This window comes from Calonectris borealis, chromosome 2 (assembly GCF_964195595.1).
Source record: "Calonectris borealis chromosome 2, bCalBor7.hap1.2, whole genome shotgun sequence".
NCBI lineage: Eukaryota > Metazoa > Chordata > Aves > Procellariiformes > Procellariidae > Calonectris > Calonectris borealis.
Window position 1 is genome coordinate 3,075,742 of NC_134313.1, and position 1,153,433 is coordinate 4,229,174.

At 43.0% G+C, this 1,153,433-nt stretch overlaps 1 protein-coding gene across 28 annotated transcripts; it reads left to right on the plus strand.

Annotated features, from left to right (window-relative positions):
- Positions 1-219,804: 219,804 nt before the first annotated feature.
- On the plus strand, positions 219,805-774,157 carry TSNARE1 (t-SNARE domain containing 1). Of its 28 annotated transcripts, XM_075141067.1 has the most exons (17): positions 219,896-219,974; positions 277,546-277,639; positions 304,259-304,616; positions 304,958-305,670; positions 305,779-305,906; positions 308,240-308,289; positions 375,749-375,871; positions 446,921-446,998; positions 455,328-455,397; positions 504,833-504,923; positions 508,597-508,671; positions 510,167-510,223; positions 541,524-541,691; positions 581,914-581,986; positions 594,861-594,943; positions 709,943-710,058; positions 773,086-774,151. In XM_075141067.1, the coding sequence occupies exons 7-16, from the start codon at positions 375,787-375,789 to the stop codon at positions 710,036-710,038; spliced, it is 876 nt and encodes a 291-aa protein (XP_074997168.1). In that variant the 5' UTR covers positions 219,896-219,974; positions 277,546-277,639; positions 304,259-304,616; positions 304,958-305,670; positions 305,779-305,906; positions 308,240-308,289; positions 375,749-375,786; the 3' UTR covers positions 710,039-710,058; positions 773,086-774,151. The 28 variants fall into 28 exon arrangements, 6 of the variants coding, with proteins under 6 accessions (XP_074997169.1, XP_074997170.1, XP_074997171.1 ...); XM_075141070.1 differs by lacking the exons at positions 277,546-277,639; positions 304,259-304,616; positions 304,958-305,670; positions 305,779-305,906 and adding an exon at positions 329,324-329,405 and having other exon boundaries at positions 219,895-219,974; XM_075141068.1 differs by lacking the exons at positions 277,546-277,639; positions 304,259-304,616; positions 304,958-305,670; positions 305,779-305,906 and having other exon boundaries at positions 219,805-219,974.
- Positions 774,158-1,153,433: the final 379,276 nt, after the last annotated feature.

Here is a 1,153,433-nt window from a genome sequence, read left to right on the forward strand (position 1 = left end):
TCACGTAGACAAAGGATTTGATTGCTTTGTATGTCCTGGAGTCATCTAGATGGTGAACCCAGAGAAGTGCTGTCAGGATCATTACAGAAAGACGTCTATCATTTGTCTGACAGTTAATACTAATTTGACAGCCTCCTAAGCGAAGTACTTTCATTGTAACCCAAACCCTAAAAACTGTCACCCATCCATCAACAAGAAGACCACATCCATGTACATGTCAGTGCTACCCATCAGAAACTAACCCACAGTCAGAGGAGCAGAGAAAACAACAATTTAAAAGGCCAGGAGAGAAACTCTCCAGCAGGGAGATGAGGCAGCAGTCCAAAAACAGCAGTGGCTTTCTACAGAGGTTTCTCTGCTGCTGCAGGGGATATGCATCTCTCCTAGAGCAATCTGTGATTCAGGAGCAGGAAAATAGGCTCTGGTACACTGTCACAAAGATCGGGAAGAAGATCTCAAGACATTTTTGGACAAACCTTTAGTGAATAGTCTCCTGTTGATGCTCTACAGAGAAGACGAAGATGTGCATATGAACCAGAGGAGACCGAGAGGACAAGATTTGTAGGAACAGCTCATTTTATTTACTCATTTCAGGCCAGGAAAGACTGTCCAAGTGTTCATTTTCCAGTGTTTTGCCTGTCCACAGTGAAATGTGAGTCCCAAGGTAAAAGTTAGTGAGTAGTCAACTTCAGGTAATGATCCGATACAATTTGTATTTTTCCCTACTGAGAGATTAGGATTTCAGCACGTTTATTAGTTATTTTCACTTATTCAATTCTTTGTTCCTTGGTGAATGCAATTTTTTTTTTTCAATGCCACTTTCACTACAAATAGGAAGAAGAGCTATTGGGCTGCCATGCTGGTTAGTGATATCGGTCAGAGCAGTCACAGATTGCTGCTTCTTCTCCTTGTTGGGCAGTGTACAATAATCCTGCTGTCAGAAACACTCTCGTGTGAGGGTAAAAATCAGTACACGTTAATTCTCTTCCCTTCCAGAATCTGTTCTTCCTTCCAGTGAAATAATCACTGTGTTTATTACTATTTATCGGTACTGCAGTAGTTTCCTGAAGCCTGGGTGACTCAACAGAAACTGTGATTATCCCGTGCACTGTGCATGTCTAACATGCAAGAGTTAATAACAGAGCCTAAAACACCAGGATAATCAAGTATCTGCTGTTTTTTACAAAATATGAGTAAATATTCATACAAGACCTTAGATTTTTAGGGTTTTGACAAGATTCTCTCTTCTCCTTCGGGGTACAAAGTCACAGCCTTGCAGAGCTTTTTACTAGAAAGTACACTAAATATCAGATACATACTTTTCCCTCTAATTACCAAAGTCAATAATAAACCCACTAAATTTCTGTGGAAGGTACACCCAAAGTCTCCATGCACACAGCGTATAGCAGGGAACTGGCTAAGCCTAGGAAGAGTTTAGCCTTATAGTCAGTCTATATTTGCTTGGGTAAGCCATGCTAACATGTCCAAGATGCTCCCAAAGTGTGAATTGATCTGTACAGGACTTAATGGGGTATCCTTACGGCTCTGTGCTGTGCTAATGCAGAAACGCTCTTAGGTACTTCTGAAATTGTCAGTTTTAACTCCTAAAAATTCCTTCTTGCTCCTCAGCACAACCTCGGAACCCTTCTCCTGCTCAACCTTTTCTTCCTCGTATGGCATTTGCTCTGCTCCTCAGACTCATCTTTACAGCTCGGAGTTGATGCCTCCTCTCTCGCAACAACAAAACATGTTACTACAACCTGCTGAGTCACGGTTTGGCGCAGCCGAAGACAATGTAATCTCCTAGCAACGGTGAGACGATGATAATGGGATTATTGCACGTGTAGAGCTGCAATGGCAAGCATGTGCAAAGGCTGCAGGGGCAGGTTTCACTTCTGGATCTCATGTTATACCTTGCACACCAGGGGCAGAGGTCATGGCAAGATGAGGTTTTTAAGTAGAGCTTCTCCTGGTCCATCTGTGACCAGAATTGCCATGAATGACAACAGAAAGACAGCAGATAAATCTTGGCTAAATGCACCACAACAAAAAAACAGCAACAGGGCTCAAGCTGAGCTCCATCTCAAAGGGAAGTTGCTTTATGCCCATCTTACAACAGGCAATTAGTCATGGACTGTTAATGACTTGGCTGGCCTTTGTGGGAACTACTCCCAGGTGGAATCAGAATTGCTGGAGCCTGACTCATAGACGCTGTCCTGACAGAAATATTTTGTATCTCAAGGCCTGAAAAGGCCCATTACCTCGAAGCTGAGTTTGCACTCACTGCAGCTTGTGAAGCACATGCTTACTGCTATAGTGGGATCTTGCAGGTGCTTGAGTAGCTGTGAAAGAAGTATTGCCTCCTGGTTAGGCTACCAAGCTGGAATGAGAAAGCTCTGAGCATTTTCTGCCCTACAAAAACTGTGGTCACATTGCTCATTGCTTGTCTTTGGCAAAGCAGAGGCAAAATAGGGTTCATGTCTCATTAGCACTATGATTTCAGTGAGAACTCGGTTCTCACAATAAGTCATGGAGGTGAACCTATGTATTTGTAACGTACCCGATGAAATGGGGTACAGTTTTAACCACAGGTTTTAAGCTACTTTTTAAAGTCCTGCCTTTTACAGCCCTTTCCTCCATCCTCTATAAAGAGAAGAAGGGCAGGTTTACAACAGCCATTGCAGTTAACAGGGTGGAAGTAAGGCAGAGGAGTAGAGACATCCAATGATGCAAGAAATGGTTAAGGAGTGAGGTTTTTCAGCAGCTCATTCAAGTCATAACTAAAGACACAAATCACCGTTTTTGAAGCCATCCTGGAGCAGTTACCTTAGCATTTTCCCAGCTTCACCTCTATTCCTGCTTGGCTCCACCTCCATTTCCCTTTAGGCTGTTCCTTCCTTTCTATGAGCTTGATGTTCATTTCCAATATTATGTTCAAGATTTGGAGAATGATAAAGAACGGCTTTAGTCTAACAGGATGGAAAAAATAAAACCACTGCCTTTTATTCTTTTTCTTTCCATCTCTAGCTTTATTTCATGATTCTCTTAAAGAGTCATATGTGAGGCACAGAGGAAACATGCAAAGTGTGCAGGCTTTGTCAAGATAAATGAAATGCATTATGCCTCTACAAGGTACCAGCTGACTGTATCATTATCAGCAATGGTAATAAAAAATGCAGCTCTCTCACCTTAAGGGGATTTGAGTCACTGACATTTTAATTAACAAGGTTCCTGTCTTTCAGCATCAAGTCTGCATTCTGCACAAACTTCTCCTTGTTGTAATGGATGGAGATCAGATGTCCTTTGCCCTTCATGACAACAATGTTATGTGAAGATGATATGTCCTATTGTGTATTGCACTGGGGAGTGGTCTGAAAGCAAAATGAACAGGAGGAGGCACACCTAGCAGATGATGGTCTTTCCCTTTTTAGGGGCAAAAAACCCAGAGGAAACTGTCGGCAGAAAGCAGGCTTCTGGCAGCCAGTCCAAGCCAGACACAAAGAATGGTCACAAAAACCTTGAGAAGTTTATCAAAATATACAAACCTAAAAATAAGTGAGTGGACAGGCTGTTTTAAAGAGGAAAAAATGGGGGCAGAGCCTGGCACAAAGGTCTGGGAAAGATCATCTAAACCATTGAATCCATTCTTCAAGGACTGCAGATGACTATGCAATACATGCAGAAAGCTCTCTGAAGTCTTTTCTTCACAGTCTCACAGGCCATGAAACAAGCTGGCCAACACATATATCCTGGCTATCACACAGGTGAGGCAGGTGGTACCTCCCCTTTTTCTTCCCTGACATTAATTTGTGGAGGTAAAAAATGGCACTAAAAATGAATAAAACTCACTTTTTTTGCTGCCCAAGACAAGGAATAGTGGGTCTATGGTGCAAGGAGGAACTGGAGATGGCTGGAAGGAGCCCAGGGAGAGAAGGGATGAAGGTGGCTTTGTCTCTAATAGAAAAGCCTATAGACAAAGAAAAGAGAGAACATGGGTATTTCCAGCATCCCCGCATGTAGAGCAGAAAGGTATATGTGAGATTTGTCCAGATGATATGAGGAACCAGGTTATATCCAACCCCTTTACCAATCTGGTTGACACAACCTCTACCAGCTAAGATCTTCACCTACCCCTTCCATCAGTGCTACGTGGATAAAACCTGGCATGTGCTCACGATATGGAGCACAAATAGGAATTGAGAATGGAAATTCAATGTCTTTTTGTGTGTGTGTGTGTGTGTGTCTTGTAAACTGTGGTAACTAATCATAGAAGGAGCAGCAGCTTCTCTGTCACTGGGAAATATTAAACTGAGACTGGATCTAATTCTCCTGCTCAGCCTGAGTTAGGGGACTGTTTCAAAAACTGCTGAGTGAAGCGCTCTGGTCTGCTCCACACAGATGGCAGATCATCATGTTCCCTTCTGGCTTTAAAATGGGTTTGTGTAGTGAAGCCTAGGGGGTCCTCTGTTCTCTGTGCTGCCCAGCAGCAAGGATCTCCCTTCACTTAGATGTGTTTGGGAAATCAACCAGTACATGAAAGGGAGAAATATGGTTTCCGTTTTTCAAAACATGGGGGTTACATGCATAAAAGTAACTATCTCTTATTCAGGTGCCCAAGAGGCACCTGAACACATAGAGCCATGTATATAGATCTGGCAGCACATGACAAAAATATGGGGTTTTAAAATTCTTTTGTTGTTGGAAGTCCTAGGAGAAGGCAAGAGAGCACAAAACATCTTTAAATTACCTTTATTTGGTATATGTTAGGAAATCTCTTCAGCCAAAAATTATCCCAGTCTAAAATTAGCCCAATTGCTTGAATGTTAAGCACCCCCAAGACTTGCCTGAACATAATGGAAATAAGGACATAAGAGTCCATCCTCCAAGCTCCTATATTTTTAAAAGTTAGTCCATGTAGCCGTAAGACAGAAGATGACTTCTGCAAACTCTAAGTCTGTTGGCGAGATCTAAGATTGCCCTTTGTCTGCCTCCTGACTGTCACAAAGCCCTTTTGTGACTTTAATATAAACCTGTACAGCTCTTTCCTAACAGCACATTTGCCTCTGGGTATTACCTTGTCTCGACACAATCCATTTTTAAACAACAAAGCTGCCAGTTAGCCAATGTTGAATTGTGTGTCTGGAAACAAAATGTTGTTTTAAAAATAGGGAAAATGGAGCAGTTACTGTATCATCACTATCACATGAATTTTTCAGGTATGTTTTTTTTTGATAAAATGTTTTTCTTTCCCCACCTTCTAGCACTAAGGTCACCTCTCAACTCTGTTTCATCATACTTCATGTTATAATCCCCTTCAAAATAGTAGCAAGAATAACCTAGTTGTTGCTTACACAATGCCTTCTTTTCTCACCTAAAACTTAACTTCATCCACTACATCAGAAGACACTAACCTCCAGTTTGTTATTTGAATGCTGCTCTTGGGTACAGAGTTTTGTAGAAGCAACTTGACTTTCCAAATTTGACATAAGCAGCAAATCATGTTTGATCTTTGAAGAACATTTGGGGTGTTTTAGGAAAAAATTGTTTGTTTGCTTTTGGGGCACAACAAGGCAGTCTAACCTCTTTAACAGAGAAGAAGAGAAAGTCATATGTGGATTTGGTTTTGGCAACCTCTCATGAAGGCAGTAGATGTGGCCAGTGTGACTTATGGGACCAAGGCACTCTTGTCACCAGGTCCATCGCCTTCCTCCACATGAATATTACCACTAGACAGGACCAAAGCACCTAGCCGTGTTCAGGCACAGTTGACAATTGGATACTACCCATTGCCAAATACACACTTCCCAAACCTAGATCTAGCCCACTGGCCACAAAGTGACAACCCTGAGATAGAAGTCTGTCTAAAATCCCAAGATATCATGGGGAGGCTGAGTGTATGTGGAAGGCGAAAGCAAAACAGTTTTCATAGAATCATAGAATCATAAAATCAGAGAATCATAGAATAGTTTGGGTTGGAAGGGACCTCTAAAGGCCATCTAGTCCAACCCCCCTGCTGTGGGCAGGGACATCTTCAACTAGATCAGGTTGCTCAGAGCCCCATCCAACCTGACCTTGAATGTTTCCAGGGATGGGGCATCTACCACCTCTCTGGGCAACCTGTGCCAGGGTTTCACCACCCTCATGGTAAAAAATTTCTTCCCTATATCTAGTCTAAATCTCCCCTCTTTTAGTTTAAAACCATTCCCCCTTGTCTTGTCGCAACAGGCCCTGCTAAAAGGTTTGCTTCTGTCTTCCTTATAAACCCCTTTTAAGTACTGGAAGGGTACTTAAGTACTGCAATAAGGTCTCCCTGGAGCCTTCTCTTCTCCAGGCTGAACAACCCCAACTCTCTCAGCCTTTCTTCGTAGCAGAGGTGTTCCACCCTCCTGATCATTTTCGTGGCCTCCTCTGGACCCGCTCCAACAGGTCCATGTCTTTCTTGTGCTGAGGGCTCCAGAGCTGGACGCAGCACTGCAGGTGGGGTCTCACCAAAGCAGAGCAGAGGAGCAGAATCACCTCCCTCGACCTGCTGGCCACACTTCTTTTGATGCAGCCCAGGATACGGTTGGCCTTCTGGGCTGCGAGTGCACATTGCCGGCTCATGTCCAGCTTTTCATCCACGAGCACCCCCAAGGCCTTGGCAGGGCTTGGTTTTGACACAGTTTTGACTGTGTCCTTTCCAACTTCATAAACATGTGAGGGAAAATGCACCCAGGTAGAGATCAGAGAGAAGTGGAGAGCCTCATTTCCCAAAATACTCTTTTATGAGGGGAGTATAAATAGAAAACAGAATTTTGCGCTTTTGGCATAGCAGCATGTGGAAGAAGGGAAAAAAGAATGAAGGTAAGTACAGTGATAAAACACCTTCACAGGTACTTTGGATACTCGGGCTCTGCTTGTATTTCTAGCACTGACAATGCTAGAGCATGAGGTCACTTGGCTGGTCTTTGTCATGAGACAGAACTTTTTCAACACAGTCTCTACTAAACCAGACATAGAAGAAAAAACTAACAGTGAAAGCTATCTGTCATTAAAAAAGTGACAGAAATCGTGGCACAGTGGCTCCCAGAATAGCCATTATGCCCCCAAATAAGATGACAGTACTTAGGAGCTGGAAACTTAGTTGAAGAAACAAGGGCCATGCACTGGTGAGGGGACCTAGTGAATATGTCACTAACAGAAAAATCTGCTGGGGATTCCCTCCTTCTCTGATAAAAACATTCAGAGATAAGGGGGACATCTGTAACTCCACAGGATCATCATATCTATCGCCTGCATCATCCAGTGATTTCTGCATCGAACCAAATAACTTGTAGTTAGGCTAGAGCCTGCCTTTCAAAAAGACAGGCCCCTTTGACTTATGGATTTCCAGCAATGGAAAATCTACCACTTCCCTTGGGAAACTGCCGTAGCAGTTAATTAATTTTGCTGTTAAAAAATATTTGCCATAGTTCCAACCTGAATTTGTCTACGTTGCTCGAAGGAAGGATCTTCGTCAAGACTGTTAGCAATTTCTGGGACTTACACTCTACCTTCATAAGATCTTCTTCAAACACTTGATAAATGTTAGAGAAACCTCACAACATCCCTGTGAGACATAAAAATGTAATTATCTTAGCACGTTACATGGATGAGAACAAAGGGAGAGAGGAATTAAAATTCTACTCAGGCAAAGCTAAGACGTGAATCAAGTGGGATTCCCAGGAAGAAAACCTGGTACCTCGATTCCCTGCTCCATAACATTGTCTCCTGCACCCATGCTTCAGAAATAGTCAAGGTTATGTGTCCTTCACAGCTTAGAGACAACCCCAAAGAGGATGATCTCTGCAGTGCTGAGCACCCTCAGCTCCAGGAATAGCTGAGAGCACTGAAGAGCAGGCAGGATCGGTCCTTCTCTGCTCTGTACCTAGCAGCTTGCACTGATCCATGTAGGAACACATTTCCCCCCATGTTGTCACGTTTGATGACAGAAGATGTTTAGTGCAGAGTCAGGCCTCTCCTCCCCAAACACAGCAAGGAATGCAGGAGTTACTTTAGAAATACTGGAAATTTCCAAGACATCTCAATCAGGTACGTAATTCCCTCAAGTCCCTTAACAAAACCTTCGCCCCTACCCTCTGTTAACCACTCGGTCAGTGACCGGTACTTTATGTCTCCACAAGCATTTTCTCCACTGCTTAGCCTCCAATGTCGCCAGCTCTTCTCAAATGGGTTTATATGAGATGTTTGGCTTGATGACCTAGAAGGTCCCTTCCAGCCTTATGTTGTAGTAGAATATTAATGACTCCGCTAATTCAGAGCTGTCTGACCTCCACTCTGTACAGCCACAAGCAAGATGATCTCTCTCTCATTATAACTATCGTGTTCTCAAATAACCTCTTCATGTAAAATGCATGCACAGTTTTCTTCTTCTCCTTGCAATACAGTGATTTCTCTCTACCCAAAAAAGCCAGTCACTGTTCAGATTATCATCTTCTCTGTAACCGTCTGGAACCACTTTGGAGGTTATTTCCTTTTTATTCCCAGGAACCAAACTAGGTATATATCTATGAAATAAACAGAGTTCTTAGAATGAAATAATTTGACTTCAAATCTGGAAGGAATCTAATGTGCTGCCTTTACCTCATATATCCCTCTGTCCCAACTAATGCAAATAAGGGCTTGATGAGTTAAGTCAGGGAAGCCAAGGAGGCCATTTCTGTTCCCTCAAATAAGGATGGCCCCTACGTGCCCTCAAGACTGCACCTGCCTACCTGCCATCTTGAAAGCTCATAAGCTCAGCCAAATATACCTTTTAGGTATTGCCCAGCACCTTCGTGCCCACATGCAGCAGAAACCTCAGCAAATCGCCTGGGGATCTCCTGTCACCCCTCAAACGAGTGCCCAGGACGATGGAAGCAGGTGAGATGTGGAGCACACCATATTAATGCTGGTCCAGAGCCACCCCTTCAGAGCAATGCAGATAAGCCAAGGCTTTTTCATCCACGCAGATGAGTTTGGAGCAGACCCAGAAACTCTCTGCCTCTTAGACCTCTTAGGGTTATCTAAGAGTCTAAGTGACAGAGCAAGCCCGTACCATGCACTATACAATCATGTAAAAAATCTTCATTTTATCTAAAGATCTTGTAGGAAATGCATATACAGAATGATGTTAATATGGGAGGTAGTAATGCTAATAATAATGATAATGATAATAATAAAGGTGATGATGATGATGATGATGATGATGATGATGATAATAATAATAATAATAATATTTTTTTTTCAGACTTCTCAGTAGATTTTAGGAATATAAATTTTATGCCTTATAGACTCAGGCCTTTAGCCAAAATTAGGCCAAAAAGAGATGTCAGGGGAAAAGGAATCAAAGACATAAGTGATTGTAGAAGGAAAAAAACTATCACATCTACCACACAGTAATATCAGATTGATTCATTTTTCAAAATAGGCTGAAAGTTAAATTTAGTGTGACCAAGGACAACAACTATTTGCAATGATACAACATACTGTAAATCTTATGTCAGAGCCTGGACAATAGGTGATTTCTTCCCTGGAGCAGTGTTTTGCTGGCACTGGGCTCATGTTCACGCTGAGGTTCCCACTTGCAGGTAAAATAACACCCTCACTTCCTTGCAACTTAATATCTGAAACTTGGGAAAGATTTACACCTACCAGGCTGGCCATCTGTTAGCCTTCCTCAGCCTCTTCAAACTTCTAAAGATATCAGTAATTTTCCTCCCTGTCTGTCAATTTTATAGAAATAATACTGCCTTTGCATTTTTCTCATGAAATATTTCTATTACATTATTTTACTTTCTTTGCTGCATTTCATGATTAATATTCTCATTAAAACTTCTTTTACAGGCAGTTCTTTGGCATATTCTGATTTTCTGGGTCTCATTCCTTAAACGTCTCCAGTTCCACGCTCATGTCTAGTCAACATCTGCCGCTTGCCAATAGTCTACAACACATAAAGTCTTATACACACCCAGAAATCTTGCAGCTTACGGGGAAATCTGAAAGGCAACCCGACAGAGAAGCCACATGTCATGATAGATAGTACTCTACAATGTGCATAAATCCTCCTCCCATCCCAGGGTGCAAGTCTTTTCTAAAGAGGAGACAGACTGATTTAAAAAAAAAAAAATCAGAATATTAAAAAAAAAGGAAAAATGTTAGAAGGATACTCCCTGTTTTCTTGGTACGGTGGAAGCCTGAGCCCTTTCTGTGCCAAGGCAGTTAGACCAAGGTTGGACAGGGGAGAATAGTCTGCAGGGACCAATTGGACTAATAAAGATGAACAAGTCAGTTAAGTGAAAGGCCTTTTCCAGTTCTTACCAACCATGATCGAAAGAACAAAAGCCACTAAAGAACAGGGATCCCTCTTAGGGAAAGACCTGCATATCAACAGGGAAGTATCGAGCACAATATTTTATTTTAGTGAAATATTTGGCATGTCCTGCGGTGATCAATGCCAGAGCTTTGGAGAGAACGATAGCAATAGACTATAATTAGCTGTGATAACTCCTTACAATAACAAGTATATTCTGGTTTGAATTATTCATGAACTACTGTGTTATTTATGGCAATTCCAGCCTTTCTTTTCCTCTGCTAATGTGGGGTGTTTAGGTTTTGGATATTTCTTATTTTATTTGGCCAGGCACAATGTTTTAATTACTAAGCACAGGAATAAATAAATAAATAATCTTCAGGAAAAGGGGAAAAAAAAGGAAGTTTTCAGCAAGAACCAAGTTTTGACTCACAGTGGGGGATGGAGAGGGAGCACCAGGATATGAATTTCTATGTTCTCCATCAATTACATGTCTTTCTGACAATGCAGTGTGTATATATATATATATATAAGGAATGCCTAATTGGAAGCAAGAAGGGACTACTTCTTTAGGAAGGACCGGGCTCCTCAGCTTTCTGAGTACGATTTCTCACCAAGCAGATGGAGGGTTTCAGCTTTCCCCCAAGATTCCCCAAATGAAGCACCCGAGGAAGCGCTTAGCCAATGTTCTGCGTCTGACTGATGTCTCTGCTCCTAGCAAATTGACCCAACGGCTGGGATTTTTGCCTTTTTATCTCAAGAGATGCATTGTTTAGTTAAGTTCCAGCTAGCAAAGTGATGGGGAAGGTATTACGCATTAAAAATTAATTTACATTGTCAGCCCAAGATAATGAAATCCTCTATTCACAGAACAAGTACAGCCAGGCACTTACAGGGGTGCTGCTTCAGTTTACTGTTGCTCCACCTTCCATCCTTGCCTTTAAGAGACTATTTACCGGGCGAAGATGTGGTCTCTGCCTTACTGCAAGGAGTACTACTTGCCTTTTGGCTGTAAAAGTATCAGTCCTCCAGGAGCAAAGGCTCTGATTCAGCAAATCAGAGAAATAACTTCACTCTCCTTCAAAATCAGTGGGTTACACTTATAATCAAACCAGAGCAGGTTGCAAACCTGGTCTGAAGCAGATTGATGTTCATAGCAAAACCTCCTTTCTCCTATCCAATCACCATAATCATTTTGGAGACTCTAAGACCAAGAATCACTCAAATTTATTTCTCCTGATAGTCCTCGAGCAAGAAAAAACTTTCACTTCCTACCAACAAAAGGTCATTTTCATGCAAGATCTTGAACCTCTATTTCAAAGGTTTTCTGTACCCAGATTTCACAAACCACTTGCCCTTCACAGTAGTTTCCACCCACAGTTGGGCTGAACCGAAATACTTGCTTTCCAAGAGGTGAAGCAATCCCCACTTTGCATAATAGGATGGAAATATTACTTCTCACCCTATTCTCCCTGAAGGAAGCCTGCCACATATCTCCCAAAAGGGAATGCAAGTAATCTAACGTTCATATACTGTTTTAATAGATAAGTTGTTAAGAGACTGCTGAAGTACCTGATATCTCAGCCACATACATGGCATAAAACTGTATGTTGTCCAAAAGCCAACATGCACACGCATGTACACGCACACACGCGCACACACTCTTTACGCTTTGTCATTTCCCCAGAACAGAGGAAAGGCTCTTGATACCCCAATAGTGTTATTGAGTGTTGGTTTTCTGGACACTTTGGTGTCAAATGACACCAAAAGATATTTTGTACCGAAAGACCTCTTACAAATTTGGCTTTGAGGTCTGCCAGCTTGATCTCTGTGTGCCCTAGAGACTGGGAGAGAATGGACATCATGTTCTACTAACAAAGACTGTACCTTGGTTTTAAGATTCATTCAAAAACCAGCTTTCTGGTTGCATAACACCGGCTTGAGACTTGCCACCTTTGATGGAAAAAACCCATCTCTCAAGGGATCCTTCCAGTTTTTCCTGACATTTAAGAGCAGTTGCTTGACTCCTAAAATGAGACAGAAAGGTGAAATTCTGGGGGAGCGAGAGGAGGATCAAGTCACAAGACCGTGTATTTAGGAGAGATCCCTGTTCTCACCCATGCAGAGGACATGTGAATCACTGCTGAACGGTCTGCTGAGCTGACTGTGCATCTTTCACCCCAGCTGCTGCATTTCTCCATCAGCAGCAACTGGGGCAGAGGACATATTCAATAGCTACTGAATATAATTAAGTCTAATTGCAAAGTTAATTGTTGGGGGGGGGGGGAGAAAAACAAACAGCGTGAAACTAAGTGAGGATATCAGAGCTCAGCGATCTGACATCCCCAAGATAAAGCTGAAATTCAGCTTCCCTGCCCCATAATAATTGCATCCGCCTGTGTACGTATGTGTCTATCACTCCTCGCTTCTCTGACTGGACACCAATGACTGCCAAACCCCTCTCTCCCAAGGAAAGAACTCGGCCCCACTAGCAGCTAAAGCAGGAAATTGAAAATATCTCAGCAGCATTCACCTGAAAACTTGTTCAGGTTGGGACCCAAGGAGAACGAAGGCATCTTGGCACTGGGAGGAAATTATGTGACTGCAGGACAAGTCTGAGTGTTTGTGGGTTATATTCCCAGCTGATGTTCATTGCTGTAGGTTCATTGACTAGGACAGAGCTATTCTGCTGCTACAGCTGCTAAGATACTTCTTAGATGCTTCTTCATTCAGAAATCAAACTTGAAGTCTTCCAAAACCTGACCTACTATGACATTTCAAGGCCTCCAGTCTGAAGGAAAGTCCCAGGGGATATATATCAAAAGTTGCATGGAATGGGCTTGGAGACATATGAAGGAATTAAAAAATTCAAGTTTACTATCACTGCTGATAGGCACAGGGAAGGGATATCCAGTCTTGTCCTTCAGTGCTTAAGTCTAGCCTATAACTTTTAGAGATTTGGATGGAATCCGTTGTCCCTTATCTGTCTGTCAGTGAAGGGTCACTGGCAGAGGTGGGATGCCAGCCCGCCTGGACCTTCTCAGGGACCCAGCCTAGGCTTTGAGAGCTGGAGGACTATGGTGCACGCAGCTCACTGTCTTTGGTAGCAAACAGACCCCGGGATCACTGCGCAACACTGAAGGGAGCTGTGCTAGGCAGGGGATGCTAGGAATAAAGGGATCTGTGATATGGCAGATACTGCACAAACATCCCCAGACAGTCACTCTTCTCTGATGCAACATTAAATATCAATTTGCAATTGGAGCGAATTTCCTGTTTATTCAGGGGAATTCCTTCTTCACTTGACGTTCCACGAAATTTTGGTGTTTCCCAGTGCAAAAAGCCACAAAGGGATATAAGGAGGGAGAGAGGAAAAAGCACATCAACCGTATCTTATTCAAAATAAGTCAGACCCTGCTTGGGAAGATGCACATCAGGCAGATTCTTCCTGTGTTTGAAGCAAACAGTCAACATCTCACCTGTGTTGCCTGATGCCAAGTAGACTTGCATGTGTCTGGGTGCACATGTAGGATACTAACAACTGATGTAACGACCTTGTGACAAAGAGCTGGGCATGGAACAACTGCAACAGGCCCCAAAAAGGCATAGTCATCTCCAAATACATTCTTCGACCACAGCTCTCTCACAAGATCAAAGATGACAGAACAAGAATTGCAGACCAAGGTCTTCCCCACCAAAGGGAAGCAAATCAACCCCTTTTTTGCTTACCATGTACAAGCAACAATCACAAGAATGTTGTACCATAGAATCATAAAATCATTAAGGTTGGAAAAGACCTCTAAGATCATCGAGTCCAATCATCAACCCAACACCACCATGCCCACTACACCATGTCCCTAAGGGCCTCATCTACACGTCTTTTAAATACCTCCAGGGATGGGGACTTAACCACTTCCCTGGGCAGCCTGTTCCAAGGCTTGACCACTCTTTTAGTAAAGAAATTTTTCCTAATGTCCAATCTAAACCTCCCTTGGCGCAACTTGAGGCCATTTCCTCTCGTCTTATTGCTGGTTATTTGGGAGAAGAGACCAACACCCACCTCTCTACAACCTCCTTTCAGGTAGTTGTAGAGCACGATGAGGTCTCCCCTCAGCCTCCTCTTCTCCAGGCTAAACAACCCCAGTTCCCTCAGCCGCTCCTCATCAGACTTGTGCTCCAGGCCCTTCACCAGCTTCGTTGCCCTTCTCTGGACACGCTCCAGCACCTCCATGTCCTTCTTGTAGTGAGGGGCCTAAAACTGAACACAGGATTCGAGGTGCGGCCTCACCAGTGCCGAGTACAGGGGCACGATCACCTCCCTGCTCCTGCTGGCCGCCCTAGTTCTGATACAGGCCAGGATGCCATTGGCCTTCTTGGCCACCTGGGCACACCAGCAACAGGGATGCCAGGGATTTGCATTGGGAGACATGTAAAAATGGCCAGGTAATTTTGCTGGGGAAAAGGGTTCTTTGGTTCCCCCCTAGTTGTTACTTTTTCTGTCGTTTTAGTATAATCTCCGGGGCAGCAGGGTAGGGGGATGAAGGAAATCCAGCTGTTGCCATGGCAGTCTTTAGCTGGCCATCTCCTGCATCACTCAAGTTGCACAGTGCTGTTTCTCTCCAGTGCCAGCTCCTGGTTTCAGAGCGGAGTTTTCCTACTGGGGATGGCAGGGAGGGAGTGTGTGTGCAAAACAGTGAAGAGGAGAGACCAGCAGTCAGCATAGTATGGGAAAAAGTGGCCTAGGAGAAGGAAGGATCACATGAGAGCGGATGAGGACAGACCATCAGGAGTGAAGGTGAATGCAGTGATGGATGGAAAGGAAGCATTTAAAGGCAGAGACAGAATTAGCTTGGTGGAGACCCCAGGCAGAGACAGAGGTGTGCTCATCACCTAGAAACTAGTCTAATTTGTGCTGACACTTGCCCAAAAGTGGTGGAGCTCCCTCCAACACAAGAGCCCCTTAAAAAATACTCCGCTACTTTTCCCCTAAACCCATCTCTGGCTTCTGCAACAAATAGCAGCGCTGTTCTCTGAGTTCAGGCTCTAAGTTTAGTCTCCGTCACGTTTAGATCTTAATGCAGCCCAGATGTTAAAAATTCATGTTCTGGCAGTTCCCATTTTCACAAGGGCCTGTTCGAACTAATGACATTGCCTCAGCGAGCATTTCATAAGTTAATCATATGCTATCGCTTCTCACTTCCCCGAAGATGGAAGCGGGGAAGTCTTGCTCACAAAGTTTCAGCATTCACTGCTCTCCTTGAAGACAATCTTCCATGCCTCCACAGGATTTAACCAGCTACTTGCTGAACTCTTCAGGCGGTAAATGTGAGGAACTCATAGGAGCGTTCCTGGGGACCAACTGACAAAGGCTAGCAAGGAAGCTTCTACTGCCCTTAGTACTAAAAGGAAAGACACAATCAAAGGGCTGGAAGGTTAAAATTCATGGCCTCCCCTATAGCTGGCATTATGCAGCTATGGAAGGTCCACTAAGGAGTTGCTCTGTCCACTACAGGAAGCCCTCAAAACCCCATGTTTTCTCTGAAGAAAACTCCTGCAAGCTACAAAACTACAATGTACCACATTAAGAGAGCAAGAGGAGTGATAGGATGTTATAAAATCTTAGGGTTAAGCCACAGCAATTAATTTTTTCACTGAAAATACCTTGATGGCCCTAAAGAGACCACATTTAACACTACTAAGGGAAACCTGACTTGATGGATAATGTTCGTCTATACAAGGGCAAGACTGACCAAGCAGGCACCTGAGAAAGCTCCTGATATCACTTTGAGAATTGGCAGCCCAGCCCATAAGCAACCTCCAAAGCTTCAATTCATCCATTTTTAACTACAGTGGGGACTTCTGAACATAGTGATGGAGGCAGTCGCTTAGAGACTGAATGGATGTGAACCCAGTGGAAAGACAAGAGATCAGTAAAGAGCTTCCTTTTGTGCAGGGTCATCTTTGCATATAACAGGAGGGGAAAGCATTAGCCCAAGAGTCAAGAACACTGAAGTGGGAAAGGATTTGCAGGTCCCATTTGATATGTGCTTCCAGTCCAGGGAAAGATTTATTTCATCCTGTCTAAACAATTCAGGTAATGGGCCATCCTTAAAAAGCCCATTGCATCCTCCTTATTTTTCACTGTCAGCAACATAACTCCTTCAACCTCCTAACGAAGTTTTCAGATCCACCCTGTCCTTGGACATTAGAAACCCTTTCCCTCAACTATTTCATCCTTACTCTTGCTTCCCAGTTCCAGCATGTTTTCTCTTAACAGTCCTGGCTTTGTTCGAGCTCTGATGTCTGGTGGCCCCAGTATAGGGATGGGCAGGTACTTGTGTATCCTGTTCTCAGGCTATGGCTGAGATGAAGGTGCACACGGGATATCAGATAGTCTAAGCAGGTTACATAGTTTCCTCACAGATAGGACAGGGCAGAGGTTTATTTCTCTTTCCCCAGGTATCAAGAAAATGCAATGGTACCTCCTCTTTCCCTCCCCAGTTCAAGTTTCAAAAGAAGCCTTCAGTCCCTTGCTCCTGTCTCCCCTCCTCCTCCACCCTGGGTTGTCACTTTCCACTAAACTTTATGCATGTTATTTTCTAGGGCATTTTTTTCACCTAATACCAAAGCTACAGATCTTGCTGCACTGGGATCCTCTCATATGGCCACTCTAACTCCTGCATCTCTTTATTCCTCCTGAGCATCATCCAGCTACCTTTCCTTTTTTCTAAAGTGCATCTCTCTCTGCAGAGACCAGCATCTTGCAGTATCTTCACTCAGCTGGAAGTCTCCGGCATGGGAAAATTAACACCACCAATTATTCTAATACCCCTAAACCCTTCTAATCCCGCTGATGCTCTGTTTCAGCCTCCTCAAGCTGAAGGCAATCCACTGATTGTTTCTTCAGCTCAGCAATGAGCATGGGGCTTAGGAAGAATAGAAGAGCTTGCTTCTGTCTTCCTGGGTTTGTTATTGCATATCTTTTGTCTTCACAGTCGCAAAAGGCCATGATGAGTGTAATCACAGGGAAAAGCCCAGATCAGAGAAGGGTCCACAGTCAGAGTGCGAAGGAGTGAGTCAGAGGTTCATTTAAATTGATGGCCCTAAACAGTAATTGCATAAATCTAAAACTATACCAACATGGGGTTGTGTAGTGTGATTTTAGAGGCAAAAATAAACACCATCAGTGATAAAAGTGGATAGCAATGCTATGCGATGAGAGGTGTTTTTGACTGGCTATTCAGGAATGAAACACTCTTCTAAAAGCAGTAAGGAAGTCTTTCTCTTCACACCAATTGTTTAAAGCATTGGAACAACCCTACCACCTGCATTAGGGCAGGAGAGACAGTTTTAATTCTCCGCTTCTCTGAACATGAAGTAGAGCCAGGTGAAACACCCAACTCATTCTAAAGTGACTGGGGAGGATTAAAAAAATAAATAAAAAGGAGATAAGTAGCATTTAGCATGCACGTGTTGGGCAGGAAGGTCCACAACGGACAGCACCACAGAAGGGGATTTATCTCAGAAGGGACAAACTATTCAGACTTCAGTGCAGAGCATCCCAGTGACCCCCAGGCGAGGACAAAAGGATGCTGTCTGGCCTGGCAGCATTAGGAATTCCAGCCCTCCATGACGTTTGTCCTCTCCTTGCCCTTTGGAGACAGGTGCAGTCACAGCTCCTCTCCCCAGGGATGGTTACGTGCTGGTACGTCCTCTGTTGTGCCAGAGGAGGTCAAGATCTGTAATTTTCCATTACTGCTGCTTATCAAATGTCAGCATTCTGGCAACCTTCAAGACCGTCTGTTCTCCTTGTCACCACTGGGACCTAAAAAACTCTCTTCCTCATTCCCTGTTCAGAATTTACATGGGGGACTCAAACCTGGAGAGAGTCGTAAGCAAAAAGAAAAGTATCAAATCTCTTGTCTGTGTCACCCCTTGTTCTCCATCCAGTCTGGCACCTTTTTCCATTCTTCACCCAGGACACCTATTTCTTGCAAGTTATCGATACTAAAGAAATTGCTTTTAATGTTTTGAAGAATCCTCAGCATCCTTGGAGGCCTTAAAGCATGGAAATGACTGTGGCAGCAGACACAAGAGATTTGGAGCTGTTTTCAGAGATCAAGGCATACATCAGCTTAAAAGGGATCACCTCTATGCAGAGAGAATAAGGATACCTGGTACGTCCTAAAGAAAAGAGGTAGATCAAGGAGTCCCTATTGGTAGACAAACTCAGTGACACAAACTTGATGGTTTCTATATTGGGGAAGTCCTTGGTGGCTTTGGTATTTAGGCTGCAGGGTTTCCAAGGCATCCACATGCTTATGAGACTTTTGGGAAGGACCTGTGACTAAGTGCTTAGCAGTGCTTTACTTAGATGTCCGTTGAGTGTACGGGGAGCTACATTCAGGCAAGCCTGGATAAGAGGCAATCAGTCTGTAACTCCATAGGGAAGCTGTATTAGTCCACCTTCACATAAGAGGTGGACAAAGTGTGGCCTATACTTCTCCTCTAGAACTACCTGGGCACTTAAAACAACTGAGGCCACCAACATTAACAGAAGCTCAGGGATATTGGAGCTCCAGCTGTGGCTTTTAGCTCCTTTTGGCCACCTGTAGGGAAACAATTAGGTGAAAGCAGAAGTGCAGAGGGATGTGCCAATGGATGAAGTTGCTATAAATTCCCAAGTCACCTCTTCTCATCAGGCTTTCAGCCAGAGGTCAACACTCTTCATAAAGAGAGACAAATAGATAAAATCAGAGTTGGCCAGTGGCAACTTTGAGTTATCCTTCCAGACAGCTTGGGTTCATGGAGAGTTTTGCCTTGGAAAGAGCTTACTGATCAAAATGTGGTTCTTGAATTCTTTGGCTCAGCTTTGATGCTAGCTATAAAACACCTTTCACAAATGTGGGAGTTGGAAGCCTTGGAGCAAGAGCACATTATCATCTGATGAAAGATGAGGTAATTAATCTTCTCCATTTGGATTTTTTTCCCAACCACAGATGCTTTATATGGAACTCTTGTGATTTTGCTTCTGTGGGGTGTGGAAACCTCTATTTAGATGAGCAATGAAGAGACGGTGCCTTAGCATCCAAGTGAACAAGATCAAAATCTAAGAAGTTTTTTTATGTTTATCTGGTTTTCCTAACCCAGCAGACAAATGTCGAGTATCACAAATGCACACCGAGAAGAAAAGGAACGCACAGAACCTCAACCTCTCTGGCTGATACTCAAGGAAATTAGAAGAGCAGTTATTTAAGATGGATAGAAGGAAAATGCTTCATAAGAGTAAGAAACCAGTGGGACTCACTAGTACATGTCATGGGAGGAAAAGATACAAAGTCATTCTTCACGGTCTGATTGGCCATTAATGACAAATAGTAATTAGTAACGTAAGTAACCTTTAAGCAGTGCTTTTAATCTTCACACATTCAACTTTAGCAGTGAGGCTGTTTAGGACAGCAGTAAGGCTATTTAAGATAAAAGCATCTTTGAGCATTAGGTAATGGAAAAGTCACTGTAGTGAAAGAGAATCTCCTTTTCCAGGTACAGGAAAAATCAAAAGTGCAGTGATTTGCATGGCAAATGCTGTTGCCATTCCAGCAGCTCTGCAGCTTGTGCCTTGCTACACCTTCACTTTATTTTTTTTTTAAATCCAAGAAGTTTTTTTCATATCCCATTTTCAGAAATTGGTTCTTATGCAGCTTTCAACAACATGTTCTATAAATCTTCCAAATTCCAAATTCCTTATTATCCCAGCTATTCACCTCTGACCACCATCTGATATTTTTTCTTATCAGTCTCTTTCTATAGGTGGAGAATCTCCAGATTTCATAAATCTGGTGAGCCTGGGTTGGGGGTAGGAGGAAGAGCAGGCAACAAATTTACAGCTGTAAGAGTAATATACTGTCTCGTTTTCTTTCTTTGCTGCTCATAGCTTATATTGTTGATTACTCATTAATACTTTGATGATTAGTGAAACAATTGGAAAAACGTTCATCATCAAAAGAGCTGTAGGTCAACTATTTCATTTCACAAGGCATCCGTTTGCCTCCCTCTGGTGACAAGGACTTGGATAGAAGCTGAGGGATCTCAGCAGCTCAGGAGGTCATGATGGAGGAGTAAGACCCTCAAAGACAGCAGTTAAAGATTTAGTTCTCCATAGAGAGCTTCTCCAGGACCCTTGGGCCTGGGACATTGTGAAAAAATATCTTATTTGTTAACAACTGTTCAGCACTTGTCATCTTTCTGTTCTGATCAGCTCACAAAGGAGCTCACAAAAGGAACAGAATTAAATGTATGTATATGTGTATAGCACATAGGTGGAGAAAGACACACACACATGCACCCAGGGCTTAAATAAGACTTCAGAAATCCCAACATCTGTATCTGGAAGTGCTAGTACATAACCAACTTACCTCATTTTTTAAAAAAAGCTTGGAAAACTGCCTGTACATGTTATATATGGACTTACTTAAACCACTCTGTGGGTGAAATGACCATGATTCATGATCTATATTTTATATAGAATTCGATATAAATATAATTTAATATGGAATTCAACTGAAGGGATCATGAATATATAGCAGTCAAAGAGAATTTGGCAAAAATCACTGGCTAAAAATTGGTTCTGAGATAAGCTGTCATGAACAAACAAATTTGTTCACAGAAATTCAAAATCTTTTCCCAATGGACTTAGGAGAAAGAAAGAAAGAAAAGAGACTAACCTAACTGGTTTTAGTAGTAGTAGTAGTAGTAGTAGTAGTAGTAGTAGTATTACTGTTGTTATTAGTATTATTGTTACTATTATTTATTAGTAATTCAGACTACCCTTATCTGTTATTTTTTCCCCAATCAGTTTGGAGAGCATCCACACTGGAAAGATTTGAACTTTGTCTCTGGAACAAGTTAGATTCACCTTCATTTCAAAACACCTCTAGCTTCCCAGTTTCGGCAGAAGAGCTCAGGGGTTAAGAGAGCTGTCATAGACTGAGTAACAATTTGCAGCCTTGGATTTGAAGTGGTTGCCTAGCAGTAAAAGACTCCTTACGTACCGTTCCCAGTTAGAGTTGTTCCCTATTTCATACATATATAGTTAGCTATAAAGATCATATGTAGGAATATATAAGATATAATAATAGGAGTTCCCTCTCAAAATCAGAGTATTGAGTATAACTGGAAAAAGCCAAACCCTTTCAAAAGCAGTGGAGCATCACACAGTCAGAGGCATCAGCTCAGCCCAGCAAATCAGTGTTGGATACAAAGATGCAAAAATCAACTTGTACAAAGCACCATTCTCAAGGAGTTTTTCAGGATCATTTCTTTGGCTTGAGGGAAACACTGGGGTGGTACTAAGTCTAGGTCATTCTTCATAAAACATCTTGCATTTTGGTTTTTTTAATATGTATTTTTATATATATATACATACATACATATATATATAATGCCACAAGAGACATTTATGTTCATGTAGTTTGTCCTCAGGCAGAACGAGGCTGTTGAATCTCACCCAAGGATTCCTGTGCTTAGCTCAGAAACCAGGGTTTAGCACAAACCCCACAATTATACCTTACTTGTGTATTTTCTGACAGCCCCATGAGCCATTCGGCAACAACAACAACATCTTGGGTGCTGTTTTTCCCATAAAAAAGCAGTAGTGATGAGCCTTGCAGAAGGAAGACTCGTATTTATCCATAAGACAGAGTCAGCTTCCTTTCTCCTGACCCATCCCATGAGTTTGCAAAGGCACCAGCTATCAATTAAGCTCTTCCACATAGACAATCTATGGCTATTAACGATTTTCTCTTTGTCAATAGATCACAGGCAGAAGCCAGCTGGCTTTTACTTGGACCAGTGGAACAGGCTTTCCATAAACTTCGGGTCTCTTTTGCCCTATTTAGGTCAGGAGTTAACATCCTTTATCACAAGCAAGGGGTCATGTCCTGCCGTTCAATGTCAGCACAAGCCACGCGGGCTGCCAGGATGAGCTGCCCCTCTCATCCAGTGAAAGCTGGGCTGAATTGAGACCTGTGCCTGAGCACAGCAGAGCGAACAACACCGCAATATGCTGCCAAATACTCACAGTGCATCTTGAGTGAGTTTTGCACAGAGGGCTTTTCTGGTCTAAAGCACAAGATAAAGAAATGGTGTTAAATCCCCCTTTTTTTTTTTTTTGGCAGAAAGCAGACTACATTGTCCCAGTCTATCAGGCTTGGCTTGCTGAAAATTAATAGGTCAGAAGGAGTTGCCCCAGTCTGCAATAGCTTTGACCCCACCATGCTGTCCTGAGAGACCCTTCTCCCTGCAGGTCGAAAGAATTCAAGTCCTGTCTTGGATCACAAGTGGAGTGAGCTTAGGGGTCTCAAGACCTCTAAAAAAACCTTCTGCTCAGATCACATGAATTGGCCTGGCCTTCTCTCTATGACTGCCATGCCCCAGACAGCTTCGGAGAGCAGCGATGAAGAGGTTATCAGAGGAGCTGTGCTTTTCTCCTCCCCTCTCCTGTCCTCCCCGCTCCCCGCTTGGCACCAGTGCCAGGAGAACAGCATCCATCACAGATGTCTCAAGATGAGCACTCTAGCCAAACCGCGGCTCCCGGATAGGTTTGTCCCACTGTTCCCTTTCACCACTACCTGTATTTAAGACAAAAGCTGAGCCAGTTGCATTGACTGATTTCTGCAGCTGCCACACTCCTGTCAGGTGGCGAATGCCCCTGGAACATGAGGGAACCTCTGTCCTCGGGCATCAGACAGCACCTTTTCCTCTCCCTCCATCTCTGAGCAACCAGCACCTTCCCATTGCCCTCTACAAGGAGGAGACCAGACACAACCAGCATGAGGGAGGCAGGGGACAAGGATGGGCGGTGGCAGTCGCTCTTCTGAAGATACCAACCTTCACTTTGCTCTTGACCAAAAACCCTGCCAAGGGGGGGTTACACCATCTTCCTCCTTCCTCTAGCCCTGCTCCCTACTGCCCCAGCAAAGCAAACAAGGCAAAGGGCTCTGTTGTTTCAGACCCCTGAGGCAAAAGAAGAACGAAAAAGCAGCCCATCCTCCCCGCCTCGCATGTGACGAGCCACAGAAGAGCAGCGGTGCTGCCAAGCCTGGTGACTAAGGCCAAAGAGAGAGGAGATAGAGGAACACAAGGGCCTGCTTGTTTGGGTTTTGTTTGGGGAGTTATTTGAAATTCAGCAGCGACTGGCGTTGGAGAACAGAGTCCACTCAGAGCCTCTCTCTTCCCATTCATCCCCGGCCCAGCAAAGAAGGGAGGGGGGGATGTAAGCTGAGGAGCAGGAAAAACAACCAGTCTTCTTATAATAATGCCCGCCTGGTAGAGGCAACCTCTGCCCACGGGGAGGCATTTGAACCTAGACTTCATCGGCTTCGGAGGGAAGTCATGGCAGGACAAAGCCTTGATGCCCACAGCAGCCCGGTGTTGAAGGAGCCTCTTTCCTTAACAGTGTTTTTGTCAAGACTTACAAACTCCTTCGTGAAGGCCAAGTCACATTTTTGCCTCTGCCTCAGTTTCCCCAGGTGTAACATAAGAGTAATATTGTCACATTTAGGTAATGGGGACATTTCTAAGCCAAAAGCTATAGACGAGTAAAGTGATTCCTATGGAGCAAAACAAAGCAGAAGATGAAGATACAGGTTGGGTACAAACAAACAACATGGCTGTGAAGAAGGCAACATATCAATCTAGGATGCGTTAGGGGAGAAAATTCCAGGTTTCCAAATACAGGGAAGACATTATCTTCTGCTGTATCTAAAATATTGTCCATTATTTGTGCTTAGGTTCAAGAAAGATGAGTTCACAGTGAGACATGGTTGCAGAGAAAAAACACTAAGATGATCAGGAGAACATAAGATTTACCAGAAGATACTGGCATATTTGGCCTTGCAAAAGAAAGGTGAACAGAAAATTAAAATGCTATACTTAAATGCTGAGAAGGAAGCATCAGGGGAAGAAAGACTCTTTAAACTAAAGGGCAGTGATACCATGAGAATAAACAGGCTTGATTTGGCAAAAAAATATACCCGGGTTGAGGTTTCTAGCCACCAGAAAAATTATTGTCCTGGACAATCACGTATGAGTAACAAGGCAACCTCCTTGCTACCGTTGAGTTGGAGTTCCCTAGGAAGGCAGCTGGCTTTGGGAAGTGTCCTTCTAGTTCTGTCCTATATTTAAAGCAAAGTGATGGAAACATCTTCACACCTCTGTAGCTTCCATCTATAGAGCTGAGCGCAACAGAGGGCCTTTGCATCGATGTATTTCTGTATCCCGTGAGATGCCTCCTTGCTGTTTTCTCTCAGGCGTTTGGTGAGTCATCAGCAACAAGGTGAAAGTTTTCTGGTCTAACCTTACACTAAAGTCCCCAATAGTTCAAGGACTCATGTGACAGTCTACAGACCTGACAGCTACCTTTCTGCAGGCAAGAGAGACTCCTTCCACTTGAGTACTCATTTTTACTTCAAGGTCTTACATCTTTAATGCTTTATCTCAAGGGTACAGATATTTTAGGGGTCCAGGGCAAATTCCAGACACCAACCTCATCCTTATAAGATATAGCATGATGTTAACAAGCCAGGTCACATTCAAACCAGTGGGTCCAAGCCCAGCAGCCCTACTCTGTCCTTACTGAGCTGTCTTGGAGTTCTCCTCCTCCTTTTCTGAGCCTCAGACTCCTGGTAAACCTCTGGGGGTTGTTGAGCACCACAGTTCAGGGGGCAGAAACCTCTTCTTCATGCACATACTTCCCTCCTGCCTTACTTTCCTCTTGATGTCGAGGTGAAGGTAGCCAGGAGAGACGAAAGAAACTTGCTGAACCATCTCCTGCTCCCTTTAACACGGCAGGAATTTCTGCACATGAGCAAATCTGAATCCAGAGAAATAGTCACTCTAAATACAGTGACCCTTAATCCTCTCCTGTCTATATTATCCCATGATGGCTCTTCCCCTCAATCGCACCTTCACACGCCTCCTATTGTCATTACCTTCTCCAGCACGGGTACCACATGCATATTTGCAGCAGAGGGGCAAGGTTCTCCGATCTTTCTCCACATAGGTGTGACTTTCAACCTCTGTCCCATGTTTAAATCTCACCTTCAAGTTCAAAGTTCCTGTTAGTGCATTTCATTTGTCTAATTTTAGGTTAAGTTTAGGCTTAAGTTTAGGCTTCTAAAAATAAGAGTCTCCATCTCCACATGCACAATGAACCTAAGGGACATGCCCTTTCCGGCCAGGATGCTGATAAATGTGGCTACAGTGCCAGAGAGACCTTCATTCCCCGTGAACTGCTCCTTTCAGTTTCTAAGATGCTGCTGTTAGAGAGACAGAGCTCCTTGGAGACCGAAAAAAAAGATGCAGAGGCAAATACTTCACTCCCCATGGAGACTGTATTTTGTCCTAATTACTGTTTGGTAGTCTCCTGGTCCTGTCGGACCTACCGCTGGACTCAGATTCCAAAACCTTTGTGGCAGCTCTCGGAATACCTGATATTCTTCTGTGAAATCAGAATTCCTCAAGTTATGCAATTATAAAAGCCAGATAACGTGAAAAAATAAGTACAAGTAGCAATTAAAAAAAAATCCCAGCTGTGGTTGCTGAAACAAGCTGGAGAGGCTGACCACAGCTCAAATTCCAGATTTAAAAAAAAAAAAAAAAAAAAAGATTTCTAAGTAACTCAAGGTTTGAAGGGGTCCACTTTCACAATTTTCAAATTTTTTATTTTGGCCGTGTTTCATAACGGGGTGAGCAAAGATGAACAGCACAGGCCATAGATCTTTCCATTCAGGCCCATGCAACACTCAAACAAGACTGTGCAATTCACAGTTAAACCCAGCCTGGCCGCAGCTTTCGGAGAAGAGTGCCTCCAGCTCACAGGAGGAACAGCCACTGCTGCCACAGTGTGACCCTCTTCAAGGAATGTGCAGTCCCTCCTCACCCTGTCTGGCACCGTGCTTGTTCCTCACCATTGCTATTTTGGTCCAAGTGTCCTTTAACACCTTGTTCACGTTGCTATTTTAGACTGGGTGCCCTGTACTACCTTGTTCTCATTGCACTAAAGCAAAAAAAACCAAAACAAACAAAAAACATCAAAAAACCTCAACAATAAAAAAACCCTAATTAATATAAATGGAGGCTGAAAATATGGATATTTCAGTGAAGTCCTGAAGCAAATGACATCTTGTCAGGAGATTACCGTAGTGGACACAGGCACATGTGTTTTATTTATAGCTCTAGTTTTACTGCAGTCACTCAGTCAAGCATGGCCAGAACTGTATATAGGCAAATGCGGCTCACTTCTCTCCTCCTCAACTTTAAAGGGCAGCTAACAGCTTGTCCAGAGTGTTTGCTATGAATTTTATGAGCACAACTTAATCACCGAGATAGAAAACAGTTGCTTGAGAAACACAGCTGCCAGAGAAGGAGGCAGATCCCCCCTTCGCTGCCCTCCTGGCAAGTGGACTATGATATAGAGATGCTCCAAGGAGGAGCCAGGCTCCCTATTCCTTTCAGAGCCCTGTCTCAGGTCTCCTTCACTTGTGTAACATGATCCATTCATCACCGCTTGGAAGCCTCTAAATCAAAGCACGGCATCTCTCTAACAAACAGGTTGACTTGATTCCTACCACAAGTCACAGCATCCATGCAGTCATCGTGGGATGAATCCACAGAGACACAAGATTATAATGATTCCTTCTGACTTCGCAAGTGCTGACTCTCCTTGTCTCTCCCTCTCTGATGTTCATTGTTCTGCAAAGAAACCGCTTAAATAAGGCCAAGGTGTGGCTACAACACCAGCTATTGAGATGCTGGGAGTGATGACCAGGTGATAAATTTGGTCCACTTCCTCTCGCTATGACTCCATTCCCTCTCTTCCCTGCAATGGTCTCTCTCCAACCCTCATTCTCACCGCTGTTAAGACCCTTGGAAATGTTTAAAAGCTTTCCTGAAAGAAAAAAAAAAAAAAAGATTCTTCTTCCTGACCTCCTCTGGACTTTATTTCTCTTGCCTGAAATTTGCTGTTGAATTTAGAGACTGTGACTACGTCACATTACCATTAAAGGACCCACACAAAGACAGTAACATCAGCTAACCTATAGACTCCTTGCACCTTGCAATCACTGCAGACTGCAGCCCTGTCCTCCTACCCTGTATTGTGGGAGGTTGGTAGAAAACATGTTCATTCCCACCCACCCAGGAATAGATCTGGGCCAGTTTCATTCCCTATAAACTTGCACTTTGCAGTCACGGATGTCATCCCCGACGTTTAGATCTACCTCAGTCTATCTGTTGGCTTGAAGCAAACAGGAGGGTAATCAGAATCTGCCTGACACAGCAAATCTAGGGAGGAGAAAGGGGGAATCAATTTTTATAATACGTGTTTGGCACTACATAATAGATATAACTCCAAATGCAAGCCATAAAATTGGAGAGGCTTATAAATTAAATCCATTCTGTCCTTTTTAACTAAAAAGTGACCTTACCATAGAATTAAATGTGTTTTTTATCCAGTGATCTATGGAGCTGTAAAAGTGGCTGATTGTTGCAGCGCGATGTTATAGTACAGAGAGCAGCCCCCAGATAGGCATCTCCACACGGCTCAGCCCATGTGCTGCTGTTTGGTTTACAATTAAGACAGGGCAACTGTACAGCTGGGGGTTTCACCCCTCTCCCTGCCAGAAAAGGGTGACCCATGTCCCTGCTGGGAACAGTCCCTGGCCAGGTTGTCCTCCGAACTGTGGCCAGGCACGGGATGGGGGAGTGCTGCCTGAGCGAGCATGAAAATACATCAGGGTGTGTTCTAAAAATTAAACTGTCTGCACAAATGCAGGGCATTTTTTGGATCTGTGTCCTATCCCTGTTTAGCTTACTGGGCCCTAACTACAGCTCAAGAGGAGGAGAGGATTAGAAAGTACCCTGGGGTTCAGCAAAATGCCATAGTGGCGGAGAAAAGGGGGGGTGGAAGGTCCTTGATTGCTCACGTAGCGACTCCATTCCCCTGCTCCAATAATCATACAGGAGAGTCTGAAATACAAAAGCTTTGACATTGGAATCCAGCCCGGAGGACACAATTTAGGATGTTCCTGAATGCTTTTGAATGGCCAGAAATTATCAGGCTTTGTCTCACAAGAAAATATGGTTTTGAAGACTCTGCTGGGTTACAGGTTGGCATTCATGCATATAGGCTCTCAGAGCCTGCAGGAGACTCAGTGCTCCAAGGAACATAATCAACACAGGATTGAAGGCTGTTCGACTTCCAATCAGTATAGCAGTGAAGAAAATCACTTCCCCCATGCCATGGATGAAACAGATGCTCAGGGAAGTCAGTGGTGTGTTTCCTCATTACTACTGAGAAGTGGTGCAAAGGAGGAGCCAAGATCCTTCCCCAGCTGTTGAAAGTCACTGAAGCTTGGACAAAAAAAGTGCTGCCAGGTTTGTCCATCTCTTCTATGCGTGCACTTGACTGGTGTTGCCCTGTGAGCCACGAGCCTCCATCAAATGGCAAGAGTGGATTCAGGATTGCAGCCCAGATGGGCCAATGTCATGTTCTCACAGAATCGTAGAATCATAGAATCATTAAGGTTGGAAAAGACCTCTAAGATCATCGAGTCCAACCACCAACCCAACACCACCATGCCCACTACACCATGTCCCTAAGCGCCTCATCTACATATCTTTTAAATATTTCCAGGGATGGTGACTCCACCACTTCCCTGGGCAGCCTGTTCCAAGGCCTGACCACTCTTTCAGTAAAGAAATTTTTCCTAATGTCCAATCTAAAGCTCCCTTGGCGCAACTTGAGGCCATCATCTGAGATGCCACACTCCACCATGCAACACATTGACCTTGACTAGTTGTGGGCCAAGCCACCGAATGCAAATCCATGCTACTAGCTAGATTAGTCTTTGGCACAACCCAAGTTATATACAAAGTGTTGTCCTGAGATGTGGTTTGTGAGTACCAGCTTCCTGTAAGCCCGGACACGGATGCCAATGGCTCCCTTCTCATTTTGGACTTTCTTTTTCTCCTGGTCACCTATTATTTATTATTATTTGGCTTGATAGTGGCATTTTTGTCTGCAACTATACTGCTGAACTGCACAGGGACAGAGCCCGAGCTCAAGAACTGTCTGATGGCCACCCACACTATGTAATTGTTACCAAGGTAATGCCAAGCACTATCCAGGGGACAGCATGGGCCAAGGACAATTACTAATAAACCGTATGATCAAGACTAAGCCGCAGGTGGGGAGACAGAGAGAACTTAGTCCTGTGGCAACAAGTTGCACCATACCACTTAGTCAAAGAACAAGCCCTGGCATGTATTGTTGATTAACATTTGATGTGATGTTTCATTGATCGCAGATCTGCAGGGATTCAGACCCTCGCACACACTAGAGGTGTTGGGACAGCAAAGTGCTTGCAAAGATTAACTAGAAGGAAAAGAAACTCTGATGGTGCCCAGGTGAAATCCATCTCCATTCCTGGAATAAGAAGGAAATAAATCATAAAAGAGTTGATTTTAGAGAGCACAGCGATGCTCAGCCTCAGTCAAAACCTCTACTAGCTGCCATGGTGCTAACAACAGCATTTTAGCCTGGAGAATCATAGAATCATAGAAGGAGTGGCTGAGGGAACTGGGACTGTTTAATCTGGAGAAGAGGAGGCTGAGGGGAGACCTCATCGCTCTCCACAACTACCTGAAAGGAGGTTGTAGTGAGGTGGGTGTTGGTCTCTTCTCCCAAGTAACAAGCGATAGGACAAGAGGAAATGGCCTCAAGCTGCACCAGGGGAGGTTTAGATTGGACATTAGGAAAAATTTCTTCACTGAAAGAGTGGTCAGGCCCTGGAACAGGCTGCCCAGGGAAGTGGTGGAGTCACCATCCCTGGAGGTATTTAAAAGACGTGTAGATGTGGTGCTTAGGGACATGGTTTAGTGATGGTGTTGGGTTGACAGTTGGACTCGATGATCTTAGAGGTCTTTTCCAACCTTAATAATTCTATGATTCTATGATCATATTTACCCAGACTTCCTCACTATTCCCTCACCTTGAATATTTACCAATGTTAGTGTTTTTCTTCTTCAAGGGAAAGAATAGTTTTACTGAGCCTCAACCACTTTTGGAGTGTCTGCTGTGGATTCTATGAAATAAAGGGAAACAACCATTAATCAGCAGCTGGTGCACCTGGTTGGTGTGGACTGATGTCCTCCACCTCCCTGTTCTGCCTGCCTATCACACCAGTGCAAAAATGCCAGGCTTTGTGCTGTTACCATTTCAAACTTATTTACGGTTATTGTTTGGCAAAACCCAAATACTGCAGCCATCCAGGACCTGCAATGCATCAAGTCAAGAACATCTGGAAGACAAGACTCACCAGCAAGAGTCCTTGTCTCCAAAGAAAGAAAAAAAAAACAAAACCAAACAAATAATTTCAAGCTTTGAAACTGCCGTTGGATTTTCACAGAGAAAATTCAGCTACTTGCATACCAGCTTTTTGTCAGCCTAGAGCTCTCCCACCCTCACTGTGTCTGCCACAGTAATACCAGGAGGCACCAATTAAGAGTTGGACCCCATTGTAGAAAAGAGGAACAACTTCCCTAACCTCATGAACCCCCAATCCAAATTTTCCTGAGACTGAGAGTATGTAGGAAAGGGTGGAAAGAAATTCATAGTCAAAATATGGCAACAGCTCTCCAGGAGCTTCACAGAGGGATAAGGCTGAGCTGGAGATGAAGCAAGATCCCAAGACCACCTGATGTTGACCTCATCCTTGCCTATGGTTCACCTTCCACCTAATTCAAGCCATAGACCAACCAGCTGCCTCTGTGCTCAGGAGCTCTATATTGGCCATGCTCATATTCAGTGCTGTACAACTCACGGTGATCAAGTGATGTGAGCCTAAAACAGCTCCTCAGGAAAAACTCAGAGACAGAAGACCGTATTGGCCAATAATTTGGGAAGGAATAAAGCACAATGACTTTAAATGATTTGCCCTGTTGACGACCCAGGAAACAGCCAGGCTAGTTGCCACAAGAACAGAGAAAATAAGGGTATAGGCAGAGCCCCAGCTGCCAGTATTAGATGAGGGCTTGGTGGCTGGACAGAACTATTACACCATCGAAGTCACCTTCCAGACCAGAAGCCAATTTGCACAGCTGCACCCCCCTTCCAATTACTCCTTCTCTGATTGTCTAAGGAGTTGTAACAATCAGACCGACACTTTCAGAAAAGGACATCTGAGTGGCAGGATGGGCCACTGAGTGGAAAGTATGGCTGAGCAGCATCATTAATTCTCCACCCCATTTCTGGCATTTGCACTTGGGTGATTGATTTCTTTTCACCCCCTTCTCCTCCCCAGCTACGAATAACTTCCACAGGGAGATCATGCTGTCTGCTCTGTAATCAACAGCAACTTCAAAAGGGCTTAGCGCTAAAAGAAAACCTCAGAGGGCCAGCATTAAGTGGGAAACAAACACAGCATTTGGGTTGTAATTTGAGGTGGAAGGCTGGGGTTTTAATAACCACATCGCTACGGCATACTGTGCACCTTGTGCTTCATAACTGCATTTATGAGTACAGAAAGTTACAGGAAGACTTTTCAGTCCGCGTGAAAGGCAGCCATGTCTGGTGTGGGGCATCCGATGTATTTAGTTGTGCATGGTAGTTGTATTTAGCATCAGCTTTCCTATCATTCCCCAGCACCCCAGAAGTCACCTGCGCACAAGCCGAGTCTGGTGACCCAGCTCCAGGACTGGGAAGAGTCATGTCCTATTTAGATCCAACCACCTTTTTGGGCAAGGGAAGGGAAAAATCACTGCTTTGTCTCACATTCCCCTCACCCCACAAAATGGAAACCACTGTGGTAAGCTGCTCTATAAACACAATCGAGATCTATTCAAGATAGGAAAGAGAAAGGTGTTTCGGTTCCCTGAACCTTTTAAGTCAAGCTCCAACCCAAGAAATAGTCCTTGCACATGCTGGGAGCTGGTAGGAATCACAGCCAGCTTTACAAGCCATCTTCCTCATCCCCAGCACTACATCCCACATCGTACCTGATGCTGTTAGTACTCAGGTGTTATCATCACGAGAACTCTAGGATGGTCTTAGAGGTGCTTTTGTGAAGATCTTTGCTATTAATCAGAAGTCAAAAGCCAGACCAAGCAAGGGAGACACCCACCAGCCATCAACCCCACAGGGCCAGGAACAAGGAGTTATCGCAGCTTGGGGTGGAGGATCCCCCCTTTCCACATCCCAGAGATGTCCCCTTAGCTCCAGAGCAAGCCTGAATGCTCTGCTTTTCCCAGGACAACAGAGGAGGCTATGCACAACAAGGCAATTACTTGCTTCAGTGAGGGAAGTAAAACAAGCTAAGTATCACATCTTAGGGCAATGTTTACAAACAATGTTTACAAATCCAGCCCCCATCTTCCTCGCTCTTGGTAGAGGGCCAGGCTCTGGACTGAGATTACCCCATCTGGGGGCTTGCTAGCAAAACCTGCCCTTCCAGTGGCATTTCCATGGGTACATCTACAAGCATGATAACTCCCACAGCAAAGGATGCCTTCCTGATATTTCCATGCATCCTACTTAACCGGATCCCCCAGCTAACTGGCATTTTGCTGGGATCTCTCCCGGCTTCCCCCTTGCTGTCCCAGCCTTGCTGCACTTCTGACTGTCATCATCTCTCCTGCTGGTAGCAGAATCGTCTCCATCTGGAGAATCTGGAAATCATTGCTATCCCTATTAACATATCTAAAAACCCCAAGCTGGCAGGAGCCAGCAGGTCACACAGGATAGACAATATTTAACATTGTTCATGTTATTTTTTTAAGCATTCAGAATATGCAGCAAATGTACATTCATTATTTACTTATTACTTCACTTGCCCTCATGGCTGAACCTGCAAGTGCTAGTGGCTGCAAGTGGCTGCACTCACCAGAGCAGACCCAGGCACTAAATGCCCTTTGTCATGCACTCTTCCTAAACCTAAACCCATCCCTAGAGCCATCAGGGTTTCCCAAGAAAGCTACTCTGCCCTGGGGAACACTTGCAAGGTGGGCAACATGTAGACCATTGACTAACCATACCACTGCCAAGCTCTCTCCCAAGTGTAAGTGCCAAGACAGTTCAGCCCTGCTCACAGGGGAGAGGTTCATTCACTGCCATTTACACATTGAACATCACCGACGACCTAACAGACAGCAGCTGCACAGGCTGCTAGGTTACAGAGATTTTTCTCTCCTTCCATCCCTGATTTCTGCCATAAAAATCATAGGCTCTGCTGTAATTTTACTTCTATAAAGAGATATTCTTGGGAGACATGCAAGAACCAAAGTCCCTTACCGTTGCCTGCATATGGCGAGCTTGCACTAAGCTCCAAAAAGCAAGAAGCTCACCCTTGCCCCTTTCTTTGTATGCACAAAGGTGAGGAGCTTTTTGTTAGCAATTAACCCTTGTTTCAGCTCAATAGGGCTGATCAGATTGTAGAACAACATCTGAGAAGTGGAGATTAGCAGGCCAAGCTCTTTAGTACTTAAGGCATCAGTGTAGCTACTCAAAATCAGATTTCCCTTTCTTCACTGGCATTTGATTAAAGCCTTTTCAAGCAGTCCTTTCCAACTTCCAGATGCTTAAGTCAGGTGATAGAAAAAAACTCCTTTTTTTTTTTTTTTTTTTTGTCTGGGAAATGGCAACAGCGTGTATCTCAAGCGTGGTCAGAACAAAAATCATGCCCAGAAAACCTGAATAAGTGTGTGCGAATGTCCGTGCATAGCTTTGGTAGAGCTGACCAGAGCACGAACACGCAAAGGCTTTAGTAGCATGGTTCAGGGGAAAATAATCTTAAAGCGGGAGCTGAGTCCAGAAATAGATTGTGAGAGGATCAATTTTTGCTGCATGCTGATTTATTCAAACCTTCCACAGTGGCAAAGCCCTCTATAACAAAATATCTGATTACAGGACTACGACCATAAATTCCACACACCCTCAAGCAATGGCCAATGAATAACTGACTTGTTAAGGGAACGAACCTGCACAATGAATAAATCTACCAACAGGGCTTTCAATACAAAAGACCCCATCGGGACAAATTTCCTTCTGAAGGTGTATCGACTTTCATTTGCAGGAACCAGCAGATACTTGTTTCGAGAAGATAGCCGTTGTTAGATTGCTGCTAAACAACATAGAGTATAAACCAGACTCCTACCCCAGGCTTAATCTACTTGCGTATCAAAGTGGGCTGGACTATACAAAGGATCATTTTGCAGGACGAAGCGTTATACAAGGTGTCCTGAAAAAGTGTTTAATCCAGAAGGAACCCAAGGTGGGTACAGGAGACACGCATACTTCCAGACCCTCGGTTGTAGAAAGGCATCAAGAAAATAAGGATTGAGAAAGGGCAAGAAAACATGACTCAGGGGGAATGCTTAAGGGTGGGCATGCATTCACAGTCAAAACGCAAGAAGAATAATTCATGCCTGGTGCTTGGCTGGTGCCCTTCATCACAGAATCCCAAAGGAAGTGTTGTTTGACCAAGTCCATTTGAACGGCTGGCACAGAGCCCCATTGGGAAGGAGGAAGCCAGGCATCCCCATTTTTACAGATGAAAACACCAAAATGCAGAAAGACCAACGTCTAAATTAACTGTGACCTGAACCCCTGGCCTGAGACACATGGTTTGGCAGTGGATGAGATCAGCCCTACGATGCCCTTGGGCCTTAGTGAGGATTGCACTACAGCATCTTTTAAAATCAAGTTTTGGTGTTGGGTAGACCAAACTTTCAGTGGCTTGGGGAGCTATAGGCTTAAATGATCAGCTGAGAGGTCCACAAGAAGACAGAAGCACAGATGGGACAGAGAAAAAGCTTTTCAGCTCCAGATCTATTCTAGCATGGAAATCGTGATGACCCCTATCCTGAAAGCATTTAGAGAGAGAACTATGCTAACTCTTAATGAATATGGAATAGGTAGAGCTGCCAGGAATGGAATAGTCCTAATATTTGGCAGTTGGAAGAAAGAAAAAAGCCATTTTGCAAACAGCAAGGACTTTGTTATAGGCCAGCTGAGCTCAAAAACTGAGGAAACATCTCCATCTAGCAAAGCCAGCCTGCTAACAGGCAGTAGACAAGGTGAACATGCAGGTGGGAGTGCTGAAATCGTAGGATGAGGTATCACAAGGCCTGCCTCTGACCAAAACTAGATGTTCAGAAAAAGAGTTGGCAATAATATATACTGGTGCATGCATATGGTATGCACAAAATGGAGCCCCAAATATATGCAGGATTCCTCCGTCCTTCTCTTAGGCCAAATCAAGTCAGCAAGCAGCAGCTGGACCTGGAGTAAACTACCAACCTAAAAACTATGATGCTCACTGGAAGGAGGATTTTGCATGCTTTATGTATCTTGCTTCATACATGTATTTCAGCCTAACATACAGTGCACCACATAAGATTACAGCCATCTGTTTCAATTTTTACCCCCCAAATATTCCAAAATCTAGAAAGTCTAGATTTTCTTACAAGGTCTCTGTTCATTCTTGCTCCAGATACCATTTGTTTTCGCTGACCCTCCTTGTTCCAGGGATAAGGCATGACACCAAACACGGCAGAGCTTGCAGTTTCAACAGCTCATTTATCATCAGCTGGTCACTCCTTGATCAATGTTTTATGAAAGGATATTTCAGAAAAAATGCAGAGGGAGTAGGAGAAGGAAAGTAGGAAACCATCCCTAGTTTAATTTTGATAACATTGGCAGGGGGTGATTCACTCCAACAAATTAAAATCAGCAAATCTTCTCTCATTTTCTCTGACAGAAGTAACCAATTTAAATTTTCATAAAGGGGGCAGTGATGTGTGTCTTTGCGAGACAGAGTCACCAATCTAGCAGCCCTCTGATTTAAAATATTATCTTTCTTTTCCTTTTTTTTTTCCCCTTCCCTAAGAGCTTCCTGGGGCAACATGACAGATTATCTCAGCATAATCAGACTAATACAAAACCCTCGCTCCAAGAGGCACCGCGAGGAATTTCTAAACCCAAGATGTGACGACGAATGGACGTTCTGAAGGGACTTCATTTACTGCTCATTTTCCTTTTTTTTTTTAACGTGCGTTGTGTTTTATAGCCTCGGCATACTGCAAACCATATTAAAGGGCCAACTATCACACAGAGTGCGTGTAAGAGAAAGGGATGTACACTTTCCACATGGGCTGGCCAGCCAGATTGCTCTCCAAGAGAGAAATTTGGCTTCCAGTTGGTGGTTTCTTACATTCTAATAAAATGCCATCAGTATTGGGTTGGGGATGATGTGGTTCTGTGGAAGAATTGCCTTTTGGGCAACAGGAGTGTTAAGAAGGAGCATCCCCCTCCTATGCCGGGATGCTGGAGGATGCGAAAGACTAGGATGGCATCTGTGGTGGCCCTGACTTGGAGAAACGAGGGTTGCCACAGCTCCCTGCCATGGTGATTTGGGACTTAAAGGGCTGGTCCTCTGTGGATTTGGGACCTGAAGGGGCTACACAGGAATCTAAAGAAAAAGAGTGCATCTCAACAGGGACTCCTGCCTCTCCAGTGCAGATGGGACACCGAAATACTCTTTTCCCTGGCAGAAACGTGGTTCAAAGCAACTGAGATGCAAAGAAGGAGATCCCTATCCCCACTTTGGCTGCCAGAACTGCGCTCCAGCCCCTTTCTTCCCGTGCTTCACAGCCCCAAATCCCCACCCCACCCATATATATGGATGAGCATCAACCCCCATCAGCAAGTTACCTATGCCTTGGTCCAGTTTTGCACAAGCATCCCCCTCCTGTCCTCCTTCATCCCAGCACCTTCTGCAAACCCCAGGCAAGCGGAGAGCTCAGGGAATTTGGGGAAGGAGCCAGGAGAAGAACACGGGAGCCGTGCACGGTCAGCGCTGGGATGCGCCGGGGACCCCTGCGCTTTGTCTGCAGCCACATCGAGCTGTTCCGATATGTGCTGCGACACCGAGAAAGACAGTCTTCTGCAAACCTCCAGGCCAGGTGCCAGGTCCCTTCCCTTTGAAGCCTCGCTCAGGGATGTGAATTTTCTCCAAGGGGAGGAGGCGAGCTAGTTACAGAGACAGCCTGTCATCCATCTTGAAGAAAATACTCCTCTCTCTTTGCACCTATCCTAGAAAGGTGGCAATCAGCATGCCGCAAGCCCAGGATCAGGCCCAGGGAAAAGCTTTGACTCATTTGTTTACCAGCTCAGGTTTCCTGGGGCTAATTAATAAGCCAAGCTGATATCCTGCAACAGGTATCGATGACAGGGGATTTCCTACACTTGGGCTACTGGAGAAGGTGAATTTGGATCTATCATCACACTTTCCCTCCCTCTCTCTCCCAACAAAGAGGGAAAGAAAAGCCGTCTGCGGCCAGACAGGCACCACGGGAAGCCCCTCCATCATCTTCCTCCCCAGGAGCAATGATGGGGCACGATCCCTACTGGACGATAATCTGGGCTGACTCCCAGGAGCAGAACGCTTGGGCATCCCGTTCCTCCACGTGTAGGGACCAAGGGCTCGTACACAGCCCCCGAGCAAGCCCTTGGGGTTGGGGGCTGCTCCCCCGCTCCTGGGCATGGGGGCGAGCAGAGGTCCACATGCCGCTTGCACTCCCAGGGAGAGCCGGTGGCAGCCCAAATAGCTTCTGCTTTCACAAGGATGCTGAAATCGGGGAGAAGTGGGGTGATAAAACATGCAGGGGAGTACATAAAAAAAAAAAACAACATGGGAGGGGGGCAAAAAGCCGGTGGGAAGATGATGCTCGCAGAGTGGGGAATAAACCCCGTGGGGCGGCGGTGCGGGGTGCGAGGAAGCTTTTATTGCGATCCTCAACTGTGCGGGGTTTGTTGGTTTTTTTTTGGGGGGGGCGGGGGGATGAAGGGGGGGACACCGCTCTACCGGGCTGTACCGAGCAGCCGTGCGCTCCGGGGGCGGCGGGCGGCGATAGCCGGGCTGCGAGCGCCATCTCCCCGCCGCTCGCCGCAAGCCCCGGCCGCCCCCTCCTCGCTCCCCAGAGCAGCCGGGGCTGGGGAGGCTAGTGGGGTGGGGGGGGGGACCCTGACACTAGGAGATGCCCCCCACACCCTCCTTTCTCAGCCTCTTCTCGGGGACGGCCCTGATGCCATGGGAAGGAAGGAGTGGAGGGGGGGGGATGTGGGGGGGTTGTTGGAAGTTTGGGGTGCTTGCAAAAGGGAGCTGTGTAGGGGATGGGCAAGGGGTGCTGCAAGGGAGGGAAGGGCTGAGTGTGTGTCCCTGACCACCTCTGAGTGCCTGCGGGGCGGAGGGCAATGCAGCTCTCCCTGGGATGGCAGAGCAGTGGGATGTGGGGGTGCTCCCCCCCACCCCAGAGGCTGTTTTTGGCTGCTCCTTGGGGATGTGACTGGGGTTCAGGAGTCTCCCCACTCACACACACACACTTCCCAGCTCGGGTATGGGGTCTGGCACACCTCCCCTGCCTCAGTTTCCCCCGTGTAAGGGGAATAGGGGTCCAGACCCTTCACTAACAGAAAACCACCCCACTTTGCAGCCAGTCCTTCCCTGAGCCTGCCCACCTTTGCTAGTCAATTATGGAGGGGCTCCAAGCCCCTTCACCCATGGCTCTGCGACGCCATCCCAAGTACTATGGAAAGGGACGGGAGCCCTGCTCCTTCCTTGCCTCTGCCCTGCCCCTGCCCTGTTTCTGCCTGGCCTTTCCCTTCACCCTCCACAGCAGAAGGGATGCTGCACCCTGACTCCACTATAACACACGGAGCGGAGCATGGGGGTCCCCTGGTTTCCCCCTTCCCAGCACCTCCGTGCTCCCCACGTCCCTCTGCTGCAGCTGAGACCCACCAGGCAGGATGTCCTGCCTGCTCAGCGCCCTGCCTGTCCCCCGGCCCCTGCCTGGCTCAGCCCCGTGGCCACCCTGTCCCCTGGCAGTGCGGCTTGGCTGAGAGCTGGTGCAATTCCTCAGCACCCTCCAAGGGTAAAAACCTCCCCCTTCTCTGCCCTGCGACCTCCCTCTTTCCTTAGTGAGGTCTTGGGCACAGTAAGGACTGTGGGACCCAGGTTAATGAGTCATTAATTAATTAGGGACCCACTTAATATGCACGGGGAGTTGTTTGTTTCCTTTAGCAGCCTGGGCTTTGGATGAGATCCCAGCTCTGCGAAGCCTCCAGCCTCGTCTCCCAGCTGATAATAGATAATACAGATATTTCAGCACCAGCCAAAGCAGAGTCATCATCATTAATACACAGTCCTCCCTGCTACGCGGCGGAGGTCGCCAGTCAACTCTGCGGAGAGTGCCCGGGGCTCGTCCCTCCTGGCTTTCCTTAGGTTTTGCATGGCCAGGAGAGAGCAAACCTATAGGTAATCAACAGGTAAAGGGTCCGGGGAGGTGCACCCTGCACCCTGACCACCCCCTGGCACCCACCCAGGGAGCACTGGTTTTTCAGGCTCTGCGATTTTCGCTCTGCCGCGCAGGCAGGTTTTGGCATCTGTCAAAGTAGCTTCGCTCTTCCTCACCCTACCCCCCCCTCCTTCTTCCCCTCCTCCTCCTCCCTCAGCCATCAGCTGTCAGCTGGCCCTGGCGCTCTCGCCAGACCCAGTGCTGGAGCTGGATTGAGCCTGAGCCCTGGAAAGCCCCAACTCCAAAAGGATGGGGTAGTCAGCGATGGAGAGGGGGGGTCTTTTTGTCCTCTATCCTTTTGACCTTGCCTTGATACTCCCCTCCCCACCACCTTTTCTCTGTGCAACTGATTCACATGGGTTGTTTCCTTGGCCAGGGCAGGATCAGGGACATGAGCGTGAGTCACAACCGCAGGTACCTTGTAGAGTTGATCTGCAACCCGTGCCTTCGATTGCCGGGGTCTGAAGCCTTCTCTCAGCCAGGACCGGGGCAAAACCAGGCTGAAAAGTCCCTTTGAAACCCCTACCTTCTCCCCTACACCCCGCTTTTCTTTCCAGCCTTGGCAGAGCCATGGCTGAAATACCTCTCTGCGAAAGTCTGAAGATGCATCAACAGCCACCCTCCATCAGCGAATGTCAGGCCGTGAAAGGGAAGGGGGCGGTGGGGGAAGAGGGAGAGACAAATTTTGCGATTCATTCCCACACAGGGTGATTCAGAACAAGATGCTTTGTAATTACGCATCCCTGATGGAGACTCCTTCTCTCTCCACCCCCCTCAAAGAAAGGCTAAGCCATGCCTGGGTGCCACCATCCCCCAGGAGCCCAGCTCCAGCAGCAGCGTGTGTGTCTGTGTCCGTGTGTCTGTGCCATACTCTCATCTCTACATAGGCTAATGGCTAATTTTCTCCTACATTGTGAAACAAAGTGCTGATAAATGGCATTTCGGGGTGGACATTAGGAGCTCATCACCTCCCCAGCCATTGCCTCCAGCCCTGGGAAGGTGCCACACAAGCAGCAAAGCAAGCAAGAACCAACCCCCCCCCAAAAAAAAAAAAAAAATCTCCAAGAAAAAGGAGGAAGGCAAGGAGCTGGGTTGGGGGCAGATTCATGCCCGGGGCATGAATCCCTCTGTCTATCCCTCTGAGACTTTGTTTGCCAACATTGCAGGCTGAGGAGTCCCGGACCCCAGGGCTGCCCGCGAAGGCACCGCGGCTTCGCAGCACTTTGCAGTTCAGCCCCAGCTGGCTCTGCAGTTCTCCCGTCGCGATCCCCCTCTCCCCTTCCCTCGCCTGGCTGCCTTCTCCCCCAGGAACAACCCAGTCCCCAGCTCCTTTCCCCAGGACACGAATGCGTTTCCCTCTCCTCATCCTGCAGACATCAATATTTTCCACCGCCGCTTGATGTTTGCCCACAGGACCCGCATGCACGAAAGTTAAAACTTCCAATGGCAGGGAGCGATTATGTTCTATCACTCCGAAATGCAGAGCGGAGGGGATGAAAACATCCTCTGGGTGCTGTTTCCAGGGGCAAAAGCAGAGGAGCGGGTGCCCACCGCTGCCCCCATCCCTGCTTCCCCTGGGGATGGAGAGAGAACCCCCCCCCCCGCCCTCGAGGCAAAGCGCAGCCCGGAGAAGTCGTGTCCCTCCTCTCCCTCCCCTCCGAGGAAGAAGAAGGAAGGGTGGCCGGGAGCCCCTTACCTTGCAGAGCTCCCCAGGTTTTATATCCTCCTTCTTCCCTTTGTCAAATTCCAAATGGAAACCAGCAACATATCCAGGGGTAACCAGCCCAACATTGGGCAGCTCGTGAAGTCCAAAAGGATGGCAGAGCTCTCTCCCCCTCCGCTCCCTCCACTCTTGCCTCTACATATATATATACATACACACTTTTATATATATATATATGTATATATTAAACGGAAAAGGGAAAAAAAAAATCCTAAAAGAAATGGGGGTGGGGAGGGAGAGGAAAGGAGAACCTTTGGTGTCTCTGCAGACAGGCAGGTGGAAGAGAAAAGCTGAAAATAATTAAGCCGTTTTTTGAGGGATCCTTAGGAGAGGGGAAAAACGCAGTTAAAAGCCAGTAATTCATTAGATCCAAGCAGACAATCAAGTCTTCTCCTTTAAAAAAAATATACAACAGGGTTCAGAGTAGCTTTCCCAGCAGCGAAGCGCGAGAATGGTCTTCTTCAGAAAGATATGTTTGTTTAAAATCCACTCGTCTGCTTTTCCTTCTTTCTCTCTCTTCTCCCCCCACTTTTTTTTTTTTTTTTTTTTTTTTTAAATTCTGCTTCTGAATCTCTCTCTGTGAAACTAGATCCAGTCTTTGTAGCCAGGGGCTGCATTAAGGATTACATCAGGCTTTTATAAGCTTTCCAGATCACACATTAGAGTGAGAGAGAGAGAGAGGGAGGGAGGGAGGGAGGGAGGGATAGGAGGGAGGGATAAAATGCACACACACATACACACGCACACACACAGATCGGAGCTTTGTAAAACAGGCAGCTATAGGCAAGGACCCTAACTGCCACGGTATCGCATCGGGCATGCTCCGCTAGCCTATAGGAGGAGAGGATGGATGGATGGATGGATAGATGGATGGATGGATGGATGGATGGATGGATGGATGGATGGATGGAGCAGAGGAGCCAGCGAGAGCCGGAGTGCGTTGGCGGCCGGGCAGCGCAGCCTCCCCGGGACAGCTTAGCCCTAAGCGGGGAGCCAGGAGGTGAAGAGGGAGCTGGGATGGCGGTGGTGGGGATGGCAGGGGCTCTGCTTCCCTCCCCCCACCCCAAAAAACCCAAAACCTGCGGGGGTTCAGCGCGGGAGAGGTGCCGGTCGCCCGCAGAGGGATGCGCAGGGACACGGCTCGCCTCTCACTGGGTGCCGGGAGGGAGGGGGAGAAAGGGCTGCTGGGGGTCCCTCACCACCCCCCCACCCCGAGCTGACAGCCTGGGGAGGGGGACGGGACGGCGGAGACCCCCGGGGCAGCGGCTCCCCCCCGCCCCAGCCCCGCAGGCGGAGGGGGGCCGGAGCTCCCCGAGCCCCCCGGCTCGGCGGTGGCTTTGCACCAGGGCAGAGGGTTTGCCCAGGCAGGAGACAGTACCAGCGATTAACCCTTTCCTATTTTATTTATTTGGACCTCTTTCCTAGCATCCCCCCCAACTCTTTGCTCCATCAACCCACACATATTTGGGGGGGGGGAATATCACACCAACGCAACACCCCAGGGTGGCAGGGGGATGGGGGGGAAGGGACAGTTTGAGCAGGTGGAGGAGGAGGACATGGGCTGGGGTAAAAGGTACGTGCTGCATCCCAGCAATTTTGGGGTAAAGGTGCTGCCTCTGGGTTTACAGCCCGGGGAAGGTCCCCTGGTAACAAGGAGCCTGCTGAGCGGGGAGGGGGTGGTGGTGTGGGAAGGGTGGAGGGGACAGGGATAAGGTTGGAGAAAGGAGGGAGAGCAGGGGGACTTCAGCATCCTGCCAGACTTCAGGACCTGCCCCTTGTCTTTAACTCTTTCTACTCCAAGAGGAGGAAACCAGCCCCTTTCCCTGCCAAAACCACCTCCCTCCCTGCTCCGGGGTGCTGTCTCCCCATCAGTGGAGGGGCACAGACCTGTCCCAAGGGACAGAGGTAAAAATCCCACTGCCCTAACCCTCTGTCCCTCTGCCTCAGGGAGGGTGAGGAGCACCCCATTCCTCCCCCCAGGGACTCTCCAGGGCACCTCCATCCCCTTCCCTTGGCCTTCTTCCCCTTTACTCCCTTCTCTTCACCTCATCCAGCCCTTTTACCCTCATTTCCACACCTCCAAACCTTTTGTTTTCTCCAAAAAAAACTTCTGAAGGAAGGGGAAAAGGGAAAAAAATATTCATTTGGGAGAGCTGAACAGCAAACCCCGGCTTGTGGTGGAGCACAGCGAACCAGCCTCTCCTCGTCCCCAGCCAGCACTGCAGCATTGCTGGTCAAAGGCATCTGTGACATCTCCAGTTAAGCAGGGACTGGAGCAAAGGGGCAGCTGGGGCCTGAAATGCTTGTTTTTAGCCGACAGGCGGCTATGCTGGATTAGCACGGTGCATGCTCCGAATGGAAATCTCTCCCTTTCTCTTTCCAGCCTTTCAGGAGTTTGTTTGGCTGGTTTGTTTTCCTTCAAGAAGGTTTTCCTGCTCCTCCGAGTCCCCCCGGGAATCGTTTCTCCGTTTCTCTTTCTCCAGCTTCTCTTTCTCCAGCCCTCGCAGGTGCAAGCAGGAGAGCGGAGAGCTTCGGTGGGAACCAGAGGGTGCTTGGCAAAAGGAGCCCATGCAAAACTGCAGGTCCTGCCCCTGTGAGTCCCATGGGGCAGCTCTGCCATGCCTTTGGGGTGGTGGGGGACGTGGGGAGCGCTCGCCTTCCCTGCCCTGGGGTTGGGGAGGTCAAGCAGAGCAAGGTGCAACCAGGATCTCTCGTGTGTTGTAGGGTAAAGAAGCTCAGCACAAGAAAAAAGTATCAGAAAGTGTCACAAACAAAATTACACCCATTTCCAACCCCCACTGCTGCAACAGGGCATGATGGAAATCTCATCTTTGTGGGAGTGGGGAACTGGGCTCGATGTAATGAAAAGTTTCACTGCCGCCCATTTCTATGCAGTCCTAGGTAAAGAGGTCCATGAATCCCCAGACCCTCATTTAACAAGAGTATAAACATGACCCATGCCTTAAAAATATAGAGAAGAGAGGGCTGATCTCCCCAGTTCTCACTGTGTCCCCTCCAGGAAGAACTGGGGTGAGCTGCAACAGTGAACAGGGCACTGAGGAGTTGGTCTGTGCGATTGGGTGAGGTAAGCAAATGCAATAACTCACCTGGTCTCTTTGGTTTTGCACATCTGTGAAGTAATTAAGAAGAAAAAACTTCATCATAATGCACAGGGATCTGTGAAACTCACTGCTGCAGGATACCTCCGAGGGCAAAGAAGTCCGTTTGTGGAGCAAGAGATGCTCTCAGCACATCAGGTCTCTTAAAGTCTGAGTTTGGGGAGGCATATACTCTTCCTTCCATCCTGCCAACATAACCAAAACATGTAATCCCTGGGGAGAATGGCCTATTTTATACCAGTCTACCTCTAAGTCAACTGGTTTGACTAGTCTTTAGGTCATTTTCCATCCTGGCCCACTCATGTGGTGAAGAAGGGCAGCCCTTAGGTCCTCCAGCAAAAAGGGGAATATCACGCTGGAGAGCAGACCTGGATGAGCAGCCAGGCCATGGAAAGGAATGGAGAAGTTGCATTAATGGGGTTTTTCCCCTCGCCAGTCTCCATAGTTCCCAAAGGTGCCTCTGAAGGGAGTCACTGAGGCCACAGCACTGGAACACACTGAAATGTAAAGATACCTTTGCGTTGATGGTTGTCCCCCTCGCTCCCCATGTATGGACCTTGCTGGGACCATGCTGCCCAGCCCTGGAGCAGTACCATTTATTTATGGTACAGAAAGCCCCGCAACAGAGATCTCAGCCCCGTTTTGCTTGAAACTATGCAGATATAACCAAAAGGCCTGAAGTCAACCTAAATTGGGAACCCCTGTCCCACCAGGATGTGGTGCGAGGACTCCTGAGGTAACTCAGGGCAGATACGGGTGCCATCAGGACCTTCCAGTGTCATTGCCAGAGGAAAGAGAAGCAGACAAGACTAGCAAAAACAGATTACAAGGCACAACAGCTTCCCATATCATCCCCAAACCACCATGGTGGTGTTAATAAGGCCAACCCACCCATAACACTTCTTGGGAAAGTGCTGAGTGGGTTTTAGGAAAAACACTGGCTTCGCTGTGCAAAAACACAACCAAGAGACAACAATCGTTCTCCTCTCTGCTAGACTCTTGTTGCCTTTGCCCATGGTCTGTTTTCTGTCTGGGCTTTGTAGGTGGCAAGGCGTGAGTTGGATCCAGCTGTAACTCTCTGCTTTTCTCCGACAAAGGAAAACAGCAAACTCAACACAGCTAAGCAATCCCTCTACCCTTACACACACTTTGAATTTAGACCGTTCGCTTATTGCAGAGAAAATGTCTCTCGTCAGAGACAAAACTGGTCAAGATCAAAAAGGGATGGGGTATGTCTATGGTTAAATGCAGCATCCCTGGGAATCTGCAAAGAGATTTTGGGAGAAGGAATAAGCTGCACACTTCAAGGGCCTAAGCCAGTCTCAGACTACAAAGTACATGAGGGAGACATGAAATAGAGAGCAAAACATCTTCTATCTGCCCAATTTTTGCACTTTCTTTTGAATCACCTAATACTGATGGAAATAGGCTGTTTGGGCTGGTAGTTGTTCAGAGCTGGTTTAGATTCGTTAACACTGTCTTCCCACCTCCCACACTGTGAAAATAGGCTTCTGGTCCCATTGGGTTAATATACCTGCCCCTAAAATCTGCTGGAAGCATAATTACAATGTAGAGAAACTGAGCCCAGTTTGTCGGAAGAGTCCCCTCCTGCCAGTGGCAGTACCAGCCATCAGAGGTGTAAATGAGGATGGCAAGGAAAAAAAAGGGATTGTCTGGGCTTCCTAGGGGATCTGTTTGAAGAGGATAACTGCAAAGCAGGACAGCTTGTAGGTAATCAGTTTACTTCCCCTCCAGCAACAGATACTAGTGTGTTTACATCTATAACACCTTCCATTGTGTCTTGCTAAAGATCTGCTTGAAAATTTCCAATTTCCAGCCAGCCACATCCTTCTGCCGAAGGGTGACATGGAATAACTCAACTGGATACAGGGCTTGAAAGGGATTTTCCCATGCCTTTCTCTTACATGACTGCTGGCTTGCAGTTTCTCCCTCACTTTTGTTGTTGCTGTCGACTTTTTAATTTTGTTTAATGAATTTTCATTCCTGTGGTTTCTGCTGGCAGGGGCTGCTCAGGAGTGTTAACGTTCACATCATCACACGTCAAACCCAGCAATCACAGCCTCTCGTAAGTGCAAGAGAGAAAACTCCTATTCCTCCTCACATGGGCTCTGTTTATTAAGTGAAAGAATTGTCTGTGTTCAGGAAGTGCCTTTGCTCAAAGACCTCCATTCTTGGACAACATGAGAGACTTCTCCTAAACCAGGAGTTTAGCGTTAAACCCATTTTATAGAATTGTAAAGTGAGGCAAGCGGCAGTCCCAGCTTCCCAAGTGACAACGTGGAAAATCCTAACTCCACCCCTCTCCCCTGACCAGCCTGCTTTTCACACCAGGGCCAGGGGACAATTTCATGGAGCCCAAAGAGGGGTCCTAGTGAGGGGAACAAGCACATACATGGTCATGGCCAGTGATGGTGGCTGGAGCTTAGACGAGTGACTGCACTGTTGAGGAAGCCAAGCCATCACCAGGATCCCAAGCTCTTGGATCATCAAGGGAGAGGATAGAAACCCCCTCTGAAAGCATTTGTGGTGCTGGGTCTGGCAGCAAGAAGGATGTTCACAGCCTAGATGTTCACAGTTCCTCTCCTCTTCTCCAGAGCTTTGCACTCATCCTGATCTTTCCCCTTCCCCCCTCCCTGCCTAGGAAAGGAAGAGGTGGGGAGGAGATGATGGTGAAGTCCTCCTGCTGCCTTCCCACTCCACACTGATTCACTGTGGCTCCAGCCCCCTTTCCCCCCTTCCCCATACCTCCTTCATGTGTCCATTCCCTCGACATGCACACTCTTGTGGGGAGGTTTACCCACTCTTGGCCAGAGTATGGAGAGAGAGAGACCCCTCAGCCCTTCTTTTCCAGCCTGAAGGCAACAACTCCTGCCCTGGTCCCCAGCCGTGGTCCCCTACCACCCAACAGAGATGCTGGGCTCTGAGTGCATCCGCCTTTGGCTCCGGGGATTTGAGTGGGGAGGGTAAGAGATGGAGGGACACAACAACCCAAGGGTTGTTGGCCAAGGGGTGAGCTTCAGAGAGACCTTCCCTTTGCAAGGACCGGGGAAGAGGAAAGTCATTATATGTGAAAACTTTTTCCCCTTAACTTGACCCTAATTTTGCAAAATCCCCCCTCTAGCCAGACCCACAGGGATGAATGAGACACCCTAAATACCCCAGGACACTTCAGTGAGAAATGTAAATCTTCCTTTTCCTGATCTATCCCAGGGTTCTGTGAAGTGGCACCCCCTTCCCACCCCTGTCCTAGTCTTGGGGCTTGCTTTCCAGACTTTTCGTGTTTCCCGGGTGTCCATGGAGAGCTTGGTAAGACATCGCAGAGTCATCTTCTGCAGACTCCTGTGGCAAGGCCAAAAGCTGGTGGAGATCCAGGAACCAGAGGCTGAGAACCAGTAGTCTGAGGATAAAAGCAAAGTGTACTTTTAGGGAGGGGAAAAAAAAAAAGATTATTTTAACAAGTAGGAAGCTGTTAAAACATTGAAGATGTTTGTCCTAGAGGGAGCTGCGTTGTATCTGCCTGCATTACGGTGGGGCACAGAGTGACGTTATTGCCAGTGAAGTCAAAACCGGAGCATCCTAAATGGTCACATAAAGGGAATTTCTCTAACAAGTTCTCAGCTCTTCCTTACCCTTGTTTGGAAACTGTATTCACAAGAAGGAAAGCGCTGAACACCTTCTAAAAATAACAATGTTAATAATAATTACAGCATCTTCTCCCACAATAGCCGTTGGAAACTGCTAGTCACTTTTTTAAAACCTCGGTTAGCAGAAAAGGTTTCTTTGATAGTGTAAAAGCAGATTCATTTGCAGGGCTCGCCTTGCGTATGTGTTTCCCAAGCAGAGCTATAGATGGCAGTACGTAGTATTTACGGAGCTGTTTCCCCAAGTAAATCTCCTTATTTTAGCAGAAAGCGAGAGAATTTCATTTCCTTGTAGTTACAACACACTCAGAATGAGAACTCCTAAATCAATGCAGAAAGTGGAAGTACACAGCAAGAAAAGCCTTCTTGCCTGAGTACTGGCAAACGGAGCTTGAAATGTAAAATACCTCTGTGTTGTATAGGATTGTCTATCCCCTTTCACAGGGATGATACCTAGAGAGTTGAACAAGAAGACAATTTTCCGTACTGGAAAAAAGTTTAAGATATCTCAATTGGCTGTCACAAAAATCTGAAATAAACTCAAAATCCCAGGATCACTTTCACAAACATGGCATGTGAATTTAATTCAAGCCAGTCAAAATACTTTATTTTATTTCAACTTGTATTTCTGCTTTGTTACTGCTTTAATATCACTAGGTTAGCTTTCAGAATTCAAAATAATTTTACAGTAATAATGTTTGGGTTTTTTTCACAAAAATACCAACACTCCTTTTCTCCTTCTTATAGTAAAACACTCCTTTTCCACAAACTGAAGTCTGATTTCAGTGAACTGACACTTCTAGCCCAAAAAGAGAGTGAAGAACCATAATGAAGAAATATGCAACTTGTTGCATAATTTCTTTCCCTTCCTGCTGGGTATTTGGTGTATCAAAGCTTCACAGTGAAGGGAATTTATTAATTGAAGCTTAGGGTAAAGAAACACCTAAGCTTCCTGACTACACGAGTACTGGTTTTGCATCAGATCTGCTAATGCCTCTGACAGAGTTGGGGTAAACTCACATATTCTCCACCCTTGCAGCAGAAGCAACGACCCTTACACCTGAAGTTAAATAAAAAAACTTTGAAATGGAGAAAAAAAAGTCTCGTGCAGGAACACTCCCTCCTTCCACATTTAAAATTCCCCAGAGCAATGAGCCCACTCAAAGGTGGCATCTCCAACCGTCATTTCTACATAATCCCAGCTAGCAAATGACCAAACCTGTAGGTCATCTTCTTGCCCCCATGTTCCCAGCACCCAGGGACTACGTCTCTGTTAGTTTACATGCAAGGGTCCAAGTCAGTTTTTCACTATATCAGAAAAGATAAGCAAAAAAGATCTCCAAAAGTTCACACAATGGTGTGTTTCCAGCCTCATTTCACAGATTCAAGCAATTCAAATCTCCCAAGTCTAATTCTTGCAAGGCCTAGTGCTTCCAGGCTACCACAGAAACCAACGGAGTTGGAGAGTGCTCAGCACTTTTTAGGATCTGTTCCTTTTATGCTCACATGTATTAAAATACGTGGTTTTCCCACAGTTGTATTTGACCCAAGCATATTTTCTATGTGCTGAAATCAAAGGCAGATCCCATAACTGTATAGCTTATTTGACCTAAGCATATCTTCTATATGCTGTAATACAAGATTGATCCCATAATGCTTATTGAACTTACCTTGGAAGACCTTCAACAGAAGGTTGGAGTAATCCTGAACAAGGAAAGAAAAAAAAAATGACCTTAAGACTAAATAAAGTCTAAATTCACCCAAACTCAGCCCCGTAACCTTTATGTTTGGGTTTTTTTCCTCAGACGTAATTATAATGGGTGCTGGGACATGTCTGTTTATGATAATGGAGAAGCCATTTATCAGTCAGCCTCTCACTGCCTCCTGCCATAAATCACTGGGATCAGTTGGAACAAGCCTGGCTGTTGAACCATTTGGTACCAGCGTACAATTCACTCCTCGATGCTACAGGTGTTCATAAATACTCTGCAGAGGCTTCCAGCGAAGTTCAAAACTTCTGCAGATGAAATGCTATTTCTAAATGCAATTACCTGTGATCTATTTTACTTTTTGATGGCAACATGCTCTTTTAGAATGTGCCCACTCCCCCCTGATTTTTCTAAGGCTTTCATTTCAGAGACCAGCTGTTCGCATTTGGTTGTGCCCTGTTTTATTAGCAGTGCCACAGCAGCCAGATTCTTCAGCCCCACAACACCTCTCTAGAGCAAGGCAATTCCTACATCCCACGTTAGCAAGGGAAAACGGCAGCACATGGTGAATAAATGCTTTGCCCCAGGTCATATGGGAAGTCTGTGGCAGAGAAGGTAACTGAACCCAGACTTTCCCAGGCTCACTTTGACCATAAACAGTTATGAGAATTATTACAATGATTGAATTTTTTATCCCCCTCTTCCCCAGAAACATGCCATGATGTTGCATGACTCCTCTGCTTTCTCTGTATAACATCCTAAAATTTTAAGATTATTCCCTTTGAACGGAGTTCAGCAACCGTTTTGTTGTTGGAGCTCTTCTAGGGAAGACTTTTCTCCCTTCTCACAGCTGTTTTCTTTAATCTGAAAATAAGTCACTCCAGACAGAAAGAACATGTTTTTCTCCCTCTGAGTGTTGAACATAACATCGTGACTTGTGCATAAAGCCTGTTTCAATTACGAGGATCTTTCTTCTGTCCTGTTAAACGTAAACCTCTGTGAAATCCATATGTACTCGAGGACAGAACAAGAGAAGAAAATTAAATGTTTAAATAAGCTTAAGGGACACAGTCAAGTAATATTAAACTCAAAATATACAAGCAATGCAACTGTTGTGGGGGGGTGTTTCTATTTTTTTTGCTTTTCCTTCTTATTTTGAATGACCCTCAAGTTTTGAAGGCCACTGTACTTCTAGAAATGAATGCAGCTGCTGCAGTTTGAGTGAAACCTAACTCATTATTTTTATGTACTTTAATGAAAAGCAAGAACATTTGCACTCAAGGATCTTCACCCTTTTCCCAGCATTTCTTATGCCACACAAGGGAGACCACAGACTGTAGAAATCATCTCCCCTTCTGGTTAGAGAGGTGGTTTGGGTTTAGATGCAGCCTTTGGCGGCTGCTGGAAAATTTGGAAGGCAATCCGAGAGGCACATAAGAACCACTGATGTGCCATTTATGCAGGGAAAAGCTGCTTATCTGCTTTGGAAAACATGGGCCTAAGGAGATTAAGACAGAGAGAACAATCATGGTCCAGAAGCGTGAGGATGGAGTAGATGACCCCGGGACCATTTCCAGCACCAGCTGTATCCCCAATCCTGCCTCACCTTGATCAGACTTGGCAACACAACCTAAAAGCCCATGTGCTGATTGCATTTATCCTTTCCTTCTTCATAAGTAACATTTGCTTTCTACAATTCCTTCAAAGAAGGCTGTGCTATTCTGAGACTCATTTAATATATAATGAACCATGTTTGTTTGCTTGTTTTACCTCAAGACCCTCATTTACAGTCAGATATTGCTGATTTCCTTCCCTGACTTCCCATTCTTCACCACACAAAAGTCTCACAGGACTACAGAGAGTGCCTGAAGATGGGGACCAGATCAACTGGAGTGCAGGATAAACCCCCCATAATTCAAGAGGAAGCAGTTAACGATCTGCTACGCTCACAAGTTTATGGGGCCGGATGGGATCCACCTAAGGGTACTGAGGGAACTGGTGGAGGAGCTTGCCAAGCCACTCTCCATCATTTACCAGCAGTCCTGGTTAACTGGGGAGGTCCCAGACAACTGGAGGCTTGCCAGTGTGACACCCATCTACAAGAAGGGCCGGAAGGAGGATCCGGGGAACTACAGACCGGTCAGCCTGACCTCGGTGCTGGGGAAGATTATGGAGCGATTTGTCTTGAGGGCACTCACAAGCCATGTGCGGGACAACCAGGCGATCAGGCCCAGCCAGCACGGGTTCATGGAAGGCAGGTCCTGTTTGACCAACCTGATCTCCTTCTATGACCAGGTGACCCGCCTCGTGGATGAGGGAAAGGCTGTGGATGTGGTCTACCTGGACTTCAGTAAAGCCTTTGACACTGTCTCCCACAGCATTCTCCTAGAGAAGCTGGTGGCTCACGGCCCAGACAGGTCCACTCTTCGCTGGGTAAAAAACTGGCTGGATGGCCGAGCCCAGAGAGTTGTGGTCAACGGAGTTAAATCCAGTTGGCGGCCGGTCACGAGCGGTGTTCCCCAGGGCTCAGTTTTGGGGCCGGTCCTGTTCAATATCTTTATCAATGATCTGGACGAGGGGATCGAGTGCTCCCTCAGTAAGTTTGCAGACGACACCAAGCTGTTGATCTGCTGGAGGGTAGGAAGGCTCTGCAGAGGGACCTGGACAGACTGGATCGATGGGCCGAGGCCAACTGTATGAGGTTCAAGAAGGCCAGGTGCCGGGTCCTACACTTGGGTCGCAACAACCCCAGGCAACGCTAAAGACTTGGGGAAGAGTGGCTGGAAAGCTGCCCAGAGGAAAAGGACCTGGGGATGCTGGTTGACAGCCGGCAGAACATGAGCCAGCAGTGTGCCCAGGTGGCCCAGAAGGCCAACGGCATCCTGGCCTGTATCAGAACTAGGGCGGCCAGCAGGAGCAGAGAGGTGATTGTGCCCCTTTACTGGGCACTGGTGAGGCCGCACCTCGAATCCTGTGTTCAGTTTTGGGCCCCTCACTCCAAGAAGGACATGGAGGTGCTGGAGCGTGCCCAGAGAAGGGCAACGAAGCTGGTGAAGGGTCTGGAGCACAAGTCTGATGAGGAGCGGCTGAGGGAACTGGGACTGTTTAATCTGGAGAAGAGGAGGCTGAGGGGAGACCTCATCGCTCTCCACAACTACCTGAAAGGAGGTTGTAGCGAGGTGGGTGTTGGTCTCTTCTGCCAAGTAACAAGCTATAGGACGAGAGGAAATGCCTCAAGTTGCATCAGGATTGGACATTACGAAAAATTTCTTTACTGAAAGAGTGGTCAAGCCTTGGAACAGACTGCCCAGGGAAGTGGTAGAGTCACTATCCCTGGAAATATTTGAAAGACACGTAGATGAGGCTCTTAGGAACGTGGTTTAGTGGGCATGGTGGTGTTGGGTTGGTGGTTGGACTCGATGATCTTAGAGGTCTTTTCCAACCTTAATGATTCTATGATTCTAACTGATGTAAATCTGAGATCAACAGAACAGACTGAAGCCCATGCTGAGGTATCCATTGGTACTGGAGCCATGAGAAAGCAGAGTAGACTTCACCTTAATTTGTTTATTTGGAGCAGGGGGTGAGAAATATGGCCCATATCAAGGGACACACAAATCTTTCACATACCTTTGGCAGGCACAGGCTTAGTTTTCTGTGCTACCAGTGTGTAGGCACATGAGCACACTCGTGTCTGCATGTTTTGTCCCAAGCACCACCCCAGTGTTCCTTCAACTCCTCCAGACTTTGTCACTGACTCCAAAGCAACCCTGCCAGAGAAAGCCCAGGAGCTTGTAAAAGGATTGGTAAAATGGGAATTAGGATCTCCAGGGATGTTAAAACTCACAAAATCAGCAACTTCATAGGAGCGTAGGAATGACTTGAAATAATTGGAGGAGACTGAGAACATCCTACTCAATACAGCTGCATGTTCCTTCCCTGAATCTGTTTTCTTTTTGCTTAGTGAGCTGATTTACTTCAAGCTGCATGGAAAACTTTTCGAAGTCACCATGCCTTTCCTGGTGTTACTGAAGTATTTGGTCCAATGGCACAATTGTAACATTTTTACATGCATGATGAAGTGTAGAAGCCAGTCAATGGTGTCAAACACTGCACACTGTAAATGGTTTGGGGCAGAGACCCTCTTTCTGCTCTGCCTTCCTTGAAGCTCTGTTGAAGGAAGGCATAGGCATGACAGAAATTCATATAATATCTCGTGACTTTAATAATGCGTAACTTGTCTCCTGGATTTACTGTCTTTCCCCAGGAGGGCTCAGAGCCTGTGCAATATTGGCCATGACCCGTTGGTTGCTGATGGAGATGTTGATGCTGACAGAAGAGCAGTGGCCTGTGTTTTCAGGGTAGATATATTGTAGCGTAAACCTCATTGTCTGTGCCGCACAGCTAGAAAAAAATCCCACGATCTGCAAACAACTTCAATGGCCTTGCAGTAGCAATGATCCCACATGTGCACGTGAGCATGACCTTACCTTTTGGGCAAATATGCTCATATTGGCATATAAGCCCTACACAGATGCGAGGTGATGATGGGTTTAGTCTTAGACTCGTGTACCTTCCCCATTTTCCAGCGTGGATGTCTCTCGCTTGACACAGATTTAGACAAATCCATAAAGAGCAAATTCACCGGTGTTTATTAAAAAGGGTATCTGCATGTGACTTCCAGCACAGAAAGTGTGAAGCCTTCTGGCTACAGATAGTTGAGGTCTCACCCAGCCCTTCTTATGCAGAAGGAGAAACCGCTGGCTCTAGCATTTACTTGCAAAGGACTGTCTTTGAAAAGGAAGGGCTGATCACTAAACCAGGTGACAACCCAAATCAGCCTGAGATCATAAGAAATTTTAAGCAAGCACAACACTATGCCACAAAACTGTTTTCATGTGGTTTTTTTAGCAATTTCACCAAGAATTTGGAACAATAGATTTTATACCAATTTTCAGTGTCTCTCTTCATCAGAATAGTGCATACCTGCAAAGAGGAATCTCTTACCCGTTGAGTCAGTTACTTTCAAGCTAAATATAACTGTGAAACACATGGAGAGTATTGGGCACCCAATGGAAATGTCTCCAGTGCACAAAATCACAGGGAAAATGCCAAACTAGTTAGTGATAGCTGGTTCAAACCCCCACTGGTAGGGCCACAGCTAGTTCCTTCTCCCAGACTGAGAGCACCAGCACCCAGCACCAGCACCCAGGAGAGGGATGGTTGGAAGAGTCTCTGAAGAGCGTGACCTTGTACCAAAAAGTTTACAAACAGTTGCATAATTAGCTAATGTAAAAGGGACTAAGACTCTGGTAACAGTCTGTCTTCTGGTCCTAACCATTTCTAGCTGCTTGTTCAAAGAAAAGAAACACACAAAAAAAAAATTTAAAGAAAAAAAGCCAAATCAGGCTAAGCCAGTTACATCTCCTGCCCACAGGGAAGAAGGAAAAAGAGATTCTTACTTCTCTTAAACTCCCTTGTTATTCTCACTGGGGGGAAGCATGCATAGATGCTCTGATGGAGCCTGTTTTTTAGTTAAGTAAAGATGCTGTTGTTTGTCAGGCACGGTAGCACAGACAAATGAAGTTGCAGAAGGTGCTGCTGTACCTCTGCAGGCACCGTTCCAGAAGAAGCGCGTTCAAGCTTCCAAACTACCCTGCTTCAAATCAAAACCCAGACTCCAGCGCTAACCATATTTGATGTATTTGCAGCATAGATTTCAACAAAGTGAGTTCTGAATATTCCTCTTCCTAAAAATCAGAATAGAAAGGTATTGTCCAAAAGACATGTCTGCGTGCATCTGAAGGATGCATTACATCGTGCTCTGTCCCCAGTTCTAGTAGAAAAGTCCAGATCTCCTGCTCAGCTGTCTTCACTGGTGCTGAGCTGGCTTTGCATAGGTGAGCAGAGAGGAAAATGTTCTTCTGGCTTCAGCTCAATTGAGGAGGTTCAACTCAATTAAGGAGGCTATCAGTTGATGGTCGTGATGCAGTAGAAGCCCAAGAAATGGTTCACTATCTCTGCAAGACTTACAGACTCATAGGATAATGCCTGCTTGCCTGACAGTGTATGAAACTCTTCCAACATTAGGATCACCTCTGTCTAATGCATATTAGCTATGGCCTGGTTGTTGCAACCCAGTAGTAGCTGAGATTGGAAATCATCTGCAGTGCATCAAGTCAGGGGACTGTGATCCCTCAGCTGAGACAAGCTCAGCAACATCAGCTCCTCGTTTGGCTGGCAGACCAGCTTCCCTCTGGCTTCGCTGGAAGAGCAGCATATCATGGTCTCTGCTCCAGGTTTGGGGACAACAATGACATCGGAGACCAGCCTTCAGCAAAGGGTAGTGCTGAATACTCCATGTCAACCACTGCTAGGACTGAGAGGGACAGAGATTTATTAAGGTGGGAGCAGTAAGCAAAACCTGATATTCGCCCAAGGTGGAGGTTTTAGAAGAGGCTGACGGAGAAAGGGAACGAGTTGGGGTTTCGTTCATTCACACCCAGTGTGGAAAGCACAGTGAGCACCACTAATCCCCAACTGCTTAAATCTATCCTATTATTATTATTGCTCTATTGTTATTTCTATTATGTATGTTACTTATTCTCAATTATATTAAAATGTTATCTGGAGATCTAGAGCAATTTCTGGACCCCCCTAGGCATAGATAGTAACATGCTATTTGCTAAACTGAGATGTGGGAATAACTGCTTTTTCATTTTGCTGCCAATTCCGCAAGGTAAGCAAATAAATAAATAAGTTGGAGGCAGATCTGAAATGAAACTAAGACAAAAAAAAAGAAAATCGGCTAACTGAAAATGGAAAACAAACAAACAGACTAACAAGTCCATCATATCTGAGTTTAAATGAATGTTGTCTTCCACCCACAATGAATTTCTTCATGTTGTTTTCAGGCTTTATAATGTGTTTCCTCAGCACAGTAGAAAAAACTGTAAATGGAACATTTAGAACAAAATAAAATAAAATAAAAATAAAAAGGAAGTGTCTTTTTTTTAGGAGAAAATCAAAGTGAAATGTTTCGATTTTATTTGTTTGTTTGTTTTTCTGTAGATGACAAAAAATTCAACCCCCTTGTCAAAAATTCACATGGAGTTTCTGTCAGTTTGGAATCTACTTTTTCCAATAAAATTCTTTCAGCTGGAAATTTTTGACTGGCTTATAGCTAGTCTCAAAATATGTAACTCTGTGTCTGGAGAGCTGGAAATGCAGACCTGTACTTCAGAATAGCAGTCCCCTTATCCTAGTCATGATTCTAAGTTTTAAGTCACTAGCAGAGTAAGATGGTATGTAATAAAGAAACCTCTTGCTCTGAAATTGCCTAAAATCGAAGAAAAGTAACTTCTAGTGGGTTGCAAAATGCACCCAGTTGTAAATTCAGTGCTAACTTCTACACTTTAATGAATATTGTATGTTTCTGTAATTCTCAGATACATTGTAACTTTAGGGGTATGCATTATTCCAATGTGAATCCATGAATCCCACAGTGTTCATTAATAATGTAGATTAATAATTAAGTATTCAAGAATCTCTAATAGAGGAGTCATTGTCTGAAGTAGGAAATTAATCTTGTCAGAACTCTACTTTTAAACTTTCTGTGAAAGGATATTGATATGCCTTTCTCACAAACATCTGTTCGGTGAGGGGCACTGGAGGATAGGAAACTTTCATGTCAACAACCAAGCAGTAACACATGACAGTGAGCGAAAACTTTGATTTTTCTTCTGCATAGAGAAGTCCAGAGCCAAAGTTTTGAACAAGCCACCAACCATGGAATTCTTTACTGAACTTTAAGTATTTGAAAATCTAGATATGTAATGAAAACTACTCACTAGAAGACTCTCTGGTCAATGGGAAGAAGCTGACCTCTCCCGGAGGGTGATGTCCCACCTACCTTGTTGGTATGGGTTGAGTCATGATCAGGAAGAGCTGATCCCTCTTTTGCTCTCAAAACAGCTGGGACCAAGCCCCTGCCTGTAGCCAGTGTCGTGTCAGGCAGGTGAGATGGATCCTGCCTCCCCTTTATATACTGTTTCTTGTTTCTGCACAGTTTTGCTTTGGGTTTATTTCTTCCTTAAAGTGCCAAGAAGAGACACCTGAAAAAGCAGCATCTCTGCAGTCGATCTGTTCCTACCCGGGTTTATTCACTTTGCTGATGAAAACAAAGGTTTACTCCTGTTATAAGTGCAAAATCCTCCCATTTTCTACTGAGCAAAGGCCAGATGAGCAGTGTTTCCATATCTTTCTGAGGGCTGCCCTGGCTGCCCATGAATTTTGCAAAGTGAGCCAGCAGAAATGGTCGCAGGCACAGCTGGGGACATCCTCCGTGGCACAGCAGGCTCAGGGACTCCTGCTCACACCTGAAGGCTTGACCTGTGAGAAGCAGTCTTGACTTGGACGCAAAGCTCATCTTCCTGCGCAGCATGGGCAGAACCCTCACTTGCAATGCCCTTTCTAGGTCTTTCAAGAGGGAAAGAAAAAAGAAACCTGAGTATAAACCTGTGGAGAGAGAATAGCTGTAATGTGGACCAGTTGAGGGTTGCATCAATGGAGCTGGAATGAGGGGTACCCAGGGGGACAATCTGTGAGAGGAGACCAAGGACAGGAGATAATCTGGTACCCTGAAGGGTAGTCAGCCTTAGAAAACTGGCAGAGCTTATCAAGAAGGGAAGGGAAGGGAAGGGAAGGGAAGGGAAAAAGGAAAGGAAAGGAAAGGGAAAAGAAAAAAGAAAAAGAGAAAAGAAAAGAGAGAAGAGGGAAGGGAAGGGAAGGGAAGGGAAGGGAAGGGAAGGGAAGGGAAGGGAAGGGAAGGGGGAAGGGAAGGGAAGGGGGAAAGGAAAGGAAAGGAAAGGAAAGGAAAGGAAAGGAAAGGAAAGGAAAGGAAAGGAAAGGAAAGGAAAGGAAAGGAAAGGAAAGGAAAGGAAAGGAAAGGAAAGGAAAGGAAAGGAAAGGAAAGGAAAGGAAAGGAAAGGAAAGGGAAAAGAAAAGAAAAAGAGAAAAGAAAAAGAGAAAAGAAAAAGAGAAAAGAAAAGAGAGAAAAGAAAAGAGAGAAGGGAAGGGAAGGGAAGGGAAGGGAAGGGAAGGGAAGGGAAGGGAAGGGAAGGGAAGGGAAGGGAAGGGAAGGGAAGGGAAGGGAAGGGAAGGGAAGGGAAGAGAGGAGGAGAGGAGAGGAGAGGAGAGGAGAGGAGAGGAGAGGAGAGGAGAGGAAGAGAAAGAAAAGAGACACAACTCACATTAATGTCCCACAAAATGGTGCCCGTGACACATCTGGCTGACCTTGTGTCCCCATGAGGGGTGTTATATAGCTTCCTTCTTTGCTGCTTGCTGTGTGGTCTTACCAAATAGTCCACAAGTGGATTCCCACTCTGGTCTTCCTGATAGCCCTTTCCAGCTTCAGCTGAGCCCAGGAAGGCAGATTAGGTGGAGCTGGCCAACTAAAAGGAGACCAAGACTGAAGACAATATCTCAGGATCCTCTGTGTTTTGACTGTAGAAACCAGCTTTCCATCTCATATCAAGTCCTCAGTGGTTTAGGTGCTGTATAAATATTTAATTTTAAAGTCTGAGCACAAACCCAAAAGATCACTCAGTCTTCTGTCAAGATGCAACAAGAGTGCTGGTCAAATTTTGAGAGCAGCAGACTACAAGCCTCATCTCTTACTGATGTATTTCCCATAAAACCCTTTAAAGTCTTTCATGGTCTCAGGGATTTTCAGTAGCCCAAGAAAACAAGGACAAAAAAAGGATGGGGTTGCCTGCAGATCATGTTATCACTATTGCTGCCCAAGAGCTAATAAAAGACCAGGACAAACCACCTCAAAGGTTTTACCATCTCTGCCTGCAGCCATCAGCCACGTGTTTGTCGCCCACTGCAACACCAGCTGGTGTCAGTAAAAAAAAAAAAAAAAAAAAAAAAAAGAAAAAGTTATCAGTCCCCAAATTTTCACTGCCAAAAGTTCAAATTTCTCCAGACAATAAATACGCATAAAATTCTATTGGTGTTAGCAACTGACAGGCTCAGGAAAGAGGATCAACCTCTCCCAAGCACTAATTGAAACTAGACAGGTTACTGCTGCTATCACAGCAGCTCTGTTATTGATTTTCTAATGGGAACGCTTGTCTCCTGAGCAAGGCTCTTGTGGAGATAATAAGGCTGCTTAAAAAAAATACAAAAATAAAAAATAATAATTGCCTCTCTGAGCCCTCATTTTATTTCACATTCAAAATCCAATTGCAGATCTTTCCGATAGCTAATAATTTAACGGTCATTTATGTGCAGTTTAGGGTCCATTGTTAGCAACTTCTGAGCAAATAAGCCAATTAGATTAGCTGGATCTTGCATTCATGTAAAACAAATATATATCAAAGCAATTAAATATGCACTTTAATAGCTCCCAAACTATGAAGAAGACAGTTGCCTGAAGGTCCCAGCTCTTTTCGTGCCTCCCGCTTCCAGCTCCTGACATCGATGTAGCAAGAGGCATTTGCTGTGTGGTTTTGGAAGCGCTTATTTAGCATGGCAAGTGAATTATTGACCTCAGTATTTCCCAAGTGGGGAGGCTGCAGCCCCGAGGGGAGAGAGGTCCCTGCAAGATGGTGAAGGTGGTAGCAAGAAAAGGAGCAGTTTTAATTTCCAGCTAAGGCAAAGCAAAACCCTCGTTGTCCACATGCACTTCTGCCCCACAAGATTCGGTGTTCCCTCCCAGCCTTCTCCCACACAGATGATTTACTCCTGCTTAGCACTGCTAAGGGCTGGCATGTTTATACACTGACAGGCAGAGCATGGGAGACTGCAAAATATTTGAATTTTGAATCAGCAGTTGCTACTCTGAGAAATGAAGGGGTGATCTCATCTGCCCTCTGGCAGAGACCGCGAAGGGAGATGATTCCTGTGGAGGGTGACTGTTGCTTCTTGCTGACACATGGGTGATCCAGATAGATTTGGGGTCCTTCCGTCCACGGCTGTTCACAGTCCAAGGAAGCCACCGTCCTCCTCCTGAGCAAACCCAGGACCATCTCTCTGTCCTCCTGCAGGGCCAGTAGACGACAGCTCTGCATTACTTTGCACTGATTATTTATGAAATTTCCTCTAGCATGTAGCCACCCTCGGTTTAATGCTTCCTCTGCTGTGCCCTGGGCATCTACTTCCGTTCTCATTACATGGCCAGAGGAATTGATCTGGGTCAACATTATAACATCCCCTTATGCAAGGGTAGGTAGTCACCCTGACTGCCTGCTGATGTCTTTGCTCCTAGTTGAATGTGCACCCGCTCTGAGGGTTTCCTACTCAAATGCTTTTATCGTTTTTTTGTTGCTCTGGTATCACCAATCCTCAGCTCACTTTGATCTCTCTCTCAGCCATGCCTGGACAGATCCCAAAGCTTCCCAGGATTTAGCAGTATTGCAGGAGTTGCTTTGGAAAACAGCAATCAAAAGGGTTTCCCAAACCACTGCAGAAGTCTTTTCTGTTTCCTGCTTCCATCTCAGTCTCCACCCAACCCCAGGTATCTCCTCATCTTCATTGCTAGAAGCTCTCTCCCTTGGCTGTCTACAACCTGTTTAGACATTTCTGCAGGCTGAGTAGCAGGAAATAAAAAACACAGGGAAGGTTGCAAGCTGCTTTGAGGGAAGCATCCCATGGGAGAAGCCATGGTTTATAGCAGAGGAAGAACAACATATTCAACCAATAGTGTCCACTTTTATAGCAAGGACAACTCATGCCATCGCTTGTGTCATGCAGTAGTCGTGCCTGGCTGGTCTTCTGCACAGGGCAGGGAGATGAAAACACCTCCTGTATCAGATAAGGGATGATCTTTGGAGAGCTTCAGAGGTCAATAATTACACCAACTGCATTGCAGGGAACTGGGCTCTCAGATTCAGATTATGGTGTTGTGATGGGTCATTTAGCGTAGGGTTCACCTCGCCTGTGGTTTCTCCCTAAGTGTCTCATCACAGCTGGACTCTATAGTGGACAGAGGAAGGCTGACACTTCCAGAGGGTGTTTTGTTCAATGTTGTAGACACTTACCTTGTTGTGAAATGAGTCTTCATGCCCACGTGGTTAAATGGTGGGAGAAGCAGCCTGTACTCAGCCACAGAGCCCTTAGAAGGAAGATCTCAGATCCCCGGATATTTAAATGGGGCCATGTAAAGAACAAGGACAGACAAACAAGAGCCTTTAGAGAAATAATAAAATTATACTTCTTTTTTTTTGTAAGGGACTGTCTCAACCAAGGATACTGTGAAATCTACTGGGGCATGGTTCACTGGTGTCTTCTCCCATTCAGCCACGGAAAGTATTTTTTTCTCCCTGTGTGTCTGTGTATGTGCATTTGCAATTGCAAATACTGCAGCCAGACCCTCCTTAGACACATTTCTGTTCTTCAGCTTTAATTCCTCTCCAGATGAAGCTAAGCCCTGCAACATTTTTGTTTTTTACTGATGGCATCTGCCCAGCTTTGCTCAGGATGTTAAAACCAGAGGTACCAAATCAAAACACCTTTCGCAGCAAAATCCAGGCAACAAGCAGCTTCTTGCAAGTCTTGCAAATCAAGTCCAAGTGACTGATTTTTGGAACAGCATTATGTCAAGCTCTGTACTATTTGTACAAGGCTTTTAAGGAGCTGTCAACTTCCTTCTTTCTCTTTTGCACAGTCTTTCCAACATTGTAATTTCAGCTGAGCCTGGAAGCATGGAAATGCCAGGTAGCAGCATTAGTAATTGTATCACTGCAAGTGCAAAACTAGCATTCTCACTGCTGCACCAAGAGTAAGGAGTAGAGCATAGATATGACACAGACAGCAAGTTTCAGCTTGGGCAAAATATTAAAAGAAATTTTAAAAATGTGCTTTGAGTCAGTATTTAAGGACTGGTCTTATTCTTGCACTTATGAAGTTGATTCTAATTGAAACACTTAAAATGCCTCTTTTTACTCTCCAGACAGCATCTTCAAAGTCGACTGCCCTGTATGTACCTGTCTATCAACTGCAACACTTTTCAACACAGGCTATTTGGATGCTTCCCTTCCAGCATGAGGAAAAACAGCCCGAACCAGAGACCATTCCTTATGGACAGATACAGTTGGTCATCCACAGTGTAACAGCAATGGTAACACGCATTTCCACAGCAGCTTTCACCCAAGGGTCTTCAGAGAGCAAGCTTGTATTTCAGCGCTAACCTCTCTGCTTGTATTCACTGAAATTATCAATTCTCTCCCGTGTGAAAAGAGCTCATAGGAATGACTGTAGGCTTGGGTAGCAAAGCTTCAAGCATATGCTACAGCCTGATTAGGATTCACAAGCCCTGTCACCCAGGGTCCTTCCAGCTCAGGGGAGATAAGGTGGAGATAAGAAATCCCGTGTTCAAGAGCCTGTTCTGCAACTGATTTGGGGAACACCACTTCCTTGCTAGTTTTCCCTTCGGCAAACTGGGAGGTGGATGCTGGCTTCCTCTGCAAAGTTACTTTGAAAGGCAAGAGCAAAATGTGCTGTACGAAAGCTTGATGCCAGTATTTGTTTTACATCATTTCTAGGAAGGGCTTGAAATCTAGGCCATTATTTGGTGGGAGTTTGGAGGTGTGCCACTCCGCAGTGATGAGACACGCTTGGAGTACTGTGTCCAGTTCTGGGCTCCCCAGTACAAGAGAGACTGGAGAGAGTCCATCAAGGGCCATGAAGATGATGAAGGGACTGAAGTATCTTTCCCATGAGGAAAGGCTGAGAGAGCTGGGACTATTCAGCCCGGAGAACAGAAGGCTCAGGGAGATCTTATTAATGCATATAAATACCTGAAGGGAGGCTGCAAAGAGGACAGAGCCAGGCTTTTTTCAGTGGTGCCCAATGACAGGCCAAGAGGCAATGGGCATAAACTGGACTGTGGGAGGTTCTTTCTGAACATCACACTTTTTTATTGTGAGAGTGACTGAGCACTGGCACGTGTTGCCTAGGGAGTTTGTGAAGTCTCCATCCTTGGAGATATTCAAAGGCTGTCTGGACATGGTCCTGGGCAAGTGGCCTTAGGTCGCCCAGCTTGAGCAGGGGCGTTGGACCAGATGACCTCCAGAGATCCCTTCCAACCTCAATCATTCTGTGATTCTGTGATTCCACTTGTTCCCTAAGGTGAATGAGTTCAATGTCCCCTGTGTTACACATACCAAGACAAATGCATAACTCAGCTCCCCCCCCAACTGATCTTGCTCTGAGGAACTCAGAAATGCAGTGAACCTATTGCTGAAAAGGCTGAATCCTCCCTCGCTCCCTCCCTTAATACCCTTTTCTCCTTAATTCCCTTTTCTTCCTCCTTTCCTTCTTTCCTTCCTTCTTTCCTTCCTTCCTTCCTTCTTTTCTTCCTTCCTTCCTTCTTTCCTTCCTTCCTTCTTTCCTTCCTTCCTTCTTTCCTTCCTTCCCTCCATCCTTCCTTCTTTCCTTCCTTCTTTCCTTCCATCCTTCCTTCTTTTCTTCCTTCCTTCCTTCCTTCGTTTCTCCCTCCCTCCCTCCCTCCTTCCCTCCCTCCCTCCCTCCCTTCTTTCTTCCTCTCTCTCTCTGTCTTTTTCTCTGTCTTTCCCTCTTTCTTTCTTCCCCCGCCCTCCCCTTTCCTTGAACTTATACAAGTGTAAATCAGGGGCAGGACTACAGTTCAGTCTTATTCTCAAGTGCCATCTCACAGCGCTCAGCATTAGGAGTGTTACCCATGGGTTTTTCTTACACTGAGAATCATGTAACAAGTCAAAATACAGGTCAGTTAAAAATGATGTGAAACTTGGCAAGCACTTTACTAACTGTTACTCTCTGGCTTCAAGATGACTTGGGGATTTAGTAAGTGGGTTAAGGAGTTTTCCCATCAAGGTCAGTGGCAGGAATCTGGTGCAAAGTGGTAATAACCACAAGGTGTTTGCATTTTCTGGCCTACAGATCAATGAGTTTGGGTCTAGCTTGTGCTGCAGGAATAGCAGCATTGCAAAAAGCCTCTAATAATAAGCCTGAAGGGTTTTTTTTACTTTTTTTTTTTTTTTCCAGACAGGAAAACATATGAATGCATACAAACAGGATGGTTTTCTCCAATGCAGGCTATGGAAAGTAAAGGACAGACTCCATCCTGATGGCATAGTATTTGTACAGCACCCAGCGCCATGGGGCAGTGATCCCTGGATGATGTCCTTCATTTTTGCAAAGTCCCTGTGATTATGAATGTCCATGAATTCCGGAGCATGTGCCCTACCATCACCTGCTTGAGTTTTAATACTGGAAAGACCAAGCTGGATCCTTTTCCTATTGGAGAATCTGTGGAAAAACATTCCAAGAACTGGACATTGAGGCTTTAGTGCCATCAGTGCTAAGAGATACTTTTCCAAACAGAGGTGTGTGATGATACATGTTTCAGGGTCCAATTCAACTCAGCTAACGCTAGTTGTCTAAGACTAAGACAAGTGGACACTTTCATTAGATGGTTGATTACCTTATTTAGACATTTATCATGGGATGGGATTAATCACACTCTGGGATGCCTGTATAGAGGAACTGTTTGCAAGTATTTCCATTAGCTGACTTGTAGACAACTAGTCTGGGATTCACCCTTCTAATTTTACCTGTCCATATTTAGTATTTCCTTCAGATGCCCATTGCAGTAATGGAGAATTAGTCAATGCATTCAGTGAGGATAGGGATATGATTCATCGAACCTGAGAGAGGCACCTTCTTTAGGATGAAATAAATCTTGCCCTGTACTTCGTCAATGCCACTGACTCACTCTCCTCGGAGAAGAAAGAGATCCTGGAATGAATTGTTTAGGAGTCACTTCCCTTGTGGAAACCCACAAATAGTGGGACAAATCCCAGTCCTAAAGATAAATCAGATGAATACCATCCTGAGTGTATGAGATGAGGTCAATCTTCACTGCCTGGCCACAGAGATGTTACCAATCTAGTATCCAGATGTGCTAAAGCACTTGTCCTCCAGCCGTAGTTGCAAAGCATTCCTGCTATAAAGGCAATAATGCCCCTGACTGAGAACTGTAACCACTATTGCTGAATGCAATTGTGGAAAAGATTTGGGGGAAAGCTCTACAATGGGCTATCTGCCTCAGACGTCTCGGACTTTTAGAAGTCAAGTTACAAATGTAGAAATTAAATTGAAGCATACCCCAGACCTGTCTTGATTCCACATTGGCTTCTGGAGAGAATTGTGAAGTCTGACTTGACCTACAAGGTCCTACATGTTACAGGTCCTTAAAATGTTAGATGTCATTCTTATGTGTCCACCATCACAACAGGGAGATGAACATGAGTTGAATACCCATCCAACTGGAAGAAGGAAGAAGGTTGGTATCAGAGATTCCCTTCTGTGCACAGCATTTTTATGGCCCAGATTATCTTGCATCTGTGGACCTGTCAGACCTGCTGCAAAGCTCACCAGCTTGACACGGGTTGGCACACCAGCAAGGTGTGGGGCTCTCCTGTGAGTTTCTTGTTTTCTTGTTTCTCTGATTTACTCCAGGGTCACATATGGTTTGGCTAGATGTTGTTTTATATTTCTGCCTGCACATCCAGATATATCAATATTAATTCTTCTTTTCAGACTTTGGCTAATTCTTCTTTAGTAGAAAAATACAACTCAACCAATGATGAACTCTTGGTTCATGCCCACAAATCGAGACTGTGAACTCAACCCTGGATTATTACTGTTCATTTACAGATGATCAGTTGGAAAGATGGAGAGGCACTCAACTACTGCTGCCAGCAATATGTTGATGAGCTCCACTGCCTTGCAATGATGTTTCCAACCCCACTTGTAATCTGTCAGGGTGCCTACAAGGAAAAGCATATGGCTCAACCTCAGCCTAGCAAGACTGAACACATTCTGGCTTTAAAAATAAAATAAAAACCAAAACAAAACAAAACTTGAGAAACTCCCTTTGTCACTAATTTTTTAGAAACTTCCTTTGTCACTGTGTGCCAAGGACTTGCTTGCATCTGCTATTTATTGCAAACACTAATCCATAGCCTTGCCCCTGGATTTAATACTACCTATAAAGCCACTTCATCAAGCTGGTCACTGACAGACTTCCTTCAGTGAGCAAGAGTACCTAAGAGGAAAAGAAGGAACCAATACAAAAAAGTTGCTATGGAGAAAATTAATAGAATGATCATCATGCATAGCATGATTTAAAAAGCATAAAAAGATTTAAATGAGGGAAAAAAAATGTGGGGAAAGTTTGAAACAGATTCAATATTTGAATTAACATCAGATGTGCATTCTTTTTGTCAGAGCAGATGAAATTCAACTATTTTTTTCTTTTTCCTTTTATCTTTCTCCTCCTCTCTCTCCCTTTTCTTTTTTTTTTTTTTTTCCCAATAAAATGGTGGTCCAAAAATAGTAAGAGTGGGAAAAGTAAACTGGCAGGTATTAATTAGCTGGACAGGTAGGAAAAGTAAAAACTGCACAGCTCCATACTCTGGAAATTTTGGAGGGCAAAGGGAATGGGCAATTCACATTTGAATATTTAACCCATTCAGTGATTTTTTTCATCAACTTTCTTATTCAGTTACAGGAAAGAAAGATGGATATTACTTGCATCCTTCCCTGATGAATTTCTTGTCTTGAATAACTTCTGACTTCTGCACCAAAACCAACAGCATTTCCGCTGTGAACATAGTGCCAACTTTGGGAATTAGTGAAGTGTCAAAGACATCTTGGGCTTCTCTCTGTATGTCCTACCTTCTCATATCTTCTGCTGAGGTCAGAGGAAGCTTGGGCATGCTCTGCATATACTAAATCCTGCCAAAGCAGAGGGATCTTAATCTTCCCCTTTGGTCCCCCCAGGCCGTAAGAGTTTGTGCTCTAACTTTTATGTCCCACTCCCTTATTTCCCCCTGCATGATGCTATTCCTGTGCCTGAATGCCTTTGAAAAACAGGGTTTCATGATACAGGTAGGAACACAGAAAATTAGGTTACTGTTTAACTCCCATTTCCTTTCACTGTATTTAAAGACCATAAGCTGGTTTTGCTCATTCATAAACCCACTGAGATATCTTTTTAAATACTCATGAAAACCTGACCCTTACTTTCTGTGTCTTTCACCTTACAAATTCAAAGAATTTCAAAGCCACTCTCATCTACCTGATATGAGAAATAGAGTCTATTGAAGGGGTCAAGCATCGGTTCCTTGCCATTGCTGGTGGCAAGTGTTTCCTCATAGACCCACGGCATGTCGGACACATCCTGCTCAACGTACATTCACCAGGTCTACACAACTGGAACATTACTGGGGAAGTATCTTCCCAGGACAGTTTCAAAAGCCACAAATTGTCTGATTTTCCACGTTTCTGGTAGGGAAGGCAAGAGAAAGGTCAGTTTTTTCCTTATACAGTCGAATCATTGCACCTGACCTTTTGGGGGAGCAGGAGAAGTCAAGTCTCTATGACCTTTTCAATTCTTGTTTTTTCTCCTGAGACTGCCAAACAGGAATTCAGATGTCAGGCTCTTCCAGAGAAGAACCAAGAGCAGGAGCTGAATCTTGTACTATAAACACACAGATACTACCCTGGCTGAGGGCTATGCACTCTGTGATCAAACACCATGTCATCTACTGTCAGCCCTCAATTAAAAATGATCTGGGGTCACTGTTGATCAAAGGCTGGGCTTGAACAAGGAACCAAAAAAATATAGGTCAACAACACAGAGGGCTGATTGCCTCAAAATGATAACCAGATTATTTTGTTAATTTCTCAGGAGACATAATTGTGGAGATCACCTTCTTTCAGCAATGTGTCTTCTGAACGTGTCAAAAGAATTTCTGGTATTCTCTTTGGAATTGCCACCAACGTTAATTGTGCCATAAGCCCAAATTTCCCAAGTATCTCCTCTCGGAAACAATAAAATACAATAGAAGCAAAGAATCAGACAAAATTAAAACATCCTAAGACTCATTGCACCTGTCTGTCTCATAGTTACTATCTGTAAAATAATCTGTATTAAAAAAAGGAGGAATATAATTTGACATTATTAACATCGTCAATCAATCTTCACCTATGCTGAGACACACACATGCTCATGTTCCTAAAGACAAGAATGTGCTTAAGTGCTTTGCTGCATTAGGCGCATGAAGGCAAGTGACTGCACACATTAGAAAAACCCTGTTACATGAATTTCCCATTCTGTTATTCACTCAGTAACGCATTTCAGAGGAGAGGATAAAGCATGGAGTATTGATCAGACAGCTCTGGAAACACTTGATTAAGAAATGCAAGCTTTAAAGGTAGGATATATTTTTCCAGATTTTAGCAAAGAAGTTAGAGAAACCATCAGAGAAAATCACCAGCATGCCCCAAGAGTTGATGGAGAAAAAGCCAAAGCACTAGTTACCCTGTAACAGCAATGTGAGAGAGAATGAATTAATTTGGTTCTTTTTCCGATAACATTTCAGACTGACATTTTTAACTTCTGCTTGTGCCTTTCATTACACCTAGCTTTCATCTCTTCCCTAGCCTCAAGATGAAGGTCTTATCCCTAGGCCACATTGCCAAGTCCTTTTCACTAGATGAAAGATGAGACAAGAAACAACAGATGGATATAAACCAACAATGTAGCACAAAGAAGTCATAAGGCAATCTGGTGCAACCATGCTCAAGATATCCCTCCTTGCAGTTTTCTGCAGGCACTGATTTCTGTAGACAACTGCTTGGGAAAGGTTTTCAGAGGTAGGTGTACCATAACACCCACAGCTTGGGAATCTCTGGACTAGAGGAAAGAGGATAATTTTTTCCCCTTATGTTCTAGAGCTCAGTAAAATCCTACATCCTACACAGATGTTTTTCTACACCTACCTCCAGTCTCCCTCCATTCCCCTCCAGCCCCAGTACTGGCAAGATAAGTTGGAAGTCACACCAGTAAGATTACCACAACAAATGGCTAATAGCTACAGGAACCTCCCAGGAGGTCTAAAAGAGAAAACAAACCCAAGTTGCCACAAAGAAAACCTGGTTAGACATTATGAAAAACTTTTTCAGCAGGACAATAGTCATAGAATCATAGAATAGAATCATAGAATCATAGAATCATTAAGGTTGGAAAAGACCTCCAAGATCATCAAGTCCAACTGCCAAGCCAACACCACCATGCCCACTGCACCATGTCCCTAAGCGCCTCATCTACACGTCTTTTCAATACTTCCAGGGATGGTGACTCAACCACTTCCCTGGGCAACCTGTTCCAAGGCTTGACCACTCTTTCAGTGAAGAAATTTTTCCTAATGTCCAATCTAAACCTCCCCTGGTGCAACTTGAGGCCATTTCCTCTCGTCCTATGCTAGTTACTTGGGAGAGGAGACCAAAGCTATCTAGTCAATTCAGAAGGCCCCTGAGCAATCTGCTGAAAGAGGGGAGGTTGGATCAAAAACCACTGATCCATCCCTCCTTGTGTCATAGTGTGATTGTAACTGTAAAATGCACAGTAACACCACTCAGTGCAATGAAAAAAGACAGCTGCAAATGCTCCATGAGCCTCATGGCAATCATCCCTGCATTAAATATTGTTTGCTTCTGCTGTTTGGGCTGAAAATACAGCTTGAAAGTCCTCCATGGGTTGGCATCCCTCCTGTCCACCAGCACCAGGGGAACAGTGGCATACAGTTAGGAATGGTGTCAGTCTTTCAGTGAATGCCAGGAACCAGGCGATAGAAAGCTTGGAAAATATACAGTTCCTCCACCTCCAAAAAATTCAGGTGTTTTGCTTGAGGTTGTAATCAACTGCCACTAGCCTTATCTTTTGATCTGTGGGCACCTTCTGAGCTCATGGGAGATGGTGGGCATGCTAGCTGCTTTTCATTCAGAATGAAGGATGAAGCTGTTTGCTATTTTCCTATTTGGTGATATGTGAAAACATAGAAGGTGCTTTCTAATGGTTGGTCCATCCTAGCAAAGTTGAAGGTCAAGTTTAACTGTGGATACCCAGAGGTTTCCCTGGAAACTGAGGAACAACACAATGGTGGAGAATGGCTTGAATCACTGTTCAGTGCCTGGCTGGAGCAGAAAACCAACAAAAGTAATCAGAAAAGGCAGAGGAAACCAGAACCTGTTAGCATGATCTTGTGAAGGAGCTAAGAGTGAAGAAGGAAAAAGCTTCTGTTTATTCAAGATCTACATGGAAGCTGGCTCAAAAATTCATTATTCTTAGCTCTTGGTTCCATTCCTTGAAAATAGGAACACACCCCAAAATACACCCATCCCACTAGAAAAAGCCTGGCAAAAGTCCCAAAGGCCGGGTCAAGAGAGATTACATCTAGCTCTCAGGAGGAAAAGAAATGTGGCAAGCATTTCCTTCAGCTTAAACATGGCTAGAATTTGCTTCATAGGCAAGGGTGTATCTCTCCACAGCTCGTTATAGTTTCAGAACATCGTGCAGGCAGGCAGAAACACGCACAGCACTACAAATTCACAGGAGGAGGTACTCCTTCCTTACACAAGGGAACCCCGCTTGATTGCAGTCCAACTGCAAATCTAGCAAAAAAAAAAAGAAGGTAGTTCTCTGTTTTGACAGAGCACTGGCTTCCACTGAAAGTGTTGGAGATCTTTTTGCAGGAGGGTTGGGGTGGGGAAGGTAAATGAACTATTTCAGATGGCTAATGTTCGTGAGACAGAAAGATCAACCCATCAGGAGCTATCTATTCACAAGCATTCATGAGAGATCTCTGAGTTAATAATAAGGGGTCCACATTAAAATATAGGAGCTGTAATGCAGAATGAATTAATGCTTCATCAAAGTACATTTTCAGAAGTGGCCAACAGTTACTGCATTGGGAAAATGCAGTGCCTTTATTTTCTCTGTTCTCTCCAAACACACACTTCTGAAATTTTCTTACTCATTTCCATATCTACAGGTTGATGACCCGTTTCATTCCTGTACAAAATATAAGGTTTTTCTGCTTGGCCCACTCCCTCTTAGAGATGCTGCTGGGAAGGGCAAGCACGAAAGAGCTTTCTGTGCTGGTTCTTTTCCTGGTTTCATAACCTAACACCTTTACAAGAGCTACAAAACCCCAGAGGATGTCAAGATTAATTTGAAACACTTCCTAAAGGCTTGCAGAGCTGCTTATGTGAGAGGAACCACTGCTAAATTTGCCACACACTGTACTCAATTTTCACCACCAGTAACCATTCCGTTTCCTTTCAAAACAGCAACAGAAGTTTAATTTCTTTAGTTCAAAGGGTGAAAAGGCATTCAGTGAAAACTAAGTGAACGGTAAAACTGAAATGCAAAAGTAATCTAAAAACTTGAAGAGACACAAAAGGGAGTTAAGCTCTTTGGTGTAGAGCAGAAACCTCCAGCAAAAACCATGGAAAGTGATGCTGGGAGAAGCTAGAACAGATTATTTTCCTACCTAAAAACCTTTATCCCATTTATGAAATAGGTGTCAAGTCTTCAGGAATTCTTGAGTTTCTCACTGAAGAGAGGCAGCTAACGTAACATTAAAGTTTAGAAAGGTCTTTTTGGACTAGCAAAGCTGAACCTTGATATTTGCATGGTATTAGCATTTTTTCACCTTAGGATGAAGAACACTTTTTCACTGTATGTGAAGCTGAAGAAGAGACTCGTGCAGACACTCCCAAGTACTCACAAAGTGGCTGTCCTCCTTCCCCCTTGCACTAGCCACCAGACACACACCAGGCTCAGACATGTCCCCTGTGTTAAAAAACAGTGGAAAACTTCTACCTTTGCTATCCTGGCCGTTGGTGAGCCAAACCCATCCATTTGGATATTCAGCATTTTATCTCAAAAGTAGTTGAAATGGAAGAGTTGCAGTGAGGGGTTCATAATTAGGAGGGAAAACAGACAATCTTCCATACCAGAGCAGATCAATCCAATGTCTGACAGCCTGGAGGAGCACTAAACCACCTCTTTTCTTAAAAAAAATCAGCCCATTTTTCCATTAGAGCAGCAGTTCCTAGACAGATAATCCAGACAGCCATTAGCACTTGAGTCCATGACAACCCTTCCCAGATGGGAAGCACTATAAAACTTCACTATAAAACAGCACTATAAAATTCAAGCTTGATGGAAAGGATGCATCATGGTTTACAAGATATTGTGGTACAGGTCAATTAAACCAAGAAATTTTGGACTCTTTGTAGTGAGGATAACATTGATATTCAAAGCTTTTCTCCCCCAGCACACTACAGAAGCTTGCAAAAAACAAATAAAGCAAATGCTCAGAATGAAAAAGTAAACATGAAGGAAAGCGCAAGTCCTGAAAAAAAGGTTTCCAGAGACTCCATAAATCTCTCTCCTGGGGAAGAATCTAAGAAAGACGTAGTTTCCCTAGGCTCCAGAGTTAGTAGAGCAAGATATCCATCCCAGCTAAATTAGGCACTGAAACTAGGAATCTAGTCTTCTGCTTTAGTAACATAGAGGTCCCAACACACCCAAGGAAAAATAGCTCTTGGGGAGGCAGGACTGTCCTTTTGCTCCACTGCCTGCAGGAGATCTGGAATCATCTGAGAAGTGTTTCAGGTAAGCACCTACAGTCATGTAGGATATGTCTGGGCCACAACGACTAGACTTTTGCTATTGATTTATGTGACAGTTACTCAGGTCCCATCATGATGGGACTATAAAACTTACAGAGACACAGACAGCTCAACCTATTCCCCGTTGATCATCTGCACAGAACACCAGAACAACTAAAGGTCACTCATATTTGAAAAGCTTACCTTGGTCATAGGGACACATGTATCCCTCTTGCTTGTGCAATGGGCAGGCTGCTTGCCTTTGGCCTTTTTTCCATCAAAATATTCAGGAGAGGCCTTTAGAGTAGCTTAAGATTTGGGGAAAGCTTTTCAACCATAGTTTGTCTTGAGTGAAACCGCAGGAAGATGCATTGTCAGTAATATCTGATGAAAGCTACTGGGTGCTTTGTTTTGCTTCCTGTAGCATGTGAGCTCACAAGTGAGCAACGATCTAAACCTTGCCTGGGTAAGTAAGTGCCCAAGAAATGCTACCGAGGGCATTTCCTCTTGAATTCGGAACATAGACCAGAATCTGGAGAACTTCAAGATAGTCCTAAGGCCGTGAAGATGATAACCAGAGCAAGAAAAGTATTTTAAAGTATAATTCCAAAGAATCAGTGTCAGAGGAAAGAAGGCAAAGGGTAAAATTAAAGATTCATTTCTTTTTTCCTCTTGCCTCGTAGCTTCAGAGAGTTACCAGTCAGATTGAAATGATATTCCCCTAGAATACACCTTCTGGAGATTGGCTGCAGCTGGGTAAGAAATGAATGAGAGAAGCCCACTTGGGGGGGAACAACTGAAAAGAGCAGAAGGTGGTTTTCTTTAAGCACCGGGAGAAGAGTAGGTGTTGTCTCCAAGAAGAAATAGTTTTCAGGTTCTAAGTGAAATGTGAAAGTGGGACGTAACGTCAGCAGGACTTTGGCTGATGAGAACGCTTCATAATTGATGTCTTCTGTTTCATTGTGCACCCTCATTCAATCCAGCTGTTACTTCATTAGACCAAATGGTGGTACAAATCTCTGAGGATAGGCTACATCTGGTGTATGAATACGTAATTATATTTCTCTGTAGGCACCATATGAATGCGCAGGTAACTATGACATTCGGTATCTAAGAAGAAGATGTGTTATCTAGGCCAAATGAAAAAGCCAAAAAAAAAAGCTTTCTAGGATCAAAACAAGAACAAGTTCAGGTCATCAACTGTTTGGAGGGTGTATTTTCGTTGACCTACCTTACTCAGTTTGCTGTTGGGAAAGAAGAAGAGTGAAAGCACAATAAATGCATGAAGGTGTTCTCAGAAGTGTTCCATACAGAGACATTTCTTACAGGATCATGAGAACATATATTTGCCTTACATCCTTTCAAAATCCATTAGTTTCAAATTAACCTATCTCAAAGCAGATTTGGAATTATTACTTTTACTAATATGCACAAAAATAGTAAAAAAGCAAACTGAATCTTTAAAAAGTTTAGACATTAAGTTGTAAATTGCATCAAAATTATCATTAAACCTTTTGGTAAGACACAATTTTTTTGCAAAACCATAAAAAGTAAAAAATTTCTAAATATACATCAATTTAGAAGGAAGCAGAAACATCAGTCTCAGCTGTCTTCTCTAAAAGAGGTCAAAACAAGAATCCCAAATTCGGGCACTCTGAGATTTTAGAGGAATTCAACTCCAGATATGAGTGTCTGTTTTTTCCAGAAAAGCATGATCTGCGTTTTATGCTCAGAACAATGCCCCAAGCAGGCTGAGCTCCATTCTAAAGAGCTCTGCTCTGCACTATGGAAGAAAAAATATTTCAAGCAAAGTAAGATAGAGTCTGAACCTCTGCCTGAAATTCAATCTTAGCCTTGCTGGAGGTCCTGAAGTTCCTTCTCATTTCCCTCGCATACACATATGAATTTTTAATTTGGCAAGGAAGGGTGCCTGTACTGCTGAGATCTGGAACTGAATTAGATGAGTTGAACTCATCTAATCAGACTTGCTTTTCTGCACAACATCAAATTGCCTGTTCTGGTTGCCACAATCTTGCCGTCTGCCCCTCTGGTAAGTACATTATGTTCACTACCATCCCTTTAATGATGCGTAAGGACTCATGGTCTGGGTGTCTGGAGATATGACCTTTGTTTCTCCTCAGCACCAGTAACTCTGGGTGTATACTACCGAGTTCTTCTGTACAGCAATATGGTGAGGATGAATGGATGAATGCTTGTGTGACATTTGTACTGGGGTCAAAGCAATTTACTGGGCAGGCTTATGAGAGCTAACTCAAATCTGATTTTACCGTTATGATATCAAATGTCATTTAGGTAATGATGGTTCTCTAATATTCATACAGCACCTTCTGGCCACAGGCATACATGAAATTTCAGAGCTACTCAACAGAAGTAGATATGCGAGTTATCTGACTGCACGAGACCGTGCATCTGCCACCAAGTGAAATGAATGAAAGGGCAAAGGCTCCTGAAATGCAGCTGACAGTATTTTAGCAGCAAGCTGGTGAGCAAAGGGGCAGCCACAGTCCTCGTTAGGCTGAGGGGGTGGCAGGGACACATGGATATAAACCATGTTGGCTCCTGGTTTTGCTAAATACGTCAAGGCTCCCAAGGACATCCTTTCCTCCCCTCACTAAACCAATGCGTAGAGAAAGTGGATTCATGTACATCAGGAAATGAAGCCTTAAATACCCCCCCACACACTCGTTATTATACAACTCTGGATCCACCCATCAGCTGCTTTGCCAGGTACTTTCCCAACCCTTTCATTCTCTTCCCTATACAAAGATGCATCAATTTATGCCCTTGCTCATTACCAGCCTGACTTACCCCTGTGTTTATGCAGCTTGTAGCTTTGACCTTTCCAAGGATTTTGACATTTGTGGCATTTTCTTGCATTAGAAGTTCCACAATCCCCTTTTCTGTCCCATACTCACTTGTCTTTGTCCTCACCTAGGCTTTTATTCTCCTAACAATCCCCCCAAAGGGGTCAGCAACCCCAGCCCTGGGTAAACCTTTTGTAAAGGACTTGAGAAACTCACAGTTGTTCCACCTTTTAAGTTTTATTGATCTTTATAAAAAGCTCAGCAGCTCTGTTAAGGGTGTTATGTGGACAAACGCACACAAATGATGATTCCAGCCAAAGAAGGGGGGGGGAGGGGAAAGAATGTTGGATATTTTTAACTATTTAATGGGTAAAAATCATGCATGAAATCAGAACTGCACGTTTGCTTTCAACATGCAGTCTCTTGTCACCGTCTTTTGAGGTCTCTCCCTGCTCCTCTTGGGAATGGGTGGATTGGTGGTTAAAGAGAGAGCTTTGAAAGTGTTTAAGTGCCCAAAGATGCACAGAGAAGCCTGGAGGAAATTTCAGGTCTATTTTCACATTACATAACTGAACTTCACACAAATATTAAGGATCCAGTCTTTAAAGACACATCTGGAGATGTTTATGGGAGGAACCACATTGTCTTTGGCTTCTTCTGTGTTGCATAGAGAGAGATGGGCATGAGAAGTGACTCAGATCTAAGCTGGGCTGAGTCACCCCTGAAAGATGCTGGCCTTTTCTACCGAAAACCTCAAATCCTCATCACTAAAAAGATAATAAGCTTCCCATCCTTGCTTCTGTGTGTATTCATCTTGTCTCTTCAGCTTGCAGGTTCCTTGGGAGGAATTATCTCTGACTAAGTATTTTAAAGTGGCACAAAGCATAATGTAGTCACATTTCATTCAGTAATACAAATCAGAAAAACAACAACAGACACCCTGGAAGTTTAATAGGGTTTTTTGTGTCTTGAAAGTGTTGCCCTGAAAACCTGCCTGTCAGGCTTAGGGAAGCTTGGGTGCAGGTGTGCATTCACCCAACCCTACACCCAACAAAAATATCGACTTCCGTAGCACGTTTATCACTACATTTTAGTACAATACAGAAACTTACAGCAAAATAATAGAGAAAGTAATTCAGGTAGGTGCAGCTGAGATGAAAGAGTAGAAGAAAAAATACATAATAGGTCAATAAAGGGACAACTAATTGAAGGAACAGACTGAAAAGAAATCAATGTAGGTCCACTCCTGAGCTGTTTTCAGAAGCCACTCAACAACAGATTCTGCTATTTCATGGTGTCACCGGAGGACGACATTATTTGGCATAAGTATGCACTAGACTGCTGTCATCAACAAGTGAGATTAGGTGAGCTATATGAAACAATAACTTTATAGGTGATGAAAAAAATCCCGCCTATCCTTCAGATATATACACAGAGAATGTTCCATTAGGATCTTCCTCTTGCTTTGGACAATTTAGCAGTTACAGAAGTTAGTAATTTAAGCAAACTGTCAATTGTCTCTTAATCTCTACTCTGGAATAAAAAGCAAATCAATACACAATTAACTAAAAATATACTGTAATAAAAATACTCTTTTCAGCACTAGAAGAACTTGACATGTAAATTTTCCCCTAGAATAGAGCCCAAGACCAAAAAATATGCCAACGCCTCTTACCATCCAGCAACCAGCTGCCCCATGGAGGGTCAAGGGTTTGCTGCTCCTCATCCTTTTTCACTATACCTCCTGCAGTCTTCAAACCCTTATTTTATTCCATACCAGCCAGGGCAACCCATACCATTTTATTGTCCCCTTCTTCCTCCTGAACAAGCCCTGTGGTCACTGCCCCAAGGAGTCCTTGCTGTCCTTTGCAGCAGGTCCACTACTGTCTTGTCTATTCATATTCCTTCCTCTCCATCAACATTTTTAGACTCATCTTCCCAGGAAAACCAGGCTCAGACTGGTGAGACTGTGATTGTTTCTGCCGATTCATCTCCCCAATAGCTTTTGAACTCTTTGACTAATTTCAAACAACTCTCAACAAACACATACAGTTAAAGGAGAGTCAGTGCTCCCATCCAAAGAAAACGTTGTTGCGTGTCAGCTTTTGTTAGATACTAAGGAGTCCACATCTGAGAGGTATTATCAGAAAGGTATTATGAATGCTCGCAACTGAAAGGAAAGATTTGGTCATACGCTGGGCCAATCAAGAGAGACAAATCCAGGGGATTTCACTGTTCAAGAGGTATGGTCTTGCAATATCTTCCTCCAGTATTTCAGCATCACTCCCCAATGAAAGGTGTAGTTTGCTGTCAGCTTAAGAAAATCAAAGACTGGTTTTGCGTTGCCACCAAAAAGGACAGTCCCACTTGCTCTGGGGTCCTTGGTGGTGTGTTCACACAGCCTCCTGCGGGTCAGCTCTGGCAAGTGTGCTCACACACAGTGACTGCTCCACTCACTGATCCAGCAGAAAACCAACACAGAAAAGACAATAATTTTCAAACAGGAGAGGCAGAGGGAAGCGTGAGCCCATCTCTGCTCACATCCACGGGAAGAACAATGTGCCTTTGGTAACTGCATGGCAGGCAGCAACTTAAGCCAAACGTGAAGTCACAAACTGACAGTTTCCTGCAAGCTCTGGACAACCATTGCTCTCCTTTTTCCTAAAACCATGGGTTTGTACACAAAGCCATGTGCACACACACAGGGAAAGTGTGCTTGAAGGCAGAGCCGGTACAGAAGACGGAGCATTAATGTGATCTCAGGACCAGTGACATTTCATACCATACCTTCTGACTGCATCCTATCCACACAACTCCCTCTCTGCAGTTTCCCCATGCTGATTACTGTAGGGAGATCGCCCTTGTGCTTGAACTGGCACCCAAGGAATGTCTCTGCCAGCTTGCCCACCCTGTGGGCACCACACAAACCCCAAGGCCATAGTGAACACCGCTGATTCTTCAGTTGTCATGAGGTGTCCTGCAGTGTGAGGGACACCACCATGCTGTGCCAAAGGGCTCGTTGGTTTGGAAAAATTATGATTGAGGGGGAACATGAGCAGGCTACAAAATCATGGGAGGCCAAGAGATGGTTAATAAGGAGATGATCATTTACACTCCCTTCTCATACAAGAAGACAAGGAGACCAACACAAACACAAAGAGATACTTTTTCACAAATGTTGTGTTAAGCTGAGGAGGCTCTTTGCTGGATGATGCCACTGGTGCTTGCACAGGTTTAAGAAGTATTTGCATAAATTCACGGGAGAAAAATCCACAGGGTACTGCCTGGTACCATCATACCAGCTCTCATCCAGAAGATCTCTGAGCCCTGACAGAGTTGGGGTACCCCGAGGACATATTCCAGTGCATTTACTCTGCTCTTGCCCTCCCATTGAGATCTGCTTTGGCTGCTCAGGGCTGCACCATCCTTTGCTCTGACCCACCACCACAGTTGTGCCATCCCAGGGAAAGGCTCGTTCAAAGACATCTGAAGGATCACACAGCAGGAACTGGTTGATTTTCTGTTCCACGTCAGCCCCCAACACCCTCTGGGCTGTCTCCTTCCCCTTGGCAGTACCCCTGGCTCTCTCCCCTCTGCCCAGGGCTTTCTTTCCCTTTCCCTTACCTGTGATAAACTCCAACCACCCTACACCCCTCCTTGTCCTCCCCTTCACTCCCCTCCTTCCCTCGCTCCTTTTCTTGCCGCTGTCAGGTTTTCCACAGTATGCAGCCCACCTCGGCAAAGAGACGTCAAACAAAGGGGCTGACGTTATGCTTGTTGCCCGCCAGCTTCTCCAAGTGCTCCCAGGACTTCGGTACTACAGATGCTGTGGGTTTTTTTTTTAATTCCCCGCTTAACCCCTTCCCCCAGCTTTTGTTGAACAATTGTCATGAACAGTGAAGGTTCTTGGTCTCTATTTAAGAGCGTTGTGAATCAGAAAGGAGAGTGTTAAAATTCAGAGTGGGGCCGTCTCCCCCCTCTCTTTTCTTTCCCCCTCTTGTCCCCACTCCTGCCCTTTACTGCAGCTGATGGGGGTTTCTCAGCCAAGGCAGGAAAGAAACGTAGGACTCATACAAGGATGCGGCTAATCTGCCCCACGTAGCCTGTGCCCACTGGCACCACCACAGGCTCCCCCTCCACCCCACAAAATGACAAAGGAACCTTAATTATTGACTCACCGTACCAGCCGAAGGAGAAGGGGAAAAAAAAAATAATGCATTGCATTCGTTTATAATAGTGGGCTCTGAGTCTGCTGGGAGATTGGCTGGCATTTCGGCAGCTGAGGGGGCTGCCCCGTGTCTGAGCTGTCACACTGACTCACCTGCCACAGCAGCAGCTCTGAAAGGCACCTCGGGAGGAGTGGGAGAGGGAGAGGCAGGGGATGGAGGAAGATGCACACCTCACAGACATGCGGAGGGAGGGTGTCTGCCCCCCCTACATCTCCTCCCCTCCCAGTTCTACCCCACAGATGCACATGTTGTGCCTTTCAGGTGTCATTCAGTCTCCTCCATCATTCAGAAGCAGGACAAAACCTCAGCTTACTTCTCAGCCCCTTTCAGCTCCCCATCCACCCTTGTCACAGGACAATACAGTATAAGGAAGCCCAAAGTGAGAAAGACAATTGCCCTATCTGACCTGCTGCCTCACTTCACCAAAGCATCACTTTTCAAGGGGAGAGGACCTGGGTAGGAGCTCATAGCTGCTTTTCTGGGTGCTGGACGCAGGCTTGGGACCGAAGCACTTTGCCTTCACCAGGGAAAGCCCATGAACATCCCTGGTCAGTGGCTGGTGAGCCATGGCAGTTCCTCGCCCTGAACATGGAGGCCGGAGACAAACTCTGAGGATATTTTTACAGGAGCTTCAAAGTCCCTTTCCAGTATTCATGAACGATTCCAGCATATGATGGGGAAAAATCAGCATTCATTGTATTACCAGCTACCTTTCCTCTTTGGAAATTTCCCTAGTGTTTTAGAACCATAGGGAACCAGGTGGCAGGACATTGAGTGCCTCTTCCTACCTTGGATGCTGCTCCCTCTTCCTGCCATCCTCTTCCTCCTTCCTTTTCCCCCTATTATTTTTCATCCCATGCCTGGCCACTCTCTTCCAGCCCGTTTCCATATATTCTTCCCTCCATCCTTGTTTCTTCCTCCTGCTTTTGCAAGTCCCCTGTATGAAAACAGACACCTGAGTATCTGCCCTTTGCATTGATAAACCATCTGAAAATAAATGAGGAAAAGTGTGGTTACTCCTATATTTTTTCCCCCATATTATTTCATGAGCAGGTAACTTCTGCATTAAAACTTTTTCCGCTGCTCAGAGACCAGTCAGTTCCCCTCACCGTTAATGGCATCCTCAAAGGATTCAGTTTCTGCTCTGAAGGTGTGTGAATGCAGCACTGAGTGGAAAGAGAATGCTTTGATAAAGGATTATCAAGAAATCAGTAATGAAGGATGAGGTAAAAGGCTTTAGGGCTGGGAACAGAGAAAGGAACATCAGTGGTGCAGAGGGGCAATAGATAAGAGCTAATTAGCAGGAAAATGCGATGATAACCAGTATCATCTTTTGGTATTCCAGTACCAGTCTGGCTAAAACACTGATAGCCCCTGCAATGAGCCCTTGGACTGCAGCCTGGGGTCACACAATGAGGTTTTCATGTGTGTTTGCAGCTCCTAAATGCTTCCAGATTAACAAGTTAGGAACAATAATTGATAATTGCTATACTCTGTAATAAACTTCCTTTCATTTCCAGTCTTCATACAATCCAGAAAGCATCAGAATCCCAAGGACATTATTATTTGGGACATTAAATCCCAAAAGAAGAAATTTAATAGTATACAAGCTGCAAACCACGGCACACCCATCCAATGCAAACAAAAATTCAATGAGAGGGAAGTGAAAGAAACCACTAATTCAGAGGAATTTTATTTCCCCTTCCAATACTGTGACCACATGGTGAAGGTGTTTTCTTTCTCCCTACATGGAGGACTTCAGTGTTTGATTTATATCCTGAGGCCTTCTTTGCTGCCTTGCTTCTGAATCTGACTTGGATGGCACAAGAATGTTCAGTGGAAGCTTGCAGTTGTTTCACTCCTGGCAAAAGGAAAAGGAAAGGAAAAGAAAAAAAAAAGAAAAAAAAAGGAAGGAAGGAAGGGAGCACCACAAATGAGTTCAAAAGTTTGGAGAAGTGTTGGGAGCTTTATGTTCATTTCCAAGGGTTGCCCCTTTCATTTCTAATCAATATTAGAGCTGGGAATAAATCCACAGGATTGATGTGCACACTACGCTGAGTTATTTCATTTTAGCTGGTACTGGAAAATAATTTCAATGGTGTTTTCTGGTGGCTGGTACTGTTCCCTCCACCTCTGACACACTGGATTTGGCTAGGAAGCTCTGCACAGAGGAGAGAAACAGACTTAAAAGCATCAGAGAAAATTCAAAATGAAGAGCAACCCTTCAAAAAGAGTGAATGGGGGAAGATGAGGCAACCACAAGGCAAAGGGAGAAGGGAGATGGCTTGATGCTGGGGAGTGTGGTTTAATGGCCAGAGGTCAGCTGGTTTTCACTCTGATCTACTTTTTTCTGGCTGATGTTTTCCACAAGTGTTGGTGTCTCTGGCTTGCTGGGTGATGGCTTGAACACTTTCCTTTCCAGGCCCCGTTTTCTTCTTCCCCAGTCGAGGGAGATGGGATCCGCCCATACTCTACTGTGTTAACTCCATGGTTTATCTTGTACAGGAGTTGTTACCAGAGCCCAATAACCCCATTTCAATATTTTAAACTCTTTCTCTGCACTGAAAAGCTATTTTTAGTGGAGGGAAGACCCTGCCTGGCACCGGAATAGTTCACTTTCATCAGCTCCTCATTCATACAGCCATGTTTGCTAAGCAGAGTTGTACTTTCTTCAAGGAGTCACAGGTCAGGAATTTTTCTGATGTGTTACCAAGCTGGTCAGAAAGGAATTGTGATGCAGGTGAAAAACAGTATGTTTCTGAGACTCATGGATTTACCTCCACTGCCTGGTCGGGTGCTTCTCTGCACACTCTCTTCTCACAGCTCACACCTTTACTCCAGCAGAATAACCTCCTGGCTCTGCAACCATGTGCTATTCAGCATGGGATTGTGGTCATCTGTGCTGCACCCCTCTCTCTGCATTCGCTCACCAATGCCCGGCATTGACCTGGGGACCTTTTCCAATAACCTGTTGAGTCGTCTGGCAATAGGAACCCACTGACTGCTGAGCTGCAAACAGCAGGTCCATGGGGAGGTGGCAGTGAACCAAGAGGGCCTTTCCCTTCCCCTTCTCCCTGACGCAAGTCCTGAGTTGTGGGGTCAAATTGCCATCTACTTTGCTGTCCATCCTTAATTACAGATCTCTTTCAGCATGACTTGCTTCTTAAATTCTCTTTTATATAACATAGACACATTTGAATTTATTCCTCTTTATCTCCCTGCATACAACCTCTTTTTAGGCTTTTCTGCCACCAGTTCTAAATTCTGAGCCTTGTCATCTACCTTTCTTCCTTTGCTGGTTGGTTCAACCCTTAGTGCTTCAGGCACCTTTAAAAAAGAACTAATGAATGTGTTACAAGCTCACTTTATAACTAAGATAATTAAAACCTCCATGGGTCCTGTTTCTATTCCACCCTCTGTGCTATGCCTGACCTTCTGCTTGCGGTCTTTTACCTGGTTTCCAGTCCACCCATCAGCAGAAATAAAGCCAAACTTCCCTAAATTAATGCTTTGAGGAAGTTTCATGAGACACACAGACTTTTTGACATTCCCTGGGCCTGGATTAACCCTTCATGCAGCAGAAAAATGTTTCTTAGATTAGTTTGCTGGATTGCTGGTCCTCTGCCTCTTGATCTTTGTTGATAGATGAATCTTGTGGTGGATTTTTTTTTTTTCTGCCAGATTGAGAGCTTGCTCCAGAGGAAGCCCAAGGTATGAATGAAGTGTCAATCAGCTTCCCCACCAGCTGGCTTCTGAATAATCAAAGCTTTAGCCATGCATAACTAACTCACATTTGACAAAGATGTCCCGGGCAAGCATGCCGGCAGAAAGTCTACCAAGTCACTCCCTTCCTAGCCCTCTCACCAGGACCCCAAGAAGTCAATAAATCCTATGTTAACCACCATGGCAGCAACTACCAAGCGCTATATAGGGACGCAAAAATCTGACCTTCTTGCCTCCGCTGGTGTCAGAAGCAACGTAAGAAGTTTCTCTCCCACACAGAGTATTCGACTCTCCGCTTCTTATCCCACTGGGAATGCAGGCACAGCACACGCCCCCACATGCATTGCAGTCAGTAAAACACACCAGGCAAGATGCTGTTACCTAGGCAATGGTTATCACAAGTCTCTGGAAAGGGAGTGGGGGGAGAGGTACAGGACAATGCAGGCTTGGGGAAGGAGAAAATGAAGCCACCAGAAGAGATCTAGCTGAGATATCGGGCCGGAAATGCTGTGACACTGGCAGCTGCTGGTACTGGGAGATTGTGTGTTAGACTTCTTTTTTTTTTTTAATGTTAAACACAGTTCTGTGATGGACAGAAAGACTTTGGCTTTCTGATTTCTTACCAGCCTGAGAAATGTTGCCAGCTTGTAGGTTTGTGATCTAACCTTTGCAGGGCAGGCTGCTGGCCAGACCCCCTATGGTGCCATAGCTGGCCATGATTTTGGACTAAGGTTCATCCTTCACTCAGCTGGACTTGAGCAAGGTCGATAAGGAGATGTTCCCTGAAGGTTTTTTTGTGTGGTCTCCCATAGCAGAGGTGTCTCCTCTCTCGCTGCTCTTCACCCCAAACGGAGTCTCTCTAAATTATCCCCCAAAGGGAGCAACAATGAGTTTATAGCATAATCCTCCTGAAAAAGAACCTTACCTGGAAGTAAACCCAGGGGTTGCAGGCTCTCATCTCCACACTGCCCACTGATATGTGTTTCCAGTGCGAGCTCCTCTCTCCAATTGCTGGTGCCAGGCCTAAAGTTAGAAAAGTTGAGCCCAGGCATCAGTACATGGCTGACACAGGGATAACTCAAGAGTACAACTGCAGTGCTAATGAGCACTTCTGTGAAGCCTCAAAGCCTTTCGGAGGCAAGATCTGAACTATTTCATGGCATATTCCCATGCATGTAAATAGCATTCTGTTCTGAAATTGGGATGAAACTACCCCACTCCAGTAAAACCACATGGCCAAGAATAAGACCACCTGCAAACTCAAGTCCCGTGAGATGTTCCATTACCTGATGCCATTTAATTCACTTTTGCTGGGTATGTGCTTGACAATATGGTGTAAGCCAAAGAATTCCATAGTCCTCACATTGAATATGGGATGTAGCAAAACATCCCACATGTAATGTTAGCCCCTCCAAAACCCCTGTTAGCTCCCCTTGTGCTCACACAGTCTCTGTGGCCATGCTGGAAGTTAGTAGGACACGAAACCTCAGCAGAAGTTTGCAGATGCAGGTCCTGTGTGGTAAGGATGGAGGATTTTAGTCACAGCAGGACTGCTTAAGTGCCCTGACGCACGGAACTAGGTGGGCATGTGGAAGAAACAACGCAATGAAATCTTTGCCCTTCCTCTTCAAGCATTGCAAGGAGTGCAGCTTATGAAAATAAAGAAAAGGAAAGCTTGGGAAGTGGGGGGAGGCAATGCTCTGCTTGCAGGTTTCGTTTTCAGTTGCTTTCAAATCAACAGGAAGGGAAAATTGGAAAAGAGGACTTCAAAAAAAAAAGGAAAAAATACAAAACATACCACACACACCCCCCCATAAAAAATGCCAATACCTCCTCTCCCCAGCAGCTCAAGTGTCACAGGGAGGGGATGGATTTTTCTTGCTTGCAGCATTTCCCGTGTCCGCCTCCCCACCGGGTCTTTGTGGTTTTGTGAAAGGGAAAGGATGTTGTGTATAAAAGGGACCAAGCTGCCGGGACGGAAGAGCGATGGGGGAGGACCAGGGAGAAGGAAAATGCAGGAAAGCATAATAAAGGACACACAAACATCTTGCACTAAGTAGAGGGGGTTAGAGCATTTAAGCATTTAACTCCCTTGTTGAATTGTTTATTATTCCCCAAAACAAGGTTGCTGATTGGTGGCCAAAATGACATTTTGATGGTTACCAAGGTGGTGGAGAGAGGGAGGTGGGGAGGGAACGATGCATTTTCTATGCATGGCTTGGAGGGAGATCCAGCATGGCAGAAAAAGGGACGCCTTATTAACATGACAGTGGGGTGGTCCTTATGAAGGACAAACCGGACAAGAATCCTTGGCATGGCTTAGCACCACCCGTGCTTTGCTGTGCAGTCAGGCAGTAGTCCTCCAAGTAGCATGGAGAGAGCACTGGGATCCATCCTGGAGTTAAAGTGAGCACAGACAAGCTCACAGCCCAAGAGATTTTGGGGACAAGAGGTTGCTTAAATTCAAGAGATCTGCTATAATCAGGGTCTACTCAATGGGGGTTCACCTCACCTTCTTCTTTTAAACAGCAATGGTGGATGTAAAAGCAGTGGGACTGAAGTACAAGGGTTGGATTTGTGGGCTATGACCTGAACCAGACTTTTGATATGTCCAGCAACCCCACCTTCCAAAATGTCCAGAAACCCTGAGATCCAAGTCCCAAATGGCAAGCTGGGACATTCCTACAAAATGGTGCTAGAAAAGGTTACCCTGTTAGTGTGATACGGCTTACAGAGATATTTTGTTCCCAATGAAACCAGCAGTGTGGAGAAAGGTCTCTGTGCTGAATTTTGTTTCTAATCCATACCACTTCCACAGCTGGGTAGAGAACTTCAATCCTGTATCACAGCCCAGCACACCACAATTTGCCATGCCAACAAGGAACAGCATGATTGCTGAAGCAAAATTATATTTAGCTGGACATTCCTATCCACCTTGGATTTTCTTCTGGTTGAACATTTCTTCCAGGGAATTTTTTTTGCTGCAGATAATCTAGAGAAAAAACAGACCTTTCCAGGTAAAGCTCTTGAGCAGATCACTAGCAAAGGCCATAAATTCCTGCCTAGAATATCACCCACTTCTGAAAGATATAAAGGTTTGCTAGAACTTTCGCAGTCCCAAAATGCATTTCCATACCATACCTTTTAGACAGTGGTGATTTAAGGGTTTCTATTCTCTGTCATGAGTCACTTTGCAAAGAAAACTCTGGTGAAAAATGTACCTTAATTTCAATTCTAGGTTTGGAGCCCAGATGTCCTTATGTCCCTCTGCAGTCAATGGAAGATATATTTCACTCAAGAGAGGGATGCAGGTGACTGATCTAGGCAGCAGTGTTAAGTATATAGGTGGGACACATGCAGTCCTGACTTGTCCATATGTCCTGGTTTCGACTGGGATAGATCTAATTTTCTTTCCAGTAGTTGGTATAGTGCTGTGTTTTGGATTTAGTATGAGAAGAATGTTGATAATGCACTGATGGTTTTGGTTGTTGCTAAGTACCCTGCTAGTCAAGGACTCTTCAGAGGCTGGGAAGGAGCATAGTCGGGACAGCTGACCCAGCTGGCCAACAGGGTATTCCATACCATATGACATCATGCTCAGTATATAAAGCTGGGGAAGAAGAAGGAGGGGGGATGTTCGGAGTGATGATGTTTGTCTTCCCAAGTCACTGTTACGCGTGATGGAGCCCTGTTTTCCTGGAGATGGCTGAACACCTGCCTGCCGATGGGAAGTGGTGAATGAATTCCTTGTTTTGCTTTGCTTGTGTGCGCGGCTTTTGCTTTACCTATTAAACTGTCTTTATCTCAACCCACAAGTTTTCTCACTTTTACCCTTCCGATTCCCTGCCCCATCCCTCTGGGGGGAGTGAGTGAGCAGCTGCATGGGGCTTAGTTGCCGGCTGGGGTTAAACCATGGCACCATACAAGGACGTCCAGCTACCTCTGTTTGGTTTTAGCACATGTACCATCAACCTCAAATGAACTGAGTCAAGGCCAGCTCATTGGATTGTGTTTTACTATTGACTTCTTCGTGTAATACAGCACAAAGCACCCAGGACAGGGCAGGAGAAACAGAAATGTGCTCAAATAACTTATTCTAAAAGATGCTTCAGAGTCCTTAACCTTGATGTCTGCCAGCTGTCTTGACAAATCCTTGTATGTAACTATTACTCATTCCAAGGCAACCCAGAAGTTGTCACCCCACCATTAACCCTGGACTGCGTGTTCTTTGCTTCACTTTCAGAGCCTTTAAAGAATAAGAAGATGCAGCATCTATTCAAACATCTCCAACAAGCGATGTCAATAAGCAGCCTTCGGTCCTTGCAGAGGATTTCCAGAGAATGAGTCTTTAAAAGCATAATATATGGAGAGGGGTTTTGTGTCGTAACTGTTACAATCATCTTTGCTGAGCACAGTCAAATGGGAAAGGAGAAGTTAGTGCAAATAGAAAAACATCTCCAAAAATAAAGAAATAAATGACAAATAATAGCAGACAACGTAAATGACCAAGTGAGTGGGCAAAGTATTACATGTAAAGGTTTGTGTCAGAAGCAAAACCTCAAAAGAGTAGAGGAAGGACACCTTACTGCCAACATCTACCAGGCTCTTCAGACAATCCTAGAATAGTTATAAAAGTAAGACATAAGAGTATCAAACCTTTACAACAAGAAGGCCAAACTGTTAGATTTCAAGCTGATAGAGGCTGACAATTTGCAGACATAACAGTTAGATTAGTTACAGCAGGAACATTTATCATAATCAACTGTGGAGGGCTACCAGTCCTCCAGGAGGAACAGAAAATATCAAAACAAGGATGCTGTCTATTTTTTTAAGGATTTCCAGAAGACCAGCTACTAAGAAAAAAATAACACACCTGGTCAGACAAAGACAGAAGAAAACACAGAAGCATTAAGATGGGATCCAAATACCAGCTCCACCTCTCTCATCACAAAAGAGTCTCTTAAAAACAGGGAGGCTACCAGTTATCAGAAAGTCTCAACTATGTCCATGACTAACATCCAACAACATCCCTTTTAGTCAAAGTCTATCTGGACGTGGGATTAACCTGTTCTTACAGGGTAATATTTTGTGAAAAATTCTTATTAATTTCTATTTGATTAAAAAAACCCAAACCAAACCAAAACAAAAATCTGAGAAAACCTATTTCTTTTTTTTTTTTCCCTCTCTCTTTTTAAAAACTGTTTTCCTTTTAATCAAAGACAAATAAAAAGATGCTGCCTTAAATACCAAAGATTTGGCTGGAGCTATTGGACCCTTAACACATGAGAGGAGCTTCAACTTTTGTATCTCAAAGCCATGCTGCATGGTGACACCAAAATATAAATTTACTTTCCACCACATCCCCCTGCCAAGGAGAACACACCTCACACACCAAGAGTCTCCAACCCTCCTGCTCCTATTCCTCTGGCTGAAATCTCAGCTCATTAAGAGGATTCATTCAATGTACACATCTTTTTTTTGCTGATGTTGTTTTATCCCTTGTCTCTAGTGGGAATGTATTATCTTCATCTCTTCTCAGAGCACTCAAGATGAGGGGAAAGCTGTTGAAAATAAATTAGACTAAAATAAACTCCGATTGGAAATGCTAAGTACTGCATGTTCCTGCTTTAGGAAAATGAAATACTTCATTCAAATTCCTGAAACAGGACTTGGGACAATTTCAAGCGTTGTGACTTTTTTTAAATCCTCCAAAAATAGTAAGTGAGTGTTATAAATTCTTACTTTTCTCATATGCTGAGGAATGCGTTCATTATTAACATATAGCAAATCTTTCTTCTCTAACTACGCATTTAATCAGAACTGGGCCTCATTAGCTAACACGTCTGCATATTGCATGTGATTTTTGTCAAGTACCTTTTTGACTGATCACTGATGACCACCTGAATACATCTCAGCTTTACTAAATAACATTAAGATTGAAATGTTGGTGCACATTCCATATATTTAAAGATGAATTTTGCTTTCTGCTAGAAGCTGGATCTATTCTAATTTGGAAGGGAGTCTAAGTATCAGACCCCAAGCCTTCCATTTGACCAGTCCTGTTAGATGCTTTAGCAAAAGGAATGGGGAGATGCTTACCAATATTAATAGTGTCTGCACCACCCTAGCAAACACAGCCCTGAGTCACCACCAGTGAGTCTTGTCCTGGGTTAGCACCAAACATCTAATATGTTCACTGGTGCAACCTCTGACTTTGCTGGTCCCAGAACTATACGCAGGACTCTGAAGCAGAAATCCTCCAGAGATTTCTATGAGGTTGGACAGACAGATAGATGGACCTGTGGATTCCACCTTCCTATGTGTCTCATTTGTGGTCCCAAATTTATTTTGGTTAGAGAGCTCCTGTTCACCACGCCTTTTTTCAAGGGACGGTATCCATGTAGATGAATCTTAGGCAAAACAGTAAAGCACAACAATATTTCACGCTGCCAGGACCCTTACCTCAAGGAATAATCTTCCAGAACCAGCCATTGGATTGGCAAAGGAAAAATGCAGGAATATGAGGATAGAGGTTAAAGTCTTCTGGGGGTACATTGGTTCAAGAGAAGTCCCTCTCCCTTAACTCTATTTGTTCCATGGAGTTTCTCCTCTTTCCCATCCATTTTCTGTACCCTATCTGGTCCCCTTAGACCTCTCTCCCATCTAAGTAATTCCTCTGTCCCCTCTCTGTCTGCTTCAACTTAAAATCCATGTCTGGTCTGCCCTTGCAGGTCACATCCCGCCTCTAATTTGTTCCTTTCCAAAGCTCCCCAGCTGGTACCGGTAATCTCCATCCCTCTTCATATGTCATTATCTGTGTCCTCGTTCTGACTAAAAGGCCTGGGGATGACCAAGAACTGCTGCTGCATCTTCTTAGAGCAGCCTGAGACCTTGAAGCAGAAAGCTTTGAAAACGGAGCAGGGACATCTTGTCTGCTTTGAGGTTGCCTCTCAGGGGAGGCAGGCAGGGAGTGGGGAAATGAGAGAGCAGAAAGGACCCTGTGGCACAAAGACTCTTTGTCCCTTCCACCTTTTCCCTCTTCTTCCTAAGGCCCCTCTACTCCTTTCTTATAAGACATAATGGGGAAGGCTAATGGGGTCACTGTAGGTGGACCACGTCCAGCTCCATAGCTTGATAACATCTGTAGAAAGGTAAAGAATAATGGACACAGAGGGAATTACTGTTGAGATTTTCCCGTGTCACTCAGCATACTTGGAAGAAACTTAATGACAAGTCTGAAAACCTTGGGATGATTAAATCATAATAAATAATACTAAGAAAAGGAAGTCTGTAGCTGGTTTGAATCAGTTATGTTCTCAAGGTGATTTGTTAAAAAGAGCTGAAAATGTTAATAAATGGTTATAATAAAGTCACTACTGATACCAACCCCTTAGGTTCTTTTGTTTAGATGTCCCCCACCCAAACTTTAAAAGTGTGATCAGGGTGATTGTCCCAAGCATAGACAAGGAAAAACACTGTAGGGAATACAGCAAAGTATTTCTTTTGTATCTCACCACACAGCTTTTGTTGTAGTACTCACAAATTACTCCCATCTGATACTCTTTGGTAAGTGACAAGCTCTGACCTTTGAGTTTCTGATAAGCCCCATTTGTTTCATTGATATCCAGGCAAACCTACCTAATTTTTCACTTTTTCACCAGCTGACAGGTCCCGTTTAGTCTGTGGCTGGGGAGCACTCCAGGTTCTCAGACCTGTCAAGTCATATATTGAATAAGAGTCATACTGCTGACTCTCACCTTGTGTTACCCAGCAGCCCAGCTGGCGTATAACTCACTTCCAGCACTGTCCTGCCTCTGCACTGCGGCCACCCTGAGCTCTTGACTGACGGTGCAGAGCAGGAGATAACGCTCAGTGCTGCAGCTGATGCGATGCCACCTGGCAGGACATGGTGCTTAGAGGACCCCTGCTAAATGGTCTCCCCTTCCCTGCTGCTGTTGAGATCAAGCCTTCCTCTCGCATGCATGTATTGGGTTTGCATGGCAAGATTTTGGTTGTGGGGGAGCTACAGGGGTGGATTCTGTGAGAAGTTGCTAGAAGCTTTCTCCCATGTCCGACAGAGCCAATGCCAGCCAGCTCCAAGATGGACCCACTGCTGGCCAAAGCGGAGCCCAACAGCGATGGTGGTAGCGCCTCTGCTGTAATAACTTATTTAAGAAGGGAAAAAAAACAGACTGCACAACACCAGCAGCAGTTGGAAGAGAGAGAGCAGTGAGAATATGTGAGAGGAACAACTCTGCAGACACCAAGGTCAGTGAAGAAGGAGGAGGAGGAGGTGCTCCAGGCACCGGAGTAGAGATTCCCCTGCAGCCCGTGGTGAAGACCATGGTGAGGCAGGCTGTTCCCCTGCAGCCCATGGAGGACCCCACACCGGAGCAGGTGAATGTGCCTGAAGGAGGCTGTGACCCTGTGGAGACCCTGCGCTGGAGCAGGCTTCTGGCAGGACCTGTGGCCCCATGGAAAGAGGAGCCCATGCTGGAGCAGGTTTGCTGGCAGGACTTGTGACCCCGTGGGGGACCCACGCTGGAGCAGTCTGTTCCTGAAGGACTGCACCCCGTGGAAGGGACCCACACTGGAGCAGTTCGTGAAGAACTGCAGCCCGTGGGAAGGACTCGCATTGGAGAAGTTCATGGAGAACTGTCTCCCTTGGGAGGGACACCATGCTGGAGCAGGGGAAGAGTGTGAGGAGTCCTCTTCTGAGGAGGAAGGAGCAGCAGAGACAAAGTGTAATGAACTGACCGCAACTCCCATTCCCGTCCCCCTCCACCGCTCGGGAGGAGGACCTAGAGAAATCGGGAGTGAAGTTGGGCCCGGGAAGAAGGGAAGAGTGGGAGGAAGGTGTTTTAAGATTTGGGTTTTATTTCTCATTATCCTACTCTGATTTGATTGGTAATAAATTAAATTAATTTTCCCCAAGTCAAGTCTGATTTGCCCATGACGGTAATTGCTGAGTGATCTCTTCCTGTCCTTATCTCAACTCATGAGCCTCTTGTTATATTTTCTCTCCCCTGTCCAGCTGAGGAGGGGAAGTGATAGAGCGGCTTGGTGGGCACCTGGCATCCAGCCAGGGTCAAACCCACCACAATGCACAACTGTGGCCTTCTGTGTTGCCCACAGGAGGAGAGTGGGATGGACAACAGGAACGATCAAACGCTGTGGGGTCATCAATGCACACACTTTTTTTCCCCTGTGCAAGAACTATGAAAAGCCACAGTGACCACTGCTGAGTGAGCATCCAATAGGTTGGCCAAAGGTCCTCCCTTTTAGCTCCTCCATGCAGCAGTGTTTGCTGTACTCACATCTCCTACCCCTCCAAATAGTAGAGACAAGCCTAACCATTCAGGGTTCTCCCTTCAGCCCTCTGTCCCTGGTTGTCTGTCTTTCAACCCTGTTTCTTCCCCTGGTAGCCCCTATTCAGCCCTTCTTAGCCTTCATTGAATTGATGGTTGGACTCGATGATCTTAGAGGTCTTTTTCAACCTTAATGATTCTATGATTCTATGATTCTATGATTCATTCATCATCATTCAGAATAGCAACCTTTTATTTTGCTTATGGTGCTGAGATAGAGCAGTCTCTATCATCTTCACTATTTGCAATGGTGTTCTAGCCATGATGATCTAGAAAGTCGGACTACCAGGAAAGGTAGCTCAACTCCTGATTGAGGGACAGGAACCCTTCCTACAAGTTTTTTTCCTGGGCAATAAATTGCCTTCGGGCACTGGAATAGCCTCACTTCATATCAAAGCAAATCCTGAAGCCCTCAATTAATTTTTGATCAGTCTTTATTCAAGTAGACTGGATTGTCTGCTTAAAGGAGTCATGAAAAAGAATCTTCTAAACTCGAGATTCTGCACCTCATTAGGAGGAGTGCAAACCAGGAGGAAAAAGAGACAAAAAAGGACAGCGAACCTCTATTTCCAAAGTAGCACTCAGTACATTTAAACAGATTCATAAAGACAGCTCCAAAAACAAATGGTTGATTAAATTAAATCAGATTAAATAAGCAAAAGAAACAAAGGGAAAGCACAGCTAAGAATTTGGCTCTGTGACTGGTATTATTAGGGGGGGAAAAACAGTTAATTTAAATTTTAAGGAGGATGCTATTCATCAGGGTGGTTTCATGTGAACAGATCTCTTTTGTCCGTGACACATTGCCAGATCTCCTCTTTGTGAAGCCAACAGGGAAAACCAGTTTTATTTTACCAGCCCTGTGCTATGGTGAGATTGGGACGTATTGACATGAAGTTTTCCTATCAGAGAGCACACTCTGGGCAGTATTTATTTCTACATGTAAAGAGTTTTGTACGTGGGCAGCTCACTGAAGCCTGCTGAAGCCACTTGCATCTTGATGTCCAAGGGTGTCTGTGTCAGGTTGTCACAGGGGCGGGGATATATCACTTACAGCACCAAATCCCCAGCAGAGCTTTTACTGGTGCCAGTGCGTGTCGGGAGCCGGTCAGGGATAAAGTGAAGCACCATCTGAGCCGCACAGATTCACCCAGCCTTACAATTCCTGTTTTTCTCAGCATCCCTGGTTTCTTAATGTATCTTTTCCATCTTCTCATGACGACTCTGGAGTGTTTCTTCTCTTTTCTGAATGGAAACAGGGATCCAGCTGAAGGTCTTCATTGAGGTATGTCCCTCCATGATGATTTCTGGTTTACAAACCTGCTTTTTTCCCCCTCAAACACTCAGCCATGAGGAAATGTGACTAGTGGTCCATGCTATTCTTTCTCCAACTCATCAATATTAATTAAAGAGGAATCTACCAGCATTGGTTAGGAAAATACTCACATTAGCTGCACAAATGACACAAAAGGAAAATCAAAATGGACAGTCTTGTGGACCAGGACGTAACAGTCACCATAGTGTTCAATTCTGAAAAAGGAACAATGAATATTCTTGATTATAAGCCACCCAAATATTATTCATAAGCAGCAGAATTAAATGAAGACAGATATTCTACAGAATTGTGTGCACAATATTTTGTAAACAGTCCTATCACAATAGTCTCAGCTTTCCTCTCATGTACAGAACGATCTCCACCTACTGAGATACACTAAGGACCTTCCCAAGTCCCAAGTCTGGCAATGCATCCACTTTGCAGATCCCAGCACCTCCAGTCCTCCACAACCCTGAAACTCCCCAAATCCCTCCAGTTCTTCCTGATAACCCTGAACTCCCACCCATACTCTCTCCAGCTCCTCTCATGTCCCTCTCATTACCAGTTTAGTAAGAAGCAGAAGAGGCAGCAATGACATCAGGGTGCACACACATTGACTGATGTACCACCAGGCCAAGAGGAACAGGTAATTCTGGTTTTCGTGTTGAAACCCTGCCCTCCATCGGCCCACAAATGTAGTCGTTTGTACATTTCTAAGAACAAATTTTTGGGACTCTGAACTCTCTCCAGTCTGCTCCCAACTGAAGGATGCATCTCTGCAGATCTCAAGGGTAAGCAGGGATGTAAGCAAAAGCAACGTTTCACAGCCTGAAATCTTCCAGGTGACTATCAGTTCTAGTTACCCAATGTTAGCATTTTGCATGGTATCATATGAAAGAGGCCACCCCAAGAGGTCATGTGCTATCTGCTCTGGAGCTACTCTTGGCTGAGCTCTCTGAGCTTGCAGATCCGGATAAGCATCTCATCAGCACTCCAGCAAACATCAGGGTGAAAACTGTCACCCTGAATATAGGTGTCAGTAACATAGGTAGCTCCATGATCAACCTCATGAAGTACAACAAGGCCAAATGCAAGGTCCTGTACCTGGGTCGGGACAATCCCCAGTATCAGTACAGAACTAGGTTATTAACTGACTGAGAGCAGACCTGCAAAGAAGGACTTGGGGACACTGGTGGATGAAAGACTAGACGTGAGCTGGCAATGTGCACTTGCAGCCTGGAAAGCCAATCGTTTCCTGGGCTGCATCCAAAGCAGCGTGGGCAGCAGGTCGAGGGAGGGGATTCTCCCCCTCTGCTCTGCTCTGGTGAGACCCCACCTGCAGTGCTGCGTCCAGCTCTGGGGTCCCCAGCACAGGAAAGACATGGACCTGTTGGAGCAGGTCCAGAGGAGGGCCAGGAAAATCATCAGAGGGCTGGAACACCTCTGATATGAAGAAAGGCTGAGAGAGTTGTGGTTGTTCAGCCTGGAGAAGAGAAGGGTCTGGGGACACCTTATTGAGACCTTTCAATACTTAAAGGGGGCTTATAAGAAAGGCAGAAAGAGACTTTTTACCAAGGCCTGTAGTGACAGGAAAAGGGGCAATGATTTTAAACTGAAGCAGGGCAGGTTTAGATTGGACATAAGGAAGACATTTTTTACGATGAGGGTGGTGAGACACTGGCACAGGTTGCCCAGAGAAGTTGTGGATGCCCCATCCCTGGAAGTGTTCAAGGCCGGATTGGATGGGGCTTTGAGCAACCTCATCTAGTGAAAGATGTCCTTGCCCATGACAGGGGGGTTGGACTAGATGATCTTTGAAGATGCCTTCCAACCCAAACCATTCGATGATTCAATGTGAGCAAGTCACCCCATGTTCCCCATACAGGAAGTGGAGTTTGAGAACAAATTGTCTATTCCCAACACAGATGCCTGTAACAGCTCAGGTCACAGACTAACTTCCATGGACTCCCCATTGACTGTATCTAGAGCCTTGATACCTCGCTCATTTAGAGACCTACATTCTGAATACATAATACGGGATTTAGTTGCCTTAACATAGACATGTTGCTTCAAACACTGATGGCACTTGGGGACAGTCTAGAAGACTGCGAGTCTTCTGTAGGTCCTATGCCATCTCTGCCAGCCCTGTGCAGATGCCTTGGACACCCTGGGAACTCCCAAAGAGTGCAAAACTTACACGTATTTGCAAGTAAACCCCACCTCTAAACCTAGGTGAGATGCACCACATACATGGCACCTAAAGTTCTAACGGGTTAAAGATTTTTCAGGCAGTGATAAAATCTTCCTGTTTTTCGCACAGTGCAAAGAACAGTAGGCTATAAGTTAGGATTGCAGATCTGGTCACATTAATTTTAGTTGTGATAGTAATAATAATTACAAGAACTCAGATGTTCAAGTTCAGCCCTTGAGAGTCTGTGACCACAGAAGTCTAACAGCAAGAAACAGCCCCATCTGCTTTCCCATCTGAAATTATCTGGAAATTGTCTTGTTATCCGCTTGGCCCAAGTATGTCATCTGAAACCGCTTCTTAACATATGCTTTTCAAAATATATTAGCTTTGTTTTACAGGGTTTTGGCAAAACATTTTTCCATCTCGATTTGCAAAGTCATCAAAATCTCAACCTTCTTGAAGAATGCACTGATTTCAATTCAATGTTGCTTAAAAAAAGCTTTTACATAATACCTTTTAGCATTTACTTGTTAGAGTTATTCCATTTGAAATATATTTTAGGATACATTGTTTATTCTGATTTATTTTATGTTATAAGCTTATTTATTATGTTCTCTTTTATTCCGCATTTATGTTCATGTTTAATTTTATATTCACTTCCTTATTTTAATTCCATATTCTACAGTTTTATCTAGTAAAAATGAAATACTAGAAGTTAAACAAAAATAAATGTTGAAATAGTTTTGGTGATATATTCTCATTGACCAAAAACATGATGCTTTTTTAAATGCACGAGAGGCAAAAATCAAAACGTAGCATTATATTTCAGATTGCAATGAAAAAAAAAATATCAGAACTACTGAATTTCCCACAAAGCTGAGACTCGATAGCTCTACCACCTCACCATACATGCTGATATATTTATTTAATCACCAAAATATAAAAGTCTTTTTTTCTAATACTGACATTGGTTATGTCATTAAAAATTGATTTACAAATATTTTTGCTTTTGTGAATAAACACTGCATTTTGCTGCGATTTTTTGAATTATATCATTATTATGCCTGCATATTTGATGTTGAATGTTTACACTCACTGGTTTTAAATCCTCTTCAATCTGATTCTAGATACATTCTACTTCTTGTTAGAAGAACTAAAGAGCGCACAGATACTGCATAAGCATATGTGGCATTTGCTATTCCTTTTCCTCAGGCTGAAAACATTGATTTCCTCATAAGGGAGAAGAAGCAGAACAATGCAAATTTTGCTAATTAGCTATACACTGCAAATTCAGAAGAAGAAATAAAAGTCTGAGAACAACCACACACCAACAATTGTGTGAGATCTTTCCTTTGCCTGTAACTATTCAGCAAGCATTTAGTTGACAAATGCATTTGGTGAGAGTCAGGATTCATGCATCACCAGTGTTTTAACCAAAATATGTGTAGTAAACCTATCTCCAGTTTATCATTCCTTACGCTGCTGGCTCAGACAAAACCCTTGAAGTACAGTAATCTGCTTTCCTATATCCCAATGAACAGAGCATTAGGTAGAGATCTGCTTTTGTTGATGATTGCTTTTTAATGCCTTTTCACTACAGCAGATAGACCTGACGTCATTAAGCCTGTTGTTGTTATATTTTGAGAGGATTACTAAACACATAATTGATATCAGTTTTCCTTCCGTTAGAGATTTGGGAAGTTTGGTGGCATTTATGTAAGTGTTTTTTCAAAATATTCTGTGAGACAGGAGAACAAAACTGTCTTATTTCATTAGTCAATGCTGATGCGTGCTTTGGTTTGCTTTTGCTTTCCTCTTCTGGATACGGAGCATTGTTTCACGAAACACTAAACTTTATGCAGATGTTGAAAAGCCAATAAAGTTGAATGCTGGGAAGAATCGATGCAGAAAGGTGTCAAGGGAAGCCACTTCCAGCTGACAGGCTATTGCAGAGGCTCTTCTGGTCTCACTCCTTTTTCATGTGCACTAATGAATCCTCTTTTTCTTTTCTTCCTTCAGATCTCCCTTAAAATGTCCAGTTTCCCAAAAGTTGCTGAGTAGACATAGTCATTCCAGATGATGGGGATCTCAGACAGACATGGATGGACAGACTACCGCCACAGACATTTTGTATGACCTCATGCTGGAGTTGTACGGCTCTTTCCATCCAACATGGGCAACTCTCCTTAGAGTTAGAATCATAGAATCATAGAATCATTAAGGTTGGAAAAGACCTCTAAGATCATCGAGTCCAATCATCAACCCAACACCACCATGCCCACTACACCATGTCTCCCTAAGCGCCTCATCTACACGTCTTTTAAATACTTCCAGGGATGGAGACTCAACCACTTCCCTGGGCAGCCTGTTCCAAGGCCTGACCACTCTTTCAGTAAAGAAATTTTTCCTAATGTCCAATCTAAACCTCCCCTGGTGCAGCTTGAGGCCATTTCCTCTCGTCCCATCACTTGTTACTTGGGAGAAGAGACCAACACCCACCTCACTACAACCTCCTTTCAGATAGTTGTAGAGCGCGATGAGGTCATCCCTCAGCCTCCTCTTCTCCAGACTAAACAACCCCAGTTCCCTCAGCCGCTCCTCATCAGACTTGTGCTCCAGACCCTTCACCAGCTTCATTGCCCTTCTGCAATGAAGGGAAAGATGTACCATTTTATATTAGACAAAGAGGAAATGGGGAAAGACAGCAAAAATCATAAAAACAAGCGTCAAACCCTCAAGGCAGGAGGGATATTGCACAGAAGCAGCAGTGCCCACTGCAAAAACACCTTTCCAGAGCTCAGAGGCTCAGCAAAGGCTGTCTAATAGAAGCAGCAGGGGCTTCCAGCAGCAGTGAGGACAGCTTAATGCAAAGATTATTTGTGTCTTCTCTTTCAATCTCATTTTCCAGCCCGGGGAGTGAACTCCCAAACATATTTGACAGGTTTCCGTTTCCATTTCTCAAAGTCAAGCTTTTCATGCCAGCTGCTCTTCACTTCATCTGATCCACTGGCGATTTTTCCCCAGGACAAGCCAGAGTCACCTGTCCGCAGTAGCCCAGGAGGAGTCCTCACAAAAGGCACTCAACTGTGCATTAATTTGTGGGGACTGTTCACTTCGGTCCCAAGCTGGTGCAGGCTGGTGCCCTGAACTGTGAAAGACCAGAACTATTAACAGTGATTTATATCTTACCTCACCTAGCAGAGCTGCGTATTTGTATTCACCTCAGCACGGTGGAAATGTCTCATGTGCTCTGAATCATACTCAACTATTTTTTACAGGAATACTGAGCATGCTTTTAAATTTACCACAGTGATAATTTCCCATTGACTTGGATTTGGTAGGTGGAAACTGCTCGTAAGTATTTCTATTGCATTGAGTACATACGTACTACTTTGCTGTCTCTTACCGCCTCCTTTGCCTTGGTTTTGCTCATCTTTCAGAATATTTGGATCATGGAGAAACCCAAGCAATCTCTCAGGATGCAGCCACACTGTCAAGTAACTGAGCTCTCAGTTTACTTTGTAATCCTGGTCCCTGAGGTGCAATTTGGATGCAGTCTTGTCCAAAGGGGATGGAGTAGTTAGCAAGGCAAAATCATAGAATCATAGAATCATTTAGGTTGGAAAAGACCTTTAAGATCATCAAGTCCAACCGTTAACCTAACACTGCCAAGTCCACCACTAATCCGTGTCCCTAAGTGCCACATCTACACGTCTTTTAAATACCTCCAGGTATGGTGACTCAACTGCTTCCCTGGGTCACAATGACCACACTGAAGTCCAAACCCAGCACCGAGAAAATGGCTAGTGATGGGGACAGTCCGTAACACCTGTGAGAAGTGAGAATTCACTTAAATGTTGTCATATTGAGTTTTAAATCCTATGAGTCAGGGACTTTTCCACTGCCCACCACCTTTTAACAAAGACCCTCATGTCATCCATTCAATGCACAAGACTTTCATTCCCTGAGGGGTGAAGCTACTGGTAAATCATCTGTTTAACCAGGGGGAGGCTGACCATTAGAAAATGGTAATAAATTGTCCTGTAATTTAAAATCTGAATGTAAATTCAGACATATGGAGCAGAAAAGGGGAGGAGGGGAGATGGACCATTAAGAAACTGCTATTTGATTTCCAAAGCAATTGAGCAGCATGTAATGAGGACCAGCAGGGACAGATATTCAAGGAAGCAGTGCAGTTTCCTGCAAAATGAACTGATGGAAACCAACTCCTGTATGTTACTGATGGCTCCACCCAGATGCCTTTGTGCTGCTTCACTGGTTACTCTTCCACTTCCAAATTCACCTGCCCCAGGGAAAGACCCATACTGCAGCCTCATCCATACTGTCACCTGGGAGCAGTCCTTGGAGAGAGGTATTGCCTGAACTACTGCAAGTCTTGTTTTGGAAGGCAACGGGTGGGTTGTTTCCCAAGAAGAAAGTCCAGGAGTGCAGCAAGATTTGGAGATATCAGGACTCAGAAGTAAACTGGGGAGGCCAGTTTTTTGACAGGATGGAAAGCCTCCTATGATCCCAAGCGATTTACCCATTCAGGCAGCGTTAGCACAGACTGAGTCAGGGGTAGGACTCACAGTATTTGTTCAGAAAGAGGATCTGCAGGTAGCTGGACATAGGGTGTGTGTATGAACTCAAACATCTTTATCTTTTTGTAATGTAAAATGAAACTGCTCACATTATTTTTTCTCACAAAATACTTTCTTGTTCCCTGCGAAGAAGAACTGGAGAAGGCCAAAGCTTGAGTAAATTGAAATCTCCAGGTATATAACAGTCATTTCAGCTTCTCCACATGGTCCTTTGGATTACTGGCATTCCTGCAGCCGGGTTGTTGTTTCAGTTGGCATCTCCAGTCATTTTTATTTCTTGAACAAAAATGCAGCGGAGACGCTCAGCCCTGTATCCAATGAGTGCCGATCAGCAGTGAGATGAGAGAAGGATCTGTCTGGGCAGCCTTTGGTGGGAAAGGCAAGACAACCATTAGCAAAATATTCCTTGAGTGTCATTTCTTTTAACATATGCCAATTTTCTAGCCCCACTACTCCTGCATGAACTACTTCCATACGAGCAAACAAGAAAATGAACAGGAGCTTCTGGTTCGTGCATTACCACCAACTAGGGGATAGCTTCTGTGTTCAGCAACTACCCACTCACATGATGTCTGTATATTATTCCTTTAAGCACCAGAAATGTTCCTATATATCTAAATTCAGCTCAGAATTTGCTGTGTTTTGTGCAGCGATTAATGGAAGGTCTGAGCTTATTTCGTGCTGCCAGCGTCGTAATCAGTTTACTTGGGGATTCTCTTCTGGGATTAACAACTTTGCAAAAATTGTTACATCAGATACAGTTCCCAGGGGTACAAATGCCATTTTTGACATGATTAACTGAGGAAAGTTGTAATTATAAATAGACATACATGGGGCTGACTAAGGAACTGTGTTGCAAAGGGATGCTCAAAGCTTGTTTTTACTCTAACTGACTGACACTGTCACTCTTAGGAGCACTGTGTTTCTTGGGCATTGCCCATAATTTAGTTGAACTTGTGGGACCAGGTCTTTTGCCAGTGTAAATTAAAATCTGTGCCCAGTTTGCGTTGGGAAAGGCCAGTTGATGTCTTCACACCAAAATATTGCATGTTGCATTGCAAATTGCCCACCACTTTAAGCAGAGATGAACTCCAACTTATTCCATTGCTGTTACACCCACTTTCATGTGGTGTGAAGTGCAGCAGATTTCAGGATATTTCATTTTAGAGGACTGAATTTTAATGAGAGTATCTGTCAACCTCTACAGTCCCAGCTGTATCAGACATACTCTAATTCAATACAAACTCACTCTGACAACTATCTGGTCTCCCCAAAGAAATTCCTGCCTATTGAAAGGTCCAAGAAGACTGTAATATCTCCTGTATTATTCCTCAAGCACCATAAAAAGGTGTCCTTGTATGCTGCTTGCTGGATGACACTGGGCCTCTGGGGATGAGCAATCGATGCTCTGAGCTTTGTAGAGTAGGTGGCCTTTCTCTCACCTCAGTTAATTTGAAAGATCTGCATCTAGTTCAAACTAGAAACTACAGATCCCTTGCTGGGAATGCCAGTCAACCCGTGTATCTCAGTTGCCCATGAGCTGAACGAGCCTTTGGAGATGCCCATCTTTATCCATTTGCTATAGAGGATAACCAGTTCAAATATATATATATATAGCTAATTTTCAATGACTTAAGTTGAATTAGATGTGACCCACAACACAGGGCAGGAATTGCATTCTAAGACTCAGACGGTCCCTTTCCACCTCTCAGAGCTGGGCTCAGCATGACCTTCAACTTCAGTTACTGATTCAGGGTTTGGATAGGCTGAGAGCATGGACCAAAGTCCCACTGGTATGGCCAGATCTCTCACATCCTTCCAAAAGGCTCCATGGAATGGTTTTGGAGGGAGGATTTTATATCAAGCCATTTCTGGGAGCCCTCTCTGCAATAGAAGATTTCCACTGTCATTCATTTATGAAAAACACATAATGGACCTGAGTGTCAGATGAGCCTCGTGCTTTGCAAACAAAAATAATAGCACCTTACACACGAATAAAAGGAAATGTAGGAGTAAAGAAAGCTGCCCAGCCCATGACTAAGATACAACAATTTCACAGAGCTTTTTTTCTTCCTTTTTCACTTCCAGGTCACTTTCTGGACCTTTATGCACATTTTCTTCCATCAGCTTTTGCTTCAGTCACAGAAAAAAAACGTACAAACAAAACTCGATGGCCAGGGTGATGCTGTTGAGCAGGGCCCATGCTGCCAGCTTGCTATTTCTGGCTGAATCCTTTTAAACTTGTGGATGGCTCTGTAAGCCTTATTTACACTTATTTACTAAACTCCGTCTGACAGAAAACACAGCAGCTTTTCTCCGCTCCTCTCCATCGCTCTGCAGAAAGACTCATGCAGGCAGAACCACAGTGCCCACTGAATGGCAGAAAATGTGACGGGAATGAGTGTGAATCCTTGCTGTTAGAGGAACAGAAGAGAAAAAGGAGCAATATATGTTCAGAAATTTTCAGAGACACCTCTGTAAGAGACCCCTGCAAACTCAAATGAGGACAGCAATGCTTCACACTGGGTGAATACAGTAGCCTCTTCTGATTCAGGCTTTTTTCCTAGACTGGAGGGTGGCCCACTTAGAGGTGGAACAGACCAGCTATTTAGCAACACAAAGCAACACCAAAAAACAGTGCCAGGCAGCAAAGAGAAATTCTGCATAGAAATGAAATGGTTGGGAAAACTGAAGCAGGTAGGATGTAATTTCTCAGCAGTGTGCAATCATAACACCTGCAGGAACACCATTAAGCATCACCTGCTTTGCTGAACTCAAGAGCACCCTGACTATCATGGTGTCTACCAGGCACTCTGCGGTAAAAATAACACAAAGCCAGTGAACCCCCAGACAGGTCCTAGAGCAACCCTCCCCAAATCCTTGGGTTTCTTGCTGCAGAATTCATCACGCATGGCTTGGATGAGCTCCTACAATATGCTAGTCAATATGCTCTTACATGAGATAAATTCTTCCAACCCATAGCAGAGACCTTATGGCTCTTTCAGCTTTGAAGATAAAATTAAATGAAGATGATCCAAGCAAATCCATAGAGAAAGGGCAACATCACTAAGCCTAGAACAGCCATGAAGATCCTTATGGGTTCATCAGCTGTTTCCTTACCAAAATTTCTTAGGTTTTTTCCTCTACAGGACACCAACATCTACACACATCTCCCACAAGGGCTTTTGGCCTCCTTGTTATTTCAGGTCGGTATAAATCCAGAGTAAATATGATTAGGGCAAAGAAAAGTCACAGGGAGATCATTAAAAGTCTTTTGAAGGTTACCATATCACTAAGATTGCTTAAAAGTCAGGCCAAGGGTGGAAGAGACCTGCAGAGCACAGAGATATGGTTTTGATGGGTACTGTTCCAAGGTAGACTGCACCACCTTACCCCAAGAGTGACATTTAAACCTAGTGAAAATGTTTGGCGTATATTTTTGGCATATTCAGACCCCCCCAACAAGTCACCTCCAATTAAACATTAATTAGCTGCAACATAGCAGCCCTTATGCTGCTTAGTTAAAAGGACGCACTGCAGACACTAATGAAATACCTCAGTGTGATTTACTAACACAAATGCACTTAAAACTGGGTTTCTCACTGGTATCTAATTTTGTGCAGAACAAAAGACGACTGACATGCTGCTGATGGTGGTTCCAGTTCCTTAAAGAATACCTCCATCAATGATGTAATTACACAGTAATTTGAGGCTAACATACACTTGTTTTTCCCCAGACATGTTTTTTTTCTTCCTCCTCAAAGTTTGGTCAAGGCAAAATTTAAAGCCTTAGCTGGATGCGTTACTGCCCAGTTACAGGAATCTCTCCAGCCAAGTATGGAGCAAATGCAGTTTTGGATGCAATCAAAATTACCATTGTGGTTTCCCTCTTCTCTCCTCCCTCTTGCCCCACAGCGTGACAGATCATTGGAATTTCAGCCACAGTTGGTACTTATCTGCATTTAAAAAACATGATTACTTTTGGCTTAAGGGGCTTTGAGAGTTTCAGTGCAGCTTTTGAAATCAGAAAGATGCTCTTACCTTCATAGTACAGTGACTTTCAAAGCAAAACTGTGGCTGGTGCATTTTGAAACAACCCCATGGCACACATTGCAACTCCACAGTACTCACACAAGGACAGGAGAGTTTATACACTGGTATGTTAACCAATGCAGGGAATGCTGAAGGACACTGAAAATTATTCATCTACACCACTAGGTCACTACAATGGTCCCTGGCGTGGCTTTTGCTCTCTAGCAACTACCACCACCCCTTCCTTGAAGGTCATTCTTTGCACATGATGCTTCTTCTAGGAGACCATGTGGCAGCAGGACTTGAAAAGTCAGGAGCTTCCTCTGCTCTCCTGGTCTGCATCCAGTTGGCCAAGCCATTGGAGTTCAAGCACACATCACAAGTCATCTTCTTGGTCAGATCCCTGAGGAAAACAGACCACAGATTTAGTTTGAAAACCACATTGTACAACTTTTTAATAACAAATAACTAATGAAAGGTGCACTGGCCAGGGCAATTGTGAAGATATAGAAATCACTGGAATAAATAAATAAAAAGCCCTGTTTTACCAGAAGCATTTCTGTAGTGAAACCAACTGCAAAGAGACACAAAACAATCTTGCCAGTAATGGATAGCATTTATCACATTCACAGATTCATGGAGCCATTCTGCACACCTGAGGCTGCTGACAATGTGGGGGATGGGGGGAGTTACACTAAAGGCCAACATATGGCAGTAAATCTGGAATAGCTCTACACTGTGATAAATTCACAGTAATAATTCAAGATGCTTCTAGAAGAGTTTTGGGCCTGTGCCTCCCTGGTTGTCCTGTAAAGAGGCATAAAGGTAGGAGATTAAAAGCATCTTTTCCACAATGATTTACATGCAAAAAAAATGACGTTCAATTTTAAGAGCAGATTTCTTGCAGCTAATTCTAAAAATTAGGCATCTATTGTAAGGCAGGCTTCTACAACAGTCAGCAGAGACAGACAGTCACCTCTGGACACCACTTCTCAGAAGCGGGGTGACCCATCTCTGGAGGAGCCTTGTTCCTTCCACTGATCACACAGGGAAACTAAGCTGTGTGAACATCATGAAGCTTGAAAAGGACAGAGTATTTCAATTACAAGATCACGGAAGAGAAAATTGATGGTTTAATTTTTATTTTACTGATGATTTTTACTGGAACTCTGTTTGCCTTATTCCTGCAGCCCTCAAAGGCACGCGAGGAAATAATTAAGGCATAATCTCTTTTGCTTGGTAAAATATGGAGCAATAAATGGCTGTTAAGATTGATTAGGGGCTGAAGCAAAGCACAAGCCTGGGGTAGATTTCACCTTGCTATTTCTCAGGATGATGCAAAAAAAATTGAAGTTGGGCCTTTTGCAGGCAAATCACATACCAAATTGGGAAAAATAAGCCCTGTGCACAGCTTCTTTCCTTGAGGTGAGCCTGAATTGTTCTGTAGTGTTTCTGCTTCATGTTGTCCAGAAAAACTGGACCAAAATCAGTTTCTTTGAATGGATGATCACACTTAAAAGGAAAATATAACTGAAAGCCCAAGGTGAAATATTCACATACATTGAAATATATGCTTCTCTGAGCCAGCTAACAGTCTGAAAAACCACCTCTGTCTGCCCCAAAGCAGCATCAGAGTTGTGGGGCTGGGATTGATGCCAGAAATCAATCAAAAGGTTTGAATGCCAGGTTGAAGTGCAAGCAGGGTCATGAATTACCCATGTAGGATGGAGAGGACATGAGGAATGTTGCACAGGGCAGAAGTGGTTGTCACACAATGAAGGTGAAACCACTGAAAATAGGAAATCCCTTCCCCAGAAAGATGCTGCATCTTGCAAATGAACAAGTAAACATGCCCTATGTTTTCCCTCTCTACCTCTTTTTCTCCTTTTCTCCTTTTCTCCTTTTATCCTTTTCCTTTCCTTTCCTTTCCTTTCCTTTCCTTTCCTTTCCTTTCCTTTCCTTTCCTTTCCTTTCCTTTCCTTTCCTTTCCTTTCCTTTCCTTTCCTTTCCTTTCCTTTTTCCTTTCCTTTCCTTTCCTTTTTCCTTTCCTTTCCTTTCCTTTTTCCTTTCCTTTCCTTTCCTTTCCTTTCCTTTCCTTTCCTTTCCTTTCCTTTCCTTTCCTTTCCTTTCCTTTCCTTTCCTTTCCTTTCCTTTCCTTTCCTTTCCTTTCCTTTCCTTTCCTTTCCTTTCCTTTCCTTTCCTTTCCTTTCCTTTTTTTAAGAGTTTACAAAGTTATTCCATTTTGGGAGAGGGTATGTTAGTTCACCATGCCCACGTGGCTGAATACCTGCTTACCTGCCTTCTCCTCCCACTCTTGGGTTGGCTCCTGCTGTCCAGCTACCTGCCTGAAGGCAAAAGTATAGATGATAAAGGTCATGGAGGCTGGAAAGCAAGGACCATCACTTCAGCTTTTCCTGACAGACAAACCATGCATTTGCTGCAAAAATAGGTGTGAGAAATGGTCACATGAAAATTTCAATGTTGAAAAAAACCTTTTTTTCCCTTAGAAAATCATTCCAGCTAAGGTTTTCCCCCATTGCAGTGACTACAGGGATTGATTGCTCCTGTGGACAGAGGTGACTGCAAGACTGGCTGAGATTAGATTTAGAGATAGCGGAGGCAGGAGTCAAATCTGAACATGGACATCAGTGTGGCTGTACATTCACAGTCCGGTCGCTGATGGTGTCCACGGTGTGTCTCTATCTCCGGGCACACCCGTGTAAAATATCCTGATATAACGATTCCCATTCTGTGATCTTCCTCCTGTGTGATACACAAGCTGACAGTAAGAAGTCTGCAGGACATCTATGGAAATATATTGAGCAGTGAAGTGTATAGTGTTGTGAATGTAAACTCTGATGGTAAGCCAAGTTGTCCTGCTAGAGCAATATTAGTACGTGGCAGAGACCTGCTGGTCTGAAAAGTGATCATGCAGCAGTGACAGTCTCTCTTTCCCTCTTCTTGATCCCACACAACCATAAAATGTCCTCCCTTGAAAGATTTTATGTTTTACTTGTGGAAGGGATAACATCTAAACCCAGAGAAAGCAGCTGCTGTGGAAGGTGAATATTCCTCAAATGCCACCTATGGCTTCATATTTCCCTACCTCATATTCCTGTCATGTTTCCCTTCTTATCTGTAGGTCAAGTGCTAATATAAAACAATAAAGAGATAGATAACTTTCTATTGATCTGCAAAATAAACTGGGAGCCACAAAGTGGAGAGAACAGAAAGTTGCAGCACTCCATTAAAAAAAAAAAACGACAATGTTGCTGTGGTGCCTTTGAAAGCTAACTCAGCGACTAACTGTATCTGAACCTTCTGCTACAGGTTGTGGCAAAGGAGGAAGCTGAAAGGAAGAGGAAGATGCATAAAATAAACTAACTTTGAAAAATAATTATGTCCCAGATCTGAAAGGATGAAGACACCTACTAGAGGGAGGCTCAGCTTGAAGCCTTCCTGGAGATGGATGGAAGCAATCTTTTTTAACATGAGGAAAGCACTTGGATTTCATCAGTGGTAACTTAGAGATCTCCAAACTGAATCAAACTCCTGCTGTTTTCTTGATTTTTACTTCCTCCTCCCCTTTCTGATTCCCACGAGAAGCCCACCAGTAGCAAACAATGGAGAGTCCAGCCTGTTGCTGGTGTAACTCAGCTTCACCCCATGGGTCTGGGGGAAGCTGACCTGGGTTGTTATCACGAGCTTAAGTTGCAGAAACTAAATGCAGAGGGGAAGGCTCAGGCAATCTAAGCTGATCCAATTTATTCCCTGAGAGGAGGGAGAAGCCTTGACGAAGGAGATGGAGAGGTTATTACAACTTGCAGCGTTCTATACACTCCTGCCAGACACATCTATTGCTTCACCTCACTGAACCATATCATTTAAAAACCCTTTGACTCAGTGGTCTCTTAGTCCATATGGGGTGTAATTTAGCATTGACTTCCATTAACACAAATTGTGCCAGCTGAGATCTGGCTTTCAATAGGCCATTAGACCCACTAACCCAGGTAGGAAACTACTCTGTATGTCAGACCTGCCTTCACGATACTCCTTCTCCTCTACACTTCTTTTATACAACACCATCTCCACCATACTGTAGTTGCGCTGGATTTACGCTATTGTGGCAGAGAAAAATATTCCAGCTCTCCATTTGAAATATAGGATTTGTTTTCACTCCTGCTTTTCTTTCCCTTGAAGGCCCAACACTCTCCTGCCATTCTGGGAGGCCGCCACTGAATTGGGGATAAAACAAAACCAATTAGGGAATGGGATACATGAGGAGGATCAGAGAGATCATTTCTCACACAAGTGTCTACAAAAATGAGAAGTAATGAGCTGAGCCCTCCTAAACAGCTTTTCATAATACAAAGCATTGGGCAGCTGGTCAGGTGGAGAAAAAAACCCAACCAACCAACCCTCTTTTTTTCTTCTTTCCTTTTATTTTTAGCCAGAAAATGTGTTTAGTCCAGGATGAGGAAATCTGTCATGTTGGTTAGAGTCTCCTTACCACAGCAACACTCTGAAAAGGACAGCTACTCCAAATGGGTCACTTCTCCCATCAGCCACAGGGTGAGCACAGCAGTGGCTGATTAACAGCATGGGGTAAAAGCCATATAGGACAAGGAAGAGGCGAAACCTTGCTCAGAAATGAAACTGTGGGAGAAATGAAATGGTTTGGTTGTAATTTTCCGGGAGCCTGCAGCCATGACTGCAGCAATGAGCCCATGAGTTCACAATTCTGCGCTATGTTTCTGTTCTACTTGCAACACTGGTCACATCTATGCTCTCAGATAGTCCAGATATAGGCTCACAGTTATGTTCAGAGAGTCTGTAAGGGTGGCAGGGAGTTAGGACAGAAACACATCACCTAAACTGAGAGTCTACAGAGAGAAGGATGTCCATGCAATGGTCACTACACTGGAGATTGTTTTAGCCGTGTCATGGTAGCTGAGGGAAGGGTATTCATATCCCCCAACTTTAGGTATTTACGTAGATAATAGATCATAGAATGGTTTGGGTTGGAAGGGACCTTAAAGATCATCTAGTTCCAACCCCCCTGCCATGGGCAGGGACATCTTCAACTCGATCAGGTTGCTCAAAACCCCATCCAACCTGGCCTTGAATACTTCCAGGGAGGGGACATCCACAGCTTCTCTGGGCAACCTCTTCCAGTGTCTCACCACCCTCTGTTGACCTGAGTCAACAGATCTCTGCAGTCTCCCGCTACAGTTGATGGTGAGAAACTATAGGTGGGATTCATCTTATCTGTCTTCAGGTGTCTACCTTCAGGTGTCTACCTCTGCACTGGTTTTCTGGCCTCCTATAATAGTGGAGATCTAGTCAACAGAGTCAATAGAGGTAATGCCCCAGGTCTGTCCATGCTAGGGTAGATGCCTACCTTTTGTCAGATAAATTGTGCCCTGAACTTGGTTCAATAAAGAGAACCTGAGGTGACTTGCTCAGATGGAGACACCTGAATGCAGATATCCATTCTAGGTCAGATGGTTTTCACCTATGGAAGGTTATTTGGAGAAGGCATCTGGCCTGGGTGTGCTCTATCTTTCTGAAGAAGCCTTAATTCACTCCAATGACTCCAAAGGAAAGACCTTGGGTGACCAATTGGTTGATACACGCTTCGTATTTTGAACACAGAACTGTGCATGCAAACATGAGTTTAAAATCCGAGCTCATCTGATTCTAACATAGGCCACCAAATACCACTCAGTAATGACTTCACTGGGAAAAATTATTATGGTTCCCTCCTTGCACTTGGAAATTACTGTACCACCCGAACTGTTAGGTGTCTGCCACAGCACCTTAAAAGCTTCCAGACTCACAGATCTGACAGGGAAGGGGTTTCTTCCTGAAACAAAGCATATATTTTTTTTTTACGAGACATACAATTCATTCCAGCGTGACCCAACTACTCCCCACCCAATTGAGTAAGAGAGGAGTAAGTATAATCATTAAAAGACAACATATGTAAGACCAGTAAAAGAAAACCAGAGGAGAAATCCAATACAAAATTAAACTCTGTGAAATTTGAAGTCAAATGTGAATCTCAGGCTATCCTGGGACTAGATCTGCCTGGCTTGAAAGGGTGATTACAACTTGTAGCCTTTATTTACCAGAACTGCACACTAATGTCCAGCGAGCGTCATGTGAATTCATGCTTATGAGCCGCCTGGCAAATACTTATGCACCTCCCACAAAAACCCTCTAATTAAATGTTAATTAAATGCAACACATTAGGCTTAGCAGACACTCTGCTGCTGAGTTATATACATACACTGCAGACACTCTAATGAAATACTTGACTTTGATTTACGAACATGAATGCAGCTAGAACTGGGTTTCGCGCTGGTATCTAATTTTGTGCAAAACAAAGGAGGCCACCGTGCCTCTGCTAATGGTTCCAGCTTTTTAATGAATACTTCCCGCGATGATGTAATTACATAGTAACTTACAAGCAGGAAAGTGACACAAGCAGAGAAATGCCTTGCATGAAGGGAACCTCCTCTCCTGGCAGTGGAAAAAGATTTTGTCAGGTCTCCAGCAGCAAACGCCCTTCAGCCACCGCAGTGATCTCATTTCAGTCCTCATCGCTCTTGCTGCCATCACAAAACCTATACTTGATCTAAAGGGAAAGAAACAGCAGGTATAGCTTGTATTGTGTCATGCCAGTTACAGTCAAGATGATGAAGGGCCACAGGTGAAAATCATCAAGAGAAAATTAGAGGTGTCATACTTCAGGGGTGAACCTATTTATGCAGATGACTCCTGATAGAGCTTCTCAATGCCGCGTTCATTCATTACACATACAAAATCATTAACATATTATTAACCTTTATTCATCTTGAAAGCAAGGAAATATACCTAATTCTGGCCCAAGTGTAGAGTAATCTCAAGATTGCCTCCTTTTTATTTCTTTTTTCTACTTGACCCCTTACACTTCCAGTGCAGACACTGGCTGGCAATTTCAGAAAAGAAACTCTGAAATACTTCTCTTTATTCCCATCAAGGGAATAAATGTGTAAATTCCCAATGTGTAGCCTGGTATATGGGACAATTGAAACTCTACAGTATTTATAATATTACTCATTTTCTCCTGGACTTCTCGGTGGAATTCTCCTTTAGTATCCAGAAAGGGGGGCAGATCCATTAATGCCATGTATTAAAACTCCTGAATGATAATCAGCATCTAGTCCACACTACGCATCCATGCAGTATCCGTTCTCACCACAAAATACACTGGCAGAGGAACAGTCTTTTTGCAGGTTTCATATAAAAAGCCCTCCAAAGCTCTGAGATTACTTCAAGGTATCCACCTGCTAGGGAAGCCTCCGGTTCCCCTTCCCAAGGACTGTTCTTAGTTCTCGTGCAATGACCCACCCAGCAAAATCGCAATGCAAATTGCCCCACGCCGATTTTGTGAGGCTTTAGACACAGGTATAATGAGCTCAGGCAGAGTCTGTGCTGCTGCACTGCTGTCAATAACTGGATTGGCACTTTTAATCTTAGCTGAGGTATCTCCTTCCTCCACTGTGGCTATTTTCTTTTCCTCCTTAAAAATATATGGCTTATTCCTTAATGTGGAGAAGAGTATTGCTCTCCAAGCAAGCCCAGCAATATGGACAAGAGAAACTTGAAAATAACAACCCTTGCTGAAGTGGTGGGAGGCTGAAGTCACTTGTGCTGGCCTGGTACTTTAAGATTCCCAGAATGGAAGACATGGCTGAAATGCACATTACTGTCTCAGGTACGAAGAGGAGAAATCAGATGAAATAATGATAAGAAAAGGCAAAATAAATGAGTTCTTTGCCTCCCTGAGGGTAAGCTGTGTGGATTTTATGAATGTGAGAACCTATTCTTGGCCTTACACAACCATCTGTGAAAAATATGTCGCTGTTGCATCCCTGTATGTGTATCCTGTCAAAAAGAGTAAGCGTGGGGAAATTCAGAGCACATATTCTGCAGGAAGGCTTGTGGAACCGACCACATCTTTCTGGAGGGCTCTGTGTACACCGCAGCTAACTAAAGGACCAGCAAGGTCAGAGACTACCTTGGATGTAGTCCTAGAAAACCATCCAGGCGCACTAAATAAAAGAGAAGCCAGTAAGCATCTGGGGAGAAGTGATCTTAATGCATTCAGATCAGAGATGTCACCAGCTGAAGGCTCAAGCAGCAAAGCTTGTAACATAAGACCATAGGAAGCTTTACCTTAAACAGAGGTCCTTACCTGTGAGGAAACATAAGCAGATATTGAAAACATCTAATTATTCCAGCCTTTCCATAATGCTAAGTGGAAGGGAGGGATTTTTCCTTGGGGAGTCCCCCCGACAACTACAAATGATGCTGTTGTATGAAGAAGACAGAAAAATATAAACTGGGAAATGTTGTGTTGGCAATATTATAACAAAGCCTTTCTGGACATTCAGACCCCTTACTAGTTAGCATGGAGCTGTGAGCCCATAGCTCCCAAGTTGTGTTTAGCCTGCAAGAGATCAGACCACTCTACACCAATGGAGAGAAACTATTTTTAAGGTATTAGATGACCTATTGTAGATATCTCCTCCAGGATGAGAAGGTTCACACCAAGCAGTGCCTCTGCACTGTATACAGAATGCAAATGTTACCCTCAGTCCCTGTAAACCACCCACTTTCTTTTTGGCAAGACTGGAGGCAATTTAAAAGATTTGAATTCTTCAAGGGACACTGTACACAAGTTTTGGCTCCAAGAAATACAGTGCTTCATTTTTATTTGGCTCTGAAGGAAGTTTAATTAGCTATAGTCAGCCAGGAGTAGAACATACCATCGAGCTCATCTCACGAGCTCCACAGACCAGTTACCAAATTATGCTCGTTATTTAGGAAATTGAGAAAGTTCTTGTCTAATGCTAGCCTTCATGGGTTAAATTTTTTCCCAGCTGCAGGAACTGAAAACGTTGATGGACATACTGTCCATCTTAAACGTATAACTAATCCAGAAGTTATGCCTCTTTCAAAATATTCCTTTTGAGACTTATGGCCTGAATATTAAGCATTCCCATGAAGTTAAGTGTCGTGGTTTAACCTGGCAGGCAGCCAAATACCACGCAGCCGCTCACTCACTCCCCCCGCCCCCCAATGGGACGGGGAGAGAATCGGAAGGGTAAGAGTGAGAAAAACTCGTGGGTTGAGATAAAGACAGTTTAATAGAACAGAAAAGGGAGAATAATGATAATAAATAATGATAGAATATACAAAATGAGTGATGCACAATGCAATTGCTCACCACCCGCACTGACCGATAACCAAGTAGCGATCGGTACTTCCTGGATCACGCCTACCCTTCATATACTGAGCATGACGTCACATGGTATGGAATACCCCATTGGCCAGCTGGGCTGGCTGTCCTGATTATGTTCCCTCCCATCTTGTGTACCTAGCTCAGTCAGTAGGCACGGGAGCTGTCCTTGGACTAGGAGGGCACTTAGCAACAACTGAAAACATCAGTGTGTTATCAACATTCTCCTCATACTAAAACCAAAACACAGCACTAGGAAGAAATTTAACCCTATCCCAGCCGAAACCAGGACAGTATCCACCCCTTATTCCATACCATTTACGTTATGCTTAGGTCTCACATTTTTCGATACCTTTCAATTAATCACCACTATCTTTTTATATATATACATATATAATACATATACATACATATATACATATAATACATATACATACATATATACACATAAATATATATATAAATGTCCATTGAGTTCTTTTAGTCCACAACTTTGGGCTCCATCTGTCATAACAGTCTTTCAGGGCCAGAAGGATGGTGTGTGGTGTTGGGCTGTTGCATCCTGAAGCCAGTTCTCATTTCGGTACTGCTGCACTCGTTCAGTTCTATCATCGTTGCACTTTGCTCAGTTTCATCGGAGTTAGTTCATTCTTCATTAATCTGGGTGATTTTCACTGCTATACCATTGATAGCAACCATAGAAATAATGATATACAATATCATATAACAATTGACATCATAAAATTCAGTTCATTGGCTATTTTCACCCAAAATCAAATCCCCTTGAGGTACACACCGGACCTCCCCATCCTTTCGCATCACCCACCAAGTGCACCCAGGTCCTTGAGCAAAAGCAATCCCACGGATGGGTTTTCCCTTGCCAGAGGCAGGAGTAACCCAGACTGTCTTCCCCAGCATATTTCTTATGTGCACGACAGGGACTTTATCTCCATCTACAGTACGTAAAAGTCTTGACTGGGCAGGGCCAGCTCGATTAACAGACCCCCTAGTGTTGACTAACCAGGTGGCTTTTGCTAAATGTGTATCCCAATGCTTGAATGTCCCACCACCCATTGCCCTCAGTGTTGTCTTTAGCAGCCCGTTGTATCGTTCGATTTTCCCGGAGGCTGGTGCATGGTAGGGGATGTGATAGACCCACTCAATGCCATGCTCTTTGGCCCAGGTGCCTATGAGGGTGTTTCGGAAATGAGTCCCGTTGTCTGACTCAATTCTTTCTGGGGTGCCATGTCGCCATAGGACTTGCTTTTCAAGGCCCAGGATGGTGTTCCGGGCAGTGGCATGAGGCACAGGGTATGTTTCTAGCCAGCCGGTGGTTGCTTCCACCATGGTAAGCACATAGCGTTTGCCGTGCCGGGTTCGTGGGAGTGTGATATAATCAATCTGCCAGGCCTCCCCATATTTGTATTTCAACCATCGTCCCCCATACCAAAGAGGCTTTACTCGCTTGGCTTGTTTGATTGCAGCGCACGTTTCACATTCATGGATAACCTGTGCAATAGCGTCCATGGTTAAGTCCACCCCTCAATCACGAGCCCATCTATATGTTGCATCTCTTCCTTGATGGCCTGAGGCATCATGGGCCCACCGAGCTATAAATAATTCACCCTTATGTTGCCAGTCCAGATCCACCTGAGCTACTTCAATCTTAGCAGCCTGGTCCACCTGCTGGTTGTTTTGATGTTCTTCAGTGGCCTGACTCTTGGGTACGTGAGCATCTACGTGACATACTTTTACAACCAGGTTCTCTACCCGGGCAGCAATATCTTGCCACAATGCGGCAGCCCAGATGGGTTTACCTCTGCGCTGCCAGTTGTTCTGCTTCCACTGCTGCAACCAACCCCACAGGGCATTTGCCACCATCCATGAGTCAGTATAGAGATAGAGCACTGGCCATTTTTCTCGTTCAGCAATGTCCAAGGCCAGCTGGATGGCTTTCACCTCTGCAAACTGGCTCGATTCACCTTCTCCTTCAGCAGTTTCTGCAACTTGGCGTATAGGACTCCATACAGCAGCTTTCCATCTCCGATGCTTTCCCACAAGACGACAGGACCCATCAGTGAACAGGGCATATTGCTTCTCGTTTTCTGGTAGTTTATTATACAGTGGGGCTTCTTCAGCACGTGTCACCTCCTCCTCTGTGGATATGCCAAAATCTTTGCCTTCTGGCCAGTTCGTGATCACCTCCAGGATTTCTGGGCGACTGGGGTTTCCTATTCGGGCCCGTTGTGTGATCAGTGCGACCCACTTACTCCACGTAGCATCGGTTGCATGATGTGTGGAGGGGACCCTCCCTTTGAACATCCAGCCCAGCACCGGCAGTCGGGGTGCCAGGAGGAGCTGGGCTTCAGTGCCAACCACTTCCGAAGCAGCTCGAATCCCTTCATATGCTGCCAATATCTCCTTCTCAGTTGGAGTGTAGCGGGCCTCGGATCCTCTGTATCCCCGACTCCAGAACCCTAAGGGTCGACCTCGAGTCTCCCCTGGTGCTTTCTGCCAGAGGCTCCAGGTAGGGCCATTCTCCCCGGCTGCGGTGTAGAGCACATTCTTCACATCTTGTCCTGCCCGGACTGGCCCAAGCGCTACTGCATGAACTATCTCCTGTTTAATTTGTTCAAAGGCTTGTCGTTGCTCAGGGCCCCATCTGAAGTCGTTCTTCTTCCTGGTCACTTGATAGAGGGGGCTTACGATCTGACTGTAATTTGGAATATGCATTCTCCAAAAACCCACAACGCCTAAGAAAGCTTGTGTTTCCCTTTTGCTAGTTGGTGGGGACATGGCTGTTATTTTGTTGATCACATCCATTGGGATCTGACGACGTCCATCTTGCCATTTTATTCCTAAAAACTGGATCTCCTGTGCAGGTCCCTTGACCTTACTTCGTTTTATGGCAAAACCGGCTTTCAGAAGGATTTGAGTTATTCTCTCCCCTTTCTCAAAAACTTCTTCTGCTGTGTTGCCCCACACGATGATGTAATCAATGTATTGCAGGTGCTCTGGAGCCTCACCCTGTTCCAGTGCGGTGTGGATCAGTCCATGGCAAATGGTAGGGCTGTGTTTCCACCCCTGGGGCAGTCGGTTCCAGGTGTACTGGACGCCCCTCCAAGTGAAAGCAAACTGTGGCCTGCACTCTGCTGCCAAAGGGATGGAGAAGAAGGCATTAGCAATGTCAATTGTGGCGTACCACTTGGCTGCCTTCGACTCCAGTTCGTATTGAAGTTCTAGCATGTCCGGCACGGCAGCACTCAGTGGCGGCGTGACTTCGTTCAGGCCACGGTAGTCTACTGTTAGCCTCCACTCTCCATTAGACTTTCGCACTGGCCATATGGGACTGTTGAAGGGTGAGCGAGTCTTGCTGATCACTCCTTGGCTCTCCAGTCGACGAATCAGCTCATGGATGGGGATCAGGGAATCTCGGTTGGTGCGGTATTGTCGCCGATGCACTGTTGTGGTAGCGATTGGTACCTGTTGTTCTTCAACCCTCAACAACCCCACAACAGAAGGGTCCTCTGAGAGACCTGGCAAGGTGGACAGCTGTTTAATTTCCTCCGTCTCCAGGGCAGCTATACCAAAAGCCCACTGATACCCTTTTGGGTCCTTAAAATACCCTCTCCTGAGGTAGTCTATGCCAAGGATGCACGGAGCCTCTGGGCCAGTCACAATGGGGTGCTTCTGCCACTCGTTCCCGGTTAGGCTCACTTCGGCCTCCAACACAGTTAACTCTTGGGATCCCCCTGTCACTCCAGAAATACAGATGGGTTCTGCCCCTTTATAGCTTGATGGCATTAGGGTGCACTGCGCACCAGTGTCTACGAGAGCCTTATACTCCTGTGGCTCTGATGTGCCAGGCCATTGAATCCACACAGTCCAGTAAACCCGGTTGTCCCTTTCCTCCACCTGGCCGGAGGCAGGGCCCCTCTAGTTCTGGTCATAGTATCCGCTTCTCACTTCTTGCAAACGTGAGTCAAGAATTCCTTCATTACAGTCCAAAGTAAGATCAGCCCTTCTACTCTGTCTGGGGAACTGTTCACTGGAAACTGGACCGTCATGAGACAGGGTTTTCCTGAAAACTGGAGCAGCATTTTTCCTGGGAGAACCCCCTTGTGTGATTGTTTTTCCTTGCAACTCACGTACACGTGCCTCTAGGATGAAGGTAGGTTTTCCATCCCACTGCCTCATGTCCTCTCCGTGGTCACGCAGGTAAAACCACAGGGTGCCCCGTGGTGTGTACTTTCGATATCCTCTCTCTTGAGGGGAAAAACGCTGACTCCTAATGGCTGAGATACTGGTCCGTACAGGTGGAGAATAGGACCTATTGTCTTTGAGTTGCTGGACCTCTCGGGACAGTTTCTCTACAGCCGAGACAAGGGAGGAGGAGATAGTTTCTTCAAAATCCCGAAGTCTGCTAACCACCTCATCCACCGTTGGTGCTTCTTCCTCTTTCCAGCACAGTACTGCCAACGAACTGGCGTACAATGCTGGTGCGCTCCGTACCAACTTCCGCCACATGGGTCGCGTGCACTGGACGTCATCTGGATCTTTGGGCGTTTGGTTGTCGTTCAGGTCACTATAAACCACCTCCAGCACGCCTAGTTCTCTCAGGTATTGGATACCTCTCTCCATAGTGGTCCATTTGCCTAGGCGATATATAACATCTTCCTTGAAGGGATACCTTTCCTTCACGCCTGTCAGCAGTCGCCTCCAGAGGCTGAGGACCTGTGTCCCTTTTCCAATTGCTTTGTCAATGCCTCCTTCCCTAGCAAGGGATCCCAGCTGTTTGGCTTCCTTCCCCTCCAATTCCAGGCTATTGGCCCCATTATCCCAGCATCGGAGCAGCCAGGTAACAATATGCTCGCCTGGACGACGGCTAAAATCTTTCCGCATATCTCGCAGCTCACTCAGGGATAGGGATCGGGTGGTTTCCGTCTCGTTTATGAGTTCTTCCTCTTCCTCCTCCCCTCCTTGTGATGGCCCTGCTCTTTCATCATCCCTTTCTAAACGACCTGATCTCCGCTTCCAAGATTTCCTCTTCTGTACAGGGGCAACGGATACCAGCAAGGGTTGGTCCTCTGGTTCAGCTGTAGTGCCTGTTGCTGGGGTTTGGGTAGCTGCAGTGCTTGTCATGGGGGTTGGAGTAACTGTAGTGCCTGTTGCTGGAGCTTGAGTGGCTGCAGTGCTTGTCGCAGGGGTTGGAGAAGCTACGGTGACTATTGCCGGGGTTTGAGTAGCCACAGGGGTTGTCGTGGGGGTTGGAGTAGCCGCAGTGCCTGTCGTGGGGTTTTGAGTAGCCACCGTGTCTGTAGCCGCCCCCGAGACTCGCCGCTCCGCCTGCCCCAATGAGGCACCGCTGCTTGCCCTCCCTCTTTTCTTGTTCCTGAGGGTTGATCTCTGGACAGTATTCCTGAATAGTTGTTTAACCCTAAACAAGGCCTGAACCACATTCAGGAGACATAGTACCAATATGAACATGCTTGTTTGAACATCCCAAGGATATTCAAAATTCTCAGGGAATATTGTGGACATCTTTGTGAAGAGGATAGAAGAAAAAGGAGTTTCTGACGATATGGAAGGGAAGATGAACAAGTGGGAGAGAGTGTCCCACCCCGTCTCCCCCTTAAATTCATTCTCCGAGGAGAAACAAGTGCAATTACCAATAATCTCTAAGAGGTGGTTCCCGAGGTACAGAAATGATGGCAGTGCCGAGTACAGATACCAGATTAGACTTACGACCAATGATTTTATCACCTCATAAAACAGCAACATAATGATAAACTTGGCCCAGTTCCGAATAATGATAAACAGCACAAAAGGGAACACATACTGCAAGCAAGGTATTACATGACCCAACATTGAGAGCCAGCCCCACAACTTTGACAGCCAATACATCAACATTGTGACCAATCAATATAATGGATGCTTATAACAATTTTGCCTTAACACACTTTGGTCAGATCTATCGTTATCTCAACCCTTCGTGCCCCACGTTGGGCGCCAAAAAGGACTGTCGTGGTTTAACCTGGCAGGCAGCCAAATACCACGCAGCCGCTCACTCACTCCCCCCGCCCCCCAATGGGACGGGGAGAGAATCGGAAGGGTAAGAGTGAGAAAAACTCGTGGGTTGAGATAAAGACAGTTTAATAGAACAGAAAAGGGAGAATAATGATAATAAATAATGATAGAATATACAAAATGAGTGATGCACAATGCAATTGCTCACCACCCACGCTGACCGATAACCAAGTAGCGATCGGTACTTCCTGGATCACGCCTACCCTTCATATACTGAGCATGACGTCACATGGTATGGAATACCCCATTGGCCAGCTGGGCTGGCTGTCCTGATTATGTTCCCTCCCATCTTGTGTACCTAGCTCAGTCAGTAGGCACGGGAGCTGTCCTTGGACTAGGAGGGCACTTAGCAACAACTGAAAACATCAGTGTGTTATCAACATTCTCCTCATACTAAATCCAAAACACAGCACTAGGAAGAAATTTAACCCTATCCCAGCCGAAACCTTTTTTTCCCTCGAAATGGTTAGTTCTTCTTTCCTTCTCTGCATAGAATGACTTCTTTGATTTTATTTTTTTCCCCTCCAAAAGCATTATAATATATTGCTAGATCACAAAGTGCTTAAAAATCGCATATATCAGATTTCCCTTAAGCAGATTTCCAGAGAGGAAAATAGAGTCAATGGCTTTAAAAACTGTCTGGTCCACCTACTGCTCAGATCTACTACCAGGATGGGAAGAACTGAAAGAAACAATAAAAGGTGATAGCATTTCTGTTCATTCCAGTGAAATCTAAATGTTAAACACAATAATGCAAGTAAATGCTGCTCATCTATCTGGTAAGGGGGACAGTGAGAAATTAAATAGAAAACTATAAAACACGTAAGAAAATGGACAAGTGAATTGCCCACTATGAACGAGGTATGACAACAAATGAATGGCCACCCAGGACTTCAGATTGGTCACCATGAAGTTATTCTCAACTTCGCAGCAGCAGCAAGGAATCAAACCTCTAGGTGCTAGGTCCAAAGCCGATGAGCATTGGATTAGGCTGTCAATGGCATGAGAGTACAGGGCAATGCTTTGCCTTTAGTACTACATGGTCTGTGGTCCACAGGGCAAGAGTTATGATTCTGCCCAAAAGACAGAAATGGAGTTCATAAATTAGCAGCTCAAAACATTGTATGAAGGGAAAGTCACTGGTTCCATGGACATGGGAAATGTTGAAACCTAGGTTCCAATGAAACTGTACCTCACAGTGTCTTAGATGATTATGCTAAAAATGTAGTTTGAATTCAACCCTATTGGATGTCAGGCAGAAAGAGAAAGAGATTTTCTGAATGCCTGGTTTGTGGAAAAAGCTTGAACTGGAATTTGTGCTCTCTTAGACACCAGAGGGGAACAGGAGGGAAACCATACTTTGGTGTCTACAATAGCCAGGACCATTCTCCCAGTGGAACCACTAGTTATGCCACTCTTCTCTACCTGGAATTCCATCCATTTGCACCCAAGCTTGTGAGAATTTAATATTTTCCTTCTGTCAGATTTCACTTAGATGGGCAAATGGACTCAAAAGGAACAACTGACAGGCATAAGTATGCAGTCTCAGCCGACTAAGTCTAGCTGAGCAGAACCCGTCAGTGGTGAGTTATGACACCCAGAGCTGCAGAGGCTGCCAGGACAAGAAAGCAGCACTGAGGCAGAGCTCATATTTGGGAGAGAAAAATCAAAACAGAAGTATCTGTGTAAGTAGGCTGAGGTCCAGGGGAAGGACTTAAAAGGAGATAAGTTTGCAGAAGACACAAAACTGGGAGGAATGGCTGATATGCCAGAGGGTTGTGCTGCCATCCAGAGGGACCTTGACAGGCTGGAGAACTGGACTGACAGGAACCTCATGACATTCAAGAAGGGAAAGTGCAAAGTCCTGCGCCAGAAAACCCCCCTGCACCAGTACATGCTGGGGGCCACCCAGCTTGGCAGAAAACAACCTGGGGGTCCTGGTGGACACCAAGTTGAACATGAGCCAGCAATGGGACCTTGCTGCAGAGGTGGCAAGTGGTAACTTCGACTCCATCAGAAAAAAAGCATGACCAGCACTTCGAGGAAGGTGATCCTTCCCCTCTACTCAGCACTGGTGAGGCCACACCTGGAGTACTGTGTCCAGGTCTGGGCTCCCCAGTACAAGAGAGACAGGGACATACAGAAGAGAGTCCAGCAAAGGGCCACAAAGATGATTAAGGGCCTGGAGCATCTCTCCTATGAGGAAAGGCTGAGACAGTTGGGTCTTTTTAGCCCGGAGGAGAGAAGCCTGAGGGGGGATCTTATTAATGTCTATTAATACCTGAAGGGAGGGTGCAAAGAGGATGGAGTCAGGCTCTTTTCAGTGGTGCCCAGTGACAGGACCAGAGGCAATGGGCACAAACTGGAGCACAGCAGGTTCCCTCTGAACGTCAGGAAACACTTTTTTACTGCGAGGGTGGTTAAGCACTGGCACAGGTTGCCCTGAGAGGTTGTGGAGTTTCCATTCTTAGAAATATTCAAAAGCCATCTGGACATGGTCCCGGCAACCAGCTTCAGGTGGCCCTGCTTGAGCAGGGGGGTTGGACCAGATGACCTCCAGAGGTCCCTTCCCACCTCAAACATTCTGCTAGTCTGTGATTCTGTAAGGAGGAAGCCAGAGATTAGATTTTTCAAGAGACTGATTGGCTGGAGAATTAAAAACCCTGGCAGCCACAAAAAGTGGAGAAAGTTGAGAAAAATAGAGTAGTTGGTAATGCAAGCTATTGCAGTAAACCAAACAGGAGGTTCCTGGAGCATGGACTGAAGTCTGGACTGTGGAATACAGCAACTTCCTATCAAAAAGGTTGGAAAATAAAGGAAGAGAGAAAAAAAAGACTTTCCAACAGGGATGGAAGGAGATGAGAAGGGAAATGGCTACATTGATTTTTAGAAAGAGAAAGGTGTAGAGAAGATGGTTCATAACAGTAAAGCCTGTGTTGGGCACCTCGTGATGTGTTCGGATAATGCTGGGCAATAGACCCTGTCTTCCTCTCCCTGTCATGCAAGCATCTGGAATGAGATTCACTCTGGGGGGAAAAAAAGAGTTCCCAGGAATCACGAGGGAGCAAAAGTTAATTTTGGGGATGGAAATAATACAGTACTTTGTCAGGACACATGGCACAACTATTAAAAAAAAAAAAACAAACTACAATCCAACAAAACATGAAAGAAGGAGATGTATCATCGGGACAAGAGAGACATGGGAATTTTTGTGGGTGTTAAAATTGCTTTTTTTCCATTTAAGGGAGTAACCGGTGGTCAGCTCTAACAATAACAAACTGAATCTTTCATGTTGTCCACAACCAATTATGCCCAGGAACTGCATGTGCTGTGACCAATTTAATAACAGAGGTGTCAGCTACCTGCAGACAACCTGCGATTAGGCTTGGCTTCGTCACACCTACCTATGAAGTGGGCACCCACTAAGGTAGCTGGTCTTGGCTCCTTCCTCGCTCAACAGAACAAGATCAGCACCTATAGAGGTGATTCATCTTCCTCTCTCCTCACATCTGACCCCCCTCCCAGCTTATGGTGGGGTGAATCAACCTACGGAGATGTCATTCAACCTCTAAGAGGTATTGAGGAAATCTATTTGACTGTCTTAACAAATGGTATAATTCTTAGTTGGCTAAAAGTGTAAATCCAGCCTAGGTGATTACTCGGTTGCCGTGGTGGCTTCTCTCCACCTGGAGCATGAGTTTTCCAGGTTTATGAGGTGGGGATTACCCCATTACAGCACTATCCCAGGTGGCAGGAGCTGCCTTCAATCAGAACCCCATCCCCACAAGAAGAGCACTACTTTATCCAACTCCAGCTTATAGCTCAGATCTCTTGATATTACCAAGATATCATTCAGAGCTACAGGAAAGAAAAGGCCATCAACTTTTTGACAGTGAGAGCCAATGGGTTGCTTGTTTTTTCCAGTGGTCATTGGCATGTGCTATGTGACTATCAAGTTCTGGGGAATGAGGGGAGACACAGAAGGCTTCAGAGACTCATCTTCACTGTAATTTGCAGATACTGCTGCATGAGTACCTTCCATGCAAATGACCTTGAGGAAAATATTAATAATATGATAATGAATCATTTGCATACACTGCTGAGTATGTTGTCAGTTCAAACAAGGGAGTTTGTCCAGAGCTCTTTGTCAGCAAAGAGAGAAGTGGAACAAGCTCTGTGAGGAACTTTTACATTGAAAATCCCAGCTGAATTCTGAAAACATTGGCGACAAGCTTGACTTCTTTGCAAGATTTTTTGAACACCAGATCTCAATGAGAGGCACTGGGACTTGGGCACTGTAAAAATGTTACTCAGTGTTCAGAGCTTAATTTCACTCTATTTTTACCTTTTCTTTCCTGATGATTTCTTGCATGCATTTCCTAAACATCCGAAAAACAGGTTTCTTGATTTTGAGAATCTGAAAATGACAAATACATTCTATTTGTGCTTTCCTTAAAACCCACTAAAATCTGAACTTAATTTTTAGCAATCAGTTACACATAACAGAGCAAAACACCAAACCAGCATTGCCCATCCAATTTTAGGTATTTTAACTGTCCTGTACCTCTTCCTGCAAAAGATCTATGATAATTTCTTCCAAGTGATTTAGAAACTTTTGAAAACTCCATCCAAAGTTGAAAAAAATCCATGCTCTAGACTTACAATTTTCTTCTTCCTTCTTGATATAACTTTCCCTGTGGTGATTACATTTATTATGGGCATAGAAAGGACAGTCTCAAACATGAAATATGTGCTTTGTACGCTAAAAGGGCTAATTTCTCAAAACTGAGAAAAATTTTGAGAGAAATTGACATAAGTGTAGACAGGAAATTGTGAATGAAAATTGAGAGTCGTTTAGGAATAATTTATTAGATGGCCAAAAGCCAAGCATCGGAAATCAAGGCAGAGGATAACTTTGACTAAAAAGCCATTATAATATTCTGACAAAGTGAAAATATCAAGTAGAAATATCTATATATAGGTGTGTTATCTTTGTGTCTGTGTGCATTTATTATGTCTAATTACTTCCTTACTTCTTCTGTGTATACATGTATTTTTTTCATGCTGATGAAAAAACATGCATTTATGTATTTTTCATAGAATCACAGAATAGTTTGGGTTGGAAAGGACCTTCAGAGATCATCTAGTCCAACACCCCTGCCATGGGCAGAGGCATCTTCAACTAGATCAGGTTGATCAAAGCCCTGTCCAACCTGACCTTAAACACTTCCAATGATGGGGCAGCCACAACTTCTCTGGGCAACCCGGTCCGATGTCTCACCACCCTCATCATAAAAAATGTCTTCCTTATGTCCAATCTAAACCTGCCCTGCTTCAGTTTAAAACCATTGCCCCTTTTCCTGTCACTACAGGCCTTGGTAGAAAGTCTCTTTCTGTCTTTCTTAGAAGCCCCCTTTAAGTATTGAAAGGCCGCAATAAGGTCTCCCCGAAGACTTCTCTTCTTCAGGCTGAACAACCACAACTCTCTCAGCCTTTCTTCATATCAGACGTGTTTCAGCCCTCTGACCATTTTTGTGGCCCTCCTCTGGACCCCCGCTAACAGGTCCATGTCCTTCTTGTACTGGGAACCCCAGAGCTGGACGCCGTGCTCCAGGTGGAGTCTCACGAGAGTAGAGTGGAGGGGGAGAATCCCCTCCCTCAGCCTGTTGGCCACATTTCTTTTTATGCAACCCGAGTTACAACTGGTCTTCTGGGCTGCAAGCGCACACTGCTGGCTCAGGTCCAGATTTTCATCCCCAAGTCCTTCTCCACAGGGCCGCTCTCAGTTCATTCATAACCAAGTCTGTACTGATATCAGGGATTGCTCTGACTCAGGTGCAGGACCTTTCACTTGGCCTTTTTAGCTACTTTTTTTTTTATTTACTTTACTTGACCTTTATTTATTTACTTATAAATCCCAGATTACAGAGGGCAAACAGAAAAGGACAATTAAAGTTTTCAGAAAGAATAAATAAGGTGGGGAAATCCCAAATTGGCAGGAATTAAGGGTTGTGGAAGGAAGTTTTTTAAATATACCAGAACAGGAACAAAGCCAAGAATGCCAAAGGCCAACAATCTAACTGTGTCCAACTAATGGCATTATAGAAGAAGGATAAGCATTGAATAAATATTTCTGTTCTATATTAGGAGATCTCATCACTTGTTGAGATTTTCAGCCTTGGTGATGTTAAGTTTTCATACACCTTGGAATCCCAGAGACATTTCAGAAGGCTCAGTAAGAGTTATGGCTATTCTCACACCCTAAAAGGGCAAACCTGAAATTATAGACTGCTTAACCTGACATCAGTCCCAAACACAACATTGAAATATAGCTGTTAGTTGGTAAAGAACAGAAGGACAGGCATATAACTAGTGTCAGTCAACACGGTTTTGTGAGAAAGCAGCACTGCAAAAAACTCAATCTGATTTCATTCTTTCAGGGCGTTTGCTAGAAGTGATTTGGGAGGAATTACGGATATCTTTAAGGAATTTGGCTTAGTGATCACAGAATCAGAGTCACTGAAGTTGGAAAGGATCTTGAGATCACCTAGTCGAACCACCCACTCAAGCAGGGGCAGCTAGAGCAGGTTGCCCTGGACCATGTCCAATCAGGTTTTGAATATCTGTATGGATGAAGACTCAAGTGATGGATGACATTGACATTATAAACCAGACCCAAACAGTATCGAATACTGTGTTCAGTTTTGGGCCCCTCACTACAAGAAGGACATGGAGGTGCTGGAGCGTGTCCAGAGGAGGGCAACGAAGCTGGTGAAGGGCCTGGAGCACAAGTCTTATGAGGAGCGGCTGAGGGAACTGGGGTTGTTCAGCCTGGAGAAGAGGAGGCTGAGGGGAGACCTCATCGCGCTCTACAACTACCTGAAAGGAGGTTGTAGTGAGGTGGGCGTTGGTCTCTTCTGCCAAGTAACTAGCGATAGGACAAGAGGAAATGGCCTCAAGTTGCGCCAAGGGAGGTTTAGATTGAACATTAGGAAAAATTTCTTGACTGAAAGAGTGGTCAGGCCTTGGAACAGGCTGCCCAGGGAAGTGGTTGAGTCACCATCCCTGGAAGTATTTAAAAGACGTGTAGATGAGGCGCTTAGGGACATGGTGTAGTGGGCATGGTGGTGTTGGGTTGACGGTTGGACACGATGATCTTAGAGGTCTTTTCCAACCTGTATGATTCTATGATTCTATGATTACCATGTGAAATGGATTGTAAGATAACTGACTGACAGACAGTGAGAAATCATTGTTTGATAGACCTGCTTACAACAAGATTCTGCAGGGATCAGTCTTAGACCTCTGTTGATCCTGTATTTTCATCAGCAGTCTGAAAATAAATATAAAATTAATTATGAGCAAATTTGCAGACAGCAGTAAGTTGGGAAACAGTGACGGGTGATAGGGTTGGAGCAGTCCTATAGGGCAGCCTGGACCAGGCAGTCAGCTGCGCCCATTCCAGTAAAATGCAGCTGCATCCAACCAAATGCCAAGAACAAAGAGCACGGGACATGCTTACAGAACAGAATGTGGTTTTCTAGCTCACGGGGCTGTGAACAGGGTTTTGGGAGCTGAATGACATTCAGCTATGACCTCCCAACACAATATTGTGGCAAGAGCAGCCTTTGGCTGCAAGACCAAGGGAGAAGTGAGTGGGAGAGGAAAGCAATGCTATATTTACAGATAGAGTTGGCCAAGCTGGTACTGCTGAATTTGCGTCACTTTGTTTTCCACCCTTTTCAAAAGGTCATTGGAGGTACTGGAAAATACTGCACTGTAAGTTAAGATCATAGAATCATAGAATGCTTTGGGTTGGAAGGGATCATCTAGTTCCACCCCCCCTGCCATGGGCAGGGACACCTTCCATTATACCAGGTTGCTCAAAGCCCCATCCAACCTGGCCTTGAACACTTCCAGGGATGGGCAACCTGTTCCAGTACCTCACCACCCTCATAGTGAAGAATTTCTTCCTCATATCTAACCTAAATCTATCCTCTTTCAGTTTATAGCCATTACCCCTTGTCCTACCGCTACATGCCCTTGTAAAAAGTCCCTCTCCAGCTTTCTTGTAGGCCCCCTTCAGGCGCTGGAAGGCCACTATAAGGTATCCCTAGAGCCTTCTCTTCTCCAGGCTAAACAACCCCAACTCTCTCAACGTGTCTTCATAGGAGATGTAGAGAAAGATTCCTTATTAAATGAGACATAAAAAGGTCATGCTGTTTATCAAAACAAATATAGTGCCTAGGTTGTGGCATAGACGTACCTGCATCAGAGGAAATTGTGGGTGCTCAAGTTTCTTTAATCTAGCAGAGAAAGGCAAAACAAATATCAAAAGCAGAAAGCCGAAGGCAGAGAGATCCAAATTAGAGAAAAGGCACACATTATTAATGGTGATTAATCACTGAAACAAACTATCCAGGGAAGAAGCAGAATCTCATCTCCTGATGTTTTCAGAGCAAATGTGTTTGCTTTCTCAGGCAGGATGCTTTCAGTAAACATATGCTGTTGGTCTTATTTTTCCTCACAGGAGGAACCAGTGAAATTTAAGAAAGAGTTCAAAAAAAGTGACCTAATGACCCCTATTCTCTTATCTTTTCTTCTAAGGCTTGTATGAGTCTATGAATCTTTACCTAATTAGCTATATTCAGTCATCACAGAGATAATGAGAACACCCTGGTTACATCAGAATCAAGATACATTTCCATAAGACACCTCCAAACAAGCACAAAAGTCTTCCAGACAAAAATTGGGTATTAATTTTCAAGTGGAAGGGGAAAAAAAAATCTTTTTTCTATCTCCCATTGATTTTTATTCCCATTTTGTCTTGGGGAGTTTATCCTCACATGGATGTCTTTGATCTGAGATGGCGTATGTTTCCACATATGCCATTTTGCTTGCAAACCTTTTAAAAAATTGATATTCACTCAAATGTAAGAAAGATCTCCTCAGCTTGCTGTTTATTGCAAAAGTTGAATGCAATGCCTGATTTATTTTTCAGTCTGAGTGCTCAACATTGCTTAGAAATACCATTTTGAAGATGTCCCAAATGGTCATCCAAAGGTAGTGTGTACGTTCAGATGACTAGGTGAAGTGAGTCATATATTGGTATTTTTGACAGCAGCACAAATATTAAGGGCTGTCATATAATATCTGTGCAAGAGCTGGTTTATATAACAAATTATATAAAGCCAGAAGTTATAGCATCATCATCATTATTATTATTATGACATTATTAAATAAGGCCAAAATTAGCATTTTAAGCCTCTTTCTTCCCTTAACTAGCTAATCTCCACCCAGAACATTGCCCTGTAACAATATATAATGCTAAGGCTGGCAGGCTGGGAACAGAATGATTCTGAAAGTTGGAGCGTCAATTAAGAGCAACTGGATTCTGATTTATTCTTTTCCCATTCATCCACACAGCTTAGGTGTTAGCTTTCCGATTTGGTTTCTGCTGTTTACCTCAATTTCTTTGGCTTGTTAGTAGAGCATCCAGGATTCCTAAGCAGTCTCCCACCTAAATACTAGCCAGGCCTTGAACGGGTTCATTTCCAAGAACAGATGAAAGCAGCACAATCGTTCCAAAATGGGCATAGGCCAAAACATTCACTGCTCACAGCCAACTGCTCATGAACTGTCTACAAACCAAGAGTTATTGGCAGGCAGCGTATGGCAAATATGTTGCTTTTCAGAAAACCATGATCTCCTTGTGGGCCACTTTTAAGTAGATAAACAGATCAAATGGTTTGTTATGAATTATATATGCCATTTCTATATGTCACCAGATGTGTTTCAGTGTAAAATCACCAGTCTGTAATGATTAGTTAGCAAACTGGATATGAGGAGAGCTTGGACAGGCATTTTCAGCTAGCTGGTTTTTAAACCCTTGCCAAGCTAAATCAAATTATGCCCAGATATCAAACTGTGCCTAATAAACACCAGTGCTGATAATGAGCACCTGTATTTTTCACTGATATATCTCAGTGTTGCAACAAAAATTCATTGGGAAGAGTAATTATTGTGAGCGAGCATAACGGTGACTATTGCAATTGCTCTAGTAATTGCCAGTCACCGTTTTGCCATTGATGGCAAGTCAGATGAGGAAGAGAGTGGCAAAAGGTTGCCACTGTGCTAAATACAGATCTGGATTCATATCACCCCTTGCCATGCTCGGAGGGTATCCTTACTCTTGTTTGTAGACTTCAGCTTTACATCATCACAGTAAGTTTTGGCAATTTTTTTCTAGCTTCATGCCCTACAGTTCACTTTAGACCAAATTTTAGTCCTTCACTCTTGAATTCAGTGAAGTATCTTCCAATTTAGGAATATGGATGGACAGTCACCACATAAGCCGTAAGCTCCTGTCTTCGTCTTCATATAGTTGTATCTCTATAACAAAACAAGAGTTCAGAAAAGACTTAGCGTAGAGGGGTATAAGTTCAAGAGCTTGCGTACTCGATCTGTACGGAGGATGTCTTCAATGAGAATAATTTTGCTGAAAAGCACAGAGGCCATAAGAAACCTTGAAATAATTAGAAAACTGGAAAAGAGGGATCTGTCCCTCCAACACCCCAGAAAATTATGTTGATCTGTTAGGGCTCCACAAAGCAGCAGCAACAGGTTGCTAAGAAGATCCCCCACCATTTCAGTCAGTATCTCAACAACAAACTCTTCTGGTCCTTACCTGGATGGAGATGCACGGTGTTCTTTGAAAGGACTGTGCTACCACCAAGGGTGGGGGACCACTAGTCCCAGGCGTATCACATACTGCCTTGGCAGTTCAATGAGGGGAGCACTGGGGAACTCAATCCCTGCAAAGCCAGCTGTACAGAAGACAAGAATATAAACAAAACCCCAGCATTCACTCTCTCTCATGCCATACTTTCTGCTGGAATAGCAGGTTGATTGATGCTGGGGTGTTCACCCAGGCTGGAAGGTGAACTTTGTCTTCATGCTTACATAGCCTGATTTTAATTTAAGGTTGCTCTTTCTCCCTTGTGGGTTCTTCTCCCTGCCCTGCTCTGTGGGTTCACTGGATTTTATGAGTTATGCTAATCAGTCTGCTGCGTCTATGCTAATTTATCATCTGTGTTCCAGCAGATGGATGAAGCTGGATGGCTGTGCTCCTCACTCTGTACCCCACAGCCTCCAGCAGTCTGAAGGAAGAGTGTGGTGGGTAGGGCTAGACCTGCTAGGCAAAGGTGAGGAGGGACTACTTGGCAGAATAGAAAGGGCAAAGGGATGCCCATTTCTCTCCATCATCTTGGAAGTGGATTTCCTCTCTCCATGCAACTTTTCCTCAAGGCACAACAATCCTCCTGAGGTTCAATTTGAGGATGGGGTGCTGAGGAGCTTCTGAGAGCAGCATCAGTGTCAATAAGATGTCAGGAACTAGCCTTATTCATCATGGTTATTGGGTAACTGCCAAGGACCCTACAGTAATTCGGTTGAGTTTCTTCTCTGCTAAATGAGTTTACAGTGATGAATAGTGTTTTCTGGGTAATTTAATAATATTAATGGGATCTCATTAGGTTGGCATTCATTTACATTCTTGAAGGTGTATCCCCTGCTGGCAGTCTTTGGAAAGACTGGGGTGGACAGCGAAACCAATATCCTAATTCATTCACATCCCTAAATACTTCCAATAAGGTAAAGGTTTAAAAGCACTTTATTGGTTCAGTTTATTTAATTTACATTGCTCTTTGTGTACTGTGGCTTTATTTCCTACACAGGCAGTAAAACTGATATTGTTTAGTCAAAAGTGCCCTCAAGAAAGATGATATTAGAGTTAGAAATAGATATCAAAATGGCCAGAGTTATTATTATTATTATTGTCCAAGGATCAGATGATGGAAATGCAATAATTCACTCAAAATAAATCCGTCTTCTACCAGAGCACAAGTATGTGCTGATTGAGAGAAGCAGCACTGATAGCACTGGTAGCTGTCATCTCAGTCAATGCTCCAGCTATTGAGAAGGGGACTGGCAGAAAGAAGGTATTCATACTGTTTGTTTTGATCCCTCTGAACGAGATCCTCTTTTTTTTTTTTTTCATTAAATTACATATCTCCCTTTGTGAAATCCTCTCTCTCTTTTTTGCCTCACAGCACACGTGAAGGTACGAATCATCATATGACATTATCAATAGGAATAACAGTATTGGGGCAAAGAATCATTCAAGAAGTGAAGGTGCTACCATGAGCCACGATGCTGCAGAAGATCCACATGGCAAACTGAAGGGGAAATTTAAGTTAAAACTTATTTTCAGAAAGAAATACCTTTGTCGCGGATGGAGTGAGAGAGATGCACTTCACTTGTAAGAGAGAGGCAGCAATATGTTTATTGATGTAAGACAGTGAGTTGACAAAGTTCAACGGTAAACGCGACAGTGGTTCAACAAGATTCGATGGCAAGGTACACTTGATTATTTACTGCATGGAGGACAGGGTCAGACAAAACTGTCAGGGAGACCTCCTGTTGAGTCATGAGGTTCAGAAAGGACCCCCTTGCTTTTAAACTCCTTCTCAGGGAGGAGTCTAGGTGCAGCCAGTCCTAGTCCCAGGCTTGGTCAACGGTTTATGTCTAAAGGATTATACATGCGCAATCAATCCTTTATGTCACTTAGCTAAGATTTCCAAGTTTAGCATGCTGTTGGTCACTTACCGAGGATCTGTTGAGGCAAGGAATCTCTCAATCTCGAGGAGTAACCCTGAGAGGTGTCCCTACTCAAGGGGAGATCCTGGTGTGCAGCCCGCTGCCGTGCAGGAGAGCTCAACGGGCTCCTGGGCTGCCCACTATTTATGGGGGTAAGATGATTGACTATATTTACAAACCGACTGCAGACATTAGTTTCTTCCAAATTTGAAGGTCACACATCGATCAGCACTAGGGTTAGGTGAATGCATCGCCTATCATGTTGTTATCTGCATCCATCAGATGCATTCATCAGGGTGACACAGGTGATTATTGCTTGAGCAGGGTTAGGGAAAAAGTCAGGTCAGGGACAGGGCGAGCACAACATCACAACCTCAGAATATATTTCTGTGCCTCAAGTTCTCACTGGCCTCTTAGGTGAAGGTAGCCAGATCATAACATTGAGTGCATCTTAATTTTCTGGGCAAATGAGAATCTTCTGCAGAATTTTCCTTTGGAGACTAGTGCTGAAGATGTTAGCTTTCACCCATGTGCTCCCTGATACTTGCCTTATTGACTTTCTTCCAAATTTTCCTATTCACATCATTTCTCAATACCTTTAAAAAAATCCTTACTCCTAGAAGCTCATATTACAGGTAATTGGAAAATTCCTGATTTTACAAGAAAATTCTTCTTTTCAGTAAATATTTATTTCCCTTTTTGAAAAAAAAATCTTAATAAAAATTGAAATTTCAACTTTTTCATTTTTTTTAATTCTTTTTATGTTGCATGGTGCTGAACATAATTTTGGATGGGGGAGACAAACAAGCTATTTCTATGTTGGAAGAAAAAAAAAGTGTAGACAAAAGAAGGGAAATTTTTAATAAAATATGTTATTCAATAAAAATACTGCCACGTTTTTCATCACAAATTTCAAATAGAATGCTTTTTACGCCAGCTGTAGTTTACCTCTAATACCAGAATAAAATCCTTATCATGCTAAAAACCTCCACATCTTCAGAGCTCATATTTCATGCCATTTTTGCACCAGAAGAGTGAATAATTCAGCAGATTGGAGTAATGAATCATTTTCTCATCCCAAGGTGGCTGCTGCTCACGATGATTAATACTGATTTATTTATTACTCGTGACAGTCTCAACCAGGTCAGGGCCTCACTATGTGATATACTGTATGGGATACACTGAATAAACGGTTCCTGTCCCAAAGAACTTGCAGTGTAAGTTTTTGGTTTTTGGGTCCTTGACAGTGGATAACTGCCCTTGGTGAGCAACCAACCTTTATCCACACCAACCATGAAAAATAGAATAGAATAGAATAGAATAGAATAGAACAGAACAGAACAGAACAGAACAGAACAGAATAGATAAATGGTGATGGGTGGAGGGGAGAAGCCAATCTCGTTGCATAGAAACCTTGCCAGTTTATCCTACCTTTGATAAACACCAGATACTTTTTCAGCAGCCTCACCTCATGTCACCTGGTAAAAACTGGATGATGAGATGTTTTTTTGCAAAGAAGGATCCCAGGAATAGGCATTTGGAGGCTTCCTGACAGTGTTGTTAGGCGTTGCACTTACATTATTCAGCTACCCATGCCTGGATGTGTTTAGGCTTTTTGACAGGCTGAAGTCCCTGGCCAACAAGGAACACAGAGCTGAAACACAGGCTATGTGCAATCTCATTTCTCTGCATTTATTAATCCTTTTAAAGAAAGACCAATATCTTTTCAATATACAAGCCCACCGATCCACACAAATGCCACCAATTACATTATGGTCTCTTTGCAAAGGAAACAGTTTGCATAAAGCTAATTCCACCCAGAAGGAGAGGCGAGCACCGGACAACTGCGAGACAATCAGAACCACTTCACCTTCTCAAAATAGCATGATGGACTGCACTTTTCAACAGCCAGCTGTCTAGGAATAGCAAAAAAAAAGGAAAAAACAAATTGTTTATTTGTTTCTAAGTGGAAAGTATGGCTTAGGAGCTCACATTTTCCCACAAGCACTGAAGAAGCCTGTTGCTGTTGTTGCTGTTGTTGTTGTTGTTATTTATTATTGCTATTACTATGAATTAATATTATTAATATTATTAAATTAAGCATTATTATTCTTGTTTCCCAAGCAGAGATTACATAGGCCATAGTCAAACAAAAAGGATAAAGATATAAAAAAGAGGAAGCCTGTCTTTGTCCCCTGCTCTGTTTGGTCCATGACACAAGACCACACTGATCTCCCTGGCATCCCTCCAGCCCAGCCAGACGCTCTTTCCATACCAAAACAGGGGAAGGATGGGGTGGCTGGCATCTTTTAGATAAGTGCTGCTCTACTTCTCATCCCGACATTGCACTCAGCTATATGTCTTAACTCATCCACCCTCATACGTGATACCTGTTAGTGCCGTACTGAGTGGTGTGTGATATTGTTTTACCCAGAGTCCCATCCTCCTGCCTTCTTTGACAGGTGCTTTTATCTAGTCATCTTTGGGGGGGGGGAAGAAAAAGCTCACCTAAATTCAAGTTAGCAGAATTTACCCACAATTCTCTTTCTCATCCCTATCACTCCGTAATGAGGAATGGGTTTTTTTTTTCAGGAATCCTTTGCAATTTTGTCCCTGAAGGAGAAAATTATCTCAAGGGAGCATGACTCACACATGCTCAGCTCATATGTAAGCGAAGCGGTATCTGCAGACCAGGATCAAGTCTCATCTTTAAAATAGGATGGTTTATCTGTGGAAGTCCTCTTGTCTGTGGGTAATGCCCCTGTAAAGGCTACATCCCAGAGGAGAAAGATAACTTTATAATTCAAGAGTATCTGTCCAAAAATATTCAGGAACCATAATTACAGGGCTACACCAGTGATGCATTGATACCAGCAGAGTGTGTCTCCTCCACTGTTTCCTGCTCAAACAAGCATTGTTCATCATGTTGTCCTACACTAGGGAGGGACAATTCAGCACCACACATGCCTCTAGTCAGTGATTATGATAACAGGGATATTATTTCTCAAAGAAAGTGATTTCATCCTGCATTTTCTGCCAAATAGCAGAATTTTGTCAATTTATCCTGGTCAATAATTTCTCCCTAAAAAAGAAACACTGTTCCAAGCTCATGTTCATACTCTAAACTTGGTGTGTCCTGTATCTTTAGAGAATGAATAGATCTGGGATTGCCTATTTGTTGTTCTTTATCTCATCTGTCTCCTTTCTGCACTCTCACAGGGTCAAGATCTTTTCTGGTTTTAAGATTTTGTTTCTTTTCAGTTTCTAGACTCTGATCTTAATTTTTTTTCTTTTTTTTGTGGAAGGTCCCAAAGACCCTTTCTCACCACTTTTCTCCAGAAAACTTCATCTGCAGGCACACGTTCAACCACCATCTTTAAGCAAGGGCACCATAAAAATACTCCTCTTTGTCAGCTACTTTCCAAACGGATATCTCATCCTTTCTCTTTGACAGTGACCCACAAATGTCCCATTGTCTGCTCAAATCAAGCTAATTTTTAATTTTTATCCCAGGACTTCCTCCCTTTCCTGTACACTTCAGCTGAAAACTCCAAACACTAGCAAACCAGCACAATATTTTCTATTGTCTCCTTCCTTAATGTCTGTGGAAAACATGATTTTCTTGACTGCCATATAGACCCTGGATGTCTGTCAGCTTCAGACTAGATCTGTCTCTGATCCGCCCGTCCAAGGTGTGCCTTAGACTTGCAGATTTGCCTTAAATAATAACTGTACAATCTCACCTTTTTGGCCTCTGCTGCTAAACCAGTGGGCCAAGGTGTCTCATATCATCTTCCCCAGGGCATTTATTTGTGCTTCCATCACATGTAACGTTGTGAAAGTCACATTCTGAGGCTATTTTAACACATCTCTGTTGACTCCACCGGTTCCCCTTCCCTGTACATAAAACGTACTGTGCAGTGTGTTAAACAGCATCTGCTCCTCACCTCCCTGACCTTCTGCTATCATCTCTTTGACAAAGTGCAAACCTGCTTCCTCACGGACAAGATTCCTCCTTACCCAGCAGCCCTGTGCCCCTCTCTGATGTGAGCATCAGCTTGCAAGGCCAGGAGTTACTGAGTCCTGATATATAGGGCAGGATTCATCTCACCCACCTTGTGAAGCCTATCACATAACCATCTATACCACAGCTCATTGCTTAGAGGTTCCCTGTATAGTCAGTGGGAAAAAAAAAAAAAACAGATACTCCAGGGTCCAACTGACCCACTTTATTTTGAGACATCTATTCTTAACGACAAGAGGAATTGTATCCAACTCTACAACGCTCCACTGACTATATTGACTGTATGTCCCTCAGTTGTAGAGGAGCTGAGGGCAACTGCTATCTGTGAAGACATCACACGTAGATGAAACCTGCTTATATTACCAAGTGTAAAAAGAATTTTTTGCTGTCAAGTGCACAACTTTTTTTTCCACAGTGAGGTGAAAGCATTTAGCTTCCTTGCAGGAAGAAGCCACTGGCAAGGTGTAAGCTCTGAATACCAATCCAGAAATAACACTTGAAGAACTGACTGCTTCCTTGGGAATGAAAGTGCAGACAGAAAATTTATGTGCATTCAGCCTGGGCCTTTTATTCAGCGTCCACAACAATTTCCACACAGGACATTTTGGGTTAATTAGGTCAGCTCAGATTAGTCACAGCTCTCTTAACGAATGTTTTTAAATAGGTTTCTCTTTTTAGGGCCGTATGGAATTAGTAAGAGTCTAGTCAAAATGCATGCACATAACAGCCTTTTCTGGGCTAGGGCTTTAGAAAGTTTATTTAGAGAAAGCCATTAAAAGAGCCAAGTTCTAGTTCAGCTCCCCCTGAGCACAAGGAAATAAATAGTGCCCCTGTAGCGCTAAGATGTGTCTCTGCAAGTAAACAAAATAAGGGATACTTGCCCTCTCTGCCCTTTGATTTCAGATCTCCAGACCAAACTGATGGCTGGTTGCCCATACAGTCAATAAAATGTGTCCATTATTACAGTCTGTAAAATAGAGCAGTAAGGTCATACTGCCCTACAGAAAATACTCACGGAGGAAAAAAAGGTGTTTTTTGGGGGTTGTTCTTTTTTTTATCTGACTGCTGTTTCATGTCACCCATGCCAGCCTAGACCCTCCATCCTTTGTTCCCAACCATCACATTGACCACTGCAACTCAGAAACAGCCTGAACTTATGAAAAAGTTTTGTGGGGTATTATAGACCCCTGTCTAGATGTGATCCTTGTGTGTGTCCCTCACAAATCTGGGGATCCAGCTAACACAAAACCCTTTAGGAACATCTAGATACTTGCAGGAGACCCAGTGGCCACTGTGTTCATAGCGGGGTACTGACACAGCTGGTAGCCATAGAATAGCCTTCAAACCTGGCCACTGCCAAGCCAATGCCATCAAATACTCTCAATGACAATGGTCCTCTTGCTCCTTTAGTTGATCTTGCAGGGGTTTCACCATGGCCAGAAGTTTGTCATGTGTGCATTAGGGGTGGGTGAGGTTGTTGTCCCCGTGGGCCCACTCTCTCTGCATGGATATGATGGTGGTCATGCCAGCTCTGGCCCTTGGGCTGTGGTGAATCTGCAGAGAAAGCTGGCCAGAGCGCTGTCTTGCCTTGTTGCATGCCTCATCCCCACAAACAGGCAATAAGTGATGGTCAAGGCCATTTCAAGTGAAATTGCTGTGTCTCTAAACCAAGAACATCTTGTGTATGTACTGGGGGAGAAAGAGAGAAGGAATGGGGCTAGTGTGAAGTCTCAGCCACGATCTGACCTGTTGCCCATTTCTATTCCCTCTGACCTTTTGGGTAGACCATGCCTCTGATTTATTCCTCACAAGTGTCCAGGAAAGGTCTTTTGAAGTGGACCCTTCTTGAGTGCTGCCAAGCCCACCCGAAGTTGCTAAAGGGGTCAGGTGCTGGATGGAGGCGAGTTGCACCAGCATCCTTCCAGCTCCTGCTGCGAACCTGACGCCTCCCACGCCATTTCAGACCTTGTGTTCTCAGACACAGTGGGGTGCACTGCCACCGCAAAGTGACAGCTTCAGGGACACCTCAAGAAACCAGCTGGAAACATCTCAGGTGTGTATTTTTAGCATTCTGTGTCTGGAAACTCAGCTCTGGGATTTACTTTTAGAAAGACAAAGGAAGCATGGGAGCAGGGAGAGGCAAAGTGGAGTCCATCCTTGCAAGGAATGAACAGCCATCAAATGATCACCGTTTGGGTACCTGAGACCTGTGCCCCAGCTTTAGCATCTTCTCCCTTTTTCACATTGACAGAAATGAAGGAAGGACTATCTTCAAGCGTGTTTAACAGAGAAATTGAAGTTTTGGGAAGGGAGATGCAGCCCCCTTAGATTTCCTGATAATTTCATTCTGACTTTTCCACCCAGACCTCTGCAAAGGACATTAAGTGCTTGACCCACCAAGGGAGTCTTTTTGGCTCTCACTCCCCATGTTTGTCATTACTGTCATTTATAAAGGGAGTTTTCAGGACAGGGTAGGAATGCACCTCGCTACCAAAGACCCTCGCTACCAATTGGATGGTTTGTGGCCTGGGACTAATGTGATTTGAAGGTTTGGAGGGCCTTCACGCAATTGGGTGAGGTGTCAGTTACCAAGAGAACAGCCAGAAGAGTTTAAGCATGGGAGAAGCGGGAGGAGCAAGAGTGTAGAGAAGGGATGAATATCTTGCCTTGTCTGCAATTAGTGCACAGAAGAAAATGCATTAATTCATTTGAATACAGAAACTACCATGGAGCACCAGGCTGGTGAGAAGTCCTCAGGCACAACAGGGCTATAACTGGTGGGTCAGTGGGAGTCACAGACCAGCGCAGAGGGATCTCTAAGAGGTGACTCAGAAAAACTCGTCTTCATCAGCAATGCCTACCTATAAACTTTCTAAAGTTCTGCAGTTTCCTGGAAATGCTTTCAGAGGGCCATAAATTATTGCTCCCCTGAAGGCTCATACTTCCCCCTGAGGTGAAATAGGCCCCCCTGGGATATGCATCAGATACTCCGAAGTTTCAGCTGTGAGATGAAAGACAGGGAGACACTTCTAAGAAAAATCTTGATACCAAGCTGGTAAAACCTTTGCGCCTGTTGTAAACTGAAAGAGTCTCTCGAAACTAGTCACAGCCAGAAGGTTTTTGGTGGTGATTCACAGGTAGTGGTATGGTGAGAAAAACAGTTGTTTGGGGGCTTATTTCAAGTGGGTGGGATAAAGCCAGTGATGGAGATAAGGCACGAGGACTGGTGGGGACAGCGGTATCAGAGGTAAATGGGCCATGGGAGACACTTGGGAAATGAGTCTTCTACTAAGTGACACTACTACAACTCACCCCTAAAAGTTTCTTGACCTTGAGAAAAACACCTGTCAGAGCCCCCCATCTTCCACTCTGCCTCAAATTCTCCTTGGTTATTAACCACCCCCAGAGCGTTTGGAAAGTCCTTTGAATACCTGAACCTCAGGCAGAGAATTTCAGAACTTTGCATGTAAAAAAAAAAAGTGACAGGAGGGGTGTGAAACTGAGCAACACATGCTATTTTGCTGGCTGAGACTTGATGTGCCTTGGATTCAGAAGCGGTCCTGATTAATACTCTTCCTGCATTTACAAAATTAAATTAGGCTGCTTAAAATTAAAAATACATATTTATTTTAACCAGCCTGGGTATTCTGAACGAACTGAAAAGGAAAGAGGATGGAATATTACAAATGAGACAATTAAGCAAAGCGAGCAGGAGAAATTGTATAAATTACAGTCCTGAGATGAAACGGTGCTTTGATGCAAGGGAGGGGAGCTGGCAAGGACTCCAGTCACCAGAGATGGAAAGTGTTGGGGAGCGGTGGTGGGAAAGGAGTTAAAGAAGAAAGCAGAAAAATTAACTCTGAGAAAATCCATTAGTATTGATTTAAGGAGGTAATCAAGGGGAAACAGTCTCAAACGGACAGGATGGAGTGGTAATGGTAACATATGAACGCTGCGAAGCTCGGGGCCTCGCACAGCTCTTTCGGCTGCAGAATTACACTTCTGGGAGAACCTTGGTCCAACCCTGGTACCTCCTGGCCTGGCCGGATTCCCAGCACCTGCCAGGTGTAATGAAACTCCTGGGTGTGAAACAGGATTAGATCAGACCTGAAAGCTCTTCCTTTGAACAATTCTTAGAATGGGACCGTAAGCAAATGAGAAGAGCAGGAGTGAAGGTGGTTGCTGCGGTTGGAAGCAAGCCAATGGGAGAAGAAAACCAGCAGCTTTCAGCCCAGTGCCAGCGTGCTTTGCCAAAGATCGCCATTTTCGGAACAAAGAAAATTCCCAACAAACCCAAAAGTAAAATGAAGAGCACATCGCTCTCCCTCCCCTGCATGGAGCACAGACCCCTGTCACAGCAAAACACCTGTGCAAGAAAATACTCCCAGGAAGGATGCAGCTTTTCCAGGGAACAATAATGACCCATTAGCTTTTCTATATGACATTTGGGATTGTTTGCCTTTCCCCAGCAGGAGAAGACAAAGCTGACCATCGACAGTATTCGCAGCTTGCTGTAGACTAGAGATCCTCAGCACATTGCAGAATCTTGCCCAGACATGTGAACTATTCCTGAATAAAAAGCAAACCAACCTTTCTCTTGAGTGTACTGAAAATGTTTCCCTCGCTTTTCTACAAGGAAGAAAACGCCAGGGTGCTCTTGCAAGAATGCAGGCATACACACGTAGCTTGACATATTCCCTTAAAAACATATCCTTGCTGCACAAAGAGCTCTCAAGTGCACAAGTTTTACTGCGGTGAAGTAGGTCCTAGTCACTGTGAGGTGCAGGTCCCTATGATGGGGTGAGAGAGGGCATGGGGGGACCCTAGATCAGTCAGCCTAGCTGGACCCCACAGAGAAGGGAAGAATCTCGCCACTTTGTTGCCCGTTAAGGTGACTTTAAACTCAAATCTGCCCATTTATCACTGCTGTTTGACTGTATGTGTGTTGCTGTGCAATTTCTATGCATGCTTAAAATATATGGTTTACATTCACTTCTTGAACAACTCAGCATAGTTATATTTTGGTCACAATCAAATCAAATCTCTTTGGGATTAGTTTTTCAAAGGGAAAAATAATTACCATGCACAGGCCTGGTCTGTCACTGGAGGAGACTTATAGACCTCTGAGTAAGGCATGAGCTGGATTAAAGGAGTATATGGGCCTTCCATACAGATTTGTATTTCACCCACCTGACAAGCAGACATTTTCACCTTCCACAAATCCCATTGTAGCTGCTAGATCCTAAAGTCACATTTTCCAGTGTACCAAACTTTCTCTTTTTTAATAGTGGATGAGAAAAATAGAAGCCTCAGGACGCCTGGCTTCTAGTTCTGTATCGCTCACAAACTGCACAACCTGCCACTTCCCAGTTTTTTCGAAGTTGAAACTGGAATGGAGGAACTCAACTAACCAGTATATGAGCCTTGCAGACCTGTTTCTGTGAGGGTGATAAATCAACAAACGGATTGAAACAGTGTCAGTGTCTTCTTTGGTAAAGTCCTGACTATTTCAGAGAGCATCTATTTCCCAAACATGGGAGAAGCAATGAAGGGGTAGTTTCTTCACTCCCGATAGCCAAAGTTGGGTCCTCAGGGAGTTGTGTGCCCAGCACTGTCTGTCTGTTTCTGTCCCGGGATATATTCATTCTGCCACTCTTGCTTCCTCCCTAGGTCTTCCCTTTCTATTTTTCTCACCCCTCCAAATATGCAATATCAATTTTGCAAATAGTCCTACAGAAATCCTTTTTAGTCCTTCTATACTTGTTGGTATATGGGTGTTTTGTTTTGTGAGGTTTTTTGTGGTTTGTTTTTTTTTTATCCTGCAGATCAGTGACTTGGGAAGCAGATTCTATCAGCTCTAGCTGTGTTAGAGATGAAGGGGCACTTAAGTGCTCCTTCCATTTCTCTTGACAGATGGGTTCTTTGCAGACCTGTTCACTGTAGGTCTGAGATCAGAGATCTACTTGGTCACTGAACATCAGTACTGTTGAATACAACATTTCCTTTCTTTCAGAGCTTCCTGCAAAACCCCGTTTAGCTATCCACTGCAGAAATATATATATAAATATATATATAACTACTATATAAATGCAAAGTGGTATTATTAAGGGGAAAAGAGAATAGCCATATTGGTCTAAATAATATGCTGTTAACTGTCAAAGAGCAAGCACACTTTCTGCTAACAGGTTTTTCTAATTCTAGAGGAAGAATAACAAGGCTGGAGGCTGGAAGACATTTAGCAGCAAATATGAAAATGGGTTTGTTTGTTCTCACTCTTTGTTCCTTTAAACTCTCTGTGCTTTGCTGCATGCCTGTTTTACAAAGCTGGAAAGCGCTTTCACCCTACAGCAAGCTCTAAAAGCAATTTCACATGGCCAGCAGAACTGAAGGAGGGAGTGAAGAGGAAACAGATTGACTTTTCCGTACAGGGAAATGGAACAAGGCATGGCGAGACCTGTGAGACAGGAAGGCATCATGAACCAAGAGTGTAGCTGCAGGTCTGTATCTCCTAGGGCCTGGCTTTCCCCCCCTTTAATTGGTTTGTGCTGATATATATTCATTTGGATATTTCGATATCTTTCTGGGTCAAATACTTCCTGGTGAGGGAATTGTGCAACAAACACCTGGGAGCTTAGATGGTTTTCTGCCCGCCCCTCATGCCAACAGAAGGTAGAGATCCTCCACGCTGCTCTGTCTTTATCAACTGAAAGCCACACAAGAAACCAGGTGAGGCTTAAAATCCCGCCCAGAGGGAGACAGCATGTATGTTTGGACAGAAGCTTTAACATTCATCTCATTTAACTTAAGATATCTGTACTACAAGCTGCCCCCCTCTCAGTTAAGCATTGAGAATCCCTACAGTCGATGGAGAGACACAAATATTTCTCAGTGCTTTTCATCACCTCCTCAGAGAGACCTCTGAAGTACGTCTGAAGAACTGTGTCCCAAAAGCACCCGTTTATTCCCATTGACTACAGAAAGCATTTTCATTAATAGCTTAGATGCAGAAGTGTCTCGTGTATCTGTATAAAATCAGGTAAGATTAATCCTACCTTAGGAGACAATCTGATGAAAGACAAATTTTTGAAGCGGCTACACAGGGATGGCAATCGAAATGGCAGATGACAGTAGCAGGGCCACGAGCTGGTGGAAATCCCCAACCAGCTGGAGGATAAGGAGAATCCTTCACAAGAGCCACGAGAGGGGTAGAAGGCAACAGTCATAGAAATGAAAAGAGGACAAGTCCATGATGAGTGAAGAGTACGGGGCAGTGCTGAGTCTTAGCTTAGCTTTGGGAAAGGTCATTGGAGACTTCTGAAAAAGCCATTTCAGCACTTGGGGCAGGCAGAGGACTACAGAGCCTTGGGTGGAATTGGCAGAGAGGAGCTCCACACCTTGAAAACAAATGTTCAGGGAGGTTGGAGATAAGTGGGAACAAATGAAGCACCTTTTCCTTTTGGAAAAAAGAAATAAAATAAAACCTTCCAATCCGTTATCGTAAATACATATCTGAAATAAGTAAATAAATAGATAAAAGTGCGGTGAGGTACAGGTATCATCTTTCTATTCAGTAGTTCACCTTTTGAAAATCACTGATACCACAGAAGTGTGCCAGACTCTGGAACAACGGCTGGACTTGGGCAAAGGACAAGGTAGAAATTACCCCACAAACATAAGCTGGATTTTTCAAATTTTATCAGCATCCTTTTGTTCAAATGGTCCCTAATGTGGGTGTCATGGTTATATTTTAGGTACTTTTGGGAACAGTCTTTAATAATGTTCTTGTCATTGAAGGCCCTGATTGGCAGTAAAAAGATGTGAATCCACTCATTGGCTGTGGCACTAATTCCCTCCGTAGTATCAGCTTAACATATTAAAAACTCTCTGCCTCAGTTTCCAATTGCTAAACAGGTGTAAACCTACATCCTTTGTCCTGCTTGTTCAAACTAGAGATGCTCTGGGTTACTTCAGAATGTAGAGCGGCACAATCCTGATCTCATCTGGGGTCCTGGAAGCACCGTGTTATAAATAACAACCATAACCAATTTCCTGCAGTCTTACTAAAAAGTTTTTTCTCCTTCTGCCTGTCTCCGTATACATATGTATGAATATTAATCCTGCCAAAAGAAAAGGGGGGGGAAAAAAAGGCAGAGAGAGTGGTAATAAAAATTCAGTACATCAAACTGACTTTTCTTGATTTACAACAGGTAATTATCATTCTTCACGCATGGCTGGTCTCCTGTTGTGAGAAAGCGGAGCAGGTGGAGCACTGCTTGTCCGATATCCTTCCCCTCGACATTCGCCTCCACCTGCAAACTCCCCATGCACCTGCATGAGAGAAGCATTGTCAAGACCAGACAGAAGGGACGGGTGAGAAAGATAGATGGAGGTAGCTGAAGAGAGGCAGCTGGAAAAGTTGGGTTTGCCCACACTTGGGTAGGCTTGAAAACTTCCTTAGCATCCACTTGCTTACTTAACTTGCCATGGCAATGGCTCTATCTTTTAACTGTGGGGGTAAAAAAAAAAACAACAATAAAATTAAAGGTCATAAAAGAAGTGTGGAATGATAATTGGAATTATTCAGGTAATGGATAAAAACTATTAAAAGTACCGTGATTTAAATCTGAATGGGGGGGGAGGGGGAAGAGGGGAGTAAACTAATAGAACTTGGAATTGATTTTCAAAGAATACTAAAAATTATTACCAGTAAAATTTACAAGTGCTGTAGATCACGCTCACTGCTGCCTTATTTGTTACAGAAATATCCAATTCCAAAATGAATTGGGCTGTGCTAAAACTAACTCTTGCTGATGGTGGCAAGTTGTTAATTAAATGACACTTTTGTGCTGTTCATTTTGAAAGTCTCTGGAAAGATAACCTGAAGTTCTCAGCTTCTGAAATGAGTGGGGAGAGGTGAGCAAGCACAGAGTTTTATAGACTCCAGGGGAAGGAAAAAAAAATTCCCTTCAGGGATATGCTCGCCAGGATAGGATTTTATCACACAGCCAACACCAAGCAGGGGTTAGATGCTTAGAAGGGAAATAAATGGAGGTACTAGGGATGGTGTTCACAATTCAGAATCGCATGGTCTTCTCTCAGAGAAAGTTATGTCGGCAGAAGAGCTATTTGGTGAGTAATTCACAGAGGCTCCTGAATGCCCATGGACCGTAAAGGTTTGGTTTTCCAGTGAACTGTGGGATGCAGTATTCTCCCCAAATTCCACAGGGGCGATATATGTATGTAATGCTACACATGTACATAAAGCCTTGGTTGGAGGAAGGTCTAGGTGTCCTGGTGCCCAACCCACCTCCTGTATCAGTTAAGTGCATTATGCCTTGGATTATTCCTTCTGTGCTTTCCACTGTTTGACTTGATAAATCTGTGGCTTCATGAGTGCTCCTGGTGGTCTTCATCCACGCACTCTCATATTGGGGCTGAGTGGTAAGTTTCAAAGAGGAGACTACGAAGACAGAGAGACAAGTCAGGCATAAAACCTGGCTCAAAAGGGACTTGAGCCTGTCTCCAAAGTGTTAGCTTAGCATCCTGAATCTCTCCGCAGCATTTTAGTACACTTAGAGCCCTGTTGTTCACAATCTTCTTCTGTCCTCAGACAGAATATTTTATGGCCAAAATAACCTGAAGTCTTAAAAGAATCACTTATAGGGATGGCTATAGCCTTTTTTTCCACATCTGTAGCTCTGCTTACCCACCTGTGATCCAAAGGATTCCCTCATATTTGGATAAAAATCAGAACAGGAGGTACCAAAATCACCTGTGCCATAAAACACCTACACTGTGAGGTCAGTGAAGCCACATCTGTTTCTTCCAGAAGAGATACTAGCCCAAAGAACATTTTGGCTCCCTGTCAGCAGTTGAAATCCAGCCCCATGCATGTGGCAAGGGGAAGCTATTGCCCTTCAGATATCCCTCCTCCCATTCAAGTTGCCTCACTGGGGCACAGTAACTGGTCCTACCAGGTGATCCTACAACTGCCACCCACTAAAACAGATCCAGCCTAGGGTTTTCTTATTGTTTTTGTTTTCTTTATGCTCCTTGGGTATCACCTTGCTGCCAAACTTTTCATTTACATGCTGATCTTGACATCCTGCCCCAGCTCTGTTCTCTACAGCGTTCACAGGGAAGAGTGAAATACAGCCAGAGTGGTTCAGCTTACTCGTGGAGCAGCTCGTTCCTCACTTACAGGCAATATATTTTTCATGGTGGGAATCTTCTTTCTTTCATTTTACTACCTTTATTTATTTATTTCATAAAATGGAGCAGGTTTTTTTTTACTTTTTTTTTTTTTTTTTTGTGCAGGGGGTTGGTTTTAGTGATGGCAGCAAGGACGGGAGGAACTTTGCTAGGAATAAGAGAGAAGAAGCTACCAGCTCAGGCAACTGCCTCTCCATCTTCTATTCCATATTCTAGGTGACAATCAGTGCTCTCTTTGGCTTTGAATTTATTCAAAGGTTTACCACCAGTCCTCCCAGGTTCCTGTACACATGGTAGAGGAAAACAGAATTAGAGGCCACTTAAGCAACAGGATATACACCAGTCCGTGGGACCATGAAACTGAAGGTGCTGAGCAAGTTCACCAGTGTCATAGTGAGCCCACTTTCTAGCATATATAAAAGTTCAAGGCAATCAAAGGATTTTCTGATATCTGGAAAAAGGAAAATTTCACAACCAGCATAAAAAAAGGCAAAAAGGAGGATCCAGGCAGCTACAGGCCAGTTGGTTTACCCTCAGCCTCTGGGAAGGCTACAGAGCAAATCCTCCTGGAAACTGTGGAAACATGAAAGAACAAAAGTGTCTAAGAACAGCCAGAATGAATTCATCAAGGGCAAGTAATGCATGACCAACACGATTGCCTTCTAAGGACATATGACTAGTTCCAAGGAAACAGAGAGAAGTAGGTGTCATTTACCTTGACTTTAACAAGGGTTTCAACAGTGTCCCATAATACTCTTGTAGATGTATTGGATAGACATGGACTAGATAAGTGGACTAAGAGGCAGGTAGAAAATTGACAGGACCATTGGGCTCAAAGGGTAGCAGTCAGCTGTATGAAATCCACGTGCTGGCCAGTTGGATTCTTCTCCTCTAATTCAGTAAATCGCACCTGGATTACCATGTCAACTGTGGGACTTCCCAATGCAAGACATGTACATACTTGTCCAGTGCAGATCACCAAGATGGTCAAGGGGATGGAGCACATGACAGACAGGGTGGGATAGCTGGTTTTGTTCAACCTGAAACAGAGAAGGTGAAGGGAATGTCGTTATCTTCAACTACCTAACAGAAGATTATAGCATAGATAGGGTCAGACTCTTCTCCAAGTTTCACAACAAAAGAATGTGTTGAAACAAGGAAATTTTTATTACTTATTATGAAAAAAAAAGTCACCATAAGGGTTGACAAACATTGGAATGGATTCACAGCGATGTTGGGGAATCTACAGTTTTGGAGATTTCAAAGCTCAGCTGGACAACCTCAGAATTGAAAGCTTAAAGATGGACTTGAAGTCAAGTATACAAAATGTTCTTCTAAGATTTCACTCCAGAACAGTGGTAATCTTATCACATCATCAATATTTTCAGTTTCCCAGACCTCTGCATCCCAAAAATGGCATGGTTGCAAAATGTCATGGTTTAACCCCAGCTGGCAACTAAGCCCCACACAGCCACTCGCTCACTCCCCCCTGGTGGGATAGGGGAGAGAATTAGAAGGGTAAAAGTGAGAAAACTCGTGGGTTGAGATAAAGACAGTTTAATAGGTAAAGCAAAAGCTGTGCACACAAGCAAAAAAACCCAAGGAATTCATTCCCTACTTCCCGTTGGCAGGCAGGTGTTCAGCCATCTCCAGGAAAGCAGGGCTCCATCACGTATAGTGGTTACCTGGGAAGAGAAACGCCATCACTCCGAATGTCCTCCCCTTCCTTCTTCTTCCCCCAGCTTTATATGCTGAGCATGATGTCACATGGTATGGAATATCCCTTTGGTCAGTTGGGGTCAGCTGTCCCAGCCGTGTCCCCTCCCAGCTTCTTGTGCACCCCCAGCCTCCTCGCTGGTGGGGTGGGGTGAGAAGCAGAAAAGGCCTTGACTGTATGTAAGCACTGCTCAGCAGTAATGAAAACATCCCTGTGTTATCAACACTGTTTTCAGCACAAATCCAAAACATAATCTCATACTAGCTGCTATGAAGAAAATTAATTCTGTCCCAGCCAAAACCAGCACACAAAATTTCATCCATCTAGAAAAAAAACAAAAACCAAACCCCAGATACCCAAACAAAATGAAACAACAAAAAAAAAACACAAGAGAGAGAATATCCAACTTCCTATGTCTGGGACAGAGTGGCAGTCACACATGGGAGTTTGTGCACAGGGATCTGAACTGCAAAATTCAAAAGAACCAGATTCAAAGATTATCAAAGGTCCAGAACACATTGAAGAGCGATAAAATATTCTGGCTAGTGGCCAGAAGACATCAGAGATGTTTGTCCCACATGTTTTCAGCTCCCTCAGAAAGGAAACAGGTAAGAAAGTGTCTATGGGATGCTCAGCTGTGCTATCCCAGGCGTCATCTACCAGTTGCATATCTAAGAGCGGAACAATCTCTCTGTACTTCTCCAGCTTCAAGGAGTAACCAACCAGCTTGAGTTTGGCTCAGGCCATGTAGCTGTAAATACCTACAGAATCGAGGCTGAACATGTCAAAGCAAGTTGTCTTTATAATGAATGGAGAGATATAGGCATTTTTAAGGAGTGAGTCACCTGACCTTTTTTATAAATCTGCTTCAGGATCAGAAGAATCATGTCCTGAATTCCACTGTCTGTGTTGACTAGCTCTCCATTTACTGACTCAATTTATTCCCCATGTGTTTTGACAAAGATGTTTATTTAATCAGATGTTTTCCAACCCAGGAAATGTAAGAAATTGCCTCTTTATACCTCCCATTTTATGCTCTTACTCTAAGTGTTCATGAGCATCATCTGTCACAGACAGGGTAGTTGGGCTGATGGACACGCTGATCCACTGGAACTGGTCTTACAGGCCTCTTTAAATGACGATCCTTCGCCAAGTCCTCCACAGGTAGAAGCTAGGAATCTGACATTATGCCAATGGAGTGTGAGGAGGACAATGCCAGCTTTGTACAGAAGCAGAGACAAGTATTCCAGTTTCAATTTCCACAATTGCCCTTTATCAATGCAAATCAAAACGAGAACCAGACTGACAACAGCTTGTCAAAGACATTTCCAACAATAGCTGTAGATTTCCCACGTGGTGATCACACATTCACTAAACTATCTCTACTTGCTTTTCCCAATGACATGAGCATAGCAAGGCCACCTACCCTGGAAGGCTTTACTGTAATTAGGATAAATCCTCTGGGAATTTGCTACCCACTGTCTTTAGAAAATCTGAACATAAAGGTCCCACCTGTTGGCAGCGGGGACATGGGTTCGTCCACCATGTGGAAGAATCCCATATGGGAATCCCCACTTCAGATCACCCTGCAGGTTTACTTCGATCTCCAAAGTAGAATCGGAAAGCTCTTAGTGCATTTTCCAACAGTCACAACTCCTCATCCTTCAAATGTCTTCCTCCTTCCCATGCCATGACACGTAATTCCTGGCCGAACAGCCAAAGAGCAAGGGGAGTCCAGGAGCTGGACCCAGCTCAGAGCTGAAGATTCCTTGGAATGTGGGATTGGGAAGGAAGAAGGGGGCAGATTCACTCATCAACAGGCCACACTATGATTATTCTGTGGCCAGGACCAGTCCAGCCCTTCTGATGAAATCCTCATGCACCCAAGTGTGGGGTGGGGGAAATAAAGACACCATAAAACGCACCACATTATGAGTGGCAAGCAGCAGGGGATGGATGCAAAGGAGTAAAAGGAATTATAGCATGAAAAATTGCTTTCTTTGACAGAATTATAAAATTATTGGGTGAAAGGAAATTTGGAGATTTAATATGCCAGTTAATGATGTGGTATTTGAAAGAGTCTCTCACAAAGTACGGCTCATGATATTAGTTGATATTGTCTCTCAGAGGATGGCTGAGTTTAAAATTGGTGGATGCATAGAAAACAAAGAATAACCTTTATCTAGCCTAGTGTATACCTGCAGAATGCTCTCAATAAATTTTAGTCTTAATAAAAAGCATAAATAATGTCTTTGATTAAGTACTAAAGAACAGGGGTTTGTTTTGCTTTCTTTTTTTTTTTAAAAAAAAAAAAACAGAAGACAGAAAAACCAAGCTCCCAGGAATCTAAAGTAATTCACTGTACACAGCGTTTGCAACATTTACCTTTTCCTGGTGACTGGGGCAACAGTTAGAGCAGAAGACTGATGGAGTGCCCCAACTCCGGTCCCGTTAGCTCTAGTGACTGAATGAGGTGCTGCACACAAGTACCTGAGATGACAAAATTCCTCATTTGGTGGTTCCTGAGAAACCACAGGATAATGAAACTTCGATTTTTCCACACAGAGTCAACTCCAGCCCAGCCAGCAGGTCAGCCAAACATACACTCCACTTCTCAGTATAGATATATTCATGTGGCCACAGGTAACACAGGACCCACATGAACTTTAATAAATGTGTCCTGAAAACTCTTCCCTGCAGAAGGGCAGTGTTGTTAACCTCCATGTACCGAAGGAGAAATAGTTCAAAGGAAATAAATCCCCCGTGCAAACACATCCAGAAGATAAATGAGAGAGAGATGGACAAAACCCAGATCTCCAGAATTCAAATCCAGTGCCTTAGTAGCAGCATGTCCTACTTTGGGATATAAGGTACATGTGAGGAGGCCTCAATTGGATCACAGTGCGGATCAATGTCAGATCAATCTGCTTAACAGCCTTATTAGCAATAGGGAAGAAAGAGATCGGAGAATCCTAATGGCCACTGTCGGTTGGAGACTGGTATAGAAATTGGTAAGGACATCGTGCACAAGGGAGGAAACAAAAATGGGTTTAACTTCTCAGGGACAAAAGTCCCATCAGGAAGTCTGCTAGTGGGGAAGACGTGGGAGAAAAACCAGTCCCTGGTGCTCTGCACAAGCACTACAGGTGAGGTGTTGAGCTCATGTGAAAAAAGACCTGTGGTCAAGGGCCCAGCTTGAGTGTCTCTGCTGAACATCACCAGAACTTCCCTTTGGAGGAGGCAGAGACAGCAGTCCAGGAAAGGCTGCAGAGTTGGGAGTCAGAATCAATCCTAAATGCAGGACAAGTTAGGTAACAGTTTTTTTTTTTTCCCCAGTGACACAGAATTGTAAAACTCAGTGCTATTGCGCTAGATGTTTGGTAGAACATGATACACCTCGCGTTGTGAGCAACCTGAAAATGCTGATTGGAAACTCAAAAGCAGTGTAATAACATGTGATGAAAAAAGGAAAGTGATAACAACTGAGCTGAATAATGATATCTGAAGTGTTGTGAAGCCATACAGGAAAAACTGAAGACATCAATTAAAAGGCCATGCACTTTGGGATAGAAAGAAAAAAATAACAATGATATGGGGCCCAGTGCTAGATGGACATGGCCTGCTTATAATGTCTAAGAAAAAGTGTGCAGTGACTATTTCTTTTTATCCCTTTGGAATAACAATAACGGGGGAAAATTAATATCACCTTTGGGTGTCAAAGCCTTTTGCAGTCATTCAGAAACCAAGAGCATTGTAATGCATATCTACTGATAGAAACACACTGAATGTTTAGGCAGAGTGACTTACACCCTGAAATTCTGAAAGATAGGGCAAATGACTGCATTACATTTTGGGGTCAGCTTTTAAGAAATCTTCAAATGTGAGAGAAAATGCAGAATGTGTGGGAGTGTGGATGTCACATGTCTGCTGAACTGGAATTAAACTGATCTGGTGCTGCAAAGCTGTCTTGTGCATTCTTCTGCCTTTACTACAGAGCAGCAAACCTTCCCAAAGCATTTGATTTAGTAGTGACGACAAAATTAGAAGTTGGAGATATTGGTAAAGCACATGGTAAATAGATTAAATAGCTAAGTTATTAATGATTAGTCATGAGTGGGGAAAAGACGTGTTTCTGGTGGGATACAGAGGGGTGATTTCTACATCTGATCTACACAGCATGTGCACCAATAACAATAGCATTAATAAAAATGTGTGACCTGTTTCAGTGAACTGGTAAATCAAGAAGGGCATGCCCAGCCCTGGAGAGAGCTACCTTCCTCACCGGATGAGCCAATGACCATGAGCTCCCAATGCAATACTGTGGCAAAAAGACTTAATTCAGTCCTTGCTTTTACAGGGTGGTGAATATGAATAAAACTTTTATTGACGTCCCCTGTTCCTCTCTTGCTTCTCTCTCTTTTTTTTTTTTTAATTGTTTGTCAGCAGGCAAAGAGGAATGCAGAAAAGCAGAAAGAGGGAAAGGACAGAAAAATTGCAAATTGAATGCTGATGGATTTTTCTAAAGTCTTCTCCAGATATCACTAAAAAACCAGGAAAATTTGAAAATCACAAACAATGGGGGTTTTTTGTTTGTTTGAGGAAAAAAGTAATTTTTATCTAAAAGAAAACTGTAAAAGAAAATATTGCAAATAGCTCTACTTAGGACTCTCGAAGCAAGACTGAACTTAATGCCAAGAAAAGCTCTGTAGAAAGTAAATGAGGCACCAAAGGACTTTATAATTGCCCCATTAGCCTTCTTTCATCTTTTACATCTATGACACAATCAACACAGGCACCCTGAGAGTCTGAGAGAAAGGGTTTTTACTCACTTCCGGGATGATGCTATCAACTAGCTATACTACTGTATCCGATTTGCACTGAGCTCTCCCAGCCCAGTTAATTTCTGCTGCAATGGGACAGACAGCAGCCTCAAAGGAATTTATCATTTCTTTCCTTCCATCCAGAAAAATACAAGAACAAAGGGCATAGAGTCACTGTCAAGGAGTTGCATGGTTGTCATTTAAACTGTAATTCACCCAGTGCCAATGGAGGAGCATCAGTGAGCATTGGGCCTGCAGCTGCAGGATTAATGGAGCTGAAGTGGAGCAGAAGCTTTTTACATGCAATTCAGGAAAACGTCTAGACTTTCTGAGAAACCTGTTAAATTAGAGTGGCAGGACATTGGGAACAGGGAAGGTCTTCTTGCTCTTGGCAAGAGGATCGGTTGGTGGAGGGGGGGGAAGCAGTAGGATTGATTGCTGGGGGGTGTCTGGTTGTTGCTGTTTGGAGAGTGATGGAGCAGTTGGCAAGGTGAAGCATTATCTGACTCAGGACTCTCATGTCTCTAAATAAAGGTGGGGCATGGCTGGAAGGGAAATCATTTTGGGGCATCTCATACGAAATTGTAGCCCTGTGGCAAAACCGTTGTTGACCCCAGCAACAGCTGAGGAGGGAGGAAGGACTGGTGAGGTTGATCAGTCAGAGAAATCATTTTAGGGTCTCCTTTCAACAGGCATCCATCCTGCTTTATCCTGACTGAGTGGGTCCAGAGGTGGCCACAAAAATGATCAGGGGGATGGAACACCTCTCCTATGAAGAAAGCTGAGAGAGTTGGGGTTGTTCAGCCTGCAGAAGAGAAGGCTCCGGGGAGACCTTATTGCAGCCTTTGTGTACTTAAAGGGGGCTTATAGGAAAGATGGGGACAGACTTTTTAGCAGGGCCTGTTGCGACAGGACAAGGGGGAATGGTTTTAAACTAAAAGAGGGGAGATTTAGACTAGATCTAAGGAAGAAATTTTTTATGCTGAGAGCGGTGAAACCCTGGCACAGGTTGCCCAGAGAGGTGGAAGATGCCCCATCCCTGGGAACATTCAAGGTCAGGTTGGACAGAGCTCTGAGCAACTCTTCTAGTTGAAGATGTCCCTGCTCATGGCAGGGGGTTGGACTAGATGACCTTTAGAGGTCCCTTCCAACCCAAATCATTCTATGATTGTATGATTTCTGTTCAAGCTTTCCCCAGCTGAGGCTTTCTAACAAGCACAAGAAAAGCATGTCATGCCAGCTAGACCAAGGTACCTGCAACCATGGTTGCCCCATGCAATCTGGTGGTGGTCTCTGTAACTCTGTTTAAGACAGCATGTGTAGTTACCTTCCAACTGGCCAAGAGTTTCCTCTATTGCAACCTGTGCTTGCTACTTGAAATCCCTTGCTGTTTCTTCTCGTCCCTGCTTGTTCCCAGACTTGTGCTGTTATCTTGGTTTCTGTGCTAGCTCCAAATCTTCAGTTTATCAGAACCGATTATGTCAGACAGTTACAGTTGTTTTCCCAAGGCAAGGTAATGGGTCTTGTGAGCAGGAGAGAAGCAGCAGAGGCTACATCCCGGCATTAGAAAGGCTCTGGTAGTGTTTCATATGATGTTTTCCTAAGCGAGATAAGGAAGCCCGGTGCAGATGGTGGGTACTCGCAGAGTGATGATGACTGGCATACTGTCAAAATGAATGCATGCATCTCATAGGAACCTGCAGGAGCCTGCTCAGATATACATGCAGGAGCATAGCTTACAAGACACACACTCATCTTTGCCCAAGGCTACCTATCCACTTTTTTGAGCCTTAGCAAGATCTCTCACCCAGCCACAGTTCTGAGCACCACACTCCAAAATATGTGGAGCGTTGGCAAAAGCTAGTTAGGGGAGAGCGGGGAGAAGAGTGAAATGCCAGAAAGCTGGCTTCAAGGTGTCTTGGCCATGTGATGCTTGGCCTTCTAACAGTGTTACCTTGGTGTGAAAGCACCAGTGTTCCCATACTCTCCATGAAGAGCTTAGCCCTGCTTTAAGAAGAAAGGTCTTATGTCAAAAAGAGTTTAATCCGGACACATTTTTGAGCCCTTCGAAAGTGGTTCTCCGTCTGTGGTTCACAGGACATCACCAAGGGAAGCCTCTAAAGAAATGTTTTTAGAACCAAGGAGATGAGGGAGATCCTGGGATCTCAGATCTCTGATCTCAGAAGCTCTGCTCTTCAGGCTTGGCTCTGCACAGAAAAAAGGAGAGGCAAGATTAAGCCTAAGACAGACTATCTAAAAAAGAAAATATATCTTGCAGTCCTATTTTCTCAAACATGTTTAACGAATATTTAACCAGCACGCATTCTCCCCCAGGGCAATAGACCCAAAATTGCAAGTAAAAAGGCCAACTAATTAGATAGAAGCTTTCCAGGAAAAAAAATGACATTCCTCTGACACGGGGCAAATATTTTGCGGATGAACCAGGGATGACCCTGTAGTTGCTATACCTCCTTCCTCTGGGGGATGGAAAATGAAGTGAGAGAGAAGAAGATGGGGGTGGGGGGTTTCCGTGGAGCTTAAAAAAAAGTGAAAGATGCTGTTACACTCATATTGGCTGCTTTGCACAATTAGCGCTCTGGCTGGGGATGGGAGCCCAAGCAATGCAGAGATCCAGGTTGGCAATCACAGCGAGGGAAAAGTTTGAGGGCCTGACAGACCCACATGGTCTGGTCTACAAAAGCAAATCGGTCATTTCCTAAATCTTTTATAGAAGACACCAGGGACTGGGCCTCTTTCTTCACCACCTGCTCTCATTCTGTCACTGCTCTTTTAATTTTCTTTATCTATAACATTAATAATCCTAAAGGTATTTTTAGTGGGTTCCCTAGGAGATGTATCTTTTCCAGTCTATGTGTTTCCTTGAATACCAATAGTTGAATATACTGATATCATGATTACCTGCTAAAAATGATTTAATTTTTTTTATATAAAGAGTTTCCCACTAAAAATATCCAATAAAATTTGTTTTCCAGATTACCTCCATCCTGTGAAAGTGTCTGTGAGAGAAAATAGTTTTTAAAATGTCATTTGTTGCTGTTAAATTTTCAAATTAACTGCAAGTTTAATGAGAATTATTGCTCCAGACAATCCCATATGAGATCTTCCAAACTTTTATCTGTTGGTATTTGCCAGCTACGATCGTCCTTCATAAATCAGAGTGCAGAACTATTCAGTAGTTTTAAGTGTGAAAGCTCATTTGCCTGTTTGTTTACAAAAAAAGAAAAAATGTAAAGAAAAGCCTCTTTTTACTGAATAGGCATTTATTCAGCAAAGCGTTCAAACCTCTGCTGTTCCTCGCAGTTTTCTCATCATGACTAACTTGAACAACTGTGCGTTAGGTGCATATTTTGTCATATTGCTGCTATCTATTTTTTTCCAGACCACATACATCCACGATCTTGAAACCTACCCCTCGTTAACACAGCTGGACGCCCTCGTCTGACTTCGGTCCCTTAAGCATCTTTGAGCCCGTGACAGCACTGCAGCACTTCGCCTATGGCTACGTATTTTCTTAATAGCCTCGTGTACAACACTACCTCAAGGCTTTTTTGCAGATCCAAATAAATCCCCCAGGACTTCATCTCACAGCCCTTTGCAATGGATTCTCGTTGATTATTGAGATATGATTTTCCTCTCCAGAGGACACTCCGCATTGCTTATTTTCTCAATTGCACCGCTGCAACCAATTTTCCTTTTACGGAAATCACACCTTCCTGGGCAGCCTGTCCTGGGCTCATCTGGTACCTTTATAAAGCTACACTTTGGTACCGCAGGTGCGTGTTTCTATGCCAGAACAGCTATAATTAGTAATTCCAGGACCAAATCAGAATCTAGAAATATTCTTCCAGTACATTCTACATGAAAAAAAAAGTGTATTGCACCACATTGCTATTATATTAATTCATTGCATTCAGACTGCGGTAGCATCCAGACACTATATCAACATGCTGCTAAAGGACAAACCTTTCCCCAAAGAGCTTAATACCATACCAGTTTTATCATATTGCTGAACATCAATTATGCTCCAGCTGCTCTCTCCACAAAGGTAATAACTATGTTCTTTCCAGACAGGGTCTCAGGCAACTTTCTCGTATCTGAAACAAAAAGTCTTTAGAAGATTGATCTGATTCCAGATTATCACAGGACTGGGGAAGCACCGAGCTTGCATTTTTAGGATTTGGCCCAAAACTTGTTCTCCAGGGCAAACCTGTCTTTGCTCTTCCCTCAACCCCCTTCAAGAAAGCTTTATTCACCTGATATTTCCTAGGTAGGCAAAGACTTTCAGGAGAAGAAAGAGAGGACAGGTAGAACAGAGAAGATAAGAGAGCAGTGATATAAAATGAAGCTACAAGGTGCCCGCAGCCCTACATAATCAATGTCCTAAATCAGGCAAAATATTCTGTCTGGGTTCAGAAAAAGCAGCACTTTCAGGAGGTGCTTTGTTTGCCTGCTGCTCGGCCAGAGGGAAACTTGACAATCGAGAGCAGTAGCTCAAACTAACAAGTGTCTGTGTCCTCACTCTGCAGGACAGGCAACAAGCAGGCAGGGAATTTATGTGCTATTGAAAATCACCTTATTATTTTCAGCAGTAAATTAAACTCTGGAGACTAAGAAGCACTCACACACCTTGGCTCACAAGCATCAACGCACACTTAACATGTAAGAGCGCATGCATACCGGTATTGAAATGTTTGCATAAGAATACATATAAGCCTGGAGAAATGTATTCCCAAGGTCATGTACAAGTAAGGATGAATCCCTGGATAAAGATGCAAATCCGTAATGCAAAATCTGCTATGCAGCTGCACAGCCATGGGGAAATCTTTTTCTAATAGTAATAACTTAGTCTATGACTTCCTCAAAATACGGGATTCGTTCACAGGGGAGCTTCTTTCAAGAAAGTTGTTATTTATTTATTGTAGTAACTGGTCAGACTCGTTCCTTCAGATGTCTATTAATTGCAGACTTGCTAGGCTAGAAACAAGCCGATGCTCATCTATGGTCAGCACTGGCTGAGATAACTCCTTCAACCCACATAATTAAAATAACTGCTTTTTTTAAGAAACATAAGGCTCAGATCTGTGGTCCGTTCAGTATGTTCCCACCTGTCAGCTGGGCTGTGGTAACTATCAGTCTGTATGCTTCCTGCATTCACTGCAGCTAAATCAAAATAAATCCCAGTGGTATCGGGCTAAGTGCACGCTCAAAACCAGTTACTGCAGCTGAGCTCGTAGGCTGAGTGCTCCCTGGGTCCCAGGACCAGCCCTACTCAGGAACCTCTGCTATCTCAGTGGATACATAGAATCATAGAATCATAGAATCGTTAAGGTTGGAAAAGACCTCTAAGATCATCGAGTCCAACCATCAACCCAACACCACCATGCCCACTAAACCATGTCCCTATGCGCCTCATCTACACGTCTTTCAAATACCTCCAGGGATGGTGACTCAACCACTTCCCTGGGCAGCCTCTTCCAAGGCCTGACCACTCTTTCAGTGAGGAAATTTTTCCTAATGTCCAATCTAAACCTCCCCTGGAGCAACTTGAGGTCATTTCCTCTCGTCCCATCACTTGTTACTTGGGAGAAGAGACCAACCCCCACCTCGCTACAACCTCCTTTCAGTTGGAGAGCGCAATGAGGTCTCCCCTCAGCCTCCTCTTCTCCAGACTAAACAGTCCCAGTTCCCTCAGCCGCTCCCCATCAGACTTGTGCTCCAGACCCTTCACCAGCTTCGTTGCCCTCCTCTGGACACGCTCCAGCACCTCAATGTCCTTCTTGGAGTGAGGGGCCCAAAACTGAACACAGAATTCGAGGTGCGGCCTCACCAGTGCAGAGTACAGGGGCACAATCACCTCCCTGCTCCTGCTGGCCACACTAGTTCTGATACAGGCCAGGATGCCATTGGCCTTCTTGGCCACCTGAGCACACTGCCGGCTCATGTTCAGCCGGCTGTCAACCAGCACCCCCAGGTCCTTTTCCTCCGGGCAGCTTTCCAGCCGTTCTTCCCCAAGCCTGTAGCGTTGCATGGGGTTACGTACTCATATAGAGTTGCAGCAGATGCTGAAATGTGACTCGGTAAAGGAATCGATAATTCCTAACTGTACAGGGTCTGTTACCTTCACCAGCACTCAATTCATTCAACAACGCCAAAACAGCTAAAATGAGTTGGTAGCTGCAGAAGGGCATATTAGCATCGATATGCTGGCTTTAACTGCTTTTTTTTTCGTTTTGCACCAAAATAGCTTGCCTACGTATGGTAGAAATCATCCCAATGATTTATCTATCTCATTGACTTCCCAGTTCCACAGCTGATGAAGATATGGGGAGGAAGTTCATGTAAGCATCAGAAAGAGGCAAATTGGGTTTTCATGGCCCCATGCTACTTTATCCAATTACGCTTTCCCATGTGAGGGCATCCCACTGGGGTCTCACCCTTGGATTCACTCTTCTTAATGACATTCAATCATTTTGTGCTGAAGACAGTCATTTTCATAGCTGCTTGCATAATAAATTCACAGAGTTACATGCTCACTGGTTCTCTAATTATACCCCATTCCTGCAAAACAAAATGATTAAACTGAGTTTCTACTGGAAAAAAAAAAAGTGAGTCAGCAGCTTTATTTTACTGACAAAGTTTGAACATATTTGGGTTCTTTGATATTTTCTTTTGCAAATTGGAAACCCACTGTATTTAAAGGTTAAAAAATAGAAAATTATTGAGCGAGTGGATCTTTGTCCATGGAGTTTGGGGGATATTCTGTATTCTATTCCTGGCCTAAAATGATCACAGTGACATTGGGAAAGTTAATATGCATCAAGTTTGAAGTTTGTGATACAGTGTTATGCAGAGGTACCACGACCCATTTGGACTAAATGAGTTTCAGACCTGGAGGCCACATAGCTCCTGCAGCAAAAAAAAAAAATCTTTCAGTAGACATCTGGTAAATAATGGAATGTAAACTATTCATCTATTTTTAGGTTAGTCCAATCACACACCTCAACGTAATCTAAACCTGGTAAATTTTCACGTTTGTGAGATTACTAGAGAAGTAAATCTGGGAAGCTCCGGAGGAGGTGGTGGAAACCATCAGACCTATGATCACAGTGACTAGGGTTCCTAATATTTTAGGTATCCTGTGCTGAGCATTGCAAATGACTGTTGGCTCAGAGGTTTTCTGAGCATCTTTGGTTGTCACACGTAATTGAAATTGCCCTTACTTCAGTGCTTCTGTAGCAGATGATATAGGCTGAGGATTTACTTCTGGGTGTAAAGGCACTGGAATCAGTTGTTCCAAGTGCTGGTTGTGCCAACTAATTGCAAGACATGAGATAAACATGGTTCAGAGCCTAAATCCAGTTGAACAGTGGAAAAAAAATAGCCAAGGGACAGGCACAAACAATAAAGCTTCATTAGGAGGGATCTGCCAGCCTTCCTGATACATTCCCCAAGGTCATACCACCCGTCCGTAAATGGCACCAAAGCCCTCCAACACTGCTGGCTACAGGAGCTTCAAGGTGTAGGATAGCATTGTCACATCCAAAACAAGTGCAACAGGAAGAGAGAAACATACCTCTATGGCCATGCTATGGTCACCTAACCAGCCCTTACCGTTGCCCATATGCCATTCAAGGGAACCTTTTCAGTTAATTATTTGTATACACAAGCAAGAAACCAAGAACAAAGAAGATTCGTGCTTAACTTACAGGTCTTTCCTGCATAAACAAGTGAAAGTCCTTCCTTTCCAAAGTGAAAATTCTGGTTAAAAATATCTGTGCAATCAAAATTAGAAGATTTTCTAGACACAAGCTACAGGTGTTGACACGGTTTCTATTGCAGTTCAGGAAGACACTTCCAAAATATCTTTAAATTAAATCACTTGGGTACAGCCGGGCGTGTGTCTGTGGTAGCAGGGAGCTCAGTGTGGGTTTAATCACCTAAGATCAATTAAGTTTTCCCAGCAAGTGCCATTGCATCTATTGCAGTTTCTGTATCTGAGCAGGCCACTTTGGTACACTCCTCTGCAGAGGTAGCAGTGCAGACTTGTCCTGAGCTGGGATTCATCTCACCCAACTTATGGGATAGGTTTTGTCTGATCAAATAAAGACGGAGACGAGATGACTAATGTCCTAAGAACCCCTGGCTCTACTGACTCACTCCTCCTTGACCATAAAGGGAGCCAGCAGTGACGGCCTCTGATATTGGCACTGCCAGTATAGACATCCATGCTTAGTCATGCAAATCCTGCCCTAAGCAAGCCCAACTCACTTAACCCATCTTCTTTTCACACTCACAAAGAATATATCTGCCCTTACACACCATTTGGCTTCTCTCAACCTTGGCAAAGAAATGCTTTCCCATGGTTATTATGGAAACATCCATAACAGGGGAAACATCCATTAGGGGAAAAAATCCATGTCCTACTCCTGCTGTCAGGGTATTTCATAACTTAGTAGGGTCCCCATGAGTTGAGTTGTGCTCTTTAACCTTGTTGTGATGCATGGCAGCTTAGACCACGTACTGTCTGGGAGAGCTTGGTTTGTACAACCTGCATTCACATCCATCTTGTATGGACTCAGTGAGTATGGACCGAGATTGATAATTCTGATATAACCCGGGTAAACAGAGCTGTGTCTCGCAGGTAAAGCAGTAGGAGTTGGTCTTCTGGGAGGGCAGTGGGTCTGTCTGCACAGCCTATAGTGCCAAATCACTATAGGCAACTTCTTGGGCTGAAGTTGCTAGTGGTTGCAACGGCAAGATGGTTTTAATGTCCTCTCTGTGTCTCGTGGCAGATCTCCCCCATAAATGTTAGACTTATAGCCCCTTCGTTTTTAAGGCCCTACTGGAAAGCTCCTTAGTCCTTGTGGGCATGTCAATAAATGAACAAAGTTAATTGTGATCATTAACGTGTGGATAGAACATCTATGCCATCACTGTTTGTTTCCTACCACTGGCTTCTGTCACCACCCATCCCTCATCTTTGTTGCCTTTTGACATTGTAAATTCTTCACAGCACAGAACTTGCTCTCTAATTTGTCTGTTAAATGTCTAGTATACAAATTAGTCCCAGTCATCCTCATTAACAATAGCTTGTACTTATTCCTTCATAAACTGATGGATGAAAAGCTCTATAAAAGTGCAAAAAAATATTATTTCCCCCAAGAGGAGGGTTTGCAATGTCATTGCTCAAAGCAAGCCGGCAGACTTTCCTATCTAACTGAAATCCACCACAGCACAACTCTGTCGCCAGAAGCATATCTTGTTTTCCTCTCTCTTTTTTTAATTTTACTTTATCTTCTGATTGATTCGCTTATGAAATTAAAGGAGATTATGATTTTAACTCTTTGGTTTTAGAGCCATGAGCAACAAAAGCTACTAGCACTGCCAACTGCAAATTGCAAGAGACATAAAACAGTATAAAAGAAAGGAAAAATAAGCTTTTTCCACTTAGCAGTATATTTCAGCAGAAGATTAATTTGCTGTCTGACACTTGATGCTTATTGTTTGCAAACTCCAGGTCTGCAACTGCATATCAAGCTGAAAAGCATCATCTAATCAAAGAAGGGGTAATCTAACAAGAAAGCACTCACATATGTCTTCATTTCAGGTTATCCATGCACGCTAAAAGTGTTGCAAGAACAGAGGTCCGCTAACCTGGTACACATCTGTGTCCGTAAGAGCCTCCTCGGACAAACTGATTCACTGACCTTTGTTTCAGTTAAGACAAAGAAGTGCTGATGCCATTGCACAAAGACTCGAGACAACACCCAGACCTTGAGTACAGCTCTGCCAACTCATATTCCAGAAAGAGGCATTCAAGTGGGAATAGAAGAGAAAGTCTAAAAGGGGGAGCAAGTGAAGAGGTCCTTTGGGTCACAACATGCCTGATTTTTAAGATGTGATGACTAAGGCGAGAAGTTGACATAGTGGTCCAGGAAATTCCTCTTCCCCACCTTCCCGTATATGTAGGACATTATTAAAAGGGTGAACCAGCAGTACAGCCTTGAGTACACTGCAGAAAAATAATACTTTTTTTTAAAATCTAGGCTTGTTTGAACTCTATTAAATCTTTGCTTCACTGGTTCTAAGCCTGTCCAAGCCAACCCGAATGATTATTGTTATTATTAACAGAGCGCAAAGTGAGAAAAGAGAAGGGTTTTTATTTAAATAGGTTATTCTTCCTGCAGCTGGCTGTGCTGCAAAGGTCTGGCAATGGTTCATATTACAAGCATTACTGATTCCTTAGAGTTTTTCAAGGGAGAAGCTTACTTTGACATTCTCATCAACTCTTCTCTCCCCTATTTATTGTCCAAAGATTGGATGATGTCCTCTCATAGCAATAATTGCATTTTTAGAAGCTATCTATGCAGTTCTGTCTTCGTGTTAGGACTTTTCTATGGTATTTCTGTTTCCTGCTGCTTACCAAATAAATATTTTTTTGTGGTTTCAATGAGACTTTCCTCTCCTTTCCTACCTAGTAGAGGAAAGTCAGCTGTGACTGTATAAATTTGTAAGAATTCAGCATGAAAAACTTAAATAAAAGTACATTAAAATAAAAATACTGGGTCTGATCAAAAAACAATTTCAGCCCATGTCCTGACTGAGAGTGGTTACAGAGGAGTACAAAAACAAGGTAGGGAGACCTTGATACTGGCCAGGATCTTAATGACCATCAATGGATTTTTTTTCCATTAATTTTTCCATAGAAACAGCACCGTCCTGTGGCAAGGAGTGTCACAGCTCAACCACACGCTGCCTGTGAAGAACCTACTCCATTCCCTGTCACTGCCTCCACATCCATCATGATTTTACCCTGACAAATCCCCTCCCCAAAACATCTCTTTTCAAGACTGAAGTGTTCACATTTATTTAATCTTTTTCTTTTCTACCGCAGCTGTTCCTTACCATCCTTCTGTCATCTTCTCTGAACATTTTCCAGGGCCACTAGAGCCTTTTGAGAGGGGAAGACAAGAACTGCACACAATATTCAAGATGCAGGTCCAAAATGCATTTGTTCAGTGGCATTACGATGATTTCTGTTCAGTTTTCTATTCCCTCCTTAATAATCCTTAACATTCAATTTCCTTTTTTGATTGCTATAGAGCAATGAGCTCATAATTTCATTCAACTGTCCATTATAAGCCCCAAATGTCATTCCTCAGTAGCAATAATCAGCTCAGAGCCCATCACTGTGCACGCAGAGTTAGAACTGTTGTTTTCCTTGTGTGCCATGCTCGTATTTCATGCCACGGAATTTCACCTGATGTTTTATTGCCCAGCCGTCCAGTACAGTAAGATAATGCCAAAACTCTTCACAGACGGTGTCAGGATGCCGCAAGTGTGGGGCTGATCCACAAGGGAAGGTGAGCCGAAAGCCAAGGGCAACAGCAAGGCAGGGAGAGACCTCATCAGCAAGGTGTAGTTATTTCCCTAAATATGAGATTTTCTGGGTAAAATTCACTGCCACGTCACTGATCCCTTAGGGAGAGAGCTGAACTGTGATCCTTTCTGGTCCAAACACACCACTCCATCTTTGTTTTTTTGGTAGCACAGCCTTATTTAAAGTAGGGTGTTTGAATTTTGCAGTCTAATTGAGCAGTTTACAGCCTGGCCAGCTGACAGCAATAACGCAGTATTGTGATTTTCCCATTTCAAGGGGAAGTGTCTGATGTACCAGATCACCTCCTGCGCTTTTATTAAAGTATCTTCGTAGCTGTGTTTACTCTCCGTGTCACAGAGTGTTACAGTGAAAATCTAAATGCTCCCAATTTGGAGAACAAGTCTGATGAGGAGCAGCTGAGGGAACTGGGACTGTTTAGTCTGGAGGAGGCTGAGGGGAGACCTCATCGCGCTCTACAACTACCTGAAAGGAGGTTGTAGTGAGGTGGGGGTCGGTCTCTTCTGCCAAGTAACAAGCGATAGGACGAGAGGAAATGGCCTCAAGTTGCACCAGGGGAGGTTTAGATTGGACATTAGGAAAAATTTCTTCACTGAAAGGGTTGTCAAGCGCTGGAACAAGCTGCCCAGGGAAGTGGTTGAGTCTCCATCCCTGGAAGTATTTAAAATAGTGTAGATGAGGCGCTTAGGGACATGGTTTAGTGGGCATGGTGGTGTTGGGTTGACGGTTGGACTTGATGATCTTAGAGGTCTTTTCCAACCTTAATGATTCTATGATTCTATGATTCTATGATTCTAACTCATTGCCCTAGACAACTATAAAGTCCTTCCATGTAGCCAGATTAAGAGTTACCTATAAATCTAGTCCCTGCTAACCTAGTCACGTAAGATAGGGATTTTTCAGGCTGGACCCCACGCTCCTTTAAGGAAGAACTGTGCATCATGTCTTCTGGTTGATAATGTCACCAGAAGTTTAGATAAAGGTTTCACATGATGGTAGACCCGTCTGCAAAGCTGGTAGGTGAGATAAATGTGGATGCCACAAGCAAGGTACAACCAAGCTTTCCCTCGTGATTAGCAGCTAGGACAGCAACCCCCAGATCCCCATGAGCTTATCCCCAGAGATCTCTGTGGTTGGGAGAGTAAATGCCACAATTTGGGGGCCAGTTTGCACATCGGTGTGGGCATAGCTATTCAAGTGATGCACTGAGAAGCCACGCAGGTTGCATGACATGGGGGAGACAGTTCAGTCCCGTCCGAAGTGCTGCCACTCATTTTAATGAATGGGAGCCTCTCCGCAGCCGACAGCCAGCGAGTGCTGACAAGGCAGCATGAGCTGAACTGAGGAACCTTTGGTTCTCCTGACCTGACAAGTGCTTCTTCTCAGATGTTCATTAGTTGATGTCAAAAATCAAGAGCAGGGCCATGACTGCATAAATGGGAAGCGGTAGCCAAAGGGTGTTGTATTTACTATGCTTGCTCAATGTGAAGGCAAATTACTAGAGATACGCATCAGTCCACTCTTCCAGTCTTTGTGTTGATTGCTTTACTAGGTGGAGGTGTCAACAGGGCCCAGCTCCTCTTTTGTGGAGGGATTACAGAATAGCTCTCCACACAGCAGGTCAGTGAAAAGCTTTGGTTAACAGAGCATGAGGCCCACACACTGAAAGAGCAATGGTCAGAGCATCCTCCATGGGGAAAACATGTCTGTGAGATCGGCTTCTATAAAAGACCATACCATCTTCATATTGTTCCCCCTTTAGTAATAACGCAAGAATCATCCCAGGGGAAGTAGAAGAACATTGCCCCAGCACCGTTTAAAGGGATTTAGTAGAAGAGGTAGGAAAATTATTCTTGTTATAAGAAAGTGCATACAGAGACGGGCATTTGGAAATGTGCTGAAAGCTGGGTTATTACAATGCTGCTACTAATGACTACAATACATCATTTCAACTTGTTGATTTTTCTTTCCTTAATTTCCAGATTATCCGGCTGTTGCTTATCCTCCACCCATTCTGGGAGTAAACAGAGACATCATGTGCCTGAGCTGCAAAAAAAAGTTACTTTCAACAGCAATTAACTTGTGGGGGGTTTTTTCTCTCTTTTTCAGAAAAGCCAATCTTTCAACTTTACCTTTTCAATTTTATCTTTCAATTTGCTTTTGCAATTTTACTTTTGTAACATCTCAATGATTTATGAAAGTATTGTTTCTATTCTAGAAATAGGAGAAAGTGTAGCAAAGGGTAGTTGAAATCTCTGGGATAAAGTCCCAGGGGAAGTCTCTGAGAGGGCTCAGAGGAGAAGCTGCTTCTCTGGAGTCCCAGCTCAGAGCACTCAACACGACCCAAACAATGGGCTTAGACTAGATTCCAGCAAGGGGGGATTTTTCCCACACCTTACCAAGATCCCAGGCATAGGAAGCTTCTGGCATTGCTATGGGGAATCTGCCTTGCTCTTCTCCCAGCCTCTCGGAGAATTCCTGCAATCCACTGCCAAGCCCAACTACAGAACGGCATGCAACTCTTTGTCAGATGAATAGCTCAAGAGAATATAGGAAAATCTCCCAGAAGACCCCAGTAAAAGTCCACAGTTCTTGGCAAGACTGCCCAAAGACCCTCTGTGAAAAAATACAGAAGATCTGGATCTATCACCTGCCACTCTTTCCTTCTTTGCTTTGGAAGTCATCCCCTTTTTGTCACGCTCACAAAGGCTTTCACATTTTTGTCAGGGAGCAGCTCTGTTTTGAAAGGGCCATGAATCACATCCATCAATCTTCAAGAGAAAAATAATCAACAGATGGTCATTAAAGATCACGTGGGTCCCCTCAGATCAGGAGATGCAGCAGAAAATGAGCTCTCTTTTCCTCTTGGTTATGCTTCTTTAACACATCACGCGTTCAACCGCATCCAGCCTAGCAGGAAACACATGACAACACCAATGCTTTGTGTATGGTACCAAAATCAGCACATAAAGCTCCAGCCTCAATCAGAGAAGAGTATTTACCCCTACTGACCAGAAGGAGAAAGAGAGGAGTGTTTTCAGGTCACATAAAAGAAATACTAGATTGCTGAGGACCAAATAGAGTTTGGCCTCCGTAGTTGGTGTGCAACCTGCGGCTGTCTCTCAACCTGCCACCTTCCATTCCCAACAACAACAAGCCACAACCATTTTTAATGCCCACAGGTGTGAGGGATAAGCCTCCACATGCAAATTAGACATCTCTTACACAGACATTTTCATCTCAGCTTGCAGTGAGCCTTAGAGGTGTCAACTAACCAGTCATCACAATAAGGGATTAACTCAGACAATGAACGTGAATTCTGACTATATTTGCTTTGGGCAGCTTACTTTTTAAGCCCAGAACATTACGAAGGATGGACTTTGTCTTTGAACATTTACTACTCCCCTTTGGCTTATGTCTATACTATGCTGGACCTCACCAAGATGGGAATCCAGAGCACACCAGAACTTGCTCCTTCATTGCTCTTGGAGCCTACCTGAACTCAAGTTGCTAATGATCCCTTACTGTCCAGGAGAAAGATGTTTTAGGGGCCTTTTTAAGTCAGAGTATCCTAGTCTAGTGAAATGGGGCCATGCTCCATGACAACTAGCAGCTGTTTGATGCTCTTATGACAGCTAAAACTTGAACTGATCAGAAAATGATGGCCTTTTGCTGAAAAAACTCTTAGGCAGGTGGGGAGGGATTTCAGGCAAGCATTTTTGTTTGGTTGGTGTTTGTTGGTCTTTTTCTGGGAAAAAAAATTTCTCTCAAAAAAGTTTCTTCGAAGATGTCTTTTTGGTTGATGTCTAAAGAAGGGAGAAGTTTGTGGTCTGGGACCCACAGACAAGGTCCTGTAAAATCCTTTCACTGCCAATGTTCTTACTGTTGAGGGGAAAAAAACCCAACAACAACACCCACCCCCAAAAAAAAGCAAACCTAAAAAACCAGAAAACATCAAGCAGGACAGAAGGAGACCTGTAAAATCATTTATTTAGGGACAGTAATGCATATTCAGGGGATATTTTTGAGCATCTTATTTGGAAAAATCATCTTTTAATTTCCAGCAGATCTTAGAAAATAATTTCTGTCCTCCATTTCCATCTATGCAGTCCTCCATTTGCTCATTTTCTGTCGTCAGAGGAGACGCATGCTATATTTCCGAGGCAAGGAGGTATGTTGAGGCTTTCTGTCTTTTGATTAATTTTTTTTAATACATGCCTAAAGACTGGCATGCTTTGTATTCTCTGCCTTACACCGACACAGCATGCTCTTGTCCAAAAGATAGATACCACAACATGAAGCAAAATGCAAAGGATGAGGAGCGCTTCCTGGATACATCGTTGTGGCTTGGACATTTGTTTCAGCCAGAGTTTTCCACCTGAGTATGGAAAGCCTTCAGGTTGCAAGTATTTCACCCCAACCTGCAACCTGCTCTTCCCACAACAGAGGGGTGAGCACTCACATTGCACAGTCCTTTGGGGGGTCATTGTAAAAGCAAGCCCCCCAAGTAGTTTTCCCATCATTTTTGTCCTGCCCTTGAGAATGACGCTTTTGTTTTCTTCATGCTTTATCTGCTCCTAGTGGCTCTCCACTTCAAAATGTATATTTGATCAGGGAAAAAATTTCATTTCAGATAATCACTCCCAGTTCCCAAAGCCCACCTGAATCACCCCAACATCAGAGTCTGTCATGAGTAATGCATGGGATGGAACCACACACAGTCTGTTCAAGACACTGAAACCATGGAAACACTCCTGACGAGAGCTGCTACTTGGGATGATCATAGGAAAGAGTGGCTGAAGGAAGCTTCTCTTGTCCACCTCTGTTGCCCAAGGCCAGATCATTATATAACACGAGGGATTTCAGGTGTCAGACTTCACCCCCCTAAGGTTGCTGACAGTTTTGGTTAACAGAAAAACTTAAACAAAACCAGAAATGAGCAATTGTGGAGTTTTCTCAATGAGATCTAAACACTCTGAAGTGGGAGCATGGGACCAAACCACATTCACAACCTTTGGGTGCCTTTGGACGCCAACCCAGATGTGGAAGGAGGACAGTCCACTTCAATTTTCTCCTCCAGTGTGGACAGTGAGATGACCAGGACCGAGGGCCTTACAGTGCAGGGCTGCTGCTTCAGAGCTTAGACACAGTCTGGGTTTAAAAGGCCCTTTAAAGGGCTGAGGAAGAGGTCAGAGATTATAATGAAAGCTGCATCCCATTTCTTTAATGAGCCCTTTTAAGAAGGCATCCACAGCCCTCCAGAAGCAAGTTGGGCACCAGTTTCTTGTTTCTAGGAAGTTCATCTACCCTGCAATAAATCCTACGGTTAAAACAGGCTCCAGGTTTTCAAGAGAATCATTGAATTGCTGTACCATTCTCCTCACCACCCCATCTTTGGAAAGACTGTCCAAATCTGGGCACTCACAATTGCCAGCTGTTTTACAAATGAGGGGCACAGGACAGAGAAAGACTGCAATAATCTGTAGGCAATGTATACCACAAGGAGAAGGGTACCTGACAGAGGGGAATGGTTTACCACCTCTGAGATGTGGGAAGAGCTTGAAGAGCATCAAAAACTAGGTAGCCTCCAACCTGTCTCCTGTGCTCCGTAGCCTCCTTGTTCACACATTTGAGTGATGGGAGAAACTAGAACGGATAGAGGAAAGACTTTTGCTTTTCACTTCGCTTTCCCGTCATGCTCATGATAGTTAGACCAGTAACAAGAATGGTTTAGATGTAATATCCCACTCCTCGATGTCTCACTCCACGCAGTCTCAAAACCAATCTTTCCATTGTGCCTTTTCCTCCCCTTAGCATCAGCTTTTCCATGCCTAGAGCAGAATACCCACTCCCACGACACTTGATACCTCTCCCATCTATTTGGAAGTGCTTCCCCAGATCCCCTCTACTTGTGGGGCACATTTAAATGATACAGAGCAGCCGATGCATCTAAAATACGCATCCTTTGGTGTGGAAGCAGCAGCTAAAATTAGGCTGTAGTCTGAAAGTGTAGAAGGGAGAGAATCTCAGGCTAGTTATCTAGTTATTTTACAGCTCCTTGAGTCACCCACGTGGAAGCAAGCAGCTGCTGGGCGACACAGAGTGATACATACACTGCAGTGGAAAGACACCGGTGCTAACAATAGCTGATATGCATGGAGGGTCTTTCACGATCCAGCTTCAAAAAGGATCAAGAAGATGTAGAGCACATACTTGGAGTGCTTCATCCACCCCTGCAGTGATGTGGAGGAAAAGTTGGATGAACAGACTCCTAAAACATCTATGGGCTTTGAAGAAGGCCATTCCTGTTCAACAGTGCTCAAAAAAACCCTGCAGGAACACCAAAGCCTGAGTCAGAGAACTCTTGAGTAACTTTTCTCACCTGAATAGGTCCAGAAGAAGTCAATAAAGAGCTTTAAATAAACATGCTTTTAAATTAGTGGCTTCCAAAAACTTCCTTATCTGTGCAGTCTGGTGACGTGTCTGAGCATAGTTAGGGATAGACCCCAAGTCTGGATGTGAACCAGAGCTTAGTCAATATTCCTGAGTTATGTTGCATGTCTCGCCTCTTTCTTTGCCTTCTGTCACTGGTATTCATAAACAACACAGCCTGATTTCTGATTTCAGTTTCACTCCAGCAAAGAAATTACGTCAATTGTCAGTGGGTAAAATTTGTTTCACAGGAGACAATGCAAAGCAAGACACAACCCTACTGAATAACGGACATGGCTAGAAATCATCTGAAGCTTCTGTTCCCAGGTAGATATTTCCCCCCCCCCAATACATTATTCTTCATTCAGGAGACGCAGCCAAACTATGATGCAAACTATTCTAACACAAAGATGTTTGCTGGGTAATTACTGCTATTTAAATTATTCTCCATATACCATACAGCATGAATGGCAGATATTAAAACGCAGAGATGACTTAATAAGTTATAGTTATCCAGATGTGTCATTCTTCTAATAAGATGAAAAAAAGTGTTGTTATATTTTAGACTTACCAGGTGTACAGTAAATAAAATTACTATATTCTATTTCAAAATCCCTGTAAGCGATATTGTCCCTGTTAGAATTAAGATAAACGACACCAATAAAATAAGCAGGTTAGGATATATTATTTTTTTAGGTGCTGAATCAAAAGTACATTAAACTTGTTGATATGCATATTAAAATCAATGTGAATGAAAAAAAAAAATTCCCATTAAAATGAATGATTAAAGAGGTAAAAACACAGTGAAGGAGAATTGGACAGCTCTGCGAGGAAGGGGGAAAGGATTTCTAGTACCTGAGTTTCTGCTGAGGCTGCATGGCAACAGGGAATTCAGCTGCTACTCAGATACACCTTAACTGATCCTCTGATAGACCCCAAGCAAAACAAACAAGACACGCGGGATGTAATGGCATTTTAAGACTCTGTCTTACAGCTAGGCTAAGCAGTTATCTTTCCTGGATCAGCAAGGAAAATACAGGATTGCTTTGGCTCCTTGCAGCTGAGACTGAAGCTGGTGAATAACCAGGCAAGCTGGGTTTATCCCAGTACAATGTGTTTCAATTCGTCTCAATGCAAGGTTGGGTTTTAACAAAGAATGGAAATTACGGACAGGGAAGGGGATTGTGCCTTGCAAAACACATTCAGCCAGGCATGCAGAGTCCTGTTGAACAGTAGCAAGCTAAAATAGGAAATACAGCTTTGGATGTCTAACCAAGGAAATCCTGAGTGGAGATAGAGAGAGTCATTAATGCAAGCAGCTCTGAAATACCGTGTCTGCTCCTGCTGTCCCCCTGTCCAGGATTGATAAACTGGAGCGGGTTCACAGCAGACTGAGTGAAGCAGAACCTGAAAAGCTGGAGGGATCAAGGAGCTTGAAAGAAAAGGGGAATTGGATCATCCATGTTCATGTGTTGCAAGCAAAGCTGCCGCACTCCTCTTCTGGGTGAGATAAAGAAACTGCTCTCTTTAGGCAGCTCACTGTCAAACATTTTTTCTTACCTTGCCACACTTGCAAGTTCGACCTATTGCCAGGAGTGTAGATGTGCATCTGTTTTGAGGATGGTTTGGCAGAGGTGTGGCAGGAGTCAGGTGAGTGTATGCCATTCAACACGTGCACAGACATAAAAAGTGATTTTTCTTCACTCTTCTCTGTGTGTTTGGTACAGTCATGGATGTCAGGGCTATGAATTTTTTATAGTTTCTTTTGGAAAGCTGGACTCTATCATATTATGAGAAAGAATGGGATTTCGCAGCTTTTCATATATAGGATAGCAACATCATTTCCCTTTAATGTGCACTGGTTTAGAAATAAAGATATCTAACTGGGAGATTTTCACTGGAATTATTTTCTCAGAGAAAATTGAGTTTCTGGAATATCAATTATTTTCCTATGAGAAAAAAATTAACTTTTGTCCAAAATGTTCTATATTCTGCTGCAACACCGTATTTGGCTTTCATTAGGATTTTCAGGACCGCTTAGGCTCCCATTTTTTCCAAAGCTGACAGACTGGGTTTCAGGCTCCTCAGTGAGCTTCAGACATGCTTCAAAAAGATTTAAAGGGAATCCCTTCACAACTTCATCTAAACTGGCTGTGAGAGTTCCCATTCCACAGGAGATTTGAGTTTCATTCCATCTCAGAATAATTATCTCTAAAAAGAAAACGGAGGGGATTTTTCCGTGGAATTCCCAGGGAGTTCCAGTTTTGAGCCAAATCTATAGATAGACGTAGTTTATTCCGTGCTCAGAAATAAACTGTGAATCTTTCTAGCCAGTACAGAGAATCCCTCAAGATGACGACTTCATACAGGAGTCCAAAACGCACAGAAATAGATGAGCTGCTCCTCTCAGTTAAATCCTTGGCAGAGATCCCACCCCTAATTCAAGGGTATTTGCAGCGAATCCACCCCTTTCTAGATTGCATCCTCCTCGGGACAGCAGAGCAGTCTCGTCTGAAAAAAAGGTGTATATATGCACATACATTTCTCCCGTTTTCAATTTATTTCTTGGCTTATTAAAGGATATTGCCTCCACCTACAACTCGTGTCCTGCCTACAACATGGATACTGGGGTATCCCAGAAGTGCTGACATTTGGATATGGAAGATATTTAATTTTAAATGGGGACTACAGGACATGGAGAAGAAAGAAGCCAAACTGAACAGTGCCATCTACTTCCTAAACTTAGGCAAGAAACATCACACCCTACGCTGGTTATTTAGTTTTGAAATTTGCTGCTTCAACTTCAGATCTGAAGGAGAGCAGGTGGGCACGAAAGCCTGTAGTCCCAGGCGTGGCGATCAGCATTGCAAATGTGAGTCTTCTCTGTCCTGAAGCCAATGGTCTTAGGCTTCAGTCCAAGTCCAGTCAAGAAACTGCAGTGAAGAGAAGCCCTTAAGGCAGAAGTCGAGTTAAAGGAACCATATCTATGTTTCTATGCCCCTAAGCCTTTACAATTACACATCACCACTAATACCCTAATGAACTATTACATTTACTTTAAATCCCTAACACCTCTACATAGCCAAATTTCTAGATTGTTGGAGCTGGCTATGCCAGACAGCCAGGCTATATGGTCGAGGGAACACAGCATCTCTCTATGCCTGTATTTGAAGGTGCTGAGGGATACATTCATCTCTGAAAACTGCCTGGCCCAGCACTGTATGTGAGTTTCGAGGCCCGGCTCAGGGGAAATAGATCCCAGGTGATGGAGAGCACCATGCTGATGTAGCTCCATGCCTTCTCCATGTTGGCTTGCATGATGAGAACTTGGAGAACAAATCATATGAGGAGCGGCTGAGGGAACTGGGACTGTTTAGCCTGGAGAAGAGGAGGCTGAGGGGAGACCTCACCGCGCTCTACAACTACCTGAAAGGAGGTTGTAGCGAGGTGGGTGTTGGTCTCTTCTCCCAAGTAACAAGCGATAGGACAAGAGGAAATGGCCTGAAGTTGCACCAAGGGAGGTTTAGATTGGACATTAGGAAAAATTTCTTGACTGAAAGAGTGGTCAGGCCTTGGAAGAGGCTGCCCAGGGAAGTGGTTGAGTCACCATCCCTGGAAGTATTTAAAAGACGTGTAGATGAGGCGCTTAGGGACATGGTTTAGTGGGCATGGTGGTGTTGGGTTGATGGTTGGACTCGATGATCTTAGAGGTCTTTTCCAATCTTAATGATTCTATGATTCTATGATTCTATGTATGAGGCTGTGCACACCTGCTTCTGTGTGTAGGCATGTCCTGGGACAGTTCAACTCCTACGTGTATCCTGGTGCCCTCAACACTAAAATGCAGCTCCTCCATGCCCTCTGTTGCTAAGTCCTTCTCTAAGGGCCTCCCATTTGTTGCCTCTTAGCAAGCTCGTTTGTGTCTCTGCCTCAGGCAACAGCGATTCCGCTTTCAGTTAAGCCTTGGTTCAGCTCTTAGGTTTCTTCGAAGAGGCATTGTTACAGGAAAACCACGCAAATCAGCTGGGGCTCAGTTCACCTCCACAAGAAGCCCACCTGGCTGTTTCTCCCTGCCTTGTGATCCACATTAAACATGGGAATAAAAAAATCATTCTTTATTCCAGGCAGGCAGCAGGCTTGAGTCACGTGGACATGCCTGTTACCAGCGGCAGTGCCTGGATGGGCTGCAGAAACACAAACAATCCCTCTGTACTGTATGATAATCAACAAAAATTAGCTGCCTAAGGGAACCAGGAAACTCTGCCATGAATGCAGCAGTTAGAGACTGAGCCTATTTATTTAACAGGTGTCCCCTGAGCTGGGATGCCAGACTCTGTTTGCCAAATTTGCAGAGAGAGGAAGACAGGTTGAATAAATTCGGGCGAGAGAGGAACAGTCCTGAAGCCATTTTCTTTGTGGGTTTGGTTTTTTTTTTTTCCTTTTCAACAACTTTTTTATTGTAAGAAAGTATACGCTGGTTCTTGGCCACACATATTCAGAAAGAAGAAGCTGTGTGAATACCCAGTTTCCCTCCTCGTAGTGGTGCATGGTCCAGCTCAGCCACAGTGCAAAGTTAGCACTGCTGGATGGCTTCATGATTGGTTTGTTTGTTCAGTTTAATTAAAATACAGTATGGGGTACGTTTTGGATGTGAACCCACCCCAGGCTGTTAGGGACCCAGAGCCAACAACGGCAGGCTGCTGTGTCTAAACGACATTCCCGTGCAGTGGAAATGTGCTTCCAAACACAAGCTGCTGGGTCTGGTGCTGCAGCATCGAGAAGCCTTGGGATGGATCAGATGTCACCGCACCGAGCATTGCATGCACAGCATCTGGGTGGTCCTTGCTCTGTTTTTGGAGTGTTTTCACTCAGTCTGGAGGCAAGGGATGGGTAGAGACGTAGAGGAACCGCTGCAGGCGTTTATGCCACCTCTCAAATGGAGGACAAACCCAAGCAGCTCATAAAGGGATTTTGGTGATGTCCAGAGAGAGGAAGCCCAAGTGAATCCTGAACTTCATTCTGGGCAGGTCTCCCCAGGCAACTCTTTTGCCATATATTCCCTGTTGCCTTGCAGTCATGCCAGAAAGCCAATGCAAGGCAGAAGAGTCAGCAGAGACACATCATGGAACGGGGACTGCAGCAGCCCTGGCTAACAGCACAAGCTGAAGGCAGTGAGTAGAGTAAATGATCTGCTCACCTGGCAAACGATTCTCAGATAACATCTCAACCAACCCCATGTAAATATGTAAGCAGCAGGGAAAGAAAGCTTTCTCCAACCAGAGGTTTCTGCCTGAGAAAGAATGAATTTCCAGAGACTGTAGAAACTTTTACTGACTGCTCCTTACAAGCTGTAGTAAATGTTTGCCGACTGCACTGGTGGGCTGAGAGATAATCTGATAAATAAACAAGACAACATCTAATTTCCAATTTTTTTCACTTAGTTTTAGTGTATAAGGCGCTGGCCCTGCAGTATTAGTTACATAAAGTACACAGATTTCCCGGCTGATGCCAGCAGTTTCCACGTCATTTCTTGCTGATTTCAGTCACGAACAGGGCTGACATTTATGTCCCGTATAGCCAGAGCAGACATCTGGGAGATTTTCATCTCCATGGTAAGACAGAATCATAGAAATCATTAAGGTTGGAAAAGACCTCTAAGATCGAGTCCAACCGTCAACCCAACACCACCATGCCCACTAAACCATGTCCCTAAGCGCCTCATCTACACGTCTTTTAAATACTTCCAGGGATGGGGACTCAACCACTTCCCTGGGCAGCCTGTTCCAAGGCCTGACCACTCTTTCAAGAGAGATGTGAAGGTCTTGCTCATGCTTCCTTCTTCCAGCAGCTGCGAGCTCAACGGACAACAGCATGAGCCAAAAGCTGCCCCAGGTACCGCTCGGTGGTGGCATCTGCTTGGGGCTTGCAGTGGTTATAAGTGCCTGGTAGAGAGCAGCCCACGTGAACCCAATATATTTTTGCCCCCAGGTCATCCACAGCAAAGGGGAACCCAAAGACATTTGCAATGGTGCAGAGTGAAGTAAGAACAGCTTTTGCCTTTTGGCTTTGCTGGTGCAACAAGCGTGCAGCACAGGGCTGAATTCCACCTCTGCTCAGCTGGAGAGCTTGGAAGAGCCCAGTCCTGCTCTTCGGTGGCTGAATTTATCCAAACATCCAGTTTTGCTGCTTCCCACGCTGTGTTGCCCTGAGCAACCTCTGCCACCACATTTGTGGCAGAGCCTTCTCCTCTCTAATCACCCACAACAGCTCCTCGTGGGTGACGACGAAATCTTTGCCCGCCCAAGTCAGCTCAGCTAACTCACGCTGAAAAACCAGAAGCCAGGACAGGGAAACCATACACTGTGCTCCTGCCAGCTGTGATTAAAGAAATAAGGATGAAATGATTCACGTTGCTCCCCCAATTTCTACCCTGAAAATCCCAGCAAAGCCTGAATACTTCTTGAACCCTGCTGCAGGGAAGAGAAATGAAGATCTCTCTATAGCAATAGAAAGCTAAAATAGCTGTGTGTTTCATGGACCTCGCTGAAATGACATTGCCAGTCCCAATCCACAGTCTAGTAAAAGGCTGCCTAATTAATTCAAGACACCCAAAGTGTTTTCACCCAAATTATCAAGCCTACGGGAGAGGTTTAAGACTGCATTACAAATTCATAGGTCTGGGAGAGATCTCAAGAGGTCGCATAGTTTATTTTCCTGTCCCAAAGCAAGATACAGTATTTCTAGGTCGTTGTTGACGGATCTTTGTTTAAATCGTTTTTTTAAGTCCTCCCACGATGGAGACGTTGCAGGCAATTCATTCCAGTGTTCAGACCATGGGAAAATCTCTCCCAATATCTAACAACCACCTTCCCCGTAGCAGTTTAAACCCATTGTGTCTTTTCTTACATCCACTGTGAACACGAGGGACAGATTCCTTCTCCTCCGACAAAACAGTCCTTCATGGATTTGAACAGTGCTACCACATTCTGCTCGGTCCTCTTCCCTCCGAAGGAGATAATGATTTCAGTATTTCCCACTGGTAGTTTTCCCCTGTTGGCTGCTCTTATGGTTCCTGCTCGATATTCCTGAAGTAGGACAAATCTTTCTGGAAATGGAGTGCCCCACTTTATATACTCTCCTCTGACCGAGGCTTTCCCAGGAGCGAGCATCGCATTGCTGGCAGGTTACACAGCGTAGCACGGCATTCATCTTTTTTCACAACAGGATGATGTGTTGATTTGGGGGCAGGTTGTGATTCATTACAGCCTCCAGATGTATTTTTTTTTTTCCTTTTTTTTCCTGAGAACTGATGTCTGATCTGTTGTTCCCAGCTCTGGATCCGCATTAGTGGAATTAATTAGGAAATCACCGAGGTTAAACTTCCTTAAGGTACCTTAAGGTACGCTGCAAGGAAACCAGGCTATAGGGTGAGCGTAGAAGCATTTAATTCCTTGTTATAAATTTGCCATCATGGTTAGGACCTGAATCTACCTTACCCAGTCTCAGATCAACTGATAATAGGGCTTTAGGGAAATGTTTAAAAAAGAGAGTATAAAGTGAATCTCATCTGTTTTGCTCTCCTACGCTGCAGCGCTCAGTGGTTTTGCTAGATTATTCTGGATTAGGTATTTAGTTGTTAGCCCTGAGCCTCTTCTCTACTGATTTTTCTAAACTCTTTCTGAAAAAAAGTTAAATCTTTAACTCCCATGATAAGTTCCATGATTTGTGTAAAGGAACTTCTTTATGTTTGTTTTAAACCTGCTCTCTGATCATTTCATTAGTGCCCCTGGGTTCTCATGGTGTGAGAAATAATGAATAACATTGCTTACTCACCCTTGCCATACTCGTCATCACTTTGTAGATATCTACTGGTACACAGAATGGCTCTCTGCTGCAATGAGAAGTCCTACTTACCCATTCCTCATATAAAAACTATTCCACGTCTCTGATCATCCTTCTTTTTACCTTTTCTACATCTACTAAATCCTTTTTTATATTGCATGAATATAACACAGTGTCCCAGATTTAGGTGCACTAAGGTTTTATATACACAGTTTTAAAGTGAAGCTCTGTTTTCTATCTATTTCCTAGTAAATTCTAGGATTTTACTCACATTTTTTTGCTTGTATCGAGCACTTGCATGGCATATGAAAGCACTATCTGCAATGACTCCAAGATCTCTTTCCTGAGGGGTCAGTGTTAATTTAGAGTGGATCACTGTGTATGCAGTTATCAGCTTTTCATTTCCCTCCTGGCTGTTACCTGGCGTTAGCTCAGGCTCAGGAGGCTTATACGTGATGTTCTGAGTCACCAAACGTCCTGGGTCCTCACCCAAAAAGAACTCAGGCCCCAACTAAAGCTTCCTAGTTTATTATTTGGGCTCAGACTTTCACTCAGTTGAAAGGGTAGACACATGCTTGGGTACTTATGTGCACCCTTTTTTCTGCCATTAATTGAAGCTAAATTCCAGAGATGAGACAAGATGCATCTTTCCACAGTCCATGCCACTTCAAGCCTGGTCAAAATCTGATCAATTGGGCTAATTTCACTGAGAGGTGGAACTTCTATTACCACCTTCTGTCTTATGAAAGAGATGGGAGAAATCCCATCATCTACTACGTCTTCTAGACCAGAGGCCATTTCGTGTGACTGGGGAACATGGAAGAAATAAGCACAGCAAAGATTTCCGTGACTCTGATTCATGCAAATGCTGGAGATCTGCTGTTCCTTCAAACCAAAAGAGGAAAAAAAACCAAGATGCATTCCCTGAGTTCATTACAGTATCAGTCATAGCCTGCAGAGGTGAGAAACAGGCTGTTAGATAATATGATGTCACCTCTGAAAAGTTAGGAGGACAGGGGAGCAAAGGAAAGGTCACATTTACCCAGCAGCCGCTCAGCCAGTCTAATGACTAGAATCGCTAAGTCCTAGGCAATTCCATAACTGCTCATTTTCTCCCAAATTTTCCCGCTCCCACAAGGAATTTGAGACCAGATGGTTGTGTCTTTGTTTAGCATTCAAGGGGCATCAGCCTTGGAAACTTCACTGTGAGTGTGTTCCAAGCTCCCAAGCCTAAGTCCTGGAGCACAAGGGCTGCTCATCCCTCGAAGTTCATTGATGAGCCTCATAAGAAGGAGCCCAATTAGTCCCACTCATGGGGATGTTTGTTTTTATAGGCACCTTGTCACTAATGTTGAGACGTGGTCCCCCTCTCACCAACATGGCCCAGCCATGCTGTTAAGAGTTACCAAGGAGCAGGCAAGGGGCAAGAGCCACTCTGAGATGGACATACAGGACCTCAACCTACCCATGGAACCATAAAACCCAAGTCTGTTCTGGATGCATTGAGGTGAGATGACTGCTAAACGGTACTTCTCAACCGAGTTCTAGTTTTACAGCCTCATGCTACTGCATCTTACTGTCTTAAAGCCAGTTCAGACTGCATTGTTACTTTCCCAGCAGAGCTGATGCCAGCAGTGACAGGAGTTCCTCTCTCCATCCATCTCTGATTGCTATTCTGGGCTTCCCTGGAGTGGAGGAGAGGAGCTGAACTCCATCCAGGGATGTTATCTGTAATTCTGGGCACTTTTGCATACCCAACATTGGGAAAACACACAGGAGAGTGTCTGACATTTCCAGTACCGTTTGTTGAGCTGTTGAGAATCCCACTGTAAGGACAAATCTCAGACCTAGCACGTGGGGCTGTAAAGGCATTGCTTTTTCATAGCCCTTTCTATATTTTTGCAATCAGCCTTTGGCTTCTAACTTGAAACAGATGGGGGAAAAAAGGTCTCTCATATATGTGTTCATATAGAAAAGCAATGAGTACAGCCAAGGTCTCTCTTGTTCAACTGCATCTACATTTTTCGAGCATGCTATGCCCACTTATGAGCCTGCTACCCAGGCATGAGTTTCAAAATGCCAACACACAATGCACTGCAGTTAAGAGGATGCTGAACATCTTTCAATGCCCTGGCTTTTTGCATATTGAGAATCTCAGCTGGGATGTTAATGACCTCATTTGCTTTTAGAAAGTGGGCCTTACTAGCCAGGATCCCTGCTACTTTGCAGAGACACAGAGAGGAGGTCTAGGAAAATAGATGTATTGTTTAGGAACAGAAAGGCATGGTTCCAGCAAGAAGCCTAACAGATGACCTGGGGCCAAAACAAACCCACAACCTATAGACCTCCCTGGCTGGGAAAGAGTGCAGAGGCATTGCAGGAATATATTCTGGGAGCAGATCAGAGCTCAGCAGAGAGAGGGTGGCAGGAGTGTCCCAGAGAGACAGGAGGGGATAAAATATGCAGAAGTACTGTTGGGTACTTGAGACAGGAAACTGCTAATCGGGAGATTTAGCATCTCTTCCTAAATCTGTCGCGGCAAGAGCTAGTGAGCATTAATCAGGCAGGGCATTCATCCCTCCTGTGCCTCTGCTCCCCTGCCTGGCAAAGAGGGATGGTGCCAGTATTGCAGGAACCTTCACTTGCTCACATTCCCCCCGATGAAAGGGTCTATCAACGGGCTCAGTATTATTCTGAGTGCCAGCACTTCTCACACCATGCTGGATCTGCTACCTTGAAATCTGTGGCGTGCGTATTTGCAGCTACCCTGTTCCAGCTGAGTGAGGACCACATGATTTTTTTTTTTTCCTTTTTCTGTTTTTTAAAAGGATAAGCATAACATCTACCCAGACTGAAATATCATCGTGATGTAAAGGCAGCAGCAGCAGCGCAGAAAATTAGCTTAATTTCCAGGCTGAATCCAAAGAAAGAAACAGTTACAGGTGTGCAAGTTTGACGACGAGCTCCAGCCTGTTAAGAGATATAGCTTTCTAGGGGTGAAAACTCCCCTTTAACTATAGCTGCAGTGCAGAGATTGCACACAGACTTCTTTTTCTCATCTCTGCTCTGTCAACAAACATGTAGAAACCTACGTCCAGATCTCTCAAAAAGTCCATTTTCCAGGGCTCCACGTTACAGAAACCCCAGTGCACATGCATGTGGGTGTACGGATGTAGGTGGTAATTTAAGGGTCTCGCCATAATCAACTCTTCTGGGAAAATTCAAAATACCATCCTCCTGTGGGTGGGAATTTGAGGACCTTCTCCTAGCAAATTAGAAGCTTTTTTTTTCCAGTGCACGCGTGGGTGGTGAAACTGGGCTCACCTTCGGCAACTTCGATGTAAAATTAAAACTTGTAAGACATTTAAATCTTCAGAGAGGATTTCAGACCTTCCGGCAGACAAATTAGCAATGAATATCTTACGCATATGTAGAATACACAGAGCTGTAGAGGTACGGAGCTGGTTATTATTAGCACAATATTAATATCTCTGGAGGTTCAAACTTAGACAGAGGTGTTGGTGTGCAGGACACTGCAGACACCGTAAATGGGGCTAGCCAATTTTTCTTCTAATTTATTTTATTTTTAGTTTTTTACTCTCTGATTGACTTTTTGCTTATTCTTTATCTCCCCTACACATTGCCTATTGCACTTTTGGTCACACTGAAAAGCTTTTATGAGTCTTGGTCAAAGTTCCAGGTTAATTTCAAGTAAAATAAATAAGTAAATTAGAAGATAATGGAACTGTCAGTCTTCTGCTCAGCAGCTCCCTGGTAGGGGGAGGTCCTCAGTGTCTGGTGATGGGGACATTCTTTAGCTCTTGTGCTGGTTGTAGACATTGACCAGCAAGAAACATAAAGCCCATATGATGACTGCATGGCGGTCAGTTAGAAAGAAAATAGAGCAAATATTGAATCTATAAGCTGCAACTGGTTTTAAATATTACCTGAATCTGGTCATTGCTTCATCACTGACACACCGTGACAACTAAGGCTAGTCAAGAATCATGCTCCCACATAACAGTGTTATTGGAAATTATTTATCCATGAAAAAATTCCAAATTATTTGTGTTTGAGTCAATGTGGAACAGGTGAATCACTTTTGCCTGGCTCTGGTACAGCTTCTTACTGACTAATTTTGGTATATATTGGTTTAGAATAATAACTTTGACATGTATTAGAGTTAATAAAGACAGTGATAAAAGTCATGGCTGAAAGTCATGGTAATGCTAAGAACATGGTAAAAGCAGTGTTAATTAATGTTGATTTCCATAATAGGAAGTTGGTGGGAAATAATTCAGAACCCAGAATTGAATTATAGAAAATTATCCTTAAAAAGATTCAAATCACAACTTCAAATCCAACCCCCTTTCTCCTTTTGGGGGATTTTGAACATTGGATTTAAACCTCACATTGAAGACCCATTTGCAAAACCAGAAACGAACATTCCTCAGTTACTGTTCAAAATCAAATATGGCTCTAGATCTGTTCCTAAGAGGACAATGTCTCATCCAGGACCCTGGCTGACACTTCTAGGCAGTTTTCTCATGCAGCAAACCCTGTGAGAACTGAAAGCAATGTGATGCTGAAAACATCTAAATCATATCTAAATCATATCTCCCTCCTAAGCATACTCCCTTTGCCCATAAAAGTGCAGAAATTGTTTTTTAGAAGAAAAGGCCTGTCTCATAGATTGCTGCTACGAGGTGGATGTGTGTGCGAAGAGGGGACTGGAGGCAGAAGAGTGGGAAACCAAAGACCCTGGATTGTGGTTTTGGAAAGACTTAGCAACACCCTTGTATTTGGTGGCAGATTGCCTTTCCAAATCAGCAATATCACGAGGTTAATACACACAGAAATGGAAATCTGCCAGTGACACGAGACCCAACAGCACAATCACCAGCATTCTTCATTGACCAGGGGTGAGTTGGGATGTTTGAACTGCACTCTTATTCCAGAGATAATCCTGTTGAACCCAGATGAGATTCAGCTTTGGATGGAAAGCTTTCAGTGCTTATGTCTTATTCTGGGTGAGCCCGTGCTGGGATTTTTCTAAGCTGCTTTGCATCTTTAACCAGCCACTCTATTTTTTTTTTTTTTTTTCAGTTAAAGCAAAGAGAGTTGTTTTCCAGTGGAACTTGCAGTTTCTGATGGGTAGAAATGGACAGCTGATGAGACCATCATTCATATTTTTAGTCTGCTCAGCTCTTCTCCTGGAACACAAATGTCCTGTAGCTATATGATAAAGTTGAATGCCTGAGTTTGAGTACCCAAGGTGACTCCCACCTTAAAATCATTTCAAAGCAAAAGACTTGCCTAACATTTCTGTGAACTCAAAAGTTTGAAGCCAGAAAAGGAAGGGAAGGCATTTCCTTGAATTTCAATGGACACACTGCTAGCTCAAGAGTTTCTCCTGGAGGATTGTCAAGATTCACCGTCTCTTTGAGGTTCAGAAGAATGCCACTGCATCAGCTTTGTCCCCATAATGTAGCTTCCAGTAAAATCAGTTTGAAAGTCAGGCATGCGTGGCATGATAAGATCTATTTCTTACGGTTTATTTTTCTTCCAGATACATTTCTGGCAAATATAATAAAATAAATCAGCTACTCCTAACAAAGAGAAGTATCATTAATGAAGGCATTTATGACAACTGTAGAAAAAATGGGATTTCAGAGGCTTTTATTTCATTGTTACAAAAACAAACAGAACAGAAAACACTGACAGAAACAACGTGTCAGCATTTGGGAAGGGGAAGTTGGGGGAAGGTAGGGAAGGAGGAAGCAGAAGATGACATTGACCTTAGGGGGCAATAACATGTCTTGGAGAAGGAAAAGAGGGACACCATGATATTTATCTCAGATGGCTTGGAAATTAGAATTTTTATTAAGTTTGCTTAACTTTAGCCCTGTTATATGTGAGCACCACTTAACTACTCTAATCATTGTCATTGTCAAGTCACTGTTACCTTGCTCTCCTGGACTGTTTGACCTAGCTCCCTGCAATCTGTCCTCCTGCATCTAGATGAGAAACTCCTAAGACCAGGACCACCCTTCTGTTTTCTGAGCATGTCACTGCTTGTTTACGGGATCCCTTATATATCTGGTTTCTAGGAAAATGTCTGGAAAACATTAATCAGTAAAAAAAAAAAAGATGCTATGGGGCTTTTACTTTGCGTGAGCTGTTACAGACACCTTAGCATCCAGCAAAACAGTTGAGTTTGTACGCTACCAAAGGCATATATTTGTATCTATTAAGATTAGCCAAGACTGGAAAAGATTGAGCTAATGAACAGAATTGGAAGTATATTACAAAGTGGCTAAATCACTTCTGAGGTCCCACCTTCTTACAACTGCATTAATTTAGGACACCTCACATCAGTTGCCTAAAAAAGGAAGTTTCCAAAAAACTAAGCATTTCTTAAATGGCTGAAAATCAGTCAGACAGCCCAGTATCAGTCAAAGATACAGGCAGGAGAGATATCAGGGAGCTTGCTCAAGACAAGACATAAACTATAGACAAAAGAAATGGGAAGCATGGCTGTGCGTTTCATTAATGCTTCCTAGCACTCAGCGGAGTTGATCCATAACAAAAATATTTTAATTTCTTATTCGGGCAGCTTTCTTGGTTAGAAGTTGTCATGTGTCTGTCCTGCCAGCACAACAATCCCTTGCCATGGGGTTGGCAAACCTGATGTCCACAAGACTCCAGCGAATAATGACCGCATGCTCAGTTCAGCGGCAGGGGCTCATCCAAGTTTACTGTCTGTAAGGAACAGCCCTCATGCTCGTGATATAGCAAACAAGGTGCTAAAATGTATGGCGAGATACAGGCAGAACAGCACCCACCTGTACGATTTTACAGGACTGCTCGTCATGTACCATCCCTCCCTCCTCGTTAGCAATTTCGTCTGTAGACAGCCCATCTATTGGTCACAGCTTCTGCAGAGCCTGTTTTGATTAATGATTTCAGCAAAGCTTTTCTGTAATTACATGTACTAATCAATGCTTCAGGCAGAGCATGCGGAATAAAGGACGCTACTTTATTACAGGAGGTATTTTAGGGAAATACTGTTTCTGTTAATATATCATGTCTTTTTCTCTAAAGTGAAATTTATATTGCCCTCAAATATACCACTGAATTATTATAAGCTTCACAAGTAACAAAAGGTCGCTGTCTAAGATATTTCATAAAACATTCATTTCAAAATCTATTAAAACTTTTTTTTTTTTTACAGGTATGAAGGATTTAACCTTAACAGAGTCAGTATTTATCAGCTTCTGGAACTTGTTTGTTTATACAAAGAAAAGATTTTGTTCATAGCTGTCTTGGAAATAAAAATGGATACAACAGATTTCACAAGATTTTTAAAAAATGGAAAAATTTGAAGAAAAAACATCTGATGGTTTCTGAATGCATGATTCTTGAGGCATGTACACACACTCTACTTAATCTTTTGCTTCATACTGTCCTCTTGCTGATCCTATTTATTTCATAAAGTTTATGACATCCTGAAAAAGTTAACTTTTTTTAAGAACATAGATAAATTAGATTAAGAGCACTGCAGTCCATGAAAACAAATGTCAGGTATTTCAAAAGTAGTTTACGTTGCTGAATAAATTTTTTTTTCTGCTTTGCTATCACATTCTTTCTAGGTAAGAGATAAATTTATAACCAATTTTTCATAGTAATTTATTATAATTTGTCTTTTAGATATTATGTTATGCCTAAACTTCAGTGCAAGATCAGGTTGATCTAAGCTTTAACATTGAATCATAAAAAACAGATAGACTTTTAACACATTTCAAAAGACACATTAACACTTAGCGATTGTAAGCGACTCTGTCCTCCTCAGTTTTTTCCTCTTTAAAGAACTTAAAAAATTAAATTGATAACTCTCCCCTATACAAAAGAAGGGGTTTATGGCAGAGAAACATATTAAAGTGTATTGTAATGCAGGGTGTAAAGAAAACCACCTTTTGTGGATGTGCCTAAACATTTTCCTGGTTTCAAGAACCACACGATGAAAAATCTCCTGTAAATTCTAAACTCCTTTTGGAGGATTAAGAAAGGTCATTAAGAACTCGTGTACTGCATTCAAGGCCTGGCTGATGTGATTGTGAGGCTTCTGTTTATCATCTTTGAAAAATAACAGTGATCAGGGAAGATCCCTGATGACTGGAAAAAGGCTGATCTTAAAAAAAAAAGCCAGATCTTAAAAAAAAAAGCCAGATCTTAAAAAAAAAAAAAAAAACCAAAACCTAAACCAACCAAAACTGAACAAAAAAAAAAAAACAGAAAGAAACCAACCCCCTCCTCCCACAAAAAAAACCCAAAAACAGTAATAAGGAGAACGTTAGGAAGTATAAGTCACTCCACATCATCCCCATCTCTGGAAAAATCATGGAGTCCAACAGCGATGGCAAACAGTGATGGAGGGCCCTAATTGCCTTCTATGGCAAAACAGATGGCTGGGTGGGTGAAAGAAGATTGGTAGATGTCATACGTCTTGTACTTAATATGACTTTAGATGTCACTTCCCACTGCATTCTCATTTGGAGGCTGAAGCAGTGGATGAACAGGCTGTCAAGTAGGTTGAAAACTGCCTGGAGCACCTTGCTCAAAGGACAGCGATCGATGGGTGGGTGTCTGGCTGGCAGCTCGTAACAAGAACAGCCATGGATGATATTGTCCTCCATCTTCCTCAGTGAGCTCTTCACAGGGGGCCCAGGCCCACAGGACCCAAGGAAGGCAAACAAAGCTACTAGTGACAGTCACCAGGTTCAGCTGAGAGCCCAGATCACCAGGCAGGACCGTAGTGAGGCAGGTCCAAGGTCAACCATTCAGGAGCAGCCAGGTGCCCAGCTGAAGACAGACCTACTCACAACTTATCTCAGACAAGGATTAAGGACGAGAGTCAGAGCTTAAATGCAGCTTTGAGGCCAACAACAAGAAGATGTGTGGGTGGAGACCCCAGAAAGTCAGGAAAGTTAAGATCTATTGGTGTATGCAGGACCTTATCAACAGTTGGTCCAAGGCTGGCAGTGTGATCCATGTCAACAGCTATGTTTAATTATTACCTATGTGTGGATTTCGATGAGTTGCACGGACCATGACTCCACAGTGCTTTAGATGGTAACACTCCTCCAACAAAATGAGATTTAGTGTCTATAAAGAAAAGACTTTACACTCACTGGAGATACAAATTTGCATGGATCATCAGTGGCAACGATTATTGCTATGACTACTGTAGCTGATGCAGAAGACTTTCCTTAATTGTTCATACTTGACCATCAGATGTAAGGCAGCATGCAAACAAAGTAACTTATAAAACAATTTTTGTACAGGGTCTAAGCATTGAAATGTTTTCCCTGATGAAGATGTGAAGAAAATTACACATTCTGGCTTTGACAGAATAACTTATGTGCCACAATAGTATCTACAATCATTCATATGGGTCATTAGATTGAAAGAACAAATTAAATAGAGTTGTTCTGCAAAATTCGCCCATTGTTAAATAATATATCTTTGTAGAATAAAAGCATTACATATTTCTGGTAATATGCTAGCTCCATTTTCAATCAAAAGAATCATTAAAAGCTTGGTTGAAAAGGGTGTATTTTTCTCTGTGGCCACTGGTGCTTTAAACCATAGAAATGTTAAAATGTTTCTGGCAGATGTTCATTCCTATACAGTAGAAAGAGAAGTGATCCATTGTCTGCTGAATTATTTTCAATACAAGAGTAAAAATTCATTAGAAATGCTTGAAAATGCAAGAAGTGTATTAAAGTCAATTGACTTCACATCGGCATTTGCAGATGACAAAGCTAATACTGACTTTCATGGAACGAGTAATGTCGGTCTGTGATCGTATGAAAATATGAAGTAAGCAAAGTTTACAGAGAGAATTAATATCTTTTCTTACACAATCTGAGATCACTGAGTGTGCTGGTTTTGGTGGGGATAGAGTTAATTTTCTTCACAGTAGCTCGTATGGGGCTGTGTTTTGGATTTGTGCTGAAAACAGTGTTGATAACACAGGGACCTTTTCGTTACTGCTGAGCAGGGCTTACACACAGTCAAGGCCTTTTCTGCTCCTCACCCCACCCCACCAGTGAGGAGGCTGGGGGTGCACAAGGAGTTGGGAGGGGACACGGCTGGGACAGCTGACCCCAACTGACCAATGGGGTATTCCATACCATATGACGTCATGCTCAGCATATAGAGCTGGGGGAAGAAGAAGGAAGGGGGGACGTTTGGAGTGGTGGCGTTTGTCTTCCCAAGTCACCATTACACGTGATGGAGCCCTGCTTTGCTGGAGATGGCTGAACACCTGCCTGCCGGTGGGAAGGAGTGAATGAATTCCTTGGTTTGCTTTGCTTGTGCACAGCTTTTGCTTTCCCTGTTAAACTGTCTTTATCTCAACCCTAATCCAGCACCTCAATGTCCTTCTTGTCATGAGGGACCCAAAACTGAACACGGTATTCGAGGTGCGGCATCACCAGTGCCGAGTACAGGGGCACGATCACCTCCCTGCTCCTGCTGGCCACACTAGTTCTGATACAGGCCAGGATGCCATTGGCCTTCTTGGCCACCTGGGCACACTGCCGGCTCATGTTCAGCTCTCGACAAACACCCCCAGGTCCTTTTCCGCCAGGCAGCTTTCAGCAGCCTTCCTAGCTAAAGAGAAGTAGGGAATCATTATTCAAAGTTAAACTCACTTATGTTAACCTCTTGAAGAATATGAAAGAAAGCCTAGTAAGTGTCTGTGGAGCCAGAGTGATATGGGAAGCAGGAGAGGTGATAAAGTGGTTAGCATCTCCTGGACATAGAGAGACAATGTTAATTATTCATGTGAAATACTGAAGGCTGAGATCTGGAAAATTCTTAACAAGTGAAACGTTTAAAGATATGGATAACAAATAGTATGATACATCCACTAAATATTCAACTTCATTATCTACTACATTTATGAAATTTATCTCAGATTACTCTTTTGAGAGAGTTTTGGTTTTGAGGCTCTTACCTCCATTGTAGACTTGGATTGCCAGCGAATTTCACAGAAATGTGGCTTGGAAGACACTCACAGAAGGCATCTAGTGCAGCGTCCTGCCTGAAGCAGGACTGTTGCCAAGACTAGATCAAGTCAGCAATGTCTTCTAGTCAAGTCTTGAGACTTCTGTGACCTCTCTAGTGAACTGTGCTGGGGTTGCACTACTTTTCCAGTGAGGAGGTTGGGTTTGGGTTTGGGTTTGGTTTTTTTGAGAAGTCCAACGTGAACCCTCCAAGCTGCAGTTTGTGGACATTGTCTTCCATTATATCATCTAGCACTACCAAAAAGAATTTCGCCGCACTGTCCATGTAACTATAGCTCATACAGTTATGGACAGCTACTAGGTCGCCCTTTAGCCACCTTTTCATCAGACTGAAAAAACCCAGCTCTCAATCTCTTTTCACAGGATCTGTGCTGTAAGCCCCTGACTAGGAACTGTCTGCTGGACTCTCTTGAGTTGCTCCACATGCTTTTGAATGCAGAACCCAAAACTGGATGCAGTATTCTACAGTCTTACCAATGCCAGGTAGAGGGGAATAAGAACTCCCCTTCATCCTGCTGGTCAGATTCCTTTCAATTTAGTGCAGGACGTGGTTTCACTGTTCATTGACTCAGCGATCAGAGTGCGCTGTTAGCTGATGTTCAACCTGGTGTCCATCATAACTCCCAGGTCCTATTCAGCAGGTCTGTATCCAGCCGGTCAGACTGTACTGAGGCGTGGGATAGTGTTGTCCTAGACGCAGAACTTTACACTCTTCCTTGCTGAACCTCATGATGTTGGTCCAGTCTGCAAGTTTATTGCATTCCCTTCGGGTCAAGGCTCTGCCATGGCTCAGCATGTCAATCCTTCCTCTTAGTTTAGTGCCATCCTTAAATTTGTTAAGGGTGCACTGTGTCATCACCCAGGTCACTGCCTGTGTTGCTGTCACCCCCAGCCTCCAACTTGCCATTCCTTGTGGAGCAGCCCTAGTTTTGTTGCTACCCTGACAACTCTGACCTCCTTGAGTCCTGAGCCAAACATGGTGGAGCTTGGCCCTCAAGCTGTGCAGGATCTTACCCCCCAAGACACCCCTCTAGTCTCATTCAGACCTTCAAACCCTGCAGAAGATTATGGTCAGCATGCAAGGTAGGTCACACCCCTGTGGGCTTCTCTTACTCCAATGGACGTTCGACTCCATTGTGCAGTCTGAGTAAGGAGACTTTTCTCAGTCCTGCCTTTCTCAAATTGTCCATCTCAGAGCTTCTATCCAGAGCTGCTTCTACATTTGAATCAAGATCACTTCTTTTTGTAGTTCAGACATGTTCCTGCTGATCCATCCTGGATTCAGACATGCTCTGTGTTGCATTCACACTAGGGTGAAGACCCGGCAGCCGCTGGGCTTGGAAGAATGTTTCCAGAGACTTGTGATAAAGCTCCTACCCACAACTGTTTAGGACCCATCAGAAAGATCTCACTTGCCACCACCTCTTGAGGCTTTAATCGACAAATAACCTCATTGCATCTTTGCAATGAGACATTCTGGTCTGCATCTTTGGTGAGCATCTGCTGCCTACCAAGCTGTTAATGGGCCTTTCACAGAGCTGCTCCCTTGCATGCAATTTCTTTACTTAAGTAAAAAGCACAGGAGTAGATTTACGGAGTAATATCACATTTTGATGGGCAAAGTCCATTATTTTTATTTCAAGAGTGTAATTCAGTACTGCTGAGGACAACATGAATGGACTTTTCTTAAAATAACTTGTAGAGGCTTGGGCTTACTTTTGTTAAAAGGTTTCTCAAGGCACATTTTACACTGAACAGTGTCATAAACAGCCACTCTGCTTAGTTTTGTTCTGCAAAAGTTTGGTTGATGATTAAACTGATTTTTTACTTACCTAGAGGAAATGAATTAAATAAATAGAGCTATTATTTAAAACAAGGAAGAGCTTGCCATCTTTAGGGAGATCTTCCAGAAATAAGGGATAACCCTTTAAAAACAGGATGGTTGGTCAAGTTAATGTCTTCCTTCATCTTTCCCTAACTAAAGACTCCCTAAGCCTATAATAATGTCATTTATTCTCAAATATAATCTGTCTTGGAGGACTTGCAGAAAGTTACCAGCCTGTGTGATGCTTTGTACCCAACCGTTCCTCATCAGAGTCCCACCTCTGTGGGCGCTCACTCTAGCTGTTCACTGCTCCTACGGAAGGGTATTGAGGGTGTTGTCCTCTGTGGACCTCCTTAAACACTCTTCTTCAGCAGTAGCTTTCCCACACATTCCTTGCAGTAGCAGGAAAGTGGGGTCAAGGAACATCTCAGTAAGAAACTAAACCACAGATGCAGTCGTGGTTGTGTCTATCTCAGCAGTCCCTGTTACGTTTGGGAGTCCCTGGCACCACGGCAGTGGAATGGATTCATCTGCATGTACATTGCCATATGGCATAGTGCCTTGCAGACCACCTACAGACATTGTCAAGTTCCTCCTGTGATTGACCTTTTGAGGAAGGTGGGGAGGAAGACTAGAATGTCCTGAAGCATTTGTGACTTTCACCCAACAGGTTTAAAACCCCATGATCAAAAAATCAACAAAAAGATAAACGTTCTTCTTCAACTTCTGTTTTTTAGCTTTTAGATGAACTCAGGTCCCGTTTTCAAGCCTCTTTCCCCCAAAATGAAAATTATAATTTTTGTTCTTATTTTATTCAATAGAAGCTGAGACTTGTATGTAATAATTTGTTTTCAAATCTCACAAGAGGCAGGATTTTATCATGACATTTGGCAACGTTTTGATAAAAAGCCCCTATATTCAATGGGAATCTTTAGAATATTTTGGATCAGATCCACAAATAGGATGGGAAATGTGAACAGTTAAATTACAGGACATCTAAACTTTTAATACATGAGTGGTATAACTGTCTCAAATGAGCTAAGAAATAGTGGTTTGGTCTTTGTTTTTCTAATCAGTATTTAAATATATTTTTGCAAAAAGGAGAAAAACTGAATGGCTTCTTCATATTGGAGCTAATTAATATTGTAGGTGGAATGGTTTGGCTTGGCTTCATGTTTTTTTTCCTCCCTCTGTCAACAAACCAGCTCATATACCAACTATGATTCCCTTTAACAAACTAAAATAGAAGCAAATACACTGTTATCATACATTATTCTTGTTCTGAACATGTATAATACAGCCTTTCAAATGTGGGTTTTTAATGTCTCTCATGTACAAAAGATCACTTAACTAACCTAAAAATTTTCATTTGAATGCCTCTTTATTGTAATTCTGTTAAAAAAAGGTATATAAAATAAAATTTACTAAATATATGCATGCACATAAACATGTCTCAGTAAGCAAACCTATTTTTTTCCTGTATGCACTTTAATCTGTGCGTTAAAAAAAATGTGGATGCATATATTTATATTTTAACTTATGTGTTGGAGATACAGAACATACATAGTTCTCCTTAACAATATAGCTGCAGGTGTTCAGAACCATAGATAATGTATTCAGGTAGCAATGAGTGTTAAAAAAAAAGTGTTTAAACAGAATATGTTGGTCACAGTTCTTTTACTTGTAGTGTGAAAGAGGAAGGTCTGACTGCTTGTGGTTCGGGATTGAATATCCCATTCTGTGTCTTTCTGGATCTCAAATTAGGATGGAAATTCCTCACTTTTTGAAAAAAAGAGACCTCTCTAGCAGATTGATGTTTTAGTGATAGCCACCTTGCTTTGGACAGATCTTTTCTGGGTCAAGATTTCCACAGCTAAGTGAAGTGATTGTGAGAGAGTGTAAGCAAGGCAATGTAAGGTTTAATGTGTAAGACACCGAGTCTGGTATAAATGTGTAATCGCACCCCAGATAAAGCTGATAGCCATGTAACAAATAATTATGATGAGAAATAAAAAGATTGCCAGGTGCTGAAGAAGCTACTTGTACTTGTACTGGACAGAATCGATCCGATTATAAAATTTAAGATCACCAAATACTGTACAAGCATAGTGACAATGTGAGTTATAAAGACAAAAATAGGTGTTCCACAGGATTTTTCTAACTGACATCATCTTGCCACTGAATATGTCATCATGATATATATATAACCATCTATCTGTGTGCTCTAGAATGAAAATTTTCTAAAGAAACCCATAACAGATTAACCTTTTCTAAAAAAGTATGGGAAAAGGGAATTTAGAGCATAAGTTTGGTTTCCTCTGAATTTCCAGCCAACTAGTTAACTCACATGGGAAATGACAACCTGGACTGGAGGGTCAAAAGTGACTGAATGGTGTGATAACACTTATTAACATGAGCCAAGGCCGGTAGCACAGTGGGACAACCTTATATTAAAGAGACCTTTGCTTTTTATTAAGCTTGACCAATGCAAATTCCATATTCTATTTTTCTTGATGCGAGTTTGCCTGAGCAGTTTAAATATGAAATAAGGTCACCTTTTCTTTGATGACCTCAGATGACAGGGGGACTGTTAAAAAACAGCCCACCAAAATGAGGATGATGGTCATTTAATTGTCAGGAAATGGCATGTGCTGGAATGAAATCGTTTTCTCTTTCCTGGAGTTCTAAAGATGAACATGAGTTTGGGACAGCATTTTTGGATGCCTGTGTACCAATACATTGAACTGTCTGGGAATGTCCTCAGGCACCAGAACATGATCCATCTGTATTAGCAAAAGGTTGGAGAGGTCCTTGGCGTGCCTTTGGTACGTGCCAACGAGGCTCTCCAAACACCTCCCCGGCACGGCTCAGGCATGAGTGTGTTCCAGGGTTCATGCCCATTTGGCAGTTTGCATTGCAGCCATCCTGCATCCTGCAGGTTCCTAGCACAGAGGTAGCTTGTGATGCACCAGTTGCCCTTATTGCCCAGGCAATTTTCCAAATACATTTAATTTTGGAGTGCAGACAGTGTCTCCCAGGAAAAAAGCATACTGCATCTGCAGCTTCTATCTCTGCAAGCTGATGGGAATTTCTGCTCTTAACTTTGCTGGTTGCAAAAGTCTGCAAGGGGCCCTAATTCAGAAAAGCATGTGTTTATGTGCATTGCTAAATCATAGCCCACACAGATAAAAGCCCTTAGGCTTTATCTAACTTTCCTTCAATATTAATGGCAGCTTGAATTATTTTCCCCCTACAAAAGCTGACAGAGAAAATTTGAGGTGTCAGAAGGCAGGCTGAGGATGACGGGCACAAGGGGCACTTGCAGCCATACCTTTTATTTTACTTTCCCCGGTGTATGACAATTATAAAGGGTCAAATCCTGACACTATACCGAGGTTGAATGGGACTTCAATTATTTCAATAAAAAGTGCCATTCAATGGATCGCTGTATGCAGTAAAAATAAAGAGCAGGTATTTCTATCCCAGGGCAGAGATACTGAAGACTTCTTCAGAAGTAGACATCTAGCACTGTCAGAGTCCTAGCCTGTAGTTTTCATCCTGGCAGAGCCTGGTAGTGACCGCTGGCTCACACACACAATAGGTTACAAGACCTTCTCCGAAAACAGAAGCTGAATTATAACAGACTACAGTAGTAACCCGCTCAAGTTAATGAGGGAGATTTGTTCGGCGTGTGTAACATTTCTCGTTCTATGATTAAGGGAATGATTTGGCAGTAAATGTGCTATGAATGAGCTGACAAGACTCTATGCACCAGCAAATGACTGCAATATGCCATTTTTATTAGAGCATGCGTCAGCAATGAATATTTATTTAGAAGTGGATTTCCAAGAGCTGCAATGGACCTAAAGGTCATCAGCTCCCAAAGCTTTTGGACTTTTTAATATTGAGCTATCTTTCTTTTCTAGAATAGATGAGTAACTTCTCTGCTTTACCCTTCCTCCCAAATTTGCTTGAAACGTATTTTGTTCTCACCTTGTTGTCTGCATTGGTTCAAAGAAAAGAGTGGTGGTGGGGTTTGTTTGTTCTTTTTTCACACAGCTTTGAAGTGATAGCTTTGGGGGATGGAAGCAGCAAAGAACAAGGGCAGGGGGAGACACCAAGGCTGAAAGTAATTTTCTGGGACTCCTCCTCTTCTCAGGTACATTCTTCGTCCCCAATTTTTGAACCTCTGCCCTAGTTCCTCCCTCTGCACAAAGGCAGAATCAATGATACCTACACCACTCCGGAGCATGTTTGCCTCAGGTCTTCTAAAAAACATCCAAGGAGCTTTCACAGCCTCTCTAGACAACATTCACTCTTCATTTTTTTTTTATGGCATTTAATTTCTCTTCTTTGCTGGAAGTTGAACACATTTCTTGTTGTTCTCATCACCAAGGTCACAGAACTATTGATCCTGTCGTGGTTTAACCCCAGCCAGCAACTCAGCCCCACATAGCCGCTCGCTCACTCCCCGCCGGTGGGATGGGGGAGAGAATCGGAAGAGTAAAAGTGAGAAAACTCGTGGGTTGAGATAAAGACAGTTTAATAGGGAAAGCAAAAGCTGCACGCACAAGCAAAGCAAAACAAGGAATTCACTCCCATGCGCCAAGGGAGGTTTAGACTCAACATTAGGAAAAATTTCTTTACTGAAAGAGTGGTCAGGCCTTGGAACAGGCTGCCCAGGGAAGTGGTGGAGTCACCATCCCTGGAGGTATTTAAAAGACATGTAGATGAGGCGCTTAGGGACATGGCGTAGTGGGCATGGTGGTGTTGGGTTGACGGTTGGACTCGATCTTAGATGTCTTTTCCAACCTTAATGATTCTATGATTCTATGATTCTACTTCCCATCGGCAGGCAGGTGTTCAGCCATCTCCAGGAAAGCAGGGCTCCATCACACGTAACGGTGACTTGGGAAGACAAACACCATCACTCTGAACGTCCTGCCCTTCCTTCTTCTTTCCCCAGCTCTATATGCTGAGCATGACGTCATATGGTATGGAATATCCCTTTGGTCAGTTGGGGTCAGCTGTCCCAGCTGTGTCCCCTCCCAACTTCTTGTGCACCCCCAGCCTCCTCGCTGGTGGGGTGGGGTGAGGAGCAGAAAAGGCCTTGACTGTGTGTAAGCCCTGCTCAGCAGTAACGAAAACATCCCTGTGTTATCAACCCTGTTTCCAGCACAAATCCAAAACATAGCCCCATACTAGTTACTGTGAAGAAAATTAACTCTATCCCAGCCAAAACCAGCACAATCGCCACACTCTCCCTCTCCTTTGTTGGAAGAACATGTACCTGGCTTCCTTTAGGTTTCCCTTTTCTAGACTAAACAAATCCAACTGCTTCACTTTTTCTTCACATGTTGTTTTCACATCCTCTTCTTGTTTTCACTTTTATTCTCCAGGGGGTTTTCAGCATGTGTGGACTCTCTATATTTCTACTGCACCTTTTCTCAGGGAGCTGCCACTGCTGAAATTCTTCAGATTTCTGAAGTCTGTGGCTTTCCATTATTCGGTGAAAGAAGGAAAAAAGGGATACTGACCTCCAGACAATTCTGGAACTCAACTCCTAGAAATCACTTCTAAGGAAAGAGCAGATGATTTCACCTCACTGGCCTAACTGCTCCTTTATCTGTTTGCTCAGACTGCTGAAAAGCCTGAAAATGATCAAAGGAGGGCTTCATAGTAGGGGCATTGGACTAAGACTATGGAGAAATGAACCCCCAAACTCACTAGAAATCAACTTGTCCCGTCCCCTTAGCTCAGTAGTCTCGGGTAAATTCTTTGCCCCTCTCCAGCGAGGAACTTGAGCAAAGCTGGGAAGTGGACAGACCTCCTCACCCCAGGGACGGGCAGTACCCTGTGCCCACCACGATGGTCTTGCTTTCCAAGTGTCCTCTGTGCTCAGTGAGTGGGACAGCAATTCTGATCTTCCTCATGCTTATGTCCTTCAAGGCCTCTGTGTAGAGACATTTTGGTCCTCAGAAAGATCATCTTTTCCAAGGAAGTCACTGGATTTACAAAGTCAATGACCAACGAGTCTTAGGCTGCCCGGAGGTGGGTCTCATGAAATGGAGCAGTCATCTGGGCCATCAGATCAATTAATGCAAGGAATCAGTCTGCATTTTGATGATCAGGTTCCACAGCTGCACTGAGACGTGGGTATCGGTCTTCATAGAACCTGCCCAAAGCTTCAAGTTCCCCGCTTGGCAGCAGCAAACTTTGGGTGGAAGGTAGAGTTACTTGGCACTTCAGCCCAGACACATTTCTGCTTCTGGACTGAGGAGGCAGCCTACAACCCATGGGATAAAAAGTTGTTGCCATGCCCATTTGAAGCACTTTAAAGGGGAAAAGCCAAATGCAATATCCTGCCACGGCCAAAACCAGAAACCTGTATTCATTGCCACTGTGCTAACAGAAGCGTTGTCTCACGGGGAGTTCAGGCAAGCTGTATTGCAGGGAAATAAAGGTTTTTCTTAGCAATCCAGGTTTAGAAGAAATCCTTAGGGGAAGAGAAGAAAATTTTGAAGACAAAAATAGAAGACAATTTTTTTTTCAAGACAGGTATCTTTTCTAGAGCATCCTCTTTAATGCTGCCTTTGAGATATGACAGAGGAGGATATGACAGTACAGTGGATGGTCAAAGCCCTGAACGCCTTTTGTAGGTTGCTGGCTCAAGTCTACCTCTTGTTCTCAGTGTCTTTTGTGAATTATAATGCCCCGTGTAAGAGGAGGCTAGTTTGAGAAGAGAGATTTTCAAATGCAGTCCCTGCCCTCAAGAAAAAAAAAAACCACAACAACAAAAAACTCAACTACAAACAACTTGACAGAAAAATCTGACCACAGATGGCATGAAGCTTTTCTTCAGCCATCTAGGAAAAAAAAATCTCAGGTGTCCCAGGTGTTTTAAGGTATCAATTTAGTATGATGCTATTTAAAGCAATGAAGATGGTTTCCTAAAAGTTTTCTCAGATGCTCAGATGCTGACACTGAGGGACATTAAGGGAATTCCTTCCCCAGATAATTTTTCTCTGAATTCCTCCAACCTGACGGAATATTTCTTATTACTGAGTCCCTCAGAAGCACATACCATAAGCCAGTCAGCCTATAGGTATGCAGAGTAGGAATGGCTGTTCTGTGAAGCTGTCTGTACAGGCAGCAAACCCACAATGGTGCCAAAGTCTGAGATATTATTATTCTTTTAATTAAATTCAAGTATGCTTTGCAGATACTATTTACTTTCTCTGATTACTGTGCACAGACTTATGTCAAAGGCATTATAAGTACTAAGTGGGGATGGTTACCAGCACAGCTATCTAAGCCAATAGGGAACATCTGGATCACGAAAGTTTTAGGGAGATAAAGATTATGAAAAGTGAGAGAGTTGCAAGAGAAGTCTACATCCCGAATTCAGAGACAACTCATAGTTCACTGCAGAGGACAGCAAGGCTCTCATTCATGAAGATGTAGGGAGCTGATTTAACCCTTTAGAGGATGTGAGTAAGGCAGAACTGTGAATTAACCAGTCTTTCTTCCTATTTTTCAAAAGATTGGACAGTAGGACATCCTTTGGGGCTCTATAACTACAAAATCTAATCATCATAATCGTGCTTAAGGACTAGTACACAAAGCAGGGACTGTGAGAAATGATGCACACTTGCTGGTGGAGGGAGCTCATAGAGGGGCAGTAGGTTACAATGGTAACAAAGCGAAACCAAAAGCAAGGCATGCAGAGATCCCAGGACAAGGTGGAGATAAAAGGTTACATATGAATATAAAAAACAATTTATCAGGGATCATGAGACTTGATCCTGACCTTGTCCTGGGGATTGACTTCCCAGCTCCTGGGACCTGTCTCATCCCCATTAACTTGGCTGGTGATCTGGGCTCTTGGTTGAACCTGGCCATGATCTGTCCCGCTCACTTTGCTCGGGGATGGGGCTGGTGAAGCTCCTGCCTGGCTGTGTTACGGAGCTCAGCTGCCAGCTCCCCATGCCTTAGGGAGCGGCCGACCCTCGCTGCTCTCTGACACCCCCATGGAGTGAGTTGCTGAGGGATGGCAAGAAGGAAGCCATGGATGCAACGGGAAATTTCATTTAATCAGCCACTAATAAACAGTTAAGAAATTAAGCCAAGGCACATGGCTAAATCAGCAGAGCTTGCACTCTCCCCAGAAGAAATACAGCTGTATCATTTAACAGGTCTTCTGCATCTTGGTGATGGATGCCCAGAGAAAGATAGCATGAGCTGCCGCCTTCTTTACAGGAAGACCCATCACTCATGGCCTTGTGCACAGACGAGCTTTCACAGCCCTCTCCTTCTCCTGCCCCCAGGGTAGGACCTCCTTCACTGGTTATTCTTTACAGCCTTGCCAGAAGCCAGCGAACGATCAGTGGGAAGTTGAAGTCAGGCCATTTTATCTTGGGCTCCTGCCATGCTGGGACAGCTGAAGGGAGCAGATGCTTGCAAGGCAGATGATCATCTTCAGCGAGGTCTGGTGAGACCCTGCAGAGGACTTGAAGCAGCCCCCAGGGGCTCGTGAGAGGCAGGGGCTTCTTTCGGTACCCAGTTTGGCATGGGGTAAGGACATCCATAAGCAGCAAGAAGGACAGGAGAGGTGGGTTCAGAGCCCCCCCCAGAGAGCACTGTGTGTCTCCTCCAGCAGCACAGCTATGGTGAGGACCCAAAGCCAGTGATTCTGAGCCACCAGAGCTACATGAAATAGGGAAGGTGTGAAAGTGCTCCTCCAATTCACAGGGTGCAATGGAAGAGCCGGTCATCTTGCCATCTCCTACCGCCTCTGCCACCCAAGGAGTGAAGGACATGACCAGGAGCTCATGCGGTGTCGTTGCTGAGGCCACCGTGACACAGGAGCTCCAGCACTGCCTGAGGAAGCAAAGGCTTCTGGGAAACTCTGGAATCAGCTGTTTGGCTCTTATAGGCTGATTGAACATATGGCTCTTTCTGTAACATGTCCTGACTTGCACTTTTGGGGAGGAGATGCACCTTGAGAGGCGACAGAGGAGCCCGGTGCTCTTCTAGCTAAGCTATCTGTGAAATGACTTTGCACTCTGGTAGCAGAGCCTGGATGAGCTCCTGTTACTCTGAGAAACATGTAACCGGAGCGGGTGGAACTTCACTCAAGCGGTTGGAGGGGAAGGTACAGGACAGCTACTATATCAAAGGACCCAGAGGATGAGCAGCCACGGAAGAGGAAGGGGATACACCTCCCATAAACAGTACTCCCATACGCACGCAGAGCAATCCCTCCTCTATTGCCTTTCTTTGACAGCCAGCTAGTCAAGGGGAATCTTTTTTTCATGCGCTACATGACTGAACTGTGGAAATCATCACCTCAAGCTGTTGCATAGATGAAAGTAGATTCAAATGCAGTCAGATGCATTTATGTAAGGAAGGTCTACTGAGGGCTACTAATCATAAAGACATGATTATATCCTGGCTTAGGATGTCTGTAAGTCACAGATTGCCAGAGGACAGAGGATCTTCATTTTACACTTGTCCTAGTCTTAAACTTTTTTTCTGTGCATCCACCTGCCACATCTTTCTTTTGTCCTTGACTGTATGGAGTGAAGATGGAGCCAAACTTTGCCGACTTCTGCCCTTCTTCACTTCTTGGGACTCTGCACATCTCAAAGAGAATCTTAGTAGCCACATGGTCTCCAAATGAAGGACTACAGATGAAGCCACCCTTCCACAGCGCATGCAGCCACTATGTTGATAAGTTATCATGTGTCACACAAGAGTCACTTATGTGTTACAGCATGGAGCTCATCAGCACATACCAGTAGGGAAGCTTGACCCACAATGACACCCGCTACCTGCCTCTCTATTCCTATTTCTTACTCCTCTTATTTCCCTATTTCTTATTCTCACTGGTATCTTCCAGCCTTGCTCAATCCAGCATGTTAGGACTTTGAGTAGCACTAAAAGGAAAAGCCTTCCTGCCCATGCATCCCCTTCTCTCCACACAGCACGCCCAAGAGACAGTGGAGCTACCCAAGTCTAGAGGTTATGGAGGTACTACAAGTGGGGAAAAAAAAAAAGAGAACCCCCACACACATACTTTTAGGAGTAATCAAAAAGACATCTTTCTAATAAACCAGAGCATATCTGCATCTGGTGTAAAATTACCGTTGCTTCATTAACTCTTAATAAGAAGCAAAGCTTATGTGACATACATCAGTCACAATCTGACCGCAGAGCTCTCAAGTGCTTCTCCTGGTTTTTATGGCATTTCCTACAAAATCCCTTCCCTGAAACAAGAGCTATATTTCAAGTTCAGGAGGTCAGTTTCTTTTTGGGGAACTTAGACTGAGTGGTGAAATTTTAATGGGAATCTAGAAAAAATCTAGAAGTGGAGCCAAAAAGATTGCTGTTCTGGGAACACTTCCTACTGACCTTATAATTACTGAAAACAAGAAAAGCACAATTGAAGTCAAGCACTTCTGCCCCCTTACAGAGCATGGAGGACACCATTATTATAACTAAAGACTAAATCTTAAGCTTTCAAAACAAACATATAATAAATCAATGTCCTTTCCCTTGTTTTAATTTCACACACAAGATTTATGAACCTGTATATTTAGACTGTTTATTTAGAGCTCTGGCACGCAGGCTACTCTTGGCACAAAAAGAGAGCTTTCTCTGAATGTATGCTCAGATGCTGTTTTGATTTGGCTTTATTTTAATGATTTAAATTAAAGAATCCATCACTGCCTTCCAAAGATCAGCTCAAAGTTTGCAAGGTCAAAGGCATGTTTTGTGTTAGTCCCAATTCCACCGCAGCATCATGTTTGAACTACACCTGATTCCACGAATGCCAAAATCTCTCCTTTCTTCACAACATCCCTTTGGTTCCTTTGTTAAATCTCAGCCCTCTGTTGGTCTTCTGCATCCCTCCCCCCACCCCATGCTCTTATTTCTTCTCCTCGGCACGGAATTCTTGGCTTGTAACCAGGTGCCACCTTGGAGCTGAACCAGGGGAGAACACAGTTGTGCTCTTCAAGTCCTCCCACCAAAGAGCATCCTTCTGCTTGACTCACCGAAACGAGAATAAATATAGATGTGTGGACAGTTTTTTAATTTCTTTTTAATTGCTATCTTTCCCTTTAAACTACTAAACCTCTCTGATAGCAGCTCTCAGCCTTTTGCATATCAAGAATATTCCTTGCTTACACACACCATGGATACCGCAAGGACTGTCCTCTCTCGTCACTATGGGAATACAAGGGAGTTATGACGATTTTCTCCTCCACATCCCTTTTTCTCCAAACAAGGACTGATGTTCTGCAATTTTTGCAGTCTGACTGTTCAGTGGATCACTTCTTTTCATACATGGCCCGAGTACTGGTAGAATTTAATATCACTGCCTGTCACTTGAATGTGGGTTTCTGAAAAACATTCATCATACGTCAATATTAAGTTACATTTATTATTTTTGCTTTTAGTATTTTCCTTTTCGCAATCAATGTTAAAAATGTATCCAGCTGCTTTGACTGCTCTGTGAACCCTTCTGAAATCTCCCCAGGATGACTGTGTTGTCACTCCCCCACTTGACTCCCCCATTGACTGTGACCGTTGGCTCACAGTGACCTGGTGGCACCCAGCTCGCAGCAACCATGAGAGATAATTTTCCTCAAGATGCCCCTGGAAACAACGCAGAGTATTTGTCAAAATGGTTCCACAAATGACATTTTGATCTCTCCCACAGGGAAAACCTTTCTCCTCGCTTTTTCACAGTTGACCCACATGAGAAGTACTCCTTGAGTGGGATGAACTGTCAAATGCAAGGACAAACACGTTCCTCTCAACTAACCTGTGGAATACATCTTTGATGTGGATAAAACACTGCAGTGTAAGGAGATCTAAGTTTAGAATGTCTAGGAGAAAGAAACATGTTTCTTTTATAAAATTGTCTACTATTGTTCGTTATTTGATTGTTGAATAAACTATCAGTGCCTTAAAGAAATGCATTTTCCCCTTACCAGTGTAGGGGTTTTTTTTGTAATTCCAGGAGAGCGATGAGGAGGTTATATACGGTTCTAGGTGAGACGTTTAACCTTATATTGTGTTTCAATCACTCAGTAAACTGAGAAAGGGGTTGAGTAAATTATCCCTTACAACAACGAGAGTGCAGTGTCACTGCTGAGTAAGGTCTCCTGACTGGTTTCGAACATTTCCTTTGGATACGTCGTGTGTATGAGCATGTAAATCATTTTGTGCAAGTTCAGTAGGTTAGCCTTGTACTGAAAAACTTCTTGTTCTGCTGAAACGTTTAGTCAGAGAAACTGGAAAAGGAAAGGACAGCTCAACAAGGACATGAGGTCCTCCCCTCTTGTTTGACAAATGTCCTCTGATTGCAACTGCGGTTGCCTGGAATGCTTAGTCTCAGTCCAGCAGATAGAAATACAAAATACAAACAAAAGATTTTTCTCCTCACTTATGTAGACCTAGCCTGGGCATTAATGGCTTCGCTTAGGTTAATCCTTGCTCATTTTGGATCTGATGGCAGTGTTTCAACTAAAATTGGAATCACCCTGGGCTCCCAAGAGTCTCCATGTAGAAAAAGAGTTGCCTTTGGAGCATGGCTCAGCTCATCTAACCTCACAGACATCTCCTACACCTAAAGATGGGTAGACCAGTAGACCTCAAAGTCTCACTCATGACGCATCTAAGATTGGTTTGTACCATGCGACAGAGAACAATGCAAAGGTGCCAAGCTATCAGAGACACAGATCAGTAAATACAGACATCCCAGTTCAGGCCTGAAGGTGACACAGCTGAGCTCAGTGTATCCAGAATCTTTCTGGGCAATCAAAACCCATTCTGTACTATGGCCGATATCATAGCCAGTGATATCTTTCAGTTTCTTAATAAATCTACCTGAAAGTAAGTTCTTTTGTTCCCATTATTGGGATTAGGACGCTGTCCCAGACCCTTCCACCTTAACTCTTAAGACTTTCCAGACTAAATTCATCCATGTCCAATGTATACCAATTTATTCTTGCATCAGTGTTCTCCCTCTGCTTAAAGAGTCCTTCTCTGTTCCTTGAGTTCACTTATCTTCAAAGAATCATCATATTCCCTCTCAGCTTTCATTTTCCTAGGCCGAATAAAACACAAACATTTCTAGGTTTTTCCCACCTGGTAACCCCTCCATGCCACTGATGGTCCCAGATGAACTTCACAGCACCAGCCTGAAGACATATTTCTTGTTTGTGGGAGCCAAGGGTTTTGTACACAAAGAGGCCTCACTCCAGTCTCACCAAAGACTTCTGAGAACACCTCGGCTGAGGCATCCCTAGGATGTTTGCTCTTTCAGGGCTGTATCATTCTGTGATCAGCAAATGCCCTTTTTACTCCCTCATTTTCCACTGACAAGCTCCAGCTTTATAACCGATTCTCTTGTTAATCCCCACATGCACGACCTTACTCTGTGTATCATTATATTTCTCAGTTCTCCATCCAATTCCATCCAATAATACACCAATCCTCTTCTGAATTGCCTATACCTCCTAGCTGTGTGCTGTCTACAAAATTCATAGTAAATCTCTATTTTTTAAGCCAGGGTCACCGATGGAAGCATTAAATAAGATTAGTCCGAAGACAGAGCATTGTGAACCTCCAACAAACTGCCCTGCAAACTACAAGTTCTCTTCTCTACAGAACCCCAGGTCACTTCTCTTTAGTAGTTACTTACCACATTAGTATTTTGGAAATGATCCACATTTTCTCCAGCTAATAATATCCCATGTGGCACAATATCGATATTGCTTCATTGAAGTCTAAGTGGATTATGTCTAAAGCATTTTTCCCATCCATAAGGATTGGTTATCCTTTTTAAGGAAAGATATCAGACACAAACAGCCTTTGATAAATCTGTGTTTCCTCACATCTTGATTTATTTTCACCTCCTTGTGGTCGTTTCTTTTCTTTAATTATTCATTCATTTTTGTTTTCTTGAAGATTTATTCTAAAGCTTGCACATTTGTGGGGTTGGGTGGTTGCTTTTCTGCACTCAAATATGGACGCTATATTTATTATTTGACATACAGATGGAACCACCCCCAACTTCATACATTTATTAAAGAGCTTTGAGATGGAGCACTGATTTCCTGAGCCAGCTCTTTCAAATATCAAGAATGCTGATTACCCAGCTCCATATCTCCTCCCTTCTCCCCAGCTAAATGAAACTAGTTTAAAGAGTTTTGTTTCCACTTCGGTAATAGAAATTTCCATGTCCACAGTCCTCTTCCCATTAATCATCTTGTCTTTCCTCAGCAGGTTCTACATCAGAGTCCTTACAGAAAACCGAGCTGAAGTAGACCTTTAACTGCAGGGTCATATTTCCATTCTCTTTAATGTCTGTCCTATATTTCTTATTCCACATTTTCTTTCTTTCTTTTTGATGTTTAAATACTGAAGAAATCCTTGCTCCCTATTTTAATTTTCTTTGCCAGGATTAATTTGAATTTACTTTTAGCAATGCCCGTGCTATCCCTGCATTTTTTTGAGCTCTAAAATGCAGTTTCTTCTACTGCATTTGTACTTTTTGCTCTTTGTAAGGTCTCTGCTTACTCCCACTTTTCTATTAAGGTGATTTCAGTTGAAGTATTCCCCCTTCTGAGGCGCCTAATGAACTTCATCTTTGCAAAACAGAGGTTGGTCACCTATGGTTGATTTTTTTCACCTGCCAGGAGACAGAGATTTACTGGCCCTTGTAATTGTTGGCCTAATACGGGACACAACTCCTCCATCCTCTCCTGTTATACCACCTCCTATATTTCACTGAAGTCTAATACAAATGCTTAAAATAAATGATTTATTTCAGTAGCAGGTATCAGCTTGAAGACAAATAGAAAGCAACCACTGTTCATACTTATGAACATATTCCCTTTTATTGCTTCTGAAATAAATTACCACTGCACCATGTAAGATCTTCTAATTAGTGAAGTTTCCATAATCATATGTCAGAGCAAATCGCCAATGTTAGGGTACAGTTTCATGCCGTGCCTAACCTGGTCCAGCTTCAGGCTGCTGCTGAAGAGGTGGTCCCAGTTCTTTCTGCTACCCCCACCTACGTAACTGCCCAGACAAACGCAGGGGCAGGCAAAGGGACATGCAGCCAGGGTCAGCGGAGAAGCAGAAGGAGCAGGACCAGCTCTTCTTCTGGTGGCAGCCCACACCGAGATCAGATTGTGATGCAGATCAGCACACTAAATCAGTTTAAAATACTTTAAATAAATGGATTAGTTGGCCCATGTTTGCTTCTGTTGTTTTTGAGCTCATATCACTTTAAGGTCAAGAGATCTGGCTCATTCAAACAGCGGTTCATTAATATCTTAAGCTAGTGGACTATGAAAAACATTTTGCAAAGTTAATTATTCTCCCTTTTTGTATATATCAACCTGATGAATGCACATATCCTTACTGTCATTTCTCTTCCCATACCTAGCCCAAGTACTGTATTATCTCAATGGCTTGCAGGTGTGTAGATTTGTATCTCATTTTATCAAATCCGTCTGAGAAAAATAAAACGGATACACTAACTCGTTAAAATGAGGGAGCCAGCCTCACTCTGATTTCACATTCTTTAATCAGGCTCATCAATAGACTTCAGCTCCAATCTCTAAACAGATAAGTAAGTAAAACAATTTCAAAAAAAAGATTTTATTCTTACCATATGCAAGTAAATGAAAACACTAATTTTGATTTCATATAAAGCCTTCAACATAAATTATTCAAAAGCACTTTGTGAACTGCCTTAGGAAATTGATCCAAAGCTTATTGACTCGGCAGAAGTCCTTCCATTGACTTCACATTAACTTTGGACCAGGACTGAAATGCAGCTGACCCACCGCTGAAGTACAGCCACTTCTGATCAGTGGTGGAGGGGTTATTCAACAACGTATCAACACCAATCGTCATGTAAAACTTTGGGACACGTTATCTTAATGAGCTACATCGTTGATTTGAATTCTTGGTGAAATTTTAGCAGGCAGAATATAACCCTTCAGCTTGTTACTTGGCCTAAGCTTAAGACTGACATGTCCTTTCTTGACCATCCTCCTCTGTCCTTCTTGACTGCAAGCGATAAGGAGTTCTAACTAATTGAGGATGGAGGGATTCTCCATAACGTAGTATCCTCCTGGCCACAAACTGGAGCATCCATTCAGTTCTGAAGCAGAGGAAAGTTTACCTTGTGGATGCCTTTTTTGCAGCATTCAGCCGCTTCCTTGGAAGTCTGCCATCAATGATAGCTTTGAAATGGCTGAATAACTAGTATATTTTAAGGAAGTAAATTTAGTAAAGGTACAAAAGATGCCCAGAGGCATTGTACCTTTTGTACGAGGTACGAAAGATGCCCAGACACCGCGGCACAAATCCAGGTCTAATGTCCTAGGGTTGCAAGGCCAAGTCTCAGTGCTATTGTGTGTCCTCTCCAGTTAGATGCACTGCATAGACCTGTACTCATCTCTCCCACTCACATAATAAAAAGTACAAAGCTGTAATAATGAGAGGCTGGGTCTATTTGCATTTAGCATTTATTTCATTTATTAAAAAGGATGTTCAGTCTGAAAAGAATCAGTGATAAAATCTCTCCTATAAAACATACAGCTGTAGCTCACTCCAACAGTTAGTTAAAACACATTTTTAAGAGGAAAGGCAAAGTAATTTTACAATCCCTAAGCAACCTGTTCAAGAGCAAGGATGAGGGGCAGCAATATTACAAAGGGCATCCACTGAGGGAGGTAACCTCTATTATTTGGTGGGACATACCCTCTAGGAAAAAAACTCTTCCAAATGAGGATTAGGGAAATTCAAGCAAATTCCACCCATTGACTCCCTATTCTTTATCCCGTCAAACATGAGTGTTTTGGTTTAACTTTAAAGGTCCTCTGCAGTACATCCTTACACCCTTTCTACCCTCTCTTCCAAGAGGTTGCCTAGGATCCCCTCTTTGATGAGCTACAATGTCATGTTTCTTTCTGGCTGTTCCTTCACTGGCTTTATGAAGCTTGAGGGCCTTTTTTCTGCACAAAGGCACAGCTTTGCCTAGCAGGATAGAAAGCAGCTTTAACCCAGCTGCATGATTAGCACATTTTTCTAGGACATGGGAATGGTAGATTGGAAACCTCCCAACCTGAGAGACTTGAGCCCAAGCCACCCACTTCCTAAGCAAGCAAGCTAATCCCTATTATATCACAAAAAGGACAGATTTTGCATTACTAGACAGTCAGGACAGTGTCATTGGTGATCATTACATGCACCCAGAACATGCTTTTGAGATGAGCTTCGCTGGGGTGTTTGAGAAAAGAGTGCCAATGTCATGAATCTCACGAAATGCTGGGAAGGAACCGCTCAGCTCCGCTGAGACAGCAGCACCTCTGGATATGCACAGGAGAAAATTCTAGATATCTAATGTTTAATAGCAAAAGCATTGGCATTTAGGGACACAGAAAACTTTTTGCAGGTAGTTTTGTAGAGTAACCATCTCAAACCTCCTTGTGAAACAGGACCTAATTAGTAAAATTTCTTAATGTGGATCTCATCTCCAGTGCTAGAAGCAACAAGAGATCCTATCAGTTTTGGCAACCTGTACTACGAGCACCTTGTTAGCTAAAGTGCTTCGTGTGGGTCTGTGTGATATCTTGTCTTATTTCTTGCTCCCACTATTGCTATATGCAGTCACGACACTGAGAAATTTTAGGAGAGATTTAGTAACATAAATAAGGGCAAAGGAAAGCATATTTCCATGATCACAGACTATCTGCCAGCCATTCAGATGGGAGGGGAGGAGTTGATTCAAGCTGCTAAATTTAATTAAAGCATATGCTTTTGGGCTTTGCAGTTGAATATCCTTAAATCTCCCTCACTTTGTCCCCTTTCCAGGTCATCACAAAGTTTAAATCACATTGAAAGGTTCTTGTTTCATTATCATGCAATATTTTTTTCTAAAATTTGGTTTTTGCCCCCTCTCCACTTTCTCCAGAGAAATCATATAGAAACCCTCATCAATAAGGTATTAAGACCATTTTCAAGAGGATAGCAAAACTAAGATGCTTAGAGGATCAATCAGGAAAGAAGTTATCACCTATTAAAGGTATTAAAACATACAAGACAATACCATTCGTTGTTATAGGTATGCAAAGGCAGTTGGAAGATTAGAAGAAGCAAGTGATGGGGAGTCTGTGGCTGTGGCCCAAATGGGTATCAATGACACAGGCGAGGACGGTCCTCTGTGGAGGCAAAATTTAACCTCCTGGAAAAGAAGCTGAAGAGAAGGACCTCTATGGTAATGTTCTCTGAAATGCTCTCTTATCTCTTGCAGGTCCAGGGAGAGCAGTGGAGAGGCAGAGTTTGAACGTAAGGCGGTTTCAGGCTCATCTGACACATGTAAAGCATCGAAAGCCAGTATAGGAGACAGAGTTCATCTGAGGCATTGTAACTTAAGATTAAGGATGCTGTGAGTGAGCTTTTAAAGCGAGGAGTGAGGGAAGCCAACCGGTGCACAAGAGCGTATGGTTTGGGATGACATTTCTAAAGATGAAGACACAAACGTAGGTACCCCTCAATGAAGAATAGGTCACAGAAAGTAAATAATCAAACAGAAAATGGAAAACAAATAGATTGACATTTGAAAAGGTTGTCAAGACAGGAACTAAAGTGGCAGCACATGTGTTACTACGCAAATGCTGGAAACTTCAGAAACAAAGACGGTGGAACTGGCCTTTTTGAGCCTGAATGAAGAGATGGATATACACGTATCAAAAACTTGGTGGAAGGAAAACAATCAAAGGGACACTATATCAGATGAGCCGTATGCTGGAAAGAGAGACCAACAAATGTCATCAAGAATCTCTATGAATTGAAACTCCAGGCCAAGAAGGAACAATACAGCCTTGGGTCAATAGACCTTACCGCTCACCAGTACGGCAGCACTAAACCGGTGCTAACAGAAAAAAGAAAAAGAGGTAGGAAAGGCAGGAAATACAAGCATATTGGGTGACTTCAGTTACCTCCACGGAGACTGAGCAAAGGTCACATCTGAGTCTGAAGCAGCAGCTGGTTACGGATCCCAGAAGAAGATATGTAACCCCTGGGTTGATATAAAAACCTAGTTCAAAATCTCATCATGAAGTCAACATCCTGCAGCAGATTCCACGACGTACTTTGCATCAACATCCCTATGGGAGCAATAGGAGCCGAGCCGTCCATCAAAGCTTTGCCCAAATTCAGCAGCGGGACCGTGTAAAAATAAGCTCTTAAAAAAAGTTAAAAGGGGAAGCTAGAGGAATTAAATCCTTACAGGTGTTGACAGGACTGAAGGGTGTTGAGTAGGAAACGTGCCACCGGTATACCGCTGGTTTTCTCTTAGAAAAGCCTGGAGAAAAAAGTAGGCCAGCATGGTTGAACAGAAGGGTAAAGGCTTCTATTAGAAATAAGAAGGCATCCTTCAAAAAGCTAAAGCTGTATCCAAAAAAAGCAAACAGGATTGGGAACTCCAGCAGATTAAAAGTAAAAATATAATGAGGCAGGCCAAAGGAGACTGAAGAGCAACCAATGAAAGAAAACAACACTAATATTAAATTTTTCTTTCAACACATCAGGAGTGAAAAGCCTGCCTGTAAAACCAATTGATAGCAACTATATACAAGAATCACTTGCAGAGAAAAAGGTCACTGCAGAGTACCCAAGTGAATTCTTTGCACTGGTGTTTACTGCAGAAGAAACAGGGGTGATAAACATCCCAGACCCTCTTTGAGGGGAGGATTCCGCAAGGAGCCCGCCTGAAATTGAATTAAAGGTACAGATTAAAAAGACAGAATAAACACAGACAAAATAGCGTGGCTAGATATATTTACCCAAGAGTTTTACAGAAAATTAAAAAATAAATATCTGAATTATTAACACCAATGTGCAAGGTTTCCCTTAAAACTTCCCCGGTATGTGAAGACTGGAGAGGATCCAGGAGAGATCTAGAGAACTACAAGCTTATAAACCTGACATCTGAACCAGATAAATTAGCTGAAACTTTCATGAAGGAAGGTAAAAAGATTCAACTTCTGGTAAATTGCACCTTACAGATCTCTTGATTTTTTTAATGGGTTAACAGGCTTGTGGGTATCAATAACCCAGCAAATAAAATGTTCTTGGTTTTCCAAAAAAGTTTTAACAAAATGTGTTTAAAGGAAATAAATAAAATTAAATAATTTTTTTTTAAGGAAATCTTAGCCACGGGATAAGATTATCCTCTTACCTGGTCTTGACCAATATAAATAATTTTTCAAAGATAGGAAGCAGAGGGTAGGAGTAACAATTCAGTTTCTTCTAGCGCAAGGGCTAATGTCTTCAAATGAAGCTAATGGGATTCGAAATAAAACAAAGAAGTTTGTCTTTCATGCAGGAAGTAGCAGACATGAAAAATATAAATGAACATTTTTATGGACTTAAATCTGGGTGGATAGCTGGAGGAAGGAATCAGCAAGGCCCACAACATGGTCAGGAAACCCCTGAGCTGAGAATAGTTGGAGATTGGTAGGGTAGTCATAAACATCTCCCCTGCGCTTACTTTTTCTCTGGCATCCAGTTATGGGTGCTGGTAGAAGGAGATGGGCTAAATGCACCTGGGTCTGAAACAACACTGATTTTTTAAAAAATTTTTATGTTAAAACAGAATGGTTTTGAATTTCTTACAGGCTTAATCAGCCCTTCCCCCTGACATTGTCCAAATCACAGAATATATAGGGCTGGGAGAGGTTTTCAGGAGATCATTTGGTTCATCCCCCAAATCACCTGAATCATCACGTAAAACGCTTCCACAGATGATTTGTGATTCAATCTGGTTTTGAAAACTTCCAGCAGCAGAAAGTCCAGGCCTTCCCAGGTGGTTTGCACAAGTGCTTTACTATCCTTAATACTGGATAGTACTTTTTCATATCTAAATTAAATCTTCTCCCAGCAATCCAAGCCAATCTAAGCCAACGGCTTCTTGACCTATCTCGGTGGGCATGGAGAAGAGTTTTTTCTGTTTCTTTTTGCAGCAAGCCTTCATATATCTGAGCAGTTACTCCCATTTCCCCAGACCTTCTATTTTCTAGATTCAACAAGCTCATCTCTTTCAATATTTGTTCGTAACTACATCGTCTAGATTTTGGATCTTTCTTGCTGTTGTTTTGTGGACTTTCTCTCACTGTCTTATAGTGTGGACAGAAATCTTGACAGAAGTTCAGCTGAGTGTTTATAAACTGGAAAAAGCACATTTGCTTTTGTCAGTGAATCCCCCAAACCTTGTGCTCATCTTTGGTCATTTTTTAAGTCTTTCTTTCTGAAATGGTAGATTTTATTGTATTTCTCAGCACGGTATTATTATTTAAAAATGATTGTGCAGTCACACTTGCAGACAGAACAGAGCGGGAATCTGTTGTGAGAGATGTCGCACAAATATGTAGAAAACAATAATGTTTTTCCTTCCAAAAAGTGTAATTCGGGATAAAACCTATTAACTGGATGAGACCAGAAGCAGAAAGGACAATTCTTGACTAATCAGTGGTAATAACTGCAGCTCTAATAACAGCAACCAAATAGAGACTTGAATCTGGTAGTGGGAATTCAGCCTTAAAACCAGGCAATGAAACAAACCTTTATGTTTGTAGAATTACACCAGAAATACACATTTTAAACACAGAGCGTTTTCTTATTTTCCAGGTACCTATTTCAGAGTTCCTTGTTTTGCATGACGTGCTTACTTGTTTCACAAGTGCATCATAAAAAGGAGGTTTTCAGTCAGGCTTTGGATACTTCGATGCCTTTAGATGTCATAGAGAAGAACCAAGACTTTGAGAGCTGAAATCTCCCTCAATTCACTCTCTGCGATGCTCTCCTTGCATCCTTCGTACTTGTAACTCCTGTACCATAGCTCCTCTGCGTCCGCCAATTTTTCCTCCTGATTACACAGGTGCAGCAGCAACTGCGTTACTGAACCAAGCAAATTATCAGTGGTGTTTTGTGATTAAGTGGGACGAGGGATTTCTTCCAACACCCATTAGCTACCTCCAAGATTTCCTCCCCGCCAGCTTGGTTTAGCCTTGTTCCCTCTCCGTTGTGTTACGTCTGTTGCACTCAGCATGTGCTCCCTTAGCTCTGTCAACATTAGTTTCAATTGCCACTTGTCAACCCTGCTCAGAGCGGTGAGGAGCTCAATTTAATATCTCTAGCTTTCATAAACAAAGCTGATCACTAGGATTACTGAGAGTATCAGACACGCTTTGTTGATGAGGTGATTGACTTATCACTGCCTCGGATATGAAGTTTTTTATATTGGCTTGGGGCTTTTATTTTCCTAATTCAGACACAATAATACATTTCTGGAAAAGGAAGGGTCAAATCTAGTGATGCTAAGATAAATTCAGGCATAATGCCACTAAAATCCGCAGCTATTGCAGATATACCCGGGTGTAACTGATGCAGGGATGCAGTGCAGTGCAAAATATTGAAAATCGGCTCTTTACGGCTCGTGATTCCTTCTTGTGACGTACCGGACCTCCTAGATAGTCACCAGCTTGGGACATGACGAAAACATCTGTTTTATGTCAGAATCTGCTAAGTCCCGGAATTCAAGTCTCCTCTTGGACTTTAAATAGACTGAAATAAGGTTGTTCAGGGATTCGCTGGCATTCTCCAGCCTCCTTTTATTGTTGCTATAATATCTTTTTTATTAAATTGTTCACAGGTAACAACATACAGATATGCTGCGATAAGCTCTCCGAGCTGTACTGTTTTCAGGGAATCTTAGGTCACCGTCATGGATCTCTGGAAATGGGAAATAAGAATCAGCCTTGTTTTTGTGAAGCATTCAGACTTCTATTCTTCAAATTCTCTTTGTTCGTGTGCTCCTTGCAGTTGACTGGTTTGGTATCTAAGGCTTTGACTGGAAAACAGCATTTTTATCAAAGAAAAAAGCACTCTTCCAACTGTGCAGTTGTCCGGTTAATTCGGGATTGAAAAGTTAAGTACTGCTAAAAAAACAGCTGTATTTTGTCTAGCAGACTTCAGAAAAGCTATAACCCCAGCCCAAGTACTGAAAATAGCAAGAAAAAATAGCAAAAGGAGGTAGTACTCTGGGGTGGAGGGGGAGGAAATAATTTCTCATTGAGATCTGAAAAGAAATTGGAGCAAATGGAGAAAGAAACTTCTGAAAAGAAGGGTTTTTTTGCAAAAGTGGAGACTCCTTAAGCACAGGAGATGATGAAAAACTACTCTAAATAATTAGATCCTACACTATTTTAAAATCTGGAGAAATTTATTTGTACATACTCCAGACAAGTATTCAGGCTTTCTTCTTCATGCTATTGCAATAATAAGTTGCTCTTTATTCTTCCCTTACTGCTGTATTAGAAAAGCTTTGCTGCCATGTTTACATGCCTGTTGGGAGAGACACAGCAACTGTGTGTTAAAGGGATAAATTAAGCAGTCATTAACACTTTCTTGTGATATGCTATTTAATTACCTCTCTTTTCCTGAACCTATCAACACTTCCAGTCAATCCAAACCAGGAGAGAAATTAATAGTAGTTTCGATTTTATAAGAAGTGATGTTAAGATCACAAAACAAATTACAACCTGAGAAATCCACATGACGATTCTTTAATCTTCATGCAAGTTATTCTTTTTCTCTTCATGCAAGTTATTCTTTGTGTTCTCCTGCTTTGTGGAAAAGTCCTGCAATATTCAATAGGAATGAAACCCCACTGGGTTATATGTAAGTATGTAATAGGATGTAACACAAATTTACGTTTGTTCTTTTTTTTTTCTTAAACTGAAATTCAATAGAAGATTTATCTTTTAATATTCTCTAAGATATTTGACTATCATAGTTCATCATTTTCTATAAAATCCTTGATAACGTTTTGATAAGAGCATTACTTGCTTTATCCTATGTCTAACAAAGAAACTCATTAGACGACATAAAGAAACGGCATGGCAATAGAGGTTGACGAAAAGCCAGGAGGTATTGTTATAACAAAACCAAATCAACACAGCTTAGGAAAAAGTAACCAAGAGGACAACAGGATAACTTTTCTATAAATACTTTAATAGCATAGCTATTAAAAGGTTATGATTTAAGATGATTCACAAAACAAACCAGTGAGCCAAAAGGAAACTCCTTCCAAACACTGGAAGAAATCCCCCAAAGATACAGTCAACCTAACTGGATAATCAGCTCAGCAGGAAAGAGGTGAAAGCATCATTGCTGAGTTTATTCAAATTCAGGTAGAGATCCTCTGACGCATCCCACTGCATCTTTGTAGAGGAACCAGGGCAATTTTCCAAAGCAGAAACACGCTGACAACTTCACCCCTGAGTCACCTTCACCAAACCCCTCCAGGAACGCAGCTCTGACCTCCGTGTGTTTCGCTCACCCTGGAAACGAAATCACTGCTTCCACCTGGGGAAATGCCACGCAGCAGATGGCGAACGGGCAACCTCCTCCCAGTGAAAGACCACAAACATGAAGATTAAACCGTTTAAATAAAGTTTTGGCCCTTAGGGCTCTTGGTCCTCATACAGCTCACTATATATTTTTCAGATTTGTAGATGCTATTGCTACGGCATGGAACAAAGTTGTTAATTTTTTTTTTCCTCGATTCAGAGAAAGCATCATCTTAGACAATGCAAGACACCTTGCCTGCTTACGTAAAAAGGCCCGATTTCCACACCATGCCAAGAACCTACCCTTGCCTCTTTCTGAAAGCTGTAACAGATCAATAAGCAGCTGGTAATAACAAGGACCAGTCCTGACGCACACAATACGAAGGTTTGCAAAAGCCCACATGCCTCAGAAGAAAAATGTCCCAAGAGAACGCACGGTATTATTATTGTATGAATAACACACTTATTGATTAAGCAGTATTTCTTCAACTACGAAATGCAAAACCAGCAGGATGCAGACTGCAAACCAAAGCAATCATGTGAGTTTTATCTCACTGTAATTTTTATGATTGCTGTCCCTCGGAATAATTTGTCTGTGTTTTATATTGGCACATGTTTATATATTTCTTTTCTTATTTACTTTCATGAGGCTCACACTGAAAGTAAATATGATTTGTACTGAAAATTACTGGACTGCCCTGAATTTTGCACAGTGGTTTTGAACCGTAATTTATGCTTCTTGCAGGATTAACCTACTCTTCCTTCCCCCCCTTAACTGCCCCCAAAAAACCACCCAGCAAGACACAGCAGTGCATTGCACATGTAACTGTAGTCAGAGGATTTTGCAGACGGCAAGCAGGACAGCTGTATTTCGTTATCAATGCATTTTTTATGCCCTTTTCCTAAGGGATTTTCTTTAGAGTCCGCAGAAATAAATGATTTACCAACGCAGCAAAAGATCGAGGAAACCGCTCTGATAGCGGTTTGGTGCTGTAAAACTCTGAAGTTTATGGAGGCTCAGGTGGCCCCTCAGCCCTTTTAAAACTTTTTTTGGCAGGGCTATTGGTGCAGAACTACATTTCTGAAAAGGCAGCTGGCTTGTCAACCCCTTGTTAAAATGAATTGTTGTTTAAAGGCCCCATCAAAAAAAATCCTTGCTTTATAACTCCTTTTGCAAAGCCAACCACCACGTAAAGCTGCTGTCACTTCGCAAATAAAAAGCAAACCCCTCCCAGGTACAGTGAGCCAGACTGCTCTATCAAAGCACTTTTTTGGTGACCCTCCAATCTTGGTCTGCAATTTGTGGTGTTTTGAACAGCATTAGTAGCTTTAGTAGCAGCGAGTCGGTGATTTTTATTTATTTATTTCTGTTCCTGCGTGCCAGGCAATGTGTAACTACAAAGGAGGGCACAAACCTGTCCTCAAAAAGCTTATGCTGCTCTCACGAGTAAGGAAAAGCAGCTGTTAATGATTAAAGGAGAATGGGCTTATCCAGCAATAGAGCCTGAAGGGCTCGCCAGCTGATGAAATCAAAGGCTGACCACATCACTTACAGTCCCACCCCCATCAAAGGCTAACCAGATCACCCACAGTCCCACCCGGGGGCTCCTCACCGGGTAGGTCCCTGTGGCTGGACCCCCGAGAGGAGCTAGCAGAGATGTTCAGCCCAGCGTTTTAAATAACGATACATAGGAGAGGAGCGCCAGGGCTGGTGGGGTACGGCAGGACAGAGGAGAGAGGGGAGAAGGGAAGGTGTTAGGCGGGCAGGGAAAGGACATTGCTACCTTACAGGCCGGAGGAGACTGGACAGGGGGATCCCCAGGAAGGGGAACCGCAGCAGGGAGCCCGTGAGGGGACGGGAGGCTGAGGGGGCGGCGGCCGGGCCTTGGGGAGGGCGGCTGCAGGAAGAAGGTGGGACCCGGCGAGTCTCAGGGGGTCTGGCGGGTCCCCCCGTAGGGGCGGGAAGGGGGGAGGAGGAGGGTGGGAAAAGGAGCGGGGAGAACGGCTCCCGCGGGGCCGCGCCCCGCAGCGCCCTGAGGCGGGAGGCGCTGAGGGAGACGAAGGTGGGGCTGGCGCTGAGGGGCGGTGGGCGGGGCCACGGAGGTTGCCAGTCACATTCGGGTCGGCCCCTCCGGGGATTGGTCGCTAGGGGAAGGGGGGGGGGCCAGCCTCGCGGTGCCGGCTGGGAGATGCAGTCCGGGGCGGTGCCCGCGGCGGCGGCACCTGCGGGCTGGGGACTCCAGCGGGCGGGGCGGGGTGAGGGGAGGCGAACACGTGGTCAGGGCGGGCGCGCCGGGGTCACGTGATGTTTGGGTGCTGGCGGCGCGACGCAGCTTCGCGGCGACGAGCGCGCGGCGGCAGGTGAGAGGCGCGGGCGGGGCGGCGGCGCGTGCCGGACCTACCCCGCCCCCGGGCGCGCGCGGCCTGAGCGTGGGTGTGACCCGGCAGTGACCCGGGAGTGACCCGGGTGTGACCCGAGTGTGACCCGGCCTGGGGGGTGTGACAGAGGGACAGAGCTGGCCTTCATGGGGGGCACCGCGGGAAGGGGGCTGGTTCTGCAGGGAGAGAGAGTGTGTGACACGGGGACAGGGCTGGCCTGTCCCAGGGTGTGTGTGGAGCTTGGGGACAGGGCTGGCCTGTCCCAGGGTGTGTGTGGAGCTTGGGGACAGGGCTGGCCTGTACCAGGGTGTGTGTGGAGCTTGGGGACAGGGCTGGCCTGTACCAGGGTGTGTGTGGAGCTTGGGGACAGGGCTGGCCTGTCCCAGGGTGTGTGTGCAGCCTGGGGACAGGGCTGTCCTGTCCCAGGGTGTGTGTGGAGCTTGGGGACAGGGCTGGCCTGTCCCGGGGTGTGTGTTGAGCTTGGGGACAGGACTGGCCTGTCACAGGTTGTGTTTGCAGCTTGGGGACAGGGCTGGTGTGGCACAGAGTGTTTGTATGACATAATGACAGGGCTGGAATGTCACAGACGATGTCTGTGACATAAGGAGAGGGCTGGCGCGTCCCAGGGTGTCTTGTGTGCAGCTTGGGGACAGGGCTGGCCTGTCCCAGGGTGTGTGTGGAGCTTGGGGACAGGCCTGGCCTGTCACTGTCTGTGTGTGCAGCCTGGGGACAGGGCTGGCCTTTCCCAGGGTGTGTGTGGAGCTTGGGGACAGGGCTGGCCTGTCCCAGGGTGTGTGTGGAGCTTGGGGACAGGGCTGGCCTGTCCCAGGGTGTGTGTGCAGCTTGGGGACAGGGCTGGCCTGTCCCAGGGTGTGTGTGGAGCTTGGGACAGGGCTGGCCTGTCCCAGGCTGTGTGTGGAGCTTGGGGACAGGGCTGGCCTGTCCCATGGTGTGTGTGGAGCTTGGGGACAGGGCTGGCGCGTCCCAGGGTGTCTTGTGTGCAGCTTGGGGACAGGGCGGGCCTGTCCCAGGGTGTGTGTGGAGCTTGGGACAGGGCTGGCCTGTCCCAGGGTGTGTGTGCAGCTTGGGGACAGGGCTGGCCTGTCCCAGGGTGTGTGTGGAGCTTGGGGACAGGGCTGGCCTGTCCCAGGGTGTGTTTGGAGCTTGGGGACAGGGCTGGCCTGTCACTGTGTGTGTGTGGAGCTTGGGGACAGGGCTGGCCTGTCCCAGGGTGTGTGTGCAGCTTGGGGACAGGGCTGGCCTGTCCCAGGGTGTGTGTGCAGCTTGGGGACAGGGCTGGCGCGTCCCAGGGTGTCTTGTGTGCAGCTTGGGGACAGGGTTGGCCTGTCCCAGGGTGTGTGTGGAGCTTGGGGACAGGGCTGGCCTGTCCCAGGGTGTGTGTGTGTGGAGCTTGGGGACAGGGCTGTCCTGTCCCAGGGTGTGTTTGGAGCTTGGGGACAGGACTGGCCTGTCACAGGTTGTGTTTGCAGCTTGGGGACAGGGCTGGTGTGGCACAGAGTGTTTGTATGACATAATGACAGGACTGGAATGTCACAGACGATGTCTGTGACATAAGGAGAGGGCTGTCCTGTCCCGGGGTGTGCGTGGAGCTTGGGGACAGGGCTGGCCTGTCCATGGTGTGTGTGGAGCTTGGGGACAGTGCTGGCCTGTCACTGTGTGTGTGTGGAGCTTGGGGACAGGGCTGGCCTGTCACTGTGTGTGTGTGGAGCCTGGGGACAGGGCTGGCCTGTCCCATGGTGTGTGTGGAGCTTGGGGACAGGGCTGTCCTGTCCCAGGGTGTGTGTGGAGCTTGGGGACAGGGCTGGCCTGTCCCAGGTTGTGTGTGGAGCTTGGGGACAGGGCTGGCCTGTCCCAGGGTGTGTGTGGAGCTTGGGGACAGGGCTGGCCTTTCCCAGGGTGTGTGTGGAGCTTGGGGACAGGGCTGGCCTGTCCCAGGGTGTGTGTGTGGAGCTTGGGGACAGTGCTGGCCTGTCACTGTGTGTTTGTGGAGCTTGGGGACAGGGCTGTCCTGTCCCAGGGTGTGTGTGCAGCTTGGGGACAGGGCTGGCCTTCCTGGGGTGTGTGTGGAGCTTGGGGACAGGGCTGGCCTGTCCCAGGGTGTGTGTGGAGCTTGGGGACAGGGCGGGCCTGTCCCAGGGTGTGTGTGGAGCTTGGGGACAGGGCTGGCGCGTCCCAGGGTGTCTTGTGTGCAGCTTGGGGACAGGGTTGGCCTGTCCCAGGGTGTGTGTGGAGCTTGGGGACACGACTGGCCTGTCACAGGTTGTGTTTGCAGCTTGGGAACAGGGCTGGTGTGGCACAGAGTGTTTGTATGACATAATGACAGGGCTGGAATGTCACAGGCGATGTCTGTGACATAAGGAGAGGGCTGGCGCGTCCCAGGGTGTCTTGTGTGCAGCTTGGGGACAGGGCTGGCCTGTCCCAGGGTGTGTGTGCAGCTTGGGGACAGGGCTGGCCTGTCCCTGGGTGTGTGTGGAGCCTGGGGAAAGGGCTGGCCTGTCCCAGGGTGTGTTTGCAGCTTGGGGACAGGGCTGGTGTGGCACAGAGTGTTTGTATGACATAATGACAGGGCTGGAATGTCACAGGCGATGTCTGTGACATAAGGAGAGGGCTGGCGCGTCCCAGGGTGTCTTGTGTGCAGCTTGGGGACAGGGCTGGCCTGTCCCTGGCTGTGTGTGGAGCTTGGGGACAGGGCTGTCCTGTCCCATGGTGTGTCTGGAGCTTGGGGACAGGGCTGGCCTGTCCCAGGGTGTGTGTGGAGCTTGGGGACAGTGCTGGCCTGTCACTGTGTGTGTGTGCAGCCTGGGGACAGGGCTGGCCTGTCACTGTGTGTGTGTGGAGCTTGGGGACAGGGCTGGCCTGTCCCATGGTGTGTGTGCAGCCTGGGGACAGGGCTGGCCTGTCACTGTCTGTGTGTGTGGAGCTTGGGGACAGGGCTGGCCTGTCCCAGGTTGTGTGTGGAGCTTGGGGACAGGGCTGGCCTGTCTCAGGGGGTGTGTGGAGCTTGGGGACAGGGCTGGCCTGTCCCAGGGTGTCTTGTGTGGAGCTTGGGGACAGGGCTGGCCTTTTCCAGGGTGTGTGTGCAGCCTGGGGACAGGGCTGGCGTTCCTGGGGTGTGTGTGGAGCCTGGGGACAGTGCTGTCGCGTCCCAGGGTGTCTTGTGTGCAGCTTGGGGACAGGGCTGGCGTGTCCCATGGTGTGTGTGGAGCTTGGGGACAGGACTGGCCTGTCCCAGGTTGTGTGTGGAGCTTGGGGACAGGGTTGGCCTGTCCCAGGGTGTGTGTGGAGCTTGGGGACAGGGCTGTTCTGTCCCGTGGCGTGTGTGGAGCTTGGGGACAGGGCTGGCCTGTCCCAGGGTGTGTGTGTGGGGAGCTTGGGGACAGTGCTGGCCTGTCACTGTGTGTGTGTGGAGCTTGGGGACAGGGCTGGCCTGTCACTGTGTGTGCGTGCAGCCTGGGGACAGTACTGGCCTGTCCCAGGGTGTGTTTGCAGCTTGGGAACAGGGCTGGTGTGGCAGAGAGTGTTTGTATGACATAATGACAGGGCTGGAATGTCACAGGTGATGTCTGTGACATAAGGAGAGGGCTGGCGCGTCCCAGGGTGTCTTGTGTGCAGCTTGGGGACAGGGCTGGCCTGTCCCAGGGTGTGTGTGGAGCTTGGGGACAGGGCTGTCCTGTCCCAGGGTGTGTGTGGAGCTTGGGGACAGGGCTGGCCTGTCACTGTGTGTGTGTGCAGCCTGGGGACGGGGCTGGCCTGTCACTGTGTGTGTGTGGAGCTTGGGGACAGGGCTGGCCTGTCACTGTGTGTGTGTGCAGCCTGGGGACAGGGCTGGCCTGTCCCAGGGTGAGTGTGGAGCTTGGGGACAGGGCGGGCCTGTCCCAGGGTGTGTGTGCAGTTTGGGGACAGGGCTGGCGCGTCCTAGGGTGTCTTGTGTGCAGCTTGGGGACAGGGTTGGCCTGTCCCAGGGTGTGTGTGGAGCTTGTGGACAGGTCTGGCCTTTCACAGGTTGTGTTTGCAGCTTGGGCACAGCTCTGGTGTGGCACAGAGTGTTTGTATGACATAATGACAGGGCTGGAATGTCACAGGCGATGTCTGTGACATAAGGAGAGGGCTGGCGCGTCCCAGGGTGTGTGTGGAGCTTGGGGACAGGGCTGGCCTGTTCCTGGCTGTGTGTGGAGCTTGGGGACAGGGCTGGCCTCTCCCAGGGTGTGGTGTGGGGAGTTTGGGGACAGGGCTGGCCTGTCCCATGGTGTGTGTGGAGCCTGGGGACAGGGCTGTCCTGTCCCATGGTGTGTGTGGAGCTTGGGGACAGGGCTGGCCTGTCCCATGGTGTGTGTGGAGCTTGGGGACAGGGCTGGCCTTTCCCAGGGTGTGTGTGGAGCTTGGGGACAGGGCTGGCCTGTCTTGGGGTGTGTGTGGAGCTTGGGGACAGGGCGGGCCTGTCCCAGGGTGTGTGTGTGGAGCTTGGGGACAGGGCTGTCCTGTCCCAGGGTGTGTGTGCAGCTTGGGGACAGAGCTGGCCTTCCTGGGGTGTGTGTGGAGCTTGGGGACAGGGCTGGCGCGTCCCAGGGTGTCTTGTGTGCAGCTTGGGGACAGGGCTGCCCTGTCCCGGGGCGTCTTGTGTGGAGCTTGGGGACAGGACTGGCCTGTCACAGGTTGTGTTTGCAGCTTGGGGACAGGGCTGGTGTGGCACAGAGTGTTTGTATGACATAATGACAGGACTGGAATGTCACAGACGATGTCTGTGACATAAGGAGAGAGCTGTCCTGTCCCTGGCTGTGTGTGGAGCTTGGGGACAGTGCTGTCCTGTCCCAGGGTGTGTGTGGAGCTTGGGGACAGGGCTGTCCTGTCCCAGGGTGTGTGTGGAGCTTGGGGACAGGGCTGGCCTGTCCCTGGCTGTGTGTGGAGCTTGGGGACAGGGCTGGCCTGTCCCAGGTTGTCTGTGGAGCTTGGGGACAAGGCTGGCCTGTCCCAGGGTGTGGTGTGGGGAGCTTGGGGACAGTGCTGGCCTGTCCCAGGGTGTGTGTGGAGCTTGGGGACAGGGCTGGCATGTCCCGGGGTGTGTGTGGAGCTTGGGGACAGGGCTGGCCTGTCACTGTCTGTGTGTGTGGAGCTTGGGGACAGGGGTGGCACGTCCCAGGTTGTGTGTGGAGCTTGGGGACAGGGCTGGCCTGTCTCAGGGTGTGTGTGGAGCTTGGGGACAGGGCTGGCCTGTCCCGGGGTGTCTTGTGTGGAGCTTGGGGACAGGGCTGGCCTGTCTCAGGGTGTGTGTGGAGCTTGGGGACAGGGCTGGCGCGTCCCAGGGTGTCTTGTGTGCAGCTTGGGGACAGGGCTGGCCTGTCTTGGGGTGTGTGTGGAGCTTGGGGACAGGGCTGGCCTGTCCCAGGGTGTCTTGTGTGCAGCTTGGGGACAGGGTTGGCGCGTCCCAGGGTGTCTTGTGTGCAGCTTGGGGACAGGGCTGGCCTGTCCCAGGGTGTGTGTGGAGCTTGGGGAAAGGGCTGGCCTGTCCCAGGGTGTGTTTGCAGCTTGGGGACAGGGCTGGTGTGGCACAGAGTGTTTGTATGACATAATGACAGGGCTGGAATGTCACAGGCGATGTCTGTGACATAAGGAGAGGGCTGGCGCGTCCCAGGGTGTCTTGTGTGCAGCTTGGGGACAGGGCTGGCCTGTCCCTGGCTGTGTGTGGAGCTTGGGGACAGGGCTGTCCTGTCCCATGGTGTGTCTGGAGCTTGGGGACAGGGCTGGCCTGTCCCAGGGTGTGTGTGGAGCTTGGGGACAGTGCTGGCCTGTCACTGTGTGTGTGTGCAGCCTGGGGACAGGGCTGGCCTGTCACTGTGTGTGTGTGGAGCTTGGGAACAGGGCTGGCCTGTCACTGTGTGTGTGTGCAGCCTGGGGACAGGGCTGGCCTGTCACTGTCTGTGTGTGTGGAGCTTGGGGACAGGGCTGGCCTGTCCCAGGTTGTGTGTGGAGCTTGGGGACAGGGCTGGCCTGTCTCAGGGGGTGTGTGGAGCTTGGGGACAGGGCTGGCCTGTCCCAGGGTGTCTTGTGTGGAGCTTGGGGACAGGGCTGGCCTTTTCCAGGGTGTGTGTGCAGCCTGGGGACAGGGCTGGCGTTCCTGGGGTGTGTGTGGAGCTTGGGGACAGTGCTGTCGCGTCCCAGGGTGTCTTGTGTGCAGCTTGGGGACAGGGCTGGCGTGTCCCATGGTGTGTGTGCAGCTTGGGGACAGGACTGGCCTGTCCCAGGGTGTCTTGTGTGCAGCTTGGGGACAGGGCTGGCCTGTCCCAGGTTGTGTGTGGAGCTTGGGGACAGGGTTGGCCTGTCCCAGGGTGTGTGTGGAGCTTGGGGACAGGGCTGTTCTGTCCCGTGGCGTGTGTGGAGCTTGGGGACAGGGCTGGCCTGTCCCAGGGTGTGTGTGTGGGGAGCTTGGGGACAGTGCTGGCCTGTCACTGTGTGTGTGTGGAGCTTGGGGACAGGGCTGGCCTGTCACTGTGTGTGCGTGCAGCCTGGGGACAGTACTGGCCTGTCCCAGGGTGTGTTTGCAGCTTGGGAACAGGGCTGGTGTGGCAGAGAGTGTTTGTATGACATAATGACAGGGCTGGAATGTCACAGGTGATGTCTGTGACATAAGGAGAGGGCTGGCGCGTCCCAGGGTGTCTTGTGTGCAGCTTGGGGACAGGGCTGGCCTGTCCCAGGGTGTGTGTGGAGCTTGGGGACAGGGCTGTCCTGTCCCAGGGTGTGTGTGGAGCTTGGGGACAGGGCTGGCCTGTCACTGTGTGTGTGTGCAGCCTGGGGACAGGGCTGGCCTGTCACTGTGTGTGTGTGGAGCTTGGGGACAGGGCTGGCCTGTCACTGTGTGTGTGTGCAGCCTGGGGACAGGGCTGGCCTGTCCCAGGGTGAGTGTGGAGCTTGGGGACAGGGCGGGCCTGTCCCAGGGTGTGTGTGCAGTTTGGGGACAGGGCTGGCGCGTCCTAGGGTGTCTTGTGTGCAGCTTGGGGACAGGGTTGGCCTGTCCCAGGGTGTGTGTGGAGCTTGTGGACAGGTCTGGCCTTTCACAGGTTGTGTTTGCAGCTTGGGGACAGCTCTGGTGTGGCACAGAGTGTTTGTATGACATAATGACAGGGCTGGAATGTCACAGGCGATGTCTGTGACATAAGGAGAGGGCTGGCGCGTCCCAGGGTGTGTGTGGAGCTTGGGGACAGGGCTGGCCTGTCCCTGGCTGTGTGTGGAGCTTGGGGACAGGGCTGGCCTCTCCCAGGGTGTGGTGTGGGGAGTTTGGGGACAGGGCTGGCCTGTCACTGTGTGTGTGTGGAGCTTGGGGACAGGGCTGGCCTGTCACTGTGTGTGTGTGGAGCTTGGGGACAGGGCTGGCCTGTCCCAGGGTGTGTGTGGAGCTTGGGGACAGGGCTGGCCTGTCCCATGGTGTGTGTGGAGCTTGGGGACAGGGCTGGCCTTTCCCAGGGTGTGTGTGGAGCTTGGGGACAGGGCTGGCCTGTCTTGGGGTGTGTGTGGAGCTTGGGGACAGGGCGGGCCTGTCCCAGGGTGTGTGTGTGGAGCTTGGGGACAGGGCTGGCCTGTCCCAGGGTGTGTGTGCAGCTTGGGGACAGAGCTGGCCTTCCTGGGGTGTGTGTGGAGCTTGGGGACAGGGCTGGCGCGTCCCAGGGTGTCTTGTGTGCAGCTTGGGGACAGGGCTGCCCTGTCCCGGGGCGTCTTGTGTGGAGCTTGGGGACAGGACTGGCCTGTCACAGGTTGTGTTTGCAGCTTGGGGACAGGGCTGGTGTGGCACAGAGTGTTTGTATGACATAATGACAGGACTGGAATGTCACAGACGATGTCTGTGACATAAGGAGAGAGCTGTCCTGTCCCTGGCTGTGTGTGGAGCTTGGGGACAGTGCTGTCCTGTCCCATGGTGTGTGTGGAGCTTGGGGACAGGGCTGTCCTGTCCCAGGGTGTGTGTGGAGCTTGGGGACAGGGCTGGCCTGTCCCTGGCTGTGTGTGGAGCTTGGGGACAGTGCTGGCCTGTCACTGTGTGTGTGTGCAGCCTGGGGACAGGGCTGGCCTGTCACTGTGTGTGTGTGGAGCTTGGGGACAGGGCTGGCCTGTCCCATGGTGTGTGTGCAGCCTGGGGACAGGGCTGGCCTGTCACTGTCTGTGTGTGTGGAGCTTGGGGACAGGGCTGGCCTGTCCCAGGTTGTGTGTGGAGCTTGGGGACAGGGCTGGCCTGTCCCAGGGTGTCTTGTGTGGAGCTTGGGGACAGGGCTGGCCTTTTCCAGGGTGTGTGTGCAGCCTGGGGACAGGGCTGGCGTTCCTGGGGTGTGTGTGGAGCTTGGGGACAGTGCTGTCGCGTCCCAGGGTGTCTTGTGTGCAGCTTGGGGACAGGGCTGGCGTGTCCCATGGTGTGTGTGGAGCTTGGGGACAGGACTGGCCTGTCCCAGGGTGTCTTGTGTGCAGCTTGGGGACAGGGCTGGCCTGTCCCAGGTTGTGTGTGGAGCTTGGGGACAGGGCTGGCCTGTCCCAGGGTGTGTGTGTGGGGAGCTTGGGGACAGTGCTGGCCTGTCACTGTGTGTGTGTGGAGCTTGGGGACAGGGCTGGCCTGTCACTGTGTGTGCGTGCAGCCTGGGGACAGTACTGGCCTGTCCCAGGGTGTGTTTGCAGCTTGGGAACAGGGCTGGTGTGGCAGAGAGTGTTTGTATGACATAATGACAGGGCTGGAATGTCACAGGTGATGTCTGTGACATAAGGAGAGGGCTGGCGCGTCCCAGGGTGTCTTGTGTGCAGCCTGGGGACAGGGCTGGCCTGTCCCAGGGTGTGTGTGGAGCTTGGGGACAGGGCTGTCCTGTCCCAGGGTGTGTGTGGAGCTTGGGGACAGGGCTGGCCTGTCACTGTGTGTGTGTGCAGCCTGGGGACAGGGCTGGCCTGTCACTGTGTGTGTGTGGAGCTTGGGGACAGGGCTGGCCTGTCACTGTGTGTGTTTGCAGCCTGGGGACAGGGCTGGCCTGTCCCAGGGTGAGTGTGGAGCTTGGGGACAGGGCGGGCCTGTCCCAGGGTGTGTGTGCAGTTTGGGGACAGGGCTGGCGCGTCCTAGGGTGTCTTGTGTGCAGCTTGGGGACAGGGTTGGCCTGTCCCAGGGTGTGTGTGGAGCTTGTGGACAGGTCTGGCCTTTCACAGGTTGTGTTTGCAGCTTGGGGACAGCTCTGGTGTGGCACAGAGTGTTTGTATGACATAATGACAGGGCTGGAATGTCACAGGCGATGTCTGTGACATAAGGAGAGGGCTGGCGCGTCCCAGGGTGTGTGTGGAGCTTGGGGACAGGGCTGGCCTGTCCCTGGGTGTGTGTGGAGCTTGGGGACAGGGCTGGCCTGTCCCAGGGTGTGGTGTGGGGAGTTTGGGGACAGGGCTGGCCTGTCACTGTGTGTGTGTGGAGCTTGGGGACAGGGCTGGCCTGTCACTGTGTGTGTGTGGAGCCTGGGGACAGGGCTGTCCTGTCCCATGGTGTGTGTGGAGCTTGGGGACAGGGCTGGCCTGTCCCATGGTGTGTGTGGAGCTTGGGGACAGGGCTGGCCTTTCCCAGGGTGTGTGTGGAGCTTGGGGACAGGGCTGGCCTGTCACTGTGTGTGTGTGGAGCTTGGGGACAGGGCGGGCCTGTCCCAGGGTGTGTGTGTGGAGCTTGGGGACAGGGCTGTCCTGTCCCAGGGTGTGTGTGCAGCTTGGGGACAGAGCTGGCCTTCCTGGGGTGTGTGTGGAGCTTGGGGACAGGGCTGGCGCGTCCCAGGGTGTCTTGTGTGCAGCTTGGGGACAGGGCTGCCCTGTCCCGGGGCGTCTTGTGTGGAGCTTGGGGACAGGACTGGCCTGTCACAGGTTGTGTTTGCAGCTTGGGGACAGGGCTGGTGTGGCACAGAGTGTTTGTATGACATAATGACAGGACTGGAATGTCACAGACGATGTCTGTGACATAAGGAGAGAGCTGTCCTGTCCCTGGCTGTGTGTGGAGCTTGGGGACAGTGCTGTCCTGTCCCATGGTGTGTGTGGAGCTTGGGGACAGGGCTGTCCTGTCCCAGGGTGTGTGTGGAGCGTGGGGACAGGGCTGGCCTGTCCCTGGCTGTGTGTGGAGCTTGGGGACAGGGCTGGCCTGTCCCAGGTTGTGTGTGGAGCTTGGGGACAAGGCTGGCCTGTCCCAGGGTGTGGTGTGGGGAGCTTGGGGACAGTGCTGGCCTGTCCCAGGGTGTGTGTGGAGCTTGGGGACAGGGCTGGCATGTCCCGGGGTGTGTGTGGAGCTTGGGGACAGGGCTGGCCTGTCACTGTCTGTGTGTGTGGAGCTTGGGGACAGGGGTGGCACGTCCCAGGTTGTGTGTGGAGCTTGGGGACAGGGGTGGCACGTCCCAGGTTGTGTGTGGAGCTTGGGGACAGGGCTGGCCTGTCTCAGGGTGTGTGTGGAGCTTGGGGACAGGGCTGGCGCGTCCCAGGGTGTCTTGTGTGCAGCTTGGGGACAGGGCTGGCCTGTCACAGGTTGTGTGTTGATCTTGGGGACAGGGCTGGCCTGTCCCAGGGTGTCTTGTGTGCAGGTGGGGACAGGGCTGGCCTGTCCTGGGGTGTGTGTGGAGCTTGGGGACAGGGCGGGCCTGTCGCAGGGTGTGTGTGCAGTTTGGGGACAGGGCTGGCGCGTCCCAGGGTGTCTTGTGTGCAGCTTGGGGACAGGGCTGGCCTGTCACAGGTTGTGTGTTGATCTTGGGGACAGGGCTGGCCTGTCCCAGGGTGTCTTGTGTGCAGGTAGGGACAGGGCTGGCCTGTCACTTTGTGTGTGTGGAGCTTGGGGACAGGGCGGGCCTGTCCCAGGGTGTGTGTGGAGCTTGGGGACAGGGCTGGCCTGTCCCAGGGTGTGGTGTGGGGAGCTTGGGGTCAGGGCTGGCCTGTCACTGTGTGTGTGTGGAGCTTGGGTACACGGCTGGCCTGGACCAGGTTGTGTGTGGAGCTTGGGGACAGGGCTGGCCTGTCCCGGAGTGTCTTGTGTGGAGCTTGGGGACAGGGCTGGCCTGTCTTGGGGTGTGTGTGGAGCTTGGGGACAGGGCTGGCCTGTCCCAGGGTGTCTTGTGTGCAGCTTGGGGACAGGGTTGGCGCGTCCCAGGGTGTCTTGTGTGCAGCTTGGGGACAGGGTTGGCCTGTCCCAGGGTGTGTGTGGAGCTTGGGGAAAGGGCTGACCTGTCACAGGTTGTGTTTGCAGCTTGGGGACAGGGCTGGTGTGGCACAGAGTGTTTGTATGACATAATGACAGGGCTGGAATGTCACAGGCGATGTCTGTGACATAAGGAGAGGGCTGTCCTGTCCCAGGGTGTGTGTGGAGCTTGGGGACAGGGCTGGCCTGTCACTGTGTGTGTGTGGAGCTTGGGGACAGGGCTGGCCTGTCATTGTGTGTGTGTGCAGCCTGGGGACAGGGCTGGCCTGTCCCAGGTTATGTTTGGAGCTTGGGGACAGGACTGGCCTGTCCCGGGGTGTCTTGTGTGCAGCTTGGGGACAGGGCTGGCCTGTCTCAGGGTGTGTGTGGAGCTTGGGGACAGGGCTGTCCTGTCCCAGGGTGTGTGTGTGCAGCTTGGGGACAGGGCTGGCCTGTCACAGGTTGTGTGTTGAGCTTGGGGACAGGGCTGGCCTGTCCCAGGGTGTCTTGTGTGGAGCTTGGGGACAGGGCTGGCCTGTCCCAGGGTGTGTGTGGAGCTTGGGGACAGGGCTGGCCTGTCCCAGGGTGTGTGTGTGTGGAGCTTGGGGACAGAGCTGGCCTGTCACTGTGTGTGTATGGAGCTTGGGGTCAGGGCTGGCCTGTCACTGTGTGTGTATGGAGCTTGGGGACAGGGCTGGCCTGTCACTGTGTGTTTGTGGAGCTTGGGGACAGGGCTGTCCTGTCCCAGGGTGTGTGTGGAGCTTGGGGACAGGACTGGCCTGTCACAGGTTGTGTTTGCAGCTTGGGGACAGGGCTGGTGTGGCACAGAGTGTTTGTATGACATAATGACAGGACTGGAATGTCACAGACGATGTCTGTGACATAAGGAGAGAGCTGTCCTGTCCCAGGGTGTGTGTGGAGCTTGGGGACAGGGCTGGCCTGTCACTGTGTGTGTGTGGAGCTTGGGGACAGGGCTGGCCTGTCATTGTGTGTGTGTGCAGCCTGGGGACAGGGCTGGCCTGTCCCAGGTTATGTTTGGAGCTTGGGGACAGGACTGGCCTGTCCCGGGGTGTCTTGTGTGGAGCTTGGGGACAGGGCTGGCCTGTCTCAGGGTGTGTGTGGAGCTTGGGGACAGGGCTGGCGCGTCCCAGGGTGTCTTGTGTGCAGCTTGGGGACAGGGCTGGCCTGTCTCGGGGTGTGTGTGGACCTTGGGGAAAGTGCTGACCTGTCACAGGTTGTGTGTGCAGCTTGGGGACAGGGCTGGCCTGTCCCATGGTGTGTGTGGAGCTTGGGGACAGGGCTGGCCTGTCACTGTGTGTGTGTGGAGCTTGGGGACAGGGCTGGCCTGTCCCAGGCTGTGTGTGGAGCTTGGGACAGGGCTGGCCTCTCCCAGGGTGTGGTGTGGGGAGTTTGGGGACAGGGCTGGCCTGTCACTGTGTGTGTGTGGAACTTGGGGACAGGGCTGGCCTGTCACTGTGTGTGTGTGGAGCCTGGGGACAGGGCTGTCCTGTCCCATGGTGTGTGTGGAGCTTGGGGACAGGGCTGGCCTGTCCCATGGTGTGTGTGGAGCTTGGGTACAGGGCTGGCCTGTCCCGGGGTGTCTTGTGTGGAGCTTGGGGACAGGGCTGGCCTGTCCCATGGTGTGTGTGGAGCTTGGGTACAGGGCTGGCCTGTCCCGGAGTGTCTTGTGTGGAGCTTGGGGACAGGGCTGGCCTTTCCCAGGGTGTGTTTGTGGAGCTTGGGGACAGGGCTGGCCTGTCTTGGGGTGTGTGTGGAGCTTGGGGACACGGCTGGCCTGTCTTGGGGTGTGTGTGGAGCTTGGGGACAGGGCAGGCCTGTCCCAGGGTGTGTGTGTGGAGCTTGGGGACAGGGCTGTCCTGTCCCAGGGTGTGTGTGCAGCTTGGGGACAGAGCTGGCCTTCCTGGGGTGTGTGTGGAGCTTGGGGACAGGGCTGGCGCGTCCCAGGGTGTCTTGTGTGCAGCTTGGGGACAGGACTGGCCTGTCCCGGGGTGTGTGTTGAGCTTGGGGAAAGGGCTGACCTGTCACAGGTTGTGTTTGCAGCTTGGGGACAGGGCTGGTGTGGCACAGAGTGTTTGTATGACATAATGACAGGACTGCAATGTCACAGACGATGTCTGTGACATAAGGAGAGAGCTGTCCTGTCCCAGGGTGTGTGTGGAGCTTGGGGACAGTGCTGGCCTGTCACTGTGTGTGTGTGGAGCTTGGGGACAGGGCTGTCCTGTCCCAGGGTGTGTGTGGAGCTTGGGGACAGGGCTGGCCTGTCCCTGGCTGTGTGTGGAGCTTGGGGACAGGGCTGGCCTGTCTCAGGGTGTGTGTGGAGCTTGGGGACAGGGCTGGCCTGTCCCGGGGTGTCTTGTGTGGAGCTTGGGGACAGGGCTGGCCTGTCCCAGGGTGTGTGTGCAGTTTGGGGACAGGGCTGGCGCGTCCCAGGGTGTCTTGTGTGGAGCTTGGGGACAGGGCTGTCCTGTCCCAGGGTGTGTGTGGAGCTTGGGGACAGGGCTGGCCTGTCCCAGGGTGTGGTGTGGGGAGCTTGGGGACAGTGCTGGCCTGTCCCAGGGTGTGTGTGGAGCTTGGGGACAGGCCTGGCCTGTCCCAGGGTGTGTGTGGAGCTTGGGGACAGTGCTGGCCTGTCCCAGGGTGCGCGTGGAGTTTGGGGACAGGGCTGGCCTGTCCCAGGGTGTGTGTGTGTGGAGCTTGGGGACAGGGCTGGCCTGTCCCAGGGTGTGTGTGGAGCTTGGGGATAGGACTGGCCTGTCACAGGTTGTGTTTGCAGCTTGGGGACAGGGCTGGTGTGGCACAGAGTGTTTGTATGACATAATGACAGGACTGGAATGTCACAGACGATGTCTGTGACATAAGGAGAGAGCTGTCCTGTCCCAGGGTGTGTGTGGAGCTTGGGGACAGTGCTGTCCTGTCCCAGGGTGTGTGTGGAGCTTGGGGACAGGGCTGTCCTGTCCCATGGTGTGTGTGGAGCTTGGGGACAGGGCTGTCCTGTCCCAGGGTGTGTGTGGAGCTTGGGGACAGGGCTGGCCTGTCCCGGAGTGTCTTGTGTGGAGCTTGGGGACAGGGCTGGCCTTTCCCAGGGTGTGTGTGGAGCTTGGGGACAGGGCTGGCCTGTCTTGGGGTGTGTGTGGAGCTTGGGGACAGGGCTGGCCTGTCCCAGCGTGTGTGTGCAGCTTGGGGACAGGGCTGGCGCGTCCCAGGGTGTCTTGTGTGCAGCTTGGGGACAGGGTTGGCCTGTCCCATGGTGTGTGTGGAGCTTGGGGAAAGGGCTGACCTGTCACAGGTTGTGTTTGCAGCTTGGGGACAGGGCTGGTGTGGCACAGAGTGTTTGTATGACATAATGACAGGGCTGGAATGTCACAGGCGATGTCTGTGACATAAGGAGAGGGCTGGAGCGTCCCAGGGTGTCTTGTGTGCAGCTTGGGGACAGGGCTGGCCTGTCTCAGGGTGTGTGTGCAGCTTGGGGACAGGGCTGGCGTGTCCCAGGGTGTGTGTGGAGCTTGGGGACAGGGCTGGCCTGTCCCAGGGTGTGTGTTGAGCTTGGGGACAGGGCTGGCCTGTCCCAGGGTGTCTTGTGTGGAGCTTGGGGGCAGGGCTGGCCTGTCCCAGGGTGTGTGTGCAGCTTGGGGACAGGGGTGGCACGTCCCAGGGTGTCTTGTGTGCAGCTTGGGGACAGGGCTGTCCTGTCCCAGGGTGTGTGTGGAGCTTGGGGACAGGGCTGGCCTGTCTCGGGGTGTGTGTGGAGCTTGGGGACAGGGCTGGCCTGTCCCAGGTTGTGTGTGCAGCTTGGGGACAGGGCTGGCCTGTCCCGGGGTGTGTGTGGAGCTTGGGGAAAGGGCTGGCCTGTCACAGGTTGTGTTTGCAGCTTGGGGACAGGGCTGGTGTGGCACAGAGTGTTTGTATGACATAATGACAGGGCTGGAATGTCACAGGCGATGTCTGTGACATAAGGAGAGGGCTGGCCTGTCCCAGGGTGTATTGTGTGCAGCTTGGGGACAGGGCTGGCCTGTCCCTGGCTGTGTGTGGAGCTTGGGGACAGTGCTGTCCTGTCCCATGGTGTGTGTGGAGCTTAGGGACAGGGCTGGCCTGTCCCAGGGTGTGTGTGCAGCTTGGGGACAGGGCTGGCTTGTCCCAGGGTGTGTGTGGAGCTTGGGGACAGGGCTGGCCTGTCCCAGGGTGTGTGTGGAGCTTGGGGACAGTGCTGTCCTGTCCCAGGGTGTGTGTGGAGCTTGGGGACAGGGCTGGCCTGGACCAGGGTGTGTGTGCAGCTTGGGGACAGGGCTGGCCTGTCCCGGGGTGTGTGTGGAGCTTGAGGACAGGGCTGGCCTGGACCAGGTTGTGTGTTGAGCTTGGGGACAGGGCTGGCCTGTCCCAGGGTGTCTGTGGAGCTTGGGGACAGGGCTGGCCTGGACCAGGGTGTGTGTGCAGCTTGGGGACAGGGCTGGCCTGTCCCTGGCTGTGTGTGGAGCTTGGGGACAGGGCTGGCCTGTCCCTGGCTGTGTGTGGAGCTTGGGGACAGGGCTGGCCTGGACCAGGTTGTGGGTGGAGCTTGGGGACAGGGCTGGCCTGTCCCAGGGTGCCTGTGGAGCTTGGGGACAGGGCTGGCCTGTCCCAGGGTGTGTGTTCAGCTTGGGGACAGGGCTGGCCTGTCCCTGGCTGTGTGTGGAGCTTGGGGACAGTGCTGTCCTGTCCCATGGTGTGTGTGGAGCTTGGGGACAGGGCTGGCCTGTCCCAGGGTGTGTGTGGAGCTTGGGGACAGGGCTGGCTTGTCCCAGGGTGTGTGTGGAGCTTGGGGACAGGGCTGGCCTGTCCCAGGGTGTGTGTGGAGCTTAGGGACAGGGCTGGCCTGTCCCAGGGTGTGTGTGCAGCTTGGGGACAGGGCTGGCCTGTCCCAGGGTGTGTGTTCAGCTTGGGGACAGGGCTGGCCTGTCCCAGGGTGTGTGTGGAGCTTGGGGACAGTGCTGTCCTGTCCCAGGGTGTGTGTGGAGCTTGGGGACAGGGCTGGCCTGGACCAGGGTGTGTGTGCAGCTTGGGGACAGGGCTGGCCTGTCCCGGGGTGTGTGTGGAGCTTGAGGACAGGGCTGGCCTGGACCAGGTTGTGTGTTGAGCTTGGGGACAGGGCTGGCCTGTCCCAGGGTGTCTGTGGAGCTTGGGGACAGGGCTGGCCTGTCACAGGGTGTGTGTGCAGCTTGGGGACAGGGCTGGCCTGTCCCAGGGTGTGTGTGGAGCTTGGGGACAGGGCTGGCCTGTCCCATGGTGTGTGTGGAGCTTGGGGACAGTGCTGTCCTGTCCCATGGTGTGTGTGGAGCTTGGGGACAGGGCTGGCCTGTCCCAGGGTGTGTGTGGAGCTTGGGGACAGGGCTGGCCTGTCCCTGGCTGTGTGTGGAGCTTGGGGACAGGGCTGTCCTGTCCCATGGTGTGTGTGGAGCTTGGGGACAGGGCTGGCCTGTCCCGGGGTGTGTGTGGAGCTTGGGGACAGGGCTGGCCTGTCTCAGGGTGTGTGTGGAGCTTGGGGACAGGGCTGGCCTTTCCCAGGGTGTGTGTGGAGCTTGGGGACAGGCCTGGCCTTTCACTGTGTGTTTGTGGAGCTTGGGGACAGTGCTGGCCTGTCACTGTGTGTGTGTGGAGCTTGGGGACAGGGCTGGCCTGTCCCAGCGTGTGTGTGCAGCTTGGGGACAGGGCTGGCCTGTCCCAGCGTGTGTGTTGAGCTTGGGGACAGGACTGGCCTGTCCCAGGGTGTGTGTGGAGCTTGGGGACAGGACTGGCCTGTCACAGGTTGTGTTTGCAGCTTGGGGACAGGGCTGGTGTGGCACAGAGTGTTTGTATGACATAATGACAGGGCTGGAATGTCACAGGCGATATCTGTGAGATAAGGAGAGGGCTGGCCTGTCCCAGGGTGTGTGTGGAGCTTGGGGACAGGGCGGGCCTGTCCCAGAGTGTGTGTGGAGCTTGGGGACAGGGCTGGCCTGTCCCGGGGTGTCTTGTGTGGAGCTTGGGGACAGGGCTGGCCTGTCCCAGGGTGTGTTTGTGGAGCTTGGGGACAGGGCTGGCCTGTCACTTTGTGTGTGTGGAGCTTGGGGACAGGGCTGGCCTGTCCCAGCGTGTGTGTGGAGCTTGGGGACAGGGCTGGCCTGTCCCTGGCTGTGTGTGGAGCTTGGGGACAGTGCTGTCCTGTCCCATGTTGTGTGTGGAGCTTGGGGACAGGGCTGGCCTGTCCCAGGGTGTGTGTGGAGCTTGGGGACAGGGCTGGCCTGTCCCTGGCTGTGTGTGGAGCTTGGGGACAGGGCTGGCCTGTCCCAGGGTGTGGTGTGGGGAGCTTGGGGACAGTGCTGGCCTGTCCCAGGGTGTGTGTGGAGCTTGGGACAGGGCTGGCATGTCCCGGGGTGTGTGTGGAGCTTGGGGACAGGGCTGGCCTGTCACTGTCTGTGTGTGTGGAGCTTGGGGACAGGGGTGGCACGTCCCAGGTTGTGTGTGGAGCTTGGGGACAGGGCTGGCCTGTCTCAGGGTGTGTGTGGAGCTTGGGGACAGGGCTGGCCTGTCCCGGGGTGTCTTGTGTGGAGCTTGGGGACAGGGCTGGCCTGTCCCAGGGTGTGTGTGGAGCTTGGGGACAGGGCTGGCGCGTCCCAGTGTGTCTTGTGTGCAGCTTGGGGACAGGGCTGGCCTGTCACAGGTTGTGTGTTGATCTTGGGGACAGGGCTGGCCTGTCCCAGGGTGTCTTGTGTGCACGTGGGGACAGGGCTGGCCTGTCACTTTGTGTGTGTGGAGCTTGGGGACAGGGCGGGCCTGTCGCAGGGTGTGTGTGCAGCTTGGGGATAGGGCTGGCCTGTCCCAGGGTGTGTGTGCAGCTTGGGGACAGGGCTGGCCTGGACCAGGTTGTGTGTGGAGCTTGGGGACAGGGCTGGCCTGTCCCGGAGTGTCTTGTGTGGAGCTTGGGGACAGGGCTGGCCTTTCCCAGGGTGTGTGTGGAGCTTGGGGACAGGGTTGGCCTGTCTTGGGGTGTGTGTGGAGCTTGGGGACAGGGCTGGCCTGTCCCAGGGTGTCTTGTGTGCAGCTTGGGGACAGGGTTGGCACGTCCCAGGGTGTCTTGTGTGCAGCTTGGGGACAGGGTTGGCCTGTCCCAGGGTGTGTGTGGAGCTTGGGGAAAGGGCTGACCTGTCACAGGTTGTGTTTGCAGCTTGGGGACAGGGCTGGTGTGGCACAGAGTGTTTGTATGACATAATGACAGGGCTGGAATGTCACAGGCGATGTCTGTGACATAAGGAGAGGGCTGGAGCGTCCCAGGGTGTCTTGTGTGCCGCTTGGGGACAGGGCTGGCCTGTCTCAGGGTGTGTGTGGAGCTTGGGGACAGGGCTGTCCTGTCCCAGGGTGTGTGTGTGCAGCTTGGGGACAGGGCTGGCGTGTCCCAGGGTGTGTGTGGAGCTTGGGGACAGGGCTGGCCTGTCACAGGTTGTTTGTTGAGCTTGGGGACAGGGCTGGCCTGTCCCAGGGTGTCTTGTGTGGAGCTTGGGGGCAGGGCTGTCCTGTCCCAGGGTGTGTGTGGAGCTCGGGGAAAGGGCTGACCTGTCACAGGTTGTGTTTGCAGCTTGGGGACAGGGCTGGTGTGGCACAGAGTGTTTGTATGACATAATGACAGGGCTGGAATGTCACAGGCGATGTCTATGACATAAGGAGAGGGCTGGCGCGTCCCAGGGTGTCTTGTGTGCAGCTTGGGGACAGGGCTGGCCTGTCCCAGGGTGTGTGTGGAGCTTGGGGACAGGGCTGGCCTGTCCCACGGTGTGTGTGTGTGGAGCTTGGGGACAGGGCTGGCCTGTCACTGTGTGTGTATGGAGCTTGGGGTCAGGGCTGGCCTGTCACTGTGTGTGTATGGAGCTTGGGGACAGGGCTGGCCTGTCACTGTGTGTTTGTGGAGCTTGGGGACAGGGCTGGCCTGTCCCAGGGTGTGTGTGGAGCTTGGGGACAGGGCTGGCCTGTCACTGTGTGTGTGTGGAGCTTGGGGACAGGGCTGGCCTGTCACTGTGTGTGTGTGGAGCTTGGGGACAGGGCTGGCCTGTCATTGTGTGTGTGTGCAGCCTGGGGACAGGGCTGGCCTGTCCCAGGTTATGTTTGGAGCTTGGGGACAGGACTGGCCTGTCACAGGTTGTGTTTGCAGCTTGGGGACAGGGCTGGTGTGGCACAGAGTGTTTGTATGACATAATGGCAGGACTGGAATGTCACAGATGATGTCTGTGACATAAGGAGAGGGCTGAACTGTCTCGAGGTGTGTGTGGAGCTTGGGGACAGGGCTGGCCTGTCTCGGGGTGTGTGTGGAGCTTGGGGACAGGGCTGGCCTGTCCCAGGTTGTGTGTGTGTGCAGCCTGGGGACAGGGCTGGCCTGTCCCGGTGTGTGTGTGCAGCTTGGGGACAGGACTGGCCTGTCCCGGGGTGTGTTTGCAGCTTGGGGACAGGGCTGGTGTGGCACAGAGTGTTTGTATGACATAATGACAGGGCTGGAATGTCACAGACGATGTCTGTGACATAAGGAGAGGGCTGGCGCGTCCTAGGGTGTCTTGTGTGCAGCTTGGGGACAGGGCTGGCCTGTCACTGTGTGTGTGTGTGCAGCTTGGGGACAGGGCTGGCCTGTCCCAGGGTGTGTGTGGAGCTTGGGGCAGGGCTGGCCTGTCCCAGGGTGTGTGTGTGGAGCTTGGGGACAGTGCTGGCCTTTCACTGTGTGTTTGTGGAGCTTGGGGACAGGGCTGGCCTGTCCCGGAGTGTCTTGTGTGGAGCTTGGGGACAGGGCTGGCCTTTCCCAGGGTGTGTGTGGAGCTTGGGGACAGGGCTGGCCTGTCTTGGGGTGTGTGTGGAGCTTGGGGACAGGGCTGGCCTGTCTTGGGGTGTGTGTGCAGCTTGGGGACAGGGCTGGCGCGTCCCAGGGTGTCTTGTGTGCAGCTTGGGGACAGGGTTGGCCTGTCCCATGGTGTGTGTGGAGCTTGGGGAAAGGGCTGACCTGTCACAGGTTGTGTTTGCAGCTTGGGGACAGGGCTGGTGTGGCACAGAGTGTTTGTATGACATAATGACAGGGCTGGAATGTCACAGGCGATGTCTGTGACATAAGGAGAGGGCTGGAGCGTCCCAGGGTGTCTTGTGTGCAGCTTGGGGACAGGGCTGGCCTGTCTCAGGGTGTGTGTGGAGCTTGGGGACAGGGCTGTCCTGTCCCAGGGTGTGTGTGTGCAGCTTGGGGACAGGGCTGGCGTGTCCCAGGGTGTGTGTGGAGCTTGGGGACAGGGCTGGCCTGTCCCAGGGTGTGTGTTGAGCTTGGGGACAGGGCTGGCCTGTCCCAGGGTGTCTTGTGTGGAGCTTGGGGGCAGGGCTGGCCTGTCCCAGGGTGTGTGTGCAGCTTGGGGACAGGGGTGGCACGTCCCAGGGTGTCTTGTGTGCAGCTTGGGGACAGGGCTGTCCTGTCCCAGGGTGTGTGTGGAGCTTGGGGACAGGGCTGGCCTGTCTCGGGGTGTGTGTGGAGCTTGGGGACAGGGCTGGCCTGTCCCAGGTTGTGTGTGCAGCTTGGGGACAGGGCTGGCCTGTCCCGGGGTGTGTGTGGAGCTTGGGGAAAGGGCTGGCCTGTCACAGGTTGTGTTTGCAGCTTGGGGACAGGGCTGGTGTGGCACAGAGTGTTTGTATGACATAATGACAGGGCTGGAATGTCACAGGCGATGTCTGTGACATAAGGAGAGGGCTGGAGCGTCCCAGGGTGTCTTGTGTGCAGCTTGGGGACAGGGCTGGCCTGTCTCAGGGTGTGTGTGGAGCTTGGGGACAGGGCTGTCCTGTCCCAGGGTGTGTGTGTGCAGCTTGGGGACAGGGCTGGCGTGTCCCAGGGTGTGTGTGGAGCTTGGGGACAGGGCTGGCCTGTCCCAGGGTGTGTGTTGAGCTTGGGGACAGGGCTGGCCTGTCCCAGGGTGTCTTGTGTGGAGCTTGGGGGCAGGGCTGGCCTGTCCCAGGGTGTGTGTGCAGCTTGGGGACAGGGGTGGCACGTCCCAGGGTGTCTTGTGTGCAGCTTGGGGACAGGGCTGTCCTGTCCCAGGGTGTGTGTGGAGCTTGGGGACAGGGCTGGCCTGTCTCGGGGTGTGTGTGGAGCTTGGGGACAGGGCTGGCCTGTCCCAGGTTGTGTGTGCAGCTTGGGGACAGGGCTGGCCTGTCCCGGGGTGTGTGTGGAGCTTGGGGACAGGGCTGGCCTTTCCCAGGGTGTGTGTGGAGCTTGGGGACAGGGCTGGCCTGTCTTGGGGTGTGTGTGGAGCTTGGGGACAGGGCTGGCCTGTCCCAGGGTGTCTTGTGTGCAGCTTGGGGACAGGGTTGGCACGTCCCAGGGTGTCTTGTGTGCAGCTTGGGGACAGGGTTGACCTGTCCCAGGGTGTGTGTGGAGCTTGGGGAAAGGGCTGACCTGTCACAGGTTGTGTTTGCAGCTTGGGGACAGGGCTGGTGTGGCACAGAGTGTTTGTATGACATAATGACAGGGCTGGAATGTCACAGGCGATGTCTGTGACATAAGGAGAGGGCTGGAGCGTCCCAGGGTGTCTTGTGTGCCGCTTGGGGACAGGGCTGGCCTGTCTCAGGGTGTGTGTGGAGCTTGGGGACAGGGCTGGCCTGTCCCAGGGTGTGTGTGTGCAGCTTGGGGACAGGGCTGGCGTGTCCCAGGGTGTGTGTGGAGCTTGGGGACAGGGCTGGCCTGTCACAGGTTGTGTGTTGAGCTTGGGGACAGGGCTGGCCTGTCCCAGGGTGTCTTGTGTGGAGCTTGGGGGCAGGGCTGTCCTGTCCCAGGGTGTGTGTGCAGCTTGGGGACTGGGGTGGCACGTCCCAGGGTGTCTTGTGTGCAGCTTGGGGACAGGGCTGGCCTGTCTCGGGGTGTGTGTGGAGCTCGGGGAAAGGGCTGACCTGTCACAGGTTGTGTTTGCAGCTTGGGGACAGGGCTGGTGTGGCACAGAGTGTTTGTATGACATAATGACAGGGCTGGAATGTCACAGGCGATGTCTATGACATAAGGAGAGGGCTGGCGCGTCCCAGGGTGTCTTGTGTGCAGCTTGGGGACAGGGCTGGCCTGTCCCAGGGTGTGTGTGGAGCTTGGGGACAGGGCTGGCCTGTCCCAGGGTGTGTGTGTGTGGAGCTTGGGGACAGGGCTGGCCTGTCACTGTGTGTGTATGGAGCTTGGGGTCAGGGCTGGCCTGTCACTGTGTGTGTATGGAGCTTGGGGACAGGGCTGGCCTGTCACTGTGTGTTTGTGGAGCTTGGGGACAGGGCTGGCCTGTCCCAGGGTGTGTGTGGAGCTTGGGGACAGGGCTGGCCTGTCACTGTGTGTGTGTGGAGCTTGGGGACAGGGCTGGCCTGTCACTGTGTGTGTGTGGAGCTTGGGGACAGGGCTGGCCTGTCACTGTGTGTGTGTGGAGCTTGGGGACAGGGCTGGCCTGTCATTGTGTGTGTGTGCAGCCTGGGGACAGGGCTGGCCTGTCCCAGGTTATGTTTGGAGCTTGGGGACAGGACTGGCCTGTCACAGGTTGTGTTTGCAGCTTGGGGACAGGGCTGGTGTGGCACAGAGTGTTTGTATGACATATTGGCAGGACTGGAATGTCACAGATGATGTCTGTGACATAAGGAGAGGGCTGAACTGTCTCGAGGTGTGTGTGCAGCTTGGGGACAGGGCTGGCCTGTCTCGGGGTGTGTGTGGAGCTTGGGGACAGGGCTGGCCTGTCCCAGGTTGTGTGTGTGTGCAGCCTGGGGACAGGGCTGGCCTGTCCCGGTGTGTGTGTGCAGCTTGGGGACAGGACTGGCCTGTCCCGGGGTGTGTTTGCAGCTTGGGGACAGGGCTGGTGTGGCACAGAGTGTTTGTATGACATAATGACAGGGCTGGAATGTCACAGACGATGTCTGTGACATAAGGAGAGGGCTGGCGCGTCCTAGGGTGTCTTGTGTGCAGCTTGGGGACAGGGCTGGCCTGTCACTGTGTGTGTGTGTGCAGCTTGGGGACAGGGCTGGCCTGTCCCAGGGTGTGTGTGCAGCTTGGGGCAGGGCTGGCCTGTCCCAGGGTGTGTGTGGAGCTTGGGGACAGGGCTGGCCTGTCCCAGGGTGTGTGTGTGGAGCTTGGGGACAGTGCTGGCCTTTCACTTTGTGTTTGTGGAGCTTGGGGACAGGGCTGGCCTGTCCCGGAGTGTCTTGTGTGGAGCTTGGGGACAGGGCTGGCCTTTCCCAGGGTGTGTGTGGAGCTTGGGGACAGGGCTGGCCTGTCTTGGGGTGTGTGTGGAGCTTGGGGACAGGGCTGGCCTGTCCCAGGGTGTGTGTGCAGCTTGGGGACAGGGCTGGCGCGTCCCAGGGTGTCTTGTGTGCAGCTTGGGGACAGGGTTGGCCTGTCCCATGGTGTGTGTGGAGCTTGGGGAAAGGGCTGACCTGTCACAGGTTGTGTTTGCAGCTTGGGGACAGGGCTGGTGTGGCACAGAGTGTTTGTATGACATAATGACAGGGCTGGAATGTCACAGGCGATGTCTGTGACATAAGGAGAGGGCTGGAGCGTCCCAGGGTGTCATGTGTGCAGCTTGGGGACAGGGCTGGCCTGTCTCAGGGTGTGTGTGGAGCTTGGGGACAGGGCTGTCCTGTCCCAGGGTGTGTGTGTGCAGCTTGGGGACAGGGCTGGCGTGTCCCAGGGTGTGTGTGGAGCTTGGGGACAGGGCTGGCCTGTCCCAGGGTGTGTGTTGAGCTTGGGGACAGGGCTGGCCTGTCCCAGGGTGTCTTGTGTGGAGCTTGGGGGCAGGGCTGGCCTGTCCCAGGGTGTGTGTGCAGCTTGGGGACAGGGGTGGCACGTCCCAGGGTGTCTTGTGTGCAGCTTGGGGACAGGGCTGTCCTGTCCCAGGGTGTGTGTGGAGCTTGGGGACAGGGCTGGCCTGTCTCGGGGTGTGTGTGGAGCTTGGGGACAGGGCTGGCCTGTCCCAGGTTGTGTGTGCAGCTTGGGGACAGGGCTGGCCTGTCCCGGGGTGTGTGTGGAGCTTGGGGAAAGGGCTGGCCTGTCACAGGTTGTGTTTGCAGCTTGGGGACAGGGCTGGTGTGGCACAGAGTGTTTGTATGACATAATGACAGGGCTGGAATGTCACAGGCGATGTCTGTGACATAAGGAGAGGGCTGGCCTGTCCCAGGGTGTATTGTGTGCAGCTTGGGGACAGGGCTGGCCTGTCCCTGGCTGTGTGTGGAGCTTGGGGACAGTGCTGTCCTGTCCCATGGTGTGTGTGGAGCTTAGGGACAGGGCTGGCCTGTCCCAGGGTGTGTGTGCAGCTTGGGGACAGGGCTGGCTTGTCCCAGGGTGTGTGTGGAGCTTGGGGACAGGGCTGGCCTGTCCCAGGGTGTGTGTGGAGCTTGGGGACAGTGCTGTCCTGTCCCAGGGTGTGTGTGGAGCTTGGGGACAGGGCTGGCCTGGACCAGGGTGTGTGTGCAGCTTGGGGACAGGGCTGGCCTGTCCCGGGGTGTGTGTGGAGCTTGAGGACAGGGCTGGCCTGGACCAGGTTGTGTGTTGAGCTTGGGGACAGGGCTGGCCTGTCCCAGGGTGTCTGTGGAGCTTGGGGACAGGCCTGGCCTGTCCCAGGGTGTGTGTGCAGCTTGGGGACAGGGCTGGCCTGTCCCAGGGTGTGTGTGGAGCTTGGGGACAGGGCTGGCCTGTCCCATGGTGTGTGTGGAGCTTGGGGACAGGGCTGGCCTGGACCAGGTTGTGGGTGGAGCTTGGGGACAGGGCTGGCCTGTCCCAGGGTGCCTGTGGAGCTTGGGGACAGGGCTGGCCTGTCCCAGGGTGTGTGTTCAGCTTGGGGACAGGGCTGGCCTGTCCCTGGCTGTGTGTGGAGCTTGCGGACAGTGCTGTCCTGTCCCATGGTGTGTGTGGAGCTTGGGGACAGGGCTGGCCTGTCCCAGGGTGTGTGTGGAGCTTGGGGACAGGGCTGGCTTGTCCCAGGGTGTGTGTGGAGCTTGGGGACAGGGCTGGCCTGTCCCAGGGTGTGTGTTCAGCTTGGGGACAGGGCTGGCCTGTCCCAGGGTGTGTGTGGAGCTTAGGGACAGGGCTGGCCTGTCCCAGGGTGTGTGTGGAGCTTGGGGACAGGGCTGGCCTGTCACTGTGTGTGTGTGGAGCTTGGGGACAGTGCTGTCCTGTCCCAGGGTGTGTGTGGAGCTTGGGGACAGGGCTGGCCTGTCCCAGGGTGTGTGTGCAGCTTGGGGACAGGGCTGGCCTGTCCCGGGGTGTGTGTGGAGCTTGAGGACAGGGCTGGCCTGGACCAGGTTGTGTGTTGAGCTTGGGGACAGGGCTGGCCTGTCCCAGGGTGTGTGTGGAGCTTGGGGACAGGGCTGTCCTGTCCCAGGGTGTGTGTGTGCAGCTTGGGGACAGGGCTGGCGTGTCCCAGGGTGTGTGTGGAGCTTGGGGACAGGGCTGGCCTGTCCCAGGGTGTGTGTTGAGCTTGGGGACAGGGCTGGCCTGTCCCAGGGTGTCTTGTGTGGAGCTTGGGGGCAGGGCTGGCCTGTCCCAGGGTGTGTGTGCAGCTTGGGGACAGGGGTGGCCTGTCCCAGGGTGTCTTGTGTGCAGCTTGGGGACAGGGCTGTCCTGTCCCAGGGTGTGTGTGGAGCTTGGGGACAGGGCTGGCCTGTCTCGGGGTGTGTGTGGAGCTTGGGGACAGGGCTGGCCTGTCCCAGGTTGTGTGTGCAGCTTGGGGACAGGGCTGGCCTGTCCCGGGGTGTGTGTGGAGCTTGGGGACAGGGCTGGCCTTTCCCAGGGTGTGTGTGGAGCTTGGGGACAGGGCTGGCCTGTCTTGGGGTGTGTGTGGAGCTTGGGGACAGGGCTGGCCTGTCCCAGGGTGTCTTGTGTGCAGCTTGGGGACAGGGTTGGCACGTCCCAGGGTGTCTTGTGTGCAGCTTGGGGACAGGGTTGACCTGTCCCAGGGTGTGTGTGGAGCTTGGGGAAAGGGCTGACCTGTCACAGGTTGTGTTTGCAGCTTGGGGACAGGGCTGGTGTGGCACAGAGTGTTTGTATGACATAATGACAGGGCTGGAATGTCACAGGCGATGTCTGTGACATAAGGAGAGGGCTGGAGCGTCCCAGGGTGTCTTGTGTGCCGCTTGGGGACAGGGCTGGCCTGTCTCAGGGTGTGTGTGGAGCTTGGGGACAGGGCTGTCCTGTCCCAGGGTGTGTGTGTGCAGCTTGGGGACAGGGCTGGCGTGTCCCAGGGTGTGTGTGGAGCTTGGGGACAGGGCTGGCCTGTCACAGGTTGTGTGTTGAGCTTGGGGACAGGGCTGGCCTGTCCCAGGGTGTCTTGTGTGGAGCTTGGGGGCAGGGCTGTCCTGTCCCAGGGTGTGTGTGCAGCTTGGGGACAGGGGTGGCACGTCCCAGGGTGTCTTGTGTGCAGCTTGGGGACAGGGCTGGCCTGTCTCGGGGTGTGTGTGGAGCTCGGGGAAAGGGCTGACCTGTCACAGGTTGTGTTTGCAGCTTGGGGACAGGGCTGGTGTGGCACAGAGTGTTTGTATGACATAATGACAGGGCTGGAATGTCACAGGCGATGTCTATGACATAAGGAGAGGGCTGGCGCGTCCCAGGGTGTCTTGTGTGCAGCTTGGGGACAGGGCTGGCCTGTCCCAGGGTGTGTGTGGAGCTTGGGGACAGGGCTGGCCTGTCCCAGGGTGTGTGTGTGTGGAGCTTGGGGACAGGGCTGGCCTGTCACTGTGTGTGTATGGAGCTTGGGGTCAGGGCTGGCCTGTCACTGTGTGTGTATGGAGCTTGGGGACAGGGCTGGCCTGTCACTGTGTGTTTGTGGAGCTTGGGGACAGGGCTGGCCTGTCCCAGGGTGTGTGTGGAGCTTGGGGACAGGGCTGGCCTGTCACTGTGTGTGTGTGGAGCTTGGGGACAGGGCTGGCCTGTCACTGTGTGTGTGTGGAGCTTGGGGACAGGGCTGGCCTGTCACTGTGTGTGTGTGGAGCTTGGGGACAGGGCTGGCCTGTCATTGTGTGTGTGTGCAGCCTGGGGACAGGGCTGGCCTGTCCCAGGTTATGTTTGGAGCTTGGGGACAGGACTGGCCTGTCACAGGTTGTGTTTGCAGCTTGGGGACAGGGCTGGTGTGGCACAGAGTGTTTGTATGACATAATGGCAGGACTGGAATGTCACAGATGATGTCTGTGACATAAGGAGAGGGCTGAACTGTCTCGAGGTGTGTGTGCAGCTTGGGGACAGGGCTGGCCTGTCTCGGGGTGTGTGTGGAGCTTGGGGACAGGGCTGGCCTGTCCCAGGTTGTGTGTGTGTGCAGCCTGGGGACAGGGCTGGCCTGTCCCGGTGTGTGTGTGCAGCTTGGGGACAGGACTGGCCTGTCCCGGGGTGTGTTTGCAGCTTGGGGACAGGGCTGGTGTGGCACAGAGTGTTTGTATGACATAATGACAGGGCTGGAATGTCACAGACGATGTCTGTGACATAAGGAGAGGGCTGGCGCGTCCTAGGGTGTCTTGTGTGCAGCTTGGGGACAGGGCTGGCCTGTCACTGTGTGTGTGTGTGCAGCTTGGGGACAGGGCTGGCCTGTCCCAGGGTGTGTGTGGAGCTTGGGGCAGGGCTGGCCTGTCCCAGGGTGTGTGTGTGGAGCTTGGGGACAGTGCTGGCCTTTCACTGTGTGTTTGTGGAGCTTGGGGACAGGGCTGGCCTGTCCCGGAGTGTCTTGTGTGGAGCTTGGGGACAGGGCTGGCCTTTCCCAGGGTGTGTGTGGAGCTTGGGGACAGGGCTGGCCTGTCTTGGGGTGTGTGTGGAGCTTGGGGACAGGGCTGGCCTGTCCCAGGGTGTGTGTGCAGCTTGGGGACAGGGCTGGCGCGTCCCAGGGTGTCTTGTGTGCAGCTTGGGGACAGGGTTGGCCTGTCCCATGGTGTGTGTGGAGCTTGGGGAAAGGGCTGACCTGTCACAGGTTGTGTTTGCAGCTTGGGGACAGGGCTGGTGTGGCACAGAGTGTTTGTATGACATAATGACAGGGCTGGAATGTCACAGGCGATGTCTGTGACATAAGGAGAGGGCTGGAGCGTCCCAGGGTGTCATGTGTGCAGCTTGGGGACAGGGCTGGCCTGTCTCAGGGTGTGTGTGGAGCTTGGGGACAGGGCTGTCCTGTCCCAGGGTGTGTGTGTGCAGCTTGGGGACAGGGCTGGCGTGTCCCAGGGTGTGTGTGGAGCTTGGGGACAGGGCTGGCCTGTCCCAGGGTGTGTGTTGAGCTTGGGGACAGGGCTGGCCTGTCCCAGGGTGTCTTGTGTGGAGCTTGGGGGCAGGGCTGGCCTGTCCCAGGGTGTGTGTGCAGCTTGGGGACAGGGGTGGCACGTCCCAGGGTGTCTTGTGTGCAGCTTGGGGACAGGGCTGTCCTGTCCCAGGGTGTGTGTGGAGCTTGGGGACAGGGCTGGCCTGTCTCGGGGTGTGTGTGGAGCTTGGGGACAGGGCTGGCCTGTCCCAGGTTGTGTGTGCAGCTTGGGGACAGGGCTGGCCTGTCCCGGGGTGTGTGTGGAGCTTGGGGAAAGGGCTGGCCTGTCACAGGTTGTGTTTGCAGCTTGGGGACAGGGCTGGTGTGGCACAGAGTGTTTGTATGACATAATGACAGGGCTGGAATGTCACAGGCGATGTCTGTGACATAAGGAGAGGGCTGGCCTGTCCCAGGGTGTATTGTGTGCAGCTTGGGGACAGGGCTGGCCTGTCCCTGGCTGTGTGTGGAGCTTGGGGACAGGGCTGTCCTGTCCCATGGTGTGTGTGGAGCTTAGGGACAGGGCTGGCCTGTCCCAGGGTGTGTGTGCAGCTTGGGGACAGGGCTGGCTTGTCCCAGGGTGTGTGTGGAGCTTGGGGACAGGGCTGGCCTGTCCCAGGGTGTGTGTGGAGCTTGGGGACAGTGCTGTCCTGTCCCAGGGTGTGTGTGGAGCTTGGGGACAGGGCTGGCCTGGACCAGGGTGTGTGTGCAGCTTGGGGACAGGGCTGGCCTGTCCCGGGGTGTGTGTGGAGCTTGAGGACAGGGCTGGCCTGGACCAGGTTGTGTGTTGAGCTTGGGGACAGGGCTGGCCTGTCCCAGGGTGTCTGTGGAGCTTGGGGACAGGCCTGGCCTGTCCCAGGGTGTGTGTGCAGCTTGGGGACAGGGCTGGCCTGTCCCAGGGTGTGTGTGGAGCTTGGGGACAGGGCTGGCCTGTCCCATGGTGTGTGTGGAGCTTGGGGACAGGGCTGGCCTGGACCAGGTTGTGGGTGGAGCTTGGGGACAGGGCTGGCCTGTCCCAGGGTGCCTGTGGAGCTTGGGGACAGGGCTGGCCTGTCCCAGGGTGTGTGTTCAGCTTGGGGACAGGGCTGGCCTGTCCCTGGCTGTGTGTGGAGCTTGGGGACAGTGCTGTCCTGTCCCATGGTGTGTGTGGAGCTTGGGGACAGGGCTGGCCTGTCCCAGGGTGTGTGTGGAGCTTGGGGACAGGGCTGGCTTGTCCCAGGGTGTGTGTGGAGCTTGGGGACAGGGCTGGCCTGTCCCAGGGTGTGTGTTCAGCTTGGGGACAGGGCTGGCCTGTCCCAGGGTGTGTGTGGAGCTTAGGGACAGGGCTGGCCTGTCCCAGGGTGTGTGTGCAGCTTGGGGACAGGGCTGGCCTGTCCCAGGGTGTGTGTGGAGCTTGGGGACAGTGCTGTCCTGTCCCAGGGTGTGTGTGGAGCTTGGGGACAGGGCTGGCCTGTCCCAGGGTGTGTGTGCAGCTTGGGGACAGGGCTGGCCTGTCCCGGGGTGTGTGTGGAGCTTGAGGACAGGGCTGGCCTGGACCAGGTTGTTTGTTGAGCTTGGGGACAGGGCTGGCCTGTCCCAGGGTGTCTGTGGAGCTTGGGGACAGGGCTGGCCTGTCCCAGGGTGTGTGTGGAGCTTGGGGACAGGGCTGTCCTGTCCCAGGGTGTGTGTGTGCAGCTTGGGGACAGGGCTGGCGTGTCCCAGGGTGTGTGTGGAGCTTGGGGACAGGGCTGGCCTGTCCCAGGGTGTGTGTTGAGCTTGGGGACAGGGCTGGCCTGTCCCAGGGTGTCTTGTGTGGAGCTTGGGGGCAGGGCTGGCCTGTCCCAGGGTGTGTGTGGAGCTTGGGGACAGGGCTGGCCTGTCTCGGGGTGTGTGTGGAGCTTGGGGACAGGGCTGGCCTGTCCCAGGTTGTGTGTGCAGCTTGGGGACAGGGCTGGCCTGTCCCGGGGTGTGTGTGGAGCTTGGGGACAGGGCTGGCCTTTCCCAGGGTGTGTGTGGAGCTTGGGGACAGGGCTGGCCTGTCTTGGGGTGTGTGTGGAGCTTGGGGACAGGCCTGGCCTGTCCCAGGGTGTCTTGTGTGCAGCTTGGGGACAGGGTTGGCACGTCCCAGGGTGTCTTGTGTGCAGCTTGGGGACAGGGTTGACCTGTCCCAGGGTGTGTGTGGAGCTTGGGGAAAGGGCTGACCTGTCACAGGTTGTGTTTGCAGCTTGGGGACAGGGCTGGTGTGGCACAGAGTGTTTGTATGACATAATGACAGGGCTGGAATGTCACAGGCGATGTCTGTGACATAAGGAGAGGGCTGGAGCGTCCCAGGGTGTCTTGTGTGCCGCTTGGGGACAGGGCTGGCCTGTCTCAGGGTGTGTGTGGAGCTTGGGGACAGGGCTGTCCTGTCCCAGGGTGTGTGTGTGCAGCTTGGGGACAGGGCTGGCGTGTCCCAGGGTGTGTGTGGAGCTTGGGGACAGGGCTGGCCTGTCACAGGTTGTGTGTTGAGCTTGGGGACAGGGCTGGCCTGTCCCAGGGTGTCTTGTGTGGAGCTTGGGGGCAGGGCTGTCCTGTCCCAGGGTGTGTGTGCAGCTTGGGGACTGGGGTGGCACGTCCCAGGGTGTCTTGTGTGCAGCTTGGGGACAGGGCTGGCCTGTCTCGGGGTGTGTGTGGAGCTCGGGGAAAGGGCTGACCTGTCACAGGTTGTGTTTGCAGCTTGGGGACAGGGCTGGTGTGGCACAGAGTGTTTGTATGACATAATGACAGGGCTGGAATGTCACAGGCGATGTCTATGACATAAGGAGAGGGCTGGCGCGTCCCAGGGTGTCTTGTGTGCAGCTTGGGGACAGGGCTGGCCTGTCCCAGGGTGTGTGTGGAGCTTGGGGACAGGGCTGGCCTGTCCCAGGGTGTGTGTGTGTGGAGCTTGGGGACAGGGCTGGCCTGTCACTGTGTGTGTATGGAGCTTGGGGTCAGGGCTGGCCTGTCACTGTGTGTGTATGGAGCTTGGGGACAGGGCTGGCCTGTCACTGTGTGTTTGTGGAGCTTGGGGACAGGGCTGGCCTGTCCCAGGGTGTGTGTGGAGCTTGGGGACAGGGCTGGCCTGTCACTGTGTGTGTGTGGAGCTTGGGGACAGGGCTGGCCTGTCACTGTGTGTGTGTGGAGCTTGGGGACAGGGCTGGCCTGTCACTGTGTGTGTGTGGAGCTTGGGGACAGGGCTGGCCTGTCATTGTGTGTGTGTGCAGCCTGGGGACAGGGCTGGCCTGTCCCAGGTTATGTTTGGAGCTTGGGGACAGGACTGGCCTGTCACAGGTTGTGTTTGCAGCTTGGGGACAGGGCTGGTGTGGCACAGAGTGTTTGTATGACATAATGGCAGGACTGGAATGTCACAGATGATGTCTGTGACATAAGGAGAGGGCTGAACTGTCTCGAGGTGTGTGTGCAGCTTGGGGACAGGGCTGGCCTGTCTCGGGGTGTGTGTGGAGCTTGGGGACAGGGCTGGCCTGTCCCAGGTTGTGTGTGTGTGCAGCCTGGGGACAGGGCTGGCCTGTCCCGGTGTGTGTGTGCAGCTTGGGGACAGGACTGGCCTGTCCCGGGGTGTGTTTGCAGCTTGGGGACAGGGCTGGTGTGGCACAGAGTGTTTGTATGACATAATGACAGGGCTGGAATGTCACAGACGATGTCTGTGACATAAGGAGAGGGCTGGCGCGTCCTAGGGTGTCTTGTGTGCAGCTTGGGGACAGGGCTGGCCTGTCACTGTGTGTGTGTGTGCAGCTTGGGGACAGGGCTGGCCTGTCCCAGGGTGTGTGTGGAGCTTGGGGCAGGGCTGGCCTGTCCCAGGGTGTGTGTGTGGAGCTTGGGGACAGTGCTGGCCTTTCACTGTGTGTTTGTGGAGCTTGGGGACAGGGCTGGCCTGTCCCGGAGTGTCTTGTGTGGAGCTTGGGGACAGGGCTGGCCTTTCCCAGGGTGTGTGTGGAGCTTGGGGACAGGGCTGGCCTGTCTTGGGGTGTGTGTGGAGCTTGGGGACAGGGCTGGCCTGTCCCAGGGTGTGTGTGCAGCTTGGGGACAGGGCTGGCGCGTCCCAGGGTGTCTTGTGTGCAGCTTGGGGACAGGGTTGGCCTGTCCCATGGTGTGTGTGGAGCTTGGGGAAAGGGCTGACCTGTCACAGGTTGTGTTTGCAGCTTGGGGACAGGGCTGGTGTGGCACAGAGTGTTTGTATGACATAATGACAGGGCTGGAATGTCACAGGCGATGTCTGTGACATAAGGAGAGGGCTGGAGCGTCCCAGGGTGTCATGTGTGCAGCTTGGGGACAGGGCTGGCCTGTCTCAGGGTGTGTGTGGAGCTTGGGGACAGGGCTGTCCTGTCCCAGGGTGTGTGTGTGCAGCTTGGGGACAGGGCTGGCGTGTCCCAGGGTGTGTGTGGAGCTTGGGGACAGGGCTGGCCTGTCACAGGTTGTGTGTTGAGCTTGGGGACAGGGCTGGCCTGTCCCAGGGTGTGTGTTGAGCTTGGGGACAGGGCTGGCCTGTCCCAGGGTGTGTGTTGAGCTTGGGGACAGGGCTGGCCTGTCCCAGGGTGTCTTGTGTGGAGCTTGGGGGCAGGGCTGGCCTGTCCCAGGGTGTGTGTGCAGCTTGGGGACAGGGGTGGCACGTCCCAGGGTGTCTTGTGTGCAGCTTGGGGACAGGGCTGTCCTGTCCCAGGGTGTGTGTGGAGCTTGGGGACAGGGCTGGCCTGTCTCGGGGTGTGTGTGGAGCTTGGGGACAGGGCTGGCCTGTCCCAGGTTGTGTGTGCAGCTTGGGGACAGGGCTGGCCTGTCCCGGGGTGTGTGTGGAGCTTGGGGAAAGGGCTGGCCTGTCACAGGTTGTGTTTGCAGCTTGGGGACAGGGCTGGTGTGGCACAGAGTGTTTGTATGACATAATGACAGGGCTGGAATGTCACAGGCGATGTCTGTGACATAAGGAGAGGGCTGGCCTGTCCCAGGGTGTATTGTGTGCAGCTTGGGGACAGGGCTGGCCTGTCCCTGGCTGTGTGTGGAGCTTGGGGACAGTGCTGTCCTGTCCCATGGTGTGTGTGGAGCTTAGGGACAGGGCTGGCCTGTCCCAGGGTGTGTGTGCAGCTTGGGGACAGGGCTGGCTTGTCCCAGGGTGTGTGTGGAGCTTGGGGACAGGGCTGGCCTGTCCCAGGGTGTGTGTGGAGCTTGGGGACAGTGCTGTCCTGTCCCAGGGTGTGTGTGGAGCTTGGGGACAGGGCTGGCCTGGACCAGGGTGTGTGTGCAGCTTGGGGACAGGGCTGGCCTGTCCCGGGGTGTGTGTGGAGCTTGAGGACAGGGCTGGCCTGGACCAGGTTGTGTGTTGAGCTTGGGGACAGGGCTGGCCTGTCCCAGGGTGTCTGTGGAGCTTGGGGACAGGCCTGGCCTGTCCCAGGGTGTGTGTGCAGCTTGGGGACAGGGCTGGCCTGTCCCAGGGTGTGTGTGGAGCTTGGGGACAGGGCTGGCCTGTCCCATGGTGTGTGTGGAGCTTGGGGACAGGGCTGGCCTGGACCAGGTTGTGGGTGGAGCTTGGGGACAGGGCTGGCCTGTCCCAGGGTGCCTGTGGAGCTTGGGGACAGGGCTGGCCTGTCCCAGGGTGTGTGTTCAGCTTGGGGACAGGGCTGGCCTGTCCCTGGCTGTGTGTGGAGCTTGGGGACAGTGCTGTCCTGTCCCATGGTGTGTGTGGAGCTTGGGGACAGGGCTGGCCTGTCCCAGGGTGTGTGTGGAGCTTGGGGACAGGGCTGGCTTGTCCCAGGGTGTGTGTGGAGCTTGGGGACAGGGCTGGCCTGTCCCAGGGTGTGTGTTCAGCTTGGGGACAGGGCTGGCCTGTCCCAGGGTGTGTGTGGAGCTTAGGGACAGGGCTGGCCTGTCCCAGGGTGTGTGTGCAGCTTGGGGACAGGGCTGGCCTGTCCCAGGGTGTGTGTGGAGCTTGGGGACAGTGCTGTCCTGTCCCAGGGTGTGTGTGGAGCTTGGGGACAGGGCTGGCCTGTCCCAGGGTGTGTGTGCAGCTTGGGGACAGGGCTGGCCTGTCCCGGGGTGTGTGTGGAGCTTGAGGACAGGGCTGGCCTGGACCAGGTTGTGTGTTGAGCTTGGGGACAGGGCTGGCCTGTCCCAGGGTGTCTGTGGAGCTTGGGGACAGGGCTGGCCTGTCCCAGGGTGTGTGTGCAGCTTGGGGACAGGGCTGGCCTGTCCCAGGGTGTGTGTGGAGCTTGGGGACAGGGCTGGCCTGTCCCATGGTGTGTGTGGAGCTTGGGGACAGTGCTGTCCTGTCCCATGGTGTGTGTGGAGCTTGGGGACAGGGCTGGCCTGTCCCAGGGTGTGTGTGGAGCTTGGGGACAGGGCTGGCCTGTCCCTGGCTGTGTGTGGAGCTTGGGGACAGGGCTGTCCTGTCCCATGGTGTGTGTGGAGCTTGGGGACAGGGCTGGCCTGTCCCGGGGTGTGTGTGGAGCTTGGGGACAGGGCTGGCCTGTCTCAGGGTGTGTGTGGAGCTTGGGGACAGGGCTGGCCTTTCCCAGGGTGTGTGTGGAGCTTGGGGACAGGCCTGGCCTTTCACTGTGTGTTTGTGGAGCTTGGGGACAGTGCTGGCCTGTCACTGTGTGTGTGTGGAGCTTGGGGACAGGGCTGGCCTGTCCCAGCGTGTGTGTGCAGCTTGGGGACAGGGCTGGCCTGTCCCAGGGTGTGTGTTGAGCTTGGGGACAGGGCTGGCCTGTCCCAGGGTGTGTTTGCAGCTTGGGGACAGGACTGGCCTGTCACAGGTTGTGTTTGCAGCTTGGGGACAGGGCTGGTGTGGCACAGAGTGTTTGTATGACATAATGACAGGGCTGGAATGTCACAGGCGATATCTGTGAGATAAGGAGAGGGCTGGCCTGTCCCAGGGTGTGTGTGGAGCTTGGGGACAGGGCTGGCCTGTCCCAGAGTGTGTGTGGAGCTTGGGGACAGGGCTGGCCTGTCCCGGGGTGTCTTGTGTGGAGCTTGGGGACAGGGCTGGCCTGTCCCAGGGTGTGTTTGTGGAGCTTGGGGACAGTGCTTGCCTGTCACTTTGTGTGTGTGGAGCTTGGGGACAGGGCTGGCCTGTCCCAGCGTGTGTGTGGAGCTTGGGGACAGGGCTGGCCTGTCCCTGGCTGTGTGTGGAGCTTGGGGACAGTGCTGTCCTGTCCCATGTTGTGTGTGGAGCTTGGGGACAGGGCTGGCCTGTCCCAGGGTGTGTGTGGAGCTTGGGGACAGGGCTGGCCTTTCCCAGGGTGTGTTTGTGGAGCTTGGGGACAGTGCTGGCCTGTCACTGTGTGTTTGTGGAGCTTGGGGACAGGGCTGGCCTGTCCCAGGGTGTGTGTGTGGAACTTGGGGACAGGGCTGGCCTGTCCCAGGTATGTGTGGAGCTTGGGGACAGGGCTGGCCTGTCCCAGGGTGTGTGTGGAGCTTGGGGACAGGGCTGGCCTGTCCCAGGGTGTGTGTGGAGCTTGGGGACAGGCCTGTCCTGTCCCAGGGTGTGTGTTGAGCTTGGGGACAGGGTTGGCCTGTCCCTGGGTGTGTGTGGAGCTTGGGGACAGGGCTGGCCTGTCTCGGAGTGTGTGTGCAGTTTGGGGACAGGGCTGGCCTGTCCCAGGGTGTGTGTGGAGCTTGGGGACAGTGCTGGCCTGTCTCGGAGTGTGTGTGGAGCTTGGGGACAGGGCTGGCCTGTCCCAGGGTGTGTGTGGAGTTTGGGGATAGGGCTGGCCTGTCTCGGAGTGTGTGTGGAGCTTGGGGACAGGGCTGGCCTGTCCCAGGGTGTGTGTGGAGCTTTGGGACAGGGCTGGCCTGTCTCGGGGTGTGTGTAGAGCTTGGGGACAGGGCTGGTGTGGCACAGAGTGTTTGCATGACATAAGGACAGGGGTGGCCTGTCACTGTCTGTGTGTGGAGCTTGGGGACAGGGCTGGCCTGTCCCAGGGTGTGTGTGGAGCTTCGGGACAGGGCTGGCCTGTCCCAGGGTGTGTGTGGAGCTTTGGGACAGGGCTGGCCTGTCTCGGGGTGTGTGTAGAGCTTGGGGACAGGGCTGGTGTGGCACAGAGTGTTTGCATGACATAAGGACAGGGGTGGCCTGTCACTGTCTGTGTGTGGAGCTTGGGGACAGGGCTGGCCTGTCCCAGGGTGTGTGTGGAGCTTGGGGACAGGGCTGGCCTGTCACAGGTTGTGTGTGGAGCTTGGCGACAGTGCTGGCCTGTCACTGTGTGTGTGTGTGGAGCTTGGGGACAGTCCTGGCCTGTCCCAGGGTGTGTGTGGAGCTTGGGGACAGGGCTGGCCTGTCACAGGGTGTGTGTGGAGCTCGGGGACAGGGCTGGCCTGTCCCAGGGTGTGTGTGGAGCTCGGGGACAGGGCTGGCCTGTCCCAGGGTGTGTGTGGAGCTCGGGGACAGGGCTGGCCTGTCCCAGGGTGTGTGTGGAGCTTGGGGACAGGGCTGGCCTGTCCCAGGTTGTGTGTGGAGCTTGGGGACAGGGCTGGCCTGTCCCGGGGTGTGTGTGGAGCTTGGGGACAGTGCTGGCTTGTCACAGGTTGTGTGTGGAGCTTTGGGACAGGCCTGTCCTGTCCCAGGGTGTGTGTGGAGCTTGGGGACAGGCCTGTCCTGTCCCAGGGTGTGTGTGGAGCTTAGGGACAGGGCTGGCCTGTCCCAGGCTGTGTGTGGAGCTTGGGGTCAGGGCTGGCCTGTCCCGGTGTGTGTGTGGAGCTTGGGGACAGGGCTGGCCTGTCACGGGGTGTGTGTGGAGCTTGGGGACAGGGCTGGCCTGTCACTGTGTGTGTGTGTGGAGCTTGGGGACAGGGCTGGCCTGTCACAGGGTGTGTGTGGAGCTTGGGGACAGGGCTGGCCTGTCCCAGGGTGTGTGTGGAGCTCGGGGACAGGGCTGGCCTGTCCCAGGGTGTGTGTGGAGCTTGGGGACAGGGCTGGCCTGTCCCAGGGTGTGTGTTCAGCTTGGGGACAGGGCTGGCCTGTCCCAGGTTGTGTGTGGAGCTTGGGGACAGTGCTGTCCTGTCCCAGGGTGTGTGTGGAGCTTGGGGACAGGGCTGGCCTGGACCAGGGTGTGTGTGCAGCTTGGGGACAGGGCTGGCCTGTCCCGGGGTGTGTGTGGAGCTTGAGGACAGGGCTGGCCTGGACCAGGTTGTGTGTTGAGCTTGGGGACAGGGCTGGCCTGTCCCAGGGTGTCTGTGGAGCTTGGGGACAGGGCTTGCCTGTCCCAGGGTGTGTGTGCAGCTTGGGGACAGGGCTGGCCTGTCCCAGGGTGTGTGTGGAGCTTGGGGACAGGGCTGGCCTGTCCCATGGTGTGTGTGGAGCTTGGGGACAGTGCTGTCCTGTCCCATGGTGTGTGTGGAGCTTGGGGACAGGGCTGGCCTGTCCCAGGGTATGTGTGGAGCTTGGGGACAGGGCTGGCTTGTCCCAGGGTGTGTGTGGAGCTTGGGGACAGGGCTGGCCTGTCCCAGGGTGTGTGTTCAGCTTGGGGACAGGGCTGGCCTGTCCCTGGCTGTGTGTGGAGCTTGGGGACAGGGCTGTCCTGTCCCATGGTGTGTGTGGAGCTTGGGGACAGGGCTGGCCTGTCCCGGCGTGTGTGTGGAGCTTGGGGACAGGGCTGGCCTGTCTCAGGGTGTGTGTGGAGCTTGGGGACAGGCCTGGCCTTTCACTGTGTGTTTGTGGAGCTTGGGGACAGTGCTGGCCTGTCACTGTGTGTGTGTGGAGCTTGGGGACAGGGCTGGCCTGTCCCAGCGTGTGTGTGCAGCTTGGGGACAGGGCTGGCCTGTCCCGGGGTGTGTGTGGAGCTTGAGGACAGGGCTGGCCTGGACCAGGTTGTGTGTTGAGCTTGGGGACAGGGCTGGCCTGTCCCAGGGTGTCTGTGGAGCTTGGGGACAGGGCTGGCCTGTCCCAGGGTGTGTGTGCAGCTTGGGGACAGGGCTGGCCTGTCCCAGGGTGTGTGTGGAGCTTGGGGACAGGGCTGGCCTGTCCCATGGTGTGTGTGGAGCTTGGGGACAGTGCTGTCCTGTCCCATGGTGTGTGTGGAGCTTGGGGACAGGGCTGGCCTGTCCCAGGGTGTGTGTGGAGCTTGGGGACAGGGCTGGCCTGTCCCAGGGTGTGTGTGGAGCTTGGGGACAGGGCTGGCCTGTCCCAGGGTGTGTGTTCAGCTTGGGGACAGGGCTGGCCTGTCCCTGGCTGTGTGTGGAGCTTGGGGACAGGGCTGTCCTGTCCCATGGTGTGTGTGGAGCTTGGGGACAGGGCTGGCCTGTCCCGGCGTGTGTGTGGAGCTTGGGGACAGGGCTGGCCTGTCTCAGGGTGTGTGTGGAGCTTGGGGACAGGGCTGGCCTTTCCCAGGGTGTGTGTGGAGCTTGGGGACAGGCCTGGCCTTTCACTGTGTGTTTGTGGAGCTTGGGGACAGTGCTGGCCTGTCACTGTGTGTGTGTGGAGCTTGGGGACAGGGCTGGCCTGTCCCAGGGTGTGTGTGCAGCTTGGGGACAGGGCTGGCCTGTCCCAGGGTGTGTGTTGAGCTTGGGGACAGGACTGGCCTGTCCCAGGGTGTGTGTGGAGCTTGGGGACAGGACTGGCCTGTCACAGGTTGTGTTTGCAGCTTGGGGACAGGGCTGGTGTGGCACAGAGTGTTTGTATGACATAATGACAGGGCTGGAATGTCACAGGCGATATCTGTGAGATAAGGAGAGGGCTGGCCTGTCCCAGGGTGTGTGTGGAGCTTGGGGACAGGGCTGGCCTGTCCCAGAGTGTGTGTGGAGCTTGGGGACAGGGCTGGCCTGTCCCGGGGTGTCTTGTGTGGAGCTTGGGGACAGGGCTGGCCTGTCCCAGGGTGTGTTTGTGGAGCTTGGGGACAGTGCTTGCCTGTCACTTTGTGTGTGTGGAGCTTGGGGACAGGGCTGGCCTGTCCCAGGGTGTGTGTGGAGCTTGGGGACAGGGCTGGCCTGTCCCTGGCTGTGTGTGGAGCTTGGGGACAGTGCTGTCCTGTCCCATGTTGTGTGTGGAGCTTGGGGACAGGGCTGGCCTGTCCCAGGGTGTGTGTGGAGCTTGGGGACAGGGCTGGCCTGTCTCAGGGTGTGTGTGGAGCTTGGGGACAGGGTTGGCCTTTCCCAGGGTGTGTTTGTGGAGCTTGGGGACAGTGCTGGCCTGTCACTGTGTGTTTGTGGAGCTTGGGGACAGGGCTGGCCTGTCCCAGGGTGTGTGTGTGGAGCTTGGGGATAGGGCTGGCCTGTCCCAGGTATGTGTGGAGCTTGGGCACGGGGCTGGCGTGTCCCAGGGTGTGTGTGGAGCTTGGGGACAGGGCTGGCCTGTCCCAGGGTGTGTGTGGAGCTTGGGGACAGGCCTGTCCTGTCCCAGGGTGTGTGTTGAGCTTGGGGACAGGGCTGGCCTGTCCCTGGGTGTGTGTGGAGCTTGGGGACAGGGCTGGCCTGTCTCGGAGTGTGTGTGGAGTTTGGGGACAGGGCTGGCCTGTCCCAGGGTGTGTGTGGAGTTTGGGGACAGGGCTGGCCTGTCTCGGAGTGTGTGTGGAGCTTGGGGACAGGGCTGGCCTGTCCCAGGGTGTGTGTGGAGCTTGGGGACAGGGCTGGCCTGTCCCAGGGTGTGTGTGGAGCTTGGGGACAGGGCTGGCCTGTCCCAGGGTGTGTGTGGAGCTTGGGGACAGGGCTGGCCTGTCACAGGTTGTGTGTGGAGCTTGGGGACAGTGCTGGCCTGTCACTGTGTGTGTGTGTGGAGCTTGGGGACAGTCCTGGCCTGTCCCAGGGTGTGTGTGGAGCTTGGGGACAGGGCTGGCCTGTCCCAGGGTGTGTGTGGAGCTTGGGGACAGGGCTGGCCTGTCCCAGGGTGTGTGTGGAGCTCGGGGACAGGGCTGGCCTGTCCCAGGGTGTGTGTGGAGCTCGGGGACAGGGCTGGCCTGTCCCAGGTTGTGTGTGGAGCTTGGGGACAGGGCTGGCCTGTCCCGGGGTGTGTGTGGAGCTTGGGGACAGGGCTGGCCTGTCCCGGGGTGTGTGTGGAGCTTGGGGACAGTGCTGGCTTGTCACAGGTTGTGTGTGGAGCTTTGGGACAGGCCTGTCCTGTCCCAGGGTGTGTGTGGAGCTTGGGGACAGGCCTGTCCTGTCCCAGGGTGTGTGTGGAGCTCGGGGACAGGCCTGTCCTGTCCCAGGGTGTGTGTGGAGCTTAGGGACAGGGCTGGCCTGTCCCAGGGTGTGTGTGGAGCTTAGGGACAGGGCTGGCCTGTCCCGGGGTGTGTGTGGAGCTTGGGGACAGGGCTGGCCTGTCACGGGGTGTGTGTGGAGCTTGGGGACAGGGCTGGCCTGTCACTGTGTGTGTGTGTGGAGCTTGGGGACAGGGCTGGCCTGTCACAGGGTGTGTGTGGAGCTTGGGGACAGGGCTGGCCTGTCCCAGGGTGTGTGTGGAGCTCGGGTACAGGGCTGGCCTGTCCCGGGGTGTGTGTGGAGCTCGGGGACAGGGCTGGCCTGTCCCAGGGTGTGTGTGGAGCTCGGGGACAGGGCTGGCCTGTCCCAGGGTGTGTGTGGAGCTTGGGGACAGGGCTTGCCTGTCACTGTGTGTGTGTGTTGAGCTTGGGGACAGGGCTGGCCTGTCCCAGGGTGTGTGTGGAGCTTGGGGACAGTGCTGGCCTGTCACAGGTTGTGTGTGGAGCTTTGGGACAGGCCTGTCCTGTCCCAGGTTGTGTGTGGAGCTTGGGGACAGGGCTGGCCTGTCCCAGGGTGTGTGTGGAGCTTGGGGACAGGGCTGGCCTGTCCCAGGGTGTGTGTGGAGCTTGGGGACAGGGCTGGCCTGTCCCAGGGTGTGTGTGGAGCTTGGGGACAGGCTGGCCTGTCCCACGATGTGTGTGTTTTATTAGGGACAGGAGTTGTACTTTGAGTTTTGTGTTTTTCAGTGTGGGGTCAGGGCTGCCCTTGCCCAGGGCTTTGCGTCTGCATTTGCGCTGTGCAGGGACTCTGTGACCTCTCGTGGTGTCTGTGTGTTTGCGGTGAATTGGGGGTCGGCGATGGCCTTTCCCGTGTGCTTGAGGTACGAAGGACACGCCTGCCGAGGTTGGCATGCTGGTCAAAAATATCACTTGTGTCTTGCTTGGCCAGGGACCCGGCGAAGACAGGAGGTCCGCGCTCCGCCACCAACAGTTTGTGACACTGTCACGTGGTTGCTTAACAAAATGAAACATTGATTGTGTCGATCTCCGGTGCGATGGCAGCGTTGGGAACTGCTCCGTGAGCAGTGTTGTAGTTAAAAAACAGGTTTGGGCTCAGTTTTAACCTCACAAAGGTTATATAATGGTATTTATTTATGTACTTATTTTTCTTCCAGGCTAAATGTGGAATCTTTAGGCATACATTAGTCAGTGAGATGGACTTGCAAGTGCCTTTGGGAAAATATAGGAGGGGAGATGAAAGCACTTTTAAATGTATAAAGCGCCTGTAATAGTCTTTGGTTGACTTTGCGGAAATTTTTTCTTTGTTGCTTTTGTACTTCTAAATGTTCATGGTTTGAAGCTTTTAATAAAAGCTCTCCCTAGCTGTGTGGTACAATTAACCTGTAGCATCTGGCGCTGGAGTGGACTTTGCTGGGGAAATCTTGTGTTACCACTGAACTGCTCGGTGTCTTTGCGTGCATATGAAAAATCAGAGGGTTTGGAAACCTAAAAGCACGCTTTCATTTTTCTACCATCATACCGAATACACACTGCAAAACCTCTGGTTGTTTGCATTGGAAATATTCCGTGACATTTGCAGTTCCAGCTGCGCCCTCGTGTCTGGGAGCGCCGCATAAACAAGCGGTCGTCTGTTTGCAGACCCGGGGATAACACGTGCGTGGGGTGATGGCCTGAAGTTTTGCTCTTCATGCTTCATCCTGCTCAGTCCTAAATTTCTACTAGCTTTGTCGTGTGTTAGGTTGCACTAACCTAAGTTTTTTTTTTTTTTCTCCTTTTTTTCTTCATCCGGTAGCAATAAGGTTCGTATTTTATCCAGCATTTACCCCTTTTTCCAGGCTGGTATTTCCCTTTGCAATGGGTCTGTGAATACACAGTGCCCCATCCTGCCTTGTTGGTCTCCGTATTGCCTTGGTTTAGGAGTCGATGTAGATGGTTCAGGTCTTTAAATCACCGATGACTCAGGCCAGCCGCTCTCTGACCCCTCGGTGTCTTCCTGCTCCGCCGTCTTCTCCAGCTGCGACGTCCTTTTCCATCTCATCTCACCTCCAGGTCGGTCTTTTTTTTTTTTCTGGGGTGCTAATGATGTGCTGATTCCCTCTCTCCAGCCATCAGCTGAGCAACAAATAACCCCTGTTGCTTTCTCCAAAGCCTCCCACCTTGCTGGTTTGATTGTGTATATTAATGCAATTAAAAATTAGCACGATCACCGCTGATGTGGTTTTGATGGACATTGGAGAGGCTGAGCTGTGCAACCATGCATCCTGCTGCAATCCTGGCTCCTGGTTCCGATCTCCATCCCCGTTTCCTCCTGCCATCGTGTCTAAAACAAGACTGAACTTTCAGATACGATGTCTCCCTCCTAGAAGAGCATTGGCAATGGCTTGGTTCGGGGGAGTTTTGCAGTACAGCGCTGTGCTGCCGTGTTTTTCCTGGCATCCAGGGTTGCCTCTTGTGCAACGACTGCAAGTTCTTTAGCTGAGGTTGGCTACAGAGACTGGTAGAACAGAGGTTTTAATATTTAAGTCTTTTACTCCCATCCTCTCTTGTGCAAGAAACCTCATTGGTTTTCTCACAACTTGCTTGCTTTTTGTTTTTTTCTTTTTTTAAAATTTATTTTAAACCTTTTGTCATTTGCTCCTCACCAGGCAACTCTCCAATGTGACCAGGTCTCCCAGCCAGTAAGGCGCTTGCTGTGAGGGTGGAGGAGAAATAATACTTCTGTGTCTTGATAAATTTCCACATCGATATTACAGCACTTAAAATCTAATTAAAAAAAAAAAAAAAGTAGGCAAGCTGAAAATGAATGAGTCTGTGCTTCCCCTTGCTTATAAATGTATATCAAATGGTATTTTGAACTGCTGGTTCTTCTCGCAGTTCAGGGATATTTAAATAGCAAGTGTGAAAGGGTAAATAATATCAAGATAAAAATAATACTTTCAATTCCCTGCCTGTACCATAAACATATTCTGCTAGATGAAAATGGAAAGAACTTTTTAAAAATCTAGTTTACTTTTCCCATCTTTGTTATCTTCCTTCCTACACTTCAGTTAGTTTGGGCAGTGGGGTGGGTAGGTGGCTCTCGCTTGGCTTTTTATGGACCTTCTGAGGGACCGTGTAAATCCGTGACACCTGAGGGCTTTGTATGGGCAGGAGGAGCTTCTGCCCGTGTTTGATGTAGGGTTGGAGTCCTCATCATCAGGGCAAAGGCTGCTTGCACTGGAAAGGGCTTGTACATCCAGGTCTGACCCCCATGAGACCTGATGGATGGATGGATGGAGGACTAGGTCTTCCACTGGGACATGGTTGGTGGTGTCTCCCTGACCACACGAGCGGATGTGTTTGCCTATGGAATGATCCATTTGGTCTAAATTTCATCCAGATATTTAAGCATGAGCTTAACTTGCAAAATGAAGCATCAGAGTGTGCCTACACGCTAGTGCTTTCTGGGGAAATATTGCAAAACTTGTCCTCCAGCAGCATCGCCAACCCTTCAAATTGCATTTTTCTTTTTCAGCATACTTTTTGACACGTACAAGTAAAATCTGGCCACAAACTTGTGTTGGCGTTGCTTTAAGCATTGCAAGAAGGGAAGCTCGTGCCCATCGCTTGATGTTGAGTGCCCAAAAAGCTACATATAAAATTCATGCTATCACCCTGCTGCGAAGGAGCATGTGTCCTTTTGCTGTCAGGAAGGTTATTTGTGGTTTTTAATAATACACTGCGTTTCCAAAGGAATATGGTCAAGATAAGAATCCTACTCTCTCTTTGTTTTTTTTTTTTCCCCTGCTTGCCTTGCAAATGATAGCATGTAAGATTCAAATAATGCAAAAGAGTTAAATTAATCTGATTTAACACTTGCAGGAAGGTTTCTATTTAAAACTCCTTCTTCGTTGTGTCACTAGTCAGGAAATTCAGTAGGCAGGTGCCATCTCTTTGTTGTAGTGCATGGGCACGTCTTTGCTTTTCAGTGTTTCTGATGATGGAAAAAATATCATTTAACTAAAAAAAAGGGGGTAGGATGGATTTCCCCCCGCCCCCCTCTTGCAGCGCTATTAGAAAGCGAAGATTGCATTGGTGGTCAGATGTTTTTTCAAATATATTCCGAAGATGGGTACAAAAAAAGAAGAAATGGTGTATCAGAAGGTTTTTTTTTTTTAATGCTTCTTTCTTGGGATGCAGAGCTGTAGGAAGAAGCTCTCCCAAGAGCAGTTTAGGTGCTTTGGCTACTCATCTGCTGGGATGCTGCGAGGAAAATCTGCAAAACATTTTCCAGCTTCTCCTTGAATGAAGTCGAACTCGGCTGCAATACCTATACTTATTTTTTTTTTAGTAAATTTACTTTTTTTTTATAAGTAAATGCTCGTGTTGGGTTAGGCTGCGATTTCTTCGCTATCTCTGTAATCTCTTCCCTAAATAAAAGCAGAAAATAACTGCAAAATGGTTTAGGCTCTTCATTGTGTAGCATTTATTTTGTTCTTGTTCCGCTATAACCCCTGCTGCAAAGCCACATGTTGCAAAAATGTGATTTTTTTGAGGTTATCGGGGACTTTATTTGTCCTCCTTCCCCTGCTGCATACATTTATTTTGATTATAGTCTTAAATAACTTGGCCATGTATTTTTTTTTCCCCTCCTGTAGGACTCCTCCATCATCTGGTGCATGGAGTAAAGGAGTGCAGGAGGCTGCCGCGCTGCAGGATTTTATTCCAATCCTGTTGTGCTTAGGTGGCCGTAGTCCTTATTTCTGTAAAATAAAACATTTCTTCTTCCATGAGGGACTTTGATGACGCTCATTGCTGAAGCTTGTTTCTTTTTTTTAGTTTACAATGAATCTTCTTGTGATGCTTCTGCGTGGAGGAGGGAGGTGCCTCCTTCACTTTTCTGCATGTGAAAACCAGGCAGATTTGGAGGTGTTGTGACCCAAATTTTTGGATTAACTCATTTCTTAGCTGTGTGAGATGCCAGGGACTCGAATATGGTACGAGGGAACCCCCAAACTTGCTATTAATGGCTGCTTTGTAAAAAATATCATATGAACAGATTGCTCAGGAGCTCAGTGGTGGAGGCATATGCAGCCATGAACACTGTTTTTCTTAATTTTTCTTTTTTCCCTTGAAATTCCCTTATTTATTTACCAGCATGTGATGTCTCATGACTTGATCACAATCCGCATGCAATGGTGCTCACTGTGCAGCTCACGTGCTCCAATTTTGGGGTGTCTTGGGGGAGAAAAGTTCTCCTGGGCTGTTTGGGGAAGACTTGGACGATGTCTCACCGGCTTTGCGAGCTCTGCAAGGATGGCTTCGATTTAGGCAAAACTAACTCTTGGGAAAGTCCAGCCTGTGCTCTGCAAAGGCAGTTTTTCATGCAAAAAACACCTCTTCTCATCAAAATTTCCCCCTTGAATTTAGTCCCTGGTTAGATAACCAGTATTGAAATTTTTAATGTGAATAGTTTGTTTGGAAAACATATTAGTGGCTCAAAGAAGGGCTTTTTATCAGAGGGAGCAATAGTTGCAACTAACTGTGGATAATTGCAGTTATGTTTGAGCTGAATTATTAGCAAATACTTTGCAGCATCCCCAGCCTGGAGATGTTATGCTCCGAGTTCTTCTAATTTTGGAGAGGGGAGAAAAAATGCTGCCGTGCGTCTGTTTGGAGATGGGGAAGGTCGATGATGCTGCAGGAACTGTGCTGACTTGCAGGGTAACACCTTGTTTAATGTAACACTGTACATGACAGATTTTCTTCGTTTGCTATTTATTGCGCTTCATCTGCCTGGAAATGGGAGCTGCAGACGGCGATCCCTTGAGTTTGTGTAATTTTGCCGTTGCTTCTGTTGAAGCATCCCTTTTTCAACACGTGGGCTTGATTTTCTGAAGGGGGATAATGGAGATTATTTGCTTACAGTGCTGGTTGTGCACAGGCACTGTTCAACATTCCACCGGTGATTGAAAGTCCCTCTTTGTGCCTTTTATTTGCCGTTGAATCTTTATTAATAAAAAAGCAAACTTTTCTTTTTTTTTAATGGTAATTGCTACAACAACTTGAAGTTAACTCCAATGAACTGCATTTTCTATTCCCAGCTGATAAAAAAAAATTTACAAATTATGTGGCTGTGTGAGAGTAGGTGCTGTGCGTTAAGGCGTAGATTGATCTACGTTGTTTTTTACCCTCTTCCACGTAGCTGCATCCTTCTGCTGGGAGCTGTAGACCTTGGGCTTTTCCTTCTTGCAAAGTGAAGCAAGAGCTAAACCTTAATGCAGCTTTTGACTTTTTTTTGTTTCCTCCACAAAACAATTGATTTATGATCCCTTGTGACACTATTAGCTTTCTAGACTCTCATGAGAACCTCCTGATTTCTAAAATACCTAATTTAGACAAGTTTAAACATACTGCTAAGCTTGAGATGTGTTTTATCTTTCCCAAATGTTTTGATGACTTCTGTCATCTGCTTGAGGTATTCCCAGCCGCTCTCTTACCTGAGTATCTGTCGCCGCTGGAGAGACCCTAATGTCAGCCCATCAAATATTCTGCTGCAGGTAGTGACCAGGAGCAGATGCTCAGTGAAAAAGTATGAGAAATTAAAATTAGATATATATTATTCAATAACACTTAATTTCTATAATATAGTGCCTAAGATCATACATATAAAATTCACATATATATATATTAATAGTGCATGTGCTTTTGTTTGCTTTTATGCTCTGGTTTTTTTGCTTTTCTTTTAAAGACTTGAAAATTTCTGTCTTTTCTCTGCTGAAGCCGCCGTGGACAGAGCTGTGGGATCAGTGCAGGCAGGATCAGGCCATGGTGAATCAGCACAGCTGTGGTCAGGAAGATGTGCCCAGCCTGCTAATGCTCACCGTCCTCTTGCGTACCATCTCATACAGGTTGTAAAGGTCTCCGGATTTGTAGTGATGGTGAAAAATCAAGTCATTTTACTAGGACTACTTCTACTAATGATAAATAAGCCCAAAAAAAAAAAAAAAAAGGAAAATGGTGATGCTTAAAGTTGTGTTGAGGCCACTGCATGTTAGTGGCTCAATTTCTCAGTGTCGAGGACCTTCAGCTTCCATTAACTGCAAGTGGCTGAAGATGGAAGTAGGTGGCAAAATGTAGGTGTCGAAGCCCCAGAAATGCTGTCCTAAGGTTTTGACGCTTGTGTTTTAGAGAACAACCACATGCTTTCAAAAGCCCTCTTAAGTATTGATCACGCACCGCAGGGAAATTTCATAGATACGGGTCGTTCTTCTGAAAATGTAATGGGTTGCTATCCTAGCCAAGTGCCAAACTGGTCCCTTGGAGATGCATCTTAGCCAGTGGTGTAAACAGTGCTGCAATATTACGGTAAAATGGGATGCTGTGTCTCGCTCACCTTTGAATTTGAAAAAGCAGATTGACAGTCTCACTACAGATATTTTCCTGATTATCATCTTTAGAGCTTCAAGCGGATGGGTTTTTTCTCCTTTGCCCCAAACATAGGGCAATGGAAAAGATTTCAATTCTGGTTTGGTTTGGTTTGGTTTGTTTTTTTTCTCCTCATGGAAATTCTGTCAGTTTAATTGTAAAGATCCTCCTCTTTGTGTGTGGAAACCAAGGTCTGCTTTTTTTTTTTTCTTTTTTTTTTTTTTCCTTTGTACATTATTCAGACGTACCTTTGTTTCCTTTTGTATATAGAGATGTCTCAGGGGCTCTCAGGTCTACAGACTTGCTCTTCTCTCTTCATCCGGTTCCTTTCCTAATGCATTGTGTTTATCATCCTTTTTTTTTTAATTAATTAGAATTTATTATAATCCTATACTTGGAAACAGGTCTTGGTCCTGTTTGCGAGGCTTTGAACACAGAATATAAAGAGATTGGGCAGAAAGCAACCTGGAGGTCCTGTTGTCCCTGGGGCACTTGCCTCCTGCCTCCCTGCGCCTCCTGGCTTTGACCATCCCTTTTCCTTTGGCCCCTGCTAAAACCAGAAGGAGCTTTTGCGTTTTCCTCAGTGGTTACTTCATGGGCTTGAGATGCTGATAGCTTCTTCAGCCCCATTGGGGTGCAACGTCCCCTTGCAGGGAGGGTTCAGCTTTTGCTGGTTTTCTCTGCTGGCAGAAAGGAGAGGGAGAATATAAAGCTTTGCAAGCAAATTGCTTTTCAAAATCTGTGGTGCTTCTTGGGTTGGGACGATAATCTAACTCCTTGGAAGCAGGCGGTGGCCTTCAGGATAAGGCGATTGGTGGTCTTCATCAATCTTCTACACACAGGTGGAGCCTCTTGGCTGCCTCCTACAACAGCTTTGGTGGAGGAGGACTTATGGACCTGATGTCCTTCTTGCTCCTCTCCCATAGCCCAGAGAGGCAGGTAGTTGTCGTGGTCAGTTAAGGGTTGGGTGGATGTCATCTCGATGGACGTCATCTCGATGGATGTCATCTCAAAGCCTACCAGTCCCATGGTAAACCCCTTGTAGTTGAATGTGGCAATGTTTTCTGGTGGTTCATTGTGCTCCATTTCCATTACCTCCCTTCCTGGGCAGACCGAGGCTGGTGATTTTGCCCGCCTGGCTGCACACCACTTTGCAAAGTTGCTCTCCTAAGCAGACAAGGTGACTTTGCGCTTGCTGATTTGGTAGCTGGACTCCGATACTGGCTCCTTGCATTGCATCTCATAAATAACTCTGTTTCTCGGTTTCATTTCCTGGACCTGTTTACACCTTGACAAAAATAATTACAACCTCCGAGACCGGGGTTTGCTGGGCGAGGGGGAGGAGGGCACAAAAAAACCTGCAATCCATGTTTTTTCATATGCTTTCATCAACGCGGCGGTTCCAATGGGACCGGGATCTCTCTTCTGGGGCATGAATCAGGCTGTGCTCGGATCCGCCTGGGATCGCTCCTGTTCTGTGCATGAGGTTTCTTTCCCTTCCTCTGTTCAGCATCATCTTAAATTCATGTCCCGGGCGATGCCTCCCTTGCCTGCTTTATTACCTCTTTATGTGTTATCCCAAGCATGTCTCGTGCTCGGATAAACCTCTCCTGCTTTCCTTGGCTGTAAAACTGGCTCTTTCTGCGGTCTTCCTCCTCCACCTGCTGCGTGCATCCTTCCTCCATCCATGCAGAGGTACTTTTCTGCTTCTTAGCACGTTTTTCGAGCACTTAGGAGCCTGTGCATCCTCCTCGAGAGGCGGATGGATGCCGTCGCTCCCAGTTTTGCATCGAAGCCGGCGTTAGCTGTGGTCATGTGTGGAGCCGGTGGGGAAAGCAAGAGTATTTTTAGCGTGCACTTCGGTGCGCCGCTCAGGGGGCCGCCCACAGTTGAGTATTAAAATAATAGCGGGGACGTTGGGTAAGCTCTGCAGCAAAATGTTGATATGCAAATTGCCATCTTAAGAGCAAACCTCAAGGCGATTTTTGGCAATGCACGTCAGGCTCCGAAGCACTGTGTTTTGAATAAAGATTACAGCAAGGGATTTCGCCCAGAGGGCACGCTCGTCTCATTTATTCTGAAGCTTAGCAGAGCTGGTAATTCAATGTTGGAAGCCAACAGGGTAAAACGTATGCACCTTTAAAAAGGTATTAGATTAGCATTGGCAAAACAAAATGTAACGTCACCTCTGTAACTTGAATTTCCAGGGTTGCAGAAGCAATAAATCCGGTTGCATTTCATTTGCAAGTAATTCCTGGGCACTGTCCAGGGAAGAGGTGGCTCTGAAGGCTGCAGAGTTGGTTTGGGAGGTTTGGAGGCATTATTTGGTAAAAAATGAGCTTGTGCCAGCTGACTGAGTGCTGCTTTGACTTTTACCTTCCAGTTGGTGATAGGCAGCTTGGCTGTTTGAAACCTTGCAATAAAACGTTGGATAAAATATGAATTGCCTTTGTTTGTTTGTTTGTTTTATTTTCCTGGTTACTGAGTTCATGGTGGCACTACTGGGAAGGAAACAGCAGTAAATTAGGAGAACCAAAGCGGTGGTTTCATGGTTCTTACTTTGCCACTGTCCAAGCTGGTCCTGTGTCCATCAGTAGAAGTCGGAGGTTCCATTTCTCCTCCCCAAGCTCACTTGTATTCAACAGCTACAGCTGGGCAGCTATGTGGGTTTTCAGGTAGGTAAAGCAGTTACCCTGCTTCAGTAAGGACAAGGAGGACTAAGGGAGATCAAGAGAAGCTATTACATGCCATAGGACCACTGGCCAAAAGTTGCCCTATTTAACATTTGAGGACTGAGAAGCAGGTGGCAGTTTTAACCTCTTGGCAGTACCTTCTGCACTGGCATATCTTCTTTTCTTACCCACTCTTGCCTAACATTCCTGTTTTATCCTTGATCCTACTTTTGAACCTTATTTGACTTCTGGTGTCTTTTTGTCTCATTAAATGATACATTTAAGATGTCCTTGATGACTCGAACACTAGCAAGAGCTCAGGTCCTTTCCCTCCTCTCACACACATCCCCTGTAACTAGATTATAACCACAGTTACTGAGCGGTTCCTGTGTGCTGGTGATGGGTTTAATTCAGTAGATGTTTCCTGGACAGAGTTGACCAAATGTTTTTGCCTGTGGACCATTACAGCATCCTCAGCCATTGGATAGGAAGGCTGGAACACTGCAAGACTGCATCTGCAATGCTTTTATCTCTTGCATGTGTTTTCTCAGGGACTTAAATAATCTGAGATGAGTTGTGCATTGGACTTGTACACCCCATCAAGTCATCGTGGACCATGACTTGAGTGAAGCCAATGTGCCCGACAGTGGGAGAACATGCTCTGGAGCTTGGTTTTCCTCGTTGTACATCACACTGATGTTAGCTTTTTAGAAGCTTTGGTTGACTTCTTAAGAGGTCAGTTTAAATTTTTGGTTGAAATTTTTGGAATCTGTGCCCTAATCTGCCAAGTTTTGTATAATGGCTTTTTAGATACTGGTAGTAAGAGTGTGTGAGTGCTACTGTGCTTGTTCAGGGTATAACTGCTGAATGAATAAATTTCATACAGGTTTAGTTTAATTACTTGCAAATTGGGAGTTTTACGAGATAAAGGTCAGTGGACTTGCCCCAGTGAGGTGACCAGTTGTGAAGTGGATTTGAGTCCTTCCATTTATTCCAGTTCTTGGGGAGTGAGTACTGTGGTTCTTCAAGAAATACTAATTTGTAGGTGTTTTCATTATTCTTCTATTGTGAAACCTGGGCATTGTTGGGGGAAAGAAAAGTTTGTATCACAGTAAATATGTTGCTCTACGATTGGAAACTGGCAGTAAATGAGGCAACTTCTTGAGAATTTGGGGTTTTGTTTGGTGGGTGTTTTTTTTTTTTAGCTCTCTGAGATTGGTACAAATCTGTACCTTTTAGAGGCTGGAAGGGAAGATCTTCAGTGGAAATAAAAGTAGTTGGTAGCTAATTTTTCTTTCTTTCAATGTAGCATGGAAGAACCAGGTGGCTGAGACTTCGTGGGAACACGTTCTCCTGACTTTGATACAAGTTTGTGTTGATCAGCTCTTAGTTCACTTGTGTCCTTTTACTTTAATTATATGTTCCAACACCATAAGACTTTTAAATATCAAATTTAGAGGGTGTTCTCTGCCAAAACTGCATGGTTTAATTGCAGATCCTGTTGGCAAGCGTCTCAAGAGCTGTTGACTTCCCTCCTTCATAACCCCGTCCTCTTGCCTCATTTTTCCCTCCTTAAAAGTCAAACAGCATTTGATAAAATAGCAGAGCCTTTTCAAACATTAAAAGAAAACTCATAGAAACTCAGAAAGTGGTGGTCTCATGAGTGTGTAGCCCTGTGAAGATCACCGTGTCCTGCTTGCATCTTGACAGTGCTGAGCGAGAGAAAGAAAAACATCTTCCTAGCTTGGTTCAAGCATGTCTTGAATTTTCTTTGTGTCTTCCTTTGCTGCATCCTGCATCTCTGTGGCATTAAACACAAGCTGCTGGTTATGTCTTCCAGAGCACTTCTTGTGCTGCCTTATGCCTCGTTGAGATGTTGACTCTTCCCTCCAAGGTCATGAATCTCTGTTCCTGACTTTGAAATGCTCCAAGTCTCTGATGCTCTGTTTTTCTTCCCTCTTGATGATATCACCCATGAGCATTTGTGGGGATGCTTTTAATTTTCCCCAAATCTTGTGGTTTTTTTGATGGGATATCTTCAGGGAACCTCACAGTTGACTGTCATGCCAGTATTGCTGTCTCTCCAGATTGTCTCTGCGTTTCCTGACGTTTCCCATCCAATCTATGTTCAACTCTTTCTGCATTCAATCTCCTATTTTAAGGTCTTTAACACAGGAATAATTTCCTTACTCTGTATTTATAAACCATTTAATGTGATGCAGATGTGATTCCAAAGTGATGCTGTTGATAATATATTTCAAATAGTTTGTTGTTGTAGTTAACAATCTTGGGAATGCTGTCCTTTTTTATATATATATATATATGTATGTATATATGTGTGTGTATATATATATATATAAAAATATATATTGGCCAGGGACAAATGTTAAGACGTTGTAGCATGTTAGCATTTGAAAATCTCACAAATAATAAAAACTATATATTTTTTCTGTCCCTACCTTAGCTCCTTTGGGTAGTTATGATATCAGTTGCTTTGTGTGGGGAAAATGAAATGGTGAACTCTGATCTCGCCGGGTAAGAAACATTTTTGTAAAACTGTGTGTTTAGACTAATTCTGTCTGCCATACAACATGCTGAGGATTTGTGATCCTCAGCAGGCATTTGACAGATCTTAACTAGTTATGCTATGTCTTGTCAATCAAAATTAAACGCCTACCTCACTTCTTCCTACTTTATCTCTCTTCCAGCTTTTTTATTTAGGTTGGTCATTAAAATTGCTTATAACCATAGAAACGAGGAAAACCCGCCCCTTACGTTCCAGATCTTTAGCGTGATATTCCTCTACTGACATCATGTGAGTTTTATACACAAGGGCTTAAAAAAACCAAAAAAACCTGCAGGTAGGCAGAGTTGTCATTAATTCCTTTCTATAATGAGCTTGTTCCTATGGATGCCAACCAAAGATCATGCCCCTGTTGCATTCCTGTACGGTGTCCAGCAGAAGGAGAGGCCCTGCTGTGGAGAAACTGCCTGGCAAGATAGAGTCGGAGAAGAAAACAGATAGATCCGTGGGATGGGAAGGGTGGGAGGATAAGATAAGAAGAAGATGGGTCGGTAAGAAGTCGCATGCGCGACGTACTGCATGTTGATAATTTCAGTATTGGTTTTCATCCTTCTAGGGCTGTCTGCACCATTGGGTGCTCTGAGAGCAGCTGGCGGCTCACGGCCTAGACAGGTACACTCTTCACTGGGTAAAAAACTGGCTGGACGACCGAGCCCAGAGAGTTGTGGTCAACGGAGTTAAATCCAGTTGGCGGCCGGTCACGAGCGGTGTTCCCGCTCAGTTTTGGGGCCAGTTCTGTTCAATGTCTTTATCAATGATCTGGATGAGGAGATCGAGTGCTCCCTCAGTAAGTTTGCAGACGACACCAAGCTGGGTGGGAGTGTTGATCTGCTGGAGGGTAGGAAGGCTCTGCAGAGGGACCTGGACAGGCTGGATCGATGGGCTGAGGCCAACTGTATGAGGTTCAACAAGGCCAAGTGCCGGGTCCTGCACTTGGGTCACAACAACCCCAGGCAACGCTACAGGCTTGGGGAAGAGTGGCTGGAAAGTTGCCCGGAGGAAAAGGACCTGGGGGTGCTGGTTGACAGCCGGCTGAACATGAGCCGGCAGTGTGCCCAGGTGGCCCAGAAGGCCAACGGCATCCTGGCCTGTATCAGAAATAGTGTGGCCAGCAGGAGCAGGGAGGTGATCGTGCCCCTGTATTCGGCACTGGTGAGGCCGTACCTCGAATCCTGTGTTCAGGTTTGGGCCCCTCACTCCAAGAAGGACATGGAGGTGCTGGAGTGTGTCCAGAGGAGGGCAACGAAGCTGGTGAAGGGCCTGGAGCACAAGCCTTATGAAGAGCGGCTGAGGGAACTGGGACTGTTTAGTCTGGAGAAGAGGAGGCTGAGGGGAGACCTCATCGCGCTCTACAACTACCTGAAAGGAGGTTGTAGTGAGGTGGGTGTTGGTCTCTTCTCCCAAGTGACAAGCGATAGGACGAGAGGAAATGGCCTCAAGTAGTGCCCGGGAGGTTTAGATTGGACATTAGGAAAAATTTCTTCACCGAAAGGGTTGTCAAGCATTGGTTGAGTGGTTGAGTCCCCATCCCTGGAGGTATTTAAAAAATATGTAGATGTGGCACTTAGGGACATGGTTTAGTGGTGGACTTGGCAGTGCTAGGTTAAAGGTTGGACTCAATGATCTTAGAGGTCTTTTGCAACCTAAATGATTCTATGATTCTATAATATTGATACTTCTGTAAAACTGGGCCACTGGGTTTCTACGGTTAAGCACCTGAATCCCTTCTTGGCAGGATGGGATGCGTTGTGGCTTAGCTCGTTCTGAACAATTAAAATGTTTACTGGTTTTGTTTGCAGAGGCAGTTTAAAAACAGTTGACCCAAGGCTACATGAAGGTGGTAGAAACTCTTACCTTAGGAGCCATGAGCATCCTGAGATTTCAGTGCTGGACTCTGCGTGCTGGATAAATAATGCTGTTTTCATTTGGAGCAGGATTGCAATGTGAGGTTTCTAGAGACAAGATTCCTGACTTTTATTCCCCATCTTAAGTTGCACTAAATCACAGGAATATTAGGGTTGTTTTTTACAAATGGAAGGAGTAATCGATCAGATGAAGATAGTTAACTGTAGCTGCCAGCGTTGCTCTCTATAACTCATTCAGTTTTGCTCTTTTTATGAATTACGGGAACTTGGTAGCACATGGTGGTCAAGGAGTGACTTTCCCAAGGACGTGGTGGCAGGGCTGAGGGATTCTCTGCTGCTTGCACTTTGCTGGGACCTTTGAACGTGCTGAGATGTGGCGTGCATCAGAGAAGGGGAAGGTGCAGTCCTGGCGCTAGAGCAGGTTGGTCTGTATTTTAGCGGCATACCAAGCAGTTACTTTTTAAATTTTTCTAATAGATTTCAAAAAAGCAAAACAAATCCACAACACCCAGAAAAAACGCTCCCAAGACTCTTGAATGTGGATACATAGACTTTCTGTTTAGCTGCCAATGTGTGGATGTGAACCAGTAGACAGTGGTACTTCATATCGATGCCTCCTTAGATGTATTACAGGAGGAACAGGATTTGTACAAGGGATCCTATATCTCTGTGGTGACAATGCACGTGCTTCGTCTGTCGCTGTACAGTCATTATGAAGAGGGAAGGCTGCCTCCTTGAGAAGTCACAGCATGTCTTGATGTTTGGAAGGTCTCCAGGATGGAGATGTGGATTGTTCTTGAGATAGTTGGATGTGGGAGTTTCATCGCTCTTTCTATAGGAGGCTTGTCTCTTGGGAAAATGAATTTTGACCTTTGGCCAGGGAAATAATGAGGAGGAAGTGCTGGATGATGTAGCACGACAAGGTGTCGCTGAGCAACATGTTAAAATTTAAAGGTCCTACTTATTTACCCTGCTTTCAAAAGCTGACACCGGGCACTGTACTTCAACGTAAAGGCTCTTAATGATTTTTTTCATGTGTTGGAGCTTCTGCTGTTGGCTTTTGAGGGTGTGGAGAAAGATTGTGTTCATCAAAGAAGGGCAAAGGGTAATTGTGTGGTTTTTCTAAGGGTACAAAAACTCAGGGTGAGAGCTCCTTCAGCATCCTTTGCTGCTCTCTCCAACCCCAGTGTCGTCCCATGTGATTTGACTTTCTCCACCATCCCGTCACAAGGAGGGATAAGAAAGCTTTGATGATAAGTCTGGAAGGCTGAGTCCCGAGTGATGATGCTTCTCCTGCTTAAAACAAACCAACCAGCCAAAATTTTCAGCAGTTCGATTGAAACACTTTCTTTGAGGAATAATTACCGTATAAAGGGAATAATATGTCCACGTCCTTAACTTTACACAGCGTAAAGGTGCCTTACCTGAGTTGCCTAAGCCATTCTTTTTCTTGTTTTCTTGTTTTTTTTAAGCATAAGAAACTGCATTAAAAGCATGTTAAATTCCTTCTGAACCATTAGTTTCCAAATTTGGGACAAAAAAAAAAAATCAGTCACTAAAGCATGTGAGGAAAAAAGGGCTTTAGTAACTTTGGAGACTTCAGTTAATGATTTATCTGAGCTATCGGATCTTTACGGATGCTGTTCTAAAATATGCAGCTGTATATCTGTCTATTGTCTCTTGCTCTATACACACCCATAAGCACATGCACTCTCATATGAATCATCTTCCCAAAAGCAATGATTTAATTTTTCCTCTCTCTATATATTTTTAGTTCAAAATAAATTATAAAGCTACCATAATGATTTTTCAGTCTTCTGCTAACTCTGCTTTATAACAGATTGGCTGCTGTTATAAAGGCACGAGTCCTCTGCGCAGCTTTGTTACACCATTCTAGAGAAGGTTTTGCTCTTCTGTGCTGAGACCTTTTCCAGTGCTGGGTCCGCTTGGTTGACCCAGTTGCGTGCTTCTAGCTCAGCAATCCCTTTAGTTCCATGGGCTTTCTTTTTGTAGGAGATGTGGGAAAAATGCTGACAGATCCTGCTTAATTGGCTAAGACTGAATGTAAAATATGAGCTCACTAAGCAGGGGGAAATGACAGTTAGGTGAAATCACAAATTGCAGAAAATGAAAATTACTTGCTGTGTTTCACTGGGCATCCCCTGTTGTTTGCACCCTGAAATTAAAGGGGAGTGTTTGTGGGTTTTTTTTAATGTATGTGTTACATTGTCAAGAGGTACTGTATAAGCCAAAAGCAAAGCTTGTCTAGTATATATATTTTTCTTTAACAAATTTACAGGGTGTGAAAACTCCGAAAGGCAGTTGAATGTAAACATACAGCTAAAACCTCAGTCTTGGGAATGCCTGCACTTCAGACCGGGGTAAACAGAGCAGATAAAAAGCTGTAAGAACTTTTCACTTCTGATTTTCATTTTTTAACTTTTCCCCGAACAGAGACAATACTGCTGAGACGGGCCTTGGGTCCGTTGGGCTACTGCTGCCTAGTGCCAAACAAGTGGCTCCACAGCAGAAGGGAATAAAATTGTGGGTGAGAGATTTTTTGCTGTTTTCTTTCTTTGGTAATCCTTCCTGTTTCTGGTTCTTTCTTCTGTTTTGGTTGTTTTTCTCCATATTCGTTGGAGGTGATGCTACGTTTTGTGGACCCAGCCTTTGGAGTGGGTGTGCAGGAACATTGTGGGCTCAACGCTTGCAGATGTTCACTTCTGGATGGCGTCTTCTGCTCTTGAGGTGGTTTCCTTGTTTTAACTGGTTAATATGGGGCAATCTCCATCCAAATTCTTCTTCTGACAGCTGATCTTGCCTGACTTGGCTGATTCATTAAGCTCTGGGATGGTCCATGCTCACGATGCGTTGACTTTGAGTTGAGCTTTCTGGTCAAAGTGAGTGTTAATGGGCGCTCTCTGCTAGGAACAGATGGTCAGTGAAGGTTTCATTTTTCAAGGTGTAACGGACTGTATTTGTAAAACCTTTAGAGTTTTGTATCAGCAGAAATAGTTTTCTTAAACTACATCTGTTTTTCCCACCTGGAATACCATTCCGAAAATTTGTATCGTGGCTAGGATAGTTGTTTCATGTACTCCAGCTTAATAGTAGGAAATAAGTCTTTTCTTGGGTATTTTTGGTTTGTGTGTCTGTTCCTCCTTCATAGAATACTTTAGAAAGTATTCTAGAGTTAGAAAAAAGGAGGGGTTTTATATATTTTTCTGAATCCATTGGTTATCTTGCACTTATTCAAGAAATCACGATCTTTGAAACAAGTCCATGAAAAGGATTTTATTTCTCTACCTCTGTTTTCCATAGCATGGGGAGAATTGGCATGTTCTAGCCCCGTTTCTTATACAGAGCTATACAGATTTGTAACATTCAGTAAATAATATGCAAAAAGTATGCCTATTAACATCCTGAGTAATCACCAACAACAGAGCAAATACGAGGTTAATGAGATTAAGAGGAAAGAGGAACGTAAATGTTTGAGTGCTCCTCCCCATGGCCCCGTAAGCTGGTGGCAGCCCCGTTTCTGTTGATGAGCCCAGCATGGCTATAGACGCAGGAGTGATTTTGCTGCTGTTCCCCATACAATGCTTAATGAGTTCCTACTGCTGGCATTTATTTTAGATACTGTATAATATTATTAAATCCCACTCAGATTTGGAGCTTTTTTTTAAAAAAAAAAATCTTTATTTTTATTTTTCTCTTATTTGTTTCTAGTGCTGGGGCTCAGTGGTAAGGAGTCTGATTAGCCCTTGTCTTCTGAAGTCTTCTCCCAGGCATCTGGTACCCTTCTAGATGTCTCCTCAAGGCCACCAGAGGAATTGGCCCAAGTCTTTTCTGGGAAACATGGTACCATCAGAATATCGTACCCAGAAGTGCATTGAGATTTAGTCCTTTTTTTTTTTTATCCCAAGCTCCATCTTGACTGGATTTCATTTGTTCTTTGCCTTTCTTCTTCCAAGTGCTCTCCATCGCGTGCTTTCCATTATATCTTGCAGGGAGAGAAAGACCCATTTCCAAGCAAAAATATGACTTTTTTTTCTCCTGTAGTATCTCTCAAGCCCTCTCCCTTTTCCAGGTTAGTGGTTTTTCTGGACATGGTGTCCATCTTCCTACAGCATCTTCTGGCAGTCATCAATGTTTTCTCAATGTCGCTACCTCAGAACTGTTTATTTGAGTTTTCTCCACCCAAAACTGCATATGCGTGGTTGACTCGAAGCTCTAGGCACCGACTCCCCTTACTGGTCAGTTGACAAACTGCAACATGTTTTTTCTATTTTAAATGAAAATGCCTTACCGAGAAACCTATTTCGTTCACTCAAGATAAATCTTGTACTTCTGACCCTAGCTTTTCTTTTTACGGTTGTTCTGATTAAACCATGAACCTTCAACTTAAATGATTCAGGTAGAATATGGGCGCTGCATATTGCCTGAATGAATTATTTGCCTCTTAGCTTTTTTTTTTTATTTGTTGTGGTTTTTTTGGGGGGGTTGTTGGTTTTGTTTTTTTTTTGTGTGGTGTTTTTTTTTTTTTAATATTGCAAGTTATTTTCCTCCTGTTTCAGTTGGTTTCTCTCTCCTATCAGCTCTTTTGCATCTGGGTGTGATGATGGCTATTGTCCCCTATCACAGCTTTGCTTGGAGCTGAGATTTCCTTTCCAAACTGCGTTGCTGGAAGTCAGCCCAATGTCTTGGCATGGGCTGGGCAAAGTAGAAGAGCACTCAAGCGCTTCACCGATGCTGTGGGAGGGAGGAGATATAACTCCACCAAATTGCTGTCCAACAACACAACCTTGGGAAGGTCCTCCGGGTTCATCTTGACACGATGGTGTAACGCTTTGCTGCTCCCTGGAGAACTAAGAGTCATAGAATCATAGGGTGGTTTGGGTTGGAAGGGACCTTTAAAAGTCATCCAGTCCAACTCCCCTGCCACGAGCAGGGACATCTTCAACTAGATCAGGTTGCTCAGAGCCCAATCGAATGTTTCCAGGGATAGAGCATCTACCACCTCTCTGGGCAACCTGTGCCAGTGTTTCACCACCCTCATCGTAAAAAATTTCTTCCTTAGAAACTAAGAAGATGGGTTTTTGATGGGAACAGTTCCTCCCTTGCCTTGCAAAGATATGATATGGGGTAGTCTGAGGAAGAAGAAAGTAGATCTTGAGTTTGCTTGGTGGGATGATCTCTCTCCCTTTTCTTCCAGTTCCTGTTATGGTTGGTAACTGGGAGACCAGTTGATCTCAGTGATGCTCTCTCAGTGCTGAGGCTTTTGGACATTAGTGGCATTACTGGTCAGCGTGCAGAGAGATCGCGCTTCCAGATGTTGCAGTGTGGTTGGACAGAGAGATTGCAGATATACAGGACAGCAAGACCTTCATAAGGGGAGGAAGGCGTTAAAATCAATGGCACGATTGCTTGTAGTTTCATTTTATCTCTTTGCAAATAGAAAAGTGATGGAAACAGCAAATGTGTATGTGAGTGCAAGGGAGGGACTTACACATATTCCTGTGCGAGGGCAGGGGAAACTATTCAGCTTGCTGCAGCGTGTTACTAATATTTGTGTATGAGTGCTTAAAATTTTGCAAGAGACGTAAGGCTCGAGAAATCTACTTTGTTACCTCCTAAGTGGATGACTAAACCTTCTGCATTTTCTTCTTTTTCACTGTGGGAATCTTTAAGTCGTTATGCTTGTTTTCTTTAGAGATCATCTTAAAAGGAGAGAGTGGTTTCATTATTTATTTATTTATTTTTGGAAAGCGCTTCTCTTTGCCTGTTTTATGCAAAAGCGCTTTAATTGATCTTTCAGACGGTCGAGAAGAGGACAGAGAAGAAAATATTTAATGCAACATATAGTTTTTTCTGCTTTTGCCTTGAAATAAGAAGCCACTTTGCTAAGATTTATGTATGTAAACACGGTTTATGCACACGGTGCAGCTATGTTTTATCTGCCTGCTGCAGCAGGCTGATGCAAAGAAATGCCTTGATCAATGGTACGAACTGGTTCAGGATAACTCCCAAGCTGTTCCCATGATAAACGCAGCGCCAGCTTCTTGCCACCTTGGATATAATTGTTGTATCTTTTTTCATTTGTGCTTTTTTTTTTTTTTTAAATCTACTTGAATGTTAAAAATTAAAACGATGCAAGTCCATTTCTTGCTGTGCTATACTGAAGCAGAATAACACCCCATTAAACCAAGAGTCCTTCCTATGCATTTTGCAGCACTAGGATGCTTTGGAGGCTGATGAGATGACTATGCCTTGTCTTTAATTCTCCTAGATACACAATACTGCATTACAGAGTTTATGCAAGCCTGGCAATTGAACACAGATTGCCTGAACTGCAAAGCATCACTTCAGTGTCAACACCTCCCTCTCGTCTATTTAAGGTGAAACAACTGGGGTGACTCGATGCTGTTGTACACTTACCTTCAAGGTTTGAGGTCTGAGCTTCTTTAGTCTGCACATGCTGGCTGAGTCGGGAATATTTATGGGCTGGAATCACCTTGCTTTGGCTCTGTTGTAACCAAAGGTCGAATAAAATAGCGTGTATCAGGTCTTGTTCAGTGTTTGTGATCCGTTGTGGCTGAGATGTGGACGATGTGCATGTGTTAACGCACACCGCCATGGTTTGCTCTAAAAATATCTGGGGATATCTGGACGTGGTCTGGAAGAGACTGTGCCTTAAAGCTTTCCCCAAAATGATGAGCTGTATCCCATCATGGTGGGCTGAAGCTGGAGCTTGAGGGAGGTGTATGGCAGGACACCATGGGAATGATGGAGAAGGGACTGAGCTCTAACGCCCCATCAGAAACCTCTTCCCTACATATAGACAGAGTAGAGCTACACAAATACATGTCCTACTGTTGAAGGTCCAGCTGGTAATCATGAGCACTGCTGTAGGATATAGGTGTTGCGAGCTGGAAGCCATGCAAGCGCAAGACAAGAAGGTTGGTTCCTGACTTGGATAACTTCAAATTTACTGGAGAGTAAAAGGAAGTGAGGAGATGATGATTGGTATCAGATCCAGTTGAGAGGCTGGAAGCAAATCCCAGCTCACAGCGAGGACGTTTCAGGGCAGTAGGTCCCGAGGAAGCTGACATCCCTCACAGATGGATTTGGGAAGTCCTCTGGAGCCTGGGAAGACTACAGAGCTGTGGACCATGGGGTTGTTGGCACCTTCCTGTGCTGGTGAGTTTGTCCATGCAATTGAGTTAAAATACTTGGAAGAGATTCAACTTTTTAGAAGTTGCATGAACGTCTAAAGTAAGCGAAACTCTTTGCTGAAATAGCTTTTGATATTTTGGAGATTTTCAGCTGCATTTGTTTGAAATATGCCGTGGCATTTGTTTGAAATATGCCATGTGCCATGCCTTAAGAGTGCATTTTCAATATATTCTGGGGTCCCTCTTATTTAATGTTGAGCTCAAGAAAGAACAGCCCCTGTCTGCCCCCCCCCACCCCCCCAAAAAAAAAAAGGATGAGAAGAAGTGAGAAGTAAGCAAAAAGAGCTTGTCATGAAATCTAAATTCACTTAAAAACATCTAGTTTAGAAAGGCTTCTTTAGAAGCTCATTCTGTACTTTTATTGCAAGGACGCTGTGTTATACTGCTGTACTATATCAGAAAACTGTGTAACAGCAACTCCTCTGTCCTGAATGACTGCCTAGAGCTGTAGGTTTTTGTGTTTAATCCGACGAATATTTTAGCTTGGTGTCTCCAGGGGTAAAAGGAAGGAGTAACTGCTCTGAGGGATTAATACGGAGTGAATAAGACGTTTGTAAAAGGCAATAAAAGCCGCGATTGCTGTAGCGGGATTGCACCCCAGTGTTGGAAACAGGAGGTGAGATGCTGCGGTGTCCGGGGGGAAGCTGTGAGCCAGAAGCTGTTGCAGATCCTCCTGCTGATGGACCTGGTTGCTGTGGGTGAAGCACTGGTCTGGTCCAGGCGTGGGGACAGCTATCTGGATTGCAGGGTGAAGACAGCCGGTTATTTACTTACTGTGCGTAGATAAAAGGTGTTTAGATCAGATGAAAAGGAGGGGGGCGGAAAAACCACAATCCCCAAATTCCTCATATTGCCCAGCATCAATCATAAAAATAGTTGTAAACCTCAGGGGTGTCTCTCTTCTCTCACAGTTTCAGTAAGCACCACAGGCCAAATGCTTGTGCTCACCGCAAGGATGCTGTTTCTTGACCCCAGAAGCTGCATCCCAACATCTTCCCATGGCTCCCAGCCACGCGGCAGGAATAACGCAGCCCACTGCGCGAGGAGATGCCCAAGGACTAGCTCAAGCAGAACACGGTGGTGTCCTCTGAATGTCCTGCTCCTACAGCATCTCCACACAGGTCCAGGATGGGAGCCAAGCAACATCTTGGATCTAGGTAGCCACTAGCTGGGGTTATTGAGACCCATTTTCCCACTATCAGGGTTATTCTGGTGACCCGGCAATACTTGGAGCAGCCCAGCCCTTGTTCTGCTGGCTGGGCTTGGTGCTGATTTTTTGGCACCTTCTCAGAAATCGCTCTTAACTCAGCTTGCTTTTTTTAGAAACGTGCTTTCATCATTTGTAATACTAAAGGCTCTCCTGCAATGGAGGAGTTTTGGGCTGTTATTTTTAACTGAATGTTTCATTGATCTGATTTACAGCATGAGTTGCTGGCTGCTGTATTAGCAAGAGAGTGGAGAGCCAGCCATCGTGTGGGGCGGGGAAGGAACAGTGTGGGGAGGTCTTGACTTATCTCACTTGTCAGAGCTAATGCATCATGGAGCTGCAGCCCAAAGATGCGTTTTTGCATCATTTTAAGCCAATAAAATCAGGGCTCCGCTCTTTTTTAAGCGGATCCATGGACTTCAGCCCTATCCAACAATTTGGCGTTGGTGTGCTGATGTCTGCGTGGTGAGCCAGTTCGAAAACCTGATTCATTCAAAATGAAACCCTACCAAAAAAAATAGATGAGAAATAGTCTTAGCCCTATGAGGCAGCTTGTAGCTCTCGCTTGGGTTGGATTAATGTTGCTTGAACTCCCAGCTGAAGAGGCTGAATGCCAGCCATCGTGACGTGGTGGGACCTTGGGTGGTGTGGTAGGGTGGAAGGTGGTTTCTTCTGGGCAGTGCCATTGTCTGTGAGGCAGAGTACAAAGCCTCCATCGCTGATGCTTTGCTACACGGTAAGTGCAAACCTGAGCTAGGAACACCTAAAACCTTCAATGACAGGTTTGAGTGTTCAGCTCCATCCTAACCAAGTGCATAAATAAAGCTGGAAGCCTGAGGAATGGGTTATTTTTCTACTTGGTGAACCAGAAAATTAAATACAAATACAGTGTTTGGGGCACGGGTATGAAAGTGAGAACAGATGAGTACTATTAAGTTGTTTTCAGAAGTGGATTTTTTTTGATAGTCTGAAGTCTTTTGCTTCCTTTAAGGCTTTCTCCTGTCGCTGTCTTTCTGCCTCTTCCACTTCAGTGGGTTGGCTGAGTTAACCACATCAGAGAAAAGAGTACAGTTTGCTGATTTGGACTTTTCTCCTCTATCCAACCGTCAATGAATGTGTTTATGAAGCACATAAGTCCTTAATATCTCAATGTCATCAAGGGAAACACAGGAAAATTCAGCGATTATCTATTTTATTGGTATCATCCAGTCAACCAGTTAGTACGTGTCTAGGTCTAGATTACCCATGTATGCTGCTTGCTGCCTCTCTGGTACTTGGGAGGATGCTTTGGAGAACAAATTGAGACATGGATGGGGCTTGAAGCCGTAGAGGGGAAGCATCCATGGATATATGGAGGATGTGGAGAGATTGTGACAGAAGTGTTGCGGGGATACAGAGTAGAGGAGCAGGGGTTATCATGTCAGGAAGCATTTTGTAGGGGACATGAGCAAGGGATGCTCAACCACTGTTGGGTTTGAGAACATGTTGCTCTGCAGCACTCAGTGCTATGCAGTGTAGAAATGTGTGGTGGTTTTATCGCTGCTAAGGCATGTGTTGAGCAAACAAATGGACTTGGAGACTCTTCAGTTGAAGGGGAATGTGACTTTATTCTGCAAGATACTATTCTGCAAGTTGGATGTTTAGGGCATTTCCCTTAGTCTTCCTGATCCAAAATAGCTGAACTACCTGACATTCAAGATACTTGGTGTATGCCCTCTCTTCCCTGGAAGTGGAACTGAAGATATGGTAATGTCGAGGAACCTGATTATGCAAAGTAGCACCTCTGCGAGGTCAGGGTGATCTTTGTTTTAGAGATCCTGAGCTGTTTTGTGGCAAGTGCGTTTATGTGGATGGTCCAAGGTTAGAAAGGAAAGTAGGATGACGTTCAGCCTGTCCTGTTGGATTGAGATTCTTCATATTTTCCTGTTCTCTCCTGTGGCCTCAGCATGAAACTCCCAACTGGAGTTTGGACCGTGAAGGACCCAGTGAAGTCAATGGCACAGTGCTGTGTGTCAGTTGTCTGCTGATTCGGCTGGGCAGGGTGCTGGGCCATCTTGTCTAGACCATTCTTTTGCCAGGAAAGGTTGGACCAGATGATCCTTGAGGTCCCTTCCAACCTGGTATTCTATGATTTTATGATGACATGCAATGCAGACCTCCATTGTGTTCTTCCAACAAAACCACATAAAGAGTTTCTCCTTTACTTGAGAAACTGTGTTTTAATCGGATGATGGTGTTCAGAAGGGAAGAAGTGAATCTACGTTTCTTATCTCCTGTAGCATTTGCAAAAAGGCTGAAAGGTTAAGTCTAACCAGGGCAGCAATCCTTTGCCCTTTGCTGGAGGGAGATCCTGGCTACCGAGACTTCTGCACTAAAAGGGATGAGCCAGCTGGGAGGTGGGGGATAACTCCAAACTGTTCTTCTGTGTTGGTATGTACGGCTTTGCCAAGGAGGAGGTTCCTGTCACACTGGGTGCTACTATTGATGGCACTAATGCAAATCTCGTGTGCTTCATCATGGGATGTTCTGGACCTCTGAAGATGAGTATGCTCACATCTGGGGTGAGGAGGGCTCTTGCATACCTGGTTGCTTTTTTCCCTGAATGCCCAGATTAGCTCCTTTTTCTGTTGAGATGTTGTTTGTAAACTTTTCTGTTACCTTCTGCTGACTTCAATTTACCAGTGACCTTTCTTGCAGCCTGAATGCAGTGTTCTTGGTACCGTGAACGATATAAACTGTCTTAAATTATACCCCTCGCCCTCCATCCATCTCAGTTTAGTTTTGCAGCAGGATCGTGCATTATCACTTGGAGTTTGTTTTCAGAATTGAGTATGGTGATAAATAAATGCTGGTGGTAGCAACTGGAGAACGTGGACTGCTTTAGCTAGCTCCATGTGTGGAAAAGAAAGAAGAATGGATTTTTTTTTTCTTCACGTATGCCTTTTTCAACCTACGTTTTCTGGGACTGTAGGCAAAGATGCTCATGTCAGCTGATTTTTCCCATCTCACAACTGGAAATACCAGCTAGTGTCATTGCAATAAAGGCAGCTGTGACTTGGTTAGAAACTGGACTAATGCAAACTCTGCCATGTGTGCTTGCCTTTGCATGCTTCCCCTGCACCTGGAATTGTTTCCATCTCCGTGAGATGACTTTTGATTGGAAACCTACAGGTGTGTTGCTGTATTTTTCTTAGTAATCTCTGGCACTCCCTTAATTTTTACACTGCGGTTTAGTGGAAGGGCTGTTGAGATCCAGCTGTGTTGGCATTCATCAATTTTGCTCTGACTTGACTGCAAACAAGACTGCGTGTTAGGTGGCAAAAATCTTTAAAATAGAAAAGCAAATTCATGCAATGAAAGATGTAAATCTAGTTTTTGGAGTAAAATGACAAAAATTAGGTCATTGTTTTAACTGAAGTACACCTTTCTGTTAGTCCCCTGTTCTGCTTAATTATGGTCCCAGTTTCTTGATCAAATGAGAGAGTAGTGTGAGTGGATGCATTTGTCAGAGCATGACAGGTTTATGTTGGAAACACACTGTGTCATTTGCTGGTTGGACACTGTATACTTGAGGAGCAAGGACATAGTCTTCAGGCCTCTGGTTGTGGGACATCTGCTCCTCACAGGAGGTTTTTGGGGAGCAAGAACATAGTCTTCAGGCCTCAGGTTGTGGGACACCTGCTCCTCAAGGGAGGTTTTTGGGGAGCAAGTACGTAGTCTTCAGGCCTCTGGTTGTGGGACATCTGCTCTTCACGGGAAGTTTTTGGGCAGCAATATACTGATACTCTGGTGCTTGTCAGATTATGTATATGTGAGGAAACCCAAGTGGCTGAAGTGACTTTAGGGCTGGAGCATTAGTGGCTGGCTACACTACTGCTGGCTACAGCACTAAGATTGACCTTGCTGTTGGTGGGGACATGAACCAGAATGTGGCAAAAGAAATGTCTAAAATATGAGCCTCAGAAGGAGGATCTCCAGCTGCTCTCCACACTCCATCTACTGAAGAGCAAGCAGAAGACACCTGATTTCCTACAGATGTGCCTTTCACCTCCTGACACATCTTCTGCCACTTGCCAGCTCTATTTGCTACCCCCACCACAAGAGAAATCATAACTCTGGCTGGTCACCCATTTGTCTACTCATAGGTAATCCACATGCTGGGTAGTTGCTGCAAGTGTTGTGTTTTGGTCTACTTGTCCACCAAAGCCTTGATTTTCCTTGATTCAGCCCTTAGTATTTCACCCAACTTTTGGGTGGTGATTATGTTTTAAGATATATTATTTTTTTTTTTTCCCCTCTCCAATTTGATTGAAGCTGGCCAACAGCTTCAAGTTATGGGAGCAACTGAAAGGGCAGGAGAACAGGACTAGTAAATGGGAAAGTGAGTGTAGACCATTGATGGTTCTTGTATCATAATTTTTTGTGGTGATCATCACCACGTTGCTGGGAAAGGCTGAGAAAGTGGCATCTGTCACTCCATGACCATGGGAGGCTGGGCATTTTGTTTGCAAATTTGGAAAACATAGGATGAGTGTCTGGAGGCAGTGCCATGGTAACAAGTAGTAAAGACTTCTCGGTCTCTTCCAGAAGGTCTCCTGGTGGGGAATGTCAAGATATGCATATCCTGTGGCTTCTGTATCTCTTGTGGAGCAGCATCTCTCTTGACTTTTGGTAGCCTATTTGTGGAAGTATTCGGGGAACATATTCTCTTACATATTCTCCCATCTGTCTTTTTCCCAAATTCACTGGCCTTGGTGTATGCTTAAGAATAGAAATGCTTTCTGCGTTATGTTGAGAAGGCAGTTAAGAATTTATTTTTTGACCTTCCTGTGTTTAGATGATAATATTTTTAGTATCTTATATGATGGCTGTTTCTGAGTCGATTTGTAGTTTGGACTTTCTTTTCCCATTTAAATGCAGAGGGGAAAGCTTAATCAATGCCTTATTTCAAAAGGTATTTCAGGGTGTTCTGTCACCCGGACCAGGTTGTGCAAAAGCCCTCTTCATGGTGCTTAATTACGCTTTTACATTGTTTATAAGAGACTTTTTCAAGAATGGATGAACCAGGCTTGTGACATTTACCAATCCGCAAGAATGTACAGTCTCTTGTCTGTACAGACCCTGAATAAGCATGCAAAAAGGGAGCCCAAAATATCACCCTACCCCCCGAAAAAGTGTGATATTTTTTTTATGAAATTTTAAAATTTTTTTAATTGGCTTCCCCACGATATCAGTGATCAGATGGGCTTTTTCTTCTATTTGCCACTTATCCCATCTTAATCTTGCTGGCAGATAACTAGGGACAGTTTTTTCATTTCTAAACAAGGGATAATACAGGCAAGAGCATCTCGAATGGTCTTAAGATTGTAAGATACGGAAAAAGCTTCCTATAGAATTATATCTATTTGGGATGTGGTGTAACTGGACCACGTTCAGCTGTGTAACTTTTGACATGGATTGGCATCTGGTTCTCTGAAGGCTTAATGGTCCCTTTAATTATAAGTAGTCTAGGAATTGCCTAGTGAGACACAGGGTTCATTTAGCTCAAGAATCTCTCTTTTGGATGGAGACCAGTAATAGCATGCTCAAAAGAAGAGAAAATAATGTCCTGATATGCAAATGCGGTGATAATTTCTCCCTGGGTTTCTCCTGATGGTTAATCACTAAGGCTGGCTTAAACATTTGTGTTATAACTTAGTTATGACAACTTTGGCTGGTTTTGTTATGCACTTCCCTGTGCCTTTGGATGCTTGAATTCTTGGCCTCCACAACCTGTGCTATAGTTCAATTACTCAAATAATTTCACTTATCTCTTGAGAATTTCCTGACTTTTCATTTTTTGTGGGAGATTTCCTGTTTTTTTTTCTGGTATGTGGTAGGAAGCACAGAGGTTCCAGATGTCTTCTCTAAACTGTTCCTTATTGAGTTCGTTTCTGATGTGTTTGGTGTTGTCAGTCTCCTTCCTAAATCAAACTCATTCCTTCAGTGTGTCTTCTTCCTTCTCCTCTTTCCCCATGGGGCAAGGAGCATTTTTGGTGCTTATCTCTCCTCTTTACTTCTGTGAGCTCCTTCTCTGTTGAAAAGAACAAGATCCAAATGACACTGCACCACCAATTTTACCTTATAATTTTACATTATAATAATCTATAATAATTATATTTTACATTATAATAATCTCTATATTATTCTATCGTCTTTGCTATGCATTCTGTTGCTTACCTGAAAGTATAACCTTGAGCAAAGTTACTTTTTGAGGTGCCAGTGGTGACATCCAGTTCCTTTTCGTTGGCTCCAGTTTGTGTTAGGAGTTTGCATGTTGTGACGCTTCCTCTCCATCATCGCTTTGTGTTTATTGAGCCTGGTGTAGCTAACTCTAAGACATATCAAAGTAAATTTCCTGAATGCTTTACGTAAGAGGAAGAATCAACTTGCATGTTCAAAGAGGCAGTGAATTGGCATTTGGGGTCCATGAGCTGCTGTGAGAGTCTTGAAGTGTTGTCCCCTTCTTTGCTCGTCAGTTGATGTCCTCCATGATCCTGGGTGGGTTGTGTTCACTTCTGTGGTCAGGCTCACGTAGTGATGACACTGGTCCCAAGGGACTTGAAGAAGTTACCGGAGACCCGTGACTCCTTCCATGGTCAGTGGAGCTCCTTTGGGGAGGCTCCAGTCTCCCTCCCTTGACTGTAGAGAAGCCAAACTGCATTCCTAGACACAACACTTCGGTTACGTGGGTGAGCTTGGCCGCAGAATGGCTTTTTCTCCTCTCCCTTTTCCCTAACGTGTTCAGGGAATTTAAATTGAATTCATGTTAGTGTTTACCGCTTTCGGATGTGCTTACTCAGCACTCTGGCTGCTGTTCATACTTCTGCAAGCCTCTTCCTTGCGCATCCCAATCCTTTGAACGATCAGAGAGTCTTTGACGAAGCGTTTAATTAGCTGCGTTACAGTCTTGCTGCCTGGACTTGGCAATATTCGTGATTGTTTATGTTTGCTTCCTCCTAAACTAAAGTCATGGCCGGAGAAAAGACGGTCGGGATTCCCGGTCAAAGCTCACCGCTCCTGAGTGTGGGACCTGGAGTCCCTCTGAGCTCGTGCATCACCCATGGAGCTGTTTTGAGCTTTCACCTCTGCTACTCGTGATCGTTTGTCCACATTAGAGAAACTCAGTGGAAAATTTTCTGCCGTTGGTAGCTCTAAAATCGAGCCAGCAGCATTAACTGCATTCAAAGTTATGACTTGGAGCAGGCTACCATCATTTTAAACCCCACGTGTTTAATTCCTTTGCAGAAAGCATCTTCTTGGTACAGTAATTCCCACGCCAGATCCTGGCTAGAAGTTGCGACACCAACCGTTAAGGTCATCCTTCCGCTTTGGGACAAACGCGGTCGTTTGAAGGATCCTGCATATTTCTTCGATGCCTTTCACTTTGATCGGGGAGCACATTTTTTTATCCATCCTCCTGGCATCTTTGCGAGGAAGGGAGGTACTGAGAGAGAATAATTTATAGGACTTCCTGGCATGATGCCATTTTGTTACAGTGTAATCGCGCTTGAAATATTCAATAGAACTTCGTTCTCAAGTTAATGGGGAAGATTTTCATTGGATTATGTCCCATGTGATTTTTTTTTTTCTCCAAAGTTTTCTTGCTGCATATGTGATAAATAAATGATTATATCTGTGTTCTTAATAACTGGTACCAGAAGTGAAGTGCTTCTATTAAAATATTTCTAGATTTTTTTTTCCCAAATAACACTGTTTTACTAGCTTACATACATTTTTTTCCCCTCTTTAAATAATCTTAAAATCTGGATAAAAATTGTTTCCCTCTGCCCACACTGTGGATAAAACATCTATTTCCAAAAATAGCAGAATGATGTTACATTTTATTTGTTGCGGGAAGAAAAATAGCAAGTTGGAGGTGAACAGCGGAGTGGAAGTTCTTTGAGAAGATAGGAATTGCTTTTTCTCTTTTCTTTTGTTGTTGTTGTTGTTGTTGTTGTTGTCAGATCTGTACCAGATGTGACTGTGACCTGGTGATGTTGTGCAGGTGCTGCAGCTATTACTGGGCTGGTGGGGGCACAACAGAGAAAGGGCTGTAAGAGCATGAGTAGAGTGTTTCTGCATTTCAGGAGGCTACAGAGTTCATTTCCCCATCAAAGCAGGGCTGAGAGAAATGAATGCTGTTAAAAGGACCATTTTTGATTATTTTCAAACTCAATCTGGAAAAAACAGAATGCCCTCCATCCAGCCTAGGTAAAATAAAGGTAATTCAAGGTAGCTTGAATATCTTTTTCTCGGAGATTTTTAGCAGATGTTCTGTTTTGAAACCTGATGATCTTCGTAGTTATTTGGAGATGTACGTACAGTCTCTGTTGCCCTGATACTGAATAGAGGAGCTCAGTTTTATTATGGGCAGCGCTTTCTTGTTCAGCATGGTAAGGGTACTGAGGGAGCTGGCAGAAGTGCTCACCAAGACACTTTCCATCATTTATCAGCAGTCCTGGCTAACCGGGGAGGTCCCAGTTGACTGGAGGTTAGCAAATGAGACGCCCATCTACAAGAAAGGCTGGAAGGAGGATCTGGGGAACTACAGGCGTGTCAGTTTGACCTCGGTGCCGGGGAAGGTTATGGAACAGATCATCTTGAGTGCCATCACGTGGCACGTACAGGACAACCAGGTGATCAGGCCCAGTCAGCATGGGTTTATGAGAGGCAGGTCCTGCTTGACCAACCTGATCTCATTCTATGACAAGGTGATGAGGGATGCTTAGTGGATGAGGGAAAGGCTGTGGATGTGGTCTACCTGGACTTTAGTAGAGCCTTTGACAGCATTCTCCTGGAGAAACTGATTGCTCATGACTTGGACACGCCTACGCTTCGCTGGGTAAAAAACTGGCTGGATGGCCGAGCCCAGAGAGTGGCGGCCAGTCATGAGCGGTGTTCCCCAGGACTCAGTACTGGGGCCGGTCCTGTTCAATATCTTTATCAACGATCTGGACGAGGGGATCGAGTGCTCCCTCAGTAAGTTTGCAGACGACACCAAGTTGGGCAGGAGTGTTGATCTGCTCGAGGGTAGGAAGGCTCTGCAGAGGGACCTGGACAGGCTGGATCGATGGGCCGAGGCCAACTGTATGAGGTTCAACAAGGCCAAGTGCCGGGTCCTGCACTTCGGCCACAACAACCCAGGCAACGCTACAGGCTTGGGGAAGAGTGGCTGGAAAGTGCCCAGAGGAAAAGGACCTGGGGGTGCTGGTTGACAGCCGGCTGAACATGAGCCGGCAGTGTGCCCAGGTGGCCAAGAAGACCAACGGCATCCTGGCCTGTATCAGAACTAGTGTGGCCAGCAGGAGCAGGGAGGTGATCGTGCCCCTGTACTGGGCACTGGTGAGGCCGCACCTCGAATCCTGTGTTCAGTTTTGGGCCCCTCACTCCAAGAAGGACATGGAGGTGCTGGAGCGTGTCCAGAGAAGCTGGTGAAGGGCCTGGAGCACAAGTCTGATGAGGAGCGGCTGAGGGAACTGGGACTGTTTAGTCTGGAGAAGAGGAGGCTGAGGGGAGACCTCATCGCGCTCTACAACTACCTGGACGGAGGTTGTAGCGAGGTGGGTGTTGGTCTCTTCGCCCAAGTATCAGCGATAGGACAAGAGGAAATGGCCTCAAGTTGCGCCAAGGGAGGTTTAGATTGGACATTAGGAAAAATTTCTTCACTGAAAGAGTGGTCAGGCCCTGGAACAGGCTGCCCAGGGAAGTGGTTGAGTCGCCATCCCTGGAGGTATTTAAAAGACGTGTAGATGAGGTGCTTAGGGACATGGTTTAGCGGTGGACTTGGTAGTGTTAGCAGTTGGACTCAATGATCTTAAAGGTCTTTTCCAACCTAAATGATTCTATGGTGTTCCTCGTCCTAATTTCTGGAGAAGAAAGTACTCTGTAGTCAAAAAAAGGATGCTGGAATAGATAAAGTGTTCCCATATGGTAATACTTGCTCTCAAAGTTATGAGGAACCTTTGATCAGTCCTCTGCATGATTATCTTAATATCATGAAGGCAGATAATGTAAATGGAGATTTCAAGCTTGACCTGATTCATAAATAGGATAAGTTAAAATGATGAACGTGATTGAGTTATTTGCCGCAGCTGCTTCCAGGGCTGGATTGATTTGAATTTCTGCTGACAAGGCGTTGAGACCGCTGGGAAGGACATCCCTGAGCTTATTAATAGAGTGCCAAGGAAGGAGGAGCATTGGGAATGGATCGAGATGTGAAGGGTGGGTAGATGGTGGTGGGCTGGCTGGACTCTGAAGCCTTGGTCTAATAGTGAGGTCTTCTGCAATAATTTGGTTTGCTTGTAGCAAAATAGTTCAATTAATATAATAATTTTTCTTGGATGATGTGTTCCTGATAGCTGCCGCTGTAGTTGATACATCTCAATAGTTGTTTCTTTTTTTGCATGGTACTGTGGGCTCAGGATTGTTGCTGGTGAAGTACTTTCAGGAAAAAATTCGAGGGTGGGCACTTAGACAAATACTGATTTATGGATAAAGACTTCTGTTTGGGTTATTTGTATGTTCTGGCAAAATTTCCCTTGGCAAAGGATTCTCCGATCCATGGCGGGATTTTGTCTCAAACGCAGACATTGTGAAATGCACATCTGTGATATGCAGGACCTGAGCTGGATCCATGCTTTGGAATCTCTCTCCTCCAGCATCTCAGTTGCGTATCTGAACATCGGACTCAAATTGGTTTTCCTTCTCTTGTCGTAAGATTGCATCTATGTATAACTTCCATCGTAGTTTTAATAGGGTCTGAAAGCTTTGACATCACAGAAGTTCATGGTTGTGAACCTGCCTGGAGGAGATCTTCATAGGATCATAGAATAGAATCATAGAATAGTCTAGGTTGGAAGGGACCGTTGAAGGTCATCCAGTCCAACCCCCCTGCCGAGGGCAGGGACATCTTTAACTAGATCAGGTTGCTCAAAGCCCCATCCAACCTGACCTTGAATGTTTCCAGGGATGGGGCATCTACCACCTCTCTGGGCAACCTGTGCCAGGGTTTCACCACCGTCACTGGAAAAAATTTCTTCCTTATATCTAGTCTGAATCTCCCCTCTTCTAGTTTAAAACCATTCCCCCTTGTCCTGTCACAACAGGCCCTGCTAAAAAGTCTGTCCCCATCTTTCTTATAAGCCCCCTTTAAGTACTGAAAGGCTGCAATAAGGTCTCCCCGGAGCCTTCTCTTCTCCAGGCTGAACAACCCCAACTCTCTCAGCCTTTCTTCATAAGAGAGGCGTTCCACCCCCCTGATCATTTTTGTGGCCTCCTCTGGACCCGCTCCAACATGCCCATGTCTGTCTGGACGCAGGTGGGTTCTCACTGGCGCAGAGCAGAGGGGCAGAATGACCTCCCTTGACCTGCTGGCCATGCTGCTTTGGATGCAGCCCAGGATACGGTTGGCCAAGATATGGTGCACATTGCCGACTCATGTCCAGCTTTTCATCCACCAGTACCCCCAAGTCCTTCTCGGCAGGGCTGCTCTCCATCCCTTCATCCCCCAGCCTGTATTGATACCAGAGGTTGCCCCGACCCAGGTGCAGGACCTTGCAGTTGGCGTGGTTGAACCTCATGAGGTTCCCACGGGCCCACTTCTCGAGCTTGTCCAGGTCCCTCTGGATGGCATCCCGTCCTTCAGGCGTGTCAACCGCACCACTCAGCTTGGTGTCATCTGCAAATTTGCTGAGGGTGCACTCGATCCCAGTGTCTGTCATTGATGAAGATATTAAACAGTACCAGTCCCAATACGGACCCCTGCGGGACACCACTTGTCACTGATCTCCATCTGGACATTGAGGTCACTACCCTCTGGATATGACCATCCAACCAATTCCTCACCCACGGGACAGTCCACCCATCAAATCCATACCTCTCCAGTTTAGAGAGAGGGATGTTGTGGGGGACCATGTCAAAGGCCTTGCCTGCTGGCCCTTGGTGTTGATGAAGGAGTGTCTCAGCAGGGATATAGCTATGCTGAGTAGGATAGAGGATGCTGTCTTGTATTCCTACAGGTTGTACGCATGGTTGTACGCTCTTCCATTTCTTTTGACTCCAGAGCCGGTTCTGTTTTCATCCCATCTTGGTTACCCTATTCTCCATGTAAAGCAGATGCTCCACTGATCCACTGAACTGAAGACTCCTGCGTCATCAGCCAGATTTCCTTCAGCCATATAGACAGCGCGTCCGTAATGATCCTTTGAAAACAAGATGTATCATCGTAACCAGAGGGGGAGAAGAGTCTTTCCATGATAGAGACAAGGTCTTGACCTTCTTTCCTGGCTGGCATTGGTGCTGATGCCACTGGTGATCTGACAGCCTTAGAAAAATCATCTCCCTGATATGATGAGACCTTGTAGCTAATATCTAGGTCTGTGTCTATGGGATGATGGAAGTGAAAATGTTTATTTTTTCACAAGTATAGCAGTGTAGAATATGGAAAAATAATATATATATTTAGAGTATATATTTAAATGTATATATTATATGCATATATAGAAATATATATATAAAATAGAAACAATATATAATACTGTTTTTTTTGCCCTGAGAAGTTAAAGTAGCAACAGGGGAGAATTGCCTGAAATAGAGCAGCACTAAATCAAATTGATTTTTGCCATTTCCTACCCATTATAAGCCCAATTTAACCCTCTCAGTTCCAGCCTTTGCTCTGAACCGGCCACCTGAGCGCTGGACCCCTGATGAGCAAGTTCTGCGGGAGAGTTAATTATTGCAGCTCAGTTAGGTACAAGTGTGAGAGGCAAACATACCCTGCAAACCTTACAAACAGAAAGCCCCAGAGGATTTGGCTTTCTGGTTTATTGGTTCTGCTGTATATTTTTGTAAAAAATAGCATCTCCTGTTGACAATTTGCAAAGGAAAAGATGGTCCATCTCTGGACTGGAGTACAGGGTACGCCAGCTTTCGGCTGTCTGCTCACATCTGAGCAGGGGCTCAAAACGTGTCATTTATAACTCTTTATTTTTGTCGTCGTTAATATTATTGCATTCTCAGTTTGTCCTTTAAATAACACAGTTGTGTGTGTCTCTTGACATTAACCTTGTATAGGCACGTGTCCACAGAATTGCAGTGTTTTCTCTCTAAGTATTCATCCCTATCCATTTATCTCATCTGCCAGCTCTGCTTTACTTAACCTGCAAAGAATTAAAGCACGTTCTGGCTGGGAGCTTTGGCAACATGAATTAAAAGCCTTTTATAAATCAGTATTCAGTAGTCTTCAGCGCACTGGGTAAAGGTAAATAGCTACTCCGTCTCCCCCTCCTGCTGCTTCATGGCTATATCCTTGTGTTAAGTCCTCGGTAAACCTCCTTCTTATTATGTTTCCTCTGTAAATCCTCGGGTTGTAACGGGCTCCTATATCTTGCAATTTGGTGTAGAAAATATCTTCTATGTTTACTTGTTTGTTACTTTTAAGAGAGTCATTTGTATTTGACCAGCTTTGCACAGCTCTCTGTGTATATATCTTCTTTTATTCTTTGCACAGCTCCCTATATATCTCTCTCTCTCTTCTTTTTGTTTATTCTAAAAAGCTTGTCCTGTGCTAGGTAAACTTCCTCAACCTGTTGTGAAGTGATGCCTCATTTTTACCGGAGAGTCAGGATTTAGATGCACAGTCAACATACCCTGCAGTTTAATGCACTGCTGCATGGCAATAACTGTTCCCGTTTCTGCTCCTTGCTTATACGGCACGTGAGATCATCTGATCATCTTTAACTTCTCCCGTGTCCGACCCAACCTGGTGTTGGCTAATACAGCAACCCCGGCTCGGTTGATGTGCACCGATTTGCAAGACTGAGGTTTACCTGGTGCTTTAGCTTTGGGAGGGGGGTGTTCCTGCATCCACACTTCTGCAGGCTTCTGAATTACAGCCCCATTTATTTATTTTTTTTTTTCCCTTCCCGTCTCTTTCCAGGACTGCTGCTTTTTCTGGGACTTTTTTTTAAAAAAAAAGAAAAAAAGTTAATTTCTTTCTATTCAAAAATCAGAGCGGTGTCTGGTGCTGCCTTTTACAAATGCTGTGCAGCGCTGCTGCTGGGAGCAGCCTCCCATAGCAACCTTCAGCTTGAAAGCTAAAATCACATCACCCCGTATGACAGCTTTATTATTAGATTGGCATGTGAACCCTTTGGAAGCAGTCCTGGTGGCAGCAAAAAAGTTCCCCTAGATTCTGTCTTTAGTTTTTTTTTTTTTTTAATTTTATATTTTGTGGGTTTTTTATCACTTGGAGTTTTGGTTTTGTGGTTTTTTTTTTTTTCTTTTTTTAAAATTTTCTTTCTCAGATAGAATAAATGTTAAAAAAGTGAGAGATACCATTCTAGGTAACGTAGAAGATCTCTGCCATGAGGTATGACACATGATCATGGCCACCACGGCAGCAATTTCACATTCTCTGCTGCTACACATGGACAAGATGGAGTCCTTGCTGGAAAACTGTGGCAGCAGTGGAGTTGGGCTCAGGTTGTGCTTTTTTTGGGATTTGTCTTAATTGCAGTAGTGCTGGGGCGCTCCAAAGAGGTTAGGGTCCTTCTCACCCAAGGACTGAGCAGATGGGTGGCAAGAGCTTGAAGGGATTTGCCATCAGCACAGCATCCCTCTGGTAGTTTGCAGGTGGCTTTTGAAGACATGAAGATGGGTGGTACAACCTGCTGTGTGTGGTATCTTGGGCTTTTGCCTGCCATACTTGGATAGCGGGTGCTGTGCAGATGGTCAGTCAGGGGGTCTGGCGCTGTAGATCAAAGTCTATCTAAACCAATTGTTGGTGGGGCTGTGCAGTAGCTGTTGTGCTTTCACCATCCCTAAGAAGATTTGAGTTGGCAACCTTGAGTGGTTCTTGTGTTAGGAAGGTATAATTTCATCTGTCTGAGCTTCATGGGGATGATGAGCTTGGCCCCAGGTGGGTCTGGAGTATGCTTCTGAGTTTTGCTAGGGTAGCCTCTCTCTTTGCTTTCATGGTGGAGGTTATTCTGGCCCTGATCCATCGACGCTCAACATAAATCAAGGCTGCGGTGACACGCATGCCATTCCCGTTGTCCAGTCTCTCTGCAGATTTGTGTCACACCTTCGTGCTGGTTATTGGCTTGCTTCCTCAAAGCTTCTGTTGATGAAGGGAGGTGTTGAAGGGTGGATGAAAGTCCTGGAGAACTGGGGGGTGCTCCTGAGAGCAGTTGTGGGACCAAACCAGGACGTTCCACATCCAATCTGAGATAAGGCTGGTGATGGGAGAGTTTTTCTTCTGGGCTTTTCATTGAGCTTGGCATGACTGATCTGATAGACTCTTCCTCCCCACCAGAAAACCAGTTGCAAACTAACTGCTTGCAGTCTTCACCCACCCACGTGGACACGTGTGGCTCACTCTGAGCTGGTGGCTGCTGGGGCTTCTCTGGCTGCAAGAGTAAGAGAGACAAAATGCCTCAAGCTGTTGATGATACCAACTTATATGATCTCCCTTGATCATACTTCACTGGTGCAGAGATAGTCCCATCCGTATTCGTGAGCTACCAAGCCCACGGGAGGAGCAGCATCCCTCCTGCTTCCTACCGGAGCTCTGGATTTCTCTTCCCAAGCTCTTCTGGGGAGGAAGAAAGCTTGGCGAGTTATTTTTGGGCAGAGGAGAGGAGGTGGCTTTCTGTGCTGCCTGTAAGCAAGGAGACAGCCGGACTTGGACCCCGGGAAAGCTATGGTGATAGAGAAAAGGTTTTGGAGCCTATGTGAGGAGCTGCCTCGCTTTATCTGTGGCTCCCTCAAAAGCTTTTCAAGCTTTTCTAACAGGCTTTGTGAGTGTCTCCATCTTCTCTTTAAACCCTGTTCCTCTCCATCCCTTTGCACTTTCTAGAGAAGCAAGAAGTGACTCATTACATAGCCTGCGAGGAAACTTTAATGAATAAATGCATTTAAGAAAAAGAAGAAAAGAAGAAAGAAATCAGAGTTCTCCTGTCTGGGGCAGAGCGATGGTTTTGCTGTCTTGAACTCTGAAAGAATAATTTAGGCTGCTTCTTTTTATTAGCTTTTAATTAACTGAGTTACAGGAAATATTTTAGTGCTCTTGTTGAGACTTTGTTGGGACTAGAGCTGTAGGTTTGGGCTTTTTTTGGTTAGTTGTTTTTAATTTGCTTGAAACATCAAGAGCAAAATGTGCAGATCTCCTATTTCCCTTCTTCCCTCTTCAAATCTCCTTGACGCTGACAGCATCCCGCGGGGAGGAGGAGCAGTTCAGTGCCCCGCGGTGCTTTCTGGGCATCCTTGGCACTAATCAGAGCAAAGCGGTGTCTTCTGAGGCACCTGCGGTGTCTTGGAGGTTGATGGGAGCCTCTTGCCTTTCAGAGGAGCTGTGTTTTCTGCTAAATCCCTGAAATAAATATGTTTATTTAGCTTTCTCCCTTTGCTGCTCTGATGGAAGGAGCCTTGGTGACACTTTTCACTTCTTCTCCAATAATAAAATAACCACACATACCTGCAGTTTTAAAAATAGACCTTGTGCATCGCCTTTCTTGCTTCTGCATCTTCTGTTCTGGTTGAGATCTCTCTGCTCGGGACTCCTGAACAGAGGGGGATGACAGTGTGCATATATATTTATATAAATTCAAGCAATGCGTGAATTTTGCGGTTCATAGGAACAATAGGGTCAGGTGGCTGGGGCTGGTGGTAATAACTGGGAATTGCACTTGGGTTTATTTAAAGGTGGATCTTCGCTTTGAAGGTTCTTCTTGAATTCAAAAGCTTGTTAGTGCTCTGCTGCTTCTCCAAAAGCTCCAAGTCTCTTCTCTTTGTTTAAATACAGGAAAGCAATGTTTTCAAAGGGAGGGAAGAGGGTGAGAAAGAAGTGTGGGTGCTCCTCTGAGATTGAGCCGATCCATTTTTATCTTGTTATATATCATTTTTACTTAATGCTGTTATATTATTTCAGCTGTGCTTGGTTTTCAGATTCGATGCAGATATGAAGTTGCTATAACAACATGATGATTCATATAATGCTAGCAACAATCTGCCGGGATTTATTTTTCTATCATGACGACTTAGATGTTTTTTGGTGGGGATTTCTGTCTATTTTCAGATAGACCGCGCCATTAGCTTTCTGCAGTGATTTGCTTTGGATTACCTGGACTCAAGGTAGTAACACCTGTACTTGTGTGACAGACCCAGAGATCTCAAAGCACTTTACAAAGGTCAGTACTGTTGTGCCAGATTTAGGATGGGAGATGAAGGCAGGGGAATGTGGGACTGGCCCAAGCACCTTCAGCGTCTCAGCTGTGCAACCACAGCATCTGGCACCTTGTACCTGTGCTTAGGTGGGTCTCGGTCTCATTCCTTCCTGCAGAGGTACAGCTGGTAAACTGATTATTTCTGAATTCCTCCTGATCCATGTCCTTTAAAAAATAGAGAGGCACAAGTTAAGAGCTCTCGAATTTCTCCTGGAAAGATATTGTTAAGATCTTTGTTGCCACCTAAAGATCCTCTGAAGTCACTGGGGAGTTACGGGGTAGATCTAGAGGATTTGGTTAATAAATCTGTTCCTTTTTTAAAAAAAAATATTTTATTTTTTAAATTGCAGGCTGCGATACCAAAAATGCTTTTCTGGGGTCTTTTAATAGAAAAAATGCCCAGAATTAGCAATGACTGACTTTTCTGTGGAAGATGGCAGATTATACAGAAATATCTACTGCATGCCAATTTTAAGCTGCTTCTCCTTTGCAAAGAGCAGTCGTGATGGGAAATGTTTCAAGGTACCTCCAGACACTTTGTCAGCTTCTCAGTTCAAATCTGAAACTTAAGCAATGGAAATAAATGCTTTCAGCGTCCTGAAGCCTCACACCAAGAGCTCTCTCCTCTTCTCTCTCTTTTCTGCCCTAATGTTGAGAATTTCAGATAACACATCTGCAAATGGAGCAATGTGCCCTGGCACCTTTCTTGCAGTTTGGGGTTTTTCCAGTCTTAAAGATGAGTTGAATTTTGTTTTGTTTTGTTTTGTTTTTTTTCTAAATGAAATCTTTTGTTTTCCTGCTAGCAAATTTAGGATTACTTGATAGGTGTTGTGTTTTGTTTTGTTTTTTTTTCCCCCCATGTAGAGCTGTAGCAGGGCTCGATGCCTTTTGGAAAAGTGCTGTTCCTCCTTGCAAAGTCCCATGCTGATCTGAAAACCATCCGGAGGTGGTAACGTGCTTTTGTCCAGCCTGCCTGTTGAGCTGGCATCTCTTTATCTTGCCAGACAACTGGAATGCAGTTGATCCTGTAAAAAGGTTTGGGCTTTCTGTCCTGCCTAATTGTGTTAAATTGCATTTGCATCCTAAAGAGAGCAACTGGGAGAGAATGTTGAAGCCTTATTTGCATTTTTAAATTCATAAATGCCATCAGTGGAGTCTAAAGCATCAGATAACTGGCTCTAAAGGCCTTGCTGAAATGCACGGATGTCTTTGTCTTTGCGAGTCGCCTTCCCCTGCACTGGATCTCAGATCCTACGTGTGTTGCTGTCAGCTGTGTTAGGGGCAAGGAGGAATCAGGACTGGGAAAACAGCCGGTGTTGGAAATGTGCCGTGGGGGCTGTAATACCTGTACACCATCAAGTGAATTTTACAGTGGGTCACATTCTGACACCTGGCGTTGCTGCTGTGGTAGGACTTTTGTTGCAAAGCAAGAAGCTGTTTTCAGATCTGTCCTCCTGCATCAGAGGAAACGTCTTCTCCTGGTGCCTCCCTGCACGTGCCTTACCAATCCCCACTCCACTTTTTCAATAATTGGATATTTGGGCACCGCAATAAAAATGCAGTAAAAGTGGAAGCAATGGAAAATATATGCCTGTAAGTTATAACTTTTTCTGGAGATGTGTTCCAAAAGTTTAAAGCTCATGAAGCAGGCAAACCAGCATAGTATATGAGATATTGCAGGCATCACTAAGAGATGTTGCCATCACTTCGTTCCTAGGCATAGCTTTTATCTCTTGACCACGTTGATCATTCTGACCTGATCCCACGCAGCCTCTTCCATGCAGCAAATCAGAGATTTCTCCTCCCATGACCTCCTTGGCACATGGAATGAGGACCTTCCTCTTCGGCTTGGTGGCTCCTTGGATGCTTCCTTGGATGCTGCGATGGAGCAGAGGAAACCTCCTTCTGTTAATCACAGCCGGGACAGTCCTGCAGTTTTCGCTTCTGGTTCTTGGTACTCTTGTTTCTTCTTGCCTTGTCTGTGTTTTCTCACGGGCACGTTACAGAGCTGCGCCGGTGGTGGTTAGTGTGATACCGGTGGCCGGGGACAGAAGACAGTGTCTCACCCAGCTACTTGGGTGCACGTGTGGATTTCTGTGATGGGTAGAAGATGACTCTTCCTCTGAGTCATGCAATTCCTATTTCCTTCTATGGGCTGGTAAAATCAGTCAGGGGACAGGGAGGGAAGAAATGGAAAGTGTCTCAGTATTTCAGCAACCACTCCTCCGTGGCGGTTATTTTAGCAGCAGTTTGCATCTCAATTGCAACCTCAAAATATGCATCAAGTGCAGGCAGCTGTGTTTGCTAAGCCAGAAGATGTCTGAGATGGTGTCAGTTTTCTTGCTGTGGTCCTGATAGTGTGAGGAGCTGTTGTGGCCATGTAGGAATTGTCAGCCAGGTGGATGAGGGAGGTAATGTGAAAAAATCTGTTGAGGTTGGCAGCGAGACCTTGGAAACGACTTGGCTTGCCATATTGGTGCCTGGTTCTTGAACAGGGTTTTCACAATGGGACACTGACTGCCTTGAGGGCTGTGTGTCAGCATCTGTCCTGATGCTCCCTCTTATAGAGCTGCTCATCTCAGCTGGAGTTTCAGAGTCCTGAAGCCAGGTGTAGCATGGATATCAGGGTTTTGCTCTGGTCTGTAGGGCAACATTACACATCTTGGCCCAATACCTCTCTATAGGGTAAGCAGTTGATGTGCATGGTGGGTGGAGATGCTTTCACAGATGGTTCTCAGAAGCTCTTTCTACTGAGGGATGCCCAACCTTGTGACATGTCATGGTGTCGTAGCCCCCAAACTCTGTGTTTACTCCCACCTGCTCCTTGGGGTTTTTACTAAGATCATTTTGGTTTTCTCCTGGCTTCTAGTTTTTGCGAAAACACTCATGGTTGCCTTTTGCTGCTCCAAAATATTGGGAAACCTGTTTTCTCTTGGTCCTCCCATGTCCATTTGTATTGGAAGATGACTATCGTCCATGTGCATGGAGGAAACAGTGCTCTAAAGGCAGCCTTGTTGTGTCTCAAGGAGCAGTTGGTCTGCTGGAACAGGCATGGTGGTGGAGCTGGAACCCTGCTTTGAAGTTTGGTAGCAGCAGAGCGATGCTCTTGCTGCTATTGCTGCAAATGCAGCTTCCCATTAGCTCTTTCAGCCGTCGGGAGTCTCTTGACGTGACGCAGGGAAGTTTCCGCATGATGAATTTCAGGGAGTGAAGTGAGGCCGGGTGTACATTTTAATTTTAGTTCTGCATGTCGAAGATGCTTGTGAGCCCTTCATATTAATTTCAAAAGCTCTTTGGTATTGTGGTTATTTTGCTGGAATAATACAGTGAGTTGACTGGGGAATAAGCAAGCAGAGCAGGAATTTGGGGAACAGTAAAACCAACCATACAGATATAAGTTAGCCTGCACAGCCTGTCAGTAACCACCTGCCTATCTTCCTTGACCCTGTTCTTACCCCTAGGAAAGAGGTTCTGACCCTGAAGGATCTTTGCATCCCCAGTTCTTTGGACTGTAGTTACTGTATTGGAAAGCCTCCAGTTGTCCAGCTCTCTAGCTCAGCCATCTTCCACTGGTCCCATCTGCTAATTCATCCTCTAGGAGCAACAGAGTCAATGTCACGCCAGCAGGAACTGTCGTAAGCTATTTTCATGTCCAGTGCCTGGGCATGGCATAGGGGAAGGCATGGAGAATTCCCAGAAAGGCAGTTGAGTAATGGAAGGTGATGGGCCCAGATGGAGCAGAGAGATCTTCAGAAAAGGGCCCTTCTTCCTCCCCTCTGGTTTCCGTGCAACTGAGCTTTGACAGCATCAAAACTTCAGGTAACCTCCTTGTAGAAACCTTTGCTTGCTCAAGAAGGGGGAGCTGGTTGCAGTGCGCTGACGCCATTTCAAGCTGGGAGGAACGTGGCATCGGTACAGACAGCTGGTCCCTGCAGGGCGTTTAGGACCATGCACGAAGACATGAGGTGGCCCAGTAGTGAGGATGTGAACGTTGAAGTGAGGAAGCCTGGGGTGGTCTCTCCGCATCAAAAGCGTTGTTAATAGTACAGGTGTACAGGGCAGTGTCTTTGACTGTTGGTTTGTCTTGGCACTGCCCTGGTTTCCACCCCAGAGGCTCTTCAGGTTTTGGGGATATGGTGTACATCTTGGTTGTGTTGCAGCTTGGGGATGTTCCTGGAGAACCCACCAGATGAACTCCTCTAGACAGCAGCCGTATTGGACGTTGTACAAGTGAGATGCAATCTGTGCTTCCATCTCATGATTTTTGTTGTTTTTTAAAATAAATATTGTGTTTGTGTACTTGGATGGCATTTTCCATTCAAAAAGGGAGGGAAGGAATGAATGTGTCACCCACACCCAAGGAGCTGGGCACATAACTCAGGAGAATTACTCATAAAACTGCAACCTCATTATCCAACTACAAAGGATTTCTTCCACCAATTTCCTCAGTCTGGCCACAATCCTGAAATTAATCTCACCTAAACAGTCAGTAGCATTTCCTCTATCAGTGCAGGCAGAAATCGTTTCATTTTGTGGCTGAATGCTTCAGACAAAGAAGAAAAAAGAAAAAAAAAAAAAGCCCAAAGTATAATACTTAAGTGGGTACATTCACTCTGGGTTTTAGAAAAGGATGTCTCGTTCCCAATTTCAAGCAGATGATGGAGTGCCTCCCCTGGAAGCCCTGGATGGATTACCATGATGTTGTCGTCATAGGGCGTATCAGCGTATAGGGGTTGAATCTGTTGCAACCTTGTTGGCCTCGTTAGAGCTGCTCTTCCTCCTGCCATCTGAAGCTTCGGTGTGCGGTTCTTCCAGCCTCCCTGCCTTTCTTGTTGAACCTTAACGTGTTTCCGACTGTCATCTCCCGCACCAGGTTTCCTGCTCCCAATCCTTGGTCATCACCACGAACAGCTGACATTGCCCTTGGGCGCGCTCATCCTGGCTGAACGGCAGGATGCTCTTCACAATGTTTGCTTTCCAGATGGATCTCCCCTCTCCAAGTCTGCTGTTTTGCTCTGCTGGGGAAAACACGGCTGCCCTGGGGTTTGTTTTGCACTCGCAAGCGTAGGTGGAGCAGATTGGAGAAGATTCAGAGCACCTGGGTGACTGGTGAGCTGGCTGGTTGAGGTGGCTTCCCCCCTGTAAACATCTCAGGAGGATGGGATAGCTTACCCTTTTGGGTAGCAGATGGGATCTGGAGTTACTGTGCCTTTGTGGGTCCTGGTAGGATGAACTGATTTTTGGATCTTATTGCTTGGGAGAGCCCCTGTGAGGCTTCAGGCACTCCTAAAGTGCATGCTCTTGTATTTCTTTCTCCTGATGGAGAATCACCTGGGCTTTAGCTGCTGTTAGCGCTGCCTTGTCGTAATCGGGGATGGTGAGCATGAGAGGGTTGAAATTCAGACTAAGTGCATCTCTCGCTGATGTTAAGATTCAGAAACCCAGGAGTCTCTTATGTGCTCTTCATCATACTCTTCCTAAATTTCTGTTCCTGGAGTGGAAGAGGCTGGCAGCTGAAGTCATGAATTCCCAGCTCTCAGCCCCTACTGCTTGTTTTCCTTCCTAAAGAAAGGAGGTGAAGTAAAGGTGCTTTGGGACACCCAGCAGAAGAAGCATCCTTATAACCAGAGCAGCGATGGTGTTGCTCAACAAGAAGTTGGACCTAGGATGTCCTAGGCAATACAAGGCAAACTGGGAGGCTGTACATCGCCTTGTCCTGCCCGTTAATCTCTAAGAAGCTGATAACGTTTCTTCTGTCAGCTGCTAGCTATGGATGGAGGCTTTTTAAAAGTTTCTGTTTGCCCCATGGGCTAGTTTTACCTTACCAAGAGGACACAAAAGTGCTGCTGGGGATGTCCCAGGTGTGGGATGCTGAAGAATGAGTGGGTACCCAGGTTACCACTCACCTGCTAATGAAGACAATGGTAAACAAGAGGGGATGGAAGAGGAGGATTGAGTTGAGCTGCCTGATGGTGATTTTCATAGGTTAAATGGGCAGGTGGTTGGGAATTACATCCTCTAGCTGTAGCAGCTCAGTAAAATCAATGTAAATCAACTCGCACAATTTGATCCAAATCTTGATTAAACCTCTAGGCTGGTTGTCCCTAGCCTGAAGTACTCGGTAACACGTCTATTTCTTGTGTTACCTTTTGATGTTTCTTGCAGCCAGCAACAAGAAGCTGCTGATACAGGAGGGGGAAGTCTGCTGTCACAGTGTGTAATTGGCTTGGTATGTTTGCACAGAGGTCACCGAAGGCTGGGATTGCTGCCCTGGGCAGATAAAAATCATTGCTGCAATTTTATCTCTGAATTTTTCTGGCTGGGGAAATTGCATGCATTTTTTTTAGTAAGCTTTGTATATAGAGCACGCATATAGGAAGTATATAGCCTGTATATAGGAAGTGTTTATTAATACTTTAAAAATACTATTCTATTCAGCAAATGGTGACCAGAGCAGTCTAGGAGCTAAACTCAGTGTGTGAAGAAGGGCTTCCTCGTTGGCGTTAATTGAACAAAACAAGTAGATGCATTAATTAAAAGGCCTTTTGTGATAAGACTGATGAACGAACACTGCATTTTCTTTGTAATGGAGAACATTAGGAAATTCTGCACACTTAATAGCTGTTGCAAGGTAGATGGATACGTTAGGGAATCCACAATTTATCTGGCGAATGCTCATCTTGCATCATCGGAGTGTCTGCGGGTAAAACCATAGAGCTTGTGGGCGCAGCTCTGGGTTGCATCTCGAAACCGTCCCGGTGCTCAGCAGATGCAGGACCTGCCTCTTGGGGTTGCAGCAGCACTTTGTCCTTGCAGGAGAATTGGATGCTTTTATAGCCAAGAGGGGTTGGGTTTCTAGAAAGATAGTCCTTAGAATAAAAGCTAAAAATGGAGGTTCTCGCAAGGTGAGGTTGTGTGTACATGCACACGCAAGCGCGCGAGAGAAAAAAACCTGCTGGTGAGAAATGTGAAGATCTTGATTGAGCGGGGCTCTCCATGTTCTCTCAAATTTGACATAAAATGAAATGCTTAACTGAATTGTGGCCAGAGTGTTCCTCCCACGGTAGGTTCAGGATCCTAAAGAAGGCAGGACAGTAAAATAAGTGATTCCTCTTTCCCAAGTTTTAATTTGTTATTTTTCACAGGTATCTTGCAACCAGTTATAACCCTCCTCTGCTAATCTGGAAGTCTTAAAGCCCTTTAGCAGCTTTAGAGCTTCATGTTCCCTTTCTTTTAAAAAGTTGATGTTGTTCCCATACTCAGGAGTGATGTTTTGAGGAATCAACGCTTGCTTTTGTACCTGTTCGTACAACCCAGCTCAGAGACTGCAGGTTGTTGCTGGACATCAGAGCTCATGGTGCTGATGGTGTCCATGTCCTTAGGCATGGTAGTGAAATACTTTTCTTCCCAGTACTAATCAGTTGTCTCGTTTTTCCTTCCAGATTAGAAGAATCTTGGTCTGACCGGGGGAACAGGACTTAGGAAGGAGTTGGTAAGAGCATCTCTTCAGGAGAGGGTCACCTGCACGTGGAAGGATGGGGCTTGGGCAGATGCAAATAAAATTTTGCCCTTGAGAAATGTTTTTTTTCCCCCTGGCTTTCATTTATAGAAGCTTCACCCTCTTTTGGACTGAGTTGCAAGAAGGGAGAGCTGGTTTTTGAAAGTTTTGAGCTCCTTATTCTCCAAAACAAAGCCTTCCTGAACAGGCCTTTTATTCCTTCAGAGCTCTCCTCAAGCTACAACCCTGCCAGTAATATTGTTTTAAGTGCCTGTGCTAACGTGATTAGAAATACCACTTGTCTAACTCAATTAAAAAGCCACCTGTTTACCTACTCGGGCATAGCTGGTGGTCTGGCTAGTTGTCTTTTTTCACTCCCACGTCCTTGATTTTTGTGCCAAACTAGGCTGTACACAACCGTCCTACAGAAAGCTAGCGGGCAGGATTTGGTGATGTGTGGCTTTTTCTGTGTGCTGATGCGATGGCGAGGCTGGGGAGGGAGTCCCTGTGTGTCATGCCTTAGCTCCGCTCCTATGGAGAGCAATCTTATCCAAGAGCTGTCTCAGAGCTGTGGCCCTATTTTCATGTTCTCCCCGTGTTGTCGTTGTGCTGGTCTTTTGGTGGTTTCGTATCTTTGATCTCTAGAGCTAGCTATGTACGGAATAAAATGAAATACGGAGAATGGCAGTGTTTTGAAACACGGGTGCTTAAAGATGCCACGTAGAATTAGAATCGGAGAATGGTTTGGGTTGGAAAGGAACCTTTAAAGGTCATCCAGTCCAACCCCCCTGCTGTGGGCAGGGACATCTTCAACTAGATCAGGTTGCTCAGAGCCCCATCCAACCTGACCTTGAATGTACCCAGGGATGGGGCATCTACCACCTCTCTGGGCAACCTGTGCCAGTGTTTCACCACCCTCATTATAAAAAATTTCTTCCTTATATCTAGTCTGAATCTACCCTCTTTTAGTTGAAAACCATTCCCCCTTGTCCTGTCGCAACAGGCCCTGCTAAAAAGTCTGTCCCCAAATTCCCTGAAATCACTGAGGACCACATTGTTTTGTAGATTTTCGGGTTTAGCTTCATGTTCCTCCTCTTGGAAACTCTTGCCAGAGTGAGTAAAGCCTTGCTGGTCTCCTGTGCAGTGTGAGAGGCCGGCAGGGGAGTGCTGGTCCCATGCCACGCCGGTGGGATGTGCATGCATTCCCTGGATGCTCAGTGGACTGCTCCACTCTCAGGGGACTTGCCATCTGCTCCAGCAGCAGGTTCACAAGCAGCAGCTCTGTTCTTGGCCAGGACAGCTGACGCCAAGCTCCATTGGCTTTTCCTGGGATTGTTCTTTCATTTTCTTTCCCATTTGATTTACCTCCACTTGGAGGTGTAGGGAGCAGCTGTGGATTTACATGACTCTTCCATGGTGTCCCTTGAGACAGCAACCCTTGATTCATCACCGGCAAGGCTCGTGTATGGGGAGAGAGCAGAGCTTCGTGTAATTTTCATGTTACCTCAATCAGTGGGACGGGTGCCCCTTTCAATGCGGGTGATGTTTCCCTAAATATCAGTTCTTGTTGCCCCTGGATCTCCTTGCAGCAGTACTGAGTAAAGAGCATTCGTGGTCTTACTGCTGTCCTGAATAGTCCCCCAGCACCACTTTTGCTGAAGAGGGGTAACATAAATTGTCCTCCTACAAGGATCCAGGCTGAAAACTAAGAGGATTTGGCTTTCAGAATGAGCTAGTCATGCCTTAAAACAAATTTTGCTGAAGGCGTCTTTTCTCAGCTTTATAGCTTTCGCTTTCCGTCTCTTGTTTGACGTGCACTTTCTTCTGTGTGGCAGAAAGGACTGGCCGCGTGGGAGTATGGCCTCTGGGAGCTGCCTAGACCGATGGGTTAGAAAGCTGTAGTCGACCAGGTGGTGGGGCAGATTGTTTTAGTGAGGGGGGGAAATAACTGTTTTGGCATCTCTCTATCTCTGACCCGTCCTGCTTTTGCTGGACCTGGAGTCACGAGCCTGGTGCAGGGCGTTGTTTGGTGCTGTGAATTATGAAGAACACCAAACGTGGTGAATGTGGAAGTCCCTTCGCGCTTTGAGAGATGTGTTGATGGTGTCAGCCAAGCCAGGATCAAGATATTTATCTCCCACCAGCTGCCGTGAAGGTCCCTGGCTGTGTTGACAGCGTGTTAGCCCCCATTGATCTGTTGACCTGTCCAACTTCATAACTGTTTCTGTGGTGTCTTTGTGCTCTTGGACTCTTGCTGATCGCCCTCTCCCCGCTCTGTGTGTACCGTGGGTCTGGTGCTCTGCCCCTGTACATGCTGCATGATAAGGGTGGGAGCTGTTTGGGGAGGGTCACCCCAGCTGCAGGTTGGGTATGGGATGCTCTTGAAAGCTTCGCTGTTTGGTAGCCACATGTTGGTCCTTTGGGAGCAAAGCTACAAAAGGACATCTCTTGCAGCAGAGAGGCCATATCTCTTCCTGTTCAGATTTGCTGTTTTTCACCTCCTGATACCCTTAAAGTCCAGGCAGCGGAGTTGTTCTTAGCTCCTTGATTATGCTCGCCTGGGATCTGCGCCGAACAAGCGCTGGTGAAGGTACTTTTGCTGGAAGGGGTGTACAAGGTGCAAGCACAGCCTGCTCCCTGGCCCCAGCCCACTTCATCCACGTGGCCAAGTGTTTGCCAGAGGCTGCTGAAGTCCGGAGAGGCCACTTCATGCTAAGTACACCAGCAGGTCCTCCCTAGGGACGTTGTTCAACTGGCCTGACCCATGTTTCAGCCATTCAGGTGACGCAAGTAAGATGTTGACTGGGATTAAGCCTGTGCCTGAATTCGTGTCCGGGTGGGAGCATTGAGCATCAGCTTCAGTGCCTCAACTTTTCTTGTGTGACCAAGTGGTTTTCTTTCTTTTTGTCTCTGACTGGTCATTTGTGCTTTCAGGTAGAGGCACAGTGACTGGAAAAATTGTGTTTATATCAGTGCATAAAAATACATATGCATGCACGCAACTATATATAAAACACACCTTTGTTTGCTAAAGCAAATGGAGATGTAATGTTCATGTGTTGATGCCCTTATTGCGCCCAGGTCCTTGCTAGATCTTGTTGCATTTTCTCCTTATTCCTGTCCTTCTGATCTTTGCAAGTGTTGCTGTTGAACCTCACAAATGCGGTTTTCCATGTGGATACTGATTTTGTCTTGCTAAGGAATTGGGGTTGTTGTTTGTCCAAGGACACATACAAGGGCTCAAAGCTAGTGATGTGGACTTGCTGGTGGACTTGGGTTGCTGTTGCTCCTCTCCCAGCATGCTCCTCCCTATCCTCATCCTACATGTGGTTCCCGGCTGTGGCGTTGCTCTGCGGGATGCTGTCCAGTGTGTATGGAAGGGAAAAGGAACCATTATGCAACATTCTTGTCCCAGCTGTCAGCATGCGATGTGAACGGTGTGCTGACCCAAAAAAGCTTCTCCCTGGGTGGGGGGTTATTCTGGTACCTACCCACGCCTGCCTTCGTCTGGATGTCCTGATGTTTAGCATTCAATACACCACCCACCTTAGAGCAAACAGCAGTGTCGCCCGGCTGTTAAAATATTTTGCGTTTTCTCAAACCAGTTTCTTGGCCGACGTTTCAGCACTGGGGAGGTTTCTGGCCAGATTTCACCATGTGGTGGTCCCCTCGCCTCCGCAAAGCCTGCAGCTTCTGTCTTGCTGCTTTTTCCCTGCATCTCAACGCTTGCATTCCTGCAAGTGAACAAGATAACCGCCGCGTTGTTTTTGTAGCAAACTCTCTCTAAAGTGACAACTGTGGGCAAAAGCACGTTGATGTGGTGTGTTGGGGTTGCTGATTCCCTGGGCCGTCGTCCTAATCTCCTTTAGCATTGAAAGAGTTGCTGCTCCGAGCTTCCTCAGTTGTCTTTCTTGAGAAACGCCGCCTCTGAGTAACCCGGCTTCTGCACGAATTCCCTGGTCTTGCCCGAAGAAGTAGGAAGATGTTCTCCTGCTTCAGCAACGTGGTTTGGGTTTGGCAGAGCAGAGCATGCAACAAGAGGGAAAGCTTTCCATGCTTGGACGCGAACGTTGCTGTCTGACCGCGGGAGGTGTCTGCCATGCACTGCATGGGAAGAGGGTTTTGGGAGTACTCCTGACCTGGTTTCGGCTGGGATGGAGTTCATTTTCTTCCTAGTAGCTGGTTATAGTGCTGTGTTTTGGATTTAGTATGAGAATAATGTTGATAACACACTGATGTTTTAGGTGTTGCTGAGTAGTGTTTACGCTAGTCAAGGACTTTTCAGCTTCCTGTGCTCTGCCAGGTGCACAAGAAGCTGGGAGAGAGCATAGCCAGGACAGCTGAACCAAGTGACCAATGGGCTATTCCAAACCATATGATGTCATGCTCAGCATATAAGGCTGGGGGAAGAAGAAGGAAGAGGGGGACGTTCAGAGTGATGGTGTTTGTCTTCCCAAGTCACCGTTACGCGTGATGGAGCCCTGCTTTCCTGGAGATGGCTGAACACCTGCCTGCCGGTGGGAAGTGGTGAATGAATTCCTTGTTTTGCTTTGCTTGTGTGCGCGGCTTTTGCTTTCCCTATTAAACTGTCTTTATCTCAACCCATGAGTTTTCTCACTTTTACCCTTCTGATTCTCTCCCCCATGCCACCAGGGGGGGAGTGAGCGAGCGGCTGGGTGGGGCTGAGTTGCCAGCTGGGGTTAAACTTTGACAGCTCCTCAGATGGGTAAAACCTGGGTGTTACAGAAGGATTTTTCTTTTTTTTTTTTGAGGCGCGGGGGAATACAGGGAACTGAAATTATAGTCATTGCAGTAGCTATTGCTGAGGACAGCTCCTGGATGTTTGTCAACTTCAAAAATGAGCTTAATCTCCACCACATATTAAGAGATTGATGAGAGCTTTCCTGTGCTGTGCAGGTGTTTGGACCAAGCACTGGCACCTGAAAACGCATGAACTATGGAAATGCAATGTTGTTCCCACTTCTCACCCTCCTGCAGCATCATGAGTCTGCTGGTGGCTGCCACCATCACCTATTTTCCAGCCTGTCCATGTCCTCTTTTGCAGCTCGGGTGGGATGGGGGAAAGATGAGACTGTCCTTGCCCTCCCAGGTTGGGATGCTGAGACGGCGTTGATGATTTAGCTTTATTTATTTATGTAACCATTTTTTAAAGAAGTAGAGGGATTAATTTTTCTCTTTTGACCTGGAATTTACAGAAATTCAGGCTCCTCAATCAAGAGCTGGTGCCTTCTTGTCTTAAAACCAAAGACATCTGTGCAACTACCTTAATTTCTGCAGTGAGCTGCCAATGAATCTGTCCTGTGTCAGGCCAGACTTTTTGACTGCAGCCTCCGTTTTTCAGGGCACATCGGTGTATTTTGAATTATCTGCGGCCCTGGGCCTTACAACTTTTCTCTCCCCGTTGCCAGCTTTGGATTTTTTTTGCGTGTGTTTTAAAAACACCTCCTCCACACGCGGGCAGGTTTCTCTGCCGGTTTGGGACAGCAGCCAACATTTCTACAGCTGGTGCGAGGTTTCTGCAAAAGAAGCAAATCCAGATGTCCCCTTTTTTTTTAAGCAGCGAGGAAGGAGCTGATGTGAGTTACTTCTGCATTTAGAAATCCAAAAGGCCGAGTGTATTTATCTTTTAGCTGAATGGGGTGGCAGCTTTCCAGCCTGCTTGCTGCAAATTCAAGGTTATTTTATGGAGCCGTGGTGGGGATCTTTCCTCTTTTTTTCTTTCCTCTCACAGTATGCAAGGATGGGGATACCGTGTGGTGTTAGGGCAGGTGTTCTGAGGGATGTGGATCACAAGGATGAAGAACTGAGTGTAGGTTTGGAAGAGGATTTTGTTGACAGCTACAGAGCAGAGGGAAGGGAATCTGGCAGTGATTGCACAGGAATGGTCTCCAGAACCCAAAAAATACCGATCCAGCATCAAAGAGTAAGACAAGGAAACTCTGTGGCACTATCCAAATCTATTGTTATTCTAATTCCAAGGGAAAGGACATCACTCTCTTCTAAAATGACAATTTTTCTATGAAATTTGAAATGCTGGTGAAACTTTGAAATCCTTGGTGGGTTCCCAACTCCGCTCCTCTTCCCACCTTCATCTTCCAGCCATGTACAACCTATGGCAAGGAAGGAGCGTTCATAAAATCAAGCAGCACAAAAGTAATGAAGAGGAGAGGCAATGACATGGTGCCTGTCATTGAGGGAGAGTGTTTCTGCATTTGAAGATGGTTTGAATCAGTGTTTGCTGTTTTAAGGCGGTGCTGCAGGTTGGCTCGTGTCATCAGTCCTTGTCTCCTCAACAATGTAATTGCCCGAGACGATCTACTCTGGCTAAAGCTGGCCAGCTGGGAAGGATCTTGTCTTGGAAACTTTTGAGTTAGAAGTATATTTTGAGTTAGAAAAAAATTCACTCTCTGTTTTGAGAGAGCAGCTGGGAAGCAGAATAAAGAAATCCTTCATTTTTATTGGGAAAGGAACAAAAAAATAATAAACAAATACAGAAAGAAATAAAGAAAACCTGAAAACAAGTTGAAAAGGCTCAACTTCCATACTGTTTTGTGTGAATATTATTTTGAAGCCCTCATTGGGATCAAAGCATCTTTGCCAAATGCAAATTATTGTCTGAGCCCACCAGCGTTGCTGCTTCTCAAGAAGGTGCAGGTTGTTCGGTAAGTAGTTACAATTTTTGGGGAAAATATCTAGAAGTGATTAAAAAGTAATTTTAAATACCTGTGCTTTCCCATTAAGCTTTTGCCAGTGGCATTAAACAGTCTGTTTCTTCCCCTGCGCTTGTAACAAGCCTATTGTCATGCTGTTGGCATTTTTATGATAAAAAAAACCCATCGTGTATCGACCAAAGCTCAGTCAACTAAAGCAAGTGGAAGACCTCCCTTGGCAAACAACAACCTGCGGCTGGGGATGTTGATTTCTCTAGGGATTAGTAAATTTGGCGTAGCAGTGTATTTTTAAATAACTCCATACCCTCACAGTGCCGGTTAGGGAAAGGATGTTATTTCCATTCTTTCCCTGTCCCTTAAATTGGACCAGGAAAACGATGTGTTAGATTTTTTTTTTTTTTTCTTCCAATTGCAATAGAGCAACAACGATAACAAAAAAAAAAAAAAAAAAAAAAGGGGGGGCAGTAAGGAATTGGGGCAGACTGTGGAGTTGAGGGGATACAGATGTGTTAATGCTTTCTTGGGTCTGAAAAATGCCTATTTTGCCCATTACAGGAAAAACAAGGTTACAGCTCCAAAAGCATTTGCCATGTGTTGCACCCATGTAATAATACAAGTGGTATAAGTTATAAGAGCTTGCATGAAGAGCTTGAAAATGCTCAAAACCCCTCTGGACGGGGTCTGGAGGTGCTGCTTTCATTGGGTATTTGAGGCAACTTTTGGGTCACATTTTTTCACAGTCCTCTTGGCTTTTGCTTAGTGTTGTGTTTTTCCAAACCATACATTAACTCAATGGAGTCTCAGTGGAGTGAATCATTTGTTAGAGTCGGCTAGATCTTGTTGGTGGAGTTGGACTTTGTAGATGTGGGGGGGTGTGTCCTGAATAAAGCGGTCTGCAGGACTGGGCTTAGAGGGGTTGTCCCCAGTGACTGCTGTCTTCAATCTGGAGAGGACTCTGGACTTCAGCTCTGTGGGAGTCCTTGGACCTGCTCTCCTTGAGCCTCTCCTGTTGAGAAAAGTTGGCTGAAGGCAACAGACGCTTCATTATAAGCATTGGCATCTCTACTAGCTGTTACGGTAAACAGGTCTTTTCCATATGCCAATGGCTTGATGTCTCGTTTTCAGATATCATCCCAAAGCCTTTTTTTGTCTTCTCTCTTTGCTTCCCTAAATAATACCTGAAGGAAGAAATAAACTTGGAGGGTACTGTCGCAGCTGGTGTGCAAGGTGCTGTATAAAGAAGGCTGTCTTGGACAGCATTGCTTGCCCTGTTGGTGCAGCCGTTGGTTGGTTTGTTGGCTCCCAACCTGCAAACACTTTCTGGCAATTTAGTCCTTTGGCCAGAGCCACTCTTCTAGTTAATGAAGTCTGAGGGCTATTATGTTGAAATGCTGTCCTCCTCCACCAGTGCTTCCCTCTCATGCCCTTATTTCTTCTTTGGATGCGTGCTTTCCTCTTAGGACAGGGAGACTGCCCAATGTCTACAGTGAAGTAGAAGTGAAAGCAGGTTGAACAAAGAAGCTCAACTTTGGAAAGCTCTACAAGACATGAAAACCTGTTCTTGCACAATGGTGGTTCCCAAACGATTCTTAGAATCATAGGATCATAGATTCATTAAGGTTGGAAAAGACCTCTAAGATCAACGAGTCCAACCATCAACCCAACACCTCCATACCCACTACACCATGTCCCTAAGCGCCTCATCTACACATCTTTTAAATACCTCCAGGGATGGCGACTCAACCACTTCCCTGGGCAGCCTGTTCCAGGGCCTGACCACTCTTTCAGTGAAGAAATTTTTCCTAATGTCCAATCTAAACCTCCCTTGGCGCAACTTGAGGCCATTTCCTCTTGTCCTATCGCTGATACTTGGGTGAAGAGACCAACACCCACCTCGCTACAACCTCCGTCCAGGTAGTTGTAGAGCGCGATGAGGTCTCCCCTCAGCCTCCTCCAGAGTAAACAGTCCCAGTTCCCTCAGCCGCTCCTCATCAGACTTGTGCTCCAGGCCCTTCACCAGCTTCGTTGCCCTTCTCTGGACATGCTCCAGCACCTCCATGTCCTTCTTGGAGTGAGGGGCCCAAAACTGAACACAGGATTCGAGGTGCGGCCTCACCAGTGCCGAGTACAGGGGCACGATCACCTCCCTGCTCCTGCTGGCCACACTATTTCTGATACAAGCCAGGATGCCGTTGGCCTTCTTGGCCACCTGAGCACACTGCCGGCTCATGCTCAGCTGGCTGTCAACCAGCACCCCCAGGTCCTTTTCCTCTGGGCACTTTCCAGCCCCTCTTCCCCAAGCCTGTAGCGTTGCCTGGGGTTGTTGTGGCCAAAGTGCAGGACCCGGCACTTGGCCTTGTTGAACCTCATACAGTTGGCCTCGGCCCATCGATCCAGCCTGTCCAGGTCCCTCTGCAGAGCCTTCCTACCCTCCAGCAGATCAACACTCCCACCCAGCTTGGTGTTGTCTGCAAACTTACTGAGGGAGCACTCGATCCCCTCATCCAGATCATTGATAAAGATATTGAACAGGACCGGCCCCAGTACTGAGCCCTGGGAAACACCACTCGTGACCGGCCGCCAACTGGATTTAACTCCGTTGACCACAACTTTCTGGGCTCGGCCATCCAGCCAGTTTTCTACCCAGCGAAGAGTGCACCTGTCTAGGCCGTGAGCCGCCAGCTTCTCTAGGAGAATGCCATGGGAGACAGTGTCAAAGGCTTTACTGAAGTCCAGGTAGCCCACTTCTTCTGAACCCCCAGCACATACTGTTGAGCCATGCTTCCATGATGGATGCCCGTTGGGCTGTGCTAGACGTGGGAGTCAATGCAGTGGGGGATTTTTAGAAGATGACGGTTGAAATGCTGTTCCTTGGCTGATCTGCAGTTTGCCCAGACCTGCTCTGTAGAGGCTGGTGGCCTTGGCTGAACTAAGTGGTCTAGTTGCCATAATTTCGCTTTTTTCTTGCAACCACTCCTATGCGTGACATCTCTGATAAAGAGCTCAAAATGTCTTCTAAGAACTGCATTTACAATTAGCTATGTAATCTCTGCTGCTGCTATAGGGTAGCCATAATTAAAAGCAAACCATGGGAGTTTACTGTCTAAATTAGCCGGTAATTATATACGGTGAAAGAGGAATGGGGGTGGGGGGAGGAGAATCTATAGACTGATGGGTTATTTGCAATATACTCTCATAATTTTATTTTGTAATCTAATTATAAGAGAACAAGGGGAGGAAAAAAGTTGGGTAGTAATCAGAGGAGCTGACTCATGGTATTGAAAGGATAAACAATTTTCTCCCTTGAAAAAAATGAGTGTGTTTTGAAACTTAATATTTACAGGACTGAAAACTGGTAGACTTCCTATTATGTCATAACTAATCTTGACAGCAAAGAGCTTTCTGACTCTGTCACACCCAGTTAAATCAGATTTGGCAATGCTAAATAGGGTTTGTAAGTATCTAATGTTAGCCAAGGAGAAGTGCGCTGGCAGGGACCCGTGCTATGTACCCACCTGTGATTTTCCCATGTTTTCTGCAGTAGCATCTCCCTCTAATGAGCATAAACCAAACAAAATCCCAACTTTTGAAAAGTCACAACCTGGATAAAACTAACCTTGACTTTTCTGTCTTTTATGATTAAGTTCTGCTGTGGCTTTTTTGTCCTGTTCCGTGCTGCAGATGTTCTGAGGAAACACTAAGCTTTGGTATAAAATACAACCCTGTGTTTGTCTAAAAACTCCAGATCTGTTGACTTAAAGTAATTACACCTTTATTTTAATATATGAAATATATATACGTCCAGCAGACCTTTAGATAACGTAGTAGCTTTACTGGTGGCACTTAATCTCATTCCTGAGCAGAGGTGTAAGCTATAGGACTGCTTTGTTTCTAAGTGCACATAGTTGTATGAGCTTTTCAATCCCACTGCTCATATGGAAAACTGGGAGGCTCTGTCCCCTATGGAAAGACATCAGTGAGCATGTGAGAGAGTTAGGAAAAGAGTCTCAGGAGGTTTACAGGAGAGTATCCACCCTCTTATTTTTTAGTTGGCAAGAGTTTGGCACTATCGTGGATTTTCTTGCTGTTAGTGATTTTTTTAAACTAAACTCTCATTTTCCTGCATGTCCTCAGCCAGCATCTAGGATATCTTGCAATTGGGGTTCGGATCAAGGCAGAGCTATTTCAGGTTATGCCTTTGTGGTTGCAGCTACAGGTCCAGATCTTTGTGCTCTTCTTGTTGGATTAGACCAGCTCATGGGAAATAACTGGGCTGTTAATAGTGTGTTAATTCACCAGGTGCATGTTCATCCAGGTGCTTAAATGTGTCTTCACTGCTGCCAAGCTGAAAGTAGCACTGTTGCAGCATTGAAAAAAATCTGTTGTTGAAAAGATGTCCTGATCTGCTTGATCTCTTCCATGTTTGTGATGGACAAGGGTCCGTTGCTTGTTGGCGGTGAGGAACCTTGCTGGTTCTCAGCCTGCAAAGGAGCTCCTTTTCTGACCTAGAAATGCCGCCCTGACATTAGCCATTCACCATGCATAGTCTGATGAGGCGCATTAAAAACGACACAGAACTTTAATCAGTTTTTAAATACTATAGCTCCTTGCCAGCCCCGCACTCAGTGTGAGGGAAGCAGCTCTTGGCAGTGGTGGATGAGGGCAGCTGTTCTGCCGGGATGTCTGTGGCAAAGCGCTATTTTATGAACTCCTTTGCTTTTGGCTAGCGGCAGCACGTACTCCGCGAGTTTAATTTTGCTCAGCCTCCGCGATGTGTTGAACCTGGTGTCACTTGGCTCCATGTCGGAGATATTTTATCTTCTCCAGCTGAGGAAGAAGGTGGTTGGAGGTGCTGAAGGAGATGCTCCGAGCTGGACGTGAAGGTGGTCGGAGGTGCTGAAGGAGATTCTTTGAGCTGGACATGCAGCTGAAGCCACCACCCGCAGTTGGACACCCAGGCATCTGCTCATTGGGCCAGGAAGGACTGTCCACCCCTTATGCTTCCTTTCAGACACTGGTTGTCTCTCTAACTTTCCGCCTACGTAACACAACTTGGCCACTGCTGCCTTGCGGTTGGACACAACATAAATTTATATAGAGGAGGAAAGAACCCAACTCCTGTGGAAGGTCTAAGGCTGTGGATTTTTCTCTTTCTGAACAAATTTCTGGTTGGCAGGCCTCTAACCATTGTCTGGTCTTCCCTGTGTGCTCAGTAGAGATGTCTGGGCCATAGCCTTGTTTTTCTTGGCTCTTTGCCCTAAGTAATTCATGGGCCTCTAGGGTGTCTGGGAAAGAGAAGCTGGAAACTGCGATCCTAAGTTTCAGTGCCCAAAAGCTGTAGAAATGCCGTTGTTTTGGGACCAGTGTGATTATGTGCAAGCATGCTTTGGTGCGTCTGTAGTACAGCTGTGGCTGTTGACTGCGTGGTCCAACCTCGTCACCTGGGCATGCTGCTGGTGGGGGTGCCCATCCTTAATGCCCATCATCTCACATTGGTTTAATCTGCATTTTGCTCTTCCTGTGGAGTTGGGGTATGGTGGTTTGCTGACCCTTTACATGTGGGAGCGCCCATAGCAGGACCATTTCGGGATATCGGATGGTTGCTCATGGCTGGGCATTGCTCTCGCTGTTAGCAGGATGATCTGCAGATTGCTGTGTGAAGTACAGCCTACAGCTTTGGTGTTTTCTCCTACTGGCACCCCATTTGAGACCTTTCTGTAGGACTTTGGGTCTTTGGGCAAGCTAAGGGCTTGCTGCTATAGCTGTGCCATGCAGCTGTACTCTTAGCTGTAGGGAACAGCTGTTGATAGGACACATTTTGAAATATTCACATTTAATAGCAGTTCAAGGCATGGCTGAGCTCTGAAATGCCATGGAGAACCTAAACAGTGGAAATAGAGTGACAAGATAGCTAAAACTTTTTGGCTTTTGTTCTTATTGAGCTATCTGGCTTTTGTATGTTGACTGGTCTGCTGCTTGGGCTGCTGACATTCGTCTTCTCTCTTGACTGTCAAATTCAGTGTAGTGGAAATGTTAATCCTGACTACAGTCACAACGCAAAGAATGATCTTCTGGTGAAAGCACATATAGAAGCCATCATATGAATCTGTTCAGGTCTGCAGAACAAATCTGTACGTGATGCTGTTTATGTTTGCTCATGTTATGCTATGAAGTCCCATCCCGCCAGGCTGTGGAAGCTGGTTTGCGTTGTCTCCTCCATCTACAGAACCTCCACAAGACAACTTCATAGGATCCTCTTCCTTCTTAGTTTGTGAAATAGGGCTCCCACTGGGATCGAGGGGTTTTTAGTGGTCATATGTGGTGTGTGGGAAGAACAACCTGATTTCCTACCACATCTCCAGTCCGGGCTAATCAACGTCCCCTTGTTTGGACTTGCCAGAGGCCATAGACCTCTCTGAGATATCCCTCAACAGTTTGGAACGTGGAGATGTCCTTTATTGTCCTTTATTTCCAGGCCATAACTGTGTAGGATCTAAGCCATAATCACAATTCCTTGAAGTTTTAAGCAGCTATCTCATTCTGCTTGATCTCCTGTATGTGCTGTCACGTCTGCCTGTCAGGCTGTTCCCTGCTGAATTGGGGTTCCATGTTGCTACAAGATTTTCTGGTCCCCTTTCAAAACACCTTCTCCTCTCCTTCTCCCTTACCTTCCATTTGCTTGACCTTAAAGCTGTTTCTTTTTTTGGTGGCTTTTCTGAGAGCTTGGACTCTCCTTTGTTCTTCTTACAAGTCCAATTCACTCTGGGTAAGGCAGAGCTGGAGGCAAAGTTGCTGTCACTTTCTGAAGTCTGTCCTTTGTGTCCAGGACGCATTTGTAAATGGTGACATTTTGCTGGCTCCGTGCTATCTGGCGAGCAGCAGAGCTGTCCTCCTGCGGGATTGTCCATGCAAATTCAGCAACATCTTGCTAGACCTGTGCTGGCGTCATTTACCTGTTAAAAGTAGTTTGGGAATCGCTGTGTGGTCTGTAGGGCAGTACTGTGCCGGAGAAGAAGAGTCTCAATGCAGACACGGATGGCAGAGATTCCTGTGCCAGTGGTGAACGTGAAGTGTCAAGGAGGGACAAAACCCCAACCAGTGTCTTGCAGTTCTCCAGGGTGGTTTTTCTATTAGTGCATCTGGTGGGGCTGAAGGAAATATTTTTGGTTATTTAAGTGATGGTCCATTTTGGTGAGCTCTGCCATAGGAAGAGGAACAGGGGCCTGACTTGAAATATCTTCTGTGAGGGCTAACATCTGGAGTGGAACATTTTTTCTGTCCCACACTTTTTTTTTACTGCTTTTTGGATGGATGGGCTGAAGGACAAATGGGTCGATGGATCCCATGTGCTCCCAAGTCAGCAGCAAACTTGGAATAGTACGCTAAGTTTGGGTGTCTAATTCTGGAATTACATTCTTCCAAGCCCAGGATCCACACATGTCGCTCCAGTTGGGGGATGCTCTGACTCTTGGGTGATGCCCCAACTCTGGTTCTTCTACCACAGAGAAGGACACAGCCTATAAAACGGTCCCAGTTGCTCTAGATGGAGCCTGAGCGTGTCTGAATAGTGCTCTCCCACCCAGGGAAAGCGTGTCAGGTTCGTGGTGGCACGTTTGATGCGTACGTGCGCCGTTGAGCATCTGACCTTTACTGCTCTTCTGCAGAAGCATTTTGTCAGGATTTCCCCCCCACCCCATATTTGATGAACAATTTGCGAACTTCAGAAGCATTTGATTGAATGATAAGATTTACGTCTGAGCTTTTGTGTATGAACAAACCTGTGTTGGGATAGTTGGAAGGAAAGCTCATGACACCAAAGACTTTAAAACCATGAACCTGCTATCCTCCCTTCACCCCAATTTCTCAGGTGTGACAAGCTTGAAAGCTGGAAACCTCTCTCTGACTGCACAGTAGACATGATACGGTGAACATATTTTTGGAAAATGAAGAACAATTGGTATGTTACTGAAGAGAAAATACTACTGATGGTACATCACTGAAGGAAATCCCACTGTTGCTTTTTTTCCCCCCCGCAGAAGCGACAGAATTTACTACGCTGTTAATGTGCTGAAAGAAAACAGTAATAAATGAGTCCCTGTAGCCAATCATACTTGTACTACAGAAATGCTCATATTTATGAGAGTGGTCAAACATGCAACAGTGTCCGGAGATGTATGGCAGTGTTCACAATAGACCATAGCACTATATGATTTATCGCAGTGCACTACATAGCAGGCTATAATGTGCATTGTAATTAGCGTAATGTACCTTGTAATAGCTGTGAAATAAATTCGCACTGAAGCTTTCAGCCCCAAAACACAGGATCTAATGCAGATTCCATGAAGATAGAGTGGAAAAAAAAAAATCATCTAATGTCTTAAAGACCTACGGGTGAAATGTGAAGTACATGCATACATAATCCATAGGTTTCAAGTTTGTGGGCAAAACGTCTGTAACCTTTGCATTGGGCACCCTTTTTCCTTCCATGACACAGAGCCTTTCTCTGCCTCATAGGCTTATTCTTCCTGCGCCAACCCAGGTAGGACTGGTAAGTGCTTATTGATTAATTAATTAGCCAACCCCACGTCTTTTGCATGCGTCTTCTTGGTGCGGCTTTTTTTAGGATTTGGTGGTTTTGGAGAGAGGATGACTGAAGATCATGTTTCATAGAATCATAGAATCATTAAGGTTGGAAAAGACCTCTAAGATCATCGAGTCCAATCGTCAACCCAACACCACCATGCCCACTACACCATGTCCCTAAAAGCTCTGTGGGCATCTTCTAGTTCCTTATCTCTGTTGCAGCTGGTATTTAAGTGTACTAAAAGACATTCTTTTCAGGTGGGAGTGGGTCTCCACATGGACTTCTAGAACGTCTTCTGGTTGCTGAATGATGCAGCCAAAATGAGCATTTTTGGTTTTCTTACTCTCGGAGGTCCTGTATGAGTGTCGGGTACTGATGTTCCCAGTTCACAGACAAGGGAGCTGGCTCCTGAAGGGCTTTCACTGTGAAGTGGTGTTGAGAAGGACTAAGCTCAGACCTTTGAGCTTTGCTTCCCGGCTGAGGTCCCCTCTGAGTGCTTGGGGAAGAAGTTTCCTAGTTGATGTACGATGGAATTTATTTCATTACTTGCTAGCTTTCTATTTAGTATAAATAGAACAGTATAAATTTAGTATAATAGAATGCTTCACTTTTCAGATTCTTATTAGGACAGAATTTCATTTTTGGGGCTAGCGCTGTGTTGGTTTTTTTTCTTTTTCTTTTTTTCTTCTCTCACTATCTGGCTTTCGCTCCGTGGGTCGTGAGTATTTGATTGGGGGTGGAAGAGTCAAACCAAAGCAAATTTATTTTGTCTGTCAAACTTCCTCTTTGTAATACTCTTCTCTATGTAAAAGATGACACAAAATCAATCTCCCGGTTAGCTTCGCCGTTACGCTTGCGGCAGCTTTTGCTCAATGATCGTTATTTTTTGTTTGGTTGCATTTTATTCTTTAATGTGTTTTCAAATACATCATCAGATAACAATACTTGCGAAGGAGGAGATCCTCCTTCCATTTGAAGGTCTGAGTGCAGACGTGAATTCATATGGCCTTTCTCTAAGCTTTTGTGATCATGTTGTACTGCATTTTTTAGAGAGGGATACCAGGGGAAGGAGTTGAGTGACAGTCAAGAATGGAGAACAAGGATATTATATTGCAGAATGGGAGGTGGCTTCTATGTTCTTTTTCAAGCAATAAATTTGTGAAGGCTTCTTCCAAATATCCTTCAGTTTCTGCTCCAATTCTGTTAACTTTTCTTTCCCATCCTGCCACTCTTCTTTTGCCTTTTCAGATTCTCTGTCGACTTTGTGATGGACTGTGAAAGCAGATGCATGGTTGTAAGTGAAGTGAACCGAAACGTGAATTCTTAAAACTACTGTTCCACTGATGTAATTCGTTTTTTCCTGCATGCTTTAATTCAATACAAGTTCTTCCATACTATAATTTTTAATTTTAGTAGACTTTTTGAGAGCCTTTATATTTGCAGAGTTTCTGATTCAGGGGGAAAAAAAAAAAAAGAAGGGAAAAAAGAAATGTGGGTATCGCTAAGATTCTAACCTGAACTGGATGGACTAGTCTCTTTTAATATATTTTATGGTCAAGACTTTGCAGGACCTTCTCATTTCCCCCCACATAATAAGCACTAAACGTTAACTCCATGCTTTGAGGTATTGGTCTGTAAAGACTGGGGAAAGTGATTTTTGTTGAGAGAGTATTGGAGAACCGACTGATGGCAAAGGGTGATGAACAGGACTCAGAGCCAAAGTGAGCCCACCAGCAAGAAGACACAAAGACCAGTGATTTAACCCCTGCTTGGTTTACTGGAAGGTCATTCTTCTCATAAATGCCCAAACCAGTGAATTTTAAGCCCAAACTCATTGAAGGACCTAAATATGAATCTGAATGTGAGTCAGCAGAGTGTCATTGTGCCAGAGAAGGTCAACCACATCCCGTGTTAATAAAAGCGTAGCCAGCAGGTCCGAGGAAACGATCCTTCCCCTCTGTTTGACACTTGCGAGACTGCGTCTGGATGTAGTGTCCAGTTTTGGGCTTCCCAGTAAACTAAAGACATGGGTATGTTGAAGCACCTCCAGAGGAGGCCACCAAGGTGTCTGGGAGTTGGAGCCCAGGACATATGAGAAGGGGTGGGGAGAATGGGGTTTGTTCAGCCTGAAGAGGAGATGGCAGAAGGGAGACCTTATTTTTGCCTGCAGCTCACCATGACCATTTTTGAAGACTGGAGCAGGGACCTGGAGAGGGTGTGAAGTATCCGTCCTTGGAGTTACTCCATGCTTAACTGGCCAAGGCCTGAGCGACTCTAACTGGAGCTACTTCGAGGAGGAGGATAGACATAGAGACTTCCAGAAGTTGCTTCCAACCTAAATTATTCTGTGACTTCTAAGTTTGTCTTATTTCAGGCACAAACATCAGGGTGTTGCTGCCCCATGGGGTGAATCTGCAGAGATTTACCCCATGTTCAGTAGGAGAATGCTGGTCTCTAGAACTCCTCTGATGGTAACTGTGAAATTATCCTCCTTTCAGTTCTTGCCTTAAGCTGTTGAAGAGATTTATTTCTTGAACAGCTATTTCCAGACTGGGAGTTTCAGTTTTTTAAGTAGGATTTGAAGCTGGATGAAAATGTGTCTGTTGGGGTGATGAGACAGCAGTCAGAAAATGGGTTATCAATACAAAAGAGACGTCTTCTGTAGGGTGATCCGGGAAACTGAATGATGTGCAGTAGCGTTCATCCTCTTGCTCCAAGACTTTTGCAATCAAATTATATTTAGCACTGTCTTCAGATGTGTCCCATTGATCTTTGTGGTGAGTGCTGGTTGCATTTGAATTTGCAGGTCTAAAAAGCTTCTCCTGGTGGTTTTTTCTTGTTTTGTTTTGGTTTTTTTTTCCCCTTAACATGAAGGGTGATACCAGTTTCTGTAAAATGGCAAACTAAAAATCTTATGAGTTACCAGCTTTTCAAGATGTCTCAGCTCTTGTGGAGATGAACTGCTCTTCTAGAGGTGTTACAACTCACTTCTGAAATTGGAAACCACAAGATTTTCGTAAGAGTTCTCCCTTCTCCAGCAATGATTAATTACTGCTGCTGTAACCAAATGGATTGAATGGCCTGATGTAAATCCAAACACGTGCAGACCTTTGCTCATCTTTAATCATCTGCTGTCCAGTGCCATAGTGGAGTGAATTACTATTGTTGTTATAAAAACTAGAATTCATCTTTCTTGTGACCAAGCCTCGTAGCCAAATTTTTATTTTTATTTTGTTTTCCTTGAGACATAGTGGTCTTTTTATTTTTTTGTTATGTCTACTAATATAAATGAAATTAGGAGTGTTTGCGGTGGTACTGTAGCCATACAGTTACTGCTCATCGCAATCTGATTGCAGTGGTTTCTATTTGAAATGATCCAAAACATGATAGCTCTGCGTATGCTTCCTTTTGCTCTTGAATATTTGATTTTTAAGCAGACAGTCCTCCTTTCCCTTCTTCAAATCGCTTCACTTGACGCATTGGCAAGAGCTGCTATGAACACACAGGTATTTTGTCCTGATGAGATATTTGGCAGGTCTTTATTAGCCTTTTCAGTGTCATTCTTCTGATGCGAGCCGAGGATCAGAAGCTGGGTTATTTTAGGGGACTTATAAGACAAAATATAAGCTGCTTCGGTTCCCTTTCTTCCTCTGTGTATGCACAGGCTACATTCTGGAAGCTGCTGGAATTATATCTCTTAACAATATAGCCTTTCATCTTTTTCAAACTGTAATATATATATATAATCCGACTGGTTGGTTTATTACATTTTTGTAGCTGTCAAATTTTTCCGAAGATTAGAGTGGGAGGAAAAATGCCTTCAGAGTGAGATCTATGAAGGTGTGAAACAGTCTCTGAGGAGGGGCACTGGTAGCACCGCGGCTTGAGTTATTGCAAAGCGAAGAGTCCGGAGGATGGCAAAATACCCCCTGGGGGCATTGATGTCTGGGTGACCTGGCTGGGATGGATTAGCTCAGGCAGAGGGTCGTCTTCTCCAGGTGCAAGTGCTCACAGGATGGATGGGTCCTGCTGGGAGGAGAATGGGCTATTGCCAACGAGTCTGTTGGATTCACGTCGTCTTTGAGATGCATTTCCTATAAAACACCTTAAGTCTCTGTATGCTAGTAGACTGCAGGGTGCATTCCCATTTATTGATGGCTTCTAAATGGTTAATTACTGATATTCCCTTGCTTGTTTAAAGGATTTAATTGCCCTCTCTCTGGTGAGACCTTATTGGGGCCTTTCAATACTTAAAGGGGGCTTATAAGAAAGATGGGGACAGACTTTTTAGCAGGGCCTGGACAAGGGGGAATGGTTTTAAACTAAAAGAGGGGAGATTCAGACTAGATCTAAGGAAGAAATTCTTCACGATGAGGGTGGTGAAACCCTGGCATAGGTTGCCCAGAGAGGTGGTAGATGCCCCATCCCTGGAAACATTCAAGGTCAGGTTGGAAGGGGCTCTGAGCAGCCTGATCTGGTTGAAGATGTCCCTGCTGATTGCAGGGAGGTTGGACTAGAGGACTTTTAAAGGTCCCTTCCAGTCCAAACTATTCTATGATTCTGTGATTTTACCATATTATTCCCTAGTGCTCTGTGTGGTCTTTACCTGTTTCTCAGGTAGGCAGCTGAGACGGAGTTTGCTTAAAGCTCAGTGTTTTGTAGCAGAGCTGGTACAGGTAGCACGTCCTCACTCCTGCCAGGCTACTGAGCTGGTGTCGTGGTTTAACCCCAGCCAGCAACTCAGCCCCACCCAGCCGCTCGCTCACTCCCCCCTGGTGGGATGAGGGAGAGAATCAGAAGGGTAAAAGTGAGAAAACTCTTGGGGTGAGATAAAGACAGTTTAATAGGGAAAGCAAAAGCCGCGCACACAAGCAAAGCAAAACCAGAAATTCATTCACCATTTCCCACCGGCAGGCAGGTGTTCAGCCATCTCCAGGAAAGCAGGCTCCATCACGCGTAACGGTTACTTGGGAAGACAAACGCCATCACTCCGAACGTCCCCCTTCCTTCTTCTTCCCCCAGCTTTATATGCTGAACATGACGTCATATGGTATGGAATACCCTATTGGTCAGTTGGGGTCAGCTGTCCCAGCCGTGTCCCCTCCCAACTTCTTGTGCACCCCCAGCCTCCTCGCTGGTGGGGTGGGGTGAGAAGCAGCAAAGGCCTTGACTCTGTGTAAGCACTGCTCAGCAGGAACGAAAACATTCCTGTGTTATCAACACTGTTTTCAGCACAAATCCAGAACACAGCCCCATACGAGCCACTGTGAAGAAAATTAACTCCACCCCACCCAAAACCAGCACAGCTGGGAAATATTTATTCTCTTTTCTAATAGCACAGCCTGGATGAGCATCAATAGGTGCTCTGATAACCTGTTGCTAAAGGTTTGCTAATGGCTCAACTTTTTTTAAATATGATTTTGTCTATGCTGAAGGACAGTCCACTTCGAGGTAAGGTGGGCTCCTGAAGGTATTTCTGGGTACCCATTTTTGTGTCTGAATAGGACTTCTTCTGGGATTTAAGGGGTTGTGACGGTGATGATCTGATGGCCAAAATGGAAGGACCAAATGCTGATTGGTACAATATAGCTCTTGGAAGCAAGAGCTGGTGGTTATTTTTTACACTTTCAAGTCTTTCCTGATGGACATGCTACCTTTACCTCTATTTTTGTGCAATCTGTGCGGGCACACTGAAGTTCTGCTCACCAAAGCTCCCTTCCTGCAAAGATTGACTTTCTTTTTCCGTTTCAAGGAAAGAATGTCTTTTCATAGACGATGGGAATGTGGGGAATAAAAGCTGCAGCAGAAGATTTGAAAGCTTGTCTCTATAAATGGTAAGGGCAAATTCAGCATTTTAAAAAAAAAAAAAAATTAATGTACATCTTGGTGGAGGCTTGAGCTTCATCTGTGTGGTTGTATGAATGCAAGCAAGAAGCCGTGTCATTTCTAAAGAACTCAACAGCCCAGCTTTGCTTTTCCCTAGCAAAGCTAAATATATTTTACAGTGTCCGAGACCTCTTTTTCTCTACGCCAGAGAATTTTCTGTTCTTTATACATTGTTCCACTTTACCGCAGAGGGCTTCCTTTGAATCACACAAGACCTGATTGATCCCTTATTCCCATATAGATGTGAATCCTGGATCAACTCATCACCATATTTTAAGCTAATAAATTGAGCTCCTGCACGTTATCGCGTAGGGTTCTTCCAGAGACAATCCTTACCACGTAAAAAGGTTAATTTTGGTTTTTGTGATTATTAAAGATCTGGGGCACCATTTGCAAGAGTATGTCCCGAATGCTTTTTAAAACCATATCTTCCAAAAAAAACTGTCTAGCTCTCTGTATTATTTGATCTCTTATCTGTTACCTTCACTGTAGAAAGTGCATTGCTGCATTTCGGTGATAACCTTATTCCTGTATATCTGAAGCAGTATTGCTTTAGGTTTCTGTTGTGCCTTTCGTCGTAGCATCTCCAGCAGCTTTGCAAGTGTGCTGGAAAGTACATCGGTGGTATTCTCGTTTATGATATAGAGGCTGAGTCTTTAGGTTTCTCCGTAACCAATTTTTTGTTGTTTGCAAGTGGCTCTGACTGCGGACAAGTTGCTGATTTCTCAGCTTCATTTTGCAGTTTGGAACCTCCCCCTTCTTTCCCCTGTGCCATTGCAAACTACTTCTGAGATGATTGAGGAGAGGCCTGCTGTCATATCAGCTGGTACCGAACTTGCACCTTGGGTTTTTTTCTGTTGTTGTTCTCTACGAAATCCCTTCATCTGTGTTTCCAGGAACGCTCAGGACCACATAGAGTGGGAAGTAGAATGTGAAAAATTATCTCAAATGCAGCAATTAAACTTGACCTTTCCTTGTGTTTGTTTTTCTTTGCATTTTATAATTATTTTTTTAAGTTCTTAGAGTTGCCCAGGAGAGGCCGATCCATCGGTTGGAGGCGAAGGAGCAGTCCTGCAGGAGGTCCTGCATCGGTCCTTGTTATAACTCCTGCTCTTGTCGAATTCATTGCCTTTACCAAAGTGCTCCAAAAATCATTTTGAATGGTTTACCCAGAAGCTGCTTCCATCACGTTCCCATCTTGAAGTACCCTTATCCTTTATGAGTGGTCTGCCGTTAAATTCAGCTGCCCCCCCACCTCTCTGTACACCGCCCTGCCCGTTTCCCCTCCTCTCTCCCTTGCATATTGCAGGGGTTGTCAGCAGAAGTAAAGCAGCGGTCGCCTTTCCTTGGAGATCACAAGTAAAATACTGGAAAATAACCTGTTTATGGCAGATATCCCAGAAGGATCGGTATTTTTGAATTTGTCTTGAAATTGTGCGGGTACTCTGACCCCTTACAGAGTACTGGGTGTTTTATAATGGTAATGGATGTGTGTAAGGAGGCTTAGGTTTATTGAAAGGTGAGATCCGTGGTGCACTCTGCATCGCTCTCTTGGAAGAAGAACTGGAAAACAACATTTTGATTAGGCAAAATACATGGTGTTTTGAGGAGTAGTTCTGAATGTTCTTGAATAGGCAGAGTAAGAAAAACTTCTATGAAATTTGTAGCAGTTTAGACACAGTAGAGTTGATTGGGGTCATTGTATCCCATTTTAAGCTACTTTTATAATAGTTTTGTAGACCATATTAGGTGTCTACAAGAGCCATCCACAAAAGCATCTACTCCTGTGGCTCTACTCTGCTTCTACTCTTTTCTACCTACTCTATGGTACCTACCACCCAATTACCCTCGAAAGGAAGGGGAAGAGTGTTTCCAAGGGTCACATGTCCGTATGATAACAGAGGTTTTGTTAGATGAAAATGTCCAGATGAATTTAGGATGTGGATCATGCAAACAGCCTACCCATTTGATGCTCTCTCTGCAATGCCTGACTTCAAATCTGGCAACCAGAGAGGATTTACAAGATTGAGTAAGACCAGTCTCCCAGGAGTAGGGAGGTGATCGTGCCCCTGTACTCAGCACTGGTGAGGCCGCACCTCGAATCTTGTGTTCAGTTTTGGGCCCCTCACTCCAATAAGGACATGGAGGTGCTGGAGCGTGTCCAGAGAAGGGCAACGAAGCTGGTGAAGGGCCTGGAGCACAAGTCTGATGAGAAGCGGCTGAGGGAACTGGGGGTGTTTAGTCTGGAGAAGAGGTGGCTGAGGGGAGACCTCATCGCGCTCTACAACTACCTGACAGGAGGTTGTAGCGAGATGGGGGTTGGTCTCTTCTCCCAAGTAACAGCGATAGGACGAGAGGAAATGGTCTCAAGTTGCGCCAAGGGAGGTTTAGATTGGACATTAGGAGAAATTTCTTTACTGGAAGAGTGGTCAGGCCTTGGAACAGGCTGCCCAGGGAAGTGGTTGAATCGCCATCCCTGGAGGTATCTAAAAGATATCTAAAAGACGTGTAGATGTGGCCGTTAGGGACATGGTTTAGTGGTGGACTTGGCAGTGTTGTTAGGTTTACGGTTGGACTCGATGATCTCAAGGGTCTTTTCCAACCTAAATGATTCTATGATTCTCTGGTTGGACTTTATATGTGATCTAGAGGAGCTACATGGAAGTCCTTTGGATTTCTAGATGCCTTTAAAATTTCACATTTTGGATTGCTGGGCATACTTAAAGACAAAGTAGTCCGTAGGGTGCAGACTGAAAAACACAAAGCTGAAGTAATTTGGAATGAAGTGGAAAGCATCTAGTGCTCTCAGAATATTTTGCTATAGGCCCCTGTTGCCTGTAAATAACTGTGTACCACTGCTTGCAGCTAGGTTGGAAAGTTGGACTCCAAACACGTTCCTGAGAAGCAATCTGCTTTATTTTCTGGCCAAAAGATATCAACGTCTATTCCATTTTTGGTCCATTTCTGCTGCTTCTAGAAGCGGTGATGATGTGTTGATTCCCGGAACATGCACTTACTGCGGATTGCAAAGGCCTGACATCTACCGATGCATCAAAATGTCCTTGTTCAGCATCAAAATGTGCTTTGTTTGGATGTGCATATTAAAATCGATCTTCTCCTCCATTTCCTCCAACGACAAAAAGCTTCAGAGAACTACAAAGTTGTAACCAACTACAACTCCGTTCCTAAATTGAATGGTAAATAACTAAATCTAGAGAAGTTTGCTTTTCCCTGCCACAAAGTTGTAGTTGCTTTTGGGGTGGGACATAACAGCAGTGTAAATTAATAAGTTTGCTAGTTATATCTAACCTGTTTGGAAAGTTAATGCATGAAAAAAAACAGTAGAAGTTATCGGACTCTTTTGAGATAGGTACTCTCCGCAGTCCTGCCCCTCCTTAGTGTGGAGTTACAGTCTTGGACATGAAGAGTTGTCCAGAGTGGTACATCCCAACAAGAAGTCTAATAAGGATATTTAATGAATGTAATAATATACACATGAAGGTCAGCAGTGCTGCACTGGAAAGAATACAGATCATGCTGTTTAAAAGGGCTGCAAGATAGGTTGCAAACTACAAGTCAGATTTATTTCTTTGAAAATAATTATCATCCTTGCAGGCAAGAGAAGGTGCCTGCAGAGAGCTCTGTCCATGGCAGACTTGCTGTTTTAAAGACTCCGCACTCGTTTTAAATAACATAATTCCATGCCAAAAAGCTATTGCTCTTAGGTAGTTCAAAAGTTGATTTTTTTTTTCCTTTTTTTTTTAAAAAAAATCAATTAGCAGAATAAAAATGTCACCGCTATATATAGGCTGTAGAAACTCAGTGTTAGTTTTCGACAGGATGTTCTTCTAAGAGAACACAGCTAAGGACGGAGCCGCGAAGGAGGCGGATGGACGCTGAGCTGCCTGTTGGAAATAGCCAAATTCAGCCTTTGATTATTATTTTTCGCCGTATTACGTCATCACTCCCCAAACTTCAGTTCCTCTGCCCTTTGTGCGCTGTAGATTGTCACTCGATTTAAATAGCACCTCTTTGTGCTGGGGGAAGAGGGGGAGGTTGAGAGATGCCCATTTGAGTTGCCTCAGATTTGTGGGGTTTTTCAGAGCCTGAATGCTGAGCCCAGGGATGTCTGGCAAGAGGGAAGTGGTTTTGGTGGCCGAGTATATAATGCTTTTGTTATAATATCTTTGCTTTTTAATGCCTGTTGCGAAAGGCTTGCTCCTCCTGTTAAACACAAGGCTTTTTGGCAGCACAGCTACCTTCGTCTGACAGCGTGCAGATAAGCTCGAGGGCAGGTAGTGAAGGTTTACTGCAAGCAGATACTGCTCTCAGCCCACCAAAATATTCTCAACTTGCAAATAATCCACATGTTTTTCTCCCTCTACCCATGAAACATAAACCCCAGCTTTTCCTTGACCCTGGTATTTTCCCATATGAGTATTTGCATCCCTCCTCCTAATTGCACAACGCTTTGCACAGTGTCAGACATCTGTGTGGCATATAAAATCTTACTTGCTTGCCTTTAGAGAGGCCGTCCCTTGGTTTGTCTTGCTGGCTGTTGCCTTAAGAAGCAAACCTGGACAGACGTGGTGCATGCTTGCACCTTGCTAGGGGATTTGGAAAAGGATGATGCGGGTAGTGATCAATTAGGATTAGCCCATCTGCTATTGCAAACTTGATACTGGGAGTGAGTTATTCCTGGAAGAGATGAATGGGGGAGGAATATTTATATAGAGAAGACAGAGAGAAGATGCATGGCTGCTAGAAGCCTGTGGTAACATGGATTCAGATGGCTGGTCCCCAACAAGCCGGAGATTGAAGCTTGGGTGTTGAATTGTTGGAGCAGCGAGAGGTAAGCAATGATTTGCTGGGCACACCGAGGTGGAGACCAGTTTCTGTGTTTGCTTGAATTGTTGTTTTGGGGGTTTTATTGGTTTGGTTTGGGGCTTTTTTGAGAACTCTTCCTTGTATCCCAAGCACCATGTTTGCTGGGAAGCTTTGCTGCTGCGGGAAGCTGCAGATGTGAGTTCACATCCGCAGATCCCTGGAGCTGCGTGTTTGCAGGCTTAAACTTCGTTTGTACTGAAAATGCGATCGTGGGTCTGCGTGTGTTCGCGTGGTTATGGGGGAGATTTTATTTGCTACTTGAAAAAGAGATGATTTCTGCTGAGGAGGTCAAACTGGTAATGGATAGGCTTCCTTGCCACCTTGGAGATGCAGCTCTTGAACCTTTCACCTCCTACCCCACCAGCCCTTTGCCCTAGTCCCTTGTTGGCTTTTTTTTTAATATCTAAAAGTAGATAAGTATAAAAAACTTGGAAATAACTAAAACAGTTTGCTGGGAAATAGCCAGCTGTTACCCACAGCAGGCAGGATTAAAGTGCATCTGGCTTTTAGTCCCTCTCTGGTCTGGAAAACGATTCATTTCATCCCAAAGCAGATACCCGAAATAAGGTGCTTGACTCCATCAAAGGTTGCAACCAGTGGAAGAAAGCAAGAAAGTCAAGATTTAAACTACCTGATATTATTCACCTTCCACTCTCGTAGTCATAGGCTAATGTATTTATATATTTTGTGTTGTGTGGTGAGCGAGAGGGGTTATTCTGTGAAATTGTTCCTTGTTAGAAGGAGAAAAATCTATTCAAAGGGAATGTGCTAATGCTGTTTCCATGTGGGACGTCTTTATGGTTCTCCCACCCCCACCAGGACACACACGCAGAGCCCCAGCCAAACAACAAAAACACTTGTTTTTCAGCTTAAAGGTCAAAGCACGGTTTATCCACTCTTTAGAGGATAAGGAATTTGCTATTCTGATTTTGGACGTTTCTATTGCATCAGCATCCTTGTTACCCGAGAGACAAAATCCAAGTGGGATTCAACTTAAGGGGAAAAAAAAGAAAAGAAAAAAGAAAAAAAAAAGAAAAAAAAGAAAAAAGAAAAAAAAAAGAGTTTTCAGTTTGTATATTTAAGTGATGGAACTGATGTCTTGGTGGGGATGTTATCACGACTCCAGAGCACCTATTGCAAGACAAAATCTTTCTGATGCATATCGATGCCAGGGACTGCCCTGTTCCTTGCGATGCACATGGATAAACATGGCTCTTGTTATAAACGGGCTTTTCCATGAGACTTCTACAAAAGGGGCATGGCAGAAGGTTTGGTTATTTTGTGTTTCACATCTCTGCATCCCCAACCGGTGTTGGGGGAGATGTTTGTAGTCTGAGTATGGTGGGTTGTGTACATTGTGCTCCACAACTCCCCTCCTGCAAGGAGGGCTCCCAGGTTGCTGTGCTGGAGCGTTGTCTCTTTGTCCCACCAGCCCCGTGTTGGTGGAAGGTTTCTTCATTAGCCCAGCCTGACAAAATGCTAAATTGCCCTTGGGTTTAAGGGATGCAGTGTGCTTCCTCTGGCTGCAGGATGGTCTTTTAAAAGCAAAATACATGAAGACTTCTCAAATCCTACTGCATCAAAGGTTTGATCTGTCTTTTTCTTCCCTCTGTGGATCTCTGTTGATTGTGGAATATCTCCTTAGGTTTTTTAGGTTTGGTTTTTTTCCTTGCCTGTCTCCCCCAGTGCTGTATGCTACAGCTGATCTGGAATGTGCAAACTGCTCTTCAGCTGAAAGAGCACCAGATGAGACTCATGCTTTGCAGCCAGGCTGTTGTCCTTAACCAGCTGGAGAGGGTTCACCATTGACCCATGGGAAGTCATTGACTTCAGCTCCCAGCCACATCCTCTCCGTAACACCACCGGCCCAAAAAGCCAAGAAATGGCACCGAGATTGAGTGTGCCTCCCCTGCGGGCCATGGTTTTTCAGCTGGCCGGTGCTTCTGACCATTGGCTTTTCTTTCGGGGAGCTTACAGCTTAGTTTCCGCTAACTGTGGCCAATTTTATAACCATCGGGTTGTGATGGTACCACTGATGGTCTCACCTGGTGGAGCTGAGGAACAGCCCTTGGGATAAATCATGTCCAGGGAGAAGTGTCTTGAGATGAAGTTTGGAGGTGAGAAGGTCCTGGTAGACCTCATACCCTTGTTGAGATGGGTTTGCGATGCCTACGTGTCTGGTTGTTCCCATGTGCAGTGCCATTTCCCTGAAGGCACCCCGTGTCTTGTCTTCCTGTGCCAACTTCTGACCCTTGGGAGGTGACACGGCGTCTTGATGTCTGCAAGGCAGCTAGCACGGAGGGGCCTGAGCCGACCTTGCAGGACCTACGTGCAACTGTAATTTAGGCACCAGTAAGATGGTGGTGGTTGCTGGAGAACTATATAAACCCATAGAATTTTATTGTTCAGGTCAAAATAGAGAGAGGTAGTGAGGGTGGTTGACTGGGTGGAGTTAAATAATTCAAAATTTATGCCTTGTTTGCTGTTTTCCTGAGTGTGAATTAGCAGGATTTTTCTTTAAACCCTGTTTGAACTTGGTTATCCTCAATTGCTTCCTCTAAAAATTTCTCTGAGCTCATACCATGATAGATTTTTTGCGAGCAGTTCACTGCCGGTAGCAGATATCTGAAAATGGAAACATTTTGCCTGAAAATGCAAGTGATGCTGTACACTCGTGTTGCCTGGCTGGACAGATACGAATTACAGTTCTAGATTGCTCTTGACCTTGCGGTAGGATGTGCCTCGCTGTTTACTGAACCTGGATGCTGTTACGGAAGATCCTGCTAGTAAATGAGTTTGGGAGAGTGTTGCAGAAGGCAGGGCGGCAGAAGGGCTTCCCGGGCAAGGCAACAGCCCCGCGGGTATTTGCGGTGATTGCTGAGAAGTTTTGCCCTTGCCTTGCTCTTGTCGTTGACTTGTTCATGCGTGTATTTTTATTTTGCTCAACGTTCGTTGAAGGCTTTGCTGGAAGAGCCCCTTCAGCCATAACCTTTAAAACTGCCATCTAAAGTACGGTGGGAGTCAGAAAAGCGGCTCTCTGGAAGTGACACGGTGGCACGCGGTCGAGGATTTCGTCCCTCTCTATTCTTCAAGTGTGCCCTGTTCATGCAATGAAAATCTGAATTTAATTTCTATTCCATGCCCCCCTTTCTAAAATGTCGGTGCTCCACATCCACCCTGAGATCTTGCCACTTCTTCTGATGGAGTTCAAGGCAAAGCAGGCTCCTGTCTCACTTTTGTTCCGCCGACGGGAGCAAGTGCTGGTTTTCGTAGAAAAAAAGTTAATGGCTCTGACTCGAAGGAAGCGGATGCATTTGGTAAATGGTGTTTTACGCAGTCTGGCTTTTGCTGCAGGAACCCACCTGCAGCGGTGGCCGCAGATGTCCGGCGGCGGAGGCAGATGTAGCACCAGCATCCGAACGGCCCCGTATCCTGCAAAACTCACCTTTGCAGAAAAACACACCTTGCTGTGCTCATCAATTCTTCTCTAATAAAAGCTCTGCTTGTCCAGGGGGACCGAAACAGCTTCTCTCCATTGTCCAGTTGCTGTAAGCCGTGAGGCTCAGGACAGGAGCTCCTGCCCCTGATGCTGAAGGTGTCGGAGGCTGGAGCTGTGCTGGCGAAGCACACGGGAGTAGCGGGATTTATTCAAGGCAGACGTGTGCTGCTGGGTACCTGATCTTTCTGTCCTTGTTCCCTGCAGCTCTGTAAGAGATTGGCTTAGGTGTTATAATTGCATTACGCCTCCCTCCCCCTTCTGTTTCCCTCCCTGCTCCTTCCACCCATCGTCAGTGTTTAATATATGCAAGTTCTGCTGCCAAGGAAACTCAGAATTAAAAAAAAAAAAACAAAAACAACAAAATGATAGAGACAGGAGGGGAATCCCATTGCTCTTTGCATCATTCCCACCCGTTTTTCGGGAAAGGATGGAAAATCTCCTTGCAGTTAACATGTCTTTAGCTGTGAAATAGGGCTTTGTAAATGCAGCCAATGAATGGGGTAGGAAAAAGCTGGGATGTTCCCTTGCTCTGCTCAAGCATCCCAGGTGACCAAGGATGAGGGTGCGTGGGGAGCAGAGGGTCGGTCTGGTTAACCTGCTGGTGCTCAGCCATGTTCGGTATGAAGTTACCCAAATATGTGTTTATATTTGCACACATTTTATTTATTGTATTTTATGTATGGGATATGTATTTTATATATTATATTTGCACACATTTATTTACTCATTCATTTTTATTCCCTTCCCTGTGGATTTGAATCCACTTGTATGTTGGTGCTGCTTGGTCTTTCTCTGCAGCGTGCTCTTCTGTGCAGCTCTGCAGGTGATGCACGTGGCGCTTGGAGGTATAGCCGGGAGGGTAATTGGTGCCAAAATAAATCACAGGTGATTGCTCAGTGCAGCCTGATCGGTTAAGAAATACAGCCTTTCCTTATTTTTGGTGGCCTGCTTGTTGTCATTAGTTCTTCTTTGTATTTTTTTGTTCGTTTTGTTTTAATTTTCTTGCATGCAGAGCAAAATAAGGACAGAGAAGTGCAGCTCCTCTGCACATGAGCAAATCCCAAGAAGTTTCCCAGGAGCAAGAAATATCGGCATTTGCCAGCACCTGCCATCATTTGAGGATGCTCCATAGGCAACAACATGACTTGCTTTGTTGCTTCTGTCTCATCAGCAGGTTTTTAATTAATACGGAAAAGGTCCTAGATAAAGCTTTTTATCTTCCTTTTTTTTTTTTTTTCCCATTCCCCATCTGTCAATATAGAACTGGTGAAAGCTTCAGGCCATGAAAAATGCCCTGAAGATTGGGATGGCAGCCAGGCCAAGGACGGGAGTTGCCTCTCTAATTACTTCTTTTCCATCTCCAATTCTTTGCCTGTTGGTCCAGCACCTTTACGAAACTGCCTCTGCAGCCTGTTGATCTTTTTTAACTCAGAATAATCTTTAATAATCCCCGTCATTTTATATTTATACGACACTTTTTATCTGGCCACGTTCACATACATTCACCCATCACATCCAGAAACAGCAATTCTGTCAGGGGAAGAAACAACATACCGAAAGCTGGATTTTCTTTTTAATTGAGGTTTCTAACCTTAATTACAGCAGACTGTTGGTCCAGCAAACTTTTTGCTTCAGGAAGAATTCATCGACAGCATTTTCACCTCATTGAAAGACATAAAAATGAAACCCCGGACATTTTGTTCTTGTTTGCTAATGCAGAGAAGATAGCAATTTGGAGTATGAATAATGTAAAAGGGATGAACCAGTTCTGCTCGCTGAAGCGGGCTGAAAGTTCACCCAGCAAGAAGCACCTCCTGCCATGGACGAACTAAGAAAAATGCATTCGGATGTTATTTTTAATAAGAGACGTGACATTTTGGAGCTCCTGGATGGCTGTGTGGGAATCCAAGGCATATGCAGAGAGGCTCTAAAATGGAGCTATTCACTAAGAAAAAGTAGTATTAGAGGTGGTCTTCCATTCTGAAGTTCTGGAGAGGTTCTTATGGAAGTGAAATAGAGAGATTTGGGCTTTTCTGATTACTCTATATACTCACTACTGCTTCTTTCCTCCAAAATATACCTTTTTTCTGAACAACTATGGATACATAGAAAGGCTGATAGTTTTATAGATCATGAATTTGCTGAGTATGGCTAAAACTTGTGATTTTTACAGGGACAGAGAGGAAAGAGGGACGGTACCGTGGCAACCTGTGGAGGCTGGAAGGTTATATTTCTTTTTCTTTCTTTTTCTTTTTTCTTTTTCTTTTTTCTTTTTCTTTTTTCTTTTTCTTTTTCTTTTTTCTTTTTCTTTTTTCTTTTTCTTTTTTCTTTTTCTTTTTTCTTTTTCTTTTTTCTTTTTCTTTTTTCTTTTTCTTTTTTCTTTTTCTTTTTCTTTTTCTTTTTCTTTTTCTTTTTCTTTTTCTTTTTCTTTTTCTTTTTCTTTTTCTTTTTCTTTTTCTTTTTCTTTTTCTTTTTCTTTTTCTTTTTCTTTTTCTTTTTCTTTTTCTTTTTCTTATTAATTTTCACCCCTCCTTGTCTCTGCTTTTTCAAGGATGTAGTTTCTGTGCGGTCTTGGGGATCATTTTGCTGCTTGGGAAATTACTGGCATCTCTGAGCACTTCTAGTGAGCAGCGATGCGGGAGCGCGGCTGCTCAGCGTGCATTAAATATAGCGGCAAACAGTGACGCGTTAGGTACTGCTTGTCTGGAGCGTTGTGATCTGAGTCGGTGTCTTTCTACAGATTTAAAATACTCAGTTTAGCTGAGCACTTAGCTTTCACAATGGTCTCTTGGGGTTTTGGGGGCTTTAAAAGATGGTAAAACTACCAATTTTTATGCATTATTTGAACTTCTGCAAATGAATCTAGTTTTCTATGAAACGCCGTTGCACACAGGGCGTTGACTGGCGGCATTTTCATGATAAGGATTTTCGTTAAATCGCCTTTTCCTTCCTCTGCACCATAACCTGGTTAGTGTCTCTGGGGCGGGCAGTGCTGTTGCATGGATGGGGCTGTGCGTGGTGGAGACACGGACGATGTCTGTAGGGACATTGAGTAGATAAATGTCCTCAGAGAAATTTCATCCTGCTTTTCTTTTGCCTTTTGCCTTTCCCTTTCCCTTTCTCTCCATGGTACGTAGATGGAGAGGGATGTGCATGTAGAGGGTGTTGGTCTAAAGGACGTAGGATCATAGAATCATAGAATGGTTTGGGTTGGAAGGGACCTTTAAACGTCATCTAGTCCAACCCCCCTGCAATGACCAGGGACATCTTCAACCAGATCAGGTTGCTCAGAGCCACGTCCAACCTGACCTTGAATGTTTCCAGGGATGGGGCATCTACCATCTCTCTGGGCAACCTGTGCCAGTGTTTCATCACCCTCATTGTAAAACATTTCTTCCTTAGACCTAGTCTAAATCTCCCCTCTTTTAGTTTAAAACCATTCCCCCTTGTCCTGTTGCAACAGGCCCTGCTAAAAAGTTTGCTGCCATCATTCCTATAAGCCCCCTTTAAGAACTGAAAGGCTGCAATAAGGTCTCCCCAAAGCCTTCTCTTCTCCAGGCTGAACAACCCCAACTCTCTCAGCTGTCCTCATAGGATGAGCCTTTCTTCATAGGATGGAGCCATGCATCCCACTTTTGCCCCCAGGTCTGCACTGTCTTGCTCTTCAGCGTATTGGCACAGCAGGGAGCTAAGGGTGCAGCCCCTGGGGATGCTTCGCCACTCCCTGTGGTGTTTGTGGTTGCCGCTTGCTCTGCTGTTCTCTTGCAGGCTGGAAAACACAATCTTATATGGGATGGCTCTCCGGCCAGCAACAGTATGTGAACATCTGGAGCTTCGTCCTCACTACTCCATCAGCAGCTCCCTGCGTGGTTTTTTTTGGATGCCCTTCTTCCCCCATCCCCAACCTCCAATCATCTTCACTGCTGATAAAAATCAATTACTGCTTAAAACTTAAAGATTTGTCTGTCGTGCTATGGTGGTGCGTGGGAGCTAAACATGGTGAAGAAGAGAAATTGGGGAATTCTGCTTTTGAGAAGGAATTTGGTAGGACTAGTGTTAACGGATGAGTCACCTGAGAGAGATGTTAAAACCACTGGCACCAACTTGCTTAGCAAAAAGTGAGCTGATAAAAGGTACTGTGTGTCAGACAAGTCAGAACTTGCAGTGGAGTTTGAGCTGAGAATTGCAAGATCTTGATTGCTACGGGTTGGGTTTTTCAACCTTCCCCTAAGTGCTCTTTCCCATCTGGAGGTTGCTGAGGACAGAGAAATCAAAGCAGGTTATGCAGGTTTTTTGTAGTCTGTAAGGAGAAAAGCAAAACAAAACAAAACATAAAAAACAAAAAAACCCGTGTATCTTCTTGTAGTCAATAATAATTCTCACTGGTTTCTGCAGACCATAGACTACCACGTTTAATAGGGAAAATGTGTTACAACCCACACAAGGTAATTGTGCGCCTCCTCACATAATACATAATCTAGCGTAAAATTATCCAGAAACGTGGGTTCAGGGAAAGAAAGCGATGGTGGCGTGTTGGAACAGGAAGACAGTAAATTCACAGGAGAGAGGAGGTATGCATGCACCTCCAGCAATGGACATCACAACGGATGCAGAAGGAATTAGTGGATTCAGTAATTTTTTTCATTCTTGCAGGGGGCTGGACTTTTTGTTCAGAAGATACCTTGTGTTCACGCGAATGACTTAAAGGGCAATAAATGGGGATTGGACAACCTTTTAATGTTGTAGAAGAGAGCAAAATAAACTGTCTGTTTTAAATTTAAGTTTATAAAATCCTGGAGTGAAACTGCCTGGATTAATTTCATCGGACCAAGGGAAGTTGTGCTGCATGTAGCTAGAATGGCACTTAAATAACCCATTAAATATCCATGTTTTAAGAATCAAAAGTGGTGATTTTATATGCATTTGTATTATGGCCCATATCATCACTTACAGGTAAACATAACATAGATGAATAAGAAAATTTTTCCTATTAACTTGCTTTTAAGGTGGATGAATCCAAACTGGAGCAATTTGCAGTAGAGCAGGTCTGAGTAGCCATCATTTGCACATTAATAGCTGAAATCAATGCTTGGGTGAATGCAGATTTGTGGATTTTTTTGTTGTTGTTGTTGTTGTCTCTCCGCTATTTTCTGCTATTACGGTCCTTCGGTATTTTTTTTGTGTGTGCAATTCTTTGTAGATCCATTTTGCCATTTTTTTGAACAGGCAATTTGGGGATCCTAGGTGCTGTACAAACACAGGAGAAAAAAAAGCAGCTTCCGTGTGAAAGTATTCATTTCAGATGGTGGATGAACATTTTAAGGGTTCTCATACGTTGAATATCTTGATGTTGCAAGAGAGGAAGGGATAGGTTGCGAAGGGCTTTGCAAGTGGGAAATACAGTGTTATAAGGGAATGGGGAGAAAGTGGAAGAATGGCAGGGTTAAATCTCAGGATAAGGGAAACATGATTCTTGCATGAGCCTTCTGGATTGCTTAAAGTGGAGTAAGATGCATATGCCAAAGCTGGAGAAACAGGGGCTGCAATAGTTGGAAGATGAGGTGGTGGGAGCAGCCCTCCTTCCCCGTGCTGTGAGCCCTCAAACCTGAATCATAGAATCATTAAGGTTGGAAAAAACCCTTGAGATCATCGAGTCCAACCATCACCACAACACCACCATGCCCATTAAACCATGTCCCTAAGCGCCACATCTACACGTCTTTCAAATACTTCCAGGGATGGGGACTCCACCACTTCCCTGGGCAGCCTGTTCCAAGGCCTGACCACTCTTTCAGTAAAGAAATTTTTCCGAATGTCCAATCTAAACCTCCCTTGGCGCAACTTGAGGCCATTTCCTCTCGTCCTATCGCTAGTTACTTGGGAGAACAGATCACTACAACCTCCTTTCAGGTAGTTGTAGAGCGTGATGAGGTCTCCCCTCAGCCTCCTCTTCTCCAGACTAAACACCCCCAGTTCCCTCAGCTGCTCCTCATAAGGCTTGTGCTCCAGGCCCTTCACCAGCTTCGTTGCCCTTCTCTGGACATGCTCCAGCACCTCCATGTCCTTCTTGGAGTGAGGGGCCCAAAACTGAACTCAGGATTTGAGGTGCGGCCTCACCAGTGCCGAGTACAGGGGCACGATCACCTCCCTGCTCCTGCTGGCCACACTATTTCTGATACAAGCCAGGATGCCATTGGCCTTCTGGGCCACCTGAGCACACTGCCGGCTCATGTTCACCTGGCTGTCAACCAGCACCCCCGGGTCCTTTTCCTCTGGGCACTTTCCAGCCCCTCTTCCCCAAGCCTGTAGCGTTGCCTGGGGTTGTTGTGGCCGAAGTGCAGGACCCGGCACTTGGCCTTGTTGAACCTCATACAGTTGGCCTCGGCCCATCGATCCAGCCTGTCCAGGTCCCTCTGCAGGGCCTTCCTACCCTCCAGCAGATCAACACTCCTGCCCAACTTGGTGGCATCTGCAAACTTACTGAGGGAGCACTCGATCCCCTCGTCCAGATCGTTGATGAAGATATTGAACAGGACCGACCCCAGTACTGAGCCCTGGGGAACACCGCTCGTGACCGGCCGCCAACTGCATTTAACTCCGTTGACCACAACTCTCTGGGCTCGGCCATCCAGCCAGTTTTTTACCCAGCGAAGAGTGTACCTGTCTAAGCTGTGAGCCGCCAACTTCTCTAGGAGAAGCTGCAGGAACGAATGGGCGCTGCAGGAGGTGACCAGGTTCCTGCCAGAACTGGAAACAGAAGAAAATTCCTCTGATCTTGCATAACACTTGAGATGGTCATCAGAACTGAAAAAAAGAAGATAGTGGTATACACATAAGTGAGTCTGGAAGATGTCTATGTGTTTTGTGTCTGTGTGAATGGAAATGCTGAGAGAGAAGGACGAGAGGACATAGCTGAGAAGTTGGAGGAGCAGGTCACAAGAAGAGAGTCAATGTGAGGCAAGAGCTAGGTCAGGAGAAGAGTCATGGGAACAGGGTTAAGCGTTTGTGGACATTGTTGAACTTGAACATCCTGATTTCACCTTCCAGCTGTGGTGGTTTATACTCGGTACTGCCTATGGTGGTTTAGCAAACAGCCAAGCACCCACCCAGCTGCTCACCTCCTACCCCCTGGATGGAGGGAAAAGCTGGGGGAGAAAATAGGATGAGAAAGCTCATGGGTTAAGATAAAGAACGGGAGATCACTTACCGATTACCATGGGCAAAACAGCTTTGAAATAGCCCTGATGTGGGGAAAAAGGACTTTTAAGGGAGTTTTGCTCTTGTGGTTTCTCTTAGAGAGAGCAAGGAGAAGGTTGATATGCCTGTATAACATGGGAACTGCAACTCTTGATGAGAAGGAACAGACTTTATAGCCTTTCTATCCTATTCACTGTATGCCATGCGAAGAACCTTCAAGCTTCATGTCCCATCTCTTTATTTTGGAAAGACTTTCCATCATTGTTCTTGTTCAGGTGTGGCAGGGCCTGCCTGCTAACGTGTCCATGCATATGAAAAAATCTCCCTGGAAGAGGGAGAGAGAACCACAAACTGGTTTTAAAAACTAAGATAAAACCCTCTGCCTCCCCTGTGGATGGTTTGAATGAAGTAGAGATTGCACCGAGCCCTGGCCAAGATCACCTCTACAGGGGCGGGAGGGCTGATGTTTATCTAAATTAGAAAACGGGTAAAATAAAATGAGCAGCAGCAAGAAGCCACAATATTGCCTAAAAGTTATTGCCTAAATTAGAAAACGGGTTATAGCCTAAATTAGAAAATGGGTAAAATAAAATAAGCAGCAGCAAGAAGCCACAATATTGCCTAAAAGTTCCTCTGTTTGCTTTTGAAGCATCCCCTGTTGTGACCATGTCTCCTAGATGATTGTTCCTACCTGGTCGGATGGAGCTTGCTCCAGGAATCCAGAGCCCTGCCTTACCTTCACTTGCTCATTTGGATCTGCAAGGCTGAACTTTGTCTTTTCTTTTCCTCTGTTTGGGGACTTAAGGCTCCCCTCCCTTCCCTGGATGTCCCTTGAGCTGTTGCTCATGTGCTGCCCAGCCTGGTGAAATCTCTTCTGGAGCAGCGGGTCCAGCTGTAAAATGAATAAAATGAGACGGTGGTTTTATATAGCACCTTTCAGGCTCCTAGTATCCCGTGGCATTCCTCAGAGCAGTGAGCTCGAAGCTGTTGTGCTGAAAACCAGAGCAGCCCTCAACTTGGGCATGGGCATGGTGGATTTTGACAGATGGGAAGGACTTAGCAGGCTCCCAGGCTGGTGTCCAAGAGCATAGAGCTTCCCAGTGGCATGTTCTTCACCATCTGGCCACGTGTCCTATGTCTCAATGTTTTTTATCTCAATTCTTCTGCTGTCTATCTCCGTATCTTTCTATGAGAATGAGATCAAGGTTTGTAGATCAGCATGGTTTGGATGGTGGGCTAGGACTCATTTGGATTTAGTTCCTGGTTTGTGGGACCTCAGGCACCACTGGGAATTAAATATGAGTGCCCTTAAAGAGGAGAGCAGGGTGCAAAGATTTTCTTAGGTAGACCCCAAACTTTTGTTGGTGAAAGACAATAAGAAAAGTGTGGAAAGGAGTCGATTTGGTCCAGAAGTGGGAAGTTTGGCAAAGAAGGCAGTGGAGGCACCCAGTGTGATGGGAGCAAAGCTGGAGATGGGTTTGGCAGTGGGAGAGTCCTGCTCATGGGACCCATCCAGTTATGCTTCTCCGTGGTGGTTTGCAAGTTGGGACCTTGCTGCTCTCCTGATGCATCATGGAGAGCCAGCTTCTCCGCTGTCCTGCCTCCTGGCCTTGAAGCACATTTAGGTCCTGCTGGTGATAGTTTCTACATGGATCACGTTTTGCCCCTTGTCTCGTATAGCTGCATTTTGAGGAGTTTTGTCCGAGGACAGTGTTTCTCCAATCCTTGTGAATACAGATGTTGGGATCCTTTGTGCACCTTTACACTTAGAGGTATAGAAAGAGTGACAAGCCTGCACTTTCTTTCCCCTTTTACCTTGGCTGGAAATTCAAACCCTGTGTAACAACATCTCCGACTACTTTCTAGGTCCCAGAGCTGTTGTAATGAAGAAAGCCAGCAGTCGTTTCAAGCCATGACCTAAAACAGGATCTGTCTTTCAAAATTTTCTAAGTTTCTGTATGTGTAAATCCCCCATTCTAATGCATGCATTTTTTTCTTTTCTTTTTTTTTTTTAAATTTTCTTTTTTTCCCCTCTCGTGGTGCTGTATTTACTACACTAGGTAATGTTAAGGGTCTTACATATTCTTGCATAAGAGATTTTTGTTTGTAGTTGTGCTTTCCTGGAAGAAACACTGTACGAGGTGAGATACCAAGAATATTGTCAAACTCCCATTATCAAACATATTTTGTGCAAAGACCAGAAAGATGTATGTTTGGAATACAAAAATTTAAGTAGAGCAGCACTAATGCAAAGTTGAACACGATTGTTTCTTTGCATTCTCTTCCTAAACTAAAAAAAAAAAAAAAGGATCAAACAGCAAAAAACCCAAACAAACAAGCAAAAAAACCTTTTCATATTTAATGGAGAAGAGTAAGGATGTGATTTATTTGTATAATTTAAACATTTCCACAAAGACAGAAGCAAGGGTAGAACGTAAATAGCTCCTGGGGCAGAGGATGATTTTTTTTTTTATGGACTTCAGACAGAAAAGCTGGTGTGTTGGTAGGCACTGCTGTTGACTCCAACCACTGGTTCGAGAGAAGCTTCCAGAAGAGGGGTTAGTGATCCAGAGAGCACAGCTTGGAAGCTCTCACATGCTTAGTGGCATAGGAAACTTTTTTTCCCCCCTCTGGACTCATATGGTGTAAATCCATCATTTTCTGCTGAACATCAGGTTTTCACTTAAATAGTCTTTGCTGCTGCAAGGACCAAAGAACAATGTTCTGGATGGAAGCGAAGCAGGAAGGCTGTGCTAGAAGACAGTGTGCATGCCGTGTGATTGGGGGTTTTGGGGAGGATCTGGAGGAAGGTGATGCTTCTTTCTTTCAGGAGCTTCAGGTTTTGCATGCCAAGGAAGCAGGTTCCCAAAGTGGTCACAGTAACCTACTCTAAATTAACCTCAGCACAAAACAGACATGGACCTGTTGGAGCGGGTCCAGAGGAGGCCACAAAAATGGTCAGGGGGATGGAACACCTCTCCTATGAAGAAAGGCTGAGAGAGTTGGGGTTATTCAGCCTGGAGAAGAGAAGGCTTCGGGGAGACCTTATTGCAGCCTTTCAGTACTTAAAGGGGGCTTATAAGAAAGATGGGGACAGACTTTTTAGCAGGGCCTGTTGCGACAGGACAAGGGGGAATGGTTTTAAACTAAAAGAGGGGAGATTTAGACTAGATCTAAGGAAGAAATTTTTTACAGTGAGGGTGGTGAAACTCTGGCACAGGTTGCTCAGAGAGGTGGTGGATGCCCTATCTCTGGAAACATTCAAGGTCAGGTTGGACGTGGCTCTGAGCAACCTGGTCTAGTTGAAGATGTCCCTGCCCACGGCAGGGGGGTTGGACTAGATGACCTTTAAAGGTCCCTTCCAACCCAGACTATTCTATGATTCTATGATTTTCTTATCCCTTCTTGCCGAGTGGAGATTTTACGGAGCTTTTCATTGTCCATTCTGTGGTTCCTACTTCGCATTGGTGAAAGGCATGGAAATATGTTAGGACAAGAGGAAATGGCCTAAAGTTGCGCCAAGGGAGGTTTACACTGGACATTAGGAGAAATTTCTTTACTGAAAGAGTGGTCAGGCCTTGGAACAGGCTGCCCAGGGCAGTGGTTGAGTCACCATCCCTGGAAGTATTTAAAAGACGTGTGGATGTGGCGCTTAGGGACATGGTGTAGTGGGCATGGTGGTGTTGGGTTGATGGTTGGACTCGATGATCTTAGAGGTCTTTTCTAATCTTAATGATTCTATGATTCTATGATTCTATGTTTGATATGGAGCAGCTCTATCTCACCTGTACCCAGGGGAAGCAATGATTTTGCAAGAGAAATGTGCTGGCAATTGCCTCCAAAATAATTTGTTTTGAAAAGAGGTTTATTGGGCAACCTTTCCATGCTGGGATGTGCTCAGGACCCAAGGCTCCTGCCCTTCCTGACTTGGATGACTGAACTCTGACACTGAATTTAAAGAGCATCACAAAATGGACTTTGAAGATAATACTATAAAAAAAAAAGGGAGAAGGAGAGTAGGGGAAGAAGCGGCATCTTTTCAAAGGCTTTTGCTTTCATTTTCGTAGACATTCATAATTTAGTTGAAAATGGGAACTGGACAAGTTTCAAGATGCTGGAGTTGATGGGAGGTGATTTATCAAAAGATGAGGATTAGTGGGCTTCCCGAGACAGCTGGTTGTTTCAGGGATTTTTCTTTTTATTTTTATTATTTTTATTACTTGCTAAAATACTTCAGGTGTGTCCGCCTGTTGTTTCTCTGCTCCAAAAGACGGTCTGTCAATGCAAGCTCAGGGCTGGCATGCTTTACCCCCATGAGGTGCCTCAAAGGAGACACCTGAATTAAGCAGTTAATTTGATATGTATAACGAAGGAAAAGCAGGAGGAGGGTAAGTAAAGGCAGAGAAGTGAAATGAGTGGGCAGGACAGAGACGGGGAAAGCTGCTTGTCACAGTTGCAATCAGCCTACCTTTCTGCAAAGAGAATTAAGGAAATACTGGAGAAACTAATCCAAAAGAAAATTAATTTGTGCCCCAAATCCATTTGTTTGTTTCAAAATAATGTTGGGCTACCAGAGAATAATCAAGTTAGCTCAGTTCTGATCAGAAACATCAGTGGCAGAATCATCTTCCTAGAGATAATGTTATTGAAATACCACCCAGATGCTAATGAGGACGATGGTACACACTTCGCAGCCATGGAAAGCCTGGGTGACACCCTCTCCAGATCTTTTTTCTCTCTTTTCAAAAAAAAAATCCACCAAGGCAGTTACGGTCCTTGCATCTATGTATGTGCTGAGCTTTGCCACTGAGTGTAGCTTCAGTGATTTCAGTGGCAGCTGAGAAACAGATTATGAAGCCAGAAGGAATCACTCTCATTATCTAGTCTGACCTTTTATATAGCAAAAACCTTAAGTCTTTTTTCCTTCAGTTATTTTCCCTCTCAACTAAAGCATACCTTTTAAATGGGGGAGGGAAATCTAAACTTAGATTCTCTCTCATTCCTTTTTTATTTTTTTAAATCTCCACAGTAGATTTTTTCCAATGGTGATGATCCCTCCTGATGGAAATTTTCACTTGATTTCTAGTTTGTGACCAAGTTTAAAGTTCAGCCTATGGTGAGTTGGCTTGTTTGGCTAATCAAAGAGTCAGTTAAAGATTATTTCCATACAATGATGGTGGATACATAAACATTTAGATAATGTTGCACCAAAACGCACCTTTGGTTAAGCTAAATGTATCACAGTCATGGAAAAACTTTGCATTTCCAATATTTGAATATTTCTCTGGATTCTCTTCTGATGCTTGGCCAATGTTTCATAGAACTTGGCAGTAGAGTTGGACCCAATATGGCCATGACTGGGTGCAGCACTGAGAAGCGTGGAAGTGATCTCCCCATGTCGGTGACCTGTTGGCACAACATTTTTAAACAATTCCACTGATCCTTGCGTGACCTTAAACTGTTTCTACAAAGTCATTGATAAAATTGACCCAGGGCCAGCCAAGAATCCATCCCCATTGGACTGTTCTGGAAACATGTCCCATCTCTGGTAATGGCATGCATATAATTATAGCCTGATATCTTGCAGTTGATGAGTTTTTTATTCTGGGGTGCGTTGGTTTTCTTTGGTCACTCAGGATGGTGCTCTGTCTCGTGGGCTTCAGTGTTGTCACCCTTATCAGTGTGACTTGTGATCTTGTGGACGAAAACATGTCACCGAATTCAATAAGCCATAGTTTCCATAAATCCATACTAATTTGAATATTTACCAATTGTTTCTCATGGCTAAGCGTTAGGTTACCAGTACTTGGAGAACCAATGCACTGAGCTACCCTTTGCTGGAGAGAAAGCAAGGGTTAAATTGCCCACTGCATCAGGAAATTAAAATATTCTCCTTTAATGATTGAGTCCAACATCAGCTGTTTCTTCTTCTTTTTCTTTTTTCTTTTTTTTTTTTGTTTTTCTTCTTCTTTCCTTTTCCCGGATTTGTTGTTAAGCTGGCAGGCCATTAATGAGCACTGTATTGTCTGTTTTACCCTTTAGCTTTGATTCAACATTAGCTTTTATTCTGGAATTTCCTTGATTTTTTGCAAATGGTGTCACAAATCAGCACTAATGAGCCAAATCGCTGCTTGCCCTGCTCTTTCACAGCGTTGGTGCTTATGTTACCAAGGCTTGCTGGATTTAATCACATCTGAGCTGCTATTTTTGAACTTTCCTGAGCCACTGATGGGGTGGACAATAATTTCCATCGGCTTTCAGTGAAATTTTGTATTTGAATGTTTTCCAGATATTTTCCAAAGGTAAAAAAAAGTTACAAACATTCCTGATTTTTCTGAATTATTTCTGAGTTCAGTCTCTCCTGTCCTGTCCTGCACCAGCTCCATTGTGCAAGTTAGCTTTTGCCCTTTTTTTTACTTATTTGCTCTTTTTTGGCAGTAGTTTTCTTGTATGTTTTTTGTTGGGTTTTTTTGTGTTGTTTTTTTTTTGTTTTGCTTTTTTTAGTGTTTGGGTGGTTTTTTTTCCAAACTGCTACTTTTTTTTTTCCTTTTTTCCCCAAGTTCATATATGAGCATATGGTTTTGGAGTGGTTTGTACAGTTCTTTACCCCATGTAAGAAGGGTTGCCTTCTTCCCTAACTGAGAACTGTGGACATTCAGGAAGAGATACCTGTGAAATTCCTACATGTTGTTGATATTTTTATCACATTTTACAAATTGAGTTTTCCCTTCTCTTTTTCTACTTCTATGCCTTTGTAGAACAGGCCTTTTAAAATCAGCAAGGATTTATATTACTGTTCTAGGTGGGGTTTTTTTAATACTTTTTTTTTAAGGGAACGAGTCATGATTACACAAGCAGCCACTAATTCTCAGTTCATTGATCAACTCCTCTACACCAAGATGAGGTCTAACACAAAATTCTCTTGAGCAGTTGTCGTGGTTTAACCCCAGCCGGCAACTTAGCCCCACCCAGCCGCTCGCTCACTCCCCCCAGGTGGGATGGGGGAGAGAATCAGAAGGGTAAAAGTGAGAAAACTCGTGGGTTGAGATAAAGACAGTTTAATAGGTAAAGCAAAAGCCACGCACACAAGCAACGCAAAACAAGGAATTCATTCACTCCTTCCCATCGGCAGGCAGGTGTTCAGCAATCTCCAGGAAAGCAGGGCTCCATCACGCGTAACGGTGACTTGGGAAGACAAACGCCATCACTCCGAACGTCTCCCCCTTCCTTCTTCTTCCCCCAGCTCTATATGCTGAGCATGACGTCATATGGTATGGAATATCCCATTGGTCAGTTGGGGTCAGCTGTCCCAGCTGTGTCCCCTCCCAACTTCTTGTGCACCCCCAGCCTCCTCGCTGGTGGGGTGGGGTGAGGAGCAGAAAAGGCCTTGACTGCGTGTAAGCACTGCTCAGCAGTAACGAAACCATCCCTGTGTTACCAACCCTGTTTTCAGCACAAATCCAAAACACAGCCCCATACGAGCAACTGTGAAGAAAATTAACTCTATCCCAGGCAAAACCAGCACAGCGGTGCACAATGCTTTTTGAGGTAGGAAACTTATCAGCTGTAATATTAAATAATTCTAGGGATGTTTTAGTCCCAGCAGCAGGAGGCTTCAAGCATATGCCAGTCAGACTGAAGGCCCTTTAGGGAACATTTTTCCTTACACTTTGTAGGCAAGTTGGTCTTCTCTGGTATGTCTTCTTATTCTGCATGCTGCTTGGTTTGTCAGTGGTGTGGAAGTACTGTCACATGTGGCTTTGAATGTTCTTGCTGTATTGGTCCCTTTTGAAGAGGTTACAGCCTGGAAAAGTCATGTCCTGAATATGTAAAGGCCTCTCCACGTTTTGATGGTATCCATCCATATGGGGCTATCAAAGCTTCCCTAACGGGAGAGCTGACCTTCACTCTAGACGGCGAACAGAAATTGTGACCATCTGATTGCTCTTTTGAGGAGCTGATGGGTGAAATAACTCAGTCCTGTCTGAAAGGTTGACATTGATCTACTGAATCAACCCTTTTTATGAAATTCTTTCCTTTTCTGATGGTTGTACTGAACTGTAATGAAGCTTGCATCCCCATCTACAACGTTGGCTGAAAAGGTCTTGGTTGACTTAGTCATGTTATGCATCAAAAAATTATTCAAATGCTTCAGAATTTTACTTCATTAAGTGAAAAAGTTTGACAGATTTCCGCAAAGGACGGTGGATGTGCTTTCTGGTTTTCCCCGTGGGTAGCATAGCATGAGAGGTTGGGCTGGACTATGGTAGTGGAGATTTCTGGCAGAATTAAGAAAGGTTTCTGGAGACCCCAGCTTGAAACCACAGGCTGGTGTTTACCCTCTCCAGAGGATTTTAGGTAGTGGCTGATGGGACTTATCTTTATTTGGGATTCTTGTGCCTCTGTTCAGTTCATTATAGGCTTGTCTTAGAGATGAACAAACCGATACTGCGGTTTGAGTAATGTATTGAGACTCATGTGAGAAATCCAAATATTTTGAAGAGATGCTGAAAGGTGTCTGATTTTTGGGTTATTTTAAAAGTTATTTAGCTTATAAAACTGAAATTAATATAAGTTTGTACACTGTAATTTTAAATACATAGATTCACACACATGCAAAACCAAAATGTTTTTCACCGAAGGAGAAACCCTTCTGTGCAGAACTGCTGGAGAAGAGCTAGAGAATGAAATGCCTGAAAGCTAAACAGGTCATCTCCTTTCAGAAAATGCAGCTTTCAGACCGTTCATGTTTTGCAAAGTTAAGCCAGTCTCAACTTTCCAGATCCTGAGAGTCCTTCCAGTTTAATTTTTCTGTGTTGGCTTCAGTGACAGAGAGACTAGGCATACGTGAGCGTTTTGTTTTAACTAATGCCCCTTCAGAGCAGCATCTGGATGCTTCAGCAGTGTTGAGGTAGAGTGCGAGGCTTCTTAAAATAGTGGGTAGATGCAGGGAAGAAGGGAAAAACAGCATCTTCTCTGGGGGTCTGTTGTCTGCCTGGACCTCAGGACAGTGCAAGGTGTCTGCATAGGGGAGATTTTTAACCCTGCAAATTGAAAAGCTAGATTTTGTATTGGTGTTTCTGTGGGCTTTGTAGTTTTTAATAACTTTTGAACCTTGAATTTTCAGAACCGCCCGTTGAGCAAGAAGAGTTTTCTTTGCATACATCAGACACTGTTAGCTCTGGTACCTTTTTTTTTTTTTCAATTAAATAGCCACTGAAGGAAGGCTGTGCACACTCTTGCAAACTGCTGGGTGTAACACTTAGAATATCTTGTTCTTCTTGTGTTCTGGTTTGGACCAGCATGGAGAGAAACGCCTTGAGGGTTTATCTGTGTTCGCTTTATTCTTCTGTATTTATAAATATATCCACAACTAGAAAGATGGAAAAAAAAAAGGAGGTTTGCAAGAGAGTGAACTAAATCACTAAAAAACGATACCACGGAGGAACAGGAGCAGAAGCAGCAAGGGTCAGCCTGCCTTAATGAAATTACATCTTTTGAGGTTGTTATTTTAAGAGCTACTCCATCGCGCCGTGCCTGAGCGCCAGTGTCACACTGTTAAATCAGGGAGGCTGAATTGCTTCGGTGCGCGCTGAGACAATATCCTGGTACAGGAGGGATACCTTAATGGTTGAGGTTAACTCATACCAGTGGCTGCTGTTATTTTTTGACAGCGAACATGCTGTTCGCTGTGGTCTTCCTACTCTTAGATAGGGGAACATCATGAACCGTGTGGCCGCGGTGGAAACGTGCTGATTTTAATAGCGGCCGTCGCGTATGGGAGTTATGTCATTCGGAAAGTGCTGAGCTAAACTTGCTGCTTTTTTCTTTTTTTTTTTTTTTTTTTTAAATAAGTGATTGTTTTGAAGAAGTGCACTTGAATTTAGTTGCCATGGCATGTGAACTGAGGTCTAGTACAGCTCCTAGAAAGCACAGCCTTGACTTTTAAGGATGGATGTTACAGCTGAGATCCTGGATAGCTGATTACTGTCCTCATCTGTCTGAAGCACCTACGGGGAGCAGGATGCTCTCTGGAGGAGATGGTGCGTGCCACAACGGGATAAGGAATAGCTCTGTGCCTTTCTGAGTGTAACCAACACGTAGAGACATCTATATCGCTGTGAAATACCTTCTTCAAGATAAATGCCATGAAAAGCCTGCAACGCTGGACAAATTTGTTCTGCCATATGCTTGTGGAGGAGTATTTTTCTGAAGTTTTTATGTATAACTGGTAATCATAGATTGGTTTAGAGAGACATTTCTGAAAGTGTGAAGGGAAAGGAAGGGCAGCATGCTAATTTGAATTAATTGTAGTGCTTATCAAGTGGAGACCAATTCATTATGTAGTCTCTTCTTCTGCTTGTAAAAAGCATAATGCTGCATTGAACAACGAATCCAAGGTCAGCTTAAAAAAAATTGGGATACGCCCCTAACATCTGATATGTTGTAAATTCTTATCTCATGCGGTAATACGTGAAATGGGTTTGGAAGCAGACCACAGTGCGAGGTTGGTTTGTTTGTTTGTTTTCCCCTTTTAATCTGCAAATATATGAGAGGAGATAGTTCTTTGTGCTGCATAGAGCTGAGAAGACCCAACAGAGATCAAAATTCAGGCTTAACGCATGTATTGTTATGGAAGAATTCGTGTTTTAAGATCTTTGGCTCCCTTACTGGAGACAGGGAGAAGAACAAAGATGCATAGCCTTGAGCAAGAAATCTGAGAGCCATGACCTAGACCTTCATCCCCTGGTTTCATCCCACTGCTCTCACCTCGTTACCTTTTACATCAAATCCACAAGTACCAAGCGCTGCCTGGATGCATGCCCTGAAACAAAAAGGTTGAATTACTGATGTCGTTGCTGGTGCTCGGTCACATCCTTCTCCAAAAGTCCTGCCAGGACCGACGAGATTATTTTCAGTTTAAAGGGCTGCTCCATGTTCATCAGCTCTATCATCTGCAGGACCACAACAAATATAAAGTCGACCTGCATGTCATGTATATATAAACTGCTTCCTCCTTCTGGGGGAGCTGAGGTCCGGCAGTCTGGATGTTGGCAAATGGAACATACATTTTTAGGAGCAGAAAATTGAGAGCTTTTTGGCTGATCTTAAATGAAAAAGTGGATATTTTACCCTTATGACACATGATGAAGTATCTTTTGGTATCTAGAGACAGCACTGTCATGGGACTAGGCTGTTAATTTATTACATGAATGATGGTGGTATCAGCCTGTGGTTATCTGAGCTGAGTCTATTTTAATGAACAAACTCTTGAACTTGGCATTTAGGGAACAACTTTGGGCTAAATTAAGCAAAGGGACAGTATCTCTTCACAGAATTTTAGAATCAATATTAATTAATTGGAGTCCCTTGCAGTAATTACAGCTGAGATTAAAGTCTGTTGTGGGTTTTGGTTTTTTTGTTGTTTTTTTTTTAAATAACATTATTCTATCTTCTGTGAGGGTTTAAAAAAAAAAAAAAAGGAAAAAAAAGACAGGTGGAGAGCCTTTGGTTTCCACCTCATCAAAAAGAAACGTAAGTTTTGGTGACAGAAGATCTGTAAATATTTTATAGAATTCAGCCGGGAATCCATCTGGACCAGATTTCTTTTTTTAGCCTTTCGTTCTTTTATAGTTTCCCTTAATTTTATCTGCAGAGAGCAGCTTTCTCAACTTTTTGAATTGAGTGTTTGAAAATGGATTTCAAAACGTTCCCTGCAAAATAACGGCCTGGTAGAGGCATGTATTAGAGCAATTTAAAGTGGGACTACCCAACCCTGCTGGAGCTTGCACATACTCTGTTTTGCAATGAAACAATTTATTCCGAAGTATCTGCAATATGTACAGTGCCTGGCAAAATTTAATTGATGCAGTTGTTTATGGTACTTAGTTGAAATAGCAACAGTATCTTCTGATTTTTATGAGCATGTAATCATTAGGGGCCAGACTCTCATACCTTTCGTGGATAACAAATTTAATACTTGGATTAAGGCAGCGCAAAGAGGGAGGCACTGTTCAATTTGAATAAATATTTCTGGTCTCATCCTGGAACGAACCCATTAGATGCAACTCTATGCACCCTCCCTGTGCTCACATGAACTTAATTGCCTGAATTGTTTGGTTTTTTGTTTGACCTTAAACTATTGCAGTTACGCTCCAGTTGCAGTGTTTTCATTTCCTTCCTTATAACGTAGTGAGGTTGGGTTTTGATTTGAAAGGTACAACGGATAAGCTTTTCTATCTTCTTTAAATTTAAAGCCAGAGTTTTCATCTTTGCATAGCTGACTTGTCCTTTATGGGTTTTTTTTTCAAGTTAAATGTGATTTAATCAGGTTATTCACCAAGGGGAATATAAATGCTGGAGAAAAGGAGCCATCAACTTGTTAGTGGTTCTGGAAACTAAGAGGTGTCCTTGGATTTTCTGTGATGTGTCTTCAGAAGAGCTTTATGTGCTTTGGGACTCACCAGCCATCGTTGGTCCTTCCCCTTGGGCTCTCCTAAGAGCTCTCCAAAGTGGTGCAACTCTTCAGAGGAGGTGGGAAGGGATGTGGACCTTGTGCTCCTTGGGAAGATCCATGTCGGGGAGCTATGCCCTTGGCTGTGATCAGTTCAGCCAAGGATTTTTGTCTGGTCTGAAGCCATGTAAGGCCCATAACGGTCTCCAGTTCTCTCTGCTTTCTCTTGCTTTTGGGAGTTTGGACTTTCCTGTGGTTGATTCACAGAGGGAGGAAAGTGGCCAAACCCATTAGAGATCTCCTAGATCCTCCACTGAGATAAGAGGGGAAACAAAACTAAAAACCTCTGGAAACTCCTCCAACATTTGTCCAATTCATTTTTGCACAGGGCTTCTTCCATTCCCTTTGTCACTTTTTTTTGGGGGGAGTGGTGTCAAATCTCCTTTGTTCACTATTTCTCTTATGGACATTTCTCTTCCTGCACAAGCTACTCCATGCTTTTCACCGCATCCTTGAGTTTTCAGTTTCATTTTCCTATCAAAACACTTTTCTCTGGCACTGGCACCTTGCAGCTGTAATTTCCGTGGATTATTTTGTGTCTGTATAGGTTTGGATGGCTTCCCAAAGCTTTGAACGTAACACAAGCAAACAGTGCGATAGAACATTTGAAATGCAAGTTCTTTTGGTCCATGTCCCAACTCTATTACAGACTCTCCTTCATTTTATGTTTTATTTATTTGATTTTCAGAACGATGCTTTCTTCAGGCTGAAAAAGTTTGCGAAATAAAAAATGTAAGTTAAAAACTGCATGCATACAAAGAGCGAGAGGAAACAATTCCTCTCAAATGTGAATCCTATCCTTTATTTTTTTTACTGGCTTGATTCTACATAAAAACCAATAAAAAATGTGGCCAGTGAGATTAGACAAGCTTGGATAGAGAATAAAAAAAATCATGTGTGGGAGTATGTATTGTACTCAATATTGCAGTTCTGAGTAACGATGTTGTAACGGGAATGCCTGCGTGATGGAAGTGCTGTGGGCACTACCGTCACAGGCTGAGAGCAGATACAGCAGAATAGGGTCCGTCTCTCGCCTCCCCTTATTTGAGACCTAAGTATTTTTATACCTTACAACCACCTCGATTCACGTGCATCCTTCACAGATGTGCCATTATACGTCATAATTACAGTATTTCTGTTAAGAGCAGTAAAATGAAGCACAACACAGATGCATCTTTTGCACACTTTTCATCAGATGTGAACTTAGCATCTCTTAGTTCCTTGTGCCCATTCCCGACTTTAGTCTCGAAAGACTGTTTACCTTCATGAATGCACAGATGGATTTAGATTTGAGCCTGCCTGAACACAGAAGGATGCTCAGCCACCAGCCCGTGGTGGCTGTTGGGGCCCTGGTGATGCTCTTGCTCTCTCCTTTCTACTAAGTATTTCTTTTTACTCTTGGGTGATAGAGATCTGGTGATTCTTGATAATATGGCTGTCCTGGAAATACGGCTCTTACGGTTAGGTCTAACCTAGTTTATAAGGCCAAGATACTGGGGTTGAGTGGAGGGCATGGCATTTCCATGGTCATGGAAAGAGGCAAGACAGAGCAGTTGACCAAAAGAAGCTAATTTCAAGTATCCTGGCAGCTCTTGAACTGTCTGGTTCTGTGCTTACGTGAAGGATTTCCTTCTGGTATTGTCACATGAAGAGACAAACTGGGTCAGGACAGAGATGTGTCTATGCAAGGCGGACCAAATCCAGTCCTGTTACATAATGAGTTGTGAAGAGCATGAGAACAGGGCAGACAGAGCAAGGCTTCTCCCACTGTTTTCCTGTGCTCCTGTACATTTAATACCACATGATGGATTTTTTTTTTTCTTCTTCTTTTTCTTCTCATAGTCCTGTTGCATTTTTTAAACCTGTGTAAGATTTTAGCATACACAGCAGACTGTGACATGGGATTCTTGCTTACCTAGAGTTTACATTGAGGAGTATCTCCTTCCTTTCATTCCTGTCTCCTCCTGGATTTGTTTCATTACTCCCTAGTTCTTGCACTGGAAAAGAGGGGTTGGTTTGCCTTTTCCAGGCGACTCAGGACTTCATAGGATGTTATTTTATGGGCTTTTTCCCCACGCTGTCATTCTTCTCCCAGCCTGAAGAGACCTCACCTGTTTAGTTCTTCTACTGTATTAGGAGGAAAATGGTAAAATTGGATAAAGCACAGAAAAGGGAGGTGAAGATGAGCAATTTGAAGGTAATTTTTTTTTTTTTTTTAATCTGTCGTATGTTTATCCTTCCCAGGAACTGTCATCTTCCACCACGTAGGCACCTCCTGCGTATTTTGACTTGCCTTCCAGGCTTCACTGACTGTACTGACTTAGGTCTCTACCAGTAGCCGTGGGTGCTCAGATACCTTTTGCACACACTGAGATTTAGGTGCCTTAATTTGGAGCCGGTTCCCACTCTTCTGCCCAGAAGGCTGTGCATCACCAGTCAGGTCTACCAGCCCCACTTGTGCCTCACAGGGCATCTCAGATGGTACTTGGCACCTATATTTAGACAATTGCATCCCGCCTTGTGTGTCCTGTCTTCATGAGGCTCTTATACGTGGCTAATTGTATAAAAAATACAAACTGCTTTTTTTGGTGGAAAAAAATCGCAGCCTGTATTTTTAAGGGCAACTTTGCGCTTACGTGCAGGGTTTGGTAGTCAGCTGTTTTGCTTTGGCTTGTTCAGGGCTTGGCGTTCCTCTTGCATGAGTCACGCGCTGAAGCAAAGCTGCTTTTTCTCCTTGATATTTGCACTTGGTTCCCTTTGGTGCCATCATGCGCTACACCAGCTTATCAGCAGGAAGGAGGAGTCCCAAAGTGTGCAGTGAACGATACCAAAGCTGGGAAATGAGCTGAAACGGGGCTTTTTATGGTCTCTGGTTCATAAGTGATTGGAGGCTGCGTCAGAGGAGACCTGACCCATACGGTTTTTCGCAGCATGATGGTGGATGTACCCTAAAATATATCTGTCATTAGGGTGAAAGAAAGCTGGGAAGGTGATGAGTTTAGCTCTCCGCAGGCTGCCTCGTGCTGTTAGCTGTCCCTGCCGTCTCCTCGGCAAATGCTTTCTGAGTGGAGCTGGTCTGGAGAAGACAAGCTTCTTTGACAGCACGTTGTTTACAGATCCAGACGTGTCGTGCTTTCTTGTCGTCCTTGCCTGTAAGCCTTCAAACATGGTGAAATCTCTTTTCTCCTGCTATGCTAATCCTGCGCTTGCCTACCATGCTCCGCTGCTGGCAGGAGACGTGGCAGGAGGCTCTACTCCGTCATGGAGAGCCTCCCCTCCCCGGCTGATGAGGAGTGGGGTCGTTAGCACGTTTTCCTAGGATTTAGGCAAATTTGTTGCTGTGTTTTTCTGCTGGTGAATGTCTGTGGTCAAAAACATCTCTATTGCTTGTTCATCTTCAGTCCACGTTACTTAATTTTCATCCTGTTGCCTGGTTATAAGCAACTCCAGCAATTCCTTGCCCGCCTGCAACTTTGCACCTGCTGAGGAGCATCCCTTGCTTTAAAAACTTACTATTTTTTGATGGCTTTTATTTGGGGAGGGGAAAAGTTGAAATAAATTGTTGAAATAAAAGTTGACCAAGGTGGTCACCCTCCCTCCTGACTTAGAGAGAGCATGTTGCGGTTTAAAAATACACAAAGTCCTTCTGTGAACAGCGAATCGATGTGCTGTTAAGGACCACTTGAAATAATCAAGGGATCAACAAGAGCAGACATTTGAACTGAGGAGTGAGACCCGCTGGCTTTCGAACCTCAGCTGCTCCAACTTGGCTGAGCCTCAGAAGCCACTTTACCTTCCTTGCAAAATGGAGCTAAAAGTAGTTTCTCTCCCTTTCAGCCACGTTCTCCATCAGTAGGGGGTCTTGGCGAAGGTGGGTGAGTTGGAAAATTGAACATGCTTTTTTTTTTTTTTCTCCAACGCGTACAGTGGCCCAGTGCAAGTTCGATGGAGGTTTTTCAGCAAATTCACTTTAATTTGGCAGGAAAATTGGCTCACAACCATTGCTGACTCCAGGCTGTGATTAGCGACGGGTGGCCACAGGACCCAGTGCAATCATAGAATCATAGAATAGTTTGGATTGGAAGAGACCTTGAAAGGCCATCTACTCCAACCCCCCTGCCGTGGGCAGGGACATCTTCAACTAGACCAGGTTGCTCAGAGCCCCGTCCAACCTGACCTTGAGTGTTGCCAGGGATGAGGCATCTACCAGTCCTGAGGATCCTTCTGCATTTTCTCATTGTTGGAGCACATGTGGTTTTGCTACTTGGTTTTACTTTATCTCACAGCACGGCCATTGTTCGGAAGTCTTCTGTAGTCTTGTGTGAAGATACATAGTTGGGGTAACCGTAGAAGCACAACGGGCAGAGCAAGGAATAGAAACATCAAAAGGGCTCTTGTCAGCAGAGGCTGGTGATGTGTACAAGCTGGTCCTCCTTACCTCTTCGTGAGCTAGGTGATTTGTATAAAGAGGGGAAGGCGATGAGTGCGTATTTGGATGCAGTATTCCTAAGGTGTTTTGCATGGGTACATAAGTAGATGTGGCCCATGTGGTTTTTTGACCTTTCTTTGAGGTTATTCTTGGGGGAAGGCAAGGACTAATGATTTCAGAGTTAGTTACATAGTAGTTGGCTTCTTGCCCATGTTCCAGCTAGTCACTGCTTGGGATTGTGTTGAACTATTTTCTCCTTTCTATATCCCTGAAATATTTGCAGTTTAACCCCAGCCAGCAACTCAGCCCCACCCAGCCGCTCGCTCACTCCCCCCCCAGTGGGATGGGGGAGAGAATTGGAAGGGTGAAAGTGAGAAAACTCATGGGTTGAGATAAAGACAGTTTAATAGATACAGCAAAAGCCACGCACGCAAGCAGAGCAAAACAAAGAATTCATTCACCGCTTCCCACCGGCAGGCAGGTGTTCAGCCATCTCCAGGAAAGCAGGGCTCCGTCATACGTGACGGTGACTTGGGAAGACAAACGCCATCACTCTGAACGTCCCCCCTTCCTTCTTCTTCCCCCAGCTTTATATGCTGAGCATGACATCATATGGTATGGAATACCCCATTGGTCAGTTGGGTCAGCTGTCCTCGCTACGCTCCCTCCCAGCTTCTTGTGCACCTGGCAGAGCATGGGAAGCTGAAAAGTCCTTGACTCGCGTAAACACTACTCAGCAACAACGAAAACACCAGTGTGTTATCAACATTCTTCTCATACTAAATCCAAACCACAGCACTATACCAGCTACTGGGAAGAAAATTAACTCTGTCCCAGCTGAAACCAGGACACTCACCTTGGTTGCATGGGTTTGTGGCTCCCTCCTTCTGTCTTTTCAAAGGTGGCCTTTGGGTCCAGGGCATTCTGGGGATGCCCTGGGCCACCCTTCGGCTCCTGCCAAGACTCAGCATCTTGAGTTGGTGGTTGACCCAGGCTGCCCACATTCACTGACACTTGATTTCTGAGCATGTTTCATTTTGCCTTCCTGAGTGCTGACTTCTCACTGGAAAGAAACTTGGAAACTGCTGCACGGCATCTCTTTGGTTTTCTTTCAGTTCCCACTTAAAAAAAAACACTACCAAAAAACCCAAGCAGAACACACACCCCCTCCCAATCTTTTTCTCCCCCAGACATTAGGCTTCAGAGACTGCTTTCCATCATGTGGCCCATGTGATAGTTTTTTTAAATTCTGTCCTCTCCACATCCATCTGTTGACTTGAATTACACCGTGCTTAACTGACTGCTGTCATCTCCCATGGTCTTGGTAGGAAACTTGATATGAAGATACCAAGTTGTTTACTGCTTCTTGATGAATCACTACCAAAGTTAGAAGTAGATTCTTGAATTTCCCACTACTGCGTCTTTTCACTAGACCATGCTGTTTCTCATTTATCCTTCTGCAGGATTTATTTATAATATGACTACCGGTATACATTCATGTAGATGAGAACTTAGGCTGATGTATATCCTGATCGTGTGCGTTGAATAGCAGTATTTCTACTTTGGGAAGTGGTACATAGGAAACGAGTGATGTTGGGTAATGGAGGAGTAGGATCCTGGGATTTAGGAACCTATTACTTGATTAATTCACACGTCCCATTTTACCCTGCATCTCTTTCCCCTAAAGCATTGCAGGTCTGTCAATCAAGATGTTCCTGTGGACTCAAAACTGGTTGCCGTCCTCAAATGTATTTCTCCTTATTCTGTTGAAATCTGATATAAATTTATAAATGCTATTTCTAATTTTGTTAAGCTAACCTAGTGTGTTGCAGTTGGTCTTTGTCCATTCGTGCATGTACATCTTCTATAATTAATAAGTTTACTCTAACTTCACAGTAGCAAACTAGACACCAGTTCCCTCTTCTCTGTGTTCCTCCTCCCTGTTTTTTTGACAGTGAATAAACATTAATATTTGTCTTTTGTAACCAGCGAAACGGCAGATGAAACCTGGATTCTGAACTGACTGGAAATTTAATTTTGCTGTTCACTGAAATATGTAATACTTCTGTGTTTGTCTAGCATATGGACAGATTAAGACCGTTCTACATGCAAGGTTCACAAAAAGTAGACAACAAGGCACAAAACAGCAAATAGAAGAAGGCAATGCAGGAAAAAAAAAGAAAGAAAACCCTTGGTGGATTAGAACAGGCGCTGTTTCAGAGCATTTGTACTAGGGAAATTCAGGGTTGGAAGCTGTCTAGATCATGTTCTCCTGCAGAAGCTGAAAGAAATGTGGTTTAACCATTATTTTAATGTCAGTTTAAAAAATAGGAAGGGTGACATCACATTTCGATCAAACTGAGCTAACAGTGACCCGGCACTAAGTCATCTAAGCACTGCCATCCATATAGCCCGGAGTTGAACAGCAGAAAATGTTACATACAACGCAGTGGCAGTAGACTCCAAAACATCTTTGGTCTCCCAAAGACAGTCTTCCTTCTTTTCTCTTGATCTAAATACCTCAGTATCAAGGAAACCTGATTGCTTCTCCAGGTGAAAAGAAAGTTGGGTCCTGAGGGTTGACCTTGCTAGTGCAATCACTTTGTCATTTATCACACTCGGCTGCTGCTTTGGGGAACGAAACTGTTTCAGTGTGTGCTGCCTTGTGCTTTGAAGATGGAAGGCATCCATCTTTCCATGGCATCTGTGATCCTTTTGATGGAAGACTTTTTCTAGCAGCCCTAAATAGCTACTTTTGCTCTCAAGAAGTTTATACAGCTTAAATGGGGGGTCTATGAATCTGAGATTCCCAAGCTAAACAAAATATATCTAGTCCTTATTCTTGGCGTTTGCCTGAGGCCAACCTGTCTCTGGTGCCACTTAGCAGGCTTTGAAGGCTGTCTTCAGTTCTTTTGTGAGAAGACATGCAGTCAGGTCGGTGTGGAAGAAAAGTCTGTGTATTGAAGTGGCAACTGGGACTGACATGAAAGGAGCACAACAGGCTTCCAGATTGCTTGCCTTACCTCTGTTCTTCGTGTCTGATACGCAGACATTTGTGTAACGTGAAATGTATACAGATGACTTGCAGGCATTCATTCCTTCCCATCTCTGTTGCTTATGGTTTCCTTCACTTTTATGTTGCGTGACAGTCCATCAGATCTAAAGTCCTCTAACGTCAATAGGAGGTCTTAGATAGAACCTTAATGAGCTTGGTGGGGATGGAGATGCTTTGTGATTGACAGGTGTACCTAATGGGTGCTGTTAGCTGCAAATCTTGGGAAGGAATGACTGATGGAAGAAGGGGTTAGGCAGAAACTGTTCCTGTTGGGTTTGTATAGTGTTGCTGAGCTGGTGGAAAAACAAGATGAAGCGAAGGTTGCGATCAAGTGTGCTGAGGCCAGCCAGAGCTCTTGGTGTCATCCCAATTATAGAAGCACAGCGAACCAACTGTCTCTATTTGTGGCTCAGTATATATCTCCATAAAATGTCATGGATGTCTTATCTCGCTCTCCCTGACTTCACAGCCTATCCTGATAGTATCTGTTCCCGAGACAAACTGCTCTGCTCTGCTCTTGGAGACATCTACAATGGCAGCTATACCTCAGGGAAGAAAAACTAAATCTGTTTGAAAATGATCAGATGCTTTCCTGAAACAAGGCTTTGACGAGGAAGAATGCAAAAAGAGAATTTTTCTCATTGTTTCTTAGCAGATCTCCAGAATAGCAGAAGCAGCTCATTTCTGAGATAATCCGTGCTGTTTTTGCTTTGCACCTACTCCACGGTGCCTTAAGGCTGTGGGCGTTCGCTTCGCTCTGTAGTACACTTCAGCTAGAGGAGGGTAGACAAGAGCGTGCTTCAGTGTGTTGAATCAGGTTGTTTACAGTCATAAGTGACGTTGTGCCTGTCAAATACTACATATGTGTCTCTAGAAGCTTCTGGAAGCCAATTCAATTTGTACAAGGACTGATTATAGAGACAATGTCCTGTTTGTTTGGGGTTTTTTTTATGTTGTGGTTGCCATATTTTCTGCCATGTCAACCTAGGCTAGACAGTGTGCTTCTCAGGCCATGGGGACAGAGATGACTTCACTCTCCAAGGACCTTGCATCAGCATTAAAACTTAATTGGGAAGCAAAGTGGGAGGAAGCGCGTGTATTGCTGCATCCCCGGCCCCACGGCGTGCAGGGCATCGCTCCTGGACCACTCTCCTGCCGGTCACTTCTTCAGCTCCTGAGCACTGCTTCTTTGCCTTGGCTGCCCAAATATTACAAACATCACAAAAGATCCAGAGGAGCATAAATTACCTCAAAGGCACAGTCTGAAAAAAAAGAAAGTCATCCCCTACAGCTATTCTGATTGACCTCTGACAGTCATGTTATGAGGCTTAGCGAGCACGCGGGGATTTGTGCAATTACACCAACAATGTTAAAGCCATTGATTAAAAAAAAAAAACAACAGTGCTTCAGCAGCAGAGCTTGTTCATAAATTCAGGCTCTCTGAGAAAGAGGAAAGGGGCATTTTTCCAGGTGAACAGCATAAAGGTTTATTGAGTTTTGTTTTTAATAATTGAGGAAAATCCCTGAGAAGAGAAGCTAAAAAGCAGCATGTCTGTGACACGAGTGAGAGAGTCTGTTAGAGGGGATTTGGAACAGCAGCACGCTTTGCAAATATGCTCTTTCATCTCACGGCTTCAGAAAACTTCCATATTAATCAAGTTAATCCTGGTACCCTGCAAAAAGGAGGGCTCTGTATCTGTCTATCCATTTTACAGGCAGGGAAACTTGTAAAAGGCAGCTATATGGAAAGCAAGAAATTACTGAGTATTCGCCCTTCTCGTGATTTGTGTGTGCTGGTAAACAAGTCTCCTAGTGAGAAATGAAAGGGGGTTAATCTGTTTAGTTTGTCTGAGGGAAGGTTAGGAGGCAACAGAGATCAAACAGCAAAGTTCAAGAGGTGAGAAGACGCAGCTTTCCTGACAGAGTGGCTGGGGCTGATCCCTCATTAACTGGAGCCTCAGAGAGGCTCTTATTGAAAGAGGTGACCTGGTCTGGCCAGAGGCTGTAGGGGTTGATGCGTAAAGATGATTTGTGTGAAATGATCTGCTCTCTCTTTATGAAGAAGGTCAGGCTGGTTGGTACAAGGATTTTTTTTCTGGATTAAAAACCTCGGAAAAATGTATCTCTAGTTGGTCATCCAGAAATGGAGGTGTCGTCATCACTAATCACTTCTGAAGCCCCCAGTGAAGGCACTTCTTCATCATCAAGGCGGTGGTAGAGCTGGGAATAGAGTACAAGAGTGCCATTGTTCTCACCACCCCTTGCATTCATTAATATCAGGTAATTATTATCCAAACTGTCTGTGATTTTATTTTTCTAGAGCTGAACAGTAAACAGAGACTGCTTTGTGGTAGCACTGCCATTCCCCAGGCAGGAGAAATCCTGGTGAGGAGCCCAGCAGCACCAACAGCTCACTGTGAAATTCACGGTCAAGGAATTCACCTGGATGCCTGGTCTTGGCTTCAGCTGGCTATTAGCCTGCCAGAAGGTCCCACTGAATCCACAGCCAAGTTCCTGATTCTCTTTTCTGAGAAATCTGGAGGTCCTCCCCACAATGTGATGGACCTGTCTTGAAAAGAGTGAATGCTGAGCCTGGGATGCATGCAAATGCAAGACTGGAAGTTGTTTGTGAGTCTAGAAGTTCTGTGTCTGCAACCACTTTTGCAATAGATCACGTTGCTTGTGCGACCCCTTCCTCCCATTCCGTAAACAGCCACTACTTGCACTTTGATGATGTGGCTGGTTAGATACCAAGGAGGGACTCCAGTTTATGCATGTCAAATGCCAGAGGTTTCCCAGAGAGGTTGTGTAGTCTCCATCCTTGGAGATATTTAAAACCCAACTGGACACAAACCTGGGAAACCTGCTCTGGCTGATCCTGCTTTGAGCAGAGGGGGGGTTGGCCTAGATGGTCTCCTCAACTGTTCTGTGATGTTGGCCCATTTCTCCAGCCTGTCCAGGTCCCTCTGGATGGCCGCACGATCCTCTGGTGTGTCAGCCACTCCTCCGAGTTTGGTGTCATCAGCAAACTTGCTGAGGATACGCTGTGCCCCATCATCCAGATCATTAATGAAGATGTTAAACAGACTGGACTCAGTATTGGCCCCTGACCAGCGCTGGCTGGTCTTATCACCTCCAGGTGTAAGAAGATCTTCCCCATGTCACCTGTTGCCAGAGATGCTCTATCTTTCCTCATAGGCTCTCCCAATGTCTCACTTCATCTTTCCTGCTCTGGTTTAGAGCTATTCCCATGTCTTGTCCAACACAAATGAAGAGAATGTTTTCCTCCCTGTCTTTTTGCAGCAGCTTTGCACAGATTTGACGGCTCAGGTTTTCCCATCACTCTTCCCTTCTGTAGGCAAAGCAACCCATTTACTCAGTCTTTCCTAGCAGGTCATGTTTTCTTGACCTGTTGTCATTCTCCAAGTTCCCTCTAGACTCTCTTCAGTCTCGGCAAATCTTTGCTGGAGCTTGTTGCCTACAGCTGAGGACTTCTCAGTGTGGTGTCAAGCAAAAGGTTTACTTCCCCTGCCTAGAAGATTGTAATCCTATTTATACATCCCAGGATTATGTCTGCCACTTTTACAGGAAACGTCATTGCGGATTTGTGTTCAGCTTGCAGTCTATAGCATTCCTCCATCCTTGGAGGCCATCTTGGGCACAGCGATCATGAAATGATAGAGTTTTTGGTTCTTGGAGAAGTAAGGAGGGGGTCAGCAGAACCGCTACCTTGGACTTCTGGAGGGCAGACTTTGGCCTGTTTAGGAGCCTGGGAGTCCCTTGGGAGGCAGTCCTGAAGGGCAAAGGAGTCCAGGAAGGATGGAGGTTCTTCAAGAAGGAAATCTTAAAGGCGCAGGAGCAGGCTGTCCCCATGTGCTGAAAGACGTGCTGGCGGGGAAGAAGACTGGTCTGACTGGACAGCCAGCTTTGGCTGGAACTCAGGAAAAAAAGGAGAGTTTATGACCTTTGGAAGAAGGGGCAGGCAACTCAGGAGGACTACAAGGATGTTGTGAGGTTATGCAGGGAGAAAATTAGAAGGGCCAAAGCCCAACTAGAACTTCATATGGCTACTGCCGTAGAAGACAATAAAAAATGTTTCTATAAATACATTAGCAACAAAAGGAGGGCTAGGGAGAATCTCCATCCTTTATTGGGTGCAGGGGGGAAACACAGTGACAAAGGATGAGGAAAAGGCTGAGGTACTTAATGGCTTCTTTGCCTCAGTCTTTAATGGTAAGACCAGTTGTTCTCGGGGTACGCAGCCCCCTGAGCTGGAAGACAGGGACAGGGAGCAGAATGAAGCCCCCATAATCCAAGGGGAAATGGTTAGCGACCTGCTACACCACTTAGACACGCACAAGTCTATGGGGCCGGATGGGATCCACCTAAGGGTACTGAGGAGCTGGCAGAAGTGCTCACCAAGACACTTTCCATCCTTTATCAGCAATCCTGGCTAACTGGGGAGGTCCCAGTTGACTGGAGGTTAGCAAATGTGACACCCATCTACAAGAAGGGCCGGGAGGAGGATCTGGGGAACTACAGACCTGTCAGTCTGACCTTGTGCCAGGGAAGGTTACGGAGCAGATCATCTTGAGTGCCATCACGTGGCACGTACAAGACAACCAGGTGATCAGGCCCAGTCAGCATGGGTTTATGAAAGGCAGGTCCTGCTTGACTAACCTGATCTCCTGTGACAAGATGACCCATTTAGTGGATGAGGGAAAGGCTGTGGATGTTGTCTACCTAGACTTTAGTAAAGCCTTTGACACTGTTTCCCACAGCATTCTCCTGCAGAAACTGGCTGCTCATGGCTTGGACAGCCGTAGTCTTTGCTGGGTAAAAAACTGGCTGGATGGCCGGGCCCAGAGAGTTGTGGTGAACGGAGTTAAATGCAGTTGGCGGCTGGTCACGAGCGGTGTTTCCCAGGGCTCAGTTTTGGGGCCGGTCCTGTTCAATATCTTTATCAATGATCTGGACGAGGGGCTCGAGTCCTCCCTCAGTCAGTTTGCAGACGACACCAAGGTGGGCGGGAGTGTTGATCTGCTCGAGGGTAGGAAGGCTCTGCAGAGGGACCTGGACAGGCTGGATCGATGGGCTGAGGCCAACTGTATGAGCCATGCAATGCTACAGGCTTGGGGAAGAGTGGCTGGAAAGCTGCCCGGCAGAAAAGGACCTGGGGGTGCTGGTCGACAAGAATATATCCTTCTGTAGGGTACATGTGGCACTAAAGGGCATGGTTTAGTGGTGGACGTGGCAGTGTTAGGTTAACTGTTGGACTCACTGATCTTAAAGGTCTTTCCAATCTAAATGAGTCTATGATTCTCTGCAGCACTGACCAGTTGTTCCCCATCCTCCATTCGTGCACTTGTTTGCTGCTTCTAAATTCAGGTCCCTGCAGTTGACCTGAATTATGTAGCGTGTTATTTTCTTTGTCAAACATCACTTCTGGTTGTTTCGAATGCTGAAGCTGTCATCTAACCTCCCTGTTTGGTGTCATGTGTGTGTTTAATCTCCGTTCCATCACCCAGCTCACTGCGCAAAATACAAATGGAGAGAGCAGAGCTTGGTGGACCCCACACACTTTCTTCTTTGGTTATGACAACAATCCACTGGGAGCATTTTTCTAATTAGAAAAAAAATCACCTGCACCTCCAATCCATTTCTTTTGCCATGCAAGGAAACCCCTAGTAGCGTAAAGCTGTAATATCTGATGGTTTTCTGCTAACTCCACCCCCCGCTAACTTGTTGCATAAAGAAGTTACCTTTGGTTTGACTTGTTGCCAGATCCACGCTGGCTGTTATTCTGTTGTTTGCCATCAGATACTTTCGGTGAATTTATTCCAGTGTTTCTGCAGGAGATGGAAATGAAGCTGATGGGTTTGCAATTTTCTTACTCTTCCTTTCTCCACCCATTTAGTAAATAGGCACAGTGAGGGTCCTCCAGTCTGCCAAGGGGACCATGAATGTCTCTCAAGCTGCTTCAGGCATCATAGGAGGAAAATCGCAGAATCCCAGAAGCACTGAGGTGGGAAGGAACCTCTGGAGGTCATCTTGTCCAACTCCCCTCCTCAGAGCAGGGTCACCTAGAGCAGGTTGCTCAGGCCCATGTTCAGTCAGGGCTTGAATATCTCCAAGGATGGGGACTCCACAACCTCTCTGCATAACCTGTGCTGGTGTTTGACACCCTCACCATAAAAAAACCCAAACAAAATAAACAGCTTTTTTTCTTTTTTTTAAGTGGAATTTCCCATATTTCAATTCATCCCCATTGCCTCTTGTCTTGTCACCGAGAAGAGTCTGGCTCCATCGTGTTTACGTCCTCCCCTCAGATATTTATACACGTTAATAACCCCCCCGAGCCTTCTCTTCTCCAGGCTGAACAGTCCCAGCTCCCTCAGCCTCTCCTCATATATCAGATGCTCCCATCCCTTAATCATCTTCACGGCCCTTCGCTGGATTCGCTCCAATATGTCCGTGTCCATCCACCTTTTCCATTTCTTTCCAGTATGCTCACGTCTTTCTCAGTCGAACTCAACTTTAAAAACATCTAACTTGCCTGAAGTGCTCTCTAACCTATTTCTTCCATGCTGAAATCTTACCTTTCATTCCTACTACTAATTATGCTGAATGTCCCTCTAAATGGAGACTGATGTGTATAGGGGAACTCTTTAAATAATTTTGCCTGCTTGGTTTTGCCTGCCAGTATCTTTTCCAATCCAAGAAACATGGACCAACCCTTTCCTTGAGATCCTACATCCTACTGTTATACTCACTGGATGATTGACTTCTACAAGATATACAAAGCAAGAAGTAGTTGCATGTCATTAAAATACAAATTCATGCTCTAGCAGCATGGATGCCCTTTTAGTCTGGCTTGGGTATGTTGTTCCTTCATTTGTATTTTAGGTGATGAGGATAAAGCTGTGACAAAATATTTTTTCTTTTTTTTCTTTCTTCTTCTTTTTTTTTTTTATTTTTACTTTTTCTGTGTCTAGTATGTTAGGCAATGCATGTTCTAATTTGTACAAACTGCCTTCACAGTAATTTGGACAAGTCTTCCCGAGGAGCAGCAGACAAACTTCAGAGGTTCCATGGGGGTGGGGAGGGAATTTATTGCCAATCAAATTAAAGGTATTTAGATCCGCTGTTAAATTCTCCTGTAAATATATTTCTGTGGGGTAGGAGTGTGGTTCCGGAGCTGTGTGAATAAGGGATATTTCAATGGCTTAGTAGGATGGGGTGGGAGGTGGTTGTTTCTAAAAAGGTTGGTTAAACTAAACCAAAATATTTCATTTTCAGTTCGTTCTTTTTTTTTTTCCCTTACAGGGAGAAAAAGTTTTAAAATGGAAGCATGCTTTGAAAATGATAAATCAACATGAAACATTTGGAGTGCTCTAAAAGCCTTCCTTCTCTCTCCCTTTCACACCACTCTGTTGGGGAAAAAATAGATGCATTCACTGTTTGCCAAAGAAACACTTGCCCAGTTGTAATCAAGTCATTTTACAACATGGTGTAGACTTTCACTCCACGTTTGTTGCACATGGCCTTGGGAAGTCATGGCAGCAAATGCTTCCACTTGCTTATCTCTAAAAAGAAAGGATGGGTCAGGATCAACCTCTGCACAGAGGCAGTTTTCAAGCTCTTTGGTTGTCCCACTTGCCTGCTTACAGGAATCTTAATCTGTAGCCACGCTGGGAGGTAAAGAAAATAACTCCTTATCCCTGCCCAGAAATTTTCCTGTAACTGTCTTCTATGTGCCCTTATTTTTCCAGGCAAGAGTTTTGCTAGACCTTGGGTTGCATTTGACAACGGAGGTTGTGACAACTTGTGGTAGTTGTGGGCTAACCTGAAACCTGGGAGAGGCAAGATTTCTTCCCAAGTCCTCCGCAGACTTCCCAAGTGAATCTTTTGGACATTAGGAGAAATGTCTTTACTGAAAGAGTGGTCAAGCCTTGGAACAGGCTGCCCAGGGAAGTGGTGGAGTCCCCATCCCTGGAAGTATTTAAAAGACGTGTAGATGAGGCGCTTAGGGACATAGTGTAGTGGGCATGGTGGTGTTGGGTTGATGGTTGGACTCGCTGATCTTAGAGGTCTTTTCCAACCTTAATGATTCTATGATTCTATGATTCTGTCTTTATCTGTTTCTTGTAGTGTTTAGTCGTTGTGATGAAGAACTTCCATCAAGACATCACATATTCCATTTTTGTGGTGCTTACCGTTTTACATGCTTGACGTGATCGACTGTTGTGTTGTTGAGTGTCTTGGAAACCCTTGGTTCGCAGATGGCTTCTTTAACTTTCTCTCTTGTTTACTTCATTTTCTGTCTCCTCAATGCACACACAAATACATGCGCTCATCCTCTCTCTGGCTGCTTGGGCTATTGCAGGTTGGCTGCCATAGGTTTGGACGGAAGGCTGTTTTCCTAAAATGAAGGTTTGATGGCTTAGGGGTACCTGCAACCTCAGATGCCAGTTTTGTGTGCACGTGGTACACTGAGGCTGGGTGGGGAAGCTGTCCTCTGGATTTTCTCCACTTTTAATGGATTTAGCTCCCATCCCTTGCTCTCTCAAGGCAGTTGCACTTTCATCCTTTTTTATGTCTCTGGCCCAATTAAGGGAGGATGGTGAGCGATTTCCTCCTAGAGTTTCCCTGTCTGGCAAATCTCAGCAGTAATTTTTTGTTTCGTTTTGAAACTTTGAAAGAAAAAAGGAGAATGAAGTACAAGAGGTGCCTGAGACCATTAGACTGTTCCCAGTACAGTCCAGAACTGGGAATTTTCTGGTCCTCTGTTCTCCATGGGGGTCAAACCAAAGGAATAGTTGCAAGTACACCGCTGTGTCAATGCACCCCAAAAGAGACTTCAGCCCTTTGCTGAGGCATCTATCAGCACATACATCAGGACATCACGCATCACGTGGCCATGTATCAAGAAGCTCTTACAAGCTGGAGGCCATTCCCAGCTTTTTGCATGTCAGAGGGAAAGTGGCTGGTCCAGGCCATGTGCAGTTTGGGTATCCAAGGCCAGGACAGAGCATTGCATCTCATGTTATCCAGCCTTACACCCCAACATCTTTCTCAGTATGAGAAAGACGTGGACCTGTTGGAGTGGGTCCAGAGGAGAGCCACAAAAACGATCAGAGGCTGGAACACCTCTCCTGTGATGAAAGGCTGAGAGAGTTGGGTTTGTTTAGCCTGGAGAAGAGAAGGCTTCAGGGAGATCTTACTGTGGCCTTTCAATACTTGAAGGGGGCTTATAAGAAAGGTGGGGACAAACATTTTAGCAGGGCCTGTTGTGACAGGACAAGGGGGAATGGTTTTAAACTAAAAGAGGGGAGATTCAGAGTGGATCTAAGGAAGAAATTTTTTCCAATGAGGGTGGTGAAACCCTGGCACAGGTTGCCCAGAGAGGTGGTAGATGCCCCATCCCTGGAAACATTCAAGGTCAGGTTGGACGGGGCTCTGAGCAACCTGATCTGGTTGAAGATGTCCCTGCCCATGGCAGGGGGGTTGGACTAGATGGTCTTTAAAGGTCCCTTCCAATCCAAACCATTTTATGATTCTATGATTCTGCCGTCGCGCTGAAGGGGTTGCACATGCTTGTTGGAGAGGGTGGTTTGTTGCCCCAGTTTTTCTGGTTGTCCTTCAGTTAAAAAGTGACATTTATAAGACAGAGCAACTCCCTACGTGGAGGGAGGTGATATTTCTAGTCATCTCACGCCAATGTGTCCTCTCCACTGGACTCTTCCATGCTGCTATACTGCAACATCACTGCATCGCTGCTTGATGAAGGGCTACCCAGTAGGTAGCATTGGCTTCTACCTTTTTCGGGGAATAAGTCTCTATCCTCAGCCTCCAGGTTTTCCCTGTTTAGGGCATTTTTTCATAGTCTTGGTGTAAGGAAGGTGGAGCTGGGTTTGGTCCTATATCATACCCCTACTGATGCAGCACCTTTATCTCTTCTCTTCCTTTGCTGTCATCATCTCCATGCCATAGAGCTGAACTGTTTTTAATATCAAAGTCCTGGGACCCTGCTGATGTGCTGGAGGGTATCTGGGGCCCATGGTGAGACAACGCCTGTGGATGGGAAGGGGGAAGAAGTAGTCTTTCTCTGACAGTGCTGCATTGATTTCGTTCTACTGCTGCTACCTTAGGCCTTGCAGCTTTTTTTTTTCTTTTCTTTTTTTTTTTTTTTTTTAAACCAGCAAGGAAAAATAACTCTGGCTCCAATATTTATACTAGAGGCCCAGGAGCTTATAATATAGCAGTAAACTGTCTCTTTTGAGAGCTCATCAAGACTGCAGTATGATGGATAGACTCCTAGCCAGCTGCGTAGTGGTAATGTTCCAGAAGACAGCATTACCTTATTTTGATTGAGTGCCTAGACTTTGCCTACCAGCTCAGGATCTCAAAGCACTTTGTGAACAGCGAGGAATTAAAAGTCTTGCTGTGGCTGAAACAGATAAATGGTTGCCCTTTATCACTGGAGAAAATAAGGCACAGGGAGGTCAAATGACTTGTTTGCCCCCAAGATCAGCTGTAGTCCAGGAGACCTGGATTTTAGTGCTTTTTTTTGTGTGTGCAGGTAGGCATCCTGAAGTTTGGAGATAGTCCTGTATTTTTTCATTTGCTTTTTTTTCCTTTTTTCTTAGAATACTGGGGTTTAACTGACTTTTAACAGTGTTATATCTGTCTTTTTCTCTGTTTTCTTAGGTTTGAAGTATAATCCCGCATCCAGTGCCATCTAGAAAATGTCTTATGGATCCATTGATGGGAGTGGATTTGGGAGCAGGAATCCATTTGGAGGCCCTTCAAGACAAGGCTATCAACCTCTCGGTAAAGTATTGATCCCTTGCTATAATTTATTCTACTTGGCTCCCTGGGGACTGAAGTTTTACTTGCTCATGTTCAGTGTGGCTGATGTATAAATATCACACTCTGTCCAGAGGTCATTTCTGATAGTGATTTTCAAAGGTGAAAACCAAACTTTTGTTGGGTTCGGTTTGTATGATGAGGCACCACATTTTACTGTGCTCAGGGCTTGAGGCTTGAGGAAGAGCAGCGCTGATGAGGATTTTGGAGTTATTTTGGGGGACTACAAGAAGAAACGTAGCTCTAGACCTGGCTGGTTCATGCATGGAGGTGGAAGGTAGGTCTCATCCTGCCCACTTCTGAGCTGCCGGTCAAGAGGCCAGCCCACATGGGCATGGGCAGAGAAGACCACATCTCCAGCTGCCCAGATGTGCGCCAGATCCTGATCCAGATGAGCAATTGCTGTAGGGCCAGATCTGGGTTAATCTAGTCTGGCTTTCAGCAAGCCTTGTTAGCTGGAGCATACTCTTACATTTAATTTTGGTCCTGGATCTGGCTTGCACTGCAGGGTAAGGCTGCAGTGACTACGGTGTAGACATGACTGGGAGTTCAGATCTCTGCAGAAGCATCAGAAAAGGGACCTTGTAACATGGCAAAGAGGTGTCTTATCGCTTTGCACTGGGGAAGAACATCACCTCTCTCTTTGATTTCGACTGGGCTGTTCATAAAGGCAGCCTGACTTGGTTCTCAAGTTTCGAGGGTTGCAAATGTTCTTCGGGAAACATTTCATTGTTTTGCAAATAGCTGTTCCCCCTGGATGGAAATATAAAAGAAGCATAGAGGTTTCTCTTGGTTTTCTGTTTTCTTACAAGTTTGGGTGTAATTATGATTTTTTTTCTTTGAACAGGAAGAAGGCATTGAAGTAAGTGCGAGTTGTCTGTTCAGTTGTAAATAGTGATTTTCAGGCTATTCTACAAGGCAAAATTAAAGGCATAAAAGCAAGGAAGAATGGGATGCTTGGGCACAATGAAAGAACCATAAGAAAAGAGAATTGAAATGTGGACTAGACAAATGATGAATCTCAGGGCATTGTAGTTTAGGTTAAAAAAATGTGAATAATTATTGTGCTGTGTGAAAGGACCACTATTTTTAATGCAAATGCACAGAATAATTCAAGACACTTGCAATCTCTAAATATTTGAAGAGATACCTCATTGTGCCCAGCTTGCCCATCATTTGGCGGTTACTGATGTGACCCTGAAGCCATCCTCAGTGGATTGCAAAAAGCAGCCGATGTAGGAACATGTAGGGCCGCGTGGCGGTTGCCCTTGCTGACCAGCCTAATCAGAGAGATTCACAGCCTCCATTTGCAGCAGTTTTGGGAGGAATCCCAGAGGCAGTTTTTTGGGGAATTTGGTTTGCCTGGGACTTTTGAGTGTCAGACAACTCTGGTTCAAACTCTGCTTTTGGTGGTGTTGCTGGATATCCAGGATTTCTCGGGGAAAAAAACAAGTATACTTCTTTTTTTTTTTTCTATTGGAAATTGTTGGGTGGAAAGAAAGATTGCGCTGAGCTGATGTAGAAACATCAGCTTTCTCGAGACAGCCACGGTCTGTCGGCTGCCCGGCTGGAGCCTGTTAACATGTTGGCTTATGTCTTGGAGTTGAGTGCTGTCTTCCCCTCCATGCATGCACACATCATCTCGGGTGGCATTGTGATGGACACATCTCCAGGATCCTCCAGGGTTGATTTTTCAAGCCAAAATTGGTTGCGGACTTGCTAAATACTGAGTTGGTCCTTTGGCTAGGCGTCCCTGTGGAAAGGATTGCAAGGGAAGGAACCTGATTGCGTTGGCCAAGGGCAACTTGGAGAAACTTTTCTCCTCTCTGTGTGTCTCAATCAGAGATGTTACATCTGAACCTGCGTAGCTCCCCTTGCCCCTTCGCCGTGGGAGGCTGAGTAACACATGCCGGATGTCTTTTGTTGTAGTATCCCTAAATATTGTCATTAATTAAGTATCAGGAGAGGGTAACGCAACACTAATCATCTGCCTCCTGCTTCTGAGAGACGGATGACTGGCTTGCTAAGAAAAACTGCCCGCTGTATTAGATCATGGTATGGCTGGAACAAAAGAGCGTGGCCTTCCTGCCGGCATACGTATGTCTGCTCGCGGGGGGGAGGCAGACCTTGATGGACGTGTTCTGCGTGTGCTCTAAACCTCTTCTTTTTGTATCTAATAAATAAATAAAAACAGCTACCAGCATCCCTGCAGGTAGTTACTGTCCGACGGTAGCGGTAATATTCAGGCATCCAACAGAAAACCCTGAGGTTCTGCAACAGTAAAGATGATGGGGATGGCACTGCTTAATAGCCTTTCGGTAATAAATTGGCATGGAAGTCATATACAAAGAACAAGCAGGTTTCAGCAGCCCCAGCTCGCCCAAGGAGCCGGAGGCTTGTCACAGCAAGTGGTCGTACAGTGGGATGGGTTAAAAAAGAACCGCTGGGGATTTCATTTTTGAAATCTTTAATTTCATGAAAGAGCGCAAAGAAAAGGGGGCTCGGGTTTTGTTCGTTTGGGTTTTTTTTAATAAAGGGTGATACTACCAAGAGAGTGTCCTCTGTCCTAATACCCATCTGTCCATCTTGGTTGCGTTTCCTCCATGCTCGAACCGAATGCTGGGAAAGATTAATTACTTGAAGGTGCTTCCCTTGGCCCTGGGCTGACACGGTGAAGGATGGACTTACAGCCATCATCGGGCCGCGTGGCGGTTGCCCTTGCTGACCAGCCTAATGAGAGAGATCCGCAGGCTCCGTTTCCAGCAGTTTTGGGAGAAATCCCAGAGGCAGTTTTTTGGGGAATTTGGTTTGCCTGGGACTCCTGAGTGTCAGACAACTCTGGTTCAAACTCTGCTTTTGGTGGTGTTGCTGGATATCCAGGATTTCTTGGGGAAAAAAACAAGTATACTTCCCCCCCCCCCCCATTGGAAATGGTTGGGAGGAAAGAGAGATTGCGCTGAGCAAAACTGAAATGTTCTGTAGGCTTAGCCCGAGGAGCACCCTAAGGTGTGTCACAAGGGAGACCACCGGGATTGCTTGGAATATAGCAGTTTTGGGGGTTGACGGTGTCGTCCCACAGCCACTGAAGAACAACGAGGAGTGGCAAGTGGAGGTGTAAGCCATGTCCCTGCTCTGTGGTTGTGACTTACGACCTCCTCCAGCAGCATAGAATCATAGAATCATTAAGGTTGGAAAAGACCTCTAAGATCATCGAGTCCAACCGTCAACCCAACACCACCATGCCCATTAAACCATGTCCCTAAGCGCCACATCTACACGTCTTTTAAATACTTCCAGGGATGGTGACTCCACCACTTCCCTGGGCAGCCTGTTCCAAGGCTTTACAACCCTTTCAATAAATAAATTTTTCCTAATGTCCAATCTAAACCTCCCTTGGCGCAACTTGAGGCCATTTCCTCTCGTCCTATCGCTAGTTACTTGGCAGAAGAGACCAACACCCACCTCGCTACAACCTCCTTTCAGGTAGTTGTAGAGCGCGATGAGGTCTCCCCTCAGCCTCCTCTTCTCCAGACTAAACAACCCCAGTTCCCTCAGCCGCTCCTCATCAGACTTGTGCTCTAGACCCTTCACCAGCTTCGTTGCCCTTCTCTGGACACGCTCCAGCACCTCAATGTCCTTCTTGTAGTGAAGGGCCCAAAACTGAACACAGGATTCGAGGTGCGGCCTCACCAGTGCCGAGTACAGGGGCACGATCACCTCCCTACTCCTGCTGGCCACACTATGGCTGATACAGGCCAGGATGCCGTTGGCCTTCTTGGCCACCTGAGCACACTGCCGGCTCATGTTCAGCCGGCTGTCAACCAGCACCCCCAGGTCCTTTTCCTCTGGGCAGCTTTCCAGCCACTCTTCCCCAAGCCTGTAGCGTTGCATGGGGTTGTTGTGACCGAAGTGCAAGACCCGGCACTTGGCCTTGTTGAACCTCATACAGTTGGCCTCGGCCCATTGATCCAGCCTGTCCAGGTCCCTCTGCAGAGCCTTCCTGCCCTCGAGCAGATCAACACTCCCGCCCAACTTGGTGTCGTCTGCAAACTTACTGAGGGAGCACTCGATCCCCTCGTCCAGATCGTTGATAAAGATATTGAACAGGACCGGCCCCAGCACTGAGCCCTGGGGAACACCGCTCGTGACCGGCCGCCAACTGGATTTAACTCCGTTGACCACAACTCTCTGGTCTCAGCCATCCTGCCAGTTTTTTACCCAGCGAAGAGTGCACCTGTCTAGGCCGTGAGCCGCCAGCTTCTCTAGGAGAATGCTGTGGGAGACAGTGTCAAAGGCTTTACTGAAGTCCAGGTAGACCACATCCACAGCCTTTCCCTCATCCACTAGGCGGGTCATATGGTCATAGAAGGAGATCAGGTTGGTCAAGCAGGACCTGCCTTCCATGAACCCGTGCTGGCTGGGCCTGATCCCCTGGTTGTCCCGGACATGGCTCGTGAGCACCCTCAAAACCAACCGCTCCATGATCTTCCCCGGCACCGAGGTCAGGCTGACCGGCCTGTAGTTCCCCGGATCCTCCTTCCGGCCCTTCTTATAGATCGGCATCACATTGGCGAGCCTCCAGTCGTCCGGGACTTCCCCAGTTAACCAGGACTGCTGGTAAATGATGGAGAGCGGCTCGGCAAGCTCCTCCGCCAGCTCCCTCAGTACCCTCGGGTGGATCCCATCCGGTCCCATAGACTTGTGAACGTCCAGGTGGCGTAGCAGGTCATTAACTTCTTCCTCTTGAATTATGGGGGGTTTATCCTGCTCATCATCCTTGTCTTCCAGCTCAGGGGGCAGAGTACCCTGAGGATAACCGCTCTGACTACTAAAAACTGAGGCAAAGAAGGCGTTAAGTACCTCAGCCTTTTCCTTATCCTTGGTGGCAACGTTCCCCTCCGCATCCAATAGAGGATGGAGATTCTCCTTGGCTCTCCTTTTGTCATTAATATAATTGTAAAAGCATTTTTTGTTGTCTCTCACGACAGTGGCCAGGTTGAGTTCTAGCCGGGCTTTTGCCTTTCTAATTTCCTCTCTGCACGACCTAACGCGATCCCTGTACTCTTCTTGAGTTGCCTGCCCCTTCTTCCACAAGTGATAAACTCTCCTTTTTCTCCTGAGTCCCAGCCAGAGCTCCCCGTTCAGCCAGGCCGGTCGCCTTCCCCGCCCGTTCTTCTTGCGGCACATGGGGACAGCCCGCTCCTGCGCCTTTAAGACTTCCTTCTTGAAGAACGTCCAGCCTTCCTGGACCCCTTTGCCCTTCAGGACTGTCTCCCAAGGGACCCTCTCGACCAGTGACCTGAGCAGGCCAAAGTCCGCCCGCCGGAAGTCCATGGTAGCGGTTTTGCTGGCCCCCCTCCTTACTTCACCAAGTATCGAGAATTCTACCATTTCATGGTCGCTAAGCCCAAGCCGGCCTCCGACCACCACATCTCCCACCAGTCCTTCTCTGTTCGTGAACAGCAGGTCAAGCGAGGCATCTCCCCTGGTGGGCTCGCTTACCAGCTGCGTCAGGAAGTTATCCTCCACACACTCCAGGAACCTCCTCGACTGTTTCCTCTCTGCCGTGTGGTATTTCCAGCAGATGTCTGGAAAGTTGAAGTCCCCCACGAGAACAAGGGCTAGCGACTGGGAGACTTCTGCCAGCCTCTTGTAGAATATTTCGTCTGCCTCCTCGTCCTGGCTAGGTGGTCTGTAACAGACTCCCAGCAGGATATCTGCCTTGTTGGCCTTCCCCCTCATCCTTACCCACAAGCACTCGACCTCGTCATCACTACCATTGAGCTCTAGACAGTCGAAGCACTCCCTAACATACAGGGCTACCCCACCGCCTCTCCTTCCTCGCCTGTCCCTTCTGAAGAGCTTATAGCCATCCATTGCAGCACTCCAATCGTGAGACTCATCCCACCACGTTTCCATAATGGCGACTAGGTCATAGCTACCCCGCTGCACAATGGCTTCCAGCTCCTCCTCCATGTTTGCCGCCCATGCTGCGTGCATTGGTATAGATGCACTTGAGCTGGGCTGCCGATTTCTCCCCCGACATTGGCGTGCGGTCCCTAGGCTCTTCTCTAGTGAGCCTGGTTTTATCCCCTTCCCCCTTCGAATCTAGTTTAAAGCCCTCTCGATGAGCCCCGCCAACTCACACGCGAGAATCCTTTTCCCCCTGCAAGACAGCTGAACTCCGTCCGTCGCCAGCAGGCCCGGTGCCGTGTAAACCTCTCCGTGGTCAAAGAAGCCAAAATTCTGCCGATGGCACCAGCCCCTGAGCCACGTGTTGATCCGATGAGTTTTCCTGTTCCTTTCAGTGTTTCACCCTGCCTCTAAAGGGATCGAGGGAAACACTACCTGTGCTCCCAATCCTCCCACCAGTCGCCCCAGCGCCCTGAAGTCCCTTTTGATCCCTTCGGGACTTCTCTCTGCACCCTCCTCACTGCCAGCCTGTATAACCAGTAGCGGGTAGTAATCGGAGGCCTGCACGAGACTAGGGAGTTTCCTAGTAATGTCCTTCACCCGGGCCCCAGGGAGGCAGCAGACTTCCCTGTGGGATGGGTCTGGCTAACAAATTGGGCCCTCCGTCTCCCTCAGAAGGGAATCACCAATGACAATTACCCTCCTTTTTTTCTTAGCGGAGGCAGTCATAATTTGTGGGGCTGGCTGCCTCGCCTCGGGCAACCCCCTGGATGGGCCTTCATCTGCGTCCTCGTTCATCTGGCCCTCAAGTTCCAGAGCCCCATATCTGTTGTGTAGGGGCAACTGGGAAGGTTGAGGTGAGGGAGGCCGGGCGGGGGTTCGCCTGGCACCCCGAGCAGGGACCTGTGTCCATTCCCCTCCATCACCTGGGTCTCCTCCTTCTGCCTGGTGGCAAGAGGGCAGGGGTTCCTCCACTTCTTGGGGAGCCTCCGTGTGCTGCCCTTGCCTCAGGGACGGTAGGGTGCGGCTCCACCAACCTATCTCCCTCTCACACCCCCTGATACTCCTTAGCCTCTCCACTTCCTCCTTCAGCTCTGCCACCAGGCTGAGCAGATCATCCACCTGGTCGCAGCGCACACAGGCGTCATCTCTGCTGCCCTCCTGTACAAGGGACAGCCTCAGGGACTCCCTGCAGCCGGAGGCCTGGACAGATGTGTGTTTGCGTAGGGGCTCCGTCTGGGTCGCCACGTTTCTCCTGGCGATGGCTTTCGGCCGAGTGGATACCATGGCCAGGTCCTCTTCTGGGAGGGCGACGACCACGAGTTGAGCCTCTGGAACCTGGAGGGGGCTGCGCCCTGCTCGCACGCCCTGCCGGCGCGAACTGACGCGCAAACTGACGCGCCACGCCCTGTTTGCCCGCCCTATTCGCCGCGCTCCCTGGGGGCTGCTCTTGTACCTGAGGGGGTTTGGCCGCCGTCCCTCCTGTCCCCGCCCACGCTGAGTCAGAGCTGCCGCCTGTCAGGAGCTCGCTCCTCCGGCTCGGGGGAGGGGGGCTGGGGCACCCTCTCGCTCCCTGCGCTTTTGCCTTCGCGGTTTTTGCCGCGGTTTCGCCGCTTCAGGAAGGGTCCCCCGGCGCGATCCTCCACTCCGGAGCCCTTCGCCTCGGTGGCTTCGAATGAAATGGCGGGTGCCCTGGGTTTTAAACTGCCGCTGTCCCTCCTGGCCCAGCCCACGCTGAGTCAGAGCTGCCGCTCGTCAGGAGCTCGCTCCTCCGGCTCGGGGGAGGGGGGCTGGGGCACCCTCTCGCTCCCTGCGCTTATGCCTTGTTGAACCTCATACAGTTGGCCTCAGCCCATCGATCCAGCCTGTCCAGGTCCCTCTGCAGAGCCTTCCTGCCCTCGAGCAGATCAACACTCCCGCCCAGCTTGGTGTCGTCTGCATCTTGTATCTGCATCCGCTCCTCGTTCTGCTCCCAAAAATCCATGTAAAAGCAAGTGTTCCCCAGTTTCCTTGTAGGACCCCCTCTGGGCTTCAGAGCATTGGTGTTGCATGGAGAAGTTGGAAAGTAGGTAATAGGAAGTTGTTGGGTTTTTTCTTTTTGTTTTTATTTTTTAACCTGAGAAATGAAAAAGATTGAAATGACTTCAAAAGATTTTTTTTTTAAGTAATGTGATATGTCTGAAATAAACGGAGACCACACACTGTACTGTAGTAGGAATTAAACCCTGAATTCTTATGATTTTGATGTGTGCAGCACGCATTCTCTACCGTGTTCAACCTATCGTCCCAAAAGCATCTTTTTGTGGGGAAAACGAACAAAACCTGCTGTACACAGGGAGGCACAGACGTCAGGGAATTCAAATAGCTTGAATTAAAATGCCACAAACCAGGAAATTTTTAACACTGCTTTTATTAACCTTACTGTGCTGTGAACATTAAACACCAGATTTGACAGCGTGAGGGTAATTTCATATTCCAAAGGTGCAATGTTTCTAGGTGCGCTCAAGCGACCGTTGGGTCAGTGCTTAATTTTATTGTGACTTCATCTAGACCATTTTTCCTTCAGTTGTCCGTGAAGATATCGTGCGAGACACTGGCCAGAGTTGTACTCCAGATATATCGCACATACGCCTTCATCCTTGTCTGCTAGGTTGGTTATCTTGTCACAGAACAAGATTAGATTGGTCCATGCAAGTTGTTCTTTTCAGCATTCGCTGGGTATGTATCACCTAATTATCATTTCAATACTTAGCAATTGTTAAATGATTTGTTCTAACTTTTTTCCAGGAATTGGGTCTATAATTTTCTTTGTCCTTCCCTCTCTACCACCAACCTACTGCTCTGGTACACCAACCAGCTCTTGGGTGGAAAGTCCCATCTAAGTGCTGGCAATTGTCTCTGTCCTGTCTTAACGGTTGGACCATCCTTCTGTCCTCTTCGTACCTCTCCAATCCTATTTTGCTCTTAGCAGTTTTGGAAAGTGGTTTATACTTAAAAAACCCACCTTGGGGTTCATCGTTGCCTCCAGGCTGGCGCAGTCGCAGAGCTCATGTGCTGCATGGGAGGGAGATGCTCACAGCGGTCATGGCCCCTTTGGTGGGATGGGGATGGCAGGAGCTCTGCTGGAGACCCAGGTCCAGTGGCTAAAGCTGGGGTAGATGTTCTGTAGACAAAACTCACTCAAAAGCTTGTGTACAAACCACCACCCCGTGGTCTTATTGCAGCTCTGGGTCTGATGGCAAACCATGGGAAGGAATCCACTGCCAGCTTTGCATCTTGATACTGCAAAGTGCTGAAACACATAACAAACTCTTAAGTACACAAGGAGTCCCCCTGAGGTTAATTAACATTAAGCAGGTGGTTAATCCTTTTGCTATATTGGGACCTGAATAGTGCTTTGTTTTTGCATTAACCTCTCAAATTACTTCCAATATTTGCAACGCTATTAAAGGGACTCTGAAACCCTTGGTCATTGCAGCGTACAGCATTGCCCAAAGGGTGTGGAAGGTGGTCTAGGTCTGATCATGGCAAGTATTCCTCACTGGAGCAATGAGGGACCCAACCGTGCACTTAAATGTCCTTAGTATAGAGTGTTAAAACGAGTTAAAAACAGTGAAAGCAAGCAAGAACAAAATCTTTGAATCTTTTAGGGAAATTGAAAGCTACTATGCAATGTTAATGGTGTTTTTTTCAAAAGTTAAAGCCTTTAAAACTGAAGGATTGGACCGTGTCTTGATCACATTCAGAAATATAACCAAAGCGTGCTTTTGGGATGGAGACCCGTCAAGTGTAGAATGGACTTAAAGTGCGACCTTCTCTAGCACCTTTTATCTGCCATGCGTAGATGGGTTACCACCTGGACTGTAAAGAAAGTGGTCTTTCCTCTATTTTATACAGCACTACACAATAAAATGGCTTGCAAAATGTTGTGTGAAAAGTTCCTGAGCCTTAATGACTGACTTTCACTTCTAAGCCTTGGGTCCTGTTATGTTTTCTTGAATTTTTGGGGACACAGAAGTAGAGGACTCGGGTGTTGTATTAAAAAAGTTATTAACTGGCCTGAAATAAAGTGCTGGTCAAAGCCTAGATGCAAATAATACAAAAAATCATAATAAGATGATCTCTTCCACTAGACAACCTTTAAAAGCTGTTTGTGGCATCTACAGAGGAATTATTTCATACTGTTTCTTGGCTGTTGTGCAAGACTTCCAAACGTTATAAATTTATTTCCTTAGTCCAGTTTCACTGAATTTAGAGGATATTCTCTATTTTACATCCAGTTCTTAGAGATCTTAGCAGTGATTTAATGAATTAATAAGCCTAAACATAAGAAAACATATTAAAGAATAATGAACAACATGTTTTATAGCAAAAGAAATTGCCAGGAGAATTAACTTTCATACACGAATTAACTTTGAAACTGTTTGTTTTGAAAACCTCTGCCCTATCCCTTCTGGCACTTTTAACATTATAATAAATGTTTTGCTATAATCTCAGTATTTCAGGGAAGTTAAGTGGTTATGCATTTATTTATATAACTAGCAAAACCAGAACACATCATTGGAATAAATAAGTGTTTTAATGAAATGTGTGAGGGTGAGCTGACAACTTCATAGCACTTAAAAAAAAAAAAACCACAACAAAAAACTTCTTGGGTAAAGATAAACTTTTTTTTCTGTACCAATTTTGTTTGCTAGCCTTGGTCATCCAAAGCCATTTTACTGTAAACATGTAAAAATCGTGCCAATGTAAAAATTGGTGGTCCCAATCTTTAGCAGAAAATCAGAAAGGAAAGACTCTGGCCTCAACTTAGGCAGCGTTCAGCTGGAAATGCATTTAAACATCTCATCCTCTCAGAATAGCTTGCTCCATTTTCCACTCGATTACAGTCAAATTAGAAGTAGCTTAAGAAGATCCTCTCCCCGCGGTCTGCTTGTGGTATGGGTAGAGGTACCTCGATAGGGAAAGCAGAGCGGGATGAACGTGCTGGTGATTCCTTTAGCTTCCCAATGGGTGCCTGGCCGTGAGCCCCAGACCTAACGTTGTCCTTCTGGGATGTCTTTCCAAGTGGATGTATTTCCCTAAAGGAGAAGAGACTGTCCCATGCTTTAGTTTCAGCTCCTGAAATTAATACAGCTCAATGCTTTTTGCTTCTGGCTGCTCTTGCAGCTGGCTGATCTCTGGCAGCATCAGTAACCAAAGGCTTTTCTTCGTCTCAGATGAAGAGCAAAGAAAATTTAAGTTTTATTAAAAAAAAAAAAAAAAAAAAAAAAAACACCTCAGCTATCTCTTCATGGAAAGTTTGTATCAGTTCTTGTTTAAGCTATTCAGACCTGGGCAAGGCATCAATGCTCCCGAGATTTCTTTAATACTGTCGGTTCAATCCAATTCTTCTTTGCCAACTTTCTCAGTTGCTCAAGAGCACTTCTCCAGTTAGGAGAGCAGAGAGGTCTCTTTGCTTTAGAGCCCTTGTCCAACAAGCCGTGAGTGAGTGCTTGGCTGTATTATGAAATTCCTGCAAGTGCTGTGAGCCTTCCTTAACATTTTCTCTACCCCTTGGTCTTGCACCCTGTGCTTTGCACCCTGTGCTTTGCATCTTGGCAATATCAGATGCTTGGATCAGGAGCCTTCTTTCTTACACTGGGCCTACAAATAAGTCTACCTGAAGCAAGACACAGTTGAAATCGAGCAGTAGGATTACTCCATGACCCTGTACGAACATCTGTCTGTGCTTGCTGAATGGGGATCCATGGGAAGTAGGCTGAGGTTGGAGCGCCTCTTCTGCAGCTGTTTGATTTCCATCAGAGCTGTCTCCCTGCACACGTCCCGGCACTCACCTATGTCTTGCCGTGCCATGCAGATGTGCTAGCTTGGAGGTTATGATCTGAAATTAGTGGTAAATCAGGTCAGAGTTTATTCCCAGGTTTGCTCTCAACGTTCCATGTCCGGGGCTGCTGGCATCTCTGGGGTGGTGTCTTCACCCCAGTTCGGTTCATCCCGTTGTCTTGCCAAGGAGAAAGCAGGATCAGGCTCCAGACAGGCTGAATGCCAGCATTTTTCTTGAGATTCTGCAACTCCTTTGCTGTAATGTGAAGGGGAGAACCCCCAAATTTTGCTGGAAAAAGGTGGTATACAGGAGCAGGCTGTCATTGCTGGCACAGGTTTCTCCACTCATGCAGCATCACGTTGCATTCCCTGTCCCGTTCTTTGGAAGGTGCTGGGGCTGGCAATTTTTGCTGCCCTTGTGGCTTGCTAAAAGATCTCTTAATATTGTGTTTGTTTGTTTGTTGTTTTTTGTATGTGCACATCTAAAGTCGGCTTAGTCTGTCCTAGGCTGGATTGACACAAGGTTGTTAACGTGCAGTGAGTGATCAAGCGCATGCTCTGTCTCCTCTGCTATTGCTGTAGTAACCCCAGTAAATTTGGGAATGGACATTACTGGGCGTTGGAAGGAGAGCTAGAATATTATCTGGCGTGATTTTGCTTTGTCCCAAGCATTCCCCAGGTGTGAATCAGACATTGGGACAGCTCGGGTTGTTAGCATGGGTGAGACTGTGCTGCAACACCCTGATCTTTGGCTGCAAAACAAACTTTATATTAACTGTATTGCTTCAGGGATTATTTTGTTGTTGTTGTTGCAGAATTTTTGCTTGGGGTTTTGGCTGTGAGAGTGAACAAATCCAAAGAATATGAAACCTGGGATAAAGTTTAGGAAGGGAAAACTTAACCTCTGCTGCCTGTGCTGTTGTAATATGGAAACTGGGTGCTGCAGGGCACACTGGGTAACATGGAGCTGGGTGTGTTTGCCAGGTTGGGATGTATTTACATCCAGTGTTATGGGCAAAAAAATAAATATACATAAACTAGCAAATCCTCTGTGCATGAATGCAGCTTGTAGCCCATTGACTGTTTGGAGAGCACGTACGCGTCCAGGCCCTGCTCCATCACTCCTGCTCCTACCTGCACATCTCTGAGCCTCCAAGGAGGGGAACTTTTCTCCTCATTTGCTTGCAGAAACCCATACCATCGCTTGGGAATATCTGACTGAGTCAGCTGCTCCTCTAAAAAAAAAATTACGTGCTTCTTTACCTGTCTGTAAGACAGAGCTAAGGTGTGCATTTTAAAATGGATAAACACAATTTGTTTTAAACCTAGGTGGTATCTAAGAGTGAATCTATTCTAAAATTTCTCATGCTGGGATTAATTCCTGTTTGACAAGTATATTGCTATTTCTTTCCTGAAAGCACATCCAAAATACTGAGTCTGGGAGCTGCAGACCACTGGTTTTCAATAACAAATGAGGAACGCTTCTTTTGATGTGGGAGGAAAATCCCTTTAAATTTTAAGGTTCTGGACTTGAAAGTGTTGAACTTGCAAGTCTTGGTCACCTCTGCCACTGCTCCGTAGTGTGGCCTTGTGCAAATCTCTTAACTTCCCTGTTGTCTTGTTTCCTTGCCCTCCTGCCACCTAGTATTATCTAATTAATTAAATTCTTAAGGATGTAGAATATGTCTTTCTTAATCGATTAGAAAAACAGAATTTAGCATCCTTTGTGTATGTGTGCTTTTTCCTTTTTTTCTTTGAAGACGCAAGTGGAGTTTTATAATATTTGTTCCTGCCAGCAAAGTGGGAATGGAGATTTATGTAGATACTGGAATACTGTAGTGGTGAATTGCTATTCTGAAACCTAACTGTAAGGATGTATTTATTTGCAGAAAGTACACAAACCCACTTCTATGCACTATGAAGGGTAGACATAGCCAACCCAAAAAATGTATGTGACACAAACAGAATTTAGGTTGAGTGGGAAAAAAAAAAAGAATAAAGCTTTTATCCATGCTGTCAGTCCAGAAATATAATTTCTAACTCTCTTCTTCCAGGTTGACGTTTGCTTGGAGACAGACACTGGCAGCTAGAAGTGGGCAGGGATTAAAGATCAACAGTGAGGAAGGACTCGACAGATGTAAGCAGGTAGATTGGGGATTAGGGTGAATTCGTGTGGATGGAAAGCACTTAGGAGCAAGGAGGGATTTTAAATTGGATGTTAGGACGTACGTGTTGCAGATCTTCCCTGAATTTCTCTGTTAGACTTGGATATTAATGGTTGGGATCCACCATAGTAGCTGTTGGTGTGGCTGAAGGTAATGACAGTCCTACAGATGGTTGTGGTGAGGTGGAAGAAGCGGCTTGCGTAGGTTTTGAGGCATGCAAGTGATTGTATAGGTGTTCCTAGAACCAATTTAACAGGCTGCCCAGCGAAGTGGTGGAGTCACCATCCCTGGAAGTATTTAAAAGACGTGTAGATGAGGCGCTTAGGGACATGGTTTAGTGGGCATGGTGGTGTTGGGTTGACGGTTGGACTCGATGATCTTAGAGGTCTTTTCCAACCTTAATGATTCTATGATTCTGTAATTTCCCATTGCTTTCTGATCCCAAGCTGAAAAAGACAGGGTGAAGAAGAAGGAATAAATCAAAGCCCTGCCGATTTATACATCAGTGACCAAACGCAACGAGCTTAGCCCAGAAAAAAGCGCAAAGCTGGTTGCACTTGAGAGCTCTCCTCCTGCTCACCCCTGGCGCTGCTGAACCATGGCACGGCGGTGGGAAAGGCGAGTGGAAAGCTCACGGTCTCTTGCCCCTGCCCTGTCCCATCCCAGCTGTGTTTCATCCCCTGCAGAAAATTAGTTTTATCCTCGCTTGATGGATGGGGGATTTGGGTTGTGGAAGGATTCCTGCTCACAAACCGAACCCATTGCCTGCTCTGTGTCCCTTAGGGATTATATCCTAAGGTTTCCATGATTTCCTTAGAAAAGGCTTTCTCCTCCCCATTCCTGAGACACAGGGTTTTCCTTAGCCAGACTCCCTTGCTGTTAAATCTTGGTTATTCCCTTAAAACAGGGACCACTTTAGCCATTGCAGTTTCTTAGCTTGCGATTCACAGGGCTTGCTCTCATCTAGCGCTGGCCCCCAGTATCAATAGAGGCTGGGGGATGAAATGATGGAGAGCAGCCCTGCCGAGAAGGACTTGGGGGTACTTACTGGTGGGTGAAAAGCTGAACACGAGCTGGCAATAAGCGCTCACAGCCCAGAAGGCCAACCGTATCCTGGACTGCATCCAAAGCAGCGTGGCCAGCAGGTCGAAGGAGGGGATTCTGCTCCTCTGCTCTGCTCTGGTGAGACCCCCCCTGCAGTGCTGCGTCCAGCTCTGGAGCCCTCAGCACAAGGCAGACATGGACCTGTTGGAGCGGGTCCAGAGGAGGCCACAAAAATGATCAGGGGGATGGAACATGTCTGCTATGAGGAAAGGCTGAGAGAGTTGGGGTTGTTCAGCCTGGAGAAGAGAAGGCTTTGGGGAGACCTTATTGCGGCCTTTCAGTACTTAAAGGGGGCTTATAAGAAAGGTGGGGACAGACTTTTTAGCAGGGCCTGTTGCGACAGGACAAGGGGGAATGGTTTTAAACTAAAAGAGGGGAGATTTAGACTAGATCTAAGGAAGAAATTTTTTACACTGTGGGTGGTGAAACCCTGGCACAGGTTGCCCAAAGAGGTGGTCGATGCCTCATCCCTGGAAACATTCAAGAGCCTCTGGATGGGACTCTGAGCAACCTGGTCTAGTTGAAGATGTCCCTGTCCACGGCAGGGGCGTTGGACTGGATGACCTTTAAAGGTCCCTTCCAACCCAAACTGTTCTATGATTCTATCTTCTATGGATGCACCTCTCTCTTCTGCCTGGATGGTTTCTTAGTCTGGAGAAGCACTTGAAGAAAGCTTAATTTCTTCTGTCCTGTAGCTGTGGGAGTTTGGTACAGGTTGTCATCAGGGACACTTTGACTTGCCTGCAACTTCTTCCCTTGGCTGAGATGGAAATGAAGCAGGTGGAGACCAAAGTAGGGCAGATTTTGCCCTTCAGGGTACTGCTTCTGCATACGTGGATGTCAGGGCTAGAAAAACCAATCCTGAAGACTTGAAGACAGTCTTGAAGAACCATAGATCATGCTGTTAGTAATGACTCTTCAAGCTATGAAGAGCAGGGTCTGTCTCTCACAACCTTTAGTTGTGACATCTCAAGCAGTACATGCATTTTATTGTCTAGTTTCCATGCCTTTCTGCAATGCATGTGCTTTCTTGCCCCAAATAACTCACTTTTTTAGAGAAGGTCAGAGTCAGAGACTGACACTTCTTGTTGTTCCAAGATTATTTGCCATTGTCATCCGTGTCCCAGTCCACAGAGTCAAAGGGATGGACAGAATGGCTCTTGTCTGGTGACACTGGGGAATGTCCCCAGTTCTTTCAAATCGCAGAGCAGCTTCCTTGGGCTAACATGCTATTTTTATTTTTAATTGGGCTTAGTCTATCAGAAAAACTTGATCCTTTTGTCCCTGGCAAAGACCCACACGTCTAGCAGCCAGGCATGCTGCCACCTCACCAGATGGCTGGCAGGGCAGTGGCCAGCATGACTGTGTCACATCTCCTCTACTTGGTAGCACACATTCCCAGATGACCGTCACCATCCTCTTTGAGCTTAAAACACACCTAGGGACTAGCCAAACCCATGTGCCGGCTTTAATCCAGCCCCACGTAGCAGTAACTTCATTGAACATCATGAAAATAATGCCCACAACTGCTTTATAAGCAGGTGGCACTTGCTGAGAAGGTCCCTGTCTTTGACATGTGCTGGGTGAGCAGGAGGTTGGCTTTGGGATACCCTCTTATCCAGACCTCAGGCTGGTTTCATGCAACATCTTTAGATGAAATAAGTAGAAACATGTTATTGGGATGTCTTGTGTTTCTTACCTTTCTCTGGCTGCTGAGGGCTGCGGTGGGATGAGAATATGTTTTTTTTTCTATATGAACACATCCTAAGTGTGTTAAAAGATGCTTTAATTCCTTCTAAACCTAGTATTTTTAATGGGAATTAAGCCCGCAGCACACTGAAGTGGTAGGGCAGGTGATAATTCTTGGGAGGTACAGTACCAGGATTAAAATATTCACAGTGGGCTTTTTTTTACAGCCTATATTCCATTTTCAGAAACACTTTTAAGGTCAGATCTCACAGGTCTCCAGGTACTTGATGATGCAGGTGGGGACGGGGGGGTGGATTGTCCAAGGTCTGTTTCTGCTCTGGAAGGCTTTTAAGAATCTCTTGAAATACTCTTTCAACCAAAGGCTCTTTTATAGCCGGTCAAACCTGAAAGCTGCTAAATCCCTTGGAGCCCAGAAATGTGCTGAAACGGGATTAAGTGCCTTGAAATATTTCTGTGTGTTTGACCATTCCCTGCTTTGAAAGCTTCATTCAGGAAGATTTGGGAATGGGTCTTCAGAGAGACAAAGATCTTCCCATAGGTGTGGATATATATGTCCGTTGTGCAGACACGTGCCAGGACTTTGTTTGGTTAGGTAGGCAATTTTTTTTTTTTTCCAAAATGCTTTGCTCGGGTGCCTAGTGGAGAGCAGAAGACGACTGAAGAGCTGACCACAGCCACGCTGCATAAAATACTACATATCTCCTATTCCTTCTCCTCTCCTAATAGAGACACAGAAATGGAAATGGAGATACCGCTGACAAAGTAGAGGGACAAAGTTATGTAAAGAAGATTTTTAAAAGCCATAAATCCATCTTTTTGGGCTGGGAATAGCACATGCCATGAACTTGCATGTGAAACGGATCTGTTGTGTGTGAAGCTGTGCTGAGGCAAGACCACTGGGAATCCTGTTCCCCAAAAAAAGAGGTTTTGAAGGGGGAAAGTCAGTCCTGGGTGCCTGAAAATTTCACACATACCATACTTGTTGTATAGAGGCAACTGAAGTGATGGGCTGAGCAAAATGAGATTCTGTATCGCTTTCTCCCACTCATCCCCCACACCTCTTTTTTATTTATTATTATTTTCACTTCTGTAAGATGGTATTAAGCACAGATTTATAAAGAGGGTTTGGTGCAAAGTACAGTTTGCGAATAACTTGAGTTTATGACAAAATGCAGCAAAAAAAAACTTTATTGCAATCATGTAGTAGTCAATATTTTAGATTTATTTCAGGTACTGCAAGAGTTAAGCAGGTTGGGAAAGAGGACTTGTCTGCTGCTTTTCCTGAAGTGCTTTAACAGCCAGCCAGTAGCCAGATAGCTGTGCTTTTGAAAAATACGTAGATAATACCAAGGATCTAATAAAAATAAAATAGCTAAAACTTTATAGAATGTGTTTATATACCTACCTAGGGTGTATGCCTGTGTAGTATATGTATTTGTGCGTGTAAGTATGTTTTTGAAATGTAATTCGGAGTTTTCAGTCATACTGTCATTTCATACCTCTCCTTTTATAGTCTTATTGCTAAAATGAAGTGTTGTCTATTCATATTTTTTAATTTTGGATTTGTGAGCAGAATTTCAGTATTTTCACAGAGATTTTTTTTCTTCTTCTTCACGGGGTTTTCACACTTACTGCTCATCAGTGAAGAAGAAACCAGGCCCTGTTGACCTGGACTTCAGTAAAGCCTTTGACACTGTCTCCCACAGCATTCTCCTAGAGAAGCTGGTGGCTCACGGCTTAGACAGGTACACTCTTCACTGGGTAAAAAACTGGCTGGATGGCCAGGCCCAGAGAGTTGTGGTGAACGGAGTTAAATGCAGTTGGCGGCCGGTCACGAGTGGTGTTCCCCAGGGCTCAGTACTGGGGCCGGTCCTGTTCAATATCTTTATCAATGATCTGGATGAGGAGATCGAGTGCTCCCTCAGTAAGTTTGCAGACGACACCAAGTTGGGCGGGAGTGTTGATCTGCTCGAGGGCAGGAATGCTCTGCAGAGGGACCTGGACAAGCTGCATCGATGGGCCGAGGCCAACTGTATGAGGTTCAACAAGGCCAAGTGCCGGGTCTTGCACTTCGGCCACAACAACCCCAGGCAACGCTACAGGCTTGGGGAAGAGTGGCTGGAAAGCTGCCCAGAGGAAAAGGACCTGGGGGTGCTGGTTGACAGCCGGCTGAACATGAGCCAGCAGTGTGCCCAGGTGGCCAAGAAGGCCAACGGCATCCTGGCCTGTATCAGAACTAGTGTGGCCAGCAGGAGCAGGGAGGTGGTCGTGCCCCTGTACTCGGCACTGGTGAGGCCGCACCTCGAATCCTGTGTTCAGTTTTGGACCCCTCACTACAAGAAGGACATTGAGGTGCTGGAGCGTGTCCAGAGGAGGGCAACGAAGCTGGTGAAGGGCCTGGAGCACAAGCCTTATGAGGAGCGGCTGAGGGAACTGGGGTTGTTTAGTCTGGAGAAGAGGAGGCTGAGGGGAGACCTCATCGCGTTCTACAACTACCTGAAAGGAGGTTGTAGCGAGGTGGTTGTTGGTCTCTTCTGCCAAGTAACAAGCGATAGGACCAGGGGGAAATGGCCTCAAGTTGCGCCAAGGGAGGTTTAGATTGGACATTAGGAGAAATTTCTTTACTGAAAGAGTGATCAGGCCTTGGAACAGGCTGCCCAGGGAAGTGGTTGAGTCCCCATCCCTGGAAGTATTTAAAAGACGTGTAGATGAGGCCCTTAGGGACATGGTGTAGTGGGCATGGTGTGTTGGGTTGACGGTTGGACACGATGATCTTAGAGGTCTTTTCCAAACTTAATGATTCTATGATTCTATGATTCTATGACATCATGACAGGGAGAAAAAATGTGTGCTTATGTACGAGATTAATAAAAATCAACCACTGTTGCAAACAAGAGTTTCCTTGGGGAGACTGAGCTTCCTGGAGATCAGAGAGTTGGACCGCTTTGGATTTGGGGGATGCCTGGCATCCCCCCTACAACAAGATGAGGGATGTTAATTGAGTTGTTAGTGTGTCTTATGTCAATGCTTCTTTTTCCCTCCATACCCCCAGATTTGACCTGGTAAGAATCCAGCTTTGCTTCATTTTATTTTATTTTATTTTATTTTATTTTATTTTATTTTATTTTATTTTGTTTTGTTTTGTTTTGTTTTGTTTTATTTTTATTCTTTAATTTTTTAAAAAAAAATTTTTTAAATTTATTTTGATGATGTCTAGCTGGTGGGAGGAGGGCTGCTTGTTTTGATGCTGCTCTCCAGCTCTTTTGTTTCTGGTTTCTGGTTAAACATCCTATGCTCTTTGGTCCATCTCTTTTTTTATTGCTGTGTTTTACTTCTTCCAGGCATGTCTGAGACTTCTTCAAAGCTGAGCCGAGAGGGGACGAGGCGCAGGCCAGCATTTCAGCGTGACGCTAGACGGTGGCAGAGCCTCTCTGCAATAAAAGCCTTACACGCCCTCCTTGTAGCATCCCTCCTCCTTGGCGTTTGCATCAGGGTGGCTGTGAGTCAGGCAGAAGGGAATCCCTGCCGGCGGCGGGGGGCTTTCGCTGCCGTAGCACGCTGTGAATTCCTCTTCTTGGCTAAAAACAAAAGCCAGCCTGCTTTTGGGGAGAAAAGCTTGATTTGCTGTCTCCCTCTCTCCTATTTCTAAAAATCCCACTCCCCCCGTATCCATTGGTTTAGGCACAGCAGGGACTCAGCTTCTTTTTTTTTTTCCCAAAAAAAATTTTTCTTTCTCTTAATTCTTTTTTTCTCAATTTTTTTTTTCCTCAATTGTTTTCTTCCCCTTCTCTCAGTCCCTTTCTCCTCACTTGCCCGTGCTGCTTTTCTTGGCCAGGTTTCCTGAAGCAAAGTCAATGACATTGTTTTACAGTGCTGTATAAATACTTTTCCTGGTTTGGCACGAGCGTATTTATGTCCACATCCCCGTCGGTGCAGACTGCAGAATGGCTTTGTGCTCAAACCCCACCATTAATCTCGGATCGCCTGGAATGAGCTCCGGCTCTGAGCCGCATCTCCATGGGAAGGGTGGGTGGTGCAGTCCTCAACCACCAACACAAACCCTTCCCTGGGCACTTGCATTGGTCAGGTTTAGGAAGTCCATTCCATCTTCTCATCTGAGATGGGGACCATTACCTCTAGGCTTAGATGGATTGTCCTGCATTAAGCTGCGTGTGGGTATATGGTGGTGTCATCCCTTGAAGCCCTTGCCAAAAGGAGATGGGTGTCGCTGGTATCCTTGGGAGTGAGCTGCATTTTTAGCACAGTAAATAGATTTACTCCTTTGTCTACCTGAAGGGTATGGGTATTGCTGTCCTCCAGAGAGAGTCCTCTTGGCCAAGGTTGTCATGATTATTTCTCATGAAACTCTACACCAAACATAACGTTTACTGGCTCATTCGTTGACTTGTGCTTTCAAGTCTGTGACCATGGCTCACCGGATTACCTTCAATAAGTCAAGCATCTTCATGTGTCTCTTGCTTCCTCGACATGGAAGAGAGGAGGGAGGAGAAGGTTATCACCACTTCCCAGCGAGATTTCCCTCCCTGCCCAGCCTGCAGACAGGAGAGTGGCCAGGAGACCAGCTGAAGGGTTGGGAGACTTTGTACGCTGTTATATTTCTTCTGCTGCTCTTTTTAAAGGCATATTTATTTGCCTGGGATGGTTTTTGGGTGCTGATCTGCCTTTAAGCAGTGACTGTGTCAGATCTCCTAAGTTAAGCAAGAAAGGAGGGGAAACAGAGAGCCAGAAAATGAAGGTGATTTAGCAACGGCTGGTCCTAATGGGTTGTAATGCAGAGGTCCTGACAAATACTTAAAAGGAGCAAAGATATTCCTGTGTGAGAAGTATCTCGATTCCTGGGAGGAGGCTCTACCAGGCCTTTTAATGACCCCCAGTGGCCGACATCAGTTTTATCTCATCCGTAGCTTTGCAGAAACACGTAGCCACGGATGAAAGGCTTTGCAGCAAAAGTCACGTACAGAACTCGGCTATACGGGAGCCAAGCGCCGAGAAATAATGTGGCAATTAACTCAACCTTGGGACCCAACCAGAGTTTCCTTGTTGCGATGCTGGTTACTGGGCTGCGGCGTGCGAACTCTTCCCCGTCAGCTCGAGCTCGGCTTCCTCTGCTTGTGCCTGGATTTAGAAGATCAAAAAATAGATCAGGATATTGGCTGTGTCTTCTGGGAGGAGCATCACTGGGTTTGAAGATGCAATCATTTAAAAATAAAGAAATGAAGGTTGGTGTGCTCTAATGCAGGAGCTGTTCTGCGGCTCTTTTTTCTTTTTATTTTCCTTTTTTAATATACATGATAACTAGTCTTCCAACTTCAATGTTTCAGAGGAAGCCTGAAACTAATTCTGCATTTGGATGTTCTGGCGGGCTAAATGCTTTGCTTCTTTTTAGAGAGGATGTTTCCAGTCCCAGCTTAAAAGTTAGAAAAGGTAAAATGCCTACTGATACCTGCAGACACCATAAATTTGCATTTTCAGCTCATTTTCTGTGAAACTGCAATTTTTGTCAGCTCAAGGTGAGGGTCAGCACAGCTGGCAGGACAGTAGCAAGGGTTTTGGTGACTTTTCATTGTGAAACCACCCCGTGCACGGCCAACAAACCACCTTGGGTGTCTCGAGGGTGGCTGCCGTCGGGGAGGTGGTGATACAGGGATGGGGAGCACAAGGAAGCAAATTAAAGCTGCTCTGCTGGGACACCCTGGCTTCTGCCTTGCCCCAAAGCTCCTTGCAGAGTTGGATCTGGCAGCAAACACATCACTTATCGCCTTTTCCAGTTATTTCACAACCCCATGATGGGAGATGGTGCTTACCTACTGTAGGGGAAGAGCTTCTTGCATTGCTTCACCTTTTGCTGTGCCCAGCAGGAGAAAATAAGGATTATTCACTAGTTGTTTGTGCCCCTTTCTCCTCCACAGTTGCCATTCGCTGCTAAAATAGACATCAAACTTGTGATTGCTCTGCTCACAGGTAACTTGTAAAACTTGCATCGAGCAAGACAGACATTTGAGCTGGAGCGGGGAAGGCTCGAGAAATAGATGGAAGTCCTTGAGTATGTTTGTAAACACCTTGTTTTTCCCTTGTGACTTGCACACATGAGGCTCTATAATCACACGAGGCTCTATAATCACATAGTCTAATATTAAACCATGTGGATAACTTATTTTTTATGCTTTGGGATATAACCGTTAGGGAGTTGTTTCGGTTGGTTGGTTCAGAGTTGCTCTCGGAAGACTCAAGCTACCCATCAATGTGTGAAACTTGCTATGGAAAGACATCACCATGACTAGAAGTTCATCTGAGCACAAAGAGGCACAAACTATTTCTGTGGCCCCAAAGAATACACACAACTGTAATGGTGAACATTTAAGGATAAGGAGATTAGACCCTTCTGCGTCAAGGTATTAAAAAAAACTCCTAAAAAATGAAGGCTTTGAAAGACCATTCCCATGTAAGTTATCTCTCCATTTCTGTAGGTTCTCCATGGGTCCCGGAGGCAGGTTTTGAAACACGTGAATTTCTGATCTGGTCCGTTGGCTCAGATATTGTATAATACCTGTGCTTGCCTTAGGGAAAGTTTTGTTTGGGGAAAAGTTTTCTAAATTCTCTGCTGGAAGATGCTTTGGAAGGGCAAGGAGGATAAAGAGGATAAAGAATCAGTGAATGTCTGCAGAACATTATTGTGTATAAATTTAGGGAGGTTAGGGATGAGGCAAAAAAAATTAATCTTGTACAGAAGTGGTTACAGTATCTGGTTGGGACCTTATCAATGAATAATGAAGCAGGCTGCAGAGGACCTCCTCTCCACCTTCATCAGAGATTTATCTTGCGGTAGTTTATGAGACTCGCTGGTGCACTCATGAGGAGGTTTAGAAAGGATTTCACATTAGTGTGCGAAAGGAAAGAAATGGGGGTGGAGGAGAAAGATGGAGAGAATTGGCAACCCCATAGCACAGAGCAGCCATAAAACCGTAGGGAAATGGGACTGTCATCCTCAAGGCAGAAGAAATGGAGAACAGCAGGTTGGCTTGTCTGCATATTTTAATTTTTTTTCCAGTAATTAGGGGCAGACCAAGGTAAAGTTGCAGCCCCACTTGGGTAAAAGTAACTTTCCTGGAGAAACTGTGCAAACCTTGCCCAGCGTTAGCGCAGCTGCCCGGAAGACCAGAAGAGAAATATTTTGTGCACAGCGAGTTTCCCACCCCTGAGACTGGAGCAAGAATAAATCACTTATTTTGCTAATAGGAAAACAAGACCATTGTGGAGAGAGCAGAGTGCTCATTTAGACATGATCTCCTGATATTCCCAGTGATTACATTTTATACAGGATCAAACACTGACCGTCTTCTGAAGCTTTCGTAGTAATTCTTCAAGGTCAACTTCTTCTTGCGTCCGGAAAGGACCCAGCTGAATGGTAAATTTTGCTTGATTGAAATCTGCAAAGCATAACCCGTGTCCTTGCATCTGCAGTGACATAATTTTGCTCTGGGATTTTGGAGCAGGCACACGCAAGTAGATTGTAATATAGCAGGCATGTTTGATGTCCTGTCTTAAATCCCAAACTATTAACTTAATTAATATTGTAGGCTCTTAACACCTTTCCCTACTCGCGAGCTACCTTGCGTGAGACTGGAAGATGCTGCTGCTTCACCTTTCCTGGCCTTGCAGAGGCAGAAATGTGTGCCGTTTGGTCTGTATTAATTATTTCACTCTCAAGGTTCTGATCAGTCTTTGACAGAGAGCTCCGTGTGGGCTTTTAGCTGTGGGGTTAAGCAGCTCCCTCGCTTCGTGCCAGGGGCAGCTGCACTTTGCCAGCGTATATAGTGGTACATGTGTAGATATACGAGACCAAATCCTGCTTTCTAGCTGTTGCAAGGGTGAATGAGGGTTTTTTCCCCCGCTGTGAAACTGGAAAATATAATTGTGCACTCTTTTTAGCTAGAGTGGGGCTGTCCTCTGGCGTAACCAGCCTGGTTATGTGCAAGTGTTGGTTTTCTTAGGGAGGTGCTGGTGCAGAAGAAGATGCAAAATTGCTCCGTTTGATTTGCTGTTTGTGTGGACAAAGGGGAGGATGAGATCGTTAAGGTGCCATCTGACGTGGAGATTAAATTCAGTTCAAGCAGCGCAGTGATGTGTCGCTGAAGATAAATTATTTTGAATAGGTGATTCCTTAATCAGATGCTTTTAGGTATCTCCAGAGTGTTCAGTTTAGGTCTGCGGCTTATTTGAAAATATTTAGGGCCCTTAGAAGAAGTCTCCCCATTTTTCAATAAGGTGGTCTCCATCTTTTCCTCCACAGGGAGAGGGAAGGAGGGGGTGAGAAATGTTGAAACTTGATTTGTCCTGGTGTTCAGGACAAGACTGAAGAGTTGGATATCCCAAGGTCCTGCTTCAGCCCTGACACTACCTCCCTCGCCATTTCTGGGCAAAAACTGAAGCAGCGCTTCTTTCCTAATGGTGTTGATAACTCAGGTTACACATTGCTCTTTCCTTTGTAATTTTGAAGCATATTGAGGGTCTTGCTGTGATTATGAAAATTGCAAAGAAATATTTATGTCAGACTGGGCAACAGGGAAGGAGGAGAAAACCTACCTTATTCTTCTTTGGGATCTCTACCTTGGGTAGAGGACGGGGGAAGAACCGGGGTGTCCAGTCTCCTGCTGGACATTTTGCCTCTTGTTAATTCCCTCGCTCCCGAGTGCGTTTCAGCATCATAAAGGTCTCGTCGCAAATATTGCTTTGAGTGCTAAAAGCTTTGCTCCCCTCTGCTTTCCTCCATGATTTAAAAGCCACAGATGCTGATACATCTCCGAGACAGAATCTATTACACTTCTCCTGCCAAGCAGAACTATGGCGCTTGCTTTATTTCCCTCCTCCTAACACTCAATTTGTTCTTTGTCGGTGCTCAGCTGGCCGCATTGCTGAGCACCAGCAGGGCTCCCTCTGCGCAGTGGTTCCTCTTAGCTTTCCCCTTCTTAATTTCATTATCCATTTCTAATGGCTTTTTAATGTCTGAGCTGAATTTACGGTACCAAGGACTTCGTGCACCTTCTGTTTCTCCAGAAGTGTTTCAGGGAGGGCATGATTGACCATCCGCCGCTTTACTCATGCCATGGAGAAGAGCTGGTCTCCAGGGTTGGAAATGCATTTATTGGTCTGTCTTTTTTTTTTTTTTCTTGAATGTGGATGGTGGAGCATTCAGGTGTGTGTCCTGAGCTTCCTACTGGTTTGTAGCAATTGCTGATTTTCCTTCTTTGAATCTCAAATGATTGAACACTTGATTGTATGTTGAGAAAGTCTTTGTCCACTTGTATCTATTCAGGTGTGACTAGCATCTTTCCCGGACGGCTCTAGAGGCATTCCTTGTAAACATTGCATCATTTACCTTTTCCTTGGTTTCTCTTTATAAATAGAGAATTCAGTAGTTCTAAAACTCAGTTCCCACTTTTTGTTTTGTTTTGTTTTACTTCCCTGTTTATTCCCCTGATCTTTCTCTGAGCATCCATTGGCCCTTATCCCAGCCATAGGGTGGGACAACAAGTTGCCCCTTGGCCTGGGGAGCCCACCACACCTCTCTGAACAAGATTAGTACGTGAGCTCGTCTCTGGCAGCACTACCAGGTTTTTACAGCTAATCTGCCTGGGTTTTGATGGAAGCAGCCAGTGTGTTTATCTCCAACTCTACCCTGGGGTCTTTGAGAGCCACAGACCTGCCAAGAGGGTAAGCGGCTCCCAAAGCTGCCCCGGTGCCGCGCAGGGGTCACAGTCATTGGTATCGGTTTTAATATTCATACGAACATATGCTATTTTTATTAGTCACTAAATCTGTCGGTGGTGTAATTGAGGCATTCCACATTTTAACGGTAATTAAAGACTGAGTAGTTCATAAAACATGACGCAGCCTGCGCGGTCCTGGCAAGGTACTGAGCGTTGCGTGCAGTTGCCAAAAGGATGCCAGGTGTTGACGGGAAAACCAAGCTGTTTCCCTTCCCATGTGCTTCTAGACTTCAGCAAGACCTGAAATGAGGCCTGACAACATGGATGTGACAACAGGTGATGGGGTGTTCTTCAAGCTAAGGCACCTTCATGGCCAAGAGCAGACCTGCAGTCCATCCCCACCAAAGCTGTCCATCGTACTTCTACATGTTCCTCATCACCAGCCTTCAATTACTTCTCCAGGGAGATTAATTCAGATCTCAGCATTGAGAAAAGCTCCCTGAAGTATAACCCAGTCCTTCCTTTAAGTCTGGTTCCTTCACATTTAGTGTTTCTTGCTCTGATCCTCCCCAGGTTACTTCTCCTCCAGAATGTTGGCCTAACAAATCGTGGCTTCAGAAAGGTCTTGGGACTCACCTTTTGTCTCTGACGGCATTAGCCTGAATTAGCCTTGCGTGCTGCAGAAAGTAAGAGTGAACGTCCCATGGCACGATGAATAAATGTGATAGGTGTATGGCGTGACGCAGGGATGACTGTGCCTGGGGGTCTTCATGGAAAACAGAGAAAACTTCCAATTTTTGAAGAAGAGATGAAGAGCTCTTGCTATTGGATTTCCAAAATTGTGAATGTCATAGTGGAGAGAGATACCGTTGTAGCGTGTCATCTCTTCCCTCTTTACCATCTTTTGTCTCATATAAAGTGAGAGTAATGGCAAAAACATAGTTTCTCAGGCATGTAACCTTGTGTGTCCACATTTTATAGATTTAAAACAAACGAACAAATAAAAAACCCCAACCAGAGCTGTTTGCTTTCTGGGAACCTTCTTGCTTTTGCTTTACAGCTCCAGCTGGGAAATTTGGGTGTAATTTTGAAAGGAGAAAAGTAGTTTCCTCAAAGGGCCAGCTGCCATAAAGTGGGAAATAAGAAAATGAAAATTGTTAATATTTATGTGAACACTGGTGACCAAAGCTAACGGGGGGATCAGTATTCATTCCTTGTAAAATAGAGATTATAGCTGCCTCTATCATTCCTTTTCTGCTGAGGTTCTGGTGCATTTATTCATTGCTTTATATTCTCAGCAAAGACTTACACTTACAAGTTGTGTTTTCCCACCACAGCGGGACAGGCAGTGAAAACAGAGTAGGATGGGTAGTGCTGTCTTTTGGGAAGGCAAATAGAGAAAAGATCTTGCTGATGCTTAAGGTGTGCTGTTGTGATATTGAGGTTTGTTAACACAAAGCCTGCGAACATAGTATGTGTGATCTGTTCCATCAGATATTTCCTGGACCATAGAGTGGATTTAGCTGAATTCCTTTGGAGGGAATTACAATTTTTTTCCCCAGTATAACTGATACCCATGTGCTGAAAATAAGTCTTCCTTCTTTTCAAGGACAGCTGCAGTAAAGGGAGCTTTGGGATGAATTTCCCCTTCCATCGCCTGCAATGCAGCTCCAGAGCAAGAGGAGAGGGAAGGGGGCTTTTTATTTTTTAAGCACTATTTATGTTGGTTATAAATATGCTCAGCAGCATTTGTTAACTCTGAAGAAAACCACGAGCGTTAAGCACTTGACCAAAGCAAGACACTGTGTTGCAAATGCATCTCTCCCCCTGGAGAGAAGAAAACAGATGTGTAAGTGGCTTTACGAGAAGCAATATCAAGTCGCTTTGTGCACTTTGCTGGAGGGTTGCCCTAAGAAATTGCAGAGCATACAGCTCTCAGCTCTCATTTTCACATGTCTTTAGCTATTAGAGAGGCTAATTTGGTACGTTCTCCTAACAGGGCACGAGACCCTGTGAACCACCAGCTCAGCTGCCTGTTTAGGATGGTTGCGTTTAGTTAGTGCTGCTCCTAAGCTAATACGGGCAGGGTTGCTTAGTTTGGGCATGCCGTCCTAATGTGGCTACAAGTCTTCAATCTGCACCTGGCAGGTTTGTGTCTCTTCAGTGGACACGTTTAGGTCTTGTCTGCCCACCAGCAGTTATGATAATTGGTCCATTCGGAGTAGGGAGACATGCAGCCGGGTCTGAAAATAGTGAAAAGATGATGGATCGGAGCCATTTATCTTGTATTGTAAGGAAAGAAAGGGGGGAGGTGAGAAAAGTGGCACCAGCTCAGTCCAGATGTTTCCTTGCAGTCTGCATTGGTGCTGCCAACTACGCCAATAAAATTAAGTCTTTGCCCTTGGAGCCTCCGGAGGCGTCGTTGAAGTTGGCTGGTCTTGTTCCTTGTGTTTTAGCAATGCAATAAATGGCTAGACACTAATCACAGCAACCTGCAAAAAAATACGAGAGGTGAAAAGAACAGCTAAGTTTTGGGGACTTAATTTGTTTCCAGTACTGGGGCAGGAAAAATCGCCGTTACTTGCAATTTGTGCACATTCAAGAGGCATTCAAAGAAGTATATGTAATGCACATATTTGGGTATATCAGCTATTGGGCTTTTTTCTTTGCTTAGAGGGACCGGTAGGATTTAAATGTGCTCAAAATAGAGAAGGTCACTCATTTCTTCAAAACTGAGGTTTTCAGGAAAACGTGGTATATGTCCCCCTCTCGAGGACACCAGCATGGTGTGAGTATAATTTCCATTTTGAGAAAATAGATTTCATCGACTGTATAGAGAAAGATAGGCCTGACTGCCTGAAAGGAATACATACCATATTATCAAATGCCTGCCGATAATCCCATCTATTTGTGCTGGGGCTCCAGTCTTGCTTCAGAGGGGAGTAAGCTTGTTATTCTTGGAGGAACTGTTAACAGCCATATGTCTGCGGGATCGGGCCCCCCCGAAAGAGCAGATTTAATTATACGCATGGCAAGTTCATGTACTTGCTTGAACAAAGAAACATCCAGTGTAAGCTTTTCTGGGGAGGAAGCATTTAATCATGCGTGTTTTGTGCCGCGCTCGGCATGATGGAATGTCAGGGAGCAATTCATTCCCAGCACCAGTGCAAAAATGGTGATTAATAAAATTATAACCATTTATACTTCTAATACTAGGTTTTAACCAGTCTGGTTTTGTCTTTCTCTGATTTGGGAGATAGTACAATTATTTTCATATATGTGAAGCTTGGATAATATGATAGCTCAAATGCTTATTCTCTAGTTGCTGATTTAATTATATGAAATGTCAAGTTAGTTTAAGAAATACCTGGGGAAACCCCTACCTCTGTCAACCAGGAATATGCCAAGTGTTTCAGAAGATAACTTGTACCTTGCTATGAAAAAAAAAATCAGGCCAGAAAGCAACACACGCACAGCGTCTGTGCGCTGCGTGACACATCTTGAATATTATAGCAAAATTGAAACAAGAGATACAATTTTCTTTTACATTTTGAAAGGTAACTAAAACAGCTTTGTGTTGCTCGCGGTGTGTCTCGTGGATGCCTTTTTATTGCCGACGAGTTTCAAACACGGTGAATAAAGGTAGGATTTGGGACTTTGGTTGGGGGGAAAAAGCGTTTACTTAGGTGGTTAGTTAACTCTTCTCAGCAATGCGAATCCTTATATGCATGTGATCTCTGCCTCAAGAAGGTGGACTTCTGATCTAGAAGAAAGGCCTGGGTGAATAAAAGGAATTGATATGCTCTTTGCCGAGATCAAAGAATGTGTTTTTTTTTTTTCCCTTGCGCTCCGAAGGCTTTGAAGCGCAGGAAAGCCACATCAGTTTAACAAGTTGCCGTTTATTAGCGGGGCTGTGGTTTGTCCGCTGAACCCGATGCCAATGTGAGATAAAACACGCTCGTCTAAATCTTTCACATGGGTGGAAGCAAGTCTAATTTATCTTGGTTTGCTATTGGCTGAGAGCGCACGTGCCTTTAGTGACGTCGGCTCAATGATGTAACTTGGTTGTGCATTGAAGTCGCGGTCCTAAGTACTGACAGCGATTGCTCTCATTTCTCGCAAAAAACTCAGTTTAAAACTGCACAGGCTGTGCTGCGAATATGCTCGCTGAATCTGATTTTGTAAGAGTGATTATTAAATTTCAGATGTGGCTTTATGGTTGGACAGACATAGCCTTGTGCAAGATGTGGAGGGCATCCGGGTCACATCCTTCTGCAAAAGCCAGGCGATTCCATCAGGCTTCAGAAGTTGACTTTGATGTAAACTACTTTTGAGATGCAAAATATTTTGAAATCTCTTCTGAATGCGAGGCTGAATTTAGTAACATCCCTGTGGTATTACTGGGTAAACAAGCACTTTATGCACCAGTATAATAAGAGTGTTTGAAGAAATAATTGGTTACTATTTTGGGGTAGAGCCTAAGTTTAAAAAAATTAATACGAGGTGAGGAACTTTGTCAATGTTTAAGAAATACCTTGCTAGTCTTGGGAAGATAAGTGTCTTGTTAAGAAGAACAGGCAATAGCTTCTTTTACTAATTAAGGACAAAGACTGCCTGAATTTTAAGAAAGCTATGTAGAAAAATGAAACTCTTACATAGGCATTAAGAGTAATTTTGGTAGTCTTTGAATAACAGATTTGTCTTCTCTGTAGTTTCTTGCAAGATCAGTGATCTCTGGATGGGGGCTAAATACAAGGAGTAGTTGCAACATCATTAACGGTGGAATTCTGTGTATGTCCTGATATGAGACAAAAGTGGTTACAAGGCTTTTCAGCGTGCATTGATGTTCTCTGCATGGTATTGAAGATACTAAGACCAACTCTGGATGGATATTTTAGTCCAGCCAAACCTCTGGAAAAGATGTCTATCATCAGTACTGATAAGGGAAGAGACGTATTTCTTACAATAAGCCAATGGTACCATTGCTGCTCCTTTGAAGCCACAGATTTATTTTGGGGAACTGAGGAGCCAGAGTTTCTTTTTTCAGATCTTTGGTAGTCATCATTTTAGCAAGTTCTGAAAATGTTGTAAGGTGAAGGATCAACAGTCTCTTCTGATTTAAAATATGGGGTTCTTTGACATAACAGTGGTGAGTTGTTTAAGGTTATTTAATAAGAATGAATTTGTGTTCATGGACTTCTGAATGAGTTTGAGTTGGAACTTCAGTTCCATAAATCAGGGTTAATTTCACCCATTTATGAGAAAGTAAGTTATTTGTAGGAGCACAACATACTTCAGCCTTGCTTCTGCTAGCAGAAGGCATTCCCAGCAGAGGAGGTGCCTTTCGCAAGTCTGGTCTCAAAGGTGGGAGAAGGTGCCAAGAACCCTCACGTGGTGCAAGAGTCAATGTGATTGTTACTGAGAACTGCTGTAGGACATTTGTGCTGTTGTGTCTGTGTGTATATGTGTGATGTTAGCTGTTCTCCCTCGTCTTACAGTTCTTTAATCATGAACATGCAGCTGTCTTTGGTTGTCATCTCCTTTAATATATGTAAGGTTTTGAGAATCAGTTCCCAAAGTTGACATTACAGAGCATTTCTGTGTGTATATAGTTATATAATATGTATATATGTATTTTTTTTTTCTTTGTTTGTCATACATTTTCTGTTTTTGTGAATTTGTTTAGGTGCAATTACCTGGAACACTGTATTAAAGCTCCTGTTTCTAGTCCTGCAGACCCTGGCGGGACTTCTGACTGATCACTTGGCTGGCGCGCGGGCTGAGTCATCCTCCCAGCCTGTGCTTATGACCAGCATCGCGGAAGTCAGCCTGTTTGTACAAGCAGCTTCAGAGAGATAAAAGCAATGGAAGAACTCTACAGTGGAAAAGGAAAAAAAAGGAAAAAAAAAAGACCTTTTTTTCAAGTCTTGAGTGATGGGAGAACCTATCAAAAAGATGTATTTTTCAAGTTTGAAGTGATGTGAAATCCTGTTAAAAAAAAATTAAAATATGTTTTTATACCTAGGTTGTAGATAGATAGTTATTTCATAGGTAATCACCTGAGTTCAGTCAAGAAAGCACAAAAGAAACCCTAAAAATCTATCATCTACCTGCCCTCAGACCTCTTTCACTTCTTTTTCCCATCAGGCCAGTTTTTATGGTAGCTGAGAACCTGGTTAATACCTTTAGATATTTCAAGCCAAATTTGGCGACTTGGGTGTGTCAAACATCTCTGCTCCTACAGCCATGGAGACTTGCAGGTTTGCCTTTGTTCTGGCAGTTGGAGAATTCATGGTCAGCACTTTCATAGTCTCAAAGTGCTTTTTGGGACAGACCTGCGAACCCTTGGAGGAGCCTGGACACTTGGTGTGCTCATCACTGCGATTACCACATCGAATATTTAATTGCATGACTTCACGCGCATCATTTTGGGCTCAGACTGACCCCTGACAAATTTTACCATGTTGGTATATGAGGTGGGCTGCAGGTGTCCACCTCAGCTCTGGAGGTTGCCCTCTCCCAAGTGAGCGCTTGCACCTGAATATTATCTTAAAGCACCAACAAAAGAGAGTTTCTATTAATATTTTGGGCTGTGATTGGCACCATCTGCCCAGCGGGTGAGCACTTGGTGGGGCAAGCGCTTGCTGGGGTAAAATAGTGTATGCTCCTGCCACTCTGCTTTAGAGTGTGTGAGTCAGAGCCTTTAATTCTCTCTGCTACAGTTCCCTCAGTAAATTAGGGATAATTATTGCCTTCCTCACAATTCTGAGGTGTATTGGAAAGTGAGGTTGGCAAATCCATTTTGATTTTCAGACCCAGACGGTATAAGATTAGAACTTCCTCCTCCTTTTTTTCATCATTCTTGCAATTACTGTTGCAAAGTATCGCACTATGGTGGCCACGCTGGCAGTCTCCGGTGCTTGCTCATCTCGTGTTCTTTGTTGTTTGTGGAAGGATATCTTCTTTTAAGGGAGGAATTTCTGGGAAAGCTTTGGGTAGGATCCAATGCGGAAAGGGCTGCGCTCACTTTCCCTGGACGGTGGTAGCACAGGCTGGAAGTCGAAGCTGAAGCTTTTTTGGCTGCTGTTGCACTTCAAGTGGACCTTATGGCTCCTAAAGGCCAACCAGAAGGCTTTCCTTTTAAACGGTTAAAAACTCCATTAGGTATTTCTCTTTGGTAAAATAGTCAATAATGAAATGAGTGTTGAAGGCATTGTTTCTTGGAGGGGAACGTGCCCCAGAGAGAGAAGTGGAAGACTAAAAACTTTTGCTACTGGTCAGGCTACTGGTCAAAGTGTAGAACTTCAACAAACGTGCTGAACTTGTTCATCCCTGGGTGGGGTTTGTGCTAAACACATACACACACACTGATAAAGATGAGGCAGTGATGCTGTCTGCCTCGGTGATTGTAAGCATTTAATTAATAGATTTTAAATGCTTTAATATTGATAGAGAAAAATAAACCTTCCCTTGATGTTACTGCATTACTTCTCTTGTGTCAGCAGAATCCTCAACTTGTCTTTTTTTTTTCAGATATCTAAGTATTAAAGTATTGATTTCAATATTTCTTCTTTGGACCCAGTGTATTAGCAGCAAATCTCACCTTCACGTGTCACATGCAGGCCTCTCTGAGGGACCTAGTTAGGAGGAAGATAGCCTCTGTGTGTCTGAGGAATTCAGCAAGGATGAGCTGGCTCCAGCGCATCCCTTTTCAGCAGCAACAGCTTCGGTCCTGCAGGGCTGTCTGTCCTTGAGATGGAAATTTAACGTTCCACAGCACTTCCCATTGCACCAAGCACAATCCGTAAAGGTACTGGATTGGATACTGACTGCGGTGGGTTGACCCTGGCTGGATGCCTGGTGCCCACCAAGCCACTCTGTCACTCTCCCTCCTCAGCTGGACAGGGGAGAGAAAATACAACGAAAGGCTCATGGGTCGAGATAAGGACAGGGAGAGATCACTCAGCAATTACCGTCATGGGCAAAACAGACTCGACTTGGGGAAAATGAATTTAATTTATTACCAATCAATTCAGAGTAGGATAATGAGAAATAAAAACCAAATCTTAAAACACCTTCCTCCCACCCCTTCCTTTTTCCTGGGCTCAACTTCACTCCTGATTTGTCTACCTCCTCCCCCTAAGTGGTGCAGGGGGATGGGGAATGGGGGTTGTGGTCAGTTCATTGCACATTGTCTCTGCTGCTCCTTCCTCTTCAGGGGGAGGACTCCTCACACTCTTCCCCTGCTCCAGTGTGGGGTGCCTCCCACAGGAGACAGTCCTCCACGAACTTCTCCAACGTGAGTCCTTCCCACGGGGTGCAGTCCTTCAGGAACAGACTGCTCCGGCGTGGGTCCCCCACGGGGTCACAAGTCCTGCCAGCAAACCTACTCCAGCATGGGCTCCTCTCCCCACGGGTCCACAGGTCCTGCCAGGAGCCTGCTCCAGCGCAGGCTTCCCATGGGGTCACAGCCTCCTTCGGGCATCCACCTGCTCCGGAGTGGGGTCCTCCACGGGCTGCAGGTGGATATCTGCTCCACCATGGACCTCCATGGGCTGCAGGGGGACAGCCTGCCTCACCATGGTCTTCACCATGGGCTGCAGGGGAATCGCTGCTCTGGCACCTGGAGCACCTCTTCCCCCTCCTTCTTCTCTGACCTTGGTGTCTCACATATTCTCACTCCTCTCTCTGGCTGCAATTGCTCAGTTTTATTTCTCCCCCCTTCTTAAATACGTTATCCCAGAGGCGCTACCACCGTCACTGATGGGCTCGGCCTTGGCCAGCGACAGGTCCGTCTTGGAGCTGGCTGGCATTGGCTCTATCGGGGGGAAGCTTCTAGCAACTTCTCACAGAAGCCACCCCTGTAGCCCCCCCACTACCAAAACCTTGCCACACAAACCCAATACACCGACAACAAACGCACCAATCATGATTCACCCATTGGTTTTCCACCATCAAGCTGCAAGCCCCACTGAGAGATGGCTACCAGGCAAAGATGGTATTGGAGAAGTTTGTGCTCTAGTGTATGAAAAAATGGACATATAATTATCACTGCCCATCACGAGTGTGGGAGCGGAATTGCACTCCTGAAGCTCTGCTTTCGTCTGCCTCTACCCTGCTAATTATTTGACTTGAGCGGGAGCAGTGTTTCTCCAGCACTGCAGCATCTTAGCTGGGAAGATCTCTGTCTACCTGGGAATAGCAGTAACGATTTATCAGCCACGGTTTGCATGAACCAGATTCAGGCTCATCTCCATAGAGCTCAGTTGTTCTACCAGGAAACTGCGCTCCGATTTCTTTTTCAGCACTTCTGACAAGCTGCGTGGTGTGATGGATGCTCAATCCTGTCCTGCGGAAAAAGCATCAGTCCCCTGAAAAAGTTCAAGAAGTAGTGTCAGCTATTGCAAAGCTCTGATGCCCCTTTTAGTGGAAAAGGGAACATACCCCATGTTTACCTCTGCAAACTGATGTATTGATAATCCAGTTTTATTGTGTGTTACTCTTAATAAAACACGGATAAACATCTGGGAGATGTTCAACAGAGAGAAGTAAAGCTGGGCATTGCTGGTCTGCATTTGGTGAGCCTGGGGAGTGGCAGTGTGACATGATGAGATGATTTATCAGGAAGAGGCCTCCAGACAACAGCAGGAGCGGCACTGCATGCCAGAAGACCAGCTCCAGATAATGCCATGCTGCAGAGTCTGATTTTTTCCTTTGCTTTCAGGTTTTCTCTGCCACCCACTCAATGTCCTTCAAAAGCCGACTGCCAGGAGCTGACTAATGCAATGGTGTTTATCCTTCGCTATGTCAAAATGAAAAGTAGCTTCGGTTCATTGAATCTAGAAGTTAAGTTCTCATCGGAGACCTGTGTGGGCTCAGCCTTCCTCAAAGATCTTCTCATTTGCTACATCCCATGTTCATGTGTTGGTTTTAATAAATAGATAGCAGCAAAGTTTGGAGTCCAGCTGCGCAGGCTGATGTTTTGCCCAAGGCTGTGCAGTAGAAGAGATGAAGATGGGCTACAGAGTGGGCTCTTGTGGCAGGCGATGGTGGAAACATTGCATGGGGAGGGAAGGACCTGCCATCTTGCATGAGGCCATCTAGTCTGGAAAGACTTTTCTACTATGAGGGTGACTGAGCACTGGCACAGGCTGCCCAAAGAGGTTGTGGAGTCTCCATCCTTGGAGTTATTCAAAAGCTGTCTGAACATGGTCCTGGGCAACCTGCTGTAGGTGGCCTTGCTTGAGCAAAGGGGTTGGACCAGATGACCTCCAGAAGTCCCTTCTAACCTCAACCATTCTGTGCATCTGTGATTCTGCCCTTTTGACATTGTTCTTGTGACGCCTTGGCAGAAGGTGCAGAAAGCTGGCTGTATGCCCTGTGGAGAGATGTTTTGCTGGTGAATGGTGGCCAGGCTGAGAATTACGCTTCTGTTGCCAGTTTTTTATCTGCACTCCATGGGGGTCTTCTCTTGTCCATGGAACCACACAAAAGCAAACTGAAAACAAGTATGAAGGCGAGTTTCCCAATGCCATGCAATAAATCGGTGGCTGAGCAGGAACTGGTGTGAGAGTGCCCAACTCTCCCTGTTCGTGATAGTAGGGTAGTCTCCACTCTTTCGTGCTTTGTATATTCTCTTCAATAGCATGATGACAGCTTTCTCTTTCCACCTGGTTATGTCTCTTGCATACCTCTCCCTAAAGAGCTGAAATACATCTGTAGATCAAATGTAATCTTGCCATTCTGCATCAGACCGTGCTCCTTCTGCTGGGGAAGCAGGCTGATGCTAACTGAGGGCAGCATGTCTTTTCTGCCTGGTTTCTGTTTCAGTAAGTGAAATAGAACTTACTATTCAGTAAGTTCTGTGCTGAGCACGTACAGGATCTGGGCATTGCAGGAGTTAGGTTTGCCTACACTTACCGTAGAACGTATGTCTTGAAGTAGAGTTAATGAAGTTGTGATCTGCCCCTGTGAGAATAAATAATAATAATTTTCCCGTGGTTAGTGCCTTTCATCCAAACATCATCTCAGCTATTCTACAAACATTAATGAATTTAACCTTCATGCCACCCCAGAGGAATAGTCCAGTATTTATCATCACTGTTTTATGGATGCCGTAGCCAACTCACGGAGAAGTTAATCAATTTTCCTGAGGTCCTATCAGACAGGAATAAAATATGGCAGTTTTTGGCCTATAGGTTTACAGACTAATACATTTTCCTTCTTTCTTTGTAAGACATCCAGAAGGGGATTTACCAGCTTGTAGATAAGGAGATGTCTGTTTTCAGGTCTTCACTGGGAAAGAAAGAGGTGCCTGTGAAATCTTTCAGAGAGGATGCGTCTGAACTACCAAGAGGGCCATGGCAGACCTGCAAGTAATAGCTTGTAAGGAGTTAAAGTCAATTGTAGTGCTTAGCGTGTGAGGCACAATCTGGGTTTTTTTGGGTAGCAACACAATAAAAATGTTAAGGCCAATTAATAAGAAAGGCCCTCAAGCAAACTTAGACTTCAATGGAGAGATCAGTGTCATTCTCCATTCTGCAGTGATAATAAATCACTGCTAGGATGTGTTACACTGGAATAGTCTTTTACAAAATTAAGAACTTTTTAAAAGAAATTTTAAAAATTAAGAATTCAAGCTTTGCTGCTTAGATAGCATTAGAATGAGAGTAGGCAATGAGAGTGAGTATGTGGAGGGGCATTTCTGTGCTACCACTCTTCTTGGGGAGGGACTAGCTGACTTGGAGAGTCTCTTTCTTTCCGTTTTATGATTCATTGAGTAGTTTGCTCAGTTGGGATTTGCACTGTTGACCTGTTGGCTCAGAAAAATGTTGAATCTTCCTTCAGGTGATTATATGGCTCACCCTACAAGCATGTGCAGAGCAGTAGCAGTATGGTAGAAGTAGCAGAAATCTCTCAAAAGCTACGAAGAGCCCTTTATGTTGCAAACCTTTTTCTTTCATTCTTTCCTTCATTCCCTTTTTTTTCCCCTGAAGAGTTGCTAAGGATTTAGAGCTACAAGGTTTGTGGCAATGGTATTTCACTAGCAAAGTGGTTCTCTGCACAGTTTTTGGGTAGCAACTTCATCTTTATTCTGATATTGGGCCCATCTCCTGGCTGCGAAGACCAAGAGTCATGTTTGGTCTCTACACATCATGTGAAGGTAGCAGGTGTCATGTTCGGAAGAAACAGAAGGAGAGGAGCCTCAATCAGCTCCAATTATGTCATTGGACGCTTTGTTGCAATTCGTTACAGGTCCTGAAAGTGTATGTGACTTTGAGGGGAGACTCCACAGAAAGCAGTTTTTGCTGAAGAAGTCCCCGAAATGCAAGTGGTCGGTAGCTGGGAAGGTGCTTGTGCAGTAGCATGTGTGCTTTCCACCTTCTTGCTCTTTCTAGACATCTGCTGTTCACCACTGCTGTAGACCTTTGATCTTCCCCAACGTGCCTGTTCTTATTTTCTGGTCAGTTGAGTCAGTTCCTGGCCACCTGTCCTCAGAGGCAACCAGTTGTGTTGAGAGCTTTACTGGTGTGGATGCACAATCCATGCCCACTTGATGCAGTAGCTTGGACACAGCACTGTCTACAAGGGGATGTACCATCAGGAGGAAAAGGTGCTTCTAGGGAAGGTCTGAGTCAATGAAATGAACCTTTTTATACAGCTGTTTCTCTTTTACTGCCCATCCACTTGCTTCTTGACCATGAGAAAAGGCAGAGTAAAAGCAGCCTAATCTCAGTAAGGGATGGAAAGCAAATAATTAGCAAGACAGTATTGCCCTGGAGGTTGCTGCAGTAAAATGTTAATTCCAATCTAAAGCCTAGATTGGAAATCATACATATTTAGTTAAATGTTTAGTACTTTGCATTTTTGCTCTAGTTAACTGTGTTCAGTATTGTGCTTACACTAATAAAACTTTTTAGCATTACTTTTCAAGAAAGCCAAATGGAGAGATAGTGGTCTTGTCTGCAAGCACAACTTGTTCCCATACGTGCGTGCATGCCTCTATAGTGAGGGGGTGCTGGGTAACACCTAGACTGAGGCCATGGTATTGGTTTCGGCAGCAGAGATTTGGGCATCAGAAAGTGGGAATATTCTCCATAGGTCATTGCTGCCTGTTTAGAGTAGATTACCTTCCCTCTCGGCACCCCTACTTTAATTTTGCATGAAACTCCAATCAAGCTTAGAGGGTTAATACTTGCATGGGACAGGGATGGAGGGGGAGCCTTTTGTAAGATGTACAATTGCCAAATAGAGGTAAGAAGGTCTAAACTTTTTTTTCTTTTCTTGGCAGGTTCCAACATGGTAGAGACCTCCCCTCCTTTTGATTTTTGTTGTCATTTTTACAAAGGCACTATTGTTTTGCTATACAATGGCATGAGTGGGAAGGGACAAAGTGGCTCAGACAGCACTGAACAGGAAGATTAGCTTTGCAGAAATAATAAAATAATTATTTTATTATTTAGCCAGGCAAGCATTGTCATTTGGAAGGCGGGGGGAGAGAGAGGAGAGAGAGATGTTATCAACAAAATTGATTGGTTTTTTTCTTTTATCCTTTCCTCTGTCAGAATAAAATAAATGTCTTTTCTTGAAGAAATATATACTTTTCTTGATTTCTAGAGGATAAACTTGAAGTTTAATTAGATTCAGTGGTGCAGTATTACTTCTCATCTGATGATCACTTTAATTAAATTATTGCAAGGATTGGAAAGTATTAATCTAGTAGTTGGAGAACTGAGCAAGCACTTGGGAAGTTTTACGTGGTGAGTCTTACCTTGAAACAAATTCTCTGTAACCATACATGGCTCCATGATTCGGTTTTCCTTCCTACTTGTGCTAATAATCTGTTTTTCTGGGATATCAAGAAGATGGTATAAAACCCCGAAGTGCGTGAAACATGTAAGACATTATGGAAATGATGTTCTACATTCATCAAAATGACATATACATTAAAAACTCAACAATTTCATTAACAGAACACTTTAGATTTTCATGAGAAATTTGGAAGTTTTAGCAAAGATTTACTAGCAGGTGCTTTTAATGTGCTCTCATTCTAGGACATCTCAGGAAAATATTTGCAATGAAAAACTAATATGCTATAAAACATGTTTTACGTGTGTCTGGGTGTATACATAGCACATGACATGCATATACCTACTGTAAGATGAAGAATTATCACTAACATTAAAAAATGAACACAGGAATTTAGATATTTTCAGTTAATTTACTGCCTTGCTTTGAAATTCCTAAATAAAGTGTTAGGTGGGATTTTTTGGGGGGCAGGAGGGTGTGGGGTTTTTTTAAAGCAGTGGGGGATGAACAGGTCCTTACTTCATAGTGGCAAAGTTTCAGCCTATATGGGTAAATACTGTGTTATGATGCATCCTGCTGCTGAATGCAAGAGCCTGTGCCCTAAGTATGTTAAATCCGCTGAAACTAATGGCAATATCTCCAGGCACTTATCGGAATATAGAGCCTGAGAGACTGTGCAATGCCTGGTTGTATTCTCACCGAAAACAATTTGTAATAGTTTTCTGCTCTGCTTTTCATAGTTTCTTGTGGCTATTGGATAGGGCAGATGCCTTGCAAGTCACTAGAGCAACTGTATATAATGCGTAATTCTATTGTATATAATACAGTGTAATATAAAATAGTGCACATCCCTATTTTGGTTGCATTGTTGTCTTGGTATGTATTCTGCTGAACTCAAACTCCTGTGGTTTCACCTGGTTTCCATCTACTCTTATGAGCTGCTCTGTGTTGCAGTAGAGGGAGACTTTGTCCATCCCAAAGGAGACTGTAGCCTGACAAAACACCAAGAGCTTCACATGTCTCAAGGAAAGGGAGCTGCACCTGTAAACCATAAATCATAGAATCATAGAACAGTTTGGGTTGGAAGGGATCTTTCAAGGTCATCTAGTCCAACCCCCCTGCCGTGGGCAGGGACATCTTCAACTAGACCAGGTTGCTCAGAGCCCCATCCAGAGGCTCTTGAATGTTTCCAGGGATGGGGCATCTACCACCTCTCTGGGCAACCTGTGCCAGGGTTTCACCACCCTCACTGGAAAAAATTTCTTCCTTAGGTCTACTCTGAATCTCCCCTCTTCTAGTTGAAAACCATTCCCCCTTGTCCTGTCGCAACAGGCCCTGCTAAAAAGTCTGTCCCCATCTTTCTTATAAGCCCCCTTTAAGTACTGAAAGGCCGCAATAAGGTCTCCCCAAAGCTTCTTTTCTACAGGCTGAACAACCCCAACTTTCTTCATAGGAGAGCCGTTCCATCCCCCTGATCTTTTTCGTGGCCTCCTCTGGACCCGCTCCAACAGGTCCATGTCTTTCTTGTGCTGAGGGCTCCAGAGCTGGACGCAGCACTGCAGGTGGGGTCTCACCAGAGCAGAGTAGAGGGGCGGAATCCCCTCCCTCGACCTGCTGGCCATGCTGCTTTGATGCAGCCCAGGATACGGTTGGCCTTCTGGGCTGCGAGAGCCCAGGAGTCACCATCCCTGGAGGTATTTAAAAGACGTGTAGATGAGGCCCTTAGGGACATGGTGTAGTGGGCATGGTGTGTTGGGTTGACGGTTGGACACGATGATCTTAGAGGTCTTTTCCAACCTGTATGATTCTATGATTCTATGATTCTATGATTGTCGGCTCATATCCAGCTTTTCATCCACCAGTACCCCCAAGTCCTTCTCCACAGGGCTGCTCTCAATCCCTTCATCCCCCAGCCTGTATTGATACTGGGGGTTGCCCCGACCCAGGTGCAGGACCTTGCACTTGGCCTCGTTGAACCTCATGAGGTTCCCACGTGCCCACTTCTTGAGCTTGTCCAGGTCCCTCTGGATGGCATCCTGTCCCTCAGGCGTGTTGACTGCCCCACTCAGCTTCGTGTCATCTGCAAACTTGCTGAGGGTGCACTCGATCCCACTGTCTATGTCATTGATGAAGATATTAAACAGTACTGGTCCCAATATGGACCCTGCGGGACACCACTCGTCACCAGTCTCCATCTGGACATTGAGCTGTTGACCACTACCCTCTGGATGCGACCATCCACTCAATTCCTCACCCACCGGACAGTCCGCCCATCAAATCCATACCTCTCCAGTTTAGAGAGAGGGATGTTGCAGGGGACCGTGTCAAAGGCCTTACAGAGGTCCAGAGAGACGACACCAGTAGCCCTTCCCATATCCACTGATGTAGTCATTCCATCACAGAAGGCCACTAGGTTGGTCAGGCAGGACTTGCCTTTGGTGAAGCCATGCTGGCTGTCTTGAATCACCTCCCTGTCCTCCATGTGCCTTAGTATAGCTTCCAGGAGGATCTGCTCCATGATCTTCCCAGGCTGACTGACTGGCTGAAACCAGATGAATTCTTTTGTATCTATTGATGTTGGGTGCCAGGAAATATGTTTATTATTATTGAATTGGACTACAAACATCTGCAATGGTTGTTCCTTCACTGCCCTTTACTGTTGCCTGCTGTCGGTGGCAGGTTGCACGGGCGTCCTTTCCAGCGCAGCTCCTCCTGCCGATGGGCAGCCAGGTTGGAGTGACAAGCTGTGAGACAGTCATCACAGAGAATTTTTTAGCTCTCTGCTGAAGCCTTAATTAGCTCACTTTCTTGAGCCGATTGCCTGACAGTGAATCTCCTGTATGGGCTTGCATCCTAAGTAGTGTTCATATGGACATGATGGGCAGATGTGCTTGGCACAACATCATCCTTCCAGCAAGATGGCCAGTTGTTGCTGTAGAGCATAATCGAGCCGTAGAAATAAGGGACTGTGTTTGTCCATGAATGAGGTGTCCTGGTTTCGGCTGGGATAGAGTTAAATTTCTTCCTAGTGCTGTGTTTTGGATTTAGTATGAGAAGAATGTTGATAACACACTGATGTTTTCAGTTGTTGCTAAGTGCCCTCCTAGTCAAGGACAGCTCCCATACTCTATCAAATGCACGAGAGGCCGGGAAGGAACATAATCAGGACAGCTAGCCCAGCTGGCCAATGGAGTATTCCATACCATGTGACGTCATGCTCAGTATATGAACGGTAGGCGTGATCCAGGAAGTACCGATCGCTACTTGGTTATCGGTCAGCGCGGGCGGTGAGCAATTGCATTGTGCATCACTCATTTTGTATATTCTATCATTATTTATTATCATTATTTTCCCTTTTCTGTTCTATTAAACTGTCTTTATCTCAACCCACGAGTTTTTCTCACTCTTACCCTTCCGATTCTCTCCCGGTCCCACTGCGGGGGGGCGGGGGAGTGAGCGAGCAGCTGCGTGGTATTTGGCTGCCTGCCGGGTTAAACAACGACATGAGGCTGCCTAATCTAGGAAAAGCATGAATGGGATCTTTACTTAATACTCATTTTGGCACATAAAGGACCATTTCCCTCAACACGTGACAGATGGGCGGTGGCCTTTCCTCTGCCCCCACCCCGAGGTCTCCCTGGCAGGGCTGGGAGCCTGCATCTCAGACAGATTGATCGGTCTGTCCAGTCGTCAAATCCAGCTCGAGTCAAAGCTCCTTTATTGACTTAACCGTAATGCAAGTATTGCCAAATCTAATACACGGGAATTAAATGGCAATTATCCATTTATTTGAGCTGGCTTCTTCCTCCCTCAGTGTTTCAGCTCTCTTTCGGCTTGCAGGCTGCTTTCTTAATCGAATGCTGCTCAGTGCGGGGCTGCCAGCTCTGGCTGGGTGGAGGGATAGGGGCAGCTCTTGACCCCCAGTGGTAGGGGGAAGGCTGCCCATACCAAGCTGAAGGCACATTCGCTTGGAGGACTTCCAGACCCTTTGCCGTATTTCTGCCCACCTCCGTGATGTGGACATCCCGACTCAAGGAGTGCGTGCACGTGGTGCTGCTCTCCACAGCCCAGTTGTGTCTTCCATCCCCTAGCCGAGGTGGGCTGGTTCCTTCAAGAAAATTGCCCTGCATGAGATGGTGTCCTAGTTTCAGCTGGGATAGGGTTAAATTTCTTCCTCGTGCTGTGTTTTGGATTTAGTATGAGGAGAATGTTGATAACACACTGATGTTTTCAGTTGTTGCTAAGTGCCCTCCTAGTCCAAGGACAGCTCCCGTGCCTACTGACAGCTCCCACAAGACGGGAGGGAACATAATCAGGACAGCCAGCCCAGCTGGCCAATGGGGTATTCCATACCATGTGACGTCATGCTCGGTATATGAACGGTAGGCGTGATCCAGGAAGTACCGATCGCTACTTGGTTATCGGTCAGCGCGGGCGGTGAGCAATTGCATTGTGCATCACTCATTTTGTATATTTTATCATTATTTATTATCATTATTCTCCCTTTTCTGTTCTATTAAACTGTCTTTATCTCAACCCACGAGTTTTTCTCACTCTTACCCTTCCGATTCTCTCCCCGTCCCACTGGGGGGTGGGGGGAGTGAGTGAGCGGCTGTGTGGTATTTGGCTGCCTGCCAGGTTAAACCACGACAGTCCTTTTTGGCGCCCAACGTGGGGCTCGAAGGGTTGAGATAACGATAGATCTGACCAAAGTGTGTTAAGGCAAAATTGTTATAAGCATCCATTATATTGATTGGTCACAATGTTGATGTATTGGCTGTCAAAGTTGTGGGGCTGGCTCTCAATGTTGGGTCATGTAATACCTTGCTTGCAGTATATGTTCCCTTTTGTGCTGTTTATCATTATTCAGAACTGGGCCAAGATTATCATTTTGTTGCTGTTTTATGAGGTGATAAAATCATTGGTCGTAAGTCTAATCTGGTATCTGTACTCGGCACTGCCATCATTTCTGTACCTCGGGAACCACCTCTTAGAAATTATTGGTAATTGCACTTGTTTCTCCTCGGAGAATGAATTTAAGGGGGAGACGGGATGGGACATTCTCTCCCACTTGTTCATCTTCCCTTCCATATCGTCAGAAACTCCTTTTTCTTCTATCCTCTTCACAAAGATGTCCACAATATTCCCTGAGAATTTTGAATATCCTTGGGATGTTCAAACAAGCATGTTCATATTGCTATGTCTCCTGAATGTGGTTCAGGCCTTGTTTAGGGTTAAACAACTATTCAGGAATACTGTCCAGAGATCAACCCTCAGGAACAAGAAAAGAGGGAGGGCAAGCAGCGGTGCCTCATCGGGGCGGGCGGAGCAGCGAGTCTCGGGGGCGGCTACAGACACGGTGGCTACTCAAACCCCGGCAACAGTCACCGTAGCTTCTCCAACCCCTGCGACAGGCACTGCAGCCACTCAAGCTCTGGCAGGCACTACAGTTACTCCAACCCCCATGACAAGCACTGCAGCTACCCAAACCCCAGCAACAGGCACTACAGCTGAACCAGAGGACCAACCCTTGCTGGTATCCGTTGCCCCTGTACAGAAGAGGAAATCTTGGAAGCGGAGATCAGGTCGTTTAGAAAGGGATGATGAAAGAGCAGGGCCATCACAAGGAGAGGAGGAGGAAGAACTCATAAACGAGACGGAAACCACCCGATCCCTATCCCTGAGTGAGCTGCGAGATATGCGGAAAGATTTCAGCCGTCGTCCAGGCGAGCATATTGTTACCTGGCTGCTCCGATGCTGGGATAATGGGGCCAGTAGCCTGGAATTGGAGGGGAAGGAAGCCAAACAGCTGGGATCCCTTGCTAGGGAAGCGGGTATTGACAAAGCAATTGGAAAAGGGACACAGGTCCTCAGCCTCTGGAGGCGACTGCTGTCAGGCGTGAAGGAAAGGTATCCCTTCAAGGAAGATGTTATATATCGCCCAAGCAAATGGACCACTATGGAGAGAGGTATCCAGTACCTGAGAGAATTAGGCGTGCTGGAGGTGGTTTATAGTGACCTGAACGACAACCAAACGCCCAAAGATCCAGATGACGTCCAGTGCACCCGACCCATGTGGCGGAAGTTGGTACGGAGCGCACCAGCATCGTACGCCAGTTCGTTGGCAGTATTGTCCTGGGCAGAGGAAGAAGCACCAACGGTGGATGTCTTAGTTAGCAGACTTCGGTATTTCGAAGAAACTATCTCCTCCTCCCTTGTCTCGGCTGTAGAGAAACTGTCCCGAGAGGTCCAGCAACTCAAAGACGATAGGTCCTATTCTCCACCTGTACGGACCAGTATCTCAGCCATTAGGAGTCAGCGTTTTTCTCCTCAAGAGAGAGGATATCGAAAGTACACACCACGGGGCACCCTGTGGTTTTACCTGCGTGACCACGGAGAGGACATGAGGCAGTGGGATGGAAAACCTACCTTGACCCTAGAGGCACGGGTACGTGAGTTGCAAGGAAAAACAATCACACAAGGGGGTTCTCCCAGGAAAAATGCTGCTCCAGTTTTCAGGAAAACCCTGTCTCATGACGGTCCAGTTTCCAGTGAACAGTTCCCCAGACAGAGTAGAAGGGCTGATCTTACTTTGGACTGTAATGAAGGAATTCTTGACTCACGTTTGCAAGAAGTGAGAAGCGGATACTATGACCAGAACTAGAGGGGCCCTGCCTCCGGCCAGGTGGAGGAAAGGGACAACCGGGTTTACTGGACTGTGTGGATTCGATGGCCTGGCACATCAGACCCACAGGAGTATAAGGCTCTCGTAGACACCGGTGCACAGTGCACCCTGATGCCATCAGGCTATAAAGGGGCAGAACCCATTTGTATTTCTGGAGTGACAGGGGGATCCCAAGAGTTAACTGTATTGGAGGCCGAAGTGAGCCTGACCGGGAACGAGTGGCAGAAGCACCCCATTGTGACTGGCCCAGAGGCTCCGTGCATCCTTGGCATAGACTACCTGAGGAGAGGGTATTTTAAGGACCCAAAAAGGTACCGGTGGGCTTTTGGTATAGCTGCCCTGGAGACGGAGGAAATTAAACAGCTGTCCACCTTGCCCGGTCTCTCGGAGGACTCTTCTGTTGTGGGGTTGTTGAGGGTTGAAGAGCAACAGGTACCAATCGCTACCACAACAGTGCATCGACGACAATACCGCACCAACCGAGATTCCCTGATCCCTATCCATGAGCTGATTCGTCGACTGGAGAGCCAAGGAGTGATCAGCAAGACTCGCTCACCCTTCAACAGTCCCATATGGCCAGTGCGAAAGTCTAATGGAGAGTGGAGACTAACAGTAGACTACCGTGGCCTGAACGAAGTCACGCCGCCACTGAGTGCTGCCGTGCCGGACATGCTAGAACTTCAATACGAACTGGAGTCAAAGGCAGCCAAGTGGTACGCCACCATTGACATTGCTAATGCCTTCTTCTCCATCCCTTTGGCAGCAGAGTGCAGGCCAGAGTTTGCTTTCACTTGGAGGGGCGTCCAGTACACCTGGAACCGACTGCCCCAGGGGTGGAAACACAGCCCTACCATTTGCCATGGACTGATCCACACCGCACTGGAACAGGGTGAGGCTCCAGAGCACCTGCAATACATTGATGACATCATCGTGTGGGGCAACACAGCAGAAGAATTTTTTGAGAAAGGGGAGAGAATAACTCAAATCCTTCTGAAAGCCGGTTTTGCCATAAAACAAAGTAAGGTCAAGGGACCTGCACAGGAGATCCAGTTTTTAGGAATAAAATGGCAAGATGGACGTCGTCAGATCCCAATGGATGTGATCAACAAAATAACAGCCATGTCCCCACCAACTAGCAAAAGGGAAACACAAGCTTTCTTAGGCGTTGTGCGCTTTTGGAGAATGCATATTCCAGATTACAGCCTGATTGTAAGCCCCCTCTATCAAGTGACTCGGAAGAAGAACGACTTCAGATGGGGCCCTGAGCAACAACAAGCCTTTGAACAAATTAAACAGGAGATAGTTCATGCAGTAGCCCTTGGGCCAGTCCGGGCAGGACAAGATGTAAAGAATGTGCTCTACACCGCAGACAGGGAGAATGGCCCTACCTGGAGCCTCTGGCAGAAAGCACCAGGGGAGACTCGAGGTCGACCCTTAGGGTTCTGGAGTCGGGGATACAGAGGATCCGAGGCCCACTACACTCCAACTGAGAAGGAGATATTGGCAGCATATGAAGGGGTTCGAGCTGCTTCGGAAGTGGTTGGTACTGAAGCACAGCTCCTCCTGGCACCCCGACTGCCGGTGCTGGGCTGGATGTTCAAAGGGAGGGTCCCCTCTACACATCATGCAACTGATGCTACGTGGAGTAAGTGGGTCGCATTGATCACACAACGGGCCTGAATAGGAAACCCCAGTCGCCCAGAAATCCTGGAGGTGATCACGAACTGGCCAGAAGGCAAAGATTTTGGAATATCCCCAGAGGAGGAGGTGACACGTGCTGAAGAAGCCCCACTGTATAATAAACTACCAGAAAACGAGAAGCAATATGCCCTGTTCACTGATGGGTCCTGTCGCCTTGTGGGAAAACATCGGAGATGGAAAGCTGCTGTATGGAGTCCTATATGCCAGGTTGCAGAAACTGCTGAAGGAGAAGGTGAATCGAGCCAGTTTGCAGAGGTAAAAGCCATCCAGCTGGCCTTGGACATTGCTGAACGAGAAAAATGGCCAGTGCTCTATCTCTATACTGACTCATGGATGGTGGCAAATGCCCTGTGGGGGTGGCTGCAGCAGTGGAAGCAGAACAACTGGCAGCGCAGAGGTAAACCCATCTGGGCTGCCGCATTGTGGCAAGATATTGCTGCCCGGGTAGAGAACCTGACTGTAAAAGTACGTCATGTAGATGCTCACGTGCCCAAGAGTCAGGCCACTGAAGAACATCAAAACAACCAGCAGGTGGACCAGGCTGCTAAGATTGAAGTAGCTCAGGTGGATCTGGACTGGCAACATAAGGGTGAATTATTTATAGCTCGCTGGGCCCATGATGCCTCAGGCCATCAAGGAAGAGATGCCACATATAGATGGGCTCGTGATCGAGGGGTGGACTTAACCATGGACGCTATTGCACAGGTTATCCATGAATGTGAAACATGCGCTGCAATCAAGCAAGCCAAGCGAATAAAGCCTCTCTGGTATGGAGGACGATGATTGAAATATAAATATGAGGAGGCCTGGCAGATTGATTATATCACACTCCCACAAACCCAGCACGGCAAGCGCTATGTGCTCACCATGGTGGAAGCAACCACCGGATGGCTGGAAACATACCCTGTGCCTCATGCCACTGCCCGGAACACCATCCTGGGCCTTGAAAAGCAAGTCCTGTGGTGACATGGCACCCCAGAAAGAATTGAGTCAGACAACGGGACTCATTTCCAAAACACCCTCATAGACACCTGGGCCAAAGAGCATGGCATTGAGTGGGTCTATCACATCCCCTACCACGCACCAGCCTCCGAGAAAATCGAACGATACAACGGGCTGCTAAAGACAACACTGAGGGCAATGGGTGGTGGGACATTCAAGCATTGGGATACACATTTAGCAAAAGCCACCTGGTTAGTCAACACTAGGGCGTCTGTTAATCGAGCTGGCCCTGCCCAATCAAGACTTTTACGTACTGTAGATGGAGATAAAGTCCCTGTTGTGCACATAAGAAATATGCTGGGGAAGACAGTCTGGGTTACTCCTGCCTCTGGCAAGGGAAAACCCATCCATGGGATTGCTTTTGCTCAAGGACCTGGGTGCACTTGGTGGGTGATGCGAAAGGATGGGGAGGTCCGGTGTGTACCTCAAGGGGATTTGATTTTGGGTGAAAATAGCCAATGAACTGAATTTTATGATGTCAATTGTTATATGATATTGTATATCATTATTTCTATGGTTGCTATCAATGGTATAGCAGTGAAAATCACCCAGATTAATGAAGAATGAACTAACTCCGATGAAACCGAGCAAAGTGCAACGATGATAGAACTGGACGAGTGCAGCAGTACCGAAATGAGAACTGGCTTCAGGATGCAACAGCCCAACACCACACACCATCCTTCTGGCCCTGAAAGACTGCTATGACAGATGGAGCCCAAAGTTGTGGACTAAAAGAACTCAATGGACATTTATATATATTTATGTATATATATGTATGTATATGTATTATATGTATATATGTATTATATATGTATATATATAAAAAAGATAGTGGTGATTAATTGAAAGGTATCGAAAAATGTGAGACCTAAGCATAACGTAAATGGTACGGAATAAGGGGTGGATACTGTCCTAGTTTCGGCAGGGATAGGGTTAAATTTCTTCCTAGTGCTGTGTTTTGGATTTAGTACGAGGAGAATGTTGATAACACACTGATGTTTTCAGTTGTTGCTAAGTGCCCTCCTAGTCCAAGGACAGCTCCCGTGCCTACTGACTGAGCCAGGTACACAAGATGGGAGGGAACATAATCAGGACAGCCAGCCCAGCTGGCCAATGGGGTATTCCATACCATGTGACGTCATGCTCAGTATATGAACGGTAGGCGTGATCCAGGAAGTACCGATCGCTACTTGGTTATCGGTCAGCGCGGGTGGTGAGCAATTGCATTGTGCATCACTCATTTTGTATATTCTATCATTATTTATTATCATTATTCTCCCTTTTCTGTTCTATTAAGCTGTCTTTATCTCAACCCATGAGTTTTTCTCATTCTTACCCTTCCGATTCTCTCCCCGTCCCACTGGGGGGGCGGGGGGGAGTGAGTGAGCGGCTGTGTGGTATTTGGCTGCCTGCCAGGTTAAACCACGACAGATGGGTGAAAAGGAGGTGCAATCGGATGATAGCTAAGCAAGGGACAGGAAATCTTCTCAGGCTTTTTGGGGGATCCTTATGGATTTTCTCTAAAAAGACCAACATTTGGTATGTTTGTGGGCTGGAACATGGGCTGTACCACATCGCTGTACATTAGGTTGCCCAGCCTTGACACAGGTAACGTCTGACCTAGGTTCAGATGCCAGCCAGGGGTTAGAGAGCTTTTCTATCTCATCATTTGTCTTGGAGCTCACCAGCTGCTGGGAGTTGTTTTGTAGCAATACCAAAATGCACCCAAGGAAGGTGGGACTGTTGCTCCTTCCTGCATGCAGCAAACATATTTCTTATTTGGTATTGCTTTTTTTTTTAATAAGCTTTTTTCCAGGTGGTGCCTCACCAGCATCTAATCATTTCGACTGCGAGTGGTTTTTGCTGTAGCCACTGTTTGAGTATTTCACTGTTCAGAATAGAGGTGCAGGCTGTTTTGGGAATAGTATGCCCTCCGCATCCCACTGCCCCATCCACGTCCTAAGCTTTAGCATCACTGCAAGAAAAAGGGAGTTTTGTCGTGGCTGTAAAAATCGATGCTGTGATGTGTAATCATGTGCCAGGGCAGGAGCATCCCTTGGGGTCTTCTGGAGCATCTTCAATACAAGATGCTATGTCCCAAGGGCTCCATTTGAAGACTACCAGGGTAATCTGGTCCCACGCTAGTGTGATGCTATGGGCTGCTGATGCACACTGGATCTATGAACCTCTTTCCTGTGGGAAGAGGGATTTTTGGTGATTCCTCACGTCTCTGTGTAGTGGGGGAGTACACAAAACTTTGGAAGAATTTCATCATCGCTGTGCAAACTACCATTAGTAATGGCATGACGGGAGCTCAGCATTCAAAAAGAAATAGGATTGTGCCTTTCCTCATGCCTGGGCTTATAGTGGAACACTAAATATCTGTTCTTTAATTATTGTGTGCAAAATACTACCCTGTAGCAGTCAGATGAATCTTGCTTATGGCCATTGAGCTTGAGCATTAAGCAGCCAATTCCTGTGTGAGGACAGAGAGACTGTAATAGAGCTCTGATTGAATTAACGAGCTTAAAAAAAACGTACGAAGGCAAGGTATTCAGAAGCCAGTGCATGGGTAGACTTTGTTTTAAAACAAATCAAAAACCATTTGAGACATGTAAGCTTCCAACTTTTTAATGGAAGCACAAGAATTTTAACTTTGTCTGTGAAGTTTGATTTTTTTACTTTATTTTTTTAATATGTTTTAAGACAATAGCACAGAAGTGCCCGGACATAATCTCAGCTCATTTAGACAAAGCATACTTTTAATGACGCATACCTGCTGAAAGATGCTCCTTTTTAAAGTGTTGTTTTCCACCTACTCAGCCAGTTTATAGGCGCAAAAGTTTACTGGAAGTTTTGAAATTCTGTTACTTAGGGTGAAAATACGTCTAGTCTTGGCATTAACAGTAAGCAATGTTATATTCTTTTCTGGCGTGTCTTTCAGCTCTCACAATCATGGATTTTAAAGGTAGAAGGGATCATGAGATTATTTTGTCAGTCTTTTTGGATCACCTGTACACTAAGAACTTACTGCAGTGTTATTCGATGTTTATTCAGCTCCTTGCATCAGGAGGTCATCAGGATTTACCTGCAGGATGAGTGGGAGGTGCTCCATCCCGCTCTCAGCCAAGGGGACTAAGACCCAAAGCTTTTACCCCACCCACTCTTGCAGGCAGGATCAGAGGGATTTTCCCCCTCCAACCTCCATAGAAACAGGAGATGGGATTCACCAGAGCAGGGAGAGAGCTTCAGATATGGCAGGTCACCCGTGCAGGGCCAGGGCCAGGACCAGGACCAAGACTGGGACCATCACCCCGCTCTTGCCCGTAGCTTGCACAGAGCATGGCCCACAGTCTGGCGAGGTCTTGTGCTCTTCCTGCTTGTAAAAATAACCTCAAATCTCACGTGTGGTGGCCCGGAGACCAGAGCGGTTCTGCTTCATGTTACCGTGGGTGCCTGGCATGGGTCTGCAGGGAGGAAAGGGGACACAAAAGAAGCCCTCACAACTCAAGTGAGACCCCAGTCAGGGTCGTGCACCCGCGTTTTAGCTGCACCAAACCCAGCAAGCAGCCTTGGGTTGGCTGTGGGTGGGAGCATTTTGGTGGATGCAACTCCCCAGCAAGCACGTCTTGCCTCCTTTAAATGTTTGGGAACAGAAGAGGTTTGGGATTTTGTAGACCAAAATGCTCTTGCTCTGGAGCAACATTGATACCAGCGTGGACCAGAGCACTACGTACTATGCTGTTAGTAAATCTCAATCTATATAAATTTACCTCAGGCTTGTTCCTATAGATCTTATGCCTTTGTACTGTAAACAGATCCACAGTGTCTAGAGAGACTGTGCTTAGCCTGTTGGCTAATATTTTGGTTTTTATATATGTATCTTGTCTTTGATTAAGCACAGGGGTGGCCGAGGGGTGTGTGCATGTGTGCACCTGTATGCGTGTATGCGTTTTTTCTTCTTTTTTTTATGACTTGGGACTGTTAGACACTAAAACAAAACCAATTAGGTTTCTAGTTAATGCCTAGCGGCATCATTATAGAGGCTTTCCTCCTGGATATGCGAGCTTTTCCCCCCAGACATGCACACAACACCTTTCTGAGAAAGACGTATTTCAGAGATGTCATTCTCCTTACAAATTGCTTCTCTCTTGGTGTGCTCTAATTATAGAAGCTGCAACAATGCGTGTGCACGCATGAAGGCGGCAGCAGGAATTTCAGATAAAATCAATTCACTTTAACTAACTGATGTTAACTGCTTGGGCTGCTCGTTACAATGAACTGGAAGAGAAGTGCTGATTGACCCTTCTCCTCAGATCTCTGGGGGATGTTAAACCATCTCAAGTGTGGAATTAGCACAGTGCAGGGAGTCGGACAGGAGTGCGAGTGAGTGAGACTGTCAAACTCTGATTTCCACCTGTTTGGGGGGAAATTACCAGATGATGAACTTCCCAACCAGACCGTGAATTCATTGGAACTGAATGGGTGCTTAGGGACTACCTTCTAGACAAGCCTTCAAGACCTTCAAGACTTCTTTTCTTTGTATCCAACAGGAGATGTTTTCTGTTTTCAGGAAGAATTGGCTACTGTGACTTTTGCATGCCCAGTGTGGTCTTGTCCATGCTCTCCTGGACTTCATTCATCCAATACCGACCATCAGCAGAGAAGTCGGTCTGCAAAGCATCTCCTTTCCCAGCGGATCCATGTGCACTACCCAGTCTACATGATCTGTCTTGTGGTCACCCAGTGGGACTGGTGCAAGGGTAACACCTAGTTGCTGCAAAATGATGAAAAGTCTGTGGAAGGCACTTAAGGACCACTGGTTGCCCCTGAGCAGCACCATTTTACCCATTTGAGCAGCAACATAGTCCAATTCCTGCACAGTTTCTGCTGCACAGCACCTGTCCCCGCTGCACAGCGCAATGGGGTGGGAGGAAGGGAGTCAGGATATGTTTACGGAAGAAGACTATAGCACTCCTGATCCTTGGGTCTACATCGCTGTTTCTTTCAAGGAAGAAGATGAATGGCATTTTGAAGAACCACAGAATGGTTGAGGTCGGAAGGGAACTCTGGAGGTCATCTAGTCCAACCTCCCTGCTCAAGCAGGGCCAGGTTGCTCAGGACCATGTCCAGACAGCAAGTGGAAGGACGGGCTGAAGCTTGCTGCAGCTGAACATGGGCACCAGGGATGCACCATCCTGGCAAGAGAGACGGAGGGAGTTTTGGGGGCCGTTCAGTTTCAACCTACTCTTCCCGAGGAGCAGTGAGATGGGGATCTTGCCCGAGGAGGAATGTGGCACGTCTCAGTCTCCCCGAGCTGCTTCATGAGGCGGTGGCTGCTGCTGACTTTACAAGCAGTGGGTAGAAAAAGCGTTCAGTAAGAGGGCAAGGGAGTGAAGGAAAGGAGAAGAAGGCAAGAGAAAATGAAAGGAAGGAGAAGGCAGTCCAGCATCCCCAGACAGGCATCCAAGATCGGTCATCATCGAGTGGCTGCTATTGGCTTGTGGAAGGATAAACCCCCTGCCCCAGCCACACTAGGCACAGGCTCCAGCCGCTCGTGTCCAACCATTTAATGCTGGTTGATGCACGAGGGAATGTGGGGGAGCAGGGATTTGGCAGCAGTCCTATTTCTTTTGCAAGAACGTTATATTTTATTATTGTAGCCCTGACGTTGATGAAAATCCAGAGAGCCATTGCTGGCAACACGTTACTAACATGTTCAGATTTCCCATTAATAATGGCAATGGTTGTAGGTGTGCAGAAAATCAGGGTGTTAACCCTTTTATAGCGTTTGATAGGGAGTGTGCGTGGGGAAGGGTTTCTCTGACCTCAGCTGCAACATGGAAAGAGTGTGAGAAAATGATTGCAGCACTTTGCAAGGATGTTTGAAAAGAGGCTACAAGAGGAAGAGGGACATGGAAGAGTTCAAAATAGTATTTCTTGGGTTTATTAACAAAATGACTGCTACAGCCCTAAAATGAATGTCCGCTTTGGGATTCCTTGAGATTTTCCAAAGGGACTAAAGGGTTAGCTCCTTTGGAGGTTGCGCATCTCCAGGAGTTTTGCCCTTGGAGCCAAAACTTTTCAGATGTATTTTGTTTTTCAGCACTTTGCTATGTCTTGTATGTGCATTTCTCTCTGCTTGAGCAGTGGTACTGGTACTCAGTGGGGTTATGTAAATAATTGATTTTTATCTACTTTTTAAGTTTTTCCTCTGTATGGCTGATAAATATGTTCAGAATTTTCCTGAAAAAGGAAAAAAGAACAAAGAGTTGCACTGACTGAAATATTTAGGGAAAAAAACCTCTTTTTTTCTAATTTTCTTGTTCTTTGGGGGTTTAAATGTGGGCAAATTCTGAGAATACACAATATTTTGGTTCAAAATGTCAAAACATTTCCCTCTGAAAGCTTGCAATGGGCTGCTTCAAGTACGGTAAAGAGAGGAAGAAAAAAAACTTTCAGCTGAAACCAGCTTACTGAGTTTGACATTTGTATCTGTTGACCTAAACCAGAATGCTTTAGCTAATAAACCAGTTGTCTAAAAAATTTAATTCAGCCTTTTCTTCATCAGTTTCCTGTCACTTCCACTTTCTCGTACTCATCAGTATCGCAGTGCCATGGTTTGTTTTTTTTTTTTTTTAGGCAAACACTTCAACCCATGTCTCAGTTTTATTTTGGAAGAAAGGGAGAAAGTCTGTGTTCAAGTGCATAATAGAGTCTGTTCGATTAAGATGAAGAGCAAAATCTGGTCTGCAGATATTTAATGAGTCATGCTGAGAATGAGAAAGAGAGCGAAGTTCTGCTGAATTAAACAGCGAAAGGCCAGTTTTGTCTCACAACCCAATGCACAGATGGGCCTGAGGATGGATCAGTCATTCTGCACTTTAGGGCTGAGCCCTAGTGCATTACACGTGCCACTGTTTTACCCATAGGGAAGGGATATTCTTGCTTTTACGAAGGTGCAGAAGGTGATATAATAATCTCTAATAAATGTTAACACGCATGCAATCCTTTTTTTTTTTTTTTATGCAAGTATGCGTATGAAGTTCATTGTCCAAATCACATTACAAGTGGAATAACTACATTTCTTCTGTAGCTTTACATCAACTTCTAAGGAACTTCTCTTTTATTTTTATTTTTTAGCACTGTCATGGGCTATGTTCTACATGGGTTAGAGGTTGCCTTGTAGGTTAACAGGTCCATGAGATTATGCCTGAAATTGTCTTTGAAAAAGTGAAGTATTTTTTTCTCATCAACAAATAGGAGTAAGATGATCGTCCCCTCTGCTTCTGTCTCAGTAGATGAGGAAAGACTGTTGCTGAGTGTGTGTGTGCCTCTGTATATGAAAAATAAAAGACTAATTCTCTAATGTTTGCCCACATTGACCATCTGTCCTGGTTTCGGCTGGGATAGAGTTAAATTTCTTCCTAGTGCTGTGTTTTGGATTTAGTATAAGAAGAATGTTGATAGCGCACTGACGTTTTCGGTTGTTGCTAAGTACCCTGCTAGTCAAGGACATTCAGCTTAAAAAACAAAACAAAACAAAACAAAACAAAACAGGCACTGAGGGGGAGCAAAGCCGGGACAACTGGCCCAGCTGGCCAATGGGGTATTCCATACCATGTGACGTCATGCTCAGTATATGAATGGTAGGCGTGTTCCAGGAAGTAGCGATCGCTACTTGGTTATCGGTCAGCGCGGGTGGTGAGCAATTGCGTTGTGCATCACTCATTTTTGTATATTCTATCATTATCATTATTATTACTATTATTTTCCCTTTTCTGTTCTATTAAACTGTCTTTATCTCAACCTACAAGTTTTTTTCTCACTTTTACCCTTCCGATTCTCTCCCCGTCGCACCGGGGGTGGGGGCAGTGAGTGAGCAGCTGTGTGGTTATTGGCTGTCTGCCAGGTTAAACCACGACACCATCTCACTAGCTTGCCAGTAACTTGCTCAAGGTCGGAGGACTCAAAATTTGGTCCATGTGAATCCCAGGGATAGAGAGCTGAGCCTGTGCCTTTTGTATTAGTCTTTCCTTTCTAGTGAATAACTACAGCAGTAGCTGTGTAATCAGAAACAGGACGTTTTATGGCCATTGCTACAACCTCCGGCAACCACTTGCAGATCCCATAAGCTGTGGAGGACCAGATCTGCATACCATGTTCTACAGAAACAACCCAGGAGAATTCCAGAAATTATGGCAGATGGTATTTCGTCTTCCTCCCTGAAGGGCATATGGGGTTTTGTACGTATGGATTATAAAACCCTGTATGGGTTTTATGATTTCTTCCAAAAGAGCTAGTTCCTTGGGCCAGATGGTTTCTGTTATGGTTAATCTTAGGTAAACAAAAGTAATTTTCCTTCCTCCATTCACTAAATGTTTGGAAGGTGCATAAATTATCGTGCATAAATTATCAGTATGGTTTTCTTATTTAAACATATAGATAAAGACTACCAATAAATGGCAAAGGGTGTGTTGCACTTTTTTACTTCTCTTTAGGACATCTAATAAGTTACTTTGCCTTTTTTTGCTGGAGAATTGAAGCTGTCCAGAAGAGGAGAGTGCATCGGTTGGTACTTTTGTTCTGAACTTGGAAATCTGCTCCAGCACTTGCACTACTGTCCATCCGCAAAACACGCTTTTTTCCCGCAGATAGATGCCAGCTGTTGCATTGCTCGGTCGCTGTTCCCCATTGCATCCACTTTGTCTCTGTTTCAGTAATTTCAGTAATTTCAGTAATTTCAGTAATCCTGTTGTTCCAGATCTCACGTCATCTCTCTGGGGCTTCTGGTTTGTAAAAACTCTCTATGCAGATCTCAATGATGCTGCAAGGGCTCTCCAAGAATGTTGTATTTACTTACTGCAGGTTCAATTTGTCTTCTATTATCCTTGAGCTGGTCTGAAATTTTAGTCCTAACCAACAAAGGAAGTGATGAAAAGGAAGGAGATGGGAAAAAAAGGCATTTTCTACACTAGAGTTTCTTCAGCCTTGTGCTGGAATAAGCGTGGTTGACCCTGAAGCAAGCTTGCAGCTCCACTGGTGTCCAGGATCACATCTTGCAACACCACCTTTTCCTGCAGAGCTCTCATCACATGCTCTCCTGTCCTTCTCCATCTCTTCTTCTCTGTGGACTCACACATGCCAAGGGGCTGGGGAGAGACCAGTTGACTTCACTGGGTGCCAGTGGCCAGACCAGCAAGGAGAGCACTCCCTTCTCCCACCCCACTGTTCATCTCCACCTGAGTGTCACCACTATGGATGCACTGAGTCTCACCTCTGTCATTGTTCCTGTTAGATTAGTGACTTATCCCAACGCTGGAACCTCTCCTGTACGGTGGTAGTAAGGATAATCTCATGAATTACACATATTATCTGCTGGGATCACACATTGTTACTCATTTTTATTACTAACCTTTTATCCAATATGCTTTGGGGGTCCTTTTGGTAATCAAGTTTACATTTCAGGATTTTGTTTATAGAATCCATAATTTACAAGGAGTGAAAAAATACCCATTTACCTGGAAGTTTTCAACTGGAAAGCTGTGGTAAGGTAATATTTTTAGAGGTTTCTGTCTTTTATTCATATGGCTGATTTTTCTGATGCTATTTCCTTGCATCACATGGACTTAATCAGAAAAAAAAAATCATCTCCACTTTGTCATTAATAGCCTGGATCTTTTAAAAGATATTTTCTAAGGCAATTAGTGCTGAGTGCATTAATAAGACCAGAAGAGAGACTGATTAAGAGCTAGTTTAAAAATAAAAACAGTATTTTGTAATTTGTATCAGCACTAAATCTTTAAATAACGACATTTCAAAAATATTTGGATTCTTCATTTTTTTTGTTGGCTGTTTTCACGTTACATTTCCAACAGCTTGGGCAGTGAGTGTAAGATCAATCCTTTCCACTTTGTTTTCAGTCAATTCCTTTGCATTTTCACATACTGTTGGTGCTTGAGTCTGTGTTTGCATTAGCACAGCACTGCAGACTATCCTGGGAATATAGCAGTACAAACAAAAACCCGCATTCACTCAGGTTTTATTTATATACTCATACCACATCATCATTAAAAAAAACCCAAACAAACAAAACAAAACTGTTAAATATCTTAAATTGCCTTTTTTATTAAAAGTCTTGAGTATCCTTTGAAAAATACAGGCGGGCACCGCCTTAACACTTCCTTCTGCTAGTGCTTTGGAGCATGAGGAAGGGAACGTGATTACTTTCCATCTTGGAAAGTTGGAAGCAATGGGATTTGATAGGGAAATTTTGCAAACAAATTGCTATTTTCCAGTACATTGATTTATTTCAATCAAAAATGAATTGTCTTTTTAACTCTCTCCTAATCCACTACCAGCAAAATAAATGATTCAAAGTGTTTCGTTTTATTTAAAAGCTCCTTAACTGCGTCTTGGTAATACATCAGAATTATGCAAAACCTTTTAAAGTTTGCCTCCCCTTTGCTTAAAAATGGAGAAAAACTCTTCATTGTAAAATTGTCCAACCAAAGCCAAAATTCCACACTCTGCCAGAATTAGCAGCTGCTTAATCCATTGCACAGTTCTGCTCTGCACTTATTCTTCTTAAAATTTTACTTAACATTTTAAGTCTGTTTGATAGTTAACCATCATGGGAAATCAACATTCTCCCTAATTCTCCTGTCTGGACAAGAGCACCTCTGCAAACGGGGATGTCTGTGGCGAGAGTTGCCATCGTTCTCTGAAGTACCTCGTTAATTTTATAGATATTTGAGTGAAACAGGACTGAGAATCCCACCAACTCATTTCCCATGGGCTGCCAAGCTTGCCTGACCTTCAAATCACTCAGCCATCGTGTTGCCACCATGAAGTGATGGGCTTTTTATTCTAGTAATGGTCTTGTGAGTCTTTGACCTTTCCTTCTACTAAATCAACAAGAGCTGCTGTTCTTCTTGTTGTAGAAATTAGAAAGCAGTGTGGTGGGTTTTTTTGTTTAGTTGGTTGTTTTTATTTTTTTTTTTCACTGCTGCCTAAAAAGGAGTATAGGATGAGAACAGTTTTTTCTGGCAGCAATATGGTTTAATGCAGATGTAGAGAATATCAGGTTTTCTACTGCAGGTCACGGTTCGCTTTCTAGCATCTTTAACAAGCTTGAGAAGAAAAGATTGAAAACCACAAACTGTAACTTGCTGCTGGAAAAGATCTGATATATTTCCAGTGTCCTTGCAAAAGCAGGGAATCTGTTAATAATAAACTAAAATAAACTGTTAGGGTAATAATGTATTAAAGTTTGTTGATTAATTGGGACTTTTTTTGTTGAGCTTTGATGGGTATTTCCCCCCACCGTGAGCTGGAAGTAGCCTCTATCCAGCATTTCTGCTTCATCTCACCCCATTTGTTTTACTGTGTGGTGTATCCCATCTTCTCGGTGACACTTCATGCCAGGAACTTTATCTTATGCGGTTTCTGATGCTGTCTGGGATGTCTCTGCTCCTTGTCAAGATTATGCGTGTAATCTCTCCAAGCTTTTGGTCATAGCTTTGCTGTTCGGTCGCGAAGTCTACCTTCAGAGCTGGAGCAAATTTGGGCAGGGTTGCTATTGCTCACGCCTGGCCTCATGGAACGATGACGTGCTCACCAAGGAGGACACCTCTCCACTTGGCCAAGAGTCAGTGCCTGGTGGGGGCAGAATGAATGTGTGCATCTCGGCGTTGGCTCTAGAGACAACTGCTTCTCTTGGTGGACTACTTGGATATTTCTTTTGCTTGCCTTAATACTGTGTGGGTGGGTTTGGGGGGCTGTTCTTGTTGACTACTGCTACGAGAATGGTGGAGATGTACCCTCTGGGACGTGGATCCGAAGTGGTTCGGCAAAGCTGAACAATGCTTTGTCAACACAGCTGCAAATCTCCTTGGCCAGGCTCCCTGTACGTGAGCTGATAAACTGGCACTGTCTGCAGTCATGCTCTCCTTGACACGCAGGGTGAGCTGCAGGGCTGAGAAGATACCAGCACTAGTTATGCACCTAGAGTGTCTCGTTGCTTTCTTCTTCAGCAGTTTCTTATTAGCATATATGCTAAAGAAGGAAACAAAAGAGAATAAAATCATCTTAACTAGAAATAATGCAAAGCAAATCTGATTGAATCTTGATTGCACTGTAAAAAGATAACTGATGTTTCCTTTTCTCTGTAAGCCGCTTCTTGGGTGCACATAGATTTGCATTTTGGTGGCTGAGGACTTGAAGCTGTGTTTGGGGTTGCAGGGGGAGGTTTCCCTCATGGTAGGGCAGGGAGGGTGGGAATACGGCAAAGCACCCCTGGATATAATGCTCCATCCAAGTGGCTTGGGAAAAAACTTCTCTCTTGGCTGATTTAAAATGGAGGTTGACTTTCACTGCAAGTTAATGCTCACCCTGTACCTTCTTTTGATTTCTGTAAGGCTTCTCCATGCCTGGGCTGTCCCTTGCGATGCCTCCTCTGCCACCAGAGTACAGACACTTGCCAAGCTGCAAAGTTTTGGACCCACTGCCCTAATCCTCACCTACATGGAAAGCTTTTGTCTGAAAAGCCTTTTTCCTTGGCTTCTTAGGCTTTCCTTGAGATAGGCTCTTTATTTATTTTTCCTTTCAGACATATGTATTGTATATATATTTATAGCTTCATTTTTTTCCTAGGATCTTCCAAGAAAGAGTCGTGCTGAGCTCAAGTTAAACTTAATAGCTCTACCAGGAACACTTGTGCTGGGGACACCGTGCGCTGCCGTTACTTCTCTGGGGACATGTTAACTAAAGCACAAATCTCAGAGGCTTTAAAAAGGTTAACGTATTGAAACTCTGCTTCAGAGAGCCCAAGAAAAAAATGCATGCCTAGGTGGGATCCTTACCAACCTGAAATGATTCTCCCTGCCCATTTTACCTCCTTGTTCTTGTCCACTCATTGAATTTGGACCCTGCACTTAACTCAGCTTAGAAATTATAAAAGCTCTGTCTCCTCTGGTCAACTTGCTATAGCTGTGGTAGGTCTTTCAAGGAAAAATTAAAGTAGATGTGTTTTTTTTCTGTCATTTTCTCTGTATTTTTTCTGCTAGTGTATCTGGTGGGGAAGTAAGGTGGAAGTAAGGTATTTCTTCAGGGCAAGGCTGTGGGGTGAGAGACCTCCTTGGCTTCTCGGTTTTCCCTTGGGGAGAGGAGGAGGAGGCAGGTACTTCACTTCCTAAACGCGTCTCCCTTTCAGATGGGTGGGATGAAACAGGTTCTTCCAGCTGAGGTGCCTTCAGGTAAAGCTTCATTTCTAAAACTAGGAAAATTTTATTTTGTATCTTCAGGAGAAATAGGCCAAACCAGGAAGGCGATTTAAAAAAAAAACCCAGGAGTTTAGAAGTGTTAATGCTGAGACCCCGAGTTAACCCATAGGTAATTGAGTTCTCGAATACACTGACCCCACTGCGTGAGAATGGGGGTTGGAAGAGGATCGATTCAAACACCGGCTTCATCCCATTTGTTAAATGCGTAGTCCCCTCGGTGCCCCCTCTTTGTGCTGTGGTCATGCTGAGGAGACCCAGGTCTTTTGTACAAGTCACACCGTAAATCCCTAGCAAAGAGCTTCAGAGCATTGCCACGTGAAACAGTATCACGTTTTCTGGTGCTGATGAAAAGCATGTTGCCTGATGAGTGTGATTTTTGCTTACACTTCCCTTTATCACTTATTTCACTCAAACTTCAACAGGAGGAAATAAAAACCTCCTAAGCTTGCATGCCAGGAGCAACTTTGCAGCATTAGACACGATGCTGCTTCCTTCATTCCCTTCTATTTCCCTTTCTATTTTAAGCTTTTTTCCTTGAGGAAAGGAGCCTTGTCTAAACACGCTCTTGGCCAGTCCTTTCTATGCTGGTATTTGTTGAAGCTTTTTTGACCAATTTCAACAGAAGAGCAGAAGTCATGAGGATAAATGAGGTTCCTGTGGTTTATATGAAATGGAAACGCAGCTGAAGACCAAAACAGTGTTCTTGCTGTGGAAGAGACCGAGGGCTGATATGAAGCATAGTCTCAGAAATCAGTGAGTCCACAGGGAAGAGCACCCTGGGAAGGTGTTTAGTACTGGTGGCCAGAGGACTCAACTGGGGTAGGTGTAGGTGTCTGTGCATCCATCAGTTCTTGCTTGTCTGTTTTCTGTAGCATTTTCTTTTTCCCATGACAAGCTGCTTCTTTGTCTTTACTTTTTCTTTTTCCCCCTTTGCCTCCTTCATCTTATAGAATCATAGAATCATTAAGGTTGGAAAAGACCTCTAAGATCATCAAGTCCAACTGTCACTCCAACACCACCATGCCCACTAAACCATGTCCCTAAGCGCCTCATCCACACGTCTTTTAAATACCTCCAGGGATGGTGACTCCACCACTTCCCTGGGCAGCCTGTTCCAAGGCCTGACCACTCTCTCAGTAAAGAAATTTCTCCGAATGTCCAATCTAAACCTCCCTTGGCACAACTTGAGGCCATTTCCTCTCGTCCCATCACTTGTTACTTGGGAGAAGAGACCAACCCCCACCTCACTACAACCTCCTTTCAGGTAGTTGTAGAGCGCGATGAGGTCTCCCCTCAGCCTCCTCTTCTCCAGACTAAACAGTCCCAGTTTCGTCAGCCGCTCCTCATCAGACTTGTGCTCCAGGCCCTTCACCAGCTTCGTTGCCCTTCTCTGGACACGCTCCAGCACCTCAATGTCCTTCTTGTAGTGAGGGGCCCAAAACTGAACACAGGATTCGAGGTGCGGCCTCACCAGTGCCGAGTACAGGGGCACGATCACCTCCCTGCTCCTGCTGGCCACACTATTTCTGGTACAGGCCAGGATGCCGTTGGCCTTCTTGGCCACCTGGGCACACTGCCGGCTCATGTTCAGCCGGCTGTCAACCAGCACCCCCAGAGGTCCTTTTCCTCCGGGCAGCTTTCCAGCCACTCCTCCCCAAGCCTGTAGTGTTGCCTGGGGTTGTTGTGGCCCAAGTGCAGGACCCGGCACTTGGCCTTGTTGAACCTCATACAGTTGGCCTCGGCCCATCGATCCAGCCTGTCCAGGTCCCTCTGCAGAGCCTTCCTGCCCTCGAGCAGATCAACACTCCCGCCCAACTTGGTGTCGTCTGCAAACTTACTGAGGGAGCACTCGATCCTCTCATCCAGGTCATTGATCAAGATATTGAACAGAACTGGCCCCAAAACTGAGCCCTGGGGAACACCGCTCGTTACCGGCCGCCAACTGCATTTAACTCCGTTGACCACAACTCTCTGGGCTCGGCCGTCCAGCCAGTTTTTTACCCAGCGAAGAGTGTACTTGTCTAGGCCGTGAGCCGCCAGCTGTGGGAGACAGTGTCAAAGGCTTTACTGAAGTCCAGGTTGACCACATCCACAGCCTTTCCCTCATCCACGAGGCGGGTCACCTGGTCATCTTCTTCTACCTCTTCATGTTTACGTCAGTTGTTGTGGAAAAGCTAAAACAAAGACATGAATTTAGCATTTTGCTCCAGAGCAATTCTCTTATTCTTGGGCTAGCAGCCAGAAATCAAGCTTTTTCTCTCCCTTGAGTTTGATTTCCCAGTTCCAGAGGCACATGGCTCTCGTTGTGGATCATAGTCTTCAATAAAGAGTTACTCTCGTGGATAACTTAGGCCAATGCTGTGAAAAGTCTTCAAGGGGGGAATTGAAGCCTTGCAATGGGTCCCCTGGTCCTGGGGAAGGAACAAGTTTCTTGATGGGTGAGACTTATCCGTTCAGCTGGCTTGTGAAGGGGTTAAGCCACAGGGCTTGAATACAGGTGATGCTTAATCATTATTGGTAGAGGTAAACTGAGGATTTAGGGTGGATGGTTTGAAATGATAGTGAGCAGGTTGCTTCCTACGTGCACTTTACTCCTTACAGGAGTTTCAGGGTCCAAAAGGGGAGTTTGGATTACCAAGTAACTTTCTGCCGGAAGATTTTTTTCAGCAAAGGGTGATGTTATAAGTTCAGTTAAAACTTTCAAATGAGCAAAGGTGCAGATGCAGGAAATCTGTGACTGTCTTTTACAGAGCACAGACGTAGCTCTCGGTGGTGCAGTGGGGATAGATGCGTTATGATTCTGAGGGGTTGAGCTGCTTTACTACAGCCACGTTAAGTACTGTAAGTAGAAAGATCGAATGCTTGTCCTGTTTTTCCTCTTTTCCCTTTTTATTGTAGTTACTGTAATTATTGCCTCTTCTTTTCTGGAACTTTTGAGTTATTTTGGGTTTGCTACAAAATTGAGTTCAGGGAGGCAATTGACTTCACCTGGGTGCAGAAAAGCCATTAGGAGCTTCAAATTAGTGTGAAATAATTAATAGGTAAGGAAGATTAACGTGGGGAACACGGGCAGTTTTCATTAACATTAAGCAAAAGGATGTTCCTGTAGATACCTTTATCATGCCTGTTGTCCTGGACCTCTAGTTATTCCCTTTGGACATTAATTATATCCAGACCACCAGAGACAAGACCCTGCAAGCCTGCTCAGGCTTTGCATTTGGCTTGTCTTGAAGAGGAACTGAAAGACATTTCCCCTTGCCAGCTCGCTCAGATTTCTCCTTCCCCTGCCATAACTGGTGGTGGTGGTGGTTGGAGGTAATGACTGACTGTCATAGTACCTGAGAGCCCCAGAGATGCCCACGTGCATCAGTAGCATTTTCTCCCTCCTGAGCAGGACGGGGGGAAGCAGACCACGAACTCCCAGGTTATATTTTGCTCCAGGCACTGACACCACATCCCTCCATTGGCCAGTCCTGATCCCAAGTGTCTCCTGCAGACAGAGGTGTAATGCATTAGAGATTATAAGTGCACTGAAACACGGAAAGCAAAGCACTCTGAGTCTCCACTGGAATAATGGTTGCAAAAATCATGTGTGAGACTTGTATGAATTTTTAAGGTGCTCAACCGCTCTCTACAACTACCTGAAAGGAGGTTGTAGCGAGGTGGATATTGGTCTCTTCTCCCAAGTAACAAGTGATAAGACAAGAGGAAACAGCCTCAAGTTGTGCGAGGGGAAGTTTAGATTGGACATTAGGAAAAATTTCTTCACTGAAATTTATCAAGCAGTGGAACAGGCTGCCCAGGGAAGTGGTGGAGTCACCATCCCTGGAGGTATTTAAAAAACATGTACACGTTGCACTTAGGGACATGGTTTAGTGGTGGACTTTGGCAGTGTTATGTTTACTGTTGTACTCGATGACCTTAAGGGTCTTTCCCAACCTAAAAGATTCTATGATTCAGTCCACTCCTCCTCTTCTCTCTCTGTCCCTCCTCAGTGCACTGTCAGCATCATCGGACAAGGAATATCTCGTACTGCGCACATGCAGTTATCACATGATGGGATGCAACTATTTTTCCTGTGAAGGAAAGGGATTTTTGATGCGATAAATAAAATAAGCACATGAACAACAACAAGAACAAAAAAAAGCCAACAAATGCATTTCCAGGAGTGCAGCAAGGTGGAATACGAGGCAGTGGCTCTATCTCAAGCTGCACATTTCCTTAAGATCACACCTGAGGTCTCCCATTGCAGTTGGCCAGAGCGCATATAAATACACTTTGCTTTGGTAGAGAAGGTACTTAAAAGCTCGCCCTTTCCATTTGTTGCACCCACCTGTAGCTTTTCAGGCAAAAGACAGAAGAATTAAGAAACAGTAGGAAAATATCAGAAATGCCAGTGTTGATTGCTGCTGCTTTAACAATTACAATAAATATAACAGGTCGTCACTATTTGCTAGGTAGGGAGAAGGTTGAGCTGATAGCAGAGGGAGTTGGGTTGTCTTGTCTCTGCCAAGAGGATTCTGCTGGAAAGCAAATGGAGAAAATAGCTGGAAACTGTAAAAATGCATTTGGAAATATCCAGTTAAGGAAGGGGAAGAGAAGTAATTTGCACATAGGATTCTGTAATATATCCACCACAAACCCGTCACAGGTTTCAGGACCCACAGTGTGAGTAAAATCACCTTGCCCCAGTTGTGGCCCTGAACTCTATTAGCTTTGGGGCATGCAAAGTATTTACTGGGTATCAGCAACCTCACATTCCTTCCTGGGGAATCATAATATTTTAGCACTCGCTTTATGTAGTCAAAGATGTTTAATTTTTTATTAGACACAAATGTACTTCACGTTCACTTTCTTTCGCAGTCTTGGTATGTCTTCGCTTAGCTTGGCAGTACAGATGCATTTTTGCTTTGCTTTATGCTGCTTCCGCCTTTAAATTGTTTTGCTTGTCTGCTTGAACTGCTGAATCCTCCATTGATAGTTACAACATTTCTGCTTGATGTGTGGAAGCTTGAAATTGGAGCAGTTAAAACAAGCTCTTTGTTACTATTTTCTTTTCTTTTCTAAAACAAAAATAAAATAAAACCAGAACTGGCAGCATGCTGTAACATGAAATAAAAATCCAGGGGCAGGAAATTGCAAGCCAGATTCAATGTAGTTTTCTCAGATAAGCCAATCTCCGAGCATTGCATTTTCAAAGTAATTGTTTGGAAATTCTGGCCAAAGGTTGCGTCTGCCTTTGTTTTTTCATTTAATTTGCACTTTTTTGAGCTGTGGGGTTGTCATGGCGCGGTCTGTTAGTTATTTATGGATTGAGATCTCAGGCCTTCAAGGGGGAGTTCATCATCTCACAGTCCTCTTACATTTGGCTGAAATAAATATGCCCAGTCTTAAAAAGTTAAGTATTTCCATGTCTTCAGATTACGATCTTCACGCATTGTCCTGTTGTGCTTTGTCTCTTTTTCATTAGGAAAATGCGGTACAGGGTGAGCAAATTGGTCTCCCAATGGCCACCCAGAGGAGGTTGGATAAATCACAGCCTCCCAAATTAGCACCTAAATTTCTGGGTAGTTTTTAACTTTATGGACCAACTCTGGACACGCAGTGTTGCTTGGTGTTTCTTTCTCATGGTGTTGCAGGGATTCTGAAATGCAAGCGTGCACAGCCCGTGCAATGAAATTGGTGCTTCTCCTACTTTTTGCAACATTTGGGATATTTCATCTTTGCTTTTGGGGTGGTTTTGGCATTTTAAATGACTCCCCAGGGGTACCTGCTGGATGCTGTGAATCTGCAGGAGTGTCCCCATGTGGGAACACATTGAAGTCTGCAGTCCATATTATTTGAGGGGTTTAATGCAATACTGTTCCTAGCTGGGTGCTTATAATTGAGGACTTGAAGGACTTTCCAACCCTTGGTTTAGTTGCATCATGGTTCATCTGAGGCTTCATTCAGCAAAGTACCTAACTGTGTATGGATTCAGGATCACTGGGCCAGGCTAAAAATCTGTTGAGGCAAATTCAGTGTTTCTAAGGAAAGTATAGAAATAAATAGATAAATAAACCCTTCTCTCCCCCCTAAAAAAAACCCACCCATCCAAAAAACCTTTATCACAAAATGTGTGGACCCGTCCTCTCAGCACCTGCAATTGGGAATTCAGCCAAGCTGAAGCCATGCCCTCGCCGCCCATCCTCCTGTATTACTAACACAGAGTGTGTCGGCACAATGGAAATCCAAGAAAAACTTCCCGAAACTGGGGTCAGCGCAGTCTGTAAAGATCTAAAAATCTTGTCCTATGCTGCTCTTTTGTCAGTGATTTAATGAAAGCTGGATCTTGTTAGTAACAAGTGAAATTCCTGGGGGATGGGTAAGCCCAAGCTCATTTCTTGTCTTATATAGCCTCATACATAAAGCAAAGGAAAGGAGTGCCTGGGACAGCTGATTTAGGAGGAACTGCAGGAAGAGAAGGGTGGGAAAATCTCTAGCAATGAGCCCCTGTGCATTTGGATTAAACCCCATTTAATGCCCTGGATTTGTGTCAACATGACAGACTGATCCAAGACTTTATTTACAGCTGGTACAGGGCTGAATCGTCTCACGTGAGTGCTGCTGCGGGTGAGATGTGTGAGAAGCAGTGGAAAATCCCCTGATTGCGCTGTTTGGATGTGGAGCTTGTCCTCAAGCATCAGGAGATGCATCCTCAGGACTAACCTAAGCAGTGCATCAAGCGGGCTTCTCATTTTGTTCAATATTTTTGCCTTGCTCCATCGCTGACTTTCTGCTCTTCCAAATGCAGGTTGGGTGCATGGTGTTTTAACAGCTTAGGGAAATCTGGTTAAGGGATGCACAGCATGTCGTATTTACAGTCTGCTGACTTGAAAATATGAATCGTAGCTCCTGTTTGAGTTTCTGTAATGCTTCAGGTCAGAGGAGCAGCTTGCTAAATAGCAATGGCTGTTTGAATGCGCTGTAGTGTGTCAGGTGGACAAGCCCCCTTTGGACTTCACCAAAGTTTTGGTTAGAGCAGCTTCTGAGAAACCTGCAAAAGCTGACCCGGGTGGGAGGCAGAATAGGGCTAAACCATGGAAAATCTGCTGTAAAGCTGCTGCCATAAAGCTGGTGCCAAAGAGATAGGTATAAATGAGTGTTTCTCTGGTGACTATTACCAATCAAAAACCAAACGCCTGTTTAAAACTTATTTAAGCGATGTATCCTTTCTCCGTAATATGGCCCAGTCCAACCTCATGTCGCTCCTTTGCTAGGGATGATGAAGCTGCGGAGGAGCTCGGGGTAGTTTCAGGGGGTTTAAAGTTGGGAAATGAAGCTAACAAAAAAAAAAACACCACACCACTAAACCTCAAACCCCCAAACATTCAAACCCTCACTTCAGCGTTCTCCTTGTAGGGTAGATTTGGGTACCTTGGCCAAAGTGGGACCTTGGGAATGAAGCTGAGGGAAATCATCTGGGCAGTGGCAATAGCAATTCCTGGCACTGACTCATTGACTCTTGCAGTTGGGCTATCTGGAAGAAATAGGAAGAAGGGGAGCCTCTCTTGGGGGCTGGAAGATGAAGGTGTGGAGGACCCATGTGGGCTCCCATCTCCCTCCTGCCCCAAAAGCTTTGAGCCTACAGAGCAGTTGCACTCTGCTCACTGCTTCCTCCCCTTTTCTGAAGGCAGGACCTGCTCGCGTGCCCTCCTGCTCTGGAAAGCGATGGTTAACCATGCCGTTGTGCTTGTGGTTTCTTGTTCATTTGTGGCTCTGATACTCCCACTTGATAAATGAGCAGAAACCATTTGTATTACAATTGCTAATAATTCTTACAAATGCTGTCTCAATCCACCTGGGCCATACCTGCTGTGTTGCATCTTTACTGTCCTGATGGTGCTGGAGTAGGTATTTGCCTGTCCAGTGCAAGTTGCATGATCAGACATTGTGTAAGGCTACATCAGACCACCTACTTGGGCTAAATTTCTTCAGCAGGGAGGAACCTGCATCCCCCTTCAAAGAATCAGCTGGGAGGTGAGCCCCTTCCAAAGTGATCGGTGGTCTCCAGTATTAATGCATCTTCTCCCTTTTTGTCTTCACAGCCACCCAGATTGATCCAAGCGAACTACAGGAACTTTTTCAGGAGACTTCAGCCAATGTCTTCCGAATTAACTCCAATGGTGCGTATAATGAAAGGTTTCCTAGTCAATTGTGTGCTGTCCTGCTGATGACTCGTGTGCATGTACACGGTGTATGGCAGCTCCTGTTGTCAGGGAGCAAATATTAATGCAGTTTTTCTGCTGCTCCATCTCACGAGCACCAACACATGTCCAATACACAGTTCTTTATAAGATGTAAAAATATTCCACCATATGTTCCATTAAATAGGCACAGATATATTCCAATCCTTGCTGAGACCACATCCTTTTCTATTTTTAATTGTGTCATCTGTTACAATAGGGAGTTAAAGCGCAGAAAGGTGGAACAAGCCAGACTCGTTTTCTAATGTGTTGCAGCACTACTGCATTCAGAGCCTGTCATATGAGCTTGCAAAACATCTATCTCCCTTATAAAAACACCAGCACCAAAATTCTTCTGTTATTCTTCACTCTGTAGATTGAGCAGGGATGCTATTTCTGCTCCTGTCTCCCTGGACCCTAGAGATGCAGAGTGCTTCCCTCCTTTGGAGACACACTCTGGCTCATCAGTTTTGTTAGGTTGGGCCAGAGGGATGTATTTTGCAGATAGATATAAACTAACATTGCTGAATGTCATGGTATCCCAGTTCTAAAATTCACTAGTGTCAGACCCGATCTAAAATTATCGGGTACTGATTTTACGGTGGACCTTGAAATTGCTTCTGAATCACCTGGACAGCTTCTCTGTCTGGTCTGTTCTGTGTCTGTGGGGATTGGGTGACAGAGAGGGCTGGCCTGGGTGTAAAGAAAGGATTTTAGTGCCTCCTTATTTCTGTAATTATTCCCCCACATGTCCCAGGGGTAAGGCCCCAGTCATTGTAGCAAGGTATCCTTGCTAGAAGAAGGATGGGTAGTAAAACTTCTAAAACATAGTGGTCTCTTCTTTAGAGAAATTGTGTATGCTCCATCTGCCAGGAAAATTCGGGCACCAGTTTTTCTATGACTACAAGGGATTGGTAGATTTGAGTTTACTTTCGACAATCATCACCTTAAGTTCAGGACCTCCTGCAACATGGATGTACCTCACCCCAAGCACTGTGAGCCTCGTTGCTGCTCTCCATCCCAGAAGTTGAAGGCCTGAAACCAATGTAGGCTCTGGGTAGGCTCCATGATGTTATTCAAGTGCCTAGCTTGCTGTAAAATCAGAAGGAAAATAATTATTCACACCGATTATATCAGCACCTGATAATTTTAGGTCGGGTCTGACACTAGTGAATTTTAGAACTGGGCTACCATGACATTAACTACCATTCAGCAATGTTAGTTTATATCTATCTGCAAAATACATCCCTCCAGCCCAAACCAACAAAACTGATGTGCCTTGGGATGGAATAACCCTATGCAACAGGACAGGATGGGTGCTGGCTGGCTATAAAGCTATTTTGAAGAAAAAACTGAGGGTACTGGTCAACCACAAGTTGAACATCAATTAACAGAAATCATATTCTTGTCTGTAATTACCTAATGGGAGACTGTAGAGTAGATGGAGCCATAAACTCTCAAGTGTGCATGGTGGAAGGACAAGAGGCAAAGGGCATCTGAAACATAGGACGTTCCAACTCAATATGAGGAAACGTGGGTGGTCAGGGTGGTCAACCAGTGCAACAGGAGCACAGAGAGGCTGTGAGGTCTCCATCTTTCAAGATATTCAGAGTTGGACAAGACCCTGAAAAACCTGCTCTTAAATGGACCTTCTCTGAGCAGAAGGTTGGACTAGAGACCTCCAGAGATCCCCTCCAACATCCATGAGTCTATGATTCTTCAGTAGTTTGTCAGAATCTCAATTACTGCACATACAAGATGATTCTGAATCTGTCAAAAGCAAAATGGGAAACGCAGACTTCATGTTTGTTTCTTTTTTATTATTTTTCAGAGGAGTAACTGATAGATCCATTATACAAACTGTTGTTTAAAACACTTGTTATTCATAGTTTTTTGGCAAACTGCTTATATACCACAAGTTCGACAGCTTTCTTCACAGAGCAGAATCTGAGAAATTCAGTCTTTGAAAGTCACCTTTGGTTTGCCAGTGATATTTGTCCACTGGGATACTGGAAAGCAGTAGTGGGATTAATGGTGCTTAGGGTGAAGGACTATGCGCTGCAGAAGGTGGAGAAATTCATAGAATCAGAGAATGGTTGAAGTTGGAAGGGACCTCTGAAGGTCATCTGGTCCAACCCCTTTGCTCATGCAGGACCTCTTAGAGGTTGCCCAGGACCATGTCCAGATGGCGTTTGAATGTCTCCAAGGATGGAGACTCTACAACATCCCTGGGCAGCCTGTGCCAGTGCTCAGTCACCCTCACAGTAAAAAAATGTGTCCTGATGTTCAGAGGGAACCTTCCGCATTTCAGTTTATGCCCATTGCCTCTGGTCCTCACTGGGCACCACTGAAAAGAGCCTGACTCCATCTTCTTTGTTCCCTCCCTTCAGGTATTTATAGACATTAATAAGATCCCCTCTCAGCCTTCTCTTCTGCAGGCTAAACAGTCCCAGCTCTCTCAGCCTTTCCTCATGGGGGAGGTGCTCCAGTCCCTTCATCATCTTTGTGGCCCTTTGCTGGAGTCTCTCCTGTATGTCCCTGTCTCTCTTGTACTGAGGAGCCCAGAACTGGACACGGTACTCCAGGTGTGGCCTCACCAGTGCTGAGTAGAGGGGAAGGATCGCCTTCCTCGACCTGCTGGTAATACTTTTTTCCTGATGGAGCCGAGGATACCACTTGCCACCTTTGCTGCAAGGGCACATTGTTGGCTCATGTTCAACTTGGTGTCCACCAGGACCCCCAGGCTACTTTTCCTTGAGAAAACTCCAATGCTGTGACCTGGGCTTGCAGTCACTGTGGCAGCTTGAACCTCCCGGCTGTGATCACTGGTACTTACAGATGGGTGTATAACCATATCATAACACACAGAAATACCTGTATTAGCATCGATCTTGGTTGCTCCAGCACTAATAGTTTTACCTTGACGATGGTAGTAATGAATGGTAGTAGCACTTCTGCTACCAAACCAAGGTCTCAGTGTGAAGTTTTGCAACCTACTCACGAGCCTGTGTGTGCTATTAATACCCAAACTAGCCAGGTTAGGGCTGACTTGATATGTCTCTGTGCTGTAATCATAGCTCCTGCTGTAGTGGAGTTTATCCTGAGAAACCCTTAAGACGAGTGGTGCATCTTTTTTGAAATGCCACGATCCAGTTTCTATTTTTGTTCTTTGTTAGAATTGCATTAATCCATTCAATTAGGTTTTGAGCAGTTTCTGGTGGTCTTTGTTTCTCCTCTTGAGATGGTATAGAGTGCGCGACGATGTGCTTTCTGTTAAGAGTTGTCTGTATTGAGTGCTCTGTGAAGCAGGTAATGACAGTGCCTGTACTTAAAACTATTTTGCAAAATTGGAGAGGGTACAGAGAAGAGCTATGACAACTGTTTGAAGTCTGCAAATCAGACTTTAAAATGCATGTTATCCAAACTTCTGTTTGAGACATCTAAGAGGACTTGATCACGGTGTGTAAGTACCTCTTTGGGAAGAAAGACATCAAATAGATAGCATAGGGCTCATTAATGTAACATTCTTGCGCATAACGAGATGAGAAGATAGGAGTCAAAGCCAGACAAATTCAATCTTTCTGTATGAAGATAACTAGCCATTAGAACTGCTTATTGAGGGGACATGATGGATTTGGCATTGCTTCGAACCTTTAAATCAAGATTCTAATGTCTTTTTATAAGATATACTTTAGTCCAGCCACAGTCTACGGTCTTGATGTAGGAGTGATGGGACAAAATTTTATGGTAGGATATCAGATTGGATAATCAGAATTGCTCTCTCTGGCCTTTAAAATCTATGAATCTATGAATTTATAATGCTTTTTAAAGTGCTTTTAGGTTCAAGAAATGCCCATAAGATACTCTACTGTTGTTGCTCTGTTCACCACCCATATTATTTTTTGTCTGCTAAAGTCAGTTTCGTTCAGTTTGTGTGTGGCTTCTTCATAGCCTTTTCCCCAAAAGTGGTACGGCTTTTCAGGAGAGGGAGGCTGAGTGTACTCCTAAGATTTTGCAGAGCTAATCCACGTTGGGTAAAGAACTTTGCAGGATTATAAAATGGGAAAGGATGCCCGTGTTCCCTTCTGCCCTGTACAGCTGTACCATATGGTCTCTTCAGGAAACCCAGCAAGCTCTGTCTCAGAGCATGTAGCAGAAGTCAGTGCTGTTGTTTGTGTACCACCATGCAACGGCTGAGCAAGGAGCGAGTGGCTGCATTGCATATCTTCACCAGATGATGGTTTGTACTCGTGTTGCGCTGGACGTGGTGTGTTGAACGTCCTTCAGGGTTGCATAAATCCAATGACAGCTCCCCTTTTCCTTCTTTTCCTGCCTTACTGCGGCCTCTTTGAGGTTTTCCACGTTCCCCGTTGCGTTTGGAGACCAAACTGTGCACCTGAAATGCTCTTCTCCCCCTTGGGATGCTAAAGGTGTTATGAGATCCCCATGTTATGCCTCTGTTGTTTGAATTCCCAGAATGCCAAGTTGTGGCTATATTTTTTCTGCCTTTGGGGAATGACTATTTTTAATGAAACAAGAAGTCAACTTTGTACCGGGATTTTAAAGTATCGTTGATTTTTATTGAGTAACACTACAAAAGTAATAAACATTGCATACTTTGTCCCTCTTTGCTCTCCTTACGCTTAAATCACCTTTGGGGTGATTTAAGTTCTTCTTGGGCCATTCAGGACTTGCCTCCTGAGCAGGGGGTATCCGTAGCTCTGAGCTGATCTTGGCCGATATCACATATAAATGCCTCCTGCTCCCTTTTTCTGCTATGAAAATGGAAATATTCCTCATGTGTTGAATAAAAATCTTAGCCAGGACAGTGGGTTCTGTTTATGTGCTACTGGATCACTTTCTGGCCAGGTGATGAGCTTACAGACTTTTTTTTTATCCCATCTCTTACAGAAGTGTCAAGGGGTAGAGAGAACTTCTTCCTATTCTTCGCATCTACTTTCTTTCTCTCTAATTCTTTGGGGGCTGTCCCTGTTGAGCATAGGGAAGTTTGATAGTGTTTTGACTTTGTTTAGTTGTTTTTCCCTTTCAGGGAAAAAAAAAAAACACAAAAACAAGCTCAAGTACTGGCTGAATTTGTTTTATTGATGGCTTTTTTTTCTACTTAGTTTTATGAAGGTTTTGCGTTTCTTTTGAAGCACAGCTTTTAGCTGCCTCTCAGTGAATACCTTATAAATAAGTAAAATAAATAACACTCGTAAAAGGGGGTGGTTTGGTATGTCACATCTAGAGGGTTGATCAGTGGAGGATATACTGGAGGAATCAGACCTGTTCTGGCCAGATGGAGAACCTGAGTGCTCTAATGAGTCTCTTCCCTCTCTAATTCCTGTTACTTGCTCATTAATGACTCCCCATGACAGATTGGTGCCATGCGCAGTCCCATTACCTTGATCTGAGAGGCTGAGCAAAGGATTTTTCAGCATCCCCCAGGTGTGATAAAGTCTCCATTGCCATCTCAGGTTGGTTTCTTATTCCCCATTGATTTTAAGGATTGCAACGGCATAGACAACTGGTGCCAAACTCTCAGTTTATGTAAATCAGTGCAGCTCCAACAGCAGTGATCTCTTCTGAATGTGCCTTATCCTGGAGGACTAGCATATGCCTTTTAAAAATTAAGTGTACAAGGCTTTTAAAGTAAGATGTCTGTTTTAACACTGGCTTCACAGCATCTCTCCAGCTCAGCTTGACGTGTTGCTCCTTTGGTAGAGTTACTGCTTGCATGGTCAAAACTGGTAAATTGAGAGGGATTTTCCATATCCAGTACAGGAACTATACAGATTTTTATAGAGCAATTCTTGGCCAAATCAAGTTAGATTCATCCCAAAATAACTCAGTCCCCCCGAGGTCGGAGAGACTCAAGTTTGAGTCTCAGTTCTGCTATTTCCCAGGTAAGAACCGTATCAAATGTCAACCTTTGCCTCCTTCAGAGTGCGTATCTTGTCCTTTTGGGATAACTGACCTTTATGTAAGTGTGTAAATATTATGCTCGAATTAAAATATTAGATAAAATTTTAGGGTAGGAACTTAAATCTGAGTCATTCTCTCACCTGACTGACAAGCGTTTTGCTCTTCTCTTGCATTCCTGTCTCAGGTTCTTTTGCATATGTGTATCTTTTCCAAAATATTTAACAAATGTAAAAGCTCTTGGATTTCCCTCAATGTGAAATGGCGTGTATGTGAAGTCTTGAACAGTTTTGTGCAATAGGAAAACTGCTTCCTACTCCGTTCTTCTCCAAAGCAGGCAGTTGCAAAGCTCTGCACTGTTTTTGCAGAGAACCGCCTGCGTATCGGATCTGTCTTCTGGCAAGCTTGTCTTCATTTGTAGGAAGATGCTGGCAGAGTAGCTTTCACTTTGAATTGTCCTGATTTTGCAGCTCAGGTTAGAAAGGTGCCTGGATGCTGTAGCTGCTGTTTTCCCTTCTGGAGTTGCACCCATGACATTAACACGCTCTTAGAAATTCAATGTCCACACAAGTGCTTTCTCTACCTTGACTTGCTCTCTGTTCTCCAAAGACCACGCTCTGCTTTGTCCTGAAGGGTTGATGGGCCCAGAAGTATTTTTAGATGATGCAAAATTTTGTCCTTTAAACAGACAGTATATAGACTGCATGGGAGATTGATTTGTTAGGATTGTGGAGGAGGGAAGAGAGGGAATTATATCATCTGTGAGATCTCTGCAGGATCAATGCTGTTCTCCTAGAGAAGCAAATGGTTATTAGTGAAAACTCTCAATTTATTCTTTAAAACGTTGTGCATTCAGCAAAGGATAGTAATTATTAGCTCAGTTATAGACAATTCCTTGAGGCTTTATCTTACTGAATTGCCAAACTCTACACTAAAATCTGTTATTGAGATATAGCAAGCAGCGTGAAAATATATGGTGGTATTCAAGCTTGTTTTGAATACTCCTGTTGTCCAGGCACATTAGTTACTTTTTATGCTGTTTGGTGACTTTTGGTGTCAACCCAGAGAAGCCCAAAAGAGAAAAGGGGATTTTGTCTGTCAGTGGAAAAATATTAAAGTGACTTGTTCAAAGTTACAGGCCAAGTCCAAGTCTGCAGGGTCATTAAAACAGAGGATTTCTTAAATTTCTATGGAAATAATTGAGCCATGTTTCTAATCTGTTCTTTTTTCCTTCCTTAAATATTGAAGTGTGACTGATAACAAGTTATGAGTTTTTACAACTGGAAGCATCCTGAGAAAATCCCATATGTAAATATTAAGGATGTCATTTATTCAGCATCTTCCATTGTGGAAGATCTTGAAGTACTTTGCATACTTGATACGCTAAGTCCAAAAGTAGAGACCTGCTGTTAATTTGAGAGTGAATTTGAGACAGTGAATATTTAAGGGTGTAAAAAGGCAACAGTACCGCTAGATTTCTGCCACTTTTTTATACACACATATACACACACATATATATTTCTTAAATCTGAAGTCACGTTGTATTGCAAAACAAACCATGGTTCCAGCTTCCAGCTGCATTTAGGGTAGAGTATTCTCCTCCCATGATGGAAACACCCAAGAAGCTCCCTAGCTCAAACACAGGAGATGATTATCACAGGAGATGAGTGAAGCACCTCATTTTATCTGAGACAAAACATAGAAAAGGTTTGGAGTATTAAAGTCTTGAACAACGAGATAGAAGATCTCAGAATGGACAACAGTGTTCTGCCTCTTAATCGCTATTCAGAGCCATGAATAGTTATTGTGCAATTTCTTGCCTCTTCATTGAGGGCACGTTTCCAGCTGGAGATGCTCCATGCGCAGTTCTGTGGGCCCTCAAGGCATGGACCTCCTGAGGAGAATAAGAGTGGTTTCCCAATCCCAGGAGTGCTGCCGAGATCTCCTGGCAGAAAGCACAACTGCCTCCAGCCCTGGGAATTTCATGCAGTTGCTGTAATATGAAGAGTTGGAAAGTTTGGGGCTGGCAGAGTCAGAGATCTGTGCAAGGTCCATGGGATGGAGGTTTTCTTGCTGTTACAAACAATCATGCCCCGTCATGTCATGGCACATGACAAGTGGATTCACCCTTTCTGAATCCAAGGGACCCAATTTATCCATTTTGGAGTAACAGGCATTGCCAGATGTTGTCCCCTTTGTCTCGTGAGTTACCTACCCAAACACTACTTCATTGTCTTCTTTTGAAACAAAATAAATTAAAAGACAAGTAAATGAATGAAAAGCCAACATTTTTTTTCTCTGAAAAAAAGTACTGCTTCTTTATCTTTTCTTTCTCTGCTGTTGACAGTGACCTCTCTGGAAAGAAGCCTTCGATCTCTGGGGACCTCAAATGATACTCAAGAGGTGCAGGATGGACTGTGAGTTTGTTTTAAATTGCTGCAGATCTCTCTTTGTCACAGCCTTTTCATTTTTTTCCTCATCTATCCTCACCCTTTCTTCTATCCTTTTTTTATAGCTGGACACTTTTTTGTCAGGCTTGCTTCGTTTTGTTCCTTTCTGTCAGTGATTAATGATGGTAGGACGGTGTATTGATCATATAAAGCTTTGCTTGTGCTGGTTTCAGGTGGCAGAGAATGGTAGGTAGATAACAGAAAATGATGGCCCACAGTGAAAGAGGATTTTCTGTGGTTGTGTATGTGTTACTATTTTTTGTTGGTTGTTTTTTGTTGTTGGGGTTTTTTAATGTGTTTTTAATGTGAAGCCAGAGTAGGATGCTTGTGTAGCTTTTTCCTTCCTCCCAACTCCCCTTTGCAAAAGACCATGAATCCAAGAGAAAAAAAAAAAGAGAGAAGGAGCAAAAAGATATTTTATAGGCGGAAAAGCGTGTTGTGGTGTTGAAACCTGCATCACAGCATCACACAGCACAACATTGAGAAAATTAAACTTCAGTTTCACTTGCAATAGATACAGTTCGTTAAACTCTCTCTTCTAGATATGTGTATACACAAACACGCACAGTTAGTTTTCATTGTACGCATGCTAATTAGAGAATTAAAATGGCTTTTCCAAATGTAGCACAATTTATTAAAGCTGCTTCCCCTAATGCAGCCTGCATGCAAAAATCAAGTACTTAGGATGTGGCTCTGATTTCGTGTCTATGACTGCAGTTCCTGCTGAGATTCATTTGTGAACAAAGAGGAGAATTTGGTTTCTATTTCTTTATATTGGCTTTATACACTGTAATTTGCCTGATGGACTCGACTGACCTTCTAAATGCAATATAAACTTTTAGGCTGGTTTGCAGTCTCTCTCCTTCTCTCTCCAATCCATTGCTTTCATCAGTGCATCAGATGTGCCCTAATTCACATATACTCTGTTTTGCAAACTTGAGGATTAAAAATAGTAATAGTAATAATGGTCAGAAGATTTGGAACTAAATTTAGGAGATTGGAGAGGATGTAAGAGTAAGAAGTCAGCCTGTGGAGATTGATGTAATCAGGAAAGAGGTTTGCTTGTACAAAATTATTTGTAGCATAAACCACCCCAGTAACTCCTGGAGATCCTTAACCCAGGAAAGCCTTTCTATCACACAGAACAGCTATTGTGTGTGCACTCCTAAACTATTCTTTTTTTATTTAAGAATCAATTCCTTGATTCTTCAGAGCTCTTCAAAAACATGGCTAGATAATTTTCTTCTTTCCTGAGCAGTTACATAAATAGATGTGTAATGCACTAATTGCAATAATTATTTTTGATCTCGGAATTATCATTAATTGTCCAGATAGCTAAATGCAGCTTATTTTTATTTTAACTGTGCTTCCCTGCCCCTGTTGTCAGCCCCAGAATTCCTCCAGCTGTCCCCTTCCACCCTCCTGGTTCATCCCCTCTCCCAGTGCTCTAGCAGAAGGTCTGTCCTGATTTCTTCCATTTGGCTGGTTGCGTCTCCAGACAGAACAGTTGCAGGGTGCCAAGCAGAGGAGGACCAACAACTGTCTTCCCCTCAATCCTCTCATTCTTTTGCCCTGTCCTAACACCGGTGTGTCCTTTGCATTGCCCCTGTTTTCATTGCCAGATGCAGGCAAGCAGCCTTGAATGCTCTACAAGCATCTCTGCCTGTCTCTCATGAGAGCTGCACCAGCAAAAAGCAGTGTGCCATGAATCACGAGAGCTGGCAGTGCTGCATATATCTCTATGTTCAGGAACAAGCAGGGGGTCAGCTCTTCAGGTGAGACCTTTGGGGCAGCGTTTTCTGCTTCCCTGGCTGCAAATCATGGCTTAATCTTCCTCCTTTGCCACTTGACCCCTTTCCTTCAGAGGTAGATGCATGTTTCTCCTTGAACATCCTCTAACTTGGAAGGTGGTTGGGGAGCAACGAGGGAACATTTGGTGGGTTTATAGCCTTGGCTATTAGAAAAACAATAGTGTTTGTGGTTATCTAAATAGTAAAATTGCCACACTTTCTACTTTCGTACTAACTAGGCGACTATCACTCTGCCTGAAATGAGACTGTTAGGCAGGCGAGGGGAGGCAGAATATTTGAGAATAGGGGTTCATGGTGAATAGTGGTCCTGCCACATAGGACATCTAGTTACCATAGTCTGTATAGTGCAAAAGTATTTGCTTACCTAGCTGCAGGGTCCTGCTAAAACGGGAAAAAACAAAATTCCCTGACTCCTTTTCGAATTCATGCAGACTTTCTGCCTCTTATGCACAGGACTTATAAGGTCATCAGATGAGTGCAGGCTTCTTACTGTCAAACTGGGCTATTCCCTTTTCTGAAATGGTTTCTTTCCCTTTGATAGCTGAGTCGTTCAAGATAAGGACTGTATCTGCGGCAAGTGAATTTGGGAGAGTTCATCCCAAATGGAGTGCCAGCTCTAGTCAGCGAGACAGACTGGGCTGCGGATGTGTGAATAGAGTATATATGAGGCCCAACAGTGAATAATTTTGGTCAAAGATCTTCCCAGAGCCAGCACAAATACTTGTGTTCTATGTGCTTGGAACTGTAAATCCTGGCAAGTGAAATGTAAATGCCCATGCGAAGCTCTAGATGGAGTCGGCTGAATGCAGCTGACCTTGGATTAATTGGGAAGGGGATGGGAGCAAAAGGAAGAAAGGTGCATGGAGCTGAGGTGAGGAGCTAGGGCCAGTAGGCAATGCTGACAGTTTTCTCCAGTGATGCTTGGCCACAAACAGCTTGTTAAATGCTGATATGTTGCAAGAAAAATAAACTGATTTTTTTTTTTCCTGACCTTTGGTTTAATAATCCAAGCTCCCAAGGAATTTATCTGCCTCCTTAGCCATAGAATTTGGCATGAGGGGTTTCTCCAACATTAGGCACTGAAGGTAACTAGCTTTTAATTTAGGCAAATAAACTTAAATGCCCAGATAAATTACTGTCTTTAAGAGACAATGAAAACCAGTCTCTATTCTTGTGAGTTGGTGTGTCTAGTTTGTCTCCCAACACCCTCAAAACAGAGGCTGGAAATGAAAGCATTCCTGGGCAATGCTCTCTGAGAATTTTGACACGCTCCCCCGTATCAGTCTTGCCCACATTTGTTCATCACTGACCCAACACATCAGGGATGAAAGATGCCTTTGCCCAGCTGAACACAGAGGCTTGGGCCCAGAGGCATCCGCTTTTAATGTTACCGTGAGAATAAAGCTTTCCTGTGTCCTACCAGATTTTTTTTTCCTGAGAATAAAATTTAATGAGAAAAAATGTAAAGCTAGCATTTTTAAAAAAAAAAAAGTCTTGCATTTTTTGACAACCTGACCCAGTCTTATTGTGACCTCAAGAAAAGAAAGGTGGTCGTGCAGGTGCAAGTAGCATTTAATGGCTACCTTGAACTCATGAGACTGAACATTTAGCAGCATGAAGGGTCCTTGAGGCCCTTTTTGTGGAAGCTGGTTGACCATAGCAGCAATCCATGCTCTCCAAACCAGGCTTCCTGCATTGCTCACCTGAGTGAGGAGTATATCTCCCCCTTGGACATTTGGCCTTAGCTCATTGCAGGTGCAAAGTCAAGAACAACATTGCATTGAGTTACAGTCATAGGTTACTTTTTCAAGTGTGTCTAGGATGTAGCCCAGGAGTTTTCAATATCTGTGGCATTTTTGGATCCTTTACTAGTCACAAGCAGGAGAATTTGCCTGTTTAGGGATGAGTTATAAGAAGGATATTTTCAGGGCTTTTAGCACTGATCAGATTTTTGAATGTGTCCATACTGCAAAATGTTTTGATTTCTCCTGATTTGAGGAAAAGCTCAAATTTTGGCTTCTACTTTCCTTCTCCCACCCTCATTATTTTTTTTTTTAAATGTGCACATTATAGAAATATGTAGGGATTTATTTTCTGCAATTGAGAGAGGGCTCAGCTCTACATCTGTACAGTGTGTGAAAATAAATCTCCTTTTCTGATAGAAGTGATAATGCAATAGTCGGTGCTCTCTATCATAACACCCTTGGAAAAGGTGTTATCTGGACACTACGAGATCACTACCAGAGAACCCAAAAAGACACAGATCCTCCTGTCTTTGAATCCTAGTTAAGATGGTCCACGGCAGAGAATTCCTGTGGCCACAGCCTGAGCCGAGTGTCACATCTGAGCAGCATTAGTGAATATATATATTATATATATATGAGAAGTGATCACTGTCTGCAAAACACTGACCAAGTGCATGCTTTTTGATGTATAATACTTTAATGATTTTATTAGAGCTATGCAGCAGAACTGATTACATTGCAGGACTGCAAAGGTGTTTCAAAATATTTCCAAACGGAAAGCTCAGTTTGAGATCTGAGCTGCTTCAGGCTGAGACAAAGCAACGGACGGAAGAGGCCAAAAGTGCAGCTTTTGGATTGCTGCTCATACCTGGCTTTTGGCCAAACAGTAACCCACAGGGCACCTGTTTTCCCTGGGCATGCAGATTGTGCCAAAATGCATATATGGTTTGCCATATTCTTGGCTGAGATTAGAAGGAGCTCCATCTTCGCCACCCTTCCCCAGCCAATTTGCCACATCACCGGAGAATTTTTTTAGGGGTGTTTAAAATCAATTCATCAGTTTGTTTTGCCATCACCCAACCCTGAAATCAAGTCATACCTATGGCAAAGCATCACCAATGTGACGTATGGAGGGTGCCCTATTTGGGGTGCTCTTGGGAAGAGCAGCATCCCTGTCCAAGCTTGAAGCCTCTCTGAACAGCAGAAGTCAACTGAAGAATGGAAATGAGCACCTCAGTCCACTCAGGCTCAGTTTGAGGTGGTTTGCTGAATTTGTAGAAGACTTTTGAAACACGTTGGCATTCAGGACATAGTTATTAATGTCTACGACGGATTGGACCCAGCCATGGTACTTGCTTGACATGGGTTGTTCATATCGCCTTCGTTATGGATAAGACACCCAAAGGTAGGTGTCTACATGAGCTCAGTTGATAGTGTCTGTCAAGCTTCAGCTCATCCTGATAAGAGAGAAGACTCTTGAGGCTGTTGAGGTGTCTGAGACACACATGTGGGGCTGGCAGGTTTGGCTCAGGACTTGCTGTTCAGTCACTTCTGAAACAACAGCTGTAGGCCTGCTGGCACCCCAGGACATCTCAAGTGACACTAGGGGTCCCCCTGAATCAAGAATTACCACTAGCAGTTTACCTTCAGGCTGAATGATTAAGATAACTCGGTTTCTTCCCACCTAACTGGTATTACAGTAAGAAGCGTAAGTAACCCTTGGCTTTTTTGTGAGTTGTGGGGTCATTCGTACCTTAGCTGGACTGAAATGACCTTTGGACATGCCCAGCTTCCTCTGCATGTGCTCCAGGGATGCTGAATGGTTGTCCTCATGGCTAGGAGCCTCACCAACCTGCTGGGGAGGTGGGTGAATCCATGCCCCTCAGCTTTTCTGAATTGACATAAAACAATAAAGGCTTTTTTCTCAGTTCATTTTATCATTTATGCCTATTGTTTCCTTCTTCCTTTCCTATCTTACTCTTTGTCGTGGTTTAACCTGGCAGGCAGCCAAACACCACGCAGCCGCTCACTCACTCCCCCCACACACAGTGGGACGGGGAGAGAATTGGAATGGTAAGAGTGAGAAAACTCGTGGGTTGAGATAAAGACAGTTGAACAGAACAGAAAAGGGAAAATAATAATAATAATAATAATGATAATGATAGAATATACAAAGTGAGTGATGCACAATGCAATTACTCACCACCCGCGCTGACCGATAACCAAGTAGCGATCGGTACTTCCTGGATCACGCCTACCGTTCATATACTGAGCATGACGTCACATGGTATGGAATACCCCATTGGCCAGCTGGGCTGGCTGTCCTGATTATATTCCATCCCATCTTGTGTACCTAGCTCAGTCAGTAGGCACGGGAGCTGTCCTTGGACTAGGAGGGCACTTAGCAACAACTGAAAACATCAGTGTGTTATCAACATTCTTCTTATACTAAATCCAAAACACAGCACTAGGAAGAAATTTAACTCTATCCCAGCCGAAACCAGGACACTCTTATGTTTGATAAGTTGGAGGTATAGCTTAAAAAAAAAGAAAAAAAAAATTAAAATAGCTTCTGTTAAAAAGGTTTTAATTCCTCTGGAATGCAGATTCATTTAGAGCAGAAAGAAATTTTGAAGTCATAGTTTACTGAAAGAAGATTTTTTAAAGTAAATCAGACAGACGCGTTTAAGTGTCAGCATGTTTAATTAAGGGTAGGATTTAATAATATTTTATATGGTTTTGTTATACTGCTTGTATAAGCTTAAAAAAAAAAAGATTTCCACAAATATTTTGAAATGTCATTTTGATTCCGTTAATATGTTAAACCCTTCAAAGTAATACCTTCCCTGTTCAACTCAAAGCAGTCGGATTAGCTTTATCCATCCTCCATTTATCTCTGCTGGCATCTATTTCTGACATGAAAAACCTTCTAGGTTTGGCAGTAAAAATGGGTTGCCAGATTGCAACATTTGCATTTAACTGTATAATACACTTGCCGCATTAATAACTGCATTTATGTGACAGATCATACCCTTAAGAATCCCAGAGTTCCAGATATACGACATCTCTGTGATAAATTACAAAAGCTAGTGATGAACTGCAGAACTCTCCAATGATGATAAATTCATCTGCTTTTGACCACCTTCCCTGCTTAGAGAGGTCCTTGGAGTATCCCTTCACATGCCTGAACAGTTCCTAATGGTCACTACAAATCAATCTGTCAGAGAAGTTTTTCTTTTCAGTGTTTTCCTCCCAAATTGCCCTCGCCAGAGGTCTAAGATGGCCGGAAACCTTGGCCAAAACAATAGCGTCTTCCCTCGTCAAGATATCAGCCTTTGGAAATAAGCTGTGAATTTTAGGCCATGAAGTGATGGAGCAATGATTACTTATTTGTTGCAAATGATGGATGCTCCAGGAGATGCAACATGGGGACAAAGAAAGACAGAATCTGGGGGATAACCAGCTATCTCCTCTTGAAGGTGTCTTACTACTGCTACTTCTTATGTCATTTTTTCATGCTTTCACCTCTGAACTCACAATTTCTGATCTCTTCTCAGTGTCATGGTGAGTCAAGGAAACAAGACCACAGGAGCCCACTCACTGCTGGTGTCTCTGCAGGTGAAAACTGGGTTGCACCCAACCTTCCCACATATCCTTGTTCCCATCTCCAGTTTGCAGATTTGCCCATCAGCTTTAGGTCCAGTTGGTTAAACAACACGGCCATAACGTCTTCAGGGGACGTGAGGAACAGAAGTTGGTTACCATAGCGTGAACACAGGTCCTTGCATGCTCACTCCAAGGAAACAGGGTCTGCAGTAACATAGAATCATAGAATCATTAAGGTTGGAAAAGACCTCTAAGATCATCGAGTCCAACCATCAACCCAACACACCATGCCCACTAAACCATGTCCCTAAGCGCCTCATCTACACGTCTTTTAAATACCTCCAGGGATGATGACTCAACCACTTCCCTGGGCAGCCTGTTCCAAGGCCTGACCACTCTTTCAATAAAGAAATTTTTCCTAATGTCCAGTCTAAACCTCCCCTGGTGCAACTTGAGGCCATTTCCTCTTGTCCTATCACTTGTTACTTGGGAGAAGAGACCAACACCCACCTCGCTACAACCTCCTTTCAGGTAGTTGTAGAGCGTGATGAGGTCTCCCCTCAGCCTCCTCTTCTCCAGATTAAACAGTCCCAGTTCCCTCAGCCGCTCCCCATCAGATTTGTGCTCCAGGCCCTTCACCAGCTTCGTTGCCCTTCTCTGGACATGCTCCAGCACCTCAATGTCCTTCTTGTAGTGAGGGGCCCAAAACTGAACACAGGATTCGAGGTGCGGCCTCACCAGTGCCCAGTACAGGGGCACGATCACCTCCCTGCTCCTGCTGGCCACACTATTTCTGATAGAGGCCAGGATGCCGTTGGCCTTCTTGGCCACCTGGGCACACTGCCGGCTCATGTTCAGCCGGCTGTCAACCAGCACCCCCAGGTTCTTTTCGTCTGGGCAGCTTTCCATCCACTCTTCCCCAAGCCTGTAGCGTTGCATGGGGTTGTTGTGGCCAAAGTGCAGGATCCGGTCTCTACGCCATTCAGAGCACACATCTGGGTAAACAGAGATATGACAGTTGTCTTCTGCCAGTGACTAGATATTGTAAAAATAAGCCTTCTTTCCACCCCGTGTACCCCTTTTAATTTGGTGCCTCGGGTGAAAAGTGTACGCTCCCGTTTTGGAAGCCAACTGCATCCTCCAGCAAGCATTCTGTCTGTAGCAAGAAAATTTTACACTAGCAGAAGGGTAGCTGGATATTGCCATGTGTAAAAATACTGTCATGCTTGGTCTTTTGATAAATTTATTCTAAGATGTTTATCTGGGAAGTGGTCAACTCATACTTATGTTATTTTATTTTTTGTTTTGTGAGTAACAGCAGGAGGAATAAATAAATAGAATAAAGCGCTCCCTCCCTTTTCAGCTCTTGGAACACCATGATAACTGCAAAACTTTTACTAATTTTTCAGAAGCCTTTCTGAGCTTAATCAATGAAAAATATGCAGATCTCCCCTCCTATTATTAGCCAAAATATTAGCTTTTTAATTTTGGATTTACTTCTTTTGCCATTCTCATGTAGTGAATATGAAATGTGGTATTTGAATAGGTTAAAGATTGGCATTTTGAGGCAACAGAGAAAAAACTAATCCTCCTTCCCCCCAAAAAAGAAACCAACTTAACTATTTTGCCCCTTGCCTCCCACAGAGTTAGAGATAGTGAAAGACGAGTTCACATTCTGTTAGCATAGCCTGCAGAGGGCAAATAATTTTTTATTTGGGTTGAAATATCCACAGGCAGGAAGTTTATCTGACGACTTCAGATCCTGATTGGAGTGACTTGCCTCTGGATTTATAAGCACAAGTTCTGAAAACTTTTGGAGACCAAAAAAAAAATTCCTGGAGGGGGGGGGACAGGATGGCTGCATGTTTACAGTAAGTTTTTATGCCCATAGATACACATTCAGCAATGCAGTTCATGTTGATTGACTGGAGGGACCTGTGGGATAAAGTTCGTTTAATAATTCATGGATGCAGGCATGGAGTGCGTGGTTGTCAGGGCTGAGCATCCATTCTGCCATGGAGTCCTTCAGGGGTCTGACACGCTAATCCGCACATGCTAATGTTTATTGGAATAACTTCTATTGGCTTTGTGTAAGGTCTTGTTTATTCCCTGAGTCTTACGCCAGCCATAAAGCCAGGAGCAGCGGTCCCGTCAATGAGAATGACGTTTGTTGTGATCTGTGGCTTCAGCTGATCCGTTCAGTCGCGTTTCTGCAGGCTATCTGTGGAAGCAATTAGCATCCTCTGGAAGGTTTGCTGGGTTTGAGGAGGGGAAGAAAGAAAGAAAAAAAGTAGATTCCAATCTCAGAGAAGAATATGAGGATCTGCTGAGCCATTGCTTGGTGGAGAAGTCTGGCTTGCTAATATCACTGCGTTTTTTCCCTGCAGTGCTCTAATGGATGAGTCCTTTTGCACCGTGCTCCATCAGGGCCATAGTAAATCCTCTCTGCAGAGACACTTGTCTTCCCACCACAGGAGACACCGCCAGGGTTAATGAGATCTTTAGGCAATGGGTCTGGACATCAGATGTTTTAACTGAGAAAGGAGATGGTTTTCAGCAAGTAACACTTCCACAGAGCAGGAGGAAATCTCATAGAGGATTGGGTTTAAACCCCTTTCCCTAACTTGTTTGAAGTGGAATTAGATCAGCCAGTTGAGGATGCTCTTTGGGAAAACGTCTTGGAGGAAGTGAAGTGAATAATGCCAGATGAAAACTACAAAAAAAAAAAAAAAGAAAAGAGAAGCCAAGGCTGCTTTAAAGAAATGATAATTTTAATATAGCATTGACTGCTTGTTAGTAATGTCACAGCTTCTGGAATTTAGCATGGAATTTAGTGACTTAGCAGATTTATTCCAGAAAATGCTTGTGATCAGCCATGGGTCCACGACCTCCTCTTGAATAACCAAGCTGAAGGTCAAGTGTTCAACAAACATGCGTGTTTTATTTTGAAGTAAGTCAAACCTCAAGGGGATTATACATGTTTACGAGGACATTTTATTTTGCTGTCTCCTTATATTCTCTCTCCCAGTGTTCACAAAACACAGATGCAATTTGTACATGGAGAGCTTGCCTGTTCGCATCCTGTGATCTTCATCCATTCAGTCTTGCAGAATAATGAACAAGTAATATCATGCCTCTTTCTTAGACTGCAATGTCACAGAATGGGAATTTTCTTTCTAGATTTAAGATAATAAGAAAAAAAAGAAATCTTGGTTCCCCAGTACACATCCTTAGGGGTTAAACTAGCCAAGGAGGAATTTTCATCCTCCTTTAAAAGTTATTTTATTAATATTAATACAGTAAATAATTCCAGAAGGTTAAGACTGTACACGTGACCCCCTGCACTTTGCAACAGTAAACAGTTCAATAAAGTTTGAGTGTTTGAGTACCATGAGTGCTGTGCACTTGGTCCCATGGCAACAACCACGTTACAAAAGGTGCAGACAAAGAAAGCAAACTTGTTAAAGTGTTCAAAAGGTATAGCATTGAATGACTGTTTTGTTTCAACTGTATTTTTCCTTTTCTTTCTCTTAAACTTCAGGAAACGGTAACCCTGTGTGCCAAAGTCTTGTCTAACACCCTTTTAAATGGTGTTAAAATTATAATATCCTCCCTTTTGGGTGAAAAAGGGAGAAATCTGTTGCCTTGAGAGGAGGTGATTGTGGCTGGAGTCCAGTTGTGCTTCTTGGAGGCAAAACCTGGGGTGGAGGAGAAAAACAAACATAGCAGGAGAAGAAGGAGCAGCAGCTTTTGTTGCTGGTGCTGACTCCCAAGAGGTGCAAACTGAAAAATCTTAGGTTTGGCCAAAATAGCATGTAGCTGATCAGTGCTGTCTAGTAAGCTTATACCATGCTTGAGCCAAAATGCTACTTCTAGGTGCCTTTTTGAGCATGGCTTTATGCAGGACTTCAGAGGAAGCTGATTGAGATGATTAAGCAAAGATGTAAATGGAAAGGGGCAATACAGGTTGCCGTAAATTTGATCAACACAAACGATGCTGCCTGCAGGATAGGGGGAGGTAAATTAGTGCCACTCATTCAGGTGAACCAGTCCCTGGTGGGAGGAAGGAGATGAAAGCAGAAAGACAGCCTTGCATTGCAGATGCACGTGCAGATTCCACACCTCAAATCCTGTGTTCAGTTTTGGGCCCCCCACTACAAGAAGGACATTCAGGAGCTGGAGCGTGTCCAGGGAAGGGCAACGAAGCTGGTGAAGGGCCTGGAGCACAAGTCTGATGAGGAGCGGCTGAGGGAACTGGGACTGTTTAGCCTGGAGAAGAGGAGGCTGAGGGGAGACCTCATTGTGCTCTACAACTACTTGGAAGGAGGTTGTAGTGAGGTGGGTGTTGGTCTCTTCTGCCAAGCAACAAGTGATAGGATGAGAGGAAATGGCCTCAAGTTGTGCCAGCGGAGGTTTAGATTGGACACTAGGAAAAATTTCTTCACTGAAAGGATTGTCAAGCCTTGGAACAGGCTGCCCAGGGAAGTGGTTGAGTCATCATCTCTGGAGGTATTTAAAAGATGTGTAGATGTGGTGCTTGGGGACATGGTTTAGTGGTGGAATTGGCAGTGTTAGGTTAACAGTTGGACTTGACGTTCTGAAGGGTCTTTTCCAACCTAAATGATTCTATGATTCTATAGTTCTACGACAGTGCAGACTCAGCTGCACCAGGAGAAGTTGGGGTTGTATTGGCAGAGAGCAGTGCTGATGTGGGCACTGTTAAAACTATTTTCTGTGGATGGACTCCCAAGAACTGAAAGAGGTTCGTGAAATCGATACTTTGGGGGCTTCCGGCTTATGTGGAGGATTACAGTGATTTTCCCATGTGAATCTCTAAGTGCACTTGGTTCCTTTAATTATAATTACCCAGTAACAAAGTCTAAGGACTGACATTTTTTTGTGTGTGTTTATGGTACTGCTCATGATTGCAGTTGTGTTATTATACAGCAAGGTCAGAGAAAAAAATGTCTCAGATGGTTCAACTGATGATGATGGGTCATTTCTGTACGTGGACCATTTGACCGTCTGAGCTAGCAGATTGCAAATGGGATTTAATACGGGTTAGTATTAGCTGCTGAGTTGTTTGAGAAGGTGGGCAAAAAGCTGAGTTATTTGCCAAAAAGCAGGTTACAGCAGCAAGTTGATAGGAGATTTAGATTATAGTGTTGATAAAACCCTCAACCTCTCCTGCTTGATTTGCATCTGGAGTAGGGGGAAAATCCAGCTATGTCACATTGTCTGAAGAACATAAATGAAAGTAAGTAAGGTTATTGAATTGCTGAGCATGGCAAATTCCCCCAAGCCCTGTAGAATAATGTATTTTAGCGATGCTGTACAGTTTATAAAGGTCAGTTTGCACTTCAATTACAAATCTAGGTTTAAAGGTTGTAAAGGACACAGGAAAAAATAGTGATTTCATTTTTTTTCTTTTGTAATTACCATTTGGAATGCTGATAATATTTCAGACTTATTTGTAAAAAGATTTCACAGTACTATAGCAACAGGCATTTTAAAAGCCTCAGCTGAAATGCTGAAAATCCAGGTCCTAGTTTTATTTCTCCATTTTGCAGATGGACAGAATAAGCCCTGTGAATTTTCAAGGTTTTCCAGTGAATTAATCACAAAGTTGGGACGCAGTCTTGTATGAAAGGTTCAGTCAAATAGCAAACCGAGTTTAATTAAAAAGAAGCTACAATTATATATTTTTTTTCCTATCCTTTTTACCAGCATTCTGTTTGTTAATCTTCTTTATTGGATATGATTTCACACTGAGCTGGGAGCGCAGGGTCTTTGCATCCTGGTTAAATCTAAAGTTGACTGGGATGACATGAAAAAAGGTTTCTGGCAATGAGGAAATGACCAGAAAAAGGAATAACCTTTTTCTCCTGTATAGATATGATTGGAACAGGACGAGAAATGTTAGTTTTAAGTAGGTGAGTAGATACCTGTGCTTTTTACCCAGGCGCTGCCTTACCACGGATGGCAGCCATCCCCTGGCTCTGTAAATGTCTCTTCTTTTTCTTGACTATGCCTGAATGACCACGTTGCTAACAAGCCATAAAAAGAGAAAGCTGGGTCACAGGGTAAAGGTTATTACATTAGATGACCAGATCATGCTAATTATGGCACTGAAAAGTGAATTTGAGTGGATCCAGCTAAATTATTGCATTTCTCAGGCTGATAGAGGGAGATTTTTCTTCTTGCATCAGCCGAGGAAAGCTCCCTCCCTTGACACATGTGCTGCAGTCTATTTTATGTGTGTCTTCGTTCAACCAATTGTGCCTGAGAGATGGACAATTAAAAAAGCATCTGTTTTTACGTCAAGAGCACTGCTGCCTCTGGCATTTTACTTGCCATAGTGGTTTTCTACATAGGGGAGGAAGATGAGGGAAGGAAAATGGGCTCATAAGGAAATAAAAAATAAAGAAGAAAAAGAAGAAAACTTGGAAGATGCTCTTCTAAAAGCTGTTGGCTGTGCATGTGCCTCCTGAGCTGCCTGGCTTTGTTTAAACAGCAAAATGTTTGACAAATGGATTGACGACAGGATTGATGGGAAGCTGGTCTCTGCAGTTTGCTGCTGGTGCTCTCGGGATGAGCGGTTGGGTCGCAGCACTAGAAACGCTTTTGGGCATCAGACTGGGCACGTGTCACCCAACACGGTTCCCTTAACAGGCGCACAGCCTCTGAGAAGAGTCAGGATGCTTCTGCCCATTATACCTCTGGGAAAACAAGGGATGGATGGATGGATGGATGCTTTGGGTGGAGCTGACAGACTTCAGGACTGTGGCTTTTCCCTATCCTGCCTTGTAGGACACATCACATGGCTCATTGCTATGGGAGGAGAGAGAAGCCAAAAGATGTAGGGCAGTATTTGTCATGTATTTTCATGTATCCAAGCTGCTTTGGTTGGGGGGCTGGCACGTGAGACAGCTTAATGCCAGGAACTGATCTCAGCTTTGACAACTCAGTCTAAGCAAAAGTCATGGCCAAACCCACCTGTTTCCTATAATACAGCTCTTCCCACTGTGGTTTCTTCTGTATAGGCAGCTGTGGACTTTTGGATCACGTCTCTTCCCAAATCTAAGCTCACTTGCACACTGAGCCAGGAGAATTTGGGAGATGGGATATAATGTCGCCACCCAGTAATCCCAGTCACACTTATAGAGCCGTGCCCATTGCCTTAGAGAGAAGTGTTCCAAGTACACGTCATATATGCTGGTTAGTGCTTATTAGTCACAGCCAAGGAAATGTCAGCTGTATTTCATCCAAATTTTTATGAAGCCACTGGGGCTCAGTTTCTTTCTGCTCAAGCAGTGTAACCAACAAGCATTATTTTAGCATTTAACTGATTTTTTCCAAGTATATAACAACACATAAATTATGCATGTAAGTGTATATATATATGTGTCTATGTACACTATGTAGACACCCTTACATAACTATGGAAAATACTTTATTAGCTATATATAATAACCATTTTGTGGTGTGTTTCCAAATGTCTTGTCTGTTGGCATGAGGAATGTCTGTCTGCCAGACAGACACATGAATTGAGGCATGGAAGGAGATGAAATGAAAAAAAATTGGGGTTTGGGATTTTCATTTATCTAAACCCCCATTCAGCAGCTGTCATTTAAGAGACGCAGTTTTGCGGTGAATGGAGCAGTTACAGTGCCTGATCCTGCTGCAATAGTTTCTGCTGCCACTGAGAAGGTTTCCTCCTGCTCCGTCTTGCAACATACAGGTAACATATATAAGAATAAGAGCAGAGATCACTTTATGTGGACAACCAGGATATACAGTCATAGAGTTATACACCTCCTCTTCCCTTTCAAATGTGTGAAAGTCATTAAATATTGAATATTTTAGTATTGGGATCCTCTCTCATTCAAGACTGCTGACCCTCTTTTTTTTCTTTGTTGTTTAGAAATGAAATGAGTATGTACAATACTCTTCGCACAGTTGTCAACTGATGAGATGATGGATAAAGAGGAGAAAAGAGATATTCGTGCTTGTCGGTGATGCTTATATCCTGCTAAAACCAAAACACATTATATTTGCTTGTGAAGATATTCCTTAATCCAGCTGCTAGATCACAGAGTGATTCTGCAGCTCTTAGAAAGCCAGAACATCTCTTATTGCAGTTGTCCAGATTTCCTTTTCAGAGAAAGTACATTTTCCCTAGACTGGTCCGAGCAATTTTGCCACTCTACCCATCCAAAAAATATACGTAAAACCATATATGCACCTGCTTCCCTCATTGCATTCAGCGGGGGCTGAAAAGATAGAGAGTGCTGGGAAGATCTGGTTTATGCATGAGCTGCTGTGCCTGCTCAGGGAAGGGAGATTATTCCTCTGCAGATGGGTAGTGTTGCTGGAAAGTGCACCTTGGTGGCCTGCCGCTCTGGTCTCTTCCCTCCGTATTTTGCAGGACTCGAGGCGAACGACAAGTACCCCTGAGCAAAGTCATTTATTGCTGTGTAATTGCATGGAGTGTACTTCTCTTGTTTAGAGGTTTGCTGCTCATGGGGAATTTTGTCTTGGACTGTGTTCAAATTGATCTTTTTTCCTAGGTTTTTGGGGGGGAATGGTCAAGTTCAAGATGTAAGTCTTTGTTGGCTCAGCCCTAACTTCTTACATTTTCTGAAGCATTAAGAAGTTATTTGGTGCTGATTAGGGTTAAAGAAAAAAGCAATGAGAATAAAGATGTGGTCCAAAGAGCTGGTTCCTCTGTTGTATAATGCAGGATGCTCTGAATAGTTCACCAGAAGCGGTCCTTGCTGGGTCATGGCCAAATCTGCTGCTTTTGCATGTTGATTAGCACCTGAGTAGGAGTATTTATGGAGTCAGCTGGAGCAAAATAGGAGCCAGAATATACCCTAATACCATTAGGGTACAGCAACTTTCTCCCCCCACCCCCTGCAAAAAGAAAATGAGAAGAGAAGGAGTATAAGCAGGCAAGCTTACTGGCTTTGTGGTGCCTTATATGTGAATATTGCCCTAGAAAGGAGACTTCACTTGAGGTTCCATGGTTTCTGATGTGACATTCCTCTCTGAGGTTCCTCTGTACAGACAGTGTCTTATTAACATTAGTATGAGCTGTTGGACCTATCAAGAAAACGTGGTAGCTTAATAAATGATGATTCAGGCAGCATTTTATTCATAAATGATGGTGCGGATGGAGGCACAAAGAGGGGAGTAGGAGTTGAAGGAGGCATTAAATCTGGCATTTGTAGAGTGGGAAAATCATCAGCATGAGGGGGAGCTGGAACATGATGGACTGTTTATTGTGAGAGAGGAGAGATTTATGATGAGCGTGTGAACGGCTCACTGTTTTCCCCATCGCCTCCTGTTTTCATGGAGGAATAGAATTTCTAGTTGAAACCAAAGTTTGCCTAAGCAAGAACAAAACACTGTTCAGAGCAAACAGGAAAAATAAATAACGTAAGTAAAGAGCCTCGTATTATATTTTAAACTACCCTTGGCACAGTGTAAGCTGATTGTAAAATTGCAAAGATGCCTAGAAAACACAAACTCTGAATAATCTCTGGGTGAAAAGAAGAACAGGATTGACTTCAAAAGAATGCTATACATAATAAAGTTGAATCAAATACAGAAAGCTGACTCCATCCTTTCATATGTACCCGTAAGCATTCATGTTTGCTTTTTTCATGCCCTTCTTCCCTCCTTCGTCAATTGGCTTAACGAAAATTGCTCCCTTTCTTCATGAACCTTCTTGCCTTACGCAAATACGACTGCATAGCTTTTATAGCCCAATGCCTTCCACCTTGGCAGATGCAGTAGCACATCTGCGCTCTGATCTACCTGCCTGATCATTTGTACCCTGTGCATCGTTATTTATTATAGTTGTGAATTTGCTTTATTTTTTTGCACACCCTTTTTGATGCTTTTCTGACCCAAAGATTTAATACAATCATGTCTTACGGATTTCTTAATTAAATGCCGATTTCATAGGTATGTTCGTTCCCTGTCACCGCTGATGACTAGTTTTATAAATGGTTCACTTAACTAAAGCTTTAAGGTCTGATCAAAGCATATACATATAGGTAGGTGTCTGCTCACCTGGGGTTTGTCTGGGGTTTGTATGCGTCCATTTGTATAGATTAGTAAGGTGGTTCTGTATTTAAAGGGGTGCTGCTCAGTCTATAAATGTCAGAGGGCTTGGGAAAGATGTACGCTATTTGTAATGAGTTGTATTTTTCTTCAGTTGTGGGTTAGGGTTTTTTTGTGGGTTTGTTTTGTGGGTTTTTTTCAGGACTGGAGTAATTTTTAATTCAATTTACTTGTCACAGCTGTGATTACTCAATATGGGAAATAACAACAAACACATTATTTTTAATCCTTTTTTAATCATTTACCCTTCTTTAGTTTTGTGCCGTTAACACATGGCTGCGGAGTCTGAGCTGTGTGTATTGTAGAACATTTAACTCTGACTTTTGAAATCTAGATTGGTGCGAAAAAGGACAAAAAAGCAAAAAAATATGCAATCCTTTCTGTTTACTTACGAAGCCTGCAGGCTGGCCTCAAGGCCATCCCAAACCCCATTTTATTCAGAGGAGAGTTGTTAAGACAAAAAATGTTCTGTATCTCTGTGGTACTGGAAGGTATTAAAGCAATTCCTCTCTGAAATTTTTTAACCTTATGCATTTTTGTGTATATTCCAAAATTATTTTATTATTAAGCAATTTGTAACCATGTCTTAAAAATGCTGCAGTGCAAAATGACTAATTCAGTGTGTCATCACCTTCCTTCTTGCTCTTGAGTTTTCAGGGGGAGAAACAGAGGAGCCCTGACCACCCCATGCCCCTGACAAAGCACATGACACCAACACTGATTCAGGCTTTAAGCTTTTAGATGATGTTGAAACCTCTCTTTTTAAAGATGCAAGTACAATGGTCCACGTTATTTTAGCCATTTACTCTCCAAGCACCTTTATAAAGTGAAAACAGGAATGCATGGGTAAAATGCATGTGAAACCCGTTGTCCATCTCTGCTCATCCCCAACCTCCAGATTTGAGCCCTTTGCCTTCCAACCAGAAAGCATTACCATGCTTTCAGTAATATTATTGTAAGTTAGCTAAGAAGAGCCTCTTTTGCCTTGTTCTGCCAGACTTTGCATGGGCAGAGATGCCACAGGAGGGAGTTTGGTGCACGTTGCTATACACTCCAGCAGTGATGCGCATGGTGGGTGTGCAGCACTCCTTAATGTGGCAATTAGGGGATGCCTGATTTAAATATGCTCCAAAAGGCGTGCTGCCATTTATTTACTTGTTTATTTTGGGACTTCATTCATTTGTTTGCTTTGATAAATAACCTGACTAGTTTGAAAATGTGCACAGCAAAAAGCCTGTATGGCTGCAGTCCCTCTGGGGTGTCCCTGCCCCATCGCAGGTCTCTGCTATTCCTCAGATAAAAAACTCTGTTATTGACAAATAGTTTGTTGTTTAAATGTATATTTAAAAACAAAACAAAACAAAACAACAAAGAACACTTAAATCGAGATAAATTATATAATAACACAGCAGCAGAAGTCCTATAAAAATGGATTGGGTCTACCCTTCAGCCTGGTGAGATAGCTGGGCTTAAATTTGGTCTTTGACTTGAGTCCTTGGCTAAAGCCAATGTTGCTGGGTGAAATATTGAAGTTCCAAGCCTAAAATAATTCACTGTGGCCTGAGCACTTGGTTTTGGCACGTACCTAAATTTATCTCTGTCCTGCCTTCATTGCGGTGATGTCCAAGCTCCTGGTATTTATTACTGTTTTAGTCAGCAGTCCTTTGAATATCAAAATAAGGTATGTAAAACTCCTACAATGTTTACTTCATTGGGACAGCAGCTGTACTAGAAGCAGTTGTAATAGGAATAAGAATGAGAAAGATTTCTGGAAGGTATTTTAGTCACTGTCAGAATCAGTATTTCACTTTCAAAACAGGGCTGTGTCTCGCAGGTCAGCACTGTAGCAGTAGTCCAGGGACTGAAGGATGTAGCAGAATACATCGGGCCCATCAATTTGCACCGAAATTTATCCCTAGCATCTTCCAGTGACCCCTACCTTGCAACGCCACAACATTGTTCATTTTGTTACTCCCTCAGACCTTGTTGGGGCAAAAGGGAGCACACCGTCTATATGGAGCCAAGGTTTTATTGTTAGCACAGTTAATGTTTTAACAATCTGATTGTCCAAGTTACCTAATTACTACAGAAAGGTTCATTAATAATACAGTTATAATTGTTATTACCGGTACTTTTGTTTTGTTGGTTCCCAGTTATTCAGGTTTTCTGTTCTCTTTGTCTCTCTGAAGTTGGTTTTACCTGGTTCACAAGGTAGCACTGCTGTCATGACGGTTGATGAACCATGAAGAGTTGTGTTTACAGACTAGGATGTCTAGTACCATCTCATGTTTGCACTTGTCTATACTTTGTTTTACTCTAGAGTCATAGACAGAATAGCTACTTGTTATTACTATAAACAGACACTGAACTAGAACAAATTTGGGCAGTGGCAATTGTCCAGACAATTGTTATTGCAACTAAAATAAGCTCAGATGAGCTCAGGTCAAGACACGCTCAGACAAGTCCTTGAGATGCTGCACTGTCAGGTCAAGCCAAAGCCTGTGGCTTTTTACTAAATAATGGCAAAATCATATTTACTGACTACCTTTCTAGTCAGACCAGCAAGCAGAAACAACAAATGTTGGTGTGACTAATAAAAAATGTAATTTTTTTGTTCATAGCTAGTGGGCAAATTACAATAGCCAAGATTATCCCAGAAAACAGGATTGAGGCTAATTTTGAGACTGTGTTAAGAGTTAAGGTCAGTATAATAAATGACACTGTGATATGGTCAGTCCTTCCAGATTTGGGAACTGATTTTCAAATAGGGAATGAATGACTCTGAGTGACCAACGTGTCCCTAATTAGAAATGTCTTGTGAGAACCAGGCATTAGAGTTCTTCGAAGGTGTAATCCTGTCGACACATCTGGAGTGTAGTCCCTTTTTCCAGGGTTATTCATTAAATCTGAAGGCAAGAAACAAATGGTACTTGCTATTCAATATGTGGCACAAGCAACCAAAAAGACTTCTATAGCTTCATTTATTGTCAAAAACTCTTCCTCTTCAAGTGGGTGTAAGTAACATTGGCACATGTATCCCTGAACAAAAAGAAGGGTGTGCACTAGAGAAAAAGTGTTGAGGACTTGCGTTGTTTAAGGCTGGAATTTTTTTTTTTTTTTTATTTGGAGTGGAGACAATGCTTACCATTTTTGCATGCCTGATAAATTCAAATTATTCCCACTAAAAATAAATATATCGAAGGGAAACAGAAAATTTCAGCTCTGTAATTTTTCCATACTAGGATTGTCAGGCAACTCAGGAAGAGTACAGGGATCGCGTTAGGTCGTGCAGAGAGGAAATTAGAAAGGCAAAAGCCCGGCTAGAACTCAACCTGGCCACTGTCGTGAGAGACAACAAAAAATGCTTTTATAAGTATGTTAATGACAAAAGGAGAGCCAAGGAGAATCTCCATCCTCTATTGGATGCGGGGGGGAACGTTGCCACCAAGGATGAGGAAAAGGCTGAGGTACTCAACGCCTTCTTTGCCTCAGTCTTTAGTAGTCAGAGCAGTTATCCTCAGGGTACTCAGCCCCCTGAGCTGGAAGACAGGGACGACGAGCAGGATAAACCCCCCATAATTCAAGAGGATGAAGTTCATGACCTGCTATGCCACCTGGACGTTCACAAGTCTATGGGGCCGGATGGGATCCACCCGAGGGTACTGAGGGAGCTGGCGGAGGAGCTTGCCGAGCCGCTCTCCATCATTTACCAGCAGTCCTGGTTAACTGGGGAGGTCCCGGACGACTGGAGGCTCGCCAATGTGACTCCCATCTACAAGAAGGGCCGGAGGGAGGATCCGGGGAACTACAGGCCGGTCAGCCTGACCTCGGTGCCGGGGAAGATCATGGAGCGGTTGGTTTTGAGGGCGCTCACGAGCCATGTCCGGGACAACCAGGGGATCAGGCCCAGCCAGCACGGGTTCATGGAAGGCAGGTCCTGCTTGACCAACCTGATCTCCTTCTATGACCAGGTGACCCGCCTAGTGGATGAGGGAAAGGCAGTGGATGTGGTCTACTTGGACTTCAGTAAGGCCTTTGACACTGTCTCCCACAGCATTCTCCTAGAGAAGCTGGCGGCTCACAGCCTAGACAGGTGCACTCTTCGCTGGGTAAAAAACTGTCTGGATGGCCGAGCCCAGAGAGTTGTGGTGAACGGAGTTAAATCCAGTTGGCGGCCGGTCACGAGCGGTGTTCCCCAGGGCTCAGTACTGGGGCTGGTCCTGTTCAATATCTTCATCAATGATCTGGACGAGGGGATCGAGTGCTCCCTCAGTAAGTTTGCAGACGACACCAAGCTGGGCGGGAGTGTTGATCTGCTGGAGGGTAGGAAGGCTCTGCAGAGGGACCTGGACAGGCTGGATCGATGGGCCGAGGCCAACTGTATGAGATTCAACAAGGCCAAGTGCCGGGTCCTGCACTTCGGCCACAACAACCCCAGGCAACGCTACAGGCTTGGGGAAGAGTGGCTGGAAAGCTGCCCAGAGGAAAAGGACCTGGGGGTACTGGTTGACAGCCGGCTGAACATGAGCCGGCAGTGTGCTCAGGTGGCCAAGAAGGCCAACGGCATCCTGGCCTGTATCAGAAATAGTGTGGCCAGCAGGAGCAGGGAGGTGATCGTGCCCCTGTACTCGGCCCTGGTGAGGCCGCACCTCGAATACTGTGTTCAGTTTTGGGCCCCTCACTACAAGAAGGACATGGAGGTGCTGGAGCGTGTCCAGAGGAGGGCAACGAAGCTGGTGAAGGGCCTGGAGCACAAGCCTTATGAGGAGCGGCTGAGGGAACTGGGGTTGTTCAGCCTGGAGAAGAGGAGGCTGAGGGGAGACCTCATCGCGCTCTACAACTACCTGAAAGGAGGTTGTAGTGAGGTGGGCGTTGGTCTCTTCTGCCAAGTAACTAGCGATAGGACAAGAGGAAATGGCCTCAAGTTGCGCCAAGGGAGGTTTAGATTGAACATTAGGAAAAATTTCTTTACTGAAAGAGTGGTCAGGCCTTGGAACAGGCTGCCCAGGGAAGTGGTTGAGTCACCATCCTTGGAGGTATTTAAAAGACGTGTAGATGAGGCCCTTAGGGACATGGTGTAGTGGGCATGGTGGTGTTGGGTTGACGGTTGGACACGATGATCTTAGAGGTCTTTTCCAACCTGTATGATTCTATGATTCTATGATTCTATGATTCCCCTCATCCTGCCTTTCTCCTCTTTTCTTTATATCAGCTGGATCTAGATACAGCCTCAGTCTGGTATAGTGGTGAAGGAAGGATGAGATATAAACCTGAGTGTATACTTGTGGTTACAAAGCCTAGCCTGAACTTGACTTACCTGTGTTCTGTTTATATTTAGGTCATTTAAACTATGCGACTAGAAGGTGGTGTGAAGGCAGAGGGAGGAAGGAAGTGGGGAGGGAGAAGAGAGGGCAGGAGATGGGTGCTGTGTGCTGATTTTCCTGCATGAGACCAAGGTCTTCACGAATGCATTGCACCAGGGTATTCCACAGCTGCTTGTAGTTTAGCAGCCAGCCCCATCTGCTCTTGTGAATGGTGCATAGGGATGGTTGCAAAGCCCTAAAGAACCTTGTGTGTCTTTGAAGCTGGCCTTACATCAAGCTGAAAGCTTGACAAAATGACCACCAATGGTCCCATCCAACCTAAATTATTCCATGATTCTAAAAGAAAGTAGCAAATACTGGTATTTTCCTATAAGGTCTCATCTCTGTTGCCCATACACATGGACAACTATGTTGCAGAGAAGCTCTGTCACGTGGAATTTGATCCTTAATAAAAGATATTCTTGACCAAAGGGTTATACTGATCAGTCATGACTGCAGGTGTGCAAGTGAAGTTGCAGCCAGAATTTTGTGGATGATTATTTGGCACTTCTAAATTTAGTCTTTGCAAATCTATCCAGTTCTCCTGAATAAGTTTATATGCCTCATCACTGTGCTGTCTAACCCTTGTTAAAATTCTCACAATGTGTGAATGAGTATTGGGAAGGTAGTTGAAGCACCCTGATGGGGTACACAGGTTGCATTGGTTTCGATGACAAATTTTACTCCAGATTTACTTAGATGATGTGGATAGGATGGGTTTTAAAATGGTTTGACCGTTTTTTCTTACGCATAGGTGGGGACAACGGTGACATTTAGAGGAATTTTGTAAAGTTTTAATGACGCATATGGTGAGCCTTGGGTACAGACTGCTTGAAGGTGGAGTAATTAAAGCATACTTGAAAAGGTTATCACGTGCAATTTGCATTAATACAGATTTAATCTGGTTTAGCCCCACCCTTTTGTTGTGGATTCAGCTTTGTAGTTTTGTGTGTTCGTCCCACCTTTCCTCACTTTCAGAAATGGCAAATAGACATAAGACGTTTAAGATGATTGATAAGGATGTTTGGGGTTTGGGCAATAGACTGCTTCTCTCTCACACACAGCTTCGCATTCACCCCTGTTTTAATTCAGCATCTGACTCCTTTGCTTATCCCAAACAGCCCCCCCCAGAAGAAAAAGAAGAGGCTCTCCTTGGCCTCTCTGCTGTCACCACCAGCTGATGCTTGTTTGGAGGGGTTTGGGGGCTTTTTTTTTCCTTCTGGGAGTCTTCTGGAGTTTTCTTCATTTTTTGATGCTTCTTCCAATTCCTCCTGTATTTTTTGATTTAATTCAAAGGATCTTTCAGTGTCCGCCTCTGGAACTTTTGATTGTCCTGGCACTGAACTAAACTATTAGGAAGTTATTAAACTAATGGGAGTTAAGACATTTTGTCTTTCTCTGCCTGGCAGGGTGGTATTCAAACTCCCTATAATCATCTGCACACACTGAATCTTAAATTTCATATAAAAATATAATTTGTTAATTAGACTTTCTCTGTCACGTACATTAGTCTAATGCTTGCGGCTCATTATTCGTCTGAGGACAGTCCGGGTGGCGATCAATCACTTTGGGATGCAAACGGGTTTGTGACGACTGACCTCCATAATCCAGTCTTTAAGGGATATGGGAGGAGAAGGATTTTCCTCTCCAGGGGCTACTTGAAAGCAAAGTGTGAGCTAATGCGATGCTGGACTGAGAGCCTATATTAACAAAAGACAAATAGGATGGCGTTGATCTCTGAAGAGAAGGGAAGAAGGACACTTCTGTGACCCAGTTAGTCACTGTGGCTTTTTCCATGAAGAAATGTCTCTTACTGAAATCACAGATTGATAAAAGCCAGCTCCAGCCATGTGAATGTTGAGTTGCACCTGAATCAAGCCCTGTTGGTTGAATGAGCTCTTCATGGAGAAAGCTTGTTTGATTTGAGAGGCGGTGCTGAGGATTTAATGTCTTTAGAGTGGTGAATATAGCAAAGAAAAATCAACAGGACTAAAGCAACCCACCATGCTTGCCTGAGCAACTAGACATTTCCATGCTTCCTCATCCAACGTCTCTCACCATCTTCCACGTCATCGAAGGTTGTGACATGCCAGCATGGGTGGACATAAATTTCGTGGCTCATCCAAAACGCCAAGGTTTTGTGACCTTGGCTGCCTTTCAGAGACCAAATTTGAGGTCCTCAGCACGCCATGCCCCCTCCTCCCCTTCATGCACGGCTTAATTGTGTTGACATCCACGTTCCTTGCCTTGCCACCTCCTGCGCAGATTGAACAGGGGAGAAGGCAGTGAGGGGGACCTGCCAGTTTTGCAAATGAGCTTCCTCTGCACAACCTTAAATTAGAAGCGGCTTTTCTTTTTACATTCATTTTCTTGTATTACAGAAAGGAAAAGAATAGTTGTGATGCTGTGTGCGTTAGCAGCCTTAATGCTGGATTTGCAAAGCAAGTCAGAAAAATAGTACTTTGTGGTGAGCGTGTGGGGGTGTAAAATGAGGAGGAGGAGGACTGTGGTAGCAGACCAAGCATTGCCTTGTAAAGGCAGTACTGTGCTGTTCAGAGGGACCTGGTCTAGCTCAGACTGGGTATTAAAGAGCTCATGTTGCTTTCATTGGGCTTGTAGGTAGAGTTAGCATCTTTTATTAGACCAATTGTTAGAGTTGGAAAGATAGATGAGCGTTCTTCAGATGTACAAGAACTGTCTTGTAGGCCTAAAGCTTCTTCCAGCTCTACCACTTGTTTTGATAAAAAATATTACCTCTGCCTAAAAATGTTGTCTTACATATGTTCTCAGACCATAACAACTACAGCAAATTACTACTTGTTACCTTGGGAAAGGAGGGAGATTGTCCAGGGTATTCTAGGAGAAAAAACTCCTTTTTCTGCAAGTGGTTGGGGCTGTTGTGTTTCCTGGGTGGGACTGTATTGGGGTGGTGCTGGGGCTGCAGAAAATCCCAAAGGGAAACCTCTGCTTGCAAAGTGCTCTGCAAATACATCCTTCATATGAAATGTAACTTATAGGATGGAAAATCTAAGGCAAGTTTTAGATTTGAAGGCTGTCAACTGAAGTATTGCATGCCTCTCTTCTCTGGGACTGGGTGGTTGAAGCCAAGAGGAGGAGTAGGACAATAAATTATTGGGGGGCATAGATTACCTGAGGGAGGAAAGGAGATTGTCTCATGTTAAATGGCAGAGGGAAAAAATAACAGCTAATCCTTGCGCTGTTGAGCAGACAGCTAAGGTGTGTTTACAGGGAGTGGTGACAAGTATAATAACCAGTTACAGCACACTCCCAGGTATGAGTCCCTCAGTCTAACGTCACCGGGATATTAAACGGTAGAAGAAATAATAGTAACCATAGGTTGTCATCATGTGAATCTCATGCAGCACTTTCCACTGCCCCTTCCCTTCCCTTCCCTTCCCTTCCCTTCCCTTCCCTTCCCTTCCCTTCCCTTCCCTTCCCTTCCCTTCCCTTCCCTTCCCTTCCCCCTCCCCTTCCCTTCCCTTCCCTTCCCTTCCCTTCCCTTCCCTTCCCTTCCCTTCCCTTCCCTTCCCTTCCCTTCCCCCTTCCCTTCCCTTCCCTTCCCTTCCCTTCCCTTCCCTTCCCTTCCCCTTCTCTTTCCCTTTCCCCTTCCCCTTTCCTCTTCCCCTTCTCCTTTCCCCTTCCCCTTCTCCTTTCCCCTTCTCCTTTCCCCTTCCCCTTCCCCTTCCCCTTCCCCTTCCCCTTCTGCTTTCCCCTTTCCCCTTTCCTCTTCCCTTCCCCTTCCCCTTTCCCCTTTCCCTTCCCCTTTCCCCTTCCCCTTTTCCCTTCCCCTTCTCCTTTCCCATTCCCCTTCTCCTTTCCCATTCCCCTTCTCCTTTCCCATTCCCCTTCCTTTCCTCCTTCCTCTTCCCCTTCCCCTTCCTTTCCCCTTCCCTCCTCTCCTCTCCTCTCCTCTCCTCTCCTCTCCTCTCCTCTCCTCTCCTCTCCTCTCCTCTCCTCTCCTCTCCTCTCCTCTCCTCTCCTCTCCTCTCTTCCCCTCTCCTTTCCTCCCAACACTGTGGAACTGAAAACAAACCCAAAGCTGCTGGTGTAGGACTTGTCCTGATGCTTTCCATCTCATTTAAAAGCTAGCGGGAACGTCTAAAAGCTGTCCTAGCTCTCCTCAAGCACCATCTGATGGGAGAAGCAAATTAGTAACCTTAACATTGTCCTCGAATTGAACAGCAAATGGCAGGCTAAAGGCTCTCTCCGCGGATTAGCGGGTCGCTAACATTAGCACTAATGGGCATCTGCAGACCCAGCCCCAGCAGCGAGCAGAGGTGGCACCTACGTGGGTGGTGATTGCCAGCATAAAAGGGAGAGTAGATGACACAAGAGCTCATTTTGCAGAAAGAAGGAAAACAGCACTGGAGTTGCATTTGGAAATGTGGAGGAACTGCAAGCTTTTGGTTTTGGTAGCTTATATTTCTTTGTGTTCTTGAAAGGACTTCTTCAAACAGAGGTTTCATGGGATTTGATTGGGGACAACTCAGAAGATGTTCAGGGCTCTGTTCTGCATTCAATTCCAACCAGCCGTGGCGGCTGGAGACATCATTGCCCTGTGTCTCCTTTGTGCCATGCTGGGGTCAAAGCTGGCAGAGGAAAATGGTTTTGGCATTGTTGCAGTTCACCACACAGCTTTTTAGCATGAACACAATTAGTTTAATTCTGTCTTTTAACTGAATCCTGGAGATACTTTTCTCTCTCCCACCACTGGTGACCTTCCACAGGAGTGTGCAGGGGACAGGTAGGGCCCTGAACAAGATGGACTTGTGGAGTTGGTCAGTCTAGTTTGTTCATCAGGCTCCTCCTGTTTCCTTCCATTATCCTGTATCATATTCTGTTTACCTGCTGCCATTTTAACTTTTTGGGAAATTCTACGGGTAGTATTTGCTTGGTTTGTGTAAGGACGTCAAAACATGAAGACTCTCTAAAATACTGCATTTGCTTAAAAAAAGCAACCTGCAAAAAAAATCCAACAGAGATGTTCTTTATCTTCATTCTGTGGGGGATTGAGAAACGCTACTGATGTTGCCAAAGCTATTTTAAGCTATGAGAACACAATACATTTGAAAGTTTAATTGCTTGCTGAATAACGTAAGCTGTCAAAATAAATACTCAAGGTCTTGCATAAGGGAGAATATTAAAAAAAAAAAAAAAAAAGACAATGCAGAAATGTGAAGTCAATGAGAAGTGGAATCACACTTTACCCCAGCGTTAGCAGCATCTTTATTTCTGCAGCCAGTAATTGCAGCAACAAAGAGCCAGCAAAGGTTTCAGGGGTAATACTCTTTATTTGGTAAAGTATTTAGAAATCTGCAGGCTGGCTCCCATAAGTGTAACTGCTCAGCGATAACCTCCCTTTCCCAAAGCTGATGGGTATGCAGGCTGCCTTTTCTTCAGGTTAACCAGAAGGAACGGTTAAGCTCCATTATGCAGATGATAAAAGCTCTCACCCTGCAGAATGCAAAAGAAAAGCAACTGGAGGGGTGGCCATGGAAGCACTCAGACGGATAGGAGGCTTTGGACCACAGACCTTTTCAGAGAGGCAGCTTGAAAAGAAACCAATGGCTGGTTTAGTGTTTTTTTTTTTTCTCTTTTTATTGCACTTGAGAAACAGGTCTTTGTGCATGTTCTTTGTGGAAAAACAGGATTGCATCAGCAGCATATGAGCTCTTAAAACAATTTCCTTTCAGTAGGCAGAATGAGGAAAACCTCTCCCTGTCCCTGCAAAATCCAGGGAAACACGTACATTGAAGGGTTTCTTTTTTTCGGCAGGTCACTCCAGTTTAGGCTGAGGTTGGTGGAAAAGCATAGCAAAGTTGGCAAGGATCGATGCTCTCAGCTAATACGAAGCTGAGCTCAGAAACATTTAGCAAGAAACACGGAATAAATAAAGAACTTTCACCCCTTGTTGTTCTGCAAATGGATTTTAATACCGAAGGTTTTGAGTGATGTTAATTAAGACTTTTAAATTCCTTTAATTAAGCTGTATCTGTGGGTTGGGCTGGTGGTCCATAACAATAGGGCTTTTTAACAGTGTGTTGCCCACAACGAGATGTGTTGTTTTCTCGTCCTGTTGCTGCCAATAGCAGACACTTCCACTTATCTCATTAGTACCAGGAATGATACTCGTGTGTGGAGGGGACAAAGTGCCATACGTTCCTCTGCCTGCTGCAGGTAAAGACCTGCTACCGAGGTGTCAGGTTGACACCTTTGGAGGCAGAAGATGATTTCTGTGAAGCTGAGCACTCTGTGGAAGATGTTCAGCCACTCACACACCTGGAAAGAGCCATTTAGGGGCTGCGAGAACATTTGGTCCTCATGGTGCAAGCTCTGTGTGAAAGGCATCCCGTATGGCTTGTACACAGGTGTAGCATCCCGGTGTATTCCTCTCACATTCAGGGAGAATTATTGCTTAACTGAATTTCATGGTACTTGTTTGTAAGTGTAATTATAAGTAAGTAATTTGTAAGTAATTATATTGTTCAGGGCTGAAAGTTAGGAAAGTGTTGTGTTTTTCTAAAAAATCCAAATGAATTAAGGGGCTTCTCTTTCAGAGAGCGACTAGGAAAGGTTTGCACAGACTATTTCTTTCAGTACTGGCAGGTACGTGACTGCTTGTGTGCTGAAGCCAGCAAAAGAGCTTCCTTTGCATCCTCTTCCTCTCCTAACATCACACCTTTCCCTCCTTAAGTCCCGCTGGGAAGCCCAGGTGATCTTCATTGATGGAGAGCACTGTGAGGCTGGGTGAGGGTCTTCTCAAGGGTCCATCTGGTTATATATAGACCACATGGAATTCATTGCTGCCATACATTGCCTGGTTGTCCAGGCTGGGATTTGGCTGGTGTGTACTGTGTCTCCTTTGGCTTATACAGCCTGCTTCCCTTTTCATGGAAGAGGGGACTCAAGGGAGAATGATAAATGCCCAGGTCTCGCTCTGATGAAGAACTAAATGCTCCCTTGTCACCTGAAAACATCATCTGTGTTTCCCAAATCTCTCTGCCTCTTCTCTCCCTGTATACACAGAGACATACACCCAAGAGGAGTTTTCCTCCCCTGTCTACTGAGTTTGAAAGGCAGGGTAAGGACTGTAACAGCTCTCTGCAAAGTTAATGGGAAGCAAAACTGAGCATTTCTAATGGGTTTTCTCTGTGTTTGTGTCCTGGTTTCGGCTGGGATAGGGTTAAATTTCTTCCTCGTGCTGTGTTTTGGATTTAGTATGAGAAGAATGTTGATAACACACTGATGTTTTCAGTTGTTGCTAAGTGCCCTCCTAGTCCAAGGACAGCTCCCGTACCTACTGACTGAGCTAGGTACGCAAGATGGGAGGGAACATAATCAGGACAGCCAGTCCAGCTGGCTAATGGGGTATTCCATACCATGTGACGTCATGCTCAGTATATGAATGGTAGGCGTGATCCAGGAAGTACCGATTGCTACTTGATTATCGGTCAGCGCGAGTGGTGAGCAATTGCATTGTGCATCACTCATTTTGTATATTCTATCATTATTATTATTATTATTTTCCCTTTTCTGTTCTATTAAACTGTCTTTATCTCAACCCACGAGTTTTTCTCACTCCTACCCTTCCAATTCTCTCCCCGTCCCACTGGGGGGGCGGGGGGGAGTGAGCGAGCGGCTGCGTGGTATTTGGCTGCCTGCCAGATTAAACCACGACAGTTTGCTATCAGGCCTGATCCGAATAAGCGATTTTACTAGTCAGCTCTAAGTGTCTGTAAAAATATTTCTACTAAAATTCAGAGCTGGCACAAAGGTCAGTGAAGCTACTGAGGAGGCTGGAGGAGCTGTACACGGTGTTAGGCTGAGCTCCTTCTAGCAGCGTGTTTCTGTATAGCCAAACACAGGGTTATTGCTAAGAGAAAGCAATATGCTTATAAAACAGGGATACGTGTTGCAAAGTGACCTCAAGTGGATCAAGGAACTCGGCAGGAATTCCCAGGGAAGGCATTCACAGGTGTGTGAACATTTAAATAGTGAGTTTGGAGCAGGAAGGTGTTTTTTTTTTGTCTGTCTGTATAACTAAGGAATTGTGCAACAGGACAGAACGGTATATTTTCAGATTTTAAAGGATTGTGGTGAAACTATAAAAAAGGATCCAAAGGAAACACAAGATATAACTGAGATCTAGGGAAAAAAAGGTGTTTCTCAGTGAGCCTTGTAGCACAGTCTGTTTTGTTTATCAGAAATAAGGCTGAGAAGTGACTTGTTTACAGAGTACAAGCACCTTTAAGGCAGAAAAGTAGTGGCATCTAAAAAGCTCTTAAATCTAGCAGGAAAAGGAGTGATAAGAAGAGATGATAAGAAGCTGACACCAGAAAAATTACAAAAAAAAAAAAAAAGCAATTAAAAACTGGTCTTGAGTGTGCTTAACCAGGGAAAGTAGCCACAGAAGCTTCGGTATGCTACCTTTGACTCCACTTGTAAAATGAAAGAGAGGTTGAGCAGGTATTTGAAGGCTTTTGAACTGCTTTTTCCGAGGAGCTGTTCGCAGAACAGAAGGGAATGCTCCAACCCTGCAAAGATGGGCAGATGCTAGAGGTGAGCAGGTCTCCCCTCGCGCCGGGAGGGATTCGCACGTTTCAGCAGAGGTGTTTTCACTGAGTTGGTCGGACATAAATGGTCTTTAGTCAACCAAGAGAAATAGACGCTTCTATCACATATAGTTGCCTATATTGGATTGGATTATTCCCATATGGTGACTGTATCCAGACATGTTCAGTCCTTCATTTTATCCCTCCCCTTTCTTTTTAATTTACAAAATTAACCCACCACTATATTGCCAAGGAGTAAATAATTTAGTATCATTTAGAGAGTGTGGGTTAGATAATGGTTTGCACTAGTGGACTGAACTGGAAGCCCATCTCCCACTTCTTGCTCTCTGATCCCTCACCAGATCACCAGTTATGGTTTCCCACCTGGATTGAACTAAATTGGATGATGTAAAAAGGCTCCTTATGTTTCTGCTAAGCCACAAATTTTCTGCGGTGCCTCTTTGAATCTTCCTTTTAATAGCCACAAGGTGGGTCATGAGAAGCTGTAATTAAAAGATAGAACACAAATTTCAGGAGGTTAAAGGAAAGGCTATATGCAGAGAGCACCTGGAAATGAGTAAGAAAAATTGTAACAAGGCCAGAAAGGCATATACTGGAGAACCTGTTCCTTTTTGTTCTCAGACATGTTGGATTATAAATAGAAGATAATGGAATGCAGCGTCCTGCAGGAACCGTGAATAATTAGATGGCTGATGTATAAGAGCAAGTGGAGGTCACACAGATAAACTAAAATAATGTTTGAATTTACTGGGGAAAAAAATGACTTTGAAATGACTTTGGCTAGCTTCTTGTTTTAATGGTAGGAAAACAAAATATATAAATCCTGAAAAGCAAAAGCTTAGTTCAAGACACCAGTGCAAATCGAGAGTAATTCCATTAAAGCTAATGGAATTACGTCAGTGTAAGACCGGAGGTAAGTTCAGACCCAATTACATCTTGGTCCTGAAATGAGATTTCGATATTGTTTGCTAGTATTTGTACTGCAGTGAGAGCCCAAATGTGAGCATCATTTTGTTGTACTGGGTGATGCTCCCAAGAACCTCCAGTCCCAAGGTACACAAAGTAAGAGAAAAGAAGCAGAAATTAGTTCTGTGTATAACAGAATGGGGAACTGAGGCAGAGAAGAAGCCAAAATGATAATACAGAAGTAACTTGGCTCATTAATTGCATTTTTAAAAATAATATTTTAAAAGGAAAAACAAGTGCCCTGCTCTCTGTGGGAGCAGCGTGCGCCTGGCCAGTGCTACCAGTGTGGAGGAAAGCTTGTCCTTGGAGTCAGTTATGAAATAGAAAACAAAAAAAGAGTGTAAAAGGGGCATCTGATGCAAAACAGTTGGATGTGTGGCTGGAAGGTAGCAGGTTTTGGTGACCTGATTTTTTTGATCTTTGTATAAAGAAGAGAATGGCAGAAAACGCAGGGTATGAAAACGTCTCCTTTTTAAGGTTATTTCCTCATGCTTTTTAAAAATATTTTTGTTCCTCCAATCAACATCTGAAGGAATACTTATATCAGCTAGTACAATCATAGTGTTAAATTTCATCTTGTCCTGCAGGTAATGAGTAGTTATTTTCTTTAACACAATAAATTGATTTTGCTGAAGAGGGAACATGGAAAAAGCCAACATCTATGAAAGAGGTTTGTTATGGTCAGTGCTTTCTCCTGACCCCACAGTTTTATTACTTTTTTATTATTACTACTTAACATCTGTGTGGTTTCAGAGGGACACTAAGACGCTCTGCGTTTTTAACAATGAACTGAAATACCTTGAATTTCCCCTAGCCATCCCATCTGCAAACAGATTTTCTCAAGAGTCCATGACAGCTGTACTGAGCTGTTGGGTTCTCCTTAACAGAGATTGTTGTCTAAACTCCGGTAAACTTCTTATAATCTCTAATTTACTGTTCTGGACAGTACCTAGCTGGTTAGGGAGTAAAGGAGTTGTTTTGACTTAAATGACTATCAGGACTCTCAATGGGACACAGAAAACATAATGTGATGCTTCAGTCTGATTTAATAATAAAATTATGGACTTCCCTTAGCACCATGTGACTGTTTCTTGATGGCTAATTCCCAACTACATAGACGTAGCAACTCTTACAGCTTGGACTAAAGCCTAATGGTGAGGAATAGTAGGTGTAGCTGAACAGACGAAATTTTGGGTAAGTCTCAGCCTGCCGTGCCAGGTAATGGAGCTGGAATCATGAGCCAAGGGGAGTTGAAGACATGCTGTCTTTGATATTAAAAAGGGAGTTGATAAATTACAGGACTGTCTGTTTTAAAGATTGATTCTATTTTGGTCCATGGGAGAGAGAGTAGGTGATTTGACTGGTAGATTAATTGATCTTTTTCTTTTCAAGTAATTTTCCTTGCTGTTTTTCAACCACTTTGCATTTGGAGAGCTACCACACCAACTCTGAGAGCGTTAAAAAGGCAGCTATCCAGGGAGGGGAGGCAGAAGGGAAAAGGAACATTTCTGCAATATTTTTCTCTCCATTAAGAAAATAGTCCCTAAAATGACATAATGACTGGTTGAGAGGTTGAGATTGAAATCTCCTTCCCCATCAGGTTCCCTGCTACACATCCAGACATTTGACAAGTTGATTTTGTATCATTGCTCAAAAGCTACTGCTGTGGATTGCTGGTTTTATTTTCTGTCCTCAGGATACAGTCCCAAAGATCTTTCTTTGTAGTTATCTCTGACATCTTTCAACCTCCAAAATAATAAAGTGACATTAATTTAATACATTAATGTAAGAGATTGATATGGAGTAATCAAACGGACACATCTGATTCAGCAAGTTCCTTTTATGGAAGTTTTTAGGGCAGATAAGGTCCCTCACTGATAGAAATTTTTTATCTTCTGTAAGAGATAGTAAAAGGGTCCCTTTCTTTAAGTCTGTTTGTTAGGGAATGTGTTTTACAACTAACAATGAGATCCTGCCAGCGTGACAGAGGAGATGATGTGTCAGAGAGGCACATCCAACCATCACGCTGTGAGTGAGATGACACTGCTTGCATGAGGCTCCTTCGAGCTGTTGGCTAAGTGCTCTCTTCAACAGCCACCAAAGAAAAAGTGTCCTCCTTGCTGGAGAGAAGAGGAAGAGGAGATACGGCATCATGCTGCACCGTGTCTGCAGATGGATGAGAAGCAGGTGATAAGGACCCATCTGGGTGAGAAGTAGGAGCACAGATTATAAGGCACCTCTACAGCAGAAAATTGTATCTCACCAAGGGTGTAAAATTTGCCAAAATTTTGCTGAACTGAAATTGAGATTGCCTGTGACAGTGAAGTCACAGTAACATGCCGGGTTGTGAATGGCTGCGGCTGTGTTCAGGACAACCATGGGCTCCCTTTAGTGCAGGGCTGTAAGGTGGGCATAAAGACTCGGGTCTGGCAATGCATTTGATCTAACAAAGCATAAGCCTGTGGCCTGATGCAGTTGCTGAGAGGAGCCTACAACCACAAAATATCCAACCAATGTTAGGCTAATGGGATGAAATGTATGGGCAGAATATTTCTGTTTGGCAAGTGCAGCTGAAAATATCACCAGTTGTCTTAGCTGTTCCACGTAGCAATGACTTAATTTATCTTTCTTTTTTTGCTATTAATACGGGAAAGTAGATAATCAGGAAGCAGTGATTTTTTTTTTTTTTTAATTGCTTCAGGGCTTTCCAGACTTCATAAACTGTTGACTGACCAGAGACAGCCCTCAGAGGCTGGAAATTGCCCTTGGACTGAAGCGATTGGGAAAAGGGTGATACCCGCCTAGTGGATGAGGGAAAGGCAGTGGATGTGGTCTACTTGGACTTCAGTAAGGCCTTTGACACTGTTTCCCACAGCATTCTCCTAGAGAAGCTGGCGGCTCACGGCCTAGACAAGTACACTCTTCGCTGGGTAAAAAACTGGCTGGATGGCCGAGCCCAGAGAGTTGTGGTCAACGGAGTTAAATCCAGTTGGCGGCCGGTCACGAGCGGTGTTCCCCAGGGCTCAGTGCTGGGGCCGGTCTTGTTCAATATCTTTATCAGCGATCTGGAGGAGGGGATCGAGTGCTCCCTCAGTAAGTTTGCAGACGACACTAAGTTGGGCGGGAGTGTTGATCTGCTGGAGGGTAGGAAGGCTCTGCAGAGGGACCTGGACAGGCTGGATCGATGGGCCGAGGCCAACTGTATGAGGTTCAACAAGGCCAAGTGCCGGGTCCTGCACTTCGGCCACAACAAGCCCAGGCAACGCTACAGGCTTGGGGAAGAGTGGCTGGAAAGCTGCCCAGAGGAAAAGGACCTGGGGGTGCTGGTTGACAGCCGGCTGAACATGAGCCGGCAGTGTGCTCAGGTGGCCAAGAAGGCCAACGGCATCCTGGCCTGTATCAGCAATAGTGTGGCCAGCAGGAGTAGGGAGGTGATCGTCCCCCTGTACTGGGCACTGGTGAGGCCGCACCTCGAATCCTGTGTTCAGTTTTGGGCCCCTCACTACAAGAAGGACATTGAGGTGCTGGAGCGTGTCCAGAGAAGGGCAACGAAGCTGGTGAAGGGTCTAGAGCACAAGTCTGATGAGGAGTGGCTGAGGGAACTGGGGCTGTTTAGCCTGGAGAAGAGGAGGCTGAGGGGAGACCTCATCGCGCTCTACAACTACCTGAAAGGAGGTTGTAGCGAGGTGGGTGTTGGTCTCTTCTGCCAAGTAACTAGTGATAGGACAAGAGGAAATGGCCTCAAGTTGCACCAAGGGAGGTTTAGATTGGACATTAGGAGAAATTTCTTTACTGAAAGAGTGATCAGGCCTTGGAACAGGCTGCCCAGGGAAGTGGTGGAGTCACCATCCCTGGAGGTATTTAAAAGACGTGTGGATGAGGCCCTTAGGGACATGGTGTAGAGGGCATGGTGGTGTTGGGTTGACGGTTGGACACGATGATCTTAGAGGTCTTTTCCAACCTGTATGATTCTATGATTCTATGAACTTCTAGGAAAAGCATCAATCCAGTGAACTGAGCACAGCTCATCAAGTCACAAGATAGTGTTGGTTGGAATGGTCTTCTGGATGTTATCTGGTCCAAGCCCCCGCTCAAGAGCAAGGCCAACTCTAAGCAGGCTTCTGGGGGCCTCGTTGTGTGACATAGACCTCAGTTAAGGAAAACGGTGGAATTCATTAATGTCTTAGAACTTACCCATGCTGACTTCATGCCTTCAGCTGGCTTATCTTCACATCTTCTTAAGAACTTTGGGATAGGGGGAAGAGATCCGGGCAAATGCTCCAGCCAGAAGACATGGTACAACTTGTGGTTTGACAGCAGCAGAACGGATTTTGGGGGTTCTCTGTGCAGGAACCCGTCAGCATGGATAGCACAAGAGCTTTAAGAGCAGGAGATCTGCCTGTCTCCACTGAGCAGGTATTTATAAACCTATGGAAGGAACAGATAGTAAGTTCCTACAGGCTTTTAAGTAAATAGAGAGCCACACTCTGTATTTTGGTACCTACAGGGTGACGCAGTCCTGGATGATAAATGATTAGGTGGGTGGCTTGCATGTCACATACATTAGTAGTTATGAATCTGGATCTCATCTAGCATTTGTGTATTGTACAATTGGACAGAGTCCTGAAAATAGACCCAAGAACTGGTTTGGGATATCTGGCTGACTTGATGTTAGTGAAAGAATTAACACTGGATGGTAATGAGTCCCATTTGGGATAACATCAAAATCACCTAGAATCCAGTATATCAGAGGTGCTCAGTCCCCAAAAAGCCAAGGGACTTAATGAATGTGGCAGTACCGTCTGATAGCCAGTCCAGGATTAAAGGTACAAGAGCAGGAGACGTTCCTTTTCAGCATAAGAGAGTCTGCTTCCTAATCTAATGGATTATCCTCATCTTTTAATTTTAATGATTTTATTTAGACAACTATGGTATTTTTAATTCAGATTGCTCAAAAGCAGTCCAGGAGTTTGGAGTTGGCATGTGCCTCTTGGTGCTACCACAGCGCACACCACCTGAGAGATTTGAGTTAGCTGGCAAACAAGTAGGAGGAAAAAATCTCTTTCTGCTTCTTATGAGCCAAGCCATTATCATTTACTCAAGATTTCATGTCCCTGAAGTTCTCCAGATTTTCATTGTACTCCAAAAGTCAGTTTTCAGCTGAACAAACTCTTCTGTCCATTTGGGAAAGAAAGAGAAAAAATTATATTTAGGATCTCTCCCCTTAGCTTCTTGCATTTCAGTCTGACCCTGTTTTGATGTAAGATCCTTTTATTTTAAAAGGAAAGGGCAGTCACATGCTTCAGTAACACCTCTCCTGTGGTGCATTGGGTCTTTAATGGATATTGCTGCTGTATTCGTTTCAGTAACTTGTCAGCTGGATCCATGCGCACAACCTTTTGGCAGCTATTGCATAAATCTAGCATACTTACCATTTGTATGAAAGTCTGTTTTTAAGTACTAAAACTGCAACGAAACATGTTTGGGCTGATTTATCTGCTTTTACAGTGCACTGAGTGTAACTTTTTCTGTTTTCTTTTCTTTTTGTGTCCCTACCTGCAGAAATGCAATGTGATTTTCACAACATGATCGTAAATACGTAATTTCCTAGCTTAGTTACATTTACAACAGCTTGCGTTGAAGCAAGGCGACAGAGAATCAGTCCCTGGAATATTTTATTCTGCACATAAGACTCAATTCAGGGAGAGGAGAAATATTATTGATCTTTCATCCGGTAATTTTCTTCTTTCAAGTACCTGCATTGGACTCTTAACAGCGGTTCTTCAGCTGAATCCATTTTCCCCCTAGAGAACAAATTTGCTATCAGCAGCAGCGGTTTCTGATAAGGGGACTTACAGTTTTCACATTTGAATGGATTGGAACAATTGGATATTTCCATTGTCCCTCACTGTAAACAGAGAGTTGCTATATCTGAGTTCATTATATGCTTGGTCCATTGCCTTCTGCCAGCAGAAAAAGATAATCTTGCCTTACCTGAAACAAACCTCAGAGCCTGTTGATTTATAATGAACTTCCTCAGATCTTTTATTTTCTTTGTTTATCCTTCTATTATATATTTGTGCCCCCTTCTTATTAGGGAAGTATCTCTTTGAAGTTTAATTTTTTGGACCACCGGCAGTGCATTTTAATTATTGCTCTCCCTCTGGAAGTACTCGTCCTTCTGGCCACAGCCTAAGACACTTTGTCATGGACCATGGATGGTGATTTGCACAATTCCTGTAATAGCAATGCCTTTCGGGTGCTAGTGCAAAATTTATTGCCCCACAAAATGGGGTCTTCATTCACATGGCCGCTCTTGCGGATGTTTTATTAGCCAATAAAGTGCCTTGTGTTTTTGTAATCTAACTGCTAGGCTGCTTTATGATCTGATGTCAGCTGGAGGGTGGTGGGGAGGAGCGACTTCTGGTACATTGGGAATTACACGTTATTGTCACCTGAGAGTCTGAAGGATCTTTAAATTGATGAAATGTGGGGCTGATGAGCAGAGAAGCCTCACCAGTAGCATTTCTTTTAAGATTTTGTCTATTTTGTCTCTTTTTTGGAAACTTAATCATTCCTAAAAAGAGACAGAGACATCTTTCTGCCTGCTAAATTAAAGTGTTGCTTTAATTTAGGCGATGCAAGGCAGAGTGAAACATAAGTTGAATGGAAAGGACAATGAAGGAGATAGGAAGAATAGTATTTAGAGATCAAGAACTCTATATTTTGAGTGTATTGCATTCTGTGCAGGATAAATATATTAATTTCCCTTGTACTTCGCAGCTTGCCCTTATGTTCAGAAAGTTGCAGAGATGTCAGATTTAAAGAGGCATGTGAAGTATACGGGATAGAGCAATAGGTGGTAAGTAGGCTGCTGAGATCCATTTCTCTTCCCAGCACAATTCCTTTTAGTCATCTCTGTGCTTTTTGAGAATGAAGTGCAATATGAAAACAAATAAAGCCGCAACAAAAAATCCTTCTCTCAAGCAAACTTATTTTAAAGCTGTTTTCTGCCATATATTATTTTCACTTTTTTCTTTTCTCCTATCTCTTGCATAAAAAAGTCAGAAAAAATAGATCTTGGTATACGTGCCTCAAGGGAATGTGTTCAGAAAGCACCAGCACTGTTACCAACTTCAACTTTTACACTTCAGTCTGTACTTTAAAACGGCTCTTTCCTCCAGCTGCCTTCCCTATCTGCTTACCACTGTACTCCCAAATCCCTTCTAAGACAGGAACAGGAGGAGAGAGAGAAAACAAGACCAGGTTGTTCAGCACTTAAGGCCACTGTGTTTGCTCTTGCTGGGGAGTTGATGGAGCTGGTCACAAAGGTAAAACATACCCAGTATCATATTACCAGTATCAATACCCAGGATATTACCTAATATTGTTTGCAGTTTCCCATTCTGATCCCAGTATCACTGTACCAGGGAGGCTGAGAGCTACACTTCTGTCTCAGGGCATGGGAGCGGGTGTAAAAGTGGGATGAATTTTAGGTGGGTGAGGAGGTGGTTTGGGCATCCCATATCAGAGGAGATGTGATCAAAGGACCAGAGTGAGAAGTCCTGATATCTTGGTCTCGGTTGCTGGAGTTGTGCAGATGAAGGGTGTGAGTGGCCATGCTTAACAAGTGGAGATGGAGATGTAATGGGGCAGGAGATCATGTCCCAGCTCAGGGGATGGGATTGGGGTTATGTTTTGGGAATACATGGATTTGTGATAAGGCATAGGAGTTTAGAGATGGATATATAGTAGAAGTATAGTAGTAAACTGTTGGTGGTGGTTTAACACCAGCCAGCAACTAAGCCCCACACAGCCGCTCGCTCACACTTCTCTAGTGGGATGGGGGAGAGAATCAGAAGAGTAAAAGTGAGAAAACTCGTGGGTTGAGATAAAGACAGTTTTTGGTAAAGCAGAAGCCGCGCACACAAGCAAAGCAAAACAAGGAGTTCACTCACTCCTTCCCACCGGCAGGCAGGTGTTCAGCCATCTCCAGGAAAGCAGGGCTCCATCACGCGTAACGGTGACTTGGGAAGACAAACGCCATCACTCCAAATGTCCCCCCTTCCTCCTTCTTCCCCCAGCTTTATATGCTGAGCATGACGTCACATGGTATGGAATATCCCTTTGGTCAGTTGGGGTCAGCTGTCCCAGCTGTGTCCCCTCCCAACTTCTTGTGCCCCCCAGCCTCCTCGCTGGTGGGGTGGGGTGAAAAGCAGCAAAGGCCTTGACTCTGTGTAAGCCCTGCTCAGCAATAACGAAAAGGTCCCTGTGTTATCAACACTGTTTTCAGCACAAATCCAAAACACAGCCCCATACGAGCTACTGTGAAGAAAATTAACTCTATCCCACAGTGTGAAGTTGTTTTTTGTTTTAGGAATTAGAGAATATGGGGATGGTGTTTGGTTTTGGTGAAGTTGGTGGGTATTGTTGGGTGTGCGGAAATAGTAGGGACAGAAAATTTAGTTCCTTCTCTGTAGGACACGTAGGAGTGGTGGTTGAGACGAGGGAGGTGAGATGTGGGGCAGCGGGGCAGGTGTTGTAGGGTCTGGTTTGGGAACACGAACATGTTTGAGCACATAAAAGAACTATATTAAGATTATGGTTTTTGTGGACAGAAAGGTGTGTGTGTGTACTGTGTGATACATGAGAAGTCCAGAAGATGCTTATCTAGTTAGAAGGATATGGTCTCACTGCACATGGACTCTACAGATCAGCCATGTTTGAAGTAGACTTCTCTGGGAAGATGTACTGAAATCCCAGGTGACTAAACCCAAAATCATCATGTCTCATCTGAATGGAGATTCCAGGTGGAAAAGAAAGAGATGTCAAGAGAAACACAGGCTGTGGGATCCGTACACATCTGTCTTGGAAGCCAAAAGCTATGCCACTGCCTCTGCCAATGGTGGTACTGAAGTAAATTAAATAGATCAGGAGTTTGCTAAACGCTCAGTTTCTTTGCGTGATACTTCACTGTTAGTGGATTATGCATCCATCTTCAACATCTGTTGTAAACGCCAGTCCATTTGCATTGTCCAGACAGCTTAGCTAATTGATATTTACAGTGTAACATTTATTAACTTCAATATGAAGGTTTATGAAGGCTTTCTTCAGTGCCTAAAAGGTGGATTTCTAACAAACCTGATGTCCCGCTGGCTTTTGGTGCTGTTCTTTTGAAATAGTGTCTTCACATTACCCGTTCAGGAAATCATCATGTATTAAACCTTCCTCCACGCTGGTCTATGAGCGCTATAGTGACATTTTCTTCATTTGTCATCTGGGACGGGGGGGGGGGGGGGGGGTCAGTGTAACTTCATCACATGTGTTTCCTTTGCTGACCTGCTTCTTCTGAAACCCATAACACTTGATTCCTGCCATGGTTGAACACGAAGCCTTCGTGTTTGTGCACTGCTGCGATGCTTCTTGGATGTTTGTCTGTTGATTCTTAAAGCTGAGCTTATTGGAGATGATAAACCACCTGTTTTTGCACTTTAGACTGCAAAAGAATTGGTTGGTCATTGCCTTTCTTTTTAGATTTCTTGCTAGTCAAAAGGTGGACATTTTTCATAGGTTTATAAGACAGCCTGTTTGCTACACATTGACAATTTCAGTCGTACAATCACTGCTAATGCCTTTTCTTTCTCACTTAAATCCTGATCGAGGAACTGGGTTTAGGCATATCCCTTAATTTAAGTATACACATAGGAGCGCTTGTGCTTTAATACCTCTAACTAGAAATACACAAATAATAACAGTAAGCTGAAAGGTGTCTTGAGCTGTTTGTTTGCCTTTGATTTCTTGCTCACTTCACAAAATAATAAAAAACCTTGCAGTCATTTGAGTGAAATGGATTCATTTTTCAATTAAAATTGCCTGGGTTTAAGCAAAGTTGGCTTTTTTTTTAAATGAAACATGTATTTTCTGGGGTGAAAATGCCTACATCTCAGAAATTTGTGTGATTTATTCCCTTTCTGCATATGTTTGCTCTGGATGTTCTCGCCACCAAAAAACTTGGTGGCAAGAAAACACATGAAACAGCAAAAGCAACTTTTAAAATCAAAATAAAGCCTCAAGAGTTCTACATCTCTGTTCACCAAAACTTTTCATACTCCAATAAAGCACTGGCTCTTTTATTAATGATGATTTCAGTGTAGTTTCTCAAGGAGAGCTAAAGCAATCGATCACTCATTCACATCAGTAAAGTGCCCTTCATCTTTACTTTTCACAGTGCCGTACCAAGTATCAGCCCACGTTAAATGCTAAAACCAAGAGAGTGAATGTCGGAAGGATAATAGGCTCAATCAATCTGCAGCACAATTAATCTCCTGTCCATTTGTCCCTGTCTTTCCTACATGCATGTGTGCGTGTAGGACACGTTCTTGCACACTCATGCACCCACACTCATTCATCCAGTCTATCCAAATTTATTCATCGGTTAGGATCGGTGCATACAGTGAAGGGAATGTATTGACATTGATAACATGGCATCATGTCATATTATTTTAAAAAAACATCCAGCAATGACAGAAAACCTGACGTAATGTGAAGCGGTGCGCTTAAAACCACCCGTGACCCTAAAACTGTATAGGACCGCTAGATAGACAGGGGGATGTAGCCACTGGAATTAACGTTAAAATACAATAGATAGGACTGCCATCTCCTGCAGTGACATGCAGAGCCTGTGCATGTCCCTGGCTCGGTCCTGCACTCAGTAAGCTCCTGCCATAGGCAGTTTTATGGCTGGGAAATTCCTAAATAGGGAGACGTGCTTCTTTTGTTTCATGCTACTCTGAAATGCAAGAGCTAATGTTTGCAGGCATATGTATTATGAGAAAACATATTTAAGCAGATACATTGGTCGGCTTTTTTATCTGCATGAAGTCCTTGGGATTCGATATATTGTTTATTGCATATTGTGTCCGTAGCTTCCAGCCTGTGTTCTGGAACAGGCAAGTTATAAGAGGAAGTTTGCATATATTGGAGTCCACATACACAGTGTTTCCAAAAAAGATACAGAGGATAGAAACATAAGACAATGTCCATGTCTCTGCAAATTTCAGGGAAGGACACAGTTTCTAACACTCTTTTAAGGTATATAAAATGTTTTCTGTATTTGTGGACTATATGCGGGACTCAGAAAATGTCTTGTTCTCCCTGCCTCTCCCTGGCTCCATTAACTCCTGCTACAGTCCTAAATGCAGCACCCCGGAGCCTTAGATGGGCATAATGCTTCTGAAAACCCTGGAATGATGTCTCTGATCCAAGCTTCAGCAAAGAGTTATGGTAAATTACTGGAAGAAAGGCGTGGTAACAACTATATGTGTGTTGTATGTCGCTTAGCTGCTTGCTGGTGTTGTTACAGGCACCTCTGGCTATGCCGCTGAGAATTACCGCAGGGATGCGTCCCCGTAACCTTTCCATGACAAATGTTAAGCCGTGGTCCACTCGTTAATGCAGAAATGTGCAAGGCACAACAGAATTGGAAAGCACAGGCAAAATAATCAGAATAGTCACGGTTTGATGCCATTTATCTTAGTGTGCTAAAAGGATTATCGGGGCAACACCGGAAACGCTGGCGAATGTTAAGAGCTCATGGACGGCAGCTGAGGTCCTCGGGCTGGAAAGGGAGGGACCTGCTTGCTTCTTGCTTTTTGCAGAAATGTGTTGCAGGAAGATGGTCTACTTCTGTACAACCTAAGTTGCAAGAACAGTTAAAAAGAAGTAAGCAGTTTATCGGCACCTGGAGGAAAAAAAAATGACTATCATGATCGGTAGGCACCAGGGTTCATCAAAATGAAATTATGGTGAATTAAATTTATTTCTGTCTCTGATAAGCTAAGAGGCTTACTGGATAATGACAGAGGGAGGTGAAATATAGCTCAGTGCTAGCAAGGCATTTACAAAGGATCCAAGGGGCTCTTTTATTACGAAATAAAGTGAAACTTGTAAAATTAAAACTTACTTGGGAATAATATGGGTGGGAGAAGGAAAAAACAAATTGAGAGAGTGACATGGTTAAGCTGCTTCTTGTGGGGTCCTGGTTTGAATGCTCTCTGAGCTGTCAGTAATGACTTGACAGATAGAGTCTGCGGCGATGCTGAACTAATCTGTAGGTGAGGCAGGGTTAAGAGGGGGTCTTGCTGTCCTGGAGATAATTTAGTTGAAAACCACAAACCTGAATTTCTGGTAGCAGGTCGATGAGTAACTAGCTGCTTGCAAAGACTGTTCAAATTCTGTAGGGGAGCAAGATTTCTCCTTACATTAGTAATAAACGCATCTTCATTTTTTATTATTTATTTTCAAGAAGTAATGCAAAAAAAAGGTGCCTGATAGGTATTAAAAATACCGTGAAAAATTTTGCTAGGGTTTGCATTGTTGTATATCACCCTGGTTGCATTTCTGTGGTGAAATGTGTGAGGACTGCTATCTGACTACAATTCATATGTTTTAATCCAGAACCGCTGAACAACGTAGCTGCTAACCTATGGCCATGTTCGTCTCTAGAGATGACACAGCACCAGTGCCTGGTGGATTTGAAATACCTCCCCTATTCTTCCCACACAGCCACAGACCATCCCCTAAGCTCCCTAAAGAAAAAATAGCACCACATCTCCTAATACTTTCAAGTGACAGGCAAATTGGAAATCTATGATGCTTTTTTTATAGAATATTGTGTGGCTTGAAACTTGGCTTGAAACTTGGAAGTAGCGGTCCGTTTTTCTCCTGACTTTTACTCTGCTGGATGATTTATACCTATGCAAAGGGGTTTGCTGACAGACCAGAATTAGAGCTCTTATTTTGCTCTGTTGTAAATGATTTCTCAACATGCACCATCAGGTCCTAAAGGAGAAAGGGGGAAAAAAAAGAGTTGTGAGTGTCAGTTTGGAGCCAGAAACAAGTGGATTTAGCCTTTCTTCCTTTGGTGACTGTAACGATACAGTAAAGATACTTTAGGGCTTGGTGAAACAAACTTTCCTCCTAGCTCATCTTTCTGCTTTGTTTACATCTGCAATAAATACTTATAGATGAGAGATGCCCACTGCATTGATCTGGAAGCAGAGCCAGCAGTCCTAGAAGATGAGGTGTGGGGCTGTCTGTGGGCAGCAAGTTATAGCTATCTAATGCAGCACAAGTTTCCATCCTATAGATAAGTGTTTGCTAATACAACTGTTGAACACATCCACCTGGAAATATCCCTAGCTCTGCTATAGGATCATCCTGGCTGTGTAGGATACATCCAAAAGTGGTGTGTTACTGCTGAAGGGTGGACTTCTCTGCAGCGCCTTTGGAGATGCCCCTCTCCACAGACCATGAAGGATTTCCGTTGGCTTTGCTCTGAAGTAAACCACCTTGATTAGGTGGAGAAAGGAGAATAGGAGCCTCGGGGACTAAGTACCCCTTGCTACTCCATGGCTGTGCCTATGGCCAATGCATAAAGTTTTATATACATGTATTTATAGTTTGCTGAGGCCTACCATCAGCTCCCACAGACATCAATCCTTCACAAAATCCAGCTCTAAGACAGGGAAGAGATTGACTGAAGTCTTATGGTGTGAACAATTTCCTTATGCATGCTTGATGCATTTCTACATACTTATGTCTCCAACAACAATGGAATATATGTAAATGCATATACTCATCCTATTTCTCCTTAAACCACAGATCATGCAGCTCAGTGCTCTGAGCTATACACACTGGAAAACTGCAGTCGGTGGTAAGCATTACAGCTGCTGTGCAAAAGACAAGCGTATGGTTGAGGTTATGCTGGGCTACCTGGCTTAACTGTAGCCAAACCTACTTGACCTGCCAGCTCTTAAATGCATAAAACTATTCCATTGCTATGCAGTTGCACTGTGCCAAAGGGCACTAAACCTAATGATGTTTAAGCCAGTACAGTAAAGGTATCTTTGATCTGAAAAAGTTATTATTGCTTTTATATTAGGGATGAGATGAAAGTAAAATAAGCCATATCCTGTATTATAAATGGAAATGCCTTTCTCCTGCTGGAACTAGAAAACAAAGCTCTTTGGGATTATTGTGAGTGGCAGCAGGCATGGTGAGGCAGAGAGAAGTCTATCCCTTGTCGGTCTTTGCTGTTGCATTTTGGGTCTGATTATTTTTTGTTGACTCGGTCATTCATCAAGGGTCTCAAAGAAGCGGCGCAAACAGTAGTTGAGCTCCTTCATTCTGTCCCTGTGGAGAAGGGAAGCAGCCGTCATCGCATCTGCCTCTTTGCTATGCTCATTTTAAAACTGGATAAATAAATCAGAGATATGATCGTTCAAAGAACAAACTGTAAGCAGCTGCGTGCTGGGGATTATGGATTCGGTGGACCATAGTTCTCTGGTAAAGAAAACAGCAGCCATCGGAAATTCTTAGGCAGACAGTGTGGCATCTCTTGTATTATTTAGTGCATTGTCTTTGCAATCTTTGTGCATACAGAAATGCACAGCAAGAGATGTTCTTCTTCTTAAGAGATGCCCTTTTTGTTTTTACTTTTAGAGTGCTTATTTTCAGAGTAGCGCTGTAGACAGATAAGTCTTTTACAACGTTTATATTTTAGGTACTCGGTATCTCCACAGACTGAGTATTTAAGTTACTATTGTGTGGAGGACTTTTTCAGAAGCAAATTTTATTCATCAGAGACACCCCTTTAATTAACTTCCACACTTCCATGGGGAGAGGAATATAAAGAAAGCTAATAATAATAATAATAATAATAATAACAACAACAATAATAGTGACATATCTTGTTACCATTACATATTAAAATAAAATGCTGCGGGGAGTGGAGTTTCAAGGCCTCTTTTTTAATGAAGATCTTAATAGCATTTAATGTAAATTAAATATAATCACTGTCTGATTCCTCAGCATATCTCTGAGGCTGAAGAATAAGAAGTTAATTGTGCTGACAACATAGTGGGAAGTGCCAAAATCAAGCACCAGTATGTTGATTAAAGTGCGTTTTGAATTAAGAGGTGGAAGGCAGAACTTTTTTTTTGTACTCCTGCTCCCAGTTATTTTGCAGCAGTTCAGTGCAAAGTTTGTGTGCAGTGTGGATTTATTACATAAGATATCTAACATAAAATTTACATTAGAATGCAAATGAAGGAGACTTTATTTAACTTTAGAGATTGGGAAGGAACAAATGCATGAGCCTAACAAGCCATTTTACTTTGGGGATGGGGAATTGCTGGTATGCAAATCCCTGACTCGTTCTGTGGGCAGATAATTTAATGAGGTCTGCAAAATGACTGGACGTCAACTCCAGCGCCTTGCATTGCATTAAGAGGAATTAGTTGTGGAGGTCTCAGTCTTGAAACTGTTGCTTATGAAATTCATGCACTTGGTGGCAAGATTTACTTGGTTAAAAGATTGGGGATCAGGCTAACTGTGTACTCCTCAAGGTAGACGATGTGACAGGATTCAATTCCCAGCTCCCTCTCGTGACGACAGTGTGGAATACCTGTCTGTGGTAGATACGACCTCTTCCATCTCAAATTAAAAGTGATGTAATTAGTCAGCTGGTGCAGTGGGTCCTGGGATCATAAATAAATGAAATGCATTTTGATGAATGAATATAGAAATGGTATCTTAATTTAACTAAGGAGAGCTGAGGATAACTCGTTATTGGATCCAGCCTTGTCTTCATATGAGATTATTTCTCTTTCCTGTATGGTGCCAAAGGAGTCCATGCCTTCTGTGTGCTTGTTCAACCCTTAACATACATCTCAATTACTGTTCTGCAGCTAAGAGGTGTTATCTTCATGGTATGCTAAGCTTTCACTTGTACACCTGGTAGGTACAATGCATAAAATTAAAAGTACTTTTATCCTAGACAGCTTTCCCGCCTGAGCTGTCTGCACAGAGACCTCGCTTAAGTGGAAAAAAACTGCCAAACTTTGCTATGGGCGTGAATATCTCAGTTCATGGGGCCTATGTCCATCTTCCCTGACTAGATGGAAATGACAGTCAGTGGAGTCCTTATTGAGAGGTCTCAATTTATTTGTAGTTAAGGCTGCGTTTGGTAAAGACTGTTTGGGGGCTGGCCTTGTTCCTCAAAGGAGGTGCTGAAAGAGTTAACATAAGTCTTGAAAGAGCTGGTCTCCATCAGTGCTGACAGAGAAGCAAGAAGGAGCTGAAGAGCCAGGACGGCCCATGGGTCTTCAGGACAGAGGCACCATAAATAGTCATCTTAACATTTTTTAATCAAAGAACTTCCATTCACTCTACATCCTGCCCACCCTGAAAAAAGAGCGCTGACAAGTGAGTCTTCAATACAACCATGGCTCAATGTGTCTTCTAAGGGAGAAAAAAAATCATTTTTTCCAGGTCTTTCTTGAGTCTTTCTAGAGTTTTTGGCTGAAGCACTATGGAAAACCACCCCTTTCTGACTAAAAAGATGTGAAGTGCTCCCTGGGGAAGCTTAGAGGCTGAAAATGCCCTGTTAACCTTATAAAGCTTGAGAACTATTGGATTGAGCTAATAAATACCTTTGGGCAGCATTTATGTCTCTTCCCCCTACTTTGTGTGGTCCTGAACAGTGAAGCCAGCAACCAGTGCTTACGAGAAATAATGGTACTGGAATAAAAGAGAGGGACAACCATGACTGGAGAGGGGATTGGTTTGGCTCCCTGCCTGCCTGTTTCAGTGCTCGTAAAGCAGCACTGCACCTTCGCATTCACAGTGCTTTCCTGGAGATACAATGTCACTAGCAGCAGATGATCATGGTAAGTAAATTTGTCCTGCTCAATTTCTGTCTCTTCAAATTTCTCTTCTGAGTACAAAATTTTCCTGGGCAAGCCATCAGGTAACTCCCCAGTCCCATCTCTTTTTGCTATACAACCCTTCTTTCGACAATTTTAGTTGCAATACCAACCATCTGTGATGGCCTCGTTACCTGTCCACCACCTATTTTCACCTTATCTTCCCCAATTGACTTTGCAGGTCCACTGCCATTGTCTTTGTGCTGATCACTGGAAGAACATTTTGGGCAACTCCTCGCTAGTATTTCCTACAGCCTTCTGGCTGCCATTGCTGGTCAAGACCCTGGACTTGCGTAGTCCTACTGTGGCTCCATGTGCTGTGTGTTGTGTTGTCTCAATTGCTCTGCAGCTTTATAAATTTCTGTAAGTGTCTCATTATGCAATTAATTTCCATTGCAATTCCCATCATCTCTTCTGCAGGCATGCAACCCAGCAGGAGACTAATAAAACCATCACGACTAGCACCAAAGCCATCAAGCAGCTGTCTGAGGTTGTCAGAGGCTCATCCAGGGTACGTGTCATTCAAGATGCTCTTGGGGGAGAGTGCTGGGTCTTATGGAGGGAGGAATAATGTAAAAAGAAGTGGTAGTGGGTGCTTTAAAGCTGTTGAGCTCCATGTCTTGTTATAACTTCCTTTGCTGTTACGCAATAAGCATCACTTGCATTTATAAATGACCAATGGGAAAACAGCTGCAGAAACCAGTTCTTCTCCCAAAACTGGATTATGTGGAACTGGAAATCAAGAACTTGGCAACAAAGCCTTGACTAGCACACACCTGTCTCAGGGTCTCACTCAGCTTGGGTGAAAGTACTACAGGAACCTCCTGGCTCCACATGAGTTTGGCATTGGTCAAAGACTCAGTTGTGCAGTGGGTGCACTGGGTGCAGATGAGTTTGGAAATGTGTTGACGTGTACAGAAAGGGCAAAGCAGTGGAATATGTCTGGATATGACATTCATTCAGTGCTGTATCCTAGTGGGAAAGCAGCGGTGGGGATATAGATAATTACAGGCTGTGGCCAAATCAGAGCATGGAATTACAATTTACCCCATGGCAACCCCATCTATTGTGCGGACAGACTGGTCTTCTGTCATCAGTAGGTTCAACTCATATGAACATCATTGTCGCAGGGGTATGAATGATTCCCATCCCCTGGTCCCCAATGCAGTGGTTGGACAAACAGGTTTCTGACCTTTCCACAAAGACCTTTATACCCCCTATGTTCCTGCTGACTTTGGCCTGTGGTATGCATCATGGTGAAGAACAGAAGCATATTGTGGGGGGTAAACTCCAGCTGGTGAGAGAGTTGAGGAGACGTTTCACCCAACAGGTGATTCAGCAACTGAAACGAGAATAAGGACAATTCTTTTCTACTTGATTCTGCCTAGCAGTTTTCTGTTACGTTCTCACTTCCAGCATCCATATATTTTCTGGGTCAGGAACTTACCTGAATTAGTGTTTTATCCTCACTCACTTCCTGCCATTTTCCAAAGTCCTGTATTACTTCAACTCTGTTCTCACTGTCCTTCCACCTAGAAAAAACACTGCTCTAAACACACAACTCATCTCTGTCCAAGTGGTTTTTACAGCCTGGATTTATGTCACTTGCCAACAAGCATATGAGATAAGGATTCAAGAGCTGAATCACCCCAGGCTACCTTTGTAACCTGTGGAGGACCATGTGCAATTCAACCCACCTAAAAAAATGAATGGGTCATGGTCTACTCCAGAGGATGGGGAGGGAAGCCAGGAATGACTGTTCTCCATACATAGACGTCGACCTTATGCAGGCATCAACCTTAATACTTTGATCTTTTTTAACATGTTGCTTTGATTAGGGATGGACTACAAGGACTATTTTTTTTCCTTTTTCTTGCGTACTCTGAGAATAATTACATCAGAGCTTGGTGAAACAGAAGATGTTTTCTTGGAGATATGGGGATATGGGCTTTTTTTGTGCTGATCTCCTGGCTCTGGTTTGTGACATAAATTGGGTCCAAAGGGGAATCAGTAAAGGTCACGTTAAACCCAATTATAGTGCCACACAAGAGTGTAATTATTTGCCCTTCACATGTAGTGTCCGCTGGGGACTCTCAGGAGAATTGCTTTTACTGTCACGGGGAGAAAAATTGCTAAGTTAAAGAGAGAATATTTAAAAGCTGAAGGAAATAAACACACAAACAATTATACTAATATGAGGAATAAACTTGCCGCTCTCTATTAGCATCACATAATAACTTTTTCTGCTCCCTGGTCAATTCATTTAACAGATTTCATTTTTTCAACTCTTCTTTTCTAACAGTGTGCAGTTTAAGTAATTAAACCTACAAATTTTGATACAAAGCCCGTAGCCCTCCTACCTTATATAGAATAAATAGTTCTGGTGGATATTGACTGCTGGTCGGCCAGTCCCTCTTGGGGATCTGGGTAGCATTGCAAACTTTCTTCCCATAAAATTTCTCACAGCATGAAAAGCCTTCCATTAATTTAGAGCTTTATAGCCAGTACTTTCCGATCCATTATTCTGTGTATTGCTTTGCATGCACACACAGACAAAAAATATTTTTTTTTCCTTTCTTCCTTATTTTCCACCAGTAATGCACTGCCAACAAGGTGCACTGTGGGAGTTTCTCTGACTTCCCTTGAAGCTCCAAGTGCTGCTGGAGCTATTGGAGTCAGGATGCCCAACTGAGCAAATTGGGTATTTCAGGAGCAAAGATACTGATGTAAGTGGACCAGTGTGATACAACGCAGGAGACTGATGTAAAATAGCACATGGCTATTTTAGGGCTTCCTTTCAAACTAACCTCAAAGGACTTAAATACAGAGGCCTATCTGGAATTTCAGGTTTTTGTAGGATGAGTGCTGGACCATTAGATCAGCTTTCCAGGGTGGCAATCTTACCTTATTTTGCATGTGTAACAAACATGAGGTTTATAGACCTTTATCTGTAGAATGGGAATAATGATACTTGCCCTGTTCTAAAAATGGTTTTAAATCTTTGGATGAAGAACTGTAAGATTAGGATATTCTTCTGTGTATGAAAATACTACCATTAGAAATTAAAGGTGTTTATCCCATCCTTTATAAAATTTACTTTTGTATTCTTAAGCAGTTGTCTGAAACAGCTGAAATTGCTGTACAGTGAACATTTCTGCTTAGTAGCTTTAGTGTAGATTGGGTTTTGTTTGCTACTTGGTTTTTAAGGTGACGGCCCACTTCCTTGCAGTTCATTCCCCTCTGTAAAACCTGGACACATGAGCTTCTGCACACCTGAAATCTGAGATCCAGCGGGTAGAATTGTTTTAGGAGAATTTCCATTGCCTGACACTGTTTGGGTTTGTTCACTCTATCTACGAGCAGTGATTTTGCAGCATGTTGGATAGTTACATCAGGCTAGACTGGGGTCTTCGTTCTGAGAACACTTTTGTTTAAAACATTGATCGGTATCTTGCTGGGGTAAGCTCCAGACAGAAAGGTGGTGACATTTGGGTACATGTTTTGGAAAACATGGAGATAAATTGGTTTCTGACAATCAGGCCCTAGGCCAGGCAGAAGGAAGGTTGTTGTGGCTGATGGACATCTCAAGTCTAGTGAATCACCCATTGCTATCAAATCAATGAGGTGATGAACTCCGTCATGGGGTATCATCCAATTAAAGGACATTTTATAGGAGGATCCCTTGGGTTATCATCTCCAGCAGATAATCTGAGCCTGGATTTTAGTAAGTAGAAGCAGGATACCATGCTACAACCATTCTGTTCTTTTGGTGGCAGCCAGGTATTCATTTGCTTGCATCGCACAATCTTTAAGAACTGGTATTGGAGTGAGACCCCCTTCATGCAGTAGGCAGGACAGCAAAATGTCCCACTGTATATCCCTGCCACAGAAGGTGTCCGGCTCAGATAGCAGACCACACACTAGTCATGACTTGACTGCTATCTTGAATATCCAAGGTGACATTTTTTTAACTGCTTTGGCCTGAAAGATCAAAGCATCTTGTGCTTCCTTCCTAAAATAAAACCTTGTAGCATCCTGGCAGCCCCAGTGAAATTGAATTTTTAGAATACTGTTTGTGCCTACTTTGTTTACTTGGTGTCTCCCCCCAGAAGTGGTCACAGACAGTCTACTACTTGATTTATCTCTACGGATCTGCTAACCAGGCCTCTGTTTTTCCAAAACAGCAAGAGCGACTTCAGCTGGACAGGCTGAAGAACCAGCTGTCTGATGCCATCCAGAGATACGGAGCTGTGCAGAAGGTGAGGGTCTCTCTTTGGGAGCATGGCTCCCAGGAACGTGGAGCATCTCCACAGAGCTGCTCACGTGTAGTTTCCTCCCTCTTTTCTTACTTTATGAGTCAAGCAGTGTATCATTACATTGGAATATGCACATGCATGCGACTGCAGAACAACTCAGCAGCAACGGAAAAGAAAAAAAAGTGTGCTTTTGCCAGCTGTGCGTCTGGCAGGACCTTCAATGGTTCCCCTGGCATAGCCATAACATTATTTTGGTGTGTCTCCACTTTCAGGGGAGAAGGAGAAGTGATTGCACAGTGGCCTTTTCACCTGTTCTGCTTACAGAAAATGTGCGGGCAAAATTGCTAATTTAAATGTTAACCCACTTTATGGCTCTGCTCTGTTATATAGCTTTGCCAGAAAGTTTCCAAACACATTTTGTGGTTTGGACCTGTCACCAAGATCAAGCTGTGTAATAAAACAAACAATACCTGAACTCCGGCTCTTTCATTTACTTCTTGCTCTCCCACTTTACCCTGGGGAGTCTCTACTGATGAGCAGATTTGCTTTGCTTTTAAACACTGCAGTAATGATTTAAATTTACCATCCTCAGACTGCTTCTTCTATCCCCTGCAGTAACAAGTTTGACCATATATCTGGATTAATTGAATCCTATGCAAATATAACCTGGAGAAACTCTGGTTGCTTTCTTATACTACTATAGTGAGTTTGACCCATGCCTGCAATATATGGGAAGAATATATTGTAATTATACAGGTGTAATGAAATTTGGCTGGCAACATGCACTTAATAATATACCTCCATTAGAAACACTCTGTATTGATTGATTTCGCAACACTTGCTGCCTATGGTTTAAAAATAAATAAATAAATAAAAGTACATAAAATTGCACTTCAACAGCATGCATATTATGTAATAGCATTGCATTATCTCTAGCACCATCTCATATTTTTATTTCTCTGTCCTATTCAAAAACCTAAGTGTGGGGTTTTTGAATGAAATTACCTTATCCCATTAAATGAGAAGTTGGAAGGATTCAGCTAAAGGGCTCCACCCCATATACACACACCGTTTTTTTATGCCTTTTTTTTTTTATATTCATGAGTACAATCCATTTGAACTGTACATGTAGGGTTTTCTTTTTTAAAAACTGTCATCAATTCAGAAGTGCCAAAATTAGCCACTGCAGTTTGTGAATGCCCGATTGCGTCAGGAAACCAATCTGAGTGGTAAATTGCTACTTGTCCACGTCCTAGCTGTCATTTCTTAAATGTGTGTTTCAGTTTTGATAACCTTGTCATCTGGAAGCTTTGAAGACTTTTAATTCCTGCAAGACCAAACTTTTCAATGAGGTTATACTCCCTTTCTTTTTCTAAATAATAAGAGTTTTCTCCATGTCCTTTTCTTTAGAAAGCAGAAGAAATAGCTTTATATGATTCCTTCCCTTGGACTCTGTTTTCTCAGCCATTTTCCCTCTTTTTCTTTTGCATTTTTACAGAAAATAGCAGAGAAATCCAAAGCTTTGCTTCCTACTGGGCAGAGAAGTACCAAACAGGTAAGTTCATTCGTCTCTGTGTTTGACAGTAAGTACCTTGCTAAAAAAGGGCTGTTTTCTAGCCCCACTAATGATGCTGAAGAGCTCCCCCCTATCTACACTGAAGACAGTGAGATGGTTTTCAAATAGAGATGTGTGACACCTTTGGAGGTGCAAGATACAAGACCCAGGAAAAAAGACATATGTAAGACCTGTTTAATTAGTCTCTGCTTTTCTGTACTCACGGGGCTGTTTTTCCATTCTTGATGGGAGTTTTGTCTACTTTGAAATATATCAAAGAGCAATCCTGTACCCCCTTCCCTGGGAGCTGGGCTCGTAGGTGAAGTGAAATCACACTCCAAGTGCAATTTCATAGAAAGAAGTGAGAGGGGTTTTTATCAAATCTCTTTCCTCAGTTTTAAGAGGGACCATGTATTCTGCATTCTTCAGCTACATTACGCTGTAGTTAACTATATATACATATGCAAATAGAGCCTTTTTTTTCCTTTTTTTACCCATATTAGGAAATTTGTCAGTTAATAAATACTATATGTGATCAGAGTATATACATTATAGTTTGGCATATATTTAGTTTCATATGTACATGCATGTGTGTGTATATATAAAATATAATTAAATGTATGTGTGCCTGTGCACATATATAACATGATTAAGAATGTAAAGATATCTTTGTGTATATATATGTATATATATGCGTATGTGTGTAGTCTTTCACAAACAGTAATGCAAAACACTATATATGTACATAGTAATGTAAAATACTATATATGTGGTATGTGTGTGTGTGTACAAGAAGTCTCCACAGACTGCAGTGAGAGGTTTGATGCCGCATCAGTCAGCTGTAGTATGAGTCCAGCAGACATTAGCTTGGCCTTTCAAGTCTTACACACTAAAAAGCTTTTAGGTATTTGCAACTGATATCATGCCACCAAAAAGCAGAACTCTATGTCTAATTTCAGTGACTATTTCTGATATTCTTGATACTCTTTGTCTTTTCTTTTAAGGGGCAGTCAGCAGATTTTCTGCTTTTGTAATGAATCTTCATTCCCTACCTTGTTGTGCCACCCGGTTTTCTATATCCTCCTTAACGTGTATATAAGAAACAGTTGTTCTTTGTAACATTAATGCTTCTCTGTAAAGAAGGGTGGAATGATGCCATCATTAGGGCAAGTCAATGGACCAAAGCTTTAATATTAGATAGGTTTCAAGCAATTACAACTCTGCATCAGACCTTCTTGTCACTTGGTTGGTTTTAGGTGGTAGTGCCAATGAAATCAAGGCCTTTGTGTGCCAAAGGGCTAATATATTCCTTTACCCTTATTGAGAGTTCCCACCACCACCTTTGGAGTGATTGTGCACTTTTCAGCTATGCATTTATAGAAATGTTATAGCTTATATTTGTCCACCAACTGGTGATCTGTTTTGAACATGGGTACTGTGCATGGTCACAAATACCATATTCTTGAATGGTGATCAAATCCACCGGACATCAAACTTTTAGTTTTGATGATTGAGCTCAGAGATAAGGGGGCTTATTTTGTGCAAATTAGCTATGATTTGTTTTCATGCCATCTATATTATGTCAATTCTTGTGCTTTTAACCAACTTTGTTAGACTACTAACACTCCACTCGGTGGAGTGGATTGCAAGGGTGGGAATAGCTCTGGTCTTGCCTGGACTACCACAGCCATGGCCGTGGCTGTTCCATATGATGTGGGACACTGCTGGCCATTAACCAGTGCTAATAGGTTGAAGAGGGCTAATTATTGCATAGCTGTTGTGTATTCCTACACCTGGAGTAAGCCTGGATGCAATCAATTTTTTTGGTATATTGAAAATGGTTGATGACTCCAAAAACAACCTCCCCTGGAAGGGAGCAGAGTTTTAAGAGGGGAAAAAAAACAAGATGTCAGATAAAAGTACTCAAATCTTGGAGACAAGTGATGGTGGGGTTGGAAGTAAAGGGAGGCTGGAGGAAGAACAGGACAGAGACAAACCCCTTTACCTTAAAACAGGTAAGAATTGGTGTGGGTCAGGCAGCATCAGCAGAAATTGTGTTAAACTGGATCAGCTACAGATTGTTTCTCCTTGTAGCCGTCACTTGCGAGTGAATGCTGGTGATTGGCTTTGGTGCATTATGGAAAAGAAGGGGGTTGTAGTATGTCCTTGGCGAGATGTTTCTGACTCAGAAATGGGCTCGATCGTGCCCAAGAGCACATACTTTTCATGCAGTGACACTTGCTTGGGCTGGGGACACATGAGGTTTCATGCAAACTGCTTGAAAAGAAAGGAAGTTAATTCACATATGTTTCAGCTTTCCTATACGTTTGCAGCTTCACATGTGTCTTCTTTGCTTCCTCCTTCAAATATAAAAAGAGATAAATTAAATCTATAAAACCTGCTGAAGGGAATGCAGTGGTGATTGTTTTTTACTTATTTTTCCAGCTGCAAATTGGTCAGGACATGCAAAATTATAGTTCCCGCAGCAACCGTAACCTGACCACTATGTGCATATATTAAGGCATTAAAGTTAACACCCTATACAGTAATGCGGAATACTACATATGTTCAGGAGAACTGATTTATGGGTCTTGTGAGACTGCATGGTGAACTTCTTGACTTGGTGCAGATCCAGTCTTCATTCAAATGCTGCTTGCCTGCAGGGCTTTGTTTTATTTTATTTATGCTTTAATTTATCAGAGAAACTTGTAAGAGGTTTGAAGAATGCTAGTTTTTCTATATACATGTCCCTATAATTCTTCTCTTCCGCTGGTGGGTGGGAAAGATAAGATGTTTGGTAACACAATCTCTATTAAGTCCCCTTTAGGGAGTAATTGATTCCCTAGACCCACGTAACAGGTAAAAATTGGAAAGTGAAGCTTCAGGAAAATTATTCTCCTGCCCATTGTGGTTTGCTGTAAGTACCGTTTAATTGAGTTTATTTATTTATAAAAGCAAAATAAAGGCATTGATCCAAAATTCCTTGAAGCCTGAAGTTATATAAATTCTTAATCAAATATGTGTTTGTAGGAATGTATTTGTGTGTAGACAAATCGATGTAGTTCTATAGGTGTGTTACTGCATATATTGAAAGACACAAATTTTTACTATGCTAAATGATCATCGTTGAACGTGAGTTGCGGCAATTATTTGAAAAAAGCCCTTTCCCTTGGATCTGTGAAAGCAATTTTAAATATTCACCCAGTGGCCAAAATGAGACCTCACAAGTCTCGTTAAGGGAGTGCACAGGGGAATCCTGGAAAGCAGCTTTCCATTTATGAGAAATGCTGTTGCAGCATACAGCAGAGACGGTAATATATTTGATGATACGGTTGCCTCTGGTTCCTGCCTACGTACGGGGCAGATGTGCCTCGAAACCCACCTTCTCCCCCTGCACAGACACACCTTGGTGCTGTTCCTCCTTCCAGGCAGAGAATCCGCTGCAGGAGAGGAGGTATTTCAGGTGTCCCCCATAACAGTGATGCAGAGCCTGGGACAGTGTGGTCGGTGGTGGGGGAGGTTGGACAGCTGAGTAGACCTGTCCTCTTGGGCTGAGTCCATCCCACAGTGCAACAGCTGGGTATAATAAAATATGATAATGTTCTCCTAATAGCACAGAATAGATTATCCATAATATTAAAATAATAAATGATAACCTGCAGAAAATCCACAAAACGGCCAATAATCCTTCTGAGCACAGGAGATGAAATGAATCCTTCTTGTTAATTCTTTTTAATTATTGTGCGTCTAACACCATCTACTTCCCATAGAAAGAAGAATATGTTACTGTGCCCATGACTGAATAAATTCGAGTGATATGAAACCCAGCAGCAGACTAGGCTGAAAAGCTGAAGTCTCCTGGTGCCTAGCAGGCACAGCCCAGTTTGTGCATCCTTACGGCATCTGTGACATGCCTTCGGGCCACTTCCATCTCTCCTGGATCCGCAGTGACCACACTCAGCCATCTATCTTCTCAGCTAATGAGAAGGAAAGTGGGCTTTCTCACCATGTAGACTTTGTGGGTGGTTCCCCAAAAGGAGTGGGAGAGGGGGAAGCACAGCTCTCTTTTAGCTGAGGAATGAGTTTTAAACTAAAACTACACCAAAAATTTGAACAGACTTTTTTTTTTTTTTTTAAATGCGGAAACTTTCCTGGCAATTTTTAGAAATTAAAATTACTACACCAAAAATCTGAACAGACTTTTTTTTTTTTTTTTTTTAAATGAGGAAACTTTCCTGGCAATTTTTAGAAATTAAAATTACAGTAATTGTCATAGTGTAATCGCACCCCTCTTCATTTCCTGCTGCTCACGGGGAGAGGGAAGGATAATTACTGCTCTGGAACATGGCAGTTTCCAAAAGAGATGCCTTTGTTTCTTATTCCATAAGCCTACTTGACCCTTCTCTCAAAGGTCAGTAAATTATGTTTCTTAGGAGCACAAAAATGGGTAATAAACCTCTATTTGCATATACAAGTGTCTTTCTCCTGCCTGCATCAATTTATTCATGCTTTAAACAGACTTCCTTCTCGCAGGAAGCATCATTTCTCTCTTTCTTCCTGTGTTTATGAAGTTGTTCTTTTTATGTGATTAGAGTAAAATTCTCATTTTGGGGCAGCAAGATCCAATCCTTGTCTTTATGGGAGAATAATTTCTTGGCAATAATATTTGCATAAACTGCATATATGTATGTGTGTGTGTAATGACTCTAGTTACTTGGGCTTCTATTTTTACAGGGTCCTTATCATGGTAGATGCTGTGTAAGCACAGCTATTAGATTGTGCCACCCTGAGGATCTCGCAGGCTAAGCAAATGCCAATAGGCTCTTCTGAACAATAATTAACGATGAGTTCTTAATGCAGGAGGTGCTCTTCCTGCTGGAAGTCAGGAGCTCAGTTTGAAACTGGCTTCAACATTTGGGAGAGGTTGTGGTGTGTATTTTTCTTAAATGCAAAATTGAATTTCTCACAAAAACAAAATAACGGCTTTTGCCCCGACAAATGGAGCTTTTTATTTACGCATTTATCTTATTGACTCTAACATCTTATCTCAGAACTCATCCCAGTTCCTAATGTTCCAGTCTGGCTGGTATATCTTAGGAAATCAAGCCTTAGCTTTGGCGATACTGTATCTTGCATGTGTGGTAGTAATTGCTATGTCTTTTCAAGGTCATTTGGTATGCAGCTACTTCTGTAAAAAGTGTTATTTCAATAATGTCAACTTTGTTTTAAATGACTATGCATCCATTAAAAACCATATTCTAATCAACCCACTCCTCTGTTCCTAGGGCTGTCAATAGCGAGCATTTAAATCACACGGCTATTTTTTCTTGACTTTATTGAAGTGTGGGCTTTTGTTTGTTTTGTCAGTTTTTTAAGGCGGTCATTAAAGCAATTTTCCTATGACTTTTTTTTTTTTTCCTTTTTCTGCCTGTTTGGGGGTAGGGAAATAGATTCTGATACAGGGATTTAATAAGTGGATGGAAATAGATTCGATACCTGATGTTTTTTTATTTGCTCCCTATATTCCCAAGGGATGTGGAATCTATTCTGAATGCCCCAAAGTACTGCCCTTGCACTGCTTCCAGTGGGTCTGCTTTTCTGCTCAGCATGCCCATGATCTCGCAAAAAAATGCCAGTGGGTTTTATAGACACGGTACTTCACGAACTAACCATTAAACTCCATCTCTGATATTTCAGGGGTGCAGCGCTTTGCAACTGTGAGTGTTAAAAAGAGGAATCCTCCATCCTTAAAAAACCTGCACCGCAGCCCTTGGGAAAATGCCCGTATTCCTCGTGCTGCTTGTGGCTGTGCACAGGTTTTGTGGGGCAACGGGAGTGCTCAGGACTTCAGTGTTGCATGGAAAAACATGTAAGAAAACCCCCAAATCCTACTATATCTGTAAAGGAGGTAATTCACAAAGACTGGAGGTGTGAGTTTCCAATAACATATAGCCCCTTATTCTACAAAAGGAAAAAATTAAGAAAAAAACCAAATCCCCCCCAAACCCGCCATTTCCTAAATTGCCTAAGCAACTTCAGCATCGTGGATTTTCCTTAGCAATCCCCTATCAAGTGCCTGTCATGGGATAAGCCTGCTTCACTTGCCCATGTCTGCTGATGTAGCTAGAAACTGGAGCTGCCTATATCAGCACCTGAGCAAAGGATTTTGTCTTCATTACCTGGGTTTTCTGGTTGGTTGGGATTTTTTTTGTTTGTTTGTTTCTTTGTGGGTTTTTCTTCTTTTTTATTTTTCCTTTTGAGTGAGAAAGGACAGAGGTTTTTATGTGGGCAGAGGATGAAGGCAGGGGAAGGGTTTCTTTTGTACGAAGCCTCCTCCACAGCAGCTCGCTGGCTTCACACGCCGTGCTGATGCCGCTCTCCTCCACCCCAGCTCTGAGTCATTGTCATTTCGCAAACCGAAAGGCTGTTTTGCCTGGAATGAGCCAACCTCACTGCCCAGCTCTGCAAGCACTTGCTTTTATGTTCCCAAATCCTGGGGACACTGTTCCTCACCCCACGTTGGCGAGAACCCCGCCGGGAGGGCTGTGCGTGGGAAATGGTGATGTTGGGGTTGCGTGGAGGTGTTTGAGGTCATGGGATGAAACACTGGCATGAACGTGCCTTGTTAAAAGGAGAGAGTGCTTTCGTGGCGAGCAAATCTATATTGTGCCCAGAGGCTCGGTCAGATAACATAACTCAACTGGTATCCACATTATTATTCTTCCTTAGCCAGCAACAGCTCTGCAAATATTTTTCCCCATTGCTTGTGGTAGCTGCCTGGGTAGTTGCAGTGCTCCTTTCTCCTCCCAGCTGCTAAATTTAAAGGATACTGCAAATACCCATGTCGTCTTTCGTGCCAAATCAGAGTCATTCATGGAGGTGATCGCTGTGCTCATAAAAACAGGAAAAACTTTTCTTACCTGTTGCATCAGATCTGGCCACGGTCTCAAGGAGCGCTGGCTTCTATTTTCTCATGAGTACTGCTTTTTGCACAGAGAGCGTGGGCAGCGCTTTGCTGCATGGTCCCGGGCGGCACTGCTGACATGGCTGTGTATATCTATAGATATAGGTGTAGATATGCATATCTACATCTATGTCTGCATCTACATGTACATCTGCATCTACATCAATATAAATACAGGTATAAATATAGATATAAATATAGATCTCGGTATAAATATTAATATTGCTATAACTATTGCTATAAATATTAATATAAATAAATATATATAAAACTGTGGCCAGCTGCATGGATACTCACCTTGGTCGGAGAGCTTTGTCCTTGCACGCAGCTTTTCTGGGCAGTGAGGGTCACCTTTGGCAGCACTGTCAGATCTGTGCTGACAGCAGTGTAAGAGGAGAGCAAATGCAGGCCAAGATGTGAGAGCTGATGAAACAGGCTGGGTCTACAGGACATGTGTGGCCGCGATGGCAGTAAGTATAAAATTATAAAAAATAAACCTCTGCATCAGTCTGCAAGCTTGGATTTTGTTCACTCTAGGTCAGTGGCTTTTCTTCCTTATATATTCCCTTTTTTTTTTCCATGCAGGAGACTGATGATATAGTAAGTGGGTGGCTTTGCCCACTGCAAGTGAAAGTGGTTCCTGCTGGTGTGATGGGGATGCTCATACGACCTCATCCACCTCCCCTCTTTCAACCCCGCCTTGCAGAAGTTGCATTGCAAGAGTCTAAATTGACTTTTGCCCTGGCAAAGATCACGCAGTAACTGGAGAAACAAATGTGAAACCTTACTGAGTGTGTCACCTTGCTCCAAAGTGAATGCAGTGTTATTTAATACATTTAAACCCCCCTGTGGAGATGGATTATTGAAAGGAAGGAAATTGTATTCTTCTAAACCCACTTTGATGGCTGCATTTATCACATGATTAAATGTGAATGGCAATGGTATTTTCCCATGAAAAAAATGTATTTGGAAATAGATTAACCCTTGCTTCACCAGGGTGAAGACAAAAGTAGTATTTAGTGACCTTTCTAGGGCTCCATCTGATTTGTTTTCAGGGTCTCAACAACCAATGTTATATCCACCATATAATTCAAAGATATTTAACCCCTTTCAATCCTATGTAAAGGGCAGTGCAGTTTCCTCCCCTATACTGTATATCACCTGTGAAATGTCATGTGATGCTCCAGGTATTGCACATACCAGCCTCCACATCGACCTGGCATAGTAAGACAGACTGGCTGTCTCAGACTTTTTCAACTGATCACAATTATTCCCAATTTACTGCAAGCACGAGGAAATACAGGACCAGAATTTGGATTCTGTGTCCTGTTATTTAGTTCTGGTGCTCAGCTGAAAACTGTAATCCAAGTTTGTGTTATTTTGCCAAATGAAGCTTCCACTGATGTTTTGGTTTGTTATGGAGTTTCATCTTCACATTTAATGATAACCCAGGATGCTCAAATACCTTTAGAGTTAAACCATAAAGCTGGACATATATCAGAGGGTTAATTTATATATAGTTTCTTTATAAAGTACACCAGGATCTGTGAGATAAGGCATGTGCTGCAGATGATGTTTCAAATAGTTATTTTTAAGCTGATAGCAATAGTCTGTGTGATAAATAAAATAAATATGTGTTCCCCTAAACACAGACGGTGGTTCTCCCTTATAAATCTCACAAAATTCTCAATTTGAGAAGGTGCCTGTGTAGCAAATAATTCCCTTAAGTTTAATAAACTTCTTCAGCTATGTCCGACTGTCCCAAATCTGAAATGAGGTGGTGGTTCACAACATGCGCCACGTGTGCCACGGTGTCTTACCGTTTCCCCTGCAGTAAAACACAGTAGCGCCTTACAGTGTCCCCTTCATTAATCCCACTTTAATTAAAGCTGTGTTACCATGCAGTACACTGGGATGAGCATTAGGCAGTCGGTCACTCCAGTGAGCCTTGCATCAAACGGGTTTGGTGCAAGAGGACTTTTACCCTGCTCCTTGTATCAGGTAAGGCCTCAATCTCATCTCTTGTCTCTCTGTGCTCAACTTGAGTACTTGTCTTCTCCAGATGCTGGAAGGGAGCTGGGAATGGTAGAGCAAGGAAGGTTTTTCCCTCATGGGTCATTTTCCCACATGGATCATTCCGGTATCTTACACAAATGCATATTTCCCATGATTTAAAAAAAAAAAAATTATTACACTTTTTATTCATTTATTTATTTTCATGTGCTTTCAGGGCCTTGTGAAAACAGGTGGCTGTACTGCAGTCAGTGCAGCACTGCCATGGGCACCAAGCCCAGGAAAGCCAACCTTCTGCCCCTGTTTGTGCAACTTCCCGAAGCAAAACTCACACCACGGATGGGAGGTTCCCAAGATCCTCCTTGGCACAGAGACCAAGGCATAGGAAAACCTATACAGGTTATACTTCCGCATGGAGAAACTGGCTGAAAATAGGTCAAAAAAAGGCTTAGTTCCATGTACCCAGTTTTCTGTGGGGCAAAGCTGAAGATCCTGCTTCCAATCTGTGCAAGCCCTGGATCTGTTGTGAGTTGTGGTTTGCATACCTCACGTGGATAAAATTAAAAGCTGCAGTATTTTATTTTCTACCTTCACTCAGCCTGTAAGCTCCTGAATGAAATCAAACTATTGAGTTGGTTCCTAGAATCCTTATTGAATATTACACTTGATACAATAGAATCTCTTGATCTGCAGAGTTCCTTGCTTTAAGAAGGATTTTCCCTTCCCCTTCCCCTTCCCCTTCCCCTTCCCCTTCCCTTTCTCCTTCCCCTTCCCCTTCCCCTTCCCTTTCCCCTTCCCCTTCCCCTTCCCCTTCCCCTTCCCCTTCCCCTTCCCCTTCCCCTTCCCTTTCCTCTTCTTTCCCCTTCTTTCCTCTTCTTTCCCCTTCCCCTTTCCTTTTTTTCCTCTGTGGGAGTACGTTTGCATGAAAAGCTTGGTAGTGGCTTTGAGAGTGCTGAGAAACATAGATGATTGCTCTAAAAAAAACCCCAGCAAACTAAAATAAATAATCAAAGCATCTGCTTGCAAGCACAACTGATTTCTGGTGAGTGAGGAAGGTGTTTTCTCCCTTTCTGTGCCCAGCAGTTTGTAATTGGTTAGGCGATTTCAGGAAAGAGAGTGGGAATATGGCTTTTCTGTGCAGCAGCACATACTGACCTCTTCTGGAAGCTGAGGACTGGGGAGTTTGATGGCCCTATTGTGTGAGCTACTTCGTTGACCCCTGTATTCAAGCGTGATTTAAAGCACCACTGAAAAGCCGGGCACAGAAAAAAAACCTTTTCCAGCAGTTGCTGGGGATGGGGCGAGGGAAGCTGTGGATGCTGCACACTTCGGAGTGCCATCTGCTGGCATAGGACTCCCTTAATCGGATACAGGAGCCTTGTTTCATAGCACTCGGATGAGAACGGCAGTGGAAAAGGCTTGACGAGCCATCGATGCTTGTTGTCAATTAATATGATTGAGATGAGGATAAAATCTATACAGAATTGGGGTGGAATAGGATGTTTTATGCTTCTGTTGAAGGCAGAGTCCCTGCTTGCTAGATGGTGGAAAAATGCAGTAAGTAACCACCTGCTAAATGTTCTCTGTACCAGGTGGAACATATATATTAAATAGAGTTGAAATAAGTATAGTATTAATGCATTTGTGTGTATACCTATATAATTTTTCAGGTTCCTAAGGAGGAGGAATTTTAGCATTAGGTCATATCTGCAAGGAAGCATCAGGGAGTTTGCCAGTTTTTAGTCTCAGCTAGTCTGGTGCTCATCTGTGGTGGAGTCCAAAGGGCTGTGCAGGTCCTCCCTCTCCCCAGTTCACATCATTTGGGCACCCCAAAGGTGGGAGTAGGCACGTGCATCTTGCTGAGGCCCCAGAAGAGTCTGGCAGGGCCATGAGTGTGTGTCTAATACATGGGAAAGGGTAGCATGGTGACATATCATTGGGTGCAGCATGGGGTAGCGCTAATCTGCTATCTATGAGTTTAACAGGTTCAAAATTATTGAGATTAATAAGAAACCTCAGCTCATCTGTGTGAGTACAGGTAATGGCGATACCACGTGGTGGTCACATGTCGGACACCTGCCTACCTGCCTGGTCAGAGCTGCCAGGCAGTCTCAGGCTGGGAAAAAGTGGAGCATGAGGGAGGGGTTTGCAGAAAAGTAGAGGGGGGAAAGGACTTTTTCTTTACAGAGAACAACATTTTTTGTTTAAAAATGCGGAATTTGGGATCTGCATTTTTTTCTTTTGTTTTTATATGTTTTGTCCCTCATACCTCTCATTTTACAAAACTGCATCCTTTGCTTGTGGGATGTCATTTGTGTGCTTGTCCTACACCAATCCTGCTTATTTTGAGATGCATTTTATTTTGAGCTTGATGATATCCAATGTTATAAAAGCTTTTTCTCCTCCTAATGCTGCTTGTTGCTTCTAAGCCTACAGGCATTGTCCCCCTGTAGAGACCTGAGTTCACACAAAATCCCTTTAATCACCCTTTTGCCTTCTTGACTATCCGCTTCAGCCCTTTTGAATCTCACAGCTCGCCAGTGGTGCTTCTTCCCCTTCCCCACTGTAAGAGGCTGGAAAACATTAAAGAATATAAATTGGCCACCAAAGGAAAAGGACAAGTTCAAAGATGTGTGGTGTGGTGGTTTGTGACTATTTTTTTTTTAAATGCTTTATTAGGCTTCTTTGTTTATGAACAGGTGATTGTATTTAAGACTTGATACAAAATAGGGGGAGATGAGCTGGGGAAACTCTTCCAATTTTAGTAGACATCTTTGCAGGCCTGAAACACTTTGGAAATTAAGATATTTCAACACTATGGGGGGAAGAACCCATCCCCATTTTATAGAAAAGGCAGAAGTAGGATGGAGATTGTAGGTTGTGCAGCAAGTTATACTGAGCTCAGCAGATTTGACTTTGTCGCTGTTGTAAACACAAAGTGTTTGTTCCCAGAGTAACCCATGCCATGGGTTATCTGCCCTGCTATGTCTTGGTGGGGGTTTGTGTTTGGTTTGTTTTGTTTTGTTTTCCATGATGCTCAGAAGGAAATGGAGATTGGTGGGTCTGGAGATCTGTACAAAGAGGAATAGGTTGAGTAGCTGTCAAATGCAAGGACTTTTGATACGCAAGGAGTCTGCAGCATTTGTGTTTCATGGGTTTGTTTATCCACTCTTTAACATTGGAATATTAGGTATGGGATTGGAAGTAGACCTGACAAGTTAAGTCAGATACTTTTGGGTAGCCCCTCAGTGAGTTTGAAAGCTCCTGTCTATGAGAGTAGAGGAACAGGGCCATGGTGTCTTCATGGAATGGGGATTTGAGGAACATATCCTGTTGCTTTCAGTAGGGTTGTGTTGTCATTGGTCTTGCTTACAGAACAGGAAAGATGGAAGAGAGAATGAAAGTATTTTAGTGAGATTCATCTCATATGACTTCTTCATGAAAGTCACGTAGTCATTGCAGACATTTACAGGAAGGCATTTTGCAAAAGGAGTGATGTGCCACATTGCTCTTTATTTCCCTGAGTTTCTGCTGAAGAACCAAGGAATGAGTAAAGTATTTCATATTTATCCAACATCATTACGTTTAACATCTCTGAGCTTTCCTTTTGATATCCTTTGTTAATTCCCAACATCACAGCAGGAAACAAATCAATCTCCTTGTTCCCTGGCACAAATATTTGGTGATAAGGTTACCGATAAGTTCTAAATTAGCTTTCATAGTTTCTGAATGCGAAGTTATACATGAACTTCCTTACATACCATGGGAACTGGTTCCTCTTGACAGGTTGCTCCACTGAGTATGGTAAAGATGACTTTGGCTTCATTGCAGGACAAGTAATGTGAGGAGACCGCTTGTCTGCAAAATCTTTTCCATCAGAAAAATTTCTTGCACTGTGATTCACTCATGCCATATGTGGGGGAATTAAATTCTGGGTGAGATGCATGAAGGAAACCCCATAGGAGAAGATATTATTTGGCAACTGATCCACAGAGTGGATTCAGCCACCTCTAAAGAAAATGCTGTGATGCCAGTATCAGTTTCATTACACATCTGGGCTTGAATCATCTGCTACAGTAAAAGAAGAAAGAAACACAAAGAAATAATTAAAGTTCATTATTGCAAGTATATGAAATAGCATTATTAAAGTATCTACCTCACATTTATTTATAACCCTTCTTCCTGACAGAGCCTGACATGTTTCGCAAACACCACTGAATGATTATATATTCTTTGCCCAAAATCTGAGGATGTTGCTCTGCATTTTATTCATCACTTGTTCAGTCAAAATTTATGTTCCTGCACAATCCGTACATTTTCTGAGATCTCTTTGTGTAGGTGCATTACTCATGAGACCTACCAGGCGTATTTAGAATAAGTCGGGGTGGAAGGCCTCAAATTTCTTTCTGAGAAAGTCAAAATTTTCTGAGGAGTGCTGGACTGGACACTGCCATTGCATGACAGGGTGAGACTGGAGGAGAAGAATACCACCATCGTGACTACAATCCAATAGACATGTTTTGGTTGGCAGGATGGAGTTATCAATGATGACGCTTATCCAGGATAACTGAACTCCTCTTGGAAAAATTCCTGGGACTTCGGGTGGTGCCCAATGCTCAGAGCCTTTTGTAGTTTCCTACAAAATTAAAGCATGTGTCAACATCCTTGGGAGATTAGCCCAGGACGTACCTCAAGGGCTTGTCTCTTAGTTATGATGAGACTGGTCTCATCCCCTTCCGTTTGCCAAATGAGACCTGAAAATAGATTAAAAAGGTATGAATTAGATATGTGGCTTTGGCATATTAGCACAGCTGTGTTTGAGCTAAGCAGCAGGAGGAGTAAAAACATGGGTGGTGGAAGCAAATAGAAAGATCGATGTGCCTTTAGTGATGGAAAGTGTCACCTCCCTCAGCAGGCAGTGTCAGTGGTTTGTAGAGCGCTTTCCATGGAGAAAGTCGGTGTGCAGCCTAACAATTATGATAAAATATGCAGTGATATTATGGACTCAGTCAGCTTCCATAATTTGGTTTGGAAAATATATGTCCAACATTAACTGTGCCAACAATTTCCTCACTCAGTCTAATCTCAGATTGGTAGAGAGTTTAGTATTTACCTGGAAAGAGAGGTTTTTCCAATGCTTTTTTTTTTTTACCCATTTTTTTAATCTCTATTACTAGAAGTCCCTTGTGGCAAGAAAGTTTCCTTTCCAGAAGGTGGGCAGAATGTTGGTTTATCTTCAGAAATTAATGGTAAATACTTCTCCAGGAGAAGACAGAAATTTCTATCTATAAATGGGATTTGCTGTTCAACCACTGTGGATTTTAATCCCCCATATTTGGCTTGCGTATGGTAACTAAGGAGCAATAACAGTAATGCATATGCTTCCCTAATGACTACACTGGTTTTGGAAAGATTCGCTGCCTTCCTTCTCCCATCCTTGCTTCTGAAATATGTCAGCACTACTGAGGGTTTCATTCCCTGTGAGGAAGATCTGCAGATGGTCCTATCTCAGACCCTGTCTTACCTGAGTGGAAGATCTGTGCATTTTTGGACGCATCTTGGATCTGCCTTTGGCTTCCTTTCAATTCACTTTCATGCTTTCTCTCCTACTTGTCCCACTCTCCCCCTTTCTGAGCATCTTCTGTGTTCCTCATTCACTCTTGCTAGTCCCTGTTCTCTTTTTGGTTAGTTGTCCCTCTTCCTCTGTCACTGTCTCTCCTTCTCCCCTGTCTTTTGCTCATGCCATTCCCCTCTGTAGAAGTTTTGGCAAAGAACTGAGAGCAAAGAGCATCGAAGCCATTTCCTTGACGTGTGTACCCCTTTTATAGCATGTGATATAATCAGTTGCATTTCTGCCCATAACCATACTATTGATGTTTAAATTGTACATATTCACTAATGATACCTATTGTGAGACTAACAATATAAATATGCTTGAGGAACAGCTAGAAAAACAAGATAAGAGTGTCTCAATGCCCAGGGGATGTACACAGGGTGGAGAGTTATAGGGAACATTATGTGTTTTGCTCATCAACAATTTTTCAATAAAAGAGGATTTAAAAACTGCAGCAGTTTTCAGCATATTAAGTGGCACTGAAGCGAATTGGGATTAGCTTGTGTAGTGACTTCTTTCTGTGTTGTGGCAAACCACTTCTGACTCAAACTTAGTTTATGAAGTTCCTGTCCTTAATGGAGCCTGCAAAGTGCTCTCTGCAAATATCACTCTCTTCATATTTGAAAATTTGAAGGGATATGAAACAGGACTGATCAGGGTTTGGGAGTCTGAATGGCAAAACAGACTCTGTTCTCCATTGATTCTGCTTCTGCCTGGTTTCTACACTGTCCTTTAGAAGAACACGATAGCATTTTTGGAGAGAAGAGCAGCAACCTTCGTAACTCAAAAGTATGTCATGCTAAAAAGCAACCAGCTGAAATGAAACAAACAAGTTCAGTCCAGGTGTTTTGAATAAATAGTTAAATATCATAAAGCTAAATAGAGGTCGTAAATAACTTTTGAGGATTCATCATGGGAAGATAAACAATCAGAAAAGACCCCATTGATATCCATGAGAATTTTGCCATAAGCTTCATTAGGATCAAAACTCAACCCTCAGCAACTAAATCCCAGGAATTATAACTCTGTTTTCTTGCTGATATTCTTTTTCTTGGTCAGGGCCCCTCCTTGTTGTTACATGAAAGCTCAGCCTGGACCTTGGGAGAGAGAAAGGTGGAATTTGTGAGGAAGACAACTTCAACATAGTGGCTTCCCCGCTGCAGTACATCCTTCCTCGTCCATATTGGGCCTCCCTTGATGGATTTCAATTGACCTTCAGGCTTCTTCCTGCCTCTTGCATTGTTCTGAGCACTAAATCCTGGAGAAGCAAAGACCTCTTGTCTGACCTGAACGCATTTCATGGATAATCTGTGTTCTGTAGCCTCTATAACGTCTTCAAAAGACACAGCATTGAGCATCTGCTTTCTCCTCTCTCCCCACCACTGGTTTGTTTCTAATGAAATATTTATTAAGAGAATTATATTTGCAGGCAGAGAAGGAGATAATTCATGCGAGCAATCAGCTCTGGGTTAACTGGAGAATGAAAATGTCTTGGACCGTAGCAAAAACTCATAATCAAAGGGCTCCCCAGCTATCCATCAAACAATCAATTACTGTATCCATTAGTCCCCTTTCACCACACATTAGAACAATTTACTAGACATGCTAATGTTCGGGTCATTGCTCCTTAAGGATGAGCAAATAGCAGAGGCATCTATCAAAGTTTTGATGCAGTGTGATCTCATACAGTGTGAATATATAGCTTACATCACTTCATATTCTCATGGTATTATTAAGTGTATTAAGGACCTGGTCTGTGGGGGAGACGCTGGTTGCCTCCAGATCTCACCAGCTGGAGGAAACTTGTCAAAAGAAATTCAGCATTTCATATGGTTCAGCCTCCTGTGTGGTGAGATCATTCTGTGTGAAACATGAATTAACAACCACACATCAGTAAAACAGTGGTGGTTTTGTCACTTCTTGGTTACGCTGACCAGGTAATTGGAAACATGTTTTCTACTCTTAAATGTGCCATGTGGGGGAAGATAGGATTTCTCCATGAATCTCCATGGGCACCACCCCAGATCTGTCTTGCCTTACTGTCCTCATCCAGTACCAGATAAATCTAGTGGGACCTGAAACCATACATTCTGAAGGAATCTCTGTTAATTATTCCACAGTATAGATTTTTACCTCTGAAAGCAACAAGACTCTTCCTTCAGTCAGTTGAGAGAAATAGCCACATCTTAGTGTCCTCATCTGAGCTAAGAAGGATGAATCATTCTCTAGGGAAAAAAAAAATATAGCCTGTGGGGTTTTTGGTGGGGTTTTTGTATTGTTTTGTTTTGTTTGTTCTTTTTTTTTCATAGTCTCCCTTGGCCACACCTGGGCATCTGAAGTGTAGGTCTCTACTTCTGAGCTTGACATTCAAGGCTCCCTTTATAGTCTAGGACACAATCTCATGTTAAGTAGCTGTCAATCTTTTTAATCTGGAGAATAGGGCTCTTATCTCCATTGACTTTATTGACCGTGTCTCCACTGAATATAATGGGAGTCTTAATAAGGAGCTTGGAGGTCAGTGCTTCCAGTATGGGTATGTAAAGCTTGGCGAGGTGGATTTCTGGCAGTTCAATTTGGCTGATGAATTAAAACGAAGATACCTACTGTGCAAACATCTCAAATTAGTGTTAAGAGGGATCCCACTGACATGTCTATACCTCCAGTCCTGAGCCAGCATCTGCCTAATTTGTCCCTCTTGCTCTGAATGGGACGCTTGATATCTGGTGGGACAAACATCATATAGCTCCTTGGCTCTATTAGCAGTTTGTGGCTGCTTAGAGAGGCAGTGGAGAAAAGGCAAAAAAAAATGAAGCAAGGGCATAACTTTATTGGGTTGAATTACCTGCTGGAGAAGCACTCTTCGCTGTTTTGAGTAGACAGGGAGCAGAAGGAAATAAATTCCCTGCAAACACCCTTCCTGTGGTTTGCTGTGGTCCCTTTCTCCCCCAAACATTCATGGCTCCTTGGACAGAGAGAGGGGACAGTGACAATGGGTGTGTGCCTGCACCCCTGCGCACACCCATATGTGTTAGTAAGGAGCTTCTTGTGCAGTGCGAAGTCTTAGGTTATGTGATAAAAAAGCTCATCTCCACACACACAAAGGAACACCCAGGAACAATACGTTATATACTAGAAAATACTGTGCACCGCTGCATGCACACATGTGCTGTATGACCTGGAGCAGCTCATTGCTGAGGCTGTAGGTTCTGGTTAGTAAGAGTAAGTAAAAAAAAGAGAGCATTTTGAGTAATAAGTAGTTATTTCTTAAGGCATTATGAAGCTTGAGGTTTAATCTAGTCTTCAAAGAAATAGCAGAAAGCTGTTGTCTTTCTACTGAGAGGATCCTATTACAGTGTGGTTTTGGAGCCAGAGGTCTATTTTGGGGAGTGAAATATGATTTTAATTCAGTGAGTATGTCCTAGCCTTGCAGAATCTGTTCATTTCTCCTTTATTACTGTAGGAATGGAAAGTATCCAGATCTGAGCCCTTTGAGACTAGGTTGAATAGTTAGGAAAATTACCAAGAGGCAACCAATCAACCAACCAACCAAAGCCCCATACAGCAGTTTTCAGAGTAGACTTTAACATGTGACAAAATTTCTCCTGTGTTGGGTGAAAGTTTCCAACAGAAATGTATTTTTATGGCACAAGCAATGAAGTCTTGGAGTTAATGGCTTGGGAAGGGTATTGGTATATACAGAGAGAATAAAAAAAGAATACAAACAAGGCAAGTAAAATGACAAGGTATAGTCTATAAACATCAGATGAGAAAATGAGGGAGCTAAATTAAGTAGTCTAAAAGAAAGTATCAATAGAGGCATGATTACAGTCTATAAATAGTTTCAAGGTGAAAATATACATGAAGATCAGGTGAATTATTCACCGAGTTAAATGGTAGAAGTCAGAATGGCCTGATGTTAGGAAAGAAACATGGAGGTTAAATGCTAAAACTAATAAAGAACAGTTGTGTGGATGGTTAATGCCCCATCAGTTTGGAAAGTCAATAGCACAGTTAAAACATAAGTAAAATAAATAATAATAATGGTCCAACAAAAATGTGTGGTAGAAATTATCTGAATATTTATCTGTGGCCTCTCCTGCCTCCGAAACAGTTAAGACATTGTCCTGATGTTCACTGGAAAAATGCACAGATTTTGGACAATTTTGTTACATGTCACGTTCCGGAGGCGCTGAGCTGAAAACCTTTCAGCATTTTTTATCTTAATCCTTTCCCTGAATGTTTTATTTTGCAAACATTTTAGGTAGCTTTTCAATCCTCATGAAAGCCTTCATCAAGCCTGTATGCTAATCGTGCAATATGGGACTGAACGCTTGAGCTAAAGAAAGGTTAGTATCTCTGTAAACGTATATCACAGAGACAGCATGGAGCATATGAGGATAATAAAGCTGCTCTGCATTGCTTTCCTTTGCTGGCACTTCCTATTTCTTGTCAGTCTTTGGAAGGTTAAATTCACTTCATTTTGCCCTATAAAGAATTCTTACAGGATAAATTAGCAAATTGCCGAATTCTTCCTATTTAATTCTCCCTGGACAAACTAATTCAGAAACAAGATTTTGTTCCCTTTAGCAATGTTTGCACTTCCCATTTTCATTATTTCACTTCGCAGGCATTTTGTCACAAATATGCATCTGTGACTAAATTTACCTAATATCTTTAGTTTCTCTTTCTGAAGACGTTGTCTAGATCTGTAATAACTAGATCGCTATTCTTGAGGAAAAATATAATTTTCTTGCTACCGTTCTTGTGTTTTTCTTTAAACCAATAAATATCCTGACTTCATTTGACTTGAAATTCAAGTTGTCACTCTTCATTTTTCTTGAGTTGACTGGTTGTTAAATATTTCCAGTAAACCAGTGTCCTCAGATCCGTGTCACTCCTTCATGTCACAGCACACAAAAATCAGGGCAAGCATTTAACTCCCTTCAGTTGAACTTTTTTTTTTGAGGTTATTTACAAGTTGGGAGATTATACTATGTTAGACAGGCACTATTACTGGCCAGGAGAAAAAATCAGATTCATCCCCCCCTGCATGGATGTGTCTAGGACAGGTAGGAGGAATGGGGAAAAGTCCCCATTGATGTTTCGGGACTTTAGAGGCAGCACTCTCAGAAGGATAGCAACCATTTCACGAATTTAGTTGAAAATGTGATCTTTATTTCACTGAAAGGATTTCTGTGGGAACAAATGCCACAGACCTTTTGATTGCAGAAATCTAAATAGCCTCTGCTGTGCAGTGCTGTGCCATAATTATACACTTAAGAATACAACTACTAGAATCAAATGCTAATTTCCAAGTATCTTCCTTTCCTCCCAGCACTGCCCATTGGACGATTGTGTCCCATGAGCTGGAACATATCATGTTTGGAGGGAAAGCAAAAAAAAAAAAAGTTTGGTAGGAAGCATGGAGAGACAATAAAAGGAATTTCTATTTGTTAGGTTATACGCTTTCAGCACACACCTTATTAGCTTGAGCAGATATGTCACTTAAAAGAGACCAAGGAACTTGCTCCCTAAGCAATTCTTGACTGCAGCACACAGAAACAGCAAGTAACATTGGAAAAAAAGCTGCTTGGTCTTTCTAAAGTCCTATTTTGTTTTCTAAGTTTAAGAAAAACCCATAAAGAGTGTGCTTTCCTGGCCTCAGTTATTTTCTTGACCCAAGAGGAACAGCATAATAAGCAGAGACAGATGTGCTCTTCCAGATCCAGCTGAGCTGGCTGAAAAGACAACCCACTCAAGCTGTGTTGGGATTGTCTTCACGGCTTTCCTAACAGGATGGGTCTTGTGATTGCTCCCAAGTCCATGTCTAGCAAAACCAGTGGAGAAATATCCATCCACCTGTTTTTAAGGTTACCTGTATTTGTAGCTGATGTGGGATAAGGGGCTTTCACAAAAACCACGTGCCAGGATCACTTGCCTGGATTTATCCCTTGTTAAATAATCTGAAAAGGGACCCTAGAAAAAAGGCAGGCAAATCTTCAACACTACCTGTGTTGGGAAGTAGCCCAACATAATTACCTAGTCTTTGTAACGATTACTTCCTCCATCATCTTACAGTGTCTTTGCTTTCCTAAATCTCGTTTTATTTGAGATGCTCGTGACAGCTTCAGTTCTGGCCAGTTCTGGTCAAAAAGCTCAGTTTAATTAGATCTCCCTAAAGATAGAAAGTTTTCATCAAACTTGTTGAAAAGAGAAGCCAGGGCGAGCCCTTTACATGCTGTCTGGCTGTTGTGAATGGGTTCACCAGAGGTTGACCACAGATCATCTCGCTGATCCATGACAGCCAGTGCTGCTAGATAGTCCCAAATTAGATTTTCAATATTTTCATTTTGATTCAGCTGGTGTCTCTTGTTTCACTGCAGGTGTCTGTCATTTTGTATCTTTTTAACATTTTTATTACCTTTGTTTGTATTTTAATTAAAACCAAAAATGTCCCGAGGAAAAACAATTAAGAGGTTGTGTATAGTATTAGCAGCTGCTTGCAATCATACTTGGATCAATAGGCTTTATTGTAGCAAATTCACAGGTAAATTAAAAAAAAAAAAAAAGGTGTACATGGCATTGAGGAAACGTGAACTTTTGTTCCCTTTTCTCCCATCACTGCTGTGCACGTAGGAAGGGTCTGTCAAAGACACTTTCTTGTTGAAATTCCCAGCTTCTGGTTTTGATCTGTTTGGTTTCGCAACTGATGGCATGGCACGCAGCGTGCGCTGCTGACTTCACACTAGCTTGGAGTGGCTATTTCGGATGGGACAAATCCTGCCCTAGACTCCACTGACTTGATTTTCTCTCTATCGAGGAGTTACTTTCTCAGGTGGAGATGCCACATGGGAGTCACCAATTAGTTACTCAGATGGACTCTGCCTGGCTCTGACTCTTTCGCTTGATCATTTTGAGTAAATTGCATTGACTTTATGTTTTCAGGCTACCAGCCCGTGACAACGCCCCTGTTTTGTTCTGAGTTAGTGCTGAAAAAAAATTTGCTGTCAACTAGACCAAACAGCTGAGCATCCTTTGCAATAGAAGACAGACCATTTATGTCTTGATCCCTTATGGTGAAATCTGATGGATAATAGAAGGCTGCTGAGAAAAGCCTGTAAGTGAAAACAGGTTACGTCTGCCTGCAGAGGCATTGCTGCTGCCCCAGTGCAGAGCTAGTCATTCTTGTGCTGCAGCGTCTTTCTGTTTTCTCAGTACAATGTTGGCATTATTCAAGCTGGGGGTCTTCCATGGGTGATGCCAGAAGCTGTGGTGGGGTGAACAGATTGTTGTCCCATTCTGCCGCTCCAAGCTCAGCCTCCATTTTTCTCCTTCTCTCCCACAAAGGTGGACCCCACTCTCACAAAGAGGCAGGACCCTTGTCTTGTCTTATCAACTGACCATCTACCCTCAGAAGGCTCAGTGATGTTCCTCCAGATGGGTGGTGAAAAGCTGCCTCTGATTTTTGTCCTAATTTGGGATCAGGCTTTTGGGCAGTAGCTGAAGTACTGTCCACACAGACAGTGCAGGGGCTGTGGAATGGGCAGATGTTTTGTAGAGCAGTCACTAAATGAGAGTGTTCCTCAATACCAGGCTCTGAACATTTGCTTGGACACTGAGCAGTCCACTGAAACCCTGCCAAAGACCAGTTACGGAAAGAGATTAAAGGATTGCTGCTAAAGAGGTTTTGTGGGAGTCAACCATGTTTTTGAAAAAAAGTGTCTGAGCACTCCAAGAAAATCTGAGAAGGAGATGAGGATTAACAGGAGTGACTCTCCTCCAAAGTGCATGGCATAAAAATATACTTTGGTTTTGCCCCTAACATTCAAATGCTCCATTCTGCATAGCAACTACTAGGATTCAGTACATCTGCCCATTTTTATACCTTCCATGTAGTACAAAAGCAGTCAATTTCTTGAAAGAAAAAAGACATACTTTTTATTTCCAGCATCTTCCTACTTTTCCACTGTTCCACGCTACAGAGTAGAACTGTGTCCATATTAGGGGTTGTCTCTGCTTGCAGGAAATCAAGTTGAATTTGGCTCTTGCCTCCATGTGAACCTAGGAAAAAGACTTCTCACTTTTTCTTTGGATTAGACGGGTGTTAACGAGTGAGCCAGTGACTCATTCTCCTTCTTGTTTGCCTTTCTAGCAGGGACCTGCTCACCAGCTGTGCGGCACATACGTTGGGAGGCAGAGACAACACGGTCCTTTCTAGACAGTCTCGATGTGTCTGTGAGCTCTTGCAAGCGTGGTCCATTTACACAAACGCTGGGTGCTTCAGATGTTCAGCGGGGGAGCTGCGAGCAGGGGAGTTTTCTGCCTAGCATCAGGATCCGGGAACAACGTACAGTACGGCTCTCAGTCAGCAGTGCCAGCCAGAAAACGGTGCCAGCAGCAGAGTTGTGCAGAGACGGAGAATTATGAGAATTCAGGCAGCTAGGAAATGGCAGGAACAGCTTTAGGAATGTGATACGATGCTATAAAAATACCGGCGGATGCTCTCCTTTGTGACAATCTTAAAGGAGCATTTATCCACTTGCTTTGCATGTATAGAGATGCCACCTGAAGCTAGTGATAGCACAGGTAGTTGGCTTTGAGAAGGATGAGTTTAGACGCGTGTGATTAGACTTAAGTCATTCAACGAAATGGGTTTGAAAAGAAAAGCATGTTAGATGAGAGGGGAAATTCATACCTCTCCTTACTGTTGCTGTTTCGTTTCACTCACATTACCATGGGACCATCTATTTGCATGGTAGATAAAGTTGCCAAATCAAGAGAAAAAAAGGAGAAGGACTGGAAATAGGAACAGGACAAACTGCCTCTTCTTTCCCTTATGGGGCATCTGTAAGAATAATGCAGGGTGAAAATACATGACAAAACGTAGCCCTTGCGATCAACTCAAGTTTGCCCTAGAAGCTGATGATCTCCATGAGCAAAGTGTCAGTGTCAGCCCCACCACCTAAGCCTGGAAGGAAGGACATTCCTCCTAAATTTAGTCTTCACCTTGGGGTGAAAATATGCTGTGCTTCTTAAAAGCACGTTGGTTATCAGAGAGCTAAACCTCAGGCCCCCGGCTTATTTTCTTTTCCTTCATCTACCACAGACATGTCATTTAATTCTCTCACCCTGAGTACAGTAAGATCGACTCTGAACTAAAGCAGCCCTAGGTGATGAGGTCAGGATTGCTCGGAATGAATTTGGTGAAGTAATAAAGTCTTGAAGAAAAAATAAAGAAGAAGAAAACAGTAGGAGGTATGAACTAGGTACTCTGTTACTAAGTCTCTTCTAGTTCCAGGAAACTAAATGGATTTTCTTAGTCTTCATGACTGCAGAGACTTGAACGATTAAATTTATAAATGCTGAAAAGCGAACTATGAAAATAGTTTCTGCTATTAAATTTTCCTTAAAATTAGTAATTTCTTGCAGATTCCGTAGCAGGAAGCTGGTAGAAATGGTGATTTTCTTGCTCAATTTCAGGTTCACATCATTCAAAAGTAAACTACTTGATCAAGAGTGAAGACAGAAACACATGAGAGATTCTAGTTAATTTAAATAAAAATGCACTTCAACCCTTCTCTTTATGCTAATTTCCCCATGCTGTTTTTTCTCATGCTACATTGGTGCAGAGTAATAAAATTTACATAACTTGAAGAAAATGCTGAACACATTTCTGTATTTGCCCATGTTAGTGATGCATGCAGGAAGGATTGAAAATACCCCACTTAAAAGTTGTCCTTGTTACGGTAGTTTTAAATGTGCCCATGTTTGAGTGAAAAGGAAGAGCAAGCAATGGTTAATTTGTGATTGCATTTCTTCCCCCGTTGTTGTGGGAAGCTCCTCTTGTAAGATAACAGAGCTCAGATTACCAATCACTGCTGCGATCTTCTCTGTGAAAGATAATGCAAAGTTGTAATATCACTATTTCACTCCTCTAAAAGATTTAGAAGTCCCAGGCTGCTTGTTCTGTGCCTGCCTGAGGCCTTTCTACCTGTAATTGCTTTGGGCTTTTGCTTGGTGAGATACAGCTCTAAATCTCATTGAGTCTCCAAGGTTAGTTATTTTGGAAGGATGGTTTGAGAAAGATCATCTAATCTGATTTATCTGTCTTCTTAACCTAGCTGTACATTTGTAGATAGGCAAGCCAAACTGGCTGCTCCGTGCTGTTTTTGTCCCGGACAGCTTGCAGTGCCAACGTGCTATTAAAAATGTGTCAGGCACAGGCAGGCAGCGTGACTACAGCAGTATTCTGCACAGTGGTCCTCCATGTAAAGTATTTTATTGATCTTTAATGCAGGCACTCCGGCATCATTATTCTACATGCAATAAAACGTGAATCTCTAAACCTGGATGCTAGTGAGAATAGGATATCCTCATAAAGTGTAGCCTGGCTGTTTATATGTCTATACATACTATAAAGCAGGAGATAAACATCTCTGCATTTGCATTTTGTGTGAAAGGCAGAGCCAAAATGTTACCCAAGGAGATGTGATAGTTTGCAGGAGGTGTGGGAGGTGTGTTGATTACTGCTTGAGTTGGCCATACCCCTGCTAGGAGTGCAGGAGGCTTCTTGAGATTGGAGAAGATGGAGCACCCTTCCTTGGTCTACTACCTGAGTCATGTAAGACCTCTAAAATACTCTATTTTCATGGTTGCAAAAGATTTCCTTGGAACAACCTGCAGTATGTAGTACAAAATTAGCTTATGTGAGTGAGACTTCTTTTACCTCTGCTCATATAAACTTGGAGGTCACCAGTGAATTTGTGAGCTGTGCTGTGCATATCAGAGGCCGGTAATTTTCTGCTTTGGGGTCTTTTTGAGCTAAGAGAAATGGTGCTGTGTAGTAGAGCCAGTTGCCAGACTGACTCCAAGACCTTGCAGGATGATCTAGAATAAAGGAGAGGGCTTTCAGTCTCGAGTGTCTAGCAATCAGGTGATGATGAGGACAGCTCTAACTGCTTGAAATGTGGATATGAGTGGAGAAGTAGTCAGCAAAATTTGTGTTCCTTCTTATTCTCCAGAATTAGGTTTTCAGTATAGTTAGGAGACCCACTTTCCCCACTTTGACGGTACCAACACATCTGTCCTAAGATACTCCATTAGTATCCTCCTCCCATGTTTTCACTTACAGTCAGAAATGAAACCTCCTCTCCAGGACGCAACTCCTGGTTCAAGTCAGAGTGGATGGAGATGGTGTAGAAATGGATTCACATTGTCTAATTTCAGGCACAGAGCTCAATTAAATCTCCTCTTCAACTGCCTTCACACCGAAGTTGAAGGTAGAACTGTGTGAATGTCTTCCTCAGCCCTTCATCCTCCTGTGCCTGTAGTGTGTCATTCATCTGGTAGACAGAGTCTGTAAATCCACCTGCAATAAATCTTAATTATTAACATCAACTTTTAAAGTTCTTTAAAACTGTGAGAGGACCATCTTATTGCAGCAGACATCGGGCACCTTAATTAACTGATTTGTAACTAATCTGAGTTGGAGAGAGTGTGTGTGTGTGTCTCCCTCTTTCTCTCTGTCTTATAATTTTTCTTTATATCTTCAGATTTTGATGAGGTGTGGAAAATAAATTTTCCTTTGAAATCACTAAACATCTCACTGGCCGTAAGAGCTATTTCTCATCCATCTGCAGGCAACATTTCATGTCCTTAATTTCTGATAAGGGAACAATCTTGCGATGAGCAATCAGAAATGGCATCATTAAAGTTAGAGATGTAAAAGGGAGCCACAGGACTGAGACAGTACCAGCACACATCTTGCTGCTACAGGAGATTCCCTAACTCTCTGAAGATGAACCGTGAAGGCTGGTTGATGTAATATTAGGGGGGGTTCGTGTTAGGTTTCTGCTTCTGGGTGGAATAAAAACCATATGGGAACTAGAAGAGAGGTCATTTCAGTCCTTTGCTTGGTGATTTTATGTGACATGGGTTGTAAACCTTGTGGTATTGCTGTGTACAAGAAGAAGAAATTGTGTGTGTTAACGCTCCTCTTCTGTCCCTTCTCATACACAAATGGGGAGTGAGGCAGGCACAGGGCTGGGAGGGGGTCGTCTTTGGAGGCGTCTCGGACACGCAGCTTCTGATGCAAAGATTTTACTGCTGGTGAAGTACAGATACTGGCAGAAGTTGTCACCATCCAGATAAAACCTTTTTTAATTTTTTTTTCTTTTTCTCCATCAGCAGCTACATATAGCGTCTCCCCATTTGTAGAATAAATCTGATAAAAAAATGTAGTGCTAAGCAGCAACGATTTTATCCCAGTGAAAAGATTTTATCCAACAGAAAAAATGTTGTGCCTGGGCAAAATTTTTCAGATATGACAAATAACAGCATAGTATGACCCTCAGTCCTAAGAATTTAGATTTAAAAGAACTACTGAGCATATCAGATATACTCAACTTTTTCTCTCCTATCATTTTTTTTTCGCAGGCAGAGTTTGGTTTATAGATACATCTTGACAAAAATCTGCCGCAGGCAAATTTCAACAAAAGAACAACTTCAAACACATCCAATTAACAATTTATGAAAGGAAATCCAACAGAAAATTACACAGAGATTCACAGGGCATAAAATTTGGCACTAAATCAAATTTAATGCGGAAATGCCTATATAGGGAGTTATGGCCCCTTCCAGTGCGTTTTCAAAAGGAACTTTATCTGTGGAGGCTCTGTGAGTGCCCTCCATCGTATCTTTTCTTGCTATAAATAAAATATTTTGTCAGACATGGCAATGAGCACAAGTCAAAAGGGAACAAAACCCACTGATAAACCAAGCTATATGCAGTTTTCAATCAGAAGTATTAAAAGTCATTAGGTTTCTTCACACTTTCAAATCCAGGATTTGTTCACTTTATCACAGAAATGAGGGACACCGTACCATCAACAAACACAAAATCACTTTTAATTTGTTAGCAGAGCCAGCTACCTGATAAGCAGGTCATGGTGACTATATTTACAGTTACTATGGAGCTGTTTTTATGTCTGGAAGGAAATTTCAGCCCCCCTGCATCCCGTTATTTCCCAATTTACTCATTCATTCAGCAGCCATGGTTGGATTTTCTTGAAAGATATTAGGGGTACAAACTCACACAACTGCCTTCAGCAGCTCTGAAATTAACTTAAGACACTACTTTGTTTAGAGAAAAACATCTGTGTCTAGACCATTATCTATTTAAACACATGAATAGCCAGCTTTTGTAAGAGATGACTGAGCAGCATCACTTGCATTGCACTATTTGGATTATTTGGGGGGGGGGTGTTATTTACAGATACCAGGACCAACAAGTGGGGATGACTAATAGAGTTGACACAGGCCAAGATCAAGCCTGTTTGTGATACAGCTGTAGTATTACATGGACTAATATAATTTGAAGAGTTGGTTGCTGTATTGCTGCCTTTCCTGTTAATCCTGTGCTCCCACATCAGAACAGAACAGGAAACATTTGATAACTGGTACATTTCTTACCTTCCACTGAAATGCATATCGGCGCAGGAAAGCATGGCTTTAAGTGTCCATTCATGTACATTTAGGTCTTTGGCACAGTGTCCTTGCTGTGGTCGTGGTACAAGAATTTCATTAAATCACTGTTTTCTTGTGTCTTCAGAGGGCAGACATTTGGGCTCTTTCAGCCTACTTGGCATTGTGCAGTATAACTGCCTCTGCATGTTCTAGTTAGCCCACTGGTGAAGATGAGAGGACACCTCTGTCTCTGTAAATGAAGCATTAGAATACCCCAAGGATTTTTTTTCTTGAGTCCATTAATATATGCTTTTGGCAGTGAAACACTCTACCAGATAAGTTAGTGTCCAAGGCACGTAATAATTAGTGAATAAAACATCCCCAGAGTATCTTAATCCTATTAAAATGTGTCTTTTAAAGTGTAAATGAATTTTTAACCTAATTTTAAATGATGTAACACACCCTTTCTCTGCAGATAACAGATCCCAGGGAAGCAGAAAGTGAAACAAAGTAAGACGTTAATGTCAAAGATTTTTATTTTCTGTTTATATTTTTGAAAAGTACTTGGCTATTTACTGCCAATTTTTCTATATGCCTCTACTTCTTCCATCACCCCACTTCCTTCATCACATTGTATAATTTTCTTTGTCTGCAACTAGGTGATGAAGATGATAATAATCATAGAATCATAGAATCATAGAATCATAGAGGTTGGAAAAGACCTCTAAGATCATCGTGTCCAACCGTCAACCCAACACCACCATGCCCACTACACCATGTCCCTAAGCGCCTCATCTACACGTCTTTTAAATACCTCCAGGGATGGTGACTCCACCACTTCCCTGGGCAGCCTGTTCCAAGGCCTGATCACTCTTTCAGTAAAGAAATTTCTCCTAATGTTCAATCTAAACCTCCCTTGGTGCAACTTGAGGCCATTTCCTCTTGTGCTATCACTAGTTACTTGGCAGAAGAGACCAACACCCACCTCACTACAACCTCCTTTCAGGTAGTTGTAGAGCACGATGAGGTCTCCCCTCAGCCTCCTCTTCTCCAGGCTAAACAACCCCAGTTCCCTCAGCCGCTCCTCATAAGGCTTGTGCTCCAGGCCCTTCACCAGCTTCGTTGCCCTCCTCTGGACACGCTCCAGCACCTCCATGTCCTTCTTGTAGTGAGGGGCCCAAAACTGAACACAGTATTCGAGGTGCGGCCTCACCAGTGCCGAGTACAGGGGCATGATCACCTCCCTACTCCTGCTGGCCACACTAGTTCTGATACAGGCCAGGATGCCGTTGGCCTTCTTGGCCACCTGGGCACACTGCCGGCTCATGTTCAGCCGGCTGTCAATCAGCACCCCCAGGTCCTTTTCCTCTGGGCAGCTTTCCAGCCACTCTTCCCCAAGCCTGTAGCGTTGCCTGGGGTTGTTGTGGCCGAAGTGCAGGACCTGGCACTTGGCCTTGTTGAACCTCATACAGTTGGCCTCGGCCCATCGATCCAGCCTGTCCAGGTCCCTCTGCAGAGCCTTCCTACCCTCGAGCAGATCAACACTCCCGCCCAACTTGGTGTCGTCTGCAAACTTACTGAGGGAGCACTCGATCCCCTCGTCCAGATGAATTACTTTCGTTAGGCAAAGATTTAGGCAACTGCAAAAGTTCTTTAGTTTCTAAATGCAGAAATTATACACGTTTTAAAAAATTAAAGAGTTAAACAAGAGTTTCCAGGTGCCTGATATTCTTCAAAATCTAGCCAGCTAGTGTGTCTAAATGTGACTGTAAGAGTTAAATATTACCCATCCCGTGCCTCCTTCACAGTTCCTCCAAGGCAGATATCTAAGCAAAGAAGCAAGAAGTAAAACACATTATAAGTGACTTTTTTTTTTCTCATTTCCCTGCCTCCCTCATGTGTGCTTGGTTAGGCTTCTCATTCTTCCCGTGGTGATTTGACATTGTTTCCATTGCAACTTCCAGTCCAGTCCTCCCAGCTCTTCCAGTTCTCCAGTCCTTCTGTGGCCTTCCAGCAAGGTGCTCGATGGCCTTGCTTCCTATTCATTCTGTGGGAATTCAGGGCATTTAACATCTTTGAAAACTTAGCCACAGCAAGACAGCAAAGGCCTTTATTTCTCACGCACAACTCATTGAAAAGACCTGGTGTTTGTGCTTCAGATAAGCCCAGATTCAGAGAACTGAATTCTTGTGCTTGTTTTCTCCTGTAGCTTTCAGGGACTTTGGGGACATTCAGGTCAAGAATGTGCTGTAGCAACTGCCATTTCTTCTTTTGACTTCAGAGCTTTGGAAGCACTTGGATTACTTTTTTGTTGTAACTTTTGATTAGGAGTCAAAGCTCAGCTCAAGGCGAGTTTAAAGGACCATGTGCATTGTTTGAAGTGAAATACTCATGCAGTTGTAGGATTGGAGGCTTCAGCAGTGCCTATTAGTTTGGGACTTGAACTCAACCTCCTGATTCTCCAAACCAACCTTGTGTCGATTCGTTCTCTGAGTCCAGTCTCGAGTGAACCTAACACCTCCGTAGGCACAGAAGCTAAAGGCTGGGAGGAGGAGAAGACCTTGTTAAACCTCTGCCCCTACCTGCAGTGTAGATGCAGCTGGATCATGAACAGACTCTTTCAATCTGGATCTGAATACGAGCACAGCTCCCGAAGGCAGTATGAACACCTAACTACCTAGAAAATGGTATCTGATGTGTCAGCAAAATCAAGTGAAATCTACAGAGTGAACACCATGAAACTCTGAGTGGCTCAAACTGATGACTATGCAGTCACATTACTATAATGATTTTCCCTTTTTTTTAACTATATTTAGTTTATCTCATGAATAGGCAAGATAGCATCCTTTGGTATGTTGAATGTTGCAAGTTAGATTATAAAGTCTTCAAGGCAAACACACAGGCTTTATGTCTGCCTGAGAAAGTATCCAATTCCAGAAGAATTTGCAGGAAAATCAACCAGGTAAATGTGTCATTTTTCAGGTGCACGTAAATGTTTTGTTCTGTCAGAACTGCCGGAAAATTGAAGCTGGTTGTTGGGGCTCAAATGTAGCTCAGGAGATCTGGTTTCAGGTCCTAACACTTCCTTCAAGACTTGATATGTTTCCTCTCGTGTAATTTACTCTTCTCTTTTCGTCACTGTTTATGCAATCTGTTATATTACCGTTTTCTTTTCCCGTAAGAAGGCTATGTAAAACTGAACAATATTCACACGTCCTTTGCTTTCTTCCCATTCTCCATCTCAGCAGACCCCTAGGACCCCCTTCTCTGACCTACCTGATGATGAGAAGATCTTTAATGGCGGAGATGGCATGTGGCAGAACCAGAGCCAGGATCAAGCCTTACTCTCAGAAATCACCGAAGAGGATCTGGAGGCCATCCGTCAGCGGGAAGAGGCCATTCAGCAGATTGAGGTCAGTAACCTTCTCCCGTCACGGGCTTGTGAGCTGGAAGTGCAGATTCCTTGTGTTGTGCATTGCTCAACATGATGAAGGAAATGCTGATTTACATGGCTGCCTGTACAACAGCACTGAACATGGGAGAGATTATCAGGTGTTTCTAAAAATGGAAGTCAGTGGCAGGAGGAAGAATTAGAAATCCATATGACCTGTAATGAAAATGACAAGAATTAATTAATATTCAAGGGCTAATTTTTTTTTTTTCTGTAGGTCTTCCATAACAGAGTCTGTAGTGAGGTAGTTTAATTGAGCATGGTTCTGCAGCAAAACAACTTTCTTGGTGCATGCAAACTTGAAACTGGAATTTGTCACAGACAGAAAATATTCAGCTTTACCAATAGAGAGAATAATAGGTAGACGAAAGGAAATAACTTGTTAACTTTTTCAAATAATGCAATATTTCTGTTTTGTCAAAGTATTTGGATGTTCTTGATGTAGTTAAAAGAAGATATACTATTTTTATTCCCTTTTTTAGAAGTGCTATAAATAAAATATGAAAAAAAAGGAACAAAAAGAGGTCTGAATAAGTTAAACATCCCACATTTTTCTTTTTATACTTCTCTTTTTATGCTTTTGGGAAACGCTTGTTACTCAAATTTAAGCAATACATGAGTAAAACCAGGACATTTTAAATCTTTCTAATTTGTATGCTTTTACAGTCCTAAACTCAAGATGAACCAAAAAAAGAGGGTTTCAGAATAATCAGAACATTTAATTAAGGACTATACTTTGTCCTTTAATTGGATTGAGCTAATTTTATCAGAATAGATTTTGGTTGCGGTATAGCAGGAATTGTGATTGAGGGGACAAATATTCCTGCTGTAGACTGGTGTTTTGAGGCTTCGACCTCTGTTTGCAAACAGTGAGAGAGCTACATATGATTCAACACTGTAAGTAAGAAATTTTGACAGTTTTACAGGAGTGGGTCGAGGTTAGGGTATGTCTAATTTCTGTTATAGCTTGCTGAATAGAGATGATTGAGTTTTGTGGATTTGGGTGCATTACTAGGGGTGAAATCATTAAAGAATATGCTCACACTGAGTATCCTTGGGTGTGAATTGTCCTTGCATACTTGAGGAATCTCTTTGCATCCACCAGGACAAACTCTAGGGAATTGTGTTGCAAGAAAATGCATGTTTTGGGATGTCCCTGCACTTTGATGTTCAAGAAGGATGGATGCAAAGGTATTTCTGAAATGGTGTTGTGGACGCTAAAGGATATTGTTGTGATCCTTTTGTTTGAAATATAGTCACTACCTTTTTCTTTCCATCTTTAAGTTGTCCCCTGTCCTCCCCAGAAAAAAAAAAAACACATTTAGTGTTTGCCCGTTAGGCAGTGGAGAGTGACAAAGCCAGCCTCAAGCACACCAACTTTGGAAAATCAAGAGATGCAGTCATGTTTCCTTAGAGAGATCCTTATTTTGCTGGTTAAATCCCGTTTCTGTGCCACAAGCTGATATCTCTGCATGGGGTTGCACTGGACCACGTGGCCATGGCGGGGTACTTCGGGCGAGTTAAGTGAATCCAGTCCCAGTCCTACATAACTTCTAAATAAATGCAACACTCATGTATTGAGCAGGTTGCGTATCTATTGATTTGGTAGATCATGTATACCTTTCTGCCTAACATGAATTTATCTCTGGATAACTTATTCAACTTATGCAGTTAATAACTCATTCAATTTAAGCTGTTAATGTTGTTCAGCCTTTTGCTTCCTAAGAATGTGTGCACTTTCTTTTCCCCTGTTTTTTCCCTATCTCCATCATAACTGCATTCATTTTGCTGTGCTATCCAAGATCCATATTCATCCTGTAAGGAGGTCTGCATTCCACATGCATTCTTTCAAATGTAGCTTAAACATTTCTCCTCAGGAGGAAAACATTTAGGACCAATAGTATTTTATTTAACATCTCTCTTGAAAGAAATATAATGAAAATGAAATGGATTTTTGGCCTGCGTCGTACCTCTCCCCAGCTGTATTTGAATAAGCAGATGGTGCTTTTAAATCATTTTCACTGGGTTTTGTTTTTCTGTTTGTTGACCCACACAAATATATTTCTTGTGAAAGGACTTATCTTGCACGTTAAAACTTCCCTGATTTCGTTAGAAGTTGTGGCTATACAGAGAAGGGACTCACTGAGCTCAGTCACCCTTACAACTTTTTTGCAACTTGGTAAGTAACCAAGAAGGATAAAAGGAAATGTTATTCCTGTCAAACACAGCTAATAAACTAAATTTATTGCCAAATTGATGTATAGCATTTGTTCTCCTTTGCTCTTTAGCGACCAGAATGAAGAACAGAGCTGTGCAAAACATATCTTGTGCAAGTAGATTGGTCTTGCTGGGATTTTTACTTTTCTGCATATCTAGCACCAGAAACACGTAGACCGTAAGCAGCACAGAAGAGATCATAGAGCATTGCTATATCATATCTTCTGGGCCACACTGATTAGCACACGACTTTGGAGAAGCTCATGGTGCTGGTACCAGTAATAGGCCTTTTTTAAAGAGACATTGAATTTGCCCTTTTTGCAAGAACAGATATAAAACCTTTTTCATTGCTAAAGAAATGAGGAAATAAATTCTCTTCCCGTCTTGTGTCCTGAAAAACAGATATAAAATTGTGCCCATAATAGACATCTTCTTAATGTTCCAATGACTCTTTCCCACCTGTGTGTTTTCCACATCTCCAGAATCTCTTCAGAGGTTCAGGTTAATGGGACATTGTTCTCTGTCATGAACATCCCTTGAGGCACTTTTCAGTGTTCACAGTTTCCACCTAGAAAGAGAACAGCCATGTCAAAAGTTCAGCTGGCTGTTCATTTTATTTAAATGTGCTTCTTTTGCTATTGCTTGCAGATTAAAAATAGAGGAGTCTGCAAGGGAGATGTCTTGCCAAAACCTTACATTTTGGATAAAGATCTTTATTGCTTGGAAATGTCAAAATCTGGTAGCAGCCTTGACACAAGTGTTATTTCTTAAAGTATTGCTTTGAACTGTTATATAAAACCTATTTTAACTTGAACTGTATTGGCAGTGAATAATAGATGCCATAACAACTTTATATATAGTACTGTAAAATGTGTCATCAGAAATACATGAGCTGAACTGTAATGTGCATTGTCAGTGCTCAGTGCTGGCACAAGCTCTGTCATAGCAAATATATATAATTTAGTGTCCCAGGCCTTTCATTGGCACCTGTGGTCATGTGAAAAATGGAAGGAGATAAAATCTGAGAAGAAATGGATAACCATTGAATGGAGAACTTCAGAATTTCATCTGATGACTGGAAAGACCTATAAAAAAAGTTGCTAAATGCCATATTGATTCAGAAAGCCTCCAGTGATCCTCCCCATGCAGACAGCTTCTCCAGAGGTGATGAGATGAACCCCTCCCAGACCCCACCACCATTTCCTTGGAATCACCACCAGATCATCCCACCTCCTCCACAACCCTCTTTCCTTTCTCCCGTCCCACTCCCATGCTTCCCGGGCTGCTAACACAGCCGTGGGCATTCTCCTACCATGAAGAGTGGGGAACAGCCAAGACAGAAGTATACCAGGGAAAGGGCAGAGTTGGAGAGCAGGGCTTGCTGCTGGTATTGGGAATGGTTGTCCCTGAAATGGCAAGGTTCCCTTCATCTATCCTGACTTCCCTACACCCCTTTTTCTCTCCGTCCCCCCAGGAGGAGCAGCAGCAATAAGAGCTCAGTCCATGGAGGTAGGCAGCTGCCCATTTTGTCAGCTACCAAACCTGACACTACCAGGACTAACCACATCACCTCTCAGCCCTGAAAACCAGTAGATGCCAGTCAGTTTATACAGATAATTGCAGTTACCAAATTACTGAGCAGTCAGGAAGTCGGTCATTCAGATCAAATGAGTACAAGGTAAGTCTAGCTGAAACACAGTTTAATGATTAATCGCTACTGGGTGCACAGACGTTGCAAACTGGAGACCATCAGCTGCAGATGGCTGTGCAGCCATGGAGAGTTCCCCAGTTGAAGGGTGCTAGGAAAGCATTTGGAGAAATTAGTTTGTGTCAACTCTGCCATCAACTTCTTATGTACCCTGGGCACTAATTGTACTTATCTTAAGTCACTTGCCTATAAAACGAGTGTCCTGGTTTCAGCTGGGATAGAGTTAAATTTCTTCCTAGTGCTTTGTTTTGGATTTGGTATGAGAAGAATGTTGATAACACACTGATGTTTTCAGTTGTTACTAAATTTCCTGTCAAGGACAGCTTCCATGCCCTACCAAGCAGAGGCTGGGAGGAGGTAGCATAGCCGGGACAGCTGGCCCAGCTGTCCAATGGGGTATTCCATACCATGTGACGTCATGCTCAGTATACGAATGGTAGACGTAACCCAGGAAGTAGCGATTGCTACTTGGTTATTGATCAGCACAGGTGGTGAGCAATTGCATTGTGCATCACTCATTTTGTATATTCTATTTTTTTTCCCTTTTTTGTTCTATTAAACTGTCTTTATTTCAACCCATGAGTTTTTCTCACTCTTACCTTTCCGATTCTCTCCCCGTCCCACTGTGTGTGGGGGGGACTGAGCGAGCGGCTGTGTGGTGTTTGGCCGCCTGCCAGGTTAAACCATGACATAAGGCTGAAAACTTCATCTTACATCTCAGAAGGAATTGGGAGAATAAGTTGTTTAGCATGTTCCCTCCTCATTTCAGTCAGAAGACACAGTAAAAAGCAAGAAGGATCCCCCCCTGCTCCCTGGGGTATTTCCACAGGTTTCCATTTCTTTCTTTTTGTATTTATGCAGAACTCAGGCATTATCTTGGCTGATGTGAGAAGGTGGACAGTTTTCTCCAGTAATATATGGTTATCAGAGCATGAGAACCAATGCTGTCTGGTGGTGCTTTGTTAACTTTTGGCAAGTGAGTATATGGTGAGAATACCTCCGTCCAGTTTCTAATCATCAGGTGAGGATATCCTGAAGAAAGCAAAACACATCAACAGAGCTTCATTTTAGTTGATGCTTCTCTTGGCAAAAGAGAAGGGGAGTTGGATAGGGTGCGGCAACAGGTGCGAGGGAAATGCTTTTATTTTTAGGAAAGGTTGTTCCCTCTGGGTCGGTGTTGAGAAATGTTGATGTTCATTCCCTATCTGTTTTGAAGAGAAGTGATAGATGCCAGCCTCCACGCCTGTCAGTCAAGCATTTGTAAGCAGACAGAAAATGAAATACAATAAAAATAAAACAAAAAAAGCCCCACAGAGTCTGTCAGAGTGTGTTTGTTAGTTCAAACATGTTCCTTGTTCACTCATTACTACGTATCATTTCTTGCTGAGGGGTATTTTCAGTAAAATCTCTCACTGACACTAGCAGTTTAGAAGGTTTAATGCAAGCTATTTTATATCTTTCATCAGCTTCAATAGTCCAGGGTTTTGACTTATGAGGGCTCTGCTTGCCTCTTCACAGAGACTTTTCGACTCAGTGTAATGTATAAATAACACAATATCATGACAAGTACCGTAAGTGAAAGATCTGGTGCTGCGTGAGTGTCAAACAGCTCTCTTTTCATGGCAGCGTGGTGGAGCCTAATTATCATGAGCGGCAGAGCTGCCTGCGAGGTTGGCATGGCCATCCCTGGCACTCGGTATTGAGTTGTTCCCTAAAGAATCCGCTCGAGTATTTTGGCCAGTCTAATTTAAAATGACCCGAGCTGTAGGACTGCCACCATTTATTTTGGGAGACTATTTCACGGTCCAGCAGGCTTCAGTGTTGATGAAATGCTTCCCTCTGTTCTTGCTAAAGATCCCTTTCTCATTCTCAGCTCTTTATACCTAGTGAAACTCTACTGGACCCTGCAAATAATTCTTCTTCCCCTTTGGCTTTTAAACTCCTCAAATGCTAACAGTTATCCTCCTCTTCACAAGTCAGTCTCCCTTGCTTTTCAGTCACTTCAGTGCTCTATTCTCAATTATTTTCTATTTGTTAGTTCCTTTCTCCTACAGCAGCAGACCGTATAGCCTTTAAACTAAAGTTGCCAGGGGAGGGGAACCTCAATCCATCCCACTCCCACCAGTTTGATGCCAGGGCCAGCAATAGATGCCGAGAGCCTGGATAAGGATCACAGGTCAGCGGGAGAGCGCCTGAAGAGCAGCACAAAGGAACCCCAGCCAGTAAGACAGCTTCATCGGGGGCCCAACTTAAATGCCTCTATGCAAACGCACATAGCATGGGGAACAAACAAGAGGAGTTAGACACGTGCGCACGCCTGCAGGGCTACGATCTTATTGGCATCACGGAGACGTGGTGGGATGGCTCCTAGGACTGGAGTGTTGGGATGGAGGGATACAGGCTCTTTAGGAAGGACAGGCAGGGGAGACGAGGAGGGGAAGTCATCCTCCATGTCAATGACCAGCTGGAGTGCAAGGAGCTCTGCCTGGGGATGGATGAGGAGTTGACCGAGAGCTTATGGGTCAGGATTAAAGGGAGGGCAGGGACAGGTGACATTACAGTGGGGGTCTGCTACAGGCCACCTGACCAGGAAGACTGAGCGGATGAGGCCCTCTATACACAGATAGCAGCCTCACGTTCACAAGCCCTGGTCCTCATAGGGGACTTCAACCATTCCGGTATCTGGTGGAGGGACAACACGGCAGAGCATAAGCAGTCGGGGAGGTTCCGGGAATGTGTTGGTGATAACTTCCTTCTGCAAGTGGTACAGGACAACAAGGAGAGGTGCTATGCGGGACCTTGTTCTCACCAACAGGCAGGGGCTGGTGTGGAATGTGAAGCTCAAGGGCAGCCTTGGCTGCAGTGACCATAAATGATGGAGTTCAAGATCCTTAGGGGACCAAGGAGGGCGCACAGCAAGCTCACTACCCTGGACTTCAGGAAAGCAGACTTTGGCCTCTTCAGGGATCTGCTTGGTAGAGTACCATGGGAGCATCCCAACAAAGAGGTAATTGGGCAAAAACGCCAGGAGGCCTGCATGGATGAACAAGGAGCTCCTGGACACACTCAAACACAAAAAGGAAGCCTACAGAAGGTGGAAGCAAGGACAGGTAGCCTGGGAGAAATACAGAGAAATTGTCTGAGCAGCCAAGGATCAGGTTAGGAAAGCTAAAGCCCTGATGGAATTAAATCGGCCAGGGACGTCAAGGGCAACAAGAAAAGCTTCTGTAGGTACATCGGTGATAAAAGGAAGACCAGGGAAAATGTGGGCCCTCTCCGGAATGAAACATGAGACCTGGTTACCCGGGATATAGAGAAGGCTGAGGGACTCAATGACTTTTTTGACTCGGTCTTCACCGGCAAGTGCTAGAGCCTCACTGTCCAAGCCGCAGAAGGCAAAGGCGGGGACTGGGAGAATGAAGAGTTGCCCACGGTAGGAGAAGACTAGGTTCAAGACCATCTAAGGAACGTGAATCGTAGAATCATAGAATCATACAGGTTGGAAAAGACCTCTAAGATCATCGTGTCCAACCGTCAACCCAACACACCATGCCCACTACACCATGTCCCTAAGGGCCTCATCTACACATCTTTTAAATACTTCCAGGGATAGTGACTCCACCACTTCCCTGGGCAGCCTGTTCCAAGGCCTGATCACTCTTTCAGTAAAGAAATTTCTCCTAATGTCCAAATTGTGAAGGTGCACAATTCCATGGGACCTGATGAGATCCATCCACAGGTCCTGAAGGAACTGGCGGATGAAGTTGCTAAGCCACTATGCATCGTATTTGAGAAGTCGTGGCAGTCCGGTGAAGTTCCCACTGACTGGAAAAGGGGAAACATAACCCCCTTTTTTAAAAAGGGAAAAAAAGGAAGACCTGGGGAACTACAGGCCAGTCAGTCTCACCTCTGTGCCTGGGAAGATCATGGAACAGATCCTCCTGGAAGCTATGCTAAGGCACATGGAGGACAGGGAAGTGATTCGAGACACCCAGCATGGCTTCACCAAGGGCAAGTTCTGCCTGACCAACCTAGTGGCCTTCTATGATGGAGTGACTACATCAGTGGACATGGGAAGGGCTACCGATGTCATCTATGTGGACCTCTGTAAGGCCTTTGACATGGTCCCCCACAACATTCTTCTCTCTAAACTGGAGAGGTATGGATTTGATGTGTGGACTGTCCCATGGGTGAGGAATTGGTTGGGTAGATGCATCCAGAAGGTAGTGGTCAATGGCTCAATATCCAGATGGAGATTGGTGATGAGTGGTGTCCCACAGGGGTCCGTATTGGGACCAGTACTGTTTAATATCTTCATCGATGACATAGACACTGGGATCGAGTGCACCCTCAGCAAGTTTGCAGATGACACCAAGCTGAGTGGTGCGGTTGACACGCCTGAGGGACGGGATGCCATCCAGAGGGACCTGGACAAGCTCGAGAAGTGGGCCCGTGGGAACCTCATGAGGTTCAACAAGGTCAAGCGCAGGGTCCTGCACCTGGGTCAGGGCAACCCCCGGTATCAATACAGGCTGGGGGATGAAGGGATTGAGAGCAGCCCTGTGGAGAAGGACTTGGGAGGACTGGTGGATGAAAAGCTGGATATGAGCCGACAATGTGCTCTCGCAGCCCAGAAGGCCAACTGTATCCTGGGCTGCATCAAAAGCAGGGTGGCCAGCAGGTCGAGGAAGGTGATTCTGCCCCTTTGTTCTGCTCTGGTGAGACCCCATGTGCAGTACTGCGTCCTGCTCTGGAGCCCTCAGCACAAGAAAGACATGGACCTGTTGGAGCGGGTCCAGAGGAGGCCACAAAAATGATCAGAGGGATGGAACGCCTCTGCTATGAAGAAAGGCTGAGAGAGTTGGAGTTATTCAGCCTGGAGAAGAGAAGGCTTTGGAGAGACCTTATTGCAGCCTCTCAGTACTTAAAGGGGGCTTATAAGAAAGGTGGGGACAGACTTTTTAGTAGGGGAAATGGTTTTAAACTAAAAGAGGGTAGATTTAGACTAGGTATAAGGAAGAAATGTTTTACGCTGAGGGTGGTGAAACACTGGCACAGGTTGCCCAGAGAGGTGGTAGATGCCCCATCCCTGGGTACATTCAAGGTCAGGTTGGATGGGGCTCTGAGCAACCTGATCTAGTTGAAGATGTCCCTGCCCACGGCAGGGGGGTTGGACTAGATCCAACCTTTAAAGGTCCCTTCCAACCCAAACTATTCTATGATTCTATGATATAGGATCTTGGTGTTGTACCAAAGCTGAACAGAAGAAATGTGTAAAAAGCCCCACGGATCCAATTCAGAGGTTATAAGTGCTGATGGAAGATTTCTACATCATTTCTACACTCGTAAATTAAACAGTACCAAGGACACTAGAACTGACTCATTACACTTCTAAATTGTTAAAGCATATCCTGGCACACTTTTGACCCAGATCAGCCAGTGCTTGCCCAAATATTGGCACAGTCTGAGAGTTAACGTGTTCTCCATTAGCAGTTTTGATGCAGCCACCCTGTTCAGAGGGTAAGGGGACTTAATGAAATGGATGCAATGAAGTGTATACCTGCAGTTTCAGTGCCTGAGAACAGGCATCTTCTATGTCCTTGTACAGCTGCAGCCCTATTGATTTGATGATTTGATCACAAAAATTTCCTTTAGTCTTCACTAACATTTAGGGAAGAAGAGGAGTGAGGTGAATTAAGGGTAAATTCTGTGCAAGCCTGAGGGCAAAATAAGGGATATGTGAAAACAACAGCTGGCCTCTTTGAAAATGTGGAGAAGCCTTAGCAAGTATTGAGAACAAAAAGCAGTCTATCCCAGCAGACTCATGCGGTGACTGTTTTCATTGCATATTGATTTGCACATGCCTCCCCTCTCTGTCCCCTTGTGGCCTCCACAACTTATGCATTGCTCCAAACTGCAATTACTTGCCTTCATGTCAAAACCCTTCATAGGCAATCTCCACATCCTTAACATGTTGCCTTCAAACTGCCACTGTCGTGCCAGTCAGCACTGAAAATTTTTATTAATTGGAGTTTCAGAGACTCTGCCCTGAATGGGCCAGTGCTGTTTTGGTGTTTTCAGTGTCATTTTGACTCATTCCGTTTCACTCCAGATGATGCTTTTTCAAGCATCGTCATTAAACATGTGCTAGTTAACTTCCAGACTTCTTTGCGGAGCAAGTCTGCTTAAGGGGTGTCTATTGAAATGTTTTGGCTTCTATGAGAAAGGCAGTTTTAGAATCACAGAATAGAATCATAGAATCATTTAGGTAGGAAAAGACCCTTAAGATCATTGAGTCCAACCATTAACCTAACACTACCAAATCCACCACGAAACCATGTCCTTAAGCGTCTTTTAAATACCTCCAGGGATGGTGACTCAACCACTTCCCTGGGCAGCCTGTTCCAGTGCTTGATGACCTTGTTGGTGAATAAATTTTTCCTAATGTCCAATCTAAACCTCACCTGGCACTACTTGAGGCCATTTACTCTCATCCTATCACTTGTTACTTGGGAGAAGAGACCAACACCCACCTCCCTACAACCTCCTTTCAGATAATAGAGCACGATGAGGTCTCCCCTCAGCCTCCTCTTCTCCAGTCTAAACAACCCCAGGTCCCTCAGCCGCTCCTCATCAGACTTGTGCTCCAGGCCCTTCACCAGCTTCGTTGCCCTTCTCTGGACATGCTCCAGCACTCAATGTCCTTCTTGTAGTGAGGGGCCCAAAACTGAACACAGGATTCGAGGTGCGGCCTCTCCAGTGCCGAGTACAGGGGCACGATCACCTCCCTACTCCTGCTGGCCACACTAGTTCTGATAGAGGCCAGGATGCCGTTGGCCTTCTTGGCCACCTGGGCACGCTGCCAGCTCATATTTTTGTGGGAATTGTGCAGTTGTGCTCACATATTGTGTTCTAGTTCACTTCTGAGAGCACTCTCAGAGCTCATAAATTAAATTCATGCGGGATGAAAGTCCATTAAAAGATGTACTACAAGCGTCCACTTCATGGATTTTGACCAATAATAGACATTCTGTCTATAGGAACAGGCTGGAGCTAGTGTGAAATAAAACTTCATGGATACTTTGGATATTGGGTCCCTGGCACCAGCTGTTTTTCTCTGTACATCTGCGCCCGCTGCTTTGCAATACTTGCCAGTGCAGGTACAGACTTCGTTCTTTCCAGAGCAGCTGAGAGATAATCTGCTTCTCAGTCTTCTCCAGAAAGCCAGTGTGATTACCTATTACCTTAAGTTTGGCTTTCTCCATCCAGAACAATTCCCAATGCTGCTTGAAAGTGCCATATACTTTTTTATCACGTCCTAGAGCCCAGAACATCATCATGCTAGGGGAATTTCACCTTCATGCTAGAAGAAAATTGCTCCAACAAGCTGTGACACAAGTCTCTCACGATACCTACCACCTTCCATAGAGAAAACAAATATAAGATTACATTTCAGCGCTAAAGGGACATCACATGGGATCCAGAGGAGACGCAAGGGAATTGCTCTGCAATGTCAGCATAGCTAGTTAGTCCTGCTAGCCTCGCATAGTATGGTGTTCAACCAATCCACACCAAACGGCTGAGGAGTCAGGATCCTTTCCCCACTGCAGTCCACAGAGTATGACAACTCAGTAACAACCTGGAGAACGGTATAGATGGCAGTTACATGCTAAAATAGCAAACGCAAAAATCACATGCCCCCACAGAGAATTCTTGCTGTCTTCCCTTCTCTTTCCATCTCCACTATTTATTAAATGCTACTGTTAGAATGTATTGGTATACATCCATCGGGCCCATAAACCCAATACATCCAGACACAGAGGCAAGAGATGAAGTACCACCAAGTAATACATTGTGAAAATTCTCTCATCATCTCCTTCCTGCTCACACATCATTTTTACTAAGACTACTTGCAAAAGCTCAAACTTTTTCTTATCAGCTGGCTAAAACTGTATTTCTTCCTCTCCTCACGGAAATGATTAGAGCTTGTATATTTTTGCAATCAGTATTTCATCAGGGATATGTGTACAACCTAGGATCTCACTTTGCAAGACAGAGAGGATTCAGAAATACATAACATTTCTTTTGTTCTTCTTTGTCCTAGACATTTCTTATGTCTCAGGTGTAATCTTATGACAATACTGTGTGTAGTGAAGTGCTTTTAACTAAATTGGAGAGGTTTCCACTGTTCTGCTAGAGATAATTTTCCTCTTCTGACTTAGATTCCCAGTGCCTTATCCAAAGACTGTTAGTGTCAGAGAGTCTTGCCCAAACCTTTCTTATGGTCTCTTCCTTTCAGTGAGTTTGCATAAAGAAGCTAGTAATGAAAGCCTTGATTCAGCAAATCACTTATGTATGTCTTAAGAGCTTTGCTGAATAGGGATGGACTTTAGCACCTACTAAAAGTGAAGTATTTCCTCTGCAGAAGGAGAAAATAGTGCTGACACACACATTATTTGCTAATAATCCGAATTTTAGGCAGACACATCTGCATATATATCTCCACAGAAATTGAGCTGAGTTAAAGACTCGTATATGGCCTGTCAATGTACATTGATAAGGTAGAAAGCTGGAGAAAGATCTCTAGTGCTTGTGATGAAATAGTGTTTATCTTCTGCAAATCCTCTCGCTTAAGTGTTAATATTTCCTTTGTTAAAAGGATGTGTTACTTTCCTCCTCCATTTACTGCACTTTTGCCTATTTTTTTGTTGCCGGATGATGACTGTCTCAATAAAGGTAATATCTTGCTCCTATTTCTGTTCGCACAGACAGTACAAACATCATATGCCTCATCGATACTGCTATTTTTGTGGATGTGATTTGCTGCCCCGAAGGGGAATTACCACTCTCACCTATTACTTAGGTTAGAGCAGCTCACTCTCTAGTTCTCTGGTGCTAATTAATAACAATATAGATCAATAGCCCATCAACCAGCCAAGATCCCCGAGCAGTGCTCTCAAGAGCCATTACTGCAGATTTGACTTCTTGCCTTCCTGGATTGAGTGTCATGCTTTCTTTTTTATTTCTTTTTGGTAGGCAAATCAAAATTTTCCCCAATCCAGACGGAGAGAATAACAACAGGTTAGTTTTATGCTATGAATAGATAAAAGCCCATGTAGCAAAGCCCTGGAGCATCCCATCGAGACCCTACTTGTTGGAGAGGGAGTCAGCCCTCCCTGAACAGCTCCGGAGAGAGGAGGGTGAACCAAGTGTATTGAAAAGACCCTACAGAGATAACAAGGGAAGAGATCACTGAGAAGGTGATTGAAATTCACATTTCACAGCAAGACCAGTTCATGTTCCCTCCTATTTACCCAAAGGTGTCTGGTTCTTTATAAATTAGCCTCGACAGTAATATTCTCCCATATCCTCGCAGAAATTAGACTGAAAATCACAATGTTAACAGTATTAAGAATGGATGTAAAATTTTACAGGCTGATGCCAAAGACAGTATTAGTTTATGCTCTCTGCAGTATGCAGGTGCATCTTTTTCAGGTATTCTTTAATACTTTCAATAGCTCCTTTATAAAAGAGGATGTTATAGAACTGTATTTCCCCACCACCCTGTTCACCATCTCTCTACCTAGTGTGTCTTCTCTGGTTGTCATTTCCTTCCCTGCACTGAAGTCTCTTGTTCCCCTTTGTATTGAGACTACCAGACAGCACACTTGATGCAGAAAGACTGTTAAGACTCACCTAGGTGTTATGGAGAAATGCAAATTTTAATGTAAACATTTTAATGTTTTTTTTTTCCAATGCAAATTTTTAACTAGACCCCTGAGCAACCTGGTCTGACCTCATAGTTGGTCCTGCTGTGAGCGAGAGGCTAGACTAGGGCTCTCCTGTGGCCCCTTCAAACCTGAATTATCCTGTGATCCTGTGATCCCATTATGTCTCCATCTTCTCTGACTGCACCACTGAGGGCTACCAAAAGTTCGTGTGTTAATCTTGCTTCAATCTAAAGCTAAGACATCTTTATTTCCCTGCCTGTGTGAGGTCCCAAGTCATTCTCATTCCCCCTCCTCTTCCATATTGCTACCACAGGCAGGGGTTCATGCTTTTCTTCCTCTTTCACACCACATTTTTCATTTATTTGGGAGAATAGTTAAGATATTAGGATGTCATCATCCTTTTCTCCATCAGGTGGATGGGTAGAAGTCAGCAAAGGCTGGCGTGCAGGACAGTGTCCATGCCTATGTCTGCATCTCCCTGGAATAGTAGTCCTCTGAGGTGGCTCTGTGTCCAGTGGGTCCGTGTCCCATCAATGGGGTTACTCTGTGGACATCCCGTGGACAATGTGTCCATATGCTCTGGCTGGTCCTGAGTCTGCACTGACATGTTTGCTATGAGTGTGAATAACAATGCTGATCTTATGAGTAACCGTTGGAGCTGCCTTTTGCTGGTCGTGCAAGTAAAGCTGTCTGGTCTATAGACCGTTAAAGAAATATCTGAAATTGTAGCTGTGGAGAGAAATTGGCGGGTGCCCCATGGTGGCATTCACCTGACCAGATGCAGATATCTTAAGAGTAGGCATTTCTGCATAAACTGTTGCTTAGGGTTGTTTATAGTCAAGGGAGGGAAATAGGGATTAGGGGTGAATAGAAATAGGGTTAGATTAGGGTCTGGGAATGTCCTGAATGCAAGACCAGAAGTTGGGTTTTTCTAAGCTGATGTGGATTTCTGTGTACTTTCAAAGGACACTGAAACACTCTGCAACATTGTCCTTCTTTCCTAAAATGTTGTGTGTATTGTTTCCATTTTTGCCCCTTTTGTGACATCTTAGTTGCAGAGGACTCTGCGCCTTTTGTGCAACTTTCTCCCCCATGCTCCTGCAAGCATCTCTTGTGAGTCCTTCGCAGACCAGCATGAACTTGCTCTATCTGTGCCCTCGGCTGACACATTCCTATTCCCAAATCACATTCCCATACATCAAGCTCACTAGAAGTCCTGTACCCATTAGCAGCATGAGCCCTTACTTACTAAGGGGAGAGATTAACCAAGATTCAGCAGACTGCTAGTGTGGTGCTATCATTATTGAGCTTGCTGGATTAGCCCAAATAGATGCATCCTTTCTGAGCACTTCTTTAAGCACTTTTTTTCCTGAGCACTATTCCTTTTTGAGGAATAGATCCCAACAGAGTATGTTGGAATCATTGCTTTCCTACCATGTTTATTAATTCATTAGTCAAGTGAGAAAAGAAGCAAAGAATGGATAGCATAAAAGTTGCCTGAGAAGCCTGAATAAGTCAAGGCCCCACAAAAATGTTTCTAGTGCTCAGTAGGGTGTTGCTAGTCTCATAAAACTTGTAGAAGCACATGGTTTAGCCTGAAATGTTAAACCTCAAACACCAAAACACAATAGCTTTTAAATATTCCTTCCCTTCCTGGAAATGTAGTAAACATACAAGTACCTGGCCTGATGCAGTGTCCTCCCTTCTGTATTTCCAATACATATTGGAAGTTCATTGTGAGTGAAGGGGGGGACTATTTTGATGCAGAGAGTTTAAGCACTTACAACCAGAGTCATATTTTCAGAAGAATTCAGATCTGTCTTCTCCAGCAGCAAGTGGAATGTAGATGTGGTGGGGTCAACCATGTAGTGAAAGTTTAGTTGCTTTATTTAGGAAGGGATCTGGAAACTAATGCTTAAAAATATCCATTTGCTCATGTAGGCATCAAACCCCACATTTTTTGAAAATGTGACCTCTTGCTGATATAAAGAACAAAGTTGAATTATCTTCTAATTTAAGAGTGAGGGATCGCTGTTGAAGGATGGGAGATGGAAGGACTTTGGGTCAAAGATCAAAACATATCCAACCAGTTTTTTGTAATGTTACTCCCAACATCTTCTACTGAGCTGTCAGGGACTAAAAGGACTTTTCTGGATCACCATAAACATTCTTGTGAATGTCTAAAACTTCCTTCTTTTCATGTACCTGTAGCAGGCAGTAAGATCTGCTTACCTTTAACTCTGCCTTTGGTGATTTTTGGAGCAAAAGTTCCTGAGTCCCATCTTTGCTTGTCAGTTCTTGCCCACGCAATACACAAGAGATCAAAGTTGTTGCAGATTTCTTACCGTGCTCCTATCCCCATTTCACAGCTGGGGAAACTGAGACATTATGGATTGTTTCTCTGCCAGTGGAGCTCCATAGAAATGTAAATGCCTTGTCTAAGACCCGGGAAAGAGTCAGTATCAGTGCCAGGATTAAAATGCTGCTTGTTCTTTACTTCCGCACTGAATTCCCTTCAGAGTGTGCTGCGCTGAGAGATCCAAATACAAGATCTGGCATATTTGGCTTTTAATTTTTCTCCCCTTCTTTGAATTGCTACGCAGATGGAACGTGCTCCTCTTCACAAAACACACTGTCATCTATCCAGCTTGGACGAAGCTCAAGGAAAATGCTAATCATCATTTGTAACTGAAGGCAGATCTCCCCTACAGAGGGAGCTTGCTGTGCTCTGAAGTTTCACCCATGGTATCATGACTTTATCAAGAGAAGCTAAACAGCAGCCCCTCTCTCCAAGAGCACATAGCGGATTGCACTGTCAAAGAGAGAGATAAGTTCTTGCCCTCTGAAAAATCTTGAGATATAAAGATGAGGGTGCAGGAGGGAGGGCAGGGAGGAAAAGAGCTGCTCCGATGCTTGTACGCATAAAACACACCTGGGGGAGAACTTACAGGAGCGTTGGCTATGTCAGACAACGTGCTGTTAAGCTTTTAAAAGATGAGTAATCTGCTGAGTGCCATGGGATTGACAGACAGATGTCCATGGGGAATGCAGGTTCAGCGCTCAGAGCTGAGTGCTGGAGACTTTGATTAGCATATGCTGATTTTATGAATGATGGTTTGCTGCTGGGTGCATTCACAAAAGGGGTCTATGTTCAAAGCACTCGTATGTACAGGGGCATTTTGCTTCTCGGCAGCCACCTTTCTCCCCTGGAGATGATGGGAGCCCAGGTATCTGTCAATGAGGAGGAGGAACAACTTTAAATCTCTTACAGCGCTGTGAGCTCTTGCACTCTCTTTAGGAGAAAGACTGCTATTTTCTCATGTAAGAAAAAACTCATCTTAATGTGCGAGACAAGTTTTTGAGGAAAGCAGTTACTGTCTCTTTGCCTGGCTGGTTTTAGGAATTGGCCATAAATTCAGAGGTTTTGAGGAATTATGAATCTTTTCAGCTTCTCTGTCCTCTGTGCTGACCAGGTTTCTGGTGAACCAAAGTGTCTTCGGAAAGCTTCAATTTGTCAGGCATGAAATTAATTTGGTGACTTGGTCTCAGCCAAGAAATTGGCTGTACCCAATCATTGCAGCAGAATGGGGGTTGCACGAAGTAACCCATTGCCCAAAACACAGATAACAGCTGCTCCTGCAGTCTCTATCCCTGTTGTTTTCAGGGGTTTGGGTCTTTCTCGATGAAACTCAGATGAGAGCAGAAGTGCCTCTTTATTCTTGTTCTTCTTGGCGTGCGGTGAGGGCAGTGGGGAGTGACATTGAAGGGAGGGTGAGAGACTAGTAAGGAGGAAAAGTGAAGGATGTTTAGATCTGCAGTGATTCAGCAGAATGTCATATTTAGTCTCATTTCGACAGTCCCTATAAACTTACTGCCATGCAAATTTCAGCTCTTCAGCCTGATTCGATTAGCAGGTGCTGCCAGCAGCCAGGACCCAAAAGTCACTCCATTAGCATTGGTCCCTATATTTGGCTTTATCCTTTAAAATAGCCCTAAAGATGAACTCTCTGGAGCATTTTGGTTGTCACAGGAGGCATTTCTCTCCTTCTTCTTTGTTCCTTGCTAATTCAGATGAACAATGAAAAGGGGGGGGAGAAATTAAGAGCAACCCCTGTGACTTCTCTGCCTCTCTGATTTCAGTTCATGCCTATAAATATGAGTCTCAGTGTTGTGATGCAGGGACTTTTGGGATTAGGTCCTCCCACCCTGGCTGTACCTGGAGGAAATAAAAGGAAATCTTGCACCGTTGCACGTTGGTGCCGATTGCTTAAGAGGGAGTCATCTCCTACTGAGGTCTGACAGGGATAAGCTGTGTTCCTTCAGTTGTTTCCTCTGTTGTTCTTTCTATTTGATATCACTGTGAAGGGTTAAGGAAGGTGAGACTTCAGGTGTTGCCATTAGAAAGTCAAATTGCAAAAATAAAGCATTAAAAATAAATGCCACAGCGGAATTGCTGAGCCAGTGAATAAAGAGCTTTAAATGCAAACAGGGAATTAGCCGTGCATTTCTCTACCAGTCACCTGTCTCCCTATCTAAGGATTAAGGACTCTGTGTCTTTCAGTCTTGAGTCTTCCCATTTAACTCCAGGTGCTGCTGAGCATCACAACTTTTTACAACTCGCCTATTAAGATTTAGAGGAACTTCCTTCCTTTTATGTGGACCACAGTAGAAAGGTTATCACTTTTTCCTGGGAAAGAGACCCAATGAGGGTCTCTCATAAATCAATGGTTTTTAAGTATAGGTAGTCTTCCCCCAAACATGCTATAGGAACTTGGTGAGTGAGCTAATTTGCTTATAGGATAGATACTCTGTTATTGGAAATTGGTATAGATCAACTGACTTCAATGCTGATTTCTACGAGCTGTAAATGGTGTCTCATTTTGAATGACTTTCAAACACCTCCAAAGAAAACTGTGAACAGCATTTCTTTCATGCACAGCTTTCCTCTCCCCTGGGTGCTTTTGGAGAAGCACAAGGTATTTTACAACCACACTCAAATAGATCCCGCCATGCTAGAGCTTCTTTCAACATTTTTCTCTCCTTGTCCCTCCCGCAAGGTACAATGTTATCCCCTTATATCACGGTGCAGTGGTATCGTGGTTTGATCTGGTAGGCAGCCAAACACCACGCAGCCGCTTGCACACTCCCCCGACACACAGTGGGGCAGGGAAAGAATCAGAAGGGTAAAAGTGAGAAAAACTTGTGGGTTGAGGTAAAGACAGTTTAATGGAACAGAAAAGGAAGGGAAAATAATGATGATGATGATGATGATGATGATGATGATAATAATAATAATAAAATATACAAAGTGAGTGATGCACAATGCAATTGCTCACCACCTGCGCTGACCGATAACCAAGTAGCGATCGCTACTTCCTGGATCACGCCTACCATTCATATACTGAGCATGATGTCACATGGTATGGAATATCCCGTTGGCCAGCTGGGCCAGCTGTCCCAGCTATGCTCTCTCCCAGCCTCTCATGCACTTGGTAGAGCATGGGATCTGTCCTTGACTAGCAGGGTACTCAGCAACAACTGAAAACATCAGTGTGTTATCAACATTCTCCTCATAATAAATCCAAAACACAGCACTAGGAAGAAATTTAACTCTATTCCAGCCGAAACGAGGACAAGCGGTCCTTCCCTGCGGTCCCAGTCCCATGTCTGTGACGCTGGTACGTTACCCCTTTGCTGGGGGGAGAAGAGCTGTCAGATGGAGCATCTTTCTGGCTCCTTCCTGCTGTGTGCTGCTGGGGCTGGGAAGACCTCATGGGATCACAGTCCATGCTGCGGGCAGAGGGCAGCCCAGAAGGATTTGGGATCTGGAAGCTGTGCAACACAGAGGAGGTCTGGGCCAGGCTGAGGGGCAAGATGGACATCTCCAATGTCACGGTACCATCATCACCTCCTAATTGGGGACAGTACCATATCACGCATTTTTATGGTTGTGATGTCCCCAGGGCACCACTGCATCCCCATGAGACGCATGCAGTTGTTATACCATGGTGAACAGTCTTGACTTCAAATCTAGGTCTGTCTGAGCTTTCTTTTCTTTTCTCCATCCCTCCATTCCCCCTGAAACAGCGATATTAATTAATTTTGCAGCACTCTGCGTGGGCGTGGTGAGGTTTGGGTTAAACACTATTCTATTAATACCTCTCGCTAATCTTTTTCTCCTGATGCCTGTGGAGTTAGAGCATCTATTGTTGTGTGTCGTCAAAAGACTGCCACAATAGCTTTGGAAGAGCTGTGAGAAGCCAGTGCTTTGTTTCACAGGTGGGTTTTCTCCGTGGGTGTTAGGACGGCATGGCGTTGTGGCAGGTTGAGTCAAGGGGGTGCCTGAGCAGATGGCTTTGTACTGCAGGCTCTCTGATGCTTGGTGACCTTCAAACAAGGTGAGGCAGGACCCCGTCCTCCGAGATCCGGGGGCACGAGTGCCACTGAAGTGCCACCTGCCTCTGCCACATTGTTCCCATCTACAACAAAGGTGTTAGCACTCACTGACCATATTGCATTAGCACAGAGATAAATTAGTCCTTTCCTTCTAAGTGAGGCTGGAGCTGGTAAGTGGTGCCAGACTGGCAACCTTGTGTTATTTATTGCCCGGTTCATTGTGCTTCCTAATATCTTGTTTGCTATTTTGGAAGACATCAATGCATTAAGCAGCGGTTTTCCTCAGGCTGCTTGAGTCTGTCTGCTGAACTCGCGTGCCAAATGTAGAGTCATGTGAGCTGTACGAGCCATTTTAATTTTCCCCTCTTACACTTGCATTCGTCAGTGTTGAACATCATTCACTGTCATATTATTGAAAGTGCTTAGGTCTCTCTGATGTTTGTAACAGCCATTTCCAGTCTTGGCAAGCCTGCCTACAGAAGTACGGTCTGTTTCTGCCCTGTGCTTTGCCCCCAGTGGTTGACTTGTACAGCTTTTTTGTACCAGGTCTGTGTTATTCATTATTCCATCTTTTCTAGACACTGTCCCCCCACTGCCCTACACACTGGGCATTGCACTCTGGGTGCAATCTGGCTTTACCATCCAGCTGGCCTGTCCCACAAGGTTCATGCTGAGCTGCCCAAATTCAGTCTTGTGGGACCTGGCCACCTCAGGGTATTTCGAGACCTGGTTATGATTAGCCAGGTCCTCCCAGGGTCTGGAGACACCCTGCTTCTCACTAGACAGCCAGTTACTGACTCAGCTCCGTGTTTTGTTTTTCTTGGCAGATTTTTCCATCCTCCAGTCTCAAGACTTGCCTTTTTTTGGTGGAGGGCTCAGGGTAGTCAGTGGCTCGACCCGTAACCCATGTAGTGCTATGTATGCTTGGATAGCTATGCCTACTCCACCTATGTACCCTCCAGATGAGACTGTTCAAGTGGTGCTGGGTTTGTTGATAGTTCAGATTCCTGCCCCAGGGGGGCTTACCAAAGGTTACAGTCTTCTGCAGCTGAATAGAGCTTTCATGTTAACGTGGAACTTGCAGGATCATCGTGATGACAGATTGAGATTTTTTGGTCTTGTTTTTTAAGATTTCTCTTTTTTCCCCCCTCCACCACTGATTGCCCTTCCTGGAGCACTAATAAATATATTTAACAACATGGCTTCCAGAAAAATGCCTGGAGGCAGCTGACTGTTAAACTTTTGTCATGATGAAAATTGACCTACTTTTAGGTTTGGGTTGATTTTTTCTTTTTCCTTCTTCTTTCTCCTGACCTGCTTTTGCACTTGACATTGTTTTGTACCTGACTCCGTGGTAGTTACCTTCTGTTGTCACCTCGGGAGTGACAACATCACAAACTTTTTGTCATGGTTTAACCCCAGCCGGCAACTAAGCCCCACACAGCCGCTCGCTCACTCCCCCCTGGTGGGATGGGAGAGAGAATCAGAAGGGTAAAAATGAGAAAACTCATGCATTGAGATAAAGACAGTTTAATAGGGAAAGCAAAAGCTGCGCACGCAAGCAAAGACAAACAAGGAATTCATTCACCCCTTCCCACCGGCAGGAAGGTGTTCAGCCATCTCCAGGAAAGCAGGGCTCCATCACACGTAATGGTGACTTGGGAAGACAAACGCCATCATGCCGAACGTCCCCCCCTTCCTTCTTCTTCCCCCAGCTTTATATGCTGAGCATGACGTCATATGGTATGGAATATCCCTTTGGTCAGTTGGGGTCAGCTGTCCCAGCTGTGTCCCCTCCCAACTCCTTGTGCACCCCCAACCTCCTCACTGGTGGGGTGGGGTGAGGAGCAGAAAAGGCCTTGACTGTGTGTAAGCCCTGCTCAGCAGGAACGAAAACATCCCTGTGTTATCAACCCTGTTTCCAGCACAAATCCAAAACACAGCCCCATACGAGCCACTGTGAAGAAAATTAACTCTACCCCAGCTAAAACCAGCACACCTTTACAATCTGAAAAACAATTAAAACAACTGTTTTACAGTTTCTTTTTCATTTCCACTGAGCTATTGACTCATTTAACGAATCGCAAGGGATATGTGAGCTGTGATTTTCCTTTCAAGGACCAGGCTATCACAGCCTTGCATGTGTTTTGTTGTTTTGTTCTGTTTTAGCCATTTTACCATGATGTGTAAGGTTTTATTACTCTATTCATCATTCAAACAACCAAGACTTTTTGTAAAGCTCAGTTGTTTGTAACTTGCAATCTGCAACAGGGGTTGTTCTTAAATAGAGATTAGATGTTCCTGTTAGCAAGTCAGCTGTTGGATACTTCAGGTCATTGGGACTTCTTGTCACCCAGAGCAAGGTACCTCTTCCCTAGCTGTAGGTTTCTAGGATGTAGATGTCCCGGCCTGACTTTAAGGTCTCAAAATAATCTATGAGAAGACACTTTTAGGACATAGTTCATCCAATGTGATTTTAGACATCTGTTCCACCATGAGCTGACCCGTGATCAGCGTGTTTCTCTTCATTTACTGGAAGTGCTGTTTATCTCACAAGATCATTCATACATCCACAATCACTGATACCTATGGTTTTCTTCTTGACCAGACTGTTTGGACAAAACACTATTTTTGTGGATATTTTTCTTTTCTTTTCAAATGGCAGTGCTGCATCCCTGCTTCTGTCATCCCCATCTCTTAGATCACCTTCTCACTTTGGGTGTAAGTTGAGAAACTTTTGTCACCTGCAGCTTTTGTAATTTGATCTTGCATCTTTAGGTATTTGTTTTTCAGAGACCAATGTTAACCTTTTCATTTTCTGCTTACTCTTAAGAGTGTGGCATAGTATTTTAACATCAGCATTGTTTGATTTAGCCCATCAGTTTGGTCATGATGGGTCTTCTGTAGTTAGAGGGAAGAGGCATAGTATTGCCTTGATAATAATGGACTGACGACTGCATGAGTAAATACATTTATAAACCGTCAGTCTGTGATAATGAAATTAAAGAAAAACAATGTCCTGATTTTGATGCTTGCTTTTAATTGAATAAATGAAAAGCTTTCCATTTAGGCATGCCAGGGTTATCTAAGTAATATTCTGGCAAGTTGCCCTTTCACCAACATGACAGTACGTTCCAGCAATAAAATGGGAAAAAAATCAATTCTATTGAAAAAAACAATAATTGAATCTAATGTTAATTGCAGATCAGAAGTAGTAGTTTATTTTTACAACTTAGGAAAGCTAAGTGAAAATGTGAGCACAGAAAGGTTGGCTCACCTCAGAATGAAATTCATATCTTGTTCTTTGTTGGAGAATGATGTAACACATCCTTTGATATGACCTTGCAAACTAGCAAGTATCTCGAATCGGGCTAAGATTTCTAGAGCCGACAAAACACATTTTCCTACTGTGGTTTTGGTGTCTAAAAAACTTGCAACCTGAAGGATTTGCAGAGTTCATTTCTGCAAATAAAAGATCAATCTGGCCACTTGCACTTCTGAACAATGTATGTATATCCGAAGTCTGGGAGATATACAGGAGAGACCTGTATGTAATTTCCAAGTGGAGTGTCAAGGAGGGAAACACATGTACAAAAGTGGCACCCCCGGTCCTGTCCTTGCACCTGGCTTTGGCAGAACCATTGTGGGACAGTGTCTGCAAGCCAGCCTACATGAATAATGTCTTCTACATGGTTCAAATTGCAGCCTCTGAGCATCGTTCACTTGCGTAGCATGCAGCACATTTACACCAACCCTGGATGCATGCTCTGGTCCACCTCCCCAAAGGATTGAGTTTTTATAATCTTCTAAGCCTCATGAAGACTGCCAGTGGTGATGCTGTCTTGCTACTTACAAGTCTCTTTGCTGGGTAATTGAGCAAACCAGGAGTTACCATTAAGGCCCGAGCAAAGCTCAGTCTGAGACAGCAATAAAAAATATTTAGCCCCAGTAAAGGGTTTAACCCTATAGCTTCTTTCATGCTATAGTCTTTCTTGCTGCTTGGAAGTCTGCAAAACATTACTGCTGTAACAGTGAAATATCTCTTTATGGCTGCTGGAAAATAAGCGTCTGGACATTTCTATTTTGGAGGAGAGAAGTAGTGTGGGGAGAAGGTTTCTGAAATGAATTGAAATGTGACTATCATCTTCAATAGGATCAGTTTGGGTTCCTGTTCTTTTAGTGAAAACAAACTATTCAGTTCTTCTTCCTTCGTGTTGGTGGTGTTTTTCTTGGATGGAAATATAAGTGTTGTGGCAAGAAGGGAACTGTCTCAAAACAGACTAATATGCATGTATAATTCCTTGGGTAAAATTCCTGTTCTCCTGTGGCTTGAGCCGGATTGTAGGCTATTCTGGTTCGATTTAGGTAATTCTGGACGGCGGGAAGATCACAGCAAGCAAGAATGCAAACTACCTTCCCTGGGAGATGAACAATCCAATTTCTGCACAGCAAGGGAGCAGGGAAATTTAAACCCAGTAGCATTAATAGAGAATTTATCAGGAGAAAGTGAAAAGTCTAATAGCCAACTGAAATGCAGCTAAAGTTTAACTTTTCCTCGGTAATGCAACTTCACATTATGGCATTATAATGTCTCTGTGTTAAAAGGGAGAGGAAATCATCATCATTCATTGCATTTATTTAACTCTCCTTTCTTCCCACAGCCCCACAGACCTTGGAAATAAAGGAGAAGATGGGGGGGGAGAGGCAAAAAAATAAAAGGAAAAGAAGAAAATTAAGTTTGGAAGGAAGCCTTGGAATTGGCAGCTGTCAGCAGCCCTCAGGACAAGTGATAAAATGCTACATTAAAGTAGCTACAGTGTGAAATGCCATTGACAGAATAATGAGGATGGGAAATCACTTTATAAATGTGCTTACCAGGATAAACAGATGTGACTGGGGGCAACTCCATTCTGTCACTAAACACTTGAAAGGGCAAAATTTATGGCAATCTATTTTCTGTTTTTAAAAAAAAAAAATACAGTGAAAAGATACAAAACTAAACCCAAAGAGGCTTCAGACAGAGGTGAGGGTTCAGTGCACATGTAAGGGTGGGAATCGGGGCAGAAACACTCTCCTGTAATAAAGCGTTTTGAGAGTCCAATAAATCGAAATGTGGCAGTGCGTAATGATGCTGAGAAAGGGGGGCTGGTTCCTGACTCCATACGCTTTGCAAAGGCAGGAGCCATTCTACAGGCATGACCTGGGGTCTTTTAGAGGCAAAATATGCAAAGGGATATTAGTTTGATTTTCTGTTGAGCTGAGGCTGGCTGGACAGTAGCTGCTCACGGAGGCAGCCCAAATTTAAAGGATCCTTTGGGCTCTGGTGAGGAGCTGAAGGACTGTATGTGCCATCTGGGATGTGCACCCACTAATAAAGGTTTCTGAGTGCTTTCATGGCCTCTGGCACTTGGAGAGGATGAGCTGCAATGGGTGAGGCGTCTCCACCACCTTCTTATCTCCATGTCACAGGGAAAACCTGGTATGGGTGCCAGTGAGCAAAGCTCAGCCAAATTCAGGTGGGGAATGCTTCAGGGCTGGAGGGCAAAAACAGTGAAGCAGAGCACATCGCCAGTGTTTTCAGAGGTCAGCTCAGCTGCAGAAAGGCAGAGAAGTCCAGCCCTGATCTGTGGGACAGCAAAGACGATGTGTTCATCAACGTTCAGCAAGAGCCAAGGCCTTATTCAGCCTCCGGGGGAAAGCAATAACGACCCAGTGTGCCTTGAGGAAGGCATGGTTTGGGTCTTGCAGAGACAAGGGTCTCTGTAAGGGATTTCATTGGATAAATGAGTCTGCTGTCAGTATCTATAACTATCCAGGCAACAAACAAATGCAATTTGTGTTTTTTGGTTTTGCTTAAGGAAGTGAAAGCTTTGTTCTGTTTTTGTTCTGAATTGCCTCCTCCTGTTAGCAACTAAGGAAATGCTGCAGTTGTGTTTGACTGTTAGTGTACCCCACCGGTCCTGCTGACAGATGACCAGTGGTTGGCAAGGACTGGACAGAGAGCTCAATCCATCAGTTTATGCCAAATAGTCATTAAACAGTGAGAACTTATTGGCTGTCATCAGCTAAAAAACAATCCAATGACTCTGTTCCCTCTCTCCTTCAGAAGTGTTTGAACTACTTCAGTAGCTCTTCAATGTTGTTCACCAAGGCCTGATATAAGTATGTTGATATTACTTAGTATTAATAAAAAGTCAAATATCTATGTATCTATATCATACTCTGTGACATATCATAAAATGTGGTTGATAGGTTTAGTGCTTAAAGTCCTCTGTGCTGGAAAATTATTCATTTTGCCAATCTACCTTGAATGAAAAAAAAAAAAAATTTGCTGCAGTCTTAACAGTAGCTTTTTCAAGGTACCTTCAGTCTGAAAGCAACCCCCCAGTCCCTCCACTTCTTATCCCACACCCCTAGATCCACCCAGCTTTCCCAGTGCTTCACTCTTTGAGCCAGAGGCACCTGTGTGTTGCTGGGAACGAGCTGAGCCATCCCCCATTCAACTCTAGACCCTCACCTGCCTCGTTTGCAAATTAAAATACATTTAAAACAGTCCATTGAAAGCTGATCTGAATTCAGGGAGCACAAGCTGAGCATGATTGAATATAAATGCTTAAAACTTTCTAATAAACTGGAGAGATTAATCCAAATTCTTCTAAATTAACATTTCCTTGGGGGGGGCAACGCAGGTGGGAATGAAGGCAGGATAACTTCTCTGCTGAGTGACTAGTGGTTTTATAAGCACGGGAGTATCTGCTCTGTCACTGCGGATGTGCTTGATGGTTTCTAAATGCAGCCTTTGGGACAGGGGTTGGTTGTGGTTTGTTTTTACACACAGCTGATAGATGGCACACTGTTGTAAGGATTCCCTGCCTGCACATGCTATTGTTCCATGCTAAAGGGGTGAGACGCTGCTGTCTGATTGTTATCTGTTGCTATTTAATGACAGAAAATGTCTTCATTGCTATTGATAAGTTGGTTAAAGCTTATTGAGTTTTGCTTTTTATTTTTGTGGACAGGGATGTGTACCAGAGCAGAGATTTGCTGAATTTGTCTTAACACGTAAGAGCTGAGGGAGAGGTGCGTGTTTTAATCAGTTTAGTGACTCGAGTAGTTAGGAAGTTTGTGGCTGCTGTCTGAAATAGTCTGTCTCTCTCTCTTGAGGGTTTGTATTGATTGCATTGAATATTAGACAAGCAGAGTTAAGAGCAATCTTCAAACATCATCAAATCCATCTCTCAGCTCTAAGACGGGATCAACTACCCAAATCATTAACTTCTCGTATGAATGTCTTCTGTTGCAGTTTAAGCCCATGAATTTCTGTCCTATAGATGATGGATATAGAGAACAGCTTATTCCCTTCCTATTTGCAACAGTTTCACTTATTTAAAAAGCATTATCATGTGTGTGTCCCTACCACCATCCTTTTCTACATTGGAAAACACACTACTGTGTTTCAGGGTGTGTTTCTGACACCTTTGATCATTCTCATGGCTTTTCTATGAACTTTCTCCAGGTGGTCCACCTGCGATTTATTTCTCAAAATTGGACACAATACTTCACGTCACAAGTGCTACCTTTGCCCCCAGAAGCTCTCACCGTCTTTTCTCCCCCTGCCCCCCCCCAAGGACTTCTCCTGGAAAGTTGTTTCCTATTCTTTATGTCTAACTGTAGAACTTTGGATTCCCATTATTTGACTACACACTTTTTTCTTATAGTATTTCCCCAATTTAACAAGATCACTTTGAATCCTATTTGTATCATATGGCAGGCTCAAAATATTTCTGAGCTTCACTGCACTTTCAGATTTAGTAACCGTCCTTTCTACTCCATTACCCAAACCATTACTGAAAAATATTGGTTAGTCCTGGATCCAGGACAAACCCATGAAGAAATGGAATCAGAGAATGGTTTGGGTTGGAAGGGACCTTCAAAGATCATCTAGTCCAAACCACTTGCCATGGGCAGGGACATCTTTCACTAGATCAGCTTGCTCAAAGCCCCATCCAACCTGACCTTGAATGTTTCCAGGGATAGGGCATCTACCACGTCTCTGGGCAACCTGTGCCAGGGTTTCACCACCCTCAGCGTAAAAAATTTCTTCCTTATGTCCGATCTAAATCTATCCTCTTTTACTTGAAAACTGTTACCCCTTGTTCTGTCACTACAGGCCTCAGTAAAAAGTCTCTCTCCATCTTTCTTATGAGCCCCCTTTAAGTACTGAAAGGCCGCAATAAGGTCTCCCTGGAGCCTTCTCTTCTCCAGGCTGAACAACCCCAACTCTCTCAGCCTTTCTTCATAGGAGAGGTGTTCCAGCCCACTGACCATTTTCATGGCCCTCTTTGTTACTGGCTCATGTCCAATTTTTCATCCACCAGTATCCCCAAGTCCTTCTACACAGGACTGCTCTCAATCCATCCCCCAGTCTGTACTCATGCTGGGGATTGCCCCAACCCAGGTGTGGGACCTTGCATTTGGCATCGTTGAACTTCATGTGGTTGAACTCCTCTTAGTGCATCCTTCCAGACTAGTACCTAAGAGAATTACTAATGGAGAATTAGTTTTTAAATATGGTATCCCAGCCAATTTTACAATTCTTTCATCTAGACTGTGTTGGCCCTACTTGTGGATTTGTCATCTACTGCTTCTCCCCTTCCTCAAGTGTGTGTTAAAATAGAAAGATACTGAGTGGTTTTGACAATCGCATACTTGTTGCTGCTCATTCTCTTGCTGAGTTTTCTGCAACTGCAAATCATACATTTGATTATTTGTCCCATCATCTGTCCCATGGGAGTCTGCACGGGGCTGACATTGAGCTGATTGGTGTCTAATTTCCAGATTTTTGGATTTTGCTCTGTTCAGACTGTACACTCTCCTTTCTGGTCTTCTGGATATTCACCTGATTCCCCATGAATTTTTACAGATAACAGCTCTAAGGTTGTTTCACCTATTTCTCTAAAAATTTCAGTTTAGTATTTATGAATCCCAGACAGCTTGGAAATATTTAATCCTTAATTTAAACTCCTCAAGCCCATTGTTAGCTCTCCATTGACTCTGAAGGGAGCCCGGGGCAATTTGCTGAGCAGTAAATGTAGGTGTAGCAGACATCAACATGTAATCCACCAACTCTGCTCTATAAATAGTAGCTCTTTCCTTTAGAGACTTAAATGACCTAGACTTTTTTCTGTGAAAGCATCTCCCCCATCTGCCAATGACACATAAGCAAAACTGACAAAGTAAAATGACTGAGTCTTCTTTTCTCCAGTCTGAATAAACCCAGCTTTTCTCAGCTTTTCTTATCCTCTTGAAATATGTCATGTGCTCCAGACCCCTGAATGTGATGATGATGCTCTGGTTGACTCAATTCAGTAAAGTCAATGTCTTTCTTGTACTGGTGAGCCCCAAACTGGGCAGTACTCTAGATGTGGTGTCATAAATGCCAAATAGAGGGGAGGGATCATTTCACTAGGTCTGTTGGCTACACTCTAATGCATCCCAGGAGGCTGTTGGCTGCCTTTGTCACACTGCTGGTTCATGTGCAACCGTTTGGCCACCAGGACCCTCAGGTTCTTCGCTGCTAAACTTCTTTCTAGCTGGTCAGTCCCCAACCTGTACATGGGGTGATTCCTCCTCTTGTGCAGGACTTGCCATTTGCCTTTGTTGAACATCATGAGATTCCCATCTGTCCATTTCTCCAGACTGTCCAGGTCCCTCTGAAAAGCTTATTTAAGGAAGATCAATAAATATTTTCAGGAGCCGGTTGAGAAAGTAAATGACATCTTGGACAGCGGAAGGCGTTATGAGTACTAAAGCATACCTGAATTAGAAACTGTGGAATCAATTGCGTGTCATTTTAGATTGGCACAAGATCATAATCCAACTCGTGATATCCAGCCCAGTACGGTTATGCTCATGTGTGCAAACACAGCTATGTTGTCTGTAGGGTTGGGTGACCAAACTGCATTTTCTGAACCACACTTTTCACTCTGGGAAAAAGGACTCAGAGGACTCTTTCTCCCTTTGCAGTGCTACCTACAATGTCGCAAACTCATCCCACTTCTGTTTAAATACCAAAGATATGAACTAGTCTCTGAAGGTGCCTGCCTCCCTCTTGTGCTCATTGAGAAAGCCTAGAGAAACTTTTCTTCTGGGTGACTCTGAGATTGCAGACCTAATGGTTTGCTCCTTTCTAACCTCCTTATAGAGACACACACCAAAGTCTTGCCATGAGACTCTCAAAGCCTATTGCAAAAGTCGACCCAAAACAACTTTTCTAGACCATTCAGACTGTGCCACCTACCAAAGAATTCCTGCTGCCTCTGAGATATAGGAAGACCAAGACTCAGGGTGAGACAATGCTGTAGCTTTAACCAGAAATTGGGAATTTTCACTTGGCAAGTGAAACAAACTGTCATACAGTCTTTAGTGTCTTCCTTAGACATTGGCACCTTTTATCTGATAGGCAGATGTGTAAGAAATGAGAGCTTTTTGGCCTGCTTTTTCTATTAGAAATTTGGAGGTGATCCAGAAGGAAAGAAATGAGGAAGAAGTATTAAGTATAATTTATGAAGAGAAATTACAGGAATTTACCAACTGCAGGCTCAGAAAGTGCAGCAGGGATTAGTGGAGCCATGATGACTACATAGAAATACTTGATGTATAATAGCATTGAAAAAAGGGTAGAATAATTTAAAATATTAAGGTTGAAGGTAGTAACAAATTACCAAGTAGTAACTAAGGACAGATAGGTATAAATTAAACATTAAGAAAAAAATCCTTGAACAATGAGATTAATCATTTTGGATATAATGGATACTTTTAAAAAAGAAGCTCTCTCATGCAGAGGATGGAGACTAAACCTATGTGAGGGTTGTTATAGAGCGTCAGCTCCAGCAAGTCCGATGTTTACAGGAGGTGATAAGCATCAAACCTTTCTTTTATAAGCCTTTCAGCTATAGTTGTAATTAATTGTCCATCAGTACCTTTACTCAGCATTTGTGCCTTTTAGGTACTCTGCATTATTGACTGAAAATATATGAGATACGTGTCAACAGCATAGTCTGCAATCCACAGAGCCAAAATCTGGAATATCTACAAAGAACATAGCATTTGGTTTTGAAATGCATGAGGAGATATAGGGCAGAGCCATTTTTTTTTTACTTGTATGGATCATGTATCTTCTCTTTGCCCAGTTTGTACCATTGAGGAGCGCCTGAACCTTGGGTAGACCTAGGATATGCAGTTACTCATGGAGCTGGTGCTATCTGCAGCCCTTGGACACGTAGACAGCCATACCCCATCTTTTGGCTGTGCCCCTTCAGTCTCCTGAAGACAGAGGACAAGAGCTTCCGACTTCAGTGACCTCTTTAAGAGATTACAACTTCCTCGCTGCACCAAAACCGTGGACTCCAGTTCTAATGAGGACTGACTTATCTCCAGACTCTGTGCAGAGTGCAGTCATTTCAGCTGTTTCTAAACTGAGAATTGGCAACATAGCAGAGAGTCATGAAAAGATGCTACATATTTCCAGTTTTCTCCTCTCCCTTGTCCCTTTGTCTTTCCCTTTCAGTTAAAGTTAGATATTCTTTTTTAATTTCTCAAGAATAAATACTGCACCTAAATGAATCACTCAATTGATAGCTGCAGATCAGACTCTGCAATCAGTATTTTATTTAAGTAAAATAATTGAGTGGCAATTGATAATACATGACAGCTTAAGATTGCTCTAATTGCTTGGTTTCCCAGAACACTCCTAAAAAGAAAATTAATTCCTCCATTGTATTTTTCTGGTTACATGACCCTCATGGAAATAAATCCAGAGTGAAGAATTAATAGTGCTGCAAACAAAGTGTAGAAAGTGTTGAAGTTTTTGTCATAATCTTTGCACAGTTTCTACTTTTGAAGATAACATACCGCCTGCAATAAACTACCTTTCCTGGGGCTGGCATCAGTCAGTGATAGATTACAGCTACTTCCCTCACTACTTGTATTAGTTTATACATTGCAGCCTGGGGCAGAAAGCAGGAGATGCTAAAGGAAAAGTTAGTGTGGAAGATACTGAGTTTGGAGTTTGCTTATGGGTTTCCATATCTTTGGTGACTTAGTGCTCAGCAGACCTTCTTCTTCTGAACAGCTTCAAAAAAGTGTAGCTGTAAATATTAAATGCACTTTATTTTCTTTTTTTTTTAAAAGACTAAGTGTCCCCAACAAGCATTCCTATTGTATATTAAGAAAAAATAAATTAAAAAAAAAAGGTTTCATAGGTTGCTGTAAGAACTCATATATCTTACTTTTTGCAGTTTGTTGCTGAAGAGACCCATGGCTCATTGGAGTGGTTTGGAAGCTGATACAAAATAACTGTGTAATATAGACTAATAGTTCCTGGCGGACAGGTATCCACATCATGAACCAGTCCACGGCAATTGCATCTAATCGGTGTCTTTATTGTCCAGCTCTTGCAGAAAGAACCGAGCGACCTCTTGCTCATAAAAGCCTTTTCTCAGACAAGGCTGTGGATAATTGTGGGTGGGCATTTCTTCTCTGGTTGGCGTGGCTTTTATTTTTACATTTTGTGTTGTATTTCATCTTCAGTCTCAGGGTGTCAGGCCAGAAAATTTCGCAAAGCTTAAGCTGCAACATATATCTAATTTTTAATGGATATTCTCTATTGGGAGAACCTTTCTTCTTCACTGACCATTTTTATTTCTACAATATTAAGGCCACAATGTCAGGCATTTCATTATCTCTATTTGTATTTATTCTTTTGGGGTCTTTCATGCATTTATTGTTGTGCCATCTGATTACCCCATAAACATAAGTGAATTTACCTCAGAATGGATTCCTTAATTCAACTCGAGGAAGCTGGGACAGATTAGTTAGCCAAAAATCCCACAAAAACCTTTCTAGCATAGCAGAAAACAGAAGGAATATCTCTAGCCTGCGAGTCTCTTTCATATACATCCCATGGGTTTGTTGGAAACACAAGGATACTGATCTTTCTTTAGTGGTAGGTAGCCAGAAACTTGGTTGTGGGAGAGCAAAAGGTTGGATTTGTAGTGTGGGTTCAGATACTTTCTTCTATAACGTTAACAAAATAAATGCATAAACTAAGAAGTATTAGGTGCGGCCAGTCTAAGGCATTTTTGGTGTTATTGCTTCCAAATAATGCATTATAACATCCTATAGACTTGCACCAGCTGCGTTAACAAAGTGCAGTAACATCAGACAACAAGAGAAGGGAAATCAAATTGTGGCATGTCCCCTTTTGGAGAGCAGAGCTGATGTTCTCCCTCCCACTCGGGAGAGTAATGACATCTCTTCCCTCTTCATTTTCTTGGTTTGTGGATCTCCCTTCAGCTTTCCCTCTTTGTGGGCAACTCACTATCAGGGACTTGATGAGCGTCTAGGGGAAGAGGAGAGAGGTGGGGATGAAGGAAGGGCGATGCACTGCAGGATATGGAAATGCACGTGCTCTCCTTCACCACGGATGATTTTTGAAACATTTCTCCATTTGCTCTGCACCTTGACTTTGTTGCGCAATTCCTTTGTTCCCCATACAAGTGTCACCTCTCAGTTTTCTGATGAGAGCTATTCTTCCCCTTGCTCTGCCTGATATCAAACTGTCATGCCATTAACTTGAAGGCAAAATGGAATCAGTGCAGCTTTTTTTATCAAAACTAAGCAAGGCAAACTGTTTTTTTTGTTGTTTTTTTTGTTGTTTTTTGCGTGCTTGTTATCAGAACATATCAGTGTTCCTGCTTATCTTGCACCAGAGTGTTTAGCCAGGAAAAAAAGCCTGAGATTTAAGGTCTGTTTTGTGCTACTGTAGACAGAAATAGGCTGTGTTTGTATCTCTGCAATCTGTCAAATGCTCATTTAACACCTGGTGTATGTTGGGGGCAAATTAGATCTTAAAATTATTAGTATATCTATATATACAGTTACTATTTATACAGGTAGGTGTGTTTGTGGTACATAAGAATACTTGTGTATATGTGCCTGTATAAATACTCACATGTACGTGCATTTGTGAAGTCACATACCTTTACAAACTGCTGAATTTAAATGAAATTTTGGATGTAAATTAATTTGAAGTACAAAATCATGGTTAGTAATAAGAACTTTTTACATGATCTTTGATACTTTATTGTATGCCACATTTTCCCAAATATAAAGTGAGGATACCTACTTAAAAACAGAACTATTGATGACCTCCTCCTTTAACACGTCTTCTATTTCCAGATCTAAAGGGTTTTAAAAAGGGCAAAGATCCTCTTCCTATCATTTGTATTGTTATATTTCCCTGAGACTACAGTCTAGTTCTGACCTTCAGCACAGACTTGGAACTGATAAAGTTCCCGTGAAAGAAAATATCTGCCTTAAACAGTCTTTGATCTCTATAAAGACAAAAACTGAGGGTTATAGAGTACATGGGAGGTAGTGATAGCAATGCATGTTTGCAGGCTATCTGATCCAGATGTAGGGTTGTGAAGCTTCAGAGAAAGGGTGTAGTGCAAGAGGTGGCTAAAAGATACTAAGACGTCTCACAGTAATGTCCTGTTGCCCCCGCATGCCTCACACATTGTCGATAGTATCAGTGATAATGACGCCTATCATTAACATAAGCTGTCAAGACATGTCTTCAAATGCAGTTTGATGGCTGAGAGGAGAGGCGTTTTCCAAGGGAACTGCCCGTCATACCCACTCATGCTCACATTGCTGCTGGTGGGAAGACACACACTGGGGGTGGTAGAGAAGGTGAGTTGGAGATCTTACGTCCAATTCATTCAAGTAGATCATTAAAATAAATAGTAACCACGTGTGTATCTGATCTGTGAGATGTCCATTAGAGGGGACAAGGGCAAGTGAACTGCAGTAAATACATTGCCACCTTTTCCACTCTTTGCCAGTCCTGCAGTAGAAGGTGTTTCTGCCTCTTATTCAAACATGCAGAGCAATTTGGTCTTCCCACCCACCCGCCTTGCCCTCTTCATTACACAGAAATTTGCACCGAAGACGTCATGGTAGGTTGAACATGTCATTGGGTTATTTCTCACGTAGGGCACAATGAATAATATTACTAGCTGGCTGGTTCCAGGATCTCTTTTTATTCATCCCTGTTGATGTGCCCTCTGCAATGGCCTCACCTCTGCCTGATGAGCTCGAGGCATCTCACTTTCCACAGCGTGTCCATTTGTTTTTTGGTGGACAGGAACACTGTTCACGCTGTGTTTCTTGAGCCCGCTGTCCCCAGGTAGATACTGGATTAGCATGCTGAAGCTCGGAACAACTATTTTAATTATGCAGTGCAGTGCTACACTTCCTGAGATGACACCGACCTCTAAGACAGCAAAATAGAGAGGAAGCGCACGCAGGCCAGCAAGAGGGAGAGAGAAACTCCCCACATTGGCTGTCGTTCAGTCCCAGAGGAGATCTAACTCAGTTTGTAATTGCTGTTCTGGATAGCTTCTGCCCTCAAAACAATTTTCTGCTGGTCTGTTGTTGCTTAGGCTGAATCTGTTTGATTTATAGAATGTCATTTTTTTCTCCCCAGCCATAGACAAGAGAAAAATATTTGTTGAAAGGCTGTTGCAGTAAGATTTAGTTTTTGCCCATCTAGCATCAGAGAAGCTTACTCACTTTTTATACGATTTTTTCCCTTTCCCTTCCTTCTGCTATCTCGCAGAAGAGAATGGGGATAGATGAACACCATCCTCTGATTAGTCTTTCTGTGTGCTCTGGATCTGTGTTCACACATGCTGGACCACAGGGTAGGAGATGTCCCAAGGGTGTTGCAGATGGGACAATACACGAGAAGAATCTCAACATCTCTTTGGTAAAATATGCCAGACACTACAAAGGGTTTCTTCTTTTTGTTTTGTTTTGGTTTGTTTTGGTTTTTTTCCCCAAAGATAACAAGCACTATGGTTTTGTTTTGCTTTATTTTGTTTTGGAGTGCTTCCATATACAGAACTACACACGTGGATGTTATATTACGCCTTTCAGAATCTCCTTCAGGTTTGTTTTATAGCTCTCCTGGCTGCTTATTGCAGAGCGGATGGTGGGGCAGAATGAGACCTCACTTGCAGAATTCAGCATCTCCTGAACATTGAGTCAGCAATTAATTTAGAAGTTAATTTGTAGTCCTTCAAAAAAGGATGAATGGTTTGTGACTACACACAAAAGCACGTGAGCTAAATAGAATAGACCAGTGATATTTCTGATCCCATTTTTTATACAAACCTAAGGCAAATGTTCTTAGAAGTAAGTGTGACTCTTCCCTTGAGGACCTGAGCTGACATTGATAAAGCATGCTGGGATCTGGCTAAATGCGAGAGAGAAATAATTGACAGCGCATGCTTGTTCTGTGTCCTTTTGAGGAGATCGTGTTTCCCCTCTCTGGTTTATTTAACATCGTTCTCATGGCTGGAATACAGAAGTGTCCTTAGAATATCATTAAGGTCAAGGCTATGTTAGAAGTTTGGATAATGTGGATAAATCTTCACGCCACTAAGCGTGACAGTGGAAGAGAGAGGAGGTTTACTTATTTGCTGTGTTGGCAAATACCTCAGTAATGTTCATCCCATGGGGAAGTGGGCTGCTGAGATTTAAGATTAGATTGTTCCCATCTTGGTAACAATGTCTTGCTCCCAGATTAATTTTAAAAATGTTGAAATTGTGGTCTTGTTAAAGTAAAAATGGGAAATGTAGATTTCTAGTTTATCTGCAAAATCATATTTCCAACAGTTTCTGTGTTGGAGTTAGAATTTCAGATTTTTTCCAAACTCTCAGTACTTTGCAGTGACATTATTCACTTACTGAATCAAGTTAAATTACTCAAATAATCCTGCCATTTTAACCTAGTACTTTCTGTTAAGAACTTTACAAACTAAATTTTTCTAGTGAGAGTTAATCCTCCAGATCTTTAGGGTCCCAAACTCTTTCATTTCTCAGGTTTTCTTGTCTGCATGACTTGTGTACTGATGCTTCTCTGCTTTTTTGGTCATCTTTGGTTACTGCCATTTCTTTTTGCCATCTCTGATTTTACCGATGACTAGTCTTAATTCTTTTTGTTCCAGCATGGATGACATTAAATCCTGTATTCTAATCTGTACAATGGATTTCTCCTTTGGGGAAAAAAAAAAAAAAGAGGATTTAGATGAAACAATTTAAATTGGTCTCCCTCTTGCTGCCGAATGTAAGGAGTGAATTGTTGCCAGACAGGAAAGGCTGCTGTTGATTAAAACCCAAGAAACCCCAGCCTAGTTAGCTGGCAGGGAGACAGCATTTTGGGAACCATAGCTGGCTGTTGTACTTCCAGTTTCTGTGGAGTCAAAGGGATTTATGAGAAGTTGTATCTCACTGTGAATTCCGCATAGTATGTGCAAATGTGGGCAACCAAAGGCAATCTGATTTTGTTAACAAACTCTGATGCCTGGTAAGTTCAGAGGTACTTCATGATAGAGCTAACCTGGCAAGAAGGAGCAGGAACATAGCTCCTAGGTATATTCCATTATGGAAGGTCTTTATTTCTGGCTATTTTTCTTTCTTCTATTTTTTCTTCTGTTTTGCTTACATATATCAGGGACTTTTAAACTTCACATTGCCAGGTTAAATTATTCAACAGATTCCTTGCTTGAGGTCAGATTGCTTTGTGCTCTGAGCTTTACAACTCACCCCTGTTTGTTTTTCCTTAAATACAGTAGTCACATTTTTTCCTTCCTAACAACTCAGCGGCTGGCTTTAACTAATGCATATTTGCGAAACAATAATTTTAAGTGTTGTTACAATGTTATGAAAAAGATCTATACGCTGCAGCAGCAGATGGCTGTTTCGGCCCAAGTACCTAGATATAAATGGCAAATCTGAACAGCACTGTTCACATACAGCATTGAATTTCCTTTCTCATTCTTCCTTTCTTGTCATAATATCTGGGATCAGGAGGCAGAAAGCCCAACTACTTGTGGTTAAATTAGCAGAGGAAGACCCTATAAGGAGTCAATATATCATCTGATCTTTCTCAAACTGAATTGCCCGCTTGTTTTCTTCCAATGGAAATACTTGGAAGGGTGGGGGGCATGTATAATTCAATATATTGCAATAACCTCTATTTAATCAAATGTAAGTGCAAAAACATGTTCATGAGTTTTAAGTTGCATTCACTTAAAGTGCTGTAAAAGAAGCAGAACAAAATAAAACAGACTGACTGAAGGGTAGAAAGAATTTTGTTTATGTTGCAAAGCAACAGAAACCAAAGACTGATGTCAGTAGCAATTTAGCCAAGAGAGACAAATGAGCATTCTGGGCTTTTTTAGTATTATTATTTGTTTGTTTAATTTTTCCTTAATCATCTTTTACTAAACAGCTAAATGAAAGCAGAACAACACATTAAAGTTAATTCTCAATTCTTCACATTTTGCTAAACTTTAGCTTTCTCCTTTCAAAGATTTTTACAAAACTCAGAAAACTCCCCCACCCAAAAAAATCACAACTAATTTCTCCTCATTTCCTGGCGATGATTTACTACCATAGTGCTCAAGTGCAATCTCAAGTTACTTAAACTTCATTGCTTTTACAAAATATTCTGCAGTATTTACAAGTTATGAATAATACCATACATAATTAAAGCTTCATTATGCTTGACAAGTGAATGAATGAAGTGCATTTTGTGATGCATTACCCAGTCTTTGGTTGGGGATTTTGTTTTTTGTTTTATTATGATTTCTCACAGCTTTTTAAACCTTTTGTTTCTCCTATTTCTTCAGTTATTCAACAATTCGGTATATTCTAGAATTCACAATGGGACTCCCAGGTTTCAGCGCAAATTAATGCAATTCTATTGCATTATATGATTAAATGTTATGCCACTTGTGTTCTCATAACAAACTTCAGTAGAAGGGCATGGATTCATTTTGCACCATTTTCTAAATTTGCCGGTAGGGAAGCTGAGGTCTTTAAAAGCGAGGTGGAAGCAATCGGACCTTTTGGCATGATGGACTGGAGTTGCAGCAGGACCCAAGCAGATAAATGAATTACTGTGCAATTAGCCTCAGGAGAAGCAGATTCTTAAGAAATGTTTTCAACGCTTCAGAAAGCATCCAGTGCTGGATTCCCCAGTACAAGGATACATGGACATACTCTGGGTCAGACAATCTGTGGAGTCTCCATCTGTGGAGATACACAAACCCAAGTAGGCCCTGAGCAACCTTCTTTAACTGACTGCTCTGAGCAGGGATGTTGGACTAAATGATTTCCAGAGGTTCCTGCCAACCTCAATGTTTCTATGATTCTGGGATTTGTAGAGCTTAACAAAATGCATCCAGTTTGAGTATCTTTTTTTCTGCTCTGCTAATGTTACCTTACTGGTAGTGCATTCATCAGTATCTATATTATTATGCCTACTATTGCTAGAGTAATTCTTCTTATAAGAGCCAGTGTCATATGAAGTCAACATATGCTCACCTTTGCTCTTGTATATGGTAAGTGTTCAGAAATGAGTGAAACAAACTCACTGGCAATTTGCTGTGTTTTAACTCAGAAAATTTCAGTGCTGAATCTAGTTACTTTTTTTTTTTTTTTACACCTGAAAATGTATAAATGAATCCATTCATCAAACAGGTCTTTCCTTATTGCCTTACCAACAAGATTTCAAATTCTGTGAGTTTTTGATCCTATCTCCATCAGTTTACGAATAATATTTTATCAGATGGATGCTATGCTGAAAGATGGTCTTTTTCTATATAAGAATCCACACTCTGGAATGAATCCACACTGATGGCCCGCATCAAAAATAACATTTTTAGAAAAAAAGGGTTTGCTGCTGTTGTTTTTATTGTTGTTTTTTTCTTTCTTAGTCCTCCACAATTCTGAAAAGCAACTGTATAATCTGATCATTCTACGTGTTTCTTACAGAAAGTTTGAGTCAAACGGCTGACTTAGATCCAGCAAACCATGGCTTTGTTTAAGGGGATTTTTGATTTTCTATGGGAGCATTATAACTTTTTCTTTTAATTCTATACAGACACGGGTTTCTGGTTTTGTTTTTTTTTTTGCAAAAGCTTGACTGTGGAACATGTCTTTTATGCTTGGATATTACCCATTCATCATTAATGTTAGACTTTCTGTCTTTTCAGAGTGACATGTTGGATGTGAACCAGATCATTAAAGACCTGGCCTCCGTGGTGCATGAGCAAGGAGACACAATAGGTGGGTAACACCGTTAAAGTATGAGCTTTGTTACCCTCCTGCACCATTCCAATATGACATTGTGTGTTCCCTTACGAGCAGCTGTTTGTTGATGCTGTGATTATTTTTCCTGTGTTTTGGGCATTTTGTACATCCAGTGATGTTTTGATCTGAGAAGCTGCCCTGTGCAATAGGGTTCTTTATATTAAGGATAGTTAGCTGGTACATTTGGCATAAAATAGAAATCTCAGTGAGATTAATCCATTTCCCTTTGACTGTAAAAAGGAAGAATATATAACATTAATGGGAAAGGGATCCAATTCTTCCTTTCTACCTGGAACTGTAATTAAAAAACAATAGTAGTAGCAATTATTGTTATGATTATTGATGGTGGTGGAGAAAATTAAGCAGCTTGCTTCTACTAAATGGAATTTTCTTTCCACATTGCGGGGTGTGTCTGATTAAATTTACAGTAGCCTAACATCTTGATGGGCTCACATGCTTAGTCTGAAGCTTCTGCTCATTAGTTGACCTCCTCTTGCTCTCCAACTACCAGTGGCTAGGAGTGTGGTGGAGAAAACTTGGCAAAAGAGATAAGAGTAACCCCTAGTATTATCTTTAAGTAGCCCATCACTGACAGCCACCACTTTTTGTGAATAGAGGGATAAGACACAGTAGATCTGCTCCTTCTAAATTTCCTCTGACCCTTGTCTTTGTCACTGCTGTCTTCTGATGCAGCTAAGAACAATCAGACTTTTTTCTATATCTCTCAGTTTGTGTATGTATGATAATACTGTGCGGTGATTCAGAAGCAACTGTCTACTTCCCAATTTGAGAGCTAACTGTCCTAAGCCACGTTGAGGGACCTAAGCTCCAGAGAAGCAAGATTTGTGGAGGTATTTCTAACCTGCAGCACTCAGCTGGAGTTCTCACTGGAGCTCCTGGGAGTTGGATCAAGTCCTAAGACAGCCATATGTAGATCATAAAAGAAGAAACTCTTCTCTGCTGTTTATTAATCACTCTGGATTTCTTTGCCAAGCTCATACTTCTGCAAGTTTCCATTAGCATAAGGTATCTGCTTTCACACTGAAATGAGCTAGCTGCATCCCACTGAGAAACACCTCTCAGGTTCACAGGTGCAGAAAAAAATCAAGATGATATCTAAACCCAACTTTTTATTATTTCTTTTTTTTTTTTTTTAATTATTTTATTTATGCTTGTTTGGAAGCTCATTTTTGTACATAGATAACTTTGGATCCTGATTGATCTCCTAAAAGCACATTAGATGTTAATGCCCTGAGGGACATGACAACATACATCAGCTAGCTTCAAGATCCTTGTAACTCCTTTTTTTAAGGCAATATTTATTATTTTAAGATGTTGCCCCTGCATAGAAGCGACCCCAGTATTAACCTGCCTGTGAGAAACAGTTAGACTAAGTAGGATGTTTTGTCTTTGAGCCAGCATAAGGTTTTTGTTGCTTTTATATCTGACATGTTCTTTCTTCTTCCTGTTTCACTGCAGCAGATTTTTAATAGTTTCTTTAGGAGTATCTTTTCAGCCTGGCAGCCAGTCAAAGTATCTTCCCAACCAACCGCTGAAAGGTGCCACTGTTTATCTTTTGACATTCATAGTACACAGAAGTAAGTGAGATTACGAATCAGGAGTTAAAGGGAGTTGAAACCCACACAGTGAAAATTCAAAAGCCATGATGATAAGAGACAGTTCTCTTGGCATTTGTTTTATTTTTTTCATGTATTCCTCTTACATCCATGAAATGAAAGCTCTGTGTGTGCTTGTTTAGAAAACACAGGGAAATACATAGCCAGGGAGCGTGAGATGCGCCACTCAGCAAAATGCTCCCAGAGCTGTAGAGCAAACCACTCTCTGATTCACCTGAGCTGGGGATAATTAATGGGAAGAGCTGGTCTATGCATGGCACAAGCAGAGTAACCCATACTTCTTACAAAAACCTAAAAGTAGTTTTGCTAGCGTGTGAGCCAGTTCCTTAATGAAAACATCCATAACACTCCCTAGGGTAGAGAGCAATTTTTGTCACGCAAGGAGGAAATAGATGAGGAGAAATGTAGAGCCGGGGCAGCATATCTCTGTTATTTTGTGTCTTCTGCAAATAAGCCCCATGCCTGTGTTCCTAGTCATGGCATCTCTTTGATATGAATATTTAACTAAGCATTACAGTATCAGTGAGTCCAAGCCCTTGAATCCAAAACAAGCTAGTGGCCTAGGTTACCTTTGAATAATCAGAAAGAGTCTTTTTAACAGAGTCTTACAGGAGTTCTTGGCAAAAGCATCCCCATGCACCTTCATCACACAGGGTGCCGGTGAGGGGAAAGGGTGCGAGGAGGAGGGCACTAATAGGAGAAATCAATAATTGGCTGCGGAATCGGTGTTGGCGATATATAACCATGGGACCCTGTTTATATCTGCTTTGGAGAGATGGGATCCATCTCACTACGCAGGGCAAAACTATTCTTGCCAATAGGATGGCTGACCTCATAAGGAGGGCATTAAACTAGGAAAGATGGGGGAGGAACAGGGTGACCAGCAGTCCTGTGAGGGAGCAATGGACAGGACTGCTGAATAAAGGGCATGGAGTGGTGTTGCAGGAGGGGTTCACAAAGTCATCACAATGTGACTTGGGCAGGGTCACCTCTAGCACTTGCATGTAGGCAGCGAGGTGCCTACAAGGCATCACTGTGGACAAATACCTCTCCGGGAACTCAGCACGCTGGGGTGCATCTCTAAAGTGCGTGTACGCTAATGCACACAGTATGGGGAATAAACATGAAGAGTTAGAGATCTGCATGCAGTTGCAGGGCTATGATTTTGTTGGGATAATGGAGACGTAGTGGGTTGGCTCCCGTGATGAGTGTTGCATTGGAGGACAGGACAGGAAGACGAGAAGGAAGAGTTGTCCTTTATGTAAGAGAGCAGCTGGAGTGCATGGGGCTCTGCCTGGGGATGGATGAGGAGCTGATGGAGAGTTTATGGGTTAGGATTAAAAAGAATACAGGCAAAGTGGATGAGGCCCTCTACAGACAGATAGGAACAGCCTCATGTTTGCAGGCTCTGGTCCTCATGGGGGATTTCAACCACACCGATATGTGTTGGAGGGACAACACAGCAGGGCATGAATAATCCAGAAGGTTCTGGAGTGCATTGATGATAATGTACAGATTGGGGATCTGATGTATAAATGGCAAGATCTCAAAATGGCTAGAAGAGGGCCATCTCCACTGCTAAACTTTACTCTCATGGTAGCACAAGAGTTCTTCAGCCAAAGCATCCAAGACAAGGATTAAGGATTTGGTACTGTGAGAAGTAAATTACTTTGGGGGTGATTGCTAGAGCAACAGTCACTCCTCTCCATGCTCATAGATGGCCACACAACTGAACTACAAGTACCTCAACAGCTTGAAACATCCCCAGTGTTTCATACTGAACATCGCTATTTTACATGTGCAAGCTTGTTCTTTCATTGGCCATCCTGGCTTAAATAGACATAGTTCCATGAAATCAATTTTATAACTGGTGTTAGGGAGAAGAGAATCCTTAAATCCCCAGTTCCTCTGAAGGAAGTGTCAACAACACAGTTGCCAGTATTTGTATTAGTACTTGATGAAGGTAAGTGCATGTTTGTCCACATCTGTAGGCTTCTGTTTGTCTTGTAACAGAGAATAAAGATGACCTGAATAATACACTTACTGCTTTTTTTTTTTTTGCCCACAGCAAAAGAAAATGCTGTTCTGTTTTTGTTTTAGAAGAGCTGTTTTTCCATCCTACCTGTGTATGCAACCTTACTAGTTATACCAAAATAACACACAAGATCTACTTTATCTAAACTTCTTTAATTCAACTTTCACCATTTATATCACTGTTCGCAGCTCCATCACATTTCTCAAAGCCACAAGGAAAGAACCACATTGTTCTGAAAACATTTTACACTTTTAAAAGAGTCAGGTTTCTTTCTCCGTTGGACAGTTGTAGAACCAACCTTCTGTCAGTGTATCTGTAACCTCCCCAATTCCCTAAAATGGGAAGAAATTCCAAGATCACATACCAGCCACCTATTTTAAGATTACAGCAGGAGACACAGCAACTAATTTACCAGTCCTCTGCCTCTTTGTCCAGACCAAATGTATACAAATCTATGTTTGCACAGCAAATCCCACTTGCCGGAAGAAGACCCCACTGCATCAAGCAAAAGACTTCCTCAGACTTTCTTTTTCTTCCGTTACTTATCCAGGCTTAGATCTTGGTGCTACTAACCTTGCACTTCACTCTTGAAGTCTGGGCATTTTATATTTGAAAATAATAGGGTGAAGAAACTTCATATCATGATCTAAAGTAGATGCTCCCTCGCTTTACAAACATCACTACATCTATCTGTCAGGCTAGAACCCACAGACCTGCCAAGATAAATATAAACAAGGCAGGTGGTGCTTTCCTTCAGTCTCGGAAGATCTTCTTGATGGTGTCAATACATTCAGTCCTCGAGTAATGCTGGTGTTCACTGACATACCACATTGTCACTTATTGCCTAATGATAATAATAATAATAAACCTCCTTAAAAGTAAACTATATTTGCATGAATGCAAATGTATTGCTTACTTTAGAAACTTTTGGATGTGAGGAGGTTTTTTTAGGTTTGTTTTTTTTTTTTTTAATTGGGTTTTTTCGCCTGTGAAATCAGCTCAGTTTTGTTGCCTGTTTTATCACTGCTGCCTTTCTGACCTGAAGGCTGGTTTAACACGTAGACACTGTTAAGAGCCAAGAGGGTCCATTAGTACCCTTCCACACGTGTCCTCCTCCAGTCTGACTGCCTGAATGGCACAGCCAAGAGTCTGTTGTCAGATACGTTAATGCAAAGCGAGCTGGGAAATCATTCAACTAGATCCTTAACTAAACTCTCCTGAGTTATGTGTCTCAGTTGGGACATCTGCAGAAAATGAACACATCTTGAGAGTGGTCCCTGAATACCTGAATGTAACAGCTTTAATATCTGCGTTCAGTTGAATGTGGGCTGCAAAGTCTCTCATTTGGTTAAGTTTCCTAAGTGATCTCAGAGGAGGCTATTATGTGAATGGGTACATTTATGTTCTTATTGGTTCCTGATGAATTGGGAAATCTTCTCTTGGCTCTCTTGCTTTCAGCCACTTGTTGAGACACAGAGTTACATGTCAGTACAGAGCACAGCCCATGCAGGAAGGGTACACTGGGGTATTTCTGAATCAGTGATAATCTATTCCACTTCCCTTTCACTTCCCAAGAAACCTTCAATTTCTTTGTTCATCCTAGGTAAATACCCTGTCATCAGTTTGTTGTTCTGTTTTCTAAATCTAATGAAGCCCGCCCCAGCTGCTGAAATCTCACAGTATTATTACCCTTAATTGCCTTGTAGGCCACGATTTTAAGGTCATGGTGTTTTGTATACCACTGGCCTTGCTCTCCCTGTTTATCTGGACTACAGCAGTGGTGGCCTCCACTATCACTTTTCACATGTCCTTGGCTTCGGACAGCACTGAAGAGTCTGTAAGGTGCTCGGTTTCCTGTTAGGCACAGGTTGATGACCGCTGGTACAACTGAATTGTTGGAATCAAGTATGGGCTACCATGATCTTTGACCAACTCATTTTATTTGAGATAATAGGCAGCACAAAAAATGAGTGAGCTTTTGTGCTTCTTTCCTGTTTCTGCTCTCTGTGAGTATGAGTTTTTTGTCTTCCTTTGCTCTATGTGGACTTCTACGTTTAGCTCTAGTGCTGACAGTGCTGGTAAGACAGCACATGCTGGTTTATAAGGAAAAGAATAATAGGTGACTCTACACTTGCAAATTTACTAACGCCTAAAGATTTGTCTGTTGTTCTGTGTTTGACCCTCAAAATGTGATTGGGCTGGTACACTTGCAGCTAATGAGCCAGCTAATTTTGTACAAGAAACAAGGCTCTTCCTTTTATGAGACTTATTGCAACCAGTAGGATTCTTCTCACACCAATTTTTCTGAAGTAATTTTTGGGAAGTTGGAACTGCCATGCTCTCAATTTCTAGTAATGTTGCAATTGAGCAGTAAATGTCCTAAAGGCAGAAGCTACCCAGGTGGTTGGTTTATTTCTGCTGGGAGGTGTTATAGTCTGCCACAGACAGGCTGTGTTTGGGACGCCATGGCTTGAGTAGGTTAAGTAAATCAAATGAGCCATATAAAGCAAAAGAGGTCAAGCAAGTTGTAAATGTCAGTGACTTTACTTTCCAAGACAGTAAGCAGAAATAAAGTATATTTATTTCTATGAATCAACACCCCCATCATCCTCATTTATTCCTATGAGAAACTCAGATTGACACTTCTTTCATCAGTTGACTGAGCTATAGGACTTGATAGCTTATGCGCTCAGCTGCGTGATGGAAGGTGAGCGTTGTGTTAATTGTAGACAAAAGTGGACTTCTGAAAAATGCTGCATGCAAGTGAAATTAAGGTATTTATCCAAATGGTGTCAATTCATGAGCTGGATTTGGAAAACCAAATGTAATTATTTTAATCTTTTCTTTCTTTTTTGTCACTTTAAAGAAACATATTTTATTGCAGTTTGAAATAATATTTTCTTTAACTTGGATGTCTTGTAGAATTAAAAAAAAAATGTTCAGTTTACATCACAAGGAAAAAGAAAGTGTGGCACAGATGAGTAGCTGGAATTTCCCAATCAAAGCTATATTGAGTGCTGTTTTCCTCTTTAAATTACTTTCAGAGATTATGTTGGGAAAAAAGAAAATCTGACATGCCCATAAATTTCTGCACAAAAAATGTCTTGTTAAAATACCTTTTTTCATCAAAAAAAGAAGGAAATGGAAAAAAAAAAAAGTGAATCAGGTCCATTGCCATGATGTAATATTCTCCCATGTGCAAATTTTGTGGGATTAAAACTAGAGACTTGGATTACCCAGAGCCATATGAGAACATCGTATGGGAACTGTGGATACTTCAGATAGATAGCTGAAGGCGTACACCAGGCAATGAGGGCAGAGGCCATACCATGCACCCTCAGGAAACTCTTCATACGCTGACTCTTCTCCTGTGGCAAATATCAGTAATTTGAGACCACTTGTCTCTAAAAGAAAGAACGGTAAATTGCTTTGCATCTGCTAAAGTGGTAATATTTCTGCATTCTGCCATTTAGTGCAGAGCAGATGATATGAGGTACCTTATTCTCTGGTAGGATGTGCTGTTTTCCAATAGATATACATAGGACAACGGTTGAATTTTAAATCCCTGGAAGATGTATCCTGGCAGGCATGGTAAACCTCTGGCAGAGTGATACCATTTTTCAGCGCATACATATGTAGCAGATACTTGACATTTCCAAGATGTGTTTCAAGGACAGCGTAAATCACTCAGGAGCTGAAGTGTTGTAAATTTATGCTGGTGTTCAGCCATTGCCTTATAGACACTTTTATTCATACAGACTAGGGCTTTGGGCTGTTGGCCGAAGAAAGCCAGGAGGAAGAGCTGGTTATGACATTTTAGGGTAGTTTAAATAGTCTTTCCAGGCCTGCCTGGAAAATTAGGGTGAGTGGTTGTTCAGTGCCTCAATCCTTACCTCTGAGGGTCATGGTGCGTTACTGTGTGGAAGAATTAGAGCTCTGCTAAAATCAAATAGAAAGCTAGGTGCTATCTGCCTTTTGTTGGAAGCAATAACCATGACTCCTGATGACTCATGGAGCTACAAATTGTATTTCATTGCACCAGTCTAAGGCAATGTGACCCATTTAGCCTTAGTTTAGCATACGGGCAAGTTTATTTTATAAATCCTCTTGTGTGCGGAATTTATAACTTGACATTTACATTGAAGTTTGCAAATGACCAACCTTAAGCCATTTTAAACTTCACTCCAGAAGAACTGCCGTAGTTTTCCTTCCCCTTAACATCCACAGTTGTGCCCTTTTGTTCGTGAAATGAGACTCACTTAAAACTCTCCAAGTACATGACAATTAGAACGGGCAAAATTCTTTTTTATGCTGAAAGCAATTTCACCCAAAATTTAGCTTTTAATTAGGAAATAAACCATTAAACATTACCAAAATACTCCTTTTTTTTTTGTTGTTTGTGCTTTTCAGTATGTTGTATTGATTATTTTTAGTCAGAAGTTATAGTGATAAAAGAGGGTTAAGCTTATTAAAGTGCTAAATATAAGAGCATACTGTGAAACTTAAAGGGACCCATTTTTGTTACTGCCAAGTGGGAGCATTTTAAAATTCTCATTCACAAGCTCATTTTCCTGTCTTTCAAGTGGTTTTACAGAAAATACTGCCTTGTGAAACCAGTCCATTGTGGCCACTATAAAGACTCAGGTTGTATGAGTGATTCCTTGATACATTAGGACAAAAACCCCACTCCAGCCACTGTCACTCCAGTAATTTCACATGTAAGACTCCTGTTGGTCATTAGCAGGGCTTGATCTCAGAAGACAGGTAAATAGAAAGGGTTGAAAGACACCTCTTGGGGTCATAATGATTTCTGTCTCTGTGTGACATGTGTGTGTCATAAAATCATATCAAATTACATCTAAAAGCTGGTTAGCTCTGCCACCTTCAGTATTCCTATTGAAAGGATGTGCTATAGCTGGAAAATTAGAAATCTCTTCTTAATTCCTTGGTGCATTTGTTTGCAACCACCATCTGCTTTGGTGCAGCCCTGTCCCTCAGTTTAATAAAATGGCGATAATATCGCCTTAAGGTTTTTGTTTGTTTTCAGACTGTACCATAAATTTGTCATCACAGACTAAGGACAGAAAATTGTTGCGGGATTCAGGCTCTTTGGAAAATCCCAGACCCAGGGCTGGGTTATCTCACTTATTTGGGAACAGAATCTCTGTCCCTTCATACCAAAGCCAAAGGAGAAAGGAAAAGGCAGACCCCCTCCAGAAGATTTTTTCAGTCTACCTAGGATCCTACCACCCCTCTGGAAATACTTGCCTTTCCATCCCCAAGCAAGGTACCTTCGCAAGGAGCCTGAAAGTGAGCAAGGTGAAACTGTGAACCATCACTAGCATTCAGCAAAGATGCACTGAAATAGTTGTGAATGACACATTCATCATTGACTTATTAACATCATTGACTTATTACTTACTTCCTTGTGATTTGACCCAAATTCTCTTTCCTTCCCCTGCTCTCTGGTGTTAATAAGCAGAAATATCTAGTTAAATTGTGTTACACAGTTATGTCTCATTTTTATAGAGTTTTAGAGATGTTTTGGTGGGTTTTGTTTGTCTTAGTTTTTCCCCTTGTTGTTACAAGTTGCTACAAAAATTTTTTTAAATGGGAGGTTTGCTTATTCCAAGGCTGGTATCCCCCTGTTAGGAGAACAAGTGAGCAGAAACAGTGCCACCAGGGTCCAGCCTCCTCCTGTAACATCACATCAACTCATATAAGACATGTAGGACACGTCCATCCTACTTGTGAAAGCCTGTGCTGGGAAAAACGTAGATTTGCAAAACACGGTGCATAACATATGATTAGCTCATTCCATGCAGCACTAAGGGGGCGTTCGCAGAGTTTAATTTTATCTAACGAAGGCAAATCTCCTTAGGCTGCCCTGCAGGCAGCGGAAAGTGCTAGCTTCCTCTGGAGGGCCATTTAAGGAAGCTAAATTAAGCTCCTGCTGTGATTTCCCTCTGCCCCAAGAGGAGCACAGAGAGATTACTCTTGTTTTAGTAGGATATCTTTCATAAATTTCTCCTCTGTAGCCCTTCTATGTCTAAATGATTAATTTCCTGAGGACAATCAGCCTTTAAGAGGCACTACTCAAGTGAAGGGTGTCTGCACTATGATCCTGAGAAACATCAGATACGTGAGCAAGTCCTGTTACATTGATTAGGTGATTGTCAAGGTGTTCAGCACACTCCCTCCACCCCTTTCAAATTTCCCAAATCCCCCCATCTCTTCTAAATCCCATCACAAAGTAGCTTAATGCACGGAGGTATTTTCCCACGTAAAGTTGTATTTTGTAACCCAAAACCATGGTCAGGCTTTGTGCTTCTAAAATTAACAGGCATCCCAGCAGGATATATTCTTAGTTTTGGTTCAATTTTTTTACCTGTTTTTTTTCTTCTTTTCTCCCCATCCTAACGTGTCACAGCTTGGCTGCAGGAAAGCTATGGCGTGTTGGAGCTTTGAGTGGTCAGGAGCTGAATTTCAATTGATGCAAACTGGTGTTGCCCCAGTGGCTAGTTCTTATGGACTTCCACAGAACATATAAAAATGTTTTTAGGCAAAACCAATCTGGTTCACTACCCATCATGTGGTCATGCTTAACCATAGAAGTAGATACTTGTCAACAACTAGGCAACTAAGAATTTGTCACCTTGGGTGAGTGACAAGTTATTCTGGCTGATGCATCCTGTATGTGTTAACGACATATTAGCTCTTTTGGTTTCTCTGCCTTGTGCCTTGTTGTTTCCATATGCAGAGAGGCTCATATACGCAGTGCTGGAAATTGGATCAGGGCTTGTAGTTGCCAATTACGCAGCACTGTCCTAACATGCAAACAGAGAAAGCAAGCACTACCCTGTCCTACAGAGCCAATCTAGCCCATAGATCTACCACTTTTCAGCTATTCCTCAATTCTAACCCGAAAACATCAAATGTCCCTCTACTGCTACTCCTATAAAATATGTAGAATGACCAATTACTGATTTGTGGGTCAGCCTCAACGTCTGGCTGGAAAGACATCGGGGCCAGCCCCAGAGTTGGGACTTCTATACTTTTTAAACAGAAGTGTGGTACCAATTGACAGTGATACAGTGATTACAGTTTTCCTCGTAATCTCACCTAGGACCTCATCATTATCAAGTGACAGGTTGAAATCTGTCTATCGTTTCACTTACAAGAAACACCTTGTTTCTCAGACACACCTCTTTGAGGTAGACCGTGGGTAGACCCACTCACAAGGCAAAAACACACTGCAGTGTGCTGTTGTGCCATTCAGGTTTCTGTTCACCATTTTTGGTAATTCAGCACCATTTTTTTCAACTGGTATTGAAAAGAAAAATCTGACACGTTCCCAGAAACGCCTTCAGATTAACGCAAGACTGTGAGTAAACCCTTCAAGGCTGTCACACTGATGTGTGCATGTGTGTGGATGCAGCTCTTCTAAGGCTCTGTAGAAGAAAATGTGATATTTCTTCACAGACAGAGGTTGAGTTCCTTAGAAGCCTTTTGATCTCTTCCTGCTGAGTCCTGAATGCAAGGAATGCATTTGGGCAGAGGTCAGTGATGCCAATTGTTAAATTGATGTTAAATTGTAAATTGGTGTTAAAGTCTTAATAAAAATGGTTTGAGAAACATTGGATATGGCCAATAAAATTATGGTATTTCAATCTATAAAACTGCCGGCCATGTAGTTTTTTTCTTGTGTACTACAGCATGCATAATCTAAAATCGAAGGAATGGAAACCCATCTCTCCCAGGTGTAATACAGGGCTTTTAAGAGGTTTCCAAGTGTTAAGCTGAAGTTTGTTTATTCCATGGTTCTGTTGGTTTGTGGTTTCTTTGTTCTTACGTTTTGTTTTTAAGTTGAGTTACCAGAACTGCATAATTACGTTAACAGACTTGCAACACCGTTTCACTTAAAAATGGCAAAACCTGAACACAACTACTTTCCACAGTTTATCTGCAAACCTTCATTTCTTAACCCATCACAAAAGCAGCCAGTCTGATTAATGTTCTTTCCTTCAAAAATAAAAGAATAAATTACTTAAATTTTCTGTGGCATGTCTTAATCCAACTCCTAATACCATCAGTTGAAGAATTTCCATTAATTTTATTAAGGATTAGAGAAATCCCTGGAACCTTATTCTCAAATTTCTACCTGTGGTTGAATTTCTCCTGACCATTTTCATGTACTCCATGGTATAATAGCTGCTCTAAACCACACAGAAGCAGACCAAGTGCCCATACTCTTCCATTGCGGCCAGAAATTATTGGCTGCACATCTCTTAGGGGACAAGCTGGTCAAGATTTCTAAGATGTGTGCTGGAAACACAAACCCTTATTTGCAGGTTTTATGCCATAGGTGTCTTGCTTTTGAAGCACAGCTCTGGAGTCAAAGTTAATACTTGTCTTTGCAGTGGGGAGCTGCCGGCTGCAACGTGTGGGTGATAATCCTTCTTTTCTAGTCTCATTTTGATTCCCCATGGTTCCTCCAGCATCCTCCAATGTCAAATCTAGCAATCTGGGGTGAGATTCTTCTCCCTCAATTTTAGATACTGGCAATGTGTCTCTATCTAAGCCATCTGTACAGATCCCCCCTTGGAGCTTCGAAATGTGATCCAGGAGTTTAGGTTGTGATTTGTCTGATCTGATCAGCAGCAGGCAGGTACCATAGAGTGGGATGAATTGCACAGTATGGACTTGCTCTCTGTTGACTGTGATAGTGTCCAAGGTGACTTGCTCAAGTACAGACTTGTACAGACCTGGGAATGTCAATAACACACATGTACTCAAATTAATCTTATCCCTGAGCTTTAATAATGAGATAATTTGAGATACAATCTGCCATGTCCCTTCTGTAATTTAACTCTAACCTAGTAAACTTACCAGCCTTGAGCTGATTTCCTTTGAATTCCCAATCAGACTTCCCATTGGTTTCAGTGGGAATGGGATGAGCTAACCTGTCTAGGAACACATGGAGAGCTGTCAGACATACTGATGGGTTAAGTGTTCATCAAAATGGGTGGCATTCCTATTTCCTTGTAGTACTACAGCTTGCAGACAAGAGGCTGCTCATTTCTTTATGCCCATGAGTAAATTGCCGAATTGCTGTTGGTATAAAGTCTTTGTTTTAGGTTTGTACCCTGTAATTATCTTCTGTTATCTTAATTTGCAGATAGTATTGAAGCCAACATTGAGACTGCATCTTCTAATGTAGAATCAGCCAATGAGCAGTTGGCAAAAGCCAGTCAGCACCAAGTAAGTGGGACTAAATAACTCTACGGATACTTTCAGTAATAGTATTTAAAATAAAGAGAACACTTGGCGGCTGTGAACCACATGGCACATGGGCTGCGTTGGATTTGTGCTACCTGGAAAGATGATAAAGCATACTCTAAGTAAGAGCTAAACTTTTTTCTTATATATATGATTAAATTATTGTAGTGTCGACAATTTGCATTAGAGTAGTCATTAAGATATCCGCATATTAAAGAGACATTTCCCAGTAGGAAACTCAACAATTAGCTACTATTGTTCTTGGAAAGACATCATAAAAAGTGCATCATTTAAGTGTATATGTGCTTCTTATTGGAGTGTTTCCCTATAATCAGGCAACAGTGCTTTTCAAAAACAACTGAGTTGTCAAAAGACATGATGTGGTTGGTGAATAATGGCTATAGGAATGGCGTTCAGCACTTTTTAAAGGCAATTTGAGGGTAGGGCTTTTGTTTTTTTTTTCTTTTTCTTCATTGGAGCAAGAATAAAACATACACACACACAAAAACATTAATCTTTTTGAAAATAGCTTGACCAGAAAGAACTGTTCGATGGTTATAGTTAGTACTTTCTAGGGATGAAGGGGGGTGGGAAACGAAAAAGAAAAAATTGTTATTGCTTGCATTGGATTGACAGAACAAAAGCTGTTAGTTTCCTTTTTTCCTCAATCATAAATCGGTTTGTTGAAGTCCAAAGTGAGTTTCATGTACCTGGAGTCTTGTTATGACAAAATATAGCTGAGGTCTATGCGAGTACATATTGCCTCCTTGTTGGTCCTTGGGCACAATGAATTCTGAACGTCTGGGGCAAACCTCCAGACCAAAGGAGTAAGAGCTGCAGGCATTTTACTCCGCTGAAAGAGAGTAATGTGATTTTTAAATTATCTATAGTTCATTTTCTGGTGAAACATACTTTACCAATTTTGGATAATAAGAACAACTTTTGTAGAACTTTGATATTGCAGAAACTGTGTGGTCTTCATTATGTTTTGGTTTTAAAGGCATATATATTCAAGATAACGTGTGTCACCCCGCATTTAATCCTGCATTTGCTTTGAAAATAGCCTGTTGCGTTTTTACTGCATGAAGTCTAAAATGAGACACGAATAAATGTAATACTTGACAGTAGAGCTGATCGCAAAGCTGCAAATGACAATTTTGGCTAAGAAGGTCAAAGAGTAGTCAGGCAGAAAATGAATGCAGCACAGTGTAAAGGATCTGCTTTCTTCAGCCAGCAGGAGCTGTTGAAATAGCCTGCCCAGTTAGGAGGTCGTTTATTCCTCAAATATGTTGATCAACATGAAGATATAGCCACCGCTGCTAAGGGCATAAATGTGTACTGACTGGTTTTTATGGGAAACCACTTCAGAGTCTCCCTTGCCCACGAAACAAGCCTGTATAGACAAATATCACTTAGAAAAATTCTGCTGCCAAAGAAAATGCACAATCCAGATCCCCTGCAGAGGACAGGTAGCTATCCTGCACACTGCTGGATGAGGATCACTAGACAAATGCGTTGCTCTCTGTCACCTCTTTCATAAGGTTCCCTGAGATACGGGCAGAAAATGGAGTGAAGTTTTTCTGTCTTCAGTTGCTGGCCTGCTGCCTGGGGTTTGCCAAATTGCATATGATGCCTCTTCTGTTATATGCCGTGATATCTGCTCATCTTACATTCAAAAGGACATTGTCCTCATAATGTGACTAGAAGGGTCCTGGGCACACAGCCCTCAAGGGCTTTTGTAGGAAGTGATGTTGGTGCCAGTTGCATACGAATGGATAATGCAGTGGGATATAAGTCATCCTTCCAGGTTGTGTGTGTGATTTGGGCTGCTTTAGAAATATTTATGATGGATTTGGGAGGATGATCAGCCAGACAGCTTTGTGGGTGAACTGCTTTCAAGGGAGCTGCCATAGTTTTACATACATTAAATTCTCTCTGCACTCTTCTGTGCTGCTCAGAGATCAAAAGCACAGACTTTTTTTTTAAATCTTATTGAGTAGTTTTCCTTCATCTGTTAAAGTGCCAATTCATTAATGTATTTGGCTGTTACCTACAACCTCTAGTATAGTGTAATTGTCCTGTAAATGCAGACTGGCTTACATACATTTGTTACTTATCTCTGTTTATATGTATATATGTATATGAATACGTGTGTGTATGTAGTATGCTTGTATCGACAAAAGTATACTTGAATTGAGAAATCAGAAATGTCAACATCACTGAAACATTGAAGCTTAAGACCTACCGTAGACCTTAATGAATGGATTTCTGCCAGAGATAAAGATTAAGTGACTGGTTATTTTACATAATGTTTGCATATAATGCAATGCAGTCACTTCAACAATACAACTTGAAGCACCAGTCCCAACCTGTACATTAACATAACAAAGCATCAGTAAATAGCTTTTCTTTAACTAGTACAAAATAAGGCATTTAGGTTCCCTGAAATGATAGAAACGTTTAAACAAATGTAAATATCTTCCTGCTGAGGTCCTTTGCCTGCATTTTACATTTTGTAAGGTGCTCCATCATCTTCAGGTGTGTGTGCTAACAGTAGTGTTTTATTACTTTGTGTGAATACTCATTTCCCCCATCTAAACTCTTCACCCACTCACAAAAAAACACCAGCAACTCCCGCCCCGCCCCCAAACCATAAAACAATAATAGAGAGCATATGAGGGAAATAATATGGTACGTAAGGTAGTGGTGGCCAACTTTCAGGCTGGACAAGACTGCAGGGTGGCTCAGTGCAGCCCTCAGCCAGCCCCTGCTCTCAGCCCAGGGAAGGGAGCGGTAGATGGCTGTGCAAATGATTCTGCTTCCCTCCTCTCTGTTCCCTGCCATCTCCTACCCCGTGGGCCTGCACATCTTCCCCCTTTTCAATGGACGTGTACGTGCAGGCTCCATCATGAGGTAGGTGTAACTCTTCGCTGGTCACCATACAGAGGTGAGTACCAAATTGCAACCCTTGTGTGTCTCCATCTGACACGAGGCAGCTTGTCTCAGCAGAAGTGTTGGGCACTGTTGTTACAAGAGGCAGGATCAGACAGCTCAGGAAAGTAGATGGTCTCAAGTTATCATTACGGTCTTGATCTTAGATGCCATGGGAAGTCCCTGAGTCCATGCTGGGTACCATAATTGGCAGCCGCGTTATTGCCTGTAGTCCCTCGTCTCACCAGTAGACTTCACCCCCTGACAGTAACACTTCCCTGCTTCACCAAGTAAATTCACTAAGGACTCTGTGGCGGTCAGATATTACAGAGAATCTATGGACCATATAGAAAAATAACAATACCCATTATGCCTACCCGTGATGTAGAAAAATTCTTATGTCATATGCACTTTATTTCCATAATTTTTTCCCTGCCATTGTAAATCATTGTATATGTTCTGATTTCAACATTGCTTGATTTATACTGTGTGAGAGGTACTTGCTATATCTGTGCTGCAATAGAGGATGTGGTAGATGAATTTGTAATTAATCATGAGCAAAAAAGGTATTACATCCCAGAGGCGTAAAACGTTTAGTGGGAGCTGTCAGAGCTTTGGAAGAAATACTTTTTTTTTTTTTTAATTATTAACAGATTTTTTTTCCCCTCATTTTAAATTATTATCATTACAGAATACTTGTTTGTGCTTAAACTTATTTTTACTACAAGTAACAGTTAAGCTGGGCCACTGCATTATCTGTAGGAACATGCAGGGTCAAAATGCAGGTGAAAGCATAAATGTTGGATATTGATACCAGGAGCAGAGGAACAGAGGCCTGTTTCCATACGAAATCCCTCTTGGTCACAGAAACTTGACAATTTTACTTTGTTGTCCTACTTTTCACTAGAAAATTCAAGTTTAAAAAATGACTGAAAGGCAAAAAACTCTGGCAGAGAGAAGCCAGAAGAAGTAATCTCCTGCAGTAAACTTGCTTCAGTGTCTTTCTTTTCTATGAGGGTCTCATATCTCTTGGACCTAAAGCAGAAAGGATGACCCTTGCCATTTAATACCAATGGCCCAGATTTGTCTCCTGAAATGTCACTGTCCATGCCCCTAGAGAAGATGATTCATCCCACCTATCTTAAAATACCAACATGGGTCAAATTGCTCTCTGGAAGATAGGGATTTATTGGACCAAATATGAGTGTGTTTGGTGGAGACGTCTATGTCTGAGTTAAGTGTCTGCACTCCCTTTACACCAACCAGGAGGAGGAATTACTTCCAGCACGTCTTGTCTCATCTCACAGGAGATGTCTGACATAGGTCTGATGACTGCCTCTCTGGAGACGTCTGTTCTCTCCTTTGTCTATAAAGTCCAGATGATAGCAATTACATCGCAAATATTTCAAGGGAAATGAATCCCATATCTATCGCCTATCCCTGTATCGGAAAAAAGGGGAGATCTAGACACCCAATGATCTCGGTACCTGCCTTTGAGATTAGCTTAGGTGGGCTGAACATCACCCAGAGGGGCTGGCTGTGATGAGATGAGGAGTTTTACTTTGCTCAGTTTGTTCATAGCTTCCTGCAGATGGATTGAGAGGAAGAAAAAGGAACAAACGCAGACTCCACGGATACATATTAAACCAGTTACTCTTTTTGACGTGAAGTTTGGCCTAAGTTCAGCTTGGCCGCACTGACTGAAGGACTCTGTGTGCTGACTGTTGAAGCTAATTTGTTTTGGAAGAGACGCTTGTGTTGCTCTGATTAATGCTGGTTGCTTTCCTTCCCTATATCCTCTATGGAAGTCAAGCTAATTTGGATTCACTGGCATCACAAAGGCAAGCAACAGTTCAGTGACCCACTTGTGTAGTCTAAGAACAATGAGTTTTTTTACTGTAAAGAAGCAATTCCTGGGTCTGGCTTTCAGGGATACACAGAGGGACACTTTGAAGGCTGGAGCTTTAAGGAAAAAAGCCTCATAAATCTGTGACACTTGCAGAGAGATCTTATTGCCTGGGGTCCACCAATAAAGGGCTGGCTTCAACTTTTGCACAAGTAACTCATTGGTATTTTAAAAACAAAATTTGAGTTTCAAAAATCACCTTCTTGGTCTTTGAAATTTCCTGGCATGCTATCCTCTTAAAGCACTTGCTACTTATAAATACTGTGATAATGAAGATTGTCTTCTCCTCTTCCCTATGGGTATGCCCTAAGATCCTGACTTACACTGCTGTTAAATCGTTTTAAAGCTAATAGTTTTAAAACTACGGTGTACAGGCAGTTAGCACCACCATACGATGGGATTGCACTGCAAAGCCGCAGTGGACTGGCGTGGCTGGAATATCTCAATGCAAACACAGTTTCGTAGCTACTTAATGTCTGAGGACAAGAAGAAGCTAGATGCTTGTAAGGGAGATTCGGGACCGAGATGTAATGACAATCTACTGCAAACTATAAGATGCAGCGTATACAATCAGCCTCACGTTGCTGTTGCTTAGCTGTGTCTGTCACCAGTGTGAGCGTGGCTGAGTTTGCTTCTTCTTTGGGTAATTAGCACTTGGAAGTTTTATTTGGGGGATTATGAAGCTATTCTTTCTTCTGGTGGTTTCTGCCTGTGAAAGTGATGGGAGCTGAATTAAAGCTGCAATAGGAACTCAGAGCTCTGTAAGGACTCCAAGCAAAAGCCATTACTGAAGTGACTGTAATTACACAACTGAGCCTTAATCCCCCTCTTCAGTAGCAGAAGGAAACTTTGCCGCCATCCAGAGTCCTCATGATTCCGTGCCATAATCTTCAGTTAGTAAAAGAAGTCCTCCCCAAATTGGCTGAGTATCTCAAAAAACAACCAATTTGCAGTCCCTTTCTGCTTTCTGTTTCTCAGTTTGCAACAATGCACTCACACCAACTCGGTTCAGAAACTTCTGCCCGGTCTTCCCACTCAGAACTGATTTCTTCCACTTCAAAGCAATTTCTCCTCCTTAGCAATTGTTTTCCTTCCACCCCTTCCCTCTCCCATTAAGCCATATCTTTTCATTTTCACTCTCAATTCCAATCTCTCAGTCCTCCCCTGTTGATGCATGGCTGCCAGCAACACTGCTGCTTCAAACAGTCCATTCTCTTACAATGAACCCACTAATTTGCCTGCCCCAGATTGCTCAAAACCTACCACATCGGGATTTGCCTGTATCGCCTGTCAGATGTGCCCCCACATGGTCTGTACCGTTACGGAGCCTTGAAGCAACTCCTTGCTGCATGCCTGCCCCTACCTTCAGGCTCCTTTTGTCTTGGCAGTGTGCTGCGGCCAGCGAGCGAGGCTGTCTGGGGCAGCACTTTGAACAATTAAATTTTTTCGCCCTTTACCTTCCCTTGACAAATAGGCAGCAGCAGCAGGTGGCTGGGATAAAACTTGTGCTTCCTTTATTCCGTGCTCCATTGGCTCCCTATGAAAGACGGGCTAAGTTTTCAGATTTAAGAGTGTTTTATTTTGAAGCGACTTCTGTTTGTGTGTGGTTTTTTACTGTATTTTAATGCAGCCCATTTGCAAAACAGCTGCTTACCATAGGAAATGGTGTTCAAGTCAGCGGCAGTCCAAGTGATAAATGAGCTGCGTGAATGCAGCAACTTAACCTCAGTGAGGTCTGAGCCATAACATTTATTTAAACCTATCTTTTTTTCTGTAAATAATGGATCTGTGTGATCAAATATTTATTGGGAAAGGGTTTGTTTAGAGCCTTTGGATGTTATGCAGTTGGGTGCTTTGCATGTGAAGGTAAAATCTTTCAGGCTATTTGTAATCACAGCTGAACATGTCTTCATTTGTACCGTCAAAAAGAGAGAGTTGACTCAGCCAGGTGGTAGCTTTATCTTTCCTTCTTTTATTATAAACCATGCCCAGTAGGATTTTTGGAAGGAAAAAAGAAATTAAAATTGTCTATTGTGAGCTTACTTTTTATTTAAGCACAAATGACTCCTTTCTCGAGAAGGGAACGGAAAGGGCAAGAGTGGAGGAGAAGGGAAGGATATGACGGAAGGGTTGGGAGCAAATTTAGTGGTGAGCCATTGCTGATGAAGCTGCTTTGGCTGGTGAGCAGATGAGTGGGTAGCTGTAGTCCTTACCGATTGTTCACCTTGGTGGTATGCAGACTGGGACTGTATCAAGTCAAGATTTAGGAATATCCATTGCGTTATGCACAGTGGTCTAGATTCAGTATTTCAAAAGCAAGGATTTTGTGCGTGAAAGCTGAACAAGTCCGATCTGTGACAATTCGGAGATGGCAGAAGGAAATCGCATACTGTCTTTTGCTTTTCTATTTCATTTGTTTAACAAAATCACTTTCCAGGGTACAATTTCATTTTGAAGAGTCAGAGATTAAAAAGCAATTTTCCCTCGCTGACAGCGGCATAAACTAGTGAGTTACGTTTCTCTTAATGGCCTCATTTACATGAAGAGTGAATGGAAATCCTCGGTTACTGAGTGGAAAACCACACTTAGAGCCATCCTTATGCCCAGTGGCAGCACATATAATCAATTGCATTGCCCAAAGGTCAAAGCTTTGAGAAATGGTATAAAACTTGCCTCTTGGTGGGCTAGGAATACCAAGAAGTTAGGAATATTGGCACTGCAGATGTATACCTAACCTGGATGAAAACCAGGAGCAGAAAATAAGTATGCCGGTTGGAGTCCCAGCTGTATAGCCTGGAGCGGTATTATGCTGGGCTGTGAGCTTGTCAGATCTCATCAAGTAGCAAAATGGTCGAGCTTGGTCAGTGTTCGTACTGGAAACCTCTGCTGAAAATCTTCACATGCAGGCAGCAATGTTTTCCTGTTCACTTTCTGAGTGACTCCTTTCTGGTACAGAGACGCCGACCAAACAGTGCCGCTGTTCCTGAGGTATTTCATCAAATTTTCCTAATTAGTGTCAGTAAAGATGCCCCATTAGTTTTCAAAGCCACAGTGAAATTAATAGTTGAATTCTGGTATGGGGAATATATTCTGATTTATATTCTGATTTCTGTGCCTTGATGTTGTACTTGGTTCTCGTAAGCATCAGTTTATCAGCTCATCTTTTTCACAGGGACAGTATAGGGACCTATAGTCAGTATCGTGTCATCTCATCTGACTTGGTACTTAAAGTTTAGGCAGCTAGTACAAGACAAGCTAAGCTTCTTTTGCACATACCTCTGGAAGACAGTTCATCCTGCTTGTCTTGGATATTGTACCTTAGTCTGTGATGAATAGTGCCCTAGAGGTGAACATCTTGCCTTCATGCTGATAGACAAGTACCTTCAAAAGAAGCACTTAACTACTAGGCAGCTAGGGTTTGTTTTCTTTGCCTAAAAATAAATATTTGCTATCCTTTTATGCTGAGGATCCTGCTGTGTTTCTGGCTTCCACTATGGACGTCTGTTGTTCCTCCCAAAATCACAAGTCACCTCTGTCAGCTGTGTTTAAATGTAACAGAGAACCTGGGTCATCTCAAATGGTAGGAAGTAGCTGAGAAAGTAAACTCTTATTCCCCTATTGTGTTTTAATAACTATATTGATACCATGAAGGGAAAATTATATGTAAGGAAAAAGAAGTTACAGAACATGACATTGCTTTTATTTCTACTTTGACAAAACCTGGAAGCACTTTAATCAAAGGTCTTTTCCATGTTCCTGAAAGAAATCACAGGCCTGGTAGGACACATTTGTAGTACAGCTATCAGATCATGGCCTGGCGCTGTTAGAGCTGGAGAACAGGAATTGTTAAATACAACTTATGTTCAAGAGGAGAAAAGAGTGAATTGTAGTCTCGCTAAATCTGACTTCAGCAACGCGCAAAGCTCTTGAAGACATTTTGAAATGAAGAATTAAAAGCATGGAGTTCAGCGTATATCAGTGTTTCCCTGAACAGCTGAAGGAGTTAGCTTGGTTGGGCTTTAGTTTGAATGAAGGCACCTCATTTTATCTGTCTCCTCTGTAGGCACCTACATCTGAGTGTCTAAATTCCCTTTGTATTTGATGGAGACTGATGGTACAATTCAGTTGCCCAACACAGGCATCTAGGGTCATTTGAGATGCATTTGGGAATCCCAAACAGCCATGTAAGGCTGACAAATATGAGACAGGAACTACAGGAAACCCACGGCCTCCCGGGCTGGCAGCTGGAGGTGTCACCTCAAGTGGTACTGGATGCTTGCGTCTGGGCAACTGAATTGCCAATCCAATGAAGTCAATAGAGACTGGAAAAAGATTCAGCTGACCTCCCAGTAAATGTGTACTTTGGAGCTATCACTGTCCCTAGTCTCTGGGGGAAGTTGAGTGGTTCTCCCATAACTATAATAGGAGCTTAGACATCAAAGCATATGTGTGGGTGTGTAGAACATTGGAGGTGGACATATATAGCCAAACTGGTGAGATATGGACTTGATAAGTAGAAAAAAATTTGGGTGGAAAATTGGCTGAACTGTGAGACTTAAAGGGCTGGAACTGGCTTAAATGGCTGTCTGGCATGGGGCTGCCCATGGCCTCTTCCTACAGAAGCCACTCCTGCAGCCCCCACTGCCAACACCTGGACACGGACACTCAATGCATAATTATATGCTAATAGTTGTACGGAAGTCTGAAAAATAAAAGTGAAAAAAAAGATTAATGCTAAATATTATTCATCATATTTTTATTGGACTCTAATATCAAGCAAGCCAATTTTTTTTCATTATGCTTGGTAGTTACAAAGCATCAGGAGAACTGATTTTGCCTCTTGGCTATTGATCATAATCCAACAAACATGACTTACTAGTGAGATAAAGAGAAAATCTTATAATTTGCTTGGGTTTTTTTATGTCAAAGCTGGGGCATAACTTAAGCTAAAAATCAGTGACTTAGATGTATTTAGAATCTTCTCTAACATAAAACAGGTATTTTGGACACAGATTGTCTGACACAGAGACAGCTTGCTGTACATCTAACAGAAGAGCAAAGTTTGGGTTGTAAACCCCCTATGTACCCTCTGGTCAACAAAAGAGACTGGGAACTACAGAGAGAGATCCAAATCTTTGGAGTCTGTTAAAACAGCGTAAGTTGGAAAACATTCAGCTGGGCCTCGCACATGTAGTTTTGTAGGAAATTAATATTAAATTTTCTTCGGTGTAGTTGCTTCCTTTTTTGCACTATGTTCAGGCTGAGAGGAATGTACGTCGAGTCCAGTGATTCAGGCTATGAAACCTGTGAAGAACCAGAAACGTACAAGGCCAGATGAGACGTAAGTCCTACGTATTCATTAGGTCCTAGTGCTTTTGTGAGAGTTGCACCTGTTTGCTCGAGGATAAAATTATTTCATGGACAAAATACATTTTTCTTTTGAAAGTAGCCCTGTCCAATATATCACTCAAATACTGTTAGGTAGCCATAAATCCAGGCAGTCCTGCCAAGTAAGCCAGATATCAGTTCTGTCTTAGTAGGCCCTCCAGTAGTTCCTTTATCATTACTGTTGTTTGTATTTCTTGATAGACAAATCACCAGCCAACAAGTTCTGCAGGCTTAGTTCCTACATTACAATTAACACTGATGAAATGAAAAATTACATCAGTGATCTCAGTGCAATTAAACTAATGTAAAAATGAAGGAGATTGAGGTTGCACTTGAAAAATCTCATTATCATACTTGGTAAATGGGGAGAAGCTTCTTTCAGACATTCATCCAAATGAAACTCTTCTGCCAGTAGGTTTTGGTTTCCTTAGGAGCATATGAAAACCTGAATCTGGAAAGTACACTTTGCCCGGTTCTGCTCAAACTTCCAGCAACGTGGTTTTGGTTTCTATTTGAATTGTTTCGGTGTAAGTAGAAAATCTAACCCTGGGCTGGTTTTAACCTCTAAAGTTGATCCTCAGATAGTGTAGATGTGCGTGAAGATTTTTACACATTTTTGACACCTTTTTCTGCTACATTTACAGCCTCGTATCAGTTGTCATGGCTTGTCCTCTTGTTCATGGTCTATGGAGGCCATCAGTAATTAACATCAGCATCAGCTTATCTTTTTCTGTATTCCTGTGTACTGTATCTAAGTAATCTTTTGTCAACATCAGGAAACCACATGTATTTCGTTACATTATTTCTAGGTTCTGGTGAAAATCCATCATCAAACTCTCTTGAAGTAGGTGCTCCAAAGGCAAAGCAAGCCCTTTAGTGCATGGTATAAAACATGAAGAGGCATTTGTATCCACAAAAAGTTCAAGGAGAAACAAAGCTCCCAAATGCTTTTCCTAAGTTCACAAGTACAGTGGCAAAGAAAGCACTGCTCCTTGAGTGCTCTACTGCCAGGGCCTTCTTGTTATGTTGCTAAAACATAGACAATTCATGTTTTGATACTGTGATACCCCTCCATGGGCAAGGAGAAGAAAGTGCCTTGTTGCACACGAATGCCTTTGAAGACACCTGTGATGTCTGTGCCCACTGAGATGGAAGTGTTAGGAGCTAGGGGTGCCAGACTAGTTTTGTCTTCCTCCTCTCTTCCTCCTCACAGACTCAATCTTTGAGAGGTGGTCATGCCAAACTATCCAGCAACCCAAGCGTGATGCCTCCGAGTTTGAGAAGCAAGTGCTAGATGCCCACCTCCAGTTGAGCACTCTCACATCCTCCTGGTACCGATATCAGAACTCTCCTTGGTCCAACATAAGCTCATCCTGGAGGACTCAGTGGAACAGAAAAGGCCACAAATAATGCAGAGTCCACTGAGTAGACATTGGGGAGGCTGGTGAGTTCCTGGCCCTCGTGCAGGGAGACAGTTTTAGTGCAAGGCTGCACTACTGCTGTCCAGATGCCTTCCTGGATAGGTACTGCAGAGACTGTAGAGCAGACTGGGATTAGGGTCTTCTATGGAATGATCTTAGAAGACTAGGAATCATCTAAAGGAACCATGTCCTCTTCATAAACCACAACTTCATTATTACATTTTTTAAGATGACTCATCAGAAAAAGCAATTTATACAGTGGGTCAAAAATTCATTATGTTTTTTATGTCACAATAAATACTGCAGTAGCTCCATTTTTAGTGGGTCCATCTCGTGTATATTCTCCATAGCTTCCTTTTTTTGACCTAGTGAGCAACAACATATCATTCTTTTTTTATAGACAACAGTGCTGTCCATTTATGAGAAACAATTCTTGCATCAGTTTTTTTTACTGTAGAAGACATTTTTCTTACAAGATCTGAAACATATAAAAAAGTAAAATAAACTTTGTTCGTATTTATCTTTGCTCTTTAGAGTCTGTCCCAGTGGATATTACTCTTTTCCTGAAACATTTTTTTTTTAAAGAGTTTAAAGAAAAGGAAATAATCTGTAACTTCAGGCTTTCACTGATGTCAAAGGCACACTTCTCATTGCCATTAGTGGAAGTAGAATAGAGCTCTATCCACTATAGAGGTCATATTTGCTGACTTTAATAGTACTGGAGAGAATTCATGAACATGCAGGTAAGTTTTTTTTTTTCTAAGCAGAGAAATCTTAAATTCTACTCCTAGTCTCCAAGCTTTCCCTGTCTCCCCAGTTGTGTCTTTAAAAGTTAAAGGGTATATTACTGAATATTTAGGAGTATAAGGATGTAACAACAACTGATTCCAGCTATCACCAATATAATAAAAAGTGCCAGGATCACATTTTTCTTTAAGTGCCAGTTTCTTTGACCTAAAAGGAATACGAATGCCATGTATTCATATAACTGAATATACCTTGCTGTCTTCCTTCTTCCTTATTACCGGGAAAGCACACAATGTGTATCTCCCCAAGACTCAGAAACCACAGACAGAATGGTACCCTCCTGCCTTTATTTTTAAGTCCCATGTTTCCAAGGCATTCGTCATCTTGATGTTATGTGGGCTGAACCATTGTCTGGAGGGGCCTCTTTCTCTCTGCTGCTTTTGGAGGGAGTGTAGGACAGCTGGCTTCCTATTCTGAGCTCCTGAATTAGACATCTGAAGTTCAGTAGGATAAGTCTGAACACAAATGCTTCAGAGAAAGATGTAAGAAACCTTCAAGTAGATAGAAGTGTAGTACCATGAAGTTCCTTCTAGTTACTTTCATTTCAGGTTCAAAGGCTCAGGTTTCTCTTTTCTTCCAGCTCTTTTTCAGTAATATTGATGGACGTGCAACCATGCAGCCACGGGCATAAAATGAAAACTATGTTCGCTTCTTGTTCCAAATCAACTCAACAATATCCTGTCCAATAATATGATGCATAACAAGTGTTTTTTGTTATTTTTGTCTCTTAATACATCAACCTTCTGCTTCAGCATACCCTTTTATTTTATGTTAAACCTTTTTTTTCTATTTTATTTTATTGTGTTATCTGCATAATATATTCTGAGGGATTGAGAGCCTGCTGGTACTGAACAATGTTTCTCCCTGTCCGTGCCAGATGTAAATAGTGAAGAAACTATTGAAGTTAATTTTTGACGACTATAAGCATGGCTCATTTACTCATGTTATATTTGTGTAAAATGAAGGGTCAAGACTGAAAATCAAAACTGGTCTGTTGCTGCTTGGCAAGTGACTGCATGTCGGCTCTAAGCAGAATCACCAAGCATGCACTCAGCTTTCAGCAATGTAGGATCACGCATCTTAACCATGTTTCCTTACATCTTTAGCAAAAGAAAATCAGAGTACTGTGTATCTTTACCACAGGCAAAGAGCATGAAGATAGAATTCATTATAGCTCAGCTGATGCATGGGATGGGAGTCATTTCAACTAACTTTGGGTGTATCCAAAGTAGGAATGCATCACTGAGTGTGTTCTCTAGGTACCCTACATATTCACTAGAGATCTAAGAAGTATTATGATTCGTGTATATGTCTACTCAAAGGTGGGATCAGTGATGCCGTAGACTCCCATTGACTGTGAGGTCTGTTACTGTCTCAAACATGACCTGTGCTGTATCACTTATGTCCCTATGGACGATACCACACGGCATCTCATATCCAATACTTGTGCTTAGGTAGCTGGATTATTAGCCACACTTAGTTGGACAGATCCCATTGCAGGGCAGTTTATTATGCCATGTTATTGTTTGTGTTTGAGTTCTTACTTCAGTGATAAGTGGTGCCTGGGTTGAGACCATATGCTTTAGATTCCTTAAAAATCATTCTTTAATGCGGCTTTAGTGTGAATCTTCTTCACATTAGACTAGGACAATTTAATCATCTGTTTCAGACTATGCTGTCTGGTGTTGGGCACTCATTTTGAGACACGGGTCAGTTACTGAGAGTTTATGGGAAAGCAGCAGGAGTGATCTGAGAGCTTGCAAGCCTGACTGCAGAGGAGAGACTACAAAAAGAGAGTTGGTTAAGTTAAAACAGAGAAGATGGAGGAGAAGATAACAGTCTCTTGGTACATAAAAGTCTTCTGAAAGGAGGAAAAGAATAATTATTGCTTTTTTGTTTATTACAGATGGGAAGAACAAGAAGTAATGGGCTTAAATTGCAGCAAGAAACAATCAGGGTAGATATTAAGAAAAGCTGTCTAATGATAAGGAGCTTGGTGCACTTTCTGGGGAGATTTTAGAGTCTCCAGCACTGGATATCTGTAACAGTATCTAGTGAAACATATTTCAGGAATGGTGTTTGTATAATTGCTTTTACTGTTGCCTGTCAGATCACGCTGCGAGGTGCAATGTAAACAGGACATGTTCATATTGTATCACAAACCATCATTATTTAATCAGAAAATGTTGCAGCTATGAATCATTCTTTGATTTTCATTCTCATCCTCTCCTCCTCCCCTGCCTCCTCCCCTCAAAAAAAGTGTGTTCCTGGTAGGCACCTGCTTTAGGGAACAAAATCACTGATTTAATTTGACAAAGCTGTTGGGTACAAATCCCATAAATCACTTTGCTTTATCCAAATATTTTCTACCTGGCTTTCAGCTGTCCTGGACTTGGTTTGCACTCATCATTTGTTCTCCAAATTATTTCCACAAAAGAGGAGTCATTAAAATTATGGTGTGTATCCTTGGTAGTGCTTTGGATAAGGTAGTTGAGCCACACAGGCATTCAACGTGAGGGATGCAGGAGCTGGGTTGGCATTGCACTCTCCTTGCAGAGTAAAAGATAATCATCACATTTCACTTTAACAAGCTGCTGGATTTCTGAGTCCTGGTTATGTTTGATTAGCATCAGGGCTGGAAATAAGGAGGATTTGTAGGAAGAGGGAAAATTAATGTGCTGGTAGAATTCAGGAGGGAATGCATCTATACTGCTGAATGAAATAAGGCCAGGGGCTGTCCTGTGGATCCAAGGCCTGGTCATGTCCCCATGGTTAAATTATCTCCCGTGCAGAAAGAAGATGATAGCATCCAAACTGTCCATTAGGAACGGTCGCTGGCATGTGCTACGCTGGACTTGGGTCATTCTTTGGGAGAATAGGATAAAGCTCATCAAAAAGCATGCATGGGCGATGGAAAGCTGGCTTTTGTGCCTATGCCTCATCCCTCTTTGAGTTATAAGTATAGAGGTAGCTGTTTTGTGCCAAAGTTTGTGCAGGGACCTGAGTGCACCGACACTATCTGCCTATCTTCCCCTTGCCCCAGGGGTTTGGTTGACCACATTCAAGGCCAGCTCTGATATGCACCGCTCTGTATCCTTGGATCACACTGCTGTGAGAATGACTTGTGAGATACCTCCACGGGAGCAGCACCCCTTTGCTTGGGAGATGCAATGAGGCTCAGAACCTTGCTCTTGGTCCCTGCCTGAGCTATGCTGTACGTCTGCCCTGCCTGGCCATGTACCATGCTGAACCTGACCCAACTCACTCACTTGACTTTCTGGCTTGGCCTTGAACCTGCCTAATTTCTACAGATGTGTCTGGAGGTCGCTGACCCTTTGGCTGACCCTGATTACTGTCTCCAGACCTGCTCTGCTTGTGCTCAGGTGCTGTGGGACTGAGCCCTCGTTGGTGAGGGTGCTGCCCCAGCTCATCTTGCTGTAACCCTCTTTCCTGGCTTGCCATCCCCAGGGGAGCAGCTTGCTCTTGCAGCTGACAACCTAAGGGTCTCTAATAAAACAAAAATTTTCCTAAGGTTGCATAAACTCTTTTAGCACTTGGAAGGATTTTTAAAAAAGCTGGGCCTAGTGTTCACAGGGATGCAAATACATCAGTGCAGTTCACCAGCTCTGGCAGTTGTGCTGTGAGTCACAAGATACCTTAATTTTATTCTTGATGGTCGTTCAGAGGTGAACGTTGTGTGTTCCTTGGGGTCTTGTTTGATTCAGTGCATTTTTTTTCCTGGTTTGCTTTTTGGGATGTGTTTATAAACAGAAAGAACATTTTTTGATCCATAGATTTTGAAATAGTTGCAGTGTGGTCAGTAAGGATATTGCATAGTTTACTACTGATGTTACTTATTCATGGCCTTAAAGGAATTCTTGATTTGATAAGACGGGGGGGCGGGGGTTCAGTGATAAAAGAGATAATAGGGTCAGCATGAAGAGGTGACTGAGGCACTACTTGGACCCTTAGGCTCTGATAGAGACTAATCCCAAATAACACACAGAAACAAATCTTTTCATAGAATCATAGAATCATAGAATCATACAGGTTGGAAAAGACCTCTAAGATCATCGTGTCCAACTGTCAACCCAACACACCATGCCCACTACACCATGTCCCTAAGGGCCTCATCCACACGTCTTTTAAATACTTCCAGGGATGGTGACTCCACCACTTCCCTGGGCAGCCTGTTCCAAGGCCTGATCACTCTTTCAGTAAAGAAATTTCTCCTAATGTCCAATCTAAACCTCCCTTGGCGGGAGGTTTCATGGTTCCACCATGATCACAAAGGTGATGGTCATTAATTGGCTGTAAGCCCCTAGAAATGGCAACTAGAATTCACAGTTTGCTAGAGGACAGAGGAGGGGAGGGATGACATATTTCTGTATCTACCTGGGAAACCATTTTAGAGAGGAAAAGAATGCTGAATATAGGCACTGCTTGCATAAAGCCAAATTGTGCTGGCAGGGGGGACATTAAATTCTGGGTATTGCGCTTAGAGAGGGTTTAAACATAGCAGAGGATCAGCAGCATGCAATAAAGTAAGACCTGAAAGTCCAAGGATTTGTAAATGAGAGCAGCATGCCCAAGACCAGGCAGCAGATTGATCTGTGCAGTAGGAAATGAGACCACAGAGCAATACAAAGCAGCAGAAGGAGGTGAGAGACAAAGTCTAGCAAATGAAGGCCTACATTTTCTAATTCACATTTCTCTTTAATTACTTGGAGTGCTTTCTAGCATGCAGTGAAAGAGCCACAAAGTCAGATTCTGCTGTTGGTGTCATTGTCATGAATCTGGAGGATCATCATGGAATTAGGCCAGAAATAATCTGGTAAAAGGAGAGCAGAGTATGTCCCACCCTCTGACAATGCTGCTTCTGGACCAGGTGAGGGATGCTTTCTGCTTTCTCATTCCCCAAGCTGTTGCCTTGCTGAACAAAGCTGTAGTAAAATTCCTGCAGTGTTTGGTGGCTACGGCACACTGTGTTGCAGAGCAGCCTGCTGCATCAATAACCATTGCCACATACATCCAGTGGCTACCAGGAATTAGATTACTTCTGCAACATGTATCCCCAGTCTTCTTCAGCAGCATTGCTTTCAATACAGGCAGCGTGGGTATTGTTTTATTGCTTTACTCCGGCCTCCCTTGTATTTTAGCATCCAAAGCTAATTAGGATTGAACAATAGAAAGAGGTTGTTGAGTGACTGTTCTCAAACAGATCATAAAATTCTGGTGTACATGCTTTGCAGAAGAGGATAAAATGTTGACCACCACCATAGATGGCTCTTCAGTGAGAAGCAAGCATAAACTTGTTGGGCAAAACTTTGCCTCATGACTGGGGTTTTTCTGGTCCGTCTTCTAAATAGTTCCAATGCCTAAAGACCTGGTAAGGAGTCAGCAGCCTTTCCGCATAATAATTCCAGAAGGCAAAAAAAAAAGGTTCATTTCACATCTACCTCTGGAGAGCAGTAAAAGAAGGATTTATCTCCAGAAGGTGGAAGGGAAGACATATTTTTGACTCTATGCTCTGATCCTCTGTCTTCCCACCTGCTGTTTTAATAATGTAGCCAGTCTTCCTTCCCTTTGGGTTGCTCGTTTCCCCATAATGGACTGATTGTCATTTAGACATTGTAGATAGGGATTTTCTAATACATGCTGCAGTCATGTCCCTTCCTCTCTTATGTCTACATAGAAGGAGAGGAGGAGCAATAAAACCCTTGGATCAGCAGTTCTGACTGAGCCTAGATTCATCCCACTGAAAGCCAAGATAGCCACAGATTCCTTGCCATTACCTCTTACATGGTTGAAGCTACCAGGAGCAAGCTGAAAGATGGGGAGGGATATGTCAGGGGTAGAGCAGCATCAGGAAACAACCTGAGTAGCTGCACAGCTTGCAAAATCTGGGTAACTTTGACTGTAACTGCACAACAGAAAACAACATGATGTAGAAGTGCTTCAGCACGAGTATCCAAAGCACACTAACCTCTGTGGCACAATGCTCACTGCAGGTTCAATAAGTTTCCCAACACAATAAGTAAATTTGCTTGCAGTTAAGTTGCACCCTGCCGTAGTTGAGCTGGCTTTGGCTTGACACCTTGCTAACAAAATGTACCAGTGTACTAGTAGTTGAAAGTATCGTCAGATATCAACCTGGTAAAAGCTGCAGATCAATAAGCTCTGCTGAATCTAGCTGTGCCAGCGTAATACATTACTGTTTCCAGTGTAGATGTCCCCGCTGGCAGTGACTGCTGGCAGAACAGAGTCTGTGGGAGAAAATGGATAAATGGATGTCTATGCCCCAAAGGTGGCAGGTGGTGGGAAGTTCATACTGCTCCTGTGTTGCCATGGATTGACCATGCTGGATATAACTGGCAGTCAAGACACCTCGCTTCTAACCAAAACCAAAACTTACTTTAGTAGCATTTTTCTACGTTTCCTTTTAATCATTAAAAACATTTAATTTCAAACTTCCTGAGGGAGTTTGTGGGGAAAATAAAAAAAAAGAAAAAAAAATTAAGGCTTAACCAGTCCTTTTTGGATTGGATTTTTTGTCTAGATGCATTTTACTTAACACATCTGTCACTTAGGACTAAAGCTCAGAAGAAGCATTGGGCCACCTTATGCCCTTGGGATTCGAGAAGGGTAAAGGCATTAGTCACATCTCATAAATATGCATGTATGCTTTGTTTGTTCTGCAGCCAACTGAGGAGGACTGTGTTGCAAATCCCATCACCCATCCCACCAACATCTGGGAAAGCCCTAGGTCACCTTGAGCTGGGAATGGTTCAGCGGTACCCAAGTGTATTAGTTGGTATCATTCTCTTCCCATTTTAGCTAGTTTGGTTTGATTCTCTCCGTATTTCAGAGAAAAAGATGAGAATTTTATATAGTCCCTGTGAAAACTATTCTTCATTCCTCTCTGGCAGCCTGATCAATTGCTTGAATGCCTTTTTGAGAGTGTTTTTTTTTGTGAAGCATTAAATATTCCCTGCCATGATGTTAGTCTAATACTACTTGGTTTGACTTCACTAACTAATAAAACAAATGTCTCTTTTTTTACGGACCTTTTTTTTTTGTATTTAAAGGCAATTAACCTGTCTCCATAGGCCATATTTTCTTCCAGTCTTTTCCTAAGCCTTCCATCTGTACTAGATCTTGTTTACCAAACCTTATAAGTGTGCATGGTCCCCTCCAAACTCATTTGTCCACATACAGAGCAAGTCATCCTGTGAGTCTTTGATGCTCAAAAAGAGAGCAGAAGAAAGAAGCAAGTCATAGAATCATAGAATCATAGAATAGTTTGGGTTGGAAGGGACCTTTAAAGATCATCTAGTCCAACCCCCCTGCTGTGGGCAGGGACATCTTCAACTGGATCAGGTTGCTCAGAGCCCCATCCAACCTGACCTTGAATGTACCCAGGGATGGGGCATCTACCACCTCTCTGGGCAACCTGTGCCAGTATTTCACCACCCTCATTGTAAAAAAATGTCTTACTTCTATCTGGTCTGAATCTACCCTCTTTTAGTTGAAAACCATTCCCCCTTGTCCTGTCGCAACAGCCTAAAGAGTTTGCTGCCATCTTTCTTATAAGCCCCCTTCAAGTACTGAAAGGCCACAATAAGGTCTTCCCAAAACCTTCTCTTCTCCAGGCTGAACAACCCCAAGTCTCTCAGCCTTTCTTCGTAGCAGAAGAAAGCAGGGGATGGAATCCCCCTGATGATTTTCATGGCCCTCCTCTGGACCCACTCCAACAGGTCCATGTCTTTCTTGTGCTGGGGGCTCCAGAGCTGGATGCAGTACTGCAGGTGGGGTCTCACCAGAGCAGAGCAGAGGGGCAGAATCCCCTCCCTCGACCTGCTGGCCACGCTGCTGGTGATGCAGCCCAGGATATGGTTGGCCTCCTGGGCTGCGAGCGCACATTGCTGGCTCATGTCCAGCTTTTTGTCCACCAGTACCCCCAAGTCCTTCTCCACAGGGTTGCTCTCAATCCCTTCATCCCCCAGCCTGTGCTGATACCGGGTGCATCATGCCAGTTTTGTATGAGGCAGCAAATGCAGAAAGAACTGCATCGTGGCATGAGACACTGTCCCACCACATACGCTGAGTGAAACAGGTTTGATTGTTGATGCACAGACATGGGCAGATTAAAGCAGTATGGTAGATAATCTTCCTCAAATCCGAAATCACTGCACCACACAAATGTTGAATTACGTTGTATTTCTTGCATTGCCATTATTGTTGTAAGTCAAAAGCTGTTTCCTAAAGGGTTTAGCCATCCCTATGATCTCCAGGTCAAGGGAGGAGGGGGTGACTGACAGTAATAGCTCTTCCTTTATTTGAGCAGACTCTTGCTTCTGCTCAGCTGTCAACACTTTTAGGTTGGCTAAAATGAGGACATATATTCAATTCCTTTATAGAATGCTCTTTTCTGGACAAATGCATGAAAATCCAGTGAGAGTCACATGTACACATCCATGACTAGAGCATGCCCTGTGGGAAGATATCTTCATGACCTCAGCTGGTGAGTATCCAGTACCCAGAAGCACTGAATATGAGGTAGCCCTTGTAATTCTTATTCTGCTTGCACAGCAGCAGATGCTGCTCTTGACAACAAGCCAATCTTCCATTGAAGCTCACGCCTGTTTGTTTGTTTTCTTTTATTTTTTTCTCCTCCATAGCATTCTCCATCAGAGCGCATCAGTGGTTCATTTAAAATTTTTCATTCTCAGGTCTGTGAAGTCTCTTGGGCTGAACTTGTACATAGCTTTATTTCTCACTCTTTTCTTTCTTTCTTTCTTTCTTTCTTTTTTTTTTCTTTTTCCCAGCCAAACAGAAAATTGCTTTTCAGGGTGAAAAGCTGCCTTTCCCTTGTGCTTTTACTTTCAAATCTACCTCAAACCGAGGAAGAAACATGTTGAATCAACAGCAAAATGTGTCTTTTTGAAGTACTTAGGAAGAAGGAAGTTTCCTGATATCGTTTCATCACTTAAGCTTTTTTTCTCACATTCACAATCAACATTTCCTATTCTTTCTTTAGTGAAGTTCTACCCCATATTCAGGGTTTACCCCATATTCAGGGAGAGTTCCGAGGTGGTAATGTGAATGTCAACGTGTTTCACCTTTGAAATCCCATTTTTAATTTGACAGGAAAGTGCAATTCAGGAACTTCCAGTCATCCATACAGATATGAAAAATTAAGGACATATTTGCCAAACAATGTCCAGAGTGCCAAATTGAGTTAGAAATGGAAGAGGTGTTTTCTCTGGATGTGGGGTGTGTCCTGGGTTTAGTGAACAACGGATTAATCCAGGCTGAATTATTCCCTCTCCTTGCACAGTTGTCTCGTTTTTTTATAGTCCAAAATTCAGCAATGAGCTTTGCAAGTAATGCAACAAAATAATCTATGTTTTCCCCTGACACCTTCCTGAGTGTTACACTGAGCAAAAAAGGCAGCTGCCTCCTCTTCTTTAAGCCAGGTCCCTGCTGCCCCTTCAGCCCACCAACACCAATCCTTGTCACAGCCTTGTCACCAGCATGAGTTTGGCTTATCAAGGCTGGTTTTTGAGCCTCAGCAAATCTTCCTTCCTCTTTCTGGGGAGAGGGACACACAAACAGAAAAACATAAAAATTTCCCAGTGCTTTTTGGCAGACCAAATACAAGCCCATTTTGGCATTCCCTGAAGATTATTCCTCTGCTTGCTTTACAGCCTCCAAACAGAAGAACACTGATGGTTTGGGGTTTTTTTTCCCCTAAAGAATTCTGACTTTGTGACATATCCTACCTATACCCCTATTCTGCATTTCTAAACCCTTTAGGCCCAAATTATGAAAATTATGAAAGAACCTAATTCCTGCCGGCTTAAGTGGGACAGAAAGATTGTACTACCAGTGCAAAACTCGATGTCACATCTAGTACGCTAAAGGGTGGTACCGCAGGGAGAAGTGCCTTTGAGTAAAGCAGCTTGAAACATAGCCTAATTGAAATACAAGTTTCTTTAATTGCATTAATCAGGCTCTTAATAGGATTAAAACAATTGCTCCTTTCTCTTTTACCCTGCAGCTCCTTTCTTTCCTCGCACAAATTCCATATTTATATCTGCTTGTGCTTATTTGCATTTACAATCATATCTAAAAACCAAAGTCTGACTGTTTCTAGCTGAGCTCACCTCCCAACAAAGAATGGCCCAGGAAAGGCAAGCTTCAAAAAGATTTCCTTCTCTTCATTTGAAGAGGTGTTTGCTGTTGTGTGTCCCGATGTAGTGACCAAGCCAAATTACACACAGTGTCTGTAGTTATATTTAGAGCTGAACAAGGCTAAATTTTGGTCTCAGGTTTCCCAGTTTCAATCTGGAATAAATCCAAGTAACAAGGATACTCTGTTCATTTGCTTTATTTTGCTCTTTTTTTTTTTTGGTTGATAGTGGATTTTTGGAGGAAAGGGTGACTGAAAAAAGAGGAGGTTTTATTCCTGTAAATCTGGACTAAGTGCTGAAATCAGTATTTACTCCAACTGTATCTTCAGGGAAGTGAAAGCAGAACTTCACCTGTTGTGACTAGCAACAACCACCCCCCAAAAGCGCTTATGCTTTTAATCTTCAGGTGCATCAGATTAAATTATAAGGAACTGTATTTCATTAAAGGCTACAATGGGCCTTAACAACTCAGAACTCTTCTGAAGGCAGAGTTCTTGCAAATGTCATTCAGTTGATCAAATTTTTATAAATTTGTACTTTTGTGACTTTATGTACCACCCCTGCTGTGCTTCTGAGAACTGTAAATTCAGTCGTTGATTTTTTCCCCTTTAAAAGCAGAGTGCTGGTTTTATGTCAAGGCTCTTTAAATTTATGTACCTTTGTCCCCCCGGTCTCACATACAGTAGTTGGATGTTTCTATTATATGCTAACATTAATGCAAAATAGGAAAATAACCTTGAACAAAAATTTAAACCAGTATGTTCTTTCAGAATAATTATAAAGGTAGGGTGGAAAGGGAGTGTTTGAGTTCTTGCAAAATGTTTAAAGGAAAAAGAGATCATTTCAAGTAAAATGTAAATGCTTTGTACTTAATTTTTCAACTTTATATTCCACCAGCCTCACAATTACATATATAGGTATAGATATATTTCCTTAAACACTCCTTACAACTGCATAAGTATGAAATAATCTGAAGGAAGTCACTGTCTCTTTGTAAATTTTGTTTCTCATTCATCCTCTACTTGGGTGTCAATAGCCCCTCTTTATCCAGAATGGGTGATGTTTTCTAAGGCCATGAACAGCTGTAAGGAGAGAGGTTTACTCTTTTATTCCAGGCACTGTGGTGGGCCACGTAACAAAGTACGGGAGCACATCAACGTATTGGTGGCTTTGATTCTGAGAACAGGAGAACAGAAAATACTATTTCTCCCATCACAGTCAGAAAACTGGCATACAAAGGTGGGGTTCACCTAAGCTTATTTTTCTGTAGAGGAAGAATGGGATTAACCTGGCAAAAGCAGACATAATCAGGTAGGTGTCTCCATCTGAAATGGTTACCTATTCTTGTTTTTTAATCAGGGGACAGAAATAGGCACGTTCACAGCCCAATTTGTAGGAAACCAGTGCAACAAAACATGGAAGTGATATTTATTTTAAACAAAATTGATCTCAGTGACGCACTCCTACTCATACTCACTGTCTCATAGATTTTGCTCACACTTACACACCCACATATCATAATCCATAATACCATAATCACTGAAATGTGTGCGTCAAGTAGTCTGGCCTGGATGACTTGCGTGGGACGGGATAAACATCACTACCTCAAGTCCTTGCTATGTTGCATGTTCCTCTACAAAACAATGTTCAGAAAGTCTTTTTTGGCATAAGAATACATTCACTGATCTTCATCACTTTGAATATTTTCCATTGTGTCTGATGTGTGCCATTTCTGTAATCCTTCCTCTAATGTTTGCTCTGGTACTTTCACACACAGAAATTTCCATTCATACATCCTTCAAACCACTCTTAATATTTCTGTTACAAAGCTCTACAAATTCATCTCATCCTATGATGAGATCAATCTCATCTCACCTAAAATTTATCATGTGAATGGCTGTCTTAGAAAACCTATTTCCTCTTCCTGACTGTACAGAGAGCTGAGCATGTCTAGGTTGACTGCATGTATTTCACTCTGAACCTATGCTAAACCAATTGTCAAGCTTTGCTTCATAACCACTTGAGAAAGATCAGTGGCTTTAGAAGGTGGGTCATCCTCCCCCATTTTAAAGATCTATTTCAGGATTCAATGACTTGCCTTCTTGAGGAAAATTACTTTAGTTAATCACCTGGTTTTTAGACTTTTAAAGTCAAGTGAGTTGAATCTTACACAATGAACCTTTTGGCTTGCCATACCCCAAATTGCACTCCGTAACACAAATCAATGTGGAGATGCCCACGCTCATTATTATACTAGAGGCAGGGTTGCAAGATCAGTGCAACTAGTTGTGCCCAAGCTACTAGGCTTTTCTGAAATGCCTCACAAGATATCTTGATATATCTCTGACATAGCTGCTCTGATGACTGCTACCTTGGATTTTCCAAGATGACTTTCCAAGGATTCACAAGAGACCTGCAAGCTGACAATTACCTCTTGCTCTTCCGAGGAAACATCTTAGTGATGAGAATTGTTCTTCTCCTTTACTGGCCAGATATCACCTCAATAAACAGTTCATGCTATGACCAAACAAATCAGGCTTAATCTTGGAGATTTTTGTTCTGAAGGTCTGAAATAGGAGATGGAGGGAAGTGAAGGAGTGTTGTAAATATACACTTTTCCTTATAGCCAAATAGGATTAGGTGCAGAAGTTTTTAAAAATTTCCTCTTTCAGAACAAGGTCATGATTATGATCAAAACTGATAATTAATGAATTTATTCTTCATGGCTTTACTGATAAAATGACTGACAAACTTCAGGGAAAATGCAGATTTTAGTAGTGACCAGCAGAGTACCTTTTGGGTCCCAGTCTTTCCTGAGACTTATACAAAATGAATAGCCCTGGCTTCTCTCCTAAGATTTCCATACAAATTGATTGGACCTTTAATTTTCAAGAGCTTTGAGCTGATGAATATTGAGTTTTGCTGATGACCACTGACTTTTTATAATTAACAGTCTCAGTTGCCAAACTCTCACCAAGCAATTAGGATACTGACAAAAGATTATGTCCTCTGACCACTTAAAATTCTTGCCATATGGACCATGGTCTTAAACACTAGCACTACAAATGTCTATTTTTTTACCATGTCCTCAGTGAAAAAAAGGAAAAAAGTTCTTTTGTTCATAGGTACCTTCACTTGTAACAGTTGCCACTATCTTATCTCCATTATTTGCCTCGTTTTATAATATCATCTGCAGAGGTCAAAGAGGTTTTCTTTGAGATGGGAAATAAGGGAAAAAGAGATAAATAATTCTGTGGTAAGTTTTGGGGATTTCATTCAAATAATTTCTGTGCTACAGACTTTTTGACCTTAGTGACATGAGGCAGATCTTCATTGGGAGAGATTTGTCAATAAAGTTGCTGGTGTATGTTTATACTTCTTTAAAGATAGGCAGATGAATGTGTGGAGGAATAGGTGGTTATACTCATAATGTTTCTTTGATGAAATGTATCTCATAGCCACAGAACGTATACTTTCTGTATCTAGTGGTTTCCCAAATGAAGTAATTAGTGCTATCACTTATTTTGTTTGCTTGTTTGTTTTAATACAGGTGTATCTGCAGGAAGGCATTCACTGATATCTACATAGCCCCAGGAATAATGACCATTAAGTTACATTATTTTACTGAAAAACTATTTCAACACACATCAGGTGTACCTTCCTAATGATAAATATACTACCCAGTCCCAAAAAAGGTTGTGAGGAGAATTACATTTAAAAAATAGTAAGCCTGTGAGCAGTTCAGGTGTTATAGGAGAAGGATCTATATAAGTATGCTAGATAGACTGCCATGTTCTTCTCCTCTTGGGATGCGTTTGTGCATCACCTTCAGGAAATACACGTCATGTTGTAGAGATGTGCTTTTGCAAAATCTGTGTCCTTTTGATGTATGTGAAATCATAATATCATAGGGGTCTTTTCTGTCAAGCTGAAACTATACAGCTGCTCCCTGCGATATTTAGTTCTTTTTATGTAACTGGCTTGCAGAAGGAAATGTATGTATCTATTCCGCTTCGAATGGATATTTCAGCAGGTGTCAGGTCATAAAATCACTTTACACCACTTCTTCGAGGCAGTTTATGATCACTGGATATTGTGCCTTTGGTCCATGATATGGGGCATTGCCGTATTGATTAACTGCCTTAGGCTGTTACAGGGAAAAAAATAAGGATATTTAATCAATAGACCTGCACTTTAGTTACTGTTCCTGTCAGGCTGGAACAGAAATAGCTCAAGAAAGGGGCAGCTTCTCATACAATTTGAGGGAGTTAAAGTTTGAAGAAAGCTAAATAATGCCTTTCCAGCCCTGTGAGGGAAGATAATCAACTTAGCAATCTCAAGTGTGGAGACTGAGTAACCAGATCAGTCTGGCTTAAGGGTTCAGAAGGCTTCAGAAGAGACTTTGGTCCTCAGAAGGGAGCCCCGAAGAAACCGTGGCTTAAACATGAGTGAAATAAATGCTGTTGGTTGCCAGTGATATGTCCTGATCCTGAATGTTACATCTATGAGGATTAATTACCTCTCAGCTAAAGCATCTCATTTAGTGAGCTAGTTTAGGGGATGAGTTTCTCCACATCTGTGCTATAGTAAAAAGGGAAGAAACAGTTTTCCCAAGAGTGCCTAACTTTGCTATTGAATCTCATGACTATGGCATTTTCTTGCCATTGTTTACCTGTTATTATGTTACTGTAACTCAAGACCTATATCTTTGGATATATTCCCTTGACTACTGTCAAGTGGGTACAATTTATCTCATTAACTTTAGATGCCTTCTTTGTAAATACTTACATTCACACTTTTAGTCAATGCTTTTGTTATAGTCAAAGCACAGAAACAGACACTTTTAGGACAGTTTGTCCCATCTATTTTCAACATTTATCCTTGTCTGAAAGGAGCTACAACAATCTTATCCTACTAGTGCCTGTCTTCTCCCACTGACCAAAAAATGAGCCCAGGTTGACTGGTTCTGAAGAAGACTTCCACCCAGTGGAAATCTAGGACAGGTGAGTCTTCCTTAGGATGCAGGAAGAGGTTTTAATTCTGCCTTGGAATGGTCAAGAATAGACATCTCTTTCTGCTACATTTTCAAATGAATATGGAAAAATTCCAAACTAGAAACAATATCATATATGAAAAATCTAGAAGTGTATATAGATTATCAGAATGAAGACTTAGAGGAAACTTTATTACACTGTACTTGTACTGTCCTTGCAGGAAAACACTAAGCATTCAGGATTCTGTAGCAGAGAAAAAACATAATGAGAATCAATGCCTAGAAGCTGGAGCCAGACACTTTCTGGGTGGAGGGAAGGCATTTATTTCATTATTTCTAACAGTAAAGGTAATGAAAACTGGTGGAAATTAGTATAGGAACAGTAGGGTTTTCATCTTCTGATGTATTCCAAGCCAGGGTGGTCACCTTACTCAATGATAGCTTTCTTCAAGGCAGTGATTTATACCTGATGCACAGGAAACATGTAATGCAAAGGCAGACAGCCTAGATTAATTAAGATGACTTAACTGTCCCTTCTCATCCCCAATCCGTGAGAATTCATGGCAAAAAAAACCCGCCTTTTTTTTTAGAAAAGTAACACAAACCAGTGTGTCTAATTCTCTGTGCAAACACAGGTCTTACATGGCAGTTGAGATGTACTTGGTATTTGCTGCCTGTCTTTATTTATCTATTGTACTAGAGCATAAGGAAGAATTGGCTTTTAAGTGGGGTTCTTGGAGCTTGGTACAATTCAGTCATTACTGCTTGGGGTGGAAAGGACTGATGTATGTATTCAAGAACAAATACAGCTTGACAGCGTACAAGCTGTTAAGACAACCTGACCTTTGTGTGTCTAGTCTATGAACAGTAAGCTCAATTAACTGTAATGCTTCCAGGTCCTATACCACCATTAGGAAATGCCTTATTCAGCTAAAACGGTGATCTTTTTTTTTATTTTTTTTTTGCCTGTGGAAAAAAGCATTAAAATATCCATTGTAAATACTGTCAGCTATAAGGGGAAGATTCTCATATTCAGCAAGGTCTAAAAATTAATTAGCTTTATTCCTTAAATACAAAATAAATACATCCTGCCCCAGCGAAAAACTTCGGGACTGGGCTTTAGCCAGTTGGGTTCAAGCCAAGATGGGAGCTCTGGCTGCAGTTGGAAACATTTTGTTGTAGAGTTTGGGCTGGTACATGGCAGTTTAGAGATCAGCTGAAATCACCAACTCTTTCTACAAAGGCAAGGGAAGGGTTAAAAAAAAAAGGCTAATATATAGGACAGTGGACAGTGAGTCTAGAGTATGCATGGTCTGTCAATAGCTTACATGTCCTCATATGTCATTTAAATGCCTCAATTTACCCCTCTCTGAAGAGGTGTTGTGATCCCTTGTGATCCCTTGTGTTGTATGCAAGTGATTTAGCAAGGTCCTCAATGTCATCATAGTATTTCACGAGACTTCCCGTATCTGAGGGACAAGAAGCAAAGATGAAGTGTTGGTTTTTGTTGGAGCAGAATGGAAGAGCACTACAATGAAAATTATATTGTTTTGTATGGGTGATTTCTCAGATTTTGGGGGATTGCAAGATGAATTTGCTTAGATATTAGAGCTCTGAGGCTTGCTGGGGTGACAATCCATGGAAAGCTTCCTATGATTTTGATACAGAATGACATTTTTGTGATTCATAGGAGTTATGTACCTTTGAGGAGCTGGAGAAACAACAGGGTTTGTATGCTGTCTGCATGATACAGAATACAAGAAATGCTCATTTTCTCTCCATTTCCTAGATAACAATATATGTTAGTGCTTCTGAACCAAAGCTAGACCTCCATCATAGTACATATATTACAAAAGAAAATCTCCTCCTGAGGGAACTCACAGTTTAAATAGACTAGACACTCAAAGGAGAAAGAAGGAGTATATACAGCTGTTTACAGACAGCTAATGAGACGTCAACGGTTGTCTAAGGAATCTGTAACGCATCAGGAGATAGACACCAGACTTGGTTACACCTTTATTGGTAAATAATGTAGGGCAGGGACTGTTCTCTAGCCCCAAAGCTATCCTTCATAGTTGAGCGCGGATCCTTTTAGCATGGCTGCAAGCAAACAGAGTGGCTGCAACATGTATGCCCATTTGCAGTGGTCACTGACCTATATTAACATTATGACTTCGCTCAGAAGATGTCTGGGAAAGTGTTATTTTGCCCAATCCAAAACTGTGCTGGGACTACTCTAACAATTTAATTCTCTGGACAATTGCAGAGCAATGCTGGGGCACTGCATAGTTTACTGGTACCAAGGTGGCCACTGGATCCTTGTCTTGGGCTTCCACTGAATGCTCAGCCTTTGTCTTTCTTTCCTGTACTTCTGTCGGGCTTTTTTTTGGTTTCTTTTGGGTGTGGGTTTTTTTTTCTTTCTTTTCATAGTTTATTTGGAAAACTGGGTATATCAAGAGAGATACTGGCATCTAATGTTAATCCCTATGCCTCATCAGTATTAGAGAAGTTCAGGACATAGATGGCTGAAGATCAATTCAGTTCCTAAACAAAAGTTTTAGTGCCACTTGAGACATTTCAGCAGTTTCAAGATATCCAAAGTGATATCCATCTGTGTCAAATGAGATACAGGACCTACGACAGACTTGTGCCCTTCTGGATTAGCACTTGGAGGCCGGGTGGGATGCTCTAAAGTCTTTCAAATGGCACTAAACTCCTAGATGTCTGAACTGAGCCCCAAAATCCAAACCCTGCTCCTTTTCATCTTGCTCCTGCCTGAGGGGCTAACTACCCAGGTGCATGCTGTCCTCCACCATTTCTCAATCAATCCCTTGCTAAGAAAGCACCATGGATACCTTGTCCTGAAGCTCTGGTGTCACAGTTTTCAATGGCATAAATATTTACTTTTTCATGTACTACATATCTGAGGTTTTGGGTTGTCTTCTCTGTACCCATCATACATTTCTCAACGCTTAATTTTCTTCACTTTACCTTTTGAAGTCTTGGCTTAAATTAGCATCATAGCTTCTCATTAGGAGAAAGAGAAGAGAGATTTATCCAGTTTAAAGAGTTGTTCCTCAGTTGCTCTGCATTGATTTTTGTGGAACTGTCCTTTTAACTGTTTTTTGTCTGACTTCTCATAGCCTTCTGATGAAAGCCAGTTTTCAAGTGCAGGGTCAGATTTACATTGATTATTCCCTTTGTTGTCTTTCTATGATCCCTTTTGAACTGTGAACTCAGAGTTGTGGCTTGGTTGTGAGGGGCTTTTATTGCTCTCACACTGACTATAACTGTGGATTAAACAGTTGAATGCAACAAGCATCTGATCTTTCTCCTGTGCAAACAAACAAAAAAGCCTCCCACCTATATTAAACTACAGTTTGTTTCTAAACAAGAAACATATTAGCAACTGACAACAAACTGTTTGCATTTAGAGGCTGTGGGATGAGAGAGATGAGCAAAAAATGTGCATGCCTTATTTGACATGGTTTGGGTAATTGTGTAGGCAAGGGCAAAGATCTGCAGATCTTATAGTCTAGATATATTAATGCTGCCATAAAGAAGCATTTGCTGGTGTTATGTGCTGTAAAACTGTCGTGTCTCATTTCAAGGGGAGAACGGGTGGTAAACACTTTTATATTCCACTTCAGCGATGGTGGCTTTGCAGGTGATTGGTAACAGCATGGATTTACCAAGGGTAAATCATGCCCGACCAACTTGATTGCCTGCTATGATAAAATAACTGGATTTTCGGGTGAGAGGAGAGCAGAGGATGTCATTTCCCTCAACTTTAGCAAGGCTTTCTTGGATACAATATTTTGGTATCCAAGTTAGGACGTTACAGTTTGGGTAGGTAGACAACTTGATGGGTAAAAACTGGCTGGATGGTTGGACTCAGAGGGTAGTGGCTAATGGGTCAAAGTATATCTGGAGACCTGTAACAAGCAGAGTGCCGCAGGGGGCTGTCCTGAGACCTGTCCTGTTTAACAACTTTGTCAATAACATTGTGGAGTGTGCTCTCAATGACTCCAAATTGGGGGAAGACCAGTTGGTACACACAAGGACAGGGCTGCCATCCAGAAGGACCTGGACAGGCTGGAGGAATGGGCTGGCCAGAATCTGCCAAAATTCAACAAGGACAAATGCAAAGTCCTGCATCTGGGAAGGATTAATCCTTTGCAACAGAACCTGCTGTGACTGACTGGCTGAGGAGCAGCTCTAGGGAAAAGGCCCTGGGATAGTGATAGAAAGTGAGCTGAGCATGAGTGAGCTGTATGTCCTGGGCTGTGTGAATAGAAGCACAGCCAGCAGATCGAAGTAAATGATTATCTCCCTCTACTCAGCACTTGTTAGACTATATCTGGATAGTCCATCCATGTTTGGGACTCAATACAAGACATTGATCAAATGGAGCAAGTTCAGGAGAGGCCATTGAGATGGTCAGGGCTGGAGCACATGCCTGGTGTGGGATGGGGCTTGTTCACCCTGGAGAGGGGATGGCTTTGGAGGGACCTCATAGTAGCTCCCTATCGCTATGGGGAAGATTATGAGGAAGACCAAGCCAGGTTCTTCATAGTCGTGCAAGGTGGGAGGATGAGAGACCACAGACATAAGCTGAAACAAGACATGTTCAGACTGCATCTAAGGAAAACCTTTTCCCCATAAGGACAGTCAAATGTTGGCAGAGGCTGCCCAGAGAGGTTGTGCAGTGTCCATTCTCGGAGGGTTTCAAGACCCAAATGGAGAAACCTCATCTGACCTCATAGGTGACCTACTTTCACTGGAGTGAAACCTCTTGAGGTCTCTGAATTATCCTGTGATCCTATGGACAGCTCCTGCACGAGTGAAGTTTTGCAGGGTGCTCTGCAGTGATACAAGTATGAAGCACCATGTAAAAGAAAAATGATACCGTTAGGCTTTGTAAAGATAATCTGGAGAAGAGTTTTGATTAGCTTTGTTGCCTTAGTAAGTACCTTGTTCATCTGTTTAATACATTTTTGGAGGATACACAAAATGTTAATTTATCTGTTAGTGTCTTCTTTGGAACACAAATAATAAGTGCTAATAATGTGTACCTAAATGCAATTACAGCTAATAAATCAAGGACTAGTTTTCCCAGATTTTATATATTTGTTATTTTCTCCTGGCTTTTTTGCTCTTTCTTTTTCTTTGTCTCCTCACATATATATGTTCTCTTTGGTTACCCTAGAAATCTTTGGAAATTTCTGCTTTGAATAAAATGCATCTTTCCGTATATCAGCAAGGAATCTAGATACAGCACATAATACCAGTTTTCAGCAGGAGGAAGAGCAAGTTATCAGGTTATAAAAAAACAATCCTTATCTACTCTTCTTAGAAGTAGAATAATTCATATGTGTCATTTACTGAATCTTTGGAAGACCAGCAGGACGCAGTCAGGACTGTATCATATGACCTTCATCAGTAAAGAAAAAAAAGGATATTTCTTTGGTATTAACTGTTTCTGAACCCAGACTGTCAGTGCATTTGAACTTGAACAGATGGCTTCTAAATGGTGAAGACGGTTGACATTTTCATAGCAATGTAACATTTATGTTACTTTTGGGGGAAAAAGGAAAATAGAGATAAGTATTGTTTTGTGTTCTAATGGAGTACCCAATCCAGCCCTGAGTGCCTTTGAGCTTTAGGAGTGATACATCACCCCTCCTGAGCAAGGGTCTTGGATCCATGGGACTACCACACATTGGGGAGCTTTGAATATGAAAGTGTTCCCTGTTCTGTAATGCACCAAAGTCATATTCTTGATTCAAACTCAGTCAGGCTCCAGGAATATGAAAAATAAATGTAGGTATAAATATGATGGATTGAAAACATCTCTATTATATGTCATTATTGTCTTTTACATCATACGAAATGTATGATCTGATCAGCTGATGCACCTGCACATAAGCACAGACTGTTTAGAGAGGTATGCCAAGAAAATCCCAGTCATTTCCACCAACTCCTCTTCATTTGGGCTTCACTGCTGTGAGAATGATTTTGTGTGGCCATCGAAACGGCTGTTGGACTGGTGCCACAATATCCAGCGAGCGCTTGTCAGCGAGGACGGACTGCGGAACTGTGGTGTGGTTGTTGCAACTGCTGGAGCTCCTTCCCACTGAAAGACCTGCCCGTCCTGCAGACTCTAACCCATCACAGGTTCCTTTGCCTGTCTTGCCCTCTGGATTGCATAATATTGATGGCAGAAAAATAGGAGAGAGAACTGAAGACCTGAAAAGTATCAGAGCAGTGAGGGTCATGGATACTGGATGCCATTATCACTGGCACATGGTGCTTTTGCAAACTAATGACCATAGAATCATAGAATCACAGAATCATTTAGGGTGGAAAAGACCTCTAAGATCATCGAGTCCAACTGCTAACCTAATGCTACCAAGTCCACCATTAAACCATGTCCCTAAGTGCTACATCTCCACGTCTCTTAAATACTTCCAAGGATGGGGGCTCAACCACTTCCCTGGGCAGCCTGTTCCAATGCTTGGCAACCCTTCCGGTGAATAAATTTTTCCTAATATCCAATCTAAACCACCCCTGGAGCAACTTGAGGACATTTCCTCTTGTCCTATCACTTGTTACTTGGGAGAAGAGACCAACACCCACCTCGCTACAACCTCCTTTCAGGTAGTTGTAGAGCGCGATGAGGTTTCCCCTCAGCCTCCTCTTCTCCAGGCTAAACAACCCCAGTTCCCTCAGCCGCTCCTCATAAGACTTGTGCTCTAGACCCTTCACCAGCATTGTTGCCCTCCTCTGGACACACTCCAGCACCTCCATGTCCTTCTTGTAGTGAGGGGCCCAAAACTGAACACAGGATTCGAGGTGCGGCCTCACCAGTGCCAAGTACAGGGGCACGATCACCTCCCTGCTCCTGCTGGCCACACTATTTCTGACACAGGCCAAGATGCCATTGGCCTTCTTGGCCACCTGGGCACATTGCTGGCTCATGTTCAGCCGGCTGTCAACCAGCACCCCCAGGTCCTTTTCCTCTGGGCAGCTTTCCAGCCACTCTTCCCCAAGCCTGTAGCGTTGCCTGGGGTTGTTGTGGCCGAAGTGCAGGACCCAGCACTTGGCCTTGTTGAACCTCATACAGTTGGCCTCAGCCCGTCGATCCAGTCTGTCCAGGTCCCTCTGCAGAACCTTCCTACCCTCGAGCAGATCAACACTCCCGCCCAACTTGGTGTCGTCTGTAAACTAACAGTGCACTCGATCCCCTTGTCCAGATCATTGATCAAGGTATTAAACAGAACTGGCCCCAATACTGAGCGTTGGGGATAATAAACCTACACAGATGGCTTTCTGAAAGAGACCCAGTTCAACCGGAGCTAGTGCTGTTTGCCAGCAGTATTCTGCCTCCTGATATTATTGAGATCAAAGGAATTCTTTTCTTTCATTTAGAAAGTTGGGGTTTTGTGTCCTTGTCATCCTTTCCCCCTCCCAACTGCTGTTTACCTGAGCCCTTCTGAAACTTGAAGCTACAGCAGTTGCAACACAGATACTGCAAAGCTGAGAATCCACAAATGTGGATATAACTGTGAACAGGATGTAGAAATGAGTTCAGCAATTCCTTCTGGTCCATGCTGAGAGAAGTGAAAATTTAAGTATACCATAAATAGTGTATGTACACTATATAATATAGATATATAAAATGCCCACCTGTATTTTGATCAGTTGGTAACAGTTATGCTTTAAAAATATATAAGTAACATATGGTGATTATGGTAATGTTGTTTTAATGAAGCTTTAATTGAAGTGAGTTGCTGTACTGTGAGGAGAAAGGCTAACAAGCAAGATCAAATGAGCAGGAAGGAAAACCAAACCAGAGTTCCTGGAGCTGAGATCTATAATTTTACCAGTAAAGCTAGAGGCACTGGGAAAGTTTTACAAGAGAGTTTTAATTTCCGAAGAAAAATAAGTCTAAGTTTTTTCACTTTTCAAATAGATTTAAGCAAATGAAGAAGCATGTCAGATTTGACATCCTTGCCACTGTCCCTTCAGATCTAATGAAGTGTCACTAGAGTCTAAAAGATAAAGCAATATTTAATCCTGTATCTGTAGGTCCCTCCCCTTGGACTGGGTTTTCAGCTGCAAAACCTGGCAAAGACTCATCCTGTGGCACTACATCAACTTCCACTTGACGGTCTTGTCCTTTGTGATGTTGACTTAGATTGATGTTACTGAAATGCATTAGTTTTCTTCTCACTCCTTTTAGCTCGGCAGACTGTGATGGAGCTACGCTACAGCAAGGTGGATGTCGTAGTATTCTGCCTTGTGCATCAACAATAACACTGTCATTTAATACTTTTTTATAATCTCTGTGACTGATGAGGATGCGCGAAGGAGAAAGGACGGACATCTAGATAACCAAATCCCCGGTGAAGTTTATAACATTGGCTCTTAGAAAAAAAACTTTTGCCATATACAGTTGTCGTGGTTTAACCCCAGCTGGCAACTGAGCACCACCCAGCCGCTTGCTCACTCCCCCCTGGTGGGATGGGGGAGAGAATCGGAAGGGTAAAAGTGAGAAAACTCGTGGGTTGATATAAAGTTTAATAGGGAAAGCAAAAGCCGCGCATGCAACAAAGCAAAACAAGGAATTCATTCACTGCTTCCCATCGGCAGGCAGGTGTTCAGCCATCACCAGGAAAGCAGGACAACAGCGATAGAATTTAGCCTACGTGAAGAAAGAAATGTGGAAAGTAAAATGATTATATTCATGGTCACCTTTCTGATTGCAACAACAATCTGGATAGGAAATCAGTCTAACCAGAGCCAAATATGCTATGCATTGTCTTTCCAAACACACTGAACAGGCACTTGAATCCATCAGGTATGGAATGAACCTCTTAACACTTTGACACCACAGTTCAGTCTAGTAGCAGTAACCTTAAGTTGTCCACTACAGCATTCCCATTTTGTAGAAGAGAAAAGAGAATAATTATCACATTTTTTGTCTCAGTGTAAAATATAAGGTATGAAAGAATCCTCTAACATCAAGTTTGATATCAAATACATAGTCTGAGACTAGAGAATATTAACTTTGGACTGACAAAAAAAAAAAAAAAGAATAAATCTGCAAGGCAGGCATTGTTCATTCACATATCTAATGCTCCCAGGCGTTGGGAAAATCAAGCTTTTCCCAAAACTTTTCATTTATGGGATACTGCAGGCAGGATGTTATACCTGGATAACAGTTAACCATGTTGTCCCAAGCTAATTCTCTAAGGAATATTAGCAAAGTAAACATCCTCACAGAGGTGAAAGGAACTTCAGCCTTTCATCACTTCTTTGGGAAATGACCACAGGAGTTTGTTTGCCTGTTTTCCACTGAATATGAAATGAAACTCCCTCCACAGGTCCACAGAAGCCATTGGATAGAGATCCCTTCATCCCTGTGGCCAAGACAGAGTTTCAAATGGGTGAGGACAGATGGAAAGACCTCTCTCCCATTACCTTTTCCAACCAGTGTGCCTTTTGGATTTGATTTTCTAGAAATCAGGGTGGTTCTTTTTCTTTTAAACTTCCCTTCTTCTCCTTTCCACCTTGTCTACAGACATGTTGCTTTTATGCCCATGCCATTTGCGGGTCTGCCCGCATTTGTGTGTCCTGTCTGCACTGTATACATTTACAACCATTTGGCTGGTTTCTATCAAAATGGCCAAAAAGGAAATCTTCAGTTTTACATTCCTACAAAGTTTTGCAAAAACCTGTACCCAGGTAGAGGAGAAATACTATTAATACCTCCACCAAGGGAATGGCTACAGGGCAAGTTCATTCCCTGTTCGATGTGAAATAACCCACACAACAGAAGGCTTGCGAAAAACAACTTTGATAGTGTTGGTGCTCTCTGAGTTACTAAATTTTGAAGTAAGCTTCAAAATGAGCCACCATTACTACAGCGGAGAGCACAAAACAAATGGACCGACTACGCACACCTGATTCTGCACTAGATGTGTTGTTGTGGTTGTGGTGCTCTGAGATAAAAAACAGACAGGCTTCGTAGTGAAGGTCATTTTATTAAGGTCTTTTATTAAGCTGACCCATATATCTGGAAAAAAAACAGAGACTCTTTTAGGAGCACAGACCAGACCCTTGGAGTGGCCCAAAGAACGGCTCATGTGCCTGAAAGCTTTCTGCCTCTTCCCTCAGCTATTTCCATTGCTCTAATAAAAGATATGTGCTCTTCCTACAGAGCTTGTTTGACTGACGTCACATTGATCTAAATTAAGAGAAAGATGAAGTGAAGAAACAGTGTCCAGACAGGGAAAAAGAAAAAAAGAAGGAAAAAAAAGTTATTTAGTTATTTCAGAATCAGGCCCTAAAAATCTGCGCTTTTTTTTTTTTACATATTTAAATCTCAGTTTATGATGATGTTGCATGCAGCATTGACAGAGAGACAGCCAGGTTTTAGCTACAATTGTAGTCAGTTTTATGGCTATAATTTTTTTTCCCTCACTTGCAAAAAGTCCTCAGCTCTCTGATTGAGCACACATGCAAATAAAAACTGTACAAATGAGGAGGTGGCTGTAGCGGTGATGTGTAGGTACCAAAAGATTATCCGTTTAATAGAGCCAAACACCTGGCTATTTAATAGAGATCACCAGCTAAATCAGTTAGAAACAGCTTAGGCAAGCATGTGGAAGCAGGGCTGAATTAGAAATAAGTGAATCCTAGCTTTGGCCACAAATATGTGGAAAATGAAAGTAAATTAAGTTGCTTCAGCCCTTTCACTGGCACAAACTGATATAAATTGGTTTCATTAAAAAAACCCTAACATATTTTAAGGCTGCAGTCCTAACCTATTACGTTTTGTGTGGTTGCCGAGAGCTAGTAGCTTAGTGGCATTTTATGTAGACAATGAACAGAGGACAAATAGAATTTTATTGCTTTCTAAATGAAAAGGCTGGGAAGTTTTAGAATAAAATTGATTTTCACATCTGGAAAAGTTCGTCTTATCATTAGCTCTGTGCTTGCTCTCTCTCTCTTTCTCTACTTATTTTTCACTCTATTGTTTTCCACTTATTTTGCAAGGCAGCCCTGTAATTTCCATTCTCATTCATTCATGTTTCCAAATTGTGTTTTTCTTTTCCAAGTGCAACATTTGACAATGTTTGCACAGGGGCTGCTCAGCTGAACTGTTACTTGGCTGGGGTGGGACAGGCAGTGGTCTCTGCCTTTTTTCCTCTCATACTTCTGGATATATTTACAAAAGGTGGTTTTGGAGCATTTTCAGAAACCCTGACTGCATTTAAAGGAGTTCTTTATAAACTCCGTGATCCACTGGTCTTCCCAATTTATCAGTATGTCATAAGGAAAATGCACCCATGGTACGATACAGCATTATACAGAAATACAAGAGCTTATACGGCACCTTAACTTGCATAGGAACACCATGCTTATATGGAAGGGATTATTAGCTCAGGTTATGCACCTTCTTGCAGCTTGTGTGAGAGCTGGGTGGCTTAGCATCTCTTCATGAAATGATACTGACTTTTGCCACTTGCATGAGACACCCTTCATGGGCTCATCCAAAGACCACTGCTTTTCCCACATTTAATCCCTGTTTAGAATCATAGAATCGTAGAATAGAATCACAGAATCATTAAGGTTGGAAAAGACCTCTAAGATCATCAAGTCCAACTCTCAACCCAACACCACCATGCCCACTAAACCATGTCCCTAAGCGCCTCATCTACACATCTTTTAAATACTTCCAGGGATGGTGACTCCACCACTTCCCTGGGCAGCCTGTTCCAAGGCCTGACCATTCTTTCAGTAAAGAAATTTTTCCTAATGTCCAATCTAAACCTCCCTTGGCGCAACTTGAGGCCATTTCCTCTCATCCTAAACCACATGTACTCTATTTTGCAGTGGTAATTTGGCTCAAAATATATAGAATAGCCTAACATTATGCCAAATTTTGTTTCTTGTGAATTGGCAAGTGCCAGTTTAGCAAGGAAGGGGCTAAGGGAGTTGGTGTTCCCTTCCACTTATCCCATAATGTGGCATGTGTTGTGTTCTGTGCCACATGATGAAGGAAAAGGTACACAGTTTTCCATTTCACATCACAGAAACATTGTGCCCTGAACTGTGTTATCCTCAGAAAAGGGCCAGCTCATTGGTGAGTCTGTGGAAAGTGTCAAGCATGTGTGGTTACTACAATACCTGCTCTGTGAAGAGAAGAGCAGCTTTTGCACCAACTGCTGCTTCAGCTTCTGTGCAGGCTCCAGGATGATAGTGCCTGTGGATATCTTCTCATCCAGAGAAAACTCAAGGTTGCTTGATGTGTCTTGCACCTCTTTTAGGAACAAATGGGGCAATATGTACAGCTGATATTACTGGTACGAGGTTTTCAGATCTAAGGATGTCCTTCAGGCATATTCTGGGATCGAATCTCTCTCCCAGGGAGGGGCACAATGTGACGCCTCCATGAGGTAGGACGTTTGGAAAGCAAGCGATGGTCCATGGAAAGTTAGAAGGGTATGGACTGAAGACACATTACATGGTACAGTTTGCTGAAAAAAACTGAGGCATACCTGTGTTTAATCTGGAGATGATGAGGAGGCCACTCACCATCAATGTAGACTATTGATTGGGGAGCTTTATGCGCCTTACTGAGCCATGCTGAGCTAGCTAGAGCTTAATTTCTCACCAGTTGCAATGTCTTTTGGAAACTGGGGGAGAAAACCACAGCTGAAAGCACAGGTCCATGTTGATAAAAAATATCACTCTTAATGATTTTCCTTGGCAATGACAAAGATCAAACTGTCACTTTATCCTTAGACGTCATTCCTCTGTGTGACGCTGTAGGTGTGTTACGGAAAAGTGTGTTTGTGGGAGCTTATACTGTCCCTGCCCACTCTGCTAGTTCTGTGCCTTGTTTCATTAATTGCTTTCTTATTAAAAGGAGCAAATTATTCACTCAACCACAAAAAAAAGCCTTATCACAGTGGTCAGCTGTGAGTTCGGGCTAGTCATTACAGAGTAATCTTGAGTTTATTATGGTCTTCTAGATAGTCTAAAACCTGTAAACTTCCCCGTCTTCCCTTTTGCTTTGGGTTACTAAACCACATTAGATACACACCATTTTTCTAGCGAAGATAGGTCTCTCAGAAGTTTTGTCTCCAGTGCTGTCAGCTGGTTACCTTTTACTAGCACAGAATACAATTTAAAGTGAATAAATTCAGTCAGATATTTTGCCAAGAATTACTCAGCTCTTCATGACAAAATATTAATCGATAATGCCTCTTTAAAATTTCTCTTCACTCCAATCATTTTTATGGTCGTGCAATTTACTGCATGGAAGCACGGTAGTTAAAGATAAAAAACATCTGTTAAGTTGCATCATTATTAATATTTATCTGTCATTTACAGAGCTCCAAAAGGTGTGCGCAGCACTTTCCTGTTGGTCAGCATGCCAGACAACGCAGGTGCTTTCTCAAGGACTGCAGTTGTGAATAGGTACAGGACAAAGAGACAATGTAGTCGGAGAAATGTCTTCAAACAATCCTGTGGAGTTTTCTGCTCAGGATGTCCTGACTAACCCTTGGGGCTTTTAAAATGGAAAGGGAAGAAGTGTGCCTGAATTTGTAGGAAGGCAACACTAGATCTTAGACCCTGAGCAAAGGAAGATTAATTCAGAAATAAAAAATAAAATAAAGTGATGTAGAGGTACGCGCAGGATGGAGAGCTGTGAATTAGAGCTGGGCAATATTTTCTTCTGTTTTGTTTTGTTTTGTTTTTCCCTCAGAAACTTTCCAAGATTTAATTTATTATTTCCAATTTATTCTGGAGCAAATCTAAAATATTTATGGTTTTGTTTTTTGTTTTCCTGTAATGAGTGTACCTATTTTGCAAAAACATGTTTCTCAACCCCAAAATGCTCAAGAGGCTCATGCCCAGGACACTCTTAGGTGTTTGCAGGTGACCCAGGGTCTAGTCATTACTTCTCATTCCTGTGTATCCCAAGGGAAGAACCTAATCAACAGAGCTGGTGGTTACACCAGGGAGATTTTGGTAAAGAATTAAATATTTATTGTTGATGGACACAATCTCCTATAACCTAAGTGCTACACTGCTGCAAAACATCAAAGAGGAAGACAAAACAGCTCTTCCAGAATAGCTGCAAGTCTGCTGGTGAGACAGTCATGGGGAGTCATCAGTTCAAGGCTTGAGGCTGGACTGAGAACAGGGATATCCTCATGGCCTGTTTGGATACAGCATATTCCTCAAGGGTCTCTGTTAGCATGTGATGCAGGACATCAGCCACATGCTTGAGCTGTGGAGCAATTCACCAGGGGTTGAATAGTTACAGATGCTTCAAGAGGATATTAAATCTGATGATGAATATGCACTGACAAAGGATGAGGAGGAGAGAGAGAAGCTGTATTTGTGAAGGAAAATGTCTATAGCATAGTGGTGTATTTTGGTAGGTCACCCTGAGGAAGCTCCTCTTCATTGGCCCATATGTAGAGGCAATGTGTGACTGTGCTCCTCAACACCATTCCCTAGTGAACTTGAACTTAATAAGTAAGGAAACTGCACACAATATTTGCTCCCACATCCTGCTTTGTAATTAAGATAATTGTACTCAGTCATGAAAGAAGTATGTGATTCAGCGTGTAGGCAATTCCAATAAGGGAGTGAGTTTGGAGAAAGAGCATTGTTCAGGCTTCAGTGGTTTTCAGACATTGAAAATAGCACAAATATGTTTTTATAACTGAGGCTCCAAATACTGGTAATTACACTGATTATGCAGTGGATGTCTTGTTTTCATCTTTTATAAATCCTTTATTCCCTTACCATTGTAAGTGGACTAGAGGTTTTGCTTTTCTCTGATAAAAATATAGGAATAGAATCTCATTAGTTACTATCTATGAGCAGCAGGAGGAAAGCAATGTCAATGCTGTTGTGCTTGACTGGGGAAATCACGGTAACATATGCTGAAAGAATGTACAGTAGTAACCAACGTCCAGACATTGGAAATGAAGGCATGATACATAGGTACCACTTTGAAAGTGCCAGTCAGTCTTGGTCTTCCCAGGCTGCGTTTTATGAGCTTGTCAGTGGCCTAGTGACATCCCCCCTTCCCCAAAAAACACAAATCGTATTGCAAACCTTGATACATATTTTACTCACAAGGAGATTTTAGACAGGATAATTTCTCTCTTTCCCTCTCTGTATTATCTATCTATCCTTTATAGCTTGTTTAAGAGAAGATTTTTTTTTTTTAATCCAAAGATGTGGTAAGCCCTACTTATGTTTGAGAAATATTTGGAGGAACTTTTTTTTACATCCATGCTGTTCTGAATTTATGCTTTTGCAAACCATAGTACATTAAAAAAAAAACCCTGAAAGCTGCAAGGAAAGAATCTGACGGCCACCTTCTGTCTCACTAGATCAGTTACTCTTCCATAGAGAACAATATAAGGAGCATTTGCAGGACACTGTTGAGTTACAATTGCAGCTGGGTTTAAAATGAGAAGAAGCAATATTGTACTTGAACCCTTCTCCAGTTTTGCAGATCTCATGGCTGCTGCTCGCACAGCTCATTTGCGCTAATGCTGGAATAAAAGCGGATTTCTCCTGGGATGAGACAAATACATGAACAGCAGGTCCATATCTCTCGGGAAGAACATTGGAGGGATGAACACTTGAATGTCAGAGTCTGAAGGAAAAGTATTTAAACCTTAAATCGTGTTCCTGGGACATTTGACACCAGCTGAGCATAGTGGCCGTACTGGGCTCATAGGACACTTCTGGTGCGAGTTGAAAACATCAGGACCATCTCAGACAAGGAGAACATGAGATAAGGACAAGTGGACAAAGAAAAATGGTGAGTGCACACTTCTGCAAAACAAATGCAAAGAGGAGGATGCAGGCAGTCCTGGGGACCCCTGAATAGAAGAAACTCAAGTTCATTTCTTTCTGCCCATGTGAGTGCAGGGTATGAACTTCTCCCTTCAGGTACAAGTGGGACATCACCTCTTGGCCTCACCTCTCACCAGCTTCTTCGAGAGTGGCCGGTGAAGCGTCTGCCATTTGCCTTTGTAATTTGGAGGGCTTTAAATTACTTTGTAAGGAGCCTTAAAGTGCAGTGTGCTTCTGTGGCTCTGAGATCCTGAAGATAATGTAAGAAAGTGGATTTCTGTGATTAAATTGTGAATGAGTAGTTTCTCTGAACGGTTGTTTAATTGAGCTGCAGCTGGAGCTGATTATGTTTGTTTTTCCTTCAGTGTCTCTCATTTCCTTTCGTTTCCGTTAATTCCTGCTTTCATTGGGTAACTGTTGCTGTACAAAATTTAAAGAGCAGTAAAAAAAAAAAAAAAGAAAACAAGAAAAAAAAAGTGCATATTTTGGGAGCTTTTTATGACAGTTGTTCCTGAAGACACCTGTAAACTGTTGAGCTGAATTGGGCTGCAGCTGCTGCTGACTGTATGGAGTGTGAAGGAGAAGGGCTGTGACTCATTCTTCTGGTTGTTCCACCACCCTCTTCTTTGGTTGGGCCTGCGGAGTTGGCCGTCAGGCCACGCGTGCTGTGATGTCTTTTCAGTTGAGTCTCTGGATCAAGAAAATCCTAGACTGCCAGAGGCTGAAACCAGAGGGTGACTGGTTTGCCACTGGATTGCCACCTCAGCTTGGAAAAGGACAGGGCACCGATATAGATGGGGTTACATGTTTTGGCATCTAAGGGGGCATCTGTGGCATCGCTGTTGTATATGAGAAGTCAAACAGCCATGTGTCCTGGGCAGAAAATTAACTGGGAGGATAGAATTAATTATCTATCTTATTTCCTCATCTACATGAACAGAAAGTGAAGATCATCAAGATGGGCTGACAGCAACATCATTAACTTCAATAAGAGTGCCAAATCCTGCATCTGGGAAGGAACAACCCCATGCACCGATATATGCTGGGGGCCACCCAGTTGGAAATCAGCTTGGCAGAAAAGGACCTGGGGATCTTGGCGGACACCAAGTTGAACATGAGCCAGCAATGTGCCCTTGCGGCAAAGGTGGCAAGTGATATCCTCAGCTGCATTAGGCAAAGTATTGCCAGCAGGTCAAGGGAGGTGATCCTTCACTCAGCACTGGTGAGTCCACACCTGCAATACTGTTTCCAGTTCTGGGCTCCCCAGTACAAGAGAGACATGGACATACTGGAGAGTCCAGCAAAGGGCCACGAAGATGATTAAGCATCTGGAGCGTCTCTCCTATGAGGAAAGGCTGAGATACCTGGAGCTTTTCAGCCGGGAGAAGAGAAGGCTCAGGGGGAATCGTATTCATGTCTATAAATACCTGAAGGGAGGTAAATAGACCTGAAGGTCTATAAATACCTGCAAAGAGGATGGAGCCAGGCTCTTTTCAGTGGTGCCCAGTGACAGGGCAAGAGACAATGGACACAAACTGAAACACAGGAGATTCCCTCTGAACATCAGAAAACACTTTTTTACTGTGGGGGTGATCTCGCACTGGCACAGGTTGCCCAGGGAGGTGGTAGAGTCTCACCCCTTGGAAATATTCAAAAGCCATCTGGACGTGGTCCTGGGTAAGTGGCTCTAGGTGGTTCCTTCCAACCTCAACTGTTCTGTGATTTTGTGAGATATGTCTGTCAATGGGGAGGATGTTAGTATTTTCTTTCTTGTCCTATGGACTGTCTTTTTTGCTTTGCTTATGTTACAAAACAGATGCTGTGGAAAGAAATCATGTTACCCTGGAACTGCTAGGGCCGGTAGGTCAACTTTGTCGTACAGTGCTCTCCCAAAAAGCTTAATATGAGAAAACAGAGGGCATTTTGTGGCTTTCTACAGGGCAACATGTCTTATCTTTGAAGGTTAAGTTAATTTGCTTTTTCAACCCTTTTTTGATTCCATGTCATACCCAAGGGAATAGTCTTCAACTATCTATGACATTCAAGGCTACATGACCAGTTGAAACCTCCATCTTCCATGAGTATAATTGGTTTTGTAAAGAAAGAGAAAGAAAAATCCCCCAGAGAACTTTGGAGGCATGACAGGATCAAGATCCTGGCTGATCTGAAATAAATAAATAAATAAAAATTGATATTCATATGCTCCCAGTCATTGATTCCCATTTAGACTGTGCAAGAGTTTTGTCTGGAGAAGAAAATCCATTGTTCATTCATTCCGCATCACCCCACTTCTCTACCAAAACCATTTCTTCTTGGCATCTGCCAACTTCGGAGAGCCACAGTCAGCTGGCAATCTGCTTCTTGTGCTGTTTAACTATTATTATGCAGAGAGACAAATATGGAGGTCTCTTCTACTTTCTTCTGTGTAGGGTGGTTCATTTCCCATTCTAAAAGTGCCTTTTCATCTCCTCCAGTTGAAATATCCTAGGTGTCTTGATCTGTTCTGAATCCCCTGCCTCTGGACATTGTTTTGTCAGCCTGTGGCATTCCCCTAACATTGCAAAAACACCCTTGTCTGACTTCCCAAGATCACCTCTATGCAAGAGAGTCATGCAGTCATTCTTTACATTAAGTATTTTCTCTATAAACAGCTGTTTCTTAACAACTCCAGGGTCACTGAATGTACCCAAACACATAAAACCAAAATGATCTCAGCTTTCCCCTGGGTTTTTGTCAATCCTATTTTTCTCAGTCATGCAATGCTAAACAGATAACCAGGGTTTATGGTATATCACCGTGCCACACGACCACATGGTAGTACGACAGCCTTTGAAAAGATGTCCCATTTTAGCATTGCAACTGTGACTACATGCCATGTCTTTTAACCAATCTTTTATAGCATACACATTCACTAAAAGGTGTCTATGCAACTAGGTGATAGCCTCTAAAAGCTTTTGGTCACATTTCTAGGCAGAACTTGAGGAGAAGCAATTTAGGAACAAGTCACCATAAATTGCCCTTGATCAAATTTCTCTTCTTTGGGACTATATATCCAGATTTCCTACATAGCTCTTCTGAAGCTCTTACAAACTGAACTTGCCTCCAGTGGCTGATGTTTTTAAAAAACAAAGTTCCTTGGGACAGTGTCCCTTTCTTTCCTCCAATTTGTACTTGCACAAATTGTGCTTTTAATAGCAGTGAATTCATAACTGTGGACTTGTATCAAAATATTTTTCCCCAGTAATTTTGCCTGAGCATTTGTATGCGGAATAGGATAATGTTTCCTTACTTATGGTTTTAAGAAAAATTTACGCCTTAAGGATAGATTTCCTGCTTCTCTGCAGTTATTTCCCTGTGGAGTATCACCGACTTTTTGTATAGAATTAAAAAGTCAGGGCAGAATTAGCCCTCAAATTTGAAGCAACCAGAGCTGAAGCAAATGGACTTGCCAACCTGTCCCTTCAGTTGCCAATTACCTCATCCACATGGGGAAGGAATGTTCTCTGGGAGCATAATAGGGACCAAGTTTTGGAGCAAGCCCTTGTTTAAACACCACCTACCAGCTGTCACACCAGTGCAAAGTCTCAACTAATTGGCAACTCAAAGGAAAAAAGCCTGTTTTATAATGCTCCTTGGGGACCCAGAAATGGACAGGGTTAATTTGTGTTTTCTACTCTGGGCTAGAGCAAAATCTTGTTTAGCTTTCTTTATGGGAGAGAAGCCAGTGCATCAATCCATAGCACCTCCTAGTCTGCTTGACATCCTGTTTTTTGTTTTTTTGTAATGAATACATTTCCTGCATTGCTGCATGCTTCTCCCAGTGTAGATATCTATGATTAATATGTCTTGTCTTTTATAAACAAACCTAATGCAAAGCCAATAATGTGAGTCTCATTTCTTTACTGCCAGCCCACAGCTCAGCTTTGTTTGGGTATATATGTAAAGGAAGAAAGATGAATGTTCACTCGAGCTTGGGAGCTGGAACCATAACAAATTTATGGGATGAAAAACACACATCAGTGTGAGGCAAATACAGCCTGGGAAGGTCTGCTTTGCTCTCTCCCTTAATTTTACTTTCTAATAGCAATAGTGTTGTGCACCCAGCCAACAGGTGTCATACTGCGCAAGCACATTGCAAGGTGAGCAAACATACTGAAGTACTTGGGAAGCTTTTATCACTGACTAGATTCAATCACAGTATCATAAATTATGAAAGCAGAAGGAACTGCTGTGATCACATAAACTGACCATTAGCCGGTGATTTTCCCCCAAATCAGGTTTCACTTGAACTAGTTTACCTCAGAGACAAAAAAAGAGGTAGTGGGAGGAATTACGGTTTTAAATTTTGAATGGTGAGAGGGCCAACCACAACCTGCATCCTGCTTCTCCGATGGTAATTCCCTTTAGTGCTCAAAATCCACACGGGATTTCCAAAGTGAGTTTGTCTATCTTACGGGTCCATCCATGGGATTTTACCTTTCCATTACATGCTAGATCAAAGGCCCCATTAACAAAGTCATGTTCCCCAAGTAACTATGTCCTGGGACCATGAGAGACCTCAATTTCTCTTTGATAAGGAGAGATGATACAACTTCCAGAGCCCCAATCTCTACCCCAAAGAGACTGGATGTGTGGCTTTGAGGTTTTTTTGTTTGTTTGTTTGTTTGTTTTTTTACCTCAGTCTTTCAGTTACTGAATTTTTCTGGACTTTTTCCTATTTGTCAAAATCTTTCATGGCGTATGGATCCCAGCCATAGATCTCAGCACTTCAGGAATGAGTGCTGAAAACCAACTCTTCTCATTCCTACTTGGGAATCCCACATTCCTTCTGGCAGCTTCTGTTGACGTAATCATCCATGCTACTCCCCAAGCCTTTTTAGAGTCATCCAGGCAAGAATCCCCATCACTACCCATCCTATCAGTATAGCCTGAATTCTTTGTTCATCTATGCCTCGATTTACATTTGGCCCCATTGACTACTTTCATCTTATGGAGGACTCTTGATCCTTCTGTAACAAGGATCCCACAAGGATTCAACTTCAACATGATAGATTTGTCATGTTACTAGTAGAAATGCTCAATGGGGTAGTTTGTCTGTAGAAAAACCATATAAACACATTCTCATGAGGTATCTTCCTAGTTACTGGAACAGCCAGAGACCAGAGTGCTTGGCCATCCTTTGATTCATATCATATGTGTCATGGGGATGCGTTGCACCAGCCCAGATACTAATTTTACATAATTACCTTCATCACACAAACTAGTACTGTATCCTCACCAAAAGGGACATAACATTCAGTTCATGAGATCTGTTCTCCAGAAGCCAGTAATGATTGATTTATATTAATTTTCTTTAATTCTTTATTAGTAGAGTCCTATATCTGTTGCTCCCTTATTTTGACTAAGATCAATGCTAGATTGGCAGGCCTGTAATTACCTGGGTCATCCCTTTTATGATCTGACTACATCACCTGGCTTCTTCCCAAATAGTGTACAAAAATTTCATTGAATGCATTCATCCTTTCCCCCCGCCCCCCCTTTATTATTGATACTCTCTCATTTTACTTGCAATAATGCATTCCAGTTTAGGATGCATTTTTCTTTTATCATACTTGGAAAATTCTTCTTTGTTGTCCCTACTGTTGCCCATCACAGGTTTTTGCTGTGTGCCCTGTAGCTCGTGTGATGAATTTTCTTCAGTTCCTATCCTCTGATTTATATCACATTCTTTTTTTTCCTGTTTTCAAAGTACCTGAGGATTTTTACTGATCAAACCCTACAGGAAAGACAAGAATGGAAAATCAGTCCTTTTAAAGCAAGGAGTCCAAATAACAATTTGCTATAAAAATGCAATTTAGTTACAATTTATGTTCCTATATTCAAAAATAAAGCTTAGGAAAATCTAGGTTACATGCTTAGGTGCTGGTGTCTCTTTCCTTTTTGGAACTTTTCTGTTTCTTATATTGTCACAATTTGATTTCAGAATCAGATTCTTACATTCCGGTGCTGAATTTACTGATTTAAAGCTCAGGGAAGAATTTTCATTAATTCTAGTGGTCTTTGGACTAACATCTAATTCAGATCCAGACAATAACATTTTAAACACAAAACTGGATGGGGGTAGTGCCAGTGTGGAAATAATAATTCTTTTACCATGGAGAAATTTCCATCCCCTCTGAGATTTTTAAGTTCATATCCCTTCTGATTTACACAGCAGGAAATAAGCAGAGACTATAACTGAATTACCCAAGTGACTGGACAGTAAATCATTTGCAGAGTTGAGGTGGAAACCTGACTTCTCCATGTCCAGAAGGCTAGATCTCTTGCTGAGGATGAAGAGGTGTTTACACACAGTTAATGTCTTTCTACTGCACTTAGCAAAAATTTTGGGTAGGAAATATATTTATTTAAATATAAGAGTGTGATACTTTTGGATAGTCAATGTTTCTGAATTAGAGAAGCTCATGATCAGTGAGAGCAGGGGATTATCTTAAGGGGCAGGGTAAATACTTCAAGTTTCCAGTAATTAATAGTGGTTATTCTGAAATGGTTAGAAATATATGTTGAATCACCTAAATTCTGGATTTGTGAAGGAAAATAAGCTTTGATAGGAAGAGATAATGGAAATAGAAGACAGTTATATATGATGTGGAAAAGAACGCTGAAGATAAGGGAGAAACTGGAATTTCTGAAATCTATTGCTTATTATATGTTTCTACAATGTTTCTGACGTGCCAGTTTTTGAAAGCTCCCTATCTTGAGGACCTCTTATTATTTAAATGAAAAGGCTGTTTCATGGACACTAGGGCAGGAAAGTATTATATACTAATCATTTTTGTTAAAGGAGTTGGGAACATGCTGGTTTGTGTGATGTCATGCTCTAGATTTCTTGTAAGCATCCTTGAAAAAAAATGAACTTTTCTGAAGGTTCAGCTGAAGGAGGAAGGCTGCTGTGGATGACTTAAGGAAGGACATTTTGGGGTGAAGTTACAGCACTTGACTTTATGCATTTAGTTGAGGTACCCAAATTAGGGCTCAGACCTTTGTAGCATCAAATAATCTACTCGAGTAATTATTCTCTTTCTTTCGACTGAGAGGGAGTCTCGGTAAATGTAAGTCTTTGTATCAAAATGTAGGTTTGAGTTTGATTCCTGAAGTTAAGAGTGTGATTCACTCTTCACTCCACTAGGGCCTGATAAGAAGCATGGAAAAGTGCCCGGAGGAGATTAAGTTAGCAGCTGGCAGAAGGGACCCTCATACTATAAAAAGCAAAGTAGAGGGCATCCAAAATTAAATGAGACACTGGCAGGTGAATGCAGAGAGGCAGTGAATACAGACCTCCTTAGAAAACAGCAAGAAGGAATTTTGCCCAGATATTCCAAGGAAGATCTTTAAGGAAGAAGTCAGGATGGTTAAAACATCAAGGATGGGATCCGAGCATCGCTTTGCCTCTGGGAATCAGAGAATTGTCTGAGAGGCGGAGAAGTGATTGCAGTAGTCAAGACAGAAGAAGAGGGTTATTTATCCAACCTCTCCTAATATGTCAAGTGTTCAAACCCTTTTGTTATTCTTGTTGCTTTATTACCAGTTTATATCTACAATTTGTGAAGTGTCGTGTCCAAAACTGGCAATATCATTTTACCTTGCTGGCGCTGAGTTCGCTTGAAAAGTTCTGCTTTGTCCTACTAATAATAGTCCCATCAAGACATTCCAAAATAAGATTTCTTTTTCTTGTACAACATTATATCATTGGTTTGTATGGAGTTTGATGTCCCCTTTCAGCACCAGAATTTTGTCTAATATCTTGCCAACCAGCCAAACATTTTTGTATTTGTGCATTTAACTTCTTCATCCCTGACATAGCGTACTGCATGACTGTGTATTAAATTTCTTCCTCCTAATTTCACAAGTATCTCAATTTTTTTTCAAGATCATTTTAGATTCCACCATTGTTCTCCAAAGTGCTTGTACATTTACTCAAGCCTGCTGTCATTCACAAGAACTTAGTTATGCTTTTTATTAAAACAAGTCAGTGCTTGTATTTTGATTAGAACCAAGCCTAAGAAACATCACCGAGATATCTCATCTAAGATCCCCTTCTAGTCAGATGCTAAGAAGCCTCTGACAATTGCCCTTCCAAATTGATTTACTAATCAGTCCTACTTATCCTTCCTGTTAAAAATCTTTTTCTAGCATCATACAACATCTTCTTTTACCTTCTTTCTCACCTGGCTTTTTACTAAGTCAGAAATTAAATTAGGTTATTTGGAGTTATTTCCTATATTACATTTACATTTTATTTATTAGTCTTTAATAAGGTGATTATCTTCTGGGTATTTGCAAATAGTTGCTTAATAATTTCTTCTAGTATCTGCCCACAAGTTGAAGTTAGGCCTACCAGTCTGTAATTTCCCAGCCGTCAACACTGTTTTTCATAGGCACGTTCTATATTTATCCCTTCAGTCCTCTGGTATTTCTGAATCCTCCACAAACTCTTGAAGATAATCGCTAATGACTCAGTTTGCTTCAGCTAGTTTCCTGCAAAATCTTCAAGATCCAACGTCTCTGCCATCACAAAATACTTTAAAACCATTCTTCCTGTGACCCAATCCCAATCCCATCTCCTGTGTTAAGATTAACTCTGTCAGCATCTAGTCACAGGTTACCTTCTTTGCCAAGACAAGCAAAACGACCCTGGGATACTTCAGCCCTCTCTGCATCTTTGTTTATTAATTGTCCTTTCTCAGTATTTTACTTCTGATTTATAAAACCATTATTTTCCTTCTGATGATAAAGCTGGAGTGTAGGAGTCACTGCCTCTCCGCTCTCTCTTTGGAATACAGTGGGCTTCACTGGGGCTCCTGTGTAGTGCTTGCTCCGTAACTCATTGCAATAAGCGACACAGTGGCAAAATGGCCTCATCTGAAGCGTGTCCAGAGAAGAGCAATGAAGCTGGTGAAGGGTCTGGAGAACAAGTCCTATGAGGAGTGGCTGAGGGAACTGGGGTTGTTTAGTCTGGAGAAGAGGAGGCTGAGGGGAGACCTCATCGCGCTCTACAACTACCTGGACGGAGGTTGTAGCGAGGTGGGTGTTGGTCTCTTCTCCCAAGTAACAAGTGATGGGATGAGAGGAAATGGCCTCAAGTTGCGCCAAGGGAGGTTTAGATTGGACATTAGGAAAAATTTCTTTGCTGAAAGAGTGGTCAGGCCTTGGAACAGGCTGCCCAGGGAAGTGGTGGAGTCACCATTCCTGGAAGTATTTAAAAGACGTGTAGATGAGGCGCTTAGGAACATGGTGTAGTGCGTATGGTGGTGTTGGGTTGACGGTTGGACTCGATGATCTTAGAGGTCTTTTTGAACCTTAATGATTCTATTATTCTATTCTATGATTCTATTGTTGTGCTGCTGCAGTTGCTCTTTGATCATGCTGACAACCATGCCGGTGAACTAATCCAGGTGGTTTTAAACAAAGAAGGAAATAAAACAGAAAAAAAATATTGTTTCCCCCACCACCCTTGTATAATTTCATAGATCCTTTCAGAGCACGTGTGTAGGCACAGCAGGGTGAAGCTGCGTGTGATGAAGTGCCTCAAGGTGACCATGTTACCATCTCTAAAAGGAAGAGGACATACTACCCTTTTCCCCAAGTCTCATACTTCATCTTGCTTTGCACTGGCTCTGGTGTTTGACCAGCATTGTAACGAGCCAGTTCAGCTTACTAACCTAGCAGAGAAAGAACTCAAAAAGCAAGAAAGGAGTTGCAATTCTTCAGCGCTAGTGAATTCAGATAGCTCCAGGAAGAGTCAACCCAGCACTGGCACACAAAAGTGCATTCTTTGGGTAAGGAGGAATAGACCGGGGCTAAGGAGCAAGACATGTCTCTCCTAAGTGATGTGTTTTTACATCAGCTCAACCAAGTTACACAGCTTCACCCTGAGGAGACAGTGAACTACAATGAGTTGGCAGAGGTGGACCACTGGGAACCTCTTACGGTAGCTTTGCAGCCAAATAAAACCCGTCTTCTGACTGTGGGTGTCCTCTTTTAGACTTTATTAGTCTTTGGATCAACCCTGGGGAATGCAGCAGTCAGAGTTTGCCTAACCTTCTGCAATCTTCATTTCCACATAATGCTCCAGCTGTAGTTTTCCCTTGTACTGGGAATAATGTCTGGAAGCAGTAATAATAATGATAGAAAGGGCTATGCAAACCACCTGAGGAGGAAGCTCATTCACTTGTCTGCACACCCATCCCCCACCCCCTTTTATTCCTTTAAATATTAAAGCACATTCAGTGCTAAGAAGCAAGTGTTTGATTTTTGGAAGTGCTGAGCTCCCATTGTCTTCAGTGGGCATCATGGCTGCTCAGCATTTCTGAAAACCAGACTCATAATGATCAGCATGTTAAGAAAATATTTAACAGCTAAGTCTTTCCTGTCCCTTCCTTTCCATCCTCAAGCCAACAGAAAGCTTCTCCCTATCCCACATCCTGCTCCCTGTAGAAGGACCACCTTTGTCCCTCTGTCCCACCACTCTCTTATCCCCCTCGCCTAACATCTTACAGGTCACGCACTTCACCTGGAGCACATTTGGTGGGATTCATCTGATTAACTGCAGATATCTGCAACGTGGATGTCTGCATCTGGGCAAGTTGCCCTAGACTCTGTTCATAGTCAATGGAGAGTGAGTCAGCAGAGCCAATGGAGCTTAGGGCATGATTTCACATCCTAAAATAGGCATCCACATTTGGTCAGATGACTCACACTCTGAACTCCATTGACTATATTTACTATACCTCCAGTGTCTTCAATGGGAGACTAGACAAGAAACTCAGGTGGTGGGACGCCAGTATCAGATCCTTAAAGTGAGATTAAATTAATCCCACCCCTCCTGTGAACTAATACATGAACTGGCTGCATATATCACATTCACCTCCTTCTTTAAGAACCATTTCTGCCTTGGTGCCTACAGGGAATGAATCAAGTAATAAAGGGTAGCGAAGTGGAAAGATAATGGTAGGTCATAGCAGAAAGTCAGACCGAATCTTAGGTTGGATAAATTGGAGCAGTTTTATTGAATCCAGTGAAGTCTCCCTCCTTCATATAAGAATTTTGCTTAATAGAATTAAAAAAAAAAAAAAAAAACAAAAAACGAAACAAAAGCTAAGTATGCCCGTGAACTGTCAGGGCATATTCTAACCATTACCTTTCCATATGAATTTATGGTTCATCATATTTTCCTTCCAACTTCACTATTACTGTCTAGATTGGGAGACTTTCCCCAGTGGTAGGCAGTTCTTGCTCCTTGGTGTGTGCTGTGCAATGCTCCAGCACCTCAATAATTTCTGCTTGTAAGGACTGGCGGAGAACTGCTGGGATGTATGTAGGACTCCAGGCAGAGTGCAATCTCTAGCAATAGGAAATCACATGTCAAATTTCCTCCACCTCCTTTGCAATACAAACTCATCTTTATCCTCAGTTGTGTGCCCCACCTAGAGATTTTATACCTTGATTACTTCTGATTTCTATGATAATTTAGGAATTGGTCAGTTCCCTATGGGCTAGCTCTCAAACTTCTGTTTGCAGAAATTAGCAATCACTTTACAATCTGAATATTTAGCCCAAACAAAGTGACTTTACCTGGCGCATCCTGGAAACTCCAAATGCAGGCAAAAATCCATGTCAATGCAGCTTAGCTAAGTAGGGAGCAGCACAGCAGGAAGAGCATAGTTATGAAATAGAGATGTAAGAATCAGCGTGGAACATGGCAAAATAGAGAGTAGTAATAATAAATTGAATTTAATTAGTTCTCCTCTGGTCTTCATTATTGCTATCGCCATCTTTTGCTTTTCCAGTTCGTCAGGCATAAGCACAGATGCTATTGCTACTTTCTACATATTTAAAAGACAAAGCCCACCCTCTCCTCAGCCTTAAACATCTCCTCTTAACTCCCTCATTCATTACACCATCCAGTTTAAAATTACCCTTCTGTGTTATAAAACCCACCATAAAGGAAGACCAGCCTCTGCCACAATTTTCCTCTCTCTCTTTCATTATTTCCTGGAGTATTTCTGCTGTCGGTGAGTCTTCCCTGCAGGTCTGACTTTATCCTTGTGCCCCATTTGTTCTGACTCATTTCAAACATCAACTGAAAACAGCTCATCTGTCCCTAGCTTCTGCCTGTTAATTTCTCCTTCCCCTGTTATTACTTAGCTATAACCATATTATTTAACTCTAGACCATTTCATGGGTGCAATTAGTATGAAAGGTTCTGCATGAAGTAAAGTATTGTAGACAACTTGTCGTGTAGTACAACAGCTAACGAGCATTCTGAATTCGGTCGGTCTGAGTCGCTAAAAGCAGACTGTGGTATCAAACCTCTCATTTTATGAAGATTGAAGAATACATTTGTTTACTCCACTGGAGAAAATGCTAAGAAACCAAACTGTCTCATCATCTTTCTTTATCCTGTGTGTGTATGTAGATTTGTGAGCGTATCGCACCTACCGACACACACAAATCATTGAACAATATAAAAATCTTCCATAACGAAGCCCTGAGATCTGTTGCTGGTGAAGGTTGTAGTGTCACTCAGGGACTCGTTGACAAGTTTTAAAGCAAGAGATGGATTCTCGAGAATGAAAGAGCTAACATCTATCAGCCATAATTGAGCAAATTAATAGCTTTGTGAAGTCTCTTCTTTGGTTAGCATCCCATGAAATGACAATAAATGTGGCAGAGTTTCACTTACAGCCTCTGCTTACATTTTTTTTTCTTTTTGCTATTGTCTTGTGTACAATGTGTAACAACAGTGAAACAAAGAGGCTTCCACTACAAAATCAGCAGCAATTTTAACATTGAAACAAAGGTGTAAAAGGTGAAGACTGAAAAGTGGTCACCTTCCCCACTGGTACTGGCTTTGAAGGAAGATTTCTTTGTATTCAGACACTAGTTTTGCCCTGGGTGTTGTGTCTGTCACAGGAGGAATCAGTAGGGAGGCAGCGATGGGATCTGGAAGCTTTGACTTCTACTTCCCCATCTTAAGCACTTTATGGCCGTTTTCTTCCCAATTCTCCACTGTTTCTAGGTCTTCCAGATCTATTAAAAATAAACATAAGTGGGTCAGTCTTTTTCTAAGAACATTCCTTTTTGAGGAACTTGCCTGGATTGTTTTTAAGGACTTCCTTCTGAAGGAAAAAACAGGAAAAGAAATCTTGATTTCTTACTGTTTTCCCAACTGAACCAAATATTTCTATGTCTGTCACGTGTCAGTGGGTTTGATCTCTGTACACTATACAGTTTGTTAAATGTATTTAGTTTCTAGTTGTAAGGACAGATGAAACATTCACAGTCAGGGCTTCAGGGACATGCAGTCTTTGTGCATGGTGGGCTTTCTTTGCAATTGAGTTCCTAGTTCTTCTAGGGTTAGAAGATGGTTCATTCTCTGTTTTTTCTAGATGCTTTCATTTTTGTTTTGTTTTTCTCTACCTCAGATTTATTATTTATGGAGGTATTTATTTATTGATTCTCTGGAGGAGAAAAACTGATGAAAATAAGCCAGTTTAAAAAATGAAACCGTGCTTGTGTCCCCAAAGTTTGTATGCTAGCAGGAAGAGGAGAGCTGGTTGATACTTAGTCCATACAGCCAGCAATATTTATTCATTATTTAGGAACATAAATGCGTCGGTTTCTATCTTCACACCCATCAGTTTGTTCCTTCCCACACCACTTCCCACTCTGGCTGTTCCAGAGCTTCACAACTCTTATGTTGACAGCCTTCTTCTCATTTCCAGTCTGTACATCTTTATGGTCAGTTTACAAGCATTTGTCCTTGTGACAACGTTTTCAGTTAGTTTAACTAGCTTGTCTCCCTCCCTGCTGTTTACTCCCCTGCTTTATTTATAGAGATTGGTCATATTCTTTCTCAGCCTTCATTCTGGTAGTCTAAACCAGCCATGGGTAGTATACACACAGGCACACAAAATGAAACACGGCATCTTCAAAACACCTCTCATGGGATTTGAACTTGGTTTTGGTGGAACAAACACCATAGTCTAAATCTCCCAAGCCATAGACCAGCTTAAAGACTTCACAATTCTACTTTGTGACAGTGATATTGCTCCTTTCAGGCCTTCAGAAGCAGTAGCTACTTTTAAAGAGTTAATGGGAATATTTTCTCCCGACATCAGTGCAAACTGGTCAAGTTCCTCCAGAGAAAATATCATTAATCTGCAGAAAAAATGAGAAAGCTACAGGGTTAGTTTCACAAGGTTAAACCCTAGAGCAGGATGTCATGCGGGATCTGTCTCCTTCCTCCTTCCTTATGGGGTATGTTAGGAGAATTTAGGACTTGCCACAGGCAATAAAAGTTTATCCATTGTTGTCCTCCTCCATTGTCCTGTCCTCCATTGTCACAGCATTGGCTCCTATGTTGGGGAATTGCATTAGGAAAGCCACAATCCCTAAATTGTCTGGGCTAGGGCTAGGGCATATTGGTCCTGCATGACATCCTCATTTCATGCATTCCCCTTTGCTAAGGACTGCTCAGCAGCAGGTGAAGTCACTCCTTACAGAAGAGGGCCGTTGCTCATTCTCCCGTGGATCTCAGATTTGTGCACCCATGGTTCAAAACAAGATGGTATTCACATTTCGGTCGTACAGCAGCCCCAAGGAAAGTGATATTCTGGTCTAGTCTGGCCTTCCTAATATGACTTGCATTACACTTACGTACTATCTGTAAGCTAGGGCTAAGCTGCAGGCCATCATTTGCTCTGAAACCTGAGAAATTTTCTGTTTTCTCAGCTTCCCTGTCAGCTTGCTTTTGGCAAAGTTAGAGTGCATGAAGAAGAAAAAGATCTGCCAATTCTATCTCACTGTCTGCTGCTCAGGGGGCAAACACATGTCTTATGCATTATGATTCAGAAACCTGCTTGCACATTTTTTTACCAGCTTCTGAATTCTCTGTATTGATCTGTCAGTTTAAGGAAAAACAAAAAGACCTGAATGAGGATTATGGTCCAATGCAAAATGTGTTTGGGCAGTACTTCAGCGTAAAAACTTCCTCCCACCAAAGGGCCAGAAAACTTACTAGCAGCCCCAGTTTTGTCCTCATGAAGAAAAATCAGTCACTGATTTGATGGCAAGAATATTAGTGACTAAAAGGAGTCTGTAGTCCCAAATTAAATTGTATTTAGACATAGCTTATTCTTGAATCAGAATCAAAATAAAAATCCAGTTGCATTTGGTTTAAGTTCATTTTTTGCTTTTGGCCTCCAAAAATAACATGCTGAATCCGTATTGTTCTCAGTATTGAAGGAAGGTGACATCCATGAATCTGCTAGGAGCTCCTGAGTCAACATGACCTTTCTTTTATATCAGAGCCTCCAAAAAACTTTTCTATGTCCCTTTTTCTGACCTGCTTTAGGAAGCATCCCCTGGTGTGGTCTACATCCCTACTCTCTGTACAGAGCAGACAGGTTCAAATGATCACCTTGAGGTTCACCAGGGTGTCTTTGGGAAGGGACTAGTTGCTTCTGGTCTGGGAGTGAACCCAGCAGTATGGACAATGGGAGGACTGAAACACGGGGATGAACCCTAAAGTGATAGTTGCTGCACTTATAATGAGATGCTGACACTGCTGAAACAACACAACAGAGCCATATTTTGTCACACCTCTATTCGTCCTTTCCTTAGCAGATTTCCTACGTCAAGCTAGAGGCAGTCATCTGGCACAAGAGCTGTATAAATGGCAGAGAAATTCCCCATCAGCTATTTTTGGGAAAAATCAATTCTTTCTGTATTCGAGAAGCTCTGAGCTTGCTAAGCTCCCTACCTTTTAACTGCAAATTGCTCTAAATATTTTCCCCTTATCATCAATACAGCACAGAGAAGCAAATCCAGTGTGAGGCTGAGCTGGTATATTTTCAGGCCGGTTTAAACCAGCTATTTTATTCATTTATTTTTACCTATGTGTGCAAAACTCTGCCTTTCTTGAAAGCCATGGAAGTCCTGCTTTGATGTCATGGACAACAGTCCAGCCCAGAAAGGTCCGAACCCAACCAACTGGTGAGCATTTATGTCACCGACTGTATTCATGAGGGGGGATGGGTGCTGGCACTATGCTCTGGTTGCTGGTAACCCAAAAATAGGCAGCCTTGAAGTAGGTTGCCATAAAGTGAACACAGAGAGGCAGGGTCAGGAGCAAGAGGTTTTGGGTCCAAACCTGAGCAAGTTGGGAGGAATGAGGGTAAAAAGTGACCCAAAGATTCTTTGTAATCAGTGGGTATGATTTTAACATCCACTTTGTTCAAACTGGGCCAAATTTCTTCCAGCGGGGGTGCATTTCCTGGGGAATGGTTGTGGGAGAGTAAAACACCAGTAATTGCTGCTGCCAAGTCCATCAGGCAGGCCTTGCATGAACTGCTTGGCATTGTACAAGACACAAAATGGCTTGCCTTCAAACTGCTATTGTAATTTTCATCAAAACTGTGCTTCTGACTCAACACACTGTACTTAACACAATTTATGACAATATTTCTCCCTCAATAGCTTTTTGTAGAGTGTGTGCAACCTATTCTGCAGACTGCTGGTTTTCTTACTTAGCATCTATTTTATGGTCTGCATTTTAAATTCCTTTAAGTGCAGGCAGTTGAGGAACAAGTTTCTGAGAGAGAGAGAGAGAGAGAGATCGCTACTCAATCCCAGTTCCCTCATGCAGTGTCTGTATACCCTTTATAGGCCAGTACCTTCTTCCCCAGAGACTGCGGCATTTCAGGAATAGACAGAACAATCCCAGTCTATGTAAATCACTTAAAATTATAATGTTCTGTGAGATTCTTCCATATATAAGATGGAGTGTTAATATTGATATGACAGTCACTTTTAGCTGAGATCACAGACCTCTCGTACTAGGCATTACCCAAATCCATAGGGAGAATTTGTTCCTGCTTCAGAAAGCTTGCATTGTAAATAGCTGTATGACATAAAGGATGGAGGAATAAACAAAGGCAACCACAGAAGATGCATCTACATTGTCAAATAACTCCCACGTCTTGGTCCCCTGATCATCCACATTGCATAAATATTAATTCTCTGCCATTTTTTTTTTTTTTTTGAGTCAACCAACTGGTCCACTCCAAAATGAAACCTGGATGTTTGTGGGATGAATCACCTCTGTCTGAATGGAAACACACCAGGTTTACCTCCTTGCACCATACAGAGCCCTCCAACACTCCACCAGACTTGCACTGTCAGGTGCAATGTCAAGGCATATAATCCATTCTCATATAATCATGCCATAAAACCCCACTCTGGTGGGCAGCAGCAAAGTTTTCATGTGTTTCAGGCTGCTTTGATGTGGGGAAAAAAAAAACAACCCAACACAGAAAACTTGGTAATTATATCTTAGAGCTACAGAGGCACCTTGGTAAGTCCAGAGTCACATGCTATGACCCATGGACCCTGCTGATCCATAGGACGAGAGGAAATGGCCTCAAGTTGTGCTAAGGAAGGTTTAGATTGGAAAATTTCTTTACTGAAAGAGTGGTCAAGCCTTGGAATAGGCTGCCCAGGGAAGTGGTTGAGTCACCATCCCTGGAGGTATTTAAAAGACGTGAAGATGAGGCGCTTCGGGACATGGTTTAGTGGGCATGGTGGTGTTGGGTTGATGGTTGGACTCGATCATCTTAGAGGTCTTTTCCAACCTTAATGATTCTATGATTCTATGATTTCAGAGGAGCCAGTCCAGCACAGGATAGATACAGCTACTCTGTACTGTGTAGTCAAAATCCCTGAGCAGACATTTTTTAGCAGTGTAAATATAACCATAATATAGTCCCGTAGCAGAAAAGTTTATTAAACTCCCAGTGTCCTTCTCCCAGCTCCAGCTTTCTTGCCACTGAGCCCAGCTTGGGGAAAGGGGGATGAAGGGAAGATTAAGTCTAATGTCTTCCCAAGGGGTGATCACAATACGAAAAGCCTGAACTGCAACCAACAAGCAGGATTAGCACTGTAGGAGAAAGCCAGCCACACCGATGACGGCTGACAATATAACGTACAGCAAAAGTCAAATATGTCAAAGGACATCTTCAGACATTTGAAGTACTCTAACTTGTGCATAACTGATTACTTTCAGAGCTGAAAAATTGTATTTTGATTGTGACATTAGCACAGGTTCAGGTTCATAAGTCAATGGATGACTGTTGTGCAGATGAACTCCAGAGGTCATACGACAAAAACAAGCCTGAATCCTTTGGCTGAGGTATCAGCCATGTCCTCAGCATGGCCCATGCAATCAGAGGACGTTGATTAGCAGAGGTGACGGGAGCAGTGGGAACATGAAAACGCTGGATTAAAAGGGAGTCTGTCACAAAGATTTGGTTATGCTTTTCCACATCACATATATGCTCCCAGCCCCAAGGCTTTATTATTCTGTGTGCGTTAAGGGTGAAGCATTCACTTCTGATCAGATGATCTTCTGCAAAGCCTAGGAATTACTTAAATCCCCCAAACTCCTCTGTGATGCATTGACTTTTTGTAGCCCTCTATACCCACCAGCTTGCTGTAGATCTTCACTGAAGACATTAAAGGCGTTAGGGGTTGTTCTGTGATGTGGTGATCTGTACTGTGTGAGGACTTTCCCTAAACTCTTGAAATAATGCACGAGCAAAAGATAAAACTTAGTTAGATGGCCCAGGAAGACAGCTTTTTTCTGATACTTACAAAAACCTAGTAGGAAATCTGGGAGATCTTGTGGCCAAGAAGTCTTCAGGTTAATTGTGTGTCTCATGATGCTATATTATTTTTTGTAATAAAACTTTATTTCAGTCATTGATGTATGTGAACAATGTAGCCATGTACATTAGATAGATGCTTGTCTTCCTTTCCATTAATTTCATTTCATTAATTTCATTTGGCTTTTCTTACAACAAGAGTTCACACTTGTAAAACGTCTTCCATCTGTCTCACCTGCTTATTTAAGATGCAGAGAGACAAGAGGTTTTCAAACCTTCGCAAAACAAAAGCATAAGCTGTAATTTAGGAAATCTACTCAGTAGTCTATGACACAAAATGATCATCTCTCCTTTTCTGTCCTCCTCTCTCAGTACTGTGCTGTGCCGTCTTAGCTCTCCCAGCTTCCCTCCCCCCTGTCCTTCCCCTCTCTCTCTTACTTGCCTGACTTTCCCTATCCGAATCACAATTCTGTCATGCTCTTGCTCTAAATGAACAAGAGCTCGTGCTCTTGTTCTTCTCTTCTCTTCCCTCTTACTTTGTTCACAAGTCCTCCCAGGCTTCTGATAATTTTCTTTGCCTGTTCCTGCCTCCTCCTCCCCTTCTACCTACTGTATTTTATTTCATTGCACTTCATTTCATTTCATTTCATTTTTGAGGCAATACAGCCAAACTTGAACACAATATTCAAGGTGAGGGCATCTCGTTAAATGATATAATGGCATTGTGCTACTTTCAGCCAGTTTCATGCTTTCTATACAATATGATTTTCCTTTCTTTTGTAACTGCCATTGTGGATGTGGCAGATATATTCATGGAAATGTCCACATTTGGACTCTGAATGGAAGAATTTGAGAGTATCAAAGAGGTTACTGCAGGTAGCTGTGCTACAAGCTCAGAGATGTAGTTCAGCAGGCAAACTCTTCACTCTCATTTTCCATAGTAACATTGGTAGAATGGCTGTCTAGCTGTATAGAAATCTTAGGCTGAATAGTTTTGTTTTGTTTTGTTTTGTTTTGGTTTGGTTTGGTTTTCATTGTAGGGGAGTTGGAGGTCTAGGGAAGAAAGATTCCTCATTGCTACAGAAATAATCTGGATCTGAGTTCAGGTCAGTTCCTGGCACAGAAAAATATTGAATAAGGTGTTTTGCCTTCACTATGCTTTTATTCTCCATCAACAAAACAACATTTCCTAATCTAACTTCTTATTCACTGGGATGGAAGCTCTCTTGAGCTTGGAGGAGGTATTCCTTGAATATTAAACAGTTTTTTTGAGCCCTTCTTCCCTCTAGGGTCTTATCCCACGAGACTCTTCCCAGCAGATCTTTGACCTCTTTGCTTCACTGTTCAGTGCCGTGGGATTTCTGTCCTGCGTGGTAGGATGCTGTGGGATGTGCAGTGTAGATGTGACGCAACCATGTGAGCGCAGAGCTTGGGGGCTAGCAGTGTGAACATGGACAGGACATAACCTTCTCTACGGCTGGCCCTAGAAGCGACTACTCTGTGACCGAAGATACGTTAATCTCTTCTCCTGGGTTAAGGAAGTAAGAGGCAGGAACTGGTTACACAGTCCAGTCTAAATTAATCTTACTGAATTTCTAATGACAGCCAGTGTGCAAAGGATGTTATTTGGGAAGATCAGCAGGAGCATGCTGAGTTCTGCTGAGCAAGACAGAAGGCAGCATGGCTTGGGCCGCTTCAAAGAAAATCGATGTTTCCAAGAAATTGTAATGCTGTGGTCCAGTGGAAGCAGAGATGAAAATATGGGCATACTGGGGGCAGAAAGGTCTAGAATTACTGTATGCATAAGCCTTGCTTTTTTTTTTTTTTGCCTTTTTTTTTTTTAATGGCTTTTTAAAGTCATTTCCCTTGTCAAGCCTGCTCTATACTCTCCTTCTTACTGTGTGTTAAACCTGTTCCCACAGCAAGCAGTTTTCCAGTTCTAGCATCAGTTTTCTCCTGGCTGGTATGTGCAATTAAAGCCTAAGCACAGCCAATCAATTCTGTCTTCACAGAGCTTTCCTAGCTATTTCAAATAGTTTGAGAACAAAGTTTATATAAAAAGAATCCCTTCATTCTTCCTATCCCTTGCTACATATGTTAGGCTAATTTTTTATATTGTGTTCATGAAAAACACCGGTGATACAAAAATATAGTAGACTTGTACTTCCTCAAGACAGATAGAGCAGTTAAGTTTCTTGTTTTCCCATATTAGTGGATTTAAGAATGCTCATATTATGAAAATATCCATCATCAGTGCTCTTACGGGTCCATGAACGGAGGGGGAGTTTTGAATGAAATAATCTTTACATTTCCACATTTTACTGTAAATCAGTAGAGTTAGAGGAAACAGTTATCCATATCTACAAATTTAGAGATTTTTTTTAATCATGGAAAATGCTACTGTGCAACTGCTAGCCTCTCCTTCACCTTTTTACTCCATTCACCAAAAAAGTACTTGTTAAGTCTATAATATCTGCTGGAAAGAATATGTGGGTTATTCACCCCATACTATGACTTGAAAGTTTTCTCCGGAGCGCCTCTCTCTTTGTACTCCGCTATCCCAGTTTCAGGAATTTATATCCTTCTCTGCGGGATAAGGCTGGGGTTTAATTGCCATCTTTCCATGAAAAGGACAGTAAGATTAAGTGGGGGAAAAAATGTATTTCAGCAGCAGCCTGAGTTACACACAATTAGAGGCAAAGTCAAGCATGTGTTTACCCCGAAGCTCCCCCTTACCCAGCAGTCCTTGGCCTCTGATCCCCCCTCATCTGCTCCTGTTATTCCAGTTCTTCCCTATTTCTGATTCCTCTCTACCTTTGCACCTCCTTTTCTGCCCATTATGTAAAAGTGGAGGTTATCTGATGATGTATTTACCAAGTAATCCTATTTTTAGAGTAGTGTGGGCTATCGGGTACAAGCTAAGCATGTGAAAATACAGCAAATGGAATGTATAAGGCAGAACAAAAATGACACAGCATCATTCAGTTTATCCAGTTCCTGCTGAAATAGGTAATTGCCATCTTTAGATGCCTTTGGAAGTTCCCGGTTAATATAGGAAATGGAATACTCGAAAGAAAAAGATTGTTAAACCACAGGTTGCTTCACTCACTGATTTCTTGTCTTAATCTTAGTTTAGCTCTGAAAAACATGCAATTTTTCTAACTTCTTAGAGATCTTGTTTTAATACTCAAATACCTCAGCCCAGACCCTTAATTTTTACAAGATATAAAAGTTGTTTTATACCCAACTGCTTATTCATTTAAGCCTCTGAATCCCTCAGCTGGTTTTAGTGCCACTCTGACAATGAAAAGGGCTAATTCAAGATCTATTCTTACATTTATAGCATCATAAAGAATGTTCAGAGTAAAGACTTCATTTGCATACATCATAAAAATAAACAAAATAATTTGCATAAAAGACTGTGCATGTAGCAGCGCTTTGACTGAATGAGAAATCTTGGGAAATATGTTTGTAAGATAAGAAAGAGATGGGGGAGAAGAAGATGGCTTACAAAACGTAGGAAGGCTTTCAAGGGGTGGGATGCTCTGCTGCTTTATATTGCTAAATCCTTTGATATTTTGCAGTTTTAAGGCAAATGTGAGCTGTAAAGATCCCTGGGAATCCCTCGAGAGGTGCTAGATAATATGTGGCAGCTTCAGGGATTCTCTGGGTTGAAAGTGGTAATCAGTGCTTTTCCTGGTCAAGTCTAGGATTGTACTGGTCTGGCCAAAGCTTGAGAGAAATCCCAGTGATTGGGAATGGATTTTTAGCATGCATCATTTGTCATCTATATCTGCATCCCAGATTTCTCTCTGGTGTGATTCAGTGTTGCTGAAGTCAGCAGCCTGCATTGGAAATATGGTGATTTATTGTGCAAGGGGAGAATTTGGGTTGATGGCATACCTTTATGGCACGATGTGGGGCCCATTTAGGATTTTCTGGAACTGTACATCAAGAACATGGAAAATAGCCCTGACAACCTACACTGATGGTGTTCATCTTAGCCATGGTTGCATCACTTTTTACTGCCATATCTACTTTTTTTTTTTAGAAAATAATTTCTACAACTTCCTGAAACGAGGTTGTAGCGAGGTGGGTGTTGGTCTCTTCTCCCAAGTAACAAGCGATAGGACAAGAGGAAATGGCCTCAAGTTGCGCCAAGGGAGGTTTAAATTGGACATTAGGAGAAATTTCTTTACTGAAAGAGTGATCAGGCCTTGGCTGCCCAGGGAAGTGGTTGAGTCCCCATCCCTGGAAGTATTTAAAAGACGTGTAGATGAGGCGCTTAGGGACATGGTGTAGTGGGTATGGTGGTGTTGGGTTGACGGTTGGACTCAATGATCTTAGAGGTCTTTTCCAACCTTAATGATTCTATGATTCTATGAATTTTGCTTTATGTTTTGATTACTTCTGTTTGCAAGTATCATCCTCCATGGTGCTCAGCTCGAAGGAAATTTGAAGCCAGAGGAGCACAAATTTAAAAGAACCAGCTTCCTACAGCTTTTAAAAGTGCTTGGCCACTTTCCTACTCTGGGGCTTTGAATATACCACTCCAGACCTTCCCAGTTCCCTGAGTCTTTCAGATAGGGTTTAGATTTCCATGACTCAGTTCTCTCCCCTGTAAAATGAGGGTTGTCAGAGACTATGCTGCATTCAGAAACAGTGTAAAAGGTGCTATGTAAGTAGTACGGAAATACAGGTCTTGAGAGCTAAGCGAAGCAGCCTAAGGAGTTATGTGGCAGGTTGTGGCTGTCCTGTGGTCTCTCATCCAGCTAATGAGTGTAAAGCAAAATTGCTATTGGGATGGAAGAGCCTCAGGAAATGTTTGAGTCCTATGCTTGAGTAGTTATGTCTAAAGCGGGGGTGATTAGCTGGTGCTATGGGGAAAATCACTCAATACACATCAGGATTTCACAGCCTTCTCTGATCCTGCCCTCATGTAAAGGTTAAAGGATCCATAAATTGCTGGAGTACATAGACCTTACCCATGGAGCCTGCTGACAAGGCAGCCCACGAGGACTGCAGGTCTAGTACCTGTCTGTCCACCAGACCCCTGCCACTACAGGATGGGTCTCCCTGGAGATTCAAGACCTGCTGCCTGCATCATCATTAGCTGAAAATTTTCACCTGTATTTCATAAGTTTAATTCATAATAAAGGCTGTGATTGTGTCTTCATATTTCAGTAGTTTCAGAAGGCTGTGTGTTATTAGGCATTAGAAATCCCGCAGAAAGCAATCTGCAAGATTTGGAGTTTCTACTTGTCTTGGCCCAAATCTTCATGTAGAGACCCTTCCTTCCCACCCTTTGCCTTGCAATTTAAATGACAAGAAATGTGCCATGCTTCTCACGCTGGGACCACGCAATGTTAGCTACACACACACACACAGAGACACAGGGACAGCTGCATTTCAGCAGAGAAGTAAAACATATATGGCTTGACATTTGGTTTTAACCCATTGGTATAAAACAGCTCATGTATTGTAGCGTGATTGCAGCATGATTGGGGCTGCAATGGCTGAGACTGGCATCTTTTGTAGCTGAGCCACTGAGACTAGAGGAGCATCGAGAAATGATGGGATGTTGACACCTGCCTCTGTTCCCCACCATCAAACCGATCTGGGTCCCAGGTCCCCCTAACAGAACAGGTCCAAGTGCTGGATCTCACACTCTTGCAAACTAAAGAGCATCTTGCCTGACATGTTGTTTCTCCCTGGTCTCAGCACCTGAGATCTTGGTGCTGTCAAAAGGAATCTTCACGAAGAAAACAGACAAACCCAAAAGGGCTGAAGGGAGGGGGACAGCGAAGGGCAGTTGAGTTGTGTGCGCCCTGCTGATTCATAAGACTTGTGAAAAATTTCATGCCGTGCATAGCAAGCTTAGTTTGCTCTCCGGCACATACATCTTTTATATAGGCCAGCAATTTTGTGCCTGGTAATTGAAATGTTGCACACTTTTAGGATTTTTTTGCCAGGCATGGTATCTTTTCAGCTTTGAAACAGAATCCCCTTTAGCTGATTGCCAGCAGCGTGGTACAATGAACAAGACAGCCAGTTTGGGTGTGATACTGGCAACACCAGCCAGTAATTTATACCATATTACACAGCAGGGCAGGAGCAGCTAATGAAGTGCTACCTAAGTAAATAGTCATTTGTGCAGCTCCGATTAAACCTTTGGAAGTATTTCCAGCAGAGCATATAGTGCTAATGAATCTCATTATTACAAATTGCCAAGCAGCGCCAAGTGTACGGGGAGATCTTGCCAGTCAGCCCTCTGTGGCTACAAATCTTGCAGCCGTAACTTAGCATGGACATTGCTTGCACCACGAAGAGGAAGGATTCCTCGAGATGAGCTCTGCGAAGTCATTCTGCTCAGACGCAGCATCCCTCTCTCCTCCTCTGCTGTCTGTCATCCTGAATATCTGCAGCCTCCAGCCTTCCTCTCTTTGTCCCTGACCTCACTTTTACCGTCTGTTCTCACATTCTTCTCTCTCCAGGATTAGCTCTTCTTTGAGTTTTTAATATTTTTTTTCTTCCCCCCTTCTCCATCTCTGCTGAATCATACCAGAGGAAGAGAAAATAAGAATATCCAGAACAAGAGATCATCCCCTGTCCAGTTCTCCTGGCTTCTTTGCTAGAGATAATGTAGAAAACGATCAAGCCAAATAAGATCAGTCTGTGAGGTTTCTATCACTTTTTTTCCTCTTCTTCACTTTATTAATATTGCAGCTGTCGCACTCTATAATCTCATGCGTTAGCTTTACCCGGGCACGCAGCTCTCTGTTGATTCGTTTATTTTAATCAAAGTTTGGCCTCCTGATATTTTTCCCTGTCCAGGCTGGAACAGAGAAAATGAAATTTCAACGGAAAACACACACACAAATCGTTAATATTTGACCTCTGGAAAGAACTCATTTATTAAACATTTTTTCACCCCTTCAGGGTATTCAGAGACATAGTTTCTTTGTGCATTACTTTGGCAGTAATACTAGAGCATTTCCCCACGGGCTTCTCTAAGTGATCTCAAGTGTACACTAATAGCTTTTTGCCTTTGGCTTTCATGAATATAACACACACTTAGTCACAGGATCCCCTTTGGGTGATGTGGGTTTTTTTAGGTGTGGGTTGTTTTTTTTTTCATTTTTGGATTTTTCTGGTTTTTTTTTTGTTGTGGTGTTTGTTTCTTTTTTTTTTGTAGACTTTACAAGAAGATGGTTTGTTACTGTTTCCATATGAAGCATAGGAGCCTTCTGCTGCAGCTCTGGAGTTTTAACAGATGGAGAATATTAAACCTTCATATATATATATATCTTTCAGAATGTAAAAGGATTGATTGCCACAGAGCAAGACACTAAAAGCTGGTTGTTGTTTTCTCTCATACTGAAGCATGTTTCCCTCCCGATGGTAAATGGCTCCAGAAAGACGTTGACATACTGATCATCTACTCATATCATTCTGGGTGGCGGCGCCCTTATAGACTATTTAGAGATTGAAGGGCCTGGAAGTACATATTAAAGAAAATTAAAAATCCAATCAAAACAACATAATAAAAACAGAAACCAGAATTGCAATTGCTACACTAAGCACTAAATCTTGAATGGGAGTGTTTCAACAAGCTGTTTGACAAAGTTTAACAGAAGAAACCTTCTCCATTCCTGGGTGGGAAAGGGGATATTTCTGATGAAGAAGGATGTGGGATCATGTCGTGAAGTGGTGTTGGTGGGCTCACATGGCCAAATTCAAGGATTCTTGGAGCAGTGGGCATTTAAAAATGTTAGAATTGGCAGCAAGAATAGTTTCCACAGCTCGAAGGTGGAGCATTAACTGTGGAGCCTAGTCTCTGGTCTTCACAACAGCATGGGATGTGGGACATTTCTAGTCCCCAGGTGTCAGATGGTGCCAAAAGACTTTTTGCATTGGAGAGGGAAAAGATCTGGGCCTGTGGGGGAGGGCTGGCTAGTTTGGCCATGCTAGTATGGATTTATTTCCTCTTCTCTGTTCCTCTCAAAAGCTATATGCTTTCACTATATGGAGTATCTGGACAACCTGTAGATAGGATCAGACCCAAGGGATTTGCATATACCAGTTTATGCCAGAGGAAAATTGACAATTCAAGTAGCCACCTTCCTACCTTGCCCTACTTCTAAGATACAACCCCAACCTCAACCCAGTTGTCCTGCACAACCAGCACTTTGCTTGCACTGCCTGGGTTATGAGGCACTTGCCAGGGTCTGGAGTCAGTGTCTTCTCCATTTCAGAGCTACTCAGCCACACACATGCCACGTCTTTAAGGGATGCAGAAGCAGGAGATCTGTGTGCAGCCCTGGGCCCATGAAGCAAAAATTAGCGATGATTTCTAAGTTCTCTTGGTTAAGCTCTCATTCTATCTCACCAGCCCACTCTTTTCCTTCACCCCATCCCTCAACAGCCAGTTCTTTCTCAAGATCTATTAATATCCTGTGATTTACCTACATATAAAGTATGTTACTTTCTGATTCCCACCAGGCATATGGAACAGATGTCCCTTTTCAAGGGATTTATCAGCAATTACAAATAATGCAGGGTAAATAAGTTTTCCGAGACCTTCAATTATGCTCATTAGCATGAAGCTAATGAGACGTGGGATCAAATTTAAATCCCTATAAATCTAGGGACGAAAAGGCTTGCTTAGGTCTACAGCTTTAACAACTGAATGTGAAGCCAGTACAACAAGGCACTCTAGATATTTGAGGCAAAGCTCCTCAGGATTTTATTAAGAGGTTTACATGAACTAGGACCACGACTCAAGCTCTCATATTTTTCCCCAGACATTACTCAACTTAGTCTTGTTTATTCCTTTAAAGGGGCTGCTATTTTAGATCCACAGGAGAACACCCTCTTCAAGGGAAATCACAGGGCAACATAAATGTTAAAGTTCTGCTTCTGGGGAGAGAGGATACTTTTAGCTGTGGGCTACCCAGGCATTTTTAGTTGCACATGTATTAGGTGCTTTAGATAAGAGTACATCTGGAAACTGCAAGTCCCGTGTCTGCTTAGAGCCCTCCCGGTTAGAGTTGTTGGGGAAAAAAAAACAAACCAACAAAAAAACCCAAACGCAAAACCCCCAAACAAAACAGAAGACGGCAGCCGTGTCTATTTTAGTAGCTCCACTTCTATTCCTCAGGACCATTTCTGCAAGCTGATCTTTGCAACGCCATTTCTTCCTTTTACTTCCCATAGGAAAATCTCAAAATCCTCTCAAACATTTATACACGCACACATGTGTATCTTCTGCCACAGATTCTTTTGCCTTAAAGATTAGATGTAGCTCAACAGAGCAGCTTCATCCATCCTGTCTATTAGTAAGAACAAGGGAGAAGGGGCTGATGGGCAGAGAAATACTTTGTTAGCCTTCTCAATTTCTCATCTTCAAGGAGGACATGTCTACTGGTCTACCCCAAATGTATCTCAGGGATACTCAAGATAACTGACATGTATTTAATATGCTGATTTTCTGTTGTTGGATCTTGGCTGAAGCTAGAGAGGAGATGGGACAGGATTCCAAATGTATCTCAGGGATACTCAAGATAACTGACATGTATTTAATATGCTGATTTTCTGTTGTTGGATCTTGGCTGAAGCTAGAGAGGAGATGGGACAGGATTAAATACGTACCAGAGAGATAAAAAAGGTACGTCTGGTACAGGAATGCAAAGCAGCCTTTGAAGTCTGTGGGAGGTATGACTGTTTCCTCCAGCTCAGAATTTGTATCAGATTATTTAATTCTTTTTAGGACTGTATATTAACAGAGCAGCTTTAAGCAAGTAAGTCAATGAGCAGACTGTAGCAGAACTAATGTGTTACGCTTCTGCTCTCTGTGTCATGATCAATAATAGATCACCAACTCCACTGCTTAGTGTAAAGTGAAAGTACATTTCTCCCAAAAGATGATGTGTCTAACACAGGAAAATGTTTTTTTTTTTTTTTCCCCTTGATATATATTAGAATAGATAGATAGGTAGATTCTATTTTGGTAGAATTAAGTCTCTCCATACAGCTATAATATATATAAAAGTGAACAACAGGATGTTAATTCAGGAGGATATTCTGTGGCCACATCCAAGAATGAAAGGCATCCTGGAAAATTCCAAAATGTGTTTTTAAATATCATCACCCAGTGCAAGGTGCCCAAATTGACTTTAGAAGTACATTGTTGTTATTAGGAGTTGCTATAATAAGCAGAATCAACCAGCAGCTATTTCCTAATGGGGTTTTATAATTGCTTGTTGGATATTTCCAGTTTTTGGCTCAGAGCCTTTTATTCTTGTTGCTAACAGAAAAAGTGTAATAACTAGTAGCTGCAGCCTACTGTGGAGGACACCATCCAAGTTAGGAGAATATGTAATGAGCAGTTTTGATTCACATTTTCTTACTCTTTAGAAAATAATTCTAGTCTTTAAAAGGCTCCATGGGCCACTTAACTCAATAATTGGCAAAAGGGGATGGGAATACAACATTCTGCAATCAAAGTTGCACATTCAGATTACTCTGTGAGGAGAGCAGGCACTCTTTGTCACATATTCGTAACTTCTTTCCAGTACTCAATAACCATTTGATATCAGGCAGTCGGCAGAATCTTGCTCTGCTTTGTGTGGAAGGATGCTGCCTTCATAGTCTCTGGAGTATGTTACAGGCACAGTTACTTGGGGCTTTTCCCACATTTTAAGAGTTAGGCTGGGCAGGAAAGTAATGATTGCAGGACAGGGTAACACAGATGCTTTTCCAGTCCACTGGGAAGAGATTTCCACATGAAGGTGCCCACAGGCTAGAAGGGTCACAAAAATGGCTATTGTCAGGACAGCTCCCACCTACGATATGGTGCAGCAGTCTTCAGAAAAATCGTTGTGAATAGGACATCTCACCTAAATGTAGGTGTTTACAGTGTCGGTGTCTGTACGTGGTACCCGTAGGTGTCTAGGTTCTTATTCAAGTCACTGACATTTAAGATGAAGGTCATCTAATCAAATATAAGCATCTGTGGTAGGGTGTGAAGGTTCATGCCCTAAACTCCTCTGTTCACTAGCTCGTCATTGAGTATTAAGTGTGTTCAGGTCTTTTAGGAAGGAAGGAAGGAAGGAAGGAAGGAAGGAAGGAGGGAAGGAAGGAAGGAAGAAAGAAAGAGAAAGAAAAGAAAAGAAAGACATCATGCAGTGTAGCTTTAGCTGTCATCATTTTTTATCCCAGACATAGGATTTCATGCCAAAATGCAAAGCACAGCAGATCCTCGTTTGTGTGACTTCTGACCACTTTCTGCTGTTTCAGAAAGGCTAAAATTCAAAGGAAATCATCCGACCTTAAACGTGTTGTTGTGGTCTGCTAATCTCAACGCTGTGTTTTCAGTAAAATTCACAGGCATTGAAAGCAAAGCCCCTATAGAACTGACAGTCTCTCTCAATTTACTTAACCTTCTGTAGTCATCCAGGAGTTTATTCTCCAACATGAGTATTTTTAAGGTAAGAAATCTTGCTTTCTAGTTCATTGAACACATGGAGAGCCTTTTGTTGACATTATCTGCACTGTATCTTCAAGGAAGACAGCGAGTTTTTAAGTGAAGAGGTCTGTGAAATTCACGTCCAAAAGTCAGGGAAGCAAACAAGCAGAGAGATAAAACATTCCTGACAGGACTAAGTTCAATATTACAAAATAGAGAGGAAAAAAGTTCAGAGGGAATGAATGCATCGGGGAATTTAAAACTAGAATTAAATTGGTTAGTTTCTCCAATACTTGCATATTCTTTATGGAGAGTTCAGTTATGGTGAGATTATTAATTTGTTAAGTGATTTATATAAGATTATATTAGAACAGACAGATTTCTCATTACAAATATCTTGTTTTATCTCATCTCTGCCAACTACACTGTCAAATCTTGGGCTGATTAAATTTGTTTCTTCCTGGAGGAAAGGGAAACTTTCTATTCTTCTAGACAAACATGTAATATTTGTTTGGAGGCATACTTGGATATTTGGACTATAATTCAGACACTGGAAATTAATTTTCAGTTGCTGAAAGATGCCACATATGTCTGGTGGAACTTGTGAAAAGTTCTTTACCTCTGTCTGTCTGAATATTTTATCTGCAAATTGAAGATACAACTTCTCTGGTTCATCATGTTTGTTCTTTAATTACACAGTAATTTCTTTGGGGGAGGTGTGACAAGATGACACATGGTTTAGAAAAAAAAGGGTGAATTCAGGTTAGACTTAGCTAACATACAAAGCTAAAATCAAACAAAATCTGAGTGATTTTCCTCTTTTTTTTTTGGAAGCAGAATAACATTAGTAATGGAATTTTAATTTATTTTTGTTTTAATCTAATCGGGCCTCAAGAATCTTATGGTAAACTATGATCTGATCTAAGTCAGACAAAATGCAGTCCTGCACTTATACTGGGAGAATTTTTAGCCAACCAAACTTCAGCCTAGCTCCTTTGAGGAATGATGGTCCACTGATTGATTGCCTCCTGACTGAAATCCATGGCTAAGCTTTCCAAGAAAAAACCATGAATTTCAACTCCCCAAATTGTCATAGTGTCATCTAAATGTCAGGATTTGCCTTTGTCAGGAAAAGCCTGCTCCCTTGATGTCTTGAGACCTGGCATATGCTGGGGAAGAAAAAGGTAAAGAGAGTATTATAAACTGAAAGTAAGACAGACGTGAAATACTGTCTGGGTGATGCAAAAGCTTTGTCTTTAAGGGGCATACGTTTTCCTGAGTTTTGTTTGGGATTCGGGAGCCACAGTTTTTAATATAGGAAGGCTTAAGTAACTTTAGTAATCCTTCTAAGGAAACATCTGCATCCTACAATGTGCTGCTATGCAGAAATACTTGAGAAAATTTGGGAAAAAATCAGCACAGCATTTTCTCTGGTGCAGGAGAGCTCGCTCACCTTTGTACCCCTGCATCACATCACTCTTCTCTGAAGAAATACCCCAGTGATTCGGGAATACAAACATCATTCAGGGACAATGGGGCTCAGTTAGTAAGGTTTGGTTGAGTCAAAGGAGAAAATCAGAGACAGAGGAAGAGGAGCACCCATAAGATACCACGACCAATCTTAACCTAAATACTGGAGTGGGTTCTGTCTCTCTGGTTCTGTCCATTTCTTGCTTGTCCATGGTCCGTACTGGTGTAGATTCACATCTTCATAGTCTGATTTAGTTCCTACTTGAGCAATGCTCTCCCTGAAGGCATCAATACTTTTTTCCTTGCTTAAAGTGAAGAATTTAGCCCAGGCTGTTATGATTAAGGAGAAGATTTTGCAGTGTAATATTTCCGAACGATGTTTGTCCTCTTCTGAGATCAGAGGTTGTTTTGCTAGAATTTCTTTTCCTTGCAAATCGACCTAGTCTATTTTGAGTTTTAGTTGTTTTTTTTTTTAACAAGAGGGCTTCTGATGTTAATTTTCCATCACATCCATTTGCAGAATTACTCCAATTTCCATGCACTTTAATGTCTTAAATACTGGCCAAATTCCTCACTGATCTATGTATTTAAGCTGACTGCATAAAAAAAGAGAAAGAATAAATGTAATAATATTGAGTGGAATATTTTCAGCCTTTGATCTGGCATTGATTTAAGCCTTACAATGAAAATATAAGTGAAGAAATACAAAAGAATTTGCTTACATAAAATTCACTTCTTATTAGGAGTGATAAGCAAGGTCTGGGAGAAACATTTATGCCATTCCTCTTTGATTGTTTCTTGCCTGAGTAGGAAGGACATCTTGTAAGTGACTGCCAGAACCTTAGCAGCCTGGCAGTGAGAGATAGCAGAAAACGGGTGGGCATGTTATGAGAGATATGTCCCTATGCCCCACCTCAGGTCTGAGACCTGCCTGGCACCATGCAGAGTGTGGCAAAGGGATGGCCAGTGCTCGGCTTATTCTCCAACGTGGCGTTATGACTTCCACCAGTATTGGGAAAGGAAGCAACGGTCCACTTTGTTGTCCCATACACCAAGCTGACCTTTCCCACCCTGCTGATTTCACCTATTTCATCATAAGCACTTCAGGGACTATAATTTAGTAAAGGAATGACAGTATATGTACAGTGCTGCTATTCCAGACCCCTTTTTCCTGTCCTATAAGTACTATCATAAACATGATTAACAATATTTATTATAAGTGCATGTTATATTATGCATTTTATGATGCTTCTACAAATCCATGGTCTTTAAAACATGCATTTCAACTAAAATTCCAGCTAAGCCAAAACAACATGAGAATTATTACACTGCAACACCAACACCAACAACAAAAAAAGGATTTTATTTTTCAATAACAATTTATTTTCTGCAGATGGAGTCACAAGGGATCTTTTTATTTGGCTACAACTGCTTTCACTATAATTTTCCACTCATCTGTCTTCCCAGGGATCATATTCGGATTGTATGTGCAAGGATTGCATTCCTTGCTAGTGGTATGCAGCCACTTCTGGGGTGGAAACCAGAAGCTTTTAATTTGCATACCATTCCATATTGGAATTACCCACTGGAAACTATAGGTCAAAATTGTGTGGCAGTATGTTATCAGTCTTTTTCTATTTAATCTATTTTTAGAGATCAACATCCAATTGCTAAGTTAGCTACAAAAATGTTTATTTTTATAATAACATTCAAGATTTTTTAGATAAGGAAATTAAGCTGATGGGATGCACGTAAAACTCAGTAAGCTCTTTGATATATTATTACATGGAAACTGAATAATTAATTTGAAAAATCTAGAGATTACAGAAAACACTTAAAAGTGGGTAAGATACTGATTTAAGGGGAGATGTTGGGTTATGATCAGTAGCTGCTGGATTTGAATTTGCAGTACAAACTGGGACTAATCTTATTTAATATTTTCGTAATATGTTATTTTACCGTAGTGCACAGTCAGGAAGTATTGGGAGTTCAGAGGAAGAAAAGGGTATCACTGAGGAAGAATAGTTTTACCCATGTTAGTGAAGCAGCAAATACATTTCCTAACAGAAAGTACCAGGTTATTCACTTAAGGACTAATAATTTCCACTGTAAAACGATGTCTCGTCAACTGAAAGTGAGAAATAAAAAAGCTTGTGCATACCAGGGTAAGTATAAATTATTAATGTGCAAGGTCATGAAAAGATGCATGTGGCCGTCGGATGTGGTAGGCAAGATATTTCTGGTGCTAAGGAGGAAACTACTGCCCTTGTATCAGATACTGTGGGGACCTCGGAGTATTGTATGTCTTTCTGCACAGCAAAGGTGAGTTCAGGTAAGAGCAGAGCTTAAAACAGAGCTCTGACATGATGGGGAGAGGGGAGATGTTAGCTAAAGTCAGGCATTTATACCTGCTGCAGTCTGCAGCTTAGCACTGAAACATGCTAGCTGGCATCTTACGGGCTAGCTCAGATAATGGAAATACTGGAGGTGCATGGATAAATTTCCAGCATGGAAATTCACCTGTTTGCTTTCCAGAGTAAAATGCCAAAGACAGAGCTCCCGTGCCTGGCACTTCAGCAGAGTCACTAATAGCTAAGATTTTCTCTATATGGCATGGTGGCATAGGAAAATAAAGGCTGAGAGGAGCTGTTTATCCCTAAGATCAATAATATTGTAAGAACAAACAGTTATAACATCCTCATGAATAAATACATGCTAAGCTTGGATTAGGACTGTCTAGGGGAGACCATCTGACTAGAGTTGAGATGGAGCCTGATCAACTGGCAAGCAGGGATTAGGATGTGGTTGCTGGCAATAGCAGGGGACAGGGTACGATTGCAGATGTCCCTTTCAGTATGTGCTCCTAAATACATCATAATAATAAACACATTTCAAGAACAGTATCTCAGTCTCCCCTCTCCAGTTCTTAATTCTGCTGGACTCTAGGCTGCTCCTGTGACAGTGTTCCCCATATAGTTTTAGTGGTACTTGGGACCTGTTGTGGAATTATTTCTTATCGCTTTCATTCCTTTATGCATTTGAAGTAACAAAGTCTGATTATGTTAAGTACAGTAAAATAGCCAACAAGTATCATTACGCGACACGGTTCCTTTCAAAAAGAGGCAATTGTACCAAAAAAAAATCAGGAAGGTACCTTCTTCCTAATATTGCAGTTTGAAATGTTCACAGCTACTGAGAACGGTGAATCTGTTCTGCCACCAGCTGTTCTCAAACCAGCCTAGAGAAAACGTGGCTCACATACAATGAGCTTTGGATTACGTTTGTTTTGTTTCTTTGTGTGATGCAAAACCAGTACTTTTAGTAAAAGAATCTGACACCTTTTTCTTCTTCGCGTAATTTGTTACTTTTAAAATTAGTCTTGCTTTCAAGACTGTCATATCTGGGTGTTGTTTGTTTAGGATAGTTATCTCTGTGTGTTTTCCCAAGCTCCTGTGTACTTTCATTTGTTAGGATTTCAGTGCATCTTACCAGTGCATTAGATTTCATGGGTAATACTTAGAAGGCGGCCATTTATTTTATTTAATGATGCAATTACAAAGGTATCTTGTTTATTACATTAGTGTCCACATCCACGTCAGACTTGTCTTCAGGAGAATTAGTATCATTTGTCTCATTCGGGACCTGTAACTCTATGCCTCAATTATTCTGTACTATTGCATAAGTATCATTGCCAGGATCTCTATTAGATGGGGACACCAGGTGACTTAAGGAAATTTAATACCCTGGCATTTTCAGCCGCAGAGCACTCGGTCCTATTATTAATCAAGGCTCTAGAGCCTTATTCATCTCCTGATTAAAGATTTCAGCAGAAGGGAATCATGCAAGTTTTAAGTACAGTATTTTTAATTAGGGAAAAATTCAGGATATCACTATGCATTACTTCTTTAGTAGGTGTAATTAAAGAGCTGATCTGTAACGAACCCACTTGGAAAAAATACTCGTCTTTAAATCCTAGCAGCCTGCTCTTAGAAAACAGACCAAAAGCGATGGGGCATCAAACCTATCCTTCAGAAATCTGGATGGGCAATGTCTCGTGGTCACTGTTGCCACCTGAAGTCTGAACGCCTTTAAGGAAGGCAGGTTCAGTCACGTCACATAGTATGCAGAGGCGCACTCACAGAGTCTTCATGCAAGCTAGAAGTATGTGGAGAGTCACTTCGGTTTAAGAAACAGTTTATGAATTATCTATAAAAAGCAGTAGGATTTGCTGTAGCTAACCTTAACCATCTAAATATGATATATCTAGTTTAAACTAAATCATCTAGGCTCCTAGTGGGGAGAGAAAGACTCCTCCAATTAGGGATTCATCTCATCCTGTGATAAGTGTTTGAGACTGGTTATCGATGCAGACAGTGTGATATACCACACATGGCAACTAGGCTACCCTAAGACATTTGATAAGGCAAAGAAAGAAGGGTCTACATAACCAAAAAGGTTAAGTGACTGAATGCTTTAGAAACTCTGTAAGGAAATTTGTTCCATCTGCAACCAGAGGCCCCTCTGGCTTGCGTGTATTAGTAATTTCTGCAGTGGCTACTTCAGCTTTCTTTGGGCTGATGCTTCCCTCAGCTTTCCCTCCTCTCATCACAGGCTTCTTCCACTGAAAAAAAAAAAACCCTAAACTCTTTAAAACTGAACTAATAAAGCTTCCGTGGGGGTATGAACATCACCATGGAGCACAACTGCGAATGAAGGGTGTATGATATAAAACCGGGATGGGAAGTTTCTCCAAAGTGGTATGGATTTTAGTGAAGATAATGTATTTAAATATTACAAGCCCATTATTATGGGAAGCATGTGCACCAAAATCAAAATAATGTTATTTTGCTAGTTTGCCTACTGTTCCTCAACATAGATTCATTTTCCGCATTCTGCTTGGAGCTGACTGGTATGACCTTGAGTTTTAGGAACCATCACAGGAGTTTTGAGTCCTACCCAATGCATAGTTCAAGTGTTCTCTGTTGCTAGAGGTATTACTAGTTTGAAATAGTCCTGCAGTCAGGTTAGAGGAGCTGAAAAAGCCACCACACCTCAGCTTCCAATTAACACTTTTCAGACAAGATGCTATAAATGAACACATTAGTGTTCCCGGTTCATTCCAGCATGAAGAGTAACAGGTACAGCATCTTAGCTGAGGAGGGACTAAGTATGACCAGAGGAACAATAAACTCCCTGATTTCTATGAAAAGAAGATATAGCTGTTTCTTATGGATGCTCACAGCTGAGACGTCTGAAGGCACTGGTTCACAGAGAGTTGATGGAGAATACCAGATTAGCTCTGTTGGATATACTCCGAATGTAAATACACATCATGTAAATACTGTAACTAAACTGGGGAAAGCCTACCTGGGAATTAGCCATTACTGTCATTATTTGCAGTGAGTCATTGGAAGTAAAATGAATACACACATAAGCTTCAAAGAAAGGTATATGGTAACTTACAGAAAAGCTCAGGCTGTGGTTCTGAAATTTGTATTTTGAGCTATTAATACCAAATTTAAAAAGCTACAATGCAATTGTCTAAAGACATTCACCTGGTTAAAATGTGTTCAAAAATTGGCTGCAGTAACTTTGCCATGACTAACTGTATGTCAGGCAGGGGTTATCTCCCTGTCATTTTAAGTTTCTATTAAATCAGATACCATATGAGGGTAGCAGGAACTCTGTTTCATTGAATAATTCAACAGAAACATGACGGCACACTCAAACTTGACCACTGGCTAGTGATCCAGTAGTTCAGATGCAGTCTTGATGACTGTGGGATCGTAGTTTGATCTTTCCTTCCTCATCAATGGCAAAAGGGGGCTGTACTGGAAGGCTAAAGAGCACATTGAATGTTACTGCACGTATGGGTGGAAGGGAGAGCAGTCACAGACAAAACCCAACTTCATTATACCAAACACTCGCATGCTGCTGGCAGTTGCTGAAGCTCAGATCCTAAATTTCTTTGGGACAATTGTCCCTACAGATGTGGAAAATAATAATTTAATTTATTATCTTTTTCTTTTTCAATTTAAAAAGGTAAATAATTAAAATTAACTAAATACTTTTAACAAAATCCAACTGCACACTAAGGTAAAAGGAAAAACATTATTTACCTCACGAGGAAAAGTGCCTTCAGAGGCAATCATTCCTTTTCAATTAACAAAATTACTTTAGGGAATCAGGATGACAGCTGCAGGAAATAAAACGAGGGTGAGAACATACTGAGAGAGTACAGTAGTAGATCAAGAACTATCTCAAATTTGGTTGATTTGTGTAGGGTTTCTGCATAAGGGTTTACTATCTATAGGTTTGAAGACTTGACTTTCTTCATATAATTTTAATATTGCTGGAGTACAACAGGGACGGGCATGTAATGATACATCCCTAACACCATTTCCCAGTGTTCAGTGCTCGCTAGCTCAGACACTTTCTTAACCAAAGATGTTATCCATGTGCTTATACTCTTTAATGGATATGTCCATATATATTTTTCTTCCATGATTTTTCTACTCACATTTTGCATGCACATAAACTTTTAGCATCCACTCTCTCCTGTGGTAATGATTTCCAGAGTCCAAATTCATGGACAGAAAAAAAATTCTTTCCTCATATTTTAGACTTACTTTCATGTGATGGTCTGTCATTTTTGTATTAATGATGTGGGTGGGGAAAAAAACCCCCAAAACCCCCCAAAAAAAAAACCCAGTTTGTCTAAAAAGAACATGGAAGGGAGCTGATCCACACACAAATTCAGAGGTATAAACAGTATTGGGGTAAATCAGCCTGCACCCCTCCTTGTGAAGCTGAGGCACCAGAAGAAGAATACCAAAGGGCTGCATACGATGGAGTTTCTGTCTGTGGACCATTGATAAGGATGTTCCCTTAACACATAGAGTTTCCTGCCTCTGCTCAAAGATGCATGTTTGAATTTTGCACTGTGTACTCATTGGATAACATGGCCCAGCCGATTATCCCTGTGCTGTTGCATAAATGGGAGCTAGACCCTAGGTGCTACTAATGTTTGCTCATGATATAAAGGCAGGAGGTAATATCAGTGCAGAAAGGGAGGGAGAAAGAAATAAGTGATCCTGAGAACAACAAAGACATGAAATGTAATATTCAATGTCATGCATTTGGGGATGAATATTAAAGAAAATGATCCTACTGTCGTATAATTTAGCCCATATTATCAGAGACAGCAAGAGGGATATGAGCCAAGGATTAGGATGCTGAAGAGCTGAATTCCAATCGTGTCTCTGCAAATGGCTTGATGTATGCCCTTAGGTAAATTCTCTACCTTCTCTCTTACAGCTTCTCTTTCTGTATTAACAGGATAATAATATTTAGATGAGCTTTGCAAGGACTAATTAGTTAATGATTATATGTTGCTTGAATATGTAAAGTGCAATGCAAATGCTAGGGATTATTATCATCTTCAAAATAATGAAGAATGTTTATTAGTTAGTTATTGTGATTATTTCTTTTAAACCTCTTTATTGCTAAGTGTATAAGAGGCTGTCATCCATAAAGTGGGTTTTACAAAGGGATTTAGGAGGGAGGGGGTGGAGGAACGGTTAGGAGGCACAGATACAGTTTTTACAGGGAGTTTTAACACTGTAAGCATGCCAGTTGCCACCTTAATATGGCAGCTGGTAGTCCAGCCTGGAGAACAGCGAACAGCAGCATTTGTAGCCTCCAATCGGTGTTTTGCTACTTCTGCTCTGTGACCTGCTCTATACAACTACTCTTTCACTGTGCAGTGCTCTACATACGGCTCCTCTATAATTGGTTAAGGGTTCTCTCTGGGCCACTGTAATAAGAGGACAGAGGGATGACAAAGATAAACACGTTGTTGGGTCTAGACTATGAAGTCTGTGTATGTCTGGGAGCTGAGTAGGGATGCACATCAGGAGATTTTACTGACAGAATCACAGAATAATTGTGGTTGTGGCATCTCTGGAAATCACACAGTCCAACCCTCTGCTCAAAGTAGGGTCAGCTGAAGCAAGATGCTCAGAGTTATGTCCAGTTGGGGTTTGCATATCTCCAAGGATAGAGACACCACAATCACAACACCACAAGGACGAGAGGAAATGGCCTCAAATTGCACCAAGGGAGGTTTAGATTGGACATTAGGAAAAATTTCTTTACTGAAAGAGTGGTTAAACATTGGAACAGGCTGCCCAGAGAAGTGGTTGAGTCCCCATCCCTGGAAGTATTTAAAAGACGTGTAGATGAGGCGCTTAGGGACATGGTTTAGTGGGCATGGTGGTGTTCGGCTGACAGTTGGACTTGATGATCTTAGAGGTCTTTTCCAATCTTTATGATTCTATGATTCTATGATTCTCTCTGGGCAACCTGTTCCCCTGTTTGAGCACCTTCACAAAACAACAACAACAACAACAGCAACGTTAATTCTTGTGTTTAAATGGAATTTCCTGTATTTCAATTTGTGCCCATTGTCTCCTGTTCTGTCACTGGACACCACTGAGAAAAGCCTGGTTCCATCTTCTCTACTTCCTCCCATCAGGTATTTACACACATAAGTAAGAGACCCCTGAGCTTTCCCTTCTGGCTGAACAATCCCAGCTCTCTCAGCCTCTCCTTGTATGAGATAGTCCACTCCCTTAATAAACTTAGTAACTTTATGCTGGACCTGTTCCAGTAAGTCCATGCCCATCTTGTCCTGGGGAGTTCAGTAACAGACACAGCACTCCAGATGTGTCTCACCAGGGCTGAGGAGAAGGAAGGATCACCTCCCTTGACCTGCTGTCAATGCTTATGAGCTTAATGTGGCCGAGGAGGTTGTTGGTCATCTTTGCTGCAAACGAACGTTGCTGGCTCATGTGCAATTAGGTGTCCACTGGGGACCCCAAAGTCCTTTCCTGCAAAGCTGCTTTGTAGTCAGTCAGCCCCCAGCCCATACTGGTGTATGGGCTTATTCCTCCCCAAGTGAAGGACTATAGAGAAGGGACACATAAATCCTGACCTGTAAATAAAAGGGTGTTTTCATTTTAAAGTTTATTTAGCTCTTAATTTAGGTTTGGTAGGTAAAATGCACAGTGGTGATTGGTTACCAGGAGAATGACATAAGATCATATGATAATTCAGGCTGGAAAGACCTCAGCAGGTCTGTAGTTCAACCTCCTGCTCAAAGCCTGCTGCTTCCACCTCCTGAGTATTGCCTTTTTGCATTGGAGCTCTGTTATGAGTTTTCTGCATAGCCAGTCTTTTCTCCTGATATGTCTATTTGTTTTGCTGAGTATTGGGATGCACCATTCCCACAATTCTTGTGCTTGGAGGATGCTGTCCTTAAGAGACTACTGGCTTTTCTGAACTCCTTTTCCCTTCAGAGCTGCCTCGCATGGGATCCTGCTGACTGGTTCCCTTAGCAAGTCAAATCATGCTCTCTTAAAGTCCAGGGACTGCACTGGACTCCTCTTCCTCTTCATCCCCTCAGGTTCTCGAACTACACTAGTTAATGCTCACTACAGCCAAGACTATTATTGATTATCACCTGCCTGCTTCACCCGGCTATGCCCACCTGAACCACATCTAGAGCTAAGATTGTGCTAAAAGTTGCCCATCAAACTGGCTGGACACTAGACACTTTGCATCTGAAAAGCTACTTCCAGGATGTTTAGGCAAAGCTCATTTATTGCGGTTGTCTTTGCTGGGCCCCTTAGCTGGAGGATTGCACTGTGCAGGAGTGACAGTATAACTCCTCAAGTGAGCTGGCACAGCACCGCATTGAGCAGTTTTATTTTCTCCAGCCCAGGATCTCTGCAGTGCTTTTCACGGCCCGGTGTAGATGTGTTCTACATTTTCTCTAACATCCTAATCCTTCTAGAGCACTTTGCTATCAAAACCCCTAAAAGTATCTTAATACTTAACCTGTAAAAGCTCTGCTTATCTGTCTCCTGCCCTCCCACTGTCCCAAAGAGAAAATTGCTGACAAGTCTCAGGATGAGATCAACTGGCTCATGAGGGTGAGGAGAAGGAAAGAGACTTAAGCTGACAGCCTTGATCTCTTCCTGCCGTCTTTTTCCTCCAGACAGCCCTTCAGAGCTCCAGTACAAGCTGCACATGGAAAAACATTTATATGACGACATTTGCACTGCTGTACCCCTCCCATGAGCTTCTTAGGGAGGAAACTGGATTTACTTCCATTTCTCGGAACTTCTCTTCTGGCAGTGCAGCCCAGCCCTCTGCTCTCCTGCACACCCTGTCAAATGGTGACAGCGTGATCTACAGGCGGCTTCTGAGAGGGAGACTAAGCTTATAAGTGCCTTAAAATTTCACATGGGATGGGTTTTCCATTGTAATAAAAGCTGACAGTACCTTTTTATAATCAAAATGCAAACTCCCTTCCACTGCTCACTGCTCAGGAGCACAATTGAGAGTGACAGAATTCATTACACAACAGAGACAGATGGAGGACTTTAAAAAGAACCATACATCAAGAGCGGAGGTCTGTGAGTGTGTAGATAGTGGGCAAAAAAGCTTAAAAACTTCAATCCCCTCCATGCTGCTGAAAATTACCAATCTTCTTATCTTGGCAAAACCTTATTATGCAAATAGTTGTCAAGTGGAACACTCAAATTGGCAAAATTACTTTCTTGTAGCACTTTTTACAATCCCTCCAAGAAAAGTCTGTTTTGCTCCTGTGGTAAGTAAATGATTGATTACTCTTGCTGTTTCAGAATAACATGGAAATTACGTAGTAATACTGTCAGTTGCACAGGCTCTATTTAAACAGAGGGATGCTACTATTTTTGGAAAGGAATGTGCCACTTAAAAGTGGCCCAGTCAGTACCTCTTCCTTCTGCTTAATGATTCTGGAGGCATGAAGGTAGGTGAGTAGACTGAGATTTTTCAGACACCAAATGATTCCTCCCTTTTGCTTGCACCAATATCGACTTTGGTTGTTTTTAAACAAAATATGGAACTCGCCAGCAATTCTTCCCTGCCCAAAGTAGTAAAGACTTTAGTTTTTGTCTTCCTCTCAACAGTTTTTTCTGTGTTGCAACATGGAATACTTAAGTCTCCCAGTTGTGGACACAGTGATGAAATGTGTCCATTACTTCCACATGAAGAGTATTATTGCCTGGGATTTTTTCTTTAGAAGGCAAGAACTGGGAATGGCTAATGGAGCAGAATTGCATACTCCCTCTCTTCAGAAGAGTTCAGCCCTCCTCTCGAGAGCTGATTGAAACTGGCTGTTGAATCATGGGCACAATATTGCCAGGTACACCGCGGTCAGACTTCTTGGCACTGGCTTAGTACTGAATAATAAATGGCACCAGAGAGGAACCAGATGTAACATAAAACTACCTGAAATGGTCATTGCATTATTAAAGTGATTCTGTGAGTATCATAGAATCACAGAATGGTTTGGGTTGGAAGGGACCTTCAAAAATCACCTAGTCCAAAGCCCTTGCCATGGGCAGGGATATCCTTCACTAGATCAGGTTGCTCAAAGCCCAGTCCAACCTGACCTTGAACACTTCCAGGGATGGAGCATCCACAACTTCTCTAGGCAACCTGTTCCAGTGTTCACTGCAAAAAAATTTTTTCTTCATGTCCAATCTAAATCTACTCTCTTTCAGTTTAAAACCATTGACCAGTTCCCCCAAGTCCTTCTCCGCAGAGTTGCCCTCAGTCATCTGTCCCCCAGTCTGTATTGATACTGGGGATTGGCTGGACCCAGGTGTAGAACCCTGCCCTTGGCCTGGTTGAACTTGATGAGATTTGCCTGGGCCCCCTCCTCAATTATTTATGATAGGAGACAGTGCTTGCAAAAAGCCATGCTTTCACAACAGGTAGTCTTGCCTTCATACGAAGTTGTCTACGTGAGCAGATGGGATATGCTGGTGGTACAGATGCGGGCAGATTCCAGCTGCCTTCCAGGGCAAGAAGGATTCCCGGTGGTGGTGTTGGGAGGAATCTGGAGTGCAGATCACTGTTGTGAATTTGCAGACAGCTCTGGAGCAAACAGATGCCTTCTTGGCTCCAGGTGATTACTGAACAACAAGAGTGAAAAAAAGGAAAAAAGAGTCCTGTTTTTCTCCTTACATCCCACTTAAGTTGCTGTAGGTGACACTAAAATGAGTGAAAAAGAAATCACGCTATTCTTTCTCAGAGCACAGAATGGAATAACAACTGAAAAACATGCCCATAGGCTGACAGCTTTTTGGAGGGCAAGCAATGACCATTCATCTCCTGACATGCCTTCACAGGAAGAGAAATTCAGATTGCTTGTTTGTTTGCCAAGTTGTTTGCAAGTTGCTGTTGCTGATTTCCCCATCCATCTTTTTTTCTTGTCTCACAATGTGATAAAAGCAGAAGAGTATCTACTGACATTTTCTGGGCTGGACCAGCCTGACCACTAGCTGTAGTGACAGTGGTAGCAGAGCCTTTGTGAGATGTTTTGTGGCTTGTGTTATACAGCTATGTATCCTCATTAAAATGAACTGATTTTCGCTTGCTTTTTTTGTCTGCTCATTGTCAGTCTTAGAGTGGCAAACTTTATCAGAAAGCTTTCTAATTCAGACAACATGTCTGTCCTTTTTGTAGCTAATTCTCATTTTGGTAGATCTTTACTTACTGATGCTGCACGTACATTCTCTTTTCCATTTTTTATGACGATCCTTTTCCATCATCTTTGTGGGCATGGAAGATCTTACAGCCCCAAACGTTGTATCTACACTTCACTCTCAGAGCAGTCTTATACACCTGTAAGTACAGTGTGTTCAGTATTTCCACCACCTTCAGATGCTTTTTAACTGTGTGTGGTAGAGGACTGTAGTGGGTTGACTTTGGCCAGCTGCCAGATGCCCACCCAGCTGCTCTCTCACTCTCCCTCCACAACAGGACAGGGGGAAAAAATAAGATAAAAAATCTTGTGGGTCAAGATAAAAACAGGGAGATTGCTTACCAATTACCATCACCAGGAAAAAAGACTCGACTTGGGGAAAATATGATTAATTTATTAGTTGTTTATTATTAATTATTAATTCTATTATGAAAAAATATGATTAACTTATCATCAATTAAAATAGATTTGGATAGCGAGAATAAAAGATAAACTTAATACCCTCACTCCACCCTTACCCTTTCCCTCAGGCTAACTTCACTCCTTCATTCCCAGCTCCTCTATCGACACTCCGCCTCTGTCAGTGCAGAGGGGTGGGGATGGGGGTTGCGGTCGGTCCCCCCCAGCCCCTCTCGGCCATTCCTCCCTCCTCCCCCATCTCCCTGCTCCAGCGCGGGCCCTTCCCCGGGCTGCAGCCCTTCACGGACAACCTGCTCCCGCCGGGGCTCTCCACGGCCGCAGCTCCCGCAGGAAATATCCCCCTGCTGCGGCCTGGGGCCCTCCCCGGGCTGCAGGGCGGGTCTCTGCTCCCGCGGGCTCTCTCCAGGGCTGCCGGGGATCCCTGCCCCGGGCCTGCAGCCCCTCCTGCCCTCCTCCTCCTCCGGCCTCGGGCTCCCTCTGCTGCTGCTCCCTCCTGGGCTTCCTCCTCCTCTGCCTGTGCCGCCCGTGGCCCTTTCGGAAACCTGTTTTCGTCCCGGCTTGGCTGAGGGGCTCAGCTGTGCCCTGCGGTGGGGCTGCTGGAGCCGGCCGGGACCGGCTGGGACCGGCTGTGTCCGGCACGGGGCAGCCCCGGCCTCTCCCCACAGAGGCCGCCCTGCAGGCCCCGCTGCCAATAGCTGGGCATGGATGCCCAGTACACTGTGGGATGACATATTCTCCTACACTTCCAGTGTCTATTGGCAATCCACTGTCTTTATTTACTATGGAGGGACCTAGATGTCCAAATCACACTTGGTACTTCTAGATAGTTGAATCCAGGCTGAAGCTGAGGTCTTTGCTTTCTAGGAACTGCCTCTGTACAGAGCATGCCTCACCATAGCGTGTGGTTCTAGTCCCTCAAACACCAGACCAAGCATTTTCTGAAACAACCTATAGCTTCCTTTTGGACCCACATCTTCTTGTTGGAAACATATAGAGCAGTGAATATAAAGACAGTTCTGCCCTGTTGTGATGCTGGGATGTACTGGAGTACTCCCCTTTCCCAGGAATGTGGAAGTGCTCTCGGATTCCCTAATTTAGACATAGCCGCAGAGTTCTCCATAACAACATAGACCATAAAGTACATTTAAGCCTCATGAACAGACCTTGCTGCACACACAAAGCACCACTGAAGGTAACACAAAACTTTACCTCCTACATATGTTACAAGGGAGTGCAGATCTGGGTCCTCACACGAGTCAGTGTGGATGAAAGACCCTGCCTATGCACAGTTGTTCATGAGACCAGTACTCTACCTGCAAAGAAAGCAATGTGGCGTTAGCTACCTTTACGGGAGAACTAATAAATGTTTTCCATAATTCTAATTCCTCAATAAACATGTTCTGTTGTTTACACATCTACATGGTTTTGTCATCTCTCCCCAATTCAATGCATCTTTTTTTTTTAAATGATAGCATTCGTAATCCACTTAGAAAATGTAGCATTGTAGACAGCACCACTTAAGAAATAAGTACACTTCACAAGGATCTATCTAAATTGCATGTTTCTGGAGTACTTTATCTGAAATGCAGTCTAAATATAAATAAATAGTTTTATCTCAAATGACATATTTTATGAATTTATTCACATAGAATGCATTTACACAGTTTTGGTAAGTCCATTTGGAAATGATGCAGCTTATTTTCAGGACAAATGCAACATCTAGGCAATACTGATTCCTTCCACTTTGCACAAGCATACAACTCTGCTGCCTCCAATGCTCTCTTTTTCCATTCTTTGAGTTAAAGTGATGAAATCTATGCTTCTGAAGCTTCACAGAATTTTGTATATGACATTGATAATGCATCAATTTTCATAAGTAATTAGATGATCTGTCTGATTGCTTATATATCAGCTCAATTACTTGTCCATTGAGTCTCATAACTGTGTTTTTTAAAAACATCTATTACACTACAGTGTCCAGGCTTAACTGGCAGACCAGACTTAGAAATTATACCATTTGTTCCAGTGGTTAACCAACCTCACAAGCGCTGTACCTTGTTTCTAATTAGAATGTAACTGATGTCTGCTTCCAACCACACACTCTTTTGAAGTCTTTTCCATCAGGTTAAAAAGCCTTCTAATAGACGGCTTTTTTTTCTGTCCCTGCAAATATTTACAGATTATAATTTTCTGTCTTTCACTGAAAGACAATTTTCCAACCCTTAAATCATTTTGGTGTTTCTTTTCTGATCCATGTTGTGTTACTTAGCACCCATTTTAAACTATGAGTACTGGAAATGTATTCAACATTTTAGTATCAATCTCCTCAATGTCATACACAGTCATGAAATCTCCTCCCACTCCTAGTTGCTACAGTATGGCCAAGGTTTGCCTCAGACCTGTGGACATATGATTGCACCAATAGCTCATCTTGAGCTGTTTATCTACTTTGACTCTTAAGTCCTCTGCACTCTCTACTTATTAAAATACAGTTTCCCCTTTCCAGCGTATATATTTGCCATTCTCGGATGTTTGGGTTTACATTTATCTACACTGAAATGCTTTCATTTGTTTGGATGGATGTCTTTTGTTATGTCTATTGCCTTGTGTTCATTGGCACACTTTATATCACCGGTGCAAAGATCAGAAATGTCAGATCTAGTGGCTGTTCCTGAGAACCAGGTTAGAACTTGTTCCATTCAATGTATTTCTCAACAGCAGCATGAAGAATTGGAAAGCTTTGTGAGTATGACTATGTCCCAGGAAATGGATCATGAGGGATTATTGATGGACTCAGGCTTTCCTTGCATTTCCTGAAGTTGATTCTTTAGTGATGTCTATACCGGAAATACGCAAGCTTCTTCATTTGAAATGTGTTTTATGGAAATTTCTTCGTGCTGTATTTTCCATCAGAGTGTTATGAGCTATGAAAGTCACCTTATACTTGACTATTGGATCTTCATAGTCACCTTCAGCAATCAACTCTCTAACTTCTCAGAATGCAATCCAATTTGTTCAAATACTTTATGTTAAAAGTAAATAAGTAAATAAATAGGCTAGTACTGGGTACAGCCCCATACTTTAATTCATTCTCAGTTGGTCCTGTGGTGTTGTATTCTTTTGAGGTCAAGCTAAGCATGTTGTAGTTATCTGTCTTACCACTCTTGCATTTCTTTGAATAGCGGTATAACATCAAAATTCATTCAGCATTTTGGAATTTCCCCTGTATCCTAGGATTGATTAACATTTGACACACCAGTGGGATGCGTCTACTTGGCTGTCTCTTTAGGAGCCCTTGGGAACAGGCTGTCCAGACTTGCTGATGAAAGATTGCACAAGTTGTTTAAAATCCTTCTGCGTTCCTGTGCTGTATCAAGGGATATAAGCACAGTAACATTCATTACCCAAATATGCAAAAGAAGTGTTTACTAAATGGTTTTGTATTTTTGTGTCCTAATACCAGTGTTCTCTCTCCACCCTAATTGGTCTGTGACATTGCTAGGATTTCTTTTCATAGAATCATAGAATCATAGAATCAAACAGGTTGGAAAAGACCTCTAAGATCATCGTGTCCAACCGTCAACCCAACACACCATGTCCACTAAACCATGTCCCTAAGGGCCTCATCTACACGTCTTTTAAATACCTCCAGGGATGGTGACTCCACCACTTCCCTGGGCAGCCTGTTCCAAGGCCTGACCACTCTTTCAGTAAAGAAATTTCTCCTAATGTCCAATCTAAACCTCCCTTGGCGCAACTTGAGGCCATTTCCTCTTGTCCTATCGCTAGTTACTTGGGAGAAGAGACCAACACCCACCTCGCTACAACCTCCTTTCAGGTAGTTGTAGAGCGCGATGAGGTCTCCCCTCAGCCTCCTCTTCCGCAGGCTAAACAACCCCAGTTCCCTCAGTCGCTCCTGATAAGGCTTGTGCTCCAGGCCCTTCACCAGCTTCGTTGTCCTCCTCTGGACACACTCCAGCACCTCCATGTCCTTCTTGGAGTGAGGGGCCCAAAACTGAACACAGGATTCGAGGTGCGGCCTCACCAGTGCCGAGTACAGGGGCACAATCACCTCCCTACTCCTGCTGGCCACACTATTCCTAATACAGGCCAGGATGCCATTGGCCTTCTTGGCCACCTGGGCACACTGCCGGCTCGTGTTCAGCCGGCTGTCAATCAGCACCCCGAGGTCTTTTTCCTCCGGGCAGCTTTCCAGCCACTCTTCCCCAAGCCTGTAGCGTTGCCTGGGGTTGTTGTGGCCCAAGTGCAGGACCTGGCACTTGGCCTTGTTGAACCTCATACAGTTGGCCTCAGCCCATCGATCCAGCCTGTCCAGGTCCCTTTGCAGAGCCTTCCTACCCTCGAGCAGATCAACACTCCCACCCAACTTGGTGTCGTCTGCAAACTTACTGAGGGAGCACTCGATCCCCTCGTCCAGATCGTTGATAAAGATATTGAACAAGACCGGCCCCAGTACTGAGCCCTGGGGAGCACTGCTCGTGACCGGCCGCCAACTGGATTTAACTCCGTTGACCACAACTCTCTGGGCTCGGCCGTCCAGCCAGTTTTTTACCCAGAGTGTACCTGTCTAGGCCGTGAGCCGCCAGCTTCTCTAGGAGAATGCTGTGGAAGACAGTGTCAAAGGCTTTACTGAAGTCCAGGTAGACCACATCCACAGCCTTTCCCTCATCCACTTTATTTCTTTCTCCCAAAAATCCCCCAAATTTGTTTCTTTAGCCTGGCCTGGTATTGTTTCTACTGGTGCCTTTAGCTTCTCTTTGTAATGTGTAACTGACATTATATTCTGTCTATTTATATTACATTTATATTTTTAAGCTTCATCTCTTAAGTAAATGAGTAAATATTTAATCAGTCTGTCTGTCAACATCTATCATCACTGAGGCTTGGGGATATTGCAGGTTAGGGTGGGTTTTGTGTGCCCCTCATGGGGATTCAGGCCTATGGAGATGGCATTGGTGATATCATTGTAAGAGCTGTGGTTACCAATCCAGGGACATATAGAGTCTGCTGGATATAACACTAGAGGATTGCAGAGGGCATTCATCCCCCATTCACAGTACAACTCCTTCAATTCCCAATTGCTGCCTACACTTTATCACTGAATCAGGATGAATTTTTAACCAAAACTCTCCTTTTTTTGATTGCAAGATCAAGGTATGCTGGCCGGTTCATAGGCTGTTACTTTGAGTTCTCTCAATTTTCTTTCTCATTTTTCTATTTACATGCTTTCTGCTGTGAATTTTTCTCAGAACTTTCTCAGTTTTGAGAAAGTCGTGAGAAAATGTGCCAAAAAAATCATGTGCCCTTTTGAGGCACCGATTATATACATAAGATGTTACTGATTGAGAATTGATTCTGGTTTTCATATTGAATGTAATCAAGTCATGATCACTCTTCCCTTGGAAACTACAGATTTCCAATCCAGTAAGTAATTCATCTATATCCATCATAATTAGGTGCAACCAAGTCATTTTATCTTGGCGGCACTAGCCTGCCATTAAAAGTAGCAGCTGCAATTTTTATGCATTATTAGTGGCTCCTTGCTACCTTAATCATATTCCTCACAAACCAAAATTTCCCTTAACAACATAGATTCTGTTTTTAATTTTTTAATCTTCTCTCATCAACAGACAGGTGCTTAAGGAGTAACTTCATTTTCTCTGTTTTCTTTTGATAGTTATAACAAATCCCCACCACTATGTCCGCTCCCAGGCTTCACTTACTAGCTCAGCATATTCAAAATTATGAATTATTCTGTAATAATGGCTCAGAAATAATTCTGCAATTCTGAATCATTAATAATTCTTTAATAAGTAACAGTGTCTTTGGCAAAGAGTTCTTATTGTCCCCTCTTCACCCCTCTCACCTTCTTGAGCCTTGTTAAATAAGAAAGTACTTAGCATCAGAAGTGGTCTTCAGAAAAGAATTTCATCGTTTCAGTTAGATACATGTTTTCATCTGTAAGAATTTCCAGGTTCTTTTGCTATTTTCCCCACTTCCAGCAGAAGCATACAAGCAAGTTGAAAGCATCTTATGTATATATTCTTTGTCATGTCACATCGATCAGTTCAGCACTGTAGAGTTAAACTTTGCAGCACATTTGCCTTTTACATATCCTCTCCGTGCATTTGAAGTGTGGTTGGTCAGGCAACATTCAACTAGAAAAAATTAGTTCTCCTTTGCATGTGTTGGATGCACTTTTACAAATAAAACCACAAAGCTGCAATGAAACCAAGGGGTGTCTGCAAGGCCAAATACTGACTTTCTGGGAAAGCTGAGAAGTAAAAATCCCCAAATGTGGCTCCAGCTCACCAGTTGCCAAATGGAGATTAAATCCATTGCCCTCCTCTCCTCACAGGCTACCCACTCACCTTCCAAAGAAAGGGCTTAGCATCTGCCGAGTTGCAGTACTGTAAATCTCTATAGCAGAAATTTTTACACATGCATTTATTTTACACATGTATTTATTCTGGTATTAGACCCCTGACATGTCTCTGACCTTTTATTGACATGACTCTGTGTCACCCATTGAAATGCACTTCAAAATTCAATACTGCCTTATAGCTGTTATGTCTTAAAGCATCTTAGCTGAGCTGCTGGCGAAAAGCTAGACACAAACAAGAGGTCAAGCCATTTCCTTGCCAAAAAAATCTGGTTAAGAACAGTGTCAACATCTTCATTGGCTGTCCTGGGGAAGATTAAGCATCAAATAGGCCAGAGGGTCAGAACATCTCTCCCCTGATGTGTAATTCTCTTGCAATGCCACCCTGAGCTGAGGTACCAGATGATGGGTAAGTGGAAATCCTGTTGCCTATATTGTGGGTATTTTTCTCTGGAAGACTTGGATTTTTGGAGCCTGCTTACCCAGAACTTCTATATTCTTGGAAAAAAATTCTGAAGACTTGAATCATCCACTGTAAGGAAAAGTAAAGAAAAAAAATGAAGTTGTCTAAGAAAAAGAGAAACTTTCTTTAAAAAACATGTAATTTCTCACTTCTCTTTTACCACCACACCCACCACTCATTTATTGATTCATGGCAGTAACAAGATGACAATCAACTGATCAACACCTGAGCCCAGGTAATGAGATCAACAAAATTACAGAAAGACAGTAATTATTTCAGTTCCATTGGTTTGCACATCATAGCCTGATGTATCCGAAAAGGCCCCAGTTGCAGGGATTTTACAGGCTAAGCGTGCAGGCTGTGAATTTGAGTGAAGCTCCAGCCATTCTTGCTCGCCTCAGAAAACGCTAGGTACTAGATTCCTACCCACCTCTCCTTCTTGTAAGCTATACCAACACCAAGTTAGAAGGTTGTCTGTCTTTTCAGTATATGGTAGCCCACAGGTACCTGTAAATTTGAGAGGTACATTTAAATTTTTTTAAAAGAATAAGCTACCTCAGGTAGTATTTCTACATAAGCATCCAAGGAGAAGCACCTTGTTTTTTTCTGCTATTGTCCACCTCAAACCTCTGAGGACTTTGTGATCTGTTATTAATGGTAATGTGCTCTGAGGGATTAAGCTACGAGTGCAGACAATTATAAAAAAGAAAAAAAAATTCCACTCTCATGGTGAGTGTGAAACAAACCAATAATGAAAAATTCCCCCCCCCCCAATCTGTTAATATCTGTTATATCTGTGAATATGATTTCTGCTCCATTGAACAGGTGGAGCAAAAGGTATGGGTATTTTTTCCTTCGTGGATATACCATCTGTGTGTCTTTCCAAGATGAAAAAAAAAACAATGCTACATTCACCTGCCTGCCATCTGGATCGTCTTCTGAGCCTTATTTAAAAAAAAAAAAAATGAAAACAGTTACAAGATCTTTGCATTAAAACAATGAGAAAAAATAAAACAAAATTCAGCAAGGAACAAGGTGTATGGATTAATGCCCAGAATGGCATTGGAGTTACAGCTCCAACTTCACTGGGCATTCCTTTTTCCCACCTCTTGGCACCAGTGCCAATGACAGGTCCAAGTTTTTGAAGCATGAGAGATCTGATGTTAGTGGACAGTTGAAAGCCAACAGCAGTCCAAAACTTTACAACCCCATTGAGTGTGCTTTATGTCCACTCACCATTAGCTTTGTTCTGGCATTCCTGGAACAGACTCCTATGGTTCACATGATAGGTGCAATTTAACTCACCTATTTGCTTAGTCTTTTCCTCCCGTTTTTCAAATGCATTTACTAACTTGAGAGCTTCTGAAGGATGCTGGACTGGGACCATGGAGAAGCAAATTCTCTGTTCAAGCACAAAACCTGCAGTGCAGAAATAGTGGACTGTGAAGCCAACCTCTGCTTCCATTGTCTTTCATTGTTTTATTATGCCTGGAGATGGGAGGATAGTTTAATATTCGTGGTCAGTTCAGTCTTTGGTCTCCTTAGTGCTAAAATGCTGGTAGCAGCTTTGCTGTATGAACATCTGACTTGTGCTGGGATACAGTTTTGGTTCTTTTGCCTTGTTTTCTGACCAGATCTTTTAGATAAGGTTTCTAGCACTTAAATTGTCTAGCACCATTTATGTAAGTACCTTTGGTATTTCATACAGAAACCAAAAGGACAGAACCAGCATTAATGAAAGGAATTCACAATCTGTGGAACCAATGCCCTCTGTAGAAGTTTGTCTGCTTGATTAAGAGTCGTGGCTTCTGTTTTCTGCTTTGTCACGTATTTCCTGGTTAGAGAAATTATCTGAGACCAGATCCAAAAGGGACCTTTGCATTATAAAGAGAATAGGAGAGTGAAAAATTAATTATTATTCTACCATATCTCTGCCTGCTACAGGCTCTTCCTCAAATATTGCCATTGCAACCTACCAAGCCTTTTGGCCATGCAGTAGTTTTCATGGGTAATAGGCAATTACATTTCACTGCATCACAGAAGCACTTTCTGAAATTCTTGGACAGAAAACCAAGTTTTTCTGCAAGCAGCAGAATTAATAATGTCTAATTTGCTGTCAACTGTGGCCATTGTCACCCTAAATTTCTCTTTTTCTCACATCTCTCCCCTTTGCTTAAACCCCACTATACATAAATTGAAAAACCATGGTGTTTCCAGAAACTGCACTATTTGCTGTTTGACCAGTTAACTGCTACCAACCCAAAGAAGCGGGTGTCTTCTCTACAAGGCACCAAGTATGGTGGGAACATAAGTATTTCAGAGGCTTCTGTTTCCTCTTTCAGATGTGACTGAGTTTGGCAAAGAAGTTTGGAGCTCTTGAGAGCGAGGAAAGGGACTGACAAATACCTGCTGTCTTGCAAATTACAGGGCTAATGACAAAGCACATCAATCTTACTTTAAGAGTATATGTTTAGAAGGAAGAAAAGATTTAAAACCCATGTAGTTTCAGATTCAATTTTTATCTGTCAGCAATGATCACAGAGATAATCTGATAAGCATAAACTGTAATGCACATTTGTAGAGCAGCATTTTGGCTATTTATTCGGGGACTCCCTGGTTATAGAACTAATTTACGCCCACAATTTAATAAAGCATATGATAAGATTTATCAGGATTGTGGATTAAAAAAAACCAGCAAACAAAACAAAACAAAACAGTTCACTGACATTCTCTATCAGTCGTCTTTTAAATAACAACCACCTACTTCATAGTTGGACTCAGTTTGAATCAGAGATATTAAACACAATAAAGCCATGCATTGAGACGTTTTTCCCTATCGCTCAGATTAGGTTGGATTTCAACAAGGATTCTTCTAGTTTCTAGGATGCTTTATTTGCATCCTAACAGAGAAGCATGTTTTAAAAACAAGAATTTCGCAAGAAAATAAGACAAAGGAGGCAATCAGGTCTTGGCTATAATTGAAGGTAAAAAGCTGGAGAAGTTCACTGCATTGAAACTCCCTCAGAGTAAGAACTTCATGTGTGTTGCTCACCTGTATCTACAGCGCTGTCAGACCTACACTGAAGAGAGGTCATAATAAATGGCTTCTTCTCTCCCACTTCGGTTAATGGATGCTTCTGCCTAATCAGGCTTCTCTGACTGACAGCAAGAAAATGTCTTCAGAGTGGGAATTTGTGCTCTGTTGTTTGAGTAGTGCACACGCCAGTCTTCTGTCCAGTATTTTGCTAAAAAAGAGGGAGCCAAATTCATCAGCCATGGTGTCTGATTTTCCTTTAGAAAGTTGATTCTGTGTACTCCATCCATCTAAAACTGGTTTCTGGTAGTTACACAATAAATTCATCATATTCCTGATAGGAAATTTTCTCCGTCCAGCTATCAAAGTACTGTTGCCACTTCTGATATGATTTTTTAGCACTCTGTCATGAATAATCTAAAATTGTACTTTAATTTTAAATATATATGTATATTTTCCCCCTTGGGGAATAATTACATAGCCTAATAGAACTTGATGTTAAGGCTTTTTTCTTTCCTGAAGTTTAAATTGCATTTTTTTTTCAGAAACATAATGTATTCCTACTACTCCTTATGGAACACTCTAAATTATTTTCAACTTATACTTCAATTTTTAGCTTTTTCCCCCACTTCCCCAAAACAGTTTCATCACCTTTTTTTCAAGTTATTAATAAATAAAGACTTGGCTTCATAAGTTCCTTGACATTTTTGCAGACATTCTGGCAACAGCTTAAATAAATTATATTATCAGATGTTAACCAAAGTAATGGCCTATTATGAATGGAGAAAAGCAAATAACACTAGATCAGGCTTGGCATTTCAGCTCTTACAGCATGTGAACTGTTGTATTATTGAATCCTTTGTTGCTGTAGCAATAGCCAAACAATAACTGTGTGCCTGAAGGCTGTGGTAGAACATGCACATCCCTCTGACCTTTTGCAGCGCTATTTCAACGGGAATGGCTGTTTTTTTCTCCAGCCCACTCTTTTTCTCTCTGCATGTGTGCAAGAGTCAGAAAATACCACTGTCTTGACACTTTATGTAGCAAATTTTGGGTCTGGACATGCAGTGGCGGAGGAGTAATCTCTACAAAGGAAACCAGCTTTCCTATTCACCAGGCCTACAGCAAACACCAACTTTTTGAAGCGTCACCACACCATCAGCTGTCAACTCGTGCCATCCAATAAAGTCATCCATGATTAATTATTCTTAAATGACAGCAGCATATTGAAACAAGCTGATAGCTGCTGACAGTGGAAATCCAATTAACCTGAATTACTATCTTGATTGTGTCCCAATTAATGTCAGCTGTGCCATGTCAGAAGTGAAGGCTTGGCTAATATAATTGTTTAATTAATTTGCTGCAGAGATTAGTTGAAGTGGGACTGCCCTTATGCTGACATCTTTTCTTCTTTTTTTTTTTTTTTTCCTCCCCCACTGAACATTAGATTTGAAAAAGATGGGTAAGCAGCTTGCTGTCTACAGATTTTTGCTTAAGTAGATAAATGAAGTTCTATCTTTAAATAGGGTTTGAAAGATCACAGAGGGAATAGTAAAGCTGTTAAACTTCTGTTAAGAGTCTGTTGTTGCCCACTGCTTCAGTGAGTTTTACTGTGCCCCATAGCTGAGATGCAAAGGGATTATGAGGACTTTTCTTTGATGTGTTTGAACTGAGATATGATATTGCTAGCATTAATGATTCCTCTGCCTTTTAAAGTACATATAGTGAACAACAGGAAGGTTGTAATGGTGAAGGGTGAATTTATTTATCTTCAGAAATAGAAACTTGAATCAGAGGTGATTGGAAGTTTGTTGCTCGTGATGTAAGACCTGCCTGGTGTCTTGAGATTAGTTCATGTTCTCAGATCTCTTGTGCAAAGACAGTCTTGCATGACAAATAATTAGAGTATTAAGAAATGTGTTATGACCAATTTTAGGAATGACTCACTAAAGAAAAGGGTCTCTTGGTGGTTCGTCCAGTTGAAGCACATTACAGTAGCTATTATGATCTTTGTCATATCCATTTTAATTCCTCTAGCTCTCTGCTGGTCAACTTTCAACAGCCACAATGCATTTAAAAGAAAGGTAACACCTCCATTCATAACAGGCAGTACAAGAAATAGAGAAGTAAGACAAAACGACTGTAGGCCTAAGTGTCACACTGAACCACTGACTAATAATAAGTTGGAGTTTGTGAAGTAGATCAAGGGAAAACTTTCCTTGATCTCCACCAGAAACTTTAAAATATTCTTAAAAAATACAGGCAGACTCAGACTGATTACCAAATAAGAGGATTATAATGAAAAAAGGAGCACTAATGACTTAAAGGAGCTAGCATTAAAAAGTTAAACTCAGTAAATTAATATGTTAAGTACAGAGGCTTTGACAAGCAGAAAGGGGAAAATGTACACACAGCCATACAGATATCTATATGGGGTTTTTTTCCCATGTGGAGCTCAACTATTTAAGCTCATGTCATAGGTGCCGGGAGAAAAGCAATGGAGAGTTAAAAGCTTTGCTCAGCTGCATGTAAAAAAAGCTGGGACACTTAACAAGTTCAGAGGTTCCCTTCACTTCTCCAGAGTCTTCAAAAATATCTGGTTTCTTGAATGCCAACCTCAAAAAATTCCACGAGCGGGACCTCTCTGGAGATGTCTGTGTTTGAATTGTTCTCCAAATAGCACCAGTGCATAATCTCCCACAGAGGTTTCAGTTTAGATGGAAGTACTCAGAACGGCTTTCAAAACTTTCTCAGAGCTTCCAACCAGTCATTCAGATCATTTTTCAGAAGTTTGGGAGGATTTGTAGATAAGTTTGGGAGGATTTGCGTATAAGCCTTACCTGGAAACTGATTAATATCCTCATCTTTTCAGCAGCCTAGGAAGAACCGCCCAGCATATTTTTAAGAAAACCATGTCACAACAAACTGAACTACATAAAAGCTTTTTAAACTTAGCCTTGTCAACAGTTTATTAATTTATTGGCTGTGCATCTGTGCAAAGATTTTAGATGCTATGTAACTGAAATTTCTTTTTCTAGGCTAAAAGTTAGTTATAGTTGAGCGACATGTTGTCTTTTGGCTTAATGCCCCTGTTTCTACCATGCTGGAGAATCACATCTCTCTGCTGTCTTGTTCATTGGAGGAAATGTTTACAGATTGTTTTTAACTTACGCAGCATAAATGGATGGAGTAGACGTGCTTTCTAATGTGAATCTTGCAAACTGGCTACAAATTGGCACGATGACAGAAATCATACACATATATACAAAGATATGGTGGATTGAATACATTTCATTGCTTTCTGCCCCTTCATCCTTGAGATAAAACTCAAACATGTAAGCTATTTTCGCTTTTACCGTTAAAGACTCATAATTTAATTCTTTCTTTTGCAGATCGTCCTCTCATTACTGCTCATAACGGATAAGCTCTGTAGGAGAGACTGTGGCACTATGCTTTGTGACTTTCACGGAGCTCTATTATGTTGTCTATCACAGTCAGATTATTACTACACACTTCACATAAAAAGTTCTCCGTGTTGGCAATGCTGACTAGACTGCGCCTAGACCTGGGATTACGATTTTGACCAACAGGGTCAGGCTTCAAGGCCATTTGTGAAGCAATGCTGATATTCCATTGTTTTTAACAAACTGATCTCTTTTATTCAGAATCCATTACGATTTGTAAATACACAAGGATTTTGACATAGATGCAGGAAATGCACAGCTTGGATGGCAGTGAATAATGCAGAATGCTTCTGAATACTGTCTTATTGCCAGGAGCTGATGAATAGTAAAACGTTTAGACCTGGGATTGTTTTCAACTTTCATATCAGACATTGTTCACCTTAGCTTAGTTCAGAGTAAAATACATTTTAGGACATGTATTTAGGGATAATGCTGCAGAGAGCTCCAAATCGTTCTTTAAGAGATGGAGGAAGGGACTACATTTTATTCCTCTGCAATATGAGCTCCAGTGCCATACCCGTAATTCTGTTGTGTGACTACAAAATTAAAGAGAAGTGCTATAGTCTAGAAAGATGTTAAAGCTTCTAATCTCAGAAATGACTGAACTCATTTACCTAAAACAAAAACAAAGAAAAACCCATCCACATACAAACTGGATATTAAAAAAAACAGTGTTTGTGTGTTGATCTTAGCAACACACAATGAGATCCATCATTACAAATATCCCGTCTTGTGCTCTATTTCTTTAATGAAGTAATGTCCCTAATCTTATAAAAGGGGAAACTAAGAAAGGAAGAAGTTAAATGGCTTACGAAAGATCACATAACAACTTAATGAGAAAAGTAGGCATAGGTACTATATCTGCCTGTACAGTTCTCTGCATTGCCTGCTATTTTGAGATTTCTTTTTTGGTCTTTATATTTGAATGCTGTTCTTACAAGTTCTGAACTCTGCTCTTTGTTTGACTTTCCCTGGATCTCCATCTACAAAACTGAGCAGAAAACCTCAGGAGAATACTATCTCATACAAAATTTTCCAATACTTTGTGTTTCTCGTAGAGGCAGAAGTGCAGTATCAACTCAGGGTAGCTCCTGGCATTTGTGCATTTAATCCATTAGAAAACTGAAAGCTCATAGGCCTATGTGAAAATGAAAAAATAACAGAGATAAAAATACTATTCAAACCTTGAAGAACTTGTTTGGGTTTAAACAAAAGCTTAGATCAGGAATTTTGATAGCCTAACCAATTATCCATGGCTTCTACAGAAAATCATGCTGCCTCAGATTTAATTCTGTCCAACCCAATAAAAAGATATGGAGGCACTGCTATTTCTTCGTAGTTTCACTGGTGTGACACTAGATGTGATTTTGTCCACTTCTTCTTGTGACAGATATTAGAAGGTATTAGAAAGGAAATATCCTTTTGTCCTTTAATGATGCTCATTTGGCAATTATTTAAGACTCTTAGCTTGTCTCTGTGGGATCTACTTTGAATAGGTGAAGACCCACATATAGATATTGGTAGGGTTAAGAAGCTGTAAAATAGTTTTTACTCTGCCTGTAGATCCATGCTGTGTTAGGCAAAGTGGAGGTGTGCATTCCTTGAGTTCCTAGCATGCAATTTGTTGCTTTTCCCAACTAAGATTTTCGTGCCTGGTCTCAATTTAATTTACTCACTGTTACTTAGCACTTTGCTCCCAAGTAGCCTGCATACCGCAAAGGAGCAGCAGTGACATGGTGAATGCTTGTAAACTGGTGAAAAATAGCATCCCTGGGAGGAAAAATCAGTCTTGAGCTTTAATAATATTCTTGGTTGCAAAACCTGATGGTTTTCTTGGGATTTCTTTTTTTAAGGAATATTCTCTTAATCTTGTTATTGAAACATTTTTTCTCTACACTCTTTGGACCTCAATACCAGGAAAACCTTATTTACCATGTTTAGAGATCTATTTAAAGTTCAGTGCAGCAGAAGTCAGCTCTGTTCTACAACACTATGAGGTAATGCATGATAGTTTGTACCTGTCAACCACTGCTTGACATGCTAATAATGGTAGTGTTTTAGCAGTAGTAGAATCATAAAATCAAGAATCATAGAATCATTAAGGTTGGAAAAGACCTCTAAGATCATCGAGTCCAACCGTCAACCCAACACCACCATGCCCACTAAACCATGTCCCTAAGCGCCTCATCTACATGTCTTTTAAATACTTCCAGGGATGGTGACTCAACCACTTCCCTGGGCAGCCTGTTCCAAGGCCTGACCACTCTTTCAGTAAAGAAATTTTTAAAATTTTTAAAAAATCTTTCAGTAAAGAAATCTCAGTAAAGAGATACTACTAGAATAGGAGTGATGTTAATCGTGTTCTAGAGATGGTGGTGAGCAAAGTTTGTAAAAAGTAATTTCCTATATTAAATCAATGGACACAGTAAAGAAAAAACAGACAGGCTTTGAAACAAGTAGCATGAGTCTTTGCTACTTTTTCGGTTGTTTGTTTTTCAATCATATCAATTGGTCTAAGGAAAATAAAAACACAGAATAGTGCCTGTTATAGTTCTGTGACATTTCCACTCTGGAGATTCATCAGCTCCTAACACAGACTTTCTGAGGTGTTGATGGCACAGTACTTCCTGGAACTCCTTCCAAAAATTGGTTTTACTTATGATTCATAGGGCTGGGAGGAGCTTTTTTGTGGATCATTTACTGTAATGTACTGACTGACATTTATATGTACAGCTGCCTTCTGGTGATAGAATCAGACCAACTTAAACCTTCAGTTTGTTCTTTGGTGCCTGAAGACTTACACTGAGCGTAATTTGTCTTAATTACTGCTGAGATTTGAAGGCAAGTCTTAGTTCAAGAACACTGTGCTTTGAAAACAGAAAATCCTTTCTTTCAGTCCCAATGTGAAAAATATTGTTATATGAATTTTTTCCTCTACCCCAAGAAGAGCCTTTATTTTCTTTATCTGACACTTGCATTTGTTTGAGGATGGTCTGAAGATCCTTCACAGTTGACGCTGCACCCTTTACCAAACATTTTATTTTTATTAGAATTTTCAAATAAAAATGTTGCATATAACTATACACATGGTACTAAGGAGAAATTATTAACTTCTTTGGACCAGAATCTCATAAGGGTACACTGGAGTAGTTCCATTAACACCAATGTGGTTGAGACAGACTATGTACTTTCTTTAGCTCTGGTCCTTATAAGCTTGTGAAAAGTTCGATGTAGTTTTTATTGGCATAAGGAACCAACTTGGGGAGCCCAAGCATTTTTTGGGACAGAGAATGAGCCAAATCTTTCCTCAGTTGGTTTTACAATTAAGGCTTTCTGCACTGGCTCCTGTAACTCCCTCATAGAAAAACTGATGGCGTACAGACTAGGTAAATGAGGTGGGTTGAAAGATTGACCCAAAGATTGTAATTTCCAATCCAGCCAAGTAGTTCTATTCGTACAGTAATATAATCTAACTAATAAACACGGCTCAGCAAGAAGGCTTTCTCTGAGCACAGCACTGCTTTAATGTGGTCGAATCATTCTCTCTCTGCTCTGCTCCCTTGCAGCTGTGTTTCTGGGTCTGAATTGTTGAGGGAGTTAAGGTCTCTGTGAGTCTGCCTGTGTGGGGCTGTTAAGCGTCTCAAGGTAGTTTCTGCAAAAGTATAAGGGCATTTGCTTTGCTACTTTGGGCAAATTCTGTTTGGGGAAAATGCAGGTTCTCTGGTGTTTCGGGTACACAGTATAGTCATTACCTGCTTTAAACTGCTGGCTAGATTTGCTATGTAGAATTTAAACAGCTGCCAGAGGTAGGTGGCTTCATTCCAGTACTGGGCAAAAAATAATCCTCTTTATAGTGAATTTGTAAATCACATTGGAGGTCTGCTGCCTTGAAAGACATGATAGAAATGTAAGCCATTATCATGTGTTATTACAAATGATGTCTCAGCTATTAAAAACCAAGTATATTAAGGGAATATTAAGATTGCTAATTCAAGCATTCAGAAGTTAGAAAATGCAGCAGTTAAATCTACAGGCTTAACATCAGCCCTGTAAGCTTTTAGGCAAACCAACACAGAAAACATTGTGCTTCTATCCTCATCCTGATAGGAGGCTGTTTCAGATGGTGAAAATTATCTCAGATTTTGAACTAGTTGTGAGTGTTCATAAACTAGGGTTTGAGAGAAGTCACAAGTCTATGGGGCCGGATGGGATCCACCCAAGGGTGCTAAGGGAGCTGGCGGAGGAGCTTGCCGAGCCACTCTCCATCATTTACCAGCAGTCCTGGTTAACTGGGGAGGTCCGGGACGACTGGAGGCTTGCCAATGTGACGCCCATCTAACGAGAAGGGCGGGAAGGAGGATCCAGGGAACTACAGGCCGGTCAGCCTGACCTCGGTGCCGGGGAAGATTATGGAGCGGTTCGTTTAGAGGGTGCTCACGAGCCATGTGCGGGACAACCAGGGGATCAGGCCCAGCCAGCATGGGTTCATGGAAGGCAGGTCCTGTTTGACCAACCTGATCTCCTTCTATGACCATATGACCCGCCTCGTGGATGAGGGAAAGGCTGTGGATGTGGTCTACCTGAACTTCAGTAAAGCCTTTGACACTGTCTCCCACAGCATTCTCCTAGAGAAACTGGCGGCTCATGACTTAGAGAGGTGCACTCTTCGCTGGGTAAAAAACTGGCTGGACGGCCGGGCCCAGAGAGTTGTGGTGAACGGAGTTAAATCCAGTTGGCGGCCGGTCACGAGCACTGTTCCCCAGGGCTCAGTACTGGGGCCGGTCCTGTTCAATATCTTCATCAATGATCTGGATGAGGAGATCAAGTGCTCCCTCAGTAAGTTTGCAGGCGACACCAAGTTGGGCGGGAGTGTTGATCTACTCGAGGGTAGGAAGGCTCTGCAGAGGGACCTGGACAGGCTGGATCGATGGGCTGAGGCCAACTGTATGAGGTTCAACAAGGCCAAGTGCCAGGTCCTGCACTTGGGTCACAACAACCCCAGGCAACGCTACAGGCTTGGGGAGGAGTGGCTGGAAAGCTGCCCAGAGAAAAAGGACCTGGGGGTGCTGGTTGACAGCCGGCTGAACATGAGCCGGCAGTGTGCCCAGGTGGCCAAGAAGGCCAACGGCATCCTGGCCTGTATCAGAAATAGTGTGGCCAGCAGGAGCAGGGAGGTGATCGTGCCCCTGTACTCGGCACTGGTGAGGCCACACCCCGAATCCTGTGTTCAGTTTTGGGCCCCTCACTACAAGAAGGACATGGAGGTGCTGGAGCGTGTCCAGAGGAGGGCAACGAAGCTGGTGAAGGGCCTGGAGCACAAGTCTTACGAGAAGCGACTGAGGGAACTGGGACTGTTTAGTCTGGAGAAGAGGAGGCTGAGGGGAGACCTCATCGCGCTCTACAACTACCTGAAAGGAGGTTGTAGCGAGGTGGGGGTTGGTCTCTTCTCCCAAGTAACTGCGATAGGACGAGAGGAAATGGCCTCAAGTTGCACCAAGGGAGGTTTAGATTGGACATTAGGAGAAATTTCTTTACTGAAAGAGTGGTCAGGCCTTGGAAGAGGCTGCCCAGGGAAGTGGTTGAGTCCCCATCCCTGGAAGTATTTAAAAGACGTGTAGATGAGGCTCTTAGGAACATGGTGTAGTGGGCATGGTGGTGTTGGGTTGACGGTTGGACTCGATGATCTTAGAGGTCTTTTCCAACCTTAATGATTCTATGATTCTGTGATTCTATGATATCTTTCCCAAGCTGAGCCAATTTTCCTAGAAACACTAAAAAGTGCAGTCTCACCGATGAGGCAAACTCCTTTCTCCCTATTCCTCCTCACATTCTTCATCTTTCTCCAAAGCATGGAGGCACTAGAGAAAAGGTTTGCATTATCTTTTTCAGGGTGGGACACTTGGACATTTTTTAATAGTTTTCTTCTTTGATTTGGCCGCAATATTTTCATTTAAATGAAATAGCTTGAGGTAGATTGCAGGCATGAAAAATGTAATCCTGAATGGTTATCACTGGCTAAATAGCTATGCGGCAGAAAATACAGTCTTGCAATAGGATATGCTGAGGAACCATACCTACAGATGGCAGTTGGCTTCACCTGGGTATATGCAAAGAAGATAAACAAATAAGAAGGGAATCATGAAGATACTTATGGGGAATGGGAAGACTGCGCAGAATTAGTGGAAAGTGGCAAATAGGTAGACACAGCGTCAAAAGGGAAAGTTTGAAATCAGTTCAAATGATGTGGAAGTAAAGGCACAAAAACAATGTGTCAAAGCAAAGTGATATTTCCTTGCTGGCATGTGCTGGCCTTTTCCTGTTGCTCTCATATTTTGTGGGTTTTACTCATATGCAACTTGTCTGCTTCGTTCGCATTTAAAAACACCGAAAGTGCTTAATAATATTACTGGCCTTTTCTAGCCCGTCTGCAGAAGCAGTGATATTTAATAGCAAATTCATTGTTACTCTATAAGGAAGCTTTACCATAAAGGTCACCAAATTTGGTCAGTGCATTTTAATTTGTACACACGTTAAAGGTCATATTCCTCACTTCCATTGCAATAACACAGTGTGTTTACTTTCTTATCAAAGATAATTGTGTATGACTTAGCTAAGGGATCTTATCAATGTAAAAGGAACATAAAACAAAAATAATAATGATGAAAACACTGGTGCAAGTGTAAGGGGATTTTTTCCCACTGTATGTTTTCGTAATGCTTGGAGGTAAACAAACATCTACAAGATCTGATTTTCTGCTGTGTTACTCCAATATTTCCATTTCCCCCCCATGAGAACTCCACAGCATTCAGCAGAGTTTCTGCTGATGTATATTGGAAAGACAGTAGTTTCAAATTCATAATATATCTCTGTATAAACACGTCCAAATGTAATTAGGGACCTGGGCTCTCAATCCAGCAGACCTCAAATTAGCTTTCAAAATGCATATTAAGGGCATAGACAAATGCTTTCGCGCAATTCCAAATGACCTCTGAGGGCAGGGTGAACAAAATTGTATGAACCTCTTTAATGTCACAAAACTCTCTCTACAGAGATTTGCATATAAAGTGTACCATTTTATGTCAAACAGATTTGTTAATCTTACAATGAAGGAAACAGTACTTGAAAATTAATCAAGGTGGGTTTTCATTGCCCAACAGAGGCCCTTAAAAGGACCTGACCTGATAACTGGAGGCTGTTATTGTGTGGTTTCTAAATTCAATCATTTTGGGGTTTTATTTGCTGGGCGGGTTTGCAGGAGCAGATAAATCTTCAATGGTTTCTTTGCTTGAGTAGTGGAATTGTAGTTTCAGAAGATCTTGTAATCCTGGCTCTGTTGGGAAATGCTTCATTATTTGTTCATTATTTTAAAATTGTGTTTAAATTACACATAAACATTTCTGTAGGTAAAAATGGGTAGTCTTACCGAGTCTTTTGGTATTGAGTACAGGGTAGCTTTTTGCTTGCTTGCTTACCGTAATAACCTGTCTAAGAAACGATGACTAAAAAATGACCTCCATCCCTAGGAGACAGGTTCTTGCCCATACAACCTAAATGAAAAGCCTGGAGTATGTCAAATGCTTATATTATTTGGCATTGCAGGAGGGAGGGACAGAGACACATGGGCTTGGGTTAACCATCTTGGGCGATGCTCTTTTTCTGCTATCATCATCCTTATCCTAGTCCAAGGGCTAAGAACAGGAAGAGATGGAATAAGAAGGTGTGATATTGCTGAGATCAATTTAGCTAATGATATCAAGCTGCCCAATGCTTATGTCCTGCAGGAGGCCTAGAAAATACCACTACCATGGAGTCGTAGGGTATGTCTCTACTCTGAAGCAGTGTCATATGCTCTGAGCTTCCCAGAATAGAGCAGCTGTTCTAGTACAAATCCCTGTCTGAAATAAAATGCCTGTTTCTAGGGCTTTTTGCCTCCTTATAGAGCTGGTTGTGAAATCTTGATCTTCCCGCCTTGCAGTGTACAGTGTAACCAACCCATAGAGGGTAGAGAAGCACAATGATGCTTTTCCATACGTGAATCAAACGCTTACTGGTTTGACTCATTTTTTCTATTTTATATAAATACAGGAAAAACAGTTTCCTCTGCTTCTCCTATTATTTATGCTTTGCCCCAGCTAGCTTTTGAATCCTTAGTAAGAAAACATTTCTTTCCTCCTTGTAACTGCATTTGCTTAGGAATTTCCAAGATGAAACTTGTTTTTCTGGGCCTGGGGCTGTAGTGGGCTTTAATAGTTTTTAATTACTTAGCTATCTATCTGTTGTGACATAATTAAAATGTCTTTCAACATTTCACATTTCAACCCCAGAAAGAAATATCTTCTAGGCTGTAAAATATGACTTGCAGCTTATTTTTATGAAACAATGAGGGAAAGTCTTCTTCCAGGCTCGCCTGTCAATATAAAGTGTTTCTCAGCTGTGTCCCTAAATAGCCTTGCTCATTCCTTCCTTGCTTTTCACTCCTATTTCACATGTGTGTTTAATGAGCCTCTGTCAGGATTAAAATATATCTTTACCTATACCATTTTACTGAAAACCCTGAGAGCCTAGCAAAAATAACTGTAAAAAGCCATTACATCTTACTACAGGATTAGGTTTTTTTGTCCCACACTGCATTCTTTTCATCTTGGGAAAATGTGTACAATGAAAACAGATTAGCTCCAATTTAATCAACAAATTCTAGGTGTTATGGGAAATGGGCTTACAACAGGTTGGGACAGAGCTATAAAACCAGAGCAGTGCAACAGCATACCATTCAAGGTTCAGAATAAGCTAATATAATTAAAATGAAATCAGATAATACTGCTTATAATTATTTCTCATACATTTTCTAGCAGAGAATAATACTTTCTGGTAGCTTTAAATTTTTCCCAGATTCAGCCTGAAATTTTGTTGCATTGATTTTTATATCTCTATTTAGATATGCATTTTAAGTGATAGTTAAAGAGAGTCAGTGTTTTCCAAAATAGAGTTTTGGGAAACATGTTTTCTTGGGAGGAACATGTTTTTTAGGACGTTTTGTTAAATTCTACTGCCTCCTATATGTGGACAGAGCTTTGCAATTTAGCAGGGAAAAATAAATGGAGAAAACAGCCATACCTTTTTGTCACCTCTAGGAGTGTTTGGGGATACCTTCAAGTCTCTGGAAAAAAGCTGTTCCCTCAATTTTTCTTGATACTTCTTAAAAGTTGGGGGGAACACCCTCAAGATTCAATTTGTATCAAGAGTATACTTCAGCTATTGATACCTCTGCTGTGCCAATACGTATGTCTTTTCTTTGGTAAGCAGCTAAGTATGCTTCAACTGCAAGTAGAAGATGCTGGGCAAAATTATCTTACAATTGCTCCTGAAAGCAATTGTGGGTGCAGGTTGCAGGAACTGAGAGGAGGTCACATTGCCCATGCCCTCAGAGCTTCCCGGGCAGGAGCCCAGGAAACTCAAGGAGAAAAGGGAGTAGCATTAATGTACAGTGTGAAAGAAAGATCTTCAGCAGTTGAGGGGAGAAAGAGCTGGAAAAGGCAAGTGAAAACAACTGCAGATTAGTTGGATGCATGGGAAATGTTAAAAAATGCAAAGCTCCTTGAAGAATTATGTCATAAAATAAATGATTCATTTTACAAGTGGTTTGGTGGGGGTTTTTTTTGTTGTGGTGTTTTTTTTTTTTCTCTCCTTAAACTTTTTGTGGCTGTGGCTCTGCTGTTCTGAGACTACTAATTTTGAGGCAGAAACCTGGTAGTATCTGTCTCAGGGAAGTAAGGAACTTGCCCTGGTGAGAAATGATCCCGTTACAGGTTTGGAAATGATTTACCATTTCCATGTAAGAGTAGATTGACCTTGATTCAAGGGATGGCATCATGAATCACATTTTTTTTCTTCTTCTTTTTTTTCCTTTGGAGAATTGGAATTCTCTGAGATCAGCTATACTTCCACCCACGGCGTGTGTCTCCACTTTCTTGGCTTAAAATGGACATAAAGCCATCACCGCATTGATGTTTGGGATGGAAAGTATTAATTATATGATTCTTCTGTCATGGAACTCCCATGGGAAAATTAGAATCTTGATGTTAAGTGAAAGGTTTGCATGGTCTCATGTGAACATGGCTTTAGATGAATGTCCCAAGAAAACTTGAGTAGATAAGTAAAAACTATAAACGTACATGATGTACATAGCATAATAATTACCCATTTGCTGGATAAGGCAGAGATCCTGCTTGAGAGGGAGGGGGAAAAAATGCTACCTGTACATACATGGGAAACAAACTCTAGCATTTCCTAGCTGTTGAGTGCTTGCATTTCTGATGTTGATGTGCTTCCAGCGTGTGTTGATGCCTTGGAGTTATTAAAGATATAGAGATGTGTTTGTTTTTGTCTCCCAACTTCCCTCAAGAATGACAGCGATGGCATTAAGACACCATTTATAATCTCAGTTTGGCAATCAGACTCTGTTAACCTAAACTAGCGATAATAACCAGAGTTCATTATATGTAATATTATTATGTATGCTGTTTATTAGTGTACATTTATGTAATGTTCAGGTGAGGGTGCCCATACCATGGTCTGCAGATCCTATCTGGTGAACAGAACAATCTGTCCAACCTGCTCTGTGCTAACATCTTTCGCCTCTGATAAGGGCAGGGGATGGGCCGCAAGAGCTCACCAAAACGCAGGCTTCTCCTCTTCACAGGACAGGGCTGGTGAACTCCATGGGATGTCAAGTCATATGTGAAGGGATGCTTGCATAGCCCTTCCTGAAGCAGCGTGTGCATCTGCACCTTGAGGGGAACTGCTGCCTTTTGCTATATCAGTATTTTTCCACCTAAGTGACAAAAAGAAGCTGGGGTATACGGCCACTCTTCCTCAGTGTGTGTAGAAAAGGTTGTGTGATCAGGCAGGGCTCAGAAGCTGTGTTTCTACTGCTCCTCCAGCATGTACAAATTTATGACTGGAGACTAAAGAGACTCGAAGAACTGAACATGATCCTTCTAGAAATATAGAGTAAAGAAAGAACTAGGAATTAACAGGAGAATCCTGCAACAGATTATATGGCTGTGAAGGACAGTAATACTAAATCCACTAAGAGATGTTGTAAACAGAGCAGGAATCATTATCCGGACTTACCAGCCAGGACAACGTCATAAAATGCGAACAAAACACCAGAATACAGGCTTGGCTGCATCTCTTCTACCCTCTGATTAGTCTGTTAGTCTGTTTATGGTTGAGTTTTATGCTTGCTTTATGTTGGTTAAAAACAAGGAAAAAGCGGGGCTGGAGAGACTATGTAAAGTGCCAAACAAGAGCGAATAGGACTTTGCAATGCTAGAACGAGCAAAACAAGGGAATTTCTCTGCAAAGGGGCTGATGAAGAAGCCATCTGAAGTGATAACTGTCCAGCCTTTGAAACTCTCATTAAGAATATTTGAGAATGCTGCTTGAAGCTAAATGACCCTTTAGCATCCTCTGCTGCCCAAACAAAGGCTCTGGCAATTTGAAAGTGGTCAAGGACATCTAGGTCTTTTAAGATAGTCTGCAGTTTTATGCAGAGGTTTCCTGGTTTGACTTGGAATTAATCAAGGTTAAAAGAAAAGAGGAGACCATAGCAGGCCTGTTGTCTTATGCACTCAGCTTTCAGAATTAATTTTAGTTACCCCTCTAGAAATGCAGGCTGCAAGTGCAGAGCCACTATGAAGAAACATCCCTTTTTGGGTGAAAAAAATTGTTAAACAGAGATAAAGCCCTGGTGCACCTCTATTCCCCCCAAAGAGTCACAGTAAACTGATTTAAAAGTGTGAGCAAACAAGTGCCCCCAAGTATGGTTTTTGGGAGGCTTTATATATTTTTTTATAAAGCGCCTATCACCATATTGATAAACATTCTTTGGAACCACCCTGACAGTGGTTCCAAAGCACACTCCTTCCTAGCATACCTGACAAAAAGATCCTTCTTAATACATGCACGTGGAATGATATATTTAAAGTACCTATTTTTTTCCAACCCCAAAAAAAACATTTCTGTGTGAGTAATTGAAAAGTAACTGGAGAGCCAACATGAATCACTGATTATCTGCTATGGAGGTAGGTCAACACAGCGTTTTAATTTGTTAAAAAATGATAATCTGGAAATCCACACTTTTAATAAAAAACACCAGTTTGGTTGGTGATTGATTCTGGAGGAGAGAACAGGTCGTGCATCACAGCTCTCTGCTGGAAGCGCTTCTCCAGCTCTGCACAGCAAAACAGATGGGTCCTGGGAGGATTGCGAGGGAATGAAGCCCTGGGCTTTGGAGCACCAATGGAAGAGATGTCTCCTGTCACTTGCAGTGTAAGAGGCCAAAACATCTGTAGAACAAAATAGCTGGGGAACTATAGCTCTATGGGAAATGCAATGTGGTGCAGAGTGGTGTAAACCAGTTAGCAAAGGATCTGAGGCGGATTGGGAGGGCTGATTATAGCAGTTAGGGGAAGAAAGGAAGGAAAAATGGGTAACAGTAATATTAACATAATCTTTCCTGTGAGAGTGCTGCTTCAGTTGTAAGAAAAGTAAACTCTGGACAAATGCAATTGGTTTATCAGGTCAAGATGGTGTTATCAAGCCTGGTGGCTGGAGGACTGGTTGATCTGGTCTCAAGGAAAATGTCTGTGTTGACTGTGTCTCACTAGAGTTACTTTTTTTATGTGTTGGTAAGAGGATTACTGACCCTGTGGGATCATGGAAACACCCTTCTTCTAATCCATCCAAAAGGGAGGAAGAGGGAACTATCTGGAAAAGATTTTAAATGGGAACAAACAACATTATGGCCATGAAGGTCACTGGGAAGGCTGATGGGTTTAAGTAGAAACAGACATCAGAATTGAAGCGCTGTAGAATCTGTTTTACCATATCTTAATCTGAATGAAATCAGGGTGGTTAATGCTGGAATTACATTTGCCTACCCTGTAAACAGCCTGCCTTATTGCTTGGCTAGGTTTCATTGCACAGCAGGGTGAAGAGAGACCTCTTTATCTTGCAGGAGACAGTCTTCTCCTGGCAGCCGGAAAGCAGATTTGACACCCCCAGACCAAAACCAAACTGAATAGCCTTACCCAAGTCCAGCCCTCCAAGCAGAGTCTGGAAATTTAGTGTGACACAAACAGTAATTTAAACAGGAAGAAAGTAGTGCAGAGAAGGTGATTGTATTTAAGGGGGATTTTCACTGAAAAGGAAGAATCTGGATTGTCCAGAAGGATGAGTCAGTCTGAAAAAGGAGACAAATTTTCCATGTTGTATTGACTTGTTTCAAACAGTCCTACCAATGGAAAAATAGCAAAATTTCTTCATGGATTTACCCTCCATCTTCCCATTAAATGTCCATGCATTTATATCTTTGTCTTCTTTCAGCTACGAGCCAGGAAGATGAAGTGCTGCCTTCTCTCTGTTGCGTTGGCCATTCTGCTGTTCATTGTCATAATCATTGCGGTCTCTGTCAAGCACTGATCTGGCTACAGTTTCCACAGGTAAAAGCCTTTAACTAAGTAAGTTTTTTATCATACTCTGTAAAATGGTTGGGAGACAGTTTAGGAAGCTGATAATTTATCACCATAAGAAAAATTTATCTTATTTATGTAATTTATCTTTATTCCTTTTTCCTTTATACCTCAAAGGGTTTTTGAGCTCAGAAATAGCATCTTTAGTGGATCCTTAAATGTAAGCCAAGGTGATATTCAAAGAAAACATCTTATTGTCCTTTTCTCTGCTCTTTGTGCTGTGTTTGATTTTATATGGATCTCATAGCAATGCTAATTAATGAATTCTAAATCCATATGAATTAGAGATGCAGAAGTGGTGTTAAAGATCCCAGACGGAAGCAGGGTCGGGGGCAATCCAACATCCCACAGATACGCTGAGATGTTCCAAAGTGCACCTATCTGCTGAGATGTTCCAAAGAGACCCTGGAGCCAAGACCTCCTGAAGAGCAGGAAGGCAAACAACTGGAGATTGTAGTATGGACAAAAATAAAAATGGGTTTCTGGTGATCTTTGCTCTGGATCCACCCTTATAAGGAATATTGGTCTGTAGTAGGGAGACTGGGCTGTAACCTTACGAAGATAGGTGAGACATCATAGAATCATTAAGGTTGGAAAAGACCTCTAAGATCATCGAGTCCAACCATCAACTCAACATCACCATGCCCACTAAACATGTCCCTAAGCGCCTCATCAAAGCAACTTCATGCCACTAGTGAAATTTAAGCTATAGTGTGTTTTCTTTGTAAAGAATGCGCTTTAAATGTAAAGCATAAGACACAAAAAAGTTTTTCTTTTCCTTTCTTTTTGCCTCATTACCCTAGGAGAATGACTCATAAGTTATTTCTGATAATCTCTGTCTGATACAAAGCATTTCTGAGTGTCTGCTTCTTTAGAAGGTCGCTAGGCCATTATTCAAGGAGACCTTAGATTTACAGAACTTCTACCACCCCTAGGGCTCTGGCATTCCAGGTCTGCATGCCTGCTGCCATGGTAGGGTTTCTGACTGGTAAAGCCAGAACCTGAGTATCAATGGGACTTTTCCTGCAGACAGCAAGTAGGAGGCCTGAGGCAGAAAGCAACGGAGAGTGGGGACAACTTTTGGTTTAGAGACCTCTCAAGGCCCACAGAGACTTGCATAAAGCATGTGTGATATCACTCCTGTACTTAGGAGATACTGCATTATACTGAAGCTCACTGGGACCTTTTACAATAAATTAAGCGGAGATTTCTTAGCCTGAACTATCCTCTGGAACTACAGAAAGCACACAGGATTGATAGATTTTGTTTATTGTTTTGTTTTACAAGAGTTCAGTGTTACTTGACAATGCTATCCTTCCACCTGAGGATGAAGTCATTGCCCTCTAACGTGCCTTCTTTCTACAACATGCTCTCAACTGAAACTATCGGGGATTGGTTCAAAACCATCACAGAAAGACGATTCTTCACATAAGGTGTACTTAAGCTTTGGAACTCCTTCTGGCATGACATTGTGGATGCCAAAATTTGGGTACAAGAAGAAATTGGACACATCCATGAAAGAAAAAAATCTATTGAAGGCTGTAAAGTACTACCTCACTGGTTTTGGATGAGGTTGGTCATGATCCCTACATGTCGTGGTTTAACCTGGCAGGCAGCCAAATACCACGCAGCCGCTCACTCACTCCCCCCGCCCCCCCAGTGGGATGGGGAGAGAATCGGAAGGGTAAGAGTGAGAAAAACTCGTGGGTTGAGATAAAGACAGTTTAATAGAACAGAAAAGGGAAAATAATGATAATAAATAATGATAGAATATACAAAATGAGTGATGCACAATGCAATTGCTCACCACCCGCGCTGACCGATAACCAAGTAGCGATCGGTACTTCCTGGATCACGCTTACCATTCATATACTGAGCATGACGTCACATGGTATGGAATACCCCATTAGCCAGCTGGACTGGCTGTCCTGATTATGTTCCCTCCCATCTTGTGTACCTAGCTCAGTCAGTAGGCACGGGAGCTGTCCTTGGACTAGGAGGGCATTTAGCAACAACTGAAAACATCGGTGTGTTATCAACATTCTTCTCGTACTAAATCCAAAACACAGCACTAGGAAGAAATTTAACCCTATCCCAGCCAAAACCAGGACACTACATTATTGAATGCTAGGAGAAATAGCTGTAAATATTTTTCTACACTTGTGTGCTTATTTAGGTGTTTTGCCAGCACTGAAGTGAGGACGATATCAGTGAGATGGACCTTTAGATTCATCAAATATGGATGTTCTTATATATACATATAAATTCAAAAGATATTTTTGTCCCTCTTTTACATAAGAGACACCGCTCACGGGTGCAGATAGTGATCTGTCCTGCTGATTTAAATCTAGAGCAACTACAATAATTTTAGTTGCATTACTCTGGTTTTACCCTGCATTAGTCTGGTTTGAAAATGTGATCCATCATGGTAATCTATAATATAATAAAATTTCTTTTATATATAGTTAAATATTCCTATCTAGTAGAAATCACAAATCTTATGAACAGCTGACTAAATCTAGACACATTTTAATCTAAATCCCTTAAGTGGAGAAAGTCAGAGAACCAAAATATTCTTACAATAAAACTCCTTTGGAAAACTAGAGTTAATCTTCTGTTAAGAGATCCACATCTTGAGGGAAGTGAATCTAGAGATAATAATGAAAGCCCTAGGAAAAATATAATGCTCTACTTTTCATTATCAGTTGTGAAACTAGTTATTAAGCTTCTAAAATATGAGTTACTCTCCAGCAGTACAAATGTAAGCAAGACCTGCATTGAGTTATATTGGAACAAGCATGCTTTCTGATCATTATAAACTGTTCTTAATTTAGATTGACCCCAAATGGTGTACAGCAGATTTCACATTTGTATTTTGAAGATTTCCAAAACAGAACATTTTCAGAATTTCCAAGTCCATGGTGAACATTTTTTCTACTCTGAATTTGCAACACAAATGGATTTTAAAATATCAGTGGATTTAAAGTTTCAACTTTTCTGTTGAAACAGAAACTGTTTCATTCAAAACTGTCTTACATACTTTTGGGAGACAGAGAACAGCTGGGTTTCAACATATAACAACTCTACATGACTGTTCAGAAAAAAAAAAGGGAAGAAAGCAAGCTAGGGAATTAGTTACAAAATACTCTGACTGGCACAGGATACATAACTGAATAAAATCCCAAGTTCAGTAATGACTGGCCAGAACTTTCATTTAACAAGTCATGAAAAAGTTTGCTCTGTGCTGGATCAGTAAGGAGCCAAAAGAAGCACAACCAGCCAACCCATTCAAGTGGTTTAAGTCCCACTTGCATGATATTCAAGGTAGGCTTCTTTAACTTTCACAAGTGCAGCCACAATGAGAAATCTGAAGGTCACTATTCAGTCAGTTAAAGAAATGATGCCATTAGTATCTATGATCACTAATGATCGTTATGATCCTTCACATATAAAGTCATCTTCCTTTTTTTTTTTGTTCCTGTTTCTACTTTTGCAATAATGATACTGAATCAACGCTTCTTCTCAAAAGGACAAAAAAAGCACTTTTTTTTTCCCCCACTACAAATCAGACATGACTTTGGCAGACAAGCCCATCCTTCCATAGGAAAGATCACTTTATGAATCTTGAAAAGTAAAAAGCACTTTTTCCTGTGAGTTTCTCAAGCAGTGGTGGCATCATCGGCTGCTGGCTCAGTGCATGCAGAGACCAGCTGTTCAGGAGAGCTCTGAGCCCTGACTTCTGCCTGTCGAGGCCCCTGCCATAAATATGTCACTGCTCCCTTGGGGCAGTTTTGTCTGGCAGACGGAGAGAAAGAACATCTACGGAGGACACAGAGAAACTCCTGGGGACTTATGTCTGTACGTTTGTTTGCTGACACCTCAGGAAAATAGCCCAGGAACTTTTGGGTCACATTGCTCATACTGTAGCAACATTGCAGCTGCTCTTTTTGCTCTTATGGTACATCAGTAAACATCTTAAAAAGACGATATTGCAGTAGCAGTCTGAAAGAAGTCCCTCCCTTAACAATGTCTTTGCCTAATGTCAGCCTAGATGATAGACCTTCTGTGTCCTCCTTTTGACTCATTTGGATGAGTGCAGAATTACACAAAGTGACAATCAAGACTGTTGGAATCCTATGTCTTAAGCATTCTTTATAGGAAAAAAGAGGTGCCAAACTTTAAGAAAGATGCTACATGTATTTGACGGTTGAAAATATGCTTTCCAACGACAACTTAATCATCTCAATCAATTTAGCCAAAGAAAGAGAGAATGAAAGATGACTATTCTGCGCCCTTTTCTTGGAAGAAGTCATGGCAGCAGAATGCGCCTTCCCAATTTACAAGACACACTTCAGTCAGACAAAGGGTACTGGACTGAGCATGAAGACTTTGTTATATAGGTCCTAAAACTCTGTGGACTTGCTGTTCTTTCCAGCTTTAGAATCTGTGAATAAAGACGTGAGAGCCCAGAGTAGTAAAACAGTGTTTTCCTTCTTGGTAGCTGATGCAATGGTTGACAGTGATGCTTAGCTATGGAAGAGCGGAACAACAGGAAAGTGTACAAGTGATCATTCAGTAGAATATTCTCCCAGCCTTCAGCAACTTGAAGCTCAGAAGCTTCCTGATCCAGGAAGTAGTTATTTAATCTTTAACAGCCATTGATGCATTCCTTTCTTGTTAATTTGACCAGTTGCATTTTGAACCATCATAAACTTTTAAAATGTGAAATATCCTGAGCAAGGAATTCTACTCCAATTACAATCAACATGTAATCTTTAATGTACAGCTAAAAATCCATCTTGGCCAGCATCTCTAGAGCAGGGCTTTAGTCCATATGGAAAAGCAATAATCAGGCTCCAGGTATCTGCTTCCTGAATATGCAACTGTCTTGTTTTGAATTTAAATTGAATTAATTATTATAGAAAACTAGAAAATATTGGTTTAATTTGGATTATTTTTTTCCCTTCTTTGCAATCACAGTTTTCCTTCCCTAATTCATTTATGGGCTTATTATGTGGTTAAAAGTTTTCTGTAACCTGACCAATGAGGATGAGGTTCAGAGACATCATTTTTTTACATTCCATCTTTGGTGTTTGTTTTTTCCTTACTTTCAGACCATAAGTTTTTTGGGTTGGGTTTTTTTTTTTTTTTAGTACCTCATGCACTACAATGTCCCTATGTGCCGTACTTCTGGTTCCTTGCAATGCAGTAGGAATCATAAAACCTGCACTTGTAGTCACTGCGTGTATTTGGAGGAGCAGAGGAATGCCCCTTCATGCAATCCAGCCTAGGGAAGTAAAAAGCATCTTCATCTCCGAGTTTTAAACCTCAGAGTTTGAAACCAGGAGAGCAGAATAGCATTCTGCAAAATGGGATTTTGCTAGGTCAGCCTCAGCCCCTTCTGATGTCATTAATGCTGCATCTTTCCCTCAAAGCAGCAGACATCCAGGTAGGGCATAAAGTACCATGTGGAGCCAAGAGGAAGTTCTTCCAAGGCTGGGCACATCAATAACCCAGCAACAAATGCAATCAGAGCCCGCATCTGACAGGGTCGTGAGGGCTGTAGGTGGCAGAGAGGGAAAGATTGACAAGTGGTATTGTGGTACTTGGCATTTACAATTCTGTCATTCCTTCCCAGCAGGAGACAAGTCTGGGCACCTTCTTCTGACATTCGCAATAGAAATTCTGACATTTGCCTGGTGCATCTCTTGCCTGGCAATGTCAGGTTGTAAGAGCACAACAGTTCCTATTCAGTATTGAACAGAGCAATAATTCAACCTAATGAACATTGTAAATAAGGCAAAACATAGACAGGTTTGTTTCGTGGTGTTGCTTTTGCCTTTTAAATTGGTATCACGAGGCTGGCTTTACTTAGTGTCTCTGTTTTTACCACATGTCTATATATGGCTTAATAACTATGTGAGTGGCTCAGTTTTCAAGCTTGTTTCAGTCTCTCAAGCCCTGAAAGGGTTGTAATATTTTTGACAGCTGTCATTCAAATTCTAAAATAATTCACCCCTCTGACTTGGCTGTGGCATTGCTGCCATGTTTGCTCTGCAGCACAATCAAGAATTAATAACTCTGTAATATCTTTTTTTTTTTTCCCCTGTTTCCTATTATTTTGAAAATGTTCCTACATTTATAGTCGGGTGTCAATTCTTGTCAATTCGATTCTTGTTGTTTAGTCTATAATTAATTGCTTGGATCCTGGCATCCTTGCTCAATTTTTGCTCTGGCAGGAAGATACCTCCTGATTCTGCAGTAACTTTTGTGCTTCAAATTTAAACGAGTCAAAAATAAGATCTGAATTTTCATTGATTAATAAATAATGGGTCTGGTTTTACAATTTCACCCAATTTCTTAAATTAAGCTAGCACTTACATTCTTGAAGACTTTCCTGATTCCACTGGCCATATCTGTACTTCTCTTAGCTAAATTTTTTCTCTGACAGCCAGTTAAAATCTGAGATACAAGCAGGTAGAAGAGAGAAATTACCAGTAGAAAATGAAATTTTGAGAGACAAGAGTCTGCTTTACGCAAAAAATCCTTCAAAGTAACAGGGCAAGAAAGGCAAAAGTGCCAGTAAAAACGTAGATTTATTTCTAAGAAGTTCTCTGAGTTTTCACCAATTATACACACCTCCTCCAAACCTTCAAACAGATGAATGTTTTGATGGGATATCACATGATCAGGTTACTGTGGTTGAATGCATTTCAGGTTGACCTTGATTGTCGCCCATCTGCATGCTCTTTGGTCTTTATAAGCATCACATAATGCCAGGTCATTACTTCTACCGTGAAAGTGAGCTAAAGGAGGATGTATTATGTTGCCTTTGCCTTAGCTTGAGAGTCCACATGTAGACAGCTCCTGCAGCTCAATTTACGAGTAGTAACTTGAATTAATTGATTTGAATCCAAAGTCAGTAGGACTTTCAAGCAGTCAGCAGCTTTCTTCTTCCCATCTCAGGTTTCTACACTGTTTCTTTGCAATGGGTGGGAAAGTGGAGTACTCCCACTGAGTGGCTGTGCACAGTGCTGACCCTTCAGATGGATGGCAAGTCTTTGATCTGAGCTTCCCAAAGCAATCTGCAAAAATTAATTATTTATGCTTTGTAATGCCTTTAAACTTTAGCCATAATCACACACCTCTAAAAACCTGACAGAAGAGGCTGATTCAGTTTGAACTGCTAGAAACTACACAAAAATGTCCATACTGATTCAGATCACTGATCTCTCTGGCCTCATATACTGTGTCATTCACAGGTACTTAACGAAAGACCATGTGAAAAGAAGAAGAAATATCAGCTACAATTGTGGACAGCATCAGTCATTCCTTTAAATGCCTAGATATGGCTTTAAGTGCCTAAAATTTAGATTCCAACTTGGAAAAAACTGTCATAAGTGTATGTCTAAAATCTTTGAATGAGTCAGTGGCAAGTGTCCTCTTCCCTACAGATAGTCTCATTTCCTCAGGAGCGGTGATGTCTGGTGGAGGGAGCAGTTCGTGTTTGCAGTACGATTAATGGCTCAGGAGGCTTCTCTGAGGTATAAATCAGTAGCCCCAGGAGAAGGGAGGATTAGGCTCTTTATAAGAGCGACACAGATTTATAAACTGCTCTCACGTCACTCCACCACTGTTAGCTGACATTTTCAGTTGGCAATGCTTGAATTATCTGTCTCATTGAGCCCCCAAAATACAGTGAGATTTTGGTGTTACGAGAGGGACAAGAGCAGAGAAGAGCAGCCCAAGGGAGTCCATTGTTCATCCTGGTGCCCCTTGGCTCTGGTGTGAGTGGACTTTCAATGATGTCAGTTTGGGAAGGTGTGTGGTCCTTTTTGATAAGGTTAAACCAGCTTATTCTTCTCTGGAGAGCAATTCTTCTTGACCTGGGGATGATGGGAAGATAGGTAACGTTGCTGCCACTGAGTGCAGAGCTTGGTGTGTAGGGGACCAGGAGGCCCTGAGTGGCCAGTTCTGTGCTAGCATGTATTGATCCAACAAAAGCTACAAATTCTGTACGTTTCATCACCATTTCAGTCTCAACTGGTTCTGTGATATTTTAAAGTATTTGTATGTGAAAGAGAAAGTTTGAAGAAGAGGTCTCTGGTGTTGGCAAATAATAGACAGATCTTCACTTTCCTTCATAATATTCAAGTACTGTTATTGTTCTTTGTCTTTTCTCCCTAAGTAACTTAGAAATCCAATCTTAACTTGTTTTTCTATTGGAACAACATGGCCACTGCAATTCTGGCAATGTTCTATCTCCAAAACCAGTAGCAAAGACAGAATCTATATGTTGTTTTTCCCCTTCTGTGAACATGCACATAGTAGTATTATATAGAAGCTCGGAGGACATCAGGTTTTGATACACTTAAGTACTCTACCTATCTGTGTTCTTGAGATGTAAATGTGAAAAATATTGACTCCTAAGACAGGGAGTCTGTATTGGGTCTGTCTGAGATGGAGTTAATTTTCCCCGTCGCAGCCCTTATAGTGCTGTGCTTCGTATTGGTAGCTAGAAAGGTGTTGATTATACACCAGTGTTTTGGCTACTGCTGAGCAGTGCTCACATAGCATCAAGGCTGTCTCTCCAACATTCCCCCTGCCTCACCCTCAAAGGCCAGTAGGCTGGGGGTGGGCAAGACCTTGGGAGGGCACATAGCCAGGACAGCTAAGCCAAACTGACCAAAGGGATATTCCATACCATATGATGTCTTCTCATCAATAAAAAATAAGAGAAAGGAGGAAGAGGGGGAACATTCGTTATTACGACATTTGTCTTCCAGAACAACCACTACGTGTCCTGATATCCTACTTCCCAGGAAGTGGCTGGACATTGCCTACTGATGGGAAGTAGAGAATAAGTCTTTTGTTTTCCTTTGCTTCTGCGTGCAGCTTTCAGTTTTACTTTATTAAATAAACTACCTTTATCTTGACCCACAAGTTTTTTTCCACCTTATTTTCTCCCCCACCCCATGCTGCTGAGGAAGGGAGTGATACGGCGGCTTGGTGGGCACCTGACATCTAGACAAGGTCAACCCACCACAGAGTCTCATAGGTTTTGTTGGGAATAGGACAGCACATAGTTCATCGGTGCCTTTCACTAAACGACAGGATAAAATTCTCATTGGTATACAACCTGTTTGAAAGTGTTACATGACTATTATCCTTGGTAGTGGTGGTAAAGCAAAGTAATTTTGGATCAGTTTTCTCTGGAAGAAAACCTGAAAACCAGCACGGGAGGTTTTGTTTCATAACAGTCAGTTTAGCTAGAGAAACTAGTGTCCCAGCAGGAAAGACTCTTAGTAGAGCAGTAGGTCTGTGATTATCCCTTCATGAAGAACGATGTGTTTAGAGGGGACGGTGTGTTTGGTGTTAGTTGTGCCTCTCAGAGGGGTCACGTGCAGTGATGTAGACGGGAAGATTGTTCTGTCTTCTCAGTGCCAAACCCTCAGGTTCTATCTTGGGGAACTGCAGCCTAAACAACTTGATGTTCAACAGGTTAGCATTTCAATGTCATGGGAAATCATTACAAGTTATAAAATATACTCACTGAAGTGCTGTGCTTTATCCCAGCAATCTCCACTGAAGCCCTGGTGGTGGTCAACCTACTTGGAAAATGGCCTCATCCCACGATGTGCTGTAGCTTGTCATGGTTTCCTTTGCAACCAAATTACTCTCTCCAAGCAACTGTAATGATCTGGGAGGTATTCTTTAAACCTGAGAGTGAAATCAGACAAAGGATAGAGGGCTTATTCAAGGCTGTTTCTGTGACCTCCTTTTCTTCCTAGGCCTTCATTAACATGAAAATAAAATAAAATCAAATCTAAAAATCCCACATAACTTCAGACCTGACTGAGTTATAATGAAGTGGTTACCATGTCTTTATTAGCTATCCACCTCCTTGAGGAGATCTTAGAAATATCCACATTTTGATAATATATAGTCTGTTCAATATATAAATAATAATTTCCTAATTGCCTTTATTTCTCTGATGTGAGATTCTCAAATCATCTTTAAAAGGAGAATTATATTCCACCGTACTCAGTGAATTTTCTGAAATATCCCTTGTAGTTTCATTAGGTTTTAATTGGAGTTGGAATCTGCTTCACAACAAACTTCCATTTACAGAATATGTTTCAACTCTCAAAATAGGCTTTTTAGATGTATCTGAAAAAGGAGCCTTATGACTTTAGTAGTCATTAAAGAAATAACTGTCTTTATTTCCTAAAACACTGCTGGACAGATGGCTTTTTTACTTCTGAGTTTGGTAAGGAAGTTACTTAAGCTTTGACAGATTATTAATTCCCCAATTAATAGCCATATTTTAACACTGAAGTGGGCTTTTTACATTACAGTGTTGAATGACTTTGCTATTGTCGTGGTTTAACCCCAGCCAGCAACTCAGCCCCACACAGCCACTCGCTCACTCCCTCCCGGTGGGATGGGGGAGAGAATCAGAAGAGTAAAAGTGAGAAAACTGGTGGGGTGAGATAAAGACAGTTTAATAGGGAAAGCAAAAGCCACACATGCAGCAAAGCAAAACAAGGAATTCATTCACCACTTCCCACCGGCAGGCAGGTGTTCAGCCATCTCCAGGAAAGCAGGGCTCCATCACACGTAACCGTGACTTGGGAAGACAAACACCATCACTATGAACTTCTTCCCCCTTCTCCCTTCCCTTTGTCTCCCCCCTTCCTTCTTCTTCCTCCAGCTTTATATACTGAGCATGACGTCATATGGTGTGGAATACCCCATTGGTCAGTTGGGGTCAGCTGTCCCAGCTGTGTCCCCTCCCAACTTCTTGTGCACCCCCAGCCTGCTCGCTGGTGGGGTGGGGTGAGGAGCAGAAAAGGCCTTGACTCTGTGTAAGCCCTGCTCAGCAGTAACGAAAACATCCCTGTGTTATCAACCCTGTTTCCAGCACAAATCCAAAACACAGCCCCATACGAGCTACTGTGAAGAAAATTAACTTTACCCCAGCCAAAACCATTTCATTTCTCTGACAAGTAGGTCATCAGGTATTACTATGTTTAGGGCTTATACAAAGAGACACCATATTTACAACTGTGCATCTCAAATTAATCTTATCATCCCAACTCAGACGGCGGGCAAAGTTTCTTGTCACTGAAACGATGCACAAGGTGGATTGGAGGTAGATCATTTCAATTTTCACATTACTGTGGTTGATTGAATTACCTCTTGTTAGCTGAACTGCTATAGCTGTCCATGTACAACCTGCTGAGAGTGCAGAGTAAAATGCATTAGTTTTGATGTCATGTCATCAAAACATGCTAAGAATAACATCCCATCCATTGCTGCCTCTCAGCTGACAAGCAGTAACTCATTAAACAGCAGTAATTTAATCCCTTTTGATTGTCTGCCTAGTCTTTAGATAAAAAAAAGCCATATCGTCTGTGGAATATTTTCAAGGCATCTGTTTTTTCTTCTTAGAGAGTTCTAAAGTGCTTACTGAAGAAAAGCATGCAACAGCAGTATCTTGAGTGCCCTCTGCACAGCTTTGGATTGGAGGGATTTTTGAAACGGGGGTAGAAGAAAGCCTGTCCAATTTTTGATAACTCTGATGATAACTGTCCGCATTGCACTTTGATTTTTGGTGGTACATCTCCTTCCCTAAATAAAAGCCTTGCAGAATCACAGAATGGTTGAGGTTGTCAGGGACCTCCAGAGCTCATCTGGTTCAAGCCCCTGCTCAAAGCAGAGTCACCTGGAGCAGATGCTCTGGGCTGTGTCTGGTCAGGTCTTGAGCACCTCTGAGGATGGAGACTCCACAAACTCTCTAAGCAATCTATTCCAGTGTTTGATCACCCTCAGAGTGAAAAAGTTTTTTTCTTATGCAAAAGTGGAATTTCCTCTATTTCAGTTCCTGCAAGGATTGTTTTTTGATGTCTGGTACTGTGCCTTGTAAGAGTTTGCATTATAAAGAGGCATTCTTGTTGATTATTTTCAACAACATTGTTCTTAGTTTTACAACTACCATTTGTATTATGTTTACAACATGCAATTAAGGATTCCTATTAAATGTTCTGTACAAGGCAGATCCCAATGACCAATATTATTTACATTTTTTCCAGAACACAGCATTAAAAAGACTATAGAGAAGAAATTTAATGCAAGAGAGAAGCTATAAAACCTGCATTTTCAACTTGTATGAACAAATTTGGGTATTTATTGGCCTAGGAAATTTTCTCTTTTGATACTCAAATATTGCTGTGGGGTGACAGACACACAAATTTCCTGGAATCCCTTTAATTTGTAGCAGCTTTTCCTTTATTAAATTATGTATTCCAAAGGATATCTTGTTAATGACCAGTATATGGCAAATATATTCTCCAAGCTTATTACTACAGAAATAATTGTAAGTGGCTGCTATAGTTCATTAAGGCTTATTTATTTTATAGTTCATTAAGGCTAATTTTATAAGTATAAAATATATTTTAATTGCCATTTTTGCCTCTGTTTTTTATGTATCTCTGCCATCTACTGCTAGCAATAGTTTCTCATTTTCTTCTTTGGTCCTAGATAATTTGCTACTGTGTTTACTGTGAACTATTTAGTGATGACTTTTAATCAACAGTTTTGCTGGGCAGTAACAGATGCTAATCTTCAGTCAGACACATAATTGGTTACATACGCTTTTCCTGGGTCAAAAGGGCCAGTTAGTATGATCTCTGATCTCTTGATCCAGCACACTGGAAGCTCACCTTGCTTTAGGGACAGAAATTTCTTAGTGTATACATGTGATCAAAAATTTCAGTAACTTGATTCAGTGAGTGCCTTGAAGTCCAGAATAGGTTTGATTTACACATAAAAAGCTGTACCATGGGAGTAAAAAGGAATGTGGGTACTTTTATTTTTGGTTTGGGTTTTTTATTTTATTTTTATTTTTATTGGTAGTGTAATCATATTAGTAAAATTCTTTAAAATAAGTTCTAGAACTGTTAATGTATATTATATTATTTAACATAATCAAAGCATATCACAGTAGTTTAACATATGGTTAAACTCGCCAGTCTGGTGATCCAATTTTCCAGGATTTGAGCTATATATTCTGTTAGAATCATAGAATCATTAAGGTTGGAAAAGACCTCTAAGATCATTGAGTCCAACCATCAACCCAACACCACCATGCCCCCTAAACCATGTCCCTAAGCACCACATTTATACATCCTTTAAATACCTCCAGGGATGGGGACTCAACCACTTCCCTGGGCAGCCTGTTCCAAGGCCTGACCACTCTTTCAGTAAAGAAATTTTTCTTAATGTCCAATCTAAACCTCCCTTGGCGCAACTTGAGGCCATTTCCTCTCGTCCTATCGCAGTTACTTGGGAGAAGAGACCAACACCCACCTCACTACAACCTCCGTCCAGGTAGTTGTAGAGCGCGATGAGGTCTCCCCTCAGCCTCCTCTTCTCCAGGCTAAACAACCCCAGTTCCCCCAGCCGCTCCTTATAAGACTTGTTCACTTGTTCTTTGGTTGCTGTTTGTAATGAGCTGTTATAATACTGAGTTTTCTCCTGCCCTTTGCTCAGTATCTCCCTGAGCCAGAGGGTACCTGGCTTATCCATGGCAGATATGGGCTTGATAGGTGCTGCATTGTCACAGATAGTCAGATTTTTCATGGGTCAGGTTTTCCAACAGATCACAAGGGAACATTTTCCATCTCTAATGCATTCTTGCTTTTCATGTGAAGAGAAACTAAAGAACAACTTTACCTTAAATCTAATCAAATCATCTCAGGGAGAGACTGACACACAACTTGGTAAAGGGAACACCCACATTAGCTCAGACATGGCGGAGAGGGAGGAATCTTTTTCTTATGTAGGGAGGTCTTTTTCTTATGCCTTTTTCACTTTCAATGAATACTTAAGTATTTATTGATGAAAAGACCAGAATTGGAGCATACTGCCTCTCATTCCTGTGTCTTTGCTATCAAGCGATGGAACTGTGCTTGTTATTTACATATTTGAAACTGTGAAGCAACTACAAGACAGATGAAACAGTGGCCCCTTCTGCATGTCTCATATCCTCCTGACTTATGGTAGAAATCCCTGGTTCAAATCCTTATTCTGGGTTTAGCGCAAGATCGGAGTTTGAATTCCCATCTAACCATATAAGACTAAAGCCAGAAGGAATACTATGAGAAGTACTAAACTGTTTTCCTCCCTTCTTGTGGGATTAGAGGAACCCACAGTATTCAGGAGTACTCAAAGGCACAGTTATTTCTGTCATTCATTTGCACAGGGATACAGCAAAATTTGAGTCTCATTCAACTGTTGACAAATGTAGGCGAGGAAAGGTAGTCATCTCAGGACACTTTATTTTTTCTAAATTTGTGGGTATACTGAATTTTATAATCTGCTCACATCTTTGTTTTTTCTTCCTATGTTCAAGTGGTAATTTCAGTACAATTTGCTCTTGTGACAATTTCATTTTGGTAAAGTCAACACATTCATCCTTTGCTGAAGCATACGTAGACACGTATGTGCACACATATGCACCCAAAACCGGGGGTACTTAGCAACAGGAAAAAAAAACCCTGAACTTGAGTGAGCAGAACAAGCTCATGAGAATGATTGCAGTCAGGGATAAAAGTAGTGATTGCTTCAGTTATGAAGAGGAATGAAAGAGCATGAGGTTAATCAGCAGCCAGACTTCTCTTCCATTTTCTTGGAGCTGAAGGACAAAGTACTGATGGTCTTTAGCATTATGTGCATGCATTTGTGTGTATATTTGGTGCATGTGTTTTTCCATTCATATGTGCATCAGTACCTCTGTTGAAAATACGAAAAATATTTCACTATGAAATTGTGAATTGGATACTATTGGTTTCAATTACTTAATACAAAACAAAGGACTTTAAGATTACTTTTTATTGTTGTGATTAAGCCCTGAATGCTTTCCCTTTTCAGTGGAAACATTTTTATAAATCAAAGAGATGGCCATTCTTTTTGTTTCTATTATTGGTAATGAGTAGTCATGAGGGCTGCTTTTGTTTAAACACCCAGGAAGTTAATGAGCTTACTTCCGTGGGAACAGAAAATCTCACTGTGAGTCCATATATTGGTTTTTTTCTGGTAAGATATTGGTGCATACAGACACAGTAGAGGAAAGCTCCTCAGTAGCCAGGAAAGCAGATTTCCATCTTCCAGGTCACTCCATCGCTTTTTTTCTCTCATCCTCTGTGAAACTGAAATTCAAAATTAAGACAGGTATTTGAGTGTCAATGCACCTCCATGAGAGCCAAGTATTCTGAACTCCCCTTAGAGCCAGTGGAGATCTGGACAATGAAGCCTGGACAGCAATTCCCCTGCCCACTTCGAAGGGATCAGTGCAATGTCTATTGTCATTTGAGTTTCCCAAGGCTATGTCACCTGGATCCCAGTTGTCAGTCCAGAAGGGCATGGATATCACTTGTCATATGTCCTAGTCCCCCACAGATGTCTTGTATACCCTAGCAAGTCTCAACTGGCACAAGATGGTTGTCTGCAGGCAACTGAATTGAGTCCTAGAGGTCTGCTGTGGAGAAATTAGCTATATGGGCTTCACAGACTGTATTGTCTGGCTACACAGTGACTATAAGTCGAGCTTGCACACCCACTGCACGTGGAGACAGAGCCATGGTGATGCCTGAATCAGAAGTGGAAGTGCCATTTGGATTTAGCAAAATGAAAATGATTTGAAACATAATCTGGAGGTGGAGGTCCATTGAAATGTCGGTATGGGTGTTTGCTGTGACTGTCCATGGGCTGGACTGAATGTGGGCTGGACTGATAAGGGTTATACATGCCAACTGCAAGCCTTCTGCAGCAAACACGCTGCTTCCAGGCTCCAGAGTTTTATACTGAGGAAGTGTTTGGAAACATTTCAGCTGATCTTAGCCAAAGTAGAAGATAAAAGGACCTGCAGGCTGGTGCTGCATCTAATATGACATTAACTCATCTGGCAGCCCTGATACACAATTTTTCCTTGTAGCAGAGATCCAGAGTATGTGGGTCTCTTGTTTCAGCAGGAGCTGACCGATCTTTTTTTGTCCTGTAAGCAACATAATATTTCAGTATGGTCAAAAACCACACCATGCATGCCACATGGCTTGCAGGCAGTAGCCGGCATTGTCTTCCCAGGTGTTCCTGAGACTTGGGTTGGACTGGCAGTTCATCCCAGGGCTGACAATTTGGTTTGCTTCCTCCCAGAGCTGAAAATTAAGATTATGCAAAAGCCCACGTGCTAGCAGAGTTCTGTATGAAAATTGCTTGTGCATCATATATGTCTCCAGATCCCTAGTAGGATTCCCCCTTTCTTGTATTTTGCTTCCGTGTAGTCAGAATTTCATTTGTCCTTGCTTCCCACAAAGCAGCAGATATGGGAAGGAAGATGCGAAGATGCTGAAGCCAGCAACAGCCACAGTAATGGGGAAAGGTGGTACTGACAGATTAATCCACATACCTTCCCTTGCTTTGGTTCCTGCAGCTTATTCGCATGTCCATCCCTAGGATGCTCAATCTTTTCCAGAATCCCTGACACCTCCTTGAATTTGCCACTCTGTTTTCTGTCAGTAACCCTTTCTTAGGAAAGATAGGAAAGTATCAGCCAAATGAGCTCATACAACCTGCCTGAAGTGGTTGAGGAGCAGCTCCAAACTGAGTACCCATAGGGAATTCCTGTAATAATGCAAGGCATTTTATTTGCCTGGATAGGATAGTAAGTAAATGTTAACTTCTTACGATGAGTTTAATTTACCTACTGAGTTTCAACAATCCACATGGCTGGATTTGTTTTCAGTGTTTCCTTGCTGTTGAGTTATCCCATTGGATTAACTTGCTCAGACCTTTACAGTAAGTTATGCTAATTCAGCAGGTGGTCTGGCTCCTATCCAAGGCACATCAGGCATCCAAGGAAAAGGCTAGTGATAGCCTTCCCAAAAGAACAAAGAAGCCATTGTGGTTTCTCGTGGTTTCTCACCGCAAGGAGTCGGAGCAATGAACCCAAATTTAGCATACAATTACTACAAAACAGGGCAAAGTATGATGTTACCACTTCAACCATTCTGAAAACTAGACATTTAGGTCAAGCAGGTCATGGTGATCCTCTCTTTCATCAGTGGTGAAAATTAACCACAGGCACAAGTTAACTCACTTCTTTCTGTCTTTAACACTCATGTTAATTTTGGAGAACTTGCATTCTTGAGATGTTTCTCTCTGTATAGTGAGACAATAGCTGAGATCAGTGAGGGTAATGCTGGCTTTAACATTCATGGTGAGAGAACTTTTTATGTGTTGTTGGGCAATACATAGAGAAATTAGTATAATGACTCACCTGTATTCACAGACAGGGGAAAAAAAAAAATTAGGGGAGGAAGAGCTCAAGCAGAGCCTTGAGCACATGCTTAATGCTTAGCAGGTGTAACCTTCCTGTCTTGTAGGAGCTGGTGAAGCTGCTCCTGAGTGCATGTTTCACTGCAGGGACTTCGGTGAATCAGAAGCACAGAGTGAGTCCGTGAGTGAACTGGGAATAAAACCCATGTTCTTGCCCTCTTATATCTGCACTTCCATGTAGGGACATACTTTGTTTTTTTCAGGCTATCCTGTTCATGAGAGTTCTCCCTCTCCCCCCAGCCTACTGACAAGTATTTCACAACCCATCCCTCCAAAAAAAACCCAGCCAAAGTAATAGGCTTGATGTTGCAACTCAAATAACCCAATCCCCTGCTGAAATGTGTTGGAAAAGTTTAGGCCTGCCAGAAATATTTTGTCAGCCTGTCTCTGGCTTTCCAGTGAAAGGCAGGGTTTTGCTCTCTGTCAGATTTTTTTTTTTTTTAAATCTCCTTTTGATGAGCTTCCTCTTGAGTTTTTAGCTACTTATAGAGAAAAGTTAATTTTTTTAATTGCGGTTTCCAACAACAGAAAAGCATCACTTCAGAGATCTTCTCACTTTCATTTTTTCCTCCTATTGCTTTTACTCTTGACATTCAGCCTACTCAACAAGTCCTGATATGACACTCCATAAAATCTTTATCCTGTCAAAGCCCTGCTGTGAGCATTGCCCAGTGCTTCCAGAATTTGCATTTAGCATCCATTCATACGACTATATCGGTGAGGTTTTCTTATCATTGAGTAGCCCTCCAGCTTTATATGAAAGGGCACAAAGTTAATGAAAACAGCATTAAAACTCTATTAGCATGTAGTGAGATTACTGAGCCTTGTTCTGAACTTAATATTAGTTTCAGCATATTTTTTTTTAACTCACAATACCCAGAACCTGAGACAGCAGAGAGAGTCCTATCTCTGAGCCCATTTTTCAGGTGAGGATGTTATTTCAGAAGGAATTGAAGGCTTTGATTTTGAAGGGGATTGTTTGAGGGTTTGGGGATTTTTTTATGTGATTTTCTTTTTTCTCCTTTTTTGTTTTGAAGGAAGAGCCACTCATTGGAGTTTATGTTTCTTTCTGTACATTTTGACTTGAATTCCTGGAGAAATGAATCCCGGAGGGAGAAAGATCTCCTGGAAATTTCATATTACACTCTACTTCTTTCAGAATGTTAATGAGAATTTTTGTTCAGACACAAGCTTTGTTTGCCATTGCTTTTTTGGGGGAAAAAAAGAGATGAAAGCACAATGTGATAGTGATACATAAAGGAAAATTGCCTACCATGCAAGTGAAAAGCAGACTGAAGTATGCTTGAATCTAAGTACCCATGTGCTTTCCATACACAGCCCTGGCTCTAGCTCAAGCAAGACCTTCAGGTGCCTCAGGTGTACTTTTTATTTTAAAAGTACCAAGAGATTATGTCTAGCATCAAGGCCAAGTTACAAGTCCATGTTGCTTACGAATACCCTACAATCCCGTAGTGCAGAGTAGCATCTCATATCGCTTGACTCTGGGTCTTCTCTGGGTCCTGTGTGGTTCTCTTGTGGTTCTAAGACATTATTATAGATTTTTTTTGCTGTGTTTTTGGCTCTGGAAGTACCCACACAATTACACTGTGCTAAGGAAGACTGGAGCTTGAGCTAAGATGTGTCACACAACTTGCTACAAAAGTTGTAGAGCTTTTTTAGCTTTGGTTACTAAGCTTTTTGGCATAGCTGTGGTAGACTGTGCCTAAACCTCCTGCATTTGAGACACAGAGAGACAGCAAGCAGATGTGGATTTGTGGTAAAGTTTCTCAAAGGCATGTTGGCGGTGGTGGTGTTCAGCAAAAGGATGGAAGGAAAGTGGTGGGTTCTGCCTAAGAATGTCAGTTTTATCCCAAGGAAACCTTCAGGTAACACAGATTTGATATATCTGACTACTCTGATTTTATGGAGGACAGCCAGCACTGCTGGCTATTCCAGTGCGAGACACAGACATTGACAAAAGTGAGAATAGTTCTTGAAGAAGAATGACCCCAGCTGAGGTACTTCAATCTTTCTCTTTCTATAGAAGGAAAAGCCCAAGAAATGATTAAGCTATTATGTTCCAGAATGCAAAAAACCTATTTTTATTTTCAGTCTCTGTTCTGAAGGACTGATTTGATAGCTGGTAAGGAACTGGATGGAGAAGTGACAATTCCAGTTTAGTTCTTGAGTTTGACACGTGTCTTTTCCCATGGGAAAGCCTTCAGTCCATTTTTGTGTTAGTTCCCCTTCCCCAAATTTGGATAATGATGTTTGAACTAATTGTCTGTTTCAATTATACATTATTTGGGTCAATTCTTCTGCTAAAAATGGATAGAAATCTTCTCTAATCCAAAGGTGTGTTTGAGGGTAAATTCACTAAGTGCTTCCACCCCCGCAGATACTATGGTAACATTAAGAGAGGGCATATAAGGACTTTGGCTAATAAAAGGACCTTAGGAGAAGAACTGGACAGAATAATCTCCTGTCATGTGTTGAGTCAGCTAATAAAAAAGGTAGTTACTTAAAATGTCCACAGGCATCAAAGCGTAACGGAAGTCTTAGACAAAGGAAAATAATTGAAATTACTATGGACATAATGAGAAATATGCTATCAGGTTTTACAAAGGCTTAGACCAAGGGCTCAATTCTCAAGCTATAGACAGTAGAATTGCATGTAACCAAGTGTAAAAAAAAAAAAAAAATTAAAAATGGATTTATAAAAGGATATTACAGAGGATGGTATTAAGTGAACCCAGCTTGTCAGTTCTGGAGCTCAACCTGAACCCAGGTACCGTTCTCATTAGAATGACCAGAGATTGAAGCATTTAATGCTAAACACTGTTATATACCTTACATTCCTTTCATAATGGACTGTAGGACACTGTGGCAAACTCAAGATGTTATAATACAGATGTTAATAAAAGCCCTGCATGCCTTTCATCCAGCTGATCTTAAATTACCACTCCGAGCACCCCTCTGACGTGCAGAGTTATCAATATCCTCGTTTTAAAGGCATTGAGATATAAAGAGGTTAAGTAACCTGCTGGAGGCTATTAGAGGAGCACAACTGTGTCAGTTGCTCCCAAGCTCTCACCTTTCAAGCTCAAAGAGATTTTATTTCCACCTCACTCTTTTCAAAGTATGTGTTTAGATAAATGAAGCAAAAATATCTGTGGCATATATCTGACAATTTCAGTAGAAGTGCTTTGGGGATTAATTTGATCTGCTAATTTCTTGGTAGATACCAGGAACCCAGCTGTGTGTATTTAAAGCACACTGATCCCATCTATTGGGGCTGCTGTGTAATTGAATGTATTACATTACAGTAGGTCTCTGTCTTCATGTTGATAATTTGTTGTGGGTTTAGTAGCATTCCATTACCTTCCACTCCATTACATTTCTCACTGTCTAAGAAATTTCAGGTGAAAATGTATCCCCCCACCAACAACCTCCGCTAATAATTTCACTGTTGCATCTGGGTCAAATATTGATTGTGACTTACCCCTGAGTGAGGAAGGTGCTGATGTTTAACATCAACAGATTTTCTTTCTTATACCTCATTTCATGCAAAAAATCCCTGTGCGAGCCAGCTGTAAGGATTCCCAAAGAAGAGGCAGACTAAAGTCAAATGAAGAAAGATTCATCTTCTTTAACTCATCCATCTAAAAGTTAGATTTTCAGTCTAAGTGAGCTCTCTGAACTCACCTCTAGGTGGTAAAAAATTGTAAGTATCACCAGAGGCTGAGCAGTCTTGCCTCTCTTTTAATATTGTCTTAGAGGATAAAACACCTTTGGGAGCTGCCTGCTCCTTTCTGCGGGCTGTACACAAGCCTGGATAACTGTCCTTCAGAAAACAGAGAAGGGAAGGGAAGGGAAGGGAAGGGAAGGGAAGGGAAGGGAAGGGAAGGGAAGGGAAGGGAAGGGAAAGGCAGAAACCCATCTAGTCCACTACCTTGATTTTTGATAGGAACTATTTATTTTGCTGAAGAAAATGGATGAGCAAAAATTAGAGCATTACAAGGTCGAAAAAAAGATCCACCTGGACCGTGGGGCTTAACTCAGCTTTGTGTGTTTACTGCCACTAACTGACCTAACTAGACAATGAGGATGGTGAAGTGCATAAAGCTATGGTAGCTCCTCCCAGGCTTTTGGGAAGAGCTCACTGCTAAAACTGAGGACAAAATAGAGAGCAGGACAAACTGGTGATGGGCGTAGGCTGGAGAACAGTTAGTTATTGAATAACAAAAAGGACTACCTAGTTTATTGATATTTGCAAACTATTGGTCATTTTCCTTAGTCCTAATGTTATAGTCAGGATAGCAGAGAAACAAAAATTAATAATTACTTTAAAATAGCCCTTAAATACCTGTAACATGCCAGTGTGAAGTTCAGATTTGTGATATGCTTTGTTCCAACTGTTCCAGTGCTTTGTGTTCATTTCTTTTTGGCTTTGCTGAAACACCAGAGAGTAGGAACAATATTCTGGTACCTACTAAACTGTCTTCAAGAAATCTTAACTAAATGCTTAAATATTTTACAGAATCCAACTCCATATTCAGGGAGTCTGTACCTGAAACTAGGACTGATGCCTTTTTCATTGTAATGTGATTCACAGCTACAAACAATCATCTGCTCAATATAATGAACAGGAGACTAGCCCCACAAAAAGCAAATGGTACTTCTGCAGAAAAGTGTTTTTATTTTCTCCATTATATTAGAAAGATAAAAATAAGGCAAATATTAGAATAAGGTGTCTAAATATAAATTCTTATTTATGCTTCAGACCTCTTTCTTTGAACTTTACCTTGAAAATGCAGCTCAAATGGCATTATATATAACTTGTTTTCAGCTACTGGAAGCAGAGTATTGTGTGTTCTGATAGTTCTTTCTTTTTTAATCATCTAAATTTCAAAGTAATTCTGATATTCATGTGAGATACTACTTATGCTATTTATTTTATGCCTTGCATGATTCCAGAAATAGCTTTCTATTTTCCTTTCTAAATGATACTGGAATCTACAGAGGAGGAAACAATCCTAGTTCTGTCCTTTTTTTCCTATAATAATAATAATCAACAGGAGCAGCATTCTGTCTACCTCTGTAGCACAATTTATCATCTGGAGATCTCCAAATGCTTTTGAAAGCACATGATATTAACTGTGCTTTAGTGACTGAAGAAACAGCAGCGATTTTCCCAGTATCACAGTGAAACACCACACTAGAGTTAAGCACAGGACCACATCTCCTCCTGTTTTATTCCCAGGTGGTTAGCTCTTCTGTAACCTCTCCACCATTTCCATCCTCTGATAGCTGAATTTCCTGCATGCAGTTGGATGCGATTGAATGATGAATCCGTCTTTTATTGTTACCATGATGACAGGAGAGAATGAATCTTTTCTCTTTCAAATTGAACATAGTTTTAGGATGCAATTTGGCCACTGAGGGGAGGAGTTGCCTGGGACTCAGGGATGAGACTCAATGGAACAAAAAGTCTTTTTTATTTCTGATGGGGTTCTTGTGCTGTGCTCATCACTGCGGTTTCTCAGCATATGCAGTGTCATAGGAGAGTTGCTTTCTGGAAGGCCAGTAAGTATTTGATAGGCTGTAAATCATAGAATCATAGAATCATTAAGGTTGGAAAAGAACTCTGAGATCATCGAGTCCAACCATCAGCTCAACATCACCATGCCCACTACTCCATGTCCCTAAGCACCTCACCTACACGTCTTTTAAATACTTCCAGGGATGGGGACTCAACCACTTCCCTGGGCAGCCTGTTCCAAGGCCTGACCACTCTTTCAGTAAAGAAATTTCTCCTAATGTCCAATCTAAACCTTCCTTGGCGCAACTTGAGGCCATTTCCTCTCATCCTATCGCTTGTTACTTGGGAGAAGAGACCAACACCCACCTCGCTACAACCTCCTTTCAGGTAGTTGTAGAGCGCGATGAGGTCTCCCCTCAGCCTCCTCTTCTCCAGGCTAAACAACCCCAGTTCCCTCAGCCGCTCCTCATAAGGCTTGTGCTACAGGCCCTTCACCAGCCTCGTTGCCCTTCTCTGGACACGCTCCAGCACCTCCATGTCCTTCTTGTCATGAGGGGCCCAAAACTGAACACAGGATTCAAGGTGCAGCCTCACCAGTGCCGAGTACAGGGGCACGATCACCTCCCTGCTCCTGCTGGCCACACTATTTATGATACAGGCCAGGATGCCGTTGGCCTTCTTGGCCACCTGGGCACACTGCCGGCTCATGTTCAGCTGGCTGTCAACCAGCACCCATGATATATGGCAAGGGGCCTGTCTCCTGTAGATCATGCTTACATGTCATTAAAATGCTTACAATAATGAGGCCAGTACTAATGAAGGATACACAACTCCACAGTGAATGTGCCACTCTATTCTCCCATTTCTTTCACAGCATTGTAGGGCCCAAGCACAGAGGAGGTGCTTCTGAGTTACTCCTGATGAGTATCCTAAGCTGCTGCACATTGAGTATTGAAACTTTAGAGGAAACAAAACAAAGCAAAACAAAACAAAAATCCCCAGCACTTCAATTTTAAAAGGATATTGTGAAAACTGCATCATGTTGATTGAGACAACCCAGTTTTCATAATATTCACCTGTACAGCCCATTCCTAAGAAAGCCTGAAGACCTCACATGGAAGTCCAGCCACCCACTTTGGCAGCTTTCAAGTGTCATAAGATTAGGTTCTTGGCTCCAACTTTCTTAGAGTAGCTTCCTCTTTAACTGATGTACCTCTTTAATCGTTTTTGTTGCACAAAGCCTCTGCAGGAAGAAACTGTGTGTTAATATCACTGGAAAACAGGCCTGAAGAATTAGCTGTAGTACCAACGAAGAGGGTTTTTTTCTTCTAATTCTTGGTGGCCAGCATTACAAATCCCTTATTATTCATTCATGGAAGTGTCACATTTAAATGCAAATTCCTTCCCATCCTTCTCCCCCATCTCAATGCGTTTCCTTTGAAGTATCCCTGGAGCTCTTGAGGGCCCATCGCAATGGGTTCACTGTGATCAGCCAGCTTGCAAAACGAGTGCCCTGCACCAGCTCAGGTGAATTCAGCTGAGTCCTGCTTATCAGTCCCAGCTTGCAAAAGGCATCTGGACATTATGGTAGTGGAAGGAAAAGGAAAAATAAAGGATAGCAGGTATACTACTCTCAAAACAAATATACACATTTCTTTCTTTGTTTAGCTTTAATACTATTAGGACTGATATTTTTACTAAGCCAGGGTTGCCCCTCCTGAGGCACATCACAGACCCATATCTGCCATCAGCAGAATCTGTCATGTGGCAGTGAAGTCAATAATGTAAATAGATCTCTGTTTTGCCTTGCACATATTCCCCTGTTTTTGTATCCTAGATTGGGAAGAGCAAAGCTCTTCTATGGCATCCATTCTAGCAAAAAATGTCAAGGCTCAACTGGCATGGAGTTTCTGTATCCACATGGGGAATGGTCCATTGCCCTTGGTCCTTGTTACCCTCTAGCCATAGTTATGAGTTCTTCTAGGCAGTAGTAGCTGCCCCAGGCCAAAATTGTACTAGGAATTTTTCTAGGAGTTGAGAAAGCCTACTGTGTTCCACTGAAGTACCTGTGGTCCCAGGGGGCTTGGGGAACATATTGGGGGAAAAAGTTGTGTTTTCAGGTAGAGTCCAACTGAGTGGATGCATTGTCCATGACTCGAACTAGGAGCAACATAAATACTGATAATAATGACCATAATAGCATGGTAAATCATATTATCAGTAATGGCTAAATAGTTTAATAATCTTCATCAAATGACTGAGTACCTTATCCAGCAGCTAGACTTGCCGTCTCCTGTGTACTAATGCAGCCAGTACTTAAAACTGGGAGCAATGTAATATTGAGTATAGACTGCACTACTTGAGTTAAAAACAAATTTTTATCAGTTTAATGTGGTTTGCGGGGAGAGCTCATGCACACTAATGAACCCCTGAAACTTGCGGTCACAAAATGATAGTTTAAAATTTATCAAAGTTTATGGAATATTAATTAATAAAAATAATCTCAAATACAATGTTATTTCCCGCTATGAGTGCAAGAAGATACAGTATTCTTAGTCAAATTCATTTTCCTAAACTGGTAAATCAAAACTGTACATACACTGCTGGAGATTCACAAGTCATGAACACATGTTGACTTTATGGGTTGGTAATGATCCATGTCTACAAACCAACCAACCTGTTGACTGTCACACAATTGTCCTCCACCTTGGTTTAAGACTCATCAGATGCATTCCACACAGCTTGATGTCCTTACATGGTTGTACACTTTGGCTGTCTTACTGCCCTTTTCCAATCTGGTACTCAAGTATTGCATCTTTCCTACTTTTTAACCAAGGTCTGGATGGGAAATGTCAGCTCTTTCAGGAAAACCCAGTCCTTCTACTTATGAAATGAAAAAGCTATCTGGAAAGTAGCTTGGCAGAAAATGACCTGGGGATCCCGGTGGACACCAAGTTGAACATAAGCCAGCAATGGGACCTTGCTGCAAAGGTGGCGAATGGTGTCCTCAGCTGCATTAGACAAAGTATTGCCAGCAGGTCGAGGAAGGTGATCCTTCCCCTCTATTCAGCACTGGTGAGGCCACAGCCGGAGTACTGTGTCCAGTTCTGGGCTCCCCAGTAGAAGAGAGACAGGGACATACAGGAGAGAGTCCAGCAAAGAGCCGCAACGATGATTAAGGGTCTGGAGCATCTCCCCTATGAGGAAAGGCTGAGAGAGCTGGGACTGTTTAGCCTGCAGAAGAGAAGGCTGAGGGGGGATCTTATTAATGTCTATAAATACCTGAAGGGAGGGAGCAAAGAAGATGGAGCCAGGCTCTTTCCAGTGGTGCCCAGTGACAGGACCAGAGGCAACAGGCACAAACGGAAACACAAGAGGGTCCCTCTGAACATCAGGAAACATTTTTTTACTGTGAGGGTGACTGAGCACTGGCACAGGTTGCGTAGAGAGTTGGTGGAGTCTCCCTCCTTGGAGATATTCAAAAGGGATCTGGACATGGTCCTGGGCAGCCAACTGCAGGTGACCTTGCTTGAGCAGGAGGCGTGGAGCAGATGATCTCATAGAATCATAGAACAGTATGGGTTGGAAGGGACCTTTAAAGGTCATCTAGTCCACCCACCCCACCATGGGCAGGGACATCCTTCACTACATCAGGTTCCTCAAAGCCCCGTCCAACCTGACCTCCAGAGGTCCCTTTCAACCTCAACCATTCCATGATTCTGTCATTCCAAATACCAATAATTAGAGAGAGAAAATTGGACACGTGGTTGCCTAGAAAAGCCAAACATCCTCAAACAACAGCGTGATCAAGTTCGCAGCTTCTCACAAATTTCATTAGCGAGTAGGTAGTGAGTGACATGAACTTCCTTTACCAAATTCCCTTAGCTGTGTTTGGCTTTTGTGCTTTGTGTTTGGCTCCATGGGTATCTGAGAGACCTACTGCTGCTTTTAAACGTGATTTGTGATTTTATTAAATGGATTTTGCAGTTAATTGTGTTGGGATGGTTCTCCCTGCCAACAGGAAACCAGGATAACATTCTCAATGCCCTTCAGCCCGCATAATCTAAATAAATTCATGAATGCACAAAAATTATTCTACCTCGTTCCTCTTGCCCAGCAACATGTGTTGGCTCAAAGAGTTCAGATTTGCTGTAATCGCCTTTTCCTCTCCAGTAACTCCTTAGAAGTCAGCCGTCTCCTCTAGATAACTCTACAACTTCCACCAATTTTAATAATCTCAGATTTTGTTTCTTTTTATGAACTTTTGGATTTGGGATATTTTGTGTAGCTTGAAAAAGTAATGAGTAATTTGGGAGTGAGGGAGTCACACCAGCACAAATACTGGGAGGATACACTCCTCAATTATATATCTGATGAAGTCAGGAATGCTTTTAAATTCAGTCATTAATTTTTAGTACTCTAAGAAATGAATCTCTTAAACAGGTTTATCAAAGAAATAGGAATTTAGGGGTCGAAAATAAAACTCTAAAGGGATAAAATTTTGGTTCAGTAACGGATGAGGACAGAGTATTTTCTGTATTTCCAAAATGTCCCAATTTTTTTTTTTACTAAGAAACAGTGATAACTATGTAAACTTAAATACCTTTTTAATCCTACTATATACTGTGTTGTTCTTCTTAAAAACGCAGTTCCATATAAGGTATTTGTATTGCACTAGATGTTCCATTACTTACAAGCTATCTTTACACAACCCTGTTTTGAAAAAGCATCAGAGGTGAAAAAAGAACATCTGTTCCATTACGCTCTAAAATATAAGGTTGTTTTTACTGTCTATTTAGTCCAGCTTTATAGGAACAAAGCAAAGAGGGTTGCACTGTTTCTGTTAAAAGATAATTCCCTGGTCCTACATCGCTGAGCGTTTTGCATTTGTCTACGTATATTATCTGATCTTTTCTTTTGGTGCTTGCCATTCTGTCAAACAGCGGTCAGCACAGGACTGCCTTCTCCTGTGGAAGAAGGTATGGGTTTTGGTCTTGGAATATTAAAGATCAATTTTGATTACATTTGCACCAGGATTTTTCTTTTTTTCTTTATGTTTGGCCAGGAAAACTCAGTAGTACTTTTTTATTAAGAGCTTCATAAATATCTCTAGTATTATTGTGAAAAATTACACCAGTTTCTGACTTGCTTCATATTTAGTGAGATCTTACTGCTGTTTCTTGGAATGTAAGAGAGTGGATTTGCACTTTGTTATTATCTTCCCTCTTACTTTTGGGAACTCAACTATTTGTTTGCATGGTGGTCATCTGTGTATTCTAAAATAGTTGCAACTGTGCAACATATACATTCTATAGTGGTTTTTATCTCCCCTACCTTTACAAATTACATATCAAACTCTCCCTCTTCACATAAAGTCAGAGAATGCTACCGGAACAGAGAGACAACAGATCCTTACTCTCTCTCAATCCCACTTTAAGTGTTAAAGGGGATTATTTAGAATAGAGAAAATAAAAATATTCCTCTTAATTAAAATTTGATCAGAACATCAAGATTAATGGTCATTTAGCATTTTTACTTGCCATTCCTATTCACAAGAGCAGTTGCTTCTTCAGTAATACAGTGAGTTTAACATCACATTGCAGTGAAACCCAAAGATAGCAAATCTCCATTGGAAAGAGAAAGGAAAATCACTCCTACAAAATGAACTGATATTTCTGCCTGTCAGTTGAAAATTTTGTTATTCAATACAGACTAGATCATACCTGGTATATGACAATCCACCTATTCTTTCTGAATCACATATCATTACTAATAGTACATCCTGTCATAGGTACTCAGGCAAAATATATAGTACATTATATAGGAGGCACGGTAGAATCCATCTTATTTTCTTTACAGTGATACTTAAGAGAAATGAAGCTTATTTTTGCCAGTAAAATGCAAAGACACTCAGAGAAATGATACCACTCCTACTTCCATTATCCAGTGACTTGACTGATCGGAGGGTAGCTGTGAGGCACTGATGTAGTGTGCTCATGAGGGGTTTATCAACTAATCCATTCCCAGTTGAGATACACAAACAATAATGCCATTGCATAGGTGATGACAGCATTTCCCTCTGGAATACAGCATGTGCTTATGGTTAAGACAAATAAACTCAAGCTGGAAGGTGGAGCAGAGGTAGATTACTAAGAGGGTTAAGATAGTGGAGTCCTTATCTTATGCAAGGAGACTAATGAGGTTCTTCTACCATGCAGCTGGAGCTCTAGAGGAACCCGAATTAGCTCAGTTTGGCCATGAACAGTAATATATTTCATTCCTGGGCTGGGGCACTTGATCCCACTTAGAGATAATGCAGATTACTCTTACAATGGTTTTCCCAAATTACTGCATCCTCTCTTTCAGCACTTCCATGTTCCTGTGTGCAAAGAAAGGTGGCAAAACCCACAAAGCACTTGTGCTGTTTCATTTTGCAAAAGGAAGTCTGAGAGTGGATACAACTACTCTCTGTAAATCCATCAAGAAGAGGGATTCCTTTCCAAGGGAGGTTCCAGCTGATAAGGATTTTCAGATTCCGTTCCTATAACTGTGAATAAATTAATGCATTGGCCCAAATGCAAGTTCGCCTTTGTATATAATTTCTCCTCCTTTCCCTTTCATGTGCCTGTTACAGAACACCAGACAGTCCATGAACTGGGCTCTGTGTTCAAACAGACTCTGTAACTCTGTCTTTTTTTTTTTTTTTGCTGCTTTTTGGTCCTATTTCAAAAAAGCTGAATGAGATTAGCAAAGGCTTAAACCAGCTTGTAGTGGACAGTGAGATACACACAGATTGCAAAGATTAAATCTCTAAATGCCAAAGTGAGAGAAAGGAAGAGTCTGCCTTGCAATCTTGACTGAGCGTCCCATCATTCCTTGACATTAATGCTGGTGAAACAGAGATTAGAAAATCTGCTGTTGAGCTAAGTGGAGTCTGCAGCGGGGAGATAAGTGAACCAGAGTATCTGTTCAGGGCTCATTTGTTCAACTCCACTCATTCAGAACCTTTCTGATGGAGAAACATAGGTCTGAATACAAAATTGACGGCTTGTTCAGCTGTGCCATCACTTTCCAAACCATTCTCACGAGTGAAGATCTATTCACTGTCATGTAGAAGGCTTCAGCGGATGGTTTTTAGGTTCAAGCATGCAGCTGGGTTTACACTGTGGAGTTACTCAGTGCTGCCTCAGGTTAAATCTTTTTTTTTTTGTTCCTTGGTGTCGTTGGCCAGAAAGGCTTGAGGAGATGCAAGAGTATTGTTTTTGATTCAAAATATGGTCGTCTTCCCTCTGAAGCAATATTAGCTGAATGTTCTCAGGAAACATGGGTGTTGTAGATTGAGTTGTCAAACTGTTAGTCATTAAGAGATCCCAGTGCATTTTCCCAGGGATCAAATTTGAGGACAAATAACTATATTCTACTTATCTTTTTTTTTCATGCAGAGCTTTTTAAAATTTTCTTTTAACTTCTGTGATATGAACCAAGCCCCTGAGTAACAGTAAATCTACAGACAATTCAAATCTGGCCTGATAAATTGAAAAGTAAGCAGTGCACATGCATAGAAATGTATAAAAAATATCTGAGACAACTTCTTATGTGGGAAGAAGACTGAAGATGTATTTAAAGGAGAACAAATATGTTATCACATAGATAGTAAAATATTCTCCTTTATTCATCTAAATGTGTTCTTTATTCCACTGGCAAGGGGCTTGCATTTTAGCAATGAGTGTAGTGACATTCTCTACAGAGTGTGTCACTTGGATGACAGTGATGATTAATTGATAGCATTGGGTTTTAAAACACTGAGAAAAATACTTGAGGGCATGAAGTACCAGCTTCTCTCCCATCTAGGTGTGGTTTAGAAGTTGCTTTGCAGGTGCTTTGCAGTTGAGATGCTGTCTGCACAGAATCAAATAATTCAATTTGAAAGAGTAGGATAAGGGGTACTTTGATTTAATTTTTGGTATTTTTCAGTGTCATCCTAGTTCCTAAGTCCTGGTATTTTTGTGTTTTCCAGCATAAGAACATGGGCATTGCTGGGATAGTACCTTCAGCATACTGGTTTCAAGGGTGATAACAGGCTAGGAAAAACCATTTAGGGGTTGGTGTAAAAGTGAAACAGCAATCAACCAGTAAGAAACCAAAACTCTTGTGTTTCAAGGATGATTTCAAAAAAACAAAAATGTTTCTAGGCCTTAGGAAATGCAATTTGCTAATAGACTGTAGTATAACGATTAAGGGGAAGCGATTGTAATTGTAAATTACCATGTGCCACGTGGAAGGCACTAATACACTTAAAATACAATAGCGCATACATCTATGACTAATAATGAAGGTGATAATCACCTTATATTCACAAAGGAAATGATGTAATAAATCCTATATAATGCAGTTTACAGGTTACCTTGGCAAGGGCACTTGAATCGACAAGCACAGAACAGACAGTCCAATAGCTGCAGCATATATTATAATTAGGAGCATAAAATTCTAATGAAATGTTGTCCTAAGTAATATTGATTCCAATTTGATGGGTAAGAGTACAATGATGTAATGGCATTCAGCTAGGTTGGTTCACTAAGGAATTAGAGAAACAGCCATACTACCCTTGATGGGGCCCTTTCAGCAAGACTTCCACCTCTCCCTTTTGTAAAACTTAATACTTTCTGACTCCAAAAAAAAAAAAGGAAATAGTAGAAAAAGGATTCTGCAAACACTCATTTGCAGCAGAAGCAATTTTTCAGTTTTAATTAGCATAAATTTAACATCCCATGCAAAAAAGATGGCATTGCAGAGCATACAAGCTGAACAAACCCTCCCCAAAGTATCCTTAATTTCACATCTCACTTAGTATGGGGGGCTGGAGATGTTTGGAAGGAGAGTGTCATTGTAAGCTAGCCCTGTAAGGTGAGGAAGGGATGCAAATGGTGTGTGAAATTGTGGAAGTGAATTAACAGCAGCTTTTCAGGATCAGGATGGTGGTCATCTTGGGCTAAAAAAGAGCAAGACAGACTGATTTATAACTCTACAATGGTGATGGGAGGTTTACCGATAGGAGCAGCATAATATCAAATATAGGCTTACTTTTATTAGTACCCTAATAAAAATGGAAAAAAAAATAATTAGGAAAATAACAAGGAAAGACTGAAGGAATCAGGTCGTCTCTTCCTGGAGAAGAGAAGGCTCAGGGGGGAACCTCTTCACAGTATTCCAGTACTTAAAAGGTGGCTACAAAGAGGATAGAGGCTTTCTCTTCACAAGGAGCCACATGGTGAAGACAAGGGGCAATGGGGACAAGTTGCACCAGACAAGGTTTCATCTTGATATAAGAAATAAGTTTTTTACAGTGGGAACAACCTATCACTGGAACAACCTCCCCAGGGATGTGGTAGAGTCCCCATCACTAGAGGTTTTCAAGCTGCAATTGGACAGGGTGCTAGATGATCTCTTCTAGGCTCCCTCTCCCAGAAAAGGTTGGACCAGATGATCTTTTGAGGTTCCTTCTAACCTGGGCTGTTCTATGATTCTGTGATTCTAATGGTACTTGGAAGATGATTTCTAGTTCTCGATTTAGACCTATATAAAAAATATTAATTTTTGAGGCATTATAGTTACTTCAGTAACTTCAGTTACTTCAGACTTCCAAATAATTTAATATACAATTACTTTCATACCAGCTTTGTTTGAGTATTGTTGATCCCAAGGTAAAAATCATATGATTTTCCTATTTTCAAATAATAACTGAACACAACTGCAAATACGACAGATTTGGAAGATTGATCATGTACTTTTCCATTTCTACAACAGTCCCATGGATCTAGTAAAAATATTAAAAAAGCAAAGAGCTGAAGGTGCAGGTAATTATCATGTGTTTGTTGTCAAATAGAGTTCAGAAGTCCTATTCAAGTTTGTAGTTATCCTTATACATGTCTTACACAAGACTTGTTCATTCTAGGGCAAGAAGAAAAAGCCTTTTCAGAAAGCCTGAGCCCAATTCCTCTGAAGTTGATGGTTGCCTCTGAAAGTGATGATTACCTTTATTTTTAGTCAGACAGAATTTCTTACACTAGGAAACATCAAGACACATTAATGTCCAAATTTTGAATAACCAGGGAGATAACAATATACATTTTTTGTACCCTTTATTTACAGTACTATACCTTCAGCAGTAAATAGTAGCCCTGTACACATGAAAATTCAAATTAAAATGTTTTGGAAGTGAAAACATATGTTGTTAGGAATGGAGCAGTGCAGATCTTAATTCTCAGTGACTTTCCTCTTGAAGGATGAGTCCTACATTGGTTACCATGCTGCCCTAATGAAATTCTTGTTATTTTATCATTTATAGCACTGAGGCAATGGGAATATCTCACTGACCCAGTCAGTCTCCATAACTCAGTTTGTTAGACTTCAGAAGAGGCTCCTGCCCAGCAAATAAATAAACTCAGTTTGATGTTATAAAAACCATCAAATGTTTTAAGGCAAGATTTGGATGAGCAAAACAATGTATTTTTTAGATAGCAAGTGTAAGCAGAATGGCCTACAGAACTGGAGATTATATCCTTGGAGCTTTACTGAAAATGCATCCTTGCCCATTTATCTGTTTTTATTTCAACACAAGTTTGCAATTCCATATGCTATTCGTTATCTGAGGGTTTGTCATATCCTCTGCATTGCTCTTATTCTGTCTCTGTCTGTTTTCCTTTTGTGAGTCTTTCTCAGCCTGGCTGGCATAATTTCAGTCTTACAAACTTTAAATGACAATCCAGCAGGATAATGTCCCAAAGGGATCTTCAGCGGTGCTGGATAAGTGAAGCACAGCAAAAAGGGACTTTTAAGAAACTGAGTAGAGGGTCAGATCCAGAGAACTAGAGCCCAAAATACACAGGCAGGAAGAAGTGGTCAGCACAGGGTATTTTGATTCCCATAGTGCCCTGCACCAAAGAAATGCTTTCACACCCACGTTAAAGAAGTTGTCACAGTGTAAGAGAGAAGGCTGATGGATAACTAATAATGAGAAAAAGATCAGAAACAAAAGAGATGAGAAACAAGGTGATTGATTTTCACGATGAAGGAAGTTATGAGCAGGAGCCTTAGCTGTGCTGTGCATAATACTCTTGCAGGGGGTGAGGCAATGATCTGGTAAAATTATTGCTGACAGAGAATTATTCAGTTTATTTAGAACTAAAGAGTCTTCAAAGGATCTCAATGACTGCACAAAAGAATAAAATTCTCTGTTGACAAAAATAAATCCAGGTGCATATGAAAAAAATATGGAAACCATCTGTACTCATTGTCAGAATTCGAATTAAGCTATTCCTGCTTAGGAGAGGGATTGTACAGTCATCACCTGAAAACATCAGCTCAGTGGCTGCCAAAAGGGCAAATATAATGATAGGAATTATTAGAAAATGACTTGAGAACAAACCAGAAAACATCATTAAGCTAGCCTGTAAATTCACAATATGCATTCATACAGAAAGCTGCACGCCAGTCTAATTGCTCTACCTCTGAAAGTTATAGCAACATGAAACAAAATATAAAGAAAGGCAACGATGCTGATCACAGATATGGAGCGATTCCCATGCAAAACCTTTTGATAATGAAGCTGCTTAGTCAGATTCAGGCCTGGGCACAGCTGCTCTCCGTACGCACCACCTGGTCTATAACATATACGTGTGTTATGCAGAGACAGCCAGGAAAATGAGAGAGTGGCTTGAACGCGATAACATGTGTTTGAGTAAAATAGCAGGACTCCGAAGTAGAATTAACTGCAGGATTAGTTGATTTCTTGATTCCTGTTATTGTGCACATTCTTTATCCTTCTTCAAGTGAAGCAGAAAGGGACAAAATAGAAATGTCCCTCTTAGTTCAGGAAAACTGCCAGGACTCAGATCCTTGCTGGGAAAAATGCCAGCACTCCACTCATGCAATATCTTTCTCACTTTAAGCACATTCTTTAGGAATTGGGGGAAGAGTACAAATCAATGAATGCCCAACACAGGATAGCATACTGTGCATCTTCTTTATGCATTAGAAGAAAAAAAAAAAACCACCAAAACCCATAAATTCCTGGAGTTTGCTAAGTGGTATAGGGGAACTCTTATTTCTCCAGGTTTACGGTTTTTGCAAGTGCTCTCTTCACATAACTTTGTACCTCTCCATCATTGGTTATTACTGCTGTGCTACTTGCAAAGCTAGCTTAAATTCAGAAATACCTCAGATGGGAACAGAGGGAATGGAAATCTGGAAGGGTATTGCAGCCCAAAAGGCTTTGGTGTTCAGGAGGGATCACAAGATACCACCTGGAGTCCCAGTTATTTTGGCAGATGCGTAAACATGAACTTGTCTACCTGTGTGTATTTCTGCTGAGTTTTAAGGCTTATTTGGGTAAGAAATCTACACAAAGCGAGTCAGCAGGAAGACAATTGTTTTAATGGAGAAAGAAGAGCCCTTCAAAGGTCCGAAGCAGGTATAAAATGCTATATCCCATTGGCTTTCAGTAAGAAGGAGGCTGTGCTTTTGTACCCTTGAAAATCTTTCTCCAAACACTTAATGCCACCATCATAGTTGCCATCAGCTGATCAGCATTTTGCTAACGTCTTGGAAAAAACTAGAGTTTGGAGCATCTATGGGGACAAGAAGAGCCTCTCACCTCTATCTGATGTCATTCATGTCTAAGCTGAGGGCTACCCATGAAGCAGTTAAAAGATGGTTTCATTGATGTTACCTATCCTGTATTATCTCATATGTAAAGAAGAAAATTAAAAAAAAAAAAAAACAACAAAAAAAACACACAAAAAACACTATTATCTGGAAATTAAAAACAAAATGTCTAACATTTTGGGTTTATCTCAGAGAGGACAACATGCAGTGTCTAACCTGCCATGAAATGTCCAGGGCTTAGTGAAGCTTTAAAGCACTTAGGAATCATGTTGCTCTCCAGCCCCAGACCTTGACCTGGAACTGTTTCTGCTGTGTATTCAGCGGAGCCAGCTGTGACAGATGTTGTGTTTATGGACCTAAGGCTTAGAGGAAGGACACTTTGGAAAAGACATTAATGAGGACTTCCCAGAAATGCCTTAATTTTAGGGCACTGTAGCTTTTTGCAGTGTTAGAGCATGGATCAGATGTCACCCAGAATAAGATTTGCGTGGTCAGGCCTCCAGGCCAGGTCCTGTGACCATGGAAATAAATGGCAAAACTCTCGGTGATTTCACTGGGGAAGGGAAAACTGAGTTATGAAAATAGTACACTAATGTCTAAAGTAGGATGCTGTAGAGAAAAGGTGTCAGCTTTTTTAATTATGTAGTGAAGATAGTTTGTAGGACATCTGGAGTAGCTTGGGAGGTGTCAAGAGGAGTTTTGTAGCAAATACTTTTTTAAATGATTCCCGATAACACTGGAGCTGACACATCAAACTACAGAATTACACTCATGCACAGGAAAAAATACATCTATCTCCAGCAATTCCAGTGCGTGCAGAAATAAGTAATAGAGATTATAGCTAAAAACTGTTGTGGTGAAGTGAATTTAAAACTGAGGATCATTCACAGGTCAGTTTGGAGGACTGATCCCAAGAAAATGCCAACTACTATCACTAGAATTGTATCATGTTTTTGAACTTCAGTATATAATGGGTAATTGTGTTTGTATGTGGTCTGGTTTTAAATGGCTGAAATTATGGTGGGTTTTTAGCACCTGTAGGAATCTGTCCCCCAGACACATTATGGTGATGAAAGCTAAAAAGAAAATTTTTTTTTTCATAGTTTAATTCCTTAGTTTACTCAAACTCACTAGAAAAGTTTTTTCCTGGTATGAGATCCTACTGAGATCCCATTGTTTAATAGTCTTTTATTTTTATCAATTGTTATTCAAACATTTATGCAAATCCTGGGCATTTTTAGTGTCAAATACATCTAAACAAGCAAACAGAAAGAAAATAAGATCAAGTCAAAACAAAGTTTAAAAAAAAAGCTATTAGAAGACTACAAAATAAATGTAAGAATTGAAGTCAAGCTAAATTCTTCAGTTTAATTTTCATTTCTTTCATTTCTTAACTTTGAAATTTTAAATGGAAATAAAGTTGTTTCACTTTCCAATTCCTTCTATTTGCTTTTGAAAACATCAAAGCATAGATATTTATCCTCCTGCTTCTTTTAATTTAGTAAATTTTTGGTAAAACCCCAGTGCCTTTTTTGCTGTTGTTAACAGATCTTGATTTTTTTTTTTTTAAATCCACAAATTCAGAAGAAAAATACCTTTCAAGCCCAATGATAACCTCTAGGTACGCCTTCTTGTTTATATACGTCCTTCAAATACCAGGACATAAGCATTTTCGCTTGAAACATTTTGTAATTCTCCAGCCAGGTAACACAAGGGAAAGGACAAGAAAAAATAAAAATATGTAACCTGTAAAATTTAATATAATAAAATTTCATGTTTAATGACTAAAAATCAAGGTAGATTAATGTGAGAGCTTCGGGGAAGAACTGCAGAGAAAAAGCATCGCTATGTAGAAAAACCAAAGCCATGGCTATGTAGATGATATATAGTGAAGTCCACCAGCCAAACAACTTCGGTACATCCTACAACGTGTTTTTCTTCTCACTCCTATCTGCAGACACTAAGATGAAATTTTGACATCTTAACTCTCATCGCATATCTGCTTATTTAAAAGTGCATTCATTTACCAGAATAGATTATTCAGCTCTTCCCTCTTCTTCAGTGTCTCAGAAGACAACAAAGCATGAGGGGATCTAAGCTGGGACATCAGAAGGACAGCTGTAATGAGAGGCATAGCTACGAGGTTAGTTAAGACTGTAAGTTCCCATGCTAAATAAATTTAAGCATTGCTTTCTAAGAGACATCTAGGAACTTTCCCAGGCTTAATCAGAAGGGAAGATAGAACAAGAGGAATCCAAAGTTATTTTTGTCTTTACTAATTTGGCAAACCCAGCTTTAAGTTTGTGCCCACAAAAAGCCCTATGCTTTGGTGTGTAGATGCAGTATTAATTTTAACGGGGAGCTGTGGTAAGTTCCTACGCCCAGCACATGGGAGGAGTAGGGAAGAGCCTCCTGATGCCTGTCTCTGCAGCACCATGTCCCAAGGGATCAGCTGTGCTGCACCCACAGTTGCGCAGCCCCCATGACTGCTGCTCTCCACAGCCTGCAAAACGGGGTACCCTGAAAATGTTCCTGTGCACGGTGGGAGCACCTAAGGTCACCCCAGTGTCCCTGCCACTGACATAGAGTAGGGTGAAGTAATGAGTTAGGAGAAATGCTACAGGAAGAGGAGGGAAAAGTGAAGAATGGGAAGGAAGTACATTTTCCAAGGTTAAGAGAAAAATATTGCTCCAGATTCCGGTTCAATGTATGAACCATGTGTCTTTCAAAAGGACTTATTTCACATCCTCATTCACATCCTCCCCATTTCACATCCTGAATTTGAACTGCTAATTTATAGAAGACAGATAAAAATGCCTGTAAGTATATATATAAGTGCACATACTTCCTCTGTGAGGAAGAAAGAGTTATCAAAGCTCAAGAAACTCATGAGGTGATTAAGTGTCTCACCAAAGGTCATGCAAGACTCCATGCTGCCTCTCAAAGTCAGGTACTAAAACCTTTGAGACACAGAAAGGATTTAGCACTTGGCATCTCTCCAGACAATATAGCAGCACGGCCAGTGTCATTGGTGGTTTTAACCACCAAGGCCTCCCAGGAACGGTGATGAGACCATTGACTTTCTTCGGAGAGGCTGCGAAGTGACTGCCACCAAATTGGACTTTACAGCATTGAGAAAGTGGTATTGCTTTCATCTAAATCTCTGCAGTGAGGCTTCTACTGAGCATCTTTAGAAGAAGTGCTGCTAAATTTTCTGCTCACTCGCCTACCTGGCAGGAGGCAGATAAAAGAACCTTTTCTTTGTATGAAGATACATGTGAAGGCTATTGTTAGCCAGTAGGCCCTCCTACCTGTGGCAGGATCTCAGCTGCTGTGGTCCCAAACTCTGCTATAATGGATTGACTTTCACTTGTATTTTCTCACACAGTTCATCCTGGCATGGGTTGTTCTTTTTGCTAGAGCTGTAATGGATGAGGTAGTCTGACAATAGGGTACCTGTGGTCCTGTCCCTGCTGGCTTGCTACTTAGCGTCCCTCCCTTGAAGATGCTGCTAGGTCCATATCCTAGAGAGTGAGGGAGGCATATGGGCATGTTATTCTGTCCTGTTATTTTGTCCTGTTATTTTATTCAAAAAGGTCTGTATGTGTATTAAAATAAAGCAAACCAAAACAAAACACAACCACCTTTGTGGTATTTGTTGGAATGGTGAAATATCTTAGATACTGGTTGAGCGTACCCTGGGAAGTGACTTTGTTAAGTGGCATTGTGCAGTTCCCCATCTCTGGCATCACAAAGATACTTTTTCAGAAGGTCAAAAAATACTGTGTTTGGTTTTTTGTTTTGGTTTGGTTTTTACCCCCCTAATGCCAGCCAAGACCCGCAACTGGTACATCTCACATGGGATTGGCCCTAATCTAAGCCTTGCAATTAGAGCTTGCGTTGTGGAGGCATCCTCCCAGTGCTGGCCCTGCGTGGCAATCGTGGTATCACCAGCAACTGTGGTACTTCTGTGGGATCTCTTATTGCTTTGTACAGTGAAGAGAAAATGTTTTCTGAGACAGAGAACAAAATGACATAGAAAATATGCATTATAGATAACTTATACCTTATAAATTATTTTCTGGGATTTCTTCTTAGGCTTTTGCCATAGCAGGAAATATACCTGGCCAGGAAATATCCTTGGACCTTCAAGATAAGTGGCATAGCATGGCTTGTGTCCCTGCAACTAAACTAATTTTCTCTCCCCGAAACAAGGTGGCCTCATCCATGCTGCCTATTTGTAATCTTGCACAGTCAAGAGGCTTGAGTCAGTGCTGTGAGTGCAACTGAGCCCTCTTTTAAGGGTGGCTGAGAATCTGCTGTGTCATTTCAGTGTGAGTCCAAAGTGTCACCTGAGGAGAGTTGTTGTGACTGATTGGAAAGCTTAGACCAGAAAGACTCAGCCCAAGAGAACGTGAGCGCCATACTATACTCCCAACCAGCCTTCTGCCCTAATTTATGCGATGTAGGTCCTCCTGTTTTCTGTGTGAGTAGTGCACCTTTTTTTTTTTCCTACTATTCCTTCCTCTTTCTCCTGCACTATGAAAATTGCAAAGCTTATCAGGCTCCATAACCATCTCCTGTGTGACTCCATCGCTGCCACAGCTTCTCTGTCTGCACCTAGGGACTTGTCCTGTCTGTAGATACTCTGCAACATACAACGAAAAAGGATGTCTGTTAAGACCAGCCTTGTCAGTATGAGCATAGATGCAAAAATCCTCTCTGGATCTCAATCAGTGACACTATGAGTAGCTATTCCTTGCACTGCTCCTGTTGTCCTTGCTCAGCAGCTCCAGGGAGGCAGAGCAATGACAGAGCAGCATCAGGCCAATGAGTCCTACATTAAGCAATTAGATTAAATGAAATCTGAATGGTGATATTGAAACCACAGGGAACTTTCTGCGTAAGTCAAGAGAAAGTTGCCACTGATGTGAGAGGTATCTCAGCTTCTCCATGGAAATAGACGGATCGGTTTATTTTTAAAGCAGCCTTGACAAGACTAATATCTTGTAATCGCTAACCTCCAATGGCAACTGATTCCACCAAAATGAAGTGTAAGAACCCCCTAAAGGCACATCCTATCATGTTATATCTAACATACTGGGAGAAGCAATGAGCCTTCAGCAGTAGGCTGCAAAACAAGATGAGCCTCATAAAGGAAGAACAGCCAGCTGTGTAGTTAGGTCTAATCCTTTCCCAAATTGGAATCTATCCAGAGAGGAGCTCTTTGGCATTTGGATTTAAATAGGCTGTTCCCAAAAACGTGTGGCATGCTGTAAAGCACCTAAAAAAAAAACCAAATAGAGCTGTCATATCTGAATGAAGCATTTTGTATTCACAGTCTGACTTTCAATGTGGTCTGGTGGTACTTTAAAATGAAACAATACTTGACATGTGAAAGTTGCCACTTTTCCACATATATGTAAGTTAAATTTTATCTGTTAAGAAAAAATAATCATGTGATTCAGTAACAATGCAAGGGTGAGTTTTGAGTGAACTGAGTATAATCTATATATGCAAAGATATAGAACTGTAAAAGAACTATAAGGTTAAAAAATTAAACTATTTAATGGTTAGCAAACATCAAAATTAATATTGCTTGTGTAATTTACTTCAGTTCTCTTGTGTATATTTTTTGGTATGATACAAACTTCAGAGATCTAGTCCACACGACATTATGCACAGGATGGCAAGTGGTGAATGAACAATTATTTGTCCCTCTCATCTTCACCAACATGTGGTCACAGGTCTTATTTACTGTGCACCAGTCAAATCCTGTTCTGAATGTAAAGTTAATCACTTCCAGGTCTCACTTAACCATAGCATATCTGAATTTATCTTCCAAAAGTCCCTTTTATGTGAGAAGACATTTTGCTCAGATTTTGTGAATGAGGACCTGAAGTGCAGAGATGTTATTTTCAAAAGTGATTTCTGGCATTTGGACGCCAAATCATGCCTGCTTATGGCCTATTTTCTTCAGAGATTTGAGCTAGGTGATAGTTTGTATGTTCAGAATAGATTTAGTAGCAGATGTGCATATGCAGAAGCTTTGAAGAAACCCAAAGGTTTGGATGGTTGCTTGCTCTGCGAGTGGAAGGCAAGGGAAGCATGGAAGAGGCATTCCCTTTGCTTATATTTCCTGTGAGCTTGTGGGATGAAGACAGGAGCAACTGGATGGTTCATGCCTCATGCAGGTGACATTTCTAAAGAATTTTAAATTCTTGAAGAATTTAGAAGTGTACATCCTTATGCTTAGAGTGAGCATAGGCAAATATAACCTCACATCTTGGCCAAATGTATTTTTCAGATGAATGACAAAAGCCGTATTCTTGATGCCATTGCCAGTATCAGTTCCCTGTTTGAAAAATTGTTACATTAGAATTTCTCAGCAAAGCGTGCAAAGAATATTTTAGTATTGGGGAAAAACAAGTAAAGTTTCATCAGTTTACTGAGTTTGCATCTCAATAAGGCGATCTATGGTAATCAACAAGCAAAGAATGACCCTCACTGAAAGGGAGGTAAAGATACACATGATGTTTCAAGCATTTCTGGCAGCTAGTAATTCTGGGTAAGCTCATTTAAATGGTTATGTGCCCCCTTATGGCATCATCAATGAGGCTATTAAAGCAAAGGTTATTTAGAGCAATGGATACACCAGCACATTACAAACTTGGGAGAAGAAGAGAAGAAAAAAAATAATAATGTCAGCAAAACAGAGAGAAAAAGAAGGCAAAAAATGCCAAGATTTTGATAAAGCCAATTCATTCCTCCTGCTGTTCAGAGATAACCAGTGATCGAACATCTACGATAAACTGTGTGACAATGGAGATAAATCCTTGGGGAGCAGAAACTCAAGCTTGAAATAAATGTAGGCAACTTCAGCATAAAAGGTGGGAACACTGTACTGTCTAATTATAGAATAAATGCATGCAAAACAAATGGTACTAAAATACATGGGTCACTGTCTTCAACAGCTGTTGTAAGAGAATTTTGAGCTTTATATTACCCACTTCTGTGATAAAAACCTAATTCTATCATCTGCTTGTCATGCAGCTCTTCGTGAGCCATTTGAACTTCTCATGGTTTAATTCACTGACTTCAAAATGCTTGTAAGGACTCATAAACTATCTCTTACATTAGGCACCTGAAACCCAAAACACAGCAAAATTCCTCTGGGATGAAAGCCTGAGTATGTCGTTCCCTAACTCAAGCAAAGTTTTTATTAACATCTCATTGTGCCTGGAATCGTACATTGATTATGGGAGCAGGAGTGTGGAGGAGACCTTCTGGCCTCTATTGAAACAGACACTATTCTTTCTGGGTTTAAAAAATTTGCCTTTTCTTTTCAAACTCCTTTGACTGTGAAAATAACTGAATTTGTAGCTTTTCTTTACATCGTCACTCCCATTCTGGGTTGAGCACCATTTCAGACTAGAAAAGGTTATGTAATGTCTGACTCGCTCAGGCCTGCAGGAAATCTTATGAGAGCAACATGTAAGGGTAAATGGCAGGAAAAAAAATCCTTTCCAATAAGAATGTATGCAAACTTCACAAGACATGAAGGTGGAAAATTATCTATAAGGCCATCATGCTGCCACAATACAGTCGTTCCGCATGATGCTGTGGAGAGAGGCTCCTGTCTGTCCGAGGTGCTGTTGTGAAATGATTTGTCTAGTTTTGTTATAAATGTATCTTGCTGCAGGATTTTCACCTCTCCCCTCTTCTAGAACATTATTGATTTACATGTCAACTTTTATTCGTACTCTTCAGCCTATAACCTCCTTGGCTTGGGTTAGACTGGAAACACAGGAGAAGAGCGTTACTGAGCTGTGATGCAAATATTCAGAATAAAATGCCGACTACTCTAAATATAAGATGAAAATACTTCCTCTCCCACCCTGACCAAATTATCATTTCATACTAATCTCTAGTTCCCAAAGTTGGGTTTTAAAACTATTAACACTGAAGGTGTGATACCCTTTCAATTTTCTTTTGAGTGTTTTTGCATTAAGGTGGATAACATTATTATCTACACCTCTAGCCAATTGCTCTGCTAAGACCTGAATGGCGTTACAGGGCAGTGGCTTTCACAGTCCAGATGTAGGTATACAGTGTGGGATTTGTCAGTCATTTTGAATACGGCTCTTCAGTATAATAAAACTTATTCTTACTCTGTATTTCTATACAATTCTGAATTAATTCTGAGTTATAAATTAGCTTCGGTAAAATGTGATTATTTTACATGCTTTTAACTACATTACCGTGTCACTGAATTTGCATAATAAACCTCCCAATCTTTTTCTCTTGTTTGGAAGAGTATTTTCCTTTTACCGGTCATTCCATCACCACACATCTCTTGACTTCATTCTGTTTTGTGCTTTAAATGATCGACCTGCCACCTTTAGTTTTACATTTGCCTGTTGTTGCAAATTCTTACCACATTCCAAAATCACTTGGGAAGATTTAAAACATTACACTTTTCTTTTTTTCCCACGAGTCAGTCCCTAAGTCTTGCTTTGGTGTTTGTTGTCCTTTTTTTGACCTATTTTGTGCACCTACTTTGGTGTAAAGAGGAAAAGTGATCTGAACTTTAAAAGATGACACGTGTCATTTGGGCTAGATGATCATTGTAGGTCACTTTCTACTGAACTATTCCATTCTATTCTATTCTATTCTATTCTATTCTATTCTATTCTATTCTATTCTATCTTTCAGTATGTCATATCTTACTAAGTAAAATTACTCTCTCAGTCTTGGACTGTCCTCACAAATAAATGTTGTTTTGAGGTTTTTACTGATGTAAAGTTGTAAAGCTGTCATTGAATGGCTGATTTTCTTTCTTAATTCTAAACAAATGAAAGGCATTTCTCCTACTTATGCTTACCTGTGTAATTTAGCTTCAACAACAGTAACCAACAGCACAGTTACTTCCTTTCCTCTTAACCTTTTGCAATGCTCCAATGCCTCAAGTGGTTAGGACCACAACTTCAGCTGATTTGTAATGCTCTGGAGTAATTTGTAGTCATTTGTCATTTCTGGACAGGTTTTCAACTGTGTAAAGTAAAGTATTCAAAAACAATTCTGCAGCCTTCACATCTTTGGGAATTTTGCATAGGTCTGTACTTACTCCTTTAAGTGCCAAAGTACCTTCAAAAACTTTACCCTAGCAGGATTTCTACTGAAATTGATGTGGTGGCTGGTACATAAATTCATGGCTGAGTGCTCATAGCATATGAAGACAACTTCAAGAGCCTTAGCACTGAAAAAAAAATCTGAAAACAATTAGATTAAAGGAATTTCATAGCTTTGCCATTAACACAACCTCTGCTATTCTTAGTACATTTTTATTTTGCACAGTGAGTCACCCAAATGCAGTGAGAAACAACAAAGAGGACGTCAAGATCCATTATGCAGTAAGATGGTGGATGACAAGGGCATCTGGTTGATAGAACAGAACAGAAAATTGCACTTTGTCTGGCAATTAAGGGAACAAAACGGAAAAAAATATCACTGTCCTATTTCTGTTTAACTTCAAAAAATACATATGATTTCTGCCTGGGGAAATTCTGTAGGTGGCTGCCTGCCTTCTAGTCCTGCTTAAGCAACATTTTGTGTTCAAAGTGGAGGAGTAAACCAGGTGATGAAATATTCATCTTACTAAATTCCCGTCTTTGTTTTGGTTTTGCTGTAAAAAAAAAAAAAAAAATCCCATTGCTGACTAGTTTCAGCTTGGGAATTGATGCAACCATAGGATATTGTTTTTTAATGAACTTTGCAGCTAGTTGGTGTTTGGCACCAGAAGGATTGAGTGATGATTCAGACACAATAAACCCAAGTCCTTTTCTTCAGAGCTGAAATCAAAAGCCGAACTTCTGTGTTTCTTTTAAAAGGTCTGAAACAAACCGCAGATCCCTGACCTGCGCTCCACTAAGACTGATCACTGTACCTTCAGCTACCAGAATAGGAATTAAAAAGATATTAGTTTTGTAACACAACGTTTTCCACATTTTTACAAGCTCACTGACTCAGTAGTCAAGAGGGGATTTGAACAGTTATCCAAAACAATTTCATTTCAAGCTGTAATTAATGTTTTGGGTTTTTTTCCTTTTTCTTTGGAAATGGCTGGTTGTCATTTTGAAAAACACGGCTTCCTCCTCTGAACTGAACACAAACCAAATCCAATCCAGCCCATTATCAGTGGGATTTAATATTAAAATTCAATGAGTTTTCCTTTATTCTCACAAATGGAGTGGAATTCAAAGTAAGTCTTGGCTGCTTTGTGCCAAGGTAGAGGTCACACAGACCTGCAGTTTGCTGTGATGAAACTACACAAAGCAATAACAGCAGCAGAACTGGGTGAACTGGGACGCAAATTATATAGATTTTACATTTCCCATAGTTTCTCAGGTTTATAATTACATTATTAAAATGTTCAACGTTGTTACTTAATCGTTCTTAATGACTTTATATGTAACAAGACACTGCTAAAAGAGAAAACATAATAGACACTCTATTCTCTCATTCTTCCAAATGTTTTATGAAAAGAAGAGGAAAGCATCCCACAATTTGCACTTATTTTAAAAGCATAAATACTCTCAAGGAGACCCTGGGAGTAACACAACATCCTCATCCAGCAGGATTTTGGAGGTTTTCCAGTAGGACAAGAGAGGCACTTACATCCTTGGAATAAGGCATTGAGTAATGTGGGCTTGAGGATCTATTTCAAAAGGTTTAAGAAGTAATTAATCCGGCTCTTCATCCTCACTTTTAATCTGGATATTTCTGCCCCCATATGGATTTGGCATTACGGTCCTCAGCTCAGTATCTTCTCATGCTTAGCTTAAATTATTAGCTGCAAATAACTGTAACGGCATGCCCTGTTTCTCCTAAATCAGTTTTGGGGGCAGTAACTCTTGGCAGAACATCACTAAAGCTTTTCTGTCACTGTAAGTGTTCCCTATTGTAAAACACTTGAGTGAGACCTGGACTCTCCAGTTTCAAGTTTACGACTCCAAGTTCCATGTGGTTCTTCTGGATCTAGACAATATATTTGGTAACCCATCCCACCGCTAAAACAACAGTAGGTTGGATGTGATATTCCTCCGAGATAAGGCAATAACCAGACTTCCTTCCAACCAGTAACACCAGTGAGTTTTCATTTATGTTCAGACATGGCTCATATAAATGGTAGAACATAGTACATATTTAGCATCCATGGGCTAAAAAATACATGGGGTATCAAGGCTTCATGGCGCAACGTAAGCACTGTAGAAAAGTGAGTGAAAGTAGCAAAAACATGCCTGTCAACTCCAAATGAACTGTCAACTCCACAAAGCCACTTCTAGCATGTTACACCAGAGCCCATGTCAGATGTTTCTCTTTCAAGCTGTCTCTTCTGAGGTCTCTTACTCAAATATGATATGAAGGCGATACAGTAGAAGGCTTTCAAATGCAAATATGAGGAGGGAAATGGCATATGGCAGGAGGCGATGGATGTGCTGGTGAAGGAATATTTAGCTTTTCTTTTGTATAACGTTTCATGAATATGTCAAAGTGTAAAGCTCTGATGATGTTGGTGAGGGTAGCCCATGTAATTGTGAATTCTTCAAGGGATAATTTGCTTCAGCAAACTGTCTTTTTTTTTTTTTTTTCTCCCCCTAAGAAGTGTGGTTTTACAGGGTTTGGAAGTCACTCTATTCAGTTTAGAAACAGGTTCTACAAAGGAAATGTAGTTTTTCCACTGGCAGTGCTTAAAAAAAAGAGAAAATCATCAGGCAATTGTTCGGCATTACTAAGAGTTTCTATTCTGATTGTGAAGTTTGAAAAATGAGAAGCCACCAAGTTACACAAACATGTTATGCATTTCCAGAGCTGATTAGCATATATTGGAGGGGAGCAAATTACACCAACTTCTAAATAGAAATTGTAATTGTCAACTTTTTTGTTTCAAGGCATGAAGTGCTCAGGAAAGAATTTCTGCCATCTTGATCCCTGGACAGGGAAAGAAAGGGAAGTCTATTTCCCCTTTCTTCTCCAAGCCCTTTCTTAAAACATCCTCTGTAATGCCTATCCAAAAGATTAGCCCGAGTTAAATAATTACATTTAGGTGTATTTTGAATGTTTCAAACTATATGAATAGTGAATTAGAATGGCTTGGGTTTCCAAAAGATCTATTCCAGTTTTATGTAAGGGCTTATAATATAGCCTTTGTATGGTTTTCTGGACTATACTTTGGAGGTCAGCCTATATTTTGAATAAGGTGTTTTCTTTCTTATTGGGGTTGCTATGTGTCGTTTTTCTGCTATATTGAAGATGCCTCAAGCCTGGAGCATATAATTTTGTCACTGAGCTGTGCAGAGATTCCCACGTGACATATATTCTGACATTTACAGTAATCCCAAATTAATATTCCATGTTACAAAATTTTGCTTCAACCTCTAAACCACTCACTCGTGACACCATATAGTCACCAACCTTAAATATCTATGAAATTTACAAGAAGTAAGAATATATAGGTATATGTAAAGATCAGTACATCTCCTTCGCCATGTCATTTGATTATTACTCTGCTGTCTTATATGGTTTTCAGGGCAGGTAACAGTAAACTTTGAACACATTTTTCAAGAAATATTCCAAATGCCTTGATTAATTGAAGGTTTATTTGCTGCCCCTTGCCTTCAAAACATGTATGGTAGTAAATATACTTGAAGTATTTTTTTGTTTTGTTTTATTTTGGTCTATGTAAAAATGTTCATTTTTAGTAAGAAAATGCAATGATATATGCAAAGAATATCTGCATGCATTGCAACTACTCTTTTGTAGTCGTACAGACTTTAAATCCTGTAAAGGATGGTCTCAATGCATTTGTGTTATTGGATTTCTGTTATATTTCTCTCCAGCCTTATAGAAGTATAGTACTTCTACAAAATGCAGCTCTGAGAATACCTGAGAGATCTGGATATTTGTTATAATGTAACTGTTGAAATGATGAAATATCAGAAATTTGGGATTTCTTTTTTAATACTTTCCTTTGGGCTCCAACCAATTTTGGAGACAGAAAGCCAAATACTACCATAATAATAAATAAAATCCTTACATAAGCAGAAACATGGAGTTTTCATCACAAATAATCAGGTAGCCCACAAGTCATTAAAAAGGTTATTACAGTTGAAGGTAAAGGAAATCTCTGTTTCTGTTTTACCCAAGCATTTCTTCCATGCAATGGCAAATATTTTCTGTCAGCATTTTGAAACATATTCACAATACATTATTTAGGTTTATCATTGTTATCCTCAATTCATTTTTTACTCACAGAAGAAATGTAAAATGACACTCATGAAAACCTTCGCCTTTGAATAAAATGTTGCTGATTTGAAATGGTTGAAAGACATGGATTTAGAGAAAGTACTGTATCAACATCTAAATTTAAAAGGCCAAATTAATCCTACTTGTAATTCAGTCAAGGCTTAGACTCTAACAACTGCTGCATTGCATTTCTCTTGGATGGATGGATAGATGGATGGATGGATGTGACCCAGGATTTTTTATTTATAATGTCTCTGTACTGACTTTTAAACATTGCTATAAAACAACAAAGTAATTTCAAACACAGTAGAAAGCAAATATTAGAATCCCTAGGCCTGATTCTCATTAACTTTAATGCCATTTTACACCACTCTTGCAGTGCATTGGGGCCATAAACTAAATTACATTAAGCGTAAAATGTTTCTAGTGTGAGAACCAGACTCTCTGTATTTACAGCAGTATTACAATTGACCTCAAAAAGATGGTACCATGCTTCCCACAATAATGTTTGCTTTCCCATTACTTACAGAGGGTTCATCTCAGCTGCTTTCTGTCTCTCAGGTTGGTAATTCTTCTTCCTTTCAGGTTGCATGATGTTGGACAAGCTAGAAAAGATCCATGAAAGAATTCTGCAAAAAAATGCATTGCTGAAACCGTGTTATGGGCTCCATCAGCCCCACGCTGGATTTAGGGATATCCTATCCCTGTGTACAGTTGATCCATGACAATTTCTTTTCAATTATTGAGAGCAACCTAATCAAAACAGCACTGGCCAGGTAGGGCATTCAGGGACATACCTCTCTCATCACTTTCTACATAGGGGTGTAGAAACTAATCCCACGCATGGAAGTGACTGAAAGAAGAGTGCACCTTATGGCATTGGGCAAATTCACAATGTAATCTCTGCCTTTATATCATCAATTATTTAGGAAATTCTGGAAGCAGTGAACAGCATGTTATATTTCAGTATTTCCTTTTATCTGGAGAGTGCAATGATTTTTCCAGCTATTAGCAAAGTCGGAAATAGGCGAAGTAAAGGATCCAGGGCGAGGTGAAGGAAGGCAGAAAATAGTAGTCAGATATGCTATTACATGTTAATGCTACCCTTTCAGAAGCTGGTGTTGTAAGTCAGTCTGATGGAAAATCATGAATGTTTGGGAGAGAAATTCTAGATTAGTCACTGACACAAATAAATAAAATAAAACAAAACAAAACAAAAAAAAAAACAGGTAGCTCCAGTCAAAAATCTTCAAAGTGTTAGGTAAAAGGCAATTTTAATATAAGAATTGATAAGGATCTAAGGGTATAATTTGATAACGTCTAGCATGACCTACTGGGCCAGTTAAAAGACTTGCAAGGTGGCAGCCACAAGTAGACCTAATTTGCCCACACAGGCATTCAAATCTGAAATAGCTCTACAGAGAGTTTGGGAAATAAAATTTGAAATAAACAGAGACATCTTAATACAGTTCCGTTTATTATTTCTTGCAGTTAAAATTCAGTAGAATCCAATATGAAAGTTGTGCTTTGTTGGAAACATCCAGCTTTGCCTTTTTAAAATATTGAACTATTGCAGAGAGTAGTGAATAATAACGAAATTATTCATTACATTCATTATAATTTTCTTTCTAAGGAATTCAGATAAAGGATTAAAATAACAAGAGAGCTTTTCAATAAAGGAATTAATGCTCCGAGAATACATTCACAGGACGTTGTTTTTTATGGTCCACAGATGGGTATCAGAAGTTGGAAAAAATAGTAAAAAATCACTAATTAAGTAAATATTTAATACATCTTGTGGATTCAAACAAGATAATACACACTGTATTTTATCAAGAGCACATATAGCATATTTTACATGTTGTGTATCCTTGCAGCAAGGGTATCTGAGCTGCCGTGGATACATAACCCTGGGTGATACAGTCCCAGAATCGGTACAGTAACATTAGCAGAGCAAATTATCTAGAGTGCCACGTTGGATGGTGCAGCCACACTGCTGCTAATTCAAAATCTCCTCTGTTCATTGCAAAACCCAGTGGCTCTACATGCTGTGTTTTCACATTGCCCTAGAAAGAGGTTCCTATCAATCCCTGGAGCACAAAAGATTGCCACCAAGTTCCCACAGGCCTTTTGAGACAAATTAAACTTTCCCTGAGACATGGGAAACAAATGCATGTGATGAAAGGAATGCTGTTTATGCAAGTACTCTAAGGCAAAGATGGGAAAGGGTGACAGGTATCATGTACCATATTGGCTCAGGCACCAAAGCCACGATCATCTTAGATCCTTGACACTTGCTCCAGAAGAGGAAACAGCAGCCATCCAAACAAATTTGGAAAACATTAAACCATGTAGCAAACATAATGTAAATGGAACCACATTACTTTAGCCTTATGGTCCCTCTGGCTGTTAGTCTTATTTTGGGAATGCAATAGCTGCAATTAAAACTGCAGTCTTACCAGATCAGGACCTATCTGAAAGCTAGATATCCCAATAAATGGCTTATTTTCAAATAACCCTCTCTTTTCTGACTCTTTACTTGGAGTTTATATTCACCATGTTTCCTCTGCCACATGCTATGGCACTAACTTTCTCTTCTGAGGTCTTCTAGCCATTTTTTGATACAGCCCAAACTTGTTGAGATTGTAATATACACTGTGAGCGTGACCCTGGAGGGGGACAGTACAGCAGAAGAAACACTATAAAAACTTGAATATTACTTCTAAAGTCATGCAAATATTGGTTGGGTGAACAAACTCTGAAATCAGTAGTGGTATTTCTGCCGTAAAGACAACCCTCCATATAGTAACTCTGCTGTGAAAAGGTTTGTGATCAGCGAGTCTGAGTCCAAGGGTTTGGAAACAACAGAAGTTCTTTCTAGGAAAGAAACAAGACCTCCAGCTGTTTTGAGCAGAAATGGAAAAGTTCAATAAGAATGCATCCTTTGAACTTCATCTTTCTTTCTTGATTCTCTTTCCTTACATTTTCTTTCATTCTGCCTTCTGGTCCAATCCCAGTATCTAGCATGCACCCATCTGTTAAAATATAAAAAGGGCTCCCTCTGCTAGTACCTATTAAAGTGCCATATGGCAGAGGTATAGCCTTAGGTGGTGAGCACCACAGAGTGCATCTCTGAGTGAATAGCGATTTCTGCATTTGAGGTTTAATTAGGTAAGTGCTTTTTAAGTAGCATCACAGTTTCCCCTTTAATATTTACTATTCCTCAGCAAATTAAAAAAGAAGATGAAGCTGGTCTAAAATACAGCCTGACATGTATCAATGAGTGTTCCCATCCTTCTCATAATGATTCACATCTCCTTCATCTTCACTGTTGGGAATAACAGGCAAAGTGATCTCCTGAGTGTGCATGATCCCTCCCACCCCAGTCTACCCAGCTTTCCTTCATTACTGCTGCCACAGATACGCTTGTACTCTGGGTTACACAGCACCATCTGTTACCGAGGAGGGAGGAGTTGTTTATTTCAAGGTGCAGCTGCAATATAGCATTATTGAGGGGGGAAGAGCTGGAGGAATTGTGTGCTTTCAGATGTCACTTAAAGTGATGGACTGGGGTGTCATGCTGCAGAAATCTACCACCTCCAAACAAGGAATCCCAAACTAGGAATCCAGCGCAGTGAAGGCAAAAGACCTCTAAAGAGAGACTTGGCAAAGTGTAATTTGAGATTATTCTGATCCTCCCACCTGCTGCCAACTGCAGGTCAAGAACAGAGCAGAGAACTGATGATAAATATTATAGATTTGTTATTTCTTTGCTTGTTTGCTTGCTTTTCCAATGCCAGTGTCATTCCTGTCAAGGGTACATTTCAGTACCTGAGCAGAGAAGAATACCTGCTGCTTGGTGCGTGTGAGGATGTGTAGGCTTCTGCTCAGTCACACTAAATATGATGTCCAGTGACATCACTCTGGAAAAGGCAGTGGGCAGTGCCAAAATTCATTGCTAATTGTTATTTTCTAGGAGATCTCAGTTGTGCCGGATGGAGAAGACTGTGCAGTAACTACCACAATTATTCTGCTTTTCAAATAATTCTAGAAATATAGAGTTAAAGATAACTTAAAAACCTCTTTCCATTCCATGGATTCATAGTAATTCCCTACAGTTTACTCTCTTGTATTTTGTCTAGACTAGCTTTTCATTTTTCTGTTAAGCATGTCAAAGACCTCAGTCACTGTGGTATCCAAGATCTGTTAAAAATAGCTAAATGAATATCCCTTTTTTTCTTCCTCTGCCTTTCGTTTAACAGACTTCAGCTTTTGATACCCAAAAGTTCTCTCTGTGTCTTCTGGAGCCCTTAAATACTTCATCTTCCCTCTTTTGTCTGTTAATCCCTTATAGCACTACATGCTAAAGAGTAAGTAAAATCTTAATCATTTCTGTTCACATAAAAGGAACCAGAGGCACCGTGCGGAATATATAATGTATAACCAGCTCTTCAGTGACTACTCATGCTTATCTTCCCTCCCCAACAAACTTCTGTATCTTTTCAAAAGAAAATGAAGACGCTTCTGGAAGTCTACATAATCCCTTTAGTGATGCTGTTCACAGTAGGGATAATAAACAGAGAGGAGTCAAATAGGTGCAGCACCCTGATAAATCTGACAGAGCTGATTTTGAGGATGTGAGGACACCCACTCTTGTCAGTACAAAAGGAATGTTTCACCCATTTACTGCCTCCAGCAGCACCCATAAGCAGACACCATAAGCAGGGAAGAGCAATAACAGATGATGTACATAGGATATTCCCTCAGGCACTGTCCAAGTCCCTCATTATTTCCTGCTCAGGGACTTCTGACACCATTGTTTGTTTAGTAACTCAGAGATCTTTCTTTGAAATATGATTCCGTTCTTCCCTTCAATCTGTGGATTTTATTTTATTTTATTTTTTCATTTTTGGTGGGGATTGCAAGAGAACATACATATTAGAGGAGGGGGTTGCTTGTCTGTGTATGAAGAACATAATGGGGAAAACAAGATGGAAGCCTAATCCATGTAATAACTAAAGAATTTATGAGGTTTTTGTTAGATGGCTGTCAGTAGGATCTAGCATGAGAGCTAATACTTATGCATATTTCCAATAATAGTGCCCAAGGAAATTAGGATAATCTGGTCTCCATATGAAAAGGGGACACTCCATGTGTCTATTAAAAAAAAATAAAAAGAAAGAAAGAAAAAAAGTTATAACTTCCAGGGCACATTTTTATGAAGATAGGCTTTTTTCCTTGTACTAGTGGTTGCAACACTAGTGTATCTGGTCACTGAAGATTTATTTATAGAGAAAATATAGAAGGCAAACCATTAAAACTTGTGAACAGAACAAGATAATACAAAAATATTTATTTCAGAAGTAAAATATAAAACAAGCAGAATGCGATTAATTTCACTGAAGTTCAGACAACTAAACCTGAACTAGTCACCCAATGCTCCCTTTTAGGCTAATGTATAGATACAGACATTTTAAATGGCGATTTTTCTGAGCCGTTGAATAGATTAGTTAAAGGCGAGCTGGACTGTCCTCCAGAAGTGCTTGGATCTCTCCACTCTCTAATGAGGGTGACTTGTGTTGATCTGGAGCATTTGTATTCAAATGAGAAGAATCTCATCCATAGTGCTCCATATTTACTTGTCTGGGGTGGTAGAAAAAGGGACAAACCTGCAATAGACAGAATATTTCACCCACCTACACTAGAAGGGTGGTGGGAGAGATCAAAGAGAAAGTCATCTCAGTTATTCTTACCCTCATTTATGAGCGATCAACTAAGGACCAAATGAGGAGGTATCCAAAAGACGTATCAAGGTTACCTACAAATATCAGAATGAATTCCCTGACATATCTGCATTTTCCTACCACAAGCCTTTGCTCTGATGCAGGGATTAACCGCTTTAGTCTCCCTGGTGTCTACTAAAATATCTCCTTTCTGATGGGATTAGGTTTTGCATTAATCTAGTACTTCTTGCTAGTGTGTAAGTGAAGCGACCATGTGAAGGGTCCTTCCATTCAGTGCTTCAGCCCTGGCACCATCTCTATGAATAACACCAACATATGTATGTAAAAACAGCATCACCCAGAGTTAATACCAGCTAGTGTTCAGATGGATGCAAAAAGTGCATTATATATACATCTATGGAATTTATTAGTCCTGGTTTTAACTAATTCTCTGTGCTGCAATTTATTTCCAGTATTGTTCTTAATGAAAAGTTTACAAGTTGAAGTCCTAATTCTAATACTAGGACGTTTATCCATTACATCTCTGTCCTCATTGACTAAAATAATTTCTGTTCCCTTCAGAGTTAAAGTCTGCATTTAAATATGCAGGGCTGCTGCACTGAAATATCCGTTAGTGTGTAAGACAGCAACACTGCTATGCAACGTACAGAGTCTCCCTGTGTTTTTCTTTCCTGACAGGTGAGCTTTTCAACTCTCATTTTCTCTAGTTCTGCACAAACCGTGTTATACTTCCACCCTTAAGCAAAACACGGAGCATACAATCCCTGCTCCCTTAGCTGAAATAGCTGGAGTTTAATGCTAACCATGTTGTGTGTCTTCTGTGGGCTTTTTTAGGGTTTATCAGCTCTATTTCCACTAACATGTGAATGAGAATTTAAGGGTTTCTGTCACCTTTTACAGCTCTGATTTGCTTGCTCTGTAGTTAAATGCTGCTGCAAGGTGAAAGTCTGGTATTTCCCCATGGCTCTTGGCAGATTCTCAGGGATGGTGAAATAGTAATGATACGCTGAATGGGTACTGAGTGATTTGCACGCTAGGCAGCCTTGGCTACATACTCTAGTGTTTAAGCATCCGTCTCCTTGGAATTATCTTTTCATGCAACCAAACGTATTTTAATGTGAGTCAGCATTTTTCTTCCTGATAGTTAACCCAAGCTGAAAGTCAAATGCCAGTAATTCTGCATGTTCCCAAAGGAACATAAGATTTGACACATTGGTGCAAACTGATGATTCGTCAGGTCTGCTATCTAATCTCTATTAGTCTCCAGCACATGATGTCTTATCTGACCAGTGTTTTATGTCTCTCATTTCAATGTTATCCTGAGTGCTTCCCAGAATAATTCAGCATATTCATAAAGTTGATTTTCTCTCTCCTTCCTCCCTCCACACCATAGGAGTTGCTAAATGTAAGTCTGGGAGCCCTTTCTTTCTAAGGAAAGATAGTCGGTGACTGCACAGACCAAAAGAGATGTGGCCTATTTCAAGGCAAGTGAGACTCTAGTCACTTGTCCATGAAGTTTGGGGAATGGAGATGTGTACTGTCTGGCTCAAATGTTAACTTGCACCTGAGGACACAGGGGTTAAAGCATATTTAAAAAAAAAAAAAGATGAATGTTCAGATTGCCTTGGAGCACTCTGAAGGTGAGGTAAGAGGGAGGAAAATAAGCTGTGTAAGTGGTGGTGCCTCTATCTTTCAAAATAACATCTTCAAATTGCCTCCATTACTGTAGAATTCTGATTAAAGAGGTGCAGTGGGAGCACTGTCCCTGCTGTCCTCTGCTAGCAGCTTTTGCCTGACAACCGTACCACTTGCAAAAGGGTGAACAAAATAATTCACTTTTTTGTTCCAAATGGCAACAGGAAGAAACATCCTGTCCTGAAACACTGGCAAATCTAGCATCTCTGTGCTATATTCTCCTTTTCACCTTCCTCATGAGAAACAGAATTTCTCACTATTAACCTAACAATGTCTCCACTCCCAAAGCTCTCCAAATTGCTTTTTAAAAATAAAGAGATAAATGCAAGAAAAAGACTGCATCTTGTAGCTGAGCGAAGTTAATGCAGCTTAAAGTGCAAAGTGAGCTCATGGAGGGAGAAAGACCAATGCTGTTTTCTTGGTCATTCAGTGCCATCTGTTTAATGCCACTTAGATTTAGATCACGCATTGCTGGCAATTTTAACCTTTTTTTCAAGGCAACAAAATGAAGTCATAACCCTTCTGCACCTTGAGCCTTACTCTTCCGCATTTCACTCTTCTGAAGATGGTTCTAGAGGAGTTTCTTTAGTTTGTTATCGGAATGTTATGAAGGAAACCCCAAATGACAGGGCTGTTTTTTTGAGAATTAGGATGAAAATGTTTCTACAAGAAAGATAATATGAAGAGAAAATGAGTACGCATTTTTTGGAGGAAGCATCTTCTATGAGTTGTGACCTTGAGAAGAAGCAAGGCCTTATTTTTAAGTGGTTTTGATTCCTTCTCTCTCCTGACTTGCTTCAGTACAGGCACGAAGGAGTTCTTCCTTTAAGCTCACCTTGTTCAGAGAATGGAATTGCTTGTTTACTTATTTCCGTATGTCAGTTTTGGACACATCTTTATTTTTCCTACTTTTTCATCTTTTCACCAGTGCACTGTGTGGGTGTCTTGGTGTACCCTGGGCTGGAGCAACACACATGGGGATAACCCATATATATATAAGGTGGTGAAGCATCTGCGGTGAGATCAGCATTAATGGTCAAAAGCAGAAGGTACAGAAAAACGGTTGGAGGTGTTGAAGCTCTATGGACCAAAACAACTGGCCAGAGAGAAAGCCAGCAAAATGTCATTGAGTCTTTGGTGAATTACATTAGCTTGTAAGTTTGTGCTTCAGGTAGGTCCTGGGGACTCCTGGGAGAACTTACTGGAAGAACTTGTCAGAACCCTAGTTTTACACCTCACACAACCTCAAAAAATGCATTCACGGCTTACATCAACTCTATGAATCAAATAATAAGAAGATACTGGAGGTTGAAAAGGAACTGTGTCTTGGATTAAATATTGTCATGTTAAATGACTATGCAATGACTTTTCAATCATACACTACTCTGCCATGCACAGTGTGCCATGAGGGAAAGAATAAGGTCAGTTCATTCATAAATAGGAGATTTTCCCCTTGTTTTAATATGATAAGACAATGCTGCTGAGATTTGCTATTCACTTGCCATTTGATCAGAGTTGAGCTTGCAATGTCATTATCTGATGTTGCACATATTCAACATCAGATAATTTAAAAAAACTTATACATTTATAGTCTTGCTACTTCTATAGCAGCATTTGGTTTTAAGAGGTTGGGCAAAATTACTGCCTCTCCTTCCCCTCTTCCCATCTCATTCATTATGTGTCACTTCCCAGGCTCTGGACATTCCACCTTTGTGAAATGGATTTTCTCATGATCTTCAAAGTTCAGCTAGCAATATTCAGTTCTGAAATGTGATATCACCTATTCTATTTCTTGCCATAATTATGTCATATTCTGCAGTTTTGGCTCCTCGGTGCAGATTCTGACACTGCTACAGACCTTTTTTATAGGTCTACATGACCTTATCAGTTGCATGTTTCTTAAAATCTTTGCCATGTACTGCGACACTGATAGGGAATGCATTACTAAGACAAATCTTTACAGCTCAGACTTAGAAATGCATGGGGGTAAACTCCTACTAGGCACATGCCAATCTTCTAGCATGAAGATGGAAAATGTTTGGGATGTCTTTTAGTGTAGAGAATCCCAAGGAGCTGGCTTACAGAGACAACATCTTTCTCGGACCATCAAAGAGTGCCTGTAGTATGGGCTTGGGATTTGTTGTTGTTGTTGCATTTTTGGGGTTTTTTGTTTTTGTTTTGTTCCCAATATCATCTCATTTCTTGATTTAGTTTTGCTTTAGGATCAACCCCTACTATCCATAAGATACACCTATGTCTTAAACTTGTGGTGGTCCCTGAAAGATGCCTATGTACTTGCATTAACATTTGCCTCTGAAACTCCTATATTACCAATGATTTGCAGCTGCCAAATTAGAAGCCATTGATGTTAGGGCCAGAAGTCCTCTAAACTTCCAAAGGATCAGGATTTCTACTGGGGCATATTTCTAAACTGAAAAAGAAATTTCAGTGAAGTTGAATCAAAGGTGGTTGCTGGGCCCCATTGATGCTGTTAAGAGAATGCACAGGAGAAATAAATGACTAAGTGAATATGAAGCAATATTGCATGGGGTATATCATTACCTTGCTATCTCATTTTTTCTGACAGAAGACTCTTGGGTTATTAGGTCTGTCCTATTTTAAGAAGCTGTTGATAAAATTCCAGTATAAGCAGAAATGGCCAATGTGGCTGAGTAAGAACAGCAGCTTTTCTGCTGTGGGCAGTTGTACACTAGAGAAAAGTCTAACATTTCTATAATGAAAAGTGGGTATCATTTACTTCCCTAGAAAATTAGTGGGAAGGACTCTTTAAAAAGGAATAACTTTAACTGATTAAAAAACAGGCTTTACTGAAGGCAAAATCTCATCACTTTCATTAACTATGAAGATAATAGAAATGACTCACTGAAATATGCATGGGCAAAACCTTGAGTCACCCAGGTTTCTACGGGTAAATTTCCCCAAATATAAAAAAACCCAAAGATCTACCCCAACATAATTTTTAATTTTTCTTTTCTAGGGATTGTAATTTAGTTCTCTATTTGTATAGTAACTAACACAAGACTGTATAGTCCATGACTAAAATTGCTAAACTCAGCATAACTGTTACTACAGCAAATAGTAAAAATCCTTTTTAATCAAAGCCTAAAAGTATGACAGAACTCAAACTCTGTTTCAGTAACTAAAAATAACTCATTTTTATCCTCAGCTAAACCAGAAATATGTATTGTCTGTTGGTTAGTTGGCCCAATATATCTTGTAGCTAGATTGTGTCTGGAGAATCTCTCTTGTTACATTCAACAGCCAAGTCTGTAGATTATCTATTTCTAATTTAAATGGCTTTTGCAATGTTGAATATTTTCCCTGCCTGCAAATCAAGATCCATAATCCCCAGTAGCTGCAGAGCCTGCCAAGAGTAATGGCTTGTGCTGGTAGTAGGGTTTGCTTTCATGTCAAACATATGGTGCCCTTCATCCTAGTCCTCGGAGAAAAAGCCTGTCCAAGGTCCACAGAATCTGATTAGACTGCATTCTTTCTCTCCTGTACACAGGCACGTGTGTGCTCACATGTAAGCTCTCTCACTCAGTCGCACACACACATACGTATATATGTGCATACACATGCATACATGCACACCTCCACACACTAATCACAAAGGACCATGGCCAGCTTATTTAAGGCAGGCATCTGTTAGTGATTGACTTGAATTTCTCATTTACTGATTGATTGCGTTTGCGTCACACCATCGTTGATTGCTTGGCATGAATGAGACTGCACTGAGGACAGTGCTAAGAAATCCAGACAACCAGTTGGCAGTTTTGTGATGCTAACACACAAGGCTTAGGCAAAGCGTTGCAAGCAGGTTGAGGGAGGTGATCCTTCCCCTCTACTCAGCACTGGTGAGAAACATCTGGAGTGTTGTGTCCAGTGCTGAGGTCCCCAGATGTCCTGGTTCCAGCTGGGACAGGGTTAACTTTCTTCCCAGTAGCCTGGGGGGTGTGCTGTGTTTTGGGTTTGGTGTGAAAGGAGCGTTGATGGCCCATTGATGCTTTGGCTGTTGCTGGGTGGTGCTTGCACCAGGAGGAGGGAACACAGCCGGGGTGGTGGACCCAGCTGGCCAACGGGGTATTCTATACCATGTGACATCATGCTCAGTATAAAAATCAGGTGGGGGGGGGGGCTCGCCCCCCGTTTGTGACACGCGGTCAGCGGTCGGTGAGCAGTTGCATTGTGCATCGTCTGCTTTGTGTATTCTGTTATTGTTGTTGTTCTCATTGTTATTATTACTGTTCTACTTAGTTTTATTTCAATTATTAAACTGTTTTTATCTCAACACGGGAGCTTTCCTACTTGTGCCCTCCCAATTCTCTCCCCCATCCCACCGGAGCGGGGGGTGAGCGAGCAGCTGTGTGGGGTTTATTTTTGCTGGCTGGGGTTAAACCACGACACCAGGACAAAAGTGAGACATGCACATACTGGAGTGAGTCCAACAAAGGGCCATGAAGATGATTAAGGGATGGGAGCATCTGACATAAGAGGAGAGGCTGAGAGACCTGGGACTGCAGCCTGGGGAAGGGAAGGCTCAGGAGAATCTTATCCATCTGTATAAATACCTGATGGGGGGTATAAAAAGGATGAAACCAGGCTCTTCTCAGTGTTTTCCACTGACAGGACAAGAGGCAACTGGTACAACCTGAAATATATGAAAATTTGTTTAAACATAAGAAAACACTTTTTCTACTGTAAGAGTAGCCAAACAGGGAAACAGGTTGCCCAGAGAAGTTGTAGAGTCTCCAGCCTTGGAACTACTCAAAATCCAACTCGACAGAGCCCTGATCACCCTGCTTCACCCTTTAGGATGAGAGAAAATGGCCTCAAGTTGCGCCAAGGGAGATTTAGATTGGACATTAGGAAAAATTTCTTTACTGAAAGAGTGGTCAAACATTGGAACAGGCTGCCCAGGGAAGTGGTTGAGTCACCATCCCAGGAGGTATTTAAAAGACGTGTAGATGAGGCGTTTAGGGACATGGTTTAGTGGGCATGATGGTGTTGGGTTGATGGTTGGACTCGATGATCTTAGAGGTCTTTTCCAACCTTAATCATTCTATGACTCAGCTGACCCTGCTCTGAGCTGACTTCTACTACTGAATTTGTGCACCTAAATTTAGGTGTCCACAATGTACATTTCTGCTTCTGAGAAAGTCATCCTGAAGATCCCTTTGTAGTAAATGCTAGTCAATAACAGCCAGTGAAATTTAGGTCATTCTGGAATTGATGTCTTTATTCAAATGACCCCCACCCTAAAAATCCATTGGCTGTATTGATTACATCTGTAATTACTATAATAGGAGCCTGGAGTCTGGGAGCCATTTTACTCAGATGGAGATACTTACACCTTAAATTAGCTGAGATGAATGTCATCTTCAGAAGGGTATCCCTTCTCATTAAAGAGTGCTTCTGTAGCTCTTTGTGGTGTTTATGTGAATGCAAGGTAGAACTGCCCTTCTATGCTTTGTATATGCAGCACAGCACCCAATGGACATCTGATTTCAAAAGATTATCTAAATAATATCTTATTATGAACAATTTTAATAATTGGCATAAATAACAATATGTGCGTGGTTTTGTATTTTGTTGCTTTGGGAGAAGGAGGTGTCTGATCTCTGGTCTATTTTGACATCTTGTTGGTTTACAGTAAAGCATAATTAAAACAAAGAGTGTTTGTAAGGCTTTCACCTGTAGTAAAAAAAAAAAAAAAGCTCTTCTCAGTTATGGGTTCAATAATAATAACAGACTATTTTTCTATCGCTTTCCTTTCCCTTGATACCAAGTTTAACCAGATTTTCTTACATAGCATATACACAAACAATATTCACTAAGGAAGTAGAGGTAGAATAAACACAAACACTACTAAAGCCTGCTTATATTTTTCATAGTGATGTTTATGCAGGCCTGCTTCATGGGGCAGTGGGTGCAAAAATACAATTTGTCTAACCTCGGAAGTCTACAGTGCTGGTATCTATCTTGGAGGTGCTATCTTGGTGCTGATGTCTGGCCTAAGAGGCTTCTTTTGTAGTAATTGGAGAGAAACATGCACTTTCATCAAAAATTGCCTCTTTATTTCCAATGACTGTCTACATTAAGTAGTGTGAACATTTTATGTTGTAGAGATCTACACATGGTATGGTGAGTCCTTCCTATCAAGAGAAAATGTCTACTGGCTTCATTGTATGGAAAAATGGAAAACAGACCAATATTTCTTAGATATATTCTCTCCTGCAAAGTGCATCAGTGGCTTCTGGCTTCTATACTTAGTTCACTTTGCAGGAAAATGTATTTTTAAAACTAAATGCACCATCCTCCAGGTATGGGAACTTCTGGCATTGAAGACAACACAAAGTCTACTCTTTCCCTTGCTACAGCAGGCTATATGCCATATTTTCTTTATAAATTTGTTTTGTCTATACTCTCAGCCTCCCACTCCTTCCACTTCCACAATTACCTTGGACTGGTATCAGTGAAAATACACTTTTTTACAATCATGTCTACTTCATTGTTGACTATGCATTTTGGAACCATCTTGAGTAGCCATCCTTCCATCAGTAACATCAGCAAATCTCTGGAAGTCCTATGAATACTATGAATACTTATCAGTTATTCTTGCTTTTACAGAGCCCGTGATCACCCTGTGAAGTGGAATGGATTCTCAAGGCATTTCACATTCAGGCCCTCCGTCTGCTTTACTGATCACATCATATTAAAACTGCTATATCCAACAAACACTAATTGTATGAAAGAAAAGCTAAGTTTTATACTGTGTGTTAGTACAATGTGAATAATTTTTCCTTTTTTTTCCCCCTTCGTTGCAGACATACTTCACCTTATATTATGGATTTTAATTATGTCCCCTGTGTATCTGGGGAATTCTTTGCCTCCAGATTTGGTATACAGTGTGCTGTAATATACGTAGCTATTAATTCATCTTTATTGTTTGTGTTTTTAACATGTTCTTGATTTCCAGTTCTGCCCATTTAAAACCATGAAAGACAATGTGTTTTATTTGATTCTTTTTTGTTGTTGTTTTTGTACATTTTAAAAATAATCTAGCTCAGATTCTCATACTGTGCACTGTTGCTTTAGAATTTGCTCTGCCAGATCTGAGCTAAGCAATTTCACAATTATATGTGCCATTTACAAACACATCAATTAGATGTTTATTTGATTCCATTTATTTATGAGAAACACTAGCGAAGGAGCAGGACAAATAAACATTAAGACATATTGTTACCATTATTTTAACAGGAAAAGACCTTTAATCTGTTAAAAAGATCAAGCAAGGCATCTCATGAAAAATGTCAAATTTTGCATTAGATTTCATTTCATAGGTTTCAATGCAATCAGCATTTGGGATTTTGTTCCATTTTCACCCACAATATTTTCTGCTGAAAACATGATTGAAAATGCCATTTAAATTCTTCTTTAAATGTGTCGTGTACTGTAAATGCAGTTTTCCTCCAGTAAATAAAGCATTTCAAAAACGGTTTTAATTAAAATGTCATACGAAGCATTGAAGAAAATTTCACAAAATCATTTGTTTTTTATTCTTCATGAAAAGTTACATCTTTCGACAAAAATATTTAGCACCAGAAAAAAAAGAAATCAGCTACCTTTATATGTTATGTATTTTTGGTTACTCTAAAGGTTTAGAAAAGAATAACTAATATTAAACTAGATTCTCACCTGCACTGATTTCAATTACATGCTTCCTTTTCAAAAAGCTGACACAGTCTTTTGTCAGTAAAGGTTGAGCACAGAAGATGCTCAGAGAAATCTTGTAGATGCTTAAGCTCATTCAGGGTCAAAACTGTAAAACTTCTTAAATCAATGCAGTTAGGTTTGGTGAAGAAACAAAAGTCAGAGTTTCTGGTGGTTTTTCTCCAGATCTGTCGTACAAAATCTACATAACTGGATCATTATATGTAATATTAAATATTCATTAGTTGCTATTAAGAAAAGCTAATTAATAGAACGATACTTTTTTTTCCAACCAAGCTTAGTACTGGCATGAAATTACAAATTATGATACCTACTGCTTTACCTTACTACAGAGAGTTTACTTCTGAAATAGAGCTCCCTACTTAAATCCACTACAAACTGCAGGCTGCCTCTATCAGCAGATTTGGCAAATCCTATAGTGATGAAAATGATTTTCATCTAGTTAGTAAGAGCTAAAACAAACTCAGCTCGTAGCTGATTGCAAGCAAATATTTTAAGAGCCTCGAGTTACGTTTGAACAAGGGTTCCAGAATAAACAATCCTTGCCCATTTGCTAATCCCATTCATTAGAAGCTCAGTGATTACCTCATTAGTATGATACACTGCAGAGACAGACTGATGGAGCTTTCAATAAACCAGCTTACATAGCAGATGGATTTGGCACCGATGACCCAGGTGAAGTATTTCTCTGCTGAAACTATAGATGCTGCCTGGCTTACAGCAAGCATGAAATCTCCATGTGGCAACATAGGCATACTCCCCCCTGTTGTGTATTATAGAATTGGTTATAATGGCAAAGCTATTGCAAAAAAACACCATTCCATAAGGTTGCTATAAAACAGTACATTCATGCTGAATCATAGAATCAGAGAATGGTTTGGGTTGGAAGGGACCTTTAAAGATCGTCTAGTCCAACCCCCTTGCCATGGGCAGGGACATCTTTCACTAGATCAGGTTGCCCAAAGCCCCATCCAACCTGACCTTGAAGACCTCCAATGATGGGGCATCTACAACTTCTCTGGGCAACCTGTTCCACTGTTTCACCACCCTCATAAAAAAATCCTTCCTTGTTTATAATCTAAATCTGTCCTCTTTTACTTGAAAACTGTTACCCCTTGTCTTGTCACTGCAGGCTCTGGTAAATGTATCTCTCCATCTTTCTTATAAGCTCCCTTTATATACTGAAAAGCCACAAGAAGCTGTCCCTGGAGCCTTCTCTTCTCCAAGCTGAACAAACCCAACTCTCAGCCTTTCTTCATAGGAGAGGTGTTCCAGCCCTCTGACAATTTTCGTGGACCTCCTCTGGACCCGCTCTAACAGGTCCATGTCTTTCTTTTGCTGGGGACCCCAGAGTTGAATGCAGTGCTGCACGTGGGGTCTCACCAGAGCAGAGTAGAGGGGCAGAATCACCTCCCTCGATCTGCTGGCCACGCTACTTTGGATGCAGTCCAGGATACGATTGGCTTTCTGAGCTGCAAGCACACATTGCCGGCTGATGTCCAATTTTTCATCCACCAGTATCTCCAAGTCCTTCTCAGCAGGGCTGCTCTCAATCCATTTATCCCCCAGCCTGTACAGATACCGGTGATTGCCCCGACCCAGGTGCGGGACCTTGCACTTGACCTTGTTGAACTTCATGAAGTTCGCATTGGTGCATACCTCAAGCCTGTCCACATCCCTCTGGATGGCATCCCTTCCCTCTAGCATATCAGCTGCACCACTCAGCTTTGTGTCATCCACAAACTTGCTGAAGACACTCAATCCCACTATGTCTATGTCATTAATAAAGATATTGAACAGTACCAGTCCCAATATGGACCCCTGAGGGACACCACTTGTTACTGATCTCCATTTGGACATTGAGCTGTTGACTGCAATGTTGACTACAACTTCAGTTGCAACTGCAACTGCAACTAAAGATATGTTTTCGAATGCTTCACTCACTTTATGGACATATTTGCCTTCTCCTTCCTCATGACAAGTATATCTAACAATGCCATTAAACAGCTGTTTATTCTACTGATGTTTATGCTTTGGATGAAAATACCGAGTGTGCGCACTGGCATAGATTTTTCTTCTTTACAATGTCACAGACAGAGACATGGAGCTCAAAGCTTTCCAACAGCAGGCAGTTCAATTTGGGCAGATCCTGTAAGCCACCATGGGGCGGGGAGTTAATATGAGAAGGGATGTGAAAGGGGAAAATTCTAATAAAACCTTTTTTAATGGGCATTATGAGGAGCTAGTGCATGCTGGCCACAGTGGAAGAAAAGTTAAAAAGTTCCTGACAAAATAAATTAAAGAGAGGCACATTAAAAACATAATGAGGTAAATACCCAATTCAATTATTAAGTTGTCAGGCCCTCTTACTCAGGAGTGGAACAGGAAGCAGTTTTTGTCTCTAGTGCTTAAGGACAAGTGTGAACATAAGAAAACAAACCTATTTGGCACGTCTCTTGCTGTCACTTAGACAAGCCGTTCAGAAGCCAGTGAAACTTCTCAGATCTGAAGTCTTTACAAATGGGGACTGTTCCCCAAAGCTAGGTCTACAACAGGATATATGTGCCAAAACTTAAAGTGTTGTACATACCATCTACTGCTCAACAATCTTTTTAAACTTTTGGCCCCTTTTACGATACATGTGAAAACTTTTACAGGATATATAAATCTACTGTGCAGCGAAGATGGCTGCTTGAGTAAACCAGAAGGAAATCCTGAGGAGCATTCTATGTCTTAATCCCCACAAGGTAGCACATAACAGTTCTATTGACTCATCTCAACAGTCCATATCACCTGATATTCTGTCTCCAACACTGGTGATAAACAAGAAACTAGGGGACAGAAAAAGTACCTATGATCCTTCCTCCCTAATAATCTCTCAGTCTCCATTCTTAATTTTTCCATTAAGGGGATTTTCTGATGATGGTGTGGCTTGCAAAGGAGTTTCAAAGGTCTACTACCAACTGAGGAAAAAATCAAACTATAAAACCCCTTTGCTTGCAGGGGGGTTGAACTTGGCTCCTACTGCTGTAATTTGCTATCCCTTTTTTCTTTCCATCAAAAAAAGGTGGTTAACAATCTGTCTCAATACACCCTTTCCATCCCATCATGATTTTGCAGCCTCTGTTATATACCCCCCAAGTTGTCTCTTTGCCAGTGTGAATAGTCCCAGCTGACTTGGCCTTTTATTTTATACTTGGATAACTTGCCTAGTCTGCATGACTTTTACACTTTCAGTTGGCTAAAGGGATATCCTAACTTTAGACTATATGCCTGCCTTTTAGACAGCCACTGCTAGCTGAAAGGAGTTCAGTCCGTTATCTAAGCTGTTTTGTGCTAGCAAGGCATCTGTTATGTCCCATGCATGGTGCATTTTGATCCAAAGTCAACTGAAGTTATTAGATATATCAGGCGTTATATTTAGCTGTTCACCGATTCTGATAATTGCCAGAGAGAACGACAAAACTGAAATGGCAGTGATTGGCACATTTCTCCACTTCAGCATTTCATGCCTCCAAGAGCATATGAAATGAAAGTGGAGAACGAAGAGGCAGGTCAACAGATCACTCTCTAACAACTTATTAATCTACAGTTCTGTCAGTCTAAGGGGCCTTGAAACATTGAAAATGGCTGCATCCATTTAGTTTAAGTGCATTAACCCACGTAATTAGGTGCAGCCTCTTCCAAGGCAGCAGCCCAGAGCATATTAATGATCCCTTACATGGAGTCTGAACCGTGTTTCTCATGTGTTCGCTCATTATAGGCTTCCGCATTGTGGAACTGAGTTGAACCTAATTAGGCCACAAAGAAATACGGTTTTAATTGTTCTTGAGCAGCTTACTAAAATGTAATAATGTAGTTGGCTTCTTCTTTGTATTACTGATTCTAGAATTTATCATTTGCTTTGGACAGTAGACCAACTCCACCTTACCCTGCCGTGGAAAGCAGATGAATAAAACATACGATGATGAGTGGTAATTTGGTTGATGATTATACACAGCAATGGCAGAAATTGATGAGTTTCCCAATAAAAGTCAGAGATTCCTGATCCTTGGATGCTGTCAATAGCTGGAATATCTGTTTTAACAGTATCAGATGCCATTTAGGAAAGAAGATACGTCATTGCTGCTTTGTAACCTTTGTTCCAGTGAAATAGAGTTATGACCAATGCCAAAATTGCTAACTATCATAGCTAGCAACTGTAGTCACATGTATAAATTAGATAAAGACCTATCACCAAGGTGAACGTGTTAGGCTTTTTGGTTGATATAAACAGGGCAGGGAAGCTCCTGTGGTAAGTTTTAGGAAAATCTGTAGGAAAATGCATATTTAGAAGATTTACTCTACTAATTTCATTAGAGATTAATTTTTCCTTCCTTCCTTCTTCCTTTCTTCCTTCCTTCCCCGTTCTTTTTCTTTCCCTCTTTCTTTCCTTTTCTTTTTCTTTCTCTCTTTCTTTTTTTCTTTCTCTTCTCTTCTCTTCTCTTCTCTTCTCTTCTCTTCTCTTCTCTTCTCTTCTCTTCTCTTCTCTTCTCTTCTTTTTCTTTTCTTTCTTTTCTTTCTTTCTTTTCTGAAACTACTGTAAAAGTTAAAAGTGCCATTCTTTTGCTCCTGAAATGGAATAATTGAAGAACCAGAAATAGACACTATTGAAAATGAATACTTTTGACTACACAGTATCAGGCTACCACTAATTAAGCTAGAAGGTGGATGCTGGACTAAAATAAAGTCCATTTAGATGTCAGAGCCCTGTAAGAATCAGGGAAAAAGAACACCAAAGAAATCTTTTGGGTTTCCACACGTCATGGATGCATTGCTCTTGCTTCTGGACTTCTCAACGTGTACAAAGTTGTCGTGGTTTAACCCCAGCCGGCAGCTAAGCCCCACACAGCTGCTCGCTCACTCCCCCCTGGTGGGATGGGGGAGAGAATCGGAAGGGTAAAAGTGAGAAAAATCATGGGTTGAGATAAAAACAGTTTAACAGGGAAAGCAAAAGCCGCGCACACAAGCAAAGAAAAACAAGGAATTAATTCACTATTTCCCATCGGCAGGCAGGTGTTCAGCCATCTCCAGGAAAGCAGGGCTCCATCACGCGTAACGGTTACTTGGGAAGACAAACGCCATCACTCCAAATGTGCCCCCCTTCCCCCTTCTTACTCCAGCTTTATATGCTGAGCATGACGTCATATGGTATGGAATATCCCTTTGGTCAGTTGGGGTCAGCTGTCCCAACCGTGTCCCCTCCCAACTCCTTGTGCACCCCCAGCCTCCTCGCTGGTGGGGTGGGGTGAGGAGCAGAAAAGGCTTTGACTTTGTGTAAGCACTGCTCAGCAGTAACGAAAACATCCCTCTGTTATCAACGCGGTTTTCAGCACAAATCCAAAACACAGCCCCATACAAGCTACTGTGAAGAAAATTCACTCTATCCCAGCCAAAACCAGCCCAAAAGTAAAACATAGAAATAATTGGTGTTTCCAGAGGTGTGGGGAATGTGACTTATTAAAATGTTAGGAACTTGCATTGATCTAAGGCACAGATGAGAGAGAGAAATTGAGAAAGAGAAAGGAGAGAGAGAAATTCATACATATATTGTTGAATAGCTTATAGACATGACCTCAGATAATTGGTAACATTTACAAGACTATAGATGCTCAGGGTTAGAGAAGCTCAATAAAACACAAGATTGGGATGACAAATAAGGGGAGAGGTTGACAAACAAAGGGATGAGATTACATTAAAGGCAGATTAATGCATATATACATTTGAACATTTCTAATATGCCTGATTGTTCCTATAAGTGCTTAAATCCTGTATCTAACCATACTGATACTCAGTTTCACTGCTCCTAGTCCCACAGTCAGCTACTGGTGCTGCATTTTCTCCTATCATCTCTGATGGTCAGGATCTCTAATTTCTTTTAGGTTTAAGAAATTGCATCATTCAAGTTGCTTAATGACTATGGGCGGCATCCATCTGTTTCAGAAGTGATTTGCCAATGCACATGTGAGGAAACAGAAAACAACACAGAACAAAACTGGAAGCAAGAAAGCAAGTTAGATGTTCCCAGAAATGCCATCCACCCTCATTGTCGTTTTACAAAAAATGAAGCTTCCAGGCTGAATGTGAAATCAGAAGACTGTTGGAGTACATGGTTTCTGGTCTGATGTTCTAGGTCCCAATCCTGCCTCCATCTCCTGTCTGGACTTACAAAGGTCTGTACCCCAGTATAGCAGCCTTCCAGTTGGTGCAGCCTTTAGGAAGCAATGAGGGGCTCTTCAGACAGGCTATGAAACAGGAATGATGTGATTGAGACTTCCATTACTTAGAATCATAGAATCATTAAGGTTGGAAAAGACCTCTAAGATCATCGAGTCCAACCGTCAACCCAACACCACCACGCCCACTACTCCATGTCCCTAAGGGCCTCATCTACACGTCTTTTAAATACTTCCAGGCACGGTGACTCAACCACTTCCCTGGGCAGCCTCTTCCAAGGCCTGACCACTCTTTCAGTAAAGAAATTTCTTCTAATGTCCAATCTAAACCTCCCTTGGCGCAACTTGAGGCCATTTCCTCTTGTCCTATCGCAAGTTACTTGGCAGAAGAGACCAACACCCACCTCACTACAACCTCCTTTCAGGTAGTTGTAGAGCGCGATGAAGTCTCCCCTCAGCCTCCTCTTCTCCAGGCTAAACAACCCCAGGTCCCTCAGCCGCTCCTCATCAGACTTGTGCTCCAGACCCTTCACCAGCTTCGTTGCCCTTCTCTGGACACGCTCCAGCACCTCAATGTCCTTCTTGGAGTGAGGGGCCCAAAACTGAACACAGGATTCGAGGTGCGGCCTCACCAGTGCTGAGTACAGGGGCACGATCACCTCCCTACTCCTGCTGGCGCCACTATTTCTGATACAGGCCAGGATGCCGTTGGCCTTCTTGGCCACCTGGGCACACTGCCGGCTCATGTTCAGCTGGCTGTCAACCAGCACCCCCAGGTCCTTCTCCTCTGGGCAGCTTTCCAGCCACTCTTCCCCAAGCCTGTAGCGTTGCATGGGGTTGTTGTGACTCAAATGCGGGGACCCGGCACTTGGCCTTGTTGAACCTCATACAGTTGGCCTCAGCCCATCGATCCAGTCTGTCCAGGTCCCTCTGCAAAGCCTTCCTACCTTCCTACCCCTACTTATATGGTGATGCACAATATAGACTCAACACATCAACCTGAGTCACCCCTTCCCTTTCAGTTGAGTTGCTATTTGAAATCAGCTGAAATTGGGTATTCTGAATGGCAGGCTCTAAGCCTTGAGAACATGCATTTCTATCATCTTTTTGGCTATGTCATTAGGATCATCAAAATCTGCATTTTAAGGCCTTGCAGATCCTAGAGGGAAAAGCAACTTTTTCCACTGAAGGTTTTTACAGAATTAAATTGATTTAATTTAATAGAGCTCAGGAGTGTGGGAGATTGCTACCATCACCTTAATGCCATCCAAATGGTGTAGTTCCTCTCACCTAGCTTGTCTACATATTAAAAAGAATTTTCCCTCCAACCACGTCCAGTGAGGGAACTTCACCAAATCCCAGAGGAAATTCCTCAATGTCCTAGTTGAAATCACTTTTAAAAATGTTTTTTCTTGAATTTTCCATTTTCTTACTGCAACTTCTGCCTAGTTGCTTTGCTCCCTTTGACAACCTAATGTAATCTCTCCCCACTCAGGAATAACACCAGCACAGTAGGATATAGTGAATAATCCCTGTGCTGGGTCTTGTTTTTTCCAGGGGAAAAAGCCAAAAAGTTCATGACAGGCAAAGATGGACCCTCCTTTTCCCTCCTTTCTTCAAGAGCTTGTAGACATGAATGAAAGACTCTGTAGCAGACATCCACTGGATAAACTTGGGCGTTATATGAGACCCTTCCACCAGAGGAAGAAGACGTGTATTGAGCATAACAAAATGGGCAAGATGTTGGAGAGAAGGCATGAGAAATTTCTTTAAAGAGAAAGATGCAGGCATGAGAGGGCAAAGAAAAATTTTGCCGAAGAGAGGACCTGAGAGAAACCTCTTGGGACAGTGCATGCATCAGGTCATCGCATGTTACCCCCAGAGCAACTACTCAAGCACTGTGTGTCTGGCAGAATAGATGGGAGGTGTGCTTGAGAGCGTGGCTTGAGACTATACAGGGTGTGAATGTGGTTGTGTGAGCAGCATAGGTTGCTTTCGTGCTGTGTGTAGTAACATCACTGCACGACGTTAACCATGGGGCGGGAAGGAAGCCCACATAGAGACAAGCCGGAGAGCATAGGGGAGTCTGTCTGGTCTGGCTGATGCTGGCTGAAGATAAAGCATGAACGTGAGATCATGAAAGATGTTTACTGAGAAAAGGACCGCAGGAGTGATTACTGCAATCGTCTGTCTAGCTGTGGTACTAACTTCCTAGTAGCCAGCTTGCTGTCACACTAGATAAAGAATCAACAAAAAGAAAAGAACCCCGTAGAGTATTTTGACATACTGGAACAGCTCTTGTAATGCATGGCAAACAGGCAGTTAGCAAAACGCGGAAGCATGCAGTGATGTCCAACACTTCTGACAGCAGCAGGTAGGAAAACACCAGACAAGTCTGTGATTGCATCATCCTTTGCCTTTTCTTTCCTTGCTTTATATCTCCATTGGGGTGTTTCTGACATGCTCAGCAGCAATGCTAAGTGCTGGAAAGCCTGTGACAGGATCCTCTATTCCTGCACATTCCGAGCACAGACTTAGCAATTCTTCAATCTACAAGACGGTTTTAGAGCTCATTTTCTTTACAGGTAAGTTGGATTCGCTGCTGTGCCCAGATTTTCCTCATCTTACTTTAAGCATCTAAAAAAGGAGCACAGCCACTTTCAGCTCCTTTTTCCGTCAGTGGAAAGAGATCTTGGGATAGGTTGTATTACCCTCTCGAGATGCTTATGTTTCCCAAGGGTTGCTGTGTTCAAAATTTAGAGCCTCAGTTAGGTGGGGTGAGTCTAGGCTGAGTTTCCCTTCACAACACTCCAATACAAAACCTCTCTGGTGGGCTATAAAGTTTCATCAGGGCTGTTTCTTCCCACTTTTCCAAATCCCATATTGATCTTTCCTATGCTTTTAAGTGTTACTAACCTTCTAAGCCTGCATCTTCATTTGACATAAGACTAAATAAAATACTCCACAGAGGTAGCCAGGCAAGGCAGAAGAAGGCAACCTTTGTAAATGCTTCCAGGTTTTTGCAATATTTACGGTCCCCAAAGGAGAAAATGTAAGCACAATGCAAAGACTGAAGAAAAGTTACTCTCCATTCCTTAAGGCAATTAGAGGATTCATAAATGGCTTTATATATTACTCAAAATCAGAAAACTCTGTTTTGAAGACCTTTGCAGCAGACGATGTCAGAGAAGTGATATCCATGGAGTACGGTCACAAAACTCTAGTACTGGATGGTATGAAAAGACTTACTAGGATAATTCTGAGATGGTAGATACATCTGTGTGGAGAAAATTGAACACTGGCTGAAGAGGATTGAGATGATATGAATATCTAGTAAAGACAAACAGTTTTAATTTTTTCTGTGTTTGGAGCCAGATAATAGGGAGTTTAGGGTGAAAACTGCTGTTAATTCTTTGGTTAATGTGTGTGATTCTTCCAAGTCAGTTTTGTCCGAGGTGTAAACAGGACCAAGTTTGGCCCCATATGAATAGAATTCAGTTCCTGATCCTTGATCTTACTGAGAAATTACAGCAAATATCACCAACCAGTCTGTGCTTTAAAACATGCATGAGGTGTATCATACTCTCCTGCCAGCCAATAACCACTCTTCAACATCTACGTAGTGTCCCCAGGCTAAAAATCTTCTTCAAGATTTCTCTTGTATGAGAAGCTGAAGTACAATCATAATGAAAGGAAGGATCGTTTCACATTTGTCGGCTTCCTATCTGAGGTAAACATTTCTGCCTTTATCCTAACTACAGCATTCATCAAGGCTTGGATTTTACCTTCTTCTAAAGGGCAAGAGCAGTTTCCAAAGACTGAAGGACGGTATCGAAGCACCGAAAAGCCACACTGCACCTCATATCACCATAATATGCTGTTATTCTCCACAACTATACACTAGTTTGATTTTTCCTGCTTCACTGCTGAGCAGTGTGTATGTGGGCGTTCTCTCTTTTTCCTCAAATTTACTGGTGTGGGGAAATGAAGGGTTTGTAATGGAATCAGAAAGTGCATTGTTCTTTCAGTTGTGGCAAAAAAACAGCTGTGAGGTGGCTCCAAAAGGCAGAATACCTGCCTGACACCTCCTGGGATCCTCATTCTCATTTCCAGCCCTTAAAGGTACCATATGTGTGTGTATGAGCTGGTAGAGTACCAGGGAAAGGACGTGGAGATGCTGCCAGGCCTCCAAGAAATAGAGATAAAACTGCAGAGGGGGGACGGAGAGAGGAGATAAGAGTTTGGAAGACGATCCAGTTTGGAGTGGGGAGGAGGTTTGGAAAGGTTTGAAAAGTCATCTCTCTGGAAAAGGGATTCAACAGTCACTTTTTCTCCCTTCTACCACTCTGTCCACAGCACTGAAATTTTTCCCTCTTTACATCCTCCCATGGATTTCCCCCAAGCTTGTGGTAATATAATTAGTGACTTGATCTGTCCAACCAAGAACACAGATGCCTATTTTGGGAGCAGACCTTTCTCCTTACATGCGGCCAAGAGAGGCAACCCTGCCGCTGGCTTCTGATCTCATTAATTCCTGACCTCATCAGGAGTAAAGGCTTGCTGCTGATTTATGGATTGTTTGGTTCGGACTCTGACTGTGTTGATACTAAAGGACTTAGGGATTGTATTCAATCTCCCAATAAACCCCTTTATAACTAGAGGGCCAAAACATGTTAGAGAAGAACTGAGAAATACGCTGCTCTCCTGCTCTCAGCAGTCCCTCCCACATATTATTAAACATAGTTCTCCGCAAACAACTGTGATATTTTTACATTTTGTCCCCTACACTAAGCAGTGGCATTATAAGATATAGTCTGCCTCCCAGGACCCAAAGCCTCTGCAGTTAGGAATAATGTTCCTCATGGTTTTAGCAGTCTTTGATTCATACCCTGATTTGTTATTCACTTGACCATGCTCCCTTTTCATACTTTCTACCACATGGAAACTTTCACATTCTTCTCCAGAAAATTACTTCTGTCTCTGTAAAACCTCTTGAGATATGGCAGGCACTAAAATCAAGAACTGGAGCTAAGAATAGAAAAGCAAGATGGTAATCATGACAATAAAATCTCCCAGATCACCACTCAGAGAAAACATTTCCATACACCTTTGGAGACTTAATGTTCCCCAACCACAACCCAATTATAAGTTACATGGAGGCAGGTGGTTGGCAGTGGGAGAATGGTCTCTTATTGGTCTCTATCACAGCCGATAAGTATAATATAAAAACATACAAACCAGGGGAACTGGCTGGGCCATGTCAGCAGGTCTGAAGGGATGATTGCAGGTGAGGTAAACCCCTGGAGTGGGTTATTTAGCTGGTAAGCACAAAAGTCTCAGCAGTGTTGGTGAAAGTCTTTTAGTGTTTCTTCCTTGACCACACAGCTATTGATTGTGTATAATGAAGATCTAATCTGCCCTATAAACTCCATTACTAACTTAACCTCACTGTTTTTGCATTATATGTAACCAATGCTGTGCTACAGTAGTTTTATAAAATAAAGTTTTGTAAAGAACACTTGTCTCTCTCTTAGTAATTTTCTTTTTCTCTTTGATTTTAATGGACATTTATAAAATCCCTGAGATGAGACCTACCACAAAACTAAGCACAACTGTTAAAGTCCCTGTCAATTTTGCTGCTTAACAAACCTTGATATCTGAGCTTCACAGAAGGAAAATCTGGAAAGAAAGATGTTATAAAGTTCAGATGTTGGAGGCAGAACTCTACAGGATAAATTGACCCCAAGCGAGCAAGGATCAGAAATTTGGGGAGGGAGAGATGTGAGTGAGAAGTGAAATGGCATAGGAGGGCACTAAAAATATAGTTCACGAGAAAAATGCAGTGTGCCACTGTGAAAATATGATGCCTCTTGTCCTTTGTTTTGCTGCTTTAAATCTGTTTGCTGGGATATGCAATGGACTCAGTGAAAAGCCAGTTGCAGTATCCCAAAATGACACACCTCCTCCATTGTGTTGGGTTTGTTGTGGTTTCCAGTTTCTGAGAATTTGGGAACTGTAACACAGAGACTATAGTTGTTTTCTCTGTGCTCTAGGCTTTCCCAGGGCCTGACAAGAGGTGTGCTGCTTCTCAGCAAGCTGTGTGCTGGTGTGCTCTCACTGATACTAATCTGGATTTTAAACTCTCTGAAAGTGACTAATCCAACATGGTAAATTATTTCAGAGATTAATTCCTTCACTTTAAAAAAAAAACCTACCAAAAGTTGGCCTGCTTCAACTTGCCAGTATTGAACCTAATCTGGTGGTAGTTCTGTTGTCATGCTTCTGTTCCCCAAAGACGGCAGACAAGTGGTCAACTCTTCCATAAGGTGGGTAAAGACAATCGTTTTCATTCCTCTTCAGAAGTGCCACTTTCCAGCACTGAAGCCCTTTGACTTATTTCCTAGGTCAAAAAGGTATATCAAGGGTATGAGTGGTAACCAGAAAGCACAAAAGGATATGAAGTGGTAAGAAGGTGTTTGAAAACTCATATGTTGTAATCCAGACACTGCAATGCACTGCAGTGTTTAGATTGTTCCCAGTTTTCACATACTTTTGGTATTTTTTTGATGGCAAGAAGACCTATCAACTGTATTTGCAAAAGGATGTGATGTTTACGCAGGGAACAACGCTTTTCCCTCTTATTGTCACAGAAACTACCTATTGATTTTCACAAGGCAAGATGCACTGTTTCCACAGTGTTGATGTTGCCTAATACCACACTTCAATTTATTTCTACAGGTCCCAGTTGAGGGAAGCACTTAGGCTCAGTGTTGCCACATCTGTGTGGGGTACCTGACTTATTGGTTTAGTTGTCATGGGAAGCCCTTTTAGTCAAAGTCAGCAGGTCCAAAGAGCAGATAGGAGAGGAGGAATTGTCTTCTCTAGAAGATATGTTCTCTTTCCATTAATCACATTAGGTACCTAGGATGAACTAGGGTACCAGGAGTGAACTAAGCAATTTTTGCTTAAACAATTTGGCATTTCTGGTACTCAGAAATTGTCTTTAGAAGTCTGCTTGTCTTTGGGATGGGAATAACAAAAGACATAGAGGAAGTCGCATATGAACATAAAGACAAGAATGTAAGAACAATCATGCGGAACACAGCAATCTCCACCTAATATCGTGTGTCCAACAGTGCCTACTGGTGTATGTCCATGGAGGATTATAAGAGAGGGGCAAGCAGAGATGGTAACTCTGCAGAGTGCTATCTCAGCCTCAATTGGCTTCCTGGTCCAGAGGGTCTGTTTTTGTGTAGGATTGGATGGATCTTCCTTTCATAAATTTTGTCCAATGTCTGCCTCCTTGCCAAAGGCATACTAATGGTTTTCCTGGTTATCCTTGGTTGCATACGTTTAGACGGTGCCAGATAGAGTCTGCATGTTGTGAACAGGTGTGACTTAGCATACCTTTTTGGAGGAACTAAACTTAAAAGTAAGCTAGATTTTGAAGTTGTGCTGGTTTTGACTGGGATAGAGTGAATTTTTTCCATAGTAGCTTCTATGGGGCTATGTTTTGGATTTATGCTGAAAACAGCGTTGATAACACAGGGATGTTTTCGTTACTGCTGAGCAGTGCTTACACACAGTCAAGGCCTTTTCTGCTCCTCACCCCACCCCACCAGCAAGGAGGCTGCGGGTGCACAAGGAGTTGGGAGGGGACACGGTTGGGACAGCTGACCCCAACTGACCAAAGGGATATCCCATACCGTATGATGTCATGCTCAGCATATAGAGCTGGGGGAAGAAGAAGGAAGGGGGGGGGTATTCGGAGTGATGGCGTTTGTCTTCCCAAGTAACCGTTACGCATGATGGAGTCCTGCTTTCCTGGGGATGGCTGAACACCTGCCTGGGAAGGAGTGAATGAATTGCTTGGTTTGCTTTGCTTGTGCGCACGGCTTTTGCTTTCCCTATTAAACTGTCTTTATCTCAACCCATGATTTTTCTCACTTTTACCCTTCCGATTCTCTCCCTCATCCCACCGGGAGGGAGGGAGGGAGTGGCTCGGTGGTGCTTAGTTACCGGCTGGGGTTAAACCACAACAGAAGTGCATCAGTAATGTCATGATGCTCTGTTGAAGATAAGAACCCTCTTTTTTTTGACACTATCCTCGCCACCAAGAAACTTGCCATCAGACAGAAATGAGTTGGCTAGGTTAATTAAAGTAAGTATGATGTATGGTCTTTATATGATATAATGATATTACATCACAGAATATGACAATACAGTCTGAAAGCTAAAGGAAAAAATGGCAATATTACTGGAAATACTGGGAAATATTACTGTAATTCTATCTCTGAGATCCATTAGAATCTGTCTCTTTACATGTGCCTTTTTTTTTCCTACTAAAATATTTTGTTGACCTTAAAGAACATCTTTGGCCTTCAGAGCCTTTGTATGTGGCTGTCAAAAGGACAGTTTAAGAGAAAGCTGTGAATTTTCTAACCTGACTTTCCAACTATTGTTTCACGCATTAGGTGATCCTTTATTAAAGAAAATAGAGAGGGGAAAAAAAAAGCTAGAAAGAAGAAAAAGAAGAAAAAAAAATGTCCTTTGTGAACCTGGGGAAAGTAGTGATTTAAAAACATATTTCTGTTTTTCTCTACTAGTGAAATCAAGTGGATTTACCTATAAAGAACACAAGCTATATGTTTCAACTAGCTTTATATAAGCACTCTCAATAGAAACACCATATTTGTCCTATAGATCAAAATATCAACAGTAGACAGTCATTTATCTTCAACTCTCTCAGGACTAGAATGGTTATTGTTTCTCACATTAAGAAAGTTGGTATATCCCAGGGGAGGCTGGGGGTTATGGTTTCAGCTGATACTCATTTGTCATATTTCTATTGCTGGTTAGAGGCATATATATTTAGGTAATCATTGCTGCCTGAGGTCAGTATCACGCCTCCCTTAAAAGAACTAGAGGTTTATGAGGAAAAAAAGGCACCCTTTAGGGAGAAAAAAGATGAAGACCAAGATTGTTTTTAAAACCTGAAGACTTCTAAAGTGCTGGATTATTGTTTGAATCAGAAAAGGTATCGTAGGGCAGGCTTGTCACTCTGGACTTGTCATCTTCATCATCTAGGCCAAGATCCCCAAAACAAGGAGAGAACACCTGAGTCTGCAGAGTCATGGAAAACTGCCTTAGGAGAACATAAACTGTCCCATTCACTTCAGGGAGATGTTGACTGACTATTGATGTATTTACATCAATACTGCTGATAAGAAAAGCAAGAAGGAAATGAAGCTGTATATCCTCAAGAGCTGCACTTTTTATGGAGCACAAATACCTGGCACAGAAAGGACAGGGTAAGGTGGAAATTGTCACCAAGAGCATTGCAGAATGTGACAACAGATGCAAAAGCAACAGAGGAAACTCCAAAATGAAAGTCCCCAGCATGAGCCCTCAATGATGCAGTGCAATACTTCACTTCAACAGGCACAGCAGATAAACACACCAAGGTAACCTGAATGGGTGTGCAGTTAAAGGGTCTAGTGGTTTTGGTTACTGTATTCATTGGTATTTTGAAAATATGCCTTTTGCACAAAGGGATGAATGTCAATCTTCAAAACTCATCCTGAACCACCACATCCCATCTTTAATAAACTTTAAGATTGTTTTTTTTAAATTCTATGTGGATCTCTGCACCAGTAATGGGCAACTTCACTGGCTTCCTGGATCACCACCAACAGTATATGGAGCAGTCTGAACCATTGATAAGCCATAAGTCTCAGCACTGGCTGGCAGCTTGAAGGTATTTCTGTAAATTGTTACTGCTTTCTAGTATGCTGCTGCCACTCTTTATTGCCCCCATTCTTCAACATACAGCAATGTTCTTATTCTGCTGCAGTTATTTTGTAGTGAGGGCAACTGGTAGATGATGGCACTAGATGGTACCAAGGGACTATTGATGAGCTATATAACTTCCCAGGTCTAAGTCATCTATTCTCATTTGTCTTGGTTTAGTAGTATCTAAAATTCATTACTTATCTGCTGGCTCCACTAAATAAAATATATTTGGTGGGTTTAATACAAATATGAGTCATCATTCATCAAAATACCCTGCTGGCGCTAGGGCTGGTGCTTTCTTCAGGGAGACAGAAAACTACAAACAATGTAGACTGAGCTAGTCTCTCTTCAATAGAGAAGGGCCCTGCAGGACACAGCTAAAGCACGTTGGTTCGTCCTGTGCAATGGAGGTGCTTTCCCAGCTGTGTAGGTAAACAGAGGCATCAGTCTCTGAGGCTGTCACTCTTATGTATTTCATTACTATTGCTTTAGGTTGTAAGGAACAACCAAAGAAGCTTTAATAAAACCACAAACATTGTAGGATTCTATACAGCACTTTTTCATTTTTTCTAGAGAAGGGAGAACAAAAATCCTGTTGCTTGGTAAAGGTCACTTTTTCAAGTATCACATATGTTCACTGGTTAAGTATTTCATTACAGTGCAGATAAAAGCCCCAGCTGTCTCCAGTGGTTAGTGATGCCATGTTTTATTTATTACCTTTTGTAACTTTATTCATCATAAAGGACACCTGGGTGTCCTTTTCTTAACCTCCAGTTGAGTTTAATTCTGAATGGCAATTCAATCCAGTGCAAAAAAAAACCCACACCAATCCAACCAAACAAACAAACAAAAAACCCCCACAAAACACATGCATCCTTAAAAGATTTGAAAATCTTCTATTACATTATTTATTTAGGTTTATTTCTACTGAGAAAATTGTGAGTATGTAGTTTTCTCATAAAAAAAGATCTGAATGATCTGATACATATTACCGAATAAAATTGGATCACTAAGTGCACTGGTATTCCTAGGTCCCAGCATTTTCTCTAAAAACAGAAAATTAAGAGATAATATTTATCTTTTGCTGCACAGACTCTCTTTTGGACAACTTTAAAAAGAAAAAAAAAGATTGTTTTTTTTCTTAGAAAAAATTAGAATTCAAGTTTAGGCAGATTGATATTTTCAAGTATCCTAAGGATAAAATTTGAGCTTCAAAGGGACAAAGTAGAAAGATACCTCCATCAAAGATTAGTAAAAGAAAACCCAACAAAAAACATTTGGGCATGTGGAAGTTAGATATTTCATTCTATTCCCAAAACTAACAGCAGAATGTATCCAAGCACTCATCTCCTCCCATCCTCTCCGCTTTCTTTGGACAAGGAGGCAGTGGCTTCAACAACCCTCAGGGTAGAGGGGCTGCAAATATCTTCTTGATGGCATAGACTGCACCAAGACCGAGATGTTCTCTGTATTTTAAACCAATGTGATACAACAGTGTAAAAAAAGAGATTAAGTCTCTTACCGTGTCTCTCACTGGGCAGGCCCAGACGCTGTCGTTAAGCTCCTATCTCAGTTGGGGGAAGTCGGGGTTCACATCTGAGTCCAAACAAGGACCATGCAAGAGAACCAGCAATTTCTGCGGAGTACGGAAGCACTGGTGGGCAGGGATGTGTTTGAAGCTCAAATCTTAAAGAAAATTATAAGAGGGACAAGCCAAACATTATCACGTAATTTGAAAAGCATTCACAAACACCCCACAGTGTTCTGCCATGGCAAATTAAGGTGTGACAAATGGTTGTAAGAAAGTAGAAGAGGCTACATCAGGAAAGATGAATGTACCCACAATGGGATTATACAGAATCACAGACTAGCTCTGTGTGTGCTTAGCAGGGGAAAAATCAAAGGTCTTTTTAGAAGTAAAAATTCAGTAATAATCTGGGCTGTGTAATTATTCAAAGATAATTAAACAGTCTTCAAATTTGCAAAAGACACCACAGAGAGAAAGACAATAAACTGTTCAATTTTCACTATAGGTGGAAAGCAATGCACACACTTTCCAGGAAGGAACTTTTACACCCGATTTTATGTTAGAGAAACTTTATGATAGGAAGGACAGCGAGGCTTTGGAAGACATGGTCTACCCTCAGGAGTGTAAAGGCAGTCACTATCCTTGGGTGATTTCAAGAGTAACAAGCATTGATAAATGTCTGTCAGGAAGACCTGTGTCTGGTTGACCCTGCAAGGGACCAATCAAATGACCCTCTGGATCTCTGCAAATCTTTGTTCTATGGCTCCACAGTCCTCTGACACCTATGAAAACCAACCACATCTCCTCAGGTTTCATAATATCCTACAGCAAGTGAGAAAAGGCATTTCCTTCCCCTCCTTCCTGCTGTTGCACTAAATAGTGCTCCAGGACTAATCTTTCTGACAAGATTGAGACTGACAGATTTGTCAGAAAGATTTTAACCATGAGATGAAGAAGCAGAAAACAGTACTGAAAACTGGGTGTAATGGAAACACCTAGTGATGCTTTCAGCAGTTTAACGTTGTATGAGGGAAACTTGACAATTTCAGAAAGTCCTGAGCAATGTTTTCTTCCTGGGAGCCTGAGGGAGATTTCAGCAAGCCAATGGTATTTTCCAAGAGACACAGGTGTGAAAACTTTCTTGCTTCAACACAATCCCACTTCTATTCAACCTGAATTTAAAATTGATGGTGTTAGTTGAGGGAGTTCAGTGAAGATACCTGTGCCCAAGGCCACGTAAACACTCAACGACATGTCTTTCTACACAGCAGGTGGAAATAATTAATTTTCAGTGGAATGGTTTGAGACACCTCCATGACACTGTCCACCCCCACATCTCTCTCCACATCTCCAGATTGCTGAAAGCTTTTGAGAGGATGTCCGTATGGTTGCACCTCAGCAGTCTTCTGAAATCAAAGGGCAAAGGAAAGCAACAGGTCCCAATTCTTACTGTATTTATATGTTTAGTCCTGTCTCTGGATCTCTAAATCATTCAAAACATAAGGTGATTACGAGGATAAAAAGATTAAATCTTGAAGGGCCCACTTATCCACTACATATTTCCCTTCCCCCTCTAAGGATCTAGTCACTGGCTAAATAAATGTGTGTACATCCAACAGTTTTATGTGAGCACGGGTCAAGAAAACCATGCAAAGCTCAGGGAAAAAGAGGGAATGAGATTTTCTCACCACAATACTCCCTTTCTTTCCCAAAACGCCCCTACCATTATTATGAAATTCTATTAACCTGCCTTTGTCCCCTCTCTTCTACAAAAACTTCTGTAGTTATCTATCTATCTCCAACACATAGACAGGAAAATTTGATAAATGGCTCAGAGTCATTTGTTCATCACTGGAGACAGGTGAGATAAATTTTTCTAAAAGTATCTAGTGTACCACGATAAAAGCTCATCAAACTTGTGAAGGGGAGATACGCAATAGCAGAACTGACTTCAGTGCCATGCCAGGTACTATGTGCTACCATACCTTCCAGCCCCCAGTACTGGGCCAGTGCAAAAACACAGTTGCTAGCCTGAAAGATTTGCCAGACAAGAACAGGGGAAGATGAGATCTGAGCACATGCTATTTGCTCTGGGTGACGAGACTCAGAGAGTTCCCCAAGCTCACACAGAAAGCTTTGGCAAAGCTGGCCTTCTGTTCCATGTTTCTTGCATTCCTCCTCCCACTGCTAACTGTTGTAGCAGCCAACACTCTTGCTAGGGTGTAAGATGTACCATGTGGGCCACAGTCCTGGCCCTATGATTTTGCAGACTGCAAAATATTTTACTGTATGCTGTGGCTTTCCTATAGTCTACATTTTTTGGCTTTCTTTGCATGAAAATCAGAGCAAGGTGGAGATTGCTGCTTACTCACAAACCATCCTGGCACAGGCATGAAATGTGGCCATGGTAAGCCCCCAAACAACAGCCTCAGACTGCAAAGATACCCTTAGACAGCCAGTCTAGTTAGTCCTGGAAATTTTGACAGATGGCTCTTGGAATCAGACCGGATTCCCTGTTCTGTTCCCATCTAATCAAATGCAAAGTCGATAAAATTTCTAGTGGGTTAAGGAACCTACAGTCATACGGCCTAAACAGTATTGTACTTGGAAATACTTGTGAATTGGTACAGCCCTCTTAGGTACCCACCAACACAGACTGTGTGGCTATCTGCAGTTATCATCAATGAATGGAAAAAATAGGATCTGCAGCTCTCCCTCAAGGACCAGTTCATTTGCTTTCTCCTTTTTTGGCTCAACATTATGTATGAGCACTTAACGTGGATTTGAAGGGTACAATTCCCTGAATGCACCAAACAAAGCAGCAGCCTCTAATTTTGAATTTCCCTGGAGCTGGGGAGAAAAAGGGTTTGTCAGAACTAATAACGGGTGAATCCCAAAATGGGCTGTGAAGAGAAATTTTCTAATCCTAGTCATTTCCCTTGACAGCCAGCTCCGCTTTTGCTGGGAGATTCTGCCTGGAAATACTTTATTCAATAACATATTTTGTCTACGTGGACCTATTTCAATACAGTTCCACTCTTGGAGACCCATCTGAAGAATTGCAGCTCCACATGTCAACCATTAGATAGTCAAGTATGGAAATGTTAATATTGGCTTTGATGTATTCTCTAGTTTTACTTTAATTTGAGGAAATCCCCAAATCAATCCGTTAGAAAGCACTTACCCACAGTGGAAGCTGGAGGTTTTTAACGGAAAAGGGCTTTAGTAACAAACAATAAATCATCACAATAATAAAGAACCGAATAGCAACATCAGGGAACAAGTACGCAACGAGATTCTTTCCAAAGCAGAACACTTCTCATCGTTGTGCAAGATGCATTAGCATCTTTAATATAATGTTAGGAAACAGAGTTTATTTCTTTTAGGGAGCAGACCTAATTCATCAGAGAAAACATATGTCTTCCCATATGATTTAGCATCTGGGTCTCCGCGGTGTAACACACCATTGGAGTTAACAGTTAATGTCTTAGTTCCACCCCGCTAAGAGCTATTACTTATTACGCTGTATTCCCACAGTGCTTTCTCTTTCCTGAAAGGTATATACATCTACTGCTGTTCAAGAAGTGCTTACGCGGAGTCCTTCGGTTTTAGATGGAAGCTCTCTTTGGGCCAGGGAAAATAGCTCCTTAATTGAGTAGCTGGGACTGCCTAGCTGTTTCAGTAATTAAGTCTCAGACCACATGGCTGGCTGGACCTTTCCGAAACTGTGTTTACGCTGTAAAACAACTCATGTGAGGCAAAATCTTCCACATTTGAGCATTTTGCCTTCAGGCTAATGCCGTAATTATGTGAAAACTACACTGTATCCCTATGGATGGATCTTTTTATTCACAGAGCAAACAATTTTATTCATTTATTTATTTATTTCACTTGAAATTTATTTATTGTATATTCAGTAATTCAGGCACATTGTTTGGATGAAGTATGTGTAAGGAGACTTCCCTGTGAAATATAAAGTAATACTTACATTATAAAAACAGAAATAGTCAGTCGTCTTACAATATTTACTGAATTTTAGATGTGCTGAATGTGGTGATAATCTATTCTATAGTTTCTTAAATATATGCATTAGATTTGTGCCCATTAAAAGTACATTAACTGTAGATGAGGTGGTTCAACTAAACAGTCAAATCCAGCTCCAACCTGAAGGTTAGATTTGCAATTTAAACAGAGGGCGAGAATCACAGAGAGTTGTAGTAATTCCTTAATGTCATGAAAGACACTTGCATTTGCTTTACCTTAATTCCCCTTTCTTTAAGACTAAGACCATTCCTTTACCTCACTACAGACTGTAGAAGATGCATGTATTGATGGTGACAAGGTCATTAAGCTGTCAAATAATGGGAAACAAGTAATTATTGTGAAGTTATAAATATTTGGTAGAGATAAAGACAGGGCAGGTAAATAATTGCTTTTGAAGTAATTTCATCTTTTTAAACAGTCACATGGAATATTAAAAGGTGTTTTAAGAAATGTTGTATTTTCATACACTAAAACAAGAGAAATGGTTGGTTATGAAATTAATAAGCACTATTTAAGTTTCTTAAAGAAGATGAGACTTTATTTGTTCTTACCTTAACCTCTCTCAAGCACAGTAGAAACAAGACCAAGGACAGATGTCAGATTTTTTTTCTGGGGAAAATCACTTTTCTCTCTGCTTTATCTATTTTTTATATATAGTTTTATTTATAAGACTTTTAACTGTTCACTGTGCCTGTTTGTTGGGTATTTCATTTAACATTAAACAGTAATATTTTGTATTCATGGACATTATACTGTGAAATATTGTTTGAAAAAGTGAGAACATACCTTGATTTCTCACATTAAAAGATACTTGATGTGAAAACATAAAAATATAAAAAAAAAAAAAAATCAAAGGAACACAGGAATTTGCTAGAAGGTTACCTGCTCTTGTTAGTTCATTTATAGGAATCATGTAGTCTTTCCCCAACAGAAGCAAATCGCTATATGCTCATTTCACTCCTGTGCCCAAGGTCAACACATTATCCCATCTGTTATAAAAACTAACAGTTTCTCCAGTGAATAGCCAGTTTCTGTTTGTTGCATAATGTTTGTTGTAAAAAACCTTGGTGTAAACCATAAGTCTTTTAATATATCTACTGTTGCTTGGATGGTTTCTGGGTTTTATGTAATTGCTGATACTTTCCAGAGGTAGCTGCAAGGCAAAGCATCTCGGGGCAGGTAGGAAATTTTAAGCTCTGAAGGAAAAACACAAACCTGAAATTACATTCCGTTAACCCACTCTGCCTGTTAGGATTCAAGGCATGCTGCATATTAACATCATCACCAGACACCTTTTCACAGAGAACATGAATTGAGGACAAAAATAGGGGAATTCTAAAGAAGATTGCCTTGTGGTGTAACTTAGTTATAATTTTGGGTTTTTTCCCCCCTTTTGATCTGTGCTGTTTTATCTGTAAGGGCTCTACTATGTACAGCAACAAACAGACATGTTGTTTCTTTCCTACTGAAAACCACTCTGGTTTATCCTTTTTCATCGAGATTTCCTTTATGAACTCTTTCTGATCTCTTTGTCAAAGATAGAGACTTCAAACAATGATGGTGTGAGAGAAACATTATGTGTTTCAAGAGCACAATCTGATCCATAAACATATTTTCCTGCCAAGCATGCTGGCTTTGCTACTCACCGAACACTAGGATGCTGAACGCTTGACTTCTTTAGGTATTGGTAATTGTTTCTCCCTTTATGTGTCAAGACTGGATGCCTAAAATGTGATAACTGGAAATATGAAGACAGTGAGTAGCTGTGCATAGTTTCTTTTCCCAACTTTTTGCTCCATCTCTGCTGCCGGGTCTGCGGAAACAAAGCATTGCAAGCAGGTCATTCTGCAGAAGGCAGTTGTAATATTTCAGGAACTATAGATGGTAAAAACCTGAACACTTTCATTTTCTGATTTGGAGTCACTGCAAAATATGGGACAAAGCAACCTCCTTTTCTTACATATCTTCTCTCCTTCTTCTCCCCACTCCCCACCTGCCACTACCCCAGAGAAAGTAAAAGGGCATAAAACTGTCAGCTATCAAGTGACCTGAGAACTTGGGGTGAGAGGGAAATTCCTAAATGAGGAAGGTAAAATCACGGAGTTTCTCCGTAAAATCAAACAAAACAGCTGAACATATACAATGAAGTCACTGAAGATCATATGGATGAAAATGCTAAGGTCTTCTGTAGACTACAGCTCGGTCACACATAAAGGAACTAAAAATGGGTTCTTCTGCTCTATTTTGGAGGTGCACCACTCAGCCATCTCCATATAAGCTGAGCATTTAGGTTCTTATTATAGTTAACAGGCAATAGACACTATAGGCAGTAGAGTCAATGGAAATAAGGGTGTGACTCAACCCAACAAACATGAGCATCTTCTTTTAAAATGAGATTAATTTCACCCACTGTCTACGTGGACTCCCTCTCCATGTGTGTCAGGGAGCCCAGGCTGACACACACACTCGGCGTGGGACAAACCTACACTGCAGACACCTACATTTAAACACAACATTGAGGATTTACCTGCTTTGCTGGGTACAGGTTTTATCTGCCTGGAACCTAATGAATTGTGTCTTGTCTCTCACCACAGCTTTGCATTCATTTGCATCACTGCTAACACTCTTTCAAAATTACACTAAAACCAGGAAATGCACAGAGATGTGAAGGTTTATTGAGTTGCATGCAGGGTTTGACAGCAAGAAATTTAGGTTTGATTCTCAATGCGGACAGGCTGAGGATTATGTCAAATTCACCTGCCCACCCACGGTCACTTTTGCATCCATCCTTCCTTGCTGTATTTACACAGGACAGTCCTTAGGGCTGAAGCTGCCTTTTAGAGAGTGCATCTGCAACCCGAAGCACGACAGGGTTCCGATCTCAGTGGAGAGTGCCAGCTGCTATCATTGTAATAGCAAAAAGCTGTAGAAGGAAACGGGAGCTCTTATGTGTCTGCTACCAGGAATATAAAAATAGAGGGAAACAAGCAGAGAGACAGATGGTGGAAACAATAGACAGGATAAGTAGCGTTAATCTAATACACTCTAGTAGTATAGAAGTTGGGTTTCTAACCAAAATGAGTTCTTCAGTAGACAACTGAAACAGTCTGGAGCCTCCAGAGAGTGAATATTTTCACTGTAATACAGGTAACTAAAACAGGGTATAGATTGTACGTGCTGCAGTAACAACTTAGCTAAAATTTGGCCTCTAATCTTATCCCTCTTCAGTGCATCTTCGTCCCTTTTCCAAATGGAAGAACTAAAAACTGTGTGGTTTTAGAGCGTTCTACAGGACAGCCGTGAACCTCGAAAATTTGAGTTGAAATTAAGACTGCTTTCGAATTCAGGAATTTTCTGACAAGATATGCTGGCATGTTAGCCAACATGACTATTTTATTAGATACAAACCAGTTTATAATCCATGTTTTCTTCTTTAATAAAAATATGGTATTTCCCTACTGTTCATTTAAAAAAAGCTTTTAAGATTTTCATTATGAAAACCTCAAAATGTTGCCACTGATTTTCCCCCTCTCTACCTTTATACTGCCTGTAAATCAGATGCAATAATAACTTCTGAGAAGCTGAAAAGAGCATATTTATCTCCCTGGGAAAGTTATGAGGATGACAGCTCAGTGCTTCAGCAGCGTCAGAGCTGTTACATTTCCATTCATTAACTTTCCCTTTTTCTATATAAAACTACATAATTGGGACTTCCCTTAGTGGAAACATTTAGTGCATCTTTAATGGGCAACTCAGGATCACAGCACTTTAAGCCTGAATCTAAGAGTTATTGAGAGCTTCCTGAGAGCTGCCAAATGCTGCATGTTCCCATAGACTCAGCATCTTGCAGGATTAGATTCTCGTAATATTTTTAGTGTTAATAATGTCAAATCCTCTGTAGTACTTTTGTAATCTATTTACAAAAATGTCACATGCAGAGCTTCTCCAAAATTTATCTGACTATTCATTTTTTCAAGTACAGTTTCTCCAAGCCTAAAGTTTTTAAAATAATGTCATTTTTTTTCCCTTCCTCCAGATGAAGTTTCTAGTTAAAATGAATCTGAGAAATAAGTGCTAGTTCCATACTGCCTCTGGTGAGGTTGAGAGTAAAAACTAATCTGAAGCAGACAAAGGTTTGATCCACCAGTACCCACTTAGTTAGAAATGTGATAAGGAGTTTTGCATCTGTCAGATTTTCAGTTTCACACCTATGAGATAATTTGTTAATTTTTTTGACGTTCACCTGACCTTACAACCTCAGAAGGGAAGGATGGATCAGAGTTAGAGCACCACTCAATGGGACTCTGGGCTTTTTTATGTCATTCTGCCATGGGTTTCATGCACAAATCAGGGTCTCAAAATTCAGCACCCAGAAAATGAAGAACACATAAGGAATAAAATGAAGAACATATAAAGAATAAATATCACAGAAGCAACTTGCCATGACCAGAGCTGAACTTAGAGGGGCCAGAACCTGTCCAGAAAGAAACATCCAAGCACAACTTGTCTTAGAGAGGAAGCCACTCACTGATTTCCCATGGTTCCTTTTCTGATTAATTCTACCTCCCTCAAAGGCTGCAGCGAATCCCAGAGACACAGCCTCCTCCTTACATGATCCTGCTACCTCCCCAGAGCAAACTGGGAATTTTTCACATAATGAAATGTGATATCATGATGCTTGAGAAACATTGCTGTGTGTGCTTGACACTGCAACCCTAAAAATATTATTTAAATTTGCTCCTCCCACAATAAAACAGGTAGAACTGAAACAAATCCCTCAACATGGCTATTAAAAACTGCTATTCCAGTGTAATCATCGCATGGGCATTGAACCAAGCAAGACTGAAAATATGTCTGGTTTCTGTTTCTAAAAGCAATCGGCAAAATTCAAAACTCAGTCACTTTAATATGACATTTTGTTTTATTTATGTTTTCTATTGCTCCTGGTATTCAGACCCATCCCACGTCCCCAGATCCCCCTTGCTGTGATAAATCACCACATAGAACAGGCCAACACAAGGGTATTAAACAAAGGACTATCACTATGGACAACTCAAGTTCCTGTTACCTGAACTTAGCCCTCTTAATTAGGGGATGTGGTACTTCTTTAACCATTTAAATACCACAGAAAAGTATGGAGACAAAGGATGCCCCTTGCCATGCTGGTAGGAAGTACAAGTACATTATTTTCCATCTGTATTTAGTTCTTTTATTCTCTTCATTTCTTAGCTTCAAGTATCCCTGCTCTTCTTCTCTATTGCTACCTGCAGCTCCAGAGGCAGGTATGAAAGGGCAGCAGGTACTCCTGGAGAGGACACAGCTTTTCTTTTTTCTGGAGAAGACGCTTTTCTTTTAACTCCCCTCTCTCACCATATGGAACAGTGACCACAAGCGGTTGTCTTTATGAAAGTCTGGACTATGTTTTCTTTGAAGTTTTCCGATGCACTGTTCGGCATGTCCCAGAGGCTGACACACCGAACTTGGTGTTTGCCGCTGTTCATGGAGTGCTTGAAAATTACTGTGGAAAGGGGGTTAGAAACATCTTGTCACATATTCCCCAGGATCTTCAAAAGATCAGGGATCTGCTTCTGCAAAGAAGGACAAGTAAGGGAATAGTAAATCCAGAAGCAAAGATTCATGTCAGAATTCTATGTCAGGAGGGACATTCCTGTGCTCAGCTCGTGTGACATTTAGTGTAACACAGTCTATATTAATTCAGCTCCAGCTGTTCTGATCCTTAGCTGACTACCCCATCTAATTCACAGTGGAGAGGAATGCAGTCCTTTAGTTATAGGACAGTGCAGACCTAGGAACATCAGCCTAAGAATAAATGTAAGCTGGGAATTCAGAGAAAGTTTCTAAACACTGGAGCAGTAAAATTCTAGGATAGTCTCTGATCAGAGGCATGGCAGAAAAAAACCTGACTGCCTTGAGACAGAATGTGAACAGTTGTCAACAGGGTCATACGAGGTAGTTGTCTGCAATAATTGGATCTGGATTTGATGACACTGGCAATTTCTCCAGCCTTATGCTCCTAATTAATGCTGAGTCCCATGAAAGGCACATGATGAAGACGACTGGAAATGTTTTATATGATAAATTCATCGTTATTTGATCAGGCTGGATTCCACATTTTGACATGGGTGGAGAGAAACATTTCTCAGTATTGATGACATTTGAAATAGTTCAGGGAAAGAAAAAAAAAAAAGATGGTTATTAATAGCTGTTTCTTCAGTCTACATACACCAGGAAGCAATGCTATTTTTGAAATGATGTGTGCTTCAAAGACCAGATGTCTTCTGTTGTATTAGCGCAGTTAATTTGTTTGTTTATAAAGGTCAATCTATCTTTAGACACATAATGGAGAAACCTCAAATGGAAGCCTAATCATCCTATGCTTCCTTTCTAGTTTTTGGAAAGAGGAAGGCACAGCAACAGGATGAGTCTGTTCACTCTAAAATTGGGATTATCCTCCAGAGGTACCCCTCTCTCTCCACCAAAACTCAAGAGAAAATACTAACTGAAACATAGTCATCCCAAACTCCCTAAAAGAACCATGTCCAAAAGATGACTTTTTTTCTTTTCTAATTAAATAAGTGTCCTGGTTCCGGCTGGGACAGAGTTAACTTTCTTCCCAGTAGCTTGGGGGTGTGCTGAGTTTTGGGTTTGGTATGAGAGAAGCGTTGGTGGCCCATTGATGCTTTGGCTGTTGCTGGGTGGTACCTGCACCGAGGACTTTTTTTTCTTTCGGCCTCCCATGTCCTGCAGGGAGGTGCAGGGAGGGGGGGGAGAGGGAGAGAGCACATCTGGGGTGGTTGACCCAGCTGTCCAATGGGGTATTCTATACCATGTGACATCATGCTCAGTATAAAAACCAGGTGTGGGGGGGCTTGCCCCCCGTTCGTGACATGCAGTCGGCGGTCAGTGAGCAGTTGCATTGTGCATTGCCTGCTTTGTATATTCTGCTATTGTTGTTGTTATCATTGTTGTTATTATTGTTCTACTTTGTTTTATTTCAATTATTAAACTGTTTTTATCTCAAGCCGTGAGTTTTCCTACTTGTGTCCTCCCGATTCCCTCCCCCATCCTACCAGAGGAGGGGGTGTGAGTGAGTGGCTGTGTGGGGTTTAGCTGCTGGCTGGAGTTAAACCACGACAATAAGATAACCCTGCAATGCTGGCTGACAAATCTTTATGGGGCTGAAAACTAAAATACATTGAAACTTTGGCACAGTAGGACACATTTTTATTTATATTCCCCCTTACCTTGTCCATGCCATGTATCAGTCTCAATACAGTACAGTGGGTCTTATAGATTGTCACTATGTTACCACACTTACTTGCTCTTTTAGTGCACTCTGACTTTGCTTAAATTACTGCTGGATAGAATATTTTGTGCTGCTCTCAGCCTCATCCAGCTAAATACCACTCCTGAAAATGTTCTGTCCTATTTTGCCTTTTATGGTTCCAGACAAGGTGAAATATGAGCTTATTTCCTCAGGTTTATTAGTAATATTAATAATAAGAATAATGCGCTGAGTTTTCATTTGAGATTTTTAAAAGCAATTTGCAGTTATTCATTACACTTCCTACAAACCTTGCAAGTAAGATCAGCTTTATTTTGGAGATGGGAAGATTGAAAGGTAGAGAAGTTAAGTGTTTGACCAAGGATGTCTCTGACAAAAAGAGGTTGGCATATCTAATTCCCAAATTGCTGCTCTGGACACAGAGATGTTTGATTAGTTCACATGGTAGTATGAACAACTTTGATCACCAGGAGCTGGGCTGAACTTTCAGTCAGAAGATACTAGAAATTTCTTGTTTTCTACAAGAAAGATAAAATATGGAGAATGCAGGATGTCAGGTTTCTGACCTCATCCACAGTTTTAAAGCTGAGCTATATGAATCTGGTGAAAGATTTTCTGAGAAGCTTTGCATTAGGATTTTCATTTCCATTTGATGCTACTCTTTGCTTCTTACGCTGACTATTTTTGGCATCAAAAGCATGCGCTATACTCCATTCTCCATAGCAAGTTCAGGACTGCCTGACGCCCCTATTTTCGTGACATATATCAGCAAAGTAAAGACAATAGTTTGGAAAAAATGGGAACACTTACCAATACATACCATAAGAGAAAAGTAATGACCACATTACGGTGGCTCTCCTAGTCACTTTATTTAAACACAGTGTGACATTCCACATTGACAAGTAATAAATGTTCACAAAAGAGGGTAACATGAAACCTATAAAAATGTTTAAAACATATATGAATGAGGTAATTTTAATAACCACTTATATGCTTTAAATGAAACAAAACTACTCTTTACAAAAGTAGAGTATTTAGTACAAGGATCAGGACACCAAATTTTCTTTTTGTAGGTGTCCAAGCTATGGCTACCTACTGTATTCTAAACTAAGCAGTTATTTTCCACTTCAGGGCTGGTTTGGTTTTTTTCCTGCAACTCAGAGATTTTCCTTGGGCTGTGGAGGGAATTCTGCCAACTGTCTAGATAACTGAGCTAATCATAAGTCTATATATTAAAGGCAGGCAGCTAAAAGATTACAGCTCCAAATCTACAGCCCAGATATGAGAGTTTTCACCTGTGACCTTAGCGTGTGGGTTCTCCTTGCTCCTTGCTGATGCACTGCAATATTTCTCAATAGCCCAAGACTGAAGAATATAAGATCCATTTGACATTTCAAAGAGAATTTAAGCAGGGTAAACTGCAAATATCTGTGTTTGGCTAGGAGACCAAATTCTTCAGTGATGCTATATTTGCAAAGACTGCAGGAAATCTTGTTTGCATGGCGGGGGGGGGGGGGGAATCCTAATGTCTCATTTATGTTTCCTGACCAGAACAATCTTAGTGGTGCAATTCTACATTGCTTTAGCGAGACACCTGACTTGATTAACTTACTGATCTGTAAAACTACCACTTATTTCCGGATCTGCCTAAGAAGTTTCTCATCCAAACACAGCCCCACTGCAAGCCCTCCGAGGTCCACCAAGGTTACAAATGCGTGAAATAAACCTCCTGAATCCTAAGTGTCCTGATTTCAGCTGGGATAGAGCTAATTTTCTTCCTAGTAGCTGGTATAGTGCTGTGGTTTGGATTTAGTATGAGAATAATGTTGATAACACACTGATGTTTTAGTTGTTGCTTGGTGGTGCTTATTCTAGTCAAGGACTTTTCAGCTTCCCATGCTCTGACAGGTGCACAAGAAGCTGGGAGGGAGCATAGCCAGGACAGCTGACTCAATTGGCCAACAGGGTATTCCATACCATATGATGTCATGTTCAGCATATAAAGCTGGGGGAAGAGGAAGGAAGGGGGGGATGTTCAGAGTGATGGCATTTCTCTTCCCAAGTAACTGTTATGCATGATGAAGCGCTGCTTTCCTGGAGATGGCTGAACACCTGCCTGCCAATGGGAAGGGGTGAATGAATTCCTTGTTTTGCTTTGCTTGTGCACGTGGCTTTTGCTTTAGCTATTAAACTGTCTTTGTCTCAAAACACGAGTTTTCTCACTTTTACCTTTCCGATTCTCCCCCCCATCCCACAGGGAGGAGTGAGCAAGCGGCTGGGTGGTGCTGAGTTGCTGGCTGGGGTTAAACCACGACACTAAGAAACACTTTATCCTGTTCTGATTCACTTAGTCAACTTTACTGCATTAAAACTCCCTCTGCTCTCCACTGCTTGCTGCAGTGAGCACAGGGGTTTAGAAGCTAAGCAAAATGAATATGTAGTTGTTTCACGGGGTTATAATGGAAACTTCAAAGTAATGTGATCAGATATGTTCCAATATATCCTAAAACCACTACTGCCATAACCATGATGGGTGAACACATTGAAATTTTAGGCTAAATTGTGTGACTAATTCTGAGTTTATTGAAATGAACAATGACAAATGAGGTGCTACTTTCTCTCCTAGATACACAATCAATTTTAGAAGGGCTGCAGCACCTTTATTGTCAGTTTTTAAGCTGTAAATTACATCAGAGATTAGACTTTTCACTTTAGCTATAGCTACTGTTAGGCACCTTGACTCCTTGTGTAGATAATAAAAAAAAAAAGAAAGCATTTGCATTTTAACACAGTTCGCTACTGTATAAAAAACAGAAACAGTTTGAGGCTTTGGCACCAGGACATTCTGACACATTTCTACATATGTTTCCTATCGGTTTTTTATCATTAATCGCATCCATAGTCTACTTTTTATTTGCCTGTTTCTGACCTCACATAACTAGCTCAGCCACATAACCTGGCTAAAATTTTGGGAAATTCTTTTGACAAGAATATTCTTTAGCCTGGAGGGCAAGCCATCCTCTTAGGGTGTTAGAGAGATGGTTTTGAACACCTGAAGCCAAGGAGGTCCTAAAATTCATGTCTTCCACTTCCTGAGTGAGTATGCAACACACAGTGCTGGGTTATTATGGTAAATTTATGCATTGTCATTTACTTCTCAAGAGAGCCAGGAGGTACTAGCTCCATTTTATAGGTGAGTAATTGAGATGCAGAGATTAATTGACTTGCTTAAAGTCATGTGGGAAGTCTCCAGTACAGCTAAGAACTTGTCCCAGACTTTTGTGTTTTCATCCAATAAAACAGTGACTTAGATTGTGATGGTAACTTTTTTAAAATTGCGGTAAAAAGTTATTCCATTTTACATTGTCCATATAATCCTTATAATCCGTAAATGTCAGGTTTTATGTTGTAAACTTGCTTCAGAGTTTTACAGCATCAAAGCATATGTGTCCAACATATGTACGACATGAAGTGGAGGGATTAATAATAAACACAACTAACAGCTCATGCATATAAAGTAGGAAATGAGGCTAGATTTAGTTTATAAAAGATTTAATTCCTTTAGTATATCATCCATGGCACTGAATGGGATGTTCTTAAAAGAGCTGGAAGAGCTGGCTGATACGGTTGCACGGTCACTCACAGTTATCTATGAACAGTCATTGTGATGTGTCCCTCATGTTTGGACAAAGATCAGTATTATGCCCATCTTGATGACAGTGATGATGGAGAACCCAGGGAACTGAAGACATGTCCAGCAATTCAGGAACTGGAAGAATCATGGAGCAAATCCTCCTGCAATCCATTTCCAAACATGCAAAGGAGAAGGTAATCAGGAACACTGAATATGGATTTATCAAGAGTTATTTTAGCCTGGTGAGGAGGAAGCTAGGATGGGATTTGGTTGCAGTCTTCACCTGCTTAAGTGAGTTACAAAAACAATGGTGCCAAACACTTCTCAGCAGAGTCTGCTGCTAAAACAAGAGGTAATTGCCACAAATTAAAGCTCAACAGATTCAGGCTGTACACTAGGAAAAAAAGAGAAAACCCTTCAGTAGGAGGATAGTGCAGTGCTGGAACAGATCATCCAGAGAGGCAGTGGTATCTCACCCATGGAGGATTTTAGGATTTGGTGAGGTAAAACAATAGTTGATCTGATCTACTGCTGGACACATTACTGTGATGTTCAGGAGGTTCGACTGGAAACCTCTAGAGGTCTATTCCAAGCAACATTTCTATCATCATAGGATTCATTTGGCTTGGGATTTGTGCAAGTAAATCAGACAGCATCCGGACACAAATGAATGGGACAGAAAATAGACACAAAGGTTCTAAGAACATTCTTAGAAGGAAATAATAATTCTTGATGCTGATAGAAATATGTTTTGGTCAGAGATAGCTGCCTTTACAGAATGATTAATTTACAAGAGTGGTTCCCAGATCTCCCAACCTGTTTGGTAGAAGAAAATCACTTGATCTTTTCCATTTTATTTCAATATTGTGCCTGCTGATCTGAAGGCCCTTTCAGACATACTCAGTTTAGATGGCTGCAGAAAACAACTTAGAAGTTTTCCTCTACATGCTGGTAAATCTGCCAAAATATCTTAGAATACCACCAGTAAGGCATGATACAGCAAAGATGTGAATGACTGAAATAACTTCAGCAAATAGAGTTTTTGTCTCTTTACTGTGTTATTGCTGGACCATTAGGGAAATGCAGTTAGGGATACATTCTGAATTTTCTTCCTGAATGGTCATCATGGCAGATTAAACAAAAATAAGGTCTGAAGGTAAATAAGGAAGCTGCTTTGGACAGGCTTTTATGGATCCCTCCCCCAAGATGTGGGACAACTCTGACAACCACATGAAATATCCAAGTCTGCTAAGAGAGGCTGAAATTACATCCTGGGATAACAAAAATGTTGGGAATACCCTCTGGGAGCCTTTGAAAGTAGCAGATAAGAAGCTACTGCCTCTTACTCTCAGAGAATACAGATAACAGGGAGCCAGAATAGGCTTGACAAATGATAGTCAAAATGACAGGCTGGGGCAATGACATTCACAGGAATGAGGCAAGATTTTATTCCTCAAGCCCAGCAACAGAGCACTTGCAAGGAAAAAGTAAAGGGAATAAATTAAATTGGGGTGAATAGGTCTGATCTTTTTTGCTGTCTCCAGCTATGGAGTAGGAGAAGGTGCAAAACCAGAGAAGGGATGTACCTAAAAATGACCTCAAAGAAGTGCAAGGCTTGGGGACAAAATGTGTGCTGAGCTCAAAAATGTCACGTTACAGCCCCAGACACCATCATATGAGTAGCACGTAGGCTGAGCATTGTGAAAGAAGCTTACACTGATGCTGCTTGCTCTGTATCTGCTTTTAGATAGAGAAATTCAATTTCCACACTTGTCAATCCAGTGTTGTTCACCAGCTTCTAACCACATACACATAAATGCAGTGTAATCATTTTTTGAAAGATGTTACATGTAAACCTGTCAGAAGGAGCTTTGATATTTGTGATTTTTAAACACAGTTTGCATTTTTTAATGCAATAAATAAATACAACAGAACTGACTGCAAAAACTGCAATTAAGAGAAAAGCTTCAATAAGATTTGATAAAAAGAATGAATATACAAGGTGCCTGGAAATATCTGTCATGTGTGTATAGTAGCTAGGTTTGTCCAGAAATACAACAGAAGATAACAACAGCTTAATTCTCAATTGCTAGCACATACATTACACTTCTGAAATGAGATGTCCTTCTTCGCTGGTATGTTTTAGTGCACAATATATCCTCAAAGAGGAGAGGAGTTTCTTTCAATTATCCCAAGCCTGCCTGTGTGTATGAAAGAAGATGGAAAAAAGTGTACAGCAAAATCTGTCCCCATCTTTAACTTGCAGTAAGAGGTATCAGATTTTTTAGAGTGAAGCACTGACATACTTAATGCAGGGAATACGTTAAATTGACAATACTGAACTTGGTTGCAGCAACAGTTGTCAGAAAAGATGGAAAGCTCATCTCTCCTTCAGGCTGCTGGCTGACCTTCATGCCTTTTGAGCCTTGGTTTCCACAGTTTTGTGGTTATCTTCAATGAGCTAAGGTTTCTACTTGTTGAAATAAAAACAGAAGTTGTTACATTATGACTGGGGTTTTTTTTGGTTACAATTCCAATCAAATCACAGAATCATAGAATTAGAGAATCATTTAGGTTGGAAAAGACCTTTAAGATCATCAAGTCCAACTGTTAACCTAGCACTGTCAAGTCCACCACTAAACTATGTCCCTAAGCACCATATCCACACGTCTCTTAAATACCTCCAGGGATGGTGACTCCACCACTTCCCTGGGCAGCCTGTTCCAAGGCTTCATAACCCTTTCGGAGAAGAAGTTTTTCCTAATATCCAATCTAAACCTTCCCTGATGCAACTTGAGGTCAATTCCTATTATCGTATCGCTTGTTACTTGGGAGAAGAGACCAACACCCACCTCACTACAACCTCCTTTCAGGTAGTTGTAGAGCGCGATGAGGTCTCCCCTCAGCCTCCTCTTCTCCAGACTAAACAGTCCCAGTTCCCTCAGCCGCTCCTCATAAGACTTGTGCTCCAGGACCTTCACCAGCTTCGTTGCCCTTCTCTGGACACGCTCCAGCACCTCAATGTCCTTCTTGGAGTGAGGGGCCCAAAACTGAACACAGGATTCAAGGTGTGGCCTCACCAGTGCCGAGTACAGGGGCACAATCACCTCCCTGCTCCTGCTGGCCACACTATTTATGATACAGGCCAGGATGCCGTTGGCCTTCTTGGCCACCTGGGCACACTGCCGGCTCATGTTCAGCCGGCTGTCAGCCAGCACCCCCAGGTCCTTTTCCTCCGGGCAGCTTTCCAGCCACTCTTCCCCAAGCCTCCAGCGTTGCATGGGGTTGTTGTGACCCAAGTGCAGGACTTGGCCTTGTTGAACCTCATACAATTGGCCTCAGCCCATCGATCCAGCCTGTCCAGGTCCCTCTGCAGAGCCTTCCTACCCTCGAGCAGATCAACACTCCCTCCCAGCTTAGTGTCATCTGCAAACTTACTGACAGTACACTTGATCCCCTCATCCAGATCATTGATAAAGATATTAAACAGAACTGGCCCCAAAACTGAGCCCTGGGGAACACCGCCCGTGATCGGCCGCCAACTGGATTTAACTCCATTTACGACATGTCTTTGGCCCTGGCCACCCAGCCAGTTTTTCACTCAGGAAAGAGTACGCCCGTCCAAGCCATGAGCAGCCAGTTTCTCCAGGAGAAAGCTGTTGGAAATGGTGTCAAAGGCTCTACTAAAGTCTAGGTAGACAACATCCACAGCCTTTCCCTCATCCACTAAGTGGGTCATCTTGTCAGAGAAGGAGATCAGGTTGGTCAAGCAGGACCTGCCTTTCATAAACCCATGCTGACTGAGCCTGATTACCTGGTTGTCCTGTACGTGCCACGTGATAGCACTCGAGATGATCTGCTCCATAACCTTCCCTGGCACCGAGGTCAGACTGACAGGTCTGTAGTTCCCCAGATCCTCCTCCCAGTCCTTTTTGTGGATGCGTGTCACATTTGGTAACCTCTAGTCAACCGTGACCTCCACGGTTAGCCAGGATTGCTGATAAATGATGGAAAGTGGCTTGGTGAGCACTTCTGCCAGCTTCCTCAGTACCCTTGGGTGGATCCCATCTGGCCCCATAGAATTGTGCGTGTCTAAGTGGTGTAGCAGGTCGCTAACAATTTCCCCTTGGATTATGGGGGCTTCATTCTGCTCCCCGTCCCTGTCTTCCAGCTCACGGGCTGCGTACCCCGAGAACAACTGGTCTTACCATTAAAGTCTGAGGCAAAGAAGGCATTAAGTACCTCAGTCTTTTCCTCATCCTTTGTCACTGTGTTTCCCCCTTGCACCCAATAAAGGATGGAGATTCTCCTTAGCCCTCCTTTTGTTGTTAATGTATTTATAGAAACATTTTATTGTCTTTTACGGCAGTAGCCATATGAAGTTCTAGTTGGGCTTTGGCCCTTCTAATTTTCTCCCTGCATAACCTCACAACATCCTTGTAGTCCTCCTTAGTTGCCTGCCCCTTCTTCCAAAGGTCATAAACTCCCCTTTTTTTCCTGAGCTCCAGCCAAAGCTCTCTGTTCAGTCAGGCCAGTCTTCTTCCCCGCCAGCTCATCTTTCTGCACATGGCGACAGCCTGCTCCCGCGCCTTTAAGACTTCCTCCTTGAAGAATGTCCAGCCTTCCTGGACTCCTTTGCTCTTCAGGACTGCCTCCCAAGGGCCTCTGTCAACCAGGCTCCTGAACAGGCCAAAGTCTGCCCTTCGTAAGCTCAAGGCAGCAGTTCTGCTGACCCCCCTCCTTACTTCTCTGAGAACTGAAAACTCTATCCATGATCGCTGTGCCCCAGACAGCCTCCAACCATCACATCCCCCACAAGTCCTTCTCTGTTCACAAACAACAGGTCCAGCGGGGCGCCTTCCCTAGTTGGCTCCCTCACCAGCTGTGTCAGGAAGTTCTCTTCCACACACTCCAGGAACCTCCTAGGCTGTTTCCTCTCTGCTGTATTGTATTTCCAGCAGACGTCTGTTAAGTTGAAGACCCCCACGAGAACAAGGGCTAGTGATTGTGAGACTTCTCCCAGCTGCTTATAGAATATTTCATCCCTCTCTGCATCCTGCTGGGTGGTCCATAACAGACTCCCACCATGATATCTGCCTTGTTGGCCTTCCCTCTGATTCTTACCCATAAACACTCAAGCCTATCGTCACCATCATTAAGCTTTAGACAATCAAAACACTCCCTAAAATACAGGGCTACCCCACCACCTCTCCCTCCTTGCCTATCCCTTCTGAAGAGTTTATAGCCATCCATTGCAGCACTCCAGTTGTGCGAGTCATCCCACCAGGTTTCCATGATGGCAACTATGTCATAGTTTTCCAACTGCACAATGGCTTCCAGCTCCTCCTGTTTGTTGTGCATGATGCATGCATTGGTGTAGATGCACTTCATTTGGGCTATTGATCCCGCCACCTTTTTGGGGGGAGAAGCCCTAATTCCTACATGACCATATTCAGGCGCTTCTGTCGTTTCTAACACATCAATAACCCTTGCGTCTTTGCTGCTGCATGGATCTCCGTCCCCTACCTTCACTGAGATGGCAGACCAAAGAACTTTGCTAACATACCTTCCCTCAAACTTTGACGTGCCGCCCCCAGGCTCACCTCTAGCAAGCCTGGTTTTATCCCTTTCCCCCTTCAAATCTAGTTTAAAGCTCTTTCGAAAGCCAATCATAATTAAGCAAATTCATTCAAAAGGGAATTACTGTTAATGAGAACTGAATACTTTCTACTCTCAATAAATCCATATGCATGCCTAAAATCCCACTCTGATATAAAGCCTCAGTCAGCAATTGCAGAAACGTTAAACTTTATACTGGGGAGTATAAAGTTTCCATCTGGTCAAAATGCCAGACTTCTTCGACAGATGTACTCCCAACCTCTGACAGAGGCAGTTTTAGGAACATCTACTTCCTTCCCAACTGAGATCTACACAGATAACCTGATAGGAGTAACATTATCGATCTACATATAACATGGGCTACAAGGTATTGATCACATTCACATGGATGTGATATAGTCAGGTGTGGCTCACGGTGACATCAAGCGCAATCATGCAACTCCCTATGTTCTTCTAGACCTTAAGGACTGGAGACTGTTTCAGTTTAAATGATCTATGTTCATTTTCTCCATGGAAAATGAATGATATGCCAGGATACATGGATAAATCCCTTATAGAGTTTGCAAATTGCAGTTAGATTTTCCAAGTTTCATGGTCTTTCTGAAAGTTGTTCGTGGATTATATATGTGCTTGAAAGTTGTGTAGCACTGGCCTGGTGTCCCTGACGGTGTTTGTACCTTGAAAGTAATAAGAGGTATTTATTTCAAGCAGTTTGTGGCAGGGTAATGAGAGGCTAGGGAGCATAAAATTCAATTATGTGAAGTGTGTTATGTATGTATGTTTTCATGATTTGTATTGATTCACGTGCATGACAGATTGGTTATAAATTGGGTAATATATTGGCTTGTAAATGAAATATATTGGATTGCAGGAGCATATTAGGTGGTGTATTGAATTCTCAGGGCCACTATGACATTTTATTTGTGGGTGTAAAGAATCTCTGTTATTATGTGTGTGTGTCTAGTATAATTGCTTTACAGGGGTGATACCTGGGTCATTTATGGAAATATATTGGCACCACAATATGTCAGGTCACTGACTGCCCTTGTCATTACTGAAGTGAAAGGACGAGTCTGTCTCTCAGAGGGTGAACCGTCTCCTCCCAAGCCCACGGTCACAACTAGCACAGCCTTGTCAACCTCACAAGGAAGACATCTGCTGGTGTATAGACTGACATACCGAGCACCCTTCAGGTCCAAATCTGGATCACGTTTTTTTTAGATAGCATCAAAGCCACCACCACAAAAACAAACAAACATACACAATCAACCCACACCCAAAAAAACAGAAAAAAAAAACCAAAAAAACTTTCGTATGTAGTCACTGAGTGTAGTACTACTCATACATGGACATCCCTCTGGAGACAAAATGCAAAGGAACAAATTCTAGCAAGGAATGAGTAGGAAGTAGGGAATTTTGAAAGTGCAAATGTGGAAAAAAAATGTTACTTTTCTTTTACAAAAATATCTTTTATGGTTTTCAGATAGATTAAGACAACAATTTGTTTCTTACCACTGATGTTTTTGGCTGGCCAAAATGCAGAAGCAAATGCTAAAAAGTTTGTTTCTTCAAGAGTGGGAAGTGGAAAGAAGATTTATTTCACCTTATTATTTATATTACTTCTTATAGTTGCAAAAGTATTTCAATAATCTTTGTAGAGCTCAATTATACCATAGCCAATTGATATGAGTGATTTCAGTACTTTTTAATATGCTGTTTAAAACCTCCGGTGTAAAATATTCTTAATGCATGGCATAAAATATGTAGCAATCTCTTTTAATGTAACTAAGTTCTGGCTTCATTTTGTGGCTAAAATGCAGAAAGGATAAAGATTGAGTTTGTATTAGTCTATAGAGATGTTTACCTCGCTTCAGCTGAAGTTCTGTCAGTATTTCCACTTCTAATTTGGCAACGAGGTCTTGCACTGATCTGTGTTTACTTATGTTTCAGGGAATAATTATTTCTCCTGTTCTTGGTTTTTGGCTATTCTTGGCTGTGTAAAATTCTATGCTTTGTGTTATACTGGAGGTTAGATATGTTCATCAAAGTACCTCCTCTTAGCTTTAGCTTCTGGGGATCAGGTATTCAGTTAACTGACAACACAACTACAGTAGTGTGCAAGTGGTAATTACGAATCTACTTTCCTTATGGGACGTACTTGAGCTGGAGATTTACAACCTCTAAAATATTCTGTGGGACTCAAATCTTGGCATCAGAATTTACCTACCTGATATCTTCTTTGGCATCTCATCCTTTAGACAAGCTTCTGTGGAAGAACATGAGTGGAGACAACACTTGTGCTAGGAGATGTTTCTTGTACTAACCACATGTATTCGTGAGTTTCCAAATATGTGGTGATGAACAGTTTACAGTAGTGGTTTTCATGTAACGGTTTGGAAACAGTTGTAGTGTAAGGTGATGGAGTATAATTTTTCCTCTGTGGAGGAAATACTGAATCTAGGTCTCAAGAAATGAAGCTGCCAAAAACGAAGGGCAAATCTCCAAAAAATTACAAAGTAATTACGAGGTAGGTAAAACAGTATGTCCATACTGCACTGAATAGTAACTTGTAGAGGTGCTAGTTTCCAAAATTAGTCGAAAACTGCAACACTGCTTGAACACTTATGATTAGCCATGATGACATGACTATTCCCCTTCTGAGGCTCTTGGAGTCCCACTACCCAGGTCCTTTGCATAACATAGTCTGAGGTGCTGTGTGCTCTTTGTATTAGTCTTTTCTGCTGTGTAGATCTATCACCAGACACTGTGCATACCAAGTCTCTAAAGATTAAAGAAGCTTTGAATTTCGTGAGCACAGAGTGGTTATCCATGCCTCCTTTCTTCAGTACTGTCACTCTTTTGAACTTTCATCCACATATGTCATGAACCTGCAGTATACAACCCCTGAGAAAGACAACCTGTCAACACAGCATTCTTGTGGCTGCACCACAAGCTGATGCCAGGCCCTGATGTTGCGTGCATCTCTCCTGAGTCATCTGTACAAAGTAAAGTAATAGTTATAATTAAATAGCAACCCGTAGCAGTGGTGTGTAACTTGACTAGCAGGCTTAAGTATGCTTAGCAGTCTAATGCTTTCTGAAATAAGATTTCTTCAGACTAACAATATTTTCACAGACAAGCAGGAGGAAGATGGACAGCCTGATGTTTTGCAGCAAATTAAAAGCCAAGTAGTCTTTAGGGTGGGAATATTCAGCTACATAAACATGGTGAAATGAAATGTTCTTAGTACTATTAATTTGTCTGAGACTACAAGCCAAGGTAGTACATATTTTATATGAATAACAAGATATTCCCAAAGACTTTCCTGCCAGGCCGCCAGGACCAGGTATGAAAATAATAGGAAAAGCCACAAGGCAGGAGGATGAAGGTAGCATTTATAGGATAAATATTCTTTCTTCAATAAGTCTGAAACATCTACACAACATCCATGTTGAATTTTTGACTGGTGTTTTTTTCTGAACTGGGAACTAATGTCACCGTATCTTCCCTCTGTCCCTGCCTTGCCTCTCTGATCTGCGTGCTTTGCATCTGGTCAAGGTGCACTATAGCATGAGATCTTCCAGCTGGCAACTCTTCTCTTCTCACTTGTGTTTTTCAAAGTTCATTAAAGCACTGTTTGACATTTTTCCACTATAAAAGTACCTGTCCCATCATAGACTCCTACCTGCACTGAGCCACACTGTGAGCTATAGGGTATTGAATGCTTTTGTGGGTGGAGGTGGATAATTTGCTTACATTGTCAAACATATATTTTAAAATTTCCTAATTTATGAAATTCTTCTCCCAGAAGTTAAATAACAACTGCATTTCCAAAAAGGTTGAAAGAATTAAAAATGGATCATTTTTCTAATGTGCTCCCAAAGGCAAAATTATCAGTTTCTGGGGTTTTTTTACTATGTATTTTTATGATAACTAATTTCTGAGTTCCTGCTTACCTGCAGTATTCAATTCTCTGCATTCTCTGTGAAAACATGCTCTTTAAAAGTAGAAACTAGACTTCATACCCTCAATACAAATGAATCTGGTAGATGTAAGATATTAGGAAATTTTGACACAGAATCATAGAATCATAGAATCATTAGGGTTGGAAAAGACCTCTAAGTCCAACCGTCAACCCAACACCACCATGCCCACTAAACCATGTCCCTAAGAACCACATCTACACATTTTTTAAATACCTCCAGGGATGGCGACTCAACCACTTCCCTGGGCAGCCTGTTCCAAGGCTTCACAACCCTTTCGGAGAAGAAGTTTTTCCTAATATCCAGTCTAAACCTCCCCTGGAGAAACTTGAGGTCATTTCCTCTCATCCTATCGCTAGTTACTTGGGAGAAGAGACCAACACCCACCTCACTACAACCTCCTTTCAGGTAGCTGTAGAGCGCGATGAGGTCTCCCCTCAGCCTCTTCTCCAGACTAAACAACCCCAGTTCCCTCAGCCACTCCTCATCAGACTTGTGCTCCAGGCCCTTCACCAGCTTCGTTGTCCTTCTCTGGACACGCTCCAGCACCTCCATGTCCTTCTTGGAGTGAGGGGCCCAAAACTGAACACAGGATTCAAGGTGCGGCCTCACCAGTGCTGAGTACAGGGGCACGATCACCTCCCTGCTCCTGCTGGCCACACTATTTCTGATACAGGCCAGGATGCCGTTGGCCTTCTTGGCCACCTGGGCACACTGCTGGCTCATGTTCAGCCGGCTGTCAACCAGCACCCCCAGGTCCTTTTCCTCTGGGCAACTTTCCAGCCACTCTTCCCCAAGCCTCCAGCGTTGCCTGGGGTTGTTGTGGCCCAAGTGCAGGACCCGGCACTTGGCCTTGTTGAACCTCATACAGTTGGCCTCGGCCCATCGATCCAGCCTGTCCAGGTCCCTCTGCAGAGTCTTCCTACCCTCGAGCAGATCAACACTCCCGCCCAACTTGATGTCGTCTGCAAACTTACTGACAGTACACTCGATTCCCTCATCCAGATCATGTTGTGGTCATTGAGTGTTAATGTGAAAGGGTTGCTGTATCCTTGTAATATATTCCTAAATGTTTCAGGCTAGGAGCTGAGAAATGTCCTAAGTTAAAACCAGCATCATAGCTTATGGCTCACACACTACAAAATATAAGCCAGTATCAGTGTATTTTCCTCAAGTGATTTCCTAACAGCATTTGTGAAGGGGGTGAATAATTCTGGGAGTAAAAAGCTGTTTTATCTCTCCATCACCATTTGCCAGAGTGAGGTGAATTGCATGTTTTAATTTGAGAGTTACTTTGGTACGGGGTGGAGAGGCAGCTTTTCAATTTAGCTCTAACCCTGCAGCAGGGACTTTCATTGAACTTCACTCCAACACCTTTTATATCTGGTAGTAATGAAGATTATTATTATGGAGATGTCCAATCTGTTGGACTGATGTCCTGTGAAAGCACAGCTGAGGAGTCAAATGTTGCAAATGGTTATAATCTCAACCTGCATCTTTCTGGACCTGTTTTCTGGGGACCTGCTGTGCATGAGCTCTCAGTGGACTACATTTTCTATATCTGAGTGACAGAAGAGAACTGCAATGAATGAAGTAATCTCAACACCTTTGTCCCGGTTTCCTAGCCTTATCCCTTTTCTTTCACTTCTTAATCCTGGCAAACATGGCGCCCCACAGCCCAAACATTTAATGAGAATTAAAAAATAAAGGTGATATGCTTATTAAAGTAACAAGGTCAAGGACAGCTGGGATTCCTGTTGTCTAATTGAGCTGAGAAGTAGATATCTATCTCTCTAGACTGCCCTTATAAACAATGAGGAGAACTGGGCTTCTCTAGGAAGTGATGCATCCCCTAATTTAGACTCTAGTTCTGGGTCTAGAGATGGTGTCCTCCAGAGATGCATTTCTCTCTCACCATCAACAAGACAGGAAGACAAAATAATTAACACAAAATAGCCACCTGAGTTTTATTTTGTAAAAATTAGGTAAAAATCTCATGACCAACCATACACTCATTCACTAACATCCTGAAAGACTAAATATCAAATACATAAGGCTAAGAGGAAACTGGCAGGTTTTCTGTCATTTTCTGCACCATGAAGGGTTAACCTGCTAAAAGAAAAAAAAAAACTAAACCAAAACATAAAGGTAGTTAAATTTTTTAAATAGTTTAACTACATTTTGGGTCAAAGTTTTGTTTTGGTGACTTTTTCTTTCTAAATTTGATGGTGAAGTACAAAACTAACATTAATAATGGCAGTGAAAATGGTTGCACAGGGATGTATATTCTTTCCTTTCTATCTTTTTCTGCAGAATTCTTCTTCTGTAAGACTGCAGGCAAACTTTTGTCTCACTTCCCTGTGATTTTAAGTCTTTTATGTTTGGGGTCCTTCCTGAGACAAAGACTGGATCCAATTTTTCAAAGGGACAAATTTGACTCCTGGCAACCCAAAGCAAATCAGAGATCATCTTTGAAAAGATCCAAAGATATTACTTGCTTAGTGCAGTTGACATACTGAGAAGTGTACTGTCATTGTAACTTCTCCTGGAGGCTCAGGGTCATCCTGCAGAACTTCATCTGCTTTAACTCAGTGGAGAGGTATTAATGAATACTGGCCTTCTAGATTGCTTGTGAAGAACAGCAAGACTGAAAGGAATGCTGTTTCAGAGCGGAATCTCAAATATGAGGAAATCTACAGTTAGGTATTACTAGCACAGAAAAAGCACCACTGCTGCACATAGTAGCTCATACTCAGTGTTTTGCATGACTTTACTACCATCTGGAAGTTTCAAAGGAACACTGTTTTAGAAGAGGAATGAAAACTTACCAATTTTCACTCAACTGGTTCAGGCAGACTCAGCACTATGCATTTCGCCTCCCTTTCCACAGTATATTAGTGCCCTTCTGATTCTTTCACTCTCATGGTGAGATGCAGTGTTGGAAGTTAATATCAGCTTCCATTGCATGTTGTTTCATGTAAAGCATATTCTTAGCAATTACTTCGGACTCCAATTGAACTGAACTAAATAATGAACTAAATGTTAACTTGGTTTGTTCACTATGACTCAAGGATTTACAAAAGGTAACCCATTTAGGGGTTAAGGTGCCTGTGTTAATTGTTTTCCTGAACAATACATCTTTCAATCACCTTTTCCATTATCCACATAGATTAACTCCATTGCCTTTGAAAGTAATTGACACTACTCTTCATTATTCTATCATCTCATAATGTCAGCGTAAATACAAGAGGTAATTAAATCAACAAAGGGGATAAATTCTGCATACTGTGCAAACAAAAATGAAAAATCCAGGGACATTTAGTCAATAGTACTATAAGCTTAATCATATCATAAGATACAATAATAGGAATATTATCCCTATTTTCCCTGAGTTTTCAAGTGTGGACAATGGTTGCCCATAAGTACCAAACTATAGTAACTGATAAACCAAGGCAATTGTTTATACCTAAATAGTAGAAAAAAACTAGGTTATCTTGGCTCATTGTAGGTAACGGTTCATAAATGTTAATATTGTGACAACAACCAATCCACTGGGCCACATTATTAAATAAAGAAGCCGAACTATTTCTGTTCAAATCAATTCCACTTTTTCTGCATTATGAGCTATAAAAGTATTGTGCGGAGAAAAGAGCAGGAAAACCTTTCAAGACTTTCTTTGGTAGGCTCTGTCTAAAGTGGGTTAGTAGACAGTAATTAAGGCTTAAACTACTTTGTCCATTATCTGCTTATCATCTTGCTTGGAAACCACACAGAAAGGATATATTGTTTAATCAATCTGCCTCCTTTTTCAGGCATAATTTCTCCTTAGACTCTGAGTTATGAGTGTAGGAATTTTGTTATAGTCTTTCTACGGTGTTTGGTACAAAAGGACTAAAAGTGCAGATGAGACTCTTTGGACTGTATTATAATATACATAATTGATCGATAAAAACATTGATAAAAAAAACCCAGCTAAAAATATCTGCATCCCATTCAGCTGAGAGGAATTATAAGTAGTTGGGAATATTCCCAGGTTTTACTTGCTACAATTCGTTAGCCATGTGCAAAGCCCTGTTATCCTTGCCAGTTACTTAAATTATGTTATTTTTGTGGGGGAGATAGAGTCACTCAGAACTTCTGAGAGACAGAATGCTTCCTTTAGATGGTTGAAACTGAAATTCAAGTTCAAAAAAAGATCCTCAGGTTTGACATTTTTGGCCTAAATCTGTTTTCCAATGTCAGAAAATAAGTCAGTAAGTCAGCTAAATATATAGAATATGATAATATACGGTAAATGAAGAAACACAGTTCCTAGTCAATAGCACAGATTCCTGAGGGAATTAGGTGTAATAAGGTCCTTACAAATATTTTCCAGATTTAAATTATTAACAGTATAATGGCTCTATACAAATGTTTTGCTTTCCAGATCTCACCTACATGAGGCTGTAAAGTAAATTCATGTGTCATTGGTGAAGAAGTTTTTTAATTGTTAGGAAAGTAAAACATTAAGCAGTAATAGACTACTAGACCATAAACTAATTACTAGAACTGAACAATATTTTTCTCATCAGTTTCACGTCTAATCTTATCTTATCTAATCTTATCGATTCTCTTTTTGACAGCAAAGAAATTTCACAAGGATATGTGTTTTTATAAAAAGCAGTGGACATTTGCCTGCTACATTCTCTTTTAAAGGCAGTCTATGGGTGGGCAACGCTATAGTTTAAGGTACTGAGACTAGTCAGAGCTGCATATTGTCCTTTTACTCCTACAGAGATAGCACAGAGTACCAGGCCTTTAGACCTACCAAGCTCTCATGAACTGTCCCAATCCAATAATATTTTGTTGATCCAGCTGATCTAGGTTACTGCAGAGGAAGAGTTGTACTGTTAGCAAATGCTCCTTTTTTTCTGCAGTGATTAATTTTCTCAGTTATGTCACATATGATCTGAGATAGAAATTGACCTTTAAGAATGCTCAATTTTTGCTTTTCTGTCTTTGATGACACACAAAATTCTTGTTATGGGAAAACTGGTTCACCTAACCCAGGAAAAATAAAAATACTTTTTTAGAATTAGAATTAATTTGGCTTTAAACAGGACTTTTCTCATGCTTCATTCTCATTACATGTAATCTCAAACAATTCAAATAATTACAAGACATTCTTCATGATACTTTGTTTGCAGAAGAGTATCTTTAGTTTAGAGATTTGGCTGAAAAGGAACTTACTGTGCCATTTTCTTCGAAACACCTAAATACAATTCTGTTTTTATTACAAAAAATCCTGTTCTGGAAGGAACATGTAGTGCAAGGTCTTCTGAATCTGTCATAGCACAAAACGTTGTAAAGCAACAAAGAGTTTTATGTGAATTTCTTTGGCTGATGCCAGTTTAAGCACCTTCCAAATCTGATCACATGTTCCTATATCTGTTTTATCAACGGTTTTTGCAGCCAGGGCGCATGGCATATCATAAACCAATCCAGAATAAAACAACTCACCAAAACTATACTTATTCTTCAGCTTAAATATTGCCTTAATCCAGTTTGCCAAATGGCTGCCCATAGAGCTGTTCCAGCACAATGCTTGCAGTTGTTGGAACAACCAGCTGAAAACTTGTGGGACAGGGGAGAGGGACTGAAAGGGAATTGCTTAAGTTAGCTTCAGCAGCAGTACCACTGAATGTGCAAGCACAGAAATAGTTTCATTTTGCTCTGAATATGAACTTCTTTATATGGAAAATATATGCAAATTGACCAGATGTACTGAGAGGGGAAAACATAGAAGCCCTGATTTAGCGAAGTACTTAAGCACACTCTTAAAGTTAATCATGTGCTTAAGTCTATTCACTGAAGTACTTGACACATGTGTATGCTTTTGCTGAGTTAATGTAATAAAGCAGAGACCATAATGATAGTCCTAGGATAAACAGACAGGCTGAGTTGCTAAAAGCAAAGTATGTGTGAGCTCCTGTTTCCTATATCCCATCCTAAAATAGGTCTCTAAGGCAGAGATGAATCTCACGCTGCAGGCACTTCTCCCTTTCCGTTGTGTAGTGAGGAAACTCAACGATTAGTTTAGACTAGACAGCAAATATTCACATGGCCCAGATTTGGTGACATGATTTGTGCATCACAGGCTGAGAGCTATCTTGCTTTCAAGCAGTAACCCTGGCCAGTGGGTCTGGAAGTTTTCTGGGAGAAACGTGCAAGAAGAGTGACGCCTAATAACAAATGATAATCTAACACCCCTAAGAAGATGCTATGGAGTGTTCCTCCCAGTACTGGGTCCTTATTAAAAAGTAATAAGCAGCTGCTTTCTTCTTACTACCTGCTAACCAAAAATGTGTACAGAAGGTTATTTTCAGACTACAGCTCTTGTTCCTAGGATGAACCTAGACCTCCAAACTCAAGGAAGCAGTGGTGATTCAGAGAGGCACAAGCATCACCAAAGTTAAACTTTCTTATCAGAAGAACGCGAACCCTATTTCTCATTGATGACCATATACCTAGACAGGGTCCATGACATTAACTACTAATGGTGGGAGTGAGCTGTAGGTGAATACACCTAAATTTAGACATTTGCTTACAGGTGTCTATATGTGCATGAGGTGTCAAAGCTCCCGTGATACTCAGAAGAGAGCCGGTCCATGTACTCGCAGGAGCCTAGAAAGTAAAACAGCTCATACTAAAACAAATAGTGGCTGGCTGTTCCAGCTAAATTCTTTCTAGTCTTTGTTTATTGTAGTGAGTATATCCTTCCTGATTATCATGGAGAACCTGCTCACGTATGGGTACTTACCCTTCAGCATCTAAATCTTGAACCGAATCCTACCCTGAGTGAGCTAAATTGCTCCAGACACTCCTGTGAAATTGTACACAGAAAGTTCATTTGGTAAATACCTTGTTTTACCCTCTTTCCTAGGAAGCTGGTACTGTTGAAGACAGGACACTGACCAAGGGGGATCCTTGTTCTGATCAGCTCTGGCTTTTCTTACATCCTCATGTTATGTTGTTCTAATACATAGACATTGTTTACTTTGTCAATGACCAATGGTGGGGCTTGAATCTTCTGTATGTCATGCTTTCACCAGAATTTCAATTGTTTTCTCACTCCACAGCAACCCATCACTTTCCTTCCCTAATTTGTTCCTTCATGCAGGAGTTTACTTGGTATTTTTTCAATTTTTACCTGTTTTTCGTGGCTCTTAACAACAAAAGCCTATTGTAGACTTGAAAATTCATGCAAAGACATTCATAGAGATTCTGGGATGCAAGCCAACTATCATTTCCAGCTTAGATGCCACTTAATGTTCTTTCAATTTATTAATCTTCCCACCCCCCCACCCCCCTCCTTCTTTTCAACTACAGCACTATCTTTTCCGGGACTTAATATCCCACCTGCTGTGTAATGAAGGTATGGTACTCACTCATACCTCATTGCGCAATACAATTCATATACCCATTAAATCCTCACATTTGTTTTACTAGAGTGAGTAAAGTCACATGCGCTTATCATCAATTACTGTCAGAAAAAAAAGAATATATCTACTACTTTAGTTCAAAGAAAAGCCAATACAAGGGTTCAATGTATTCATCAGAAGACCACTGGATAAAAATGGGCCGAGTGAACATACAAGCATGTTAATATTTCCTTTTTGGAGAGGAGGCAAGCAGGGAAGGACAATTTTTGGAGAACATGGACTGAAATGGAACAAGTAGCCTTTACTACTCCTGTTTAACACATTACATTCCTCAGAAGCACATTATAATATCATAAGTACAAGCTACATATTAATGATTGTAGGCATTCGGTTGGCAAATTAGTAAGTAAGCTAATTTCAAATGGAAGTGAAGATGACAACAATAGATTTTGTGTTTATAGGTAATACCTAAATCACCATGAGGTGTTGCCTGGCAAAAGCTCTGTTGTAACTGGTGTAAATTTGCACTATGGAGCAAATGTGTGTGGGTTTGATTTGCCACTTGTGCTCAAGTTATGCAATAGCCCCAAAATATTTTATGTAGTTACAATTACATTCAGTTTTAACTGGACTTGATAAACTGCAGGACAACATAAAATCAGATCCCTTTTATTCACTCCCTTTCTCATCAGTCTATTTATGCTCCTTTTTTCACAAGAACAAAAGGACCTTCAACTTATAAAACACGAACAAAAGTTCATTCTTGCAACTTCCGTCCCCCTATAAATTTTACACTGTTGTGACTTTATTGACTGAAAGGGAGTTAGTACTGAGTTAATGAGTGATCAGAAATAGTCCTTTTTTAACACAGCTGCTTTACAAGGCAATCTTGTAGGACTGATGTCTGCACTGGCCACAAGATGCATATGCTGAATAATAATGTTGAACACTGAGATATTTTGCTTGGTACAGGCATAAAGGGATGCAACTACATTGACTTCTGCAATATATATTTTACAGACCAAACTTTACTATGTCTACTGAATGATAATTACCCATTAATGTCTTGTACATGGAGTAGTTGCGAGCTAGTATCTAAAACCTGGATGTGTCTTGCAACTGCTTAGAGTGAAAGAAAGAGCTTTAATGAGAAAGCAGTATGACTGTAAAATATACTAAATTAGGATTTTCAGGAGTTAGTATCTACAGTGTACATCTGAGAAAATCATTGTGGGTTCCTGTCATAGATAATAGAGAGCTCGTTCATGTAGTCAATGACTTCAGGATGCCTTAAGTAGGCACCTACATTTGGTTCAATATAAATTCCATTGACCAGCTCTTCATTGACTATAATAAGAGCCTGAAGAACAAGCTCTGATGCAGACACTCCATTGTAGATATCTGGAGTTAGGTGAGGTGAATTCATCATTATTAAAAGTCTTTCGTCTGAGGATACAAACCTGACAATACTGCTGTGTGCAGGTTTGGCTCAAATTTGGGAGTGCATAGGTGACTAAAGAGCCCTAAGAAAAATAACTACCTCTTATTACAGAAAATAAGTGCTGTTCAGTATGTCTTTTGTGGCATTTCAGCTTTTACTTCTTTTGTATTCGGCCCATCCAGGGCATGCTCTTTCTGTTTGAAGACTTCTGTGTCTTTCTTCACCTCAAACTCCACTGCAGCCTATTTGGAGCTAAGAGGACAAAATTTGTTTATGCAGTTACACTCAGTCAGTTGTGCTTTCGGCGTGTCTTTAGCATGATTTCTTGAGCAACCATGCCTCCTTTTCCTACACTCCATCAGAGTGTAGGATCTGCTTGGGTATTTGCATGCTCTACATTTAAATAGTTTTACCTCCAGTCTATTACCTTCAGCAATAATGTTTCTCTGAAAATGCAGCAAAATTGCTTTATGACTTTATCACTGCTTAGCTTGTCATGCCATGACCTAGTGGGTGAAAGTGTCCCTGCTGAAAATCCACCATACAAGTGTTCCTTTTTAAAATATCTAAGTCTCGCATGGGTAAATCAATTGAATACAAATAACAGCTTTATATACCTTTAATATGTTGGAGATCATGTAGATTCAATAAACTTTCCACAGTTCATGGTATTTTTTTAGATGACAATCGATACCTCTTCGTCAATGCTGGCTTGATACTGCAGAAGAACAGGGAAGGTAAGTGAGTTTATGGGTGACTAAAAAATAAGTAGTATTAAAGAAGAGTATCCTACAGAGTCTGCTTGACATTTAGTGTCAGATTTTTCTTAAAGTTACTCTAAAGTAAGCTACGGAAAGGGAAAGTTTTTCTGATCAACAGCTGAATATTTTGTTTGGAATGGCAAACCAATGGGCAATTATTGACATGAAAAAATTCCTATGTAAATTATACGGTAAAGGACCATGGCAGTGTGCGAAAGCGAATTCCTTTACCCTAAGCTGCAGGTCACCTTGTGTAGAATTGCTGAGTAAGACAGCAAAAACTGATGAAGTCCCAAAACATAGCTTAGTCTGACATTGCACAGGAAAGAAGACATCAGGAGGGACTTTGATAGTACTTACTCTACCAGGCATTCCAGCATGAAAACAAGCAAGAATGCTTTGGGACATACCTCTCATATTTTCAGGCTTGAAAATTCATATTAATTTTTCCAAGTCCTATCAGTAAGTAGACATGGAATACCAGGAACGATTCCTTATTTACCTCTGTGACTCCAGATTATCATCAAACACCTCGATGCCTCAGCTATCTATACGTTAGAGGAGGACAGTTTTCTTCTAACCCTTTCCTTCTCGTGCTTGCTTGCAGATTATTTCTTGTATTCATTCATTCATGCAGCTCCTAGCACAGCTTGCTGGCTGGGGACTCTAAATTGTCAGTATTGCAGAAGCACCAATAACCTCAATTTACTTGAATGACCGCTGAATCAAACTCTGTAGTTGCAATTACACCTGTGTGTATACACCGGTGCCATGAAAGAGGACTTTATTTCCTTGTAGATGAAAGGCCCCTCTATGTGTGAAATATTATTATTACTTCAAACCACAATCCTTAATTTAGAGATCTGAAGTTATTACAACAACAAGACACATTTGTCATCCGCTGTGGATATTACTTTAAAAATTTATGCTTTGCTGTTTTAAATATGCATTCGAAACACTAAAGGCTTTTTGTTCAAACATTAAGATTGGAGTATTACACTGAAATTCCTAAGTAATAATTAATTTTATGATTCCAACAGTTAAGCTTCTTGGGCCAAGTGCTGAGGGAGGCACAGGAGATGCAGGATTTGGCTCACAGTTGATTAATATTTTGTGGGTTTCTGTCTTTTTTGCCAGTTCATTCAGGCACATGTCAGACTTACAGTTTCAGTGGGACCTGATCTGCTTCCAAATGATCTGGATTGCCACATTAAGGGGACAGAAAAGGTCAGTAACAAATCTATTGGATCTTTAAAGGGGCAGGTTTGATCCCCTCTTGCTTTGTGTAGTTATTACTACTTGCACGATGTGGATCTTGGGTTGTTTTCTGGTAGGGTTCTTCTTATCACTGTAGTCATGACTTCTCTCCTTAGTGAAGAAAGTGACTGGGGTTGGCAGACTGGAGGACACTGTGGGGAGGGACGGACAACCCTTACTCTGCTACCACCTCTGTATTTCCTGAGAAAAAAAGAAACTGCTCAGATTTCAATACGCATGATTTTTTCATGAGTAATACATTTAATGCAAGGGAAGCAAAGACACCAGAGAGGGCTTTTTGGGCTAAAATTATCTGTTCTACCTTACTGGTGAAATATGATGGTGTAACAGGGGAACTAGAGTTAGCCAATAGCATTGCACCTCAACTGGAAAGAGAGATGCCCCTCCCCACTCACAGCCTATGTCATTTTTTTAAAATTTTTTTTTACATTCAGAGGATTAAGAAATGACTAATTGTTGAGAAATGAATTTTTAAATCTTCCATGCTATTGGCTAATGCACCAACAGCACTGTCTTAGCCCGTCAGATAGAAAAGCAGCCACAACTTTCTAAAACACTGATGTGTCAGGAATCCAGGGACTTCATTGTAACCTGCCTCCAACAACCCTCGCCTTGTCTGATGCAATTACCTGAAGGTAACTTGCCAAGGTTTCATATACGTAATTTCTTCTTATCTGATACATCATCTGGGGTACAGTCAAGAGGCAAATGACAGCAGAAAAAACAACAATGATTCATCTATATCTCCCAGGACCTTTGCCTTCCAAATTTAGCTCCTATACCTGTTTGTCACTGCTTACCCACTAAGGTAAATTTTGCTCACAGATCTGCCCTGAAATTTTTGCTATATGTACAAATGTGATTAAACATATGAACCAGTTCTTATGGCACTCCTTAGAGGAATGAGATGAGCGTTGTTTGGGTGCAGAAACATCAAGCGTCTTGCAGCACCAAAACCTTCACCAACCTATCCACACTTCTTGGGAGGAGCCCTGGTATTTGTAGATGGAGCTGCTGAGCTCAGTGGTCATATCAGGAGGAATTTTAATATATGGGCTGGTATTCAGGACATCTGATGAAGATACTTGGTAGTTGGGCCTGATAGTGAAGGAGCCTGCTGTATCTCTCAGGAAAAATCCAATAGATATTCCTCTATCCCCACCTCTGTTCCTGTAGCTGTGTGTATGGCTTCCCCTGATCCATTCGTACTCCACATCACACCGATGAATAAAGAACTGTAGCTCAGTCCAGCTGCTTACGTCCAGGAGCTCAGTGTAAAGAGGAAAGTCCATAAAAAAGACAACTGGAAGAGCAGATATGGAGTGATTGTAACTCCAGCGTGGCTGGTGTAAACCAGCATCAACAGTCACTGCATTTGAACACAGATAGACATACGGCAGTCGCGGATCTCGCATCCAGCTGTCACATTACTCTAGTGAGACGAGAATAATGTAGCTGATGGCTATCACTGCTACAAAGCCTCGGCAAAAAAAGAGAAAGAGGGGGGGAGCAGTTCATTGGGGAAAAACAAAACAAACGAACCAAAATAGCTTCAAAGACAGTATTGGGAGTGACTTTTTTTTGCTTCGCATTGCATATTGAACTGAATGATAAAATAAGATTAGCCATGAGAATAGCTTGTGGTCTTTATTATTATTGGCTGTCCTGGTTTCGGCTGGGATAGGGTTAAATTTCTTCCTAGTGCTGTGTTTTGGATTTAGTATGAGAAGAATGTTGATAACACACTGATGTTTTCAGTTGTTGCTAAGTGCCCTCCTAGTCCAAGGACAGCTCCCGTGCCTACTGACTGAGCTAGGTACACAAGATGGGAGGGAACATAATCAGGACAGCCAGCCCAGCTGGCCAATGGGGTATTCCATACCATGTGACGTCATGCTCAGTATATGAAGGGTAGGCGTGATCCAGGAAGTGCCGATCGCTACTTGGTTATCGGTCAGCGTGGGTGGTGAGCAATTGCATTGTACATCACTCATTTTGTATATTCTATCATTATTTATTATCATTATTCTCCCTTTTCTGTTCTATTAAACTGTCTTTATCTCAACCCACGAGTTTTTCTCACTCTTACCCTTCCGATTCTCTCCCCGTCCCACTGGGGGGGCGGGGGGAGTGAGTGAGCGGCTGCGTGGTATTTGGCTGCCTGCCAGGTTAAACCACGACAGTCCTTTTTGGCGCCCAACGTGGGGCTCGAAGGGTTGAGATAACGATAGATCTGACCAAAGTGTGTTAAGGCAAAATTGTTATAAGCATCCATTATATTGATTGGTCACAATGTTGATGTATTGGCTGTCAAAGTTGTGGGGCTGGCTCTCAATGTTGGGTCATGTAATACCTTGCTTGCAGTATGTGTTCCCTTTTGTGCTGTTTATCATCAGTCGGAACTGGGCCAAAATTATCATTTTGTTGCTGTTTTATACCTCATAAGGTCTTAATATAAAGGGATTATGGTTTTAGTTCTTCAGTACTCACTGGTATAGACATGGAAAAACGAGAAGATATTGCGATCACGGGAAATATTACAGGATGAAGTCATGTTTTTGGTTTGTTCTTTCAGCAAAAATAGGAAGATACTATTTCTGTATTTGCTTTCTACGTGCAGTGATAACGAGAAAATTACTACCACATGGCTTTGAACTTTATACAAGATTTTTTAAAATTTATTTTCTAGTAAATTTCAAAATTTGAGGGAAAACCTTTCCTAGTTTGAAATTAATTTTTTTTTAAACATTCCAGTAAATAAAAGTTATTGATTACTTTCCTTTGGTATATGAAAGGCAGGTTTTCCAACCAAGTCACTCCACTTTGGAGCAAGATTTGATTCAGAAAATGAATAATTTAAAATTTTTCAGCATGTCTCAAATTCGCTTTAAAAATTAAATGTCAGAAACTGTGTATTTGCAAAATGTTTCACAGCTACAAAATGTGTGTAACAGTAAATTAAATTAAGTTAAATTAAAATAAAATAAAAAAAGATAAGATAAAATAAAACCAAGGCTTTCTAGTATGCTACATATATTTCTTTGACGTGGGTGTCAGAAAAAGTTTTGATGACTTAGTGTTGTGGTTCCAGCCGGCAACTAAGCCCCACACAGCCACTTGCTAACCCCCCCAAAGTGGGATGGGGGAGAGAAAACTCGTGGGTTGAGATAAAGACAGTTTAATAGGGAAAGCAAAAGCCACGCACACAAGCAAAGCAAACCAAGGAATTCATTCACTCCTTCCCATCGGCAGGCAGGTGTTCAGCCATCTCCAGGAAAGCAGGGCTCCATCACGCGTAACGGTGACTTGGGAAGACAAACGCCATCACTCCGAACGTCCCTCCCTTCCTTCTTCTTCCTCCAGCTTTATATGTTGAACATGACATCACATGGTATGGAATATCCCTTTGGTCAGTTGGGGTCAGCTGTCCCAGCTGTGTCCCCTCCCAGCTTCTTGTGCCCCCCCCAGCCTGCTCGCTGGTGGGGTGGGGTGAGAAGCAGAAAAGGCCTTGACTGTGTGTAAGCACTGCTCAGCAGTAACGAAAACATCCCTGTGTTATCAACCCTGTTTCCAGCACAAATCCAAAACATAGCCCCATACGAGCTACTGTGAAGAAAATTAACTCTATCCCAGCCAAAACCAGCACACTCAGTAGTCGTTTCACTGATCTAATTGAAGCACTGCTACATTATCCGCAAAGTATTTAGCTCACCTTTTTAGTTCGTTTGGATTTTTTCATTTGTTTATGTTTCCTTTTTTAATGCAGTATCAGTGTCTTAAAAATGTCAGATAAGAATTTAAATGAGATAGAGGGTTTTAAAAGATTGTCTTTTTGGCATGCTTTCAACCTGCTTTATAATTAGAGCTCTAGCGAAAAGTTGTTATAACATATTTTTGAGCCCAGAAATCTCCAGAACTCTTCAATCACAGCAAAGAAACTGCCTCATTAGGCATCTGTAAGTTGCAACTATTGTACAAATCAAATGTTTCTTATTGTTTATAGGAGTAACTATCATGTTTCTATGTGACTGGAGTCAATTATAGATCATGTCAGCTGTTGTGAAAGATGAGACTATAAACAAATATAGAAGACAGTTTGGGTTTTCATAGCATCCCTCATATTCAAAGTATGTCAAAGGAGTGTATAAAGCAGCAGAGGAGTAAAAAAGATGCTTGTAACAGGGAAATGGAGCAGGTGTCCACATTTTGGTTATCCTTGGGCATTGACAATTTATTTTTAGTAAAAGGGGCGATGCCACAATGGAGGTGATTTTATAAACAATTTGGATAAATGGTAAGAACAAAGGATGATCACTGTAGGAAATGATAAATAGGTAGAGTCAGGTGGACCAAGAAGATGAGAGAGCTATATACAGACATGTAGACAGACAGAATAGGAGCCACAGAGCTGGCAAGTAATAGGCAGATATGTAAGGATGTACACAGATGACAAAGTGTACGTACTTTCTCTTAACAATTAATTGCCTTTTTTTAAAAGGAGTTCACACATACTCAGATAACCCAAATAGAGACTAACACAATGAGACACTACTGAGGAGAAAATAAAAAAGAACAAGTATGAATGGCAGTGCACAGATTTTGCAATCAGTCAGCTTACACTACATTTGAGCTGATAAGTGAGCAATCAGACGTTCTGTAGCGCATTTCCAAAACAACAGAGGAAGCAACATGCATCTTCAGTACTATACACAACAGCACAGAGAGCAAGGCTGCAAGAAACCTCAAGAGTCAACTAGCCCTTCTTTCTGCCATAAGGCAGCATAAGCCCTGCTGCATTTTTTTATAACTAAATGTCTGCCTAACCACTTCTCTAGGAACATCCAGCCATGAAATCCGTATGTCATCTCTATGAAATCTTCCACGCACCTTCACCTTCCCCACGAGACTTTATTTTTTCCTTAGGGCTTGCTAAAACTTAATTGTCTGGGGATGTCAACTCAGTTACTGAACCACAGTTTGAGATACCTTGCGGTGTCCAAGATATCCACACGGGTTGACAGATATGACACAGAAGCCACAGAAGACTTACATCCTTCTGTAAAGGGGGTGGAGGCCAGGCAAAACACCGCAGGAAATCTCAAATGGTATGAGGGGTGCCAAATGCCTTACAAGTGTCACGGAGCTGTAACTCTAATGTCTAGCCTAAATCTCCCTTGCCACTCTTTGAGACGCCTTGTCCTATCCACGGCTGATATGGATGCAGCTCTTGGCCATTCTGAAGGCTGGAAGCACTACTCCAGATGAACAATACCCATGGCTTCCATTACAGTCATTGGAGATTTAGTTCAGGTAGCTGAGGGAGCCTAGACCATCCTTCAGCTGATCAGAGAGTAAGGATCTACTTTAGGCTGACATGATGTGCTCTCCATATTCCCTCAACTGTGTGGTCCAACTGTCTTTTGAATAGAATAGAAACAGAAACTAAGTGAACATGAAGACATCTATGCATAGCATCTAAATGGCTTAATATCAGAAAGGCTCCCCTACAAGAAACCTATTTCTTTCTGCCAGTTGTGGCCAAACCTGAAGGATTGTTTCACATGTCTAATAAAGCATATAATGCATCTTGAAACATTTCTGCATAGTGGTTTTCTTTTTTTTTAACTGTGTGACTCTAAACTCATATTCAGCTTGTGAACCAATAATAGTCTAGATCCTTTGCTACAGAATGACTGTCTAGTCTGCCGTTTCTCATCTGTACCTAAAAAAATGGTTATTCATACTTACGGATAAAAATATGCATTTGCCCTTAATGAATTGCAATGTGATTTTTTGAGCCTGTCACTCCAGTTTGTCAAGATAATTTTGTCAAGTTCATGCTAATCATGTCTTCCACCATGTCCTCCTGGTAGCCCCACCCAGCATAGTGTCATCTGCAAATCAGATAAGCATGTCTTCTACTTTATATTCTAGCTCACTATACATTGAAGAGTGGTAAGTCCCTGACAGTTCACTGGGGGATTCCTATGACAGTGATCTATTGAAAATTACACTACAAACATGGTATTTCAACCAGTTATGCACCTACATCATGGTAGTTTTATTTAGTTCATATTCCCAAAAAAGGATAACATGAGAAATGGTGTCAAATGCCTTCCTAAATCTAATACAGATGACGTCTATTGCTTTGCCATGTCTGCAAGGCTTTTACACTGTCATAGTAAGATTTTAGAGGGCTTGGCACAATTTTGTCTTGACAAATATATTTTGGCTGCAACTCATCCTTCTGTTATCTTCTAAGTGCTTACAGATAGTTTGATTGATTATTTGTTCCTGTATTGTTCCAGGAACTGAAATTAAGCTGACTGGTCTAGCGTTCTTTGGGATTTCTCTTCTCTCTGACTTTTAAAAGAGAAATATTCAGATTTTCTTCTGCTAGTTGTCTAGGAACTCATTTGCATTTCATAAGTTCTCAAAAACATCCACTAAGAAATCTGCAGTTACTTCAGCTTTCAGCCTAAGTACCCTGTCATGAAATTCATGAGACCCAAAAGATTTTCTAACTAAGATAACTTCTGTCTTTTCCCATTGCTTGCTCTCAAATTTCATCTGCAAAGATATCTATGGGTAGGTTTTTTCCTTTCTTCAAACAAAAGCCATAATTTCTTTTCAATTCTGTTTACCTTCAGAACTAAAAAAATGCTCTTTTCCAAACATGACTTGACCTTGTATTTCACGACAAGATATAACCTATTCATGAATTTCAGAGTATTGTGCTTATTTCTTTGCTGATGTTTACATTCTTACCAGGAACTCAAAAAGTTTCTTCTGAATTAATTTAAGAAATGGTCGGCTGTGCAGAGTTTAGCAGTTGTATAGTACATGGAAGTCTTAAGTATTTCTTTAACATTTCCCCCTTCTCCTGAAATGACTTACAAAGTAATTCTCTTTTTTGGACTCTCTAATCCCTTACATAATAGATTTTTTTATCTGGGGAAACTATCAGAAGTAGCTCAAGTGTTTCAATGTCTGTAGGCCTATTATTTATCATTTCATCTTTTTTATAACCAAACAGGGATTTCTCTGAGCCACAGAACTCACTTTGAGCTGCACCCAGCTTCCAGTTTCTAATAGTAAATAGTCTTGAAAAGTAAAACTTAACAGGTAATTTTTGTGGGGTTATTAAAAAATCAGATTTGTACTGCTCTGCTTCTCAAGGTAAATTATAGAACTTCCACCACCATGGGTAAAAAGAACATTTACGGACTTCAGTGTGTTACATATACATCCTTTCCTGATATCCACCTTACATTTACAATAAGATTAATCTCATCATATTACCCCATTCTGCATTGTCCTACTTCTACCCTCCATGTTTGCAGTCTACAGATATTTGCAAGCAGTTCCTAAGTGCAACCCTAAAAAGCTAGATTCAGTCTAGTCCTATTTTTTAGATAACTGGAAACTGGAAAGGTGGTGTGGGTCTGGATCTTATCTTTTCCTGTATAAGTTTCCTTTAACCCTTACAACACTCCTACTGCTGCCCAGATCAACAATGTGAAAATAAAAGCTGAAGCATCAAAGCACTCTTCCACTTGAGCGCTGAGACATCACAGATCACAGATCGTAGAATTATAGAATGGTTTGGATTGGAAGAGACCTTGAAGATCATCTAGTCCAACCCCCCTGCAATGAGCAGAGACATCTTCAACTAGATCAGGTTGCTCAGAGCCCCGTCCAACCTGACCTTGAACACTTCCAGGGAAGGGGCATCCACAACTTCTCTGGGCAACCAGTTCCAGTGTCTCACCACCCTCACAGTAAAGAATTTCTACCTAATATCTAACCTAAATTTACCCTCTTTCAGTTTAAAACCATTACCCCTCGTTCTATCACTACACTCCCTGATAAAGAGTCCCTTCCCATCTTTCCTGTAGGTGTCTTTTAAGTACTGGAAGGCCTCTATAGGGTCTCCTCAGAGCCTTCTCTTCTCTAGGCTAAACAACTCCAACTCTTTCAACCTGTCCTCATAGGGGACATGCTCCAGCCCCCCCCGGTCATCATTTCACATCATTTCACTGGCAAATATTGCATGCTTATGGCTGTAGTATCCGACTTCTTATTCATGTTAAAAAAACCCCAAACATCCTAACAATCCTCTGCACCAGGCAAATGTGAATTCCTTATCTGTAAAACAGAGGCATGGCACAAAACAGATGAAGTGAATTGGCCAAAGTCACACAGGAAGCATGTTGCCAAGGACGAACTTGATCTCAAATATTCCTGAGAGAACGTCTTCTATACCATTTCCCCAACTACCATTTCTACTGTTTCTACTAGTTCAAATCACTGTAGTTAGGATACAGCAAAGGAAGAAATAATCATATAATTTTGTGATGCCCATCATACATTTGGGGGCTGGCTGGATTTCAGGTGGAAGAACCTCTCCAGTGAAACCACAGCCTGCAAACTTGATCAGAAGTGTACTAATGACCAGGCTGAAATTTGCTTACAAAAGATTCAGTGATATTGTGGAAACTACAGCTGTAATCATCCACTGCCATGGGTACAGGGTGTGTAATTAGTTGCTAAAAATAATTGCAATCTTGCAAGTGGAAGCCAGCCATGTAAAATGTGCAAGTACCCAGCCTTGTCTGACACAGCATCATTAACAAGATGCATAATCCCTTCCTCAGGAATGTAGGTAGAGCACACGTGAGTTGTAGTGTGAACAGTGGGTCATTAAATCAAGAAGGTTTGGCAGAGAAGATAAGAATAGGAATATAGATTTGTGTGCACAGGGATATTCCTGTATTAATAAAACTTTAATTTTTAATCAAATTCTCTGACTAATTCAATTTCCTTTTTCCCTTCCTCTCACTTGATTCCTGCCTTTTCAAAAAAAATTCCACCTTATTTCAAAGCATCAAAAAAGATGATAACCAATGGAAAAAGTATTTTTCCCTTCCAGATTTACAACCTTTTGGAGGAAAGCTAAGAATAATATCTGGTGAAACAAAGTGCAAGTGAGGAGCTGTGTGCAGTTGCTAGGAGCACACACAGAGACTGTCTAGTGGTGGACTCCGGGAAGAACTTTAAACAAAAGAACTAGGGGAAAATGAAGAGAATTTGGCAACTATAATGCCTAAGAATGAATTTTTAAAAATCCTTCTGGGAATTTGTTGCCAAATTTCTGTTAAAGTTAAATATTGTACTGGTGCAAACCCTGTCTGAGTATCACTTAGTTTAAGGAGAAAGAATCAGTGGGTTGTGCAGAAAGTCAGAGAAGGGCAATATTTTCCCATAAAACACAGGGAAGAGAGCCATTTGAAGAAATGAGTATGTATGAAATACAGGGATGTATGGGAATAGCTTCTCAGGTGAGAAGAATTGTGTATTACATTCATGGCAGTTATACACATGAAGCGAAATAGTAAAGCAAGCAATAAAAGCATTTTAACATTTATAAAAACAGGGATATATTACAATAGCAATATCATCAGCTAGTATAAATCAGCATACGCCCATTCAAGTTAAACTGATAACTATCAGCAGGAGTATCTGCCTTACCTTAACAAAATAGTTAGTTTTGACATTTACTCTGATCATCCCTTTCAGGAGGCAATGACACTCTCTTACTGTGGAGTTCACTATTCCAAGAAATCCACAATATTTACAATTTTTGTGGGTGGTGGCATGTTTTATAACCAGTTTGGGATGAAGAAAAATCTGTACTAGCTTTATCAATCTACTTCTTGGTGAAACACAGCAGAAAAACTCTGTCTGCACCCAAAAAACAAGAGCAGCATAAAATTACAGGGACATAAACGTATATAAAAGCCTACACAAAGTGTTTGTTATTTGTTAGAGTAACAAGCTAAAGCAGGAATTAGAATACGTGGTTTGGGCTCTTCCCTTAACAATTCTGCAAATACTGAAATAATTGACACTGTTGTGACATTTTCCCTCTAGACCTAGTGATTTCCCAGCCCCCTTGGAGCACTGAATACAATTTCAAAGGCCCTCTCCATCTTTGTGCAACTATTGTAAGCCCATCAAAATGGATCAGTGCTTTGGATGAAGCTTTGGCCCAATTGAAATCGGTCGGAAAATTTCCATTGACTTCAGCAGGGTCAAAATTTCATCTTCAGCGTTCATCTTCCCTTCTCTTAGAGAAAAGCTATTTTTAAGCCTCCCTGCAATGCTTTGTGCTATTTATAAAGCCAAGATGTCAAAGTGTACCTCTTCGCTCCTTTCAGACATGTAGCCATTGGGTTATTTTGCCTGGCAAAGGTCTTCTCAGACAGGACACTCAAGGCAGTGGTTTCATTAGTAAGGGTGAACCAGTAATCAAGAGGTCAGCACCCAGTGGGTTTTGAAAACCCTCGATCCTCCAAAGCAGAACATATCCCAGTAGGATAGGAGGGAGTACTGCCTTCAACTCCCCTGTATGTTTTATAGCTCTTTTGTACAGAATGACTTTATTTTAAGAGGTTGGGGAATGAGAGTAGATATCAGCAGGTCTCCAGCTGGTTTATCCAAGGTCTCAGGCCCGTTCTGATGATCACTGGTTATAAAAGAGGATGTTGGTGGGCATCGTTAGAATTGCCCCCCACATATCAATAGCCAATTAAGAAACATAACTCAGTTTGATCCACTGCATACAGGGAAAAAGTAAATGGCTTTATATGAATAAATCAGTTAAAGAGAATTATTTCTCCCTCTTAAGAAATTATAAATGGTTCTATCAAGTACCATTATCGGCTGTAGCGGAAATAAAATCTGACATTTGTCTCTAGAGCCTTTTACATTAAAGAATGATTTTTACAATTACATTCTCCAAACATTTAGTTCACTAATGGCAGAAAAGAAGGCATAAGGGCAGCAGTCAGCAAAGAAATGAGACTCATTCTCATACATGAGAAAATTAAAGGGATACTTAGGAAAATTCAGGAACTAGGAAAGGTTATATCCCAATCTTCAAGACTCTAGATGTCGACAAGATTTTTAAAGTAAATGCTCATTTTCCTGTAGTTAATAAGAGTATCTGATTACATTTGTAAAGAAGAGAAGAAAACTTCTGGAAATGGTTGGATTTACAAGTCATAGGAACTTAAAAAGACTTAATCGTAGGCACGATATGATAATTAGGCCACTTTTAGATGTCTTTTTACACTTTCATGTGAACTATGTGAAACTGGCCATGGTTCAAAAAAGGTTCCTGCACCAAGTGAGTGATCACTTTGATTCACTCTGATGGTTCTGATGCTTTTTATTAATGTCTATTTGCAGCAAAATAAAGGTTACTGTCTGTTTTATTTCTATTCAAAAGATGAAATTGGTTTTAAATTTCACCCTTTTTTATTCCATCTGAATCAATCTGACCTACCTTTGGAATGAATACATGAGTTGATCAAAACCGTGCAATCCTCCACCAGATTGTAAAGGCATCAGTAACAAGCATTGTAGCACATTACCTTCAGGCCTGCAGGCCAGAAAAACAACCTTCCCAGGAGCGGTCTGGGAAGAACTGTGAAATTCCGCTGTAGCTTGACCCACAGTCTCTGTGGGTTTAAGGATTTCTTGGTAAGCATGTGGAGGAAGAGTGGTCAGGGACTCCACGGACTGGAGACCGGGCAACAGAATGGCTGCTGGCATCAGTGACCTTCAATGCCACTGTCAGCTTCTCTGGCAATAGAGATTGTTCAAGGAGGGTTCATTTGAATATGTTCACATTATCTGCCTGCTTCCTGGCTCATGGATGCACTGTCAAAACATATTAAAACCTTGGTCAGTGTCTTTAGTTGTTACCCTTCTCAGGCTTTTCAATAAATGTTTATTTTTTTCTATATTTACTTAAAATATGGACCTTATTATTTCAGAAGTATATTTTTTCTGTGCTGCAACTAAACACTTACAGACACTCTTATTGGAACAAGAAGCTTCTGTAGGTGTCATCCTCACAGTTACTTGGGACAAACCCAAAACATTGATACCTTAAATGCATTTGCTAATACCAGGGGCTCTACCAGTGCACCTCCAGGAATAAGCACAAGGGGTCAGCAGACCTTGTAATGAATGCTCATCATTGGATAACACTTAATCTTCACTTCTCTCTAATTAACATTAAAATAGTACTCAGAACAGATCAGTTTTACATAAAAAAGAATTCCTGATAGAGATTGACATTTATAATTAATAGCTAGCTAGCTCAAGTGCTAGCTCTTTACTTTCAAGTGCTCCATTATTATAATTTCTCTTGAAATTCATTGTAATAACACTGATCACAAAAAGACCATTCAACTTTGATTTAAAGAGATGTTGTCAATGACAGCAAGGCAAAGATTTGACCTACATAAGAACATAAGTGCAAGGGCATGCTTTAATACTTGGACATAGGGAGTTACAGGAGACTTGTTCATCGTGATGACAGCACTCGGATATACAGTTGACATAAAGGAGGTGCTCCTACAGAAGCCTCTCCTGACTTAATAGTGTTGCATTGGAACCATCTCAAGGTCTGTGTATCTCGTTTGTACCTAGACATTTTAGCTTAAAGAAACACTGAGGCATTTTTTATGAAGAAAGGCCCAGAAGCACTGGGCCTGTCTTTGATCTCCAAATCATTTGACAGCAATAAGGGAGTTAGCTAGTCTCCCACCCTGCTAATGACCATCCACCCAGTTCTGCAGGTTGTGTTGGTGTGCGAGTTGATTTTGGTCTCCTCAAATTGTGAGATGGTGCATTTGCATCACCCATTTCTACCCATTTTTTTGGCACCGTGGCCACACAGCCTCAGATTACTGATGGAGGCAGTCAGCAATTTTCCCTGAAGTGTGTGATCTACCCTCTCCAAGACAAATATACATGACAGCTTTCAGTACTGAAAGGTAAGTCTCCGTAGTATTTTGCAACTCAAACAGGCTTGCTCTGCCTGCTCTCTGCACTGCTAATGTGAGCCATCCCTCAGTATATGTCACTGTTTACAGGGTAGTGAGATAGAGCTAACAAACCCTTCTAGGAGAAAGTGTTGCTGGTATGTGTAACAGCAGAAGACATTTAGGTTTCTATCTTACCCCCATGATTCACTAGAGTTAGGAAAACATAACATGTAAAATGTATAAACTGTTAAATGTACAAAGCAGTTAAACATTGGCTAGGACATTCTTTCATCCTATAATCTTTGATTAGGGTTAATTAAAGAGCAAAACAGTCTCACATTTGTAAAATAAAATTACCTGTTTAAAAATCCTATCATTAAGAAAATCATCTAATAATGGTTCCTGGCCAGAGGCGGAAGCAGATTTCTGAGCTAAACTCAATTTTCAAGCTAAGGGAAATATCTGACCTAACTCACATACCTGAGTAGTGAAAGGTTTCAAACAATAATGTGCTCCCAAGGTGAAAAGAGATTCCAATCTCTTTTAGTGCTGCTACAGACCTCTCAGAGATGTCTGCTATCAAAACAAAACCAAGCTCATAAAACCAATGTCCAATTTACTTAGACTTCCTGAGGGAACTCCCTCAGAGCTTCAGTATATGTATGTTACAGGTTCCTCCATCACTCCAGTCTAGGTGGATTAGAAATTATGGGCAGTAGAAGGCTGAAATGCCCTCAGATTTTTTTTCCCTAAAGCTCCCATTCAAAATAAAAACAAGTAGAAAGGGGAAGAAAAATGTCAGTCTGAAGTAAGTTTCTTGCTACTGGTTTCCTTAGAGCTGAAGAGAAAAGATTAACCCAAGCAATATATGTTATCCATATAATCTGCTTACAAACCAATCCATGGGCTTTTATACGCTCTGATAGACTGTTCCACCACAAATAATTGTCATTTCGTGCCCAGTAAAATTGGACTGAATCCTGCCATATAATATACACAATCCTAAAATGTTTCCAGATTCATCTGCCTTAGAAATAATTCAAAATCCTTAGTACAAACTGTATTTTGCATTTGTTTAGCAACTTCTGCCTGAATATCTCGAAGTATATTCCTAAATAAGATTCAAAATTCATGGGAATGAATAGCTCACCTTTATTTTTGCAAGGGCAAACAGAGAAATTGAGTAATTTATTTAGCTGACATTGTAAGGGCATTGACTTAGCTGAAAATAGAATCCAGATCTCCTGATTCGTAGTGCTGTGCTGGAAAGACCATACTACTATTTGTAAACAACCTCCCAAGAAGCCCATAAAATTCATAAGTGGCAGCTCTATATATAATGCTGATCCAACATTTGCCATGGGTAATGTTTTACAGTATATCTGTTGCAAATCATTTCTTTTAAAACATTCCTCTGTCTGTACCTAAAGATTTATTCAGTCTTTGTTGCCTGATGTGAATCTTCCTCCAAAAAAACAATATGCAAATCTATAAAAGTGCAACTTCAGGGTTTTGGGGTTTTTTTTAATTTTATTTTATTTAAATCATAAATCCTTACATTGGACGAATGAACATTGAGAAACCTGAAGCAAACACTTTCTGCGCTAATTTATTTTAGCCTACAAATGCTGTATTTTTCCTCCTGTTCAGATTTTTCCGTGGCCCTGGAAATGACGAAGTGAAAAGGTGCCAAGAATGTTTTTAAGGTAATGCTTGGAAATGGGAGGCTGGAGAGGAAAATGGCTTCCATCTGGTTACAGTGTTTTAAGGACATTTACTAGTCTTTGAAGGTTAATGCACCTGCCTACTGCCCATGATAAGACACAGGATTTCCAAGAGGAACCACACTGATGATATCAAGAAAAGTTCTTTTTGAATGACCAAAAAGGAAATAGACGTTGCTTCAGAGAGCTTGGAAGCTAAATAGACAAGACAAAATATCCCTGTCCTAAAGCAGAGGGCCTGAAAGAATAAGCAGGTTTATTGGGAAATGATAGAATATGTGACAAAGGCTAGAATTGAACCCCAACCCATCCATAGGTATAATTGATTTAATTAACTTAATGTTAGTCATCCAAAAGCCAAGAGTCAAGTTTGAAACTAAGCACCATAGCCTGTGCGTCAAACAGGAAAGGGTGATTCATCAATCCCAAAATAGTTGTCCGAGATAAGTAGCATGGTGTAAAGTTCTTTGCAGATGCTTATTCCTTTTGATTGCAGAGGATGTAATCTAGACAATGATTTTGTACTGGAGCAGATCTCTAGCTTTAAAACGTTATCTCAAAGATGGTGAATGATCATCAGGTAGCACTTAGATTCACTCTATGAAAGTGCATTCATATCAATCCTGCTTGGACTGATAATGACCAAAGCCAACTTCTCAGGAGTCCTCACTAAATTTTATCTTCTGGCTTGGCCTTTAGACAGTGACCAGGACATATACGATATTCTTAAGCCGTGGTTGGGTTTGACCTAGAGCTTGACAGATCTAGCAGACAGACAATAGTTTCAAGCAGAAAATAGATATTTTAGGGGGAACTATCCCTAGCCATCTGTTGATAGAGTGCTTAATTACAGTGTAATTATTGTTCATGGTTGTACCTTAAAGCTTTTATTTCTATCCCATTTCTGAGTTATGATGGTAATGGCACCTCCTACCTTTGATGCCTAACTTTTGAAACCAGACTGTACTTTTTCTCTGTGCTAACTTTCACAGTTGGGAGGATTTTTCTGGTAAATAGCCAGAAATATAGCTCAGTCTTCCCTTCCAAAATTACCACAAAATCTCATTTGCTATGATCTTATCACAAAAGTTAAGTGAGAGTTAAGCGTCTGATGGCTTAAAACCTGTCACCTTCATGCAAAACACTATCAGTTTTTTTGAATTTTAACAACCACCCAGAGGCAGACTTTTCTGATGAGAGCTGAATAGAAGAACTGCAAAAGGACATGTGCTCTTAGCACATCCGATGCAGTTCTGCAGCTGTAGAGTTTTCCCATCTTCCCTTTTTCCTGCAGTCCATATTCTGGGTAAGTCCAGTGCTAGATACCCATGTTTTGTATCTTGTCTCATTTTGAAGACTGGATGCTTTGGGGGGCAAACCCTTTTTCTTCTGTTTGGAATGTGTTAAGCTGATCCATCACTAAGGCATCTAAGGTTTATACTTATGCAAACAAGCTGTAATTACATGTACTAGTAAAGCATTGTCTTTCCTCGAATCCAGCAATTACTGTTAGTTGCTCAGGTCCCCGTTTCCCCAGGATGTCAGCAATTTTCATCAGTCTGGGATACTTACTTTTTGCATTGCAATAGTGGAGATGATGTAATTACTTAGGTATTCCAAAATACACTCTTGGAGTAACTTGAAGTAACTTTTTGGGTTTAACTTGTCTTTTAGAGGAAATGGAGGTTGCCTTTGCAAAGTGTGCAATAAGGAGTTCCAGTTTTCCATTTGTATCTCAGTGATTTATCCATGATTTATCTCTGTTCTATTGCTCCTTTTCTATAAAATGTAAATTATGTAATGTCATATGACTTATAAAGATAAAACAATCCTTGATTATGAAGCATCAGGCACCTCAACAATGGAGACCATGGCATTAGATAAAAAGGAGCTGCAACAACAGCTCTGCAAGGCAATTCTGAAGCAGTTCACATTGGACTGTCTGAATGTGGCTGGAAATGAAAACTGGGAAAATCTCTTTCTTTTTTCCCAGTCAACCATTAAAATGGACTTTGTGACAAGACTAGGAAATACAGAAATGTAACTCACCCTAAGCCTACACATCTCAAGCAGACAATAACAGTGTTGGAAAAGGAGGGTTTGCTGGATTAACAGTCACAATAAACGTTACATGCCTGACACTTTTCTATTCTTTGATCTTGCTGTATTTTGATGTCTTGCTTTCCACATGTTCATGGTCTGTTGGTCTTTTACTCATTGATGGCTGTCCTTAAAAAGAATTCCTCTCACTTGCCTGCATCTTTCAGAAAAAGTAAAAAGGAAAGAAGGAAGAAAAGGCTGACTAGTAAGAAGCTGGCTGAGTATCTCAGAGCACCTCACCCTTTAAATACCACTGGTCAAAGGCAATGCACAGATCCCTACGAAACATCAGAACTGGGTTAGTAGTGCTTCCAACTTCCCGTGTCTGTATTTTGGCTGTAGCCCAATTCTGTGTAGTTTAGAAACAGGCACAGCCGTCCCATGTCACCTAAACCTTCGTTTAGGTGGTTTAGAAACCCCCGTACATAGATAAGAGATGAGCTGACCTATGTCTTGACATGGATGATCAGGAGAAAAGGCTCTCTGGACATGCCATAATATAAAATCACAGGTCACAGCATTTAAGTTCAGCCATTGCGATTAAGGCAAACATCACGTACAGACAGTTACTCTTATCCTTGACTCTGGAACTCCCAAGTAATGCTGCTCTTGAAAATGACACCAATGCAGAAACAGAAATTTAATTACTGCTGTAGATTACTATTATCTTAATTTTAAAATGAGAGGTTTTGTGCTCCCGGTACTCCTTTGTGCTCAGGGGAGGATTAAAGATTCCTGGAATCTTCTCCCGGCTTTTCACATTTTCTTCTCAAGTTACTATGATCTCCCCTTTTCAGTTTTGATCACAGTTTCTCTAGATATTGATTTTGTACAGTGCCTGGGACAATTGACTCATGAAATTCTCCTTCTAAGAATAAACAATCAAAAGTTTTTTTCCAAATTATTTGTCATATCCTCTTCACATAAATGCTAGCCATGATACAGGTGATGTGGGCCCCCATCTCACCCTGCATAGGATCTGAAGTGTTCAGTTATTTGGTCAGATTTGCCTGCAACCATTAATTTTATCTCTTTCTTTTGAAGAGATGGTAGCCTAGCAGTTAGTTGTTTAATCTTGACCTTGCTAAGCAATTCATTTGATGTCTCTATGCCTCAGTTTACGTATTTTTAATTTAGGGATAATAATAATCTATGACCTGTTTTTCTCCTGGGACACCCAGGAAATTAATTAATTAATGTGGCTTGAAACTGCCATCTGAGAAGGAGCGGGAGGAGTGCTGGTCTTGGCTATGTAGTTTGAGAGGCCCCAGGAAATGAGAGCTTAATTTTTTAGGTGGGAGCCAACTATTAATATTTGAGGATTTCATGGAGCTTGGTTTTAAAATATGTATTTTGGACACCTGTCTCCTCAGAAAAGCTTGCCAAAGCATTTGATGCAGAAGAACAATGAGAAATGACTGTCAAATGAACCTGTGTGTCATTGAACAGGAAAGGAAATTTAATGCTATGACTCAGACACAATACTGAAATAGTCCGTCACAGCAGCCCAGGGCAAGTGTCTCTTCCTGGCAGCACAAAGCCCAGCTGATTGATCCCAAGGAGTTCTGAATTCAGCAGAAAGGCTCTCAAGCTACCTCAGGCTAATTAGCTCTTCTGTCAGTCTGAATATTGTCAGTCACAAGAGACTTTAAATAATAGGACTTAGAGTCCCTGGCAGTGATAGCAATATATTGAACCTTCCCAACCCACCCAAAACATCCTGAGATCCTACAGCAATGTTTGGTCCTACTGCAAGGTGTTGCATGAATTATAACATTATCAAAGGTGGAGAGCTGCATATAGTGTGACTCTTTGTGTTAATGTCAGAGAAGGGAAGGTTGGCAGAATATACATGAATTATGCTAATGTATGTAAAAATTTCAGGATTTTCCTTTCTATAAAAGTTGCTCAGTGCCTGGAGGGAGCCTGAAAACTCTTCCTGAGAAACCTGTCTGAAGACCCACTCCCACCAAGTTGGTTGTTGATGCCTCCAGTACAGTCTGTGGCTTTCTCCGTCCCCTACTACAATTACATAGCTGTTGCCAAGGCTTGGGCAGAAGGCTGCAAAATCCTATAGGCAATCTTGTGCACAAACCCTGAACTGCAGTTCAACATCATGGACTGCCTGTTGTAAGCAAGGCAATTTAGACACCCTATGCCTCAGCCTCCTCATGTCCTGATATGTCTTTTCATCCATTTTTCATTTGCCTTCTCTGTTCTGCTCATTGGCATGTTGAGACCATGACCATTTCTTACTCCTGTCTACTATGACAGTTTCTCCTACATTTCCTCTTCCCCCCAGGGTATTTACATGAAGTGAATGGTTCCACAAACTGACTTTGTTTTATTTTTTCTAGTGGTGAGTAAGTGTTTGAAATAGGAAGCCTTTGATGTACTGCTAGGTCAAGGATTCTCAGCAATGCTTTTAAAGGCAGTAAGATTCCCTTTTGCAAAAGGTGTTCCCTGTCTTGCATCTTTGCCTTTGCTATTGTCTGATTATAATGTTACCTTGCACTTCTACCACCTTTTATAGAATCTGTGGCCCAAATTCCTAGGACTGTAAAATGGTGCACCTCCACTGAAGTCAACAGAATAATGGCAACACACATTAGAGAAACATCTACCTTATTAGGCGTTATTTATTATTATCACTATTTGTTATTGGTTTGTAATTTACTATTATTACTATTATTTATTATCAGGCTTATTTCCTCCGACATTATGAATTTTCCTTGCATAAGTGGCTTTGGAGACTCACATTATACCCCAAGGCAGCAAAATGGAAATATGAAGAAGCTTAGATGACATTTTCAAGACACCTCATTAGTTCACATCCTAAAAGCCATAATATAATTAATCTGTTGTGTATCTTTGACTGATAGTGAGGCAGTGCCACAGTGGGGATAATGACTGGGACCCATCTGGTGCATAGGGAGGTGGTAGTAAGCTGGAGCTGTCTTGTGATGGAGCAACTGTTAGAGAGGTTAAAGTGATGCAAAAGCTCATGTTATATCAGTGGTTGATGTGGGGTTCAGGTGCACAAATCTCTCACTGAAAGCATGAGATTTGACCCGTCAAATCTCACTGGTCAAAAGCTTATTTTCAGGAGTTTTTTCTGACTGTAACTTGAGGCATGAGTATGAGTTGTGGCACCTTCTTTTGTCTCTGACTTGTATATAATGGACTGGGGGAGGTGGGAGGAGGGACGTGTTTGCAAATAATTACTTGCTGCACACTTCTCAACAAGCACAACAAGAAAGGGCTGGAAGAAGTCTTTCAGCAAGTGCTGCTCTAACCACTATATCATGCTGCCTTCCAGAGTCAAGGAGACCATCATTTTTAAGTTGCTGGGATCATTTTCCATGGGTTGGAAGGGGTGAGTTGTTTCTCTGTGCCTACAGCCAAGAACCGATGACTACCAACTGAGATACGGCCTAATTTTCTACCCTGCTACCTGTCCCAGTGTCGTGGTTTAATCCCAGCCAGCAACTCAGCCCCACCCAGCCACTCGCTCACTCCTCCCTGGTGGGATGGGGGAGACAATGGGAAGAGTAAAAGTGAGAAAACTCGTGGGTTGAGATAAAGACAGTTTAATAGGGAAAGCAAAAGCCGCACACACAAGCAAAGCAAACCAAGGAATTCATTCACTCCTTCCCACCAGCAGGCAGGTGTTCAGCCATCTCCAGGAAAGCAGGGCTCCATCACGTGTAACAGTGACTTGGGAAGACAAACATCATCATGCCGAACGTCCCCCCTTCCTTCTTCTTCCCCCAGCTTTATATGCTGAGCATGACATCATATGTATGGAATATCCCTTTGGTCAGTTGGGGTCAGCTGTCCCAGCTGTGTCCCCTCCCAGCTTCTTGTGCCCCCCCAGCCTCCTCGCTGGTGGGATGGGGTGAGGAGCAGAAAAGGCTTTGACTGTGTGTAAGCACTGCTCAGCAGTAATGAAACTATCCCTGTGTTATCAACCCTGTTTCCAGCACAAATCCAAAACACAGCCCCATACTAGCTACTGTGAAGAAAATTAACTCTATGCCAGCTAAAACCAGCACACCCAATCACTCAGTCATCATAGATACATGGAAATACTGCCATGTTATCAGAGCATTTTCATATGTAATGAGCAGAAGACACCTCTACAAAATGCTGACTTTTTAGAACAATAGCAAGGAGCTGAGACATGCCTAAATAATGTTCTTTCATAATGTTATTATTTAGCAGGAATCGATGTTCACACCTGTTTATTTTGCTTTCAGATACAAATGAAAACAGTGTGCACGATTAATATAGTTAAATTGAAAAATAGCACAGTATCGATTAGCCAGCTTTCCATTATGCTGTACAACATCAGTCAATCTCTCCTAGACACCAGGAGACACCTAATGGGCTTTTATTTATCACAGCCTAAGAAATCCCCATGGCAAACTTTTTCAACTCGAAACAGTAAATCTCAGGAATTTTGTTTCATCCACAACTGAATATCTTTGCTGCTTGGACTATAAGTGAAAGTCACATCCCAAATCTTAGTGCCCTTTTTTGTAAGTGTTTGGCTCCCAGAGACCTGAAAGTCTGGTTAGATCATTGGCCTTAGCTGCCGTGTTTTGAGGTATGTTGTGTATAAAACCCAGGTCTAATTCCTGTCACATTTTCTGTTCAAGCTGTTAGAGCCCTAGCACTATGCAACCATCTCATCTGTCTATGATCTAAATCCCCAGATGGAGATGTTAAGGTCAGAGACAGGGTTGATTCGACTTCAGATGGAAAGTGAGACAAATTACAGCACAGATGTATTTAAAAAGCTGTTCTCATCTCTCAGCTCCAATCTGCTGCTGGCTTTGCTTATTCTGACGCTAGTGTTGGGCAGAATTACAGCTGCGATCCTACAGTTTTCATGAGTGAATAGAAGGCTTTGGTAAGAAATTGTTGTGCAGGCCTACTAATATCCTGATTTGCAGGAGAGCTCAGTCCAACTGATAACTTGAGTGACAAAAGGCCAAAGGTTTCAAAGAACATACTAGAATTGCAGTTTCACAACAAAAACATATAAAGCCGCTTAGGATGAAGATTACATACAATTTTTTGTAGAATATCCTGAATTGGAAGGGACCCACGATGATCAACAAGTCCAACTCCTGACACCACACAGGGCAACCTAAAAGTTAAACCATACATCTAAGAGCGTTGCCCAAATGCTTCTTGAACACTGACAGGCTTGCGGTCATGACCACTTTCCTGTGGAGCTTGTTCCAGTGCTTGACCAAGCTCTCAGTGAAGACCTTTTTCCTAACACCCAATCTGAACTTCCCCTGATGCAGCTTTAAGCCATTCCCTCACATCCTATTACTGAAGACATCAGTACCACCCCCTCTGCTGCCCCGCATGAGAAAGTTGTAGACAGCAGTGAGTTCACCCCTCAGTCTCCTCTTCTCTAAGCTGAACAAACCTAGCATCCTCAGCTAGTCCTATAAGTCATGACGTCTAGTCCTTTCACCATCTTTGTTGCCTATCCTTCTTATATTGTGGAGCCCAAAACTGCACCCAATACTTGAGGTGAGGCTGCACCAATGCTGAGTATAGTGGGACAATCACTTCTGCAGAATAATCTGTAGCTGGTTAAGTCTCATAAACTATAGAGATCTTGTACTATCTCGGTCCATATACAAATTGGTTGGAAAGATTCTTTTTTTTAACATTTTTGATGCTACTATAAGAATAATCAGTCTTTAGTAGGTTTATAATAAGATGATATTCTTTTTTCTGTCACGTACAAAAACAAGAATAAAAACATGAATGCAGTTGTTTTCAAAGAAAAGTCACTCAGTTAATTAGTAGTGGTTTGCAAGCATTTTTTGCAGCCTTTGGCTGATGGCTTCTAAGAGTCCATGTCTAAAGACAACTACTGGGGATAACGTTAAAAAAGCAGAGGGTATTTTGAGTTTCAGTTTGTATTTTGCCATGTGACAATCTATATTTAAGACATCCTTAAAGGAATATGAAATCTAGCTGAAAATATTCAGGAATCCACAAACTAAAATGGGTTGAAAAACAGTGGCAAAAGGTAGTAGGAAATATGCCTTGAAGTTTTACAGCAATTCCATTACTACATACAAGGCCTCTGTGGATTTAAGAAGTCCCATAAATGTACTTTACCATATTACAAAGAAACTAAAATGTAAAGACCCAGTCCAAACTCCCCATGCTCATGTTGGAATTTACTAGCTAAGTGAGTGGTTTAGTGAAGATTTACAGTCTCAATCTTATTTAGAATTTATGGGTTTCCCATAGATTTTATTACTGTATGTTCCTCAGATGCTAAGATTTCATTTCTAGAATAATGAAAGTCCTCTATTTTTGATTGCTCAAATAGCCTTCTGAAGAACAGACATACAGAGGGAAAGTCGCCTGGGTTTGTAAAGAAAGAATTATGTTGGGCAAAATTTGATTACTTTTCCTAAATTTTCAGATGAAAAGGATGAAGCGAGCACGTGCCACAGGGGCTCGTGAAACTTCACCTGAAGAATCAGCCAAGTTCCTTTGGTCAGTGTCCCGCATCATACGGGCTGCAAACATTGTGGTACAGATAACACTGAAGAGGAGATACAGGTAGACTTGATCACTCAGCATCTGCCTCAATATTCATGCATATAAGTGCCAGAAATAAGCATAAATTTCTGAGACCACCGACACTGAACACAGCACTCACTTTTCCATCTCAGATCAGCCAGGATTTACGCATTGGCAGCATAGTGTCATATTCCTTCTCCTGCCCCATGAACACAGGGGCAAGGTTACAGGTCAGCAGATTCTTTAATTTGCCTGTCCAATGCATCTTTGCGTGGGGATTGCATGGCATGCAGTGGGAAGGAGGTAGCAACACCTTGCTGTTCTTCTGGGGTCATGCCTTCTAACCACATCCAAGACAGAAGGCCTTTTCTGTGACCAGCACAGCACTCTCCCTTGTGTCACAGCCAAGGGAACTGCAGAGGTTGATGAAGGTCAAGCGCTCTCAAAAAAGGCTGGACAAAAAGATGCTGCTTTACTTTATGAGAGTTCATATGGCAAAGAAGTACAAGCCAGCGATAATACAAGGCACATATCTCGCCAACAGATAATGGTAACTCATCAGTCCTACTTCTGCCACTCATTCAAAAGAATGGGAACCATTATTCCTAATTACACAGGAGCTGAAACACAGTTTATCAATTTACTTTGAGATAGAGGGCTTGTTCCCAGGTGCAGAGAATTAATTTTCTTACAGTAATGCCTGGGAAAGCAGAAGATTGGTTCTGGTTGATTTACAGTGTCAGCGTTTTTTTATTATTATTTCACGAACAACCTCCATTTAATCACAAGGCATCTAGAAATTGAATACAAAAGGAGACCTTTCATTATTCATAGATAGTATCTTCCTCAATCGCAGACTTGTTTGGTTAATAATAACAATCGTAAAAAAAAATCTTTGTTCAGGTTAGAATCATAGGGCATCTTATTTATTTCTTATTCACTATTCACTAAGTGAATAAGAAATAAATAAGATGCCCTATGATTCTAACCTGAAAAAAGATTTTAGGTATTAAAACCTAAAGGGATGCTGAAGATGAGCAAAATTCTCCCCTGCTGCTCTGAGCTAGAGGGTAGAAGTAGGAATTCATTCTTTTCAGATTATCTTTGCTTCAACACGTGAAAGTTTGTTTCTGCATTTAAAAGTACAGTATTACAAGTGTGAAGAAGTTGTCTCTGACCTCTGCAGTGTAACTACTACACAAAGTCTCATTGCTGCTCAAAGAAGTCGTGCAAAACCCATACCTGTGCCAAGACTGACCTGTGTGCTCGACAGAGCTAGTTAAGTATTTTATGTCTGAACTTTGACAGAAAATTGAAATTTCAATAAAATACAAGTTTTCACTGCCGTGTGTCAATTTGTTTTCTGTAATTTTTCAGTGCCTTGTTGGAAAACCTTTAAAATTTTCAAGGAAAAAAATATTTAATTATTCTGCAATTTCTGGCAACAGTGGCTGATAGCTCCAGATTATTTTACACACACATACACAGTGAGTCAAAGCCAAAATTTTCCAAAAAAAATGAAAAAAAAAAAATTATCCCACATATAAATTCTACTTCTAGGGAAGGAAAATAAGAACTAAAAGATGTTTCTGGTTCTTACGACTTACAGAATGATCTTCAAATATGGGTGATGGATAGCTGAATCTTCAGACAAATGGAAACAAAGCCTTATCTAAAAAGCCTTAAAGTTTAAAAAGCCTTATGTGCTTCAGTTCTCTTTACTTTAAAAACTGTTGCCAAAACTATCTTCCTAGTAGTGGGAGATCACAAAACTCAACCATATAAGAAACAGTGTGGCCAGGAGTAGGGAGGTGATCGTGCCCCTGTACTCGGCACTGGTGAGGCCGCACCTCGAATTCTGTGTTCAGTTTTGGGCCCCTCACTCCAAGAAGGACATTGAGGTGCTGGAGCGTGTCCAGAGAAGGGCAACGAAGCTGGTGAAGGGCCTGGAGAACAAGTCTGATGAGAAGAGGCTGAGGGAACTGGGGTTGTTTAGCCTGGAGAAGAGGAGGCTGAGGGGAGACCTCATCGCGCTCTACAACTACCTGGACAGAGGTTGTAGCGAGGTGGGTGTTGGTCTCTTCTCCCAAGTAACAAGAGATAGGACGAGAGAAAATGGCCTCAAGTTGTGCCAAGGGAGGTTTAGGTGGGATATTAGGAAAAATTTCTTACCGAAATGGTTATGAAGCATTGGAACAGGCTGCCCACAGAGGTGGTTGAGTCCCCATCCCTGGAGGTATTTAAAAGACGTGTAGATGTTGCATTTAGGGACATGGTTTAATGGTGGACTTGACAGTGCTAGGTTAACAGTTGGACTTGATGATCTTAGAGGTCTTTTCCAACCTAAATGATTCTATGATTTTATGATTCTATATATAATGATTTCCATGCATATATATGGGGCTGTTTGTACAAATAGGAGTTCCAAGAAAGAGTCTACAGTCTCCTTCTCCATGCATATAGTGTAGATAATAAGCCTTAACTTTCTGCCTGGGATGCTGGGAAAGTTAATTTACTAATGCTTGTAAAGTGCTTTAAAATCTTCAGCTATAAGAAGAGTAAAATGTAACAATTACTTTTTAATGAACTAGAAATAACGTGCACTCAGTCTCAGTGCTTTTTTTCTCCAGGAATATTTTCTCTTAAATTATGTATTTAATTCCCTCTATATATCTACCTAGATTTTTTTTTCTTAACATGCACATCACCATTTTATTTTGGCACTGATACAGAAACACAGAGTTTACTTGTTTCTTTCCCTGACAACTTCTTAAGCTCTTTACTATTGATTTAGGAAGTATTGAAGATAAATTAAGAAGTGGAGTTTGCAAGCAGTGAGGTGCCTCCAAGGGCTTCATGCCATGGGATAAACTATCTGTAAAGCAGCAGGTCAGAGCAGAGATGTTTCATGAGCTCCTTTTGCAGGAACTCCTATGTTCCCCCAGAAGTCTTCTGCGAGACCACAAATGTCAAAGGCAGAATTTATCCATTGCAAGCAGAAACAGTGCCATGAGCTTGTCCATTTGAGGTGTATCCCATCTGAACAGTGATTTCACAGATCATCACTCCTCACACAGATTCAGCATGACTACAGACTTGTGAATTTTATCGTTTGAACATTATAGTGGGCTTGAGCAGCACTCAGTGCACAATTCCTGCAACAGTAATAAATGCAGAGCACGAAATTATTTCCTTGGATGAATTTTCAGAGCACTATTGATTCCATGTGTATGCTAAAGTTTATTCTTAACTTCTAAGGACCTCTTAATTCTCTTGCTTCATAGCAACTTTCCTTAGGAGAGAGGCAGTGCTAGGTTTTGCAGCAATATAGTGAGGAAATAAAGAATAAACCTGACCAGCACCTCAGAAAACCACATAGTGCTTTACATCATCAACATCTTAGAAATGGCTTAAAATCTAATTTTTGTGTGTGCTGTGTTATACCTGTGGTGCTATAACAAGAAATAATGGTTGTAATAAGAGTAATTAAGAATTGTAAATAATTGATATAACTGCAAGGACTCCCTTACATTCATTTTTCTGGTAATAACAGGTGTTACTCACTTGAGAAATTCAGCTACCCAAGCCAATTACGTCTGTGTAAGACCAGCATTATGATGGGCAGGAACGTTATTCTAATTAAAATACTGTTCTCATCCTCAAATATCCTACGCCTGTACCATCAAGTAAGCAAATGACCACTGTACAGAATGACCTTGAAGAGATATGTATACGCTAGGCGAAAAATATATCATATTTGTTGCATTCATGGGTATCAAAATATAGATCTACTAGTCTAAAAGGGTTGCTTTAGATATTTTAATCATTTAAAAACTTCAGTCCAACTTTACTGAGAGCTCTGCAGCTGTATTTGCTTAATCTGTGTTAGGAAAAAGCATGTTTTCATCTGTCCAAACATGGCATGAGGAGGAAATGTTGTTAGAGACTTTACTTGGCTGCAGCAAAAATGGCTATGTTGGACAGTTACATTAAACAACACTATGTTATGTTCTCAAGCACTGGATCTCTATGTCTGTATTATGGTATTGTTAAAACAGTTCCTGGAATATTTTTGCATTAGAACAGGTAGGACTTTCCCAAACATGATCTGAGATTTATCATGAGGTAGATATTATAGGTGGTTTAGACATGGCCACCCTGTTTTTGAAATGAAAGGGTTTAATAACATGGATATGTTCCATTCTAGGCCAGTTAGCCTAAGCAGCTGGGAACTGTCCTGGGAGCTTGTACCTTAGTGTCATAGATGCCGTCAATAACTGCTTGACAGATCTTCTCCTATCCAAGAGTAAGGAAGTTCAAAACAATTAATTCTACTGCAATTTTATTTTCCTGGCAGCTCCTCCTACCATAATTATAACCTATGTTTCTCTCTGTATTATCATAAAGGTGAAGAAAACGATTGAGTCAGGAACTGTAGCACTGTGGAACATTTGTTTTTGCTCCTTGGATCTGCAAAAACATCCAAATGAAGACAGCAGTGCTTGTGGGCCTGGTATAACCTCTTCTGCAGTGAAATCAGGTGCTCTGATTCAACACTTTCAACAGCAGAAAGAGCAGCAATCTTATCCAGTCTGGGCTAGTAACTGGGCAGCAGAAGGCAGCGGAGCCTTGAGGGACCTCAACTGAAGACACTCAGGACGTGCAGTGATTTTAACAGTTAGCAGACACCAACAAAAGAGTTTATTCCACCTTGCAGAGACTTCACCATACAAGATCTTCTCCATCCACCCCAAGAAAGTATTCCTATAACTGGAATCTCTAATGAATTTACCTAATTTACCCTACTGTACCTTTCATCAGCACAGAACTTTTCTTCTTTACAATGTCATGTAAGCAGGAAGTCTGTCTGAGGGAAGTCATGCAGTCTTTTATTACAAAGGAAGGACATTTGTAGTTGATCTGATATAGCAAGTCCCAGCTGATCTGCAGTCACCCCACAGATAATAGGAGCGCAGGAATTGTGTGCAATCTGTGCCTGAACCTGCTTCCTCATCTGCCTCCTAAAACCAGTCTAGACAACGCGATTATACCCAGCTTGGGTGAGAGAGACAGAAAATAACATTTTTCCTTCCCTTTGAGGGGGGATTTGGGAGACTGACTACTTATAGGAGGTAAAGGGAACATAGAAGCTGCCAAAGGGATCTAGTGATAAATGTCTTGAGGAGATGAAGGAGTTGCTAAGATAGTGTATGTTAGATGCATTTTAGTTTTGTACAGCAAAACCAGCAAGGTTTAAAAGGCAATGTTTGGTGTCATTTCCTTTCCACAGCATTTCTTCTTTGACCTTTTTCTTTTTCTTTACCTTGTTGCTTTTTTTTTTTTTTTAATGCTTCCTAATCTACCTGATTCGAAACATAGGCAAGAAATTCCATGTGTATTAAATGAGATATATTTCCATAATAAATGGGATTCTCCTTTCTCCTTGGTAATAGATATAAACATTATGAGACTTTTCCTCTCTGGATTTGGCAATGGTTTTTGGAAGGAGAGGAAAATACAGCAAGTGTACTCACAGCCTTAGATTTAACCCTAGGCAGAGCTCTGCTGTCTCTGGGCATATTAAATAGGATTGTCTGTTTTAAAAAGGGCATGAGATTAATTTTTTTTTATGTTTCCTTGAGAAAGCTCCATAGATGTTAGCACTGTAACCATGAAGCTGCTACAATAGTGATTTCTGCATTAATTGCAATACACAGGTAAAGCAGCTTCACAGAGCCGCAATCGAAACCACTGAAGAATCAGTATGTACCATCTGTTATCATGCACATACTATAAATATCTCTAGCTTTCTCTTAAATACTTAGAATAGATGTAAATAATAATTAAAGGAGTTGCTCCACAAGAGTCTTCAACACTCTGTAGGATATGAACCTGTGCTTTCATAGTAAGACATCTCTTCCAGGAACAGCACAATCACTTGAACCTCAGGAGAGCAGGAGTGTCGCGAGTGAGTGGTTTAGAGGCCGCTTAAAGAATCACCGTCAAAGAAATTAGCAGAAAGTGATTTTAATAGAGATTTATAAAGGTGCGACCTAATAGAATTCGATGGCAAGGTTCACTCTATTACTTATTACATGGGTGAAACATACAAGGGAAAATCATCTAAGGGTTTATATTTCAGGGACAGTCTAGGTTTCATTCACAATTTAGCAACACTTAGTTATCAACTAATCATTATCAAACTTTAGTAACACCTAATCATTAACTATTCAATATTTGCAAAGTAGGTTAGTAAGTCTACTACAATCACAACTTAATTACAGATTATGCTTACTATTAGTTCACACACACAGAGAAACATATATATATATAAAAATATACAGAAGGTATACCTGTTAAAAATTCCCCTCTATTTCAGTGAAGAAATATTCACGTCGAATGTCTAGGCATTCCCTCTCAACGGGCAAAGGGTTGAGCTTCGAAAGGGACTCACCCAGGACCCAGTGGTCCTCCGAATATCGCAGGTCTGAAAGATCGCAAGCTCTGAGAGGCGTCCCACTCAGAGGGAGATGCTGGGTGCAGCCGCTGCAGTCCAGAAGAGCTCAAAGGGCCTCACTTAGGACCACCGTTTATAGGTTTGCAAGATGGTTGGCTTTAGTCATCCGTAAATTTCCATCCTGGCCACAGTCCCAGGTGGTAATTACTAAAAAATTCTCAAGGTTTCGGTGTTGTTCTGCTGGACACCCGGGCCAGACAGTAGGAGGATGTTCCCAGTCTCAGCTATGCAGAGTTTCTGATACAGTCAAGGAGTGCTCAACTGCCAGACTCAATACACCAAGGCCAAGGTTTCATGGAAATTTCTGAGATCAACAGGCAGCCCAGATCAACAAGTGGCCCAGGGAAGAAAGGGGGGGGGTATGAATGCATCACCACAAGGAGGGAGCTGACTTGCTGCGAGAGGAAATTCAGGGTCTCCTTGCAAAAGAGCAGTTATTCCATTTATTAATTCAACTTCCTCCTAAAGGTTGTAGGAAGGCTGGCTCAGTGGTTAAAGTGACACATATGTACTTCAGAGAATAGGGTTTTCCTCCACCACAAACTTCTGTGTCCTTGGGCAAGTCATACAGGAGAAAATTTGCCAACCTGTCTTCACTCCTGGTTTCAACGGGACTTGGGGCAAGACCAGAAGAGCGGTTCGGATGCCTAAGCTTATCTTAGATGCCTTTATTCCACCAAACTTCGAAGTTCCTAAGCCCGGAAATTTCTCTTGGCAAATTCATTCTGCAGAGATGAGGGTTTGAGTACTAAGCTTCCCAGATACTTCTCGTCTTCTCTGAACGCCCAGATGTACAACAGAGGATCCATTTGCTTATCCCATGCCTAACTGTTGTCTAAGACTAGAGACTGGACAGCTCTCCACCCATCGAGTCAGTAGCTCAGTTCAGGAAAAAGTGCAATCAGACTGAGTTCTCCCCAGAGTATGGTGATGTCCACCATATTTTTTTTTGTTTAAGTGAGGGTGAAGAAGCTGGGCCTTTTGTATGAGAAGAGAACATTCACACAAGATGTGAGAGAACCAGATGCCTTTAATTTCCTTTACCAAGGTTAGTCAAATGACTTAAGGTTTGGATTATCTGCTCCAAACATTACGTGCTAGGTATTCTGAGGGATAAGAAGGAGAAGTTCTCCACCCTTCCAGCTGAATATGTGTAGGAAATAATGGACGTTTCAGTGGAAGACAGATGGCTTTCCAGCTTTGTGGAAATTGATGAATTAAGGACTTTTTGGAATTTAAATCCATTTTATGAATGATTGAGCCCTTTCTGCCCATCTGGTCCAGCCTAGCTCAGGTGAAAGTCTTCAACCAAATAGTTCTTCTCCTGTTTTATTCCTTTTCCTTTTTCTCCATCTGTCCTGATGAACTTTTCCTTCTTTTTCCTGGGAAGGTGATTTTTTTTTTTTTTTTCCTAAAAAGGTTGGAAGCACTCCTACTTCAGATTGCCAAAAGAGAATTGGGAGGTGAGAGGTGCGAACTTGCTCAATAACTGAATAAACTGTGTTTTCCAAAGTGAGTTTTCGTATTCAAATCATATCAATTGTGTGAATCATATCAATCAGGTGAATAAATCATATGTCACCATAGGATTTGTAGAAACAGAAGTGTATGTATGTATGTATGTATGTATTTGTTTATTTATTTATTTAAAGAAAGGGTAGGACTGCCTTTTAAGAGGGAGATTTGGGCTATGCTTTATAAATTTTGGAACAAAGTGGTCCAGAGAAGAGCAGGATTTAAAGTGTACTTCTTCCTGTTTTCAGTGTTTCGTACTGGCAGCTCCAGTCTCAGATCAACTCTGAGAATCTGGTTTGGGGCACTTATCTTTTTCTATGCTTTGTATACGCTTTTAACACAAAGGTTTGGCTTCACTCTGGAGCATCAGCAACCTAATGGCTCTACGTGTGTCCGTGTTACGTTATACAAGTCTCTTTCTCATTACAGTTTCTGCGTTGCCTTTATATGCGTGAAAGTGTAATCTTAAGTGCCAAATAGGGATAAAGATGCTGTTCTACTTCAGATGGCTGCTGTGAGCATAAAGACATTAAAAATTTTGAAGTGATCAGATGCTGTGATGATAGGGCCCTGAGATATTTCTTGGTCAAGTTAACCCAACTTCCAGTAAAAATTCACTATTCACTTTAATTACAGTTCAGCAGGCCTGCACCAACTGGAAGCAGATGTTTCCCTTCAGGTTTTAAATAAATAAGCTTTATTTTCAGCATTGCTTTCCTAAGCTTGAAATAGCCTTTGAAAAATCACAAGAAAACTGTTGGACCAAAAATTTTGAAATGTCCTAAAACACCTACATGTCTTTTTAAGCTTATGGTAGCTCAAGCCATCCTGTGGATTAATAGCACAGACTTACAGGAATAGAGAACATGGAAAAGAGCTTGGCCCACTAATTGCCAAAGGAACCTTGCTAAGTGCAGCCTGTTCCATAAATCCACCAGAGTATTGAGGTATTGGCATTACCATCAGGATGAAAGAATAAGTAACATATCTCGGCAACAAAAGCCACGAGACGGTATATTAAACTGGGAAGTAGCTGGTTGTGTGAAATGCGAAAAGTAAGAGAGGGTAGAACAGCTCCTGCAAACTCTTGAGGATGGGAGCATGTGAAGCCAATCGTAGAGGAAAAATGAAAGATGAAAAAGGTTAAGCTGTTTATTTTATTTTTAGATGAAAGATTCTATTAAGATAAGACAATGGAACATGGTGTCAACTTGGGATTTTTTTGGTTGCCTTTTTTAGGGTGCTGCTTGTAGTAACATCACAGAAGGGATTTCAGTTGATTTCCTAGGATTTTCTTAGATGTACGTATCCCAGTTTGAACACCTGGGAAAAATTGCATCCCAGGAAGAAGGTTTTCTTCCACTTAAGTTTTTCATTTGTGCATTCTCAAAACAGGTTTAACAGGTAACAATAGGATGAGACATTTTGTAAAGCACATTTGTGGTTCTCATCCATTTAAACCACACAGGGAAAAAAACCTGCTTCTTATAAGGTGATCTAAAAGTTGGAGTACTCGGAGAGAGGTAAGAGTTTGATCCAAGAGAGTTTGCTAATCCCCACTTGAAAAAAAAATTCCTTCACTGTGCAGCAAAGAAATGAAATTTTGTTTGTATGAGAGAGACAGGGAGAAAACCTCCAAACAGAAATGTGACTTTGTTCCGTAAATGGTCACATCTCTTCTAGAGGGGAATGCTACATCCTAGGCCCTGTTCAAGGAGCCTTCTTTTCTTTTTTTTTTTTTCCAGTAGCTGCTGAATGTAATATAAAGAAACTGTCCCTAAAGGAAAAGAAGTGGCATCTTCTTAAGCAGCATCATGCTGTCCTTAAAAAGGAGCTCAGTTTTTCAAAAGAATAGAGAGAGTGCTTTCCATACAGGACTTAAGATTGTCAATCCCCAAGACGCACAAATGCCAACCCTCACTCCTGAGTCAGTTACTTGCTCCAGAGTCCTCGTTTCTGACTGTCTCTTGACATCTCCCTGCCCAGCAGGAGCGTTTTTGGGGAACTTTGTCATGTACCGGAGGGGGAAGATTGGCTCCTCTATTGAGAAGAGAAGGTCCTTAAAGGTTCGGGGAAAGCAGATTCTCTGCTGTTCTATATTTGGAAGGTTTTGCTATCCTCTTATTTCAGGGAGGATTTTTGCAAGTGAAATCGGTGTTTGCCTACATGAGAAATACATAGAATCCCCGAAGTTTATGCAATCATGTTTTGCTCTGTATTTCCAGCATTACCTCCTGAACCCTGTCATGGACCACCACCTATGACTACTATGGAGCAACGACCATTCAGTATTTTCTAACAATCTCCTGCTACCTCAAGCCTTGCTGCAGAGATGATGCCTCAATTATTGTTGTAGCTGATTAACTCTTGCTGCACTCCAAGTGCTATTTTTGCAAGGCCACGGTAATCTCTAAATCACAGCCCTCGGTGTGCACTCAACAATGGAAGAGCATTACCTGCAATTTCCCAAGCATTTAATTTCCTTGGAAGATTTATTTGTAAACAAACATGAGCTTTATTGTTGCTTGTTGCAGACACGCAGTAAATTAGTTTTTCCACGCTGAAATGCAGCAGCATAAAATTCTCACTCGAGGAAAGTACTAACTGGCATTATGGTGTTACTTTGTTAATTATATTGGCACATACACTGCTGCTCTTTAAATTAATCCTGTACACTAGAAACACTTTGTACCTGATGATTTCCTGGACTTCTTGTATATTAATTCATGCTTAATCTAATTTAAATCATTGTCAAAGCGACAAATGCAAGGAAGACACAGACAGCATTTAAAGCAACATGACTCCTGAGTCAGCGAGTCATGGTCATAGAAGCTATCATGTAGTGATCACTGGTAAAGATTAATTTGAATATGTTAACTTTGGCTTTGGTATGTTTGACAGGTTTCTGACTCTTTCTTATCAGTCTGACCAGTCATTTTTTAACAGATTAGATTTTCCACGTGGTCCCCTTCTCTAGCCAATTCTCAGTCATTTCATTTTTGGTTGTTGAATGTCAATGGTGTCTAATAAGATTATGAGCTTGGAAGACTACGATGATGAAGTTTATTTAGGTTATTGTTTATGACAAGGAAGGCCATCACTAATCCATGACATAAATTATATATTCTCAGTCCTTAGCGTTCTTTGACCTTACACCATTTTTAGTGGAAAACTGCTCAATCGACATAGCCATCTTCCCAGATTTCTTCCATACTGTTTACAGCAATAGACCTGTTATTGCATGCCAAATATCTTACAAAACAAATTTATGGCATTTTATCATCTCACTTCAAATGGAGCTTTCCAAAAGTGCAATAACTGTAAAGGCATCTGCTATAGTAGTTACCACATAAGTTTTACTTGCTCCTGAACTCAGAAAAGTACATGAAAGTACCTTGACAATACCCAGGAAAGTCTCTGGCTCTCTTGAAATTTAAATTCAGCACTTGAGTTCCTGTCTTCCACAGATATTGGACCAGTGCTTCAATCAGGAGTCTTACACTTATAAGGACTAAGTACTTAGTATTTAGTACTTAGTCTTTACAAGTACTAAGTGGACAGAAAAGGTTTCCAGATTTCTCTCTTGCCAAAGTAGTTTCCATCCAGCTGGAAGGAGTGTTTCTCAGCTCTGCAAAGAGCAAATCCAGTGGGAGATATCTGAGCTCTCCTGGATAAACATGCATGTAGTTACTTGCAAACATGGGACAGAAAAAGGAACATCTGCAGCAAGGAAGATAGAAAAGAGGAAAAGCAAAACATAGATGTGTGTTTTCAATTCTTCACCTCTGCTGTTCATGTGCGTTACTTAGCGTTACCAGGAGAACTGTCATGGTACTGGCAATGACTCTGTCAAAAGCTGGAGCATGGGCTGTTCTGACTTTTAAAATTTGACCAGAGGAAGAAAGAATGACAATAATGCTGGAGGTAAAGTGCATAATAATTATCATAATGTAAATGTACAATTGGTTGTTTCAGACTAGATGTTAGGAATCCCTCATCCCAGATGAGTGCTGCATCCACCAGGTTACTCAAACTTGTTCTTACCTATTATTTCTACCAAGCCCAATCAATCATTACTGAACACTGAAAATTCTCCTAGGCACCATGCAGTGGGAAAGGCAATGTGGTCTAGGAGGTGGAAGGAGGAGTTTTAAACTATGCCTTGCAACTTCATTATCCGACTTGCAATTACATGCAGAATGCAGTTTTCAGTCCATGACCTCAGCAGAGGTACTATGGGGAAAATTCTCTAAGTGTGTGTTATCACTTGTGAAATGGGCCTTCTTTCTATGTAGAGTGTAAGCATATAATTATTTTTAATACATTAATTTTATGCCTACAGCTCCTACTTTGTGTTATTACTTTTCTTTTTATTCTACCATCATTATGTTTTTCTCCCACAACTTTCTAGGAGCCTTAAACTATCTTTAAATTGCTGTCTATTTTATTTTAACTATGATCTTCCATCCCTTTTATAGTTCCTTGCTATATTTCCCTCTGGTTTTCCATTAGCTTCTAATTTCATTTTCCCTGGGTTCATTATTTTTATGCTAGAACTTTGAATATTGTTTTCCCACATGTAGCTCTTTTGTTTCTTGTAGCTCTGAATTGTTATTTACACTTTGAAATGGAGGTTTGGATGCCTTCATCTAGCTGGTGGCTCCATCTTGTAGATATTTTGTTATGATGTAGTGCAAAATAGTCCATCTCAATAGTGAATTTTTTTAACTGTGAATCCCTCTGCGAAGATTTTAAGTGTGCACCAAGAGTAGGAGCTGCGTTCCCATCAAAGCTAGTAACAGGGCTTGCTGCACTCTCTTACAAAACCTTTGTGCTTTAGCTGGAGCAGTGATAGCAATCATTTCCAGCATAAGGATTTTCCCTGGGATTATGACTACATGGGTACTTCAACCCATTCTTGAACTTTAAAAAGTGCTTAACACTTGTGTCTCCAGATTGCTTAAAATCTAAACCCAACATGTGGGATGTCACCCTCCAGGAATATGGGGGCAGCAGTTAAAACCAGAGATGTGCCGCTTGAAGTAGTGCTGAAAACAGCCAAGATTTAAGGTTTAAACAGGAGTTTCTCCTTTTCTGGCTGTATTTATATGAAAAACAATCAGGCAAGTAACCTTTACTGTGTTGTAAGAGTTTCTTGGCTGGTGTTTTTTTTGCTTCTTTGTGTTTGTTTTTTTTTTTTAAAACTGCCTGTACATTGCGCTGTCATGAAAGCTTAGTATGTGCTTTGCAACAGCGCTGCAGACTAAAATTTCTGCTGTATATCTTCTTTCGGGGAAATTCCAGGAAGCCATTGGGTCAATGGATAATGTTATATTTCCCTGACAATGAGTTAAACTCCTGCCCTTTAATTCCCCTTCTTGAACTAAACCCTGGACAGTGAAAATACTTAGAAATTGCCCTTGTTCTTCCCTCCTTTCCTCACCATAGCTATCCTTATAGTACAGATAATGACTAAACATGATTAAAATAGTAATTTCACAGCATTTGAACCCACATTTAGCAGCAAAACCGGGATGTCTCTTTGTCTCTTCCTCTCCATGCCCCACTTCTCTTCTCCTCCTTGAAAAAATGTGTGTTATTGGTGTATAGTTCATCAGCAACCCCCTTAGAAGGCTGCCATGTAGACTCCTCAGCAGCTTGATGCAGAGATAGGAGTGGGAAGGAGGGAGGAGGAGAACAGAGGAGGACCATACAGATTATTAATACCAGAAGTTCTTGTGCCATGAAAATGGTTTCATTATGCAAAATCTGGACACAAAGCATGTGGTTTTCATCTTGGACATGGGGCACAAATCTCACAGATGTATAGACATGCCCACAGTCTTGCCTGTGGGGTTGGAAGGCAAAGCAAAATTCAGGAGGGCCAACTAAAGTGAATTCAGAAAAAAAAAGAAAATTCTCTGGAACCAATCCCTGTAACCTGTTTCTTACAGCACTTCAGCAAGTCCCTTTGGGTGCTACAACCTCCTGTTTACATTGAACTCTCCCTGTCTCTGTCTACGACATTTGTCTTGTCAGTTAAACAACTTTTATCTGTAGTCAAAATTGTCTTGGCAGAAGTAAGTTCTTTTATATTTAAGACTATATAGTTCCTCTAAACTCAGGATATTCAGGCTTTTGCTTTGAGGAAAGGAAGATAGGGATCAGAGCCAAGCTTGTCCTTTTCCTTTATGATCTGCACATGAAAAAAAAAAAAAAAGAAAAAAAGAAAAAAAGAAAAAAGGAAAAAGAAAAAAAAAAGAAAAACTTCTGAAAGTAGAGGAAAAGTCCAATAAAAGGATCTTCATCAAAGTGGTAGTCCAGACTGCCAGAAATTCATTGCAATTTTCACTATAGAATATTGCTCGCATTTTACATGCAATCAGAGCTATTCTGGCGGGTAAATCTGGAGATTCATTCTTCAAACTTTATTTGAAGTGACAGGACAAGAGGCTATGGGCACAAACTGAGATACAGAAAATTTCATTTAAACATTAAAAAAAATCTATTGTGAGAATGGTTGAACACTAGACATGGATTCTCCATCTTGGCATTTTTCATTGTTGACAAGATTCACTCTTTGATCTCAAAGCAACTAAAATTCTAATGCCAGATGTAGAAGACTCCAGTTTTCAGGCTGGACAGGTCTGTCATGCTAGGAGATGCTTCTGCACGCTCTTGTCCAAGGTCCTCTTGAAATGACAGAGAGGTTTTGCATTGGGAGATTGCAACTTCACCTGGGTGTCCCCCCCAGTCTTTTGTGCAATTAAGTGCTTTGCCATAGAGCTGGCAATAAACAGTGACAGCGAGTGGATAGAATTAGAATTCTACATTTAATTCTCCACATAGCTCCTTAACACAGTATGAGAGGTCTTTAGCTAGAGAAAGCTGTCCTAATGAGTCCACAGCTAGAATAGATTTTTAAATTTTTTTTTCTTTTACATTTGTTTCTTTCGGCTTCATTTGTATAGTGACGTCCTGAAGTTAGCATAGATGAGGATGAAATTTAGTTATCAGTGATAAAAATCTAAAATTACTTTTATTATAACCAGTTATCCATGTGTAACCAAGGATGAAGATTTCTCCTACCATAAGCAATCCCCCACCTCAGTCATAGAAAACCCCAGCTACCTTCATTTTACACTTTTTTCTTGAGGCTACAAGGTATATCATTTAAACTCCATTTCATACAAAACAGGTGTTAAAATAATCTTTAAGACTGCTTCTCATTTTCAGCATGTCTAGAGATCTGGTGTTGTTACTGTGAAAACAAAATAGTATTTGTGCTCTTATTCGTATCACAGGTTATCTTCCACCTTCTGTACCCTTTTGAAATTCATTAATATGAATCTTTGTGTCTCAACTATAATGGAATTCTGGCTTGTTTTATTCCACATACTACAATGCGAACACATTTCTAAATATTCTCAGCTATGCACGAGTATAACCCTATAGAAGGGAAAAAATAAACATAATTTGATGCTAAACTGCTAACTTAACACAGCTTTAGAGATTCTCTAACCAATATCTAGTCATTTGTATGCCTCCTGCCAATATTTATTTTTTCATGTAGAAAAGCTGCTTGCTAAACATTCTTTGACGATTTTGAAAACCAATGTTGAAAGCAGCACACACTCAGGCTTTGAGTGCTGCTTTTAAAACTGTGTGTTTTCAACGGGCTTGTGTTGCAATGCATAGCCTTCAGGAGTTTCATCAGTATACACACTTGACATTTTCTATCCTGACTTGAGTCAGATATGGAGAGGTAGAGCTTGGTGTCTCAGAAAGTGCAGAAATTCAGGGGAAGAAAAAAGAAAAGAAGGAAAAAAAAAAGGTATTTAATATAAAAGAGTGGAGATACATGTTTCTATCAAGTATTTGTTACGACACTTGGCTGGAAATCTACAGGATATTCAGTGAAGAGGTCTTCCCTAGACTTGTGTGACAGTAGCATACTCTCCTGGACAAGAGAGCAGAAATACATGAGAAAAGTGACCAGTGCTGCCAAGATACATCGGACTTTTGGCACAGTTGCTGTTATCACGAACACAACAGTTTTACTGCGTGTGTTCGAAGGGGCTGTGTGGTGCACAGGTAAGTCAGATGTATTCTTGCATATCCAGACTAAGGAAATCAATAGTTTTGGGAAATTGAAGAGAAGGAATACTCCCTACTGTTCAATCACTTTTCTCTGGACTTTTCTTCCTTTTTCCTGGCCTCTGTCTTCTCCTGACATCCCAATCCCCCATGAGCAGGACTTATGATCCAGAGTGGGTGGAGTGAAAATATCTACTTTCACACATATCTTTTTACAGCCAGTGATGCTTAGTTGGGAATATTTACAAATGTTTAAGAGATTTAGGAGCAGATTTACTTTGATACATTGACTGATATGCAAACTGTTTTTTTTTTAAAGTCCCCTACATCAGAAATGTTGTCTCAAATCAAAGGAAAAAATTTTTTTTTCTAATTCTCCCAACATGTTTGCCAGAACCGCTCACTTAAAAATTGTTGGACAATCAAGATGGCAGGATGCCCTTTGTGATCTGTTTGTCTTTTTCTTATACAGCACTCAAGCAATTTTGCTGCGATTTTTTTTTCTTCACCAGGGGACAAAATAATAAAGGTAACTTACATATGACACTGCTTTTTGTCTTCAAACTTGGGTTAAAAAAAGTCTTGAACATGCAGGCAGGAATCCCCCTGTTACTAGACCATGGCGTAATTATCTGACTTTAAAATACATTTGGCTGCTCCTTTTGATTTAGTGGTGCTTCCTGATAATTAGCTCTCTTTCTTTCCCCTCACTGACTTTGTTTGATAAGGCTTTTATAGAGTCTTGGCGTGCGTAATTTAGTAAGTCCCATTTGTAATGCAGCACATCTCCCTCTCTCTCTTTCTCTGCTCTGTCCCAGGCTTGGAGCAGAACAGCAGTTTAATTGGCACTGTTTACAAACCATTGCACTTGGGAAGAGCTGTGCCTCCATTTGATAAGTAAAGATGTGAGAGATGAGAAGATTATAACTAATTCATGCTTTGAGCCATCTATGAGTTAAAAAAAAAAGAAGTAAGACAGGAAAAGAGAAGAAAGTAAAAAAGAAGCAGGTACATTTGGAAGGCAAATAGATTGCATTGCAAATAAAGCATTGGGAGTTTTTATAAGAAATGGGTTGTGAGCTGTTGATGATTCACAAAGTGCTTTGTATCGATCAAAAATTGCCATGCTGAGGGGTGGAAAGGTTAAAAGGAGAAAAAATAAAAGAAGTGTTTGCAGGAAGCAGGGGCCCATTTTTAATTATCAGCAATAATTTCTATGACAAATCATAACTTGGCTCACATGGGCTGAATGAAAACTGGATCCCTGCCCCAAGAAACTTGTGTTATTTTTAGCACTTTTTTTTTTAACTTAACTTAGATGTGCTATAGATCAGCCAGTCTTTATGTCAGGTGGCTGGATCCTGGGAGAACACTGTGGGGACAGCACCATTCCGTGCTTTCCCTCTTCCACAATTTTTCCTGAAGTATTTTCTTTTGGCTACCATGAAGGTACATAGAGCTTCATTCAGACTGATCATGACTCTGCTTATACCTTCGTGTACCTTCTGCATCCTCATGTGCCCCTGTACTCGGCACTGGTGAGGCCGCACCTCGAATCCTGTGTTCAGTTTTGGGCCCCTCACTACAAGAAGGACATTGAGGTGCTGGAGCATGTCCAGAGAAGGGCAACGAAGCCGGTGAAGGTCCTGGAGCACAAGTCTGATGGGGAGCGGCTGAGGGAACTGGGACTGTTTAGTCTGGAGAAGAGGAGGCTGAGGGGAGACCTCATCGCGCTCTACAACCACCTGAAAGGAGCTTGTAGTGAGGTGGGTGTTGGTCTCTTCTCCCAAGTAACAAGAGATAGGACGAGAGAAAATGGCCTCAAGTTGCACCAAGGGAGGTTTAGACTGGACATTAGGAGAAATTTCTTTACTGAAAGAGTGGTCAGGCCTTGGAACAGGCTGCCCAGGGAAGTGGTTGAGTTCCCATCCCTGGAAGTATTTAAAAGACGTGTAGATGAGGCGCTTAGGGACATGGTGTAGTGGGCATGGTAGTGTTGGGTTGACGGTTGGACTTGATGATCTTAGAGGTCTTTTCCAACCTTAATGATTCTATGATTCTGTGATTCTATGAAAGGAGAGAGAAGACCTGGGCAGGGATCGCGGAAGGAATAAAAAAGTTTGCTTCGAGTGAAGTCTCAAAGACAGGGAGATTCTTCGAGTATTACCATGGCTGAACGCTGTTTCACAGAGATTTGCCTGAGCGTGCAATTGCTGCCACTTAAGCATAGCACCGGAGATATAGGGATAGAGTCAGACATATGAAAATATGAGGGAGGAGGGAGTGTTACGATGTTTTTTTATATCCGACCTGTCTGCCACATCCTCAGAGCTAATTAACTGCCCCTTCTTTGTCACCAGCTGGGTGACAACAGGGAATTTTTCGGAGGCTGGGTGACTTCACTTATTTCTCTCATTTGTTCTGGTAATAAATTATGCCAGTATTTCTGGGGTAAGGCCTTTTAGGACTCTCACTGCCTGTGGAGCAATCATTTTTCTCAGCCTTCCTTAGCAGGAAGAGCTACTAGAGGACTTATGGAGATATAATGTATGGCTAGAGCTTAGCGTCTGAGACAGGGCTGTATGCAGGACTTAGAGACTAGGATGGCACAGTAACATCAAGAGCTGTTTTGGGATGTTGTCTGGCAGTGCTTGATGGTTTCTGTCTGCATTCAAGCAAAATCATAATAGTCTCTAGTTAATTTATTTCTTCTTAAATATGGAAGAAGTGATGATGCATTCTGCAAAGATGGTTCTACAAGCTACATGCCAAAAATCTTTGTGTGACCAAGAGCAACAAGACCCATCTCTAAAGCCTGAAAAGCTAAAAGAAAGCAAGCTCCAGGCCATGATATCCCCGCTGGTGGCCCTATAATGTTATCCTACCATGGGAAGTCATGTAGCTCATGCACCATGATGTAGCATTGACATATCACCAGGGAATTAAATAGTTCAAGGACTATATGTCAGCCTTCTCAGCTCAACGACTGGATTAAATATATTACAGATTGGGGGATGAATGGATTGAGAGCAGCCCTGTGGAGAAGGACTTGGGGATACTGGTGAATGAAAAATTGGACATGAGCCGGCAATGTGCGCTCACAGCTCAGAAAGCCAACCATATCCTGGGCTGCATCAAAAGAAGTGTGGCCCCAGCAGGTCAAAGGAGGTGATTCTGCCCCTCTACTCTGCTCTCATGAGACCCCACCTTGAGTACTGCAGCCAGCTCTGGGGTCCCCAGCGCAAGAAAGACACGGACCTGTTGGAGCGGGTCCGGAGAAAGGCCAAGAAAACGATGAGAGGGCTAGAACACCTCTCCTATGAAGAAAGGTTGAGAGAGTTGGGCTTTTTTAGCCTGGAGAAGAGAAAGCTCCAGGGAGACCATACTGAGACTTTTCAATATATAAAGAGGGTTTGTAAGAAAGATGGAGAGAGGCTTTTTACCAGGGCCTGTAGTGACACAACAAGGGGCAATGGTTTTAGACTAAAAGAGGACAGATTTAGATTGGACATAAGGAAGAATTTTTTTATGATGAGGGTGGTGAAACACTGGACCACTGCCTGGAGAAGTTGTGGATGCCCCCTCCCTGGAAGCATTCCAGGTTAGGTTGGATGGGGCTTTGGGTAACCTCATCTAGTGAAAGATGTCCTTGCCCATGGCAAGGGGGTTGGACTAGATGATCTTTAAAGGTCCCTTCCGACCCAAACCATTCTCTGATTCTATGATTCTATGAACCATTTGTCTGTGCCATGGTATCTCTGCTTAATGCATTTGTGAAGAGCCGTTGTCCTGCTGTCTGGATATAGTTTGTGGATTATTAAGTATTTATAATATTGTGTCAATTCCAGAGTTCTTATTTCTTTTAATAAATTCCCAGCACAGCCTGAGAATTTAATACAAAACTATCATCAGGCGTATTCAGGGAGGAGGTAAGCAGAGAGTGAGGGATGAAAGGAGGATTCTGGTTCAGTGGAGCTATCAACTACAGTAAGACCTGCACATGTTTATTAGTCAGTAAATATTACTGCTTCTGTCCTTCTGGTATGTTTTATTAGCTCTTCTCTCTCCTGAAATAAATCAAGCTCTCAGCTTTCTGAAGCAGAACAAAAATAGTAGGTAGAATCACAGTTCCCTTTGGAAAAATGGAAACCCAATTCTGAGAAATGGGCCAAGTTTGCCAGAACAGCAATTGTTAGACAAACAAAATCAAAGTTTGGCATAATATCTGAGAACTGGTTCCATTATGTTTCCATGAGCTAAATCATGATTCTTTGAATTAGAGGTGAATCATATTGGCATTGGTTATTCAACTCTTCACCATATGTGGAAAAAGCCTCATCATCAGTATATGTGCAGCACACAAGAAAGGTTTTGAAATTACGGACAGTGAATTTCTGGGTAGTATGAAGGCTGCGTGGGGGAATATCTTGTGGACTATGTCTAAAAAATCCTTGAAAAGCCACAAAAGAAGCACACCAGCTGACAGCAGGCTTACATTTGCTCTTCAGAGCACCATATTGACAGTGGGATGTTTATGAGGGGTCAGCCATTTCTGAAAAATTAGGAAATCATTAGTCTACAGAGAAGACAGCAATCATTTTGAAATATTAGTTCCTCTATGAGAGACAATAAAAAACATTTCCTGAAACTAAAAGAGAGCAGAGACTGTTCTGGAGTTTGCTACATAAACAGAGAGGGCTAAAATAAGCTGCTTAATTTTTTTCTCCAACTTTTCTTTACTTCAAACATCAGTTTAAGATATCATACAGGTCTGGTCTCTGTTGATTCTTAATTTGATTTCTGAAGAGATCTTTAGATTAAGAAAAAAGACTTGCAGGAAACACCTACCTCATTCATAGCAGAACCCATGAGATTACCTACCGAAGTTAAATGTGAAATGAGCAACTTCAGAGTCCTGCAGCCAACAGCCCCTGACCTGGAGTACTGCTGGATGGAAAACATCTGGCAAATTTGGAAGTGCAGGACAGATTTAGAAAGGTAACAGCTTGAAAAGGCTGGAGGTGAAGGAGAGAGCAAGGTTGAGAAGAGGGAAGGTGTAGAGTCTGGATGGGGTAAGGAGGTGGAGGAGAGATGTAGAAAAATGTGTTTGTGAAATGCAGGCTCATGAAGGGGTCCCATAAAGGGAAAGAGGAACAGTGCTCTCAGATGGTGATGACAAGACATGAAATGTCAAGCTTAAACTGAAGCAAACAATGTCCTTCCAGGGCGTTTATGAATAAAGGCAGCACAAATAACAATCAGGCAAAACCTAATGAATCGGAAAGTGAGCTGCAGGTCCCCACTCACACATTTGCTATGCCAATGTGTGAAGGCAAATACAGACTGCTTTCTCAAAGGCTTTCCTGGCAAAATTTAGGGTGAATTAGTGCAACCAGAGAGAGAAATGTCAACCCACCGTGCATTTGTCAGCAGTAACAGTTGCAGTCAATGCTGATTCAAGGCTGGAAATTTCCAAGGACCTCCTTCTTAGAAAATGGCAAGAGGTATTATTCACTGAGTACTAACCTCAGGGCTAAATGAGTACTAAGCAGAGTACTAAGCTCCGAGTTATCCCTGTAAGTGGTTATTGTGGCTCCTCACTGATATGAGACAGGTCTTGTCACAAAAGTTTATAGTGTCAATTGACAACTGGTTGGGAACTGGTGTGAGCCGACTTTGCCCACGGTCACACAACACAATAGTGCCAGCAGCACAACAAGACAGTTTTCTTGAGCCTAAAGGTCTATATTCTGAGATGATTTGAAAAAAACCTTAGTTTTCTAGGTGAAAGAAACCCATTAAAATGGGGTTTGGAAACTATTATGATCACAAATGACTTAATTAAGGGACATAAGGAGCCAGATAAAGAGACAGATGAATAGTGGTTGGGAGGAAATCTGTTAGAAAGAGGAGTCTCCCTGCTACAGTTTAACTTGCCACAATTATATAATAATCACAGTAAATACGGAGATCAGTGGATTATTTGCCTAACATTGAATGACTTACGTGGCATGTCAGCAAAACACCCAGGAGAATAAAACACACCAGAAACCGCTCTCTAATTAGTCTTTTCAGATGGAGTAATGATCTTTAATGTGCAGTGGATCTCATTAATTAACTCTCAGATTTTAATTAACTCTTTGCCTAATTCACCTGCCATAATACATTATCATAAATGTCAGTTTAACAGTTTTTTCCTCATTTGGGGAGGAGAAAGAGGAAACCACGTGTTCATAAGTGTTTTCTGTTTCCTCTTTTCTAGTGCCTCTTCTGGTAATAACTTTCCTAATACAGCTATATGGAGTAGGAACCTATCGAAATATCTAATGTGTTTAGTCACCTAAGTCTAATGAACTCAAGGGGAGATAGATGTCTGATTATCTTCCAATGTGCCTCACACATTTGTAACGGCATTTTTTAGGCACATTAAAAAAATTGCGAAACAAAGCTGAACTGCTATCTTCAATGTGAAACAGCAAAACTGTGAGAGTCAGAACCATTTTGTGGCATCCCAGGCCTGCCAGTAAAAGAAATGTACTCTAAGTCTTATTTATTGTTAAAAATTACCTGCTTAAACATTAGATATTCTTCCTGTCTCATAAAAACAAATATCTGAATCCTCTCTACACACTTTTAAATTTATTTTTAATCCAGATAGTGTAACTAAAAATAAATAAATCCTCCCAGTGTAGTCTGTGGCAGTAGTCCCACTGAATGATATATGCTCATAGTATAAGATTCTTCCTTAGGTATGCTCTGTTAGTGCTACCACTATCGAGGAACCAAGAACAAACCTCATTACAGAAACTAATGTGTTTGCATGGTGTTTCATTACCTTCAGTATAGTATCATAGAATGATTAAGGTTGGAAAAGACCTCTAAGATCATCAAGTCCAACCATCAACTCAACATCACCATGCCCACTACACCATGTCCCTAAGGGCCTCATCTACACGTCTTTTAAATACTTCCAGGGATGGGGACTCAACCACTTCCCTGGGCAGCCTGTTCCAAGGCCTGACCACTCTTTCAGTAAAGAAATTTCTCCTAATGTCCAATCTAAACCTCCCTTGGTGCAACTTGAGGCCATTTCCTCTCGTCCTATCACTTGTTACTTGGGAGAAGAGACCAACACCCACCTCACTATAACCTCCTTTCAGGTAGTTGTAGAGCATGATGAGGTCTCCCCTCAGCCTCCTCTTCTCCAGACTAAACAACCCCAGTTCCCTCAGCCACTTTTTATCAGACTTGTGCTCCAGGACCTTCACCGGCTTCGTTGCCCTTCTCTGGACACGCTCCAGCACCTCCATGTCCTTCTTGGAGTGAGGGGCCCAAAACTGAACACAGTATTCGAGGTGTGGCCTCACCAGTGCCGAGTACAGGGGCACGATCACCTCCCTGCTCCTGCTGGCCACACTAGTTCTGATACAGGCCAGGATGCCGTTGGCCTTCTTGGCCACCTGGGCACACTGTCGGCTCATGTTCAGCCGGCTGTCAACCAGCACCCCCAGGTCCTTTTCCTCCGGGCAACTTTCCAGCCACTCTTCCCCAAGCCTGTAGCGTTGCCTGGGGTTGTTGTGGCCCAAGTGCAGGACCCGGCACTTGGCCTTGTTGAACCTCATACATTGGCCTCGGCCCACCGATCCAGCCTGTCCAGGTCCCTCTGCAGAGCCTTCCTACCCTTGAGCAGATCAACACTCCCGCCCAACTATGAGTTTCTCCCATGCTGAAGTAGATTTATCCTCACTAGTCCTTCATAGGGAAGACTGGTAGAGTCAGTATCTCGTCACAGCAGAGGACACAGACAGCACAAGGTCTTCCATTAGGAAGTCAAAGTGACAGTTCCCTCGGATTTCTTCCTTCCTCACAGCTCTCCTGTAAGATTGGAGACCTGTCCCTTAATGGTTTGTAGGTGAACACCTGATTTTCATTCCTGTCTTCACCACTAAGTTCCTGTGAAATTCATGTTTCTCCCATTCCCTCCCCAGTCTTCACACATCTCCCACGTTTAACCCCACTTTGTACCCTTGCCTCTCCAAACAACAGCTTCTTTGGGACAAAAATGTTTCTCACTCTGCTTGTACAAGACCTAGAACCATAGAGTTTCTATTTCACGTAGGTACTTAAATAGTAGAGGAAAATGAATGTCTTACGTTTATATTTTGTTTCTAAATTTTGTAGATGATCTATTACTTTTTCTCCCCCCAGTATTTCTCAGCATTTCTAAGGCATACTGATGGATATTTTTAAGCAAACCTCAATGGAAAGATATTCTGTTTATAGTCAAGTGCTTATGAAGATGAATATGCTGTAAACAATGACTACGTTTGATAGTGATCGTGCCCTGATCTAAGATTTATTGATGTATGAAATTAGAGACTTGTGCTAAGCTGAACTAATTGCTATAACTACTGCTGCAGATAACTGAGACCCATTAATTACCTAAAAAATAACAACCAAAAAAATGTTTTAATTTGTTTCAGGGAGATTAGATTTTGTCAGATTCCACTTTCTTCACAACCCCAACATACATGCACCCACAATATTTTTTCTTGATGTTTCCTAAGTAGGAAAACAAGTTTTTCACCAAATATGACAAATTTCTGGAACCTAGAACATGGAAGGAGATCTGTCAAGCATAAAAAGATGACAGAACATGCACAGGGTCACTTATTTTGGGTTTGGCTGAGGTGTACAAGGCAGAGAGGTAGAATCTGCTCTCTGTATGGAGCACTAGAAACCATCCCATTTTTGGGGATTTTAAAGTGTTTTATTCCTACTGTTTTTAGGCAAGTTATTTAACCTCAGATAAAAGCATTCATGAGATTAGAAGTGATGTTGACTTTAGATTAGGCTCTTTCTGGTTCTTCTGAAAATGCTTCCTAAACAATATGATTTTTCAATAACAAAAGCAAAAAAGATTATTATTAATAATAATATTTTCTCTTTCCTCTTCTGTTATAAATTTGATGTAGATGCAAGATTTGAAAAGAAAGCAGCAGGAGGTGAAGAACTAGTGAATGTTTTTCAGTCACAGGGAAAAAGAAAGCAGAAAAGCTCAGGTGTCTTTAAAACAACATCCAGCCGAGCCTGCTGTGGCTGTCTCCTTTAGAGTGAAGTGTGGCTCAAGAGGATTGACCAGGTATAGACAGAGATAGTGAATTAATAGTGAATTCAGTTCTGACACAGAAAATAAATAGTTATAGAGGTCTTTATCTGTTCATCTTGCCCTCAGGTATTTGAAAATGACACATGGTGTTGGAAAGGACCGACTTGTTAGTTATGCAAGAACATGATATTTTAAGCAAGCCCTATACCTTCTTTGTTCTTTCCTATATTCTTGTCAAATTTTTTGTTGTTTTGTTTTGTTTTATTTTTGTACATTTATTCTACGCAATATTTCACCTGTGTAAGACAGAGTCCAAGAGTGTCCCAAAAAGTCTCATTTGAAGCTCTCTCATGAAAGCAGCCCTGCCGAGAAGAACTTGGGAGTACTGGTGGACGAAAAGCTGGACATGAGCTGGACATGAGCCGGCAATGTGTGCTTGCAGCCCAGAAGGCCAACCGTATCCTGGGCTGCATCCAAAGCAGCATGGCCAGCAGGTCGAGGGAGGTGATTCTGCCCCTCTGCTCTGCTCTGGTGAGACCCCACCTGCAGTGCTGCATCCAGCTCTGGAGACCTCAGCACAAGAAAGACACGGACCTGTTGGAGCAGGTCCAGAGGAGGGCCATGAAAACGATGAGAGGGCTAGAACACCTCTCCTATGAAGAAAGGTTGAGAGAGGTGGGGTTGTTCAGCCTGGAGAAGAGAAGGCTCCGGGGAGACCTTATTGCAGCCTTTCAATACTTAAAGGGGGCTTATAAGAAAGATGGGGACAGACTTTTTAGGAGAGCCTATTGCGACAGGACAAGGGGGAATGGTTTTAAATTAAAAGAGGGTAGATTTAGACTAGATCTAAGGAAGACATTTTTTACAATGAGGGTGGTGAAACACTGGCACAGGTTGCCCAGAGATGTGGTAGGTGCCCCATCCCTGGAAACATTCAAGGTCAGGTTGGACGGGTCTCTGAGCAACCTGGTCTAGTTGAAGATGTCCCTGCCCACGGCAGGGAGGTTGGACTAGATGACCTTTAAAGGTCCCTTCCAACCCAAACTATTCTAAGATTCTATGATTTTTGGCAAACGCTGAGCACCTTCCCTTCTGGGAATCAGTCCCTCCTTGGATGTCCCACGCATTTCTTTCTGAATTGGCTGAGATGTCTGTGTCATAATATTAAAAGCAATGATTTGCCTAGCAGCACATGATATTCTGCATCTTCTGTTAAAATGGGAAAAAACAGATGAGCAAAATCCCCTAGATTTCTCTATTAAAATACCATAGAGATGCTAGGCCCCATTTGCAGTTTTACCCCCCCAAGCAGGCTCCAGGGAGCAGTTCAGACCCTACCTGTATGGCTACCACTTTGTGGGTTACAGTAGGCATCCACTCGTTCCCATGTGAGACCTCACTCACATCAACTGAAGACACATGGCACCTTTTGTGGTTTGTGTCTCTGCTGGGGTTTACTGCTTCTGCACCGAAATCTATAAGACCAAACATAGCCCCCACCAAAGCTTCTCCAGTTCACCTTGCAGCATCTTACCCACCTTCGCTGATGTTTTAAATTCACATGTAAAACTCTGAATTGCATTCAGCAGTGAAGGGATTACTTCCTGATCACTCTTCTCTGTCTTCTTCTTCTTCCTCAGGGAAAAAAAAAATCACACTCAGGACTTCTTGCTGGTGGACAGTATGGACACATGTTTTTTTTATATCTCATGTAATTCTTGTTTGTAACAGCTTTACAATGGGTTCTCATGGCCTGGAAAAAAAAATATGCAGATACCACTCTGCATTCTACAATTAAAACCATAGCGATTTATTTAGATGTACCACAATCAACTGAGTTGAACCTTTGAGTTGATTCATATATATTAAAGAAAATAGTCCTCTCTAAGTTGCAGGATTCCCTGGCTGTAACAACAAAATAAACTGCTCTGTTCTTGGTAACTAAGACATTCATAGCCAGATAAATATTTGACCCTAAGTTGTCGAAATATAAATTTCCCCACTTAAAGGAAAACAGTCCCCATCCTTGCAGTGCCTTGTCTTGATCCAAGAATGTGATAGGAGACCTATCATGTCCATTATCTAACTTAGTGCTCAAGCCTGTGCTGTGGGACACCATTACGCTGTGATTCCCTGCTGAAAGGGATAGGTGCCACGAGAAATATATATTTTATTTTTTTAAAAACTCCTTTCAGAAGTGTCCACAGCTTGAATGGGCACATGAATTTCCCATTTCCTGAAGGCAATCTGTCCTGGTTTTGGCTGAGATGGAGTTGATTTTCTTCCTATTAACTGGTATAGTGCTGTGTTTTGGATGTAGTATGAGAATAATGTTGATAACACTGATATTTTAGTTGTTGCTAAGTAGCGTTTATGCTAGTCAAGGACTTTTCATCTTCCCGTGCCTGCCAGGGTGTGGGGGCTGGGAGGGAGCGTGATCAGGATGGCTGACCCAGCTTGCCAATGGGCTATTCCAAACCATATGATGTCATGCTCAGCATATAAGGCTGGACGAAAAAGAAGAAGGGGGGGACGTTCAGAGTCATGGAGTTTGTCTTCCCGAGTAACTGTTACGCGTGATGGAGCCCTGCTTTCCTGGGGATGGCTGAACACCTGCCTGCCGATGGGAAGTAGTGAATGATTTCTTTGTTTTGCTTTGCTTGTGTGCGCAGCTTTTGCTTTACCTATTGAACGGTCTTTATCTCAACCCATGAGTTTTCTCACTTTTACCCTTCTGATTCTCTCCCCCATGCCACCTGGGGGGAGTGAGCGAGCGGCTGGGTGGTGCTCAGTTGCTGGCTGGGGTTAAACCACGACACAATCTCAACTAGATTAAAATCTCAAATGCATTAAAAAGGCGTGATGTTGGAAGACACATCCTTGGCCATGCTGCAAGAACATCCAGCATTCATTTCCTACACCCCATAATTTCTTTCCTTCTGGATCTCACCTGTACTTATTGCTTACTGCGTATCCTTGCTGAACAATGACCACAAGTGGCTTCAGTTTTGTAAAACCTTAATCAGACATTCAGGAAGCCATATCCCATTTTAAGTTACTAGATAAATGGCTCTGGTTTTGTATTTCTACTGTTTTTTAATTGGCTGTGATTTGTCCAGAGTTACCAGTATTGTAATCATAGATGGTAAGAGACTGAACAAAGCCGCAATTCAAAGGAAAGACAATTACCATTTAACATAATCCTAAAGGATAAAAAAAGAAAGAAATGTTGTAAAACACTGCACACAGAAATGTAGAGTCTCTGGCAATCTGGAATTTCACATCCTGATCAGCTTAATCTCAACTGTCAATGCTCTTCTAGTCTTAATGCCCACAGATGGCCCATTACATTTCTGCCTCAACAGTCCCTCTCTTCCTCTGTTAGGGGTATCCTGCCCTGGATACCCGCTGGATCACAAATCAGATTGACCAGCTACATGTGCAGGGTGGAGAGAAACTAAGTGATAAGTCTTTGAGGTAGTGACCTAGTTGATAGGGATTGCAAGGCGGGTGGCAGCCTTCAGAATGTCATCCTCAGAGCAAGAGGCACATTCCCTCTGTTCACAACGAAGCAGGATTTCCAACCAGCAATATCCCTTTCCCTATCATTCATGGCCAGCCCCTTGTTTTATAGCACCACAGATCTAGAATTCCTCTGTTGATCTCCACTAGTTGATTGATTTCCACTGATTTACTACTAACAGTGGTGCAATGCCCAGTGGTAAAGCAGCTGCTGATCTGGCACTACTGTGACACTGTCAGATATGTTTTCTGATTCAACTCAATATGACCAGTCTACAATGGGAAGATGGGACTGCAGTTTCCCCCAAATCTAATTGTCCAAGTTTGATGCTGACTTGCTGGGTTTTAATTAAAAAAAAAAAAAAAAAGTTCTTTCAGATTATTGGGAACACTGACTTTTCATGTCACTTACTGACACTCATTAGATGTTACAACATCATCACTCTATTTATATCCAAATGAAGGAAGCTTGCTCGATGTGGCCTAAAATAGCTAAGCATGGATTTCTGGCTTCAAAAGGGACCTTATTTGTTTTCCAATCATTCCCTGTAGTTTTCTAACACACTCGATTATCTTGAAAGCTCATAATAAGGCTGGAATAACTCCTTTGACGACAATTCCACAACCTTCATTGACAATTACTTCTAATCCCAGAATGATTGTTTAGTTATGATATTTCTTTTAATGTTACATTCAAGCCCTCGTTGGTGAAGTCTCCCTAGTTTTGCACAGCATGCTTTGTTCTGTTTACGGTGACTATTTGACTATAAGCAATGCTCGGGCCTTTCTATACAACTCTTTAAGCAATGACTACATCCTTTTCTCTGAACAGAGACTGTTCAAGCTCTCTTTAATTATCAGAAATCTATACCCAAAATTTTCATCTTCATTTCATATCTCTCCTCTCAGCTATCTTCTAAAGAACCACCCATATTGGGATATCTTCCGTATTTGGAGTCTAACTAGTTACTGTTGTATAGATTATTATATTTTCTTACAAGTACTCCCTTTTGAGTAGCCATGTAATGTTTTTTGGATATTTGAGGAAGACAGAAGTTTTTTTGCTTTTCAGTTGTTAGGTTTTTGTCTACTGCAAGACTTATTTAATCAGACATAAAGAACTCACGTTGTTTATCTTAAAAAAGGACAATCAAGAGGTGACTCTATTACGGTCTAAATATCTCCACAGGGAGAAATACCAGGTAGTAAAGGGATCTTTAATTTAGTGGAGAAAGACATAACAAGAAACAAAGCCCAGAAACAAAAAACATATAAATTCAAATTAGAAACAAGGCACGAATTCTTAAATATAGGAAAAATATTAACATAGACAAAAACGACCAATGGTCTTGGTGAATGCTCCATCCGCTTAAGCTTTACAGGCCATATACGGGTGTTTTTTCTGGAAGGCATGTTTCACAAATATATATCTTGGATTCATCACAGGAGAAACAGGCAAATTTCTTGGGCTTTTATCCTTCACAAAGCCAGAGAAGAAGTTTTAATAATCCTTTCAGGCCTCAAAACTTGTGAAATATTTGATTGACAAGAAATACTCTTGCTATGGATATTAGGAGAAAAATTGACAACAGCCGGATGGGAAGTTAGTTGTGAGACAGATAGCTTGATGTATAAAGAGTCATAGCAAATTTAATTTATATGTGACACATACACACACAACCTGTGTTCTCTAACAGAAATATATAGAAACAGGCACACTGAGGAGAAAAAAAAATCTCATAAAAGCATATGGGCCATCCTGCTCCTAGATATCACTCTAGATATGGAGTGGGTGAAAGAAAAAATAGTGTAGGACAGATATTAATTCATATACTCATAGAACAGCCTAGGTTGGAAGGGACCTCGAAAGACCATCTGCTCCAACTTTTCATAGGAAAGGACGCCTAGAAGAGATCATCTAGCCTGAGTAAAAACCATTGATCACCACTCTAAAGTGTGGCCTGTTAGCCAATTTCCTACCCATCTCACAGACCACCCATCCAGTTTGTATCTTGTCACTTTGTCCAGGAGAAATCTGTGAGAAACACTTTGCTGAAATCCAGGTAACCACCACCACTCTCCTCATGTCCATAGATGATGTTCTTTTGTTGTAGAAGGTGATCAGGTTAGTCTGACATGATTTGCCCTCGGTAAATCCGTGTTGTTTTTTCCCAATCACCAGCTTCATTTGGTTTGTAATAGTTTCTAGGAGGACTCATACCATTACTTTCCCAGGGACTGAAGTAAGACTAATGGGTCTGTAGTTTCCTGGGTCCTCTTTTGGGTCCTTCTTGTAGATGGATATGACTTTTGCCCTCTTCTAGTCATGAAGGATATCCCATAATCTCCATGACTTTTCAAAGATTATAGACTGTGACTTTGCAACAATGATGTCAGCCATTGCTCTCAACACCTTGGGTGTAGTCCGCCCGGTTCCATAGATTTATGTGGGTTGAGCCCTTGCAAGAGGCCACAGACCAGCCCTTCCTTTACTACTGGTGCATCGACACATGCACTGTCATAGCTACTTCATCCTGTGATCAAGAATATGGGTATTCTCCACCTGATCTCTGTTTACATTGCTTAAATGCTGGATGAAAGCTCTCAGATGCTGTAGATTAGGGAGAGCATAATAAGTCAGTCAGAAGCCTTATCAGAGTACTTGGGGCCATGTCGGTGATGAAGAAAGAACCATATAGTACAATATGCACATCTTCTGAGATAGATTCTTTCAGTTTTCTATTCTTCAAGTCATGGGAAAAAAGGGTAAAAAGGGAAAAAATAACTGGAAAGAGATTTTGCATGGGCTGGTGACAGGATTTTAAGAAGGGAAAAAAGGAAGTTTGATGTCCCAAAAGCCATGAATTCCTTCATCCTTCTGACACTGGTCGAAAAACATGGGACAAACTGGGAAAATCTGCACCTCCATAATCCCTTTTTGACAAAGAGGCCACATCTCCCATTCAGCTTCACACTGCCAGTTATTTCTTTGTCATGTTCCACGTGTGATGTTCGACTAATGCAACCAACATTTTCTATATTTTCTCAAAAATGTAAGTGACACTAATACCTCATGTTCCATTATATGCCAACTCTTTCCCTCCTGTTGTGCTGCTTTTCCAGTTTTCTTCAATGCCAAAGTTCTGTGTTGGAATGCATTTTCTACAGAAGAATGGTTTTTCATTTTGCTTTAAAAGATTCACTCTATCAGTCTCAGTCCCACATGTTAATTTCTCAAGATCATTTTGAATTTTAATCCTATCCTTTAAAATCTTTTAATTACCTCTTTCTTTCTAATGCCTGAAGTGCTTTTCCTGTACCATCTTCTGCATTCCTAGTGAAAATACTGAATATATAAAATCCAGCAAAGTTGCTACTTAATTTTTCCACTAAATTCCTCAAGATCATTATAGCCAGCTGCACACCCATTTTGCAGTAGTTACAAAGAAAGTGCATATTCCCCATTTTTAAAACTTCGTTAGGATTCTGGGAATGAAGGGGTGTGTTCCTATCTCCCTACCTAGTCAGTTAGACATATTTTGCTAAAAATGACAGGGAGAAAGGGAAGATCAAAGTTTTGTGATGAAGATGCTTAACAGTGCAGTGGATTGAGATCTCAATGATAGCAAGTTCTTGAATGAAGTTGCAGTTTTGCATGCTGAACCTATAAACATACCCCTTTCGTTCAAGATTAAAGAAGAATCTGGGTAAATCAAGAGCCTCCCCAGATTTAGGATGCAGTGCTTTGCCATAAAATGCAAAGAGGTTACATGTCTTTGCTTATGAGCTTAGCTTGTGAACTGGTACAAAGGCAGTTACTGTAGGAGAAATGAGCCAATAAAGGTCTCAGTCTGTCTTGATTTCCTTTTCGTTCCTTTGACAAATGTCACATAGAAAGAAATGCAAATTGACCCTATTGGAGTTGCTCCCTTTGTTGGTCACATACAATTTTAGATCTTCTGTTTCCCCTTGCTCTGCTTTGGTCACCATGTAGCTCCTTTCCACCTGTCCTGGTTTTGGCTGGGATAGAGTTAATTTTCTTGCTAGTAGCTGGTATAGTGCTGTGTTTTGGATTTAGTATGAGAATAACATTGATAACACACTGATGTTTTAGTTGTTGCTAAGTTGTGTTGACATAGTCAAGGACTTTTCAGCCTCCCATTCTCTGCTGGGTGCACAAGAAGCTGGGAGGGAGCATAGCCAGGACAGTTGAGCCAACCGGCCAATGGGGTATTCCATACCATATGACGTCATGCTCAGTATATAAGCTGGGGGATTGGCCAGGGAGGGGGGATCGCTGCTCGGGGACTGGCTGGGCATTAGTCAGTGGGTGGTGAGCAACTGCATTGTGCATCACTTATTTTGTATATTATATCATTATTATTATTATTATTATTATTATTATTATTATTATTGTTGTTGTTGTTGTTGTTGTTGTTGTTGTTATTGTTATTGTTGTTATTGTTATTATCATCATCATCATCATTATTATCATTGTTATCATTATCATTATCATTATCATTTTCCCTTCCTTTTCTGTTCTATTAAACTGTCTTTACCTCAATCCACAAATTTTACTTTTTTTTTTTTCCTGATTCTCTCCCCCATCCCACAAGGCAGGGCGGGGAGTGAGCGAGCGGCTGTGTGGTGTTTGGCTGCCTGCCGGGTTAAACCACAACACCACCCTACAAAGGAAAAAGAAAATTGAACTCCTTAATACACAGGCCACAAGCTCACAACAAAACCCCATGGCTCTAAGCCTTTCATTTCCCACTTTTTAAATTTTGTTCTTTCTGGTGGCTCTTGTCACACCAAACGTTCCCTGGGACACCATTGCTACCTCAAGAAACTCTTTTTAAAGATTCACTTCCATTTCCCAGGATATTTTACTGCTGTTGTCAATCATTCGATATATCACGTGATCCTTTCGGACAAAAGCCTCTAGAGTACATGATCTACAATGGAAGAAGCAGCAATGCAGTGATCCATACTTAGCCTGATGGATCAAAATACTCCAGGACAACAGGGTTTTATTCCATATATTATTATGAGGACTCATGCAGTTGCACATGCAATAGAAGTGTAACAAGGCCTCCGAGTTACACACGCAATTATTACTGTGTAAGCACAGGAAAACATTGATTACAGAAATGGCTAGCTGCAGTTCTAACTTGCTTTGCACAGGTATTTACCTAATTTGAAAAGAGAATGGTAGTCATTATGCATTAAACTCTCCCAGGACATAGTGAACACATTTTTCCTGAATAACTATATGTAGATAGCTCTGAAAAATTGGTCTTGGAGTGCCTGTAGCAATAGTTAGATTCATCATAAGAGCACTACCAAAATGCTATATTTAAACTTATCTAAGACTCTGAGAAAGTGGGAGTCTTATTAATGCAATTGTATTTGCAAACACAATCTAGTTACAGAAGAACGGAAGGAATATAGATTACTCATCCCTAGGGAGAGAATAATTTTCTCCAGAGGCTAATGAAGAAATGATTTACATTCAGGAGATTATTTTTCTAAGTTAGCTACACTCTAAAAAAAATAAGATTAGTATTTAATACACTATTAATTGAGAGGAAAAACACTTTTTAACATATCAGACGTGTAATATGTTTTTCTACAGACCCATATTGTAATAAAGATTTAATTAATATCTATTTGTTTGCGGAAGTGTTCCTATCATTTATTTTAATGACATCCATCATGGTAAAACCATCTGTTATTCACAGGGACATTATTTATATTTCTATTATGATTCCATTTAAATGTAGAATTATCAAATAATTTGTTATCAGCTGCTAAAAATGATTTATTTCCTCTTAATTCATTTGAAATGAAATCTGTTCAAGGTCTGATAATCTCTACCTGTTTCAGACCTGGATATGATTGATTTAAGGGCTAAAAGGCAAAGAAATTAATTATTTCCATTTCTCCTACCTAATATACAGATAATACCTCCATCAATACAGGTACATCTGCAATAGGAATTGCAGCAAAAATCTCTACACATCTTCCTGCCTAGAGACGTTCATCATTTCGACTGGCTACTGAGGCTCCCCCATGCCACAGAGGTGTATTTAGACTCCTAAAATCATATCAGAAGAAGGCAGCACATAAAACTGGAAGCTACCTAAGCTACACCTTTAAAAATACATGTCAGAACTATAGGAATTCAGTAACTTGGTCTCCTATAGCCATATAGCCACATATTTTCAAGAATATGAGACATCATTTCCTTCTACCAGGTAAATAATATAACTATGCAGACATTTCTATGGTGATGATATCCAAGATTTTCAGAGTAAAATGTGTCACAGAAGCATTTCTAACCACAGATCTATTTGGACTGCCTTTGCAGCATAAGACTTGGCTCAGCATTGAAGCAATACAAATTCAAGATGAGTATTAACAACAGAGAGCATATGACACAGGAAACTAGCTTGTACTATGAGGAGGAAGACACAGTATCCAGGATCTCATTTCTACTTCTAATGTCGTAAATTTTTATTCACTTTTCACTGGAACAGTTTCTTGCATGATGCAGGGTGTATAGCTAACCGAGTGCAGAGATTAGCGTGAACTGTTCAACATATCCATCTGCCTATACAGATATGTCTATCTGTGTGTGTGCGCACTAGTCCTTTCTTCTGAATAAACTGGAAAGGCACAGCTGTTTTGAGATATGGAAGACTTCCTTGCGTTGTACAAAAATAGTCTTGGAAATCTTGAACACAAACATTAAAATTTAGCACGTGCAATTACCACCTCTCAAAAAGCAAGCCTAGAATAACTCACAGGTTGTTTATTTATTTTTAAGAAACACATAGCAAAAGAGGAAGGGAGAAGAAAATATGAAGTCTGCCAGACAGAGCATTGCATGCATCATTGTGAAAATGCTAGGCTGTGTGGAATAATGACAACCAAGAAGTCCTTAGTGGCTCCGGATTTGTTACAATCTCACTCATCTGGAGAATCTGCTTGAAATTTCCTCCTGGCTTACTTTGTCTTTTACAGCTTGGGTTGTGCTTATTTCATCCAAAACAAAGACTATCCCCCCAGGCAAAGACTTTGCTCAGAGGCAGGAATGTAAACCGTGGCTGTTTGTTCTTCTATATCTGTCCTAGATAGAGACAAACATTTCTTCCTCCTTCTTGGAGTTTAATCCTACACTGACAAGGAATAGCATTTCTGATTTCTATTTTATTCATTAATTCTTTTGCAAGTGAGGGTTAAGAAGCGAGGTTTAAAGACAGTGAGATCAGCAAAAAATTCCTAATGCAACATTTTTTTTCCTACAATTTCTATGTAAATCAGTATGAGGTTTTCCCCTCTGTGTTACCGGATCTTTACAAGATTCGTTTCAGAAAAACCTGAAACTTCAAGCTTCCTGTGATCATAGCTGACTGGACCTCAATAAGATACTGAGCCTGTATTTGCATTAATGAAACAATGGACTGGAGGTTATAAATCCTATTAGGAGTCTGGGTTTACCAGTTTGAGTACTGCCCCATGATAATCTTTTTTAACAGCTTGGAGCTTGGTTATATCTTAGTGGCCTGGAGGACAGAAAAAGCCAGCTCAGACCTTTTTACAAATGTCTGTATGAATTTTTCTTGCATCATCTACTTTTCTATTTGAGTGACATTTTTCAATACTGTCATTTTAGATGATAAATGAACGTTCCCGTCGGCTTTTTTGTTTCCAGTCCAAAATACTTCAAGGTTTTAAAACAAAAGCTGCAAGAAAAATAATATTAATAGTAGATTTTTAGTGTTGCCCGACTCTCAATCAAAATAGATTTCCTTAGGGAGCGGGAGGTCACCCCTTTGATAAAAATCTGCATGACTTGGGCGTAAATAGACATACAAGAGCTGGGACTGACAGGTTAAAAGTCAGGGGAAGAAAGAAGCAACAAGCTGCTGTAAAGGAGACCAAAGTTTGTTCCAGCAAATCTCTGTGACTGATGCCCAGGGAGGGCATCAAATTTGAGGAGAGATGAACTCTTCCCAAAGACTTAAAACCCCATGAGGACTAGAGCAGTCGTGCCAATTGTGAATTAAATCCAGACATGGAGAGGTTTGCTCCAGCCCACTGATTTCCATACAGGTTTTCTCCATCTGAACAGCATACCCAAATTAGTGGGAAAATGCAGAAAGGGCCACCGGGGGCACAGGCAGAGGAGGAGGAAGCCCAGGAGGGAGCAGCAGCAGAGGGAGCCCGAGGCCGGAGGAGGAGGAGGGCAGGAGGGGCTGCAGGCCCGGGGCAGGGATCCCCGGCAGCCCTGGAGAGAGCCCGCGGGAGCAGAGACCCGCCCTGCAGCCCGGGGAGGGCCCCAGGCCGCAGCAGGGGGATATTTCCTGCGGGAGCTGCGGCCGTGGGGAGCCCCGGCGGGAGCAGGTTGTCCCTGAAGGGCTGCAGCCCGGGGAAGGGCCCGCGCTGGAGCAGGGAGACGGGGGAGGAGGGAGGAGCGGCCGAGAGGGGCTGGGGGGGACCGACTGCAACCCCCATCCCCACCGCCTGCGCCCCTCAGGGGGAGAGGGGTCGGGAGTGGAGGGGTGAAGGTGGGACTGGAATAAAAAGGCTGGGGGGGGTGGGGGGTGTCAAAGGTGTTGTTTTAGTGGTTGTCTTTGTTTCTCGCTATCCAAAACTATTTGAACCGGTAATAAATAAAAGTATAGTCTATCTTGCCTGTGATGATAATTGGTAATTGAGCTCCCTGTCTTTTCCTATGAGCTTTCTCACCTTATTTTCTTTCCTGACCCACTGAGGAGCAGGAGTGAGTGAGCAGCTGGGTGGGCAGCTGGCAGCTGGCCAAGGTTAACCCACCACACCAGCACAATACCTCAGCCTTAGATACATTCACAATTCCCAAATTGCAGATTCTGGCCCCAAGCTAGTTTATTTGCTGTTCAATATAAGTGTAAGGAATGGGGAGAAATTGAAGCAAAAGAAATTGAAGCCCAAGGAAAGTCAAAGGAGAACTTCTAGCTGACCTAAGAATAAATCCTGAACTGGTCTTTCTACCTGCTCTTTAAATAAATGATCTGTATATTACTCCTGGGGCTCTGAGAATGATTAATCAGGACTTAATGCTTTGATGGTGTGGCTGATGTATTTAATCACTAAAGCAGAATAACAAAGTGCAATCAATATTGTAATAGGGGTTTTTTTTAGCCCTCTGAGTATGAGCCACAAGCCAGTTTGGAGGGGTAACGGCGGGGGATGTTCTGCTTCAGCGCCTCATTTGCTGTGTTTCTGAACAACATTATTTTTTTCCTGTATAATGTATATGTCAAAAACAAGCTCACAGATCCTCTCAAATTAATGCTGTGAAGAAAAATATTTTGATCAATAATTACTTTTTGGTTAATTGGTTGTTCATAAGATACTGTTACTTCTCCAATATATCTGTTTTCCTTCACAAATACATTTCTCCATGGTCTCTTGAGGAACTGAGATGAGGAATTCAATGTTTAAAAGAAGACAGAGCAGCCTTTAAATCACTGATTTTATTATTGGGAAAATTAAATGAAATCTCTTCTTTCTCTTCACAGAATTGTAGTGCCACATTGTAAATTTCATATGTATGATAATACTATTCCTCAAATTAATTAATTAAATAAATAAATAAATAAATAAAAGTGTTGAAGAGCTCCTGGTTCCGAACCTCTTTTCTGTAACCCTTTTCGGTGATGCAGCTCTGTATAAGGTTATAGATATGTTTTTGTCCTGTTAAGCACCTGGTGTCCGTGTGTGTTTTTTAAATAATCTGCACTAGAGATGATCATTTCTTTATGCTATTAGAGGTTTGCTTTTATAGGTATTTGGTGGCCAAATCTGTGCAGAGCACAGTGACACCATCGTTGAACAGTGCTGCATCTGACCTAATAAACCACTGCAGATTTACATAGATATGCAGACTCCTATCATAGAATCGTAGAATAATAGACTCATAGAATTATTTAGGTTGGAAAAGACCTGTAAGACCACTGAGTCCAACCATAAACCTAACACTGCCAAGTCCACCACTAAACCATGTCCCTAAGTGCTACGTCTACACGTCTTTTAAATACCTCCAGGGATGATGACTCAACGACTTCTCTGGACAGCCTGTTCCAAGGCTTGATAATCCTTTCGGTGAAGAAATTTTTCCTAATATCCAATCTAAACCTCCCCTGGCGCAACTTGAGGCCATTTCCTCTTGTCCTATCGCTTGTTACTTGGGAGAAGAGACCAACCCCCACCTCGCTACAACCTCCTTTCAAGTAGTTGTAGAGAGTGATAAGGTCTCCCCTCAGCCTCCTTTTCTTGAAGGTAAACATCCCCAGTTCCCTCAGCTGCTCTTCACAGGACTTGTGCTCCAGACCCTTCACCAGCTTCGTTGCCCTTCTCTGGACATGCTCCAGCACCTCAGTGTCTTTCGTGTAGTGAGGGGCCCAAAACTGAACACAGTCTTCGAGGTGCGGCCTCATCAGTGCCAAGTACAGGAGGACAATCACTTCTCTAGTCTTGCTGGCCACATTAGTTCTGATACAAGCCAGGGTGCTGTTGGCCTTCTTGGCCACCTGGGCACATTGCCAGCTCATGTTCAGCTGGCTGTTGACCAACACCCCCAGGTCCTTTTCTGGTGGGCAGCTTTCCAGCCACTCTTCTCCATGCCTGTAGCGTTGCCTGGGGTTGTTGTGACCCAAGTGTAGGACCCAGCAACTTAGCCTTGTTAAATGTCATGCAATTGGCCTCGGCCCATCGATCCAGCCTGTCCAGATCCCTCTGTAGAACCTTCCTACCCTCAAGCAAATCAACACTTCTGCCCAGCTTGGTGTCGTCTGCAAACTTACTGAGCGTGCACTTGATCTCCTTATCCAGCTCATTGATAAAGATACTAAACAGAACTATGTAAAACAGAACAGCATGTACAACGTGCCCAGCCTGTTGACCAGCCTGCATCCTCAAAGGTCAGATCTAGCAATCCTGAAGATCAGGTTTGTTTTCTGGACCATCATTTGACCATCCTTCATACGAGGCTAAAGCAATGGAGTAATCATACTACTTACACATAGTTAGAAACAAAGAGCCTATTGAGACAAATATACTTCCATGCAGGTAAATATTTTGTAAATGTTTTGTAAAGATAGTCAAGGCTGTCATAGGATTAATGATACTTCCTGTGCAGAATTACTGAGGAAAGCAGGGGAGAAGTTTCATGAGATCCTTAAGCACCCACCATCCCAAAATGGAATATTAGGGGCAATTCATTTCTCTCTGAGGACAAGATCCCAGCAGCATGGTGGTGACTGAGAAGATAAAAAGAGTTATCAGTGCAAATAGCTTCCCAATCAATATCAGAATAAAAATTGTTGTTGTTATGTCTGACTGCTCAGCAAAGAACCATTTTAACACATCAGGGAATAAAGCACTTTAATAAGACCCAAATAAATAAAATGGTAGCATAAACAAACTCATGCCTAACTAGTCTTTTATCTTAAAGGGATGCACTGTAATGAAATTTAAAATATGGTTATATGTTTAGAGGAACTATGAGGTCTGATTGCTTCTAGCTCTGTCACGTGGATTCTCCAGTATCTGTTGAGATGATTGATCTTACAGTATATTGAGGACCTTAATTTGGGTCTCTCACTGAGTTCTATAATCCATTTTCATTAATTTTTTTTATATTTGTTACCTTCATGAACTGTGCCTTTCTGCTGAATTTAGTTGAAATTGCAGAGCAGAGTAAAACATCATTAGCATGGACTGACAGACAACATAGCCACATATATATATACTTTATTTAGAAAGAAGGTGGAAGAATATTTCCTTGCAGATATACTTGGCTGTCTTCCTACCCAGGGGGTGAAGTCACTAAGTTGAGGAAAGGTTTAAAGAAACCAGTCTCTTTTATATGGAGAATTGTTAGCCATTTGCAGTTTTCTGTTAACTGGGAACAAATAAGGCAGGGAGTTCCCAGGGCTACAGAGAATGGAGACAGAAAGACTGAAGAAGTTTTTCAGGAGAAAGTGGAAAATGTCCTGAAGGGCAAAGTGAGGAGGAGAGCACAGTTTCAAAATCATTTCTGAGGAGTCTCTCATCTCTCAGAGCTTGTGTTGTGCTAAGTCTAGACCTGTTGGAAGTAAGAACTAGCATATTTGCCTGCATATTTGCCTGCAATAACTGCCTGCTTGTGGAAAATTGAACTGGATATTTCTTTAAATGCTGAAGCACTTCAGATACAGGGAATGGTCTCGGGACCTGTCCAGAGAGACCAAGGAGAACGGTAGGATGCTGCAAACTGGTGCAATGCTGGTGGCTGCTTCAAAAACATTCAGGAAACAGCCAGCCCTTAGGTTTCATGATAGAAGGGGCTCCAAAGCAGAGGATTATGTTTGGGATCTCTGCCTGTAACTCTCCATCCATTTCTGAGTTCATCCTAAACATTTGGTCTATTCAGGAGCCTTAGAGTAACACTTCAATTTTCGGAGCGAGGACAATTGTTGCAAGCCTGATTCCATCCACTGCACAGGCCAAAAAACATATCCCATGTTAGGGAATTAGGAACTAAGGCATATACAACAGCTGGTGTTTGTAGCATCATGGGAGACAGAGATTGAAATATTCAAAATACTATGATCCTGCAGATATAAATTCTGGAGAGCTGTGCTTTCAATCCTGAGAATTTGGAATAATGTTATCTGCATACAGAATTATTTCATTATTATAATTTTAATAATTTGTTAAATTTTCTTCTTAGTGGTTAAGAAGCATTTCATTCAACAAGAAAAGACATGGGTATGTTTGAGCTTTAAGGACTTACTGTCTCTATGCATTCAGTAGGGAACTTTCCACTGACCGATGGGTTCTGTGTCCCACGTCTATCAGATGGGAGCTTCACCAAAAGCTGAAGAGCTCTCTAGAATAAAACAAGTGCCTGTAACAAAATTTGGGAGCAACAGGATTGAGCCTTAAACAATTACCCAAAATTATTATCATTGTTTTTCCTAATAAAGCCACAGTAGTAGACATATGGCCTAGGTGATGTTTTTGTGGTGTTTTCAAAGGATCTGAGAAGCCTTTTCTGCAATTCCTTTAATTCATGTGTCACCAAATGGAAGTAGCCACTGGTTCCTGTGATGGGCAAAGATTATAATGCTATGTTAAATGGCAAGTCTAACAAAATTTCTTTCACAACTTTATTTAAATGCAAAGTGAGCTCACTTGGGGGGTGGGGGTGGTGGTGTATCTCCTTTTGAAACAATAAATAAAATAAAAAACCTTGCTTTTTTATTCTTTTTCATATTATTAGCTGATACTGCCATATGAAGGGGTAAAAACAAGTCAAAACCTGAAGGAAAGAGGAAGTTTTGTCTGTCTCCTGCATTCATGATCTCTTGCATCACAGGCACAAGTAATGCTGCTGATAAAACTGAACTGAAAATATCACTTGTTCCACTGAACACCTGTAATAGCTAATATTGGGAGCTATAAACAGAAGTCTGCCTACAGAGTCACTAGGATATTGAGTTCACTATTTACTCTCTTGGAAGGTGGAGCAGCGTCCAATTTTTATTTTGTGTCCCAGGAACAGCTCCATGTGTAGGTGTGAACTGGAATATTTCAGAAATATTTCAACCAAAGACAGACAGCCGGTTGTCACAAAACTATTTCAATATATAGGAGAAGGAAGAACGTGTTTTTGAAGGTCAATGCATTTATTCTAGACCTATGATATGACCTATTGGACAGGAGGAGGCAATCACTGTCTACTTTGCTTCAATCCGCTTTAGAAATATAAAAAGCAATACACAGATAAAATGAAAAATTAAAAACTGTAAGTGCATTTTACTAGATGGTCAGGAATGACAGTTCAAGGAAGGCCACACTGATTATTAGTCAGCCTGTGCTGACAGGAAAGTGAAAGTAAGCTATACAAGGATGAAAATTTGTAGATAGACATAGAAATATATATCTATAACCAAATGGAAAGAAGAAAGAGTTATAGCAATTAATATAATTCAGAAGCTAGAAAATGGAAAAATGGTAAGGGAAACAAAATACATGGGGAAACATTTGATTAGAAGAACTATAGGTTAGGTACGAGCCATTCTTCTTACATATACTAGAAATATGATGAAAATAAAATGAAACAGTGTTAATGGATCCTTTATGAACAAAAACGGTAGAATTGACTGTAAAAATAAAGACAGACAGAAATATTTGGAAAATAACTAAATAATGTAGGTAGCAGTTAAGGATGACAAAGGACTCCCCATTCCACTCCAGCAGTGGCTGGAGTGGATGCTCAGTGGCTACTGTAAACACTGTCAGGTCCTAAAAATTTTCATTAGAAAGTTTTAAGAGTCTCATCTGAGAAGTTCGCTGAAAAGTTACTGTCTATTTTCAACAAACCCTGAGGAAATATGCTGACCAATATTGCTACTGAGAATGGTCTGTGGGATCTAAGAGGTTGCTTAGTCCTTGTGTCACCATGTGCTTTAATAAAAGGTTAATGTTGTTTCAACCCCTGTAGGCAGCTAAGCACCACACAGCCATTTGTTCAGCCCCCCACCCAGTGACAAAACCAAATTCTTCTCAGAGGTCCACAGTGAAAGGACAAGAGGCAACATGCATACTGCACAGCAGAAATATTCCTATTGGGTATAAAGATAAAGAAGTTGGAGTAAAGGACTAGGAGATACTTCCCAAAGATGCTGTGCAACCTCCATTCTTGCATGGAAAACCTGATCTAGCTTGGAAGTCGGACCTCCTTTCTGTAGGATTTTGGACCAGAGACTTCCAGAGGTCTCCAAACTGAATTATTCTAATACTGTATGATATGTTTGCCTTGTTCTTACTCTGCTGTGCTCGTCCACCTATATCCAAACCTCAAGACAGATTACTCTAGGAGATGGAGTGCTGGCCTGAACCAGTGCAGATGTCTTTAGGTGTTGCAAACTTGAATTGATAACTATTGGTTTAAAAACTAAGATCTGTTCTGTAATGTAAATGAACATGATAATATTATTTGATCTAGGATGTTTCTTGAATGCTTTGTAAGACTTTGGGAAAAAGTTTCCCCATTCTTTCAAGGAATAGTTGGATAGATGAGAAGAGTTAGATTCAATCCCAAATGTATTTCTTGTCTTGCTCTCTTGTGCAAGCTGTTTCTTCTGTGCCTTGGTACCTCGCTAGTAAAAGTGTTCACCAGTTTTTCTGTAAAACCTGTTCTTTTGTGAGGATGGATTTATAAAAGGATTTGAGATAATGATAAGACAGTGCTTATACAAACATTAGAGAAATTACAGCAAGCAACACACAATCACTGTCAGACACACTAGATATCATCCGCTGTCACAGTCTTTCTCTTAAAACATAGATATAATTACTTTTATCTCCCCCCTACTGTGCTTTGAAATCTACAGATGCCTGGAAATATACAGATATTTCAGGGCTAGATAGCATTTGTACTTGAAAAGGAGCCAGTTTAGGAATAACTTATAGGAGTATAGCTCAACTGCAACTGTTTTAATGAAAAAGTGCCAGAGAAACAATGAAGAGACAGCATTTGATTAATGTATGAACTTCAGTCCAGAACTGTCAGAGCTTCATATGTTGTCATCCTAATGAAAATATAATGGATGTGACCTGAAATGCCATCTATCTTCCATTTGTTGCATACTGAATTTAAAGCAAAGGTTTCTGTGGATTTTTTAATTTATTTATTTTTATTTTTGCTCTCATTCATTCTTCAGAATTTTCTTCTAACTAATTTCCTTAGTTAGAATTCAAATGGAAGTGAAGGTGCAGAAAAAGTCTTTGAGACCAGGAATTAGGACTCGTCCCTGAGAAACATAAGAGCAGATTGAAAATGTTAGGAAGCGAAGTCGTCTTTGATTAGTCAAGAAAGCTCAGGAGAGTAGAGAGGTCCAGGAAGGGTGAGGTGATCTTTGAAAGAAAAATGCAGGAAGAGACACTTCTTTTAAAGTCTTGCTGATAAGAACAAATCAGGTGCGCAAATTATTCTGTAAACACTGGTACTAATGAAGCTTGCTTTCCCACGGGTTCGTGTGTCAAGACTGACTCATTTTGGTCTCAGAGAAAAACTGAGCTGTAAACCAAGCTTTTAGCAAATATGAACATCAAGTGTGTGTAAATCCACCTTTATTTTTGTCTCTTTTTATCTATGTTTATATATGAATAATAAGTATCTATATTCAAAATAATAATATAACCACACATAGAAATCCTTATATGAGTTCTCTGATGTCTTAGAAGTTATGCTTACATTATGATTTTTCTCTCTGTGGGGCACTTTTAAGTTCTCGGTTCTCTTAGATACTAATTTAATAACTTTTTAGTGACAGAATTTATGTTATTCTGAGTGTCTCCCAATTTGGTTTTTTTTTTGAAATTGACTAATGGTTAAAATATTTTTGGGAGAGACATGCAATACTTATGATATTCCAAGTCTTCTTTCCAAAAGATAAATGAAGAGGAAAAAAAGGTAAAGATATTTCTAATACTCTGTTTATAACTCCTTTATTCATGCCAGTGACACTGCCAGCATTTGTGTCTGTGTCTCATTATCACCCATCCGGCTTCAAATCCTGCTTCTTTAATTGTTGTTATGTGTTCACAAGTTCCCATAGAGACTAATATAAACCATTGGTTTCTTGATACTCAATTACATTCATTCTCTGATTCTATGCTATGGTCCCGTTCATTTTTTTAATTTGAGAGGTGAGTCTGTACATTATGGTTTGTTTTTTTTTTTAACCGATAGAGCAACAGATGAATATAATTTCTTTCTCAATAAATGATATGCTGTCTAGGATACACATCAGGTTAAACTTCTGCTAAGGAAAATAAACCTTCCCGAATCACACTCTTGTTTGACTAATATGACAGAACTCTCATGTGAGGAATAAACTAATTCCACCTATTGTCCCAGTTATTGGCTTTGCCTCTCAGATAAAGGGGGCGGGAGAACACCTAATTTTGTAGGTCATTTGGGGGACTCATTGACAGCCAGGTCAAGCTTCATGTTCTTGTATTTACCGTCTCTGTAGGAAGTTAATACCTTATAACGGAGATGAAAATATTGGTAAGGGGTAGAAGCAATCAATCCCTCCTCAGTTGTAATTTATTGATTCTCAGGTGTTGATGATAACTTCCTGTAGCTTAGATGCAAGTGTCTCAGAGATACAATAATTTCATATGTGTTTCTCTCGTTCTTTAAAGTCTAAAATAGGCCACTAGAGTGTTCAGGGAAGCAAATGTTTTATTCCATTTTGGCATGCACTGAAGCACACACTTGGTGAGTTATCATGTGCAGCTGATGGGTATTGCCTGGCTGTGAAGTGGTAATTTTACAAATAGTTCAGCCTTTTGCAGCTGTTTGACCACGTTCATAACATATTTGCTCTGTTCTTCTTTGCCACAGAGATATCTAGATGGGCTTGGCAACATAATGCCTTTTTGCTGGACATTTTCACTCTTATTCCTAGATCAAGTGTTATCTCTTTGAATTCCTACTAAAGTCACTTCCTCTCAGGCATCTTTATTTTCAGCAAAGGAGAAGATACCGTTTGTCATTGTTTGTGACAGGCATGATATTGATATCACAAAGCCTGAGGGGAATAAAAGAATAAACACTTGATAAAAGTATGATTTAAGATTAATAGTTGCCTGGTGAAGATTCATGATAAAACACCCCATAAAAACATTACTTGCCCACAGTGCAGAATTGCTTTAACAGTCACGACTGAATGAAATAGAGCAGAAAAAGGAAGTCTCATTTCAGAGGATGCTTATCTCATTTGCAGCCCTACCTCTGCTCCAGACATCTGGTGAAAAGTTGGAAACTATAATGGTGCATTCTTAGAGTGAGATGAAGACAAGTCTTTTGTGAGTGGTAGCTAGTCTTCTCATGGTGCTATAGGTCCAAGCAGAGGAGAAATATTCATAGATATGTCTATATACATATATGAAATATTCATATATATATATGACTCTATTCTGTGATAAACACATTTTTTACTGACTTTCTGGGCTTATGTTTGTAAATAGAAACACCAAAATATCACAAATACCTGTCTGCTTCTGCTGTCAGTGGTGGTTCTCAGTGGCAGCTGCAACAGATATTTCTGCTGAAAAAAATCAAACCTTAGTACTCTAGGCAAAGGAAAATGTCTTTAGCAATCAAGAGATGATTGCACTCAGATGATTGTTTCTGCTAGCAAATGACAGTGATTAACACTACGCCAGTGCTTCTCAAAATTTTGGAAGTACAAACCTCTTTTGGTTCATCTGTGTCTGTGCAGCATTATTCTCAGCAGCAGCTTGGTTTCTCCAAGACTCAGGAAGAGGAGCAATTAAAATTGATTTCTGCAAGTATTGACACTCACTCACTCCCACAAGGAACTGAGCTGCTGCCAGAAAGTAAAAGCAGCATAAAATTTTGCAGACGATAATCACAGCCTACACTTGCTCCTCTCTTACATCTGGTCCTTGGAGAAATTGAGGAGCTGTTGACTACTGTATCTGATGCTTTAGACTCCATTTGAACTCTTTGGTCATGACCTAAGATGTACGATGAAGAAGGAGAGGCAGTGCTGCTGCCATATTTTCATCTTTATCTGAAAAATGCCGATCCTGGAGTGCTGTTGTTTCTATTTCTAAAAAAGGTTCAGCTGATCTTCAACAAGAGGACCCAGAGCACCATAAAAATTTTGACCCCATTTGTCTCTTTCCTCTGATGGCACTTTGAAAAAGTCTTTACAGATCAATTATGGACTAAGCAAGAAGCTGACAAAGGGTTTCACTGCCCTTAAAATTGCTCAATTCTCTTTGAAATGCAGTAACAGATGTTCTTTGAGCTGGCATGTCAAGCTTTTATCCTACTCGTTTCCCAGCACTGAGTCTTTCTGGTCTCCTTGGGCCAGGTTCTCATCACATTTAGAGTCCAATGTTGTAAAGCAAAGATGTGATCACATTTTAGCATGCACCAAGCCACATCAATGCATTTGAGGTTAAGGAAGAGCTTATGTGGTAACAGTTCAGCAAGCACTTAGATTCACTGACATCCATAAGGTTAAGGAAGTGCTTAATCAGGGTTTTAAACCAGAGTGGGTGTGAGCAAAATATGTCTTCCAGTTCTCAAAAAAAGAAACTTCTCAAAACTGTAATATACATTGAATTTTAGAGCTTTGACCATTTATTTCTAATATGTCTTAAGACGGCTTTGTTCTGATTTTGTTTCTGCTCTGAGAAGTACAAGAACTGGATAAAGTAAACATTTCCATAAACATCAACTTGAAAAAAAATTATGATGCTATCACCTTCTCTAATTTGGCTATTATCACAGAGAATTATCTGCAAATGATACATTTATATGCAGTTCACAAATGGCTCTGCTAATTCCAGCCACTCAATGTGTCCTACATACACCCTGTATGGTGTCTGTAGGCGAAGCAGATAAACAGTTGAGCTTCTGCAAACACAGTGTTAGGATCAGCATTTTGCTAAAAAATTGCTTTTTCAAGGGGTATAAATTAGCCTGTTTATTCCAGCACAGTAGCAAAAGAATTAAGATTTCACTTTATTTGGAAGGGATCATAAATACTGGTTTACATCTAATTTAAATGCTACTGGCAAACACATATTTTTGAGTAAAATTATTTTTTACAAGACATGAAAATGCTGCATGGTTAGGTACTAGTCAAAGAAATTATATCTTTTAAAAATATTCTTATAAAGTGATGTTTAAAATACTGAAATGAATACTACTGAGATTTCAATCATATTCTTAATACCATTAAAAATAAAATAATTTTGTTAGTCTCAATGCTAAACAAGTTTCAACAAAATGACTTCCTGAAAGAGATGTTATTTATTTATTTATTTATTTATTTATTTATTTATTTATCTTTTAACCACTGAAGCAGTGAATGGGAATTCAAGAGATGTTAGTTCAGTCCCATCTTAGATTTTATATGTTGTTATGTATAAATGACTCAGTCTCTCATCTCCTCAGTTTTATTACCTGTATAATGGGGGTGAAGTTATTTCTTTTATTCAACCCCTATTCTTGGCAACTTTTACTAGAAGTACTGCAGTCAGACTCCAGTAAATGGGATTTTTGTTTGGATAGGAAAAGCCTGTTTATGACAAAAAAATGAATCACTCACTTTGTTGGATTTTCACATTACAAGTGCCAAGCAAATGTTATGATTGCAGCAAAATTAAGAATAAAATTAATTTTTTTTTTCAATTTTGAAATATAGCAATAAGTAAATGCTTGCCTCTTCTCCATGTACTGGTTCTTGGACATAGAATTCATTTAGGTCTCAGAGGACTGTAAGTATTTTCTCTGTTTTACTATAAAACTGGTATGACATACTGTACGGTTAATTCAAGAATGCTATGAGGCATCGTGTAGTCACAGCATGTCTCACTTTTTGACTTCTCTGTTTAGACTATAATCACATTAGGAAAAAAAGTATTTATGTGTGCTAAATGTTTTCTTCACATGATGACACATGCTTACATCCAAGTTTTTTGGTTATCTTCTCAACAATTGTTCCACTTTAAATATACCCATAAGAAACTTGCCTAAACTGTTTTTCTTATGCTTCAGCTGTCTCAGAAGCATACCATATTCTTGCTTGATTGTGGAATTACCGAAACTCAACTGTCTCTTGTAACTCACAGATTATGGACAAGAACCATAGATGTGTTATGCAGATACCCATATTTTATGATACAGAGCTTTCTCGTATATATTACACTCCTTTAATATATAGACAGATCCCCTAAATTGCCACAAATACACATACCTAAATATTTATAATACAGTTATGAACTAAAGCATGATGGAACTACGTAGTGAAACTATGACAGCTTGTCTGTAAAAGCAGTGCTTTCACAATGTAAGTTAACTTGTCTTTCCCAGAACAAGCTATAACAGAGTTCCTAACAGTCACATTTCTGTAGCTTATAGTCTCTCTACTGGACTTGCCAGTAAGGAAAGCAAAAATGAGCAATACTGCAATTTTGAATGGAGTGATATTTAGTGTCATAAGACACCTAATTCTAGGTTTTCTCCCTGGTTCCTCATTCTTGCTTCAGAAGTGTCCAGGTACCTTTAAGTCCTGTTTTATTGAATGTCAGTCTTGTGCTGATGTTTCTGATACCTTAATGCATCTTAGGCAGCGTGAGGTAATTGTATGTGGGCAATTATATTGAGTCCACTTTGGGAGGAGATTAACTTAGGTGTTGTACAGACTTGGTAGGAACAGAATTAACCTCAAAATACATAACGTAAAAACACACCAAAGGTATACTTACCCTGACATTTACAGTTCAACTTGAAGGTTGTCTTTCAATAGCTTACGGGACAGGAGCTGCTCTTATAGATTGTGTTTTGCATCTTATAAGACAGAGTATGCTGAACAAGACCAGCTAAGAAGAACTTCAGCAGGTAACACAGCAACTGTTTCCTTCTGCCAGATAAAGTTAAATTACAACTTATAGAGTGGCTTATCAAGTCCAATGTTGCTAACAGATCATGCTAGCTGTTTCCTACTTGGCTGTTTTCTGATTAAGGAGTGCCTACCCATTTTAACTTGAGATAATTCCTCATTAGATAATATCAGGGCTCTTATCCAGGTGCTACTGGGAAGCACGTATATAACTGCTAAGCAGAAGCACAGTTCTCAGGATTGGTTAACAGGGATTTTGGCAGTCAGTGTTGCAGTGGGCCTTGAATTGCTTATTAAGACAGTGTGGGATTGAAGGAGTCTACACAGACATGGTCTCTGGCGTTAGATGGAACAACTGCTCCAGCCTCCTCCTCCTGGCAAGCTCCTCCCAGGCTTCAGCTGGAGCTCTGTAAAGAAGATGCAGTGGGCCAAGTCTCACACTGCAGGGAGTGAGTGCCTGGTGTCTCGATCTGATGTTGGAGGTGGTGGTGGCTTCACATGTGAGATGCACTCCAGTTTAGATGTTGAGTTGCCAAGTGAAGGAGCTATAGGAGGAGGTGGGCACAATGTGTAATTTAGTCCTGCTTTCAGCAGGAGTTTGGATCAGAAAACCTACAGAGGTCCTTTCCAGTATATATTATTCTTTATTATCCCATACACTGTGTTTCTCGGTCTTCCTTCCCAAGGATGTCTTGTCTTTCTTTCTGGAGTCAGATTTAATTACAAGCAACATGTGGGAAATCAGAAACAAGATGTTGGGCTAATAAATTTCCTGTGCAGGAGTCATGTTGCATATTAGGAAAGCTCTAAGGACACCAAGGAGAGGCATAGGTTAAGAGACAGGAAACACTTCACACTCTCATCATGTGCTAAGTTATTATGCTCCTTCTGGACAGCTACAAAATACAGGCTGAAATATTTGCAAGATACACAGTCAATGTTTGGATATTTACACGTATCCTAAGTACCCAGTGGGTACTCTTAAGATGCTCTTAAATTGAAGTTAGGCAAGTATTTATTTATATTTATTTGAAATGTATTTTTTCTAATTTTTTCTTATAATTTAAGACATTTATTTTATTTAACTGCTTAGCAGCACACAAACAAATATGCACACACAGAGTCAGATACCACTGAAAGCTGTCTTTTAAGCTGAATTTTGAAGCCATTGATTCTCACAGCTTGGTCCTCAAGGACCAGTTCCTCATACAAATTCACCAGCTGTAATTCAGAGAAACACATAAGGTTAAAGACAAAAGACTATCTTTGCTGTTCCAGAGAAAGGAAAATGCCTCTCACTCATTTCACTGACTAAAAGGCATTCGTTCCCTAATGCTATTTTCATGTCTGGCAAAACATGTATTTATCAGAGTTTAAACCAACAAAAGTACAAGAAATCAGCAGGAATCCCATTTAACCTCATTTATTGGCACTCTCAACAGAGGTATTAGGCATATTGAGCGCTAATGAATTATTTAAGATAACACTAGATATTAAATGCTTTGAATTGTGGGCAAACAGCCAAATAAATGCCTTTCAGAATTTTTATCTTTTAATAGCAGCCCCAGGACATGGTAGCTAATAAATGACTGTGTCCTCACAGCTCAACTGTTTATACAATGGAATCCATCTCCGAAGCTAAAAACGGGCATCCCAGGAAAGAAATGGTCATCCTGTAGCAAAGAAACAATGCTGGAAGATATCTGGAGACACAGATCTGCCCAAACCTGCTATGTATTTTTGTCACTGATTGAACCCCTCTGCTCCTGGAGATGATAAGAGTAGTAACAGAATGGAGGTTTGCATGAGCTGGAAGATATTAAGGTTTTAACAATCCATCAAGGACAAAAGAAACAAGAATTAGAACTATTACCTGTAATCCACAATTGCACCTTTTCTGAGCCCTAGGTAGCTAGCTCCAGGACAACAAGATGACCATTTAGCTGAAGCTTATATTCCAGATCTAGCTGTACTGAAGCCATGCCGTGGGGCTGAAACTACTCTATAGGCACAGGCACATCAAAGCTTTACAGCTGGTGTTGAAGTATTTCTGTCTAACCTCAGAAATAATAAGGCTTAATCCCTATCTGGAAGAACCTATCCAATAACTAGGGAAGGTTAAATCACCTCCATCTCTATAGTTTTGCAAGAATAAATGGTCTCTTCTGTTCTTATTTCTGCCCTCAAAAATTGTCACACAGTCCTGAAGAAAACAGATCACAAACAGGCAGAAATAGACTCAAGTGCCAGTAAAAATAAGTGAAGAGAAGATGAGATCAGCTCAGGAAAAAAGAAATAATCTAGCAGAAGCCAAACCCACAAAGGGAAATCATGAAACAATGGAAAACACTTTGAAGAGTTAAGCTTTGTGTTGTATATAACCACCCCTGGTTATTTCAGTCTCTTCTTTAGGAGGTATCCTGATTCTTTAACATACCTTTCTAATGAAAAGTGATTTAGCAGTTCCTCTTTGCCCTTACGATTTTTATTCCAGTGTCTGAACACTTAGTATTGACATGACATCATAAGGCACAAAAGAGTCTTCACATCAAAGGCAAATCAAAGGAAGAGTTATTTTGATATAAAATGGTTGGTTGGTGTGTGTAACAGTTGGGTTTACTGATGACTTCAGGGTCTGGGGATTATGATATGAGTACCTGAAGGATATAAATACCAATCTAGAAAAGTTAATGGGATAGAAAGAAAGTAAAACCATAAGTAATGAATGTTTCTGATTTTTAGATGCATTATAATGTAAATAATGAGAAAAGACAAATATGTCCCAATGCTGATATCCGTTAGGGAAAGGATTACTTTCCTCTGGGTTGGACAGGAAGGTCCAGAAGTCATTATTAGTTCTATTAAATCCAAAATGGATTAGGTTTCCAAGAATGTACTATAAAATAGTGTTCTTAGCAGAGTTTGGATCCTGGGGTTCAGTTCTACTCCTGAAGAACTCACAATAAAAACTTCCATTGATTTGAGAACACCATGATTGATCAGAGATTTTTTTTTCCCCATATTTGATGTTGCTTAGACGTTTTGATTGTTTTTCAGTCAATTAAAAGCATACTGTAAGAATGAATGCTTGTGCACGTAGTGCGTGTTCTCCCAGTTGTGCTTGCACTGGAGTCTCATAGAAGCAATAGCTGTCAGACTGGCACTTACATTAAGTACCATGTTGACATTAAAGGAATCGGGAAAAGTGCCCTAAAGAGTATTCCCCTCCTAACACTCCTCCCAGCAGAAGGTAACATTTACTCCTCATCCTGGGATAAATTACCATATTAATTATTCAAAATACTTAGTGCCATCAAACAGGAATGAATTTACCAGATGCAATCAAGAGCCAGACACAAGAAATCAATGGAGTTTAAAGGCCTCAGCTCTCCGTGAATAATTAACTGAGTGTTCTCATGAAGTGCAGGTAGTGGAGAGCGTATGAATTCCCTGAGGAGGGAGAAGAGGAGGTCAGTCAAAATTGCATCTCCAACTAAGAGTGAATTCTCCCTTCTTCAAAAGCCCATACCTATGATAATGTCAACACTTAAGGGAACACTTTAAGGGTGTGATGGACTGACAAAGAGCTCTGAGAACACAATGCGCCTATGAAACCAACTGTGCTTTGAACCACTGGAGTAAATATACCATGATCTGGTAATTGCACAATGACACCAGTATAGGTAAGCTTTTTTTTGGAAGCTGCTGTCCCCACACAATTCTGTTGGTCATGGAATGTACCTCTTAACACCGAGATAAACCTGTGACAATGGCAATCCGGCCTAGTTCTTAAGATATGTATTACAGTCAATGGTGATCCACAGGACAGAGTTTAGCCTCTGTTCTTCCTCTTTCACTGGCTACCACTCCCGTACTAGTTACGGTACAGAAATCAGGTGTTTATTCACATCCTTTCTCTTGACATTTCCTAGTTTTGACTTGACAGCATGTGGCAGTTTGCGTTTGCTGGCTTAGAAGTAGGAAGGTGAGAAACTTAGAGTCTGCTTGCATACAAAAGCTGTATGGGTTTAACTCTGTCAGTCACGGCTTATCCCCACAGAAGCAATGATGTGGTGAAATAAGTTTTAGACAAAGTAAAATTTGCAATACAAAACAATGTAAAGCATATCTAGACTAGAATATGTTTGGCTTTCAGTAGTCTAGGGATAGATGAATCTACAGCTCAGTGGTTAATGCATTTTGCTTAATAAAGCCTTCCTTTTGACTTGGGGTTGCCTTTACAGTTAATGTAGTTAATACTGGGTAGACACTAGAAACAATTCAGGTGTAAGGAGTGAAATTCAGGTTCTGGCCTTTCCTAGATCAGTGAAATGTCAGTCAGAGACCACGGTGGCTGCTCTCGTTGCAAAGACCTATAAATTGTATGTTTTGACAACTTGCACTGGCTGTCCATGCCCGGGTGTTGGCAGCGGGGCCTGCAGGGCGGCCTCTGTGAGGGGAGGCCGGGGCTGCCCCGTGCCGGACGCAGCCGGTCCCAGCCGGTCCCGGCCGGCTCCAGCGGCCCCACCGCAGGGCACAGCTGAGCCCCTCAGCCAAGCCGGGGCGCCGGGGGGAAAACAGGTTTCCGAAAGGGCCACGGGCGGCACAGGCAGAGGAGGAGGAAGCCCAGGAGGGAGCAGCAGCAGAGGGAGCCCGAGGCCGGAGGAGGAGGAGGGCAGGAGGGGCTGCAGGCCCGGGGCAGGGATCCCCGGCAGCCCTGGAGAGAGCCCGCGGGAGCAGAGACCCGCCCTGCAGCCCGGGGAGGGCCCCAGGCCGCAGCAGGGGGATATTTCCTGCGGGAGCTGCGGCCGTGGGGAGCCCCGGCGGGAGCAGGTTGTCCCTGAAGGGCTGCAGCCCGGGAAGGGCCCGCGCTGGAGCAGGGAGACGGGGGAGGAGGGAGGAGCGGCCGAGAGGGGCTGGGGGGGACCGACCGCAACCCCCATCCCCACCCCCTGCACCCCTCAGGGGGAGAGGGGTCGGGAGTGGAGGGGTGAAGGTGGAACTGGGAAGAAAGGGGGTGAGGGTTAGGTGTTTTAGTTTTTGTCTTTGTTTCTCACTACCAAATCTGTTTGAACTGGCAATCAATTAAATTAATTTTCCCCATTCTAGTCTGTTTTGCCTGTGATGATAATTGGAGATGACTTAATCTCCCTGCCTTGTTGAGGATGAGAAGAGAGTGAACAGCTAGGTACGCAGATGGCAGCTGGCCATGGCTAAGGTGGGTTAAACCTGTCCCTCCACTCCAGCAGCTCCTGCTCCTTCTCTGGCCTTGGTGTTCACAGGGTTCTTCCTCACACTTTTTTTCCTCACTCCTCATACTACCATGCAGTCGTTTTGCCCTTTCTGAGAGGCGCCACCAGCTTGGCTGATGGGCTCAGCAGTATCCTGCAGTGGGTCATAGAATCATTAAGGTTGGAAAAGACCTCTAAGATCATCGAGTCCAACCATCAACCCAACACTACCATGCCCACTAAACCATGTCCCTAAGCCGGGTCCGTTGGAGCTGGCTGGGACCAGCTGGAACTGGCTGTGTCCACCTGGAACCGGCTGTGTCTGGCACAGCAGCCCCTGGCCTCTTCCCCGCAGAGGGGATATGGACACCCCATAAAGGCTCTTAGCCACCCACCACACAACTTCATTTTGGCAGTGAGCTCTCTCCCAGACCACAGGAGCTGATGACTGTGGGAGGATGAACAGTGCTTTCAGCCTTGTCTGGCTCAGCAGGTCTTGGGGGAATGCTCTGACCAATGAGCTAGGCAAAGGATGATAATGCCTGTCACAGAAGCACCTAATCCAAGCCCTAAATCAAGCACCTCTGTCTAGAGAGAGGTGCCTAACAATGTCAGAGTGAAGCAGAAGCACTGTATGGGAAAGAGGACAGTCCCAAGAAAATTAATGTTGCTAAGCTGGTGGGATGGTGGAAGTAAACGCACGCTCCTTCCGTCTTCTAGTTCCTTCTCATGTTGATTTTAAGGCTCAAAAGCATGCTGTGTGGTGGCCACCTTCAACCCTTTTTATGAATGAGGAATGACATCCCCTCATCTAAGGATACAAGATGCAATCTCAGAAAATGAGTGCTCCCTCTTGATTGACTCCTGCCTGATGCTCACTTACTGCTTGTCACCGAGTCCTATTTAATTCCTTCCCTTTCTGCTCTTCTTCAGTTTTCGGCATCCAGTCCTCTTTTACTCTTGATTGTATGCTCACTGCTGAAAATGACAACAAATCATTTTGCTATCAGCTGAGGGAAAGAGGAAAAATTATGCAGAAGAAACAAAAGTCTGAGAGACAGTAAAGCACGAATGCCATGCTCTCAGCCTGACTTGCTGTGAAGTGTTACAGCTGATCAAAACTGCATCAGGAATACATTCCTTTGGGATCAGCTACTGGAGCGCAGTGTCTCCAAAACATTTTAAAAACAGAAAACATTCAGAGATCAGAACCGGAGCAAAACGTCAGACTAAAAACCCGTCCTTCTTTCCTATAAACAGGTGAATATGAAATGAAAAAAGCCTAAGTCAGGAAGGTAAATATGACAGGAGGAGCTAGAATCGTGTGACAGTATTAGAGATAAATCATCTATGGGATTTTCTACATTCACAATTGCTAGTGGTGTTCAGGAGAGCTTTACTTGCGCTCTTAGACCTATTTGATAGTAGGTAGTTCTGTTAAAACAAAATTAATTAATTTGTTGTGCTTATTACACATACTGTTCACACGCTACCTGTGTGATATATTGTGCGTTTGGGGATATTTCAACCCTTCCAATCTTGCAGTGTGTTCTGGGGAAGGACATGAAGGTCTAGGTTCTCCAGGCCCTGTGCAATGACAAGAGAGAAAGTGAAAATCCTTTCCCTTCCCAGGTAAATTGAGGCATTTCTGGCAGAGCTGAAAATAATCAAGACTTTTTGCATGAACAACGATTGACTTTTCATTTTTATTAGGGAGAGAATCAATTTTATGTGAAAATGCATCAGCTTCTCAGACAAAATACGGTTTCTAAGAACAATTTTGAATCAATCTGAAATGTTCTCTTTTGTCAAATGATTACAGGGGAAAAAAAATAAAGATGGCTTTCTGATCTACTTTTGTGAGGGGTTTTTGCAAGAGTTCTGATGGAGTGAAAGGGATGTGGGCCATGATTTATTAGCACAATAGTATCAGAACATCTGAATTGGATGTTATTGTGCTGAGTGCCACAGAAAAACGCTAAAAAGATCAGTTGGAAGCATATCACTCTCTCTTTCTGAACACCATTCTCTATAGAATGATGGACTTAATCCAAGTCCTGCTAAGAAACGAAATAAGATGGAAATTATTATATGGACATTATTTTTCATAATACATAGTCATTTGTGTAGTTTTACAGAACTTCTTTTGCTGGGCCAGGAAGAATGAACATTTATTATTAATAACAGTACAATAATGTAGAACAATAATAATATCTCAAATTGTTGTAATAATCATAATTCACCAAGGACTAATAAACACAAAGATATGACCTCTGGCTTAGAGAGTCTGTGAGCTGCAAATTGCTGGAGTTTGGGAGAGGTTTTTGAGGAAATATCACAGCATCCTTGCCATTCTCTAAGCATCCACATTAGATGATTATTTGGTCTGACCCAATCTGGCTGGTGTTATGTTCTGTACACTTTCAAATCTCATTGTTAGTTGCATCTTATCAAGCCTAGCTTACAGATTGTCTGACAGCTGGCTTCACTTTTTTTATTTTATCATTGTAACACCTCAAATCTCTGGCCATGGCCTCGGATTTTACAGTTCTATTTGCGTACAAATTATGAATACTAAAAGGAACAGCATCCCAAGTACTGTAGTGTCCTGGGAAGATCTTTCCAAAATATAAGCCTTCAGGTACCAGTTTTCCTTCCCTGAAGGCAAAGGTAGAGAGATGTAGTACTTGGAGGGTCATATCATGATTCAAGATTGGAGTTTTGAGCAACAAGTCTCTCAGATAATAAAAGCATCTATATTCTGCTGCTGATGCTTGATAATGAATTCACTCCTCAGTGAAATTCATTCTTCAGGGAGGTGATTAGACAAATCACATCCCATCTTCCTATCAGCTCAGCCCTGAAGAGACTTTCCTTTCCGTCAAGTCACTCCATGAATTTAATTAATTCCAGAGCAAACACAGACAAAAGAGATATTCGCATGTTCCTGCCTGGTGATGGGCTCATACCTCTTACGTGGTCCACGAGGACGATAGCATTGCTGAGCAAATTTAATACTCTTGAAATGTGTCAGTCTTTGCAAAGAGCTCTAACTGTTTTTCAGGCAAAGTATCATAACCAAAAAAATATTATCACTCTGTGTATCTTGATATTCAATTTCTAGTATAGGAATAGCAAGTGCCAGTAAAAGAAGATTTCCACAGCTAATTCTGCTGTTCCATTCCTGGATGAATAATCTAATAATTGTAAGTAATATGATGCTACTAAGGGAGGCCCAGCCAAAAACTTACGGATACATTACTAGGCACAGCAGAAAGAACAGCAAAGACACAATCTAGCTTTGTGAGAAGATTCATGAAACACAACCATTAGAGAAAAAGTATTGTGAGACCACTATGGTAATCTGACTCCTTATAACTTGAGTGTAGAGTGAGTAAAATGTGAAAGGCCCAGAGATAAAATGAGCTCATTTACCAAAAGACAGCAAGGGAAAAAGAAAACCTTCTGTGAGTGCACCATTAGTAAGAACAAGGGAAGTGCTCAGTGTGCTCAAATCGCCCTGTGGCGTGGAAAAATTGTCAGCGGATAATGTCAGAAAAGTTAGAGTGTTACCTTCTCATGTGTTATCAGTCTTCATTAAAAAAGTCAACTGTGAGGTGTGGCTAGTCCAATAAATACCAATACAATAAATCAAACTCTCAGATTATAATAGGAAAAGAACATTAAAGACTAGTCAAATAAGTTAAACTTTTTTCAAATCAACTGGATGTGTTAAACTTCATCCTACGTAATTTATTTCAGTGGCTGATGTTAGCTCAGATCTTCAAGATCTTGTGGAAGAAAAGCAAACTGGAAAAGAAAAAAGCACAAAGCCTGTGTTTATAAAGGAAAGAAAAGAAAAAAAAAGAAAGATTCAGTCCCTAGGAAAAATCCAAGAGAACAACATTGAGCAGACAATGTCTAAGTACACAGGATGACAAGGAGATGGATTTGTCAAGAATGAACCAATGTAGTTTCCTTGTATGGCAAGATAAGAAACACTGTGGAGCATTGTGAAGGTGGGAAAAGCCTTCAATACTTGTCTTCAGTGGAGCTTTGTAACTGAATGACATGACAATCCCATCAGTAGGATAGAAAAATGTGAGCTAAACAAAATTACTCTAAGGGAAGGCAAACCTGACTAAAACTTCTGTCCAGATGTCCTGGTTTTGGCTGGAATAGAATTAATTTTCTTCCTAGTAGCTGGTATAGTGCTATGTTTTGGATTTATGAGAATGATGTTCATAAAACACTGATGTTTTTAGTTGTTGCTAAGTAGTCTATAGTCAAGGACTTTTCAGCTTCCCATGCTTTGCCAGGTGCACAAGAAGCTGGGAGGGAGCACAGCCAGGACAGCTGACCCAACTGGCCAACGGGGTATTCCATTCCATATGATGTCATGCTCAGCATATAAAGCTGGGGGAAGAAGAAGGAAGGGGGAATGTTCGAAGTGATGGCGTTTGTCTTCCCAAGTAACCGCTACGTGTGATGGAGCCCTGCTTTCCTGGAGATGGCTGAACACCTGCCTGCCGATGGGAAGGAGTGAATGAATTCCTTGTTTTGCTTTGCTTGTGTGAGCGGCTTTTGCTTTCCCTCTTAAACTGTCTTTATCTCAACCCACGAGTTTTCTCACTTTTACCCTTCCGATTCTGTCCCCCATCCCACTTTGGGGGAGTGAGCGAGCGGCTGTGTGGGGCTTAGGTGCCAGCTGGGGTTAAACCACGACACCAGAGTACATGACAAAGTTGTACTGACAAGTGGATGGTTGTATCAAATAAGGTTCTTGAGACAACCGTGCTGGGTGGAGCCCGGTGCTGCTGTTAATGTCCTGGGTGCTGGAACTGAGATTAGGGTTATTAACTACGAGTGTGGGAAGGACTATTAATATGTTGTGGGACATAACGGTAAGTCTTGACACATGTGAGAAATGGTCTGAAAAAACGTGGCTGCATATTATTCTAGATCAGCATATATCCTCAATTTTGGTAAAACTAATTGCCAAAATGCAAGCTGGGCAACACTTGGCAAAGTAGAAGTTTTTCTGGGGGTTATAGTAGATCTAAGGGCAAATACAAGTCAAAAATTTCATACTCTGACAAAAAATGACAAGCATTTTACTGGTATATGTGAAAAGAACTAGAACTTGAAAAGGAATGACTTCCTGGTTTGTTGAGCACTGCTAAAACTTATCTTAAATACTGAGTCAGTTTAGGCTTTCTCTTTTAGGACAGATAATAGTAGACTGAAGATACGACAGGTAAAATGCACTAAATAATTTGAGACAGAACACTAGTATGGACTACGTAATCTTTTAGAGAGAAATTTGAGAGGCCCACTAAGTACTTTTTAGGGAGTTGCCAAATCCAGTAGCCCAAAAGAGGTGAGGCATGCCCCCAATTCCAGCCAGTAGTGAAGCTGAGCGTGTGTTCCCAGCACATACACAGAACACAAGTACACAACTCATAAATCCGTATATTCATGGCTGGCCACACAGATCCAGACAGACAGACAGACACATTCTCACTCACAACCTTGTCCTGTTGCCCTCTTTTGGCAGCTCAGGATGAAGGTCTGTTAGTAGGAGGTATATTTATTTATTCATTCATTTATTTATTTAAATGTATATGCACCTATATCTATATTTAAATATGTGGAGTGTGGATCCAACTCTCCTGGATCGCAGTCTCCCCAGTTGCTGGCACCTGGACAGATGAGCCCTTGAGGCCACAGTCTCACACCAGTTGCTGGCACAGAATCCCGTGCACACAACGAAAAGACACATACAGAGTGTGAATCATGCAGTAACATAGACATGTCTTTCAATGCTCTTATCCCTCTACCTTCCAGTTGTTGTTCCTTCCCAAATCACCTAGACCTATTCCTTTCCCTGCCACTCCTTTCTCCCCTAAACATCCCACAATAAGCCTTGTGGAATCCCAGAATGCTCTTTTTCTGCATCCCATAACGTTTCCCATACCCCCAAGGCTGTGACCCTCTCCCATTGACCCACTAGGTGGGTGCCCCCTGGGCCCATGGGGCTGAGGCTGTCTTGGGACAGCTCTGGGAGTCCCCAGGCAGGGGCTCATGTCTCTGACCCGGTCACTGGGGCCTCCCCCACTGCCCTTTTTCCTCTTGGCTCCTCTGTGTGTAGAGATTGTCCTTTGATAAGCTGATGGCTCCTGTGATGAGCCTGGGAGCAGCCAGGGCAGGGCATTGTTTGGGGTCATCTACCTCCAATTGTTCCTCTGTGGTCTCTTGTGGGTGTGAAGATGAACTTTGCAAGCGCATTACTTAGCAGTACCAACTGAATATTCATATGCACTTACAGGTTGTCCTGAATGGAGGCAAAATTAGCTCTTTTATAGAAAAAAAGAACATTAGCTTTTCCACTTATTTTTGGAAATACTCAATTTAAAAAAAAAAAAAGGTTTTGAATTGCCAGCTGTTAAAGAATGTGCAGATGTTGGAAACAGCTGGCAAGCTACTACCCTAGTGCATACAGGAAACTCAAACAACTGTTAATTTTGCAACTTGCACAACTTATACTTTTGCTGCTGTAAGATACAGATGCAAAATAACTCTTTATGTTCGCCATGTTCCCCTAAATACCCACAGTGCAACCTACTTTGCCCCTCCTCTGTCCTCCCTGGTACCACTTCTCTGCCAGCTGTAGCTCTAGCATGTCTGTGGGCAGTATTTCCAAAAGAACTTGCGTGTCTCATGAACCACAGAAATAAGCATGTAAAAACCTGAAAAAATCCATCCAGCATCACTCTTTAGCCTTCCACAACTATCAAGCCAGCAATTAAAAGCAGTGTCCTGACAGTCCACATAGTAGTCTTGTAGGGTTAAAAAACCTGAGGCGTTGAATAAATACCCAGTGCCATTTTGGTTCTCCCAGGCAGTGAAACACCTTGCAAATAGTATCCTCCGTAGTTCCCTTCCACCTAGAGTCTGGGGCAAGCAGAAGTGCTCAGCTTGGGAGTACTCTTTACAGCATGGAGTGCATAACTGGGTCTAATTGGATATATTTCTGGTCACAAGGGAAAAAGTGTTGCAAGGTTAGGGTTTCATTATATTGCCTAGGACATATAATGTCAGCAATTTGTATCATAGTGTTGGGTGTCCTCCATCCTTTCTCAGGAGGGCAATGTTGCCTCTGGTTGCACGCAACGTCAGAGCACAGTGTAAGCTACTTTGTGATTTGCTTCTCAAGGGCAGGAGGGCTTGCCTAACAGAACAGTCCTCCCAGAACTAATTCAGCAGATGTTTAATGCACTTAAATACATATGAATTTACCAGGAGCTGACAGTGCAGTCACACCAGGCTCAGCCCTCACAAAGGGACTCAGTGTCCTTTAGCAGCAGAGGAGCCAAGTCAGGAGAAATTCCTGGGCCAGATTGTCCCACTGAGCATCATCTCAAACTGCTTTGACTTAAAACCAGCTAATTGCTTAGCATATAAAAGTGGCTTGTCGTACCTCTGTTAAGAAATGTATATGAGCATGCGGAGAGAAATGTTAAGGGAAATGGTTCTTTCTGAATCTTTGAAAAGTAACACCTACAGTGGAGAGAGAAGCCAGAAACCCAAGGCTCCTGGAAACAAACTTCAGCAATAAGAAGTGTGCTGGAAAGAGCAATAAAATCCATCTAAGTTATAATTTGGCATCTCCTTGGCTTGAGTTATTTACAGAGAACCTATTTTCTGACCCTCAGGTCTTCTGGTTTTAATTTGCCATCACTGCCATTGGCCTTTCTTCTGTTGTATCTTGCTTCTATAGGAACTAGGTTCAGCCTTCAGGAGTTCAAGTGCCATGAACTGGAAAAGAATCACATTAATTACTCTCACTGAAAGTGTCAATGCTTCATTCTTTTCTTCCCCTTAGTCTCTGCAATCCCTTGGCCTTTTTTGTGTGGCAAGTTTATGATATGTACAAAACTATCTCGAAGTATTCAAACCCGTATTTGTCAGATACTGAAGTCCCCAAATACCCTTTTTGCTCCAATCAGATTAATATTTGGTTGCACTAATTATACCCAATTCTTAAAATATAACCTGGTTTTGCTGGGAAATCACCATCCTGGGAAATTCATCTGCTTTTGCCATCAAGGTTTTATACAGACAAATAACCTTCTCTAATGTGTTTATTAGGAAGTAATTATTGGACAAATCTGGGCATTAATCAAGCATGATAATGGGATGTATTGGTTTTGGCTGGGATACAGTTACGTTTTCTTCATAGTAGCTTCTATGGGGCTATGGTTTGGATTTGTGATGAAAACAGTTGATAACACAGGGATGTTTTCGTTCCTGCTGAGCAGTGCTTACACAGAGTCAAGGCCTTTTCTGCTTCTCACCCCACCCCACCAGCAAGGAGGCTGGGGGTGCACAAGAAGCTGGGAGGGGACACAGCTGGGACAGCTGACCCCAGCTGACCAAAGGGATATTCCATACATATGATGTCATGCTCAGCATATAAAGCTGGAGGAAGAAGAAGGAAGGGGGGATGTTCAGAGTGATGGCATTTGTGTTCCCAAGTAACCACTACACATGATGGAGCCCTGCTTTCCTGGAGATGGCTGAACACCTGCCTGCCGATGGGAAATAGTGAATGAATTCCTTGTTTTGCTTTGTTTGTGTGTGTGGCTTTTGCTTTCCCTGTTAAACTGTCTTTATCTCAACCCATGAGTTTTCTCACTTTTACCCTCCTGATTCTCTCCCCCATCCCACTAGAGGAGAGTGGGTGAGCAGCTGAGTGGGGCTCAGCTACCCACTGGACTTAAACCACGGCATGGGAGAAGAAAATGTACAAGAAGGAAAGAGAAAGAATATGATGTATTTTAGTGCAAGGATCCAGAGAAGTGTCTTCTTAAGTTCAGATAACATTGTGCAGCACTGTGGGTTCTGTGTCCCAGGAAGAAAATTTTTGCTCTCTCCAGAGTACTACAGATGCGATTCTAGCATTGTATATATATTTGTGGAAGAAACGATCACCTATTTGCGTATCAGATACAACTAAAGATGTGTATGTGACAAAACAAAAGAAAAACTATTCATCAATAAGCCTGACTGAAATGTTGAGCTCTTTGGATACATGGAGGTCAACTTTGATATTGAGTTATGAAGCTTTTATTATACAGAGATTCTGCTACTGATCAAAACAAAATAAAAGACTTGAGGATATAACTGAATAGTCATCTGGGATTCAAAAATTTCTTCTCCTGCCTCTTTGGCTGAGAGAGAGAAAGAATAATCAACTCTGAATATCTAATCAATCAGACGTGTTTATGTCTAATGGCTAATGACAGGTTTTCCAACAAAAGTTGTAGCTTGCATTCAATTGTTGCAAAGGACACAAGGAACAGCATAGGAATTGTCCTGGTTTCGGCTGGGATAGGGTTAAATTTCTTCCTAGTGCTGTGTTTTGGATTTAGTATGAGGAGAATGTTGATAACACACTGATGTTTTCAGTTGTTGCTAAGTGCCCTTCTAGTCCAAGGACAGCTCCCATGCCTACTGACTGAGCTAGGTAAACAAGATGGGAGGGAACATAATCAGGACAGCCAGCCCAGCTGGCCAATGGGGTATTCCATACCATGTGACGTCATGCTCAGTATATGAAGGGTAGGCGTGATCCAGGAAGTGCCGATCGCTACTTGGTTATCGGTCAGCGCGGGTGGTGAGCAATTGCATTGTGCATCACTCATTTTGTATATTCTATCATTATTTATTATCATTATTCTCCCTTTTCTGTTCTATTAAACTGTCTTTATCTCAACCCACGAGTTTTTCTCACTCTTACCCTTCCGATTCTCTCCCCGTCCCACTGGGGGGGCGGGGGGAGTGAGTGAGCGGCTGCGTGGTATTTGGCTGCCTGCCAGGTTAAACCACGACAGTCCTTTTTGGCGCCCAACGTGGGGCACGAAGGGTTGAGATAACGATAGATCTGACCAAAGTGTGTTAAGGCAAAATTGTTATAAGCATCCATTATATTGATTGGTCACAATGTTGATGTATTGGCTGTCAAAGTTGTGGGGCTGGCTCTCAATGTTGGGTCATGTAATACCTTGCTTGCAGTATATGTTCCCGTTTGTGCTGTTTACCATTATTCGGAACTGGGCCAAGATTATCATTTTGTTGCTGTTTTATGAGGTGATAAAATCATTGGTCGTAAGTCTAATTTGGTATCTGTACTCGGCACTGCCATCATTTCTGTACCTCGGGAACCACCTCTTAGAGATTATTGGTAATTGCACTTGTTTCTCCTCGGAGAATGAATTTAAGGGGGAGTCGGGTTGGGACACTCTCTCCCACTTGTTCATCTTCCCTTCCATATCGTCAGAAACTCCTTTTTCTTCTATCCTCTTCACAAAGATGTCCACAATATTCCCTGAGAATTTTGAATATCCTTGGGATGCTCAAACAAGCATGTTCATATTGGTACTATGTCTCCTGAATGTGGTTCAGGCCTTGTTTAGGGTTAAACAACTATTCAGGAATACTGTCCAGAGATCAACCCTCAGGAACAAGAAAAGAGGGAGGGCAAGCAGCGGTGCCTCATTGGGGCAGGCGGAGCGGCGAGTCTCGGGGGCGGCTACAGACACGGTGGTTACTCAAAACCCCATGACAGGCACTGCGGCTACTCCAACCCCCACGACAACCCCTGTGGCTACTCAAACCCCGGCAACAGTCACCGTAGCTTCTCCAACCCCTGCGACAAGCACTGCAGCCACTCAAGCTCCGGCAACAGGCACTACAGTTACTCCAACCCCCATGACAAGCACTGCAGCTACCCAAACCCCAGCAACAGGCACTACAGCTGAACCAGAGGACCAACCCTTGCTGGTATCTGTTGCCCCTGTACAGAAGAGGAAATCTTGGAAGCGGAGATCAGGTCGTTTAGAAAGGGATGATGAAAGAGCAGGGCCATCACAAGGAGAGGAGGAGGAAGAGGAAGAACTCATAAACGAGACGGAAACCACCCAATCCCTATCCCTGAGTGAGCTGCGAGATATGCGGAAAGATTTCAGCCGTCGTCCAGGCGAGCATATTGTTACCTGGCTGCTCCGATGCTGGGATAATGGGGCCAGTAGCCTGGAATTGGAGGGGAAGGAAGCCAAACAGCTGGGATCCCTTGCTAGGGAAGGAGGCATTGACAAAGCAATTGGAAAAGGGACACAGGTCCTCAGCCTCTGGAGGCGACTGCTGTCAGGCGTAAAGGAAAGGTATCCCTTCAAGGAAGATGTTATATATCGCCCAAGCAAATGGACCACTATGGAGAGAGGTATCCAGTACCTGAGAGAACTAGGCGTGCTGGAGGTGGTTTATAGTGACCTGAACGACAACCAAACGCCCAAAGATCCAGATGACGTCCAGTGCACCCGACCCATGTGGCGGAAGTTGGTACGGAGCGCACCTGCATCGTACGCCAGTTCGTTGGCAGTACTGTGCTGGAAAGAGGAAGAAGCACCAACGGTGGATGAGGTGGTTAGCAGACTTCGGGATTTTGAAGAAACTATCTCCTCCTCCCTTGTCTCGGCTGTAGAGAAGCTGTCCCGAGAGGTCCAGCAACTCAAAGACAATAGGTCCTATTCTCCACCTGTACAGACCAGTATCTCAGCCATTAGGAGTCAGCGTTTTTCTCCTCAAGAGAGAGGATATAGAAAGTACACACCACGGGGCACCCTGTGGTTTTACCTGCGTGACCACGGAGAGGACATGAGGCAGTGGGATGGAAAACCTACCTTGACCCTAGAGGCACGTGTACGTGAGTTGCAAGGAAAAACAATCACACAAGGGGGTTCTCTCCGGAAAAATGCTGCTCCAGTTTTCAGGAAAACCCTGTCTCACGACGGTCCAGTTTCCAGTGAACAGTTCCCCAGACAGAGTAGAAGGGCTGATCTTACTTTGGACTGTAATGAAGGAATTCTTGACTCACGTTTGCAAGAAGTGAGAAGCGGATACTATGACCAGAACTAGAGGGGCCCTGCCTCCGGCCAGGTGGAGGAAAGGGACAACCGGGTTTACTGGACTGTGTGGATTCGATGGCCTGGCACATCAGACCCACAGGAGTATAAGGCTCTCGTAGACACCGGTGCACAGTGCACCCTAATGCCATCAAGCTATAAAGGGGCAGAACCCATCTGTATTTCTGGAGTGACAGGGGGATCCCAAGAGTTAACTGTATTGGAGGCCGAAGTGAGCCTGACCGGGAACGAGTGGCAGAAGCACCCCATTGTGACTGGCCCAGAGGCTCCGTGCATCCTTGGCATAGACTACCTCAAGAGAGGGTATTTTAAGGACCCAAAAGGGTATCGGTGGGCTTTTGGTATAGCTGCCCTGGAGACGGAGGAAATTAAACAGCTGTCCACCTTGCCCGGTCTCTCAGAGGACCCTTCTGTTGTGGGGTTGTTGAGGGTTGAAGAACAACAAGTACCAATCGCTACCACAACAGTGCATCGGCGACAATACCGCACCAACCGAGATTCCCTGATCCCTATCCATGAGCTGATTCGTCGACTGGAGAGCCAAGGAGTGATCAGCAAGACTCGCTCACCCTTCAACAGTCCCATATGGCCAGTGCGAAAGTCTAATGGAGAGTGGAGACTAACAGTAGACTACCGTGGCCTGAACGAAGTCACGCCGCCACTGAGTGCTGCCGTGCCGGACATGCTAGAACTTCAATACGAACTGGAGTCAAAGGCAGCCAAGTGGTACGCCACAATTGACATTGCTAATGCCTTCTTCTCCATCCCTTTGGCTGCAGAGTGCAGGCCACAGTTTGCTTTCACTTGGAGGGGCGTCCAGTACACCTGGAACCGACTGCCCCAGGGGTGGAAACACAGCCCTACCATTTGCCATGGACTGATCCACACCGCACTGGAACAGGGTGAGGCTCCAGAACACCTGCAATACATTGATGACATCATCGTGTGGGGCAACACAGCAGAAGAAGTTTTTGAGAAAGGGGAGAGAATAATTCAAATCCTTCTGAAAGCTGGTTTTGCCATAAAACAAAGTAAGGTCAAGGGACCTGCACAGGAGATCCAGTTTTTAGGAATAAAATGGCAAGATGGACGTCGTCAGATCCCAATGGATGTGATCAACAAAATAACAGCCATGTCCCCACCGACTAGCAAAAGGGAAACACAAGCTTTCTTAGGCATTGTGGGCTTTTGGAGAATGCATATTCCAAATTACAGTCAGATCGTAAGCCTTCTCTATCAAGTGACCAGGAAGAAGAACGACTTCAGATGGGGCCCTGAGCAACAACAAGCCTTTGAACAAATTAAACAGGAGATAGTTCATGCAGTAGCCCTTGGGCCAGTCCGGGCAGGACAAGATGTAAAGAATGTGCTCTACACCGCAGCCGGGGAGAATGGTCCTACCTGGAGCCTCTGGCAGAAAGCACCAGGGGAGACTCGAGGTCGACCCTTAGGGTTCTGGAGTCGGGGATACAGAGGATCCGAGGCCCGCTACACTCCAACTGAGAAGGAGATATTGGCAGCATATGAAGGGATTCGAGCTGCTTCGGAAGTGGTTGGTACTGAAGCACAGCTCCTCCTGGCACCCCGACTGCCAGTGCTGGGCTGGATGTTCAAAGGGAGGGTCCCCTCTACACATCATGCAACCGATGCTACGTGGAGTAAGTGGGTCGCACTGATCACACAACGGGCCCGAATAGGAAACCCCAGTCGCCCAGGAATCTTGGAGGTGATCACGAACTGGCCAGAAGGCAAAGATTTTGGAATATCCCCAGAGGAGGAGGTGATACGTGCTGAAGAAGCCCCACTGTATAATAAACTACCAGAAAACGAGAAGCGATATGCCCTGTTCACTGATGGGTCCTGTCGCCTTGTGGGAAAGCATCGGAGGTGGAAAGCTGCTGTATGGAGTCCTATACGCCAAGTTGCAGAAACTGCTGAAGGAGAAGGTGAATCGAGCCAGTTTGCAGAGGTAAAAGCCATCCAGCTGGCCTTGGACATTGCTGAACGAGAAAAATGGCCAGTACTTTATCTCTATACTGACTCATGGATGGTGGCAAATGCCCTGTGGGGGTGGTTGCAGCAGTGGAAGCAGAACAACTGGCAGCGCAGAGGTAAACCCATCTGGGCTGCCGCATTGTGGCAAGATATTGCTGCCCGAGTAGAGAACCTGGTTGTAAAAGTACGTCACGTAGATGCTCACGTACCCAAGAGTCGGGCCAGTGAAGAACATCAAAACAACCAGCAGGTGGACCGGGCTGCTAAGATTGAAGTGGCTCAGGTGGATCTGGACTGGCAACATAAGGGTGAATTATTTATAGCTCGGTGGGCCCATGATGCCTCAGGCCATCAAGGAAGAGATGCAACATATAGATGGGCTCGTGATCGAGGGGTGGACTTAACCATGGACGCTATTGCACAGGTTATCCATGAATGTGAAACGTGCGCTGCAATCAAACAAGCCAAGCGAGTAAAGCCTCTTTGGTATGGGGGACGATGGTTGAAATATAAATATGGGGAGGCCTGGCAGATTGATTATATCACACTCCCACAAACCCGCCACGGCAAACGCTATGTGCTCACCATGGTGGAAGCAACCACCGGCTGGCTAGAAACACACCCTGTGCCTCATGCCACTGCCCGGAACACCATCCTGGGTCTTGAAAAGCAAGTCCTATGGCGACATGGCACCCCAGAAAGAATTGAGTCAGACAACGGGACTCATTTCCGAAACACCCTCATAGACACCTGGGCCAAAGAGCATGGCATTGAGTGGGTCTATCACATCCCCTACCACGCACCAGCCTCCGGGAAAATCGAACGATACAACGGGCTGCTAAAGACAACACTGAGGGCAATGGGTGGTGGGACATTCAAGCATTGGGACACACATTTAGCAAAAGCCACCTGGTTAGTCAACACTAGGGGGTCTGTTAATCGAGCTGGCCCTGCCCAATCAAGACTTTTACGTACTGTAGATGGAGATAAAGTCCCTGTCGTGCACATAAGAAATATGCTGGGGAAGACAGTCTGGGTTACTCCTGCCTCTGGCAAGGGAAAACCCATCCATGGGATTGCTTTTGCTCAAGGACCTGGGTGCACTTGGTGGGTGATGCGAAAGGATGGGCAAGTCCGGTGTGTACCTCAAGGGGATTTGATTTTGGGTGAAAATAGCCAATGAACTGAATTTTATGATGTCAATTGTTATATGATATTGTATATCATTATTTCTATGGTTGCTATCAATGGTATAGCAGTGAAAATTACCCAGATTAATGAAGAATGAACTAACTCCGATGAAACCGAGCAAAGTGCAACGATGATAGAACTGGACGAGGGCAGCAGTACCGAAATGAGAACTGGCTTCAGGATGCAACAGCCCAACACCACACACCATCCTTCTGGCCCTGAAAGACTGTTATGACAGATGGAGCCCAAAGTTGTGGACTAAAAGAACTCAATGGACATTTATATATATTTATGTGTATATATGTATGTATATGTATTATATGTATATATGTATGTATATGTATTATATATGTATATATATAAAAAAGATAGTGGTGATTAATTGAAAGGTATCGAAAAATGTGAGACCTAAGCATAACGTAAATGGTATGGAATAAGGGGTGGATACTGTCCTGGTTTCGGCTGGGATAGGGTTAAATTTCTTCCTAGTGCTGTGTTTTGGATTTAGTATGAGGAGAATGTTGATAACACACTGATGTTTTCAGTTGTTGCTAAGTGCCCTTCTAGTCCAAGGACAGCTCCCATGCCTACTGACTGAGCTAGGTACACAAGATGGGAGGGAACATAATCAGGACAGCCAGCCCAGCTGGCCAATGGGGTATTCCATACCATGTGACGTCATGCTCAGTATATGAAGGGTAGGCGTGATCCAGGAAGTGCCGATCGCTACTTGGTTATCGGTCAGCGCGGGTGGTGAGCAATTGCATTGTGCATCACTCATTTTGTATATTCTATCATTATTTATTATCATTATTCTCCCTTTTCTGTTCTATTAAACTGTCTTTATCTCAACCCACGAGTTTTTCTCACTCTTACCCTTCCGATTCTCTCCCCGTCCCACTGGGGGGGCGGGGGGAGTGAGTGAGCGGCTGCGTGGTATTTGGCTGCCTGCCAGGTTAAACCACGACAGTCCGATACAAAGAATCCAGGGAGGTTGTTTTGAGCATCTGCCTCTCCAAATTGTGGGATTTGAACTGCCTTCAAAGAATGGGCACAGAGCTGGTCAGAGGGCAGTGGTCTCACTTTCCAACATTATTTGTAGATGTTAAATCTCTTCCTGTTTCTTTTCACTGAAAAACAAAATCACAGCTGCACCTGGGAAAAAAATTATAGAATCATAGAATCATTAAAATTGGAAAAGACCTCTAAGATCATCGAGTCCAACCATCACCCCAACACCACCATGCCCACTCACCATGTCTCCAAGTGCCACATCTACACGTCTTTTAAATACTTCCAGGGATGGTGACTCCACCACTTCCCTGGGCAGCCTGTTCCAAGGCCTGACCACTCTTTCAGTAAAGAAATTTCTCCTAATGTCCAATCGAAACCTCCCTTGGCGCAACTTGAGGCCATTTCCTCTCGTCCTATCGCTTGTTACTTGGGAGAAGAGACCAACACCCACCTCGCTACAACCTCCGTCCAGGTAGTTGTAGAGCGTGATGAGGTCTCCCCTCAGCCTCCTCTTCTCCAGACTAAACAACCCCAGTTCCCTCAGCCGCTCCTCATAAGACTTGTGCTCCAGGCCCTTCACCAGCTTCGTTGCCCTTCTCCGGACATGCTCCAGCACCTCAATGTCCTTCTTGTACTGAGGGCCCAAAACTGAACACAGGATCCGAGGTGCCGCCTCACCAGTGCCCAGTACAGGGGCACGATCACCTCCCTGCTCCTGCTGGCCACACTATTTCTGATAGAGGCCAGGATGCCGTTGGCCTTCTTGGCCACCTGAGCACACTGACGGCTCATGTTCAGCCGGCTGTCAATCAACACCCCCAAGTCCTTTTCCTCCGGGCAGCTTTCCAGCCACTCTTCCCCAAGTGTTGCCTGGGGTTGTTGTGGCCAAAGTGCAGGACCCGGCACTTGGCCTTGTTGAACCTCATACAATTGACCTCAGCCCAACAAGTAGATTCAAGTTCCTGGTCTTTTTCTTGCAGAAGAAATCATTCCATCTCAGAAAATCAAGTGAGACTTTGAATTTCAGGTTTTGGACTTCCTTTAGTAGACCTCCAGTAACCTGACCTGAGACAGCCCTAACGTGACAGGACGCCCGAACATCTCATTCTGTCAAGGTTACAGCTTCACTTGGAACCAATATCTTTGATTACTTTGGAAAAAATGTACCTTCAGTCACAGACTATGGTGATAAGTCCCAGCAACAGATCTGGGAAATTTGGCAAGCCATAACTGACATGGGAAATGAAACCTTTGGCTGCTGCACAGTCCTTCCAGCACCATTTACTCCAGTACCCAGCACAACCTGCTTCCTGAGTTCGCAAATTAGCTAGCATCTTAGTGACGAAACAGTCTGTAGCTCCCATACTAATTGCAGACTCAATCAGTTTCAAGTAGCAAGAGGCATTCTTCAGCCTTCAGAGAGCTCTGAATGACAAGAATAATGTAGCAGCACAGGGCAAGATGACACGTGATTTGCTAACAAAAGGAGAAGAAATTACCAAACAGCAAGAACCTTGAACTACTAAACAGATATTAAACTAGTGTAAATGTACAAGAATGATCACCAAGATCTGACACTGCAGTCGCATCAGGTTCTCCTATCACATGCTTTATGTCCTTCCTACACAGACAAGCCTCATCAGGAGAAATACCTGAGCCAAAAAATCCTGCTGATAAATCCCATGCACTCGCTGTCCCCTTTTGATTTTGAGGTAACTGATGGGCTGAGCAGGGGAAAATGCTATTCACTCTGGTGCCGGTAGGAATGGCTTAAAAGGCAGCTAAAATACAAGATAATGGAACTTATCTGTTGGGGAGTGCCGTGAATAAAATATGTTTTGCTGTCTGCATGCATTTCTCGTAGCTGCCCTTCAGAGAAAGATCCCTGTTACACATCACTATTTGGAGAACAGAAAAAAGGGCCTGGATGACCTTGTTCTGCTGGGGCAGTAGCAGACAATCCTTCCCCAAAATAAGACAAGACTATTTCTGACCCATGGGCCAAAGTTCAAAGGCAGAGACTTTCAAACACATTTAAGCTGACAATTCCTATCTGAATGCGTAAGCCATTAAAATTAATGGGCGTTAATAACAATCAGATTTATAAATATAAATTAGTTACTGAATACTTCTGTGGAGCTGGACCTTGTTTTGAAGATATTATTTCTATGTTCCCCACCCCTGAAAGCCTGTTCAGTTAATTCCTGATCACATTATTTCACTGGAACAGAAAAAAATTAAAAACATTGGAAATTTGGAGAAGCTGAAACATTTTGTTTCATTGTTGCTAGAGAAAAAAATTTCAATTTACTATTTCCCAGTGAGTTTTCTTCCCAAAGTTTGCCTAAATGTAATAATAAGAAGAAACAGAAAGAATGAGAAACATGCCCTTGAAAATGAAATATTTAATTTGATTGAAAAGCTTTTTTGTTTGAGGGTTACACTATTGGGGAAAAAAATGTTGCAGGTTGGCCTTGAAACAGTGAAAAAAAATGGTTTTGTAAGTAAGTGAACTAAAATATCGATTACTGACATAACTCTATTGCTAACCGATAGAATAAAGCACAGGGATGAACCAGGGAGTTACAAGTCTAGACAAAGCATAGGCACGTCCTCCTGATGACTAACAGGACAATCACAGCAAATGAGGTCTCATCTTCAAATTGGGGACTTTCCTCAGAGGCTTTGGTAAAACCTTGAGAACCAGCCCTTGACAAAGGACTGAGAAAAACAACCATGGGATGACATTTTTCATTGAGCAATGTGCTAAACAATGCAGCCTCTCACTTTCAATATAATTTATTCCTTTAGTTATAAGTCTCGTTGCTTGTATAGAAAGGTTAGATTTTTCCACCTGTCCTGATTTTTTCCTGAGATGCTGTAAGACTTAGAGCTCACTTCAAACATCTGTTGTAGCTACTCGTAGCACAGAAGAAAAGGCAAGGAACATGCACAGAAAGAGCATAAATTTCCCTAGCCCCATATCTTGTGCTTCTTACCCTAGTTGGCACCCAGCTACTTAGGGACTGTGGCAAACAGCCAGTTTAAAGCAACACCCAGGCTCCTCTGTCATAGTCTAAGGACCAGAAAATGATGGATGGTTCACAGTACAACTGTAGAGGAGGCTGTAACATCCTAAGACCCGGTTCATCCTCATCAGACTAAGTTGGCACTTGTTCTGGATATTTGATGAGTTACTGAGGGGAGGGCTAAAGCCCCCTAAAATTTCTACAGGCAGTCAGTGCTCCATGGTTATTTCTTTGCAGGTTTTACTACCTACCTACATAAGCCTTGGCTAGCCCTTTCTCAGGGAACAGACTCAACAAATTCAAAAGGTGCTTGCAAATGTGGGGAACTCCCACATACCAGGCATTTTAAACAGAATCTCACTACCTCTTCCAGTGTCTCAGCCTGCAAATGACTGCTGCACTGAGAGAGGATCTTCCCCTGCCTTTTCCCTTGCCAAGTACAATGCAGCAGCTTCTTGTTCCTTCTTCCCCTTTGTTTTCTGGAAAGCTGCAGCTTTTTCAAAGCTTTTTTTGGGGGGAAAGGAGATTAGGGAGTGTTTTTGGTTATGTTCATTTGTCTGTTTCTTTTTTCAAGGAAAATAATAATAATTAAAAAAAAGAAGCCACAGTTTCTCAGTGAGAATAAATGCATTTTTATCCATTATTACACTAGTTTGAGGTTTGACCCTCTCTTGTGCAGGCTTCATAAATTATACACTAGGAAGGTAGAAAGTTTATTTGTTTATTTATTCATTCATTTATTGCGTCTTTTTGCACCGCCATGAACAAAAGGGGTCATCAGATCTACAGTATGAGAAAAATGGAGAGAGAGAAAAAAAAATACCATCAGATTTTTAAAAAACAGAAAAAAAAACAGCCTAGTAGACCCTCCCTCCCTATCCCCACTGCTTGCTCTGTGGGTGGGCTCCGTACTCTGCCCATGCTAGCAAACCACCTTTAAAACCAGTCACAGTGTAAGCACCTATGAGACAGTATTCAATATTTAATATAACACAGGAGCAGCTGTTGATGTCGGCACAACAAACCAGTTAATTTAATAGCTCAGAGTGTCTGCAAATGAAGAACAGTGTCTTACAGTGTTTCTAACGTGTTTAGAGTCTACAAGCTGGCTATAAGTCTGAGCCAGCTCAACCCTCTTCTATCTATTTGTACATTTATGATCATTATAAAACTCAAACACACAGCCTGACTTTGCTCTCCTGAAGCGATGGCAGATTTCTTTATTTGTTATATTTGCTGTGGAAGTTTTACAAAGGCAAGGCTCTGTTTGGGACTGCTTAGGTATGAGATAAATATATAAAGCATTAAAAAGCATAATTTTCATCAAAGGCCATCAGAGTTCCAAATGTGCCATAAGGTACTAAAAAAATATTTGGAAGCATACGAGACATATGGTTTGTAACATGTGGAAATTATGGGGTCACATCAGACAGAGTATTTGAAAAAACACTGAAAAAATAAATTGAGTTTTTCAGAAAAATCAAAATGTTTCATTATGAAAGGATGCTTCTGCTTTGAAGTGAACACAAACTTAGTTTTGAAAAAAAATAGCCTAACCAATACGATGGTATGTTTTGTTTTTCTACAAACACTTTTGTTATTTTTCATTGTGTTACTTTGTTTCATCATGAAAGATGTGAGTTGAATATGAACAATTGGACCCCAAATTATATTTTTTTGGTTTCTGTGCATGGGGGGAGTGTGGAGGGTTGGTGGGTTTGGGTGGGTTTTGTCCCATTTTGTCCACCAAACCAGAAAACCCATTAGCTGCACAGTTCTTATCTTGGAGTCATGCAGTGAAGTGGTCATGCACTGATATCATGGGAGATATCACTTCACGTTCTCTGCCTCTGCTTCTTTCTTAATCTCCTTAGACTGTAAGCTCTTGGGATCAGAGCTGATTTGTTAAGAATTTGTACCATCCCCAGAAAAAATGTGTCTCTAATCTCAGGTAGAACTTTTAACTACTTCTGTAACAGCAATAGTAAAATAGAAAGAGTAACAATAACAACCACAGTGCCTGGGAATCAAACTTGATTAGGAGACATCACTCAGTGTCACCTGCCAGGTGACCTTCATCTCAAATGGACACAGATTTTTTTTTTTTTTTTTTTCTTCTCACTGTCTCTTATTGCTGTGAGGCACAACTGATATGTGAAAGCTGCTGCTGGAAAGCTACCCATTAAAACTGTAATTTCAATGTGCTGACATTTCAATGGGAGGCTTGCTCCCTGAGTGGCTCAACAGTTTAGATTTGCAAAATATCATGCAGGGCTTTATAAGCTTGGCTGTGACAACTATTGGTGGATTGCAGCAGGAGAAAATATGGGTAAACTGAATGACTAAGAGGTTGCTGTAAGGCCCTGTACTTTATCAGTCTTCAAGTGAATAGTATTAAATTATAATATATGCCTCTGATCAGAAAAGTTTTGCCCTTTTTTCCAGTATTGGAAATCTTTAAGATGCTTCCTTCACGTGTCCTATGGATTTTGTGAGGATGATGATGTAGACCTACTGACACAGAGAGAAAGGGCTTCTCGCATAACTGATAAATGCACCCTAAATAATGGGATAATTTTGATCAATCTTCCCAGTTAGAAACTATTTCACCTCAGTTCTGGTCCTGAAGATGGGCAAGTAATAAGGACAAAGACAGAATCGAGCTTGGACTCCAGCCTTATGGCAACTTCTGCTTGACTCTACAGAGGGGGAAAGATATGGTCTACTTTGGGAGGGTATAACACAGGGGTTACATTTCCAGTGAAAGATGGAGCCAAGAGCATAGCCTTCATCCTTGCCGGTGTGGTAGATACTAAGCCAAGCTGTACTCCAGTCTGTTCGATTATAAATCAAGAGTCTTTCATTCAAATTAAAATTCATAGTGATCCAATACGGCAAATGCCCCAACATTACTGAATAGGGGAAAGGAGCCTTTTGACATTTGCCTATTTCTTGTTACATTGATCTTTTTCTGAATAGCAAGTTACAGAGCATCTTGCTGTTTTCTGCATGGTGCTGAGAAGCAGATTGTTTCACAGAGACTATCTCTAACCTTGATGGCAGCAGCTCCAGGGCAGAGAAACAAAACTCTTTTGAATTAAAGTCACAAGCAGCAGTATTAACAAGCGTATGATTACAGTACAAATTGCCCTGAATAATTCAAAAAGAGTCCTATCCAAAGTTTGATGGTAATCACAGCCTGGGAGGATATTATTAAAAATGAAACCTGCTGTCTGGGGCAAGGATAGCTTTTCTTCTATTTTTCCTCTCTTCTCCTCTCTTCTCTTCTCCTCTCTTCTCTCTCTTCTCTTCTCTTCTCTTCTCTTCTCTTCTCTTCTCTTCTCTTCTCTTCTCTTCTCTTCTCTTCTCTTCTCTTCTCTTCTCTTCTCTTCTCTTCTCTTCTCTTCTCTTCTCTTCTCTTCTTTTTCCCTTCCCTTCCTTCCCCTTCCCTCCCCTTCCCTTCCCTCTCCTTTCCTTTCCTTTCTCTGATTCAGCCAGAAGGGAATTAGAAATCAGAGAAGTCTCCACTCAGTTCACTGTGTGATTCTTGTCACTGTTGCTTGCTAAACCCAAAATAACAGAAACAAATTCTGGCAGTCACCGAAGCAATTGTTTTCTTATAAAAGGAATGTTGATTTGTGCCTGCGGATACAGACAAAGGGCTGCTAAAGCAAATCTCATCCGAATATCAGATCTGATGCTGAAACTGCAGCAAGTCTCTCAGGTATTTTCTATATGTCCTCCTTTTCTTTTTTTTTTTTGTTTTTTTTGTTTTTTTTTTAAATTGATTTAGACCTACAGAAGAGCACTGTATTGTCAGCCCCAGAGACAGGAGTGTTTATTTACCCACAGCACAAACATGGCACATCAGCAGCAGCTGTGCCTTGATGCCATGGGACCTCTGCTGGCACCGGTGGTTGAGATGTGGCAGAGCGGCATAGTCACCACTGACTCTCACACAAATAAAACGGCAATTAGTGTTAACCAGTTGCAGAACGGACACTGGTGCATTAGGAGTTGGGCTGAGGCCACCAGCAACAGGAGGGCTGAGATACCAGTCGACCAGGCTGGCTGGAGGTGCAGGAAAAGCCCTGGTGTGCCCAGGGTGGGACAGTGAAATGGTGCTTTGGAAACCACGGGTCTGTTTTCAGCTCTGCTGCTGATCAGCCGTGTGTGAGCTGGGGTGAGTCACGGTGTCACTGTTGCCTCGTCCACCATCTGTGCCTGTCTATTTGCATTGAACGCTCTTCGGGGACGGAGCTGTCTTTTTTCTTTTTTTCTTTTCTCCTTTGTGCTTCACTTATCAGTAGAGAGCCCAGAGGCTCAAAGTGGATTCTGGGGGAGCGTCTGTGTTGTAAGAATAAGCATATTTCTTGTAAAAGGCAAGCAAGCCACAGAAACGCTATCTGACAACCTGCACAGACCTGTCACTGAATCTTTTCAGACCTCCTGGGCAGCATCAATATTATCTTAGGAGAGCCTTTTCTCAAGGATCACATACTGACACATAGAGGCATCTGCCAGGGCGCCAGATACTTCCCTCATAGGGAGAGAGTGTTCAACACAGTCAGACACTCTTTGCAGAACTCAGATGGTGCCCGAATTGTTCCTGGTGAAACTTTGCTGTTGCTGCAGCGGGTCCTCCGAAAACTTTTTGTCCTCTCTACCCAGCAACACACTACAAGTATGAGAACAAGCTGTTTTTTCAGAATAATGACTGACAGCTCCAGCGACAGATTTTTGAGCTCTTGACATAAATGTGGAAGGGGAAAGAATAAACGGAGGGGAATAGATAGCAGCTGAATTATTATGTTTGCAAAGAAAATGCCAAGCACCACAGCATAAAAGAAAGTTTTGACAACCTGAACTGATGGTAGGAAAACAGAGACAAACGTGTCTGTATTTGTGAAGGGTGATAGCTGCTATAAGCAGACAAGCAAACCTGAGCAGGCTTCATTCAATGATTAGAACAGGATTTCCTTTCTTTTCTGCCTCTCCATGTACATCTGTATGTTTGCATACTGCCAACAAGGCAGTGCACTAAATACTGGAGCTGTTAGAAAATAAATAATTTGATAATTCGAATTATTTTTCTCCCATTCGAGTTTCTCATTTCCATATTGCATTTCTCTCAGCTCGGAGTGTGAAACAAGGCACAGTTTGGTCAGTTTTGTTTTTCCTTTGCGGTCCGTTTCACTTTCTGGTCCTCAAACCTAGACGCTGCAGTATTGAGTTGTCAAGGTTGAGAAGACTGTCTAAATAAACGTTATTCCTTTCTGCCTTGAGTAGAAACACTCAGATTGATCCAATTCACTGAATTTTCCAATTAAAATTTAATTTTACAGAAACCACTTTTCTAGCCATTAGTCTCCACTGGAGTTAATGTCAAAGGCTCAGTTTAGGCTAGCTCCCTGCATTAAGAGCACCTTGTCAGAGCCACTTTGGCAATCATAAAATTCATCGGAAGTGCAGACTGTCTCCCACTCAGCCAAATTTACCAAGTTTTAAGCACAAAGCATAGCTCATTTCCCCAGTCAAAGGGTAAAATCCAGCAGGGGAAAAACAAAAAACTGCACAACCAATATTAAATTAAGTATCTTGAATGTGTCTTTAATTTAGAGTTGAGAAATCACTTCTTGTGTTCTAAATTACATTTTTAAAAAAAGATTTAAAAAACTATGCAAGACTCACATCAGACTACACCTTAATTAAAAGGCAATAAATTTGTTTCAATAATCATTACCATTTCTGTAATGAAAAATAACTATTCTGGACTATTCAGGTCCAGAGGAGGGCCACAAAAATGATCAGGGGGATGGAACACCTCTTCTATGAAGAAAGGCTGAGAGAGTTGGGGTTGTTCAGCCTGGAGAAGAAAAGGCTTCGGGCAGACCTTATTGTGGCCTTTGAATACTTAAAGAGGGCTTGTAGCAATAGAACAAGGGGGAATGGTTTTAAACTAAAAGAGGATAGATTTAGACTAGATCTAAAGAAGAAATTTTTTACAATGAGGGTGGTGAAACCCTGCCACAGGTTGCCCAGAGAGGTGGTAGATGCCCCATCCCTGGAAACATTCAAGGTCAAGTTGGACGGGGCTCTGAGCAATCTGATCTAGTTGAAGATGTCCCTGCCCATGGCAGGGGGGGGTTGGACTAGATGACCTTTAAAGGTCCCTTCCAACCCAAACTATTCTATGATTCGATGATTCTATGATATAAGCACCTAGTAGCTGCCCCAGCGGATCCAATGACAGATTGAGCCCGGCATCTACCTCAACTGCTGCCCAGTGATACATGCCTTGGTAGGAGGGACAGAAACTCTTCAGTTAGCAGTTATACGGAAGACTGCCCTGGGGAGACATTTGTAGCTAATATTTCAGGCCAGTTTTGCTGCTGCTAAACTGATAAATTTTCTGCTCTTGTGATTCATTCATCCACTATGACAAAGCATCCCTATTTTTAATTTTCTGTTTACAAGTCTGTTGTGTTGTATTTTATTTAGCAAGATCTTTTTTTAAAAGAAGGTGATCAGAAGTTGAAATACAATCCCAGATCAAGTCCTAGGAAAAAAAAATTAAAACCAAAAAACCTTGTCCAGTTTCACTAAATAAGTGCCATCTCTTTGCCCTTGATCATTTCCTCCTGTAGATCATAATAAAATTGTATCAAGGAACAGTAACCGTGCTGTGTGTTTGTCATCACAAACACACAAAAAAAGTCATTTTGCAGAGTCCTAAGCTTTTTATTTCTTCTCTCTTGGCCTCTTCCAGATCCCACCATATCGCGTTAGAGAGGGGAAGGAGGATGTTCCTTAGTTAAACGAATGGTCTGAGGTCCCCTCACTTTTCCAGGATAATAGTTACCTTTGTGCAGAAATTCATGGGGGTATCTATCACATACCATAATGACTTTTGAAGGGCTGAAGAAGAGTAAAGGTGAGACATCTGTTGTTCTCCTGATCTCTTGTACCAATGATCTTCAGATCAGGAGTGGTAAGGGGTACGCTGACTGCCATAGCCTCAATTGAAAGGACCCCATCAGAAGGTTCCCCACAACTAAAATCAGCATTGCAGCCCCTCCTCAGCCACATTTACCTGTCCCTTCTCACCTGTTCTGGGATTCAAGACATAGTTTCTCAGAGATGGGGAAAGGAGACATTTAAACAGACTGAAACTTGTTTTCCTTAGTGACTTATTGTGAGCAGGTCTACCCAAGCTTTAATGAGAACCCAGATAAATCAGAGACAACCAAACCTGACTGTGGGAAAAAAGTTCATGGAAAAGGCCAGAATTCCTCCTTGGTAAATAAGTGCTAGATATCCACAGGGTGCAATACAGTGCCAAATACAGGAGATTGGTGGCTCTAACAGCTTATAGTTGAAATCTGAAGTTGTCTGGTACAATGGATGACAAGAACAACCTGACTGACCTATATTCTTCATCCCTCCCAAACAAGAAGAGAAGAAGAGAAGAGAAGAGAAGAGAAGAGAAGAGAAGAGAAGAGAAGAGAAGAGAAGAGAGAGAAGAGAAGAGAAGAGAAGAGAAGAGAAGAGAAGAGAAGAGAAGAGAAGAGAAGAGATAGAAGAGAAGAGAAGAGAAGAGAAGAGAAGAGAAGAGAAGAGAAGAGAAGAGAAGAGAAGAGAAGAGAAGAGAAGAGAAGAGAAGAGAAGAGAAGAGGAGAGAAGAGGAGAGGAGAGAAGAGGAGAGGAGAAGAGGAGAGGAGAGGAGAAGAGGAGAGGAGAGGAGAAGAGGAGTTGAGTTTCTTTACACAAAGGTCACTATCAGCCTGGAAAGAGAGAGGACCATAGCCAGCTGCCCCCATTTTTAACTAAGGAAAAGTCTGTGTAGACCAGGAAGGATCCTCTGCCTTTATGTCACAGCAAAGAGAGGGAGATTGAATTGTGCACCCAGACTTGTTATAAATAGTGGTTCATAATTATTTGCAAAGTCCTTGCTGAAGAAGAGAAGGGCAGGGCTTACTTTGAACAAGGAGACGTGCTTACTCAGACTTCCCATTTCTTTTAATAATCAATTTATGTAAATTTAAATACATTACATATGCATGTTTAATTTTGCTGCTTATCATGATGACAATTGCAATTAAGCTCCTTGCTCTCATGGCAGCAGCAATAAGACAGGACAAAAATAAATAAATAAGAATAATTTTTGTTTCCTGTGACCTTTTTAAAAACTTGTGGGTGAACTGGAAAATTGATCTTTTAAAAAGCTGATTTTGGTAACATTTTAATAAACACATACATTTATTGAAGTGTTTATGTGTTGCCTTGGGGAAAAGATAGGGGTTAAACATGCGAGAAACCTATTCACAAAGAGAAAGATTAACTGTGAAAACAAAACCTCTTCCATTGTTTTAATCATAATGACTCCAAAAAGTTCAGTCTTCTATAGTCAATGAAAGCAAACTTCTGCATTTAAAGCAGTAATACAGGAAGAGATGATCTTTTACTGTTAGCTAGTAAAGTTCATCCTTCAAATGGAGTTGTATGCACAAAAGGGAGTAAAACCTACTCAAATTTAGTTCAGTAGGTATGTTTCCAACCATAGTTTTATGGCTGGAAGCACAGAGTAGTTAGATTCATGTACATTAAAGTGCCTATGTAAACTTGCATGCCAGAAAAGAGAGAGGATTGGGAAGGGAAGGGGAAGTAAGAAAGGAAGGGACAAACCAGTCACAAATGGTAGAAGTTCTCCTGCAGGCCATGACCGGGCCAGGCTGAGGAGGGAAGAGGAGGAGAGTGTCCCTGTTCACCCAGTAAACGCCACACTCTCAAGTTTCCCCATGCCTCACTTGTAGGCATTGAATCCCTGTTCATCCTGCAGTGAGATCTCCAGCTCCTGTACTGCTACCTCTCCCTGTCACTGATGCAGATCATCAACTGACCACATACGTTCATTGAGTTAAAGTCTCTCAGACCTGCTGTTTGTTGATAAGCTTCCTCCACAGCCCAGTCAGACCATTTATTTCTCCAGCCTGTGGCCATTCTGATTCACTTTTCCAGGGAAGGGGATTAATGAATATCCACCTTTTTGGAACGTAAATGAGGGGATTCTTCTCTTAGATACCTTGTTGTGAATTCAGATTGAGTCTTTTATGGACCCAATCTGCATTGAGGTCCCATGGAATAAGAAGGACATTGCCCAATTTACACAGTTCCTATTATATCCAGTTTCAAGACAGTTGGATGTGCCAGGGAGTAGTGCCTCTTGGGTCAGGTCCTTTGCTGGTATAAATGGAAAAATGGACGTTTATACCCTGGAATCTGTTCTATTGGTTCCAGATATTTTAGACTGTGTATTTTTACTTAGGAGATAGACACAAGCATCCCAAACAAACAAACATTTTTTGGATTAGGCAAGCTGAGTTACATCCTCTAATGGAAACAAACTTGTTGAAATGAGAGGAATGAGACTACCTCATTGATTCCTCGTATACCTGCTGACATGGAAAATTACCTGTTTCCAGCAGATCTTTCATCTGCTAATTATCCTCATTGATTTTAGATGGGGAAATGTAGTGGCTGAATTCAGCTTCCTTCTACAGCACATTCTGCCAGCGGGACCGGTTTGCACTCTGACATGCAGAACAAAGGGAAAAAAGAGCCAGGAATTCAATTTGCCTCCCCCTTCATGCCCTTCCCCTAGGATATCTGGGATACCTTTCCTTTTGACTTATAGAAGTAGTGGTTCTTTTTGATTGCAAGAATAATTATTTTTTATTGCATTGCATGAATTGCATATGGCACTGATGGACAGAGCTAGAAAAATCCAATGGCCAACCTGCAGTAAAATGAGAGGAGATACAGCTAAAGAGGGGAGAAAACAGCAAGATGAATCATAGAATCATAGAATCATTAAGGTTGGAAAAGACCTCTAAGATCATCGAGTCCAACCATCAACCCAACACCACCATGCCCACTACACCATGTCCCTAAGGGCCTCATCTACACGTCTTTTAAATACTTCCACGGATGGTGACTCAACCACTTCCCTGGGCAGCCTGTTCCAAGGCCTGACCACTCTTTCAGTAAAGAAATTTCTCCTAACGTCCAATCTAAACCCCCCTTAGCACAACTTGAGGCCATGAAGTGGAGGTAAGGAAGAGATACTTTAAACAATATTGAGTAATTTCACCAGGCTGCTTCAGTTATTGTTGAAAAGAGAAAATAATAAACCATTAAAATCATCATGTTGTTGTTTTATTTCGTACTCCATGTTTTTGGACAAAGGTGGCCCAAACTCTTTCTGAGCTACTGTAACACAGCTCAGAATAAGATAACTACTCATGCCGGCGCAGATAGCAGCACTATGAAAAGCATAGTGAAAGAATTCTGGAATATTTCTTATTAGTTAATATTAAGTTTAGTTAATATTAAGTTTATTGGTAAGGGAATTTCATTAACAAAAAAACAAACCCCGTCTCCTCAGCAAAATAACAGTGCCAAACAGAGTGAATCTAGTGTAGTAAAATACCAACCCATTAGGAAAAATATCATCTCCTGAGCTTTATGGCTGCGGCAATTGAGAATTAGTACCATTAATTAGCTAAAGCTATTTGTTTTACAAATTACAATTGCAGTCTAATACCGGTAACTTTTTGTCCCTAAGGAGTTACTGTAGCAAAGAACTCCACAGTAGAAGCAGAGATTGGACTTAACTTCTAGGAGCATCTGAGAAAAAAAGCACAAACTGTTATTTCACTCCACTGCCTTTTTTCAGTCTGAGGTGAAGAGAACAGAACTTCACATCTACCTTCTCTAAGCCATTAATTCTTTTCCTGTATTTCTACTGCATTCAGTCTTTTTTTTATTGTGACATTTTATTTTTTCCCTCAAGTGCTTTTGCAGTCCTTTAATTATTCCCACTAGTTCAATCTAGCCCCCTCTCTTTATACAGTTTCTGTCTTCAATTTGATTTTACCAGTTGAAAAGTCTGTCTCAAGGAAGCTGCACTACTGATTTGCATTAGGGCAGTATTCCACTCCTTGTGCCTATTAATGTCCTGTTTGACTTCTTGTCTTCAAAAATGGGGTTTAGTATTGCCTTTAGATCGCCTTTAGAGTTCTCCATCTAAGAGAATTCTCATAGCTCCTGTTACAAGCAAGGGTGAACTAGTGGATAGAATCCTAAACTACTCCTGCTGACCAACTTTAGGAAGTGCTGAATTTTACAGAGAGGCCATGGAGCCTCCATCCTTAGAGATATTCACAACACAACTGAACATGGTCCTGGGCAACCTGCTTTAGCTGACCCTGCTTTGAGGAGATGGATTGGACTAGACGATCTCCAGAGCTACCTGCCAACCTCAATATTTCTGTGATAGGGACTTCTTAGATGATTTTTCTAATAGTCCATTTTACATGACCTTGCCAAAGGCCCTTTGCAAACCAAAATGCCTGACACTGTAGAGCTTCTTTTGACATTTTCCTGGTATATTTGAAGAATTTTAAAGGCTCTGATGCACACTGAGGAAGCCAGTCATTACTTGCCAGCACTTTTGTGGTGCTTGTCTGCCTGTGAGCTCTTAATCTAGGGCAAATGTAAAAAAAGTCTTCCCCAGTGAAAAAGGACTCCACTAGCTTGAATTAGATATCTTTTGGAACAGCATATGAGCACCCGGGAAGAGGTATTACAGATCAGCTGATGTGTCACTGACAGTATGTGTAAAGGTTGGAGGACTAATAAGTTACCACTGCCCTTAGAGAATGAAACTGATAGCACATTATATTATACTTTTTAATGTATTTGTTTTTCTCTGTTCAATGATTAATTCAACCAATATGCTAGGTGGAGCCCTGCGTTTTGCTGGCTTTTTAGTTCCCAGAATCTCTATTCAGTGTAGAAGCTAAAAAAGTATAAATGTCTTCAAGAGTATAATAGAGAATTATACTCATGTTGGAATATTTGTAGTGACAATGTACTGGAAATAAATTCTAATGGAAAATACATGGTATCGGGACTCAGAAAATTTGCGTCTTATTTTCAGTTGGCCACTGACTTCTTGTCTGACCTTTAAGTTTCACATAATCTCAGAGTTTGCTTTCCCTTAGGGTTCTTTCTATGTCTTTTAAGACTATACATTTTATTCCATAATCATCCAAAGTATGAATTCTACCCCTCTTCCTGAAGTCTTTAGCATTGCTGGATAGGATGTTGAGTTAGAGGAATATCTTAGGTGGTCCAAATATCTTTAATCAGAAACAAATCACCATCCTGGCTTCAAGTCTCTCCCATGAAACTTGTTCTAATAAAGCCTCTCACTTTGACAAAGGAGTGTGTAATATTTCTTTTGCAACCCTGTGTAAGGAAGTCAACAAGTTCCCTGGATACATCAGGAAAAGAAATTATTTCACAGAAGAATAGTAATATTTTTAAGCTGATTTATGAGCTGCTTTTTGCTAGTGAATGCCTACCCTTGAAGTCCACTTGAAAGTGGGGTTTTTTTGTCATTGTTGATAAATGCTTTACTATCATAATAAAGTCCACAGAACATGAGTGAACATCTGAAATCTTGGACATCTATTGAACAGCGACAACACTCCACATCCATTTCAGTAATGATGTATGACTTAGCCGCATACTGATGTATCTGAACTGTATGTTTTAAAGAACAATTTTAATATTGTTATACACTCATGGAAAACTGCTGTTAGCTATGGTTTTGTAATTGAGAGTACATGGTGCTTTCATGTCTGACCACATAACCCAGGGGTAAAAAGAGTAGAGAATACATTTATTTTTAATTTGAAAGAGTTAGTGTTTTTCTTTCACTTTATGCGCACAATGACAAGTGGATCATTGAGCATGGGCATATGATAAATGAATGCAAAGACAGGAGTCTTCTCTGTGATATTAACGTATTACATCTATATTGAAAGTAGAGGATATGTCTGAAGAGGTTTTAAGATATCTTAGTCAAAATGCAGAAACATGAGTTTAAGCTTTGCATCTAAGACCAGCCATGGTGTTTGCATCTCTAAATGGCACCATGGGAATCTGAAACAGATGGCCATACCACTTCCTTGGTGTTGAAAATGACAGAGTTTATTGTTTTAGGCCACCTAGACCCTGATTAAATTTTGACCTTGATTCTGAAAGAAGATCTATTTCCACAGACATATTCCATTCTCTTATTTTGCATTTCTTTATATATTTTTTAAAAAATATTTTCTAAGTTATAATAATGCTTATTATTCTTCTCATTATATAGAAGGACTTGGGTTTTTTATCTGTCCTTGGACAGATTTAATATTATAGTGGTAACTGAGATGTGAATGAAGAAGAAACAATTCTTCATGGCTTGGATATCTAAATATAAGTTAAATGTTTTAACTTCAAAGCACAGTTAACAAGGTTTCTTTGGCACTTCTTATTTTTAAAAATACTGTTTTTATAGAAAATGCCAATACTTTTTAAATGTTCTTAGTTATTGAAAGCAGAAAGTATCAGGGTATTTTTTTCCACTTTAAATCCAAGGCTATTTCTGTAAACAAAATATTTTGTTTATTCTGGAAAGTTTGTGGAAAATACCATTTTATGACAGATGTATTTGACAAAAGGCATATACAATCAAATCGCTGAAACATGCCTGCAGACGTAAACTCAGCTAAGATTAATTTCATGTTTCGATCTGAAATGTATCAGAAAAGAACTTCGTGCTATCACGTGCAGGAGATCTGCAGCAGAAAGATGCCTTTTAGGACTAAAGATGTTACTCAAAAGGTATGTTTCTTGGTGGCAGGAACATTGCCATGGGTTTGGTGCTTGCCTACCAGAAAGGGACCGCAATTCTGAATAGGGTTTCTGCATAGTTCTGTGTGACAGGTGATAATAAATGGTCATGCTGGTGAAATTAAGCCACAGCTGGTTCATGGTGTTGCTAAATGTAGTGTGAGAGTACTTCAAATTATAGATTGATAAGTAATACACATTTATGGTTTTGAGTCAGACAGGATCATTTTGATCTAAATTGTTTTCTTGCATAACACAAGCCATAATACTTACATTCAGTCATTTCTGTTCCCGAGAATGTGCATTACTCATCTCTTGTCTTAATGTAAAGGTGAGTGAGTCGATTGCATCTCTGCATGTGGTTAATTATTTTCCCTGTTGAATATTTGAGGCATTTTTATAATCTGAATTTGTCTTGTTTCAAATAGCAGCTCCTCCATTTGACTATTTCATTGGATCTTGCATTCTTGAGGATACCAAGCCATCATCTATCAGCAATCTTTTCTCCTACCAGTGAAGAAATCTTAACACATACTTAGAGACCTTAATCTAGTTACTCCCTAATCTCCTCTTCAACATGTTCAATGAGTTTCACATTCTAAGGAAGCTGAATTACTGTTTTCTAAGCCCTTTCTAGTAATCTAATTTATGCAGGGTGGATTTTAGAAGTGTTTTCACGGATGCCACACATTATCTTTGTATTACTAATAGCTGTTTGCTGTCTGACATCTTCAGTGATTATATTTATCACCATATTGCAGTCTGACTTGAGGAACTGTGGTAAATAGCCTACCGAAGATCAGGGCAAAGCAGATGTGCTCTGCACTTCAGGTTAATTTCCCCAATCCTGTATTAGCACGTGCTCTGAAAACATTTATGATACATTAAATATGTCCTCACACACTTCAATTTAGTAATCTTCATGACAGTCCTGTGAGGTAGGGCAATACTGTTACCCATTTTTACTAAGACAGAACAGAGATACAAGCAAACTAAAAAAGGATCCCAATCCTTGAAAGGCATTTAAGTAGGTAACAGACATCATATTGAAAAATTTAATATACAAGACTCAGGCAAGTCTATAGTGGAGAATTGGCACAAGGGTCTCAGACTCAACCCACAGTGCTATATAATCACGACAGGGAAAGAGCATGGGTGATCAGAGAAGTAATGGATGGTACTGTCCGTCACACAAAAACGTTCCTGAGCTGCGGGGATTCAGGACCACTCTTTGTTTTCTATGAGTGCATGTCTCAGCCATGCTGTGACTTCATGTTAGGACTGGACCTGGGCACACATTGCACCCCCTTTGCTTTCTTGGGTGCCTTCAGTCCCTGGGAAGCAAACGTTGCACCATGGAGTAGGAGAAAATCATGGTATAATTGGGGTAAATAAGAACAGGGAACTCAGGATGTCTCTGTACAACAGTTTAGACTTAGCTAAATCCTCCACAGAGAGATTGTCTGAAAACCCACGTGGAGGAGAAGTAGAGTTTGAAGGGACCATACCATTTCCACCTGCCATGTCTTACCAGGAAGTTGCTGCATTGCAAATTCCTTTTTCTTGTAGGTGTTTCCAATCTCCAAGCCACCCATATCACTCAAAATGTTAATGTTTTTGGTCATTGAGCCTTTACATAATGCTTCCAGACTCCCTTCTGACAGAATGGCCTGGTGACATCTTGATATCAGACCTCTGAGGAGCCCATTCCTATATTGCTTTTGGACGTACTGTCCTGATAGGCTCTTCCCTGAACTTTGTTCAGTTCCCTGAGGCATCCTACTCAGTTTTCAGGTTTACAGTAGCAGAATCAAATACTTGTAACAATGTGATTAAAACATCCAAGTGTTATCTCAGTTTTTGATGAGGACATTTGAACTGATATGGGGTATGTAGCTAAGACTTTCAGATGGTTCAATTCAGGTTTCATCTTTTGAATGTTTAGTTGAATGAGTTATATTCATTCTAGACAGAAGTAATTTAAACTAGGTACAGTAACATCACAGATGCTTTGGTCATATTGAACTCTACTGTTTAATTCAGAAATTCATTGGAAGATTTAAAAAAAACCCCCGACATTCTCAAACCAATGTGTGGGGTTTTTAAGCCTGAAGCTATGATTCAAGCTTGAAAAAATAACGCACATATTACTTATTTAATTCAGTCTTTTCATTCAGCTATTGTTTCTACTTCTGTTGGAACAATCATGAATCTCTGACGAGCTTGTCAGAAGATTGTTTAGACTAGTTCAAGGTGATAAAACAAAGAGTCAGGTGGGGGAGTCATAGTGGGGGAATGCAAAATGAATATCAGGGTGAATATCATGTTAGGCAAATTAAGCTGGCAAATTGCATCCAAGGAGAAAAGACAAAAACTTTAACATTGCCATCAGTTACAATCGACTGATTCTGGAATAAATTTCACTTTTAGAAAGGAATGAGCATGGATCTACCCAGTGCCCATAGGTTTCCTTATTTTCTAATCAGTAGAGAAAATTGCATACAAACCGACGCACTCACACAGACATATCCATGATCCAACAATAGCTTTAACCCCCTCAGTAAATTCCTTTATTTTATTTACAGCCAAAAAGAATGTGTTCAAACATTTTTTTCTTTGTTACAGAGAATATCAGAGTAACTTCTAGAATGTATATGTATGAAACATCAGATAGCTCTGAGACCACAGTGAGGAAGGAAGGACTGAAAAATATTCATGTCCTTAAGTGCAAAGGCAATGAGGAACAGATCAGTCTCCAGTATGACTGTAAGACCTAAAGAAACCAGAATTACTGTCCTTCAGGAACAGCCTCTCATTATTCTAAAAGCATCAGTTCCAGATCTGGGGAAACAACTGAATTTATTGGGACTTTTTGGAAAGCTTTAGCAAGAAAGAAGTGATTTGAATGTTTGAGTTTAGCGTTCTAAACAGTTGCAGTTGAAAATGCAGTATTTTTTGGTTGCTTTATCCTACCTATTTTGTTTGGAAAAGAAAAAAATAGTTTCTTTTGAAGAACTGTTAAGTGTCATTTAAAATATTATTTTCACTTGATTATTTTTTTAAATATTACATAGTAAGATAATAAAATATTTTTATTTGTTTTGTAGAAAATATTTTAGGTTAATGTGAACTACATTATTTTCTTAATTCAGGCAAGAAAGTAAAAGAATACAAAAACTTTCAATTTTTTTTCTGATTTTTGTATTTGCAATACAAGTTTATTTTTCATTTGCAAAATTTAAATAGAATTACATTTTGTTACTATGGCTCAAACATAAGATCTTCTGACAATTAAAGCGTTTATGATCTTATGAACATATTTGCAAATAATTAACTCTACTTCTTTAGGAGCCTGAAAGCTGTTGTTGCTTGGGTTTTCTGTTGCCAACAACTTGCAGAGTATATTGAAATTTAGCATGGTTTTGAAAATTATATCTGAACTCCAATATGATTTCTGTATATTCTCATCTTTGACCAGTTTTCTTCTTCATCTAATTATGTGGAAGGTCAGTGGTCTCAATGACTGATCTTTTTTTCTCATGAAGCTAGTGAGGTTTAAAACAAAAAGAGAAAAATCCCTAATTTCCCAAATGACTGACTTATTTTCCATCTGCTTCTAAAAATTTCAGCCCAAGCATGTAATTTTTGTAAATACTGATATGTGCATAAAAGTCACATTCCTTCACTGGATAATGTCTTTACAAAGATTTTGTTCTTATGTTATATGCATTTAATTTTGCTTTTGCTTAAGTCATCCCAGAGGACATGGGATGTGTTTAAGTTCCGTATATGATCTAAAAAGCAATAGACTAATTTTCTCTGAACTGTGACCTGAACAAACATACCTCTTTGAAACTGTGCAACAGTTAGACTTCTGTGGGTAAGCATGCATTTTCTGCAACATAAATTAATTTAACGTAACGATTACAAATTTTCATAATAATGAGTACATGAATATATTCCAAAGAATAGCACTAAAATTAACTCATTCTGGCTTTTAAACAAGGAGTCTGTATTTAGCTGGTAATAAGATATTACAGTGCTCTTGTCAGTGGTGATGATCTCATCTTAGCTGGGCAGTAAGCAGACTGTTAAGTGATTTGCAAATAGCAGAAAAGCTACGAGACCTGGCTGGTAAAAAGACAAGAAAGGGATGATGAAAGCTTTAGAGTTCAATTCTCCATGGTCTCTGAGGTATGATGCTAATTCAATATAGTGTAAATTGCTATTCAAATTCATTAACATCAAACTAAGCAATATGCAATCACAGTCAAGTTCACAATTAGCATTAATGATATTCTCAAAGTGGGGAGAAAAAATCGAGGATTAAGTTTTACACTACAGACAAGATAATACAAGAAAAATAGTGCCAGGGATTAGTGTCTAAGATGGGAATTTATTTCCGGCTTGTTTAAAAGTCCCGGAGCATGAGGAGCCTGAAGTTAACACAGAGATGGGACATTTCTATCAGATATTCACATCCAGCTTCTCCCAGTTTCACCTGGTCCTCAGTAGATACAGTCTAAGTTGAACCGAGGACAAAGCTGGGGTTCCTCTTTGTTACCTTTGCCTTGTCTTATAGCCCAGCTCCTCACCACACCTTTGATAGGAGCTTTTGAGAATTAAATATTCAGGTTCTGGATGTACCCATATGTCTGCTCTGACTACAGGGTCTGACACAATTTCTCATAGACTAAAGAGTGAAATTTAGATAGCTGCAGCTGGTGAAAAATATTCCTCTTTCAGAGTCAGCATTCATTAAAAATTTATTCATAGACTTTTGAGATGCAACAGATTATTGTAGTACATGTAGATTAGCTTCCTCCATTACAGGAAAAATGTTACCCTTCAAAATGGGTAACACTGGGGCTGGAACGTCTCCCTTATGAGGACAGGTTGAGAAAGTTGGGGTTGTTTAGCTTAGAGAAGGCTCCAGGGAGACCTTATAGCAGCCTTCCAGTACTTAAAGGACACCTACAGGAAAGATGGGGAGGGACTCTGTACCAGGGAGTGTAGTGATAGGACGAGGGGTAGCGGTTTTAAACTGAAAGAGGGTAGATTTAGATTAAATATTAGGAAGAAATTCTTTACTGTGAGGGTGGTGAAACACTGGAACAGGTTGCCCAGAGAAGTTGTGGGTGCCCCCTTCCTGGAAACATTCAAGGCCAGGTTGGATGAGGCTTTGAGCAACCTGATCTACTTGGAGGTGGCCCTGCCCATGGCAGGGGGATTGGAACTAGATGATCTTTAAAGTCCCTTCCAACCCAAACCATTCCATGATTCTATGATTCTATGAAAATCAGCTTGATTAATATGAGCCTTGATGAGTTTTGAAACAGCAGGTTATGCAGTTCAGTCCTCATTTGAAGACATTTCAGCAGTTAAGGTCTTCTTATATCCCATGAAATATTATTTCGATGACTGATTGCCCTCTCTCTTACAAGTGGGGGTTTCCATTCAATTTTAATTAGTTTTCACCTTCAGTTTCAACGTATTTATTCTTTTATTCCTTTTGAGGGCCTTTCTTTTTGTCTGGTCTGATTTCATCATCTTATGTCCTTTGGTGGCTCAAATCCTGACCTGGACTGTATAGTCCAGAAATTGGCTCTGTCATGCCATATACTCAGATGGCATAAACTTCCTTCCCCTGTTCCAAATTCCTATGGTATCGGTTGGTGAAGTGATACCTTAGGGAGTGGAGGTAGGGGGTTAGGAGTTGTGCGTGGGTAGAGGTATATTGAAGCAGCATGGTCCTTTTTTCAAAGCATTACATGGAAGATCAATTTTACATAATTACACACTTTGACCACAAGAATTTGTATTTTAGTTAGGTTAATTGCTTAGAATCACTGCTTTTCAGTCTGTCAGCACCTGTGCATAATGTACACACTTTTCTTTAGGTAAACCCATTCATCTTTTCTGACCACTTCTAGCTAACTGGCTGGTAAAGCGTATGATTGCACAGAAAACACAAAAAGCCTACATTTGCTGACGACAGGTTGATCCAACTGGACACAAACCCTGCATGATCAGATGATTAATGCGGTGCTGGGATTGACCTAACATTACTTAGACTTCCAGAGAGGATTATTATCTTGGGCACAACACCGCATAATGCACCTGTATAGCACCTGGATAAGCAGTAGCTGGATTTACAGGCAAAGATTCTTACAAGACTTTTGCAACTTGTCACAATTCTTTTTACATGATCAGTGGGAGATACTGCTATTCAGATTAGCATTGTGCACCCCAAACAACCTGCCTTGAGAGTTGCAAAGTTCGAAACCAAGTAGGTCTCATCTTGTAACAAGGACTGTTACTTGTATCTAGCCCGATTTAGTGACGAGGCAGTTTGGAGACTCCAGCAGGTAGGCAGAAATACAAAATCAGGGTTGACTATCTGTGGCAGATGCGATAAAGCCTCTTATGAGGTGGAAGACATTAGTCCTCAGTAGAACCCAGGAGTGTACAAAAAGTAACTGATGGAGATAGAGGACTGGGAAAGAAAGCAAGAAATGGCGCTGAGATAACAATTTCAAAGAACAGCACAAGGTCACAAGAAACAAAACAAAAACCTGGATTCCTCTACTTCAATGCATAAATTCTCATCAAATGTCACTTAACCAAAGATTTGCATAGCTGCAGTAGATGTTCAATTAATTCAATACTGTTGTTGGTATACTAAATTACTAACAGTGTGATACTGTATTTATGCTTTGCAGTGTCATGACAAACCCAAATACTTTATTACTAACATGGTGAGTATTTCTTTGCCCTTCTCTTTGAGAGACCACTCTTGAGCTCACTGAAAATACTGCCTTTTTTGACTGGCATTATTGGTGAATGGCAGCTGCCCTCAGTTGCTGTGCAAGAGATGGCAAAACCTAGCCATGTCACCATGGGCTGGCTTATTTGAAAATTACTTTTACATAAATTAATTTAAGACTTTATTCTGGAAGAAGAATCTTCTGAGAATATTATGCTTTTTAAAGCAATGCAAATCTTCCATTGCTGAAGAGAGTAGAAATCTTTACAGAAATCTTAATAACATTTGATGTGAGTCCTGGATGTGATCAAGACACTAGTTGTACATTTCCTCCTCTGACATATAACCTCTCTTTTATGGTGTCAAAATGTGACTTTCCCTTTCATTGTAAAAAAAAATCAAAACCAAAAAACACCATGGCATGCAACTGGATGTATGTGTGTCACACTTTTTTTTTTTCCTTTTAGTTATTACTGAATGGCTTAAATGATTTAAGAGATTAAAAAAGAGTAAAAAGAAGAATTCCTGGGTGAACAGCTATCCCAAATGTAGAATTACTATGGCCATCTACAATCAACTACTAGGAAAATTGGTAAGACTCATGGTATAGAACATTTGTTTCTGACAAATCCAAGCTATGGATCCAATCCAATATGTAATTTTAATTTCATAAACCTAGTATTTCATAATTTTGCAAATGCAAAACACTAATTTTTTTTTTTTTACAGTGCTCCCACCTTCCCTGCTGAGAATTCATTGTTTTGGGAAAAGTTTCTTAGTTACAAGGCAGCTTTTTTATCTCCAGTACATCAAAACACTTGTGATGGCAAAACAAATAACTTATCCCAATGATTCAATCCATCTTCATGGCTTCTTGCTAAGAAGATGAACTGAGAAATCAATTTTCTGGGGCACTTTTTCAAATCTATTCACCCTTACCCCCTTCCTTTAGTAAAATGCTCACCTCTGTTTAGGATGGACTGAATCACCCTCCAGGAATGACATTTTTTATCTCAACATGCCTTGGACCTATACAGCAGTTTAATATTCATAGAAAATCATAGAAATCCAATAGTAGAAATTTAGATTCATGGATGCAGCTCTCTGGAGGAGAACGCAAAAGACCATCTCTTCCATATTTCTGACCTAAGGCAGGGTCAAACTTTATCTAAAGCATTCTTGACATATGATTGACTATCCCGTTCTTAAAATCTGCAGTGAGGGCAGAAGGAGATTTCATGCTCACAAAAGCATGCATAGTGCAGTGGGTAACTACCCTTGCTGGTTGAAAGTTTTTTTCCTGATGTCTAACCTAACAAGCATTAATTGAACCAAATAATTGTCTGCTGAAATGGCAACCAGAATTCCAGGCACAATGACAATCTTTGTTACGCAGATAGAAGAGGAACTTGACTGAGCCCCCTATGTCCTGAGATGTGCCCTGGATTTTCAGGTTTACACTGTACTTCCACTACAGGACAATTTACCGAGGAGGAAGCAGGAAAAAGATGGACATATACTTTTATCTGTCTGAAATGTTTACATATCTATTTTTCTTAGCTATTAAGCCACACAGCTATCAATCTAATGTTCCTACAGAAGCATGACAATATAGACTATGTTCTCTGGATGTCTTCCGCTTTTCCATATTGAATTGGTGCTGTCACTAACACCAGCAGCACTTGAAAAACGAAAAGCATCTCTCATTTCTACTTGGCACTGGTGAGGCCGCACCTCGAATACTGTGTTCAGTTTTGGGCTCACTACAAGAAGAACATTGAGGTATTGGAGTACATCCAAAGGCGAGCAAGGATCTAGAGCACAAGTCTTATGAGGAGCGGCTGAGGGAACTGGGGTTGCAGCTGAAGGCTGCAATTACGTTCCCTTTTTATGTCCTTCGACTTCTCTTCATGAGACCTAAACCCCAGGCTCTTGACCATCCTAGTATACTTCTTTCTGGCCCTCTTCATTTTTTTAACATCCTTTTTGCCAGGGGAGTAAAAACTCAGAGATTTAGTCCATGTGACATCCCCAGTGCCAAGCAGAGGGGAATAAGGTTTTCCATCAGTCTGCTGGTCCCATTCCTCTTACCACAGCCAAATACGCAATTTGTGTTACTTAGAATGAAAACAGAGTGTTGGCTTACAGTCAGCCTCATGCCTACCAGGTCCTTTTCAGCACAGCTGCTATTCAGCCGGTCAGGTCCCAAAACTGTGCTGGTGCCTGGGTTATTATACAACTTTTCACTCTTTCCTGAACACCATGAGGTTTCTGTTGGCCTTCTCACAAGGTATCTCTGGATTAAAGCTCTGCATTACAGCAAGTCAGGCACTTACCCTAATTTATTTAGTATTACCTGTGAAATTGCTGGGGTTACATTCTGCATCGTTACCCATATAATTGATGCAGATATTGAACAATAATCATAACCATCCCTTGGTTACTCTGCTTGTTACCTGCCAACACTGGGATATGAGGCTATTATTTATTTCCTCTCATGCCCATTGGTCCAGCCAACTTGCAATCTATCTTACAGTCTTGCTTTCCATGCCATGCTTCCAAACGAGAATACCGGAGGAAGTGGCATTAGAAGCCTTAGGAAACTAAAGTATGTATAACCACCATTCAAAGAATTACTTGCACATTTGCAGAATGAAATTGGGATCTTCAAGAATGATCTGTCTTTGGTAAATCCATTTTTCACTGGTCCTGGTTACGATTTTCTTCATCATGTGCTTGCATATGGATTCAAAGGGTATTTGCTTTATCATATTTCCAGTGATGGAGGTAAGACAGATCAGCTTCCAGTTCTATGACTCCTCCACCTTCACTTCCTTAAAGATGAGTGCCATCTTAGTTTTTTTCCAGTGGTCAAGAACTTCTTCCAATTATAGCAATTTTCCACAAATTATAGACAATAGCCTTACAATCATATTGGCAACATTTCCAGCACTCTTGGGTCTATCCCATCCAGCCCTATGGATCTGGATGCTTCCAGTTTCTCTGTGTAGTTTCTAAAGGAGTGGTGGCTCCTTCCCAAACTTCATATAGCCTTTGGCCTTCTCATATTGTACTTGAAGTCCCAAACTCTGCTCTGATATTTCTTCTTTACCACCTGTCCTTGTTTTCACTTCCCTACTGTCCCTCTGTGTTTAAGGTTATTAAGTGTCTTGCTTAGCCGCAAGGGTCTTCTGCTGAAATTCCCAAACTTCCTGCATAATGGGATGTTTGTTCCTCAATTTTCTTTGCAAATCAGCTAACGCTCTTGCCTTTTCTCCTATTGAAGTTTCTTAGGGAATTCTGCCAGGAATTCCCCAAGCAAATCATAATCTGCTCTCCTAAATCCACTCCTGGCTTTTCTGCTTGTCTTCCCAGCCTTCCACTACATCAACTCAATCATCTCATGTTCACTGTTGTGGCCACATTTGCCACCAATTTTTGAGCAGCAGCTCAAAGACAGCATTACCCCTGATTGGCCCCTCTGACATTTGTATTAATAAACTCTGACCAACACCATCTAGAAACTCCCTGCACTGTTCTCACAATGTTACACTGCCTTTCTATCCGATGGCTGGATGGGTGAAAAACGCCTCATTGAAGGCAGGGAGCAGAGTGCCAGTTTTTGAAACAAGGCTCTTCCAGTTCAGACAGCTGCCTGTGTTTCACAGCTGTTTTCTACAGAAATGAAAGACTTTGTGCTTAAAGTATCCCAGTCTCTGCTTACTTCAAGTGTCATCAAATTTGAGATAGACAAAATAACTAGAATACCAGTAGAATGATTCTTTCCTTCCAACTTTACCTCATTCATCTTCTTATACTTTTCTTAAAGGAAAAAATATAGCATTTCAGCATTACTCTTTACTCATAGGTATAGAGATTATGAATCAATAGTTGTGAGGAGGCCTATTCACACACATGCAATTCAATTTTTCCTCCTCTCCCTTTCTTGATTTTTCTTTTTAAGACTATGAATTTGCTTTCCTTAAATCTAATGTCCTTGTTTCACTGGATTTTATTTACCTTTGGAAGAATCTATATCCATCTGGTATTTAAACTAAGACAGACAGCAAAATGAGGAAAGTCATTGGAAACTTCACATATATATGTAAACTTATTTATGATACATATACAAACTGCGCTGCATATATACCATGATGTAACACTGGTGTGTCTCTGCTGACTTCACTGAAGATCTGTTTTATTCTAGAAAAGATGGAAGAGGCTCCAAATCTTTGACTATTGCATTAAGTCTACAGGAACTCTTGTCTCACTACTGGAGGTACAACAATCTGAGAACAGTCAACAGTAAAATTATTTCATTAACGTCTCAAGGAGCCATCCACCAAGGAGAAGAATCTTCAGTCTTCATACACCTGAGGTCAGGAGTCATGGAATCACTCCTTTCTGATTTCTAAAATGAAAGATAGGTAGCAATAAAAACATATTTGTTACTACACAAATTAAAAAAAAAAATCATTATATGCTCTAATTACTACCCTTTTATCTGTCCTTACTTGCACTTTTGCTTGAGGCTTTTGGCAGATGAAATCAAAGTGAATGGAGAAGTATATTTTAGCTAACAAGCTTCCCAGTCTAAAAAATCCTCTTGAGTGCATGATTCAAGCAAATTAGAAAACAGAGAGAGAAGGAGAAAAAGCAAATGGAAGACGATTGCCTTGCTAATTTAATACTTTTGGTACACAATTAGTACACATCAGACTAGTCGATAGGAGACTGCCCTGCAGGTCAGGCTTTTGCAGAGCAATGTGCTTTGAATGGCTCATTGAACTGTCAGTAAGGTCTGCTCATATTCTGGGGAAGCACTCCACACAGTTTGCACCTGACAGCTTGCCAGAGATTAGCTGTCAGGAAAGTGCCACTCGGAATTTCCTCTTTCTGTGATGGCTTCTATTATCTGGTAAACAGCAGCCAAAATTGTGTTATTCTATAACCCTCTCTCACCCTCAAAATGATGTTTCAGGTTAGTGGGTTGGCAGGCTGGATGCTGAACAAAGCTTATTCATTCTCTCTATTTTGGGTAGGTATGGAATAAAAAAAAAAATTGCACATCTTCAGCATTTTGTGCATCCTTGCAGTAGAGTAGAAAAATTGATGAATGGCTGCTGGAAGCACATCCTCACATCTTTCAGGCTAGAGACAGTAGGTTGGACAGTGAAATCCTGCGTGGAATTGAAAACAGGTGGTTGATGTGACTTGCTGCTGTGCTCAAAGTTCAACTGCTACTTAGATTTGGGGTCAGAAGAGAATGCGAGTGTTCCCTCCAGGCTACATTGGCAGGCATGATTGTTTGTTTGCTTTTACGTCTTCCTCTGCAGGCAGCACATTGTCAGCTTTCAGTAATCACCTTTTTCTCTTGAATTATCTGATTGATTAACAGAATTAAGTTGTCACAGCAATTTATCCTTAGCCCGAAGTTTGCTGCTTTTGCTTCAAGCCTAAAAAGGGAACATGCAGAAAGTCTTGTCTTTTCCCTATCTGATGTTCTAATAAAAGATTTTCCCTTACCCTACATATTCAACTTTACTGTGATATGGTACTGTAGACCCCTAATACACTCATAGACATATAGATGTCTTCATCTCAAAATGGATTACACTGCTGAAATTAGTTGAAATAAATTCTGCAGTCTACATCTGAACAGTCAGCTTCAGTTCCTTTTATGGAGCCAGTGGATAGGAACAGACACGGCATTTCTGATCTATTTTAGATGTCTACTTTAGTCAGATATATCACATCCCAGAAATGCCTTTTCTTTCTGTCTATTCCTTTAATTCTGGGGGGGAAAAAAAATCTGGTTTTGTAGCTCATAAGTACTCAATTGTATTTAAGCAGGAAAAAAAAAAACATTCCTAATGACTTTACAAGTAGTTTTGCCTTATTGACAACTTACTCTGTTGATTTATTTTACATATATGACAATAATAGCTTCAGACTTTCAGCAGCTGCTGGGCTGAAATACTCTATAAGTATTTCTGCTCTATAGAGCAAAGCATTCTGGAAAAAGTTAGAAGCTCCATGTTTTTCTTACCAGGCTTCTGAACCATATTGAATCCCTTTTTTCCCCCAAAGATATTGGTTTTTCATCAAATACAGGATCAGGGTGAAAGGGCTGATGTGGGAAAAGTAGACGGAAAGGCTTCTGATGGTTTCTTTCTAATATCATGGAAACATCTGAACTTTGGGCACTAAAAGCAAGATCATCAGTAGCCAGACACCTTGAAAGTAATGTTTTTCATGCTTGAAGGTGAATTTGAGGGACCAAAGTATTTAAATACATGATTGCAATGAGATCTTACATAATAATTTGAAAAAAAAAAAAACAAACAACAAAAACAAACAAGTGAAAGAAAACTCACTTTATTGCAACAGCAAAGATGCAGAGTGCAAAAATAATTGGGTAACATCTCTCTCTCAGAAGAAAATCTTGAAAGTAATATGAAACTAATTACTTTGGGGATTCAGTTATCAGGAAATATTGATAGATTCATTTTCCTTAAACCACTTTAATAACTAGAAGACATCTTCAAAACATAAACTGGGAATAATCTCATGATAAGAAAATCACCTAATTTAAACACAAGTGTAGTGAAGAGCAGAATAACCGTGACAGAGATCTGCCTGATTTTTACATTTAGAATTAAAAGTATTCTTCCCTCTTACTTTTTGTACATGTCAGATAGGTAAGATGTGTAATGTCATGGAACACTAACAATTATTTCTGGAAGCACCTGGGAGCTAATTGTACATACCACCTACCCTATCAGTATCTTAGTCTGCAAAAGGAAAATAAAGAAATAAATTACTGCTCTAGAAGTTGATCCCGATATATTGTATTTCTCACAATGTTAGAGGAAAAAAAACCACCACTACCAGCAACAATAGCAAAAAAAAGCCTTTACAGTTTACCATCACAGGAACAATTTTTTTCCAGATTCAAGGCATACTACCCACTTTCTGATCTCCAACTGGAAGCACAGGAAAAAAGCAAGGTATGTACCATAACTTTATGTAACTAAACAAGCCTAACTGGTTCCCAAATATCAGAGTCTAGAAGTTGTTACTTGTCTGTATGATGGATATAGCTGCAGAAAACTCATCTTTGTTTTTTCAGTACATTATTCTCATTATTATTTCCTGGTCTGAAACTGTAATCCTGAAGGCATTTTCTTGGATAAGAAATTATCTTCAGTTGGAGATATTACCTGAAATTCTAGGCAAAAGATCTTAAATCGGAACAGAAACACTCTTCAGAATGACTGAATGCTGTACTTAGTCAATGAGAAACTTCTTCAGTGCCTTTTTGCTATGCTAGTCCCATCAAAGACACCAGCAAGATAATAATGCTGGTACCCAAATTGAAGAGATGGATGGATTTCACACTCTTTCTGAAAATCAGACCTATCTAAATTACTTTACATTACACATTAAAAAAAAAAAAAACAACAATCAGAAGCACAACAAATCAGCAGTCCTTTGAAAATCCTTGATATGACCTTCACACACCCAGTTGATAGATTGCTATTTTTGGCAAAGAGGATTTCTGTCACTACAATGAGCTTTGTTTAAGCACCTAAAAAATTACTCAGTATATTTTTGGGGTGTCATAATTACCCAAAAGGTATACTAGACAGTGCAACTGAAATGATAGGTTTAAACCTGCCCATTTCCAAAGTGAGATTTGAGACACAGACTTAAATGAGTACAGTAATGATTTGGAAAAACAAACAAAAAAAGCAGTTAAACAAAAATAATATAAGAAATACATAAAACCGTTCCAAAAATTACCACAAAAATTCATTAATGTCAAAAACTTACATGGAAGCAAAGCACTTCTGATAAACTCATTAAATATAAAAACACCAGTTCTGAATCATCGGCAGCTAATGCCCTAAGTTGTAGGTTATTGGGAGATTGTTCTGGTAAGTACCACCATACATTTCTGCTGTCCTCACAGTTTTTATGGGTACATAGTATTGACTCCTGTCAGGAACAGAAAAAGTGTCTAGACAGACCTTTGCTCTAACTTACTAGAGATGTTGCTAAGTTCGAGAATGAAGTCTCATGGTTAGGGCACAGTGATCAGCAGACAGGAATCAAGTTCCTTTCTCTGCTAGAGACTCTGTGTGAGATTCAGTTTGTCTATGCATGCCTGTGGTATCTAAGTGCACAGTGATTTAAGGTTCGATGCAATAGCTCACACGTACGTGTCTAAAACCATTACAGAGTACTTGAGACTTCAACATGAGTCTAGCAGATATGGCAAAGAAACTGCAGTGAATGAATGTCCAGCTTGAGCAGGGCCGGAGGCCAGGTAAGATATCCCAAAGGATATCACATGTTGCTAGGTATGCATGTATTGGAATTAAGCCGCTAGTAAAAATAGTCAATAAAACCTAAAGAAAATTGCACTTACTATTAAATACATACCTACTGCTTTGTCAGCTGAATTACTCTTTAGGTTACATTGACTGTACTGACTAGATCTCCATCTGCTGTAATGGGAGGTTGGACACCTCACATGGAGGTAACTTCACATATACACCTACGTTTAGATGTCTTAAAGTGGAATTGCATCCCGCCATTAGGGCCTCAATTCCTCTTCCTAATCGTAATTCTAGACAGCAGGCTGTCCGCAATGTCTCCATAGGGCTAGTAAACACAGCAGTGGACCCACAAGAGAGCCATTCCTTTCTGGAGCAGTGGCTGGAGGTCAGGTGGGACACCTTAGCATGCTTCAAATAGCACCAGGTTAGCTGTGAGTCTTCCATGGTCCCTGGCTCTTGGAAATGCTCGTCCTGTCCTTTTCCAACCTCTGTCTTTTTAGATTATATGCCTTTATGAGATTTTCTGTTGTTATGTGTTAGATCACAGTATCTAGCACAATGAAACTTCCTTTCTTGGGTGGATCTGTGTGTCCTAACGTAATAGAAATTTTAAATAACATTGTGTCCTGGTTTCGGCTGGGACAGAGTTAAATTTCTTCCTAGCGCTGTGGTTTGGATTTAGTATGAGAAGAATGTTGATAACACACTGATGTTTTCAGTTGTTGCTAAGTATCTTGTCAAGGACAACTACCCTCTGCTACCAAGCTAGACTGGGAGGAGGGAACGCAGCCAGGACAGCCAGCCTAGCAGGCCAACGGGGTATTCCATACCATGTGACGCCATGCTCAATATATGAATGGTAGGCGTGATCCAGGAAGTACCGATCGCTACTTGGTTATCAGTCAGTGGGTGGTGAGCAAGGGCATTGTGCATCACTCATTTTGTATATTCTATCACTACCATTATTCTTTTCCCTTTTCTGTTCTATTAAACTGTCTTTATCTCAACCCACAAGTTTTTCTCACTCTTCCCCGTCCCGCTGGGGGTGGGGGGGAGTGAGCGAGCGGCTGCGTGGTATTTGGCTGCCTGCCAGATTAAACCACGACACATTGAGTGAATGAGGCAATGCAAGGGATCCGAAACAGAAAGTGATTGCAATTCTTACTCAATGTGTAATAAAAATATATTTTATAATATCTTATTATTATAATTATTAAATTATTATAAAACGTTGTAAGAGATGAGTTAATTGGCATAGAAGGAAGAAGGTGAGCTCTCCAAATTCTGGTCAATAAGAACAGACTTAGAAAGAAGGTTAGAAAGGAAATCTTCAATATTACTGATTTTCACCACTGCCTAGGGAAATGCGCATGACTCAAAATGGGGACCTTCAAGGTATGGGTATTTCCAAGTCTGCAGAGTCTCTGAAAGGAGGATGCTTTGAGGACATCTTCTTGCTGTAACAAAACTTTAACATCAAAGGATCTTTTTGATCTTTATCTTGGGACAAAAGACTTCCAACTAATTTATGACAACATTAGAGGATAACAACATGCACAGTAATGAACTCTCTTTAGCCTTTGGGCTGTAGCTGTGTTTTACTGTCTCCAGGAAAATAAAAGTGGATTCATGGAAATATTCAGCATTTGTATTTTAATTGCCCCTGAGGTTGCTAACTGTTTTGTAAAGAATGCAACATCTAATGGTATGAGAAAAAAAGAGAGTGATGTTTCTAAGCTAAGTTCTTATCAGAATGAGAGGCAAAGTCCAACAGCAGCAGAGAAGTTCCTATACACTAAAGACAATGGCACTAATTTGATTTATTACCATTTAAGGTAAGCATTCAGGAGAAACACGTGAGGTATGTTGGTGAGTCCTGGACAGGACAAGTGGGAATGAAGGATGGAATGTAAAGGATGGGACAGAACGTCTTTTCATGTGGAAGAATTTTGTGGCTTGCAGCAATTTTACAGGGTTTCTTGGCTAAATCAGATAACTCTATACAAGTGAAAGGATTTGGAAAGGAATCTGACGTGATAAGACTCTTTTGGACTGGAGAGATGACCTGTATCCTTCATGTCCCCTATAATGCAAGTAATAGGTAATAAGAAAGTCATAGGGTTGCAGTGTCTTTAAACCTATTTTCTAGTTGGGTTTAAAAGGTTTGCCTTTGACCTTTCTTCAAGGCATCATATATATCCTGAAAGATGAGTCTGTGTTAAAAGAGAGCCCTCTGTTTAAACAAAGTTTTTATGAGTTAAAGCACTACTGGTGCTGGTACTATGCCCCATATTCTTCCCTGCCAGTAAGTATATGATGTTATAGTTACAGTATTTACATACAGTAATAAGCACTGGGAAGAAGGTAAAAAGGAGTGTGAAAGAGAAGAGATTCCATGTTTCAGTTTGCTTCCTCTGGCTCCAACAGCAAGCTTGTCAACTTCAGACAGAGATAAAAATCTTCCTGTTTAACCAGTTTCTATTTCTTTTAATAGGGATGGAATGAATTAGTAGAGATGGAATGGATTTTCCCTTTCCTTTAATAGAGTGGAACGGATTATCCTTGTCTGGAGGCCAGATCAGGCTCCAAATCATAACAAAGTACAGATTGACATTTTCCTTACCCTTCCAATTTAGGAAAAGTTGGAAGTGCAATTGGGGTCTTGGCTAGTCAAGCTGCCTTCCTGATATGTTAGCAGTTCATAAGGACAGAGCTTAGGGTCCAAGGTAATCCCATTGATCCGTACAAACCAGCCTGTGGCATTTCACAAAGTTCTCTCCAACTTGCCAATTTCATTAGTATGTGTCCCCAGCTAAATGAGTTACTGTTGTGGGAAATACTTCCATAGCCATAACATATTTCCTTTGGTTCCCAAGTCACAGCAAAGTGGTCTTTGGTGTTAAGAGCATGCAACAAAAAATCACTTTGTGTTTTAAAGGATTCTGAGCGTAGATCATGTTATCTCAACATAACATTTATTTCTTGCTGTCTCTGAGCCATGAAGCTCCAAAGCCCTTAAACTAGATTTTGATCTGAATCTCACTAAATGTCCAGCTTCCAATACATTGACCAAACAACTTAGACTACAAGGCAATTTATTTCCACTGCAGAGAGCAAAAAGCACTATGAGTTAATATAATCATGTAAATATGAAACCTATATAGAATTAAAGGGGAGGGAAAGAAAAAACTAAGTGCTGCAACCTTGAAAAAAACCTGTCTAAATAATTGGCTCAAAAATCACAGTATCATAAAAATAGTTTGATAAATATTTCTGTAGTGAAATGTGGACAGTTATGTGGAATAGTTATAAAGGAGTATTAATGTATCTGAGTGAATGTATTGGTGCACCTGTGTATGGTTTTACATTTGAATAAGCATATATTCAATTTGGGACCATTAAAGTGCACTCACTCCAAATGTAAAACAGGACAAGTTGTCTACTTCCCTGCAGGTCTGCAGGAACACTCCAGGAAAACAACTTTCTGTACCCAATATTCTATTTTGAGTGAGTCTGTGATCCTTGGAAGACTCATTTCTGATATTGCTCGTGAGAAATATGAGCTGACCCACTAGAACACAATAACTTGCTGTATATGTGGGTTAACGGCATTACTTCATGTGCTGAAGAAACAAAACTGGATGTTGCAGTGACCCATGGCACAGGGGGAAAGTTCCCTGTATGGGCTAACCAGTATGGAAACTTCCGCCCTTTTGCAGAAATTGCTGTCATTTGGTTGTTATTTGGCAGACAAGGCAGGGAATGGAGGACAACACAAAGGGCAAGTGAAAAGAAAAAAAGTACAGAAAAAGATCTGAAAGAAATGTCATGTTCTCTTTGCTAGGTTATGTGATTAAGGGCTAATCTCTCTGAACACAAAGACCCAGGGAGGCTGACGAATCCTTATAACCTAATCAGTGAATCTGCTGCTGGTGGATGAGTCAGCCAAAGAAACACCTTCTCAGGAATGCCCTGCAAACCGGAGGGGTTATTGCCTGAGTGGGGTTAGGACTTATTATGGGATGCAGAGGGGGAAAGAATTTGGAGATTTTTGAAAAATTATTACAGGAGGTTTTAAGAAGATTGAGGGAATGGGCAGGACTGCTGATGGGATATTTAGCAGAAGGACCAAAGACAGGAAGGAAGGGATCAGGGTGTATCAGGAAGGAAAAAAGAGTGGGAAAATAGAGGGAAAAGGGTTATGGGTAAACAGTCTGCTGGTCGGTATGCTTGTCAGGCTGAGCCCTTCACTTGATCACCATAATCTATCCTATCTTCTTAAATCCTATTGCCATCTCTGGTGGTAATAAACTCACTATTCTGAGCAGTATATAAACGTCATGAGCTGCAAGCCAGGCTGCCTGTGAGCGGGATAGGAGATCTGGTGCCAGCTGCTAGACTGGGGCCACCAGCCTCAGGGGCTTGAGGGTCCTGGTGCAAGCCTCTGGGAGGGACTGGCACCTAGGGGCCAGCTGCTGGATAAACTGCCTATGTCCAGCTACTGGAGACACCTATATTGTGTGTGTATTTCCCTGTAGCAACTTCAATCCAGATGGGCTGGGGAGGAGAAAGACAATGGAGTTGTCTGTGCTGTTAATGTTTATGCGAGTGCTATGTGTGTTTACGGGGTGCTGGTAAAGGTACAGCTCTCTATCTGTGTTCATCTTTATGGCTGGTCATGTGTGTATTGTGTATGTTTGTGTGTGTGTACCTATTGGGAATACATGTTCAACTTTTGCTGGCTGGACCTGGGGACACAGCCTCACAGCTACCATACTGGGAGAAGAGGAACTTCCTGGGTCCTGAATCCCACTGAATTTGGCTATCTTTAACATGTACAGCTTCACAAAGTACAGGAGACAAGATGGATACCCAGATGATCAACCCAAGGTACACAATTGTTGCATGTGTATCTGTCGTGGTTTAACCCCAGCCGGCAACTCAGCCCCACCCAGCCGCTCGCTCACTCCCCACCAGTGGAATGGGAGAGAGAATCGGAAGGGTAAAAGTGAGAAAACTCATGGGTTGAGATAAAGACAGTTTAATAGGGAAAGCAAAAGCCACACACACAAGCAAAGCAAAGCAAGGAATTAATTCACTACTTCCCATCGGCAGGCAGGTGTTCAGCCATCTCCAGGAAAGCAGGGCTCCATCACGCGTAATGGTGACTTGGGAAGATAAACGCCATCACTCCGAATGTCCCCTCTTCCTTCTTCTTCCCCCAGCTTTATATGCTGAACATGACGTCATATAGTGCAGAATACCCTATTGGTCAGTTGGGTTAGCTGTCCTGGCTATGCTCCCTCCCAGCTTCTTGTGCACCTGGCAGAGCATGGGAAGTCGAAAAGTCTTGACTCACATAAACACTACTTAGCAACAACTAAAACATCAGTGTTATCAACATTATTCTCATACTAAATCCAAACCACTATACCAGTTAATAGGAAGAAAATCAACTCCATCCCAGCTGAAACCAGGACAGTATGACAACCTCATGATGTACTGACATGGCCTCACGTGGTCACGAGTCGAAGATGCTCATTGCTTTTTGTTGGAGAACAGAACTCAGCAAGATCAAAGACCAAATCTTCCACAGGGGGACTATGCTGCAGAAATCGTACCACTTACCCCATGGATATAAGACACTATTGCAATAACTTGGCACTGTATTCATGGTCGCAATGGAGCAGTACCAATTTACCCCATCTTCTCAAGTAGAAAAGTAGCCTGCTTTTTTCAGACCAGCATTTATAGGTGCTGTATATCATCCTTTGTCTATTATCCACTTTTTGCTTTACTGTCCCCCCCTGTTTTATTACTGTATCTTTGATGTTGTATGAAATCAATTTTGCAAGGCTTTAAAAAGCAGTTAAAAGGTGAAACATAATTGATTCCCCCCCCTCCCCATAAAGGCAAGTAAGTGGACAATACACTTCCTTAATAATGATCATTACATTCTGGGAGTGTTAATGCCATTCCTTTGCCTACATTTAATATGATTATCTAATTGGTTTTCATTTACATTTGGTAATAAAAGCCAGTCTAAATATTTTTAATAAAATTTCCATCCTGCTGGTGACCTTTCTGCTGACTTTCAGAATCTCTTGCCCCACAATAAACCAAGGAACCTGGCAGAAATATAGATGGCTTGTTTTGCCCTTGACATTGGTTTTTATTTGGCCATGGAAAAGAGCTCTTACATATTGCTTTACCCCATAGTAAAGGACTATGCCTTGTAGTTTTTTTCCTGCAGGAACACTTCCAGAATAAAGTCTTTTTTGCTAAACTTGCATGTTTTGATTTTAACATGCCTACTCTTGGTTGTCAGCAATTTTGCAGGCTCATATTGAGGCAGAATTTGCTTTCACCTAACTTTACTATCTAAAAGCTGAATACTTAATCTGAGCCAGTTGTCTAAACTTCCTGTATATTTATTAGAGACATCTCAGCTCTGTCTCAGAATAGGATGAAGCACCTTCTGGTGCTGAATCTGTCAGTCCAGCAGCTACAGACGGAGCCTAGCTCACTAACTTAGACTAGGTACATTACTCTTAGGCAGATACAATAAACGAAAAAAATCCCTTTCCTGACACATAGCCCTGACAGTAGCAGCTGCAGCTTACCCAAGTTCATTCAAAGCAATTTCAGTGCCCTGCAAGGGAGGTGGGGGTGCAGCCATTTTGCATTTGGGAATCCATAATGTGCACAGAAGCATTAGAGCACATGAAAGATAGGGTCTATGTGATGTGGTGCCTATAGGGAGAAAGAGATTGAGCTTGGCTTGTCCCTTCCAATTGTACAGCCCCAAGTAGCAATTAAGTTGTGTAAGCATCTGATGGGACATACAAATGGAGTCATGGCCTCAATTCAGATCTGAGTGTCTGACTGGCCAACATCCTAATCTGGGAGCCGACAGCCACAGCGAAAGCTGACTTACTATCTCTTTCCTGTGCCTAAAATATATTTTCACAGGAATAATTATAGAAATCTGACTTTGTTCTTTCTCTTATGCAGATAAAAGGAAGACTTAATCACTAAAAGTCTAATGCAAATCCTCATCTCTGTCTCCATTAAAAATCTCTTTATAATTTCTCTGTGTTTTAAAGTAATGACACTTTTAAAGTTCACCTGACTAAATAATGTGCTAGGTAGCTATTCAATGTCTGTTTAGAGATGATTGTGACAACAAGATGTGCACCAGATTAGAAGAAAGCTGTTTTCCAGTACTCTAAGTTGCTGTCATTTTAATCAGGACATCAGGTTCAAGATGGTGTTTGCACAAATAAGTTAAGTGTGATCTAACTGATTTTTTCAAGTGACAGCAGGACACCTTCTGTTAGCTTCACGTGAATGTGTAGCATTCAGAAAAAGTTATTTTTTATGCTAATAGAAAGTTATTTTATCTTTCTTTGAGGGCAGTGCAACGGGTGTGTAAAATGATGTTTTTTTTCTCCTGGGTAGAATATCCAAAAGTTTCAATCAATCTCTAATGGAAGGGACTTTTTTCTTTCAGGAAGTTGAAGAGGCAAAATGTGTAGCTGCATTGCAATATCTCTGTTTGGAGGGGATATGTAGGTCATTCAGTTGGCTGAAGCTTTTGAAGTCACATAAATTTCAGCAGTGACAGGGCACTGCACTTTGTAGACTCTAAATATAACCTTGTGCCTCAACACCCTTTGAAGACAATGGAGAAGAAAAGGCATGTGAGAATGTGATTCCTTTGACCCATTTAGACATCTGCATGAAGATAAAACGGATCTGCCCTCAAAGCACCTAATTCTTTCCACCGACTATAACAGAAGCCTAAACAAAGTTTACCTTCTTTGTATCACCAGATGAATCACAAATAACAACTAGAGAAATGCATCTTCGCATTGTGTCTTCACAGACAAAGGCTTCTACTGGGCCTTTCAGTGAATACAGAATTAGAGATGGTCTGAGCCATGAGCCGTGGATGCAAACTTCCACATATTTAGGATGCACTAGGGCTTTGGGGGCTACATTAATCCCTGCTCACTTCATATTATTCAGGAAGAAAATGGTTGAGTTTCAGGCTCTAAACAGCCACAGACATACCATAGGGCAGGGGATACAAAAGGCCTGAATGACTGCTCATTCTCACAGCTTATTGGCCTTAACTAAATGCCAAACAGATTTGCTTTAAGATTTTGAAATCTTGCATCTTTGTCTTGCTTTCTAGTAACATGCGTTCTGGGGCCAGGCGATTCACAGTGTTATTACTGTTTGCTGAAAATATGCAGTTTTATTCAGATCTCATAATTGAAATTCAAGCTGCACATGATGCAATTTGACATTAATTTCAGTTATTTGTGTCTGAGGTTTGCCCCATCCAACAAGAGGCGACAGTAAAGAAGAGCACTGGAAATGGAAATACACAGTGCCGTTAGATGCAAGGCTTGATTTGTAAATCACTTAGATAGCAATAAAACTGGAGATGGAAATAAAAGTGGCAAAGCTCAGCTTTCTAAATGCTAAATAATTCAAGGGGAAAAGGGTGAGGGGAAAAAAAAGTACAGAGCAAGAGCTTCATGTATGAAAACAATGGCATCTGAGCAAACCAGAAATTTCAAGCTCTGACTAAATGTAATTTCAGTTCAATTAAAGCATAACATCAAGATTGTGGGCTGCTAAAATCTGGGATGAAGCATGTCATTGCTGTGTGCAGTTCTAAAAGATTTACAGCAAAACCTGAATCTAGGAAAGATATTCTCTGAAATGGTGCCACAGAGCTCTTTACCGAGCAGGGAGCTATTATACAAAACTGGGTTGTAGGGAGTCAGAGCTGGCAAAATTCAAGGTGAAAATGATTTTTTTTTTTTTTTTTTTTTTTTTTTTGTATGTTTGGGAAGTTAACAGTGAAAGCAAGTTAGCCTGAAGAACAGATTCCTGATGAAAGAGGGAATCTTTTTTGTCACCTGAACTTTACAAATTTGGAGTTGAGGGGTTTGGTGGTATTACTTTCTCTTCGTTCTAAAGAGAGGCTGTAGTCCAATACAGGCTCCTGATTTTAGCACAAGAACTGCTGAACAAAATTTTGTGTGTTTGGTCTAGCAGGATGCTATTTCAACACAGGGTGGGGAGGAGAAGGGAGGGTGGACAACAAGCAAAATGTAGACCAGATGCAACCAAGTAGATGTTGTCATCTGCTCCCTTCCCCTTTCCCCAGGAGAAATTGGAACAAGTGTTTAAGCAGCAAATGCTGCCCTAATAGCAAAACATTTCCTCCAGTGCTCACAAATAGTCTGATACAAAGCTGAGGAGTATCATTATCACAAGATCTTAATGAAATAAAGGTTTGGGAATAGAGGTAAAAGATATACAAGTTACCCAACAGTGATCCTGTTCCTGCTACTGTGGCCCATCCTATTGTGGCTCTTAAACTTGGCCTGATTTTTAACCACAGTTGTAGTCATAATAGTTTCATTTGAATTGCAAATTTCATAATCTGCATGGAGCATGGGAGCCCATCTAACCTCTGAATACCACAGAATTATGCCATGGCATACAAGAGACAAGTGAGGCACTGGTCATGGAGAAACACCTTTGATACGGGAAGGACAAAGAAAGGAAATACATTTGGATGGCATCTTGATAACTCCTTCAGCTATATCATGGTTCTTGTTGCCAGTAGGGTATGGATGATCTACACAATGTTGCTGAGATGACTTAGGAAAGTAGCTCCAAAGACTACTGGTCCACAGATGGAGCTGAACACATTATGGTATGTTTTGAACAGGGTCTGTCTTGTACCTGCCATTAGCAAGCCTTCTGGGCACTTTTTTATTTTAAGAAGACAATGAAATAATATTTATTGTTTGTTCTACCGTAACAAGTAAAATCTGCAAAACAACAAAAAAAATCTTACTGTTTTCCCAACTCCTGAAATAGAAGCGTGAGCACACCGAGTCCTCTAGTGTGATCACTGAACAAATACGTTACACGCAAATGTGAAGGGATGGCTAGTCTCCTAAGTATCATATTATGGTAGTCATCTTTTCTCCATCTGGACACCTATATCTGATGTAGTCCTCTGAAATCCCTTTACGATAAATGGAGAAAAATAAGACCCATCAAGTGTGACTCATCTCATCCCAAAACAGACATATAAGTCAGAAGACTTGTACCCCAAAGTCCTCTTCTTTATGCTTTGTCTGTGAGATGATTCAGCTCTGATGGAAACATCAACGCACTAAAAATACAAAGTGAAGAAAGATGTGTTTTCAGAATTGTAGCAAACACAGAAAACTAAAGATAGAAGAAGGAGAAAGATCCAAGCACTGAAACATCAAGCCATTTGCCCTGGGTCTCAAAAGAGAAATATATCTTCACTTGTATTGGGTTAGTGTGGCAAGGGGGGGCTACAGGGGTGGCTTCTGTGAGAAGCTGTTAGAAGCTTCCCTTATGTCCGATAGAGCCAATGCCACCTGGCTCCAAGATGGACCCACTGCTGGCCAAGGCTGAGCCAATCAATGATGGTGGTAGCACCTCTGGGATAACGTATTTCAGAAGGTGAGGGGCGGGGGGGGGGGGGGGGGGGGGCGGAACCTGCAGCAGAACAGCAGCCGGAGAGAGGAGTGAGAGTATGTGAGAGAAACAACTCCGCAGACACCAAGGTCAGTGAAGAAGGAGGGGAGGAGGTGCTCCAGACGCCGGAGCAGAGATTCCCCTGCAGCCTGTGATGAAGACCATGGTGAGGCAGGCTGTCCCCCTGCAGCCCATGGAGATTAATGGTGGAGCAGATACCCACCTGCAGCCCGTGGAGGACCCTAGGCCAGAGCAGGTGGATGCGCAAGAAGGAGGCTGTGACCCTGTGGGAAGCCTGCACTGGAGCAGGCTCCTGGCAGGACCTGTGGCCCCGTGGGGGACCCACGCTGGAGCAGTCTGTTCTTGAAGAACTGCACCCCGTGGAAGGGACCCACACTGGAGCAGTTCATGAAGAACTGCAGCCCGTGGGAAGGACCCACACTGGAGAAGTTCATAGAGACTGTCTCCTGTGGGTGAGATCCCACGCTGGAGCAGGGGAAGAGTGTGAGGAGTCCTCCCCCTGAGGAGGAAGGAGCGGCAGAAACAACGTGTGATGAACTGACCGCAACCCCCATTCCCCGTTTCCCTGTGCCACTCAAGGGAAGGAGGTAGAGAATTCGGGAGTGGAGTTGAGCCCAGGGAGAAGGGAGGGGTGGGGAGAAGGTGTTTTAAGATTTAGTTTTTATTTTCTTCTTGCCCTTGTCTGATTTGATTGGCAATATATTAAGTTAATTTCCTCAAGTCTGTTTTGCCCATGACAGTAATTGGTGAATGATCTCTCCCTGTCCTTATATCGACCCACGAGACTTTTGCTACATTTTCTCTCTCCTGTCCAGCTGAAGAGGGGGAGTGATAGAGCGGCTTGGTGGGCAACTGGCATCCAGCCAGGGTCAACCCACCACATCACCTCGAAGTTTTTACAGTTGAAAAACTATTGAGTACCATGTCCCTCTCCAGGTATGTTGTACAATTACATAGGAGAGCCTCGGAGACTCTGAGAAATGAAAGACCAAGTGAAATTCAGAACAACTGTTTTCAAGCTGGATTTTATCTTGAAGGCTGCTGCTTCTATCTGAGATCTGAAGAAAGGGGCTTAAAAGCACCTGTGGTTTTTTTCAAGGATATCATAAAAGGTATTTCCTATTTCTACCGACCTTGCTTCACCTCTATTCACAGCTACAAAAAGACCAGTATTGCACCTGAGGTACGAAGTGTCAGAAGAGTTGTTTTTCCTTGCAATATCTTTGCCATCTTTCCTCTTCAGAAATAATGACAACTGAAGGTGAATATTCTAATAAAACATTTGTGGAAGGTGACAATTCTGCTGTGACCGATGTTACCTGCCGTGAAACGTGAAAACATTTGCTTCAAACCATTTTGAATAAGCTCATTATAATTAAGAGCACAGCCAAACCTGAAATTATGCTTGCATTGGAAAAAAAAATGCTCTAAATGTTTGTGTTTATTTGGTCATTTAATGGCTCAAACCTGATAACCCCAAACATTTCTCTGGGAAAAACCCTGAAGAAACAAGAGGAAATGTTCTGTACCTCTCTATGCATTTCCTAATTGTTTTCTTTGCCCATTTCATAGTTTGTAAACAGCTTGGAAGGTTATAATTTCCAGACAGCTCTAGGAAATCAGCCACATAAGCCCTTCATTCAGAAGGGTTAATTCAGTCACATTCCTGTCCCAGCTAAAAACTCCTTTCCCAAAGCCATTACAGGTCTGCTGTGTTCAGTGCTTGGTTGAGCACTGATCTGACACCTAAGAACACACCAGATTTTGTAGAAACATATCCAAGATCTGTGGATAACTGTCTTATGTTTTTCTCAGACTAGGAAATTTCTTTCCTGAGATGATAACCAGACATTTCAGCTGGTTTTTAGGTAATTACTTATTTTTTATGTATGTTCATCTCTGTTTATGTTCAGATTCTTAAAGTTACTGTATTGGTACAGACTGATGCTAGATAGTGCTTACTGGCTGAATCTTGCAGGAATTTTCTTGGAGGTGGCTGCACTACTTATCAAGTTTCTTCTGGCATTCAGTAGTTTGTCATTGTAGGGATGCTCTTCCATACAAGATTATTGACAAGCACTCAGTTTCTTGTTTTATTTTTTATTTTACCTAATCCTTGAAAAAAGAAATTATTTATGGGTTAGGTATTTATTTTTACAAACCTCTACTACTTAAATCAATTTCAGAATATTAACTCTAAGAATTAGTTACCTACTTGTGTATTGAGTAAACATAATATTAACTTGGTACAAAGCAGGGCTTTCAAAACATCAACAAAATGTTAAAGTTATTTTTATTTAAAAAAAAAAAAAGTTGAAGTAATATGCATTTCCACCTTCTTCTAGTAACACACATCTGTCAAATAGTACAACCAGCATATAATATCTTCAACTGTTTCACTATAAAATGTAGTAACCTTCAGAGCAGGGGAGGATATATCTCACTGACTGATAGAATCAGAATACCTGAAGTCATTTATTGTCTAAAACACACACACATCTTCCAAGCCAGTTAAAATATGTAAACTTCAGTGAAGAAAACAGCAACACTAAATAAAATTTCTCAGCTCTGCCAAGGTCAATAACACCACAAAAAGGCCCCTGGAGCTCAGGAAACAGAGCAGACAGAGCTGTATTATATCACATTCTCGTACACTGACAACTACCTTACACTGTGAATGATAGACATAAATTGGAGCTATTTGTTGAGCAAGTCTGCTTCTCAGTCTGAATAAGGGAAGGGATAAGTTGGTTTCTGGAAGTAGTAGTTTTGGTCTGTCTATTTTTGAGGGAACAAGCAAAACAAAGTGAATTCATTTCTTATATTAGTTGAGAAAACCTTCAGATGACCTTGGAAAGAATGGGGAAAATGAAAAAATGACTCAAGGAAAGACATGGACAACTAAATAACCAATACATGTAGAAAAAGAAAAAATCCAACTGGCTCTGCAAGGAATTTATTATCTTGAGACAGTAAGAATAACATAAATTCTGGAGCATCCAGCAGATTGTTTCAGATGTTGTTTATGAATGAGGAAGGACAGGTTTGTGCTTTGGTTTTGATCTTCCAAAAACCCATTAAGATATAGGAGCAATGCCTTCCCAGCCAAGTGTGAGCAGCCAAAATTTCCTAAATTGCTTCAGCCAAATAATGGCACAGAATTCTAAATATCCATCAACACTATTTATATATTAATATCAAGGTAACTAGGTAGTGATGACTCACCAATTTGTTTTGGCTATCAACATGCATTAGTTTCCATTCATTAGTGAGCACTGTATCTGGAATAAGTTCCAAAAATTGTGGATGAAGCATTCAACCAGAAATGAAATGAATCATTTCACCTTTTTTTTTTTTCTTTCAGAGAAAGGTAATTAGAAGGGTTCAAAGTTTCTGGAACAGGTTAAAAAAACAAAGCTAATTAACTTGTTTGTTAACTGAAAAGAAAATAAATGATTGACAGCATCAAATATCTGGAACTGCTAGAACAGGAATTAATGAAATCACTCACACCACGACTGATTAGACATAATTTCTCTGTTTCTCTATCTAAATACTGCATGGGCATTAACTTTCTCCTTTACAATGTTAATTTGATGTCTTGACAAGGGAGAAAAATTACTTAAAATGTGTAAAAGCTACTAATGGTTATTACTTTGCTGCAATATGACTTGAAAACATTAATCTAATGGGAGATAAGCATATACGTTTCATGACTAAATGGGATACATGTCCATCGTCCGCTGCTATAGTCTGCAGAGTGGAGGGAGTAGCAAATAGCTAACACAAAGGTAAAAGAGAGAAAAGAAATTAACACCGTGCTAGTGACCAACAGAAACCCATGAAACAGCACATGACCTCTCTCTCACATTCTCTCCTTTACCAGTGAAAAACCCTTCTATTTTCTTTTCATTTGCACTGCTGCAAAATCAACCAGATGCAATATGAATGTTTTTCTTTTTCTCTCCTTTCTTTTCCCCTAAATCTCCCCCCAAATTTCTATTTACTTCCTGTAAGACATAGCACATTCAAAGCAGAAGACGTGGCTAGGTGGCCTGATTCAATATAGTATTTCCACTGGGCAATCCCAGTCTGCATAAAATAATTAAGGGAGCTGGGATGAGAAATGGACTGGCACCATGGTGGAACTGGCAGGCTGGAATAAATTAGTTTACTGATTAGCAGTGGAAAAGCAGAGCACATGTGGCCTTTAAAAAAGACTGAGCTCCAGAGGCAAAAGATCAGTGTCACATTTCAGATGTCTTTAAGATTCTTCCAGGACATCATATAAATATTTTTGATGAACAGTTTATTTACTGATGATCTAAAGCATGCCAGACATGATTCCATTTCTGTAGCATTGTATCACCTTGCAATTTTTAATGTAATGATCTTCACAGCATCTTTCTGGGCCTGTATAGTACTATTATTTTTATTCTGTTAATGAAGACTTAAGCCCTGAAAGACTAATAGCTAGGTACATGAAAAGACCTGGGAGATTACCTGCTGCCAAAATGCCTTTTTACATACCTTGAAAGTGGAATTAAGAGTCTCATAAGTTATGATTTGTCACTGAGTAACCCTGAAAGCTTTTAAAACTTTCAAAACCATGAGGAGCAGGACACACCTTTTCTCAGCTAAGAGGTCTACTGAGCAGGAAGCCTGCATCTGAGCTGGTTGCTCAAATTGTTTTTGTAATGAATGGAGAAGCACATTTAGACCGTAATTCATCTGATTTACTTCAAACTTTTTATGATGTCTTGTCTAGAAGGGCTTAATGACAATAGTCCTTTTGTTACCCAGAGGCTCAATACAACAGGCTCATGTGAGATGTCTGAAGTTAGGCAAAAGGAGCATGTTTCACCCAGGTTTTAGGTTCCTCCAGAGCCAGTCTGTGGGTCTGCAATGTCTGTGCAGGTCCAGAATAATATGAATGCTGTGAGCGTTTAATTTCCATTAGTCCTCTCAGTACTAATCATTCCTTTCCATCTGTACTTTTTAGGGCCCAACCTCTGGATACTCTTCAGATTAAACAATTTAAGGGACATTATGCAAAATAATACTGAAAGCAGAGCTGGTATTGTTTCTCTGCCTTTATTTAATATTTCAGCATTTATTCTCTCAGCTCAGGATTGCTGAGAGATTCCACACATAGTCATCAGGCAAGTTAACAGTTTCAAGGGTCTTGTTCCAGCTCTGCTGAGAGTAGATCTAGTGCTTTCATAAGCTGCTCATGCTAGCTCCACCACAGTGGACTTTTTGCCTAGCAAAGGGACGAACGGCACTTGGATGTTATGTTGGAAGACAGGCTATCACTGCAAACGCCCAATCACTAATTTTGAAAAAGGAAATTGATCCTGGTAATGGAAATTGATCCTGGTGATTTGACTCTGAAACAGAGTTTTGCTGATTTCCTCTCTCCTCTCTATTTGCATATTAGCCCTTCTTTGGTGGTGGAAGTAACTTTTTCTTTTTTATATTAATGGAAGTCACATAATGAACTCTTTGCAGGAACCCACCGGGTTAAAAAAAAAAAAAGTGAACATAAGACACATGGGAATATCCTGAATTATTTGAGTCCAGTCTTCTGCTGTAGGAAATAACATGTTTAGGACTCTTTTCAATAGCGATTTTCAACTACGATTTATAATATTTGAAATAATTATATTTTATGACCCAGAAAGAGGGTATACAGAAGCACCTGCCAGTTACAGAAACAATTAGGAAAGTGTATAGTTTATAGGTATACTGTACAATGGAAAGGCCCTAGTTCCCAAAAAACCACTCAGAAATCCAGGCTGCGTGGGAACAAATTGGAAGAACGTAAGATACTTGAACTCAGAAGGCAGATAAAAGAATTAGTAGGAAGCACCTAGTGGTCTTAATGTTCTTACTTAACCCAAGGAAGGTTGTTTCCTTTGGAGACTCATTTTGCTTCTGGTGAATCCTCATTGGAAAATAGAAATGAGCAGCAGAAATTGCAATGTAGACTATCTGCTTTCACAGTACTTTAACTGCAATATCCCAGATCTCCCACATCAAGATCAATGGAAGTTTTGCCAACAACTCCTATGAAACTAGACACAAGCTCTATCACAAGATGAAACCTTGTTTTGGCACTAAGTTTAGATACTTTTTGAATGTAACTCCCAATAAGGAAATAATGAATTGGAAGACTGTCACATAATTATGTGGGCAATGTGAAACCCAGGCGAATAACAGTGTATGTGTTCTTGGACAACTTGTACGTGGCTTAAAGATCTGAGGTGATGTAAGACTCATGCTATGAATCATTCAGAAAAGTTTTCTGCTGTATAGGAGTGGGTGGATTTGCTACTGTGTTCCCACCCATTCATACCCAAATGCTTCCTCCCTATCCAAAGTTGAAGAACGTCACAGGAGAACCTGTAGTTTAAAACCCCCTCTCCTGCATCATCTCTGTGATGCTGCATGACTCCCACAGCTGCATTTAGGATCCATACTGACAACACACTTCAGCTAATTCCCAGTTGGTAGGTGGCTTCATTTTCCAAGAAGGCTTCATCTCCTTATTTTCAAATTAATATGAATTCTTAACTGGAAGAAATTCTCCTAATTACCTTGCATTATCTTGCAGGGAAAAAAAAAAAATCTTCTCCCACCCTGCCCAATACTTCCAGAAAAATAATGGAACAAAAGGTTTGTCTCCTTGAGTGAGACAGGTAGTATCCCAAATTTGAAAGACAATCAGGAAATCTCCTAGAATGTTGAGGCCAAGGAATGTCCAAACCTGAGAGTTCTTAGGACCAAGACCTCTGTAAGACCTGAGAGCTCAATCTAAAGCTGTGTTTCTTGAATTTCTTGTTCAAGACAATTTCTTGTTCATCTCGTGGGATGCATGGGAGCTCCAGGAGCTCCTTCTGAAAAGTAAGTCTTCCATAAGACTCTAGTAAGATCTGATCTCTTTCTGGTAAAACTGGTTGAAATGGATCCATTTACACAAAACTGTGTTTGTTTTTGTTGGATGTGACTTTTTGTGGGGAAAAAAAACCCAAACTTCTCTAGTTGTGTGGAACTCTTCATGGAAAATCTCAGATGTGTGGGAAGACAGACTTTTCTTCTCTCTAAAATGTACAAAAAGTGACACAAACAGACAAACACACACGCTCCTGTGTTCGACTGTATTAGCAGACACCAAAATATGAGTTTGGGGTTCCATTTGTTCTGGCAGCTTTGGTTCTGCCTTTGTCTTTAATTCATTTTGGAAAGAAATTCTGCTTTCTTTAGCGTGATTCCATCCTTTCTTGGGAAAGGGATAATCATGCAGGTGAGCTTGCTCTTTCATGAATGCATTTTGGTTCACATTCAGACTAACTGCCTAGTTTCTGCAGAAACTCTGGGGTTTTTTGCATTGTCAGGGAGCAATTGACTGGAAAGAAAGAGTGGAGTATGTTGTCACTCCTACCTATAAAATCCAGATGTTGTGGCATTAATTTTGTCTTCTGGAGTTTTAGGGGATGGGAAGGCTTCTATTAAGAGTAGAAGGGACGAGGTGAGGCGGTTATGTGCTCCCATTTTAAAGGAAAATAATCCTGTATGCAACATTAACAAGCACACAAATGAGAATAATTAATCTTAGATGGGTAGAGACAAGCCTGATTTGATAGCTTGACGCATACAGCTTTTTCTCTTTTTCTGAAGAAATTTATACAATTCCTCCCTTATTATGTGCATTGCAGCAGCATTTTGTAGTTCTCAGCATTATGCTGATCAGGCTAAAGCTAGCAGGGAAAACAGAGATGCAGAGCTCAGTTCAATTGCCTAAATAGATGCACTCAGAGTGATTTGAGATGCCCCAAGGTAGTTGAAACATTCACATGGGTTTGGCAGATATGACAAAGGTCCTATAAGAAGTGAACATATTTTTGGAACTGGAACTAGAACTGGAACTGGAAGCCACTACCCTAGAGTACTCCAGATGGCTCTAAATACCTGTGCTTAAGTAATACTATGAAAAAATATATTAGAATATTTTATTATTTTATAATTATACAGTTCAAAATTAATTTGTAAATGAAATGTAATGCAAAATTATGTATGTTACATAAAATATTTTTCACTGTGCCCAAACAGGTTTGCTCACGATTATCCCAGAGACCAGTGGCAGAGCCGAGAGCAGTGCCCAGTTCCTCCCGAGTGCAGCGTGGAAAGTATTCCATCCCCATCTCATCCTATGCTGATCCACAGATGTCCAGGGACAGGTAACACCAGTGTAAAGTCATGCTACCTCTGTTCAAAATAAAATCAAGCAGAGGTGGCTACTGAATTCAGTGTGATTCTTTTCAGTGTTACCATGGAAATTTCTAGGGAATTTGTTATAAAGCATGTGTGGAAGAACTAAATCTGGGAGCTGCTAGATAAGGCATATAAAATGCATAATTCTTCAGTGAACTCGATGTGGCCAAAGTTACAGCACATGGCTCCTCTGCTTTCCTGCTGTGCTCACTTCTGAGTGTGATAGAATTACAGCCTAGCACAGCTTTGTGTCTCCAAACACCTCCGTCTAGACTCAGGTCTGAACAAAAGCTAATTGATGGTTTGAGCAGTGAAAAGGTTTATAGTAACTTTCAGTTAAAACTTCTGAGTCTTTAAATTACAGAGGTGGGGAGGACGGAGTGTGAAGGGAAGCATGAGCTGGTGCCGTGTGTGTTGTGGGGGGGAGCATGGAGAGGAATCCAGGTCTAGAATTGCAGAGCTGTCTCCCCTAAGTGAAAGCTGTATATCTTGCTGTCATCTCTTCCAGCTGGAAAATCCTGAGGGTGAATTCACAGTTCTGTAATTGTGATATCCCATCCATTATGATGGTCTTGGCGGGGTGACAAATAAATAAAAAATGAAACCTTTCCCATCTGCAATGTTCTTATTTTAAGGATCACTTGACATCAGTAGCAGAAACACATCAACAATTAGATACAAAAGTACTGTTGGCACGGGGAACGAAAGCAAGTTGAACACTGCCATTAAGCTGGAAATGCAGTGGATTTATCTAAACCTCAGCATTTATGCCCTCCTTGCACATAGTTAACCTAACAGGTAGAAAAATGTTTTGCAGGATGTCTGTGCATATCTCATGCCATTCAATAATCGGAATATGCAGGTGGCTCTAGGATGTCACATATCCCCTTTTTCACAGAATGTGGAAAAGATCCCTGCCCCAGTATTGGGTGAAAACTGATGCTTGCTTTTTCCAGTTGAAATAGCTATAGGACTTTTTAAACAGCAACATAATATGGAAGATAAAGCTTATTCTTTCATATAACAGAATTGCATATTTATTATTTACAGTTCACAACAGACAGGCAACTCCATGAAAGACCTTAATCTCCTTATTGTAGAGCAGAATCATAAAAATCTTGCTGTTCTCTGGAGGGAAAGAAGACAAACAGTGAGGAAATGAAGTTTCCATACTCACATTTTAAGCTGCGGCAGTAAGACATGGAGAGTACATAGTGACTTGCCCAAGGTCCCATGGACTGTTTGTGGCAGGGCCAGGAGCTGCAGCCACAGCTCAGAATCCCAAACTGTTTCCTCAGATCATTCCCAGTATTGGTTCAATGCCTGTCTGTTGGCTTTTCTGTCCTCTGCACTCAGTGTTTAGCATAGGATGAAAAACCAAGGCGTATCCTTCTAGATGTTCTAAGAAACTTAATCTGAGGTCATTTACTTACTGTGCTCCAAATGCTAGACTCTTCCTTGCACTTGTGTTTGTGTGCTGGTGTATGCTCACAGCTCCCAGCACAGGGATGTCCCAGACCTGAGCTGGAGGGGGACCATCAGGCTGTACCCACTGTGGTGTGGCCGCTTCAACCGGCTGTCTAAAGCTTTCCTGCACCGCTCATCTCCTTCCCCAAGCCAGCCAGTCCAGCAGAAGTATATCCCAGTACTTCTTGATAACATCTTCATGAGCAAAGGGGTTTCTTCCAGGTATGAGAATGAAGCTGGACACTGCTAGCCTGAGACCTCCCCAATAGCTCTTTCCAAGAGCTATGCAACTAATCACAATTTTGCAACAGATATTTCAGAAATAATTGCATGCCTGATTACATATGGGGTGAGCCAGCTAGTTTGTTCAATCAGGGAAAATGTTACCAAAGTCCTCCTACCAGTGCATGAAATATTTAGTGTCTTCTCCTGCTTTGCTCCACTATATCAACAATTTAATCTCCCATTCCCTATTCATACAACAATTTAGCTGGGTTAAGAGAATTTGACTGATATCTAATGCAAACACAACTGTATCAAATAGATTTCTTGGCCACTTCTGCACGTGTACTCAAAAGTTGCTGGAATATAAAGCCTGAAAATATTTGTAAGCAAATGTTTTTATCTATGGAATAAAAAAACCTAGCATTAATATTTCACGTAACAAAATGAATATAGCAAATATAAACATTTATTACTTAACCATTTTTTCTGAGTGGAGAGGTGATGACATATTTCTAAAATATCTTTGATAAAGGAAGTTTCAAGGTATTTTTCAAGCAAAATTATACAAAATAACCACATATCCTAATGCTTGGCGGTCAACATATATAAGCACTGCCAGCCCTCAGCTCAGGAAATGAAGACGACATGTCCGATTGCATATTCAGGGAAGATGTATATGTACTACTTTCTGGGGACCACATCTGTGGGGCCTGATTATTACCACTGAATTTGATGGAATTAACATAATTTTGCCTGTTCATGTTCCTTTTTTTCTTTACAATGTTGAAAATTAAATTAAGCTTTGTGGCATTTTCTTTTCATTTCTCTTTCTTTTCATTTCAAAGAAATTTCTTCTTTTTTTTAAGCATTTGGTGAAAATGATTGAGTATTGCTGGCAAAGCAGCAATGTTTGTATCCTACTCACATTGCCTCTTTAGAAATAGTTCCTCTTTTCTTTATCCCCATGGCAAAACAGTAATTTAGATCACTGAAGTCATAACAGTGATATTTTTCCCTTCCAAATAACTCCAGCTTAAAAATGCTTTCAGATAAGACTGAGGTCAAAGAGAGAGTATTTGGTAGAATATTTTCATGAAAAAGTTTGCATGGGGAATATGCTACTCAACTTCAAAGTGCTGCAGTGCAGATATTGTTTTGGAAGCACTTAAAACGGTCTCAGAAACCTGGTTGTTTTGTGTTTTTCAAGCTCAAGTTTCATGACTAGTTGCACTGTGTTACTTTGAAAATATCCAGCACTCTGGAAATAGGAGAGGCTTATACGAACCCCTGGCATGGCTGAAGTTTTGAAAGATGTACCGTTTCCTCCAATGGTTCCAGTATCAGCACAACCTCAAAGTGCTAGTGAAAGATGCCCCATGTGTCACTTTGCAGCTTGGCTTACTGGGAAATCTTCCTTGTCCCTACTCAGAGCACTAACTTCTGATTCCCAGCTCACCAGTTTTCTTCAGAAATGCAGGCTGTTTCTACTTTAAGAAATAATTCAGACCAGCAGCAGTGGATCTGCACTGAAGAACTGTTGTTTTTAAAGACCTTGTATTCATACTACACAGATCTTAGGGGTTTTTTTGCTTAATACTAGATCTAACCCAGTGGTGTGGTCTGCATGCCCATTTACAGCTTGGTTGCTTTGGGTGAACCCCAAACTTCTTCTATTCTAGTTTCTTCCAAACGGAGTTCAGTTTGTGGTCTGCCAAGCTCTGCGATAGAAACCAAAGCACAACACATGGGAATTACTGCAAGATCCTTCCCAAAACTTCTCTCCTGATTCAAACTAAAACACTGGTGTAAGAACACAGACTACCGTGATGACATCAAACCTCTCTTCTACTCTGTACACAAACATTTTGCTAAATACCAAGTGGTGCAAGAATTCTATGGCATTGTCTCCAAGATGCTTTATAGCCCAAATCAAAGCTGGCTACCTATCTATATGTGTCACCTAGAAGTTATGACATAATATGCAAGTCTGAAGGAGCAGCCATGGTTAGGCAGGCTGAATGTTGTTATGTTCAAAATTTTGTTTATGCGCAGAGAGGAAGCTCTCCTTACATATACATTAAGTAAAACCAAGAATTTATTGTTAGTATAATTTAAATCTTAACAGACTAATTCAAAAATCATCATTAGTCTAGATCTAATTATTACAGAAAAACAAAGATAATAATGTGGGTAAAGTACTTATGTACAGAAAAGGTCACAATAATAGAATCATAGAATCATAGAATATCTCGAGTTGGAAGGGACCCATAAGGATCATCAAGTCCAACTCCCTGCTCCTCAGAGGACTACCTAAAACTACACCATATGACTAAGAGCATCGTGCAGACGCTCCTGGAACTCTGACAGGCTTGATGCCATGATCACTTCCCTGGGCAGCCTGTTCAATGACCGGCCACCCTCTCAGTGAAGAACCTTTTCCTAGTGTCCAGTCTGAACTTCCCCTGATGCTGCTTCATAACAATTCCACATGTCCTATTGCTGGTCACCAGAGAGAGGAGATCAGCACCTCCCCCTCCGCTGTCCTGGCTTGAGGAAGTTGTAGACTGTGATGCGGTCCCCCCTCAGGCTTCTCTTCTCCAAGCTGAACAAACCAAAACCTCAGCTGCTCCTCATAAGTCTTGCCCTCAAGACCTTTCACCGTCTTGGTCATCCTTCTCTGAAGACACTCTAATAGTCTGATGTCCTTCTTATATTGAGGTGCCCAAAACTGCACACAGTACTTAAGGTGGGGCCACACCAGGGCAGTGTAGAGTGGGACAATCACCTCCCTTGACCAGCTAGCTATGCTGTGCTTGATGCACCCCAGGACACGGTTGGCCCTTTTGGCTGCCAGGGCACACTGTTGACTCATATTCAACTTGCCATCAACCCAAACCCCCAGATTTCTTTCTATGGGGCTGTTCTCCAGCCTCTCGTCCCCCAATTTGTATGTATAACCAGGATTACCCCATCCCAGGTGTAGAATCCTGTACTTGCTCTTGTTAAATTTCATATGGTTGGTCATTGCCCAGCTCTCTAGTCTATCCAGATCTCTCTGTAAGGCCTCTTTACCCTTGAGGGAGTCCACAGCTCTTCTTAGTTTAGTATTGTCAGCAAACTTACTTAATGTACGTTCAATTCCTGCATCCAGATCATTTATAAAAACATTAAAGAACACTGGCCCTAAAATCAAGCCCTGGGGAACCCTACTGGTGACTGGCCGCCCGCCTGATATAACCTCATTTACTCTTTGAGCCTGACCTGTCAGCCAATTGTACACCCATCATATTATGGACTTGTCTAGCTGTATGCTGGACATTTTGTCCAGAAGGATACTGTGAGAGACAGTACCAAAAGCTTTGCTAAAATCCAAAAAAACCCACATCTATTGGCTTCCCTTGGTCAACTAGATGGGTGACCTTGTCATAAAAGGAAATAAAGTTAGTTAAACTAGCAGTAATGTAATTAAAATTGTTAATCCACACACTTCTTAGCTTCTACCTCTTTTGCTGGCACTATGCTAACCCTTCCACTGCTCTTCTGGAGCAGTGTCAATAACTCTGGAGTCAATAACTCTCAACCTCTAACAGTAGACATCTCTATTTCAAGAGTTAATCTCATAAGAGAAGAGGCAGCCCTTTCTAGAGAAACTGGTAAGACAGAGCAATTACATTTCCTAGGAACTAAAGTCCATCACAGCTCCTCACCATATGCTGCGATGAGGTGGACAGGTTTACAAAAGCGCAGTAATGGCAGAAAAATGGGATGAGTCACCCAATAAGTTGTATCATGTCTTTTCTTTAGCATGCCTTTTTGAAACAAAAACTCGGAGTAGTGCATACAGGTAAAGCAAGAATAAGATCATAATAAAGTAAAACACTGCAATGGACGGTTGTTTTCTTGAGGACACCTTCAGAAAGAGACAAACTGTCATATCACAAATGTGAATGGTAGCATGTAGTGCATGGCTGGATGATTAAATATCTGAGATAGGTCTGAATTATTAAAAGAAGCGAGATTGTCCAGGCATATGTTCATGCATGAGAGAAACATGATAAGCAGCCATATTTCATGCTTAATAAAGTGTCTCACTATCACCTTATATTCAAAAATGTATTCACACTGGCAAGTATCCAGTGTATCAGATTATGAGGAGGCATTTATTGAATAGTGTACAAATTTCTGTTATTTTTTTTTTATTTATTTTCTATTTCGCTTTGTGAGGAAGAGATAGAAGAGCATACAGTACAATTTTGCTGATCAATGGATATACAGGAGGTGAACACACAGTTTTCATCAGGACAGATGCACCATCAAGGAATTCAAAAGGTTAAGAAGGGAAAGCAAACAGCACATGTGGGAGTTTATCAGCCCCTGGAGCAGCAACAAAAATAAGAGTCATTCAACAGTCAGATAGTGTTAGTAGATCTTACTTCCATCATTTGTATGAGATCACATGATATTTCCATTTTATTTTTTAGATTGTAATTTTTGTCTACTGCAGAAAAGGACCACTTTATGAAATTTTGAACAGATTGCAAAAAAAGGAAACAGTTTCTTGGTTAGAGGTAGGGATCTCTGCCTACAAAAAAATACATCCAAAAAAAAGGACTTTAGAGAAAAGTAAAAGAAAGAAAAAGTGATCAGAAAACAACAGAGGTTGTCTTTTTGAGAAAAGATGAAATGAATAGTCCTTACCTCAGAATATATTTTAACATAGGCTTGAAAGAAACTGTATCCACAATTCCAGATCTGGCAACTATTCATGTTCTCATATGTAAGCAATAGCTTAAACTGATTAGCAAGATCACGACCTGATTATGTGTAATGGATTAATCATTCAAAAGGACTCAATTGAAAGGGTAATATACCAGAGACAGACACAAATTATTTTGGCTATATTAGGAAAAAAAATCATGCATTAGAAATAGGAATCTGGAACAACTAAATGAATTTATAACAGAGAAAGTGTCATCTAAATTTTGGGAATTGTTCCCAGCTGGTAAGATCTGGCAGACTATAAAGCATCTTCACTGGAGAAGCAGTGGCAGTGTTACCGCTTGGGAAACTTAAATAGAAGAGGACCTGCTCTGAGGAGCAACAGGGAAGTGATAGGAAAGCAGCAGCCTGACTCAAAGGGTCTTTTCTATCTAGTGCAACCATGGCTCGATGTAATAGACTTCCCAGCTTCTCAAAAGCAAAGCATGAGCTGAATCAATCTCAAAATGCACTAGTGATAGGGATGGAAAAATGCTGAAATCGCATTTCAAGGTGATACGAGTAGGAATGACAAAACGGGATGAATGCTGGGAGCCAGCTTCATGAACTGAAATACAGACCATAAAATGAGTAGTTGGTCTGCACAGCTCTGTTACAGCCATCTTCTGTGGTGCCATGGGTACAGAGAGCAATATTAGCAACATCAGCATGACAGTATGCTTAGCTCAATATACCTTCCTCCATGATAATAATAATAACAATAAAAATAACAGTAACTATAAAGCCTAACAAGGTTTTTCACCCAATTATGCCACTTCTGTTCCTCAAGGCAGTCTGAGCTATCTTCGCACTGAACGGCACACTGTGTCGGTGGGACCGGGCCGTATGTAAAGGCAGTCCACAGAGCTAAATTATTGTTTTGAGCATAGCCATTTTTCTGCTTTACAGGCAAATTTGACATTGAATTTTTGACTTCAGAAATTGAGTTCAAAAATCTAGAAGCTAACACTAGCAGCAACGAGGCTTGCCAGGTACCCAGGAAGTGTCTGAGTGGGGTTTGGGGTGCTCTGAGGTTGTTGGAAGCATGGTGGTAGAGACCAGCCAAAGGCTGTGCTCTGCAGCAGACAGGAATCAGCTACCTCACCAGTTTAGCCTGGGATGAGTGGAGGCAGCCACCCAGAGCTTGCTATCAGGGCAGCTGCTGTCCAGGTGGAGACCTGCAAAGACTACATCCTTGCCTTCTGGGTGGAGGACAGTAGAAGCTCCACCTGTGCAAGATGTGCTCTGGTGGAGCCATTCAGACAGCGGCTAAATAGAGTATTATTCAAGCCTTTGCAAGAAGTAGTACTAGGGCCCCGTGCCACTGACCTCCAAGGACTACCAAAGAGCTTCAACAAGTGAACAGACAGCTTCTCCTTGGAGAAGGAGGAGCCATGGTCTCTGATGACCTGTGGGAATGGGACATCACCTCACTCCTCTTCCTCGTATGTACCAACCAGCAACAGATATGAAGCCTTGACAGCGGACAAAGCCAATGAGCAAGATTTACAGGGAGAAGCTGCACCAGCAGCACATACTGAAAACCACGAAAGGAAGCAGCAAGTGCTAATAGTGGGTAACTCTCTACTGAGAGGCACCGAGGCACCCATCTTCTGGCCTGGTATACAGTAAGGGAAGTTTGCTGCTTACCAGGAGCCAAGATCTGGGATGTTCCAGAGAGACTGCCACAAGAAGTTAAAAGCACAGACTACTATCTCCTAATTCTTTTCAGTGTGGGCACCAATGACACAGTCGAGCAAAACCTGGGCAAGATCAAGCAGGACTTCAGAGCCCTGGGAGTGCAAGTGAAGGGCACAGGTGTCCGTGCAATCTTCTCCTCTGTCTTGCCAGTCAGAAATAGGGGTGCAGACAGAAGTTGATGCATCATGCAGACAAATACATGGCTTCATGGCTGGTGCCATCGCCACGGCTTTGGTTTCTACAGTCACGGGATGTTCTTTGATGAATACAGCCTGTTGGGGAGAGATGGGATCCACCTATCTCGGTAGAGAATTTATTGCGGCCTTTCAATATAGAAAGGGGTCTTATAAGAAAGACAGAGAGAGAATTTTTACTGAGACCTGTAGTGACAAGACAAGGGGCAACAGTTTTAAACTGAAAAAGGGTAGATTTAGATGGGACATGAAGAAGAAAATTTTTGTGATAAAGGTGGTGAGACAGGTTGCCCAGATGTGGATGCCCTATCCCTGGAAGTGGTCAAGGTTAGGGCAGATGGGGCTTTGACCAACCTGACCTAGAGAAAGATGTTCCTGCCAAAGTCAGGGGGGTTAGACTGGATGATCTTCAAAGGTCCCTTCCAACCCAAACCATGCTATGATTCAATGACATAGAAGAGGCAGGAGAATCTTTACAGCATCCTGTAGTGAGGAATTCCATAGCTTATGTTTACACTCTATGAAAAAAATAGGTGTTTTGCTTGTTATCTCCTCATTTTCTTTGATTCCATTTTGTTCTACAGAGAACATATACTTTGCAATTAATGCATGCTGTTAGTATCTCTACAGACTTCTTTCACCTCCTCTTTCAATCATCTCTTCCTGATTGAAAAGCACCAGTCTACTTAGTTGTTCCTCCTATGAAAGCTTTTGCAGACCTTGACTCATTCCTGCTCACTCTACTCTATACCTTTGGAAGTTGGATGGAGCTTTCACTGAACATAGGAGGAACCAGGATAGATGCTGGGGTGTAAAGTCTATTGGAGTTTGGGTGAGCTCATGGAAGTTACCGTAGTCCTTATTCTCCATGTTCATACACACTAAATCACTCACTAAATAAACACTGACATAAAATCAGAGTAAGTGGGAAGTGCAGAAAGACTCAGTGAGGAAGAGAAATACAGATATTTGACTTCCTTCTTGCCACTGTCTCACAAATTTTGCAGAGCAGGTTGGTTCTTCCTGCACCGCTGCGATTAATCTGTTTGCTCTCCCCAGAGGTCTTTGTAAGGGAAAAAACCCAAGAACTTTACTACTGAGAGAAGTTGGAGACCTGCCTTTGCTGTTTCCCCAACAGCCCCTTTCTATTTGTGCAGTGTACCACCTCCTGGGCCTGGTTTATGCCAGTTTCTCTCTCAGGGTATATGATGCTTAGTATCTTCCTGGAAGACTTCTGATAGGAGTTTTTCTTTTTATCCAACAGCAAAAGTTTTTCCCAGTTTTGTAAGCATTTCTGAGATTCCTTACAATCTTTGGACACAGTTAAGACACATGAGCTACACAAGGGAATTCAATCTTCTTCATGCTGTAGGAATTCAGAATAGACACGTTTGATCATGTTCAATGTAAGAAGAAATGCGTTGTTTGGTATTTTTCAAAAACTACCATTTATATTCATTCAGATATGGAGGCAAACTAAAGAGGAGAAAAAAACCTGCTATATTTCAAGTTCAGCTGCAAAATTTGTGTTGCCTTTGCTGACAAAGGGGGAGAAATACGGCTTCTGTTCATTCCGTAATTCCTGTTGTTATCTGAATAGACACCAAAGACTAAGAGTAAAATGCCGGTCCTGTTAAATGTTCTTATCTTCTTCAGTATAAATTGAACTTGTCTGTCTAAATATTTTACAAGACATAACTTTGGCTTTAATTTCTCTTCATCTTTCCCTTTACTTCATTATTTTTCTACGGGGAAAAAATGCCAGATTTGTTAGAAGTTATTACTTTCCCTATGGGTCACCTCCAAGCTTTTTTATCGTGTACTTTTTCCTTATTCTGACAGAACATGAGGCATTATCAGATATGTCCTCTGCTTATTGAGTTCTGCCTGATACTGTAATTGTAATATACATGAGCTAGTACTTCATGCTTACATTGTGCCTTACCTTCAAAGATCTAATAGTAATTCAGAAAGAGGTATAAAGTATTAATGACCTGTATAAAAGAAGCGGAAATATAAAATGAAGAGAAGAGAGGAAAAAGAAGTAAATTTTCAACCTTATTTTGCTTTGGTTTTTCAGAAAGAAGAGAATATTTCAGTTCAGAGGAAAAGAAAATATAAAATATAATTTCATTTTTAATGAAAAAAACAATTTTAAACTTGAAGAACTTCTATGAAAATTTTAATTTTGATACACTACCTGGTTGAAAGCCTGTAACCACCTGTATTTATACATATCACCCAATTAATTCGCAAAGCAACATTGCCAGACGGCGTTATTCTTCAGGTTTCAGAGATTTTGTCAGAGAATACATTAAGTCACGTATTAAATTTGAGGGAAAAGCTGAACAAAGGATGTAGGACTCCTGAATACAAAAATCAATCTTCTATCCATGTAATATGCAAGCTGACACATACATTGTTTGCTGCAGCCCCAAGAGATAATTCTAGCTATAGAGCAAAACCAGGAAGCTGACTCCTGGATTTTGCTACTTACAGTCCATTACTTGGAAAGAAAGGCACTTAAACATTTATTTGGGATGAAAAATAAAGCAAAAAAATCTGAGATATTAATATCAACTCTTAAAATCTCTCTGGAAGTCCTTAGGTAAACAGAAGACTACCTTTACAAAATACTGTAATTTTTTCATTACAGACTGCATATATTACTCTGGAGGGCAAAGAATGAAATATTGATAGCGGTCCATCAATCTGTTTGTCATCGTGTAGGATTTTTCCTTGATTGGACTCAAAATCTAAGGCATGGTTGACAATGCAAATAACTTTCACTGCAAAAGCATGTTGATTTCTGAAGCCATAAATGCATAAGTGCGGCTTTTTCTATAGGCTCTTTTTCTAGACTCTTACCATAGAGATGAAAATGTTTAGTACCACACAAAGTATTACTAAGGTGGTTTTGACGGCATTTCACACCTCATTTGCTGCCAAAGTTATTACATTTTAGTCAATGGTCAAAGAGTAAATTGACTCTAAAGGGCTCCTTTAAAGCACTGAGGCATGAGATTAGAACAATTTAGAAATTATCTTGATCTTTACTTCATCTTGTGCTCAAAGTAGAGGTGCCCACCTCTTCTAGCTGCCTTCCTGCTTATTTAAAAGGAAACACTTAAGGTTAATATAAGCCTTGAAATGATTGCCAGTTGTATGTGGCTTCTGGCAGTTGAATTATTTGGAAGGGTACCTTTGATAAAGCAACTGTTTGAATGTAGATTGGCTGTATCTGCTTCCACTGACAAAAAAACTTGGCCAATCTGGAAGGTTGATGAGCAATGCCAAGTGCCTTTCCCAAGGATGAAATCAGCAAAACTCAAAAAACTTGCCATAATGGTGAAAACTGTGTTCAGGGAGACACATCCTGAAGACTATCCTGTTAGCACCATGATCTGATGTACAGATAACATATCCTCTCACCTTTTTATAACTATGTAAAAGTACTATTATGCTCTCATAGCTCTCTTCACAGGAAGAACCGTGTTTCTTAATTGTTCTGCTCTTCATCAATAATGTTTCACAATAACGAGCACTATGCATCATCATTCCTTCACTGCATCATCATTAAACCACTTCATTACGTTCAAGTCCCATTCATGGCTTATCCATTGCAAAGAGACCACCAGGCTTTGCTATCCACGGCAGTGCTGGAATGGAGCACTCTGTATCCCTCAAAGTATATATGCGCTTCTTCCCGTCAATCGTAAACATGCACAAATCTCCCAGGTCATTTAACCTCAGAAGCTCAGTACTGAGTTGTTTCAACTAATGCTACAAGTATCCAAAATTTCTGCTTCTAACTGAAGTACTTTCAGGTCATTTACATCAGCTACTGCCAGGTCTAGGGATAAAAATAAAAGTTATTTCAACAGATTGCTTAGTGTTTTGGAGTTTGAATGCATCTAGACTCAAGATTGCAAAGGGCATAATTTATCTTTAGGCATCCACAATACATACGCTGTGTATGTAGGTGCTATGGGATGGAGGTGAAAGTCTCTCATCTCTCTGCTACCTGATTCCTTTCTGAAAGACTCACTGTTTTCTTCACAGTGAGGACATGCAGCATCATCAGCCTGGCTCCCATAAATTGAAGACGACAGGTTAGTTTAAACTATGTACACAAGGGGACAATTAGGCCTCCTCTTTTTGCCTGTCTCTCTGCAGATATTTTATATTTCCTGGAGGAATTGCTACAACTCAGGACACTTTGTGTCAGCAATGACAAACTCCCCACTCAAATCACTTAGCCTCTGGGAAGTTGTCACAACACCTACCCTGGTTTCCTGAATCTGCGTTACCTAAAAAAAGAGCTCTGAAGTGGCTAAAAACAGGCAGGGTACCCCATTTATCTTCTTCTTTGTAACACTGATCTGGCATTTGAGGACACACTTGTTCACACACAATCCCAAGACACTTTCTAGGAAATACATTTCTGTGCCTAATGGTTTACTGATGGCAAACTGTCTTTGATTTATTCCTTAAAAGCTTCCCAGTTCTCTTCTTTGGCATCAAGAAACCATTGGAAAATCATGGTTGTCATTGTAAAAAAACTTTTTAAAAATCACTTTTTTTTCCCTCTGTAACAGAGTTGCAGGAAACTCTTTAGTTAAATCAATTGCCGGTAATGAGAGTACTACTTCTAACTGTGCCTAAATCATATTTGATTGGGGCTATTGTGTTAGCTCTTGCCATGAACTGTATTTCATTGCATCTGAATTATTCTAAGTGATCCTCTAATCCTCTTGCTTTCCTTCGATTCAAAGATGAATGTCTTAGCTTTACACTACTATATTATCAAAACCTCCTCTCTGGACTAATGTGTTAGCAAGAGTCATTTTTCATTGAATGTTAGGCCTGACAAAGAATTATTATTCTAATGTGTTGGGGAGATTAGCTCATTTTCACTCAAATTCTGCCTTCCCATTCATCACTCTCCTGCTGTTGGGACTTCCAAAATGATTTATTCAGGCAGAAAACTTAAGTATGGTGGAGGAGAGCTGAAAATACACAAACAGCACGGGAAATGCCATTCCTTTCCACTCTGCTCCACTAAATGCGACTCATGAGTTGACAGTGTGTCTCTTCCTTTGAATTGCTATGAACTGTGACCTTAGGGAAGTCGCTCTTCTTAGTCCATCTCATCTTTACTGGTAGCACCTCCCTAATACATATAAAATGTACCCTCTCTTCTCTATCAGGTCAATCAAAACCATCTTTTTATTGCCTTATGGTGCTAGCATCAGCCCATATTGCTGAAACCTCACTGTCTTCTAATTAAGGGCTATCACAGAACTCAAAATATGGCCCTGTTTACCCCATGAATCATCAATGCCATGAGCGTGTTAAAACTATGCATAAAACTAATATATTTAAGATGACTTAGAATGGCTAACAGAAATCTGTATGTCGTATTTAGTTGCCCTGGTCAATGGCACTATCGCAAATTCATACAGTGAAAATCTAGCAGATGGGACTCTTGGCTGACAAGGAGTTCAGGACCTCAAACCTTATCATGAAGTCAAATAGAAAAGAAGTTATTCAGGATGATGGAGGAGCATGAGAAAAAAGGGGAAAGGTTGACATAGCATGAACTAAACTAACAAAACAGACAATGGGAAGAGGACATGATTTAAACCGAGAGAAGAATGAGGTAGTCTGAACTGCAAAGAGCTTGGGAGGTTAAGATGAAACCAGTGAAAGAATCCAAAAAGCATCTTAAGACTCGGTGAAATTTGAACAATGAACAAGGTGGAAGTTTTCAGCAGTTGTTCAAAAAGGGGTTATATAAGGAAGGAGGACTGGCAAAAGAGTAGTAAATTTGTCTTACAATGTGTAGCCCTTGAAATTTTGTCATGGGACACAGCTTATATACAGATCAAGAAATTTCGTGATATCTATCCATTGATAGTCTAAATGAAATATTTTTAATCTAATAAAAATATTTTATTAGTTCGCAGAATAGTGAACCATGTATGAACTGAACACAGTATGTCTCTGAGGTATTGAGCTGTCTGCTATAATTCAGTGCTGATCTTGGTGGTAGAATGTGTGCTGTTTAGGCTTCATTTCAACTGACCAAGCGTAGATGCCTCTATAAGGTGACACAAATCCTGTCCCAAACTCCATTTACTCTATTGACTAGACACTTACTGACTCTAAAGGGAGCCCAAGGTGACTTGTTCAAGTCTGGGCCATCAGGGCCTTCATTAAAACAAATTAATCTCACCCCTGAAGTAAGAGATGAATCCCACTCCTGCTTGTACTAGAGCTCTTTCATCATCATCCTGGCGTTTCTGATATTCTTCACCTCACACAGTAGCTGAGCCACCTTTTCCTGCACCAAATTTTCTCAGATTCTCATGCTTTGGAATAGGCTGTAAAGCCTACCTTTCTGCTGCTCCATTGCTTCTTACTTGCTTTCAAACTTGCCATCTGCTCTACTTCCTGCTCCAGTAGTTTAGGTGCAATGTTGTCACCCTTCATTAAGGAGTTTGTCTCTGAGAGGACAAGGTATTCCTGAATCAATTGTGAATAAGAGGCTCCTTTAGAACAACTCTCTATTGCTATCTCCCAACTTTGCTCTCCATGACTAATTCTGGTGACCTCCTCATCATAACCTGCTGGCTTCCCTGCGTTAGGTGGAAAGCCCTGCCAACAAGAGCCCATAATCAGGATGTTAGTACCTGCATATAATTCTTCTTGAGTCACAGACTGACTTGGAGGTATTTTTAAAAGATTGACTAGATAAACCCAGATCAATGTAGTGTAACTTCAATGTTGCACATACTTTGAGAAGGTGTTAGCCTAGTTTACCTCCAGAGGTCCTTTACAACCTAAATAGAATAATTTATAATTCTATATATCTATGGTAAGGACAAAAAGGACAAAAAACCATAGATGAGCATTTCTCAGGAAATTACAGAATCTGGTCACCTAAGAGCTACAGAGGAATTCTTCATGAGCAGAAAGGTACCTTTCCTTTCAGCAAGCACTATTTTGAGATTTATATATTAGCTCCTGCATTCGCTATTAGACTGTCATCAGTTTTCTTCCAACAGCTCTCCATTTACCTTTGGACCTCATTGCTACCAGCTATTATCAGAGTGTAGATAATGTTCCTTAATATTTTCTTTAGAGCAAGAAGAGAGGATTTATTTAAGATGTTCAAATATCCAGAACAGTGATCATGAAGACAATCTCTTCTTCTTGAATATTTACATCTTGGGAAAAGTTAGCACAAGCACGGCAGTCAGCACAGAACAAAAATACATAGGGCATTGCAGTACTTGAGCTCTTCACCTGCTAAACAATACACCAACACAAAATATGGGTGAGCTCTCTTGTTCACTAGATGGTGTTCCAACACAGATCCAGTTTTTCTGGGTCTTCCTAGACATTCAACTCTGTTGTTCACAAGGCTGTTTCTGTGTCTGTCATTGTCCGTAATCACAAAGTTCCTGTGGCTGGATCTGCTCATTCCTTACTGCAGCGCAAGCAGTACCCATAGCATGCCAGAGGACTCTTCCACATAGATGCTCACCAACAGCATTAGCAACTTCTCTCAGTTTATCCTCTTTAGGTGAGCTCAATAGTGAAGCCTGGTAAAATGTGGCTTTCGATCACTATATACCATGTACATTTTTGATTTCTCTCCTAATACAGTAAGTCCTGGACATGCAGACCATGTCTTCTGAGCCTCAAGTAGTGCCCCCCTCTGGCTCTAATGTAGAATGATCATTTTGTGTGTTTCACCTATTTGAAGTGCCTGAAATAGTGTGAGGTATGTCACAACCAGAAAGACATTATTATAGCATAACACAAATGATTATAGCATACTAATGATACTGCATGCTGCGATGTTAAAGGATGTGAGGTGATACAATCAATAGCTTGCCTGAAGGAAGAGGAATATATCCGACACTTCATCTCCTCTTTACATATGGACCCTGTACAAATGGACTACGGTTAAATGTTGTAAATATAATCAACCTAGAATATATTTCTTTTAATCCAGTTATGACTAAGCCAAGATAGTAAGTACCAGGCTGGGAGTTCATCATGGTCTCCCCAGGAAAAAAATGCAATCTCACTTCTTCTGGATATAGAATGAAAAATATATCAATTCCACTACACATCATCGGGACAAAAAGTTCCATCAACTGGGCCTTGAAACAATACGTATCTAGGCTAACTCTAATGGCTCAACCTAAGCCTCTGCTGAGAAGTCTGCTTTACAGGGGTGAAAAGAGGAGCGAAATCCATTTTACCATGACCTGAACAGAAACCTCAATATCTTCTGACCCTCAGTAAACAAAATTTTAAAGCCAGGCTCTGAGGGCTCCTACAGGGCATTCCTTATCTGCAACATATTTCCATTCATTTGGTCCCATTCTTGTCTCTTCCTTCCCCCTGCAACATGGGGCCAAAGAAAACTAAGGCCTCACAATGACAACATGCATCCTGGCAGCTGGAAAAGTCCCTATCAGTTCAGATAGCGTTCCCCGCTGGCTGAGAGAAAATCAAGGAGTTTACAGATTGAGTGTTTGTGGCAGGAATATTTTCCCTCACCTTGCCTAGATTCAGCTGATTAGATCAGAGCACAAACAGAAGAAAGGGAGCACATATAGCCTGACCTTGTCATCCTAAGTGATTGTGACATTTCCAGGAATGCTCACCACGCTCCTGCTCTTCGTTTCTAGCTGCTTTCGCTTTGTCTCGCAAGTTTCTGCAACAGTAAATAAACAAACAAAAAAAGAAATCCTATGGGAGAACCCCCTCCAATAACCACACGGCTCACCAACAACCCTATGCAGTCCTGTTTTCATTGCTAGCTTCTCTTAACACAATAGATACGTATTTCACTGCCTAGTAGAAATGTTCCTACTTGATGAAAAAAAAAGGACATGATCATGTAATGGCTACAGCTGATGACCTTACACCCAAACCCACAGCAAGTTAGAGAGCAGAGCTGATATCACAGATCATCACAAGGTGGTATGCCAGGCTCTGAAGGCAGTATCTGTGTCAAGAGAGTTTTAATGAAATCAAATATTGGATATTTAATTGCACCAAGATGGGAAGATTTGATCATGTGGAGAAAGAAAAACAGAGCAACAAGTTCTGGTCACCCTTCCAGTTGTTACTTGGTTTTCAGGGAATTAAGCCTTTACCCAGTGTCTCGCTTTAGCCACCTTTCAGATGAGTACCTTGAATAGCAAAGTTGTGGGATTCATTAAAGGTATGTCCTCCGTGACTCTCACAGATCACACAGAGCAATACACAGAGCAACACACAAACAATACAATTTCCATGTTTTCCTGGAAATACTAGTTTAATTTCTATTTTTGCTTAGGTAGTTAGAAACTTCTATTCTGTGGCTCTGTTCTTCCAGGGAAGAAACCTGAGTGCCTCAACGCTGGTTTCTGGTGCCATTTCAAATGTCTCAGTGTATCCTGCCTGACGTCCATTTGCTAACCAAACACAGCACAGGTCTCCTGCAGTTTCCATACTATATCTACTAGCAGATACCTCAAATAACTGAGGGCTTTTAAATTGCCTCTAGACATTTCTGTGTAGGTACCTGAATTCCACCCCACATAGGGATGAAGTTTGTTGGCACCCTAAGCTAACTCCAAGGCATTCTCTTCAGGTTAATACAGCACAAAAAATACATTTAACTTTGCTGGGATATGAGAGTAAGACGTGGATGGACTGGAGAGAGACCATCTTTGCAGTCACTCAGAAAATGCAAAGTTTACTTAAATTAGAGCATTACGAGTGTATGAAAAGAGTCAGCAAGTCACAGCTCCATTCACAAGTTTTGATTTATCATCTACATGCAAGAAGAAACTAAAATGAGGACTTGGTCCAAACTGCAAAGACCTTGCAAAGCAAGCCTAAACACACTCAGCACCTTAGTCCAGAGATAAATTCTTGCTCAGTTTGGCTAGAAAGGGAACAAGCTGAACAAAATGCCCTACTAATAGCCTTATTTTTGTTCTTCCTAAACACAGGGTTCACTGATTTTGAGCTCACAGTGGTCATTTGACCAGCTGGTTATTGGACTCAGGTGTCTTGTGATGGCAACAACCAGTGCCCAATGTTGTTCTTTACTCCAAAATGTGTGCTGTTCTGTCCTTCTCTTTTAATAGTAAAAAAACCAGTGACAGAGCGTGTCCTAGACTGATCAACTCAATTTCATCCTTCTTGTTGGCAGCTGTTTCTAAGAAAAAACGTGTTCATTGAACCACAACTGCTAGGTGTTTGGCTCTTTCCATGTCAACATCATGACAAAGCTTCACTGCCCTCACTGGCCATGCCCTCCATGGTCTCATCTACACTACAGGACAAGCTGGTCCTCTATGTCTGATGGCCTTTGAGCTCATTAAAACAGTCTCTACAGATGTATCAGTTTATATCAGATGAGGCTGTGGATTGACATCTTGGGTGAGAAGGTTTATTTCAGTATGGCCATCCTCAAGGTGGAAATATGAAAACAAAATGAAGGGGAATAGAAAGCGGAGTAGTGTTGCCCTTAGTTTAGGAAAGAGAAAGAAAGATTACTCATGAGGGTGAGTTGCAAGGGAAAGGGTCAAATCCAAAGTAGGACTTGCACACCTCAGAAATTTCCCAGAGCACAGCCAAGACACAGTAAGGACCAGGTCCATCGCCAAATTTAGTGATGGCTGCTTTACTTTTAAAACACATTCAAATGCAAAATCTGTGCTGCTAGACTTAGCTTTGTGCTAGAGCACTCCCCCAGGCTCCTGTCTGAGCTCGCTTGTTACTTCACGGGCTTAAACCCCATACCACCTGCTCTAGAAGAGCAGTTAACAGCCAAGGTGGGAAATGTTGTGTTTTCTTCCCTTTGAATCCCTGTCTCTTTGGAGGAGTCTGCACAGTACTCAGTAGTCAGCATACTATAGACTCACTGTCGTAGCCTAGTGATAAGACCACTCCTCAGGTCCTGCAAACCAGTCTCCACTCTCACAGTAATATCTATTTGCTCTCCTAGCCCAGTCCTGAATGTTTAAATGCTCCTCCACCGAGCATACAATACGTAAAGTCATAACTCAGATCTTAATCAAGCTTAAGGACATCAATGGAAATAATTGGACTGACTTAAGTATCTAGTTCTTGTGATTGATGTACTGAGCGCAGGTCTGGGAGACCTGGGCTGCATTCTTGAAATTACTTAGAGATTTAACTCCCTGCTCTCCACTGATGCTAAAAGGAGATTTTTTTATTTCTTAGGGAGTCCTCAGCGGATGTCCCTTCAGCGTTGTCACCTAAGCACAGCCCTGGAAATGCTGCTGTCCACCCTGTCGTACCTGAGCTCCCCCATCTGTGCAACAGGTTACCTACACCAAAAAAATCAAGAAGTCTCAGTTCAAATGGTTTATCTGATGCTTAGAGTTTTTTTCCTTTCTTCTCATCACAAATGGTGACTTAATTGTCTCAAAGATATTCTACATTTGGAACAATGTGCTTTAGTAAGATTTGTAATATAATACTTGGCTCATTGGGGAGTAAAACTGCAAGGGTTTCACATTCAACACCCTGGTGTCTGAATTTCTGATGAGACAAGGGTCACTTGTGGCATTTCTGTTCCCTAATTATGTGTGCAAATTGCAAAATGCACATCCAGTCAAAGTAATGCAAGTCCCACTTAAAATTCCTTGTTCTTGTATTTTTTACCAGTTAAGCTGGAATAAGAGCTGAAAGCGGCATCAGCTCATAGCGAATGGGTTCAACACTTCGAGATAATACTTATACAACATTTACCACATTATTTTCCCTGAGGCACTCTTAAATGATCCATGACTTTATAATGTATGTAAAGTGGTTTGAACACATACACAGAGCAAACTACTATTGCTGCCTTGCTATTAAATTTGGGTTATTATTACCATAAGTGCTTGTATTAGTATTATTAGTAGTAGATGATAGAGCTTATTATGAAAAAATTGTTACAAGTTTTAGTAATTGTTAAAACCGCTCCCATAAGATATTGGTTCATCTGTCCATTCATCCTAGGTCACATAATGTTCCAAGTTGTCAGCAGGTTTGGGGCTTTGTTTTCTGCCATGAATAAAAAAAGAAGAAGAAGAAGAAAAAAAAAAAAGAAGATATCGCTTATTCACAGTTTGGTGAATAATAAAGATGCTGAGGTGTTACAGAAGACTTTAGCCAAACATAGATGTAAACTTTCTCCTGCACACACGTATCTTTGCATTTTTGTGCTGCCATAGAATTGGAAAATAGCACTCTCAAACATTTTCAGAGGGAGAGGGATGTCAGATAAGATGAAAGAAGTGAATTAGGACCAAACACCTCTTGCAGTGAATAAACCCATATTTAAAGCTTCATTTCAATTGTGTCAGTTCCTATTTCTCACCACCATTTAATTCCTAGCACTGTTCAATTTGCCACCACTATGCTCCCAATATTTATTATTTTTTTCATCATTGTGTTTTTATACCAAGCATGGAAATATAAGTTTGGTTCAGAGATTGTTTGTCACTTGTCTTACAGTGAACAATCTCTCTGTTGCTGTGCTTGATTACTTCTGATGAGACTTGGGTTGGAGTGAAGCAACACCACTAACATCCATTGCAGGATACTAGATTTATATTTGTCCAGGATCATGAGTTAACTTAAGAGTGATTTTGTTAATCAGAATCAAACTGCCAAGAGCTAATTGGCCTTGGCAGAGTAGCCTTGGCCTTTCAAACAGGTCATGTGGAAGTTAGATCAGTTTATACTAGTAGAGACATATCTACCTATGCCTTAGTAGAGAGACTTACATTACTATATTAATTAATGACATAATTATAAGAAAAACAAAACAAATCCTCTTATTTGTCATTACATTCATTCAAGAAATAACCAATTAGGCATTTACCTGATTCTGCTGGCTTTAAAGAGTGTGCTTAAATGTGGACTGGAAGAGGGATACTGTCCTGAATCAATTTATATCTCCACTGTTTAAAGAAATCAGAGCTGGCTTTACTTCACTATCTCCAGGTCCAAGAATGCAAGGGACAGAAACATGCTAACTTAGATCCACACACTTTATGGATGCTGCATTTCTGTTAATGAGCTCTGTAAAGCCATCACATCTGGGGGAAAAAAAACCCTCCTCCTATATCTCACTGCATATGTTACCTGACAAACTCCTACTAGGTAAGGTCTCTATATTACACTGCATTTTGCAGCACAGGTATTCATGGATGTTTCATCACAGGAGAGCAGTGGTCATCTAGCAGGCCACTACAAGGGTACTTGTGGAAATTCTCTGATAGCCTTGTGGGGTGGGACTCTGATGACTTCTTAGGCACAAATGACTCCCAAAGAGCACTGTAGTAAAAAATTACAGTTTCTATGTAGAAATGTCTAATGTCTATCTCTTCTTGTGCAGTTTTAGGGAGTTTAGCTCAACAGACATGTAAAGACTGATTTCCAAGATTACTACCAGGACACTGGTCTCAGTGCTGTTACTGTGTTATGTAGAAAGAATGAAAAGAAAAGCAGGACAATATGAATCTGCAACTGGGAAGAACTGAGCCTCCCTGGTAAAATTCTGTGTGAATTTTACCAACTTTTTTGTTTTTGTTTTTGCATGTGAGCTTGTACATTATCTTCCACATAATACCGCAGAGCATTTTTTTTGGTGCACATTAGTTTGGATGTGAAGTTCTCTGCTGATCTTACAAATTGGTAGCAATTAAGAGAAAGAGCAAAGGAAAGACAGAGAAAGTGAAAGAGAAATTAAGAGGAAGAATAAAAGGAAGGGGAGGAGGGGGAGGAGAAGGAAGAGAAAACGACAGGAAGGCAGGAAGGAAAGAACTTTCATAATGAAGTTCTTCAGTAATTTACTTCTGAAATGATATTTCCTTCCAAAATTTACTTAGACTTATCAACTCTAAAACAACAGTAAACGCAGATGCTTCTATTGGAGTCAAATAAAAAGGTTTTGTGAAACCAAAAGCTCATTTTGTGGAACTATTTAACAGCAAAACCTTTTCATTTCATTGGTCTATTTCAATATAGTTCCCCCTTTTCCTATATTTTCAGCTTGAGTAGGGAATTAAAAACATCTGTACTCACCAAACTATACGAAATTTTTGAGGTGCCCAGACAGAATAATAAGGGTCTATAAGTCAGCCTTCTTCTTATGTCTTACCTCTCAGTATAGAGTCTATAAATTAAAATCTCAGAATTACTTGAAAATATTCACAGCTAGGGCCTGGGAAAGTGTTCATTTTTAGTCCAGGTGCAAGAAGACTCCATTTTGCCTTAATACAACTGGAGTGTGCATTACTATTCAGGTGCCTGGTTTTGTTTCAGCAAATCTCAGCCATCTAGAAGAAACATTTAACGGTACCTCCATCACTACATGATAAAGTGTAGGAAGGCTTTAAGCTTCTACAGAATTGTTTTTGCAGAGAGTAAAACAATACTCTCTGGCCTGTTTTAATTTCCCTTCCCCATTTGTATGGCTGATACATGCCTACCATGTCACTTTAGAAAGTACTGTATTTTCTGCCCCAGTACCACATTAACATTCTTAACCCCAGCAAAATCAATGACTGTCCAACAGACTCTACATTAGGGAGAACTTGAAACCTCTATTTGTTTGTTATAAACCAATAGTCCGGAAATCATGAGAGCTACTAATAAGGATTGATGTGCTGTGCAGTCTGGCACAAAAAGAAAAATGGCCTTGTATCAGTAAGGGGAAAACATGGAATGAAACAGAGCAGCAGAGGAGACACTTTTCAGAGAACTGGGACTGGAAACATAATAGTATATCCCTACCACCTTGTTGCATTGGCTTGGAGCTCTGGACATTCAAAATTTTGCCAATGAGATGTTACGAAGAAAATCTTTTTTTCTCATTATCAGCAAATACAAAAGAAACATGGGGGGAAAGTTTCTTTTTTAGTAAAATATGTTTACTTTTTTAAAAAAAATTAGTTCAACATCTAGCTCTTGCAGGTAGAGGTTCCTGAGCTTTAGCTGTTTCTCCGTTTCTTATCTGATTGATCACAGGAAAACAGGTTTTCCTGTGAAATTTCTAGGAACAGGACTCTCACCTAACAATAGAGTAGGTAGGTTTTGTGATATTGGGTTAGCATACCAAAGATCCCTACCTGTCCATAAAAGCACTGTGTTGTGTTGATGAACTATGTATTTTAGGTATCAGTTCTCCTTCAAAAATACAGAAGGTTTTAATAATGCAATGACTGCTTGTGTCAGTAGTCAGAGTCAGGCTGAACTCTAGGCCAGATAATCCCTCCCATATACACCTGCAGCATTTGGATGTTCTAGATCCTCACCACAAGGTTGGGCTCGGGAAGCAACAGGTTTCCATGAGATTCTTCCTTGTATCTCATGGTTTGCCCATTCTTGAGGTATCAGTGGAAGTGCTAGTCTTCGGTATTTCACCTCCTTTTTGCCATAGTGCGTTTGTCAGAAATATTTGCAGGAAAGTGAAAATAAAAAAAAGAAAATGCTGCCTGTTATCCTGATTCACCTGAAGATGAAGAAAGAGTTCTTAATATGGGAAAACCAGGAATTTGTCCCAATGATCCCTTTCAGATGAAATCAGGGAAGTGTTGAAATATCAAGCACGGAAGTGTGAACTGCCCTGGTGCTAAGGACTCTGCAGTGCTCAAGCACTCAGCTATGAACACTGGAGAGGTGAGCAGAGGCAGAGGTGGTCATGGGGATCTCATTTCTGTGCTGGAGGGGAGGAGAAGGGTATTTCGTATTTAGTGTTTTAATATTAAGGGGAAGCACCCAGAAAAGGGAAAAGCCAAGGCTTTGTGGGAAAACTTAAAGTCTTTGCATCTTCTACCGTGACAGCTAAGAGAAAAAAAATGACCTCTAGTACATAGAAATCTAACAGTAGAATTATACTGGTTAGAATTATAACAGGTATCTCATTTTCATAGATTTATCCTCCATATACACTTCACCAGTAGAGCTCAGTGTCTACATGACCTCACATGACCAGAGCTGGGGCTGGAGAGCTGGCTGGAAAGCCCCTTTATGCAGCAAAGACGAAATATAGTGAGGGAATTCCAATCAACTTGAAAACGTTCTGCAAGAACAATGCCTGTCCTCCACAGCCTTGTTTTGTAAGATTATAGCAAGCAACTGGAAATAAAGCCATGCCAGTTTTGACTTTTAAACACATTCTTATGTTTAAAACACACACTCATACACTCATACCATTGGGCATGAGGCCATGAATCTTGTTTAGTGGGTGGTTATAGTTGTATGTAAAGAGTGGAGATTAAATTAAGCATTGCAGGAAGGTAGTGCATCTTTTCTGGGCAATTACACATACCTTGTATAATCTAATGAGCTGTTACTGGGCCCTAATGGAACATTTAAAGAGAGTTATTGTATTTTTTCACAGTTTGCTGCATTGGAGAAGTTAATTGATTTACCAGGCAAAATGCATCTCCCTTTCCCTAGTTCCCCACCTTCTTTTAAAAAACATACAGAAATAGAAACACAGCAAGGAGAAAGACCAGAATAGGTAGTAATTGAGTACAACACCATTAAAAAAAGATCAGTTCCACAATATCTTCCCTTGCAGCAATCCACAGTGATAATAATAATACTCAGCTGTGCAGCTCTGTAAATCCATAAATTCCAAAGTGCTTCGCAAGGAGGAAAGTATAGAGCAGAAGTACACAGAAGAAGGAATTCTTTCAGCCTGTCATTAAAAAATGTAAAAAAGGCCACTGTAATCTTGAACTACAATGTTCCCAAAGGTTTTTTTTTATTACATTACTACTGGAGGACTTCTTTAAAGCCCAGAATAGTTTCAAGCAGTATTTGAAGAAAGATGTTATGGAAGTACATTTTCCCAATTATTTTATGCATCACAAATACAAAATACGGAGATCCAGGTTTTTCTGCAAGCAGGATTTGGCCTCAGATAAAGATCACCACCGGCTTTCAGAACCCCTCTGACCACAGATTAATCACATATCGTTTAGCTAGGTATAAGCAACAACTTCTCTTGAGTTTAGTGGAGGAAACAAGAGCTGGACCGTCATGTGAAAGCAGGCAAACATCATTTCCCCAGATTGTTCTCAATCTCTGCTACAGTCAGAACTGCTCTCTTTCTAAGAAATTTCTTCAGGATGATAATTTCAGTCTATTGTTTTCTGTGGTGGTTTCTGAACACGTTATCCAGGTGAGATTCAGGATCTCCCAGGGGTCCGCTGAGCCTGAAGGCATCCTCTCTTGGTACAGATAATGCAAACCTGTGTGGTGTCACTATGGTTTTGCTCCTGTTTTGTCGACAAGTAAAGGAATTCACATTCAAAGTTATCAGCTAAGTACTTTTTTCCTTGTCTTTTCTTTCTTTTTGCTGATAATGATTTCATTAAATCAGCCGGACAAAGGCTAACAGCAGAGAGGTGTGACAACTTTCAAACAGACTGCTACAAAGGTGATCTCTCGGCTGCTGAAATGCAAAGAACAGTTGGGATCACTCCAGACTGGTGTTAGTGGCTCTACAGAGAAACACCTCCTGGAGGGGCTGCCAGCACCTTAAAGCAAGTCTAGAAAACAGAAAGTGGATGACAATGATAGATATATTCTTTAGAAAAATGTTGTCACTGAGAAACACTGAATGTCAGAGTTGGAAACCAGCAAGTGAAGTGATTCGTTTCTTTCCCGTTTCTTTTCACTGTGCAGGTTAAAGCAAAGAGGCATTTTCAATGAGACACCTTAGAGGTTGAAACGTTGAGTTTGATGTAACTTTGCTCCTTACAGGAGGCAGAATGAGAATTGTTTCTGGGAAGGGCAGGAGAACATCCTTCTATCTGTCCTTGCAGCATCCCTGATTTTGCTGCTTCCCTTTCCACATCAAATTCCCGTAAGATATTGTGAAGATTGTTAAAGTATAGGAAAGTACCATTTCCCATAGGAAATTATAATTCTACCTATAATAAGGCAGCCTGTCTTGTTGCATTTTAAAGTTGTATTTTAGGTTGGTGGTAACTTTGTCTAACTTTCTCATTTGGCAAACATTTCTCTTACAACATATCTACCTTCAATATTCCCAGAAAATTTTAAAATAACTCTTCATGTATTTCTGAGACACTTGTTCATGTCAAGAAAAGCCTCTGTTTCTCTGAAACAGTAAAGCACCATCAAACTATGCTATTTGGCCCATGTGAACAGAAAACAACATTATTTGAAAATGCTCTGAAGAACATTTTCTCAGTCAGTTTAGTTCTACAGTCTTTACATATTCTGTCCTGGTTTTGATTTGATGGTTCATCCAGGATCACTACAGAGTGGCTGGACTTACCTGAACGTGACACTGCAAGGTTTCCTTTCACCTTCCCACCTATTGCAGGCTTGCTGGTGTCAAGGGACACCAATGACCATGCTTCTCATGTTCTCTTGACATCTGTCCTTCCACACTCCCATGAAATAACAGGGAAAAGACAGAGAAAGGAGGAAACTCTGTGATGCAAGTGTAAAAGAAACAAGGAAGAAATATACTGGGAAGAATAAAACTGAATAAGCCCAACAGTAGATTAAAACAGAGAATTTGCTGATACACAAAGAAGAGGTCTGGAGAACATCAGACTGAGGTTGATGATGAAGGGGATGGTTAGCTGGGTGGATAGATGAGGCTGGGGCAGACTGGAAGTGGAGCCAGTTTTGGAAAGGATGAGTTGCAATTAACAGGTCCAACAGGAGCTACAGTAGGAGGGTGAAATAGCGTCTGGTAGGACAGAAAAGACTGAGGCAGCTAGATAAAAGGGTGAGGGATGCTAGGGAAGTAGGGGAATGAAATACCGAGAAAACTGAATGGGAAGGAAAAAAACCAGAATGAGCAGAGGGACAGATCAAGCATTCATATAGAAATGGGGGATTGGATTTAGCAGGGAAATGGGAGAGAGACAAAGACCTGAGCCAGGAAATAGGGGTCAGGACTAGGTAAGAAAAAAGGCAAGGATTCAGCTAAGAAACTTGTCCAAGCAATGCTGAAACTGAAAAGCGGAAAGTTTGGGAGTGAAAAATCAGGTGAGGGCAGAAGCAAATTAGACTCTTGGGATTAAGTGGGAGAATTTGCAACCGTTGAGACCTGTTCCGCTTCACGGATAAAGAAGGGACCCCAAAGAGTCTAGTGCCGTGCTTTCCTCTCTGGCCAGATCTGTAAAAGTATCTCACCTGACCTGTGTGCTGCTTCCCCGTGGTCAGCAATTAGCTCCATCCATCCGCTAGTACAAGGGGCAGAGGCTGGTGCATTATCCCTGCAGTCAATAGATGATGGACCAGGGAGATGCATGACAGGTGTTCCATGTGTTTGATTGATTGTATTTCTGAATTTGCTTAAAAAGCAAACTAGGAAATCATACTTTAAAAACACATTAAATGACTATAGATAAGGTAACCCTATCCGCTGTACCATAGACATCTTAACGAGATGGATCTTGTCAGGTGACGCTGTTAGGGATACCCATGCAATCAAGACATGTTCATTGAATACATCTTCATTTTTGTCCTGTGCAGAAATTTTGTCCAGTGGACATTTCAGGAGTTTGGTTATTTGGATATTTCCAGATGTTCGTCAGTGTGCCTAGATAACCAGGTGAATAGCCACTGCATGAACACATTACATCCAGCTCAACCTGGATGCAACAAGTTCACTCTTTATGTGCAACTCAGTGAACATCCACAGATTCCTTTCTCAGACAGAAATGCAGCGCCTTCATCTGTTCCTCAATACACAAGACCGATGAAGCCTGGAATTCCATAAAGTATATTCTTCTTTATCCCATACAGTTGTTTTATCCTCAAATCAACTCTATTAATTGCATTAACTGAGGCAGCAGTCCTTTGGAAATGGAAAATGTGAGCATGTGAGTGAACATTATATCATACTGCATACAGACTGCAAGGGTAAGATAAAGTATAATGAGCAACCTTAGATTAATTCAGGCATTTTCAAACTTTGGGATACTAATTTTATAACTTTTACAATGTTATTTATTATTGACTTTTTTGTTTGGGGGGTGTGGTTTGGTTTTTTTCCAATTTGTTTGTTTTGTTTTGTTTTGTTTTGTTTTGTTTTGTTTTGTTTTGTTTTGTTTTCTCCCTGTGTAGAATATACGAAGGAGATACAGCTGCATTTCTGGGTGTGTATGTCAGTAGTTCATAGAAACAGTGCCATCTACTGACATAAGAACAAGTCATCTTTTCCTTCAATTACTTAGGACCAATAAAGCCACCATTGATGGACCCCTGCTAGGACTTTTTGACTATCCAGTTCTCAGGAACAGACTACATGCTTCAGGGAGTGGGAGTCTGTTGGGACAAGATGACTATTCCACCTGAATCTCCTCTTGACCATCCCATTCTCTTGAGATCCCTGACTTGGCTTCCCAAACATCTGTCCTGCTTCATGTTAACCTTTCATTCTCTCTCCCTTCTGGCTCTATGTCCAAGATTTTGATTTGTTTCAAAATGTCCCTCTGGAGACATATCTCAGCCTCCAATAGCTACTGACTTAAAAAAGGGGATTGCTTTTGCAATTGTGGCCAAACCGGTACTCTGTACAGTTGTTTGCTTTGGTTTTGCCCTTGCTAGTGAGATTCTTGTTTGCAAGAAAGCAGGGAAAGAGGAAAGAGAAATAGACCATAAGCTAATAGTGCCAGCTCCTTCAGCTCTGAGGGCAGAAGTATATAGTCTCAATGGCAATTTCCGCCTCTGCCTGGCCAACAGTTTTTCATCTGCCAGCAATAGCGAGGTCAGTTCATAAACACAAGCTGGTAACTCAAGGTGATGCCAGCCTTACTTTATGGCTGCTGCCTGCAAAGAGAACAATTTTTACTGTGACAATTCAATCAAAGCTTGCATCACCATCCACCAGTCAGAATGTCTGCATTCCTGACATGAACTCTTCTGCTATTTGGGTACTTTCTGCAAGGAGTTGGAGAGGGGGCCAATTCTTCCACATTGAGGAAAAATGAACAGGAAGAAACGACAACACTGTTGAGTGCAGGCACTGAATAGAGAAACGTGCCAGAACTGTCCTTGTTACTGACCCCTGGCTTGCCACACAAATGAGCATGCATTTGCATAAGCAATGAAAATGTAATTAAAAATCAGCAACATATTAAACTTACATTGAAATCCTCAGGAATGTTGCTGCTATTGGGCAAAGAGGAAAATACTATAACAAGATACCAGTAGTTAAAAGCCAATTAAGCATGCCTATTAGTTGTCCATTATGAGCACCGAGTTCTGTAAATAAAAAATATTAATTGCTATAGGCCATGTTGTTAATGGCCAAATAAATCCATAAATATTTTTTACAACATTCAATGATAGTTAAGTATGCAGTTTGTGTATTTACTTTGTTAAAAAAAAAAAAAAAGAAAAAGCTTCTGATTACCTTAAGCTTGAAAAGCATTATAGAAAACCAAATTCCATTGTGTTGTTGTCATTCACTTTGGATCTGATTTCAAATAATTGTATTTCCTGGACCTGAACTAGTATTTTAGATGACTACATACAGATTTCAGAACCACTGAAGGAAATTTGGGCAAAATATTCCCCCGTTGAAAAAGCAGTCTTTAGAACTGGTAGTACAGTGCTAATGAACTAGATCTGGATGTTAATTGTCTCTACTAGGAGCTTTAAAAAAACCAACCATTAAAACCAGCAGCAATGGCAATCATAGCAAAGCCTCCTTTTACAACCTTTTTAACCCAGGCATTTGCAAAGTCTGCCAGATATTATTCCTTTTCTTTAACTGGTGAAAACGAACAACATGAAGTCTAAAGGATTTATGCAAGATGACCCAAGGAATCCTACATGAGGTATTACTTGCCTCCTTTATCTTTAGCCTTGAAGATACATGGCAAGTCTGAGCAAACCACCTAGGCTCCCTCTGTTATCAGTTGACAGTGCCAAGCGCACCTCAAGGGAGAGGATCCCCATCTAAGGCAAGTGTCCAAGGTAGATAAAACGAGATGTTTGTCATCCGCTTGGTTGCAAATTAAAGACTTTCCAAGGCCTGTCCTCCAGCCCTGATATCCACTCAAATAGTGTTAATATATGCACACTATTAAACTCTCCAAGCCTTCAATATGGTGGTCACATCCAAACTACCCATTAGTCCTGGACTGGGGTAATTCTTGAGCTCTGCCTTGCTGTTATTTAGGAGACTCTGCGGTAGATGAGACCCAAAGGTTGCCAAGGACCATTCGGATAGTTTAACAGTGTCAATAGTATACTTCACCTGCTTGGGTCTGTGCCCAAACACTGGTAAATTTACACAGCCTTTGTGTCCAGACCAGTGTTATCCCTAAGCCTTTCTAAATCCTAAATCCTTTTAGGCTACAGTGAAAATAGAAAGCTAAGAACCGTGTTGCTGGCCATAAATTTATATGTCTTGACTGTTCCAAATATTAGAAGGTTTTTGAGCACTGCCTAGGTAAATGGACTGCCTTTAGCTAAAAAGTAGAATCAAGATCAGTTTGAAGGTTAAACTCCATTTCAGAAAGATTAGGGTAGTATCCATAGACCTAAGTACCTGGTTACTTTACACAGAAGACACCGTTTGATTACTCAAAGCTATGACAGGTTTCATAACTATGTCTATTACATCTGCTTTAGCCTATTTAATTTTTAAGCAGATTACCAGTCCAATGCTGCAATATGCTGAAATGACAGTATGTATGATTTTCCTTTACGCTTGTGAGTTTGAAAATCTAAAGCCAGGGTGGATTTCATAGTCTCAAAAGACCTCTGGCCTAACAACAATAGAACAAAAAAAACCAAAACACGGACATCTGTCTGTGGAACCGATGGGACGTGCTCAGTGTTGATGATTTGAGATTACTTCATTTTGGAGAGATGGCTCTATTAAAGTTGGTATTATCTTCTTTACATAATTTATAAGGAAGAAAACATATTTAATGTCATGGGTATATCTGCAATTCCCTAAAACCAGGTTAAATTAATCCATAGCATAGACAGGTTTTTTTCCTTTATGCTGTAGGTTTTTTATCTCTAATTGATTCTGACAGCTTCAGTGTAGACATCCATTTCTACATTATTCAGAGCAGAGAACAAATGACAGGTTTGAAGGGCTTTGTATGGTACACACTATAAGAGAAGGACAAGAAGACGAGGCAGAGGCTTTGTTATTCCTGAAAAACAAATAATTCAGAGAAATCGCTGTATGACTTGCCAGGCTGCCATGATGTGGCACCCACCAGCTCTTCATAACCCAATGGTGAGAAATATGACTGTACAGCTGATGTCTTGGTGATTGAGGGAGCTGTGTGTTAACAAAGGTGTGTTAGATACCCAGCTCTTTCATTTCTTTAGTATTGGGCATAAGCAGTGAGTTATTATGGACTTTGCCTGTGGTCTTTCCCAGTATATTTATTCTCTACTTATTGGCATTCATCATCCCATTGACTTTTCCTTCCCTTTAGAAAGATCTTTTATGAGCAATTCATTATGTGTTCATATACATATTTTGCTCATAAAATTAGGAAGACGGACTACCAGTATGTGTTAAACCTGATTTTGAACTCACTGAAATCAGTATTTTCTTCACTGGAGGGTATATATACCAAATGCCAGATTACCGCAGTAAAATCCACTAGTGAAATTAGCCTACGTCTAACTGGGAATGACCCTGCTAAAGGAAGTCAGAACTGCTGCAATCATTCACAGGTCTTGTTGAAGATTTAGGCCTTTATTTCTTCCTCCTATAATTGAATTTCTTTCCATTTAAGGCATACCCAAGAGATTCCTAAGAAGTGCAAACAGGCCTACTGATAGCATCTCATGATATATATGTTTTCTGTCAGGATAATAAAAGGAAAATTACTATGTTAGTTAATTTCTCTTCAAACATCTTATCTCACCTTTAATTGAAAATGAAGATATGTTCACACATATCTTGAGTAATTAAAACCCTATGGCTTTTTCCTTATCTAATTAATGAAGAAAGTAAAAATCAGAAATTGCAAATTGGGCATAAAACAAACAAAATTTAATTAGGGTTTTGTGTGTGTGTGTGTGTGCGTGTGTGTGAAGATCATAAAATATAAGAGAATCTGGTTAAAGGAAATTTTAATAACTGCTTGCAGGTGTTTGAACTATAATTAAATTTGTGAATTAAAATGTTGCAAAAAATTTTTAACAGTCATGTTACAAAAAGGAAAGTCAATTGAAGAAACAACCAAAAAAACCCAAATACCAATGCTTGGCAGCATTTGACCTTTGAAAGGAATCCGATCAATTATAGTCATCGTTTCACTTTTCCCAATTTAGATAGATGCATTATTTTTCCATGATGACATTTACTTAACTTTTGCATGTTTCTCAGTCCTCCTGAAGGCAATAAGACTGAAATATATGCATAAAATAATCCCCCATTAAATACTTTCCTGAACAAAGATTTAAGCTTGTATTTAAGCTTGAAGAATTTTTCCCTCATTTTGGAAAACATTTCTCAGACAAGCAGCAGAAACAGGCACATATTTATGTATTAAAAGAATTCATATGCTCTTTTGTTTCTGCTACTTAAGATGCAGTTTTATTTGTGCTCCTTTCGGCACTGCAATGCTAGACTAGTACGTATGTTGTAGTATCACTGTATTGTTATAATTAGTGACTGTAACATGTATATTTATATATGTGTATATATATACATATGTGTGTGTATATATATAAAGAAATATACTTTGTAAAACTATGTCTTCAGGCCTTGTGGAATTTGTATCTTTTTTGAGCTTCATATACAATAAGAGAAAATGCAGTGCAGAAGACAAAATCCATGCCCTAATGCACTACAGTCCAACTTCACAACGGTAGTGAAGTGCTTGTGTTCATTCAGGAACCTAAACTGGTTATTTAGGCTCCATTTATTTTCAAGGAATTGTAATCGTGGTCAGTTGTCCCACGCATCAGACACCCTTCTTGGTATGAGATAGGTCATTCTTTCTGGTGGTTTTGGTTTCTTCCTATTGACTATGGAAGGATCCAGGATTACTATCTTGCACTAGAAGCTTACATTTTAGATGCTAAATTTGGGTAAGAAGAGTCCCCAGAATTAACATTTCTCTGAGTCTTGAGCATCCAACCAGAGAAGACACGTTGGAGTAAAAGAAAGCCATGTTATCTTTTCTTGTTGAGGAGCCCTGAGGTGCAAGGAGCCAATCAATTGCTCAAATGCCAACACGTAACTTCTCATTTCATAGAGTCATAGAATCACAGAATAGTTTGGGTTGGAAGGGACCTTTAAAGGTCATCTAGTCCAACCCCCCTGCAATCAGCAGGAACATCTTCAACTAAATCATGTTGCTCAGAGCCCCGTCCAACCTGACCTTGCATGTTTCCAGGGATGGGACATTTAACACATCTCTGGGCAACCTGCTCCAGGGTTTCATCATCCTCATTGTAAAAAATTTCTTCCTTATAGTTTACCCTCTTTTAGTTTAAAACCATTCCCCCTTGTCCTGTTGCAACAGGCCTTGCTAAAATGTTTGCCACCATCTTTCTTATAAGCCCCCTTTAAGTACTGAAAGGCTGCAATAAGGTCTCCCAGAAGTCTTCTCTTCTCCAGGCTGAATAACCCCAACTCTCTCAGCCTTTCTTCATAGCAGAGGCGTTCCATCCCCCTGATCATTTTTGTGGCCCCCCTCTGGACCCACTCCAACAGGTCCATGTCTGTCTTCTGCTGAGGACTCCAGAGCTGGACGCAGTACTGCAGGTGGGGTCTCACCAGGGCGGAGTAGAGGGGTAGAATCACCTCCCTCCACCTGCTGGCCATGCTTCTTTGGCTGCAGCCCAGGATATGGTTGGCTTTCTGGGCTGCGAGCATGCATTGTTGGCTCATGTCCAGCTTTTCATCCACCAGTACCCCCAAGTCCTTCTCGGCAGGGCTGCCCTCAATCCTTTCATCCCCCAGCTTGTATTGATACTGGGGGTTGCCCCGACCTAGGTGCAGGACCTTGCGCTTGGCCTTTTTGAACCTCATGAGGTTCACATGGGCCCACTTCTCGAGCTTGTCCAGGTCCCTCTGGATGGCATCCCATCCCTCAGGCATGTCAACCGTACCATTCAGCTTGATATTTTCTGCAAAGGGTCGTCTTGCTGAGGGTGCACTCAATCCCACTGTCTATGTCATCGATGAAGATATTAAACAGAACCAGTCCCCTGTGGGACACCACTCGTCACCGATCTCCATCTGGACATTGAGCCGTTGACCACTACCCTCTGGATGTGTCCGTCCAACCAATTCCTCACCCACCGGATAGTCCACCCATCAAATCCATATCTCTCCAGTTTAGAGAGAAGGATGTTGTGGGGGACGGTGTCAAAGGCCTTACAGAGGTCCAGAGAGACAACATCTGTAGCCCTTCCCATGTCCACTGATGTTGTCACTCCATCATAGAAGGCCACTAAGTTGGTCAGGCAGGACTTGCCCTTGCTGAAGCCATGCTGGCCGTCTCAAATCACCTCCCTCACCTCCATGTGCCTTAGCATAGCTTCCAGGAGGGTCTGCTCCATGATCTTCCCAGGCACAGAGATGAGACTGACCGGCCTGTAGTTCCCTGGGTCTTCCTTTTTTCCCTTCTTAAAAACGGGGCTTATGTTTCCCCTTTTCCAGTCAGTAGGAACTTCACCGGACTGCCACGACTTCCCAAACACGATGGATTATGGCTTAGCAATTTCACCCACCAGTTCCTTCAGGACCTGTGGATGGATCTCATCAGGTCCCATGCACTTGTGCACCTTCAGGTTCCTTAGATGGTCTCGAACCTGATCTTCTCCTATAGAGGGCGATTCTTCATTCTCCCAGTCCCTGTCTTTGCCTTCTGCGGCTTGGGCGGTGAGGCTTGAGCACTTGCCGGTGAAGACCGAGGCAAAAAAGTCATTGAGTCCCTCAGCCTCCTCCATATCCCGAGTAACCAGGTCTCACGTTTCATTCTGGAGAGGGCCCACATTTTCCCTAGTCTTCCTTTTATCCCTGACGTACCTGTAGAAGCTTTTCGTGTTGCCCTTGACATCCCTGGCCAGATTTAATTCTATCAGGGTTTTAGCTTTCCTAACCTGATCCATTGGACAATTTCTCTGTATTCCTCCCAGGCTACCTATCCTTGCTTCCATCCTCTGTAGGCTTCCTTTTTGTCTTTGAGTGTGTCCAGGAGTTCCTTGTTCATTCAAGCAGGCCTCCTGGCGATTTTGCCCAATTTCCTTTTTGTTGGGATGCATCGCTCCTGAGCTTGGAGGAGGTGTCCCTTGAATATTAACCAGCTTTCTTGGGGCCCTTTTCCCTCCAGGGCTTTATCCCATGGCACTCTACCAAGCACATCCCTGAAGAGGCCAAAATCAGCTCTCCTGAAGTCCCGGGTAGTGAGCTTGCTGTGCGCCCTCCTCGATGTCCTAAGGATCTTGAACTGCACCATTTCATGGTACTGCAGCCAAGGCTGCCCATAAGCTCACATTCCGCACCAGCTCCTCCTTGTTGGTGAGTACTAGGTTCAGCATAGCACCTCTCCTCGTTGGCTCCTCTACCACTTGGAGAAGAAAGGTCTAATACTTTCCCCAATCGAAGAGCTTTCCTGTCTATAAATTACCCTACTGTCTGTCACTGAAGAAAATAGATCCTTTCAAAAAGTAAGTTAAAAAGTAATTATAAATAGTCTCTATGTGTGAAATATTGCAGCAGATGTATAATTACACTACCTTTTTTAGATCAATTACATTTTTGTATCATCCCAGAGGTGTTCAGGATACCATGGTGATGAGTGTGGGACTGATTATTTCAGTGTATTTTGAGATAGATAATAATATATTTGTGTTGCAATTTTCATACTAAAGAAGTCCCACAAGCTTCACATAATAATATATCCCATCTCCTGCCTAGATACTGGCATTTTTGGTGCAGATGGAAGAATGCAAAAGAATCAATCCATTAGTACTGCTTTTTGAAGAACTGCTGGACTTTCTCAAACAACCAGTCTGACATTCTCAAACAAACACTCACCAGAATAAGGCTTTCTTGCTTTTAGAGATCTTGGGAAAACAGAGTGCTCAAGGACCTTCGTATCACCTAAAGATGTGAAAGAGGTTCTCCTTGGAAAGTGAGACCCTGTTAATTAAGTGTGATCCCAGCTACTGCATAACACTATCCACAGGATCATGGAGTAGGAAAAAGGTCAGAGTCTGTCTGTAAGAGGTGCACAGGGGATCAAATCTCATGTTCAGTGCACGACACTTGATGGGCTTGGAAAAATGAAAGCTGAAGAGGATTCAGGGAGTGGATCAAATCTAAGCATCATGCTTGTCACTACCTGGAGAAACAGAGTTTGGAGAAAAGATGTTACTTCTCCAAGCAGCTAGGAGAAGTAACAGTAGGAACAAAAAACTTTGAGGAGTTGTGGATCAAAGAAATAACAAAGGTGTGGAGATCTTCCATGTACCATATTGTAATATTCATAAGAAAGAATTCAGTTGTCTCAGAGAAAATAATCAGCAATGGAACTTAATTATTCTGGACCGATCTAAGCTGTTCCCAGTATGCAGCTTGTATACAGATACTTTACAGCATAAGACCAAGGGTACTTAATGCCAGTTGATTACAGTGACATAAAATTGTCCCATATTACCTTAGAAATTATCCTGAAAGGGATAGGAAAGCAATAAATGAGAGAGAGAGAGAGAAAGAGAGGAGGCTCTCTCTTCTTTGCATGGAAGCTGACAGTTAATCAGACTTAGCCAACAGTGTCAATATGCATTTGTCAAGAAGAATTTGGGCAGGATTTAATTGTAAAGTCAACATGGCTATAGAGAAAGCAGAACAGTAAAAACCACCATTCAGCTTTTCAGCATAGGAGGTGCTGACTTTTTAATTGTCGATTCAAAATCAGGACAGTTTTTAAGGAAAGAAGAATTGTGTAAGCCTCTTTCAGAAGTGGAGATGAGGGCTGGATTCAAACCCACCAGAGCAATCTCCAACTGATTTTGGGGAGGATTTGGATCAGAACCTGACAAAATACAGGCAAATCAGCAATTCTATCACATTTGTACAGCAAGATGCTTTACAGTGCTGCACCATCATGTATCATTAATGCCAACCTCTGGCTGTTGGTGTTCTAAACAGTCAAGAATTATTTCATGTGATTTAAACAAAATCACAACAAAGGTCAGATACATCAGAGAAGAAATTTCCAAGATAGATCTAGCCAGTTGTTCTCAGTTGCAGCTTTAGCTGACAGCAATATTTGACAGAATAAATAGCCTGTGCATTATAATTTTCTTCTCGAGAAAGAGAGTTAAAAACTTCCATTTTTTAATTCTCTTTTCTAAATTAGGTCAATTAAAAAGAAAGTGAGGAGAAAGACAGTAGCTTCAAATATCAGTAAGCTTTTCAAAGATTGGTATTGACAGAAGTTGAATATTGCATTGTAATGTAAACACATTGGGCCAATTTTGTTTTCCAAAAGAGAATTAAAACTATAGGAACAAAATATGCATGCAGAAAAACTCATAATTACATATGAAAATAATATTAAAGGGCAAGAGTTTCAGTTCATGTGAATTGATTTACCTCTACTGACTTTAGTGCAACTTTGCAGATTCATACCATTTCTATTAGTACTTGTCGCGAGTGAGTGGTTTAGAGGCCGCTTAAAGAATCACTGTCAAAGAAACTAGCAGAAAGTGATTTTAATAGAGATTTATAAAGGTGCGACCTAATAGAATTCGATGGCAAGGTTCACTCTATTACTTATTACATGGGTGAAACATACAAGGGAAAATCATCTAAGGGTTTATATTTCAGGGACAGTCTAGGTTTCATTCACAATTTAGCAACACTTAGTTATCAACTAATCATTAACAAAATTTAGTAACGCCTAATCATTAACTATTCAATATTTGCAAAATAAGTTAGTAAGTCTACTACAATCACAACTTAATTACAGATTATGCTTACTATTAGTTCACACACACAGAGAAACATATATATATAAAAAAAATATACAGAAGGTATACCTGTTAAAAATTCCCCTCTATTTCAGTGAAGAAATATTCACGTCGAATGTCTAGGCATTCCCTCTCAACGGGCAAAGGGTTGAGCTTCGAAAGGGACTCACCCAGGACCCAGTGGTCCTCCGAATATCGCAGGCCTGAAAGATCGCAAGCTCTGAGAGGCGTCCCACTCAGAGGGAGATGCTGGGTGCAGCTGCTGCGGTCCAGGAGAGCTCAAAGGGCCTCACTTAGGACCACCATTTATAGGTTCGCAAGATGGTTGGCTTTAGTCATCCGTAAATTTCCATCCTGGCCACAGTCCCAAGTGGTAATTACTAAAGAATTCTCAAGGTTTCGGTGTTGTTCTGCTGGACACCCGGGCCAGACAGTAGGAGGATGTTCCCAGCCTCAGCTGTGCAGAGTTTCTGATACAGTCAAGGAGCGCTCAACTGCCAGACTCAATACACCAAGGCCGAGGTTTCATGGAAATTTCTGAGATCAACAGGCGGCCCAGATCAACAAGTGGCCCAGGGAAGAAAGGGGGGTATGAATGCACCACCACAGTACTTTTCTCAGTGCATCACAGAGATTAAACCCAACAACAATAACGATAAAAAAACCTCTGTAAGCAAACAGGGGGGGAAATATTCCAAGAACTAGATAATACCATTTTTTGAATCAGTGCTATATTCTCATCTGGAACACAAAGTTATACATCCAATCTCAGCATAAGATCTACCATAAATAGAGGAGAGCTAACTATAAAAGATTAGAGCTCTGAGAGGTTTTAATGTGAGGAGAAGCTGAATAACAGCAAGAAGAGCAACTGCAAAGAGAATATGTGGAGGCCAACAAAAAAATGGAGTGAAGGGAAATCACTCCATTGCTTTTTATTGTATGTCAGTAAGAAGAGATAAGGCAGTGCTGCTTGAAATTAAAAATGAAATATTTAAAATTTTAAGCCAAAACTGTAGAATCACAGAATCATAGAACCATAGAATATCCTAAGTTGGAAGAGACCGACAAGGATCATTTCTTGGACAGGAGTCCAATTCCTGTCACCACACAGGGCAACCTAAAATTTAAACATATATCTAAAAGCATTGTCCAAACATTTCTTAAACACCAACAGGTCTGGGGCCATGATCACTTCCCTGGGGAGCTTGTTCCACTGCTTGACCACCCTCTCAGTGAAGAAATTTTTCGTAATATCTAATCTGAACTTCCCCTGATTCCCCTTCCTATCACTGGACAGCAGAGCAAAGAGATCAGCACCTCCCTCTGTGTTTCCCCTCATGAGGAAGTTGTAGACAGCAATGAGGTCACCCCTCAGCCTCCTCTTCTCTAAGCTGAACAAACCTAGTATCATCAGCTGGTCCTCATAAGTCATCCCCTCTAGACCTTTCACCATCTTTATTGGCTTTCTTTGGACACATTCTAATATTTTGATATCCTTCTTATATTATGGAGCCCAAAACTGCACTCAGTACTCGAGGTGAGACTGCACCAATGCTGAGTATAGTGGGACAATCACTTCTTTTGACCAATTAGCTATACTGTGCTTAATGCACCCCAGGATACAGTTGGTCCTTTTGGCTGCCAGGGCACATTGTTGACTCATATTAAGCTTACCACCATTCAAAACTCCCAGATCCCTTTCCGCAGGGCTGCATTCCAGCCTTTTGACTCCCAATCTATACGCACATCCAGGATTACACCATCCCAGGTGCAGAATCCGTCATTTGTCCTTGTTGAATTCCATAAGGTTGGTGATTGTCCAGCGCTTTAATCTATCAAGATCTCTCTGTAAGGCCTCTCTATCTTTGAGGGAATCAACAGCCCCTCCTAATTTAGTGTTGTTTGCAAACTTAGTGTGCACTCAATTCCTCATTGGTCATTGATAAAATATTAAAGAGAAAATGGGAGAACTCACTGCTACATGAAATACCAAGAAACTAGAAGGCTTTTGATGCTAGCCTGTGCAAATATATGTGTGTCTTCACACCAAAGTTGGAGTGGATGGAATTGTTCATGGTGGAAGATGCTGATGGCTATCCAGATAAAACTTGTTTTCCAGTGCTTATAACTTTGCAGACTGTCAGCTGTTTGAATGGGGATGTATTTCTTTTGACTTTAGGCATCAAGAAGCTAGGCATTTATACTTGTCAGGTAAGCTCTTTCTATATTGCGTAAAGAGAGAACAGCACTTCCAGATGGTGATCCATTTCAAACAGCATAGCCACCTAAGTTGGAGAGTGCCCTTTCCCCCCACCAAAGCTACAGGGAGTCTAGGGGAATAATTTAGACTATCTATTGAAATTTTACCTGCTAGAGAAAGTGGGCTTAATTCTATCCTGGCAACAAGGTGTTCTGTATCAGACATCTGATTTACACTGGATGATTCTGAGAATTTGAGATAAAATGGTTCAGATTCATCTCAGCATAAGACTATGGAAATATATTTTTCTCACAGTTGCGCAATACCAGTGACCTCTTCTTCAAGAAGCTCTGTTTATTCTATGCATTGGAGCTGAGATTTGAAATCTGGCAATGACAGTGCTGGACTTTGTTTCAGAGAAGTGCCCTATATTCTATAATAGTATCATTCTGTTATATTACCTACCTGTAAATGTACCCTACTTTTTTAGACACTAAACAGAGTCAGGAAATATCTTTTCAAGCCCTTAAAGAGCACCTCAACCCATTTCAGTGCCTCACTGGAAGAAGATCAAAATCTGCTACTTCTCTCACTCACCCACTTGAATGAAGTGTCAAAGAATTTTCTATAGATTTATTGTCTGTACATTTCCCAAAGTAAGAGTGAGATTATGAAGGTGACCTTCATTCTTCAGTTTAATAGGATCATCACAGGACCGATAGGATAATGGCTGAAAAGAGTCATAGAGGATCTCCAGTCCAAGGTCCTACTCAAACCACGGTCAGCTATGAGATCAGACAAGGTTGCTCAGGGCTTTGAGCAGTCCCATCTCGAAAACCTCCAACAGAGACTGCACAACCTCTTTGAGCCACTTGTTCCTCTACTTGACTGCCCTCATTGTGAAAAAAGGTTTCTTCTTGTATCCACACTGGGGTTTTTTAATGTTGGAGCACTTGGATTTGAACTATAATAAAGTTTCAAATAAGTAACCACAGCTTAACAAGTTTCTGAATGTTAGTTGAGCCTGTATGACTGATTAAGCACACTCCTTGTTCCTTGTAAAAGGTGTGATGACTCACTCTATCTTGATTGTCTCTCACTGAGATTCAAACTAATATGTTTTATTTCATATTTGCTGCATGCTAAGAACATGCATATGGTCAGTTACTCAGCTAAGCTGACAACTGCTGATGTTTAAACCCCCATAACTGTGTTGTAACTGGGTCAGACAAAATTATACATGAATTGAGGGTTTATAGATAAGGAACTTCTACCTAGTTCACGCTGTCTACTCCCAGTACTTGCTCTCCAGGCTGTGTAAATGGTTACCACAGGCAAAGGGATGTGTTTTTTCCTTGATTTGCTGATCAAGTCTTTTGAAATAGAGAAAAGGATTATAGCAAATACCTAGAAACTAATAAACACTATACTGTCTTAATCTCATATGAGTTCATTATTTTTCTTGTTAAGCCTACTTACATTTGAGACATCAAATCAGTATCCCAATTTACTTGACAAAGCACTTAAATCCATGCTTATCTTCTTGTTCAAGCCCCACAGCTTGTAAGCGATTGCTTACATCCTTCCAAGACCACAACTGGAAGAGCAAAGGCTCTTGTGTTATTTCTTTGCAAAGAGATATATTTTATCTAGGATACTCCATACTGTCTTTAAAACTGGGAAACACAACATGAGTTTTTGTGGTGAGAATCTACACACCTATACACATGCACACATTCACATCTTACTATGCATTATTATCTATTTATGGCAATTTAAAATGTTTAGAGCCCAGACACCAACATATAAACTATTCAAAGAAATAGGAGGTTACTGAAACATCAATATGAGAGTTATCTGAGAGAGAGAGATATATACCACACAATATAATAAGCTTTTAATTTTGCACTCTGAAGTGTAAAATTTTTACGCAAGAAGATTGGTTATAATAAAAATTCAAAAGCAGTGGCAAGCAAAATATCCATGGATATTTTCAACTTTCAGAGCCCAGAGGCAAGTCCATGCTATTTTCAGGCAAAAAGGGAATTCAGCATTTCGATTGTCTGCCTGGTTACTGCCTCCTCTGAACTACAAGATAATGGCCATGCCATCAGGCAGGCTATGGACTAGTTTAACTTCATGGCCTGATCTGGTATGGAAAATCCTATGTTCCAGATATTTGAACATTACATTTGATACTACAATACATATTCCTTGAAGATCAGGAATTGGGAACCGCACTGGAAGCTGAAAGATATTAAAAGAAAATTAAGCTGGTGGGAAATCTTAACAATTTAATCAACATCTTTAGAAGTGAAATTTTGTCCTTACAATTCTGATAGAGTAGAAGAGGTGACAGGGGTCCTACATCCTCTCTGTTCTCATCTACAGATAACTTGTTTACTGTAGGGGAAGAAGGAGGCCTTCCACCCCCCTCTCCCTCTCTAAAAGCCTGTTTGTAAGGCAGGGACACAAATGTAGAGTTAAATTGACCTTTCCCTTTCTCTCATCCTCTGCAATCCCAACAAGTGGAGCCCTAAGCTGCCTATTAGACACAGAGCTCTGTCTTTCTCCCCCACTTAATTCTGTTTTCTCTGCTCCTGCAGGATATGCTGAATACCAGCGCGGGTCCAGTGGGTACCTAATCATATGATGATACATCCAAACACTTGCAGTTTGTCCTGGTTTCGGCTGGGATAGGGTTAAATTTCTTCCTAGTGCTGTGTTTTGGATTTAGTACGAGAAGAATTTTGATAACACACCGATGTTTTCAGTTGTTGCTAAGTGCTCTCCTAGTCCAAGGACAGCTCCCGTGCCTACTGACTGAGCTAGGTACACAAGATGGGAGGGAACATAATCAGGACAGCCAGCCCAGCTGGCCAGTGGGGTATTCCATACCATGTGACGTCATGCTCAGTATATAAATGGTAGGCGTGATCCAGGAAGGACCGATCGCTACTTGGTTATCGGTCAGCGCGGGTGGTGAGCAATTGCATTGTGCATCACTCATTTTGTATATTCTATCATTATTTATTATCATTATTTTCCCTTTTCTGTTCTATTAAACTGTCTTTATCTCAACCCACGAGTTTTTCTCACTCTTACCCTTCCGATTCTCTCCCCGTCCCGCTGGGGGGGCGGGGGGAGTGAGCGAGCGACTGCGTGGTATTTTGGCTGCCTGCCAGGTTAAACTACGACAGTCCTTTTTTTGGCGCCCAACGTGGGGCTCAAAGGGTTGAGATAACGATAGATCTGATCAAAGTGTGTTAAGGCAAAATTGTTATAAGCATCCATTATATTGATTGGTCACAATGTTGATGTATTGGCTGTCAAAGTTGTGGGGCTGGCTCTCAATGTTGGGTCATGTAATACCTTGCTTGCAGTATGTGTTCCCTTTTGTGCTGTTTATCATCAGTCGGAACTGGGCCAAGATTATCATTTTGTTGCTGTTTTATGAGGTGATAAAATCATTGGTCGTAAGTCTAATCTGGTATCTGTACTCGGCACTGCCGTCATTTCTGTACCTCGGGAACCACCTCTTAGAAATTATTGGTAATTGCACTTGTTCCTCCTCGGAGAATGAATTTAAGCGGGAGACGGGATGGGACACTCTCTCCCACTTGTTCATCTTCCCTTCCATATCGTCAGAAACTCCTTTTTCTTCTATCCTCTTCACAAAGATGTCCACAATATTCCCTGAGAATTTTGAATATCCTTGGGATGTTCAAACAAGCATGTTCATATTGCTATGTCTCCTGAATCTGGTTCAGGCCTTGTTTAGGGTTAAACAACTATTCAGGAATACTGTCCAGAGATCAACCCTCAGGAACAAGAAAAGAGGGAGGGCAAGCAGTGGTGCCTCATCGGGGCAGGCAGAGCGGCGAGTCTCGGGGGCGGCTACAGACACAGTTGTTACTCAAAACCCCACGACAGGCACTGCGGCTACTCCAACACCCATGACAACCCCTGTGGCTACTCAAACCCCGGCAACAGTCACCGTAGCTTCTCCAACCCCTGCAACAGGCACTGCAGCCACTCAAACTCCGGCAACAGGCACTACAGTTACTCCAGCCCCCGCGACAGGCACTGCAGCTACCCAAACCCCAGCAACAGGCACTACAGCTGAACCAGAGGACCAACCCTTGCTGGTATCCGTTGCCCCTGTACAGAAGAGGAAATCTTGGAAGCGGAGATCAGGTCGTTTAGAAAGGGATGATGAAAGACCAGGGCCATCACGAGGAGAGGAGGAGGAAGAGGAAGAACTCATAAACGAGACGGAAACCACCCGATCCCTATCCCTGAGTGAGCTGCGAGATATGCGGAAAGATTTCAGCCGTCATCCAGGCGAGCATATTGTTACCTGGCTGCTCCGATGCTGGGATAATGGGGCCAGTAGCCTGGAATTAGAGGGGAAGGAAGCCAAACAGCTGGGATCCCTTGCTAGGGAAGGAGGCATTGACAAAGCGATTGGAAAAGGGACACAGGTCCTCAGCCTCTGGAGGCGACTGCTGTCAGGTGTGAAGGAAAGGTATCCCTTCAAGGAAGATGTTATATATCGCCTAGGCAAATGGACCACTATGGAGAGAGGTATCCAGTACCTGAGAGAACTAGGCGTGCTGGAGGTGGTTTATAGTGACCTGGACAACAACCAAACGCCCAAAGATCCAGATGACGTTCAGTGCACCCGACCCATGTGGCGGAAGTTGGTACGGAGTGCACCAGCATCGTATGCCAGTTCGTTGGCAGTACTGTGCTGGAAAGAGGAAGAAGCACCAACGGTGGATGAGGTGGTTAGCAGACTTCGGGATTTTGAAGAAACTATCTCCTCCTCCCTTGTCTCGGCTGTGGAGAAACTGTCCCGAAAGGTCCAGCAACTCGAAGAGGGTATGTCCTATTCCCCACCTGTACGGACCAGTATCTCAGCCATTAGGAGTCAGCGTTTTTCTCCTCAAGAGAGAGGATATCGAAAGTACACACCACGGGGCACCCTGTGGTTTTACCTGCGTGACCACGGAGAGGACATGAGGCAGTGGGATGGAAAACCTACCTTGACCCTAGAGGCACGGGTACGTGAGTTGCAAGGAAAAACAGTCACACAAGGGGGTTCTCCCAGGAAAAATGCTGCTCCAGTTTTTAGGAAAAATCTGTCTCACGACGGTCCAGTTTCCAGTGAACAGTTCCCCAGACAGAGTAGAAGGGCTGATCTTACTTTGGACTGTAATGAAGGAATTCTTGACTCATGTTTGCAAGAAGTGAGAAGCAGATACTATGACCAGAACTAGAGGGGCCCTGCCTCCGGCCAGGTGGAGGAAAGGGACAACCGGGTTTACTGGACTGTGTGGATTCGATGGCCTGGCACATCAGAGCCACAGGAGTATAAGGCTCTCGTAGACACTGGTGCACAGTGCACCCTGATGCCATCAAGCTATAAAGGGGCAGAACCCATTTGTATTTCTGGAGTGACAGGGGGATCCCAAGAGTTAACTGTATTGGAGGCCGAAGTGAGCCTGACCGGGAACGAGTGGCAGAAGCACCCCATTGTGACTGGCCCAGAGGCTCCGTGCATCCTTGGCATAGACTACCTCAGGAGAGGGTATTTCAAGGACCCAAAAGGGTACCGGTGGGCTTTTGGTATAGCTGCCTTGGAGACAGAGGAAATTAAACAGCTGTCCACCTTGCCCGGTCTCTCAGAGGACCCTTTTGTTGTGGGGTTGTTGAGGGTTGAAGAACAACAGGTACCAATCGCTACCACAACAGTGCACCGGCGGCAATACCGCACCAACCGAGACTCCCTGATCCCCATCCATGAGCTGATTCGTCGACTGGAGAGCCAAGGAGTGATCAGCAAGACTCGCTCACCCTTCAACAGTCCCATATGGCCAGTGCGAAAGTCTAATGGAGAGTGGAGACTAACAGTAGACTATCGTGGCCTGAACGAAGTGACGCCACCACTGAGTGCTGCCGTGCCGGACATGCTGGAACTTCAATACGAACTGGAGTCAAAGGCAGCCAAGTGGTACGCCACCATTGACATCGCTAATGCGTTCTTCTCCATCCCTTTGGCGGCAGAGTGCAGGCCACAGTTTGCTTTCACTTGGAGGGGCGTCCAGTACACCTGGAACCGACTGCCCCAGGGGTGGAAACACAGCCCTACCATTTGCCATGGACTGATCCACACCGCACTGGAACAGGGTGAGGCTCCAGAACACCTGCAGTACATTGACGACATCATCGTGTGGGGCAACACAGCAGAGGAAGTTTTTGAGAAAGGGGAGAGAATAATTCAAATCCTTCTGAAGGCCGGTTTTGCCATAAAACAAAGTAAGGTCAAGGGACCTGCACAGGAGATCCAGTTTTTAGGAATAAAATGGCAAGATGGACGTCGTCAGATCCCAATGGATGTGATCAACAAAATAACAGCCATGTCCCCACCGACTAGCAAAAGGGAAACACAAGCTTTCTTAGGCGTTGTGGGCTTTTGGAGAATGCATATTCCAGATTACAGCCTGATTGTAAGCCCTCTCTATCAAGTGACTCGGAAGAAGAACGATTTCAAATGGGGCCCTGAGCAACAACAAGCCTTTGAACAAATTAAACGGGAGATAGTTCATGCAGTAGCCCTTGGGCCAGTCCGGGCAGGACAAGATGTGAAGAATGTGCTCTACACCGCAGCCGGGGAGAATGGCCCTACCTGGAGCCTCTGGCAGAAAGCACCAGGGGAGACTCGAGGTCGACCTTTAGGGTTCTGGAGTCGGGGATACAGAGGATCCGAGGCCCGCTACACTCCAACTGAGAAGGAGATATTGGCAGCATATGAAGGGATTCGAGCTGCTTCGGAAGTGGTTGGTACTGAAGCACAGCTCCTCCTGGCACCCCGACTGCCGGTGCTGGGCTGGATGTTTAAAGGGAGCATCCCCTCTACACATCATGCAACCGATGCTACGTGGAGTAAGTGGGTCGCACTGATCACACAACGGGCCCGAATAGGAAACCCCAGTCGCCCAGGAATCTTGGAGGTGATCACGAACTGGCCAGAAGGCAAAGATTTTGGAATATCCCCAGAGGAGGAGGTGACACGTGCTGAAGAAGCCCCACTGTATAATAAACTACCAGAAAGCGAGAAGCAATATGCCCTGTTCACTGACGGGTCCTGTCGCCTTGTGGGAAAGCATCGGAGGTGGAAAGCTGCTGTATGGAGTCCTATACGCCAAGTTGCAGAAACTGCTGAAGGAGAAGGTGAATCGAGCCAGTTTGCAGAGGTAAAAGCCATCCAGCTGGCCTTGGACATTGCTGAACGAGAAAAATGGCCAGTACTCTATCTCTATACTGACTCATGGATGGTGGCAAATGCCCTGTGGGGGTGGTTGCAACAATGGAAGCAGAACAACTGGCAGCGCAGAGGTAAACCCATCTGGGCTGCCGCGTTGTGGCAAGATATTGCTGCCCGAGTAGAGAACCTGACTGTAAAAGTACGTCATGTAGATGCTCACGTGCCCAAGAGTCGGGCCACTGAGGAACATCAAAATAACCAGCAGGTAGACCAGGCTGCTAAGATTGAAGTGGCCCAGGTGGATCTGGACTGGCAACATAAGGGTGAATTATTTATAGCTCGGTGGGCCCATGATGCCTCAGGCCATCAAGGAAGAGATGCAACATACAGATGGGCTCGTGATCGAGGGGTGGACTTAACCATGGACGCTATTGCACAGGTTATCCATGAATGTGAAACGTGCGCTGCAATCAAACAGGCCAAGAGAGTAAAGCCTCTTTGGTATGGGGGACGATGGTTGAAATACAAATATGGGGAGGCCTGGCAGATTGATTATATCACACTCCCACAAACCCGCCACGGCAAGCGCTATGTGCTCACCATGGTGGAAGCAACCACCGGCTGGCTGGAGACATACCCTGTGCCCCATGCCACTGCCCGGAACACCATCCTGGGCCTTGAAAAGCAAGTCCTATGGCGACATGGCACCCCAGAAAGAATTGAGTCAGACAACGGGACTCACTTCCGAAACACCCTCATAGACACCTGGGCCAAAGAGCACGGCATTGAATGGGTCTATCACATCCCCTACCATGCACCAGCCTCCGGGAAAATCGAACGATACAATGGGCTGCTAAAAACAACACTGAGGGCAATGGGTGGTGGGACATTCAAGCATTGGGACACACATTTAGCAAAAGCCACCTGGTTAGTCAACACTAGGGGGTCTGTTAATCGAGCTGGCCCTGCCCAATCAAGACTCTTACGTACTGTAGATGGAGATAAAGTCCCTGTCGTGCATATGAGAAATATGCTGGGGAAGACAGTCTGGGTTACTCCTGCCTCTGGCAAGGGAAAACCCATCCGTGGGATTGCTTTTGCTCAAGGACCTGGGTACACTTGGTGGGTGATGCGAAAGGATGGGCAAGTCCGGTGTGTACCTCAAGGGGATTTGATTTTGGGTGAAAATAGCCAATGAACTGAATTTTATGATGTCAATTGTTATATGATATTGTATATCATTATTTCTATGGTTGCTATCAATGGTATAGCAGTGAAAATCACCCCGATTAATGAAGAATGAGCTGACTCCGATGAAACCGAGCAAAGTGCAACGATGATAGAACTGGACGAGCGCAGCAGTACCGAAATGAGAACTGGCTTCAGGATGCAACAGCCCAACACCACACACCATCTCTCTGGCCCTGAAAGACTGTTATGACAGATGGACCCCAAAGTTGTGGACTAAAAGAACTCAATGGACATTTGTATATATTTATGTATATATATGTATTATATGTATATATATGTATGTATATGTATTATATATGTATATATATATATAAAAGATAGTGGTGATTAATTGAAATGTATCGAAAAATGTGAGACCTAAGCATAACGTGAATGGTATGGAATAAGGGGTGGATATTGTCCTGGTTTCGGCTGGGATAGGGTTAAATTTCTTCCTAGTGCTGTGTTTTGGATTTAGTACGAGAAGAATTTTGATAACACACCGATGTTTTCAGTTGTTGCTAAGTGCTCTCCTAGTCCAAGGACAGCTCCCGTGCCTACTGACTGAGCTAGGTACACAAGATGGGAGGGAACATAATCAGGACAGCCAGCCCAGCTGGCCAGTGGGGTATTCCATACCATGTGACGTCATGCTCAGTATATAAATGGTAGGCGTGATCCAGGAAGGACCGATCGCTACTTGGTTATCGGTCAGCGCGGGTGGTGAGCAATTGCATTGTGCATCACTCATTTTGTATATTCTATCATTATTTATTATCATTATTTTCCCTTTTCTGTTCTATTAAACTGTCTTTATCTCAACCCACGAGTTTTTCTCACTCTTACCCTTCCGATTCTCTCCCCGTCCCGCTGGGGGGGCGGGGGGAGTGAGCGAGCGACTGCGTGGTATTTTGGCTGCCTGCCAGGTTAAACTACGACAAGTTTCTGCAGAAAGCAAGAGAAGCTTATTTTAGCATTGCATGGCTCTATTTTTTTCCTTAGAGAAGGTTAAGGCTACATTCTCACTCTTAAGTCTCTGACTCTCTGGATTTCACTGGAGTTATGCAGATTTCAATCAGCTTAAAAACTACCCTCTTGGAAATGGCTTTTCCATATATACCCTGGCTCAGCGTGGGTACTGCAACTGATAACTTGCTCCTGGAGCTTTGCATTCATTGAAACCTAGCATTTGGTGTTAGTAAATATGGTGATCTTCCTCTGTCCACAGACTTCTGTCTCACAACACCATCACAAAAGACATTTCAGCTTGGGTATCCATTTGCTTAATTTTTAATTTCCTATCTCCCTATTGTGTGTATGTTTGGGGCTTCTGGGAATGGCGAGCAAGTAGTCCCCACTAGCTTACCTCCACATAGAAAAAAACCCTCTTACTTCCTTGCCAGGCAGTAAGGAGACTTTGAAAGAGGCAGGACTTGGTCACAGAAACAGTCTTCCACATCTTCATGGCCACTCCTATGTCCCCCAAATCCTCCTCCACCACTGCAACAATTCAGGAAGTGCTCTGTGAGGTGATAAGTTTTGAAGGTTAAAAAGAGAGAAAGTACTGAAAAGACCGAAGCAGAAATCCTGCCTCAATGCCAATCTGAGATTGAGGCCAGCAAGCAAAGCAGAACAGGAGATGTTACATTGCTGCAGACTTTGTTTTACTTTTCTAGAAAATAAACATGAAACAGAAGTCATAGAATCATAGACTCATAGAATGGTTTGGGTTGGAAGAGACCTTTAAAGAGAGAATCATAGAACTATGGAATCATTTGTGTTTGAAAAGACCTTTAAGATCATCGAGTCCAACCGTATACCTAATACTGCCAAGTCCACCACTAAACCATGTCCCTAAGTGCCACATCTACACATCTTTTGAATACTTCCAGGGATGGTGACTCAACCACTTCCCTGGGCAGCCTGTTCCAGTGCTTGACAACCCTTTCAGTGAAGAAATTTTTCCTAATATCCAATCTGAACCTCCCCTGGTGCAACTTAAAGCCATTTCCTCTCATCCTATCACTTGTTACCTGGGAGAAGAGACCAACACCCATCTTGCTACAACCTCCTTTCAGGTAGTTGTAGAGAGCAATAAGGTCTTCCCTGAGCCTCCTTTTCTCCAGGCTAAACAACCCAAGTTCCCACAGCCACTCCTCATAAGACTTGTGCTCTAGACCCTTCACCAGCTTCGTTGCTCTTCTTTGGACATGAAGATCATTTAGTCCAAACCCACTGCCATGGCCAGAGACATCTCCCACTAGATCAGGTTGCTCAAAGCCCTATCCAACCTGACCTTGAACACTTCCAGGCATGGCCATCCACAACTTCTTTGGGCAACCTGTTCCAGCGTCTCACCAACCTTCATCGTAAAAAAATTCTTCCTTATGTCCAACCTAAACCTACCTTCTTTCAGTTTAAAACCTTTGCCCCTTTTCCTATCACTAGAGACTTTGGTAAAAAGTCCTCCAAGCGGAGATCAAATTTACTGTATCTTTAGAATAACTCATTACTACCAACAGTAGCAATGCAGTGACAACACAGAAGAACCCCACTGCTCTTTCCCAGAGAAATTGCAGTCCAATTGTGCTGCATGCTATCGAACATTTAGTAATTAAAGACCCAAACAAACATGGCCAGGCGAAATAAAAAATTTTACTGTTATTACTCAGCTTCACATTCAGGAAATTGAGTCACACAACAGACAAAGACACTTCTCTGAAGTCATACATTCCTTGAATGGGCTAGACACAACACCTTCCTTGAGGACCTGTCTGATATCTTAATAGCCAGGCCCACTTTCCCATCAACTGAGAGTTCCAGCTTGAACATTTCCCAGTTTTCTGATTTTCCCAATATCCTCATTTTCCCTGCTTATCAGGTCTGCACAGATCCGTCTGACACTCCTGTCTTTTGTTCAGCTTGCCTTTCCCTTACTCTGATATAAGCTCTGGCTTTGAATCAGCGATTATTTGTGAACACCTTTAAGGAAGATGCATCTGGGATTTGTGTTCCTGCCAAGAACTAACCTGAGAGCTTGGACAGTGAAAGAAAATAGTCAAGGAAAATACATGAAAATAGCCATCACATACAGGAAAAAAGCCTGCTGCTTAAATCAGGACTTTCAGTTGGGAGATGTAATCTATTTAAACCCTAGTGAAAAAGAAACCACTTTGATAAAAGTTTTGTGTCCTTGTCAGTTTTAATCAAACTTCACATTGCTTTCTGAAGAGATCATAGATGACAAAAAGGTTTGGATTGGGCCTTGGATTTAAAATTATATGTAATGTAAAATTATATGTAATGTCACGTGAATAATGTATGTAATGAAATTCTGTGCACAGCAAGAGCATACAAAAATGTCGTTGTATTCCACACAACAATTTCTGGACAAATATTATTCCAAAGTTATTTACAAGGCTAATGAATGCAATTTCAAGGTTAAAAAAAAAAAAGTAAAGAATGAGATTGAAAAGAAAAGAAAGAAACAGGACAAGTGTTGATGAAAAAAATTTGAAAGGAATTACAGAAAAGCATATCCAGCACTCCCCATTTCTATAGCTACATGGTTTGTTTTAAGGTTGTTTAGAGATGCAGTGAGGAGAATGAGGATACATACTTTCTAGTGTTTTCTAAAAGTTATTCATTAACATTTTTCTTTCCTGGAACTGTGTACAGTTTTCAAGGCTGTAAGGGGAACTGATATTACAGGCAGAGAGATAAGAAAAAATATTTGCAGTAACACTCCATAAGCCCTCTGCAAAATGTTTCAAAAAGCAAGGTAGGCATCTAAAGAGCAACTACAGATAGAAACTTTGCAATGTGACTTTATACCACCTCTTCATCCTCCACAGAGGAGTGAGGAGGCTGTTCACCTCAAGAGTGGATGGTAAACTCCAGGGTGCTTTTCAGTTCCCCTCCTCCCACACACAGTAGTCTTTGTTTCTCATTGGAAGAAAATTCAAAGGTGCAGGCTAAAAAGGAGCTATAGCAGGGCTGTACCAGGGCCCCCAATCTCAAATACCTGGGTAACTATCTCTAAACACTGCCTCAGACTTTCTCTGGGACTCAACAGTTTTGAACACTTTCCATATGCACATCCGAGACAAGATTAAAGAGTAATCCTCTTTCATAGAATCATAGAATCATACAATAGTTTGGACTGAAAGGGACCTTTAAAGGTCATCTAGTCCAACCCCCCTGCTATGGGCAGGGACATTTTCAACTAGATCAGCTTGCTCAGAGCCCCATCCAACCTGACCTTGAATGTTTCCAGGGATGGGGCATCTACCACCTCTCTGGGCAACCTGTGCCAGGGTTTCACCACCCTCATTGTAAAACATTTCTTCCTTACATCTAGTCTAAATCTACCCTCTTTTAGTTTAAAACCATTCCCCCTTGTCCTGTCGCAACAGGCCCTGCTAAAAAGTCTGTCCCCGTCTTTCTTATAACCCCCTTTAAGTACTGAAAGGCTGCAATAAGGTCTCCCTGGAGCCTTCTCTTCTCCAGGCTGAATAACCCCAACTCTCTCAGCCTTTCTTCATAGCAGAGGTGTTCCATCCCCCTGATCATTTTCATGGCCTCCTCTGGACCCACTTCAACAGGTCCATGTCTGTCTTCTGCTGAGGACTCCAGAGCTGGACGCAGTACTGCAGGTGTGGTCTCACTGGAGCAGAGGGGCAGAATCATCTCCTTCGACCTGCTGGCCACGCTTCTTTTGATGCAGCCAAGGACACGGTTGCCTTCCTGGGCTGCGAGCACGCACTGTTGGCTCATGTCCAGCTTTTCATCCACCAGTACCCCCAAGTCCTTCTCAGCAGGGCTGCCCTCAATCCCTTCATCCCCCAGCTTGTATTGATACTGGGGGTTGCCCTGACCCAGGTGCAGGACTTTGCGCTTGGCCTTGTTGAACCTCATGAGGTTCACACAGGCCCACTTCTCAGCTTGTCCAGGTCCCTCTGGATGGCACCCCGACCCTCACGCATGTCTACTGCACCACTCAGCTTGGTGTCATCTGCATAAGGTCGTCTTGCTGAGGGTGCACTCAATCCCACTGTCTATGTCACCGATGAAGATATTAAACAGTACTGGTCCCAATATAGATCCCTGCAGGACACCACTCATCACTGATCTCCATCTGGACATTGAGCCGTTGACCACTACCCTCTGGATGAGACTGTCCAACCAATTCCTCACCCACCGGATAGTCCACCCATCAAATCCATATCTCTCCCGTTTCGAAAGAAGGATGTTGTGGGGGGCGGTGTCAAAGGCCTTACAGAGGTCCGGAGAGACAACATTGGTAGGCTTTCCCATGTCCACTGATGTAGTCACTCCATCATAGAAGGCCACTAAGTTGGTCAGGCAGGACTTGCCCTTGCTGAAGCCAAGCTGGCCGTCTCGAATCACCTCCCTCACCTCCATGTGCCTTAGCATAGCTTCCAGGAGGATCTGCTCCATGATCTTCCCAGGCACTGGGAGGTGAGACTGACTGGCCTGTAGTTCCCTGGGTCTTCCTTTTTTCCCTTCTTAAAAACGGGGCTTATGTTTCCCCTTTTCCAGTCAGTAGGAACTTTACCGGACTGCCTCGACTTCCCAAACACGATGCATAGCGGCTGTACTGTAGGAGAAGATCAGGTTCAAGACCATCTAAGGAACATGAAGGTGCACAAGTCCATGGGACCCGATGAGATCCATCTGCGGGTCCTGAAGGAACTGGCGGATGAAGTTGCTAAGCCTCTATGCATCATGTTTGGGAAGTCCCAGTCCCTGCCGTTGCCTTCTGTGGCTTGGGTGGTGAGGCTTGAGCACTTGCTGGTAAAGACTGAGGCAAAAAAGTCATTGATTACCTATGATAAAAGGAGTGGAGTCTTACAAAGACAGATGCCTTAAAAAGAGAGATTTTAAAGCCTAGGACCCTTCAGTTTAGAATGGGCGCAGCAGAGCAGGGAAATTATTCAATTTTACAAAATCATAAAGATGGCGGATAAGGTGAATGTAACGAATCCCACAATGCTAGAGTTGGGAACACTCAATAAAACAAGGTAAACTAGGTAAAAGAAAGTACTTTTTTATACATTTGGTAGTGAAATTCTGTAGTTTATTGCCACAGAATAGAGGCAGACAGGATCAGAAGTCCAAAATGAAATTAAACAAATTGATGGACAGCAGGTCCATAAATAGATACTAAAAAGATTAGGCAAAGACAGACTCTCTGGCATCCCCAATACATCATACTCAAAGAATACAAGGGGAACAAATGACAAAAAGTAGCCAAACCTATGTGCTTTTCCTAGATATCATCTTCTATTGCCCGTCACAGAGAATATGAAGCTAGACAGACTATTGATGTGAGCCAGAAGATGCTCCTGGGTGCATCTGTATTGGCATTGCATCACTCAGGCACCTACAACTGTAATTCTCAGCCAAAAAATCTGGATTGAACTTCATCCTTTTAGGCAACTCCTGAGTACTAAAGGACCAGAAATACAAAAGACTGGGAATTTAGCCTGAATCAGGAAGGTATAATCACAGGAGGAGACCATGAATATGTTAAGTTGTCATAGCAGAAAGGAAAGAATCAGTCCCTGATGTGGGTCTCTTTGAGCACACATAAGAAGGAATTGATCTAGCCAGAAACACAGGCAAAGGGAGTAACAGAAACATCATTGTGTTTTTTCTAGATGAGGAACTAATGCTTTATCTCCACTAGACAGTGGAGGACAGTGTTGAACCTCCAGCCAGCTCCAGTCTGCAATGTCCACACAGAGCAGGGAAGTATGCATGGATACCAGTGTGGCTGCATGAGCATAAAGAAGCATTTCTGTTATTATATCATTCCTCGATTAATTAAAGTCAGTCATGGAGCTTAAACAGACCCTGCCAATTTAAGGGATTCTACACTGCGCTTTTTCAACCAATGAAGAGACAGTCCTAAAAATACAGGGGAAACCAAAAAGAAATCCAAGTCCATGTGGAGCAGAGCTGTTAAAGGAAGCCACACCACTGACACATAACTCCACTTCCAGAAACACATGTCCATGTCCGCTTTCCCCATAGCTGGCCTGGTTTGTACTCTGTCCAAATCTGGTAACAGTAAGAAAATGGCAATCACCTTTCTTTTGTAACCCCAAGCTTTTCTTTCCTCACTTTCATTTAAGCTTTTTTAATATAAAATAAAATAAACTTTCTGGCACCAGTAATCTCTCATTTTCAAATGGACTATGTATTTCAGTGTTATAGGCAAATACGTAAGGTATCTGGCAACTGCATCTAAAAGTGTGCATATATGATAGCTGCATGTCTTTACACCTTTGTGTGTAAAAACCCAAAATGTCGATTTTTTTCTCTCCCTAACTTACGCATTTCGTGCCTGTCAAAACTCTTGATGTCATGGGCTATGAAAGTCCAATTTCAGAATGACTTCTTAGTAAAAACTTTTTAAACAGAGTGTTTAAAACAGTACCGTTCCCATAAATTTTACTTAGAAGAAAAAAATGACATTTTGGAACATGATTTTGATGACTTCTGAAATATGTTTACAGTAGATGAGTAAAAGGAAAGTCTACATAAAACCTATAATCACAGGAGATGAGCCTGTGAGTATAACACATGTCAAAGGAAATTCAAGGAACAGGCAGGAAACCCAGAAGAATCCAGGGTGTTGTATGAAGTGATGCTGGTTTCTCAGTGCTTACCTAGATGCTCATGAAAACCCCTGTGAAACCAGGGCTACTCTACCCACTGACTTCAGTTGTCTGTGAAATGCAATGGGGACAGAAATATTACCTTGAATGGTCATTTCAGCTTCAAACATTTATGAGATTGCTACCTCTGACTGATCAAGAAGTCCGCTTTGCCCAATAGCCAGTGTTTTTCAGTAAAGGTATTAATTTCTCCTAATATACAAAATAATTTCAGTTGCACTGACTTCTGGACATCACTGGACCAGTCGTCTATTGAAAGCATGGTTAAGTTCATATGTCAGATCGCTCAGGGCCTCATCAGCTCAGTTTTGAAAATCTCCAAGGAAAGTGGCATCACAGCCTTCTGGGCCCCTGTTCCAATATTTGACTATGTACTTTGTAGAGAATTTTTCCCTTATATCAAACAGAAATTTCTCCTGTAGCCACTTGTGTCCGTTACCTCCGTTACATCTCTGAGAAGTCTGGCTCCATCCTCTCTATAACCACCCATTAGACAATTGAAGACAGCAATTAGATCTGCCCACCATCTTGTCCCCAGAAAGACTAAACCTAGCTGTCTAAGCTCCCCTCATTCATCCCATCCCCTGACCATCTTGGTTACTTGCTGCTGGAGTCATTACGATTTGCTGATATTTCTTTTTTATTGTGGAGCCCCAAACCAGACATACTACTCCACATGTGGCCTCACAAGTGGTGAATAAAAGTGACTAATCACTTCCCTTAGATCTACTGGTTAATCTTGTGCTAATGCGGCCCCAGATGTTATTTGCCCCCAACACCACAAGAGCACACCAGTGACTCAACGTTCAGCTCTTTACCCACATTACTTAGCAGCTTGGGAGTCCTTAGACTGATCCAAAGCAGCATAGAGAGAAAAGTCTAACTCAGTCAGATAACCATCAGCCCAATCTTGCCATCAAGACCTTTCTGCTGTCAATCCTGAAAATCCTTAGGCCCTTGCTTTAGCCCAAGCTCAATCATCCTCTGGAGAAGGAGCTCATTTGGTACCTTGGTATGGACCAAATTTCCTAAGAATATATTACAAATATGTCCAAGGGAATAGCTGGACATAAAGCTAAAACACTGGTGGGCTTGCTTTCAGTCTGGTGTTGTAACCGCTCAGTCCAGTGGCCTTTCATTTACCAGTTCATTGAAATAACTTCACTTAAGAGCAAATCCATCTACGTTCTCCTCCTCCAAGCACAGCATAGCTCAGGTCATCCTCTGAGTCCAAGCAGAACAGATGTTTCCAACCGAGTGTGATTGAACAGAAACCATTGCATGTCAGTAGCATGAACTCCCTGAACTTTAGCCTCAAAGAGAGATGAGGAAAAGTCTGTGTCAAAGTGAGAATGATCCCAGACATATACTGCATACTGTAGCACCTTTTTTTTCTTTCTTTTTTTTTTTTTCCCTTAGCATTTGCAGGAACATGAAAGTGAATTGCTCTGTTTGTTCAAATGGCACAGAATCTAAAAGCAATTTGTGGTGACAAGGTCACAAGGGGCAAGTGGAGGCTTTTTATAACTCTGCAGAGAGCTGGTGAGCATATCTATATTGTATATACAGAGGGAGAAATACGAAATATTTTACTGTTAATGATATAGCCACAGAAAAAAAAAAATATTCAGCTCTATAGAGGGTAATGTGTGAAACAATCCTGAATTTTCTAGGCAACTTAACTATTTCTAGGCTTGTTAAACAGGGGCAAGAGCAGCAGAGGAAGAACACAGAATTTATAAGAGCAGAACAAGAACAAGACACATGAGAAAAGATTCATGCCTGATTGAATCATAGATTCTAAATCAAACAGAAGAAAGACAGCAGAAGGACTACCCGCAAACCCTTTGGTGATATTTAACACTTATTAAAAAATGCCAGATTTGTTTTAAATGTTAATGATAATAATTTGCATACATACTTATTCACTGTTAAAATAGAGTGTCCCAAAGTCCATTAAGATCTACAGAGTGATTCATAATTATTTCTCAGAGTTTTTGGTCAGACACCTGTTTAGTTAAAAATACATTGCACAACCAGAATGGACTGCTGCAGCTGAGCTAGGACAGAGGTGAAATCTGGAGGAATTACACTAAAATAGTATTTTAACCTCTGAAAAGTCCCTCTCATGCCCTTCACACAGCAGAAACCAGACTTCACTTAGTGTTTTCTTTAGCAGTGCACCCCACCGATTCCAGGCCAAAAACAGTACCACTCTACTTCAGGAAGACGAAGCTCTTAGTGACCGCAACAGCTTTTGGACACATTGTTCCAATACATATGGGTATCACAAACCTGAATTTTCAAATATTCCCCTTTTCTCAGGAAAACAGCTTCCTGTGTAATGACCATTAGGTCAGTTACAATTAACAATCAACAATTAAATGGCTGTGTTTCCTGGGGGATGTTAATTAGTAGTTGTAAGTTGACTCTTCGAGATATTTATAAAGGTGATCATAGTCATAAATCAGACTCTTTGGAACCATGTTCATTGTGTTGTTAATTTGTCCTTCATATGTAAATTGTATAAAAGATTGGGCTATACCTCAGCTTTTATTTTAAGTCTGCACACCATGCAGCACATTTGTATGCCAGGTTGTGTCTAATTCGTCAATTTTATAGCAACATATGGTCTTAAACTATACTCATCGACTGTTATCACCCTCTTCTAGGAATCTTTGCAGAGTCCAAACCCAGCTGAAAATATATGAAAATATATCTGAAACCCAACACAATCCAGATCACATCTTGTGATAAGAGATTAAATTCTGAAGTCGTTCTTCTTCCTGGTCACTTGATAGAGAGGGCTTACGATCTGACTGTAATTTGGAATATGCATTCTCCAAAAGCCCACAACGCCTAAGAAAGCTTGTGTTTCCCTTTTGCTAGTCGGTGGGGACATGGCTGTTATTTTGTTGATCACATCCATTGGGATCTGATGACGTCCATCTTGCCATTTTATTCCTAAAAACTGGATCTCCTGTGCAGGTCCCTTGACCTTACTTTGTTTTATGGCAAAACCAGCTTTCAGAAGGATTTGAATTATTCTCTCCCCTTTCTCAAAAACTTCTTCTGCTGTGTTGCCCCACACGATGATGTAATCAATGTATTGCAGGTGTTCTGGAGCCTCACCCTGTTCCAGTGCGGTGTGGATCAGTCCATGGCAAATGGTAGGGCTGTGTTTCCACCCCTGGGGCAGTCGGTTCCAGGTGTACTGGACGCCCCTCCAAGTGAAAGCAAACTGTGGCCTGCACTCTGCAGCCAAAGGGATGGACAAGAAGGCATTAGCAATGTCAATGGTGGCGTACCACTTGGCTGCCTTTGACTCCAGTTCATATTGAAGTTCTAGCATGTCCGGCACGGCAGCACTCAGTGGCGGCGTGACTTCGTTCAGGCCACAGTAGTCTACTGTTAGTCTCCACTCTCCATTAGACTTTCGCACTGGCCATATGGGACTGTTGAAGGGTGAGCGAGTCTTGCTGATCACTCCTTGGCTCTCCAGTCGACGAATCAGCTCATGGATAGGGATCAGGGAATCTCGGTTGGTGCGGTATTGTCGCCGGTGCACTGTTGTGGTAGCGATTGGTACCTGTTGTTCTTCAACCCTCAACAACCCCACAACAGAAGGGTCCTCTGAGAGACCGGGCAAGGTGGACAGCTGTTTAATTTCCTCCGTCTCCAGGGCAGCTATACCAAAAGCCCACCGATACCCTTTTGGGTCCTTAAAATACCCTCTCCTGAGGTAGTCTATGCCAAGGATGCACGGAGCCTCTGGGCCAGTCACAATGGGGTGCTTCTGCCACTCGTTCCCGGTCAGGCTCACTTCGGCCTCCAATACAGTTAACTCTTGGGATCCCCCTGTCACTCCAGAAATACAGATGGGTTCTGCCCCTTTATAGCTTGATGGCATCAGGGTGCACTGTGCACCGGTGTCTACGAGAGCCTTATACTCCTGTGGCTCTGATGTGCCAGGCCATCGAATCCACACAGTCCAGTAAACCCGGTTGTCCCTTTCCTCCACCTGGCCGGAGGCAGGGCCCCTCTAGTTCTGGTCATAGTATCCGCTTCTCACTTCTTGCAAACGTGAGTCAAGAATTCCTTCATTACAGTCCAAAGTAAGATCAGCCCTTCTACTCTGTCTGGGGAACTGTTCACTGGAAACTGGACCGTCGTGAGACAGGGTTTTCCTGAAAACTGGAGCAGCATTTTTCCTGAGAGAACCCCCTTGTGTGATTGTTTTTCCTTGCAACTCACGTACACGTGCCTCTAGGGTCAAGGTAGGTTTTCCATCCCACTGCCTCATGTCCTCTCCGTGGTCACGCAGGTAAAACCACAGGGTGCCCCGTGGTGTGTACTTTCTATATCCTCTCTCTTGAGGAGAAAAACGCTGACTCCTAATGGCTGAGATACTGGTCTGTACAGGTGGAGAATAGGACCTATTGTCTTTGAGTTGCTGGACCTCTTGGGACAGCTTCTCTACAGCCGAGACAAGGGAGGAGGAGATAGTTTCTTCAAATTCCGAAGTCTGCTAACCACCTCATCCACCGTTGGTGCTTCTTCCTCTTTCCAGCACAGTACTGCCAACGAACTGGCGTACGATGCTGGTGCGCTCCGTACCAACTTCCGCCACATGGGTCGCGTGCACTGGACGTCATCTGGATCTTTGGGCGTTTGGTTGTCGTTCAGGTCACTATAAACCACCTCCAGCATGCCTAGTTCTCTCAGGTACTGGATACCTTTCTCCATAGTGGTCCATTTGCTTGGGCGATATATAACATCTTCCTTGAAGGGATACCTTTCCTTTACGCCTGACAGCAGTCGCCTCCAGAGGCTGAGGACCTGTGTCCCTTTTCCAATTGCTTTGTCAATGCCTCCTTCCCTAGCAAGGGATCCCAGCTGTTTGGCTTCCTTCCCCTCCAATTCCAGGCTACTGGCCCCATTATCCCAGCATCGGAGCAGCCAGGTAACAATATGCTCGCCTGGACGACGGCTGAAATCTTTCCGCATATCTCTCAGCTCACTCAGGGATAGGGATCGGGTGGTTTCCGTCTCGTTTATGAGTTCTTCCTCTTCCTCCTCCTCTCCTTGTGATGACCCTGCTCTTTCATCATCCCTTTCTAAACGACCTGATCTCCGCTTCCAAGATTTCCTCTTCTGTACAGGGGCAACGGATACCAGCAAGGGTTGGTCCTCTGGTTCAGCTGTAGTGCCTGTTGCTGGGGTTTGGGTAGCTGCAGTGCTTGTCATGGGGGTTGGAGTAACTGTAGTGCCTGTTGCCGGAGCTTGAGTGGCTGCAGTGCTTGTCGCAGGGGTTGGAGAAGCTACGGTGACTGTTGCCGGGGTTTGAGTAGCCACAGGGGTTGTCGTGGGGGTTGGAGTAGCCACAGTGCCTGTCGTGGGGTTTTGAGTAGCCACCGTGTCTGTAGCCGCCCCCGAGACTCGCCGCTCCGCCTGCCCCAATGAGGCACCGCTGCTTGCCCTCCCTCTTTTCTTGTTCCTGAGGGTTGATCTCTGGACAGTATTCCTGAATAGTTGTTTAACCCTAAACAAGGCCTGAACCACATTCAGGAGACATAGTACCAATATGAACATGCTTGTTTGAGCATCCCAAGGATATTCAAAATTCTCAGGGAATATTGTGGACATCTTTGTGAAGAGGATAGAAGAAAAAGGAGTTTCTGACGATATGGAAGGGAAGATGAACAAGTGGGAGAGAGTGTCTGTCCTGGTTCCAGCTGGGACAGGGTTAACTTTCTTCCCAGTAGCCTGGGGGGTGTGCTGTGTTTTGGGTTCGGTGTGAAAGGAGCGTTGATGGCCCATTGATGCTTTGGCTGTTGCTGGGTGATGCTTGCACCGGGAGGGGGGAGCACAGCCGGGGTGGTGGACCCAGCTGGCCAATGGGGTATTCTATACCATGTGACATCATGCTCAGTATAAAAACCAGGTGTGGGGGGGGGCTCGCCCCCGTTCGTGACACGCGGTCGGCGGTCGGTGAGCGGTTCTGTTGTGCATTGCCTGCTTTGTGTATTCTGTTATTGTTGTTGTTCTCACTGTTATTATTACTGTTCTACTTAGTTTTATTTCAATTATTAAACTGTTTTTATCTCAACCCGGGAGCTTTCCTACTTGTGCCCTCCCAATTCTCTCCCCCATCCCACCGGGGGGGGGGGTGATCGAGCGGCTGCGTGGCGTTTATTTTTGCTGGCTGGGGTTAAACCACGACAGTCCTTTTTGGCGCCCAACGTGGGGCACGAAGGGTTGAGATAACGACAGATTATTTAGAACATATTAAGGAATTTATATCTGGTGACATATTCGTTTGTTCTGCACCATGCTCTTGTTTTTACTGTACCTGTTAAAAATTGGAGTTGGGTTTTGTAGTCTGTTGTGCTCTGCCGTGATTAATGATGTTTTGCCTGGGAGATTTGTTACTAAAACGCTGGCATTGGGGGTTATTTGGTATTTGGGATTCGTAATGAAGCCGTTTCTGCATTTCGGGTACCACCTCATGGAGACCATTAGCAATTATACCTTTTCCTCCGAGAGATTTTTTATGGAGGAAATAGAGAATGGCACCCTCACTACCTTCATCTCCTTTGTTAAAATAACTTGCCAGTACCTTGAACATCCCTGGGTAGTTAAGATATATCTCTTGGTACTCCTTGGGAATATTGTTGCGGTTTTATCCAAGGTTAGTAAGCAATTTAAGAATGTCATCCAGAGATCTGCCCCAAGGTTGGATAGCTATGAGTGGCAGGGCGAGTGGGATAGCATGGGCAAATGCCTAGGGCGATGGGCACCCCCAGTGTTCTGGAACTTTACCCCTGAACAAGTGAAGAACCCTGAAAAATTAGTAGAATATTTGGAAGAAGTGTGCTGTCACCCTGGCCATTCCAGGGAGACGCAAATCACTACAATGTGCTGGGGCCTGGCCCACGCCTACCGAGCCCTATTTAACACCACTCAGAACCCCCAAGGGGAAGGAAACGTCTCTGCAGCTGATGACAAAGCAACAGGCCCTGTGGCTACCCCACCCCCCACGGCAAGCACAGCGGCTCCCTCACCCCCCAGGGCAAGCACAGCAGCTACTCCGCCCCCTGCGACAGAGAACCAACCCACACCGGTATCAGTCGCCCCTATACAAAAAAGAAAATGCACAAGAAAATCAGCTCGTCTAGTAAGGGATGAAGATGAACCAGGGCCATCACGAGAACAGGAGGAGGAGGAGGCAGAACCCGTAAATGAGATGGTGACCACCCGATCCCTATCCCTGGGTGAGCTGCGAGATATGAGAAAAGACTTCAGCCGTCGTCCAGGCGAGCACATTGTCACCTGGCTGCTCCGATGCTGGGATAACGGGGCCAGTAGCCTGGAATTAGAGGGTAGGGAAGCCAAGCAGCTGGGATCCCTTTCTAGGGAAGGGGGCATTGACAAAGCAATTGGACAAGGGGCACAAGTCCTCAGCCTCTGGAGGCGACTCCTGTCAGGTGTGAAGGAAAGGTATCCCTTCAAGGAAGATGTTATATGCCACCCAGGCAAGTGGACCACCATGGAGAGAGGTATCCAGTACCTGAGAGAATTAGCCGTGCTGGAAGTGATTTATGATGACCTGAACAACGAGCAGTTATCCAAAGACCCAGATGAGGTCAAATGCACCCGACCCATGTGGCGGAAGTTTGTACGGAGCGCACCAGCGTCACATGCAAACTCATTGGCAGTAATGACCTGGAGAGATGGAGAGGAACAAACAGTGGATGAACTGGCTGGCCAACTCCGGCAATATGAAGAAAGTCTCTCTTCCTCCCTACGGGCCTGTGTCTCTGCTGTGGAGAAACTGTCTCAGGAGGTCCAGCAAATCAAAGAGGATATGTCCTGCTTCCCCCCTGCACGGGCCAGTGTCTCAGCCATTAGGAGCAAACGTCCCTCTGCTCAAGAGAGGAGACATCGTGGGTACACACCCCGGGGCACCCTGTGGTTTTACCTGCGTGACCACGGAGAGGACATGAGGAAGTGGGATGGAAAACCTACCTCAGTCCTACAGGCACGGGTACATGAGTTGCAAGGGAAAACAACCACAAAAGGGGGTTCTTCCAGGAAAACCGCTGCTCCGGTCTCCAGTGAGTTCCCCAGACAGAGTAGAAGGGCTGATTCCACTTCCGACCTTAACAAAGGGACTTCTGACTCATACTTACAAGAAGTAGATAGCGAATATGATGACCAGGACTAGAGGGGCCCTGCCTCCAGCCAGGTGGAGGAAAGGGACAACCGGGTTTACTGGACTGTGTGGATTCGATGGCCTGGCACATCAGATCCACAAGAATATAAGGCTCTCGTAGACACCGGTGCGCAGTGCACCCTGATGCCATCAGGCTATAAAGGGGCAGAACCCATTTGTATTTCTGGAGTGACAGGGGGATCCCAAGAGTTAACTGTGTTGGAGGCGGAAGTGAGCCTAACCGGGAAGGAGTGGCAGAAGCACCCCATCGTGACTGGCCCAGAAGCTCCGTGCATCCTTGGCATAGACTACCTCAGGAGAGGGTATTTCAAGGACCCAAAAGGGTACCGGTGGGCTTTTGGTATAGCTGCCCTGGAGACGGAGGAAATTAAACAGCTGTCCACCTTGCCCGGTCTTTCAGAGGATCCTTCTGTTGTGGGGTTGTTAAAGGTCCAAGAACAACAGGTGCCGATCGCTACCACAACAGTGCACCGGCGGCAATACCGCACCAACCGAGACTCCTTGATCCCCATCCATGAGCTGATTCGTCGACTGGAGAGCCAAGGAGTGATCAGCAAGACTCGCTCACCCTTTAACAGTCCCATATGGCCAGTGCGAAAGTCCAATGGAGAGTGGAGGCTAACAGTAGACTATCGTGGCCTGAACGAAGTGACGCCACCACTGAGTGCTGCCGTGCCGGACATGCTGGAACTTCAATACGAACTGGAGTCAAAGGCAGCCAAGTGGTACGCCACCATTGATATCGCTAATGCATTCTTCTCCATCCCTTTGGCGGCAGAGTGCAGGCCACAGTTTGCTTTCACTTGGAGGGGCGTCCAGTACACCTGGAACCGACTGCCCCAGGGGTGGAAACACAGCCCTACCATTTGCCATGGACTGATCCACACCGCACTGGAACAGGGTGAGGCTCCAGAACACCTGCAATACATTGATGACATCATCGTGTGGGGCAACACAGCAGAGGAAGTTTTTGAGAAAGGGGAGAGAATAGTCCAAATCCTTCTGAAGGCCGGCTTTGCAATAAAACGAAGTAAGGTCAAGGGACCTGCACAGGAGATCCAGTTTTTAGGAATAAAATGGCAAGATGGACGTCGTCAGATCCCAACAGATGTGATCAATAAAATAACAGCCATGTCTCCACCAACTAACAAAAAGGAAACACAAGCTTTCTTAGGCGTTGTAGGCTTTTGGAGAATGCATATTCCAAATTACAGTCAGATCGTAAGCCCTCTCTATCACGTGACCAGGAAGAAGAACGACTTCAGATGGGGCCCTGAGCAACGACAAGCATTTGAGCAAATTAAACAGGAGATAGTTCAGGCAGTAGCCCTTGGGCCAGTCCGGGCAGGACAAGATGTGAAGAATGTGCTCTACACCGCAGCCGGGGAGAATGGCCCTACCTGGAGCCTCTGGCAGAAAGCACCAGGGGAGACTCGAGGTCGACCCTTAGGGTTCTGGAGTCGGGGATACAGAGGATCCGAGGCCCGCTACACTCCAACTGAGAAGGAGATATTGGCAGCATATGAAGGGGTTCAAGCTGCTTCGGAAGTGGTTGGCACTGAAGCACAGCTCCTCCTGGCACCCCGACTGCCGGTGCTGGGCTGGATGTTCAAAGGGAGCGTCCCCTCTACACATCATGCAACTGATGCTACGTGGAGTAAGTGGGTCGCGCTGATCACACAACGGGCCCGAATAGGAAACCCCAGTCGCCCAGGAATCTTGGAGGTGATCACGAACTGGCCAGAAGGCAAAGATTTTGGAATATCCCCAGAGGAGGAGGTGATGCGTGCTGAAGAGGCCCCACCATATAACAAACTACCAGAAAACGAGAAGCAATATGCCCTGTTCACGGATGGGTCCTGTCGCCTTGTGGGAAAACATCGGAGATGGAAGGCTGCTGTATGGAGTCCTATACGCCAAGTTGCAGAAACTGCTGAAGGAGAAGGTGAATCGAGTCAGTTTGCAGAGGTGAAAGCCATCCAGCTGGCCTTGGGCATTGCCGAACGAGAAAAATGGCCAGTACTTTATCTCTACACTGACTCATGGATGGTGGCAAATGCCCTGTGGGGGTGGTTGCAGCAGTGGAAGCAGAACAACTGGCAGCGCAGAGGTAAACCCATCTGGGCTACCGCATTGTGGCAAGATATTGCTGCCCAGGTAGAGAACCTGACTGTAAAAGTACGACACGTAGATGCTCACGTACCCAAGAGTCGGGCCAGTGAAGAGCACCAAAACAACCAGCAGGTGGATCAGGCTGCCAAGATCGAAGTAGCTCAGGTAGATCTGGACTGGCAACATAAAGGTGAATTATTTATAGCTCGGTGGGCCCATGACACTTCAGGCCACCAAGGGAGAGATGCAACATATAGATGGGCTCGTGATCGAGGGGTGGACTTAACCATGGACACTATTGCACAGGTTATCCACGAATGTGAAACATGCGCTGCAATCAAGCAAGCCAAACGAGTAAAGCCTCTTTGGTATGGAGGACGATGGTTGAAGTATAAATATGGGGAGGCTTGGCAGATTGATTATATCACGCTCCCACAAACCCGACAGGGCAAGCGCTATGTGCTCACCATGGTGGAAGTAACCACAGGATGGCTGGAAACATATCCTGTGCCCCATGCCACCGCCCGGAACACCATCCTGGGCCTTGAAAAGCAAGTCCTGTGGCGACATGGCACCCCAGAAAGAATTGAGTCAGACAACGGGACTCACTTCCGAAACGCCCTCATAGACACCTGGGCCAAAGAGCACGGCATTGAGTGGGTCTATCACATCCCCTACCATGCACCAGCCTCCGGGAAAATCGAACGATACAACGGGCTGCTAAAGACAACACTGAGGGCAATGGGTGGTGGGACATTCAAGCATTGGGATACACATTTAGCAAAGGCCACCTGGTTAGTGAACACTAGGGGATCTGTCACTCGAGCTGGCCCTGCCCAATCCAAACCCTTACGTGCTGTAGAGGGGGATAAAGTCCCTGTCGTGCATATGAGAAATATGCTGGGGAAGACAGTCTGGGTTGCTCCTGCCTCTGGCAAGGGAAAACCCATCCGTGGGATTGCTTTTGCTCAGGGACCTGGGTGCACTTGGTGGGTGATGAGAAAGGATGGGGAAGTCCGGTGTGTACCTCAAGGGGATTTAATTTTGGGTGAAAATAGCCAATGAACTGAATTGTACGATGTTAGTTATTACATAGTACTGTATGTCATCACTTTTATGGTTACCATATGCCATATTAATAGTATTACAGTAAGAATCACCCAGATTAATTTAGGATGAACGCCGATGAAACTGAGCAAGGTGCAACAATGATAGAACCAGACGAGCGCCCAGAACTGGCCTCCGCATGCAAGAGCCCGACACCACACACCATCTCTCCTGCCCTGCAAGACTGTTACGACAGGTGGAACCCGAAGTCATGGACTAAATGAACTCAACGGACGTTTTAGAGGGATGGCCCATGGACTAAGGGAATGATATCTCTGTGTGCGTATATATCAAAAGGCAGGGAAAAGGAGCGGTGACTAATTGGAATGTATGGGAAAATGTGAGACCTGGGCATGATGTAGATGGTATAGAATAAGGGGTGGATATTGTCCTGGTTCCAGCTGGGACAGGGTTAACTTTCTTCCCAGTAGCCTGGGGGGTGTGCTGTGTTTTGGGTTCGGTGTGAAAGGAGCGTTGATGGCCCATTGATGCTTTGGCTGTTGCTGGGTGATGCTTGCACCGGGAGGGGGGAGCACAGCCGGGGTGGTGGACCCAGCTGGCCAATGGGGTATTCTATACCATGTGACATCATGCTCAGTATAAAAACCAGGTGTGGGGGGGGGCTCGCCCCCGTTCGTGACACGCGGTCGGCGGTCGGTGAGCGGTTCTGTTGTGCATTGCCTGCTTTGTGTATTCTGTTATTGTTGTTGTTCTCACTGTTATTATTACTGTTCTACTTAGTTTTATTTCAATTATTAAACTGTTTTTATCTCAACCCGGGAGCTTTCCTACTTGTGCCCTCCCAATTCTCTCCCCCATCCCACCGGGGGGGGGGGTGATCGAGCGGCTGCGTGGCGTTTATTTTTGCTGGCTGGGGTTAAACCACGACAGTGTCCCATCCCGTCTCCCCCTTAAATTCATTCTCCGAGGAGAAACAAGTGCAATTACCAATAATTTCTAAGAGGTGGTTCCCGAGGTACAGAAATGATGGCAGTGCCGAGTACAGATACCAGATTAGACTTACGACCAATGATTTTATCACCTCATAAAACAGCAACAAAATAATAATCTTGGCCCAGTTCCGACTGATGATAAACAGCACAAACGGGAACATATACTGCAAGCAAGGTATTACATGACCCAACATTGAGAGCCAGCCCCACAACTTTGACAGCCAATACATCAACATTGTGACCAATCAATATAATGGATGCTTATAACAATTTTGCCTTAACACACTTTGGTCAGATCTATCGTTATCTCAACCCTTCGAGCCCCACGTTGGGCGCCAAAAAGGACTGTCGTGGTTTAACCTGGCAGGCAGCCAAATACCACGCAGCCGCTCACTCACTCCCCCCGCCCCCCCAGTGGGACGGGGAGAGAATCGGAAGGGTAAGAGTGAGAAAAACTCGTGGGTTGAGATAAAGACAGTTTAATAGAACAGAAAAGGGAGAATAATGATAATAAATAATGATAGAATATACAAAATGAGTGATGCACAATGCAATTGCTCACCACCCGCGCTGACCGATAACCAAGTAGCGATCGGCACTTCCTGGATCATGCCTACCGTTCATATACTGAGCATGACGTCACATGGTATGGAATACCCCATTGGCCAGCTGGGCTGGCTGTCCTGATTATGTTCCCTCCCATCTTGTGTACCTAGCTCAGTCAGTAGGCACGGGAGCTGTCCTTGGACTAGGAGGGCACTTAGCAACAACTGAAAACATCAGTGTGTTATCAACATTCTCCTCGTACTAAATCCAAAACACAGCACTAGGAAGAAATTTAACCCTATCCCAGCCGAAACCAGGACACTCTGGATGGAGAAAGTCCCCACAGTGGAGAAAGGTGGCTCAGAGGAAAGAAAACTAAAGAGGCAGGGGAAGAAAAAAAGCCAATTCAATGATTATGACACACTGGCATATCACTTGCTGAGAATGAAGATCCCAAAAGACAAGAGATGCTGTTCCTTATATATTCTCTGGAGACTGTCAGGAACAAGCAAATACCACAGTCATCTACTACCATCTATTAGGGGCAATAAAGCACAGAAATCCACTTTGGGGTTCAGACACCCACTTTGTAGTGTGGGAAGGTGTTAATAGTAATGAAGAGAGACCAGACATGTTCAGAAAAGTTTGTAACCCATCTGTGGTATGGAGAAGAGAACTTCAGTAGGTGTAAATCAGCTAAGCATGACTGAAACCTCTGCTAGTTACAAATATGGCCCAGTGATTCCGCTTGTGATTCAGTAACACAAATTGGCAAATTTGAAGGCTTTGTTTTGAAGCTGTGTCAGTAAGAACAAGTAGTGATTTTACCTGACGCTCTGCAATTATTAACTAATTTTAGGTGAAAAAAGGCTTTTAGAGTAGATATGAGTGCCATTATTTTGCACACAATTTTACTAATTTCAAAGTTTGGAAAGACACTAAGGCTTCAGCATATTGGAAGTTTATTTTTAAAAGTGCCTCAGAGTGTATGATTCCTCCTTCTCGGAACAGGATGAATTAAATGAGGAATGTTGGGGATCCATCATTAGAATCTCTTATAGGGAACAGGCAGTACAATATGTCATTGATCCCTAATGTTGCAATCCTCAAAATATTCTAATACGGAGTGGGGGAGCTTTCAGTTATTGTGGAATTTGAATACTTCATTTATTGAAATTAAGAAATACTGGTGTCCACTAAATGAATGAAAAGTTAGATACTTACCATCTATTCTGTTCCTCTGGTCATAGCCTAACAGATAATAAGAAAAGGAAAGAAATCATTAGCAGGTAAATTCACTAAAAATAGATCAACCTTTCTCTGGGACAGAAAGGTTGAGATACTGCTGGCTCCTATTCGTTAAGGTCCTGACCTGGTCAGGAACTGAGTCAATTCAATCCTATCTGGAAAACCCTGAAAACAGCCAGAAAACATGTCTCAGAATTGGGTCCTGCTGTAAAGCTAAGCTGTCCTGACATTAGATGCAGCAACCTTGTTGACACTCAATATCTTAGATATCCTGTCTTTAGCAAATTTGCTGTCTCTTTGGGAGAATCATAGCATCATAGAATGTCTTGGGTTAGAAAGGACCTTCAAAGATCATCTAGTGTAACACCTCTGCCATGGTCAGGGACATCTCCCACTAGATCAGGTTGCTCAAAGCCCTGTCCAACTTGACCTTGACCACTTCCAATGATGGGGCTCCCACAACTTCTCTAGGCAACACGTTTCAGTGTCTCACCACCCTCATTGTAAAAAAATTCTTCTTTATCTCCAAACTAAATCTACCCTCTTTCAGTTTAAAACCACTGCCCCTTGTCCTGCTACTACTGGCCCTGGTAAAAATCTCTCTTTGTCTTTCTTATAAGACCCCTTTATCTATTGAAAGGCCGCAATAAGGTCTTCCCGAAAAGAAGAGTGGTTCAGAGAAGCTGTCTATTATTGATAAGGCTGGAATCTTAATATTGGGTTTTTCCTAAGTTCTTATACTCGTATTCAAGCTTTTGGGGATCCTGCTCTGACTCCTTATGTTAATTAGAAAATGAGACTCACATTTCCTTCCTATTACTTTGATAAGTTTTTTTTTTCTTCTGAAACATTTGAACTTTGGCTCTTGGGTTACAAGTCACTCATGAAGGCAAGGGAAACTACGCATTATGTCATCTGCATGCAACAGATGTTGATTTTAAAAGGGGAATGAGTAGGTTTTGATAGAATGGGTCTATGGAGGTAGGGATGAACCATGATTTAGCTGCTGCCTGGAATTCCTGTTCTGGAGCTGGCTGCAGGCCCAAAAGAAGTTCAGAAACTATTCCTTAGTGCAAATTATAGGGTTATTTTCTTACATGATATGATCATTTGATGCCTAACTTCATCTTTCCCATCCTGGTAAGTATGGTCCAGGCTATGAAGTTGGTACTTGATTTGGAGGGGAAAATAAATTTAAACAGTCTTGCAGTGGATGACAGCTGCAATTCATGGGCACCTTTCAAGTGGCTGGAGTATTTGGAAGAGCAAAGTTATAAAGGTCTCATCGTGCATGAGAAAATCCATGAGCATATACTGCTGTAGCTTTTTGAGTTTGACTTTCTACAACAGCACTCTGAACTAATATGCAGCTGATTGTTTTGTCTGTATGTGCAATTATGTACATGTCAGGTTTTTGAAACATTCATTTATCATCTGAGTAATACAGTACATTTCTTACCTGCCAGGAATATGTACTCAAGAACATTTGGTTTCTGTGGTTTTCAGGTTGTCCAGCGCACGTATGAAAAAGGAAAAGCAGTTTATATAATATTTGTTAAGACAGATTTCTCTCTAAAGACAGCAGATGGTCACTTCCCTCTGCTGCTGATATAGCTTTCGACTAAGTTTTTCAGCTATGCTCACACATACATTAAATAAACACACAATACAGACAAGTTACTCAAAGACCAGAGATGCTGCCATACTCCAACTGAAGTTGGGTAAGTGGTTATCAACTTCACTCCAGATAACTGTGCCTCAGTGATTTCAATTGCTGGGTTTTCTGACCTGGGTCTTTTTGACAGAACTGGCTGGAGAGTGACACCATGGGAAGTTACGTAGACAGACCTGAAGGTGCAATAATTTCTAGCAGAGGAGCAGGATGTTAAGAAAGATGGTGTTAAGAAAGTGGTATGGAAGGAGGGATACAACCTCTTAACCAGGCTCAGCCAGGACAATATGACTGATCATAGTCTACCTTCTAGCTGAGACACATCACTCAGCTAGCACCACTCACTATCCCTCATCTCGACTTGGAGCTGGCCATCTCAAAGTGAAGGGGACATTTAAAGTTTTGGTGTCTTCACAACTCTTATTCTATGTGCCTAATTGCTAGGACAGCTGAAGTCAAGCAGCCAGCAAAAGCCACAGAAATCACTCTCCAGGGATGTCAGACACAATGGAAACGTTGATCTCACTGCTTTTAATTACAGTGTAGTTTTCTACACCTGAACTTTGGTCTTCCTTCTATAGCCCATGGAAAGAAACAGGCCTGTTAAGGGTGCAGTCAGTCTAATCTATTTTATATATCTATTTTAGGATGAGATGAATCGTGTCTTAGACTTCACTGAGTTGATTGACTCACTCTCCATTCACTATAATGAAAGCTTTGGGGGGGACATAGTTCAGATGTAGACACCTACGCTCTAAATATCTACATTTCAGTAAATGACTCCTTCTTCTGGTTACAGGGAGTAGAAATATTCTTGAGTAGAAATATATTGGCAAAAAGCCAATATACACCATGGATGTTATCACACAAACAGAAGTGTGGTTAGAAAAGCATCATACATGAGTCCATGTAACAGCACTTGCATTATTCCTGTAGCATTGTTACCTTGTCGGAACGTACATAGTTGATACAGGCTCCCAGTCAGAGACCTGGGATGATAACTTGAAGAGCCATTTCAGGAACAGCTTGTTTGTGCGTGGTTTTTTGTCCCTAATATTCCCTTCCTGATCATCAGGTTAATGGCTTTGGAACTGAGGTTTTTGCTACAATAATGGGAGGAGTAAAGGGAGATATTTCGTAAAAATAGATCCATGGCATCAAACTTTTAAACCACTGATTCTTCATCAGGCACAGGTTCTGGGATGACAGGCTCCAAAGTTGTCGAACTGTCTGCATGAGAATAAAAAGGAGCAAGCTAAGGGAAAAAAAATCAGGGAACAAGCTCATCTAAACATCCCTGATGTTTATATGTGGAGAATGAGTGAAACTGTGGGCCGGGGCTTGTTGTAAGTGAAGATAGGATCAGCATGTATCCCGAAGAGGAGTTCCTCAAAGGAAAATGGCAAAAAGAGTGCAAAAGGAGTTAGGCCATCTGCTGCCATCTTTGGATCCAAGGTTCAATGGGAGTCAGAGCTAAGTTCCAGCCGACAGCTGAAATTCCAAGTTCAGTTCATTACTCGGTACAAGACAGGAGCTCCCAAACCAGCCTTCTCCATAGAGATATAATGAAATGAAAAAGAGAAGAAGCTGCAATTTCTCAGAAAGTAGTGAGCTGATTATATTTTAAAAGTTTTCATGCCTTCCTGCAGACTGCATAAACACAAACATTGGGAGGGGGAAGAATTGATGGTTGGTGTTTAATATGAAAACACGGTGATGTGGCTTACCACTGCATCCTCTCTTCCCTTTCAGCATTGTGCTCACCATTCCCAGCACTGCAGTCTCGGCACCAAACCTGTCCCACACACCCTCCTAGAAGACAGAAAGCCCCAATGAAAGGTAGTTGACTCTGTTGGAAGATGTACAGACCCCCAGGAAACATAGTTCATTCTGCTGGAAGACATATAACGCTCCAGAGAACCTAGTTACTGAGAAAAGATTGCAACACACATGAATTTGGGGCCTACAGGTATTTCCTGGCAGACTGAAACTAGGAGAAACTTTATCCTGAGCCTGGTTGGATGATGTGGACATTGTTTTTGGGTCAAAAAAGCAGAACAATGAACAGGACTTTGGAGTGGGAGTTTTAGGACAAGTCAAACAGTGCAGAGCCAAAGAAAGAGGACAGGGTGGGATATGGGATATGGATTTGGAGGATATTTGGGAGCTTTTTTATACCCTCTTCTGTGCTGGCAGACACAAATGTTTCTGTAACTAAATGTTTGACTGTTCACACACTCTAAAGGGTGGCTCTGGCAAGCAAGGGATAGGCACAGACTCATCCTACCTGGTTCCTCCAGGAACAGACCCTGTGTTCATTACAACCCCATTCGTTTACCCAAGGCCATTTTTATGGTGCACTCAGTAGCTTCTCAGAGCTATTCCTGACTTAACCTTCCCAGTTCACTTACGGGCATGGGGTGGGAGATCATGGGGGAGGGTATTATTAATGTTATACTTAAATACACAACACTGTTCTGTCGTACTGGACCTGAGAGGCTGACACCTTGGTTTTCCAGAGTATTTAGCAATCTGGTACACTCAAAGGCAAATTCCAATGAGTTTCTGTTGTAGCTGGGAGAGCTCAATCAAAAACAAATCTGTCTTTCAATGTCTTACCCTCTCAATTCAGAAAAGGAAGATGTAGTCAGCAGTGACTATGCAATTCAGGTGACGTGCTCAGGGACAGAGACAGGAAAACAATCCCATCCTTTAGGACAGCTTCCAGCTTCCTGTACATGGAAGCCAGCCTCCCTCTTCCTGTACACTTCCTTCTTTCCACCACCTCACTTAAATTCCACATTCTGTAAATACTACTATGAGGATCCCACAGACAACAGACCCTTTACTACATGCCCCTGATATATCCCCAGACTTGATCCATCTATTCCCCATTGAAGGCAGCAGGGATCTTGTGGAAGAAATTGTGAAATCATCTGATTACAGAGAATATCAGAAAGCATAATTAGGATCCCAGCAAAGGTAGAGACCTACATCTACATGTCCATCGTTTGGAGCTGACATCCATCCCTGCTGATGTTAAAGGAATGCAAACTGAGGGCACCTGCATTCAGTGCTGGGTGGGTGCTGTACAAAACCTTTTCATATGATAAGGGACTCTCCTGCCTCAATACCTAATTATGTCTATTCCCCTTGTACACATCTAACCTATTCTCTCCTTTCTCCCAGCCTTTGGTCTGCCTTCTCTTGTGTTTTTTTTAACCAATCCCTCTGTGATTCTGTTTTTCTCCAATTCATTCATGCCTCTTCCTCCTTATTCTAAGAGCTGAGCACCATCAAACTATTGGACAAGCCACTGGAAAAATAGTCCTTTCCAGTTTTCTAGTAGGAGTTATATGGAAAGGGCACCTGCAACTCATTGGGGACTTACCGACTACTTGGTGGGAATGAAGTACCTGGCAGCTCTGTTCTGCTCATGGGGAGCTAAGAAATTGTCTGAACATAATTAACTTTCAGTGGACTCCCAGTTAAAAGTCACACATCTGAAACAGCAGCACGTCTCCTGCCAACTTCCAAGCCCCTACACAGATTGCAAAAACCTGTTAACAGTGAAGCAAACTTTTTTTTTTAATGTTGAAAGAATAATGCATTTTCCCCTAACTTCCTTGCTGAAAATTGTTATCATATTCCTAGGTGAAAATCTAAAAAAACAACCAAAGTCATCTAGACAAAACATCTCAGCTTGAGGCAGAGACCTGGGGAAGAAAAAAACCCAAACCAAAACAAAAACTTCACACTAAATACAGAAACCTTAGAAAGATACCAAGAAACTCAAATGCAGTATATGTTGTAATGTGTTGAATGACCTTAAGCATATGTTTTCTATAAATTGATCCATTAACCTTCTCTCAAATGTGCCTAGCATACAGCCCTTGATTTCTCTAATTAGGCCCTCCCAATAAATATTTAAAATGTATGAAATTTTCAGTTACCCAAATTTATAAAACAAAAAGCAAACCCTTTTTTTCCAAAACAGAAAAAAACCACAGTGGAATATATAACAGCTCTGATTAAATTATAGAGAAACCTGGAACCAGCACAGAGCTATTTGAAGCAAGCTGGCACTTTGTTCAAGACGTAAGTCAAATTACTGGAGGAAAATGTATTTATGGGAAATGAAATCAGAAAATTTACATTAGGAATTAAGACCATGGAATTAATAGTAAGGATAAGTAATGTCTCTTTGGTTTCATTTGCTTAGCAAGGAACAGCAGCTTCTATTTTATTCCATCACAGCAGGGTCATTAATAGCAACTTTTTAACTCTACTTAGATTTCTTTTAGCCTGTTGAGACATCCTAGGGATTCTTAGCTATTTTCAAAATTACTTTGACTAATTTGACATTAGGCCCCAGGTTGGAATTTTAAATACATTGTAAATAACTGGCGTTTTCATGTAAGGGTATAACACGCTGCTGTTTCCAGACCTTATCTAATGACACTTGGTTGTTGATGTTTTATTAATAACAGCAGCTGCAGCAGTAATTCACTGATTCATAATAATTTCAAGGGAAATACCTGATGCATGCTATCTGAGGAGAGTTCTGCCTTCATCTCTTGGATGATGCCAACATTGTCAGTTAACGTATGCCCATTCTCATATCTTGATCCACCTCCTCTCTTGTGTTGCCAGTGCCCAGGCACAGAAGACAGCTCTATGTAGAGAGACTCAAAGTCTCCTCACAACCCACTTCAGCCTCTCATCGACTCAGTCTGGATGGGTCATCACAAGGTAGGTCTGCCATCCAGCTCTCACAGAAGAAACTGGCTTCTCTCTGTCCCAGAGTGAATCCATTGGACTGGAGATGCAGCAAGGCTGCCAGCTAGCAATGAGATCAGCAGACACGTAAGCTCAGGATGCCCAAATCTGCTCTGATATTTACTCTTATTTCAGAAGGAATAAGTTTTCTTAGTTCCCTTCAGAATAGCAGAGAGGATAACAATCACTTTTTCTCTCTGTCTCCCACATTTTTTATAATGCTTTTGGCATAGGTGCCCTGATAAGCACAGCATCCTGAAATAGGACGTAGTTGCACAGCACAATGTACAAGTTGGGTTTTCATTGCAGCTAAGTCACCCATGTTTTTCTGAAATGCATTGAAGAACAGCAATGGTCACCTTCACGAGCTATACATTGGAAAGGGAGTTGTTAGTCTATAACTAACTCACAGGGATGTTTTCTGTTTTAATACTCCAAATGCACATGAAAAAAAATAAAGTGTACATTGCAATAGAGTTCTCTAAAACAATAGAATACAAACAGCTCTGCATATGCATGGCATACCTGCATATGACCCTGTCCTGAATCTTTCTTTCTCCTGAACTTTTATGAATGGGGAAAACTGCCAATGCAATTAAAACTTTGGCTTCTGTGTCATTCTTGTTCCTTTTCCAAGGGGCAAACCGCTAGCCTGATCAGAATTCTGGCCGCTACTGCTATTGAAAACATAATTTCATAAACAAGTCTCCTTCCCAGGAGAAAGGAGAAAAGGCTGATGGGCTGCAGATATGTAAGGTCATCTCAATCAGCATTCCAGTGCATATGGGAAGCAGTGATCTTTTCAATAAGTCAAGGACTTTGAAAACTGCTTTACCATGCACTGGGAAGGAAATAGCATTTGAAGCACAGATGCCTTGGCTATTCAGAATAAAATGAAAATCTTTCTGTAAATGTATTCCAGCCTAAGCTTAAAAGCTCATTTCAGAAAGTCCTGACTTTCCAATCCTCTGAGTTGGTACCATTTAAAACAATTGGAGAACATGACTTCTATTTCACACAGTGAACTGTCTCAGTGGTGCTCAGGTTGGGAGAAAGGCTCATATTTATGACGGAAGAACATTCAAGGTTTTTTGAGCTTTGTCTAGCTGCAAAATCTCCTTACTCATCAAGCATCTTGTTATAAAGATCTTCTGAGTGGCTCTTTTCATCAGTCACAGATCCCAATTCTGTATATGCTAAGGATCTTCATCTTACATTGTCTCCAGTTGCTCAGAGTTTCAGACCTGAAAGGCAAAGCTGTAATGCTTTAAGAGGCACAGGAACACCTAACTGAATGTGCAAAAACGGTGTGATTTACCATGGGATTTCAGCATGTCCTGCACCTAATTCTAGCCCTGTGCCCATGAAAGGTGGAACTCCTCAGCTGAAGGATGAAACAGGAAAAAATTAAACTTTGCAAGGAAATGAGTCTGACTGCTCCTCATTAAACATGCTTCAGCTCAGCCAAAATATCTTTTACCTGCAGCAAACAGGCTACTTGGGAAATTCTCTCCTACTTCTGACTACAATAAAATAAATTAAATTACTTTCAGCAGTAAAGTGATTGTGATTGGATACCCTGCATAACAGCTTCACGAGAGAAGCCAGCAAAGGACAATTTTGATACACCTGAAAAGAGTTCAATATCTTTATCAACGATCTGGATGAGGGGATCAAGTGCTCCCTCAGTGAGTTTGCAGATGACACCAAGCTGGGCGGGAGTGTTGATCTGCTGGACGGTAGGAAGGCTCTGCAGAGGGACCTGGACAGGCTGGATCGATGGGCCAAGGCCAACTGTATGAGGTTCAACAAGGCCAAGTGCCGGGTCCTGCACTTCGGCCACAACAACCCCATGCAACACTACAGGCTTGGGGAAGAGTGGCTGGAAAGCTGCCCAGAGGAAAAGGACCTGGGGGTGCTGGTTGACAGCCCACTGAACACGAGCCGGCAGTGTGCCCAGGTGGCCAAGAAGGCCAATGGCATCCTGGCCTGTATCAGAAATAGTGTGGCCAGCAGGTGCTGGAGGTGCTGGAGCATGTCCAGAGAAGGGCAATGAAGCTGGTGAAGGGCCTGGAGCACAAGTCTGATGAGGAGCGGCTGAGGGAACTGGGACTGTTTAGTCTGGAGAAGAGGAGGCTGAGGGGAGACCTCATCGCGCTCTACAACTACCTGAAAGGAGGTTGTAGTGAGGTGGGTGTTGGTCTCTTCTCCCAAGTAACAAGTGATGGGACGAGAGGAAATGGCCTCAAGTTGCGCCAAGGGAGGTTTAGATTGGACATTAGGAGAAATTTCTTCACTGAAAGAGTGGTCAGGCCTTGGAACAGGCTGCCCAGGGAAGTGGTGGAGTCACCATTCCTGGAAGTATTTAAAAGACGTGTAGATGAGGCCCTTAGGGACATGGTTTAGTGGGCATGGTGGTGTTGGGTTGATGGTTGGACTCGATGATCTTAGAGGTCTTTTCCAACCTTAATGATTCTATGATTCTATGATCACCTCCCTCACCAGCTGCCAAAATCCAGGGCTGCTTTGCTGCTACCTTGCCTGTTACTTGGCCTAGGAAATTGCATTTCTAGCTTTTACTCATCTCTGCAGATCCAAAGACCAATGTGCGGGGTGTCCATGCCCAGCTGTTGGCAGCGGGGCCTGCAGGGCGGCCTCTGTGGGGAGAGGCCGGGGCTGCCCCGTGCCGGATACAGCCGGTCCCAGCCGGTCCCGGCCGGCGCCAGCGGCCCCACCGCAGGGCACAGCTGAGCCCCTCAGCCAAGCCGGGGCGCCGGGGGGAAAACAGGTTTCCGAAAGGGCCACGGGCGGCACAGGCAGAGGAGGAGGAAGCCCAGGAGGGAGCAGCAGCAGAGGGAGCCCGAGGCCGGAGGAGGAGGAGGGCAGGAGGGGCTGCAGGCCCGGGGCAGGGATCCCCGGCAGCCCTGGAGAGAGCCCGCGGGAGCAGAGACCCGCCCTGCAGCCCGGGGAGGGCCCCAGGCCGCAGCAGGGGGATATTTCCTGCGGGAGCTGCGGCCGTGGAGAGCCCCGGCGGGAGCAGGTTGTCCCTGAAGGGCTGCAGCCCGGGGAAGGGCCCGCGCTGGAGCAGGGAGACGGGTGAGGAGGGAGGAGCGTCCGAGAGGGGCTGGGGGGGACCGACCGCAACCCCCATCCCCACCGCCTGCGCCCCTCGGGGGGAGAGGAGTCGGGAGTGGGGGGGTGAAGGTGGGACTGGGAAGAAAGGGGATGAGGGGAAGGTGTTTTAGTTTTTGTCTTTTTCACCATCCAACTCCCCTGTTGAGGAGGGGGAGTGGTAGAGCAGCTCAGTAGGGATCTTGCAACCCACCAAGGTTAACCCACCACAACTAGTTTTGAGAATTAATCACTCTTGTATCACTAAGATTGCATTCATTACAAAGAGGTTCACATCTTTATTCTTGTGATAAAAAGCTGGAATTTCATTGCAGTTAGAGGAGACTGAGGAAGATCCAATGTTAGAAAATATTTTTGTCTCATCAAGGGCTTGAATGTCATCTTGTTGCCACTGTCACAAACCTTCCAGATGTCAATCCTTGGTCTGGAAGGCACAAAAGGGTCTGAAGCGGTCACAGAGATGACCTAAAACTTAGAGGAGAAGATTGCCATTCCACTGCCTTCATTGGCTTTGAATCAAATTCCCCTTCACATACTCACATCTCTCCAGAGATGCCTATTGTCTTCCCAGGTTATGTGGCATGTCTAGTAAAATGTTGTCTTGCTTGAGGCTCCGCAACATAAATAACAATACCAATTTCATGGAGCCTTAGGGAAGTGAAGAATTATGCCAAAACACATCAAGGTTTGTAGGGAAAGCGAGACTCTCAATTTTCATGATATCATTAAAAAACAACATCTTAAATTTATGTTGAGGTATATGAAAAGTAATAAATGCATTTCATTGCATAATTAATGCTGGCCTTGAGCAAGAGTTTGGGCAAATTCTAAATTTTCCTGCTATATAACAGGCACTGAAGTTGCAGCTGGTAGAGCTCTTCAACTCCTACTTTCCGAGGCTAGAGAGGAATCTCAGATGTGAGCCTGTTGACGTATTTCTAGCAGTTGCAATTGATGACTGTGGCTCCCTCTTCTACACTGGTCCTTCAAAGCTATCTGCTGTAATAGATGTGCTGCTGAAAGCACAGACCTCTGATGATGTATTACTTACCTGCTAAAGGTTGTCATGAGAGGGCACTAGAAAAAGAAATACTTTTGTAGTTCTCTAAAATAGCCATATTCAGTTTGGTTTCAGAAAGTCATTTGATAGCATCCTTTCCCCATCTTTATATATTTTTTGTTTAAAAGAGACAGCATCAGCAGCTGCCTTTTTAATAAAAAAAAAAAAACACAAAACTTTCCTATGAAATGGATTATAGGACATGTTTTGCCATTTAACTATGTGCTCGATGTGCTGGTTTTGCCTCCTGTTAGAGCTTGGAGACTACACAGTAATATTCTAGTCCCACTGAGTGGGCTAGTTTAAATGTTAAGACAGAAGCTTCTGCTAATAGACTTCAAATCCCCATCTTTGTCAAAGCAGTTCCTGGTTGCATAGCATCATTAAAAAAAAAAAAAAAACAAAGAGAAACCACAAAAATCCACAAAACAACCTCAAACTGCAGAGATAGCAAATATGTATTCACTTTTCAGTGAAACACATAGTTTCATAGATGTGGGAATTCAGACATGTATGTCAATATTCTGTTTCATCATTTTAGGATTTTTACAGTGACAAGGGAAGGCAAATCTCGGGCCTCTTTTAAGCCTAGTTTTTTCTCCCTCTCCCACATTGTAAGTCTACATCCAGCAATTACTTCAACCCGGCTTCCAGAACTGGTTGTAGGAGGTGAACCTGATCTTTTAACTCAGGTCCAACTTTTATGCATATGGTTAAGAAAAACAGTATGAGAGTTCAGCATAACCAGCGCAGCTACGCTGTAAGATATGCCAAATTCATCTCTTCCCAAACACAGTGTGGATGCTATTATCCTGTGGTACAAGCAGTCTGAAAAACAGCAGTAAGGACAGCAAGGCAGCAAGCATGGAGATGCACAGCACAATACTGTCAAACCCATCCTCAAAGCTCTGCCCCTCACCATATGGACTTGTTCTTAGAGGCCCCAAGGATGGTTTGGTGCTTGGTTGAAGATAAAGCTTAAATTTGATAATGATGTGCCGTGTGTTTGTGTGTGTGTCCTCACATGGTGGGCAGCAGATCACAGATTTTATCACTTGAATAGCAACTTTCTTGGCAAACGAGTCCATGAATCTACAGCAACCTCTCAGAAAACTGCCACGAATCTCAGCAACTGTAGAGCAAAGTGTACGTCTCTTCTTCTTTGTGAAGAGCAACTCTCCCTAATTTTGTCAACTACCTAGTTATCACAGTGGTAAGTAGATAGAGAGATGGTATGCTCCGTTACTGGAGGAGATCCCAAAGGATTTCCCACATAGTCTGAAACGCTCTAAGCGTTTTCACTTCTGAGAATTATCCTCCTATTCAGCCCTTAGCAATTTGTTTCCGGGCATCTTTCTTTCAATGTGGAGTAAGGACTATACTCTTCAATAAATGTTTAGATAACATTACAAAAAATATCAGGGCTTTTTTTTTTTTATATGTGAGAAATCATTAACAAGTTCATCTGTTATTAGAAGTTAGCCAGCCAGCTTGATTTTTTTTTTTTGGCACATAATAGCATACCAGCTCTGGAACTTTTACAAATTATATCTTATAATTAGATTTCAAGAAAATTATTAGAAAAATAATTAAGAAGTTATTCTGGGACAACTGCTGGAAATCAATGAGGTATACAGATGTTGCTATATTTTCAATATACATAGCTGGTTAACTCTTCGAAGGTGAATTTCTAATGTGCATAAAACCACTTTAGTCTGAACTGAGAAAAAACCAAAAAGATACAGCATACTGAGGAGCTGGCATTATTGCATTGTTTCAGTAATCATCTTATTAAAACCTACATTGAACCTTTTTACTAAGTCCTCCTAAAGCAGCTCACACCAAAGAGAGGAAATAATGATTTTCTTGGAGGAAATAAAAAAAGGACATTTGACTATGTAGACATTTAGGAAAATCTACAAAAGGCCCCAGTGATTTATATCAGCTCAGGATGTAAAAAAATAGGAGGCTTACAGTGTGGCAATTATTAATCTCAAATTCAGTATCCCTGAAATATGCTGATTCATTGACTCAGTATCCCGTGGCACAGGAGAAGCCTCTGGCTCTGATAAATTTGAATCAAGAATGGAAAAGCATGTTAAATGAAGGATATTGAGTGGCTACTGCTGAAAAATGTAGTCTGAAACCTGTGTTTAGAAGGACAATGATTTGGAAAGGTGAATCTGTGCTATGCAGTCAAAGTAGCTGTGCATATTGAAGACATTCTTGGAAGAACTTCATGTTCCACTCTACTCAAACTTTATTTTTCCCTCTGGGGATTTTTTGATCTAGATATTGGCTGGTGGAGTGGTACAATGGAGAATATCAATCGCAGTCACTTCAAAAGCAATGCAGAATTTTTTTGCTATGCAATTGTGAAAGTTACCTAAATATGAATTATTTCACACCTCCTTGAAATGTATCTGTCTCTTGTGTGTTTCTTGGCTGTACCTCAAATACTTTGCTTAAGAGGAGAGTGAAATAGTGAAGCTGCAGACAAGAGCTGGTGCAATACATGTGGACATATGACTCTTCCTCTTTCTGAGAATATGTTTTGTGACAAGATAAATATGGGTTCCATATATCGTACAGATTTGCATTGTATGAGACACACTGTTCCCTTTTTTTTTCTGTACAGTGGGAACAGCACAGACATAAAGGGAGTAAATTAATACTTAAAAATCGTCTATTTAGCAATGAAGAAATTTAAAAGCTATGAGGTAATGTTTGGTCTCTATGCCTGATGGGCTGAGAATATTGTTTCCTAACCAATGAAGGTGCTGTGCTAGCTAGAGAAAAACCAGAAACTTCACATCTTTTCACAATCCCTTATTTCATGAACACAAGGTTTGGACATCTGTGACCACAAATCAAGTAGTAGCTCACAACAGCAACAATAGCTACTCTTTTTAGATTTCAGAGGCTATAAAATATAGAGATAGCAAGAAATTAGGTAATTTATCCCCCTCTGTTCATTTAGATTGGGGATAATTCAGTGCCCTTCATCTTGAGAAAGCTGAGCTGGACTAGAGTTTTTTCTTTTTTCTCCTACCAAACCAAAACCAGAAAGGAGTAGAAGTTGGTATGTAATAGGAGTTATCCAGTGCCTGCAAAGGAGGTTGCAAAGAATAGAAGATATGGATTAAATCTACCTGTTATTGAAAGGACGTGTGCTCAGATCTCCGTGAAATTGCAAGGAAACTAATCTGTGATCTCTAGCATGTTCTCCACAGGAAAATGTTTCCCAAATTTAGATTTGACAAATAATTCAACCCTCCCTCCTATCAATGCATAGTAAATGTCAATAGCCTACAAGCATCTTATGGTACAACATTACATCTCCAGCTTTTAGATTACAAGTTTAGCTGCTCTGAATCGTGTTGGCTAAGATGGATTGTCATTATGCCTTCTTTTTGCCCTTTGTCTTTTGTCATCAGTGTTCTTTAACTGGATGAATGCAGATCACTACAATCCAAAAAATAACTGTTTAACTAATAATACACAGCCTAAGTCTCTGGGACCAGTGCTGAATATTGGGAAAATAAGTAAAGGTTCTTTAGAAAGAGAGGAGGGTGTTTGGATAATGAAGTGATACAAAGTGATCTTAATATAGCGACCATAAAGGAAGAGATGGGACTTCTATGGATATTCCCCTCCTTTCCATTCAAGTGAGGGGAATAGACATAATTCCCAGCCATTCAAGTACAAGAGAGAAGTGCAGTCAGCATCTCCAGTCTGGAAGAGATACTTATTTACAGAAGTCAATGGACAGAGAAATGCAAGGACAGTTCTGAATTCAGATGGCAGAAGACTGAAAAACTTGTTCTATACCTGATTTTACTCATTAAGATGACAAATAAGAGAGGACAGACTAACAGAATATGCTTGTGAATGTTGTACAGAAGGCAGACAATGATAGCTCATTGTTCCTACTTCAGCACATATAACAGGAAAATTTCCAGGAAACTGAAAGCTGGAAAATTTGGAACTGATCAAATACGGTTTTTATCCGATGCACAACTGAGTTGTGAATTTCATTCTATGAGATACTCTCAAAGTAATCTGCGTATCAAGACTCAAGAAACATCTGGGATACTCTTGGTACTCCTGTATATATTTTATTTTATAACATTGCATATTAACAGAATAATTTTTTTGTCAGAGATATAAAGGGTGAAGTTGAATTGTAGCTAGTGTGTTGAACATACACAAATACACAGGAAAAGCTTCTATCATTCGCTTGGTTTGGACCAAAATTTGAGGCAAGATATTTGAACAGCTAGACTAATCTAATCCTGGACAATGATTCCTATGTTTCACATAGCTCTGTATATACCTTAAGTAAATTTTGCAAGGTATTGTTCTTCTGCTTTGCATAATGTGATAGTGATTCTGAAACTTCCAGAGACTATTTCCTTGTAAGCTTTGACAAATCTATATTCTAGCATGTCTTTTTCAGCTTTGGGGAATACCACAATAAGATCAAATTTAGACTAGATATTACCACGAACCCAATAAGAATAATATTACTATACCTTTACCAGGGAAGTCACTCAGTTTAGTGATAAAGGCAGCATAAAACACTAGAAGAAAGGAGAGGTAGGAATTTCCTCCAGGACAGATGTTGTCTTTTTGTTTTGTTTTGTTTTTCATTACTGCTTCACAACCGTGTGCTTAAGAATAAATACTCGTCACTGCAACATATCAGATGTGCCCAGTTTAAAACCATTGAACATGTTCCTAAATTAATATTACCACTTTTCTATAGATTTTCCTTCTCTTTGGACAAGATAGTTCAGCTGTATATAAAGACCTCTAAAATAACCCAAAGACATTACAAATATGTAATAAAAACATTCATAATTCGCCACAAATTTTTCAATATTGAATTGCTTGAATTGTTAGGAAAACCCCTCTATCTCAAGTGATATTCCTTTAATCAGAACTGTGTTTTGACACTTTTATTATGTAACATAGTGGATGCTTAATAATGTTCCCAATTTAAGTGATACAAGGAAACATAACTAAGTTTTAAGAACATTGTTTTAAGGAAGAAAAAGATGAAATGTCTTCTTAAACTGCCTTTGTGTCTAGGATGTTAAAAGTCACTTGTCTGATGAATTGAGTTACTGTTTTTACTCTGATTTGATCTAGCCTAAGGACATGGACCCTTCTAATAGGTTAGAAAAGGAAGAGCTGATGCTAAAAAATGTATTTTGGTGATGAAGACTAAGTTCTATCCATTTAGAGTTATATATGCAGTCTAAGAAAGTTTCTAGGCTCTATCTGCAGTCAATGCAGATAGAGATGAACATTTCCAGATGGCAGCTCATTCCAGTCTCAGCCAAGGTGTCTGTCTCTCCTCACTGACTGTAAAGAGAGCTTGAAGGTAGGGTTTAATGTGGGTGTTTTCTGTGTGGGCATCACCTTTTAAACAAGTTACTCTGTGTTCCTTTTTATAGTTGAGGAGAGAGAGTCATAAAGTCATTACAGTGTAGATGCGATGTATCTTATCTCATAGGAGATGCCTACATTTGGTCAGAGGAATCACAGTCTCACCCTGTAGACTACATCAGTGTCCTGTGCTGCCCTGCCTAGCTTCCCATCTTGTTGTCCATAAGGATGTGAATTCCCAAAGGTCCTGGTCATATCCGCTTGCTCTGTGCAGATGCCTTGGATACAGTATGGCATTTCCAAGTGGCACTAGATATCCATGTGTTCAATGAAGCTGATCTCTTCTAGTAGGATTCAGGTGGAGACTAAGACACCTAAATTTAAGGGTCTACTTGTGTACTATGTGTTTAAGGTCCCATTGTAATAAATAATGATATAGCCAATAAAGTCCAGAGGGCAGATCAGTTCTACTCAAAGTAGACAGTCACTGCCTGGTCACCTGGACTGCTTTCTGGGCTTGCTTGATGCACTGACAGAGCTTCCGAGGGAGGGGGAATGATGCTCTAAGAAGTATTTGCATTTCCCTTTTATTTACCACTAAGGCAGACCTCACCAGTTGAGAAGCACTCCCTAAATTATCCAAGACGTGCCAGCCTTTCTGAAGTTAATCCAACTCATTTCTACCAAGCAGCCCTGGGGAAAATAATTTGCAAAATCAGAAGGTTGAAAGCATCATCAGAATCCCTGAGTAATTTTGACTGCAGGGGCTGCCCAAGAATTTATATAAATAGGCAGCCGGCCTGTTAATTCGAGGATGGTACTCAGGATAAAAGTCATAGGTCTTCCTAAGTGTAGACACAATCTGTGCAGAGCATACATAAATTAGAAGTATCAGATGAGCACAGAGAATTATGGGTTTTAGACAAGCCCAATTCAGTGCTTTAGCCCAAACCTCAGGCACCAACAGGACAAGCAGCTAACCAGGTTAACCCAAAGGCCACCAAGGAGCATTGTGAGATCAATTGGCACATCATTTTAATGCTCACTGGAGGGAAGAGGAGTCAGTAAATTATGGATTCCTGTGCTGCCTGGGACATCGCACATTGCTGCTAATAAATATGTTATGGTGTGAAATACAGTACAGCATGCGAATAATAATAACTTGGAGCAGAAGAAAGTCTATAAAAAGAAGGAAGTTGTTGTGGGAGAAATGGCTTAAACAACTAAGTTTTCTTATTCTTGCATGAACTTTTTTCAGGTAGATAAATGGATGTCATGCATTTGAACGAGTAGACATTTATCTCTCAAAGAGACAGCCCTTTGTTGAGGCTAACAAGACCATTATCATAAATAGACACACTCTGGTACATCATACAGCATAGAGCCTTATACTATGGCTCTTGAATACAACCTACCAATATGGGTTTAAGGTGGAAGATGTATTTTTAAACAGAAAGACATATAATCTGTGTTTAAGGGCACAGAATGATACTGAAATCCACAGTCTTTGGAAATTATACTTACCAATACTATTGAAAACTAGCAACGTGCAGTTTACTTCCATTTTTACACGGCACCGGGCCTGCTGGCGACGGACGGAGTTCAGCTGTCTCACAGGGGGAAAAGGATTCTCGCGTGTGAGTTGGCCGGGCTCATCAAGAGGGCTTTAAACTAGATTCGAAGGGGGAAGGGGATAAAACCAGGCTCACTAGAGAAGAGCCTAGGGACCGCACACCAGTGTCGGGGGAGAAATTGGCAGCCCAGCTCAAGTGCATCTATACCAATGCACGCAGCATGGGCGGCAAACAGGAGGAGCTGGAAGCCATTGTGCAGCGGGGTAGCTATGACTTAGTCGCCATCACGGAAACGTGGTGGGATGAATCTCACGATTGGAGTGCTGCAATGGATGGCTATAAGCTCTTCAGAAGGGACAGGCGAGGAAGGAGAGGCGGTGGGGTAGCCCTGTATGTTAGGGAGTGCTTCGACTGTCTAGAGCTCCATGGTAGTGATGACGAGGTCGAGTGCTTGTGGGTAAGGATGAGGGGGAAGGCCAAAAAAGCAGATATCCTGCTCGGAGTCTGTTATAGACCACCTAGCCAGGACGAGGAGGCAGATGAAATATTCTACAAGAGGCTGGCAGAAGTCTCCCAGTCGCTAGCCCTTGTTCTCGTGGGGGACTTCAACTTTCCGGACGTCTGCTGGAAATACCACACGGCAGAGAGGAAACAGTCGAGGAGGTTCCTGGAGTGTGTGGAGGATAACTTCCTGACGCAGCTGGTAAGCGAGCCCACCAGAGGAGATGCCTCGCTTGACCTGCTGTTCACGAACAGAGAAGGACTGGTGGGAGATGTGGTGGTCGGAGGCCAGCTTGGGCTTAGCGACCATGAAATGGTAGAATTCTCGATACTTGGTGAAGTAAGGAGGGGGGCCAGCAAAACCACTACCATGGCCTTCCGGAGGGCGGACTTTGGCTTGCTCAGGTCACTGGTCGAGAGGGTCCCTTGGGAGACAGTCCTGAAGGGCAAAGGGGTCCAGGAAGGCTGGACGTTCTTCAAGAAGGAAGTCTTAAAGGCGCAGGAGCGGGCTGTCCCCATGTGCCGCAAGAAGAACGGGAGGGGAAGGCGACTGGCCTGGCTGAACGGGGAGCTCTGGCTGGGACTCAGGAAAAAAAGGAGAGTTTATCACTTGTGGAAGAAGGGGCAGGCAACTCAAGAAGAGTACAGGGATCACGTTAGGTCATGCAGAGAGGAAATTAGAAAGGCAAAAGCCCGGCTAGAACTCAACCTGGCCACTGTCGTGAGAGACAACAAAAAATGCTTTTACAAGTATGTTAATGACAAAAGGAGAGCCAAGGCGAATCTCCATCCTCTATTGGATATGGGGGGGTACGTTGGCACCAAGGATGAGGATAAGGCTGAGGTACTCAACGCCTTCTTTGCCTCAGTCTTTAGTAGTCAGAGTGGTTATCCTCAGGGTACTCAGCCCCCTGAGCTGGAAGACAAGGACGACAAGCAGAATAAACCCCCCATAATTCAAGAGGATGAAGTTAATGACCTGCTATGCCACCTGGATGCTCACAAGTCTATGGGGCCGGATGGGATCCACCCGAGGGTACTGAGGGAGCTGGCGGAGGAGCTTGCCGAGCCGCTCTCCATCATTTACCAGCAGTCCTGATTAACTGGAGAAGTCCCGGATGACTGGAGGCTCGCCAATGTGACGCCCATCTACAAGAAGGGCCGGAAGGAGGATCCAGGGAACTACAGGCCGGTCAGCCTGATCTCGGTGCGGGGGAAGATCATGGAGCGGTTGGTTTTGAGGGTGCTCACGGGTTGTCCGGGACAACCAGGGAATCAGGCCCAGCCAGCATGGGTTCATGGAAGGCAAGTCCTGCTTGACCAACTTGATCTCTTTCTATGACCAGGTGACCCGCCTAGTGGATGAGAGAAAGGCAGTGGATGTGGTCTACCTGGACTTCAGTAAGGTCTTTGACACTGTCTCCCACAGCATTCTCCTAGAGAAGCTGGCGGCTCACGGCTTAGACAGGTGCACTCTTCGCTGGGTAAAAAACTGGCTGGACGGCCGAGCCCAGAGAGTTGTGGTGAACGGAGTTAAATCCAGTTGGCGGCTGGTCACGAGCGGTGTTCCCCAGGGCTCAGTACTGGGGCCGGTCCTGTTCAATATCTTTATCAACGATCTGGACGAGGGGATCGAGTGCTCCCTCAGTAAGTTTGCAGATGACACCAAGTTGGGCGGGAGTGTTGATCTGCTGGAGGGTAGGAAGGCTCTGCAGAGGGACCTGGACAGGCTGGATCGATGGGCCAAGGCCAACTGTATGAGGTTCAACAAGGCCAAGTGCCGGGTCCTGCACTTCGGCCACAACAACCCCAGGCAACGCTACAGGCTTGGGGAAGAGTGGCTGGAAAGCTGCCCAGAGGAAAAGGACCTGGGGGTGCTGGTTGACAGCCCACTGAACACGAGCCGGCAGTGTGCCCAGGTGGCCAAGAAGGCCAACGACATCCTGGCCTGTATCAGCAATAGTGTGGCCAGCAGGAGTAGGGAGGTGATCATGCCCCTGTACTGGGCACTGGTGAGGCGGCACCTCGAATCCTGTGTTCAGTTTTGGGCCCCTCACTACAAGAAGGACATGGAGGTGCTGGAGCGTGTCCAGAGAAGGGCAACGAAGCTGGTGAAGGGCCTGGAGCACAAGCCTTATGAGGAGCGGCTGAGGGAACTGGGGTTGTTTAGCCTGGAGAAGAGGAGGCTGAGGGGAGACCTCATCGCGCTCTACAACTACCTGAAAGGAGGTTGTAGTGAGGTGGGGGTTGGTCTCTTCTCCCAAGTAACTAGTGATAGGACAAGAGGAAATGGCCTCAAGTTGCGCCAAGGGAGGTTTAGATTGGACATTAGGAGAAATTTCTTCACTGAAAGAGTGGTCAGGCCTTGGAACAGGCTGCCCAGGGAAGTGGTTGAGTCCCATCCCTGGAAGTATTTAAAAGACGTGTAGATGAGGCCCTTAGGGACATGGTTTAGTGGGCATGGTGTGTTGGGTTGACGGTTGGACACGATGATCTTAGAGGTCTTTTCCAACCTTAATGATTCTATGATTCTATGATTTACCTTGTATTCTTTTAATTTTCTTGTTGTTGATGTCCATTCAGTGCACTGGCTTTTGCTGCATTCTATTAGATTAAAGTGTGCTCTAATAGTAAGTATTTTCTCTTTGTGAATATACTCAAAGACCGTGATTAAACCATATCCTAAATCCTTTAAAGCTAAATGGCATCTGTCTATTTATGCCAGGAATAATACTCAGAAAGAATAAAAGAGTACCAGGTTTGTTTATTAAACCTATTCAATATGGATTTTGAGTACCACAAGGATTACGGACATTTTCAAATTTAGTTTCATGCAAGTAATCTGTTGAAAAATCAAGATCCTGTGACTTCAAAGAAAACTATTCCAACAATATTTTATCTGTTTTATTCTTGTAGTAGCATAAACCTTAGACACATAAACTAACTTAGGTTACAGAAGATCTCATGAGGTCATCTGTTCCATCCCACAAGGCAAAGCAGGGTTGTTTAATATTACATCATTACGACCTGTATTATAGTCAAAGCAACAATTATGTTACAAAGTATGTAGATAATAATCTATAACAAATAGCTAAAATGGATACATTTCCATATACGTTTTGTTGTATCAGCATTTTCAAATGGAAGATTGTTCTATCTGAAAATTTTGAACCCGTTTTATTAACTTTCTCTTTTTTAATGGAATAGGTGATGAAAGCAAAAAAAAAAAAAAGATAGAAAATGAAGAAAAGGAAAAAAAAAAACAACTTTGAGAAAAGAAATTCTTTGAATGCCTAAATTTTCTTGGGAGTCAATGAAAGTATCTATGGAGACAATTTGTCTCTTCTGGCGCAGTTATCTGGTTATATACATCTAGCTTAGGAGTTCAGAGGAAGGCAAACTCCTGCTAATACAACTCAAACCTACTCAAAAGAGATCATGTTGAATATGAAATTAGAGCAAATGCCAGGTTATCAGCCCTTCTCACAGCAGTATTCTTCTACACTATTAGCAATCTTATTTCATATCTGTAATTCTCTGAATGATGCAATGCTACTGACAAGAAACAGTCGCAGTAGAAACAGAATTCATAATTGTTGCCTAAATGTGGCATAGATTTCTGTAAGAAAAAAAATAGTAACTTTCACTTCTATGCCTAAGAGAACACACAAAATGACAGAAGGAGTCAGCCAGAAAAGTCAATGATAAGAATGATGAATTCTTTCTGTAAGTATCACATGTTCCAAGCACTCAATTAAGCTATTAGCTAGCAAATGTGGAACAACTAACTGTAATTACCCTTGCTAAAGGCTTAGAATCTGTTCGCAGAATTCAGTGCCATGGGCTTCACTGCACTGATGACTGTATCTAGCCTATTTAGAGGAAAAATGCATGCTGGAATTTAAGATCAATATTAATATTATTTATTTTTATGTATGCCTAAATAAAGAAATCATAAAATGACCCAAGGAAAATTGTTCAGAATCTAATAGGCAAGAAACCAATTAAAAATATGCCATGATTCTTTAAAAGAGTATATATAATATATATACACATATATAAAAAGTATATGTATGTATAAGATAATACATTATATATAATTACATAAAATATAAATTTATACTATAAAATTATATAAAATGTGTGTGTATGCTTACATATACATACATATTTTATATATAATTATATATTATATATAAATGTATATATAACTCAACAAAAAAATCCTACATTTTTTAACCCCCTGCTATAATATTTCAGAAACTGTATTGAGGATGTATCATGTGAGACAGATACCAGATTTAGTTCTGATTCATTGTGGCAAAGGTTCTGAACAAACTACATGTACTTGAAGCAGAAAGGTCTTACCTGTCTATCCAGCTTAAATGGTGAAGTGACTTCAGAAACAGGACTGGATTTTCCAGAGCTTGTCTGGGCATCCTGTATCCTAAGAGTTTATTCTCCAGGATGTTCCAAATTACAAGAGGAAAGTGATCATTTGCTATCCAGCTGTCTGAGACTTTCTACTGCAGTGACCAAGGAGGAATCATACTCCCCACTGCAGAGTAGTACATTGAGACTGCTTTGTTTAGTTATTGACCAAAACAGGAACCAGAATAATGGGAAACTTGTCATATTGTTCATGTTACCTGTCTGAACTGATACTTGCACTGAACCTAATGAGGAAGACCTATGCAGCAAGATGTACTTGAACCCATTCTCATTTCCCATTTGAGTTTTCTTCCACTTTTCCAGCATCATGGAGGGACCATAAAAACAGTACATTAATTACATTTACATGGGAAAAATTAATTTCTAATTCAAGCAATTCCCTATTCTGATTTATGAATCAGAATGGAGGAAAGAACAGATGGAAGAGAAGGGATCTACTGATTGACTGTAATTATTGCATTTTCAGTCAATGCGAAGTCTTAATCCTGATAGTGTTTCCCACCAGAAGTATACACTAAAAAAAAAAAAGTAAACATGATGGCTTTGGAAAGCGTCTTTAAAGCAATATTTCCTGCAGATAAAAAAAACCTGTGCATATCTGAGCATCTAAGACATTTTGAGGTGAATTGGGAACTGAAAAGAATGTTTAATTCAGTGGTCAAATGGGTATCTGAATATAAAATATATCCAAGAAGTAATCTCCGAACATTTTGACAGAAGAAATACCAGGTACCAGCTTGCTAAAATTTATCCTAGATCTGCAAGTTTCAAGCAGTAAAGTAGGGGGTGTTCTTCCATCATCCATGGTCTTTCTCTGCCAGCTATTGCTGTCATTTGGAGCAAAATTGATTGCCCATGTTTTCTACAAGCTTATTATCACTCCGTGTATCTGTGTGTTTGGACTTTGGGACAAATTTTGTATTTCTTTCCTCAATAGAAAGTTTAACTAGAAGAGATGAGCTGGAATTATGCCACTTGCAAAGAGATTTGAGGAAATCTGAAGAAAAAAGATGCAGACCTCTTATGTGCTACTGAAAGCAATCCAATGACTTGCACCTTCAGAGCAGAAATAGCTTACAGCAAAGTCAAATAAAATTAAGTCCTTAAGCCACGTGTCCGAGTAAGCACCTGACCAGTCCCTTCATGAGAATTCCTATCTTTTTCAGGGCTGTTGGATCATGCACCCTTAGAAGAAGAAACATGCAAGGAAACTTGGATATCTAAGATCGTTCTACTACCTTCGGAAGAAGAAATGGGGGATGGATATCTCTCATACAACAACTTTCCCTACTCAAACAGACCCTTGCTAATTTGCTTTGGCACAACGGAGAGGTTCTGAAGTGGACTGCATTAATTACAGTTTTGAATTATCTGGCAATATCCATAAAATATTATAAATAATAGCTGGACAACTGGGCCTTGATATATTGCCTGAAATCCAGGCAAAGTAACTTGTTCTCTGCTAAAATCCAGGCTGTTATTGCCTCATAAAATGGGACATCCATCTCTTCTGTGTAATTTACTGACTATCTAAAAATGAATAATAGAACAACACCAACCTGTGGCTGCCATCTATGGGCCCAGTTCTGCAGCCCTTCTGATGGCAGAGCTGCCATGGAAGCCATGATTAAGTATTACAGGAGAAGACCCCAGTAGTACTAAAATGAGATTTATTTTTATATGGCTGGTTTAAAATACATACGTTTGACAGTGCCGAGGCTATTATTTTCCCCATTAAAGGAATATCATTGTTTATGGCGTGCTTAAATTCAGGACATTATGTTTATGATATTCACCCTCCCTTCCGCAACAGGAGTCAGCTGCAATGAGACAGAGAGAAGAGAGAGCAAAGGCATTTCTAGGGTAGATCCTAGGCAGTCAACCTTTGTTTCTTGTGTGATCAGCTCAAAGAAATATCCTCCTCCTTTCAGAAGCCTTGATGAAACTGCTGCTGGTTGGAAAGAGCTGGCAATGATTCTCTGTCAAAATGAAAGGGCGTATGCTGTAGTCCTCTGCTGGTTCTGTCAGTTAACATTGTGTATTTTTTCTGTTGGCTAGTTAAAAATGGAGCATACTTACTAAGCTCATGGACAATGCCAGACTCGAAATACTTTGGAGTCCAACATTAGAATTCAAAATCACCTTGGTGAACTGGTGCAAGAAAGAAAGAAAGAGATTCAGTAAGGACAAGAACAAAACAATACAGTTGAGTTTGGACTTAATCTGACCTTATCTGAACCGCCAGAGTATTAAGTCTCTAGTCCAATTTGGTCATCTGGATCCCTTATAATTAATGAATACTGACTCAATAAGTGAATCAACCTTCCCATTTAACATACCTGTCATAGGAAGGAATAGTATTACCCTTTGAGACAGTTAAGACTTAACATACCTGTCATAGGAAGGAATAGTATTAGCCTTTGAGATAGTTAAGACTTTCCAGGATGACTACTGAGACCAACAAGCATGTTACACTGGACTAGATGCTGGATTCTAGCTACTCTAGAGCTGATGATGATAGTCAGAGTGAATCTTTTCCGTTGCTTTGTAACTTAGGGGATATAAGTAAAGAAGTGACACTCTGGGCACCAGTTTGTCAGTGAAGGATTTGGGGATTAGAGTGGAGCAAGAGCTTAACAGGAATCAGAATGTCATGCTGTCACAAGGAAGAGAGGACATCAGAGCTAGTCCTTCCATTCCGCTTGGCACTGGAAAGCTGTCAGTTTAACATCTGCATTAATTTCTGGGCACTGAATTTCAATAAAAATGTGAATCAACTGGAGAGGGTTCAAAGACAGCACTAGGAGTGATCAGAGGTCTACAACCCATGGCCTTTAAGGGAACATTGAAAGAGCTGGAATTGGTTTTGCTAAAAGTGGGGAGAATCAAGAGAAAAGACATGATGACAAAAATTTAGTTAGACCTAAATAAAATCTTTCAGTTGGTGAAGATGGTTAAGTACCAGGGAAAATTGCCTACAAGGTGGTTGAATCTTGATCACTGGTGATTTTGATAAGCTGGGCATCTATGTATTGTTTAGCTATGGATGATATAATTTCAAGAGGTGGAACAGTTCAGTGATGCTATGGAAGAATTATCTTTTTTGGGGAGTGAAAAAGAGTTTGTCTTATGCTGTGTTGCTGAAGTGGTCTATTAATCCAATCAAATAAGGATGTGTTTATAACTGAAAGTGTTTGTTTTTCAGATCACCTTCTAATTAACAAAGTTCACAGAAGCCACAGTCCACAGGCTGAACAATGCTGGACTGCATAACCTCTTGAACTGCCTTTTAGACCTGCTTTACTGCAAGGTCACATTCAGTAAAAAAGCACAAGAGTTTCTCTCAATCAGTGGCATCACACAGGTTCTTGAAGTTCACCACATGCTTAAAGACTTCGCTCAATAGGAGACTAAAACCACAGTAATTGAGTGGTGAATCAGGCTTCATATTTGATCTGTATATATAAAAAAGGTGAATGTAAAATTTCCTTCTCATGCCAAAAAAATGGCTATTTCTGGACCTTTATTGCATTTTTAATCCTTCTAAATATTTCATCTTTATAGATTGTATTATTTATATATTAGAATCCTTGTTATCCCCTCAAGCTGTGTCAGGACACTACTTCTCCCTGTACAAAATAAATTGCTTATAAAATTTTTCTTCAGGGGAACTCAGACACAAATAGCAATGTGCACTCCTTCTAAGTCACAGATAACAGGCTGAGAAATTGTTTTTCTTAGCACCTGCTTTGAACTTCTTGCCCTGAAGGATATGCATTCCTGTGCATAATACAAGATGGCTCATTTTAAAACATAGACTACTTTAGGTCAGAGTCATCTCACCTAACTTTGGACAACTAATTTTGGTGTGCCTAACCTAAATTAGTTAGCTAGGTTTCCCAAATACTCAGAGGAGAAAGACAAGCACTTCCAGCCGGTGTTTTAGCCCAGCTGATTTGAATTATCCTCTGGAGATGCCTGACAGAGATCATGAGCAACTTAGACATTTTGCTTTATTTCCGAAAGTGTGGTGGGAATAAATCCAAATCTTAAAGAAAGATTGTTCCCTAGCTTTGTCAGATGGTTAGGCGTGTGGGAGTTAGTGGTTATATTAAGGTTTCACAGCTAGCTGTTCCCAGACCATTGATTTTAATGGAACCATGTGAATTTATCACCTAAGGAATCCAGCTGTATTAGCTTTCTTCTTCCATGTTTTACTCTTGCTGGATCTCATGCATCAGCTCATGTATCTACTCTGTAAAGAAACATTTTTTCAAAGATAGATCTCCACAAATCAGGAAATTCCAAAAATAAGGCTAGAAAAGCACCCTTAATTCTGCTCTTTCAGTCTTCCTGACCAATTTTCTTCCACAATCATCAACTTTGGCCAGACATATTTGACAAAGGGGCCAAAATCACAAAGATAGGTCCTTCGAAAATCATGGGGAAAGGTGACAAGAGAGGAGAGATCCTATCAGTGCTCCTATTCAGAGAAAGAAGCAATATCTGATCATCCTTAACTAGAGAATCCATACAGGGAAGGGGCTTTATAAACATCCCAAGCATCGGAAAGAGACTTAATCAGCCCTTATACTTTATTAGGTATAATAAAGGACCCAAATTAAGTAGAAAATAGGCTTCAACAGCTTCACTGCTCTAGGCATAGCCTGTTTATGCATGTTTTCCAAGGTTGTCCATGTATATAAATAAAATTGATTCATCTTGGAGTGAACCTGGCATTGTGCACAGAGGTCCAGTTTCGGGTTTCGGCATGCTTTGAGATGTGAAAATTGCCTCTCTTTGAAAAATATTTTCAAGGAATTGGGATGCTGAGGCACGTTAAATCATGAAGGACAGATTAAAGCTGAATATCAGCATGGAAAGAATGATAGAGTGAGGACCAGAAACAGAGAGCAGTGTAAGGCAAAAGAATAAAAAAATATTTCCTGCTGTTCTCATTGCAGAATTACCTTGATCGTGAGTGTGCAAAACATGCAAAGACTTAGGATACTGATTACCAAGCTGGGGTGGTTAGATGCTCCTGACTGATACGGCCTCTAAGACCTCTCAGTTATGCAAATTCATCCAGAGTCATTTTAGCTTTCAATCCCCTTTGCCACTCAACACTGCATCTCTTAATCTTACCCATCTCATGTTCACTGTAAAACTCTATCTCAGCATGAGTCTAGCACAGCCATACTTCTTGTGCTTCTTTGCTCATACAGCATTAAGTACAAAGTCCCAAACCATGAGATTCACTAGATATTGAAATGGATGTCTTTGGCATTTGAGTCTGAATAGCTATTAGGATGGCTTCTTTGAACTGCTGGATTTTGAAAACTTTGAAAGAGTTTAGAAATGTAAGAAGCTGTTAAAAATTATTCTCTTTTAGCAATTATTTTCTTCCATCCACCTAGAAAATAAATATCTTGCAGTCTTTCTTTCAAAGTTACTGGTGTTTGCAATTAAAACATCTACTCCCTTCCCTGCACCCCAAATAACATCAATTCCTCTTTACTGGAGAAATTCTGTAATACTACTTCAAGTAAATACACAAAACCCAAAAAGTAGCTGAGGTGATCAGTGGCTCTTCTGCAGAGTCAGTAGAAGAAGAAAGCTTGGTCTGAACTTCCTTCATTTATTTAACAGTATTTGGGAACCAAATGGGAGCCCCGAGATATCCCAAATACCACTGAACATAATGACTTGCCAGAAAAAATGTTCTAGTGTAATGAGGACCATCTCCTGGAGTCCTCTGGAGAAGTCAATGGATACACAGCTAATTTGTAAAGAAAATGTGGATTAACATGCCACAGTCTCTCAGGAGCAGGGTTATGTTGGGAATTATGCAATACTCAAGGCTGGGAAAATCCTCTCCTGGATTGCAGATAAGGCAGTGGACAGTTGAGTGTTGTCACATGCATGTTGAGCATGTTGAGCTGTCAGTGGAAGGAAAAGGCACCCTTCAAAAGCTATACTGCTGGCCAACAGCTTCAAGTGGTCCACCAAACAGCAAGAGCATCCATATAAAATATATAAAGCATGAAGTATAGGCAATATGTATCAGCAGCCAGTGTGGGGATTGCACAGGACACATAACTGATGGGTGGCTTTTAGGTGTTCCTGATGTCCTTCTTCCCCTGACAGAGCAAAACCAGCCACAACCCTGATCCAGCCCCACATCCTGTGGAGATGGAGGGGAGATTTGCTGTGGAGGCAATGCAAAAGACTGATAGGCAGCCCTTGGAGGTCTCACAGGCAAACATACAAACTCTACATGTTGTACTGTTGCAATCACGCTGTAGAGGCTGCATCTCATCAGCCTGAATCTTATGCCTTGGAATCCTTTCCCACTCCCAGAAAGGAGTTTCCCAACTTAGAGTATTTGAAAGAGATTTTTCCCATGTAGAGATGATGACCATTATCATCACTCTCTCCTCTGCCTGACAAAAATAGAAATTGGGTTGTTTAATCACTGAAATTACAAACATCTCTCTGTGCAAGATAGCAGATTTTCTTTTTTTTTTTAGATTTAAATAAATTATTTATTAGTTTTCATAATCACTACAGCTTACTTATTAGTGCTTTCATTTCTTCACTGATTTTTTAAATGCAAGGGTCAAGTGAGGCCTGAAGGCCAAGTTTTCAATTATTGTTGAGTTATATAATATAGAAGTATTAACTAGGAATTAAGAAATATAGAGGACTTAACTATGTGTTTGAAAAGCTTTTGCTATGGGACATACTTTTTATTGATGTCTCTGTCATCTTTTATGAGATTTCATCAACAATTATTGATGTATGTCTACAAACCACTACCTATAGTCATGATTTCATCTATGAAGACTCTAATTCAACCCATGAAATCACCTCCCATGAAAAAAAAAAAAACAAACCAAAACCTTCCACATATTGGTTAGAGTCATAGAATAGTTTGGGTTGGAAGGAACCTTTGAAGATCATCTATTCCCAACCCCCCCTGCCATGGCCAGGGACATCTCCAACTAGATCAGGTTGCTCAAAGCCCCATCCAACATGACCTTGAACACTTCCAAGGATGTGGCATCCACAGCTTCTCTGTTGAAGCGTCTCACCTCTCTCATCATAAAAAATTTCTTCCTTATATTTAATCTAAATCTACCTTCTTTTAGTTTAAAACTGCTACCTCTTGTCCTGTCACTAGAGGCCCTGGTAAAATGTCTCTCTCCATCTTTCTTATAAGCTCCATTTCTATATTGAAAGGCTGCAATAAGGTCTCCCTGGAGCCTTCTCTTCTCCAGGCTAAAACCCCAACTCTCTCAACCTTTCTTCATAGGAGATCTGTTCCAGCTGGGTGGGGCCATCCGGCTAATTTCTTTACCCATCGAATAGTCCATCCATCAAATCCATATCTCTCCAATTTAACGACAAGGATGCTGTGTGGGACTGTGTCAAAGGCCTTACAGAAGTCAGGGTAGATGACATTGGTTGCTGTTCCCTTATCCACCAACGTAGTCAGAAGGCCACCAGATTAATCAGGCACGATTTGTCCTTTGTGAAGCCATGTTGGCTGTCTCTAATCACCTCCCTGTTGTCTGGAAATAGTGTTTATTTCATTTTTGCTTATTTTCTCAATATTCATTTAGAGAGGGGAGTGAAGTGTAGATTTGCTATTACTTCATACAGGTATTTACATGAAAAAATGTATATCATAGCTCCTTTGGTTTCGGTTGGGTTTTCTTATTTTATGCAAGAAAAAACTATTTATTTTGGGACAATGTGTTTTTTGGAAAACAACTGTTTTACCATTTCATTTGATTGAATTCTTTTTGTCTTTAATTAGCTTCCAACTGAAATGTGAACATTTAGTTGCTAGAAAGCAAACAACAGAGCTCTTAATTTTCAGCTTTTTATTGGAAAACATTTCACAATTAGTTGTACTGCTGTCATGCTGCCTCTGTTCATAAAATTGTTTCTTTCTCTTAATTCCACGGATTGCATTTGCAAATAAAACTGTGTGAGAATGGCTCAATTGGATCAGTCAGCAGTCCCAATATTCAGTCTCTGAAAGGAGAATGTAACAGATGTTGATGGAAATAGTATCAGAAACAAGGCAAGTATAGATTAATATTACCTTGTGTATAAGTCAGAGATTTAGACCTGTCCAAGAAGTTGGTTGCATCTGAATCACCATACTTCAGAACTGCCAATATTCTCTTTGAATTTGTCCTAACCCTTTTTGATTCTATGTATACATTTGCCTTCCATAACAGCCTCTGATGATTAATTCCATGACTGAATCATGCGTTTTGTGTAAAACTGTGTAAATTATTCATTTATATTAAATTATTTTTTTTATTTCAAGTCTACTGCCTGATCACTTAGGAATTTATGCCAAAGTTAGGTAAAAACTTGCACAGAAAAGAAAGGGAACTATGTTAAAGTACATGCAGAAAAGGCTGTTGTTTTTTTGTCATTGCAAATTTTGCAATGGGATTTCCTGCAAGTGTGTGTGTACAGCTGCTGTGCACAAAATATGTTTAAAATTAGTCTTTTATGGCATGCTTTCTCTCCTACTTTTGTGTCTTAGTGTCATTCCTCATCATTCTCAGAGTATTCCAGGAAACCTAGCAATGATCTGTTAAGCTCTATAACCTACCTTTTGGGGACAAAATACATTAGCTCCAATAGCCAAACATTTCTCACATTCAGCAGTCTTTTGCCCATCAGCCTTCATTTTCTTGTGGTTCATGTCATATACCCCCATTGCATGGGGTTGGGCTAGATGGTCTTTAAAGGTCTATTCCTACCCAAACCATTCTGTGATTCTGTGTTATCCTTGCAATGTCATAGACTTATTCTGGCATATAAATGGTCTTAGTATTCACTATCCTTCTCTACACTTCAAGTTGTTACTGGTGTGATTTTTAGTCAGCAAAGTTCGCCCTGTTTGCCTGGACAGACAAAGTATCATTGATCTGCTTATGCCCCTTAAGTCATCGTGATGAGGATGCATCAGGCTTACCGTGCACATGGAGCAGTGCTGCTCTTGGCAAGATTTCATTAGATGAACTGGCATCCTGGTGAGTCTGGTAAAGTTGTAAATATTGGAAATGTCCTGGAGATTGAGTCTTGCTTAGCCTTCCCTATTGGACTTGTGAATGTTGTTTGCAGTATCTAAATTTGCGGGCAATTTTATGCATACATTATTGTTTAACTTTATAGTTCAATTTTAATTATACTCTTATGCAACTATGGCAAAGCAAATATGACATGCCTAACTTTGAGGATTAGCCAGTCTGTCTGCTGTACAAATAGAAGCAGCTGGGGAACTGTTTTGTCTTATGCTTTTTGGTAAATCGTTCATAAACCAACAAAGTGCCAAAGGTATCTTCTGGACTGATTGATCCTGAAGAGATCCCTTGATGTCTGCTAAGAGTTCAGTTTACGGAGCAATTTCTCTCTAAGCAGGGACATTAACACATCTCTCTTTTCCATTAGGCTGTCTATTTTCACGAAGTATTTGAGAATATAACGTTTCTGACTTCTGCCTCTGTTAAATTTATCTGAAGTTGACCCACATTCCAAATATGGCTGAAGTGGGTATAAACAACAATGTTACTTACAGATTACTTTGAGACTGAGCTCCTGGTCCATGTCTGGACAGTATAAGGAATCTGAGTTGGTATATCTGGCCTGGGTTAAAATTTAATGGGAGTGACTGCTGTGCAAATCTTTTCTCACATCATGCAATTGAAGCTGTGTTATATGTGAGTAATAGCACTCAAAACTATTCTTCTTCCCCACTGAAATCCATACTCCAAAGCTGGATAGCTTTATTTGGAAAGGATGGCTTGGGAACCTTACACACATAGGTCAAAAAGATGAAAAGGAGCAGGAAAATCAGCCACGAATAAAATTGACAAAACAATTTTTCAGCAGAAAGTGCAATTTAATCTAAACATTTCAAAGTAATATGCCCTGTTTCAGTGGCATTTTAACATGAAAATGATAAAATGAACCATCATCCCTTCATCTTTTAGTTTTGACAAAGTCAGAATGTTTTCAATAAAGCAAAAATATTCCTTTTAGTTTCCCTTTAAATTAATATCTTAACATTACCATTGTATGTAATCCTTTCTATTGTGCAGAAACTATTGAATAAAATATACTGTACACTAATGAAACATATCTGATGATACTAAATAGCATTTTTTATGTAATGGGGAAAAAGATACATTTTTTTTCAATTTTTAAGAAATCAAACCTTGCCATGTTGAAATTCTGGAGAAAAAGATGTGGGTTTTGAACTGCTCTTGTTGCTAGACAGGTGTGAACTAGCATGCATCTGGAGAATACTAAGCAGCAGAAGCAGGACTCAGCATAATGACCATGCAAGGTATCACGGCTAACATTTGCCTGTTCTTTGTAAACCTTCATGAATTCATGTTTCTAGTGGCTCTGTTTCTACCGTATCTTACATGTGGTCCTTGAGAAAGTTTTCTCTCATGTAGAAAGCAAGCCTGAAATCACAGGCACCAATGGAGCATCTCCCTGGATTGTGTCAGGTCGCAAATTGTCAACATGACACCTGAGCAGCTGCCTTGTTAGTTAGCAGGATGTGGCAAGAAATGTGGCACATTAAGGGTATTTAAAACTTCCTTGAACGTTATTCTTTCAAGGGATATAGAAACAGCCACTGAGACAGGAAAACAGATTCTCTTCATCTCTTCAGCTGTGCGAGGGAGAAAATAAGTACTGCAAGTTCCTCTTCTGAGGAACTTCGGACACTTACCTTTCTATTTGTTTATGATGGACTGCAAAAAGATACTTATTTGGAAGAGAAAAACAGATGAGAAAATACAGTATTTATCACCCCTTTGAAATCAGCAATGCCTTTTCATTAATTTGGCTGATGTCAGCTCAGGCTCAGTCACACAAAAGGTGTTTCTCCTTCCATGGAAGGAGCAGAAGGCTCAATCATTAGCACTAGAAGGCTAATGTAACATGGGCTGGACTTCTTTGCTTCTCTACAGGAAGCGAGAGAGTAAAGACATTTCACCTAAGTCTTTTCAATGTGCACCCAGACTGCTCTCCAGCCCTCTCTTTTCCTTCTGCCCCTGTTAATCCAAACTAATAGTCAATATAATCAAAATATGACCCCTACTAAAAAGTTCCCAGCAGTTCAAGGAGGAGAATTAAGCAGCAAAGACTTGTTTTGCTGGCTGTGTTTCAACAGCAAGCCGTGTCTTTAAAAATAAAATAATGCAGCCTCAGGCTGTTTATCTGAACATGATTGGAGCCAGGGGATTTGTATGGGTACCCACAGTTATAAATAAATGCACTGAGCTTTCAACACGTGTCAGATTTTGTAGTCATATAACTGATCCCAGAGCTCTTATATAAGAGAGATGTTCTGATAACCAGGGCTCTCATGGTATTTTCAATTTTACCCTCATTATTTTTAGAGAAAATCCAAAGGAGACAATTGCAATAAATGTGATGAAAAGTCCATTGAGATATAACAGTGAAACCAACCTCCGAATAGGCTGGGCATTTAACTAATGCTGCAGGGTATAATTGCCAAGAGTCAACTGGGTGAGAAGTTGGGCATAATTGCTGGGAATTATGAGTATTTTAAGAGGATTGACAGTGCTGGCATGCATAGTTCTGCTTTCACAGTATACAGACCTTGCCTTGCAGTCTCAGAGCTTCCTGGCCAGCTGCCAAAAATAAGTGTTATCATGGAAGATACTTTTTTGCATATTTTCACTTAAGAAGAAGAAAAGTGAAGAGCTGACTCTGCTGTTTTAAACCTAACAGTACATGTTGAACATAAATGCATATTGGAAGCAGGGGTGCAAGGCTGAGCTCTTAAGATTGATGATTGTTTTGGAAATTAGTCTTTCAGAATGGTGGAGACACAGCTATGAAGTCTCCTACTAAAGTATCTAAAGCTTTTGTGAGGTGGACGATTAATATACTGCCACAGATAGCATTGGGTATCATTGTTCGTGTTACTTAGCCGCTCCCACCTCAGAAGAGCAATGCCTTCCAAAGTTGTGAGGACCCTTCCACACTTTATTTTTCATGTGACGCTGTCTGAGGGCAACAAATAGCTGTGTGAGGGAGAAAATAAGTACTGCAAGTTCCTCTTCTGAGGAACTTCAGACACTTACCTTTCTATTTGTTTATGGACTGCAAAAAAAATACTTATTTGGAAGAGAAAAACAGATGATAAAATATAGTATTTATCACCCTGCTGGGAGCTGTAGTGTAAAATCAAAGCCAAAGAAGTCTTTAAGTAGTCTTCTCTAACTAAACCACTGAGTGGGCCATGATCACACACCCCATCTACATCAGTATGGGAGATCCTTTATAGCATTGTTTTGACTAATACCCAGCCTGGCTTTTCATCCAAGTCAAAGCAGTATGGAAGAGGAAGTTTAACAGGGTAGTACACCCTATTAAAAAGGCAGGAATATGCATAAAGGCCTGTTGAGAGGCACTTTTAGTCCTGGGTAAGCAGGAAACTGGGATCGGCAGTGCATGGGAGAGAGCAGGAAGAAAGCTCTCATGTTCTCCCTGAGCAGGGAGACTGAAGACCTGTCTGCATTACCTTATGGAAGGCTGCCCTGAAGGACAAAGGAGTCCAGGTAAGCTGGTTGATCTCTTAGGACAGCCTCTTCAAAGTCCAGAAGCAGTCCAAACCAATGTGAGAGAAGACAGACTGGCATAGCAGAAAAGCTGGTCAAGTAACTCTTTATAGAACACAAACACAGAAAGGAAGCATGTGGGAGATAGAAGAGGGGACATGCTACTAGGGAGGAACATAGTAACATCACCTAAGACTGGGCTGGATTAAGGAAAGCCAAAGCTTAGTGACAGATGAGACATCGTTGAAGATTTTGAAGCCGCATTGGACAAGCAATCCGATGCAGATATCAAGAGAATCCTGCTTTAAGCAGGAGGTTAGGTTAGAGACCTTCAGAGGTCCCTTTCAACTGAAATTGCTCTATGATGGTTCTGTGATGTGATGACTATATTGCCACATCCTGCTTATGAATGGAAAATCTGCAAATCGATGTTCAGAGTCTAACATTTCCCCTTGTAAGACCAAATTAGGTCTTGAAAAGATTTTGCTTCTTGTAGGAAGACTCAAAAAGTGAAACGTGCATTAAAATCTCAGTCAGAAGTAGTAAGCATTGTAAAGAGAGGAGAGAAATATACCAGTAGGGTATTTATCTCTTGATGATTTGCAAGTAGGCACGGTATTGGCAGGAAGAACAAACATGCCAGAACCTGACCAGGGGGACAAGTCATATATGCTAGGTAAGCATGGAGCCAAGCCTGCTTTCGAAGTGGGTGCCACTTATACTATATGCCATCCAATGTGTGCTAAACAAGCACCTCAGTTCTCTGAGTAGTCAGTGCCTTGATGTTGTCCTCTGTGCATGACCACCAGTCCTCCAGCACTTTCTCTAACTTCAGCTGTTCCAAAGAACAGTCTGTGTGTTTGACAATAGGTGCACCCATAGGAACGAAGGGTGCATGCAAGCTATGGACCTTCTCTTGTTTGCATCCCCTTCCAGACTTGCTCTTCAACACTGTTTAACGTAACTCCATGTTAGTGCTTGCTCTGGGTTTTGTGAACATGTGGGAACACCACAAAATGACTTGAAATATGCATTCAAATGATGCAAGGGAGTGTGGATGTTTTATATACCCTCTCTGGGGAATAGAAGAGGGACTCTGACACTCTCAATCATTTCTCTCTTCTTCCACAAAATAATCAGAAAGCTTTTCCCTTTAGCATTGCATTCATCTTATATTAGGTATCCATCTTTCAGTTCATTGGTGAACTGTGCTATTATGGGGAGGAAAAAAGGGTTTTTTTCAGTAATCAGTAGGAAGGAGATGCAGATACACACAGACACAAACATGCAAAACTCCGGGAGGGAGAATCAATTCACACTGAAGACCATTTGCTCATCCATCTATGTTTGCTAGGTAATTTAGGCCTCGAAAGCAGTACAGTTAGCACACTGAAATAGCATTACTTGTTACCGTTCAAGGTGAATAATGTGGCCTTCTAAGGCCAGGGTCATTATCTCTCTGAGCCTGCTTGTGGCAAGGTAGAGGAAAGAAATATAGTGTCTATCTAAGGCGACCAATATTTTCAATTCAGATGTGCTTTGTATGAAACAGCAGCTCAGTATTTTATGGGGTACAGCATCGTTTCCAGCATGTCTTTTATAATATTTGCTTGGGGCTGGCAGAAAAACTAATACTGTTGAGCCAAACCCCTAGAATTGGACAAGTTAATCACAGCAATGATTACACTTTTCCGTATAAATCATAGGATATCCACCAAAGATAACAGGCAACAGCAAAAACAAAGAAGTCCAATATAAGCAAGTCAGAGCCAGGATGATGGTGTTAGAGCTGAGCTTTCCATTTGACTGTTGTTCAGAAGGACATATTCAAACTGCCTGAATTCAGTCTAAGCAGGATTCACCCACACTAAATTCAGATGCCCCCAATGTAGGTGTCTACGCTAAACCAAGTTATCTGATATTCTGCCGTAGCTGGAGGACATTGAGTCAACAGAATGGCAGGAGTTTAGGGTACAATTTCTCTGATTCAGTGTGTAGGTACCTACATTAAGACAACTTGAATTACACACTAAAATCTATTGATTCTATTGACTACAGACTCAATTAAGGTAGCTAACCAAAAGCATCCAGTGCTATTGGAGATGCCCTAGCGTATTGCTTTTGGAGTTCATTTGTCAGTCCAGAAGAGCTTGAGTCTCCCAAAGGTCTAGACATCTGTCTGATGTCTCAGGTACATTAAAGCATTTCAGGTACTGCTGAATTCCAGGGCTTACCCAACTGATTTAAGTCCCAGCTCTTCACTGGCAATAAAGGTAGCTTAGAGTACTTTGTTCATATGTAGACAGCTTTCAATAACTCTTTAGATGGATTCCACCTTCTTACTCACCAGAGGCATTACCACATCTAATGTCAGGGCATGACTGAAATATTCATATCTCCCACTTCTCACAGTGATGGCAATTTCACTTCAAGCTACGAAAAAAGAAAAAACACTTGAAACATCTAAGTTAAATGCATCCCCTAATAAGGGTGAGGGTTATTTTGGTATTAGTTATGGGGCCAAGTTGACAAAATTAGTATTATTCTTAAATGGTTTTAATAAAATGCCTACCATTCTCTCCCATTCATTCCCTCCCCTCTACAGGGAAAGTTTTTCTGCCTTAAGTAGCAGACAGCTTGATTTACTCATCACTTTCCTATTTTGTCATTGTTGTCACCATCGTTAAGTTCAAAGGCAATTCAAATGTGGCGCAAAGTAGTCCTGACCAATGAAATTTTGACTTTTCCCTTGGTGGGTTCTAAATAGGAACTGTTTCCCTCTTTGCTGGACTGTAAAATAGTTGGGTCATTGGGAGGAGAAAAGATCTTAACAGCAGAATTACCATTCTTGCATGTGAGTAAGGATAAACGAAATGGAAAAAATCAGAGGTCCTTCTGTTCCCCACATTCCTTTTGTACTAGAAAACAACGGAGAGACTGAACCAGGATCATGACTGTGTCTCTGAAGAAATGATAATACAGATTCAGAAGAGAAACTAATTCTTACTACAGAAGCATTGCTATTTCAGGTACTTCATAACTACTAAGTGTTTGACTGTTGTCCTTGACATTCCTTTACAATAGGGCTACAATAAAATTTATTTTTATAAGTAAAAACCAACCAACAAACAAAATAAGTGAATATAACGAGTTTAATCCTTTGCAGCTATTCCAAACGTTGCAGGAGTCATCAGCAATCTTGAGTTACTTTGCTTCCCACCAAAATCATCTTTCCCTGGAGCCAATGGAACAGTTACTTTCCATCTTCACTGATGGAATGCTACTATAAGCGCATTTCCCTTCATCAGTCCTCTTCTGCCTGTAAGGCTGTCCCTGCCTCCAGGCTCTCTCCTCTTCTTTTGTCCTAATACCTACTTCTTAACCCCCGTTCCTTCATCTCCCTCTGCTGGAGTGTAACTTCTAGTTCTGTACATTTCTATTTAAAGACTTATAATTTAACTGTGTTTGACAATTCATCATCTGAGAACTACAGGAATATCTCTGACAGAGGTGACCCCACAAGATTTCAAGTCCTCCCTCAAAAGAATAGAGGAAAAAAACCACCTCAATCAAATCAGATCTATGCAAATCAGATCATCTTGATATCATTTATTTCTTAACAGAGACATATTAGGAGTAGTATTCCATAATCTTGTTCTTAGGAAAAGATGATTTAATTGAGTATGGCATTTTTACAGAAAGCTAAATAGAGATTCCCAAATTGAGAAATCATAATTCTATGTGACATCACTTGTGCCCTGACTGGAATTAAATATATTAGCACTTGAGCTATTCAAGTTCAGCTCCTGAGGCTGTCTCATGTGCTGCCAATGTGCTGATTGTTAATCCCAGTCCCCAGCTGTCAGAAAAACTAAGCCAGCAAGAATTTGCTACCATGGACATGGTTGATTTTCTTAAGATTTAACTGCGTGCTGAAATCTTGCATAATCCTACAGAAGACTGCTGGGTTTACAGTAAATCACTGTCATAGTCCATCTTAAAATCATTCCTGTAGCTGTTTCAGCCCTGAATTCTCCTTCATATGTGATACCTGCCATGCAGTTTTCAGTCATATGACAATTTTGGTGTGTGGTTTGTAATGTCAGGAACATTAACTACTTTGCCGCACAATTATGTCTCCATAGAAAAGTATTTATTATTGCAATAGAGTTGGATTCAGCTTCAAAACTGGGTAATTTTGGATTTTGGGACAAACCGAACTATCATCCTAGCTTCACAACTGCCGTTTCAATACTCTATCGAGGTGGAAAAAGGCTGAAAAAAGCTTATGTCATTTCGCATCCCATTCCATACAGCGTGCACTGCATATAGAAATTCACTTTGCATTCAGCACAAACATGTCACTCTGAAAGGACTGTGTCAGCAGCCTTAATTGCTTGGCTGGTGCCACAAGACTGATGGATTGTAGGCTCCTGCATTTCTAGAGGAAGGATGAGAACAGATGGGGTTTTGCCAATTTAAACTTCTGTACATGTTTAATGTCCTATTTATCTCTTCCAGTGAGCCTGAAATGGTAATAAATGAACTAGATTTTTACTGGAATCTGTTAATGTCACAAGAAGTGTTTGTGAAGAACAAAAAGCTCTATTAGCCTACATTGACCTGCAAATAAACAACAGGCTGTGAGGAGTGGTTACCCACTTTCTAATTTGCTTAATGGCCTTTTAATGAGTGGGCTTATGGCTGTACAGTAAATACACCAGTCTGGCACCCTAGAGGTCTCTATTCATGCTATTTCCTGAAACTGAGACACCTCCTATTATTTCTGTTCCTCTATTTTTCACATAAGAAAGATGAGCCTAACAATTCGTCCAACCAATCCTTAAACTATTTTAAGGGCCAGAATACTAATAACAGTACTAAGACATTCCTGTTACAAGTCTAAGAATCTCAGTGCACCATTCATTTACCTACCAGGTCGAGTTTCCCTATCTAAATCTAAATCTCTATCTAAAGAGTTTCTGCACCTAAAGTGTATTTCACACTTAATATAGAAATGCAGCCTATTTTTGCTGCTGTAGAGATTATGATTTACTAGATGTCTCTCAAGGGTTCAGAGCTGTAAAAACCAGAATCATTGTTGTCTGGGAAAACAAGCAGAGCAGGCTGCATACACCAGGAAGACAAGGATGGAAACAGTTTGGGTTAGTTTTAAATTTGCCAACTGAATCTGCAAAACATTTTAAGTTTAGCATGGATACATTCTGATACTAAGATGTTTGTTTATTTTAGGTTAAATCCTTTGGGCATGGAAATCACAACAGGATTTCTACTACTGGGTAAGAAATTCATGGGAAAACACTCTCCTGTTTGGTCTAAAAGAACATCTTCAGGAATCATAAACTCAATTACTTCTGAGAAGGAAAAATAACAGGGGAAAATAGCTTTACATCGGTTTTCAAAACTGAAAAAGTTTGGATGAATGCCAGACTGAATTTTAAGTGATAGAAATATTGTCAACATTGGACATGTTTATAAGCAAGGTGTAGCATATTGTGTAGGTTTTAGGGTTTTATGAAATAATTACTGCTCATAGTGGACAGCCTTTATACACTATAGGCACACACAGAGACACACAAATTGCACCGTTCATCTCTTCTACTGAAAGTCACACATTTTTTTCAGGATTACTTACTTTTTAACTAAAGTAAGAGCAGCAGCTTTTGAACCCCTGAAAAACAAAGCCCTTTTTAGATGCCTTGATTTAGTCATGCAAATTAGAGAATGTTGGCTCAAATAATTTAACTAAGACCATACAGTCAAATAGCGACACTTTCAGGAGTGGGTAAATCTCCTAAATCCCCCAGCTTAGTGCTCCCTCTTCCACACAGCTAAAAAGTATTAAAAAATAGAATTCAGATTACATCAACAGGTCATCTGTTCCCCCAGGCCTTACTGTGCACCTTTGTTAATGATTTAGTGCCTGAACACTGAACCAAAAAAACTTAGCAAGAGCAAAAAGTCTGCAAATAAATTAAAGAATAGCAAGTTCCAGTTAGTCTCCTAATAGAGTCTATAATTAAATGGTTTCTATTTAAGCAGCAATACCAAACTCTTTTATGCAAAATTGTGAAGGCTAATAGATTCAACAGGCTTTAAACTAAAGAGAGGAAAGGAAGAAAAGAAGTGTTTTCTCAGCTTAGATAAAATGACTTGTATTTCAAACGTTGATGTACAAAATACACTTATCCTTTTTCCTTTGCTTTAGAACAAGGTAAGTAGTAAAGTATGAGCACTTATATGCTAATGAATGAGGGGAAAAAAAGAGATAAAACCATTACTAAATGATAGACATGTTGATCTAGAGGTCACTGATTCAATCTACTTGAATGATTTTTATAAACAAAATGCCAGTTTATAGGTAGGTACAATATTTCTGGGAGAAATAGGGCTGGAAGGAGAGGTGGAAGGATAACAGCATATGACAGTTGTATTTAAAATATCACAAAATGACATCTTCACAATGAAGACTGTCGAGGGAAAAAAATGGAAGGAGGAACATAAAAGAAATCTTTGAGCTTCTCTCTTTGAAGAGCTTGGAGAAAAGGGTGCTGCATTATGTCTATGCCAACATTTGCAAGGTCTACAATTGATGGTGGGGTTTCAAATGAATCTGAAATCATTGGACTCTCAGTGGCTGCTGAGATTTTTTGTTTGGTAGGTGTTATTTTTCAAAAGTTCCCAGGTAAGATAAATTGATAACTATCAGACTACACCAGTTGACAAGGTGACATGAAGTTAAAATCATAGTCTGGAAATGCAGAGTTTTATAGGAATTGTTATTCTTAAACATTAGACATAGGACAATTTGGACAAGTAGAACTTGTGCAATCCATGGAGCTGATACTTTAGTCCAAGCACAACTCAGAACTGATCTAGTTCACTGATATTGTACAACCAAGTTACAGAATGACTCAGAAAGTGGTTCTTCGAGTGCCAAAATTTATCAAAGCTTTTGTAAGGTCAAAGTAGACCTAACAGTCAGAGATCACATACTTAGATTATTTATGTAATGTGGGTCTCTATCCAACAACCTCTGCTTGGAAAACTATTAGCACACAGAATATTATTCAGACATAGATTAATCCCATTTAATTTCCAGGACCTAACTAAATCATCTAGTGAGTGGGGATAGTGATCTATGCTCCATCTAAATTCAAGGGAGAAGAATCTACACTTCAGAATGATTCAGATCTTGGATAGCTTCAGATGCCCATGGGAATTATCCAAGTCTATGTCCACTGACTGGAAAGGTCACTAAAAGGAAGGAATACTAAGGCTAGGCAAGATAAACCATAGAGGTACGCAGAAACAAAGGCTTCAACATTTCCTTCAGTAGTTTGTTGTATCATCGGAAGCTCATGATTAATTTCTGTTTACAGTTTATCTTCAAATTCCGAATTTTGGACCTTGTGGGATCAAGCACAATGCATTGAATGTAAAGCGGGAGCTTGGACTATGCAAGAGGACTAACTCAAAGGTCACGTTAGCCCCTTATGGCCAGTAATATCTTAGTCAGCAAAGTGCATAAGTCTCTAAGATGAAGCCATTCAGCAGCAAAAATAACCAGTGCAATTAGAGCCATAGCAGTGCAGAAAAGTCCATTTATGCATGTATAAATTCAGTGATCCTGACTTCTAAAAGTGGAGAGAATTTAGAGATAAATCAGGAAATCCTGTCATCTCAGGAATGTCTTCACAGTCACTGGAACAGGGTGTCTAGTCCTAAGATATCAAGAATGAAAATAGTAAAAAATATATATAATATTGTCATTAACAGAAAGTATCTACCAAAATATATTTTACATAATTAAACAAAAATATATAGCTACTAACTTTAAATGAAAGGATAAAGCCTGAAGGTGAAATTCACTCCATATAACTTTATTTGCACTAATTATTTTCACACTCAGATAGAATACCTGAGGAGTTGGTCTGTCATCTATTTGGATGACTGATAACATGTGATAAGAGAGACCAATCACTTCATCTAGATACTGACTATCAAAATCAGTGCAAGCTCAGGTACTTTGTGCATATAAATCAGTAATGAGGGAGTGCATGTGAATAATACAAGAACAGAAGAGGGACTAACACTCTTGAATTAATTGCTGGCTCGGAATAATCCTTTACTCTGTAGCGAATAATGAAGAATGAAAATAAGTAAAAGGGAATTTTATGACCAACAGCAAGATAACATTCCAATGGCTTGTTTCATTAGTTGGCAGGAAAGTCTTTGCAGCAAAAAGGCTCATTTTTCAACTTGAAATTAGGACAGAATACAAAGAAACATGTAAGTAACTGGAAGTGACAGAAAAATAGATTAGATCTAAAACCTCAGGTTTCAAAAATAGTCCTTAGAGTGGTGAACAAGTTTTCCTGATGTCCAAACTTCTGGGGTCAAATTGAAAGATGAAGGTTTGGGTTTTTTTTTTTTTCCCCAAGTTAATTGTATCCTCTAACATCCTCTAGGTAAATATATGGTAGTAGTCCTATAAAAAAGCTCTGTTAGGGAGTAGAAGCGAAAAGATGGCTGTGCATTTGTTGATGTTGTCTGAACAAAGTGGAAGGATATGGGGAGTCTCACTGGCTTTGTTGTTCACTGGAAATTTGTAGCTCAGCTCTTCAACCGGAGAAACCTATTTTCTGAAATTGCATATACTTGTGCAAGCTTTGCACTCCTTTTTGTGGGTAATTAAGCATTGGCTGCTGAATAATAGAGTGAGTTTTAATGTAGTAAAGTGCCTCTTGTTCCCTTACATATGTTTTATCTTCAAAATGAACACTGAAATAGTGTGTGCTATCTGCCTGTTAGCAAAGTTAAGGATTGGATGGTAATGAGAAAGACTAGGCAAACCTACGGTTCTTCTATCAAACATTCCTATTCAGTCAGTTCAAGAAACTGTTACTCCTGACCTCCTAAATACATGTTAGGATGCAGATTTGTTTCAAGTAACTTCAGCAGTCTGAGTTAGATGTCTAAACTATCTACTTATTTTGGTCCCTTTGTAGCACTGGAGAAACATAACGTGCCTGCTGAGTGATTCATCCTATTTATCTATCTTAAACCGGGATGAATCACCCTCTGGAACTACCAATCCCTCCTGTGTGATCACTAGGGAAGTTTAAATAATTTGTTAAGAATTGTTGTCTATTTAAAGGGCAACTTTTACGGCCTGCAGCCATATGTATGTTATCCTACTATTGTCTGCAATCCTTCCAGGTTGATACGGATTACAGGAACTGCAAAGATCTTTGTTTTCCCCTATCCTCTCTCCTCCTCTCCTTCGAAATAAACTGACTGACCATATGTGATAGCACCTGACACCTCACCAGAAAGGAAATCAACAGACCTTGTTTACGTGTTTACTCAGAGAGGTAAGAATTATCAGATACCTTAAGTAAAGCAAGGTCTACCAGGTTTACAGTTGATCCCGAATAATTTTCCCCTTCTGTCTTCTTGGAAGACAATTATGATTGGAAATCCTGGAGAAAAAAGCCTCACATTAATTCTCTTTGTGAAGCAGTGATCAAACCTCCCATTTATGCCCTACCAAAGTGCTTGATCCTGTTCTGGACAAAGGTGTCAAAAATTCAGTACAACTCCCACAGTTAGAATTAGGATTTCACCTGTTTGCTGAGACTACCAACAAGAGGATGATTTGGTGCCAATTACAGTCTCAGCTTTTATGCCATGAATACTTTTCTACTGAGGTTCCTAGTTTTGTTTCAGTTAAAGAGTTGATGTGCGACCTGTATAGGTCTAGACTGAGTTATCTGTTTCTAGATACCTGCTAGTGAGATTTCCTACCTCTCAACTAAGCTTCAGTAAATGTTGCCCCCAGTATCAATATGATTGCAATAAATGACTCAAATAGGTGCCCTCAAGCACCACCAATGCAAAAAGCAGCTGCTTCTAAAAAAATTCTAAAAATAATTCAGTTGATTTTAAAGACAAATAAAATTTTAAAGGAACAATATTTAAATACCTTAATTTAAATTGTAACTCATGGTAGAAAATTACTAGCTGGTCAGTCTTCACTCAGAGTCAGGAGGTACTCCACTTAACGCTAAGTTTATTATCCACCTCTTCCGATTTTAGCCGTTTAGCTTAAAGTTGTGTAGGGAAAGCATTTCTCAGGTTTCTGTTGATCAAGGCAACTTGATATTGACCAAATGCTTTTACAGACTTGCACCATTTTGTCCTTTAGAGACAATGACCATGACACTCATCTCCATCCTTGAATATGCTTCTACTTTACTCTTAATATGAAGCTCAATTAAGAAATAAGTATCACTAAAACAGGTATAAGAAAATATCCTGAGCCTCCATCTATCCCCCAGATTTAAATAGGAGAGAACACTAATTTAAGACTAGGAATTATTTATACATTTTACATGGTTTCCTATTAATCAGCATCAGAACGAGAGCAATTTGCAAAATTCATGTGGCATCTATTAAACATTTTCTTCTAAGTAAGTAAATGAAAGAGATTTACTAATTCCGGTAGACACTTCATGAATTGGTAATGGGTGAGAGATACTAAACACAGAGGGACATATTAAATCTGTACAAAATGCAAAATACTCCTCAGATCTCCACTAAATTCATTTAATCCCTTTTTGCATGTTTTAAGGCCCATCAGATTTTATAAATATTGATACAATGTAGTGAAAGGAGACTGTTTGCAAAGAAAGGACAAGCATGACTACAGTGTCTGCACTGGAGTTGGACTTTGGGACGTTCTTCATTTTCACTGTGATTCTAAATCTGGCTGAAAAGGCCAGTTTCACTGAATACTCTATTCCGGGGCGGGAGGGGGATGCCTATTTTAGAAATACCTGGGATTTGAATAGCTTTCTTCTCTCTCACAGGCTATATTAGCTTATGGATATCCAAATGAAATCCATTCAAACAAGATTTAGAAAATGTTTCCAAGGTGACAAGCAGCACTGAGTAATGGCTTAAAACAGAGTTTTCTAGGTTTTTGGACCAGCCCTATCAATGCTCAAAAGTCCTGCCGGATCAATATGAACTTTTGACATAAAAGGTTCAGTTAATGAACTTGCTAATGTTTCTACTCTATCATATCCGATGAAGCACCCACAGAACACACATCACGGTCTCATCTACCATGAGTGGTCTGTTTCATTTGTTTTTAGAAATGTACACTCAGTCGCTGGTCTTACTTTGCTGACCTCCCTTTGCTCTCTGGTCAAGTGCTTATTTTGCCAGGAAGAAAAGCTCATCCACTCTTATTACGTTACCATTTGTATTGCTGAGCAGTCAGAGACAGAAACTGGTAATAAGGAACATGATCATGGATAGGTCAATAGCACTGACTCTGAGTGGGTCTGTGGGTGCCACTGTAATACAGATGATAAACAACCTGTGCTTTAATTGTAAAGACCCAATGGCAGTGAGGAGAAAAGGAACCTGTAGGTGGGTTTATAATTGAAGAAAGCACTATGCCATGCACAAAAGCAATCCCTGGCTGTATGATGGGATAGCAATGTTCACAGCGTGTTCTTCAGAGAGACAGATGAAACCTTTCTGATGAAACCTTTCTGATGAAACCCAAATATTGAGAAGTGCTCACTTAAGCAACTTTGCAAACTGGCCTTCAAATGCATAAAACCAACCAAATCTGGGTTCTACCCAAGCCTATAACACAATTCCCACAGATTTTGATCCAGTTCCAAATTCATTAGAAAACATGGCAGAGTTTTTTCTAGTCATTTTCTCCTGACTAGAAAAAATGCTTCGTAATTAAACTCTATGTCCATTTGGGCCAATTGGTGACTTCAACACAGATGGAGGTGAAAACTCAATTCTTGCAAAGATAGTGAGAGTTTATTCCTGCACAAAACAAATGTAATAAAAGAAACATTGGCTTGCATCTTTACTGGAGGAAGGTGAGGACGTTATTGCTTCCAGCTGTCTTCCCACCTTTTCCTCCATCCCCGTGGGTGCATAACTGAGCTACTGGTGAGCCTGAATTGCCACAAGCTGTAGCACAGTATTTCAACATAATCCAAAATCAAAGGAGGTTTTCCTGGAATTCCTGCTGGCATCTGAAGCCACTTAGAAATGACTGAGCTGCATTGCACAAAGGTAGGGAAGGGTGGATGACTGAAGGGTTGCTTCTTATTATCCATACCATGATATGCCTCCCTCCTTCTCAGATAGGGCAGGACCCTCACATTGCTTGGTGGGAATGACAATGCAATGCTTTAGGGAAATGCTAGCTTTGGGGGAACAAACAAACAAACAAAAACCTGATTCCCCTTTGCTTGTAGTCTCCCAAACTTATTTAGCTTTAGCTGGCAAGGAATGGACTGAGTGTAAAATTCAGTTTTATTTCATGGTTCTCTTTCTTATTTGTTTTATTCAGCTATGCAATGCTGTGGTGCCAAAACATCATCCCAACTTATGCATTATTTACTAGTTAATATCTCAAAACAGATGTCTCTTAAATAAAATATTTTTTTTCCTCTTGCTTGTCTGCCTCAGGGCCAAATCTGAGGAACAGAACACCTCCTTGATAATGCACAGTAGACTCAAATAATGACATTGGGATTACCGAATCCCTGTCAGAGTTGGACCCTGGGACATTGAGAAATCTGTAGCAACATGCGTCTCTCCAAGTCAGTGTCAGTATTTCCCAGTTCAGGATTCTCTCATATCTCTGGCTTTTAATCACCCATTTTAGCCTTCCACTCCTATGGATTTCAAGGATTATATATTTCTTGCAGATCTGTGTGGCAGAAAGTCCATGTATGAAGGGATGCTCTTGCTGGGTCAGGAAATTTTACCTTGGAAGCAGGCAAGTACCCACAAGAGCAGGCACAACTGTAATTAGCCAAGTGCAACTTGCATTTAACCAATTTATTTAACTATGTATTTAGCACATATTGCCTCATCTCTGTGTTTTTCAAGCTGGTGCTGAACAGTTCATAAAATATTGAGATGGGGTCTTCATGTTTGTTTTTTCGCCCCATGGGTAATTATTCTGTATCAAGTTACTGATCTTTCCATTAGGTACTGGTGAGATTTGTGGACTAGCAAAAAGTTTCATAGGAAGAAATTTCACAAAGTTGATTTGCCCCTGAGAACCCTGTCCACAATCCTCTCCCCACCACACAAATGTGTCTCTTAAGTCTTTAGAAAACATACGGGCTGCAGGGAAACAAGCCCTCAGCTGACATGGGCTAATTGTCTGGAGAACTCCAATGTTCAGGATCAAAGACATGAATGGGGTTGGCATTTCACTGGGGCCCAAAACATATTTGAGCTGTGCCTTCAGCTTGTTGATGAAGGGATGACGGACAGATCAATGAATTCTGGTAATCGGACTTTCTGTGCAGGTGGAGGCTTTACCCTCAGCTTTAATGAACTGTAAGAAACACATACGTAAATCAGGACTCTGTAGTTGCCTATGACTACATCTGGACTTTCTGTCCAGATATGAATTAAAATAGACAGTTTTAGGGACTCTCTAAAAGGTTTCCAGAGAGAATCTAAGACTGGTCATTGGTAACTTGATTGCAGATATTGATTTTTCTTGTATTTGTTCAAATCTGAAAGTCGATCTGAAGGGCAAGAAACCCAGAAGGCTTTTTCTTTGTATATTTTTTTCATTTATCTTTTTTTTTTTTTTTTTGGCGTCACTTACCTTATATTCTCATAGTCTTTACAGAGAAAGTGTTTTTTTGATAGTCTTAAATGAGTGTACTAGAAGAAGGGTAAGTTTCTTCAGCACAGGATCAACCTCCCAAACTCTCTAATTTTATCTAAATGAAGCTTGAGATGAGATATTTTATGAGATGTTTTCACTTACATAAAACAATTTAATCTATGCAAGGCTTTGTCATTATACATAGTAAAGAGATCTCCCAACCTGAGAAGGTTGCAACCTATGGAGAAGAAGGTCATGAGTGGGACAAAACAATTAGTGTTGTCACTAGCATCCTGGCCAATAGCATCCTGGCCTGTATCAGAAATATAGTGTGGCCAGCAGGAGCAGGGAAGTGATCGTGCCCCTGTACTCGGCACTGGTGAGGCTGCACCTCGAATCCTGTGTTCAGTTTTGGGCCCCTCACTACAAGAAGGACATTGAGGTGCTGGAGCATGTCCAGAGAAGGGCAACGAAGCTGGTGAAGGGTCTGGAGAACAAGTCTTATGAGGGGTGGCTGAGGGAATTGGGGTTGTTTAGCCTGGAGAAGAGGAGGCTGAGGGGAGACCTCATCGCGCTCTACAACTACCTGGACGGAGGTTGTAGTGAGGTGGGTGTTGGTCTCTTCTCCCAAGTAACAAGTGATAGGATGAGAGGAAATGGCCTCAAATTGCGCCAAGGGAGGTTTAGATTGGACATTAGGAGAAATTTCTTTACTGAAAGAGTGGTCAAGCTTTGCAACAGGCTGCCCAGGGAAGTGGTTGAGTCACCACCCCTTAATGATTCTATGATTCTATGATTGTATTTTAAAGAATGGGGCCCAAGAGAGTCAGCACAAGAAGGCCATGGCAGCTCCCGTGGCCTTCATGGGAGCTCATGGTGTGCCTGGGAGAAAGAGTATTGAGTGCCTCTAGGGGGTGTAGAAAAGATACGCTATGATTTGGGTGGTAGTAGGAGGGCAGAACTTATATTCTGGGTGCTAGAAGGAGGAAAAGACAAGCATCTACAGAATAAAAGAAGGGGATAAAAATAAGGTGAAGGCAGTAAAGTCAGCCTAGAAAAATATATACTTTAGGATCTACTGCTTTGGGTACAGAGGAAAGCCTGAAGTGATTAATTCATGTGCCAATAATCACAAAGCAGAGAGGAAGCAAGGTTAGGAGTAATACCCTGCTGAGTCCACGGCCAGAGCTGTAACCACAAAACCATTCTGCTCACAGCTGCGCTCTGCACCTCACAATTTGCATACCTTCCCTATAGATTTACTTGCCCCTGCAACACTTGGCAAAGCACACATTCTGAATTTCAGGAAAATTTGCAGAAGCAGCAAACCATAGCCATTTCAGAGCTTAATAGCTAGCTGGAAAGGGTGGAAAAAAGAAAAAAAGAAAAACAACCGTCAGGATACCTCGTCACTGACAGCATATTATCTAATTATAAAGGAGTCAAGACCAAAGTTAACTAATTGTTCACAGATTTCTCATCCTTACCCCTGCCAACCTCTAATATACGTGCACCCCTAGCAATTACCCGGCGCTTATCCACAACATTCACAAAATTAAGCGAATTACGAATGGGCCCACTATGGGCAGCACATGCCAGGCTTGGCTCTCCAATGAACCACCTAATGCTCGACAGCATTTGGCTTCTCTCAGCAGGTACATTAGTTAGGGTGCATAAAGCTAATCAGTTGGAGTGAATGCACACCAGTAAGCATGCTTGGAAGAGTGGAGACATTTGACTTTCATGAGAGATGAGGAGAAAAAGAAACTCTGACTGCTCTGAGGGCTTCTCTCCCCTCCAGCAGCATCTGTGCAATATGTAATCCTGTCTTCAGTCCCATACAGAGCAATGTAGTCTCCCTAGGCTTCTATCTGTCTCTGTTGTGCATGTCCAGAGTAGGCAGAGACACCTAGAAGGGACCTGAAATAGAGTAAGGCAGTTACCAAGAATTTTCTGAAAGAACTGCTGAAACTTTAGAGGACGTTGTTGTCAGTTCCCAGTCAGCAGCTGGGGATTGAACCAACTAGAGGGAGAAATGACCATAAGTATTGGAAAATAAAAACACCCTGATTGAGACAAGACTGAGATGTCTAAGTTTCAATGGCTGGATTTCAATATCCAGTCTCTGCTGAGTCAGTTCAGCCTGGACTGCCTCTAAAAACCACATCTGGTTTGTTCCTGAGCCAGCTATTAAAGATGCCTCTGGGAAACTTGAATGTCTAATGTTTCTGGTCTCTTTTGAGACTTGTGTTCTTATTTAGCTTTGCCAGTGGATCCTCTTGCCCTTCCTCTTGCTTTTCTTCTTTTCAGAAGGCCCAACACCACCACAGAGGGAGAAAAAGGATCAATCTCTGCCTCTAGCCCAGCTAAATGAACAACTGATACTATTTCTGACGATACCTCTGCCCTTATCACTTGGTCTTCAGTGACCATACTTCCAACTTCACATACTAGAGGAGTCTTCAGTTAGGGTGGTGTTTCATAGGGTGATGTATTTATTTATGTTATATGAACACCACCTCATCCATCTCTGCCAAAATGATTTAGGATTAGTGTCCAGCAAGTACTGGCTTCTGCAACTGGTACAGCTGGAGACAAAAAAGAAAAGGTATCTGTATTCTTACATCATCTGAAAAATATGGAGTAATATATAGAATATATAGTAATCAAGAGAACATATTCAGCATATGCTGAATGTTTTTACAATATCATTCTGTAGCAATAACTACATTGTCATTGATTTTTACCACCAACTAAAAATCAACCAGATATTAACATGAGATGTTATAACCTCTGAAGTTCCCTAGATCTGTTTCCTAGGAGAGCAAAAATGTTGTTATTCCTTCCTGGGGATAATTCAGTCACTCTGAACACCAAGATATCTCTGACTGAAGTTCAGAGGGGAATGTATGGATTGTCAGTATCTAAAGAAATTAATTGTAAAGATTACACTCAGAACTTGCACCTGAATTGATGCAAAAAATGGCAGAAAGAAAGTTCATATAAGAAACCCTCATAACTGCAAGGTAGAGTCCATGTCATCTATCTATTTTTTTCTATCATCTTAAACTTAGGTGTTTACTGAATCCTTCTATGGTCAATAGAGATGAATAGGCACCTACAGAGAGTGAGTCATCCTATATATCTTAGGAAGGGATGAATCATCCACTAGAAGTGCATTTCTTTCTCCATCTTTGGTTTCAGATCTGAAGAGAAGTGTGAGCAACTGAAAGATGTGTTCAGGTTTTTCCAACTGCATAAAATGCCATAATAAAAATATTACCTCTCCTTACAAACTCTGTCTTGTTTATATCTTCAAACTATCATGACAGCAACAATAATGTTCTCTTCTGTAGAAAGAGTTCAGCTTAGCCTAGAGACTTATCTTCCTGGTAGGTGACATGAATCCCATGCAAACTGTTTACAAACCTTTGTCTAAAAGTTACACATACTTTTCCAAAGGCTATAAAGAATGCTTTGAAAACTTTTAAGTGTTTTTCAGATACATCAAATGTTTATCTGATTAGGAGATATGTAGTCCTCTTTCTTTGAAAGTTTTCTAGAGTACATTAACACTTCCTTATCGAGCTTTGCATACAATTGCCACAAGATTCAATCTGATTAAAAATAAAATGTTTTGAAATGCCTTTGCTTTGTTGTTTTTTTTTCTTCCCCCACAGAATGGAACTTGTTTTCTGGCCAGTTCTGAGTAAACAGTGTAAGAAATTCAACTTTATTGAAACATTCTGTAGGGAAAGAATTTGTCAAAGAACTAATATTATGTCCAGACATATCCTTTAATTCATTATCAACTCTCTCAAACAAACTTAGGAGAAAACTGAAAAGATATGTTTCTAGTTGAATTAATATGAAAGTTATCCTCAGCATGTTTAGCATACATAGTCTAATTGAGTCAAATATTCTAAAGAGAAAATATTTTTTTCTGTTTCAGAAATATGAGAGAACTGTTCTAAAATCTGTTCTACACTGGAGCTCAAGTCAGATGATTGTTGTACCTGGCCATAAAACACATGAATTGTGAAAATGATCTCAGGAGATTTCTAGCCTGAGACTCTAAATCTTAAAGGTCTTGACACCTAAATAAGGTTTCGTTAAGGAAAAACAAGTCTTCAAATCCTTAATCTGCCTAAATGGGAACGTTTGAGGAATTTTGAGGAAACATCGAATTTAGCCAATCAGAGTGAAATGATCCAAAATTTCAGATTGTGGATTGATTTTTTAACTGTTTTTGTAGTTTATTGAAATTGTCCCTAAATAACGTTCACATGCATGGCCATAACAGACTGGCATATACCTGCATTTTCTTCTGTGTGACCACATTTTCCAATGTGGATTGAAGTTTTTATCCATTTGCCTATGGCTATCAGTTGACCAGAAGCCATAGGTCAGCCATTACTGTGAATGGCCAGGAAGGCATATTAGATTAGAATGAATACAGAAATCCCAACACATGCATGAGAGCATAACTCTAATGATCAAAGTTTCAGATCTGTTAAGCACGTCCAGAGGAACTGCACAACACAAGTGCAAGGCAATTCACTACAAAGTTATAAAACTGTTTCTTTAGTTTATTCTTTCTATCTGTAGGCAAAAATGAAGACAGTGTGTACTAGTAGTATAGCTAAGTTCTTTTAGACTTGTTAATGAAATGCACGACGAGGTTCAGCTGGTAAAAAGTGACATATTTCAACTGTCTCCGTGGGTGTCATGTCAACATGTACTAGCTGAAATTCTGGCATAACAAGCAAAGATATTAAGATATGGCCTGTTCGCTCATGACAAAAGCCAGAATGCCAACCCAATGAAAAACTGTGGAACAGCCATTAAAAAGCATTTTAGCACTTTGGAAACCAAGAGACCACATTAAAAAGTTTAAGTGGACTAATTACTTGAATTACATTACATTACAAACCTAAGCTGGGTTTTTACAGCCCTGTATTTCAGTCCTTGCTGTTTCTTGCTAATGAAGTTAGCTATAAAATAAACAGGATGATGCTCTGGTTTTTACTGACCTGCCAAACATAAAGACTTTTTACTGCTCAGAGCAGGGGCAGAATGCAGGGGATGAGGACTGAGTTAACAAGCTCTGTGAAAACTTGTGTTCTCCGAGCTGTAGGAAGAAGCAATATTTGTACATATCAAAAGCATTTGGCTCAACTCACAGTCAAACATGTCTGTCCCCCAGTCCAGGGAATATGCAAGTCATGTTTTGGCACTTGTCCCAATGCCAGATGGTTACACACGTGACAACACTAAAAGCAGGATCGATGTGATCTCTTAACAGTTAGCATAAGGAAGGTTTTGTACAACTAAGCGGTGGGGCATTAAAGTTCACTATATTTGATAGTACAGACTGATATCTATAATACTGGCACTGTGATACTATGATTCTTGCAGCACTATTGATCATTGTGCCTCTCCTATCATTCTGATGGTCACAGGGTCATGTAAATAGAGCCATGGTACTAAAATCTGTTCCCGAAAACATCACTCCGTTTCTATCCAGCAACATCCTTCCAAATTTCAGGGAGAAACATTTTCCTGAGCACAATAAAGAGCGAAACAGGGCTTCAGGGAGGCCAGGGTCCTTTTGCTTGGGGGCAAGGGATGAATCTCATTCCTCAAGTTTTGAGCACTTTTAAAAATACAACTGTAGTAATAAGGTCTTAGCATTAAGCTATCAGATTCAAGTAGTGTAAAAATTCATGCCATCCATGCCAGATGAGGAACTCCTTACAACAGATTGGTTACCATCGTTGGGTATTTGCTACCTACAGTGCTTAAATACACAATGCAAGAGTATCAGAAGCTTCTTTATCCAGTCTCCCCACAGAAAAGATAAGCCCGTTAATTGCTGTGTAGCATTTTTGTTTTACTCTGCTAAACAGGCTTCAATTTTGTGAGTAGAGTGATTTAAAAAAAAAAAAAAGCATCACCTGATGGAATCAGTTTAAATGGTGGCGAATCCACTGACATCAGTACGCGCGTGCTGAGACACAGCCAGATCGTTTTACTATCATGGCATTCATTAGTAGACTTGGATCATTGCTAGGTTTGCATGTATGGTGTATCATTTATGACACATTGTGCATGGTAACAAGAGTGCTTTTCTCTTCAGGAAATGGCAAGCTTTTCCTCTGGGCACAGTGTAACTGAGAACAGCCTGCAGCCTGTAGTTTCTGGATGACGCTTCTAACAACCTTAGAGAAATTGCCTCTTGACTTTTGCTGAGCTACAATCCTTAGAAGTTCTGATGTTCCACAAAAGAAATCTGTATAGTAAAATATTACCAAACTGGCCTTTAGGGAACTCCTAAGAGAAATTCAAAGGTAATCTTATTGTGATTTATGTGATTGTATCACAATTACATTTATTTATCTATTGTTTTTTAAAAGAACTCAGGGCATCAATTCAAAACCTTTGGCTAAGGCTACTGAAACACTCCACTGGATGCTTCATTGTAACCACTGACTTAACTATAGGGTGGATGCTGCAATACTGCAATTAGCACCTTGAAACCAAGTTATTATATGGTTTCCACTGCAGTTTTTCCATAATGTATTTTATGCCATACTGCCAAGTTTCTGACCATTCCTTAGTGGTTTAGCATAGACCCAAAGTTTATCCACTTGGCTTAGGAACAAATAAATCCTGTAGTGTTGCATCAAAAACTTCAGATTTTACTCTGATGAGGAAAGGAAATGTTCCTAGTCCTTTCCTAGAGAAGCAGCACTGAGGTTCAGAGAGGCCAGGCACTCTTTAGCAGTTGCTGTCAGTGTCTTGAATGCAATGGGAAAAGCTCTTGATGCAGTCACCCAAGCACTTAGAAGAAGGAAATTGCTGACCCCATATTCTGAATGTTCACCATGCTTAGAGATTTCCTATGTATTGGGGTGTTTCTTCTTTACATAGAAATGTTGCTGGACCATGTTCAGAGAGGTTTGTTTTCAATGACACAGTGTTAAATTAGATGTAACACTGTTCTTTTATTGACATCCTACTATTTCATTAAGCCAATATCAGATCAATGACACAGGAGAAATAGAGAGAATGTCACAAGAGAAACAGCAGCCAAAAGAGCTTGTCCTGGAGAAGAAATGAACTTAGAAAGCAGTGATAATCGTTCATCTTCCAGTGAGTTTTGGGAATCAAGACCATGACATTCACTCTCGAATTTATAGGCAGCTCAAATGAAAGATCTAAATTGTTTATTAAAAATACAGAAAGAAAGAGAAATTTTATTTCACGGTCTCTCTGAATAGATGATTTAAGTTTGGGAAGGTATCCAAGACTTTATGCATCTTGCAGTCTTTGTGAAAGGAAATTTACTCAAGACAGACTGCTTGTAGGATGAGAAGCAAAGAAATAGAATGGGTCTTGTAGTAAATTATAGGAATGTTGTGCAGAAATTATCAGAGAAATTAATACGTGGATGGCTGTAAAAATGCATTCAAATGCTATTTTTCTTCCTTGGACTGCAATGCATAGCATACACCAAGCCAGTCACGTTCTGGTGTTCATTATCTGCAGACAGTTAATTTAGTTCAACTGCAGAAAGTAAAAGTAACTCCAAAACTCCCTAGGAAAAAAAAAAAAGTGTGTTATATGTTGTATATTCACCAATGAAAAAGATGCTACCTGGATCAATAAATTTGAGAAACAGGGAGCTGGGCGATGTTAGACTTTCCTATGTGTTCACCACCTCCAGTAAAAGACATTGCCCTATATCTTTATTTGGATTGTTACGTATTCTATCATCTTACTTCACAACTGTCTTACTGAACAGACAGCAACATGACTAAATGCCTCTTTGCCTAAGATCATATTGGTGTTCCATTAGAAGGAGGTGTCTTTGGAAACACGTTTGCCAATTATATAGATGGGATATGCCTAAAGACATATGCATGATGGTATTGATCACTGTAAATATCATAAAGGAGAAAAGCAAGACGCTAAGGACGGTCTTCTTGTGTTAAATGCCACTGTATATCCTACAGTGAATTCACAATCCACCAGTATTCAACCGGGATCTGAGGGCACTATTCACATTTTGAGGTCTCATTTCTGAATTCCTGTAAGCACAAAGCTCCCAGACTCTGTGTTTTGGCTTCAGGGCTGAACAAGCCTGTCCAGCCATACCAAAGCTGTGTCTTGCCCTAGCTTGAGAGAAATTGATGCTCTTGTTTTGCCTTTAGAAGTGCTGAGATCCTAAAAGCAATGACATCCAAGAATGATTTCCCAGCAGTAACTTACCAGAAAGGATGACCCTTGGGATGCCATCCCTGGAAGTACCATGTTCATGAGTAGGTCATTTCAGGACTGGCAAGATGCAACCTGTTTGGAAAGAGAGTTGATCTAAACAGATAGAGGCTTAGAAGCTTAAGTTCAATTTCTAATTTTTACAATCCTTTTTTTCCAGGAAAACAGCTGCCACTTAAACTCAGACAAGCAGCCCTACAACTCTGATGATGTGTCTGGATAGACACTTCAGAGGAATGTGAAAAAGAAATAAACACCTCACAGTGAAAACATTTGCCCTGCAGGAAAAGAAATCAGAGTTGGATGAAACATAAGCTTTAAAGTTTTGGGGTTGATGAGTTTTTTCTCAGTATTTACTATTTAAGCACTGATTATTTTTTTCAACCATTTCAATGTTAATCCATTATGAAATGGGTTAAAGAGACGCTGAAAAATTCATGACAGAGTTTGTAACTGCCAAAATAAGATTCTCAGAAAGTGGTTTTAGAAGGAAGGAATCTAATTAGTTCATTGGTTAATGAAGTAAATCGAAGGAGATTGGCTATGTAACCAATCTCATTCATTGCTTTCACTAATTCCTAAAACAGAGTGGGATGTTTCTCTTCATGGCCTGGTTATTGTCCCTGTGCAAGGCAAGAGGAAAAACGTAATTAGTGTCTGGGCTAATTGGTGACACATTTTGTGACACATTGCCCTGGCATATACATTATGATATAGTATAATGCTGTATTATCACAAACGTGGTATGACATAGCCCTTTATGTTATAAAGGGGAAAAGGAGGAAATGCTCCAGTTTCCACTGAATTCCAGTTATAAAAGGTTGCGGGAAGCACCATCCTATGATTACATTTGAAACTGTTTTTCTGTATCTGTGCTAAATTGATTTCTCAGTATGGATACTGTACATCGACTGCTGTTCTACATTTCTGATAATTAAGAATTTGAACCAGTGTGCAGGCTAAATGTTTTTCTCATCTGAGCAGGCTTAAAGATACAATAATTCAATGGAGTCCAAATGAGGATAGGGTTCAACTTCATTTGCTTAAACAGTTCCTTAATTCAGCCAGTGATCTTCCATTGCAGGAACCTTAACAAGCCACCCACTTCCCAGGCACGAGTCACACATACGGTATTATAAATCTCTCGTACATAAGCTAGTGGAAAAGCTCTATAAGCTGGTATCATTAATTTTATCTTTCAGCTGAACTGGCCTATGGAAAAAAGGCATAAAGATTTGGCCACAACCAGCTGCTGACTGGCACTGCACATGTTTCAGTACGGACGGCAGGGGAAGCCCAAGATGATGGATATGGTAGCAAGCAACCACATCACTGTCTTGTGGGCTGCTGTATACAGAAACAATAGTCAGTTCTTGCGTAGCCCAGTGTAAACACAACACTTAAGAAGGACCTTTGATCCTTTTTCAGCAAGAGATGCTTCCCAACCACTTGGAACAAAATCCCATCAAACGTGAATTAATGTTTGCTGCTTGGGAGTGAACATTTATATCACAAGATTGGAGTTTGGGTCTGAATACAGCTGTGGGTAGGATATTAGTGGGTAATTTTTTTACATAAATGACATGCACACTGGAAATTTTGCAGCCTGGCCTCTAGAGGATTCATCAGATTTAAGTATTACTGCAGCATTGCGTTTGAGTGAAAGGCCAAAGAAAGGGAGCATTTATCTTATCAAGATATTGACTTTCTTGCAGTATTGTTGTGCTACTTTCTGGGGATGTAATAATACAATGTAGTGTTTGCATAGCAACAAGGTAAAGGTTTCTTTTTTAAATGTATGGTTCTGCCCTGAAAAAGAAAACATAACACCATGGCAACACATAGTGATTCCTCTATCAAATATACTTACAAAAAGTGCTCTGCTAGATTTAGGCATCATTATTAAAAAGAAGAGAGATATTAACAAGCTTGTTTCCAGGGGTTTTTTTTATATATTCAGAAGCATTATTACCTGCACCTTATTTATTAGCTGAGTATTTATATCTGCACAGACTCCTACAATATTCTTCCTGCTAACCCTCCCACTCTTTTACCATCTGTCACTTCAGTTGCAACAGTAAAACTGAATTTTTTTTTTTAAGCCTGCTAAAATACTGCTAAAAGCAGACAAGTTCCACCCATCTGAGCTTTTAGTTAAAAAGCATGTGCAAGACTTTATGAGCATATCTGAGAATAAAGTAGACAATATGTGCACCTCTGCACCAGGAAGAGCAGTTCCTCCACCGGTTCAGTAAGTGCTTTACCTTCCCACACAATCTGTACAACTGCAGAGTCTGTGCATCCGTTTGTGAAATGGAGATAAGAACTGATGAGGAAAAAACAGCTCTTTCAAAAACCTGGATCTCCCTCCAAGTGACTGATTTCGGAAGCTAGCAAGACCCGTGTTTGTCAGACACTTCCAATCAAAATAAAACCCCAAAAAACTCCAAACAAAAAAAAAAAAAACAAAAAAACCCAAACCCCCAAACAAACAAACAAACACAAAAACCCCAGCTGATGTTTTTGTTTTTTCTTTTTTTTTTTTTTAATAAATGAAAAGAAAAAGCCTGAAAATCATCTTATTTAGTTAAATTTTAATGGCAAATTACTTTCACATTTGACCAAAAAATGAGTTTTTTTCCCTTATTTAGCTTGCATTTCTCCCCTCTATTTGCATGTGTAGGGAGGAGCTTGAACCTCTTTATTTATTGGCTGGCTGATTTTGGCTGCTGTGGTCTCCCTTTGAATGTCACTGGTTGGATATCACTGATTTTACATTCTGGTCAGCTGTGATGGGGGAATCATAGAGACAAGTGGACTGACAAAGAGGGGTTTCAGTGTGACCTCTCTGACTAACTCTTCAAAAATGTGATCTCCCTCCAAATGATTTCCACAGTCTGCAGGTCAGAGCCTTCATGACGGTGGTATGTCAGTCTCCATCCAGGCTTTCATGAAGATCTCACAATCAGTTCCAGCTTCACAGTTGATGCTGCAATCAGATCCATGGCGCCTGCTGAATTTTGATCATTTTTACTGACAAGTGATTAGGGACCAAAAACCCTCTCAAAGAGAGCAAATAAGAAGTCGTTGAAAAACGCCCCTACTTATGACAGCATTTCCAAGCCTTTCAAGAGATAGCATTGTGGTACTTAGCTTTCCTTTGCCTCCTTCCCCCTCCTCTGCCAATCTCAATTTTGAATCACTGACAAGGCAGAGAAGCAAAAACAGAAAAAAGAAAATAGGGCACTTAAATCCACCACCAAACTGTCATTGTTTAACAGATACTCCCCAAAGGTAACTGTGAGCTAATGTGAACTCACTTAGCCCATGGTGGAAGGGCTTTAAGCAAAGATGGATCTTCCTGCCTTTGCCTGATATTGCGACTGGCTGCACTGCCGGTTATTGACATTAGCAGAGGTGTGAGAAGTTAACACACCGTTAAAAACATTGATTGTGAGTTTGAGCCCTTGTTCTATTTCTATCCCACTCTGCCACCTCCCAGCTAATCTCGTCTGCTTCCTTAATGAACAACACCTCATGCACTAGTAAAAGCTGATGGAAAATGTTAGCATTTGCGTTACTGCAAGTGGCTGGTCATACCTAGGACTTCACGTATCAGGCTCCCTGAAAACTGCACAGTTATTCTCTGATCGTTTTTTGACAATTTTCTTCTAACGTCAGAGACCGACTTTTGGAGTGGACTTAGTCCTCACACTCTCGGCATGTATGCGTGACTGCCCCATTCATGCACTTCCGTGACAGCAAATGGTCTGTTAATGAAGGGGCTTCATTACACACCCTCCAGAAGAACTTTCCCTAAAACTATTAAAGGAAAATCTGCTCCAATTCTGAACATCTTTTAAAAATATTTTTTAAATATAACCTTTCGCCCAAGAAAATTGAATTTCTGTGAAGCTAAGCAAGCCATGCAGGCAACATGGCATAAGAAGTGATCATAAATAAGTCTGCTTTTTAATATAATCCATTTAGAAAGATTTTTTATGGAGCATTCATATCACTGCTTAAGGCAATCGTTCTTCTGATAGGTATAGCTATAAAATGCATACATGGTGAAAGCAAAAGGACAGAATTATCTCTAATAGTGAGTAGATTAATTGGCAATTTCAGCCTTCATATGTATATGATCAATGCTTCCAGCCAAGACTGAGCAGACATCACCTCCAATTAAATATAATCAGACAAGGCCTACCAGTGTTGAAGTTTGGAGTCTTGTACTCAGCTCAGTAAGGAACTCTGAAAGGTCAGAAGAAAATTGGTCTCCATATAAACTTGTCAAGCAAGAGGCAATTCCACAGCTTTAATCAAAGCTGTATTAGCATTTGAATGCAGTTGTTGCAACCATGTAATTCCCCAGAATTCACAAATTTCTGTAAAATGAAAGATTTGTGAGATTTCTGGAGGGAATATTTCCATGGGGATCAGATTAAAACACTGTTTAATATAACACCTGGCCTTTTACCGCAAAAATGTTTGCATCAAAGTACTGCATATTCAGTACATTTGTAATTTTTAATCATTGAGTTTTTCCTGTACTGAAGTTTTCACTCATCTAAAAGAAAAAATGAGCGTGGGAGTTATAAAGAGGATTTAGTCAGTATTTTGGGTCTCGGTTGGAAAATAACATTCAGAGATTTTCAGAAGAAACTGCTATTCCAGAAAGATTTTATTCTGTGATGCATTGCTTCATTTCCCTCCCTCTATCTTTAGGTATGAGCCATCTTCCTCTCCTCCACCTCACTTAAGCAAAACAGGACAGTTCTGCTTCCTCCAAATGGTGCCTGTCATCTTGGAGTATGCTCACCAACCTCTTGACCTTGCCAACTGGTAAGTCTTCTGAGATGGCAAATGCCCCCAGCTGCCACTGACCCAAGTAATCTGGAGAGAAGTAGGTATAAGGAGAGGATACCTTGGATGGGAAAAGCTGACATTGCAAGTTAAACTGTAACATAACCTTCCATGTACATAATATGGATATTTACATTTGACCTACTCATCCCAGGTTCATTTTATAAAGCAACGGAGAGAAATATATCCTTTCAGGGTGCAATTCAGCTGAACTGTTTTGCACATCAACTTTAAAGCAGGATGCATTGCATCTCATTGCACCTTAGCTGTATCAATTAGACCTCTCTGACCAAAAAGCGAATCAGATTCCAGCTCACGTGTTGAATTCCACATTTAATAGGATGAGTGTGACCAGAGAGAGGAAAGGACCGATGGGCAGAAAGCAAACACCGGTGCAGGGTGGAATTATGGCCTGTAGAGGTCTGCTCCATAAAGGACTTTTGTTGCTCTATGGCAAATTAAATGGGAAATTTAAAAAAGGGAGGAGAAAGAGTGAAATTAGGTGAGTTGGTTTACCTCACTGCTTTAACCTGTGCCACTTCAATCAAATTAATCTCCTGTAGGGACTGGTGATTGCAGCCAGCTCCTGGGACAGGGGTGGACCGGGAAGATCTCTGTGCATTACCCCAGAAGAATAATGCTGGCCTACACCAAAAAGAAGATCTTTAATGCTCTTTCCCTCATATCAGTTCCATGGAAATAACTCTGACTTACGTGAATAATGAAAGAATCAGAACGCTGATTTATCAGCAGGAGTGAGTGCTGAAACTGTGAGTGCAGCAGTGTCTGGAGTCGGCACAAGCCCTGAGAGATGATGACTATCTTTCATATAGGTCCATGTCCCATACCCAAAGAGAAATGGCATGAGACAAGGCGAACAAAGTCTTAACTGATACTGGGCAGAATGAATACGTTTCTGCCTGAAACTAATACACGGTCTACCATAACATTTGGATTTCCATTCAAGAGAAGCTGTGGATTCTCTAATGTAAATCAATGTAACTTCCTCCTCTTTCTTTCCCACACAATATAGAAGGTAATTTCTTACTTCATGGTTAATTTATCGGAGCTGTTTACTATTCTGCTTTGCTATAATAAATTACCTCCTTAAATCTTTTCTTCTTTTTACATCATCAGTTGCCCATTCTCAAAACACAGTATTGTATCTTTCTGGGTGCCAGTGTTTAACATAGCTCTGTGCAATACTCTGTGCCACTCCTGATAATGTAAGTGTGGTAGTTGTTTTAACTATTGCCATCTAGCAGCAGAAGATATATATAGATCTACAAATATGCTAGTGGGTGCTAATAAAACCCAGCATAAACCCAGCTTCGTGAGTCCTTTGGAAAAAAAGGAAAACAAAACAAAACCGCGCTGTTCTTTCAAAGCACATGCAAATATAAAATTTCTGCATTTCTCTCCTGATTTCAAATGTTACTCCCATCCAAAATTAGTGCCTAAGTGGGGTGTAAGCTGCCTGACGCTCTGTAAATAAGGAGAGCACCTCTATTCTGTCCCTCTGTGCTACCAGGTTATTCAGTTCAGCTCTGCCATGGCTGGCCTGCCTTTTAATTTCCAAACAAACAAGGTCAACAAAGCTGGCAGCTGGTAGTTAACTCAGTATAATAAGATTTTGATTGCTTTCCTACAGCAGGGAGTATACAGGGAGACAAGTACATTATACTTTTGAGTGAAAGCACAAGACCTATTTCAAGGTCTTCTATAAATGTATTTATCTTTAAAGATAGGAACACCAAGTAATGATTAAGTAAATAATGAGACCTTAACTTCACATACTGAGCTGTAATAAACAAGCAGCCAACAAGAGAGGTTACTGAGAAGTAGAGATGATTTTTTTTTTTCATAGGGAGATTGACTAGCATATTTATTCTGGAACAAAATATTGCAGAATAATGCCTTGCTTTGTCACTGTAATTAAAACTAAAGGTACCTTATTCTGTAGGACGGACAGGGAAGGCTTCCTCTCTACCTACATCTGACTTCATGCAAGTTCTTATCTTGTAAGAATCATCGTAGCTCAAGAGTTGTTAGTGGAGGAAATATTGTTCAGTATCTTTATCACTGATCAAGATGAAAGCACCGGATGCATCCTCAACAAATTTATAGATTATATTAAATTAGGGAGAATGACTCACTCACCAAATAGGGTTTTAATCATGAAGGACCTTGAAAAATTTGAGAATTGGGCCAACAGAAACTTCTTAAGGTTCAGGAAGGAGAAATACACAGCTCTACACCTGGGTGTGACAACCGTGGTGTGATTTAACCACAATAGACGGCTAAGCCCCTGTCATGATTTAACCTCAGCCAGCAGCTAAGCCCCACCCAGCCGCTCGCTCACTCCCCACCAGTGGGATGGGGGAGAGAATTGGAAGGGTAAAGGTGAAAACTCGTGGGTTGAGATAAAGACAGTTTAAAAAGTAAAACAAAAGCCGCGCACACAAGCAAAGCAAACCAAGGAATTCATTCACTGCTTCCCATCGGCAGGCAGATGTTCAGCCATCTCCAGGAAAGCAGGGCTCCATCATGTATCTTCATTCGCAGTGACTTGGGAAGACAAATGCCATAACGCTGAACATTCCCCCTTCCTCCTCCTTTCCCCCAGCTTTGTTGGTGAATATGATGTCATATGGTATGGAATATCCCTTTGGTCAGTTGGGGTCAGCTGTCCCAGCTGTGTCTCCTCCCAGCTTCTTGTGCACCCCCAGCCCACTCGCTGGCGGGGTGGGGTGAGAAGCAGAAAAGGCCTTGACTGTGTGTAAGCACTGCTCAGCAGTAACTAAAACATCCCTCTGTTATCAACACTGTTTTTAGCAAAAATCCAAAATATAATACCATACAAGCTACTGTGAAGAAAATTAACTCTATCCCAGCCAGAACCAGTACACCCATGCACCTGAACAGGCTGGGAATCAACTGCTGGTGTAGCAGCCCCGCAGAGAAGTACCTGGTGGTTACAGTGCATATGAGGTTGACTGCGAGCCAACAGTGTGCTCTCATTCTGATCACATGAAAACACATACTGGGGCATGTTGGGAGGCTTTCTGGGCAGCTGGAAGGTTGACATTGCACATAAGGAAAGCAATTCTTTTCTAGAAGGAAATGGTGAAACAGGTTGCCAGAGGGACAGTGGAATGTGCACCCTCGGAGGTTTTCAGGATTCATCTGGACCAGGCCACTGCTGACCACGTTTAGCATTGGCCACAATCCTATTTTAAACATGACTAGGGATATCCAGAGGTTCTTTTTAAGCAAAGGACTATTTCTACAATCTAAATGTCTGAGCCCCAGTGATTCCCTCCAATGTTGTGATCTATAGCAGAATCATGTCCATGTTGACAGGAGGTGGCTTTATTTGACTATCCCACTATTTCATTTCATTCAACGCAAACTGTCTGCTCTTAAACCACTGTCTTTGCAAGGATTGTTTGGATCCCGGTTTAGTTCCCAGGACAAAGCAAATTCTTCCTTTGGAGGACAGGATACAATAAGACTGCTTGGAGGCGATTAATATGGATTATCTACATGCTGGAAGGAGAATCATGCAGCATTTCCTTAAGTCTTAGTGTGAACTTTTCGATAGATGCTCCGTCATTACTTCTGGGAGGTTTTTCTGCTCCTACATGTGCAGCTTGGAAGTACCAGGACTGGAGGGATATATACTGCTACCCATTCATTTCCACGGAATAGAGTACAGTTTTTCTGGACATACTTTAGGATAACAGACATTCCTTGGGCTGAGGTGGGAGCCTACCTGAATCAGCATTTCCAGAGAGGCCATGCAATTTAACAAAAACAAGGTCTTTCCACAAAGCAGGCTTTTTCCTGTTCAGCCAATACTTTATGAATTTCCAAATGAGAAACCAGATTCCCAAGTAGGGTACATTTGAGAGCAGCTATGGACTTAATCCACCATACTGAAGAGCTTGATGGTTTATTGTTTCCTTTCCTGTGGTGGCAGCAATTTTCTTTTGTAAAAGAGTTGAGAGTGCAGATCTTTTTCAAGCACTAATGACTCACAACAGCTTTATCTATCAAATGAAGATATGTTTGCTAATTTAAAAACAGGGAACCTGAGGCGTGCGTAGGTGAAGAGACAGCTAGAAGTGTTCCTCACAGATACTGTCCTATACTAGGGACGAAGTAGAATTATTACATTTTAAGGGAATTAAACATTTTTTTCTTTATCACAATGGACAATTGGGGGGGTTCATGTCAGATTCAGCTGACATGAAAAAGACCCCAGCGAAAGCAAGTTACTATTGCAACATATGCTGCTGCCAGTCACACAGCACTCATTACAGAAAATCATCAATTCATACCTCAAAAAGGAATTGCTATGTTTTATAGTTAAAATTTAAAACAGTTTTACAATTTGTTTCTCCTAACAGCCTGGTAAAAGCAGGATATCGTGATATCCAGAGACAGCATCTGAGGAAAACATCAGAGACCATTCTTTTTCTACCTTATTTGATTTATTTAACATACTCATTTTTTAAGCATCACTTAGCCACTGATTAATACACCCAGGCGTAGTTCCTATTGGTTACAGAAATCAAACATACATCAGCACTTAGCATTATCTTACCATGGGTTTAGTGTTATTACAGCTTAACTCTGCACTTTGCTAGTACCAAAATCATCTACAGCAAACTACTTAGACCATCTAAATAACAGGATTTCATAACATTTTAACCAACAAAGAGGGTTTCTATGATCTTTCCTAATAAGGTACATAAAATGCAATCCACCCCTGAATCTTTACTGCTTGCATTGCTGCAAAATTTGAAGGCAACTGCTCCATGAAAACTTATGTTCCCTTTCTGCCATTGTAATATCCACTGCAGAAACACTAAACAGGGTTTGTTTCTCAAGGTTGTTTTTTGGGGTTTTTTTTGGGTTTTTTTTTTTTTTTCCTTCATGTTAACCCAGAGCATATTTCACCCAGTATTTTCAATCTGTGGACAATTGTGAAAAAATGGGGGGATTGGGGCTGATTTGTACTGAAGGAAGCAAGCAAGACAGGGAGACCTTTAAACAGGACATCCTGCCTTTCAGATCAGTCTACCAATGCATGCAACATGCCTTGTGGCCTTCTTTGGAATAACCTGCACCATCACAGTTACTGAGGGAGGCAAAGGAGAAGTAAATAAAATATAAATAAAATAAATAAGAGTGATGTAGGATCTCCTAACTTCTTTTTTTCAAAATTATTTTTTCTCATCTGAATTTGGCCTTAGGTTTTGTTTCTATATTTTGCAAGACAGGATCGAAATTAGACTAGGAGAACTATCAAAAATTTTACTTAGTTGGTATCTATTGGACTTCAGTTGTAACTCCCTGGAAAGTTGCAAGATGACAAAGAAATATTTAGGACCAGGCTCTTTTTTATTTTACACCATTCAAAATCCAAACTCACCCATTAGTCTTCTTTCAAGTGAATTGCTGGTTAATACAGAGTGGTGGATATGTCAGAGGCCTGGGAAAGGCAGATGCAACAATTTCTGCTTTAGCTGCTGCTCCTTACTCGCTGCATAACCTTGAGCAAAAGGTTTTAGCTCCCTGTGACTCAGTTTCTGCTCTTTGTAGTACAAGCTCTGCAAGGTAAGAACTATCTTTTCTGTATTTCTACAGCAGAGGAGTAATATCCCATTCCCACATCAAGCCTCCAGATATTACACCATGGTGAATAATAGAGAGTGTGAGAAAAATCAGCCCCGAACCATTTTTTTAAAAAGCTCCAATACCTCATTCTCATTTGTTTCTGCAATTTAGGAAACATACGTTCCACAGTGCACTGAGCTATTTCTAATATGCCCAGCTGTGCAGGTTGATAGGCTAGAGATAAAATGATGCTGCTAATGAAAAACAGCTGCTCATTAGTCAGGAGAAAACTGGGTAGGATGTTTAGAGATACAATTATTTTTACTGTTCTTGTCCCTTTTACGGTTATACAGAAATTATATTATTATCAAATCATGTTAGACGGCGTCTCAGGTTGAACATTTTAAAAATGAATGTGGTTCATTAACAACATGATGAATATTTAAGCAGGATTACAGAGCATAATGAACTTCCTTTAATTTTTTTTAAATAGAAAAAGCCCAATAAATTTGCTAATATTTCACTGGTTAATGTTGCAATTAGGTGTGCAGCATCTTTTCCCAGCTTTCTGAACATCTCTCTTTTACTGCTGACTCTGAATTTAAGTCTGATGCAAAGGGCTGAAAAGCTGCATGTTTTTTTCCTTGAACATCAATCAGAAACAGGCTGATACCTTAAGTCTAATCTAAGAGCTAAGCAGTCACCTGACCTACAAGAAACCCCTGGTAAAGGAAAGGAAATAGAGCCAAACAGTCTGCTCTGATGCTCTGTATCTCAAAAGTAAAACAAAATTGAAACCTCATCCTCTGAATAACCCTTTTTGTGATCTTATCGTGTTTCTCACAAAATTGACTAGAATTTCACAACTGTACAAGACTTTCATCTTTAAGGTTCTTCCGCTTTGTTTGAGAAAAAAGCCAAGAAAACCAAGAAGTAGGATTGAATATCCGTACTGTTAAAAATTCCTTTAAAAATCTAATTATTTCGTTGTCAGAGCCACATTTACTTAGGGTCTGGACCCTTATGCCAGAAGGTTGGTTGTGGAAATTTGAATCTTTCTGCCATGAGCAGAATGGGCTCAGTGCTTTTGAGTCTGCTCTGATCAGACAATCTTCAGCTCAATTTACTCAGCAAGCAAAAGCAGCAAAATGAAAGAAAAGGAAAAGGAGATTGATTGAAGATCTGCCTAAGTCTCTGGGGCCAAATCCTTCTCTCGTGCTCTCTCCCGCTCCAGACTTACATTTTGAAGGCAGGGATAGCCCAAGACAGAATTTTAGGCAAATTCAAAGTCCACATTGGATAGCTCAGCAAAAAGCTTTTAAAAGAGATAAGCCTGGCTGAAAATATCCTTATTACAAATGAGTTTTGGGTAGAAAGTTGAGCAAAGCTGATGCCTGGCAGCAGCAGTTGTCTGACTGTAGTGGAAGGGGAGAGGGGGAACTCTCCATTGAGCTGCAGCTACCCAGAGGTACTGCAGTGCTGTTTGGAGAGACCTGCTTCTCGTGGAGGGTTGATAAGAGCACTTTTTTGGGGGTATATCATGGGAGATGCAAAGGGAAAAAAGTCCCGTGTCGAAATGTACATGAAAAGAGAAAGTATGTGCCTCCAAGTGCCTGAAAAAACATCACATGCTTTGAAAACTATATTTAGTACTTTACCCCGAAGTTTATTATTTGATGCCACAAACCCCAATTTTTTTTTCCATAAACCAAAACTGGTGAAATTAGGGAATTATTTCACTGGCAGTTGCTGAAGGGGAAAAAAGGTCATTTCCCAGTTATTTCCAATAGTAAATCAACACATCAGGAAATATACACGGCTCCTCTATCTGCTGGCAAGAGCAGAACTGGAAAGAGCAACTCCGTTGTAATGTTAATTCCTTTATCTGGAACATTTGGAGTTTACCAATACATGTCTGCTGTGGACAAACAGTGAGAAACTGTATCACAAGAAAACTTCAATATCAATAAATGCCTTGAGGCAAATCCTTTTTTATCCCTTGTATTGCAGGTAAAATAAACAAGGGAAATTATCTGCACTAACTCAGAATTCCAACTTTGGGACAAAGTCTTTGTGCGAGATGCTGTACAAACATGAAATAAAAAGAAAGTTACAGTCCTGGAAATCCAATAGACTGAGTAGTTAATAAAAGACAAACAGGTAGAGGTGGAGACCAGGTAAGGATGAGAAGTCAATGTTTATATGGAGATGAAAGACATAATGTGCTGACAAGCTACCTGTTGTCAAGTTTTTTGAGATTCGTAACAATGGAGAATTTTGGAGCATAAGGAAATTGCTTTGCAAGTGCAGAGGAAGGATTATTCCTCCAAAATGAGGGCCAAAACAGTAGCAAGCACAAATCTGAGACGGAAGGTAGTATCTGCATGGCATTATCGAATTTCACCATGACTGTGGCTCAGACTAGCTCTGTGTCACCAAGCTGGATGACGCATTACTGGTATCTCGATGTGTGGCTGAAGTTCTGGTCTTTGGGACCATCTCAGGTGTCTTTCTGTAAGGTCCTGGTGCTCTTCCACAAATATCACCAGTTTGGTATTACATGATGGCTCACGGGACAATCCAGCTGCCCTGAGAATGAAAATGCAGGTTCAAAGCTTGATCCACTCCATTACACAATCCTGCCCAAATGATGCCCAGGTAGAAACACATGCAATAATTGTTTATGTGCATAGATAATGCATGTACATATGCAGCATACAAATGCATCCACATCTACATATATCTATATGCATATGTTACACATTTCTAGCACACAGTAAAGCATGTCGAAAAAAAAAATCCATTGGACTCACTCTTGATGTTGCAGACCTCACCTGCATGTGTGATTTGAGAACATGAGACGTTGCACTGAGGAAACCATGCTGTTGTTGCTATTAGTCTCCTTTCTGATCGTTGCCTCTGAGTCTTTCTCTGCTCCCAAATCCAGAGGACTCTGGGGAGCTATTGCAGTCTTTCGCTGCATGTGCCCAGCGGGTCCCTAACCCAGAGCTGTCAGCCCTGCCAGGCAAACTGAAAAAGAAATCCCACTGGCCAACAACACTCGTAGACTATTACCATCTTGCTGAATCAGATACCAGAGGATGCTCTGGCATGTGGTACCCTGTCACACAATAGCCAAAACAAAAAAATAAATAGATGAGCGTAGTTTTGCATCATGTCAGCTTGAGCCACAATAGCTCAGAGCAGGGAGCTACTTATTGCTCTGCCACTTACTAAAAAACTTCATTTTATGTATGGTAAATAGTAAACAATAATAATCTAGTCCAAGTCCATTCAGTCTTTTCCTCTCCAGGTGGCCTCCTCTTGTTTCTGTATCACTGTGCTGTAGCCTAAAGGAGCGGTCAGTCATCAAGCTGAAAACTTAGCACGGCAATGGCCAATTACAAAACCACAGCAAATAGTTTTGCTAACTTCTAGTCTCCATGGGGTAGATGGAGACTGGCTTTGCAGAATTATGCTACCTAGTTGGGACAGGTTCCTTGCACCTTGTAAATGAGAGTGATGATCTTTACAGCATTCAAGGTAATAAGCAGCAGCTTGGTCTGATTAAAGAACTTAGCATCAACTGGGGGAAAAAAAAAATTATTATGAGTGGACTTCAATATTTATTTTTGCAAATTTGTAATTTGGTGAAGTAGAGTGCTAAAATTCTCTGTATAGTTTCACTACTGTTTTAGTCTTGGGACCTTCAGGAGTTTTGCAACACAGCTCCATTTCTCACTATCTGGTCTGCTGTTATTCTGTCCTAGGTTTTACATCAGGGCTCTATCCTGGTACTTTGAGTCCATCTTGTAGTAATATATTGACTCATCTAGTCCTAGACCTTAGCCAGCTTTCAAACGACTCATGTCACGTTTTGTCAGTGCTCTGAGGGTTGGAGTCAGTCCATCTCAAGCTGTAGAAAACCCTTGGGGATGCAGGTGATGCAGACTGAGGATGAGAGAGAGGTTACTAGGCTCCGCAATATTTCAGGAAAATCAGCAGTGAAAGGTAGGACAAAAATCCTGGGGAGGAAATAACTGTACCAAACAGTAGAAGATGATTGTAGGAAAAATTATTAGACCCTGCAGAGGAGCTGGCAAAGCTCTGTTATTTGCTCTCTTCTGTTTTGCCATGCCAGAGATAAATTTTCATAGGTCATGAATGCTATCAGGAGGGAAAAAAATCTTAACTTTGGCTAAAATAACCATAGAGAGCAGGTAAACTGGGTTTTCATTCCATCAAGCAGCTAAAATTCAACCTGATGCTTCCCACAGGCAATAGCTAGAACTGTTAAATTGAATTCAGATTTACTAGATTGGTGCCAGGATCACAGGCCTTTTTTTTCCTTGCACAAAGATTTATATCATATTACTTTTCCCTGTTCGCCCCTCCTCACAAATCACTGTCCAAAGGGGAAGGAAGTACAGTAACTTCTTCACTCTGAACATGACATTATGTGGAAATTTCCTCTTAAGAAATAACCTTACCATTGTGAAGAAAATAATGCACTTTAATAAGGCTCTTTCAGTAATCACATTTGTAGGCAAGAAAAGGTCAGAGGTGGAAAAGGAAAATATGAAGGGCATGAGGAGATGAAGATTCCTGATTTGTTTATTTACACAGCTAAAATTTTGAACGTATGAACTGGAGACTTCATGAAAGAACATAACCTGATTTGTAAAAGAAGTGGATTTTTATAAAAGGACTGCTAAATGAAGCTACCAATAGAAATCTTTTTCCCAGGTGGATTATATTCGCTCTTTGTGCTCCCAGAAAGGGAACAGAATAAACCAATCTCGACAAGCACACTTCAAATAAATGGTTTTCAATCTGGTTTTAAATACTTGCTCCTGGGGTAAAGTAAAACTGTCTTAAATCAGAAAATGGGGATATTCCGAAAGAAATATAGGTTTTGCTCTTTACTGCAGTAGTGGTTTTGATACAGTAATGTAAATGAAAGGCCAAGAAAGAGAAGCTTGAACATATATCCCTGCTTTGTATTTAGTGTAAGAGTCTGAAGTGCCCATTGTGTAAACATGAGGGCTATCCGTTATAGCTTCAGTCTGCAATGCAAGGACCATGTGGCTGAAATGGCTAAATTTTACTTTCAAAAGTGACTTAGGACTAAAACTTCAAGGGAACAGAATAGGTTTTGGAATGGAATCTAGGCAGTTTTGATGAAAATATGATTTTTTAGGCAGTCAGGCATGAAATTCTCATTGGAGTATTTTTGACTATTGACGTGCACAAAATAAGGATTCAGTGACAAGACAGACAGGACTAGAAGAAACGGCTGCTGATCTGAATTAATGTTTTTTTATTAGTATTTTCCCCAGGGGATGCCCAGGCTGTGTTGCTAATACACAAAGGAAGAGTGTTGCTTCTGCAATTGCTTTAGCAAAGTGGCAGCTTTTCACCCCTAAAGCTCTCCCTGAGGGTAACTCTTTGAGGAGCAGGATCTTGCTGCTTTGCTCCCTCTCTTCTCTTTTCCCCAACTATTTCCTTTGCAATTAATTCACAGGGGTCTCCAAAGAAAAAGCGTTTGGGTTCTGATCCCTGTCCCACCTCAGCTGCAAGCTGAGAAAAGGAGCTTAATATGTCTTACATTTGCCATCAAAGCTCCAAAAGTGCTCCAGAAAGCAGATGTCTCATACTAGTTTCTTCAAGATCTGCTCCACTCCTTCATTATACAAACTTCATGCAGTAATAATACAGCTCCAGGACAGCTGCTTTGCCCCTTACAAGATCAGAAAAGGAAATCTTGTTGGGCTTCTCTGGATTGCACTAAAGTTGCCAACAAACAGAGGCATTTTGGTTACTTCAAGTCTCATTCAATCCAGCTGAAGATGCTGCTGCAAGGACCTTTGCAACCAAGACACCTGTCCCCATCTATGCAGCAACTGACCATCCTCTTTGGGAGAATTATTATTGTTATTATTATTATTTCTTATTTCCAACATGAGCATTATCTTATGCCAAGATGCCCCAAATTTAGGTTTTTTTTAACAAACACATTATATGTGTCTGTGCAACAAATCTCTGGAGAGCAACGCTCCCTATACTAGCACCATCAAAAGCTTGACCGATGGAATAATGACAGATAATAAAGGGTTAAAAAATTCATTAAGAAAGAAGCCCATACAGGTGCCAGTGGCACTTCCCTGTTGGATAGTTCAGGAAGAGGCCTTCATTTTGAAACTAAATCTAATTGGAGTTTGTTTGGGATTCAGCTCTCCTACTGACTTAACAAGCTGTGGGAAAGTCTAATAAATATTGACATGATCCTTTTCCCTTTCGCAGGGCCTTGTAAGAACTCCACTTCGCAGCTCAATGATGCCTCCTTGTGTTGCCTGTCTCACAATGTACAGTAGAGGAAAAAACCATGGTCAGCACCCACTTCTACATGGAAATGTAACGAGTGTGTTTCTAAATTTTCTCCAACCAGTTCAGCTGAAACAATCATGAACTTGCTTTCAAGTAAAGACAGATTCAAGCCCCATTTCATGGTGGGCATCTGGTATCTGCTTGGGTTTCACCCTCCCAAAAAAGGAGGACATGGTGTAAATTACAGTTATGAATTGCACTTTGGTCTGTGCCTACTTATTCGATATGCTTCCTATTTTGTCAGAGCCATCAGAATTAAAAGTTAAATTAACCCTGGTTACAGCAGATGAGAATACTACTTGCCTCTGGGTGGGTCGCAAGGAGCGGAAAGAGAGAACTGAGCAAAAGGGAGAGGCATAGGAGGGAGACAGCAGAGTTTGTTTTGAAGCTTAATTGAGTTTTATTTGCTGATGGTTTGGAAGGTATAAAATACAGGAACAAATAAATCCATAGATAAGAGTAAGTTTATACTTTCAGATAAAGGCTATCCAATGTCAGATTAAAGGGGTGATAAAAAATCACAGTATAATAAGAAAGAATAAGTAGAATTAAATTGGGGTGAGGAACAGCTTGGAAGAAAAACAGATACTGTATAATCTTAGGTGATGATTTAGGGGGAACAAAAAGAATCGCCATATACCATTTTACAAGGTCTTGGTAATTGCCCTCTTCTGCTTTCATATGTATGTTTCTTCTGCTACATTCTCATGCTGCTTATTTCTTCACTTCTATATTTGCCAAGGTCTCACTCAGCCCCGTGCCACCAGGCCATGTAGTAGCATCTTTGGGGTTGCAGCTGTGGGACAAATAAGATTCCTTGGATACGACTGGAAGAAGATGGGGATGTGATCTGCATTTAAAAAATAAGAGGTTTGTCTTCATGTATTGCCTTTCAGCTGATTGCAAATGGCTTTTGAAGGAGTTAGTGTCTTTGTATTTAGTTCGCAGATGGGGGGAACAGCATTACTGGGATGGACGATGCCTGGCCCACCACATCTGGGCAGGAAAGGAGTTAGACCTCAAGACTTAAAGTCTGTAGTTGTGAGATGACTTCCCTGCTCTTTCAACTGCCAAAGAGCCCAGCTTTGCAGCACAAAGTTGCTAGCATATGTCTAAGTTTCCACCTACCAGAGTAGGACCAAGCAACGCTGAAGTGATGCTGCTGAACTTTCATGGGTTTTAGGTGAAATGTGAGTCCATGACATGATTAAGCATTGCTGCTTCTCCACATCATGTATGAGGATGGTACAAACTCTGATGGCCTGGAGAATGGAGATAAAACTCTTCCCCATATCATGCCTTTCCCCACCCCAAAAAGAGCAGCCCAGTTCCCACATGAGCCTTGCTCGCAATGTGGCCAGAGCAGCATGAAGCTCTTTGGGGGTAGCAAACCAGCAATGGAGAAAAGTCATATACATGTTTATCTCTAGGCTTATGCGGCTCGCAGCACAGCACAGAGACTTTCTGAGGAGCGCTGGAGTTGCCTGAGGAGCACTTGCAGCTCAGGCACAACCTCAGCCAGATGATGTTTTGCTGCTGGTTCAGCCATGGTCTTGTTCTACAGTGACTTGGTCTACGGAGAAAAAGGTGCTGCAGGGCACACCAGTGGCACTTTGTCCCCTTGACACATAGATGGTTTCAGTGAGTGTGCTTTAGCTTGGGTAAGAGTGCTTAGATGACAGATACAAATCACAATAACTATAATTATATATATAAAATATATATGTAATAAAAATTACATATATAAAAATTATATATATTATATAAACAAAATCACAATAAATAAAATTATATTATGCCCCATGCCTGTCAGTGTTTAAGAGGTATTTGGACAATGCCCTTAATTATGTGCTTTAACTTTTGGTCAGCCCTGAAGTAGTCAGGCAGTTTGCCTAGATGATCATGATACGTCCTTTCCAACTGGAACTATTCTATTCTATTCTATTCTATTCTATTCTATGCTATGCTATGCTATGCTATGCTATGCTATTCTATTCTATTCTATGCCATTCCATTCTATATTTTAGAAGACATACACCATGGAAATGGTAGGAGGACAATTGCTGGAGTCATTTAATCTGGGACCAAAGAAAACAGTTTGGAAAGTACTCAAACACTAGCAGGAGAATGGTTTAGATGAAGCTAATATTTCTTTTTCATCTTTTTATCACTCTTACTTTTTTTTCCTGTCCCTCTGTGTTTGTGAGACATCATCAAGGCACTTAGACGCAAGAATGCAAATTTGCTCTTCAACTGGGCATGTGCAAGCCAAACTCAACCCAAAAGAAATCCACATAGCTGCCTTAGAGGGGCCTGACTATTCAGGGACAAACCCAAGCTCTTCTGCCTGTACTGAACGCCAGTCAGATGCACAACAGCTCCGGTCTCACAGCAATGAAATCCAACAGAGACGGTATGTTTCTGAGTCGACGGATTCACCATTTGCCATGGCTGCATGATTTCTACACAGACACTGACATGTGCCCAGTCGGACTGGAGTGTAAAGGGGAGAACAATGGAAGTTTGCCCTCTTAGCAGAAGGTATCTTTTTGCAGGATGCTTGTAGATTATTTCCAAACGAGTGGACGTAATGCTGGGTATGGCACTGGGAATCAGTTTTTGTTTTTAAACTGTAAGAACAGTCACTGGCTTGCTGTTGGTCTGGGCCCCGTACACTACAGCAATGGGCAGCGATGCAATTTTCAGCCCTCCCTATCCTCTTCTTCCCAAGCACACCAGCAACAGGAGTTTTACCTTGGCTCCCAACAGCTTGCATAGTATTTCCTGACACCCCCCACTCTTACCTAGCAAGTAGCATTAAAAACAAAACTGGAAATGTCATTCGGGTCCTTCTGGGATGTCTGGCTTAAATTTTTACTTTATTTTCAAAATAAAATGTTCCTACATACAATTTTACTGTTTATAGGTATTTTTTGATAAAAGCAATGTAAATTCTTTTGACAGAAGGAAAATTGAATCCACTCTCAAATCTCCCGGTTGATATTCAAATAGTACTTTGGTAACAGAGGTAGGTACCAGTTGTATCACACAAGTTGTCAAATCTTTCAGTTTCTTCTGTGGGTAAAATGAGGAGAAAAATTCAATCCAGAGACTTTTTATTGCATAAGGGTAGAAGCCCATGTCTTCAAAGAGTTCAGAGACTGGAGGGACAATAAAGGGAAACAATTTAATACCCAAAAGTGCCTGCAAACAGTACATCTTACTTTGTGCTGTCACTGATTTGCAACCATTTGGCCCTTTTATAACAAACTGTCAAGTTTTTGTGTTTTGATCTCATAAGTATTGACCCTTGGTCGTGAGTTTCCAGCTGACAAGGTGCTTGCGATAATCCAGCCATCCAGCTCCGTGCTACTTGCACATGCACACAGGCAGAATAGCCTCTCCTCTCCATGGATGGGGCAGGATAGTTTCCCATCCTCCCTTGAAATACTTACTCTTGATCACCCGTGAACATTTCCAGAATATGCAGGAGGTGGCCCAGCAGAAGCGGCTCTAAGATCAGCGGACTGCCGAAACAGTAGTGCTAAATAAAATGACAGCTGACAAGCTCAGCACTTTACCCTCTTGTCCCCACTTAAAGAGGGGACACGTTGAAGTCCCCATTACTGACCCCACTCCCACTCCTTCCTGCCTCACTCCCTAGCCTAGCTATAGCTAGCAGAACTCACCATTCTTCTCTTCAGTGTAATAATTCCCAGTCCAGCAAGTCTCTCTGTCTCTGTTCCCTGGTGATGAGTGTTCAGAAAACTTACCGTGAAAGCTGGAGTCAGAGGGTACTTTCCGTTCTGCCCTGTGTGCCAGAAAAAATTGAGATCCCCGTGATGGACCACTTGGTTTAATGTGAGTGTGAGGCATTTTGTTTTTCAAGTCCATGAAGTTAAGAGCTATTAAAAGGCAGCTGCTTATTGACAAGCTATCAAATAAATTTGGAATGCATCCTGCTGTGTAGCCATCTGATGAAGCCGAATGGGAAAGCTAATGACCCTAGCGATATACTTGCTATAAAATATGGCCTTTATTTCAGCACTTGAGGTTTATTCTGTAGTGGGATAAGGAAGGCAAATGTAATGCATCCCATTTTCCTCCAGCGCAGAATTGCACATGTACATATTGGTTACAAACCACCCAGACGACTTCCTCTTTGTAGCCTGCCATGCATTCCTCCTGCAAGCTTGACAGCAAAACTGAGCTAGCAGTCTGTAGCAAGCAAAGCAGCTTATGATTTTCTTGAATTTCTGTTATTTGGAGTTATTCCTCAAATATGGAGTGGAGCATCAGTTGGGGTATATCAGTTAATTAGCTCTGCCAATTTTCTCCCGCTGAGAAGCTAACCCAGTTCTTATAAATAATTCAGATCCTTTTCATTCTCCGTGAGCTGCACTGGTGTAACTATCTGTAGAGTTTTGCTGATAGTGACATCTCTTATAGTCATGTGACCAGCTGGGATAAAATCAGAGATTTATTTTGATTAGCATCGCAGTTTATATGGCATTGCTTGTATCCTCTAATTGGATGAAAATAACTGAGAACATGATTTCCAATAGCGAAAATGTATTTGGAAATAATCTTTCTGGCAGAGACTATTTTTACTCCTTCTTTGTCTGTGTAGCACCCAACACAATAGTCCCTGACCATGCCTTTAGAGTTAGCAAAATTCAAATAATAATTTCGAACTGAAATATACCCAAGTGCAGGGGGTAATCTGTTGTTTAAACTCTCAAAGTGAAGGATGTACCGATTTGTTCTTGCAATGGGATACATTACACGAACTGCAAACCTCCGCTATTTGCTGAAGTATTGACTGTTTTCTTTAATGCTGCTGCACAAGGTAAAAAGCAAATACAATGAAAGCATTAGGCACATTTTACTCATAGACACCTAACTTAAGCTGACAGCAAGAACAAACACTCTTGTACGTGTAACCGTACGTCTGTCTCCAATCCCATATACACAGTCAATAATACTGGCACTTAAGGCCACAAGTTTCTGATGTCAGAAGTTAGCTCAATGAAGGACCAACAAATCACACTGTCTATGTAAAGGGACTCAACAAACGGACTTTTTTTATTTTTTATAAATAACTGAACAGCTGATGGGAAGGCCACAGTGGCAGTGGAAGAGATGTCAAACGTGGAAGCGAGATTCTGGGGAAAGGTCATTTCTAGGGAGCAGAAAGAAAGACAGGGGAGAGATAAAATCCAAAATCTTTATCTGTCCAAAATCCCACTCATCCTTTTTAGCCACCAACCCTCACATTGCCTCAAATCCACCCCAGCTTCCCTCATTCACATGAACTTCTCCTTAAAACTACTTGCTGCTGTGCCACTATTCAGTGTTACTACCCTCTGGATGAAGATGCAACATAGGTTACTGTGCATCTTTGGGATGACAATAATCAGTTAACATCCCTGTCTGGACACAAAAGAGCGAGCACGGTGAAGGGCAAGCTCATTAGACTCTATTAAACACCACGGTTTGAAGGAAATCACTATCTCAACAAATCTCCAGTCCATTTGCATGCAGGAGCCTGGTTTATACCAGGGAAGGAATATTATACTCAAAACATGCCTTGCTTCCCACGCATTTTTCCCTAAGTATCTATTACCAGCCACAGTCAGGGATAGGCTGAATACTGCACCCCATATGGCCATCCTGATGTCTTATATTCTCACATTATGCAAAGTCAAGTTGGTGTTGAATTAAGTGGTATTTCAGCCTCTGTACAATTCATCTCAGCTAGCTATGGCCATCTAAGCAGACTTTTAGGACCTTGCCTATTTCTCACATGACTGCATGTGGTGTCTACAGCATAGGCATCGTCCACAAGCCACCTTAGGATCCTCCTACAGCCAGCTGGAAACTACTCCTTATGTCAGTAGAGACTAGGGAGAGATTCCCGATTTCCCTAAGTAATTCTGCATGTTTTAATCAAATACAAAAGCACACTGACTGTGACTAGATCTCGTATAACTGTAAGAGCTTAGACTTAGACACCTAAAATCAGGTGACGTGTTACCCTTAATATAAAATAAGCAATAGAGTGAAAGATGTATTTCCAGAGATCAAGACATCCCACCTTTGATGCTTTGTGAAGATGGAATGTAGGTGACATATTTCTTTGGTATCCTACAAATCTAGACTGATTTTTAATGATTAATTATATTCTTTTCAATAATTAGTTGTATTCCCTTTGTTTAAAATAAAGAACATTATGAGTCTTCTGGCCAGATATATCACTACAGAAGTGGAAAACAATGGAGGTTAAGAGCCGAAGTGCCCTTTAAAACCTGATCTTTTGGGTAATACGATGAAGTGATGAGATCTTTCCCTACTTATTGAACCTTCTGTGTCACATCTAAAATGAAATGCATAAGCTTTTCTGCAAAGTCCTGCTTTGGGCTAATTGAGGATTCCATTTCTTGGGAACTGAGTGTCTATTTTGACTTCACTGCAGGCCGGTGAAACACAAGTCAGCTCTTTTCTGGGTTCGCTCCATGTTACCATCGCTAAGCCCAGGTTAATAAGCCTGGCTGAGAGGCTCATTTCTCTTGGGTAACACCTAAGGGCTACAAGGGTGAGCGCAGGCTCCAACTGGTGTCTCCACTGCATCCCTGGCCACCTCATCCCTGGAGGCAACATGGGCTGCAAAACTCTCTGTTGTTCTCTATTTGAATGCTGAGCTTCGGATTGCACCGCTCAATGTCCCCAGCAGTAAATCTCAGTGCTGTAAATACGTACACCCCCACACTTGACTTCTATCTCCCAGCAGGCAGCTGCAGAACAGCAGCCCCTGAAGTAAGAGAGCTTTCTAACATCCATCGCTGGAGATTGTTTTTTACCACAAAGCAGGCACTTTACAGCTCCTCCTGGTCACTGGGGGAGTGTTTTGTGTCTCTGCTTTGTGCCAGTTCCAGCTGTAATGACTTTGCATAACCTAGTGCTAAGGGCTGTAGCTAAAACTGTATCCTGCATGCATCTAAATTAGTAACCACATTTTTTCTGATGAGGCAACATCTCCGGAAGTAAATTAAGGAAGGCTGAGAGCATTTTCCAGCACTGAGGCCAGCAATGACCTGTGTTTATACAGTTAAACTCTTTTAGTCTGTAAAGCAAAGTTGCTGAGTCCAGACTGCCTATTGGGAACGGTTTTGGGGTTGTGCCAGGTATCAACCGGTGTCCAGAAATTCTAAGGACAGTGCCCAGGGTAAAACCATACCAGGGATCATTGTAAAAATGTTTATCAGCAAATTCCAGTGCCCAGCAACGTTTCCTGACACTGTTTTATTTGCTACTATAGCAGTACTCCACTTATAGCCTCACTGTATGAGAACCTGGGTTCTGGACACCCTGGTAGCAGGTGACCTGTAATACTTGACATTTGTTTGAAAATAGATGTTACGGTTGTTGCAACAACAAGCTGAGTTGGCGTGCACAAAGGCTGGTGCCTGCTTGTGAATCTTGCAAAACTCTGGGCTTCAGGAGCGCCTGGTGACTGTAAATACTGTCAGGCAAATGGAGAATTTCTGAGGAGTGAGGGAGATGATTTTCTTTTATAGATGTTTCATATACTGGGTGTTGCCTTCATAAAACACTTCTTTTTCCATGTAGAATATTAAGTGATCAAAGCATCTCAAAGCAAATGGATTTGCAAGTACACCCAGTATGTTGCTATGCTATTAACATGCTGAAAGCCCTTTCTGTCATCAGTTTTGTTATAGCTGATTGGAATTAAAGCCCTACAGAGTCAAATTTTGAAAGAAGGTGACTGTTTATTTTATTTCAATTTTGTTCCACAAACTTTTGTTCTAGAAACTCTCACAGTGATAATTGTTAAATAATGAAAATATATAATACTTGTGCTCTCTCCTGTGTCTTGAGCTTTATATAGCACAATATGATGAATATTCCATGTGATTTTTTTTTTTTTTATGTGATGGAAATGTGAAGTTATCTTAACAAAGCACAAAGAGTTATGCATTGTTATTTTTAACCTTTATGGGGAGACGAAGCAAATAGCCCACCCGCTCGGAAAGAAATAACAATACTTCTTATTAAACATAATTGTTTCCATGGAATTGTAAGGCTGAGAGTATAGAGACAATAAAGTTCCTAGCCAAAACGTCACTTCATCTTCCTGCTTTATAATCGCCCATTGTACAGCTGTTTCGCTCACAATGCGGGTGGCAGATCTCTGTAATAGGGCTTTAGAATCTCTAAATTTGCTAATGAAAAGTATTTAATCCCTGCTCACCAAGACAAATCTTTAATTGTTAATTCTGGTGGTGCTGCTGTGCTGCAAGCATTATGTAAGAAGTCAAGCTCTGTTCGCACGCATTCAGACACCATGGTTACCAGCAATGCTACGCGGGAGGGTGGGGAGCACAAATCCTGAGCTTTCATCACCACCAGAGCTGGCGGGATAATCAATGATTTGTATCCTCGCTCCAGAAGTAGGCTTCCATCTCCTCGGTGAAGTAGCTACTAAAACACAGCCCTTAAAAATGGAGCCAGTTTACTCCTAATTTAGGGGCTCATCATTACACATGCAGTCTCCCAACTCCTATTCTGCTGCCTTAAGTCACACGACCAAAAGCACACAGGATGTTTAGATCATGCTGGAAGTTAAAAATCCTGCCTGTGAAATGGCAATTATGGTGTGTTAGATTAGAAGGATCATCAATTTCCAGCAGCAGGATGAATTGGAAGGCGCAAGTTTTCCACTGAGCATTTCATGGGGGCAAACTGAGGAAATAGAGGCTCTGTAGACTTGAACCTCGTGTGTTTCTTTCTGAGAGGTGGTGTGCATCTTACACCATCCACCCAGGGCTTTCTTTTGTTCATGAAATGACACAAGACGTCCAGACGAGGGGGAAGAAATCCTTAACTTATACCTCTGTGTGTTGTTTCCTTCTGACCACTCAAAGAGGTCAACTGACTGGTGGTAACTGGACGCTGCCAGGACTCACGGCTGAAAGTCAACAGATCCTTGTGAACTCTGGGTAGGAGACTGCTGCTAACCACCAACCGTGATGCTCTCAAAGGCAACATCTTGCTGCCAGAACTGGTAGCGTAGCCAAGCGTATGTTGAACTCAGATCTCAATGGGCTTGTGGGCTACTTCTCGCCAAATTTGGGATCTCACCTCAGAGCTCTGTGAGAAACAGTCTCTTCAGGCTGCCTTCTCTACTGAGTTCAGTAATAGCCCAGCACCCAAGCCCAGAGACACATCTCCAGTTTTAATTTTTCTTCATTTCAATCACCACATATAACATATAAATATCTCTTTGCGTTGTGTTTCAGGATTAAAAGCATCAGTGAGGAGTAGGAGCTCAAAATGAGACATGGAAAATGGAAGAGGTGTTTCTTTGAGGTAAATGTAAGAGTCTACTTTAACATGAGATGAATTGCAGTCCTTTAAGTCTATGGGCTAGATTTCTATTGATTATAAAGGGAGCCTGGGCAACTTAATCCAGATGGAGACATTTACTTTATAGGCACCTAAAACCAGGGGAGGTGAATCCCACCTCCCGTGTCTTCACTGCCAAAGATATGTATTCATTCTTTACAAGTGACTCCCTCTCACTCTTTTTCTTTTAGACTTGATACCTGTTTAAATATCCTAAAGAATGTGAAGCAGCTCTGCCAGGAAGGACTATAGGAGCAGTAGCATAGACTATTCAACAGCTTTGTGAGGACAGGTCTCTCTTCAGAGCCAGATGTGGACTCAAGTTCCCACAGGGCAGAAAACCATCTGAATCGACACCGACTGTACCCTCCATGAACATCCAAACTAGTCAATTAGTAGACACAGGAATCTCCAGGTTTTACTGTTATCAAATAAAATTTCCCACTGCTGCAATAATTGATTCACTTAACATTTATTTATTTAACATTTTTTTTTATACCTTTTATTTAACATTTACACGTATTTACCCAAATATAGATGACCAGACAGTTAAACCCAGCTTTACATAATCTTGATGAAATGTAAAAACAAGGTGATAAAAATACAATGGATTCAGAAAAGTTGTGCTAGATTGACTAGCTAGGAATAATCAGTGTGCTATGTATAGAGATGCATAGATATAGATGCAGCTACATTCATTCCCTTACCAAAAATGATCAAGTGGAAAATAAGGCACGCTTACTCTTCTATCACACATAATATTTTCTTTTTTTCCTTTAGAGCTCAAGAGGGTATTTCTGTGAATAAACTGGGAATGATAAAAAGTCCCTTTCACTCTCTGATTACTCTGTACTGACACTGCATCTAATATAAAAATAGCCCATAGCCTTTATAAAATTCAACAAAGTGCAGATTTTTGACAGCAATCATTTCTGAATTTAGTCATATTTTCTTTTATTTACAGTCAGGAGTGAAACAAGGCAGAAAAAAACCCCCACCAGTCCCTTTTATAAAACCCACAAGTTTCCCTGCAACAAAATTAAATGATACAGATTTGACACAGGAGCAAAAGATGTGATAACAATATATATGCATTTTTTGGGATGGGGTGAAATGAAAGAATGAACTAATTGCATTTTTATCTTAAAAAGAAGTTAATAAATTACCATTTCAAAGTGGGATTTACATATTCCATCACTTTGCAAAGATTAGCTTTTTCTTTGATAGTTTTTTCTTTCTCATTTTATTATTCTGCCTTTTGGATGAGATACACAAACCAAAAAAAAAAAAAAAAATTCCAAAGCCCATTCCTTTGCAGTCATTAAAAGATCCTGTGGCACTTTCCACAAGAACTGAAAGTGTTTTAAACGTCAGTGTCCTGGCAAAAGTCCAACTTGGGTAATTACATTCCGTCCTGCCTCAAAGAAATCCTTTCCTCAAGCTATAATTTCATTTGGAGACATTGTTCCACACTTTTCTGCCTGGAAACGATTGCTCCGTGATCTCAGCTGCCACATTGCAGAGAGGAAATAGCTGCATTTTAGTGCAAGTAAGTGTTTTCTATAGACTCACTGTCATTCAGACTTCCACACTGTGCACCTGAGTCCAATACACGCTATACAAGCTGCCTGCTCACAGCATGCACCTGGGTGAAGCCCTCAATATGCTATATACAGTTGAATTCTAAAGCAAGTATACAGAATATTGCACTATAGTTAACAAAACAGCAACTGCAGTCATTTGTCATTTGCTGTATGTGGGCACCTTATGGTTGCCACAGTTTGTAGCGAGAGAGTTAGAGGTAAATAGAGTTGACAGATTAAATTACTAATTTCCTTTCTGATAAAACTTTATAATGAATGATTCAGAAATGCAAAATGGCCATTGAGACTTCAGAGAAAAATGTTTTCCTATAAATACAGGATGCATCATGATACTATTGTTGATTCCTATGACAAGATCTGAGTCCTCTTCACATTGAGCATGATGAGAGGAGATTTCCCAGTGTCTTTTCAGATTGTCTCCATGGAATTCAAGGTGAAGCTTATGTTCCTCATCTGCATAATTTATTCTCTCATAGAGTGGGAGCACCTTAGAATCACAGAATCATAGAATCATTAAGGTTGGAAAAGACCTCTAAGATCATCAAGTCCAACCGTTAACCTAGCACTGCCAAGTCCACCACTAAACCATGTCCCCAAGCGCCACATCTACACATTTTTTAAGTACTTCCAGGGATGGTGACTCAACTACTTCCCTGGGCAGCCTGTTCCAATGCTTGACAACCCTTTCAGTGAAGAAATTTATCCTAACGTCCAATCTAAACCTCCCTTGGCGCAACTTGAGGCCATTTCCTCTTGTCCTATCTCTTGTTACTTGGGAGAAGAGACCAACACCCACCTCACTACAACCTCCTTTCAGGTAGTTGTAGAGCGCGATGAGGTCTCCCCTTCTCGTTGTCCAGAGGAGGGCAACGAAGCTGGTGAAGGGCTGAGGGAACTGGGGTTGTTTAGCCTGGAGAAGAGGAGGCTGAGGGGAGACTCATCACGCTCTACAACTACCTGAAAGGAGGTTGTAGCGAAGTGGGTGTTGGTCTCTTCTCCCAAGTAACTAGCAATAGGATGAGAGGAAATGGCCTCAGGTTGCGCCAAGGGAGGTTTAGATTGGACGTTAGGATAAATTTCTTTACTGAAAGAGTGGTCAGGCCTTGGAACAGGCTGCCCAGGGAAGTGGTGGAGTCACCATCCCTGGAAGTATTTGAAAGACGTGTAGATGAGGCCCTTAGGGACATGATGTAGTGGGCATGGTGTGTTGGGTTGACGGTTGGACACGATGATCTTAGAGGTCTTTTCCAACCTTAATGATTCTATGATTCTATGATTCTTTTCCCCAGACTAAACAACCCCATTTCCCTCAGCCGCGCCTCATCAGACTTGTTCTCTAGACCCTTCACCAGCTTCGTTGCCCTTCTCTGGACACGCTCCAGCACCTCCATGTCCTTCTTGTAGCGAGGGGCACAAAACTGAACACAGGATTCTAGGTGCGGCCTCACCAGTGCCCAGTACAGAGGCATGATCACCTCCCTACACCTGCTGGCCACACTATTTCTGATACAGACCAGGATGTCGTTGGCCTTCTTGGCCACCTGGGCACACTGCCGGCTCGTGTTCAGTGGGCTGTCAACCAGCACCCCGAGGTCCTTTTCCTCCGGGCAACTTTCCAGCCACTCTTCCCCAAGCCTGTAGCATTGCCTGGGGTTGTTGTGACCCAAGTGCAGGACCCGGCACTTGGCCTTGTTGAACCTCACACACAGTTGGCCTCAGCCCACCGATCCAGCCTGTCCAGGTCCCTCTGCAGAGCCTTCCTACCCTCGAGAAGATCAACACTCCCGCCCAGCTTGGTGTTGTCTGCAAACTTACTGAGGGAGCACTCGATCCCCTCATCCAGATCATTGATAAAGATATTGAACAGGACCGGCCCCAGTACTGAGCCCTGGGGAACACCGTTTGTGACCAGCCACCAACTGGATTTAACTCCATTCATCACAACCCTTGGGGCCCAGCCACAATTTTGTCTAATTGTAGACAATTAAAAGATCTACACCTAATCTAAAGTAGGTTTCTAGATCTACTCTGCCACCAACGGAGTGCAAGAGTCCCATAGGTAAACCATCCCTTCTTAAGATGGATGTCTAAGAGTATGAATATACTGTCCAATCCTTGAAGTTACTATAGATAAATGATGCAAAACGCTGGACTCCTCGTTGCTGATGTTGGGTGAGATGAGTTTTACCCAGAATGGAGAAAATTTGAATGTGAATCAAAACACAGGGTGTTCAAATGAAAAAAGAGCCTGCTGTAGCAAACCATGAGTAAATGGTGAAAGCTGTCTCCCACCCTGAAGGCAGAAAACTACACAGCAGTACAGTCCTGCCCTCACCAGGTGGCTGAATCATAGAGCATTTTTATGACTCTACTTAAGGGAAATGGTCTACTGATTCAGCAACAAAGCTTGTGCCCTCTGATGTCAAGGTCCTACAGACATCTCAGCAGAACACCTCTGGGTACATCAATCCTCAGCTTCCAGAGGTTTCAATAGGGGACTTATGTACTCACAGGTAAAGGGATTCAGCATCTAAAGCAACATATATAAATAGAAAGATTTTCACAGTCTTCAACAGGTGCTACATCAGGACCTAACTCTTAGCTTCATATCTTAAGAGGGAATTTTCCTTTTTCTGGATGGGACTATGCCAGGAGGATTAAGCTCTGACTTTGCTGGTTTGGAACGAGATTATGTCCTTGACTTGATGTCACTATTTTCTTTCCCCTTAATTAAACAGAAGACTCAGCACAGGGGTAAGAATAAGAGAGAGAGCAAGAGGGAGAGAGAAAAGAATTAAGGAGAAGCTGACCGGAAAAGCCAACCAGTTCAAGTCTTTTAATTTAGTATTTAAAAGCTTTTCTGTGAGTCTGCTTCTCAGAGATATGGCTGTTAAAGAAAATGGATTTTCCTACTTCCAGCCAACCACAATATATGTACATATTTATACACACCCACAAGCACACACACACAAATGTACAGAGAGGAGGAGGAGAAAAATTTATACTGAAAAAGATGGTGAATTTGTATCAAAAGAATAAGATGCAGAAAGAATCTTTTCTGAGAAAATCCATTTTGTGAATCCATGACTAATTCCTGCAGAACACCCATATGCACATACATACACACACACACACGCAGAGAAAGGTAAAGATTGAAAAAACATAGCTATACTTAAAAACATATTCAGCTCTTGGCATATATACTCAGGATTTCAGCTAACCCTTCCAGTTTGTAAGTTGCAGGTCCTTTTTTAAGCACATTTTAAAATAATGTATTTTACCACTCTGTTAGGAAAATAAATAAATGAACATCCAAACCCCACCAAAACCCAACACAGGCATCTTGTGGAGGGGGGGTTGAGCTAAAAGACCAGATGAAGGCACGGTGGGGAAAGAGAGCTCACCATAGAGGTTTATCAGACATTCATGGTGCCGTTTGCAGCTTGAATCTAAATACAGCCTTAGGATCTTCCTCTCACTGTCTGTAGAAGGCATCATTGAAGGAAGGAGAGATGTGCTCAAGGGGCAAAGATTGGGAGGTGTCAGAAGAAAAAAAATTTGGGGGTAATTAGTTGTCTGAGATTCAGATGCTCAGGCCATGAACGTGGCTGTTCTCCAAGGGAGCCCCGAGTTATTTGGCAGTCCCTCCAGCCCATGCAATCTCATGAAGGTCTCCCTTGTCATTAATGCAAATTTCATTGATCAAAAAACATTCAGAGAATAAAATAGCTTGGGTTGTAAGGGATTTCTGGAGGTCTCTGATGCAATTTGTCATGGAAAGTAGGGCCAACGTCCAAGTTGTACACAGCTCACGTCCCTCCTTGGTTCATCTTGGTTCCATGAGAAGACCTACATGCAGACAGAAGGGAATAATCTCTCCCTCTGCCCTAAGACATTGGGCTATTTAATGCAGCTGGTTAACTGTGACTTCTCCAGCAGAGTTTTTAAACAAACACATAATTTCACACATCAATGTACACATCCAGAGACATAACTTCATATGTCTTCTGAGGATAGGTGGACACGTATGCACATATGAATGAATAAATAAATGTGATGCATGTTCACTTGTCCTTATACACATCAACAGAATAATTAACGTTTCCACAGTTTGGTTTTCTGTATAAAAGAAGCCCAGTGCCCAGACCAAAGAGAGACTGTGGGATCAGCTGTGGTCGAGGGTCACTGACAGACCAAAACCCCGTGGACTGATCAGGCTCACATTAGTATGTTGGGGAAAGCAGCACTGAGCCTGACGGGGCCATAAGGTGCAGTCACTGCAATTGCTCACACATATGGCAAAAAACCTCTTCAGACGAGTTTTCACCATTTGCAAAACTCACTTAGCTGTGGCCATGTTGCTCCTCCTCTGGGAAGGATCGGTCCCTAAATCCATATTTTGTCACCTCATCTAAAACAACATGATTTCCAGAAGAACTGAAGAGCAGAGAGAAAAATACAGCACCTTCAGGAAAGAGGGACACCACGAGCTGGAAAATCTGCCTTTTTCAAACAGGTCTGAAAATGTAGGTGACCTATTGCTGGGCTTGGATGGCTTCCATCCCAGCCCTTTTTCTGCTAACTTTTTAGCTAGCCCCTTTCTTTCTCCTTTTAGATCTTGCTTTTTCAAGCTCCAGCCCGCCTCTTCCCAGCCAGCTGTGTATATAAAATGACTTTGGGACATGCTGGCAGGGAGTAGGTTTAAAAATAAACATGGTGATATTCACCAGGAAGACACTGAAGGCTGCAGACTCCTTCCTGGGTGATAAAGATTTAATTATTGCATGCTGGCCCTCCTTACAGTCTTCCCAGCTGTAACAGGTGCCTGAGTTTCATCTTTCTTCCAGCTTTTTCTCAAGGTAATTAAATCTTTATCCTGGAGATAGGTATATGCAAGTATGTGAGTCTCTTCTTGCTTTAAGGGCAGACATTTTTATTTTTTATTAACTCTACTTATCAGCAGAGAAATTATACATAAACTAAGCTAGGGAGGCTACAGGGAATTCAAGGTTTTATCTGGTACTGTGTTTGCCTGTAAAATAATCCCATTCTGGGGAAACCTGCTATGGTTTTGATTTTAAGCATAGGTTGTATTCAGTTTGTGATCCTAATAGCTTTATTCCACCCAACCCTGGGATTTATTTCTAATCCTGAGCAAAAGGATTTTTCATGGGGCAGAAAGAGGCTGCAGCAATGAGGACAAAGCACCGGCCTGCAGCAGGATTCTTCCCCAGGCTTATTAAGTGACTTGGGGCATGACCCTCCATGGTACATTTTATAATGGATCTCAAGTCACTTTGATCGCAGTGGGATCAGATGCTCCTACAGTCTCTCTGTACTTCCTATCACCAGATGTTGCACTACATGGTTTGTGAAGAAAAACAGAATGTAAAACAGTGCCATTAAGACATCTGGACTCCAGAAATATGAATTTCACATGTAACACTTTGAAGATAACAAAAGTAAATCTTTCTAGACTCTCTAATGGTGAATAGCTGGAAAAAAATTTGTTGGGAGATTCACACGGAGAAACTCAGGGCAAAGACTGAGGCTGGGATTTGGGTACTGTGTTACCTTAACCACGTGCTGCCCTCTTTACATATGTGCATTGTTCATCCAAGGAATAGTTTGATGTAGGATGTCATTGCAAAAGATGTATGAGTTTAAGGGGAGACAGAACATAAGTATGAAAAAAAAATCGATTTTGAAGTAGTAAACACATAACAGAAATCACACTCAATCCAGAAAGTCCATGAGACACGAATGACTATTCCCTCAGAGGAAACAGCATGTGAGCTTGTGCTCTTCTGATGCTGTCAGAGACAAAAGAACTAGCTGAATTTATTTTACTCATTTCTTGTGTAGCTATGCAAACTCTACTATTAACGGAAATAAGGCAACCATCCTTACGTTATTTCCCTGCATGAGAAAACAGGTGGGCTGATTTTTGACAGGTCATTAGGCATACCTCCAACCCCAGTATTTTATCTTTATGCTTTGAAAATCCGTGTTCAAATCTTTAAAGCGTACGACAAATGAAGGCAAATGATGCTTACTTCTCCCCTACTGTCCCATACTCAGGAAAAGAAATCATTGGTAAAAAAAGTCATTGACTTCAGCGGCAACCAGCCTGGGTAGCTAAATTATGGGATTCAAAGCCTTCACACATAGAGCTGAGAAAGTTAATTTCTTTTCTGTACGAAGTTGCCTTTGGTTTCTTTCATGCCTGTCAGTAAGGTGCCATTTGTACAGGTTACTGAATTAAGAGAAGGTTGCAGATCAATAAAGCTTCAAGGAAATATGTTCCATATTTTTCTTCTTCGATGTAGTTGTTACTGGGTCTGTAAACTCCAAGTTACAGAATCAGATCCTCAGCTGTTGTAAACTTGCTTATGTGGGTTTTTACCACTTACAGCTTCACTGAAATTTAGTTCAGCTGATGTACATTCAATATCGAGGTACCGTATTGTACCACCTTGATTTGCTTCAAGAGATGTTTCTGTGTGAAGTTTCTGGCAATTTCCTGAGACCCTCGGGGTAACAGAATCTAGTTCTGTGATTGCAAGCCTATATCACCTGACTCCTTGCAAACATTTATCAAGCTCCATGAAGCCCCATTTTGGCTTCTTTTTGCCCCATTGTTCCTACTGAAAATCTGTTTCCGGAACATGAGTGTGTTAATGATTAGGAACGTTCTTCTAATTGCCAGCCTAAATTTATTCATGGGCAATTTATTCCTCATTTGCTCTACTACAAACATTGTCTCTGCACTTATTTTCTTACTATTACCCCTTCTTGCTTTTGTATGTAGTTCAGACCTTGTAATGAACACTCCCTCTGTTATGCGCATCAATTACAGAAACCTTCTCTGAGCAGGAGCTCCACTTTGAGCATGCAACTGGGACTTCAGGAGGTGCTTAGGCACTTTCTGAATTGGAGCTTTAAATGGTGGGATTGTACCAATAAAGGTAAGAAATGTTCTCCACTAACTGTTTCACCCTGAAAGGGGGAAGAAAGTGAAATAAAGCAATTGGAGCTTGGGGAAAGGAAGGAGAAACTGAATTTCTTGCTGCTCTTCCTTTCCACTTTCTCTTAGTTTAACTGTGGTGCAAGTCACTGATTGCTGGAAGGTTACATAGCTTGAGATCTTCTGTCCTTATCCTGTCTTCTGAAGCCGCTACTACTGGCCCACATTAAAGATACCGACTAGATGAACCTTTGATCTGACTTAAGTATGGCCATTTTTGTGTTGTTCACTGGTATCAGCTCACACAGCTAAACCAAACATAAGGAAATTATAATTCAATTCACAGAAGGGATTTTCTTTAAAAAGAAAAACTAATAAAAAAATCAGTTGGAAGTAAGTTGTCCACTTCTAAGAAAAAAAGAGACGTTTTTTGTTTGATGCTATTTATACTTCTCAAAAGAATCGTAGTTTGTAGGTTTGGTCATAAATAGCACTCAGTTGAGACAATGTTTTATTACAGTGCAGGGAAAGTTGTCATTTTCACATGAGTTTTCCTCCAGAGATGGCTGGGAAATAGAATTTCTGTCCTCTGGGAAATTTCAGCCTCTCAGAAAACAGTTTTCATTTGTCAAAAAAAATTTCAGAATTTACCGCAGAGTATAAATTGCCCATCAAAACTGATTCAACCATCAAACATTTTTAGTTTGTGAAGTAGAATATTACAGCTAATCCAGAAAAAGAAATGATGTTAAACATAATTTTGAGACAAAATTAGAATGATTAAAATAATTTAGCAAAATGAGACAGCCTTTATGAAAATAAATAGTATTGGGTTTTGATCTGTTTTTACAGTTCAAAATTGCAGTATTTCAACAAAAGTGTTTTTTATGTACGAAAAAATGCTTGATCAAAAACTTTTCAGCAAGCTCCGTCTATACACATGGGAACCAAGAGACAAATATACATATGCCAAAATTGGATAGCAGTAGGGGTGGTCATTTACAGAGCGCTGCAGAATATTGTTAGCTTTGGCTGGGTCTTCATCTACAATTTAACTTCAGCCACACCAGGGATGGTCAATGACCCTCAAGTCCGGCAGTGGAGCGTGCTCATGTCCTCATTGCACAGGGCCAGCTTTTTGCAGGGCACACTGGTTACTCCACTCTAGATGTTGCTTGACTTCAGGTCTCCTCTCAGTCCTTTGATAGACCTCTTTGGTCTTAGGATCTATTAGCATACTTGATATGGTTTTACTTTCAGTGCAGAGTGTGTAAAATAGTTTGAGAGTTGTGTTATAGCATACCACAGTCACATATTTCTAGTGTGAAACTGAAAGCATGCGCCAGGCAGCGTGGCATGTACTGGTTCCAGGACAGAGCTCGGTGACTGTATCTGACTGTCTCCTGCATCATCCTACATCATCCTCTCCTGGCATAAGCCCCAGATGTTGCCTGCATCCCTACAGGTCTTTACTCAGCCTCCATCAGACTCTCCCAGGTAGCATCCTCAGGCAAATGTGTTTCATCTTCCAGCTGTACCACTGTATAATAAATCATTATGTGAAGAATTCTTCCCAGATAAACCTTGGTAACCTTTTTTCTGCCTTTATTTTTCTTTCCCAAAGCCTACACTGTATTTCTTTGCACCTGAATCCAGCAAATTCCTGTGAGATGATAGTTAGCCCTGAATGCTTTTTTTTAGCTTTCGGGGAGCTCACCTTTCTCCATGGTCTGCTGCATAAACAGAAGCTGGGCTGCTCAAGGTAAAAATGATTACTGGCCTGAGGAGTAATATTGCTGAATGGCAGAATAATAGAATGATAGCATTAGCCCTCCAGCACCGGCAGATGCTGATGGAAGAAGAGAGGCATGCACACAGCCTTCTCACAAATTAACACCTCCCTGACACATACCTGTAATGTCCCATTGTAAATAATAAAATCTACCTTAATAAAACCTGGCAGACATTTAAGAAAGATATCAGCATTCTGATATTAAATCTGATCTCTAAATCAAACCCAGAGCAAGTATTTTACGTCCAGCAAACGCCGCATGGAAAAAATTCAGGGAAGGTGACTTCTAGGCAACATTTCTGTAATTTTTATCCTAATTTCTGAAAGATATTCTTAAAGCTATGGAGAAAAGCATGAGCTCCTGAGTTCACAGAACCCTGAGTTTTTGAGAGAGAAAAAAAATCTCTTAATTGCTATTTCACAACCCACTATGCAACATGACTGCTGGTTCTGATATAAGGAAGAGCAGGAATGTCATCATTTTTGCCAATGTCTGCAGAAAACATGCAGTCAGGCAGGTGTCAGAACTTTCTCAAGGTCTTTGAAAATAACCATCTTTTGCTTTTCCAGGTTGCTGCTCATCTCCTCTGAGCCCATCTCTTGCCTGTGTGTCCTCTCGTGGGTACACTCAACTCCTCTTAGAGCAAGGGCTCCAGGCCTCAGTGCACATCTTGTCTTCCCTGGTTTGATTTTAGATGTTCCTGATCCTACTGGTGGCAATTCACTGCCTCTGAGCTAGTCCAACACTTCCTCTTTCTAAAATATCTTCTTTCAGCTTTGTTCCTGTCATTTCAGGAGATGACCTGGTTTTTGGCCTTGCTCTCTCATCCTCTGTGGCTGCTGCCTGGGCTGGCACAGAGGATGCCAACTTGGAAGAGGGCATTTTTTTCCTCTCTCTTTCATTCTGGACTTCTAAATATTGGGGTTGGTTACCTTACTCTCTTTGGGCCACCAATGAAAGCCATCAGTTGGATCTGGGTTGCTCACCCACACACCAATCTGCGTTCTGCTGTATCTCCTCCCCTCATAAACTGCCAGCACAGAAAATGAGCCTCGGTACTGAATTTGTCCAGAATCCTGTTTGAAATTCACAAAACCTGCTCCGAACACCACCCATTAGGGAACAAGCCTATTGTCAGGTGCTTATCAGGGGCTGACCTAGAGTTTTGCCCAGAGCTTTAATTATGATTACTTTAATATCCCTTATATCTGGGAAAGCGACTAAGAGCTAAAAAGCAGTCTTTAAATCCCAGAAGAAAAAAAAAAAAACACAACAGTCCTTTTAACTGTCAGCAGAGGCCAGACTGCGGTGGAGTGACAGTGATGCTGCAAGGTAACGATCCCCGTGTCCGAAACCAGAGCAGGTATCAGTGGCATTTCCTCAGGTGGAGTCAAGCATGGAGATTTCTTTAGACTGCTTTCACCACTCTCCTCCTTCAAGAAGAAGGTCTTCAGTTGTCACTTCGATGCCTTTGTCACAACGTTTTTTTCTTTTACAAGCCCTTTTCTTCTCTTGCACAGAAACATCCCGTTTGTACAGGTGGTTCAGGCTTCCTCAGCAGAAAGTGGTGGGGCTGCAGCTCATTTCCCTTTGGTGCAAACGCTGGAAGCAGCTGGAAGCTGTTCGGAGAAAGGCAGCGTAGGATTGCTGCACACCACCTTGAACGTATCTTGGGGTAGCAGCTCCAGGTGATGAGGACTTCTTACAGCACAGTCTGCAGAAGGATTGCTCATAATTCATGGCACTTCTTTCTATTTTCCACCTATTGCATTATGCCGTTTCAGTCTGGCAGAACTATTCCCAACTACAGTGTGGACATGGTTCCCAAAAGTGAAGCTGTTGTTGCATTGAGGTTGCTGCAGTGCCTGAGAGGAAGGCTGCTCTCTGTTATGCACTGTGAATACATGCATAGTGAAAGTACCTAGTAAGAAACAGTAACCCTATTTGGGACATAACAATTTAAGACCTTTCAAAAAAGACAAGAAAAAAATAAACTTGTTGGTACTCATACAAAGTGAGGTATAAATCAAGGTACGAAATGACTTGGGCAAGGTTACGCAGGCTTCTATGGCCGAACAAATCACACTCAGATCTCCTTGGTTTCCAACAGAACCATTCCATCACCAGACCATCACTTTCCACCTCCATTACCTGCCTTGCAAGGTGACCTGCCAAGTCTTTGAGAAGTTCAAATAATTTGAAGAAAATGAAAATGGATCTGTCTTCCATGCATGTCCAACTAATGAGAGGCTGGCCTAAGATATATTAGCATTGTTTTAAGGAGTTTGGGGGATAATACAGTAATTACCTCAGCCACACCTGCACTGCAGGCTACAAAGGCACTTTCTACACTGTGCCTTGGAACAGCAAGACATGTGAATATGAGGGGTGCGTCCAGGGGAAGAGACAACCATGTCCAGCGTTGGACAGAGGGATGGAACACCTCTCCTGTGAAGAAAGGCTGAGAGAGTTGGGGTTGTTCAGCCTGGAGAAAAGAAGGCTCTGGGGAGACCTTATTGCGGCCTTTCAATACTTAAAGGGGGCTTATAAGAAAAGTGGGGACAGACTTTTTAGTAGGACCTGTAGTGATAGGACAAGGGAGAATGGTTTTAAACTAAAAGAGGGGAGATTTAGACTAGCTATAAGGAAAAAAAATTTTACGATGAGGGTGGTGAAACACCGGCACAGGTTGCCCAGAGAGGTGGTAGATGCCCCATCCCTGGAAACATTCAAAGTCAGGTTGGACGGGGCAACCGGATCTAGTTGGAGATGTCCCTGCCCACAGCAGGGGCGTTGGACTAGATGACCTTTAAAGGTCCCTTCCAACCCAAATCATTCTATGAATCTATGAAAAATGAGGACGAGATGCCTCAGTTGGCCCAAGCCACCAGTCCTGGGAGGACTTAGGATGAGCGGGGGTAGCCCAACTCCCTCTTAGTCTCCTGGCAGATTCGCATGCAGTGTCAGCATCATGCTTACAACCAAGCCGGTTAGAGTTGAAGCTACAGTTTCAAAATGCAATTCAGCAAGTGGAAGAGGCAGATGAAATAACTTGAACCTTAACCATGTTGCACTGTAAAGACTGTTTCTGCAGACTCCTGCTTTCCTGGGGGACTTGAGATGCTATATGTAATTTCATACACATTTTAATATTGAAAGGGAAGCTTTCCTTCAAAAATATGTGTATCAGAAACTTCAGCACTTTTGCCTATGTGGAGAGTGTTGAAAGTACTCGTTGGACTCACTCCTCAGTCAAAACCGTTTCTGGTGAACTTTCTGGGGAAAAAGATTTTTTCTGGCTCTAATTAACTTTCTGTCAACCACTAGCAAGGCAAAAGGATAAGTACATTTTTTTCATCAGGGATAAGGCTGAGAAACTGAGAACACAGCTTATGCTGACAGGCATTAGGCACTATTAGACTGATCTATCAGCCTGAGTGATGATGGCCCCATGGAAGCAGTGAACACATCACCACTTAAAGATTTAAAACTGATCTGGACACAGCACCAGGGAATATTCTGGCAGAAACAATTCCAGACTCAACTGAGGAATAAAGTAGATGGTCTAATGATGTTGGTGTGGGGGTGTTTTGCTTTGGGGTGGTTTTTGTTCCATTTTTAGGGGTGTTCTTGTTCCATTTTTAGGGGTGTTCTTTTGTGTGTCTCTAAATGCCAGGAGCCACATCAAGAGAAGTACTGAGCTCCTGCACCTTTCGCAGAAAGACAGTGAGCACCATGAATTAGTAACAGATCCATGAGCTAAGGAAACCCTCCAACATGGGTTTAACTTCAAGCACATCAGACATCCCAGTGGAGGATATTTTATTACCAGATTTAATTGAGTGTGTCAAAGAGCATTTACTAAAGAAACTGAGAAGAACAGACAGATTAATCACTCCGATGATATTTGGGGCCAGTTTTCAAAACATACTTTTACACCTAAAAGCCCTGCATGCACAGTTTCTGAGCGTTAATATATTCACATCATGTCATTCCCAGGCACAAAAACCATCACCTGCAATGTAATTGGGATGCAAATTTTGGATTTAGCCTAGATAAAAAAGATACAGATACACAGGAATAATTGACACTGGTGCCTGAAAACACTATAGGCAAGAACAACTACCAGGAGCACCGTATTTCTCAAGAATATTATGATTATTTTAAAGGGAGTCCTAGAAATATAATTGCCCCAAATTTAGCTGTAACAGGATCAAATTCCCAATCTCATTTTATTGAGCTCTATACTGTTGCCTGAAAGAGAGGGGAAATGAAGCAGGCAGAAGGGTTTATCTGGTGAGGAGTTTTGCTTACGAAGGCAGGCTGAGTTAGCCTGAGGGCACCTCAATACAACGCCGTATAACATGATAGATGCTATTAAGGCACGAAGGTTTTTCCCTCTAATATTCACAGGTTTCTTTTGCTCATCAGGGCAGTGATGAGACCGGATAAATAGTTCATGCATTTTATATTCTCTAACTTTATGGTGGTAGTGTTAGAAGACACCTCCTAAACAGAAGACAACAATCCCTTTATCAAAACCTTGGCTGCCTTTCAGTCAGGTGAGAAGAAAAATCAGGTCATATACTGACGTTTAATTCATGTCCTCTCCAGGGCCGGAGGAGATACAACCTCTCTTTGTATTATTTATATAGAAATACGTGGGGAACCAGGGGAGTGTGTATCTTCCACCATCAGGGAATGAACGTTCTGAGAAAAGTGGCATTGCTCTGCTGGGAGACATGACAAAGTTTAATTGTACCTCTCAGTCAGGAAAAGAATCTGACCATTCTGCCGCCTGCAGGAGAAACCCAAGTCAAATAAAGCTTCTGACAGTAGAGAAGATAGTTTACGTAACTGTTTGATGCTGATCATGTTTTTTCAATTTTCAGATTCATTTAATAGGCCCCAATTCAGATCTTCCTTCAGTAGCTGCACACCTTTAGGCATTTTGGCATGTTTTTTGTCACACAAGTATATAAATGTTTTCCTAAATCAGGATTATAATTTAATTTAGTGTTGATGTATTGTACTCCTGTGGTTTTTTTGCTTTTTCTTTTTTTAAAGCCTGTGACCACTGCCAGTCATAACAGTTTCAATGCCAGCCACGTAAAGTCTAAAACCCGAGTTAGGTTTCTGCTGTAGTAAACGAAGAGGGAGTCATGAATCACAACCGCAACCTTAGGTACTTCCTCTGCATAGGGCTGCAGGGCTGAACAAGATCATTTTATCATTCCTAAGGTTGAAAACTTTTATGCTATTTCCAGTAAAGGTAGCACATTGGGTCCATCAGCCACACGATGGTACTGAGTTTTGGATGTCAACAGCAAGTTCTGGGTCAAGTGCACAAGACTTTTTGGTTATTTTAAAGAAGTTGGTGGATAGAACAAACTTCTAGTACCCTTATTTTGAAATGAATCCTACCATAGGTGTACAACATGGCACAAAATTACTTCTGTGTTGATTTTAGTCCCTTCTGGGTATGATTCATATACCTAGACACAGCTCTCTGGAGCCATTGGAAGTGCTCAAGGTTATCTTTCCTAACTCTCCTCCCACGGGTGCTCCAGAATGATTTTTCTCCTTTACAGCCTCTGTTCTACCTGCCAGCCCTGCAGATATGTCTCCAACACCCTAAAGTGACTCAGACTAAACGCTGATTTTCAGACAGATGATTAAGGCTCCCCAAGGAAGCGTTGGTAGGTCCTGAACTTATGAGGGTCTTGTGAGTAGGAGGCACTGACATTCCTGCATGGAGGACCATAAAAATATCCGTCAGAGCCAAATTCCCACCTTCTTCTCAGGGCTGTGTGCCAATAGCAACACCTGGAAGGATCACAACTCAGATGCTATGTACAGCGGCAAGGGTGAATGCTTGCCTACATTTATTACCCAGCTCACTAAGAGACACTGTGCTTTTTACATGCTCAGCAATTAAAGAAAATTGATCTTTCCACCTTCTCTGTTAACAGTGAGGTATTAAATGCAAAGGAAAAACTCCTTTTACATGACACCAGGGGAAACTCCATTCACTTCAGCAGTGCTTCTGGCAGTGGTTTCTGATCCTGAGCTCACAGACTGAGGCTGCTCCGTCTGTCAACGAGGAAAGACCATGTATCCATAGCTTCCATTTATCCACAGCTTCCATTTATCCACTTTCTGCCCATGCTTTTGCCAGCACTAAAGCAATGAAGGATTACTAAGCACGGTGTCAGCAAAAAGCAGATTTGTTGGCAAATAAGAGACATTTTTGGAACTGCCACAGACAAAAAAAAAAAAAAAACACCAACCAAGACCCAAAGGTAGATCTTCTTGATGTATTCGGAGGGTGCAGTGCACAATTACATGGTAATTTAACCTTGTAACGATAACGGTCTCTCCTCCAAACTGGAAGGCAGCAGCTTTCCTCTACGCCTTTCCACAGTGGTACTGCTGAGGTGATCTTTGCCAATATCTCCTTTTGCCCTTGCTCCTCCGTATATTGACTTGAAAGCATAGATGGCGTTTAGCAAACAAAGTATCTATAACTACTCACAGGGTCTCTAGAGTACCCACATGGCTCCTTTTACAAAAATGGCTTAGGCTCTTTCACGTCCTCAAGGGGGTCTAAATTTTTGTCCTGTCCTTCGCCATCTCCTGACAGCAACATATCATATCAGCTTGAAGGAAACTCAAGGAATTGGATTTGGAAAGGAACATCTGAAATACTCTTTCCTTTTACTTGCTGTGACGTTGTGAGAATGTGTCTGGTTCTGCTCAGTTAGCATATAATTTACCTCTCACTGAAAGAAGCGGTGAGTGTAGATCCACACCTGACTAACTCTCATATTAAAAGACCTGTGTCAGCTTCAGCCAAAGTCATGCAGCATCTGTACTTAAAGACAGATAATGCAAGATTATAAATCTATGGAAAAGAAATACTATCAATTTAATGTGAGTTTATAATGCAAGAAAACTAATAGAGCTTAATCTACAATACGTGTTTAAATAGCATCTGCCACTGCCTCTAGACAGATTCCTGGGCTAAATGGACCACTGGTTTTTCACATCTCATACCTAACTCCTACAAGACATTTCACTGTAACATTTGAATAAGAAAGTGGAAAATTTAGAAAACAACATGGCACAGATCAGATGGAGCAATTGTTGGTCAGCAGATAGTTCATATATTGCAATTATAATGCAAAACTATTTTTAGCATGGTGTGCTTCTAGTGGAGCCTTAAAGACTGTCTTTTGTGCTCGTTGTGCAGTGACCTGGAAGAAATCCTTACTGATAAGGCTGTCAGAGGACCCATGAAGAGGAAAGGACGAATAATGCGGACTCTCCCCAGGGAAGATGTGACTGAAAAAGATTTGTCCCTACCTCAGCCAGGCTGAGGAAATAGTAACAGGGTCTCACCCTTGCCTGGCTTTTCCTTCAAAGAGGGATATTTCAGACCACAGTTTATTCCACCAAACAGCTAAGACATGTTCAGAGTTTCCACACACTCTCCAAACAAAAGTATGATGGTTAAAAGGGCAAAGGGTTCCTTGAGAGCTCAAAGGGTTTTTTTAGGGTTAGAAAAGGTCTATAAACTATGAATTTTTACCTACTGTGGCTGCAACTGGAAAATCTTTTCCACTTACTAATATTTATGCTTCAAGGATGTTGCCCAGTTGGAGCAATCTTAAATATTCTGATTCTGCATTTGAAACAAAAAAGATTTTACTGAGGAGCTTGATCTCTTTGTCAAGACAAGGTCAAGGAATTGGCATAACAGGGCTGTGCAAAAGTTCAAATGGGGACAAAAGTTATAATAGTAACACTGTCTTCTACAGAAAGAATCATAAACAGAATCCAGTGCCTGAAAATGTAGACAAGGCCAATATGACCTTAAGATAATTGGCCACTGGAACAACGTACCAAATGTGCTCATTGTTAGATATTTTCATCTCTCAACCTGTTTATTGGTGTGTTGTGGGTTTTTTTGTTTTGGTTTGGTTTGGTTTTTTCCCCTAAAGAATGTATCCTGCTACAGGCAAAATTAATATACTTGAATTAGGGTTAAGTCCAGTGAAGTCATGCGTTACGGAGGTGGTCAGAAAAGATAATCACAGAAATTCCTCCTGGCTTCTAAATAAAGTTGTTTTCTAATTCTTTTCTCAGCAGCTGCACCTCAAAGCACTCTATGAAGGAGGCTGGTTGCATTAGAAATGGGGAAAGGAGTTTGTTCCACAACACTCAGGAGTGCAGCAGCAAAACTGGGCATGTGCCCTCATCTCGTGTATCCTGTATGGAGTCTTACTCCATTCTGTCTTCAGACTCCAGGCTGCTCATAGGAAGCTCCAGTTATGATATCTCATGCACCCCCTAGTCTTGTACATTATTAACAAAGATTCCAGATGCTGACAGCTGAACTGTTGGGGGGGTGGGATTACACCAGAAATATCAACATAGATCCTTGTACCTCTAGGGAAAGCACATCTTCATACGCATTTTCAGCTTGCAACAGTTTTGCGTTTATTTTCTTTAAAGCCAAAATTACTATCAAACAGCTTCAGGAGTTCAGTTTGGATGCTTAGAAAGCTGAATGTCATTCCAAAGAAAAAATGAGAGGCTGGTCGTATGGCCCCACAGGAGATTCATTTGCACAGGACTAGTACAACTTCATAACACTAAAACCTAAAATTTTGCAGAACACAGTAAAACATAGAAATAAAAAACTCAAATTCTTAAGAAATGGTCAAATCAGGAGATGCAGATTTTTTTTTTTTTTTCTTCTGGGACTGGAAATAACCATTACTGTTATGCAGTGCTCAGACCAAAAATAAGATGTGACGTTTTGAAGTGCATACAATCTGGTAAAATATAAAATATTTAATAAGTATGTAAATTGGTCAAGCTGCTTCCCCAAGGAGGAAAGCTTCAGTCATGCTTTACAGCCCTCATTCACTTACACAAATACTTTAAGAGGATCAAGGATGGATTTTAAATGAAGTTAAAGTTTAATGAGAAATATATAATCCTTCAAGGAAAAGATTTTGTCATCTTCATTTATAATTTCTTGCAAGTTTCAAAAGTAAGGAGTTGAGGGAGTAGCTTTCTGAAGCTTTGTGCGTACAAACTAAGAGAACTGAAGCAGTCCACCTGAATCCTGCAGTCAAGGATGTAACAAAATGCAGAAATTGATGAGCTTTTCTATTGCTCAGGGAGTTCTGGATTTTCCCAAGGATATATGTAAGTTCACTGTTCAACTCATTCGTATAAGATTCAGACATAGTCTTCTGACATTTCCTCTTCGGATAGACTGGCAACTTGAAGGGACATCCAAAGTCACCAAGACTTAAGTCACGTGTCATATATCCCCTTTTGAAATTACTTCAGGTTCCACCTTGTAATACTTAAGTGTTCTCTTTTGCAAAGAAGCTGAATATTTTTCCACTAAAACCTCATTTCTTTAGCAGTTAGGAACCATATTTAGATTTCCAGATCAAACTCATTCATATTTAAAATGCACCCATATATACATACATCCTCTTTAAAAATAAAAAGCTGTATGATAGACAGAACATAGCAGAGTTTAGGGAAAGTTTTCCACACTCTTAAACCAGCCCTGACATCAGTCCTGCTTTTGTGATATGTTCAGTTTCTGGAAACTGCTTATGAATTAAAGATAGTTTCGTACAACATGTACAGTGGCATGTTCTCATGATACAGGTTTTTTAAAAGCCAGTAACAGTCCTGAAAAAGCTGTGAATACTAAGGAAGCTATTGAAGGAAAAAGAAATGGTTAGGTAAATAAGAAAGAAAATAACCCAGAAAGTGCCTTTGCACTTTGGAAGCACTATGGAAGACCCCAGCAAAGGGACATTTATATTTTGTAACCTAGTTCTGGGTTGTAAGGGAGGATGAAAAAAATAAATACAGATTGAGAATTGTGGAAGCTAGAGAGTGTTTACAACTAATGAAAGGGTTGTTTGGGGGCTGGAATCAGAAGGCAGAAATTTCCCTTGACACATGCTTTGCTCTGCACGCTTGTGCATTGCTCTGTTAATTTTCACCCTGTTTCTCTGAGTAATTTCACACTAGAAATAACTGTTCTTCCTGCTCCATGTGCTCACACTTTGCATGGTGGAAAGTTCAAAGCAAGTTGATAAAGCCCTCAAGAGCCTGTAGGGTTCAAAATTTACTTTTGTCCCTACCAGGAAAACCATTATCTCGTACTTCAGTGATGTCTGCTCAGAGACCAGCATTCTGCTACAGGTGCCCATCAACTTGATGAAGGCCCAAAGAGGTGTTGTGGTGATGAGGAAAGTGGAATTGAGTGAGAATAGTTTCTTTTATTCGAAAAACAAACTAAATCTTCATTAACATCACATCATTCACACAGCACAGCAGTCAGATTTTCCTGTCTTCTCTGACTTCATCTTTGCTGCCCATGTGGGGAGAAGAGAAGGATGAAGAGAAGGACTGTGAAAGGGGAGGGTCTGAGAGATCACAAGCCCATGAGGATCTTTATTTTCCTCCTCAAAAGCAATAGTTTTGTAGAATCCATTTCACTGTTGTCTTGATCAGGATACTGTAATATTGTGTAAGGTTTTCTGGAATATGGCATATGTCCCATGGCAATACACTGAATACCAGTTTCCTGACTTATCCACCACAGCCAGAATCACTGCTTCACCACCATGTAGATACGTTGCTCATCTCTCACTCTGAACTCAGTGGGCAGACACAATTTCTACAGCCCAACGGTGAAGAAGTTTGGCACTCCTCCAGGTGTGCTAGGCAATTATTGCCAAATTCACTCTCTCTACACAGGTGCACAAGATTTACATAGATACTTATGGAAAGTTTCATCTCCCTTCACTTCAGCAGTTCAAAAACAATTTAGACACTGTGTTTGGGCAACTAAACCCCCCCAAGTGTCAGTGGAGAGAGACAGTCACTTCTGGAGTAGTGTCAGCAGCAAGCAAAACATTTGCTATGTGGACAACCTTCTCCGTCACTGCTGATGAGGACTAAATTAGTGTCTAGGTCAGACCAGCTGCCTATCTTCTATGTGGCCAAAGTTCAGTGCAATGAACCTAAATTCAAGAGGTCAGCATGAAATTCAAAATACTTGCTGTTCAGAACTGACATTCCCCTTCTCCCAGCTCCCTCAGTCAATGGAGATGTGTGAGCAATTATTAAGATGAGGTACTACAGGTTGGTTTTCAGTTTGGTGGTGTTTTTTTTTTAATTATTATTGTTTAATTATTATTATTTAGTTCAAATTCCTACCTTTCCACACTTTTTTTTTTTCTCATGGGGAATGCAGGAATCTCCGTCTTACCATCTCCGTGCATCTCATCTGTGCAGAGCAGTACGCAAGACTTTTCTTTAAGGTAGTCGCAGCCCGATAGCAATGTGAAACTAGAGAGAGCTGTATATGTAAGTAAATGCCTACTGAAAATTAGTTACACAGGCTGGCAGTCAAGCAGTTAAACCAGGCATGGAAATGGTTTGCAATCTGTTCCACCACACTCTCAAGTTTCCATTGTGAAAGTGGGATTATTTTTCAGCAAACGGCCGCCCTCCAGTACCAGCCTCGGGAATCAGTGTAATTAAAAACAACAAAAAAAAGTTTTATTGTTTTTAAATATATCTCTCAGCTACGAGGGAAAGGGAAGGAGAAATCTATTGCAAATTAGAATATTTCTCCTTACTATTCATGCTTATCAGTCTGTATCCAGTCAGGAGCCGAAGAAGCTGGGTTTGGTCTCTTGTACTTGAGACAGTCTTTGCTGTTTAAAAAGGAATACGTCCTCGGTGTTTATTCATGGTGACAACAAAATGTTCCTCATCGCTGCGAACCGCTGGGCCGCTGGGAAGAGCAGAAAGGGTGCAGCATTCCTCGGCTGCAGGAGCAGCCTGTGCTTGGTGATGGTTGAGCAGAAATGTCACAGCTTTTAACGAGTGTCTCCCATGACCTTCCTCAAGGACACCTCCTTGCAGAAGGGAGTAGGGATGATATTTTCCCGGTTTGCTGTGTGTAGGGTGCCTCTTAATGGGATTTCATGTCAGACCTAGAAGTCTGGGGGAGGTTTAATAAGCATAAAAGGCTAACGTTCCCCCCCACTTTACCCTGAAATCCACTTTCTCGGGAGAAGGGCAAACTGTGCCTCTGCTCTAAGTTAGCCTGAGCACTCAGAATAATCAGGATGAGGCCTTTGTGACAGTTAAGCCCTGTCTTTGAAAGGGAATTGGTTGTTCCTATGAAGATAGAGAAAAACTCGGGAAAAACATTTTCAAAATTCAATTTTACTTCAGTCACCTTCCCATCATATGAAAGCTTCTGCTGTGTACACAGTTGAATGTCCTTTTTATCATCTTTAATGTCCAGCCTCAGAAAACAGGACAAATTAAGAAAAAGAAAAATCCACAAAGATCCACAGGTCTGCTCAGACAGTCTAAAAGCCACAAGTCACTAGAGACTGAGAGTCTGTTATGGGGAAATAGCACTTGACTGACTTCTTTTTATGTTCCTGCCTAACCATCTGCAATTGGTCAACATCAGGGATAGGATGCTGAAGGACAAGATCCAGTGGTCTCACTCAGTCTTTCTTATGTTATTTTTCAACACCAACAGTTTCAGTGTGATGTTGATTTTTCTATTAGTTCTGTAGAAATGCAGCTACTTCAGGAGGATGTTTTAGGGCATTCAGTAATCATAGAATCATAGAATCATAGAATCATTAAGGTTGGAAAAGACCGCTAAGATCATCGAGTCCAACCATCAACCCAACACCACCATGCCCACTAAACCATGTCCCAAAGCACTTCATCTACATGTCTTTTAAATACTTCCAGGGATGGTGACTCAACCACTTCCCTGGGCAGCCTGTTCCAAGGCCTGACCACTCTTTCAGTGAAGAAATTTCTCCTAATGTCCAATCTAAACCTCCCTTGGTGCAACTTGAGGCCATTTCCTCTCGTCCTAATGCCATGGCACAGCTTGAATAGGAACTGAGGAATATTTTTATGCTGTTGCAACAAGAGACGGGAAATCAGATAGAGATAATCAAATCAAGCAAAGTGGATTTAGTGAGGCTATGAAGGCTGCAGCTTTTGATTCCAACAAGAACAGGCCATCACTACTGAATTTGAATGGCCGAGGTTATTGGGGTAGATCTTCCTGCTGCTGGGACTAAACTGTGACTTTGGTCCAAAAGGAAAAGCAAAGAGCAGAAAGGAGATGTGAACAAAAAAACCCACCTACACAAGAGAGAAGAGCAAGATAATTCAGCTGGTGGGGCCAGAAACATCCTGTAACAGGAGCTAGCAGTTACTAGGCATGCCTTAAAGGTTATTGTCATCAGTCCATACCCAGTTAGCCATCCTTCCCTGACTGCCAACCAACGTGTGCATGTGTGTGCAAGACGAGGTAGGTCTCCCAACCATTGTCATGGGCAAGCAGGTGTTTCTCGTACCCCATCCCTGCAGGGCTGAAAGCACTGTCCACATTAGCACATTTGGCAGCACAATCCGTGTCATAATTTCCCATCTCCTTTCAGATGGCAGGCAGCAGTTTAATTCCCATCTCTTCATGGAGCCATGTTGCAAACTGAATTAACTAAACATCTGCAAGGGAGGAAAAACAAATAAAAAACCACCCACAAATCCCCTAAAATGCATCAATCTCTTATTTTTAAAGTCAGCTTATTTCATTGACCTGTTGTATAGCTGCAGTTAGTAAAATATAGTCCTGGACAGGAACAAATGATGGGGAGCAGGGAAAGATGAAAACCACTTAAATCCACTTTGCCACAGAGAACTTGCAGGTGTGGAAGAAAACCTAATGAAACATGCATGCCTTGAGAATTAAATCCTTACATTTATATGATATTACCTATAGCAAAGTGCTATTCTGACTTTACTCATGACAAAATAAACTTTCAAGACAAGTATTTTCAAAGAAACAGAGGGGACAATAGTCACCCCCCCACCAACTTCTTCATGTAGGCATGTAATTTAAAGATTTATGAATTACGACACTTTTCTCCAGCCTCCTAACCTGCATCATCCTGCCCAATTTAGCCGTGCTTGTGGAAGGAAAATAACAGTGTGTAGCTCCTTCTGGGTAATCCCCCCCATATTCCAGTCCCCATTTGGATACTGGCTCTAGTTTCACCAAGAGTTGTGGATCTGTTACCTTTAGTCCAAGAGCGGGAATTGCTAGCTGAGACTATTCCTGAAGTAACCTACTGGTGCTGGTGTTGTAGAATGGTTGGGAAACAGATGCTCCTATTCTTGGCAAGACCTGAGCATCCCAGGCAATAAATATTGATATATACACAACATAATGTAATATATATATTATGTACATAATTATATATTACATTATATATAATATATATTTATATAGTGTCCCTATATGTGTGTACATTTATGTATTGTAGATCAGTATATAAAACTTCAAGAAAATAGGGAAATCCCTGGGAGAATTGCCAGTATTTTCTCATCATAGTGGTTTTTGATCAATAACATTTTATATTCCCTTCTTTTGACCTGTTTTAATGTTTCTTTCTTGGAGAAACTGAAGAACACTCCCAGTCTGAAAGCTGAGTAGTGTGTTAGTGATAACCGATATATCAGGAATTACATATCGTTGCCCTAAGGTTTAATTCTGAAAAATTGGGAATCCACAAATATCACTTACAATTCTTACAGTATTCCTCAACATTTCTGGTTTCTGCTAACTGACCTGGGTCTTCGGTTCAACACAAAGGCAGAAGGAGGCATGCTTCCAGTCTGGCTTATGTCAGAGGACCATGGCCCAAGTCCCGTGGTCTAAAAAGAGGTGACATGGCTGTAAGAGTTTTTCAGCAAGGCAATGCCCAAGACCAGTCATCCAGCAGGTGTAAATCATCAGCTGGGAATTTGGCCCTGCATGTGCAGGTTAATATTAATGCCAATATATAAAAGTATTTCATGGCTGCCTCAACTAATTGCTAAATGAAACTCAAGTGAAAAATTGAAAACAAAAGGAAACACCACTATAAAGCTTTTTTTTTTCCCTCCTTTTTCTTTTTTTTTTCCTTTTTTTCTGAGCTGCTGTGCAGGTGTTTAATTCTCCAGAGGAGAAAAATGTTTGACAGCAAAGGATATTTGTGTTGGCAGTATCACTTGATCCATGTTTCAGGAGCCAAATTGAAAACATATTTTCACAAGGTACAGCCGTAGATCATTAGAAGGAGCCAACTTCTGTGGGTTGCACAAGTATGTCTGAGAGAGACCAGATGTGTAAATTAAAACATACCCCAAAACTTGACAGAAATTTATTTGGGGATGGGAAAATTCAGTAAAGGCAGCAGATTTTTGTGTTGCCATCTCTGCTAACCCTCCAGGATTTGTTCTATCTGCTGCAGAACATTATTATATGGTTGGGCTTTGCCGTTCTTTCTGCAAAGAAAGCTCTACCCCACCTTTCTTCCTGCTGTTTGGTTTCCTGCTGTTAGTAAAGGATAATCTCATCTCTCAGCAGCTGGTCTTGAGAGTACATTGCATGGTCCTCCCTGGGGATCCACATCAGCATAGACCCAAAATGACACAACTCTCAGAGAAAATGCAGACATTTGAGTTACCCATGAGTTTCCCCAGGGAACCCACAAAACAGGACTACAAATATCTGTTTGTTGTGAGTAAACCCAACATGCTATGGCATTGTAAACACCAAGCTGAATGGTGCAGTTGATTCGCTTGAAGGAAGGGATGCCATCCAGAGGGACGTTGACAGTGTTGAGGCGTGGGCCAATG

Excerpts from the sequence above, each read along its gene's own strand:
- TSNARE1 (XM_075141068.1), top strand. The coding sequence starts at position 375,787 with ATGTCTTATGGATCCATTGATGGGAGTGGATTTGGGAGCAGGAATCCA. Across the intron at positions 375,872-446,920 it reads ACAAGGCTATCAACCTCTCG|CCACCCAGATTGATCCAAGC; the intron begins GTAAAGTATTGA and ends TTGTCTTCACAG. Across the intron at positions 504,924-508,596 it reads TTGTCAGAGGCTCATCCAGG|CAAGAGCGACTTCAGCTGGA; the intron begins GTACGTGTCATT and ends TTTCCAAAACAG.